Consider the following 1,153,433-nt stretch of genomic DNA (forward strand, 5'->3'; position numbering starts at 1 on the left):
CCTGACTCAGGCTCGATCCCGTGACTGCGAGATATGACCTGAGCTGAAATCAAGAATCGGATGCTCAACCGGCTGAACCACCCAGGTGCCCCGTTTAAAAATTTTAAAAAAGACTGATTTATTTATTTAATAGAGCGAACAGCGGGGGGCAGAGGGAAAGAGAATCCTCAAGCAGACTCCGTGCTGAGTGCAGAACCCAATGGGGGGCTCCATCCCAGGACCCTGAGATCATGACCTGAGCTGAAATCAAGAGTCTGATGCCTAACTGACTGAGCCACCCAGGCACCCATCTCCCATGGTTTTATTCTACTCAGGCCCTCAAAGGACTAGATACGCCCATCCACAATGGGTGGGGCCACCTGCTTTACTCAGCCCACCAATTCAAATGCTCATCTCTCCAGAAATACCCTCACACACACACTGAGAAGTAATTGGGACACCCTATGAGCCCAGTCAGATTGAGACAAAATTACTATAGCAGGGCTGGAACGGACCCTTCCCTCAGTGCTTTTGGAAGGAACCAGCCCCCATGACACCTTGATGTTAGACATCCACCCTCCAGACTGGAGACACATGTGAGAAGACACATTTCTGTGGTTTAAGACTCCCATTCTGTGGTGCTGTGTACTTTGTTGTGGAAACCCTCACACGCTAATACAACTCCCCTTATTCACGGAATGGTCTGAGAGGGACCAACACAGAAACTGGGAGGCTGGGGTACATATGTTGCCATCTTCACTTTCATGAAAATGACAGAACACCTTTTCAGGAGTTGGAGACAAAATTGCATTCTGGAAAGAGAGAAGGCTGCATGTGAATTTTAGCTTTACTACGCTTACTAGCTGTGTGGCCAAGGGAAAGTGATTTTACCTGCCTGGGGCTCAGTGTCCTCATTGATACATGGGGGTGAGATTTACCATTTGGCTGCACTATGAAGCCTGGATATGAAAACCAGGTAGTGTATTTGCCCGCTACCTGCCTAGACAGAGGCTAAGTAAATCATCACCATCGTCACCATTATCGTAAGGGGTGGGTCTGTCACTGGAGACGAGAAAGTGCTTACTATCTACCATCTTACAAATATTGCAATTTGACAACCATGCTTTTGTTTCCCAGCATTATGACGATTACCAGGGGAACAGGATCAGAGTTCCTGGGTAAGATGCTGAGATAGCCTCAAGCACTGGAAGTAGGATTGCTAGATAAACACAGGATGCCCAGTTAAATTTGGATGCCAAGTAGGTAATTTTTTTGTGTAAATGTGTTCTAAAAATTGCATGGAATGCACTTACAGTAAAAAAAAATTATTCCCTGTTTTCCAGAAATTCAAATTTAAGTGGAGATCCTTTCTTTCTTTCTTTCTTTCTTTCTTTCTTTCTTTCTTTCTTTCTCTCTTTCTTTCTATCTAAGTCTGATGTTAATGAGGAGGGACCTACCCAAAGAAACAATGATGCATGACCAAATAATGCACTGTCATTAAAAATAACAAAGTACTAAAAAGCACAATATGTGCTCTGGGTAGTTGTATCAGTTATCTGTCAACCAACCATAGAATGTCAGTGGTATAAAAAATTAACATTTATTTAGTTCAGGCATCTGAGAGTTGGCTGATCTAGGCTGGGCTCAACTAGGAGGGTTGTCCAAAGCAACTTCGTTCCACATGTGCCTCATCCTCTTCTTGGGAACAGTGGGTTAACCTAGGCATGCTCTCTTCATGGTAACAGAAAAAGCACAAGAGTCCTTGGAATTGGTACACCATCACTTCATCTTATACTATTGGCTTTGGCCAATAATATAAGGTGACCATAGAGCCAAAATCAAAGTCAAGAAAAGGGGAGAAATGTGTTTTGCTTTTTTAGTGGAAAGAACTAGAAAGCTGTAGGTTGAATGGCTACAGGGCAGGATGATGAAGTATTGGGACCTATAAGGCAATGTAGTCAGTCACTGTAGTTAAGAAGACCCGTCCAAGATGGCTGAAGCAGCTGGGAAGGGTTTGGTGGAAGAGGTACCATGGAGGGTAGGTGGAATTCAGGTAAGAAAGAAGCATTTGCATGAGTGTCATCTCAACTGCTCGTTCTTAGCCATTTTCCTCTCCGCGTCTGCTCTCGGCCCCTCTCCACCCTGACCTTTTCTCAGGAGGCCGACCTCCACGAAACTGCCTTCATTCATTAGCAGAGCTGCATATTCCAAAGCAAAATGGAGTCTAGGACTCTCATTTCTCCTGCCCCAAGGTAAGAGCCTCACACACACACACACACACCCCCTTTAGGGAACTCTGCAGGAAGCTGCGGATGTGGGTCTCATGAGCCTTGGGTTGATTTGGGACTCCTGGCAGCATGAAGAGGGTCTCCCCTCTGCCACCTGGCCCAGGCAAAGGCAGGTTATAGTAAAGCCACATGAGGGAGCAGAGGAGATGGGACCACATGGGAGCCCAGCAGGGACTGGGGAGGCCTGGGCCTCCCCAGGGCCGTTCCATGCTGGGCTTAGCCGCTGAGCTGTGGAACTGTACCTGCTCTGTCCCTGCTGTAACATGCAGGTTCTGGTGGTTCTGCGTCTCTGTGTCCTTTCACTTCTCACCAGCATCTGCCACGTTCCCCCTACATCATAGCTTTGGTGTATTTGGGGTTTCCACTTCCTCTCAATTTCAGCTTCCTGGTAACTGCAGCTTGGAATGGCCCATTGGGACGCTGGCTGTGTGGCCTCCATCTGCGTCTCCTGTCCTATGCTTGTCCTATCTTACTCACTTGTGACTTCCTGATAGACTTTTCCAAAGGCAAGAGTCAGAATGACTCGGTTTGTCTCTCTCTGGGTAGAACTCCTTGTTCTAGCCACTGGGAAGTTTGCGGTGCTCCCAGCATGCTCAGCCAGGTTCAGCCCTGAGGTGGAAAAGTGGAAGATGGGGGAAGGCAGGGAGGGACAAGGCAGCCTCGGGTTGTCCTCAAGCAGGAGCTGTGGGGCGGGGGAGCGGGGCAGAGGTTTCCTTTAGAAGGGGTACCGGGTGTGGCAGGCACCATGTTTTTTATGGGCGCTTTCACAGAGCAACAAATCAATTCGAGGTTTGGCTGATAACCAGATGAGAGTCTTGGATATTAGCACAGCACTCACAAGCTTTCACGTCCGTTGTCTCATTTGATTCTCAGAATGCCCTGGTGAGGCCGTTTTAAAGCAGGTACAATTATTGCCTGACAAGCAAGGAACCTGAGTTACACAGGGAGGGAAAGAGATTGGTGTCTGAATGCTAAGGACATTATTGGCTGCGACAGGACTGGAATGCAGGTTTCCCGTCTCCTTCCCCGGCATTTTTTTTTTTTTTTAAGATTTTATTTATTTATTTGACAGAGACAGAGATCACAAGTAGGCAGAGAGGCAGGCAGAGAGAGGAAAAAAAGCAGGCTCCCTGCTGAGCAGAAAGCCTGATGCAGGGCTTGATCCAGAACTCTGGGATCATGACCCGAGACGAAGGAGGAGGCTTCACCACCCAGGCGCCCCTTCCCTGGCATTTTTTATATTAGATCATAGGGACAGGTGTTCGGGCTCCAGCTCTAAGAGGTGAGATTATTTTTTTGTCGTGAAAATAAAGAAGTCAATATGTACAATAGATATGATGACATTGTTTATGATAGGAAAAGAAAATGTTAAATTTCCACCAGAAGAGCTCTGCTTAAATAATAAGTGCTATGCCTATGGCAAGAATACTATGCACGTTTGGGGGTACCTGTGTGGCTCAGTCAGTTAAGCATCTGCCTTTGGCTCAGGTCATGATCCCGGAGTCGTGAGATCAAGCCCCACATCAGGCTCCCTGCTTCTCCCCTGCAGTCATGCTCTCTCTCTCTCTCTCTCTAAAATAAATAAATAAAATCTTAAAAAAGAATACTATGCATATTTAAAAAGAGTAAGACTTGAGAAAAAAATGAATAAGGGGGGGAGGCATCAGTGCAAATATGGAATGCTCTCCAAGATATATTATTCAGTGGAAAAGCAAAAACAGGGCTCCCATATGTATTAAAAGATGAAAACACATTATACTGTGTATGCCTAAAATATGCCTGGAAATATACACAGTAAATTGGTTCATGGTGCTGTCTCTGAGCTGGGAGAGCTGAGGGATTGGGGCTTTGGGGTGGGACGGAGACATTCTGAACTGCATAGCATTTTGTACTGTGATGTTTTGAAAAAAATCGTGTGCTTATACATTTTCAATTAAAATTTTTTAAATGGGGGCACCTGGGTGGCTCAGTGGGTTAAAGCCTCTGCCTTCGCCTCAGGTCTTGATCCCAGGACCCTGGGATGGAGCCCTCCCCCCCGCCCCCCCCCCCAGCATCGGGCTCTCTGCTCGGCAGGGAACCTGCTTCCTCCTCTCTCTCTGCCTACTTGTGATCTCTGTCTGTCAAATAAATAGATAAATAGATAAAATCTTTTAAAAAATTTAAAAAAAAGATTTAAAAAATTTTAAAATGAACCTGGATGAGAGAGTTTTGCTCAGTGTAGGTGAAGGACGTTCATCGTAATTGAGAATAGGCAGGGATCCTGGAGCCACTGGGTTGTTGTCATCCTACACATCACCCACCCTTCTCTGACTCCCTCCCCACTCTGCAATAGACTTTACTTCAGTCTGGGAAGGAAGTCTCACTGCTGAAATGTCTTCTTCCCTTCCTGGCTGCCCCAGAGCCGTGTCGTGGCTTTTCAGCCCTTGAGCGCAGGTGTGCTGGTCCATTTAGAGAGTCATCGTCATAACTCCAATAAGAGCTTACATTTCTCGAGCCCTAAGCATGTGCTGGGTGCAGAGAATCTTTCATGGACTCTACTACGTAATTTTTCAGAGACGCCCCGTGAGTTAGGTGCCATTATGATCTCCATCTTTCTAGAGGTGGTAACTGAGTTTCAGAGAGGTCAAGTCACCTCCCCACAGCGACAGGAACAGGGGAAGTCTGTTAAGCACCAAAGTCCCTGTATCAAATTCCTTCCTGCTTGAAATATTTGGGATCATTCCCGTGTTCCTGCCTGAACCCTGGTTGATACAGGGGCTGTTCAAGAGGAGGAAGTCCTTCGAGGTGCTCAGAGTTTTGCAGGGGTGGGAATCCACCTGGGGAAGGAGCAAGGAGCTGTGGAGGAGGGTGCCTCCAAAGACAACGCAGAGATGTGTGTGAAGGCGTGTGCAGGAGTGTTTTATCATTCAGAGCCTTATCAGGACACAGAAACCACACGGTAATTCCAACAGGGAAGGCAGATGGTAAAGAATCATTTATGAACCAGTGGCAGAAGAATGCCTACTGAGGGGTAAAGAGAACTCTAAAAACTACAGGAAGGAATAAAGTGGGGGAGCTGAGGTTCAGGTCTCACTGAAGAGGGTCTGGCTGGAGCCACTGAACAATGTAAAACTTTACTAAGGCCAAGGTCAAGTAGATCCAGGCTGGCAAGCGGGGAACTACCTAATGGGATGTCAACAGAACTCACCAGGCAGCTGCTTAGGGTTTGGTGTTGAACTTAGCAGGAAGTCACTGGAGAGGACCTCAACTTGTTGTGAAGCTGCCCCTGAGGTGTCCCTGAGACTCTCAGCAGCGTTGAATCACCGGCTGTCCCCACCAAGCGTTGCAGCATGGAGGGAGTAAGCAAAGAGGAAGACCTACCTTCCTTCTGCGATGTCTCTCTGGCGCCCTCTCCTGACAAAGCATCACATTGCGCAGCGGCGTTTCTAGGCTCTGGCGTCTGCACAGGGACCAGGGCAATGAAGGCTGGGTTTGCAGCCGAGAGCCAGTAACTTAATAACGGGCACAGTGTGAGTATACCAGGAATTCAGTTCCCTTTCAACATACCTGCCCCAGTGCCCTGGGGAATGTCCTGTCTTTTGAGAAGTTCTCGCAAATCAGTAATGCACCCCGTTCCTGACCCTGTGTTAGGTACAGATGAGAGCACCACGAATCCTCAGAGGCAACTCTTCTCCTTGTGGAACACGTCATCAGGATGGAGAGAGAAGGAATGCCACATACCCTAGCCTGCCTGTGTTCCGGGCTTTTTGTTGGCAGTGTCCTGAGCCCACAAAACCTTCTCTCCTTTATCTCCAACTACGACAGTGCCCTCCAACCTCTAGGGTCCATCCTGGCTACTGCCACCTGTGAAACTAGGTGCTTTGTGTCTCTGGCTGCTTGGCGTTAAAGTGATGTGGTGTTTGTCCCATCTCTCCGGCTAGGTGAGAGGCTGGGTGGGGCAGGGCCCGCTGCCTTGCTCACGCTGCCCCTTGCTGGGGCAGGCAGCGGTTCCCTTCTGACTAGTATCACATAGACGGGCAGGCCAGAGTGACGAGGAGCTATGCCTTCTCCTGTTTGTCTTTACACACCCAGCAGAACCAGAGGCCTCACTTCCTACCCATTTTCCTGGTTTGATCCCTCTACTTTGATGTGGGTGAATCAGCAGCTGATGAATTTCCATAGAGCTACGTGTAAAGTAAACTCTTATATGTGTGACTCTATTTTAAATGCTTGGGAAGTAGGGTGATGGGTATGGGAACTCTGCCATTTAAAGGAATTTTGTGCATAATTTCACAAAGCTGCTTTCCTCCCATCTATTAGGAATGCACATCCAGTGGCCGTTCACATCCGGGGTTTGTTCAAGCAGAGGCCACCTGTGGCAACCTCGGAGAAGCCAGAATATAGGCGCACTTATGCCCTCACCAGACTGGAGCTGCCGATAGGAGGAAGATTCCCATGAAGAGCATCCTGAAGGCCGAGATTCTAGATTTCCCTCATTCAGAGCAGGAAGGGGCTGTGGAGACTCCAGCCTGGGCCACGAGGCTCTCAGTAACCTCTTCTGATTCATTCATTTGCGGTCAGCGAAAGGGACGAGTGGAGTGCGGCGGAGAATGTTCTGCTCTGGTCATGGAGGTCCTGGGGTTCGGGCTCAAATGGTGCTGCTAGCTAAGCCAAGACCTTGGCAAGTGATCAAAACCCCTCCAAGGTGCAGCTTCTGTGTGTAAAGGCGGGGCAGTTAAGCCTGCCCTGCATCGCACACGCCTGCTGCGGTGGTTTCCCTCTCCAGGCAGAGGGGTACCCGCTCTTCGGAACTGCCCGCAGCTGGCCTTCCGGACTGTGCAGGCGGAGGCGATGGAAGGTCTCCCCGGACATCGTCGATGCTGCTCTCAAAAAAAAGCCTCTTTGAATGTTTCATCTGACCCTCTTCTTTCATTTCATGAGAGTTACCGTCAAATAAATGTATTCCAGGAAGAAGCTTCCCTCTCTTCACCTTTGTGCGGGGCACCCTCCGGGGCCTCCCCGGCAACCCTAGGAGGGGAGCCAACTCTGTGAAGCAGCTGTTGGTCAATACTGCCCCCTGGTGGCCGAGCGGGGCCTCCCCGGGAGGCTTTCGGCCTGGAGTTTTTCAGATTCCTAATTCTGACCATTTGCAGAATTATCAGAAGGGCACCCAGAAGAGCCGGCCCACAGGACCCTTGGAAGGGGTTCCAGATCCGGAGCATGCCCGGTGTCAACCCACATCGGATAGCACTGGCTGTATGGACGTCTGTGTTCCAGAGAGGAGATTAAGGGTGGGGGGTGTGGGGGGGAAACCTCATAAACAAAGACCCGGGAGGTGTTTGGGGGAGCCTCTGGGAACGCGCGAGCACAGAGCCGTACAGGTCCTTGGCCCCAGGCGCTGACACGGGCTCGGCAGCCATTCATGAAGGCCCGCGTTTCATTTCCTCCGGAGGGATGCCCATCACCCGTAGGTGCGCGGCAAGAAAGGGTGGCTCGTAGATGTTAAGTGATTTGCTCACGTCACAGCTGTGAAGAGGCAAATTGAGATCCAAACCCAGCCTGGCGTTTTCCTCGCTCTTGGTCACGGTCCTCACTGTCGTCCCACACCTGCCGACTGAGAGCCAGGGTCCCCGCAGCCTCCACGAGACGCCTTCAGCCGGATCCCATGACCCCGCTTCTCTCCCCCGCTCTAGACACCCGGCCGGGGTCCCCGTTAGGTGTTTGAACCACGATGGGGAACAAGGGAGTGGTGGGACTCAGCGAGACTTTCTTGAGCCTTCTAGGCCCTCCCTTATTGCTGCTACCCCTCAAATGTCACTTTCTCAGTTTCCCCGGGGAGACCATTTCCTCTTTCTGCCCCAAGCAGATTTTTCTTTTGGGGGTCTTGTGGCATGTGGTACACCTCCCTCATGACACGAATCACCTTGAAATGTTACTAATGGTTCTCAGGTGTTTCTGGACTTTTTTTTTTTGTTTTCTTGTGACATTTTAGGTTCATAGAAAAAATATTTTCTTTCTTCCTTCCTTCCTTCCTATCAAAGTTTCTTTCTTCCTTCCTTTCTTTCTTTCGTTTGTTCTTTATTTCGTTCGTTCTTTTTCTTTCGTTCTTTCTTTCTTTCTTGACAAAGACTGACTCATCTCTCTCCCCCAGCACCTAGCCCGGCATCTGACACACAGTTTCGGCTCAACCACCTGTTTATTGAGTAATGAGGAAGGCAAGACACATTGGAGAGGGTTAAAACACAACAACAACATCCTATATCGTTCAGTGCAGTTTGCTGCAGCACGTGAAATCAATGAGTGCGCTCTCCGCCCGGCCCTTAAAGGTTTTTTTTTTTTTTTTTTTTTTTAATGGCCCTCCGCTGGCTGATTTTCAAGTTCGCTCCAGAAACCTCTGCCCAAGGAAGAGGCCTCTCCCTGGAGGCAGTACCACTTTTGTCCAGCAGATGGCAGCCGAGGCCAGCAGAAAAGCCTGGCGGCCCTCAGAGTCAGACCCGCGTAGTTGACCCCTTTTTGTAAAAGACGCTAGAACCTGAAACCCATTTGCTGACCCTATAAATGCGCATGGCTGATAAGAACTGGCTTTTGGCCAATCCCTGTGAAGAGTTTTTAGGAAAATGTCTTTGAAGGGAAATTATGACAGCGGGTCGTCAGGGGGTTGCTCCTCATAAACGCTGTTGGAGTAGTTTCTCGAACGCTGTGGAAAACGAACTTAATATAAAGCAGACACAGTCCTCAAACTCTGAAGGACTCAGGACAACATTCGTTTTTGCCTCGTGAAGCTCATTTCTTTGGAAATCCTTCCCAGCTCTGGGGCCGCCTCTGTGGTTGGCTGGAAGCTTCTCTTTGGTTACCCCTCTGCACCTCCGCACAGGTCTGCACACTCCAAAGAGGTAAGTAACAGTTTCTGACTTGAGCTGACTGGAAGAGGAGGCAGTCCCACAAAATAGCCTGGGGACTTGCTAGCATGGTAGGCATTTGCCAAACAGCTTCCTCTCCCCAACCCCCCCAGCATTAATCAGGCCTACCAATATTTTCTCCCCAGAGTCTGTCGTATTACTAAGTTAAGGCCAGATCTCCCCAGCTCCCTGCTTCAGGGGATGTGGGTGCGACCGTGGGAAGAGGAAAACAGCTCCCTAATCTTGGGCTAAACCAGATTTTAAGGCTGCAGCCATCCCCACCCCCATTTTCCTTCTGACCTAAATCCTCCCCTGAAGCTGAGCTGGGCTCCAGGCCAGGGTGTCCGCTGTGGACAAAGGCGCCCTGTTCTGTAGGCCTGGCTACTGTTTTCCTACACGGTCTGACAAACGGTGCGGAACTCCCCCAAGTCAACGTGAAAACCCAGAAATCGGCAAAGATGGCCTTTGCCTGAGTCCGAGCTACCTCCCAGGAAACCAGAAACACTGCCCCCTCGTGTTTCTCTCACAGGGCACTGGGGCCGTTTACATGGAGTCACCTCTGGCCTAGGTGTGGCTGCTTCCACAGAGGGCGCTGGGCAGGAGGCCTCCTCCCGCAGAGCATGCCCTATTTTTTCTGGCTGACTGGGGAGCCAACCATTACTCACTGCATCCCCTCAGGGTCTTTGGAGCGTGAGTGCCACCTCCCCCCCTTCTTTCTGCTCCTCTGCCTCTGGCATTGTAGGGGTAGCCGGGGAGAGCTGGGCTGGAGACCAGGACTAGTTCTGCTGAAATGACCCATTGCCATGCAGACCTGAGGGGACAGATCTCTTACCTCTTGAGACACAGGTTCCACTCTGCAAAATGGGCATAACAACACTTGTCCTAACTTGCCGGTTGGCGGGAGGCCACATCCCGACAGGTGGTGCCGATGACGAATGGGGTATGCATTCAGGACAGACAGGGCTCTCCACGGGGCCTGGAAGAGGGACCAAGGTGCAAGAAGGAGGGAGCGGCAGAAGGGTGACAGGGATGTAGGCCATGCACATTATGGGGGTGGGTATGGCAGATGGGGAAATGGTGAGAACAATGGCACAGTGGCAAGAATCCATGGGACATTTTCTGGGAACAGTCCCAGGAAATACATCATTCTGGCTTAATCAGAAGTGTGTGTGTGTACATTCATGCAATATGCCTATAATGGGGAGGCAGTCTGGAAGCTTGGTATAAGATCTAATTATGGAAGGCCTTGATGTCCTGGCTCATTACTTTGGGGGAATATTACAAGTTTATGAGCAAGGATCCCATGCCAAGTCGTGTGAGGAAGATTGTTGTGGCCATTTGTGTGTTAAGAGAGGGTTGGAGAGACCAAGGGTAGCCATGTAGGAGACTGTTGTAAGTTATGGGACAGAGAGGAGGATGCGTGAGGGTAAGATGGTGCGCCCAAAGGACCGCTAGAAAACCCATTATGCATGAAGGTCAATGGCACTTGGCTGAATTCAGGCCTGAGGCAAGGAGATGGTGGTACCATGGCAGAAACTGGCCCTGGGGGAAAGCCTGGTGTGGGGAGAAAATCAGCCTTAAGTTCTTCCACCTGGAGTGACTGGGTTCATGTGGCCAGATAGAAGCCGTAACTGTGAGAAGGAGAGCCAAAGCTCCTGATCCACGGGTCTCCTCCAGCAGGCTCTCTCCACCGCTTTGGGCTCCTTGTCCTTTCAGAAGATGCTCTCCACCCTGACCCTGTGTCAGGACTCGGCCTCTAGGTACCAAACAGTTTGAGAAACTGGGCCGACTGGCCTGGCTTTCTGCTGAGATCTGACCTTGGCCTAGGTGGAAAGATCCTAGCCATGCCTGGGCTTAGCGTCACTGGGAGCTGGTGTTCCTCTCCCTGCAAAGCCAAACCTCAGTGGTTTTTCCTGGGTTGGGAGAAAGTCTAGCCACATTTGGCAGGCCTCTGTGGGAAGCAGGGGCCAGGAGTTCTGCCGAAGAAGGAGGAGAGAGACAGCAAGAATGGTAGATCATTTTGGGGCGGGGGGGGGGAGCAAAAGGCAGCAGGGGGCATTTTGTGTCTGTGGTTCAGGCCCTTTCAGACAGCTGCTCATATGATGGATGGAGACATTTATTTGCGGCAGTTTTCTTGGAATCCCTAATCTTTCGTCAGTGCTCAGCAGCCTGCAGGAGAACACTGCTAGCATTGTGAGGTGTGCATTTCGATTCTAAGAGAGTCGCAGATGCAGGCAGGACACTGATGAAATGAAGAAGTGGCCAGAGGTGTGAGCACCCACAAGGAGGAGTCTGGTGGGGGAGGGAGGGCCCAGCTCTGCGGCTGACCAGTGCCTCCCTCCCCCAAGACGTCAGTCTTCTCATCTGTCAAGTGACGGTAGTGGGCTGGAGGATCTCCAAGCCCCTTTCATATCCTGACATTTTTGTCACATTTTGTGTCACGGTCCCGGCCTGGGCCTGGGCTATGGGGGTGATGTTGGAGAAAAACACATAGACTTTGCTGTCTGGAAAGACCACATCAACATTGGCCGTCTCCGGCCCCTCAGAAGCTTTTGAATCAGCCTTGATCAGCTGAACAGAGCTCTGGTCTTGTGAGCCACTATCAACCCTCATGTTGCCCATTGTTTGGCTCCTACCGTGAGCTGGTTCTAAGAAATAATTTTGAAGAGACATGGTCAAAGACTCATTTTCAAACATTTAAAAAAGCAATTCAGTGCTTTTTAATTTTTTTCCCCAAAGGAAATTTTATGTGGACTTAGGATAAAAATGGACTGTTGTGGTAGAAGGGGCTTCGAGTGCCCAGGCCCCTCTGCAAATCCCTGGGCCAATCTAAGGGCTGGACACCTAATGACAGATACAGGGACCGGTGAAGTCCTAATTCATGTCCTTTAAAAGCTAGCCGTGAATGCTCCCCCGTATCTTCTCTCCAGCTTCCACTGAGGACACAGCCTGTAATATCCCAACATCCACTGAGGAACACCTCCACGGGAGAAAGGTCTGTCAGCAGTTCTTAGTAGGAAAAGCTTTATCTTTTCCCCAGGAACTAAAATGTCCTTTAGTTCTTTGTCCTAAAACAACCAACACGCTGTCTCCCCCGAGAGGAACTTTGCGGTAGTAAGATGTGTATCATTTCATGCATTTCCCTCTCTGTGCTGTGTGGTGGATTGGCACTTGGCATCCATTTCAGACCCCTTCCGTGCACCTTCCCGTACCTGAGAGGTTGGAAAGGCTAAAAATGGCATTTCCCAGATTCCCCTGCTCCTAGAATTCTGGATTGAAAGTAGTTTCTGTCATGAGATGGACCCATGAGATGTGTGGAGGTGGGGCGGAAGGGGAGGCGGTCTTCAGGCTGTGTCAGTTCTTGCTGGCGGCCAGCATGCTTTGGGGGTGTGGATGTTTTCGCGGTTGTGACCTGATGTCCAGCCATGAGCCCCATGGGTGTCTTAGCACACTGGTGGGTGGCGGGGTCTCCCCCGTCCTGGGATTGGGCGTTTGGTGGGGTGTTCTTCATTTCAAGGATTCTGTGTGATGGGCTTCAATTCTCTGTCATCCTGCCCACAGTAGAGGTGGCAGCTCCCTTGGCGGACAAGTCACGTGGCAGGCTTCTGCTCATCCTTCCCTACAGCCCAGCGTAGCGCCCTTTCCTCCCACTCTTTACACATAAGCACAGATTCCTTATGTTACACTGCTTTTGTTTAACCAACGCACAAGACGGGATTGTTTCCCATTCTTGATCTCTGACAGAAACTCCTCAGTCACCAGGATATGCTGGGATTCAAGTCATCTTGCTCCTTGCTCCTCAGTGGAGCTCCAAGGGTCTCTGAGCCTCAGTTTCCACATCTACAGCTCTATGATAGCACTAATCTCACTGTGTGGTACTCAGATCATTGCTTCCCTCCCTCCTGGGCTCCTGTCTCCTTCCATGACCAACATCCGTTTGAGGTATTATAGCTTATCAGACCTTTCCCCTGTTATCACTAGATGCTCACAACCACGGTGGGAGGTTGGTAGGGAATTTTGTTAGGATTACAAAACCTCAAGGTAATTGCCTCCGTAGAGGCATGGACAGAATGTAGCTGGAGAATGGGTGGAATGCTTTAGGTTGCTTGGGGCAAGGCTTGAGGAGGATGTGGTGCCTGAGTGAACAGTGAAGAATGAGATGTCATTGGATCAGATAGGCAGGGGTAGGACTACCAGCAGAGCAAAGAGCATGTGCAAAGGCTGGGGGGCACATTCAGGGGAGTCAGTGAATGTGCGTTCAGGACTGCTGGAGTGGAGAATGGGAGGGACAGAGGTGAGGTAGGTGTGGAGGGCCTGTGTGAACAGCCTGGCATTCTTGTCTGAAAAGGGTTTTGATTTACCCTATAGATGGCTGAGAAGCAGGGGAACCATTTCACGGAGTGACCGTTCTGGCATGACATGGAGGATGGGCTGGAGAAGCGAGACTCGTGGGGGTGGAATCAAAGGGACGGAATGATCGGATGTGGGGCATGAGAGAGGGAGAGAGTGATGTGCATTCATCCCACTTTCTGTCTTGGCAAGACAGTGCTCATGGAGAAAGGGAACTCTGAAAGAGCAGCAGATTTGGACTTGTCAAATTTGAGATTATCCGGGAACCACCTAGTTACCTAGGTCTGAAACTTGGGGGAGAGAGGTCTGTCTGAAGGTACAGATTTTCGGTAAGTCAGCGTTCAGGTGATGGTTAAAACTTCGAGTGGATGATCTTGTTTAAGAACAATGAGAGCTGGGAGGTCCACTGATACTTCATGGAAAAGAAGAGGAGAAAAGAAGGAATGGTTCCAGGAAGATGCAGTGGTTCTCAGGGTCACAACTGCAGAGAGATCTAAAAATGTGAGGACTGGGAAGTTCTCTTGGGGTCTGGTAGAAGTTCATTGGTGACCTTGGTAATTCTATTTATTTTTAACCAATACTTACTGAATGCTTACAAGATGGCAGGTGTTGTTCTTAGATATTGAGGTCTATCAATGAATAATCTCATTCCAGTGAGGGGAGACACTACATAACAACTAAATATTTTTATAGTGTGCTAGAAGGGGGTAACTGCTATAAAGGGAAAAGGTTGAACATATACAGGGCAAATCAGGAATGCTGGACAGAGGTTGCAATTTTAAATATGGTGGTCAGAAAGTTACATGAGAGCAAAGGTTTGAAAGTGGTGAGAAGTTGACCATTTGACTCTCTGGAGCAAAAGTATTTCAGATAAAAAGCCTAGCCTTGGGGTGCCTACCTTCGGCTCAGGTCATGATCTCAGGGTCCTGGGATCGAGTCCCACATTAGGCTCTCTGCTCAGCAGGGAGCCTGCTTCCTCCTCTCTCTGCCTTCCTCTCTGCCTACTTCTGATCTGTCTCTGTCAAAGAAATAAATAAAATCTTAAAAAAAGAAATCTTTAAAAAAGGCCTAGCCAGTGAACAGGGCTTAAGGTGGATGTGCCTGGCATGTTCCACGAATAGCAGGGAAGCCAGTGTGGCTAGAGGGGAGTGAGTGAGGGAGGAAGATTGTAGGAGATCCCATCAAGGGGGTAAGATAGAGAGTGGGGGCTTGGTAGATAATGGGAAGGACTTTGACTCTGGGGAGCCACTGGAGACTTTTGAGCCAAGGAATGGCATGGTCTAACTTATGCTTTAAAAAAAGATTATTCTGGCTACTGCATTGATAATAGACTGTAGGGAGGGGAGGGGAGCAAGAGGGAGACCTGTTGCAATGGTCCAGGCAAGAGATGATGGTGTCTTGAGTCAGGATGGTGACATAGGCAGTGGTCAGAAGGGTCAAATTCTGGATATATTTCGAAGGTAGAGCCACCAGTATTCCAGACGGGTTGGGCTCTGGGGTATGAGGCAAAGAAAAGGACGACTTCAAATTTCTTATCGTCTTTCCAGTTGCTCATGCTGTTTCCCTCAACTGAGATGGTGAGGATTGTGGGTGAAGAAGGTTTGGGTTCAAAGATTAGAAGTTTAGTTTGGGGCACATTGAGTTTGTACTGCCCATTAGACATCCAAATATCGATGTTGAGTGGGAATTTTCAGTGGTGTGGGAGAGGGGAAAGCGCGAGTGTCCCCACCGGGGAGTGGATTGGAGGTGAGAAAATGGAGGTTGAAATGTAGACCCCATGTCCTAGAAGTCCAGCTGCGGGAGAGAAGGGTACTGTATGTGAAAGTGAGGGGAGGGTTGAGTTGAAGAATCTTTTGAAAGAAGACCTGTAAATGTGTCTGTAGAAGAAGAGAAGAATCCAGTGAGAACCCCTAGGTTGGCAATTCTAGAAGGGAAATTGTTCCTGATGGCAGCAAGTCCTTAAATAAGCCAGTGATAACAGACATATCTGAACATCCAGAATGCCTTTTCTCCTGAGGAGGGGTAATGTGGAGCAGAGATGTAGATAGGTTTCTAAGGAGTGGCAATGGAGGGGCAGGAAGTTGAGAGGCTTTAATTTATGTTTCTGCAAAAGAGGAATTAGGCTCAACCAAGAGAGAAGAGAATTGAGCTGGGAACTTGGGGAAAAACATGAAAGTCAGAAATGACCCTGAGGGTAATGGGAGTAGTTGTGGAGGGATTGCTGAGAGCCATGGGGGTATAGCTGATGCTATAAATTGGTGGGGTACCATTCTTCCTTGTGGTGAGATTTTCTCCAGAAGTCCTAAGGGTAACTTAGGTATAGAAGGTGGATAATCTTGGTTTAGGGTTTTATGGAGTACAAGTGCTAGAAGGATAAGCAGATGATTGAGCTGAGGTGGCTGTCAAGTTAACAACTGAAGTCAAACCCTGTGGGGTCTTGGCTAGATGGGGGAGGAAGTGAAGTCAAGAGATACTGATAGATATGGAGAGAAGCAGGTAGAGTCAGGAGTTCAGAGGTCAAGGTGAGGTCACAGAGTAGGTGTGGTGGGAGGACCTGAGAGAGAGCTAGAGGAATCAGATTGCGACCTGGGAGTGAGTGTTGAGGTTAGGACTTCGAAGATGAAGTGGTTCTCAGTGGTTGTAATCTAGAAGATGGACCCTCCAGGGGGATGGGCAGCCCAACAGAGACGGGAGGTGAAGGTCAGTGGAGCTGAGAATGTTAAGGACCTGGAGATGGGGATATTAGATGTCACTAACATAGATTCAAAATTTTCCTGAGATGATGCTGGGAATTGGAGTGAAAAGGAAATCAGTGGGTCGAGATGATAAACTTCTCAGTCTAAACTGGAGGGCGCCTGGGTGGCTCAGTGGGTTAAGCCGCTGCCTTCGGCTCAGGTCATGATCTCAGGGTCCTGGGATCGAGTCCCGCATCGGGCTCCCTGCTCAGCAGAGAGCCTGCTTCCCTCTCTCTCTCTCTGCCTGCCTCTCTGCCTACTTGTGATCTCTCTGTGTCAAATAAATAAATAAAATCTTTAAACTGGGGAGAGTTCAGGTGTTCCCTAAAGAATCATGATAATGGGGAGTTGGGGGCAGTACAATTCTTGGCTTAGTACCAAGGGAGAGGGATGTCCAAAAGCTGAAGAAGAATGGCCTGGTAAGTTTGTTCCTCTTTTTGAAGTTCCTCTGCACATTTTTTGCCCTTCTGTTCTGGGCTATGTTTCATGTAGCCTCCTGATATTGGTGACTTCTCTCAGTGTCTTTGCTTCACAATATTGTTAGGTCCGTGGGAATAGGTGTAAGGAACTCTCACAATAAAGGTTGGTTTAAACATGGAGAGTTGGCCAGAAGGGGATTTGGGCTGGGTACATTACCTGGAACAAACTGGTGAGAGCTGTACTTTTTCTCCAACAATTTGTGTTTTCTTTTTTCTTCTTTAAGATTTATTTACTTATTGGATTTTTTTAAAAGAAGATTTATTTATTTATTTGTTAGAGAGTGAATGCAAGGGGAGTGGAGGGGCGCTGTGTCAGGGGGGAGAGTGGCAGAGGGTGAGAATCTCAGGAAGACTCTGCCTCGCATAGAGCCCCACACCGGCTGAACGCAGGGCTTGATCTCAGGACCCTGAGGTCATGACCCGAGCCAAAACCAAGACTCGGACACCCAACTGACTGAGTCACCCATGTGCCCCCCAATTTATGTTTTCAGCAAGAATGTCCTATCCCCTAAATTCAAGGTCTAAGGATGACTGGCCTTGCCTGAAAAATACCAGAAATGTTCCATTCCCATGTGTGTCACCTTCTGGGACCTTGGGGTCTGGAAGCGTCCCTGAAACCTGAGTGTGCTCGGGCTCTGATGACCTGACACCTGCTGGGAAACATGAGGAAGTGGAAAAGAAGCCAAATGGAGAAGTGGCTGCTGGAAACCAGAGACTCCAGCAGAAGGGGAGCTGTACAATGAACAGCAAACTCTACACAAAAGCAAATATTTAATTTGAGGTGGCGCTTTATTTTCTTTATATCAGAATAATGCAGACCTTGGATCAAAGCCTCTGGGGCTAATGACAAAAAAATTAAATTAAGTGTAATTATACGCCACTCAAAGAGTCCTGGGAAGCCATTCAAATATGCAAGAGTCCTTTGTGCAAGGTGGTGTTAGTTCTTCCTGACTGAGAAGCACGCACTGAAGAAGAGGTTGGTTGAGTAGAGGTAATTACGTTTGGTAAACTCAATTATCACTTCTCAGCAGCTGTAGTGGGTTCTGCTCAAACAATGGAAAAATGATTATGTATCCTAGCCCTTTTATCCAAGTGAATAAAAGAAGACATGACAGAGTTTCTAGAACATGGCAGCTTCCAGACAAGACCAGGTTCTGTGTTGTGAAAGATACTTCAGGACTCGTTAGGACACATCAGACTGACCCATTTAGCCCACGGGTCCGTAGCAAGTTTTTGATGCCAGGTGTGGAGGGGTGTTGGTAGCTCCTGAAGGCAGGTATGGCGTTGAGCACTCTGCTGTTCTGCACGTGCCACAGGCATTGGCTGTAGCTGGTTTGGTAATGCTCTGTTTGCCTCCCCTGAGTGAGGAGGACTTGCTCTTTGGTGTTTTGATACAACTGGCTACATAGGTTTCCCTTTGGTGGTCCTTGTAAAAGGCAGGGTTAGCTCTCCCCTTGATTCTACCTTAGCCCTTAGAGATTTAGATCTGTAAAAATCAACAAAACAGAAGCTAGCTTTAGCCATAATCCAGTTAGGAGTTGAACTGGGTTAACGGTATTCTTTTCAAATCACTGTGAGTGTGCCCAAATGGGCCTTCCCAGTTTTTTCACCCCATCTTTGCTTTACCCTTCTGACACATGTGTCCAGTGGTTTAGGGACAGGTTCAAAAGGTACTTCATAGGCAGTCCTTTCCTCCTCCTCCACCTTCCCTTTCTCCACCCTTCCGAGCTGTCCTCCCCCAGTCCCTACCCCCTGAAGTCCTTACCTAGACCTAGTGTCCCCTTTCTCTCTCAGCCTCTCCAATGGTGACTTTCCAAGTTGTCCTCTGCCAACTTCCTCTAACTTCCTCCTCTTTTCTTCAACTCCCTTGACCCAGTCCTACCGGCTCGGTACCTGTCACAGAGGTGGGGGCAGCATTTCCCAGGGGCTTCCAGACTGTCTTCCTGCAGACCCGTCCTCCATGATGTTGCTGGAATACTCTTTGGAAATCAAGGCAAACAAAACACAGAGGGAGCTCTCTGCCCAGGGCCTACCGGTGGGGAGGACGGAGACTCTGGATTGAGAGGCCCAGCTCTACCAGGTCCTAGCTATGAAACTAAGTCTCAAAACGGGGACTAACGTGATCCCTGTTTCAGAGGGCTATTGTGACCATTCTGTGAGCAAACCTTCCCTGGCTAAGAAGGTGAAGCTGGAGGCTTGCTGCCATTTTATGAAGCTTCTTAACCGCATGTCCCCTTCAGAGTGAGCAGGCTGCGACAACTTTAAATAAGAATCAGATTAACTAGATCAGTCCCACTTTATACATGATTTAAAATACAGGCCGATGATGGGAGAAGGTAAAAGGAGAACCTGCCCTTCAAATAAGGCTCAGCCAAGATCATTTCAACTATTCGTCCTAAATCGCTTTTGCATCATTGTGCCTGCACATTCCTCTTTGCTAGGCTTGGAAGCTGACACAATGTGTTGTGTTTCCCACTTCGCTATGGCATCTTTACGTGCCGCTTCATGGATTTTAAATGATTCTTGCCCAGGGCAAGAATACTGTCATGCGTAGGCAGTTTATAGTCTCTTGGTATGACATGGTGACGACACTGGTGATAACGATTTCTTGAAGAGGAATGTCTTGGGTGCAAACTAGGGGACAGGTTACAGAAGGAGGGCTACACTAAGAACCCCAGAGTGGGGGTAGGGAAACTTCAAACTGGCCCAGGAGTGGGCCCTGGCTGGTCTGCCTCCCCGATGGTGCTTGAGGTTTTCTGTTCTCCTGGATGTGGTGGAGTTAGTGCTGCATACTAGCCCCTGCCTGGTGTGACGGCCTCTGAGCTGCTGTGTAAGAGGGACTGTGTTTTATTCCTCTCTGTACAGCAGGGAAAGGGTGGGTCTCTCTCTAGCAGTCTGATCTGAAAAATACAAACTTACCGTTTTTCACTTTGCACAGGGGTGATTGATGTTACAAAACGTAACCAATGATCCCTACTGCATCTAAAATGTTTTCTTCCTGATCACGTTGGTGGGACTTCCGATTGGGGAAAGGAAATAGAAATTAAGGTGGCTTTAAACCAAAACCTTCTTCTCTTAAAGACTGATGGAAAAGTAGTAAGTACAACCCTATTGCACAAAATTCGGTGTGGAAGAAAAAAGTCAGCTAGAAAGTAAGGTGAACATCATTTGCTAAACTTCACAGTTTACTCTGGTAGAATCCTAAGGATCTCCAGCTTGGAAAGGACACTTGACCCCTTGCCCTGCTGAATGTATGCTCTCCAAGGTCTCTCTCCCACTCTCTCTCTTTTAAAGATTTTTTCGTCAGAGGGAACACAAGCAGGGGGAGTGGCATGCAGAGGGAGAAGCAGGCTCTCCGATAAGCAGGGAGCCCAGTGTGGGGCTTGATCCCAGGACCCTGGGATCATGACTCAAGCCAAAAGCAGGTTCAGCAACTGACTGAACCCCCAACGCGTCCCTCTCTGAGGTCTCTTGACAGATGGGCATAGAGACTTTGGGACTGGAACATCTGCTGGGGCAGGGAGGTCCCCTTCCCTATAAGCCAGTCTTGGATGCTCTGATTGATTGTAGGCGAGCTCCTCCTCCTGTGGCGAAATTTCCTGCCTTCCCTGGAACTTCCTTTGGTGGCCCTTGGATTCCACACCGTGGAGAAACACCAAACAGCCTATCCTCCCCGTCCACCTTCCAGCTGCTTCTCTGGAGTGTGCTCCTGTCCAGTCTAAGTGCCCTCGGTCCTACGTGCTCCAGCAGACAAGGTCCTAGACCCTTGCCTTCTGACCTGTCTTCCGGGCAAAGGCCAGCTTCTTGATATCTAGCAAAGGTATGAGGTTTCTGGGCTTCGGACTTGAGTAATCCCACTTCAAGCCTCAGTGGGTAGAAGAGACCATCCTGCGGTGATTCTCTTCTTCTTTGTGGGACATTGAAAGTAACGAATGGGGAAATACCTGCTGATTCCACCCAAATTTAGTTATCCGTTGGCTCTCTAATGATGGGTCCAGTTACTTCTCTGGGTTACCTAGGAGTCATGAGGGGGAGAATGGATAAAGACGTATCAGAAAAGAAGAGGGGGTCTTGACCGTTTTCTTCCCAGAACATAAAATAGGATCTCTTTCATTTGTGGTCCTAGAATATAAGAGCTGCTAGAGCCTTTGAAGTCATGTCCACCATCCTTGATGTCCATATAACAAGACTGATGCCAGAGAGGTTAAGTGAACTGTCCAAGGCCACAGAGACATTTAATGACAGGCCCCCAGACTCGAGCCTAGCTCTCTAGGGTACTTTCCGTCAATTTCTGCTGCTTCTAAGACTCTCCTCTACATGCTTTCCCACTCTACTTTTGTGGGCAGTTCCCCCAGCCCCAAACCTCTTTGTTCCTCTGACCAGTATTCTTATCTGAAAAGCTCATTTTGAAAACACAAGCACCAAAGTCAGAAGATGCCTTGGCACCTTTTTTTTTTTTTTCCCATGAGAATCTTTTGCACTGTGGTTTGTGAAGGAAGCTGACTTTAGCAATCTAGGTGACGTGGTGGTTATCAAGAGAGAACAGTGGCCGTTGAGATAATGTATGTGCCTAAATATGTCAGCAGGTGCAAAAGCTGTCTTGTCCCACTGGGGCTACAGGAAATGTATACACCCAAATATTCGGGTCACAGATAGGTCAGAGAGATAGCATCGTACCAGGGGGTCAGACCAGCCGCAGTGTGGTTTCTCTAGACACATGGCTTCCCTACGGCTGGGGAACAGAAATGCCCATCTCTAGAAAATGCCTGAATGTTTGGATGGGCACCCATAGCGAGAAAACTCGTTTAAATAAAATTTCTGCAGAGTCTGGGGCCATCGTTAATATTAATCTCTCGTCTACACACTGCCTCTGGAAGATAACTTGCACCTTCCAATTTCTTTTGTTTCTCCATGCTTTTCGTTCATTCGCTCAGCCAGTAGTTATTTCAAACAAATCCTTTAAGATTCACCTGGAATCCCATGCCCTTGGGGATGTCTCTGTTGTCCACTCCAGCCCTTGGGACTCTCTCTCTGCCTTGGCTCTGGTTGCTCTCTAGCATGAACTTGAGAAATGAGTTCCATGTTCTAAATTCAAAATCATGTTATCAGTTCAATAAGAACCCGTTCTATACCAGGTGCCAGAGTGATCTGTTTATACAGGCAGTCTTGTGAACTGTGAAGATTGGTTTTTTTCCCCCAATCTGTATATTTTTATTTCCTTTTCTTGTCTTACTGCAGTAGCTAGGATTTCCAATGTGATCGTGAAGGAGAATGATTAGCGAGAACACCTCTGCCTTGTTCCTGAACTTAGGGAAAAGTAACCCATTTTTCACCATTAAATGGGATGTTAGTTAGCTGTAGGTTTTTGCAGATGTTCTGTATCACACTGATGAAGGTTCCCTTCTGTTCCTAGTTTGCTGAGGGTTTTGTTGTTGTTGTTTCCTTTTTCTCTTTTTTTCCCCCCACAGATGGGTGTTGAATTCTGTTAAAATACCTTTTCTGAATCAATTAATATGATTATATGATTTTTCTTCTTTAGCCTGGTGACTTTGTGAGTTACATCAATTTTTTTAAGACTTTTTTTTTTTTTTTTTTTTGACAGAGAGAGATCACAAGTAGGCAGAGAGGCAGGCAGAGAGAGAGGAGGAAGCAGGATCCCTGCTGAGCAGAGAGCCCATTGCGGGGCTCGATTCCAGGACCGTGAGATCACAACCCAAGCCAAAGGCAGAGGGTTAACCCACTGAGCCACCCAGGCACCCCTACATCAATTTTTGAATGTTGAACCAGCCTTGCATACTTGGGATAAATTCTGCTGGGTCATGATATATGGTTCTTGTTATATGTTATATGTTAATATTTGAGAGTTCAGCTTGATCTACCTAAGCCCCAGCTATGAATAAATCATTCCCTTGTTCAGAAACCTCAATGGCCCTCAGGGTCAATCAACTAAAATCCAGATTCCTTACTCCTTCAAAGCCCTATAGAATTTGGCTTCATATTATCCGTCTGTGCTTCTTCTCCCACTACTTTCTGTGACATATCTCTATTTCCCCGGAACATTTTCTCTCTCTCTTTTTAAAAATATTTATTTATTTATTTGACAGACAGAGACCACAAGGAGGAAGAGAGGCAAGCAGAGAGAGAGGAGGAAGCAGGCTCCCCACTGAGCAGAGAGCCCGATGTGGGGCTCGATTCCAGGACTCCGGCATCATGACCTGAGCCGAAGGCAGAGCCTTTAACCCACTGAGCCACCCAGGTGCCCTTTCCCTGAACATTTTCTATAATTTCTAACTGTACTTTGTTGAACATCCCATTCCCTGCCATTGGGACCAGGCATAACATTCAACTTTTTTCCACTCCCATTTCCTGGATCCCTATTTTTCTTCAATACCCTGCTCAAATTATATTGGGAATTGTGTCTTTTTATCTCCGTATCTCCTGAAAAACAGCGTCTCCTACCTAAGATGCTTAGGAAAGGATCCTGGAACTCCACTGTGGCTTCATTTCTCAGAATCTGACTTTCAGTCTTTGGGTTTTTTTTTTTTTTTTTATTTCTGATATTGAGATCATCTAGGTCAGCATTTTAAGCGAAGTAGTGATCCCCATCTGTATGAACTCAGAAAAGTCACTTCTGTGGTGAAGCATTCGCCACCTCATGGTCGGTTCTGTCGCTGGACTTTGTAACTGTTAGCAGGTTCACGTGATGTTGAGCCAAGTTTTTGCCACCTGTGATTTCTGTCATCGGTTCAGCGGTCACTGGAGGAATTTGTAGCTTTCATGAAGTGTTTTTTAGAAGACAGCTTCGGGGAGTGTGGCGATCTTAGGCTTTACCTTTGGGTAGTCTTGGGATCCCAGCCCACTGTGCTGCTTACTAACTGTATTGTCTTGGATGAGTCCGTGGACTTGCCAGAGCCTCTGTTTCCCCATCTTTAAAATGGGGATAGTATGTTTTAGAATGAATGACAGAATGTGTGAAATAGATTATTATTACCAAGGACAGCACCTGGAATAAAGTATTCACCAGTTCAGCAATTATTGAGCTTCTATAGTATACACAGTATGGGGTGTCATGGAGAATCAAACATGTTTAAACTAATTCTCCCCACTTAAGGCTAATTCCAATTACATGAAAACCTATCTCAAATATGTCACTTCAGATGAATAACAGGAGGACCTTAGTCCTTCACTTGCCTGTGGGATAAGGCCAGCTTGGTAGATGAGGGTTGTGATTTCTGATGGGGACAACGCCATCCTTTCTTGGTATCAGGACTTACCTGTTAGAATTAATTGATAATGTGATCAGTTTAGTTGAAGTTGCCAGTGGCGGTTTGGAAAGGCCAGACTGTGGTGTGATGCTTGTGTGGGAAGGAAAAAGTGAAATAGACCCTCAGTGTTTTGGTGAGTTGAGCGAGCTGTGGACGGTTGGGCAAGGGAGGGGGAGGGATAAATGAGAATCCCTTAGAACTCTCTTTTCACATCACCAGGAGACTTTGTGGTGGCAAGTATCTATTTTCATAGACCATAATTCATAGTGACGTCCAAGCCTTTTTTTCTTCTTTGCCTTGGTATACTCTTACCCCTTCTTTCTCACGCTAGCTTGCTCATTTTTTTTTTTTTCAACAACTTGTAAGGATAACTCTGTGTGTTGTTCATTTTGGTTAGATTCTGCAGTGCTTCTTTTTAATCCTTGACTTGATACTAAGATTCTAAGTGTCCTGAGCACTTTTGAAATGTTTTGTGGTCTTAATGGGCAATTGGTAATGGCCGCTTGGAACATTTCCTACGCTAACGTGCTAGTGGCTGATCTCTATGACCTACAGGTTTTGGGGCCTTGCCCCACATTGGAGTAGATGCAGAACTAATTCCTGTGGGAAACTTTGCTGCTCCTCTTGGCCCTGTTCTGGGTGGAGATTCAGTGGATTTTCATGCTGGCTCCAATCCTGATTAGGCTCCTTAACTTGGCCAAAGAGGACATTGGCTCCACCCTCCACTGGGCTGATGGCCAGCGTATGTCCAGCCTGCCTTTAATAGGAAAAAGAAAGCTTTTCCTGATCGTATAACTTCAAACTCTGCGGCTCTATTCTTATCAGAAGCTCATTTTTAAGAAACAATTATTAGAGAGGATTGCTTGAAGGATAAGCCATTCATCTGTTTCTCTATATTCTTAAATATTATCTTTGGGGTCAAAGGTTATCATCAGGTGGCTGCAGACTCCAACTGTATTGTCTTAGTCTTTCAAATAATTCATGTTGATGGGTTGAACTTTGACCTGTGCCACTAGTCTGTACTTAAATGTGTGCCATTTGTCTGTACTGACCCTTGAATCCTGCTCTTGTTTTTACTGGTCCTCACTGAAGGTGGAAATCATTCCAGCCAACTCCCTTGGGGCAGGGAGAAGAATCCTTGCTGGTTTCAGAGCTAGTGTAAGCTGTGTGTCTTCCAAGCACACACAGTTTCCTGTTAGAAACCAGGAAACTGGAGGGGCACCTGAGTATCTCAGTTGTTAAACATCTGCCTTCAGTTCAGGTCATGATCTCAGAGTCCTGAGATTAAGCCCCATTTTGGGCTTCCTGCTCAGTGGGGAGTCTGCCTCTGCCTCTGCCTCTCCCTTTCCACTCACAATCTCTCTCTCTCAAGTAAGTAAATAAAACCTTCAAAAAAAAAAAAAAACCAAAAAACAAAAAACCAGGAAACTTGCAATTTACGTTATTCTATGTGTATTTGCTCTAGGGAGTGAACTGTCAAATTTGTGGTTCTTTCTCTACCTAGTGTTGTGTCTTACTCCTTTGCTTTATCTCTTTGGCCTACTCTTATTTTTCCTTCAGGCTAATTTTCTCACTGAAACAAAACTCTAATTGTGCTGTATGGAGATCTGTAACTGGCACAGGGCCGTCTATGAGCAGGTCAGGGCAGATCGCAAATCTATGAAAGGCTACTGTCCTTTGATGAAGGTCAGCGCAGCGTATGGGAAATTCCAGAGGCAAGAGCAAAGGGCGGTGTTCTCCATGGAGAACAGAGGTCGACGTCTGGCTGACTGTCCTCTCTCCTCCCCCTGTCTCCAGCCATACACTCAGGCCGCAAGGTTCAGCTTTCTCAGGAAATCCTGGAGATGAGGCAGAAATGGAAGTCTGGGCCCCCTGACCAGAAATGCAGTCATCCTGGGTGGCTGATTGGGGTCACAACCAAAACCAAACACACCCTTTGTCAGGACCCCATAGCCACAGTTGGCCTCTCCTCCAGGGTGACGAGCAGCTGCTGCGAACAGCCACCGGCCACCGGCCACCTACCCGCTGCTGGGCAGAGCCTCCAGAGCTCCCAGTGTCTGTGTGACTCCTTGCATCAGGAGGCCTCAGATTAGTCACCTTTCCTCTACCCACCGAGGAGACAGACGGGCCAGTGAGCTCCATACAATCCCAGCTAAGAGGCAGAGGGACTTGGGATGACTCCCAGGGACTCCTTATGGCTGAGGAAGACATTCTCAGCTTAGCCTCTTCCTGTAAGATGCCCTCACGGCTGTGCTCTGTGCCCTGCGCTCAGGCTGCTCTAGGCCCTGCTCTGCACATGCGTGCTATGGCCTCCTTCAGGCCCACTTGAGTCCCTCATGTTCTCTCCACACCTGGGATGACTCTAGCCTCAGTTCAGGAGACTGCTGGGCCCTTACATTCTGCTGTCCCTGTGGCTAGGCCATTGCATTTGTCCATGGCTCTACTCCAACTCGATCTTAAACTTCTGGAGGGCAGCATGCATATCTTTACCTGAGTCTCCTGTTTCTCACAGACCTTAACACATTCTGAGGCAACAATAGGTACTCAAAAATTTTTCCTCCTTTCCTGCTGCTGTTCTGCCCTGTCCTCTTCCTGTGTGCCTCCTGCTGCTTCTCCTGTTTGTGGGACTCTGGAGGAACGGTTCTGCTGTGGTAACAAGTAATGCCCGAACCTCAGTGGTACACAGGTTTGTTTCTGTGTCATGAGAGCCACTCTGGGTCAGCTGGGGCTCTGCTCCATGTGTCTTCTCTTCTGGGATGCCTGCTGAGGGCAAGTCCTCATTTGAGACAAGCCATGGCTGAAGGAATGAGCAGCAGAACCAGAAGAAATTCCCCTTGTCCTTCAGGCTTTTTCAGTCCTTCCTATTCACATTCCATTGGCTGAAGCCAAGTTATATGGCCGAACCTGATGTTGGTGGGGATTGGGAACCCCACCTATGGGAAGGCAGTGCTGGGATATGTGACCATCTTTCAAGCAAGAGAGCCAAGAGTTGGGAACAAGGAAGCCTGTTACTGTAGACTCCTTGTAGGTGCCTGGCTTTGCTGGGGGCAGCACATAAATCATGTATAATTCTCTCCAGGTAGAGTAGTTTTAGGGCGTGTGATAATTTTAGCCCTGTTTTATGACAATGAATCAGAGGCTCAGGTAATTTATTGAAGCCGCTTTCGAATGAATGAATGAATGAATTAATGATGAATGAATGAATTAATGATTATCTGCATTTCTTTCAGCTTTTCTGGCCAACCCCTAATGCTTGGGCCCCATCAGCATTTTCCTTCTCTAGATAAGGCTGCCAGTTTCATTCGAAGAGCTTTCTGTGTGATCCTATGGAAGAGCGTCCAGTAGGCCTTAAGGTCTTTGTTAATGCTCCAGATTAAGATACTTATATTTATTTTATTTATTTAAAAAAATTTTTAATTTGTTTAATTTATTTTAAAGATTTTATTTATTTATTTGCCAGAAAGAGAGAGAGAGAGGGAGCACAAGTAGGGGGAGCAGCAGACAGAGGGAGAGGGAGAAGCAGACTCCTTGCTGAGCAGGGAGCTCAATGTGGGACTTGATCCCAGGACCCTGGAATCATGACCTGAGCCGAAGGCAGATGCTTAATGACTGAGCCACCCAGGGTGTCCCAAGATACATTTTAGTGGAGACTTCTGAAGATGCCTCAGTCCCCAGTGGTGAGGCTAATGGCGCAAACTTCAAGCCACAGCCACATGTGGGACTAAGGGAACCTTGTTGACAGTATATGTTAAACCTCTCTCTCTCATTTTTAAAGTTCTCATTTAAATTCCAGTTAGTTAACATACAGTGTAATATTAGTTTCAGGTGTACAGTGTAATGATTCAACACTTCCGTACATCGCCCTGTGCTCATCACAAGTGCCCTCCTTCATGCCATCAGCTATTTTCCCCATCCCCCCACCCACCTCCCCTCTGATAACCATCAGTTTGTTCTCTAGAGTTCTAAAGAGTCAGTTTCTTAGTTTGCATATTTTCCCCCTTTGCTCATTTGTTTCTTAAATACCACATATAAGTGAAATCATACGGTATTTGTCTTTCTTTGACTGACTGAATTCACTTTGCATGATGCTATCCAGATCCATTCATGTTGTTGCAAATGGCAAGATTCCATTCTTTTTGATGGCTGAATAATACTCCATTGTATATATATACCACCTCTTCTTTATCCCTCATCAGCTGATGGGCCCTTGGGCTATTTCCATACTTTGGCTGTTGTAGATAATGCTGTTGTAAACATCAGGGTGCATGTATCCCTTTGAATTGGTGTGTTTTTGTGTTCTTTGGGTAAGTTCCTAGTAGTGCAATTGCTGGATTGTGGAGTAGTTTTATTTTTGACTTTTTGAGGAATCCCCATACTGTTTTCCACAGTGGCTGCACCAGTTTGCCTTCCCACCAACAGTGCAAGAATGTCCCCCTTTCTCCATATCCTCACCAACACCTGCTGTTTCATGTGTTGTTGATTTTAACCATTCTGACAGGCGTGAGGTGATGTCTTACTGTGGTTTTGATTTGCATTTCCCGGATGATGAGAGATGTTGACCATCTTTTCATGTGTCTATTGGCCATCTGGATGTCTTCTTTGGAAAAATGTTTATTCCTGTCTTTTGCCCACTTTTCTTCTCTCTCTCTCTCTCTTTCTTTTTTTTTAAGACTTTTTTTTTTTTTTTTTTAATTTGACAGACAGAGATCACAAGTAGGCAAAGAGGCAGGCAGAGAGAGGGGGGGAAGCAGGCTCCCTGCGGAGCAGAAAGCCCAATGCGGGGCTCGATCCCAGGACCCTGCGATCATGACCTGAGCCAAAGGCAGAGGCTTTAACCCACTGAGCCATCCAGGCACCCCCACTTTTCTTCTCTTAATAAATGTTCCAAATTGCTGGTCTCAAAGCATTAGTGGGTCTTGACTTGAAATCAGTTTCATGGGTCATCAAAGATGTATTTTAAAAAATGAAATATGGTGTCTAGGTGGTTCAGTCCATTAAGCGTCTGCCTTCAGCTCAGGTCATTATCTCAGGGTCCTGGGATTGAGCACTGCCTCTGGGCTCCCGGCTTAGCGGGGAGTCTGCCTCTCCCTCTGCCCCTCCCCCCACTCATGCATGCATGCATGCACACACACTTTCTCTCTCAAATAAATATGAGATATTTATTTGAAAATGAAATAAAATAGAATGGAGTAAAGAGTATTAGACTGCATCACACTCCTGTCAGTTACGTGTGTATGTGTTGCATATATACAGAATTGCAATGTAAAATGAGGTTTTTTTGGTTCTTTTTGTGGAGTTTCATCAAAAAAGCTTTGAAGGCCACAATATCTTTTTCAGTTAATCCACTGGGTCTATCCTTTCTGAGATCCAGTTCAATAAATACCTTCAAGGCCGAAGTCTGCCTTCACTGTTCCATCTCACCGTGGAGGGCTTGTCTGGCTGACAAGCATGGCTTCTCCCTCTCTCCAACGTATCCAGAACCTAATGTAGGACTAGGATGCTGGAGGCTTCCCAAAAAAGGTGTGTTTGTTATGTTACCTTATGTCTGCAAGAACAAAGTGGTTGATAGAGACACTCTTTTCAGCCTTACGATGCCACGATCTTACCTTTTTTGTTGCAGAAAAAAGCAAGTCACCAAAATATTTCATTATGCTTTGAAAATGTGACACCTAAAACATTTTCTTTCTTTTGGACTCTGTCCTCCTGCCTCATTCCTATGCCTGTGTCACCAGATGTTTTCAAGTACCCGAATGTTCGCCAGTTCATGTAGATGGTGGACATTTGTTGTTTTTGTCTGACTCCCACCCCCCTCCACCACTTTCCTGCCAGTTCTGCTCCTGTGTTCTATTTTCAGCGTTCAGCCATAGCAGTTAGACCAATGGATAAGTGTGTGACCCAAACAAAGCCAGCCAGAAACCTTTCTTGGGTTTTTCTCTGATGAAGCGGAGATAGTTTTCTCTTTTCCTGGACCTGTAGATAGGTACTCAGAGTGCTGTTAAGCCCAGAGCCTTTTGTGCCTCTTCCGTCCCCCGTTGGCACAAGGAGGTTGTACACAGTAGGGGACAAGGGCCACATTCAGAGATTGGGTATGTGGTGCTGATTTGAGAATGAAAGACCAAGGAATCACAGGGCATGACGAGAACACGGTTTGAGCTCTTGGATCCATCTGACCTCATGCCAGATGTCTGCATTTTTTTTCTGGGTCCCGTTTATCAATATGTTTGTGTGTATAAACTAGTTTCAGTTTGGTTCTGTCCCTTGCATCAGAAGGAGTCTGGATCAACATGGTAGATTATGATATCTGGATGGTTTTCTAAAAATACCACTTTGGATCCAATCTGTTCACATAACTTTTGTTAAAAATCCTTCTTTCCAAAAGTATTTAAGCATAAAAAATGTGCTGGGCACAATGTGAACTCTAGATGGTAACAATTCTGTAGCAAGTTGCGCTTCAATGTTTTTTCCAGTTTTTGCTTAGTGCAATAAGTAACATGACATGGGGCACCTGGGTGGCTCAGTCAGTGAAGTGTCTGACTCTTAGTTCAAGTCTTGATCTCAGGTTCATGAGATCGAGCCCCATGTCCGGTGCCACAGAGCCTGCTTAAGATTCTCCCACTCCTTATACCCCTCCCCTCTCTAAAAAAAATAAATAAATAACATGACCTGGTTCAAGAGAACCTTTCAGAGAGTCAGATTGATCACTCTTTCCACTAAAGTATTTTTTTCTGTTTTCCATCTTTTCATGTAGTGTTCCCTCCTATGCAAGATCGTTTTCCATGGTGAAAATTATAGTGTAACCCAAATTTAGATTTTTATTTTTTCTCTTAAAGTAACCTTCATATTAATAATTTCTATAAAACAGAGTTTCCCACCCTCTTCATCACTGACTTTCGGGGGCTTGTCCTATGCACTGGGGTATGTGGAGCCCTCTGGCCTTTCTTGCTTAGATGCCCATAGAAGTCCTCCTCCTTCTCCCCCATTGGGACAACCAAAAATGTCTTCAGACACTGCCAAATGTCTCTTGGCAGGGAAAAATTGTTTCTGCTTGAGAACCACTGCTGTACAATATTCCTTTAACTCAATACCATAATCTTCTTAACTAGTGTCCTATATTTGGACATTGAGATGACTCCCTATTAATTACTACTATAAATAATGCAAAAATATATCCCTTGGACATGTACCTTTTTCTATAATAAAATTGATTTCCTGAAAATAAATTCATCAGGTTCAAGTGGTAAGAACACTTTTAGGGGCTGAACACTTGTTGCCAAGTTGCTTTTCAAAATACTTCCATCAGTACGTACCTTCCTGTCATCTTGCCAGTGTGTAGTCTAATATGTGGCAATTTCAGCTTCATGTGTTACAAGGAATCTAGAAGTTGGAGTTGGCCTGGTCTGGACTTGAACTCAGCATTAGCCCTCTTAGCAAGCTGACCTCAAATAGTTTCTTAATCTTTTGGCCTCAGTGTCTTCATTCATAAAATGGGCCTATGGGTTTATGCCTTGCAGGGTCGTGCTCAAAAACAACTGTTAACTGTCCTTGTCCTTCGTCCCCATGGATGCTCAAAATACCTCTGGCTAGAAGTAGGCACTGAAAAATATCACTTCTGTTTTATAAAGGCTGTAGCGGGGGCTTCATGATCGAAAAGGAGATCTGTGCTCTCCTGGGAGGCAAGGGTTTATTGCATCCATTTGCAGTTTGTGTCCGCCATCTGAATGGGCTGCACCAGGGTCTGCCCTGTGGGGGCCAGCGGAGCAAAAGTTGATAGGCATTCTTGTCTGAAGCCTGAAATTAGAAGAGCCATAGGCAGAAACAGCAGACCTGAGGATTGAATGGGGCAGAAGCCTGGGGTGAGGGCTATGGGTGTACCCAGGAGGATGGCAGTACCAGGAGCTGTGGGGCAGAGGTAGAAAGCTTTATGGGGACCTGAGATGGGCAGCAGGTAAGCCATATGCTATGGAGGAAGAGGAGAACATATGGAAGGTGGTGATGGTTGCATCAGCGGGGACAGGTAGAAGCCCAGAAGTGTGGGGAGCCCCAGCCAGCACAGCAGGGGGAGCCTGCAGGAGGGGGTAGTAAAGGAAGGCCCGTAGGGAGGGGGAGCTCAGGGAGAGTCAGGACAAGGTCACACTGCTGGCTGGGCCCCCAGTCCTGCTGCTGCTGCTTGGGTATGGTGGACCAGGTATTTTCAAAGGAATTGCTGAATGGACCAGAAAGCTTGTTTGAGCCGGTAACAGCAGGACTCTTGTTGATGAAACTAACAGAAATACGGTGCATATAACTTTAAGCAGAAAGAAAATACTATTGGAAAAGTTGAAAACAATTACTATATGAGGGGCATCTTGGTGGCTCAGTCAGTTAAGCATCTGCCTTCAGCTCAGGCTCAAGTTGTGATCCTGGGGTCCTAGGATTAGCCCTGAGCATCACTGAGCTCCCTGCTCTCCGGGGAGCCTGCTTCTTCCTCTTCTTTTGCTGCTCCCCCTGCTGTGCCCTCTCTCTCTCAAATAAATAAAATCGAAAAAAAAAATCACTCTATGACCCAGCTATTCTACTCCTAAGTACATACCCTCCAAAAGGAAAATAGAGACCAAAAACTTGTACATGCATGCTCCTAGCAGCACTCTTCACGTAGCCAAAAGTTGGAAGCAACTCCTGTCCGTCAGTGGGTGAGTGGATACACAAATTATTGTGTGTGCATATAATGGAATGTGATCCAGTCACAAAAAGAAATTGATAACATGCTACAACACGGATGAAACTTGAAGACCTTCCACTAACTGAAGAAGCCAGAGACAAAGGTCAGGTGGTAGGTCTGTTTATAGGAAATGTCCAGAATAGGTCCACCCTAGAGACAAATTGATTACTAGGGCGGCTAGGAGTGGCAGGAAGGATGGGAAGCAACTGCTTAATCCTATGGGGTTTTCTGTTGGGATGATGAAGGGTTTGTGGAGTTAGCAGTATGCTTGCCCAACTTGGTGAATGTGCTCAGTGCCATGAAATTGCACTTTAAAGTGGTTACTTTCATGCCGTGTGAGTTTCACCTCATTAAGACAGCTCACAGCTGTCACAGCTTTAGAAAGGGCCTGCGCTCAGCTGGTCCTCAGGAACAGCCAGAATCAGGGGTTCCAAGCCCCTGGGAGGCTTCCCTCCAGCTTTCGGTGAGTCTAGGTTGTGCTCACCCATCACAGAAGGGACGTGGTAGCAGATAATTCCAAGGTACATGCGGCCTCCCAGATTCTCAGTCTTTATGACAGTGTTCCTTTATTAGCCCAGCGCTGATCCACTGCCCATACCTGGGTCATTCAAATGCAGCAGGGATAGGGTCAAAAAAGCCTTCAGGGAACAGGGAACAGATGAAGCCGGCATACTCACACAAGGTCAGTTCTGGGGCCTGTGCACAGATTTCCAAGGGAGAATAAAAAAGATCTCACCAAACTAAGTCCACCTTGCAAATTTGATATATAAAAGGTCAAAGTAAATGCCACCTTTCTGAGGAGCACCCCCTCCTCCCTAAACCCTATGTTCAATATACATGCTGATTCCCTGTGAGCGCTCTCCAGTAGGTTCCCAACTAGTGCCCTTGCTTCTGCCGTCACCTCTCTGCAGTCTCTTCTCTACAAATCATCAGCCAATCAGATCATGTCCCACCGTTCCCTAAACCAGTCTGTGCCTTCCCACGGCATTTTAAAATAAATGCAAACTCTCGGGGTATGCAGCTCCTTACTTAGGTGGCTCTTAACCCCGCCTGCACTTTGGAACCACCTGGAATGGTTTCTAAATATACTGATGCTTGGCTTTCCACAGAGCCGTTGAATCTGAACCTCAGAGTGAGGAGATGGGGGGCTGGGCATGAGTATTTTCTTTCCTTCTTTCTATCTTCTTTCCTCCGTCCCTCCTTTCTCTCTCTCTGTTTTTAAAGATTTCTTTATTTTAGAGGTGCTTGCATGCATGCACAGGGTTGAGGGTGGGGGGAAGGCAGAGGGAGAGAATATTCGAGCAGACTTCCGCTGAGCGCAGAACAGACAACAAGGTTCTATCCGGCTCCTGCGACCCATTGAACTCACGACCTGAGCCCAAACCAAGAGATGGATGCTCAACTGACTGAGCCATCCAGGCACCCCATGAGAATGGATATTTTCTAGAAGCGGTAGAACTGGTTCTCTATTGCAGCCAGAATTGAGAGCTACTGCCCTACACGGTCTGGTAGCTAGCTGCCTGCCTCTCTGACTTCTCTCTTATCACTCTCCTCCCTCATTCCCACACTCTTACCACATTGGCCTTCTTTCTGCTGTGTAAGCCCAGACAAGCTTATCCTGACCCCAGGGCATTTGCACTGACTCTTTGGCTTGGTATGTCTTACCCTCAGGTCTTCTTCGCTCTACTGGCTGCTTCTTGCTTCACAGATCTGGGCCCAAATTTCACCTTCTGACCCTTGGCCCGTTTTTTTATCTGCAGTTGTTTCTACCTTTTCCTCTTCAATTGCTTTCTATCAAGTTGCTCTTTTTCCTGTTTTTCACAGTAACTGTCAGCATCTGAAGTAAACTTAAAAGGAAATCTGTTTGTGGCCTATGTCTTACGCAGGAATGTTAATTTTGTGCAAAAGGGATAAACATAGTTTATAACTGTACCTAGTATTTAATATATGACCGAACTCTTGCATCTTGAATTCCACATCATGTAGACGTGGATTATCCACAAGGCTATTGAGCACTTGGTATGTGGCTTGTAGAAGAGAGTAAATGTAAAATACGCACTAAATGTTAAAGACTTAGTATAAAAAATGTACAGTACCTTGATAATAGTGTATCATTTCAACATGTAACAGCTCTTTAATATTTTTGATAAATTGAGTTAACTAAATAATGAAAATTAATCTTTCCTGTTTCCTTTTCCTTTTTGTAATGTGCTTATTAGCAAATTTTAAATTACATGTGGGTCAGATTGAATTTCTGTTGGCTTGTTAAGGAGTTGAAAGGGCAGGTCACTCTGCCAGGGTTCATTCTTACCTGCCCCATAATTCACAGCTCTATACTTGGAGTTCCAGTTCCAGGAAGGTTTGGTGACCCTCACAGGTTTCTGGTTTCTGCAGACAATGTCCATGGAGGTGCCAGGCTAAGGACTTTTATCACCTTGTTTTTGACCCCCTCTCACCCCCTCTACCTCTGGTACTTTTTCCCTTGCTCACCATCGGTCCCTCATTGGATTCTTCTTGAGTTTTTCCTATAATCTTTTCCATCAACAATGGCTATTATGCTGTTTGGCAATCCCGCTTTCTGTTTTTCATTATATCTTGGAAAGGGCCACAAAAACCTGTTGAAAAGAGCCAGAGAATTGTGAACTGGATGGGACCACAGGGAACATTTTCTAATTATGAGATTTGACCTCAGAGAAGCTTTGCTTACAGTCACCCTGGGGGTAATCATGGAGTCCAAACTCAAGTGCAGAGGTTAATAAGGTGTGTAATAGGAGGTGATGTACAAGCTGCAGCCTCTGGGCTCTAGAGACCTTTGGTTCCAGTGGGCAGACAGGTGTGAGCAGATGATGACGTACATAATATGTCTGTTTCAGGACATGAGAGGAAGGTGCCAAGGGCTGTGGCTGGTGCATAAGGGGCTCTCATAACGGAAAGGAGCTCAAGGGGTGGAGGACATCTACTTTAAGCAATTAACTTGGCTCTTTCTGAAGCTCCATTGTGACCCTGGCCACAGGACCTTGGTTTGCCTGGATATAGACAGCTCTCTGAGGAAGTCCATCATCTTGATGTCCAGGGGTTTCTGAGAATATGAACCAAGTCTGGTATTAAAATCTTTACTTCGTAAGGCTGATTGGACTTCTAAGTCTATAAAAAACCATGAAATGAACCCATTTATTCATTCCACAAGAACATTTGGAGAGCCTGCCATGTGTTAGGCACCGCAAATACAGAGTTGACCAAGATGTGGTCTTTTGGAACCACAAGGGAGGTCATCTGAGAACAAGGTAATGGAGAGATGGAGAGAACCTGAGTCTTCAGTTGTCCTCTGGCTTATTCTGAGTAAGCCAGTGCTGCAATTTGATCCGTGTCTGGATCTCCTTATTTAGAGGCCTGGTTAGTCAAGCTTTCTTACTGATTGTAGGTGAAGGTGTCCTATCCGATTGGACCAGTGTTCCTGAGGTGACCTTTCTACCCCTGGCTGTGTCCCTGGGAGGCTTCATTGTCTCTCCTCTAGATGCCCATCACCTCTGAGGAAGATAGTGATGAATTAGATACAGATTAGGTACAGAATTAGATGATTTTCCATGGGACATCCACTTTCCACTGATCCCTTTCCTGTCTCCCGGCTCACCAGCACCCCCATCCCTCATGTCCTGGTTATCCAGCTTAGACACTGCCACCTGTTGCTTGGGGACCACTCTGGCCAGGATCCTAAAACCCCACCTGTGTGTTTCCAGCCCACTTTCACACTTTCCAGTCTCAAATAAACTCTTGGGACTGCTCAGCAATTGTACTCTGCTTCTCTCATCTGCTCATTTTCTCACACTCCACAAAGACTACTTTAAAAACCTTTATTTTTGCCAAATTCCATTTCATTATTCAGTATCTCCTATATTGCTAAGAAAATTGGAGTTATCAGGTGGGAGCTTGCTTTGACTCCCCCACCAAACCTATAAACCAAGCTGTATTTACACCCCCCTGTTCTTATTGTCTTTCTGTTCTTATAAATTCCTTTTTCTTTCTAAAGTCACCCATTGCACTTTGTTTGGATCTCACCCCTCGTATAAATCATCAATCATGTCTCACTTTTGTAAGCATTTAAAATTTTCTACTATCTTAAAGAAAAATTCTTCCTTGGTCCCCTGACCTATTCTATGCCCTTCTCCTCATACAGCCAAACTTCTAGAAATCGTTGTCTGCACTTGCTGCAGGACCATGGGGATTTTGACTGGGATTGCATTGAATCTGTAGATCAGCATGGGGAGAAATCATATCTCAGAAATACTGTCTTCAAATCCACAAATGTGGTAAAACATTTGGTCTTCATCTTTAATTTTTCTTACTATTTTACACTTTGTGGGGTTCTTAGAGAACCTTTGTTAAGTCCTAGATTTTTCTTGTTTTTTTTTTCTTGCTACTGTAAATGGTACTCTAAAATTTTTGTTTTCTGTTTTTTTTGCTTCTGTATAGAAACAGAGCTGAAACTCTTTTGTTGACCCTGGGGCAGCAATCTCACCCAATTTACTTACTACCTGTGATAATATACCTGTAGATAACTTTGGATTTTTGCATGTACACTGTTCTATCACCTGCAAATAATACTGGTTTCTTGCTTTCTGCTCCTTGCTGACTTAGTACTTGTTCAGTTCCTCCAGCACAATGAAGAGAAATAGTGATAGTGTGAAAAATTGTCTCGTGTTTTACTTTTCCAAAATTAAATATAATTGACATACAATATTATGTTAGTTTCAGGTGTATAACCTACTGATTCAACATTTATATATGTTATGAAATAATATCTAGCTACCATCTGCCACCATATATAGTTATTATGGTATTGTTGACTATCTCCCACATTGTACGTTACATCTCCATGACTCATTTATTTTATAACCTGATATTTGTATCTCTTAATCCCTTTCACCTCTTTTGCCGATATCTCTCGCACCTTCCCCTCAGGCAACCACTATTGTGTTATCTCTCAGTCTGTTTCTGTTTTGCTCATATGTTGTTTTTTTTTTTAAAGATCCCCCATTTAAGTGAAATCACATGGCATCTGTCTTTCTCTGACTTATTTCACTTAGCATAATACCCTTGATGTCCATCCATGTTTTTGCAGATGACAAGATTTTTTTTTTTTGATGGCTGAGTAATATTTGCTTGTGTATATCTATATAGCAAATCTTTCTCCATTCATCTGGTGAGGGACCACTTAAGTTACTTTCATATCTCAGCTATTGTAAATAAAGCTGCAGTGAACATAGGCATGACTGTATCTTTTCAAATTGATGTTTTCACTTTGGTTGAATACCCAGAAGTGAAATTACTGGATCATATAGTGGTTCTCTTTTTAATTTTTTGAGGAAGAGCCCTACTGTTTTCCATAATGGCTGCATCAGTTTACATTCCCACCAACAGTGTGCAAAGGTTCCCTTTACTCGTCATCCTCACCAACCCCTGCTATTTCTTGTCTTTTTGATAATAGCCATACTGACAGTACACGATGATATCTCCTTGTGGGTTTGATTTGCATTTCCCTGATGATTAGCCATGTTGAACATCTTCTCATGTCTGTTCATCATCTGTATGTCTTCTTTGGAATAATGTCTGTTCAGGTTCTCTGGCCATTTAAAAAATTTGTGGTTTTTTGGTGTTCAATTGTATGAGTTCTTTATATATTTTGTATATTAACTCCTTATTGGAAGTATCGGTAGGTTGGCTTCTTCCATTCAGTAGGTTGGCTTTTCACTTTGTTGATGGTTCCTTCATTGTACAAGAAGCTTTTTGGCTCGATATAGTTCCATTTGTTTTTTTGCTTTTGCCTTTGCCTAAGAAGATAGATCCAAAAAGTTCATTGCTGAGATCGACACCCAAGAGTTTACTGCCTGTTTTCTTTGAGGAATTTTACAAATTCAGATCTTACATTTAGGTCTTTAGTCCATTTTGAGTTTATATTCATATATGTAAGTTTGAGTTACATTCATATTTATGAATTTATATTCATATATGTATGAGAAAGTTGTTCTGATCCATTCTTTTGCATCTATCTTCCCAGTGTTTCCAACATTTATTGAAGAGATGGTCTTTTCCCCCATAGTATACTCTTGCTCCTTTGTTGTAGAGTAATTGACCATGTGTGCTTTATTTCTGGGCTTTCTATTCTGTTTATTGATCTACATTTCTGTTTTTTGTTTGTTTGTTTGTTTGTTTTTTGTTTTGGTCAGCATCATACCATTTGGATTACTGTAGTTTTGGGTATAGTTTAAAATCAGGGTCCATGATACCTGCAGCTGTGTTCTTCTTTCTTAAGATAAGTTTGGGGCTATTTGGGGCTTTTGTGTTTCCAGAAAAATTTTAGGATTATTTGTTATGTGGGAAGTGCTATTGATATTTTGGTAGGGATTGCATGAAATCTGTAGATTGCTTTGGGTAGATGGACATTTTAGCAATGTTCTTTCAATCCATGACCATGGAATATCTTTCCACTTATTTATATCCTCTTCAATTTCTTTCATCACTGTCCTACAGTTTTCAGAGTACTGGTATTTAACCTCCTAGCTTCCTTAAATTTATTCCTAGGCATTGTATTTTTTTCAATGCAATTGTAAAGAGGATTGTTTTCTTAAATTCGCTTTCTGCTAGTTTGCTATTGGTATATGGAAACACAACAGACCTCTTTCTTTCTTTTATTGAAGTATAGTTGGCATACAAGATTACATTGGTTTCACGTGTATGACATAGTGATTTGTCAAGTCTCTACATGGTGCTATCCTCACCACAAGTGTTCACTACCATCTGTCACCATTAACACTATTACAATACCATTAATTATATTCCGTGTGCTGTATCTTTCATCTCTGTGGCCTGATCATTCCATAACTGGAAGTCTATATGTCCCACACCTATTTACTCATTTTACCTGTACCCATTCCCACTTCTTTGGCAACTATCAGTTTGTTCTCTGTATTATGGGTCTCTTTCTGCTTTTGTTTGTTTCATCTTTTAGATTCCACATAAAAGTGAAATCATATGGTATCTGTCTGGCTCTGACTTACTTCGCTTAGCATAATACCCTTGATGTCTACCATGTTGTTGCAAAGGCAAGATATCCTCCTTTTTTATGGTTGGGTAATATTCCACTACATGTATCTGTACACACACACACACACACACACACCCCAAATCCTCATTCATTCATATACTGATGGACGTTCGAATTGCTTTCATATCTTGACTATAGTAAATAATGCTTCAATAGACATAGTGGTCCATAAATCTTTCCAGATTAGTGTTGTTTTCTTTGGGCAAATACTTAGTAGTGTAATTACTGGATCATATGCTATTTCTGTTTTATTTAAGGAAACTCCATAGTGTTTTCTACAGTGGCAACACCAGTTGACATTCCCATCAACAGTTCTTGAGAGTTCCTTTTCCTCTACCTCCCTATCATTACTTCTTCTTTCTTGTCTTTTCGAATCTAGCCATTCTGATAGGTGTAAAGTGGTATCTCATTATGGTTTTGATTTGCATTTCCCTGATGATTAGTGATAGTAAGCATCTCTTCATGGGTCTGTTGGCCATCTGCATGTCTTCTTTGAAAAAATGTCTATTAAGTTCATCTGTCCATTTTTTTGTTTGGATGATGATGATGATTATTGTTTTTGGTGTTGAGTTGCATAAGTTCTTTATGTATTTTGGATATCAACCCCTTATTGGATATATCATTTGTAATATCTTCTCCCATTCAGTAGGTTGCCTTTTCATTTTGTTGATGGTCTCCTTTATTGTGTGAAGGCTTTTTATTTTGGTGTAATATCAGTATTTATTTTTGGTTTGGTTTCCGTTGCTTGAGGAGATGTAGCCATAAATATATTGGTAAGGCTGACGTTAAAGGGATTATTGCCTATGTTTCTTCTAGGAGTTTTATGATTTCAGATCTTACATTTAGGTCTTTTATCCATTTTAAGTTATTTTCATGTATGGTATAAGGAAGTAATAGTTTCCTTCTTTCTCATGTAGCTATCCAATTTTTCCAACACCATTTGTTGGAGACCCGTCTTTCCCCATTGTATATTTCTGCCTCCTTTGTCATAGATTAATTGACCGTGTAAGCTTGAGTTTGTTTCTGCACTTTCTATTCTGTACCATTGATTATGTGTCTATTTTTGTGTCAGTAACATATTGTCTTGATATTATAGCTTTGTAGTAGTCTGTCTTGTACTTTGGAATGGTGATACCTTGAGTTTTGTTCCTTCTCAAGATTGCTTTGGTTCTTTATGGTCTTTGGTGATTCCATACAGATTTTTTTTTCTTTTTTTTTTTTCAGATTTTGATATTCTAGTTCTGTGAAAAATCCTATTGGCATTTTGATAGGGATCACATTGCTTTGGGTAGTAGGGACAATTTAGCAACATTAATTTTTCCAGTCCATGAGCATGGAATATCTTTCCATCTGTTTGCATGGTCTTCAGTTTCTTTCATCATTTTAAAAAATATTTTATTTATTTATTTGAAAGAAATCACAAGTTGGCAGAGAGGCAGGCAGAGAGAGAGGAAAGGAAGCAGGCTCCCCGCTGAGCAGAGAGCTTGACATGGAGCTCAGTCCCAGGACCCTGAGATCATGACCTGAGCCGAAGGCAGAGGCTTTAACCCACTGAGCCACCCAGGCGCCCCTCATCAGTGTTTTATAGTCTTCAGAGAATAGGTCTCTCACCTCCTTGGTTAAGTTTATTCCTGTGTATTTTATTCTTTTTGGCTCAACTCTAAATGGAATTGATTTCTTATTTTTTCTTTTCCTGATAATTTGTTGTTAGCAAATAGAAACACAACAGATTTCTGGGTATTAACTGTGTATCCTGCAACTTGACTGAATTCATTTATTACTACTAATCATTTTTTCGTGGTGTCTTCGGGGTTTTCTGTGTGTGGTAGTATGTCATCTCTATGTAGTGACAGTCTAACTTCTTCCTTACCAAGATGAATGTCTTTTATTTCTTCTCTGATTACTGTGGCTAGGACTGCCACTACTGTGAATAAAAGTGGTAAGAGTAGACATTCTTGCTTCGATCCTGATCTTTGAGAAGAAACTCTTTTTGAGTCTGGTGTGAGCTGTGGGTTTGTCATTTTATATGACATTGAGCATTTATTTCATTCCCTCTATAACCATTTTGTTGAGAGTTTTTATAGTGAGTGGATGTTGAATTTCTTCAAGTGCTCTTTCTGCATCTATTGGGATGATATGATTTTTATCCTTCATTTTTAATGTGATGTATCGTGTTTGATTTGTGGCTATTGAAACATCCTTGTATCCCTGGAATAAATCCTACTTGATCATGGTGAATGATTCCTTTAATGTATTCTTGAATTTATTTTTAATTTAAAGACTTTTATTTATTTATTTGACAGAAAGAGACAGCAAGGGAGGCAGCACAAGCAGGGGGAGTGGTAGAGGGAGAAGCAGGCTTCCTGCTGAGCAGGGAACCCGATGCAGGGCTCGATTCCAGGACTCTGGGATCATGACCTGAGCTGAAGGGACACACTTGAGCCATCCAGGCGCCCCATGTACTGTTGAATTTGGCTTGCTAATGTTTGGTTGAGGATTTTTACATCTATGTTTATCAGGAATATTAACCTACAGTTTTCTTTTTCTCGTAGTGTCTTTGTCTGGTTTTGGTATCAGGGCAATGTTGGCCTCATAAATTCTTGACAAATCTGGATGTAGGTCTATCAATTTTGTTTATCTTTCCAAAGAACTGGCTTTTGGTTTTATTGGTCTCTTGTTTTTTTTAGTCTCTGTGTCATTTACTTCTGCTCTGATCTTTATTATTTCCTTCCTTCTACTAATTTTGGACTTTATTCTTTTTCTAGTTCCTTTATGTGTAAGGTTAGATTGTTTATTTGAACTTTTTCTTGTTTCTTGAGGTAGGTCGGTGTGGTATAAATGTTCCTTTTAGAATTGCTTCTGCTCTGTTCCAAAGATTTTGGACTGTTGTGTTTGTTTGTTTTTTTTTTAAGATATTATTTATTTGTCACAGAGAGTGATCACAAGTAGGCAAAGAGAGAGGGGGAAGCAGGCTCCCCGTTGAGCAGAGAGCCCAATGTGGGCCTCGATCCCAGGACCCTGAGATCATGACCTGAGCTGAAGGCAGAGGCTTAACCCACTGAGCCACCCAGCTGCCCTGGACTGTTGTGTTTTCATTTTCATTTGGCTCAAGGTAATTTTTTTGAATTTCTCTTTGATTTCTTTATTGACCCATTGCTTGTTTAGTAGCATGCTGTATAGCATACGTGTGCTTCCAGTTTTTTCTTGTGATTTCTAGTTTCATACTATTGTGGCTGGAAAAGATACAGGACATGATTTTAATCTTAAGTTTATTGAGACTTGTTTTGTGGCCTAACACACGATCTGACCTAGAAAATGTTCTATGTGCAGTTGGAAAGAATGTGCATTCTGTTCGTGCTTGGAATAGTCTGTGTTTACCTATTAAGGCCATTTTATCTAATGTGTCCTTTAAAAACAGTTTCCTTACTGAATTTCTGTCTGGATGATCTATCTGTTGTTGTAAGAGACGTGTTGATGTCTCATTATTGTACTACTGTCAGCTTCTTTGCATCTCAATATTTATGTGTGTATTTAGGTGCTCCAATGTCAGGTATACAGATATTTACAATTACTAAATTCTCTTATTGGATTGGTCCCTTTATCATAGTGTGATGGCATTCTTTGCCTCTTATTTCAAGGTTTGTTTTAAAGTCTGTTTTGTCTGAAAGAAGGATTGCTAACATTTTTTTTTTTTACTTCCATTTGCATGGGATATAATTCTCCAGCTTTCGTTTTCACTCTGTCTTTAAGTCTGAGGTGAATCTCTTGTAGGCAGCATATAGATGGGTCTTGTTTTTGTTTTTGTTTTAATCCATTCTGCTATCCTTTGTCTTACTATTAGAGCATTCAGACCATTTACACTTAAAGTAATTATAAATAGGTATGTGCTTATTGCCATTTTGTTACTTCTGATTGTTTTGTAGTTTTGTTTCTTTCTTCTCTTGCTCTTTTTTTTGTAATTGGTATGCTTGGCTTTCCTTTTCTTTTTTGGGGGTTGGTGGTGCATCTATCACAGGTTTTGTATTAATGGTTACCATGAAATTCATATATAACATCATATATATAAGTCTATATTAAGTTGATGATCACTTAAGTTCAGACACATTCTGAGAGAACCTTTCTGTTCTCTGCCTCCGCATTTTATGTATATGACATCATATAGTACATATTTTTATTCATATGTTTCCTACTTATGGCTTTTTCTTTTCCACTTAAAGAAGTACCTTTAACATTTCTTGCAAGGCCAATTTAGTGGTGATGAACTTCTTTAACTCTTATTTGTCTTGGAAACTCTTTATCTCTCCTTTATTCTGAATGATAATTTTGCTGGATAGAATATTCTTGGTTGTAGAATTTTCTCCTTTCTGCACTTTGAGTATATCATGCCACTCTCTTCTGGCCTGCAAAGTTTCTGCTGAAAAATTAATTGAGGGCCTTATGGGATTTCCCTTATACCTAACTATTTGCTTCTCTCTTGCTGCATTTAAAATTTTCTCTTTAACTTTTGACATTTTAATTATCATTGTTGTGGTGTGGACTTCTTTGGGTTCATCTTGTTTGGAACTTTGTTTCCTGAACATGGATTTCTATTTCCTTTCCCAGGGTGGGGACATTTTCAGCTCTTTCTTTAAATACAATTTCTGTTCCCTTTTCTCCTCTCTTTCTGGGAACCCTATAATGTGAAAGTTTGTTCACTTAATGTTTTCCAAGAGGTCCCTTAACTTATCCCCAGTTTTTAAAAATTCTTTTTGTTTAAAAGATTTTATTCATTTGACAGATCACAAGTAGGCAAAGAAGCAGGCGGAGAGAAAGGAAGAAGCAGGCTCTCTGCTGTGCAGAAAGCCCGATGTGGGGCACGATCCCAGAACCCTGGGATCATGACCTGAGCCGAAGGCAGAGGCTTTAACCCACTGAGCCTCCCAGGCACCCCTCTTTTTTCTTTTTGGTGTTTAGTTTGGGTGCTTTCTGTTAACCTGTGTTCCATGTCACTGTCTTCCTCTGCATCTGCTAATCTACTGTCGATTCCCTCCAGTATATTTTCATTTCATTAATTGTATCTTCAACTCTGGTAGGGTTTTCTTATATTTTCTCTTTGTTAAAATTCCCCCTGGGGAGGGGCTGCCTTGGTGGCTCAATAAGTTAGGCATCTGCCTTCAGCTCAGGTCATGATCCCATGGTCCTGGGATCGAGCCCCACATTGGGCTCTCTGCTCAGCGGAGAGCCTCCTTATCCTTCTCCCTATGCCTGCTGCTCTGCCTACTTGTGCTTTCTCTCTGTATGTCTGTCAAATAATAAAAGCCTTTAAAAAATTTTTTAAAAATTAAGTTCCCACTGAGTTCTTACAATCTTCTGTTCAGTACAGTGATCATCTTTATGGTCATTATTTCAAACTCTTTATCAGGTACATTGTGTATCTCCATTTCATGCAGTTCTTTTTTTGGAGTTTTTTGTCTTGTTCCTTCATTTGAAGCATATTCCCTTGTCTCCTCATTTTGCTTGATTTTCTGTATTTTTTCTATGACTCAGGCAGTATTACTACTTCTCCTAAACTTGAAAGAATAGTGTCATGTATGGTTGTCCCCTTTGTAGCCTGTGTGTGTGTCTGATGACCTTGACTGGCTGCCTGGAGCTGTGGCTGGTGTAGGCTGGGGGTCCTGGCCACTTTGCACTGGGGCTACCCTGGTGGGATGGTCAGAGCTGAAATGGGCATAAGGCAGGGTGGTCCTGGGGCTTTCCATTCAGAGTGCTCTGGCAGGACAGCTGAACTTGAAGTACAAGCCAGGATATCCTGAAGCTCTCTGCATGGGGGACACTGTAGTGGGGCAGCTGGAGCTGACTGAGGCATAAGAAAGGGAGAGGGAATCTGTGTAGGGGCTATCCTGTTTGGCAACTGGGGCTGAGGTGGGGTGGATCTTTGGATCTTCTCCTCTCCCATCCCCTGTGCAGCTCTCTGCCTTCTGCTACCCTGCCATGTAAACTAGCCGCCAGGGGATCCCTAGACTTCCGGACTCTGCCAGGCTCTGCCTGGTCCCTCAACCTGCTCTGTGCCCTAAAAAAGCTTGGGCAATAATAGGGCTCACCTTGCTTGTTTCCCATCTCTCAAGGATCCCTGTTATGGATTGCTTGATAGCTGAAAACTATAGTTTCCTTTCTTCCTGCTAGTTTTTTTTTTTTTAATTGTTGAAGTTGAGAGGATAAACCTAGTGTGTATCACTCTATCTGGACCAGAGCCAGAAGCTCAACTAGATTTTAAGGCCTCAAAATACTAACCACTCTCCTTTGAACTCAATGGATATTGCCATTCTACTTCCTTCAGTGAATTGTCCCAAACTTAGCCCAATACTCTAAACTACATACAGTAATGTTAGCTAAAGCCTGTTTTAAAATTCTCATTGTTTTTTAAAGCTGTGGGTACAATAGATCCTCCTGGATTTCCTAAATATGCTATTAGGTTAATTCAGTGTTGGTTGCTTGCCTGCTGTCTGACAGGCCTATTTTCAGTACTAGGAATACAGCGGTGAGTAAGTCATACAGGAATTCTTGCCCTTCTGGAACTTAAATTCCATGGATAACGTTGACCATTTAATAGCTAACATTTACTGAGTGATCGCTATGTGCCAGAAACTATCTAGATTCTCTATACATATAAATTTATTCTGCCCTTAAAACAACCCTTTGTGGGGGCTCCTGGGTGGCTCAGTCAGTAAGTGTCTGTCAGGTCATGATCCCAGAGTCCTGGGTTCGAGCCCCACATTGGGCTCCCTGCTCAGCGGGAAGCCCGCTTCTCCCTCTCCCACGCCCCATTCGTGTTCCCTCTCTTGCTGTGTCTCTTGCTGTCAAATAAATAAATAAAATCTTCTAACAAACCCTTACCCTTTGTGGTGGGTATTATTATGCTCACTTTATAGAGCGAAAGAGAGGTCAATTATGTGCCCAGAGTGGCAAAGTCAGTAGGCGGTAGAGCTGGGAGCAAATTCTTGCTGTCTGTTTCAGAGACCAGCTAAACACCTGCTGTACCAGCTCTCCATGTATGGTAACTCCCCCGAAAAACTATGCTGGGGTCAACTCATCTCAGTTATGATTTTTGAGCTCAGGCCTTCATTAAACTACAACTTTACAAAATCAAGGTCCATTGCTCCAAATTCTGCAGAACTCGGGCCTAACTCTAATTGTTCTCTCTTTTCTTGTTAGTAAATACGATGTCACCTTGAGAAGATGCTTTGTCCCAAAGCCATTTAGGAGGTGCTCAGAATGTTAGGGATCTAATCTCTCCTTGCCTTTATCATCTCAGTGGGGAGTACTAGCTGGTGCCATCTTGTCCCTTTTTGGAAAGGCAACTCTCCACCCCCTTAAAATATTAAGTGGGCTGAGTGAGCATTCCTTCTAAAACAAATGCCAGTTTTTGTGACAAGGATTATAAGGTGGGACTTCTTGGTCCAGTGTTTTACAAGAGGTGCAGGCAGGCTCCATGAACAGCTCTCCCATGTGAGACACCCAAGGTCATACCTTGGGATAAGTCAGGTCAAGAATATTAAAAATGGCATATGTGGCATTTGATTCTGGACAGGAATCAGTTATGTTAGACTGAGCTGCTGACCATGATTAAAGAAAGCAGCCACTTGAATTATTCGTCTGACAACTTTAAAGCTATGGGTCCTGTGCTGTATTTTATTTTGTTTGGTCTACCTGATTTAGACCACAAGCTTCTTGGGTGACAAATCCAGTCAGAATTCAGTTAAGGAGAATTCCAGGAAAGGGCACCTTCCATATTGTCTGCCATGTACATTCCTACAAATGGACCATTCTTGTTGGTTTGTATTGGCTGTTTAAAAACCCTAAATCTAAAAACATAAATAAATAGTATTCGATTATAAGTTATACATAAATCACATGGTTATAACTCAATTAAAATAAAAAATACTAAAGATAGTAAACCTATTTTGGGCACTGTTGTCAACATAAAGGGATGTGTTGGTCTGATGATTTATTTTATGAAGGGTCAAAATAACTTTTGGGCTCAGAAAGTCACTCTAAATCTGTAACTTTTGTTTGAGAATTATAATTTTAATGCCTGTATATAACTTAGCACAGCCTTTGGCCAATAACCACAAGTCTTTCCCTTCCCGAGTCTGGATATTTTAGCCCAGATTTAAAGGAAATATCAATATTTGGCTGAGGAATAAGGTTTGGTCTATTTGTTATTTGCACAGTGAGCATATTTTAAAAAATTTTTATGTTTTAAATCAGGGGCATGAGAACCCTTGGGCTTATTTCTTACCGCCCTCTTTGGGTTATTTGGTCCTGTGCTTAGAGGAAAGAACTTGGAGAACTAGCTGCCCAGCTGTGTGGGGTTCTTCGGTCTGCCAGGGCTGGGCACATGGCAGGTGCTCCCAGAACATCCACAGGTTGGCGGCAGAGTGGGGGGTGGGGAGTCGGGGTGGTTTGCAAGGTCAGGGGCTCACCCTGTCTAGACATTGCACTAGTATCATTCCCAGGTCAGCTGGCCAGTCCAGATGTTTCCAGGCTTCGGCAACAGATGCTGCCTGATGGTGACATGTGGGGCCCATAGTTGCCCCTAAAACTTGGAGAGGCAGGAAAGTAGGTCACAGGTGGTGCTTTGCAGGCTGCAGAGCCCTGAGGAGGAGCAAGGGGCATGTGCTCTGGGGTATCTCCAGGAATAGAGGTACGGTTAGACTCCCAGGCCTCTTCCTGTCCTTGTCTGGAGTCTGTGAATATAGGGACAAGAGCTCTGCATGCACATTGAAGACCTTGGATTCTGTCCCTAGCTCACCATTGGACAAATAGTTCCCTACTCTGCAAACGAGGGTTAAGCTAATGAATGATCTGTAAGGTCCTTTGAGGATGCACATTCTTCATTCTATTACTTCCTACTTCTCGATGTTTTTTCTTTGTTTTCTGTCCCTGCTCTGGAGGCCAAACGTGGGTGCCCTATGTGATTGGACACAGGGGTGGGGGGTGGATGAAGGGTGGGGAGCAGCTCCTCCCTCTCTTGGCTCTCCCTCTCCCTCTTTTCCCATCCTCTCCCTCTCTCCAGGATTGAAAGTGCTGCAGAAACCTCCCAACTTGAAATATCCCTCAGCAATTTTGGAAGCTCGCTGTGTGCATTCGTGAACTAGGCAAGGCTCTTCTCCCCTGACAGCTTTCGGTCAGATACTTGGTGGCACGTCCAGGGAAGAGCAAGGTGCTTCACGTGAATTTGACTGGGATTACAGTGACTGAGGGAGCTTGCCCCTGTGTGTGTGTGTGTGCATGTGCGTGTGTGTGTCTGTCTCTGTCTGTCCCCGCATCTGAGCCAATGACAGACTACCAGGACCTGAGCCTGAGGCCAGCCACTGTTGGGGCTGAGGTAAACACCTTGAGGCACTTTGTCAACAGAGCCTAAGCCCTGTCCACATGTGGACGGGGAGACAGAATCAGGCCTCACAATAGCCCAGTGAGGGCTGGCATCTGTCCACCTAGACTACTTAGTTTTGTCTCCAGTAGCTGAGCCTAATCTTTTGAGCCCCGGCCTCCCCATGCCTCCAGGGGGGGAAGGTAATGCTATCCTTGCCTCCCTAGGCTTAAGGTTATGCAACTGGTTCCAGGCCCACAAGAGGGCTGGGCCCGCCTGTGTTGTCTCTGGGTAGGGAGAGAAGGAGGGGAGCGCCTGCTAGATCTTCTGGGTAGTTTCCTGGCTGGCTGGACGCGTTCCCCCAGGCCCCTTGCATGCCAGAGCCCCTCTCCATCCAGCCCTGCCCTTCTCCTTCCTTATTCTCACTCGTTCTCAGGAGCTCAACCCCTCCCGGCTCCCAGGAGACCTCGCTTCCAGCCCAGGCCTCTCTGTTGGGCTCTAGACACACCACCTCGTCTTCGGGTGTTTCAAGGTCAGTGTGGGCCAGAGGGGTTAAGGACAAGGAGACAGACTCTGAAAACCATGTCTCTGATCATGGGCTCTGATGATCATTTTCAATCCCTCTGCCTTGTTTCCCAGCTGGAGATGGGGAGGTCAATAGCACCCTTCTCAAAGGGTCAGTGTGAGTTTAAATGAAAGAATTCATGGAAAGCTCCTAGATCAGTGCCCAGCACCTAGCATTTTCTCTTCCTTACCACCCCTCCCCGCCAGCCTGACCCTGCCCAGTCTTCCCAGTGCTGATGAATGGCTCCGTAATGACCCAGTCTTCCCGGATTGTGCCTATGCCTTTCCCTGCATCCGATTGTCTCCAGGCCCCAGCGGCTCCCCTCCTCTCCCTTCTTGGGCCACTGTGTTAGCCTAGAACCCTTTATTTCTCTCTCTCCTCTGGCTCAGGCTTCCAGCTGGGCTCCATTACCCCCCCCCCCCCCCATCTCACTTCTTCCAGTCAGCATCAACCACCAATCTGATCGTCCGCAAGAGGCCTCCAGTCGCTGGCCGGCAGCTACAGGACTGACCGCCCACCCCTCCCCTGACACCCAAGTGCACACAGCTGCCAGCATCTGGCCTTGGCCTACCTTTCTGGCTTTGTGTCAGCTCATGTGTCTGTGCAGCAAGCACGCCAAACCACAGCCCATGCTTCCACCTCCCCGCCCCATTTATGCGGTTCCTTCTTCCTGGAACAACACCTTCCCTCCGCCCTTCCTCATCGGCCAAATGCCCGCTTTTCCTTCAAGACAACAATAGTGATAAATACACTTACAGAACCTGAACGCCAAATGCCCGCTTTTCCTTCAAGACAACAATAGTGATAAATACACTTACAGAACCTGAACACTGACATTGTTCCAAACATGCTTTAGGCGTATTAATTCACTGAATCGTTTCAACAACCTTGTGAGGTGGGTGCTATCCGCAGAGTGAGAAAACGGAGGCACGGAGAGGTTACTACGTTAACTGAGCCCCTAGAAAGCAGGAACTGGGTGCAGACCGACGCAGCCAACTCTAGAATGTACGCCTGACCAGCTCCGCGTGCTTCAGGACCTCCGTGGGCACCACCTTCCTTGGAAGCCCCCGGCCTTTCTAGGCCGCCTGTGATGCTCCCTCCCCTCCGTCTTCTGGGCTGATGACTGCTGCATCTCTGTCACAGCCCTGGTCCCATGGCTTTCTCTTGCAGAGAGAAGACCCCATTCCATTCATTTCTGCATCCCCATTCCTACAGTGTTTGGCATTGGGGGGTGTGCTGCCGTACCGCTTTATTCCATAAACACGAAAGCGCTGATGAGGGAAGGGTCATCTGTCGGGAGGCCATCTTGTTTCTACCAACCGTTGGCCTCCATTCCCAAGTCTTATCTGGGACTCGCCTTCTTTGGGACTCGCCTTCTCCCAGAAGCCTCACCGTCCCTCTCTTCTTGGTTTGAAGGATTCTTCTCCCTTGCCCGGGACCACGTGTCTGGTTGGCTCTTGATTGGGTCTGTTGACAACAGAAGGCCCAGAAGAAGCCAGCAGACTCAAGAAAAGTTCTGATTTCTCTTTGGTTTGAGCTGGGTGGCTTTGGGTCACATCATGCCCAGCTAATAGGACAGTAGAGTGAAGAAGGGTGTGAAGCTGAGGGCAGGAGACAGGCCAATGGTAGGTTCTGTTAGGATGTTCCTCTGCCACCACAGCCACCCCAACTCAGATGACTGGGTAACAGGGAATCCAAATGTAGAACCAGGGGCTATTCCGCCCCTGGACCGCCTAGAGTCAAGGAATCTTACAGGATAAAGGAAATGTCTTTTTCGTACTATTCATTCTGAAACCAAAACTGAGAGTCGGGTTAAGCAGAACATTTTGAGGCTGATTTAAAGTTCCCACAGACCCCAGAAACTTCCCTCAGTCTAGCAGCCTGTGTTTCAGGGGTGCTGATGGGTCGCAGTGGGGCAGAAGGGCCACCACTGAACAGGATCTTTCTATGTGCCAGACCCTGGGCTGGCCACCCCCACACAGTCCTGAGACTCAAGGAGCTGGGGATCCGGCCCTTTGTGGAGAGGACACTGAGTCAGGAACCAGCTTGCCAACCCCCAAGTTGTCTGTCTCTAAGACCACGCACTGGAGATTTGGACGTGTCTCTTCCCGTCGTCTTTCCCATCAAGGGGGACGCACCAGCCAACTTGTCCCGCAGCTCCCGGAAGGAACTGAGGTCTGTGGGCTTCGGCGATGTGGGCTCCTTCCTCCAGGAAGCCTCCCCTCTTAAAATGTGTGTTGTTTCCAGGTGCTTCCTGCAGCCTCTACCCCATGCTTCCTGAGGAAGCCGAAGCCCAGAGAGGGCTTGGAACATTCTCTCCGCCACCCAGAGAGCCATTTTGGTGTGGATGTTTCAAAATGGCCCCATCCAAATGTTAAACCACCGGTTATTTCTTAAGTCCCCAAGTGATATGTCCCACACCCCTCCCAGCCGTCTCCCCCCCTCAGTCCCTGTACCCCATCCCGGACTTCCTTACCTCACTCAGATCCTGCCTGACTCTCAGATCTCAGATGAGCTGGGCGTGGGGGAGGCAGGGAGAGAAGAAAGCACTTGCACGTACCTTGTAATTTTTCCAAAAGTAATATGTTTAGGGGTTCCCTAGGCACAGCAGCATCAGATTGGCTGGGCCACAGTTTGGCTGGGGAGCCCGAGTTCCCTACCCCTGGGCCCTGCTGGCTTCCTTCTTGGGGAGGGGAGGGGTACTGAGAATCCTGCAAAACACTGAGCTGGGCTGGTGCACACAGGGCAGGCAGGCCACCCGTGGGGCCCAGGTGGGGACGTCAGTGAGCTCAGCCAATCCTGGCCATGGCCACAGGACCTGGAGGGAAGGTATTTAGCTGGGCAAGTGTGGGGTTTGGAGCCAGGCTGACTGAGCTCCAGCTTTGGCACTCGCCACCCACATGACCCTGGGGATCAGCCTCATAACTGCTCTGGTCTCCTGTCCTTTTCATGAAGGGCCACAAATGTGCTGTAGCTGTAAGTTCACTTTGAGGGTATGTCCTTAGGACACAAAGGACTTAGGAGCCAAAAGGACTTTCTGTAGAAAAGTGGCTGCCTGGGGCTGGGGCTGGAAGGAGGGAGGGGACGTAAGGGCCACCAGGGGACTCCGGCAGGTGGGCGCGGACCTTCACAGTTTTGTGACGATGCTTTGGGAGGTGTATATCAGGACCAGTCAGTCTGCATACTTTCAGTATACTTCATCATACCACAGTCCATTTGGGGAAAAAATTAAGAAGCTGGATTTCAAAGGGGCACAAAAGACAAAAATATGCTTTTTTTTTTTTTTAAGATTTTATTTATTTATTTGACAGAGACCACAAGTAGGCAGAGAGGCAGGCAGAGAGAGGAAGGGAAGCAGGCTACCCGCTGAGCAGAGAGCCTGACACGGGACTCGATCCCAGGACCCTGGGATCATGACCTGAGCTGAAGGCAGAGGCCTTAACCCACTGAGCCACCCAGACACCCCCAAAATATGCTTTAATGCTACATTTACATTTCCTTAAACCATAACAGAACATGAGAGAAAGGAGGCTTTGTCTGCCGGCTCTCACTAGATGGTCTCCCCAGAACGTGCCATCATTGCCAGGCTCTGCTGGGCCCTGGTCACCAGCATGGGGCTGTTCCTCAGACCGAGCCCAGAGCCGAGCACCCGGTGGGCTTCAAAAAGGTGGAGGAGATTGAACAAGGCAGAAATGAAGCTCCAGTTTAGAGGAGGCCCCGGCTTGCAGCCGGCTCCGCTCTGCCCAGCCTCCTCTGGACCCGCAGAACATTGCCCATAGTTCCCACCCACTCCCCCCACCTCCGGTCTGCCCAGGACGCTGTGCAGGACCCTTGGCGTTGGCCTCCCCACCACCTGTCACCTGCACACCCCTCCCCCCAACACCTGCTTCTCCCGCACACGTTTCCTGGGGCTTCAGCTGCTCTGGGGTAGCTTCCTCTACACGCAGTGGAAGGGGGATGGCACGTGGGTGTGTCTGACTCCCGGAGAGCGTATTTTTCATTCTGGAGGAATGTGCACTGTGGGTGCTGCAGTCACGTCACGGGCTTAATGAGGGGGTTGGACCTGGTGGCTTCTGACACCCTGTCCTCCGCTGGCGTCCTATGGTGCTGTCACTCCTGGACACCATTGTTTCTGTTCAGACTGATGTATTTGCATGCTGGGATGGTGCACAATTCCAAAGTTACAATATGTGGCTCTGCCTCCTTGTGCCCAGCCATAGAGGTGACACCACTGCTGGCTCTCCTGTGTCCTTCCAGGGACATTCTAGCATATACCAACCTAGAATGAAGCTTGAGGACCTGGGCCAGATTGGGTCAACCCTTGCTGGGTTGGTGTCGACACTGGTGTGCTATTTTTCGGATGCTCCGTCATTTACTCAACCCTTCCCCCACCCCGTGAGATTTAGCTTAAAAATAATGCTGTAATGCATATCCTTGTATGTTTGAGCACATGTACAAATAGAACTGTCAGAATCCTAGAAGTAGAATTGCTGCTTCAAAAGATGTACGGCATTTCAACCTGTATAGATATGACCAAATTGCCTCTCAGTGATATTTATAATTTATATTTCCACCCACAATAGAGTGTCCATCTCCCCCACAAACCTGTACCAATAATATTAATGAATCATAAGTATGTAGTAGATGAGTTTTCCCAAGTGGTACATACCTATGTAACCACCTTCTAGGTCAGATGTAGCATATGACCAGCATCCCAGAGCCCTCTCCATGCTTTTCGTCACTACTCACTGTTCTGCCCAAGGGTAATTGCTACCTGACTCGTCATGCCATAGGTTAGTTTTACGTGTCCTCGCCTTATACGTGGAATTATGTAGTTCGTAATTTATTGCTTCTGGCTTCTCAGGCTCAGCATTTATGAGAATTCATCTGTGTTCTTGTGTGTGGCAGCCACTCACCCATTTCCCTTGTGGCTGCTTATTCCATTTTTAAAAATGTGGGATGACTTATTTGTTCACTCTGCTAATAACAGACTTTTGGGTGATTTTTAGTCTGGGGCCACTGAGAAGGATGCTGCTGTGTATATTCTCATACCTGTCGTGTAGGACAGCTGGACTAATGTCTCAGGTATTTCTGTGAGTAGAACAGCTGGGTACAAGGGACTGTGCTTAAATTTAGCATTATAAATCAAATTGAGAGCTCCAGCTGTTTTGTGTCCTCTCTAGAACTTAGTGTTGACGGAGTTTTTGACTTGAGCCATTCTGTGGGGGTGGAAGTGGTTTCTCACTGTGGTTTTCACCTTCATTCTCCTGATGACTACTGCATTTGAGCTCTGTTTTATATTTTTTGGTCATAAAAACTTTTGTGAAGTATCTCTTCCAGGCTTTTGGTTTTTTTCTATTGTTTTTAAAATTGATTTGAGGAGTTCTTTATCTATCCTGGACATGTGTTTTTTTGTGAGATGTAAATACTGCAAATACTGTCTCCCATTCTGTGAATTACCTTTTCATGTTCCAGAAGTCTTGCCTACTTTGAGGTCCTGAAGATGGTCTTCTCTGTTATTTTCTAGAGGCTTTATATATCTTCTCCCCCCCCGCCAAGACCTGAGCTGAGATCCAAAGTCGGAGGCTTAACCAACTGAGCCATTCAGTTGCCCCAAAGAGCCTTTATATGTCTTTTATATTTATATCTCTATTATATCTGGAAATCTTAAGACTGATGTGAAGTAGGAGTTGAGAATAATCCCCCCCCCCCGTGGATATCCTATTAATTGGGTATATTTATTGAAAAGACCATCCTTTCCTCATTGCTCATAGAATGAGTGTTCATGTATGAGTAGGTTGATTTCTGGACAGTCTTTCTGTTTTATTGGTCTCTTTGTCTAATTTTACACAATATCACACTGTCACAATTTTTGTGATTTTTAAAAATTTTTTAAAAATATGTTATTTATTTGAGAGAGAGAGAAAGAGAGCACAAGCAGGGAAAGAGGCAGGGGAAGAGGGAGAAGCAGACTCCCTGCTTAGTAGGGAGCCTGATGGGGGGCTTGATCCCAGGACCCCAGTATCAGGACCAGAGCCAAAGGCAGACACTTAACTGACTGAGCAACCCAGGTGCCCCAATTTTTGTGATTTTAAAATAAGTTTTAGTATCCATACTTGTATAAGTCTTCCAACTTTGATCTTCTTTAATATTGTTTTAGATACTTTCGGCTCATCATTTTTACATAAAGTTCAGAACACATGTTTCAGACTACAAACACAAAAGCTCTAGTATTCTGATTGGGATTGTATTTGATATATAACTAAATTTGAGGAGAACTGACATCTTAGACATACTGACTTTTCCAGCCCGTGAACATGGAATAGCCCTTTATTATTTTGGTATTTAATTTTTCTAAATATTCAAGGTTTTATATTTAGCACTCTTCTACATCTTTTATACCTATTCATGGATATTATATTTTTTTTTGAAGGGGAGATTTACAGGTTTTATTATATAGATTGTTATGTTGAACTCTGTACTAAAAGTCATGGGATGTAGGTAAAATGAATGATTTTCTAATAAAACACAAGTAGTCAAAATTTATTCAGGATGAAGAAAATATAACATATACGTGACCATAACAGAAATATCTTAGACATTGTTGGTAGGCGAATAAATGGGTATAGCCCTTTGGAAGGGTAACTTAGTAGAATCTACTAAATTTAGAAATGCATATTCATGGATATTATATTTTTATTGGTCAAATATATATTTTAAAGTGTTATTTTCACTTGTTAGTATATGAAAATACAGATGATTCTTACATATTTAAATTTAGTAATCTGAAGATCCTTTTGCATTTTCTGTATACACAGTCACGTAAATTACAAATAATGGCAATTGTTTCCCTTTCTCATCCTCATACTTTTTTTTTTTTTTTTTTTATTGCACTGGCTAGCTGCTTCTGCATTATGTTGAGTAGAAGTAATGATATTGGCTTCTTTGCCTTGTTTCTCTCAGGGGGAAAGCTTTTAGTGTTAGTATTAATTTCACCAGTAGATACGATGTTTGTTTAGGTTTTTTTTTTTTTAATTTAAGATTTTATTTATTGTTGGGAGAAGGTGGGTGGGGTTATGGACATTGGGGAGGGTATGTGCTTTGGTAAGTGCTGTGAAGTGTGTAAACCTGGCGATTCACAGACCTGTACCCCTGGGGATAAAAATATATTATATGTTTACAAAAAATTAAAAATTAAAAAAAAAGTTAAAGAGCACTGGAAAAAAAAAGATTTTATTTAGTGTTTAGGTTTTTTAAAAAATTTATTTGACAGAGAGAGAGAGCGCGCAAGTGTGCGCACAGGCAGGGGGAGTGGCAGACAGAGGGGGAGGGAGAAGCAGGCTCACCGCAGAGTAGGGAGCATGATGTGGGGCTCAATCCCAGGACCTAGAATCATGACCTGAGCTGAAGGCAGACGCTTGACTGACTGAGCCACCCTGGCACCGCTGTTTAGGTTTTTAATAAATATCCTTTATTAGATTGTGGGAGTTATTCTCTATTCAATGCCCACTTATTTTTTTCCCTATTAATGCATTTCAAATTTTATCAAATATCTTTTCTACATTGAGTTTTTTCTTCTGTTAATATGGTAAGTTACATCGAACAATTGTTCAGTGCTAAATTAGCTTTGTATTCCTTCAAGAAACCCAGTTTGTTCACAGTGCATTTTCCTTTCCATATGTTACTGGATTTGATTCGGTAATATTTTGTTGAAAATCTTAAAATTGATGTTTGTGAAAGAGATTGGCCTTCTGTAAGTTTTCTTATTAAGTGCTTGTCAAGCTTTGGCATCAAGAATATGTTGGTCTCATAAAAGAGTTCAAAGTGTGCCCTCTTTTCCTACTTGCTAAATATGTTTGAGAAAGAGTGACCATCCTCAAACAATTAGGAGAATTTATTTATTCATTTATTTATTTGAAAGATTTTCTTTATGTGAGAGAGTGAGTGAGAGGGAGCGCACAGGAGTGAGAGGAGAGGTTGAGGGAGAGGGAGAAGCAGATGCCGCTGCTGTGCAGGGAGCCCAAGTGGGAGAATTTAATAATGAAGCTATTTTTCATTAAGAATTTATTCTTCATAATTTCTTCATTTATTCTTCATAAACTGAAGTTTTCTTAGTGGGAAAGTTTTACTGAAGGATTCATTTTCTTTAATTAATAATGGAATTATTCATATTTCCTATTCTTGTGTCAGTCTTAATTTGGTTTTTCAAGAAGTTAGTGTATTTCAACTAGTTTAACAGCATAAAGTTGTTTCTAATATTGTATAGTCTTTTATTTTTGGATATTAGTAACTTGTATACTGTCTCCTGATATATTTTGCTAGGTGTTTATCAATTTTATTCTTTTCAAAGAACTAATTTCAGCACTGTTGTTATTTCTCTATTATAGATTTGTTTTCTAGTTCATTGTTTCCTTCTCATATTGTTTTCTTATTTCTGTTTTTTGTTAGGCTTAGTTGACTATTTGTTTTTTAAGTTCTTGATATAAATACTTGTATCCCTGGTTTTTATCCTTTTTTTTTCCTTTTTTTGGTAGTATATCCATTTGAGGCTATAGGTTTCCCTTTAAGCATAGCTCTAAATAAATCCCAGCAGTTTTGATACACTGTTTTCATTAATACTTAATGCATGTTCTAATTTCCAATGTGATCTTATTGAACCATGAGCAAGTTAGAAGTACTTTATATTCCTACATTCAAGACTTCATGATTCTTAAACTTTGACTTGACTACTGACTTCTAGTTTAATTTCACTGTGGTCAGGGAATGTGCTCTGTGTCACTTTAAACCTTTGAAATGTATTAATATATGCTTGGTACTAATACTGTGGCTTAGTCTATGGCCAATTTTAGTAAATTCCCCATCTGCACTTAAAAGAATGTGTCTTCTGTGCTTACGGGGCACGAGGTACTACATACGCAATTAGGTCTATTTCTTAATTGTGTACTTCAGTCCTTTATATTGTTGTCTATTTTTTATTGAGCTTTAATTCACATCCCATAATATTCACCCTTTGAGGTGTACAATTCAATAGTTTTTAGTATGTGAAACCATCTCCACTAATTTCAGGACATTTCATCACCTCAAAAAGAAACCATCCCCATTTCTCCCTTCCTTCATCCCTTGGCAACCACTAGTTCATTTTCAGTATCTATGGATTTAATTATCCAGGACATTTCATATAAGTGGAATCATACAATATGTGGCCTTTGTGTCTGGCATCCTTTGTTCCATATAAGGTTTCCAAGGGTCATCTCTGTCGTAGTATCAGGACTTGGTTACATTATATGGCCGAATACTGTTCCACTGTATTATCCCACATCTTGTTTATGCTCTTATCACCTGCTGGACATCTAAGTTGTTTCTCCTTTTTGGCTATTATGGATAATGCTGCTATAAACATTTGTGTATAAATTTTTGTGTGAACATAGGTTTTCAGTTCCCTTGGGTGTGTGTGTGTGTGTATGCGTGTGCTTGTACAGGAGTGGAATTTCATGGCAATATGGTAATTCTATGTTTAATATTTTGAGGAACTGCCAAACAGCTATCCAAAAAGCTACACCATTCTACATTCCCACCAGAAATGGATAAAGGTTACATTTTCTCTACATCCTCACCAACACTCCTATTGTCTATCTTTTAGCTATTAACCATCCTACTGGTATGTGAAGTGGTATCGGATAGTAGTTTTCATTTGTATTTCTCTAATGACTAAAGACCCTGAACATCTTTTTATATGACTGTTGGCCATTTGTCTGTCTTCGTTGGAGAAATGCCTACAATGTTTTGCCCATTTTAAATTGCATCATTTACCTTTTAGTTGTTGAGTTGTAAGTGTCCTTTATATATTTTGGATATTAGTCCTTATCAAATACAACGTTGTAAATATTTTCTCCCATTTACAAAGTCATTTTTCACTTCCATGATTCTTGTTTACTATTTTTGGCTTGTTCTATCAGTCATTGAGAAGTGTCTGTTAAAATCCTCTACTATGAGTATAGATTTTGTTTTTCCTTGGAGTAATATCTAAGACTCATTAGGTGCATACAAACATAAACTTACAATATCTTTCTCTTGCATTGACACATTTTATTATTGTGAGATGTCCCTGTGTTTTAGTACTGCGTCTTCCTTAAAGTCTACAAATATGCTATTAGTATGCTATACCAGATTTTTCGTGTGTCTATAAATCTTTTTTTGTCCTTTTAAAGTTCTTCTGTCTGTATTCTTACTTAGACACCATATATCCTGTACAGCTTATATTTATCTTTTAAACCCAGTCTGACATTCTTCATTTGATTGAAATATGTAACCTATTTGTATTTTATGTAATTACTGATAGATTTAGATTTAAATCTAACCTCTTACTTTCAGTTTGTTCCACTTATTTTATGTTCATTTTTCTCTACTGTTTGGTCTTCTTTTGGAGTAATCATGTATTTTGTTAAAGATTCAGTTTCTCTGCTTTATTAGCTTATTAGTTACACACGATCTTATGATTCTTCTAGCGATTGCCCTTGTGATCACAACATGCACCCTTGACTTACTAAAGTCTCATATAAGTTAGTGCACTTGCCACTTCCTAGACTATGCAAAGACTGAAAGTCACTTTCTCCGTTTACCTCTTCCCATCTGTCATGCTGTGGTTTGTGTGTACATCAATGTCCATTATTTAAAGCCCCATAATATATCTTCATTATTACTGCTTTAATAGTCACTGTTCACTTAGATTTACTCATTTACCTATCCTGTCCTTTGTTCTCCATTTCCACCCGCATTTTTTGGTTTTTATCTGGCATCCTTTTTTTATTCAGTGTTTTTTTTTTTTTTTAAAGAATAATTTTGGACTTGTGGAAAAATTGCAAAGACAATACAGAGAATCACTACTTCCCCTGCCGGCACTTTCCCTGATTATTACCTCACATCACTATAATCTATTTCTTACAATTAATGAATGAACTAATACAATTAGTATTAGCTAAAGTATAGCCTCTATTCAAATTTCCTTCTTTTTTTTTTTTTAACCTCATATTCATTTTTCCCTTCCAAGAAGCCACATTATATTTAACTGTTGTGTCTCCCTGGGCTCCCCTTGGCTGTAACAATTCCTCAACTTTACTGATTTCTTAGTATGCACTCTAAATCTGTATGAAGAAAACCATTTTAAAATTCCAAAATCAACAAAATTTGTACTTTCTTCTGCCCTGTAAGTGTTCAGGAGATGAACACTTACAGGGCAGTGAGAGTTCCCCTCTGCTTGTCCTGGGCTTTACGGGGCCGTAGATGTCCAGGCTGAGATCTGAGCAAAGCTTTGAAATCAGGTGTTTTTGTTTTGTTTTTTTAATCTTGACCCGATATCCTTGAATGGCATCACTCTCCAACTTTCTTTGGTGCTCAGAGTAAAGACTTAACTTCCCTATTATACTGAGAAGACAGAAAGACAAACACTGACACACTAGGGGAGGAGGACGATTTACTCTTGAGTACATTTGCATTGAGCTGAACCCTCTGCACCTGCAGGCCTGGTTCTACCATGTGGGCCATCTGGGAAAAACTACACACTGCTTTCTCCAGCTATCTGAAGGGGGGCTTTTGAGATTCCCCAAATCTTATCTCCTCTGGGACAAACTGTCTCAACTTCTCCAGTCAACTGTGGTGATGTGCTTGTGAGGCCTGTCTGCATCTTAAGTCATCCTTCTGTGAACAAACTCCTGTTTCTCTCTCTGTTAAGGTGTGGTGCTAGAGAGGGACATGATCTATTGGGGTTGCTGCCTAGCCTGTAATCTCGTGGAAGTCTAAGCTCCCAGGGCCCGAGCCCAGCCCTGAGAGTGTTGGCGTGTAGGGTGCTGTCCATCTGACAGACATCTGCTGTCCATCTGACATCAGCCACCTCTTAGATCCTCCTGTCTTCTCTGACTGTGCCTTCACCTTCCTCTTGAATGGAGCCTGGCTCTCCGTTGAGGCCCCTGCCCCCTGCAGCCATCAGGGAGGGGCCCGTTTCTCTTATCTAGGCTCGCCATCAAACAGGGCCTAGAGGTGGAGGGGTCCTCCTACTTTTGCGTAGCTGCTTCAGAACCCCCTCTCCCTTCATGTCCTAGGACTCTTCTTTCTCCTCCTGGCTGTCAACCTTGGCCTCTATTTATCCCCCCCTTCAGTGATTTTGGTCGAGAGCTCCCACCTCGCCTGTGCCTCTCTACGCGGCGTCATCACGCCCCCCGCCATGTCAACCACTCTCCCTGACTTCCTCCCGCCTTCTCCTCCACGTTACTTCAGCCACTGCCGAGATCTCAAACTTTTTAAATTTTTTACAAGTTTTCAATCTACATCAAGTAAAATTCTTTCTGATGTACAGTTCTGCGATTTTGCACCTGCACAGGTTTTCGTAACTACCACCACCGACAGGATGTAGAATAATCTGAAGACTCGGAAGAACTCTCCCATGCAGCCCCTTTGTTCAGACTTCTCCCGCCCCTGACCCTGGGCAACCAGTGGTCCACTGTCCCTGTTCTTTTCCGCTTTTCCAAAATGTCCTATACATAGAATTACATGGACTGTCCTGTTCGATGCTGGCTTCGTCGCTCAGAATAATACCTTTGCGCTTCCTCCATGGTGCTGTGTGAATCAAGTTAGCTCGGATTGCTGACTGGTAGTCCATTGTAGGGATGGGTTCTAGTTTGGTCTTTTTTAAATCCATACCCCTGTTGAAGGACATTTGGGTTGTTTCTAGTTCTTGATAATTACAGCAGCACTATTCATAAATGTTTGTGGGCAGATGTTACATAAATCTAAAGTTTTCACTTAAGATAAATACCTGTTGTATTTACTTATGGTGTTGCTGGGTCATATGTCCGTATAAGTGAAATTTCAATTTTCAGGTTCCTTTCCTCTGACAGTGAGTATCTGCAAGGTTCCCTTTGTCCACACCTCTCTCTGACCCCTCCCTGACCTCATTAGGACCTCTTGTTCACTGAACCTACTGATTTTTCACTGGTCATCCTCCTCTTTTTTTTTTTTCCTCATTCCTCCTCACAGAACTTAGATTTCTTGGTCTGTCATAATAGTCATTCCCTTGGAAACATTCCTATCTCCTTCTGGCATGCTGTTCCCGCTCCTCCCCCTCCCCCAACCTGGCGACCATTCCTTCTGCCTCCATTAGGGTGGAACGGTGTGGTCAGAGAACAATATACAGCTGTGCCAGTGGGTCAATTTGTGACAAAAATCTCACTTGGGCATCTGATACTAACCATCAGTCTGGCCGCCTGAAGTGACGATTCCACACTTCTCTCTGCTAAGAACTCTGACAGCCCTTCCCCTTCTCTCCGCTAATGGTCTTAACTCCTCCATCGCTGTGGAGATGGAACAATAAATTGGAGTTTGCTTAGCATCTTGCCCTCACCAATTCTACCTGACAGGCTGCAGCCTTATCTACTCTTTGCCTTCCCTCCTTTAAAATGATGAACTGGGGGTGCCTGGATGGCTCAGGCAGTTAAGCATCTGCCTTCAGCTCAGGTCATGATCCCAAGGTCCTGGGATCAAGTCCCACCTGCAGCTCCTTGCTCAGCAGGGAGCCTGCTTCTCTCACTGCCTGCTAATCCCCCCCACCCCCCGCTGTGCTCTCTCTGTCTGGGGCGCCTGGGTGGCTCAGTGGGTTAAGCCTCTGCCTTCAGCTCAGGTCATGATCTTGGGGTCCTGGGATCGAGCCCCACATCCCTGCTGAGCAGGGAGCCTGTTTCCCCCTCTCTCTCTGCCTGCCTCTCTGCCTACTTGTGATCTCTCTCTGTCAAATAAATAAATAAAATCTTTAAAAAAAATGATGAACTGGGGGCACTTGGGTGGCTCAGTGGGTTAAATCCTCTGCCTTTAGCTCAGGTCATGATCCCAGGGTCCTGGAATCGAGCCCCGCATCGGGTTCTCTGCTTGGTGGGGAGCCTGCTTCCTCCCCTCTCTCTCTGCCTGCCTCTCTGCCTACTTGTGATCTCTTTCTGTCAAATAAATAAATAAAATCTTAAAAAAAAAATAATGATGAACTGACAAGTGTTTCTGTCCGTGCTGCATTAGCTCCCATCTGTGCCCATTATTATTCTCAATGGCACTATTCCTGCAATGATCCCTTCTCTTGCAAGCCCTAATCAGTTCCTCCCTCTGCCGTCACCATATCAACACTCCCATGGGTTCTAGCTCATCTTGAACTAGAACGTCCCTGAGAAAAATCTGAAAACTTTACAGAGAAACCCGACAAATACCACCTCAGCCAACTGAAGGTTAACACCAACAGTGAGAAGTCACACTGAGAGCACGTACCCTCGATGTGATGGGCTGAGACTGGGTCTTTGTCCTCCCTGCTCCAAACCCAGAATCTCTAACCATGACAATAACATGTGACAAATCCAAACTGAAGGATGCTGTTCTATCAAAATATCAGAAAAACACCCTTCAATACTGTCAAGGTCATCAACAACACGGGAAGTTTGAATGACTATGATGGACCCTGAAACTATCACAGTCTAGAGGAGCCTGAGGACACATGACCGTTACAGGCAGTATGGTACCTTGGATAGGATCCTGGAACAGAAAAGAAATTCATCAGACAAAAACTAAGGAAATGGAAATCAAGTACAAATCTTAGATAAGAATGTTCTCAGTACTGGTTCCTTAGTTGGACATACGTACCACAGTAGCATAAGCCAGAGAGGGAACTGGTGCCCAAACTCTAATATTCTTGCAATTTGTTGGCAAATACAAAATTATTCTAGAAGTGCATTAAATATTAGAAAGCAGAACCGGGTCTTCTAGCTTTACTCCATTTCCCTGCTTCCCTTCACAAGGAAACTTCCCGAAAGAGCAGTGTGTTACTGTGGCTTCGGACCCCGCTCTGCTCCAGGCAGCTCACCCCTCAGTCTGCTCCCATCAAGACGCTGTGCTTTGCTGTCTACCCAGACTGCATTGTGCAAGGTCAGTGACCATCTCCATGTTGCCAAACCCCAGAGCCAAGTTTGTCTCTCCCTCTTACCTGACCTCAGTCTAGAGTGAGGCCCAGTTAACGGTTCCATATAGGAAACGTTATATACGAGGAACCTCCATATATGAGGAGGTTAACACCACCTCATATAGGGGAATTACTCAGAATGGCTTTTGCTTCTGCTCTGAGCTGGTAAGCTCTTGGAATGCCCCCTTCTCTTGGCTTTTGGGATGCCATGCTCCTGGGATTTTTCCTACTTGCTGCTTCTGCTCAGCCTCTTTGCTGGCTCCTCCTCTGACTTTGACCTGGACTCTACCTTAGAACTGTACTCTTTGTCTCCGCTCTTATCTGCTGGGTAATTTAACCCAGTCTCATGGAGTTAAGTACAACTTTCCTGTTGCTGAGTCCCAAATTTCTGTCTCCAGCCTTCACCTATGAAGTAGGGACTGTTACCGTGCCCTGTTCCCAGGGAGGCAGACACGGGCTCTCAGGCATTAAAGTCCTCCCCCAAGACGCAGCTGGAAATAGCAGACTGAGGACCTGAACCGAGGTCTGACTCCAGGCCTGTGCTGTGAGTGGCCAGGCTGCCGTCTCCTCAGTCTGGCGTCTCCTGCAGGTGCCATCTGTTCTGGCCTTATGCTTTGTCCTTCTCATCCGCTCTTGAAATAACTTCCCTGTCACCCCTGTCTTACCAGTCTTCTTCCCTCCCAGCTCCGCTGTGGGTTTCTCTACTCTTGAGGCCCGGGCGAATCTTTCCTGGCCGCCTCTGAACTCACACAGGACCTTCACCACAGGATTTCACCCAAAAGCAACTGAGAGTTCATTTGTGTCTATTAGTTTTGTGCTTTCTGAACCCAAGATGGGGGTCCTTGGCCCAAGTACAAGTGCACTTGGGGACACCAAAGCCCAGTGTCTGAGACTGGAAGTACCTTAAAATATGTGGTCCCTGGGCCTCTATCATTGAACACTACCTCATCTAGGGGAATTAATCAGAATTGCTTTTGTTTCTGCTCTGAGCTGGTAAGCTCTTGGAGAGATCATGACTTCACCAAATGAGTATTATTTCAAAAAACGTGTGTGTGTGTGTATGTGTCTGTGACATTAGAACTTTGAAGTCTCTTCTCCTGATCCTGCCTGGGTGGTCATGGAAGTGAAGGGACTGATTTCAGTTTCACAAAGGCCACAGAGAGGCCAAGCAGTTCCCGTAGGGACCACAGAGTTCAAAGGAATATGCTGGAATGACTGGTTCTAGGCCTGACGGTTGTGAGCAGAGGCTGCTGCTGGCTCTCCCCAGAGCCTCCGCATGACCCTACAGAGACAGCTGCCTGTTCACAAGCAGGACAGGATTTAGGAGGGTCAAGTTTGAATTTGGGAACCCATCAAGCCATGTCTAATTCAGGGTTTTGCCATACCCTGTCTCCACCTGAGGTGGTCTTGGCCCTTGCCCTCCTACCTTTACCTTCTCTGTGGGAAGGCCCCACTGAGCCCTGCTGCCTCCAAATGGAGGTCCTCCCTGACCACTCAATCCACGCTGCCCCTTTGAACCTGCGTCTCAAAGTGCAGAGTGTGACGTGGAGACCAGCCCAGCTCTCACGCTGCTTCATGTAGTCTTCTGAAAGCAGGATGGTGACTTCTGTCCTTGGGTAACACCCCCCACCCCGCCCCCCAGGATTTGAGAAAGGGCCTAGCAGCAGACAGAACTATAGGCAGAAATATGGCTGTTGCAACATGGCAGCCAGTCCTGAGCCGTGCCCGTGTTCGTGCTGCTCTCTCCCTCCTGTCGGCTGGCCTCCATTACCTCACAGAGATCAGGGTCCACACGCATTGTCTGTAAGCTGTGTAATAGAGGCTTTGCTTTCCATTGGTATAACCTGTGACAAATCTACACGAACAAGAGCCACCAGCAATGGTAGGTTCAGAACACTTTAATAAGATATCAGTGTCAAAATACATTTCTTTATAAGGTTAAGCTCCCCTCTAGTATTGTTGTCAGTAGGAGTTTGACACTACGGTAATGTTCATGAACTCGTTACGCTGACAGGTTAAGGTTAATATGAAGCTTGGAATATTTTTTCAGAGTTTTTTAGTAAAACTGCAAGGGTAAAAAATGCCCTTAATGCTGAGGCAACACACACAGGAAATCAAACACCAGCGTTTACACGTCAGTAACCCTTCAAGTTCTGCCACCGTGTGTGGGGCCAAGTGGTGGTGCTACAGCGTGACTGGGTCAAGGCAGCGGCCAGGTTGTTTTTCTCCTAGATTTCTTTTGAACTTCGGTCTTTTGCTGTGTTTTTGGCAGTAAGTCCATCCAGCTTTACCAGATTCTTGGCCCGCTGTGCTTTGTGTGTGTTCCTAGAAACTTCCTCATTGTACCCAGGACAGAAGAGCTCCATGTGATTGCTATTTAAAAACCAAAAGGTATTGTCCCTCTTAACCAGTGAGTTATAAAGTGCTCTGAGACACTTGATTTTCAGTGCTTCCTACCTGAATGTCACTTCAGGTGACAGACCTTGGGGAAGGCCTGAGGCTAGGGGCCAACCAGGAAGTCTGCCTGCTGCTCCTGGCAGGGCCACTTGACAGCAGGCTGAGGAAGGGGTGAGGGCCTCGTCAGGACCAGCTACGCCCCCTCTCCACACCCTCTCTCAGGCCAGCTCCATGTGCTCCGGGCTGGTAAGCTGGGAGGACCGTGGGCTGGAACACTGCACCATTTCTGAATCCTCACTTTCTTTCCTGAATTCCCACTGAAACCATCTCATGGTAATTCTGGAAATACCCAAATGTGCCATGTGAAAGACCTTTAGAGTCCCATAGCTCAGTGCACTTGAAGGGCTAGCAACAAGATCTGAAGAAAAATTAAAGCACTTCCCCTCCCTCAGATTTGCCCCACCCTCACCCCATAACATGCCATCAGACCCTCTTGGCAGCAATAATAATATACATACATACATACATACATAATACATATAGAACATGAGAAGACAGCTCGCAGTGCTCCCACACTTCATGATTCCATGTCTTAGATTGCTTGTCACGCCTATGGCATATCCCCAAAGCAAAAAGCCAACAGCGAGAGACCTTGAGCAGAGCGAGGACAGGCCCAGGGGCGTGCCGAACGTCGGTGGTGTCGGCAACACCAGGAGAGAGAGAACCGACATCTTACAAAACAGATCTTAAAGTGATTCCATGACAGGATTCCATTTCTGTTTCTAAATTTTTAGATATGACAAAGTACCCATATATATGATAAACACATTAAACCAGATAAAAGTTTTCTCTTAAAAAACCTGTTATGTTTTTGAATAATAATAATAAACAGATCCACCAAATGTGGGAGAAGAACCCCAAACAGTGAGGGGGGAAAGCCACATTGCGCAACCTTCACAAGCACTTACGCCAGAGTTCACCCTTCACGTTTCTCTTCTTTCCCAAATGTTGTGTCAAGATTAGAGCTAAGAGTCGGCTTAAGAAGAGCAGAAAGATGGAAATTTACCATAGGGTGATGAGTTTTAAGAAAGAAGGGAGAAGGGCTTTGAGAGGAATAGGCTGTGAAAATCTAGCTTGAATAGCAGAATTACTTTGTTTCTCTTTGGCAACACCACCACCACCATTTTTTAGTAAAACGAAGCCAAAGCTTTCCCAACAAGAGAACAGAGGTAACACAAAATTCATTAGTATGGATACTGTGTGTGAGAGAGCGAGACAGAGGGACCCATGAATAATATAAATTAGAAGTAATCAAAGTTGGGGAAAGAAAAATCTTACAAAATTTAAGAACACGTTCATTGACAGAATAAAACGCAGCAGGTAAAACCGTGTATCTTAAAAATACAGCAACTAAAGTGAGCATCTTTAGAAAAAGGCCACTACGTGGTGACATGGGCAGGTTTGCCAGTAGGTACATCTTGTAAAAAGTGTGTTGGTGTTAGAAATACCTAGTTGCAAAAGTAGACGTACAGAGTGAAGCTGGCAGGGCAGCGTGTGCGGGGGGTGCCCGCCCAGGGGGGCCCTGGCTCAGGTGGCCTGGTCCAGGGCTCTGAGGAGGTCCCCTCCTTGCAGGAGCGTGGAGCTTCCTGGCACAGGAACATTCACCTCACAGTCATATCTGGTCAATTCGGGCAGCAGGTAGGGCTCAAAGGAGGGCCCAAGCAGCCGACTTGCCATGCCTGAAAGAATGATTGGTACCGTGTTTTTAAAGCTCTTGTCAAACATTCCAAAAAGGGTCTCTTCCCTAAGAGGGCTTCTGCTGTGTTTTCCCCAAACCATGGATTACATTCATGTCAAATAGCAACCCTTAGGGGCTGGTGATTAGGATCTGTGAGATGGGAATAGACTCGGGCAGCCCAGGGGAGAAGGGTGGCCAACCCTCCCCGAATTCCCCAGGGCCACCCCGTGGCAGTACGTTCTCTGTGCATGTCCTAGTTCTGTTCCTGCCTGAAGGCAGTGAATGAGGCAGTAGGCAAGATGGTGCTATGAAACACTGAGCAGAAGGCATGGGCCTGGGGACTCTTACGCCCCAAGAGCCCCAGCTGTGCCTTCTAAAACCCTGGGGCCAGGCAGCATCTGCCCCTGCCGTACTATTTCTGGGACAGGTAGCTGCCCTCCAGGGCATCAGTCCTGTCCCCGTACAGAGCTGAGCCCTGCTACTGGCTGGTTCCAGGTCCCAAACGCACTCACCTGACATCTTGGGAGTGGACGGCAGGCTGTAGTCCTGGTACGGAGGGGCGTAGCACTGCGGGGGGAACCCACTCTTGGCGTTCTCCCCCGGGTTCATGGCAGACAGTGGCAGTGGCAGGTGTCTCAGAGGCTGTCCGAGGCCCCTCATGGGATTTTGGGTGAACTCATCTGAAAGACCAATGGCAGCAAGTGAGGACAGTGCCAGGCCCAGGCAGGGGAGAGACTGCAAGGCCCCCAGAAGCCTCCTTCCTTCACAAAAGGTGCCCAGAACTAGACCCAGCTCCTGTGGCCCCAGTGCCCAAAACGTCCTGAGTCTCTCACCCAGGCCTAGTGGAAGGGGCTGGGGCCGGGGGACGGGTACGCGGGACACCACCTTATCCCTTGGAGGCTCAGAGAGGCAGGGGTGAGACTGCGGAGGGACCCAGAGGCGCCCCTGCCAGTGCGGTCCCCGCAGCCCCCAGGAGGCTCGGACCCGCTGCTTACCATTGGGGAGGTTTGCACTCAGCAGTTTGTCGGGCATCAGAGGGCAGTTCCCGTTGGCCCTGAGGCTCTTCACCCTTTTCCACACCTGATGGGAAGTGCTGCTGCCTGACGGATCCCCCTGGAGGCAGAAGGGAGAAGGCCAGAGACGCAGGTCCTCAGACAGGGTCGGTGGGGAGGGTGGGCCTGCGAGGGGACTGGGGTCATACCCACACCCCTTCCTGCTGCCCCTGGCAGGCTCTCTGGGCCCCCACAGCCCCTGGGAGAGGACCTCTGTCCTCACTGTCTCCACAACCCTGGGCTGTGGAGGGAGTCCAGACGCCACCAGGCAGGGGACTCACCCCACTCATGTCTTGGAAGGCTTGCTCCTCATACTCTCGCTGTCGCTTCAGCTTCAGCTTGTTGGCCAGGGCGATCATGGCTGGGCTCATCACATCTGGACCTTGGGGGCCAAAGCCCTTTGCAGACCTGCCAATGCCAAGAGAAAGAGCCATGAAGGAGTTGGAAGCCCCACATCCCCATGTTCTCTGCGCCGTCAGAGGACCCTTCCAGACTCGCCCGTGTTGGCTCTGAGATGCAAAGGGCAGAGTCCCAGAGGAGGGGCCGCAGGCTCCAGATGCTGAGGGTTCCGGTCACCTGTACCTCCCTCCACAGCTGCCTGCTGGCCCTGTGCATCCGGGCAGCCCTCCATTGTGGCTGCACAGTGGGCGACATTGGTCTTGAAGACCTCTGTCTTCTGCCCTGTCTCTCCCCTGTAGTTCCTGGACTGCTCCCCGGGGAGGATGGGCAAGCGCCCCCTGAAGCAGAACCTTGGGGCCCTGAGCACAAGAAGTCCCAGATCAACCACCGTGACTTGGCCCGGTGAGTGCCCCCCTGGTTGACACGGGCCTTGCTGGGGAGATGGGAAGAGAGGGGAGGAACCAGGGACAGCCGCGAGGCAGAGGAGAAGCAAGGGCATCTTTTATGCTTTTCTCAACCAGGGTTCCAACAGAGCAGCAGGAGTCCTTCAGACGCCCGTGTGCATCTGTGACTCGGCTGTGGAGCCCTGGTCTGGAGGGGGGCACGGTGCCATTCAAGTCCCTTAGCAGGCACCTTCTCTCTGCTGCGGCCCAGACACAAATGTGTTCTGCTCATGGCCTCACCTACCTTGGGGTGAATCCCCCACAGCCTCTACTCTCAGAGCACAGGGGAGGAGCAGGAAGCCTTTCTGGGGCCCCAGAGCTCCAACCCATCCCCTGCTGTGGGAGCTTCCGCTGGTGCAGCAAGGGTCTGGGCCACTCACCTTTTCTTGAACATGGAGAGATGGGGTGAGGTGATGGGGGCACCCAACGGTGATGGCCCCAAGGACTCCGTGTGCTGATCTGTGGCAGGCCACTTTGTGAGCCCAAAATGTAATGGCGGGTCAGGGGGCCACTGGGTGTTGGATCTGCCACCCATGGAGGAGAGAGGGGTGCTGGTTTGGCCACAGCACGGTGGCAGTGACCCCTTACTCCCACCATCAAAGAAGATGGAGGACATGGGCTGGTGCTCAGGCTCGATCTTCTTGCTTCCCAGCTGCTGCTGATACTTGTCCAGGAGGAAGGGACTGTGGGAGGCCATGGGCGCCAACGGCTGGAAGATGTTCGTCATGGTGCTGAAGCAGTGCTGGGGGGTGGCCTGCGGCTTCTCCGGCAGCAGCCTCTCCTCGGGGCAGATGGGACTGAGCTGGAAGTCTTCACCGTCCATGGGGATATAGGGGGCCAGGGTCTCCAAGTCCAGCTCACTGAAGTCCGTCTGAGGACAAGGCAGAGGTAAAGGTGTGGGGAGGCAGGCATAGCCTTGAGAATGCTATTCTCTTGTCCCGCCCTCGTGGCCCTGCCTGTGCCCTCCCACTCCTGCACTGTTTCCCTGCAGCAGTGTCCCTCCCTTGCTCTAGCACCGCCTTTGATCCCTGTGGCCCAGCACCCAAAAACTCAGATTCGTCTACTTGCTGTGCAGGGCTCCTGGCCTGGGACACTAGCCTTTCCAGGGGTTCATGCCCCGAATCGCCATGCTCCGCTCGGTGGTGCCTACACATTCCCCACGGGTGACCCTGCCTCCTCCCACCTGAAACGACTTCCTCTCTACCCCACTTCTCTCCTATAGCCCCAGTGAGACCGCCTGTGAAGCCCACGGTGTATCCAGTGGCCCCTGGGGAGGTGGGAACAACTCGGTCCTCCTTTTCCTCCTATGCTCTGTGAAACACCCGTCCCATCCCTGTTTTTGTAATTTTTCAGAAACACCAGTCCCTTTCAAGAACACTGCCTCTGTACATGCCTGAAAAGTGGTGTGTAAGTGAAAAATCTGTCAGTCCTCTATCCTTTAAAATGCATTTAAAATAAAAGTTATTATTTCAGAATCCTAAGATGAATATGTTTGTGAGGAGAGTAAATGTTCCTTATTTATAAACCTCTCACAATTCCTATCTACTCTTTAAACATAAGGCTTCTTTAAGAAAGGAGCAGGGGTAATTTGCTTTCTGGGGCAGAGGAAATCCGGCCTCAGTAGAGACTGCACAAGCTGGATTGGGCCTGGGGAGAAGGCTCCACTTCCCATTTAAGACCAGGGCCTTGGCCAAGCACCACCCCTCCACCCCCCTCAGGCTCTGCAGGGAATGTCGTGGCTGTAAGAATGGGTGTGAGCCGGCACAGCCCATCTACCTGGGAGCTGCCCTGGTCCTTTGCCTCTGTATCCATGGTGAAGAGCTTCTCGATGACTTCAATCTTCAGGTCATCACTCAGGGATGTGTAATAGTCTCCTGGGCTGCTGGGCTAGGGGCCAGGAAGGAGAGTGACCAAGTCAAGAGGAGGGCACTGGTCTCCCCAGAAGTCCAAGGTGAAAGGGGCGTTTCTAGACTCACAGAGTCCGCTCCAGCCCCTGGAACAAGTATGTGGAGGGGGACCCCTCCTTACAAGAAGGCCGTGGCCAGCGGGGCTCTGAAAACTATGCCGCTCTCTGCCCCTGCCCAGCGACTGAGCGAGGGGCTCAGAGCTATATGCCACTCAGCCCCATCTTCAGGAAACTTAGCATTTAGATGGGGGTGCACACAGTAAGAGCCAACAGCTGGAGCAGTGGGCAGGCAAGGGGCCCCCCACCCCAGGGGACCCCAGGATAACTCGAGGGCCATGTAGGCAGTATTCCTATCCAGGCCATCTGCTTGGCCATCCTGCAGCAGCCAAAAGGAGCAGCCCACCCTTTCCGTGTCCTCACCCCAAGGCGGGGTGCTCACCGTGGAGCAGCTGCTGCTGCTGGTGGCACTCGGGGTGGCGCTCCCGGAGGCTGCCACTTGTGGCACGGTGAAGGCGGGCAGGCTCCCGGCCTCGCTCTGGGTGCTGTGGCTCCTTGGCTCTCCGGGCCACGGCTGGCCGGGGGGCAGGAGGGTGTTGCTGTAGGATGAGGACCCCTGGAAGCTCTGGCTCTCTGTGGAGATAAGGTCCTGGCTGGTTACCACCTGCAACTCCTGGGCTTACCCCGGGGTAGCGAAAGCCCAGAGGGTGTACGGAAGGTCCTAGGAGGGTTTGAAAGCGTGCCTGGGGCTAGGCGCTCGGCCTCCAAGGCCCCGCTGCAACTCCGGGCTGAGAAGCAAGTCTCCCTTGGAAGGGAACACCCTCCTGGGTGTTCCTCATCAGGGTCTACAGGTCCTAGGACTCACTTCCTTGACAAGGGGCCGGGAATATCCATGAGGAGGAGGTTGTAAGAGGGAAACAGGCCAGTTTGCCTCAGTATTGCCACATCCCAGGGCCGCTGCGAGACTTCTTGTCCCGGGGCTGTTGCCCTTTATAGTTTCTGAGGTTGCAATCCCCATGTGGCCTCTCCAGAGCTTCTAGAGGGGCCAAGTCACCATACGGTGAGCAGGGGGAGGGGCTTCTAGCCCTGGGATGGGCACAGGAGGGTGGGGGACAGAGGTAGGGGTCACAGCCTGGGAGCAAGGGGCTTCCCAGGTGCACATGTAAAGTGTTTCCAGCATGGGAGGGGGACAGGGCTGAAAACTGCCTGGACATGCCAACATTTACTTTCTTTTCTTTTTTTTTTTTTTTAGAGAGAGTGCATGCACAGGATGGGGGTAGGAGCAGATGTGGCAAGGGAGGGAGACTCTCCCCCAGACTCCACACCTGCCCAGCAGTGAGCCTGATGCGGGCTTGATCTCACCACCCTGAGATCATGATCTGAGCCAAAATCAAGAATGGAATGCTTCACCAACTGAGCCACCCAGGCGCCCTGTGGAGAGGCCCACATTATTTTAAAAAATAGTGGATATGAGGGCATCTTTTCTCCCTCCACATTTCTGGAATGATTTCTCCTCCTATTTCAGCCTGGCCCTCTACCTAAACGGCATTCTGTCCTTCAAGGCCTAGGGGGACATCTGCCCTCTCCATGCAAACACAGCAGCGGCCTCTGACCATCTCTCTCGCTGCCCCCTCCCTTATGTCAGACTCCCCCCGCCTCTGCTGGACAGCCCATGGCTCAGTCCCCATAAACCCCGCCAAGGCAGCATTTTGCAAAGTCCAAAGCAGGACCCTCTCACTCCGTGCCTCTCACTCCCTTCGGCACTCAGCACAGAATCTGGCTACCAACAGAGGAATCACAGGGCCGGGGAGGGGGCAGGGGTTGAGGAAACGCTGAAGCCGGGGAGGCCGGTTACAGTAAGGAGAGAGGGTTCAGCAGGCCCCCGTTTGGCTAGGAAGCACCCACCGAAATCCAGAGAAACGATGACATCTCCTGCAGTGGGCGCCAGCTGGGCCAGCTCCTCGGGCTCCTCCTTCAGCTTGGTGAACAGGCAGTTACTCTTGTCGGACACTGCCACCTCCCCGCTGCTGTCAAAGATGCTGTTCATGGCCATCAGGTGCGGCTTGAACAGGGATTCTGTCTGGTCCATGGAGAACACCACGTCATTCTTCTCGATCTCACTGATGGGACAAGAAGTGTCTCAGACCTTCCACGTTTTCTAGCAAAAGTCTTTTATATCCCCAGACGTACAGAAAAGCAGACAGCTAACCCTCTTGGCTGAAAACACAGGTATGGACACGGTGCTAGGGTTTTGTAAGGCCCCGCGCGGTGAAGTTTGGAGTCATGGGGGCAGCAACCCCAAGCCTGCCCTCGGGACAGGGATGGCTCTGGGATGCTCTTTGATTAACGGGCAAGCGCTACATTGCGTACATGGGGGGTGAGGGCTTCGGGTTTGTTTTACTCTAGCAGGGACCATCTCCAGCTCTCTCCCCAGGCACTAGGGAATGAAGCTGTTGCATCATCTCCCAGAAATCCTGAGCAGTATCTCTTTCCTTGTTCCCCATTCAAAAAATACTAAGTGACAACTATGTATGCCTCCCCATGTGGGTCAGAGGCATGACACAGATGACAGATGGGGGGAGACCAAAAAAAAAAGGTCACCAGGAAGGGCCACCCCAGGTGTCCTATAGTCCCCGAGACAGCCATGAAAATCCTCTGGGTCCCAAGGATTGGCACAAAGAGCTCGCAGAAGCAGTGCCCGGGGTCGGGGAGGTGTGTGTCCTCTAGGCCTGCTGCCCTCGGTCTGGGGAGCTCAGGTGCCCCGCACAGCCTGCCCCATGGCCCTCACGTGCTCACCTCAGGACATAGTTCACACACATGATGCACTGGGGCTGCAGGTTCCGAGGGTTGTAGATGACTGTCCCCTGGGTCTCCAGCCACACATAGCCCCCGTGCTTTGCAAGCATCCGGTATTGGCCGCTCACCACCTGCCCTTTGGTGCACACTAGGGGAGGAGAAACAGAGCCCGAGGTCAGGGAGTCTGGGGAGCTCACAGGGAGGGTAGTCTATGGGGAAAGAGACAAGACTGCGCACTGAGACACAATCCTCTTCTAGATTATTCTAAACACTCATTTAACACTTGCTGTAGGAAAGCACTGGGACGGTGTCCCACATAGCCCAGTCCAGAAGGTTTCATCTACTCCCATTAAGCAGGAATTAATACATCTCTTTAAAGTCTACCAATGTTAGAATTTCTGGTAGTTTTCTGAACGGTCCATCTACTTTCATTCCTTGGGAATTCATTCTTCAGAATCCTAGCTCCGAGCTCCTCCGATCACAGAGAATGAGAAGAGGCATGATAAAGGTGTTAGAAAATCTTGCTAGCATGAGGGCTCTGGGGAAGGAACAATCCCTCTTAGTTTTGGTTTCCTCATCTGCAAAGTGAGATGCTGACAAAAAGAACAGTGACGACGAGAACGGCGTTCCTAGTGAGCCAGCGTGGAGCAGCTGTTCATGCCGAGGACCGGGTCTGCCCGGCTGGCGGATCCCGTGCAGACCCGTTGATGGAATGTCCTGGACAACGGCCACAGAGGAAAAGCCCCCTCTTCTCTGGGGCCGTAGAGAACGTTGTGAGGGGTCCCCCGGGAGAGTATCCAGACTCTTGGTAAACACAGATTTGCACTCCGTTCTCCTGGTGGGTGCAGGGGCCACCTCCCTGTTCACTAGGCTTGGGAGGCTGAGGATGGCTGCTTGGTTCCTACTGATGCCGCTTGTGGCCCTTTATGTTTTTCGGGACACGTTTTACCCACTTCAATAATGGAACAAGCACCGAGGTGCCCGAGTAGTAACTTACTTGTGTGCAGTGCTTTGCAGTGTTTGACACTGTCTCAAGATGAGCTCACTGCTGCAAAGCAGTTACAACTGCCTGGCACCTAAGTCGTCCGTAAGGATCAGCGTCCCCAACAGCTCGTGTAATTCCCAATGACACCATGAGGGGTCTCTCGGGATACCTGTTTTTCCTCTGAAGAAACTGAGGTGGGGAACTCCATGGTCATTTGCTGAAAGGGCCCCTCAGTGGAAACAGTAGACGGGCTCACAGTCTACATGTCAGACTCCCGACCTAAGCTTTCGTGCTTTGGTTTTCCTTTTAAAAATCAACTTCAGGGGTGCCTGGGTGGCTCAGTGGGTTAAGCCTCTGCCTTCAGTTCAGGTCATGATCTCAGGGTCCTGGGATCAAACCCCACATAGGGCTCTCTGCTCAGCAAGGAGCCTGCTTCCCCCTCTCTCTCTCTGCCTGCCTCTCTGCCTACTTGTGATCTCTCTGTCAAATAAATAAGTAAAATCTTTAAAAAAAAAAAATCAACTTCAGTGAGGTTTAGTTTACCTTCAATTTAAAAATGCAACCACTTGAGGTGCACAGTCCAGTGTGTTCTGACAAAGTGCGTGGGACTGTCACCACAATCCAAGGTAAACCACTCGTCCCTCAGCCCGCCACCTCCGAATTCCTTAGGCCTCCTGCTGTTCCATCCTCATGGCCACCCCTGGTCCCAGGCTCCCCCTGATCTGTTGTCTGCCACTATATGGCGCTCTTCTCTCCATCTGCATGTAAGTGGCCTCATACAAGAGTATGTACTCTTTTGTGTCTGGCTTCTTTTCACTCAGCATGTGTTCCAGATTCCTCGGGGTGCTGCCAGGACTCGGGCTTTGCTCCTTTTTATTGCTGAGCTGTGTTCCACTGTATGGAGGTACCATAATTGGTTTATCCATTCACCTGTAGATGGATGTTTAAGTTGTTTTCAGTTTTTTTGGTTATTGTGAATACCGCTGCTATAAACACTGGTGTACACATCTTTGTATGGACACATATGGTGGGTGCAGCTAGGGGGACAATGACCAGGTCAGTGGCTAAGTACATGCTTCCTTTGTAAGAAGCTGCAACATGCTTTTCCAAAGTGGCACATCACCCTAGTCTAGTCTTTTGGACCATAATTCTGGGCCACAGAGAGGATAGATACCGCCGCCTTTGGACAGAAAGGAATAAGGTCAGGGGGACTGTGATCTGCTTAACACGATGTAGGACAACGGAGCAGGAGAACAGCACTCCCGGCCCCTCACTCTCTGGCTACGACCCCCACGCCGCCATTCACTGGGAAGCCTCCACTTGCTGTGGCTGTGGTCCTGCATCGTCGTGGGCTCCTGGGCCACTTCTGTCCTCCCCAGGGCCCCTCAGGTGCCCCACTGAGGCTCCCTTCCTGCAGAGAAACGATTCTTGCACAATTTCAAGTGCCTGGAGTTAACTTATTTAGACGGATCTTAATGCAGACAGAGTTCAGGGCTCCTATTCTTTTTGATTATGCAGTGCAGCGAGCAAAGGTCTTAACTGCATTTCTAGTGATTGCAGGCGAGGACCTGCTCTGCCAGCACAGTATAATTACACCTGCTTTCTACCCATCTGTTCATTAACGCCAGCCTTGGTGAGGGGCCTGCTCCTTGGGAGATAGGCCGTTTATAGCCTTTAATCTTGTTTTCCTAAGAGCACATAATGTCCTCACACAACAAAGAGAAAGCCCCCCCCCAGCCCCTACCACCAACAGTAACTACGTATAAATTACTAATCCATTTGGAAATGATGGCTTTCAATTATCTAAATCTGGTTTGAGGACAGAGCTTCCCCAGTCATTTCGACAGTAAACGTTCACAGGCTAAAACACACATTCACGCGGAACTCAGGATGCTGGTGTATAAACCTGACCCAGCCTCCAACTATCCCGCCACAGTAGTGTGACTCTGTGGTATGACTTTATTTGCACAAACCCAACCACACACACACACACACACACACACACACACACATACACACACACACACACACACGGGCGGAGAGACAGAAATAGATGCTTTCTGTTTTAGCTGTCAGTAATCCAATTTCCAAGCCACACAGACTTCCCCTTGCTGGATTTGGGTTTGCTGGCTGGGCGTGGGGCCGCGAAGCTCTGGGCAGCTTTACGTGGCTTCATCAGGGGAAAAAGGGAGTCTGATTTCTCTTTGGGTTGTGAATTACCTTTTAAGTGTGCCTAATACTTCAATGTACGGATTCAATAAAAAGCACCATATTTCCACCAGAGTCAGCACGAAACTGGCAAGACCAATTTTTATCCCAGCTCTGTTTTAAGGGTCAAAGATTTTTTTAAGAAGAAAGAGAGAATACTTTTTCTTTGCCCAGGGAGAAGTCATCATTTTTGTTCCTTCTGAGAGCAGTGCCTCGGCTCTTCTATCCCCAAAGACAAAGTATAATACTGTCCTCCAGGAATTCCCAGAAACTTTTACTATTGTCCCCTGCTTTGACTTCACCCTGGGCTGAGAAAAAAAGCTGGATGTTTCCCATTTCACATATAAAGGAGGAAAGACCCAGAAAGCCAGGCCCTGGGGAATCTGTGGGTCAGCTGGGGCAGAGCCCCGGTCCCGGAGTCATAGGTTGCGATGACTTTGGGAGCGAGAATCACTGTGTAACAGAAAAGCATGGGGAATCCCAGCATGAAGGCTGGAACCACATCCTACAATTTCAAAGCTGGGAGAGGCTCGGGCTGGGTCACGTCCACGGGCACACAAAGCTGCCTTCACCTCCCCCCTCCATTCTCTGGGTCCCTGCATAGGGCTGAATCTAGGCTGGTGGCTTGGTTGGGTTTTGGCCAGACAGCATAGTGAAAAACTTCTCTGAGATATCGTAAGGGGCTGTCTTGTACTTTCAGCTCAAACCCCAAAGCCACGAGGAAAAAGCAGAGAGACCAATTAGAAAGAGAAGATCTCACGCCATCAGAGGACAGGGACTGTGCTCACATACAGTTTATGGGATTGCTGATCTGTGGGCTGCTCTGAACTCAGCTGTCCTAACCTTAGCACAGACGGTGGATTGAGAAACTATGGACAAACAGAAGCATCTCCATCTTCTCCCTTGCCACCCCAAGCCTCAGCTAATCCCGGGGGCCCAGGACCTGCAGGGCCACCGGCAAGCTTGTTAGACTTACCTTACCCATTTTTAATCTGCCTAGAATCTTCTCAGCACCTCTGTCGGCACTGATTTTGAAGCATGCTTTCCCAAATATGACTGCTGCCTTGGGTTTATCACTGACTTAGTGCCTGCATTTTATCAAACACTATGCTAGATATTGAGGCTAAAAAGATGAGCCACCTATTCCCACAGAGCCGACAACCTTCCTTTTTCTTTCATTGGGGAGAAATCCTATATGTCTATGTCCCTCAGTGGGCTGAGTATAGTGGAATCGACCCAGAGTCCTTTGCATGTTGATGGGCTGCATGGATTCAAGGAGACTATCTTGGATCGCCTGTGAACAGGAAGGCTGCACTGGGAATATGGCCAAGTGAAGGCACTAGAGTTGCCCTGTCCCATGGGGTAGCCACGGTCAAGTCTGGTGACTGAAATTTAAGTAAAATTAAAATTTTCAACATTCAGTTCCTTGGGTGCACTAGACTCTTCACACCGACTGTGCCAATGCAGAACATCTCCCTTACAAGTGCTGTCCCAGGATCCTTTCATAACTCGGGTTTCTTTCAAGTTGCAAAGCATAGTGTCCATGTGCCACCACTGGTTTGCCAGGACAGCCTCCGACTGGGTTCTCTGACCCAGCAAGTGAGCTGTTGGAGAACCAAGGCCTACCTCAATGTATCTGTGAAGTTGCTGCCCTGGTACCTTCACCTGTTGGGCCTCGTCCTCCCCCATCCTTCAAGGTCCAAATCAAGAGCTCTGTCCTCTCCTTTCTTGAACCTTCCCCGGCCTCCTCTTCTGCTTCTATAGCCCATGACCCAGCTGACCATGTGTCCTCTTGTGCTCTTCTCTACAGGGATGTCCCACAGGGCTGTGCCAACTGCTGGCCATATGGGGCGCTGGGTGGAAATGGAATGTGAGGACTGAGATTCAGCCCATCTTCTACTCTCTAAGCTGTGGGCCATGGTATGGGTGTGTCCCCCCCAGAGGAACGGGGCCTTTTTCTAATTTGCATCAAGTTGTCATCCGGGCTGGTGGCAGCCTTGGATTTCTAACCATCCTGAAGGGCACAGGTCTTGTCTGCCACCCAAGATGGTGGCAGGTCTTGTCTGCCACCCAAGATGGTGGCAGGTCTTGTCTGCCACCCAAGATGGTGGCTCTGTGGAGGATGGAAGCAGGTCTTCTCTGGTCTCACTAGTGCCACACCTCATTCAAGGCCATATTTCACAGACACAAGGGAGCCACACAGGGTGCTCCAGGAACTTACGGTTCTGGTGACTTTTGGTCATGTTCTCTGAGTCCAGAGCATGGTAGAACTCGTAGGCTGAGCGGCCAAGCAGCTCCTCAGGGTGGTAACCAACCAGTTCTGTGATTCTGAATTTTTTAAAAAGCGAAACAAAACAAAACAAAATCATGTGGGAAGAGAGACCGTATGAATGTGGGCAGGGAGCTAGATCCAGAAGGTAAGTCAGAAGCACACATTCAGATGAAAATGCTCCAGGCATCCTGGTCCTCCCGTTCATCCAAGATAAAGAAAACATGGTGTTCAACCTGCTGCGGTGGCTCCAACCAACCTCCCTCCGCTCTTCCCGCACTTTCTGAAATCGTGTCTGGAGAGTCGGGATTCCCTACGCCCGCCTCAGATACACATACACCTAGTCTCCCAGCAAGTCCTGGAAGGGGCTCTCATACCTCCGCCCCCCAGCTTTGGCCGAAGAGGGAGATCCAGGGCGAACAGACAGTCCAGTTGATGTCCACGTGAGAGTCCAGGGACAAAACACCAATGAAAACCAGGGCTCCAGATTACCAGATCAAGCTGATGCTAGTACTGGGTGATGTAAGTGAAAAGCAAAAATGGTGCGGCCTCTGTGGGGAAGAGTGTGGAGCTGGCCTTTGTCTGTGTGGTAAGCAGCGAGGGAGGAGAAACCAGGGCAGGAGAGCCCACTCTGCCTGTGTCTGATCTTTAGTCCTCTGAGTACTCTCCCTCGGGTCCTGCCTGGTAACCTCAGGTACTTCTCGGACATTGGACATCAGGCTTGCCTACCTTGGAACTTTACCTGCCCCTCCCCATTTCAAGGAATGGGGATGGGCAGGAAGCGCTGAGAGGAAGAAATACAAAATCAAGGTATTAGAAATGTGCCTCCTCATTACACTCTGATAGATGGGGAGCTCTGAAACGACAGGGCTCGGCCATCCCAAGTGTCCCTTTCTTCATCCTGTAACGTGTCTGGTTTCATGGGAAGTGGGCTGAAAACAGACAAATGTGGAGAACCATGAAGGATCACTTAACACTCTGAGGACTCTTTTCTCTATACCAGAATCATTAAACTAAAGATGCCCCACCCAAGAACCACCAGATTAGCCACTTTCCCACATCACACCTAAATATCGTTTCTTGCAAGCTTTGCTGTCTCCTGCAGTTTTTCTAATGGGCTCACTGTCTTGTTTACTTGGCCCACCACAAGTCAGAAGTGATGCTGTACTCTTATGATTATGAACTCTATTTCAGAATGTATGACTTCTGAGTCCCATCATGTATCCACACTGGAAATTAACGACACAGAGGGGAAAGCAAAATCAGAGAGCAGAAACGGGGACTCCTTGGTTTCCTGTCCTTATTCTCTCCCCGCTCCAAAGGGCCTCTACATATGTCTGCCAGAATAAATCATTCTAAAATAGGATGGAAACCCTATTTCCCTCCTGCTCCGCCCCATTTAAGCATCTACAGCTTTCCCTATTACCAACCGCTATTGACCACTGTCGTTACCGTGATCCAGAGTCAAGACAGTCTGTCTAACTTCCAGAACCCCCCAGAATCTGGTCTCCAACTTCCATGCAGTGTGATTTTGGCTAACCAGCAGTGTGTCTTACATCCTGTGTCCCGGCAGACTGCTCCCCTTTGAGTTCCCCACACCCCGCAAACCCATTCTTGCTGTAGAGCCTTGACGTCCTCTCTTCAGCCCTCTTCTCCGAGCCCCGATGACCACAAGGCTAGCTCATGGCCCAGCCATCTCCACAGAGACTTCTCTGATTCTCCCAGCCCTCAGTGAAGTCTCCTTCTCACTGAGTCCTAACAGGCAAAACCCATGTCACAGACAATTACTCACATCCTAGGCTGCCAATCCCTGAACATAGGGACCACTTTTTTCTTTGGCCTTCCCTACAAGTGGGTACTCAGTAAATTCTTGAGTGGCTGACTGGCAGCTCTATTCTTAGGACCCGAGGTACAACCAGAGCCCTGCCTTCCCCAGCACCGCTAAGGCAATAAAGCTTTACTCTCTCTCCTAGAACGTGATTAACCGTGTCAATGCATGTCAGTGCATGTATGCACACGCACACAGCTCTTAGCGGGACCCCTCACGACGTTTAATCCATCCTTCCTTCATCCTGGAAGCTGTGCCTGGTGTTGGCATGGTCAGAGTAGAGAAAAATTCTCTCCCTCAATGACACTTAGGACTAAAAGCCTTTGTCAAACTAGGGGCAGCCCAAAGGGGCTGAGCAGCTTAGGCCTCAGCTGATTTAGCCCAGCAGAGATTTCCAGTGAGATTTCAGCAGTTCACGTGTAATGGCAAGTTCACTTGCGCCTGCTGGTGTCAGACCGGGGGGGATCTGTCCCCTTACTTGGCCCGGAGCAGAGAGATCTCTGAACTCATCAGCAACAGACATGTTCCTTGGTAGCCTGATCCTGGGGCTGGGGCCCAACGGCCCCTTAGTGAGGTAGAGACTGTGGCAGAGCACAGAGATGGTAGAACAGTGCTGGCCCTCTCTTCTCTACAACCGAATGGCTTTCCTATTGGGCCCAGTCCTTTCAAGCTTAAGCCTGGGAATAGGAATTGTACCAGCAGGCCCTGGTGACAGTGAGCTGGCCATTAACAAGCTTGCCGATTTGCCAGATACATTGCTTCTGTTCCTGGGCAGATCTAGAATTTTCTAGAGACCCTCCAAAGTGAGGCTGCTCTAGAAAAGATACGGCACCACTCCCTGAAGCAATAAACTTTTCTTTCAAGATTAGAATCTTTAAAATGTTCAAAGGAAATGTTTATTACCACCAGCCTCATAATAAACCATTTAAAAAATCTAATTACTGTACCATACATTCAAAGGCACACAATGGGCATGTTTGGGAAGTGTACAAACAAACCAGGATTTCAGAATCGCCAGCTCGCTTCCCAGGAGTGGCCTTCATTTATCTTGTCAACTAAAATAAATATTTAATGTCTCCTTCTTCATTCCTTTAAACAGACTACTATAAAAACTGGGAAATACACACACCCCAAACACAATTGAAGAACGTTCGAGTTGTCAAACTTCACAAAGCCAGGAAACCCCAACTTGAAGCTAATGGTCATTGGCCTCCATGTGCAGGCACGCAGACGCCAGTGGGGAGGCTAATGAACCCGGCTTGTTTATAGGGTCAGCTCCTCTGGCACACAAGGGCCTTCCCTGCTCGTTTCCCCGGGTCCCAGTCCCTGCGGAGCTGGGCTATGATCACACAGTTTCATCTGCTCTCTCCATCAGGGGCAGGGAGTTTTTCTTTCTTTCTTTCTAATTAAGAGCCCTGACTCACTGGGAAATAAAAAAAAAAAAAAGCCTGGGGTCACCCATAAAGTTAAAGTCAACTCAGTAGGGCTGTTCTGTTTTTGAGAAGTGGGAAATGTAAAAGGGCTTCATCTACCAGATTTCAGAAGCAAGAACAGTAGAAGAAGGACGAGGTGAGGAGAGAGATGGAGACAATGATGGGCAGCCGTAGGAGGCAGAGAGAGAAGGAAGAGGAAGAGAACAGAAAATATAGAGGGAAAAGGTCATTATATTCTGAAGTGTTATGCCGAGTAGATATGTGGGTCAGACCACCGGGCTTCAGACTTCAGCATTAGAGATGTCTTCATAACGTAAAATGACAGTTACTCATTGTCCTGAAACTGTTTTTTACCCTTAAGTGCTCAGAGGCTCTTTTCAGCATGGATTCCCTGCGCCCGAGTGCCCGGAAGGAAACGGTTCCCTCAGCTACAGTGTCCATGCCCTTGCGTCAAGGGGCACAGGGAGTCCAGTAAAGGCCTAGCTATGACGGCTCGCCCCCGTTCCCGGGAGACCACTGAAGCACGGTGCACACGGGACCTGGCTGCAATTTCTACCCCTGCTCCCTACACCTGTAAAGGATTTGCTAAATCAATTCACCACATAAACTAGTTGGGTAGAAGAGTACTGTAAATTACTTAAGAGGATGAAAGTTTTAAGGACTTTGTAAACACCGATTTGTTTTCCAGAGAATGCATTTGCTATTTAACCATGCTTATCTGAAAGTCTGCTTTCTTTCCTTCCCCCCTTCTGGTGATGGCCTCTCCCAAACAGCCTGATTCTCCTCATTCTGGTTTTTGTAGGTGCTTATAAGCCTCGGCACAGCCCCTCCTTAATCATATCCACAGTTCAGTGCTTTCTGCTTTAATACACTTTTACCCAGATTTTGCTTGCTTTAAACAACATTTTTTAAGCCCTGTGTTTTCCTCACATGGTATATGGGCATGGGAAGCCTACACAGCCAGCTCTGTGGTTCAGGGGCAATCCGTTTCCATCTTGTTGGGGTGATGTGTTTCAGGTGTGTTACAGGTACTTTATGCCCAGGAAGACTGCCCTGGCTCATCAGTCCTGGACCACCCCTGCTCTGAGTGCCACCAGATGCCACAGCTGCCTTGTAGCACCTTGAGACCCACACGCAAGGAAGCAGTAGTTTGCCTTGAACTACAGCAAGAGACGAGCAGATCATATAGAAGGAATCATTCTTGAGTCAGGAGGACAATCACACCTGGAAATACACTGCAAAGCGAATTTGTAGAGGTGTCACTTCTAGGAGTATTTGGAGCAGGTTAGACAGGATAATACATAAGCATCTCCCATATACGTGCCCCAACTCTGGGTTGATTTCAGAACACCGTCATTCGGAGGAGACACAGATGCACAGGGGAGAGTGTTTCAAGTTCCTTGTAACTCAGGGATTTAGAGAAACTCACTACGCCTTCTCATGTAAGATGTGTGCGGAGAGGCTAATAATATGTAGGTCTGCAAGAAGATCTGGAATATACTATATAGGAAACTAGAAAAGTACCTGTAATGTATTAATCTGAAAGGTCTCTCTGGTTTTTAAAATGTCACCCATCCTCTAAAAAAAGTACAAAAAGAATTTTTAAATGTATCTCATTATGCAATGAAACTATATAACTGTTTACTACTAATTTGTCTGAAGTTAGCCTATCTTCTTCCCAGATTTCAAAACTCTTGCCTTCCAGGTGTTTTGATGTATATGTATCTTATAACTCATGGCTCTAATTTTCTCCACTGACCTTCTCTGTGATGCCCAGCTCTTCTCTCACTATTATCTGTACTCTTCCCGACTTCTCTGAATAAAAATAATTCATCATAAACTTAAGCCACAGAATTTGAAACACAGGCATCCTAACTTACCCGATTTATTAAACTCCTGGTTTTAGGATGCCCTATGTCGCCTTGATTCAACGGTCAAACAGGGCTGCCTTCAGCTGCTTTAACTAGAACAATTACATGATCCTCTCTTTGTTAACCTGAAATTCTCACTGTTAACGATGGCACCTTTTCTCCTTGTTGATACTGATCCTATCGACACAATCTGCTTGGATAATTTATTTCTTGGATACAGGAAGGCGTCTACAACGGACAAAATCACAGTGGGATAATGGGAATCCCACTGCGGGCCCCATCCTCCCTGATGCCGGGCTCCCTTCACAGTGACCCCCTTTCGCCACTAGGTGGCACCTCCCCACGAAGTTAGGAACCACCCCCATTTTAGAGTTCAACTATTAGGGAATAACCTCTCCTGCGTTTCAGGGAACGGAATGCTCTATTTTGCACCAACCACTGTGGTTCATTAAGCGGCTGGTGTCTTGATATCTAAACTCTCAGAGATCAGGAGAAAGCTCTTTTACTACTTGGATAGACTAGTCTCCCGCACAGGGTTCACTAGGCACCTGGCACGTGCTCAGTAAACAACAGGTTGTTCTCCGGCTGCTCGGTACTTTAGGAAAGGGAGAGGAACGGCTCTGTGCGAGTCATAAATGGGACAGTTCACCATCAGTCACAGTGATAACCGGGACATCCTCCTTTTGCCTCGCCACCACACTGCTCCCCTTGTCGAGAGTCAACCACATACACGGACACGGGACAGATGTGCAGGGTCACAGAATTTGCTTTTTAAAATGTTTCCTTTGTTTCAAGCAATTATTACGAGACCTCACACGGTCCTCTGACCCTTTATTAAAGAGGAGCGGGACACATGCATTCTGAGCCATCGGTGTGCCTTGACTCAACCCCAGACTCTCCAAAACCGTTTGTTTCGGCTCCCAGTGACTCTGGGAACCTGGGAGTTTGATGCCAGCTTTTCTCTCTTCTGTTTTCTCTCCCTCCCCTCTCCATTCTCCCTTCCCTTTTCTCCATGAGCTTTATTCATTCTTTTATTCATCCGTTTGTTTATTATGTCTGTGGCCTTCATGCATTGAAGAAAAAGTGCTAACCTGGCTTTAAAAGTGATTTCGTAGATTCCGGTTGCCTTATATTTTCATCAGATTCTTTCCATTTGCCTTACGGGAAAGTAATCCCCTTGTGGAAAATCGTCGCCCTGCAATGTGTGTTAGATGTCATCAAATCTAGTGAATTCTTAGATTTAATGGAAAGTGGAAAGGACTCCCCGTTAGCTATGATATGTAAATGTTGGTTTTTGAAGCACTGATCTCAGAAGGGGTATTAAAGAGACAGAAAGAGAGGGATGGAGGGAGGAGAGAGAGAGGGCACATGTGTGCACGTGTGTGTGCGCACACCTTGCCCCATTCTAATGAAAGAGTGAAAACAAAACAAGCTACCCAAACCAGAAAGATCCCAGTCTTCATCAAAGCAATAGAGAAATAGCACTTAGGGATCAAGGACTTAAAATAGTCACTTTATAAACTGTCTAAGCCATGTCTGTGTCCTTGTTAACTAATCTGCTAATCGGTTAAACACAACTTTCGTGGGGCCCAGCACTCTGGGTATGCAAGCACCCCAGCATTCAGCCCTCTAGCACCACTGAACTCCAAGTCTGGGCCATGTAATTAGGTCTTGAAAGGCAGGATTCTGCTGAAAATGCAATGTGTCCAGCAGCTCTGAAACGCAGTATCGCCCTCCACACTCTGAGTCACAAAGCCTTAAATCACAGGTTCCTCCGCGCCAGTATCGACTCCGCCGACAAGCCCTGAGCCAGACAAGGCAGGCAGGCCTCGCGTGGGTCTCCCCGCTCCGTGGCCGCTTCCTCTCACCCCACGGTTGGAACGGTTCCTCCTGTTTTGTCCCCTCTTCTATCCCAAAAGCAGCACTGCTTTTGGGAAATGACCCGAAACTCATTCAAAGCAAGGTAATGAATGGAGGACAACCTCCGATTACTCTTTCCAGAGATTTTTTCTTCTTCCCTTTAACAAGGATCAAAGTCTTAAGCTTTAAAAAAAAAAAAAAAAAATCCCTGTCTTTTATTAGCTAGAGATGATACATTATTTCTCAGGCTGCAGGGTCTTCCCAGGGCTTATGGGATCACACGAGGGGGAAGCGTAAGTGGGGCTCACATGGTCCCCAGCACCACAACCGCTGCTCTGGGCTGGATGGTGAAGGCATCCACAGCGGCACCCCATCCTTGAGCCAGCCCTGGGGGCCACGTGCTGGGATTTCCCGTGCCATCTCGACAGCCTAGAGACGGGTACACATTACAGAAGTGTGTCTTCTGTCCACAGGGTTCATTTGAACGCAGAGCCTCCATCTGAGAAACGACCTTACACACAGGATGGATTTCTCTAGAGCCTGCCTTTGGGACAATCTTTATCTCCAGTCTGCATCCTGATCCCAATAACACTATTAAGCACTGTAATCAATGCTGACTGGGTCAGAGTTCCAGGACAAAAGTCTTCATACGTGACATTGTCTCCCTCTGAGGTTACAGCACCTCCTTCTACTTAGAGAATGAGCTGCTGCCTCCAAGAGCCTGGGGCCCAGCACCATGGTGGCCGAAATGGGGGGACAGGAATGACTCAAGGATCCTTTCACAAAAGTCCTTTGACTTTGCCTCGAGGGGAGGCCCATTCGGAGAAGGGGCATATGCAATCTTAGGTGCTCTTTCTACAGCTTTATAATAAAGAACAACTTGTAGTGAGGATAACCACTCAAACCAAACACTTCCTGTTGAGCCTGAGCCTAGGTCATCTCGCCAGAGCTGATATTCCGAAGCACGTCACTCTCCCGCGGGAGAATTTCCAGTGGGGCCTGGTGTGGGGTCTGAGTCCAGCTTGGCTTCCTTCATCAAAAAGCCTTCAAAATTAGGCTAAGCGGTGGCTGGGATGGAGAAGACACAGAAGGAGCAAAGGCTGAGGGACAACGAAAGACAACAGTAGAAGCCATGCCACCGTGGGCCAGTTTCCAGGCCAGACCCTGAAGCTCCCAGCCGGCCTCTGAGTTGCCAGTGCTGAGGGACATTGCTAGACGCCGGTTTCCATTCCCAGGAGCATTCCTGGAAATTTCCTCAGGAGCCTGACACGTATGTGAGAGACTATGCACCCACCACAACAATGAGCAATGAGCCACACAGCAGAACTGCTCTGGCGTCAGCCCCTGACGTTGCCTCCATGGGGAGTCACCAAATATGGCACCAGGAGCCCCGCAGCTGTCATGGGATGACACAGTGACACACGTCCAGAGACTTGTACCCAGCGATGCAATATCCGTGCCCCAGACCCATACCTTTCCCCCCCCCAGGCACAACCACACACACATACACACACATGCACAAACACACAGGTAGGAAAGAAAGCCCGGCCACGGCACACACACTCCCGGGCCCCCACCTGTCGTCACAGTAGGTGAACTTCATGTCCATGCTGTGGCGGCTGAGGAAGGTCTTGCTGTCCAGGGGGATGTCCATGTGTGATGGGTGCTGGATGGGCTCGCACATGAGGATGAGGCAGGACAGCAGGGGCTCCTTGTAGCTGCAGAGACCGCCGTGAGGGGGGCAGCTGCTGTATACCTTCACCTGGCCAGTGCAGTGCAAGACCTGGAGACCAGCCATGGAGGGTCAGACACGGACCAAAGAGAGGTCTCGGGGCGGGGGCGGGGGGAGGGGGCTCCAGCCCGGGCTTGATACCATCCTACCTTCCAGGTGGCTGACTTGAGGTTGACGGTCCGGCCTCTGCTGGTGACGGTACACTTCATCCTCATGAAGAAGTCCCGCTCTGTGGATGTGTCTTTGCTTTTCTTCCCAAAACCAGAGCCTGCACGGGGAAGGGTGGAGGGTGTTAGGGGACCGTGGTTTTAGGTTTGCATTCGGCAGAGGTGCCCTGGGGCCATCTTTGCTGGGAATGTATGGTTTGTTATTTCCTATGGATCTGCTCCCTTAGCACCCGTGGCCTGCCATGAATTCTGACCATGATCTTGGCCTAGGGGCTAATGTTTTCTCATCTCTGGCTTATTCCCCCAACTGGAGTCTAAGCTCCTGAGGGCTGTTTCACTGTTTTGTTTCCTCCTGCATCTAGTACATCGCCAGTGCTCACTTGACAGCAGCAAGGCAATGAGGGCCTAGAGGCCATAATCTGGTACAGCGCTCGTGTGGCAGGCCCATGTTCCTTCCCAGGAAGTCCAAGGGACAGTTTGGGTGAGACCACTGTCCCCTCATGGGGATAACCCTCTCAGATTAGAAAGGTCTCTCAACACCCCTGTTTCATCTTCAGGCCTGTCCGTCATGAACATAATCCTTCAGTACCCAGTCTTCGACCCACCACAGCTGCACTGGGGACACTACGTGTCAGCTTTTCCCTAAAGTGATATGTGTCAAGGCTCAAGAGAGACCTCTAGTCCAAGCCTCCTGGGTCTGGTGAGCAAGTTCACTCTGAGGATGAACTCAACATGGATCAGAGCCTTTCTCGGCCAGAATTAAATAAATCACCAAGACAAATGACACAGCCTCTTTCCTGATGGGTCTCCCAATGCCTGCTCACTCAGAGCTTTTCCCACTTTCCGTAAAACAGAGTGACCAATGCAGTAGAGTCCCCATTGTCCACGCCTGCACTCTGCCTCCACCACCACCATCTCCAGCCTGGACCTTCTCAGGTACACTCCTGCCCCCTGGCCAGCATCACAGAACAAGCAAGAGCCTTTTCTCCACCCCAAATAGCCACACCCCTCCATAAACCTCTAGAGGGCCATGATTTGACAGATGTATCCCCAAAAAGCTGTGTCAAATGAACTTTGGCATCTCTGAATCTGTCCCAAACATCTCTAGAGGAGAACCTACCAAATAAGACAATGAAAGTGAGAAAATGAATCTTTTTTTTTTTTTTAATTTTAAAGACAGACCATTCTTCCATCATGACTATAAAACCATCTCTCCACAACTTAATGATGTTCCTTCCAGTTTTAATTCTCACAGGTGGGGTCTGCCTATCATGAGATATTCTTGTATCCTAGGGTCTGGACCTACCCTGAGGACCAGTTCAGGTGCTGGGAGGAACTGGGCTAGCAATACTCGTTTGTGGCCATGGCATGGGTTACTACTGTGGCCTAACTTGCTAACCTCTGGAGTCTCCCCATTCTGCCAGTTGATGAATCTTTCTAAACATTGCTTCAGTCAGATTACCCCAACCCTGCTCAAAAACTTTTCAAAAGCTCCCGTCTGTCTACAGGATAAAGTTCGAGGCCTTCCATCCAGCCTTCAAAGCCTTCCACAATCTGGCTCGGGGTCTTATCTTCCTCTTGGTGTTCACACTAACCCTTTGCTTCCAGATCATGAGTCCACTCAGGCCGGTGCCTTCAATGAGGATTGGCTGATTCATGGAGTTTGATCCCGAGTCCTTGACACATGGACCAAGAGACCTAACGTTCTACTCAGACAAATATAGTAGAATCGGCTATGAATCATAGAACTTGAGAGCCGGAAGGTCCTAGACTTTGCCTGGTCCAATACCATTCATCTAAAAGGAGAGGTTCTGAGGAACAGGGCAACGCAGTGACCTGGTTCAGGTCTCATGTTCGGACTGAGACTGGGACAGTGGCTGAACTCAGACTGAGAACCAAAGGGCTGAAGAATTTCTGGAGTGCAGAAGAGGAGACTTCCTGATTTTTGTAGGTTTCCAGCACATGCTTTAGGAAGAGATGCAGAAAGTCTGATGACCCCTGCCTCACATAAGAGATGAGATTTCTTGGAAGCACAGGGAAGCCATGAACAGCCCTATGGACTGTCCTCTAGGAGCCAGGTGGCTCCTGAGGAGAGCAGAGGGGCTGTATAAGAGCTCCAGGTGGAGCAGGGGCTGTCATGCTGCTCTTTGTGAGTTCAGTCTGTCCCAGGGCTGGAAGCACTGTGTTCGGCAGCACCTGTGAGAACGAAAGCTGGGCCTTGCAGGCTTGGTGCCGTGGCATCCACCATTCAGGCCGGACAAGCACGCACCCCCCTCCCCCCAGTAGCAACAGGTGAGAGATGGTAAAGGAGATGGACAGACATGGGTATGATGTGTTCAGGACCATGCTGGACTCTCTGGTTCAGAAGGGACCATGAAGGTCACTGAGTCCCCCTTCCTCTCAAAGCCTCAGTCCACTTGACAATATCCTCATCCATGCATTTGCCTGAAGGTCCCCAGAGACAAGAGATGGATGCAACAGCTCCAATGGTCATTGCAAAGTGCTTTCTGCTTATGTGGCCCTCCCATCCACAATCATCTGCTGGTTACCCCCTACCCACCCCCGACACCCGCAACAGGTAGGGTATAGTGTATGAGATCTCGTCAATCTCTTCTTCATCAAAAACTATTGTGGGTCTTATCACCAGTTGTGCGTCTTATCCTGCTGTGGGTGTTATCACCAGGGGACCAGATTCATTCCTGGGCTGCCAGGGTATCTAGGTTCCAAAGGTGTCCCCAGTGAGTCCCATGTGCCTCCTGATAATCATCACCTTGTGTACTTCCCTCCTACTCTGAGCAGGCGTTGGCTTATAACTCCCTCTTAACAACAGAAAGAGGCAAAGGGATGCTGGGCCAGTCCAGGACTCAGCCTTCGGAAAGTCTGGCAGCCTCTACTTTTGCACTTTGGGAGCCCTGAGTGGACATGTCAGAGGTCTGGAGAGGGAGGGGCTCTGGGACTCCATGGAGTGAGAGGGAGATCCAGCGCCCCCAGCAGCAGAGTCCCAGCCTCCAACTATGGGCCATAAGGTCCCAGAGGTGCTGGGGAGCCATCGTAGTCATTCCACTTTGTACAGTCCCCAGACAATGGCAGCCTTGCTGATACCACTTGGAACAAAAGAACCGCCCACAGAACCCATAGAATCATGATGGGTAATAAAATGATCATTTAGGCCACCATGTTTTGGGTGGTTTTTTTACACAATGATAGACAAGAGCAATCAGTTTCGTGAACATTTGGGCAGAGATGAGTGTACTGGTTTGGGTGATGCCATCTGGCAGAGACGCTGGCCTCTCAGGTGTTGAGACCTAACCCAGAGGACTGCCTTCCTCGCATGGCATCGGGCACCATGGAGGGCCAGCTGGAGACAGTTCTGAGTACAAGTCCTTCCGGGGCCTTCCATCTCATGCCACAAGCTCTGCTGGATCTTTTATGGACGCCAGTTATTTTCTGGATCATGAGGACTCTGATCATCAACCCTATGTTTATAGACAAAGGGAATGCAGAGCCCCTTCCCAGGTGGTGTAAGAGGGAAGGAAACACACAGCAAGAATACTTTACCACTTTTGAGACTCAGGTTCTCACGAATCTCCTCATGGTCACAGGGATGAGTGAAGTCAAAGATACTGTGTCCTGTGAGCTCCACCTGTTCCAAAAACAAAGTTGGGCTTCATTATTCCCGCCGCTGCAGAAGTCCCCAGGAAGCAGCTGAGCCACTTTCCAGGCTGGGAGACGGGGAGCAGACTGAAGTAGGTCTTTTGCATCCCAAACCAGAGCTGTCCACAGACACGCGGACCAAACAAAGGACCGCTGCTGCTGACAGAGGCTTGATTCCCAAGGGCTGCTTTGTTAATCTAGCAGACAGAGCTGTCCACCAGCAAGGCCTGCCCCAACACCAGAGGCTGGGACTGCATTCCTGAGGCTTGTAGCTTGAGGTCAGAGAGAAACAGGGTGGGCCCAGGCAGGGAGAGGTCAGGAGGAATGTGACCAGAACCCTCTACTCATGTTTACCCCCAAATGGAAACATTTTCCCTTTCTGAAGGAGCCAGAGGAGGAAGTCACCTGTGTGAGTCCCATGAACTTGCTGATGTTTTCCGACAGAAAGATCATGTCGCCATCTTGGGTCACGACGGCAATAAAACCCTCCAGGGCTTTCAGGTACAAGTTGTCCATCTGTTGGTTAGCTTCAGGCTCAGACTCACTTTCAGAACAAACTGGAAAGAGAGGGGGGTCGGATGGCTTACAGGAATGTGGGACTAAGACAGATGTAACTGGCAGAAGACCCTCTGCCAGAGACACGTCAAATGCATTACGTGGACTTTCCCGGAAATGCACACTGGCAGTCTAAGGGTCTGGCGCCTGCCCAAGCGGCGGATACCTGATAAGCACCACGACACAGAGGACACCCTGAAGGGGCTGTGCAGGCAGTGAGGCTGTCGTGGCAGCATACTGCTGGGACTAGAGGTCATGGATGTGACGGCAGTCACAGTAGTACGAGGAAGCATAGCCTTCACCTCTCACACACACTGAGCAATGACTGCACATCAGGTACCGCCCTGAAGCCAGTATATGATCTCTGCGGTGCCTGTGAGGTAGGTGCTATTCTTTGTCTCGTCTCATAGACAGGCTTAGAGACATGCAGTCGGTCCTTTGCCTGAGGCTGTAAAGACTCTGGTTCGCGGGCTCCGGCAGCTGAATCCAGCAGATACACTCCTAACCATTTATGGGCTTTGGAGTCAAACAGACAAGGTTCTATTCCTCTTAATTGGCTACGCCTTTGGCCACTGACCTCTTTGAACACCAGTTTCCTCAACAGCCCAGTGGAAATAATAATTTCCAACTTTTTTGAGTCATAAGGATTAAATAAGTATTTATAATGCCCCAAACACTACCAGTCATGGTGGGTTTTCTTCCCCTCTGCTCCCTCTAGGACACCGTTGCTGCCCTAAAGGTGCTGAGAGCCTAGACAGGGGATGTGCAGCACACAGAGCCCCAAATCTAAGTTTGAGACTCGGGAGCAGAGCTGCTGGTAACCGAAGAGGAGGGGAGACAGTAAGTGCTCATGAGCTCAGAGGAAGAGGGGGTCCCTTTGATGTGGCCAGAGACACCTGTTCCACAAAAGGGCATTTGAAGAGGCTCATAAATCACAGGCACGCACTCTGTGAAGCCAAAGAACTTTCTGGGCCAGGTTGGGCTGGGCAGACACCAGGCAGACATGGAGGTGCTAGAGCCTGGAGCAAACTCCCTCCCCAGGGACTCAGGAGACCCCCATCTGGCCAAAGGGGAGCTCCATTCCCCAGACTCGGTAACCAGGCTGTTGAGGTGGGTATGGCGTTCCAGAGCAGCAGCATCTCAGAGCACTGCTTTCCGGAGAATCGCCTGGCAAAGGCATGCGGATGGTTTGCAGAGAGACAGTGAAGACCAGAGGGGCAAGAACCACATGAGGGGGCCACTGTGCTCATGGCAGGCTGGAGAAGCATTTGCTGGGGACCACCTGGGGAACCCACCCCCCAACCGACCACTGTGAGTAGCCCTAGTCTCTCAAGTACACTTCTGCCAGCTGCCCCAGAGCAGATCAAATGTAGACTCAGCTCTTGTCCCAAACAAAGTGCTCAGGCCCCAGGCCCTTGGCTGTTGTCACCACCATATTACTTAACTCCAAACATACTTTTATTAAAAAATATGCATTCCTCCAGTACAAACATCATGCCAAGCAGATCTCATTTAACTTATAGAATAAGGGAAACAGAGAGTAATTTGTCTGTTATAAAAGTTAGTATTTACTTAACTAAAAGGCATCTTCCAACCTGAGACTATTCTAGGGAATGTAAAATACAATTAGATTTCTGGGCCACTTGGGAAAAAAAAAAATGCATGGATACGGTGAAATGAGGTCCAAGGGCCTCTTTGCGAGGGCACCGGGTTTATTTGGTTCTCTTTTCCCTTGAGCCCCTAAATTTAAGCTCTGGGCTATATACTGTTATTCCTCAAGAAGAACAAATCCAAATTAGGAGAGGTCTCTACCAAAGGTCTTCAGTGGCACCACTGGGGACCAGCCACCTTCCGGACATGGGATCAGCAAATGTGCCAGGGTCACAGAGGAACAGAGCGGGCCCATCCAGGGATGGGCTTGCCTTTAGAGCCAAGAGTTGGGCTACAGAGAGTAGTATCCTGGTGACTTCCTTTCCATTTTGCTAAAATGGTGGGACAAAGGAGGGAAATTCTTTTCTCTTCACACCCTCGCTAGCTTCTGGGAAGGGAGACCATCTGGGGATGGCCTTATGCCACACACATCCCCACACTTGATCCCTGCTCAGGGTTTCTGCCAACTAACTAGTCAGCAGAACTGATGACGAGCCCAAGTTCTGGTGGCAGTGTGGCCGCTGCCAATACTGGTGCTTCAGCTAATGGCCATATTTAAATAGGGGCTTTAGGATGTAGGTGATGTAACTCAGTGCTTTCACGGTTGAGCGTGTACCAGCATCCCCTGCAGGGCTCGCTAAAGCAAGGATTTTGGGGTCTGGGGCTACTGCATAACTCATGGGCCCAGCGGGGAAATGTGGAGCCTCTTGTTAAAAATTTAACCATGTCCAGGGCTCTTCTGAGTGTGGAGCCCTGTGGGACTGCACAGGTCAAACATTCAAGAAGCTGGCCCGGGATGAGCTCTTGCCCAGAGTCCCTGATTCAGTAGGTCTCAGATGCGGGCTGAGAATCTGCTTTTCTAACAAGTTCTCAGGTGATGAGGACGCTGCTAGGACCATAGACTGAGAATCACTGCCGTAACTCAAGCTCCTACGAGTGACCCTCAATGCTGAGAAAATCCAACTGTTTTGGTAGATGGTGACCTACTTTGGGGATGGGTGAGGAGAGGTTTCCAGAACCATCAAATCACACCAGATAGGTGACCACCTTCTCTAGACAGCAAGGGCCAGCCCCGTGAGTTCTGCCCTGTTGAGAAGATTTTTTTTTTCTCTTCAATTTCTTTGATGTCAGTGGCAACACTGACCTCAAAATTTGGTATAATCCCGAGACAACCCTATTTGGGTTAACTAGGCCCAGAGAAAATAGTTCTGCTTAAAATTTCCTGTTTTTAACTGTTCTAACCCAGCCAAACTAGTTTCCATCCGTGCCCAGTACACTTGCTTCCAGGAGGTGGCGAATTGACAAGAGCAGCTGGCCAGCTGGCCTCTGGGAGGAAGGGAGAGGGGTGCTCAGGGACCACGAATGGAAACAGAACATCTTGGAACTGAAGTCACAATGGCTAGAGGTCCAGGAAGCCAGAGGGCCGGCCCCGAGGGACCCCTGGGACAACCTGGCCTCTTTCCTCTATGGAACTATTTGCTCCCACAGCACCTGCTTTTCGTCCTGGGGACACTGAAGCTTCCTGGCCAGCTCGCAGTCAGCTTGGAGCCGAGGGTGGAAACGGCAGGGCCGGAGGCAGATCCTCACCCTAGTGGCCAGGGGTGCATGCCTATCCCCCTCTGCTCCTCTCCTGCTCTTTCTGGGAGCATTAGTTCTTCATTAGTCTCCAGCTCCGTGTCAGGCACCTAGAAAGCTCACTTATTCACTATGCCGTCGCCATACCCCGACGACGTGTCTGCCCTGCGCAGGGCACAAAGCAGGACAGCAGTCGGGCCATCTGTCAACGAGTGTCCCTATGTGCTCAGCCCCGTCCTAGGGAGAATCAGGGATACGGAAGGGTATAAAAGCCATCTTTTCGCTCAAGGAATCCATAGACCAGTGCGGAAGACAAGGTTAGACCACCATAAGCTTACACAACAATCCAGAAGAAACCTGTGGTGCTAAATAAAGAAGAGCCCACAGCAGATGCTCGAGAAGCCTCCAGTGGGGTCTCCAAATCGCTGTGGGCTCTAGGTCTCAGTTACTTGCTTCCCAGGACCTGTCAGGGTCCGGCCCCCCAGAAGAGGGGCGGGCCGTCGGAATCAGAGGTGCTGTGCTATGACCAAGCATGCTCAGCCTGGGGAGCACAACAAGATTCTTTAATGCTAACAATAGCCCCAGTAAACAGGCTTTGATGACGACTCCCCACAGCCAGGATATGCGCGGGCTGGGGTTTCGGAGCACTTTTTCCGGAGCAGTACTCATTTCCTTCAGGCGGCACCACCCATGCGGGGCGGGACCCCACGGGCAGCAGGAGCCGGGCGTCTGGGGTGAGCGGGCAGGGCAACGGGGCAGCAGGGGAGAACACTCCAGACCAGGTCGCAGAGACCAGACTGTGCGAAGGCCCTGGATCAGTCCGGATCAGTCTTTATTCCGGCAGACCGGCCTTCCTCTTTGTCTCCTCCCTAACAAGTTCTCTGATGATTCTTAAAACCGTGTTGATCTGATCCTCCTGGTTCAGTCGCCACTTAGTTATCATCACAGAGGCTTTCTTTTTGAAACTGACTCCTCACTCCAGCTTTCCCTGCAGACCCCCCACTACCATTACCCGGTAGTAGGCTGGGGAGACCCTCCCATCTTTGGCAGAAGGCACTGTGTTCTACCTGCTGGTGCTGGCCTCCCCAAGGGCCTGGAAAGTCCCACCATTAGAGATTCATTCCTTTGTTCTTTATGTAACTTATTATCCTATCTTAACCTCTCTGTGTACCCTTCCTTTATAAGATGTAGCACAGGGCTGGGGTCAGCAGACACCTGCTGACTGACCAGACGTTTTTGGTTTAAATTAAGGGAGTGATCTGAACAGGGTCAGTATCTCTGGAAGAGACTGTCATTAGCTGCTTTCAGCCGTTAACATCCTGGCATGACTTTGCCTCTCAGCCCCTCTCCAAATAGCACCGGAAAAGGCCATGATTTGGAAGGTGACTGGGGTAAAGCATGAATGGATCGATTCCTTCATGCTAATACATCAGTAATAAAGCTGACATTTTTCTTTCGAAAACTTGCTACATGAGGACCTCTGGCAATCATGTAAAATCATTTGATTTCCCCATATCTGAGTGTGAGGAAGCCAAAAATCAATTTTATCATGAAAAACGCATTTTGTGTATTTCCTGCTGTCTCAGGCCCTCTGAATGCAGAAGTGATCCTCATCTGGTCGTGGCCTGTGGGGCTCATCTTGAAAGAGGATTTAAGACAATCAAGCGGTATTTCCACCGATGTGTTCCCGTCAGAGTGTGTTCTGTTCTCTGCCCAGCGTGGAAGCTAATATCATAAAGCCATTGTTTCAGTTTGCTTCCTGTGATACGAATCTCAGTCGGCCACCCCGACTCCCAGCTTGGATTTCTCAGCGCTGAGATTTCCTCTCCCACATTCCCACACAGAACAGCCTACTGTGAAAATCAAAGGGAAGCGTGTTACTAAGTAAAGAAGAAACTTTTCTAAAGCAAAACCTGGTCTTTTTTAGCCTTTTGAACTCTGAGGTATGCAACCAACTATTTCCTATTTTACAGTGAGCCAACCCTGGTGCTCACCTTTGTTAGAAATGCTTCCGTGAGGAATCTGTGGTTTGTTTTGACTTGGAAAAACTTGGCCACTCCGCATTTCGATAGGCCCAGCTGACGGTGGGTAAGAGGACAGTGGAGTGTGGGTTTCCACTGGGTTCCCGCTGACATCATTTCTCCAGAAGCCTATACTTAGTATAAATCAATCTGCTTATTCATCATAACCTCTATTTCTCAGCTGTCACTTACAGAGAGCCTCAGATGTGGCAGGCAAGAGGATAAGGGCTTTTCTCGCCACTTCTCTCCATCCTCAAATAGCACTTCAGGGGAAGGACTGGGATCACTCTTGTGTGGATGAGAAAGGAAAGCAGGGAGGTAGTGAAGAGATTCTCACAAGCTTGTAAAGAAGGCCCTGCGGCTGAGTCCCCAGGGGGGGTCTATCTGCCCATACATCCTGTACTCCTTTCCACTGGATTGCTTGTTTTGAAAAAGCAAAGTGTGATTTAAGAAAAATAAATAAATAAAGACCTGAGCTCACATACAATTCTTGAAAATGATCTCCACACTTGGTCTAAAGAATGTGCAGCAGGACCGGAAGAGAAGGCAGAGAAAAGGGGTGTTGAAAGCCATCTGTGTCCTCCTCCTGCCCTAGATGATGTGTGTTTTATGAGAGTGGCTCCCTCAAGGGCACCAGGACCAGAGGGACAATTGTAGACCCTTCTTATCCTTTTCCGTCATTTCCCTCCTCAGGACAGAGAGGACCAGGGCGGACATGCTGAGGCTCTGGTCAGTTTGGGGCCAAGCGCGGCCAGAGGGCCAGCAGTTGGTGCCCGTGACTTACAATAGCCCCTGAGCAGGTGTGTGTGCTATCTCTCTGTGGTCCTATCTCTTGGAGTAGGGCTGGCACGTGGGGGGCTCACGCCAGCACAAGGCAGGCAGACATGCTCTGGGGACCCAGCCTCTGATCTGCAGCCATCTCCAAGCCAACCTAGGAACCACTGAGAAGGATGATTATGTGGGGGAGAGCTTGGAAACCAAGAGAAAGGATGGAGACAGCTCACTCTACGTGTAAGGACCATCTCTGCACCCCACTGATCCGGGCTGGCCCCCAGATGCCTCTGCTCCACTCTGGTCCTCTTGCCAAGGAAGAACCCTCCTCTGCCCTCCACACCGAGCCCTCATCAACATCTTTGCCTGGCCAGGTCTGCGGGATGCTCCTGCCCTCCCACGACTGTCTTTCCCACAGATGCAGATTTGAAAGAACTTGCATTCCAGGTGCAGACTCACCGCATGCTAAGTGTGTGACTTTGAGCAACCTTCACCTACTTCTACCTCACTTGTCCTCTTTCTCCAATGTTCCAAAAGTCCAAGTTCAATCACAGAGGTGCCCCCGGATGCACAAATTACTCCTTTTGGGGTCTCTGTCGGTGGGGATACGGGGCTTGGGCTGGAAGGAGGCAATGATTTACCCAAAGGCATTCCTGTCTAAGAGAATTGCAAGTATCGTAACAGGGAAGTTGAAGAGATGTTTCTGAATGTGGGGAAAGGGTCTCTGTCTAGTCCTTAATTCCTCCACTGCAGGCTCTTTGTTTATGCAAAGAGGATTCTCACCCTACCAGACACTGCCCTCACCTGTCCAGAAAGAGAAGCCTCTTTAAAGAGAGAGGTACACATGTGCCCTCTGATGGTGCCTCCAGGCCACTGTTCCCTACTTCAGTCGCATCTGTGACAAACCTGCCATTCTCTGGCATTGTTTCTCTGAAAGAATTTATAGAGCGTGTCTTTGCCCTTGGTTCTCCCCCTCCAGTCTGCTCAGTTCTGAGACTCTTTACATGGACAGTACAGAGTTAGCCCTCCGACCCTTGGAGCTCAGTGGGTCTTTCTTTCCCCATATCCTTCCTGTGTTCCAGGGCCCAGAATAGCACACGCTGGTCTGGCCTCCCCACCTCACGCTGGAGTCCCTCTGCTCTGGGTTTCTTTCCCAGAATAGCCACTTCATAACAGGATGGCAGAGCCGACCAGCTCCAAGGCATCAGGCTCACTCAGGAAAAGCAAAACCAACCACAAAAGAATCTTCCCTTGCCTGCCTGCCTGCCTCCCTCGGGATCCCCGGCTGGGACACGGCCACCTGCCACGTGGGAGAGGCGCTCCCTGCCGCCCAGTTTCCTTATGAAACCGACAGACCCGATGGGACTGTCACATACGATCTGAAACTGGAAAACTCCCCAGGCTGCTTCTTTCTGGTCAGGACTAACAGGAAATGGTTTTTTGAAGACTGTGAACTCTGAGGGGGGAAAAAAATAGAAAAAAAAAAAGAAAGAAAGAAAGAAAGAAAAGTTTTGTGAACTTGAGAGTCACTGTGATACCAGGGAGGGTCGGAATTTTTAGCAGGTTCTGTGGGTAGGCTGTTCCCCACCAAGGACTCCGCAGTGTGAGGGACTGTGGCCGGGGCAGGGGCGACGCAGACCTGGCCTCCTCTCCTTCTCACAGATGCCCCGTGCGGTAAGTGCTTTTAACCCCTTTTTGCAGGCGAGGAAACCGAGAGCAGAGACATCACGTGCTTTGTCAAGCACACCGGCTAGTAAGAGGGGAAAGGGCGCAGGGGCACACTGCTGCCTTTCTGGAGAAGGTAGCTGGAAGATGACAGGTGCTTCCTGAAGGCATGCTCCGCAGTGGAGTGTGGGCCTGGAGGCGGCTGGTCAAGGAGGAAACTGGTGGAAGGGCCTCCTGTCCAGCCCCGATTGCCCTCCTCAGCTTCTGGGTGCCTATCCACTCCCTTGGTCCCGTCCCTGCTCTGCACCCCATGGCCCTATTTATTGTACAGATCACTGCCAGCAAGGAGGGGTTCAGAATGAGGGAACGAAGCCCCAGTGGTGGCCTCCACGTGGATGGAGGCTCCGCAGAGCCCTTCCCAGGGCATTCCCCACGCCCGCAGCATGAGGGAGCCTCCCGCCAGCAAGCGCCCGCTGGTCAGGCAGTCACTGTCACCGGCACCAGTGGGTGGTGACTGTCGGGCTCACCTGAGGACAGGAGCTTGTGGGTGCGCAGGAAACTGATGGCCAGGCGCATGATGGAGGCTTTGTCCAGGTGGGAGCTCACACTGTGCGGCAGGGGCAGCTCGTGGGCCAGTTCATAGAAGACTTCTGTCTCTTTGCTCCGCCGGCACCTGGCGGCATCTCGGGACTTCTCCTTCCTCCTCTCCGAGCTACTCCTGAATGCAGAGGGGAAGGGTCAGTTCCTGAAATGTCACTGTCATCCTCTCACACGCCAGGTCAAGACATCCCCGGGACCCCAGACCGTGGTGCAGCCAGACCCTCCCGCAGAGCTGATGCGGCCCCCACCTGTGGTCCAGCACATGCAGCCTCTGCTCTCGGTCAGCAGCCCTGCCTTCGCATGTGTTTGTGCTCTGAACTGCCTCCCTCCTCTTGTACCCGTGTTGCCCGGACCCGGGCTTCATGTGCAGGGGCTTGGAACACGGACTTGCCGACTCATCAGCTGGCAATGCCTGCGACTTGGTCCTGGGTTACTGGAGGACTAGGGCGAGGACCCCAGGGAAGTGTGAGGAGGCTGTGGCCACTGGCCCAGGAGGCTGTTATCAGAGGCCCTGGAGAACGAGCTGAAAAACTGCTTCCGAGGACTAGGGCGAGGACCCCAGGGAAGTGTGAGGAGGCTGTGGCCACTGGCCCAGGAGGCTGTTATCAGAGGCCCTGGAGAACGAGCTGAAAAACTGCTTCCAGGCCCTCTTTCTGGATAAAATGCACTTAGAAAACGGGAAGCCCAGGACTGGACCTTAGATCCCATTTGGTATCAGAGAGTGATCGCCACAGTGAAAACTGGAAAGGCCATTAGAGCCCAAGCCCAAGAAGAAACAGCGAGCAGACATCTGTCAGTCTGTTGTCCCACATAGCACGGCTGGTGAGGGTTAAAAAGGAGTGAGTGCAAACACGTTTTCTCTCTCCTCCTGCCAGCATAGGTCAGCAGCCTGTCTCACGGTTGCTTTCCTCCTCTTTGCGGTACAGAAGGAAAGATGACACACACCCAAACCTGCCTCTTGCAGGAAACTCTAAAGAAATTCTTCTAAATCTTCTCACAAAGCCTATGTCGTTAAGTCCTAACACAAGCAGGTTCAAAAGCCAGCCTGCCTGGATTGAAATTGTAACTTCTCCACTCGTTTTGGCTCTGTACACGTCAGCTACGTGAACTGCTCAGACTCTGTTTTTTCTCATCTGTGTAATGGTCATAATAGTACTTATAATATATATAATAACAAAATTATTGTGAGGATTGGATATAATTTAAAATCTTTACATAGGTATATCCCAACTTTAAGCTAGGAATGTTAGCTAATATTAGTAACAAATCTGTCCATGAAAAAAAAATGATCACGAGTAAAAATGATTTTACTAAAGAGTATGGTATAACCTATTTTCATAGAAACATAAGTATTCTACATAATACATCTTATCGATTATATAAGAAAAGGTCTAGAGATAGAGTAAAAGGAAAATAACCATTATTCTTACAGCCATTCATATATAGTGTTTACTGTATTTCAGGAGCTGTTTTAAGCACCACTGCATTAGCTTCCTATATTCTCACACCTGTCCTTAGAAGCAGTATGATGGCTATCTCTGATTCACAGATGAGGAAACAGAGGCACAGAGGAGAGGTGATTCACCTGCAGCCCTTGGGCACGTAAGTGGGGAAGTGGCTTTGCGTCAGGCCAGTGGGTCCCAGAATGAGACTTTTTATCCATCAGTAATGCGAGGGGGGGTTATTATTATTTTTTTCTAGTACTTGTCTGTATTTTCTTATGTTTCTATAAATAACCTGTATTTCTTGTTTAATAAATATTTTTTAAAATTTATTTTTCAATAAACTGTCCAATGCAGTTCTCAAGGCCGCCTCTGACCAGCTCCAGCTTGCTGCCTCAGTCCGCCCTTCTGAGATTTCCAAAGTTAGTCGTGGCTTCTCCTTCCGTTTGGTTTTGCAGCCTAATATTTGGCTGGAAGATTAGTACTTGGGGATTCACAGAATGTTGACATACTTCTCAAAACCCTCAAGATTTGGGGCAGAGGGACTGTTTCACTTTACAACATGCTTCATTTTTTTTTTAAAAAAATGGGCCCTCCAGCTCCCTGGATGGATTACACACCATACACTCAGATTGTGGGAAGACTGTTGATGGGCAGGGAGACCCTTTAGAAAAATTGTGAAATGAGTGAAATCGTTTTTTTCCCGTCCCCTCTCCCCTTGCTGTTTCCTTTCCCAAACTTCTGTCTCCTCTGCTCTCCCCACATCCATTCTCGGAACCCTCGCCCTGTACCGGCCAGTACTCCACCATCTGCACTCTCTCGGAGCCTCCTAGTTGTTAACAGTAGTTTGTACAGGAGTCCCTCCCATTTGTATTGGAATCCTGACCTCTGACCTTGGAGCACAAGCAGCTGTTCTAGCTCGCAGATGTCAGGGCACAGGGAAGGAGGCTGGGAGGGGACGGGACACCAAAACGTACACTTCATTCCTGTCTGTCTGGAGAGCAGGTAAGGGAGAGCCAGCGTCTTCCAGATGCTGGATTCCCTTCACGAGCACCAACTATGCTCCCCAACAAAAGCATCATCAGCACCTGACCAGTTATTAGGGCATCTAGGTAAAGCTATCCTGGGCAGAAAGGATCACCAGCAGAGGCTGCGACATGAATGCCAATGTCTGCAGGCACAGTTCCCCTTCGCTGTTGCCCCTCACTCGGAGTGCAAGGACAGACAAGGCAGAGAGGAAGAGCCGGGTCAGGGGAAAGGCAGGCTGCAGTCAATGCTCTGTCTGGCAATGGCATTCGAGACTAGGCACCTACCATGTTTTCCTCGACCATGGAGAAGTTTATTCCCACCTACTTTTGTGCCTCAACACTGCACCAAGGACCTTACATATATGACATTATAATCCTAATGATAATATGGTAGGTGTGGAGGGCACAGTTCGCACATGTGGAAACAGAGGCTCAGATGAGATGTCTAACTTGCCCAAGGTCACAAAGTCAATGCCTAGTCAATGCCTGCTTGCCTTGGAGAGCACGTGGTCAGTGGGCAGACACCAAGAGATTCTGAGACACATGGGTGCTCCGTGTCTAATTCCACCTTCACAGCCTGCGTGTAAGATGGGCAAGACCGGCATTGCTCTTGCCCCCATTTCACATATCTGCAAACTGAGGCCAGACCAGGCTAAGTTACTCACCCAGGACAATCCAGCTAATCAGTGACTACGTGAGGGCTAGAATGCATCTCTTCCTAGGCCAATAATATTCTTTCCACTGCTTAACCCCAGGAGACAGAGGTGTTAGCAAGAAATAAAGAAACCACAACATCTCATCATTTAGAAAAAGAAAGACTGAGAATCTCACACAGCCTCTTAACTTCAAAAGCCATGAGCTCCATTTTAGCTACCTTGTTTTTATAGCTGCACTCGGGGGCTAACAGGACTTTAATTGGATTATCCAGTTACCTTGACACAGCCCGACGATATCTGATATCTAGCGTGGACTCCTGGAAGAAAAAAACGTCTAACACTGCTCTCATTTATTTAGCAACACTGAAGAACAAGCATCGTTAACGCCAAGGGTGACAGTAAGACCTTCCTAACTGATGCACACACAGCCTGCTTCCTCCGGCAGTTTACCACAGATCGGGCCTCTTCGCGAGTAGGAAAGGAGGCTGGAAGTCAGGAGGACTGGTGTTTTCATGTGCTGGCCACAGGACGAGCTAGCCATCCGATGTGGGCGAGAGAATACATTATCTGTGCCCTGAAATCCTTGTGTGTAAAACGGGAGAGACTCATGTCTTATTTGTCAGGATCAAAGGAGACGAGTGTACAAGGGCTGGAAGGACTCGGAAGCTCTCCACTGAGGAAAACTGTCGTGACATCTGGCAAATCTGAGTGTCAGTCACATTCAGAGTTTTACTCTAACAGCTGCTCTTCATCGCCAAATCAATGTTGTCCCAGGGCTAGAGGCATCCCTGAGGGTCGGGCTGATCGTGACAAGTTTGTGTTAGATTGCTGAAGCTTCTCAGGTCAATGAGGCTTCATTTCCAAAAATACTTGCACTTTATTTTCTCTCCCTAGATAGGTCCTAGAACTGCCTGCAATAGACCAGCATTTGGGGGGGTGGGGTAGGGGCGGGCAATTCTAGACATGGCACTTTAGAATTCTCTGTTTTTTTTTTTTTTTTAAATTTATTTTTTTATTTATTTTCAGCGTAACAGTATTCATTATTTTTGCACCACACCCAGTGCTCCATGCAATCCGTGCCCTCTCTAATACCTACCACCTGGTACCCCGACCTCCCACCCTCCACCCCTTCAAACCCCTCAGATTGTTTTTCAGAGTCCATAGTCTCTCATGGTTCACCTCCCCTTCCAATTTCCCCCAACTCCCTTCTCCTCTCTATCTCCCCATGTCCTCCATGCTATTTGTTATGCTCCACTCTGGTTTCTCATAAAAGCATGGTTTATCATAAGTTTTCGAAATCATCAGAAAAGACTCAAATTTATTTCTTACTCTAAATTGCTGATTCTATAAAGTGGCTACTCCTGTCTTTCTAGGTGGCTCTCCTGCAACCACAGGGCGGTCCCGGGTGCACAGTATTTGTTGTATGGGACACACAGCATAAATGGGGCCCTGGCTAACGGCATCCTCCTTGCAGACCCAGAAGCATTGATCCAACTCCATGTTGGGCCCCGTGCAAGAGCACGGCAGATATGCTGCCCCCCGCTTATGAGGAGTAGACAGTCTGGTTGGGGAGCCAACAACCTGAAACACCTCCATTAACCACGGAATTACGCATGGACAATAAACAGCGCACATGGTTAAGATAAGAAACGAGTCAGTAGGAGCAAGGTCACGGAAAGCTACACAGGGAGACAGGATTTCAGCTGATCCCAGAAGGGACACCACCCTTCCATCGCTTGAGGGTCAGAATCCACTTTCTCCCCTGTGGGTGTGCTATCTCATTTGCTTCTCATAACAACCCCGAGGGATAGGAACTAGTATCCCCACTTAATAGATGAAGCGGCTGAGATTTAGAGAGATCCAGTAACTTGATAAGAGACATTGTCTCCAGCTGAATTCTTCTGGGTCCAAGATCAAAGATTTTCCCACTGGAAGCAAGGAAACTGCTGTTGACTGTGCGCCTCTGACGTGCTGTGTGCTGTCAGACACCTGCCCACAAACTGGGTGCTCACAGACACCATGGGAGAAAGGGAGGCCAAGATTTGAAAAGGACACAGTGACATAAAGATTCTCTGTCCTTAAGTGAGCACCACTCAGCTTGGAATCTCTGCAGCAGGACTGAGGCACTCTGAGTTTGCATGGGGTCGGGGAGGAAGAAGGGGTCAGTGTTGTGGGCCTGAGGGATGCAGCCCTCATCACTGGGGGGCTGGGGTGTGGGCAGGGGGTACGCTCGAGGGGATTCCCTCAAGGCTGCCGGTCCATCTGGTAGGAATGTTCTTCTGCATTATACAGGTGAGCACATTTCTGTCCTGTTCTTTTACATGCTAATATCTACAAGTTTATACCTGCCCTCCCCTCACACTCTAAAACATCTGATCCTAAGGGAAGCAACCACTTAAGGACCAGGCATCTACTTGGAAGAGAAAGCAAAACTGACCTCAAGCTCCAGTGTGTATATGCCACAACTCAGCCAGGAAAGATCTCTGTGTCCAGAGCTTTGTTACCCTACACAGGACTCCTTAACTTCTGTGTCTGGGCTCCAGGCTTGGCTTAAGTTGATAACTGAATCATTATCACCTCTTGGTCAAGATGATCCTGGTTGCCGACTTTCAGGTGAGCACGGCTCGTTATGGGGGTCCCCCAGGATGTCTCTAGCTGCACCAGTGGGGCTGGTGCCTTCTTTAGCTATTCTCCCCTGACTTTCAGCAGGAGCAGGACCAGAGTACCATAACACTAGGCCTGTTAACCCTCTAAGGTTAGCTGGCCTACAAGGAGAAAGGAATTCAACAGATAGGGAGGGAGATTGAAGCTAATTAAGCTAGCAGTCTGTGGGTTGGTGGTGCAATTCTAAGCTGGTGCCAATTCTTAGGAGGGTGTGAGTAGAGGAAATGAAGGTCAAATGCCACTGGGAGGGGGTCTCGTGACTCTTCCATGAGACTATGTGGCCGCTGCACAAGGGCCGCCCAAAGGGAGGAGCACACCAGCTTTAGGTCCCAGAGATCAGGGGGAATGGCTGGGCCCCCACACCCAGGGGCTGAAAGCTGCCTGGATGGCATCAGAGCAGAGGCAACGTGGGTGCGTCTCAATCCTGGCTGCTCACTTGAGTCACCAGAGGAGCCCTAAAGACGGATGCCTGGGTCGTGCCCTTCCCCCCAGAGTCTGATGTAATAGGGCTGGGGTGCAGCCGGGGCACTGGGGGGGACCTTAAAGCTTGCCATGGGAGGCCCATGGGCACCCAGGGCTGGGAACCTCGACGGCAAAGCAGGCAGCTTAAAATCAAAAGCTTTGTTTTCGGGTTTTTGTTTTCGGTGGAAGGAAAAGGAAACTAGTATTTACGGAGCACTGGGGAGAGGTGCATTTCCTGGACTGCCTCATCTGATCCTCAGTTAAACTCCGCGGTGGTACTGGTCCTCTTCTGCAGAGCCCTGATTCTCAACTTTGGCCTCCAGCAGAATCACCCGGAGGGCTTCCTGCACTGCAGGCTTCCAGGCCTGCCATCACAGGTCTTCAGAGGACTGACACCGGGTCTGTTTCTGAAACTGCTCTAAGTATTTTGGGAGGCCTTTTAGAACTAATTTCAGAGCCACACAAGAAAATCAGTCATAACACTTCATAGAACACACTTTATTTTCAACCCCAAACAATATTATCAAGGCCTGCCCACCTCCTTTAGTCACCAGACTCGGCTGAGAATGGATGTTGGTTGTTTGAAAGCATGAAATGTGCCCTCAGAGATAAGGCCTAGCCACAATTGAAGGTGTTCCAAAGAATCGTCTTTGGCTCTACAGGCAATTGCAAAGGAGAGGCAAAAATGGGCAGAACCGGGGGGTACTCTCGTGGCCCACTTTCTGGGTGAAATCTGACGTTTGTCCCGAGGCAGGGTGATTAGCGTATGAATCTATTATAGAGGGGAATAAAGGCATCAAATGTCAACCAATCAAAATAGAAGAAATTCAGGAGGAACTGGGCAGATCAGATGCACAGCCATGAGGGGAAAGGAAGCATCCATCCACTTCAACAAACACACACCACTGGTGAGGGGCATGGGCCCTGCTCTGAAGGAGACCAAGCCCCACTGGGAGGTGAGACATACTACAGACTAGTACATCAGAAGGCCTAAAAGAGAGGATACAAAGGAGGAGTGAGGGTTGGGGAAGCTAAGACAGGAGGGGATGTCTCCACTCCTCCCTTCCCTGAAGGAGGAATCCTGGAAAGTGTCTCATACCTCAACCCCCAAACTCCCCTATGCTGGGGCTGAGCCCCTGCCTCCCTGACCCACACAGGCAGTCTGTGGTCCTGGAAAGCGGGCCTGGACTGCATTCAGAGCTGACAGCAATGTCTGGGGCCCACTGGAGATGCTTATCTAGTCGGCTTCTGGGCTGCCGGCAGCCTCCAAGAAGAGCAGCGCTCAATTACCAAGCAGCCCCACAGGTACAGCCCACGTGGGGCTCCAGATGCCCTACTCCTTATATAATCTGAGGACAGGTGCAGTCCCCAGCCCAGCCAGGAAAAGCCAGGCGAGTATATAGGAGTGACCGTGGTGAAGTGGTGCTGTGCTTAGCCCCACAGAGCCCAAGCTTTAGCAGGATTTTCTTTGTTCAACGTGTTGGGAGTAATACCACTTTGTGTCTGGACCAATCACTACAGTTGATATAGCACTTTAGAAGCTGATCTGTAAATCTCACCCAGCAGGAGAGGATAAGAGCAGGTACCATCATCCCCATTTTAGAGATGATGAAAACTGAAGCCCAGAAACACAGTGGGAATGTGTGGACCTGGGACAAAAGCCCCGAGCTCTGACTTTCTCAAGGACACACGAACCGGGAGCCCATTGCCAGCCAGCACCAGACCTGTCACACAGTTGCAAACAGACCTTCGTTATTCATTACCCTCCTATAACCCTGCTTATCTTAAATCGTTTCCTTTTTAAAAAACGCTTTGGTGAAGATAAGGGTAATACACATTTAACGTAGGCAATTTTAAAAGTACAGAAAGATAGAAATAAAACAAACTGAGATTTCATGAGATTTATGGCTTCTTAATATTTTATCACATTTTAAAGAGTTCTTTCAAGTTTCCACGACAGCCAGCCCCTCCCTACTGTGGGCATGTTACCATGCAGCATGCGCTCGTTCACTCACAGTGTCTCGTCTCTACGTGTTATAAACGACACTGTGGTCCCTGTGTGCCAGGTGTCGTTCTCTAACTTAGTTTTTATGATAAAAGAGGACACACGAGCTGCTGGCTGCCAGGTCCCCACTGCTGCCTCCTGGTGACTGCCTCTTGAAAGCTGGGGATTGAACAACATCAGCATTTCTAGGATCAGGACTGACGACCACCCCTACAGAGCAGGGCTGCAGAGGGAGGTTCGGGGTGGGGGGTGGGTAGAGGGTGGGCAGGGAAGGAAAGCAGGATGTGCACACCTTCTCAGCAGCTTTCCCTCCTTCCCTGCCCAGTCACCCAGGCTCTCCTAGGCTTCCTCATTCCCTCGTGCCATATCCAGGCTAACACACCGGAAGACAGGCAGTGGAATTGGAAACTCCAGGTTTGCAAAGATGGCCACCCTTGCTGGTGAGCAGGACTCTTCTCCCACTGAAAGTAAAGTGTCTTTCCATCTCCTCTGATCTCACCACATCCAGTGATGCGTAGGGCAGGCTCATGGCATTGGCACCTGTGAAAAGGAGGGAAGCCAGCAGCTGCAAGGGGCCCCTGCCTGGCCCTCCACTGCTCTCTCTGGCCTCCGATACCTGCTCCTGCCCGACACCCTCCACCGTGCAGACTCCAGCCAAGAGACTAACTGGCCTCGGCAAGCTGACATCCTGCTGCCATAGCGAGGAAGGGGCCACATGCGCTTCAGAACTCTCATCACCCTGCCACCGATTTCATCCTGAAATGATCCTGTAAAGTAGGTACTCTGCCCAGAAGGAAGCCAATCCCCAGGATGTCAAGTGGCATGCCCGGCATCACCCAGGGATGGACCCAGCTCTCAAACGTGCCATTTGACCCTAAGTCCTATGCCCTTGATGGCACGGCAGCCTTCTGGGAAATGCCTCGAGCAGATTCCTCTTGTAGGTTCAAAGGTTTAGCTGAGCTGGGTGTGTTGGGGGTGAAGCCTTCCAGGAATACTTAATAGGATGAATTCTTGCTCTGGGAAGCAGCAAAGGGGACATCCTGGTCACCCTCCTGCTCTAGGTCAGCTCCTCCATTGACAAATCAGGCTCAGTAGGATAGATTTTCTCTGCTTGGAGATGTCTGCCTTTAAAAAAAAAAAAAAAAAAAAGGAAAAGAAAAGAAAAGAAAAAAGGAAAAAAGAAAGAAAGAAAAGAAAAAGAAAAAAGTTCTTCCTTTACCAGCGAAGTCCGCAGATGCCAAGGTAGTGTTCCATTCTCACTAGGCCATTCTTTTTTTTATTAAAAATTTTTATTGAGGTACAATTGACCTGTTTCAGGCACACAACACAATGATTCTTTATTTCTTACACTGCAAAGCAACTGCAGCACTTCTAGTTCTCCTGCTCTTGTCCTCGCCACCACTTCCCTGGGTCTGGGGTTCTTTCCCCACACTGGGCTTTCCCCTAAAGCTCCTACCCACCTGCAGCCTTCTTCCCCAGAAGCCCACAGGCCTCCAACAGCGCGAGCGAAGGTGTGGTTCAAGCCACTCTGCCTGCGCAGCAGCCCTGATCCTATACCACTGCGTTCCGTTAAGAAAACGAACAGACGGCACAGCAGCCGGACCAAGAAAAAAGTGCCCGAGATGAGATGCAGAACAGATTCACCAGCATGAAGCATGCGTGTTCTCTGGAGGGAGGAGGGAGCCGCTTACCCCAGTCCCTGCCGGCCTCTAAAGCCCCTTGGTCTTCCATGTCCCATGTCCCACCTGAAGCACGTGCCCTTCATCCCCTGGGCCTGGCTAAGGGATCCCCATCCCTCACGACGCCTCATGGCCCCTTTCCTCCAGGAAGGGCTCACTTCCGCACCTCCAGCTTCAGCGAGGTCACGCGGCACAAGCCAGCCCTCCTCTTTATTCTCTACTTATTTCACTGGCAGAGCATTTGTCTCTCCAACTAGACCACATACTCCTGCGGGAAGGGAGCCCTCATCTGTTCCTTTGGGGTCCACCGAGGTGTAAATACCACCAAGTGATGCAAATGGGAGACACGGGAGAAAGACCACTTCAATCATTCCTGTTCCGTGAATTCCTCCAAGTCTCTCGCTGTTCTAGGTCTTTCGTAGGAATTCTAATGCAATTCTCAGTCAGAATAAAAGATTTCCATCCAGGAAGAGCCACAGCACAGAGAGACACTCAAAGATATGTGTGTGTGTGTGTGTGTGTGTGTGTGTCCAACTACTTGAATGAAATCGGGTCTGAACTAGAGCTGAAGAGACCAGCACTTCTCAAACTTGACTTTGCACACAGATCACCCAAGGAGCAGATTATAGTTTCTGACTCAGGAGGTGTGGGCTGGGGCCTGAGGATCTGCATTTCCAGTAACCTCCCGGATGGTGCTGATGCCACGCGTCAGTGGCCACACCCAGCGGCATGATGGAGATGTCATCACTGACAGGGTCAGTGCTACCCTGATGGCATCCTTAGCCAAAGCCACCTAAAGTCTAACAAGCCATATCTTCTCTTCTGCCAGAAAGAGTCTTCCCCTCTTTTCATATTTCCTATGGGATCATTTCACTTAGCCCCACTTGGATGTCCCTGTCTCCTTCTGTGCCCTCCCTACCTACATCATCTCATCCCCTTCATTTCTTAAAACTCCTTCCCTCGCGGCCAGTCCAAGCCCTGCTACCCACAGATGCTTTCCCAGCCACCCTCACTTCCTGCCCACATTACTCACTGGCCCTCATTAAAGGCCTCCCTGTCTTGCTGGCTTTTCTAAGCCAATGTCCTGCTGCTCTAACTGGGCCATAAGTGCCTCGGTGCTCTTGCGGGAAGAGGGGGGCACAGACACAACATTGACTTCTGTGCATCCTTCATGGGACCTTGGCCCAGGGCAGACAAACTGGGTAAATATTTGCTAACTGATTGTAAGGACAATTCAAGCGTGCCCTTTACTCCTCTCTCCCTTCCCTCTTGAGGCCGAAAGCAAAAGTGATCCCAGTGGCCCTGGCCTCCATCCCCAGCCCTGGGGCCCTCCCTCTCCCAGGAGCTGCAGCCGGGCCTGCTGAGATTTGGGGCAGCTCCTCTTCCCTTCAGTGAAGAGTTAAAGCACCGGGAAGGCTGCTTCCCACTTGGAAACCTCCATTTCCTCATGCAGCGTGAACAAGAGAACATCTATGGACAGGGGCTGAGAGAGCCAACTGCACAGGGAGTGAACTAGCTCTGAATGGGGCTGTTCTAACGCCCGCCAAGTTGAGTCATTAAGATGCCGTCCCCGAGGTACAGCCCCCCGCGCCACCTCTCGATATCCCCTCGGCTGGCAGCAAAGGGGATGGATGGTGAGCACAGAGCCTACTCAAAGCAGGCTCTTTCATGAGCCGGGGGAGAGGGGCCACAGAGGAGGCAAAAGCGGCAGTCCTCTCTCCCACTCCCCCTCTTCACCATGCTGAGCCGAGTTAACCCCCGGTTTGCACGGCGTTGCCCAAAAAACTCCTCCCCAAAAGGCAACCAAGGGGAGGGGGCAGGCAAGAACGTTAGAGAAAATATGTGCGATGCCAAAAATAATTCCTGTGTCATGAGAACACGGAACCGGGCCGCCTCCGGGGCCAGTGCTGGGCAGCTTCAGGAAGGAGGGGGCAGAAATTCCCCTGGCAGTGTCGTCACACATCTGGGTGGAAGCATTGAAAAAGCCCTAACTGGAGGAGATGGTCGTCACCGGGAACTCTTCTTCTCTTGGACAGAGTAGGATTTTAAGGGTCAGGTCTCTCCTCTATTTCAGACACCTTAATTTCAACGCAGAAAACACTAGCTAGTCTTTGAATCAGGACTGATGCTTGACCATATGCTAATGTGAAATACCCCAGGATCTGTCTTACTAATCCCAGTTTGATGCCAGAACTTCTGGTGCCTGGTGTTTATAGTATTTCAAAACAGCAAGGGAGGGGGGAGTTGGGGGATAGACTTTTTCTCCCCCCTTCCCACCCGCCCCATCTTATAACCCCTTCTTTCCCCCCTACTTAAAAAAAGAAAGCAAGCAAAGGCAAAGGAAAAAGAAAAGGAGAGAGAGAGAGAGAGGAACCCAAAGAAAATCTCAGAGACCCTTTCTGTTCTGGGCTTCCTCTGATTTTCAGTCAGTTACATGGCCGCCTGTCTAGAGCTGTGGGATCTGATTCATGGCCAAGTGCCAGGCCTTGCTTTCTTCTCATTCTGCCTGCCCTAGTCATACTACGGCTAGAAGGGAGATGTTCATGCACAGTGTGGAAGCTACATTCCATTCCTGTGCAGAGAAGTCATCCAAAGCCACGGGAAACGCCAAAGTCTTCTCCAAGTTACTATCATGCTCTCAAAGGATGATGTTGAGCAATTTGGGAAGTGGGGTTGTTCTTCTCCCCAGCAACAGCCTTTCCTCTCCACTCATTCAGCAAGTATCCATGAACCCCTCTTGGTGTGCTCGGGCTGGGAACAGTAGCAGGAAGCCTGGAATGACAGGCCTCGGGGAGCTTGCGGCGAGGGGCAGGGTCAAGTGCTACAGTGCGAGTGTTCAGGAGAAAGTCGATAGGGCTGAACAGTGCTGGGTGCTGGAGGCGGGCTGTGGAGGAGGCTCAGGTATGGAGTGCGGGCATGAGGAATGACAAGGACAAGGATACTGCTGGGGAACTGGCAGGGGGTGGTGGTGGCCAGGGGTCAGGAGACAGGCTGGAGCAGGGTACAAGGCTGGAAAGTCAGAGTGGTGGGGATGCATTCATGCCACGAACACTGTTGAGTATCCACAAGGGGCCAAGCAGGGAAGAGGGCTTTCAACAACACAAGGACTGGTAAATAAAGTCAGATGATGGGAGAAGTGCCTAGCCCACTGCCCCGGTAGTGTCCCAAGAGCCAGGTCATGGGCAGTGCAGAACCCAGCCCGGATCCCTCCCCTGCTGGCTGTGCTTCTGCCACACTGGACAGAAAGTATGGGAACCCGTCTTTCTTGCCAGTTATGCCAGGGGGACATGAGCCCCCTTATGAGGAGCTCTAAATACGGCAGCAACTCATGGGCCACCACAGGCTGAAGCCTTGGCATTCTCGCTGAACAGTAATTCATAAACTCCATCCCCTGGGACGAAACATAAACTTCACCAAAAACGCACACCGCCTCAGGCTCCCATGGTGTTTTATTTTCAAAGACTTTAGACCCCATCTTCTAGCAGCTTCTCCTTGCTCTTTGATCAAGAAGCATACAAGTTGGATCAGACCTCAGGGAAAGGAAGAGCTCACCAAGCCACTCCCAGACCACTTTAGCCTGTCACTGCCCTATTTAAAAATGGGAGTGGCTCCCTCCTGCCCTCACGATGAAGCCCAAGCTCTAGGTGCCCCTCAAGGTCTCTTCATTCCCGAAAGCCAGCAGCACCCTACCTGCTCCAGCCAGACCATGCTTCAGACTGTCCCCCATAACTGAGCACCCCTTTCTGCCACCCAGTTATCTTTTTCCACCTGAAATGGGATCCTTCCTCTCCGATATTCCAAACCCTATACTTTCAGAACCGCCACTTCCAGCGAGGTTTTCTGATCCCTCTATGCAGCCCACACGGATCCCCCCACTCCTGTCCTAAGCACCTGGGGAACTGACCGATACCACTTACTGTAAGGTAGCATCACTTTATTGTTCCTTATCGTACGGGTCTTCTCCGAGGGCAGAGGCAAATGTCCAAGTTCTTACGTACACGGAGCCTGGCACTGGACCTTACCCCCAAAATGACAGTTTCATCTCCTTCAGATACAGCATGGCGAGCCGGAGTGAAGGCCAAAGTAGCTGGAATTCCGCCAGCTACGGGATAAGGACTGTAGAGTGAGAATGCCTCGGTCGGCATTGCTCCGTAGAAAGTGGGTTAATAAAGAGGAGGGACAGGGGGTGTCTTCCTCACTAGGTTACCTAACGTTCATTGGCGCCTCACCATCCCAGGAAACAGGTTCCCATACCCTAGGGATGTTTTCATATGGAAGGTGCTGGCTGAGCCTCTGTCCACACCACAGGGAGTGTTCAGTGAGCCAAATGCCACCCAGTTTCACTGACAGCATACAAGCCTAGACAGGGGCGGCCCCCTCTTCTCCCCACCGGAGGAGACTTAGCCGGGTTTCTGCCTCTGATCCCAGCTCCTTGACACAACAGAACAACCGCTGCCCAACACTACCTAGCACCCAAAGCCTTCATGCCACATGGATAGATGCCCTTCTTAGAGTCAGATTTCTAACAAGGAAGACGCCAAGGTTTGGCCAGGGTTCCAGCCCTTCAGGGATGGAACATGGAAGTGGGAAAATGGGCCAGGTATCCCCCCACCCCCACAAAAGAAAAGTTTCTGAAGGCAAAAATCTTAAGAGATAAACACCAAACAAGTTAAAAACCCAACGACAATCCTAAAGGTCAGTAAGGAGGACTCAAGACCCACATTTTGGAATAAACACTCTCCATTAGCCTGAATTTCAGTGTTTCCAAATCTAGACTCCAAGCCTCAATCCCACCCCCTCAACAACACACGCCTCAGACCAGAAGGGGGTTAACAGAATCCAGCTGCTCCCCTTATCTGGCTAACCTGCTAATGGCAAATCTCTGCTCCTAATATTTTATCAGTGATTTCCACAGATCACTTTTATTAGAGATAATGTCATTTTTACTTCATTATCCAGCCCAGCAAAGAGAAAACAATCTGGTATTTTTTTCCATGAAACACCAGTTCTGTCCATTACGCTGACAGGTGACAGCGAACTGAAACTCTTGGCCACACTTTGGGGCAAAAGCCTGGGCAGTTAACCCTCTGTTTCCTGGGTGGAGCAGAGGCCCCCCAGCAGCCTCTTCCATGGCCAAGGCTAGTTTCTGGGTTTCAGGTGCCCATTGCCCTGAATGCACAAGGAGGGCCTGTTGGCTGGGCCGCAGCTGTCCGGCAGACTCCGTTCCACCGAGGCAGATAAAATGGTTGTCTAACACCCCAGGCAGGCCGGTGCTGTAGCACTGTTAATTCTACTTTGTGGAAAGCGATAATTAACATATGAGTCAGCAGCAGAGAAAGACTTTAAGCCCAGGGAAAAAAACAGCCCTAGAGTCCCTGAAACCTCAGAGGCAGTACAGTGTTCGATTAAACGCTTTAGAAGATAAGCCCTAGTACGGGGACACCTGAGCAGAGGGTGGTTTGTGACCTCAGTGGCTCTCACAAGTGGCTCGTAGCCACTCCTGGGACTCCCCCAATCTGACTGCCAGTGCGCAGAAGAGAAGGTCTCTCTCTCCAGCTTCCTTATTTCCCCTAATTATTTTATTATTTATTTATTTAAAGATTTTATTTATTTATTTGACAGACAGAGATCACAAGTAGGCAGAAAGGCAGGCAGAGAGAGGAGGAAACAGGCTCCCCACTGAGCAGAGAGCCTGATGTGGGGCTCGATCCCAGAACTCTAGGATCATGACCTGAGCCGAAGGCAGAGGCTTTAACCTACTGAGCCACCCAGGCGCCCCACCCCCCCTTTTCTTTAAATGCCCGATGCAGCTTTGCTATCTTGGAGTGACTTCTGATTTCCTTAGAGATTGTGATAAATTCATGTGTCCTATACCCACAACCTGGTCACACCCCACAACCCTGTAGCCCCTAGAAGAAGGTTCTAAAGCAAACAGAGGACTTAGCTAAAAGGGCAAGTGCTCCTTCGCATTTTAGCATTTTTGGAAGAAGTGTGGCTCTTTGGAATTTAAATCCCCTCTGGGGTTTATGTCCGGGGAGCTTTAGCTCTCACTAACTGAACATTTACTGAGTGTCCACCCTGAGTCACACACTGGGGATGCGGGAGGGAAGACAGGTCTTTCTCTCTCTCAACAAGCTGGACAGCCAAGTGAGGGACACAGGCAAGCAAATCTGGGCACAAGGCCAGATGGACTGCCTGGGCTGTGGGGCTCAAACACCCTCTCTGTGAGGCAAGAGCTCCTCAGGTTTTTCTAACCTCGTGTCCCAGGAAACAGTGACTGTAGAAGTCCTGACCTCCTTGAGCTCTCATGGACTAACACACCCACGCAGCTTAGAGCCGTGTCTGACACACACCGTGCGCTGGTGGTCCTGAACCTCTCACTGCAGAAGTCAGCAGCGAGAGCTCTGGAGAACACAGAGGGTGCCATACCCCACTCTGTAGGGAGAAAGGGGGCCTTGTGGAGGGCTTCCACGTGAGACTGTGAGAACCAACAGGCATTGGCCACGACAAAGAAGTGGTGAAGGGGTCCCGAGAAGATGAAGCAGAATTAGGCACTAGGAGGTCTAATAAAGGGACCCTTGGCTCAGGTTTTAGGAACACAGGGCTTACCAGGCGGGGCTTGCATCCAGAACAAGGGCTGGGACCGTCCCTCCCCAGGTGTCCCAAGGTGCCCTCAGCCAGCAGCAGAATCCTGGGCTAGTTCTGGACTAAGGGGCAACCCTGTTGTGGCATTTCTTCTATTTTTGCATTCCTTGTGCTTTGACAATGAGATGATTGTGTGGATATTACAAGAGGTGATTATCTCCATGGGCACGGAGCCTGTTTTAGTGCAAGGACTTTGCCTTGTCGGAGCCAAGACTTCTGAGGTCACAGCTAAGTTGCCAATTCCAGAGAACCTCTGACAAACCCCAAGGCCACCAGGGAACCTGCTCTTTGCGGGACGGCTTATTTGAAAAGACAAGCTGCCACAGGTGTTGGATAGGAGACAGCCCACACGTGGGCCCGTGCTGGCTCAGGGTGGCGCACTAAACATCTGTGTGTGCCCAGCTTTGTGTGAGGGGATTGGAAGCAGTTACCGCTCAGAAATGGTCATACTTCTGGATTCCATGAAGCATCTCACCCCAGATTTATGGGAATGGGAGTGCCCAGTGCAGTTCACATCAAAGGAGTGGGGAGCCCAGAGCTTGTCTGACTCTCATGGGCGAAAAGTGTTAAGATGCAAACTTGAACAAGCAGGTTCAAGAAAATGGAAGCAAGGAACATAGTCCTGCTTCTTCTATGCATTACAACAAACACAGGGCACCACAAATGTTCTGGGACCTCACTCTGAATATGGTCAGCAGTTACACACTCTTAGCTGGATTCTGCATAGGACTCCTCTTGATGCCTATAAGTAAACTTCTTGCCTGGGAGTGTGTGTGGGGGGTATTGCTAGAGAAATTAAAATGTGTAATATTCCACAGGAGGCAGGCAGAAGGTATATAGACAGCCAGTAGTGCTTTAATCTTTAGGAAAGCTGTTTCATTTTGTTTTTTGTTTTTTAATGAAAATGTTACTATTCTCTTTATTTCTATCTCTAGGGGGAAAAGAAAAACTTGCCATAGAGGGAGGGCTCCCCAGTCCCAATGCCTTTTCGCTTCCAGCTTCCCTTCAGAATCTTCCTGTTCTGCAGGCTAGCCTACATGTTCCTTTCCCGCCCTGCAAGGCTCCAGAGAATAGGAGCTGAGTCAGAAGGTAGGAGCATTCTAGAAACAGCACCTCTCATCCAGTTGCCTAGCACCCAGATGACGATTCCCAAATCAGCATTAGGGACCAATCAGAGGTCTCCGCTTTTGGACATGGTCTAACCATCCAGGAAGGATTTCTGGAGCTGCCCTTATTAAGGAAAAGAAATGTAATATGTGACTTGACTTAAAAAATCCAGGAAGCTCTAACACTCTATCAAGCTCTTAAGATTTTTTTCTTTCCTCCATAATCCTTGGCCAAGTTCAAAGGTGAGCACTTTCCCAGAGCCTCATTAGGAATAATGTTTACTTCATACATTTGGGGTTGCAAAGTTTGATTCCATCAAATAAGTTTGCTTATTTGGGGAAAGATAACTTTTTTTAATGAAAGGACGGTGGGAGCAGGGGGGTGCAGAGGAGCCAAGGGTAAGATTTGGGAGAGAAGAAAGGTGCTCAGCAGGCTCAAGCTCTGAGCACTTGTCATGTCTGATTTTCTCTGCAGGGTTCTAAGGCCAGGTCACTGTACCTTTCCCTCTTCCGAACCTCCGTGACCCCATCTGCCCTCCCTACCTTTGTGGGTGCTGGTGTGGACATGTGTTCTGATGGCAAATATGACCTATACTTGCGCCTTCCCAGAGGATTCTCGATGAATTAAGTGTACTGACGGTTATTACTAAGATTTCTGGGTGAAGGAAATTCGGCAGAAAGCTGTGTGAGGGTTTGTGGTCTGCTCGTCTGAAGCAAGGATGTCACAAAGTGGCCTACCAAGCCAGGCCATCACTGACTGCCTGGGGGATAAGCAGCAATTCTCCACGACTGGTTGAGGCCCGGGAGTTCATTTTAATGGCACATTTGTCATTTCCACTCATATCCCTGCCCCAGAACAAAACGGCAGATCTAACTGGCCCTGCCGCCCCCTCATGGGTGGTTAGTGAGGAGGAAGCATGGGGGTACAAGTAGGGGGAATACAACTACATGACGCCTCTCCCCATCTTATCTGCTGGCCAGCCTCCACACATCCTTCAGGACCTAATCATGCCCCCAGCTCACCCCTTCCAGGAGGGATCCCCCATTCCCTGGCCGAGGTGAACTCGCTTCCTGTCTACACTGCTCTTTTGTCATATGGTAGCCTCTGCTAAGTACTGTGAAGTCTCTTGTGACCTGCAGAGGCCAGGGTCACTCATGGCCCAATCTGCGTACCGACCTTGAGGAGCTGTAGGTTAGTCAGGCTGCAGGAGAAATTTGAGGCTGTTGCTGAGTCTCCTCAAAACCCAAGTTTCAACGCTGCTGGGGAGAGACGACGTGGAGACCCTAAGAAGGGGAACTCTCAGGGAGCAGGAGGCCCCATCTCCGATTAAGTATGGCTCAGGAGGCATGAGGCAACACTGATCTCTGGCAAAGCGGTGGCGGGAGGGCTCTGCAGAGCCACCTCTGTTTGCCACCCTCTAGAAGAAGGGCTGAGAACACCACCATGACGCATCCAGAGCTGTGGAGGGCAGGCAGAGCACTGGGCTCTCCCACATGGTTGCTTTATGCCAGGCACTACGTTCTAGTGGAATGATTGTCCAAGAAGATCTGGAAAACCAGTGTCCGCCTCCTTATGGTTTCAGTCCCTACTGGTGCTTTGCGCAAGGAGTTTTATAGACTTTGTCCTGTCTCTACGCTAAATATGTAACTGTGGTTTTGCTGCAATTCTGCTTTAAATATGAATGCCATGCTCCATGCTGAAGAATCCTGGGGTTTGGTAAGCAAGCTAGAGCTCCTGCCTACAGCTTCTGTGGTCCTCTTTGTTGGATTCATGGTTGCTACATACCTCCTCACTGTTCTGGTCTCCTCTGTACTCTCTGTTCCTATTTTCTTACCACCCATAGCACCAGGAGTGAGATTTCTAATGTTCTCTCACTCTCTAATATTCTTCTGCGTCTCAGTGTCCTCTCCTCACTTAGACTATAGCTCCTTGAGGGCTGGGACCACAGATTCTACTTTGTTCTTGACCACCACGCTCAGCACAGTAGGGGGAATAGCACACGGTAGGCACTGAATATATGCTCAGTCACAGAACAACAGCATTTTAGAGTACACGCAATGTTAGAGTTTATCTAGTCCCATCTGGTCCCTTTGACGTACAGTTGGGGAAACTGAGGCCTAGAGGGTGTCATTCACTGACTCAAGCAGCACATCCTGTTGGAGCTAAGAGCAACTTTATGGGTCACTAAGACACACTGTTGGACACAGGCACTACTAGAATAACCCCCATGCTGCCCATGAGGAAACAGGTAGGGAGTGCTTAAGCAGCCTAGCCAAGATGCCTCCCCTAATAAGCAGCAGAGCCAGGACCAGAGCGCAGGCAGTCTGGCTCCGGGGCCTACACTGTTACCGCCATTCCAGAACCTTCCAGAAGCCCTGGAGGTGGGACACCCCCACCACCCCAGCATGGCATTTACCAACTGCCTTGACCATGACCACCTGCATGCTTGTCCTCTCCTACCCGGCCCCCACTTAGACTGGAGCTCAAGAGGTCAGGAACAAAGGTGTCTCCTTCTCCTCTAATCCTCCAGGATCTCCAGGCCACTGCCTACTCTACAGAGGGCATTTATGGGAGAAAAAAAAAAAACACACACAAAAAACAAAATCCCTCCATTATACAATTAATAATTATTAATAAGTAGATAAGGCAATCGACTCTTCCTCCTAGAATGCTGCGCAGTATCTCTTATACCTGTCCCCCTGCCCCAAGGAGGATCTAGGCATCTGTTAGGAGTGCAAATGCCGTTGCAAGGCCTCTCCACCCTGGCCAGACATTGCACAAGCCTCGCACAACCATGAAGTCCTACGGGAGGTTCATCCTCCAGGCAGGTGATCCTACCACTCCTTTCTGCAGCTTTATTCGTGGTTTTCATTCCCTTATTCTTTCACTCTGTGCAGAAGATTTCGTGTTCGCCCACATCCTTAAGCCACTGGCTACTCCAAGATGTCTTATTTCCCTCAATACTAAGTAGGCAAGCTAGGACTGGAGGCTTAAATGAAAGTATCTTCCAGAAGCACAACTTGGTCCCCTGTGGGCGGGAGAGTCGGCAGTGATGCAAGATTTAGGGGTTTCCCAAACCCACACAGGAGAGGGAACCGGGCTCTCCCTAGGACGACTGAGGATGGAGGGACCTGCCCCAATCCCAGCAGCACAGGGTCGGTCATTCCCTTTCACAGGGAACGCCACTCTTCTCTCAAATATTCAAAACAGCACCCATGCTACATTCCAAGGCTCCCCCTTAGGAAGACTGACCAGGACCCATAATGATAGTTTTCTTGGCGGGAAGTAAGCACTACAGCTCAGCGCTCTTTTCTCTGTTCAGGACGTAAATGGGGTAAGAGCGAGGGGTGTTCCCACTACCCGTGTATCTACAGCTCTCTATTGCTTCTATATTTTGTATCCTTGTTTCAAAAGCAAAAGCCCAAACACGAATTCTGCAAACCATCACGGTAATGGAATTTCAAGTTTTCCACCAAATTTCTCATCCATACAGCAGCCATGGATAAACAGATATAAAACCTACCAGAAGTAAAGGTGCACATCCCAGCAGAGTTTTCCTATATATGATGGCAGGCACAGAGAAAATGGGGCTGAATGCATCCTTTCTCACCTGTCAGACAGCACGGGCCCACTGTGCTCCTGCTGAGCACTGTGAAGGCTTAGCAGCTATGTACTAGTAACTTCTCCTGACCCGACGCGCCGTGATTCTCAGATGAACTGCTAGGAGGTCACCACCAGATTGGGTCACCTTTCCCAGCTTCCTGGTCACTCTCACACTGAGATTATTAGGGACTTTACTATGAAGGACCCACACCTCTGGTGTCTCCCCCAGTCTCTCAGCCCCAAGGAAACATTCACATTAGCAGAGGTCTCACACTCCTTTCTCATTTCCAGTGGATGGGGCAAAACTGCTTTCCCCCCAGAAAATAAAAAACATGAAAAATATAAAAAGACACAAATATTCTTATATAACACACTAACGCCTTTTAAAACCTTTTCTCATCCAAGACTCCAACCCTGCACATCCCAAACCATAGCCCACTGGAGAATAATGGGCCTTCAGACCTCAAGGAGCCTTCTTCCAGGTGCTTGAGTCAGGAAGGAGGGGCTCTTCCCAGGAGCCTGTCCTTAGGGAACTTTTCTGCTCCACCTGGGAAGTTCAAGTCCACCAAAAAGATAAACCAGATCTGTTTTCTTCTCCCCTTCAGTGTTAAACGAGCTACAGACCATGCCTAAATAGTAAACAATCTCTTTCGATTGGGAACTTCCCAACCCAGCACCGTAGCTGAAGTCTGTACCCACACCGAGCAGTACAGAAGTACGGCTCGTGCCGGCTGGGAGACTGGCTCCAGCCAAATCCATTTTCAATGCCGAGCAGGAACATTCACTGGTTTTGAATTTCCCTACCCTTGACATTTAATGAAAATAGGCTCCAAACAGAGGACTCTGCCTCTCCTCTTAAGCCTTTTATAAGGTGCAGTCAGCTTCCCACTTTCGTAGCTGCTTTTAATACATGGCTTTAAGACTTACTGTGGAAAAACCTTGGCATCCAGGAGCTGCCCCAAAATGACCAGGTTTCATTCTAACTAACCCCATGGCAGGTCTTGCCCACCATAGGGCATCACAACCATCAAAATGGGTGGAGATGATGTCATTCCTTTTCTTGTGCTCCCAACATCTACATGCTATTCTCAAACCAAGATGGACTGCTCAAAGCATGTATACTATTTAGCCAAGGACAGATGACATCATAAAGGAACCCTTTTTTTTCCCCCTTAGCAGTCCTATGTTCAAGTTTTTAACCATTAAATGACCTGTTCTTGTTGATCTATTTCATTTGACCTGCATGGCCATGGCCAATGGCTTTCAATGGCCAACTGAGTCACCACTGTGTTTTTACATGAAACTGATTTCTAATCCCATATGGTTACATTGAAGACCCATTCAGCATCTTGGAAAGCTTTCTTGTCTGCAGACATATTGTTGGATGAAGTCTTCTTCCTCCTTTTGCCAGTTAGGCTACACAGGAGGTCTTCTTTAAAACAACAACAACAACAAAACAAAAGATAGAGGCACTTGGGTGGCTCAGTGGGTTAAGCCTCTGCCTTCAGGTCAGGTCATGATCTCAGAGTCCTGAGATGGAGCCCCACATCTGGCTCTCTGCTCGGCAGGGAGCCTGCTTCCCCCTCACTCTCTGCCTGCCTCTCTGCCGACCTGTGATCTCTCTCTCTCTCTGTCAGATAAATAAAATCTTAAAAAAAAAAAAAGATAGCATGACTATAAGCATGTTCATATAGAAACATGGGCATTAGGAATGTGCAGAGAAATTTGAGTTTTCTTCTTCCTTTATAAAGGAGATCTCTAAGGTGGAGATGGTCAAGTACCAAAAATTCTTTCCTCTCAAAACAGCCCAGAAGGCAGAACCCAGGAAGGCCTTTCAAGGTAATAAACGTACATGTTCCCTATAACAGCTTCCTGGTTTGGCCAGAGATAGCCCCTCACCAGTCTGTTCTCAGGATTATTTTCTGACCACCTCCAACTATACACACCTTCCCCACTGGTGTTCTTTTCAACCCTATACATGTGACCTCAGCTCCAATCTTCCCCTCAACCTCATCACATGTCCAGTTCGGATCTGAAATGCAAAGTCACCCATCCCTTAAAAAGAATACACCCGCACAAACACATCCCCATTTACGCTACGCGCTCTCCCGTCAGGTGTACAAGGTAGATGTATACATATCTGCCCATCTTACTTGCATGCTTATAGACATTACATTGTTTCTTTCCCCCCAATTTAAAAAAGATCCGCATTTTCAGATAACAAATTTTCATCAAGTATCTACTACATAAAGCCATGCTAAATACTATGGAGCACCCGAGACATGTAAAACCGTAATCCATCCTGCCCCTCCTTGTAGGCAGACTACAAACAGCCAATGACACAAGAGAGCTCCCTACACACGCAAGAGCAAAAGATTAAATGATGGTGGTGGCGGTGAGGGCCACACCTTGTGTGGGCTGGCGGAAACAGGCAAAAGGTGGTGGTGGGTTATTTCAGAAGACAGGATGATCACACCTGATACAATCAGTTTACTTTGGTTATCCACAAATATAGTTTAGTTAGTTAGTATTTGTTCTGTTTGCTAAAAGACTTCATCAAGTGTGGACATGATCGTCTCTGGCATCTAGTCTACTTTTACCAGCCCTACCAAGTGTTTGTCAAGCGCTGTTTTATAACGAATGTTTGAGTAAAATACAGCAGAGATGAATTAATTAAATTATGGTGGCTTAAAAAAAAAAATCTCCTTATTAACGTCGTCTAAGTTTAAAACTTTTTAAGAGTCCAGGCCCCTAGCCAAGGATCTTGCCTTTGCCTGGGTGCTGAGTGAAGATTCTCGCTGGTGACCCATGAGGTCCCAGCACAGTTTCGGGGGAGCTGAGCTTCTCAGAGCTCCAAATGCACCAACCACCTTCCTCCTAACCAGTGGAGACTGCTGCTCAGGCTAGGGCTCTTTTCAAATGTTAACAGATCGCTTTTTGGTAATGTCTCCATTTTTGGGAGGCTAAATTCATTGGTACAGGTACAACCAATCTCAGCTCCCACTACTGGGTGGGTATGGTTGTTGGGAGCAGTGTGTGAAGGATTCCAAGGCCGCCTGTGTGCTGGGAGGTGCTGTGCTTGGTTAATCCTGCCCGTCCTGGGTCAGACTGCATGAAGGATGCAGGAGGGCTATGCCTCTCCACCACTCCAGATACAATGGAGACAACACAGACCTTGGAGTGAGGGTCCCGCCTTCAAATGGGGGCTTGTGCACTCTAAATGGATGTCCTGGGGCAAGTCATTTTGCTTCTCTACTACTCAGCTCCTCTTCTATAAATGGAAATATGATCTATTTCACAGGGTTGATACAAAGTAGTGGTTCTCAAAGCCTGGTCCCTAGACCAGCAGCAGCAGCAACATGTACCCCGGAATTGTTAGATAAATTCTCAGGTCCCGCCCCAGACCTTCTGAATCAGAAACTCTGGGGATGGGGCTCCAGGATTGTGAATTCTGGTTCCGATGCAAGCTAAAGTTTAAAACTATTATAAAGAGTCATACATTAAGTTAGAAGTCCTACAGCTCTTGTTTTAAGGACAGAAGTCATGTTTTTCCATCTGCTATGAAGTGACCAGCAAAGTGCCAGGCTTACCCAGGGTGGTCAACTCCAACTTCTTTTCCTTTCCTGCCAAAACACAAACTGCCCATGCAAGAACTTAGGGGATACGTAGGAGGAGGGGGTGTGTATATGGTTCCAGGTGGAGAAATTAGATAGCAGGGCAATTCAAAGACCTCCAAAACCCCTGGCAAGATGTCTGGGGGATTTCCTCGCCGAGGAGAGCAATGAAGATGGGTTCAGACTTCTGTCACCCATGCCAACAGTGCTTGTTCTCAGGGTCACTCACGCCTACACATCCTGCTAAAAACAGGAAGGATTACAGAGCATAGGTCCAGCCCACAGAGGGCTTGCCTTTGTTAAATCTGGTCCAAAGATTAGCCCTTATTTCAGTCCCAAAGGTCTCCAGTTTCACTTGCTCCACAGTACAAACTTTGAGAACCGGTCGTCTACTGACATGCCCATGTCTCCCTCCCTTTCACCTCTTAGGCCAACAAGTGTCACTACACTGACAGGCCCAGGGGTCTCGCAGGGCTAAACCACAGGGCCCAATGTTCACTCCCACACGGGCCAGCGTGTATGGGGCAATATATTCATTAGGACAAATAAACAGCTAATTGTTAGGGAAATTCAAATTAGAACCACAATGAAATACCACTTCCTGTCTCCTAGGATGGCTTTTAAAAATGAAAACAAAACAGGAAACAACAAGTGTTGGTGAGGATGTGGGGAAATTGGAACCTCCTTACGCTGTTGGTGGGAAGCTACAATGGTGCAGAGGTTATGGAAAACACTTGGTGGTTCCTCGAAAATTTAAACATAGGGGGCACCTGGGGCACCTGGGTGGCTCAGTCGGTTAAGCATCTGCCTTCTGCTCAGGTCATGCTCCTGGGGTCCTGGGATGGAGCCCTGCGTGGGGCTCCTTGCTCAGTGCGGAGTCTGCTTCTCCCTGTGCTCCCTGCCTGTGCTCTGTCTTGCTATCTCTGTCTGTCTCTCTCTGGCTCACTCTCAAATAAATAAAATCTAAAACAAACAAACAAAACATAGGGGGCACCTGGGTGGCTCAGCTGGTTGAGCAGCTAACTCTTAATTTCAGCTCAGGTCTTGATCTCAGGGGTGTGAGTTCAAGGCCCGCACTGGGAAAATTCAAACATAGATCCAGCAAATCCACTCCTAGGTTTACACCCCAAAGAACTGAAAGCAGGGATTCACACAGATATTTGCACACCCATGTTCTAGAAGCATTATTCACAACAGCCAAAGGTAGACTCAACCCAAATGCCTATTTAGAGAAGAATAAGCAGAAGGCAGTATATGCAACAATGGAATATTATTCAGCCTTTAAAAGGAATGAAATTCTGACATGTGCTACATTCAACATGAATGAAACTTGGACACATTCTACTAAATAAAGTCCACCAGACACAAAAGGGCAAATCTGTATGATTCCAATCGCAGGAGGCATTGAGAGTAGTCATACACACAGAGAAGGTGGAAGAACGGTTACTGGGGGGCTTGGAGCCGGGTGGGATGGAGAGTTACTGTTCAATGGATGTTTCAGTTTGGGAAGATGAAGTTCTTGAGAGGGCAGGTGCTGATGGCTGCATACCAGTGTGAATATACTTAATGCCAATGAAATGCACACTTAAAAATGGCTTAAAAGATAAATTTCATGTTATATATATTATATATTGTTATATGCATATATAATGCTATGTATATGCATATAACAATATATAATAGACATATTATATATACATATTTTTTCTTTTTACCACAATGGGGAAAAAAATGTCATTAACCACCTTTACCTACCACCATCACCAAAGGAAAAAGACACCACAAGGTCAGCTTCCTACTGTAGTCTTTAAGTCTCAAAGTAAATGTCTTGAACCAAAAAGGACTCCAAAACATCTCCATGTTTGAAATCTAAAATGATGACAGCTACACCTTTTCAAGACAAACAGCACTCCCAGTTTTCTTTGGTTTGCCAAGCTCAAAGCGTATCTCATGGGGAAAAGAGACACTCAGGTGAAAACAGAGATTTGGCTGTGGCTCTCTGGTGTGCTCACCCGGTGGCTTCAAAATCCCCATCCTTCTTCCCGTTAATAAAGGTTTGCTTCGACCTTTCCATTAGCCCACAAACTACTATTAAAAAAGCCATTTATCAGATTAACACTGAGTACTGCAAAAGTCATCTGCACGCAGCGTGCAGGTTTCCACGTAGGGGTTGCCATGCCAACAGCTGCTCCGTGTTCATTGTACAGAGTATCAATTTCAACAAAGTCCGGCTTCATAGTTCTGAGGACCGACTCAGTCTGGCCGTCCCACCCCATTTCCCAAATGTGCACACGTGGCAAAGAGCCCACCGAAATCAGGTGAGGACCAGGAAAGGGAGCAATGGCAAAAATAACTTGCTAAATGTTTACATACTGCAAACGCTGTAAACCAGGCAACATATTATTTCCTCTCCCTCTCAGCCCCCTCCTAATTCCTCAGGAGTACAGTCGGGGAATTTGATGTAATAACAGTCTCACCCGTAATTCTAGAAAAAGGAGTTCAGGGTGAATAAATTGAAGGAGAGACTATAATTATGCAAATTTGTTGTAATCGATTATTTGCCCAGACAGCAGACAACTGTAAACAAAAGGGGGTAAGACACTTGGATTCTATCGGTGCTGATTTCGATTGCAAGCCTTAAATGATGCCTGAGAGGTTCTAAATAAATGCATTTAAATTGACTAGCATTATTGTGCTTTAGAAGGTTTAGATTTAGAAGAAAAGTCTGAAACAGAAATGATTTGTCTTGACTCAAGAGTAAACCTAACAAGCAATTTCCAATCACAAGCAATGAACCCCAGCCTCAACTCCTTATTAAATCAAAGAAATAGCCAATGCAGCTTAAAAATGATTCAAAGAAAATTAAGCAAATGCTGTAGACACCTGACCTTCAAAAGAATAGGCATCATCTTTATGTTGAAGTGAACTAAAATCCATGCCACACTTTGAAGGGCCATCAGCAGAAGAGAATAGGCATAGCTCATCTCAACCCTTGAAAATATTCAGCTTTCAGGATTGAGATAGAAACATTGTATTGATACCATTTACTGTAGCTGATTTTTAAAAATCTTATAACTGTAACAAATCTGAATGATACTATATACACATTAATGTTTCCAATATCAGGAATACACCACTGTGTAAAGAAGAAAGGGTGCCTTTCACAAGATATGGATTGTGTCACAAAATTTCAGAATGGCAAAACCAATTAAAATTTTAAATGGAGCCGCCTGTGCTCGCTCTCACTCCTCTCTCTCTGACAAATAAATAAAATAAAATCTTAAAAAAAAAAAAATTTAAATGGAGCTTATTTGAAGTCTTGGGCATAGGAACACCACTGAAGAAAAACTTGTTCTCCCAGCTAGTCGCTCCTTGCTCAAAGCAGATAGATATATGGGCCACACTGGGAGAGCATCTTATCCAAAGTGAGATGCAGCCCAGGCCTGACAGCCCTATGGTCGCAGTGTCATTTATGCAACCATGTGAATTATCGTCAGCCTAGAGAAAACCCTACATGGGTTTAAAACAAATGACCAGCTCCCGCCCCCCCCCAACCCCCGCCAAAAAAGACCCTTTTAATTTATAGTAATTTCTGGGATAGCAGAGCTAATACACTGGTCAGGAATATGGGAGAGATGCTGCTTTTCAGGTTTGAGAATAATCTTTGGGCTGGTTATAGCTTGTTTGCTGAGCCAAGACATGTCAGCGAATGGGGCTGCATTAGGAGAGATCTGTAAGCAGAACTTAATACAGCCACCTAGGAAATTTTTGTACCATGGTAGCTATGAGATAACTGATATACTGCTATGTAGAAGATGCATTTTTCACAAGATACAATATGATAGCATTCTGGATTACACATCCATATTTATTATGTAGAAGGAGGTTCAAGAAAATGTTAACAGTGGTTACCTCTGGGTGGTAAAATTTCCCTGATTTTTTTTTTTTACCTTGATACCCTCCTGTACTAGGACTTTTTACAGGGAAGATGTATGCCTTTTTATAATAATAATTTAAAAAAACTTAGTTACTTTAAAAATAATTTTAGAGGAGAGAAATGTGTGGGGACTGGTGTGTGTGGGTGTGTGTGTACACATTCCTGAACAGTCTCCCCAACTACCCTTATGCTAAAGTCTTCCACCAACCACTATGGGGAGACCCATCCCTCCTGCCCTCGACCCACAGGGCCCAGAGCACCCCTGGGTGACATTTATGTGCGCCCATCCTCCCTCCATATCCTGCTCCCCAGCCAGCAGTGTCAGTCAGTGAGCTGCCCCCGCGCTGGGGGCAGCCATTCAAGAAGCAAGGAAATATTATGCAAGAGCACAGGAAGTCAGAGGAGACAGGATTCTGGGCAGGCCTGGCAAGGAGTCTGTGTGAACTCCAGTGAACAAGTGGACTTTGCTCAGCAGGGCTGAAGCCAGCAGAGAGCCTTCCCAGGGCGGCAAGTCAGAGCTGTCCACCTCAGGTCTCTGGCCAGTGGGCAGCCATCCAGAACTTGATGTACCTGATTAAAGGCAGATAAAGCCAAATCCTAATATTTCTACTCTTTTGGCCCAAGTTCAAGGTGACTCCCCAACACTCACGCACGGTGACTCACCTCTGTCCCACAGTGCGCTCCCTTCCCCCCAGGACAACATGACTCCATTCAGTAATGTTTGAACCCGCTCCTCTCAGGGCCCTCCGGTTTCCTACCTCAGGCTTGCTGCCCACTGCCTCAGATCACAGGGCTTACGCCCACTGTCTCATGTCCGTATCAACCTGAGCACCCCAGATATGTTCATTTACACACACACACACACATAAATATCTACTCCTGCATATATGAGTCGGGGCAGTAATGACACAACTTCTATTCCCAGCCCCAATCCAACCAGCAGGCAGGGATAGAACAGTGTGGCAACAGAGGATCTGAGGGAGTCCACAACAGACCACAGCATGGTTGCGGCAGGTGGGAGCCAGGTCTCTTGGTGAAGGGTGCTCTCACTCACCCCAGCAGCCTGCCTCCCTCTCCTCTGGCATTAGGAGGCAAGCCACTGCCCCTCCTCATAGCACAGCTGTCCCCTTTACAGAGACCACTGGGCAGTGTGCATTCTGTCATGCCTCAACCCCCATCCTTCTTTTTTTTTTTTAAGATTTTCTTTATTTATTTGACAAGAGAGATTACAAGAGAGGCAGGCAGAGAGAGAGAGGAGGAAGGAGGCTCCCCACCGAGGAGAGAGCCCGATGAGGGCCTCAATCCCAGGACCCTGAGATCAAAACCTGAGCCACCCAGGCACCCCAACCCCTGTCCTTCTTAAGGGCAGTCCTGCTGCTATTGTGGAAGTGGATCCAGCCTTCTTCTCTAGCATCCCCCCATACCCCATAGTGACTGCCATGTCTCTGCCCCTGTCCACTTTAACGGAATCTCCTCTTGGAGTTGGGGGTGGGGGGCGTGGATTGGGCAGTGGGTTTCAGGGAAATTGGAAAGGCTTCCTCCAGGCTCCCTCTGATCACCTTCAATAGCTCATCCTCCTTCCCTAAGGAAGCACTGGAAACCAGGATCCCCTTGGCTTCACTTCACAATGGAATTAGAACCCTAAAAGGATCTTGGTGTCTCGTTCCCTCCTATGGGCCCATTTTAAAGGTGGAAAAACTGAGGCTCAGAGGTCACTGAGCTGGTTAGCACTCCTCTTTCCTCTCCACCAGACCACAGAAATTCCATGACACACCCAAACCGGACATTCCCCAAGCAGAAAGGGACTAGAAGAGAGAGGTGGCATGGGAGGACCAGACAGAAAAATGGGGCTGTGGTCCGAGGACGCCCACTCCCCTCAGTCTCTGTCAAGAGCGATCAGAACCAGTCATCTAGGGAGCGACACCCACCCAGTCACTGCCCCTGGCCTGACAATCGCTAATTGTGGTGAGAACCAACAGTGGTGCTCTCCTGGGACTCTGCTGTGTATTTCCAGACGCCACCAACACACAATGGCCCCCACTCCTCTGGTGTAAACACTGCCAAACAGGACAAACAATAACACCACCATAGCACAAAAATCAGGTGCCCAGAGAGACAGGAGGAAGAGGCTAGGCCTGGGGGTTTGTTAACATGGGCTCCACCACTCTCTGGCTTTGTGATCACATTTTTATGTCACAATGGTTTCATCTATGTGAGGAGAATGACAACTACTTTAACCTTCATCATCAGCTTTGGGGAAAAAAAAATTAAGCAACAAATGCATTTAAGAAACAAAAGTGCAGAGTTGAAGACAAAGACCCAGCAAACCTAGATTAATTATTTCACTTAGCAATTATTTTCAGGAGCAGCAACTACATGCCTGGCACTCTGCAAACACTAGGGATATAGGGATGAGCAAGTCAGCACAGTCCCTGCCCACTATCTGAAAGTAGCAACAGATAGTAAGCAGACACACACACACACATACCCCCAAAAAAACCAAAATCAAAAACCAAAAACAAAACCCCCAAAAAACAGCAAGTGGTAAGTCTTTTAAAAAAAATATAGAGGAGACCAGGCAGGGATGGAGGGGTGGACATTAACTGAGGGAGGTAAGAAAAGTCTTCCCAAGGTGAAACAGAAGCTGAGACCTCAGGCTCAATCAAGTGAGCTGGCTGGCTGGGCAGTGGGATGCAGGAAAGACATGTTCAAGCACAAGAGGGAGCAGGAATGCTGCATATCTGAGGCCAAGCATCGTGGTCCCCGTATGGCAGAGCCGGTGTCCTCATACCCAAAGCCTCTTCCCACCTCCAGCAACACCAGGAGGCCAAGGTTATCGTGATGGCACTGGTACGCCTCCCATTTCTGGACCTTGCAGTAAGTTGCCTGACCTTTATTTTAAAGACCCCAGGCCAGGCACTCTGTCCCTTCAAGAGTCCACAATTAGGTCTTACTCGTAAGATGCGAAGCAGCAGGGCGCCTGGGTGGCTCAGTGGGTGAAAGCCTCTGCCTTCAGCTCAGGTCATGATTCCAGGGTCGTGGGATCGAGCCCCGCATCAGGCTCTCTGCTCAGCAGGGAGCCTACTTCCCCCTCTCTCTTTCTCAGCCTGCATCTCTGCTTACTTGTGATCTCAGTCTGTCAAATAAATAAAATCTTTAAAAAAAAAAAAAAAAAAAAAGGATGGGAAGCAGCGGGTGGGACCTGAGCAGATGGGGTGTGGATACAGCACTTTAGGTCAAGAGATCTGGGAGTGCTAAGTCAAAGGGGAATTTCCACTTACAGCAAGATGGCATTCTGGCATGGGCCCTCTTTCTCCACAGGCGAGGGGAGAGCAGGCCAGGCAGGGAAAAGGACATGTCCCCAGTCAGACCATATCTCAGGAGTCTTGGAAGTTTCCTTGGCCTCTTGGTGTTATCAGATATCCTCTCATCTCAGAGCATGGGAAAAATATAACTCATAACCCGAATCACTGTTGGTAAGAGCCCATAATCCTGAAAAGCATCTCCCTCCAGATTCTCCTGAGATTCCCTTCCAGCTATGGTCAGATCGCTGCAACAAGGAACGATGGGCCCAACGATCATACTGCTGTGCTTGTTAATAATGATGGCTTAACAAACTGCACTTTATACTTTCAAAGGTCTTTGTAGTGAGATAATGGTTACAAAAAGGATTTTTAAAGTATAATATACTTTTTAAATGCATGGTTTTACTGAAACTCTAGCTCATTTCAACCTCATGACAGCACTCTTAGAAAGCAGTTAGTGTGTCTAATCCCCCTTTTGGAATGTGAAACACGCAGAGAGGTTAAATTACCTGTTTAAGGTCACACAAGTCAGAAAGGGATCTAGAACAGTCGAGACTTTGGGAGCTCCTCTGACCTTCATGTGGAGGCAAGCTTTGCCAGGGACACAAAACAAGTGAAGATTTACAATCTGTTTTGCCAAACAGATTGCAAATACTCTGGAGCATTCACAATCTGTTTGGCCAAACAAAGGCTAAGACATATGGAACTCTTGCAGTCACCCTTTGACACTGATTTTGGAGGCAAAGAAATCGTCCCTTTCCAATGTAAACATGTGCCCTGCCACGGCCCAGAAGATCTAAGTCAAGGAGAATCAGAGCCGTTGTCACGACCCCTGTAATACTGGAATCCACAGAAGGAGCTACAGGCGGTACAGAATCACAAGGCTTATGTTAATCTTAATAGGGAAAATAGTTTCAAGTGTCCGCAAATGAATGGCTCGGGGAAGAAGAGATCAATGTTCACCATCAGCTCAGAACTCTTTTCTGCCTACATTCTCTAGTCACCAGGGTTTCCCAAGGCCCAGAGCCAGCCAGAGGCTGTGGTGACCACAGCACCATCAGCATGCCCGGACCTCCTCCCCTCACTGATCTAAGTGGGGAGAACAGTCTGCTAGGAGTTCAGCAGAGACAACACTGAAATTTTGCAGAAGGAATTTTTACATTGGAAGGGAAGGGAAAAAGGAAGAAATGCAAAGGAATAGATATGGTATAGTCCCACGCTCCAGACAGGCCTCAGGGAGTCACAGGTGAGCTCAGTCGGGACACCTATCTTCTCCTCCCTGAGGCCTGCCTGGAGCTGTGGTTAGGTAGATGCCCAACTCAAACTTCTAGCTCTGGCCAGAATGGAGTAAACATCACTTTCTGGCCAATGGGGTTTCTTAGGATGTCCCCAAGGCAGCTTCCTAGGGACTGCCCAAGGCCCAAACAGCCCTGTCTCTGGGCCACCCTGGGCTCTGCAGCTGTCGGGTCACCTGTAGTGCAGATGAGGAAGGCCCTGTCACCGGCCTCCAGAGGCCCTTCCCTGGGTTCAGGCCCCATGTTCAGCGGGCTGCACAGAGTAGGTACTTTAAGGACTGAGCGCACCACTGAATAAGGCTATCATGCCAGCACTGGGTAGCCATTTCCCAGTTCTACAACCAGTTATTGATTATCAAGGGGACAGAAAAGGGGTAAGAGATGGAGACCTGCAGATGTCATGATGAGATCACATCCCAAGCCGAGCACATTCAGGCGCACCACTGGAGAGCACGCACTGAAGGGACTCTGCTGGCCCCCAGTGATTCTCGGGACTTCTGGCCAAGGCTCACAAGGTTCCAGCCATGACCTCGAGCACTTCTGAATACCTCTGGGGGAAAGTTACACATGCTGGAGGAGGGAAAAGGTTCCAGCTGCCTACCCCGGTGACTCCACAAAGACAAGTCCTTTCTTCTCTTCTGGCAGCACCTGCCCAAGAACCTCAGAGCTCAGGCTTTGGAGAATGGTACAACCACAGAACAGGAGAGGAGAGGGTCAAGGAACAGCTCAGCTGGGGTGCTCTGAGCGAGGAATGCTCTCACAGTTACTGGTAGAGACTGGCAAAGCAGCGATCTGACTTGGATGTGGTTGTCTCTCTCCCTGTGAAGAGCGGGGGACTGAAGGGACTTCCCTATCTCTCTACAGTGCTCAGAGGCTTAGAACCTGGAATGAGAAGGAACCTGAAGGGATGGGAGGATGGGTTTATCAAATCATTAAGGGGACAAAGATTTTATCATCAAAATGAGAATGCAGGATGATGGTGGCTGGACCCCTCCCTGGAAGCTAAAGGGAGTTATTTTAGCCTATGGTAAGCTGTCCCCTGCTGGCTTTGTACACTAAGAGGCGTTTATTGCCTTTAGGGATGGGCACAGTCCAAATCGGAGGATATTTCCAGTCGTTGAGGTTATTCTCATGGAGAATAATCACTGCCTGCTCCAGGTACCCCGGGGTATTCACTTGAGAGCCAGGCTCCCGATTGGCAGGTAACCGAGGTGGCCTAAGCAGCTCCCCCATGTCTCACTAATTCTCAACAGAGGCAGCGGTTGCTCCGGCGGCCCCAAGGCAGCCCAAAGATTCCACTGCAATAGGACTCAGGAAGGACTATTCCTACTTCCCCTATACCAGCCCAGGCATGGTCCTCACCTCCTGTCCGTTACCAGCGCTCTGGACTCAGCTGTGGAAGGAGCCAGCTCAGCGGTCCTGGCATGCCCGGCCTGTTTATTCCTGCCTCTTCCTCTGGCTTATGCTGTTCACCCCAACTGGAACGCCCCATACCCACACGCCTATCTGAGTTCTACCCGATGTTCAAGATCTAGATTTAACGCTCCTCTGCTAAACGGCCCTCCAGGCAATGCTGACCTTCTCCCTTTCTAACTATTCACAACGCACTAGATTTACCCTTATTCACACTCACATAATTATGACTAACATTCCTCTGTTTGCTCCATCTTTTATCTGAGTGAGTTTCCTAACTACCCAACAAGACAGTAACATCTTAAAGGGGGGCCTAGAGTCCTCATCAGCATAATCATCTTGCAGAGTTGTAAACAAACAATTTTAGGGATTCTTTATCTCAAAACTAGACTATAACCCCTGAGGGCAGGGTCCATCTAATGGTTCTTTGCAACTTCATTGCCTGGCATGACCCGACTGTGGCAGGTAAACTTATACGCATTTACACACAGACCTCACTACATGCATGGTGGGTGGTCAAGGAGAATGAGTCAGTTGATCTGAGCAAAGGTTTCTTCCTGTGCTTCAACCCCCTGTACTAAACACCCCAAATTCTGGACACAGAAACACTGAGTCTATAAAGAACCACCAGGCAGGCACCCAAATGTGGGCCTGTATACTGGGTGCCATACACGGGAAGAAAGAACAGAAAAAGAGGACCATCCCTTGTTCCCCCTGGCCCTTTACCCCAATCACTACCTCTACAGACTGGGGACCAGTTCCCTCCCCTCTGTCTACCCTCAAATCCCTTTAGCTGTGGAGGGAGAGGAGGGGATAGGAGGCAAGGGGACATCCCCCCATGGGCTCCACCCCTTCCTGTGGGCTTTCTTTTGTTAAACATTTGTTAAAATCAAACCTGAATAATACTGCAAGTTTAATAGGGAAAAAGAAAAAGACGACTGGTTCCTGCTCAGGAAGGGCTTACCACCTAAATGTTTTTGGGACAGACATACACACAAACATATTCGAAAGCAAGTTATAAAAGCATCATACAAATAATAAAATACAGACTGAAGACTATATAGATAAGGGGTAACCAATGCACTGCTGATCAGGGAAGGCTCCCTAGGGAAGGTGATTTCTGAGCTGAGAGCTGTGTACTCTCCTGTACACACTTTCTTGGCTGGTCTTTCACACTTTGAGACTAAAACTGGAGTACTTGTTAGTTGGGCGGACACTTGCCTGGGTGTACTGGGCAGGCTTTCCTGAAGAGAAGCATTAACATAATACTAGCCTGATGCTTGCATTTTACGTAAAATCCAGTAACCACAAGACCTGACTATGGTTCCCCCAAGTTTTCCTTTTCCTTTTTAAAGGAAAACGAGTAAAGGGCTCAAACGTACATGAATGAGAAAAGCAGAACCCAGGGGCCGGCTTTCCAAGCAGCCCAAAGGACAGCAAAAATGCAAATCTATGATTTAAAAAAATGAAGTATGATTTCAGGGACTTGAAATACGGAAAGTCTGACAGAGCCCAGCAAAAAGTGAGACATCCTAGCCCTTAAGCAACACGGAATCTAGTTGGAAAGACAGAACACATAAAATGTCGTTAGATAACAAGGGAACAGAATCTGGCAGGCTCTTTGGCAAACCTACGGAAGAGCCACGGAGTAGAGAGGAGGCGGCGACAGGGGAATTACTGTGGAAGGCTTTGCTTGAGTGGGAGCCCTTGGGCTCGCCCTAGGAAAGTGGGGGATATTTGAGTAGAGAGAGAGGAGGGAAGCATCCAAGATAGAAGGACTTGGTTGAGGGGAATCCAGGTGGGATGGGGTCCTGTGATCTGGGGGGAAACATGCTCTTAGGGCAGAGGGAGGGGGGCTACATAGCCAGGTGTCATGCCTGGCGACGAAGTTACAAAGAACCATTAGACGGTTAGATATCACCCTGCTCTCGGGGGTGACAGCACGTCCAGGGGATGGTAGATGGGGAGAGAGCTGGGATGGGGTCCCGTACGATCAGTGAGATGAACTTGCAGGGCCGTGTAGGCTGCTCTTGGGAAGGAAACTGGGCCAACGATCCATGTCTTCATTCAGGCTCTGAGCGAAGCTAACTCTTAGAGATCTTTAGGAGAAGCACTCAAATCCGCCACAAAAGAAACCCCTTTCCCACCCTGAAGACTCTCTGTGCTCTGAGGCCATGACCACCCTGCCTAAAATAGGGGCAGTATCAGCACCATGCAAACCTCTTCTGAGAGGCTAGGAAAGCTATTTTTGCAGCCAGCCCGCTCCCTAGCCTGTCAGATAGCAGGGAAATGCACAGGGCACCAATTTCTACGCAGCATAAGGCTCCGGAGAGCAGGGCCACACAGTGGACTCCAATTTCCTCGGACTTCTTGACTACCCCTAAGGGCCTCGCCTAATGGGAGGGGCACATCAGCGGAGCCAGGACCTGCAGGGCGCAGCAAGGAAGCCAGAAGACTGAGAAGGGCCTGGTTCCCATGCCCCACCCACCATTAATTCCCCTAAGTCCCTGGTATAGAATAAAGGACAGACTCCTGCGGCAGAGTGATATGGTTACATTTATAGAAGCTCCCCTCTCACCAGCGAAATGTGACCTTCATACTTTTCTTATCTTAATATCTGGGTAAACATTTGTTGTGCAAGCGCACAAATAAAGGTTCTAAAGGTGAAATGCAGTGTGTCTGCCTAACACCATGCTTCTCCAACCCCAGGCACCAGAAAGCCCTTTTGGCTCCACAGATGACTTCTCTCTCCCTTTACCCCAGGCACCAAAATTAGCTTCACCGGCCTTAGCCAGTCCTGGAGTGAATACTGCCATTCGAAAATAGCATCTGAGGACTCTTGGAAACACGGGAGAGGAATACAAGGGGACAGTGGTTTAGACACTGAAGAAAGCAAATTTCACTGAAATGATCTTTAAGCAAAGGGTATAGGAAATGAGCATTATCAGGATTTGCTCTGGAATCTTTATTAAGTGAATGGTAGTAGTCTTCTAGCTCCCCGCAGTGCCCCACATGGCATATTTTACATACCCTAGTTTACTCCACTATGCACGACAGTCCTCATTCAGAAAAATATTTCAGAGATTATGTCCATTGACCAAAGGACCTGTGCTTGAACTCAAACATTTCACTTAGCAGTCTTTTAAATTCTAGAATAATTTGTAAAACCATCTTGGGTCCTGTTTTCTTAGATATCCGATCATCCAGAATTGATTTTTTAAAAATTTGTTTTAAAGTTCCAAGGAATGGATCCTCAAACAGCCCCTCGTGAGCACAATTCTCTGTTGTTTCCCTGTGGAATTCATAAACAGAGCAAAGCAACCAATTTTCTGGTGTGTGCTTAAAGCCACTCTTTCCTGCAACTGTGTATGACGTCTTTTTCTAGGACAATCTTTCTCAATACTCCAAAGTGCTTCAGCAACAGGAAGTTGTAAAGGTAGGAAGGAGCCCGGTAAATATTTGCTGTAATTTCTCATTAGTAATGCGGGTAGTTACCATTGAAGTCTGAGTCACCCCTTTTGTGCTCTTGGATCTTTATTACCTTTTAATAGGAGCCCCAGGAATACCTAGGGAGCCTATCCTCACCGAGGACACCTGGGTCTGGTGGTAGGTTTCACTGCAGACAGTGTGGCTTGCTTCTGCCAGCAGCTCAATTTCTCAAGTATAAAATTAGGATAATGTTTTGCCCTTCCTTCCCCCGCCCCCAACCCAGGGGCAGTCAGGACAAGTATCATCATACAAGACAAATCTTTTTGAAACTTTTGTATCAAGAGTACAATATGTGTTATCTGTTAATACAATATCAAGACACAGGGGAAAAAAACACTCTGTGGCTAGACACACAGCCCAGGGACTTAAAGGATTACCACCACCAATAACCATATGCTCTCACTGATGTATTTTAAAGAATTTACAAAATGCTTTCGAATGGTCTCAGATTGAGGACTTGTCTCTTATTCATAGCAACCCACTGACTCCCACAAGAGCAGGGAGCCTCGGACTGAAAATGAGACTGAGGGAGTCAACTTAAGTCACAACTAAACAACTGAAGTCATGGAGCTGATTGACTTTTACAAAAACTGTAATAGTGGCTGTACCCCCCAGCATTTGCAAGAAGCCAGCACAGTAATGGGGGCTCCCCTCCAGCAGCACCATCACAAGTATGGTATAATGGAGTCATTTTCCTCACTCATGGGTTTTGTTACATAGCCTAACCCAGTAAAACCAATAATGCTAAGATTCCTAGAACTAACCTCTGGGGTTTTTTTGTTTTTGTTTTTTGTTTTTTAATTGGAGGGGCCATAGAAAGGAGATGCAGGAAGTCACTGGAGGCATATAAGAGAGTTCTAACAATCCACTTCCAAGGCTTCAGAGAATTGGAGAAGTGCCAGCTGGGTGTGTGACAGATAAATACACTTTTTTTTTTTAATGGGTCATTCTCCTTACTAACAAACCACCCTTTCTGAAATATCTTCCCACGTGAGAAAAGGCACTGCTTCCCAGAGTCATTATCTTGCACGGAAGTTACCTATAACATTAAAACTAAAGACTTGTCCCAAATTAGTGGGGAAGCGTGTACGTGCTGGGAATATGCGAAGCCTCCGGTGGTCATGCCATGTAAGAATTTTGCTGATGTACAAGTGGCACCCCAGAAACAGCCTGAGGCCATCCAGCAAACCAGTATTTCTAGAGAAACTAGGAAAACGAAAGGCTACCTACACATGGAGGACATTCTAACCCATTCTGCACCTGTCTCCTTGACTCCAGAGATCTCAAAGGGCCCTGCCATTCTTCTTGACTTCATACTTGCAAGCCAGTCTGTGGTTTTCAATTAACAGGACCAGACAACTAGCATCAAATTGTACCCAAACTCTGCCTGGAAATCACAGAGGCTGTGAGGAGCACATACTCATGCATGACTAGCACACCTATGGTGACAGGCACATAAGATATCTCTTGGTTATGATAACTGTCGGTGCACTTACAGTTTACAGCATGGGGAAAACTCAGCAAACCCTTCTAGGCTCACGGTGCTGAAGCCAGTGATGGCTGTGAAGGCTCAGGGCTCCTCATAGAGAGGGCTCTATAAAAATGCAACATATTATTATTGCAACGGTCTTAGCTATTCTTTATTCCCCCATCCATTCTTTCCTTCCTGTCCTTGCAATTTCAAAAGATCAAAAGCGCCAGAGGAAGTCTTGTGAATCTTGATTTGGAGATGGTTCTTCAGAAGCCACGGAGAAAGACTTCTAACAGGTTATTCTGCACAATGGAGTCTGAAGGCTAAAGGAATTATTGAAGTCCTGCCACCAGTGAAGTGTGGGAGGTGGAAAGCTTTGAACTTCTTGGGGGCAGTAGAGAACTACCTCCTGTCCGAATTGAGGGAAACCCACGAAAAAGAATTTCCAGGACTTCCAAGTCCACCCTTCAGATCTTCAATCCCTGTCTGTGTGTGAGGCTCAATACAGAGATGAGTCACAAAAAAGCAATTATAATAATTATAACTACAACAGCAAAAGCAGTTATCATTTATAGAGTACTTACCACTGTCAGGCATGGTATTAAATACTTCAGAGACAGCTTAGAAAAGGTCGGGGGAATGAACCTCTGGTTAAATGTATAGACTATAGAGACACTTTGCCCAATTCAAATCCCATTCCCACTGATCTGACCTTTGACAGTTACCTTTCTATACTTCAGCATTCCCAACAGTGAAATGGGGATAATAACAGGGCTCATGCCACAAGGTTGCTAGGAGAATTAAAAGAGTGAATCCATGGAACGTTCTGAGAACAGAGCCTGCACAAAGGAGACTAAAATGTTCAGGGTTTATGGCTTTGTCCTACTGCATATATGATTTCTCTTAAGGACACACACATTCTTAGCGCATTATAAAAGGGCCACCAAATAACTGCTTGGAGGATGATGGAAAATGTGACAAAATTTCATGGCTCTTTTAAGAAGCATTGAGAAAATGAATCACACTGTGGGGTGCCTGGGGGGCCTCAGGCGGTTAAGTGTCTGGCTCTTGATTTCAGCTCAGGTCATGATCTTCAAGTTGTAGGATGCTGTCCAGAGGCTTGTTCTGGGTGTGGAGCCTGCTTAAGATTCTCCCTCTGCCCCTCCTACCCTGGGTGTGGGGGTGGGGGCGGTGTGGGGAGGAGGAAAAGGAAATGAATCACACCAGAACTAACCCTGGGCTGTGCACTCACTCCCCTTCCGTCCATGACTGAAGGCAGCCCTGTAGCTTAATTCTACCAGCCAGGTACAGTTAAGCTTTAGGTGCACCACAGAATCTTTACTAGGTACACACACACCCAACCCCTCCCCCATCTCCAAGACAGGGAGAGACACTGGCGGTAAAATCTGGGACCTGAACAGAAAGATCTTGAAATTTAAGGCAATCACCAAATCAGACATTGAACAAAGGCTTGTCTTTCTCAGATCATAGAACCTTCGAGAGCTGGGCAGAATTCCCTCAGGGGGAACTTTTTTAAAAAATGGCTTATATATATCATATCTTGCACCTAATTTCAGAGGCTCACAGTTCACCCCCTGAAGCCTACTCACAAATCCCAGGTTAAGAAACTCCCTCTTGAAGTCCTCCCTCTTGAAGAAGTCCTCCCTCCTTCTTGAAGTCCTAACTGTCTGCATGGTTATCCTCAGAGGGACCACAATCTCTATCCCTCTTACTCCCAGAACCTTACTGGACACTTACTCCAGTGCCCCTCACCCAAAAGTTCTAAAGAACAGCAAACATTCATCTTTGGGGCCTGTCCAAAACACGGAAGTACACAACAGGGAACACTCCTGAACCCTCCACATTTTCTTTACTCTCATTACCCCCAACCCTGACCACCAACATCTGACCTACCAGAGCCAGTCTCTATGCTGGTGGTCAGCACCTGCCCTGAATGATTCCAGGGAAAACTATGGATCAATTCTCCCACACACCAACACGCACAATACTTTTCAATAACTGTGCTTGTGTGTGTGATTACTGCCTGAAGAGCTCCAAGAGCTTCGCATCTTTACCTTCAAAGGATTTGATCTCAACAAAAAAAGTTACATGTAAGCTGCTCTATCTATGTATTTAGGTAAGCTTCCCTATGTGTCCTCCTCCCCCCCATCAGTCAAACGAAGCAACTAAAAGCAACTGAAAGCACCATATCTCCTATTTCTTCGGCTGTTCTTTTTTTTTTTTTTTTTTTTTTTAGATTCTTTACTTATTTATTTGATAGAGAGAGAGAGATCACAAATACACAGAGAGGCAGGCAGAGAGGTAGGCAGAGAGGGGGAAGCAGGCTCCCTGCTGAGCAGAGAACCTGATGCGGGGCTTGATCCCAAGACCCCAAGATCATGACCTGAGCCGAAGGCAGAGGCTTTAACCCATTGAGCCACCCAGGCGCCCCTCTTCGGCTCTTCTTTAGCATTTTATCCAGAGTAGGAGCAAGGGTTCAACACACATCTGTTGTCTTACTGATTTATATCAGGCTGTGAACAGCAGAGCTGGTTTTTATCATGAAAATGGACATCATGGGACTGGGGGCTCCGGGAGCAAACACTGCTAACTCCACAATATTGGCAAAAACCTTACCAGGGGAACTATTAGTGGTGAACTATCAGAGACAGGCAGTACTAGAAGCAAAAGAGAGACTTCATTAGGTTAAAATGAAAAGTCATGTTGCTTTAAGACAGGACTGGGGAAAATACATAAAAAGCAAATGCTACTAGACAGATTTCTTGAAAAGGAGAAAAGCCTAAATCTTGAGAAGACATGACAGCAAGTATTTTCAAATGTATGGGGCTGAAATCCTGGAGCACTGAGAATTATCTAATTGGTTCCTTCTACCTGTAAACATTTTATACCATAAATTCCTAGAGAGAGTTGAGGATCACCCTACACACACACACACACACACACAAACTGACTGATTTACATTCTAAGTGAAATAAATAGTTTTGAGTCTCACAGTTTTCACTCCTAGAGAAAATGCCCACTCACTCAGGACAGGAATCAATCTAGCAGCTGCTTAAATGTCTCTGCTGACAGGGGGTTCTCTCCTTCACAAAGCAATCTGCTCTGCTGTGCAACAGTCCTTGCATTGGTTTTGTTTAACGAGGTCCACATATAAGTAAACTTTTTTTCTAAGTGAAATAAAGGGAGAGCACTAAGACAATTGAATTCAAACTTCCCGAAGTTTATAGACAATGGAACCCGCGCCAACTCTGCTTCCTATTTTCCAAAAAGCAAACAGAGTCACTGCTGCTGCAACTTGGAAGTCTTTTATAATTATCTAGAAGAGCAAATCTCCTTTCTACAAGGTTCAGTGATTTGGCAGGGGTGGGTGAGAGGGCCCCGTAATCCTTTGGAAATCATTCTCACTGTTTAGAGGCATTTCAGGCCTGGGGATATTATTTTTGTCAACAATTGGAAAATACGTAATTAATTGAAAGCAATGAACCAGGGTTCTGATTCTGACCAGCACTAACTTTCCTTGTGACTGGAAAAGTCACTGAATTTCTCTGGGCCTCAAACTAGATGATTTCCATGGGCCCTTATAAAATGATCGTTAAGCTCCCCATCAGCAACACAGAAGGAAAAGCAAAAAAATAATCCGAGACCACAGCATTCTTTTTGAACTTCGTGAAAGCTGTATGAATTAAGTAAGAAGTACCTGGACCTAGAACGTGTTAGGCCAATTCCTTATTAACCCTGCATTCTGGTGATTTCTGGTAATGCAGTGGACAGAGATAGCAAATGATAACAGAATATTTATGGAAAATATACTTAAATTGAGAAAAGCTGCCTACCAATAGTTTTCCCATCAGAATTGGGAAAAGATGGGCTATGGTTTTGTCTTAGCAGACACTTCCTCTTAGCAGAGGAGCAACCAAGTTCAGCTGACAGGGGAAAGAGGAGAGAGAGCAGTTGGAAAACTTCGGGTCCAGGTGTCTCCAACTCCCCTTCCACCACCGCCCTGCATTAAGTGATCTAAGCATTCCAGAAAGGTGCTCAGAGCTGGGTCTGGCTTTGGAGTGGACTTTGCTCCAGGATTATCCAAAGATCTCATTTACATTTACCTGAACCACTCTCCAATCCCCACACACCTAAGAACTTCCAAACTCCTCTCTCCCCAGGAAAAGACTCAGAAACTGTTTCATCAGGAAGCGAGACACCCTCTAGCTCTTTTTAAATAGGCTCCACACCCCGCATGGAGCCCACTGGCCTGCAGAGCTTGGGGTTGAACTCACCACCCTGAGATCAAGACCTGAGCTGAAATCAGGAGTTCGATGTTCAACCGACTGAGCCACTCAGGCGCCCCAGACACTCTGTAGCTGTTAACAGAATCAGGAAACTTAATTAATAAAACCCCACTTCCACCTGACAGACTGGTACAGAAAGGTGTGTGTTCAAACTTAGCAAGTTTGGAATCAGTGGGAATGCCCACTACCACCAAAATGCACTTGGAGGCCAACCAGCCGGCCCCACTGCCAACATGTAGAAAGCAAACTCTATTATTAAACATGAACATATCCATCTAGGCATGAACGTTTGGAACAAAATAATCATGCCCACTTCTTGAGGGCTGTTGTTAGAAGGAACACTGCAAATGTTCTGAGCATCTTGAATTTTGGGAAAGAAACGGCTCCCCTGAACCAGACGTGGGACAAATCTTAAGAACCAATGTTGCAGAATCATCATCACAAAAGCCCCTTCAGCAGGCATCACACTGCACTTGTGAGGCACTTCTGGAATGCTAAGGACAAGACACTTAGCATTTCATCTAACTTTTAATGTATGGGTTAACATGCTTTCATGACCCCCTTGTTCCCCCGCAAGGAGCTTGCAGTGAACAAACAGCCAGAGTGAAAAGCAAATACAGATTTCAAAACAGCCCAACATTGGACCACCCTTCACGGGACTCTGGAGGGCGAGGGGCACACCGTTTGTCCTGAGAGTCTGCAACACAAACATCCAAGCAAGTCGCCGAGGGCGGACACACTGGGCGCGACCACGAGCTCCGCTCGGCTGCTCCGCAGCGGCCTTTAAAGCGGCTCACCAGGCGATCCCAAGAGTAATTCTTACCGAATTTCTTTTCTTCTCCTATTCAAGCGCCCTCCATCTCTAAGGAAGGAGGCATTACAGCAAGCCAAAGTATTATTTCCCGGCTCCCAAGTTTCCTTTGACGATTAATATACAGAACACAAGGACCCGGGGAGAAGCTAACGCTTCACACAACTATCAAGATTGCCATCAGGCCCCACCTCCGCGATTGCGACAGTCACCGATAGCCATCGAAGTTGTATAAGGTACCATAAGTTTCCTCGCCGGCGCCAGAGCCAAAGCGCGCTCAGAAGAGCTGACTATAATTTTGTGATTTGGTTGTTCAGTCTTTATATTGCCATCATGATGCAGGCTATGTTCCTTATACAAACTGTGTCGGGATCTTCAGGTCTCTTCCTTCCTTAGCGGCCCTCAAATGACACAGGCCCCCGGGGGAGCTGCGAGGCCCCTGGGGCCCAAGGTCCCTCACCCGTCTCAGGCCCGGGGACGCCACAGTGGCACGGGAGGGGGGGTGCGGCCGGGAAAGGGGAGCCGGGTCCCCCCAGAAACACAGGAGTGAGGGCCCCGGCGGCGGACCAGAATGCGAAGGATTCCCTCCGGTTTATCAAATCCTTATCGGCGCCCCGAGGTGGGAACCGCCGCTTTCCACCAGAAGATATCCGGTTTCTGGCACAAGTTCCACAGTGGAAGTCCGAACAAGAACAAATCAACCCAGGCACTGAGCTCTCGGGGCCAGTCATCCCCTCCCTTCGCGGCTCGCTTCCTTCATCCCCGCACACCACCCCGCACCCCTGCGGCTGATCCGCCCGGGCACAGGCCGCGCGTTCTATTCTATTCCCATCAAAATCCAGCCCCGCCAAGCCGCCGCTGAGGATGGGGCTGAAAACGCCAGCCCACCGGGACAGCCCCGCCGGGATCAGAGGAGTAGGGGGCCAAGCGGCTACTCTCGCACGATCGTGGGAGGCGAGGCCATACCCACGCTTGCGTGGCCAATCGGTGTATTCACACCCGTGGCCGGAGTGGACCGGGCGGGGAGCGGCCGGGAGGGGGCGGGAAGGCAGTGAGAGTTGGCCGTAATTGCCTCTCACCCAGTGCGGAGAGGCTCGCGAGGGCAGACGGGCAGATCGCGCCTGCCCTTCTCTGCCCTCTTGAGAGAGAAACACCAGGACCCGCCGGGGGCCACCCGGTGTCTCCATTCTCTCCCGGCACACCAACGCATCTGCCCTCGCGAGGCAACCCGGCCCACCACACACTCTCCTCCCGAGGCAAGGTGCAGGCTCTAGAAGGGGGTTTCTCCAAGCTTCAGTGGGGTCTGCAAACCCGGAGTAAGGCCCTTTGAAGCGTCCTGGCCCCTACGCGGAGGCGCGTCCCAGCGCGGCGCTCCGTCTCCCGCCCCTAGCCAGAGTGCGGCTCAGTGCGATTACAGCAGCTCATTTGGAAGGACCCATGGGGTCCCAAGGAAAAGAGACTAGTGGATGGTGCCCCACACGCGAAACCGGAAAAGGTTAAAAGTTGACCTGGGTCAAGTCAACCCTGAAACATTTCAACATGCTGGCCACAAGAGCTGGGAGGCGGGGGGGTTGGGGGGGGCGCTGGAGCTGCGGCGATCTGGAAAGGTTCCATGCGCCACAGACCCTCCGACCTCCAGGGCCATCTCCCTGGGCCTCCTGGCCTCATCGCGCGCGCAGACTCGCGACTTCTTCGGGCCACAGACCCCTCCACTGCGAAGCCGAAGCGCCGCGTCCGCAGACGGGGCACCTGCTCTCCCGCCCTCCGCCAAAGCCCTCCACACCGACCCTCCGGCCTCAAACACCCCTGCAGACTCGTCTCCTAGACGCTCTCGGTCGCTCCGGCCCCATACGGCGTGGCCATCCCCCTCAGACCAGCTCCCTGGCCGGCGCAGACGCCCGCTTACCTTTTCTTCTCCTTGTCAGCTGTCATTGTCGCCGTGGCGCTGTGAGACGCCAGACACCTGAGCTCCCCGGACGGTGGGATTTCAGTCGCCGCCTTCGCTGTTGCCCTCGCCTACTCCTTGTGGCCCGGGCGGGTGTTAAAGGTCCAGGGTGCTCGCAGGTCCCGAGCGCCCCGCACCGTCAGGTGGAAGTTTGCGGGCTGCTGGCTAGGTGCGGGGAGGAGGGTGGAGAAAGGTCCCGGGGAGGAACCTGCACGGGGAGGCGGGGTCCGGGACAGGAGTGGGAGGAGGCTGTCAAACCCAAAAAGAGGGCCGCGAGAGCGGGACCTTAGTTCCTTTTTCCCACGAAGAGAAGTCACTTTTCTGGGTTTTCAAAAAATAAAGATAAGAAGTGGCTGCAACGACTGGAGTTGGAAGAGTCCAAGGGCGGGCGGGCGCAACCGCGGAGGTGACCATACAGTCTCAGGACACTGCCGAGGATTGTACAGCCGCCTCAGGATAGCGCTGCGTTGAGTGCACGGGATGTGCCGCGGACCGCTCTCAAATGTCCGGCTCCCGGGGCCGCCAGTCCACTTTAAAAACTCCTGCGGCCGGGGGGGGGTGGGCGCGGGGGGCGCGGGCGCAGGGGGCGGGGGCGGGCGTGCGCCGGCAGGCCCCGCCCCCGCCCACCCCGCCCGCGCCGCGCCGCGCGCCCGGGCAGCCCACTGCGTCCCGGCCAATGGGGAGGCGCGGCCGCAGCCTCTGCCCTGACCCCGGCCCGCCCCCTGCCCCCGCGCTCTGCTCCGTCGCGGCCCGTCCGCCCCGCCTCCTCCCGGTGCAGTTCCAGAAGTTGTTTATGAGGTCAGCGGGGTGGCTTGTGGCAAGGTGGGACTCCGCACCGGGCAAGCGCAACCTAAGTGGGGCTAACCGGCCGCGAGCAGTCCGTCTCCGGGAGTGCCGCGGACAATGGGAGTGCCCCTTTGCACCTAGGCGTCCTTTCACCTCTGCCGTACCTTTGGGACAGGGCATGGCCGCGAGCTCCGAGGGTCCCGTGCGCTGCCACACCACGCAGAGCCGCTCCGCAGTGCCGCTCCCGCGTCCCTCGATCTGCAGCCTGGTTCCTGGGCCCTCCAGGGATAATTCCGAGGGCCCAGCAGCGGCGCTTCGAGCCTAGGCGTTGCATTTTCCCCCCTCAGAACGCAGCTGACGTTGCCATCCGAAAGAAGAGGCAGGGAAACCGATCACCTGCTCCTGTCGGGTCTGAGGAAAACAGTGCAGTGATATAGAGCTAGGGCTTCATCTGCTCTTCCCATCCCTCACCTGTTTGCTTGAAGGGTCGTGTTGGACTGTGTGGCTTTGATGAGGATGCGCGACAGGCGAGCCCTCTCTTCGAGCGAGGGCTTGCTGCACTCTGACTCTGCTCCGAACGCCTGACCACCACCGCGCGGGCCTGGGCTGATTGAGAATTGGACAAGTCAGTCTGGCTTCCTAGTGTGATTTGGGGATAAGAATTGACAGCGAGTCCTCAAATCACAGGATATCAGACCTGCCCTATGTGTCTCCAATATTTTACTGAAGCGCTAGGAACATCCAAGTCTGCAGGTGTTGAGTGTGGAGAGATCAGAAATCTAAGGGGGCGGGCCATTAGAGCTCGGGGATTTTCAGATGCGCTCCTATGCTCTCCATGTGCCTCGATTTGCTCTCCCAAGAATTCCACCCCACTTACTACCTACATTGTGTTGATCCAGACCTCAGGATGGGACAGAGGAGGCTCAGTCTTCCAAGCTTTGAGAAAAGTTTCATAGGGTGTGAGTGGAAGAGAAGAGAAAGCAAGGGCCACGGGACTGGTAGCCCTCACATTGAGAGGCTTGCTGTACGTTTTCCCCATAAGCTTTGCCATGTTTTATAAATGTTCTACATAATGAAACTGCAGGACTTTATGGAAAGTGAGAAAAGCCAGTCACAAAAGGACAAATACTTTATGATTCAGCTATTATGATGTATCTACAGGAATGAAATTCACAGGAACAAAGTAGAACGGTGCTTGTAGGGGGGGATGGGATGGAAATTAGTAGGTAAAGGGTGTACAGTTTTGCTTGTGCAAGATGAAAAAATTCTAGAATCTGTTGGACAAAATGTGAATGTATTGAACTCTGCTGCACTGTACACTTAAAAATGGTTAGGGTGGTAAATTTAATGCTAGCTTTTTTTTTTACCACAATTCAAAAATAAATATCAAGAAAAAAATCATAAACAGAACTTTTTTTGGTATAGGTCTGTGTTATCACCAAAATACAAAGCAAGCATATTTTTCCTTTGCACACCAGGAGGGGTGGGGCTACTTTTCAGGGCCTTTGGAAGGCACTGGAAAACAGAATAGGAAAAGGAGAAAACTTGCCGAAAACTGGGGAACCAGGCACATTTTCTTATTTTCCTAGAGCCATGAGCACTGTGTACACAGACTTTGAAATCAAACATCACGCCTGACAGCCAAGGGATTCCAACAAATATTGCAAATCTCTCTAGGGAGCCATTTCTTGAGGCTGGTGGGTATCAGAAATAAGAGATTTCACTGGGCTTCTCCAGCCATCCAGGGCTCGTGGACACATTTATTTATCTTAATAAAGAGATTGGTAGAACACAGTGCTCCCTTAATCAATAATAGGCTTACTTGTCTCACGTGGTCCTGGAGTGGGAGAAGAAACAGGTGCTTTGGTGACTTCCAGGTGCTCAGGATGTTCACTGCCCAAGGAAGGAGAAAATTCTTGAGTCCCGGGCTATGCTTGCAAGTCACAAAGCAGCACCTCCAACCTACATAGAATATTTTAGCAGTGCTGAGCTTATGAAATTAGATTTTTTGATATTTTAAAAGAAAGAGGAAAAGTAAAGCATCACTCAACACATCTAACACATGAATATTGCTTCTTCCCCACAGCCAGCCTGCCCATCTTCTAATTGGGATTTTGCCCTCTAAGTGAAAGGTCCTCAAGCTCCAATAAACAACCGCATGGATGTTATGAAAATCCCAGTGAGTAACTTTGAAGAGTCTGGGATTTGGGCAGTGTCTGAGAAATTCACCAAAATCCTCTATAGAAGGATTGGACCCAGCCTTGCTTAGAGCAGAGCTGAGCAGCCCGATGACCTCTGACGATTTCTTCCAGGATTCAGTTCAAAAACATCTGCAGGAAGGAGCTGAGAGTGTAAACCCAACGCAGGCCTATGTCTTGAGTGTCCCATTTTTGCTCTTTAATGCCATGGAGCACTACAGGAGAAAAGCTTTAAAAGACGATGGCGGAAAGAGATGGATTCCAGGATTCAGAGGAGTGTCTCTAGAGACAATGATCTTTTGGCCACAGAGGGCAGCAGAGGGCATCACTAGGCAAAACTGCCAAGCTGCTTAAAATGGGAGTAACTACCCATCTCCCAGCAAATCTCTCCACCTGTCCCCCAATCCTAAACTGGACAGCTTGGCAACACAGTCTGTGACCCCAGAAGAATATGACTTGTTTTCATGCGGGGCAAGACTGGGTCTCTAGCTTCCTCTCTCTTCTGTAGAGCACACATACCCTTAGAAGAATGGGATAGATGGAGACCAATAATAGTTAACACATAGACTTGGTAGAGAGCAGACACCTGGGCTGTGGTGGGCAGGTGGAAGATAGAGGGCCTTGGTAAGCCTGTTAGAGTAACAGTGTGACCCAGGATGCAGCTGGAAATTAGGTTGGGATGGGTGAGATCTAATAGGAGAGGAGCTCTTGGAAGGCTGGGCTATTTCTTCAGCATTTTACAACTTTCAATGTATTGTCACATGTCAGGGCTGGGGTGCAAAATTTCAGGGGGCATTCACTCTCGGATGGTACTAGCTTGGACCCTGCACATGTGTTATCTCGTGTAATACCCATCAGGCCCTAGTCCCGCCATTTATTGGACTGGATGGGAAGTCACCCCTTCCCAACATTTGCCTGCTAGTCCTCCAAACAAAACCAGCTCTTAATTTGTGACTTTAGGAGTCTATCCTCATGCTCATCTGGACTCCATCACCAGAAAATCATACTTCCTGTGTTTGGCTTCAAGCCAAAGCCTGAACATATCTTATATCTACGGTTAAACATGACTTTTAATCCTACAAATCCGGATTTTGCTATTTTTCAAAAAGAATTCTGGGATTCTTATTGAGGAAAGTGTTGAACGTTTTTTTCTACTTGAATTCTTAGTGCCTTCTAAGCAGAAAGATCCAGTTTTAAAAAACCACACTTTCCCCACCCACACCCCCACATCTGGATTATCAGTGACTTAGAGACTAATCTTTGCCCAGGAAAGGTCTCGTGCGTTTATCATTTGGTCATTCAACAAATAGTGAACAAATAGTGGTCCATGGCCACTGTGTTATGCCGATTCAGGGAGAATGGAAGGAGTTAATCTGGAGGGAGAGAGAGCTGGTGGTTCCCTTCCCTCCAAGAGAAGCCAATCCAGTTGTGCACTCGCTGCATTTCCCAAATTTTGAGACACACATTTGCTTTCTTTTTAAGGCTTTTGAAATCAGTGAGCATCAATAAGTAATGATTCCTTTCTTCCTCTCCCAAACCACCTTTAAATTAATATATGTAATTTATATATTCTTTAAATGTTTTCAATATAAAAGTTGAGAGCAGAATCATATGCTCTGAACAATAGGTGTTGTTAAGGATTTGGTGGTGGTGGGTGGAGGGTGGAGAGAGTGAATAAGGAGGAAGATAAAGCTGGAGTCCCAGCCACCTCGACTGCTCCGGGTCAGAGAGGCCTCGCCCAGACTGGCTCTTCTGCTAGGCTGGTGGGTGCGATCTCCGTGGGAGGAATGGCCTATAGGAAGGATGTGCCAGCCCCACCTTGGAGTAGAAAGGGCACAAGCAGACATGAAGGTACTACTATCAATAGAAGTGATGACATTCGGCCTCAAGCAGCACTGCTCTGAAGTCTGGTAACTAAGAATGGCACAAAGCAAGGGTCAGAGACACCTTCCTCACTCCTACTGTATGGCTTCGGCCTGTAAGGGGCGTTAAAACGGGACTTTCTCTAGCTCAGTTTTGAAATACAGAACTAGCAAAAGAGCTTTTGAAATGGTTTGGCGTGCTTTAGTCAATGCCCACCTCAAGAGAGTGTGCAGACTGATAGAGATAAGGACTATCCAAGAAGTTGGATTTCTAGGATAGACTTGTCAACATCATGGAATTTCCCCTCCCCACACCATGGACAAAGGTTTGCCATTCAGCCATTTCCAAGGCCAGGGACTGGGGCTTACTGGAGACCGCACGAGAGCCTGATGCTCATCCCCTGCTACTTGAGGGACTCGGGAGACTGCCCCCAGGTGAGAGGCTGGCTAATGAGGCTGGGTTTGAGGCTTACTCTCACTTACCTAGTCATGGCACTGGTGTACTTTGCGGGTTGGATTCCCCAACAAGCCAACAAGAGGAGGGGATTAGCATTCAGCAGGTTCATGAGGGAGTGCCCTTGGGATCAGCACCTGGGGGAGGGAAGGGACAGAAGTGGGACTGGGACAGAGGGCAAAGTAGAGCCTCCATAAAGGTCTCATCCAACCCCTCAGGGTGTCTGAAGCTGGAATGGCTCTTCAGAGTTGTCCCAAAGTGGAGTAAAGGGGTCAGGCCTTTCTACTGCTGCCCTGATCAGTCAAGGGCTATGGCCTTAGGCAATAGCACCCAGGAAGGAAAAGCCCTTCTTTCCCAAAGGGGAATCTGGGCAATAACCAGAAGGTCCAATACAGAACATGATGTTTACAGACCAGATGTGGAATTCACAGAAGAAACACCCACTGAGGATTTTTAAGAGGATCTTGCCATGTGCACCTGTTCCAAAAGGTCTCAACAGAAAGAGATGGAGGTATCTGGGGAGGCGGATGCTGAGGAAGCCCACAAGTGACCTGCCAGAGGAGGGCCCTTCTAGAACCATGAGGGGTTGCAGTTGGAGGAGACTATCTAAGGAATCCATGAAGGTACCGAAGAGGCAAGTAGCTGCCTTGCCAGGGAAAACCAAAGAGAAATTATACTCATGCTAGTAAAAAGGAGAAGAAGAAGATGAGAAAGAATAAGAGAAAGACAAGCTTTCCTATCCTATTTTCCCCCTCTCCTAGCCTGGAGGGGCCAGCGTAGGCCAGTAGAGGCTTTAGGTGTAGAGGTGGTAGGTAGGGAAATATCTTAGGCTCCTCAGTGCCTAACAGGGCATCTGGCATAAAAGGGGCACTCAGTAAATGCTGACCGAAGAGATACGCAGATGTATAAGTGAACAAATTCATCTATCAGCCAAGATCCTAGGGTGCAAGCAACAGACAGCATCTTCCCTCCTGTCCGCTCAGGTTTCCAGGTTGAAGCAAGTCTAAGTTGGGGAGGACAGAGCTTGGAGTCGGGGTGAAGCTTAGAATTCTCATTATCTACCAGACTCCGACATTTATTTAGTATGAGCAAAGGAATTTCTATTTTTACTACTGAAGAGCGACTTTAAAAGTCTTGGGACCTCACTGAGATTTTATTCAAAGTGGGAACTAAATAATCTGTCAAGTGGACCACTTAGAAGTTTAATGGAAGAAAATAATAGTGTTGCCTTCTGGTTGTATCATACAAATCCCATTTGTTCGACATAACTCTCTTGGGGGTCTTGAGGCCCCTTTCAGGGCTGGGCATGGGGCTGATGTCAGAAGCCACAGTGCTGCTGATTCACTGGAAGGACCTCATGAGGTGATAAGAAAAAAAAAAAATTGGGCACAGGAAGTAATGGCAAACGTACTGTCCTCATTTTGGAGAGGGCCTTAGAGATGGAAATCACAGGCGGTGCTGTAGAAGGGTAGGGAAAAAATGGCTGCTACAGATAGAACTTGTGAAATATGTTCCAGGGACTCCCAGAAATAAATAACGGGGAAACTGAGGAGCAAGAGGGAAGGACATCCTGTAGCAAGGGTCAGCCAAATGGGGCAAATAGAGGCAAGAGTTAGCCAAATGCACAATGTATTTACATCTTGTACCTCCATTGTCTTCATTTATTCATGGCAATGGACATCTTCTCTCTCCTTAGCTCCTTAGCATCCAAACCTGAGCACCTTTCTCTGTTTGGGGAGTTCCTCACTCAGCTTATAAAGCAAGGATTTACTAAAGAAAAGCCTTTCCCTTAAAAAAAAAAAAAAAAAAAAAAAAAAAAGTAAAAATGGCAGACCATCTCAGCTTCCCCAGAACCTTGGGTGTGGACATGTGACTCATGTTCTTTGAATCAGACACATTTCCCCAACTTTGAATCTCGTTGAATCCGGGGGAAGGAGGCACCTCACAGAGGGGTTGCCACCTTGCTGACAGCATCTTGGTGCCGGCACTTCTAGCATCAGCATCCACAGTCATGAGTTGTTGGTTTGGCCATAGTGACCCGCAGCGGAGTTCCAGTGGGGGGCTTTACTCCTGTTTGCCTTAACCTCTGAACCTGCTCCCCCAGTGACTCCCCTCCCCGAGATTTTGTGAGATAACCAGAACCTTTTTGAGAAAGCATTTCTTCTCGAATTTCTGGGTATAATTTCTATTACTCGCAGCTAAGAATCTTGGCTGATAGAGTCATTCATTCATTCATTCATTCACTCGATCACCTGTATGCAGTAGTCATTTGATCAGCCTCCGGGGAATGCTCACTATATGCCAGCTATCCTGCTAGGCACTGGTATACCAAGATCAATGAGACATGCAACATTTCTCAAGGAACTTACAGTCAGATAACGAGTCTTTGACAGGGCGCCTGGGTGGCTCAGTCGGTTAAGTAACTGCCTTTGACTCCGGTCATGATACTGGAATCCCAGGATCAAGTGCTGTATCAGGATCCCTGCTCAGCAGGGGCTCTGCTTCTCCCTCTGACCCTCCCCCTTCTCATGCTCTCTCACTCTCCCCCTATCTCTTTCAAATTAAAAAAATAAAAAATAAAAAAGCTAAGTCCTTGACAACTAATTTTCTATCTCTGGCCTTCAGTCTCCTGTTCTTTAAAATGAGAGCACTGGATCTCAGAGACTTTAGGCTCTGATGTTTGGATCGGCTATAAATCATTGAATTAAGCGGTGGTCTCTGCCCCAGAAGCCTCAGTGGGCAGAGAAGTGAGGCCATCTGTGGACTCCTTAGCTCAGAACATAACTGCATCTTTAGGGCCTCCGTTTCCTGCATGGAAAACTAATCACTCTGGCATCTTATCGAAGCAGGTGCTTGGCTAAAGTCTGACTCAGTGGGAGCTGGTTTCCAGAATCTTCTCACCTCACCTTCCCTTGATCTCATTCAGAACAATTCTCCTGACAGTGTGAAACCACCCCTACGGCAGACCCCAAAGCACCCAGCAATGTCTGCGAGGGAGCTTATCTGTGGAGAGAAGTTCACAGTGTTGTCTGGCCCACTCTCCAGGTTTAAATTTCAGATCTAGGCTAACAGAAGGAAAATAGAAGGAAAAAACCCTCACAAACCAAGAAAAGGCTTGCCCCGAAACTCGTCGTCATATCTACCCAGCAGAGTGCCTGCAGATTCAAGAAATGGTTGGAGAAGGGCACCTGGGTGGCTCAGTGGGTTAAAGTCTGTGCCTTCAGCTCAGGTCATGATCTCAGGGTCCTGGAATAGAGTCCCACATTGGGCTCTCTGCTCAGCAGGGAGCCTGCTTCCTCCTCTCTCTCTGCCTATCTTGCTGCCTACTTGTGATCTCTCTCTCTGTGTCAAATAAAGAAATAAAATCTTAAAAAAAAAAAAAAAAGAAATGGTCGGAGATAACAGGAGACAACTGAAATTTAGGAGCTGTGTTAAGTGAGAAGGATAGTTACATGACATTTAGGCCATCTGGATACTACAGGAGTTGGTTTTGAAATTTATTAATTTACAAAGGAAGAGGGAACAGTTTGCCCCTTTATGATTTCTATGGCTGTGTAAGGGCTTTTCCTGTCAGCATCGTTCTGGGACTGCAGCTGGGTCCTTCTGTAGCAGAGGGGAGAAGGGTAAGCATCAGGGGCCCATGTTAACAGGCCCCAAATGCACCTGTATGTTCACATGCATACATACCCATGCAGCTCCCCAGGTGCCAAGGCCAGAAATATGTCCCCGCACAAACCCCATTTAAAATGCTTCATTTTTCTCTGAGTGCATACCTCTGTCTTTGCCCTGTAAAGAAAACCAGCAATGCAATTCTGAGAATGTGCCTGTAAATACTTAAGATTTTAAACTCTGAGCCTTTCCTCTTGGTCTGCCTCAGAGAATTGCTGGCTCTGGTGATGGATGCTGGGGGTCACAAGCCCAGCTGGGACCAGTGTGCTCAGTGACCTACCCCAGGGGAAGTAGAGGCACAGATGTTTCAGAGATTTTAGACTAGGACTTAATCTTAATCTTTAACTTTACATTATAGCAGATTAGCCCTCCTGAGTATTCTATTTTAGGTGAAATGAAAGTGGGCCTTCGTCAGACAGTGATTTATGGTAGAGAGATGCCGTGTGACATAAAACCATGCTAGTGACAAAACCCTAAGTAGATGCCAAGGCAGGGAGCCCAGAGTTCACTGTGTATCAAAGTGAAGCTCGCAATGCCCAAGGTTCATAAGCACAGCCATACTTAGAAGAGTACTGGAGAGACCCACAGACAACTGCACAGTAACGTTACCTGTTAGGAAAAGAAAACACAGAGGCACCTGGGGAATCCCACCTCCTACCTGGGTGGCTTAGTCAGTTAAGCATCTGCCTTCAGCCCAGGTCATGATCCCTGGGTCCTGGGATCGAGCCCTATGTTGGGGCTCTTTGCTCAGTGGGGAACCTGCTTCTCTCTCTCCCCCCTGCTGCTCTGCCTACTTGTGCTTTCTCTCTCTCTCTCTCAGCCATATAATAAATTTTTTTAAAAATCTCTAAAAAATTAAACAAAAATGTACCTTTCCAAACTCTCTCTTCAAATTTCATTGCACGTGAGGCCTCATCCCCTTTGTATGTGTTCCGATCTTTAAGTAATTAATTTTATTCCTTCATCCTTCCCTTCTTAAACATTTATCAAATGTCCAGCCCCTATCAACAATGTGGTTAAAAATTCAGCTTAGAAAGATGAAAAAACAAAAAACAAAAAACACAGCCCTACCCTCTAAACTCACAGTCCACTGTTGGAGACAAACATGTAAACAGACAAAATACCGCACATGAGAAGTTTAAAACTCTGTTTTTCTGGGAGTCCAGAAAGGAGAATGATTCTGTCAGCCTGGCTGGAGGTGGGAGATATTAGGGAAAGTCTGCAGAAAAGGTGAAATTTTGGCTGTGTCTTAAAGGGTGACCTGGAGTTTGCTAGTCAGAAATGACAGAAGAGCATTTTTGGTCTGGGAGGGGGGACTGGATCCTCTCTTTTCCCTCTCAAAGCAAAAGGCAGGCCATACAGAAGTAGCACAGAAGACCCTTGGGGGAGGTTTAGTTATTATTGTCAGCTGAGGTTAAAAGCTCTTTCTGGATCTGCAGAGCACTTAGAACATCTATATGAGACATTTGGAGGATGACCTCGACCCCTGACTGGTGAGGAACAGAACATGACCCTCATCTTTTAGCCATGACATTCCAGCTTTCCCACCATGATTTTCTCCCAAGAATTAAGTGGCCATTGTGGCAAGTGATGACACCAATATACAGTGGTGAGTATTTCTCTGCAAACTCGGGGAGCATATGTGGAATGGGGCATGGATATCCTTGCCCAGGGCAGCCCTTGGCTCAGGGCTGCCCAGCCCTTCTTAAGAACAGTTTATCTTTCTTGTTCAGCCCAGATTTTATAAAACCTTCATGTTCAATGCATACTAGAATTTTGCACACTAAGTATGAGCGTCAGAGCAAAATTCCCGTACATTCTAGAATCTCCTAGGGTACACTCGCTCTAAGCAAGGAGCCAATTATTACAGCCCCGAAGTTTGAGGGGATGCTGGTCTGACTGCATGGCCCTGGGAGTAGAGATGGGTAGCTGTGGGGGCCTCAGCATCTTGGGAGAGTTAAGTAGGTTCAGCGGCAACTCAGACTCTCCCCACAGTCCAGCTCAGGAGATATTTAGGTGTAAACAACATGGAGGAGGCCCAGAACTGTGAGGAGTGGCCCCAGAGGGAGTTCCCAGGCCCAGCAAGTTTCTACTGCATGTCTTGCCCTGGGCAAACCCACCCCCTACCTGCTCCCTGTGCCTGTCGCTTCTCTTCTTCTCTACACTTTTTCCTTTCTCTCTCCCCAGTCCTCTCTCCCAGTGAATATACCTTTTCTCTCCAGAACTCTCTACTGACTTTTTCCTTTCTCTCTCCCCAGTCCTCTCTCCCAGTGAATATACCTTTTCTCTCCAGAACTCTCTACTGACTTTGAGGCTTTCAATGACCACACTTTTCCCAGCCATGATGATCACAGAGATAAAGAGGCTACTTCCATTAGTATCTGCAGAAGAGAGAGCTGAGGTGGGCAGGACGCTCTCCGCAGGCCTGCCTGGACTATTTCTGATGAACCAATGGGAAAGATGCGTGCAAGGTGATCCTCCAGCCAGCTTCTGTGACTTGAAGTCACTCAGGCTGGCTGGGCACGGGGACGACAAATGCTGGAGAGGCTTTTCCTACAGATCTCAAGAGAAGGCATGAGGAACAAACATGTCCCATCTCCATCTGTTCCTACATTCATTTTTCTTCCAAGTTAAGACATTATTAACAAGCCACAGAATGGGGAAAGTCCAAAGCCCTATATAAGCATAAGGACCCGATCTGACTGAACCGGGTCTGTGTGAGCTCAGTGCTCTGGGCTGGGGCGGCTTGCAATGAGCAGGCAGGTTAAACATGGCTCTTGCCTCCTTTGGCCCCAGAGGTTGTGCATAAAAAGGGGCTGCGGAGTCCAGTGGTCAGCCTGGAGTCTCAAGCCTGAGCCCAGATTCTGGTCACCACCTCTTAGGTGGTCATGGATGCATTCGACATCTCTGAGTCCCAGTAGCCTCATCTGCAAGACGGGGATACTAGTGGCTCCTACTTCCCAGACTCTCAGGGTCAGGTCCAGCAAAGTGCCCAGAAGCACCTTAGAAATGTGATGATTAATGTCCTATCAATATCATAGTTTCTTACACCGTTATTGGGTTCCAAAGGGAAAGCATTAGCAAGACAGACTAGTCTCAAAATAGACTAAAAAACCTAAATCTTGCATGCTAATATAAATTCCATATCTTTAAAGCTTAGTATTTGATATAATTTTAAATCAATTTAAGATTAAGAGACATTTTTAAAAAGTTAGTAAAGACCCCTCTCTTCTGCTTTTGCTAAATGAGCCTACTTCTGGAAAGGAGGACCCACTTTTCCCCCTCCCCAGCCACTGGGGTAGGTCTATGTAGCTGAACTCCCTCCCCTTCTCCTTGAGTACATGGGTGGGGACCAGGTAAGCCTCTAGTTAACATTTTTAAAATAGTGTTGAGAGAGAGAGAGGGAGGGAGGGGGGCAGGGAGCCCCACATGGCAGGAAGGGCAGGTTTTTCTGCCCTCTCTCCCTGCCAGAGGTCCTGAAGCAGGCCAAACAGCTGAGCCCCACGCCCTGTCACCTTGTCACCCTAGAGGAGCCAGGGCCCAATCTCACTTATTAGAGGGCACCACACTGGCCCCGCATAGACTTTCCTACTGATTTTCCCTTTTCCCCAGGGGCACCCCCCAACATAGGAAGAAATCCCTTTTCCTAGCTCAGTTTCTGCATCCAGGCTCCAGGCAGCCTCCACCACTCAGCCAGTCATCGCTGATGCCAGCTAATGGCTGGCGGTGCTCAGAGGATGTCTCTGTAGGGAAAATGGACAGTGGGGCCAGGGTCTGTGCCTGGGGCACCTGGGGCACCTGGGCTAGCCCGAGACGGGCACGAAGTCTGTGCTTGGCCCTCCGAGTGGCCCCGGGACGGCCTTGTGCTGGGCTCCAGGGAGATGCAGGACCCGAGCCCCAGGCTTGGGAAAGGGAAGTAGTCAGGCCCCCTGCTTTCCCATAGTGAAAGCTGAGGCCATAACATGAGCCTTTGGCCCCTGTCTGCATTTCATTGACCCTGACTTACTTACTCTTACTCCCTGGTCAGCTCCTTCCTCGGTGGCCAGCATGGCCTCTCCTCTGGGCATAGACGTTGTTGCATCTTGCTCTCAAAATATTTTGGGATCTGCACACCTCTGGCCTGCCTGCCTGCCCAGACCTCTCACCCAGCCCACTAATGAATATTTGCTGGCTGATTGAGTATTTTGATGGAGTAAATGACAAACCAGCCCCAAGAGCTCTGACTTTGTCCTCAATTATCTCTGGCCTGAGGGGTTCCCAGAATGTCTGGAGTGCTGGCCTTCAAGGAAAGAAGAATGGGGAGGTTTCCTAAACACTCTAGGGCTGTAAGCCTAAGGCCTGGCGTGCACGAGGCTTCGAGGCTTTGGAAGCAGGCTGACCTGGGTTGACTCCCAGCTCTGCAGCCCACCTGACGGACTTGGACAAATCCATCACTTTCGGGCGCCTAGGTGTCTAGGTGGGTTAAGCCTCTGCCTTCGGCTCTGTTCATGATCCCAGGGTCCTGGGATGGAGCCCCGCATCGGGCTCTCTGCTCAGCAGGGAGCCTGCTTCCCCCCTCTCTCTCTGCCTGCCTCTCTGCCTAGTTGTGATCTCTGTCAATAAATAAATAAAATCTTAAAAAAAAAAAAATCCATCACGTTCTCTGAACACCAGTTTCCCAGTCTGTAAAATGAAGATGATGACATTTCCTCGGAGGAATGCCGGAGGGCGAAGGGAGATTTAATGCACACACAATGCGGAGGCCCCCAAATCACCTCCACGTTGCCCAAAGGGTATGTGTGCCTCAAGTCTGGCTTCTTGCGGTTTTTTGTTTGTTTGTTTTTTGCTTTGCACACGTGTTTCACAAAATGGCCTTCCGCTGGAATCCAGCCTGCAGGGCTGGAGGAACACAGAAATCTTTCTTGATGTGTCACAGGCTTTCTTTCCCAATCCAGTGACAACAGAGGTAGTTCCCTTGGCAGCAGCAACAACACGGCTAACACACCAGTCCCTCCCTAGGGGTTTCTGTGGATCCCACAGGCCCCTGTGAGAAGCTGGGGTGCGGCTCCCTCTTCTGAAGAGGCCATGGCTCAGCAGTGGAGCTGGTTTGAAGCTGACCTTCAGCCCCGGGGGGTGAGAGGTTGGGGGGGCGCTCATTCCCTTGCACGGGGGGCTCCCTCAGTGGTGGGGGGGTGGCCCCTGGTTCGGTGGGGCTGGTGTGACTGGTGACATCCAGTGAAGAGGAAGTCTGATGAGCCTGTGGCCTGGGAACGGAGGGCAAGAATCTGGAGTTGAGTTTGGCCTCATTAACCAAATGAGCTAACCAGCCCCTGTGCGAGGGAAGACTCAGATGCCGCCATGCTGCTCACAGAGGAAACGAACTCAAGTGATTATGACACAGACCCCATTTCATCACTAGAATTTCATATGCCCAATATCCCGAGGGGCAAGAAGAGGCCACTGCCTTTGTTTTGTACAGCCCTTTGTCCTTTAAAGGTACTGGTTTAAATCACCGATGGCTACCCTGTCTCTGTGACGTAAATAGCCTAGATCCTACTCTTGGCATTCGACAGACAGATAACACAGGAGAGAGGCTAAGTGACGCACCCAAGATCACACACAGCACACTGAGGATTCCAGAACTCCTATCTCGCTGCCCATTGTTCTCTTTTGTTTGGTTTTCTCTGGTCGCTGCTCTAGGCTATTCTCCTCAGAGCAGCCGGAGTCATCTTTGAATCTCTGATGAGACCATGTCACTCCCTTCCTTACAGCTTCAGGAGGCTTCTCTCCAAAGTGGAGGACAGTCCCTTCTTGGCCCAGCTGAGGCTCCTTCTCTGAGCTCCGGGCGTGCCCACCTCCCAGGCCGTCCGCTGCCCTCAGCGTGCCTGGGGCTCCAGGCCTCCTGAGCATGCTGCCCCTCCTCCACCACCGGCCCTTCACTGCCCTCAGGCATAGGGTCTTCTCCATTTCCACCCTCTGGCCTGGTTTTGCTCCCCAGCATCACATTTGCTTCTGTCTCCCACCATCAGAACCCCAGTGGGGGTGGGCTCAGTGACTTTGGCATCCCCAGTCCCTAGAGTAGCCCCTGGTGGGTAATCAGGAAATATCAGGCCATCAATAAATGTTTTTGACTGAATGGCTATTGCACTGCATTGTTAAGAGAAAGAGAAAAAGTCCTGGGAAAAAGAGTTATGAACGATGGGGAAACACCTGCCTACCTTCCCTGAGCAGGTGCTATGAAAGGCCACAGAAGCTCTGCTGGGTCTGCTCAGCCCCACCCAACCTTGCCTCCTTTTTTTTTTTTTTTTTTCTTTTTAAGATTTTATTTATTTAGAGAGACAGAGAGAGAGGGAACACAAGCAGGGGGAGTGGGAGAGGGAAAAGCTGGCTTCCCTCTGAGCAGGGAGCCTGATGCGGGACTCCATCCCAGGATATTGGGATCATGACATGAGCCAAAGGCAAACGCTTAATGACTGAGGCCCCCAGGTGCCCCCCAACCTTGCCTTCCTGAACCCAGCTTCCTTCAGCCCACAGAGCTCCCCAGCGAGCCGAGTCCAGCAGTAACTTCAAGCAGACCGAATTCTAACCCAGGCCTTCACTCCGGGCCTGAGGGGTAGCACTGACAGCTTCTCTGACTCTAACCAAATCATCACCTCAACTAGTTATGCTAATCACCCCAGCAGACCCATAATTACTGTCTCAAGGGGGCTAATCACAGACCCCGGAATCAGCAGACTCGTTCTCCTCCCAGTTTTGCCGTAACTCATCTTTACAAACTCGGCATCCAAATCACTAGTAGACACGGTCACGGTGTGGCCCAAAATCAGAGACACCAGAAGCTGGAAAAGCCTTTAGCGATCATATCATTAGATTGGATTATATTATAATTAATAGGTGTTATCATTTATTTTCTGTTCGGTTTCTCATTGGCTCTTTGCTCGTGTTTCTTGGGCTCTTTCAGATCAGTCTTGGATTATAATTTAGTATTCCATTTTACCTCCTCTCTGGGATTTGCAGCTAGGCCTCTTGATTTGATTTCTCAACTTTTTGTTCTAAGGATTACAATATGCCTCCTCCATTGAGCACAGTGGACCTGGAATTTGCATATGAGAACCTAAACCCTTTGTGATCCCCTCCCCCATCCTTTGTTCTGTTATTCCTTGAATGTAAGCCCCAGGACACATTGTTGTTGTTAGTGCTACAGACCCATTGCCTTTTAAAGAGATTAAGAATGGAGATTGCTGCTCTCAGAGTCACCCGTACAACGACAATTTCTTTTTCCTTTTTTTTTTTTTAAAGAGAGAGAGTAGAGGGAGGGGCAGAGGGAGAGAATCTTCACTCAGGCTCCCCACTGAGTACAGAGCCCAACATGGGGCTCAATCCTGTGACCCACGAGATCACAACCTGAACTGAAACCAAGAGTCCAACGCTCAACTGACTGAGCCACCCAGGTGACCTGACAGGAGTTTTTGAAGATTATCCAGTCAGTTTTTTTGTTGTTGTTTTTTGTTTTTAAGATTTTTTTTATTTATTTGACAGAGATCACAAGTAGGCAGGGGGGGGGGGCAGGCTCCCCACCGAGCGGAGAGCCCGATGTGGGGCTCATGTGGGGCTTGATCCCAGGACCCTGATATCATGACCTGAGCCGTAGGCAGAGGCTTTAACCCACTGAGCCACCCAGGTGCCCCATAATTTCTGATGCTCCTTATTCTTCTCTGGAGATCAAGCTTCCGTGTGCTATTATCCCCCGTCGACCTGCAGAACACAGCAGCTCTCTTCCCACCTCCACAGACACTAGCCTCTCTGTCCTTCCATCCCTGTTTCCACCAAGGCTCCCAAATCTGCCCGTTTCCATCCGTTTCCCACAGTGCAGTTAACTGCCAAGATAAAATGTTAGGCATTTCCAAACTCCCTGAGGATGGGTGCAGCTGGAACCATGAAAGAGAAGAGGGCAAGTAACAAGGGACCTCCCCGCTCTCCCCTTCCTACACTACCTCCCCCTTCCCTTCCTCTGCCCTCGCTCTAAAGGGCATCTGCCTGACCCAGAATGAAAAATCAAACTGCTATATTTATTTGCTGTTTTTACACCCCGTCCCTCCTGGAGGAGGGAGGAGAGCCAGGCACCCTTCCGCGGTGGGCTGCCCCCGCTGTCAGCCATTTGCAGACATTTACCGAGCCCAGTCCCAGTGCGGCCGTGCTAGGGACAGGAAGGGTGGAGGTGGAGAGGGCTGCAGAGACATCAGGGAGCTTCTAGGCTAGGTGGGAGAGCCCACCCTAAGGAAATGGACAATCCTGTCTTCCGCCTTCTTCCCCTTTCTTTCCCTGGCAATGAGCAAGCATCCATAGAAGTGAGGGTTAGAAGATATGTAACTGGGTAAGAAAAGACGATCAAAGAAGACCTCTGGTTCTGGACCCCTCTGAGGGTGTGCCCTCCAGTGTCTCTCTCATCCCTAAATATCAGTGAAAGTGTTAACAAGTGGCCTCTTAAGGCCTTGAGAACATACATACAGGTGAGAATAAACCAAAGGTTGTGGGACAGCACACAAAACTGGGGAGGATGTGGGTAATTGCTGGAGGCAGTCCTCTGAAAGGTCACGAATGTACCAGTGATGCCAGAAGCATGTCCCTAAGCTCGAAGGCAATGACCAGAGAGACGCACAGCTGGCACCAGGCCAGGCCCCTTCCTGGCTTCCAAGGCCCCAGCACTGTGTTCCTCCTCCTCCTTCATAAACATCCCCCACCGTTCCAGCAGCTGACTTCTACTCATCCTGTATACAGAACATGCTCAAGCTCCACCACGGAGGCTTCCATAGCTACCATTATTTCCTCTTCTCTTCTTGTTTTTTTTTCTGATAAAGAGTTCTACAGCTAGTAAGACCTGGGTTCAAATCCCAGCTAGACCCCTTGCCAGTTGGGTGACCTTGGATAATTCATTTCCTCATTGAGTCTCAGTTTACTCATCCATAAAAATGGAGATCTTTTCTTTTCTACTTGGAAAATTCTTCAAGAATGAATATGATAGATATAGGGTTAATATCTTTAAAATATAAAGAGCACACCTAAAACATCAAGAAATACACCAAAGACAAAAACAGTAGGGTGAACAGGAGTCATGAACATTCCTTAAAAGAAGTACACATAGCTGATAAACATTTCAAACATGATCATTAACAATAAAAGTGAAAATTAAAAACATGAATGATGATCAGTTTTAGAGTGATATGGTAAGACAGGCGATCTCTGGTTATAAGGATGCTTTTCGGAACACAAGTAAGCAATATGTACCAACAGTTCTGACAACACTTGTACACTTTGACCTAGTAACTTCACTTCTAGGAATGCGTACAAAGGGATATGATCAGAGATGAGGTCAAAGATTAATACTCACAGATGTTCAAGATGTTCAGATATTCGTAACAGAGTCACTAATAGGAAAGTTTTGGAAACAAATCTCTAAATGGCCACTAGTAAAAGAATGCTTCGATTTGTGTGATGTAGCCTTAAAGTAAGAGTAATATTGTCAAAGATAATCAATAATATAATGATCACAGTGCAGGGCTTGCTGATAAGAAGGCTGTAGCATGGGACATACCATGTAATACCCATTCTTGCAACTTTATTTATTTATACTTACACATCTATGTCATTGGAAAAAGGACTGAAAAATAAACACCCCAAAAGGTTAATAATAGCCACTTGAAAAGTTAGGAATGTTGTTTTCTTTTTTAAGTGTTCTAATTTTTCACATTACACAACTCTCACTTTTGAAGTTAGAAATTGAAACTCCTATTTAAAATTGCGATTACACTGTTCGGCCCCTAAGTGGTCTTCAAATGTATCCTTAAAAAAAAGAAATCAGAAATTCATAAGAAGATGTCAGTACCAAGATGTTACTGAACCATAATTTATCATTTCAAATGATAGGAAAACAGAATGCCTGACAGTTGGGAAACAGGAAAATTCATTGTGTATCCACAGAATTGAGTCCCGTGAAGGTGCTACAGATATGGTTTTGGAATTTTTAAGGACGCGAAAATATTTTTAGTATAAAAGTCTGCAAAAAAAAAAAAAAAAAAAGAATGGACAATTGTGTGTACAAGGTGATATCACATATATTTAAGATGAATTTTAAAAATTGGAATACGCACATGTAAGCGCTAATGATAGTTCTTTGTTGTGAGTTTAGAGATAATTTTTCTTCTCTTCCTTGCACTTTTGTATTATTTTCATATACCATGTCTATAATGAACACTAATTACTTTATGACCAGAAAAGAAAAAAACAAAACAAAACAGGAAAAAGAACAATGGAGAAAGGGTGTGAGAGGAAATAAACTGCATTGGGGAATGCAGCTAATGACAATTATCTCACAAGATTTGGGGGAAGATTAGAGGAGGTCACAGATGTAAATGTGATTAGCACAGTGTGTGGCATACCATAGGTGCTCAATAAATACAAGTTCATCCCACCTTCCCTCTGCATCCGGGCACCTGGTTTTCCCATCCTGAGTCTTACACGCCATTGGCATTCTGGCCCACTCTACTACAGTCGAGTAACGTTTGTCTCCCCATTGGGTCCATGGGTCCAAGACAACAGAGTCAGCTCTTTCCCACAGCTCTTCCTCAGAGCGAGGTGCTAGCGGGAGCTCTGGGCAGCCTTGCTGACCAGGGACAGAGGAGCAGGGAGGACACCTGCTCCCCTCCTCCCAGGCAACTGAACCACAAGGTTTCTTCTCATGGTGGCAGCATCTAGAAAAGTAAAGTCTCCATGGAGTAAGGGAGCAAGAGGTGAGTTTCCCTGTAAACGGACAGTTTCTTCCTCCTCTTTCCAACCCGTCCCCCACAAACCCTCACCCCCAGCACCCTGCCCCCATGCCCCATCTAGAACTGACAGCCTACCCAGCCAAAAGCGGGCAGGGAAAGCGGGGTATGAGTGAATGGCTCCAAGAAAGGTTCCCATGCCAACCATTTCTCCCTTGCGGATAACTGCCATTCCACCGTTAAAATGCAACGGTGGTCCCTCATGCTCTTCCCAGGCACCTCTGTCAATGAAGATTCCCTTTGGAAGACAAATGTATGAAATCTCTGATCCCTTGATATGCATGTATTTCTCAGCTCCCCTTCTGAAGCCTGTGTGTGGCAGCCCCAGCACATGACGGCTGAGCAGGGAACCACTGAAGACAGGACTGTCTGGGGGTGGGGTCTGGAAACTTCCATCAGCAAAGCCACACCGATTCTGCTACGACGTACCAGGCGTTGGTATAGCATAGAATATGCCCACTGACAAAGTCTTGGTCCTCAAGACTCTTCCTCTGTGAATGGAGAAGTAAACTTGCAAAAGATGACAGCAAAAACGCCTGGTCAGGATAGAACTACAGGACTGAAGGGACCTTAAGAGCTCTCGAGGTCGGCTGTCTAGGTAATAAATGGCTACCATATGTGGTAACATACATGATCCAAGGCTCAGAGACCAGTGACCCAAGGCTGTCTACTAGACAGACTTATATGCAGAAGCATTTGGGAGGACTGGGTAGGTGGGGAGGCACAGGGAAGGCATCCAGGACAGAGGAAGCTCGGAGCTGAGACAGTGCTTGAGGGGCTGTAAGGTGGACTGTTGCAAGGAGGTTGGTGATGCGGGAGAGTAAAAACAAAAAGTGCACACAGGGGAGCTAAGCTTCAATTTTTAGAGGAGCCAGGACACCAGGTTTTGGTGTCCAGACTGACTTTTGACACTAAGAGTCATCTCTCCACTTGGAGACTTGGAAAACAGAAGTATCTGGATATGATTCTAACATTGAAAGGAGAAGGTGGGAATTGCTAGGGGATAGAGACAAGGAGGAGAGCCCGAAAACCTTCTGGGCCATCCACGTTCAAGGACAGGGGGCGGGGTTAGGATTGTGGATGTCAGAACAGGAAGAAAATGACTTTCAAGGGAAGACTGGCTTTGGGGGGCCCAGGGGTCGCTGGCCAGCCGGCCTACTGCATTCTCTGTAAGTGCCACTGCCCTAGGAGTGCTCAGAGTCCTGGTGGGAGGGAGAGGAAGCCGATTTCTGACCAGGGTTTCCAGGAGTTGTGTGGCAGGCCACAGCCTGGCACTCAGGGCTAGGGTGGGGTTAGAGAGGGGGGCAGCTTCTCCTTTTCTCTCGGACAACAATGCCCCTGGAGCCAGCCATTTTCTGTGGTTAAAATGAAGACCTTTTCCACCCCAGCCAGTCCCTCACCCACAGGAAATCCGTGACCCGGGAGTCCACAGCTGTGATTACAGTCTGTTAAATATCCAAGAGTAAGCTGTGGTTGATTCAGCCCCAGAGTGTTTAGGGAACCAAAGCACCCAAGTAGTGTGCACTCACTCAGTCGAGTTGCCTTTATTGAGCACACACTATGTGCCAGGCAGGTGCTGGTTGCTGAGGTCATAGAGGGAAGGGAGGGAGGGCCAGGCTCACTGGGGCCACCAGCAAGTCAACACGTAATTGCCACGTGGCCAGACACTTGCCTGTCAAGGTCTGTGCCAGGCGTCACATAAGCAGAGGATGGGCCGGAACTAAAGTTCAAAGGAAAGTGAAAAGGGGCTTCATGGAGGACGTGATGTTGCACAGAATCTTGAAGGAAGAGTAAGGGCTTGTCAGGTGGACACAGGTTCAGGAATGTGTATGACATTCCAGGAGACACCGTGTGCCAAGGCCCAAGGCAGCACGGTGGCCCTAGGGAGCCAGGAGTCGCTGGTCAAGCTGCAGGGTATGCAGCAAAGCGTGGGGAGTCAGGCATGGAACCGGAGACAGAAAGCAAGCCCAGATAATGAGAATACCTCTGGGCATCCCGAGGTGAACACATGTGATTCTGCAGACTAAGCCGAGGCACCAGGGACAGAGACGGCCACTCACTGTGCGCCCTGTCTCAGGGAGATTTTTTTTCCTTCAGCTGAGTTCGGAGAGTCCAGGCGGGACACAGGTGGCTGAGGGGAAACACCATCTCTGTACGTTCTACCAGGCAAGCTCCCACTTCAGAGCTTTCCACTGCTTGTTTCCTCTACCTAGAATGTTCTTCCTCCCGAGTGCTGTTTGGCAACTAGGTCTCCCACTCCCATTACTGGTTTCCCTACCCCCTCCTCTTTCTTTGCTTCCACAGCACTTAACATCAGCAGTATGGTACATTTACTTATTACACTGGTTGTTCCTGGTCTGTCTCTCTGCTAGAACAAAACTTCAGGGGCAAGGACCCTTGACTGTATCCCCAGCGCCTAGAACACTGTCTGGCCCATGCCGAGCTCAGTGAGGACTGGTGGAAAGAATGCATTAGCGAATGAATGAATGAATGAATGAATGAATGAATGAATGAATCAAGCACAAACCAGGCTTTGTAATGCCAGCAGCCAACACAGAACTTGGCAGGACAAAGTACTATAACCATGAGGGGAAGGAAGGAAGGAAGGAAGGAAGGAAGGAAGGAAGGACGGACGGACCTGGCCAAGAAGTGAGTGAACCCGGCTGCCCCTGCAAACCCCAGGATCTGGTCTGGACCCCAGCGTGGCGCCGCCCCCTCACCTCCAACCCAGCGGGGCGTTTGGCAGGGCCGGAGGCGAACGTGCCACTCAGAGAATCCAGCGCTTCCCCGGCGGGCCGCCCTGCCAGGCTGTCCGGCCGCCCGTTCCGGAAGCGCCTCCCCCTGGCCGGCGGCACGGTCCCCAGGCGCGCGCACAATGGCTCGCCGCGGGAAGGCCAAGGCCACGGAAGCCTGGGCGGGCTTTTCTAGGAAGCAACCCCCCCCCCCCGCCCCCACGCTCCACTTCGCCGGTAGCTCCCGCCCACCAGGAGGGGCAGAGAGAACCAATCTGAGGTCCGCCCGCCCCAGACCCCCTGAGCGGGGCCCCAAGCGCAGAAAATATCCTGGGGGCCCGGCCCCATTTGTAATTTTAGAATGACATTATTTTTACTTACTTTACTTAAATAAACAGAAAGCTCTACAAACACAGAAATGTTAAGATTAGGATCCAGGTATGAATACCAGGGCACTCAGCTCTACCTGAAATGTTTAATGATTGAAAGTAAAGGGAAAACAAATCTTAGCTTAAATTTTAGGTGGTGAAACTCCAGGGGCAGGGTAGATCATTCTTTCTGCTTTTCTGTAGCTTTAAAAGATGTCAAGATTTAAAATAAAAGCAGCATAAGGAAGAGCGACCAGATTTCCTATTTTCCTTTCCGTGATGACTACTTGGAGGTTGGCGGAGTGAGCAAACGTCCTGGATTCCTGCCTTGGCGCTGCTGTGACCCTTCTGGGGACCGAGGCGCCAGGATGGTTTTGTGGGCAGAAGGGATTTGCAGGGGTTTGGGGTGTGGAAGGGAAGGGGGTGGCAGGCAGAGACACTTTCTGAAGGTCTCTCAAGTCTCACCCGCTCTTCTCACATAAAGAGCTTCCTCCTTCCTTGGTTTCCTGCGAGTTTTATTTTCTGCTTCTGAGCTAGACCTCCATGGTCGCTGAGTGAATGAGAGGGTGGGGGAGGTAGATGGACAGAAAAGGGCACCTGGGAGGTGCTCTCTGCAAGAGGGTTCTAGCGGCTGTCACCTTCTAGTAACCCAGATCTGTATCTGTCATTGCAAGCTCCAAGTGGGTGGGGGATTTATAAGGCTGCTGGTGGCCTCCTGACAGACAGTGAAACCCAGCACCTCGAAACAGCACACTCCAGATCCCAGGGAAGCACATGCAACTTCTATAGATTCCTGTTTATCTACAACCCAATGAAAGTACAAGCCATAGGTTTTTCTGCTTCTGTGAGGGGACAAGGTAGAAATCTTTGTTTCCATTTTCTAACATTCTGGACATCTCATAAGGTTGTAGACTCACCTCATCTCTTGAATCTCAGTGAGATCAATGACTCTGCTGGTGTCTTCACTTGGGCTGCTACATTAAATACCATAGACTGGGCGGCTTAACCTAGAGACTATTTTTTCTCACAGTTCCAGAGGCTGGGAAGTTCAAGGTCAAGGTGCTGGCTGATTCAGTTCTTGGTGCAGACCTGCTTCCTGACTTGTAGACAAGTACCTTCTCACTTCATGGCACAGAGAAGAAGCTCTGGTGTCTGTACTTCTTATAAGGGTACTAACCTTATCATGGGGGCTTCACCCTCATGATTTCATCTAAATCTTATCTCCATAAGGGCTCCACCTCCTAATACCACTACATTGGAGGTTAGGGCTTCAACAGATAAATTTGGGGGGACACAAGCATTCAGTCCATAACAGGTGGGAAGCAACCTGATGGGTATCATACATGGCCCCTCTGACTGATGTACATGCAGCCTCTCTTGAACTTCCCCAGTGGCGGAAAATTCACTACCTGTGCCCATTGAAAACAGTTCTGCTCTCTGGGCCGTACGAAATGTGCCTGACCCATATCCACAAGGCACCCTTCATATACATAGTCTGAGTATTCCCTTCTGTGGGCTAAATGTCCTGGCTCCTCCTATAGGTCTCCCACTCTCTGACTGAACAGGTTCGTGCAATGTCAGTGATGCTCCCAAGAGGACTTGGAAATCCCTGAAGACTGAAAAGTAATCAGTCCACTGGCCTCATGGATTCACCATGCTGTCGAATCACCCAGAGCTGTTTACTTCCAGGTCGGCTGGGTCATAGAGTTGGTCAAAGATAGAGTGGTCTTCTAAAGTGTTTAATTTGGGCTTACACTGGGCTCAGAAATTTCAAGACTTCTTTACAGGAATAGTCATGTGCTTACTGCTCCATGAGAGTCATCAAGGGTCAACTCCTCAGGGAATCCTCCACAATTAATTCAGAAAACAGACAGTGGAACTTAGCCTAAAATCGTTTTAAAAACATGTTTTATCTAGGTTCACAGGGCCCTCCCAATGTCAGTATTTCAGGGGCTGGGCACAGAATTCAGCTACAGCAAATGCTTCTTGTGAACAGGAGGTATTGGCTAGTACTTCTGATCTCCAGGGAGTCAAGCTGGAGGAGAAAGCTGTGGGGAGAGGGGTGTAGGGTGGTGAGGGGGGCGGGTTCTAAATTACAAAGGAAGAATGGGTGCTGGAGGGTCCTGACTTCCTTCCTGAGATGCTTCAGCATCCTTCCTGCCTCACCCAGAATCTAGTCTAGCTCCCTGGTGGCTCCCCTTTATCTCTCCCCACCCCCCAGATCTCCTTCAGAGATTTCCTGCAGCAGACTGTGGGCACCGTGAGTGTGGGCCTGAGTCAGGAGCCACAGTTTTTAATCTGGGTTGCCTGCTGACTCATTTTGACTCTGGATAATTACACAGGGCCGGGCACAGTGTCTAACTCAACACTCTGCAACTCCTGGGACCCAGCCAGGCAGCCGTACATGTCAGGAGGCTCTAGGGAGATAAAGCAACATTGAACGGGTTTGGAGACACGAAGGGGTACTTGGTACCATGGGGTGCCAGGCCTTGGGCACCCAGCTTACCCTATGCCTCTGGGGCACAAGCCGTCTCTTGAAAATGTTTCTGTGGTTTCTGCCTTGGCCTGCTGGGGCTTGAGGAGGTCAATATACAACACCCATGTTTTCCCCACAAAATTTCCAAAATACAGAAACAGCAGATAGAAGTAAAAATGTCAGCTCTGTTTCCTGGCAGGACTCTGCTCCCCTCCCTAAGTGTTCACTCAGTTGACTGGGCTCTCCTCCGTGGGAGGGGACTTGGGTAGAGCAGGGGGCCAGGAGGGTACAGAGAATTCCTTCCTACAAAAACCATAAGAGTGGGGAAGAAGCTGAGTCCTGTCTAATAATTTATTTCTAAGGAAGAAAAAAAAATTGAGATGCGGGGTAAAGAATTTTTGTTAGGAATTAGCAGAGAAAGTTGGAAAGGAGTCACTGAGGAAGGCCAGTAAGTCTCTTGGGTGGGGCACGGAGAAAGGCTTCAGCTCAATTCCACACCAGTCTGAGCCTCTGCTTGCGATGCGGGTCTGGGCCCACGCCGAGAATAGCAACTTCCTGCCTTCGACATTGCCCACTACAGCTGGGTCACGTTGTTCGGCCTGGGATTGACCAAGGAATCAAGGGCAGAAAGAGAGGGGAGCAGTGTTTCTATGGGGTACATTCTTTTTCTTCTTCTTTTTACATTCAATTAGCCAACATATAGTACATCGATGGTTTCAGATACAGAATTCAGTGATTCGTCCGTTGCAAATAACACCCAGTGCTTATGACCTTCTGTGCCCTCCTTAATGCCCATCACCCAGTTACCCCATCCCCCCCCCCCTCCAGAGACTCTCGGGTTTGTTTCCTAGAGTTAGGAGTCTCTCATGGTTTGTCTCCCGCTTTGATTTCTTCCCATTCGGCTTTCCCTCCCTTCCCCTACGATCCTCTGTTGTTTCTTATGTTGCACATATGAGTGAAACCATATGATAATTGTCTTTCTCTGACTGACTTATTTTCTCTGTGTCATCCCCTCCAGTTCCATCCATGTCGATGTAAATGGTAAGTATTCACCTTCTCTGATGGCTGCACAGTATTCCATGGTAAATAGATATACCATATCTTCTTTATCCATTCATCTGTTGATGGACATCTAGGCTCTTTCCATAGTTTGGCTATTGTGGACATTGCTGCTATGAACATTGGGGTGCACATACCCCTTCTTTTCACTATATTTGTATCTTTGGGGTAAATACCCAGTAGGGTAACTGCTGGGTCATAGGGTAGCTCTATTTTCAACTTTCTGGGGACCCTCCACACTGTTTTCCAGAGTGGCTGCACCAGCTTGCCTTCCTACCAACAGTGTAGGAGCGTTCCCCTTTCTCAGCATTCTCGCAAACATTTGTTGTTTTCTGCCTTGTCAATTTTAGCCATTCTGACTGGTGTGAGGTGGTATCTCATTGTGGTTTTGATTTGTTTTCCTACAGGGGCACATTCCCCACAGGGGCACAGATTCAGGGTAGCCCAAAGGAGAGAAAAGACCTCGAAGGAAGCTTAAATGACATCCTGTCTGGAGAGAGAAGATAGTGCTAGTCAGATCACCTCTTCAGACTCACACTGTAACTGACTGCAGGAGTGTTTGCGTGTACAGCAATAGTCCTCCAGGGAGACACAGAAGGCCCAGGTCAGCCGGTCTGCTTTAGGCAACACCTCTGCACCCCAGAGGTCTCTGCAGGGCTGCACCCTGTCCTGCCCTGCTCTCACTGGCTTTCTGCGATGACCTTCTCCCCAAGTGTCAGCAAAGACTCTGCAGACCTCACTCAGGTCAGCCTCTGAGGAGCCTAGGTCATCTTCCTAACCTTCTGGAACACTCTTCCACATCTGAGGCCTTGCAGCCAAACAGCAGGTCAGGAGAAGTTTCTCAATGTAGTAGTGTCCCCCCGGCCCATGAATATAAGAATTATCTGCCCTTTTGGGGCAACAAGTGCTTTCACCCTGGAGAAGGGACCAACCTTTTCCAGAGGTCTGTCTTTATCACACAGTCCCATCTGCCTGATACTGTGACTGACCAGGTTTCCCAGGTCCTGGCAAACAGGAAGAGCTCGGGGTTGCTGCACCATGATCACCAGCTCCACACATACCTGCAAACCTCCTGCTGGCTTCTTAGCCCACACAGGCTTCTGTTACACTCCAAGAAACTCTCACTTGCACCGGCACCTGCAGGCCAATTACGCTTAGTCCTAATGTAATAAGATGTTAATACCCAACAAGAACCAAGAATTAACTTAAGCAAAAAGAGAAGCCCAAATTTGGAGCTTCATTTGTCAGACTGATTTGCCTTCTCTGGGGCCAGTGTAGGGTCGTGGGAGGCCACCGGGTTGGGGGAGGAAGTTGTGTGAGCCAAGAACGACTATTGAGGGGACGTGTGCCAGGGAGAGTAGGATAGGGAGGAGGTCTCCGCAAGGGTCTGTGTGGGAAGGGGCTGGAGGCTGACCAATCCAGGGGTCTGCTTCCCCATCTGGTCTCCAGGTGGGCACGAAGCTACCTCTGGAAGATGGCAAGAAAATGAAAGACAGACACTGTGAACTGTAAGCAGGGTGTGATGGGTGCTAATCTCTGCTTGCATCTTCTGTACTACTTATCAGAGTACTCAGCTCTTAGAAGCCGCTCGGCAAAACAAAATGTTTGTTGAACAAATGAATAAATCTGTTTCCTCCCTGCCAGAAATCCCCCATCCTAAAAGGGAAGCAAGTTTTGGGTGAGTCACAAATATTACAATTGTTGTATCCAGGACCTTCCATTTCCATATTGTCTATAGTTCTAGGAATTTGCTGAGAAACACCAGCAAAGGCTTTGCTTTATAAAGGAACAATGCTCCCCAAAAGTTGGGTGTAAATCAGAGTTTTGCAAAAACAATTTAGTATTTTAAATGCACAATGGGAACTGGCTATTTTAAGAATGCTGTGAATTTGTATAGAAAGTGAGTAATTTGTTGAATTAGCGTAAGGTGGAATTTGACTAAATCACACACACAGATACACACTCACTGAACCCTCCTTCATCTTTATCTGTTGCTAAGGGACCAATCTTCTACAAAGATTACATTATATTACCAAAGAGAACAAAGAAAAGAAACTCACTAGCACTACTGCTCTTGAAAAATGTAAATAAGTGATAGGGGTTCTTCTAATCTTCCAGGATTGCAGTTGCTGATTCCCAGTAGGAGCACAGGGGAAAAGCAGGCTGGTGCATCACTAATCACCAGTTGGTTGGTTAGCTTCTGGGACGCCACATGAGTCACAGAGTGGCCGCTGTAAGCAGCCTGTATGTGCTCCTCAAGAATGACCACGAATCTTCTCTCACAAGGGACGGGGTGGGACCCTCGAGACCATTTGCACAGACTCAGCCCGGAGTGTGGCAACGGGATAGGAAATGAGCAGAGGGAGGGAACCAACAAATCCCCCTAAGTGGGCTTTGAGTCCTCAACTGCAGGAGGTAGAGGCACTGAGAGTTCTTTCTGTGGGACAGAGTGTGTGGGGTGTGGATGGGGTGAGGGTGGCATTCTCCCCAGCCCCAGATTTCTACCTGCAGGGGTGAGGAAGGCACTGGGGAGCTGGGTCAGTGCAGGGCACTACCACTGTCCCCTGACAGTTGAAGAGCACCCTGCAGGAGGAGTGTTATTTTCCACCTGGGCCATATGACGTGCTTTAGACAATGAAATATGAGCAGAAGTGACCTGGGTCATTTCTAGGCAAAGGCTGGAGCCAGCACCCACTGGAGCCAGGTTACCACTGTGTTCCAGAGAATGGCTGTGGTATCACCTGGATCCCGAGGGAGTGTGACACAGAGAAGAGACCCCGCGAACCTGTGGTGGGTATGTGGAAAGAGCAAGAACCAAACTGATGTTTCCAACTACTGGAAGTTGGGTACTATTTATTACCACAACAGAACCTTACCTATACGGATGGGTTTGTGCATAAATACACATGGAGTGAGCACAGATCCCGAAGGAAGATCCCACAGAGCCAAGGAACACACACAACTTCCTCCTCAGGGAGGCGGGGAAGGAGGACCAAAGGCGGGCAGCATCTCCCAGGTCACCCCCGGAGCACTGAGTCACCAGGACTCAGAGATCTGAGGGAAGGCTCATCTTGTCTCTGGGAGATTAAGATAACCTTCAATGAAACCTTTTCATAGCTCTCCCCAGGAGAATTTGCCTTTCTGCACTCTGAGCCTCCCCATCTCCCGTCGAGTCCTATCAGTGGATTAAGCATGAACTAATACTCGGGCTTGAAGATCAAGTGGGCTTCCAGACCGAGCTCTCGTGAAGCCTTGTTGGGAAGACATGTCTAACCCGTGAGAAAGTTGCAGAAGCAAGATAGTGTAGGGCCGACCATAAACCCTGCAGTCCTTGTTCTGTTTTGTTTTTAACTGTGGTAAAATACACATACCGTAAAATATACCGTCGGAACTATTTTTAAGCGAATGGTTCAGTGGCATTAAGTACATTCACACTGCTGTGCAGCCCGCCTCACCGTCCACCTCTGAACTTTTTAATCTTGCAAAACTGAAACTGTACCCATTAAAACAAACTCCCCTTCTCTTCCCCCTCCCTCCCCGCAGCCCTGGCAACCACCTTCTTCTACTTTCTGTCTTTGTGAGTTTGGCTCCTCTCACTATCTGCAGGGCTTTCTGCTCACGCTGAAAGGCACTGGTCCCCAGATCTTTTGGACCGTGAACTCCCACTGATTACACAAGTTTGCACACACACCACCATTGGATCTGTGACTGTCCATTTCTACATTGATGCGTGTATCTCACTATATGAATATGTTATATGTATTTTAAAACATATGAGAGCAGTAAAGCTTATATTCCTTCTTTTTTTTTTTTTAACTTTTTATTTTGAAAAAATGTTTAGACTTCCAGAAAAGTTGCAAAAATAGCGTGGAGAGTTCCCACACACCCTTCTCTCTGTTTCTCCCAATGTTAATATTTTCCCTAATAGTAGGACTATTATCAAAACAAAGAAAGTGACATGGGTACAATACTATTAACCAAACTGCAGACTTTATTTGGATTTTCACTGATTTTCCCACTAATATACATTTTCTGTTCTGGGAGCTAGTCCAGAGTCCCACACTGCACTTACTTTGTCACGGTGCCTTCATCCCCTGGTCCATTCTATGATAGCTTCTGCTTTTTTGTGTCTCTCCTGACTTTTGACATTTTGTAGAATTTTCCTCAGTCTGGATTTGTCTGATGTTTCCTGATGCTTCGATTGTGGTTCTACATTTTTGGCAATAATACCACAGAGCCCATGTCTCTTTCTTGCATATCACCTCAGGGGCTCCATGATGTCTGCCCAGCAGACTACTGGTCATGTCTACTCGGAGCCTTACTTGAGAGGGTGTCTGCTGGGTTTCCCCACTGTCGAGCTACAGTGTGCCCCTGTGTAAATGATAAATTTCTCTGGAGAAGTGCTTTGAGATTATGCAAATAACTACTTTCTCCTCAGACTTTTGTCCCCTAATCTTAACATCTGGGCCGATTAGCCTGTAACAATGATTACTGTGGTGTTCTAATGGTGGTTTTCCCATTTCCTTTATTCTTTCCACATGTCTATACTCTTCCTATGTTTATTAGTTGAAATTCTTCTGAGAGGAGGAGCTGTTCTTTTACTTCCATTTATTTATTTATCCAACTATTTATATTGGTATGAATTCATGGATGTGGTTATAATCTAAGGTTATTATTTATTTCATTCCTCCAATTGTTCTGGCTTTAGCTACTGGGAGCTCCTTTGCGTTGGCTCATGACCTTTCATTTTATTTTATTTTATTTATTTTTTTTAAAGATTTTTATCTATTTGGAGAGAGAGAGACAGAGTGCACCAGCACAAGCAGAGGGAGAAGCAGGCTTCCTGCTGAGCAAGGAGCCCAATGTGGGACTCAATCCCAGGACCCTGGCATCATGACCTGAGCTGAAGGCAGACACTTAACCACTGAGCCACCCAGGCATCCCCAAGTTCATTACCTTTTATTTATTTATTTATTTTTATTTAATCTTTAAAAAGATTTTATTTATTTATTTGACAGCGAGAGATCACAATTAGGCAGAGAGGCAGGTGTGGGGGTGGGGGAGCAGGCTCCCTGCTGAGCAGAGAGCCTGATACAGGGCTCGATCCCAAGACCCTGGGATCATGACCTGAACTGAAGACAGAGGCTTTAACCCACTGAGCCACCCAGGAGCCCCAGTTCATGACCTTTTAAAAGCATCTCCTAACTCTCTGGGTTCATAAGACGTTTCAGACTCATCTCACATTTCCCCTGCCTCAGGCCTGCAATCAACCACTTCTCCCAAGAGCCCTGGTTCCTTTTACTGAAGAATGGTGCGTGTAAACCAAGATCTGGGTGCAAGGTGTGCTCATTACCCCTGGAGAATAGTTACTCCTTGGCCCTTTCAGGAGACAGAGACAGGAAAATATGTCTGTGTACTAATACGTGGACACTCGCCTCTCTGTATTTATTTCTTTCGCTATCTATCTATATATAAATTTCAAAAATCATGAGTGTCCATCCACAAGTGAATGGATAAATAAATAAAACATGTCATAGACATCATGGTATACAGCAGGATATCATTCAGGGATGGAATTCCGGTACATGCTACAGTATGGATGAACCTAGAAGGTAGTATGGTAACTGAAATCAGCAAGACACAGAAGAACAAATATCGCATGATTCCATTTATATGAGGTGTCTATAACAGCCGTATCTATAGAGACAGTATAACAGAGGGTAATAGGGACTGGAGGGACAGAGGAACGGTGAATTATTATTTCCTCCTTATAGGGTTTCTGGCTGGAATAAAAAAGTTCTGGAAACGGATGGTAGAAATGGTTGTACAACGTTATGAATGTACATAATGCCAGTGAACTTTACACTTAAAAATGGGCCAAGGAGTACCTGGGTTGGTTCAGTGGCTCAGTGGGTTAAAGCCTCTGCCTTTGGCTCAGGTCATGATCCCAGGGTCCTGGGATCGAGCCCCGCATCGGGCTCTCTGCTCAGCATGGAGCCTGCTTCCTCCTTTCTCTCTGCCTACTTGTGGTCTCTGTCTGTCAAATAAATAAAAATAAAATCTTTTTTAAAAAAATCGGTCAAAAGGGAAATATTACATATAATGTGCCATGCCAACAAAGAAAGAAACATGAATTTATGCTGATACCTCTGAATCCAATCCGACCCCACAGATTTCATTCTGGTCTTCCCTTATTTGTAACTTCCTTATTTGTAACTTCTTGCTCTGACAGTGAGAAACTGGGCTGTCCTTAACTATAATGTATTTACTTATTCGTCCGAGACAATTATATCCATTTTCAGAATTGCTAATGCATATCCCTGTGAGAAACTAATTTATTAACCACATTATTTGTATATAGTTTAATTTCCTGTAGCCTGACAACATCCAGTCAAAGTACCAGTTTCCAGAATTACATGGGTAGGTCTTCTCTTCTCCACCTCCTTTGGTATAGTGACGTTATCCATTTATAATACACTGAAGTTCATTTATTACAATTTTTATTCTATTTTGAGTTCATCCCCTATCCTGGTTTTTTTTGTTTTTTTTTTGTTTTGTTTTTTTTAGTATTTTATTTATTTATTTGACACAGGGAGATCACAAGTAGGCAGAGAGGCAGGCAGAGAGAGAGGAGGAAGCAGACTCCCTGCCCAGCAGAGAGCCAGACGTGGGGCTCAACCCCAGGACCCTGAGATCATGACCTGAGCTGATTTAGAAGTAACCACATGAAAGTAAACTGCTCTCAGGGCGCCTGCGTGGCTCAGTGGGTTAAGCGTCTGCCTTCGGCTCAGGTTATGATCTCCTGGTCCTAGGACTGAGTTCCGTGTCAGGCTCCCTCCTCAGTGGGGAGCCTGCTTCTCCCTCTGCCTCTGCCCTCCACTCCCCCTTCTTTGTGCTCTCTCACTCTGGCTCTCTCTTAGATAAATAAATACATACTTTTAAAAAAAAGTAAACTGCTCTCATTACGTGTGCACTTTTACACAAGCAAAACATGTTTCTTTTTAAAAAAGGGTTATTTCAAACAACCATTATCAAACTCTCTTCTCCCAACTCCCCAGCTCTGGAAGCCTCCACGTGCCCACAGGGGCTGGACCAGGGTGCCTCCTCCGTGTGCCCCTAGCCCCACACTGACCACCTTTTCCCTCAACCATTTCTTGCCCCTTTTCTTGTCACGGGAGTGCTCTGACAGCCTGGGAGTCTTTTTTGCTGTCCACATCTTTCCCACCCCAAAGAAATTTAAACAACCCCCCCCCCAAAAAAACTGGGCTGCTTTACTTTGAAGCTTTTTTCATGTCATCTCTTGAGTCGAAGTGGTGACTCTGGGACACTCTCATGAGGTATGGGGTTTCTCAGCCCTTCCTGACTACAGCCCCTTATTAGCCCATTCTTCTTTTTTTTTTTTTTTAATTTAAATTCAATTAATTAACATATAATGCATTGTTGGTTTCAGGGGTACAGGTCTGTGATTCATCAGTCTTATATAATAACCAGGGTTCATTATATCACATCCCCTCCCCAATGTCTAAGCCCATTCTACGTGCCCAGCTGGCTCCCAGGTCACCAGGTGTGAGAGAGGAAGGCTGCCCAAACCACCTGCATGCAACACAGTAGAAGACCTTTCTCTCCTTTACACTTCCTCTCTACCTCTTGTAGATCCTGCTGTATAGATTTTGGCTGCTGGCTCCCATCCTGCCTCTTTCCTTCCCCAACTCAGGCAGGGCCCACTCACATCTCTGAGGCACCAATTCATTCCATCAACAAACATGTCCTGTCTTTGTCTTCCTACTTGGTATAGGTCCAGGGTAGAGCTGTGGGCTACAGAGGCAGATAAGGCCCATCCCTGCTCCTGCAAAAGTCGTGAGGCCCATGCCTCATCTGTATGTGTCTGGGGGCCAAAGTTTTCAAGAGAAGTTAACCCTGAAATTTTTAGGAACTTCAGGATGGGGTAAAGGAAAGTTTGGAGTAAGGGGAGATAATGGGATGGGTGAGGGCAGGACTCAATGAATTTAGAGTGGGAATGATATCTCAAGGGGGAAAAAACTACATTTCCTGAATAGTAAATCGATAGCACCTCAGTCCTTAATATTTTTTAAAACCTTCCTATGTATTATCTTATTCTCTCATGACAACATCCCTATGAAGTCGGCAAGACAGGGACAACTGTCTCCAATAGATTGATGAAGCATTTCAGGGTTCAGATAGGTTAAGTGCCTCACCCAAGATTGTAGAGTGAGTCAGTGGTGAAGTGGAGACCAGAAATGGGATTTTCTCTCTTCTCTACCAGTGTGAAGGACATTATCCTATTATGATGATGTCATGTGAGGCATGTATATGTGTCTCCTAATTAGATTCATTTTAGTCAATTAAGTGTCATAATCTTCTGTGAGGACATGAACTGTTGCACTTGCCCCAACCTGCTTTGATCTGTGATTGGCTGGCTAAGAGGATGGGCACCATGGTGATGGATTTGCCACCAACAAATTCATAGGCTTCCAAGAAAAATATTTTGTCAGGAGTAGTCATTGTACATGTTGGTGTGGTTGAGATTCCTAAAATGTTAATTGGTTGCCTGCTGTCAAGGCTCTGTGCCCTAGCAAACACCTTTCTCTGGCCTGAACATAAAGGCAGGAGCCTATGAATTTCTGCTCTTACAGAAGCCCCTCACTTGGTGGGGATGGAGCCCTTGAGGGGCCCCCAGATGAAGCAGGAAGCTCAGCCTCCATCCTCGGTGAGGCTCAATGAAACTCCCATCTGTCTGGGCAGATGGTTATGCTGTTGGTGTCTCCTCTCCTCGTTTGGTTGGCTCTGTTGGCAACCCAACCTGCTCTGTAGGTTTCTGCGGGCTTCTGGTCCAGAACTCTCTCCTTCCCCCATTTAAATTTAGGTGTGCAAATTTTTCATCATCAAGGTTTTCTGGCCAATGCCAGTGAGTTTAAGAGCCTAAGCATGCATTCTTGGAGTGGGGGCAACTTTTTAAAGCAGAAAGAAACCACCCAACAATACTGACAGTTGAGTTGCCTTGTTGAAAATATGGGTTTAGTGTGGCCAAATTCTCTAGTTTTCTAAAAAAGCAAAATTGGACATTGGATTTTTAGGCAAAATTCCTCAATGTTTAAATATTGGCGTAAAATTTGTTAAATGCTTGAGCTTTAATTTAAGTAATATATTTCTTTGGATGAGATTCCATTTTTTTTTTATTTTTATTTTCCCTGCCTTTGTTATGTGGAAAAACTTCAAATCCAGGAGAGTTAAAAGGGTAAGATGAAGCCCTCCATTCCCACTTCACCTAGACCCACCTACCGTTAGCATTTTACCACATTTGCTCTATTTCTCTCTTTATACACATGCACACTTTCATTTTTGCTAAATGTTTGAGATTAAGTTGGATACATTGTGATTCTTTCCCCCTAAACACTTCAGCATACATCTCCTAAGAACAGGATGTATTTCTACCTACACATAGTATGACCAGCACATTGAAGAAACTAAACACGTCCTCATCACAAGAAAGAAAAGGTTTTCTAACTACGTATGGTGCTAAATGTTGGCTGGACGTATTGGGGGGAATCATTTCACAACATATACAAATCCTGAATGATTATGTTATACATCTGAAACTAATATAATGTTATATGTTAATTTTAAATCAATAAAAAAGAAAAAGAGAAAGAAACAAAGCAAACATGATACAATACCATACATATTCAAACTCTCCCAATTATCATACTAATTTCTGCCAGGACTATTTTTTTCTTTTTTTTCTTGACCAGCCACCTAATCCAGAGGTACACACATCTGTAGTGTCCTTTACTCTTCACTGGGTCCTCTGCCTTCTTTGCTTTGCAGTGATAGTTTAGAGGAGGCCCAGGTCAGTCGTTTGGAGTATGTCTCTGGATCCGTCTCTGGATCCTCAGGAGCAGAAGGACACATTTTTGGCAAGACTACTACCGAGGTGATGTTGTATCCTTAGGTCGTGATGTCAGTTTGTCCATTAGTGGTGATACCTATCTTCACCATGTAGCTAAGGTGGTTTCCCGTACGTTTCTCCCCCTCTGTAACTAGGAAGTAATCTATGGAGTGATATTGTGTGACTGTCATCTTTGGTTTCTTTCACACCTTTGCAGGTATGTGGGAACACAAAAGGAGACAGTGACCCAGCAGTGACCAGATGCCTGCGTTCCTCCTAAACACTAATCTGAAGCCAGCCCTAGAACTCCTGGGAGCCTCTACCAGCTGCTGACCTCCAGGTTCGAGGGCTGTGGGCAACCACCAGAAGTGAGGACTGTATTTTTCACAAAAAGTGGAGCACTGTCGGTCCAAAATACCTGCCAACTAGTGTAGACAGAAGCTCGAGCACCGTGTTGGGAGGACCCCAGCTGCTTCCTCCTGTGGGCTCTCAGTTTCCTCATCTGTAGATTGTATCTCATTATTTTCAAAAGTCACAGCTATAATATTTTATTTATTTATTTAGAGAGGGAGGGGGAAAGCATGGGGGGAGGGGCAGAAGGGGAGAGAGAGAGAATCTTAAGCAAGCCCCATGCTCAGTGTGGAGCTCAATTTCACAACCTTGAGATCGTGAATTGAGCCGACACCAAGAGTGGGCCCCTTAACCGACTGGGTTACCAGGCACCGCTCTGCTGTAATACTTTTATTTTTAAAATGATCGAGCATCTACTATGTGTCATGACTTTCCCCATATTGTATCTCATTTAAGTTGCCAAGGACTCAGTTTGTTTACCTGGGATTCTGAGGCTGAAGAAGGCTAAGTAAACTTGCTATAGTCACAAGCCTAGTCAGTAGGCGAATCAGGACTTGAACTGTGGTATTCCTGAATATAAGAACAGTGTGCTGTAATCCACAGAGCCAAAAGGCAGATTAGTGGTTGTAGGAGGTGATAGCAGGGGGGGCGGGGGGGGGGGAGGGAAAATAGGGAGTGAGAGCATATTGGGTACAGGGTTTCTTCTTGGGGTTTTGAAAACGTTCTGGATTTGGACTTAAGTGATGATTGCATAACATCATGCATGTACTAAAAGCCACCAAATTACATACTTAAAAAGGATTAAAATGGTGAGTTTTATGTTATGTGAATTTTATCTCAATGATTAAAAAAAAGTAAGAAAAAATAATGTGCCCCCCCCCCATACCATGTCGACTTTCTGGTCACAGATTACACTAAAAATGAATTAAAAATGTGAGCAGATCTGTAGGGGGTAGGGTGTAGATCATGCCAGCCTCATTATTCTTCGTTAAAACGAAACCTTGGAAATAACCTAAATATCCACAATAGAAAATCAATGAAATAAATGGTGAGCTAGCCAGTGAAGGAACGTTAGGGAGGCCTTCCAAAGTATGTTAAAAAAATCAAGAACAAACTTTCAATTTCATAGCAATGTGCTCATGATATAATGTAAAAGAAAAAGAACAGGATGCAACACTATGTATAATTATATACAGTGCTTGTGTGTCTGCTTAAAGGAAAAAAAGGTCTCTATGGAAATATGCCAGACCGTTAATGTCTCCGGGTTGTAGGATTACAGGTGATTGTTTTCTTCTCTATACTTTTGCAGCCTCCAAGTTTTCTCCAGTAAGCAGCTATTACTTTTGTAATAAAAAAATACAGTAAAAGTTATTAAAACAAATTTAGCAAAGTTTTCCCTGTACTCTCTCTGACTCTGGGCATAGTTCCCAGGACCTCTCTTCTCCTCCGCACCCTGCCCAGATAAATAACAAGCAGATAAATATTTCAAAAGGTCTTGATCTCAGATACTGCCCAATTCCAGCAGCAAATTAAAGGGACACTGCCCTGCTTACAGGCTCAGAGCTGATTATGGGCCCTGGAATGCCCTATTTTTTTATGGGTGGAACCCAAGAGTACCTCTTGGGAATTCATATAAGCCTCATGGGACACAGCCACTTACCCCCTAGATGGAGGGTAAAGGGGTGTGGATACAGAAGACCCCCAAGACTCCTCAGGATCATGTCAACTGGTGTCCTATCAAAAAGCTAACTAACACATGACTGTTATCAGTCATTGACACCTCAGTGTGACTGAGCTTGTCAGTTTCCTGAGACTGGATTGATAAGAAGGGAGGGAAGTTACACCCCCAAGAATAATGACAAAATCCAAGTCAAATTTCTTTAGTTCCTTGAATACTGACTCTGAGCAGTAACTTTTATAAATATACAAAATGAACAAAGATTGAGGTCATTTCAGGGCAAGGACTCTCAGCCCTAGCTGTACAGAGAAATAGCTGGGAAGCTTTAAAAAAAAAAAACCAAAAACAAAAAACAAAACAAAAAAAACTAATGCCCAGAACCACCCCCAGAGATCCTGATGTGACTGGTCTCAGGTGGGACCCAATCAGTATTTTCTTAAATCCCCCTAAGATTCCAGCCAGGGTTTACAGGCACTGGGTTTATATGTTTTTCTTCCAACAGTTCTTTGCTGTTAAAAATAATTTAAGGAGTGCTGCTAATAAAAGCATCCTTAACATTTGACACTGAGTGATTCCCTCTTTTCTGATGAATAACTTAGAATGGAGGAAAAAAAAAAAGAAAACCTTATCTTAGACTTGTGCTATCAGGATTCATAGCCCTAGACTCTATCGTTCTGCCATTTGGAAGAGGGAAAAGAAATGATCTGAGATGCAAAGAAAGACTTATTTAAAAAGATGTTACTTGTACCATCAGAGTTTCTGAGACAGTATTAACTGCCTCAATGGTTTTTGATTTCCTGAAACCTGGTACAAGTTGAAGTTGGTCGAGAAAATAAGAGGGTAAATAATAATAAGAGGGTTAAAAAAAAATAAGAGGGTAAATAATTAAACATCATATTGAATTTTTAGACAGAGTGTGAGGACGGCCCTACACCTCTCTGTGAGAATTAAATCCTTCTGCTACATGGAGGAGACACATTTAGGCTTTTCAAAAAAAAAAAAAAAAAAAAACCCAACAGGAAACAACATTAAATGAATTAAGTAGCCAAGACTCGGGGAGATGTTTACATTTAGTAATGCAATGATTTTTAGTAATGATCGCGATGTTTACATTTTGGTGAAGGAAGACAAGAAAAGTCCAGGTCAAATGCCAGATGGTGACACTTGCAGAGGAGGAGAAAGCATCCTGAAGGAAAAGAGAGTGAGAGGAGATGCTGTGTTTCACTGAGCAGGAAGGGGGACTTCCTGACAAGGTGAACTTCAAGGTGGGATCTGAACACTGGCAAGCACGAAGCACGAAGCACGGGAGTGGGGGCCGGGGGCGGGGGGGACTAAGGAGATCTCCTCGGAGGAAGAGCTTCTCAGGCAGTGGGGAGGCGGAGAAGCTTGCTTGCTGTGTTGGAGGAAGAGCAGGAGGCCACCCTGGTTGGAGCGTGGCAACGGGGGAGGGAGAGGCTGGGAGAAGAGGTGGGAGCCCCTGACCAGGTGGTCTTGTGGTTCATCTTAGGGGCCTTTCCCCTCCTCCCAAAGCAAGGTGGAAGCCCTGGAGTGTTCAGAGCTGTGATGCCATCTGCTTTTCTCCCCACATTTATAGACAATTTTTTTTTTAGAGCAGACTCGGTTTATAGAAGAATCGATTGCGCAGTGCAGAGTTCCTATGCACCCCCTCTGCCCAAGCTTCCTCTCTTATTTGCATCTTACATCCCTGGGGCACCTCTGTTTATAACTGCTCAGCTGATACTGACCCATCATTAATAACTAGTCCATCACTTGAGGTAGGGCTCACCCTTCCCAGCGCATATCCTGTGGATTTTGATATGTATCACAGGGCTTACTTTGGTGTTATAAAAGGATCTTCCTTGTGGCTCTGAGTGGAGCACAGGGACTGGGGATGGGGATGGAGCAAGGAGAGCAGGGGGAGCCCGCGGCAGCTCTCTCACAGACGCAAGGGGGATGCGGGCAGTGGCACAGAGGGGCCAGGTAAATGGGACAACGTTGCTGATGTTGACACAAGAGAGTGGGGAGAGTCAAGGATGACTTGATAGCCTGAGTAAGTGGAACATAAAATTGCTGAGATAAGGAAATTCTGGGGGTGGGTGGAGAGGGCTGGGAACAGTCAGAAGTTTGGTTTTAAACTCATTTCGTTTGAGGTCCAAGTGGTACTCAAGGGAAAGGTCTGGACTGAAGTATCTTTTGGGACTGGCAGCATTCCATGGTTGAAGCCGGGACTGCATGAGCTCAGCTAGAGGTGAGGGGAAGACGAGGGCTGAGGGTTGAGCCCTGGGATCCCTCGGCGTGCACAGATCAAGAAAATGAAGTGGATCCTGCAAGAGAGATCAAGAAGGAGCTGCTAGCCACGGTGGAGGAGAACCAAGCGAGAGTGACCTTGACATTGAGAGAAGAAATACCTAAAGGAAGAGAAGAGTGAGCATCCGTGTCAAGTGCTGCCGAGATGCGAAGGGAGATGAGGATTGAGAATTGGTCATCAGCTTTGCAAGCTGAAGGTGATGGATGGCTTCTTCAAGAGAGGAAGGCTGGGGGAAAGAAGTCTAACTAGAATGAATTTAAAAAATAAAGTGAGGTAAAGAATTTCTCCTTGCAGGAGACAGCAAGGATAGACAGCTCTCTCAAGGAACCGTGAAACACAATGCAGTCAAAGAATGAGGCCGAGGCTACAGAAGGTTGTGGGGTGGCAGGAGGGTGGCAGGGATGGAGGCTGGACCTCTGTATGTTGTGGATTGCTCAGTCAGTAGCCAGGGGAGCCCACTCCTGGGTGGAGGGGGCAGAGGGGTCACCCCTGCTATCTTGGCTGACTAGGTTTGCTCACTCTTGTCCTGTTGGTTGTAGCCAAAAGGAGTGTCATATGGCATTGAGAGCCTGATGACCGTGTAGGTGGGACTCTCTCAGGGGGAGTCATAGCGGCACCAAGTCTTCCCGGTAGGGGACAGTGTTTCTGACTAGAACCTTGTATGGCCAATTTGGAACGATCCCTTTCTTGAAGGGAAATAGTATATTTTTAAATTAACCCAAGGAAAGCATTTCTTCATGCATACAATTAAATTGTTTTTCTGAAGAGCCTCCTCTTCACAGTTGTACAGTGATGTCAGTATTGGTCATACTACGTGCTCTCAGGGGAACCTTATATTCTTCTAAGCACCTACATAGTCATGCCATTCAGAGCTCTCAACCCCATGGGACAGAAGGATAAGTATTATTTTCCTCACTTTATAGTTGACTGAGGCATGTCAGAAAATGTTTTTCATACACTGAGATTCAGGGCAGAGTGTGGGGCTACCTCACTTCAAGCACCCAACAGAGCTTGAGATTAACACCCTTCATTTGATAAATGAAAACTTCGAGTGCAGGGAGCAGAGTGACAGCCAGCTATCCCGGGTCTTAGTTCCCAGTCCAGTTGCTTCTTTTTCAAAAATTCTCCTCATTCATACTTTGGAGTTTCCCAAAGTCTTGATAGTAGTGGTGATAAGACCGTGGCCCTTTTTAGGTTGTTTGGACCCTGTCACCACATCAGGCCTTGAGTCCCATTGAGGGAGACCTTCTCCCTCACAGGGACCCATTCTCCCCCACACTCTGTTCTGGATGAAGTGTGGCCTCTGGCATTACCTCCAACCTCCTTGTCTTTCTAGACCCTTCCCACCTTCTCCCAGGACTCTAGAAACGTAGGACCTGCCTTCTGCCCTGAGGCCCCCCTGCTGCCCCTTTAAAGAGCAGCTATTTTTTTCTTTTGAGGGAAATTAGCACTTCAAAGGGAACGGCTCAGAAAGGACAGACTTTCTATGAACTCCAAGGGCTCTTGGGGGCTGAGGTCTTTTACCACCTTCCTGTTCCCGTAGCCTCTATACCGTGCCTCCTTTCCAGCCACCCAGGCAGCCTTCCTTATAGCATTCTCTGTCTCCCGGTCTCTCTCCTCTCCCGATCTTCCCCTGGCATACCACCCATCTGACGAACTGAGTCACTCGGAAAATGTGAGAAATCACTTAATAAAGAACTGCCCTGGGGAGATGGACAGGTAAAAGGCTTTAAATAAATGATTTCATCTCACGCTTAATTTAATAAGAACTATGCCCACAGTATCTTGGCTAGTAAGGAAGATAGACAGCAGATAAGTGGACAAGAAGAGCAAGCTGTCAGCTCTGGGGCATGTAATCTCCATGAGCCCAGATTTCTCTCTCCTGATGCGCATGGCGCCAGGCCAGGGGAGCAGCTTTCTGCCTGGCCCTGTGGAGGGGAGAAGGTGCTGGGAATCAGACCAATCTGATGCCAATGCCAGGTCTGTGTAACTCTGGGTAAATGACGTAGCTTCTCTGAGCTACGGCCAGGAAACGGAGCAATGATACCTAACTTTATCCATTTCTCTCTCTCTCTCTCACACACACACACACACACACACACACACACCCCAAGTGCCCAGGCCCCGTGCCAAATGTTGGGAACACTCAGTAAGGACCGGGATGTCAGGAACATCACAGGTTGAGGTGAAATGGCCAGAAGACTAATGACAAGGCAGGAACGGAGGGGCTGCTCAACCTTCCCCTCCAACCAAGAGGAGCTGTTGGTATTTGATGGCTTTGTGGTCAGGAATCCTGGAAAGTCAGAATCATGCCCTTTGGATCATTTCTTCTCTCTTCTTCTCAGCCCCAGAAAGTTCCCATTGGAAGGAACAGGAGCCAAAAGGGAATCAAAATTATACTTCCATGCTGCACATACGCAGATCTTGAACAAAAAAAGCTGGGCTGAAGCAAAGCCGAGACCGTAAGCTGAAGAGGACTTCCTCCTTCCTCCTAGGCCCACGTCCAAAGTTTGTGAGCTCACCGGTTTCTGTCTGGGTCACACGGAGGAAGTCAAGGAGAGCCAGGAGTTCTAGGGCCAGGTTTGTAGAGTAAGACACAGCCTAATTTCCTAAGTCAACTGGCCTATCTAGCTCGACGGGGAAAGAGAAGTGAATGCACGTGACCCATTCATGCACAGCATTTCCGCCCACCTCTCTAAGGAGGGAGCAATTCTCAACTCAGAGCATTCAGGCTCGGAACTCTCCACGGAGGAGAGCTAAAAAGAGGCTAAGAGTGGAGGCTGTAATGGATTCTCCTTTCTCCTAAAGGAGTTCAGCTAAGAATCCGGAAGCCCAATGGGAAACCCCTGAGTGCTCTTCAGCTGGCCAGTGGGCAGCGACAGAGTCAGATTTGCATGTTTAAGGAGCACAAGTGCTGGTTTTCTTCCGCCCAGATCAACCCAGAAGATCTGTGAGATAGAAAACTGTGGGAACCCCCAGGGATGATGACAGGAACTATTTTGATTTGTTGTGTGGGGGTGGTGACTTTGGCCTGGGGCTGGGGCTGCGAGCACTCCAGCTTCTAGAACTCCCTGGGAGGATCAAATAGAAAGAGCTGTTGGTGACCCACCATTGCTTCTCCACTAGCCATTCGGTGAGTCAAACCCCATATTCACGGTGCCTCAGAGGTGAAATTAGGGCAGTGCCGGGGAGCTGTGGGCTCAAGAGGAACTGACCAAACCCGGTGGGGACCAACAGGCTTCTTTGCTTATCCCATCTCCTTCCACCCGCCCCCCCCACCCCCGCCCGGGATGGTGAATTACATTCTAAGGAGCATCTCCTCCTAAAGCACTTCTGTATCTGGGGCGTGGAGAGGAGGGTGAAGACCAGACCTGACTCCAGGGTTGTGTTGGGGAGTCAGCAGTGATGTTTTATGGGGGTGGGGGTAGGGAGTGGACAGAGCTCGCCTTAAGGGATCTGGGGAACTTTCCTTTTTAAAATATATTAAAAATTGTATTTTAGGACTGTGTCATTATAAAGATTAATATAGTCCAGACTGGATGCATTATTATAGAGACACTGTTATTATGTTCATTTTGTTCTTCTTATATTAAAATGAATTAGAAATCACACATTTTTTATGGGTCCTTGAAAGAACCCTGGACGTCAGGCACCAAGCCTGCTGGGGTAGACGGGTAGGGAACTGTGGTTTTCCGCTGCCTGAGGCTCTCTCCACCTCAAGGTTTATTCACTGGCCATCCCTTGAGTTGGAATCTTCCTGGCCCAGCCCCCACAGTAATTGTCTAACACAGTAGCTGATACACATGGGTGAAAACTAGCCCCCAGCGAAAATAGCTGGCCCCTTGAAGAGCTCATTAAAAAGGCACCAAGTAGAAATATTCGTTATGAACACATACTGTTTCAAATAAGATCCACAATAGATGGTTAAATAACCAGATGGTCACAACTGAGAAATGAATTCATAAATCAGAAGACGAAATGGAAAAAACGCTCCAACAGAAAAGGGAAAGCAGTGGAACCAGGCGCAGAAAGTTAAGGAGATCATGGATTTTAAAGGTAGGAATGCTCGTATCTGGATTAGACGTTACCAGAAAGAGGCAGAAATAAAAAGGGAGAAGAGTAAACATCTTACAAAATAGTAGAGATGTGTTTCCTGACATTAAAGAATAAACGAGAACCGAACAGCCTCAGATCAAGAGGGCCTCCAGAGAACCGTAGAGCAAGAACATGGAAAGACTCACACCTACCTGCAGACAAAGACAAAAGTCCTCAAAACCTAGAAAGTTCATCAAGCTGCCTGTATATGACATCAACACTCAAAAGTCCATGCATTTCTCTATACCAGTGCAAATAACGAGAAAATGCAGTTGAAGAGAAGGTAACATAGACAATAGCATTAAAGAATAGGAAATACTCAGGAATAAATGTAACAAAAGAGTACACAGATCAGAGGAATGGTATTAAGACACATTTTAAAAACACAAGTAATAGAAAATATACTTACAGACAGGAAAGATGATTATCATGGAGTTGTCAATTCTTTCTAATCTGATCTATAGATCAGACTAATGTACAATTAATAAATGTAATTCCACTGAAAATCCATTAGGAGATTATTTATTTCTTTATTTGGAACCTCAGAAAATAGTTCTAAAATTTATTTGGGAAAGCGTAGGGCCAAGAATAGCCAGAGCACTTCTGAAGAAGATGATCGGTAAGGAGAATTACCTTATGGATGTTAGGATTTACTTTGTGGCTATCGTGGTTCAGGCAGTGTGGCACACCCACACAGATCGGGGATGCACAGGCTGACCAATGCATCACAACAGAGAGCCCAGAAACAGATTGATGCAGTGAATCTTGGGCACGTGATAGATAGCATACATTCAGCCAAGGGGAAAAGGGATTAGTTCCTACATGAAACTGGAAAAAAGGAATACCCAGAGGGACTAGGTTAAATCAGATCCCTTCTTCATGACTACATGTGGATTAAAGACTTAATATGTCAAAAACAGAACTTTAATATGCTTGATACAAAAAATATATGTGAATATCTTTTATACCTTGGGGTAGAGAAAGATGCATTGGTTAAAATATAAAAGATGAACAAATTTGACTCTATTAAAAATAAAAGAGTTTTTGCTTTTCAAGAGACAACCTTGACAAGGTTTGAAAAACCAGTTATGCACTGGGAGGAGATATTTGCCATACACACACAACCGAGTGGGATTAGTATCAGAATATATTTGTATATTCTGATATATCATATATATATGTATCATATATCACGTATCATATATCATATATCATATATATATCAGCAAATATTTTTTAGAAGATTTATTTAAGGGTGCCTGGGTGGCTCATTGGGTTAAAGTCTCAGTGGGTTAAAGTCTTCGGCTCAGGTCATGATCCTAGGGTCCTGGGATCGAGCCCCACATCGGGCTCTCTGCTCAGCAGGGAGCCTGCTTCCTCCTCTCTCTCTGCCTACTTGTGATCTCTGTCTGTCAAATAAATAAGTAAAATCTTTAAAAAAAAAAAGAAGGTTTATTTATTTATATCAGAGAGAGAAAGAGTGAGAGAGTGGGAAGAGGGGCAGAGGGAGAGGGAGAGAGGGAATCTGGAAGCCTCCCCACTGATCATGGAGCCCCAGCTGGGGCTGGATCCCAGCCAAAATCAAGAGTTAGCCGCTCAACAGACTGAGCTACCCAGGTGCCCCTAACAACAATAAACATTTTAAATAAGATGGGTCCAAGGAATTTCACAGGAAGCACATATGGCCCAATAAACATGTAAAAAGTTGTGCAACATCACTGGCGATCAGAAAAACATAAACCAAGACCGTAGTGAAACACCATTTCACACCCGTTCAATTAGCAAACAATTTTTAGAAGGCTGACAGTACAAAGTTTTGGAGTGTGTGTATCCACAGACACCCGATCTCTTGTACATTGCCCGTGAGAGTACACGTCGGTGGAACGATTTTGAAAAAACAGACTTGCATTATTTCTTTAAGTTTCCAATGTAACCTATGCCCTAGATTTTCACTCAATCACATGTACTCAGGAAACATGTGCAAGAGTATTCAGAGCAGCACCGTTCACAACAGCCAAAACCTGGAAACGATCCAAGTGTCCTTCTAGACAGCATGAACAATTATAGTAGGGTATGTTCAAGCGTATGGGTTCAAATAAATAGACAAGATGAATAAAACTCAGCAAATCAACAGCAAGTGAATAAAATAAGTCCCCACCCCATCCCTTTCCACACAGCATGACATCATTTTTATAAAGGTGCAAATAGGTAAAATTCAAAAAGAACATTTTAGGAATTATATAGATATAGCATGACTCATGAAAAGGAGGACAAGGAAGCAAAGAATGTGGGATCCAGGATTATTATTACATAATGTGAGGAGCAGGGAGGAGAGGTTAGTTGTGAGGAAGGACCATATCATTAGATGTAAATTCGTGGAGACGGAAGTAGATCAGTTGTTATTAGGGGCCTGAGCGGGGGTCAGGGTGGGACTGCTAATAGGTACAGAGTTTCTTTTGGGGGTGATGAAAATGTTCTGGAATTAGATAATAGTGATAGTTGCACAACTCGGTGAATATATGAAACCCAATGGATTGTAATACTTAAGAAGTGAATATTATCTATGAACTCTATCTCAATCAAAAAACTGAAAAAATCTTATTATAAAACTATGGTAATTAATATAGTGTGTATTCATTTAAAAATAAACAAGTCAATCATTGGAACACTGAAGCCTCCAGAAATAAAGACACAGATATGTGGTCAATTGATGCTCAACAAAAGTGGAGAAGGGACAGTCTTTTCAACAAATGGTGCTTGAGAAACTGGATGTATGTATACAAAAGAAGAAGGAGAAGAAGAAGAAGAGGAGGAGGAAGGAGGGGGAGGAAGAAAAGGAGAAAGGGATGGGGAAGGGGGAAGGGAAGGAGAAGGAAAGGAAAAAAAAGAAAAGAGCTTTGACCCTACCTTGAACCATATAAAATTTTTAAAATTCTAAATGGATCATAGACCTCAATGTGAAATCTGAAATTATTACAAAAATTCGAGAAGAAAACACAGGAGAAAATCTTTATGACCTTGAGTCAGGCAAAGATGTTTTTTAGACCCAACACCAAAGGTATGATTTCTTTCATTTAAGAAGGGAATTTTTTCCTTTTTTTTTTTTTTTTGAAGGGCAAAGGGATAAATTGGATTTCATCAAAACCAAGAACTTCTCTTTAAAAGACATGTAAGAGCATGAAAAGACAAGCCACAGAATGGGAGAAAATATTTGCAATCACATTTCTAAAGCAGAACTTTAATCCAGGATATGTGCAGAACTCTCAAAAATCTGTAAGAAGTAGACAAACAACCCAATAAAAAATGGGCAAGAAATTTCAACTGACACTTTACCAAAGACAATATGTAAATGGAAAATAAGCACATGAAAAGATGTCAAACTTCATTAGTCCTTAGTGAAATGCAAATTAAAACCACAATGAAATGCCGCTACTAATTTTAGGAGGCCTAAAATTAAAAATACTGATCATATCAAGTATCAGTGATGATGTGAACTATTCTCATGTACTGCTGGTGGGAAGGTAAAATAGTACAACCACTTTGCAAGCAAGTTGGACGGTTTCCTAAAAAGTTAAACATACCCTACCATAGAACTCAGTCATTCTGCTGCTAGACATTTGCCCGAGGGAAATGAAATCAGATGTATACATAAAGACTTGTACATGAATGTTCACAGCAGCTTTATTTGTCATAGGACCAAACTGGGAACAACATAGACGTCCATCAACAGGTGGATGGATAGGCAAATCATAACATATCCCTCCAATTGAATACTATTCAGCAATAAAAAGGAATGAACTATTGATACACACAACAACATGGATGCATCCCAAAATAATGAGGCTGAGTGAAAGAATCTAACAACAACAAAAAAAGGTACATGCTCCATGAGCTCATTTATATAATATTCTGGTTGATGTAAACTCTGTTACAATGATAGGAAGCAGATCAGTGGGTGCCTGCGGGCAGGGGTAGGGTGGACAGGGAGGCAAGGATCAATTACAAAGGGGCACAAGGACACTTTTGGTGACAATGGATATGCCCAGCACCTGGATTGTGGGGATGGGGATGCCTCCATGGGTGCAAACATATTTAAAATTTAATGAATTGTCCACTTGAAATACATGCAATTTATCATGTGTTGTTTATCCCTCAGATAAAGATATTGGACTGTGTTCATCATTGGAAACCAGACGATGGGTATATGAGGGTTCATTATACTATTCTCTCTGCTTTTGCATATGTTTGAAATCTTGCCTGTTAAAAAGAAAGAAAAATGTCCATAACAGTGATGGTTTTAAAAATATTTTCAGAAATTCCTTGATCCTGAAGCCCACCCACCTCCCCTCTATAGGGACTGGTTTCTAATGCACAGGGACTCGGAGCGATGGTGCGTGACATCAGAAACTAGGTCATAAATGACGGTGTAGCTTCCTCCTTACTCTTTCCTTCTTGGATGGCTCACTCTGAGGGAAGCCAAGTCGCTTGTCGTGAGAATACTCTAGCAGTACTCATGGCAAAGGCCAAGGCCTCAGGCTAACTGCCAGCTCAGAACTGAGTCCTCCTGCCAATAGCATGGCAGAGAATGCAGAAGTGAGTCCTCTAGCCCACTCAAGCCTTCAGATAACAGCGCAGCCCAGCCAAAAATTTTGACTGTGACTTCATGAGAGACCTAAGGCCAGAACGACCCAGTTCAGCCATTCCAGAATCCCCAGACCATAGTAATGTTGTGAAAGTCAGTGTTTGTTGTTTCAAGAACTATGTTTGGCCATGGTTTGTTAGGCAGCAATAACTAACAACAACAACAAAAAATCAAAGGACAGGCAGAAAAACTACCCATACAAAACATGATTGGGCATCCTAACCAAGTCAAAAGTTTCATTCAAGTGTCAGCATCTACAGCAAGTGTCTATAGCTGGTCTAGACCTCATCTGGGTCTCCCCTGTTATGCCTTGCTGCAGCCCCCACCCCCCTGCCCCAGTGCCCCCCAACCCCAGCCACACCGGGTCCACGTAGTTAGTCCACATGGTCCTGGACCATCTCAAGGCAAAATCTCATCTCCCTCGAGCCAACCTTTGTGCTTCTAGGGAGGTCCATGGATTCCAAAGGCCACCCCCCTGCTTCCCTCATGACACATAGCAAAGGTCATGGGAATAAACATATTTTGGTAGACACAAGTCAGGGAATCCAAACAGTACCATTCTCCACCTCATTTAAACTAGGGCAAAGAGTAGCATTTCTCTTGGGAGTCCTGGCTCACTCCAAAGAAGGAGGACACCAAAAGCCAACAACCTTCATAGGTAAGGGTTTTCACCTGTGTTTTACAGATGAGGACACGGGGCCTCGGGGAAGGGAAATAACAATCCCAAGTTTACACGTCTGGAAAGTGGCAGCGCCCCCCCTGTCAGGTCTGTCTTGAGTGGGTGCTGGTGTGCTCAAGGGGCGTCCTCCCTCTACTGCCGAGGAAGGTCAGACCCAGGAGCTGGGGAATAGCGTGTGCATTACCATCACCCTGGCCGTGTTGTTCCTCCCTGCGCAAGATAGCCTTCCCCATCTTCTGAGACTCTCCTTTGTGAACTGCCAAACCCACTTCCTCTCTCTGCATCCCCTTCCCAGACCCTCTGACCCCCAGGCTCTTCCCTCCTGAGCCTAACATGGCAGTGCTGGGACCCAGCGCTGCTTTCTGAATTTATTACCCATTTCCTCGCATGAGTGGACTGGCTATACCTAGATCCTCTATCCACGGGGCCGGAAGTACATCTTAGAGATTCCCCCTGTGCTGCTGATTGTGGGGACTCTGGCCTCTGGGCCTCTCGGACTTGAGGACTGTGATTTCAGGCGAGCTAAGGTGTCCCAGCCCGGACCCCATGGCTATTATCAGGAACCTCCAGGGTGGTTCCTGGACCCAAACCCTCAGGCCAGGCTGCTCTCAGGGGGTCAGCTCCACCTGGTCCCAGCCTCTGTGGGAATGGGACTTCCAAACATACCGGAAGGACCACACAGTTTTGTGTCACAGCTGCAGAAGCGGGGGTGGGGGGATGGGGGGGGCAGAGGAGACGGGGGAGAGGGAGGCCGTCCTCCTCCCCACTTCCTCCTCACCCAGGCCTTCAGAGCCCTGCACCCTGCGGGTTCAGAGGCGGAGGGTTGACAGGATGGCAGCTCCAGAGGGAGGGAGGGACTTGTTCTCTCTGTCCCTGTCCTCAGGCTACAGAAGCTCCTCTGGGATAACCAGGTCAGAGGGCTGGATCTGCCCAGGGCTCTTCTTCCCAAACCAAAACACCCCCCTACAAAGGACACTGTTCTTCCAGCTCACAGTGTTTCTGAGAGCACACAGAGCCGCCACTGTGACCTTCTGGCCCGAGAGACAGGGTGAGAGACAGTTGCAGGCAGGGGCCACTAGCATCACTATCTTGTAAGAATATGGAGATGGAGACACAAAGGGATACAAGATAATTCCTACCCTCAGACACAGCCTAGTTGAGGGGTAGGTGCAAATGTTAAAATGGATCTGTTTTTAAGACGACGGTTGGGGGCATGAGTCCAGATGGCTGCTGTGCTCACTAGGATGCCGGGGGCTTGAGGCAGGGAGAGTAACTTTGACCTGGGGCTTTGAGTGTGGGGGCCTAATCCCCTTGGTCCTCATCGGGCGAGCATGGCAGTGGGACTCTGGGAGAGCGCTTGGACATTTCTGGACCTTGGTTTCCTTGTCTCAAGAATCACGCTGAGAAGGACGCCCGTGTCGCAGCTTCACCGTGAGACTCACAGAGGAGCCCGCGTGTACAGCCGCATGAGTACTCCAGGGTCCACGGTGTGTGCGGCCCACGCTGCCAGCACGCTGGTGCCCAGGGAGCTTTCCCTAGCCAGTGGCTGCTGCCACTGCTATGGCCGGTAGCCCTCGGTCTTGAAGGATGCCGTGAGAGTAACAGCCCGTGGAAAGGGCGGGAGCAAGACCGGGCCATTCATGGGGCGAAGCACAAGCAAGCTCACCGTCTTCCATGTGGGTGAGGTTTCAGGATGGCTGAAGGATCTGGCTGCGGTCTCCCCGAGACTCCCAAGCAGAGGGACCCCAGATCCTGTGTAAGGGCCCCAGGCTTTTCCCTGTCTATGTAATTGCCAGAGGGGCACAGAGCAGGAAAAAGCAGAAGCAGATAAGAAGAAGGCTGGGCCCAGCGTTGCCCTGCTCAACTCTCTCCCGCAGCGCGGCTCTGCCCTGCTGGGCTGCGGGAAGCTGTGACAGAGCATGCGGTCCATTCGGGGACCGTGAATGATTAAGGAGGCAGAGGAAGTCAGCCCAGAGGATGCAAGCTGGCAAGGAAGTGGTGGGCAGTGCTGTGGATACACACATTCAAGCTGATGGCCCCACACAGGTCCGCCCACCTCTCCCCGACAAAGGTATGGAGCCATCTACCTGAGGCAGGAACACGTGTACAGAGGTGCACAATGACATCACATGTTCCCGCAGGCTGAGTAGATGCAAGCAGTGCAGAGAGGCACAGACAGACCCAGAGCTCAAGTGCTCTGTCCAAGGGAGGTCAGGGCTTTCTGGGCCGCTGTCTTGAGATATGCGTGTTGTTTGGTGCATAAGGGTGCCTGGCTGGGACTGAAGCCCAGGCCCCACCTCCACTTTCCAAGCCAAGGACTTGAATTTGGGCTATGTCTTCCAGGAGGAAAAGGCTCCTTTTCCTTTGTGCAAAAGCATCATTTATTGACCACGCCCTGTACCCATGAGAGGGCATCCACCTGCTGGGATACCCTTTTCTACTCTACCCAATGGGCTAGTGGTGATGGCCTTGTTCCTGGCTGGCTCCCCAGCATCTAGCACTATGCCTGGCATATAGTAGGTGCTCAACAAATATTTGTGATGTGAACTAAAGGAGTATTGAAAGGGCAGCCCCACACGCCTGTGCAAAGATACACACATCACACATACGGACATACAAACAAGGATCCTCATAGAAGCGAGTGTCACTGTAGACAGAGGGGACCTTGGTGGGGAAGCCGGGGCCAGGCTGAGCTGACTATTCAGAGAAGGGAGGGCATTCAGGGAGTGGAGATGTAGGAACAGCAGGAGGAAAAGCACTGAGGGCTTCTGAACCCACAGGCCAGGAGGCTGTAGGAGAAATCCCTCTTTTGAGTGTCATGCTTGTCCATTTATAAAGGACTCCCTGGGCTCCCTTTACATTTGAGAGAATGAGACTCAGAGGGGAAGGGGCAAGTCCAGAGTCGCAGCATGAGGAAGTCTCAGTCTCTCCTATCTGTGTCCAGTAAGAGTGACAATTGTGTCGGAGTGGTCTGTGTATGCCAGGCATGGAGGACCTTGAACGCCAGGGTAAGACATTCACTTTGAGGAATGGGGAGCCACAGGGGAGTTTTGAAGCCCTACAGATACCCACCTGCTCTCCCCAACACAGTCATTGTGCCTCGAGATCCCTGGGCACTAAGGCACCCTATTCCCGTTCAATGGACACAGTAAATCCTAGACCACTTCATAAAAAACAGATGCTCCATGACATGGACCTATCCACAGACACAGAGATCCACAGGAGCCCATGCAGTGGGACACGCATACAGAGACCCCCGGAGAAGCAAGCTGTGGCTTACAGGGGACTCAGTCATGGAAGGCTCCCGCCTGCACACTGTAACACAGATGGACACATGTGTGTGGGCAGAGAGGACCACAGACTGATACATACAGCCCAGCTAGGGCCTTTTGGTTCGGGCAGGTTGACTGTCCTTCTGTCTCACACTTGGTCACAGAGGGATCCATGAGAAGCTAGCTTACACCAGTGGTCAGCAAGCCAGGCCACTGGGCCCAAGCTCCCTTAGGTGAGTCTGAGATCTTCCCGGCATCATAGCATGCCTCAGATTATCGCCTGGGCTGAACTTCAGCTTCTGCTTTGCCAAGTTGTTGCCCCGTCTTGGTATCATCTGAGCCTCTGAGCACTCCTGAGAAGCACTGACATTATCTCCACTGGCTGGGGAGGAAGCCAGGACCTGGCCCAACCAAGGTCAAGCAGTGAGCCAGCAGGCCTCTCTCCCCACCCTAAGCCAATGCATTTCTTCCAGAAGACTCTGCCAGACCCTTTGCTCTCCTATCTCCCCAAACCCTCCCTTGACAAGCCTTGCAGAAATGTCACAAGCACATGGGAGTGACATCTGTGGAGCGGGGAGGATTCCCAGTGGAAGGAGCCAGACACAGGGGCCACTGTGGGAGCTGAGAACAGATGGGGCAGCTCAGACATCCTTTTTTGATGCTTTTCATCCTGCCTTTCCATTCTTCTGTTCCCAGAGAAGCCCTAGAACTGACATGCTTCAGAGTTGGGGGGAATGTGAAGACCAGCCCCCGCTCACACCTTGCACTTTGGGGTGCCCTGGAGGGCAGAAAGCTCATTAGGACCTTTATTGTCTGCCTAGGGCTAGAGGTGAGCTGGGTGTTGGCTATACTACAGCAAGCAAGACTGAAGTCAGATCTGAGGAAGGACTTCCTGTCTCTGAAGCTGAAATGCAAAAGTCTATAGGTCCAAAGAGAAGAGGCAGCAGTCATTATTCTGAAATTCATTAGGACAGACCGACTTAGGGAGTGAGGCCTGTGGGGGGCTCCTCCGAGTCTCTGGCTCTCAGACCTGTTGATGGACTTGACAACAAGCCGTACTGGAATTACACAGCTTTGTTTACAAACTGCTCTCAGCTATAGTTCATTTTTGTCAATGAATATATTCATCTGGGAGGAAAGGGTGTAGTGGGTCAAGAGTGGGAGACTAGAGTGGCTGCCAAAGTCGAATTCCAGTATATTCTGCTTGGTTTGGACCAGGCTTTCCAATGCTCGGAGCCCCAGCTTTCTTACATGTCGAATGGGGTTAATGGTACCCGCCTCCTGCCTTGAGGGTTAAAGGAAGTTGTTAGCGTGACATCTGGCACCCAAGATAGTTCAGTACATAACAGCGATTTGAATTAATCCATCAGCTGATTGGTGCTGGCTACAAAACTGGCTTCAACCCTCCCAGCAGCTGGGGGGCGACCACCTCTGTCTCCAGTGTACCACTAGGGAACCCGAGGCCCAAAAGGTAAAGTGCTTCGCCCTAGTCCCATTGGTGAGCCCAGGCCCTTGCCCAAAACTTAGGGACCCCAGGGGTGTGTTCCGTCCCTGTACTGTTTGTCGACCCTGCTGTGTCATCATGTAGCCCCCCTGGAGCCTGGAGTGGGGACCCTGGAGGAAGACAAGGAGGCCAGGACCCCTTAGCTTCAGAACAGGACACTGCCTGGCAGCGTCTGGACACGCATGCCATGGAGTCTCCTTTGATGCGGATTCATAAGTTTTTTAAACCTAAATGCTGATCTACAGCAATATAAATCAGACGGGTTGAACTCCCGGGGGCTGGGTGGAAACACAAGGCCAGGCACGAGGAACATGAAGGAACTTCCTGGGGAAATGGGAAATGTTCTAGAACTCGGATGGCGGTTGCACCCACATTGTAAAAAAATTAACAAACTGGCATGTACATTTTATTGCATGTTCATTTATCAAATGATGCCAAGTTTAGGTATAATTATATCAAAACAGAAGTCCAAGCCTAGCTGTGGGGGGCTCTTTGGGCTCAATAAGGGAGTTAAGTCCCTCTCAGCTCTCTGTGTCTCTGTCCCTGGGTGGGGTAGGGACCCCCGAGGAGAGGCTTCAGCTGCTGTCAGGGGTGTATGCCTTTACACACACAATCGTACACGCACACATGTTCGCACTCAACCTGAGATGTGGGGGAAATGATAGGGACAGGGTAGGGAAGGGTAGGACACTAGCAGCTGAGCTCCCAAGTAGGTTCCAGTCTCCTGTGGGCCCAGGAGAGCTGGGCACTGTTGAGGGCACCAGAAGAATGTGGGGTGGGGGTGGGGGTGGGGACAGAGAAAAATGTGCCCTGAGCGGCAGCTGGAGTGAACTGGCCATCGCCCCAACTTTACTGCTCCCCTGGCCATGTTCCGGGCCGCCCCTTCCTGGGAGCCCTCCAGAAACCCTGCTGGGCTGAATCGACTCTCTGTCTGGGCCCAGGGCATTCATCCACGAATTGAGATGCTGGAGCTGAGTCAGAGGACAGGGGAAGCTTCAAGGACGTGAGGGAGAGCACGCTGGAGCTGCCCACGCCTCCCACGCCACCCAGGCCCAGCGGCAGGGCAGCTCCAGCCCAGGCTGCCCCTGCAGGCCCTCCACGCAGAGCCCAGCACCCCACAGGCTCCCGGGTGACCTTCCCCACCTCCCATGGCTTCGTACCCGGACAGAGGGAAGGACCCTGGATCTGGCTGAGGGGGATTGGTGCAGAGAGAGACACAGGGGGTCTTCGAGCTCTCGGGGTTTTAAAATCTGTTCCTGGTGTTTAAAACTACGTATGATATGCATCTAAGAGAAAAGAAATAGTGTGACTGACGTCTTCTGCTATGCCAGGTTATCCAGACCATGCATTCAATTACTTATCCACCCAAGTGTTTAACTGGAAGCTTATTCCATGCACAGAGCTCTGCAAGAGGCACTTGAATTATAAAAAGATGGATAGTATTGGGTGCCTGGGTTCCCTTGATTTCTGTTCGGGTCATGATTTCAGGGTCATGAGATCGAGCCCCGCTTCGGGCTCTGTGCTCTGTGAAGAGTCTTCTTGTTCCTCTCCCTTCCGATCTGCCCCTCCCCCTGCTCTCTCTCTCTCTCTCTCAAATAAATAAATAAATAAATAAAATCTTTAAAAAACAAAAAACGATGGCTAGTATAGTCTCTGCTCTCGTAGTGTTTACAACCCAAATGGGGAGACTGACAGGAAACAACTCACAATCACAAAAAGCAGGACATCAGTGCAACTAGCGGTGGGGGCCCAGAATGAGGGTTCATCCTGGCTGGACGGGTTTAGAGGAGGGTTCCTGGAGGGGGAACACAGGGGCGGGCAGCCTGGGTCGGAACCATAAAGACTGAGTGTACCTGGTGAGGGGAACGGCATTAGCAAAGATGAGGAAGGTGGGAAGGGCACTGTGGGTTCTCAAATTGCCAGTCCACCTGGTCACCTCGTGACCCCAGCTCCTTGCCCTCAGCTGGCTAGATCAGGCCAGGCACCTACTCCAAGTCTTGTCCTTGACGTGGTCTGATGAGAACTCTCCACTCAAGGGAGATCAGGACTAATTGGGTCAAGAGATTCTTTTTCTGTGAGGGTTGAAGTAGAGACAGGAAGAACAAGGCAGCTCACTGGTGGTGAGTGTAGAAGGAAAAAGGCAGAGAGAGAAGGGAAAGATGGCACATCTTTCTGTAACGAACAGAGTTCAAGAGCTGAGGAGGTAATGAAGTGGCCCAGGCTCTGAGCTCAGGAACTCCAAGCCTGTTGTCCACCTTGGTCTTTCTTGGTGGCGTTTCCGGGTTTGTGCCAGAAGGCTTTGCCACATATTTGAAGTTTGCTATAGCCTGATTTCCCCGTGGACCTTCCTTGTCCCTCACTCCCCACGTGTGCTACAGGGGACAGCCTGATCTTTACAATGTACATCAAAGAAACAAGGGCCTTGAAGGACAGGCTGAGGAGCTGGAGTTCTGGTTCATGGGCAGTGGGGCACTTGGCAGATATCTGAGCTATTCAGGAAGATCCTCAGGCAGCAGTATGGAGCATGGGATAGAGAAGAGCAAGACTGACAGAAGGGACAGCCATCAGGAGACTGTCCCTGGCTGCAGCAAAGAGGCCCTGAATAGAACTGGGAGGTCGTTGTGGCATAGAGCTACATGGACAGCCTTCAAAGACCTCAAGGAGGTAAAATAGAAAAGACTTGGTGACAAGTAGGTGAGGAATGGGGAGTGAGTGTGGAAGCCATGAGGAATAACAGGTCTGGGAGAAGGAACGGGTTGACTTGGACGACTTCCCAAGACACGGAGCCCAGGAGGGAGCTCTGGGTCAGGACATAGAAAAATGCCAGGTAGGACAAGAAAGTTTCAACTACAAAGCATGACCGACCTCCTAGGAGGACCAAGATGAAACCATAGGTGGTGAGGGACACTCTCTAGAGCTCTGATACCGAGATTCCGAAGGGTTGAGGCACAAAGATGTCCAAACATGATGGAGGTGACCCAAGAGAAAATGGGCAAGGGATTTGCACCTCCAAACTACCAGTAAACCCATGAACAGGTGTTCAACAGGCCCTCCTCTAACATGTATGGCCCCAGAACCCAGAAGTCTAGTGATATCCCAATCAACATAAGTCTTCATATTTAAGTGATAAATTGAGTTAATTATTAAGTAGAACATATTCCATCCCCTAATGCCACAAATGCACATTCACAATGACCTGGGAGGCCAGGTTCAAAGTTAGAATCTTCAGATTCCTGGGAGTTCCATGCCTGAATGTGAAGTTCTGATAGAGTAGATCCACTCCCTTCCTCTTCCTACCCCCAGGGACATCCCTCTCTGCAGAAACTTCACACTTGAGTGGGAACACACCAGTCTTATATGTCCAAGGTTCATCTACACCCAACATACATCTGCCTGTGGCTGTTCTTGACACTAGAGACAATGTATACCCTGGTACAGTCTGCCCTAGGATGATAGCCTGGAGAAGTGGTGCAGACTCTGGAGCCTCTTTTGAGGATATTGAGACAAAGAATTCCAGTCCTAAGTACCAGCTCCTTGCCTACCTGAGTAATTTAACCTCTATGAGCCTCAGTTTGGTCACTATCAGGACTCAATAAAACTGCCTCCACTAGCTTGTTATGAGGTAAGAACATTATGTAACTCTAAATTCCCATTCAAATGTTAGTCCCATAAATTTAACAGGACTGGGCTGGGCATTAACCTGACAGCTTGGCTGGGGCTGCAGGGTGTCACCGGGAATAATGACAAGCAGAGAGAGGGGCTGGGCTCCAGCTGACCCATTCCCTCCCGCAGCCTTCCCGGGGAAGGGGAGAAGGTAGCTAAGCAGCCCCAGCCCAGGGAGGCGGGGTAGGGGGAGAAGCTTGGCCAATCTGCGCCCTCCACCCCCCCTCCCCCCCACTCCCCCACCCTCCCCCACCCCACCCCTCAGGCCTCCAGACAATCCAGAACCTTGCCCGGGAGGCCTTGGCTACGAGGCCTGGCTGGGCTTGGAGCTCTGGCAGTGGCCCTGAGTTGGGTAACAGGATTCTGGCCCCGGCAGCATATCTGCCAACTGGGCTGGCTTGCAGGTTGGGTAGGACGGCATGAGGGCCAGAAGCAGGGAGACCTATTTTTGCTCCAGCCACAGGCCAACGGTTGAAAAGAAAAGTTAAATTAAGATGACTTGTTTTTTTTCTTGGCACATGAAGAGCTCAACTTGCCTACTTTTTAACAGAAGTGATTACAGAATCTCTTTGGTAAAAACACTAAATCCTAAATGTGTGGAGCTCCGCCATGGGGCTGGCAAAGGGGCGGACCCATATGGACGGAAGACAGAAAGGACAAGCAGGAGAGGGCGAGCGGCTGAGGGAGACAGAAGAGGGGGAGAGGGAAGAGGAAGCAGGTACAGAAACACTGTAGGGGCCTAGGGGAGAAAGAGAAGAGAGACAGATGGACAGAGGCAGAAAAGATTCAGTGGGTTTTGGAGGAATGCATAGCAGGAGGCGGAAGGGGGGGGGATGTGTATTTGAATGTGACTTCCTCCTGGTTAACCATTGCTCAAGCTTTTCAACTGCATCCCCCTCCCTGTGAACCCACAGAGACGCCATTCTCCCTGTATTGACCCAAGCAATCCATGAAAGAAGAAGTTACTCTCTATCACCTCGAAGGCTGCCAAGGAGAAACAAGTTCTCTTCCACATCTCTGTCATGTCCTTGAACAAGGGTGGGAAAAGGATCAACCTGGAGTGGTCTCTGGTGGACAGTGTCCAGCCCACCTCATGGTGAGGACAAGCAGAGAGTAAAGGTATCTCCTTCCAAATAGCTTTCCAGAGCAGCAGGGTCCTAGGCCCAGCCACGGCAGGCCTGACACCCGGGCTCAGCGTGCAGCTGCTTCCAGAGATGAGATCTGAGAGGTGCCAGGGAGACAGCCCTGCCCCCAAAACATGGCCCCCGTTGCCTGTCAAGGCCTTGACCTTCACCTCAAGGGAGCAGCCTTAACCTGGCCAGGAATCAGGAGGCTAGCTGGGGTCCCTTGCAAAGCTGTCCCAGCCCGAATTTCCTATCAAATGCAGGGATCATGTGCATTTCCTGCCCATTTCCCAGGGTTGCTGTGAGAACCAGCCTAACAATGGGTGTACAAGATCAAGGCCTGCATTTGCATCTCACTCTGCTACTAACTAGCCTGGTGGTGAATCAAGCCTTCTGTTTCCTCACCGATAATCCGACCAGAAATGAGCTCTGTGCCCATGAAGAAGAGTAATTATTCGTAATGATCTAGCACCAGTCAGTGGCCAGTGGGAAGTACTCAGGTACTTTCTCTAGCAGCAGCTGTAAAATGAAAACATTATCATGATTCCTTTATATGTAGGGACACAACTTTCTTTTTGGACCCAAATGCTTCTATTTCTGGAAGGGAAACACTCCTAACCTGTTGTTAACAAATATTTTCTAATAGGACAGGCAGCTGAGAGCAGGTTTCTGGTGGCCGGCTACAACACAGCCCAGGTAAGGGCGGGTAAATACAGGAGAACTTGATTCAGGGCTGGACACTTCCAGGCTTCAACCAGAAAACCACTCAGTCCCCACCCCGACCCCCGTCCCTGGCCCGCAAATTCTAACAGGTTCTTTATAACTCAACCCAAATATCACGGTTTTCAGCGACACCTTCCCTACCAGACAGCGTTCCTTCTCTGAGTCCCGTCACTCTGTCTGTAACGGTTCTACCGCATTTCTCCTATTTTTCTGCAGTTACGGGTTGCCTCCCCTACCGAATTGAATTCTTTGAGAGCAAGCACTGTGTCGCATTCGGCTCTGGACCACCAGCCCCTGGCGAGCTGCCTGGCTCGGAAAGGCACTCAAGGTTTATTAAATAAATACCCAGGCTTGCCTGCCCTCTGGGGAAACCAGAGAACAGAAATGTTTAACCTTTGAGAAGATCTGCCCCGTTATCAGAATAAAAGTCCTTCCGTTTGCACAGCCTGTATAGATTACTAGTTAATAGATCTCATTTGCTCCTCAAAGTGGTCCCAGGGGGTAGATCGGAAAGGTGCTGTGCCCCACAGGACAGCTGAGAAAAAGATCTGAGGGAGGCTGAAGGTTTTACTCAAGGTCATCCAGCCAGCAAAGAGTAGAGTCAGGACTGGCGCCCAGACTTTCTGAATTCTAGTCCAGGACAAATCTGCTAAGGTCTTACTGGGTCAAGAAACTCCAGGCCAACGGAGGAAAGTAATGTGGAATATTAGTTTCTAGGGGTTTTTCTTTCCCTGTTAAGCTAAAGAATTACATACTTTTTAAAGAAAGCTTGTTAAAAAAAGAGAAGCCCAATAAGGAGAACTGACAAAAGATCTAAAAGCAGAATGTTATATACATTTCTTTCATCAGTTCAAATGTATTACTTTCATCCTTATATTGAGCTGCTGGATGAGAATAACAAAGCTGTTGTAATTCACACAAAAATGTAAAGATTCTGTGTGACCTCTGCAGGCAGCCCAGGGAGCCTCATTATCAAATGAATGTCTGTATTTTGTTTTGAATCATCCTTGTTGTTTAGTTTTACAGCTTATTTAGAGAAAGGAGCCAAGTACTTTCTAATGACTATCAAGGAGGTGTGAGATTGTTACAAATATCACTTTTCTCCATTTATCACACAAATGGACTCAAGCTACAAACACTGCTTGAAGCCTTTTTTTTTTTTTTCAAACTTAATATACGTTGTCCTCTCTTTGATATGAACACACAGAGATCAGTCTCTCTTCTTAATGGTGCAGAGCATTCCACACACCAAGGTCTGGATGTTTCTGTCCCCACCAAATTCATATGTTGAAACCTAATCCCCAGTGCCATAGTATTTGGAGGTGGGCCTTTTGTGGGGGTGATTCGATCATAAAAGTGAATGGGATGAGTGCCCTTATAAAGGAGACTCCAGAGAACTTTCTCACGTCTTCTGCCATAGGCAGACTCCTAGAAGACTTTGAACCAGGAAGCAGGCCCTCCCCTCACACTGAATCTGTGGGAGACTCAATCTCAGACTTCCAGCCTCTAGAATTGTGAAGATCATTTTTGTGGTCTATAAGCTATCCGTCTATGGTATTGTATTACAGCAGCCTGAATGGACTGAGGTACGATGAAAAGGATGTATCACTATTTGTTTAGCTTGTCTTGTCCTGAGAGACATTGGTGGTTTTTCCAACGAGTGCCTTTGACCACAGAGTGCCTACTCGTGGAAGATGCCTACAGGCACAGCCCTACAGAGGAGCTCTTCAGTCAACTAGCAGGTGCCTTATGAATTTTCATAGATATTTCCAGTTGGTCTTCAACCAAGTCTACCTCAATCTGCCCTCCTACCTACCTGCTAATCTGCCCTTACCTTTGCTAATGAAGAGTGTAAAATTCTCTTTTCTCTGCCAAGATGCTACAAAAACTTGGCATGACATCATCTGATTTGCATGTCTTGCATTACGAATGACACGAAGAACTTATCCATGCCTCTTTTGAGGTTTGTATTCCTTTTTCTGTTGTATTCCTTGCCTATTTTTCTCTTGATTTTATCTTTTCTCCCTTCTCGATTTATTGATCTCTTTGAATATGAAGGGGGTTTCCATCCCAGGTGTCAACCAAGAATCTTTTATTTGGCAAAACTCTCCTTCAGAAGTAAGGGAGAAATGAAGACATGACCAGATAAACAAAAGCTAAAGGAGTTTAGCCAAAACCCAAAGGACCGCCCTGCAGGCAATGTCTATGTCAAGTACCAACACAAAGAAGAGGCAGGGTTGCCAATGGCTGTACCTCATGACTGCCACTTCAATAGGCAGACTGTGCTCGCCAAGCGGTCTCCTGTCACCAGCTTCCAGGAATCACACTATTGGCCATGTGAGATGGGGAAACTCATCCCTGATGGTATCCGCAACTTCACGTATCTGCGACTCATCTCTCAGAACATTTGGCAGCAGCTCTGTGGGCATGGCTGCAAGCAGAAGTACCTTAGGATGAGCCTTCCAAGCCTTCTCATACAGTAAGTTCCCCTATTCTGAGATGAACCTGATGCTCTACTCCAATAACAGTGTTCTGAGCCTCTTGTGTCCTCAGACTAGCCCCAAGTCCCATGCTGGGACCAGCACCTGAGTCCCAACCAAAACCAAACCAAACCAAACTAAACCAAACCAAACCCAAACCAAACCAAATGAAAACCTTTTTATGTGTTCTGTCTTTTTACTGATATTTCCATTTTGTTCATACATTGTTTTCTTGACTTTCTTCACATATACCTCTGGATTGTCAAATATCTTTAAGTTGGTTGTTTTAAAGTCTTTGTCTAGTAGATCTGACATCAGATCCTTTTCAGAAACAGTGGCTTTTGATTAATTTTTGTTTTCCTTTGGAAGGGCCATCCTTTCCTATTTTTTGTATGTCCTGTGATTTTTCTTTAAAAAAAGAAAAATTTGAATTTTTCACATTTGAATCTAATTATGTGATAACTTTGGAAATCAGATTTTCACCCTTTCCTGGGTTTTTTTTAAAATTTAATATTATTTTTGTTTGTTTGTTTATTAATTATTGTAGGCTCTCTCCATGCCACAGATTTGCCTGAGGTGTAAACTTAAGGTCTCCTCAGGTCCTTTCCAAACTTGCACCTTTCTCTGGGCATGTATGGTCACTCTCTAACTTTCCTTATATATGTAATTGCTTTTGAATACCCTGGTTTCTTGTGTCTGGGTCCTAAAAGTGGAAAAAGAAAAAATTGAAAGGGAGGGGAAAAAGGGGGTGTTAGCCCTTTAAATCCCCCCAGAAATGACTTTAGCTGGAGGGGGAGGGGCTTGCAACAACAAAGGCCACTCTCCTCTTTGCACCTCTGAGAAAAGAAGCAATAGTCAGCTGCAGAGCTCAGATCCCTAAGAGAGGGCAGAGTCCCTTTTACCTACCCTGGTTCCCACATGCTTCATGCCAACTACTCCTGGAATGTGTGCACAGCTGTCTGCCATGGGGCTGGGGCGGGGATGGGTGGCTGCAATAGGGCTAAGAGCTGAACTTGACTGAAATTAATAGCAATGCACTATTCAAGCCTTTCCCTGGAAGTGGCAAGCCTTCCAAAGACTCCAGAGTTCCAAAACAGTTACATCAGACAGATTCGGCCAATGTTATTGTTGTCTAATAGAGAGGCACCTGATGGGAATTCCTGGTTCCTGGAGCTGCCTACTTTGCACCTTCTCAGAATCCTCTCTATTTAGCTTTATTTTGATTAAATTTACATGAACACAGTTGGGAGATTATGGTAGCTAATCAGGGTTATTATAGTAGCACATCTGCCCTCATGCACTCCATTAATTTTTGTTCCCCAGAGGCAGCCAGTTCCAACCACTTAGTTGATTCATTTGGTATTTACTTCCACATCTCTAAGTAACATGCTTATGCAGCTATTTATTGATTTTGTTGTTGTTGTTGTTCTAGATAGGATCAAGGGATTTCCCACTGTGGAAAGCAAGGATTTAGCTTTCTTTTAACCCCAACCTGTGCCATCGCATTTCATTCATGCACGTTCCTCATTCTTCTGCCCTCCCAATACAGTTACATCCGAATTTAACTAGATTGCTCTTCTGTGTTTGCATTTTTCATGACTTTGTCAATGCCAGTTTCAGTTAAGACATAGAATAAACTCTGATTACTTTACCTTTCCCCACTGTGCTTTGTTTTCTCTGGAGTTGATATTTGTTTTATTTTCTCATTATCTTACTTTTTGATGAACTCATCACTAGTTCAACTTCAATCTCTCAGTTGTGTAAATCTCTCACTGTGTTCCAACATGTTAGGTGCTCTATCAATGTAATCTCCTCATGGAATAATCTCCTGAGACTTCTGACCTGTTCGAGTCTGTCGTCTTTGCTCTTGTGTCCTCAGACTAGCCCCTTGGCACTAGCTAGTCCTCAGACTAGCCCACTTGGCACATAGCTGTTGTCTTTGGAATTTTTTTCTCCATCATTTTGGGGATTTCCTTCTTCTCTTCCTTGTATTGAATCTCTTGTTTCCTGGATCATCTGTTTTCCCAAAGTTTCTGAGAAATGGTGTGTGGGAGATATTTTTGTAAACTTGAATATCTATAGTGACTCTATTCTACACTAAAACTTGATTGATGGTTTGTCTCGGGTATAAAATTCTATAACTTAAGTAATTTCTTTCATCAGAATTTTAAAAACACTGCTTTGTTACATTGTCTTACACACTTGCGTTTGAGAATTATGAAGTCATTCTCAGTGTTTGTGTGTGACATCTTTTTTCTTTCCCAGAATCTTGTGAGATCTTCGTTTTGACTTTCAGTGCTCTGAAATTTCATGATATGCATTGGGGAGGGTTTATTTTAATCCATTGTGCTAGAAACTTGAAGAGCCTTTTAATCTAGAATCTAATGAGCTCATTTTAGGACGTTTTCTTCTCTTATTTCTTTGATTAGTTTTACCCTTTCCCAGTGACCCTCATTTCCTGGTGTTCATGTTCTTGTGCAGCCCCTCCAGTAATGGGACTGACTGAAAGGGATGGCATTTCTGATCTATTGGATATTATAGAAGTGATGATAGGTGATATCCAAAACTAGTTATTAAACATATTTAGCCTCTTCCTTGGTCTCTTGGATCACTTTCTTGGGGAAAGCCAGCTGTTATCTCAAGAAGACCCTCAAGCCACCCTTTGAAGAGGCTCACATGGTGAGGAACTAAGATCTTCCACCCACGAAGAACACAAACTTGATCGTCATATCAGTGAGCCAACGTGGAAACAGATTCATCAGCTATAGGAAAGTCTTAAGAGAACTGCAGCCGTGGCCAACATCCAGTTGACCTTCATGAGGAGCTCAGAGCCAGAACCATTCCGCTAAATTACTTCTGAACTCATGGCCATGTAAACTATGTAATCCTCATTCATGGAAGAAAAGTTTGAAAAGTTTCTCTGTACTACATATCTGTTGCTTTGCTTGTTTGGCATTTCTTCTTCTGGTGAAATATCTCTTCTCCTCTGGATCTCTGTGGGTTGGACAAGGCTTTCTCCTTCCCCTGAGCCCAACAATGAGACTCATCACAGGACTTTGCTAGAACCATCACATAGTGAATTATTACTTGGTCCACAGAAGGCAGAAGTCTGGAGCTGCTGGTGGCCATCCCAGACTATGTGGAGAGAGCCTTCTTGAGAATGAAGTCAACAGAACCAACCAGCAAAGAGACGGTGTCTTGCTGACACTGCTGGAGGCTTGGAATCTGGCCACCACTACTGTTAGTATCTCCCTCTCAAACCTCCCAGCTACCTGAACCAATACATTTCTTTTTGTTTAAAAAAAAAAAAGAGGAGGGGTGCCTGGATTGCTCAGTGGGTTAAGCCTCTGCCTTCAGCTCAGGTCATGATCTCGGAGTCCTGGGATTGAGCCCCGCATCCACCCCCCCCAATTGGGCTCTCTGCTCAGCAGGGAGTCTACTTCCCCTCTTCTCTCTCTGCCTGCCTCTCTGCCTACTTGGGATCTCTGTCTGTCAAATAAATAAATAAAATCCTTAAAAAAAAAATGGAGATTTGTGTCTTTGTAGGATTGTATCTATCTCTTTCCTCCTCACTTGTTAAATGTTTTTATTGTAATTAGATGTTTATTTTTTTATAAATATTTTTCTGCTTCTGTTGAAGAAGGAAGACTCATGTATGTTTATGTATGAGTGAAATGAGTAACAGCAATAACACAAAGAACGGGAAAGAGGAAATCGGGAAATTTTATAATATGCTTCTCATGCTACTTGTGTGCAATATAGTGGTATTTAAAAGTGGATTTAGATTAGTTGTAAATATATATTGCAAGTACTCGGGCAGTTGCTAAAAGAGGCAAAAAATATACTAAGAAAGGAGAGAAAATGGAATGACAAATTTCTCAGTTGAAAACTATAAAAGGCAGAAAGTGAGTGGAAGACAAAATTAGACAGAAAGAACAAATAGAAAAATGGTTACAAATATGCTAGATATCAGCCCAACTATATCAATAACTACTTTGAACATCAGCGATCTAAATGCGCCAATTAAAAGAGATTGTCAGAGCGGATAAAAAACAAGACCCAAGCATACGTTGTTTACAAGAAACCCACTTAAATGCAAAGACATATATAAGTTAAAAACTAGTGAATGGAGAAAAACATACCATGCTAACACTAATCAAAAGAAAGCAGGAATAGCTGTATTAAGTTCAGACAGAGCAGAAAAGTTATTAAAGAAGTGCATTACATAATAATAAAGAGGTAATGTCTTCCTCCAAGAAGACAAAACAATCCTTAATGTGTATGTAACTAACAAGAAAACACCAAACTATGAAAGGCAAAAATTAATAGAAATGTAAAGAGAAATGAAGGAATCCACTAGCATTGTTGGAAATTCTGCCACCTCTCTATTAAAAATGATCTGAGCCAGCAGGCAGAAAATCAGCAAGGGCATAATTGAACTCAACAACCCCATCGATCAACTGGATATAAAGAACATGTGTAGACTACTTCATCCAATGGCAGAAAGCACATTCTTCTCACATGGAACATTTACCAGGATAGACCAGGTTCAGCAGCATAAAACACAATTTAACAAATTTGAAAGAGTAGCAACCATGCCATGTATGTGCTCAGATCATAAGGGAATTAAACTAGTTGATAACAAAAAAGATTACCACCAAAAATACAGATTAAACATTACTCTTCTAAATAACATGAGAAAAAAAATCTCAAGAAATTTAAAAATATTAGAACCAATGAAAATATAAGTAGCAATGTTGTGGGATGCAGTGAAAGTGTTGTTTACAGGGTGATTTATAGTAATAAATGCATATATTAGAAAAAAAGAGAGAACTCAAGTGAAATGAATACATTTCTGGAACAACATAAAGGTAATAATTGACTCATGAGGAGAATTTTAAAAATAAGTAAATCAACCAATGAGACTAAAAAGGTGAATCAGTAACCAAAGCTTCCTACTCTCAAGAGATACCACTCAAGAGATATATATTTCCGAGAACAGAAAGATTTCAGAAAATAGAAAGAAAAGAAAAGCTATCTTGTTTTATAAAGTACATTAGTCAGGTTTTGCTGTGATAGTGTCATGTAACAAATAACACCTTAAAACTCAGTGATTTGCAAGATCAATTATTTCTCACTCATTTGTCTATGGATCACTATGCTCTGTACAATTATATCAGTCAATACAGAAAATAAATATATTTAATAAAATCCAGCACTAAATCATGATAAAACAAACTAACCAGATCTCATAGCAAACTGACATTAGAAAATAACATGAAAAGGGCTTTCAAAAACCTATAGCAAGAGTATAGATTATAAAAATGTAGGAAAAACAAGCAAAATAAAACAAAAATCCCCCAAACAATCCAAAAAACAAACCTCTAGCAATCACTCAATGTTGAAGCTATAGACTCCCCATTAAAACGAAGGGCAAATCAAGAGTGTTGGCAGTAATGGCCTCTATTCAAATTGTTCTTGTGGTCCTCACCACAGTAGATTTGGGGGTGGAAGGATGAGGAATTTTTTGACTGGTGGTTTTTATTTTCCCCATGAAGCATAAGGCAAAGTCAACAGCTGAAAGTATGGGATGAGAAGAAGTTGTCAGAAGTTCAGCAAGAGAGGAAGCTATTAGCTAATCATCTTTTAGAATGGGGGAGCAAACTTATTTGGAAACCATCCAAGGATTGCCATGAACAGTTAAATGACTATCGTGGTTTGTTGTCATGAAGGTAATGGGGAACCTTCAAGCTAGAGTTTATGATTTTTCTCAACCACTATTTAGCTGCTCAGGGGTAGGCACTGCGGAATTGCTGTATTTAACCAGGTTTGGGATTTTGCCAGACAAGTAACGCTAAGCCCCAAGGAAGCTAAGAGTGTTTGAAAGAATAGTCATTAAAATGATGATGGACTCTCAGCCAGGTCAAGAGAACTATGAAGACAAAAGAAGGCTGATGGGTGGTGAAGAAGCAGTGGGCTCAACGGATGGCTCAACGGATTTTAAGTCTCAATGAAGTTGCAGTTTCTTTGAGGGCATACAACACCTCACTGCCCTATTGGCTAGAAGGCTAGAAGGTTGTGGTGAGACAGTCTGAGGATTGGGTTTGAGTTTCAGAGAAGCTGCAGTTACTGGGACTGAATAGAAATGGGGTGGCCATTGGGATGGGGGTGGCTGACTTGGGGGTGGAAGAAAGTTGGAGTTGGGGGCAAGGAGGACAGAGAACTGGGAGATCAGGGTGTTAGATGCTGGGGCTCCATGGATGTCACAGTCTTAGAATGAGGTCATGCATGGGAAACAATGAGCCAATAATTGGAATCTTTAATGCCAGAGGGAAGAGGGGGGAGGTCAATAGAGGGGTAGTGGATGCAAACTGTATGGTGAGATGGGGTCATTTTCACAGGAGCTGGGATTTGGAAGGAAGATGTAAAAAGACTTGGGGGTTTAGTGGAGGGAAAGAATAACAACTACCCAAACTCTGGACCAGGGGAAAGCAGTCTCCACCTGGGATGGCTATGGGGACAGGCAGACTTCTGGGGTGGTGGTTAAGGCATACAGGCTGAGGATATGGTGGAGGTTGGAGGGGTGGGTCTGAGGTGATGGAGGCCCAGTGGGAAGGCTTTAGAAGGAAAGAACAGTAGGGGACTGGATAAAGCTGGGCCCAGGAGTGATCAGAGCAAGAAGACCCTTGAGGACATGTGTGATGGCTGGAGTAAATGGGGATTAGCTAGTGTCTTGGGGAGAGCTGGGAGAAGAGAAGACATTTGTAACTACCATCCTGAATCCTTGGTTGGCAGTTTGGGGCTCAGGGGCGATGCGGTCCTTATCAGTTCAAATGAAGGCAGATGGTGGAAGTTGAGCTGGTTTTGAGGGAAGTTCTCTCAGTGGGTCCTGAGGGAAGTTTCCTGAGGGAGGCAGCAGTGAGGGCAGGACAACTTCCTGGAGAGGAGTGTGGGTCACAGGCTCCAGCCAAACTGCACCTCTTCAGACTATAGTGGCTTCAGAGAGCAGTAGCCTCAGAAGCAAAGGTGTCTGGGTAGAGGTGACGTCTACAGGAGATGGTTTAACCAGTTTTGTCCCTTTATTTCTACCCATAAACAACAGCTTTCAGGAGTTGTGCTTTCTTGGGCTGGGCCCTGAAGAACCAACCCGGTGGGCCCCATGAACACTAGTTTCAAGGAGCCCCCTCAGGCCAAGGCCGGGGTGTGAAGGCCCTAAGCCCCGGTGGGTGTTAGCCCTCCCCCAGGTCCTGAAGATGGGCTGAGAGGTTTCTCCCTTCACACCCTTCTAGGGTACTGCCCTGAACCCCACAAGGAGCCACCCTGGGCATTGTCGGCATCTTTTTCCCACCCAACAACCTGGTGAGGTAGGGGTGAGGGTCTCTGTGTCCCCAATGCAAGCAGCTTGCTTGGTGTCCCCTAGCAGGTGCCCGAACCCTGAGACCTCGGAACCTATTCTCCTTGCGTGGCATCTCTCTGTCCTCCTTTCAGGTCTTCCCGTACTTTCGGGGGCACCAACCATGGCAGTCCCGTAGCGAGAAACCCAGGACACCCTTATTTCACAGCTCTGGTTGTGTACTAGATCACTTTTGAAAACCTCTGCCCTCGGATCCGACTTCACAAGTTGAAGGGTGGAGCCCAAGTGTCTCCATTTGTACTTGAACAATATTCAGAAATGACAGTTCTGGTTCTCATGTGTGTGGGGCCCTCTTGGGCCACCAACAGCCAGAGGAAACCGGTTGCCCTTTCCAGGCAGGCAAGAGAAGCAGGCTGGTCTAGCTTTTGTCACTTGCCGCTGGACTCTGGCTTAACCTTACTCGACCAGCTACAGGGGCAGGAGGAGGGAGCCTGGGCAGGGAGACCTGGGGCGGGGGGTGGCTCTGGCGAGGGGGCATCTCGGACAAAGCTCTAAGAGTTCCAGGGAAGTCTTCCCAGAGGATTTCGGATGACAACGTGAGAGAATCTGGTGCAGTGGAGGGTGGCTGGGAAATGGAAGGCATAAACAGAGGGATAGCCAAGGGCTCAGGTAAGAGTCCGTGCAAAGGACTGTCCTTGTGGGGGAAGGGGCCGGCCAGGGGGTGAGGCCGGGGCCTGGCTGGGCCAAATCGAGGCTGGGCTCTGACCACAGCCCACGTTCTTTGTTAGCTGTCCTCCCTTTCCACCTCTTCAGCAGTAGTAGGAGAAAGGCGGCTACAGGGCAGAATTGCTAGAGAAGGAAAAATGGTCCCTTCTGCTCTTCTAGATTCTGTGGCTGGTCTATGAATTTAATTAACACAAGATGAACAGCAAGAAAAGACCAATTCTAATGACAGAGGTGTGTACAGTCAGGAGCCCCACAGAGATAGGAGAACACAAAAGGTGACCAGCCAACTGAGGCTTATATACTCTCCCAAGGAAGGAAGGGAAGGGGTCTGGGACTTCCGGAGGGGGGAGAGGACTCCAGAGACGGGCAGAGGAGGAAGTCTAAGGAAAGAAAGCGTGCCCAGGTTTGCAGATAAATCTACCAGTGAAAAAGTGATCTCTGGTAGAGGGTCCCTTCTTAGCATACTCTTAGCACACTTAGCACACTCTTAGACACTGCGACACTCTGATCAATGTAAATTTCCCTACGAGAGGGTAAGGAAATTCTACCGTATTTCCAGAGCTGCTCCTGTGTCTGCGGTTTCTCCCGACAGGCAGCTCAAAATGATCCTTATGCCAGAAAGGCATATTTTGGGGTGGCAAATTCTGTCCCCCTCAGGTCTCTCTCCCTTCCCGCTGCCCCTTGCACGGGACAGTTTCTACAGAATAAACTGGGGTTTTCAAAGCCTCAGTTAATCTGGCTGGTAGGAGGAGTGATTCCCCCTGTTCAATGCCCGAGAGCCTGTAACTCCAGCCAAGGACCTGGCCTGCGTTCGCAGGATATCTTCTTCCTCTCAGAGGTGCTTGGGGACCACAGTGCTGCTCTGGGCAAAACAGAAAGGCAGATTAGAAGAATCACAACCTTAAACACACACACACACTACACACACACGCACACGACCAAAAAGAAAAGTCCAAGAACAACAGGAAGCTGAACAGGAAGTTCCCATAGAAGATGAAAATATTTGAGAGTTATGCTGAGTGCAGAGGCTGAGGGCAGGGGGCATTGTAGGGAGGAGGCACGACCGTGGAGGCGGTGGCCCGTGCCACCCCGGCCTGAAGCAGATGCCCTGGACCCCCTGGCCGGGCCCTGCACACTTCCAGGGGCTCCGTAATCGGGCACACATATGCACAGCTCTGCGTACGCACGACAGCCTTCTCATGTGCTCGCCTAGCCCTGCCCAGGCAATCTCATGCACACACGTGCCCATGCCAACTGCTGTGCGGGCATGCTGGACCTACTCACGCAGCCGGATGCAAAACGACACAACTCAGAGACATCTTGTGTGCAAAGCTGTAAAGAAAGTGAAAGCTAGACTGTAGGCTCTTGGACTTACTTGCAGGCTTTGGCTGCCTCTCTCCTGGGCATCCAGGTTTCTGAGGCACTTGGGAACTGAGAGGTCTCTCACTGGCACGCCTTCGGCACCCTCCAGGGCAACCCTCCTTGGACCGTCTCCTAGCTCTATCCTTCAAGACCCATCATTCTCAAGATTCTTGATCTCAAGATCCTTTTATACTCTTGAAAATTAGGAGGACCCCAACAAGACTTCATTAATGTGGGTTATGTCGATCAATAGAGCGGCATTGTTTTCCATTCCTATTTATGAGGACACCGTATGCTTCTGCACAAACTCTCTTCTGGGCAAAATATAGGAAGAAAATCCAGTACCACAGAGCTATGTTGGAAAAGAGAGAGCCTCGTGGATTCTTTGTTGGGCAGCAGCTGACATGGTCAGCTGGTCCCAATGACCCTGACCCTCGGCTCTCCATGCCCTTGTGGGAAGCCCCTCCACTTAGGTGTGGGCAGGACCTGGTTTGTTTCTAAGGAACACACAGAGCAAAAGCAATGGGATGTCACTTTGAAGACGACGTCACAGAGACTGTGCCTTCCACCTTGAGGGCCCTCTCTTACTCTCTCGCTCTGGGGGATATGAGCTGTCACTGTCCTGTTGAGAGGCCCACCCAGCAAGGGACTGAAGGAGGCTTCTGGCTGATATCCATGTGATGAACAGAGGCCTGCCTGCAACCACGGCATTGAGGGAGAAGCAGACCCTCGCCTAGTTGGGTTGTCGGATGAGACAACAGCCCCAGCTGCCACTTTGACTGAAGCTGGCCGGAGACCCTGAGGAGAGGTTTCCAGCTAAGCCATGACTGCGCTCCTGACTTCCTATGAGTTACTGTGAGGTAATGTCTGTGGTTTGAGGCTAAGTTCTGAGGTGCCTGAGTACCCAGCAACAGACTGCTCATAGATCACATCCCAGGAAAAGATCTTGGAGACCCCAGGGTCCTCAGACCTCAGCTCCTCTAGACCCGTCTAATCTTTACCTGCCCTTGTGGACTTTTCTGGTCAGTATCTGCTCTCCTTTCAGTGTCCCACTCTCAGCTGATATGGGGAAGAGGGCTGGTCAAGGAAGCAGGTCTGCGTGGGGGGCTGGGGTCAGGTAACACCATGTGAGGTGCGGAACACTGCCTGTATGCGAGCTTGCTGCTCTCTGATGGTGGACTTCCAGGCTCTGTGCAGTTCATAAGGGATGAGCTGAGTAATTCAGTCAATGATGGGACAATAGGGGCAGGTTTCTAAAGGGTGGTTTGTTCCCTTCACAGCCAGCCTACACTCTACCCACTCCTGTCCCTGTGCCTTCTGGGCAAACTATGAGCTTGAAACTCCTGTGCTGGGCCCTGGGTGGTCTTCATCCCAAATTTCCCTGTTTCCTCTACCATTTGGGTCAAAACACAGATAGCAGGAAGCCTGGACTGCTGGTGTCACATCTCTTTTTGCAGACGGAAAACCTGGGGCAGGAAGAACTCTTAGTTGTTTCTAGTCCAAGACTCACCATCTATGATGGAACCAAAAAACCAGTGTTCAGACAGAGGAGGGATTCCCTGAACCCTCTTCTACCACATAGAAGTGCCTGATCTCTTACACTCTCCTGATGCCAATGCCAATGACACCTCGTGTCCTAGACTGCTTCAGGCTTTCCCCATTGACATGCGCTGTGGAGGATGGGGACCTCAGAGACCATCTGCGCCTGCCGTCCCACCACAGAGGAACCCATGGAGACCCTGGCTCAGGAGGCGACGTGACCAACCCAAGGCTACCAGGCAAGTTGGAGACAGTGACAACATTGGAATTTCAGACACGGCTCCCACTCCCCTCCCCACATCCCCAACTCCTCACCCCCAGTCTGACTAGAGCTTCATGAGTGAGGCCTACCTCACCACCACCCCCCCCCCCCCCCCCCCCCCCCCCCCAGGCTGTGCTGGGCTCACAGCACTCAGCACTCAGGAAAGCTCAGTAAATGTCTGAATGGATAGGGAGGCTGGTGAGCATTCGCATTTGGTCCGTGGCCAGGGTGAGGAAGCGAAGCCGTGGTTAGTACTAGAGGTTCATGTCTGACAAGGTCAAGTTTAGAGGGTGAGTATGTATAGCCAGGATGAGGAAGTGAACCATAGGAAAGGACTAGGAAGTCAGGCTTTGTTGGGGGCTCTCTGACGGGGTTTAGAAGTCAGCATGTGGAGGTGGGGGTGGGTGAGAGGTCGGCCTACGGCTGGGGTGAGGTCTTGTCTCTGGGGAGAGGCTAATCGGCCTCTCTTGCTTTGGGTAGCATCCATGGCCTCCCGAGGGCTCTCGCCTAGCCCAGAATGACCTGTGTCCCGAGCGGGGGATGTAGAAGTTAGCTGTGGTGCCCAGAGCAGAGGGTTTGTGAGTGGCACCAAGGCTCACTGTCTCCAGGCTGGGGGTCGGGGTGGCCTTGCGCCTGGGGCTGTGCTCAGCAGCTGGTCTGGGACGCAGACCCTGCGCAAAGGGCGCTCGGGCGCTCGGTGACTAAAGAGACTTCAGACCCTTGGAGGCATTTCCTGTTTTCCAGTGAACTGAAAACTGGCTTCCTGCTTAGAATAGCCCATAGGGAGGGCTTCTTTTTCTGGTGCTGGGAGGGGTGTCTGAGGGTGGAGGATGCAGGCTTTGCTGGGCTCAGGGGCCAGCTCTCAGGGCCCTGCTAGGAGGCGGTGGCATGGGGAGAGGGAGGGGTGGGGCAGGAGAGAAAGAATTCCCAGAGGCCTCTGCCCTGTTTCCTGGCTGTGCCTCTGCATTCACATTCAAAGCTTTCTGAGAGAACAACGTAAGTGGAATTTCATCAAACGATTATACCTCTTCACAAGGAGGTGACATTTCTCAGGTGGGGGGGGGTGCAAAAAGCAGGCAGGCCTGTGTCGGGGCAGATATCAGGAGCCCCATGGGTAGAGCCGGGTCTTGGACGCCAACTGGACGCAAATTCAAATGCAGGCTTAGGTCCTGCATCTGCAGGGGGCTGGCTGCATGGCTTGGACAACTTCCTGACCTCGCTGAGCCTCAGAGCCCCCATTTCTCAAGCTGGGGATCTAATCCACATCTTGGGGGCACAGTGCCTGCCTGACCTGAGCAGGCATACTGGGAGCCAGCCTCCTTCCCTCCAGCTGAGCACAGCAGTGACGGGGGTGCTTGGGCGAGAAAAGGATGAGGCCCCTGTGTTCCCACAGCAAACCAATTTGCTCCCCTGCAGCCAAAATGCTCCCAGCTGCTGCTTCTGACCCTTCCCAGAGCCCCCCCACCCCCACTCTCCGCCAGCATCTCCTTTCCACGCCCGCAGACACAGCCTGGTCTGCCGGCTCCTCTCTCTGCTCCTGGGTCTCTTCACTTAACTCCCTGGGTGGTGATTTGATCTGGGAGGACAGACCTTCCCCCCTCGGCCCCACCCTCCCTGCCGGGCCTTTCCCGGTTCGGTTGTTCCCCTGCCAACAATCACCCCAGCATCCACACAAGATACAGACTGATCACCCCCATGTACATCTGGGAGGGCGGCCGTGGAAGGCAGGGCCGTTTCAGCAAGCACACATCAGCACGGACCATGATATTTAAGGAGGTATTGGCCAGGACTAGTCTTCCAATGCCACCCCCGCCATGGGCCTTAGCCCCAGAGGATGTGCTAATTGGGAGGGCAGCAAGGGAAGGTGGGGAAGGGTCATCCAGGGCAGCCCCTGCCCTGATTTCATCTGCTGTCTTTTGTGTCACCACTCTCACCTCTCAGTGAACAGAACCCACGTGGAGGGGCCATCGGAGTGGATCCCCTCACCGTAGCTAGAATCCCCGGAGGTGATACGCCCTGAGTCACGGGGGCTTATGCAGGTGACAAAAGGGACTGGGCTAGCACATCTTTAACAGGACCTTGATTTACAACTTAAAAAAAGAAAAAGTTTAGCCCTACAGTCCAGACTTCCATTTGTAGTTCTGCTTCGAATGTTAGGGGTGGGGGTGCCTGGGTGGCTCAGGTCATGATCTCAGGGTCCTGGGATCGAGCCCCACATCAGGCTCCCTGCTATGCAGGAAGCCTGCTTCTCCCTTTCCCACTCCCCCTGCTTCTGTTCCCTCTCTTGCTATCTCTCTCTGTCAAATAAGTGAAATCTTAAAAACAAAAAAAAACAACACACAACAAATGTTAGGGGTGGCCTTGATCTTCTTATGCATTATTATATAATTCACTTAATGGTCATATTTCTTGTTTATTATCAAGACCCTGCCCCCACATAAGTTCTCCAAGGGCACCAATTTTCATGTTTTGCTTACTGATGTCTCGATGAATGGCTGGCACATGGTAGGGACTCTATGAACACTCGTGGAATAAGTGAGAACGAACAGTCCTGCATTATCGATTCCATGTGTAAATACTTTATCTGTCCTATCTGAGCACACATGGCCTGTCCCTGAGTATGACAATCTTGGCAACCACGTGTAGAATGGACTTAAGAACACAACAGTTGCATGAAGTTGTGAGGACTGAGTTATATAATTTCTGACTTTCAGTTTCCTTAACTATAAAAGGGAGAGAAAGGGACTTAACTACCATAGAAACTATTAATTACCCATACCATGTGATTTTTGGGAGGCTTGAATGGATTACTTATGTTACGTGCCTAACACGCTGTCCAGAACGTAGAAGGATAATGCAGGTGAAACTTAAATAATTAATGACCCAAAGAAGGTCAGTGGTGAGATTCTGCAGTTGGTGCCCAGCTGGCGACCCCTTCAGAGCCCAAGAGCAGTGCCTGCTCCCACACACAGAAGGCCTGAGAAGCAGTAGGGCTTGGAACAACTTACTCGGCATTTGAGTAACCTCCAGAACTGAGGTTGACTTGACCTCAGTCCTCGGGCAGCAACAACAGGATCCGATCAGAATCAGAGTGGGCGGGGATACCTGCTCTCTCCTGCCATCCACAAAGACAGCCCTCTACTGAGGGTAGGGCTGGGCTCTCAGAGAGACTGTCCCACCTGCGGAGACCTTCAAACCACTCTGAAGGGCTCCTGTGACCCTGGCAATCTCATGTTGAGAGATGACATTGTTGCATTGCCCTAGAAGCCGGGTCCCCACCCCAGCCCTTCTGTGCTACCCCAGATTGAGCGCGAGTCTGGTACTAGTGCGGTAAGCGTCTTTGCCATAGACATCTTTGCAGCAAACACTTCTGTTGCATGACCAGTTGGCCATGAGACAATTTGGCTGTAAAAGATTAAAAAAAAAAAACCCAACAACAACTGGTTGACGCTTTGGTTTTGTTTCTCTATTGATGCCATGGGCCCATTTTTATATTCGCCCCTTTTTAGGTTCTATAGATCTTCGCCTTCACGATGGTCTACACAGCAGCTTGGAGTGTTGAGTCCACATTTCCCACAGATTGTCAGAGCTGCGGACAATGGGCACGTGACCATAAACCAAGAACAAACAGCAGTGTGGAAGGCCTTCACAGCGCGGCACAGCACTCGGTTACAAAGATGCGTCCTCATACTTGGAATCACATACCTCTCTTAATGGAGAGAGAGGGAGAAACTGCAGTGAAGAAAGAGAAAGCGAGACGCCAAATGAGACAAATCAACAAGCGCGCGCACACACACACACACACACAGTGTAATACTGTGATGGAAAGGCTGTGAAGACCGTGTTTTTGTACAATCCATGAAATAAAATCAGTTATTTGAGCAGCACTGCCAGTAATCTACACTACACATTTCTAGTGTATTCAAATATTTTGAACTTCACAATAAAGTCTTTTTAATGTGGCTATTCACTTTTCATGTTTTATCATGTCCCTTTTTTTTTTTTTTAAGATTTTATTTATTTATTTATTTGACAGACAGAGATCACAAGCGGGCAGACAGGCAGGCAGAGAGAGGGAGAGGAGGAAGCAGGCTCCCTGCAGAGCAGAGAGCCCGATGCGGGACTCGATCCCAGGACCCTGAGATCATGACCTGAGCCGAAGGCAGCGGCTTAACCCACTGAGCCACCCAGGCGCCCTATCATGTCCCTTTTAATGAAAATCTCTCTTCTGTTTTTTGTGATTTTTCTCTCTTACAGCAAAATCGCCTTACGGCTAGTTAGTTGTGGCGTGAAGATGCTCGCGGCAAGGTTGCTTACTGCCGAACAAACCTGAACCAGCTGAGTGGCCACCCGGAAGGCCCTTCTCTGCCCTTTGCACCTCTACAGCCTCGTCGTCCTTCAGTGCCCTCGCACCACGGCCTCTTCCAGGAAGCCTGCCAGGACAACACAAACCTAGCCCCCTTCTCTGGACTTCCCAATCATCATCTACAGGGCTGATCTCTGTCTCTCTTGTCTGCCTTCTGCTGCTCCCCTGCATGGGCCTATCACACCTTGTGCTGGTGGAACTTCCCTGAGTGCCAAGACCTTGTCCTCACTTGTAGTCCCTTCCTGCCTCAAAGAGGGTCCTTCACAGGTTGGTGGGGTATGTAGGTGCTCCCAGAGACTCAGGGGCAGGCGACTGGGGAATGAAAGGAAACAAAGCAGAGCGAGGACAGGAGAGCAAAAGTCAGTCATCGGCAGACCAGGCCTTGCTGCCTGTGCAGCAGGCTGGGCTCTGATCAGGGGCAGACTGCCTTGGGCAAGAGAGAGAAGAGCTACAGTTCTAGAGGCGGTGCTTTGGAACCTTTTATCTCACTGACCTTCCACAAGAGGACTTTGAGGTAGTAGGTCTTGTTATCACCATCTGATGAATGTGGAAGCTGGTTTGGAAATGCACAGCTGCCTGCTGGAGTGGAAAACACAAAAGCCAAACCTCTGGTGGCAGAGGCCCTGAACCAATGTTTCTGACACACTTCCCTGGGTTCTTTTTGGTGAGCTCAGTGGCTGCCAGAAGGAGAGGCTTAGCTGCTCCCTGAGGACCTCCCAGACCACCTCTGGAGACACACGGACATGTTATTAGCAAGCAGGCATCAAGAGTCTTGAGGCCGTTCAGCAAGTTCCATGAGGTTCCAGCCCTGTCAGTCTGGGTGTTTTTAATAGCGCCTTGAAGAAAAGGTCCACGCAGGTCCAATGCAACCCTGGGCCAGCCACGGATGAGGCTGCTGTGGGAGTTGGGTAACCGAGGCTCTGCCAGGACGACAGAGGGACACGGGTAGCTTATGGGACCAGCCTGTGCCATGCTCAAGGGTGAAAGACGAAAGTCATTCTAGGAGTTGTGTGTGTGTGTGTGTGTGTGTGTGTGTGTGTGTGTAGGGGCAATTTTTTATTGACATACAACACACACAGAGCCCACCAATCATAAGGGTACAGCTCAGTGACCAATCACAAAGTGAACACAGCTGTTCCACAGCTCCCAGCTCAGAAGCCAAAACTTGGCCAGCATCCCAGAAGCCCTTTCTTGTGGCCCTTCCTCGTCACGACGTCCCCTCCCCACTAGGGCAACCACTAACCTGGTTTCTAGCAGCACGGATGATCTGTCTTGGGACTTGACACAAAAGGATTATTTTCCTTTAGTCTGCCTTCCTTTGCTCCAGGCTTCTTGAACTCTCCGTTATGCTGTGAGGTTCATCTGCATTGTTGCCTGTAGCTGTAAAGCATTCAAGACTCTCCAGTGTCCTATTCTGCAAATACCGCGGAATGCATTTCTTATTCTACTGCTGATAGACTGTTCTGTTGAGCCAAGGGTGTTCATGTTTGGCTTTAGTAGACTTTGCATAGCGAAAATTTTTCAAAGTAGTCATACGATTTTACACTCAAACCAGAAACACCACAAGTTCCAACTGTTCCTCGTCCTTAAGAAACTTGATGATGTCTGCCTTCGATGCAGTCCTTCCAGCAGGTGTGAAGTGAGGCTGCAATGATTTAAACTTGCACTGGCCCGATTCCTAGGGAAGTAGAAGACTATTTCTTACGTTGTTTTTTGTTTTTAAATGTGGAGATTTGCCTTTAAATATCTTTGACCATCTATTATCTCAAATATGGCCAACGTCACCTTTCAAACATTCTTCATGCTAGTTAACAAGCCATCATTTTCCTTGAGAAAATATTTTCCTGGGATCCTTCATGCTAGTGACAAAACCTCCAGGTGTTGATGGGAGATAAGAGGGAGCAGAAGAACTTGCAGCAGCCTTCTGGAAAAAACACTCTCCAATCTGCTGTCCATCCCTGGAGGAGATACTCCTGATTGACAAAGCTGTTCCATCCTTAAGTTACCGCTTACAACCAACGTACCCTACATGTAATATCATCACCGAGGCTAAAGTACTCTCAGGTAAGAGATTTCGCAATATGGCGCCTAAGCCTTTTTTCTACACCATCTCTGCCACCGCAAGTGTTATGACAACACATGTTACGTGGCTTGGTCATCTTATCACCTGGGGATCTTTAGGCTGCGGCTATCATAGCACTTGACTCTGTTTAGGTAGAAGAAGATGGAGAAGGGGCAATGTGCCCATTGATTTCATGAGAAATCTGTTGGACGGGCAGGTTCTCAATTCAAGGGCACAGCCACCCAAACAGGCTTCCCCAAATCAGCTCTGGAACCATCTGAGCCCCACCAGGAACCTGTGTTCGCGGCTTCCTGGAACCAGTGCCTGGCTTTCTCTTCTGAAACGTGGCCAGGGGTGGGGAGAGAGGTTCCAAACCAGGGATGCTGACCAGCAATTGACTTTTCTTATAGCTTCCATGGGATTTGTGGAGTATACAGATTTGGGAGGATGAGCTCCCTCATCTCCCAGACTTTAGAGTTCTCTCTTCTGGGCCACTAGGTAAGGGAGATGTAGGCTGGTCAGATTTCATTCAGTGAAATGCTTGGAGAGGTCTTCTGACCCTCCTAGAACAGATCCTTTTATTTCTCCTGACTTTTATTTAAATCAGACAAGCTGGCAAGATGTTTGTGTTTCCTTGGTCACATACCTAGACACTTGCCTGAAACAGCGAGGAAACTGTGCAACTTTCCTGTTGGTTGGGGTAGGTTTGGAGGTCCAAGCTACATCTCCAGGAAGGCAGGAGACATTATTGAGGGGAGACTGAGAGTACCTTCGGGATAACGGCCAACAGTCACTGGCGGGCTTATGAGGAAGCGGTTTTGAGGGCTGAAAGGGTGACAGGTCGGCCATTCCTTCACCTGAGGATGACAAATAATAAAACTGCAATCTTGTCCACAACTCGTACGGAAGACAAAGTTGTGATGAATTGAAATTTGTGGTGTACTCAACAGGGTACTTAAATATTCTTGAAAAATCTGTGCTGGAGAAAGAAGAGGAGACTTGCAGAACTGGCAATGTGACATGAGAACAGAGCCCCAGAGCGAAGGAGGTGGAGAGCCCAGGAGCTGCCATGATGGCCACGAACTTGGGCCGTGCAGTGGAGGCGGGCGCGAGCTAACACTCAGAGCCCCAGTGGTCAGTCGTGTGCTCCAGGCCCAGACTGCAAGGGGCTCCCAGTCTAGGAGGAGTTTCTTGGGACTCCAAAGAGTTCTGAACGGCCAGTCAGAACCTGAGTCCTGACGAAGCTTGCATGGGCATTCGGCTTCAAGGAGATTCAGCGTTTGTTTCTCTAGAAAGACAAGAATGTGGGTGCTGCCTGCTTTGCTTGCCCATCTTCCAAGATTCCCGGGCAGACGGGATGGTTTTGCTCCACGCCCAGACAGCCCAGAGCCACGTCTGATCTACTCAGGCCCCTTCCATCCCTGCGGTGGCAGTCCCAGAAGCTTAGAGGCCAGGCTGGGGTGAGCCAATATGGTCATGTGCATCCTTCAGGCATCTTCCAAGGGCAAGGGCAAAGCTGAAACCACGTCTAGGTTTTGGAATTTGGAATCTCAAGCATACGCAGGGCACAAAGGTTCAATGGTGCCACCCTGCTCCTCACAGAGGAGATAAAAACACATACTGGAGCCCAGAAATACGATTTAACGCCATTGTATTTATTAGGTTCTGAAACAATACACATTCACATCCTTTTGAATACAGTACATTTGGCACAATAATGTTTACAATGAAATAACACTAATGAATGGCAAGAGATTAAAATTACATCCAGAAAAGAAAAAAAAATGTACAAATAAAGCATCACAATACAAAAAAACCCCTAAAATTGAATACATTTTATATTTAGCCAGAATTATTTTGCACATAATTTAAAAAGAGGTAATTTTTTAGCCTTTTTTTTTTTTTAAAGCAAGAATGCATTTTTTTTTTCACCTTTGGAGGAAAAAAAAATGATGTTTTCACTTCACAAAGTCCATAATGAGAGAACACAGGAGAACAGCTATCCTTCATATATTTTTTTGGCTTTTTTTTTTTTTTCCCCACTCAAGAGCTGGATAGATTAGAAAGAAATGTAACCATGTGTCCGCTTCCTAATCCTTGTGAAAACTGAAAGGAAACAGAGAATGCTCAAGGAACACACAAGCTTTTTTTCTATAGACGACATGTGGGATTTGAACCTGCCCGTGTTGAGAACTTGGTCAGCTCCCGCCCCAAGCAGGGGGCGTCCCAGCCAGCCGAGCTCTGGGGCGGAAAGGGGGCGTCTCTGGGGTAGGCACCCCGCGAATGACTGCCTGGAGCTGCCGGGTGGAATGTATTGTTTGACCTTCCAGCAAAAATGCCAGCTGTCCTCTGGGAAGAGCCCCAGCCCTGCTGAGAAGGGAACACCACCGAGGCCTTGGTGTAGGCCACTTGGCATTGCAGTTAGAGCTTGCTTGGCCGTTCCAAGTTCATTGTGGCGAAGGAAGCAGAGGAAAAACAGAGCAGTAGTGATGCAAGAGTATGATGGGCAGTACTGTCATGTCTTCTTAAAAAAATGAGATGATGCCACCATGAAGATGTTTCTGTGCTTGTACTCAACTCCAGACGATAGTCTCTCTCCCCAGTATGTCAAGTTACCGAAGATAAATTAAGTTAATCTGCTGTTCCTCATCACTGCACTGGTACGCCAAACACATAAATTGATAAGAGTATAATATTTGAAATTATCGTAAGAACAGATAATAATTACACCTGAGTTTTTGAAAAAGTAAAAACGAAAGAGAACTCAAGGTCATCGTTAGTAACAAAGGCTATGACGGGCCAGATGCAAAGATGGACACCAACTCCCTAGGGGCTCAAGCTAGTCACCGTCCACGCTTTGAAACCACCATCAAAACCGTTCCTTTCCCTTCCCCTTCTCTATCTGGGCATAATAGAGCATGGGAGCACGATATGCGAGACTTAATATAGCTTAATGTATGTTTACATCTTTTGAAATAAACCAAAATGAAATAAACGACACAAAGGACTCCTCCCCACCCTCAAGAAAGAAACACCTTATCTCTCGGTAACTTGAACCAATATGCTTACAGAATATTGCACCTGGACATTATTATAATTATTCTTTCATAGACTAAAATTTTATAATATGCCTGAACATGCAGCAGTTGAATACCTCTAAATTCAATGAATTAATTCCACAGGCCTTGCAGCAAACACTATATACAAAAATCTCAAATGTACAAAAGGCAAAAAGCTTCATTAGTGCCACTTTGCCACTCACAAGTATACATATTAAGGGGCAGTGGGGAAATCCACGTGCAACAGCTGGAATGGATTCCATTCCCTGCGAAATCAGTTCAGTAAAAGGGATATAACCAAGTGACCGCCGGGAAACGGGTACACAGAGCCACGGAGAACCCTTGGAAATCGAAGAACGTAACACTGTTAGCAATTATCTACAGGAGGTAACATCGCATCCGTGAAATCGGGTCCGTGCGAGTCGCCCCGGCACGGCACACGGGTTCAGTTTGCAAACAAGTCACTCGTTCGTCTCTGGATACCCTCCGCGTGACCCCCGTGTAGCGTCCTTCTGCTGGCCTCAAGAGCAGAGGTTTCATATTTCACTTTACACGTGTAATGTCTAAAGACCACGACACAGTAGTACTACCATTTTCGCAGAGGTGCGCAAAAAAAAAAAAGAACACTCAGTTGCAGGAAATAAATAGTGTGTGTGCTGGGAGCTTAGAACGAAACTGCAAAGAGAGTTTGGGAGTGAGCTTGACTAGAACCTCAGGGGCTGGGCCATGACCGTGGCGGCCTCTGTGCTCAGGCAGAACTGGAAGAATGAGGAGCGCTACCTGTTTCCTTCCCTCTCCATTCCACAAGCCCCCATGCGCCATGAGAGCGGGCATGGCATCAGCCTCGGACCTCGGACGGCTGGTTTCTCATTGTGTATTAGCCCTTTAATAGCTACCTGCGTTAGTACTGGAATTTATAACTTTCAGCCAATTGGACAGCCGATGTGCTAATATGTTTTTCAAATGTTACTTGAGTTCAAAAATCAAATTTCTTTTTCTACAAAGAGGGATTCCTTGCATGAGATACACGGCCTCACAACGTCGGCATGCACCAAAGCTAACACCAAAGCAAGCCAGAATGAGCCATTCCAGAGCAAACCAACCCGGAGAGCCCACCCCTGCATCTGGCCGGCTGTCTCCTTCACAGCATGCCATGAGGGCGCCCACCCCGGGGCCAGAGAAGCACCCGTCTCTCCTGGACGGAGGGGCAGAGGGTGGCAGGCGTGGGGGGGAAGAGGAGCTGAGAGGTGACAGTCGTCGGGACCCTCTGTCCAACAGCAGAGCCAGGGGCTTCTTGTTTGCTCTTCTCTCTGCTCTTTGAAGGGAAAGAACTGAAGTTGTGTCACTGCCGGGAGCCCTCGAGGAGGGGAGACAGGCTTGCTGTGAGACTGAACATGGCCCACCGAACCCACGAGATTCTGCATGACTGATGAGACAAGGACTGGGAGTGCCTTCTTCTCCCCAGGGAGGCGAGGGGGGAGCGCCCTGGGATAAGGGAACGCAATAAATAGAGGGTAGATGAGGGACTGAGGCTCTGGAAAACAGGAGAAGCAGTTCAAGGCCTTCGAGCCTCCAGCATAGGACTCTTCTCGGCACCCCTTCCTGAAGCATCACCAAACTCGCCCTGGAGTGGCTTCTCAGGGCATCAGGTCTTCACCAAAGTAGGAGAAGCCTTTGAATTCCTCCTGGTTGATCTGCTTCACAATGGCTTCGTCCACAAGCGTGAGCACTGGCTCTTCCCGGGTAAAGTCTTGGTCAAAGTTATTGACGTCTCTTTTGGTTTTCTGCGAGAAGAAAAGAGAAAGCACTGACTCCAGGCTGAGCTTCCTCCCCAGGGCCCCCCGCGGGGAGTGGGCATTACACTGACCAGCCTCTTGCCAAAGCGGGCTGCGAGCTCCCGAGAGCAGACCCAGGGCTGCTCTGATGAGGTCACGATGGATGGCCCCAGGACCAGGAGGTGGCAGAGGACTTGGAGAGGAAGAATGAGTCCACGTGAGAGGGAAGAGGGGGTGAGAAGGGATGACGGAAAAGCAGGGAAGTGGGATTCCCACAGACTGTCGTGTAGGGGTAGGGTATGTGTGTCTGGGAGAGGGGGATGCAGAGTTCTCATCTCATACCTCCCCTCCTAGACTCCATCAAGACCTCCATCCCTGTGATCCCAGAAACAGACTCCAATCTCCTTCCCACAGAGTCTGCAGTGGTCTTTCTTCTCTAAAGGTAGACCTTCTTAACCTTGCCAGGTCTGCTCCATAGGACATCCTCTCTCTAAGTAGGAGAATGAATGGGGGTTGGGGAGGTGTGCATCTTCTGGGAAGCCGGCCTCCATCTCTATGTGTACCCACTAAGAGCCTTATTATGCACTCCTGCATTATTTCCACGATTACACTCAATGTGCTGATTTGCAATGAGTTGTGTGTGTGTGTTGTGACCCAGAGCTCCTTAAAGGCAGGGGTCTTGTCTTCTCCAGCCTTGGGTTCCCTACAGGAAGCATCTGCTGAATGAATGAGCTTGGGAAAAAAACCCATCAATGACTCCCCAGCTCAGAAGGACCCGTTCCTGGGGGAGGCTCAAGTTCCCAAAGTAGGGCTTATTGGTCTATGGGGGAGAGGAGGAGGGGAGGGCAGCAATCAAATCCTGGTCTGAGAAAAAAATCTGCAAGTGTAAATCACACTCTCTGCCTCTTGGGACTTCCAGTTGATTTGGGAGCCAATATTCCTGTCTCGAACACCCATTGCAAGAGTTAGAACAACTTCCATGGAGAAGGTGGGACTTGGCTGGGGCTGGAAGAAGGAGTTACAATTGCATCGGCAGAGATGGGCAGAAGTCACCATGGCAGGGAGAGAGATGGGGCAAAGGTGGGGGGTGTGGGGCAGGAACACAGAGGACGGAGAAAGGGCCGATGGGTTCACCAAGCTGCCGGGGGTAGAATCCAGCATGGGGATGGAGGCAAGGAGGGCGAGTCCAACTGCGGGGGTCTTCACCCCCGGCCCCACTTCCCTGGAACACACGGCATGATGCCCAGAAGCTTGAAGGAGCTCCTGCCGTACTCTTCTAGGCACTGACTGACTGCTGTTACCCAGGATTCGTGACTTGGATGATGGAATGGATCTTGTGGAAAGATTAGCATTATTATTTGTAGGAGGAATAATATTAATATAGGCTTTGTTCTGTGGAAACTAGTGACCTGAAAGACGTTAATAAGTAGTCTGTGAAAGAAGGGGCTTTGAGACAAAGCTATTTTTGCACTCGGCTCTTGGAGGTTCGCCACGTACACTGGCTGATTAAAGGTTCTGAGACCTCCTAGGGTCAAGAAACCGGGTTCAGTGCATTTAGGACAGGCTTCTTCAAACTTGACATGAAACCTTTTTTCTTTCCTGAATAGCTTCTCAACATCTCCCTCAGGAGGAGGGCTCTGCAACACAGTTTGGGAAAGGCGGCTTTACAGTTTACGAAGCAAAGCACCTTCCCATTCATTTCCTTATTTGATCCTTGGAGTAGGCAGGTACTGTTATCCTGATTTTACAGATGAACAAAGTGGGGCTTAAAGAGATCTGCTGACTTCACCAGAGTCACCCGACTAGTTAGGGGCAGAGTCAGAGTCAGATCTGGGTCTCTGCGTGATGCTGCGTTCGTGGAGCGTCTAGAGAGCTAGACCCTGCAGACACGGCAAGATGGAGCAAGGATCGAAGCCCACAGGGAGACACTGAGGCCAGGCTGCTGGGCTACAATGGCACCAGAAGGGGTGGCCAGTGGGCAAGCACGGCAGGGGGAGGCTGTAGGTTGGGGTGATAGTGGGTAACTTGGCGGGAGAGCATGTTTGCAGATCACCCCAGGCTGAGATCAGAATCAGGAGAACCGCACCGAGCAGGGAGGAGTGAAGATTTCAGCACCCATCAGTCCTGCTTGGGGTCTTTTCTCTGGGCTTGAGCTGCATAGTTCAGTCGGTCCCAGATACCTTAGAGGGAAGACAGAAGGGAGATACAGAAAACCCAAGGGATGGAAACAGGACCTGCTACTGAAGGATGTGGGTGTTGCCCTTGAGATGGGGAAGCCAAGATGTGGCTCAGTTGCCTCTACCAGGAAGGGCTGGCTCCTGGGCAGGAGGCCGATGGGGTCTCTACCTCCAGTGTGTATACTACAAGCGGAAAGGAAAGGGCGGCCCTGTGAGGACAGGAACTTCGGAGAGGAATACCGAGCCCATCTCCACAGTGACGGGGAGGGTCAGTGCCTGAGTCAAAGGTGTGAAGATACCTCTTCTGAAAGTCCCTGTCCAAGGTGGGATGGATTCACTTGGATTGAGGAAGGGGTTGCCGAGCATGGGCCTGCTGGGCCAGCTAAAATGAGTCTAGAAGGAGGAACAGGGCAGGGAGGAGTGACTTGGGAAGCACTTAGCACCATCCCAGAAGATGACCAAGAGATGTCCTTGATGGGGAGCAGGAGGGATGGAGAGCGGCAGAAGGGGTAGTAGAAGAGAGTGGCAGAGGAGGTGGTGTGAAGACGGGCGAAGAAGAGAGGCAAGGAAGAGGGCAGGAGGAAAACTTCTGTAACATGGCCAAGCGTGGGCCGTGCCTGGGTCTCCCGTAGCGACGGAAGCAGGGAGCCCTCTTTCCCGGCTCCCTCTCACTGGGCACACCCGAGGGGGAGCACGTGTGTACAGAGAAGCTTGGGAAATCTGGAACTACTCTGACCCAGGTCCTCCCTGTGTAGCTACTGCTTGTGCTTCCCCTTTCAGACCTGAGTGGCCATTAGTCATGGAAACTGGTTTCAGTTCCCGAGGTCAGTCAAGCGTGGTGATGGAGCTCGATTCCACAGGCCGTCTGAGCGTCGTCCTTCGCTGACTGTGGACCAGGGACCAGGGGTCAGTCAGCACAGCTAGAGGATCCCAGAGGATCTCTAGCTCCATTTCATGTTAGTCTGGGGAGCCATCTAGTCTGGCTCTGGGCTTTCCAGAGGTCACAGAATCCTCGGTAGCATGTGAGTGACTGTGCCATTCTTCAAGAGCTCTAGAGAAAAATACACTTGCCTCGCTCGCCCCCTTATCCAACCTGGCCCAGGCCCTTCCAGATCCTTAGAAGCATTTTGGGTGCATGTCAGTTACTCATCTCCAATTCAAAAATCCAACACCCCACTTTGTGTAATTCCTATTAACCTTAGACACTGGAGAAGTTTTCTAAAGCAGGCATCTCTGGGAAATACCACCCCCTATTAATAGCCTGGAGACAGCAGGCATAGTATCCACCTATTTGAAAATGATTGGGGATTGTATCTTTACTCACTGATTTTATTCTTTGAAAAGCTGCTTCCTTCTCTCAGCAAGCACAAGACTCAGCTCCAAGGTTCAGATGGGCAAACCCACAGAGACACTCCCTGTTTACCTAGACCCTTGGTCATCCCATACACCTCTCCTAAAATCTCCATGTCAGACTCAGCCCACACTGCGGAATCTAAGAGGTGATGCTGGGACCTCTTCAGACCTTATCTCCTCCACAAAGCCCTCCCCACATCCCTGCCCCCCACTCAGGGGGGCAACATGGAGTAGGAGAGCGCGAGCACTGGCTGACCTCTTATGCTGAGCCTGGCGCTTCCTGATTATATGATACAATGTGAAATCACTCTTTGTGACTTAGTCTTCTCATCTGTAAAATGGAGATAGTAACAGGCACTCCATAGGTTACCTTGAGGACTCAATGGGATGTCAGATGTTAGGTGCCTCAGTATAGACCCCAACATATAATGGGCGCCCAGGAAATGTGCCCTCCAAGTCTGGACAACTGTGTGCCGTGGCACATTGTGTACAGTGTGGCAGTTACCCACATGGTCTGTGTGATCTGCCACTGATGCCACAGGCTTCTTGAACGGACTGAGACTTACATTTCTCTGTAGGCCTCCAAATACCGAGCCAGTGCAGAGCCAGGGTCTGCCTGAACATTCCAGGGCTTTCTCTGGAAACTGAGATTCTTCCAATGGCACTGGGTAGCTCTTGGGAAAAGCCCCAGGGTCTTATAGTCTTATAGTCTTATAGTCCTCTATTTCTAGGACCCTTCAGGGTCTCATCCCCACTTCTGGGCCCTGTTGCCCTCTGAGGTTCTCTGGACTCACCGGCCTCCCTCGACTCTAAGCCTTTGCACAGCTAATCCTCTGCCTGGAACCCCCCCTCTCATTCCTGCCTTCTGCCTGCAGGTCCTCATCACCCAGCTGGGTTTCTCACCTTGCCCATACAGACCTAGACGTCCCTCCTTCAAGCAGCCTTCCTGTCTTTCCATGCCTCTGAGGAGTGCCCCGTCAACTACCCTAACTCATCACAGCATGGAGCGCATGTATCCTCCTCCTTTCGACTCATCTGTGAGCTCTGGGCACGAGAACTGGGTTGAACTCCCATTCCGTCCCCAGCCCACCGCCTGGCCTGGCAAACAGGGATCAACAAATATCTGCTGAAAAAGGAGTGACTGTATTTCTCTGGCTGCTGCTATCCCTACAGCCGGTGAAGTGCTCTGGATTCAGGACCACTGGCAGCCGGGGTCCCGGAGGGGCCTCCCATTGGGCGGAGCGTGGGCAAAGTGGCGAGATGGCTGAACGTGTGACTCAGGAGGGGCCTAGAGCCCAGAGAAACAGGTAGCCTTGGGCCTAGGTTGTGGGGCTTCCTCTGTGAGCTGTTGTCAGATCGGGGGGGCCCTGGGGTTCCCTGATGACTGCAAAGAGACAAACACAAACGGGTTCAACAAGGGTTTGGGAAAATTCCATCAAGACAGATGGGCTAAGGGGAGCTGATGTCACTACCCCTTGTGGCTGCTGTTAGAGGAAAAGGACACTCCCGTTCCCGCTGGCATCCCTTCAGAGATAAGGTCTCAGAGCTGAGAGGCCTGGGGCCAACCATGGGGGCGGGGCACAGCTCTGGTATCTGCAGGGAGGGGAGGGAGGAAACAGTTACGCGAGGCTCCAGATCCTTCTGAGAAACTGCATCTGAGAAGCAGAGTGCAGGGGCCAGGCCCCGCCTTCTAAATCACCAGGGGCTGAGGGCTGGGGGATCGGTGGGCTATGGCAGTGCTCCGCCATCGGCAGGGACGGGGCGGGTGGCCCGAACGCGCACTTCCTGTCTGGCTGGTGCAGTCCCTTCACCGACTGCACTGAAGGCACAAACATGGGCTCTCAGAGGAGCCAGTGAGTCCTGCTTCTGTCTTCATCTGATTACGAGGAGATCAACAGATGACTTTGTTCTCAAGCACAGAGCAAACTCCCTAATCTCACAAGCTGGAGCGTGGAGCCGGCTTTCGTGTGGCCACTCTGCAAGTCCCTGCCCAGCTCTTTACCTCTGCCTGGCAGGACAAGAGCAGAGGTAGGGGTCCCCGTGATACCCGCACACGGCCAGTAGGGGGAGGGCGGGGGAGGGGCAGGCTATGGCCACCCCGTCTCCAAAAGGCCAGCTTTTTTGGGTCCAGGTCCCATATCAGGTCCCAGCTCCCTCTGACAGCAGCCCCACCCAATCTCACCGGCTCCCGGCTCCTATGGCACTTCCTGGGCCATGCATGTCGCCTCTTTGAATAGGTCCTGTGTGTCCTTGTCTCCTCTCTGATCCCTGCCCAGTGGGGGATATGGCAGACCGTAGTATCCCTTGGCTTGAAGGAATTTCATTCATGCTTAACAGTCAAACCCCAAATTCCTCCTAGCTTTGAAATGTCAATAGTCTTGTCTAAGCTCCACTTCACTCTTTGAAGTACTTGAAAAGGAAAAGCGAGTACTTGAATAATTAGAATGCTTGCTCACTATCAATGAACTGAATCTGCACACACACATATATATTCATGGTACCATACATTCAAAATAGCAGATGATGCGTGTCCACGTTTATACATACATGCTTACACGTGAAGGTAAATGAAATACAGAACGTGTAAGTGCATAATCTCTTGCCTGGCAAAAATGAGGGCTGGAACAGAATTTCAAGTTAACAATCATTTACCTAGAAATTTCTGCAAACATATCCTCCATCCCTTTCTCCCCCTCTTAATTTTGTCAACCAAGCACTGGTCAGACTTCTGAACCTTATTTATAGAAATCAGCGTAAGATGTACTGAGTTCATCTCCCATTGGGTTGCCCACGGACCTTCTCCAGCACCTACCCTGCTTTGAGCCCTCCGTGGTTCCCTGCCATTTTAAAATCCATCTCCTCCTTAGCATGTGGTGGCCATAGCTGACCTCTCGATTCCGGACTCTGGTTTGAACTATGCTACGTGCTGTGGCATGACCTTCCACTTGGTGGGAACACTCACGTTAAACTGGTGTCTAAGATAGTACTGCTGTCTTACCATTTCTCATGCAGCTGTGATGAATCATGGATGCTCTTTGTGTTCTCAATCCAACGTAACCCCGTTATGCTTGAGTGGTGTCTCCCCAAAAGATACGTTCAATTCCTCAGAATGTGACCTTATTTGGACATAAGGTCTGTGCAGATGTCATCAAACTGAAGTCATGAGGGTGGGCCCTGACCCAATGCACCTGGTCTCCTTTTGCGAAGGGGAAGTTTGACTACAGAGACCAACGTGCACAGAGGGAAGCCCAGTGCAGAGCCACAGGGGATTGCCAGCTGAAAAACAGAGAAGCTGCCACGAGCCCAGGAACGTCTGGATCCATCAGAAGCTGACAGGGGCGAGGAAGCCCCGCCCCTGCCCCCCGCAACTGCCATCCCCTTGGTTGTGGGGGAAGCATGGCCCTGCTGATAGCTAGATTAAAGACTTCTCTCCAGGACTGTGACACAACAGTTTTCTGTTCTAAGGCACCAGTTGGTGGTACTTTGCCAAGACAGCCCTAGGAAACGGACACAAACGCCAATCTTCTGAAACGGACTTTTTGAATCCACATGTGACCCTTTGCACTGCGCTTTGATTTCTTCTTATTTTGGTACTTACTTCCGGCTTGTCGAGAAACCCCCAGAAATAACGATTCTGTAATTTACTTTTCTGATCTCAGTCTGTGACCAAAACAGGAGGGATGATGACTATACTTCGCTTGCCGAGAGTTCTAGGACACCCTGTAAGTCATGCTCATGTAAACTCTAAAGTACTGTGGGAATAGAACTCTAATTCTATCATCCATCTTCTCTGCTCTGTCCTTCGGCTCTGTGTCATCCCAAAACATGACAGGCACGCCTCCCGTTACTCCATTAAGACGCGTATGATAATGCCGTGTGAGGCAGGCTAAGGCTCGATGCCCTCTGACCTCCGCCCTCTCGCAAAGCTGACAGGTCCACCAGCACACTTGGGCAGTCGGGAGGTGGTGGCATTGCTGGTTAAATCCACTATGAACTGACCAGCCATGGTCACTTTTTCTATCTGGTTCAGGAGGCTGGTATTAGAGACTTCCAGTTGCTTCGCTGGAACAAGGACACACAACGTCTGCCTCATTTCTCTGGTCCACTGGTCTAGAAATGAAGTTAATTGGCTCCAAGTGATTACTGTTTGCCCCTTAAGTGTCCACAAGCTATCTTCTTAGAGAAGCTTCTAGATCCTGCTCTTAAGAGCAACTAACTCCAAGTATCCCCAATCCACATGTTCTGTATTTTTGCATACAGGGGGGCTGTTTGCCCGTCTCCCATCATTTGGTATCACTCTTCTGTTCCATCAAATCCAAATTACCAAGCACAGCGGATTTTTCAGTAACAGGACAGTTAATTTCCCTGGGCCTAGAGCAGGAGCTGCATGCTGGATTGCCTGGAGCTCTGCAGAACAGTGATGCCCCGCCCTGAGTCACAGACTCAATGCCTTTGCTCGGGATCTGCCCCAGCCACGGGCACGCCCTCACCCCCCTGGGGCGCTTAACTCACCTCCCTTGGATTTCAGTTCACTCTTAGTGATTTTTGCCCTAATCCTTGTACTTATAAGAGATTTCCCTTTGGGGAAAAGTGAGAGACAAAGTAACAGCCTTGCTTTTTGTCACTGGTGAACAGGGTGTTCTCCATCCTGACTATGCATCAAAAAAAGCCAAAAAAACAAAGTGCAACTGACAAAGGAGACCTCTTGCACTGCTGGTGGGAATGCACACAGGAGCAGCCACTGTGGAGGACAGATGTAGGCTCCTCAAGAAGTTAAAAAGAGAGCTACCCTATGATCCAGCCGTCGCACTGCTAGGCATTTGCCCAAAGAAGACAAACACGCTAATTCTAAGGGATACATGCCCTCCCCCACCACCCCAATGTTTACAGTAGCATTCTCTACTGAGATCCATGATGTGGAAGCGGCACAAGCAGCCATCGACTGGTGAATGGACAAAGAAGGGGTGGTGTACGCACGTGAGGGCATGTCTGGACCTAAGAAAGAATGCCACCTCGCCATCTGCAACAACGTGGATGGAGCTAGAGAGTATGATGCTCTGCGAGATAAGTCAGTCAGAGAAAGACAAAAACCATATGATTTCACTCATATGTGGAATTTCAGAAACAAAACAAACCAAGGACAGAGAGAGAGAGAGAAACCAAGAAGCAGACACAGGGATAGAGAACAAACTGATGATTAGCAGAGGGGAGGTGGGTGGGGGGAGGGGAAAGGGGATGGGGATTAAGGAGTGGAGCCCCTGGTGATTAAAATAAAAACAGGGGCACCTGGGTGGCTCAGTGGGTAAAACCTCTGCCTTCGGCTCAGGTCATGGTCTCAGGGTCCTGGGATCGAGCCCTGCATCGGGCTCTCTGCTCAGCAGGGAGCCTGCTTCCCCCTCTCTCTTGGCCTGCCTCTCTGCCTACTTGTGATCTCTCTTTGTCTCTCTCTCTCTGTTAAATAAATAAAATATTTAAAAAAACAAAAACAAAACAAAACAAAAAAAACGTAAAAAACAAAAATAAAAAAACCCCAAAGGGCCACCACATGGACACTTGGGCCTTGCCCTGCACCTCATAAATTGGACCCTCCAGGGGTGATCCTCTGTATTTTTTTTTTTTCAAGCTTTGTAAAATACGAATCCTTCGTAAAAAATACAAAGACAAAATACAAATCCTCTGTGTTTTTTTTTTTTTTTTAAAGCTTCATAAGTGATTCTGACACGCAGCCTGGTTGAGCCCCTCTGTGTAAAGGACCCGTGGACCCCTTTCCTTGCCTCTTTTCCTTAGCAGTTTCAGGAATAAGACTAGGGTTTCTAGGTCTTCTGAATGTCCAAGAAATGCTCCAGATACATTTTCATGTGAGATCTCCTAATTTTTAGATGATGCCAACTAATTCAACTAAAAAAAAATATGGTTGCCTGGGTGAAGGGGTCACACAGTCTCTAGCTTTTGACTTTTACTCTAGTAAAGTTACTTCCATCTTTTAGGGGAAAAGAAAATGAAGACCCATTTGCTTTTTAAGCACAAATGATTCACTTCACGACACTTAAAAATGGGGAATCACTTGGTTCTTGGCTGTTCACTGGTCCAGATGAGAGGGTCATAGCAGCATGGTGTCTTGGCTGTGGGCCTGCAGGGCTGAGGAGCCACCCAAGCTGCAGGCAGTGGCCTCAAATGCCTCCTTCCCAAAATCTGGGCGACTGCCTTTTGTCTAAACCACTTCTGAGGAAAGCTCCTTAACGCCTAAGGCAGTCTCTATACATATATTTTTTAAAAAAGGACCAAGTCCCTCTGAGAACCAGGCATTCCAAATGAGCCACCACAACTGAGTTCTGTCAAATCAGCTGCTGAAATTCAACCATTTCCACTCTTGTCCTCTCATGATTGTCTGCTAGACTGTAAAAGATACACACTTTTACAAACTCCATTTGAAGAGCTACTTTGGAAATACTTGCCAGCTAACACCAGCCTCCTCCCTCACACCCAGCAAATACTTTGGTGAGCCAAGGAGCTCAGCCAGTTACAATCTGTTTATGAATCCGAGGGTCTACAAGGGGCTAAAGACCTGGCCCTCTGCAGGTCCTTACAGGGAAGGGCAGGTATCCCTGATAGAAAGAAGCTGTTACCAAACTCTGTACACTCGCTACAGTGCTTTTTAAACAAAACTTCACAGCAACCATCTGAAAGCTGGGTTCATCTGGAAGGCAGTGCCATCTAGAAACCCACAGAACGTGGAAAGGAAAACCTAAGACACAACTCCCCGGCATCCTCTGCTTACCCCGGTCAAGTGGGGGAACTAGCCAAGGTGATTTTCAAAGTTGCCCTACCTCTAAATTCTACAGCTCAATTATTTTAAGTGAAGTATTTTTTTTTTAAAAGATTTATTTATTTATTTATTTGACAGAGAGAGAGAGAGAGAAGGAGAGGGAGAGGGAGAGAGAGAGAGAGAGAGAGAGATCACAAGTAGGCAGAGGCAGGCAGAGAGAGAGAGAGAGGAAAGCAGGCTTCCTGATTCCAAGGACCCTGGGATCATGACCTGAGCTGAAGGCAGAGGCTTAATCCAGTGAGCCACCCAGGCACCCCTAAGTGAACTATTTCAAGGCAAGCCTCTTAACTTGGGTTCTTACTCCTAAAGCAGGAGTAGGGAGTTTCTTCGGAACGGCCATATAGTAAATATGCAGGTGTTGCAGGCCCTCGAGTCCCTGTGACAAGCAGTCCACTCTAGCACGGAAGCCCACAGCAGCCAGAGACAAGCTACAACCACACCGTACACTGTGGTCCAGGAACACTTTATGTACGCACACTGACATTTGAGCTTCATCTGATGTTCGAGTGTCATGAAACGTTCTTCTTCAACCAGAGGAAGAACAATGTAAAATCCATTCTTACTAGTGCAAGGGCTAGCTCGGGTCATGGTCTCAGGGTCCTGGGATCGAGCCCCGCATCGGGTTCTCTGCTCAGTGGGGAGCCTGCTTCTTCCTCTCTCTCTGCCTGCCTCTCTGCCTACTTGGATCTCAGTCTGTCAAATAAATAAATAAAATCTTTAAAAAAAAAAAAAAAAAAAAAAAGAAGAGGCAGTGGGCGGGATTTAGCCTGTGGGCTAGTTTGCCAAGCCCTGCAGCAGGGAATGGACTTCCTGGCCTCCGTGAACCTCATAAAATACAGTACAGGCTGTTGTGCGGATGGAAACATTTTCCCGGAGAGAATTTACTGTTTCAGATTTTTGAAGGGCTGGGATTCTTGATTGCTAAGACGCACAGATTTCAAAGTTTCCCCTTGTACAAAGCCTGGATCTCTCCAAGGCATGATAACTCTGGGGGAATCCACATAGAGGAGAAAGCCCTGGGAAACAGTCTCAGGACCTGAAATGTCCCCTGTGGCTAAAGTCCCTCGGACCATTGACTAAAGTCCCTCGGACCATGCGGTCCCCAGCATGAAATGTCCCCACTAGCATATTCAGTGCCCAGCAGGAAGGCTGAAGCGACCCTATGAAAACGACTGGGAGAAGTCCCCTGGACTCAAACTATGTATCTGAGGCTCTTTCCAGAGGGTTCTTTTAAGACCAGGCGAAGCTTTCCGTATCGAAGCTTTAACTCCACAGATAGCATTTCTTCATTCCCTTTAGGGAAGGAGGCATTTCTGTGCAGCCCCGAAGTGTGGATACTTCTACCTGCTAAAACCCTTCCAGCCCGCCACCCTCCCGGGCCTGCCGAGGTCCAGACATAGGCACACCTTTGACTGTGACTATTTGACTTGAAAATCTGGTCACAAATACATAATGCATACATTTGGCCAAGAGTCACGTGGTTCGCAGTAGGTCCTCATCGTTGGGGAGCCTGATGACATTCAGCGTGGAGTTCATAAATGGCCTGGAGGTGCCTCTAAGTGAACCCTGGTTCCTGGGGGAGGCAGGCATCATCCTCTACCACTAGCGGTGCCTGGCTCAGGACTGAACGTGCCAGTTTCAGGTTAATTACAAGGATCCTGCTCAGTCCTCAGAGGAGGGCAAGGCACAGGAGCTTCACTCAGAAGGTGAGCCCGCCACCCTCTCAGATCAGAAATCAGAGTAAAGGAGGGTCCATTTCCCCCTCAGAGGATGCAAAGGACTTCGGAAACCATTCCTGAGGCCACAGGGAGTCTGTGCTGCTACTATAGAGAGGGTCAGATGCTGCTATATAGGGAAGGAAATACCCCTTCCTGGGGAGCTGTCCTTGACAGAGGCTGCTCCCCCTCTTCCATCTGGGCTGCTCTGTGCCTCCTTTCCAGGGCTCCTCAGAACTAGGGTTAACGAACAATGCACTGGCATCTGTCTTGTATTCCTAGCATTGGCACAGTGCTGGCACACTTATTTCTGCATGTGGAAATGTCATAAAGCTCCCGGATGGAGGCTTTCCGGGTCCTGGGTCCTGCACTAAGTGCTTCACCCACCTGATTTGTTCCTGCTCACCCCCACCCTACGGGGAGGTGGGTGCTGCCATGGCCCCCATTAGGGAGATCATGCAACAGCCTCCCCAAGGTGCAGCCAGAACGGAATTCAGGTGTTCTGGCCTCGAGGCCCATGTCCTTACGTGTACTGTCCTGCCTCCTGCTGAGAGGCCTCATTGTGTTCGTGGGTGCAAAGGGCTACAGCTTGGAGTCCAGGGGCTTCCATCAATAGTCTTGTTGCTGTGTTACAAACAAGCAAGCAACCACCTGTATTCTTCCCTGTGTCCCTCACAGTCCATGAAACCACCATCCCATCCTTCTCACAGGGGCCACTTCTTAGACATTAGAGGTGACGAGCAGCAGAGCCCTTCAAAATGCTTTATTATGCTCAACAGTAAGAAATACATTTTGTATATAACCTAGTACACCTCCCCTCATCCCACCAGCCCCAGAGAAGGTTCTGCAAGCTCTACTTGACCTGCATCGCAGACTGTGCTCTGGCCTGATCTTCTCTTTGTTCTGTTCTACCTGACCTGAGCCCACCCCACCCGACCCTACCCTATTCTTCGTTAATTTTTTATTAACTCATTAAATAGATTTTTACAACCCACTGCCGGGGAGACCCTGAAGTAGGGTCCCGGGGTACCCAGGAGGGGTGTAAGGGACTGACAATGTGTAGAAAACCCAGCGCGGATATCCAGGAATAAACAGCCTTGGGAGGAAGGAGACCGCGCCCTGCGTGCCGCAGCTCGCCCGAGGCCTGAGCACCCGAGCTGGGCTCTGCAGCGAGCCGGCCCCACGCGGCAGGACATGCAGCAGCAGGGCCCGTGCCTCTGGCAGAAAGTGGGCAGGCCCACGGCAGCAAAGCTGGCCCCACTCTGCCTCTTTTGCACATAACATCTATTTCTCAAAAAAGCCGGGTCCTTGTTGACAGCTGTTAAACACCTTTTTGGTGCCCCAGGAAGTTTTTCTACCTGGTCCTGGCACCAGCCCTCTTCCTCCACTCACCAATCCCATCCTTCCCCTCATATTTATGAAAACATTCTAGATAGAAATCAGTTCTCTTGGCGGTGATTTATTATTGCTCTGCCTGCTGGCTTTGGTAAACACTAATGTATGCCTCTCAAGTCAGGATGAGGTCAGCCACCTCTCTCACTGCTCAACAATGTCAGGTTTCCCAATGCAGGACCCTAGCACCCCACGTTCCCAGGCATGAACTGGAATAGCTCTTGGGCCGTAAAAGGTGAGAAGAGAATTTGGAGATGGAGCTAACAGAGAAATATTCTCTGGGAAAACACTGTAGATGGACAGAACTCATTCACTCACCCACCCCATGCATAGGCATCAGGCCCCTCCCACGTGCCAGCAGTAATGCTGAGGATACAGCTACGCACAAAACAGATAAAAATCCCTCCCCTAACAAATTAACCGGAGCTGGCTAATTGTCCGTGTTGAGTGACGGACACATAGGGATTCTGTCTACTGCTGTGTGGGTCTGAAATTTTCCAAGGTAAAAAGTTAAAGATATAATTCTCAAATCTCAAATGCATGATGTAGAGTGAAAGAAGCCAGGCACAAAAAAGCCCCTACTGCAAGACTCCGTGTGTATATATAAAAGTCTAGAAAAGGCTAATCTACTCTCTGGTGAGAGAAAGCAGATCAGGGACTGCCTGGGGCAAAGGGCACCTTGGAACTGTTTGGGGCGGTGATGTACTATATAGTCACTTTGCTGGCAGTAACACGGGCACACCCAGTTGTGAAAAGGCATCAAAATGTACGCTTTAAATGGGCAGGTGTTAGTCTATGTAACTTTTATTACAATAAAAAGTTGATTTCAAAGAACCTCCAATCCCTGTCCTCATGGGCTAGAAGACATTTTAGGGATTACTTGAGTCCCTTACGTTACCCGAAGGGAGCAGAGAACTTCAGTGACTTGCTCCGCATCTCACAGATACAGGACACGGGGTTGTTATGTATCCATAACCAGTACCCAGGCCTGTCCAGTGTTTTCCCCCTGGCTCAGTGCCTACGGTACATGGTGGGGGCTCAATTCTGGAAGCTCACATTTCGAGGGGACTGTATTCTGAATCATTTACTGGAACAGCCACATCCCCTGTGCCTGGGTACCTGCAGCCCGAATCTGCCCTGACTCCCCAGGAGGACCAAGAGTCCTGTGGTTTCTGAACACCAGCTGAGATGCCAGGAGGAGTGGGGGAGTCTGGCCAAAGCCCCAAGTCAAGGTCTGCTTTGTTTCCCGAGTCATCACAGATGATAAGGCCCAGCCCAGGCTTATCTTCCCATCTCTCTAGCTCAGGCAAGTATTGTATCTCACTGCCCTGGCCATTCTTGACCTTCTTCCACACCTAGCAGGGCTCACACACCTGAAATATCCACTGACTTTCAAGCTCCAAGCTCTAAGAAATCCCTTCCAAGGGTGGAGTAGGTCCCAGAAAGAAGAAGCCAGAATCACACAGAGGGTTGGAGCGCTGAAGGCCTCCTTGCTCTGAAATCGGAACCATAATGATGTGCCATGTGCCCAACGTGTGTTTGTCAAACCCCGGAATTCTAGAGTAACGTCTGAGTGTCAGGTTTAGGCCCAATCCAATTCTGTTACCATCTGCTGCCCTGGCACAAACAGTGGGGAGTAAATAGGGTGCCGAGGGTTTCCAAGAACTGCGGGCAGAGCTGGGTTTCCAAGACCTTTTCTCCATGACAGCCAGCGGGGCCCCTGGGGACTCAAGGTCCTGGACTTGGAGGCTGGTGTGGGTGGGGCTCACTGTCAGGGTGCATGGTTTCCCTTGGTGCCTGTACCCTTCAAAGAGCAAATGCTGGCTGGAGGCCTGGAGGCCTGAGCCCCTCTACGGGAAAGGTCTGAGGTTCCCTCTGTTTTTACTTCGAGGCCCAGTATCCAGCCTCTGACCACTGGCCCTCCACTCTGGGCTGCCAGACTCTCCCCGTGACTCTCCTTTGCAAGAGAGGTAGGAGGGCACTGTCTTCTATGATACCACAGGGGGGAAGTGGCTCCCGTGGCCCACAGAGACCCTGCCTGTTGGCCCATCTGCAGAGGCCTCTCTTCTGCACCCTGTCTCTCCTCCCTGTGCTCTAACCTCAAGAGGCAAACCCTGCAACTCCCTCCCCAAGTCAAGTTCTGGATTTGACACCACGCTGGTCTTCCCCCAAGGACCTCATGTTAGAGGCTCCTCCTGGGGCCCGAACTCATCAAGATAGTAACATTAAGGTGATGGTAGGGGATTCTTTTTCTTCCTGTGTCAACCAACCTTCCCCTCTATGCCTTCACAAAAAGCACAAAGTACACACTTGCTGGATTCCTGCTGAGAACTGCCTGCCCTTCCATCCCTTCCCCCTCCAAGCCACTTCTCCGGTGGTAGCTGTCTCTCCCTAACGCTTTCTGGCTTTCTCTGCCAAGATGCAGCTCCTCTGAGAACCTGCTGGCCTTTGGTCAGACACAGCCCTGTAGGTCCCAGGCTTCCTGGTAGATTGTGTGTTACCTCCAGTACTAGTGGAGTGGGGAGGAGATTTAATTCAATATACACTGGTGTGATGAACCCACGAAGGCAAATCCCAACCTAACGGCGGTGAAGGCATAAATGAAAACTTCGGACCTTATGGAAATGCCCAGCACAGGGCTTGAATTCCTCCCCTGGCATGATTGGTGTGGGTACCAAAGTGATGTGCGGGTTGAGTCATAGGAATGCTCCCGCAGACACAATTCTCAGACCAAGAGATCCCTTGTGCAGAGTCAAAGACTCTCTGCTGAGGCTGTAAATCTTAGAAGTCCTTGGGAACCTGCTGTGCTCAAGGAGCCATGGCCACGGGGACTTGGACGGCCAGCGCTTTAGGGCTGGGTGTCATGGCTGTGCTTGGCAACAGCCCCTCTGAGAAAGGAGGTATGGGGAGTAGAGGTGCTGGCCAGCTCACACAGTAAAAGGGGGCCAGACCTTGGAGGGAAACTTGGGGTTTCCCAAAGGGCACAGAATGAGTCTCTGCCTTGCTGTATCTCTTGGCTCCCTATGCCCCCCACCCTGGCTTCCCAGACCGGGACGGGGCCAGAATTAAACCCCAGAAGGCTCTCTGCCAGGCCTTATGTGCCCTTCTGCCCTGTGATGGCAACTTCCCTTCACATGGGCCCCTGGCCTCTCCGGGCACCGTGCCAGGTCCAGATCCAGCCCCCTCGGCTGAGACCCCCAGAGTCTCCGGAACCACCAGGGTCAGCACCGTCCCGACGCTCGCTACATCCCAAGGACGGTGGTCCTCACTTCACACAATTTGCTTTGCACTCTTCCTCGCTCTTCAGCACGGTTGACATTGCTATCTCCACGCTCTGGATCAGCGGCCTGAAGCCCAGGATCCTCTCTCAGGATCCTGGCCTCCGCACACCCTGCGGCCTCCTGCCATCCTGAGCTCTTGGGTCCTCACCTCGGGACGAGTGGGAGAAGGAGGGGCTTTACCAGGTTGGGGGCTGTGGTGAATGGAGAGAGGCACGAAACTCCTAGCGATCCACAGCTTTGTCTAATCCCGTGAATAATTTTGAGAGGCTATTTTTAATCCCCACGTTATGGATAAGGAGGTGGCACTCGAGGAGGCCAGGGGTCTGCGGTGGGGGAGTGAATTCCCAGGCACCCACGGTTATCCTGTGACAGCACTTTTATTCTGCCCCAAGTCTCTCTGCGCTCAGAGCCAGTCTGGTGTCCTGTGCCATGTCACTACCTGGGCCAACGGCCAGAAACGGGTTCCTGGACATTTCCCATGCCCTCCAGGCCCGGCAGTGTCCTGGATCTTCGTGGGAGCTCGCAGCCTGTTGGAGGCTCAGGGCTCTTACTCGGGCATGGATATAGGCCAGGTGGGCTGTCCTAACTGACGGCTATAGGAACTGGCCGGGCCCCGTCCCTGCCCTGCCAGGTTGGGGAGGAGGACTGGCTCTAGCAGTCACCCAGAGCTTGGTCTTCGTGGTACCTGCTCTCAGATGGTCCTTCGGGCCAGGGGACTAGCTTTAGGCGAAGGGTTTGCCTGCTCAGTGGGGCTCCTCCCTCAGGCTGCAAAGTTGGTGAGGTTGTGAGGGTCTCGAGCCCACTTCCCAGTTTTCTCTCAGCACAGCCCGCTCATGCAGGAGCATGCAGGAAGGGCCTCCCTTGAGGGTCCCGCCATGCAGTGTAGATGGCTGGATGGAAACGGATCATGAGGTTGGAAAGGCCTCCATGTCACCGGGCCTGAGGGCTCACCTACCTGGACAGACTCCCCATTCTGGAGGCCTTACCTTAAAGAGGGGCATTCACACTGAAGCAAACTTGAAAAGAGAGAACACGTACACAAAGAGACGTTTACTTGGCCGGCATTTCCCTCATTGCCCTTGGCTTTCACTGAGGAGAGCTGTAGGTTTCTGGGGGAGGCAGAGCTCTCCCACCTCTGAGGGCATCCCCCAATTCCAGTGCCAGAGCCCTGGGAACCATTATCTCAGAGCCTAATGCTTTTTGAGCAAAGGAGGAACACACAGGAGAGAAGCAGGAAGCGGCAAAATACTTCCAAGGCCTGCACAGCCAGATGCTGCTGTCCCACAGCACCAAACACATCGCTTCTGCCTGCTATGGTCCCTGGAGAAGGCGAGCCCACCAGTGACGCAAAAGCGGACTGTGCTACGTTTACTGGCTCCTGGATGATGCTGCCCACTTGGAACGAAATCCCCAGTGGGATGGGCAAATGGATTCTACGCTTGGAGATTTTCTCCAGCATCACGGGTCGGGGTTCCACCTCACTGGCTTCTCCAGTCCCCCACCCGCCCACTGCTGAGGGTCCTGCCGCCCGCCCTGTGAGCCCCTGCTCTGAAGCAGGCCCCCTCCAGAGATGGATGTGTGTATGCAATGGCACAGAGTCTTCGGTCTGGCGTCGATGGCACATCACTTGTGAGAAGTCTGAATCCGTGGGAGGGGAGGGGGCTGGCAGGAGGAAGAGAAAAAGAAAAGGGAGGGAGGGAGAGTATACAAGAATGCTGCCAGGATGAATGACAGGAAATCCCCACACTGAAGCAGGGGCCACTGCAAAATGTCCCAGCGTAGGGGTGAGTGCAAAGGGGTGTAAACCCGAATGATGGCAGGCAACCCCGTGGGACTAATGGCAGCTGGTAAATCAGGCCAGGGGTTAGCCAGGGAGGCTCAGGCGCCGGGGAGCAGAAATCTCAGCCTAGAAAACATCTCAAGAAGGCAAAGGCCTGGAGGGGACAGCAGCCACTCACGGTATGCCAGGGAACTGGGCCAGAGGCCAGAGGCCAACTACAAATCTGGACAATCTCGGTGAGATCTTCGGAGGGGCGAGGCTTCCTACAGAGAGGATGGAAACCAGGCCCAGAGACTTGCCTTATCCTCAGCCCCTGTGGGGGTGATCGAGGCACCCAAGGCTTCAGCTGAGCCGGCCTGGGTGGTGTGCAGGGGGGCTTAGCTTGTCCACTGTGGGCTCCACTGTCGAGGAACCCCAACCATGCCACGGGAGTGGGAAGAGTCAGGGGCTCTAGAAAATACAGCACTGTGTCTTGGCTCTTCTTAAGCCCGGACTGGATGACACGATTTCACCCAGCCTCACCTCCAGCACCTCCCACCAGACAAAACCAATTCCCTCCTGAATCAGACAGGCAGAACCTGGCCCAACGTTCTTAGGTTCAGAATGTCCAGCTAGTTCTGCAGGGTAGTCTCTACCCAGCTGCTTTCTGGGGGTGGTGGCATTTTACTGTGATGTCAACAGGATATGGGGAGGAAGCAAACGGAGCTAGCCCAGATCAAAGGAACCCCAGAGATCCCTCAGGGTCCCAGGTCTTTGACTGGATGCCCTGGGGGATTCTGGCAATGATGAGACTGGGGGGCTGGGGTCCTGTGTATCGGTTCCATTGCCTTCTACAGCGTACACACACTGTCTTCCTGAGGCCACCACCAAATCACGAGGCTGGTGATGTTGCTCACGTACTTGTCCTCTCCTTTCTCAAGGAGCCTGTCCCTAAGATTTAAGAAGCCCACCCTCTCCCTGGAGGCCTGTGCAACCCACTATCCTGTTCACATCTTCCCAATGTCAAGCTCCAAATCTGCTTTCCTTTCTCTCTCTCTCAAAACCTTTCCTTCCCAGCTCTTCTCAATAGGCATCTGATGTGCCCTGAAGCTATGGGACACCTTCAGCCTTAGGATAGCCTGTCTTGTGATGGAACCCTTGCCCTATAAACAGCGGACAACTTCTGCGGGACATAGTTCAGACCCCCATGTCTCCCCAGTCACCTCTCAATGGGGGCGGGGCATCTGTTCTGCCTGTGGTCCCTGGCCCTGCAGACAAAGCATAGCCTTCCCCACTGCTGGTGTCCGAGCCACTGGCTACTTGTACCCCCAGGGTTAATCCTGACTTAGTAGGAGGTGGGTGGTGGTTTAAAAACTGTGTGCGAGTTCCACCTGGGTCTCGCGAGGCTCTCAGTATGTTTGTCACTGTGGTGGGCCTTAATTTGGCTTAAAATTCGTTTTTGCTGTATACAAGCCCATGGAGGACTTAGGGTAGTGCCCTCAACATTCTTCAGAAAAGAGCTTTCAACTTAGGGACAGACTCAGGACACCTTTCCAGCCTGCTCAGAGAGAAATCTCTCGGATAAAAATGTGGTCAGATAGTTAAATAACTTGAACACATCTTTAAAGATCTGTAGCTGAGAACTCTATAAAGATCAACAGTGTTCAGCTCCAAACGTGACCAGAAACATCTCTTGTGCAACGTAATAAGTTCCCTTTCTTCTCCTTCTTTCAGATGTTCTAACTCTCTCTTCCAAACAGAATTCGAACCAGCCAGACAAATGCCCTTCTCTTGACCCCCCACAGCATAGGATAATTCTGGGGGTCTGTGGGGTCCAGTAGGAACATGCACAGAAGGTGATGTGAGAAGGCAGGATGAAGTCAGTCTTGGGGACCACGGACTCAGCTGGACATTGTTGGGAGCTCCTGGACGGCCCGTCCTTACACTTTGCCACCCTCCCTGGGGATGCTCATCCCCCTGGAAGCCTACTTGAGCCCCTGAGCAAAGCAAGCAAGCAGAGTCCTGCCCTCTGGTTCCAGGTTGGGGGCTCACAGGAGGCCCGAGGGAGGGAAGCACGGGTCCCTTGTACCCCGTGTGGAGATGGAGTCCCACCTGACCCCCAGGTGGGCTTGACCCCCTCATGCAGGGATGGACTTCTGCTGCCAGTTCCCCTGCACTCCCAGCTAGCCGTTCTTGCCTGTCCGAGCTGGCTGAGGCCTGCCCACAGCCCACCCGTGGGTTGGGTCATGGGTTGGCCTCCTGAGTCCCTCTTCTCTCTTCCCCTGACCCTTCCTCTGTGTCGGGCTCCTTCTCCATCCCTCAGGCCCACAGACGCGGCACACCTGGTCTTCATGGCCTTCCCTCACTCGGAGCAAGCCAGCTACAGCTCAAAGGGTCACTTCTCTTATGTTTGCCTTTTCATTGGCTGAGCGTTCAGACAGAGGGTGGTGGCCGTGTGAAGAACCCCTGGGAACGCCAGGCCTTGGGGAAGGGCTTCCGGAGACAGGAGCTTTGCGGGGCCCCTGAAATCTTGGAACACTCTTGTCTGCCGGATCTGAGCACTGTTCTGCCATCTGTTCACCCCACAGAGAGGCTTTTCTCCAGGAATCCAGACTTTAAAACTTCTTTGGGCCTTTTCTCGTCAAGATCTTCCCAAATTCCATGCTTCTCTGTGGCTTCTCAGCAAAGGCTCCCACGCCTGCCTCTGCCGCACCCCAGGCCCGTTCTTCCCTTCACATCCCCTGCTCACGGTCCCCCGGGGTTGGCCCTGTCCTCTGGCCCCACGCTCCCAGGAGGGGCTGCCTCTTTAGCCCAGCTGGCTCTTTGCAAGCTTAGCTTTGAGTCATGTAAGTTTTTTTGCAGACCTGCCCTTGCTGATGGGTCCTGCTCTTGTCCAGGGACCCCACTGGTCAGGCGTGGATTCACTACTTAGCCCTATTTCCCACTTTGCCTTGGGTTGATTGCCTTAAACTAAACCCACACTAACACTAGACCCTCAGATCTGAGTCTTTAGTTTCCTCCTCCTTCTCCCCCTGACCTCTGGTTTCCTATCTCCCCTCACTTTTTTCCAGGACACAGTTAATCTTGTCCTCGAAGACCACTCACAGACCCTCTGGGTGAGGGGGCGGGCGGAGCCTTCAAGAAGGCTGGCATGTGCGGTGCGCCCAGCCCAGAGCCACAGCCGGCGCCAGAGCCGAGGGGGAGAGAGACGGGCAGAGGCCGAGTTGATGTTACCCAAGAGAGAAGGCAAACCTAAATCCAGCCTACGCCAGGCAACGGGCCAGCCAGCGAAACTCGTCAAAACCAGAGGAGGAAGCAGATGAGGAACGGTGACCCGAACGAGCGTCCAGGGCCAGTCAACCTTCCATGTGCTAGTCTGGCCTTAGCGTGTTCCACGCCTTCAGCTGAGAATTGTCTACTTGGGACATTTCTGAGAATTCCAGTACTAGCCGTAATCGCTCCCCAGAAAACCTCCTGGAATAGAATGGAATTCCTCGCGGATGATTCACAAAGCACAGGAGGGTCTTTCCTGTACTTGGAAGTGAGGGAGGAGGGGCCGCCTGACAGAGGACGGCGTGGCTGAGTGCTGACTGGATGACTTCGGGTTTTTCCCGCCCGGGACCCCAGCCCCACTGCACTGGGTCTCCTGCCCTGTAATTTCCTCATATTACACATCTCTTGTGCTCCGAGTGCACTAGCCAGCTGGTGACCCCAATATTTAGTCTAAATGATTGCCTCATCGGGCGACATGCCAACCGACTCAAGATACGCCCCCTGCACAGGAAAGCACACACACCCGGAGGACGGCACTGCAGACCCTCTCCCCACCAGCAGGAGGTCACCTCCAGGACATGCCTCTGCTCTCTGATTCTGCTTTCCAACCACTGAGCTTCAATACCCTTCCCTGCAGCCCCTGGGACAGGCATCACGGGCCTGAGAACCTGCACGGGGGGTGTGTGCTCGGGCTGGAGAGGGCTCGGCAGGGACACTGCGCGGCTGAGCAGGTGCGGGAGCTCCCCGGGGGTCGGGCCCTGGGGCCTTATGTTCGAACTCTGCACTAGGTCCGCATCATGACTGGGACTGTGGCTCTCACTTAGTGTGTTTCTTTAAATTGACTCAGTTATAAAGCAGACCTGTTGGTTTGTAAAGAAACCTTGTATCTTTACCACAGGCAGAATGTAGCATTTGTGAAAACCATCAGTGGATCTCTATTAAAGTTAAAAAGTCGTCTTCTATGTCCCATGAAAATCACTACCTTGGATATGGCTCTAGGTTATGTATTTTTGACAGCAAACTCTTAGGGCCTTGGAAGACTCCTTTGGTGGAGTGTGTTATATGTCCCCTGCCCTTGTCATTTGGGCTGTGAAAGTGCCTCAGACCACTCATTCTACGCACCCAGGCCTGTCCCATAGTGTGGAATGAGCTCTGGGCCCTACTTACAATTCGAGGTTTGAAGGGCGGCTTGATCTTCTTCTGCTCCAGGAGCACCCAGTCGATCTCCTTGAAGAATGGGTGCTGCTTGATGGCGTCCTCGCCGTTCTGGGACGCCACACAGCCCAGGCGCTTGTGCGGGTTCTTGGTCATGAACTGTGAGGAGGAGGACAGGAGGGAATTAGTGACAAAGGCCTGTCAGGGACAGGCTGTGAGGGAAAGATGGAGGTCAGCCAGGGTAACATCTTCAGCGCCCTCTCCTGAGCCTGTTTCCCCTTCTGGGAGCTCTGCCCCCACCCAGGGTCCTCCTGTAGTCTTCTCTAGAACTTTCTATGTGCTAGCCACCATTCTAAATATAGCAAACATTATTAACTCATTTCATCCAAATGCAAGCCTCTGAGGTTTCCTGTTGTTCCTATTTTCTAAGTGAGGTAGTTGAAGCACAGAGAGGTTAATTAACTTAGTCAAGGTCAAACAGCCAACAAGGTACCATGCTGGGAGTAGGAACTCTGGCTGATACTAACTCCCTGATTCTCCTCAGATTCTTGAGTCTTCTCATTGGGGAGAAGATCGGATAAATTCACTTACACGGAGAGGTCAGTGGTCCTTGCTGAGGTGAGGAAAGAGGAGCAGCTATTCATGCTGAGGCAAATTATCTTAAGGCACCTTTCGTACTTCTCCTTTTTGTGGCCCCAGGGCCTTCTCACTTTTTTTCCTTTTTTTAATTTGAATTTGTAATCTCTAGCATACAATACCCATGTAGATCTATTGATTTAAAAAAAAAAAAAAACCCAACAAGAAAAGGAAAGGCTTATGGCTTCTCAATGTTTGTCTGTAAAAACCACACTGATGTGTTTTATATTTGTTGGCTGCCATCTCGTGAGAAGAACCTCTGGCTCGGATAGCTTCCCACAGCCACCCGAAAGAAAGTCAGGAGGGTTGTGCGGGCATGTGTGCTAGACACAAAAGTGACATTTCACAGGGTGAAGGCTGAGCGTTTGTATTTAAAGAAAGCAATTTAAGAGGAGAAACCATAACCCAAAGGGAGAAAACTTTACTGATTTAGTTTCAGGCTTCATTAGCAAGGGAAGAGTTTCTTGGGCTGGGAGGGTCTCCTATGGACTCTTGCCTGGTGCCCCCAAAGCCAAAGCATGTGGCTACATGGCTGGGAGAGCCACAGGGAAGAGAGTGAAGGGGTGGTGGGCAGATTTGAGGTAGGATGGAACCAACACACACTTCACCTTCTTAGTCTAGAAGTCAACAGATGTTACCCTCTTTGAACACTCTTGATTCCTACCGCCCACAGGATAAAGTCCATAGACTTGGACACACAGAAACTTCTCAGTCTGAACCCTCAGTCTACCTTGGCTGGCCTTCAGCGTCTTTTATTCCCCTGGTCGAATGCTCCTGTCCGTTCCCAATGTATCCCCTAAGAACCAGTCAAAATGCTGCCTCCTCTGTGAAGCCTCCCCAGATTCCTTGCTCTGTAGGTACCTAGGACCTCATGTTTCTTATCTATTTAAATTATAATTTGCCTAAACTTCTCTTGCCCTTGGTGAGGTCTAGAATATAGGAATCAGTCCTATCTTCCCAGTACTTGGTTCAGTGCCTGACTTCTACTGTGTACTCAGTACATTTAAATGACTCAGTAGGAGGCTGAATGCTGAGGCTGAGAGCACAGTGCTGAGGAAGGAAGGCACTAAGACCAGCACTTACTGTTCCACAGGTTGTGCACTGCGTAACTCTACGGTGTAAATGGTTTCTACAGTTCTGCACCACTTTTGTGTAGGTAGCAGCCCTCAGAGACACAGCTTGGTGGCCAGTGTCATGGAAAACCTGGCCTGGTCCAAGAATCAAGGGACAATGTGAGGAAGTAAAGTGTTCCAAGGCCAAGGGAGTAAGGACTCTTCCTTACTTCCTTAGCTCTTCCTGCCCTTCCACTTCTGGGAGAGGAAGTATCAGGGCTACTGATAAACATACAGGTTTTAACATCTCAGGAAGCGGCTCCCGAGTCAGAAGCTCTCAGAGACTTTGCCCTTGCCAACCAGCTGACACAGGCATAACCTCTAGCTTCTGACTCTCTGTAGGTCGAAGTTTCTCAGCTTCTGTACTAATGACATTTTGCACTGGATACTTCTCTGTTGTGGGAATTGTCCTGTGCATCGCAGGACATTTAGCGACGTCCCTGGGCTCTACCCACTAGACCCCAGTGGCAGGCCCCCTCCGAGTTGTGATGGCAAAAACATTTCCAGACATTGCCAGATATCTCCTGGGGTTGGGGGTGGGAGGGCAACATCACATCTTGTTGAGAAACACGGCTCTGGGTCGCCTGAAACTGAAAGGGCCTTGCTGGGGTGCGGGCAGGGGGATCATCGGTTTGTTGGGCTGGTGTTCAAGGCCCCAGGCAAGTGACTGCCTCTGCTGGGCTGGTGTTCTGGCTCCTTCAGGTGCTGCCTGCAGGTTTCTCCTTAGCTGGGCTCCTGACCAACACCTGGGGCATACTTGACGCTCACCGGTATGCACGAGAGGCGAGAATACACATCCTCTCTTTGCTTCCTTCTCTGCTGTCATCCCAGTTGTGACTGTGGGCAGATGTCATTTTTAATTCACTGCCCACCTCTGCCTGCTGGACGATGGCTGCTATACTCACCAATACTTACTTAGCACGAAGCGTGATGCCCCCCACACTGGAAACACTCAACAGACACGAGGTCACTGGATTATTGACGTGGAGGGGGAGGGAGACAAAGGGAAATGGATGAGGTGAGGGAGGAAAGGAAGGAGAAGAAAGCCAGAGCCATGGGAGAGAGCGGCACGCTCTGATGTGGCCCTTTCCAGAGTGCCGCACGTGAGCTCCCGGACACTGACAGAATGATGTGAGGTCTTTTTTGTCGTTTTCCTACGATGATCTGCGTAACTTAGCTACGGTAAATGATACTGGTTTCCCATTTGTGACAGTCATATAAAGTTTCTTGATAAAGAAAAACATAAAACTAGGTAAACATTGGCAAGTACATCGCCATCGAGAGGACACTTGGCTACAGGACACCGGGTGAATGTGATGTACCAGGCAGGTGCTGAACTTTGCCACCCGTGTTCTGTTGGCTGATGGAGGCTAGGGCTGGAAGCCAAGTTTCTTAGGCTGTCCCCTCGATCCCACCTCAGCCCAGCGGGTCAATGTCTCTGCTCCCCTTCCCTCCACCTCGCCTTCCACAGCTCTCCAAGGCAGACAGGGCACGCCACTTACTTGCCCTGGTCCAAGTCGCTTACGTTGCAGAAACAGCTGTGTGGGGCAAGTACTAAGAATCTCCCACATGCGGGATTATCTGCAGGGCTGGGGACCGCCTCCCTGTCATGACCGAATCAGCACGGCTGCAGGGGTCTTGAGCAGGCACTTGTTTTCTCGTTGGCTCTTCAGCCACCGAGATGCCATCGTGGAGACAGGCACACGGTGCCCCCTCCCTCTTGCCCATCACAGGCTCCAGCGGAAGGAACTAAGGCCCAGCGTCCACGTGGCAGAAATGATGCCGCGCGGTCTGGGTTGATGTCTCTCCCTCTGAAATGCACGCGCACACAGGTTGGCGCAGAGCTCCCTCTCAGGAGACGCTAATGTGTCCCAGTCCCACAGAAGACCATTGGTGCCTCCACTCCCTGCGGTGACTGTCTGCAAGGCCTCTCATTCAGCCACAGCACAGCTGGGACGGGGGAGAGGCGGGGAGGAAGGGAGAGAGGAGTCCTCTGGACTGGCAAGGAGTGACAGGGACAGAGGGAGAAGAGGGAGAGAGAGGGCAGGGGGAGCAGCAGCTTGGGGGAGGGCAAGGACTCACTGCTTTCAGGATGCTGACGGCCTCCTTGCTGAGCCAGACAGGGTAGAGCACGTCATCATGGAGGATGGACTCGAACAGGTCGTCCTCATTGTCGGCCTCAAAGGGGGGCTGCCCAGCCATCATCTCGTACATCAGCACCCCCAAGGCCCACCAGTCCACGGAGGGGCCATACTCCAACTCCTGCAGGATCTGTTGGGGAAGCAGGCAAGGTCAGCGCCTGCCAAGGACGCCTGCCACGGCCTCCCTGTGCCGCAAGTGCCATGGGAATGGTGTCGTCATTTCCAGCTCACCCCTCTGCCCAGCCCTGTATGAGCCTAGCTCATATAACTGAGGTTCAGAAATCAGCAAATTTAGGGAAAACTGAGTTTGGAAGTCACCATGCTGGGACTTAACTATCACTGCTCCAAAGTAAACACCGACAACCTGTCCTGTGGGAAAAAACCGCCGTGTCTTTGTTTCAGCAGATGAAGTTCCCAACTTGCACTGAGGACCATATAAAAACTCGAGCAAGCTGAAAGTGACTGGGAGCAAACGAGGACCACCTCACACTGAGGGGGAAGGTGAGCAGAACCTCAGTTTTCTTTCAGCTGTGGCAACTTTGAATTCGCCTGAGCCCCATGTTTTTGGAAAAGAAACTACAGTTAATACCTCTCCCATCCTTTTGTGTTCTATCACAAAGGATGCCTATGCTTTTGGCCATTCCAGGAAAAGACCCACCCCCGATGTTCCTCATGACTCCCACCAAACTTGCTGATGAATCCCTTCTGTACCGGCCTCCAGAAGGCCCAGGCCCCTTCATTTGATCTGCGGCATTCCTCACTGAGGGGCAGAACCTTCTCCCTATAGCAGTAGCCCCAGTCAAGGCATCTCCTCCAGATGCCTCCTCCAAGGCATCTCCTCCAGTGCTTTGCCTGTCACCAGTCATTTCTCTCCCCTAACACTCTCAGGCCCTCTCGCTTCTTTTACTCTGATTGACAGCGGAGTCAAATTTATTTATGTTATATGCATTCACAACGTGTGGCCGCAGGATACTCTGAGCCATTACCTTCCCTTACAACGATGTGCAGTTTTACAGACTGAGTCATAATTTCAATGTCTGGGAGGAATGCTACCTAAAGAAGCTGCAGAACCTTTTGGAAAGCAATTAATTGCTCCCCGTCTTATTTTCTCGGGAGCATGGGCCATGTGTTACAGAGGCAGGGACGGAAGACTGACCACGGTGTTTCTATTCCCTCTGAAGTTTGGGGTTACATTTTCTGGGTGATCTTGAGCTGTTCACTTGACTTCCTCTTCACATGAAGCTCAGATTCTCAGCTCAACCTCCTAAGGTTAATTAAGGCAGAAGATTTTGAAAGCCTGTTACATAATACAAAACTCCATGTAATTGGAAGTTGGTATGAAATCCAAGTTTTCTTCCGTTCGGTTTGGTCTCCACGTCTAGAGAGTATGCAGCAGGTCAAGGAGACAGGTGTGGCTCAGGGTAGAAATAAACACTGAGCTGCCTTTGTTGCTAGGAAGGGTTTGTGAAGTGAGGTCCCCTTCCTATAATGATTTTGTCCTTCCATCAGAGCCAGATTAGGCATGGAGCTGTGCACAAACACAGATGAGAGGGCTGCTCCGGGTTGCTCTCTGCTCTGTAATTCTATGAAGAATTCCAAAATGTGAAGATGACAGAGGACTAGCATGGCTGGGCTGCATGTCCTAAAGGGGTGTCCATCCAGGACCTCCCCCCAAATGGCAAAGGCCACACACAGTGACTTCCACGGACACCTTGGGTGGGTGACTTCTCCTCAGGTGAGCAACTTCTCAGGTAGCCTGTCTGGAAAGAGGCTGCAGCTCGGTCCTCAGATTCCAGGATGGTGGGGGAAGAGGCGGCTGGACGGGAGTACTGGGGCCTTCCCTGGTCTCCCCAGAACATCCTTCTGGAGACTAAAGACTACAGATTGCTTGGGATTCAGTGGAATCATTTTGAAAACAGTAAAAACATGCATTTTAGGAATCCTTTGAATTCAGAATGAAAAGAAATGTAAGTAAATGCAGCCAACTTTGAATTCTTGGGGGCTGGCGATCTGGTGAGAATCTTGGGTCTTTCAGCCCAGCAGTCAACACATGGTATCTGTAAGGTCAGACCTATAGGCTCTGCTGTCCTGAGAAGCCAGTAATGCTGCTCTGTTCCAAAGCCAAAGTCAGTGGCTCCTTGAATCATGAGAGATCAAGGGCCCCCACCTGGCTCACTATGGCCCTGCTGGTTTCAAGGCCATGGTTATCACCCATCTCCTCCAGAAAACTCTCCCCAATGCCCCCAGCTTTCTAGCATCTTCTGACATCCTAAGACCCTGTCTTGTCCCTAAGAACTGCAGGCACTTTCACATACTACTGTGATTTTAGTTATTTTCTCATGGTCAGTTATTTCCCCTGGGCATCTCTAAGCCAGCGAGGGTGGGGGGCTCCAGCATGCTTCTGAGCCCCCTAGCATGACCAGGCCAATTCCAGCACTCAGGAGACTGGCAGCCATGTATGTCCACTGTGCGAGTCACTGGGCATGCGCCCTTCTCTCCTGGGTTCAGATGGCTAGGAATGTGGGTGGCCGCCCTCCAGCCTCCAGGAGGTGGCAGATCTGGGTCTTGTACCTCCACAGGTGGCAGGGGGTGGGGTGGGGGGGGTGACTTCCATGTGGCCTGTGTGTGCTTAGATGGGATGGCTCTGCAGAAACCACAGAGCAGCCCTGCCCACCCGTCCCCAGGCCCACTCCAGAGCCTTCCCATTTGGGGCGGCCTCTTTCATAAAATTCCTTTGGGGCTTGGCCCTAATTTTCTGCTTCTCAACCGGCTCGTCAGCGTGGAGCTGTGAGAAGGGCAAGGCTTCACACGCCATGGGAGGGCATGGGTGCGGTGGTTACCCCCTTCAGTGGCGCAGAGCTGAGGGAGGAGGGCAAGCATCGGGCCTAAGGGTGCTAGCCATACCCAGGGCTGGCTGCCATTTCCCAGGGAGCAGGCGTGGGGCGTGTGGAGAGTGGGTGCAGTGGACGCTAGCCAAGGGGGCGTAGTGGGAAGAGAAGCATTGGGCAACAGCTAGAGCCTCATTAGCTGGCTGTGGTTTTAGGGTTAACAGGCCCCTCATGACCCCTCCTATCTGAATGGAGGCTTATGGTTTCTCAAGCATTTTCATGCTCTAATCTCATTAGACTCTCAAAACAGCTTGCTGAGGTAGGAAGGGCAGGAAGTGCTCTTCCCATTTGGAAGATGAGGAAGCAGAGGGTCTAAAACACTTGGCGACTTGGTCAAGGTCGCCTGGGGGCATCATTGGTCCAGTCTAGCCTGGACTCTCAACTCTCAGGACTGTGCTTTTCCCACCTTACCCACCCCCCTAACCCCCAAACCAGCAACAGTGAAGATAATGACCCAGTGCTCACTGCAGGCCAGGCACTGTGCTGGACCCATTGGAAGGCATTGATTGCATTTCATCTCCCCAGTAGCCCTGGCTATAAGTAGCAATATCTTGATCAGCTCTAATTTGCCTGCGGGAAGACCAGGACTGCCTGCCATTCACAGGTGGTGGTGACTGTGCGCCATGGGCATGAGGAAGGAATGGGAAGGAAGGGCATCTGCACCTCATTATAAACAGAGAGGTCAGTGCTTCTCGCTGTGACTCCTGTCAATGGACTGCCTGCCGTGAGAGCTGGGTGGATGTTAGGTTCATCGTGAAGTGATGGTTTTGTCTTGGGCTGGGTCCTTAACTACTCCTCTGGCCTGTTAACCCTTTGACTCTGGCATCAGCTGACAGAGGACTGGAACCAGGCATTCTGCTGAGAAGGAATGATGAGGAAGACGGTAAAAATGCAGGTCCCAACTGAGGGCCCTTGCTTTCACTGATTTCTCCTGGAAGATTAAATTCCTAGTGTTCCTGCTAAGGAAGACTGATTGAAATCTGTGCTTTCAGATCTCTTAGAAGGTTAAAACGTTCTAAAGGGAGCTCAACTATTACTGATCGTCCTCACCAGTCCCCTCGAGCCCATGTCTTGTCTGGTCTGTGAAGTCTCTTGACTGTCCCTTCCGTACTCTCTGCCTTCTGAGGCAGACTGCTGTTGCCTGTCTTCTTCCTGGGACAGGTCTGACAGACCCGGACACCCTCTACTGGAAAACTCTTAGTGGGTCTACAGATCCTCTAGGATCACGGCCACTTCCCTTGGTCCTCTTTCCTAATTTCATTCCTGACTATGAGCATGAAGAATGCCGATGTTCTAGCTATACTCTTTTCCTCTCCTGAATGAAGGCCAAGAATATTCTCATCCCTTCGTCTTTGTTCACAATGGAGTGTCTCAAGTTCACATTCACTTACTCACTCAACCAACCGTAACTAAGAACCTGGTCTGTATGCTGTATCCTGGGAGTATGCAGGAACACAGCCCCTGCCCTGATGGATTCAGAGCCCAGGAATATGGAACCTCCTGGGCTGCCCCGCCCCCACCCCAACCCCCCTGGCTGTTTTCAGGAATGCTTTCCACAGCCACCACCAAAGGAAATCCTGTTGATTCTCCACAACTCAGTTCATCTACCAGGTGTCCCAAGAAGCCTTCCCTTATCCCTGAGGATATCATCTTGTCTCTTGCATCTGTTTATTCTGCTTAATTAGCCACTAACATAGAGGCCACTGCCTCTAGACCAGAAGTTGTTTTATTAGAGTGAGGAGTGCCGGGTCGATTCTTCCTTCCCACAATGCTTTGCATCTAGCAGGTGCTCACACAATGCCCACGGAAAGGGAACGCAGCCGGAATGGGCAACGAGCACCTGTGCACCATGGGCAGTGCTTACTGGGGGGCTGGTTTCTCCTTCCCATCTTACATGGTCAGAACCCTTGAGGCCATTTTTATTGAGCAGCTATGAGACACTTTGTCTTAAATCTGAATCGAACTGCACTAGGTATCTCTCAGCCTTGGCAAGACTGGCTTGAGAAACTCAAGTCCAGTAAGCACCATATGATGAACAACATGTGCAAACAACTTCCCAAAAGGCAGTCTGTCAGTCAGGTTCCCAGGGAACTTCTCTGATCTACATTTACAATGAAGCACGCTTTACTCTTCCTGCTTGACCCTGGGCACCGGCCATGCAGAACCCCTACACTAGAAATGGCAAATAAATCTGAGGTTTATTGTAGGTACATTACTGCTGATAAAGCTAATTGCCACCTTTATTGATGGTGCTCCTTTATTCTGGTTATTAAGAAGTGAAGACGATGATACAAGTCTACAAAGTTCTCTTGGTCCTAGCTCGTTGGTAGTTCTGGACTGAGATGAAAGGGTGAGGCCCAGCGAGGCTCTGCCCTAGCATGGGGAATGGCCCATTGCTCACTGTTGGCCCCTTATCTCCTCCATCACTACCATTTCCTTATGGAGAAATTGGTAAGCCTTCTACCCTTCTTCTTCTCTTTCCTCCCTTAGAATCTCTCCTGGTTTTCTAGCGCTTTCCCCCAGCACCGCTAGGTGACCTCAGTGCAAATGAGGTCACAGCCCTGGCCCAGCCCTGGCAGAAGAAGGTGGCTCTCTGTGCACCGTCTTACCTCGGGCGCGATGTAGTCAGGAGTTCCGCAGAATGTGGTGGTTGTGACGCCGTTCAGAATCCCTTCCTTGCACATCCCAAAGTCAGCCAGCTTGCAGTGACCTTCTGCATCCAGAAGGATGTTGTCCAGTTTCAAATCCCTGAGAGATGGCTCAGAATTAATGCCTCAGCCATTCCAATAGGGTCTTTCTAAGGTGGGAGAGATGTGCACATCTCAGGGAAATCTGCTTCAGGGAGGAAAGCCTTTGAGGAGGCTTGATCTGCTGGCCCCCCACCTCAGTCCAGGGCTCTCACCCACACCGGCCAACCCCCAGAGGTGCCTCTGTGCTCCCCAAGGTGGGGGCTTCAGTAACACCAGGAATGTCTCAGACTGCTGTGGTTTAATAAAATCAGTAGTTATTTGATGAAGCCCTACTATGTGCTGAAATCCATATATTTAGAGTTTGATATGAGAGGAAGAAGTAAGTCATCCCCCTTTTTTCCTGAATGAACCATAGGGAAAGCTGGAGGGACAAGAGTGACGCATGCTAACATCCATGACCCGGCTAAAACCACGTCAGAATCAGATGCTACCCTACGGAGCGCTGACTCTGTGAGCTGTCGTGTCAGGGGGGAGGGTTATGAGGACATAACCCTGGGAGGGTTATGAGGACAACGTGATTCTCAAGAGAAGCTTGGAGAGAGGGTTAGGTTTAAAAAGAGCATGACAGGAAAAGGTGGGAGGGAAGGGAAAGCGCACACTGTGGGTGCCAAGGCAGTGAAGGACCCTGGTGGATGGCGGGGAAAGACAGGCATGCTGACCAACCCAAAAGCCTAGAATGCAAGAGGAGTTTGAAATTCATGCTGAGGACAAGGAGAGACCTGCCTGTATGAGCATGGGCAGCACAGGCTGTGTGCAAGATCAATCTTCACAGGGCAAGCAGGCAGAGGGCAGAAGGGTCTGGGCACCGGAGGGAGGACACGCTGGTGGAGACAACCAGGCCCTACAGAGCCCAGGCGGTTCTGTGCAGCGGTTGAGTGAGCACCATGGGGGACGATGGGCGGGCAGGGTGGGGGATGGGATCCTGGTTTCAGCCAGAGCAGCTCTCTTGCTTTACAGTTTGGGGTTCCATGTAAGATCTTGTATAAAATTTGAAGTTCTGGGTAGGAACCCCCTCTACCAACCAAATCTGCAAACCCCACACCTGTCTCATAGAAGGACCTAGATTGTCAGAGGGAGGCCCCCATCACGGCCCTCCCTCAGCGGCCACGCTGGGCTGTGGTGGGGTGGGAGGGTCTTGCAAAGAAGGCCCATTACCCTGCACCTAGAGCAAGAGGGGCCTTTCTCACAAGCCTGCTGGCGTCTAGACTTGAACTCCAGCCACCATCAGGAATCCAGGCCTGAGTGCAAAGGTGGGGCAGGAAGCACTTCAGGGCCTCCCTGCTTTGCACCCGAGGCCTTGTTTCCGCTTACAGCTGGGACTTCTTGAGAAAAGAGAAAGCTCATAAAATATGCTGTTCTAAGCAGATACTTGTGAACTACAGAAAGAACAGTGAGCCCAACCAAGCTGAGCCCCTGGGACCAGGGTCTCCAGCCTCCCCCGCTGGCCACCGTGTGTGGTCAAGGCTCAGCTCTGGCTGGGGTGGGAGGGAAGGGAGAAGAACATGGACTTGGCCATGGGAAGCCTTGGGTTTAATCCCTAGGGGGGCATGGCCCTGGTGAAGTCCCCTTGCTGGTCCGTTACCTCGACCATTGAATTAGGATGACCTATTCCTGCTTGTTTGAAGGGTTGAGATTAAGTATGTGGAAGTAGCAGGCCTTTATAGTGTTATACCCACTTCCTTCGCGAGGAGACAGAGTTAGAGGGAACCGGGGGTTCTATCTGTCCACCTGCAAATGTGGGCGTCATTGAGAAGTGAACCTGTGTGCCCTGCTAAGTTACAACCCCTTCATGCTCCCTAATCTAGGGCTGCCCGGCCCACATGCACGATGATTGCCATGGCAACATGTGTATTAAAAACAGCAATAACAAACGTGTGGAAAGCACCTCTGTGGGCTACAAACCACATTCATGACCTGAACAACAGTGAAGGTTCAGAAGAGCGTGCTTTGCTCTGATTGTGGCAGCAGCAAGTAGATGGAAGCCGGAAGAAGGTTAAGTGACTTCTGAAAGGTGACGAGCAGGTTGACTTCACTGGGACTTGAACTTGGTCCCCTCTAGCTCCAAAGGCTGGTGTTCCCGCCTCTGTGCACTACACTCCTTCAGTTTCCTGCCTTTGTGTTGGTGGACTTTTTCCAGTATGAGCCACCAACCCCAATTTGAGAAACGAGCCCATGCATGACCTCTCAAAGCTCCCTTCTTCAAAGTCCTGTCCGAAAGGCGCATTTCTGCTTTGTATGAATGGAGTAGGTTTGTAAGATTCCAAGCCAGCCTCAGCTCTGCCCATCCAAAAGCTCCACTCAGCATTTCGTTCAGCTCACGGTTCCCACTCAGGGCAGGAGAAGGCGAAACGTCTTATTCTCCCCATCTCCTGCTCTTTGCCTTCCCCTCTTTAGGCCTGGGCACACACCGTCCCCTTGCTGCCTGTCCCCTCTGCTCCCTGAGGGAAGAAGCTGCCCCACGCTGAAGGGGGGGGGCACGAGGGCCAACGATGTTCTGCAGGAAGCACACAGGCAGCTGCCCCTCTGCTGTGGGGAAGGGAGGCCTCAGGCCAAAGCGTGTCTTCACACAGTTCTGCCATGGATGCCAGAAATCCTGCCACGACTCACCTCCTCAAATTTCCCTTGTGTTTCTCTGAAGCTCGGCCTCCCCACACAAAACCAAGCCCCGTGAAAGAGACAGTGACTTATGTTCCTTTCCTTGGTGACAGGGAAGATGAGTTCAGTTGGAAAGTCCCCCGGGGACCAGAAATGCCACGATTAAAACTTGATTCCTCCTGGAGTCTTCAGTCTCATTAAAAAGAAAAATAACCCTCATGGCCGGGAACAAACCTGTCTGTCTCGGTGAGTTCCTGAGTGCGAGTTTCAGTGGAGGAGAGAGCCGAGGCCGCCCAGGGCCATGCTTGCTGCGGCCGAGGAAAAGAGAGAGGACATCCACCCTTCCTTACAAGGGGCTTGGGGGTCAAGGGCTGCTGAAGGGTGGAGTCCCTGAAATTCTGCTTGCTGCCCAGCTGGCTGAGGGCGACCCCTCTCGGTTTTCTCTCCCTCCCCCTTAGCGGCACTGCTGCCTGGTGACCTCCGACTTTCGACCTCCCGTTCCTTCTGCAGGATCCCCCACCTGCTGAGTTTTAGTGCTGCCTGTTCACGAGGGGTCTCTAAATCCTCCCCGGGAAGGTCAGGGACAATCATTTCTCAGCCTTGCCGGGTCCGACGCCCAGCTGGCTGGACAGGTTGTGTAGGCTTTTCTCCTTCATGGGTGTTCCCCTGGTGCTCAAGTCAGCAGCCAGGCACGAAGTAAGTACTCATCAAACTTGTGGACTGATAGCTTTGCAAAGAGGGACTTCTGCCTAGATATTAATCCCCATCAGTCCTCAAATACAAGGACAGGGTACTTTTGAGGACCGGGACATTTTTTAAGGAATGGGGTCATTTTTGTTAATAGTGGAAAAAATACAGCAAAATCCTTTCCCCTCTATAGGAGTCAATACGATGAGCTTTTACTTATTAAATAGCTTCAATCAATTCTTTTCAGTAGACAATACCTTCATGTGTTCTAAAACTCAGAGTATAAAAGGACAAACAGTAAAAATTCTTCCTCCTATACTTGTTCTCCAGATACTACTTCCCCCCCACCATAAGCAACTGCATTTTGTTCATTCCTTGTGTCTTGTTTTTGTCATACTTTCTGCATAAACAAGCATGTGTGACTATATATTTATGTCCCCTCTTTTAACGAACTGGGACCTGACTACATGTGATCTTTTGCACCTTATCTCTTCCGCTTAATACATATTGGAGATCTGTCTTGGCACATAAAGAGGCTCCTAACTCTTTATTATGGCTGTACAACACTCTGTCACATTTCCTAGAGGACATTTAGCCTGCCTCTGATCTTGTGCTATTAAGAACAGTGCTGCTGTGAATAAGCTTATAAACATATGAAGGTAATTGTACAGATTTTCTAGAAAAGAAATGTCTGAATACGCTAGAAAAGGATCACGGAGTTTGAGGGATGTTGCCAAACTGCCCTCCTCAGAGCTGAAGGATTTACACTTCTGTCAGCAGTACCGATAGTGCCTCCTTCCTGACATGGTACGTGATTGAGTTTCTGGTAGTTTGATAGTGGAATACAGTATCTCAAAAAAAAAAAAAATACATATATATATATATATATATATATATATGTATGTATTTTTTTTTTAAGATTTTATTCATTTGAGAAAGCACATGTGGGCGGAGTGGCAAAGGGCGGGGGAGAAGCAGACTCCCTGCTGAGTGGGTGACCCCATGAGGGGCTCGATCCCAGGACCCTGAGACCATGACCTGAGCCCAAGTCAGATGCTCAACTGACGAGCCACCCAGGACCCAGGAGCCCCTATCTTGGTATATTCTCAAGTTTCTCCTGAGCATTTTTTCATATATTTAAAAGGTATCTGTGTGTGTGTGTGTGTGTGTGTGTGTGTGTGTGTGTACTACTGCCATTTTTCCTTTATGGTATTTGTTTCTCGTCTTTAAGGAGATTTTTCTATATTAGGAAATAGACTTTGAGTGGTATAAGAATTGCAAATTCTTGTCCCAGTTTAATTTTTGACATTGCTTATGGTGGTTTATTGTATGTTTTTTGGATTTTATGCCTTAATTTGAAAGGCTTTACCCATTTCAAAGTTATAAAAGCATTCTCCCAACGTCTCCCCTCGTACTTCCATGGCTTTCATTTTACAAACGTATGTCTTTGATGTATTTGGCATTCAGCCTGATGAAAGGTGTGAAGTAGGATTTGTTTCCAAACCCATAAGATGGATAGTTCATCTTTTCCTCCTTGACTGAAACATCACCTTTTTCAAATACTGGTCCCAGATCCCCATAAGGATTTGGACTTACTTCTGTACTCCTCATTCAATGATGCTGACCTATAACACACTTTCGAAATTACTGTAGGTTTATGATGCATTTTAACATCCAGTTGGGCTGGTCCCCTTCTTCTTTTTCAAAATTTCCTGGCTACTCTTGCTTGTTTACTTTTCCATACGAACTTTACAATCATCTGTCTTGTTTTTTAAAAATCCTGGTGATGTTTTTATTGGGAACATGTCTAACGTTATAAATTAACTCGGAGAGAATTGAAATTTTTATGATGTTGAGTCTTCCTATCCAATAACATTGTTTGTCTTTCTATTCATTCAAGCCTTGCCTGTGTCCTTTAGGAGCATTTTTAAGGTTCTCTCCTATAGATCTTGTGCATTTCTTGTTATATTTAATGGGAGCCTGCTGGTCGGTCCAATACCCATTTTCATTTTCTTCCTTAGCAAGAGAACACCGTTGCTGCTGTTGGTGTTTTAAGCCCTGCACACAGTGGTGTAGCTAAACTGGAATTCAAAGCCTTCCTTAGAGCTGCGTGTGGTTACATAACTAAGTTCTAGCCAGTCAACTGTATGAGGCCTTAAAAGAAAGAGGCTTATCTTCTCTTTCCTTCTACCCATTGCCTGAATGAGGATATAATGCCTGGAGGCCTCCTCTTCACCTTCAGCAATAAAGAAAATGACCAAGCCCCAGAAATGGTCACCCGGCTTCTTATCTCCAGATAACACTCTTATGAAAAAGAAATAAACTTGTATCTTATTTAAAGCACTGTTGTTGGGGTGCCTGGGTGGCTCAGTGGGTTGTGCCGCTGCCTTCGGCTCAGGTCATGATCTCGGGGTCCTGGGATCCAGCCCTGCGTCGGGCTCTCTCCTCAGCGGGGAACCTGCTTCCCTTCCTCTCTCTGCCTGCCTCTCTGCCTACTTGTGATCTCTGTCTGTCAAATAGATAAATAAAAATTCTTTAAAAAAAAAAAAAGCACTGTTGTCTGGGGCTTATATGATAATCGCAGCTGAGTCTACTCCTGGGGAATCCAAGTTGTTATTTTATATTCTAAATTCCTTTTTTTTTTTTTTTTTTTAAAGATTTTATTTATTTATTTGACAGAGATCACAAGTAGGGAAAGAGGCCGGCAGAGAGAGAGGAAGAAGCAGGCTCCCCGCCGAGCAGAGAGCCCGATGCGGGGCTCGATCCCAGGACCCTGGGATCATGACCCGAGCCGAAGGCAGAGGCTTTAACCCACTGAGCCACCCAGGCACCCCTATATTCTAAATTCCTATTGTAAGTGGGGATCTTCTTTTCCATCATATCCTTACTCTGGTTGCATGTGTATGTTAGTCACTAATTTCTACTTACTGTTTTATGCCCTGCCACTACATGAATGTTCTTTATTTTTGCAAAGGTGTTTTCCGGTTGATTTTCCAAATCATTTGTAACTGGTGATCATTTTTACTTTCTCCCTTTCAGGGTTTGCATTTGTAACTTATTTACTTTGCCTCATTATGTTAGAACCTTAAGAACAAGGCTGAGTAACAATGATGATAGTGAGCATATTTAGTAGTCTCAGATTTTGGGGGGTCTCTGATTATGACAAAGGCATTTTCCCAGGCAGAATGTCTTTATCATAACCCCTGTCACTTGGAACCTGACTGAAGGCTACCTTACTGGGTAAGTAAAAACTTGGGAGAACTTCCATGGAAACTCCCTTTCTCCCCAGCTTCCAGAGGTCCCAGTGAGCTATGGGGAAGATGGTAAGGAACAGGCTCTGCAGTGCCCCCCTAGTCCCGGATTTCTCAACCTTGGAGCCGGACTGACATTTGTAGCTAGCTATTTCCTTGTCATGGGGGGCTGTCCTGGGCACTGTGGGACGTTTAGTAGCAATGCTGACTTATATACATAAGATGCTATTATCAACACCCCCCACTGCCCCAGTGTGACAACCCCAAATGGCTCTAGACATTGTTAAACGTCCCCTGAAAGACCGCTGGTGGGCAACTACAGCTCTGAGTCTTAAATAGTGATGAAGGCTCCAAGACAGTCTGGCCCAGGTCATTAAGCTGAATAGGGGTTTGAGAGCAAGGCTGCCAGGAAAGGGTACATCTGTCTGGAGTGTCCTCTGCCATCTTATCCTGACAGACAGGAAGCCTGAACACAACAGCCCTGCTGGTGTTTGGTACCATCAACCCACCTTTTTCACCATCTCAGGAAAGGTAAGTGTCTCACCCACCCTTGCATGGCTGGTAAGAGGCAGTACTGGGCTAACTCCACACAACAGACCATCTTTCAGATCAAATGTAGGATCCACGAGCTGGAAATCTCTAGCTCCTGATGGGACCCAAATTCCTTTTTGCTTATAAAAGGCAAGCTTCACAGTGAGAAGGGGAAATACAGAGGCCCAGAGGTCACAGTCAGGGAAGGTGTGATTTAGAGGCACAATGATATAACAAAGGCTCCCTTGAGGTGGGAATACAGATCACTTCTAGAAACTCAAAAGACAGTCAAGAAAACCCCAAATATGTTTGGGACTCAGTTTCCTTATCTGTAAAATGGAGATAATATTGCCATCACTGAATGAAGTAATCCATGCAACAGTTCTAGCATAGTGCCTGCCTGACGTATGCTAGTTACTCCAGGAGTAACTAATAGTCTCTGAGAGTCTCCAAGCATCTCTGACAGTCCTTTCTTAAAAATGCACGTACCCTGTGGGGCAGGTCAGTAGGCCCCTAAAAACTCTTTAATAATGGAGAAATACTTATCCCTTCCTTGTGTGTATAAACCACAGAGACAGAATCCATGGGATGAAGACCACAGAGCATATGTAACTACCACACAGGGGCGAAAGCGTCCAAGGATACTTGAGAGACAGAATGAGACTGCAACGTCTAGGCCAGCCCAGGGAGAAAAATCACGGGCTCCTTTCCCCTGGGCCCGGGGAATGATATCTCGAACCCAGGGGAACACGAGCGCCCCAGGGGAGAAAGCAAGGGCAGGCAGCGAACAGCAGACGCTGGGTAGAGTCCTGGGCTCCTCAGCACCTCAGCTATCTTAGCTTAAAAAATCTTCTCCAACTTGTGAAATTTATTTTCCCAATTTGGTAGATTCGCCAAGAATAAGGGCCAGAAAATTCTTCTGGAAACCACTAGCATTTAGCAAAGGGTTGGCACCCCGGGGAACCTTCGCAGATAAGAAACAATGGAAAAAAAATGTTTTTTTGCTTGACTTGAAAACACACTCCAAAGGAAAAGACCCATATGTCCCTGTCTTCTTCACTCTGCCTCTCCATTTTTAATGCCCTCATTTCCCTGGTACGCTCGATGGTATATCCCTCCGGCATGCTAATTCCCCCAAACTCAGGCCCCAACGCCACGCCACGCAAACGACAGCACATTCTTCCATTCACTTGAAGATAAGAGATTAGAAAGATTACTTCTCAGGATGCCAAGTATTTGGATCACCAGAGAGCAGGCCCTCGGGGGGGAGGTTATGAAGAAACTCTGCTTGTTTTTGGACAAAGAGTGGAGGCTAGCACATGACTGTGGTTAATCAGATGGGAACACAGGCTCTTCGGGCAGATGTTGCTTTCATAGACTGAACCACACATTCCCGAGAAGACAATTTTTCCCCTTCAATATAGCACACTCCCCTTGGCAGTGGGGCAAACGTCGGTGACCGGCTGCTGTCCTTCCTCCTCACTCCCTCTGTGGCGGCTACTCGCGGGAGCGCCACATCACTCCAGGGCCACCACAGGCACAAAGCCCAGGAAAGGGGTCCTCATGCCGCTCTGTCAAATGGAGAGACGTCGTTTGCTTCAGAGCCAAGATTTCAAAATTCTCCATTGCCACGCTGATATACCTGAGAGTCAGTGGTAATGTTTCACTCTGGGCCAGTCTGCAGGGAAATCTCGGAGTCTTTTCAAAGGAAAAGCTCAATCATTTAGGACAGAATAGTTCACTACCATTTTGGTTTTTTCCCCACATGCTTTTGTAGGCTGGCTCAGTATAAGTCTTTAAATGCATTATCTCATTGAATCTCACCAACAGCCTGGGGACACCTTAGGACTATCACCGCCTCTGTTGTAAAGATGAGGAAGAAGGATCCGAGGGGCTATGCTCCTGGCCCTGGATACACAGGTGGCAAGTGGCAGAGTTGCTTCGCCCGACATCAACCCAGGCTCTGAACCACTTAGCTAGGTTGCTTGAGGAGGGGGAAAAAAGATTGTATCTACACTCTTAACCTCCTGTGGGATGGAGAGCACGGTTGTTGCTGTTGGGGTGACGGCTGTTTTGGACTCATGTCAAGGTAGTTAGAAGATGTAACTGATAAGCCACGCAGTGCTATTTTGACCAAACTGAGGATCCCAGTCTGAACACAGCAGCCCTCCAGCTACCACACTGATAGCTGGAAAACCCAAGGTGTGAAATGGTACCCCTTTCACAGCCAAAAGAAACAGCCCGGGGCTGTACCTGGACATTAAGACTTGGAATCCCTGCAGAATAATTTATCTGACTGTGAGATTATATCTAATTACTTTTTTTTTTTTAATCCACAGTAGTGAAAGCAAATTCTTATGCTTGATACACGCACAGATACATATCCTGACCTCCACTGACGGGAAATAGGCCTTGACCTGGGACTGGCTCCTCTGACCAACATGACATTTATACTGAGACGCTCCCTTCCCCCAATTCCTTTCCACGCCGTCCGTCAACCTGCACTTAGAAATGGCTCTTTGGGGCTTGGTCGGTATACAGACTGGCTCAAGGACAGTGACGACTTCAAGCAAGTCACTTCTCTGAGCTCGCTGTCCTCAAATATGAGAAAAGACGGCTGGATGAGCTAATCCCCAAGGACCCTTCTCGTCTGAGATCCTGGGAAGCGAAGGCAGCTGGAGCTCGTGAAGTCTGAACTTGTAGTCCTGGCCGCTGCACACCAAATATTTCCCTTTCCACTCCAGAGCAAACCTTTGCCAACAGGCCTTTCCATACAAAACGTAAATCAGACGATGCTCTCCTTCTGCTCGCATTCTTCAGGGGCACCCCGCAAACACGCTTCCTGCTGTGCCCTGCGAGGTGCTCTAGGGTCTCCACTAGCTTTTCCCTCATCACACCCCCTCTTAATCCACACCTGGGCCTGGGGGCCTTGGGTGCTTCCCAAGTGTGTGAGGCTGTCTCCTGCTAAGATGTCCTGGCACAGGCCCTGCTAGGAGGGTCTGTCTTCCATAATGGACACCCGTGAAGGCGGGGCCTGGAAGCCTGCCCCCCCGCCACCACCCAGTGCCTGATCCTTCCTAGCACCTCAATACCCACTGGTCAAAGGATGGGAAAATCAGGGAGCAGGCAGGTGAATTTGGAAATCATGGCCCCAGGCAGTTAGGCGATCCGAACAACTGCTTTCAGATACCATATGGAACTATTAAAACACATTATTAGAAACTGTTAAAACCAAGGTCAAGGTACCAAAGGCAGCAAAATCTGGCATTCTCCTGTACCCTTCAGTCCCTTCTCCTGTTATATTCTGGAAGAACCCCTCCGCTCATCCCAGCAGCTTCCATGGCAGTCAGAGCGGGGGCCCAAGAATCGTGCTCGGGCTCTGGAGCTGGCCCTCCTTTTGCTACCACCTCCCCGTCTTTCGAGCCACAGGGTCAGGGATCTCTGATAGCACTTTCCTGCCTTGAGACCTTTGCCGCATGGCTGTTCCCTCTCCCTGGAGAACAGACTCCTTGTCATTAAGGTCCATGCCTCAACCTCTCTTCCTCAGGGAGGCCTCTCAGTGGTCACCCTGCCTAAAGCAGCCCACTGCCACTTGCCACCCCCTACTCCTGACCCTTCCCTGAATCTCAGTCACCTCAGTCATTTCCTCCATAACAACGACAACAACCTGTAAGGACTCCGCTTGTTTATTTCCTTAAGTAAATGGTTTCCCCCACAGGAGCTCCATGGGAACAGCGACTGCATCTTCATGTTCCCAGCATGGTCCCCAGAGCCCTGCAAAGTGCCTGCACTCACTGTTGGTTGAGAGTCCCAAGGAGACGGATCTGTATTCAGTCCACTCCAGTGATGGTCCAGCTAATAGCATGATCCTCATGCCTCCGTTGCCTTGTTGGCCCTGGTTGTCCTGTTTCATGGTACTTAGGGTTGCCGCTCAGAGCCTGCTTTTTGTGGTGGGCCTTGAGGATAATGGGGGAGAGGACACAGTCCCTGTCCTCAAGGAGGGTTCTGGAGGGAGAGGCCAGAAGGCTTGGGATGGTAAATTCTCCACTAGAGGGGTGAACAGGATACCCATACTGCCCTTACAAGGCCAGGGCTGCCAGTCCTGCCTTCTCGGCCCCAGCAATTTGCAGCTCAAAATCTAGCCAGCATTCATGACAAAAAGGGCCACTCCAGCTGAAGGACCAACAGTAACCTTCCTGGGGGTGTGCCTAGAGTCTGGTGGAAGCGGACTACAGCTCCTCATGCCCAGAATTCCCAGACAGGGGACCAGAACATCACTCTTCAAGGTCAGCGCCAGAAGCTGCCCCAACCAGTGAGTGTAGGTCTTCCTCGTCCAGCTGTTCAAGGGGCCGCATGCTAGAAGAGGGGTCGGCACCTCGTGGGTCACCTCCGCCCAGATAAAGAGCTGAGGAAACACAAATGTAACTGGACAAGTTGAGGGGGATGTAGGGAAAGCACGTCTTCCTGCAAAGTGAGGGTCACCCGAGTTACTTGGAGGACATGGGAGGCCTCAAGCGAGGCCAGGGAGCTGAAAATGGACTGACCTCTAAAGGGACAGAAAACAGATTTTATTATTTCTAAAAAAAGGAGTCTCACATTTGAATTTGTTTAATTTGGCCTTAGAAGGTATTTGCTTTAAGGCCGTGTGGTGCTCTTCAGCTGATCAGAGATGTGAATGCGCGCGTGTGTACGCGTGCACACATGCCCCCGAGGACCGCTAGAGGCTTCTGCTCACACCCACACATTTGTTCGGGGCTCAGGCCTGCAGCCAGTGGAGGGGGAGAGTATACAGGTCTATGAGCAGGAGGCAGGTGAAGGAGAGCCTCCTTTTTGTTATTAGAAAGCACAATATCTGGTGGAGTTTATTAAATGGGCAGCCTCTACTGCTCCAGCCGATGAATAGTTCCTGGGCAGCTGCTATGCGCCGGGGAGGTCCTGGCTTTGACGTGAGGGCAGGTATCGACTGATACCTTAGCTCGCACATGCTGCATCTGAGGTGATTTGGAGGCATCTAAGTGGACAGGCCAACTGGGTAGTGACAGATGAAGGTTTGCACTGGATAAACGGAGTGGCTGCGGCGTATCTGCGCACAAGCTCAGTGTTGAATGGGACAACCAGAGAGGAAACTCAGGAAGCCCAAGGAAGCCCAAATATCTACCTGAAGCTCATTAAGATGAAGGCATTTGCCCTTATTTATGTTTATTTGGTATTTTCTCTTTATGCTTAGGTATTCCAATTTAGAAATAATAATGATGATGATGGTAAATTATATCTTTCAAGAGACTACTTTCCAGATCAGTGGAGGTATCATGTGCCAGGGTTGGCCCAGTGAACAAATTTAGTAAAGAAAAGAACTATAAACTTCAAATCTATCAAGGGGAAGAAGGGAAAGAAATTCCAGAATTCTGCTCAGGGTAAAAAAGAAAAGAAAGCAGCAACTCTGCGGTGACGCTGGGAGATGTGCCCTCGCACAAGACAGCAGCTGTCTCCATGCAGGAAGGAGACCCGTTCAGAGAAAACCTACCAGAGCGGAGCTCCATGGTCTCCAGGAACTGTCCAGTCTCCCACCCAGGAAGGACCTAGTGGCTTCTCCTCTTCCTCCCAGCTAGTGGATGTAGTGGGAGCCCAGCTCAACAAGAGTCCAGTTCCCTGGGCCCCTCTCTCCTCTGCCTTCTGGCTGCCCTCCCTGACCCTCCCTTTCTTCTGTTCCATCTGAGGAGGTCCCTGTGCTCTGGATATTTCTTTGCTTCCTTCCCGTTAGAAACCACCTTCTCCCAAACTTTCAGTCTTTTGAATTAGTTGCAAATCTTGCAGTGTCACTGAGCTAACGTGGGCACATAATTATGACTTGAGGTGTAATTTCCCCCAGGGAGCCTGCACAGATGGATGAGAAGATTCTGGAGAGTTAGTGGGGGAATGGGGGGGGGCACAGCTTTAATACCACTTCTCAGATCCTGGCTAGAGGGAGCCTATATCCCTTCTAGTGGCTGTTGGCTTACCCGGCCTCTGAGTACTACCTGAGTCATCTGCTTCCTTTCCTTTAGCCCTCGGACCATTCTTGGAATAGGATTGGATTTTCTTGATGTCATTAGGCTAAAATTCAGAGTGCCCGTCATTTCCTGACTTTGCTGGCAATCACCAGCTGCATTTATCGTCACACTAGAGCAGGCTGTGTGGCCAGAGATGTGGATGAAACAGTAGTAGGTTATGTTCGATGGAGGGAGGTACTTGATATAGGCTGACTTATCTCTGCCTTGGGAAAAGTGATATCTGGCTTTCAAATAGTCTCTTTCATTACAGTCAAGGTCATGGAAGGGTACTGAGGGCATGTGGTATACACACAGGGCAGGGTGGACCCCCCAGAGTCAGCATTTTCAGTTTTCCTCTTCTGGAGCTACCATGAGCGTGCACGACAAGTAGCAATTTCTACCTGTACAGGGTACATATCTCAACTTGGTTCTGACTGAAGCCAGTATGTGGGGTAAGCCAGTTGCCCAGAGACAGCGAGGAGGTCTCTGAAAGGTTCTCAGCCAGAAAGCAAGTGGAGTGGCCAAATTCAACACCAAAGTGTGCAATTTGTTGGTGGTTCAGTTCTCTACATATTATATTCCGAAATAAATCATGACTTGAGAACTTATTTTAGCAAGTGCTATGGGGAGAGCTGAACTCCAGTGGCAACTAAAAAGGTCAGGAACAAGTGCTGTGAGGGTGTGCTCTCAACGTCTCCCAGTACACCCATGGCTCTATGTTCAAGGGATTGTACTCCATGTTTGGTGACACACACTTCATTATCTATGTGTTTGATTATATATGGGACATATATAGTGTTGATTATAGAGAGACAAATTAATACTTATAGACACAGATATATGCAGAGCTGCTGGGAGTTACGTATCGCCTGTGTATATACCATGAAGTTTATATGTAATAAAGTAGGTAACATGCTGTGTGAGAATGGGTCCAGGCAACAGGTAACCCATTCTCTCATGTATTACTCATAAGGGGTACTTTATTATATAGTAAATATAATTGTAATATTGTAATACTAGTATTGTACAGTATAGATAATAAAGTTATATGTGTAATAATTACATATGTAATAAATATATAGCATGATTAATATACATGATACCTAGAGGGATTTGGGGAGTCATATAATGCCTATTATACACAAACTACATATATGTAATAAAAACATATATGTAATTAAGTATATACGTAATATACATGTAATAAAATACCTAGTATTAACATATGTAACAAATATTTGTATATGCATACCTATGTAATTCATATATGTATATATAGTATAATACATGTGTATACAGTATATGTTTTACATAGAATCAATAAGTTGAAGTGACTTCTTAGATTATATTTGGTGGTGTTGGTTTCCTTCCAACTTTGCAATTTATTCTTACCTGCTCATTTACACTAACAGAGATGGGGATGCTAACAATTACTCTTGAAGCTTTAAGAATATACAAATGCAAAATCCATCATCTTAGCAAGCTGAAAAAAAAAACCTCACTATTTTCATGCACTAACAGCCCCACATGGAAGTTAATTAAACAAATGCTAATTTCCTAATCTGCTGATGACTGTTAGTTTTCATTGCCAAAGATTAGCTGTTAAGATATAAATACCCACAACCATACCTGTTCTTTTTCGAAACACCGATGTTCTGATTTAATGGAAAATCACTGCAGGGCACAAGTATAAACTATAAAACAATTAAAATCATAAATCCAAATGGCAGCAATTCCCACTGAGTTTTACAACATCAAACTAAGCAGCTGCCAATCTGAAAAGCTGTGCCCTGGGCCCTGCAGGTGAGTTGGCTAGAGCTGGGGCAAGGGACAGGTATGGACAGCTTTCCGTGGGTGGGCTCTAGTGAGAACCACAGCGGGCTAGGGTCTATGGGACAGTGAGATCATCAGCCCAGGCCTCAGGAGGTCCCAGGGAAGAGGCCGACCACAAGTTGCTAGCTGGCTTGTCTTCCTTTTTTAGGGAACAACAAAAAAAATTCATTCATGCCTTCAGATATTCACTAAGCAACCACTATGTTATATGTACTGACCTTGGCCTGGAGGAAACAAAGTCCCTGCGCTCATGGAGCTTACATTCTAGCGTGGAAAGAGACATCAGTTAATAAAACACTAAGCAGTATGTCAAGGAATGAAAGCACTATGAACATTTAGGCTGGAAAGAACTCTGGCCCACGTCCTCCTCTCTCCCACGAAGTAATGAGTATTTACTGAGCACCTTCTAAATGCCAGGCCTTTGTGAGATGACTTATAAGAGACAGAATTCTAAGTTGCAGTTTCTGTTACCTACAGATGACACCAGGAGCAGGCCACCTGCTCAAGAATGGTGTTTGCTGAGTATTTACTCATGTACCTTACGTACGTGAGCTCATTCAAGTCTCCCTGAAACTCTCTGGAATGGGTACCACCATCACCCCCATCTTACAGATGACAAAACTGAGGCCTGGAGAGGAAGAATGCCTTGCCGAGAAGCCTACTGCTAGCTTGGGGTGTGGGGACCAGGAATTGCACCCCACAGAGCAGCCTCCTAACCACACCCCCTATGTGGGTCTAAACTGGGTGGTAGAGACCAGTGGCACTAGTGGCACTGGAGGAATTTCGAATCAGATGGAAGCTCCTTGAAGGAGAGCACACATCTGCTACGCTGTCCGTATTCTCACCAGGCCCCCCTCCTAGTGCCTGCTCCAGGGCTAGGTGCCAGGAGAGATCAGTACTTTCTGACAGCTGGGTCATCCTCTGGGGAGGCTCACTTCAGGGTCACCCCAATATCCAGCTCAGAAGGTTGTGAGGGGTGGTGGTCTGGTTCAGACCCAATTTCTCAATAACCACATTTCATTGTCTTGTCAATATTATTTTTAATGGTCAACTGGAGATCTAGATTTGGGGCCCTTGGAAAATTGGTTACAGGTCAAGGGCATAAGGATTAGGAAACATTTACCAAAACAGGGACTTTTCCATGATGCCACTTAAAGATTACTAACGCAAAACGGCCCGAGACCGAGCAGGAGGCTGTAGCATCTCACAGACAAAAGTCTGGAGATTACTCCGGTTCCGACTTCTTATTCATGATATGTGAATATAGTAAGTTAATCTCACTGAGGCTCAGGTATCTCACCTGTAAAATGGGGATAACAATTACTCATTTCAAAGGTTCACTGAGATGCTTAAATAAGATAATATGTAAAAATTCAGTTCCTGGCACAAGGTGCGTCCTTGACAGATACTAGTTCCAATTCTCCTTCGTGAGCAATTTCCAAACTTGATCATTGAAACCACTAGTTTCATATTCCTCCCTCACCTACACAAAAATGACTGTCTGCCCCATAAACAGAACTGAAAGCCTGCTGCCTTTTTTTTTTTTTTTTTTTTTCCCGGACTGACCACATTACAAGTGACACCATAAGGGAGCAGCACAATGGTAAACAACCACTAGAAGGGGAAACCAGAATGAAGAAACAGAGCTAGGAATTATAGAATAGTGGCTGTGCCCCTATTCTAACCTAGACTTTATTTCCCACCCAGTCCCACCAGCTGACTCGATGGGGAGGGTGTACCCCTGTGTGTGAGTTGTGGAAGGACATGGGACATCATGGTCTGGCCAGTTTGGTGCTCCTGTGACTTCTGAGGCAGAGGCAGGCAGGTGAAGGGACTGAGCTGTGGTCATGTCTGTGAGGCATGGTTGTGTTCAGCCTCCTTGGTCCCTGCCCGTTTCTCACTGATTTTCCAGCTTGCCCATTGTATCTGTGACCTGCCCCATCACTGTCCAGCAAATTCCTTTCCTGTGCAAGTCAGCTAGAGCTTCTCTTGGGCACTGAGACCCCTGATGAAGCCACGGGTCCCAGGCCAGTCTAAAAATCCCTCACTCTTCAGGGGTAGCCAGCTGCCGTGATGACAGCCACTCACTCTTGAAGGCTTCCCACTTTGGAACTATCTCAGGAGCTAGACCAGTGTACTCTGAGAGTGGAGAGAGCTTGCTGGGCCTCATACACTCACAGGTGCCTGTAGATCGGCTAGTAGTTACACAGAACTGAGAGAAAAGAGACACCGGTATGATGAAAAGCAGTCAGGAATGGTAGAATAAGCAATATCCCATATAGTATGTCTCCACGCCTTAAGAGAAACCTGGAACGGAGAGCAGTCACACAGCGTAGGTTGACAAGACCCATGAACAAACAGAAGCTGAGAGGTTAGGATCAGATGCTGGTGTGGGGCTCGAACTCTCTCTCTCTCTTTTTAAAAATAGCCTACACAGCTGTTTCCACACCAACTTCAAAATAAGAGAAAACACTAAGCTACTATTAAAACCTGGAGGAATCATTGCTATGGAGCCATTGTATTAAGAGGATTCTAAGAGTCCAGGGTTTTAGCAATCTGAGAAGGAAGTATCAGTGACAAATTGTTTAAGGGCACGGGTCAATGATTCTGAGCAGAACAGACCTGGAAGCTGTTACAAAGAATCAAAGCTGAAGCACAGAGCCAGCAGGGAAGGCCCAAGTCTGCAGGCTTTCTGGCCCTTAAGCCCTGCTCTTTCCATACTTTGGCCCTCAACGTCCAGGCCAAGGGTGTGGAGGCCGAAAATAGCACAGACAGCCGCTAGCTGTTACACAGCAGCCATGCTACCCGGATTTCAAAGGAGCTCATCTACAGAACTCCATCACTGTCAGGCCTTAGGGAAAGTGTGAGTTAGAGAGGCATCTTCAGTCTCCGGAGCCTCTGCTCCCCTTGCCCGGGCCTCCTCGGGGCTGCCCTCTCCCCGGCTGGATGTCTGCTGGCCTCTGCCCTCCCTGCTCCCAGCCAGCCAGCTCTGGGGAAGGCTGCAGCGGCGGCGTTAACCCTGGGAGTGACAAGAGGGAAGGGAATTCACATTTGTCAAACTCCTACCACATGCCGGGGGCTGTAGGGAGACCTGAGAATACTAAGCGAGTTTCCACTGGGAAAAAGCTTTTAAGCTGGCATGAAAATGGAAAATACATATTTAAGTACTGATACATGTCAGATAAAAGGTATACCTATTAAGGCTTTTGCAGAATTGTTCTCTCTGCCTAGAAACTCTCTCCCTCTCTTCCTTGGCCAATTCCCATCACTTACTTCTGGCAGGAAGGCTCCCCAGGTAGCTTCAGGGCCCCTTCTACGGGGGTCCCAAGGCACCCAGATCTGTCCTCGCACAGCATTCATGCAGTGCAGTCTGATGGCCTACTTATTGGTGTATCTTCCAAACTAGGCTCAAGAAGGGATGAAGGCACCATGTTGAGTTCACCACTTTATCTCCACAGGACCCTGTGTGGTGCCTGAGATGGAATAGGCACTTAAAAAAAACAAAAACAAAACAAAACCCTGTGGGTTGACTAAGAATGAACACAGGTACTCAGGGGAGACTCAGAGAGATCTCTGTGGGCTGAAGGTGGTTGGATTCCAAGACAGCAGGCACTTGGGAATATTGACTAAAGAAAGATCCATTAGGTAATTTTCTTCTGGAAACTTCTTGTTGGCCTGTGCCACAGCCTGGATGCCAAGCTGATCAAACAGCACGGCCTGAACCCTCTCTACAAGAACCAACCTGCTGGGTTATTAGCGCCCTGCCTTGGCAGCCTTGATCCTGTTGCTTGGATCTGCCATGCTGTTTGCAGAGATTAACTTCCTTCAGTAATTTTTAATCATTTTAAGCAGGTACTTCACTTAGACACAATGAAGACATGTACAACTTGATTTTGATTCATACTCCATTTTGTCCTGGCGGTAATCGTGCATGGAATGGACTCTGATTTTCATGCTTATTTAATCCTGATGTGAATTATGAATGACTCACTGTCCTAGGTTGAACATTTGTTTTTCTCCACTGTTAATATTCTCTGTGTGTGTGTGTGTGTCCATCCTCATTTATTAGCGTGTATGCACTTAGGAGAAGGGAAATATCAAAGACACTAAAAAGTGGAAAAAGTCCATCAGTTAGTTGTATTTGGCTAAATGAAGTCAGTGACTAAATCATTTCCCTCCTAATGATATAGACTGAACCCTATGTAGGAAACTGACTTTTCTTCTCCCTTCCCCTCTTTAAGCCCTGCTTGGCAACAACCAACCCCAGTCTGATGTGCCAACTTCAGAAAAGATTCCTTGGTTCCAGATAAACGGATTCCCATAAACTCAAACTTTTATATTAAACCCAGTCATTGTTACCAAAAATGTGTGCTCAAAGTGATTTTGTGTTCACTTACTGACCGGTTCCAAAGAACTTTCTAGAGGAGCACAGTCTACCCGAAACCAAACAATCCTCTTTGTCAGCCACATAATGGGGACTGTGCCCATTTTTCCCTTCTGACACATTTTGGATTATTGAGTTCTCCAAAATGGATGAACTGTGGCACTGCCCATCAGTTCATTTTCCCAAATATTCTTCCAAAGACACTTATTCTAATATTTAGATTTAAGTAGAAAGCAGTTAAGTTCCTATTTTCTAAAGCTTTATATAGGGAGAAGACTAAAGTCCAACAGAGAAGAACTTGAGAAATTGCTACAGAAAGAGAGAACACAGAGCAACTGGTGGTGGAAGTAAGCAACAAACCATTGCGAATAATTACCGAAATGTCTTATTTGTGCCCCAGTGAGATTGTTCAAGTGAGATATCCTTTAAAAAAAAAATTTTTTTTTCAGAAAAGATTTGACTATGTATAAATGGTTCAAGACTCTCCATATTTACCAATTCAGTAGAGGTTGCTTGTGAGGAAATATTTTTAATTGTTTAGGGCCACCAGACATTATATAAACATGCAACACCTCCATCCTTGTCACTCATGACATTGGTTGGGTAAAGGTCTTTGCTAGATGTAGAAGATCAGGGAGCTGGAAGACTGGTTCCCAGCCCTTAAAAGAATTTGTAGCATATCAAAGTTAGATCAATGAGTGACGTTTTATGTACAAAGACTATGATCTCTTCCACCCAGAAGCTCTCACATAAACACAGAGCCATGGGTCTTCATGGTCATTTTTCACATAAGCAGGAATCTCCAACTGGTGAATGAATACACGGCAATGTCATTACCTGTCACGACCAGGTAATGTTCATCGAGGAGGAGGGACCTGATGATATTAACATCTGCTCACTAGGTTAACTAGGTTAGTATTTAAAAGGAGATTCTCTCCAGGTGGTTGTCTATTCATAATCCTTATGATGCTCAGGAGGCAGAAACACCATTATAATTAGAAATGAGAATAGTGTCCATTGTTCACCACTAACAACTCTTCATTTATAAGCAAGCATTTTGAAATCACTTTTCAGACTTGCTGAAATTGCCTGACTACCATCAGTTGCTTGAACTCGGCGGTGCCTTGAGTCTATTTCCCCGTCAGATCAGCACGTGCCCCATAAACACTCCTTTCCTTCATTCATTGTCGGCAATTTGATTTCTTTGTGCTTGGGAAGGTGCTAAGCCTTATCATCCAGCACCAAAGAGCGTGGAAGCAGGAACAAGATACAGTATGTCCTTAAAACCACTACATTTGCTTTTGATCCATGTGATACAGACTTCTTAAGGATTCTAAGAGTAAATGGGTAAAATCATTCATTCATTCCCCAACCCCCCATAAGTAATCCCTTGTTTTTGGGTAGTGCTTTTGACACTTCCCCCTAATTCCTTTATCTTCAAGATCTCACTAAGCCTTATTACAGTCTCCTACTTTTCAGTAACTGTCCTACAATTGGAGGCAATAGTTTAAGACATTAATATGTGTGACTTGCTTATCTTTTTACCCTGAATTTCCTTTTAGCAGTGTGTAGACAAAAAAAAAAAAAAAAAAAAAAGGCAGGGGTGGGGGGCTCAAGTTTTCCTTTGTAAGCCTCTTCCTTTCCTTGTATTTGCATATTTTCCTAGTGAACTTGAGTAAACCTTCCTCTTAAAGATTAAGCATAGTACCCCAGAGAGAGGTTTCAGAAACCATGCCCAATGGGCAGTAACTATTGCCGCAATGACCCACAGCAAGGTAGTCTGGTAAAGGTTTCTAGAATCTTCCCTCAAGCTTTAGAAGGAAGGATTAAATTCAATTTTACATGAAAAATAATCCAGCTTTGCTCAGACTCCTCTATGTATAATGAAGGTAAACACCTGTTGGCATGGGGGTAAAGAAAACAGGAGATGGTGCCCTGGGCCGCGCTCCCACGTGGATCCCCCACTTCCTGCCTATGGGATTTTTTGCTTCAAGTTGCAGCTTGAAGTCTCAGTTTCTTCATCTGTAAAATGAGGACAGTTTTATCTACCACATACGCCATAATCCTGAGAGTTAAATGAGGGAATATATGGAAAACACTTAATGTCAAGCACAATTTAACCCCGCAATAAATATTATTGATCGTTTTCAAAGTGAGGAGCTTCCCATACGAACCCAGACCCAGGAAAGGTCAGAGGGAGACAATGAGCACTATTTAGGGTATTTTAACACTAAAATCATCTTTAAAGAGAATGAATATAAGACTTCCCCATGGCCAAAACAGTTACCTCCCAGGAGGTGGTACTGACTGTAGGGGTTCTAGAAACAGTCTACCCTGATCTGCATTATATAGCACTCTAGTCATGGAAAGGTTTATTCACATATAAGAACTGTGTGCTTCACTGGAGTCCTATTAGACCTCAATAAGACCAAAGAAATGGGATTTAAAAAACAAAACAAAACAAGGAACAGGCATAAATCATTTTCCCCTTAGTCTGCCTTGCTCCATGTAAATTACCCACAAACCCAGTTTTAGGAGAGGGCTGCTTAGTGAGAGAGCCAACTGTACAGAGACAGTCACGAGTGTCATTGTGGCTATATATCTAGGTGTATGGAGCCATGGGAGTACGTGCTCAGAGATGGCATGCTGGTTTGTTTTCAAACACAAATATTTCTACTGACATCCTGAAATTGGTGAACCTGACCATCAACCTAGAATTTCTGGTCAACAAACCAGTCACCATTTTCTAGCCATCCCCTAACATTCCCTGCACCGTGCCGGGTCCTACTGAGCCGCAGACTGGGCAGGTATTCGCAGGTACTGACTGCAGGTGTCAGAGACAGGCAGTAAAGGCAGTAGGCATCCCAGAGTCAGAGAGACTAGAACGCAGAGACTTCTAGAGAAGGGCGCAGGGTGGAACCTGACTCAGGGGACCGGGGCAACGCCTTCACAGACTGATCCCATGCCATAAAATGTTCAAGGTACTCTGGTCCCATAAACCATACGAAGTCTACTTTATGATGGGTGCACCGAGGTGGAAGGGAAAATTGTCTACTGGTGTATTCTTAATCCCTTTAATCCCGACAACACCAAATGATTACTGGCAGAAACCTTCCCATAAAAGATTAAAGGGTGGGGTGATGTTAAGGTGCTCTGCTTAGATGGAGTTATGATGGAAAATGACTTTAAAATTTTTTTGGTTTTGTTATGTTTGAAGCAAAATTTATGTGGAGAGAAGGGGTTTTAGTTGGGGAGTGGGCCAAGCGGTTCCAAAGGATCCTATCACATGCTCATTTAACCAAATGAGGGCCACCTGGGGCAGGGAAACTGCTATTAATACATGAGTAAGAACAGAGGATCATACTTAGACTATTGCTGTTTTTATGGTATGGGTAGATTAAATATTTTTCTTGGTTTAATATTTATAGAAAATAAAAACTCTGGTTCTTCAAACATGGCTGGAGTTCTTCCACAAAAAGTTCAATACGATCTCTGAGGTGGTTTGTAGAATCTTGGAGAGTGGAGAAAAAGAAATGAAATGGCAGATGGGAATCTCTCCCTATGCCTTCCTGTTATCTTCAGAAGGGTTCAAAAACCTGTCAGCCTCTCGATCTGATTTTTTTAGAGTGCCCAAACGAGGCACCTGTTAACTCCCAACTTCCTGGTGCCATTAGTGCTGCGTCATCACAGAACTCGAGAGCCGGGCAGAGAGTTTCAGCCTCGGCACCACCGGGCATAGTGGCCGGATGGTTTGTGTTGGGGGCCGTCCTGGGCATCGCAGGTTGTATATTGTCACCCGTGGCTTCCGTCCGCTAGATGCCACAGCAGAACCCGCCCCCCCAACCCTGAGATGAGCCCCAGAAACGTCTCCAGACATTGCCCATTGGCCCCTGGGGGCAAAACCACCCCTGGCTGAGAACCACATCAGAGGAAAGTCAAGAATCACGTGGTCCAATCTCATCAGACAGCTGAAGAAACCATGGCCAAATACAGCATTCTGAAACGGAGTTCAGCGCTTTTCTCCCTCAACGGTGCTGCTGCCTGAGAACCAAATTCTATTATTTATTTATTTTTTTGCCCTGCGCTCCATGCTGGGGAGCTGAGTTCCCCAAGTCTATTGTCTGGAATGACAACAATTCCCAGAGCCTTACAAACAGAGAAGCCTTGAGGCTCGATAGGCAAAGCATGGCTCTGGGTGGTGCCCAAGGGGCCACCTGTCTGTAGAACCCGGGGGTACCCACCAACAGGAAGCTAGGAGAATCTAACCAGTTCCCAGGTGGCATTTTAAAAGATACATTATAACCATAACTTCCAACCCAATTCCAGCCACAGGCATTATGAATCCTCAAGCCAGAAGTGAAATACGCTAAAGGAACCTCATGAACAGACTGGTTGGGTGTTCCTTGCTAGCTCCTGGCTGGTAAGAATCTAGCTCTCTCTGTCTGAACATTGTGTGTCTTTTAGTCTACTGGTTCAGAAGATCTCTTTGTATGAGTGTCTTCACTTGCTAAGAGGTGACGGTTTTTGGGAAAAGACATCGCTGGAAATGGTACTACCTCTTCCAGCCCTAATGTAAACCACACTGCAAAAAGAGGCGCTATGCTAAAAACAAAATTCACTCTGAACAGCCTGGAGGGACTAGCGACTGGAAGAATTCAGAAAACATGAGCCCCCAGCACTAATCAGCCACATTTAGAACCACTTGAATATATTTTGTATTTAAAGGAATTTTATTTATGATAAGAATTTGAATGTCTTCTAGCCTCTGCCCCACCCCTTACTTAAAAGAAGAAGTGACATCATTCAGCTAGAGCAAAGAATGCCCTAAAAAGAACTAATAGGCCACTTTGTTTCTACCACTTAGGAAAGGGGAAAAAAAAAAAAAAAAAAAAAAAGCAAGACCAAACCTAACAAATGCTGTTGTTTTTTTTTTTTTTCTCCTTCACAAAAATAACAGAAGGAAAGCTGCTACTGTAATCAGCAGTGATTGCAGGCATTTCCTGTATTTTTATATCAAGCTGGTTGTTTTTTTTCCATTACATACCCAGTGAACTCCAGTTAGGTCAAGACTAGAGAAAAACAGTAGTAATTATGCCTCCAAACCCACAAATCTGCCTACTTAGCTCTGCTAATTTGTGTCGACTCCATGGTTCCCAGGAACCAGTGAAAGAAAAGTCTTCATAAGCCATTGGATCCTTCTCCAGGAGCCAAGGCCCTCAACGTCCCTGTGCCCCTTACCCCAATCCGGCTTAGTGTCTGCATCCCAAGAACAAAGTTTTGCTCCTCATGTTCCAGGTTGAGATTCAATCCTGTTGTTCAAATGAGAGAGGCTTGGGTCAAACACCAGGCTCTCCAGGGTCTGTGTTCCAGGCCTAGCTGTGGACAGGTCAATGCCTAAGCCTCCAGGTCCCATAGTTACTCTTGACCAGCAAGAGGGACCTTTGTTCTTATGTTTTATCCCTAAGAAGGTCTCCGTCCTTATACGTCACCTTCTGTGCTTACAAGACAACATTCGGAATGTCCTTATTGAAGTCGGTGACAATGCGGTGCTGACCAAACTGACTCTCTGCTTGTCTCTTTTGTTACTTCAAGGCTTTCCATGGAAATTGTCCCCCACTGTGTTTCTGCCTTTTCCCCTAATTTTTAATATCTGGCTTATGATACCACACCACACTGGAGGTGTGTGCAGAGTTGCCAGAGTGCCTAGTCTCCCTTTCGAGCCTGAAGAGCCATGGAAAGACTTCTTGATCAATATGAGATCATCATAAAAGGGTGACAAGATCTTTGGCCAAACTTGGGCAGTTTCTCTTTCCCCACCCTGACCCACGACTGCCCGCGGACCCATTCTCCTTTGTTTGTGGATTCTGAGGTCGGTTTTCTTCTTGGTGATGCCTCCTACGCTCAAGTTAAACAAATTATCTCATGGGTTTTGAATGACGAGGCCGCAGAGGAGTCTCCGGTTGACAAAACTGTCCCAAGGACATTTTCCTCTATATTGGGTTACTTGACTCTCTGACAGTTTATTCTTCAATTATCCATGCTACTTAACATTTTATCTTATTGTTCATGAATTCCATTGTTTGATGTAATAGTCAACTTCCCAGACTAGGAGAGCTGAGGTGGAACTCTGAGGTAAATAAATACCATTCCGAAAGAGCTTCACGGGACTGAGGATTAGACATGTTCTCCTAGTCCTTCTGCGATTACCTTAGATGACCCCACTCTTCAACTATGGATATACTTTCAGGTCAAAGTCGGACACCTTTAGCGTCAACCTCACAACAAATCCACTACCCCACAGAGATCAATTACCGAGAGCCCAGTTCCACGGTAAGATATCACGAGGTAAGAATAATAGCAATAAATAATCACTACGCCTTGCCTATGTCCTTTTCAAGCATACCTCATTTAATATTCCTAAAGGTCACTGGGTGCCTGGCTGGCTCAGTCAGAAGAGAGTACGATTCTTGATCTCCAGGTTGTGAGTTCAAGCCCTGCACTGGGTATAGAGATTACTGAAAAAAATAAATAACTAAATTTAAAATATATATATATAATCCTAACAGTCACATCAGGTAGGTATTATTCCTATCCCAGGTTTTAAATGGGGAACCTGAAGGTCAGAAAGGAATAGAACAGGTGGGCATGCAGTGCCAGGATCCCACCTGTCCAGGTGTGTCCAGCTCACAGGCACGTAATCTCCCAGCCGAGTTGCGGCATGTCGGATCCCTGGTCGTTACTGTGGAGAGCACTGAGGCTGCTGCTTCCGCTCCCTTGATTTCTGGACCTCCCGTAGAATTTATTTTAGAACGCATCCTTTCAAAACCCCTCAGATAAATCAGGATTTTGCCATTAAATGCTCACATTATTTTTGATGCAAAATGATTTTCAGAATTCAGGTTGGCTCCTAAAGGAGAACCCATTAGTCACGAAGGACACCATTCACAGGAAAATCAAGAGGGGAGTGTAAAAATATTTAAAGTAAAAGCAGCATCTTCCCCTGAATGAAGTATCCCAGGAGGACTCCCCAAAGGGGATGACAATACTCATTTGGATTTGGACATACTCTTTTATGTTTGCCTAAAAAAACAAACAAACAAAAAAAAACAGTCCATTTCCTTATGGCAGAATTGAGAAATACCCAGCCTCCTGATGCCTCGCGTGCTTTCTGAAAGAGCTAATCTGACCGAATTTTATAGTATGTTTGATAGTCACCTGTGGGGTTTTTTTTCCCCTCGTGTTCCTTCAAACATTAAATTGGGTTCTTAGCTATTAAAGATAAGATCCTTTGCTTCATGTTCTTTCACATATGAAATTTGACCCACAATTTTCTTTACTTCAGGCTTCCTTTTAGACAATAGCAAGAAAAACCACCAAAAAATTCTTTAGATTCTCCAAGCGAAATATCTTTGTGCCATCCATGGTTTGGTTTTCCCCTCTGCAGACCTCATGGCTGAAGCACACACTCTTTTGCTACTTTCTCCTTCCCCTGATTTCAGTCTAGGAAGTTTTTAACCCTCACATTTCTCTAGCCTTTCAAGGAGTTTTCGTTTGTTTGTTTGCTTCACTTAGAATTCTTCTCAGAAAAAACATTATTTGTGATCATTAAACTACTGTCTCTGGCCAACCACAGGGGAAAGTGGGGACAGAAAATGTCAACTGGGGTGGTGAGCACATGGCGGCTGCGGGGTTAGCACTGTTATTAGCGCAGACCAAATCCCAACAGTGTCATGGCTCACTTGGTTTTGGTTGAGTTGGGGAGTGGGGAGGAACTCATTCTCAGGTCAACCCAGACTTGTGAGCTCACGATCGTTCCAAGCTGTCCACCGTATGGGTTACCGTATGGCGTTACCCCAGAAGCTCTCCAATCTCCTTCTGCATTTTCCCTCATCTTCTTTTATTTGAAACACTGAGGTCTCAGTTACCCAGCTGCTTGTTACCCAGCATGGAGATGGTTTAAGCTAGAATCCTGGAGCTTCTCTTATGGACTGTAGTTGCAAAGGAGCTCATGCCCATGTGTGCACGCTGTTCTGTAACAAGTTCTAAAAGGCACCTCTTATTTGACATTGTCCATCTGTAGGTGTGTGCCCCTGTGTCAACAGGGATATACTCCCTGACAGTGGCTTACCTCCTACGCAGCTGTAGGCTGGGCCCCTTGGAGGGCCACAGACAAGGAGAGGTCATGACCCCCGACCAAGGCCTCAAAATTCAGTTGGGAAGACCAAAAAAATGAAGCATGTTGAGCTGGAGCAAGCATCCCTACCCACTCTCTGAAATCCCAGGCCACTGGGCAAATGCTCATTCACCCTTTGGGGAAATCTCACCCCAATCCTCCTGCCCCTGTCACGTTACAAAGCAAGATCTTTCCTCCTGTAACTTGAGGCCTTTGGTTCCCGATAGTAAGGAATTTTGTCTCACGTTGAAAAAATAAAACACAGACTCATATACAAAGATACTAGAAAAGAAATCAAATGGTGGGAGAACTCTCTGAGCTGTGCTCCTCAGGATACCCTCTGTGATGGGGTGCTAACCACGGAGAGAAAGAAAGGAGCCTGTGTTTGGTTCCAAGAAGGTTCTAATTATAGCTCGGTATCTTATTTCCATTGAGAACACTGATTTATAATTCAGACACGCACACATACACAAAGAACTTGGTAGCCTTGACGCAAGTACTGACACACACACAGATAGCTCCCAACTCTGGCTTCTTGTATGCAAGGATACATCCCTCATCAATGGCCAGATACCATATTGTGTACACACAGATGTGTCCTTCGACTCTACAGGGTGCCCACGGGAGAACACTGTGAATCCCCAGGGAAGTGAGGCTTCTGGGTTCTTCATACTTCCTAGCGCATTCTTCCAATCCCATGCTCAGGGGATTCCCTCTGGACAAGATGGACTGGGTGGACATGGTTTGCTTGGGATTTGGGTTTTATGAGGTGTCCATTTCTTTGTGCCAACAGTAACTTAGGTCTTCAGGTTCTTGCCAATAATAATCACCTCTTCTACCTCTCAGGAACACAGAAAGGATGGGGAGCAGTATCTGGGAACAGGCCCTCTCTGTGGGAGCCTACAAGGTCAGGCTGTGAGAGCCTAAAGTGATCAGCTGAACTTGGAACCTTTGTTCTGCTTTGGATACTTGATAACTTGCAAAATAATACTCCCCTGCCACATTACCCAAGTATAACCTTCCAGGGCCTGTGACTGAGGCTCACACTCCACTGTGGTCAGGAGGGACACCAGATGGAGAAACTCTCCAGAGTGTGCTCCACATGGAGGGCCACTCAGGACAGGCTGCAAGGCTTCATGAAGCTGTCCCTAGTCAATGGGATGGGATTTCCTGGGATCTTCTAGAACACACAATCTTAAGAAAAGGGATCCCTAAGTATACAGTATTAATGCCTCAAACCCTTTTTCTTCAGATCCTGCCTTTTTCTTGTATTTGAATTCACCATATTTTTAAAATTCATGTCAGTATATCACAAAATTTTCACTGAATCATTAAACGCAGTGAAGAGGCTTTCCTGAGGGAAAGAGTTTTAGATCCTTCTAAAAGCCTTGGACTCTTGGAGGGCAATATTGTTTCCAGCTATGTTGGACAGGTGATGCCCAGCTTCTAGAAGGTTGCAGCCTTAACTCAGAAAAATCATGAACAAAGCCCTCTGACCACAAAAACCTAGGTCTGACATAGAAATTCCCTCTTGGACAGGCCTAGGTCTGCCTGTTTAGTTCTATGCTACTTGACATGCCCATCACTGCTGGGCCAAGCAGAAACAGAGCTCAGCACTATAGAGTTTTTCTGTGAATGTACGTCTCCCTGTTCACCTGGCTCCAAAGGCCAGCCTGCTAGTAGTTCAGACATTAAAAATATGTCTGGGGAATGAACAGAGAGGTAGTGATTAATTCCCATTAAACCAAAACCACAGATTCAGGAAAAAAAAAATACATATATATATACTTATACATATATACACACACACGTATATATACACACACACATACACATATGAGAAAAGAAAATAAGTAAAAAAAAAAAAGAAATGAATAACCAGCAGTATCTAGAATATTCTTGAGGCAAAAAATGCAGAGATGAAGCGGAATCACCTGTCCCCACAATAGCTAGGACTGAGACGAATCTATAGCTACTCTTCCATCAAGATTCACTGCTTTATGGCAGAAGTGAGAGGGTGGTTATTGGCCTGTCGCCCTGTTGCCTGCATCAGCCAGGAATCTCTTCTTGCCCCAGGGTTACCCCTGTCCAGGGCTGAGAGGCAACCCCCTACACGAGGCATGCCAGGAAACAGCCCCATTCCCTTTCCCCACTGCCATGTCTAGCTGGAGAGACCCATCCCTATATGGTCTAGGGCATTTCTCCTGCTAATGTTTAAATCCTTCTACATACCCTCTGCCTTCCTCAGGTCCTGCCTAGAGTTTCCAGCTCAAAAAGGGAGACTGAGGCACAGGGAGCACTTGGTTTAGAGGAAGAGATAGGACAACTGATAATAATATGTTTTGAACATCTAGCGAGGTCCTGACCACACTCTATGAGAAAAGCATTAACATAAGCATTTGCCAAATAAGGAAACTAAGGCTTAGAGTGGCTTAGAAATTCCCCAAGGTCAAACATCTGTAAGTGACCAGTCTGGTGGGATTCAAATGCTGGGCTGTCCAACCTCAGAGTTCCATATTTAACTGTGGACTACAGAGCAGGTTGAGAGAACATATTCTCAACGAGTGACTTAAAAACGAAAAACAAAACAAAAAACAACAAAAACACTTAATCCGGATCTATATTCCTATGTATTTAGGGTAATTATTTTCAACTGTGGTGCAGTAACAGAACTGGGGTGTCCAAGTCAGCTGTCGTTCACAAAGTAACTGGATAGTACCAACACAGTAATTATGGTAATGGTTAATACAGTGCTCACTGCCTACCCAAATACTGGGCTAAGTGCTTTGGTCAATGGCCCTATGTAAGCCCTACAACCTTCTTGTAAAGGGAGTATTATGGCCACGTTTCATAGATTGTAGAATATACACTCTTCCCCCCGTATTTTAATAATTTTGATGATGCATCTTAAAACTAAAATTGACAATTGTTTTTTTTCAGTTAAAAGAACAGAAAAAGGGAGGGGAACAGAGAACAAACATAATGCATAATTACGAAAATGGCAGATATCAATTCAGTTATGCCAATAATCTGAATACACCAAAGAAAAATAATTTGTATATATCAATTAAAGGACAGAGATTGTTGGAGTAGATTAAAAAACAACAAATACAGAGAAATGGAGAAAGAAATACGTAGTCCTCACACTAGCTAAAAGAAAGCTGGATTACCTATGTTAATTTCAGACAATGCCGACTTTACAATGTAGAAAAGTATCAGAAATAAAGAGGCACATTACACAATGACAAAGGGGTCAATTCTTCCAAATGACCTGAAGTCCAAGCAGGTATGGACCTAACAAGAGTATCAAAGTAGAGGCAAAAACTGAGAGAACACAAACCCGCAATAGGATATACATCACATCCGCTCAGATGGATAATCCAAAAGCCAGCTGATAACAAGTGCTGGCCAGGATGTGGAGAAGTCAGAACCTCCGTGTGTTGGTGGTGGGAACGTAAGAGCACACGGTCACTTTGGAAAACAGGCAGCTCTTCCCAAAGTTAAACACAGCTGCCATTTGGCCTGGCACTTTCATTCCTAAATGAAAACCTGGGTCCCCTCAGAGACCGGTACAGCAATATTTACAGCGGCAGGTGGATCCATGAAGCCAGGGGTCCTGAAGCCAGATGGATGAATAGACAAAACGTTCTCTGTCCTACAATGAGACGCAATCCAGCCACAAAAAGGAATGAGGAACCGATGCATGCTACAACAGGGATGGACCTTGCAAACATCCAGAAAGCCAGTCACAAAAACCTGTGTTTTATACGGTTCCATTCATATGAAATATCTACAGAGAAAGAAGGTAGATAAGTGGTTGCGTGGGGCTAATGGTGAAGGGTGGGAGGCTGGGGGAATGACGGTTAGAAGGAACGAGGCTTCTCTTTGGGGTGATGGAAATGTGCGTGATGTGTGAGATACAAAACAACAGCAACAACAACATTGATGTGCATACTTGCAGTGGGTGAACTGCACACTGGGTGAATTGTAGCTCAGAAAAATTTTTGGAAAAAAATATAACCGTAACTGAAGGGAGAAATGGACAAATGGCCCCTTCCAGTAATAGATCTGGTGGGCAGAAAATCAGTTAAGGATGTAGGTGACCTGAACATCACTCCCCAACGCAAACTACAGATACCTTTTATAGCAGTGTTCTGGTCAGTGTTTAACAACGGCTCTCCAGGGGAACAAACCTTGATCTGCAGCATTTGCTGAATTCCACCACTGATTTCAAACCACCAGTGAAATGTCACTGATCAAAGAGCTGGGCAGAGGCACAGAGTCAGCTTTCCCTTTGGTTCACTGTTGCTGGCTCGTACTGGCTCTTACAGACCAGACTGCTCACCTTCCAAGAATTGTGTGAGCTGATGGTTAAACATGGGTAGTTTGAAATAGACAACATGGGCAATATTTACACCACAGCAATCAGCTACAAATTAGGTATTTCTGTCTGCTTAAAGCCAGTTCATCAACACACACCATTGAATTACACCCCCAACTCATGATTCTGCCTGCATCATCAAAAGACAGAATGCCCTTGGACAAGTCACACGACATCTGTTTCAGTTTATTTCATCTACAAGGGATGGAACTGGAGGAGCTGACCTCCAAGTCTGCTTCCACCTCTGCAATTCTATTAAATAGTAAGCCCCTCTTCCATGGTCCCCTCTTACCATACAATCTCAGTTCATGTCCCTGGGCAGTGACATTACTTCTCACAGTTCATCGGTGGCCCCTCAGGATGGTGACCCTGGCCTTCCCTCAAGCCTCGCTGCTCACCAGGCCTCCCTTTCTGGTTTGAGATATGGGCATGTGGAAATTCTTTAAACCCACAGGCCCATTTAGCATTCCCCGACCCCAAGCCTTTGCACATTCTGCTTCTGCTCCTTGGCTCCCTCTCCCACATCCTCTCATTCTGGCCAACTCCTCCTTATCCCATCGGGCCTCTATGGGAGAGGTCACTTCCCCCAGAAAGCCTTCTTTGACTTTCTCCAAGTAGCTCAGATATCTCTGCTATGTGGCTCCCTAGTACCCCAGTCTTTCCCTATCATCATTCTTATTAGTTTTTATTGTTATTTCCTGTTTTATCATCTGGCACCCCCACCCAAACCTGAGTGCCAAGAGGACAGAGAATGTTTGTCTTTTCCTTTTCATGGCATCTTGAAGTCCTACACCTGACATACCAAGCGGTCCTGACAACCACCGACTGAATAAATGAGCATCTGTTTAAGCACGGTGCTCTCTAAACAACAGAGATTTTTGGGGGGGGGGGCGTTGCTTCTCAAGAAAAGGCACAAACCCAAAGAGAAATCCCTTTGGATGAATGCTTTTACATTAGCAGATTTCAACCAAGGGAGCAAATTTCATCAGACAGATGCACCACTTCTGAGGAGGTCTTTGACCTGTGGGCATGAGCTGTTCAGTCCCAACGGGACCACAACTTTCTAAGCAAGCAGCCCCATTCTTCAGCCACTTCTTGCCCATATGGTGGGTTTTAGCCCCTCAAGGGAACTTTGCTCACTACCGGGATAAGTATTTTACTTGGCTACAGCAGAGCTTTGAAAAACTATTCATTTTGATTAAGAGGAAGGACTGTGGAGACATTAGGAAGAGGAACTCACACAGTGATCTGAACCTCAAAGAGCTGCGAATGGGACCACCTGCTAATGAAGTCTCATGTTCCAAGGGATCTCGGCACTCTGGGCCACACCTTTGAACCCTTCCAAAGGGCACCAGCTACTTTCACTGTTTGGATTCAGTTACCTCCAGGGCCTCACTGAGATCATTTGAAGACACTTTTCAGAGTTTCATTTTCAGATTCTGTTCAAGGCATTCCCAGACCAATATTTTAGGGTCACAGGGCTAGATCAACTAATCCTGCCTACCCGCAGGGAACTGAGGTCCAGAAAGGAGAATCGGCCTAGGTCACACGGCTGAGGCAGCACCTATTAGAGTTCTGGCTCCTGATTCCCAGGCCCATGTTCCTTCCATGGAAGTTTGTCATGAACCAGACACCGAAGAATAAAAAGACTCATGGAAGGGGCACAGCATACAGAAAGGGGGCCCAGGGAAATGCTGGTCTGCCCCAGCAAGAAGTCTGTTAGAAAATTCATCCTACGGCCAAATATGTTTAGAAAATTCTCCCACTTCTCCAGAGGTGTTTTCTCGACATATTTGAACAGGTCGTCCAAGAAATCAAGGGCCATGGGGAAAAGGAGAAGTTTAGTGTAACTGGGGGAAGCCTTCTCTATAGGATCTTTCAACCAAGAAGCAGTTACAATACAATTTGAGAAATGCTACTCTATTATGCAACAGATGCAGTGTTAACAGGAGGGAGAGGGGACTGACTAATGGCCTTGAAAAGGGCCAGGGGAAAGTGAGCTGAAGCTGAATCTCAAAGGACGTGAGTTAGAAAAAATAGAGAGTGAAAAAGAAGGTATGGTCTTCCAGGAAAAGGCAAAGGGAGGAGTCCTATTGTGACCATCGATGTGCAGGATTGAGACAACACGGGCACAGCATGTATGGCTATGTGCCGATGAGGACACCTGGCAGGCTCAAGAAGATATTCAAGGAGGAACCTGGCTGGGGGGAAACACTAGAGACACTGGAGAGTGGGGGTGGGGGTAGAAAGAGACTGTGCGCAAATCGCAGAGATGAAGCGAGTTAAGAGGGTCAGCTTGGGGATGGCTTTGGGTAAGAGGTAGAAGCAGTCTAGACATTATCCTGATAACAGAGAGTGATTGCAGACTTCTGGGCCAGAGAGTGCGTCAACTCCTTGTTTCATGATAATTAATCTGCAGGAATGGTCAGCCTGTTACCACATGACCAGAGAAAGAAGCAAAGGCAATTAAGTGTGACCCGAGTGGCCTCCACGTGAAGCACCCTGCCCTCCACTGCCCAACGTGGACTCAGACATGGCCCGCAGAGACCACAGGACCAGCTCAGATGTCTGGGTACACTTGCTTACCATGGGGCAAAGCCCCCCACGGTTTGCTAAAACAATTCCCATTTTTAGTGGGTCAATCATTAGCCAAAAACACTGAAGAAACCAATTCCTCTGACCACACCTCAGAAAGATTCAGGCTCAACTGTTGACTACATTGTGTTAATGCATGTTCCAAGATTTCTACCTTCTAGAGCACGTTTTACAGCCATAAAACAATAGTCATAAAATAATAATATAAACTAATCATAATCATAGTCATAAAATAACAGGTATTGATTCCCTCTTCCTAAGGCTGGTCCCACGGCCTCAGACTCGTCTTTGGAACCTCTCACATGACAAGACATTTTCAGCGGTTTGCTAGCTGGCAGGATGTATTTGCAGTGAAATTTGCAAGATGGACAAAGTGAATCTTACCAATGGTTCACTTAGGCACTTGTGAAACAGAATACTATGACGATAATGACAGCAGCTAACACTTAGGGAGGACTTAACTTTGTACCAGACATAGACCTAATTACTTTATGGGTGTCAATGTGTATTTGCTTCTCTCAATATCCTTCTGAGGAAGGGAACACCACTTCACAGATGAAGAAACTGAGGCTTAGAGAAATAAGTTCCTTGACCAAGATCATATATCTAATGAGCAGTGAAGACAGAGCTTGAAGCCAGAAGTCCTTTACCACCGTACTGGGTTCTTAGTTCTAGGACAGGCATCTTGAGAAATACAAAAATAGATGAATAGATGACAAGGTCCTCCATCAGATTTTTCTTTCTTTTCTTCTTCTTCTTCTTTTTTTTTTTTTTTTTGACACATACTATTAGCTCAAACTTTGTTTGAAACCCTCAAACAAATTTAATCAGGAATTTCCCTCTGGTTCCAAACTTGGTGTTTTCTCTGAGACTCTGATGTCAATGAGAGTCAGAATTTGACTTCTGATCAGGTCAGCAGTAATATGACTTCCTTAGATGAATGTAAATTTGGCTTTTCAGCCCAAGCAAGCTCAATTTCTGCCTCTCCTCGTCCCTCCCCTTTATCATGTCCCAGTGACTTCACCCTGTGCTGTTACTGGCAGGTTACACAGCAAAAAAACAGTTTGGGGTAGAGATGATCTCATGTTTAAGTAAACTTGGCTCCACAGAAAAGTAACTACTCTTGAAAGAACTCTTGATGACATTTAGCTTTCCTTTATCAGGAGGACAGCCCTTCAATGAAGCGACACGGTGCAGGGACAGGATGATTCTCAGTACCGAAATGCACATTTCCAAAGGCAACACGTTTGCTGAAGCAAGTCCCGTAAGGGATCGGGTGGTGGGGATGTCGTGGGGAGCTCATGGAGATGGATAGATGCAAATGGAGCCCAACAAGAAGTCTCAGGCACCAGAGTCAGACTTGCAGCTTCCCAGGGCAACCGCATCTGTTCAGCCCATTGGTCATTGTCATGTGCATTTATCAGTACTTGCCTGCCCTGTCCCAGGGTCCTCGAGCGCTCAGAGTCTTGGAATACTGCCAAGAAGAGGCTCCCCTCTCTGGAATGGTGATCCAGCCCTGACCTGGTGGGGCCCTTTAATGTGCTTGGGGGATATAACATCACATACCCACCAACCTGTGCCCCTCAAGCAAGTGCCGTATGGCACCATCATTGCTGCTGTGTGCCTGGATCTCTGCAGGCCTTGCTGGGCCTCAAACAGCTTCCAGAGGCCTTTCTGTGTCCATAAACTGATTTAAATCTTTCAGTGTATGCCAAGACTGCAGCCTTGGCCATCTTGTTTTATTTATTATTATTAGCTCCGTTTTATAGATGAGAACACTGGGGCTCAGGGAGATCAGGACATTCCCCAAGGCGACACAGTTAGTAAGCGGCAATGCTGGGACTTAAACCTGAGACTTCCATATTAGTTTGCTATGGCTGCCATAACAAAGTACCACAGACTGAATGACTTAGCGGAAATTTATTTCTCCCAGGCTGGAAGTCCCGGTTTAAGGTACTGGCAGGACAGGTTTCTTCTGGGGCCTCTCTCTGCCGCTGGGAAGTGGGTCTTCTCCTGGTGTCTTTACATGGCCCCCTCTATGCATTTGTGTGTCCTAATCAACTCTTCTTAAAGGGGCCAGTCCTATCAGATTAAGTCTACCTACATGATCTCATTTTACTTTTCACCTCTTTAAAGGCCTTATCTCCAAACACAGCCACAATCTAAGGTATTGGGGATTAGGGTTTTAACATACGAATCTGGAGGGGACACAATTCACTACATCCTCTGACTCAACAACCTTAGCTTCCCTTCATCTAACCAATACGAACAGAGCCTTCTAAGAGCCAAGGGCTGTACTTAGTACTTCTGTAAATGCTTTCTCATGTGATTCTCAAAACAGTCCTGGGTAATCCCATGGGGGAATGAGGAAACTACCTTTCAGGCAGTTTAAGTATTCTGCCCAGGAAGACATAATAAAGATGAGGTAGAGCCAGGACTTGGCCACAATTCTTGGAGTCCAAGCTCAGCACTGTCTCCAACATACAGCTTTGCTTCCCATGTGAAATTGCAGCTCGCAGCAATGGGACAGGGAGACCTGACAGTGGCAACAGCAAAGTGGGATCTGGTAGAATCTCCTTCTTCAGAGAGATCATAAATCTCATGGACAATGGCAGAATCTCTTACTGTGATGATTAAGTGAGTTAATAGGTGTAAAGTGTGTAGAATAGCGTTGGGTTTATAACAAAGGCTAAATAAGGGCCTTGTTACCCTTGGTTATTGTTGCCACTGCTGCTGTGCTGTACTGTGGTTGTTGTTTTTGTTATTATTATTATTGACTTCTGGACAAAAAGAGTAGCTTGAAGAGCCACAACTACTTTTCTCTCCTTCCCAAAATTACACAAAAAGATCTAAATACACAAAGATGGGGAGAAGGAGAGAGGAAACAATAGCAACACAACTTTGGAAGCTGGAAAGCCAAAGGATGAGTGATTAATAACTTAAGAGAGCGGAGAAAGTTCAGTTCGTTGAGCACCTAACTCTGGATTTCGGCTCAGGTCATGATCTCAGGGTCATGAAATCAAGACCCACATCAGGCTCCACACTCAGTGGGGAGTTGGCTTGAAATTCTTTCCCTCTCCCTCTGCTCCTCCTCCTGCTCCTGCATACACACTCTCTAAGAAAATGAATAAACAAAATCTAAAAATAAAAACAGACTTGAGAAAGCACTGAATCAAGGACCCCCAATGGGGAAAGTCAAGAACGGTTACATTTATGCTACAGAATCTCCCAACTTCTGTCCCAACCAAACCACAGGAATTTGCAGTAACAGTTACTTCTGGAGATGACGGTGGGGAGAGAGAAAAATGGTTGGATGAAAAGCAATTATAAACTCAGATTCTCTTCTTTACTCTGCACAGTCCCTTCTCGGTCCCCACAGGTTTATTCTCTGGTGAAGAAAAACAGTGGGTCTCTGGACACAGGGTGGGGTGGGGGCAGAGGGCAGGCACTAGAGTACAAAGCTGGAAATGGAGGAGTTCTCTGGACAATGTCTCCTGGGAGTGGGGCCCTCCAGGCCTGCCTCCTCATGTAGCTACTACAGTACTGGCTGCTAAGTCCTTTCCCTTTGGGCAGGATGATGGAAGAGTCTTCCCAGGATAAGCTGAACACTCTAAGAGGAAAGTTCTAAAAGTATTGACAGTCAGGAATTTCCCAACTATGTGGCTAGCCATATTAGCCTACAATGAAGGCCAAGTTGACCAATCCGATACTCAAATGACAGCTCCAGAAAGACAGAACAGAAAGAATCCTTAAAGAAAGAAATATTTTCTAGAACTGAAGGACAGATTTTTCTAAATTGAAAAAGTCTATCTGGAGCCCAGTGAAATGTATGAAAAATGGCCTATAGCACATCATTAGTAAGTAATGAACAAGCTTCCAGGAAAAAAGAGAGAGATCTGTACAATGGGATCCAGAATTGAAATAGCTTCAGACTTCTTAACAGCAACACTGGAAGTTAGAAGGCAATGGAACAATTTTGAGTAAGAATGGATTTCAATCTGGAATTCTACACCCAGCCAAAGTCTTTATCAAATTTGAGAGAGACATAAAGATGGCTTTGCATATAAAAGGAAAGGCTAAAAAATGTACTGCCCATCCTTCTCAAAGAACTGCTGGGGCTGCTTCACTACATCAAGGGAATATATTGAGACAGAGATGTGGGATACAAAACACAGGAGCTTTCAGAGAAGAAAGAGGTCAAAGGAAGCGTGAGGACAGCAGTATGGGGACAGTCAGGCAGCAGCCATGGGGGAACTGTTTAGAGTAGAGTGGGCTGGAGGGCTCCAGGAGAGAGCTTTCCACGAACATGAAGTTGACAGAGTATCCACTGCACTGAAACATCCTGCAGGGAGACGTGGACAATTTGTAGAGTTTGTGCTGAACTAATAACTACATAGAAAGCAAAGAGATCATTATCATCTCCAGGGAAAACAAAGAAAAGGTATAGAAAAAGTAATTATAGCTTACCACATGGCTTTGTTCCAAATAGTATTTCTTTTTTTTTTTTTTAAACGATTCTATTTATTTACATGTGTGTGTGAGAGAGAGAGCACACATGAACCATTGGGGAGGAGGAGGGCAGTGGGAGAGAGAGAAGCAGACTCCCTGAGGAGCAAAGAGCCTGACACAGGGCTTGATCCCACAACCCTGAGATCACGACCTGTGCTGAAGGCAGAGGCTTAACTGGCTGAGCCACCCAGGTGCCCCCAAACAGTACTTCACAGTCATAATAATGCATACAATGTATATTCACTTAACCACAATTACAGAAAACTCTACTGAGAGGAAGGGAAGATGGGATGTTGGGGAGGGAGTATGGATGTCATAGGGCAGTGGGAGTAGGAGTAGAGAAGTAAACTCTCACTTCCACAGTGGACAGTCACTACATAATGCCTAAAATAGAGTTTTACAAAAGTAACAATAACAGCATGTTAGTCAAAAATACAGAGATCTGTTCCAAAAGCCTCAGCTGAAAAAACTGAAAATGGTTGTCTCTGTGGAAGAGGAAACTGGGTGGAAGTGAGAAGGAGGGCAGAAAACAGCTTTTTATTGTTTAAGTTCCTTGTAGAATGGTTTGACTCTTTAACTTTATGTATATCTTTGATTAAAATAACATCTACACTTTATAGTACCTCGCTGGGTAAACCTGGGTGAGTTCCTGTCCAGTTTTGGTTTCAAGTTCCACATCTAGAAAATGGAATTGGTTTAGATCACTCTGAGACCTCCTTGATCTAACGATGGAGACTCCCGACACCCTCCTATTACACACTCAGCCCTTACATCTTCAGAAATGTTATATCACAATATCATTTTCTAGAATGGCTGGAGGGCTGCTGACAGTGGAAGGTAAGGTTCTGTCGGGGGAGAAGATCCCAGAACGTCCTGAGTGATCTTCCTGAAGGCAAGTCATAGAAGAATGGGAAGGAAGAAATCATCCTATTTCCTCCTCCTCTTCCTCTGCTTTTATTAGCTTTAGATAAATTGAGAAGGTAGGGAAAGAAGCCAGGAATCTAAATATTAGACCTTCCCCTTGTTAGTACAGGCTTTAAGTAGAGCTCTTCCCCACGTCAGGAAATGCTGAATTGTGTCAGTGGCAGGAGGGCAATCCCAGGGATCGAGGCAGGCTGTCGTTCCACAAGCTAAGCACACACGTTCCCTCTTTGACTAGCAGGAAGATAAGGCTACAGTTTGTATCACAACTCCATGCACATTGTCCAGGGAGGTCGGGCTTGCAGAGCATGGCTACAGACCTCAGCAACCCCTTCTTGGCTTTGTCTTCCCGTCCCGTGAGGACAGGCATTGAAGATCCAGCTCCATTAGATCCTTGGAGGTATTGCCTGAATCTGTGTTTCAGGCTCTTCATTCCTACTGACTTTTTAGAAACATGATTATCAACAAGGCAAGCCTTTCCTAAGCACCTCTTGAGTACGGAGTGATTTAGTGTGGACCAGAGGAGAGACCCCTCTCTCCTTGGGGCTCTCTACTACCCCCAGTTTGGGCAACCAGGCACACAACAGGTCCCCAGGGCAGGATGGCTGTTGGGCAGTGGCAGTGACAGCTCACTGAAGATGGAAAGTTCTGAAAAATTAAGGGAGAAGTCATAACTTCCCCTGTGCTAGATAAAGACCAAATTTTAATGCACCACGTGAGATGTTACTCATGAATGAGCCTTCCCAGAAGGAAAATGCCTTGTCATTCCCCACTGGCTTTCTGATCCTCCACCTCGGCCTCCTGTCTGACTTGGAGCCATCACGCTCCGTCCCGGATGCAGGAGACACGTAGGCATTTTCTGAGCTCCAGGTCAATGCAAGCCAGTCACAAAGAGGTTCAGGAACCTGCTCAAGAAGAGTTCTCAAAGGATTCTCCAGAAAACATTCCACTGTTCTACTGTGGGTGGTTCTAAGGTTGGTGAAGGGAAAACTGACTTTTTACTTTTCTCTGCTGCTCACATTTTTATTTTTCTTAGGACTACCACTTTTATCATTAAAAAAAAGGAGGGGGATTAAATTTTCTAAGAAGGAAGAAAGGAATTCATTCTTCTGACGTGATTCTAGGAATCCGTTTTGGAGTTTGGGCTAGATAAAAGATCTCCAATGTTCTTTCAATCCGTCTTAATAGAAATCAAGATACAACAAGATAGTTAATCTTTACGAAGGGCATACTGTGTGGCACACACTATTAAAATTATTTGGAACTATTAAATCACAAAATCTCCATAACTCATGAGATAGGTACGTATAACTATCATTCCCATTTTACAGGTGAGGACACTGAGGCATGGAGTGTTAAGATGCTTGGCCAATGTGGCCAAGGGCACGTTCTTCACTACCCTCCGTCACAGGGGTCCTGACTTCTGAACTCTGAAAGAATACAGAGATACATTCCTGACTGCCAAACCTTTGCTTATCTTCCTCAGGGCCCCCGGCTGTCCTCTCTGTCTGAGGCGGATCACACCATCTCTCTCATGTTGCACAGACAGAGGGGCGCTCTCAGAGAGTCAGCTGCTCCGACTGAGCAGCTCAGATGAAAATGGGCAGGCAGCGACCCTGATGGAGATAAAGAGAGAGTTCTCTGAACCCACTCTTAAGGAAGGCCTACCCCTCAATACCTCTACACCTCATTGTGTGTGGGGGCGGGGTGGGATGGTAAAGGAGGGAAAAGTTTTTTTTTGTTTGTTTGTTTGTTTGTTTTTTAATTTAAGGCATGGCTGGACACAGTGCCAGCTTCTGCCATAGCACAGAGAGGATTCCAGGAACACGGGGTAGGAGACAGAGAGACGGTACCCTGCGACAGTACACCCGCTTGGTGCTGGAACCTGACTCAGATGAGGACCAGAAGAAAGAGGGCCATGCCTGTCAGTGTGGGCTCTCCTTAAAGTTTGAGCAACCAGCCACAGAAATGACGCTTTCCTCCATTCTTGAACACTGGCCAATTAGCTGTTAATTAGTGTGTGTATAAATTCCAGCAGGAAGGCCGAAAATTCCATCTCCACTCCAGCAATCAGCTTCCTCCTTCAAAACCTGGCCTTGCCAGTCTCCCAAATAAACCCCTGCATTGCACAAAACATGCTGGGGCTTCAGAACAGCCGGGGGCAAAGAGGTGGAGACACACTCACAGCTCCCCGCCACCAACCAGCTGCAGACATATTGCCTTCTACCCTCTTCTGTGGCAGCCTAACATAGAGCAACATGGGAAACAGAGATCCCAGCATCCTCATTAACCCATCAAATGAGAGCTATGAAGGATCTGGGGGCCTTTTAGGGTCAAGGGGTTAGGAATGTTTCCAATACAGACTTTTAAGAAGTACACACCAATGGGAGGGAGCAACCACTTGCTCGGGATTTCTAGGGACGGGGTACAAAGGCTCCGAGAAATGAAAAAGAATGGCATCGGGGACAGAATGGCATGGTTCCACTGGGCTGGAAGGCTCTGGAGCATCAGAGACTAGAAGAACAAGTATTTAGTGAACACCTACTATAAGCAGGCTGTTGTTCTAGGCCCCCTAGGTAAGCACTCTGATGTGGAGTTCTCAATCACAGAACAGGGATCTTAAGTAAAAACATAAGTTTTGCAAAGAGAACCTGCTAATGGCTGTTCCAGAGGGAAGGCATGATCCCCAGGACAAGCTGGGTGGTCAGGGAGAGCCTCACATGAGCAGGCAGGGCTTGACACAGTCCCCAAAGGCAGAATAGAATTTTTCTTCATCTCTGGCCCCAAAGTCCCCTGAGGAACACTTTTAAAAAATATATAGATTCCTGTATCCCACTCCAGACCTATCGAATCAAAAACTCTAGAATGTTACCCTGGGTAACATTTTTTTTTTTTTTTTTTACAAAAAAAGATATAATTATGGTAACCTTCAAACACACACAACAGTAGATAGGACAGTGACCCCCCTTCACCACATGTGCACATCACGCAGCCTCAGCAATCAGAAACTCAGGGCTGTTTTTTTTCTCACCAATATCCTTATCGATTTCCCCTCCTCCAGTATTATGGAATCTCCATACCCTTTAAACCAGGGACTCTGAGGCAGTCAGAACAGGGGCGTGAACTGGAAACGACTCATTGATCAAGACCCAGATTGGGAGCAAGGGATTTCTAGGGATAGGGGTACAAAGGCTCTGAGAAATGAAAAAGAATGGCATCAGGGACGGAATGGCAAATAATCTGGAGCACCTAGAGGGTGGGATACATGGCTGGCGGGGACAGTGATAAGGGTCACACAATCACTGGGGGCCACCAGGGCCCCACTGTCACAGACTGTGTCTTTGTGAGAGACACAATAAGCCACCTCCTCTGGGTAGGAAAAGCACCCCTTTCCCTGGCTGAAGTCAGCCACAGCAGCAGAGCTGGCTGAGACGCCATCCGCTGCTCACGGTCTGCTGCCCTCTGCTCCTGCGCTGTGTGCAGACCACACAGCTGTGCATGGCAGGTCCGGGGCACAAAGGAGTCGGAAGGAGGCTAAAAAGGGACGTGTGTGACCATTGTGTGATTTGAAAGAACGCCGGGCTGTTGTGCAGGGGGAAGGATGGAGAAGAGGGCAGGGAACTGAGAGGCAGTAAGAGACTCGAGTCTGTGAACGACTGTAAGCTCATCTGGGAAGGAGGCAGCAGGCCCCTGAGAGTCCTTCCTGAGAGAGAGTTTGGGGGGAGAGAGCTTGTTTGGGTTCTGGGGATAACTGGGGGCTGGATGTAGTAACGCAGGGTCACTGGCACATAGGAGCATGCATGTGTTGGAATTGCTCAGGCAGTGTATTTAGGGTAGGGGGAAGGAGGGATGAAGGCCCTGGGGAAAAGCAGCATTGAGAGAATAGAGGTTGGAGGGGAGCAGCAGCCAGGCCAGGGGACACAGAGACTGAGGAGTAATGTACAGGGTGGTGGGAAGGAGTGTTGAGAGGAGGAGGGGAGGGGAAGTGTGGCTCCTAGAAGCCAAGAGAACTTGGTGTCGACAGGTGTGATGAGAGGGAAGCAGAAAGGGGACAGGCAGACCTGTAAGGGAGAGGTGAGTTTTGGAGTCTCTGGGATGACACCTCAGAGTTTGGACTTGGACTTGGAAAGACAGGGTGACAGGTGTCATGGTGTACAGCGTGAGCTTGCTGATCAGTCACTTAGTCTTCCTCGGTCTGCCACTGATGGAGGTGGCCTTGGACAAGCTACTTCAGGGAAGCTCAGACTCCCTGCCAGGAAACTGGATGACTGCACCCACTGTAATAGGGACGGAAAGACGATGATGTTGCAAAGGATGGAGGTCCTTCTTCCTGTCATGGGCACCGGATGGTGCACGGCCTTGCAGTGAGCTCTTCCCACACACAACTCCTGTATCTTGAATGGGCTTATGAGCTGCTTTGGGGCAGAGATTAGGGATTTAAGCTAACTGGAATCAAGAGTCACTTGTTGAATATGTACCATGTGGAAAACAAGAAGAGCGCGTAAAATAAGATGACTGAGGGGTTTAACCAAAAATGTGGTCCTTAAGGGAGTCTGCAACTCCGTGAAGGACCCACAGCAATGCCTAACGCTAACACAATGAGGACAGTGGTAAGCGTAGCAACGGCAGTCTCAAATCCCATTCATTCCCAAATTTCTTCGCATGGAAGCGTGGGTGGTGGAGAAACTTGCTCTGGCTGGCGGGACCAAGCTTTGTGCAGGCAGGCAGTAATGCATGAGGCCTCTGGGCCATCCAGAGGACGGCTAGGAGGGCATAAGCACAGGCAAGGTGGGAACTGGCAGGTGGGTCTGAGAAAAGCTGAGAATGAGAACCTTGGCAGATTCAAAACAAGGTGCTGTGGGGAGTAGGGAGAGAAGGGTGCACCTGGATGTAGCAGACACAACCTAAGCGGAGCCCCAGTGAGTCGCATTCCTGTGTAATCCCATAATCCCTCCCTGAGGAGGCGGGAAGCTGGGACTTCCTCTAACCAGAACAACGTGGAAAAGGCGATATCTATGGAGATAACTTGACATTACAGGCAAAGGAATTGTGAGGATATAATGAAGGTCCCTAATCATTTGAGCTAAACAAAAGGGAAAGAAACCATCTCAGGTTGGCGTAATTGAATCAGCTGATCCTGTTGAAAAGGGATCCAAGCCTTCCCTGGAGTCAGAGACTCCAAGCCCGAAAGGCTGTTCACTCTGGCTGGCCTTAAAGAAGTGAGCCACGTGCTGCAAAGAGCTGAGTGCTTCCTACTGGCACGTGAGTGTGGAAGAGGACCCCAAACTTCACACAAGCATGCAGCCTGACTGACACTGTGATCACAGCAGCGAGACCCCAAGCCGAGGGCCAGTGCCCACAGTGCCTGAACTCGGGGACCACAGAAACGGGGGCTAATAAATGGGTGCTGCCTGAAGCCTGTAAATCTGTGGTCTTTTGTTACGCAGCAACAGGAAGCCAACAGAGGGATGCAGGATGTGGGTAGCCATGCCAGGCTGGCTGAAAGGTCTGGATTTTATTATGCAGGCCACAGGGAGGCACTGATTACTTCTGAGCAGAGAAGACACACATTGGAGGAAACTAAGAGTCATCAGTAAAAAGGAAGCCTCGGGTGAGCGTTGGTCAGAGCCCCTCAACGAGCCTTTAGTCAGAGCACTGCTCCCAGGAGAGGGTCAGGAAGGTTCTAGTGACTAAGTTCTGGGTTGAAACCAGCCAGCTATTCTACCCAATTGAAAAAAGGTTGGGGGCGGGGGAAGGGAGCAAAAACCAAGTCAAGAAATTGACAGTCATTGAGAAAACCTTAAGGAACTTTAGCGTCCTTGTTGCTAACTATAAATATTTACTCCTCCCAGAATTCCTGACCTCATAGAAGAGCCTGCGTAAATAGCCCCACTCCCTTACTGGAAAATAAGCGTGTGAGTGTGTGTGTGTGTGTGTGTGTGTGTGTATGTGCTGTGTTTTCTTGGAAGGGGGACAGGGCGGCAGTGAGGGACTGGTTGATGTGCAGGAACTTCCTGTTGGATATTGTCTAGCTCCCTTCCCCCTACCCCCAGCTCCTCCTCCTCGAATCAGAAACCCAGATACCCCTGAGCAACTCCTCTGATTCTATCTGCTGGAGACAACTAAGCCAAACAAACTCAGGAAGTGGCAAGAGGTTGGGAAGGGGAGGAAGTTCATGGCACAGAAGGAAAAAGTAAAGAGAATGCCCTCAGGTTGAAGGAAGAGGGTGGGGAGAGAGAGAAATGAAGGTTATTCCAAGGTCACTCGGCACCAAGCCTTTAAAATGTTGTGCTTGGGCTTTCGATCCAAACTGGCACAAACAGTGGGTCAGATCTCCTGAGGCTATTCAAATATTAACATTCACAGTGATAAACAGCCCCCCAAAAGTCCTCTGCAAGCAAATTAGAACAAACAACTAATCTAAAGCGGGTTGCTAAGAGACCGGTTGGGCAGGGGCCAAAGTCAGTTCCAGTGTCTGGAGAATTCTTATTTTTTTCGCTGTCTGGGGAGGCAGGAGAAGGGAAGAGCTACCTGTAGATGACTCCATGTTGGTGGAGGAACATGAGAGCTGACGTGACCTCTGCAGCATAGAACCGGGAACGAGGCTCATCGAATTTTCGGGAGCGCTGAATCTGGAACATGAGGTCGCCACCATTTACATACTCCATGACGAAGAAGAGGCGGTCCTGAGAGGAGAGCAGAAAATGCCAGTTAGGTAATTCCACTGCTGCTGCCCACACAGGCCAGAGAGCGTCTCCTGAGCCCAAACTCAAGGGGGAAGAAGGTGCAGCGATGGCTGAATCCTGATAGCACGCAAGCCAGACAGAAGTCAGAAGACAGATAATCCAGAAAGCACACGGATTAGGGTAGGAGGCGTGATTTTAAATCTCTTTCTCTGTTTTACTTTCAAGAACATCAGCTTAGTTTAGCGGAGGAAGCCCTGAACGGACAGAAAGGAGACCTGGGTCTTTGATTTCTGTGACAACCCTGAAGTGTGTCCTTGGACAAGTCTCTGTCCCTCTGGAGGCTCCAGTTACCTTTATATGTGTGGTAGGTTGGATAATGGCTCTCCACAGGACATCCGTGTCTTAATCCCTTCACGTGCGAGTGTTAACCTGAGACAGCAAAAAAGGACTTTGCAGGTGTGATTACAACAGGGATCCTGAGAAGAGAAGTTATTCTGGATCACCAGGTGGGTCCTCAGTGCAATCACAGGTGTCCTTATAAGAGAAAGGCAGGGGGGAGATTTGAGAAGCAGGAAGAAGACAACGTGGCCACAGAGGCAGCGACTGTTTTGTGGCCACAAGCCAATGAACATGGTGGCTACTGGAAGCTGGAAGAGGCAAGGAGGGACTGTCCCCTGAGGGCCTGCAGAGAGAGCAGGCCCTTGATTTCAGCCCAGTGACACTGGTTCCAGACTTCTGGTCTCTCGAACCATGAGAGAATAGATTCAGATTGTTTGAAGCCCCCAGTTGGCGTTAATGTGTGAAGACAGCCCTGGGAAACAACTTCACGATCCCACGGGCTTTTGAGGCTGCGAGTGCCCCTTCTGCAGGCCACTCTTCACTCTGGAGGATGTTCCTACTGGGATTCCCATCTTGCCACATTTCCTATGGCTTCTTTCCTCAAGGCGGCCTCCAAATGACCCAACCACACTCCTACGTCATCGAGGAGGGGCCTTCTGTATCTGCACTCCATGCCAGTGTGTGAAGCAGACGGATGGAAGTTCCCTTTTGCGGTTTCTTGACTACGGTTTCCTAAGCCTGTAAGGTGTGGGGCGCTGTGCTAGACGGGAGGGAAAGAACGTCAAGCCAGCACTGTCCCTGCGAAACTTAGGAGCCAGGACTGGAGATGGGGAAATGGGCAGAATGAAGAAAACAAAACAGGAGCAGAGTGTCTCAAAGATGAAAGGTCAAGAGAAAGTGGGGGGGGGGCTCTCTAAACTGGGGTCCACGGAGGATTCTGGACAGAGCTGGGGTCTGAGACAACAAGGAGGCGGGGGAGCAGGGGCAGGAACAAATCCCAGGATTTGGGGACAGGGTGAGAATGCCAAGGGCGGGGGTTGAGGGGGCCAGCAGGGGAGGAAGGTTCATGGAGCAAAGGGAAAACAGTGATGCTGGGGAGGCCAGAGAGCGAGCACATTCTCAACACACAGACGGAGTCCAGTGAAGCGGGCCGGAGGAGGTGATCATGAGCCTGCTTCAGTCATGAAGCAGCTGTGACAGCATATTTAATTCATTGTTGACATCGCTTTGGAAGTAAGTCCACTGTTAAGAATTGTTATGAATTCAGACTACCTTCTGCCCCAGGCGTCTCCAGATTCATTCAGGCTATACCAGTACTCACAAAGGGCCTACCGTCTAGGCTTTCTTCCATTTGTCTTCCTTCCCTTTCAAGGCCTGCCCCATTTTCTCCCCAGAGTATGATTCTGGACCTAAAAGTACACAGGCTGCCTTGCCCACCATTCCCTCCCTCACCCATTCCCCACGCAAATCCTCATCACAACACCCGAATGCTCAGGCCGACCCCAGCCCCACGAGACCAGAATTCCTGAGGGTGGGCCTCAGGCCTCGGGGGTGTGCAAAGCTCCCCGTGGGCCTGCTGTGTGCAGCCCGGGTTCAGCACCACTCTTCCATCTCGTTCTGCTGAGGTATTTGGTGTTTGAGAGATACATGGACTCTAAGTCACTCAGATTTTCCTTCTTCTGTTTGCAAGGATCCCCTCAGCACACAGGTTCTCAAGCTTGTGCCCTGGAATCACACGAAGACTGGTGAGCACATGGATCCTGTGCCTCACCGGTGAGTTTTCGATTCGGAAAACCTAGGGTGGTGAGTCTGAGAAGCAGCCTCTCCCACACGATCCCAGGTGACGTCAGACCCCTCGCTGAGAACGGGGGGGGGGGGGTCCCAGGGCGCTAGGGGCAAGACTTCCCCAGGGCAGGTGCGGCTGCCTCCTGCATAAAGCACTGCCCTGAGCTCCTGAACCACAGCACCAAGAACAAGCACTGGGACGCCCTCCCGTGGGCAGCCACCCGTTGCTTGCGGTTCGAAGCAACGATGCTGCATTTCCTTCGCAGCTTGTGGAAGAATCCAAAGCTTTTGGAAGGAGGAAACCTGTCTTCTCCACACCCCTCTCTGCTCGCTGGCTGCTTTTGATTCCACTGACCCTAGACACACAGCATTTAAGAAGAACAGGGTCTGTGGAGTGACAAGAGCTCCCACCGAAATCTGTCACTTGCCGGCTATGTGAGCTCAGGCACATGACCTGCTCCCTGTGTTCGGTTTGATAGAGGACCTGCCTTACAGATGTCTTACTGGCATGAGCTCAAATGTTAAAGTGCCTGGCTCACAACGGGTGCTCCCTGAAGGTGGTCTCATCCTGTCATCACCGATGGCAGGAGAACTACCATCACCAAGTCTTCACTTCCTGTCCTTTTAGCACTATTTTCCCATGAGCCCTTCCTCTTCCAAATATCACTTGGCTCCCTTGGCTTTTGGGCTGGTTTCCTACCCATGCCTTGGGCAGGTGGTCTCGCGTCTGCTGGTGCAGGGTTCTCTCCCCATCCATCAGGCACCAGAGTCCCTGGGGCCGGCCTCTGGGACCCTCCTCCTTCCCCATCATATCCTCACTGAGCGGTCTCCTCCACCTCACAGAGCCTAACGCACCTCGCTGGGCACATGTGACCCACGAACGTTAACCTCCACACCAGACTTCCCCTCCAAGCCGCACACTCCTTTATCCAACCGCGTTTCGGACATTTCCCTCTAGATGGTGCAAAAGCACTCAACCCAACAGGTTTGAAACGGACACGGTAATTCTTCCCCCCCACGCCTGCAGCAAACGGGTCCTTGTCCAGGGTGCCTGCGTACGAGTCAGAGACCGGACAGTGACTGCGAGCACCTTTCTCTCCCTCATCCCTCACCTGCGCCGCCAAGCCCTGCTGCTTCTCCCTTCCATGCTTTTGTACCATTTTGCACCTACTGCGTTTGTCTACCTCTTTCTGTCTCTGCCCACACAGCTCATAGCCACCATTCTGGTCCAAGCGGTTCTCACCTCCTGTCTAGACTCCTGTCAAGTGCTTTCTTCCTAATGCCCCTCACACTGCCCACCCCCAGCAAATGACGATCAAATCACAGGCAGTTACCCTGCTGAAATGAAAATCTGAGTGTAACCTATCCCCCTCCCTTCTCTCTTTCTACTGATTATTCTTTCAAGGGTTTCCTATTACTCTTGGAATAAAGAGAAAACTCCTAAATATGGCTGATGGCCTCTTATGATCCACCCCACTTACCTTCTTCTGAGTCCCCTCCCTTCCAGCCATCCCTGGCTCCCTCTGTCCCGACAGCAAATTTCCCTCTTGCCACGAGGCCTTTCCTTGTGCTGTTCCCTCTGCTTGGAATGTTTCCCAGCTCCCTTCCCCTGGTTAATCCCTCCTCATCCTGGAGATTCCAGTATAGCCCACATTTTTTCTTTTTCTTTTTTTTTTTTTTAAGAAGCTGTCCCCAACTTCTCTGACAAAGTCAAATCTCCCTATTATATACTATGTTCTCCCCTGTAGCATTCAGGAGGTCTGATTTGTGTAACTGACTCGTGTCTTTCTCCCCCAGCTGTTTCATGAGGGCAGGGATTGTTCGAAGTTCTGCTCTATTAGTCTGTCAGGGAACTAGCCTGACCCCAAAAGAAAAGCTGCTATAATCCTCTTTAAAAAACAATCATCACGTGGATGGAAGAATGAAAAAAGGTTAGGGGGCTGCGTGGGAGAAAGGGAATCAGAGGGAACTCTGATTTCTGCCACCGCAAATTCCAACTGCTGAAGGAGCCAGAGACAAGTCAGCCTGCTACAGAGAGCCTCCTGCCTGGGGAATCTGGAGACGAGCGCCCGTTCTGGCCTCTCTGCCTGGATCGGCACCCTGTATTCAGTTACAGCTCTGAACAGTTCTTTTGTTCCATGGGTGTCTTCACTTCCCAGTGAGATGATCCATTCCTTGAGGAACATGGTTTCTTCCCAGCAACCCCCGCCCCCATCCCCACTACCACTAGCAGGGAACTCCCTAACTAAGGAGACACTTGATAAAAATCTGCTCGTTTAACATTCGCTCTGTGTGAGCATCTTGGGGAAGGGGGGGAATTCTTGTCGGGTTCATTTCTTACTGGATCTCCAGCAACCAGAGCTGAGCCTGGCGCACAGTGGGTTACCAGTGTGCCCCTGTCCAATGTGTGAGTTCTTGGACATGCACCAGGCACGAAGCTGTAGTTGCTGGAAATTCAATAGTGAACCAGGGCTGGTTTCCCTGTGTTATTCCTATTGTTAACCTCACTTGGAGTTATTCTAACATTAGCTCATTTTGAACTTCCATTGAAACCTACTTTCTACTCAATATACCTCGGTGTGCACAGCCCCAAAGTAGAATCAACCTTTTTTAAACTGGGGGAGGGGGGTGTGTGTGTGTCAAAGTTTAAAGCCAGATGGGTTTTTCACTCCCCCTCCCTCCATTCAGGGAGTTTGGATCCCTTCTGACCTCCACACCTAACACATCTGAGAAGCATGTTTTGATGCAGAGTGAGAACCTCAAGTCATTCTGGGAACTGCTTAATTACATAAACTGAAATCAAAAGAAAGCTGGCAGAACCAGCAGCTACTCACTAATCCCCTCTTGGCATCAGCAGAAAACAAAACAAAACACAAACCCAACTTCCTGGTAAAGTAAGCAAATATGTTTTCTGAGGTAACCAAAGATTTTAAAAGCCTTATTCCACCTCCTCCTCCCTTAATCTCACCTGAATGTCTAAAAAGTTACGGTCTTGAGCTAGTAAGTAAAATAATGAAATTAGGAAAGGGATTATATGTCATGGTCATTTAGGGTAAGAATAGTTAATCATGACCTACAAGCCGGAAGGGCCACACCATGTATTTGAAATTCCCACTGGGCTCTGTTTTCCCAGAGCGCTAACCTTTCCTGCCTTTGAAGGGAGCACTGTTCCCTTCATCTTTCATCTTTCAAGGTGTGATGGATAGCCAGAGGCTTCCTCTCGGCAGTACGACATGTCCTGCCAATTGGATTTGTTTGGACGCACATTCTCTATCATTTGCTAGCTGTTTATATGTGCAAAGATTCTATCGCTTTTGAGTCCATTTCTCATGAGTGCCCAACAAAAGACTGGACTTGGAACGGTCCACCTCTGATGTGCCAGGGACGGGATGAACCTCTTCTCCAGTGCGTCATCTAAGGGAATCGTGGGTCCTCGCTTCACCCTCTGTGACATCTCCTTGCTCCCCTCCGCGTCCACATCATTTAATCTATCAGTTCAACAGGTCTTTCTTTGGTGCCCAGCCCTGGGGTGGGTCCCTGGGGCGGGTCCCTGGGGGTTATGAAAGATGACAGGAGCCATGGCTTTGGTGTCTAAGAAGTAGGAATTGAACATGGGAAGCCACAAAAAAGCAACATAAAACGTTCCGAGGTTAGGGGCGCCTGGGTGGCTCGGTGGGTGAAAGCCTCTGCTTTCGGCTCCGGTCATGATCCCAGGGTCCTGGGATCGAGCTCCGCATAGGGTTCTCTGCTCAGTGGGGAGCCTGCTTCCTCCTCTCTCTCTCTCTCTGCCTGCCTCTCTGCTTACTTGTGATCTCTGTCTGTCTAATAAATAATAACATCTTTAAAAAAAAAAAAACAAACCTGTTCTGAGGTTATGTGCAAAACCCTCCTCTATCGAATCAGATTGTGAAACCTGGGAGTCTGGGTCATTACTTTCTGGGCCGCCAATAGAGAGTAACTGTCTGTCATCCAGGCCGTAGCACTTACTGAAGACCGTGATAGGAAACCATCATGTGAAAACCCTTTCTGTATTTTATTTTCTGTAATAGAACTGGTCCTGGTGGAATTGGCTATTGCTATATACAGATTTGGTGGACACCAATCTGAATTAGGGTCAGGAGGTGGGCAAGAGAGAAGGGAAAGTCCTGGCAAGCTGCAGGACCAGCCCTCAGGGAAGAGGTAAGGGGAAAGGACCCTGCGGGGATGGGGAGGGTGGGAGTGAGGTGAAAAAAAACTTGCTATCTGGAAAACAGCTCATAAATTCTGGATGCAGGTAGGAAGAAGACAGATTGGTGGTGGTGGGGTTGGGGGTCAGGGAGGAGGTGGTTCTAAAAACACACATAGGAAGCAAAGAACCCCAGAAACCTTCTGCGTGGTAAAATGGCATGATTAAAGCTGACCTGAAGCAAAGCTATTCTGGAAGCAGACTTCAAGATGGAGTAGAAGAAGGCAGCCTGAAGTTCTTCCATATCTTCCCTATTTCCACCATCCTCAGCATGTCCTTATCTTCGAACCAACCAGAGGCAACCCTCCCTCCTCTCTATGATGCCTCCTTGATAGAAACAAAGGCAAGATTCAACCACTCTGGGAAACTTAACCAAAACCATTTTATTTCCCCCCAAAGAAAGCAAGCCCTCATCCCAGTAAACACCCTTCCTCTTACTGGAGACTTACCTCTCAGTGAACAGAGAAGGAGAGGCTCGTGTGGATAGTAACTGTGTTTAGGGGGATAATTTTCCTATGTAGTAACAAAAATAATTATCAGCCAAATAATGTTGTTTAGAAAAACCATATTCACACCCGTCAGTCCTTCCTCTCATAGGCCTTTCCCTCTTTTCACCTCCCACTGTTCAGAGGCCTCACTCCAGGGCCATGACTTTGTGCTGTTTCCCCAAGTTCAGATTTATCTCAGCCAAATTCCTAAAGCAATAACCAATTCTACCAACACCAATGGTAACAGGGAAAATGCAGAGTGGATTTTCACAGGGCTGTGTTTTATGATGATCTCCTAGAAGCCACAGAGGGAAGAGTCCACCCTACTTTGGGAAAGAGGGTAGATGCTCATTTTCATGTGGGAAAGCCTTAACCTAATCAGAACTGGCCAAAACAGTAAAAATCCCGCAACAGTGTCTGCTGGTTAGGAAGGTCTGAACATCATTTGTGTATATCTGATATTTGTTTCCGGTTGCTTAAAACTATGATTATTTGACATACGCAAGATGCCCCAGGTTTAAAGGGACCTAGAGCAGTAGCAAACTGACTCACCCAATACAGCTCAAATAAACACTTCCTGCCTCTGATCAGAGCTGCACTCTGCTCAGAGAACTTCGAGTTTCTGCCAACCTGCCCCACACGCTGTCATCTGTGTGAAAGCTAGGGTGAGGGGAAGAGTTCGTCTTCAGCACATCAGAGAATACTTTCCTTTTATAGGGTCCTCAGCCTCTTCCGAGAAAGAAAGCTCTTTGACATGACCTGACAGTGTGCAGGTAACAGCCCCCAAATAGGTTACGTGTCAATGATGTTACTGCCGGACTGACCTCCTGCCCCGAACAAGGGCAGTGTCTCAAGCCAAGTGGGAGTAACAGCTTATCGTTAGTTCTCGTTTTGAAAATGACAGAATCAAGAGGGTTTTGATGGGGAACACGGCCAGTGAAAAGGACAGTGATGTGGCGAGCCTGAGGCTCTTTCAGTCCATCACCTCCTCAGAGGGTCAATGTTCGTACCTCAGCGTCACTTCACAGTACCTGGCTTTCTCCTGGTTTCTCCCAGCAGCTGCTTTCTCCATCAAGTGCCCTCTTGGGGTGTGGCATTGGGCTGTCATCCTCTGTCCCTGGCTGGTGACCTGGGCTCCAGGAGAGCAGCAGGCATCAGGGACCTTGACCCCACTCACTCATCTGCCTGATTTAGCAGCCTGGTCACCCAACAGAGGTTCCAGGCTCTTCACGGTGCCCATTGCCCACCCAGAATCTGGTCAAGATGGCGACACAGGCCAAATCTGTCTTTGATGATACCAAGAGATAATCTAAATCAGATTACATCGCTTCCTCATTGGAGCCTACTGTCACCAGTAGTCAGCTGCTTGAAGCCAATGTTAAGGACCTATGGAATGTTCCTTCTAAGTGTTTTCAAGCATAGGAATAAAAGTATTCTTATCCTAATACCATTTCCCCAACCCAGCCAAGGCCCACATCATAACCTTGTTCTTTACCAGTTTTCTTCCCCTGAGCTCAGGCTGGTCCTCCCAATCTAGTGCGTTAACTGCATCAAACTCTGTTCCCCACACATAAGCCCTCCTGTGTCTCCAATAGGTTGTAAGCGCCAACAGCTGGGGCTCAGGACATTCCCTTCTTGTATATCCCCCTCCTGTCTAGGCTTGGTGCATATGCAGCTCAGTAAGAAGAACGGAGTCTCTCCATGTGCAGCTCAGATGTGAGACGGAGCCCATACAGGACTGAAACAGCCCAGGTAGCTGCTGCTCTGATTCCAGAAACTGAGCTGCCATCTTATTTCCTGTGCCCAGCACAAAAAGAAGTACCTACAGAGGTCATATTGGAGGTCTGATTTCCAGGAGGCTCACGCACCTACTACCACTGTAAATAAAAGCCTATGGTTCTGGGTGAGGTCAACCCTTGAGCCTGTTAATGCTGTTGCTATTGTGTTTTTGTTTCTTCGCTTCCTTAAGTCTATTTAGCCAGGAATCCTGCTCACCAATCGGAGGATTAGAATGTACCCCCATTAGTGGGCAAAGGACCAAGCCCACTCGGCAAAAAGCAATCAAGGAAACTTTCTTCAAACGTGTGTGTATAAAACGACTGGCCGGTTGACTGAATTGTTCACTTTACAACCAGCTATCAACATCGCTGTAGTCCCTCTTTTCTTACCTTTCATTTCTCCCCAAAGATTATGTAAAGTTCTTGTAACAGTTTTAAAGATAAGCAAATGCCAGGTAGCTGACTCTGAGTGGAGAACGGACGTCATTATTTCCCTTGGATTGTGGGAAAAATACATAACTTGCTTAGCGGGAAATTCAGATTGATCACACCAAATGTGACAAAAGAAAGTCCAACCCCCCCCCCAAAACACCTCCTGGCTAGGGGGTACAGGTCTGAGCAGATCTCAGGTAAAAGGATCCTAGAACGTAAATTCCTGAACCAATGGTCTCCAGCCTTCCTTCATCCTGGCACTCTCACGGGCAGAGCGTGCTCTCATGACAAACCACAGCTTTCCACCACAGGAGGCATCTCCTGGAGTGACCAGAGCTATGTCTCCTGCCCCCTGGCTGTACCCCTGCCATACTTAACACCAGCTGGGCTCATCCACACCGTTCCAGTCATTCTACGAGAAAGCACTTACTGTGTCGCTGATACTGGGCTATGATGTGTTCTTTGCAACTGTGAGGGCCCTATGACATTAAATCAAGGGCCTGAAGTTCCCACGTGGGGCTACATCACTGTACTTCTGTCTTTTCCTTTCTATCAATCCCACTTGGCTTTTGACTTTGAGTCCCACGGCCCTGTTGGTGGATTCACACGCATGGCTGCCTTGAACCGAATCGGCCACTCCAGGACGGCAAGGAAGCGTGGTTGACATCTCCACGGTGCTAAATCCCCTTTCATGTCCTGACTCCTTCAATAAAGCCGAAACGAAAATGTGCTAATCTGGGGGAAACTGGCAACTTGGAAATAATACACTAACGTGCGCATACAACTCAATCCTGTGGATTCTGAACACTCAACCGCGTTGTTTTAAATCCTAAGTGGCACGGCTGGTGGCTGCAGGCAGCCTAAGGAGGATTTCCATACCACTTCACTAATACTTTCATTTGATGGCAGGTAGAGCGTGAAAGGAGGGTTTTTGATGATTACGTTCTTTGATCCCCGTACTTCTGTGCAGGTTCGCTCAGAATGCCAGGCAGTGTGGTGAGATAGACTGATCGATATTTGGTGTAATAGCACAGGTTCCTCTCCAAGGAACTGTTTAAGCCTGCCCGTGCTATGGCAAGAAGGCGCTAAATCCCGGCAGGTGTTGTTTCTGAAACCTAGGGGCACGGACTCCAACCAGCACCACGGAGTCTGCATGAAACAGGCACGGGTGCTCAAAAAGCAGAACACAAACAGCCTGTTTTAATCTGTTCCTAAACGTTTCGTTCTTAATGACCTGGAAAGGTGGCAGCACAGACCAAGCCAGGGGAGAATTTCAGGATGAGTTGCAGCTCTCACATGGGCTGAGGGCCAACAATTTTAATTTGGATAGGATGCTGGTTTCTTTCAAACGGAGAAATCCATTACCTGAACAGATTCAAAAAAATGACTCGGGAGCTTGAGAACCTTGAATGAAATGTGGCATGACTTGACCACAGTCAAGGTCTTTCTGTCAGTACTTGGTCAGTGGGTTATTTTTTAAATTTATTTTTATTTTTTATTTTTGACATTCTGGTAGCTTTCTCTGCCCGCACCCTCACTTGCATGGTATAACGGTCCTAGCTCCGCCTCTGGACACAGACTGCCCACGTTCAAATTGTAGCTCAGCTGCTTCCTGGCTGTGTGAACTTAGACAAACACAGGCATTGGCTTCCCCAGCTATCGAATCTAGATTCGAAAGTAGCCACCTGACAGAAAATTAAAATAGCTTATCCTTTCGGCAGGTGGTTGGTCTAGGAAAAAAAAAAAAACTGTTAAGGAAAATATCCGTTCTAATTTTTCAACCACAGGCCTCCTTTCGTTCGGTGGCTGCATGTGGCTCAGTGATGGACACAGTTCCAATCAGTTCATCGTACTGTGTTTTAAACTATAAAGCCCCATATAGGTATTTGCTATTGCTGTGGATTTAAGTCACTTTTTGCAAAGCACACACGTTACAATAAAACCCCTACTTATAGAAATATACCATAGATGCGCACCACATCACTACCCAGACGAGACCTACCCTCAGCCTTCAGAAACCACTTCAAAGAGGAGTTCTGTGACTTCGGCTCCCACGGTTCCATGCCTGGCAATCTGGAGCGGTTTCATCGCACATGTGGCGACGGGCAGGTGAGTGAGAATGATAAGTGAGAACACTCAGGAGGCATACCTGTGGAAGACCGCTGCCCCGAGGCCCTGGTGTGCTGGCTCCCTGGACAACATGCCACTTCCCTACTCCAGAGCCCTCAGAGGGTCTCCACAGACTTTTGAAAAAAAAGTCCATACTCTCGATTGGGGGTGCTTTTCAAACTTTAGCCCACAGAGGAATCAAAGGGACACCTTTTTAAAAAACAGATTCCTGGAACGCATACCCCCAAATTCTGAGTCTGTGGGTGCGGGTTGGGACCCGAGAGTCTGCGTTTCTAGCAGGCCCCCCGGCTAGTCTAGGGTTTGCGCTCCGAGGACTTCGTGGTAGACCTTCCCCGTCTGGTGGTAATCTAAATTTCAATCTTTCTTGCTGCCTCCTACTGGAGCTGCTTTCTCTTCATCTCACAACCAGTCCTTGCTCTCAGTCACTCCTGAACCGTCCAGGCAACTCTGCTTCCCACACCTCCTCTCCATGTGCCAGACACTTCCCGCTCTCTTTCCCCTTGGCGACGCCTTTTCCAATGAAGGCAGCAATTCGAGAACTCTTGGTCTGGTGAACTAATGGCAATCTTTAAACCTCCTAAGGGATGATTAATCACATCCTGCATGTTATAACTTCTATCACTGGTATATTCTGTTAGTGCAGAAAGGGTTATTTAACTCAGTTTTGTTCTTCTAGCCTACTTCTTCAATTGCACTTTTTCAGTCCACAAAGGAAGGACTTATCCCTTGCCTATAACAGTCAATCAGTAAATCATGACAGATTAATTAGACTTATCAATCAATGCATTAGTATCAGCTCAGCTAAGATGATCTGAATTACTAGGTGGGTGAGCACCATGATTCCAGACAACCCAATTCAACCTTGCTTTATGGTCTTGGTTTGCAGAGTGGCTCCCAAGGCCTCTTTCTGAATCCTTCACTGGACCTAGAAGAGTGGGTATGCTTATATTAGACAGCTGATCACGGAGGAGGCTCACCCAAATAGATTACTTCTCTTCATGCTGTACAGACCAGCTAAAGTTCACACACGTTCATGACCCTTCTTTCAGGAATTCCACAGGGGAGATCTGCCCACCAATGATGTCAAGTGCAGGCAAGCCACCAGAGTCTCTTATGAACAATGAAAACAAAAGACTTTTCAATTGCCTTCTGACTAATTCCTTACTTAGTGAAATAATCTGTGAACTGGTAAGGAAACACAGCTTCCAACCACAGTATTATGTAAAAAATGTGCATTCTCTTGCAATACCGACCTACAAACAATCCAATGCCAGGAAACGCTAAATAAATGCCTGGAAAAGAGGTGTATTTCCAGATTCATATGACTTTTACTGTTGTTCTACTCTACGTCAGATTCTTGGTTTGCCCCCTCAGAGGAAAACTGACTATCTTGAAGTGTGCCGGCTTCATAAGGATGGGCTCTCCCGCATCTCGGAGTCTTCGGGCTCTGCCCAGCTAACTCTACATTCAGTACCTTGATTTCACAAATGCCCACCCATTTTCGGCAGATATTTTCTGTGCATTTACCAAAACACAAGGCAGTGTGCCTCCAAAACACTCACTGCTCATTCTCCATCTCTGTTCTCGAAGACCTCCAAGACGCGTCTACCCTTGAACGTGTACTTGGTGTTTCGTCTTGTAGCCTGTGGGCCAGGCCTCGATCAGCAGAGCCGCTGAATGTGCAGCGAAGATGAGCAAGACCGCAAGAGGGCACAGAGCTCCCTGCCCTCTTGCCTCCACCTCGCAGGTACCTCTCAGAGGCCACCTCAGGCTGGTCCTCAGGGTTCTAGACCACATGTTTCAATACCATTCTTTTCCATGAGACCTAACTGTTTGAACCAAATTATCGTGATGGACAAGGCCTTGTTATATGGTATGCCCCATCCATTTGGCATTTGTTCCAATATGATATTGTAGCATCCTGAACAGGAATACAATGAAATTTTATCTGTAAAAAGAAATGCCTTGCTTGGCCGGCTAATGGCCAATTCAAAAGCACAAAAAACATGTAACTCAAGAACACAAACTGTTAAGTACTTCGACAGCCCCGATTTATTTAGCAACTGTGCTAATGAAAATTACCCTAATCTTTTTATCTCAGAAGGTTCTGAGGAACCTCTCCTTGGCACCAAGGTGTTAGCAGTTCTAATTCCTATCCAAGCACGCAATATAATGTCATTTTTCTGAACAAATTCCATGTAATACAGATTTACCACCAATTCTAATTGCCCAAATTGGTTTTCTTTCGCTGTGTATCTCTGTTTGGATAAGATAAAACTCTGCCAACTTGGTTACAGCAGAGGCACCGAAGGAAGAACAACCAGCAGGAACTCCCACCAACCCTGAGAGCTAGTTCTTCTCCTCCAGGCTGTGAAGCCCTGGGCAGAGTTCCCATGTACCCACAACTCAGGGTCAGCCAGTGACAACAGCTGCCTGTAGCCTAAAAAACTTCCACCCTGCTCTGATCATCCAAATGGAAAATTTATGAGACACAGGCAGAACAGTTCACAGACAATGCCCTGAGCCCTAGAAATCACTTATTTTCATAGTTTATCTGAACACAATACACTGAGTAATAGAAAGTTGTTCAATGAATACAGGTGTAGGATTTCTAGTTAGAGTAGGTGGTCTTTTGCCCCTTTCCCCCAGATACTGGAAAATCAAGAGGTAAGCGACAGCCTTAGCCAATTCAACCTCTGCTTATCTACTTCCATTCATAAGTTTTTTTGGGAAAAGGAAGGGAAGAAGATCAAGATGGATATAAAGGTAGGTGACTCTTACTACCGCAGTATTTTCTTTGGGGTTACTGTAGCCAAGCCCGTTCTCAAATGGGTAGTGTTCAGGCAGAGACAAAGGGGAAACAACACAACACAGGAAAGGGAGTTTATAGATGCCTCCCCCTTGCTTGATCTTGTACAGGGCTAGCTCATCCCCCCATGAATCCCTGAGGCCCGTAACCACTTCCATGTCCTTCCTCTAGGACCCGGCCTGCTACTCCTCTAGTCACTCAAGGGGAATGCCAAGGTTAAAATGGTGGCTGAGCTCTCTGCATGCGGCCCTTCGGAATGTGTGTGAAACAGCAATTTCTGGAGGGCTGCTGGGGGGTCTTTGCAAAAGGGTTGGAGCCAGGGAAGGGATCAATACAGTCTCAGAAGAGACAGTTATGGCAAATTCGGGAGCGGCATTCCAGCAGCCCCATGTGCATAAGGCAAGGGGCCCTTGGCTTCCAAGGAGAGAATGCCATCAGCTACAGCATGTGGCGACTGGCCCCTTCTGCTTTCTCAACTTGTGCAAACACCTTCCTGGAATCAGCAGCATGACTCAAAGCACCTGTGATCATGTATGGTTTAGAAATATAATAAAGGTATTTCAGGGTAATTTTCCAATTGGAAAATATTTAAATGTTCTTTTTTTGAGTATGCTTCTGCCCTTTTAGTGACATCAGATCTTGATCATTATGATAAAGCAAAGACCTGTCAGAAGTGTCTCGATTCTAGAATCGGAAGGTAAAAGGGAGTCTGCTAAAATCTGAAAAGTAATTTCTCCAAACTTAGTTATGACAGATCTTCTCTGAACTGAGGTCTTCACACACAAATAATCTTCAGCTCTCCAGATGAGAAGAACAATACATCATTCCCCCAGAGGGCTGTGTCCTCTTGCTGACGGTGACGCTTCACTGGACAGACAGTAAGATGGAAGGTCTACTGGTGGAATCAGAGAAAAGTCTTCGCAAGGAGTGGCGCCGGCATTCACGTGTTGGGAGAGAAACTATTTCAAGAGTATGCTAGCAACTATGACAAACCCCAAACACTGTTTTTCCTTGACATTCAGGGAAGCGTTGCTTTGTTCATTCACAGATACGTTTCCCGTCCCCTGGATGCTAGACGCAGAGCGTTCTTCCCAGGAGCAGGTCTTGGGCAGTTGTTGTCCCTCTTTCTCTTCCCTCAAGAGTAGGCTTTTCCGTTTGAATAAGCCAAGAATTATATCAACCCCCCGACTCCTTTACCTGCCTTTATAAATAAAAGAAGCCTGGAGAATTATTATCCTCTCCTTTAGATCCTAACTCTGAAGGCTGGAACAACTTGAGCAGAATATTCTGAAGGGTTAAAAACGTGCAAGGGTCAAATAACTTCAGAGTCTGATCTTGCCAGTTAGAAAGTCAACACTTTCCCCTCTGTACTCTGGCTAGAAACGAAAAGCAACATCTGTAGAAGGCTTAAACTCACTGTCAACAACAATAGCCCCCCTCCCCTTTCCCACCCCCTCAATCCCATGCAAAGGAACATAAATTCCTCAAGCCAGGGACTTCCACAAGCAAAGAGAGACGCGTGAGCATAAAGTAGCAAAACCCTGTAATAAATACTAAGGAGCCCAAAGAGAGAGGATCCCAACCCCCGCCACCACCACCGCAGGTCCCCCAACTCACAGGACAACAGACCCAATTCTTCTTTCTATCTAATCTAGAAGAGAGATAGCATTCAGTCAGACTTTGCTGCTGGGGCAGGCTGCTGATGGTAATCTAAATCCCTGGGGCTACAGTTGAAGCCTTTGTGGCCAAAATGTCCTTCCCATCACCCTCCACCACTGTTTTCTGAGGGAGCCCTCCGTTCTGCGCTGCCCAGGAGTCAGTATTCAGAAACACATCATTAACTGGCATTCATGTGAACTCCATTTATAGATGTATTTAGGTGATTTTGGGGGTGTCAGAGGAGGAAGACTACTGTAAGGGCAGTCAGCTGCTCTTCTGTGTGGCAAAAATTAGCGAATGAAGGACTCAAGGACTCCAACCTCCTGTGGTTAACATTGCCTGGGGCTCCGAGGGGAAGGAGGGTTCTGTCAGGTCATCAGAAATGAGTCCTCCACCCTCTCTCTGGGTTATTTCATAATTTGCATCTTCAATGAGTTTGATAGGAAAATGCTTGCTGCTCTAATCTAGGCAGGAGAAGAGAGGCCAGTGAAGACCACCACAGCAGAAAGAATGGAGATGAGGCTGTGTCTGAAAAAAGCTGCAAATCCCTTCCGGCCCTGAGAGGGTCACAGTTCGAGTTCTCGTCCTGGGAGCACGCTAGGCTTACATTTTCAAACGCAGGGGAAAACAAACTCGGGCTGCTTCACACAGCCTCAAATAGCTTTTTCCGAGGATGGGCTTTAGCCCTTGTCAGGTGGGTTTTTGAGGGCCCAGACCACAGAGACTGTCTGGGAGTCTGTTCCGAAGTCCAGGACAATTCTGAAATTATTTCAGCTGTTCTCATTTTAGAAGTAAAACAAAAACACCAAGTAGGAACAAACAAACACATGCTTCTATGAATCTATTTTTAAAAGAAAAGCACAGCTCTGCCCCCGACTTTTTGTCCCTTTTTTTTTTACCCTGTTTAACTTCAGGACCTTGCTCATAAACAAAAGTGTACTGCATTGCTGGAAACAGGGGTAATTCCAAAATTTCTTCTCCTAGAATATCACCAGTTCGATCACCTGGCTAAGCCTCAAGCCTTTCAGCAATGCAGCTTGCTCTTTCTGGCCCTCAGTCAATCAAATGAATAACCAGTTGCTATTTCCTTAGCATCCCCTAGTTCAAGGCCCACCCAGTCGGCCCTTCAATCCAACTATCAGCGCCCTCTAGTGGCAAAACCAGTTAACTATGAGATGCGCAGAGAACAGGAAAAAGATCCGCTTTCCCCCACTCCACTTTCTGCTGTGGTTTCCAGGAATACACTTAGCAAAAGGAGAGTCATGCTTGAATATTTGTGTGCCATTGTTTTAAGTGCAGGAAAACCTACATGAGTAAGCTGAGGTTTTATCCTTCACCTCCTGGTTAAAAGCATAGGGGTGGTGAAGTGGGGAGAGGGAGGGGACGGTTGGATCCTAAATAAAACAGAAAGTTTAATACATCACAGAGAACCTCAGCCATCATTCCGCCCAGCTCTTCTATTTACCTCTCAATCCCCATAGTTTGTGTCTGGTCTCTGATTCCCAGGGATAGTTTGGGAATCACAGCGGGAATTTCTTGGCATGCTGGGCTTCCCATGGCTTCCTAAGGGGAGCACTTTGCGTGAAGAAGCTGACTAGATTGGGTAAGACATATCCGCCCCGGGAGCGCCCACAGGCATGACCTGTGGCCAGAACACGCAAACGAGCCTAGGCACTGGGGCAGATTTCATCCCCAAAAGCCTAAAACACTCTCCTCAGCGAGAGGCTAGGGGCCACGTCTATCTTAGTCACTTCCACATCACCAGCATCTGACGCAGTGCTTTAGATCTGGGAAGAGAGCAAGAAATACATAGTTCATGCACGAATGACAGCTACACGCTGAAAAGGTGCTTGGGAAAGCAAGCATGATGCTAGTCTCTGGAAAATATGGATTGCCTGTCCTGATTTCCCCAGCAACTAAAAGGGGATTTAAAATGACACTCCAGGAACCACAGATGCCAAGGAGGAGCCGTGGGGGCCAGCCATCAGATACCAGCCCAGGTTCCCCAGCTCACTTGGATAAAAGCGGGGTATGTGTGTGTGTGTGTGTGTCCCCTTTTATAATTTCATCCAGTGAGCGGCTCTGCAGGTTTCATTTTAAGGAAAGTTTTCATTACTAGAAATAGCCTGAAAGCAACTGTTGCAGGCCACTGGTTTCAGCACAACAAAAATGAACCAAAGACAACTGCTTTTCTGAACCAGAGAGAACAATGCTAAATAAATTATAGGGAAAAAATTAGAATGACTAGGACACAATTAAAGAAAAAAATAGTAAAATCTGACTCAAGAGAGTTCTTTGGGTCACCGGGATAGACACAGATGCAGAGGCGATCATTGTGAGCAGGCCTGAACATCCTACAAGCATACAGAATGCTCCAGAACCCTGCTCCCAGCAGCCCACTGCAACCAAGCGGCCCCAAAGGAAGGGCCTGCCTCAAGAAACTACTGTGAGAGAACACCAGACACTGCTTGTCCCCCCACCTCAGGGGCTGGCTCGGTTCTGGGGTGCATGTGGGCTTCCCACAGGGTGACAGAGCTCTGGGACTTAATGTTCCACGGCTTCGCCCACCCCAAGTCGCTCACTCAACAGGTATCCAGAAACCCTGAGCAGGGTCTCCTCTCTATGTCCAGGCAGCACTCGTGAAAGGGAGCCTGAGCAAACATGAAATTGCTTCCTCAGTCATTCAAATCATTAACTTCAGTTTTGGGGGGCTGAACATGGACTCCTAAGTTGAAATGGTATGTTCCTTAGGAAAGGGCTACAGCAAAACTACTCTCGACACTTAACAGCATCCAACTCAAAGCCCACGATAGGTTCTGCTGCTCTTTAACAAAACGCAGAATAATTCACATTCAGTTACTTCAGCGCCTATTATTTTCTTTAGGCCTTTAAGTTCTTGTGAGGTTTTCATTTCCCCCACATATGTGGTAATAGTGCACACATGAGACCTGAAGCATAAAGGCAGTAAGGAAAAGTCAAATTAGCAGGAAGAAACACTCTTGTTGGTTCATCTCTGAAACGTTCAAACACCTCTTGAATTTTCATTTATTTGAAAACTAATTTAGATACTGTTTTAAGTGAGCGCATCAAGTAGCGAGCAGGTGGCCCGAGCCAGACCCTGGGCTCAGAGAATGTCAACATGCACAGGAGTGGTAGGGAATCCCACAAAGGAGCGAATGCCTCTCGCATCCATCTGCTCGGGAACATTAGCAAAACCACTAATCCCTACAAAAGCAAGATGAATCCCCATGGTCTTGAAGATGAATGTTTCTGAGTCAGATTCTGGATCGGTCATGCTGCAAAGACTAACCAATCACTTATGACTGCGCTGCTTACTTAAGGGTCTGAATGACAAGGAACACTCTGGGTGACAAGGAGCACACTCTATGGGCTGTGGCCACTGTCCTCGAGGAGCCGCAGAAGAGAACTTTACTGGCCAAAGGAGCAACTAAAGTGCAGGCAAATAGGCATTCATAATATCTTATGTTATGTAGAAGTGTCGCTTTTAAGTAACAGAATAAAGAATCATTCAGTATGACCGAAACCATGGTATCTGGTGAATCATCGGGCTATCAGGAACATCTAGAAAAATGAGAAGCCCCTGGGTCTGTCCTGTTTTGGTGAGAGCCCAACCCTCCTCTCACCATGCAGACCGTGTCCTGAATTAACATCTCGATCACAATTTTTGACTGAAAACCACTCTTCTCTTTCCTTCCCCACAGTCTGTTCCCTCCAAGCCAGGTTTGTGGCATTTAAAATTCAGACCCTTTGGCTTCTTCAGTTGAAGTCTGGTTTGGTTGGATAAATATTTAGCATCCCAAACAATGAGGCAGTTCCTTTGGAAACATTTCATCCCATCCCCACACAATGGGCATCTGGATCCCAGCCAGTGCTATTCCGGTTTTCCAGAGGCTGGGGGGACCAAATGGCCCGCTGACCTCCTCTTGTCCTGACCTGCCATAGGCTACTTAGGCCAGGGCGTTTGTGTCCTGTCAGGACAGAAAGCTGAAGTCACCTGAGCCCTGCAGACACTGCAAACCATTATTGTCCCTCCAGCCTGGCCTAACATCTGTGTGAGCTGTCGCAGGCCACTTTCCCTCACGGGAATTCAACTGCAGAGTCTCCGAGGTCCCTTCCGGCTCCAACCGCGACGTGCTGAGAAGGGAACGAATTCATCCAAAACGTGAGGGCGAAGAAGGGGCTGTGGAGAAGGAACAGGGTTAGAGGTAACTCCTGAGGTATGACTCGAACTCTCGCATGTCCTCGTCGATCGGCCGGCGAGGGGCCTTTGCCTCTTCTCTGTTTCGGCCAATGTAAGAGAAGTCGCTGTGAAGAATCCGAAGAGGGATATTTTTATATTCTGATCGTTTCACAAGTGGTTGCTCTTCTGATCCTCCCAACAGCTTGGCCGGGGAGGCAGGGAAGCTATATCCCAGTCTCCATTTTTGTGGAGGAACACACTGAACTTCCAAATGCTTGAGTGAAAAACACAAACGCAAACAAAACAAAACAAAAACACAAGGTCACAGAGTCAAGTCATTCAGCAATTTGAAAAAGAGCTTGAATCTTTCTGTTCTTCTCCTCAGCCTCACTCACCGCCCAAGACTTTACCCCAGTAACATCATAAACTATGTTTTAAAGAGTCCTCAGTCAGGAGAAGCCGGGTGGGAAAAAGATGGTGTGTTTTCTAGACTGCTGTCAATTTCTCTTTCCATGTGCCCCTTGAAATTGGGTGGGCTTCTGTGGCAGATGGGATGCAATGTGACTCCTGAGGTTAATCATAGATGGCAATGCAGCTCCCACATTGTTCACTGGAATGTTCTCTCTTGAAATCTTCAGCTAGCGCGCCTGCCCTGGGGCCACCATACTGTCTGGAAGCCCAAGTCAACCCACACTGGGAGACCACATAGAGAGGCTAGGAGGCTCCATGAGGAGGGAGAGAGGCCAGCCGGCCCCCAGCAGCTTTAGCCTCACATTCCCTGTGGCAACCACCCTTCGACTGCCCTAAGCCACAATCAACCAGCTAGGCCTCCAAGCTGAGGTGATCTCTTTGGCAGCAAGAGGAATCAAAACAGTGCCAAAGCCCCCATCTTTCCGTCAGAGCGGAAGTGCCTTCGTATACTTGGGTTTCCTCATTAGCAACAACACGAATTCCACCACTAACATAAAAGGCTTGAGAGCCATTTTTAGGAAGGAGAAAAGGGAATGTCAGCCCTGCTGCCACCCACTGGAAGGACGGTGTGAGGAGGACCAACTCTAACTTCAGGCTTGTGTGGAGTTGGTTTTGTTGTTGTTGTTGTTGTTGTTTTTAAATAAGGAAATAGTTACTCATAATACCTAGTAAAAAGTTCTTAATGAATAGCCACTCAAGAGGAAATAATCTAAAATCTAGAAACACCTAAATGCACTCACTGCTGTTCATTTCTGTCTTAACCATTGAAGAGAGGATTTGGGGACAGCAGCATCCTATCCCTCTGCACGTTCCCAGCTGCAAGTCACCAAACCACAGTTGCCTCAATCTCCTCATCTGTAAAATGGGCCTGAGGACAGCCCCCACCTCCTCGGGCAGCATAAGAATCCAGCGAGTTTGTAATCTGTCAAGTGCCTCGGGCAGAGCCTCACACAAGGCAAGCACGAAGTGTTAGCTAAAATGCAGATCATGGAAATGCTGTCCTTATCTCACCAGGGGGCTATGAGCGTGAGGGGGGCAGGTAGAGCTACTCACAGGAAATAAAAAATAAGAAAAAGCATTTGAAATAAGAAGGAGCTATTTTACACCAAAAAGGAAGCTCCCGTGCATCATAATAAGATTCCTTAGTAGGTCTGAATTTCTCAGTCTGCTTCCAATCAGGACAGTGAGGGTTCCTGCTTCCTCCCCAGAGAAGTGCCTCTCAGGAGGTTTTCCCTCCTGATCCTCCCATCCAGTTATTTCTGTGAAATCACTGAAGTTCTCAGCAGAAGGATAACCTTCCACTCCTGCGTGTACCTTTTGGCCATTGTCCCCAGCCTCTGATGTCCTCATCCTGGTGACTGCACAGGAAGCCAGAGGTTGGACATTTAGGTTTATAAGTCACCTCGAGTGGATCTTAGTGGAAGGTGTGGGAGAAGGCTCCAAATGTCCGTGCTCCATTTGCTGAAAAGATGATCCTTTCCCCCACTGAGTGGTCTTGTCACTCTTGCCAATAATCAGTTTGCTGCAAATGCGGGGGTTTATTTCTGGACTCTCCCCTGTGTTCCATGGAGGCGCAGGCCCAGTCTTCTGCTAGCACCACACTGTTTTGATTACTGTAGCTTTAGAGAAAACTGTGACATGAAGAAGTGTGCATCTTTCACCTGATGATTTTTTTCAAGATTCTTCTGGCCAATCCAAGTCCTTTGAGTTTCCATATTTTTTTTCAAGATTCTTCTGGCTAATCCAAGTCCTTTGAGTTTCATATGAATTTAAAGATCAGATTATCGATGTCTACAAAGAGGCATGCTGGCATTTTGATAGGAATTGTGCTGAACATGTAGACCAAGGTGGGAAGAAATACCATTTTAATAATACCGAGTTTCCTAACCCATCGGTAGGGTCTGTTTTTTCATTTATTTAGCTCCTCCTTAATTTCTCCAAGCAAGTTTTATATTTTTTAGTCTGTAAGTCTTTAGCTTCTTTTATTAAATTTACGCTTGAACATTTAATCGTCCCAGATGCCATGGTAAATAGAACTTCCTTAACTGCACTTTTGGTTTGCTCACTCTTGGTACATAGAGATACAATTCATTACCGTAGACGGAGCTTGCATCCCGTGCCCTTCCTCCTTGCTTTCACTAGATCTAGTATGGTCTTTATGTGTGTGTATTTCTCCATGTTTTCTACATACAGGATCATACACAGCAACTTCAGAAAGAGGTTCAACCCTTAGGTACGCTCAACTACGGAAGTGATGAGGGGATCATGGCAGAAGAGACAAAACCATCGATTACAAGGCTTTTCTCCTCTCCCTCCATGCACCAGAAATCATCCCTGGGGACTTGTTGCTCAACTGACTTCAGTGAAGCCTTAAGAAAGAAAGAAAGAAAACAATACGCACAAGTGGTAAAACACCAAAGAGATGGAACAGTCCCCAAGAAATGACACATCTCCAAAGAAGACATATGAATGGCCAACAGACACAGAAAAAAAGGTTCATCATCCATTAATGGCCAAATTTAACAAGACAGTAAGCAACATGTGTTGGAGAGGATGTGGAGAAAGGGGAACCCTCTTACACTGTTGGTGGGAATGCAGGTTGGAGGTTCCTCAAAAAGTTAAAAATAGAGCTACCTTATGACCCAGCAACTGCACTACTGGGTATTTACCCCAAAGATACAAATGTAGTGAAAAGAAGGGGCACATGCACCCCAATGTTCATAGCAGCAATGTTCACAGTAGCCAAGCTACGGAAAGAGCCGAGATGCCCTTCAACAGATGAATGGATAAAGAAGATGTGGTCCATATATACAATGGAATATTCCTCAGCCATCAGAAAGGATAAATACCCACCATTTGTATCGACATGGACGGGACTGGAAGAGATCATGCTGAGTGAAATAAGTCAGGCAGAGAGAGTCAATTATCATATGGTTTCACTTATATGTGGAGCATAAGGAATAGCATGGAGGACATTAGCAGAAGGAAGGGAAAAATGAAAGGCGGGCAGAAATCAGAGATGGAGATGAACCAGGAGAGACTATGGACTCTGGGAAACAAACTGAGGGTTTAGGACAGGAGGGGGAGTGGGGTGGGTCAGCCTGGTGATGGGTATCAAGGAGAGCAGGTACTACAATGAGTACTGGGTGTTATACGCAAACAATGAATCATGGGACACTACATTAAAAACTAATGATGTACTACTGTATGATGACTAACATAATAATAAAAAAAAAAAAAGAGAGAGAGAAAGAAAAAGTAACGACATGCAGTATGACTTCATAGGGTACAAGATCCAGGAAGCAGATTCCAGATTCCCCAAAAGAGATCAGACAGAGCCACCTTTGAATGAATGGCTGGGAAGAAAACAGCCAGGGAGCTGCCTGGCATCCAGGGGTAGAGCCAAGCCTCAGGCTACACAAGTGACCCTCAGTATCCCCCTCTGTGTCAGCAAGATAAAGCTACCTGCCCTGTTCATAGCATCCCAACCTCTACCACAGAGGCCCAGAGAGAAAGTGAAGCATGTATGGGACACTGAGATGTCAGGAAAGCTCCCTGCCACCAGGAACCACAAGCCCCAGGTCCCGCCACTCGAGGCTGCCCCAGGGCTGGCCTCATTATGGACAGAAGGAGTCCTGTTACGGCTTGCCTGACACCCCCTCCTGGTACCCTGGCTGGGAATGTCACACCTGAGCATCACATGATAGCAGCTGGAGGTGTTTTGAGAATGGGAAAAGCAAGGAGGATTCGTTATCATCTTCGTTTCTGCAGGAGGACCTGAAATAATCTCAGGGTTTATTTGCGGGCTGGCCTAAGAAAGCAGCATCCAACCTGACATAACACCGAGACCCCTGATGCCCCTTCCTCTCCCAGCGGCCACAGGACGCAGAAGTGCAGGGAGGTGAGCAGAGCAGAGGATCAGTAAGCATTGGGGCCTCCAGGGGACTTCTCAGACCACGGCTCAGGAGGTACTTCCACCCATGGCAGGCAATGAGAAAAATCACTGGTTTTGTTTTTTGTCTTCTTTTCCTGGGAAAACAGTGGGGCTTGGATAAAAAGAAACAGAAAGGGAAGAAGGCACACCCAAAATGTGCCAGCTTGCCCCCAAATTACTCCCAGGACAAGGCGGAAAACAAAAACAAAACAAACAACAACCAAAGATCTGGGGGACCTGGGTGATTTAGTCAGTTAAGTGTCTGCTTTTGGCTCAGGTCGTGATCCCAGGGTTCTGGGATCGAGTCCTGCGTTGGGCTTGCTGCTTAGCAAGGGAGTTGGCTTCCTCCTCTCTCTCTGCTCCTCCCCTGCTCGGGCTCTCTCTCTCTCTCTCTCTAATAAATAAATAAAATCTTAAAAAACAAAACACAACCAAAGATCCACCACATCATGTTCTCTCTGGGCCATGGCATTAGTGTCCTGAAATGGCCCTCAGTTTGGATCCTCACCAAGGGGCCAGGGAAAGGAGGGAGAGGAAAACCTACCCTCAAGGTCATACCTAGCATTCTGTAATCCATTCAGCTCACAGGGGAACTAGGAGGACAGAGAGGAGGCAGAAAGGGAAGAAAGAAGACCCCAAAGCCCAGAAATATTGCTTTCTCTCCACCGTAACCCCCAAAGCTGAAAGCCATTAAGCCTGCAGTGATTACAGAAGTGAGACACCCCTCAGGGAGCAGGACCCAGGCCTAGGTGTGCCCTAGTATAGGCATGCAGGGAGGCCCAGCAAATAGCGCTCAGACAGCTTCTCACGCCTTGGGGATTAGAAGGAAGACTGTTGACTTAAATTGCATAAACTCAACAATCACAAAACTGCTCCTCAGAGATTACCTGGCCTGGAGCCCTAGTGGCAGCGCTTCTTAAACTCCTGCTTCAGCCCTTTTCTTGTGAAAGACAAACATGACTTAAGGGAAGTGACTTTACAGATTGGGGGATGTGTGTCCCAGGCAATGAGCTCCCCTAAGCCAGCCCTGTCAACAGGGCAGTTGAGGGAGCAACAGGAGGCCGTGCAGGAAAGGCCAAGCCCCAAGACCGTGGGGCGTGAAGTTTCTCATTGGTCACAGGGCCGGTTTTGCCCTGCAGCCTTTGCTGCCTCAATGATGGCACTTGCAGCCAGCAACAGGCTAAAGGGCCTGGCCTTTGCCCCAGGGGCCTATAGAGTCCTGAAGGGAAAGTCACAAGACACGAATCGCAGAACAGGACATGGTCTGTCCTCAAGAGCTAAGCTGAGGTGAAGCATGAGCAACCGGGCAGAAGGAAACCCATGAGGGAGATCAAGATAGGCCTTCTAGAACAGGGGGCACTCAGGAGAGTTGATAGCAGAAAAGTGGAGGTGAGGTCCCCCCACCCTTGGTGACCCCCGAGGAATCAAGGCAGAGTACTTTCCCATGGCCACAAGGAAACCAGAAGGTACTTCCTGGGACAGGTATAAAACTTGCATTAGCTCACTGCTCAGAGCTGGCCTTCCAGCTTTGACCGCCAGCGGACTTCTCAGGAATAGTTCAGGCTTAAGCCAGTACAGCTCCTCTAGACCTGGACTCACAGTTAATTGCAAAATATGTGTGTAAAGGGCTTTTCACGGTACACGCTACCCTATCCCGCCCTCCCTCGGACCATTTTAAGTCAACAGAGGCTTAGGGGATGTGGAGGCCTCCATGAGGGCTAGGCTGCCTGTATTGCCGGGACTGGAAGGAAGCGCGGTAACACTGAACTGGGGGCCCCGGGTTCCATCATACTCCAAGCCCATTCTAGAACTAGTCACTGGCTGGGAAACTTCTCCACAGAAACCCTGAGAACCCTGGATACACTAAATAGGGCAAAGGACAGGGTGAGTTTCTACTCAGCCCCAGGAAGGATGGGCCTGGACAGACATTCCCGCCCCAAGCTCAGTCCAGATGGGCAAAGAAGGGCCTTGTCTCCTCCTCCTATCCTTCCAACTCTGACTGTGACAGTCAAGACCTCTCTATTAGGCGACGTCAAGGAAGGTCTTCGGGATTCTAGATGGCAAGAAGAGCCAACTAACCTGTTTTTAGAACCTCTACTGAGTTCCTCCTGTACAGGTCAGACATCAGGCATCACTGGAGAGTCAGAGGATAGAGGCCCAGCTATTACACTCCATGACTTGTGCCCTGTGGAGGTGTGAAAGGGGGAGAGTGGATTCTCTCTGGGAAGGAGAAGTGAGAAGGCAAGAGTCACGCTGAGTTGGATCTTGCAGGAGGAGCACAATTTCCCCAGCTGGAAAAGGCTCTGAGGTCCCTGACCAGGCTCTTTTGTGTTCAAAGTCCAATGTCTTTCCTACTGAAAGGAAAAGCTCCCCTTTTCAATGCTGGTTTCCTTCACCACCACCAAAACCCCCATGCAGAGCCGATCACCTGCAGCTATCACCTGCCTCACCCTGGAGAAAAGCCAAGTGTCAGGGAACAAAAGTGTCAAGGACAACCTGGCAGATGGCAACCCGGGGTGAACCTGCCCCTGCCACTGACCTCTGTGCTGAGCTTGAGGCCATGGCTCAGAAAGCCATCTGTTTGGTGGGAGGTGCTGGCAGAGGGGTGCTGGTGAGACGCAGAATGAGGTGAACCCCATATGGGTCCCTAATGGGGGTGATGAATCCCGGGAAGTGGGAAACTGACAGGGGACTACAAAACACAAAAAAACCACACGGCAGGACTTTGCCACTTTTCTAACACCCTTTAGGACTTTAAGGCTGAGGACAATGACTGAATGAAGCAGGTAATGAATCTTGTCCCCATTTCACAGATGCGGAAAATGAGGCTCAAAGGAATCATCATGGTGCTGCCCTAAAGTTCAGTTCCCCAGCTAGTCAGAGAAAGAACAGAAAATCGTACTTAATTGACCTGGCTTTCCCCCACTTGCCCCTCAGCAAAACACTAAACCTTACTGTGGTGGGCAGCTGGGCCAATCGGTGGAGTTCCTGCCCATTGTGCAGAAGTGGGGGGTTAAATTAAAAGACACCGATTTTATGACTGTTGAGAATAGTTAACATGTATGCTGGCCTTCCAATTTTGAAAGCACTTTTTACATTAATGAGCTACCCAGCTGGTCTTGGTGAAACCAAGAGAGAGAATTGCATTTTGAAATCAAGTTCAATTTTCCAGGATTTGCTTGGTACTTGACAGCAAACTTTCTGCATGTAGGTCAAAGGTCAGCAATCAAAGTGGAAATGCTTTGATGGGATTTTTGGGCCAGGATATCTTCTCTCTTAAAGATTTTTTTCCCCCCCAAGTTTTGCTTTTGAGTCATTTAGCATTCTCACTCAAAAATAAATGAGTTCATTAAGTAAATAAGAGAAGGGAGAAAGGGAACTGATTTGATTTCAAGCTTTGAATGAGTAAAACAACCAACATTGTCAAGCGTGACCTGATCCACTGCAGTGTTGTGAAATGTACAGCTTCTCAAACATTTAGCGTCTAAAATGTACTTAACAGCCTCAGCTCTGTGGTGACCTCCGACTCGGCAAGTTACCCAGGATGTGCCAACTGCACTGCATTGACCTTGCACTGACTCCATGATGCTGTGAACTTGGCAACCTGCTAGGTGGGCAGAGGGCGCCGGGCCTCCCAAAATGTCTTCCGTGACACCTGTTTGCCTTATTCTTGTTCCAGCCACGGATCTTCATCTCTCTATATCACGTGCATCGCCAGATATGTTGTGTTTATCAACCCCTACAAAAATCTTGTCAAGTTCAAGTGCCTGGTTTCCTCAGCCAACTGGAGATTCCTGTACTCATTTTCTTTCCATTTTTTAAAAAAATATTTTTTAAGATTTATTTTTTTTAATATTTTTAAGATTTTATTTATTTGAGAGACAGTTTGTGAGAGAGAGATCACAAGTAGGGGGGAGGGGTAAAGGGAGAGCAGGCTCCCCCCTGAGCAGGGAGCCTGATGTGGGGCTCAATTCCAGGACCCCAGGATCATGACCTGAGCTGAAGGAAGACACTTAAATGACTGAGCCACCCAGGCGCCCCTCCTATGCTCATTTTCTAGTAAGTTTTCAGCAGAGAGTTACCAGACAAGCCCACAGCTCATTGAGAGCCCTTGGCTATCAGGTCATCTGGCTCAACCGACTCACACGCCCTGAAACTCCTCTAACGAGGGATAAATACGGCCAGGAAGGGCTGGGTCTCCAGGAAAAACAAAAGCCATAGGATTTCTCCCTCACATAGTCCATGGATGTGAGCTACATCTCTTCTGACCTAGGAAGAGTCCACTTCAAGAGAAGTGACAGAGAACAAGGCTGAACAAGGCCCTTCCTTGCTGAGCTATGAAGGAGGCAGAAGTCTGAGTGTCAGGCTTGTGGTGAGCTCCCGTGAGCTGCTGGTTAACCAGCAGATTGTACTTGGAAATCGGGCTATCCTAACGAGGTTCACTTATTACTCAAAATCAACAGAGAACGCGGAACACCTTTTCAATCCCAAGTTCACTAACCCTGAAACTACTTCACCGCCCTCCCCCCATCTCTCTCTGCTTCCACCTGCCCTAAAGAGTTGGGCCGATCCCCAAGCATTCCCCCACTGCCCATCTCACAGTACAAATGTCACACTCCGCCTCCTCGATGAATGCCCTCCTTGACTATCCTGGCCCAGATTCCATTGATACCTGCTTTCTCTAACAAACTGTGTCATGTGATGGGGACTTAAAGTGCCCTTTAATTATTTCAGGTAGCAGAACTGTCCTTGCTAAAAGGGAATACCAGTACCTGAAGGACCAAGTCCAGATTTTCTCATTCAGTCATTTAATCAACATGTACTGAAGATTTGTACCACTAAGCACCACGTTGCCCTTCTCTTGTATTCTTAGTCTCTAGACCTGGGTTTTACAGAGTGCCCAGTCTATGCTTCTTGCACGGGACAGAATTTACTGCACGTAACTGGTGACCAGGAGAAGTATATTTTGTCTTCAGGTCTAATGTGGCTGGCATGAAGTCCTAATGAGGACAAAGCCCCTGATGTCACCCCTTGCTACTGGGTTCAGGACACCCAAGTCAATGGGCCCAGACGCTCACGATCTTCTCCACACAGGAAGGTCTGCCTCCTTTGGAATTCTGCATCTGCCAGGAGATGATCGCAGCAAGACTAAAGGAAGGGCTCCTTTTTCACTTATAAAAACACCCACATTTTCAGACGAATTGATAAGAGCTATAGTGACTCATGAACATAGGGACAAATCCCTTCTGATTCCTACCATCTGGAGTTCCATGATGAAGCAGCAGGGGAACAATCAGAAATAACAGAAGCCCTCATTCACCTTACTTTCTCAGATAGACCATCACAGTTGCCTAGAGCCCTGCCCTGTGCCTCCCACTGACAGCCCATCCCCACTACCCATACACACAACCAGACCTCTTTGTATTTTTATTTTTATTTTTTTACTGATAAGTCAGAAGTTTCATGGGTCTTTCTGTGCTTTAGCATAATGCCTTATGGGAACCATCACCTTCAGACCCACATATCCCTAGTAGGGGTGTACTATGCAACTGCCCTTTTCATTTGAAAAAACTTACATGTAGTATCTCAAAAAAGATATCAACTGGGCATTTCTAATGTTACTTAAAAAAAAAAAAAAGGAAATTGGAATAATTACCACATGTATGACTCTTACCCTCCACTCTTGGACTGAAAGTTGTTTTTCTTGCCATATAAGCATGCCTATAAGAAGTCCAAACAAGCTCTGGGTTATATAACATATTTCACATTTTTGGGGGCTATAATTAGAGTGATAAGATTATGGCAACGATCCTAGAACAGATTAAGGACATAATTGTGATGAAAGAGGGCTCTGGGTCAGTAAAAGTACAGATCTGAAACTGTTGTATTTAACATGATTTTGGCACAGGGAGCAGTAATAATCCCCCACTTAAGGAATACCTTTCAAAGAATGCATTTCCGAAGGCCCCACAAAGTCTTCCCACTTTGCATGTTTAAATTGAATGGAAAGTCACCTTGGGAGCTTAGAATGAAGCCATAAAACCAACAGGGTCTCTCAGGAAACCACCACCACTTTCAAAGGGGGTGAAGAGGCAGGAGCCTCAGAGAGGTCAATACAGTTTCTGAAACTTGACCATGCTCTCCTTCTGTTAAAAATGCTCCCCATAACATAGCTATGTTGGCACAGGATGTCTGAAAATCAAAATGTTGACTAGGGCAGTGCCTGTCTGTGGAGGAGTGTGCACGGAGAGGCCCATGGTTGGGTTAGAGGAACCATGCCGGTTAACTGGGAGAAACAGGAGAGGGTCTCTGCAGCAGGGCTTTGGGGAATGACCCCTGACCCCTTGGCTCTGGCATAGTCCAAGATGAACAGAAGACCCCACCATGGAGGAGGTGTCTCTCCTCCTCTACCCCACGGCTTATTTAACAGTATAGCACTCAGGGCTCAGGCCACTGGCTGGAATTAAATAGAAGGACCAAGAGGGGGATATCTGGGCTTTGGCAATGGGGGGTGGCATCTCTGGCTCTGGTCCTCCAGAGGCAGAGGGAGAAGAACTAGAGGCTGGCATGGGAATCTCTTAAGTCCCGCTGACCATTCCCCTCTGTGGCTAGACCTTATTTAAATTTGGAACAGAATCTCAGACTCTAATCTCCCCTGTTTACTTCTGTTTGTTTTCCTTTCTTACCAATGTTCCTTCTGAAAAAGCCTAACTTATCTAGGCAGTAAACAATCAGAAAAAAAGTGTTTTCTTTCCCTTAATAAGAACTTATTCTTATTAAGAATTTTTTTTTAAAGATTTTATTTATTTATTTGACAGACAGAGATCACAAGTAGGCAGAGAGGCAGGCAGAGAGAGAGAGAGGAGGAAGCAGGCTCCCTGCTGAGCAGAGAGCCCAATGCGGGGCTCGATCCAGGGACCCTGGGATCATGACCTGAGTCGAAGGCAGAGGCTTTAACCCACTGAGCCACCCAGGCGCCCCTCTTATTAAGAATTTTTTTAAAAATGCTTTCTTTCCCTTATTAAGAATTTTTTTAAAAAGCGCAACCTTATTCTTTTGGGGCTAGGACATTGGGGTGGGGGGAGTGAACAGGAAGGGGGTACTCGGAGAGACAGGATGCGGGTCAGCCACTGAAGCTAGGTGCAGTGAGCCAGAGGGTTCAATGAGGTCCACATGCTACAGAGCCCCACAGGTACGGGTCCTTACTGCACTGCTCATTCACCAATTCTGACTTGTTCGTTTCATACTAACCTACTACTTTCAGCTGGCTGGTATTGTGGTAGTCAGCTTAGTTATAATTCACATGTTAAGAAATGAAACACAGGAGCGCCTGGGTGTCACGGTCAGTTAAGCTTGGTTTCGGCTCAGGTTGTGATCTCAGGGTGGTGAGACAGAGCCCTAGGTCGGGCTCCTCTACCTCTGCCAGCCCCTTAGGCTTGTGCTCGCTCACACATGTTCTCATTCTCTCTCTCTAATAATAAATTCTCTCTCTCTCTAATAAATAAAGTCTTAAAAAAATGAAACACAAAAATAAAAGTGAGATTCTTATAGACGAGGCTGCTCATCAAATTATATTGCAACCTGTGACATAGAAGTCAGACATTTCGAGAACTCAAAGTCAGCCACAGAAAAGCTTTTGTGATGCAGTTAGGTAATTACTTGTTAGTTTAAGTCCCCAGGCATAACTACTGGGACCTATATGAGAACTGCTTGAGACAGAGTCCTTACCATGACGGCGAAGACCTGAGGAACACAGCCCCGGGTTTGAAACAAATACCTCGTCTCACTTACTCATGAACAGAAACGATTTTCAGAAAGTCAGGAGGTGACAGTTACATGGTACGATTTACTTTGAATACTGGAAGCATAAACAGAACCCTAATTAGCTTGCAGACTTCTCATTCCTGGTACATATGGCGCGTTCGCTGTGACCTAGATATAGAGCGAAGTCTGAACTATACTGAAAATGAGATTAGTCAGTTTGCAAGCATCCAGGAAGTCAGCAATTTTCAGAGCACAAGGGTTACAATTAAGGGAAAGCAATGCCTGCCCCAGTTGTCACCAGTCCTTCTTGCGAATTCTTAGCCATTAACCCAGGTCTTTCGTTGATTTTTACCCATCTCTTTCTAGGGTTCACTCTAGAATTCTCAACTCCAGCTTGGAAGACTTAGAGGGGGACTCTCTCACTTACCCAAGACTGTTACCAATTTATAGTTTAAAAAGAAGAAAAAAAAGCCTCCAGGGTTGGGACTCTTGTCATTCTGCAAACTGCAAAGTGTCCCTGTAAGTCGTCAGTCTGTTGTGGTCAGCCCCTCCCTCGAACCCTCCGGGCCCCACCCACAGGGATACAGTTTTGAGCAGACTAAGGTGAGGGCGGGGTGGGGGCCACGTGATTCTAGCTGCAAAGACAGGGCAGAGAGCGCTGTTGCCAGTGTCCACCGCACACAGTCACCTGTCCTTCTGAAACGCAGTCTGCTTGCTGCTCACCCTTCACAATTCCTGCTTCCTGTGGGCTCCTCTTTTGCCTGGAAACCTCTCCCTGGAATGTCCCCAGCTCTCCACTTCTCCCAGTGACCACCCTCGTCATCCTCCGAGGCCTCCTTCATTAAAGACTCCCTGGGCCCCCACTGGGAGCCAGACACTGTGTCGACTCAGAGAACACAAAAAGATACACGAGACACAGGACTAGCCTTTGGGGAGCTCCCCGCCCTGGTTGAGAAGTCAAATTTTCTGAGATAACCAGCGCCAATCAAATGTCCTACGCTCAGGAGGAAAACATGGCAGTTCTAGAAACGGCGCAGACCTGTAAGTACTGCAGCCCCCAGACACAACTACGATCAATCCAGGTAGAGGGCGAGTAAATCTAGAATGCCACGGAGACTGATAAAGAACCCAATGAGGATAGATGGTGGTGAGACCCCAAATACCCTCCTCCTGGCTCAGTGACCAACATGAGCCACAGGAAACTAGGAAGCAGAGACTCAGGTTTAAGAGGGCCTCATCTCGAAAATGTCAATATTGTCTTCCTTAACTATTTCCCGAATAAACAATAAATAAGAGCGAAGATACCTTGAAGACTATTAGCTAGAACAGGCTTCCCGAAGACAAAGACAAAGCTGATCCAAAGATCCAGTTTAGACCCCGGGAGTGGAATTGTTTTTACCTTTTGCTTTTTAAGTTTTTTTGTTTTGTTTGCAGTAAGCTCTATGCTCATCATGGGGCATGAACTCACGACCCCGAGATAAAGAGTTCAGTGCTCTACCCACTGAGCCAGACAGCTGCCTGTTTTCTTTTTTTTTTTCTTTTTTTTCATAACACGACCCCATAATGAAGCCAGAAAAACATGGTGGGTAGCGGTCCAAGGGACAGCCAAGGTGGAGGTCTACATGGCAGTGATCGTTTGGACCATGAGTGTGGGGACCTGAAGCTCTGATGAGTCAAACCCAACAGAAGAAATGGGGTGGCAGATGCCATCAACTGGTAACCAAGCTCCACGGCTCTACTACTCTCACAGGAGGGAAGAGGCACAGAGAGACCCTGGAGGAGGTGGGAGAGCTAGAAATGGTGAGCTTGAAGAGAACAGTCATAAAAAATCATAGCAGAGTATCATGGCTGACTTCATATTCCAGCCACTCATTTAATCCTCAAAGTTAGCCTTATTCATTACTGCTAGTTTCATTTGCAGATGAATCAGAAACTGAAGCCCAAGGAAGTTAAGTAGGTTGACCAAAATCACACAGTTAATCAAGAGAGAGGTGGGATGTAAGGCAGGGTTATGACCTTACCCTCACTGGAAACTGCATTCTAACAGTGGAACATGGTGCCCACAGAAGAGGATAGCATGCACCGGAAGATCATTTTTTTTAAAAGATTTTATTTATTTATTTGACAGAGATCACAAGTAGGCAGAGAGGCACACAGAGGTGGGGGGGAAGCAGGTTCCCTGCTGAGCAGAGAGCCTGATGCAGGGCTCCATCCCAGGACCCTGAGATCATGACCTGAGCTGAAGGCAGAGGCTTAACCACTGAGCCACCCGGGTGCCCCTGAAGATCATTTTTGAATATGCACTCAAAGCTGGGAACTGTGCTCGCACTTCAAACGTCAATGAGTAAGATCTGGTTCCCAACTTGAAGATGTTCATAGCTGCTACAGCGAAAAGCACAAAAATTCAAAGTAAATCAGCATTTCAAAAAAAAGAAATCAAAATAAATATTCTGTTTCTCATTGCACCGTTTGCAGAGTTGGTAGAGCAGCTCTGTTTATCCTTACGAAGTATGGCTAAGCCTGGAAGGTTGATGTAATGGAACAAGAACATTACTCACAAGGAAATATCTGGAAAAAGTGTGTTTGTGTGTGAGAGTGTAGGTATTCGGGAGGGAGGCTGTTAACCACCATGCCCTCATTTCATCTTTCCAGACACTTCTACCCTTATCACCAAGGACAGTGGCAAGTATTGAGGAACATTGGGGGAGGCAGGAGCATCTGTGGGTCAAAACATTTTTCGAGTTTCTTCTGAAGTCAGTTCATTTTAAGTTGACACACTGCTTGGGAGCTAACAGGAGTTTGAACTTTTGCCCGGCAAGATATCCTGCCCATTGGTAAGTAAACATGTGGTGGGGACAAACAGTTTTCATACAACTCTTCATTGTATGATGATAAGATCTGGAAAAGCTTCCCCCCCCACCCTCAGTTTAGATTTCTTTATTCAAATCTTACACTCAGAAATTCCCCACCCCACTTTGCCAAGACCCGACATTCACTCCCTTGTCTGGGAACTTCAATAATTTGGCATTTGCTGCCAGTAGGCTTTTTCTTGAAAAGAATTTTAAATGCTATGTAGCCTCTTGGATTTTTTTTTCCCTCAAATTATACCAAGAGTATAATTGGCTTATAAAGAAGATAAATATAGAGGAAGGGCCTCCAGCTGGTCAGGACCACACCCAGCTGCTCCCCTCGAGTCCCCAGCTGACACGAGAAGGAAACTGGCATTATGCGCTGGGCACACTCATGGACATCTTCCCATCCAAATTCTGAAACAGCTCTGACACGTGGTCACTATCACCCTATCCCCATCCCCTGCCACCCCCCACCCCAGCTTTACTGGGTTATAACTAACATCTAACGCTGTGAATGTAGAATGTAGAAGGGACACAATCCATTGATTTGACCCACTAACATGCTGCAAGATGATTACAAGTGTTGGCTGACATCTGCTCAGTATTTTTCTTTCTTAAAGATGAGAAAAACGAAGATTTGAAAAGTGTCGAGAATTTGTCCAAAGCCAACCAGCGCTGAAAACAGAGACGTCTGGCTTTGACATCCATGGTCATTTCCTCTTTGGGGGAGTGAGATTGCCATGTTGAAGACTTTCCCTCCCACCCCCAAAGGCCTCTTGATCCTGCCTGTAATCGGATCATCACCGAGACCAGTTTCTGTAGGTTGAAGGAACAATAGCCCCACCACGTCCCACCCACAGAAGTTAAGGTTTGGAAGTTGTGGCTGTTTCCTTGAAAAGTAGTATTACGAGGCTGAATAATGGCGTGGGTATTTTTCTCCCTCTTTTGAAAAGTGGCAAAGTAAAACAATACACAGCTATAGTGTTACCAACCTAAGGATGTCAGCATTAGCCTGGGGGGAGCTTCCGACTCCTCCCGAGTGTTTTATGTAATAATGCGTCTCTAAGCCAAATGGCATTGGCGAGTAAGCCCTCTTGGCTATGCCATCTGGGAAAAGTGCCTGCTTTTCTCACACGTGGCTAATTGCTGATGGAAGGAAAGAGGTGAGCTGGTTGGTCTCACCAACTGCTGGCCCAGAAGCCTGCCTTGGAGCTGGAGGTCCTTAATCTTTACTGCTCGTAGGCCTTTCTAGTTCAGAGAGCAGCACTTTTCATAAGAATAGCTGCCCACCCCCTTCCTGTGGGATTCCAGTGGTTCCAGAAAGCCAAAAAGAGCATTCCTGCAGACCTCAGAGATTTATGTCTGCGGAGGGCGTCCGTGGCTGGGAGAGGACCCAGTTTGTGGCCCTGGCTGCAGGACAGTCATCACTGGAAGGGAGAGAGGAAAGTCTGAGTCAGCAACGGCAGGGTTGAACCCAAGGCAGGGATGGTGAAGCTCTGGGCAGCCGGAATCTCCACCGGCCTGGGCCAAGCTGCCAGTTTGGGGGAACAGCATGTGGGACAGCCAGGCTTCCATGGACTTTTACAACGTTCTTACCTGCCATCTAGGCTCTCTAAACACAGCCTCCACTTCGGAGTTCAGCTTTATCATCTGCTAGCTTCCTTTGTGTTTCTCTGCCAGGAACATCCTCAGGGTTCCCCCCATCCCCGACCCCGGCTTCACTGTCCTTCCTCTTGTCAGCTTAAGCCCTACCTGTTGTGGGAGGCCTTCCTTGACCACCCCTTGCCCAAAGAGGATGCTCTCTCCTCTGAGTGTTTTAAAGCTGTCTGTGTCCCTCTGGATGTACTTACCATATCCTGCTTTGCCCAGTCACCTGAATTTTTATGTGATTATGTTCTTTCTTTTCTAGGGTGGCAGGTGAGTGCCTGCTCTCCCTGACTCCAGCTCCTCTGACTCTCTTTTCGGCTCACTCTGTTCCAGCCATGCCAGCCTCCTCACTGTTCCTCAGAAATGCTGGGCATACTCCTGCCCCAGGGCCTTTGCACCAGTTGTTCCTTCTGTCTAGAACACTCTTCCCCAGGTAAATGGCTCACTTTTCCCCCTTCCTTAGTGGTTCTGCTCTGTTGTGATAATTTACCAGAGAGGCTTCTGTGACTACCCCAGATTGCAACAAACAAATAAACACCCTTTTCCAGCACTCCACTTCTACTTTGCCTTGCTTTGTGGGTCTCATTTCTTTCATCATGGATTTTTAAATCTGTTTATTGCCCTTCTTCCTCCACTTGAATGTAAACTCCATGAGGGTAGGGATTCCCTGCTGTTTTGTTCACTGCTGGATCTGCAACACAAGGATAGTGCCTTACATGTAGTAGACACATGTTAAATGGGTCTTGAATGAATGAATATCTCTATATTATTATAGATTCTTTGCCTAGCCAGTGCTAGGCCATATACACATATGTGTATGAGAAACACATGCATGGTACATATATGATAAATGCTCAACAGATATTTGCTATAAATAACAATGTTATTCTGTTTCTGGGCTCAGACCCCTATTGGTCTATTCATTTCACAGGCTCCTTCCCCAAGGCTACGAGGGTCCCCCTGGTCTCAAGAGGGGAGGTGTGAGGTAAGACAGAACAGGCAGGGGCCAGGGGAGATAGAGTATCCTACTGTCACACTATGACCAACATTACAACCTTCTGGCCAGGTTGGACCCACACTCACAAGTGAAGAGTTGCTCATTTGACATCTGGTTCACATGTGAGTTTCTGGCTGGTAGCCCTGAGGAATCAAGGGGAAATTTTTCAAGTCAGCCTGCACCTGCCTGAAAGGAGGCTCAATGAGAGGGATGAGCTAGTCACAGCAAGTCCTAGCCTTCTCTGCGTGCTGCCCACACAGGAAACTTGGACCTCATTTCCTCTGCAGAAGGGGGCTCGAGTCCTTAGGGCCACAGGAAGGTCTCTGGGTTTCCAGCTCAGCTTCAGTTCTGATGTTTCCACAGAAGGACAAAATACACCCCGAAGTCTGGTAGCCTGAGCTATGAACAAGCCTGCTGGTGTGTGGAGGGATGGGCAGTCAATGGGAGCTGTGAACATTCTCTGTGTATAAACCCCGAGATCAGCGGTTATCCTGAGACCCCGTCTGAGGCAAGAGACGAGTAAGACCTTCAGCTCCAGGACAGCTCACGTGATCATGAGCTGCTTCTGGGAGTGGACTCTGTGGGTAAGATCCGGATACGCGGCCCCCTTCCAAGGACCAACATAGTAGGGCTATTAAGTGGTCAGCACATGCCCACAGAGCAAGCAGGGCCCAGAGTTGCAGATCTTAGAACACGCCATCAATAATGAGCCAAGCTCCTGATTATCAGTCCCAGGAGGTGCTAGAATAATTTTCCTGACCACCCTCCAAGGAAGGTCATGTCAGCTCACTTGCCAAAGGACCCACTGTGGCTGCACAGTAAAGCCGGCCTGGGGTCCCCAATCCAGGAGGCCAGGCTGCTTCTCACAGCGCATGGCCTCAAAGTGCCCCCAAAACCATGGGGGGTGAGGACGGCAGAGCCTGAGCTCTTGTGGAATCCCTCCAGTTGTGGAAGGGAGATCGGTGCTAAGGAAGCAGCGTGTCTGCACTTTCTTGACTTGGAGGGTTGGTGGCCAGAAATCTACAACGTTTCGAGTTTGGAGGGCAGACATTCTGACCAAGGAAGAACATGATACCAAGTATGTAAGCACAGGCTCCCAGCCACCTCTCCAGCTTCAGAGAGCAATGGAGGCAGCCCAGTAACCGCCATCACTTACGGCTCCTGCTACTTCCACCCAATATCCCCAAGGACAAGCAGATCATCCAAAGGACCAAAGCCAAGGACCAGCAGAAGTCCCAACTCCCTAATTCCTTCAAGACACCCGCACTCCTTCTTTTCCCAAATTCCTTTATCATTTACTGTCTGGCATACATAGCTTAACTCATTACTGGTATATGTGTCTCTACTCATTTTGTATGTTTCAGCCTGGTTTCACAGACGTGGTTTGTACTTTTTGATTTCCCAAGGCAAGGAACACAAAGGCATGCACACCAAACAATTCCAAGCTTGCCTGCAAATTCCACCAAGATTGTCTCTTTGCCCAAGAAGGGGTTCTGCACTGGAATTCCCTGACTCAAGTCGATTCCTCTCCAAAGACAGCCATTAACTTTGAAGAGTTACTTCATTTTTCCGTGCCTCAGCTTCTTCATTTATAATATAGAAATGATACTAGCATTTCTTCATGAAATTGTTAATGAGAATTAAATAAAATGCATAGAAACACTTAGCATTAGCACCTAACAACAGTGAAAGCTCAACATTACTTGCTTTCATGACTGGTAGAAGGTTTCTGAAGATGGCCCCATTCATTCTCCCTTTCCTTGATGCATGGCTCCTCCCATGGAAAGTGAAGCTTGTCGTCCTGCCCTTGAACCTGGGTTGGCCTGTGGCTTGCTCTGGGCAACAGAATACACAGAAGTGACCCCAGAACTATAGCAGTTCTGGACCCTATTTTAAGAGATCTGAAAGTTTCTGTTTTTGTGCTCTCTGGGGGCAGGCAGCCACCATGTTGGCAAGAAGCTTGAGCTTGGTCACCAAGGGATGAGACCCTGTGTGAAGGCTACAGGATGGAGGAGTGAAGGCTCCTGGCAACTTCCAGCCACACTCAGCTGCTGAGTGGAGCCGAGTGCCACATGGAGCAAAAGAATTGGAAAGGGAGGTGAACCATGAAAGACTATGGACTCTGAAAAATAATCTGAGGGGTTTGAAGTGGCGGGGGTGTGGGAGGTTGGGGGAACCAGGTTGTGGGTATTAGAGAGGGCACGGATTGCATGGAGCAATGGGTGTGGTGCAAAAATAATGAATACTGTTATGCTGAAAATTAAAAAAAAAAAAAAAAAAGAGCCATGCAACCAAATTGTCCGAATTCCCGACCCAAGAATAGGAGAAACAACTTACCATTGTTTTAAGCCCCCAAGTTTTGAGGTGGTTTGCTGCGTAGCCGTGATAACTGAAACAATCAACATTACTGTTGTAATTCTTGTCATCGGGTAGATGAAACTCACTTAGTTAAGTATGCATTGAAGGGGTACTAAATGCAAGACAGGTATTTTTACTTCGCAGCCAGAGCACATAAAAAAGACAAAAAATATGAGTACGATCGAGTGCTCCCCCTTCAGGTTTTCAGTCTAGTTTGGTGGGAAATACTGTCACAGACGTAGCTATCATACACTGAAGGACAGGGTGCATGGTGCCCAGAGTGACCACGTCTCAGGAGGGAGGAAGGAAGGAAGGAGAGGAAGAAGGAGGAAGAGAATAGCCTTGTCTGGGCAGGTGGGGGTGCGGAGTGGGGGATGGTACAGGTCATTCGTAGAGATAGATTCTAGATAGCTCTCAAAGGGCAACAGGAAAGGATATTTCCCCCCACAAAGCAGAGCTCTGAAATGACTCCAAGGGCCTTGGTCCTCACATGCAAACTGGCCTCCAGGGAGAATTAAATAAAGAACTAAAAAAATCAAAAGCATCTGGTGGTCTGGCCCACGCATGCAAGGGACCCAATCCCACCTCGTATCATTGAGAGGATTTCAAGAACACCCCATCTGTCTTCTCATCCATTGAAGGAGGTGACACTCCCCTAAATTGTGCCAAAAGATCAAGTAGAAGCAAGAGCTTTGACAATCTGGAACATACTTTACATGCAATGTCAGGTATCAATACTGAGGTCTGAACTCTCAGAGGCCACAGTCTATGGGGCCCCACAATATCCTTTAGATCAGAGCACAGCTCTGACAGCCCAAAGTGTTGTTCAGCATCTGTAGTGTGGTCTGCTCATGGCGGGTGGGGCCTCTGCCGGAACTTGGCACCCAACCCAGGTCCACGGTCACCAGATTTCCGCGAGCTTCAGCCACTGCCCACGGAGCCCATGACTTGTACAAAACTGAAATGTGTGCTTTCACACTGGTGGAATATCCAGCTCCAGGCGGCCTTCACAGTGGCAGCCCCTCCTCAGAAACACCCTCTCTCCCCTCAGAGAACCCTGGGCAGATACTTCTGTCCTCTGAGCTCAGCTGGAGCCCCACCACCCCTGCTCAGCAGGCCCCAACTCTCCAGCCCTCTTGGAGGGCCCTCTGGTCAGTCCAGCATCTGAGTCTGCCCAAGATCCTGCCCTGTCCACTCCCTCTCTTCCATGCACCTCTCAAGAGAAGAGTAAGGCTCATGGCATGTGAATCTCTTGTAAATCCCAGCAGGGCCTGGGACAGTGTCTAGAGCTGTCACTTGCCAACTGACTTTAAGGCCAGCCTTCCCCAACAGTAGGTGGCTGTGGCACTATGGTGCTGTTTCTCTAAGTGTTGTCAGAGACCACACTGCATTTAAAAAAAAAAAAAAAGTGAATCCCTAGCCCTATAAGTCTAAATTCCCAGGGACAGGACCTATAATTTATCATTTAACAAGCTCCCTGCGAGATACAATCCACGCCAGTATTCAAGGACCCTGACATAGGGAGGGGCACTAACCAGTTTGGATAACTGGATGGTAATGTCCAGGTCCCTGGGCTCTCTGCCCTGGAGACCAAATGGGTCTCCCACCATGACATCTAGTGTAAAAAAGGATGAGGAGTGGCTCCCTGACCCTTCTCTTACCCCCCACTCCCCGAAATGTTGTGCTGGAAAGACACCATTCCCACAGACCAAAGTGACAGGCCTAAGTCGGTCTCGAACATTTGGTTCACCTTTTCTCCTAGCTAATCCCTCCCAGAAATGAACAATGTTTGTAAATACTATGTGTAGATTTCTTGTCATTGCTTCATGAGTGGGGGCCATCTGATCCACGCTTCAACGCTGTTCCCGCTGATCCCAGAGGAGAATGGGCCTTTCTCCTCCGGCTAGATGGCTCCAGGACTATAAATGAAACCTTGACCTTTAGAAGCAGTGCTGAGGATAGATACTTCATTTTCCATACTTTCCTGTTTCCAGTACATGATGCATTCCTGGCGGAGTTCCTTTCTCACAGATGAAAACACTGGCAGGTTGCAGACTTGGAAGTCTCCACCGGAAAACATGAAATTGCATTAATATCCCCAAAAGCACATACCTTGGAAGAGAAACTCTACCCAAGACTAATTAGAGTCACCCTTAATGAGGAAATTACAGAGAGGGTTAAGACACTTCATCCCTTTCTCTTGGCCTCCCTATCAGGAGCCTCTAGGGTTCCAGGGCTTTCTATAAATCACTGCCTGTGTAGCCAGTCTGACTCCAGCATCAACAGCCCATCACTGCCTGGGTGTTTTCCAAGCCCAGCCCATAAAAACTCTCAAGTCCTCCTGGAACTTTCTGGGATAACTGGGATGCAAGAAAAATACATGGTAACCTTGAATGAATCCTACTGCTAGAGGCCAGCAGAGAAGAGGTTTCCAGACGCCTGGGGCCTAAGAAGCGGCTTGACCATAACGAGGGCCAGTCTCGCCAGCAAACTCACGTCCATTCTAAGAGCAGAGGGGTAGTCAGAAGCCAGGTGCTGTGGCTCATTCTGCAGAGGAAGGTTGTGCTCTCTCCCCAGTGCCCCCAAGATGCACGCGGCCAGGAGGGGGAGTCCCGAGTGATCACAGAAACATCTCCGTTGCAGCCCCAGCTCTTCGTGAATGACGAGCCCCTGAGAAGACCCCTCGCTGATCTGGGCCAGTTTCCTCGTCTCTCGGGCCAGTTTCCTCGTCTCTCCAAGGAAAATATCCACCGCCCTGCCTAGCTCAGGGGTTTGGGGAAGGTATATGGAGGGGAGTAGCCAACAGAGAACTCTGCAAAGCCGCCGAGGAGCCGCCTGCCTCCATGCACCTGCAGGCACCGCGATAAAGGTCGGACGTGGCCCCGCGCACTTCTCACGGCAGCCCTTTGAAGGGAGCTTCGTTCCCTCCGCTTTGCAGGGGAGGAAGCCAAGGCTTAGGGCTTTGCTAGAAGTTAAAGTAAACATCAACAAAACGATAGGTCTCTGAAAACCAAATGCCTGAGCAAAATGAGGGCCGCTCTGCGTGTTCTCTGCTGTGTTAGGTGCCCTCAGTCCGCAGGGGCTGCAAAGGCTGGGACGCTGTTCTCAGGAGTCCACAGCTGTGTGCTGAAAGCGGGAGGAGGCGGCTGCCCATCAGTGGCAGGTCAATGTGCTGATCTTAATTCCTGCCATCCTTGCTGGGTGCAGTCACACCACCTTCACACAGGAAGCATTTACTGAGCACTTCCTCTGGCTTTTCCTAAATACACACATGTGTACACACACACACACAAGAAAAGCAGGAAGGGGTAGAAAAGTGTGTTGGCCTTTGGATGCTTAGAGTTGGTTTGGGGAGAGAAGACACTTGTGCATACTCATCTAATAGCTAGTCACGCAGGACGTGCTGGGTGGCTAGTGATGAGTAATTAATCAATGCTAATGATTCCAGAAGAATCAGAGGGTTCACAGAAGGGGCCAAGGCAAAGGGAGCAGGCGGAAAGGCAGAAATTCGCATGGCAGTGCCCAGAACTCTGGCAGGAAGGGCAGGCTGCGATCTGCGAAGGACACTGTTCTGTGTGGGCCGGGGCAGAAGAGCATGGCAAAGTGGGCGAGCTCCTCTGGTCTACTTGTCAAACTCCTCCCGTGAGCGATTCACGTTAAAATCAAAGTGCTCATCGTATTAGAATCTGTCACTCCTGTTACTACCCAGCATTTGGGGAAGCCTAAATGCAACTGACATGCAGCTTGTTCTGTCATTCACCAGGAGGCAGCTCAAACACGGGATGCCCTACAGGTAACGAATGACTGAACAAGTGCAAGATACACACCCCAGAGTGGATCCCATCTATCAGAAAGGGAACACAAAGTGAAAATCATTCTCAAGGAGAAGGAATGGATTTCACGGATGACAAAGAGGGCAGGGAGCCTAGAATCTGTGGGACAGGAAGACACGGCCTGTCTCGCATCGTGCCAGAGTAAGAGGAAGCGGGAAGGGGGTATGGTCATTTTAGGGGACAACTCCTTTGTGCTGGGGTGCAGTTACAGTCTGCTGCAGAAAAGGGTCATCCTAGCAGCAACTCTTGGAGACCCTGATTTCAATGATCCTAAAGGTAGCAGCGACTCGACATCTTGTCACATCCCCTAGTCACCCCCCGAAGATGCTGCTGCTTTTCAGAAGGAACACTGATGGGAGAGAAGCTCCAGGTTGGGTGCACAGCTGGAAGAGCCCATGGGCCATTCTGACAACTGTGTCTTCTGACCCTCTTCTTACCCCCACTGCTCAATACCACTGTCCCTCAGGAGCTCTGGGATGACAGGAAATGCTGAAGTCTGACTAGACAACGATAAAGGCCCTCTGGAGAGTCCTCGTGGGGGTGTGTAAAGGACACGGACATTATGCCTCCACAGGAGATTTATGGCTGAGGGACTGGTAAGAAAATGAGGTCGTTTTTTGGCAAGTCTGCTGTGTCTGAATGCATCCTTACCCTCTCCAAGTATATGGGGCCTGCCTAGAATATGGTCCACATTCTTAGATCCGAAGACAGAAGTTAGCCTGCCCATCTCCCCTCCCCCTACCCCAAGGATACAAGGACCACAGAGATCAGTCAGCTGGTCACCCCCCTCAAACACCCAGAGGTTTTGCAAATGATGACTTTTCACCAGTCCCTAATGAGAAGGTGCTTAACTTTCCAGTGGGCTTACAGAATCTCCCAGCCAAGCTTTGTGGAGGGACTTGCCTCCTGACATGACAGCCAGGGCACTGAGATGAATGCCCAGTGTGGGAAACATTGGCTCAAATACGCGGCTTGGGAAGGGGGTCATTTTTCACAAAGCTTTCTGCGACAAGGACCCCAGCAAATCCCCCTAAACGTCATTTCCCCCGCTTATATTTTAAAAAGAGAGAGGGAGCGAGGGAGCCTGAGGACTTGATATTTTCTTGCAGTTTCCTTTTTCCTGACGCTTTCTACAGAGTGATGTAGTTGTTTACTTTGAGGCCCAGGAGTCAGCCAGCATTGTAGGAAAACTTTCCCACAAAAAACCCATAATAAGACAAACTCCTTTCCATGATGTTCGAGCAATTAGCAACACAAGAACAGGCTTGCTCATACCCTCGCTCCAGGATCTGCTCTTTCCTCCTGTCACAGGAGTCTCTCACCATGGAATTAGGTGGGGGATGGGGAGGACTCGTATTCCTCCCTGGAGTGACAGGGAGTTGGGCGGAGGGGTGAAGGAATTGGTGGGGGGGGGGCAGGCAATGAATAAACAAGATCCTCAAAGTCCCATCTCCAACCCACTTTTATGGCTCCCTCTGCTGTTCAACCCTGCATCAAGTGATATTCTGAACCTCAGTATGCTTATCTGTAGAATGGGGAAACAGGAAAGCTATCAGAGGTGTGGTGAGAGTAAATCACACCTATGAAGTTAGCATACAACCTGAGGATGCACGGTGGAGTGGTAAGCACACAAAGGAGGGGGGAACTGTCTGGGTTCGAATCCCAGTTCTACCACTTATGGGCTGTGTACTACTGGGGAAAGGTCCTCCTGTATCTCCAGAGACCTACCTCATACGTCCTCTGCAAGCATCATCAATTGGTATACGCAAGGAGCTTTTAAAAATGATGGGTATCTAGTAAGTACTGTCAAAATGCCAGCTGCTATTATTTTAGAAAACATTCTAGAAAACGATTATTCTAGAAAACACTCTGTAAATGTTCGCTGCTGGTGATGGCAGGGAGGGAAGCTACATGAAAACTGGTGGTAGGCACAAGAGAGGGCGACAGAGGAAGGGCATGTCCTCCACAGAAGATGTGTCAGAATCGAGAAAGAACATGTGCGTAAACAGCACCCAAAGAGAGTTAATTTATCACAAAATTTTGTGGATGGAAAGTGGAAAGAGGTCTCTGGTTTTCATAATATAAAGTGCCAAATGAAATGTTTGACCACTCTTCTCAGCTATAAAACATGGTTTAAAAAAATGCTGAGAAACGTCAAAGTTGTGGAAACTAGGAGAGATTTCTCCCCTCATCAAAGCCGCGTGCCGAAAGGGCATGGCTCGGCTAGGCTACCCCTTAAGAATTCTCGGACTGTGCGTCCCCAGGCTGGGCTAAAGGCAGGCCAGCATTCCACCTGGGATAACCCTGGGCTTTCAGCCCCATCTTGGCCTTGGTCTTGGGAAGGAGACAGGGACTGTGCTTTATCCTTCCAGCTAAGCCAACCATGTGACCAGCTGCCACACTTCCTGTCCTTGAGACAGACCTCCCTGCCAAAGACAACAGGAAAATCAAGACTATGGTGGCAAAATGATAATAGGCAGACATTGTCCTCCAGCTCAGCTCAGCTCTTACTACAGGGAGAATATTTCGTGGGGGGGGGGGGGGGGGGGGATATGACCACTTGAAATGTTAACATCTATGGTAGTTTGGATACTGTCATAATCTTGTTCTACCCTTTCCCCCCTTTAATTATAAAATATACCTACGGAAGGATATATAAAGTAGAGGCATTTTAAAGAATAATCAAATAAAACAAGCCCCCTTTGAGTCATGATGCAACCTGACAAAGAGAAAATGTTTGCTGGTCCTCAGCAGCCCCTTTAAACCTCCCTGACAGCAGCCCTCCTCACCCTCTCCTCCCCAGGGGTAAGGGTAACCACTGCCTTGCTTTTCTTTATAGTTTCATCACTGTGTGTGTCTCTCTGAAGAATATATTCTTTGTTGTTGTTGTTTCTGTTTGGGGACTTTCTATAAATGCAATATGCTACATGTGTCTTTCCAGGACCTGAATCTTCTGTCTGCATGTCCTTCTCTTTCAATCACCAGCTCTTATAGCTCGGGTCTCCACTCTTTTTTTTTTTTTTAATTTTATTTTTTAATTTTTTTTTATTTATTTGACAGAGAGAGATACAGAGAGAGGGAGAACACAAGCAGGGAGAGTGAGAGAGGAGAAACCGGCTTCCTGCTGAGCAGGGAGCCTGATGTGGGCCTCGATCCCAGGACCCTGGGAACATGACCTGAGCCAAAGGCAGCCACTTAGTGACTGAGCCACCCACACACCCTCAGGTATCCAGTCTTAAGGGGGACTCACTCTGTCTTTTAAAAGCACCCTTAGAAAGCATCCCTTGAACATTCTCCCTATGATACCAATGACACAGCAACTAAACCTATTCATTCTACTCCCATTCCCTTGCACGAAAATCGTCTGCCATACTCACGTATGCTATGGCTAGTTCCTCACCTATCTAATTCAAATATAATTTCCTTACAGAAAAATCCCATTTTTTGGTAGATCCAAAGATCAAAGAAATGCATTTGGACCTTCCAAATGACACCCTCTTCCAAAAGAAGGCTTCCCCCTGTCGAGTACCAAATTCTTAATATTTTTGCACATTCTGTGTTTCTTTCTGTTTTTGCCCAATGGTTCACACTCCTGTTCTTGCCCTTACTTACACTGATGAAGTCTAAATGTCCCTTTTTATGGAATAGGACTTTAAGTTTCATGTCTTTCCTATAGCCTTTGAATAATTTCTGTAGGTGTTCTCAGAGCCCTCTATTTTTTTCCTCCCGCAAAAATGCCCATTTGGATTGAATGGGCTTTTTCTCTCACCATCCTGCAAACTGTTCACATCATTTTCTACAGAGCAGGAAGGAGCATTAGAATGTCTGTATTTTATACTGAACTTAGTGTCTCTGGGATTCAGGAATTAACCAGGAGCTCAAAGAGCTGAGAGAATTCATCCTTCTGGGGATTCAGATGCACAGGAATCACACAGTTTTTGAGCCACGGGCATGTACGTATCATTTTTTAAGTTTTGGGAAGGGCCCAGTCTGTTCCTGCCTGTGGCACACACAAGACATCGCCCCCCTATATTGACCTGGTGCCAGCATGCCGGGCTCTCTCTCCAGTTCCCAAGACCAGAGGCTCATCTCCCCTCCTATTAATGTGGTTTAAACCTGCAGAGATCAACACTGGCGGGGCAGGTTGGGGTGAGGGGGAGGAGGGCAGCTGGATGGGAGGACCTGAATGACATAAACATCCAGATTGGTCTCAGACGAGGTTCGTTCCTTGTCACGGAATGACGTGACCACACGGAGCCAATCCCGTTGACGTAGATGGGCTTACCACCACACTCCTAATGGAAATGGGACCCCGGGCTCTTCCTCCCGTGACAAAGTCCTTCACATGTGAGACGGCTGACTCTCCCGTGTACAGGAGCGTGCCTGCTGCCCGACCCCACTCATGCCTCTTCTTTCTTGGACTTTCTAAGATAATTTCTGCAGCATTCATTTTTGCACAGACTTCATTCTCTGGTTCACCTGTGCTAGTCTTACCTCCTAGGCAGACTAGAAAAAGTCTCTGGACAAGGACTGTATTTTTTTTCCCCCTATCACTAGCATACCTGCTATTAAGCTGAAGACATTACCAGGTATTGAAGAGATACTGGCTGCCTACCATTATACCAAAGCAGGACACTTCCCCTCTGGCTGATGGCCCGTGTTCCATGTGTCTGACCTTCCCTGGGACTAACTGCACCTCCACTGCTGATGGTTTGAATGACTCCACACGTCAGCCCCTCCATCTGGCAAATCCAAATGGATCTCGTCAACCCAAGGTGTTTGCTAGTGAATCACCTGGTAAACATTTGATAAAGGGAGTTTGCTTTTGTAAGGTGAACAATCACACCTAAATATATAACAATCACACCTAGAAAAAACAAATATATATATATCTCCAGGCTCTGCCACTTCCAGCTGTGTGACCTGTCTTTGGGATAAGAGGTCTACCTCAGAGGGTTGACTTGGAAACTAAATGAGTCGACAGATTTGTTTGAAACTGAACCTGGAATAAGAGCCCTATAGAAATTTTTGCAAGGCTTGTCATCATTAAGCCAAGGACGGCCCTGAAATGGAAGGTGATGACTAGCCCACCTAAAGGACCCCCGCCCTCATTTCTCAAATAACAGCAGCCTCCAAAGACAAACCATCAGAAGGGCAGTTGGGTCCAAGATGTTCTTTACTGGAACCAGTAACCTCTTCCTCCCACACTGGGGAGGGAGCCCCAGGATGTGACTCCCCTCTGCCCACCAGCTCAGTGACAGGAAGGAGACAAAGGGGTCCAGCAAGAATTCCCTAGAATCTTGTGGATGAAATAAAGCAATCAGGGGAGATTTGCAGAAGCCACCTTCACACTGACCTAGCTCAAGCTATGGCTTGGACAGTCAGAAGGATGAACTACTTAGCTCCTAGGGACACACAACCAAAGACATGTTCCTCTCACATTAACTCATTACACTTCTAAATGTATTAAATTTTACCATTAAGACAATAATTAAGAAAAAGGATAAAACAAAGCATTCACCTTCTATTGAACATTGACTTCTAAAATGATGGCTTTCAGTCATCTCTTACTTGATGCTCTCCCTCCTAATATACTTGTGAGAGGGACTAGATGAATTAAGAGAATGGGCCATAGCCATCGACAAGGATCATCTGGGCTCAGGTTAGGGGATAGGTAATACGTATTTTCTCTTGTAGCTAGTGTGCCCGGGGCTCAAATCTACCAACAATGGTTTTTTAACTTGGTTTCATGAACAGTTGGCCAACTGGTCAGGAGAGGTCATGTTTATAGGCAAATGAAGCGTGACAAATCTCTCTGTCCAGTTTTCGGTCTGTCTTTGTAAAGGATATTGAAATTGCTAACTGGATAAGCAGAAGCTAAAATTTATTGTGCCTGCTGTGTATCAGAAACTGTGCTAGAATGGGACAACTGTAATACCTCCTGGTAGTTCTTCTAATGTGAGACCATTAGTCATTAAGAGTAGGTCTGGGGGGCTCAGTGGGTTAAGCCTCTGTCTTCAGCTCAGGTGATGATTTCAGGGTCTGGGATCGAGCCCCACCCCCACGCTTCTCCCCCACTCTGCCTGCCTCTCTGCCAACTTGTGATCTCTGTCTGTCAAATAAATAAATAATTTTTTTTTAAAAAAGAGTTGGTCTGAATTTGGAACCCCAATGTAGAAGGGCAGCCTTGTGAACACAAAGCCTTTGATCAAGATAGAAGGAAGCATGTACTGAATCAAGCTTTGAATAGAAGCCCTGGGGTTCACTTATTTCACCCTTGTTTTTCTCTCACTCACATGAGCAACAAGCAAGTCCGGAATGGTCTGTATGGTCCCTGGTGAGTCGCAGTTTCAGAGACCTTCAGAATCTTACAGATCACATTGTCTATCTCCATCTCTGTGTCCTCCCCCAGCTTTTACTATGAATGAGGCAACCAGTGCCCTGAGAAATATCCCACAGTAAGCTTTGGTGGCAGAACCAGAGCAAGAACCAGAGTTTCCTCACTCACAGTGCCTTCTTTCCTAGATCCCATTTTCCCTACAAATGAACAGGGTCCAAACACACGCAAAGAGCTACATGGGACATACCCACCACTTGGCAAGATCTCAAAATCAAAGCATTAAGGGCCAAGCAGGGCCGTCTGAAGCATCTGAGATCACTAGAACAAAGAGTTCAGGTTATATGAGGAAAGCCTATTGCTTAAGCTGAGTAATCTCAATAGATTGGCATCTTCAGAACGCCCCGTGTGGAAAACAACATCAGTCCACTAACAAAATTCAATATGAATCTAAAAATAGACACACTTAAAAAAAAAAAAAAAGTAAATCCTGAAACCCAACAGATGGTGTTGGACGGAGGCAGGAGTTCTGACGTCAACGACTAAGGAAACTGGCTTTGTTTAGAGAATGGGTTTGAGGGCTTGGACCTCTGGTGTCAGATTTTAAGATGAAACTTTTTATTTAAATTTGATCCTTGTATCCCCAATCGACTGTGAGCAAAGGACACCTGGGAAGGGTGCTGGTCACTGAATCTAATGGGTAGTGATCTAAGTCCGTGTTTCTCATCAGGCCAGGGTTACCCCATCCGTATTTTCTTTATCAAATGGAGCCGTCTGCTTTCTTCCCAAGTGGGCCAGCCTTTTTAGATGCTCAGGGGACAGCAAATGACCTGTGGCAGTTCTGCCTTCAGAAGATACCTCCTACTGCCTCTGGACGCATGGGGGTTATGGAAACAGCCTCTTTCTGGCACCTCTGCTGTCCCTTTCTCCCTTTCACCCATGCCCCATGGAGCTGCCACACTGTGCTTGTGAATCCTCACCTCCTATAAGACCTCCAAGGAAAACTTTCCCTCCAGAATAAGCCCAAACTCCTCGCCACCATTGTAAGAAGTCCACAGTGCAGCCGGGATCTCAAGAACGGACCTTTCTCAGGCCCTCCCGCTGGGGGCCTCCTGCCCAGCACGGTCATTGCTCTCCCTACACTGGGAGTCTGTGCCTGCAAACCACCCCCTTCCCTACAGCTCCCTGGGCTCTGCTCCTCCCCCTCCACCCAGAGACTCCCCCACAAGGCACCCACACCACCCATCCTCCTCCCCGGAGGCCCTTCTCACCCACAGCATGTGAGGGTGGTCTGAGTCCCAGCTCCGGCCCCTAGCTAGTTGTGTGAGCCTGGCCGAGTGGCTGAGCACCCCAACCTGTTCCTCATCTGCCCACAGAGATGGCGGCGGCACTACACTCCAAGAAGCTTGTGTAAGATTTATTATGTGAGTTCGTTCGTGCACGAGGCCGGCCACGGAGTAGGTGCTCGTGCAGTGGAGGCCTCTCCCCTCCTCATCACCTCCTGTCTTTACTCTTAGTTGCTAACAGGCGTCTATTGTAGCTCCTCTCCTTGAACATAAGAGTCGTGCTCCCTGCCATCTGCCACTGGCACCTGCTGGCACGGAGCAGGCCCTTGTCACCAACTTTCTCATCGTCGGAGCAGGGTCATATCCTGCTCAAGTTCCATCGACTTCTCTTTCTCTCTTGATCTTTCTCTCTGGTGGGAAGCCTTCCTCAGTGAGCCAAAGTGGTGTACAGAACATGCTTCAAGGCACTCTTTTCTCCAAACAGGTCTCTCGCTCATCCAACCAATTTAGAGACAGCACTCACAGAGACTATGAGAGAGAAATCTGCTTCCAAAAAGTCCATCTCAACCTACATCTCAGGAATGTGCCCATTTTAACAACGGAAGGACATTTGTAATGGAAGCCTCAGGCACTGCTGCTGTCTGTATACATCAGATTACATACGGGTAGGTAAAAAGCAGCAAGATTTCCTCCAGACTCTTGGAACTTACAGTGGTTTTAAACCGTGGGGTTTTTAGGTGAGATTCTTTCTTCAAACGATATCTTACTTGTGTATGAGGCAGTTAGAAGTGGGGCTCCTCCCGACAGAGGAGAGGAGGAGAGTGAGGGCCATTTTGCCACAGCATGCCCGGGATCTGGGAGTCCAGATGCACGTGCTCGCACACATACACACATGCACACAGAGCACCTCCATAAAACCGACTTTGAGACCTACAGCTTAGAGGACCATGCTAATAGTGGCACCTGGGTGGCTCAGTCGGTTAAGTGTCCAACTCTGGATTTTGACTCAGGTCATGATCTCGGGGTCGTGAGATCGAGCCCTTCTCTGGGCTCCCCAGTGCGTGTGGGTCCTGCTTAAGAATCTCGCTCTCCCTTTGCTGTACCCTCCTCTCCCACTCTAAGAAAAGGAGAGAGAAGAATATGCAACTAGTTTATGAGAATGCACAAGTACATTCCTTGGTGATGCACAGTAGCTACTAGACAAACATGCATGCGCACGTGCAGAATGTCGAAGCTTTGTAAAACCTTTCTGCCCTACATCAGCAGCAAGCAGACAGCTTACAGCTCGCACTCAAGCTGACATTACAGAGAGAAGCGTAAAGAGCCAGTTCTGTGCAGAGAAGTGAGAGCTGTCCCCGGGCAGCGCCTTCTGGCTCAGGTATTGCTAACATCATATCCACATGAAGCCACGTGTGGACTGGTCAACGGCACATTCCAAACGCAGCGTTTTTCCACGAGAGGCCCTTAAATAGGGTAGAAACCTCAGAAATCTTTTGATTGATGGATCTTTAGTGATAGCAGGAACCGTGACACCATATGCCCTGGTGAAACTGTTCGTCATGTTGAGCCTGACGTCAAGCTTATAAATACAGATGTAGAAGCAGATAAGCACTGTTAAACTCGAAATACATCAAAATGCGACTGGTCATTATAATCATTCTTATTTTCTGCGGGCTTTTCTTTGGCGAATTTTCCAATTATTCTACAATTGACAAAAATTCTTTGTGATAAAAAATTAAATATTATTTTTTTAAGAGCCAAGAATAGCAGTTTCTCAGAGAAAACAAAGCAGTGAGTTCTGTGTAGAAGATGCAGGTCAGCTCCTTCCACACTGTGGCATGATGAAAGTGTTCCAGTGAGGCCTCAAGTTCCATGAGGTCGGGAAACAACTACCTGGTTCACCACAAGCTCCCTCGGCAGGTGCATGGCCCGATGACACCCACGGCATGCACACAGTGGATGCTCAATAAGGGATGGCCGAGTGGACAAGGGTGAGAAACTCATCCTACTGCAGCCCATTTTGGACCTACAGATGGTCCCTGACTTCCAATGGTTCAATTTAGGATTATCATTATTTTTTTATAATGATCTGAAAGCAATATGCAGTCAGTGGAAACTATACTTCAAATGTTGCCCTTTTCCCAGGCTAGCAATATGCAGTACCCTCTTCTGAACTGGGCAATGGCACTGAGCCCCGCCCAGTCCCCACTCAGCCACAGGACCACGAGGACCGACAACCCATGCACTTAAAACCAATTCCGGATCCAAACAACCATTCTGTTTTCCCACTTCAGTACAGAATTCAGTCAGTCACTGGAGACAGTCACCAGTCTACCGGGAGAGAGGCTTTGTATTAGGTGACTCTGCCCCACCGCTGGCTAATGTGAGTGTCTAGAGCACGGTTAAGGTCAGGAGGGCTAAGACATTGTGTCTGGTAGGTTAGGTGTATTCAACGTGGGATATTTTGAACACATGGGATATTTTGACACACAATGGGTTTGTCCGGATGTCACACCATTAAGTAGAGAAGGATCCGTAATTCCTGTGCCCGAGTCCTATTTCTCCTCGCTTCTCTCTTACACTTCCAGAAACGGTCTAATGGATCCTGCTACACTTGCCAGCTTGGGGGGGGGGGCATTTTTTTTTTTAATGCCTATCTCACTGAGTCCAGGTAAAACAGAGCTATCATCTTCCGACCCCTTCTCCTGTGTGTGTCAGCAAACAGAGACGGGGAGAGGGGTTCTGAGACGAGGTTAGCTGCAGTAGTTGATCTGAACAGCAGGAAGGAGCCCAGACAGAATAATGTGTGAGCAAGGGCCACCAGGAAATCTCCATTCCAATCTGAATTCTAGTACAGTCCAGTGTAAGGCCTTGCTGGGCCTCAGTTTCCCATCTGAAAAAGATGGTGACCATACTTGCCTCACCGAGATGTTTAGGAACAGGGGCAAGGGGTGACGAAAGCGAAGGTATTTTTAAAACCAACTGTCCTGTCCTATCAAATGCAAGGTTTCCGTAGAGGCAAAGAGGCAGCAGCATCGCAGATAAAGAGCCGACAGGCATATGTCTCTGACCTGGGGGCATGTGAATGTTAATTAACTCTATAACCTTTTGTTTCATCAGGCAGAAAGTAACCTAGGGCTTCAAGACCTGAAGGTCTTTCTCTGTGAAACCTTGCTTGATTGTGGAAATTCTTATCTCCTCTGACTGGCTGGGGCTTGTCCTACCGACCTTTCCCCAACCCCCTCCAACAAATACCACACACATTCTCACACACACACACACACACACACACACTCACTCTCTCTATCCCCCTCCCTCCCTCTCTCTCTATATCTCTCGCTCTCCCTCTCCCTCTCTCTCAATCCCCACCAGCCCTCCACAGGCCTCAGCCCATCCTTCCTCAAGAGCATGAAGTTTGTCCCCCCTGCTAGTCGGATTTGATAGCACCTTGATTTCCAGGTGGCTGTCTGACCCACAGACCAACTCGTGGCGCCGAACGTGTCAATCTACTTTTGTGAGACACCAGATCCAATCAAAATGCCTCCAGCACCTTCCACGTCTGGCAGCTTCATTCAGTGGTTTCTTGGCTCTTTTCAACCTAATCTGACATAGTCATCTCTTTCAAAAAAAAAAGAAAATCTATCATTGACCAAATTTTTTACTTCGTTTTCTGCTTTTGTGTTTGCTGTTGCAGAGTTAAGGATCAAAGTAAGCATCAGAGTTCCTCGCAACTGTCATTTTTCCCTACACCGTCAACACCCCTTCTCTGTAGTTCTCACTCCACACTCACACAGATTATTAAAGCTCATTGGAAAAGTGGTTCCAGTTGCTTTTTAAGGATTTTTCCATTCTGCGTTTCCCCCAGGGCAGCGAGGGAGGCTGGCCAAAGGAGATTCTCCAGGAGTTCGCCCTCTGTTTCCTTTATAGCAGCTGAGAAAGGCAGAGCCCTCCAGAAGCGAGCTTCCCAGGCTTGGCGGGAAATGCCAAACGCTGGGGGATGGGGATGATGAGGTAGAGATTAATATTTTTAAAGAGGAAAAAATCATGCATGAAATTACTCAAGACAAGTTTTATGGGATCCAGTCGGAAGTGATGATTTCACAACAGGGAATCATACACAAAATCTAAAAATGCTTGAGAATTTCATTTCCTTTAACTACAAAAACAAAAACAAAAGCAAAAACAAGCCCATCACTCAGCGGCTCTCCCGTCCCCAGCTTTCTGTGGGCAAGGGAGAAGCCTAAAAAGGCAGTTCCTGAAGTTGCTCCTCGCCCTAAGCCCTGACTTTGACCGAGCCCATAACCTGTAAAGCCTAGCAGGGTGCCCGGCCCAGTGAAGCAGGTTCACATCACGGTAGACCCCTGAAAAATGTGGCAGATGAGGCACCAAGCCCTGCATAGTCAAAAATCCCCATATAACTTTTGACTCCCCCCAAAACTTTACCAATAGTCTGCTCTTGAACAGAAGCCTTCCTGAGAACATAAAGTGATTAACACATTTTGTAGGTTTCACGTACTATTCTTATGATATAGTAAGCCAGAAGAAAGAAAATGTCACTAAGAAAACTGTGAAGCAGAGGAGATATGTTTATAGTCCTGTACTGTCTCGAAAATAACCCATGTGTAATTGGATCGGTTCGAACCTGTGTGGGCCGAGGGTCGACTGTCTTCCCCTCTGCTCTCTACCAACCATCTGATCTCGCAGGTGCAGGAAATTCACTGTCATCTCCCAAACACCCTCCACTGTTGCTCTCCTGCCCTGCTCTTGTTCAGATGTTGTCATTTGCTCTCCTTCCTTCCAGGCCTCTTGGAGAACGATCAGAGTACACGAGCCAATGGCAAGTAGGCACGACACAGAAAAGGCCAAATCAACACCCTTGAACCATACCTTGGGGCCGTGGGGACCAGACCTGATTCATGACTTGACATCATGACTGGCACGGACAGATGTACACAGTCATCGCCAGGGGCCGCCACACCAGACAAGCACCCACACCTCGCACATATCTAAGTCCTGTCAGGCCACCAGCCGTGTAGCACGTGGCCTGAAGCGATGTGCAGACCATCAGGAAGTTCCCAAAGCTTGTTTCTGTGGGGGCCCTTTCTTCCTACACACCAAAAAACAAAGGCTCACCTAAAAATAATTAAACTCGACTTAAGGTTCTTGCTGCTTTGTGTATCAGAATAAAACAAGACGGAAAGAAATCTTAATAGGATTGCAATCAGATCTCACATTCCTTAATCGTATATTAGAGTCTTCACTGAAACCAGGTTCAGGGTAACTCGGAGGAATCGTCCTTTCTTTTCAGGAAAAGCGAAACTAAAGCAGGACAGGAGCTATGGTGAATGAGCCTGGTTGCCACTCCCAGCCCCGCTGCGGCCCAGTCCTCCCCTCCTCAAAGCCTGGCTTGAGCTCTCATCCTACTCCAAACCCCAAGAGCACCCCTCCTCTGAGCCTTCTGTTTGAACACCCCACACCATGTTCTTTGCTGCTGGTTGGTTGCAGAAGGAATATAAACTCCCCAGCACTTAGGGACCAAACCCCTCCACTTTTTGCTGATAAGCCCAGAGCCAGCACCTACCTCATAGTCAAATGAATGAATAATAGCTACTCTTTAAACCATGACTACTGGTTGTCATAAGAAAAGTCACATTTTCTAGAAGGTGGGGGTTTAGAAAAGGATTTTTCCTAAGACTGCTTTCATTAGTAAGCTAAGGTCCTTTGGTGAGGTTAAAATAGGATTCTCTTTTGACAAGTTAGATGAACATACATCTGTTGTATAAAGTGGGGTGTGCCGGTGTTTTCCCACACAATGGTGGCATGGCCGAGGTGGGACAGAGTTGCTCCTATACCTGTGGCTATCTAATATCGGCCTGAGAAAAAGACTTAGTGGATCTCTGAACTACTAAAATCCCTTCTCTCCCCAGCCCCACTCTCCAGCCACCCAGACCCTAATCTCCATGTCAGTTTGGTTATTGTTTTGCCATAAAGGAAATCCACGGTGTTACTCAACACCAATTTGTCCTCCATGCAATGAGGAATCTTAGCACTGATGTTCTATAATACACAGAGGAGAACACTGCTGACACGGAAGATACTCATTTCCTTATTCATTCACCGAGAGGTGTAGGAAAGCTGACCCTCCACTGTGGCTCCCCAAGGACGTAGGGCCTCTTGGCAATGTGTCCAAAGAAAAAACATCAGTGTGGCTCCCTACCCAGGAAACTATCTCAGATAGTGGAAGAGACAACTACCAGTTAGGGGTAGGGCAAGAGGGGAAAGTTCTCCCACAGAAGAGACACTGTTCTGGGTCAGGCAAGAGGGAGAGAGAGTATCAGTCTGATATCAGGATAAGGTCCCACTGCAGTGGGAGTTCCAGAGACCAGATGCCAAGTCCATCTTGGCCAAAACACAGTGTCTTATGAGCAAAGGACTTCTACTCCTATGAAATCTGATTTTCTCACTGGTGCAAAAAGTAGAGAAAAGAACGTGGACCATATGATTGATCCGTTTTTCTCATGTTGGGCTCTGCATATGTGCACGTACATGCGTAGACCCACAAACATTGGGAATTATATACAACATGTCCAACACAAGGACTGCCGATGAGCCCTGTGCTTGTTTGGAAAAGGGATTTCCAGATTTTCAGAAGGTGTTCCTTATTCTCCTAAGCGATCAGAGAGTTAGGAGAAATGCCATTAGACCATTGTTTCTCAGTGTGAAGTAAGCAGTGGTATGGGTGGAGCTTGAGAACAAATAATTGGGAAATACTAGATTAAATGAAGATAATTTTTTTTGGTCCCATTGTAATTCTCCTCAGGGACTTTAATAAGCAAGTGTATGCTGAGACAGTCTAAAAGAAGTCAGACTGCAATTTCCTAAACCATGGGCTATAGAGTCCTTTAGGCTTGAAGAGTTTCTAGAGGGATGAAGGTTCAGAGAAATACCCTTTGAGAAACAGTGTACCAAAGAGACTCTCAGGGACTGGGCCTTGCTTTACCACTGTATCTCCACACCTGGCACATGGGAAGAATTCAATCAAATATAATTAAAATAAAAATTTGCCAAATGAGCAAATGAAAAATTGTTGAATTCAAAGTGGAAGACTGTCATCGCAGTGACTGTAGAGGTGGGAGTATGCCAAGGGGCAAGGGATCGTCTCTCCAGGATGGCGCCCTTTACTGTCTAAGCTCTAGGAAGGCACAGGGAAGAATTTTGGGTAAAGTTGCTTGTGCCTTCTCAAGAAGCTAAGGGCTACAGACCTATAAGTCATCCTCAAAGACTTTAACTTTCTTTTTTCCCCAGAAAGAGGTAATAAAATAAGAGCTTCATGAAGAATGTTGGCATTTCTTTTCTTTACTAAGTTAAAAAAATCAGTTACGATACTCATAGGTCAGACTCCATAAGGCAGTTAACAGATTATTTTCGTTTCTTTACTGCCACCTTCTGGTTCCCAGGCTCCTACACAGTAAATTTAAAACTCCACCTTCTGTTCCTATTTTGCTTGGGCATTGTAAGCATTTGTCCACAGCCTTTGCCTCCTAGGACATTATACAAGTCAGAAGTGGTTAGGGTGGCCTTCACGCTTTTTCATTCGACCTGAAGGCAATGGGGAACTTACTTAAGTGATTGGCCTAGTAATAGAAAATTAGGAGCAGATCAAGGACTAACTATGCCTGTTGGTTTTTCCAAGGAGCAAACACTAGCTTTGTCCAGTTACCTCTGCAAAAAATTGTTGAATTCTGCCCTCTCATCCCTCCACAAGCACAGCCTTGAACGGAAAATTCCATGCTCTTAAAAAAAGACGATGCTGTTCAACACACCCTGATCTCTTCAAGGGTAAAATCCATTCCACTTTACAAGGCCTATGAGAAAATACTGTAGAGGGTCTACAATTGATTTTTTAAAAATCTGACATCAAGATGCCATCTCATTATACAGCACTATGCCAAGATGGTGGCCCACCATTTTCTTCTTAGTCATACCTTGGTCTGAAAGCAGCAATAGAGTTGGGTTAAGTATGGGTGTTTCCGTGCCAGCGCCAAAATCCTCTTCTCTGTCATCGTGCAGTCCACGTCATCATCCTGGAGGATGACATCCTTCTTTAAGACCTTCACTGCATATACTTCATCCTTGCCTTTCAGCTCTGCCAACATGACCTGCAAGGGACCCAAAAAGCAAAACCACTGCCATCAATCTACACACACATGGAATCAAAAGTAAAAACAAAAGTCAATACCAAAGGCTTTAAAAACTAACTTCTTTTTTCTTTCATTTTGAACACTATAACATTAAAAATGTTTAGAAAAACTACCCATCCTAATAGAGCTACTATAATTCATTTATTGATGTTTCATCTCTAGCATAGGGCCCATGCAAAGAAAAAGGTTCAACACACATCTATGAAATAATTCTTCATATGCACATGCATCATACATGCAATTACAGCACTGCACAAATAATATTTTTAACTCACATTAATAAGGATTTATCATCCACATTGTCACGATCATTATCAGGGTTACCTATACTCAGCTGAAGTAAACATATTACAATTTACTTAACCCTTAATTAAGTAAAACCTAATTATTTAGTATTATAGGAATAAATCAGATTGAGCATGTTTTTATATGCCATTTTTTTTCTTTCTTTCTTTCTTTTTTTTTTTTTTGGACCATATCCTCAAGCTAGACATTCTTAGAAGTAGATTATGAGGTTAAATATTTTGCACATTTCTTGAGTTTCAGAAAGGATTTACAAAATAATCTGCCACCGGGAATGGAGGGATGCTCTAGTTTCATGGCAATGTACCCACATTGGAGGCTTCCACTTAAAAAGTGTTTTTGGGGAAAAAAAGTATTTATGCTCATATAATGGGTATGAAATATAACCTCAACACTGTTTTAAGTTGCAATGGAACTTTTAAAAAAAATTTTCCTTAAATTGTTTTTGTGTGAACTGTCAGTTTTATATTCACGATAACTCTGTCTAGTTCTATGTATTATCTTATACTACTTGCTTTTGAATTTGTGCAAGTTTGGTATACAATGATACTAACACTTGGCATTCTGCAAAGGTTTGTCTAAGCCTGTTTGATGATCTTCTGTTTGACAGCAAACAGGATCACCTGTCCTTACGCAGCGAAATCTGTCAGGTCTGCCTTCGTGGTCCTGTAGCCTTCATGCTTAGAATGTGATTCCTTCTCCAGAGAGCACATGCCCAGTTCTCTGAGCTTCAGGTTTTCCTATCATTTGATATTTCTGCACTCATTTCTCCGCAATGTGAAAAGTCTTCCTCCTTTTAAACAACGATCTCCTAAGCCCAGTATTCCAGGGTGAGCTGCCAGGCTCAAGAGCGGTAACTCAAAAGCTTCAAGAAGGAATTCAGGGCGCTTCCTGAGGAATGTTCATCTCCACACGTAACGCAAAATCTTTAACGCTGGCTTAGACGCTGCCTGTGATTCTTCTTAAAAAACAACCTAAATGGGGGCGCCTGGGTGGCTCAGTGGGTTAAAGCCTCTGCCTTCCGCTCAGGTCATGATCCCAGGGTCCTGGGATCGAGCCCCACATCGGGCTCTCTGCTCAGCAGGGAGCCTGCTTCCCCCGTCTCTTCCTGCCTCTCTGCCTACTTGTGATCTCTGTCTGACTTGTGATCTATGTCTGTGAAATAAAAAAACAAAACAAAACAAAAAAAACAACGTAAATGGTCCACAGTCATCCAAGTTCACATCCTGCCTACACAGTATGGCGATCTGGAAACTCTGAGCCTGCCTGTTTCCCTTGACTCTTGTTCAAAATTAAACCCACCCACATCACCCAGTTACACCTGGACCAGGGTACTGGGGCCAGTTTCTTATTGACTCAGCCGCTGAAGAATGTGATTGCTTCAGCATCTGCATTTAAGTACGCCCCTCTGGTTACCTTCCCACTACAGAGATGTCAGGAGGAGATGGGGCCAGGTGAGGGGCTGGAAGGAAGGCCCACGCCCTGGAGGCTTCCAGAGCCATTCCCTTCAGCAGAGCGGCTCTGCAGCTCAGGTCGCTGGCTGATCTGTAGGCTGCTGCTTTCAAGAGCCCAGGACACGTGAGGGCACGTGACTCGGGAGCCGCCAGGCCCACGGGCCTGGGCCCAAGAACAGGGTGTGGAAAGGCAGCTTCCAGCGACTCCATCTGTGCAGAGCGCAAGGGAATGATCAGGGATTCCAGCTGAAGTGTTAGCCACAGTATCCTGGGCCCTCTGTCCTCCTGTCTTCCTTCTAAAATGCACAAGGATTATCTCCCCACGTCACTGAGCCATCAGAACGGGGCCTGATTCCCCCAAAAGCTTCACTCGGCACACACACCCTGCACGGCTTGGCTTGTCTCCGTGTGGGCCAGGAGAGGGAAAACGGCACCAAGGGCAAGATCCAAGCCAGGAGATGATTATTCTCATTCTCTTGCCACACACACAGGATAAACAGCCTTTAGTAAATGCCAGAAAAGTCAGTTAAATAGCATTTAACTTTCAAAATAATACATGCCCAGAGTTGCTCTGAGCCCGAAGTTCACGGAGGGCAGGGATTCCAGAGTTCATTTTCAAAGTCTTGGTCCTGAATTAAAGCCAAAATTTCAGATGGATCTCTGAAGGAGGGAAGAAATGCAGTGCTACCCTGGCCGGTAATAGAAACGCCAAGACAAGTAAAGTAATTAAAATATTCCCAGGTGCCTTTTTTTTTTCCCCCCCTTACCCACAACCTCCCTTGATGCCTGTGGCCCCATTCGACAAACGAGAAAAACTGAGTCCCGGAGAAGCTAGGTGACTACTAGCTGGAAGTCCTACAGCTAACCAGCAGCAGATCCCCGGCTCCCACCTGCTTGGCCGCAGGCCGTTTCCATGGAAGAAAGAAGGAAGACGCAACAAGACCAGGCTGAAATGTTCACAGCCTCATCTTCCTTAGATCGGACAGATGAGGCAACGCCACGGGGCAGAGTCAGCGGGTGTACGCGCACATGCCACAGACCTTGCCAAAGCTGCCTTTGCCCAGCACCTTGATGAAGGTGAACTCCTCCAGACCCAGGCGCTTGGCCTGGCCCTGCCGCACTTCGCCGTTCTCGCCGGGGCTCGCCAGCTGGCCGGCACCACCTGCTGCCCGGTGCTCCTCCCCTCGATTGTCAAAAGACAAGGCCTTCCGGATGTTGTTTTCAAGTTCTTTTATTTCTAGGGCCAAGGGAGACAAGACCTTGCATTAGTGCATACCTCAGGCTCCCTTCCCAGCAGGCCGCGAGCCCCAGACCACACTCCCCTGGCCTCCCACCGTAGGGTCTCAGCCCGCCAGCAGATGCAGCATGGCAGCTCCACGGGTTCCTTCACTTGCTCCCCATGCTTTCATGGGCACCTAGCCCATAGCAGGGCCTAAGGAGGCGAAGAGGCCAAGGACACAGCTCCCCACGGCCAAGACTTTCAGATTACGCAGAAACCTGGCCCTCTCTCCACAAGCCCCCTCTGGCCAGTGGCCTGTTCTGTTATGCCAGGTGTAGTGCAGGAACCCCCGCCTTCTCTGGGACCCTGCGGAGTCTCAAAGACAACAGTCTCCCTTTAGACTCCCTCTGAAGATGAGAGCAATGACTGATCGAGAATTGTCATCACAGTAATCACAGGTGGTCCAGCTATACCAGAAGCTAGGACTGGGAGGCCCCGGACTTGTAAAGGACTTTACTTGGCCTCACTGGTGCATTTACTCTACTGCCTATCTCCCACAAGGGTATTCAGCCAAATGAGCCACGGGCTTCTCGTTACCTGAAGAACTGCTGTCCGAGAGTGACGTGTTACGAATTTATCTCAGATGGGGCAGGGATTCCTCAGTACAATTTCACAACCACGGGGTAGTCTTGTGCCCCTGCGGAGCACATGACCTGAACTAACCTGCCGTGATAACACTGGATGACCCTTTGACCTTTCCTGTTTGAGCAAGCTTTATTGTTAGCTGTTCATTCACCAAGACACACACACCTCTCAGTGCAGAACTGGGCACCACAAGCAAAATCCGATTTTAAGAGATGCTTGTGAAAAACTGGGAAGATGGAAGGGGAATGCAGATTATTAACACCTGGGAATCAGAATGAGGCATGAAGACCTGGTGTTGCTTGACAGAAAGAGATCTTCAGCTTCCCTGCACAAGGATGGAGGCCCATGATAGCTTGCGCAAGGAATCTGGATCTTTCTTAGATCTGCTGGGGTGGGGGCGGGGAGGGGAGCACAGCTGGCTCCCGAGTCTCAGGCTCTGCCTTGCCAGATGAGCCACTTCTTAGCACTTTTTCCTTACAAAGTATAACTTCTAGTCTCAGCAAACAGCTAAAGGTCTCAGTTTCCAAGGCAAACTATGAAACGGATTTTGGAAAACAGAACCTGGGTGTTTAGGGATTCCAAAGCTTGAAGAAAATGTCATTACAACGGAAGGAAAAGAAACTGTGTGTTATCTCTTTCCTGTGGCGATGCCACGTCTTGGTAAGAGGGTCTTTGCATCCATCGGTGCCCACACCACTGTCCTGAGCAGAGACAGGCACAGGCACTACAACCTGCCAGGTCTGGGAGCAGCCAGGCCTAGAAATGACGCTCCCCCTCGCTCGTCCTGGGGGACAGAAATGCTGTCTCCTTGAAGCTCTCAAAGGAGGTCTCAGCACTCAAAAGGACGCATAAAAACACCTACATGGGCTGCAGGATAATATCTACTAGTTGGGAGGCCCCAGCTGACCACTGGAATCTTTTTTGGAATGAAGAGGAGTGTAAAGATGCAGGAGGCTAATCCGAGCAGCAAGAAGAGAGACTCAGACCCATTGCTCTGTGGCGTCAGGAAGGGCACACACACCCTGCAGCTGTTTTGTTCACTCCTGGCTAATCTGAGGTGGGTCACAGCAATGACCCTCAGGGAGGGTTTGATGGCACAGATTCTGAGATGGGGGTCCCGAAACCAGGAGGGGAATGATCTCACCCTTACCACAGACTTAGTTCCAGACCTTTGCACAGAACGTTTTAAGACTCTGATCTTCACTTCCCAGCCTGTGACACGGGGACAGGGACAGGGATGAGGCATCCCTGAGCCGTTGTGAGCGTAAGATTAAGATAATGAACGCAAAGAGGTTACAGAAAATCAAGGCCCACTTGTCACGCAATGATGATTACTCTTGCTCTGCAGAAGCATGAATCCCTTTCTGGGGACGTCTGGACCCCAGAAGGGAAAGTTTGAAACCCTCAGCATTCTGAGATGCCTAGAGCATTCAGAAACTTCAACATCGTTAAGCATATTCATGTGAGGAAGAAGGAAACCTGAGTTTTGGGAAGGGGTTGGGCCGAGAGCTGCCTTCTTCCCTCCTCTTACTCTGTTCTCCAGCTTCCTGTGTCTGTCCCTGCCCATCCATAGGCCACAGGAGGAGATGACGCCTCTCCCCCAACTCTTGCCCTGTTCTCAGGTTTCAGGGGTGATGATCAGAGTCAGGATGGAGGGAAGTAGCACTCAGCTGAGTGGCATGGTGGGTGGAAGGTCACGTCTGGGAGCAGCCCCGGGGCACCTTCCTACACCTGGCACCCTGGAAGGAGGTGAGGGCAAAGAAAGAGCTAGAATATCACGTGCTCTTTCTCTCTTACCCTGGCCTGGACCTGTGCTTAAGGCAAGCACAGCAGTTCAAAGTGTCTGTCCCTCAAGACAGCCTTGCAGAGAGAAAGACCAGCTAAAGAGTCAGTAGGGAGAGGGTGTCTGAAGGCCTTCCTGGGCCTCCATTCCAGTTAACAAGGGTGGAACAAGGGTGGAGAGGCCTCAGGCTCCTCCGGCCTTCCAATGACATGGCTCAGAGGTAACAGGGCCAATCTGAGGGCCTCACCCTGGTCACAAGGGGAGGTGGGTGCTGACTTGGATCGATCTTCCTCCGACGGTGAGCTTCCAGAAGTGGGCTGTGGGGACTCAGCGCCAGCAATGAGCTAGAGGGAGGGAGAGAAAGAGGGGAGACGTGAGAAGGGAGGGTGGGAGCTGCCCCGAGGTCGGAGGCGTAGAGGTGCTGTAGGGAGCCCGGCACCCAGCAGCACTTGCTGAACTGACATTCTGGAAGCAGACTCAGGTTTCATTTGACAGTGAAAGGGAAGACAAGAGACTGTGCCGGGCCGTGTATTCAAGTGTTGGGTCACTCCACTGTACACCAGAATCTAATATTACACTGTATGTTAACTAACTGGAGTCAAAATCAAAACTTGAAAAAGAGAGAGGCTGCAATTTGTTCGAATTTCATTCTACCCAAGCACACCTGTCCCCTTTCCATCAGAACCTCCCTTGCCTATGCAAGCCAAACAAGTTACTACACCTAAAGCAATTTGACATTTGCCTCTAACACCTGTTGGGCATTTATCCATCGTCTTGTTCAGCTATATTTAGCTAATGGCCTCTGCATGTGGATACTGTGTGGGGCACTCTGCTCAGGCAGACCACAGGCTCTGGTCTGTAGTAGAAATAAAAAATAAATAAATAAATAAATAAATAAATAAGTAAACAAATAAGATTTATATATATTTATAAATATAAATATAAAAAAATAAATAAAAAAATTTACTGAGCTTCATATTTTTAGATGTGTTGAAATTGGTTGGCAAATTTTAATACAGCACCCCCCAGTGAAGTCTAGTGAGATGCTGACACACCATGTTAAGTTCCATTAAAGTCAGAGGTTTGGACTAAGCGGTCACACGCAGTTCTGCTCTGTTTTACCCTTGATCTCCTAGCCGGCTGCACATGTCCTCTCTGCACAGTGGACCACTTGCAAGGGCCAACGTGAAGACAAGCAGCGCTCCGACAAGCCTGACGCTCTTGCCAAGAAGCCCTTTTAGCTTCTGACCAAGGGCACTTCTCTCCCTTCCTCTCACACGAAGCTGAGCTACTACTTGGTCACGTGGCTTTTTCCAGCTTTTGCACCAGAAGCGATCCAGCAATAAAAATTTCAGAATCCTCTGGTCTTTAACTCATCTCTTCCTGAATTTCTCCATGTTGGCTTCTTAACACGAGGTTCCCCCCAATCTAAGACAGACAGACAGACGATGCCTGGTTATTGGTATCATGGCCCGTGTAAATTGTGGGGGAGAGAGCGGATGTGTATTGTGTTTTCTCTTAAATGTTTCATGATAATTAATTACAATTCTGTCTCAATTTCCTTCTAGCAAGGAGAAAAGTCATTCTCTCCCATGAAGGGCTCTCCCTAGAGCTCATAAATGTGTGTGTCCGACATTGTCATGACAGGGTGTTTGCTTAACCTGCCGCTTTGGTGGGGCATAACATTCTTGGGTGCTGACATTTTGCTTGCAACTGTGATGTCTGGGGTCAATAACTGAAGCTCCATTTCCACTCGTGGGATTTACAGAGCTAAGAGCCACCAGAAGCACAAAATCTCATAGCTAAGCGACCAGGGAGAAGAGGGTTCTTTTTTCCCAACCTTTGCAAATCAGCTTTGCTTATTGGGCAGGTAGAGAGGGAGGAGTTTAAGAAGATGGAAAGAATCCAAACCTCTCCATTCAAGGGAAAGGGCTCTTCTGAGATGCACCCTGAAACAGACTTGCTTTTCTGGTAAGTGCTTGAGAATGCTTGATAATAGGTAATGAGGATCACTGCCTGGCCCCAACCCCCACCAGGATTTCTTGCCCAGTAAACATGGTTCTGATTTTCTCATAACTTACTCTTTTAAAGACTTACAATTTCTGGGCTGGAAGCCAAGGCCAGGAAGGACCTTCAAAAGAAATGCTATGGATGCCTTGAGCTCTGTGTACATCTGTGCGCCCTGACTTACCAAAAGAGCATCTCAGCAAATGGATCTCTTCCTACTGACATTAGAATGTAACATGGATAGAGACAGGGGGCTTTGGTCTCCAAAGAAAGGCCCAGCTGTTTCATGTGGTGGGGCATTAACAATATCCCTTGGACAGCACTACCATAAATCTTCTTGGCCTGCTCCCTAGAAAAGAGTGTGGTCCCAGCTCTTTATCCCTGTATCCTCATTACCATGACCCTAGGGGCAAAGTTCAAACACTGACATTGCTTTCATGCCAGTCCTGGAGCCAGATAAGCCTACTTCCTCGTCTAGTGTTGTGCTTTTTCTAGAGGGAATTCCAAAGTCCTCATCTCCAAGATGAGTTGAGTCAGTAGGGAGAAGAACAGAACCCCTGAGACTTGCTTCATTTTTCCTCCACTTCTAGAACTGAAGGAGACTTTAATGTCACCTGCCTGACCATTTTTTTCATTCCCTTGCAGCTCATGCTGTGTCTCAAACCCAAGGATCTCGGAACCTCACTCCGGGGAGGAGAAGGGGTGCTCTCAGGAAGCCAGCACAGGGTTGGTGGCTTCCAAAGAGCTCCAGAAACACCTCCAAATAGCCAGTTACCTTTTTCCTCCTCTGGCCACTGTTGGTGATTTTGTCTGGAGTGACGCCTAGGTCAGCCAGGACTTTGGCAATTCCTCTGGCGTCCACCCCACAGTTGGGGGCCACGTTGGTTTCACAGCGTCGGTGAACGTTCATCTTGCAGACTGTAAGGAGACACGGAGAGGAGACTTCCAACGTTCATGACCTAAAACGTTACCTTGTTGTTTTTGTTTTTGTTTTTTTTTTTTTTTTGTCCTGATTGTAAAAGTAATACATGTTCATTTGATAGAATTTAGAAAAAAGCAAAAAGGCAAAAAGAGAAAAATAAAAATCACCTGTCATCTCATCACACAGAACTAAAACAACATCCATCAAAACACCATACAGAGCTAAAACACCACACAGACTGTTTATGGATAAATATCACATTCTAGTTCCTTCTAGGAATCAGAACATGGACCATATGAGAATTAACCGGTTTATTTGGAGAACATTCATTTGGATTCTGAGCCCAAATGGGTTGCATATATACAGTGTGCTCTACTACTTTGCTAAAATGTGGGAATATTACCAGGAGGACAGTGCCCACAGCTGAGCCTACTGGGATGCTCATCTGAACATAAGGGACATTGAACAAGGTGACCTCCAAGCCACCTTTCAAATCTAATATCCAGATTTGAAGGAACAAAAGCTGTGCCTGAAAGTCTTTTTTTGCCCACATCATTTAGTTGTCGGTGTAGGACATCAAGAGTGAAGACATCAACTTTTCTGGTTTCCAGTCTAACATGTAAGGAGCTGAGACAATGTCGCTGGGTCCTAACAAAAATCAAAAGTGCTTCTCAGATCTACTAGAGGAGTAACCTTACAGGGCACACTGCTGCCCCCTACATGAACGAGACAGATGGGCAGCTACTGTGAACCACAACTCGCTGGGCAGAAACTCCCCAGCAAGAACACCTGTGGGAACCAGGGTTGGCTCAGGGAGAGCGGATCTGAAGCTGGCCAAGTGCTGGAGTCTCAGAGTGGACAAGGCTGAGTCCAAACTCTGGGCAGACCCAGTATAGGGGCCTCCCACACCTGTGTTAGTTTTGCTTCTCCGACTTTGACATCCAACACAGGAGAGAAAATTCCCTTATGCTTCTGCCAGGGGGAGGGGAAAAGGAACCATTTTGAAATAAACCAGAATACTCTGCTCTCAACAAGGCCTGCTTTTAGAAGGAACTATTTTACCACAGCCTAAACTACTGTCTTTTTATCAGATCCTACTTTACCTCAGGGGAGGAAAATACCCTACTCTAGCCTGTTTAGTGTCCCATGTGGGAGAAGGGAAATACCCACCCCAGCTCCTTATAGCCTTTCATGTAGAAGAGAATATCCAACTCTAGCCCACACCAGCCATCCTGCCCCACCTCAGGGGGGAGGAAAAAGTCCCTTGTGAGTCACTTAGAAAGGTCATAGTTCAGAGGCACAGGTTCATGGAAAGACTGAGATCTTATCATAGGACTAGAGAATGTTTCCCCTCACCTATACCCTCACCAATGCATTACTAAAGGCCTATTTACTACATAGTAAATAGTTCCTTTCACCCAGCACAGCATGTCTAGCTATCTAGAAAATGTTAAAAGGCATTCTAAAAAGCAAACACACAGCAGGGCAAGAATGTTGGAATTATCAGAGTGGGAATTTATTTATTTATTATTTTTATTGGTTTAAAGATTTTATTTATTTTAGAGAGAAAAAGAGAGTGGGCAGAGGGGCAGGGGGGACAGGGACAGGTAGGCTCTGTACTGAGCTCAATGTGGGGCTCCAGCTCTCCATCTTATAATACTGAGATCATGACCTGAGCCAAAACCAAGGGTCAGATGCTCAACTGAGTCAGCCACCTAGACTCCCCTCAGACCAGGAATTTAAAACAGTTTTAATTCCTATACTAAGGGCTCTTATCAATAAAGTAGATACCACGTAAGAAAAAATGGGCAATGTTAGCAGAGAGATGGAAACTCTAAGAAAGAATCAAAAGGAAATTCTAGAGATCAAAAACACTAAGAGAAAACAAGAATGTCATGGCTTGTCTCACTGGTAGAATGACACACGTGAGGAAATAATCTCTGAGTTTGAGGATAGGCCAAAAGAAACTCCCAAAACAGAAGCAAAGATAAAAAAAAAAAAAAAAAAAAAATGAAATAAAAGAAACAGACTATCTAAGAACTGTGGGGCTATATAAGGTATAATGTGTATAATGGAGACACCAGATGAAGAAAACAGAGATAAACAGAAGAAATATTTGAAACAAAAATGACTGAGAATATCTGCAAATTACTGTCAGACACCAAACCACAGATCCAGGTAGGTTGGAGAATACCAAGCAGGACATATGATAAAAACAAAACATAATAACAAACTTCACCTAAGCCTGTCACATACAAACTTCAGAAAATCAAAGATAAAGGAAAGGAATCTTGAAAAAAGCCAGAAGGAAATTATACCTGACCTACAGAGGAGCAAAGATAAGAACTGCATCTGACTCATCCCCAGAAACCAGTCAAACAAGAAGATAACAGAGTGAAATATATAAAGTACTGAGAAAACCCCCCCACCAACGTAGAATTCTGTACCCTATGAAATTATTCTTCAAAAGTGAGAGAGAGGGGCGCTTGGGTGGCTCAGTGGGTTAAAGCCTCAGTCTTCGGCTCGGGTCATGGTCTCAGGGTGCTGGGATCAAGCCCCACATCGGGCTTTCTGCTCAGCCGGGGGCCTACTTACCCCCCAACCCTGCCTGCCTCTCTGCCTATTTGTGATCTCTCTCTCTGAATAAAATCTTAAAAAAAAAAAAAAAGGTGAGGGAGAAATAAAGACTTCCCTTAGATAAATAAAAATTTAGACAATTCACTAACAGTAAAAAGAAACTCTTCAGGGAGAAGGAAAACTATCAGTCAGAAACTCAGATCTACATAAAGAAAGAAAGACTACAGGAGATGAAACTTTTATCTTCCTTCTTCACTGATCTCACAAATAAGTTTCTCAAAATAACTGCAACTAATATATCCAATTATGTGTACTTATATGTATATAAATATGGATGCTTATGCATAAGTGAAATGACAGCACTGATACAAGGAATGGGAGGGAGAAATTATGATTATTTTGTTGTTATAATGTATTTGCATTAATTATTGAGCATTAGAATGTTATATGAAAGTGGATTTGGATTTGTTGTAAATGTGTACTACAAACTCTGGGGCAACCACAAACATCAGTAAAAAAAGAAAAGTAACTGATATGTTAAAAAAAAGGAGAGAAAATGGAATCATATGAAATATTCAACTGAAAACACAAAAAGCAGAAGAAAGTGGAAAATAATAATAAGAACAAAGAACAAGGACATCAAATGGAAAACAGGAGCAAAAATGGTAGTTATTATATCAATAATCACTTTAAAAGTCGACAGTCTAAATACAGTTGACCTTTGAACAAGACAGCAAATAGGGGTGTTGATCCTCTGCACTGTTGAAAATACAAATATAACATTTGACTGCCTCAAAACCACTCCCGCTAACTGTTAATAACCTTCTGCTGACTGGATGTCTTACAGATAACATAAACAGTTGATGAGACATACTTTGTATGTAATATGTACTGTATACTTTCAACAAAGCTAGAGAGAAGAAAATGCTACTAAGAAAATAAGGAAAATACATTTATAGTACATTTAAAAAAAAAAAACCACTTACAAGTGGACCCACACAGTTCAAACCCATGTTGTTCAAGGTTCCACTATATGCCAGTTAAAAGAGATTGTCAGAGTGGATCAAAAAACAGGACCCAATTATATTTAATCTATAAGAAGCATACTTTAAATATAAGACACATAGAGATCAAAGGCATGGAGAAAGATATACTGTCCTAACACTAATAAAAAGAAGGCAGGAGTAGCTATATTAATATGGACAGAGCAGATTTCAGAGCAAGGAAAGTTATCAGGAATAGCAAATGAAGTCAATTCTCAAAGAAGACATTAAATCTTTAATGTGCATGCACCTAACAGAAGAGTATCAAAATATGTGAGGCAAAAACAGAACTGCAAGGAGAAACAGATGAATCCACTGTTATGTTTAGAGACATCAACACATCTCTATCAGAAATGAACAGATCCAGAAGGCAGAAAATCAGTAAAAGCATAGTTGAAGTCAATAGCATTAGCAGTCAACTGAATAAAGTTGATTACTATGTCTAGCAACTACTTCATCCAACGACAGCAGAATACACATACTTCTCAAGCTTACATGCGATACTTACCAAGACAGACCACATTCTGAGCCATAAGACAAACCTTACCAAATGTAAAAGAATTTTTAAAAAATCATACAAAGTCTGCTCTCAGACCACACTGGAATTAAATTAGAAATCAAAACTAAAAACATAATTGGAAAACCCTCAAATGCTTGGAAATTAAATAACACACTGCTAAATAACACATGGGTAAAAGAAGAAATCCTAAGAGAAATTTTAAAATATTTTCAACTGATTGAAAATAAAAACACAACTTCTCATAATTAGCAGGATACAGGAAAACCATTCTTGAAAGGCACAATGTACCAAAACTCACAAAAGAAATAGATAATGTAAAAGGTCAATGTGTATTAAAGCAATCAAGTCAATAATTAATAACTTTCCAACACAGATAACACCAAGCCCAGATGGGTTGACTGGTGAATTTTACCAAATATTTAAATTAGAAATTATATCAATTCTCTATAATATCTTCTAAAAGATGAAAACAGAAGGGACATTACAAGAAAAGACAACCATGGCTCAATATCTGTCATGAATATAAACATAAAAATCCTCAACAACAGACCAGCAAATTGAATCCAACACAGCATAAAAAGAAATATAAACCAAAAACAAGTAGGATCTATCTCAGGTATGTAAAACAAGTTCAACATTTGAAAATCAATTAATGTAATCCTTCACATCAACAGGCTAAAGAAGAAAAATTACATAAACCTACAGATAGATGCAGAAAACACATTTGGCAAAATCCAACACCCACTCATGCTCAAATCTTTCAGCAGCCAAAAAATACAGAAGAACTTCAACTTAATAAAGAACATCTACAATAAATCTACAACTAATATTATGCTTACCGATGAAAAACTAGAAGCTGTCTAGTTTTAAGTACAAGGAAAGGCTCTCCCCCCTCCCGCTACCCCTTCTCAATATTTTATTGGAAGTACTAGATTATGCAATAAGACAAGAAAAGGAGATAAGAGGTGTAACAATTGGAAATAAAACTGCCTTTATTCACAGATGACACAATTGTCTATATGGAAAACAAAGAACTGACAAAAATCTGAAACCAGTAAGTGATTATAGCAAGGTTGCAGAATATAAGGGTAATATACAAAGCTCAATCATGTTCATGTAGACCACTAAAGAACAACTGGAATTTGAAATTAAATATATGATGATATTTATATTAGCACCTAAGAACCTGAAATACTTAGGTGTGAATCTAACAAAATATGTACAAAGTCTATGTGAGTAAAACTGTGATGGAAGAAATCAGAAAAGAACTAAATGAAGGGAGAGATATTCCATATTCATGGGTAGGAAGTCTTGGTGTTGTTAGGATGTCCACTCTTCTCAAGGCATTCTCAATCAAAATCCCATAAAGTTATCTTGTGGGTAATGATAAAAGGAATCCAAAGTTTACATGGAGAGGCAAAGACCCAGAAGAGCAAACATAATATTGTAAAGAGCAAAGTTGGAGGACTGAGACTACCTGACTTCAAGACCTACTCTATAGGTATAATGATTAAGACAGTGTGTATTAGTGAAAGAGTAGAGGAGCAGATCAGTGGAACAGAATAGAGAACCAAAAAGAGATCCCCATAATAATACGACCCCTCTTTAACAGAGGAGCAAAGGCAATACAATGGAGCAAAGAAAGTTTTTTTCAACAAACAGTGCAGGAACACCTAGACATCCACACACACACAAATGAATCTAGACACAGATTTTACACCCTTCACAAAAATGAATGGATCACAGACCTAAAAATGAAATTCAAAACTCTGAAACTCCTAGGAGGTAGAAGAAAATCTAGATGATGTTAGGTATGGCGATGACTTGTAAAATACAACCCCAAAGGCCTGATCAGTGAAAGAAAGAATTGATATCTGGATTTCATTAAAATTAAAGACTTCTGGTTTGCAAAAGACAATATCAAGAGAATAAGATAAGCCATAGACTGGGAGAAAATATTTGCAAAATACACATCTGATTAAAGACTGTTAACCAAAATACACAAAGAATTCTTGAAACTCAACAATAAGAAAATGAACCATCCAAATAAAAATGGGCAAAAACCTGAGCAGAAACCTCAGCAAAGACATACAGATGGCAACCAGGGATAGGAGAAGATGCCAATATCATATGTCACGAGGGAAGTGCAGCAAATTAAATCGACAATGAAGACACCACTACACGCTTCTAAGAATGGCCCAGATCCAAGACACTGACACCAAATGCTGGGGAAGGTATGTAGGAAGCAACAGGAATTCTCATTCATTGCCAGTAGGAATGCAAAATGGTATAGTCACTTTGGAAGACAGTCTGGCAGTTTCTTCCAAAACTAAACATACCCTATCATATAATCTAGCCCTTAGACTCCTGGAATTTACCCAAATGAACTGAAAACTTACGTTCACATGAAAACCTGCACATGGATGTTTACGGCAGTTCTATGCCTAATCACCAAAACTTGGAAACAACCAGGTTGACCATCAGCAGGTGAATGGATAAACTGGTACATCTGGACAATGGAATCTTACTCAACACTAAACAGAAATGATCTACTGAACTGTGAAGAGACGTGGAGGGACCTTAAATGCATATTGCCAAGTTAAAGAAGCCAATCTGAAAAGCCTCCATATTGTATGATTCCAACCACATGACATGTGGGAAAGAAAAACTACAGAGACTGTAAAAGGCTCAGTAGTTGCCAGTGATTGGGGGGAAGCAGCAGAGCGCAGATGATTTTTCGGGCAGTGAAATGATTCTGTATGATACCATAATGGTGAACACAGGGCATCATATACTGGTCCAAACTCATGGAATGTACAACCTCAAGAGCGAATCCTAAAATAAACTGAGTGACAATAATGGTCAGTGTGAGTCTGCGAATTGTAATAAACGTACCTGTCCGGTGGGGGATGCTGAGAGTGGGGGAAACTGTGTGTGAGGGTGGGGGGAGATGGGAAACCTCTGTACCCTCCCCTCAATTTTGCTCTGAACCTAAAACTTCTCTAAAAGTCCAAGTCTATTAAAACACACAACAACAACAACAACAAAAACCACAGACAGACAAAACTTTTTGAATGAAACCAAGGAGAGTGGCTGGACCTTGTTCTGGCCCCACTTGGCCTGTCACTGGCCTGGAGGGAGGGCCAGCACAGACCCCCACCCCAGCTCAGGCTTGGAAGGCTGAAGCTGAGCTATGGAGCTCAGGCCCACAGAACCAAAGATGAGGGGGCAGGGCAGGGGTGCTGGTAGGAGGAGTCTTTCTCAGACAATATAAACATATCAGAAAGCTGAGCCACAGCCTAGCCACGGTGCTGACTTGGTTCACTGGATCTTTGCTAGCAAAGTCTAGAAATCCTCAGGCCCATCCTGCACTCCAGGACTCTGCCCTACCTTCCCAGTCCCACTCCCCACAGCAGCAGCTACCCTTTGACGCTCAGCTTACCTCACCAGCCCCTGCCCACCAGGCCCATGAACGCTTTCTTTTGCCTCTTCAGGAGGTGACAGTAAGGACAAGAACAAAGCAACCAAAATGTAAACAATTTCTTAGCAAGGGCAATGTAACTACATAATTTGGCCTCTGGCGCCCTCTGCTGTTAAAATGCTAAACCTGTCTGTCCTAAACTGGCAAGTCAGCAGAAACAGAAATGGTTTTGGGAGACATCTTCACTTTTTTACTCTTAAAACACTATTTTTTTTTTCTTCAAAGATTTTTGCTTTCTATTTTTTAAAAACTCTGTCACTTCCCTGGGAGAGCCATATAGTTTTCTTAATATATATAAAAAATTCTCAAAGATGTGTTCAAATGGATGGCACGAGACAGTGAAAACTGAATGGGAAGAAATCAGAGAGCGAGACAAACCATGAGAGACTCTTAACTCTGGGAAACAAACTGAGGGTTGTGGAAAGGGAGGTGGGTGGGGAGATGGGGTAACTGGGTGATGGGCCTTAAGGAGAGCATATGATGTGATGAGTATTGGGCATTGTACGCAACTGATGAATCGTTGAACACTACATCTGAAACGAATGATGTACTGTATGTTGGCTAATTGAAGTTAAATTTAAAAAAAGATAGTGACTTTGAAAGTACTTTGAAAAGTCTGGAAACATGAGAACAAAGCTGGCTGAGGAAGGGGAACTGGAGGTAATTCAGGCAGCCATAATGGGTCCCCCCGAGGCTGGGGGTGATGTCCAGAGGCTGAAGACCAGTGAAAATAAAGTGGGCGTGCTCGCTGGAACCGAAAGAAACTGGATGTTCACTCACATTAATGGGGGCCAAACCAACCACCCAAACTGTCCTTCCCCAATTCCCACCTCACTGTTGCTGGTGAACACCAAGGCCAAGGGCCATTAGCCCAGGGCTGCCAATACTGGCTTTTCGAAGGCTTCCCTGTCCAGGCTGCCTCGAATGTTCATTTCCAGTGGTTTCATCCAGATAATTCACGCTGGGGAGAAATCGAGCAGGGTTTTTAGGAGAATAATGATTCTACTACCACCCAGGTACTCATGGTTGTTGAGCTCCTGCTCCGTTCTGAACGGTGCTGCAGCACAGGACCTACATTTCCTATCATCCATTCTAGTGGCCTTCGGAGAGATCTTATTGCCGCGTCTATACCCTTTCCTTAGCTAAGATCGAGGATGGTGTTAAGGCCCGTCAGAGTGTTGGGAATTTCTTCCAGGCAGGGAGATGACCTTCTGAGAGCAATGACAGAGCCACGCCTGAGGACAGGCAGGCCTGTGTGTCCGGCAGAAATCTCTTTATGTTGGGCTGATTTGGCCCTTGAGCATGAGTCAGGGCATTGGTTCGATTTCATGGCTGGTCACAGTCGGCGACGCTGTGCTCACAGGGAGGACAAACAATTGTCAACGGGAAGCTGTGTACGTACAACTTGTCATACAAGTTGGCAGGAGTGAGAGGCTGTAGGGTCCCGGGAGGAAGACGAAGAAGGGAGGGTAGAGGGGAACTGCCTGGGGGTCACACTGGGTACCAAATGTCACCGGACAGAGATCTGGGAGTCCTGATTACACTGGAACCACCATTCAAAGCTTTCCAGAGACTGACTAGTCAACTGTCTGCTGCCCAGCGTTCTTTGGATGAAAACCCTGGCAGAACCCTCCACCAACCTTGGGAGCATGGCCCCTGGCATCGCCAGGTGTTCCTGCCACAGAATCCAAATCAACCAAGCGGACTCCTGTGGCATTTCAGTGCTGAGCACTGAGCTGCTTCTTCCTTCCATGCCCTCATGGGCCTCCCATGCCCTTTCATGCCCTCAACGTACAGCTGGTTGCCTACCTAAAATGCCTTCCCTTTTGCCCTCCTTCCTGTTCAGGTCCTTCTCCTCCCTCATGGTGTATCTGAAGCCCCCCTCTCTCCCCAAAGCCTGGCCTGACCACCCGAGTCCTGAGGGCCTCTCTTGTCCATGAATTGCTCCCCCTTATTTCTGACTGGCTGCTTGACTATTATTTAACTTGTTCATGTTTACCACCCAAGTGGAAGTTTCTAGAAAGTTAAAGTAATGCTCTATCTCCAAGTTCTCCATGCCTTGCACAATGTAGGGTGTCAAGCTTTTAAATGAATACTAACCCTGAGGGGAGCGGCTGAACATAGGCAGCATAATGGCAACTATCGGACTAGACCCCAGTAGGTATGATGTGTCTGAAATCCTAAATTCTCTACGCAAGCATTGTCCAATCACGTAAAATTCAGTGCCAAGGTGAAAGAAGGGAAAGCAGTTACCCAACGTGACTTTATTTAAAAACAAACAAACAGAAGTCCCCGTATGTAATTACCTCCTCAAGGGACTCAATCTTTTTTTTTTTTTTTTTTTTTTGGTTAGAGAGAGAGAGTGCAAGCACAGGAAGACAGAGTGGCAGGCTAGAGGCAGAGGGAGAAGCAGGCTCCCTGCCGAGCAAGGAGCCCGATGTGGGACTCGATCCCAGGACGCTGGGATCATGACCTGAGCCGAAGGCAGCCGCTCAACCAACTGAGCCACCCAGGCGTCCCAAGGGACTCAATCTTAGAAAGACTGAGGTTTAACATTATTTCAGGACTTCTAGGGGCCTTTCTTCCATAACTACTCACACGTAAGCAGGATGCGTGCACAAGGGTGTGGGAAGCAGCAGAAAATAGTGAGGATACAGAAACGAGTCAGTGTCCCTCAAAAGGGCAATGCTGCAGTCACGCGTGGTTCATAACATGGGACACTAATCAGCCACTAAAATGACTAAAGTAGACCTACACATACTGACTCGGAAATAGTCTAAGTCACACTGGTGGAAAAGCGGATTACGGAGCGATGTACAGAGGATTTAATTAACAAATATTTATTGAGAGTCAACGTGTGAGGCACTGCTATAGGTGTTGGGGAAACAGAGAGCTAAGTGGGTGGAAAAAACCCTCTTCCCATCATGGATCTTCGTATTCTGAAGGATGTAAAGAAAAAGAAGTAATTTATAATATTAGAAGGTGGTAACTGTCAGGAAGAAAAAGCAAGCAGAGGAAGCTGATGGAAGGTAAGAGATGAGTTGTTAAAAGGGTGGTCAAAGTAGCCCTCACAGAGGAGGTGTGAGAGAGAGAGAGAGAGAGAGAGAGAGAGTGTGTGTGTGTGTGTGTGTGTGTGTGTGTGTGTGTGTGTGTAGGGGGAGCACGGACAGCTTCTAAGACAGTTCCCAATGACCTCCACCTGGCATCTGTTCCCTTATGTTATTGTTCCCCAATGAGTGTGTGCCAGATGTAGTCATCTGTTCTCGTGAACAGAAAATGTCAAAAGTGCTGGGGTGTCATTTTTGACATCAGGCTACAAAAGACTGTGGCTTCTGTTTTGAGCATCCTCACTCACTTTCTTGTTTGCATGCTCTGAGGGAAGCCAGTTACCATATTGTGAGCCGCCCTGGGCAGATGCCGATGTGGCAAGGAATGGATGTGTCCAGCCCGGCTAACAGCCAGCGAGGACCTGGGGCTCCAATAGTCACATGAGCAAGATCGGAAGGGATCCTCACCCAGTCAAGGCTTCAGGTGAGTCTGGAGCCCCAGCTGTCAGCCTGCCTACAAGCTCATGAGAGACCCCAAGTCAGAAGCACTCAGCTGGGCTGCATCTAGACAGAAACTCTGAGATAACACTGGTGGTTTTAAGCCACTAGGCTGTGGAACAGTCTGTTATGCAGCACCAGAAACCTAACACAGAGACAGTGAGCGAGTGAGAGAGCGACTGAGTTTAGATATCCATGAAGCAAACGTACACCACACAGCCATGGAAGGACCCACTGAATTTAAGTCTAGGGATGGAAGTAGAAAGAGAACATGAAGAAGGACTTCAGCATCTATTATATAGAGATAATTAAGTCTTGCTAGAATCTTCCAGAGCAAGAATTTTTTTCTTTTTTTGAAATTTGTTCTTTTTTTTTTTTTTTTTCATTCTAAAAACCCAAGCAAAACTTGAAGTTACGACAAGAAGCCTCGTTGTTAGGAAAATAATTAAAGACTAACACGCTCAGAAATGATGAGAATAAAAATCCTTTTTTCTGTGTTTAAAGTTTTTTAAATATCCAAAACACTTTTTAAAAAAAAAAAAAAAAGGAGGAAGGAAGGAAGAAAGATGGGAGAAAGGAAGGAGGAAGGGAGTGAGAGAGGAAGAAGGAAGGACAGGAAAGGGCTGGAAAGGAAGGGAAGGAGGAGGAAAGCAGAGAAGAAGGGAGAGAGGGAGAGAGGGAGGAAGGGAGGAAAGATTAGAAGGAAGCCAGACTGACTTCCCTACCGCTGCCCAAACGGGCAATCATGCAGTCAGGACCAAAACAGCTTCCCAGACACCTACCCTGTGATCTTGATGGACCACAAATCCCTAAGTCATTGGTCCTCCAACACAACGACCCCTTCCTCATCCCGTCTTGGAGAGCAAGGGATACTCTGAGCCCTCATTCTATGAAAGCAGCCTCAGATCACGGCAGTTATCAAAACAGGCTCTCAAAGAAGGGCAGGGGGCCCAGAAGGGGCTTCTTTGGGAATCTCTAGGCCAGACCCTTCCCCAGTGTTCCGTTACCCCTGCCTGGGAACAGAGGTGGAATCCAAGCAGACAGGCTGGTGCAGGGGAGCCCGTCTCACACAGGGATGAGAAACAATTGGGGCTTCCGCAGGCCCCCGCAGGGCCCACTGGGAGCTGTGTAGAGAGCTCCGGCTTTCTGCTAACTTGCCCCCTGGTGCTGAGGACTTCGTGGCAGCGGGGCTGGAGATGTGAGTGTGGGATCACGGGCAGAAGAGAAAGGGGAGGTGCTCTATAAGGCAAGTAGAATCGCTCACCTTCTTTAGAGAAGAAAACAAAAATCACAAGGTCTTAGGTGTCTGTCCCTCCAGGGGGACTGACTCCATGAGTCAATGGAAAAATAAAGCACAAGTGCAAAAGGGCCTAGAGAAGTCCAATGTGTTACGTACAACTAAGAATAAATATATGCTATCAGTTAAACCAAAAAAAGAGTGGGGGTGTGCCTAGGCAGGTTCATGGTGCAGGTGAAGTCAGGTTGGGGAAGCAGCACAGTTAAAATAAAGTGAAAAACAGAAATGATTCAAATGCCTCAGGGCCTTAGTGATGGATGCTGGTATCTGAAGGTCTGGAGTCAGTTTCTAGTTTCTGGTCTAACGGTGGTTGGGTGGCCGGGGCGGGGGGCTCAGGCAGAACCACAAACGAGTTTGGAGAGAGACTCAGACTCAACAGGCACTTGAAACCCAAGAAAAAAGACAGGAAGGAAATATTTTGTCTGCTCAGTCAGTGCTGGTGTGCTTCTACCCTTGATCAAGGGGCTCGGTTATTCAACTTGTGTGCATTCTCCCAGGGCCTGGTGCCTCTGGGCCGTGGGATGACAGGGAGGTGGCAGCCCAGAGGGCACAGGTGGATCCCCAGAGGTCCCTGGCTGTAACCTCCTTGTGCACACGGTCCAGTCTCTCCAGTTCTCCACTCCTGCTCCCATACAACAGGGTGATTCTGTACCTCCTACCTGGTCCACACAGGGATGGTCCTCAGAAGTATGGGCACAACCCCCGAACCCAGACGGAGTGACCAAGATAGTCTCGTGGATCCTTCCCTATAGACCCAAGCTCTCAAGAATGCTGTTCCAGGTGGCGCCTGGGTGGCTCAGTGGGTTAAGCCGCTGCCTTCGGCTCAGGTCATGATCTCAGGGTCCTAGGATCGAGTCCCGCATCGGGCTCTCTGCTCAGCAGGGAGCCTGCTTCCCTCTCTCTCTCTCTCTCTGCCTGCCTCTCTGTGTACTGTGATCTCTCTCTGTCAAATAAATAAATAAAATCTTTAAAAAAAAAAAAAAAAAAAGAATGCTGTTCCACTGACCACTTGTGGCCCTATTTCCAGGAATGGGATGGGCAATAAAGCGAAAGCCATAGACCAGGGGATGGGCCCCAGCCTAGGGGAGCAAGGCAGCATGACCCCACAGAGGTGGGAAGCTGATGGAGGGTTCTGGACCTGGAGAAGGCACGGTGCACAGATCAGAGTCCTTGGGGTGGGGGGAGCACCAACATCCTGTGATGCTTCGGGACCCTGGGCAGCTCTCTAATCCTTGGTTGTTTCTTAGCAATCACAGCAGCAGAAGCAGACTCACACCCTGCCCTGGCCTCTTCTGACATCCCCCTCTCCACAGGGTACAAGGACTGCAGGGCAAAAAGATGTGAGATCGAGAAGGGATCCAAAGAGAGAAGACAACATGGCGGACCTGAGGCAGGGGAGCACTCTATAGGATGAGGGAGGACTCCTGTTCTCACACAGCTGTCCAAGCTCCCCGAACATCCAATGCCAAGAGTGAACCCTGGTGTGTACTGGGGACACCGGGTAACAATTTAGCAATGTAGGTTCAGCAACTGAAACACACGGACCCCTCGGTGGGGGGACATGGCAGTGAGGAGGCTGTGTGCACATGGGGACGGGGCAGAGGGGGTAGATGGGAAATGTCCACACATTTCTCTCCATTTTGTTGTAGGACTTAAAGCTGCTCTTAAAAAAAACAAACCAAAAAACAGTCTGCATTAACTGAGAGGCAGGGGAGAGTGAGTGGGGTGAGGAAAGGAGCAAGGGGAAGCGAGCCCATCGTGGTAATGGAGGAACAGGAGAGGGGCGATCTGCAAATGTGTGCTGGAGATCCTACGTTCTAAACAGCCTCATGGTCTGTGGGGCCTGCCTCCCCCCAACTGCCCTCGGCTCCTGGGAACAGGTAGCCTGGTTCCCCCCAACCTTGGCTTGAGCAGACATGCGAGCGTTGCCTGCCAAAAACAGCTGAAGACACATCCTGGGCCCTGCCTTCTTCCAGAGTCGTCCAGGGACCCCAGGGCCCTGGCGGCAACATCCAGGCACCTGGGCCACTTTCTTAAGATGTCAATATTTCTGAGATGACAGTGCCTTCCTTTAGACTCCCCAGACAGATCAATCATTAATACAGTTACTGAATGCCAGACAAGGCCTCATCAGAGTCCCAGCCAAAGCAGGCTGTGTGCTTCCCGCAGCCCCGCTCAACCTCGCGCAGGTGCAGCACTCCTCACTCCTCCCCTAGCCCCACTCTTACGTCCTCCTCTTCCATTGTCTTAAAGTCATTTAGCATCAAGAAGGATTTCAGGTGAGCCGTGCTTCTTTGTGTCAGGGTCCCTTCTCCAGAACACTGGACAGGGAGGTCTGAACGGGCAGCTCACCTAGGACAGCGATGCGTCCACGGCCAGCACCCCGTCCTAGCCCCGACGTCAGGGTGCCCTCAGCCCCCCACACAGCCACTTCCAACCGTCACCCCCCTTCTCACACCACCCGCACCCACTTCTTACCTCAACTCCAAGAGGGATCTCCCGGTTCCGAAGACCAGGGAACTCTCCCTGCACGGAATGCCCTCAACAATTCAGAACCTAAAGGATCCTCTTGTCCCCTCACCTCCCGTCCCCGATGCCAAGAAGTGTATCTGTGTCCGGGCCTGGTCTCGGGGCTTTCCGTCCGGCTGGGAGGACGGGTTATTCGTCTTTCTCCCCCAGGCCCACCCCTCCCCCTCCAGGCTCATCAATCTCCCGTTCTCCACGGTCTTCTCCCTCATTACAGGAAGCATTCGGAGAGAACGCTCCGTCTTCCGTCTGGCTTCCATCCCACCTGGACAGCTCCTGTCAAGGTCGCTAGTCACCTCCTACTAGTTACATCCGACCCCGCGTTCCACTTCTTAGTTTCAGTGACCTCTTGGAAGCATCTGGCACCACTTAGTCCTTCCCTTAAACATTTTTTTAAATACTCTCTACTCCTTTGGCTTCCACGATGCCATCCCTCAAGACTCTTCCTGAGATCCTCCCGCCTTGCGCGCAGGCTTGGTCTTGATGCCCGTCCCTTTCCTCCCCCAGACCTCAGGGCGCTACCTTCTCTTCTCACACTCAAGGCCCTTCTGGGGAGGACATGAACTTTACAGCTTCAAGCACTACCCACGACATGGATAAATCCCAAGTCCAAACACTCGGTATAAACCTCTGCCCGAGTTGCAGCGAGAACACCCCACAGCCGGACAGCTCCATGGAGAGTATGGGCGTCCACACTCCGCGTGCCTGCTGGGCCAGCTCGTGGAACCGGGCACTCCATCCAGACCCCCGGAGCATGTTCCCACCTTCCCCTCTGATCACGTGCTGTTTCCCATCTCATTGGAGCCGAAAGCAATTCACGAGCGGGACAGCAGGAAACAGGAAGGAACTCGAGACTCAAGAGTCAAGGTTCAAACCTTATTCCTGCTACTCAGCCGTGTGACGTGAACAAGTCATTTGGTCTCTGAGACTCAGGGTCATGGGAATAACATCAAGTACAAAACAGGTCTGTGCAGCATCAATAAGATGCTGTATGTGACAGTGTCCTAGCATGGTTCCTTCCCAGAGTAAGCTTGGAAGCACGGATTGTGACAGAAGGATATCCATTCCTTATTTCCTGGCCTAACTCCAGAAATATGCTTCCCTTCTGCTCCAGTGTATCTCTTATTTCTCCACTTTTATAGACTCAACTTGTGTCCCCTCCCCCAGCTTGCTCATGGTCTTAAAGACGGAAGAGGGACACCTTGCTCCCAGCATTCCTTCTGTGGAGTTTCCTTGGCTGCTCCCTACAGAGATTGCTGAACAAATCCGCGAGTAAGTAATGAGACCATAACAAGGGCTTGTACTCCATCCTCTGGCCAGACGTGGAACTTACCTGAGAGTCTCTGAGCACCAAGAATTTTCGAAAAAGAGGAGACAGAAGGGACACGGGAATATGGAGGGGGCGGGGGGCAGAGCGAGGGCATGGCCCAGGGTGCCTTACCTTTGCACTGCAAACCCTGCCGTAGGAGGCCCCAGAGCAAGGACCCACAGTGGTCGCAGAAGGTGGGGACCTTGTAGTTGTGGATCCCGAACTTGTGGGGCATGTTGACGCTGAACCGCTGAGAGCCCACCTGCAGGGATGGCAAAACACAGGGTCACTAACAAGCTCGCTCACATGGTGGCCTGCTTACTGCTGGAGCTCCTACAGGGCGGCTTTCCCAGAAGGCCTGGCCACCGAATGGGGCAGGTGGGAGAAACCAGGTGCAGAGAACCTTCTGGGGCATTTGCTCCTGATACCCTTCGCTCACTCCCCACCTCTCTGTTGGACCTTGTGAGGCCAGGCCCACTGCCCAGTGAGGTCCCCCCAGGACAGCGGGCTTCCATCTTTCACGGCACATGGCACACAGTGCGCACCTCACATTATGGCTGTTCACGAGATGTCACCGTGTTTCTCAAGGCTGCTTTGTGCCTGGAGGCCGTTTTGGCCCCATGATAGTAGACGGATTCTACAAAGACCCTGAAGCCCCAGCACAGCTGCGGAAAGTGAAGGTCTCCAGTTAGGACAGACAGTAGCTGTGGTGAAGCCTGCTAACTCAGAGCCATGCTCCCTAAAGGCACAGAAGTATGGGGACTGCCCACAGGCCAGGCACCACTGTCGCCATTAAAACTCACCGGCATCACAGGGCAGGCGCCCTTGTTGGCCTCAGTTTCCAGCAGGGGAAATTAAGGCCTTGTGAGATTAAGAAGCACGGTGGTAAGCTGATGAGCAGCGGAGGCAGAATCTGAGGCCCACGAGTGTGAATTCAGAGCCCAGGCCTTTTCAGCAGCATGCTGCCACTTAGGGATTATTTAAAAGGAGTAAAGAGAAGGCGGTAAGGTGGAGGGGGAAGGCCGGGGTTGGGGGGGCAGTGTATTCTGATCTGTGGGCCTGTGTCTGCCACCAACCACCTGTGAGGTCTTGGAAGTTTCCAGACTTCTTGGGGCTTCAGATTCCTGATCTGGCTAATGAGGATGGCAGCCCCGTCCCACTGAACGTCACAGGGCTGCAGGGGGTGGGGGGAGGGGCGCAGGGGATAAGACGCATAGAAGTGAGGGGTCATTGGCATGGTCTGCCTTTCTGGGTCTCCTCCTCTATGTCCACCTGCTCACCCTGAAGGGCGTGCATCACTGTAGCCATTCTTTTCCTGCAAATGCTGAAGATGTGGTGGACCCACACTGAGAACAGACTTGGGGGTCCTAGGAAGAGGCTCACAAAGGGATATAGGTGACAGACAAAGGTAAAGAGGTGGGGGAGCGCCCAGGAACTCGGAGGTTCAGCTGGGAGCACCCAGGATGCTAAGGTATCAGAGAATGGTGGGCGGAGGACAGGGCATAAGCACGAGCCACAGAACTGGAGGCTGTGGAAACAAGCATGAGGGCCGCGCACACACAGGTACACACGTGCACACGCCGCTCTGCCACGAAGACATGGAAACGGGGGCAAGTGAGACCAACGCAGAGGCCATGGGAGGGAAGAAGAGAAAGAAATCACTGGCAGGGGACTGTGGGCAGTCCCCATACTTCTGTGCCCTTAGGTGAAGGTGAAGAAGAAAGGAAGGTGATGCCACGGAGAGCCTTGGGCGGTCCCCACACTTGGAAGCCCGGGGAGAGGTGTGTCCTCGGCGTTAACACACAGGCACTAAGCAGGGAGAGAAACTTGGGCTCCCTGGCAGAGGGCTCCCCCATCTCCCCCCAACCCTGGTGGGTGCAGCAATGCCCTAGGAGCCTGGCCCTGCGAGCCCCGGGACAGGCAAGAACTCCACAAGGCAGAGAAACCCACAGCCCCCATATCAATCCTTGGCAACTTCTTTCCCTTGGGACACATGCCACATGTGGGGACAAGCTTCACTGGTGACGTCTATTCGCTGCCAACGGGCCAAGAAGGACAACCAGAAAGCACTTGGTCACAGACTCAGAGGCAAGGGGGTATCTCCCACCTCAGCCCTCTAACCTGTAGAGCATGGATTCTTTTGGGACTTTTCCCTCCAAGAGATGGGGCGGAGCTATAGAAACCTGTAAGGGCTCGCAGGGGAAGAAACCTGGGAGGTTTTGGAGGGAAGGAATCATGTGTTCCTCTTTGTTCAGTGGCATGTGGCACAGTATCTGGCACAGAGCAGGAAGTGCTCAGAGGATGTCCACAGGACAGAAGGGAGACGGACAGCAAGCCAGCCACCTGCCTTTCCTTTATCTGTCCAAGTAAAAAGCGCGACTGTATACTTGGGTCTCGACCCTGCCACAGGAGCCAGGAGGCCCAGGTGGTGAGAACCTGCACTTTCCACTGTGACGGCAGAGCCCCCACAAACAGCTTTGGTGCCCTGGGCTGCCTGTCTTTCAGGACATGGAAGGTTCCATCCAGGCCATGCCCCCACTGCTTTCCAGAGACTGTGTGAAAGCAAAAGGAGATAAAAGATAGAAGTGTTTCTGATGCCAAGATGCCATTCGGATGAATTATCTTTTAGTAGTAGTGGTCCTGTAAGTTGCTCTTTTTGGAAGCCAAATTGTAAGTCCACCTGATTACAAACTTACCTAGCGTCTCTTTGACCCCCAGTTCTAATGCACTATGAGTATCCAGTACTTATCTATTTCACCAAGAATTAAAAGCAGGCCTTTGAAATCCACTGCTATGAACACAGATAACACGCGCCCTCACACTCACACTCTCCTTCCAGTCACTCGGTTAGGAGAAACCCACCTTTACTGTTGAATTGTCTCACTTCCTTACCCCCAGCAACTTCCCTAAGAGTCAACCTGATACTAGGTTAGAAGATTAAGAGAAAATGAAGTCCAGCGGTCAAGGGCTCAGATTCCATGGAACAGACGACCTGGGTGTGAACATGGCTCCTTCTCGTACTAGCTGTGTGATCTAGGGCAAGCTAACATGACCTCTCTGTGCTTCCACTCTCCCTGTAGCAAAATGAAGATAATCGCGTAGCTCTTATTAAGGCCGTTTTGAGATTAAATACTGTATGACGAAGTACTTAAATCGACACACGGTAAGTACACCATGAATGTCGGCTGGTATTATTACTATAGTTATTCCTGCCTCTTAAGGGTTTCTTGGGTTTGTTAATTCCTTTCCGTTCCCCCCATCACCTCAGAAAGACAAGGTTCCCGTTTATGTGTCATGTCTCTCTCCCTGTTTATGAGCAGTGTGGAGACAGTGACAGGTCACTTAGTGACGTCACTGTTCCGAAGAGATAATGACATAAAGCAATTCACATGTTCCTCGCAGGCTTTAGCTCTGGGATTGCGCAGCTCTTGCCCTAATAGCCACGGACATGACACGGACTCTGAGCCACGGTCATTCTGTAGACTGTGCCTCCTGCTGGAAGGCTGTGGACAACTCCCTCAACTCTGATCAACACAATGGAGAAAGCCAGGGGATCTGAGAGAGATAAGGAGTTTCTCAGGAACCACTGAGGGGGCAGTAAAGAAAGGGAGGAGTGGCAGTAAAGAAAGCCCCAAATTTCAACGTTATAAATAGTTACCTCATCGGGAGTTTCCTGTTTCTTTAATCCAGCACACTTCGTAATTATGAGCTCATGGCATCGCTTGTGGACCACGCAAGTGCAAACTGCAAACAGCAAAAATGGGAAGGCTGAGCGACAAGTGGGGGTAGAAAGCTTCCACCCCAAGATTCTGGTCTCCATGGAGGGACGCCGGGAGCCACGCCCCTCCTGTGCCCGAGTCTTAACGAAAGACCCGGCTGAAGCCTGGAAGGCTGAGTCATTAGGAATACTGTGTCATCAGTGCCATTAGGGTTCCCTGAAAGCTCTGGAGAAGAATACACCCTTACACCCAGAGGGCCTCAGGAGTTTTCTCTAGATATGGAAGTACCAAATGATTTCCTCACTTCTATATGCCAAGGTCAGGGAACAGTTTCCTTCTGTGAAGCAGGTCTGTTAAAGGCACCGGAGCAGTCCTATGCCCCAGCCCATGTCACGTCAGGGTTGGCAGGTGTGACGGGGAGCACTACTGTGGGAGAATGGGTCTTTTGGGGCACAGGAGTTCTTAAACATTTTTGGTTAATTTCACAGTGGCCCACAGCCTGGTCTTCCATATCCTGGGACAGTGTGAGCTGAGGCGGCCAAAGAGGTAAGCAGCTATTTGCACATATGCTACCTCAAGGACATGGCCGTGTACGACAGAACCTGCTCAGGTCCTCTGGTGAGCCCAAGTCAACCAGTGGCTGGGTGAGGAGACGGACCTTGCATTTTAGTCAAAGAACTGAAAACAAACAAACTGCAATGATTTTAAGGGAGTCTTAAACATTGAAGAGCTAATGATTCCACAGTAGAGACAAAAAAAGGGAGTGGGGTAGAGAGAGAATCAGCAAGGATCACTGAGTGATAGGAGTGAATCGAGCAGGTGAGGGAACTTCTTCAGGGAGCAAGAGAGGGAGGAGGGAGAGAGCTGACAGGGTACACGAAGCCCAGCTCAGGGCAGGGCGGGGCCTTCGAAGGGTGTTGAATGGTTGCATCTTACTGGGAAAGGAGCAGAGACCCCAGGGACAGCTGGAGACAGGTGCCCACAGGTACTCCCATACCTCTACACCCCATATATGGGATACAGGAACCATGTCCAGGCAGGGACAAAAGAAAACAAGGTCTTGCTTCTCAGAGAGGGAACAGGAGCGTGCAAACCCTATAGAGCCTATAAATGTCATCAAACCCAGCATGTGTGTCCTAGGAGTGTCGCTGATCTGGACAGACCAGAGGGCCCCCAAGCATTTAGTTCCTACAGTGCCTCTTACCTTGACATTGGTATCCCTGCTTTCCTATGACACCCCTGAAAAGAAGAATACAACCTTTTAATAAATTTTAGTAGGTCGAAAACCACACAAAGCCACCCCTTTCTGGCCACCAGCCACGATGCACTAAGTAGACTAGAATCCAGACAGCAGCGGGATTTCACTTCCTCTTGCAGAGCGCCTTAAAGTGACTCCTTCAGGGTGCCTGGGCAGCTCAGTTGGGTAAGCCTCTGCCTTCTGCTCATGCCGCCATCCGGCAGTCCTGGTATTGAACCCTGCTCATCACAGGGCCTGCTTCTCCCTCTTCCTCTGCCCTACCCTCCTGCTCCTTCTAAGTAAACAAATAAAATCTAAAAAAAAAAAAAAAAAAAGACTCCTTCGGAGGCAACAGAGGTTAGAGCCAGTGTTTGGAAAGGGTACAAAGCCTGGTCAGTATCAGGGCTTGGTTTCCTAGACCAAGAGCCTTTCCAGTGGGGCCAACAGTGTTCTGGAAAGCCACAAAGACTCTGCTAGCTCAAGGCAGATCTTGATCAGTCAAACATGGCAGGTAATCATGTAGGAGGGCTCTAGCTTACAGGCATATTCCCTGGGCACTCCAGAAGCAGTCAAAGGTTCTAGGTGGGTCTGTGGCCAGGGTTAGGGGCATTGGTCAAGGGCAATGGCAGAGGTTCCTTCCCTGACAGGTGTCAGCTCCCCTGGGGCAGGGTTAGGGTTAGCATGGACACAGAACAATCCAACCAGTCTGGCCTGGGCCCTGTCCTCAGTGACACCACCAACTGGTCAAGGAGCAATCTGCCATTTCCAGCCCAGTGGGAGCCGCACCTTGGGAAGCCTAGAACCCAGAGGTGTTCGCCGTACGCCGAGAGGAGACCTGAATCCATACATCTCAGCTTCCACAACATACTCCCTCCAAACACACAACTCGTAACGGAAATACAGAAAACAGAGTTAGAGGGTGGAAGCAGCGCTGGGGGTGAGACATTTCTGTGATGGGACTGGGGCATTATTCCCGCTTCCAGCAGCCTGAGGGTGCTCTGAGCTGCACCTCCACAGATGTCCATGCCAACCTCAGTGACTAGTTCTGGAAAACCACAAGGACAAGACAAGCCACTCCTGCACACCTTGGCAATTCAAAGCCTAATTCAGATGCTCCTTTTGCTTGGTTTGTGCGGCAGATTGGCCTCACTTATTCCCCCCCCACAGGATCCAAGTGTGTTGGCGAAGTTCAAGAGCTCAGAGAGGTTGCCAGGAAGGCTGGTGGGAGGTCTGGAACAGCTTTCTGCTGGGCTCACCAGGAGTGGAAGTGGGTCTCTGACACCTCCTAGCTGGAGGACGTCACACTAGTCTTGTTTTCCTTTCTGAGTCTCAGTACTGTTGTTAGTGGAATGGCTTTAATAATACATAGCTTCTAGGACACTAGGATGATTTAATTAGATATTCTCAGGGCCTAAGAAAAGACTTGGCACATGGTAGGCATTCATTAAGATTCCCCCCCCAATACCCAAGGCCGGTGCTCCTTATCCTTCTCCATCTTTCAAAAAGGCCCATAACCTACCTGTCTTTGCCTATCAAAATCCTAGTCATCATGAAAGGAGAAATGCCACCTCTTCCAGGAAGCCTTCCCTGAGCACTCCAGCCAATGCTGCTCTCTCATTCCTTTGAAAGCTGGGCATCCTAGTAGCACCACTGTTGTAACAGTTATTAAGAACTGCTTTGAATTACAGATACTGGGAATCAAGTATTTTTTAAGCTTTATCATGGGAAAATTCAGATATATATAAAAATAAAGAGATAAATGTAAGGGACCTATAACCTGCTCTAACAATGATTAATGCACCGCTGGTCTTATTTCATCTCTACCCCTAGCCCCTCTGCCCTTCTTCCAGATCATTTTTAAACAAATCCCAGACATCACATTATTTCATTTCTAAATAATTAAGCTTGTGTCTCTAAAAGATAAGAACTCCTTTAAAAAATACATCACAACATACCACTATTGGTTATAAAATCTTAACTCGTTAAACATATCATATCTATGATATGATCCTAAGCATAAAGTCACCATTCTTCCCAGTTATCCCCCCGGGTACTAGAGACTCACTGAGCCTTCCAGAAAAGTCTTCTGCAATAAAATGAAGAAGAAATAAAGCCCATCAGCACTTTAAAAATAAAGTTTCTCTTCTCCTGCAACCCCCTCCCCCATGTCTCACCTCAGGGAAAGCCTCACTAGAGGTTCCCAGGAGAGAGGGCCTTACCAGATAAAATCTCTGCAGTGGGAGCAGTAGGTGGGCTGCCGAAGGTAGGTAGCCATGAACTTGTGGCCGTTGACCTGGTGGACCCTGCGCCTGACAGCCCCCTGCCTCTTCCTGGGCCGCATGCGCTCCCTGAACACGCGCTCTTCATTGTCTTTAGGGGCTGGGGAAGGACAAGAGCAGAGAAGAAAACACAGGGTTAGCACACCTGGGAAGAGACCTCCTACCCTACTCTCAGCGCCAGGAGCAGGAGCGGCATGGGCGGGAGTACCCATGGGCTGAGGGACTCTGGGGTCTGAGCCTTGCTGCTCAACCCCAGCGAGGGTGCACCATGAGAGACAGGAAGGCCAGACTGGGCTGCCATTTCCTGTACCAGCGGCACCCCCGAATTCATCCAGATCCCAGTCCTGCCCCTGGTGTGGCTCCTCCATTCCCCCCGGGGATGCAGCTGCACATTGCAAGGGTGTGGGACCAAAAGGCTCAAGGTTCACATTTTATCACAGCTTCTTGGCAGCCAGGCCTTAGCCAGCCAGTGCATCCTTGCCTGGAGCCTCTAAGGGCCCAACCCTCTGGAAACGGGGTACAGCGCTGACACCAAGGGCACTGTGGAATCTGCACCCAGCTCCCTGGCTCAGAGAAACCGGACTTTTCTTCCTTCCCCTTCTTTCGGACTAGGATAACCAGGAACCTTTTCCTGAAGGTCAAAAGGAGACAGAAATCTAACACTGGGAAAGCGGTTTTCCAGAAGACTCAGACCCACCACCATGGACTTTACGACCTCACTGAAGACAAAAGGCCAGTCCTCACTTCTTCCTTGGGTCCACATCAGAGGCTGCCCCAAGCCTCAGAGAGTCCTGCAAGGGTGCTAATAAACGACTGCAATGCTTGTTATGGTCTGAATGATTGAGCCCCGCTCTCCCATTCACACGTTGATGTGCTACCTGCCAGTGTGACCCAGCCATGACAGTGAAGTTCCCATGATGGGGTGAATGCTGTTAAGAGGACGTGACCGGAGCTCACTCACTATCTTGCGAGGACCCGGAGAGAAGATGGATGTCTACAAGCCGGAAGGGGGCCCTCACCCAACTGTGCTGACACCTTGATCTCAGACTTTCAGCCTTCAGAACTAGGAGCAAGAAATTTCTGTTGTCTAGATGTCTAGAACCACTCCGTCTACAGCATTTTGTTCCGGCAGCCCAAGCAGACCAATACAAGAGTCACACTTAATGTTAACTAAGGGCTTACTCCGTGGCAGGTGCCCACTGAAACTTTACCAGCAGCCCTTCTGAAAGGTGATCATAACCACACTTCACAGGTGTGCAAATTGAGGAATAGGAAGTTTATATAACCAGTTTCTGTTAGCACAGCTACTAAGTGGTGGAGCCCAGATTCTAACCCAGAGAGTGGGGGAGAAACCAGTGTTAACACTGTCCACATGCCGCTCTGGGCGACAGCCTACCCCCCGACAGCAAGGTCCCAAAGTGCTCAACTGAGGGGCTCTTACAATACAAGAGTCCAGCGGCCTCTGGCTTCTCCGAGGGTAGGGGAGGCGCCCGGTTCCCAGCACTAGTGCTGGCCCTGGAAGGTCGCCCGCACGGCACAGCTGAAAATGCACTGGGAAGGCTCCGTGCCCCCCCACCCCAAGTATCCCCCACACCTGACATGCCACCATGACAGTGTCAGTCTTGGGGTGAGAACGGCACCTGTGTGAGCCCAACAGCTGGAGGATCTGAGGGCAGTGTCTGTCAGTGGGGACTGAGCAGGGGTGGAGGGACACAGCACTAGAGGAAGAGAAAGGCAAGAATGGGGAGCACATGCCCAGTAGGGGCTTTGAGGGGGAAGAGACCTCCAAGCAGACAGGCAGAGATGCTGATCCCCAGCACAGACCCTGATGACCTAGATGGGGGTCTGCCTGCCACCCCTCTGTTTCCCCACTCCCAGCCAGCCTGGGCCCCCTTTTGAACAGGTGCTTTTTATATTCCAAAAGGTCTCTGACCTGGAAAGAGATGGAGTATGCAAATCCCACCTTCTACCCTGCCACAACCTAGGGACCAAGGCCCAGCTGATCAGATTCTCATGAGAATGTCCCAGCTCTGCTTTACTATAGAGACAGGTACACACACACAGAAATCTGGCCATCAACACCCAATTGTCCAATGACAGGTGACTTCTACTTCTGCTGCCTACTTTTCACTATATCCAGAATATTCTACCACATTTAGAAGCAGAAAAAAAAATACGGTAATTAAAAAAATGTATTCACTAGCACTTCCTTACTAAAAACATGACCTATAAAAATCCAGACTCCAATCTCCACATCTGGGCAGCTGAGACCAGAGGACAAGCATTCAACCAACTGCCTTTACCAGATTCACCATGGGTCACATTTATTTATTTATTTTTTTATTTATCAGAGAGAGAGAGGGGGAGAGAGCGAGCACAGGCAGACAGAATGGCAGGCAGAGACAGAGGGAGAAGCAGGCTCCCCGCCGAGCAAGGAGCCCCTTGTGGGACTCAATCCCAGATTGCTGGGATCATGACCTGAGCCGAAGGCAGCTGCTTAACCAACTGAGCCACCCAGGCGTCCCATGGATCACATTTAAACAGTAAGTCAGCCCCTCATGCATTTAAGGTGCAACTTGCTTTGCAAATCCCTCAAATTTACTAGTCTTTTGATCCTGGGAAGTTATATTTTCTGTGAAACTGCTGAGGAGTCCTATCTAATTTTCTCAAGGGAGCCCAGCTAGAACGGGGTTACGGGTATCCCCAAGGGCCTCATTTCTCAACTTTTTACAGAAATGACCAGCAACCAAATTGAAGGTCTAAACTCTGTTTACTTTGATTTAATATGTTAACATAGCAACCTGTTAATTTAACGGACTTATAAAGACCTCCCAGTTGCAAGCACTCATGCCTAGAGAGAAGATGCTTCCTACTGGTGGGGGCTGAGGGGAGGGTCCTGGGAGGAGGTTAGACAGAGAGCCAAGAATAATTCCCCTGAAGTGGGGTCTGATTGTCTGACTGAACTTCCCCAAAGGTTCTGTAATCCCTGCTCCGGAGCACAGGTGCACTGCCTTGTAAGAGAGATTCGACATCAAAGATGTGGGGAAACAGTAAGCTATAGGAGAGGGAAACACAGGTAAACCTCATGCCCACCCCCCCCCATGGGGACCTCCCCACCCTCCATGTGCCAAGCAGTAGGACAGGCAAGAGGAAAAAGAGGAGGGGGCCCCCAGTTGGTGAAAATCGTCCCATCACCCATTCCTCTGGACAGGGGAGCCAAGGGTCCAGCCAGATAGTCTTTGTGTCTGTCACCCACATGCCTAGATCCTGAGGGGAGCCCCAGCAATCCCCAGTCCCACAGAACCTCCCTGCTGGGGCCTGGAGTCACCAGCAGAAACAGATCCCATCAGCATTTCCTGCTGCTGTCAAGGATCTCTATTAAAATACAGTTCCTATGGGGTAATGCATCACGCACAGGTGTGCATGTGAGTGTGTGATGTGAATGTGACAGTTTTATAAATGAATATAGATGTGGATATAAAAATCAATATGGTATCTATTAAATATGTTGTGAATAACTTCTATAATTTCTATATTTATATAATACAGGATAATAGTGTATTATTACATTTATTTACATCATCAGCATAACTGTATTTTATAACTACAATATAATTAATACTATAATATGATGTTATAATTATACTATTATTAATACATAATATAAAATATGATGCAAACATAGTTTGACTAAACCATTTGAAGGTTGTAAGCACAGTAACACCTTACTCCAAAATATATCAGCCTTCATCTTCTGAGAACAAAAGCATTCTCCTAATAACCAAAGTTATCAGAGTCAAGAAACTTAACACTGATATGACATTATCTAATATATGGTTCATATTCAAATTTCTCCAACTGCCCCCCAAATGCCCTTTATAGTTGTGGCTTTAAAATTTTTCAGAAGCGGGGCACCTGGGTGGCTCAGTTGGTTAAACGACTGCCTTCGGCTCAGGTCATGATCCTGGAGTCCCAGGATCGAGTCCCGCACTGGGCTCCCTGCTCAGTGGGGAGTCTGCTGCTCCCTCTGACCCTCCCCCATCTTAGTCTATCTCTTTCATTCTTTTTCAAATAAATAAACAAAAATAATTTTAAAAATTTTTTCAGGGCGCCTGGGTGGCTCAGTGGGTTAAGCCGCTGCCTTCGGCTCAGGTCATGGTCTCAGGGTCCTGGGATCGAGGCCCGCATTGGGCTCTCTGCTCAGCAGGGAGCCTGCTTCCCTCCCTCTCTCTCTGCCTGCCTCTCTGTCTACTTGTGATCTCTGTCAAATAAATAAATAAAATCTTAAAAAAAAAATTTTTTTTTCAGAAGCTACTTAGAGCTCTTGCTTTGCCTTTAGTTGCCATACCTCCTTAGACTTTCCAATCTAGAACAGCTTTCTTGTTTCCTTTTTATGATACATTTATGAAGTGTCGAGGATGCTGTCTTACAGAATGTTCCACAATCTAGATTTGTCTCATTCCTCCCCATTAGTTTCACATTAAATGGCAAGAATACCACCGAGGTATAGGTACCAATGAATCCAAATATATCCATCAAGATCCCTAGAGACACCTGTGTAAATTACATGAACGTAAAACTTACAGGAATTATAAAATACTCGCTCTTGGTGGGAATTTTTAAAATGCAAAGAGCAGTCTTGACATACCACTGACCCACCACCGAATACCCAGTAAACAAGTTTGTTTTATACATATGCAATGTGATGCAACATTTCCAGAAACAATACTCTAATGATAGCAAACACCACACAAAAAAAGTCACATCCTTTAACTTTGGGATTCCCTCTAAGTCAATAATTACACAGAAACGAAAAGCTATATACTTATAACTTCCAGATGTTCTCCCATTGCTGTCTATCTTGGCCAACAAACAGAAGTAACTGGACCATTGTGCATTAAGAGAATGGTCCGACAAATTATAGCACATTTATAGCAAGTTAAAAATGGTGAACTAAGACCTTGCGGGATTATGGGGAAATGGGATACAATATGGTAAAAACAGAATGCACACGTGCACAAACCTGTGTAAAACATACTTGCAGATTGAAGGTAACGTAAAAGAATTACTGTGCTCTGCTAGGATGATGGGTTTACATACTGTCTGTAGAATTGGAAAACAACATGCTCTGATGCTCTTTAGTGACTTCTAAGAGAGGTTCTCTGTGCCTGTGCATCCTTCTTGCTGTGGAAGGGGGAGGGCTACTCAGTATGAACAAGGAAAGGGCACTACATATATGCACTGGGCAGGGGGACAGGCCCAATTTTGACAGTCTGCAGCTGCCAGTGCTCCTGGACTGAGGGAAGAGCTCCCCTGACCTGCCCCCAAACCCACCGCAAAGGATGCCTGGTGCCGTCACTGTGTGCACCGCGCTACGGCCACCTGGTGTGACCCTTCCTTTGCAGCATCCGCAGAGGCAAAACCCAGGCTGGGTTTCCTCCCAAAGAGGAAACCATCGGGCCCTTTCCAGATCTTTTGTTTTATGGGTGCATCAGCCACGTGGCAGAAGGAGTGATGTCAAGTCAGGGAGAGACCTGCTAAGAGCACGATAACCTTTTTGAGACTTTCTGTGGAAATGAAGATTAGTCAGACAGTGTGACAGGAGTTCTCCAAAGCATGAAGTGAAGCAGAGCTGTCCGGTGGAGCTACTAGGAGATCCTCAATTACCTCAGCCTCCAGCAATGTTCCAGGCTTGTCTCCTGCGTGGTTCCGTTAGGCCGTCAACTTCAGACTCCCAGGAGCTTTTGCACAATGAGGATCTTACAGCCCCAAGGTTGCACGCAGGTGGCAGAAGCGGCAGAAAGAGCCCACACCTTGGAGTTACGACTCTGTTGAAGCAGCCCCTCCTGGCTCCTTTTTCCTAGGCCAAGTCCTCCCCATCTCAGCCAGGGGAACCCTCGCAGACATGGGGAGAGGCAGCTCCTGGCACCAAAGCCTATGCCAGTCCGATGACTGAGGTCTCCCTGCTCTACCATCTCCTACCTCACCCCACCTCACCTCCTCTGGCACAAAAGGGGAGCTGACCTGACAGGACTGAACACCATTCCCTGCATGAGGCGACAGATACCCTTCACCTCCACACTGTCTGGTATCTTTCAGTTTAAGAATATTTAGCAGGAATCAAAAGAAACGAAATCTTGTCATTTGCAACGATGTAGATGGAACTAGAGGGTATTATGCTGAGCAAAATAAGTCAATCAGAGAAAGACAATATCATAAGATCTCTCTGACACGAGGAATTTGAGAGCCAGGGCAGGGGGATGTGGGGGGATAGGGAGGGGGAAAATGAAACAAGATGGGATGGGGAACGAGACTCTTCTAAGAGACTTTTTTTTTTTTTAAGATTTTATTTATTTATTTGACACAAGTAGGCAGAGAGGCAGGCAGAGAGAGAGAAGGAATCAGGCTCCCTGCCCACAGAGAGCCCGATGTGGGGCTCGATCCCAGGACCCTGAGATCATGACGTGAGCCGAAGGCAGAGGTTTAACCCACTGAGCCACCCAGATGCCCCTGATTAAGAGACTCTTAATCTTAGGAAACAAACTGAGGGTTGCTGGGGGATGGGAGGATTGATAGGGTGGCTGGGTGACGGACATTGGGGAGGGTGTGTGCTATGGTGAGTGCTATGAGGTGTATGAGCCTGATGATACACAGACCTGTACCCCTGGGGCAAATAATACATTATAAGTTAATAAAAAAATTATTAAAAAAATATCTGGCGGGAAATTTCTAACAGGTCCAGCTTATGAACGTCTGCATACGCCAGCACTTCCTTACAGGGTATGTGTAGTGAGAATCGCCAGATGAAGGATGGACCCTGCCTGAGACCCTTGACCCAGAAGCCTGGACGAGGATGATCAATAGGCACAACCAGCAGTCTCTGGGTACTGCTGTTATTCCTCACCACAGGACAGTCACTTACCCTTGATGTCTAGGGCACACAGGGGTCTTTTCCACAAGCAAGTATGCTGTGGGTTCTTCTTTAATTTTTCTGGCTTGTGTTTGGACCTCTTTCTGCCATTATGGCTGAACTAGGCACTAGATGATGACACAAATGTTGCCTTTCCTCCAAACCCAATCATTCAATCTCTTTGGGTTTCTACTTTCCTATCTATCAAGAGAGGGTAATGCAACAGCTCAGCCTAAACCCCAAGCTGGTACCTTCTTTCTCTTTCTTCCTGGTGCCAAGCTGACACCTCCTTACTGGGGGAAGTGAAACAGCCCCAACCCCCCACCTTGCAACACCTGCTCTGACACCTCCTAATCGCCACACCCTGCAGGGGCCCAGCTGCCTCCAGATGTTCCACACCTGTCTCGGTGAGCGAAAGAGAGTGAGCCTCCTCTTTCTCTACCCCATCCATTATGGGCTTTAGAAAAATGACTCCATCTTCAGACTGGCAAGCTGCCAGGAAGATTGGACCAGGCATAGAACAGTGACTCAGTTTGCGAACAAAAGCCGTGAGAAACATAACTGATTTGAGAAAAGGCTGGGGACCTCCTCAGAAGGCTTTTCTTAGAATCCAAGCAAAGAAGGAATCCAGTCCTCAAAGAAGGTAATTTCACAACGTGAAGAAAACCCTTCAACCGTCGTAGTATTTTCTTCTCTAAGGAACTGTCAAACCTGAGATATTCAGAAGCTGGAAAATAACAGTTACAATTTATCGGGCCCCTGCCATGTACTGTGTACCTTTCCAAGCACCTTACATCGGTGCAATACCATTGTGTACACATGAGGTACCATTACATATACATGAGGTGCTGATGTATATATATGAGGTGCTGTTCCATATCCATGAGGTGCTATTCCATATCCATGAGGCTCTATTATATATGCATGCTATTACATACCCATGAGGTACTATTTCAAATACATGAGCTATGTAAGCAACTCACACACATGCTCTAATACCATGCAGTGGTTATTATTCTTGACTTACAAAGAAACCGAGCCTTTGAGAGATTAAATAATTTGCTGAAGGTCCTACAACTTACAAACAGTAAATGCCAGCTCAGGAAGTCCCACCTGACCCATCTGGTCCTGCCTCCCAGGGATGGCAGAACACCCTGGGTCCCACCTGCACCTGACTGTATGGGAGTCAGCTCCTGCAGCTGCCCACCCACCACTTCACACATCCACCTCTGCTCTCCTCCAGGGACTTGGCAAAGGAAGCTAAAGGGGACCGATTAGTTCATGATACACCCACAGAATGGATTTTCATGCTGTGGTTTTGAAAAAGTAGATATGCTAAATCCACCAAGAAATAATAAACAGGAAGACTAAGAAACATGTGTACAGTATGTATATAAAATGAGAAGGAGAAAAGGATAAATATACCCAAAAAACACATGAGTGAAAATACACACTGAACATGGTTCATGGTTCAGGAAACATGGTTTCCTCTGTAGATACTGGATACCAGGCACTGTTCTGGGCACAGACCCCATAGCACGAGCTCTGGCCCGAGACCACTCTCTCAATTATTGTTCTCTGGTCCTTGATAGTCAGGTCTCCACTAACAAAGCAAAGAATTACCACAATATTCCAGACAACAGTGGTTATGGCTTGCGGGGAGCTCCTAACATAAGCTGGATGAGAACCTTTGCTACTCCATCTCTGAGGAGGTAATTTTCCCTCTCAATAATTCTCTGGCTTGATTTTATGGACTTACTCGTGAAAAAAATGCAAGATAAATAGAAGGAAAACACAACCAACCGCCCCCCCCAAAAAAACTAGGTACTGAAAATCAAAGGAGCAATGCCTTTTATTTTTATTTACCATGAGGAAAATAGGTTATAATATTTTCAAGTGGAGTAAATGCTTCATGACAGGAGTTTTAAATATGAAGTAAATATTTATGTGATGCCAAAGAATATGTTCTCCATGCTGTACTCACACAATAAAGAAAATTTCTGTTCAAAACAGGAAAGAGGAAACGGCAATTAATTCCTTGGGAGCGATTACTCCGTGCTATCTACGTCTTCCCAGAGAGTCACACAAGGAGAATGGAGAGGTCTGAGGGCTGAGGCTTGCAGCTGTCTGCGTGTTTTATTCTGTGTGGAATCCAGTCAGAAGAGCACTGGGGACCCGTCAAGATTAGCATCTCAAACTTACTAGAAACTCTCTTCTTCTCTCTCTCTTCTTCAATTTTGGAAGGAGCTGTGCTGCCTTCATGGCACAGCCTGTATTCTGTTCACTTATTAAAATAAAACTTAAGGTACTTCACATGGTGCGCTGGAGGAGTGAAAGACTCAGACACCGATAGGACAGGGAGAGAAGCATAGTGAGGGGATACATGGTGATGGCTAGACAGTGGGATGACCATCACTGAGGGACGGGCCCAAGGAGAAAGGCGAGGGCAATCCCCCAAGCCTATGCTCTGATGCAGAGCACACACGTGAACACAGAGAACCAGTGGGCAAGAGGATTTCATTGAAGCAGGGAATGTGCTTGCCTCCTGCCCCTCTGTATTCAGTCATTCATTCACTCACTCTCTCCCTCTCTCCCTCCTGCATCCATTCAAAATTACAGATTGGAGTTACACTGGAACTTGACTGCATGCCTCTGGTACCCAGGAAAAGTCACCACTTGCCAGGAGGAAACCACAGACCCAAACCCTCCAGGCAGACCTGCTAAAAACTCAAAGAACATTCCCAGCCTGGGAAATCAGCCAAGTGGGGCCCCAGCCAAGGGTGGGGTGAGAGTCCCCGCAGGGGCCAGCGACAGTCCTGTGATTCAGATCCCAGGAAAAGGAGGTTTCGCTGCATTCTGGTCACCTGAGCCCCCACTGAGCTCATGTCTATGAGGCTGAGCGCTGGCCACTGATTGTGTTTCTAAAATCTTGTATGAAAAAAGGCCTGTGGGAAAATAGTGGCAGAAGTCTCCACAGGGCTTCTGTCCATGCCCAGGTGCTAGTTGGTCGTCTTTGGGGGGTGGGTAGTGGGAGAGAGTCAGTGCCAGTGAAGGCCGGCATAATTCCTTCAAATATATAACAAGCATTCTAATGCCACAGGGACCCCAGCCAAAAATGTTACGGGGTCATTTGTGGAAAAGCCTGCACTCATCCAGGGCTGTTGATTTGAGCCCTTTCACATCACCTGGTCAGCGACAGGCAGAGCTCAGGGAAGGTTCGAGCACAGTGAGCTCCAAGTCATAGGCTCTAATGCCCACGTGGTGCCCAGCGACCTCATCCTGGGCTCCAGCCTGCAGGGTTTCTAAAAATACCACCATGAACTAACTCTGGTCTCCCCCAGCTGTTTCTTCAGTTTTCAGCGTTAACAAAGTTCAAGTTCAGAGGAGAAGCCATGTCCTGTCCCTGAGTAATCTGGAGTCCCAGGCAGGGGTCCCATGAAGATGGCCAGGTAGGCACGTCTTATTACATTACCTGGAAGAGGAGGAGAGTTTCAGGAACTACAACATGAAAAGAAGACAAAAGAAGGTGCTGAAAGAAGGATAAGACAAAGGAGCTTGAGCAAGAAGATACAAAGAAGTACAAGAAGATATAAGAAGATACAGGAAGATATAAAGAAGCTGTGGAGTCCCCAAGTCCAGCCTGGTAATGGGCTCAATTAAGCTCATGCCTTCCCAGGAAGTAGACAGGTTTGTTGTGAGTACCCTCTACCTTCCCTGGGCCTTTGGATCACGCTGACCAAGAAGGGAGCTCACCTTCCTTCCACCTTCCCTCCTAGGAGCCCAGGTGAGGCCTGTCCCCAGGGCGGGGTGCTGGGGGGATGGACCAACCTTAGGAAGCTTAACACAGGTGAACAAGCCCCAAGTCTGTCTACAGAAACAGCTAGAATGGCCTTAGCTCTTGCAGAACTTAGATGTTTTCCCCACGCCTTCATAAAAACCTGCTTAAACTTGTTGTTACAAGTTTTATGTTCCACTGAGACTATGACCAAACCTCTGCACAGGGAGAGAGAGGGATGAATAAGTCAAAAGCAATGATGCTTTTCATTATTAACTGAAAACATCCCATAATCCAACATGTGTTCCTTCAAGGTGTGTCCTTCTCTCTCTCTCTCTCTCTCTCTCTCACTCACACACACACACACACACACACACACACACACACACACACGGTGTGTCCCAAGCCCACCTCCCAGTTCCTGGCACTCTCCCCAACCAGGGGACACCACAGTCCAGGGAAACCAATAAATTCCCAGTTCCTGCTTCTTAGAGCCTTGGAAACTTCTGTCTCTCCTCGAGCTGTCTCCTCTAGAGACATGGGAATGCTGGGAAAACAACAGTTACTATTGTGAGGGAAAAAATGATTTTCTAAGAACTCTACAAAACAACAGACACATTCACTGAGGTTTGGGCCTCATATCTATAAACTCCCATACAGAGAAAACAAAACCTGCCAAGAGGAAAAGTGGGGCAAGGGGAGGAATCTTTTTTCCATTTGTTGAACGTAAGAAAGTATTTTGAGGCCACACATGCCGACAACAGATCCAGTTAGCTTAGGTCTTAGTGCTAATGAGGTACAAGTGAAGATCAAATTCTTCAAGTAAGTCAGTTATCTGTGTCCAGAGGCAAATATATTTTTTAAAATATTTTATTTATTTAACAAAGAGAGAGAGAGATCACAAGTAGGCAGAGAAGCAGGCAGAGAGAGGGGGAAGCAGGCTCCCTCCTGAGCAGAGAGCCGAATGCAGGGCTTGATCCCAGGACCCTGAGATCATGACCTGAGCCGAAGGCAGAGGTTTATCCTACTGAGCCACTCAAGTGCCCCCAGAGGCAAATATTATAGCCACGGGCCCTGCCTTGAATCTTGGCAACTTCCATATTGTAGTCTTGGTCACCAGAGCACTGGGGAAAAAGTGGGTAGGCCTGGCTCAACCTTACCCAACCTCTCCCACAAACATGGCTGCCATCCTATCCCTTACTACCTCAAGGCAGCCCAAGAGTTGTGCCTTTATGTATGGAACATGGCGCTTTCCTTGTCTGGAAATCTGGGCCCTGCATACAGTGGGTCTTGTCTCAGCAGGAGCGGAGAACTTGTAGCAAGGGTTTAGCTGAGGTTAGGGTCTATCACACACAGATGTGAAGAAGAAGAGTCAAGGACCCCTCATGATGGACTAGCACTGCCCCTGGCCAAAGCATAGCTCGGCAATGCTCGTGAGTCTGGCTAGTCCTTAGTAGGTCATGAGATGCCTAATGGAAAAGAACTGAAATGCAACTAGAAGAGAGGGATAAAAAGAAATTTCAGGTTCTGGACAAAATAAGAAAGGGCTGAATAGGAGGCATTATAGCCAATCTCCAAGAGGGATTCCACACCACTGGGTAGCCCCCTTCTCCAGTGAACAGACATGACCTGCCAACTTGTGTAACCAAAAAGATTTTGCAGAGCGTGTCTTCTGAGGCTAGGTCATAAAAGACATTACAGTTCCCATCTTGCTCTCTCTTGCATCACTCACTCGGGGCAAAGCCAGTTGCCATGTTAATGGGACACCCAAGAAACCCTATGGCCAGATCCATCTGGTGGGAAACTGAGGTGTCCTTCCCACTGGTAACGCTGATCCATGGGCCATGGGTGTCAGCTATGTTGGAAGCAGATCCTCCAGCCTCAGCTGGGCCTCCAGCGAACACAGCCCCGGCCAACATCCCACACAGTCCCTGAGAGACCATGGGCCAGAACCATCCAAGCTAAAGCTGCTCTTGAATCTTGCCCCCTAGAAAGTGTAGGAGGTAACACATGTCCACTGTTGTCTTAAGCTGCTAAATTTGTGGTAATTTGTTATACATCAATAGATACCTAATTCAAGAGGTAAAACATGAGCCAAGCAAGAGAGATGTAGGTAGACATTAGAAGAATATTATTTTTTTTTCTTGTCAGAATTGTTCATTCACTCAATCAGTAATTACCCAGGGCCTCCTAGGTACTAGGTACTATGTCTACACTTTGTGTTACATACTTAGCCTGCTGGTGGAGAGAGAGAGGAGGGAGGAATAAATGCTAACAGGACAGAATATACCAGATCACTCTCACATGGATCCTGGAGCCTGTGTACAAGTGAGTTTCTTAAAACCTGGCTCTGGGAAGCCAGGAATTCAGAGATACTACTTGATATCCTAAAAACCAAAATGGTCCTTGTGGCTTTCAACCGTGCTATGTTAAGCTTTATCCTTCAAGCTTGAGGATTTAAACCCTCCTCTGAGAGGGCCCTCATGAGTGTAATATGTGAATCTCCAATCCTATGGGGAGATGTCAAGCTGGGAAGGTAGAAAATTGTGGGACATGAATGGGGGCAGCTCCTGAACAGAGTGGCGTTAGGGGAGAAATTTTGGAAATTTTACATCAAAGGCTGCTGGGTACTTGGATCATCTAAAGCAAAATATGAAATCCATTAAAAAAAAATTCTAAGCATCATGATGAGCACTGTGTAATGTATACGACTGTTGGATCACTATGTTACACACTTGAAACATAACACTATGATAATTATACTTGCAGAAAAAAATTTTAAAAATAATAGTAGGGAGACAAACCATTAAGTGACCCTTAATCTCACAAAACAAACTGAGGGTTGCTGGGGGGATGGGGGGGTTGGGAGAAGGGGGGTGGGGTTATGGACATTGGGGAGGGTATGTGCTATGGTGAGTGCTGTGAAGTGTGTAAACCTGGCGATTCACAGACCTGTACCCCTGGGGATAAAAATATATTATATGCTTATAAAAAATAAAAATAAAAAATAATAATAGTAGGTACCATTTACCACACAATACCTTCTTGAAAGGATTCCTACAGGTTTGGTATTATTATCTACACTCTACAAATGAGGGGCTAAGAAAATCTAAGCTACTGACCCAAGGGTATTAAGTGGTAGAGCCTGGCTTTGCACCCAGATCTCTCTGGCTCCAAAGTTCATTGTTTCCATCCATACTACGCATGTTAAAGAACATGAAATGGACACTTCCCCCACGCCTACCCCCACTTTTTGTCTCATGGAAACTAGGAAAAACACAAGAAAATTCAAGCATGCTGTTCATGTTATTCTAACAGGCAGTTCATAGTTTTTGTTTTTTTTAAATGAACAATTAGCAGATTGGAAAGGGAGAGGCCAGTTTCTTTTAAGTGAATATGGAGTCTGATGAGAAGTTCTGAACGCCGCTGGAAACCAGACTGCTCTCAAAGTTATGGGAAATGCAAACTCACAAAGACAACCTACTCTCATACCATAACACACACACAGGGAGCACAGAGGGGTGACAGAAAAACCAGAGCCCCCACTTTCAGCTCATTTGTACTGATTACAGTTGTGTCATTCAGACTTTTTGAAAAGCAGGAGGTGACGTGAGGTCTGATGCAGGAACACATATAATCACCACATAGACAACAACCTTCTGGAACAAAAGGTTTATATATGCTCAAATCAAGCAAGGAAGAAAGTGTCAGTTCCAAGTGTTCCCCAGACCTGACCCAAACCATCTTTCTTCCAGGAGGAACACCTGGCCAAAGTCTATTCTCTTTCCCAGGGCTGTCCCCTCCTCAATCTTAAGGGTCCATACAAACAGGGAAATTTAAACTTGCTGGGTTTTTTGTTTGGGGTAGGTTTTTTGTTGTTGTTGTTGTTGTGTAAATAAAAATTATCCTTTCTCTCAAAACACAGCAATTAACAAAGGCCCAGTTCAAATCTATAACTGGAAAATTACAAGTGAGAGGTCAAAGTAGTGTGTGTGTTTAAGGTAGAGGAACTACAATAAAGATATGACATTATATCCTTTGTTCTTTTAAACCATTTTCCTAAGGGGGGGCGAAAAAAAGCTTGCGGCATTTAAGAAGGCAACCTTCCTTTATTCTGGAGTTGGTCTGGCCTCTCTGGCGAGCAGCCCACTCCAAACCATCTGTTGAAAGGCCAGCTCTTCCTGCATCTGCTGCCAGAACACGGGAAGGACAGGGCAACAATCTTCCTCTTGCAGTCGGGAAGTCTGAGGCCTTTAAAAAGCTTGCACAATATTCTCCCCCATTATTTGCAGTCAGGAAAACCCCAGTGGATTTTGGGGTGAGGAGGACCTGAAACTTGGCCCTCATAGACTACAAGAACATTCCACTGGCTGTCAACCTATCAACCTAAAATGTACACCCCTATTAGATCCCTGACTTGACTCTATCTGAAGTTGACTCTCCTTGCTTGAAAACCTTTCTAGATAGCAGAAATGCCCTCTCATTCCTTAAAAGGAAACCTCATTTCCTGCAGGGAGTGTGATGGCCACAGGGGTTCAGAAAAATGTTTTAAAGGCCGGAAGGAAGGGAAAAAAAGAATCTCTTTCAGATAGACAATGGCCACTGGGGCTGGTCAAATCTGAATCAGAACACAGAAGAACCCAGATTAAGCCCCTTAACATAATCCCATCATCATTTTTTTCTAAATGACCTAAATTCTGATGTCTCCACCTCCCTAAAATAACTGTTTCTCAAAGGTCAGCATGCATCAGAATTCCTTGGAGGGCTTCCTGAAACATACACTGCTAGACACCATCTCCAGAATGTCTAATGCAAAAAGGGGAGGCCCTGAGAATTTCATTCCTAACAAGATCACAAGTGCGGCTGATGCTGCTTGATCCAGGACCACATTTTAAGAACTGTCTAGACAAGTTCTTAAGTATCTGAACCACCTCTAAGTGCTACACGTAAAGGTATTCCAGAGTTGTTCGGGCCTTGCTGAGAACGGAGAAAGCTAGAAAAGCCATTATTCCCGCCACTGCAACCGAAAAAGGACAAACAGAACAGGGGAACGGAATGGAGTCCAGGGAGGAATCCACACATACAGGGTCAGTTGATTTTCAACAAAGATGGAAAGGCACTTCCACAGAGAAACTGTAGTCTTTTTCTAACAAACAGTGCTGCTGAAACAACTGGATATCCATATGCAAAAATAAACACAGATCCACACCCTGCACCTCATGCAAAAATAAAACCCAAATAGACAATAGGCAAAAATGCAAGAACTATTACATACCTGAAGGAAAATAGAGGAAAAAAATCTTTGCGACCTTGGGGTTAGGTAAACATTCGATAGGACCCTAAAAGCACAATTCCTCGAAGACTGATAAAATGAACTTCACTGAAATTAGTAATATCTGCTGTTCAAAAGACATGTTATGAGAATAAAAAGTCAAGTCCCCAACCTGGAAAAAAAAATAATTGCAAATCGCATGTATGGGAAAGTGCTTAGGGCCAGAACAGATAAAGAATTCTCAAAACTTGATAATAAGGAAATAGCCCATTAAAAAAATAACCTAGGATTTGAAAGGCACCACACCAACAGAGATATATGGATGGCAATTAAACACATGAAAAGATGCTGAACATCAGTTTTAGGAAGATGAAAATTACGACCACACTGAAAGCACTACATGCCTGTTAGAATGACTAACATTAAAATAATAATAAAATAAAACTTGAAAATACCCTAATGACGATGGAAAGTAACTAGAATTTTCATACACTGCTGGATGGAAAACAAAATGGTTTCACCACTTTGGAAAACAGTTCATGATTTCTTATAAAACCAAAAACACACTCACCAAACACAAGCTAGCAATCCCATTTCCAGGTATTTACTCAAATAAAAAGTGCGGGTTATGCAAAAATCTATATGTGAATATCTCTAGCAACTTTATTGGTAATTGTCAAACACTGGTCATAATCCAAAGGTTCCCTCATCTCGGGGAGGAATAAACAGATTGGTGGACACACACACAATGGAATTCTACTCAGCACCAAGGAGGAACATATCACTGATACAATTAGCAAATGCACCTCAAATGCAACACAGTAAATGAAAAAAAAAAAAAAAAAGCCAAATGTGCAAGGCTACCTACTGTATGATTCCATTCAAATGACATACTGGAAAAGATGAAACTGTAGGCATTGGAAAGGCATCAGTCGTTCCCCAACCCCCACCCCCTTGCCCTGCACATCAAATACCTTTATTATGGTGCACTATGAAAAAGAAAGATAATAGGAGAATTTGGGGGTGATGGAGCTATTCCATATTTTGATTGTGGCAGTGGTTACAGGAACGCATGTATTTGTCAAAAATGGCAGAAATGTATGCTAAAACAGATGAATTCTACGGTCTATAAATATTACCTTAATTTTTCTTTTTTTTTTTAAAGTAAAAAAAGGTGATGAGGGAGGACCTACCATAGCCTCATCCCTGTGTCAAGAGTCACTAGAGATCCAAAGGACCGCCTTGAAGACAGTTTAGAATGAACATCTGCCAAAATCACGTAGAACAGCCTGCTGGCTGAGAAGTCAGGTGGGCAGGAAAGGTTATAGACTCCAGTCCAGAGAGAGGTGGGGTACCAGGCATGGAGCAGATCCCCTCCGCCGTCTGGTTCCATCTTGAAACTGAAAGCTTTGGTTCTGCTCTCACCAGCCTAACGAGGTCCATCCTGACTGCCCCTCACAGAAGTCACATTTTTCCTCCCTCTGAGCTTCCAAGCAGGTCAGTCCTCTATCCCAGGACAGCGTTCCTTCTCTCCTCTCGCTATTCTAAAGCTTTCCCATCCTTTAAGACCTAAATCCTCCACAAAACCTTTCTTTACCAGAGCAGTCCACTGGGATCTCCTCTTCTCTGAACTACCACAGGCATTCAATTCGACATCCATTCACTGAACATTTAATCATACACCTTCAGAGGGCTTGCTGCAGTGTTCATAATCGTCTCCTCAGCCGCTGACCTCAGGAAGAGAAGCAGCCCTTAAAAGTTCCTGGGTGTCCTTCTCCCCAACCTCCCCTCTAACGTGCCCATTGCGTATTTCCAACCATCATTTACTGAATGGAACCAAAGCATGGACAATAGTAAGAGAATTAATTAACGTGGTATTAAACACACAGCAATTCATCTGCTTATATCATAAATATTTGTGAAATTCCTCCTCATGTATAAGGTGATTAAAACGTCTTTTCGCAAATAAAATCCATTCCAGTTTGTAAAGAATTGCACAATCCCTAAAGGACCCACAATCGTGCAGCAAGAAAATGTATGTTTAGGTATGTGATTGTTTCTGGATATTAGATTCTTTTCATGATAGCACATACACATGGGGGTTGGGTTATTTTTCTTCAAAAAAAAAAAAAATAATTCCTACACATTTCTTTTTTCCTTTAGAAGTCCTTGACTAAGCATCTTGAGTTCATATGTAACCTCTCTGGTTGTTTTCTATTTTCACGCATGCTTATGTTTAAATTAGATAGGCCAATTTAATTAGTCTTTTAATCCAGTGGAACAGCGATGCATGAATATCATGCTGGGTTACTGCCATCATACTCTGGGTCTCGTGTTACATTTCATTACTTGCTTTTTGGTTATTCTATGGCAAAGTATAAACAGAAAGAGCAGCAGTGATAAGGAATTATTTGATTGCAAGGAAATTACTGTTTCTTTGGAAATTTTCTAACCAGTACAAACTCTGGACTCGAAGTTTTAGTGACAAGGAAACTATCTATCGTTCTTTGGTTTAGACACATGGGCCCGCTCCAATAGTATTACAGAGACACTCGTGTGAATGAGTTTGGGAACCGTTTTGGGAATCCTGGGGCTTGTACTCCCCAAGGCCCCCTTCGAAGTGGGAGGTGAGCCTTAAAAAGGCTTGGAGAGTTGAAGAGGACTTGTCCAAAGTGGTAATTTTGCCAAAGGCCAGTCCTTTCTAGGTCTAACTCGCAGGTATGACTTAGGTATTATTGCCAGGTCGACAAAATAAAAGAGACACAAGAATGCTACTCTACCAGTGAGTAGAAAATAAAACCACTCAGAACCCCTGGAGGCCTGGTAGACACAGGTGGCAGGGAACTTCATTCCTGAGGCCTGGGTGAGAGCCTGACCATCTGCATTTCTACCAAGCTCCCAGGTGACGCTCTTGCCCTTGGGCCAACAAGTGAGTACGCTGCCAGCATCGCAGGCAGCCCCAGACACCTACGGTCCCCTGGATCACGAGAGTACTGGAGAATTCCACACTGAGGGACAAGAGATAGCCCAGGAAGAGCGACAGAGACTTCTTTTATCTGTCTGCCTTAAAACTGCCCCCCCTAAAGCAGCCCCCACAGCCCCAGGAAGGGAGACCCGGGAGGCACTGCCCCTGAGCACGACGAGCACTCCGCATCTCTAGTCTCAGAAACCAGCTTCTAGGAGCGTCTCATGGAGCAGGGGACGAGTGCTAGGGAAAGAGACCAGCAGTGGGGGGATCAGAGATTGTGGCTGAGGGAGAAGGGCACCTCTTAACAGGGGAACCTAAAAATCTCAGGCACTCCTGAGCACCTGCTATGCGAAGTGAGCCCAGCTCTTGGAGGGGGGATTATCAGAGGGCAATCCATCCCTGTGAGGGGGCTGGGGCCGGATACCCCGCCCTCCCTGCCGCAGCTCATTTCTCCTTTGGGCATTTGGAGGTCCCCACTCTGGAAGCCAAGGAGCCCTGGTTTAGGATTAGCTGCTTCAGATCTTCTCCCAGTAAGAGATCCTAGAGCCTCTCTCCCTGTGACAAAAAGGGAGCTTTAAAATACAGGGAGGCCTTACCCCACTCTCAGAGGCTCCCACTTAAAGGGCTGGGGGAATGCCCATGGGGGAGGTTTTTAAATCTTCCCAGGTGCTTTTAATCTGGAACCCAAAATTGGGAACTCTGATGAATCAGATCAGAGCTTCTTGGCCCAAGAGAGGTCTGTGTTCTGACTTTCCCCGTCCTTTCACGGGTGAGAAGGGCAGCATTTCCACAACCAGGAGATTTGTTTCATTCCAGATACCAAAGGAGCTATAGAAAATGGCGTTTAAATACATCTTCTTTATTTCCCTTTAATAGGCACAGGCAGGAGATAAGACTGCAGGGGAGGGCGGTAAGGCTTCTCTGCCTTAGGAAAACAGACAGCTTTTATGAATCCATTCACCTCCCTGAAAGCTCAAGGCCCTCTGCACTTAGCCCGCATCAACTGGGAAATTAGGTTTAGCAGGTACAAAAATAATTAGAACTAATACTGCATGGCACTAGCTCTCAACCCAGGCTGCACAGCGGACTCACTGGGAGAGTACTGAGATATGCCAGTGCCTAGGGCCCACCCAGAGGACTGAATCACTGGCTCTGGGGGTCGGGGGGAGACTTGGCATGCTACTTCTTTAAAGCTGGCCGGGGGATTCTAATGTGCAGCCAGTACGAGAAGCACCGGAGGAAAGGGTCGGTGGTGGTGCAATGAAAAACCAGGAGATGCACTGGAGGGACAGGGGCATTGACCAAGCCAGTGGCTTCTGACCCAGCAGCTGCCCATGACCTTGCACAAATGTTTGGGTTCCCCGTTCTGGGGGTATGACTCAGACTTGGGTATGACAGGGGAGGCAGTCTAAGGATAAGTGAGAAGAAGGAATGGGAATTGGTATTCAGGGGAGTGGGAAGGAGGGAAGATGGAGAGTGGGCGGGAGGGAAGGAGAGAGGGAAGAAGAAAGGAGATGATGTTCTATCCTAATTGAGAAGTACATGAAAAGCACCCTTGATTGGGAATCCACTAATGGAGGATAAAGTCTTGACTCTGCCACTAATCAGATGTGACCCTCACGTAAGGCTTTCTGCTTGCCTTGGTCTCAGCCTCCCCAAAATTACACAGATGGATGGCCGTGAATCTGCAAGTCCCTTCTGATCCTGAAATTCCCCAGGTATGTTCCATCAAGGTCACCTGAGCATTCAGTGGACATCAGCCTGGGCCCCCTGGTAACGGGGGAGAGGAAGGAGCCTCCGAGCGGACTCTCTTCCAGGTTATCTAATGCAGCTGCTCAAGTTTGAGAACAACTGATGGAGGGTTATTTCAAAGCTAGCAACAATTTGAGAATTTTGTTATCTCAACCACCACTGGGTAATGCCAAAAGAGGTAGCTGGCTTGAACTTCCTGGCCAAAAAAAGCAAGCATTTGGGGAGGAACTCAGCCTACCCCATACTATAATCTATAGTTTTAGTTGGCTATTGTGTTTTGTGTTTTGTTAGTTTATAAGCTCCTTGAAAGCAGGAACTGTGTCTAACAGAACTTGGGTGTTGTGTGGCATGACTTAAAGCACTCTCCGCGTTCTTACTTTTCCTACAATTAAGTTGTGTTCCTGGAAAGCTGAGTGTCAATGGAATGCCCATCAATCAAACCTAATTTTAAATATACATTCAGTGCTGTGTAAAAAAGCCCTGCGGTGAGTGCCTTTGAAGAGTGACTACATTTCTTGGTAATGCTAATAATTATACCTTAATTCAAGTTTGGTGAATCTAAATTTTAACACAGCAATTCAATTGTAAAATAGAGGTGGTTTTTTTTTTTAATATTCTTTTAATTTGAACCCCTTAACAAGGGGTTCTGGGTATTTTATAATAACTTCTGTTACAGTTCACACTCCATTAGAATAATTTCAGCAAGAGGAGGGGTGTTTTATTGCTTTAAACTTCAGTGTGCTTCTGTGATTGGGCCACTTACATACACAGAACAGTGCTAACTTTCGCAAGGCCTCGGAGCCCTGTGGTATAATGAAATGAGCATAATCACTGAGTTGGGGGCCTACTGCCCTACTGTGTGCCCTTGGGGGAGTCCCTTTCCCCTTCTGCGCTTCAGCGTATTTATCTGTGTGACGGCAATACTGGACTAGGTGATTTCTGAAGTCCTTTCCAGCTCTGGACTCCCAAGATTTAGGGTTCCTTGGAGAGTCTGGATCATCTGAGATTGTCAAATTTTACAGCCCTACAATCATTCTATTAGCACTTTGATCCAGCTTGGCATTAACTCGGAGAATGAGATGTGGGAGAACCAAGCCCACAGTGTGTGACTGTGTAGGCTGTGCACTGCACAACAGTATTTGGCCCCTGCTACATCTGCCCTAGGGCCCAGGGCTGCATGAGGTCAGCTGTAGCCCCAGTCTGTCAGATGCTGCATGGTTCAGCCCCACCCTGGTGATGGCAGGACCTTTAAAACTAAGGACAGCAAGGCACAAATCTTGTGCTTAACATCAGAGTGTGGTTCCATGACAAGAGTTCTCCTTCGGGACCCAGAAGAGGCTTGGCTAGTGGGTGGAGATCAGGTACCCATAAATATCACCTAATTTCAATGAGGAAGTCAGGGTTGAGGGGAGAATTGTGGAAACCCAGAGACTTGCAAGGTAGAGGGGCAAATTGGAGAGATGGCCGGGGGGTGGAAACAGTCCTTCACAGTCTACAGGAAGCTGTTCCCTCCGTGACCAGTGGTTCTCATGTTCTCACACCTGGCTGCTGGTTGGTCACCTGGGAAGCTGGTGCAGTCACATCCCCGAACCAGGCCCCAATCCTATCAGGGGAGCCTGGAATATCTGTTATTTCAGTCTGCTCCCCGGGAAACCGGGAGCAGTTGGCGCAAGTTCAGACAGCACGACCATGTCTGAAGAACTCTGGCTTAGAAGGATCACCTGTCATGGGTAAGGAGTAAGCTCTGGAAAAGCTACGAATATATTTCACGAATGGAACCAAGGAGAGACAATGCCAGGGAACATGGAAGGACACCATCTGGGGCCTTCTGTTGGGGGGGCCAAGTGAACATGGGCCCAGATATAAAATCTGGACCTGCCCAGTGGGCAAAGATAGGCCTAAGAACTGATGCTGGCAAGTCGAGGGACCTTTACTGCGAGGAGCTCAAGGAACACCGGTCCTCCCCCTCACCTTCCAACTGCTGCTCCTTATCCCCAAACTGCTGCCCCATGAGCCACCGGGAGCATGAACCACAGAGGCTGGGCAGCCACCCTGCCTCTCTCTGCTGTCCGTGTGCCCGTGCTAATCTCCTTTACTGCATTTCTTATTCCACACTTGACCTGGGGCATCATCAAACCAGGCATCTGGAAGTCCCTGGGGAAACCGGAGTAGCCTCAGGAATAAACCTTGGTGATGGCCTTGAAAGCTATTTATTTTCTCCTCACCCACCCGGAGTTACCCATGCAAATGTGTTGTGGCATCTTTATGAGCAACCCTCGAAATCAGAGAGCGGGAAACAGGAAAAATGAACTCTGTGAGCATAATTATAATTCTGCCCGCAAATTTCAAGATGAAGCTTTTAGGAAGAAAATCAAATGCACTCATCTAAAGGCCAAAGAATTGTCGATTCCATTACTGGATAATAAGTTACCTGATCTAGAAAGCAGTGGTATGTTTTCATACCTACTATTAGAACTCAGCATTACATTTTGGTAAATACATTGATTTTATGAAAGGCCAAAAAAAAAAAAAAAAAAAAAAAAAGGCCACATAAAACTAAGCTGAATATTGCCTCAGGCTTTGGTCAACAATTCATTTTGTGGAAAACAACCTTTGTTATTGTTCCCTAGGATGCCAACTGGGGACGTATTTTCTAAGTATTTATTTTCGGCGAACGTTTTATTCCATAAAAACATTTTAACTTTAACTCAGGAAAAGATTTTAAATACCTGAACAGCTCTATAACCTTTTAAAAAAAATCAGTAATTAAAAAAAAATCAATGCATTTCCAATTTAAACCCCAGTAGGTTTTTCACAGAATTTGAGACATTGAGTCTAAAATTTATAGAAGAAAAATGGCCAAAAATAGCAACAACAACAAAGTTAACAAGTAAGAATAAAAATTGAGAGTGTGCTCGATCAGACACTGAGATCTGTTTCACAGATAAAGTGATTAGAACAATGTATATGGGCTCAGGGATAGACAAACAGCCCCAAAGAACAGAATAGCCATCTGAAACATGAGGATCACTGGATAAGAATATGAACTGATCACAGTACGATCTCAGGTCCACAGGTTGTTAAGCTGGAGGAGAAAGAGAATTAGTGTAAAAATCAAAATACTGAAACTTATATTTAAAAATAAGTAGGAAACTATCTCTGTCATTTAGACAGAGAGAGATTTATTAAAACACAATGCAAACAGCACACACCAAATATAACCATATTAAAATGTGAAACTGCACAGAAGACACCATAAATAAATTATAATGACAAGCCACAGACACCGTGGGAAGATATTTGCAACACATAACAGACTTGAATTTGGTAGTCCGCTTTGTATCAAAAAGCTCTACCATTAATAAGAGAGAACCGACTATCAAGAAGTAAAATAAGCCAAGATTATGTTCTCTGGGGACATACAGGCAGGTGATCACCTGAGCAGCCTCCCCCACCTGAAGTTACTCAGAGAAATACAGATTAAAATAATAATGGCATGCCAGGTTACACTTGCTGGTTGGCAAAAACTAAAACCTGGCATTACTAGATATTGGTGAGAGTGTAAAGAAATAAAGTCTTACATCCTGCCAGGAAGGGTGCCGACAAACATGACTATGTGGAGGAACATATAAGCAAGCTCTAAGTAAGCTGATGATGTGCAACCCTACCACCTGGCTGTCCTACGGGCTGCGCACACCGTATGCTATAATATACCCAGACAGCAATACACAAAGACGCTCACTGAAATTGTCTGTGGCAGCAAGAATCTGAAACCAAGGGCACCTCGGTGGCTCAGTGGGTTAAGCCTCTGCCTTCCGCTCAGGTCATGATCCCAGGGTCCTGGGATCGAGCCCCACATCAGGCTCTCTGCTCAGCAGGGAGCCTGTTTCTCCCTCTCCCTCTGCCTGCCTCTCTACTTGTGATCTCTGTCTGTCAAATAAATAAATAAAATCTTAAAAAAAAAAAAAAAAGAAGAAGAAGCCGAAACCAACTTAAAGCCCCATCAAGTGAATTGGTAAAACCTGTGCTACTGTCCTACAATGAAGATCATCTCATAGTTAAAACGATGCTCTTGACGTCCTATCGCACCACGTACACACGTGAAAACTAAACAGTCCCTTAAAAAAAGCAAGTTACCAAAAACTACATAAGGCCGTCATACCATTTATATGAAATCAAATTCATAAAACATTAGGGACACACACACTTTTATTTTACAAAATATATTTATATATATAAAATAATAACAAACATTATGAATGAGCTAAATACCAGCTTCAGCCCAGTGGTCACCTCTGGGGGAGAGGAAGAGCAGGAAATCCCTCATTCAGGGGACTTCCACTCGATTTGAGGTTTTCTTTCTTTAAGAAGGCCAATGAAGAAGATTGGAAGAAATGTTAAGTTTTTATATTTGCTAACTATGGGTAATTTGAATGCCACTAAAGTATTATTGCTTTTCTATCTGTTTGAAATATTCCCGACATTTTTTAAAAAAGATTTTATTTATTTGTCAGAGAAAGAGAGAGAGTGAGAGCACAAGCAGGGGGAGCAGCAGGTGGAGTCAGAGGGGGAAGCAGGCTCCCAACTGAGCAGGGAGCCTGATGTGGGGCTCGATCCCAGGACACTGTGATCATGACCTGAGCCAAAGGCAGGCACTTAACCGACTGAGCCACCCAGGCACGCCATTTACAACATTTTTTTAGAGGTTCTGTGTGTCCACATGACAAAGAGGGCTTGTTTTGAAAGTGTCACATCAAATAATGTTCCACTGAATGGACAGACCATGATTTACGTGGTACTATTCTTACGATAACAATAAATATGCTGCAATGGAGAGAGGTTCCGAGAACGTTCTTTCTACCCTATTCTGACACAGATTACTTCTGGTGGCTCATAGGTGATCTCAGGGCTGCTAACAGACATCCTCAGGGCTGCTAACAGACATCCACAGGGTCTCGGTCTACCAGGTCATCACTGGGACTTGGCTGGTGGGTAGGACAGGCCAGACAGAGGGGGCTGGGATCTGGGGACCAGAAGTCCCTAGGGGCTGAACTCTCAGTACAGTCTGGAAGAGAAAAAGGGAAACAAGAGGCTGTCTAGCACAATTAAGAGGTGGGAGTTGGAAAGGAGAGTGCAGGGCACAAGAGAGGCAGAGGTGCCTATAGGTTACCAGTTGCCAGGGAGGTCCAGCCACAGCCACAGGTCCAAGCACAGGCCTGGGCTCAAGAGCAGGCCCACAGCATGAAAAGTGAGGGACTTGGATGGAGCACAAGCCTAGGGCGTGGATCTTGCTATGGGGCAGAGTGGCTTTCTATTACAGAAAGCCTAGTGGAGGCTGGCCGCCCAGCCAGGTTACTCAACCAGAGGTCTCAAGCCAGGAAAGGACCATGGGTGGCAGGGCCAAGAGGACATGGTCTCTGATTCTGTAGGCTAAGCCTTCATGGGAGATGAAGATCACAGAAATCGTGCCACTCAAAAGCCTTGGAGGGAGAAAACCATCATCATCTTCATCATGACCATCACCTGCCACACTTACTATCTGCCGGGTACCAAGCATGGTGATGGGTGGTTTGTCATATCTCATCCCATTCGTCCTCATAACCACGTCTCAGGAAAGTACCATCGTTATCCTAACTTTACAGATGAGAAAATTAAGACTTAAAGAGGCTAAACAATGATACGAGGGAAGGTGACGGAGCAGGCTCTGAACCCAAGCCTGACTGGGAAGCCTGGGCGTGTTTCTGTGAGGATGGCGGTGACAGCTCGCCGGGTCTACAGCAGGGGGCGGTCCTCGGGGCCCCTGGCTGCTAGCTGAGACGAAGCCACTTTCTGTCCTCTGCACAGGGCTTGGGCCTTCAGAGGGAGCTGAGAACCAAGCTCTGCCGTAGGACAGCACCCTGAAGGGATCAACAATGCGCTCACACTATTTTTATCTGGACTTTGCTTCCACAGAAGCCCCACGAGCCAGGCAGATGGGGGAGAACTAACCTAGTACGTCGGTTGCTACCTGTGCCACAACCTTGTTCCACTGGCCTTTAATGATTCCTCCCTCCACATGGCACTCCTATAAGGACCTCTTACAACTGGCTGGTTCCCCGGGGCACCAGCATGGATCTCAAGAAAATTAAGCATTCCGGGGTAACTGTCCCTCCTCTCACCATGGTTGACCTTCTTCTCTGAACAGGACTGGATAGCTGATGTCTTTGGGACTGGCCAGCTCTGCTCTCCAGGCCCTGGCCTTCTCTCCCCTCAAGTGGACAGATGTTTGAGCAGCACCTGCTTTCCCGGCGAATCTGGGGAGAAGCTGAGCCAGCATGTCTCAAGGCTCTGACGTGGGTCATTTGTAACCCCTTTCATTTCCATAAAATTGAAATGGCCAATAGATTCAGGTGAAGTGAGCCAGAAAACAAATGGGACAGCAAAGAGGCCAAGTGGCCTTATTACACAGTCAGCCACAGATTGGTTGGGCATGACTCACAGGCACCCAGGGTCCCATGGGCCAGGAGCCCGGTGGTGGGCAGGGATTTAAGAGACACAGGGCCCCTCCTGCCTCCTTGGCAGAGCAGTTCTGCAAACTCCAGTCACCTTGGCTGATATTCAGCCAGCATCCCGGGCCCTGGGAGGGCCTCTGTCAGGTTCTTAAGCAATCCTGGCCTTGCAGATGGGGGATTAATGGCAGCCCTAGTCATTAATAAACATAAAACACCTTGTCCATGGAGCACTGAAACGAATCCACTTTTTAGCCCATCCTCATGGCCATCCAGGGCTTGTCTCACATAGAGGTAAGTGGTCTCACTGGAGGATATGGAGACGCCCTTCCCCAGTCTTCACCCCCCAGTACCCAACATTCTACCCTTCGCAAGTCCTTCTTTCCCCTTAAGACACCATATTAAAATAGAGACAATGAGCACTGGCTTTGGGGTCACATGCCTGGATTCAGATTCTGGCAATTACCAGTAGGACAGGGCTATGCAGCCTCTTTTTAAGAGCTCTGCAGGAAAGGGGGTAGTAATAGTATTCACCTCGTGGAAAGCATGGAGCACAGTGCCTGGGCACATTGCAGGTGCCCACAAGAGGACAGCCATGGCCAGGGTTACCAGGTGGGGTGGGCCTCTCCAGGTCCTTCTCGAAGACTGAAACCTGCCTGGAACGTGCCCGATGCTTAGCGCTGCGGGGCTTATGTCAGTCACTTTTTTGCCTAATGGGGGTGGCCTGTGGCAGCTGAAGTCTCTAGAAAGAGGGAGGTTGGAAGAAGCACAGGAAATAGAAGACCCATTATTGGGAAGGAAAAGCACAGAGAGGGAAGGCTGGGAGTCAGAAGACAAGGGTCTCCACTCTCCTGAAGGCAACCTCTGTAACCACAGCAAAATGGTTTTGGGCGTGGGTGGAATGTACCAAACTAAATGTCCAAGGATTTACAAGTGAGGATTGTTTTGTTTTGAAAGACTTTAAAGGGTTGGCTCCTTTTCTTTTTCTCACTTATAAAATTTAGAAGTCATCACCCAAATGTTACCATGTTTTTATTAATCATTAAGTGTCTGCCTTCAGCTCAGGTCATGATCCCGGGGTCCTGGGATCGAGTCCTGCATCAGGCTCCCTGCTCCGTGGGAAGCTGGCTTCTCCCTCTCCCACTCCCCCTGCTTGTGCTCCCTGTCAAATAAATAAATAAAATCTTGAAAAAAATTTTTTAAGGGTTTCTTTTTTTGAGATTTCATGTACATAAAGTGGAAGGTATAAATCCTAAATGTACAGGTTGACGAGCTTTGACAAAGGTACTCCCAGCGTAGCTGCCGTTCCATTCCAAACCGCCTCTTATGCACTGGCTCAAAGGCTTCCACAGCGTGCTCACAGGTCAGAAACATGCACCCGTGGCGACACGGACCTTCCCCTCAAGGGCCGAGTGCCCGAGGCAATCCCCGATGAGCAGACCAAGAGCGACACCAAGAACCTAGAATGGTGTCAAGGGAATGAGAGCAGCGAGGCTGGATGAGAGGAGAACGGAGGCGCCAGCTAACCGGTCCCACCTGAAGAGGCTGTGGGGTCGGAGAGTCTGGGCAAGAATCTGCATTTGAGCCTGTGATTGGCCCGTGACACCTAGATTCTTTCCACACGTGGCTCAGCCTCGGCTGCCATCTGTCTCTGCGTAAGGAAGCCACATCCCAGCCCCCGGCCTCCTTCGTCGTACCTGGAAGACAACGGGAGTGTGCCAGACACTGGTGTCTTCTCAGGCTGCAGCAACTTGCACATCTAGGCTGCCGGTGACCCCAGATTCTCCCAGGTTTGCTTAACACAGACACAGCCTCCCCCGCGGCTGTCTGGTGCCTTCTGCAAAGCTGGGACTCTCTCGGGAAAGAGGACACAAAAAAGCAGAAGCGGAGGCTTGGTGTACGCCAAGACAGTGGGACTTGGCTGACACAGTTTTCATATCCTGGTGGCTGGTGAGAACTTCATATTCCTGTGTCCTCCTCAAAGGCATCTGGGCCAGTGGAACTTGAGAACATTTATGAAAAACAAAGGGGGATCTGAAAAGAAGAAATTCTGGTCTGTGTAATCTCAGTGATTTTAGTCTCGGTAGGAAAACTAGTTTTCATCTTGTATTTCTGAACTCTAGTGAATCTGTGAGTCCCAGTTCAAATGTTATCTGCCCCGAGAAGCCCTTCCACTAAGTCCCTGGCCAGAGGGCCATGCAGAATTCCTGCGGCTTCTACCTGAACTCCTCTTTACACACATACAACTGTAGTTACCTGTGTCCACCTTCCACCTCCCACCTCCGGGTGAGACGGTCACAGACCCTTTAACCTTTCCCAGGCTGGGTTAGTGTTCTGTGCCTAGTAAGTGCAACATCCCTTTTAATTTTATTTATGTATTAAAAAAAATTTTTTTTTGCAACACACTTTTTTTAAAAGTGAAGAATGAATGAAGGTTAGTCAGGCTTAAGGTAAAGTGAATTATGTGTTCCAACAGAGGAGTTTGTGTCCTTCAATATTCAAAAGGAGAAAAATGCCTAAAATGAGCTCTTAAATCCTCCTGAATCTTCACTGCTATGTCCTGGTCCACAAGATGCAACTGATCTCTCTGGCTAAAACTGTCAACTTACAAAACATTATACAAGGAGAAAGGATACCTGAATTGATGATGAGACGAACGGTATATATTTCCATCACTCTCTGAAGTATGTAAGGAGAGGAACTGCAGCCAGCTAACTCAGGGGAGCGGGGATGGGGAGGTCCGGGAGGACAGGTAACTTTGACTCCTTAAAGCACTCTTTGGTACTGCTACGTTTTCCCACAAGCATACGTGGTTTTTTATTTTTTAAATAATGTTTAATTAAACCTAGAGTTTACAGAATTTTGACACTGATGCTCATTTAATTATATGCGTATTATAATACATATACATGCATTTTGAGGCCTTTTATTGTTGAAAAAACTGATTCTCAAGGAGATTAAATGACTTGCCTGAGAGTTAACTGCAGAACAAGAAAACAGCACACTTATGTAACAGAGCGCAGGGAAGAGGGAAATTTGTATTCCATTCACGTTCTGATCTTTCCTGCGAGGACCCATTATTAGGCCAGCAGTGATGTACTCAGTGCACACCCTCTACCCGTCCCTGCTCTCCTCCCCAGAGCTAGAAGGACCTTTCACATCACAGTGACTGCGTATTCCTCCATACATGATGCATACGTGAAACGTACACGAGCCTAGAATGGCCTCTGGAAAGACAGTGTTACTTACGTTGTTACTTTTTTTTTTTTCTCACTTATAAAATTTAGAAGTCATCAACCGAATGTTACCATGTTTTTATCCTAAAGATAAGCACTGTCTTCGGCCAGAAATGTTTCTTCCATTGGCATCTTTGGAACCTAACTAGCACAATGATTCATTCTGTCAACATTTAACAGGTAGAAATGGAATCCGTGTCTTTTTGTTCTGCCTCAGATGAACACAAGAAGCGAAAAAATATTTGGTTTTCATACAGGGGTCCTACACTTCTCTAAGTCACAGTGCTCACATTCCATGGACCATGCCAGAGGGGTCTTGCCTCAAGGAGGAGGAGCAAATTCAGAACAGCAATCAGGTTCAGTTTCCAAGAGTTGGCTTTGATCGTTATTTGGAAAGGCAGAGCCCACTCAAAACCTCCGGGCACCAGCAGCAGAGCCTTGCCTGTGTCTCCTGTTTTAATCAGTGTATGAGAGGTAAGCCTCAGTAGCAACAGGGGTCTGTGACCCCAACAACCAACCTCGTATTCAGTGAGTTTATCACCTTCTAGCTAGAGTCAGCCAGAGGAAAGGCTATCATGGCATCATAAAGCTGCAGGGCTCAAGCAGACCTTCATAGTTATCTAGTTCGATAACTTTACACCACTCGACATCCACCCTAAGCATCTCCAGTGTGTGCTTGGGCTGCCCAAGGACCAGGTCACTACTCACTCCCGAATAAATGACTTTACTGCAGTGAGTTCTCGGTCCCTTAACATATGGAATTGTGCTGGCTGAACCCTCCCCTCCCTCTTCCTTTTAAATTCGGCTATCTACCCTTCAAGGCCCAGTTGAAATCCTACTTCTTCCTCCAAGTTCACCCACTGACCTCCTCTGAACAGCACAGTCTGGTGTGTTACAAACAGTTGTCAGTGCCCAATTTGATGTAGGTCTATATTATTTCTCAATCCAAATGCCAAATTTCTCAAGGCCGGACCGTATGTTTTGCTCTCATCTGTCCTCCTGTCACCTAATCTGGAGGTGACCACACTGAGGGCATCCACCGGATACTTGCTGAGTGTGCAAACAACGTTTTGGCTACTAAGGTTTTCAGCGAGCACATGCTGTTTGCTTGACTTTCTGACGCCCAGGCCTGATCCCAGCCATCAGAATGGGTTGTATCAGTCAGCAAGTGATGCTAACCTTTCTATTGCTTCCCCTTCCGCTCTTGGGAGCATGTGTTCCTGCTCTGGGCTAACACACAAGTGATTTATGTGGGAATAGGCATCTATTAAGTTTGCAGTCACTGTAGGTTACTAAGCTGAAGGTGCGTGTATGTGTTTGGGGATTGGCCTGTGAGTATGGGAGTGGGGGAGGGGTGGGAGGTCTTTCTGAATGAACGTAACTGTGAGGTATGAGTGGAGGTGAGGGTGTATGCGTCATGGGCATATGGCAGGTGGGTGTGGCCTATGGGGTGTGTTTGCTGGTATAAGCACGGGGCACATGTATGAGTATACAGACACATGCTGGGCAGACAGTGTGAGCACATGAGCGTGCATGCACAAGGGTATGGACACGCCCCTGGACATCAGTACTCACCTTTGCTGTTGTTCCAACTAGTGTGCTCTCAGCTTCTACCATTCCTTGGATCTACTTGGATCCACCGAGCCAGAGCTCTCCCCACAGTTTTGACTGCAAATGCCAGCAAACATTTTTTGGTCTAAATGTTCTTCGTAAGTTACAAACATGTACTACTGGCAATCTAGTCACGAGATGTTAAAGTACAATCATTTTGTTTCTTAGATAAGAAAATAAACACAAATGGAAGGTCTATCGTTCGTCTTCTCCCCGAGCCAGTAGCTTATCTTGCCTAGCCTGTGCTGTGTGCTAATTTCACTTTGGAGGCCACTCTCCCAAACCACAGCGGCCCCTAATCTAGTTTCTCACCACAGTCTTGGAGAGAGAGAGAGAGACACACACACACACACCCAGAGTTAGCACTGGGCCACTCAAAGTCAACATCCAGTGATGGACTGGACATGGTGTCTGTGTTCTTCTGCACATAAGGACAACCTCCACTTTGCACTGCTGATGCCAATTTTGAGGCACCAATAAGTGAGAGGCAATAGAAAGAAGCCAGAAAGATGCAGAGATGAGTTCTAAGATATGAAGCCAATTAAGCAAAGAGAATCTCTGAGGTTATATGGAGCGGCAGGGCGGGGTGGGTGTTCACAGTTTTTGTTTTTTGGTTTTTAATGTGCTTGCTGGCCGAGTTATACCCGCATCTCAGAAATGATAGCAGATTCCCAAAACAATTTACAGCAAGCATGCCTAAAAGTGCATTAGCTAACTACTGTCAGAATCACTTAAGTATAAAACACTTTTTTTTTTTTTTAATTCATTGCTTTCATTGGGAGTTGAAAATGTCTCTTTGAAAGCCTTAGCAATCCAACCAAAGAGAGTGCCCGGATGCTACTCTACAGGAGAGCAAGATACAATGTGATGGAAAAAAGCAGCTTAAAAAAGGCCTGCTTGAAGTCCCAACCACCTGACAGTAGGGCTTGTTAGGAGCTGACATGGTGAACGCTGAAGAAATTGATGGTGCTGGTCTTATGCAAGCCTGTCTCTGTTTGGTCATTATTGGGGTGCTGCCGAGATAAACTCAAGATGCTTAGTAATGTGTCACACTTGCATCAAATCTCACTTTTCCAAAACAAGTTAACAGGCACCACTGCACCAAAGGCTCTGCAGCGACCGTAGGAATGAGGCTCAGAAGAGTACAATGTACAGAGGTCTGGGAGAGGCAGCAAGCCCAACAGTGCCAGCCCAGGACCTCCTCCACCCCGGCACGGGGCTCCAGGCTGGAGCTCCCCGGGATGATGGCAGGGTTGAATGAGGTCGGGGCCAGGGGGGATTCGGCCTACGGCGCTGGATTCCTGACTGTTGACTCAGCCACGGAACTCCGTGAGGGCAGAGAGCTCGAGTGTCAGGGTGAGTTCCAAACACGGTGCCCACCACGGCTCATCGGGTGAGAAGACCAGACTCTGCCCTCGGGGCTCTACAAGAGGAAATGTCACAAATGGGGCCAATGTTGTTGAGACATGTAAAGGAGCGAGAAAGAAAACTGGCATAAGTCTGTACGTACGCGCTTTCCTAGTTTAAGCAAATTTGTATATTTGTTCCTACTGTTTCAGAAGTTGCTGGATAAGGTGAGACACAATGAGTTTATGGTCAAATAATCAGGAAGAGGGAACGTTCAGGCAAAAGGGAAGGGACCCATAAATTAGTAAAGAAGCAAATTGGAGGCCGGAGAAAGTGTGCTGAATAGACAATGTTGCAAGGACTGGTGGGGCGAGGGGCATGGGGACAGAAACATTAAAAGGGCCCCAAAAGGTGGATGGTGGAAGCAGGGTGGAAAATTCAGGGAGACAGAGTAGTAGGGAGAATGCAGGTTCTGATCTGCCTGGGCAAGTCCTAGATTCTGCCTGTTATTCCAGAGTCATTGTGAACAGTGCCACCTTCACTGTCCACTCAGTCCTTTCTTGAAGAATTAACATGCAGTCACCCTAGTTCTCAGAAACCCACAAGATGCACTGAATCGCCACACAGCACACCTGTCAGCTAGGCTGTCTACACTGCCTTCTGTACTTACACAACCTCTCCAAGGGGCTTGAAACCACCCCCTCAGCCTGCCCTGGGGTGGGAGAGCTCCTGATTCCTCCTGAGCAGACCCTGATAGTGTGTGGTCATAGTCCTTCATTTCTGGGGCCACAGTGGCCCCTGAGAACATACAAGGAGTCGGGGCAGGGGAGAGAAGAGGTGGAAAGGGAGAGATACAGCTGGGACCGGGGGCTGGGGCCCTCTGAATGAGGTCCGTGGCGAGCAAAGTGGAGACCACCACAGAGAAGACAATAAGAAGGGTGAGTGGACTTGGGTGATATAAAACCTGAGTGCTTCTCCCAGATCCTATGGCCATTTGCTGAGCCTTGGTTTCTCCATCTCTAAAATAAGGATTAATAGTATCTGCCTTCCGGGTTAGTGTGACCTTTAGAATATAATCATTAAAAAGTATCAGGCACATAGTAGGCACTCAATAATTGTAGTGGTTATCAGAATGAGGATATATAGCTAATGAGTAATTTTCCTAAAATCAAACTACCCAAAATGTGGGGCCTATCATGGTTTAGTCCCCCCAGAACATCCCGGATTATGACGACCCTCTGGCAGAGAGACACAGGTGGTCCTAAGGGTGACCTTGGTGGGAGGCCAAGGGATACAGCTTTGGCTGGGCTACCAACAACATCTGCTATGAATCCTCCTAAACAGGTTTTTTATTTAATTATAAAACCACACACAAAGGGAAAAATTTTGAAGGAGGTTAAAGAAATACATACAAATGAAGGCAGAATCTATTCTTTCCAAAGGATAACACCTTCCTCTCTCCCTGGGGACTGCATCTTCCTCCTCCCCCCACCAAAACACTGCGGGGACGACCCATAAAAGAAGGTCCAAACTCCCTGGGGAGTTCAAAGTACAAGCACTGGAAGCCTTGTGTCCAAACCAGACCTTGGTCTTGATGCTACAGATTCAACAGCACAGCTGCAGCAGGTGTTTGCAAACGCCTGTGATTGATTACAGCCTCAAAGTGTGAGGTGGAAAGGCAGAGCTCTAGCTCTTGTCCCCGCCCCTTTGAATAAAAACACGCAACTGTAAGAGGCTGTGGGTTGGAGGAAGTCTCCCAGAACCGAGAGGGAGCATACCTTACTTACACCTACTGGAAATCCAGCCCCCCCACCCCACCCCAAGTCACTCTTTCACAACTCAAGCTGAAAAAAGCCCTAGGATGCTTACTTGTTAAGAACGAGTGTAAAACAGACATAAAAATTTTAAGAAGGAAATAGCAACAAAGATTATGTAAAATGTCTGCTTTAAGGAGGGTGCCGGCTTGTAGGTGCCGGCTGCCTTCTCCCGCCCACGTGTAAGGAAAACCTGGCTGCATCTTCTAAACCGCCTCCCGCCTCCACCATGGCCGCACGGGGGCACTCGAGTCTACGTCTTGGACTTGTGGCCTCCCACTGGCTAGAGCCCTGTAAAGTAAGAAAGGAATGAGGTTGGAGGAGGAGGAGGAGGAGCGGAGAACTGCTGAGAGTGATTCCTTGCTTGGCCCACTGCCATCAGGCCAGTGACTCAGGGTGATCTGCCTTGGGGGTGTTTCAAAACCGTGTGGGTGCCGGCCCAAAAGGTCTCCCCTCACTTTCTGAGCACCTTCGCCAGCAGTGGTTACCCTATGATGCCAGGGAAGGGACTGGTGGCCAGGAGGAGAGCTGGATTAAAAAGCAGAGTTCACAAATGAAAACCACCTAATCTGCTGCCTGGGAACAAATGAACCACCTCCCCACCCCCCACAAGTGCCTTGGAGGACAGACAGCAGGCTGGGGGTGGGGGTGCGAAGACATCGCCTGTTCCTCAGTGTTGTCACCATGGTGAACTTGGCACGAAAGGCATGCTCACTGTCAGGGCCTGCCAGCTCTGCTCGAAGGGTAGATATTCCGGCCTGAGATGCTGGGCAGCAGGCTGGCTCCCAAACAGGGCAGTGCTGAGCTTGTGGAACACAGGCTCTCCCACACCCACAGGCTGGAGCTTCTTCGCTCCCACATACATATATGCCCACACAGAAGGGTCAGTCCAGTGACCCCAGCTCCTAGCATCAGCAGGCACGGTAAGGTACAGGCAAACCTGCGCTCCAGGATCTATCTAGGCCATGGGTGGGCCTGCCTCCAAGGTCACTGTGAGTCCCAGGGGCACAGATCCAACAGATAAATTAGAAAACGGGATTTAAATTACCCACTCCTATTTCAGAAAAATTTAGCTAACTCACGGAATTCCTATCACAGAAGTTGTGGTTCTCTACGAAGATTTGGCGGGGGAGGGGAGTTTTTTATTTTGTTTTTAAAACATGGGTTAGAATGCAAATTTTGAAATATAAAGTGTTGTCTTTTTTGTTGTGTTTAAGGCAACACAGTACCTGGAGAAGTTCGTAGCTTGAGGTCAGCCAGGAAAGAGGAAGGATTTATTCCTCTCTTCCTCTTATCTATATGGACAGAACAATGTTTGGTTTAAAAGAGTCCATTAAAGCAGAGAATCATGGAAAACTAAGATATTATAGCTTAAATATTTTTACTGACAGCACACATTCAAACTTTAAACATTTATCTGAAAATATGTCCACCCACTGGCCTACAGTAAGATAAAGCCAAGGACTTTTCTTTAAAGTATGTCCCTGTTCTGTGTTTGGCACAGTCTCTCGTAGATAATGGGTCATCTGCCATTTCTTTCTTTCTTTTTTTTTTTTTTATGGAAAATATGTAGGTTTTATTTTGGAAAGTGGGAAACTCAAGTAGTTCTCATGTGTTTTCTTGTATGTCGGCACATAAAGGAATAAGGAAAATTATTGATGAGAGCCAGCTTTTCCTGGGTTAGTGACAAACCAGTGTTCCTGCATCCGTGACACTGAGGACCAGACCATGGAATATGATGTGTCAGCCACATTAGGGCCCCAAGAATGTTCTGTGCTGCAATTTCTAATTTGTTTCTTTAGTATGGAACAAAAACTTCAAAATATTTATGAAGCAATCTGAATTCAGAATCCTATTAAAGCTTTATTATCTGCGCATTCCACACCGGCCCCCACCCCCACCCCAGGACGTTACTGGCTTCTCTCTCACACACGGTTCAAGAGCAATCTTCTTAGCCACCTCTTTTCACGCACTCTTTCCGACACTTTTTCTGCAACTCTTTCCTGAGTTTTCACACCAACTTTTTGTTTTCACACTCCTATCACACTAGTTTAAAAGAGACCGAATCAAAGTTAGGTGATTACTCTAAGAACAACAAATATAAGTGATTCTCGATAACTGTACAACTGAAATGTCAGGACACAAGTGCATGTGTTCTAGACAGCCAGCTGCCACGTGGTAGCCGAGGGCTTCAAGTGCACCCTTGAGCGTCTGTCAGTCAGAGAGAATGGGAAGCAGAGAGGAGTTACCAAGTCTGTACAGTAGAGCTGGGTTAAGAGAATACCTAACTTCTCCTACACTTTGGTGGAAATATCCCAAGAGTCACACACTCTGCTCTTACAATACTGCAAAATTCCCTGATTTACATGCAACCCTTCGAAAAAGCAAATATGATGGCTGAGCGAGAAGAACTTACACCTGTGCATGCTTCCACCAGTCACCGGAGCACGTCACCACTGGCCTGCGCTAACAGGTTTCACCAAGGTGCTGCCCAGATTCTAGGTTTGCACTGCAAACATCCCAGTTTCCCTGGGATTAAAAACTACTCCCGATCAAAAAAGCAGACACGTTAGTTGAAAGGTAAAACAATAAAGCTTTGAAAGAATGCAAGTGAATATATCATAACCTTCGGGAAGGTGGCCCTTTCTGAAATGAAATGCAAAAAGAGTGCTAACCGTAAGGGGGAAAAAAAATGAAAAATGATACTATATCCATTGAGGACTTCTATTCATCAAATATATTCTTGAGGAATGAAAAGGCAAGACACAGAGTGGAAGAAGGTAGCTTAAATTAATACACTCAACAAAGACTCATATCTGGGAATAGGTGTCCTATAAATCAATAAGAAAAAGGCAGCCAATCCAATAGAAAAATGGGCAAAAGACTTAAGTGGGCATTTCTACAAGAGGATAGCCAAGTAGCCAGTAATCGTACAAAAGGTGCTCAAGAGAAATACAGAGTTCACAAATGCAAATTAAAATCAGAATGAGAATGGAAAGATGAATGGATGAACAGAATGTGGTATAGACAATGAAATAGTAGCAGCTTTAAAAAAAAAGAAAGAAGAAGGCAATTCTGATTCAGGCTATATAACATGAATGAGCCCTGGAAATATTACGCACAAGAAACAAGCCAGTCACAAAAGGATAAATACTGTACTTACTTAAGGTAGAGTAGTCCAATTCATGGACACGAAGTACAGTGGTTTGGAAAAACGAGAAAAGGTCCTGGGGACAGATGGTGGTGATATTTGCACAACAATGTAGATGGACCAAATGCCCCTGAACTGTACACTTAAAAATAGTTTTAGGGGAAAATTTGAATGTTATGTATTTTTTACCATAAGAAAAAAAAATTACAATGAAACACACATACCGAAGAGCCGATAGTGGGAAAGAGATGGATAATACCAAGTTCTGGCAGTGCTGTGGAGGAACTGGAATGCTCTGATGCAGTTGGCGGGAGTGTGGATCCGTAGTATTTGGAACACTTGGCAGGATCTACCAAAGCCCAGAGGCTGCTACTTTACGACTCAGCGATCCTGTCCTAGGTATGCACGCAACACCAATGTGGGCTCCTGTTTACCAAAAGCCACGAACTAGAATGTTCACAGCAGTGTTACTTACGCTAGCCCTAAACTGGAAACCACCACAGTCCATTGACCGTTGAACGGATATATTTCTTGTAATTCTACAGCAAAGGAAATGAACAAGCGACATACAATAGCATACATAGATGAAAGGCAGAGACATGATGTCGAATGAAAGACACCAGGCACAAAAGAGTATATCTCATATGAATCTACTCACTTAAAATGCAAAACCAAGTGGGGCATGTAGGTGGCTCAATCAGTTAGGTGTCCAACTCTCAATTTCAGCTCAAGTCACGATCTCAGGGTCATAAGATCGAACTCCGTGTGGGGCTCATGTGTCGGGTGTGGAGCCTGCTTAAGATCCTCTCTGCCCCTCTACCTCTCCCCCTCCTCCCCCTCCTTCCCTCTCAAATAAATAAATAAAAATAAAATTCAAAACCAAGGAAAACTCTCCTATGCTGTTGGAAGTCGGAATGGCGGATGAAGAGAAACTGTGACAAGAAGGGGGCACGGAGAAGGCTGCTCATGGGTTTCTTCATCTAGATGCTTATCACAGGGTGGATTTGCTTTGTGAAAATACAGTGAGCTGCACACTTATGATCTATGCATTTTTCTTTAATAAAACTGTTGACATAAAATACTAAGTCAGAAGCAGCACTGCACAGAGTGAAGTATTTGATTATGGAATATTTAGAACACAAGAGCGTGGGGAAGGGAAGTCATAATGGAGCACCGGTGAAGGGAAATAATGCAGGCAGCTTCCACTAGAGTGTAATTCAGCACCAGGGAGTCCTTTAGGAGTGGGGAAAAGTTAGGTCAATGAGCTGATGACACCAGAAGGAGTTGTTAAAGCTTTTCCCACCTAGGTCATTCATCTTGGCATTTAATCACATGGTGCCTTGTTTTGTAATTTAAGTGTTTGATGAGTGTTCTCCTTGACTATAAGCTCCCTGAAAGCAGAAAGTGGGGCAGCATTTCCCTGGGATAAGTCAGAATCTAGCACAGGGCCAGACACATTATAAAGAGTCAAAGCCACTTGTTCAGTAACGACATACCGCAAGACTGGAATATAGAAGATAATGACATAATAAATTAAATGTGTTATCAGCTAATGCAGGAACTTAGAAATATTAAAATATCTATCCAGGGGCAACCTTCTAATCATCAAAAATCTTTGGGTTTGAAGCAGGACAGATCTTGGGCAAGTTATAGAATATCCTTGGCCCTGGCTTTATAACCTCCAAGTGAAGGTAGTGGTGACCACCTATGGTTTGTAGGAGGAGGAGATAAATTATAGGAGGTAAAGCTGAGGAAATGGGGGCTCGGGGCACAGATAAGGGCCCAGCAGCACACAGGCAAGCACGGTAACTGTCTTCCTCTAAAGCCTGTATACACATCTGACCCTAAGCGGAAGAGAAGGCAGGAAGAAGAATGTGGATACTCCTCCATCCTTCAGCTCCTCACATCTTCCTGAAGCTGGCTGCTGCGGGAGATTGCGCATCACGCAATCAGGCTTTCTGATCCGTCACCAGGACTCCCTTTTGCAGCCACACATTCCTTTTCGCGAGCCAGATGCCTTCTTTATTAACTTCAGAGTTCAAGTCTTGATGGACTCCACAGCTCAAGAAGAGCCTGATTACCTCAGTCAGGGCAGGGGCTGGATGGAAAAAGCACTTCAAATTTCTAAGGGCCAATGTGCACCTCACTGCTGTGCTTAACGGTTCCAAGCGTCTTCTCCAGGCCTCTCTCCCATCAAATCCCTCTCCTGTCCCCAGTCCAGGCCCCACTGAGAGCCTCTCACTGTTGGAAGTGCTGGGATCTCAAAGCCCCACTGTGATTCTCAAAAACAACACTGTGGACAGTGGCGGGGGGGGGGGGCGGAGCAGGGGGGCAGGCAGTGGTCCAGGGATGAATATCCAGCCCATCCTGTCTGTGAGACACTGGCCCCTGGCCTCCCCTCTCCGGGCCTCCGTTGCTGCATCTCAACAGTGAGGCCTGGAAGGTCTGCTCTTTTCCTGCTCTGCTGTGAGGTCGGTTCAGATTCTTTCATTTGTAAGTGACGGAGACTATAAGAGGCACCTTCAACACGAAGGGGAATTTACTGTGAAGACTCCGGACCTTCTTACAGACTCCAAGGAAGACCTGAGTCCCAAGGTCCAGAAAGAGTGAAGCGGGGTCGTCCAGGACACCCCAGCAATGGGAAGTTGTGGAGCTGTCAGCGTGACTCAGCTCTAGACAGACACAAATTTTTAAGTCAGACAAAGGCAAACAAACACCAGATGCATGAAGTGGAAGGAGTTGGAATAAATCATGAGCGATGGTGCTGCGTTCCCAGCCTCAAGGCAGCAGAGCTCAGCATACAGTACTGCAACTGCCTTGCCCTCAGGAGACCAAAGCCTGGCCTTTGGATGGGAACACGCTCTGTGGGCAGCAGGAGGCTTTCCTGAAGCTCCCTGTATGGAGGACGGCTGCCCTGCACCAAGGGGTCACTAGATGCCCCCTTTCTTCCCAGGGAGAAGCAGTGAGGTGTCTGGGGAGGACTCTGAACCTGGGCTCTGAAGATGTGCCCTATGTTTGTTTGGAAGACCTACTGAGCATGCCATGTGAGCCCAGAGGCACTGTCTTGGAACTGCCATCCTCTAACCATGACATTTTGGTCACATTTTCTGAGCCTCCCAGACCTTCACTTCCACATTTTAAAACTGATCAAGAGTACCAGGTCATCCCCAAATCACTTATCAACCCCTGTGCTTTGCAAACGGTGATGCTAACTATCCCCGATTTCTAATTCACCCCATGACATCTGGTTCAGCCGTCTTTGGAGTCCTCATGACCTCACAGTTGGGGGCGGGGTGTATATCACATGGAACAGTAGTAATCAGGTGGCTGGCAAAGTGGACAGAAGGGCCATTTGACTGTCAAAGGAGACGGGCATCAGACCTGAACAAGGAGACCCCCATTCATCTCTCAAACCCTATTCTTCAGAAACCACAACACGCCCCCTGTGGTTTGACCAGGTAGTGATTCACTGAATCGTTCATTTATTCAAAAAGCAAGTATCTGGCGCTCACCATGGAACAGCCATCATGCTGGGCCATTGGGTTAGACCAAGGCCCTGCCCTCAGGGTGCTCACGCTCTGTGGGAAACGCAGACCTTAAGCCCGAATCCCACAACAGGGCATGGGAGGGGAGTACTGTGCACGCTGCAGACGGAGGGACAGACGCCAGGGAGAGGTGATGACAGATGCGGGAGGAAGAAATGGACAGAGCAAGGACTCCGGGGGTCCCAGGGGGCAGACAGGGATTGTGCTGGAAGAAAATAGCATTCCCTTTGGTTTTAGCAAAATTCTGACTGCTCTATGCTTTCCAAGGCAGAATGAACCTTTTGAAAATTGGAGTCTTTGGCTTCAGAAGATGTGAAGAGTGGGAGCAATATTTCCCACCATAACATCGGGCCACCCCTCTAGACTCTTCCTCCTTCTGCTGATGACAGGCAGTAGCTCTCTGTACCCCTGCCTTGTAATTCCCTCGGACTTGATTTTTACTGCCCGAATTCAGTTCCGCAGGGGGGATGAGAGGGAACCAAACATGGTTTAAAAGCCACAAAATGGAGAGTACGCACAAGAGTAAAATTATTTATATATGAGCATCTTCCGCTGGGAGGAGTTGCTTCCCTATCACTCTTTGGTGTCTCAGACGAAGACTTAAACACAATCTTTTTTTTTTTTTTTTCCTGCCTTTCCCTTCCAATTAGCTGCATATTTTTAGCACGTGTTATATAAGGCTCATCTGCCCAAATTCGTTGGCTGGGGGCCTCTCCTTCCTTTCATTTCACTGGTGGACTGACCCGCGTGGTGGGATGACAGGTCTGTAAATAGCCTGCCCGCGGAGGGGTGGATGGGAAGCGCGCGCTCGAGATGAAGTGAGGGTTTGTATTTGGCACGCCAGAGCTAAATCCATCTCTTCTAAAAGGGGAAGGCAGAAAGAACGCACCATTCCGAATGGAACTGCAACACGTTAGGAAGAACTGCTCCGCCTACGGCAAGCACACGAGGATGAGGAGCACAACGCAGGCAGGCCCCCCGACGTCCACGGAGCTGGGCATGGGGTGGCGGGGGCAGCCTCAGGGGACAAAATGCTCCAAGGGCCCTGACAGCTGCAGAGTCACATATCTCTGGTCATACATGTACTATAGGTATGACTTGTGGACCTTTCTAGGAAAAAAAAAAAAGTGTTCACTGGTAATGTCAGTGGGAGGGCGGAAAAAGCATCAAGGAGGATTGAGAAAACCTGGCCCAAGCCCCATGGCTGTCAGCTCTCATTGTTCTAGAACCGACGCATCACCCCGCTCAAGATTAGCATCTCTGTGTTAAAAAATATCTACCATCTCTTCTAGACAGAGGGTTGCAGAGGGACGCCAATGAAAGAATGAATGTGTCCAGAAAGGGATAAAGTCACGTTCAGATGTAAAGCATTATTGCTATGAGCCTGAACTGTAATCCATGACAATGCGTCCCAAGCAGAACTTGGTGTGGGGGAGGGGGGTGACAAGGGCCAAGCCACCTCCCTCTCAGAGGTTACGACATGGCATCAGTTCTTCTAGAACGAGAGCCTAGAGAGTGGAGAGGAAACCTAAAAGTCAAGGAGTTTATTAGTGCTGGGGTATCAACTTAGAGCCCAAAGGAACGTACAAAAGCCAAAGACCCTTCCCCAGGTCCTGGGCTCATGGACGGTAAGTCCGCTTCCACTGGGATCCTTCAACGGCCCACCCCACTTCCTCCCAAGTTACAGGTTATGCACCAGGCAGCAGTTGGCCCAGAAGACACGCCATCGATGTCTCCAGGGACTCAAAGTCACTACGAAAAGCCTTTCTAGAGCTAAAGAGAAATAAAGGCATATTTTTTTCTTGGCATACGCCAGCAGCAGTTGGCAAGTCTACATCTACCTGTTTCATGGAAAGACAAACATGCCAATCTACCGCAGGAGGGGGGACCAGCACAGAGGGGCTAGGTGGGACCTGCTGCTGCTTTACAGCTCTGGGGTGAATTCCCCTTTCTGACCACACCACCTTCCCACTTAAGCTGCAGACTCCAGGAACCTATGCCAGGCTGCATACCTTTGGACTACCATTGCAGACTGGCATTTAGCATGCCTGGGTCCTGGCTAGGCACTGGAGGGCTGGAGAAAGTTATGGCCTGTGGCTTTCCTAGGTGACCATGGGGGAGATCTGTATTCTTACTGTGCATCAGTTTCCACTGTGTAAAATGAAGATAGTGCCCACTTCACAAAAAGGACTGGGGTGCCTGGGTGGCTCAGTTGGTTAAGTGTCTCTCTGCCTTTAGCTCAGGTCATGATCCCAGGGTCCTGGGACCAAGTCTCAGGTAAGGCTCCCTGCTCAGTGGGGAGTCTGGTTCTCCCTCTGCCTCCTGCCCATCCCCTTCCACCCACTCCTGCTCGCTCTCTCTCACACTCTCTTGCTCTCTCAAATAAATAAACGACGTCTTTTTTTTTTTTTTTTTAAAGGATGTTGTTGGCTCAGTTGGTTAAGCAACTGCCTTTGTCTCAGGTCATGATCCTGGAGTTCTGGGATCAAGTCCTGCATCGGGCTCCCTGCTCAGCAGAAAGTCTGCTTCTCCCTCTGACCCTGTCCCCTCTCATGCTCTCTCTCACTCTCCCTCTCCCTCTCTCAAGTAAATAAATATTTTTAAGAATTAAAAATAAAAAAGGATGTTGTGAGGATGAAATTGGATGTACATAAAGTGCACATTTTTGCAAAGTGTATAGAAAGCACAGGGCCTGGCATGTTGAGAAGAGTCAGCAAATATTAATTTCTTTCCCTTCTCTAGGTTCCAATTTGAGGGAAATCCAATTAAATTTGTGAGTTCACAAATTACGTCTTTACTTTTAAGTCTCCCTCCTCTCTGAAAACACCCCTGCCCCACCACGCACACTCACAGCTGCACATACACACACTGTCACACCTTTGCCTGTCCTGTGCCCTACTTTCCAGCCCAAACCTCTAAGCTCAAATTCTATTTCCAGAAACCATTTTGGTGCTTCTGGCCCACAGAAACCCCTTAACCCTTTCTGTCTGAATACTTCTAGCCATAGATTTGATACTCAAGGACAGGAAAGACACTGGTGTTTAAAAAAAAAAAAAAAAAAAAAGCAGCTCTGACTTACAAATTCTCTGAATCTCAGCCTCCATTCCTCAGTTGGGAATAACAAAACCTCTGTATTCCTCATGGTTTCAGTTTGGCCTCAAGTAAGACTACCTGTATGGAAGAGCTGGGTGAACTAGCAGTATTACACAAGTACAATTTCTCCTCTTCACCCGCCTCAACACCATGACTACCCCCCACATCACTGCCACCCCCTCCATCATCGTCATTAGTATCACTGTCATCACCACCTCCATAATCACCACTGCTGTCATCACCGTCACCACCACCATCACTTCCATCATGTCTACGATTGCCATCACCGTTACTGCCACTATCATCACTACCTCCACAACCATAGTTGCCATGGCCACCACCATTCATCATCACCATGATCACTACCACTGTAATGATTACCACCATGATCACTACCATCACCACCATCATCGCTTCCACTATCATAAATACCATCATCATCATCAACATCACCCCTACCCTCTACCACCACCACCATAACACACAAAGGGTTCTTAGGAGTGGACACTCATGTAACTCATTGAATTCACTAGCTGCTTCCTGACTTGCTGTGTAATATGGAAATTTATTTCTGTTAGATTTTTCCTTGAGGAAAGTAGTTATGTATGGCAGTCGCCCTAAAGCAAGGAGTGGATAACCCTTCTACTCCACACACCCTTGGCCAGGGCCCTGGAGAAAGGAGAATTCAAAATTAGCCAGCCAAGTTTCCATGAATATCACTGCAAGCTCCAGCAAACTCAGTCAGCTGCTGAGCAGCAGACTGAAAATTCATGCCTGCTAACCTTGTCATTTCTCAAAATTTCTGAGTTATTTATACTGCACAAGTCTGTGAGATTCAAGTCCCCAGTTTCCCAGGATGTAAGAGAAACTGGCACAATGCTCTTCTAGAAACTAACCACCAAAAGTAGGTGGTACTAAGGCTTCTCATATTCTGCCCCGCTGATTTCTCCCAATCTGATTCCACCCACCTAAAGTAGCCTCGACTCCCCAGTGAACCCCACTCTCAGGGGACCTCTGCATCGGGGCTGGAATGACAACTCCCCCATGAGCCATCACTCTGCAGCAGGGCCAGAATGGCAACCCCATCATTCTGTCTGTCTATGGAAAACCTTGAAGTTCTTGCTCCCAGTTGCACCCATTGCTGGAACTAGGTCCAGGTTTCTCCACCCCACCATGATTGACAAAAGACCTCTTCAATCAACATCACAGATCTTAGCTCTTTTAAGAGTAAGCTCCCTCTTAAGTGACCCTTGAGTGAGCCCCCTAAACTTAAGCTTTCTCCATTCTCCCTCAGGTTCCTTGCAAAGCGTGATGTATCTTAGGTACATGGTAAATACTTGCTGATAAGAACTGATAAAAATGCAGGATGCCTAAAGATCAGGTGAGACAAGTATCAGGACAATTTGCAAGATTACAGGGCCTGTAGGAGAGGAAATGGGAAAAGCCTCACCCTTTGGTACAAGTCAGGAGTCTCAGAAATAAAGAACTGGATATCTTAAACGGTAGTCCTCAAGTCCTCAGGGCCTGGTATCATCAGGCTCCAGACAGTCTTCTCTTAACTGGAAGTCCTAGCCATAGCAATCAGACACCAAAAAGAAATAAAAGGTAATTGTGCCTGGGTGGCTCAGTCAGTTAAGTTTCTGCCTTTGGCTCAGGTCACGATCCTGGGATCCTGGGATCCTGGGATTGAGCCCCACATTGGGCTTTCTGCTCAGGGGGAAGCCTGCTTCTCCCGCTGCCCCTTCCCTGGCTCATCCACTCTCTTTCTCTTTCTCACATATAAAATCTTGAGGTCCCTGGTTGGCTCAGTTGGTAAGCATCTGCCTTTGGCTCAGTTTATGACCTCAGGGTTCTGGGATCGAGTCCTGGCTCAGTGGGGAGTCTGCTTCTCCCTCTACTCCTGCTCATGCTCTTGCCCTCTCTCAAATAAATAAATAAAATCCTTGTAAAAAATAAATAAAATCTCTAAGAAAAAAAAGAAAATAGAAAGCATCCAAAGCAGTAAGAAAGTAAAACTTTCACTATTTGCAGATGACATGCTATATAAAAAACCTGAAAGACTCCACCAAAAAACTTCTAGAACTGATAAGCAAACCCAGTAAAATCAAGGATACACGAGCAGAAATATCTGGCATTTCTACACACCAACAATGAAGCAGCAGAAAGAGAAATTAAGAAAACAATCCCATTTACAAGTACACCAAAGACAATAAGAAACCTAGGAGAAACCCTAACCAAAGAGGTGAAAGCTTTTACTCTAGAAACTATACAAGACTGATGATAGAAACTTAAGAGGATACATAGAAATGGAAAGACATTCCACTCCTCATGAATCAGAAGGACAAATGTTGTTAAAATGTCTATACTACCCAGAGCAATCCACACATTTAATGCAATCCCTATCAAAATGCCACCAGCATTTTTCACAGAACCAGAATAAACAATCCTAAAATTTGTATGGAACTGCAAAAGGCTCCAAATAGACAAAGCAATCTTGAAAAAGCAAAAGCAAAGTTGGAGGTATCACAATTCTGGATTTCATGTTATATTATAAAGCTATAGTGATCAAAATAGTATGATACTGGCAAAAAAAAAAAAAAAATAGATCAATGGAACACGACAGAAAACCCAGAAATAATCTTCAACAAAGCAGGAAGGAATATCCAATGGGGAATAAACAGTCTCTTCAATAAATGGTGCTGGGAAAACTGGACAGCCCCTTGCAAAAGAATGAAATGGGACCACTTTCTTATACTATTCACAAAAATAAATTCAAAAAGGATTAAAGACGTAAATCTGAGACAGGAAACAATAAAGGCCCTGGAAGAAAACACAGGCACTAATTTCTCTGACATCAGCAATAGCAGCTTCTTTCTAGCTGTCTCCTAAAGCTAGGGATATAAAAGCCAAAGTAAACTATCAGGACTTAATCGAAATAAAAAGCTTCTGCACAGTGAAGGAAACAATTAGCAAAACTAAAAGTCAACCTACAGAATGGAAGAAGATATTTGAAAATGACATATCCGATAAAGGATTAGTATCCAAAATATATAAAGAACTTATAAAACTCAACACCCAAAAAACAATTCAATTGAGAAATGGGCAGAAAACGTGAACAGACATTTTTCCAAAGACATCCAGATGACCAAGAGACACATGAAAAGATGCTACTCATCATTTATCACTAGGGAAAGGCAAATCAAAACTATAATAAGATACAACCTCACACCCATGAGAATGGCTAAAATCAACAACACAAGAAACAGCAGGTGTTGGCGAGGATGTGGAAAGGGAACCCTCTTATACTCCTGGTGGGAAAGCAAACTGTTAAAAATAAAACTACCCTATGATCCAGCAATCCCACTACTGGGTGTCTACCTGAGAACACAAAAACACTAATTCAAAGGGATACACGCACCCCTATGTTTACAGCAGCATCATTTACAATAGCCAAGATACAAAAGCAGCCCAAGTGCCCATCAATAGATGAACAGATAGAGACGACATGGTACATAGATGCAATGGGACATTATTTGGCCATAAAAAGGATGACAACTTGCCATTTACAGCCATGTGGATGGAGCTAGAGAGAATTACGGTAAGTGAAATAAGTCAGAGAGGAACAAATACTATGTGATTTCATTCATATGTGGAATTTAAGAAACAAATGAGCAAAAGGGCGGGGGAGACAAACCGAGAAGCAGGCTCTTAATTGTATAGAACAAACTGATGGTTACCAGAAGGGAGATGGTGGGGGGGGGGGGGGAACGGGTGAAATAGGTGATGGGGATTGAGGAGGGCACTTGTGATGAGCACTGGGTATTAAAATAAAAACTAAACAAGCAAACAAACAAATAAACAAGACTTTCGCAAGCTTGCCCTTTGAGGCAGACCTGGATACCTTTAAAACACCCTGCCCAGCATTACCTGCCCTGGTCCTCTCTGGTTTCCCTCAGTTTCCCTTCACTGAGTCTACCCACGATTTCTGGCTGCTCAGTCCTAGAGGCTGTGGGACCTCAGGTTGGTCCCTTGCCCTCCTGTTCTCAGAGCTGTCCACACCCCAGCCGGCGGATAAGCTGTGAGCCATCCAGAGCTCTGCTGTGGCTTCTGCATGGCCCAGGCCTGGCTTTGGTAAGCAGCCTCTGCCCTCCACCCAATCTGCATCCGGCCTCACTTCTCTCATTGATTTCCCATAACCAGTACAGATGAACAGGCTTGTGGCTCTCAGTGTTGTGTTTGGGGCCAATAAGCAAATGGCAGCATCTCGAACACCGACTGAACACATGCTATTTGCTGAGCCCTCTTCCAAACCCTTTATGCGTGCTCTCCCCTTTAAGCATTTAGGATAATGCCATGAGGCAGGGGGGCTGAGTTTTAGCATTTTCCCTGGTGAGTTAAATAACTAGCCCCAGGTCCCACTGCTGGGAAGTGGCAGAGCCCAGTCCAAGTCTGGGCAGGAGGCTACATTTCCAACCTCTCTTCTCTCCTGTCTCCACACAGCCCGTGTGTGTGTAGTGAAGCATGATTCCTTTCAACCGCCCCCCAACCACCACTGTTTTCCTCATGCCACCTCTGCCTTCAGTCCTTCATCTCCTTATTCAGACCCAACTTGTCTGGTTAAGAAAAAGAAAAAAAAAAGACTCAAATTGGCAAAAAGGATTTCTTTCTTTTGGCAGTGGACACATTGGTTTTACCTCTCTCCAAATGAAAGTATATTTGTTTCCCTTTGTCAAAATGATTAAGAAACAAATTCCTTAGCGACTACATGGCCACGACCAGGCCAGGGATGACAGTCAGTTCCACTCCCCGTCCCCACCCACCAGGAAAGGTTCCCATGGAAGTTGCTGACAAACGTAAGTCATGGGAGAAAGAGGATTCTCCCTCCACAGGGAATATGTATGGATCAGTGAATTGGACCCATTTGTTCATTGGGAACGAAGGCCTGTGGAGAGAGAGTTCACGTTTACACTTCTCCCTCCTTCCCCCTCTCTTTTTCACTGTCTCCAAGGAGCCCAAGACAACAAACTCATGTTTAAATAAATGTTGGTTTAGTCATGCCACTCTTCTCAGAACTTACGATGAACCCCTCTCCCACATTGCCTGTTGTGCCCAAGAACATTCGACCCTCGTTGGTGAGGTTCCCATACATTAATACTACAATCCAAGCTCCAACCATTTCACCTTGGCCTACAAGGCTTTTCCTGCCTCCCCGCCTTTCCTCTGCTCATAGAAATATGTCCTCCCAGGCCAGTCCCAGCCCCACCTCCCTCATGGAGGCTTCCCAACCCTGTGAAGCCTGAGGGAGACCTCCTTGCTCTGGTCCCTACCTCACAAAGTCTGTGTTAACACAAGTCAGAACTTAATCAGACACTGCTTCACATGTGTCTTCTCAACTAGCCTAAGGATAGAAATCAAGCATCTTATACTTATCTTCCAGTGTCTAAAACGGTGTCAAAATGGCAATCTGCAGGTCAGAGGCACAGATCCTACCAACCTCCCCACTTGGCACTTCTTCGCCAGATCCCCAGGTGATCTGTTCTGTGAGCCTCAGGAGTTGGGCTCACAGCTTTCCCACAAGGCACTGTTCTGGGCACATAAGCACACTGATGGGTTGAGTGACTGGTTAGATCCTCCCAAATGAGCCCGCACTCCTATCTCCTGACCTGAACACTGTCAAAACCAAAACCCCAAAGAGGCAAATATCAGCCCAGTGGTCTAGGGACCTATACTGTCTGCATTTTCGAAGACTTTTGGTGCCACCCTCTCTCTGACAGAACCTTCCTGAAACGTTCCCCACTGGGAGAGGCTTACTACCCCCACCCTGCCCCATACAAATAGTCACTATGAGGAAAATTCAAAGGCACCATTTCCCTCCCCTCCTTTATAAGCACAACACTCAATTTCTGTTTCTTTCCTTTATCCTGCTTTACAGGTGTGTGATATTTTCTTCTCTCCTATATCCTGAAGAAAGAATCACCGATCCCTGTAAACCCAGGGATATCGGAACATGATCTTATATGTATGTATTACTTCCAGTGACTAATGTGCGAAGGACGTACCCTCGAGTCACAGGGATTTAACATAAAATCAGACCAGCAAGAGAAAGGGCTGGTGGTTCTCAGGCGCTCTAGCATGTCCCAGCACCAGATGAGATACCCACGTTTTCACCGTGTGGCCTCAACTCCATGATAATCTCTAGGCAACCAGAAGCCAGCTGCTTAGCAACACAAGCTGGAGGATCAGCGCGCGCGTCTCCATTACAGAGGAGTTCTTGCCTCTTGGTAAGCATAGGTCTGCACAGCAGGCACCCTGGGCCACACAGGCTTAGGGTGAGGGCAGCACAGGAGGCAAGGTTTAGGGAAGACAGTCAGTGGGAAGTGAGTGGGTAGCAGACTTTTCAGAAATTCAAGGAGAAATTCCAATGCACAGGTTACAGTTCCAGAAAGAGCAGTTAACCCTCTCGGGTGTTCTGAAACACTGCCTTACACTCAACTTCTTACTCCTCTGTTTCCCTCTCTAGACATTATACCCCTGGAAGGTGCAAGGGTCGGGGAAAGGGGCGGGGAGGACTTGGCTTCAGAAAGGTCTCAGAGTCGGTTAGTGGCTCAACCAGTTCAAAGAATTTTGGGGCCTCTAGTCCAACTCCTTTCCACCGAACCACACCTAAACCCAACTGTAAAACTAACAGGGGTTCGGGAAACAATTATTTAACAGATTGCTATAGAGCTCAAGATTTTCCAGATGCTCTGAGGGACAGAAACAAGAGCACAGGATCAGAAAGCAAGCTGTGATTTGGGACCTAGGATACCTGGGCTGGAGATCAGACTCTACCACTCCCCAGCTCTGCAACTGGGGAAAAAAGTGCTTTCTAAGCCTCATCTATAAAAAGAGGGATAATAAATACTTGCCTTGTTCACCCCAGCATTGTTGTGAAGAGCAAATGGGTATATGAAGGAAGTTTTGCCTGTCTGCGGAGCCCTAGTATTAACGCTATGGCAGATCAAAAGACATGCCCCGAGAGGTGCTCGGCAGGATGGAGAGAGACCAATGTACGAAACAACATGAACTAGCGAGCAGGTGCCTAGCAAAGCTGCAGGAAAAGGGAATCGAGAAACTGGGGTCTCTTCTTCCATAGTCCAGTTTCCTAACTGTTTGCCTAAGAGCTGGGCAATGAAAAGTATAGGAAAAACAATTTACACTAACCCAGAGGGGTCCTTGGAGACAGCTCCTTTGAAGTAGGACTTAACCAGTCCGTGTCCTGAACCAATTCTATGGATTTTAATTATCCAGGCTACCGCAATCCCCCAGAGACAGAGACAACCACAAGCTGATGTCAATGGAGAGACGCTCATGCCGTCTCCACCCCAGATCTTTCAGTGTGACCCCCCGGAGGAACATCACCTCATTAGCACCCCCTCACACACACTACCAGACATCCTTTAAGGAGATAAAGTTCCAAAAGGGAAGACAGCCCCCGATGCAGAAAAGGTACGTTTTTTGAGATCTCAGAGTACCTACCCGCCTATAAGCTCATTGGAATTTTAGCTTCATTTTTCCTATATAAGGGCACAAATGGATCTCTATTATTTATAATTATCATTCTATCCCCACTACTGAACCAAATATCAAAAGCAATCTAGAAATCCACTAACCACCTTCATTTATCATACCCCCAGATTAAGTCAGTCCAAAGCAAATGAGTGTGTAGTGAGTCCTTTACATAAGCCAGCAGGCATCACGCTGGGAGGAGACACCGAAACGAAGACAATTCTAGGTCTGCCCTCCAAGGTCTGACAGAAGGGCGATGGCCCGAGTGTCACCCAGCTGCACTTTAGCTATGGAACGGCATGTGTGGAAGGACAGCATTCCATCAGTACATCTGGGTAACTGCATGAAACTGCCCACGGCCAGAGACAAGAGGCCTGGGGCCTCTGGCCACAAATTTCCCCTGGTCTGTCACTTGTCAGCTGCACGACCTTGGGCAAGTGACTGAACTACTTGCGTTTCCTAGTCTAGAAAGTGGGGATGAGACTAGCAAGCAGGTCATTGGGTTGTTGTGAGGAACACACTCCTACATACAGACCAGTGCCTGGCACAGTGTTAAGTGCTCCATGAAGGCCAACAATCACCCTTTCTGCCATCTTCTCAGAGGATCCCATTACCTCTCTTTATGCCACTGTACCACATTCGTCTTTAGTTTCTGTCATCCTTGGCCACAGTTTCCCTCAGAGGCCATACAGCACATCTCCTATTCACAAAAACTTTGGGGAATCTATCAGGGACTCTGCCCTGTTAAGATATATGCCCCGCCACCCCTACACCTGTATTTGGCCCACATTCTTCTGTCTCCTCTGGTTCACTGAAGATCTTTGTCTAATAACTTTTTGTTCTTTTCTTCTTCTTCTTCTTCTTTTTTTTTTTGTGTGTGATAAAGTTTGAGGTAAATATTTCTAGGCAGGCGCCATCTGCAGACCTCCCTCGAGTCCCATGTCCATCCCACAGTGTGTGGACCTCTCATTTCTGGCGCTCAGTTGAGCAGGGCTGGGCGGAGGTGGAAGTGGGAACAACCATTTGATTCTTTTTTTTTTTTTTTGAAACAACTTTATAGAGATACACTTCACATACTGTAAGTCACCCCTTTAAACTATACAACTCAGTGTGGTTTTTTAGTGTATTCACGGAGTTGTGCAACCATCACCCCGGACAGTTTTAGAGCCCCTCCATCACCTCAAAGAGAAACCTCTTAAACCATCACCCCTCCCCAGTCCCCTGCTCCTCCCCACCCCTTGCCCAGGCAACCACTACTATACTTCCTGTCTCTACAGATTTTCCTACTCTGGGCATTTCACAGGAGTGCAATCCTACAACATGTGGTCTTTTGTGTCTGGATTCTTAGAGGATATTTTCAGGTTCCTCTATGCTGTGGCATGTATCCATACGTCATTCCTTTCTACTGCTCAGTAGTATTCCCTTGTAACAGATATTCCATATTTCATTTTTTCATTCAACATCTCATGTATATCTGCCTCATCTCCACTTCTCAGCCATTATATGTAATGCTGCTATGACCATTACAAGTCTTTGTGTGGACATACAAGGTTTCTTTTCTCTTGGGAACATCCCTAGGAGGGGAACTGCAGGGTCATATGGTAAGTCCATGTGTACATCCAAGGGACTGACAACCCATTTCCAAAGCAGATGCACCATGTACATTCCCATATGGGATTCACTATAGAATGGCCAGTTAGAAAGCCTGAAATTTTGAAGCCTAGTGTCCCCTCCTTAGCCTTCTAAAATTTTATGCTCAAGTTAATGTCGCTCTACTTTATCCATGAGACCTTAGGAACAAAGCTGTTCTCTTGTCAGAGAGACAAACTGGAGGTGAGACTGTTCAGACCCTGCCTAAACGTCTCAGAGTAAAGCCGTGTCCTTACCTTCCATTGGGGCTACTTGAGGCTGCAGGAGATGAGGAGGAAAGAGGTATAGGGCAGCAGCTGGGCCACCATGCAGGCACATGGGACCAAAACCTGAGATCAGCTGGCCAGCCCAGGGGCACTGGGCACCCGGCAGGGTCAGGAGGAGACGAGCCAGTTCTTGCTCCCAGGTCCCTTTCTCCTCTCCTCACCAGTGTCTTCCCTTCACCCATCAAATCCTTCCCATGTCTAATCGACACAGGTGCCAGCATGCTCCCAAACAGCGAGGACTCAGCACGTGTCTGTCTACCTCTTCTGGAGTGGTTCTTACATCTCTTTCCTTCTGCTTCAGTTTCTCCGAACAAACCCACGTGTGCTGTGACAAATGTCCATAGCTATTTCCTGGGCTCTTCCCCAGCCCCCAAGTTACAGGAGGCCTGGATTTAGAAAAAGGCAGTTCCTAATGACAGTCTCTCAGGCTGCCTTCCTCAGCTTGCCTGTGGCCTGTGCCTCCTGGTGGCTTTCCCAACCCACATTTTTGCGGGGGTCTCCAAAGCATGAGCCCAACAGCGCTGAGCACCCCAGGGTGCAAGAAGGGAGGCGTGGGCCCTCTCCTGGAGGAGGAGGGGCCCCAAACTCCCCAAACTCCCAAACCCCTAAACACACCCTGCAGTGGAAAGGCAGCACATCAGGCATGACTGGAGGGTAGAAGGCACACACCTTCACAGACACCAGCTTTCCTGTGGCCTCCCTGGCCAAGTAATTTGGAGATCGCGTCCTTTGGAAAGGAATAGGATCTCTGAGGCCAAGCCAGTGCCGTGTCCAGCTTGGCCTGCCCACACCTTGGTCTGCCACGTGAGACTGCTGCTGACAAGCATCTGCCTGCCTCTGCTTCCGCTCCGGAGACAGGCTCTTGGTGCTACATCAGCCCCGCCAGCTCCGGCCAGGCCTCCTTCTCCTTGTCCACCCCCCAACCACCCTCTACCCCCCCTTCCCATCTCCCCACCCTGAGGTGCTCCTGTTTTCAATTAAACTGAAGTGAAACCAGCTGTTTCTGTATAATAACCCTGATTTACATAAGCCTTATCAAGCCAAAGACCTAACTGCTCTGACACACTTTCTGGGTGGCTGTCCTCCCCAGCTGGGACACCATGGCCACAGCCACATCCTGCCAGCTCTTCCCAGGCAAGTGTCCCCAGGCCCCTAGGGTGGCTGACACTCTCTCCCTCCACACCCTTCGGCAGCCCCAAGCCCCTCTCCATCCCAGCCCAATGCTGCCAGCGCACATATGCCTTCCCTGGGGCTGTGGCCCACAGTGACCCCATCCCACTCACTGTCACTGTCGCATGCCTGTACCACCCCCTCCAGCATGCATCTTCATCTGCCTGTGACTTGCTTCAATAGCAACCTTTTTATCTTTATCATAAACACTACACAAGATATTAAAGAAAATCTGGCAAATTAAAAAGGTGTGGAAGAAAAGCTATTCAAAACTCCACCATCCAAACACAAAACTATTAGTATTCTGAAGTATTTCCTCTCAGAACTCTGTGTGTGTGTGTGTGTGTGTGTGTGTGTGTGTGTGTGTGTTTTCCCAACACAGATCCTGCCTTGTTTAGCTTTTCAGTTCTTCCCTTCCTGTACTCCTATCTTAAAGGGAAGCTCTTTGAAGACAGGGACTGTTTGACAGGAAGGGTAGCATAGGGGTACTTGGGTGGCTCCATCAGTTGGGCCTTTGACTCTTGGTTTCGGCTCAGGTCATGGTCTTATGGGTTGTGGGATGGAGCCCCCAGTGGGGCTCTGCACTCAGCGGGGAGTCCGCGGGAAGATTATCTCCCCTGCACCTCCCTCCACCCCTCTGCCTTCTTGTCCTCATGCTCCGGCACCCATGCTGTCTCTCTTAAATAAATAAATCTTTAAAAAAATAAAAAAAAAGAGAGAGAGAGAAAGAGAAAGAGAGAAGGGTAACATAACTTGGGCCCTGAAAAGAGCTGTGACGCTGCCCTACCTCTATAATGTTCTGCATAACAGTATCCGTCCTCTGGGCTTCTGCGAGACAGACAAACTTGGAGGACTCTGAAGACTTCCCCTTTGCCTCCCCACTGCACCCTTGCCAACCTTGGCCCCCTCACAGGCTCCTGTATGGCCCACCCCACCCCCAGCCTTTGCCAGCCCTGCTACAGAGGACTCAAGCTGGCAATAAGCTGGGCCCATGACAAATAACTCCTATATGTGCCTTTACTTTCCAGCTGGTGGACAGATTGGTTTACTATACACAGCCAGGAAAGCTTCAGGGATTTGGGCTGAATTTGAATCATCTGGTTTTAAAGGAACTATAGAAACCTAAAAATGATTTCTATGGTGATTTTCCCTCCTGCAATTCCATCTATTGTCTGAAGCTTTTTCTGCTCCTTAACCCTACATGATCTACTAGAGCCGTCCTCTAAGTTCGCATGTCTGTACACATAGGGCTTCTAGAGCGACAGGTACCTCTCTGCCTCAGCTCTTCAACCAGACCAGACGCTCCTTGGTTCTGGTCATGCCATCCCCCATGGACCTTGCAAAATGGCAGCTGAAGAGTAGAGGCTTCATCTCCAAAGTGTGTCTCTGAGAACATGTTTGGTACAATGCTCAGGGCTTTCCTAAACTCAAAGGAGTCAGGATTTGGAAGAAAAGTTAGACTGAAGGCCTCTGAGAGAGCAGACTCCGGGAGGTGAAGCTAAGCCCTCCTTACAGTCTCCCCCTGCAGGTTGGGGAGAAAGCACCCACCCGCCCCGGAACAGCTAGCGAGAGAGGGTTCATCTGCAACGCTGACGGATGACAAGACACCATCCTGGAGCTCACGGGGTCGGCATCGTGTGCTCTCCTAAAGCACAGCCGCAAGAGATGAGAGCATCACGGATATTCTATGCGGCTAAACAAAGAGGATGTGGAAGTTGCCCACAGAAAATGTTATGACTGCAGATGCGCCTCTTTCAGGTAAGAAATCTCCTCAGCGCAAACAGAAGAAACCTACGACTCTCTCCTGACAGAATACTACGTCCTAGGAAACTTGAAAGGAAAAATCAGTCATGATGGGAAAGCCCAGCACAAGCCCATCAGATACGAGGGCAGTCCTTCTCTGTGTCTGCGCTTCCTTCTCAACATGGCGGTCCCTCCTGACGGGAGCCTCAGATCCACTGCAAGCTCTGCCATCTTCTCACAGTAAAGGATGAGTGCCCTTAGAGTAGGAAAACAGTCCTTCCTTTTCTCGCTAATGACAATTCTGAGAGGATGCAGACACTGACGTAACCACAAAGGTGTGGGGGGCGGGGGGGTGGACAGGTTCTCTCGGGTTGATTCAGCCCACCCACATCTCTTGAGACCTCTCCCTTGAGACCAAAGGCACACATGGCTCAGTCACACCCGAACAAGGCTATGATGTGGCCCTGGCGGCCCCACCCTCTGCTGGGCTAACCGGCAAATGCAGAAAAAGACTGTGGGTTTGGTAAGACTTTCCAAGACTCAAAAATCTACATCCATCTCTAGGAGGCTGTAAGGCCCTTTGTTCGCCCTTAGGTTGTTCACACTTCAGGCAGAAAGCCCTTGCTCCTAGAAAGGCCCCTGGGGAGCCTAACTCTCTAATGATGAGGGGCTGAGTGCTTTTGGGTCCACTGGCGCTTTAGGGAATTCTAGAACACACCTACAGAACAGACAATTCTCAATCTTATTAATATTTAAAACCTTTTTTCTTATAAATTCATACCACGGATCTTGGAGATGTGTTTAGATGCTAACAATGGATGTGCTGGCTGAACTCTGTTTAAAAAAACATCTATTCCTTAAAAAAATACAAACAGGAAGACATTCGTTGGGCTGAAAGAATGGCATGCCGTACTCCTCCATTACTTTAAATCATTTTCCACAAAACTTCAGGTGTAGGGGAAGGAAGAAAAATCTCTTCAGTCGGAAATACAGTATGGTAAATCCTAGCAAAAGGCTACTTTTTTCTTCCAGTGGCCGACAGTAAGGGAAAAGAGAAATTTGACCAAGGAAGCCCGATAAAGCGTTGTTTGTTGGGTCTGTGTGTGTAGTCCCAAGAGCTGGGTGCTCCTGGACGGCTATGCATGGCATTCCTTCATTCCTATATATGCCACCAATTTGATTAATTTGCCATCAATGAAAGGTTCTATGGGCTCTTAAAAAAAAAATTCCTAATCTGATTACAACTCATTGATTTTAACACGAAAATAAGACTAGTGTTTGTTTTTGAGAGCTAGGTACCCTCCTCCCAGTTAACGCTAGAACTAGAACTTTGTCTAGCGGGTCCCTCAGCCAAGCAGCCTCACTTGACAAATGAGGAAACCAAGGCAGGGAGGAGATGGCTCCCCCGGGGTTACGTCAGCAGCCCTGGCAGAAGCAGATCTCCTTGCTCAGAGCACTGTTCGTGCTGCGTTTAGTGAACCATGTTCTCTTATTTGGCAAAAGAGTAGGTCAAGATGCTAAGGTAGGATCAGGAAGGCTCCTGCTACCCTGAGATCCCGCACTGCGTAACATGATAAAAGGAAAGCTTCAGAGAAAACAAAAGCTGCTTTTTATTCTCCGCAGGGCCGTCCCTGTGAAGGACAGGACAGATTTACTCTGTAGAGCTCCAGGGGATTGACAAAAAGCCCACAAGAGTGAAAGCTTTGCCAGCCAGGTTTAGATCAGCCCACGGGAGAAGTTTCTAACAAGAAGGTGCATCCCGCAAGGCCTGGGCTGTGCGCTGTTCCTTGGGGAAGCTTCTCGCAAGTCAGGCTCTTCATACACGTACCTGGTGAACAGGGAGAGAATGCTGGTGCCCAGAGGCGTGGTTATCAGTTGCCAAAAATAATATAAAAGGGAATCCTCTTTTGGGTGGGAGTTTGAACCAGACCAACAGATCCTAAACATGGCTGATGTCTGGAATCTCTGGGAAAGTTTTCAAATGCAGATTACTGAAACCAGTGGGTGGAAACTAGCTTAGAAATAGGGTCATTAAAAAAAAAATTCTGTGATTGCAATGATTCTATAAATAGGGAGCCAATGAAATGGAACGGTGGCTCTTATACTTTTTGACCATGACCCACTATATGGAAAGTACTTTTGCACAGAAACTCCGCATACACGCATATTTGTATAACTGAGAAAAGTTTCACAAAACAATTGTTATCCCTACTGCATATGATGTACTTTGATATTTTCAATGATGTATATATATGTATTTTTTAAGTTCATCAAGACTCCCTAAATTTATTTCACAACCAACTACGGGTCACTTTAGAAAATACTAAACTACATAACCGTTAAGGGAGCAAGAAATAGAAAGTCAAGGTGAGAAAAAGAGCGTTCACGGAAAAAAGGAACCGGGAGGTTAGATTCTCTTGGCCTTTTGCATGTGGTCTGGTTGCTTTAGGTAGAGATGAGAAGGGAGGCCGCAGAACCCTGAAGGGAGTGCTCCTTAAAAAAACAAGTCCTCAAAGAGATGGTTGCTATAATTAAAAAACCTCACAGGTAGGCAGTTTGCTTCTGAATCTTTCAGAAGCAAAACATCTGAACCAACCTCATGCAGGAGTTATCTTCCCTTGGAGAGCTTTGAAGAGGCAGCAAAGATCAAGCTAATCTACACAGCTTAATTACACTAGCAATTGAAAGGGTGTTTCCTTTCTTTGCATCTGAATTATTATTTGAAGAAAATGGCTGTTAATTAAAAAATGTAGCAAAACTTGCCCAGAGCCCCAGTGTGCTCCGTCAGCCTGTGGCAAAGGAGGCCGGTGTGGTCCCAGCTCCGTGGAAAAGCTTGGCGCCACGGCACGCAATCCCGGGGGGAAGGGAGCTCTTCGAGGCCATCAGAGGGATAGGAGTGCAGCTTCTCAAGGGGCTTAGAGAAGGGAAATGCATGCCTTTCCCACTTGCTTCTCTTTCACAACCACCAGATAGGTCCGGGTTCCTGTTGCCCAACCCTTAGATTACTAACAAGCGGTACAGGGAAAAGCACAGAGCAGGGCTCCTCACACACCCTGAGTGCACATCACCTGACTCTTGCTAAGGAGATGTGGAGTGGGTCTGGGCTGGCGCCTGAGCATCTGCATTTCTCATCCGGTCCCAAGTGATGCCCATGGTCCAGGTCCCTGACCCACACTTTGAATAGCAAGGTCCTAAACTTCAGAGCCAGGTGTATTGGGAAGTACATTCTTACTCTGCCCTTTCTATGTGCAATGCCTTTGGAAACCACACTGGATCATCTTTATGGAGGCAGGGGCGGGGTTTCTGTTTATAATTGTAATATTACAAGAGGAAAGTAGTTCACCTCTCTGAGTCTGGTCCCCTCTCTAATCAGAAAATAACAACCCCCACCTCTAGGGGGAGTGGGTATGGAAAGCTCTCACCCACACTTTCTCCTCCCCTTTCAGTCCTGAAAGTGGACTTTCCCTGTACATTTCCCACTCCCTAGCTGGCCCCTCCTTCCAGTGACTTCAGTGCACACTGGCCTCTGCCCTCACCTTCCCTTTGAGATGGCCCTTGCTGAGGCCACCAAGTTTCCACAGGTGTTGCTGCCCAGCAATCACCTGGATCACCTGTGATTACCTGGAACTACATACCTCTTTGTCCCCAAAGGCTCTTTGATTTGGGGAGCAGGAAAACCTCCCAGTTTTCCTTCTGCTCCTCTGGTCAGTCCCCCTCCAGATGTTTGTAAGATTTTTTTCCCTCTGCCTGTCCAAGTATCTGGGGTTTCCTTAGCCTCTTGCTTTTTGACAGGTTCTTGACCATCTGGCATTGGGATTCTCCAAATGTTGGCAATTCCCACACCTGGAGTGACTGCATGCAACACTCCTCTAGACTCCAGACCTGGAGAGCCACCAGCTCTATGTTCTCAAGACACACCCAACTTCACATGGCCAAATGGAACTTGCCACTTGCCCCTTGTGTTCCCATATTCAGTCCCTAGATCTACTGTTCACCCATCTTAGCTATTTGACGGGTTGGGGCATTTTTCCTATGCCTGGCCTGTATTGTTATTTTTTTAATTCAAGTATGGATTTATCGTCTCCTTAACAACTATGTAGTAAACTCCCAGATGCCCTCAGAGTACTTATACCATACCCATACTTCTAATTCAAGTCACCAATAAGTTATTTCAGAAACCAGAAGGTACACTTTGCTACACATGGAGAGAAAACTGCATGCACTAACAGCCCTTGGCTTTGTTAATATTTCTACCTAGGAAGAAAAGTACCAAGCTCCACTAAATTTGTAGGTCACAAATAAAATCTCAGGACTTTAAAAAAAAAAAAAAGAAAGAAAGAAAGAAAGAGAGAAGGAAAAAAAGAAAGAAAGAAAAAAAGCAGGAGGGGTCTTTGTTTTTCTAGGACTGGAGGACTAAACGCTCAGGTTTTGGCTGGCGGCATTATTAGTACAGTTCTGGAATGACCAGGATGAGAAGTCCACACTGTATTGTGCTAGAACATGTCTGTTTCTATATCTGGCTCCCCCGACCCCACTCCAACTCTATACCATATACTGGGTAGGTGGCAGGAAAAGGTCTGCAGGTGACAGCCCTAGAAGCCCAGAGCTGTGCTCCATGTATTAATTGCCCAGCTCAGGAAATGGACAAGCAGACAAAACACTGGTCTACTGCCACCAAAAGAGGTCCTTCCACCTCAAGTCCTTAAAGTGGGCTGGAGACATTCGCCTGGGCCTCAGACTTCAAACAGCCCTCAGAGGAGAATCGCCTAATCCAACAAACAGCAGAACACACAGCTCCACTTCGTGTCTGCACATGGCCTGTCCTTATACAAAGTGAACACGGGCTCCGTTTTCTCCATAAATCCAGGGGTTAGAGGGGACACAGATGACAAGTGCTTCCTGAACACCCTTCCTGTGCATTCCCCATACAGCAGCAACATTGCCATGTTATTGCTGTGTCCCGAGTGGCCCGGTCAGGTGTGGGCTTGAACAGTATCAAGATATTCATTCTGGGCTCTAGTCGGGGGTCAGCTGGTGGCCCCCAGGCAGCTTCCACGCAGCAGACTAGAAAAGTATGGGTGGCCGCTTTCCCAATACCTGAGCTAAGTCAGTCCGTGTCTTCATTTCCTAACCTTCCATGTCACAGACTCTTTTCAAAGCTTCTCCTTTGCAATCTACTCTGCATTAGAAGCCTCCACACCAAGAACGGGTCCTGGCTGCTCCAGCGGTGGTTTCAGGGGAGACGGGTGTCTAAGATGCGTCCCTGAGGCCACTGCAGGTCACCTGCAAAGCCTGTCTTCAGCGTCTCTGCCAGCCTCCTGAGTTATCACCACTGCCGGGAGCTGTCAGACGCCTTCTCCCCGGACACAGGCTGAGGCTCTGAGTCTCAACCCTCCGCGTCTGCAGTCAGAGAGCGCTGAGGCGCCAGCCAGAGAGCAGGCCCCCACCCACCTCGCAGGAAGCCTTGGTTCCCAGACAAAGTACCCTCCTCTAGCGGCTGAAGGTGGAGCAGACCCAGGGTGGTGGTGGCGGCTGTCCGTGCTTTCCTTCCTCTCTGACCTTCCTTACACCTGGAGCCTGCTCAGAGGGCAGTGTCACGGACCTGCAGCCGGGGCCGCGTGGATCATGAGGCCTCCATCTGTCACTGACAAGCTGCGTGGCTTTCAGGCAGAACAAGTCCCTCTCGTCTCATCTATCACACAGAGTAAACCTTCCTTGCCTGTCTCTCAGAGTGTTGGAAGGATCCAAGATTAGGGGTATGTTGGAAAATGCTTGCTTTTATCACGAACATTTTTCTTACTGCTACGACCCACAATGCCTCACTGGTGAGAGGCCAGTAGGGGGGTGGGGGGCTCTCCCTTAAATCCAGTTACCAAAAACCTTAGACAATATTCTCCCAGGTCCCTAGCAAGCTAAAAATTCCCTATTTTCCTTTAGTTTCTCTGTCAGCATGCCTGCCAGTGAACTTGCACCACACTGCCTTCAGTCCTCGAACCCAGATAGCATTAGCGGACCAGGGGTCCTTTGGCCTGAAGATTCCTAAAAGTCTCAGAAAAGGGACTAAGAGAGGCTGAGTGGTCCTCTAATTGGTCCTCTGCCTTTGGTCTCGGCTTACAAACAATACTCTAAAATCAATCTCCTGTTTGGCCCCCCGGACCTTAGGGGAACTGAAACCACACACAGGCCAGGAGCACGGCCTTGCTGCAAACAGAGTCACAGCTGCTTCCAGCCACATCTGGGGTTTGGCGACCCGTCAGCCTCAGGCGCTGCCCTGCTCCGCGTGCACAATGCAGCCCTTCTGAGAGGGCAGCGCATCCATCCCCCAGCCCTGTGCAGGCACCAGCTACTCCGTGATCGGGAAAGGGGTGCAGAGCCCCGGGGCTGGGAAGACGCCTATGACAAAAAGACACAGACTTTTTTTTTTTAATAAGCCATTTATTATTTTTTTTCTTCAAGATTTTTATTTATTTATTTGACAGACAGAGATCGCAAGCAGGCAGAGAGGCAGGCAAATGTTCGTGAGAGAGGGGGAAGCAGGCTCCCTGCTGAGCAGAGAGCCCAAAGCGGGGCTCAATGCCAGGACCCTGGGACCATGACCTGAGCCAAAGGCAGAAGCTTTAACCCACTGAGCCATCCAGGTGCCCCTGAGACTTTTTATTTTTTAAAGAACCCATCGCTTCCTGATAAGCATTTTCCTTGGATTCCAGTCAGAGTAAATTTTTAGGAAAACCCCTTTGGGCTGACAATGCCAGGGGTCAGGATCTCCTGGGTGAAGGCAGAAGCCCCCAGGTCTTTGTTTAGCTTTGAGCAGCCATGCCCTGGTGTGGACAATCTGAGCAGCTAAGGTAGAAGACAGTCACCTACTTTGTGACCAGCCACGCTTCCCGCCCTGTTTCCCATGCCTCTTGTGCACATCCTCGACCCCCTGACCAGCTCCCCTAAGCACACACTGGCCCTGGGCCTCCATGTTGCCTGCTTTGCCGTGGAATTCAGGGTGTGCCTGTCTGGCCTCCCTCCGGGACTACAGGCTGCTCCCTCTCCACGCCTGCAGCTCCTGCCCCTTTCCTTGGCGGGGTTCTCGCCCACCCATGCACCTCTCCTCCCCCTCCTCCATAGCCCCACCCTCCTTTAACAGGTGGGAAGGAAAAGAGGGATGGAACCAGCGTTCAGGGAGGGCCTGCTATCTACAAGAAGACACCAAGTTAGGCTCTTCAACTCCTAGGCTCCCTGCTGAGAAACTGAGGCACTGAGATTGAGAGAAGCCACGCAAAGACCCCCAGCTAAGGAGTGGAAGAATTCAGATCCAAACGGCAGCCTGCCTCCAGGAGAGGCCCTCTGGTTCCTTTCCACCCCACAAGGCAGGAACCCCACTGCACTGGGTACACGGTGGTCTTCCCACCAGAGGGCAAAGCCTTTCGGGACAGGATCCCTGTCTGAGGACTCTCCAGATTCCCCATCACTAGGCCCTCTCATTCCAGTCACCCCACCTGGCACAGTGCACGCAGCCATGGGAACTCCAGAACTGGGTCCCAGTGACAGTGGCCTTCAGAGACCACTCTATGGTGAGGCTCTCTACCTGGGCACAGTGACTTTTTTTTTTTTAACAGCAATTTAGCAGTTACATTCCTAGAATCATTAACTACAAAGGGAACTTAAAAGGGATTGTTCTCACTTTTATAAAGCAAAAGGGATTGTGCTGTAAGTGCCCTGCAGGGTGAGTTTCGGGGCTCTGCTCACACATTCCTGGGCACTTGGCTGGGGCTGAGTTTACTGGAAAGGGCGGCTTTCAGAAACACTGCCCTGTCACTCCTACCTCGCACATAACAGAGAAGTGTGATTCTAGTTCTATTTGAGGGAGAAGGCAGTAGACGGTCTCCATGACAACCGGAAGCAGCCTGTGAAACAGGAGCCTAAAGAAGGTTGGGGGAAAATTAAGTTGTGGCTGGCCACGTGTCTGTCCCACCTTTGTCATGGCCAGTGGCTTAAAATGCCTGCATAAAGGAAAAAGAGAGGTATGGTGACCTGGAGGAAACGTTCCAGGAACAAGTCCAGCAAGCACCACACAGGTGACCGCCACCTGGCTTTTCTAGAGGCTTCACTGGGGAATGTACACCATGCCAGGAAATCCAGGCAAAGAGATAGAGAGAGAGAGTGTGTGTGTGTGTGTGTGTGTACGCAAGTTTGAGAGAAAGTGAGAATGCAACCAAATAACTTAAAACACATTCTCTAGCTTCTCTATGGTTTTGTTTTTGCTGATTGTTTATTTGCCTTTTCTAACCACTTTATAAAACTTCAGCGTGTCCTCAGCCATGTACTTGAGGAACAATATGGCCATGATCATGTCAGGAAGAGTCCTGACACCCAGCTACAGGCAGGCCACCCAGAGTCTTCCCTGGTGTGGCTGCACGATGCAGGCGGTGGGGAGAATTAGGGCCCTGGAGCATCAGCAAGGCTGTTGACCTAATTCCACTCCAGACGAAATGCACCCACATCCCAGTTCTGTCCCCCCAGTGCCCTGTGATCCTGGCAAGCTCATAAACCAATCCGAGCCTCAGTTTCCTGAACAAGATAATCTCCTTTCATCTCATAATGGCCGTTGGAGTATTAAATAAGATAGATAATGGAATGAAAGTGCTTCGTAAAACATAATATAATCCACAAAAGGAAGAGAGTGCTATTATCGTATTATTAATAAATGTAGGATTTAAGGCAAAGAAGTCCCATTACTAATGACAACATTATTTTAGTAAAATGGCTTGTTGTTTTTTCTTCCCTAACCTTTCTTTGAGTTCAAAGAGACAGTGAAAGACAGAAGCCTGCATGGCTGGCTGGCTTCAAGGTCAAAACTCAGTCATGCATTTTTATGTGGCACAAAGAGTGGTCAATCGATTGGACACAGAAATCAGTGTGCTAAGTAGCAAGCTGCCTGCGCCGAGGACCGCGGGGCTCAGAGGAAGGAGGAGGTATGAATCTGCCGGCCGCACAGCCGGCCTGCCCCCCTCTCCCCGGGGTGGTGCTCACCCCGGAGGGTAACCCTTTCCTCTTAGGGACAGCAGAGCAACACTCTCTCAGAGAGGACCTTTGCCCCCTGGAACTTCATTAGGCTCATGGAGTCTTGTTCCCATCTGGCTGGTGTCGAGAAATCTGTGAGCATGAGAAGGAAAACAGAAGTGGTTGCATGGTGATGGGAACGACATCAGTCCGTGGCAGTGTGGCCTGTTACTTGGCCTCTACCCCCCACCACACAGACTGGGACCACAGATGGAAGCAACGGTGAGCCTGGCAGCCAGGGAGAGAGGCAGCTTCTGTGGGCACACATGGAACACAGAGTCAGAACCTGCCTTGTAACTTCTGCCACCTGCCTGCCTCCTGACCATTTGGTACAGGGCAGGCCCACCACCCAAGGTGTGCCGCTGTTCAGCCGAGTGCAGCTTTCCCCTCCTCTCCACCCAGGACAACCCGTGCTGTGGGAAATTTGCCTTTCCAGTTCATGAGGCCTCTGTCCAGAGAACTTGAGAGGCTGGAGAGGTCACTTCCAGGCACACTTCCTTAGCACTGGGGAGCAGGCTGACCACTGGACCACGGAGCCTCTTCCCCATGTTGGGCCATGCAGCGTGCAGCCTGTGGCGCTGTCACCTGCCACAGCCAGCGGCCTGGCTGCCTCACCACCACGCAGTTCTTCCCAGCACTGAGGACTTATTTTATCATCTGTTCATTTGAGTTCATCTTGTGCCTGGGAAGTGGGCCCCCAGGGCCATTGACAAGATGGAGAAACTGAGGGGAAATGGAGAGACTCGAACACAACTCCTTCTCCTCCAAAGGTGACATGGTCGAGCACTCGGGTTCTTGGTTTCCACCTCACGGGTCCACTAGCCAGCCACCGGCACTCTGGCAAGGTCTCCAAAGTGCCCTTGTGCCTTCCCTCTCTCCAAAATGGGGCAAAAATTCCTCCCCACCTTAGCGGTCTGAGGAAGATGAAAGAGATTATAGGGAGTGAGAACTGTGACAAACAGGAGATGGTTTATGGACTAGGTGCTTCATTCATAATAACAGGTGGAAGGTACCATTCTCGGCATTTTATGTAACCGTCAGTAGGTACAACATGGCCATGAAATAGGCACTACTATATGCCCATTGTAGGGTGAGGCCCAGAGACCCAGAGTCAAGGAGTTTGCTCATGGTCACCATGGAAGACAGGGGAGGAGGGATGCTGTGGCTCCAGGCAGAGGTCCTGGCCTGTGTGCCTGGGGCTCGGGGAGGAGGTCTGTGGCAGGTGTCGGCCCTCTGCCCTACCCTAGCCGGCAGCGCCTCCCCAGGGGTAGGGCAGCCCACAGAATGGTAAAGGTTGTAAAGACTGACTCTGTGGGAACACACAAGGTGCACAATGGGTCCATCACACCCTCTTTGGTGCCTCCACCATGAAGTCCCCAGAGAAATGTGCTCCATCCCTGGCTACCACCTGGTTATAGACAAATCCAGCCAATTTCAGTGTTTCCTTAATTCCATAGGAGAGCTACCCTCAGGAGCTCTTCAGCAAACACAGAAGGGCCTCAAAGATGTTCTTGACCTCTGAACCCAGACACAACCCAGTACATTCAAATATTTCCTCAGCATCTAATTGGTCTGCCTCTAATTCCCGAAAGTCGCTCAGTTGGGGGTTGACTTTTCCCTTTGCCAACTGCCAATCCACTTAAAACGTTTCTACTCCCAGTCCGACAGCTTGTGATATTTAAACCTTGATTGTTCTCCTCTCTGGGGCTTTCTCCTCCATTGCTGATCTGATCACTTCCACAGTCCATCATTTAACCTTTGCTCTTGAGCAATTTCGTGCACTGGGCGCCCCCTCTGGCCTCCTTTCTTTCATCTCTTGCCACACTTAACTTTCCCTGGCTTGTTCTGGAGCCAAGAACACCTCCCCACATAATGCCTGCGGGGGGAGGGCAAGGGAGATTGTCCCTCTGTGCCCCCTGCACTCACCTGAGGCCCCCCACCAGGTTCTCTGGCTCTGGACCCACAAGCAGAATCCAGTACAGCCCTCAGAAAGGACAACAGGCAGACGCCCTGCAAACCCCTGGCCTGGTCAAGTGGAGGTGGGACAGTCTCCAACAGGAGTTTCAGTCGGTGCTGGCCTGGGGTCTTTGCTGTGCTTGCTAGCTCAGCCACGTGCCTTGGAAGCTGCTGGAACTCGAACATCCAGAGCTGCCACCTGACAGCGGGCAGCAAGGCCTCATGGTCTTTGCATCTGCTGCCCCTGAACCAAGGGACACATGGAGGGGCACATCACCCTGTCAAGGCATTGGCTGTCGCCCCCACTTCCCAGCAGAGGGTAAGATCAAGGTGTGATGCCGAGATCACACCAGCCAGAGCGGTGTTCAGAACCCGGTAAAAGAGAAAAGAGGGGACAGCCTGCACCATCCTTCCCATCTAAGTTCAACTGAGCCATGTATAGCACCACAGGTGGAAAGGGCTCACCTTGGTTTAATTGTGGGTGTTTGGGCTTTGTTTTAGTAAATGCACAATTTTTAAACCTTCTGAGATCTTAGAGCAATTTTGCAGCTGGAGAGCTAAAAGGGGTTTAATTAACTTAATTACCTTCAACTTCCTGCCTCCAGAAACCTGTTCTGTGAATGCTGGCAGTGACCTGGCCAGGCAGTTCATGGCCCAGGCGGAACTGTGAGCCGTGGTAGATGCCCAGACTCAGCACCTCAGTGCCAAGCAGGGGCCCAGGTGGGCAGGAGATGCCCACAAGTCCAGGAGCTTGAGACTCTTCAAGTGTCCATGGCCCAGCTAATTAGGGGAATCCATGTTAGGTCTCCCCATGCTACTGGATAGCACAGCACGCCCCAGACCAGGGATGGGCAGGTGGGAGGAAGAGGAAGGCCGGATCGCCTCATTGAAGGCAGCCCTCCCCAGACTCCTCCATGCACATGCACACTCGTGTGCACACACACAGACACAGACTGGCATCCTCCCACTGAGATTTTCGGAATAAGGACCTTAAAGGAAACAAGTTCCCAGTATGGGAGCGAAATCTCACCCAGCTTATGATCTGGAGAACATCGCAGCTCAGGTGAGGACATATGCTTCTGGACTGCAAGGGGCAAGAGCCACTCTCCATGAGCCCTGCAGGACGCATCCTGCCTTCCCAGCCCCACTGCAGGACTCTGCCACCCCCACAGCCGCCTGTCACCCCAACACCCACAGAGGCCTCAGCTGTAGCCCTGGCCAGCCACTCTGGCCTTTAGAAAGAGCTCCCCCGGGCCACGATACAGGGCTCAGTGCAAACTCTGCTCTGCCAGGCTTTCAGGAAAGTACACGAGGACTCCACTGCACAGAAGCTGTGTTTTACTAGGCTGTGGGATGTTTTAGCTGATTATAAAGTCACAGTCTACTATAGCCCATCAACAACCAATTTGGCCCCTGTAAAAATGGATTCCAATTCCCTCAGTACTAGTCTCCTAGCAATCAGCTCATCAATATACATAATGTTTAGAAGCTAGATATTGATTGTGAAATCTAATGGACTCATTACGTGGGATTTGGTTTGACTTCTGGAATAAATTTTTTGGAGCCCTCCTCTCTTCCCACTGACCAAATTCCAAAACTGGTCGGGGGGGGTGGTGAGGATGTTGGAGAACAAGCCAAGAGTTTCCAGGGGCTTGGCCATAAATCAAAACTGCTCATGATCCGGGGTTTTCCCCAGCCCACATGGAAGTGTGTGAAGTGGCCTGTTCTACTGTCGGCCCCCAGATTCCCTGAATTAATGAGGAGCTGCCGTCGCCATAGGACATAGCAGGCACCAGGGATGTGATTACCATTGGTGATAACCAGTGATTCAGTGTGTCACAATGCCCACAGAGAGACATGGAGTCCCTGCCAGTGTCTGTCCAATGGTCAGCTGAAGCTCCATGCCCTGACCCTCGTATATGGCCCCAGTGTCCCCTGCCTCCTTACCCAGGGCCACCAACACACATTCACAGCCCGAGGGCTATCCCCAACCTCCTCCTAAGTTCCTGCTGACAAGAGCATATCCCATGTGGGGCTCAGAGAGAGGTGGGGCTCCTGGGGCAGAGAAGCTGGGGGGTGGGGTGTCATCAGGAAGGGGAGTACAGCTGTGGTAGGCCTGTCCAGCCAACATGTAGGTCATGGGGAGACCTTTCCCTCCGAGAGATTGCTTTGATTCTTTCTCCTCCTCCTGATATCCCTGAGCAGAGCCCACGGGTAAGGACCAACCCTGGAGTAACAATCATCCCACCACTAAACACAGAACGGAGACATTCCGCTTCTCAGTAGGTAAGGAACACCAGAACCTACATATCCCTCCCAAGGACAGCCCTCCCTGCCCAACTCCCATTTATAGTTCTTTTGGTTTCAGGATTCCTAGGGTCACATACAATCAGGGTCTTCCTAGGGGAACTATAAGCTTTCTGCATTTTTGCAGTCTGTGCTTTTGGGGGTAAAATTTTGGGTCTTACATTGACTTGTTTGTAAAAGTATATGAGGCAAATAAAAGCTATGACCTCTCACATACACACTCTCCCAAACCAAGCAGAAGCACCGTAGGGAGGAGGCCTAAGGTTGTAGTCACACATCGTCCAGGAGGACAGGCCCCGGCTCCTGGGAACTTGGAATATGACCACATTACCTTGTCTTTACCCTGTAAGTCACTTCCTGGTCCCAGCATGGCTAGGCTTCCCGAGCACCTTGGACGAGGGTGCCGGGTTTGGAAAATAAAAGTATAAGATACTTAGTTAAATTTCATTTTCAGATAACAAGGAATCATTTTTGTGTGTCACTCTCTCCCATGCAATATCTGGGACACGGTTATACTGAAAAGTTATGCAGAGTAGGTCTGAAATTCTACTGTAACCAGGCACCCTGCTTTATCTGGCGCCCCACCCCCACCTCCAGTCTTGCCAGCTCCTTGAGCTTCACCTTCACGCGCAGCCCCAGCTGCTGGGACCCAGGGCTCTGCCCCTCCAGCGAGGCCATGCTGTTGATTCAAAAATCCCTCCCCAGGTTTTCTAAGAGAATGGGGGGAATAACAGTAACAAAAACAACATTTTGTAAAGCTTGTGTTGTGGGTCTATTAATACCCTGGGGAATAACTTCTGAACTGAGATGGTACTTCACTTCGGGCTGGGCATCCTGGGAGGATGACTTATTCACTGGTTTCTTCAAATAAAGTCCCTTTAAATTCCTTCCAATCAGTCCCTTTGGGCTTTCAGACTATTGAACACATGACTTTATTGCTAGTGACTAGCACTGAAAAACACACTGAAATAAAATCATTTAGGCTAGCACCTCCCCAACTCAATTATTTCTTTGGAAATCTATCCCTGCAGGAATCTCCTGGAGAGAAGACATGGTTCTGTGGTCAAATAAGGAGGAAACTGCCTGTTATATATGCCCAACTGGGAAAGTCGCTGTGAGCGTCAGCAAAGAAAAGGCCTGAGGAGTCTTGCTGGAAGGAAACCCTCAGCCGCTCATTCCGACACTGTCCAAACTTACTTGACCACAGAGCCCACTCCACGCCCCCCATTTAATACCTGTTAACCCTATAGACAACACTTCGGATACTAGAAACAGATGAACATTTCTCAACACAACTAACCCTTGAGTTCATATTTCTTTCCATCCTCTACCTGGGTCTGGGGTCCTTCTGGGTTTTTCTGAAGTCTTCCTCACCCTGCTCCCAGAGCTGTTTGGGCACAGCTTTCTGTCAAGGCCTTCCCCAAGCTCCATGTGCCCCATGCAGGCTTCCTGACCCTATACCTCTCCAGCCTACAGGGACCACTTCCTTATCTGAGCTTTCGTTCAGCACCTACTGGGAGCACAAATCCCTTGCCTTAAGGACATGGATCCAAATTCCCTGATTTTATCAACTATTACTTTCTGTTCTTTTGTTTCTATATAGTTTGGCTCTTCGACCACACTTGAAACTACCCGGGGGTAAGCCTCTTCCTGCTAAACCACAGCCACTTAGTGCAAGGTGGATCAGGCAGTCAGCCTTCGGTAAACACTTGTTGACAGAATTATGTCTGTTCGTGCACCTGTATTCTAACTGTTGCAGAGTTCAGAAAAAAAAAAAAAAAAAAGAAAAAAGGATGGTGTTTCTGAAAGAGCCATGAGCTGGTTTCTCTCATGCACCAAGAAAGATCAAAGATGAATCTCAGAGTTGTCTCCTGAGCCATGCACTGTGGCTCCTCCCATCAGTCACTACACCCCGGCAGACACGCCAACTCTGACCCAAAACCCTGGAGGCAAAACAGACTGGAGAGGGCCAGAGATTTTCATGAAGCTGGAACAATTCACCACTTAGTTTATAAGTCAAAACTTCCTAGAATTATGAGACCCACAGCCCAGTTCTTCTGTCCTGGGAAACACCGTGGCGCTGTTCTAAGGCAGAGACAATCTTGTCCTTCTAGAAAAAAGAACCGATTGCAAAATGACCCATCTCAAACTCTGAAGTCACTATACTCTTTCTTCTCATGTGCCTAGCTGGACTGCAGGGGTTTGTAGACGTTGTGCTGTGTGAGCTCCATCACAAATCGAGGCCCGTGCAATGCAGACCTCTAAATTCAGCTGCGTTCCCGTGGTCCCCCGGGGACTCCCATCTTCTATCCTGAGACTCTGACTTACAAAGAAAAATCTGAGGAAAAACAGGGGAGTCTCTAAAACACATAATGAGAGCTCTAAATACATCGTACAAATCAACTGTGCACACACTTCATTGTCCTAGACGCCTATTTCTTTCCATCTCGAGTCAATTATAAAAAAGAAATCTTCAAACTCCACACTCGAGCTTTAAATAAATAGCCTTGGTTTCTAAGGTAAAAAACAGAGTGATCTCCTTTTGAATGATAATGTGATAAAAATATCAGTAATCACTGATTCTATAAATCAATTATTTTCTAAACGGCCTAAAATTCTTTCCAAGAAAACCCATGGCAAACTTCCCTGGATTTATTTCCTGAAAACAGTAAATGAAAAATATGTGAACCAGTTAATATTATTTCCTGGATGAAAACATTACCAGGTCTGAATGCTTGGTATTTGGCAAGAAATAGTTTAATATTCCAAACCACGAATGCCTCGTTTGTCCCCATCTCAATCCTCAAGCAATCAATTAGGAATACTCGAAACAGATATGGTTTTGCAAGCACAATTCATAACAGCCTTTGGATTCTGTAGCAATTTCTGGATCGCAGAAATACCAAGGAGATTTCAGGTAAAATGGAGTCCAAGAACATTCAGTAAGCTCTCGTGGACCAGATGGCTGGGCATCATTCAGGACTTAGCCCAAATGCAGATCCTTCAGATCCTTCCCAGGCCTCCCTGGCTACAGCACACCCAGGTCATGCACACATGTGACACAGTTTTCCACTAAATCAATCCCCTGATTTTATCTTTCTTTCTCAAAGCCCTTACAGAACCCACACTGTCCTTCTTGTTTGTGAAAAGTTTACTGTCCTGTTCCCCTCAGTAGGAAATAATCTAAAAGATCTTGCCATCAAGTCCTCTGCCTGGTCCAATTCTGTGTCCTCAGTGCTGAGATCAGGGCCTATTCGCATATATTTGTAAGCCACTCGTGTTAAAAAATGTTTAATTTTATTGTGGCAAAACATACATTACAAAGGATGGATTATTCTAACATTTTTAAAAAAAAGATTTATTTGTTTATTTGACAGAGATCACAAGTAGGCAGAGAGGGGTGGGGGGAAGCAGGCTCCCCACTGAGCAAAGAGCCCGATGTAGGGCTCGAATCCAGGACCCCAAGACCATGACCTGAGCCAAAGGCAGAGGCTTAAACCACTGAGCCAACCAGTCGCCCCTATTCTAACATTTTTAAGTATCCAGTTCAGAAGCATTAAGCACACTCACATTACTGGGCAAGCACCATCACCAGCCATCTCCAGAACTTTCTCACCTTCCCCAACTGAACTCTGTACCCATGAAACACTGACTCCCCACTCCCTTCTTCCCCCAACACCTGCCAAACGCAGTTCTACTTTATATCTCTCTGAATTTGACTGCTCTAGCTACCTCATATCATTGGAATGATGTAAGATTTGTCCTTCTGTGTCTGGCTTCTTTCACTTAGCATAATGTCCTCAAGCTTCATCCGTGTGGTAGCCTATGTCAGAATTTCCTTCCTTTAGAAGGCTGAAGAGGATTTCTCTGGAGGTGTATACCACACCTCGTCATCTCATTCATCTACCAATGGACACGTGAATTGTTTTCACCTTTGGGCTTTGTGAATAAGGCTGCTCTGAACTTTGGTGTACAGGTATCCGTTCAATCTCTGGCTTTCAGTTCTCTGGGGCATACACCCAGCAGAAGAACTGCTGAAGCTTATGGAGGTTCTAGGTATAACTTTTTAAAGATTTTTATCTATTTATTTTTGAGAGAGAGAGTGCATGCAAGTGGGGAGAAGGGGGGAGGGGAAGGGAAAGAATCCCCAGCCAACTCCATGCTCAGTATGGAGGCCAATGTGGGGCTGGATCCCAAGACCCTGAGATCACATAGGTTTAATTTTTTGAGGGAACACCAGGATATTTTCCACATGCTTCCAATTTTCCTTATCTGGAGATTTTTCATTTTTTGTTTTTTATTTTTTTGTTTTTTGCTTTTTTTTGAGAATTATATTTCATCTGAAGCAACACTTCCTGCTTATGTCTGCTGCAGAGTAATGGATCCAGTGAGAGAAACCTTCGAACGGGACTTGGTTTTCCACCTAATGCATAGTCAGCAGTCACAAGCACCTAGACAAAAATCATTTTAATTTTCATAGTTTAAGCCTGAGCTAAGAGCACAGGATTACTTCTGAGTATTTAAACTCACACTATAAATATCAGGAAGTAAAAGAAAAAAGAACCAACTGCTGGGTACCTTTCTCCCCATACTAGTGTCAGGCTTTTCTGCAAACGGCCCCAACCAACACTGGGACCTCAGGCAGAGCTGCTCCGTGCAATGCTAACTACAGGCTTGCCACCTCCGGGAGAGAGTGAAGAGGCCTCTGTAAACTGTGTGGTGTTGGCCATCAAGACTTGGAAGGAAGGAGGACTGGAAATTATGGCCATCTGAATGCAACTGCCTGGCTTTATCTTTGCCCAACACTCTGAGAGCCTATAAACATCAGCGGAGGGAAAAAGGTTTAATTTCCAAAGACATAAAATTTTCAGAGTTAAGTGACCTCTGAGAGAATATGGCCATCTGAGAAAACTATTTCCTGAAACTCAAATCCAGGCTTGGGGAATGAGGCTGCCAGCCAAGGCTCAGTCTTCCACTCAAAATGACTGCACATCAGTCTTTCCTGCTGGAGGGAAAAGGCTGTGGCCTACCTAACCATGTCGCCCCATCCCTTAGCACAGGGTTGGATGCGAAGCTGGGCATAAATATGTATTTTCTGAAGCAATAGATGAATGGATGACAAGTCTAAGAGGATTAGGGACTTCCTGGTTCCAGAGGTGAGAGAAGGTTGCCTTCTTGGCACATCCTAACCCGCTTGCTGTCTTTTCTGTGAACTAGATCTTCACGTTCTGTAAAGGCCCAAGACATCAGTCCTCAAAGAAGTCCCCATAACTGTCACAGCCTCAGCCTGAGTTTGTAGTTGAGACAGGCCTTCTCCATTCCTGCCTTGGAGCCAGCCCTCGAGAATCTGGTCAGGATAGTTTTCAATTCCCTCTTTACCTCGAGTCCATTTCTATGCTCTTCTCCTTCGTCTCCCACAGCAGTACCCCTTTCCAACAATAACCGGGATAGTGGTGATAATGACAGCAACAGCCAGCTTTCTTTATTACTCTATGGCTTACTTAGGGCCTTCAACCACATTAGTTTATTTGACGCAGGGCATAACCTGACAGGAAAACCAAACGGAAACTTGATTTACCAAACGTATGTGAGGAATATGTGGTAGAACCAAGTGTCTGGACTCCAAAAACCCATCCTTTTTCTGTGAGTGCATTCCTGTTCCTTAAACACTACCCAAGCACATATTCATCTCAAAGACAAAACTCTCATCCTCAAGGACTGCCCTCAACTGTCCACTGAGAGGAAAGATGGCTCCCAGTGGGTAGATCCTAACCATGCTAACTAATGATGGCAAATGGTCTCACATGTTTTCAAATATGTCCATAAATTCTTTCATATTCCTCTATTCAAGAGGTGGAGTGTATTACTCTCCCTTCAAGTGTCGGCTAGACTTAGTTACTCACTCGCCTCTAGTGAATAAACAAAGTAAAATGGTGATGTGTGATTTCAGAGACTAAGTCATAAGAGTGCCCCCTATGGCTTCCTCCTTGCTCATTCTTGGCTCACTCTTGGTGAAGGAAGCCAGAAGCCATGCTGTGAGAACACTCAAGCAGCTCTGTGGACAGGTTCACATGGCAGGGGACCGCGGTCTCCTGCCAACAGCCTTGAGTCTTTCTGAAGCGGATCCAACAGCCCCATCCAAGCCTTCCAATGACTACAGTACCAGCCAGAAGACGGACTACTTCGTGGGAGTCCCTGAGTGAAAGCCAACAAAACCAAGCTTCTCCTGAATTCCTGACCCACAGAAATTGTGAGATAATGTTAGTTGTATGAAGTAGCTAAGTTTGGGGGTAACTTGTTGTATAGAAATACATACCAAATACAGTTTTCTATCACTTCAGGAGTATTCATACTTTAAGAAAGGTTGCCTTTAAGAAATATTGTATTTATACCATTAATGTTTGCTTATATTAGAATTCTAAGTATATACAAGAAAAAAGACATTTTTTAAAATTACCCATATTCTCCTTCAAAGATAATGAACTTTATCATTTTAATGTATAATGTTTCATGATTCCTAATTGTGTATGCATTTTTCTTATAAAAACAAGCTCATATTATTTGGAACCTACATTTTTAAAAATCACTTGACAGTACTGAATACTATTTCAAGTCATTAAAGATAAAATTACAGGGCACCTGAGTGGCTCAGACAGTTAAGCATCTGACTCTTGATTTTTGACTCAGTTCATGATCTCAGGGTCCTGAGAATGAGCCCCGTATTGGGCTCTGTGCTCAGCACAGAGTCTACTTGTCTCTTTCCCTCTCTCCTCCCCTACTCCCATGCTCATGTTCTCTCGTGAAAATAAAATCTTAAAAAAAGATAAAATTACAACAGTACGTGGAATAGTTGAATAGTATTTTATTATACAGTTATACAAAATATATCTAAACTTTTTAAAAGGAGATTTAGACTATTAGCAGTGGACAACTGTCCACGTGCCTTTTATGTACTTGCCCAAGTATGTCCTTAGCATTGACTGACAGAAGTAGGCTGCTGGGTAAGAAAAGGCACGTATGTCCTTAAATGATTGTCATCATACATACTGCCAAATTACATAGAAGATGGGGCAAATGTAGGTCCTTCTAGCAGTTTATCAGACTGTCCCTCTCACCATCCCCTGGCTAACCACTGTGGTTTTCATTATCATTGAAGGCCAATTCTCAACTCAAAGAGCAGAGTCTCTAGTGATGGAATGTCCAGCAGAGCAACAAAAAGGTATCAGGGTGGCTCTCATCATACACCATTTTGCAATGTTTCCTCTGGTCTATGTCCCTCCAAACTGCCCCTTGACTCCTCTTCCTTTAGTAAGACAGACCAGGAGAGGAGAAACAGGTGATCCCTGCCATGAAAGTCACAAATGCAGTTGTGGGAACTGTGGCACCATCTTCTGCTGCATCTCCAGACACCTGGCAGTTATCTTGGCCAAAAAGCACCTTTTTTCCCCTAAAGATCTTCAACTGCATTATATTCTACAACACTAGCTACTCACTCATCCCTTTGGCCTACATAAACTTTTCTCTGATTTTTAAAATCAAAATGTGAAATAAAAACTATCAAATGACTTATTTCTGTTGGCATGGACCAAGATGGGCAGGCTGACCAAAAGGAGGAACCTTGATTCATCAGAGCCACAGATACACTGTCTTGAACAGCATTTACCAGGTTGTGTTCTGTGGAAAAATCCGTGTCCAACAAGAGATCTAAAGGTAGGAGACAGAGTCTGGGCCAGTGTTACATGGACGAATGAATGCACAGATGGACAGATGGGTGGATAAAACAGATCGTGGTGCCCATACTAGTTACGGAACTGAAGAGTTTGTTAAGTTATTTGAGTGTACGTTTAATATAATTTTAGCTATTTCAAAGGCTATAATATTACCCTTAATGATGCCACCAATCCAGTTATTTATGTTCATTTTTTTCTCATACACCCTTGCTTTTAAAGGCTATACATGTAGCTCTGGCCACAGTGGGAGACCTCTGCTCATTTATAAACATGTATGTAAAACCTCAGGATTATTTACCAGCTGTGGATATTTCCTCTATAATCCATTCACATAAATATATGTGGGTACTTTCCTCCTTTAATAAGGGTGTATCAACTTGCCTCTTATAAGGAAAGTACGTACACAGTGCTGTTTGCCATTTTAAAAGAGCCTATTTCTTTTTTTTTTTTAATTTTTTATAAACATATATTTTTACCCCCAGGGGTACAAGTCTGTGAATCGCCAGGTTTACACACTTCACAGCACTCACCATAGCACATACCCTTCCCAATGTCCATAACCCCACCCCCCACCCCCCTCCCCCCAGCCACCCTCAGTTTGTTTTGTGAGATTAAGAGTCACTTATGGTTTGTCTCCCTCCCAATCCCATCTTGTTTCATTTATTAAAAGAGCCGATTTCTTGATTCAGATATGTAAATCCAGTATTTCAACAGCCAGGGACAGAGAATACAGAAAAGAAGGTAAAGAGGGAAAAAAAAAACAAACATTTAGGCAGTCACACCATCCTTGCAGGAGGACAGGTGGTGAGACCCTCAGGAGGAGAGAGGCTCTGGAGCCCCTTCTCAGCCACAGAAAGCCCAGGACTTTCAAATTCCCTCCCTGGCAGCCTGTGAAGACTGGTGACAGGCAGGGTGGGGAGGACTGCCGCCACTTCACCAACTGGCAAGTGTGACCTGGCTCAGCGAACAGAGCCAGGCACTGGGCAAGGACACGCCCAGCTCAGGCACATCCAGGACAGCTATCATAAAGTGCCAGGACTCTCTGTCAAGTGCTCCTCTACCCCTGAGGCCTTCCTTGTGGACATACATTCATGCCATGAACCTCAGGCACAGCACAAACCCCGGCTCTTCCAGAACTGCTTGCCTGCGCCCCACCTTTCTATCTTAGCGGCTCCATCCTTGGCACCCCACAGCACTTGTGTACCCCTGTGCTGAGTCTCATCTTGCCAAGGCAGCTCCCAGTTTCCTAACCCGCTGGGATGGTAAGCACCTCCTCCTCCGCTTGAGTTCCCCAGGCCCTGCCAGAGCACAAGGGCTTGGCAAGAGCTGACTCAGCTGAGATGGAAAAGCTTACATCATCCACCCTGCATGCCTGAAGAGTGACTTCTACCAGATGATGAATAAAACATGATCATTTTGCATAAACTGAGAACAGCATTCTTTCTCTAACCAAACTTTAGAAGTAAAGAATGAATTAGGCTTTGCTCGTGTCCTATGGAGACTCTTTAAAAATCACCACATGGCTGTCTATCTGGGTCACAGGCACCATTTACCCACACAGTCTGATGTCAGTTGAATGCCATCAGAACACCGGGAGACAGCCGGCCTCCTCGTACTGCAGAGTAGAAGCTCTAGGAGAAAGTCCCACTTTCTTCTGGAAGCTCCCCAAAAACGAGTATCACCAGCAAGAGGCTCCCCGCTGCTGGGGAACTAGGGCTGCGGCCGCTGTATCCCTCCTGGAGGATCACAGCTATACCCCACAGCATGACCACGACTGAAAACAAAGCAGAACAGAAATCAGTTTGTGAAAAGATACCCAATCTACACCACTTATGCTGCAACAATTTTATTTCTCGGGATTCTCTTCAGCATGCAGCCAAACCCTTACAACTTAATGCCCTCAACATGCACCTCTGTGTGCTTAAGTTCCTAAATTTACCAGGACAGAGACAGAAACAAGGAGAAGATGACTGAGTTCACTTTGAAAATGGCCTGGTTTTTTCCCCCCTGCTTTAGGGGGAAGTGGTCACATCATCCCACCATGGGCCAGGCAACTTGAAGAGTGTCTCATGCACACGGACAGACCCTGTCTTCACATCTACTCTGAGAACTGGCATCAATCCATCCTGGGCCCAAGGAAACCAGCTCACACACTGAGGAAGGGGCAGAAAGCTGGCCTCCCGGACACCCTCCCCTGCAGCCTCACCTCAGAAGGTCCCTGTTGTTACCACAGAACACTCTAACTCCAGGCATTCCATCTGTTTTTCCTCTTAAGTTTACCCTATTAATTTTTATTGTTCCCTTTACTGAATGCTTAACTTCCTCTCTTAAGAGGTCTCTACCTGGCATTAACCAGATATTCATTGCTCAGCAAAGTAATTAGTTCCCTTAATCTTCCTTTATCAAACAACCTACTTCCTTAATCCTTCTGAGAAAGACAAGTTCCAGGCTCCCCCCAGCGGTTCTAGATCTGAATGTTGGCAGGCTGAAGTCAGAGCTCTAAAAGAAACCTTCAAAATCAGCAGTCATGACAACTTGTATTACCATCCATCAAGAGACTCAGATTTCTGGAACAGCTATTATCTTCAGTGTACTGATCCTGTGTGGTGACCCGTCTGGGCTGCAGGACACAGGAGGGGTGGGTGCTTGTTTGGACAGTCTGTGGTGCTGAGCACCTACTGTATGCAGGGGGGTGTCGCACACGTTAGCTCTTTCATCGGAGATACAAGTGCGTCCTTTCCACACGTGAACAGACTGAAGTTAGAAGTCCTTCACCTGGAAGCAAAGAGGCAGGACTATGGCCCCGAGTCCAAGCCCCTGCCAGTTGGCTCCCAAGGGCTATGTGGCACAGGGCTCTGTGCCCCAGGGCATACACACCACAAACGGGCTCCAGGCTCACCAGCTCTGGCCTGGCTGGTGAGCACAAAGAGGACCCACGATTCAAGTGAGTGTTTGCAGAGGGGATGAAGGAGTGTCCGAATGGGAGTGACCCTTGAGGCAGGAAGTGGTGGGCTTTTGGGGACACCCTGAGCAGAAAGATGGGAGCCAGACTATGATGAGGGAGACAGAGGCTGATCCTGATGGACAGCCTCTCCTCTGAGTCCACACTGACCCCGCCAGGATAGCAGTCATGCTCATGGCCCTTCCCTTCCATTTCCCACTCTCCAGAAGCCTCAGGAGGCACAGGTCACTTCTTTCTTTTGTTTCTACCCACTGCCCAGCCAAACACTCTCGCTGCCCCAACTCTTCCTTCTCATTCTTCCCTACTTGAACTTCGCTGTGGACATGGCCCCCAGGGTTTGGGAGGGATGTGAAGAGTCAGCCCAAACTGGGGGCCCCCCTCAACACTTCTCTGAACAGCTGAACGAGGCTGATGGGAAAGCGGGCAGGAGGCCCAGGCTGAGTCACAGTGATTTCCTGAGTGCCTGGAGATGTTACCCCTGAGAAGTCATCTGTCACCAGTGAGCCTGGGCTGAGGGGGTGGAGGGTGCATTAGTGGCACTGACACATTGCCGAGCTCTCCTGCTGCAAAGAGCACAATGATGGAACTCCAAGTTCCAGGCTGGTGCAAACTGGGAGGACAGCCCTTGCCATCGGCTGTGTGCCGATTAAATCTGTGTGTGCCATTAAGCAGCCAATGTTGCTTAAGCTCACGCCACTCTTGCCTCTATTTATACAAAACCATGCATAAGTCTCCAGAAAACCTTGCTGCTTGACTCTTGGCCACCCCTGGAGCAGCTTCTAAACCAGGTGGGCACTCAAAGAACCCCTGGGAGCCTACGACCAAAGGGTGTACCACAATCAGAGCAAATACCCTGCCGCCGCATCTTCCCACACTCACCTCCCATTCCAGCGTCCCTGACCTCAACTTAGGACCATGCATTTCTACCTTTGCATTTTATATTTGACCTTCCCTGTTTCTAAATGTTTCTCCTCTTCACCCCTTCTTTGAAAAAATAAAGCATCAATAATCTAGTGAGCCCCCACGTGCTCCGTACTGTGCGGGCACATGAGAGAAATATGAAGACCCAGAGAGCATGCTGTTCCATGAGTTCCTCGGTCTACGTGGACAGATGGGAGACAGGAAAGGGCCCTCTGAACAATGCACACGTGTGCCCCAGGAGCTGACTGCAAGCAGGAGCCTCTCTCTGGGCAGCTGCGCAGAACCCGAGTGGAACAGGGATTTTGTCCAGCAGGGAGCTGTGGGGTAGACCTTCTGGACAACAGATCAATCAGTGAACAAAGCATGGAGCCAGCAAGACACAGGGTGTATCTGTGGACCTACTCAGCCAGGAAAGAGGGTTCCCAGAATCAGGGGGAAAATGCTGCAAATGGAGGCCAGACGTCAACTGTGGAAGGCAGGGCCGATGTAAGGAGTCAGCCTTTATCATCCAGGCAACAGGAGGAGAGCAAAGATTTTTCGAGCCCCCATGCTGTTCTGTGGGGATGGAAGCAGCGGTGGCAGCGAGTATGAGGCCTGTGGGCAGGAGACACTAGAAGTGGCAACCTGCATGGGAGATGCTCTGAGGAACCTGCTGGTGAGGGGCACCTGGGCTCTGGCAGTTGCCATGGGAACAGAAAAACAGGAGCACCGAATGCAAATGGCTTAAGGAAAACAAAGATCCTGCACGGGTGCTGAAAACAGTGGAGAGGAAACAGCCCAAGAGGACAGGGATGTTCAGAGTGGACACGTCTATATCTGCAGACTTAGCAACTAAATCCTTTTCTCTCGGAGAAGGACCCTCTGCGCATCGCATGCTTCCTGACGGAAGGCAGAGCCCTTGTCTCCAGGGAAACTGAAGGAGCCAACTCTCCTCTTCCCCTCCCGGTTGCAGCCGCTGTTCGGATGTGTGACCTCCCCCAGACGGTCCCCACTGGACTTTGAGCCTCAAGGGGGTGACAAGGACACAGGGACAGATTAGGAGTCAATCCCAGAGGAGGCATCCGGCTGCGACAGCCAACATCCAGGGGCCGTGACCAAGCTGCAACGCTTCTCGGCTGAGAAGCCCCTCGGGCTGAGCTTTTTGTGGGTGGGCAGAGTGTGGTTCTCCAGCCTGGAGCTCTTAAGTTACTCAGTAGCCCCCCCCCCCAACAAATTCCTTCAGTTGGGATCACACTGATAAAAATACCAAATCCAATCTGTGCTCTGTGCCCCTCCTCAAAGCCCTTGTTCCCAAATGCCAGATGGCATAGCCTCTTGTCCCCTTGAACCTCTCTAGCTCATGTGAAGACACTCACCGGGCACTCCCCCCATCATGCTCACTTGTATCAGCCAGTGTTCCATGGGCTGACCAGGCTAGAGGCATGGCTGGGACGGGGCCCACATCTGTGGCTTCACTCCACCCCGCCTGGCGGAGCCTGACCCACTCCCACACTAGCACAGCAGTCTGGGCAGGCACTCCGAATATACCTACAGAGGGATCTGAATTGCATTTATTCATCCAAGGCAAGATCTAAAAAGCCTCTCATGGGAATTCAAAGTCCTTAGTGCTGCCACATTGAGAAAATCTTGTAAAAACACGGAGGAGAAGAAAACATCAAGAAAGAAGGTGGCTAGCAGAATAACATAACAATTTATTTCATGATGGTTTTTTTTGCTTCAGAATCATCCAGGGCAAAGAAGAAACGGGTACACATAGAAATTAACAAGACTGTCCACGCTTGAGTGGAAAACTCAAGCTAGGAATAGGCACACGGGGATGTATTTTATCCTTCTCTTTAAATATTGAAATTTTCCATAATACACACTTTATAAGATGAAATAATATAAAAATTAAATGGCTGTCCTTGCTGGGCTAAGTAAGAATGGAGAGGGGCTGGAAATCTCCACTGACAGTGGGATAAGTAATTGCTCAGGACAGATAATAAGCAGCAAGCCCCATGTTTTTAGGAAAAGCTTAGATTTATTGATAATGCAAAACCTCCATTTATTCAAGAGCTTATGGGGTGGAGGTGGGGTGGGGTGCTTCAGGAAGGGAATCGGCATGGAGGGATTGGAGCCCAAAGAGCCCAGAAGGCGGTAGCCTGGCTATTATACCCATATGCAGCTCACACGGCTCCCTGCCCCCTTCCACTCCTTCGGAGACCGGAGGAGCAAGCAACCGACCCCAGGATATGCCTCTGTATACACAGGAAACTGCTATCCATCCCAAGACCTCAGGCTCAGAAATCAGAACACGGGAAGAGGTGAGGAGTCAGAAACATGCTCCTGACTGTACAGACACATAACTTCCACACTTCACCAAACTAACTGATTCCTATAAATCCCATTTCCCCCTTCCTGGGCAATATGCATATAAATCTACTTAAGGCATGTCTGTCTGCCTTCCTATGGGAGCCCATCTCATGCCCAGAAACAGAGGGGCACATTCAGACATTGCAAAAAGGTGGTACGTTTTTTCAAGGCTTCAACTTCAAAGAGGACTGGCTTGAGAAAGTTACGGTGGAAAATGAGAACCTGCTGAAGATGAACTATAGGTGAGACATTCATATTTGGAGTGGTCCTCTCTTAACCTCTTCTGCATCATCGGATTTTGGGAGGGTGCTAACTGACCACATTTACTGCTGGTCTGATTCTCATCACCATCCCTGGGCTCTGGGCCACCCAGGTGGCAGAGTCTTACAAGCAGGCTCTGCTTCGCCCTCAGCTGCAGCCACCTTGTCCCTCACAGAGGTCTCCTGCACTCACATCCCCACTGCCCCCTGCCTCTACCCAAGATGCTCATAGGAGACGCTGAGCTCCCTCACCTGGCACCTTTAAGTTCAATTTCCTCCCTGCACTACACCTACTTTGGTTACACAGCAACACACAGAGATGAGGCCTACAACTGCTGAACACATCATTACTGTAACTTCCCCGAGCAATCACAGAGCGACCTCCTTAGAGGGCCTTGGGGAGGACACTCGGGCCATCTGGGCGCCTAAGAGAATCCCCTCTATCCACCACACAGGCTCATTTCACTAGACTGGGGAAGGTCTCCTTCCTGCTTGTCCTTGAAGAGCAGAGCACTGTCCTCCCTTTAGGAAAATGATTTCCATGGTAAATGTTCCTGATCAAGGCTACTGGAAAGGTCAGCTCCATGGAAATAAACCTCCTCTCCAAGGTACTCCCTTGCTTCCTCTTTGATACTGTATTTCTCACATATGTGGGGAAACACTACTTTTATATCTTTTAAAAGTAGGGCTTTCCTGTGACCACATTTGGGGAACCCTTGCATTTTGTATTGTCATCGAAGAGACGTTCACACACACATGAGTAAAGACAGCAATTAGAACCCATAATGTATTGTCTCCCCTAATAGCATCCAGGGAGATTAGAGTTCTCTAGAACTCCCCCTTGGGATGTTGCAGCTATAGATTCTTAGTCCCAGAGCAGCTGAGCAGAAGCCAGAGGACAAACCTGTGGCCTTAGCCCCTTTTAACTCTTTGCTGCTTGTTATTTGGAGTCAACACACAACCCCAAAAGATTCGTGACGATTCCATAATCCAGATCATAATGGCTGTAATCTCTGTTCTGTCCTTGTCAGCTGACTCGGAAAATCAAGGTCGTTTCTACTGATCACCAAGCATGGGGGATATAAAGGATTGGTTTTCAACATACATGCTACCCTCCTCCTTGTGTGCCCACCTGTCTGCAGAAGATGGAAAGCTAGAACCACATTTCCCAGATCTCTTACAGCTAAGGTTCCAGGTTTCAGTGTGGCCATTCAGATGTACTTTTGGGAAATCTGGAAAGCAAAATGGAGGGAAGGACATGCTTCTCGGTTGCTGCTCCTTCCTCAGCAAGCAAATCCAGGAGGTACTTGGTTCTTCTACCGTGGTTTTAGCCGAGGTTCCAGCATGCAGGGGCCAGTTTTATGGTATAAAGAGGCAGGACTAGGACACCCACCCACCCGTGTGAAGGAGCAGATCGCAGCCATATGGCCTGGTTTTCATCAAGGCAGCTCCTCAAGCACGGCAGTCCCAGTGTGGTCCTGGAGAAGGTCCTTCATCACCGTAGATGAGGCAATAGCCTCCTTGGTGGTCTAGCTCCTTAGCATGGCTTTGGGACACTCATTCCTGAACCTTCCACCTTGAGAACCGTATCTTCAGAGCTCGTCATAATTTGAGCCATTCCATTCCACACAATAAATCCTCCCTGAGTTTGCTACAGTGTTTTTGGCTTCCTGCAGCTGAAACTTGATCAACAACCCAGTCTGCCTGTCAGGGAGGATGGTGCAACCTCTCAGTCTCACCTTCATGGCTGTGGGATTCTCAACAGTCACGGGCTACATTCCATCCAGGCAGAAAGCCTCCCATATGGCTGAAGGGAGGTACAATGCTTAAAATCTGCCAAGGTGGTCTTCTGCAACCCAGCGGGCATCGTGGGTCAGGTCAACACAGATGCCTGCCTCCCAAGTATGTAATGATGCCAAAACCCCTTCTGGAGCAGCAACTAGATGTTGGATGCCACCAGAGGTAGAAACCATGGAGAGCCCAGGCAGCAGAGTTTACCAGAAGGAGCAACATACCCAGGTTCTAACTGCAGCCCGTGCTGTTTAGACTCGGTGAGTTGCAGATCCCCGTTCTGCCCAGTGGGGACAGTTGCATCCTCCACCCCATAGGGGGATAGGAAGGAAGAAGGGATCTGGAAGGTCTTCGGGCAAGGGGTGGGGAGAGGGTATTCTTATTAAAAGATGGCATTTATTGCCACTAATTCATATCACTATTAGGATCCAGAACTCATAACCAAGAAGAGAACCTTTTTCCTATACTTCTAAATATACCTGCTAAATCTTCAATACTCCTAAATTTTTGGCACATTGGCATTTAGAGACAAAGTTTTAGGAGACTCATTTAAAAAAAAAAAAATCAGAGCATGGAAGCGCAATGTTTCCTGTAGATTATAGCTAAGCACTGGCAAGGATTAAAAAAAAAAAAAAGCTCATTTCAACAGTACTGAGACCCACTGCAGGGTGATTGTTTCATGTCCCTTGTTTTTTTGTGCTGTCTTGTTTTTCTGTGCAAGATGGCTGTGATATTTCCTGTACCTTCACAGTCCTGGGGTTTTGTTGTGACTATCGTTGGTTTTTAAGCAAGCAGCATTTCTGTTTCTTCAGTTTTTGACACAAGAGGAAATCAATATGGCAGGTTTGTTTCACTGCTAACCTTAAAACACCACAACCCCTCGGAGCCAATCCTCTGGACACAATCTCACAATGCTGCTCTAAGAGAACACAAAGCTGCAAGGCCAGGGGCTCTCAGGAGGAAGCAGTTCAACAGACAGGACAGAGGCAGTGGCCAGATCAAGGCAAAGGAGCTCAGTGTGTAGAGGGGCAGCAGGTTAGGACCTGGGGCAAATGACAGGAGGGGACAGAGAACCATGCTGCCGAAGTTCCCGAGGCTAAGGACCATTCTGCAATCAACGCGCCAAGCATTCCAGGACCCAGAACAGAAGTCAGCCAGCATGTGGAGCCCAGATCCCACGGGCCAGCGCGGGTGAGGGTTAGACCTGCCAGCAAGAGCTGGGTCGGCAGCAAGAGGTCCAGGCAGGCCTCTGGAACGAGAAGCAGGGGGTGATGGGGAGGTCACTGATCAGAGAGTCCCGAGGAAAGGATCCAGGCCTTAAAGAGGGGTTGGCCCAACATTCTCTCCACACTGGGTGCCTGCACTTTCATTACCAAAAAGCCTCCATTAAAACAAGACACATGCCTTGACAGGATTCTTTTAAGCCTCTCTAGTGTATTTAAAATAAGATTTAGCTTTTTAAATGGTCTTACACATAATGTTTTTGGAAAATAGCCACATAAAAATCAAAGCAGTAAAACCCTGCAAATCTGTGATTTTTTTTTTAAACATAAAAGAAAATATTCACACTACAAAATGAGATTGCTGGAGTTGCTCTAACCCTAAAATCTTCACTTGAGGATGAAGATTGACTTCAGGTCTGAAGTGTTTGCTTGAACCAGAGAACTAAACTCCATACAGGGTCAACGACAGGCAAAGAAATCCGGGCACGTATGCTTAAGCGCTGTCCGAAGAGCCAGGCAGGCCACATGCAATCAATGGGATAAAGGAACTCATGCAGATGAACTGTTTTTTAAACTGAAGTTGGCCAGGTTTTTTTGTGTGTATGTGTGTAGGAAGACAATGTTTTAAAATACACACAGCCACCTTCGACAATCCAGTGAATGGCAACAGCTTCTTCCAAGGACACTGAAGAGTTAGCTGCAAACATGAGTGTCCCAAGCAGAAGGGCTGCCTGAAGAGAGCTTTGCTGTATTCTCGTGGATCTAAAAAAAGGGAAGCTTTGTCAGGTCCTTCCCTCCAGACACACACATCATTTTATTTGGAAGTCACATGGTGTGATTAAATTTAACTGGGCGGAGCAGTGGAAAACCACAGTATTAACAACATAATTCTTTCTGAGGAGAGATTCTTTCTGCCAAAGGCAAAGGAGATAATTCTGAAAGTGTTGAGCTGCTAAGCACAGCTCTCAGCATTTTTTTCTTTTTTTTTAAATCTAGGGGTACCAAGATAGAAGTAGATCTCTGCTCATTATGGCACTGCTTCTAATAACCAGAATTCTGGGAATGACCAGGGTTTTCATCATTTGGGATCCTGGTGAAAAAAAGGTCAGAGCCCATCTATGAGAGATTAGATGCAGCTTATAAACTTACACAAGTTCATGTCTGTGTGCATGTACATGTGCTCAGTTTCTGGAAGGTTACAGAAGAAGGAAACACGAAGTCCTCTCTGGATAACCGAGCTGACTGGGGGAGAGGGGTATCTTCCTCTCTCCACTGTATACCCTTCTGTCCTGCTGAATTTTTAACCAGAGTATGCCTTTATAATTAGAAAAAACAGCCATGAACACATGTTTCAGAATTCCTTTAAGAGCCTACAGGCAAGGACCCCTGGAAGGCTCAGTGTCAGTGCCGCTCTGTCACCAAGAAGCCGTAAAGGCTCAGTGCTCTGCAGCTGTACCATTCCATCCATTTACAGGACACACGCGGCCTCCATCTATTCCTGTAACTCTGCCACAGGCGTCAAGACAAGACACTCCAGAGACAGGGACTGCTCCTATTTTACCTATACAGAAACGGAGGTGCTCAAGGCTATATGTCCTGCCCGGAGCCCCAGGGGCTTCAATGGGGGAACCTGGACTTGAATCCCAGACCTCCTTCCTCACTGGCATCTGGTTGGCCCTCTGGGAACATCGGGCAGGTCACTTCTGGGTCTTGAACCCAGAAACCCGCTCATTCCACTTCCTGGCAGCTATTCCAGGCACCTCTCCAGGCTGCCTCCTCCACCTAAAACAGGACTGGCTTCAGGCCCCCAGAGGTTCACAACAGTCTTGATTTGCAAAAACAGGTGTCCTAGAAAGGATACCTTTTTGTCTCTGCACGGCAGAGACAAGGGCCGATAAGCCATCCACAGAACCACCCACTCTCAGGGCATTTGTCAAAAACCAGCTCTGTTCCCCAGAAGGTCTGGAGTGGGCTCACAGATGCCAAGCTGCTCTGTGGGAAGGAAAAAATAAATAAATAAACTTCAGCTCTGCAGAACACAGACAATTAGAGAAGCAACATCCAAGGAGAGATTGCCAGGACCTTTCCCCAAAGCTGGAGGCTGAGCATCTCTGTGGGAGATGCAAGGGAGAAGGGACAGTCTCCCAGTCACTCTGCTGCCTGTGCGAAGCCCCTACCTCCCATGCCCACAGTGGCCATGCAGGAATGGACATGCCAGCCCTGCCTACCCTTCCCACAGTAGGACAGCGTGGGAGAAGGGCTCCCTCCTGAGATACCGACTGACACCATCCATGCAGGGATGGGAGAGGCTCTGTAGTAGTACGAGTTCCCTTTCAATTCATGCAGAAGAGTTGCAAATGCACGAAAAGTACAGTACAAAAGTAATTCTTCTTGTCCAAGAGAAGCAAAACCTCATACAGAGGAGCAAGGAGATGGAGGAGGAGGAAGGGGAAGAGGAGGAGAAGGAGAAGGGGCCAACCAGAAAGGCAAATGCAGAGAGTCGTGGCTCTATCCGAAACCCTAAGACAGAGGCAGCTCACCCCAGGCACCTTCCATACTTGAGGCCTGGCTCCCTCAGGGCATTAGCCACCAGCCACAGCTTGGGAGCATGTCAAGGGCCTGGGGCACTCACCCATACTCTGAGGCCAGCTGAGAGTTGTCCATAAAGGCCCTCAGTGTCCTCTCTGAAATGCCCTCTGCAGCTTTCAATCAATGCAAACTCAACGTCCAGTTAATCGCTACAAAAATCAAAATCCATACTTGACGCTACTCGTGAGCTATCTTTTAGGGTAGCCCCCAAATGGCTGGGTTCAAATGCAGTGAACACACACAATGACCAGGCAATGGCTGGCTGTGGCAGTGAGGGTGAATGCCTAAAAACAGGACTAAGACGTGAATGTGAATATGTGAGGAGGAGGAGGAGGAGGATTTCTACCAGCCAAGATTTAAGGCCCAGACAGCCAGCTAGTTTCACAGTGACTGGTCATCACCACACACTCCTGTGACATGTGGTTTCCGTCCGGCTCGGCCTGGGTTACAAATGGCAGTCCTTTATATTTCCAAGAAGTGGCCAATGTTAGCAACTTCCAAATCCTGCTGAATGGAGCCTGCCTTCCTCCACACAGGTCTGCCCTGCCAGGGCTGATGACAGAAGCCAAAGTGACCCTGAAAGCAGCAAACTCAGAGATGCCACATAAAGTCAGAGAAGGGAAAGTTCAGGGCAGGCCCAAAGGCATGGGCAGGATCATGAAAATCTAACTCACAAGGCAGGCTCTTCCCATTCACTTGCCTCTTCATCCTGCTCCACCATTTGGGAACAGGTCCCCAGGGCTCAGGAAGTCACCGAGAACAAGGCCAATTCTGGGGGTCATTCAGGAAAAGAAAAATGCCCATGAAATAGCAAGGTGAGGAAACGTGTGTGGGAGGAGGTGATCAATGTCTCAATGTCTTTTTATCCTGCAATGAGAATTTCCCGAACATCATTCTTCTGAGTCGTTGGATGCCAGTCCCTAAATCATCCTTGGATTCTTTAATCCCAGCAGCGGTAGGAAGACCCAACTCCACAGGGTAACCCATTCAGCGAAGAAACTGCCAAGTGTCACACAGCCTCAGACCACTGTGTGCCTGAGACCATCAGGCAAGGAAGTCGCAGTCCCTCACGATGTCCCTTCATGGCTTCTACACAGAGGTGTACAACCTGACAGCCGCACCTTGAAATCTGGAGTCTGCTCTCCATATAGGATTAATTACATCTCCATGAGATGGGAAGGAAGTAGGTGAGAAGAGAAGAAACCACTCTAAGGTAGTGATTTTATCTTTAAACTTTAAAAAAAAAAGTATGTTTTTCTTTTTTTTCCACAGAAACACTTTCCCCTTTGCCAGCCAGTCTTGACATTTTTTTTTTTTTTCTGGAAATAATTCATAAATCCAGTGGAAGTCAGGAGAATGCTTCTACAGAGGCTACAGATGGGTTACTCTGTGGGGGTGGGTCTTCCTACAGCTGCTGGGATTGAAGAATACAAGGATGACTTAACAGCTCCAGATGTCCCCAAGTTATCACCGACCTTCTACGTCTCTGGCTAACGTGCACAGTAGCACACAGCCCAGGGCAGCTTCAGAAAAGCCATGTAAGGGGCACCTGGGTGGCTCAGGTGGTTAAACGCCTGAGTCTTGGTTTTGGCTTTGGTTGTGAGCTTGACCCCCTCGCTAGGCTCCCCATTTTGGCATGTCATAGACACTATGTGAGAGTTGCTTGATATTGACTAGAATTACTTAATGCACTTTACTGAGGACCTACTCAGAACTGGGAACCCAAAACCTTAAATTGCAGAAATAATGACAGCTATATTCATGCACTTCTGACTTGGGCACTTAAAGGTAATCAGCGTTACATGTTATCAAAATATAGTAATGAGGCTGGAAATTTTGTCAATTTAAAATGCGTACACATGGAGATTTTTAACTGAGTACACCTCGATTGCACATGTGCCTTGTCCTTTGTTTTTCAGTATATACAGGACAAAATTAAAACACAGCATGTTCTATATATGGGTTGCCTTGATTCTGTGGTTTGGCTTCTTCCAGTAGATAATGCACATAACAGGAGAAGGTGGGCATGTTCAGATGCCAGCTGTAGTCCCTGAAGGCAAATGCACCCAGAAATCTTGAAAGTGCTGTTCTGAGCTGTTAATACCTAGTTCTCTTACTGATCTATGAAAACGTGACAAAGTACGCATCTTGATAGAACTAGATTTGTACGACCAGAGTCCTTTGCATCTAGCCAGTCCCTACAAACCAACAAAATACTCCACTGTACTCATTTTTCTAGAGAACAGGTATTTATGGTCTGCCTGCTATGAACCAGCCATCGTGTTAGTCACGGACCCACATGCACGCTCTGCCCTCACAACCAGCAGCCAGCAGGTTTTTAAATCATAAATATAAATTTGTTAGTGGAGATAAAGGTCATGAAGATAAAAACAGGGTTATGAAAGTGTATATGGAGGATACCTAATTAAGACTAAACCTCGCCAATTCTCTGCTGAAGAAGTGACTTTCAAAGAGAGATCTCCAGTGTCTGGTATTAGTTACTAGGTTATGTGAGCCAACTGTACCACTAAAAATAACAACCAGATTTTTAAAAAGTCAGATAAAATTATTCTTTAAAGCATAAAAGTATAGATTAGATAGTAGCCAAGAACTAGGGAAACAGAAGGAAAAATAGGAACCCAGGGAGCCACTTTGCCCTGAGGGAATTTGACTATTCTGAAAAATTTCTGTTGTTTATAAGCCACTCAATCTATGGTGTTTTGTTAAAGTAGCCCAAACAGACTAAAACAGAAATAGCAGCCTAGATCTGGATGGAATATGACAAAAGACTCAAACCCTAAACTTGGCTTCAACTGGCATGTCAGGCAGTAAGCAGAAACAAACACTAGAGGAAGGCACCTTCATAAGAGGTCCTAAATACAAACCAGCTCAATGAACCAAAGATAACTGAGTCCACAAGGACACAGGGCACCGTGAATAAAAACTAGCTGAAAAAAAAAAAATAGTAAGAACAGAAGTACGTATACTTTGAGTATTAAAACTGTCAGACTATAAACTATGCTTATAATGTGAAAAGATCTTAAAAAGACCACTCGGAATATATGTGCCAGGTAGAAGAAAACTAGTGACCTAGGAGATTTAAGAAAGAACCAAACAGAAATTTGGAGAAGTTAATATAGTACCAAATTTCAAACTCAAGAATTTAATACTAACTTAGATATAGTTGAAGAAAAACTTGAAAAATCAGATGAAATTATCCAGAGTATACCATGAAAAGACAAAGATGGAGAATACAGAAGAGAGAACAGAAGGCATACACAGAGAAAATGAGGTCATATACTCGAGATCTCAGAGAGAGAAAAGGGAAATGGTAGAGGGAATATCTGAAGAGACAGAGGCTGATAATTTTCCAGAACTTCTGAAAGATATCAATATATAACTTTAAAACCCAATTCGATTCCAAGAAGAAAGAATAAAAAGCCAAACCTAGACACATCACTATTAAAATGTACACCACCAACAATAAGGAGAGCAATCTTAAAGGGATCCTGAAAAAAAGCCAAAAACCATATTACCTTCTAAAGAGTGACAGACTGACAGGTGACTTCTTGATGAGAACAATCCGAGACAGTGGAATCATACCTTTAATGAGCTGAAAGAGAGTAACTCTCTACCTAGAATTCTACACCACCACCACCAACAACAACAAAATCATTCAAGAATAAAGATGATGAAAAATATTTTTAAGCAAAACTAAGACTGTTTGCCATCAGCATACTGAAATATGAACTGTAAGGGAATTTATAAAGGATGTGCTTTAGGCAGAAGTATCTTAAATGGTAGGTTTAAAGTATAAGAAAGAACAAAGGGCAAAGAAAGTGGTAAATATATGGCACTATCAACAAAAATACTGGCTTCATAAAACAAGAACTGTAAAAGGGGCGCCTGGGTGGCTCAGTGGGTTAAGCCTCTGCCTTCGGCTCAGGTCATGTTCTCAGGGTCCTGGGATTGAGCCCCACATCGGGCTCTCTGCTCAGCAGGGAGCCTGCTTCCCGCCCCCTTCTCTGCCTGCCTCTCTGCCTGCTTGTGATCTTTCTGTCAAATAAATAAAATCTTAAAAAAAAAAAGAACTGTAATGCTTTATACTTTCCTTTAATATAATTAAATTCTTTAGTATCAACAGCATGTAAGGTGAGCATAGGGAAAATAAATGTAATTATTCTAAGATCTTTTTATTATAGAAAAGAAGGTAAAAGTTTGATTAAAATTTGAAAAGTAGGCATCAGTATCTTTACGTGGTAATTTCAAGTTGGTCACTAAAAGAATAGAAAGAGAACATTTTCCAGAGTAGTAAATGGAGAACATGGTAAGAACAATAATAATAATTAATTAATTAATTAAATATTCAAGAAAGGAGGGGAAAAAGAAACACAGACAAGGGTAGATGAATAAAGAATAAAATGTTAGGTTTAAACCTGAATACATCAGCAATTACATTAAATATAAGTAGATATAGATATTCTAGTTAAAAGACAAGGATTGTGAGACTGGATTTTTAAAAATCCTGCAGTATGCTAAGCATAAGAGACAAGGTATAACAAAGAATCAGAAGCTGTTGACCTGACCCAGAATAGTTTTCTAAATAGAAATGGAAGGGAAATAGAGAGAGAGATGGAAGGAAGATAGGGCCTAAATAGAGCCTAGAGGGATAGGGTTGGCCACACCACACAGGGGCAGGCCAGAAAAGAATCATAGAATTTATCCTAGATGGTGGAAAAGTATTGGAAGAAGCATAGAAGACACAATCTAGGATCTCAAGTTGCAATACAATAGACTTATGCACAAATAATAAAAAATCGAGTCCATCTAAGAGCAACTTGGTCCATCTGGGAATTAATGTGGCTTAAGTAAGGATTCTGAGGTAAGGATACGCTGAAGGTGACCTGTGAAGAAACCCAGGAGCCAGATGGTGGAGGGCTTGTATTCTCATAAAGGAATGTGGATCTGCATGTTGCTGGGAATAGGGGACTGCTGAAGGATTTTAAGCTGGAGAGTAATTTGATGAGCAGTGCATTTAAAATCATTCAGGCATGACTGTGAAAGATGAAATAAGAGAGGGGTTGAAAGTAGGGGGACCAGTTAGTCTGCTGTTGATTTCAGGGTCACTGTTATTTCTTCCTTTTTCTTTTTCTTTTTAAAACTCATAGTCAGCGATGGTCAGAGAAGCATGGCTTATTTCCCATTCCCCAGATGGAGGGACCAAAATCTGGGATGCAAAAGTGGATTTTCAAGTCCCCATAGGAGATTATTCCCATCAGTTACCAAAGTCTTCAGAAATGGGCTTAATTTTCAAATTGTGAAATCTGCCCACTGGACAATTGTTATTTATTTAGCATTTTCTGAGGACTGGGTATCTGCCTAGCATGGTGGGAAATGCAAGACTCAGCACTTTTAACTAGGAAAAGACATTATGTCATTCAACTTTTAAAACAACCATGTTGAAAACTCATTAACTCCAAGCTGCCAGGCATTGTTAGACCCCGTGTAGATGGAAGGTTAGTGAACATCTACATGAACACTTGAGGGGGATGCAAGATCATTATTTCACAAAGCAGCCAGGTTAACTGTGGGTAAATCTTTACCTTGAGCTTGCATTATACCCCACTGCTCTTTATTTTCCTCATCTACGCAGGACAAAATGAACAAATCCCTCATCTACGTAACCTCCCTTTCATTGGAGATGGCTACCTTGAGGGCTTACTACATGCCAGAGGTCTCTTCCCACAAGCTTTCTTCCCCAGAGCCTGTGGACCCTCTCCTGGTTCCCTCCAGAGCTGGGCTGTGGTACGCCAACATCCTCCTCATGATACGACCCCAGAGCTGGTCCCCAACATGAAGAGTCTTTAATAGAGTTGTAAGCATTGAATTAGCAAGCTTTAAACCATCGTGACTCCAGGCAATCAATGAAGAAGCTAACCAAGACAGAGATTAGGAGGACTGGGAGATTTTGACCACAAATATTGCTGGCTGCACCTTGGCCTCAAATGCATGCCTTTCCCTATGAATGGACAAGCAAATCTGCATTTGGTTGCTCTTTCCTCTCAGACCTACTGTACCATTTCCGCGCTGGGTCCCATGGCCAGGGTGGGGGGGTGTGCGGGGAGAGGCTGCCCGGAGGGCCTGTGCACTGGAGTCCCTCATCCTCACACAACCTAAATGCTTAATCTTGCAGCTTCTAGGAGGACATGTGGAAATCAGATGCACCTGTTCGGGGTTTTCGATCTTTATTTATAGGTGCACACATATGTGCATACATATTTCATGACAAATTCCTTTATTTATGTATGTATACATTTCCTCCTACCGAAATAAGAAATACAGGACACTCTCACCTGCTTGCAATAAGGCCAAATAGACATAAGCTACACCCCCAAATTAAAACAAGCCACAACCAGACAGACAGAATGAGGCACTTAATTCCCCAATATCCCCAGGTGCCTTCTGCTCAGTAGCACATTCTGAAATCTAGGAGATCCAGCGCCAACAGTGGCAGAAAGCAGGAATCCCCTCCCCTGTACACAGCGGAATGCTGCTTGTTGGAACGACAAGCCACCGGCTGCATTTAATCACCAGGAATTTATAACCCAATGGCAAGGGTTCCTTAAGTGACACCTTAATAAAACAAGTGGGGCACCTTAGCTGGATATTGGACACATCTTGTGGCCATGTGACTCTTCTGAGGACCCATACCAGAGAGTAAAAGGCAGGGGGAGCCCCAAAAGGGTGGCAATTGGCTCAGAGGCAAGTGACACACTGGAAAAACAGGCCCGTGAGGCTCTGTCCTACCACAGGGAGGGCCTATATGAGAGCTGGCAGTCCATTGAAGGCTGAGAAGACTTTTTGAAGATAGCAGGGTGGTAGGTGAGAGGACAGGTTCAAGTTCAAGGGCAAGGTGATTACAGAAGCCCCCACAGCCTCCTCTGTTTATCACCAGCAGGAATGGAGCCCTCTGGAACTTAGGCGACACCCTACAGAGTAGCCCAGCCAGCAAGTTCAGATCCAGCCCCTTGATGATATACTCCTACCCCCAGAAAAGGCAGGGAAGGGAGGAGACCCAGAGAGAAGGAACCACCCTAAAGGTCTGACCCAGGAGGAGGAGCTGGAAAGACAGAAGGCTGGGCTAAGTCTGGAGTGTGAAGTAGGAAGTCCCCGACACAGTAGCTTGATTTGATATGTGGACAGTCTCTTTAAGCTCCAGCTCCTCTCCCCAGCACCCCACACCACTAGATCACCTAGCCCTCCCAATAGAGCTACGACAAGGGGAGTAGTGCCCTGTTTTATTTATACAGAGGGAAGGGTCAAGGCTCAAAAAGGTTGACAATGTGGTAGGTCTTGGCAGACTTGGGTTCTAATCCAGATTTTCCAACTAACTCCAGGTACTACCCTTTACTTCTACGTCGTAGTTTCGCATCTTCTACAAGATGGTAAGTTTGAACCAGGCAGCCACTAGGACCCTTCCAGTTCCCAGGTGTCATGCTCTCTATTCCATAGACTATATATATATCTGCTCATGACTCCTCAGTTCCCATCTCCAGCCCAGACCTTTCCCCTGAACATCAGAGCCACACATACATCCTGCGGCCTCCTTGATACCTGCCCTCAACATCTCCCGGACATCTCAAATTAAATGGGACCAAAGTGGAGCTCCAAAATATCTCCCATCTCTCTCAGTTTCCCCCATACCCATTAACGGCAACTCTATCTGGACACTTGCTCAGATCAAAACTCTTGGGATCACCCTTAATTTCTCCCTCAACTTCCAACATGTCAATGAAATTCTTCACTCACTAGCTCAAATGTATCCAAAAATCCAACCCTTTAACATCCCCACCACACCGATCAAGGCCACCACCTTCCTGTTGCTGGCCTGTCTCAGGAGCCAGGATGATGCTGTTAAAACCCAGATCACCTTTCCTCTGCTCAGAACCTTCCAGGGGGCCCCCACCTTACTTCAGGGCAAAGCCCTGCATAAACCTCGGACCCTGCTTCGTACCTTTGCTTCTACCTTCCTTCTGCTCCAGGCACACTGGCTTCCTTTCATGCAGGGCCTTTTCACTTGCTGCTCTCTCTGCCCAGAATGTTCTTTTTCCATTCCTGCAGAGCTCATCCCCTTGCTTCCTTTAGGACTGTACCCAAAGGTCTCCCCCATCCCCTAACATCTCAGGGTCTCCACCCCACAAAAGTCCTATCCTCCTTTCTTCATTCTTTTTTTTTTTCCTCCTTAGCAGTTACAATTAGGCAACACACTGTCACTTACTGTGTTTGTGGTCTGACTCCCCCAGAGTTTCACCAGAATTTCACCAGGATGAAAGTGTCACAAGGGCAGGGATTTTCATGTTTTGTCCACATTATAGCCCGAGTGTCTACCACAGTGCCTGGTGTGAGGTTGGCGCTCGGTACATTTGTGGAGCTCTGTGGATCACTGGTCTAGCTGGTCCCACATCCCCCGGTTGCTCCTTCTCCACTTGGTCCCCAGACCCAGACAGCAAACATCTCAGTGCCTAAGGGGAAGATTCCAGCAGGCATGAAAAGGCCGTTCCCATCCCTGGGGCACTCTCTTAGGAGGGGACTACCGGGAAGTCTGCTCCCCACCCCTGACCCAGCTTCCAAAGCCTCTGCTTTGCACCCTCAGCTCTGCAAAGGAAAATACCCCTTAGGATGGCTTTTTTTTTTTTTTTTTAAACTTAATCCGAGGTAAACCTTCAGCTGTTTACCTGAATTCCATTTAATCTCCTATAGAGATGCCTCTAAATCACCTGCTCTCAAGGACTCAGGAAAAAAACCCCAACTACCCCTCAGAAAACGTTTTTAAAACGGCTCTGCTGCTGAGAAAACAAGCTTTAATTTCTATCAAGAGAAGTACAAAGCAACAGAGCAATTATTTATATTTTTTTCCTCAGTGCTGGATTATCTAACCACAGGTCTCACAGTGTTTAATCTCCAACAGGTAAAAGGTTTTACCCATTTAAATGCATCTTCACACAAAGATCCTGGGCCCCAGCTGCAGGCTTATGTGTGAACCTGTTGGGCCTTCCCTTTGCACCCATCAGGGAGGGCATAAAATATTCTCAAAGCCAGAGCTATTCCCAAATGAGATCCTCTCTAGGGGCAGGAAGTGGGGCAGAGAGGGTCTCCCTCATCTCCATGGTTCATGAGAGTTCGGCTTTCTCATTCCACATCCAACTGACAGTCCCTCTGAGAGGAACAGGACACCCCAGAATCTCTGCAGACAAGAAGCATTTGGGAACCCCTGGCGGGGGACACTCTACTCTCTGAGAAATCCCTTCCTCAGTGTCCCGGTCAGCAGGCTTCACTGTTCGCCCATACATGGCTGGGGAAACGGCATTCACTCACCATCTTCCAGAAAGCCTGCTCCTCCTAAGAGCGCTTGATCCTCTGGGTTTACTCTTTTCAAAGATCCAGTGTCTTTGTAATCACCGAGCGCTCACATGGTGCCTGGCACCTGACACGCCTCACCTCATTTAATCACCACAGCCTGAGGAGAGACAGAAATATCATCCCCATTTCCAGAGGGAGGAAATGGAGGCTTCCACTCCTTCTTTCCCTTCCTAGCCACTGTCCCTGTAAAATGGATTCTAAGGTGGTATTTTATTTTATGAATGCTGGAATCATTACTGGAATCTCTTTCATTTGTATTCTAGAAACACAGGCTAGCACCTTATATATCTAGTCAAGTCCTGAAAGACAGGGAGAAAAAAAAAAAAAACCAAAACCAAAACCAACATGAAATGTTTAACCTACACACCAAGAAGAAACCAAAGAAATCCAGGTTTGTCACACAATCGAATAACGAGGCAGGTCACCCTTTCAGCTGAGGTTAGACTCAAAACATGACGACCCTGGGCGTCTTCATTTCACCAAAGCCCTCTATCATTTTTTAAATAGATTTCAGAGCAGTTTTAGGATGACAGAAAAATTGAACAGCAGGTAAGAAAGTTCTGAAACATCCCCTGCCCCCAGAAACACAAATCCTCTAGGATTTGCATCTGTATTAGTGTGGTACATTTGTTACAACTGATGAATCCATACTGATACATCAGCCTCCACAGTTTACTTAAGGAGTCACTCTGTATTGTTATGTTCAATGGGTTTTGACAAATATATAGTGAATGTGTCCATTATTACTGTACACAAGTACAGTAATAATGCCCTAAAAATCCCCTGTGCTTTACCTGTTCATCACTCCCTCTACACCCAATTCCGCCCTCAGGGAACTGCTGATCCCAAATAATTGACAAGCCTCTCTGGAACTCACAGGCAATTAGAGCAAGGCTGCATACGTAACACAAGCACCTGCTTTCCTATATCCTAGCCACGAACAATTGGAATTTGAAATTAAAAACACATTAGCACCGCAACCCCCCCCCACAAAAAAATCCTTCAGGTATAAACAGATCTGTATCTAACAAAATAGGCACATGATCAATAAGAGGAAAATTGTATGCCTGTGGTGAAAGAAATAAAAAATCTAAACAAATGGATATTCCTTCACGGAATTTTAAAAGCAAACTCTCCAAATCTGTTATCCTGACCTCAAATCATAGCGATTTGAAAAATCCCCCAAAACAATGGTAGCTCCACGGATGCACAGCTATAAACGAAAAGCTCAGGGCCTCCACCTACTTCAGGCTACAGTTGGGAAAGAAGTGCCAAACAGGGTTGCCACATAAAATACAAATAAGCATTTAGTATATCTATATCTATAAACATATATATTCATATATATACATATACATATATATGTCCCAAACATTGCATGAAACATATTTACACTAAAATATTAAAAAGTTATTTGTAATTTAGCTAAATTTCAAATTTAACTGGGTCTCCCCTATTTTTATTTACGATATTATTTACACTATTTTATTTACGATTATCATCATATTACCCTACTCCAAGGCCTCACTGTGGCGAGATGTGGAACAAGGAAAAGCAACAACTCTCTTAGGCACATTCAGTGCTTGACAATTCTGAAAGCCTTTTCAACTCTTCTCTCGCCAGATTTGCTACACATGTGAGAGGAAAGCAGGATAACTATCTCCACCCTCATTAACCAGACGAGGGAGGAAAAACAGTGACCGGGCAATGGAGCAAAGGTCACACAGGTCAAAAACACTACTGGCTCTCATTATTCCTAAGCCCACCCGTTCAATTAGCCCCGTAGGTTCCCACCCTGGCTGAACCTTGGTATCACCTGGAGAGCTGCCAAAAGCCTGCTGATGCTTGGGCCATACTCCCTATGCCCAGGCATCTTTTAAAAACACTTTATAACAGAAAAAAATTAAGGATGTATAAAGTAAACAAGAAAAAAGTGAACCGCAGGTACCCAATCAACCAGCCTCAACAGTTATCAGCCCATGGCCTATCACATTTCGCACAACAGCATTGCCCAACAGAATGGTCTGCAGGGATGGAAATATTCCTTATCTGTGCTGTCCAAAATGGGAGCTGCTAGCTACATGTGACTAAGAGTGCTTGAAAGGTGGCTGGTGTCATGGTAGAACTGCATTATCAGTTTTTTTTTTTTTTTTTAAGATTTTATTTATTTATTTGGCAGACAGAGATCACAAGTAGGCAGAGAGGCAGACAGAGATCACAAGTAGGCAGAGAGGCAGACAGAGATCACAAGTAGGCAGAGAGGCAGACAGAGAGAGAGAGGTGGGGAGGAAGCAGGCTCCCTGCTGGGCAAAGAACCTGATGCGGGACTCGATCCCAGGACCCTGGGATCATGACCGAGCCGAAGGCAGAGGCTTTAACCCACTGAGCCACGCAGGCATCCTGCATTATCAGTTTTTAAACATTTTTTAATTTCAATGCAAAAAGCCACAGGCAGGGGCACCTTACTGGCTCAGTCGGTTGAGCATCTGCCTTTGGCTCAGGTCATGATGCTGGGGTCCAGGGATAGAGCCCTGCGTCGGGCTCCCTGCTCAGCGGGAGCAGCTCTCCCGCTCTCTGCAGCTCTCCCTGCTTGTGCTTTCTCTCTCCCTTGAAGAAATACTCTTTAAACAAGATAAAAAAAAAAAAAGCTACAGGTGGCTGGGGGCTACATATTGGACAGCCCAAATCTATACCCTCACCCACTTCCCCTCTCCCAAGTTTTTTTTTTTTTTTTTTAAGTTCTAAAGTTCCAGTTAAAACATCACATTATTTTAAAGCAAATCCCAGACATATTATTTCCTCCACGTATCGGTATCTTTTAGAGCTTTCCAGATGATTCAAATGTGAAAACACATTTAGAGACCCATCACTAGGTAAATACTCAAAACTGTAACACTCCGTTTGAGGACAGACTTTCAACAACTTCACAACCTTGACAACCAGGTTCTCAGCCTCAAGTACATATCCAGTAATCTGGGGAGCTAGACCTACGGCCAGACTCCACTCTGCTCTGGGTCGGAGGTGACAGAAAACTCGTTTTTTTTTTCTTTCCCTCTTCTTCTTGCTCCTTCCTCATTTTTCCACTTTTCATGCAATTCTAATGTGCAGTCTAAATTGAGAGGCACTGCTTTGAAGTCTGTCTACATAAAATATACTCCACAGACCAGCATCACCAGGAAGCTGGTTAAAAAGGCAGAATCTCGGGGCCTACCCCAGACTTTTGGAATCAGAATTTACATTTTAACAAGCTTCCCTAGGTGACTTAAAGGCACACAGAAGTTTGAGAAGTACTATTCTAAAACAGGGGTTCTCAAAGCGTGGTCCCCTGACCAGCGGCCTCGGCCCGAGAACTTGTTAAGAATGTAAATTCTGGGGTTGCCTGGGTGGCTCAGTGGGTTAAAGCCTCTGCCTTCAGCTCGGGTCATGATTCCAGGGTCCTGGGATCGAGCCCCACATCAGGCTCTCTGCTCAGCGGGGAACCTGCTTCCTCCACTCTCTCTCTCTGCCTACTTGTGATCTCTGTTCAAATAAATAAATAAAATCTTAAAAAAAAAAAAAAAGAATGTAAATTCTGGAACTTCATCTCAGACCTACAGTCAGAAACTCTGGGGGTGAGGCCTTGCACTGTGTTTGTACTTTCCCCAGCCCTCCTGGTGATGCTGTTGGAAGACCTACAGCTTTGGAGGCTAGAACGTGACTCTGTGTTGCCTGAACCACAAGTAATGATGATAAGAACAGCACCTGACTTCAAAAGAGAAACTGAAGTCATCCTTGGGCTCCCACACAAACAGTTATCACAAATTAAGGTATCTCTTTGTAACTCATGACACAGAAAACTAACTAGGAGTGGCAGGGAGGAATTAAAAAACAAAGCAACCTAGGATCCTTAGAAAAGCACAGGCCAATGATGGACGTACATTGAAATATCTAAGAGATTCAACATGTTGGCTGTGTTCCGTACATTCTCCTTGAGAAGGCAACCAAGTTTATATTTGAAAATTCTATTAGTGTTTTGCATTTCTTTCAAGCAAAACATAATTGCTTAGAAGAGTCTATCGTAGCAAGTATTTCATTCCTAAAATGGGGAGGTAGGGGAGGGGAACAAGAAGAAAGGTCACCTTCAGGGTGGCACTGTAGGACCCAACACCGTTCTCCAGAGCAGTTCCTGTTAGGCTTTCTGAGGTCTTGAATTCTGAAAACTAGAGTAAAGACCTATGTCCTTAAAATGTGCATCCAGAATGCACAAAAAATTTTGCACCCAGCGTCAAAGGAGTCAAGGCCCGTAGGGCAATGGATCTGACACTGAGGACCTTCTATTCTGGTACAGAAAGCAGGCGGAGAGCAGAATGCAGCTCCCTTGCGGGGAGAACAATTCAGACCCCACACCAAATCCTGGCTTATTCTCTCACCAGCTGAATGACAAGCAGAGATTCACATTCCCCTGAAAATGTGGGTGAGGAAAGGCTAGTTTCATTGCCGCCATGCTACAGGTAAGGAAACTGAAATCCAGAAAAGTGAGGTATTAGTCTGGGTGGGCCAGTGACAGGGTCAATCTTCAAACCTCAATGGCCTTTCGACTGGCCCATCTACTGCACATTAGGATGCAAGAATGCGGCCTTTCCCACAGCTCCAAGACGGCCATGCACACCGGTCTCCTCTTTACTACCCACCTTTAGAGCCCATCTCCTACACAGCCAAAGCCTGCTGTCCAGGACCACCTGTCCCCTCCCATCCACGAAAGGCCCATCTCTGCTTGCAAGCCTCTATTCCAAGCCAGGGAGGGTTGGCCAGCCCATCCTTTAAACCTCAAGGAATCCTGAACTGAAAGAGGTCTTAAATCACAAACACGTACTGTGCTGACTGTTGTAATGCTTATTCCCACTACTAAAAGCGTGAGCTCCTTGCGAGTAGAAGTGTGTGACTCATCGCTGCATCCCTAAAGCTGGCCAGTGAGCACTCCATAGAGGAGGAAGGGAGGCCACACACTACTCCGGCCTGCAGAGATTCACAGTGGAGGAGACTTTGGGCCTCTGCAAGTGTTCATGTGCCCTGGTAGGTGTCTCCAGGACTTAACATTAAGCCCCTTGAGGATGCAGGGGTGTTTTCCTATCTTTATGTGGGAGGCACCAAGGCCCATGTTATATAGGCATTATAAATAGAGTGGGGGGGGGGCGGGTGGCTGAGACCCTCCATTGTCCTGAAGAGTCAAGTTCTTCCAAAGTAGCCACAGTATCTAGTCTGAAGGCTAAGATATCAGGAAATGAATTCCGCACACCCAGCTTTGAGGAACCCCAAACACACGCTAACAGGACAAACTGCCGTTCTAGCCGCCTTCTTCCACAACCCTACATATACTGTCCCCAACTTCTCCCTTCTCCAGCAGAACCCCCAGCAAGCTGGGGGAGGAGGTAGTGGTGCCTACAGGCTCCAGGGAGTAGAACAGAACCAGGAAGTCTCTTTGTTCTCAGCCACAATTCTCTGACCTGGGGTGGGAGGGTACCTGCATTTCCAGCATCCAATGTAGCTTCTGCAGAGCTGGCAGAGGACACAGCGTCTCCTGAACTTGGAACCCAAGGAAAGATGCTCAGCTGGTGATTACGAATGTGATTACGAATGCACATACGCATGAGAAAGTCCTCCCCGCACATGCGTGTATGCTCAGGTGCACTCGCGCATAGGTCTAGCCTTGGGGGCTGGAACTGAGTGGATGTTAGTAATTATCTATCTGCCCTGAGTCCTACAAGCACGCAAAGCCCAGGGTACTGCGCCCTTATTCCTAACACCTACAGGAGCACGAGGCAGTAAGGTTTCCCAGTGCTGCAGCCCTTGCTAATGGACCGTGGAGGTCAGTGGCTCCGAGTCCAGCTCTAGGGTCACAGACAGCCCAGAGGGCCAGGCAGAGAGACCCTTGCCCCTCGGGCTGCACCTTGGTGCCTTCTTGTACACAATGCCATTTTCCCTCCTGACAGTATGGCTGAAGAGCAGCTGATCCCGTGAACCACCTAAGAGAGGCCTGATATACTGCTAAGCTGTACAAAGAGACAGTCCCCTGGGGTTTCAGAGAAAGGAGACCAAGCCGCACCTGCGGTGGGGTTCCAGGGAGCTAGGGAGGGCATGAGACTTGGAAACGGGAGGGAGGAGGTAGTCATGTATACTAGGAGGAACCATGATGAGAAATTCAGATGAATAGATTACAAATATAAGCTTGGGACAAAAATGGCACTGAGCTAAAAGGATATAGGGGAAAGCCAAAGTCCTTTGCTCCCATTCCAACTTTTCAGAGGTCAAATTCTATGTGTGTACACAAGTCTAGACTGTATATGTGTGTGTTTCTTTTTGCACGAATGGGATCATGCCATAATCTATTTCAACTTACTTATTTTACTTAGCCACTTGTTTTCAACATCTCTCCCTGTTCAAATATAAAAAGCAGTCTAAAAACATGTAGTGGTTGCTTATTCCATTATTGGGAGGTATGAAATGGCCCTTAGCTATAGGACTTTCTCTTGTTTCCCATATTTTGCTGTTTCAAATCCACCAATTTGTCTTTGCCAGAGGGATCAACCTGCAGGAGAATTTCTGGGTCAAGGGAAACGCCAGGTGCATTCCCACCAGCACTTCAAATAGTACTTACTGAGTACCTACCATGGGCAATAAAAACAGCTTTTACTTGAATGACACTGAAAGTAACTGGATCATGAGCACCTGACCCCAAGTAGGAAAAGGTCATTTAGTGAGAAACGAATTAAGGGCGTTTCTACTCTTTCTGTATTTTTCCTATTGTACATATATTTTTGTGATAAATATTAAATGTGCAATCTAACACATGAGTTATAAAACACTGCTGCAGAACAGGTAATTACATGGCATATTTACCCCAATGTAGTATACATCATAAATTCTTTTCACTGTCTTCAGCACAACTCAGTGTGTGATAAATTATGTTCATGAAAAAATCACCCTGCGATGTTTTAGAATTCTCTCCCAGGGGTTGCAAGGATTGCCTGTGGGGGGCAGAACCAAATTAGTCTCTAGCCTCAAACCCACCCCCACCCCTAATATCAGCCCCAGCATGAAGGAGCATTGACATCAAGTAATAGCTCAGCTTGCTGCTTTCCCAGCCAGAAAACCAGCGAGGAGGAAGCAGACTCTCTGCTTGGGTTCTAATTTCCTGAAAAGCCAAATTCTCACTAATCTCCTTCCCCAGACCCTTTCTCTGCCCCCACCATTTTATCAAAAGTGAAAGTCAACGCAGCAGCACACAAGCCTTGGCATCAAAGATTTGCGTTACTCACTGGTTCCCAGAAAAGCACTTGTCTGGGACACGGGTTAAGAAGCAGCCAAGAAGAGGTCATTGATCTCTGTCTCCAGGGCTCAGCGGCTTTGGCTCTGGGAGGGGCCAGAGCTTTCCAGATGTTCTGCTGAAGGGCTGGACCAGTGCCAGGGGGAGCCCTGCAGACCTACAAAGGGACGCCTGTTCCCCAAGGGTGCACCATTCGAAATCAAAAGCACTCTGAGGAGAGCACCCTCAAAGTGGGCAGGGCCTTCACAGAGACTTCTGTGCTGTCCTCCCTCCATGACCTCACCCAACTCTGGGGTTCCACCGCTTCCACAACACCCCTCCCCCAGCATTCGCATGCACACACATTTCCCCCAAACTACCAGCTCTGGTTTCTATAGCAACAAAGCAAAAGCCAACAGGGTTTGGAAAAGCAGTGAACTTGACGGCAACCATGCAGAAGGGCAGAGAAAAAAAAGCCTGGGAAACTCTGGTCTCACCCTAGAAATCTGCCCTCAGAGGAGTGCCAGCCCACCAGGGGGGCCCCAGCTACAAATCTAAAAACTGAGCTCTAAGCTCCCAAGGGCACAATTCCCTTCCTCTGGCTCCACCCTCCCTCCCTGGAAAGGAAAATGCCAGATCCCTGGCCTCAACAATACACGACAGGAGTTTGAAAGTTATCTGAACAGGGAGCAAATCCTAAATACAGCATCTGGACAATTGCACAGCAGTGATATCATGACTGCTATGAACACCATTGATTCCATCATTCATTGCACGAAGATTTTTGAGCCCCTACTATGTGCCGGACATTAGTCTAGGTTGCTAGGAATGCAATGATAAACCAGTAAAAGAAAGTTCTTGCCCTCTGGAGCTTACATACTAGAAAGACAAATAGATAATAAGTAAACCAAATGTCAATAACAATTTCAAAAAGCACAAAGTGCAATTTTTAAAATGCAGCTCAACAACAAAAAAGATTCCCAGGGAATATGTTATGGTATAAAAATGGAGGCAGTATGATAATGTAGAAAAAAATTAGGCTTTCCATATATGTGTATGGTGCTTTACTTTCAAAATGTGTTTCCATGCACAAAAACTCCTGTGAATGCTCACTTGATTGAGCAGAAACAGAAGCCCAAACACATGAAGTGACTTGTTGGAGATCCACAAGTTTCATTCTTTGGAGCTCTATTTATCTGATGACCACAGAGAGGTTGTAAATATCAGCCTAATACAAACACTAGGGGAAGATATTTGCAACAAATGTAACTGTCTCTGAAGCAATAAGAAATAGAAAAAAAAAAACAATAAAAAGACGCATAAAAAGTATTGAACAGGGACACCTGGGTGACTCAGTTGGTTAATTGTCTACCTTTGGCTGAGGTCATGATCCCAGGGTTGTGGGATGGAGTCCTGCATCGGCCTCCTTGCTTCTCCCTCTGCCTGCCGCTCCCCCTGTTTGTGTGTGCGCTCTCTCTCCAACAAATAAATAAATAAAATCTTAAAAAAAAAAGTAATGAACAGATATCTTTCAGGAATGACCAAAAACCTGTAGATACATGAAAAGATTCTCAATATCCTTAATAATCAAACAAATACAAATTAAAACCATAATGACACATCACCCACCATACTGGCAAAAATTTACAAGTCTGATAATACCAAGTATTCATGAAGATAGAAAGCAATCATAAATTGCTGACATGGGACGCCTGGGTGGCTCAGTTGGTTAAGCAGCTGCCTTCGGCTCAGGTCATGATCCCAGCGTCCTGGGATCGAGTCCCACATCTGGCTCCTTGCTCAGCAGGGAGCCTGCTTCTCCCTCTGCCTCTGCCTGCCATTCAGTCTGCCTGTGCTCGCTCTCTCCCCCTCTCTCTCTCTGATAAATAAATAAAATCTTTACAAAAAAAAAAAAAAGAAATTGCTGACATGTCTGGTGGGAGCATCAGCTGGCACAATACTTTGGAAAACAATGATTATCTAGTAAAGCTGAACATACACATAACCTAACATAAATAACCTAACAAAACCATAGAAGCTGCTGTGCCCTAGAATACAGTTTTGTCCCTAATAACAAAAACTTAAAAACAATGCAGATATCCATGAAAAGGACAGATAAATGAATTTTGACATATTAATATAATGGAATAAAAATAAATGAACTACAGCCACCCATATCAATATGGATGGATCTCAGAAATATAAAACTGCACGAACCACAAAAGAATTTCTATAGGATGATACTATGTAAATAAATCTTAAAAAGTAGGTAAAAAACAAAACAATATATTATCTGAGAAGACATATATACAGGTGGTCAAATCATAAAGAAATGCGAGAAAATAACACAAAATTCAGGACAGTTGTTACCTTTGGGGACAAAAGAGTGAAGACAAGATCAAAAAAGTCCCTAGGGGACTAAAAATCACCCCCAAATGTTCCTTCTCTTAATCTGGAACAGAGGTACAGATAACCCATGATATATAATATGATATAATTTCAGAATAAAAATAGCGGAGCAAGAGTAAGGCTGACTTGATGATCCTTTTTTGTCGTCTAAGGCAAGACAGACTGGTGAAGGCCTCATGCAGTATGTAAAGTGAGTGCTAAATCTGAAGCACCCTGGTTTGATGTATGTCCTAAAAAATTAAAAATAAAAGCAAACTAGGTCCTTCTGCAGTCCAAGCTAGGTGTTTCTAGTTGGCCTGGCAGGATGGTGGCTCCAAAGGCCATAATTACAGCCAGGGAGAGGTCGAGTGGCTAGACAGACATCTGTAATTAGGCAGGTGAAGTCTGTCTTCCAGACTCCAGCTGCTCTGCCGACAACCCCGGTGACCCCAAACCCACCTATAACAGGCAGCTCTTGGCTTTCATATGTGGAGCTTTCAAACAACACACACGGACGCCGGCCACCAGTAGGCAATGACACTTCACAGTGCTGCTCTCTGCCTGCCAAGCTACTTGGCCACCTTCTCTCATTAATTCATGCAACAAATATTGCCCAAGTGCTGCCATAGCCTGGCATGGTATGAGGCCATGAAGGCCACTCAGAGACCAAAATAGACACAATTTCTGCCTTCACAGAATTTAGAGTCTAAAGAAAGTGATTTTGCAATTAATTGAATATTGTATTGCTTCCTGCTCTTTTTTGTTAATTAAAAACAATGAGTAAGGGAAAAAATGAAAATATTGGACCTTATGGTAAGATACATCTTTCCTACTTCAGAGCATAGAGTATAATATAGCAAATCAGCAAATGATCCTCGAGGGGCTGCGAAGGCCCCTATGTAGACTCAGCTGGATCCTCCCAGCCTGTAAACAGGCTGACAGGCTGCCCCCATGACCAAGTGGGGAAGAATGTTGAAAACATGACCAAAGAGGGTGTTTAAACAATGAGGCACAACGAGAGCATTTTATAATATATTTTCGTTCTCTGACATATCCAGAAAGGTGTTGTTACGGCTGATGCTAAAAAAAAAAAAATTACTGCCTATGTTTTCTTCTAAGAGTTTTAAGGTTTCCAGTCTCAATATTTACATCTTTAGTCCATTTTTGAGTTTATGTTTGTGTATGGTATAAGAAAAGAAAGTGGTCCACTTTCATTCTTTTGCATGTAACTGCCCAGTTTTCCCAATACCACGTATTAAAAAGATGGTCTTCGCCCACTGTATGTTTTTGCCTTAGTCATAGATTAATTGACCATAAAAACGTGAGTTTATTTCTGGGCTCTCTATTCTGTTCCTTGATCTATGTGTCTATTTTTGTGCCAGTACCATATTGTTTTGATTACTACAGTTTTCTAGTATATCTTGAGACCTGGGATGGTGGTATCTCCAGTATCTCCAGCTTTGTAGCCCTTTCTCAAGATTGTTTTGGCTCTTCAGGGTCTTTTGTGGGTCCATACAAATTTTAGGATTATTTGTTCTAGTTCTGTGAAAATGCTGTTGGTATTTTGATTGCACTGAACCTGCGGATTGATTTGGGTAGTCTGGACACTTTAACAATATTAATTCTGCCAATCCATGAGCATGGACCATCTTTCCATCTACGTATGTTCGGTTTCTTTCATCAGTGTTTATAGTCTTCACAATACAGGTCTTTCATTTCCTTGGTTAAGTTTTTTCCTATTTTATTCTTTTTGGTGCAACTGTAAATATTTTAGTTCTCTGGAATGTAATCTCCCATTAGAACATTAACTCAGTAATTCAAACCTTCACTTCTTTGACCTTCAGACTACCTTTTTAGAACCATGAGCAATTATTTAGGAACCTGCCTACAAACCTAGCTGTTGGTCCTTTGTGCATGAAGAAATTCAAGAAATGCTTAGGATTTAATCTTTCTATAAGACTTAGTCTTTTTTTTTCTTTCTTTCTTTCCTTTATTTCTTTTCTTTTTAAGAAGAGGTTAGATATTCAATGAGCATCAAAAGCTTAAGCCACCAAACACATGAAAACTCTGAAGATCAAATTTCAAGCATTAGACAAAAGGTAGGCCAATGTTAAGGGGAGATGGGTCAACTGCCTTCCTGGTGTCCCACCTCATAAAGGCAATAATTCTTTATTGCAGTTTTTAAATTCCAGAGATAGTATGTACACACGAGCCAGGGGTTGGGAGGAGAGAGAATCTTTTTTTTTTTTTAATAGATTTTCTTTTTTTAGACAAAGAGAGACACAGAGAGAGCACAAGACTCCCCGCTGACTAGGGAGCCCAATGTGGGACTCGATCCCAGAGCCCTAGGATCATGACCTGAGCTGAAGGCTGATGCTTAACCTACTGAGCCACCCAGGCGCCCTGGGAGAGAGAATCTTAAGCAGGCTCCACACCCAGCACAGAGCCTGATACGGGGCTCAGTCTCAGAAGCCTGAGATCATAACCCAAGCCAGAATTAAGAGTCAGATGATTGACTGAGCCACCCAGGTGTCCCTCTTTATTGCAATTTTTATGCCAACACATCAGCCACCACGATGAGAAGCTATCTATTCAAAATCAAACCATTTCTCAGGACAAAATGTTAAGTAAACTCTTCTCAAAGGAACCTCCATTCTTCCTACTTAGTAGCTCCTATGCAAAACCTTCCTAAGTCTGAGGTAAAAATCCTTACCTCACAGCATGCATGTTGTTTCCCTTAAATCAGGGGTCTTTGTTGCCATCCTTCTCTGCCCTAGGTGGATCTTTTCACAGATGCACAATGGACCACTCTTTAAAGGAATTCTGTGTGCATATCACATGAGAGAGAACTAAAGAGCAAATATTAATTTTACCAGAATTTTTTTCCACTCACAAAAAGTCTTCACAATAGGGGTAGACACATTTTGGGATCCATTCAAATAGAGAACTTTCCTAGGTCTCTGGAAACAAGATTCACGTTTTAACAGAAACATTTTTGCCTAAATTTGCAAGAAATGTAACTATTCTGTAAATACATGCTAATATCCAACTTGTTCCTTCTCCCCATTACTTCATATACTTTTTCTCTACCTTTTTACAATGTGGGCCTTGGATTGTTTTTAAATAAAACAAAGTTGCCTTAGGGCACCTGGGTGGCTCAGTGGGGTAAGCCTCTGCCTTCAGCTAAGGTCATGGTCCCAGGGTCCTGGGATCAAGTCCCGAATCGAGCTCTTTGCCTGGCTCCTCTCTCTCTGCCTGCCTTTCTGCCTACTTGTGATCTCTCTCTGTCAAATAAATAAATAAAATCCTTAAAAAATAAAATAAAGTTGCCTTATTATTCCCCATTTGTATATACTTATGGAAACTGTCTGTCACAAGTATTCTGATCTCACCAAAGACCATTAGAAGATTTTTTTTTCTATAATATTTAAAATATTCATTCAGTATCTGAATGTCTCCAGAGATGGAGAGCTCCCTACTCACTGGCCAAATGTATTTAACTGCTGGAAAGCTCTGTCTACTAGAGGCTGTTTCTGTATACTAAACCAAGCTTAAAGCTGCCTCCCTATAACTCTGCCCCTCTCGTCCCAGAACTGGCCTAAGGAGCTACAGGACAAATTCTCCCTCTTTACTTGGCCACATTTCAAATTCCTCAGATTCCCACCACATCTCACCCATTGCTAAGGATCCCATGCTTTGGCCCCAGGATAACTGCGTTCTGACTTCCCAGTGTAAGTATAAAGAGGGATTTGAAACTTTCTTGCTGATTCACACCTGTATTGAGAAAGCCTCTGATTTGACAATCTGGAATCCTAAACATTCACTGAATCATAGCATAGGCTATGCATGCCGTCGAGTCAAAGGCCAGAAACACTCCCTGGCCCATGCACCTTTAATTGGCTGGTGAGTGGCAGTACCAGGAAGAGGATCCAAGCTTCTGATGTCAGTGAAGGGGTTTCTCCCATTATGCTTCACCATAAAGTTGCTTCATGCTGAATTCGGTGTAACTAATCGGGGACCTCATGCCCAGCACAAGACAGGCCCAGCAATAATCAAGGCTCCCATAGACTCCCATAGCTCTGTGTCTTTATGGTACACAGCATCACACCGGGTTTGGGTGGTCTGGTTTCCCTCTGGACCGAGAGGCTCCAAGGACAGAGATGGTCCTTGCTTCCCATCTATCTGTGTATAGCCCGAAGGGTGGGATGGTGCCCTGGGCTCAGTGCTGCCAAATCATGAGGCCACTCAGGAGCCTCAGATGTCCTGTCCCGGCTCTTAGCTCTGGGCCCGTTTTACAGAAACCTCTGTCCTCAAATGGCTTGTGGCTTCCTGGGGTGGGAGGGCACAGCCAGGACTTGAGTTATAGAAACAATACAAACATACGAGTGCACGGGTGTACAGAAAGACACAGAGGAGTGTGGGAACGAATACAGTGCGGTGAACCAGCAGGTGGGGGTGGGCAGGCTGACGTGGGAAGGGCCCCAGGAGGAGCCAAACTTGAAATCAAATTTTGAAAGAATGGATAAGTAGCTGAATAAACAGGGAGGGGAGAGGGTATTATAAGGGGGACCTGGTGTGTATGGAGGCGCTGAGGTGGCTTCAGAGAGCCCCAAATAAGTAGCAGGCACAGAAAGCTTAAACATGCAGGCCCACGCTCGCCCGTGAACTCCCCAATGATTGTACACTAGAATATGAAACAACCGATTATCCAAAGCAAAGCCAGTCCCAACACCTTGTTTATCTCAATAGTTTCCTTTGAAAGGGACACTCTTTCCTGTTATTTCATTTAGTCATGCATTCTTTTATTCAACAAATAAAAATTATGCCCCTACTGTGTACCCAACATCTAATCCAGAACTCCCTCTGTGTTTCCCCATCCATTAAAGGTAGGTACAACCTGCCTACCTCAGAGGAGGAACGCATAAAGGTAAGTTCTAGCAAGGGCCCTGGGTGAGCTATCTTAATTAAAGCCCCAGAAACCGGGAGAAAATTAGCACAGTGGGATCAAATTCAAGCACCACTCAATACTTGAGGGTATTTATAGAAAAGCAAACACAAAAACAAAAGCTCCAATATCCTGACCAGTTGCTTTTTGTTTTCCTGGAATAAACTGGTTCCTTCTTTCCCTAGCTGCAGAATACTGACGCTATCCATTCTGACCTTTCGGAGACCATGAAAGCCAGGGCTGGAAAAACCCAGGCCCGGGAACTACCCACCTTTCCTAAGAACACCGAGTGCCTTCTCAGCCCCCTTCCCAGAAGACAGGAGAAGGGGGATGGAAAAGGATTCAAAAGGACTGCCTTTGAGACAGGACGTGGGAATGGGAGAGGTCAGTAGAGTTCCCTCTGAATTTTCAGCAAAAGAGAAACCCGTGCTTTCTCCGCACGATTCAGACCTCACAGTTCTTGTAGCATCTTCTCAGAGTGACTTCTCAGAGTGACGTGCAAGGACCCGCAGCACAGGCATCGCCCCCCGGGGGCTGCTGAGAAACGCAGCATTGCAGACCCTACCTGAGGCCCACCGAATCAGGATCCGCATTTTCTCAGGATCCCGGGTGACTCAACAGTCAATCTCCTGAAGCCCCATTTTCTCAAATGTAACATGGGGATGATAAAACCGACCTGACAGATCCATTTAGACTCAAATAAAATGTTCTCTATACAGAGACTTGGTTTAAAATTGTGTGCTCTCTCACGTGCCCCCTTTTGGGTACCTAGCTGTGCGTGAATTCTTGGCTTTGACTCAACCACAGAATGAGAAAGTGCCCTAAGTCCTCACACCCTTCTCATATGGGGGCCCTGAGGCCCAAGGAGAGCTGGTGCCTTCTTGTTGACATGCCCTAGCCTGGGAGCACCTCGAGGGCAGGGCCTTGGTCGTTCTCCTCTTTGATTTTCTAGCTTTCAGCATGGTACCTGTACACGGCACACAACAGGCTCTTGGTATAAGTCTGTTTGGCCACTTGGTGAACTAAGTAATTAAGTAAGTATGCAGCAGGAACTCAAGTGCAGGTGTCTCTGAAGCAGTCCCGATAACACCTAGACACACTTAGAAGAAAACTCAGCTTCCTCTGAGTTCACCCTTCCTGACCCTTTCAGAAGAGTTCAAACCTGGCTAGTCATAGAGGCCGTGGGTTCCTGCTGCAGAGAACATCTCTGTTGGAACTAAACCTGGCCATTACTTTCAATGTCAGGAAACAGGCAAAATAGAGGGCCTGGAGAGTGGGAATAACCCACTGGCAGCCAGCTAAGCCTACTTGGCTGGGCAGGAGGCACTCCATCTGGTGAAGCCATTTGGTCAGTGGACATGACCAAGCTTAGGACAAGTAGCAGCTAACCCTAAATGCTGGAGAGTGCTGTGGGGGGTTAGAGAAGGGGTCACTGTGGGAATGCACACTCAGACAGGGGCGGGCATCTCAGCAGAAGCAAGGCTAAGTGTCCAGAGGCAAGGGGCTCCAAGGAATGAATGTCTGCACACATCATTCATTCATTCTACACTCTGAGGGAGTTCAGCTACCTGGCCACCTGCTTCGCCATGGTGGAGACACCCAGTCCTGGATGATAGGCATAGTCTGGGGGAATCCGTACATATCCTACATTGCAGCATATCCCATTTTAATTCAGAGGTGTCTATGGAGCAATGCAGAGCATGAAGTAGGACACTACTCTTCGTGTCCCTGTCCTAAACATGTTATTCTGTGGATATAACAGGTCATTCCTCTCTGCAGGGTCTTCTGGAGCCTGTCATAGCCTCCAGCCATGGGCAAGTCACTGTCTCTGTGTGTATGGCAATGGTCATATTTCCAGCCAATTTTTTTTTTTTAATTTCTAAGTAAATATCTTAGTAGTTAATAAACATACAGGGGAAAGAAAAACAAGATTACAGGCATTGACAGGAAAGTTTCCCTCCTCTCTGAATTCACCCTTTCCCTCCCCCAGAGACTGTACAGAGACAGCTGACATGTGCACAAGCCTATCCACTAGCATGTAAGGCCCATAAGGCTTTGTATTATTCATATTGTTCACCTCTGTGCCCCAGCACTGAAAAGAGTAACTGGTATAGGTGCCCAATAGCTATCCATTGAATGAATGAATGTATAAATCAGATGCATTCCTGCAAAGTTCCATTTTATCGAGCCTTTGTCTGCCTTTATTTTATCTTCTGATTGGATGCATCTTTGGTGGACAGTGGCTCTGTTTCTTCCACTGAGGAAAACATGCCTTTCAGGTTTGCCACGACGTGCTGATGAGAGCCTGTGGACATGTTGGTGGTTGTCATTTATTGACTGCCAACTCCAGGGAGAGCCATCACATTGAAGGGAGTCTCCTCGAAGGTTCCACTGCACCCTGTTTGACCATCAGCTACTCAACAGCTAAAACACCTTGTGTGCCTACTGGTCTCTTGCCTGTCTCCTTCTGTGGGAGTACAGACACCTGAGAGCAAGGGCCAAGTTCATTAGCTCTACACCCAGGGCCTGCTACATCTTAGATAAACAAATACATGATGTTTCCAACCAATGCAGGAATCAGAGGATCGAGCGGAGAGAGAAAAGGTGAGTCAGAGACATTGATTCTCATCTGTGTGTATGTAGACAAAGGCCCAGACCTTCACAGGCCCCCCCACAGCTCACGCCAAAGGGTTGTAACGAAGGAGGAAGATAAAAGACCCCGCGTTAGCAGTCCAATAAGATGGTAAATTCAGCGCTTGGCTGTGAAAAACAAAGCTAGATAATAAGAAAAATCAATAAAACTGTCAGCAGTGGCCAATTTCAACTGGATAAAAGAATAAAGTAGTTGATCCTGAAAGACAACTCTCTAAATTAGGTTAGATGAATGGAAATACCCTTTTGTTTTAAGCCAAATCACAAGGACATCAACAACCGTAAATGATTAAATTATAGGCCACTTTGACCCAGTATGATCTGAGCTGCAAACATGAATTTCCCAAAACAATCTTCCTTATAAGACACAGAAATGATACATAGCAAGACAACGGAGACGGAATTAGAGGCCATGCCAGGAAAACACGAGGCTCACTCCTTGACTAAGGATCTATTATAAACCGGCCCTTCTACGAGCTGCTTTCTTCAACACGACTGTTCCTTCTTCAATTACTTCATTAGGACAACAGGCACAAAAGCCAATAGCAAATACACATCTATGCTCCATAATGGCACAGGGGAAGGAGGTTTTGGTAGTGATACTAAGAGCTCTGCTCTTTAAACACTCAGGATTCAATTCTGTTTTTCATCTGCTAATGGTTGGCATTTGGTGTTGTTAACCGTGGATGACTCATTTCAGAGGAACTGCTGTGCATCTAGGGCCTATTTGGAAGGAAATGAGGATTTTTCTTGGCTTATTTCTCATCAAGCACTTTAGCACTCTCTCTCTGGACCATTATAAATCCCTTGACGGGGACTGGGAGTTCACTACGTTTTCCCCTTGGTCTTCTGCCGACTCCCCCTGTCTCAGCTGATACATATGGTCACTTCCAGTATTTCCGCCATCAGGACAGAAGACAGAGCCAAAAACCTGGAGACTAAGGGGACTGCTCCCTGGGTCTGAGTATCAGCGGTGAGTAGTTGCGCTGGAGGTGGGATGTGGGGTATACACCGCAAAATCAATGTTTTTGAACGTCTGTATTTTATTTTCACTCTTGTCAAGCCTCGGTGCCACTAGAGAATCCACCATGCCCATGTGTGTCTGGGGAGCCTATGGGGTGAGCTGGACCAGATCTCATTGCCTAAGGCACCTCACAGGAGGGTGACCCCTCAGCATCTTGGAGCTGGCGTCTGACTTTGAAATTCCATGTTCAAGAAAGTGAGAGCTCTCTTTAGCTTCTCAAGCAATGCTGCTTACCAGAGACTGGGAAGAACTTACAAAGGGAAAGAGGGAGTGTCAGGGCTTGCTGTGGGGACACAAGCTAGACAGGCTGGGGAGGAAGAGGGTGCTGGAAGTGGTGGAGTGCTTATCATGGGGCTCCACGGATTGCTGAGGGAGAAAAGAGAGAGGAGGCAAAAAAGACACAGGGGGATGACTGTACATGGACTTGACCTTCCCATCACCTAAGCCCTATGCTTACAGAATGTGCTCTACTCAACATTCCAGACTTGACCAAACTTGACCTGGAACATTCCTCCTCCTTGGGGTCCAAGGTGGGTGAGAGGCCTTGACCATGAAGACATATCCAGAAAGAACTGCCTTCAACCTTCAAACACAGTTTAGTCACTGAAGGTATTTCATTTTCTTGTTTGCATGGCATAAAAATTTCTGTCTACAATATGGGTAATTGTCTTTGTTCAGAAGCTCTTGGAGAATACAGTGTGTATCTATTTAATTTATGGTATCTATCCAGCCTTACCTAAAAAATAAGAGCTTCCAAGCTGCCTTTGATAGTGATGACATGATCCCCCTCTGCTCAGAATGGCCTCCTCACTGGCAATCCAGGCTGCCTATCTTCATCTTTCCAGCCCAAGCGCTGCCTCTTCCCTGAGGCTGTCCTGGGTTATTCCAGCCCTAATATGGTCCCATTTGGAGAACTGCTGGTAACACCAAATTAAGCATTCAATGTGCTATTGCCTTGCACTTTTCTCCAGTGTTTTGTCCTCTAAGTGAGTCTCAGATTCCTAATTGAACTGTACACTCCCTTGAAGGCAAGGCCACGTGTACTTGTGAAGGTCACCTCTCATTTTCTGCTTGCCTCCCCACTTCCTCTTCCCTAAACCCAGGACGGCACTAAGCTGGGCACAGTTGTTAGTGTGCATTGGTGACTACTGTTCCCTTGAACAAATGGTTCTCTTTAACTACCTGGTAACTGAAGGCATTAGATTGAATAATGTAGACTTCTCAAGAACTGGAATATCAGCAGGGCACGGGCATCTGAGAGACTGAAAGAGCCATTGGCTGAAGCAGTTTCCAGAAGTCCCCCCCTTTTATTTCAACACTGAGGGCAGCACTCTAATGCTTGCCATGGACACAGGGAAGAAAGATTACTAACCTGCTGGAGTTTGAATCAGGTCTAGTTGTAGACCAAGACTTAGTTAGGGACCTGCCTGATACACACCCCGAGAGGGAGCTGATAGCTCCTGAACTGGGACCAAGAGAGTTCTCATTTCTAAGAGAATGGAAAAGAAATGTGCTTGTTTATGAAAGGGACCCTCTGGGTCACTTTTGGATTCAAAGCTAAGAACTCTAGTTCCACATCACTGTAAAAAAAAAAAAAAAAGGGGGTTGCTATCTGAGGAAAAGAACTAAAATAAACAGAGAGGTAGGAAAGTAGCACTACTGGGGCCATGATTTAGACCAGGGCACTGGATCGTCGCCTGGAGGTCTAGACTCAAAAGGTAGGTAGTCAACCTTTTGACCTTGGGCACATCACTTGACCTCTCAATGTGACTATCTCCCATACACAGGTAATACTATCAGGCACTTGGTCCACCCATGTTACCATTTCAGAGCAAACCCAATCAAGTTTGATCGTGTTTGTCTGTCTGCCTACACAACTTGAAAAAAAGTCCAGAAAAAAGCTGCAAAGATGAATTAAATTTCTAAACTACCCCTTCAGAAAGGAAAAGGGATTTGAACAATTCAAACCTGAAGAGGAGAGATCTAGTAACTGTCTTCAAGTATATGAAGGGCTTTGAGCCAAGGGCCAGTAAGAGTGTGGGCCCCACAGGCTCTCAGTCTGCACCGAGCAGAGAGAGCAGACCCAGGCTCCCACAAAGAGAAGTTTCTGGCATTAAGGGCCATAGGATACAAACAAGATAGAGACTGTCCTTCTAGAAAACAGTTCACTGGGGGAAGGGTGGGGAAGAAAGAGAGAGAAAGTGGGGCCAAACTATGGCAAGGTGTGAACTCTGTAGAAAGCAATCTTATAGCCCAGCCAGATAGAGATATTATTCTATAAACTGCCTCTCTGTCACCTTGCTCTGTCCTTCCCTCGTTTTTAATATGCCTCAGAGTCAGAAACCTGCCCTCAAACTGCTTCCCGGAAAGCCTTGCCTGCTGTTCCTTCACCAGCAGCCCTCAGGTCTCCAGGCCATAGGAGATCTACTGAGCATCACCTGTATTCAAGGGCACTGTTCTTTTTAGCAATCTGACCATGCACGGTCCCTACCAGAGATGCGATCATGATCCTGACCCAGTGAGAAATCTGAACCTCTGCACTAGCAAGCGTTAGAGCCGGGACTGAAGGCCAGGACTGCAGGACTCCTGGGACTGTGCTCTTCCTGCCCTATCTGCCCGGGGTGGGCGGCCCAGGTAGGAGACTGAGGGGTGCGGTGTCCGCAGCATGTGGCTACAGAAAGAAGCATGTAGCTTCTGTTTATCATCTGCTTCTGCAACCGCTACGAACCCTTAGCCCCAATTTAACTGCCTTATTTGTGACCTGTGTTGCAAAACATCCTTCAAACTACTTTGCATCTTCTGCATTTTATTGGAGACACAATTTGGCCCTCCAAACATTATCAATGACACCCACTCCGGTTCTCTCCTTTGCAGTTCAGACTCTGAAAAACTCTCCTGGGTGAACACTTAATCAGGATGGAAAGCAGGAAAAGAGCTTAGAAATCCCTGGGTCAGACCCTGACGGCCCCTCCTCTGGGAGCCTCCAAATAATGGTGCATTGTCATCTTATTAAAAAAGAATAAAAATAATGTTCAAATTGCATCACAACAAAGGAAGAAATGTTAACTAATGTGCGCTGCAGGAAACAACAGCTGACACGCTTGAGAATTACATTGCTGTTTATGCGTCCGTCACCTGGGCGAATTATGCTCTGACTTAAGTATCTGGTGAGCCTGGAGCGCCACGTTTACCAGGAAACTGCATGGCTATTGCTTCTGATAAAAGCAAACACTAAGAGCCACCCAAGACTGGAGGATCACACTCCAGCATTCCAGGAAGGTTTGCTATTTGAGGTAACGTAGGTAAGGCGCCTGGTGTAGTACCTGTCAGATAGAGCCCTTTTCTTTCCACCCCTTCTACCTGCTAGAGACATTAGCCAGCCTTCAGCCTTGAGCTCTGATTGCTATTCAGATTCGACCAGAGATCAAAACTGCATGACCGGAAATGGTCTTAGCTGTCATCAAACCTGACTCCTTACATCTGGGGTTAGGTTGCCTGGTTTAGCAAAAGCACACAGCAGTCAAATCCCATTATGGTGAGCTGCACAGGACAAGCGAGCAGTGGAATTTTATTAGACAGCTAGAAATCACATTAGCCCCAGCTCTAGCAGACACAAATGTTCAAGGCATTCCACAGTGTGTTCGCAAGATAAAGAAACCTTTGGCCCATCTTGGAACTGGATCTTTAGCTCACACCTTTCTCTGGGCTCCTCATTGTTTGCTGCGTTTCTAAGTGTGTGCGATTTCTGTGATATATGTCTTTTCTTCCATTGATGGGACCGGAGCATTTGAGACAGGGGAGCTGCAGGGATGCGTGACAGCAGAATGACAGAGTGAACGGATCAGCCTGCCTCACCTTTGCAGAATACAGAGTTAAGTATTTTCACTAAAAAAAGGGACTTAGGTAAAGAATCTATGAATGTCCACAGTCTAGCCTGGACAACTGGGTTTTGCACTGGATCCTTCCCACGCAGTCCAGGTAACAAATATTGTGTTCACTCACCCTCGGCTCCTCTCCTCTCCTCCCAACCCTTCCAAAAACCCCTGCGTCAGGAGCCCTCAAAGTCTGATCAGCAGGACAGAGCAAACTGATGTACAGAACGCAAACAGAAACCAGTAAGATCAGCTCCTTCGAAAAGGTTGCTGCAAGTCCTTCCCACCATCCAGAGAAAGAATCCCAAATCAGGGAAGAGTAAGAAAGAAAGGGCAAAAAAGTTCTCCTTTTCTTCAGAGCAACGCATGCTAGAACTTTCCAGGGTCTGGCGTGTGTCAGCATTTCTGAAGTAAACTCTATTTTCTCTAGATGAAAGAGATTAAAAAAAAAAAAAGGACACTAAGAATCCAGCCCAGTGAAAATTGCTTTGGCCATTCACATGCAATAAGCCATAGAAGCAAAGAGGAAAAAAATCAATTGCTTCTGATTTATTTATTCACTCATTCGTCCACATCCTTTCTCTCTAATGTAAAAAAGGATGTCCGCTGTAATTTCCCAGGTTGTTAATCTTTTCAAAGAAAAAAAAATAATTCAAGCCTCCTATTGGTTGCGCAGCATCTTGGCACAGGAAATGCATTTTAAATTAATTATTCTGTTGCATATAGATTATGTAAGGAAAAAGGGGGACTGATTCCGCTCATTGAATGTTTCACCAATATCTATAATCAGGAGGCTGCTGTAATACTTTCAAGTCTGGTGAATTTGGGATCGCACACTTTGTTAAAAGCAATGCAAGGTTTCACCTTAATGGCTGCTTTATTTCTTAATCAAGGTGGTGGGTACACTGGTGCTCATTTTATTTTCCTTTAGGCCCTTTGGCACATCTTAAATATTTCATACTAAATATTGCTAAATCCCTGAATCTTCTACAACAGATTCTATTCTGGGCTGCTCAGAGCTGAGGGTAGAGAAAGAAAGCTGGAAACGTCAAAACGTAATTGCAATAAAGAGAAGAAAATGTACAAGACCAATTTTGGAAGGATGTTTAAAGTTTTAAACCTATGCCAAATAATTGAGATCTATTCAAAGAGAACTGGATTCTATTATAAGCCCCATATACACACAATTATTGAATTATTCTGAACACCTGTTGAAATTGAATTGCGTGATATATTAGCCAAATGAAAATCATCAGGCACCCAGTTAAGCACACGGTTTGACCCACTCCTCTGATATGTGGACATAATCTCTCCTCCTGTTACTGAAATGTAGACTAGAGTTTCATCCCTAACCCTGGGGAGACCATGTGGTGTTGTGACTCTGTCCTTGTGATCTCCAGCATTTAGAAGAGATGAGGGAAAAGGCCCCAGTCTTCCAACCAGGAGCTTAGGGAGCTGACTGTCTTTCCCTAAAGACTGCCACAGCCCCTAACAACCATTTTTTCTCATTGCCAAAAGGAACCAGGCTTGGTCTTCCCATCTTTCTGCCATGACATTAAAGCCAATTTTCCTGTCCTCCTGCATACAGAGAAAGATGGTCCCCACTAAATCTCCATCCTAATTCCCAGCCTCCCTAGAGCCCACATCTGCCACCATCTCCCTGTTCTGTGTGGACAAGGTTTTACTGTCCAGAATCCCCTCCCCTTCTGACTGCTCAGTCCTCACTGCCCGTCAAGCCTTTGAAGATGTTAAGTGCACCAAGACAGGATCGAGAGAAGAAGATACAAGGAGAAGAAAGAAGGAAAATCTGACCAGTGGACAACATCTACACCCTGTCTCATTGGCCAGTGGGGAGCCGACATTCCCTCACCCCATTATTTCTCTCTAAAAGTAGGGCTTTTGCCTGCGTGGGAAACTGTAAAAAGAAGTAACACTTCTATAAAAGTTCAAAAAAGTAAGATTCTGAAATTGGACACCTTATTTGTTTCATTTCTGAATACCGTTAGACCAACTGGTTTTACTTCCTTCCCATGACACTCACACATACCCCACGCGAGCCTCCGGGGAGAGGCTGCCGCTCCACCCAAGCCTGCCTTGTACACTATCATGCAAGAATGCCTGCTTTATTGGCCTCACTTGATAAGTCAAGAATCTTCCCTCTGCTCCACTGAAGTTAACAGATGGCTGGTCCCTTTTGGTACACAGGCGTAAGCATCTTCAAAATAACCTTTTCCTTTTAAGTGTGCCAATTAATTAAATGTCGCTGTAATACATCCCAGCCGAGGAGGGAAGGGAGACACCCGAAGACAAAGGGCCAATGGAAGAGAACAACGAGGAGAGGTCACATTCTCCTACCTTCACCCGACGACCCCGACAGATCAATGATCACATACACTCTTCCTTCTGGTTCCAGATCAATCTGCAATTAAGAAAATGACAGTGGCTCGGTTAGTGCATTGTGGGGGCAGCCGAAGATTTCCATGCCTTTTCTACCCCAAATGGCTAGCCCCTAGAGTCACGGCTCCATTCAGTTCATCCCCCTGTAGTGTGTCTGGTGCCGGGTGGGGACCAGGAATGCAGGTGAATGGGCATTTATGGAATGTCTGCTATATTCTGGAAGCAGCACAAGGAGGTCTCATACAGACCCAATAGGTAGTGTCATCCCAGTGGTTCTCAACAGCAAGGGAAACCTGGCACAGGAGACACCTGACACATGGACATATGGACAATGGGAACCTACAGGAACCTTTCTGGGACACAAAACCATCTAGAGGTGTTTTCGACCGTCATGACTGGAAAGGGAAGGCTGCCACTGGCATCCATGGGTGGAAGCTAGGGATTCTGCTAAGTATCCTACAGCAGACACGATGGTCCCCACCATGAAGCATTCATTACCCAGCCCCAGAATGCCAACAATGTCAATGTTGAGAAACCCCGGGTTACGCCATTTTCCTGATAAGGAAGCTGAGCTCAAAGTTTTAGGGTAAGTGGCAATGCTGAGTTTCAATGATAAGACTGTCTAAAGAAACCCACGCTCCTTAGACCACACAAACTGCTCACAGAGAGGAAAGAAAAGGGGAGGAAAGAAAAGCATGTGATGCTATTCACACTCTGAAGGTGTCTACAGTCTCATGGGGGAGTTAAAAACCAGAGAACAGGGACGCCCGGATGGCACAGTCGGTTACGCCACTGCCTTCAGCTCAGGCCATGATCGCAGGGTCCTGGGATCGAGTCCCTCATCGGGCTCCTTGCTCTGCAGGGAGCCTGCCTCTCTCGTCCTCTGCCTACCACTCTGCCTGCTTATGTGTGCGCACGCTCTCTCATTCTCTCTCTGACAAATAAATAAATAAATAAAATCTTAAAAAAAGAAAAAAAGAAAAAACAGAGAACAATGCTGACCCCAGCTTAATGAGGAACAAGTGAGGATCGCAGATCAAGTATCCAGCAAGTCTGAAATCAGTGTAGAAGAGCGGCCTTGGAAGACTTCACGAAGAGAAGAAAAGGGAGTCACTTAAGGTGGAAGAAATTGCATAAGCCAAGGCTGGGAATGTGCACAGTGCTCGCAGGACCCTGAGGGGCATCCGTACTCGGGTTGTGTGTTGGCACATTTTGCAAACCCCAGATCCTACCAGGGTTGCAAAGAGTGAGCCAACACCACTACATTCTTACCATCAACCTTCTCCGCCCACCCTCACTTGCTGCCAGGCTGCCTCCAAATCCAACTAGCTACTTCTGTACAGAACCAGGCTGATCGGAAAAGTCAGAATGGCTGGGCCTCTTAGAGTTGACATCTTTGGTGAGGTCGGAACTCTCCTTCCAGAAACTGTGTGCTCCCTGAGAGAGTAGTAACTCTGGAAACCCTAGATCACCAAGTACCCTGGGGTAGCCTATCCTCGCCTCCACGCGCCCATCTGTCTGTGCAGAGCTGTAATTGACTCATACGTGCCAGGCTTGTCTCTCCGGCAAGCTGTGGATTTCTTGGGGGCAGGAACCACCACCCCTCCTTATCGTTTTCATTGTCCCCAGCAAAGAGCAGGCACACATTCAGCAAGCACTACCGGGAAAGGGTCAGTCTGAATACCTCCTTCTCATTCAAGGTTGAGGTCAAGGATCACCTCCTCTCTAAAGCTGTTCTAGATATTCTCAGCCAGAATTAATTACCCCTTTCCTTGTGCTCCTGCGGTACACGTGCCTAGCTGAACCCTGGCTCCTAATACATTGTCTATATGTCAGTCTCCTCTGCGAGGCAGAGACAATGAGAATACATTTGTATACCTAGTGCTCACCTCACTGTCTATTAGGAGACACCCAGCAAACCTTTGGGGAGGGGAAGAGACTTTATGTTCAGAACTCTGAGAGCCTACTCTGGGGTCGTTTGACCCTCCAAGGCCCCATCCCCAGGAAGGTAGGGAGGCGTGTGATCAGTACTAACATGATAGTCAAATGACATGGGAGGGGAACAAGACATTGCTCTCTCAGGACCCTGACATACTCCCTCTGAGGTAAAAACTCCCTTGGGACTGATATGCTCCAGGTCCCTTCCGGCATCTCATGCCACTCACAGTCCAGGTTCCCTGAGATATTCACGAGCCCCACTTTATTTCCAGACCTGGTCTTCAGTGATTGAGAGTGTGTAAGATTTCTCTTAAAATTTTAGTTCTGTCAACAGAGGTCTTCAGCGCCTCACAGAGAGCCCCTCAGTGATATTGCAGGTGGTCCGTCAGGGCAGGGAGTGAGGGAAATCAGAGTTCATTGGGGAAGGAGGAGGGAGAGAGAGAGAGAGAGAGAGAGACTCTTTTTTTTTTTTTTTTTTTTGAGAGAGAGAGAGCATATGCAGGCACAAGGGAGGAGTGTCAAGGAGGGACAGAGGAAGACGGAGAGATAGAATCCTAAGCAGGTTCCATGCCCAGCATGGAGCCCACACGGGGCTTGATCGCAGGACCCTGAGATCATGACCTGAGTGGAAATCAAGAGTCATCTCCTTAACCGACTGAGCCACCCAGGACCCCTCCCAGAAGAGGGAGAGACAGAATCCTAAGCAGGCTCCACACCCAGCATGGAGCCCCACACGGGGCTTGATCGCAGGACCCTGAGATCATGACCTGAGTGAAAATCAAGATTCAGCTGCTTAACCGACTGAGCCACCCAGCTTGCCCCCCAGGGGCCACTCACCTTAGTGGGGACCCAATAGGAACCCAATAGCAAGCTGGTGATGATACCATGCAATGACTTTCCACGTCTCCCCATCCCTTCCACCCCAAGAATCTGCGATTTTAAGTTTCCATCTAAAGAAAATGTTCTCTGGCACCCTCACCGCTAGGAAACCCCACCCCCTCCCACTGCCACAAGCATAACCCAGCCCCCGCACTAAATTACAAACAGGAAAACCAACAGTCAGCTCCACTGAACAGAGCCAAACCAAAATCCTGTCTCTGCCACAAATATCAGGGGTCCTCTTGTCCGAGAGCATGGAATTTAAATAATGTATGCCTTTTAGAGATTAGATCATCTCTATTAAACCCTGCCGGCTAAATGAAACAATTTCTCATATCCTCCAACTCAGAGATTTCCCACGACTATGGGCTTCATTGGCAAAGTACAATGCTATCTGTGAAAAGCGGGGAGGCGGAGAGCAAAGGAATGAGATGGGCTGGGAGGCCTTTCTGAAGGCCAGCCTCTCTTTGCAAAAGGGGAGTGAGAACTTGTGGCAAGGGGGGAACAGGTCATTGATGATAAAATGTATTAGGATATTAACGTTCAAGATAGCCATCAGAAACCATTTTAGCACCCACTGCTGTCTCCATGCCGATGAACTGCATTTCCAAACAGAGAAATAGAAATTAAGCTTTTAAACCTGCCAAAAGCAACAAAGAGCTTTGCAGCCTGGGCAGATGGCCACAGAGGGCTGGCGGAGCCCCAGCCGGCCCAGTGAAGAAGTGCTGAGAATCCATGTAGGGAGGTCAGACTTCAACGCAGATGACGGGAGGCTTATCAGGTACAAAACGTGGTAGAGGGGGGTGCAATTTCATGGTCAAATTAATCGAACCTCAAATTCGGCTCACAGTGACCTGGCCTGGATAAGGAAGCAATGTAGGTGCCCAGGCCTGCACAACCATCCATTGCCCTCAGCAGCAGGCGGCTGGCACTACATAAAAGCAGACCTCCTCCCCCCAGCCATTCCCAGGGTTGGGTCTGAGCTCTTTCTCCTGCACTCAGGGTCCCTCCAAATTATCCCAGATGCAACCCTATTTACCAAATCTCCTTGAAACGCCTACCTTTACTTGATGAATCTTCCCAGCTACTATCTCTGTTATCTCTCTGTGTTCTTTAGAGCTTTAGTGTCTTTGGCTACCCCCTCCAGCGTAGGCCAGGAGCAAGGCAGTAGAACAATGGGGAAGACAAACACAGCCTTCAGAGTCAGAGTAGCACTGAATCCCAGCTCTGGCAATCATTTATATTCCCTGAGCCGTGTGTGGCCTCAGTCTCATCGTCTGTGAAATGGATTGTTGTAAAAATTCTATGAGACTCCCACGCAGAGCACTTGGGCCTCAGGAGATACTCAGCATGTGGTGGTAATGGGTAAACTTCCTGGCTCTGTGGCCTAAAGCAAGCGACCACCTTCTCTGAGCCTCAGAATGCTTCTCCATGAAATGGAGCTAATAACAGGCTCTGTGACGTTTGGGCTGTGGTGATGTTAAGTGAGATCATCTATGTCAAGTGCTCAGCGTGATGCCGGGCACAAAATCCTTCATTAACTTCTGGTGCCATTGTTTCTAAAAAGCCAAGTCTTCGAATGTGCTACTTAGTCCCATGTTCCTTCCACTCTGTCAAGCTTTTCCCCCACAAAAAAAGACATTTTCCATCCCTGAACTGATATTATTCCACGTTATTCCAGGACAACTTTACAGAGTTGGGAATATCAAATAAAGCACTGCGGTGAGGGTTTCATGCCCAGCCCATAGGGAAGCCAGGGGCAAAACAGGCGATGGCCCTGGTCATCAGAGGGTCATGAGGTGCTCCTGAGGGGAGGAGAAGCAGAGGGTGGCCACTGAGTGTCTGAGCCCCTGCTACACCTCAGGCTCTGGTCCCAGGGTTTAGTCTGTGTTAGCTCATTTCATCTCCTGTGAGGCCAGCAGTGCTCCCTACTTTTCAGATGGAAAAACTGGAGCTCCAAGAACTTTAAGCCAGATTCCCACTCAGGGCTCCCTGGGTCACACGGGACAGAGGAGTCTGTCAGAGCTCTGGTCTCTCAAGCCCTCACCAGCTTGGGAAGCCTTCTAGGACAATCCAATGCCAGCATCTCTGGCTCTCTGTGTGTTCCTGCTGCCTCTCAGTCAACAGTCCTCCTCCACACCTCTCCTGTCTAGTGGGAAATCCCAGTGATGCTGCGCCACCGGGACATGCAGATATCTGCGCTCCTGTGTTTCAGGGGTGATCAAGCTCGAGGCAAAGGAGGTTAAGAAACTCACAGCCAAGCTTCCTTCCCACCATAGGCTCAACTTCCACCAGAGCCCTCTAGGTAAACCTCTCCTTGGAAGAGCCCACAAAGGTCACACATGCCCAATTTGAGTTTCGCTTCCTTTCCCCTCTGTTGTCAGGCGCCCAAGGGCTAGAAAGAAGCTAGAGGTACGGAGTGGATCAGAGGATAAATCCAGATAGGATGAGTTCGGAGAAAGGCTTGCACTGCCTGTCTTGCACCAATTAAGCCCTAGGTAATTGACTGGAGCAGGGGAGGGGAGTGAGGAAGAAGGAGGTGGAGGGGGAGGCATCAGGAGAGAAACTCCAGGGTTTCTTTCCAAAGCAGGAGTACCACTTCTCAAGTCCTCCACACCCCTTTTTGCTAGCCATCGTCTCCTGGAGGAACCACGGTCACACTGCAGTCCCCAGAGGTGCCCGGCATGAAAAAGCCTCGCCAGACGGAGCAAGAGTACTTCATGCAGCAGACAGCCTCCCCACCCCTGCTTTGGAAAACCCAGAGCGATGAGGCACGGTGCTGGCCAAGTCTTGGGTGCTGATTTCTGAAGCTAGCAGCTGATTAAAGACTTCATTTGAGGAGGAGTTTGCTACTAGCCCTGTTGGTAGGGTGCACAGTTTGAAAGCAGAGGGTCCCCAGGTAGTTAAATATTTCAAGTTGTCCCACAGCCCTTGCTTTCACAAAGTAAGGCAAGAAGAGGACTGCCTCTCTCTCCCCTTCCGCGGCAGTGCAAAGACAGGACGCAGGCTCTAGAGTACATCCCTGCAGGGCACAATCCTGCCTGACCGGCACCCAGGAGGGATTTAATACACATTGTTCATGTGGGCTCAAAGGATGAATGGCCCGACTTTCAACCGAGTCCGCACAACTGAATTATGGAGATGATTCACTTGGGAAGCCAGCAACCTGTACACAACTGTTCGAGCAGCTTCATTCAGAACGGCTAAATGTTGGAAACAACCCAAGTGCCTCACAATAGGTAAAGGGAAAAGCAAACCATGCTGCCGGCCTATGACAGAATTGTGCTTGGCCATAAAGAACGAACCACTGATACCTGCAACAAGACAGATGCTATGAGAAAGGAGCCAAACGTAACAGTCTATAAGGTGCGATTCCACTTCTGTGATGTTCTAGAACAGGCAAAACCAATCCAGAGTGACAAAGAGCATTTTCGAGGTCTCCTGGGGCTGAAGGTAGGAGGTAAACGCAAAGAGGCAAGGAGGGCGGTCTTTGGCCTGGGGGAGCTTTTCTGTGTCTTCACCGAGGTGGTTCAAACAGAACCTTTGTCAAACTCTGTCAAGCCCAAACACTTCAAATGAATGCACTTTATTGTATGTAAATTATACCTCAATGAAGTAGTTTTTTACAAGGGAAAAAAGAAGCCATCATTTCATTTCACAGAAGGATTCCTCTACAAGTTTCCTTTAATAACAAATCATCTTCCCACCCTCGGGGCATTTAAAATTTCATATTCCAGTTTTAAAAATAAAAGGGTTCATTCAGAGTTTTTCGAGTACATCTGTCACACAACATAATGTACACCTACCTGTGTAGGCACACACATTCACACATCCACCCACGTGTGCAAAACACACTCACAGGCACAGCCACCTTCTTCTGTCTTCTGTGATCAAAATACAATAATAGCAAGAAAAACACATCCAAAATTTAGAGTTGAGAGCCTGCTGGTTTCTTTAAATCTGTCTGCGTGTGCATGTATTTCAAGACAATTAGACCAAATGCTCTAGAGGACCTTTTAGTGACCTTCAGGACCTAAATATCCACAGAGAGGGAGCTGCTTAAATAAATTATGGTACATCGTGTAGTACATCGCTAGGCAAGCCCTAAAAAAAGAATGGAAAGATCGAAATGTACTGACTGATAGGAAGTGATCTCTGGGATACATGAAGTCGGGGGTGGGGGAAGCAAGGTGCAATGTGTTTGTTACTTGAGGCTCCTGCGTGAATACACCCCCACCCCCCCACTCACACTCTCTCCACACAGACGATCTCCAGAAGTCTTTTTTTTTTAAAGACTTTATTTATTTATTTGATAGACAGAGATCACAAGTAGGCAGAGAGGCAGGCAGAGAGAGGGGAGGAAGCAGGCTCCCTGCTGAGCAGAGAGCCCAATGCGGGGCTCAATCCCAGGACCCTGGAATCATGACCTGAGCCAAAGGCAGAGGCTTTAACCCACTAAGCCATCCAGGTGCCCAAGAAGAAGTCTTAATCAACAGGAAACAGGGGTTGCCTCCAGACACGGAAATGACAGGATGGGGGGACCAGAAAACGGGAAAAAGGCTGATTCTTCACTTAAGCTCTTTGAACACTCTGATTTTTTTGAATCATGTTCTTGGGTTATCTTGCTACAAAACTGAAGTCGATACCTTTTTCTCCAGTTACTTCTAACCTCCAATCCCCCCGAGGGCAGCTTGCTTCGGATACCCGATACATCTTAAAGAAACACCCCTCAAAAGTGGCTAACAGATTGCTCTCCCATCCCCTGTGGCCAGGTCGTGGGGCCCAATAGAGCAGTGGCCATCTGTACTATTGACTGGACTAAAGGCCTGCGTTACAGATTCCAGTCCCCCAAGGCCACAAATGGAGTCAACTCAAGTTAGTAACTGCTTCCTCTTTTTATGTTATTTTACTTATTTATTTGAAGGGGGGAGGCAGAGGGGAGGGGCAGAGGGAGAGGGAGGGACAAGCAGACTCTCTGTAGGACCTTAAGATCATGACCTGAGCTGAAGGCAGATGCCTTGCCTGAGCCACCCAGGGGACCCCCTGCTTTCTCTTTTCAGCAGGCTCAGAAACAGACCCAGAGAGCTGGCTCCCTCTGAAGACAGAGGTGGCTGAAAACAAATACGTCTGTGTGTCCACAAAGGCTCTCTCTCCAGCACTGAGAAAATATCCAAAGGTACCAAACCTATTATCAGAAGTGTGGAATCGGGGCACCTGGTGGCTCAGTGGGTTAAGCCTCTGCCTTCGGCTCAGGTCATGGTCTCCAGGTCTTGGGATCGAGCCCCACGTCGGGTTCTCTGCTCGGCGGGGATCCTGCTTCCCTTCCTCTCTCCCTCTGCCTGCCTTTTTACTTACTTGTGATCTCTATCTGTCAAATTTAAAAAAAAAAAAAAAAAAAACTTAAAAAAAAAAAATTGTGGAATGGTTTACAAAGCTTCATGTGGGAACAGTACAGATTTCCCAGCTTCCCTTCAGGGAAACGGCACCGCATGACTCTTATCCCAAGAGTAGATGAAGCGTGCAAGCAGCAGGAAATGCAGGCACCTACCCGCAGTGTTCTGAAGCAAAAACTATCCCACCACCAGTCAGCACTCTGCATTTTACATTTGGCTTTGCAATGCTCTCTCTCTTTGGGTGTATTCGTACGTATGTGTTGTATTCTACATTTCCCATTTGTTACACTAACCCAGTACATTATAGGGATTAAGAGAAAGGGGCTCTAAAGTTGGCCCCCCCAGGTTCAAATCCAGGCTTGGCCTGTTACAAGCTGTGTGGCCCTTGCTTCACTTTCCTCATCTATAAATTGAGAACCTCAGTGGCACCTGATCATGGTGTGGGGAGAATCAAATGACATGGAGTAGCACTTGGAACTGTGCCTGGCACATAGCTAGCAGCCTATAAACGTAAGGTGTTGGGCCAGTATTGTTACTTCCTGCCCAGACTGCGAGCCAAGTGCTCCACGGGGGGCTTCGTCAAGTACTTACTCCAGGGCTGGGGACAAGCAGGGAATCACTAGAGGCTCCAAGTGAAACCGAATGGATCCATGTAGAACAAAGACAAGCTAAGGAACCCAGGATAGGGCAGTAAGAAAATTGTCTTCGAACTTCTCTCTTTAACATGATAACCTAGCAGAACCTTTGACCAGTGGATGTTCAGTTCTGGACTCCCTTCAAAATCCTAGACATACCATTGTTATTCATCACTTTCGAGCTCCTCAAGAGAGACCGTTTTGTTCATAAGAATAATCACAACCCTAATAAACACCCTTTACTGAGCACTTTCCACACGTTATCTGTGTGAGGCAATATCCTTATTCTTTTTTTTTTAATAAGATTTTATTTATTCATTTGACAGAGAGAGTCACAGCAAGAGAGGGAACACAAGCAGGGGGAGTGGGAGAGGAAGAAGCAGTCTCCTCGCTGAGCAGGGAGCCCGATTCGGGGCTCGATCCCAGGACGCTGGGATCATGACCTGAGCCAAAGACAGAGGCTCAACAACTGAGCCACCCAGGTGCCCCGCAATATCCTTATTCTTAACTGTTTCAGGGATGAGAAACTGAGGCTGACGGGCTTAAGTAACCTACCCACATTCTCACAGCTTGAGGATCAGAAAGCTGGATTAAAGCAGGGCTCTGCAACTCTGGACCCCATGCTCCTGTTGTATTTTATTAAAATGCCAGAAGCAAGAAATTTAAGAGTCATAAGACACTTGGAAATCACATAGTTAAAATAAGCAAAGAAATACACATGAAAGAGTAAGATTTTTTAAAATGTTCTTTTCTCTATCAAATGAACCAAAGTTGCTTTGGGGCTATGTATTTTTATGTTATTTGTTTATTAAAATATAAACAAAATTAAGTATCATGATATGCTCAGTTTTAAAAAATAAAAAAAACTGCATGTGAACTTATAATGAGAAGCGATAGTCCCCTGCCCCATTATTCCCCAGGGGGAGCCAATTTTAACAATTTCTATTTGGGCTTTGCTAGTGGTCACAGTCATGTCCCTAATGCTTGTACCTCCATTTCCTGATTTCTTATTTTAGATATTCTGTTTTGCCTTGCTGCTCTAATCAATGAGGATTTAGTGCACTCACCACCTCCCTCCACTTTCCCCCTCCACAAAATATACATCTCAATTCTCAGTTCCTTCTCTATGCTCTGCAACTGCAAAAGAGCAATCCAAAACGTCAATTTCTTGTTTCACCAATTAGAGACAGTATTCCTTGACCCTCCACATTATAACTAGAGGACCTTAGTGTTTCCAGTCCTCTCCATCCTCAGACACCTCTCTCCCATCCAGTCCCATCCCCACCTCTGTGTCTTCCCTGTTAGACCACCAATGTTGACAACACTGATGTTCTGTTCTCTGATTGTAACTGAGTTCCATGTTTTCCACATATGTTGTTTCAAAAATCTGAAAACAAATTGAGAGTGTTTATTTACTCTAACTTTTATTTTATTTATATATTTATTTATTTATTTATTTGAGAGAGACAGTGAGAGAGAACATGAGCGAGGAGAAGGTCAGAGAGAGAAGCAGACTCCCCGTGGAGCTGGGAGCCCGATGCGGGACTCGATCCTGGGACTCCGGGATCATGACCTGAGCCGAAGGCAGTCGTCCAACCAACTGAGCCACCCAGGCGTCCCTACTCTAAGTTTTAAATGGCATTACATATCCTTTCCTTTCTGTGGGTCCAATGTGACAACCCACGTGCCACTCAATGGAAACTATAGCTAGTATCAGATTTAAATGGATTTTTTCTCCCTGTGTTGAGTTTCTCAGATCAAGTTTTCCCAGGGCCCTTTTCTCTTAGGGTTTGCCCTTCTAGAAACTTCCACTGTCCTCCTTCCTAACAGACTGGCTGGCTACTCTCTGGTCTACTGCACAGCTGTAGTGCTGTGGCTTCATTTCACTGATCCGCTGGATGTAGCTGCCATTTCTGGAATCCATCATCTTCTTTGTTCTGAGTTATTCCTTTGCTTTTACCAGTAAAGTACTCATTGAAATATTGATTAAGAGTGCCTAGAAAGCCAGCTAAGACATGCCTGTCCTCACACATGATGGGTAGTTTGGCTGGATATAGAATTCTAGGTGAAAAACAAATCATTATCAGAACTTTTCTAACATAAATATTGCCAGTAGAGTGCATGTCACTGTTTTTTTAGTAGGTGAGTTTGCTTTGTTTTCACTCTTTGGAAATTCTAGGACCTTTTTTATCTTAGTGCAGTGAACACTCACAGTGATGTCTCAGGATACCCTTTTCTGATTCATTGTGCTGAAACTCAACTTGTGGAAGAGGCTCTTCTGTTTTGTTCTTCGCAGTTGGCCTCCTCATTTTCTCTATGAAACACCTAGTATTCAGATGTTGGACCTATAGGATTGGTCCCTATGTCTCATGCTATGCGTTATCCATATTTCCTTTGCTTTTATCTTCTTAGTCCATATTCTAGATTTCCTGGGCTTTATCTCACAACTCTTCAATGAACTTTTATTTCTAACAATAATATGCTGTGTTTCCAGAAATACCTTCCTCTTTTCTCCTTTCTCATAGCATCCTTTTAAAAAATTTCCTTGATTTATTTGCTTATTTAGGTTTACAGATGCAACATATTTCTGTGGATACCTGTCCAACTGTCTTGGGGTGAGAGAGTGGGAGCTAGCCATTACAGGAGGGGACCCCACACCAACTTCGCCAGTTCTCCCCCAAAGCAATATACCATGAGCCTTTCAAAGAACCATCCAGTTTTTTACCCTCTGAGTCAGAATCTGGCTCCAGGTCCTTCTATAGTGAGAGTCGTTCCACATATAGGCCTTTAGATGGTCACATGTTTGCAGCTGTACCTCTCACGTCTTTCCCCCCGGGGGGAACTATAGTCTCCAGACTGGGAGCCCCGTTTAGGTTCTGCCAAAGGCCTGGCTCCAGGTGAGGCTCCAGCCCCCTCGGTACCTGTTCTAGGCTGTGGCCCCTCAGTACCGCTATTCTGTTCCATCAACTGCCACTCTGTCCTCTACTTTCTTCCCCAGAAGGTCACTGAAATAGTTTGATGAAGCTTCTTTCTGCTTACCTAGGTGTTATAGAATTTTATCCCTCCACTTTTTTATTTGTCTACTATTTAGACAGGGTCTTGAGGAGGCAAAGAAACAAACATATTTGCTTCAAAACTATCTTGAATGGAAAATCTAAAAACAAAAATATCATCTTAAATTATACAATCCAGTGCTGGTAACAGTAGAGGAAAAACAGACATTCTTATACACTGCTGATGAAGTGTAAACTGGCACAAAATTTGTAGAGAGGGGTTTGGCATTATGTAACAAAAATCCTTCAACCTAGCAATTCCACTTCTGGGAATTTATCCCAAATCACACATGTGCAAAACAATTTAACAACAAGGATGATCATTACAGCATTTTTTAAGAGGGTAAAATTAGAAACTAATTGTTTAACAATAGCAAACTATTTAAATAAATTGTGGCATATTCAATCATTAGATATCATGCCATCATGAAAAAAGATCTTGCTCAATTATATTTAATGACATGAAAAGATATGCAAAATATGGTATTAAGTGAAAGGAAAAATGAGATGATAAAGGAATATGTATTCTATGGTACAACTTTGTAAAACAAAAACAAAATGTGTGTGGTTTGGTACATACACAAAGGGGGAAAAAAGATTATCCAGGGGAGAGTAGAAGAATGTGTGTTTTTTTCTCTGTGCATATCTATACTTATTTAAGCATTTTGTTTTTTTTTTCTATGTCCCACTATAACTTTTATGACAAGAAAAGTCAAACAGTAAATTTGTTGTTGCTTGAAGAACATTATGCCATTTACAGGTAAGGAAATTGAGGCACAGTGAGGTTAAGCAATCTATTCAGACATCTGAGTAAATCACTCACAGCCAAAAAAGAAGGAAAGGAAAAAACTTAGTTATCTTGATTTTCAGTCTAGAGCTAAAGTGCAAGTTAAAAATGAGACACACTGGGCACCCGGGTGGCTCAGTGGGTTGGGGCTCTGCCTTCAGCTCAGGTCATAATCTCAGGGTCCTGGGATCGAGCCCTGCATTGGGCTCTCTGCTCAGCAGGGTGCCTGCTTCCCCTTCTCTCTCTGCCTGCCTCTCTGCCTACTTGTGATCTCTTTCTGTGAAATAAATAAATAAAAGTCTTTTAAAAAAAAAAAGAGACACACTATTTGAAATTTACATATTATTTTAAAAGTGTAATTTTCTGGTCAAAGAGTAATAGCACTACTCAGTCCTAATCAACTAGACATATTATATTTCTTTCTTTCTGAGAGAGAGAGAGAAAGAACAAGCCAGGAGAGGGAGAGAGAGAATCTTAAGCAGGCTCCATGCCCAGTGCAGAGCCCAACACAGCGCTCCATCTCATGACCCTGTGATCATGACCTGAGTGGAGATCAACAATCAGATGCTTAACCAACTGACCAGGCACCCCTCAACCAGGCATATTCTTAATTAGATACAATTTAAACATATTAAGGAAAACCTTCCACGGCGCAACTAAATGGAACACACTAGACTAAAAGTCCTTTTCTTTGATCAAACCTCTTTCTCTACATGATGGTATTCCTGTTTCTGGGGGGTGATGAGGCCTACATTTTTATATCTCACCCACTGTTGCCTTCAAACTACCTTTCATATAACTGACTTTCATAATAACATAGACTTTGTCCATCAGGTAACAAGCAAACATTTTTGCTATGACGTGCCCACACAGTACCTATCACCTAGCTAGGCTGTGTTGCCATCTTGTTTCGGCAGAGATTCTTTGGAATATATTCCAAATATATTCCATTTGTCTTCAACATTCTGGGAAACAGAAAAAAAAATTAAAATAAAAAATGCTGCTGCTACAGAAATCAAGCAAAAAGAGAAACAGAATTTATGAGGCATGTCATAATCAGTCAAAATTTTTCCTCCATTGGATACTTATCAGTTGACTCTACTGAATTGTGAAGAAAAACATCAAATTTTTAAAATTTCTAGATTTCAATCAAAAAGGTGAAGAAGATGTAAATAAGTTTGGTGTAATTTCCAGTTTTCTGGGATACAGCCTGTCTTAACATGTACTCTAATGAGTATTATGAATGTTAAGTTGGATTTCTTTTCCTATAAATAAATGCATATTTAAGTTTACACTTACAAATGACATATGAAAGCACAGACTATCTCATCTCTGAAAATGAACAATTCTCTTCATACATTCTGTTCTAATTTTCTACACTTTAATGAAGTCCCAGACCTTATAAGATGAACAGATTCATGCAGCTGGACATACAAATTAGACATATATGTATAGAAGCCCACATCAACATCTGAACTAGAAGGGTATTTCCTAAAGCACACAGCAAAGGGCGTCTGAAAATTGTCTGTTCAAGCTCTAAATGTCAGAATAGTTCCTTAATTCACAGTTTTCTATCCTGGATATTAGATTTTCATATATTTTGGACAACCAGAGAAAAGAGTTCTATCTCATGTATATTATGCTGCAGACCAGATAAGATAAATTTTAAGAATGCAAATCTACTTTGTAAGGACAGTCTGGGCTATCTACAATCACTGATTAATTAATGGGACGATTTGAAATAAACAGAAGATATAAACCACTATATCTAATCATAAAAAAAGACTCTCAACCTTTTGAAGTTATCAAAGAAAAATAAGGTTTAAAACATTAAATTCTATCCTCAAAGTAGTCAAGCTTTGTTTATTGCTCAGAGTGTGTGTAACTGGAACCTGGTTTGGGTTGATAGATCCTTTCTAACGTGTTGAAGCTTTTGATGGTTTTCCTTCAGAATATCTCATGCCTTGGTTGTAGAAAGGCAGTTTTCGAAGTGTGGTTTTGGGTTAACAGATATGTTAAACTATGTGTTCATTCATTGAGGAAGGCCTTTCTGATACCTGAAGGAACCAGAGGGCAGCTGGAGCTGATGAGGTAAGAGAGATGGGGCACCGCGAGTCCGTGGGCTTCGGCTCCCAGCAAGATGGGGCACCAGGGGAGAGTCTGAGCAGAGCAGACTTGGGAGGGTCACTCTGGCTGCTGGGTGGAGAACAAGGCTTAGGCACCGACAAGGAGGCGAGAGGGTGGCTTAGGGAGCTATCATCCTCACCCAAGTGGGAGACGATGGTCGCCAGAAGGGATGGTAGCAGTAGGGATGAAAAGTGGCCAGATTCTGGGATATTCTCACAGCAGGGCCAAGCGGATTGCTGACAGACTGCATGCCGGGTGGGAGATAAAAAGAGGGCTCAAGGATAATGTGGAGCTATCTGGCCAAACATGGAGCTGCCGTCAGCTGAGCAGGAGACTGATTGGAGCAGGACGGTGCTGGCAGGAGGGTTTGGACAGGCTGGGCAGGAGACAGGTCTCCTGGCCAAGGACAACTGGAGACACGCAGGGAAAGGCCTAGGCTTATGGTCAGGATTTGGGAGTCACTAGCAGTAGTGGTACAGATCCACAAGCCCTGACCCACAACCCTGAATTCCAAAAGGCTCTAAAAATTCAGCTTTTTATGAAGTTTGGGCCAACGTCATTTAACAAACCCCTGGCCCAGGTTAACACAAGGCTATTTATTGTTTCTACTTACTCCATTTAGTAAGAATGTTTATACATGTGTGTTAGAAATATTTATTTGTTCAATCAGGAAATGCTGCCCTAGAGTCTGCTGGGGGTGTTGGGTAATACATAGCATATATACTTTAGGAAACTCCTAGAATCAGAAAAAAAAAAAAAAAATTTTCCCCTAAACAAATCTGGCCCTAAGGGTTTTGGTTAGGGGTGTGGGCCTGTAGTTTGAGCCATGACACTGGAGGGATGAGAACTGATCCCAGGGGCCCTCCAACATAGAGAGACTGGCAAGAGGAGGGACCTGCCCAGACGTCTGGAAAGATCCTCACACAGAGACCTGACCTCCAGTACCCTGGGTGGAGTCAACTTTGACTACCCTCCTTTTTCCCTCTAAACCACCACCACCAAGCATACACCAAGCACTCATCACAGATGTGTGGCTTATAAAAGCCTTGGTTTTCTTAGCTTTCTCTGTGTCTTCAAAAGAGATGGCAAAAACAAAAAACAAAAAACAAAAAAAAACCCTCCCTCTCTCTGACACAGTTTTTGTTAAGCCTGTTAAACACTGACTTCATGCACTGCTGAACTACACGCTGCACTTGTCGTAAGGTGGGGTTTGTGTGATGAGGGGGAAAAAATGTAGAAAACCAGAAAAAAAGCTTGTAGTTAGCATCAAGGCATTTCCTGTTTCTGGGAAGGCTGTCCGCCTGCTGCTGTTGCTTTAACAGATTGAGTGTCCCTCCTTTCACCACTGAACACCCAAACTCCAAACTTCTGTCAGGACACAGTGGCAGGGGGTGTAGCAGGGCACCCCGAGTCCTGGACCTGTGGCAGGAAAACACTACAGCGAGAGGTGGGCTCTCAGCCCCGACCCAAGATGTCCCCTGGGGCTGCCAAGCAGGGGCAGCTCTAAGGCAAAACAGAGAAGGTGAGAGGATTTGGAACCCAGGCCAGGGAAGCTGTTGCTGACATGGCTGCTATTAGGCACACCATTACTCTGGGATTAAACGTTCTCTGGAGGGGGCAGATTTGCTGAAGAGAAGTAGCCATGGAAACAATTACAAATAAAAATGAAAAGGTACTCCTACTCATGAATCCATTTAGCCCCCAAATGGACCCAGGCTCTGCTGTCTTCCCAGGCCCCACTACCCAACTCCCCATCCACAGATTTCTAGGCTCAGAAGACCTCCATTATCAGCCTAAATTGTTGGCCCATTTACCTTCTAAGACAGAAGGGACAAGAAATCTCTATTAGAAATTCTGGGTTGGGGCGCCTGGGTGGCTCAGTTGGTTGAGCATCTGAGTGTTGGTTTCAGCTCAGGTCATGATCTTGGGGTGGTGAGACCGAGCCCCACATCATGCTCTGTGCTCAGAAGGAAGTCTGCTGGAAGACTCTCTCCTGCCGCCCCTCCCCACCACTCGTCTCTCTCTCTCTCTCAAATCAATCAATCAATCTTAAAAAAGAAAGAAAGAAAAAGAAAGAAAGAAAGAAAGAAAGAAAGAAAGAAAGAAAGAAAGAAAGAAAGAAAAAATTAATTCCAGGAGCTCCTTTATTCAGAAACAGCTGAGCAACATACAACAAATAGAAAAGTGGTCATTGGTCAAGATAAGTGTTGAAACTGGATGGTAGGGGCACCTGGGTGGCTCAGTGGGTTAAGCACCTGCTTTTGGCTTAGGTCATGGTCTCAGGGTCCTGGGATGGAGCCCTGCATCAGGCTCTCTGCTCAGCAGGGAGCCTGCTTCCCCCTCTCTCTCTGCCTGCCTCTCTGCCTACTTGTGATCTCTCTGTCAAATCAATAAATAAAATCTTTAAAGAAAAATAAAAAAGAAAGAAACTAGGTGGTAGATGTAGGGGTGGCCCATTATTCTTCTTGGTCCACTTCTGTACGGGTTTGAAATTCTCCCTAAGACAAAAAGAAGAGGGGGAGGAGAAGGAGAAAGGAAGCAGAGAGGGATGGAGGCAGGAAGTCCTCAACTTCACGGATCCAGGTGGATCCGTGTTCCATGGCCAAACCTAGGTTTTCTTAAAGACCTCAACTGGAGAGCAGGGTGCCGAATTTAACTCAGACCCTTCTACCTCCTGACCCAACGGATTCAACCCAATACCCTGCTGGGGACAAAGAGATGAGTAATCACAAGCCACTGTTGTCCATTCGGGCCCTCATCACCGCCCCTCTAGGGAGAGCTTCCCCAAGCCCTTCCCCTGACCCTCTCGTGCAGATACCGTAGACCGCTGCTTCTCTTAATGCTTCCTTCATGATTCACAATGCTAAGCACTTCGGAGAAAAAAAGGAGTTGATCACTTCATGCTTTCCTTTCTTCATAAAGATGTTTTCCCTGACTTCAAAGGCCGTCTGTTTACCTTAGATGATTAGGGAGAATTAATGGAACTAATTGAGTTAACAATATGATGGTCCTGCTGAAGCCTGCAAATTATCCCTGATTCTCTGTGATTGCTTCGAGATTACCTCACCGCCACCCAGCCCAGTAAACTTGCACATGACGGTGCTCGGCTGTGCCACTGTGGAAAGCCGGATGTGCAGACTCAGCATCAGGCAGGACAGAGGCCGTGGCAGCCACCAGAGTGTGAACAACGCTGCCAACCTCCCACCAGGGCCGAGCAAGGGCCAGCAAGATGATGAGCATTCCCCGGGAGTGCAAAGCTTGGCCCGTGTCAGCCGAGCCAGACGCCCAGCCCTCACGCAGGCTGGGAGCTGTGACCTCTGGCTGGCAGTGGCTGTGCACTCCACCAGCGAGGGACAGAACCCGCTGCCCAGAGCACAGGCGTCTCAGATGTCTCTGTGACTGCCAGAGGCGGGCTGGGCATGCGCCCCCGGAGGTGGGACTGCGCTCAGGGAACAACGGAGAAGTAAAAGACAGCCAAGGGAACAGGTATGGACAACCTGAGGCTCTCTGTCACGGACAGATGGAAGGTGCCTTCCTTGGAAGATTGCAAGGGGCACTCCAACCAAGCAGGGAGGAGGAAGGGGGTTGTTCCCAGGGCCCACTCCTGGCTTCCTCTCAGCACCCTGCCCCCACACACTTACAGCTGTGGGTGATTCTCCTAGAGTGTGACATCCCCCTGGTACGTTGGTAGGCAACTGTGAGCAAACCCACCATCGCTTCTCCTCACAAGTCAAGTGACTCTGATTCTTTCATTATCAACCTATCAGGGAATAATAGGCTTCCCCATTCAATGGGATCCAAACCTTGCAATCGTCTGTCTGAGCAAGTGAATTCCGTGCTCGGCCCCCATGTGGAATCTTTTCCAACAAACTCCAATTTTTTATCCAGAAAGAACAGAGGATCAAAGTTCCTGCTGAAGAACCTGGCATGCCCCAGTGTGCTATCTGGGGAGGTAGGAAGGCTGTGGGTGTCCAGGCCCATTTCTCAACCTTCAGAATCACAGCCCTGGGAATTCACTCCAGTGCTCAAAGCCCTAGCTGAACCCCCTTCCCTCTTCACTGAGTCTCCTGGGGCACAGGGCTTGACAACAGGGAGACCTCTGGGCTCTGGGAACCTCAGGTTCCCATTCACCTTTGTCTCCCCAGGCTTAGCATGGCACCCTAGCATGTCACAGGCAATTGGGGTGAGTGTTGGGTGACAGGTGTTAGTTACGGGGATCTGACTATCCCAACCAGAAGACTAATGAGAAACTTCATGTCTCTGGTGGAACATTACGTTTGGGCTATTACACATCAATCACAGGACCTCTTATAGGAATAAGGGTAATTATTTATTTGAGCTTATGTTTTGCAGAAGAAAATCACTGCCAAAATAAAAAGCTAAGAAGCAACTCTCCTTACAGAGAGAGAAGGTTAAAAAGCAAACCCTCCTAAGAGAGAAAACAGAAGTCAGTCTTAAGAGAGCGTTAACCCCTGATGATACAGCACATTCGGTCAGTGATGTAGACTCACACCTCATGGTCCACGGCATCCCCAAATGCTCCCATTCCGCCGCCTCCACAGCCCAGCTGCCTGAGTGAACCAGGCCCTTCTACTCTACTGCCCAGAGTACTTCAGGGGCACGCAAAGCTGGGCAGAAGGAGCAAACACCTGCAGAATGGGGGATCACAGGTGGGCACCCTTCACTGCACACTCTCCCTGACCCATCTCCTGGGGCAGCAAGTTGGGGCACAATTCTGGCCGCTTTCTAATTTTCCTAAGAGCCATAGCGCCACTCCCCCAGGGGTGGCTCAGGTTCCTTCTCTGGATGGCAGGGCTCTTAAAACCCCACGGGCCCTCCTCCAAACAACAAAATTACTTTTCTCCCCTCCAGAGATGACGGGAACATAGCTTTCCGCCTCTGTATGCAGCTTGTACACACCGCAGCTGATGTACACGACGACCAACACACACTGACCTTACACAAGACCTTCTGAAGACACAGATATGAAGAATTCAGAAAGATGACACAACACAAAGGTCAGCTCCGGGTCCTCCCACATGTGACCCCTCACGTCCGATTGGCCACTCAGCCCCTCAGGTCCTTCTTCATAAGCTGCTGGGCCCACTCTTTACATCCACACCCCCAGCACCAGCCCTCACAGAAGGGGGCCTGAGAGCCTGAGAGCTCCCCGTCTTTTCCCCAGCATTTGTCCACACTCCAGGTGCAAACCCAGCCGGCTGATGTCCAACACTGTCATCACGATGCGTCTTTCCCCAACCCTCTCTGGGTCCACGGGGTGACATTCGGTTCCCTGTGTTCCTCTCCCCTACAAGTGCACAGTGCATCAGGCAGGCTCACCGAGCCCCCATGCTGCCCGAGCTCTCCCCCACATGCGGGTGTCCACCGCACTGGGAACCCAGCCTAACCCCTCCTGTCCCCTCCAGGATTCTCCATGGAGCCACTCCTCTGGTACAGAGCATCGTTTAGGTTGTCAGGAATTCTCCTCTCTCCTATATTGCTGGTGCTCAGGTAGGCTCCACAGGAAGCTCTCAGGGGCATGACCCACTCTATATTCCCTTTTCCTCTGTCCTTCAGACCCTGGGCCCTAGGAAAGGTCCCCATGCATAGGAGCTGTTGAAAAAATATTTGTTATTGGACGCCTGGCTGGCTTCGTTGGTGTAGCATGTAACACTTGAGCTCAGGGTTGTGAGTTTGAACTCCATGTTGGGTGTGGAGCCTACTTACAACAATAAAAAATACATTCGTTATCATTTCCATTGCAGGCGATGAAGTTCCATCTCTTCCTTCAGCACCTGTGACATAGAGGATAGAACTACTTCAACTCCCAGTGTTCAATGTTGAGCAAAGTGGCTCTGGATATAAACAATATTTTTGAGTTGCTATACCTCCTTTCCATCAATCAACCCATTTCTAAAACTACAAAAGAGTAGTGTGCCTACAGTAGATGAGATCACCAGAGGGCATGGGGAGCTTGGAAGGGTGAATGATCCCCGAATGGGCTTGGAAGCCCTGAACACAGAGCCCCTCTCTACCCCTCCAACCCCTGACTGACCCACCACCATCCCAAGCTTGGCTCCCTCAACCCTGCAGGCCCAGACATCTTGGCTCTGTGTAGCCTTGTGTTAAGATATCTGTCACCACACTTAAACAATCTCTCTGGAAGTGAGGGAGCCAGAGCTAGGTCTCATGGGATTTCAGCTTGCTGTCCTACAGAAGAGCTAGAAGGCCAGGGCTGTCACCCTGCCTCTGTCACTGGGTGCACATGACCCAGGGTAACCACTCAGAGCCTCAGCCACCCCCACTGTAGATCCCTGCAGGGACAGGGTGGAGATCCACAACAGCCATGCATAAAGCAAAGTGTCTGGAATAGTCAAGAACTCAACAAATGAAGAGAAGGAAGCTTTCAGCTTGAGAACGTCAGTGGCATTTGGGTCCTGAAGCAAGACTCAAAGATGAAAAGTCCCCTAGGCACCTCGTTTTCTAAAGAACAAAGTTAGGATCTTCAGTTTGGTCATTGCTGTTGCCACAAGTCAAAGCTTCTCCTGCTGGCATTTAACATTCTTTAAAACTCAGCCCCAGCTGGAATTTCCAGCTCTTTCTCCCACCCTTTCTGCTTCAGCCATACTCCCCTCTCCCTGCATTCCCAGTGCCCCCCTCCCCACCTCATCACAGGCCTTTCTCTCTCCACCCTCCCTTCCTCAGCACAGACTGTTCCTTCCAAACCCACAAACTCCCCCCCAGCCCCGAAACTCCAGACAAAATTTAAGTCAACTTTCAGATCTCTCTCCACCTGGAACCTGCCCTCCTCTCAATCTTGGGACTCCACAAAGGCAGGTGCGCACCTACATCCTTGCATGGTCCCCGGAGATGCCCCTTTCCCCACCAGGAGCATGTGGAGCACTGCTGGGTACTGGGAGTGTTCGACGACTCCTGTTTTGTTAAATGATGTAATACCAAGAAAAACTGGAGCTCCATGAGGTTTCCATTACATGCAGCTGGAAAATCCCATTGAAGATTCACTACTTCGGTCCAACCCCCTTAAAACAGTCTCCTTCATTCTGCTGGCTGAGCTCATGCAGTTCTGTGAAAGTGCGGCATCCAAGTTCCATGGGCTTTCTCCAGACCAGTGATCACTTCCAACCCGTACTAAACTCACTATTACTTTGCAAAGAAACACCCAGTCCTGATCCATACATTAGGAAGGCACTGGGCTGTGCAGGGGCATGGCTCCGGCCCATCTTGGTACAATTACTTCCTTGTGTTGCTGCTTCCCGGCAGTCTCACCATTGTTCTTCATTTACCCAGAGAGCTATGTCTGAAGCTTTATTGGAAAAATGAATTATGACTTGCATTACATTCCACACTTCCCAGCGCACCACCATGGATTTTAAAGCATTAAGTTGGTGGCTCTCGTGGCTCTGAGGTGAACAATTTCCTGGACCAGCTTTGCCATATGGTATCACCCAGATCCGGCCCCCACCTTCCAACCTCCCGCGTCCCACGCCCCATCTGGACTACGTGTGTGCTGCCTTTCCATCACCTGGACTCTTGCCCCCCAGCCCGGGAACATGAAAAACCACATGCTAACAAACCAGCCAGCCTGGCAGAGAGCAAGCTGGAAGAAAAGAATCGTCCCTGAAACCACAGACTTGGAAGCAGAGACCAGCCACTCAGCTCCACGGCTCTTAACAAGCGGGGACAACGTGTCCTCTTGGATCCACAGACCTGGGTTCATAAGAGCGGTGTTCTCCCTGACTGCCCCTGGGGAGAGGCAGCATTCCGGGCCAGGTGAGTTCTTCGATCAAGAGGAAAAGCCTACCACGTGTGCACAAGGTGGCCTTAGGACCCGGGCTTCCTGGATCCGGCTCTACTTCATAGCCATGTGATCCTGGGCAAGTCAATTACTCCCTTCAAGCCTCAGTCTCAATCTGCAAATTGCGAATACAACACCTCCCTCCTTGGAGCATTGTTCATGTATATAAAATGCATAGAAATCATGCCCAAAGAAGTAAATATGTATCATAACCACCATCATCATTATGGTTATTATTACCTCCTGTTCTTTGCTTTACTTAGGCAGGAAAGCAAATGCCTCACCCCTCACACAGGTCCTCCTGTCACCGAAGACTATACTCTTTGCCCCCAACATTTCAAACATTAAATATCCATCCAAGCGTTTGGGGCATCGCGGTGAATGGTTCTCACTTGCTTTCTCTCCTCTCAGCCAATACCCCAGATTCTGGCCAACTGCTGTATCCGCTTGGTGGCAAATTCAGGAATGTTTATGTAGGTTTTCATCCCTGCACATGTTTTGGAAACAAGCACGGAGAGTGCTGAAGCAGGGCAAAAGAGAAAGCAAGACAGTGGAAAGATCAAAAACAGGTCTCCCCCTCCTCACAGGAAAACCTCAGCGGTCATTCTCCACCAAAGCCAGGGGCTCCTTGCGTCTTTTCTTCTTCTGAATTCAAATTGTCAGCTCAAAGAGCCTGGCCTGGGAAGGAGATAAGGCAGATGGGAAAAACTGAGGATGAAAGCAGCGTAGAGGGCAGAATCCCAGCGTATAAGAGGAGCCCTTTAGATGTTCTCATTTAATAACATAGTTTCTGAGACTTGCCCACCAGGGTCCTCTCTTTCCTAAGCAAACATCTGTTATGATGACTGAGACCCGGGGTAGTTTATTCTTTCTTTGCTAAAACTTCCGGTGAGGTATTGATCTCATAAATGTTATCCTTAGGGCTCAGATGAAAGTCAGCTTTCAAATCCAGAAGGGGGCGTGTGGGGCAGCCGGTCTCTCCCATCTTCTGAAGCCAAAGAGATAGAAATCTACAAGTCGCGGGACTGATTTTTGTTTACGCCTCGAATCCCAAATATTTGGAACGAACACTTTGATGTAACAAAAACATGTCCCACGAATGCCAAAAAAGAAAAGCAGAACTTAAATTTCTATGTGACAGATACTAAATTGTACCTTCTGGACTGATTGATTGCGCAAAATGATTGTGAAATTTCTCCTGCCCCAAAAGGGAGTGGGTCACCGAATCATAAATGTGTCACCTTCTTTTCTCCTGTTGTACTCCCAAGACCAAACTGATTTAAACTCTGCACAACTCCAGGCTTAAAAAGGAGAAATTCCAGGGAGGCTGAGCACCGTCTGGTTCCTAGCACAGCTGGATAAAACCCTGCCTCTTGCTTGCCCAGAACCCCGGGAGCAGGCGGTGAGATAGCTGCCCCTTCCTCCTCCTGGCTCTCTGCAGACAGGAGGAGAGAACACTATGCTCCCCTTAGCACACAAGACTCCGGGGTGCTGTCAGGCCACTAAATGTACTTGGACCTCATTGCTGGCAGAATCTGAGGGTTATCTGAGGATCTTACAAGAGAAGATATTTGAAAGATGGTACCTAGAAGACTGCAAAATCCTACCGCATGTAAACTGCAATGCCCATAAGAAATTAGCCACTGCCACATTGAAAAGGATGGAGTTGCAGCTGGTGGTGTAGAAGGGTCCAAACAGAGGTACGGGCCTTCCCCTGGGGCAGGTTCCTACCCAATCCCCCCTCCACACACACACACACACACACACATACACTCTGCGACAGTCTGTCATTTTGGTAATTTCCTCCTAAAGTAATCTCCTCCCACCCCACCACTCTCTATACCCCCATGGATTTTTAGTAATACTATTATTTCAAAGTTCATAGGAGTAATTGTAGAAGAGAAACAAAATTGCAAAAAAAAAAAAACAACACCATAATCCCACCATCCAAACATAGTTGCAATATATTCCTCCCAAGTTTTCATATCTGTTTGTTTGTGTGTATACGTGTGTGCGTATACGTGTGTGTGTGCTTGTGTGTGTGTTTGTGTACAACTTTTAACAACACCAGTAGCTAATTGTAGGGGCTCCTGGGTGGCTCAGTCAGTTGGGCTCTGACTCGGTTTTGGCTCAGGTCATGAATTTGGGATTATGAGATCAAACCCTGTGTAGGACTCCCCTCTCCCTCTGTTCCTCCCCTCCTGCTGCTCTCTCTCTAATAAATAAAGAAATAAAATCTTTAAAAAAAATAGGAGCTAACTATACTAAATAATTTTTATGTGCCAAGTACAGTGTAAACACTTTATATGTTTTTAATCATTTAATAATATCGATAAAATATCTATCTTATCTATCTTATCTACCCTAAGTAGATACTGTTCATGCTTCATTTTACAGGTAAGGAAACTGAAACACAGAGAAGTTAAGGAATGTGTCTGAGGTCACAAAGCTTATAAATGGCAATGCCTGGGTTCAAACCCCAATAGAGTCCATGAGACCATTACAACATGAAAGCAAACATAATGATATGACCGGTGAATTTTGTTAACATATTTTGAAAATCTTTGCATTGTATTCACTTCGTTTTTCTATTATCATAACTGTATAGTCTTTCATTGTATTGATGAGCTAAGGGGTTTTTTTTAGCATTTTATTTTATTTTTTATTTTTATTACTGTCTTTTGGTGGAGAGAGGCAGAAGGAGGGAAGGGGGAGAGTGAGAAAGAGAGAGAGGGAGAGGGAGAGGGAAAGAATCTCAAGCAGGCTTCATGCCCAGCCTTGAGCCAAATACAGGGCTCCACCTCCTGGCCCTGAGATCATGACCTGAGCTGAAATTAAGAGTTGGGGCACCTGGGTGGCTCAGTCAGTTAAGTGTCTGCCTTTAGCTCAGGTCATGATCCCAGGGTCCTGGGATTGAATCCTACGTTGGGTTCCCTGCTCAGTGGAGAATGCCTCTCCTTCTCTCTCTGCTGCTCCCTGTGCTTGTGCTTGCTTTCTCTCTCTCTCTGTCAAATAAATAAATAAAATACTTTAAAAAATAAAAACAAAAAATAAAATCAAGAGTTGGATGCTTAACCTACTGAGCGATCCAGGAGCCCCTTGATGAGTTAAGTTTTAAACAGTTGTCTAATATGACTATTTTTAGATAGCTACAACAGACCCTCATTTGTGATATTTTGCAGTTTTTCAATATTTTTTTAAAAGAATTTATTTGTGTTCCTATTTTTTAAGATTTTATTTATTTATTTGATACACAGAGAGAGAGAGAGAGATCACAAGTAGGCAGAGAGGCAGGCTGAGAGACAGGAGGAAGCAGGCTCCCCGCTGAGCAGGGAACCCGATGTGGGGCTCAATCCCAGGACCCTGAGATCATAACCTGAGCTGAAGGCAGAGGCTTAACCCACTGAGCCACCCAGGTACCCCTGCAGTTTTTCAATATTTTGAACAGCACTAAAAAGAACATCCTTTATATACATCTATGATCATTCTCACCTAGAAAAGGAAGTGCTGGGTCAAGACATATACACTGAAAGAAGCATAAATTTCTTGATATTTTTTGCCTTACTGGCCTCCAGAAAGATCTCATCAAGTACACCTCACTTGCAGCCTTCGAATAAATTCTTACATCTTCATCAACACTAGGTAGTATGGTTGCCTTAGTTCTTAAAAACATTCTGTTTAAAAGTGTAACACGTCTAGGGGCACCTGAGTGGCTCAGTGGGTTAAGGCTCTGCCTTCGGCTCAGGTCATGATCTCAGGGTCCTGGGATCAAGGCCCTCATCGGGCTCTCTGCTCAGCGGGGAGCCTGCTTCCCCTCTCTCTGCCTGCCTCTCTGCCTGCTTATGATCTCTCTCTGTGTGTCAAATAAATAAATAAAATCTTAAAAAAAAAAAAAAGCGTAACATGTCTAAAGGAAGTGAACCCTCCTTCATACCTTGGGCCAGTTCACCCTCTAACAATTGGGGAAACGGAAATGGAGGGTTAAGAGGAAGACCAGGGAGGTAAGAGCGGCAATCAGCTTGCAGGGAGGGGCAATCTGATGGATGGGGGTACAGGACACGATGTGGCATGGAAAGGGACCAGGGCACAGGAGCAGGATTATGGAAGACAGGATAGAAAGAGAAACAAGAGAGTTCCAAAACCAAAGGCCTGGCACTTGAAAAATAATTATAATAATAAAATGGCAGGAATTTAAAGCTAAGGAAAGAAAGACTCATTGAAAACAAAACAAAACAAAACAAACAAAAGACAGGAGTTTCGCAAGAAGTTTGGAGTCTGGCCAAGCCTGGATTGCTTCTGTCTAGCTGACACAGAAGGGGAAGCACATCTCTCCATGTTAAGGGTGATGAGGTGTCGAGTTCTCCAGCCTGGAGAAAGAGCACCTGGGCCTCATCGCCAAGGAAAATAACTAATCGATTTTTTAGTCCCAGAAGGCCAGGGGACCCCCAAACGTGTAAACCTCAGTGCAGTCCAGGGGATAAGAAACACATACCACTCAGCCTGGTTATATTAGGACAAACTGTCCTTGCATTTGTTTTTTTAAGTCAGTCCGAGACTCAAGGAAGAGCTAAATGGGGCTTTTAAAGCAGAATCCCGAGATCGTTCACTCACTAGGAAAGGCCAAACAGCAAACCTCCGTCTATGCAATGCCGGGCAACCACAGCAGCAGGGATTGTTAGGAGCTGGGCGAGTAAGTGGACAGATGAATAAACACAAATATAAAGCAAGAAGCATCCTTCCCATCCGCCTCACACACCAGAGGAAGTGGTTCGATGAAAGCCCCATCTACACCTGGGATGTACCTTGGCTTCCGGCCAGATTTGTTCAGTGCTCCGCTGGCATGCTCGGTCCACTTCCCGGCATTCACACCCATCATCCCGGCGCCGGCTCTGGACGGGTGGGATGGATCCTATTGCTCCCATTTTTCAGATGAGAAATTGAGACTTCGGAGTCACTAACCATGGGTAGGGCCCTACAAATGGAGGGAACCCAGGGAAGAAAAAGACACGGTATCCAGGGTTGGAAAGCTAGAGGGAGCGGATGAAATGCCCCATCGGAACAGGAGTCTATAAAACAAGGTCAAGAGAGAAGCAGGATCGGCCAGAGAAGTCGAGGAAGGCACTGCCTGAGCTGCGGAGAAGGGCGGATTCTTAACACTCTGAAGCCCTCCCTGTCCGCTATGGTGACGGCTCAAAGAACACCCAGGTTTCTTTTGGCTCTAGAACCAGCATTTTACCAAAGGCACTTCTTGCTTCAGATTGTAAAATGAATGAATGAATGAATGAGATTCTTGACCCTGAACCATCAAAGAGAGTGAAGAAAGAAGGGGGAAATGGCTGTATCAAATTTCCTGCATAATCCTCTTAGGAGATTAGTGCCTTCTTAATGGTAATGAGGTTCTGGCTTGGGAACTAAATTATACCACCAGGGAATGCTCCCGTGGGGCTGGGGGATGCTCGATTATGTGAACCGGGGTAGGAGCCAGGGCCTCTAATCCCTTGTTCTAAACAAGCACTGCTGGAGCCATTTCAAACCAGGAGCTGTAGAGCGGAAGGGAACTGAGCACCCAACCCAAAGCCATCTTGGTCTGTTTTTGGAGAATTCGCACCACCACAGCCTCTGAGCCTGGGACATGGGATGGCATCCCCGAAACCCCTTCGCAGATCTCTTCTCTTCCTAAGGGCCCATCCCAACAAGTGCTACCTGTGGCTGAGGTGCTACCGACACCCGGCACCCTGCGCCCTCCAGAGAATCTAATGTGCCCCTAGAAGACATTATCTGGGGCTAGGACATGTCGGCGACTCTGTGGCACTCAATATTTTTGGCGCCTAAGCCACCTCCCGAATGTGCCCAAAGTCTGAAAGAATAAAAATCCTGGCTCATACCCTCAAGTAGCTCGGACCCCAGGAGAACTGGGGCTGCCCATTTCCTTTCAAACTGGCAGTGACCCGGGATTCTCCATCCCTCCTTTCCACATGCAACTCCACGTTTTGTCCATGGGTTTTATTTGCCTTCTGGGTCTTTGACATGAAAGATTCCTAAAATCCCACTGGAGGAGTGAACTTGGCCTCCAGCAGCAGCAGTGCAGGGAAGGAAAGCAGAGATCTGCACAGAGGCAGGGCTCAGAGCTCCAGCTGCAGCCTGGAAATCTCCGTCTCGCACTCAGGGAGTGCTTCTGTGGAGTCATCAGACAGCCCTCGGCTGCAGGGCCTGGGGACAGTTACTCAGGTCTGTGGTCCCTGTGGGAAAATGGCTCCACATCATTTCTGGTGGATGGAATTTGCGCAAAGCCATCAAGTTTGCCATTTTCAGTCTCCGGTTCTAGCTTCTAGATTCTTCTCAACCTGGCCCCGGAGTCATGCTCAGGCCCCCAGCCACCACACGCCTCATCGTCATGGCTGGGGAGCAGTTACTCTCTGCACCACTCCAACCTCCCAGGTCTCAATTTTTTCTCCAAATCAATCTCCTGGGGCAAAGGAATGCAAAGGAGACTTTTCTGATTATCCATCCACCCACGGGACTCAGTTCCCTGAGAAGGGTCAGTTTATATGATTCATGTTAGACTCACATAGACGATTCTCATTTTTGAGTTTACTGTACAGGCTCCTGATGGTTTAGATTCCACAAACATACAGATAAGCTCAGCTGTACTTACGACCTAACAGCGGAGAACCAAGGTAGACATTCTGGAACACGCGATCTATGGGCCGCATTAGGCACCTTACGTCATCTCAATAATTCCTGACGTACACCCTACAGGGTTATTCCCATTTTACAGAGGAAAACTCATGATGGGCACGATTTGGATCCCGCTCTGCCTGCTTTTCCCCGGTAATGTACTGCGTGGCCACGGGACCGGGACTCTGAAGGCCCAATCGCTGGGTCTGGCTGGGCCCATGTCTCCAGGTGACCTCCTGGCACCCCTCTGAGCCCCAATTTCTCACTTGTGAAAGTGTAGAGATGGTCACTGAGGTCCCTTCTTGTCCTTGCATGTGTTCAGCAGGGGGCTGGCCACACAGCTGGGAGGCAAGGGGTGGACAAGGCTGTCCCTCCCTCTCCTCTCTACTTAGGAGTAAGACTTGTCGTGGGCACCTGAGTCTGCTTCACGCCATCTGCTCCCAGCCATTAACCCCACCAGCCCCTTCCTGCTAATGCAGCCAAAGGTCACTTTAAGGACCTTTTTCAAAAATGACCCAGGGCTGGCCAGCAAGGGGCAGGCTTGGAGGAGGCTGCGAGCCTGCCCCAGGACCTCCGACACAGCTGGGCTCCCAAATGGCCTTAGATAAGTGCCTCAGGAAGGCGCAATGGCTTCCCAGCTGGTGATTAGCACACTGGATGAGATAATGCCAAATTCCCCGAAGTTTTGCAGCCTAGGACTGGATGCCAAAATCTTATTAACTCCACCCCAAACAAGCCTCATTCCAGGCTGCTCACGGGGTCAGGAAACCCCAGAAATGGAATCTCCAATAGCTGTGTTCTTCTAATGGCCTTCCGTGGGTTTTTTGCAACCAAGCTAAAGACTCTCCTTAAGGTACTTGTTAACCTGCTGAGGCTTCGGAACTGCGAGCAGCTCACTTGATACTGAAATATTCACTGGGTATAACCACTATGTTGCTGGTGTGCGCGGATTCACGGGTGCCCCTCCACCACGAGATGGCATAAGGACACAAAAAGCAGCCAGCAGCACAATCGGCGTCTCTGCTTCTCTTCTGATTCGGTCCTCCGCCCCCCACCCCCCCACCCCCGCCCCGCCACTGCCACTCCCACCATGAGGCCACCGCCCTGGGCCACAGCCCCGGGCCTCCAGCCCTGCGCCTTGCATGCCTCTCAAATCAACCTGCTTTTCATTATCACCACCTCCCAAGGTATAGTGTAATACATGCCAGGCGCTGTCATTAGAACTCTTCTATACCTATGAACTCGTTTAATCATCAAAACAAGCCTAGAAGGCTGCTACTAATATTATTACCCGCCCGGGAGCAGAAGATGTCACAGAGGCACAGAGAGGCTAGGTGAGCAGCCTGAGGTCACCCAGCAGTCAGGGAGTCCATGTTCTTCACCATCACACTCCGTTGTCTCCCCCCTGCCAACCCCAGCATGCCGTGAACACTGGTTTTTCTGGCAGCCAGCGCCACAGTTCAGCCTTCAGCTTTCAGGTTTCAAACAGCCCGTCTGCTGCCCAGGATAGAATTTCCTGTAGGAGAGGGCTGAGATCTGTACTTTCTCTCTCAGTGGGTAATCCCAATCCTTTGCATTTGAATAATGCCTTATAGTTCATGGGCGCTGACAGATCACCTCTCCACCCATCACGAATCCTGACAATGTTCCTGTAAGGTAAGTAGAGCAGCGCACATAAGCCTCTTTAGGGAGGCGGAGTGACACTCAAATTCACGTGGCTTATCAGGGCTGAGGTGAAAACCCAGGCTTCTTAACTCTTGGTTCGCTTTCCCTCCCAACTTGAGATGACTATAAATAGTACCTGGAGATTTGCTCTGTAGTGGAATCCTATAGACAGGAACATAGGGATATGGACACAGACACAGATATGGAGAGAGATAGGGAGATACTTATATGTAGGAGAGAATATAAAGTTGTGTGAATCATCACAGCTATCATAATTTTAATATGCATTTAATATTTTGATTATAATAAGTACTGATGGGGATCAAAAGGTAAAAAAATTAATATTCTTAAATAGTACTAAGGCTTTAAATAATATTAAATCTAAGCAGTTCAAAATTTAAGAATCATAAAAGGACATGCAGCAAATAGCCTGTGTTTTTTATTCCAGGGGTCTATCATTTTCTTCTTGAAGCCTTCCACTTCTTCTGATACTTGGGAAAACTGTAGTGACCATTTAGAGACCTTGCCCCCTCCCCAGCCTCAGACCTATTCTAGTATTCCTTTGAGCCATATATGATGGTGACTTTTCCTTTATTTTATTGACAAAAGATCATACATGAATATAGTACAGATTCACAAAGTACCAAAAAACAATCCTCATAATGAAAACTCAGCATCCTCTTCTGTCCCGTTACACAGAAACTTCTACTCCTTTCTCATGTTTCTTTCCATGAGAAACTATACATTTATGGGCTTCTTCACATGTTTTTCCCAACTCAGATGATGGTCTGTTATACACACTCCTCTGCCTGTGTTTTCTTACTGAACAAACAGTCTTGGAGATGTCTACATCAGTGCTCCTATATCTGCCTCCTTTTAATGTATGCATAATATAAAATTCCACTTTATGGATGTAGCCTTGATTATCAGATGGACCTTTACTTGCCTCTGTTTGCTGTCAAGAACAATGCTGCAAATCTACAGATAAGAGCTGAGGCAGACGCCGCTGGTTTTCCTCAGTGTCCAGTGTTCCCCTTCACCCACACAAGAGAAGTTTATTGAAGGTTGCACTTCCCAACCTCCCTTACAACTAGGTGGGGCCATGTGACCAAATTCTGGTCAAAGGATATAAGCAAATGCATATGTGGCAATTTCTAGGAACTTTCCTTAAGAGAAAGCAGATGTACTCCCTTTACTTGCTTCATCTTTAACTTGTTAGGAAAAATTGTGAAATGAACCAAAACAATTACTGGTGTCCTGTCTAGAGCACACTTCTGTGTTCTATCAGACTTTGGTTGTCTTTGAGCTATCTTCCAACCCTGGGAGTAGCAGAATAGCATTCATAATGCAAATGAGCCCTGTGCATAAATATGCAGACTTGGGGGTGCCTGGCTGGCTCAGTTGGTTAAGCATCCGACTCTTGGTTGCAGCCCAGGTCATAAACTTAGGGTCCTGGGATCAAGCCCTGTAATGGGCTGTGTGCTCGGTGTGGACTCTGCTTGAGATTCTCTCTCTCCCTCTCGCTCTGTTTCTCCCCCAATTCATGCTCTCTCTCTCTCTCTCAAATAAAATATTTGGGAAAAAATGCAAATTTGGTCCAAAGGAGATGAAGTTGAGATTGCAGCAAATACTGATCAATTCTCCATCTAACGTAGGTTCATTTCAGTATTATTGGTGGCCTATATGTGTGGATGTTTAGCTCTCCTTTGAATAAGACGTAACATCTTACAAGTTCCCTCATTATTTATGGAATGTCTATTTCACATTCGTGTGACAGGCATGATTTTACCTTTTCAAAAAATTATCCCTTCATAACCCTGCTTTTCCATTCTTGCTGCCTGGAACACAGAAGGTGCCACCTTGAACTCTAAGATCAAGACCACCCAAGATGGAAGGAGCCTGGATCCCTGAGACCCTAGGGCACTGCACCCACCTGAGACTTGCCCAAGACTTTTATGTGCAAGAAAAAACACATGTCTTTCTTGTGTAAGTCACTGTTATTGAGAGTTTTCTATTAAAGCTAAGCCTAACAGAGCAATAACTTCCAAGAGAAATTTTTACTAATAGAATATGTAGTGATTTCATCTTTGTACAGCTGCAGATTCAGTCACGGTGCTTTGTACCCCCAGAGCCCTTACTCAAAACGCTTCTCAAGGTCACATTCTAAGTAGTCATTAGGACCAAAAAGAGTTATGGATGACACTTAACTGCCCTCCTGCTTTAAGATCACAAATCAGCAAAAGTTTCTGCCTCACCCAGGTCCTAATCCAAAACTTACAGATTAGTATACGCCACCTTATTCCTGAGAAGATTCAATCAGCACACTACAGGGACCTATGTCAAGGCCTGTGGAGTTTCAGGAAGAGGCAGAGCATCAGGATACGCCCACCCCAAGGTCCTTCCCTTCAATGAACCTACCCACAGGCTCACACCCACAGAACTCACAGAGGGGACAAGTTACCTGGCTAGATCAGTACCTCTTGCTGCTAGGTTCTGGGGAGTCTCAGTCAGACTACAGCCGTGACACAGAAAGATGGGCCTGAAGAAAGGGCGCCTGGGTGGCTCAGTTGGTTAAGCCACTGCCTTTGGCTCAGGTCATGATCCCAGAGTCCCGGGATCGAGTCCCACATCGGTCTCCCAGCTCTGCAGAGAGTCTGCTTCTCCCTCTGACCTTCTCCCCTCTCATGCTCTCTCTCACTCTAATAAATTAATAAATTCTTTAAAAAAGAAAGAAAGATGGGCCTTTAAGTGGGTCAACGGGAAGATAAAAGAAGAGACCCCAGACCCTGGTTGTACACGTGTCCATCCCACGTAAAGCTAAGAGCAGGCACTGGGCTAGAATAAGGGAAGGAATAAGGGAAGCCTCTATTCCAGCTCAGCTCCTAATGACCTGTGTGACTGAGTGAGGTGCTCTCCTTCCCTGGGTCTCAGATTCCCCACCTAACAGGACTAGACTAGATGGTTCCCAAGCCCAAAATTATCTACTTCATTTTACCTAGAACAAAACAGCCTAGGCAGCCTTGACAGTTGCTTCAGCTCAGCCGGGCCAGGGGGAGGGGTGATTTTGCCACCCACCCTGACTCCCTGCCTATTGGGACTCCAGTCCGGCAGCTCCCTGCCAGCTAGCTCCGAGACAGAGGAAGGGCAGGCAGGATTGGTGAATTAGGCATTCTCCAGACTGTACACAAACAGGAAGCCAGAGAGGGGTGATAATTGTTTAATCAGTTCTCCAGCAACACCTGTTGAGTTTCCTCTAATGATGTGAAAAGCCGGGCGTACAGGGAATAACACTTTCTTGTGGTGGTTGGTGTTGATTGTGACCATCAAAGATGACAGGAACAGTATTCCCCAGACAATTTTCTATAGTTCTTTGTCTCAGATAGGTATATTTTGAGTGCCTACCATTGGTGTTTATGACAGTAAAACACACACTGAATGCTGAATGGGAAAAGAAAGAACTGGAAGGTTCATTCCTTGCCAGCCAGGCATCTGCAGCTCTAGCCTGGGGGACAAAACCAATCTCCAGAGAAGCTAACTGATGAGAAAAGCAGCAGGGAGTGGGTTGGATCCCAAGGATGACAGATGGTTAGAGAGGAAGCACCTACTACAGGCAGGCAAGACCAGGAACGGTCTGAAGAAGCTGAGTTCCAAGGGCAGCCTTGGAGGATGGAGAAGATCCAATTAGGTAAGGGAAAGAAGTTTAGGAGAGTGAGGGTAGAAAAGCCCCTTGCCTCTTCCAAAGGGGGACCATCTGGCTGGAGCAGAGTTTGTATGAAACAGTGGAGGTAGGGAGCAGGGTAGAGAAAGCAGAAATAGTGGTGGGGGCTGGAGCAGTGGTTCCCAAACCTGAGTGTGCACCAGGTGGCTTGTCAAAGGCCAGATGCCAGAGCCCGCCCCCAGGGTCTCCGGTTCAGGAGGTCTGGGCTAGGGACTCAGAATCTGCATTTCTAATATGCCCCCAGGTCCTGCCGTTGCAGGTCCAGGGGCACACTTCAGCAATGGCTGGGCTGGACTGCAGAGGGGCATGAACCCAAGGCAGTTGGGAGCTTTCCCCAAAGTGTCCCCAAAGGATTTCAGTCATTTGATTTGATTTCAGTCATACGCAGACCCTAGAGCAGTCCAATAGAGACACAAAGAAGAGTTTGGAGATGGATAGTGGTGAAGACTGCACAGTGTTGTGAAGACACTTCTGGCCCCTGAACTGCATACTTCACAATGGATACTACGATGAACATGGCAAATCCCATGGGATGTCTATTTTACTAGAAATGAATAAATGAGTAAACCGTGAGTCAAGTGAGCGAAGAGAACTGGCTCCCGAGTCCTGTCCCAGCCAGCCCGTGTCCCTGGTACCCACTCACCGAGGTGCAGTGGGAAGTGAGAGTGAACGTGAGCAGAGGGAGGAATGGAAATGGTTGAGCGGGGTATCCGGCGTCTGCTGTTCACATACAAATCATGGAAGACTGCCTATGGCGTTCCTTGGTTCTCAAGCTTTCTCACACACTCACTGGCTCCTTTGGCTGACATACCTGCCAGGATCCCCCGAACAAAACCCTTCCAGAATCTACTTGCCCAATGATGTACATGTTGATTAAGAACTTTCTCCTTGTGGGGCACCTGGGTGGCTCAGTTGGTTAAACATTTGACTCTTGATTTCAGCTCAGGTCATGATTTCAGGGTCGTGAGATCGAGCCACACGTCAGGCTCTGTGCTGGGCGTGGAGCCTGCGTAGAATTCTCTCTCTCTCCCTCTTCTTTTGCCCCTCCCCCTCCCTAAAATAAATAAATAAAGAACTTTCCTTTTGAAGCTTGGGATGAGGGCCCCAGTCTCACCCAGTCTCACCTCCTGCAACTAAAAGCCTGCACTACAACCTCCAGCCCCTGAACTCAACTGAGCAAAAATTTGCTGGGCTAAATGTGGGAGCTTAAGAGCATAAACAAAGTTGCACTGGACGGCTGTGTGACCTTGGGCAAGTCCCTCGGGCTCTCTAAAGGTTATTCCTTTCTGGACAAAACTGGAGAGCTGTGACAGGATACATGAGGTAATGCAAGCAAATGCTTAGTGGAAGTTCTTTGAGGATCTTTAATTGCTAGGGCCTGTTCTTATAAGACCCCTTCCTGTCCTCCAGAGGTCATGGCCCAGGGAGACAAACAGGGAAGGAGAAGGTGCAAGTAAAAAACACCGTGGAACGCTGTGTGAGTGGACATGAGCACTGAGAGAGGACCCCAAGCTACCTTCCAGTGGCAACCCACGCCCAAGGGTCACTGAAAGTGCCCACAGGACAAAGCCCCAGGAGAAGACACACTGGAAACCAGACAATTCAGGACCAGTACCAGCTCCTCTAATTCCACACCAACCCCAGAACACTATCCAATATTCTCATCCTGGGACTTGATTCCAAATGTCCTATTTGGCAGTGCAAAATGGTCACAGCTGACCATTTGATCACATTGGATCACTAGATCACATCATCTTATACAACTGAAACCCCTGGGCGTAGATCAAATCTTATTCTCTCGTGTCTAAACATTGCCCCTTTTCCCCAGGCCTTGCCGAGGTTATTAATATGACTCCTCTGAGGTCCACCACTGTCTAAGGCATTTAAAATTTTTTTTTCCCTTGAAATTTCCACCTTTCAAGCCACATTTTTACTTTTACTTTATTATTGTTTTTGTTTTTACAAACTTTTTTATTATTATGTTCAATTAGCCAGCATATAGTACATCATTAGTTTTTAATGTAGTGTTCAATGATTCATTAGTTGCGTATAACACCCCATGCTCATACTGTTACTTTAAAAATATATACATCTCTGGGGCACCTGGGTGGCTCAGTCGTTAAGCATCTACCTTCAGCTCAGGTCATGATCCCAGGGTCCTGGAATCGAGCCCAGAATCGGGCTTCTTGCTCAGCAGGAAGCCTGCTTCTCCCTCTCCCGCTCCCCCCGCTTATGTCCCTCTCTTGCTGTGTCTCTGTCAAATAAATAAATAAAATCTTTTATATTTTTATATCTTTATAAATTTTATTTATTTATATATATACATGTATATACATACATATACACCTACATATATACACCTCTGTCCACATAGTGATGTCTTGTAACAGCAATCATAAAATTAGTCCACTGGTCCCACTCTAGTTTGGTTACAGTTCCCATAACACTTGAGCCCTTCCTCGGGAAACGGTGAAATAACAAAGTCATACACAGATGTTAGCTGGGCTCCTAAGTAATGAAAAAAACCCGAGAGAATAGTCAAGATTATCCTAGAGAATCTTCAATCACCCATACCATAGAGCACATACGTTATGAGCGTTATGAGCTTCTGTGTCCCATGATGTGAAATACCCACTGAAGTTTGAGACCCACTGAACTGGATCTTGATGGAAAGAAGGAAAGGTTAGCCCCTGCACAGCATTCACAGATCTTTCTGCATTTAGAGATCTATCAAATCCGCTGCCAGGAAAGGAGCTGGGTGGGGAGTTCCAAATCCTTGCAGCTTCCCTACAGGGTTTACTCCATTTGTTTGGAATTGTGCTTTAATTCATTTTAATTTGTTTGTTGTCTTGAAGATTAAGCCAGAAGACAGACTCAGCTTCAGTGGGAGGTAGGCTGTCAAAGGACTTACAATAGTCTTCCTCTGCTGAGATTTTCAAAACCTACATTAATTACCATTCAACTAATCTAAGATGCCATCACTTTTATGACAGACCATTAGTTGATCTATCACTAAGGGAAAAAAATGCTGCCAATTAAAATATATAACAGGCTACCATCGTAAGAAGGATCTGGAATTCAGACATGTTAAAAGGTACAAAACTGTGCATCTTGGACTCAGTGACATACCATCTTGCTTTTAAATCTCCGCCTAGATGGGAGGTTCTAACAGCTGTATTTTGCAGAAAAGGAAAGGCACGGAGAAGTCAGATGGGCCCCGCTCACAGGGCTAGTACAAGCTGACTCAGCTCTCTGACCAGTTCAGGTCGCCACCGCCTCCCTCCTCCGGCTGGGGCAACTTGCCTTAGAGACTGCCAGGAGGCATCGGAGAAGGACATCCTCCCTGGGACCTTCACTCTCACTGTGTCTCCACCAGCCTTCCACAGACGCCTCTGCGCCAGCTCCCATACCGCACCCCTCCCTCGACATTCACCGCTAAGTCCAGTGGACTCTGCCTCTGAAATATTTCTCCAGTCCTCCCTCTCCGTTCCAATGAACACAGCCCTGGTCCCTGTTCTGTCCACCTTCTGCCTCTCACTGGTTCCCCTCCTGGTCTTCTCCTCTCCAAATATATCCCTGAAAATTTCATTTTAAAACCCAGGCTCTAACGAGACACCAAAATGGGCATTCTTCAGCTTCTAATCCTCCCATCATGGCCTAGGTGACCAAAGGGGAAGGCCTGAGCCCAGCAAATAGGCCCCCAGGTGTGGCTGTCCCTCCTCACACCCTCCCCCATTACACCTCCTAATCTCTTCTGCCAAGGGGTCCCCACAACCCTCATGTGCCACCCCTCACCTCCCTGCTTTTGCTCACACTGTTCGCCTTGCCTGGCACACCCTCGACCAGCTCATTTCTACCCATCTTCTGAGACTGGCCAAGGATTCTTCCCTGATATAGGTCTTCTTCTCTATGGCTGCTCTGGTTGGTCTCACGGTATTGTGACGATCTTCTGCTCTGTCCACCTGGTACGGTAGATTTTCTTCACCGGTGTGGGGGAGGAGCTGAGACCACAGCTCCTTCATACTCGTGTGTGAATGGCCCCTGCACAGTGCATGGGACATAGGAGATACTCCATGAATATTTGCAAAAGGAAGGGAGGGAAACCAGCTCTACTAGCTCTGCTCCAACTTCCTTCCCCATGTCTAATAATGGGAGTTGTATTTTGTTCTTCTGCCTCCAACTCCATAGTTTGAAACTCCCCCTGAGGCTTAAGGCATGGACTTGGTCCCTTGCCCAGCAGCCTCATTCTGCCAAGATGGTGGCTCTCTCTTGTCCTTCTCTCCAGTCCTTAGGCCTTCTGCTGAATGGAGGCTATCCTTGAACCTAAGACCAAGTCAGGGTTCTCACTGTCTGCTGCCAGAGTTCTCACTAGCCAACCGCCTCTTCCAACCTCCCTTGGCGCCTGCCAGGGGCTGCAGGTTTGCTGGAACTCTGGCCACTCCAGGCCTGGTCTGGGACCACAGCTGATGACACAAATGACCTGTCTGCTCTTGGAGTAGCTGATGTAATGAGGGGCTTCAGGAAAGCTCTCCTCCCTGGGAAGTGTCATTCAGGCCAGGGCCTCACCTGTTCTCAGACTACTATTTTTGTCTGTTCTGTCCCTTCCTGTCTCTTGAAAACACCTGACCCCCACCTCACCTAGTCACCTGGAGCCGGGTCTTGTGGATTTACATCCCTGCCTCCTGCCCTTCCTGTACCACACCAACCAGTCTTGGGCAGCACGCCTCTCCTGCACCACCCCCGTCTCTCCCCAGAACTGTATTTCCATCTACTCAGCCTTATACAACCCAGACAAATGGGATGGGGGATTCCTCTCCACGGGGCCAGCCTAGAGAGAACTACCCACATACCCATCCTCTGCCTCGCCAGGGCACACCTTGGGAACAGTACCCAACTTAGACCCTGCTGGCCTTGTGGATGAGAAGTCCGGCTATCCCAACGCTAAGGACTTAACGCACAAAGCTGTGGCCTGGTGACATGACTCTGACTCCTGATCCTGCCTGCACTGGACAGCCCTGGTCTTGCACCGTGCTCTCGTTCTGATGATAAATCCCTCCACTACCTCAGCAAAAAGGAACTGATTCTGAGGCTTGAGCAGTACTGGTAGACCTGAGCAAGAGTGGTCCTCCCTTGGGTCCATGCTAAGAGAACCATGCGTATCACAACATACAAACTAGTTCAATGTATTTAAAAAAACACACGATGCTTCTGTTGCTAAGGAGCGATTGAGCAGTACAGACCCAGGGCGACCCATTACCCTAAATATCTATTCTTGCGTGGACTTAATTCAGCCCCAGGGACACGTTTCTCCATCTCTCTTATCTTAGGTCCTCAAAACCAAAGATGACTGCATCCAAATGCCAGGAAGATGGGTGGGCTGTGCTGCTTCAGACAGTGGGGACAGATCCTGCTTTGGAGTGTGGGGACATCTGAGTGATCTGAATGCTTAAGCAGAGAGGTAAGAGAAGAAGCAAATTAACTGAATTGAGCAATTCTTTAAAGATCACAGGCATAAAGACAATCGAGTCTTGCATAATCAAGGCTATTTCTTGGCAGTGCCAAGAAACCACTTTCTTTCTTCTCTTTGCATTTCCGTTCTTGACTCAGGGATACTCATGAATTCATATGGCATTAGGGGATGCACCTGGCAGCTGAACAACATTTTGCAATATCAATTCATATGACCAATTCATATGACCTACGTCACAGATGTAGGTGTAGACAGCAAGAGAAAGGTGATAGCGATTCCGGATATTGGCAACTAGATGGACTACAGTCATAAAATTGGGAATCCTTTTAGTCTTAAGAAAATATTTAGCATCCACTGACTGACAAATGGCTCAAGAAGGTCTGGTATATATGTACAATGGAATACTACTCAGCCATCAAAATGAATGAAATCTTGCCGTTGGCAATGACATGGATGGAGCTAGAGTGTATTAAGCAAAGTGAAATAAGTCAGTCAGAGAAAGATAAATCCCATACAACCTCACCAATATGTGGAATTTAAGACAGATGAACATAAGGGAAGGAGGAAAAAGAAAGGAGAAAAGGAAATAAGCCGTAAAAGACTCTTAACAATAGAGAACAAACCAAGGGCTGATGGAGGGAAGTGGTTGGGTGATGGGCAAGATGGGTGATGGGGATTAAGGAGGGCACTTGGGATGAGCACTGGGTGTTGTACGTAAGTGATGAATCACTGAATTCTACTCCAGAAACCAATATTGCACAGTATGTTACCTAACTAGAATTTAAATTTAAAAAAATTTTAATAAAAATAAAAATAAAATTATTTTGATGGAAACATGCAGTAAGATTTCATTAATTTTTTCAAAAGTTAAAGTTCTGGCCTTACATAAAGGATTTTTATTTAAAATTTAATATTCACTAATTATATCAACACTTTGCCTTTTAACTTCACAAGATAATTTTGAATATATATATATATATATATATATATTTTTTTTTTTTTTTTTACAGAGAGAGATCACAAGTAGATGGAGAGGCAGGCAGAAAGAGAGAGAGAGAGGGAAGCAGGGTCCCTGCTGAGCAGAGAGCCCGATGTGGGACTCGATCCCAGGACCCTGAGATCATGACCTGAGCCGAAGGCAGCGGCTTAACCCACTGAGCCACCCAGGCACCCATTTTTGAATATTTTTAAAGAAGAATAAATTTTTTGGAGGGGCACCTGGTGGCTCAGTCAGTAAAGTGTTTGCTTTTGGCTTAGCTCATGATCCCAGGATCCTGAGATCCAGCCCCGCGTCAAGCTTCCTGCTCTTCGGGAAGCCTGCTTCTCCCTCTCCCACTCCCCCTGGTTGTGTTCCCTCTCTCGTTATCTCCCTCTGTCAAATAAGTAAATAAAATCTTTAAAAAAAGAAAAAGAAATTTTTTTGTAAAACATCAATTTAGTTTTCTAATTTTCATGATGTATCCCAATTTCCATACTTGGTAACAATTATTTTCAATTTTTCTATACTTTAAATATAATTTCATTTTATTGTGTAATGCTTTGAATCACTAAGAATGGATATAAGTTGGGATCACAACAGAAACAGAAAAGAGGGGCACCTGGGTGGCTTAGTCATTTAAGTGTCTGCCTTTGGGTCAGGTCATGATCTCAGGGTCCTGGGATCAAGCCCCACGTCAGGCTCCCTGCTCGGTGGGGAGTCTGCTTGTCCCCCTCTCTCTGCCTCTCCCCACTGTTCATACTTTCTCATTTTCTCTCTCTCAAATAAAGAAATAAAAAAAAAATATTTTTAAAAAAGAAAGACATAGCAAAGAAAATGGAGTATTAAAAAAAAAAGAAAGAAAGAAAATCCGGGGTGCCTGGGTGACTCAGTGGGTTAAAGCCTCTGCCTTCTGCTCAGGTCATGACCCTAGCATCCTGGGATCAGGCCCCCACATCGGGCTCTCTGCTCAGTGGGGAGCCTGCTTTCCCCACTCTCTCTCTGCCTCTCTGCCTAATTGTGATCTCTATCAAATAAATAAATAAAATCTTTTAAAAAAGAAAAAGAAAATCAGTAACAAAGTAAAATGCTTACGTTTTATTTATTTATTTATTTTTAACTTTTTAAAAAATTAATTTATTTATTTTTAGAGAGAGGGGAGGGGAGGGCTCAATTTTATCGCCTTGAGATCATGACCGGAGCCAAAATCATGATGTGGGCTGAAATAAAGAGTCAGATGCTTAATCAATCTCCTGAGCCATGAGGTGCCCCGAAAATGCTTACATTTTTTTTTTAAACTAAAAACAATGAAAGAAAAGAGACTTCTTTGTCTGTGGGGGCTACCTATAGTCTGAAAGAGAATGTCATAAATTCTTGATTTAATAAAGATTCAAGACTTGATTACTGATCAAAACAATGAAAATTAGGAAGAAAAATATTTCCATCAAATGTACAACTTGGACTTGATATTTTGCTGATTTTTAATCATCACAAACTGCTTTTACACAGGTTTTTCATTTTGTCATCCTGAAATCCTATTTGTTAAGCTAGGAAACTAGACCATCTTTTATTTAACAATTGGTTGCTTGACATAACTTTTTAATATTTAGACACACGGTACGCAGATCTTCATACCTCCTCCACTCGGTCTAATACACGTTGGGGCAGGCACCTGTATGGGCCCAAACAGACAGCACCGTGTTTCAGCTGGAAGAGCTCAAACTTTCAAGTTCAAATCAAAGCTCTGCTACTTACTGGCTGGCTGACTTAATTTGGCGGAGCCTCAGTTTCCACATTTATAAAATGGACGGAGTAAAATCTAACCCATAATGTATGCTCCACGAAGGTCTATTCCTCTGTTTTAGTCCATAACTCTTGATTTTTTAGGCTTCCCATCTGCCTTTTACAATCTCATTTAGCCTAATCCAAGGGAACTGTGGTTTCAGCTGGGGGCTTCATTTGAACAAATGACTTTGCCGCGTTCCTTAAGATCAAGCTGGGAGAAGAAAGTCCACTAAAGAAGGTGGTCATGGGAACCTCATTAAACTTGGCCTTACCCAGGACACCAAGGAGCCGGCTCCGAGTTTATGACATTATGAATCCCCAAGAATTCTTCAAGGGAATATAAAATGAGGAAATGGGAATAAGCCCACTTTCCCAGTTTTACAAATCCAGGGCTCAGTAAGGCCAGCGCCCGGTTTGGCAACTTGGATTCTCCCTCCAGCTAAAATTTAGCTAAACACCAGAGCCCTATAAGGACGCCTCCACACCCTCAACCTTTACCGGGGCAGAGCCTAGCAGCATTTACATTTAAAGCAAAATACCAAAGGTGCCAAGGTGGTCCTAATTCAAAAAGACGGGGTTCAGAATAAAATTAAAGGGCAACGCAGTCCTTCCCAAGCACGTGGAAGCTACAGCCATCCTTTCCCCAAAACACCATGAGATCCTCTGAAGAGATCAGGGCAAGGGCCTGTTTAAAGGCTCCCTGTCTTCCTGAAGGGCTCCGCCTCCTCCCAGAGCCACCCAGGCTCAACAGGTTTGCACAGTCAGTAAATAAATGACCTAAGCCTCTGGCCCAATAGCAGCTTGCTGGAAGGCTACAAAAGAAAGCACCAGGCTTGACCCCCAAGCTCCGGAAAGAACGCTCACGAGAGCGAACAGGTGCGGAATACATCATTTTCCCAGGAGCACAGGTGCAAACCGGGATGGTCCTGGCCAAGACAGGACACTGCCGCTTTGGCAACTCTAGCAAGGACTCGGGGTTTCATGGTCTCCTCTCCCCCACCCACCTAGCTGCCTTTGCTAAGGGTTTGGCTCAGAGAAGACCGAGCAATGCTCCAGAAGGAGTACGGTGACCTGGGTCCTGAACTCGAGTGGCCAGTTGTGTGATGTCGCTAAAATAGTTTTGGGTACATTTTTTTGCCATGTGGACAAGATGGGTAGCAATACCCATTTGACTAGTTACACAGAGCAGTAGACGCCCCCTCCTCTCAAGTCTGCATTGTCCAAAGTATCCTGCACTCTCCTGGGCAACGTCCTGCACTCTTATGTCTCAAAAAAATAGCAGATAGAGCTACTTGACCTTGACTGATTTTTTAACTGCTTTGATGTCTTTACCTGCAAAGTTTAAAGTCTCAAGACCTTTGAAGTCCTTTCTAGCTCTCCAGTTCTGGACCTGCACCTTTGGGAAAATGCGCAATACCTAGCAATGATGGCTCTCCCTCACTGACCATGACATACCACGCACTGCCCCCGTTTCCTCATTTTGTCTCCCTCAGTGAAGGAGAGGATATAGTGACCCCATGTAGCACACAGAGAAGCTGAGGCCAAAAAGGTGAAGCTGCCTTGCTAGAATCAGACTGTCCAAGTCAGTCTATATCAAGTCATTCAGTATCAGGTAAGATACTGCCTCCTCTCGAGAAGTTCAAGTTTAGGGATGATTTCCATTTGGCAAATACCAAACGCTACTGGAAGAGATGAACAAGAGCCAACAACTGACCTGAGGCAGACATTGGGTTGGGGATGCTGGAAAAGATTAAAGAATTATCTGGAGTTAGGCAAGCAGTAGAGCAGGGAAGGGCATTCTGTCCTGAAGGAACAGCCTAGGCAAAGGCACAGAAGTGTAGAGAATAACTGCCATTCAAAGAAACACAAGTAAGCCTAGAAGGAAGTGAGTGGGTGGAGGATAGTGGGAGAGTTACTTAGAGAAAATGAGCTGCGTTTCTTTCTCTATTCTTTTCAATGTTTCTGAATGCTTCAAATTTTCTATGATAAGAAAAAACAGTAAAGTACTGTTGTACCTCAGTGGAGGTCATGCAAAAACAAACAAAAAACCAGAAAAACCCCAGAAATCAGCAGTGGACAAATGCACAGGGTCCTGCAGCATTGCCCAGCTCTGCTCCACTCCTGGCCACCGGTGGGGCTCGCAGATGATGAAGCGACAAGGGCAAGACGCACAGCAGCTGATCCCCAGCAAGCCCTGGTGAGGAAATTAGAGCCGTGCTTCCGAAGTAGCTGACTGTAATCTCTGGACCAAGCAGGGAAGCCAGTGCGGCCAAGCAGCAGGGAATAGGCTGGGCAAACTGGAAATGTTCGAGTGTTGAAGGTCTGAGGGAGAGCAGAGCATGAACGTTCAGGAGGGGAAGAGGTCAGAGGCAAGAGTTAAGAAGCTTGAGGTCAGAGGGGTATAGGCCAAGGTGTCTGGAGCATAGAAACTCCAGGTACAAGCACACACAGACACAGCCACAGCCACAGACACACATGTGCCAAGGGAGACCAGAAACTGTGAGGCCCGAGGGCCGGGCTGGCTCATTGGCATGGGTGCTACAGTGTCTGGAAACCCCAATGGGATGGAACCTGGAGGAGAGGAAGAGGACGGTGGAAACTGCTCCCCCCACACCTGGCAGCCGCGATCTCTGAAGAGAAGGGTGGGTGGCATAGAGATTCAAGCGAAGTGTCTGGAAAACAACAATAAACCAACAATAAAAACCAGGTCTGGATCACTTTTGCTCCCATTGCCTGTGTGATCCTAAAATTTCTACTTTTTTTTTAAAGATTTTATTTATTTACTTGATAGAGATCACAAGTAGGCAGAGAGGCAAGCAGAGGGGTGGGGGAGAAGCAGGCTCCCTGCTGAGCAGAGCGCCCCATGTGGGGCTCAATCCCAGGACCCTGGGATCAGGACCTGAGCCGAAGGCAGAGGCTTTAACCCACTGAGCCACCCAGGCACTCCTAAAATTTCTACATTTTTGAAGTTCAGTCTCTTCCTCTTAAAAAAGAAATGGGGGGGGGGGGGCGCCTGGGTGGCTCATTGGGTTAAAGCCTCTGTCTTCGGCTCAGGTCATGATCCCAGGGTCCTGTAATAGAGCTCCACGTCAGGCTCTCTGCTGAGCGGGAAGCCTGCTTCCTCCTCTCTCTCTGCCTGCCTCTCTGCCTACTTGTGATCTCTCTCTGTCAGATAAATAAATAAAATCTTTAAAAAAATAAAAGAAAAGAAATAGGGACAGTACTGTCGCTCCCATGTAGGGCTCTAGGAGACCTAACGGAGAAATCGTGCCACCTGTCACAGTGACCAAGCACATGGCAGGAGAGCAACACAGTGGCGACAATTACGGTTATTATTTAAAATCACGTAGAAGCAGAGAAAGACAGTCCTTCACCCATCGAGAGCAGGCATTGTGTGAGGAAGACAGGAAGCAGAGATGCCCAGAAGGGAAAGGACAGAGCTGAGAGTGGTCGGAGACCAGTCACACGTGTCCCCTCCCGGGATAGCGTTGGTGGGCGATAGTCACACTTTCCTAGAGATTTCCAGCAACAGTGATGCTCTGCTTCTTCCCCACGTACTTCGAACCCCACAAAAGGTTTACACTGTGGTCAGTGCTAGAAAAAGGCACAAGCGGGGGAGATGCAGCTTCTGGCTTCATTCAGGCTGGTTAGTCCTTCCCTAAAAGATAAGAAGAAACCCAACCCAGAGGGCAACTCCTTCCTGTCTGTCCTGGCAACGCATTTGCCGTTCTCAAAAACAAAAATCTGTCCCTGAATAATTCATTACTCGAAGGAAACATCAGCCCAGAGCGCTCTACACCCCATTTATTCTGGCCTAAGAGCTCATCTTGGGCCATGTGTATGTGTTTCTGAAAAGGATCCACATGAGAAATCACTTTTTGAAACATCGATATCTGAGGAGGCAAGCAGAGAGTTTAAAAGGGCCATAATTCATAAATCAATGACGCCACACTCCTGAGGAAGCATTCCGCACTGACTGGTCAACAATTCCATTTGCAGCAAGCTGCACCACCTGCGTCTCCCTGGGTCGCCTGCCGGGGTCCCAGGGCCATAGCCCCGCGATAACGAGGCAGTTTCAGGGATGATCACAATCTTATGTTCTTTGGATTCAGGCATGGGGATGTGGGATCCCTGCAGATTTTCTCTAAACATATTACTTTCTGTTAATGTACCAATAACCAGAACTGATATCAAAATATCAAAAACCCAGCAAATTGCATGGTCATGACTCAGCAGCCTTTTTGCCCTGGCTGTTCAACAAGGCTGTTCTCCTATCAGTGTGAGAACCTGTCCTCGTCCTACACAGGCCCCTGCACAGGTTTCGGCTGAACCCGGATCCTGGGTCCAAACATATCCGTGGGGAAATTTAAACAATCGTTGCTGTCGTGGATGGTTCCCGGTGGCCTCGATCGAGGGTAGCGGTTGGCGTTAATCAGTGTGGCGGAAATGGAACCCCACACCTGGCACTAGCTAAATGCCCAGCACATGTTGACGCAGATGTGAACGCAAGAGCATCGCAGAGAAAATCAGGAAGCCCAGGCCTCCAGTTAGAGCAGCTTTTTGACACAAACCTCCCCACTGCTGGAGGAAAACAGCCTGCAGCTAGAGGCTTCCTGGGCCAGTTCTCACTGCACAGAAACAGGAGTCTGGACGCCTGGAGCGTCCAGGGTCTCCAAGGAGCAGGGCTGCGGAAAGTCTACCTGTCATTTCTTCTTCCTCCTTCCTCTCTCAGCTTGCTCCCCTCCCCCCGGAACTATGTGACCAAACACAGAACATGGGCTAGCAAAAGAAAAAGAGTAAGTCAGGGGGAAAAGCAGAGAAGCCCAGGAAATGACCAAGAACCAGTAGGATCCTGGCCTGTACAGTTTCCCCCAGTCACCCAGATTCAACAACTAGAAAGACTCATCACTCTCTTGGGGTCATTAAAGAGCTTTCCAGTACATTTTGTGTATTGACTACCTCTTCTGTGCCCTGTTGAAATCTATTCTGGAACAAGGAAGGGTAAATGAATGATACCTCCTACCACTTATCAGTGTTTACCAAATGGGTATGTTTATAAGCAGTAGTTCATTTAATCCTAAAAACAATCCCTGGAGAAACTATTATTACCCACTCCCCCCCATTTTACAATTGAGGAAGCTGAGGCACAGAGAGGCTAAGTAAATTCCCCCGTTTCACTTGGTTGGTGAGCAGTTAGAAGTGGGACATGAACTTGGGCCATTTAGCACGTTAGTCACCCCCCAGCCACCATGCTCTCCTGTGTCTTCAAGCCGGCAGAAGCAGCTGAATAGAGGTGAGGGGGTGGTTTCTCTAGCTTGGTGTTTAGGAGAGCAAGGGGGGGGGGTGACTAGTGACAATAACACTCAACATACACTGAGCATTCACTGTGTGCCCACGGAGCAGTGAGCCTGCAGTCACTTACAGGGCCCTCTGGGAGAGGCACCATTACCCTCATTTTGCAGATGAGAAAAATTGAAATCCAGATTGGCCCTGTGGTGTGTATGTACGAGAGCCAGAATTCCCATCCAGACGGCTGGGGTCAGAGGCCATGCTCTTCACCAGAATGCTCTTCTGGAGTCACAGCTGGTGGCTAAGAATCGGTGCTGCATTAATGTCCACAAGGGCATATAGTAGCACAGTCCCCCAAATTAAGAAAAGGCTGTCTTTAAGAAAAGTGCAACTGCTTTGCATAAGCTGTTAGGATTTATCCAGCAGGTATTTAGTTGGGCTTCTATTTAGTTACTCAAGACCAATCAATCCATTCTTCCAGAAAGAAAGAAAGAAAGAAAAGAAAGGACATGGGAAGAAAATAGGGAGTTACAGAAAGGTGGTGTAGTGTGGCTCCTATTGGCCCAGAGGGGAGCCTGAAAGACGGAAGTGAGAGCCCGGGGGCATAGGACCAGGCTGAAGGGGCTGCTGTGGAGGTCCCACTGGGCAAAGGGTTCAGGAGTGAGACCACCACCTGGTCAATGGTGACCTTTCTCCACCAAAAACCTGAGAGCCAGACTCATAGCTCTTGGGGTCTTTTCCAGCATTAGTGTGCTGTTATTCTAAACAGGAAATTTCAGTCTTTCAGTAGCAGGATTTTCTTTATTAGAAAGCCTAATATCTAAAATGCACACAGGGAGCTGATAGATGAGAATTGGTGGGGGGGGGGGCGGTCAGCAGAGCATAGGACACCTTGACCTATTCGTCCAGCCCCATGACAAGACAGGAGTCTCTGCAGCCAATTTAGAAACTTTCCATTCGTCCATCAACGTGAGGGGGCTATAGACTACAAAACTGGGCACGATATGGAGCATATGCAAAAGGTCTGGAGATGCTGGCCTGGCCCCTTCAGGAGGCCCAGATGCCTTCATAGAGGCCTTGAATCAAGTACAGGCCTTGGGTCTCCCAGAGCAGTGGCTGTTCCCCTTGACCCCCACTCCACCACCACAGCCATCCAGAAGACAAAGGTATACAGTCAGCTTCTTGGCTGGAGAATCAACAACCTTGAAAGCCTTCAAGGAAGACACTGAAAGAGATACAAAGTGTGTCCACAAATCAATTTCCCCAGTGCTGGGAGCTTAGGACATCCCTCCTCAAGCATGGTAGCCTTCAAAGTCCGCAACAGATGAAATAGGAGCAGAAAAAAGTGGAGGGTTACCCAAGGTTGCAAGCACAATGGCCAGAATGTGTGTAAATACTGGAGTGGCCTGGTGCCGCTTTGGATCCCCTGATATAACGGCCACTTCCTGGAGCCCCATTTCCTCTCATTGTACTCCAGTGGAACAAAAATGTTACAGTGAGCAGCTACTTGGCCACATAGGTTATTTTAATAGATACATTCTACAAGCCTTGAAAACTTGCTCTATGCTCTGATGACAAGGCTAAATATATCACAGTCCCTAATAGTGAATTTCAGAATCTAAAACGGGGAGGTCGGAACACACGTGTGTTTCTCTCCACGCATCCGGCAAGTTTTTTCAGATTCCGGGCCCCTTGCCACAGGTTCGTATGATCCTTCCCCTCCCCAAAACTCATTTAAACCACTGCTTGCATGCAACACCAGAGAATTTTGTTGCACCGATGTACCTCTTCGGCATCCCTGATCCAGCTGCACATTTAATCGGAGGCTGAAGGCTGGTACTCTCCTTTACGTACTCGTGCATTCTTGCAAATGTAAATGTGCACCGTAGACAGTACTGAAAAACTAGTTACACAGGACTGTCTGTCCGAACAGCTACCACAAAAGCTGATCCTGCTACAAGCCGTTTCGTGAGCTCCCGCTGGATCTATAATTCATAGTTGTTCTCAGGATTTCCACTCTCACGATCAGAGACAAATCTGTGCTGTCCAGGTGTAGGATCAAGTTCTCATTTCCCTCCCATTTTACCAGCATGAACAAAGGCTACCATGCGGGTGTTAGATTTGTAAAGTTAATCCAAAGACAAAGGTTGTCATTATTTCCAGAAACACATACATAAAAAAAAAAAAAAAAATTCAAGTCTCTCAGAAAATGCAGATTTTTTAAAAGCAGTATTACAGCCCAAATACCTAAAACCAGTGGTTCTCAGCCCTGACAGCTCATTAGGAAAACCTGGCAGAAGCATTTTCAAACTGTTCCTTGTTCTTCCATAGTTCTCCTGGGCAGCCACGGTTAAGACCTGCTGTCTTAAAGAAACACAGTTTTTCAGCGTGGTGCTTTGGGATGGATCTAAATCAGAAGTTCGGAATCAAGGTTGCATATCAGAATCCTACGAATATTTTTAAAATATTATGTATAAAATATTTAAAATTTGAAAATATGTTGGGTCTCACCCCCAAAGATTCTGACTTAAGTGGCTTGGGATGAAGCTGAGTCCTGGTATTTGAATATTATTTGACAATTCAGCCGGGTTTGAGGACCACTGGTCTAGGTTGATGTACTTCTGTGATTGACTTATCCTTAAACACATGAAGATGGCGACCTCAGGGAATTTATCTTTGTGTATTTCTTCAACTCTAAAAATCCAAAGGCCAGCTCTACTTTGCCTACCTTAAAAAGGAAGTAAGTAAAAAAGGCACTGGAATGAACAGTTAATTTTGATGCCATGATGCCTGTGGACATCCCCTTCAAGCTGAGTGTCCCTAGGGTCCTCGTGCAGCACTTGGTTCATTTCATACACTGTTGAAACAAGTTCATTAATCTGGTTTCTAAACCAACAGCAGATTAGAATCACGCAAATCGTTAAGTGAGAGGGGGCAGGTGGAAAGGAGGGAGACTACAAGAAACAGGCCCCCTGATTCAGTGAGCAGTGAGTGCCTCCTAACAGGGAAGGGGAAGAAAAACTGAAAATGGACACCGCACAAACAATAATTAAAGTCAGGGTCCTTTAATGAAAGGACTGGGGACACCAAAGACATCACCAATAATCCTAAGAATAGCCCAGAGTCTCTTAGAACAAGTTACGTTCATTTCAGCCTGGTTATGGAAGCTGAAATATATGTGATGACTTCCACCAAAAATAGTAATAATAAAAAGCAAGAGCTATTCAAAGGATGAATCTTCAGCTATTTGGAAATTGTAGCCATGCAGAATGACTCATTTCCTGAAGATCCCAGGTAGCCACAGACTTCTGCAGGAGACATTTTAGCGCAAAAAGCTTCAGTTTAACCAACAAGAATTCCCCCTCCCTGTTAAGAGCCGAAGATAGTGAGGTTGGAGGGAGGCAAATGGTAGTGGACAATCCTAACAGTCAGGGTTTCTATGAACCAGGGCACAGACAGGGTATTCTGAGTTTTCATGGTAAACCTCATGCGCAGCTAAGTCCCAGGGGAATCCCTCTGGGCTGGTGGTATCTCACTGCTCTGGGTGGGCCTCCTCTTAAATGTATCTCAACTGAACAGGGGCTCCAAGCCCAATTCCTTGCTGAGAACATCATCTCTTGAGGCCACACATCCCACCATCAGGACACTTTTTTTTTTTTTTTTTTTTTTAAAGAGACGGAGGGCCAGGGGCCGAGGGAGAGGGAGAAGCAGGCTCCACGCTGAGCATGAGCCCAACACCAGACCCCATCTCACCACCCTGAGATCATGACCTGAGCCAAAACCAAGAGTCAGAAACTTAGGAGACTGAGTCCCATAGGCGCCCCCCAAACACGTCTTTTAAAGGCAAAACCCTGGGAGGAATAATGCCTGAACCCTGAACACTTAGCAAGTTTGTCAGTTCTCCTTTGTTAATACCTGTAGGGCTGTTGTTTTCAAAATTTTCCCTTCTCCAGATGAAATATTATAGGGAACTCAAATATATAATACAAATAAAATGGGACTGGGTGGCTGGAGTGCCATCAAAGTTCCATAAAATACCTGCTTAGGAAACCACTTGGAAAAGACATGCTTGGCTCCCCTGTCCAGACCCACCCAAAGGCTCAGCCCTCTGTGACGCTGTGGCCAATGTTACCCAGTGGAAATGACTCGTGTGGGCCCCTATCTGCTGTTCTCCTTCATATGGGCACCTACCTCCCCCAATTACATTTTATTCTGCATGTCTTTCTAATTCCCAAACACATCCCAAAAGCCACCAAGGTGTGCTAACTGAGCTTGTGAGCCTGGAACCCCATTTTGATCACACTCCTAAGTCAAGGCTATATTCCAGCTGACACAAGCTGAAGTTAAGAAGCCTCTGTCAGCAGAGCTCCCAGCAAAGCCTGCAATCAGTGCCTGAGCTCTCCCACCTGGCCAGGGGGTGGTGGAGGTTGGGGGGGGGGGGACACCTCGTTTCCAGATGCCCTGGAGCAAAAAGCCACAGCAGGGAAGATTCACTTAGGATTTCTTTCCATTGTTCAGATTCTTGAACCCATGGGATACTAGTTTCTTTTCTTTTTTTAAAGGTTTATTTATTTATTTGAGAGAGAGAGAGAGAGAGAGAGAATGTGAGTTGGAGGAAGGGACAGCAGCAGAAGGAGAGAGAGAGAGAGAGAGAATCTCAAGCAGATTCCCCACCGTGCGTGGAGCTCGATGTGGGTCTCTATCCACGACCCTGAGATCATGACCTGAACTGAAGTCAAGACTCAGATGTTTAACCGACTGAGCCACCCAGGCACCCAGGATCCTAATTTGTGGTGGAACTACCTGGGGAATCCACATGGGAACCAAAGCCTCAAGTGATTCCCATACTTGGGTGAGGTTGAGAACCACTAGCTTCACGGCCTGGCTCTCTGACTCCTGTGTAATTTTACGCAAGTGACTCCAGCTGTCTGAACTCACACTTTCCACATCAGTAAAGCAGGGATCAGGACAGTGGCCACCTTGCCCGTCCCTGTGGGACTTGATGGCACTGAGAGTCCACTCGGCACATGGTAAACCTCTAGGAAGGTTTGCTGCTGTTTGATAATGCCCTCAGACACTTGCCACCTCAATCCTACGTCGAACTTCTCACGCAATTTATTCTGCCTTCCCCCATCGAACCACCAGAGCCGGAGAGGACTCCCTTTGTGCCCTGAAGGCCCGCTCCAACCCTGGGAGCTGGGCCCAGACCCTCCAAGTGAATCTGGGTTCTGTGCAGACGAGAACTGGAAAATAAAATGGCTGAAGGGAGATCCCAGGAGCAGCCCAAGAGAGCGGGGCTTGTGGGGAACGATGTTGTACAGAAGCAGAAGGTGTTCGGGAACATCAACTACACAGCTGGCATGCTTTTCTAGGGAACCCGTGGATGAGGTGGTGGTACTGCAACTGTCGCTTGAACTGTCTCTTCAGTGTAATGCCTCCTGGAGACAGAGATGGATTCTGCAGGCCACGACAGCCAGGAAGTATGGGCTCCCTAGAAAGCAGAGGGCCGGAAGCAGCAAGGCCATGGACACAGCACTGGAGGGCTGCACTGATGTTCCCTATGCATTATTTATTTCAAACAAAGATCCTTGGCATGTTATCTCTAGAAGGCCACGGGTCCCTGGAGGGCCCACGATGGCCCATAGGGCCTGGCTGTACCCTGCTACGGCCAAAGGAATCTACAAGGCACTGGGTCACAGCAACAGGTGAGTAAGGGAGGGTTCAAGGCAAGTTCACGGGCCTCTGTCTTCTTCCAGCAGATAGCATGGCCAGGCCTCTCAGTTACCCAGTGCTGCTGGGAGGCGCAGGCTGAACCCCTCCCATCTGCTGTTTCCACGGCCCAGTTAGACTGGTCCCCAGCCCACCCCAGATGCCTGGAGGTCCACAGCCATCTCTCAGTGCCGCTGGCTAAGGGGCTTTGTCCGCATGAGTCCCCAAAACAGAGCCAGACTCGACCAGTAATGTCTGAGTGAGTAAAAACAAATCACTTTCCGACAAGACCGTCCCCTCTGTCCCACGGGGGCACTCTGAAACAGTAACTCCCCATCCACTCCAGTTTCTCGAATATTCTGCTGGCCACCTACCGCCTTACAGTCTCCACTCTGCGTGCTTACCACTTATACCTCTTTCCCCTAGACAATTTGATTTTTGAAGAAAAAATATTACAATGCTTTTTAGGAGAGCTAGTATCAACGGGCATAAACAACTATTTTTTAATGCAATGGGGACAAAAGAATATTCTTCTGAGGCCGGCTTCACTTTAGAAAAGGGAGGGAAATAAGTATTAGATGTTATTATACACTGGTCCCAGCCAGTGTCTCCTTGTCATGATCAAAAGGACTGAAAGAAAATGAGGGGCAAAAAGGGAGGAATAGCTGGTTTTGTGTGTGTGTGTGTGTTTGTTTTTTTTTTTTTGAGATAGAACTGTATGCAGCACAGTGGTCATATCTGCACTTATATCACCAATGCCCCCAGAAAAAGAAAGAACCTTATCATGATCCCAGAAACTTCTCTCTTGTCCTCCTAGTCACCCCCTCACCCCTGCCAAAGGCCACCACCATTTTGATTTCTATCCCCACACGTTAGCTTTTTTTTGGTCTTGAACTGATATTGTTGCCTCACAGGGATGGATTTTTTTCATGATGAAATAAAATTTATGCTCATGTCATACCTTTGTATATCTTTGAAAATTTTCATAACACAAAATTTTGTTTTGTTTTCCCATTTTGGAACACCCTGACCACTCTTTATCTATAGTTTTCTCCAGACCCTCCAGTGGAATGACACCTACAGTTTTAGGCACCCTGAACGAACGAAAGGGGAAGACACCAAATTCGGAAATTGGATTCTGACTTTGCAAATCCTAACATGATCCTGATTATAGCACTGATTTGCCAAATTTTCTCCCCGAAATCCCAACTAATCTGATTATTTTTTAAGCTCCCCAAAAGGCAGCTTAGACTCACATTCCTTCACAACCAACCCAATTCTTCCTCCTCCTTGGGTCAGTTCAGCTCCTCTCCTCACCCATAGGAGCCCCTGATCCCCACTGTGAGCTGCTGTTCATGCTGCTGCCTCTGAGGGATTCTCTCCTGCTATTTCCCACCCTGCACCAACCCCCCTCAGGACCCCACTCAAGGCCAAAACCCTCCGTCCCATAAAAATCTACTTTATAGCATACATTGGCACTTGGGCTTCCTCGCCTTCTACAGTTACTCATTTTTTGATGTGAGCACACCTTATCTCTTCAACTAGACCCTGAGCTCCTTGAAGGCCAGCATGGAATTATCTTGGCATCGACAAAAAGATATTGAAGATAGAGAGAGAGATGTGTGGATCAGTGTATTTATGACCAAACTGAAGAGACAACAGCCTGCAGGTTCGATCCTGAAAAGGTTCGGAGTCAGCCTTAAGGAGAAAGGAAGAAACAAATGAGGGGCATAGACTTATCTTCAGAGATGGCATTTTGTACACAGACCAACCCTCTGCGACTTTCCTATGACAGATCCCTGGGTCCCACCACTATACATTCAGACTTGAGTCCTCACTTTCTGGAAGATCTAATGCTGATGGTTCAAGGACCACACCTCTGAGAAACACCACCCGTGAACACTGGTCAGGTGAGACAATGAATCCCTGCATCTAGAAGACCAAGGAAAAACGGTGTCCCTGGTCGGCACGTGGAGCCTAACTTAAATCCCAGTTAATTCTACATCTCACTGGAGGTGAGATTAAATGGTAAGAAAACCACCATGACACAACCAAAAATGAACATGACGTAGAAAGAAAACGAAGGGAGAAGAAGATTCTGAGTGAGAGAAAAGCTGAGTTCCAGCAGAGGTCACCAAGGTTCCTGACCTGGGACCTTATCCTGTTTACCTTATAAGGTATATCGTGGTATTTTCCTGTTCCTGGAAGGAAAGCGTCAAGAATAAGGTAAATCTCTGGGGTGCAGCCTGAGGTGAGTGGGAGCGTATGTGTGCACAAACACACATAGTGATTTAGAAAAAATTGTAAATGAAAAGGCTAACCACAGGGCAGCTACCAGCAGGATGAGGCCAAGGGAACTGGCGTTCTTACCACAACGAATGAAAACCCTGAATATTTGTCCTCTGCCATCAGGGAACAAAGGGGGTTTTGAGACGGCTGTGTGTGAAGGAGGTGGGAGTCATTCCAGCACTTAGAGCTTCAGTTGAAAATAAACAAACAGCCCAAGCCTGCCCAAGGACCCCGGCTGCCAAGCACCAGCCGGGAGCGCATGCTGGCCACTGGGGCCAGTGCACTGCTATTTATACGTTAATCCAATTTGGATGGGGAAGGCGCATGAAAATAAATTGATTATCTTGAAACTGTAAGAGCAAATTTGCCGGGACAAAAAGTAATGAAATAATAAAGAGGAAGCAAGTACCTGAGTAGGTCAGCGGAGGGGATGTTTCTTATGAACTGTTTCCAACTCGGTCTGCTTTGGGGATTCAGATATGAAGAAACCATGGCAGACGACTTGCCAGAAATCTTATGCCAACTGTGGGTAGATGGTTTGCGGAGCTCCCCCCCGCCCAGTTCTCTGTGTGTGTGTGCATATATATGTATATATAATCAATCAACCAAAAAAAAAAACACTCAAGAGATTGTATGACAGAGCACTGATTATCTCTACTTAGTTTATAGCTTATGAGGAAGAAAAGTGGGTAGTTCATAAAAAACAACCATCCTTCCCAAATCTGAGGGTCAAACAAAAGCATACATTATCCTGAAAACACTGGCCTTCTATCTTAGGTCTCTCTCATGCCCCCTTCCCTAGAGGCCAGATTCAACTCCGCCTTTCCACAGTTACAATGGCGACCATTTATTAAACATGTGGTATACGCCAAAGGCTGGACATGTACAGTCTGGAATGGCCACATCAACCCTGGGATAGAAATTGTCAGCCCATTTTAAAGATAAAGAAACTGAGGGTCATTATTTAAGTGACTTGCCCAAACATCACACTGCTACCAAGTAGGGACTGGGGATTTGCACTTAGGTGTGTGCCTGGGGCTTGTTTAACTACACCACCCTCACTCCATGAAAGGATGTAGGTTCAGTCTCCAAAACCAACCTAGGTTCCCAGGAAGTAGACAGCTTTGGGCCAATGTCTCTGATTAACAGAAAAGAGCAATCAAATTATCTTTAAGAAATGCAACTTATTCCCATGGTGGGGGGAAGGGAAGCCAGTCAAAGGTACTGAACAACTGGGAATGATCATTTAAGAAAAATGTGGCTGAGGATGAGTTTCTTGGATGGGGTAGGAGGTAGGATTCAGAGCTTGTCATTTAAGTTTGAAGTTAAGTGATTTCTGTGCAGGAATTTGATATCTCACGTAAAGCATTTCAAGAGCACTAGTAATTTCTGCAAACACTGTCCAGATTTGTTCTAGCTCTGAGCTGACACAGTTAAGCTGTCCTTGGTGGCTCAGCAGGGTTATCTGGATAACCTGGTTGAGAAGGGGAGAGAAAAGCATTTTTCTGGTGTGTGTGTGTGTGTGTGTGTGTGTGTGTGTGTGTGTGTGTTTAAATGCAGATGCAGGATTTGTGGGAAGAAGGGAAGAAAGCCAGTGCAAAACCACCAGAGGAGAAAAGCAAGGGGCTCCCATGTGAGAGAGACACTTGCCAGTCAGTAGAGTCAGATGCTCCCCTATGGAAGGTTCTGGTGATGTGAGACTCCTCCCCCCAGCAACTGAGTGTCCCTGTAGCCAACCCTATGGAGGTCTGGGGCAATCTCCCCTTTGTCTCCCACCTGCATCTACCAAGAGCAAACCTAAAGGATTGCTTGGGGAAGCTGAGGAAGAAAAATTGTCTCTCTCTTTCCTGATGCTACCACTCTTGCTCCTGGTCATTTCATTCCCCTCCCTGAGTGGTTCAAACTTTTGGCCAAGGAATCAGATCTGATTCTGCTCAAGCCACTAGAACTAACCTTGGGCTTACAGGAAATAGAGGGACAGAGGAACAGGTTAAAAGACAGCATGAGGTTATATACAAATCAGCAAACTCCAGAATGTGGGAAACCTTACAGGACAATTGACTAGTTTCTTCAACAAATAAATGGGAAAAACAAAAAGGGAAAGGAGAGTGTAGAAATCTTTAAAGGAGGAGCACCTAGGTGGCTGAGTGGGTTAAAGCCTCTACCTTCAGCTCAGGTCATGATTCCAGAGTCCTGGGATGGAGCCCCACATGGGGCTCTCTGCTCAGCAGGGAGCCTGCTTCCCCTCTTTCTCTTTCTGCCTGCCTCTCTGCCTACGTGTGATCTCTGTCTGTCAAATAAATAAAAATCTTAAAAAAAAAAGAAGTTTAAAAAACATCTTTGAAGGAAAAGAGACTTAAAAAGTATCAAGCAAATGCTATATATTGGCCTCACCGAAATCATAATTCAAACACATCAGCTGTTATAAGACAGTAGATAAATTTGAACACTGACTACATACTAGATTATATGAAGGAATTCATGCTTTTTAATGTGATAATAGCACTGTGGTTGTATTTTTTTCAGTGTTATTTTGAGATGGATACAGACATGTTTAGGACAAAGCGCATGATGTCTGGAACTTTCTTTAGAAAATATTGCTGGGAGGAAGCTATGGGGAGGTGCCAAGGTGAAACAAGATTGGCCATGTGTACTGACAAATGTTGAAGCTGGGGGAAGGGATTTATTAGACCATTTTATATATGTTTAAAATGTTAACAATAAAAGGTATTTTAAAAGTTGGCTGTAGGGGTACCTGGGTGGCACAGTTGTTAAGGGTCTGTCTTCAGCTCAGGTCATGATCCCAGGATCCTGTGATCGAGTCTCCGAGCTCCCTGCTTGGCGGGAAACCTGCTTCTCCTCTCCAATCCCCCTGCTTATGTTCCTGCTCTCACTGTCTCCCTCTCTCTCTGTCAAATAAATAAATAATCTTCTAAAAAATAATAAAAAAATAAAAGCTGGCTGTAATATATTTCTGAGTTTTTTTTATAACAGGGAAATTATAAAGTTGTAGTTAAAAATATTCCTCATTAAAATAACTCATACTATAGGAGGCACCTGGGTGGCTCAGTGGGTTGAGCCGCTGCCTTCGGCTCGGGTCATGATCTCAGGGTCCTGGGATCGAGCCCCGCGTTGGGCTCTCTGCTCAGCAGGGAGCCTGCTTCCTCCTCTCTCTCTCTGCCTGCCTCTCTGCCTGCTTGAGATCTCTCTCTGTCAAATAAATAAATAAAATCTTTAAAAAAAAAATAAAAAAAATAACTCATACTATATATGCATGTGTTTCTGCCTATATGAATGGACATATTTGTCTAAGTAATTTTACAGGCATAGGAAATCTTTGGGAATCATATACACCAAACTTTCAACTATGAATTCTCTTTTCTTGATGGAGGATGGGATGGAAGGAAAACACTCATTTTTTACTCTATGTACTTCTACATTGTTTCAGTTTCTTGTATCAAGCATGTCTTCCTTCTCAATTTACAAATGTAGCTTGGAAGAGGACCTAGTGACACTCTGGAGCTCCCAGCCTAGCTCTCGAAGGAAGGCTCTGCATACTGGACCTCCAACCATGGCACCAGGCTTGCAGCCTTTCCTGACCCACAGACACCCTCATTCCTGAGTCACCTCTGTGCCTTCCTCCACCAGTTCTTCTCTTCCCATACAACCTTCCAACTCCTGGACTCACCTCCTCTATCCAGGTAGTCCTGCCGGCCTACCTCAGGGCACAGGGTCTCCCCACTCTGCACGATGGCCAGGACCTGACAATGCTTTGCCACTGTGTCTGGACAGTGCACTCTTGGAGGAAAATGGATTATACTCCACATGCTACCTAGGAGGCCTCTTCCATGGTTTGAGTGCATGCTAGGTGCTCAATAAAGTGTCAAATTGCTTAACTTTCTGAGCCTTGATTTCCTCATTTGTAAATGGGGTGACACGTACCTGCCTCATTGAGCTGCTATGAGACTTAGTCAAGAAAAGGTAGGTAGAGTTCCCTGCACCTGCCTCAAATGTTCTGAGTTTCAGGGTCACGTGTACCTGCAAGTTTTAAGAGAATGGAAAAGAGATCTTACCACCCACTTGGCTCCACACACTGAGAAGAACACTATACTCACAATTGCTCATTAGTTTATGTATTTATAACAGAAACAATGTAGTGGGGTCAGGAGGAGGAGCTCTGAAGGTCACACTCTGAACTCCCACTAGGTGGCAGTGTTGTTTTCTTGCCATTATGCAAATAGAGGGGAGGGCCATCCGAAGAGGAAAACAAACATTTTCCTAAGGCCCATACAAAGGAAAACATGTCTGTATTAATTTCCCCATATGACTGAAATAGAAGTTGGCTTGAGATAATGCTCCAGCTTCGAAGAGCATCCAGTAATGCCAATGATGAGATCCCATCAAGGGTCCCTCCCTTGTTTCTCAGCAAAGGACCAGCAGGGATGTGGGGGATAAAAATGGGGGTGATGGCGGTGGAAGGAGAGGTTCCACCTCCAAGAGGTAACAAAGGAGTGAGAACTTTCTGGAAGTCCAAACCATGATTCAACCTTCCTCATCTGAAAAGGAACATGAATGAGACCAATCACAGTAAGTTTTTCTGTGGGGGACTCTGAGAGCACAAAATCTGTGGATCTGAGTGGCCAGGCATGTCCTCCCGGGAAGCCAGTCTCTAGAGAAATACAGGTGGCAGATAAAAGCCTCTCAGGTTCCACTTTCCTAAACCAATGCTTTCTTCTTTCTCCTACCCATACCTCCCTCTGGCACCCAACTACACCCCAGAACAAAGTCTGAACACTACCCTGTGACAGAGCCAGCGGCAAGTGGTCTGAACCCCACCTCCCAGTCAATGGACTTCAGAGAACATTCTATAGCCCACCGTCACACTTCTCCATGTTGTCAATAAAGAATAGGAAGTCCAAGAGATGAACTGACTGACTCCCAAAGCAAAACCTTCGCTTGGCTGAGTTTTCTCAGTGATGCTGTGTTATGTTGTGTTACTATCTTTTCTCTCCAGGAAGACCACAGCTCCATGAGGGCAGAGAACACATCATGGTTCAGCAGAAATACTGGAAATGGAGGTTGTGGTAGGAGGAAGTACAGGATAATAATTAAGAATGTGGGGACTCTGCAGTCAGACTAGGTTCAAATCCTGACTCGACTCTGAGCTGTGTGATCTTGAGGGGGTTAATCAGCCCCTCTGGGCCTCAGTTTCCCCATCTGTAAACAAGGAAAGATAACAGTCCTGCATAGAGTTGCTACTGAAATAAAATATCAAGCATGTAAGGCACTAGACGTGGGTCTGTCTCTACAGGGGCAAATGTGGCTATGTGTTCTAGTCCCAGTTATTTTGCTTATCAGCTGAGGTGCCTGAGCAAGTCACATGATTGCTTGGGCTTCACTTCTTCATTGCCAAAATCTAGGGGGAGAGAGGGTAGGAGAGAGTGGGTTACCTAATGTTCTCTGAAATCCACTGCGGTTCTGAAAAATCCCTGCTTCTATGGAACACATCTTTCCCCTTCCCCACGAGAACTAGAATCTGAGTACGAGGGGAGATGAATCCAGGTACTGAATTTGCCTACTTAAAACTAGCCTTGGTCCACACACAGGTTCCCCAGGAAGTCTTCCCTGACGTCCCCCACTCCCACCCCATCCCTCTTCAACTAGCTTCAGCCCCACTGAAGACCATATACTCTGACAAGACCATATACTTTGCTTTGAAATACATACCCCAAATGTCAACTCAATTATTGTGAATTGCAGCCCCCAGATGAGTAAACGGACGTTCTGAGAGTTTATGTTATTCATCTAGGACCCATATAGCCAGTAAGTGATGGAGCAAGATTCAAACTCTGGTCTACTTGACCATAGATCCTTCAGGATTGCTCTCCCTGTCTACTAGAGCTTATTATTTCATATTTGATACACATAAACAAATATAATAAATATGTGGGTTATATGAATTATGAAGCATAAAAAGAAGAATTCTAACAAATCTAATATCTTACCTAAAGACTATAATGGAAACTTAAAGCTGCCAGGGCCTTGTCTCCCAATGATGCCATTTGCCCGCCTTCCCTCACCCCCCAGGGGGAGACACTGTCCTGAATTTGTGTTTATTATTTGCTTCCTTAATTTTCTGGTCTTCTTAACTTTGAAGTGGAATAGGTTTCCAGAAGAGTGCACAAAGTGATGGCAACTCTGTGACTGGTGCCCAGATCAAGAAAAAGAGTCAGCATGCATCAGCCAGAAGCCCCCAGCACCCCCTGCAGTCGTGAGATCCAGTATTCCTCTCACTGGGCCAGGCCGCTCCTAAGGGCTCCTTAGTTCTAATAAAATGCAAATGTTCATATTAAGACTGAGGTCTTTCTCATAGACAAGATACTCAATCATCAGAAAGGGTTGGCATTCTGGGCTCTTGGGAGGAGTTTTCTTGGAGAGTTCTGGTCCAGAAAAGAACCAGACTCTTCTGTGAGAAAAGACTGGGGCAGGGGGTGGGGGTTATCCACCCGCCTGAGGCTGGCCCCATCCAGCAGCTTCCTCCAAGGCTCTGGAACCACACTTGGGCTTCTTTAAACACAACCAGAATACAATGATGGGTGGGGAGCAGCGGACAGAGAAGCATCATTAAAGCCTCATATGTGGTTTTGATTAGATCATCTGAATTAACAGTTCTCACAGCCAGGTCTTGAGTAAAAGCAAATAAGTTTGCAAACAGACCACCTACTGAAAAATACTGAGCTTGATGCAGGAGTTAAGATTCAAGTCCCCTGAGGAAAAGTTGGCATGAGTATGTGGTTGAGATACCAGGCCTGGTTAGTTTACTACCATGCCCTGAGAAAAGCTACCCTTCGTCCTATAATCTGCAAGTTCCTGGTTATTTATTCTCTTCAGTGGGCAGCGGCAGTTTCTGTTCCTCTCGAGCCAGCTGGCCTTTATTGGGCATGTGTGAGTACAAGTGCCAAAGCTTGCAGGGGATTCGAATGGTGATGTCTGATCCCCGACCTCAAGGAAAATGCCAAAGCAGTGGCTCAGAAAATAACGAATAGCATGGTGTGCCTGGTGGTTAAGAATGTCTTCTGGGAGAAGGGGCTGGGTAGGGAGTTGGAAGTAGGCCACAGCCGGGGGCTGAGGGGGAGTCCCCATCAGATGGTTTCTTCTCAGACGCTTCACTATTCTGTCCCCTGTGAGGTGCTGAATTTGCGGCCTAATAAATATATTGGAAGGCAGAATTAAAACCCGGTAACACTCAGAGGTCAATGCAATCCAAGTGCTTCGAGAGGAACCAGTTCAATCTTAACTGGGCTTCATTATAATCCTTTTAACTTTCTCCATAGTCCATGGGGCCCCAAGGCGGAGGGAAGTGAAGCAGTGTGGATCCCTCTGTACCTGAGAGCAGGCAGGGATGAGAAATGCCCTTAAATTACTTCAGGGACCCTAAGTAAGCCTTCCTGTCTCCATGGAAACTCCCCAAACCTTCTCTTCATTGGAACCCAATGTTCTGAAAGGTGTGCTCAATGTTCCTAATCATTGCCCTCTTATTAGCCAACAGGAAGGCTTGTTCTGGCAAATTGGGACAAAAATGGATATCTTCTTCTAGTGAGTATAACCTATGATAACCCAGGGCCTCGCCTGGTGAGTCCTGAGCCTTTGTATTCAAAGATGATGGTACTCCCATCCCAAAAACCTACAGTTCAGTGGTACCCTTTGCTCCACATGGAGACCAATCCTATTTGCCATACCATCCGCACTACTCTCTGAATGTTTATGCACACCATCTATGGGTAGTGCCTTTCATTTCCAAACTCCCAGTGAAGGAGCCAGCCCTAGCATGTAGCTCATGGATTATATTTGTGTTCCTGCTTTGTGTATCTATAATATTAGTGATTTTATATAGGATATCTAATATGAGTAGAACAGAAACTCCCTGAGTAAAAAGAATGAATTCAGCTTTCACTCTATCTCCTTGGCGCACAACATGGTCTTGACAGTGAGTCCTTCTAAAATGTATGAGCACATGCTCATCTGGGGAGGCTTCCAACCTGGTTTCTGGTTGGTCTCACACTTAAAACACCAGCGTGAAGGACATACTGGGCAGGAGCCTGCAGGAAGTTGAGAACAGCAAGTGGGTCTTGGTCATGGCCCCCTGCAGGCTCCTTCACAGGACCACTGACTAAGCTTGTTGGAGAGGGGAGGCCCCCCAGTGGTGCCCGGGCCCTGGAAATCAGTAGCCAACATGCCCTTCCATGAGTAGGCAAACCTTTTGCAACCTGCTGCCTTGCTTTGGCTGGAATCCAGGACCTGACTTCACAAGCGCCCGTAAGAATGCAGTCATGTCCACTGAATGCCTTCCAGGAAAGGAAGAGAAGGCAGGGGCCAGCTCTCGTGATTCTAGGAGAGGGGAGCAGGGGCCAGACCAGGGGAGCTCAGCAGTTAGGTCTGGATCTCCACGCAGCCAGCAGGAAAGTCAAGGGCAAAGAGCTATCAGTGCTGTTCCCTCCAGGGAGGCCTTGCGCTCCTGAGGCCTTGCGCTCCTCTGATCAGCTGGGGCCACAGGCACACCCTATCTTCTCTGCACCCCACCATCCTCTCGGGAAAGATGTACAGACAGCATGAGGTAGTTCACACATATACACAGCACCTGGCATATAGCTCAGGTACTGTACACATGGGTGCACCTGGCCTTCTATGCCCATGTTACCTTTGGATTTCTCTGCAAACACAAGATTGTTTTCCTTTAACTGAAAAACCTTGGTGGGAGGGAATCCTTGGCTTGGGAGTAAAACACCAGGTTCTAGTCATGAGTCCCCTGATGACCTGCTATGTGGTTTGATTTATTCATCAAATATTTACTGAGGTGCCTACTATGTGCTGGGCACTGTTTTATGTACATGGGACGTGTCCGTGAGCCAAAGAGGGAAAAAAATCACCGTCCTTGCAGAGCCTGTCCTTGCAGGCTGGCTGTAAATAAATTATACGATGTGTTAGAATGGGATGAGTATGCTGGACCAAAGAGTAGGCAATGCAGGGTAACGGAGGTCAGGGCGGGGGAAGAGGCTGGGGGCTTTAGGTAGGCTATTCGGGGCCTCCCTCCTTGCAGGGTCACTGCAAATGTTCTGCTCTCAGAAGTGATCCGGGAAGAGAGAATGGCTGAAGCAAAGCAAAGCGCCTGGTCTGTTCTAGGAATAGCAAGAAGGCCAACAAAATGAGATGGGGGAGAAAAACACAGAATGAAATCAGACAGGTGGGGTTAGGGCACGACCACGTGGGCAGGGCCCGGCTGGATACCATAAGGAGTTTGGCTTTCATCCATCATGTGGATCCACGGTGGGATTGCAAGCAGAGGAGTAACATAACCCAGAGGCCATGTTGGCTGGAGCAGCAGGGAGAGAGCAAGGCCAGAGGCAGGGAGACCCATCAGGAGGCCCCTCGCCACCATCCTGGCAGGAGACCTGGAGGCTCAGGCTGTGATGGCAGAAATGCAGAGGTGGCGTCAGATTCGGGGTTCATTTCCTCCGTGGACCCTCAATTTCCCAGTCTGTGAGAGTGTCTGCATCCCTTCCATATTCTAGGCAGGTAGGAAAAAAGTGGGAAACAACAACTATATGGAAATGTCTAGGGCCACTTGGATTGAAAAGGCCCCTAAAGGGGCATCAGAGTCACTCGGTTGGTGGAGCGTCTGATTTGGGCACACGTCATCTCGTGGGCTGAGAGGAGTACTCAGTGGGGAGTCTGCTGAAGATTCCCTCTCCCTCTGTCTCTCTGCCGCCCACCTCTCTCTCCTTTAAAAAAAAAAAAAATGCCCCTCGAAACTCCTAGCAGTATGACTAAACTCCAGCTGGTGGAGGAATTTCAGAAGTCTCCAATGCCATGAGCGCTGCAAGAAGCAAGAGGATGGATGGTCTGCACGGAGTCTGTCCGTCCTTGTGTCTGCCCGCACATTCCTGTGCACGCACACGCACACATATCCGTGCATGTGCGTGCGCACACACACACAGTGGGAGTGAGGGGAGACAGAAAGAAGAGAAACAGCTATCCCTGGAGGGACACAGATCTGTCAGGAGCTTGGCCAGGACACTTTCTAACCATGTGACCATGAGGCTTAGTGTCCTCACGGACAGATGAGGTTCGGGGATCACTGACATAAACAAATGCGGGCAAGGTGCCTGTCACCATGTCTGGCGTCTAACACAGTCTCAGCAATCCCCATTCTTTCCTTACCGCTAGCCCCCTTGGGAGCCCCTCCCACCTGCGGAGGAGAAAGCTGTGGATTATCCAGAATGCAGACAAACCCACTTGTAAATAACTGAGAAGTGTCCGCACTGCTATTGTTGTTTTACTATCCTGTTTACCATTAAGAAAAACAACTTCCTTCACCACACCCTGTGGGACCAGTTCACTGTGCTTCCTCGGGTCAGCCTGATACCCTGGACTTGGAGCTGGCCCAGGAACAGGAGGAGGAGCAGGACCGGTGCTCAGAGGCACACGGGAAAGGGTGCGCTGGCTCTAGGCGGGTGCAGTCTGGGCAGCCTTCTCGAGGAGGGAGCCAGGGTCAGGATGACCAGATGTCCCAGCTGGTCAGGAGGCAGGAGGAGGCAGGAGACAGGCCTGAGGGTGAGCCGGTGCCAGCGGCCAAGGCCTGTGGCTCTTCCTGGGCATTCAGAAGTGGGTCTTCCGGGCATTCCCCCAGAAAAGCAGGGGAGGTGGAAGGCTACTCCTCACCTTGCCCTGCTCCGCGGGGTCACAGCCATCCCAGCCTGAGTCCTAGCGCCCTGCCCCCTCTCCAAGGCAGACAACCAAGATGGTGGGGGGCCCAGAGGGCTTTTGCACAATGGGAAGAAGAAAGGGGAAACGGGGAGGAAGCAGAGTGCGGTGCAAAGGAAGAAAGAGCAGCACACAGTCCATGAAGCCTCGCCAAGGTGGACCCCGCAGGAAGCCCTCTGTTCTGCCTTGTGCTGTGCTTGAGACTCAGTCTAACATGTACTTAGGGAGCCTCTCCACAGCAGTAAGGCTGGAAGTTACAGATGGTACAGAGAGCCTCCCTGCCAGGCCACTGGCAGATCCCCTTACAGGCAGCTGCTGACAGAGGGGAGCCAGCTCCAGGCCCTGACCACAGGGGTGGTCCCCCAAGGCACCCCAGCACGGCCGCCCTGGACCTCCCAGGCTGACTGACGAGCCCCTGGCTTCCTCCAGTCCCCTGCCCGTCTGAGGGAAGCCCCACCAACAAGGCGCACAGGTGGGTCCCCCAGATGAGTGGCAGCCAAGGGGAGGTGCCCTGGGGCCCAGCGGGGAATTTCTATTTCTAACCTGATGTGGCCATCAGCGGCAGCTGCAGGGTGACAGCAGCAGACGGTTCCGACTAGTGAGCTGGGCTTGGCGGGGATGGTCTTACATGCCCAGCCTGCCGGGTGGGGGGGTGGGGAGGCTCAGGCATTCCACCCAGTGCCTTCTTTGGGGCCTGGTGGCTCTGGGTACAGCAGCCCCAGGGGGTACTCAGAGCACTCCCAGCGGGGCACATGTGCTCCAGGAAGCCAAGGGAGAAATGAGCCAAGGGGTAGGCCCGAGGCTGCCATGCGACAAGCAGTGGCCCAGCAGTCTGGCTCTCCCCCTCCCCATCATTTCTGATGGGGTCTCTGCCCACTTGATAATACCTCCTCTCTAAACTTCCAGATGGAACAGTGGCAGAGGGGCCTGACCTGTCAGTCCATTCATGTCCTAATCTTGCAGGCCAGAAAGGAGAGGTCCAGGGGGAATAAGTGGGGAGACAGTGCAGAGTGCCCTAATCAGAGTGCAAGGTCTTGGATGCCAGGAAGACTGGAATCCCAGCACCCATGCATCCCCAGAGCTTCCTGGTCCCTCACCAGCACTAGCAGAGCACTGACATCACCCCTTCATAAGCTGCTGGGAAGATTGGACCAAGAGGTGCTGGAGTGAGGGGTGACCACGGCCATCTTCAGCCAAGTTGCACAGCTGGCCAGGAGCAAGCAGAGTCCAGGTCTCCTATGGCCCACTGCCCCCTCTCTGCACCATCCCCTGCAGCCTGGGCACCCTTCTACAGATGCACCTCTGTCAACAGTGGCATGGCCTCCCTGCTAGCTCACCCATCCCACCCATCAAAGGGCAGAGATGGCAGGCTGCAGGTCCCAGGAGCCAAGGCAGATCTTCCTGGACTCAAGGCCTTGCAAATCCCACCCGTAAGGCATTCCTGCCCAAAGAGTCCCTCACAGGGGCGATGCAGCCAATGCCCAAGGAAACCCATAGGGACAGAGCCAGAGGAGCCAGAGAAGTTACTGGGTGGGGTCCTGGGTTTCCTGGGAATAGTACTCCCACCTTTCAGATTCTATCCACCCCAGAGGCATCACCCCACCGATGACCTGCCATCAGCACTGTTCAGGAGAGCTGGGTTCTAAACACAGCGAAAAGGCTCTCACTGGGAGCCCCAGGTAGCCGGGGGAACACTGCTCATTTCACATGTCTCCAGCGCCTTTTCACAGCAGGCTAGGGGGACCCACATTCTGCAGCGGTCTCTTCTTTCACTGAGACACCCTTCCTGACTGCCTTCCCCACCATGGCTCTGTCCTAAATCCAGCCAAGCATACGGCAGGCGCTCAACACGCATTTCTTCAGTCAACCTTCTGCTTGCTGCCTTACTTAGCGCTCCCAGGAGTGTTGGTCCAGCGTGGGCTGCAAACTCACTGGCAGAAGAGCCCATTGCTTCCCAGCTCAAGTGTCCCCGAAGGGTCCAAGACGATGACCAGAAGATGACCAGCTGGCTTATAAAGCCACTGACTACTGAAAGTGATGGAGAAATAACAGGGGAGGGTGACCAGATCACACTTACAGAAGAAGGAACTCGTGCATTTCCCTCGCTTAGTGACCCCTGGAGATGATTATGAGAATGTCCCCCACCAGGGCCTGAATCTCCCCTGGCTCCCCACTTCACCGCTCTCTTTCCCAGGCCGCTCTCTGTTTCCCCTTCTCCTTCACTTCCTTTTACTTCCCTTGATTTTCCTTTGTTCTCCGGCTTTATGAAGAAGCACGAAATCAGGCACCAGCATGTCTGGTGCTAATTCTGACTCTACTATACTCAAACTACCTGCTTAACTTGGTTAAACGAGCTCCTCAATCCCCCTGGGCCTCAGTTTCCCCCTCTGTCCAATGGAAACAACCACATTTCCAAAAGCTGCTGAGAGAATGAAATGATGCAACAAGGGGCAGCCCTGCCCTTCCACCCCTCTCCAGCTTACTCTCGGAGGACAGGGGGCCGTGGTTTGGCCCTCAGGGCAGTGACTGAGCATGCCTGGCCAGGAAGCTGCACTCCCTCTCTCTGCCCCCAGCAGCCCGTGCTAGGTATGGGAGACCCGTGCAGAGGCAGGACCGGGCTGGGGGCCTCTGGAGAAGAAGGGGCACAGCCCACGGTCCCTGGCAGTGGGCAGCAACCCCCTCTCCCCACAACACACGCACACTTACAGAATCACCCCAGCAGAGCCACTCCACTTCCCCTGTGTCTTAGGCAAGTGCAAAACCGGAACAAAACTTCTAAGAAGAGACAAAGGAGGAGGAAGGGGAAGATGGCCAGGATTTAGTCCACGTCACAAAGGGCGACTCTCAAGAAAAGGAAAAACCTGGGCCCCAGAGCACACGCCACTTTGTGCCTGCGCCTTGGAAGAGACAGCAGCTGTGGGGAGAGGTCAACCTGGGGCCGCCAGGTTCCCCATGTCCAGTGCTCGCCGGGGAGGGAACCTTTCATTAGCCGTCTGCAAGGCTCTTCCCCAGCCCACTGCTAGCAGCATCTGCCAGGAAAAGGATCTGCTTAATGCAAGCCTACATAAACAGATTCCGTTTGTTTCTTTTCGTGCGCCTTCTTCCTGAGCCTTTCTTTCCCTTTGTTTGCCCTTCAGCTTCCAATTCCCCTAGGTCACCTCCATCTTGGCCAACTCAGGGCAGGACAGCATGTCAGCCTGGGCGAGTATGAGATGACTGACTTCTCCCACCTCTGCACCCCATTCGCCGGGGCGGGGGGGGGTCCTTCAACTCCCGGAACACTGGCGCCCCTTGTCACCGCTGGATTTGGGGGTGCCTGGCCCAGTCCTGGAGCACTCCAGAGCTAGGAGGATGCGTGGAGAGAACAGCACGCTGGTTTCTAAAAGTCAATTCCTAACGCAGCCAAACTGGCCAGCCTAAACAATGACCAAACTTAAATATTTTCCACCCACATTAATCAGCTCAATAATTCCTTAATGACTTCCTAAGAAAAGTGTTAAAAAAAAAAAAAAAACCCTTGTTTGTTTTGATATGGTTGGTCTTTTTCACCCTCGGGTGAGGATTTCATTGTCTCCGCATGGCAAGAAGCAAGCTGGATTTTTTAGGAAGGAAGAAATAATGTGCCGCGCAGGGGCCCGGCCCTGACGTCCTGCAGGTCAAGAGAGAGGGTGCCCTGGCTCCAGGGGTTCGCACTGTCTCAATTTCATCATCCACCTATGAAGTCAAGATAACCGTAACTACTGCCTGCCTAAATCATAGGGTGCTTTTTGTGGTTTTGGGGGGGCGGGCCCATGGCTGTGCCAGCCCAGTCCTCCAGCGGAGGTATGAAGCTAAAGCGATCTCCCTCCTGCTGGGAAGACAGTCACCCCTCTAGCAAGCCTCAGCAGCACTGAGGAAGGGTCACCCTACACCCGACCTCTCAGGATACGTCTCAAATGCTTCGATCTCCATGAAGGTGAATACCACTCAAACACTACCATCTACCTCCCTGTGAAATGCTTGAGTTATACTCCTACTCTGGAAACAGAAGAGCGGTATCACAGTCCTAAAATAAAAAGCCACAGGCCATGTTGTGTTTTCCAGAGAGAGGAAGCAGGATTTCCACCTTCCGGAGGCATCTGTGTAGTAATTCCAGCTCGCGCCTGGCTGCTCGGGGCTTGACCCCAGGGAAGAGGCGCAATTCCATGGAGGGGAAGGGCAGCAGAATGTCGACCACTGGGACCCCGAGGTGGGTTGGAGCTCACCCCCAGGCCAATGCCTGGCTATCCTCTACACAAAAACCACCCAGGAGAGGGGATGGGAGACCTGTGTTTCATCGCCCTATCTCTCGCAGAACTGCAAATCCTCTGTGGTGCTCGTGCGTCGACATTCAGCCGGGCATCTGGGACTGCAGATACAGGTGACCCGCTGACTGGGTATGGGGTATGCATGTGCCTGTGGCACCCTGGAGAGAGCCAGGAGCCATGGAGATTGGGGCTGTATACTTGCTTCTATCTGTTCCTCCCCCCTCCTCCCACAGTCTTCTCCAAGACGCTGGAATTTCAGGGCTTGGAGACAAGTGTGCACTTAGTGAAGGCTAAACAACCACAGGTTAGGGGACCTGGGTGGCTCAGCTGGTTGAGCGGCTGCCTTCAGCTCAGGTCGTGATCCTGGAGTCCTGGGATCGAGCCCCGAACCACCTCGGGCTCCCTGCTCAGCACGGGATCTGCTTCTCCTCTGACCTTCCCCCTCTAATGCTCACTCGCTCCATTCTCTCTCTCTCTCAAAGAAATAGATAAAATCTTTAAAAGAAAACAAAGAAACAAACAAAAAACCAGCCACACGTTAATCAATCCTAGACCCTAGGTATGACCCCAAGTAGCAAAGCACACCAAACTACAGGAGCACAGAATATAAACTGCATGCTAAAGGCATGGGTAAAGCCCATTGAAGAGAAAATAACTTAAACTCAGGAAACGGAACTCCTCCACACTTCTGTATCACAGGTTAAACAAACTTAACATCAGCAAGAAATAAGCTATAACTCTGGATGTGAAGAAAGTTCTTTTTTCACTTTGTTGGGCCCCTAGATCCTACTCCAATTAACCTATAACCTACATATGGGCTACTCACCAGCAAATATGCCTGAGTGTGTGCACACACAATACTCAGATACACACAAAGAAACCCACGTGCGTGTGTGTATGCATGTACACACATATACCTGTGTATGGATACACACGCAAGCACATACACAAATGTAGATGTACACACAGGTACACACACTACTTCCAGTCCTGCCCAAGGGGAGGCAGCATGGCTGCGAAGCCATAAAACCGAACAAAAGGGGGTGGGAGGGCAGACAAAGCAGCAGTGGCCAAGTATGTGTGAGGAGGAAGGAGAGAACCTCCTGGAAGCGCAGCTTGACTCACAGTTTTCAAGGCGAGAGGTGGGCGAGGGTAGAAAAGACCTTCGTCAAGAGTGTACAGAGGAAGTCAGGGCAACAGTTGGGCCTCACTGGCTCCCACACAGAGCAAACCCGGCCAGACTCCAGATGATTAAAAATGAGCTAATCTGATTAGAAAATTTTCAATTTGGATGCAATGCTGAGTTCACCAATAAATGGGAACAAATAACATAAATCTTGCCCCACGGCTCTGCTGCCAAAATCGCCGAGGAGCTGCCAACCACTGGGAGCGGGATTTGAGGAGATGGATGTGGCCCATGATCCGTAAGTCTTTGCAGCGAGGCCCTGCCCTGGATACACAGTCATGTACGGATGCCCAGTCCGCTCCCAGCCACCAGGACCCTACTGCTGAGCAGACACACATTTGAATGCAAGGAAGAGTAAGTAGTCCAAGGAGTAATCTGTGTTAAACTATGTGGAAAAGATCATGATCGCTATAGATGTTCAGAGAAAGAACAGACAGAAAGAGGTGGACGTGGGTTTGCCTTTATGTGGCATGTGAAAGACCCAGAGCAAGTGGACAAACAGGGGAAGACAGTATAATGGCCACATCCATTCTCTTGCCTATCTGTTTCGCCCATTATTCAGTTGGGGCTCAAGGAAAGAAGAAAAAGAGGTATCTAGTATTCTCTTTCAGCCCTGTCTATCCCTTCTAGCTCTCCCTCATCCTCCTCTCCCTCTAGCCAACTATCACTTCCTTAAGTTTTGGAGGAAGAAAAAGAGGAAAGAAAAAAAGCTAAAATGTTTTCATTTCTCAATCAAATTGGATGGTGCCATGAGGGAAGGGATCCAACTAATGAAACGTGATATGGCTCTCAACTGTTCCTTCCAAAACCCATCCTCCTGGGACTCGTGCATGGAGCATGTCATTCGGAGTTAATCAGAGTCTCTGTAGATAATTAGAGTCGCGCTGGGATAGGACCAAGAGTAAAAGCACTCCCAAAATGTACATGCAGCTATATAACTGCTTTTTGAAGTTCTTTCATTGATTTTGATGTTTTTTGTTTTTTTTTGTTTTTTTCCCTACCAATGAAATTGTCAGATTTCCTTAAGGGTCATGTCTAGTCATCGCAAACCATCTGGGTGAAAAAGGTGAGAAAGCTTGGCCGTCTTAGAGTCCCTCTCCATGACCTCAGTCGCCTGGGTTTGTGTAACCATCCCCAAGACCTGGCCAGTGCTTTGCTTCTCACTAGGACATGGGCACTGCTGTCAAGGAACACCCTCTCTCTGGAAAGCTTCTGGAGACTCAGCTCTCAGAGCTTGAACTCCTCTGCTTGGTATCAGGTTAACTTTTGCTCTTTGCTGTATTTTTGCATGGATCCACTGTCCCGCCAAATGTTTTTTATCCCTTAGTGTTTCTAGTTCACCCAGCTCTACATGGGAAGACAACACCTGTGACCCCAGGAAGGGTGGGATCAGTGAGGTCCTTAACTCCTGAAATAAAGCCCTAAGCTTTCCTCCAATAAAACCGTCCAGTAAGGAATCCAATTCATGGATCCAGCCCAGTAGACATGGGCCAGACAGCACCCACTCCAGGGTGGAGAGCAAGTCAACAGGAGTTCTGTTGAGAGTGATAGCACCTTTTTCTAAGGCTTTGATCCATAACAGAAACTGAGGACAATGATTAGAGAAAAACTAGTTTGAGTGTGCTGGATAATAAAAATATTCTGTGTGTTCGGCCTCTAGTATTCCCAAGATTATGCCAGAGTCTTCTTGTAGAAACGCTTTCTGTAATATGAACTTAACTGAGGACAGGCCCTCCTTCTAACTAAATGCCCTTAGAATGAGAAGAGAAAGGAAGACCAAGACTTTCAGGTAAGCATCACAACAATGCCTAGATGATACCCATTTCTGATATAAACACTGCTGAACTGTGAAAATGTTTGAAATTACTTATTAAGAGGTTAATTAAAAGGGGACATCGTTGTGTAGGCTTTGTATTTTCTTTTTTCTTTTCTTTTTTTGGCTTTATTTTTTCTTGTTCTTTTTTTTTTTTTTTTTTTTTTTAAACAATCACGAAGAACATCAGTATATCGGGTTAGGAAGGTGGGCTAATTCCTCTCCACCCTCCTTCCAGAAGAAGAGTGTTTGAGAAAACTGTTGCCTCCATCTTATTTTCGTGATAATTATTTATGCAGATGCCCTCAAAGAAAAGCAAAAAAAAAAAAAAAAAAGCAAGTCTCCATGGGAGGCAAACGTAAAGACCAAAGGGCCATACCATTTTCCCAGATTTACACAAGAAAGCCAGACTGGTTCTTTTGTCCCACCATTGGGAACTTGAACTTAAGTGGAATAGACACCTAGAAAATGGGACATATTCACTCAAACAAAAAAAATACCCCCCATCCATTAGGCCATGCTAGGGTCGAAAATTCCACCACGAAGATTTACTATTGGGGGTTCACAGGTAAAGCAAGGCTCTTGTTTTTTGTCTTACTGTGATTTATTTCTCAAACTCCTCTTACCACGTTTCTCCACCTTGCTCTCTATCTCAATCCTCCAGGACTTTCTCTGATCTTATTCAGAGTAAAAATAGAGGGTCTCTGAGCTAGAGAAAAAGAAGAGAGTTTGAGCCACAGGGCTTTCTCTCTCACACACACACGAGTGAGAAAGTGCTAGATTAGCTTCTCGCTCAATTCTTCCTTCGAAATAGACTGAAGCACCCAGAACCAAAAAGGGAATAGAACGTTGGTCTAAGTCCTTCAGATTAATAAACAACCTCCTCTTTTCTTTCCCCCAGTTGATTATTTTGGCCTAACATTTTTGGATGAGCAGGAAACATAACTGACCATCGAGTCCACAGGCCTACACACTTAAACCCACCGCAGTTCAACACTGCAAATCCCCGTAAACACAGATAAACTTGGGTACCTGCCAGCCACACAAGGGACCTGCTTGCTGTGCTTGCCAGAATGCTGAAAGAATCTCTCCCATCTCCAGTATCCCTTTTAAGTTTCTTAGCTGCTGCCCGGAGGGAGGGACTGGGGGTCAGGCTGGAACCAACTTCTGGACTTGCAAGCAAGTTCATTGCAATAAAGTTCTTAGTTCTTTCTGCTATCCCCGTTCACAAGTGGAATTCCCTTTTCCTAAACTTGGTCAAGACGGCTTTTCTGGCTGGAGGTGTTGGTAGTAGGGTGGGTGGTAGGAGAAGGGGGGAAATCCCCTTCCGTGCAATGATGCTTTGTGTTCTAGGAGGCAAACCCTGCCAAGAGTTCAGTTCTGGGAAGCAGTTCTGGGGGCAGCCCACAATCCTGCTGGGTGGTCTCATCTTTGGGCCTGGGGTGTGGGGGTCAACGGCGCAGAGTTCTATTCCTAGCACCATCAAAGCTTCAGCCAAGAGGCTTGACCTCTTTTCATTAGCCCTTTCCCCCCAAATGAAAATGAAGAGCAGGGTGGGGAGAAAGAAAGAAGTCAGTAAACAGATCAGATCTTAAAAAAAAAAAAAAAAAAAAGAAGTCAGGGAGGATGAACACACTGTGGAGAGAAATACTTGGTAGAAGCAGTTCTGTGGAAGAATGGTGTGGAAGCAGACCACAAAAGGTATTGGTACACAGCACGGCAGCCCTGGAGGGAAGAAGTCAAGTCTGAGAACGAGGTCAGTTTGGAGCTCAGTGTACCTTGCAGCTTTGATGGGTCAGGGAGTTCAGATGAAGTACCTCCTCAGAATTCTCCCCACAGGTCACACCTGAGAACCCAACCCGGCCAACAGACTCGGGCCATTAGCTGCACCTTTCAATAAACATGTTTTTGTTGTCAGTAAAACCCCTTCAGAAACCTTAATCTCCAGACTCCCTCGCCATGTGACCTCTTCTTTTGAAAATATGAAGAAAAAAAAAAACAGAGGAATTAAGTAAAAATTAATTAGAAGCACATGTTCAATTCTCTTAAAGTTACACATGGCATAAGAACAAATTAAGGGGAAAGCATCTTCTCTACACTGGCTTGAACATTCGCTGAGATCAAGATCTGTGTCAGTGGGTGGGTTCTGAGGGTCTCACATTTAGAACTGCCCTAGGCCAAGGCCGTAGAGAGGAAGGCTTACAGCTCAAGTAGGATGCTCATTCTTCAGTAAGCCTCCTGCTGATGGGCAAAGAGAGTTCCAAGAGATACCAGCATTCCCTTAGTCTCTAAGGCATCCAAGTCAAAACATTTTGCAAGATATAATAGCAAAATCTCAAAGAATAAAAGCAGGGAAGATAAATACCGTTGATATATGATTTTAATTTTTTTTAACATAGTCTAATTCATCTCCAGCACAACAAACAGCAATTTCTTTCCACTCCAAAATCCTTCATAAACCCCTACCTTTCTTTACCTTTTGGCATGGAAATAACCTTCTGCCTTTACTTTCAGTTGGCCTTACTAAATGAACGGCTGGGTTTTTCTCAACTTTCGCAGTACACAGGAACTGGATAAAGAGAAATTTGGAGAGTTGAGACCTGCTGTCAACCAGCTTCAGAAAAGCTGAAGCTTCATTCAGCTTCAGATCTCAGATCATTCACCTTCCAATTTCCTTGTGGGGTTTCAGGAAATTGGAGGCTGAACAATCAGCCTCCAGCCTCGAATGACTGGCCCACTACACACATTTATGCTACAGAACTCGATTTCACACATACGTGTGCCTATGGATCGTGCCCAGAGTTTGAACCCCGGTAGCAAGAGAAACCAGTTAACAGATTATTTAATTACTTAGTTATTCCTTAAATAAGGACCTCTTTTGATTTTATTGCTGACCATAATCACCTCTTTCTTTGAACTAAAATCTTTTGCCTTCATTTATAGGCTCTTGGTAAAACCTATGTTAGAATTCCTCAAGTTAATAAGAATTTTACCCATCTGGGACACCTGGGTGGCTCAGCCTGTTATGCATCTGCCTTTGGCTCAGGTCATGATCCCAGGGTCCTAGGATGGAGTCTCGCATCAGTGGAGAGCCTGATTCTCCCTCTGTCTGCCGCTCCCCCTACCTGTGTTTGCTCTCTCTCTCTCGCTGACAAATCAGTAAATAAAATCTTAAAAAAAAAAAAAAAGTTTCACCCATCTTGTATTGTGTAATTGTAACTTACATGGGCCAATAGTTTCGTCTACGGACATTCTCACAAGTGGACTTTGCCTTAAAAACTCAAAATAAGAGAATTTTATTTTAAGTTAAATTAATTAATAAAATTAAATATGCTTTAAAAAAATCAATTAAAGACTATTCTTGGGGTGGAAGGACTCTTGGTTCCTCCAAAGAGTCACCAATAACAAGAACTTCTATGGGATTGCAATTGGAGCACTGACCTCAGTCCAAGAGCGGGTACCCATAAGCCTTTCTGGAGAATAACGAGAATGATTTAAAAGACAATCTGAGGCATTTGCTCTGAAGGAATAGCATTTCATGACCTCAAAGTTCCTTCTACTTTTTTCCAAAATATCAAGAAGGTGGGAACACTCCCCATCTATGAAGCCAGCTTTACTTAGGTACCAAAACTAGATAAAGATACCATAAGAAAAGAAAATTATTGACCAATATCCCTGATGAATATAGATGAAAAAATTCTCAACAAAATATTAGCAAACTGAATTCAAGAACATGTTAAAAGGGTCATATGCCACGAGCAAGTGGGATTTAACCCTGCAGCGGCAAGGATGATTCAACATATGCAAATCAATAAATGTAAAAAATCACTTCAATAAAATGGAAGATAAAATTCACAAGATCATCTCAATAGATGCAGAAAAAGCATTTGACAAAATATAACATCTTTTCGTGATAAAAACCCTTAACAGATTGGATATAGAAGGAACATTCCTCAACATAATAAAGACCATTTTGGCAGACCACAGCTAATGTTATATAAAATGGAGAAAAACTGAAAGCATCTCCTTTAGATCAGGAACAAGACAAGGATAAGGATGCCCACTCGCTCGACTCCTATTCAAGTGCTCCTATTCTAGTACTAGAAGCCCTAGGCAAGACAAATAAATAAAAAGCAGCCAAAGTGGAAAGGAAGAAGTAACACTGTCACTAATTGTTGATATTACCTTATGTAGAGATTCTGTGATTTGATTCTAAAAATCAGAAACAGCCTAAAACATAAGCAAGATGGGGGGGCAGGAAGAGATGGGGTTAATTAAGTAAAAAGATTTCAGCTCTAAGTGGAGAAATCCCAGGCATTCACAAAAGCATCCACCAAAACAAATAATACACAAAGCTCCCAATCTGTTCCCTTCAGTTTGAGATTCTTTCCAGAACGGTGTACAACTTTTTCCTCCACTATGAAAGAGACTGTAAAGCTGTCCTTTCTTCCTCACTGATAAAGGGAGTATATTAACCTACATGATCTTTTACTACATGATCTTTTAGCTCCTTCCTGACTCTAAGGCTCACCCAAATCTGGGCAAGACAGTGGAAAAGAGAGTGAGAGCTGGACCCCAACATCTGAAGCAACATGGGAATAAGAAGGAAGACTGGAGAATCTAGCTATATTTGGATATTATGGAATCCAAGTGCTGAGACTTTACGAGAAGAGAAGAAATCAGTGAGAGCCAAGGTTGCCTCTAGAGGACATCAGGAGAGATTAGATGGGACACGGCTGAAGCCATGACATTTTCTGCACTTGACCATGTAGCACTGGGTCAGGCTTCAGATGATAGGGATGAAGAATGACCTAAAACCATTTCAGCCTCTGCCCTTTGGCATGAGCCTGGGCTCAATCTTGAACAAGTCAGGTCTCTATTCCTTTGTGCTGCAAGGGCTTCTTACTTGAGGGGGAAACACCTCTGCCATCCACAGGCCCAAGCCCAAACACATCCAGGATCCCCAGAAGCCAAAGAGGGGACTACCTCACAGGACTCTTTGGGCACTTGGGACCTTACAGCCTGAGGATCTCCCACGGCACAGTGGTTCCCATTCTGGTTCTGCCACTTTCTCATCTGTAAAATGGGCTAATAGATATCTATTAGGTTGCTGTGTAAATTAAATTAGTAATATACCTATAGCATTTAATGAACACTCAGTAGATGGGAGTGATTTATGTTGATGGCAGAAATGATGCTCTCAGCACACACCTTCATGCGTGCTCTGCAGAAAAAGCTGCCCACAATGTACCTTTTAGACATCACCTTCTTCGCCTCCCAGGCCAGCCCTTCCAGAGAGAGCCAAACATAACAGGCCAAGTTGATCCCATTGAAAATACTGTCCTTTAAAATCTTCAAAGAATAAAAAAGAGCCCTGGTGTTTGAAGGGGCTTCCCTCTGAGCCTCTGAAAACATGCACTGAGGCCACCCAGCTCATCCCGTCCTGTCCCAGCGACAAAGGTCAGATGGGAGCAAAAGACAGAGCAGAGACAAAAGCAGGAATTTCGGCCTAAACCCAAGAGTTACTCAGCTGGTCACCAGCTTTCCCAACACAGAAGGACCAATCGGGCAACGTTTCCCAGATACACAATCTCTCCCCATAGGAATAAACGCACACTGATCCTGGGGTCCAAAGGTAGGAAGAATCCCAAATCCTTCAGAAGTCGGCTTGACAAAATGCCTTTCTCTTCCTTCACCGACGAGAGTGATCATCTTGACAAAGTTTTAAAGTACTTTTGATGTGATAAAACAGCAATGGCTCATGGCAGCCACTCCCTTAAAGAGTGGCTGAGTGGAGCGCCAACCTGGGGAACCCAGGTGGAAGGACAGTCCAGACCCTTGTTAATCCCTGACCTGTAGTGTACCACCTCCCCCCTAAAGAACTTACTGGGTGGTCCTGAAGGGAACACAAACTTTAAAACCAAGGAGACCTGGACTCAGCTGTTTATGATCGCTGGAGGGGACTGGTGGGATGCAGACATTACTAGCTCAAGCAGAAAGGGTGAGGAAGGGTGTGATTCGGGGGACATCAGACATCAGATGGGCAAGTGCCTGTCTCATACAAAAGGTCAGGTCTAGCGCGAGGCCCAGGGCAAACTGGAGACAGAAGACGACAGCCAGAGAGAAGGGGTGTGAGAGCAGAGAGGGAGAGATCCATGGCCAAGGGTAGACAGGGAGCCAAGACTCGTTCCACCAGACCCCCAGAGGTAAGGCGAGCTGGAATCTTCCTCACACTGGAGGCTTCAGAGTGTATCTAAATCTCCAGAAGCCCCAGTGTCTCAGGTAAAATGGAGAGGGTAACAGCAAGTGCTTCTGGAAATTGTGAGGATGATATCAACGTGATACAGGTAGAGCCCAGAGGGCAAAGTACTGCTCCACAAGCCGCAGCTGTGGAGAGCTACAAAGCCAGCGCACTAGCACGAATCTGCTCTGCACTTGGGCCTGTCTGGGATTTCTTTATTCAAATAAAATTACCCTCTTTAGACTTCAAAGTGCTCAAAACTTGTCAGGCACAGGAGAGCATATGCTTCAAGGCCTCCATTAACATAAAGCGAGGAACAGGGTATCAAGAGGGACTGAGGACAGAGACAAGACCAGCTCTGGGACTCTGGAATCAGATGAGGGTTTCTTTGGAGCCCCTGGCTGCCAGACACTTGGCACCAGATCTGATCCCCCGACAACTGAATTATACAATGGAGAGTGGGGACCGAGGGAAGGGGCGGCCCCATCCTCTCCCTGGGTATGACATCACCAGGGCCAAGGGGCTGTCCCCTATGAATTTTCCCTAGAAAGGCTCCATCACAGATTTCTCCTCTGTCTCCTCTTCTGGGTGATGATTCTAAGTTCATTTCGCATCAAGTCGGAGCCCCCAAAGCCACGTAACTGGATCCTGCCAGCTCAGCCCATGGCCCAACTACCTTCATGGCATCATGCCTTGCTGCTCGATCCTTCACATTCATAAAAGCTTTTGTTGCTGACGGATCCATGGCCATTAGGTCCCTGTGTCCTTTGCATAAACTCCTACATGAGAAAATAATTTGAGAAAAATGTGCCAGGAAGAATTCTGCCTCCCCTTTCTGATCAAGAGAGCCATGTCATGAACCTGGTTTTCATTACGTCCTGGCTGCCAAGAAGCTCAAAAACAAATGCAGTGCTCCATCAGAGCAAGGAGATTAGCCAGTTCTCCCTTTTCGGGGCTTTGATTTTTTATTTATGTTTGTTAACTTTCTTGTGCATGGCGCTTCCATCCTTCGTAGACAAAGGCAGGTTGAGAATCAAGTAGAAGCCAAACATTCCATCCCTCCTGTCTCCACCTGTCCACATGCCACCTCCTCTAGGAAACCTTCCCTAATTGCCCCAGTCCACAGTGATCCCACACACCACCCTACCCCCACCAGATTCTAGCAGCTCTTACAGCCCCTTTCATGTGGCACTTTCCAAATGCATCCCCTTAACCTGGGCAGAGGTGTCTAAGCTAAGACCCAAGGGCTGTGTCCTGAGCTTTTTAGTACCTCCCCTAAAATCTAACGATGGTTACATGGTAGGAATCAAAGAATTTCAGGTGTTTGGTGGGTCACCCAGGACAGAGACTGTGGGGAATTTTACCCAGGGTTTCCCTAAGACCTTGGCCTCCCTTCCCCCCAACTATAAATGTGGGTTGCCTGAGCACTCACTCAAACTTGCACCAGTACATAATGCCATCGCGGGGATGATCCCTGGGAATGCTGGCAGAAGATTACTCACCCACACGGACTAGCTATTTCTGTCTTACTCCTGAGAGCATAACTGAGGTGCTTCTATACTTACACTGAAAGAGGGTAATAAGTGACATTTCAGATTAGAGCTAAGAGGTCTGCCCTTAAAGAGATGACACTAATTGCTGAACTTGAGGAACAGCAGGCGTCTCCCAGCCTCCCGGCCGCTGCCACCCCTGCCTCCCCAAGGATCTCAGGTGTGAGGGCAGAGGCCCAGCGTCCCTGGGGCTGAGCAGCCTGGAAGCCCCACGGCAGCGACTGGCAGGCCTGGGCTCCTTCCCAGCCCTGCGCTGACACGGATAAATCAGAGCCATCTGGCTGGCTCGCCTTCTGACACATGTGTCAGCCCCTCTCCCAGCCTCCACGCCCCCTCAGCCTAATGCGCTCCTTATGCACAGAACCTGAAGTCGGCTTCTTTTCAAAATGGAACAGCTCATGACATATTAAAAGGATGACCCCCACGTACCACTCAGTTGGCATTTGCCAACGCTGCTTTGTTCTGGCATATTTGTGTCCCACGTGTGTCTCGAGCAGGATGCCCAATGCAGAAGGACCCTGGCAGGAGACAGACGGCACGGAGCCCAATGGAGAGCAGAGAGTCTGGAACATCATATTCAAAATTACCTTTTAAGTGTCTGGATTCACTTTGTTGGTTTGTTTTTAGATTTTTTTTTTTTTTTAATTTATCTGTTTGACAGAGAGAGAGAGAGCACAAGCAGGGGGCGTGGCAGGCCGAGGGAGAGGGAGAACCAGACTCTCTGCTGAGCAGTGAGCCCCATGAGGAACTCGATCCCAGGACCCTGAGATCATGTCCTGAGCCGAAGGCAGAGGCTTAACTGACTGAGCCACCCAGGTGCCCCTGAATTCACTTTGTAATTTCAAACAAGGAGTTGGGGGAAGAACACACTTAAGTCTCAAAAAGTAGGAATTTGTTGTTGTTTTAAAAGGAGAGGGACAAAAACATGTAAATGTTCCTAGCAGCATGATTCACAATAGGCCAAAAGTGGAATCAACTCGAAAGTCCATCAACTGGTGAACTGAGAAACAGAAGTGTCATCATAGCCAACACGACAAAATATTATTCAACCATGAAAAGGACTAAAACTTTCTTGACAGGGACTATAACATGGATGAACTTTAGAAACAAGACACAATGGGAAGGAAACCTGATGCAAAAGGCCACCTATTTTATGATTCCATTTATATGAAATATCCAGAATCAGCAAATCCAAAGAAACATAAAGTAGATTCATGGTTTCCACGGGGCTGGGGGGAGAGATTGCTCCCCAGTAGGTACAGGCTGTCTTTTGAGGGGTGAGCAAATGATATAAAAATTGAGGTGATGTTTGCACAGCTCTGTGAATATACGAAAACCCACTGAACTCTACATTTTTTTTTTAAAGATTGTATTTATTTATTTGACAGAGATCACAAGTAGGCAGAGAGGCAGGCAGAGAGAGAGGAGGAAGCAGGCTCCCCGCCGAGCAGAGAGCCCAATGCGGGGCTCAATCCCAGGACCCTGAGATCATGACCTGAGCTGAAGCCAGAGGCTTTAACCCACTGAGCCACCCAGGCGCCCCTGAACTCTACACTTTTAATGAGTGAATTGTATGGTATAATGAAGCTATTCCAGAAAAGCGGGAGTAGGGGTTAAGCAACGCTGGCCTAGACCGCTTGTACCTTGTGGGCAGGAAGGAGGCTCTCCTCTCAGAATCCCTAAAATCAAGCACAGGCCCAAATACAAATCGTTGCCCAATGGAGAACTGACGAACAGGCAGAAGGAAGCAATTTCTATTTCCACACATCCATGTGGTTCTTGTGGGCCAGGGCCCTGTCCTCCCTGCCCTCCTTCCTGCAAGCCCTCTCTATTTACTCCCTTTTCTTGTGAGCCCCAGCCCTCTCCCATAGCCCCTTTCTCATATCACCCCTCACTGAGATTCCACACCCAGCCCCTTCAGAAGCACAGCAACTTCAGGCTGGGAGAACTGGATAGGTTCATGGGTGAGGAGCCTGAGGCCTGAAGATTGTACATGATTTACCCCAGGACACAGCTTGAGAAGTCCTCCAGCCAACAAATATTTACCGAACATCTGCCACATTCCACGAAGTGTTCAGGCTCAGAGGATATGGCGGTTGACAAAGCACAGTGCCTTGAAGCTTGCATTCTGGTCGGGGGCAGGTAGGACAAAAGCAAACAGACACATACCTAAGTCAGGTAGCAGGGGGTGAGGGGACTGCTATTTTTCAAAGCAGTGGTTAGCAAAGGCCTTTCTGGGGGTGGGGGTGGGAGGGTCGAAAGGACCTGATATATGGCAGAGGTGTAAAGGAACAACCAGGTGGATATCTCAAGGAAGAGTGTTCCAAGCAGAGTTGTACCAGTGAGAGCAAAGGCCCTGTGGTAGGGCCAAGCTAGAAGCAGATCTTCCTTTCACTACTTGCCTGATGATACTGACGTTCAACATCCTGCTCAATAGCAGACGATGATGATGATGATAGTGATGGCAGCAATAACATTTGTTGAGCATTTAGTATATACCAGGCATTATTATAAATACCTTTTGTACATTAACTCATTGAACGTCCACTATGAAGTATGGACTATCACTATTCCCATTCTACAGATGAAAAAACTGAGGCATAGAGACATTAGGTAATTTGTCCAAAGGTTGCCCAGTTTCTAAGTGGTGCAGCCAGGACACATAGCCAGGCAGTCTGGATCCATTCTGCATCCAGGCTTAGTTTCTGATACCAGCCCTTCTCAGACTTCACCTTTGGCCTTCCCTGCACCTGCTTCCCTCTTGTCCTTCAACACAGCTTGTCGATTACATCTTTTTTAGGCTTTGTTCAGTTGATACCTCCCTGCCTTTCACATCGTCTTTACTCAGTGAAGTCCGTCTCTGACACAACAACCACCTAGAGCTTTTCCTGGCCAGTCCTCAAAGGCAATGCCTTTCCTTCTCACCAGTACTGGCTTCCACTGAGGCTTGCCTTAACTGTCTTTGGTTTAAATAGTAGTCCTTTCTTGCCCTCCTAAGATCTTTGTGGTTGTCCATTTTTTTTCTCCTCTCCTTTCCACTGAAACAAATTCGTTCTAGTTCAGGGTTGGGATGTAATATGTTTGCCATAATGGCTTGCCGTATTGAACTGCACTTGATTTCTGAAAATTTTTTTCCTTTTTTCTTTTTTTTTAATTTCTGAAAATTTTAACACCTGTTGAGGTATAAGTAATAGACAATAATTTGGACACACTTAAAGAGGAAATAATAAATTCAGTAATAAATTCAGTCTTAGACACCTGTGAAAACCATCACTATCATCAAGATAAGAGATAATCCTTCAGCTCCAAAAGCTGGCTCATAAATGAGTCTGCGTTTTCAAGGATTGCATATGAATGGAATGTATTTTTTTTTTAATCTGGCTTTTTTCATGCAGCACAATTATTTTGAGATTCAGCCTTTCATTCCTCTTTATTGCTACATAGTATCCCATTGGGTGGGTACACCACAATTTGTTCATCCTCCATCTCTTGACCGATGTCTGAGTTCTTCCCAGTTTGGGGCTCTTACAGATAAAAGCTGCTATGAACATTCCTGTACAAGACTTTGTATGGACATATGTTTTCATTTATCTTGGGTAAATATCTAAGAGCAGAATGGCTGGACTGCGTGGTGGGTGTATGTTTAACTTTGAAAGAAACTGCTGGACTATTTTCCGAGGCAACTGTACCATCGACACTTCTTTCAGTCTGAAACTTTGCACATTTCCATCTTCTCCAACCCAAGGCAGTATTTCTTTTCCAGCTAACAAGCCAGAGCCTGGAGACAGGAGCCCCTTAACCTTCTTCTTCCTTCCTGCCCCAGTATCTGGTGTTTGGGTACATGCTTTTTCGAAGTCCAAGAAGCTAGAAAATAGGGTGGATCTCCATCTGATAAGCAAATGTTTATCTCTGTCTTAACCTGACTCATCCCCAGCAGTCTCACCAGGAACTGGAGTGAGCATATGTTTTAAGAATTTTGTAGCCACCCTTCCCTGTGGTCAGTCTGTGTAGTTCTTGGCAGTTCACAGTGTGTCTAGTAAACACTCGGAAGCCAGTGGGTCCAAACTAATTAGCCACACCCCTTTATTAAGCCAGCAGTGCAGATTCAGTCTCTTCTGATCTTCCCAACACTGAACCTGTTCTCCGTCCTCTCCCTCCTCCTCCTCTCCACCTTCCCCAGTTCTCTCCACCGTGCAGATTGCTTCCAGCTTCCTGGAGGAGGGTGTCCCCAATGACTCCAGTGCCCAGGGAGTCCTCCCTGCTCTGAACTCAAAAAGAGCTGCTGTCCCAGCCATTTCTTTAGCACTCACATAACACAGCTGCCTTGAGTTTCATGGGGCAACTGGATCTGAGTTCCTGTTATTAGTGCCAGGGCTCAGGAGGATGGGAAGAGAAACCACATAGAAACGCTGCCCTGATACACGATACAGTCCAGATCAGGGATAAGACATGGTTACAACTGAAATATTTCTAAACAGCATGCTTATGGTTGAAAGAAATTTGAGCTCCCTGTAGTAGGGGTTTTCCAGGCAGGAAAAGGTGAGGAACAGGACATTGACAGGGTTTCTCAGCAAAACAGCAGCCATCAGCGGGCACATTCCAATGAAGTCCCGTACCTTGGGTGGGTTAGGTGGACTATGACATTCAGGACCATCCTGATTTGTTTCTGTACTGTGCTCAACCTAATTCACCACCAAGACATGCCCCTGTCCTCTATTTCCTGGGCTACAGTAACATAGTCACCGCACATTTATTCAGTGCCACTGTGTACCAAAGAGCAAGACAGTCAACATCACTGCCTCTGCTAATCTTCTGGCACAGAGGAGAGGAAGGACAAGGCGATAGCGTAGTTGCTACCCTGATGGGCACACAGTAGCTGTACACAGAGGGCTGAAAGGGGGCCAGGGAAGAGGTCCAGGGGATTGTACAGGGCTGACATGTGGCCATGAGCCTAGCACTCTCCCTCTCTTCCAGACCTTCCTTGCCAGGTCACTCAGGAGTGCTGCTCCTCCAACCTTCAGCCAGTGGTGGAAAGCCCCCGGAAGCCCCGTGACCATCAGGTCCCTGTTCAGGAAAGTCCTCCCCTCTTTGCAGCCACACGATTCCATCCCCAGCCCAGCTAGGAGCTGGCAGCCCCTCTTAGCACCACATCGTGGGCCATATGGTGGTACAGCTGAGACTGCGTGACGCAGGACGGCTTTGCTCTCCAATCCACGTCAGCCCCAGCCACGGGTACACCGTGGCATTTAAACTGCCGCAAAGGACCTTTGATTTCAACGGGGAAACCAAATTAGAAGCCTGTAATATGTTTGAAACACCTACGTGAAGAATGAGCATGGAGGCAGGGCTGTGAGGGGGCCGGGCACAGCACATCAATATTTATTTATCATACTTCTGGCAGGAAACCAGGCCACCCAAGAGGACTAGGTGTGCGCCCGTGAACTCCCAGAGCCAGGAGCTCTAAGGAACATTCTCCCTACGGAAAGCCTGGATGGAGGATGGATTGTTAACAGGAGCAAGGAGCAAGGAGAATAAAACACACGCCCCAGACACTCCAGAACACCCACAGCCAAGAGTTCACAGGGCCAAGAACTCCTTTTCCAACCCTGGGCAACAGAGCTGCTTTCCAAACGCATCTTCATAGATACGTACTCCCACACGAAAGCAGCTCACTGATCTAGAAGTCACACGCCGGGTCTCCTGCCTCTGCCGATCAAAGGAAACAGAAGAAAGTACAAGAACATCTGTGCAGACAACACTGATGTCTCCAAGTCCCTGCACTGGATGCACACCCTCCTCAGAGACCCTCACTTGAAACTGTTTTCCCCCACTTTAAACATATAAATCATCAGCTTTGGGTAGCTAGCAGCGGCCATCTCTCCCCAACGGACAACAGATTCCCCAGACCCAAAGTAGCAAATTTGAAGGTATGGTACCTAATAATCAAAGGCAATGCAGACATAAAACCTTTTTTGCATCCAGATTCAACTGGAAAGACTTTTTGGAACAACTGAGGAAAAATCTGAATACAGTTTCCATATTGGATGGTACTGAGGAATTACTGTCAGATTTGTTAGTTGTGATTATGCTCCTGTGGTTATGCAAGAAATGTCTATTTTTTAGAGATGCAGTCGGAAATATTTGGGAGTGGAATGTTATGATGTCTGGGATGGCCTTTAGAATACTTCTACCAAAAAAAAATGAAGCAAAAATGTTAACAATCCAGATGATGGGTATAGGGGAAATTAATTGTTCTACTCTTTCTGCTTTTGTAGGTGCAAACGTTTTAAGAAGAAAGCTTTTCAAAAAGCTCCAGGCAGGAAAGAAAGCTACAGACACACCAGCCAGCATGAATCTGACCTCCTGACCTCAAGGGAAGGCTTGAAAAATGTAAAACACAAACCAACAGCTCCAACGGCCTGGGCCAACCTCAAGGGGGTCCCGGAGACCCCCTATCACAGGTAACCACAATAATCAATAGTCATAATTACAACTATCTATATCAAAAAAGATACTCAGTTCTTTCTGCAATATACCTGAAAACAAGTCTATCATTTTCACCTACAAACACGGCCAAAAGTGGTTTAGTTTTGGTTTCATTGTTAAAGGGATGGGAAGTTTCAGTTCTTTGGTCCAGGGGCTGTCAAAGTGTGGTCTCTGGACGAGCAGCTTCAGCATCTCCTGGGAATTTGTCCGAAACGCAAAGTGTCAAGCACCACCCCAGACCTCCGGAATCAGAAACTCTGGGATGCCTCCCCACCCCCCGCAAGCTATGGTCTAACAAGCCTTCAGGGATTCTTATGCTCATTGAATCTGTAGTGCGGGATAAACCAGACATTCCTCTGAGCCTGTTGTATACACAGCCAAGGTGTAAACACACGGTGCTCAAACCCTGCCCTCCTCCGACTGCCCTGATCAGAAAGCTGGCAGGTGGAAGACCGAAAATGACACAGCCCCCACCCCATTTCAATGCATGCACTGTAAGAAGCCCCATAAACCTTGAGGACCCTCCCCCTAAGTCTATGCTCCAGGAAGCCCCATAAACAGCAGGCACCCATCTGCAGTTCAAAGGATGCACTCTATTAAAAAGGATCGTAAATGGATTACATAACCCACTAAATCCCACATGCTCAGCAAACCCCACTGACAGCGGCGGCCTCGCCTGCAGCTCCTTCCGAGCACAGCCAGGTGGAGAGAGGTACTTGGGTCAGGGTGACCTGACTGCTGGCCTGCAGGATGGAAGGTAATATGCCTGCAGGCCCGGAAATGAGGAGTGGGACAGGGCAGGAGTGGGACAGGGGTGGGAGGGGAATAGGGACATGGCAGGAGAGCAACTCCCTGCTTCATGTTTAATTCACAAAAATCACAGAACATTCTAGCTTAATAGCGGAGATTGCGGAATCCAATTCCCAGATTTATAGATAAGGAACCAGGCTCGAAGAGGTGAAGTGATTGTCCTAATATCTCCCAACCAGAGTGCACGGGGGAAAAGAGAATCCAGCTTCCCTGAGTCCCAGTGCTGATTTGTTCCATTAAACATGAGGCAGGTAGGAGGAGGTGCGCGTCAGTGGGTGTGGGAAGGAGGGAAGGCAGTTTAGTATAGAGTTAAGAGTAGAGACCCTAAAGCCAGATTGCTTGAGTTTAAAATTTGGTTCCTCTATTTACAAGCCTTGTGGTCTTGCATAAGGCACTTTCTTTATGCCCCACTTTCCTAGTCTAAAATGGGGATACTGGGACACCTGGGTGGCTCAGTCGGTTACATGCTTGTCTTTGGCCCAGGTCATGAGCCCAGAGTTCTAGGATAAAGTCCTGCTCAGCAGGGAACCTGCTTCTCCCTCTGCCTGCCTCTCCCCCTGCTTGTGTGCGCGCTCCCTCTCTCTCTCTCTCCCTGACAAAATAAAGAAATAAAATCTTTTTAGAAGATAAAATGGGAATACTAATAACACGTGCAACATGGTGGGAATAAATGAGTTATATCAGATACATATTTAGCAAAGGGCTTAGGACATAACGAGCACTCAGTAAATATCGGGGGTTACATAGGCTATTACCTGGTTCTGTTAGTGCTAACATCAGAGGTAGGATTACTGGAAATTTTCATTTTCATTTTTGCATTTTCAAAAATTTCTAATGCTGCTTGGGTAATTTTTTAAGTTAATTAAAGTCATTGGGTACATATTAATCCTATTCTGTCTGCACAACACGGCGCTAAATGCCATGGAGGAACAGAGGATGGGAGAGGCCAAAGGCCCTCCTTCAGGGACCTGACTGCTTTCATCTGATTAGAGAAACTGTTCAGAAACTAAATCAGCACATGACGTGAAGGTAAGATTGTATATATCTAGACCCACGTATATGCGTGTGTGTGTGTGTGCAAGCATGCACGTGTGTGTACACAGTTGTGAGGAGCACAGAGTCCAAGGCAGGGTGATAACAGACCACAAGTCCCCTTGGAAGAGGTGTTCCACACACAGAAGGGAGTAAGCCAAAGCCCAGACAGGCACGGGGAGGTCCAGGAGACAGCCAGGAGGCCTGGGAAGGGGCCGGCCAGCTCCAGCAACAGCATCTGAAAGTAGTTTGGGGTCAGAATGATGAAGATGTTCACTGAAGTTCACACAGTTAGCTTGCAATACATCTGGCCCCTCTTCGGCACGCTGGCATTCATCAGTTAGCCTAATTAGCTCTTTACCCACCACAGACCTGGGCGAACAACAGGGCACAGAGTGGGCAAGTTGTTAAGTGTGGGAGGAGGCAGGGAAGGGCTGGCCACACAAAAGGGGGCCTGACCAGGGCAGCCCTGTGAAAAGCCATGGGGCAGGAACAAGGGGCCCCGGCTCCCAGGCAGCTGTGTGGGATCCCAAAAGGCCAGGAAACAAAGTCGACCAAATGCACCAAGTGGCTCTGAGTTCAAGGGATGTCCCTCCCTAATGGAAGCATGGGCTGGGAATAACTGAGAAGAGCTCTTATTTTCATTCAATTTAATAAATAACTATAGAAACTCTCTATATGCAGGGCGCCCATCCGGGCCCAAGTGGTGACACAAACATTACAAGATATAACCCGATTCTCAAGGAATTTGCAGTCTCCTTGGGAGAGCAGGTGTGTACAGACAGTCTTCAGAGAATGATATAATGACATGAAGATCACTAATACATCCCAAACAATTACCAGATGTCCCCACACACGTGTGCTTTTTATCTCAGTTAACAGGATCATGTGCTATGTGTCATCTCAGTCATGTATCATGTCAGCTAATCCTCAGAACCACCTTGTGATGTATAGACTACTATGACAGATGAAGAAACTGGGGGAAAGAAATGAGCATAGCTTTGCCAGATGAGGATAACTATAAGGTCATTTCCAACAGAGGGAAGAAGAGGAGGAAAGGTGTGGAGGCTGGCCAGCCCAGGTGGCTTTGAGAACTGGGGGTAGCCTAGACCAGTGGCAAGGAATTCTCACACAGAGAACAGGACGGGGAGAGAACCCAGAAAGTTAGGAGGGGAGATGCAGAGGGCCTTAAATACAGAGCTAAGACTCAGAACTCTCTGCAGTAGGCAGCGGAGAGTCAGGGCAATTTCCTGGGACGAGGAGTGAACAACAGTGACCTGTGACAACACCCAGCCTGGCTTTGAGGGCAGACAGGCCACTGAGGGGCCTCTAAGATGATCCCAGCCGACGATGTAGGGCCTGGTTTAACTCGTGCCACCAAACCAAGTATGTATTACTAACACATCAAAAAAAATGCCCATGTTCTATGTATTACCTCATTTAATCCTCAAAATAGCCCCATCATAGAGATACGATTACATCCCCATTTTATAGGGAAAGACAACCAAGGCAAAGAAATGTTAAATAACTGGCCCAAGATTGAGAACAGAACAAGGGCCTTCACATCGTTTTCACTTAATCCTCCAACAACCTTGACTGGCTCCGAGAGAACACCTCACTTAACCCAGTGTGGTCTCTCAGATCCAACACCTCACTTAACCCAGTGTGGTCTCTCAGATCCCAAAGCCATAGCCAGCTGGGGGACACAGCTCTCCATTGGGGCAGTGAGGTTGAGAACGTTGGTATAGGAAGGGGGAACCACGAGTGGCAAAATTAATAGGACACACACAAGGTCATATACTGTCCGTTTCTGTTTATGTGAACTATCTGATGTCAGCAAATCTGTAGAGACAGAAGGGGTAGGAATGATGAGGAGCTGCCAAATGCCTACAGGGCTTCCTCCGGGGAAGGAAGGACAAGATGGTGGACAAGATGGTGGTAAAGGCTGCACTAAACTATGAATGTACCAAATACCACTAATGGTGTATTTTTATATTGTGTGTATTTTATCACAATTAAAAAAAAAATAACAGGATCAAACAACACTTTAGTTGTGGGGACAAGGAAACTGTTGAAGGTGACACATTATTTGCTACTTGGACTTAAGGGCCTAGAAAATCAGCCATGCTGAAAGAACTCAGGACTGCAAGACAAATAAGGTTTCCTTTAATATAGAAAAGATGTTCTCCCCCCCAAAGTACTCATCTTTTCAACTGGCTCTTGGCTCTTACAAATATCTCTGGAAAAGAGGGCAGAAGTAAGAGGCATTTATATTGACCTCCTTTTTGCAACCCATGTCCTATCTTCCGGTGTGCGAGGGGAAAATGTAGCATCTGAAAGCGGAGATTTTAGAAATAAAGAGGAATCCATCATCCGCCAGTTGCGAGACGATGGAGAATTCACTCTGCCTCACCGATCATACTACCTATGCCTCATAGGATTTTTACAAAAAATAAATGAGAGTGCATGCATAAAGCATTTAAGTGCTCATTATGTAGGTTATAATTTTATAAGCACTAAAATATGCAATTCACATCATATGAATGCCATTCTCTACCTGGCACTGTGTACTCCCTCTCTGAGGCTGGGGGGGCCCTCTTGTGACCTTCACTTATGACACGCATTCATCCAGGTTGGTATCCTACAGCAGAAATACACGCCATGCGCTGCAAACCCCATGCCGATGAAACTCAGGGGGAGACATTCAATCCCAACTAAACCCGGCCTACGCTGCCAGGAAACAAACAAACAAAAAAACCAAAAACCCCACAAAATCCAAAGATGGCACCTCTTCGCTTTGACCACACTGTACAATTTGTTTTGTAGCATATTTCCTTCCTGAGCATGTTTGGTTCAGCTTGACATTGAACAGGTGGGCTCTTCTGTGCACACAGCCATGTGGGTCAGAAAACATGTAAAATCTGTTCCCTCTCTGTTCTTGGAGCCTTCACAGCCTGCATTACGCCACTGACTCAGTTTTCAAAGGCACAACGTCTCTCTTTGCTCTACAGTCGTGTCTGCTACCGGGTCTAGCCCCTGAAGTGTCTACTACATTGGGGGGGTGGGGATCCCAGCACAAACTTCCTGTTGAATCTAACTGACCAGCGCACATGAGCAGCTCTGAGAAGGCTGAAGCTAGAAGCAGTAGAGATGCTAGGTTTGAAAAGCCAGAGTATCTGCCCTCCCGATACAGGCTGGGTAAAGAAACACCAGGTAGCCAAGATCCAAAGGTGGAGGGATCACATTTTGCAGAGTCAGGGGTGTTGGCAGTGGCCAGCTTGCCTGTCGCAGGGGTTTCTTTAATGAAATCCAGAGAACGAGAATGATGAGCAACACATGTGTGAAGCTTGCTCACACGCTCTTACACGCAGCCCGAAGGCGCAGGAGGCAATTGGAGTCAGGCGGGCAGCCTTAGCTTCACATCCTCGTTCTGCCACTTCTGAGGCTGGAGGAACTTGAGTAAATTTTTGCATTTCTCCGAGCCTCAGTTTCCTCATCTGTAAAACGCTAGTGATAACTCATACCTTCCAGGATTGTTGGAAGTTTTGCCCGAGAGGACTTGAACAAACATTTCTCCAAAGAAGATACGCCGATGGCCAGGAAGCACGACTAGATGTTCGATCTCATTAGCCATTAGGGAAACGCAGAGTGGAGGCTACTAACAAAAAAAAAAAAAGTAAAGGAAAGTATCAGCAAAGGTGTGGAGAAATCGGAATGCATGTGCATTGCTGGTGGGAAAATGGTGTAGCCACTATGGAAAACAGTGTGGCAGTTCCTCAAAAAGTTCAACAAGGAATGACCATATGACCCAGCAATTCTGCTTCTGGGAATATACACAAAAGAACTGAAAGCAGGGTCTCTAAGAAATATCTGTACACTCATGTTCATAGCAGCATTAGTCCCAATCGCCAAAAGGTAGAAGCAACCCAAGTGTCCTTTGATGGAGGAATGGATGAACGAAATGCAGTATACACATGCCCACACCTAAATGGAATATTAGATAGCCTTAAAAAGGAAGCCCGACACGGGCTCCAACATGCATGGGACCTTGAGGACATTTTGCTAAGTGAAAGAAGTCAGTCAGAGACAAACATTCTACCATTCCTTTTAGTTGAGGTACCGAGAGCCGTCACCTTCACAGAGATGGAAAGTAGAACGGTGGTTGTGGGGGGTTGGGGGAAGGGGAGAATGGGGAGTTCTGTTTGATGGGCACCGAGTTTCAATTTTACAAGATGAAAGGAATTACAGAGGTGGCTGGAGGATGGTGATGACTCTAGAGCAGCGTGAATGTATTTAATGCCACTGAACTTCACACTTAAGAATGGTTAAAGTGGCCACTTTTATGTTATGTGCATTTCACCACAATATTTTTTTAATTTGAAAACCAGAGTTGTTTCATGCTATGTACTACAGGGCTGAAAGAGAATGAGAAACAAATGTCCTGGCCTTGAGTGGTTACCATCTCCGAGGCAATGAGACGAGCCAGTGCAGAGGGAGGCAGTGTACCAGTGACTATGGGAGAAATGGGAAAAGCAAGTAATCAGAGCAGCTGTGGAGTGGTGGGGTGTGGGGGTGTGGAGGGACCCTGGGGGCAGAAAGGACTGAGGCCTCGAGAGACAGGCTGCAGAGAGAGAGGACTGGAGAGGAGACCTAGGAGCCGGTGTGTGGCCCCAAAGCAACGAGGAAGTCTCCTTAGAGAGAAGGGGCGTGTTGAGAAAGCCTTTGGGTGGACAGGACAGAGATGCGTAAAGCGGACTCGAATAAAAGCTACATAAAATGTCCAGAGGATGTTGCAGGCAAAGGGGGACACTGAATGTTCCGGGGAAGGTCCGAGACACAAAGCCCTGTGATGATAGAGCGCTCCCTTCTCTCCTTATGCCCTGGCGCCGTCAGCTAAGGATTCAGTAACATAATCCCCATTTTAGTGAGGTAGAAACGGAGGTAGGAGACCTGTGCACACCTCATTAGCCACAGAGTTGGGGATGCACCCACTCCTGACTCAAAGTATAAAGGTGTGACTGCTCATCTTTTCATTCTTCATTCTACACATATTTATCAAGCACAGTTATGTGCCAGTCCTTTCCTCTCAACCCTGATGATGGAAAAGGCTGCAAAAGGAGCAGAGCTGGGCGGGAAAACAGGGAGCTCAGGTCTGGACATCTGGAGCGTGAGAAGCCTACCGGATACCCAGGCAGGTGGACACACAAGTCTTAGAGAAGAGGTTCAGGAGGAAGGAACAATTTAAGAACCAGCAACGTAAGACATGTCTGAAACCATGGAATTGGATGCACACCTCGCTTTCCCCACAAATACAAATAAAAACGGATATAAAGGAAGAGGGGAGAAGAGGGGAAGGAAAGAGAAATTCTCAGCGAGGAGAAACAGGCATATACATAGAATTGCTGCCTGATTTCCTTTGGACCTAGTGCCTGATTTCCTTCTACTGTCACAGGCAGGCACTTGACAATCGACATATGCATTTAGAAAAGAGAAGAACATCCAGTTTGGTAAAAGTCCGTAAGCTCGTGACTTCACCTACAGTGACCTCTCAGGCCACCTCTTGACATTCGCGCAGTGATCTGGGACCATATTGAGACAAGGCGAACAAGCATTTAGATGCTGGACAAACCACAATACAGGAACTGGAACATCGATTCTCAGAACCCTGTGGGGTTCCTGGTTTCCACAGCTCAGCGCTGTCCAGACAATGAGGACGCTGTAAGGGAGTAGTCCCCATCCATGCTTTCCCAGGGAGACACACTGAGAAGGGTGGTCAGAGCCCACTCTCCTCCCCAGGTGCCCCATCAACCACCGGAAACAAAATTGCCTATGATTATAAGTGAGGTTGGAACTTTTTTAATGCCATACCCACTTCCATTTGGAAGTGGTTATCTGTGCAGACCACAAACACAGGGAAGCAAAACCTTCACATCTTGTGGTTTAATTGACAAAGCTTTCTCTGAAATCCAGAGGTCAGATCCCCTGACCCAGGGGTGGGGGGCAGAGTGCACAAAGCAGACAGGGCATCAGGGAAGAAGGGGCATTTGCCAAAGGGATGAGAAAAGTAGACATAACAAAGCAGATGGGAATGGAAGCCTCAAAGGCTGTGATTCTAGGCACAAGTTCTGGGGCTGCTGGAGGGAGAGATAAGGTGGGCCTGTCAGAGCACCGTGAGACTGGGGCACCCGTGTACCAGGGCTCCCCGTGTCTACCACTGAGGGAAGAATGCAGTGGTTTCCGGGACCCCCCAAAACAGACAAGGACAACTGTATATTATGGCGCATCTCAGAGGCCTCAGAAAGCAGTCCTCCTGGCCTGCAAAACTTCCCTCTCCATCTCCCACACCACCCCCCACAGCCATGTTTAAAATGTTACTCAGGCCAATTAATTCCTTCCGGTTCAAGTGGAAGGTATATCAGAATCACCAGGAGAACTCTGAAAAATACAGAGTCTAGGGCACGACATGAAATTCACAAATCAGGATTGCCAGAATTGAAAAATCAGGCAAGCACATTTTTTAAACCACTTCGTACGACTCTAATGTGTGCCCAGAATTGAGAGAAAAACATTGCCTGCTTGAGGAAATGTTTTGGAGAGCAGAATTGCAGACCCCCCTTCCTTGACAGACAGGACTAATAACCATCACTACCATTGACTGAGAGCCTCTCGCATTACAGACCCTGAGCTGTGTACTTACATGCACCATCTCTATTATTTCTCATGCCAAACAACATGGCTGATATTATCATCCCCATCTCACGGATGAGGGAACTAAGCCCAGAAACATTAAGCAAGCTACCTAAGGTTACCCAGTTAGCGGTGGCTCAGGATTTGAACGCAGATCTCTCTGCCTCTTTCCATTACATCATTTATTAGATGCACTATCTAAAGAAAAACAACAGCCAGCTCCACAGCCAACTTGGCTCCTAGGAGTCAGGCTCCTTCCTGTACATGCAGGTCTCCGAACTCTTCACCAAGGCCCAGTGATGAGGTCATTCTGGCACTCAGGCCCTCCCTGGCCAGGCCAGCTTCCTATTTTGATGGCCCAGAGGCTGAGAGAACATCTGTAGGGACCAAGGCCGGAATCAAGCTCTCTGTAGAGTCTGCTAATGTGGGTGTGTTGGCTCGAACTATCTGGACTGAACAGAATCTAAGAAACCTCATGCTTGGGGCAAGCTTTTGGAAAAGCAGCAGTGGGGGCAGGGGGAATACCCACGCCCACAATACGGATGTGAGGAAAAAGTAAATGTACACAGATGTAGCCAGGCGGGGCGGGATCTGAAAGATAAACCAGAGTTGGCTCAGTGGGAGGGATGAGCTAACTTCCGACATCAGCTTCTCCTGGTTCCTTTCTCCGGAGCAGCTTCAAAGGCAGAAAAGCATCAGTCTGGCCTCGAAGGCTCCTGGACCTGTCTGTGAGGATAGGAAACAGCGGGAGAGGAGAAAGGCCTCCACCAAGTCGCCCTTGGCTGACTCTCTATCCTAACTCTTAAAGTTTTAACCTGGCCAGTGTTAAGAAGAAGAAGGGGGGAGGGGAAGTACATTCAAGCTATTGTTCCATGCTCCCTTGCATGGATGATTTAAGACTGCCTCTTTGAGAGCAAGAAAACCTTAGCTGTGTCGCCAGGGGGCAGATAGCGGTCCCCTCCACCCCTCAGATCCCTCGAGCGCCTAAGTCTACACTCCCTTCAAGGAGGCAGCTCCAGAGGCCTGCCCAAGTCCATCAGCGGCATAGCTCTGACAGGTAATTTAGGACACACGTGTCAAGGTCAAGAGTAAGGTGAGTTCCCACCCTCGAGAGGAAGTGGAGAGCCCCTGGAAGCAGGCCCCAGGAGGCCTCCCCTGCAGACCGCAGCCTGTCATTCCACCACCACTCCAGGGCACACACTCATGCTGTCAGAGTCTAAGCATTACAGTGGACTAACTGTGGGACCCTGGAGTCCCCTGGCCTCCCTGAAGCCCAGCTGAGAGCACTATGCTGGAGACGCAGAGCCCTGGTGCACTCTGGCCGAAGTGGCGGTCAGGCTGGCAGCCTTCCCGGCTAATCCAGCTCAGGCCATATGAGCACCACGCTCCCTCCTGAACCTGCCCTCGGAGACCACAGCCCGCAGCCTGTCAGCAATGCCGTCCAGCCTGGGCATGGGCCCAAAACGTGCACATGCCCATCTGCTGGGCTGGGCTGGCAAGATCTCCAACCTGATTGGTGGACCCTAGCTAGGGGCTGTGTCAGAGCAGAACCAGCCTCATTCCACCAGACAGTGCTGGATTCCCCCAGAGGAACCCTTGCTTGCTCGATCTCTGTCTCTCTCTCGCTCGCTCTCTCTCTCTGCCAAAGCCAGCCTCTCTTTGCCCCAGCAAGACCCAGATGTTCCTCTCCAAGGGTCTCAAGGCCCAGGTTCACTCTCCGATCACACAACTCTTTAAGTGTTTCTTTGCAACTTTAAGCCAGAAAGTGTCAGACCTGTTATTTCAGAAAATAAATAAATAAATAAAAACTCTTGCAGCTAATGTAGATTTTTAATCAGATGTTTTCAATCAGAAAATGCGATATATACGACCTAAAATATTTATTAGTTCGCTGTCAGCAGCGACTTGGAGCAGAAGACAGCTAAAACTTCAGAAACCGTTACGTAATTTGTATATTATCAGACAGCACCTTGCTGCCCTGCCGCACCTTTGAACGGCTGTGGTCTGAGATGGGACCAGGTAGAATCAGGGTGGGGCTGGGAGAAAGCAAAGCATCTGTGGGTGCAGACGTGAATAATCAGGCAGGAATGAAAAAGCTAAAGGCCCAGATTGTAGCTGGATGAGCCAGATGTGCCTGGGGAGGAACAGGGAATCCAGAGATGGGCATGACAAGCCAGAAAGGACGGTCCCCTGGGAGACGCCGGGAGCCAAGGACAGAGAGTGCTACATGAGGAGGACGTGCAGCAGGGAGGGGGCAGTGGGCACCCGAAGGCGTCCCAAAGAACGTATGGGGTGGCAGGGCTGGCCGAGGAAGGCGGCGTGAGGGGGTGAGTGCTAAGCACTGGGAGCAGTCCACCTCTCCCACTGTCTTCCCAATACATCAGCCTCTGTCACCGGTGCCATGCCCTCAGCCCTCTGCACCAATCCCGGAAGCCTCCACCCTGACTCAGCCCGAGGGAGGGCAGCTGGGGCACAGCCTCTCTGCTCCAGTCAGATGGCGACAGCAGCAGGAGGGCGTGACTCACTTGGCTCAGGGAGGGCTTGTTCACTTCCCAGGAAAAGAGAGTAATTATTCTGAATGACTGTAATACTTGGTGGTTTCTCATTCTCGGTATCAGATTATGGTGAGATCTCAAAGCTACTTAGTTCAATCACGACCTGAGGTCATGATGCTCTTGAAGACACAAATCCCGTTGTCACTGGGGTCTGAACAGGATCTCAGATCAGGGCTTTCTGCTGCTGTTTTTATTTCGGTATAACTGACATGCTATAAAATTCACCCATGTTAGCGTATTTGTTCTGTGAGTTTTGACAAATAGATGCGGTCTTGTAAACGCCACTACAATCAAGATATGAAACAATCTCTTGCCTCAAAAAATTCCCCCAGGCCCCTTTGTAGTCGATCATCCACAACCCCCCCCCCATGCCAGGCATCTGTTTTCCCAACCTACAGCTTTGCTTCTTCCAGAATGTCACATACATGGTATCATACAGTAGGTAGTCTTTTGAGTCTGGTTTCATTCACTTAGCATAACGCTTTTGAGCTCAATATCAGGTTTCTAAAAAGATGGAGAAAAACATTTAGAAGGAACTGGGCATTTTCTGAGTCATCTGGCCCAAAAGGGTCCAGAGAAAGGAAAGCATAAGCCTCAAAGATACAATCTGCTACCTTTGCAAGGGGGCCGAGGGCTGTCCTGAACTCAAAAGGGCTCACACACACACAGACATAAAAAGACACTGGTTGTCCAGGAACAACTTAGAGTAATACAAAGAACATGAACTTTGGTCAGAAGACATGTAGTTCACTCTGCTGTGTGACCTTGGGTTAAGCCACCTTGCCTTGCTGAGGCTCATAATTTCCTTCTATGTCCAATGAAGCCCAGACACAGCCAAATCAAGTACCACATCTCCTCGGCCACAGTGATGAACCTGAGGAAAGACCGCCCCAGTGACTTCGGCTGAAGCTATCAGGAAAGACATTGTCGCTTGTCATTCTGTGGGTTCCTAAAATACTATTAGTTGAATTCAAGCGTGGAGCTGCTGGTGACCAATTCTACCACCACACGGGAAAAACGGATCTGTGAACATGACCAGCCAGAAGACATCAGTCTGGAGGGACAAAGATAGCAACGCAATGATATCACACGAGCACGCTGATCCAACTTTAGTTCCATCTATCCCTGGACTGGTACGTGAACCAATACAGACCCTTTATTTGCTTAATGCATAGAATACGTGAGCAACCTCATTGCTCAGACGTGTTGGAGGGCTCATAAAATAGCACTCATGACAGGGCCATGTAAACTACACAGATGTTTGATGTTCAAATGTATCTGGTTCACGTCCTGGAAACACGATTCCCAAGCCTGTGCCTTTAAGAGCCAGCACATCTAAAGTCGCAAATAACTCGAAGGACAAAGGCGAGCATTTGTTATGCCACATATGACAGCCAAACACACCAAGACCTCTCAGCATCGGTCAGGTCTTCTGAGAGACTCAAGCTGACTCTTCCCAAGAGGCTCACATCCAGTAAGTTCAGTCAACACTTACTGAGAACAAGGTACAAGGCCGGGGTCTGTGGTTATAGAAGCGTTAATAAGATAGAGTGAGTGGGGTGAGTCAATTCCAAGGAAAGGGAAAACACATCTGGTTGGGAAAATCAGAAGATCCTTGAAGACATGTTATTTGAGAATGAGTGGGATTTCAAACAATGGAGAAGAGAAGGACAGGCATTCAGGGAAGGGGAAGGCAGAAGCAGAGGCAGGCACAGAGGAAGGAAAAACTCAGCTTACGCAGAAAACAGCAAACCAGCCCTTTGGCTAAGGTATATAGTTCACCTACAGGTGTCAAGGAATGAAAAGTCAGAGACGCTGAGGAAACGTTACAGAAGACTCTAATTGTTATGTAAGAAGTCATTATTTAATTTCAAAGCAAAAAAGAAAACCCTGGAAGATTTGAGCAGGAACATAGCATAATTAAAACTGTGTTAATAAATGAGTTTCATTAATGTAATTAAAACCATACATCTGGTGAGAGTATATAGGTTGGGCCTGGAGGTGAGAGACGCTGGCCGAGGACCACCGGGTGGGAGGAAGGCGGTCAAAGGCACCTGCTGGGGGAGGGAAGGCAGGACCTTGGTTCAAGAGGCTGTCAGGAAACAGCAGGCAGGTGCTGGGGACAAGGGGAAGGAATGACACACAGCAGGCAAGCAGTGAGACCGGAAGCACAGCCATGTGGCCAGCTTCAGGAAGGGAAGCTGAAGTTAGGGGAGGGATAGTAAGTTCACTCCTGGGTCTGCTGAACCAGGATGCTGGGGTCAGCTCCAAGTCGAGATGCCCAAGAAGCTCTGGAAACACAAACAGCTTAGTGAGTGGGGTGAGTCTCAAGCCCCAGAGCAAGGAAAGAGAGCACCGTGGGGCAGAGAGGGTCTCAGAGCAGAGCGTGGGCGGTTCAGGAGTAGACGGTGGGCAGCATCAGCAGAGGGTGCCTGGTTGGACTTGACTCTTCCAACCCTGACTTTCTACATCTTCTGGCTTCAGACGAGAAGAGGGTCAGGAATGGCGATGACAGGGGAACATCTACACCTCATGGGTGAAAGGAGAGACCTCGGGAAAGAGGCAGAAAAGGAGCCGGGAAGTCAGAGAGCCACTCCGCCTCTGTTGGGCAGCTAAGAGGAGGAGCCGCAGGCCTCGATGAACCAGCCTCTGCTTTGGGCCTCAGTCTCCAGCCATGTGAACAGACACACTGCTTAGAGTTCTGCCTAGCGGCCTCCCCGAGTGAAAAATGGACAGGTAATGTGTGTACAAGGAAGAGCACAGAGGGTTCCAGGCCCAGCAGGCCTTGATTCTACCAGGCTCACGCAGGGAGGGGGGATGGTTCCATGGGGAGCGTTGGGGAGTTCCTGATTTATCTAAAAAAATGAGAGAAAGCTCAAGTAAGCAGGCAGCCTGTAAGCAAGCCAAGACGTGGGCCAAGGGTAATTCATGCTCGCCCGCTCGCCCCCTCCCATACGGATTTCATTTTGAAGACAGCTGTGTAGGAAGAACATTTGGTCTCAAGTTGGCAAGGCTGGCACATCCACACTCCCTTGGGGGAGCCGTCCCAGCCCCTGTGCTGCGAGAGAGACAATGGCCACCAGCTTTGGGCCTGACAGCACACAGGAGGAGAGGTACACACCACCGACGATGGTGTGTCCCCCAAAGAAGGCAGCTCCCCTACAGACTGTGCCCCTCTCCCCACTGCCCTACCCGCCGGCTCCCATTCTCCACGACTGGGGTTGGGCCTCACCTCCTAGCGAAGCCTCCCCTGACCACCCTTCACCAAATGAACCTTATCTCCACCGGATTTTTAAGCACCTAAGGCTGTAGGATCCAGTGACTTATTACCACTGTCCAGGGTTCCCATTTGTTTAATCTTTCCACAAAGCTTCCTACACACTTACTGGATGATACTAAGAGAAGGGCAACATGCAGGGTTACAGAAGGGAAGAGGTTCAGCCTTTTCCATTCCCTAAAACTTGACTGTAACAGGAGTGAGGACAGCTCCACTGGGAGCCACCACAGCTGGTAGAAAGTGAGAGGAGCCTCGTCAAAGAAGCCAGAGCAAGGGGCAGACTCCAGGGCCGGGGAATTCAGGGAAGGCTTCCCGGAGGAGGTGGCTTCTCTATCTGATTTGCCTGATAGATTGACTTGTCTGTAAGCAGCTTCTTCCCATATTCTTCTGGCTCTGGCACATGACAGCACGGAGGCAAAATGCTTGAGGCAGTGTGAATCTAGCCCCAAGAATATGGGCCCTGTTGTCACACAGACCTGCCTTCTAGCCCTGCCTATCCTGTAACAGCTCTCTGGCCTTGCACAAGCAACTTAATCTCTCATGACCTCAGTTTCCCATCTGTGAAACAGGAATGAAAATGCATATGTCAAATGGATATGGTAAGGATGAATGGGACGAGATAGGGTAGGACCTGGCACAGCACCAGGCCCAATTAGTGTTAGTCCCCCCCACCACCCACCCAGCTCTAGAATCCAAGCCCTGGCCTTTATGAGTAACATCTCTTGTCCTTGCTTCCGTACTCCTCAGCATAAGGGCCTGGGCTGCCTTTCCATTCATTCCCATGGGCAACTTTGGACAAAATGTACCAAGTGTTCATGTGCTAAGAACTATTTCCTCTTTGGTGCCCCCCCCCCCAATTTACTTTTCTGCCACTTCCCATCTCCCCGAGCTCCTTTCTCTTCTTATGAACCTTCTAAGAGCCAGCGCTTACACCACGTGCCAGGCAGCCCTGAATTGCCCTCAAGGTACTCACTACTTTGCTTCATCTGCAAAGCAGCCCTGTCAGGAGGGCACTGTTCTGCAGATGATGGAGGGAGGTTAAGGCACTTGCCCAGGGTCACCAAAGCGAGTACGTGCGGTAGCCAAAATGTGAACCCCAACAATCCGGATCCAAAGTCTATGCCATCAGTCCCAAACTGTATCGCCTCACATCTCACCGCTGCTTTCAGATCCCTCTTCCTCAGAACTAAATTACTTTGACATATTTGTTCATATTGAGATGCTAATCCCCGAGGGATGTAGAAAGACAAAGGAGAGCCTGCAGGGAGGACAACATTTACCTCGAAGATCCAAATCTCTAGTGATGAGAGATTTGGCGACAGCCTTGCCAGAGACCGGAACTACCCCACAGGGGCGATGGGCCATATGCAGGGATGTACTCAAGTCTGTCCCCTGTAGCTCACAGTTACTGTTCTCACCAGAGGCTGGCCTGGCTCTGTGTCACATGTTGGGTTCCTGGGGACTGCTCACAGTATCAGTCCCTGTGGGAGGGGTGAGGAAAGCAGGGGAGGACAGGGGAGAGGGTGGGCTGTCATGCAGCCCTAAGGGTCGGAGGCAATCCTAAGAGAACCTCTGCAATGAAGATGGCCTTACAGAGTTGTCCCAAATTGGGGTGAGGGGCAGGGCCATTTTACTCCATAAGCCAGTCATTCCATGTGGTTACCCGTAGGAATGGGGTGGGACCTTGCATAAGTAGGCTCTCTTCGATTGAGCACAGCAGGCTGGGCAAGAGGGGACACCTGTGACTGGAAGCTGTCTGGGCTCTACAGTCCCAGCAGTTGGGGGGAATGAACGCATCAAGCCTAGAAGAAGCAGTCCGTGCACCATACCATCCATCAGTCTACCCAGGCTCAGGGAAGATCTAGCTGCGCTCGAGGCCCAGACCAAAAGCCCTATTGCCCCAGACCTGGGCACCTCATGTCTCCTCCAGCTTTCCTGACTCCTGAGCTGCACCATACATGTCTTCTCCTACAGACATTTGCTCACATCCAATGCTCAGGCCACTCCACACATTCGCACAGAGGAACGCGCTGCCTTTCTAGATTGCAATCATTATGCAAAACGAGTTCAACTATGGACATGGAACTGAATGTCCGAGTATCACGATTTTCATCAGGCAGGAATTCCAACCCAACAGCCTAAACTGAGAACCTCTGAACCAATTCCCAATTCCTCAGCCTTGAAAGCATATCCCACATTGTGCCATACAGTACCCAGAAAAAGTAGGAGATGGTACCTTTCCCCCACCTCAAGACTTTTCTGAGAAGCTAAGAGCACCCTATACATCTGTTACATGATCTATCTCAAGAGGTACGGGCTCGAAGTGAAATCAGAGTTCTCAGAAGGCACTGACTGGCAGGCCCAGCGAGGCTCCTTACTCAGTAGAGTGGGAAAAGACCACAGGGTGACCGTCCATCATGCTGGACTCCCGAACCCCAGGCTCCACCTACCACAGTAACTTGTGGGAAAGAGAAGAATGACACATGGGGATGTGAGAGGGAGGACAAATGGCCATTTCAAGAAGCTACTTGGCCAACCCCATGACTTGCTTCAATTCAGCTCAAGTCCCATCCTCTCAATGAAGCCAACGCTCCCCATCTTAAGTATTACCTAATTGAGACAGCCATCTAACCAGCGCTATACTGCCAGGGAGCATTCCAATGCCCCTCACCCTGTTTGGTATTATTTCTTTTTCCATAGCCTGTCCGATCTTATCACACACTGCATCATTAGTTTTTACTCCTGCTTACTATTCATTATCTATCTTCCCTTACTAACCTGTAGGCCCCATGATCACAGGGATCTTTGTTTTCTGTACACATGCATCCCAAACTCCTAAAAGGCCTGGAACAGAGAAAGTCCTTAATAAATACTGGTTGAGGGGCACCTGGGTGGCTCAGTGGGTTAAGCCTCTGCCTTCGGCTCAGGTCATGGTCTCAGGGTCCTGGGATTGAGCCCCACATCAGGCTCTCTGCTCAGCAGGGAGCCTGCCCCCCCACACCCCCGCCTGCCTCTCTGCCTAGTTGTGATCTCTATCTGTCAAATAAATAAATAAAATCTTTAAATAGATAAATAAATAAATACTGGTTGAATGAATGAATGCATGAATGAAAAGCGCGAACATTTCTTGAGCACCTACTATGTACCAAGACAGGCCAGCTACCAGGGAAATGGTGGGGAGCGAGCCAGACTCTCTGCCCTCACCATGCCCACCATCAATCTAGCACTTCCTCAAACAGGGTCTGAAAGAGAAGTAAACCTAATGCCCGAAGCCACAGCAAGTGCAAACTACGGCCCCTGGGGCCAAATCCCAGCTACTGCCTGTTTTTGTAAATACAATTTTACTGGGCCACAGCCATTCATTTATGTATTCATCTATCCATTTGTATGGTCTCTGGTTGCGTTTGTGTTACCATAGCAGAGCTGAGTTGTTTTGAGAGCAACTGTACAGCCTACAAAGCCAAAAAAACATTTACTACCTGGACCATTGGGGCAGAAAGTTGCCAACCCCGATCTAGGGCACTCGTTAATTACAATGAATTAATATCTCTCCTGTTCATCCACAGTTGTACTAGTTATGAACCATCCTGGGAGAACTGAGAAAATAGTCACTCATGTCATTTTTTTCTTCAGAGGTCCGTTTGAGGAATCCTACCTGAGAAAGATGGTGAAAGAGACAAATAAGCAAACAAACAGGAAAATACTAAGTAGTGTGTTCATTGCTGATGGGCGGACGTGCAACCAGGTACTACAGAGGCACAAAGAAAGCCACACGTAGCCTGACTGGGAGTCTCCATAAAGGATTCCCAGAGGAAGCGACGTATAAAATATTATTATTGTTGTGCCCACCACCACTACTACTAGCCCATATCAGCTATTAGTCAAACATACAGAATATAGACTGACTTGAAACCATTTTTCAAAGAAGTGGGTATCACCGGAGGCAACAAGCCTGAATAACAGGGGTCAAGATCAAGAGTGTTATTTGATGATTTAGTCATCTTCTGGTTTTCTGGCAGGTACTCCGAAGCATACAGCTGCCTTGTGAATTGATATCAGCACACTAAGAACCTCAAGATATCCTAGATTTCAGTATTATTAGTCCGGACAGAATGTACTTACAATGGTATTCAGGGCCACCTACAGAAAAACCCTGAATTCTGGAGGCATGTCTGTCCACAACCTCCCGGTGTGTTACCTCAGTCTGCCCTGGGATGTGCAGGGCCCTATCTCCTCTCGTCCCCTCCAATGACAGTCTGTCTCGGGTCAAATGCTTATCAATTTCATTTATACTGATGTTCAAATGACTGAGGACAGGGTATGGTCCCTCTCTAGGACATCTGTATCTTAACCTAGACATAAAAAGGTATAAGTTATATGAAAGGTTTTCTAAAGGTAGAATGTCAAGGGCTGTGGTGGAGGGCAGAACAGGGCTTCTGTAGAATGGGAGCTCATTCCTAATTCTTGATTTGCATCCTAGATGCAAATCAAGAAGGAAACTTCAGGAGTTCAGAAGACCTCTCCTTTTAGACTTCAGTCTCCCACTTACTCCCTGATCTGTGGTATACTCCTTCTCTCATCCACAAAATGAAGGTGGACCCCAAAAACCTGAATTATTCCCAATAGCCAAGATGGGGGATCAACTTACATGTCCAAGGACAGATGAACAGATAAAGAGAAGGTAAGACACACACAAGGGATTATTATTTGCCCTTTAAAAAGAAGCAGATAAGGGCACCTGGGCAGCTCAGTTGTTAAGCATCTGCCTTCGGCTCAGGTCATGATCCCAGAGTCCTGAGATCGAGCCTCCCATCAGGCTCCCTGCTCGGCGGGAAGCCTGCTTCTCCCACTCCCCCTGCTTCTGTTCCCTCTCTCGCTGTGTCTATCTCTGTCAAATAAATAAATAAAATCTTTAAAAATAAATAAATAAGATAAAAAGAAGCAGATTCTGCCAAGTGGGACAGCATGGATGAACCTGGTGAGTGCAATCATTACGCTGAGGGAAACATTCCAGACACAGAAGGACCAATACTGCATGCTTCCACCGAATGAGGTCTCTAAAATAGTCAAACTCATCGAGACGGAGCAGAATGGTGGATGCCAGGGGCTGGAGGGCGGTGGGGGGAGGGATGGGAGATGCTGTTCAACAGGTAAAGGGCCTCAAGCATGCAAGATGAGTAAGTTCAAAAGACCTGCTCTGAAACTGTGTGTCTATACTTAAAAACACTGTATTGGGCACTTAAAAAAACTTGTTAAGAGGGTAGATCTCATGTCAAGTGTTCTTACCATAATTAAAAAACAAAAACAAAAAAACTTAAGGGAAGGGACTCAGTAAATGAAACATCGCCAGACAGAAGACTATTACTCTTAAGATAGTCCATTTTTAGACACCCCTTTGGGTATCAATTCCAGGCCACATATTTCTACATCAGACCCATGTACGCCATAGAACTGATGGCCCTAAAATATTAGCTGAAAAACCACAAAGACTGGGCCTGCTCTAAGTGAATGAAGATGTTGGGCACAAGAGGGTAAGCTGGAAAAGGCGGGCTATGTTTTCAGTGAGTGGCCTCCATCCTTAAACCACAGAAGAATGCCATGTGTCAATCAATCACAGGCGAAGATCGTCTGTTCCTGAGCTAAGTCAGACCTTGCTCGGCAGATGGTCACAGCAATAACCATCCTCTTCTTTAAAAGCAGAGTGCTAACTAATCGCAGGAATCAACTAGCCCTAAAACTCACTTTCTTACACGGCTCCAGACTGCCCCGGCAGCTACCTTCTGCCTAAGACTCCTTTCTGGGTCAAAAGCACCCAAGCTTCTACTGTCTTCCACGCTTCTATTTCCTACCCCTCGAAACGTTCACTAAGAGTCTCTATGTGTTGTTTCATGCCAAATGGGGTTTGGTTTCCTCTTAGGTAAATCTGGGGAATATCATTATCACAGTCCATGAATGTTAAAATTTATTTTTAAAACATTTTACAAATAATAGCTCAGTGTTTCCAATGATATGCTGGACACCACACAAAGCTGATTTCTTTTTTGCATGGGAACTGTTTCTTGGGAGAAGTGTCTCCTAAGAGGAGAGGAGAGGAGAAAGGAAAGGAACGGGGAAGGAGAAGAGAGGAGAAGAAAGGAAAGGAGAGGAGAAAGGGGAGGCGAGGGGAGGGCAGGGGAGGGCAGGGGAGGGCAGGGGAGGGCAGGGGAGGGCAGGGGAGGGGAGGGGAGGGGAGGGAAGAGAAGGAGAGGAGAAAGGAAAGGAAGGGGGAAGGAGAAGAGAGGAGAAGAAAGGAAAGGAGAGGAGAAAGGGGAGGCGAGGGGAGGGCAGGGGAGGGCAGGGGAGGGCAGGGGAGGGCAGGGGAGGGGAGGGGAGGGGAGGGAAGAGAAGGAGAGGAGAAAGGAAAGGAGAGGAAAGGGAAAAGAAAAGGAAAGGAGAAAGGGAAGGGAAGGAAAAGGAAGGGAAGGCGAAGGGAGAAGGGGAAGGGAAGGGAAGGGAAAAGAAGAGAAGAGAAGAGAAGAATCTCTGGTACCAATCTGGTAGTGATGAAAGCTCCTGACCGTTAAAAAATGCTGTGCTCTGTTAAGACCCAAATAACAATTCAGGCTCAGTGTCCTCAGCTACATGACTGTTCTCTCAGTGCTACTCTTCTGATGTGTGGTTTTTCCATTTTTCTTCCTCTTTTTTAATGCAAGGTTAATGAAGGGACTCAAAAGCATCCATTCTTGTCAGTGCTGTTAACTATAAACATGTGACCTTATATCCTTTATAAAAAAAAAAATGCCAGATATGCTCATGACCCAGAGATCTTCTCCAGAGTGATCTGTTTCCCTCATAGGATCGCAGATGGGTCTAGAACCCTGCCTCCCATTTGGTGGATGCCTAAGCTATTTCTAAGTCCACTCCCCTTGGGCTGAGGTGAAGAGACCAGTCTCTCCCTTGGAGAGAAGGGCCAGAGCATCCCTCTGCCCCCATTGTGGCCTGCATCAGAGTCAGCATGCAAGCTGATCACTTAGATTGCCAGTGTCCTTTGGGATATTTTCTGCTCAAACTTGAAAAATACCCTTCATGGAGGATGAGCCTTAGTATGGCTTAGAACCTTGAGGACAGATTCAAAAACAGCTATATTCTTGGGTCTGCGGATCCCTTCCATACTGTGTAAAAATTCACATAAACCAGAGGTCAGTGATCAGAGCCTTATGGGCTTTGGGCAATATCCTCTGGGGTCCTGCTGTAGGAAGAAAAGAGAACGGAAGGCAGACACAGATACGGATGGTAGGGGTTGTAGGCAAGAGCCCCCTGGCTTGCTTGCCAGCATATCTGCACTGGCATATCCCAGGCCATCCATTTGGGGAACATACTCTTTCATGATAAAGATGCTACAACTGACCCCTGCTTGAATTGGGGGCTGGGTTTCACAGAGCCTTCTACCTGCTTTCTCTCTACTCTATCTTGTTCAGTGTCTCATAATCCAACACAAGAAAGGACAGCATTATGGCCTCTGAGGCCCTAACTGCCTGAACTGAGTAGCCAAGGGCTCCTGGTATCAGTGATGTGATCTCAGCCCCTGAATTCCCCAGGATAAGGATTCTGAACCATCCAAAAGGCTCCAAAGGAAGGAGCCCAAGAGTCTGAGTCATCCTGGTGGCCATGGTCAGAATCCTACCTTCATGCCGCGATAGAGAGGGAGGTCCCTGGTGGAACCGGGGAAAGGGGAGAGGGGTAGAAGTGAAGGTAGAAGTGAGAACAGAGAGAAAAATCTCACTTGGGAAATACAGCAGCAGTGAAGACCCAGTGCTCTATAGTCATCTGCGTACTGAGTTTAAATCTCTGCCCCGCTACCTGTAAACATCTGACAAGAACCACATTACTCGGCCTCTCTGACCTTAAAGGAGGGGGGATACCCATACCTCCTTTATACAGCTGTTGCAAGAAATGAAGCAGGCGATGTCTGTAAAACACTTGGCATGGGGCATCTGTGACTGGCAATGTCGTTATTTTCTCCGATGCTGAAGAGAAGTATGAATTGGTGAAACTTGGGCGAGTCTCGGGCAACCTAAGTTCTCAGTTCCCCATTTTGAAAACAAGGGGCTTGTCATGAAGGTTCCTTCCAGCTCGGATATTCTAGAAGTCTGTGACTAAGAGCTAAAGGCTAAAATGTCATGGGGTATTACAACTGTAATATAAAATGTAATATAAAATGACACCCAATAGAACCTTCGTCACCATCAAAGGAAGCTACATGCACAGCAGGTTCGTGCAAAGAGGGAGTGAGTGGGTTCGGGTGTGGGAGAGTTGGGGGGAGGGGCACTGGTGGGAAAGGAGGTGGTTAACCACAACTGTCATTGCTCATATTGTTACTCTTTTGTTTGCTAGACCAGCCTCCAGAGAAGTTTCTGGCCACCTAGGTACCACACAGATGATAAGGGTCTTATTTAAAGTTCCCCTAAAATCAGGAAGGAGAGATTTCTCCTTGCCCTAACCTTGATTCTCTGCCCTTTGAAATAAAAACTGATCATACCTTTAATTTATGAAGAATAGCTTCCCAGTCATCACCTTAGTCTCTTGATGGGCTACAACAGGCTTTTGGAAAGGATGTGAAGTCACACTTTAAAAGATACACTTACACAGAGAGGCAGTGTTTACACAATACACCGCCTCCCTCAGCCTAGTTTAGACCAACAAGGCTTTAGCTTCGGCAGTGTCCCTCCTCGCTTCCCAGAGTTCTGGTGCAGCATGAAAGTGCATGCCCCAAGTGTGGAGCCAAGAAGCAGAGACCACTACCACAGCAAGAAACTAGAGTCATCAGTGGCTCAAAGGATAGCCAGCACATCTGGACAGGACGACAGATGTTACACAAAAGCTTAGTCAAATCCTCTAAGCTACTGGGAATGCCTTCCCTCCGGGTCCAAATCCTCTTATTCTTTAAGGCAGAGTTCAAACCCCTCTTCTTTTGGAACCCTCCACTGATAATACTGCACCCCCACCAATGGCTTCCATCAGACAGAGATAACCACTTGCATTTACTGCCCTGCACTCACTGGGCACACAGAACATTCTGTTGCTTGTTTTTCATCTCAGTCTCCTGAAAGGAATTCCAGAGTGTATCTCCCATATCACCTCGCATTTGGCTCACACTGAATAAATAGCTGTGCCCCAAACAGGCAAGCAAACCATTCTCAGTGCACACATAATTTTCTTCTCGGGAGTAGACGGCCCCATTGGCCCACAAAGATGAACCACTCCCAGTCATACAGTATCAGTTTCACTTTGGGCAGAGAAGGGACTGTGCTGGCACACATCAGGCATCCAACTTCACCCAGAAAATCTGGCTCAGTGAATGGTAGCTCTCCTAATAAGAACCCTAAGGCCAGATCTTAAACCGAATAGAACTTCCCCACAAGGCCCTCTCCGCCACCTGAGGGAACAGGAACCAGACAAAACCATCAGAGGTCAAAGGCTCCCACCACATACCTGGTTCCTTAAATCAGCAATATTTTGTTACTGAAAAATAGATCCTGAGAATCAAAACTGTGCAGCGGGGATGCCAGCGTGCCGTCCAGAACCCAAAGCCAAGCAGGGGCACAAGTAGAGATTCTGGACTATGGAAGCCGCTCAAGAACAAGAACTAAAAGCAGGATCTCCTAAAAGAATAAAAGAATGGGCCGTGTCATCGCAGTATGAAGAAATTCAAAAGAACTTGTGCTGGAATGTTATATTCAAAACCAGCGAGCTGTCCGGAGCAGCAGAAAACCCACAGTGGGCAGAAGGGAATGGTGAATCATGACCATCAACAGGGCCAACTGGTTAGGAGAAAGGACGGGACCTGCCCAGTGAGCAGCGACAAGCAGCAAACACTTAACAGGAGCCCAGAAGCCCAGAAGCATCACTGTGTGCATAATTAATGCTTAAACCTCAGGGCCTGGAAGATTCCCAGGCCTCCACTGGAGGAACCCTCTGAGTACTACCTTGGAAGTGCATGTAGCTGAATCTCAGGCTCACAGGGCCTCTCTTCCCCAATTTCATATTTTAACAGGGAGGATTCACAGCATTTGCTACCGAGAGGCTCAAGGGCTAGAGCAACCACCTGTGTAAGCCACATGGGCTGAGTGCCCCAAGAGGACAGGGGCTGCTCTCATCCCGACTTAACAGTCAGGCCACGGAGAATCCATGCTGTAATCCCCTAACCTACTACAGTGCACTCCTGGGTTTCTAGGAAGGGAGCGATGAGGTGCCCTCATTACATTACACAGGGTGAGATGAGAGCTCCGAATGCAAAGAGGCCAAGTCTGTCACCACCATCGCATCAGCCCTGGTTAGGACGCTCAGACTCAAGGGATGGAACACACAGTCATTCCTGAAGTGAGAGGAGTGTCCGATCTGCCTTCCTTCTTCCCAAGGGAAGAAGACCCCCTTCCCAAGGGAGACCCACCAAGACCAACATCCCAAGTTCAGCACCCTCTCCCGCCTATGTTTAAGTCCTACTGGTTCATAGCAGTGGTTCCTAGTGTGTAGTCCAGCGACCCCTGGGGGGGGGGGGGTCCCTGAGACCTTTTCTGTGGGTCTGCAAAGTCAGAATCATTTTCCTAACAATTCTGGTTCATTATTTTGTCTCTTTCACTCTTACCCTGTCAGGAGTGTAGAGCACAGTTTCCAGGGGCTACATGACTACATGGGATCTGGCAACAGGCTGAGTACAGAAGGAGATAGGAGAATCCAGCTGACTTCTACTATGTCAGCATGAAAGAGATGTGTGAAACTATAAAACAATGCCACGTTCCCAAGGTTTTTGTCTTGGAAAACGTAGGGGTATTTCATAAAAATATGCTCTTACGTTAACACATGACGGAATTTATTGTTAATTTTTACATGTTTTGGTTCTAACGTTGAGCTGTTAGCTATGGACTGGCATTGCCCACAGAAACAAAAACCTCTCTGTGGAGTCTTCAATAATTTTAAAATATTTAAATTTAAGTAACTTAAATTTTGGTCCTGAAACCCAAAAGGTTGAGAACCACTAGGTCATTAAAAAGAAAGATGCTCACATCCCACCTACATTTCTTAAGGAACTAAATCTGAACCACTCTGCTCCTTTCTGCCCATCAGACCCTCTCCTCACCCTTCAGGGTCCTCTAAATCCTCCCGATCGCCCAGCGCCCTGAAAATTCGGCCCTCTTATCTCCCCTGATGACTCATTTTTCTGTACCACCTGGTACCTCATTGAATGTCACCCTGGGACACCCAGGGCATTATTTTCCTGAGTTATGTAACGCCTGTTGTGATTTAACTTTTCCCGTGGGTGTGTCCTGCTTCCCCAAGGCGATGTAGAACTGTGAAAATGGGTCCAAATCTCAGCTCTGCCTATTAACTAGCGGGCTGACCTTGGGCAAGCTACAAAGCCTCAGTCTCCTTATTTGAAAACAGAGTAGGCAGACTTCTGTGAACCACAGGCAATCGCTTGCTTTTGCAACATCGCCTAACTGGGGATTTTTCTGAGAACAAACTGCTGTTCACAATCTTGAGCACCAAGCACAATGCTGGCATGCAGGAGGCTGACCGGTCTTCCCAACTGCGCTGGGATGATGGGCAGGAGTGACCTTAACTAACCATCTCCTGCCCTTCCCAGGTGAGTGAGTGATGCACGAATCAATACACAAGTCTGAGTCTCACCAGGGTACAGTGTACCCTCCTAAGAGGACACTGGGAATGAGCCTGGGCAGAGGGCCACTGGCTTGCAATGAGCAGGAATTACTGACCTTCCATAGGCAGGGACATACCTAAGTCTCCATCCGCCCAAGCGTCACAGATTTCTATCTCAGACATGAAATTTGCCATCTCCCCGTCCTGGTGCTTCATTGAGTACACAGCATCGTAAGCTTCTCGCTCATTGAAGAGGGTCCCCAGTGTCTCTCCCCAACCGTCCCTGGGGTCGAAGGGTATCCCCAATCCCTAGGAGGGATGTCAGCATCTCCAACCTCTCAAGGAGTCAGTTTCTTACTGACCAAGAGGCTGACATGAGAAAGCATCCCTATCACTTTATCTCAGCTCCCCAGAAGCGAATGAAAGTGGCTGCTCCCAGCTTGGAGGGCTGATCTCCTTCACCTAGAGCCCCTTCCCACAGTTCTTCTATCCCTCCAGCCCCTCTCCATCACCCACTCTCTCTCTCTGGCAGACAGCCCACAGCTCCATCAGAGAGAGACAGGAAGCAGCCAAGGAATGCTTTTTCTGTGTGAATGTGGATTCTACTGCCTCGGTCTGTGATCCCTGGGAAGGCACCGCAGCAAACAAGCCCTGTGTGTGAACTCAGGACAGGCAATCTGAATATTTTCATTGTCTTCTGGGGAGTCACAGTTTTGTTTGATCTAGACTGCAAAGGAGGGGGGAGAACATTTCTCCCAAGCCATATCCACATGCCATAGGCGTGTTACAGCTATACACGATACACTGTGCACATATGTTTCAGATGGACCACACCTTGGACTATTTGTTAAAGAAAAGCCTGGCCCTGTCTTTCAAATGTGACCCACCATCAGTTTAGCCACCCACTCACTCAGTACGTGTTCCCTGAGTGCCCAGTGCCCACCACTGCTTTCCCAAGAGTGGGAATGAGCTGAATGGAAAGAAGACAGGCGGGTGCCTAAAAAGTCCTTCCCGTGGTCCACAGGACACCCTGGGGATATGGCCTAAAAGGCCTCTCTGCTGGTATCCTCCTTAAGAAAAAAACTTCAAGGGGCGCCTGGGGAGAGCTGGGGGGGCTCTCCCAACTGGGGGACTCAGTGGGTTAAGCCTCTGCCTTTGGCTCAGGTCATGATCTCAGGGTTCTGGAATGGAGCCCTGCATCGGGCTCTCTGCTCAGCAGGGAGCCTGCTTCCCCTCCCCCGCTACCCCGCCTCTGCCTGCCTCTCTGCTTACCTGTTATCTCTCTGTGTTAAATAAATTTTTTTAAAAATCTTAAAAAAAGAAAAAAGAAAAAAACTTCAAAATAAGAAACAGAGTTTGCCCTCTGAGAATAAAACTGGAAGAACCCAATAAGGAATCAGTGTAAAAATAAGCGAAGTCAATTACTTAGACTAGATCTCAGATTAAACACATGAACATAATCTCAAAAAAAAAAAATCAAAGATTGAAATGGGATCAGAGCAGGGTGGGGTGAGGAGAACCAACAAAGAAAGCCAAGAAAGAAGGAATTCCCAAGACCTGTACTGACACTACCCAGCCCACCAGCGCCTGTAAGCGAGGGTAGCTTGTGGTGGGGATGGATGCCTTGGGCCTCCTCCACCTACAGCTAATAAACCGTTTTTCCAAATTCTGAACTGAAAGAATAGTCTATAAACGTCCGCAAATCTTAATAAAATTGGGCAACACTGAATATCAACTCTCTAGAAGAATTATAATCCACATTAGCATATGAAAGGTTCTGATAGATCTGAAGTAAAGAAACTTGTTTCACTTTTTAAAATTTTTTATTTTTTTTTAAAGATTTTATTTATTTATTTGACAGAGAGAGATCACAAGTAGGCAGAGAGGCAGGCAGAGAAAGAGGGGGAAGCAGGCTCCCCACTGGGCAGAGAGCTTGATGCAGGGCTCGATCCCAGGACCCTGAGATCATGACCCGAGCTGAAGGCAGAGGCTTAACCCCACTGAGCCACCCAGGCGTCCCCGTTTCACTTTTTAACTCATTTCCCAAACTCACTTGCCCAGAGAACCCTTTCTTCATGGAACAACCATGAATAGCCCTCACAACTAGTGTTCCTTAGAACCCCACATTAGACCAAGCCAGCTCTGAAAAACTCATTTTTCTGTCTCTGACTCTGGCACCAGAGTCAGGCCTTCTACAGAGCCTGCTCCAGAGACAGAAAAGAATGGCGAACCGACCCCAGAACCCCATTTGTTCGTAACACCCAATTCTCCTTGTAGCTTCATAAAAACCAGAACCCTGACTTTATACATCCATTGCAAGCACCTGGTTACTGTTAGCTCTCTCCAACAGCTGGAGCCCCTCTTACCTTCTAACCTACTGGTTCTCACCTAGGGGCATTTTGCTCTCTGAGGGGATGTTTGGTAATGTCTAGAGACATCTTTAGTGGTCATAACTGGGAAGAGAGGCTATTAAAAGCCAGAGATGCTGCTAAATATCCTACAATGCACAGGACAGCCCCTGGCCACAGAGTTCTCAGGCCCAAAATGCCAACAGCACTGGAGGCTGGAAGACCTATGAAGTCACAGTGTCACTCTATAAGGTTGGGAATCTTGGTACATTCACCAAAACAATGAATGACACCAGGAAAGGACTGTTGGGTGGCCATCAGCTTCTGCTGGAGCCCATCTTTGCTCACAAGTATGAAAGAGCTTTTCATTTAAAGATTTTATTTATTTTCAGAAAAACAGAGAGAGAGAGAGAGAGAGAGAGCGCACAAGCAGGGGGAGCAGCAGGCAGAGAGAGAAGCAGAATCCCCCACTGAGCAGAGAGCCTGATTCAGGACTTGATCCCAGGACTCTGGGATCATGACCTGAGCTGAAGGCAGGTACTTAACTGACTGAGCCACCCAGGTGCCCCAAGAGCCCTTCTTTTAATGTCCCTGAGATAAAACCTACAGCTGAGGCCGAGCTACAGTTTAACTCTCATTTGCTCAAACACTTGGAATCAGCTTATGGAAGGAGCCAGGCCGGTGGGCACTTGGGCCCCTCAGCTGCCCCTTCCGGTTAGGAGTCCCCATCACTGGGATAAAAGCCAAAGAGTATGACTTAGCCACAGACTACATCAGTGGGCTGACTGTCACCATCACCATTGACCAACCACACAAACCATGAGGAAAGAGGCCTCAGGATTCTGTCCTGAAGTCAAGGCAAATTAAAGAACTCAGATAAAAGGGATGTATTCCGTTCCTTGGGACCTGCAGATACCCATGAAGTATGCGTTATCCTTTGGCGGGAAGCCCAAAGTAGGTTTCCTTGTGCAAGCAAAACTCTCCCAAATTTGCACGTCTCTGTGTTTAAGTACATGTGCCCATATGTAGATAAATAGAGGAAACCAGATGGATGACAGTTAGGCATATAGATGATTGAGCGATTACAAAGTGACTGGTATCTAAGGGCTGCTCCTTAACTCAAAAGCCCAGCTCTCCTTCCTAGGAGAGTTTCAGCAAGGCAGACACACAACAATCTGCAAGCCAGAGAAGCTGCACTCTGGGACCAAATGAGAGGCTTAAGCTCTGCCTTCCTCCTGGCAGTTCACCTTCAAAGGGGCCTAGTCTCTGCTAGAGGCAGACACAGTGGGAGCCCCACCCTTCACTCAACGACCTTGAACAGGTTGGGGCGGCTGGACTACCTCCATGGCATTAGCTCTGACCTTCGAAAGCTGGAGAAACAACCCTTCCCAAGGGTTCAAGTTCTGCCTGGGCCCCCAGGTAACAGCTGAAGATGAAGAAGAGAAGTCCACCGAGAGAAAAAACGGGAAAGCAAGTGTTTGCAGCTTCAAAAGGCACTTTCCAGGTGAACAGACTGAAAGCAGGATTTTGACAGGTGGCACTCAGCTAAGATTGCGAGGTGAGGCACAGCACTGGGAGGGGAGACCTTCCGGCCTCTACCCAGAAGGGAGGGTTCGGGGGTGCTCTGAGGTGACAGGCTCCAGGCGCAAGGTGCAGGAAGGAGAGGACAATCAACACTTTGTGGACTTTAGTTTGCCCTCGGCTAACACTCCTCACCCTGTCCCAAACCATGAGACCCCATCCTGCCCCAAAAATAGGAGCAAGAGGAAATAACTGAGTCACCAGAGAAAGGTAGTTTATGTGGTGACGAGAGAGGGCAAGAAGGGGGGGGAAAAAATCGAAGGAGCATTCAAAAACATCGAAGTGAAAGAAACAAGAGGACCTGGGCCACATGGAGAAAATAAAAAGTCACCCCCCCCCCACCCTGACACCATTATGCACTAGAAACCAACGAGAGCACTTAGGTTAGCACAGAAAACATTGCACCTTGGTGTGGCGGTATACACACAGGTTCCAGAGGCCAATAGACCTGGACTCAAGCCCTAGTTCTCCCACTGAGAAGCTGACCAATCTGGGGCAAGGTGGTTTACTTCCCAAGACTCAGCTACCTGCTCTGCAAGATGGCAACAACGCATTTCTCCCCGGGTTGTGAGGCCCAGGGTGGTGCAAGCGAGGCAGTAGGCTCTCAGAATCCACCCATACATGGCACTCCGCTCCCTCACTTATTTATCCCCTCACTGCATGCAAACTTTATTTCTGAAAGGGATTTGACTCCTTAGAATATACTAGTCTGTTTCTATGGAAACAGTGGGCTGATGATTGTAGAAAATTCCAGAAGAAGCCAAGTGTTTGGGAACAATGGCAGGATTCCCTTGCTCCTTAGAAGCTCCAAGAGAATGAGGGGATAGTGGATGGATAAAAGCATGAGGAGAGGGATTTCCTCTGGGATAGAGCTGAAATTGGGCTGAGAAAAGAACCAACCAATATCTTTAAGGACTCTGATTTCCCCAAGGTTCCCAAAGTGGATAACATAATTTAAGATTCACTAGCATCTAATGAGGGTGTCAAGGGGCAGTGGGTGTTGAAAGGGTGAGAACCGACGGAGGAGAGAGGTTTCCCTCACTAGGAGCCTAAGCCTGGCCGAGGTTGTAAGACCAATACACTGGGGACTGTCCATGGCAAAAGATGACCAAGTACCCACCAAGATTATCTGATGGTGCCACATACACTCCTCAATATAGTCAGTGCTCGAGAAATACCTGTGAAGTGAGTGAATGAGTTATTCATTAAATTCCCATCTTTGAGTTGCTTGCCTTCGGAAGAGCTCTGTGAAGCCCAGTCTTCTTTTCTGCCAGGAACAGTTTCAGGCTGTTCCAGGGAAAACAACAAAGCCTGGGGAGGGACCTGCAAAAGCTGGAAACCCTGAAGCCACAAGGTGAGCCGCCTTGTGGTTGTCTGCTCGGCCCAAACACCCAGACCGCGAGGCTGCAACCCGCTTACTCACGTATATGACAGTTATTAATATTCTCAAGCTGGTGGCCAGTGCCTCAGGTCTGCCTTGGTTGTGAGGAACATAGAAATCAGACTACAAGAGCACCAAGAGATTCCAGGACAGGGTCAGCAGGCTCAAGACCCATCCCCTAAGCATCTGCTAAGTAGAGCCATGATCCCCCTTCCCCACACAATCTGTCCTCTGTGCACAAAAAGGACATCACCTCTCAAGGCGAAGCAGTGCTGGGCCAAGAAAACCATACACAAGGCCACAGCAAAAGGAGGCAGGGAAGAAGGAAGGAACACAGAAAGACAGATCTTGTTGTGAGTTTTTCACCCAGCTGAATGTGTTTAATTTAAAGAGCCATCCTTCATTCTGAGTTTATTCTGAGTTATGTCTTCCCTACTTCTTCTGTTTTCTCTCCTGAGTGCACGAGGCCCTTGCCCACCTCAGGGCCTTTGCACACACAGCCTCCTCTGCCTCAAACACTTATCTCCCTTTCCATATCCAGCTCCCTCTCTCCCTCCGTCTCTCAGTTTAATTGTCCCTTCCACAGACAGGCCTTTCAAACCTGCCACTGAAGGAGGCTTCCTCTCCTCACCTCCATCCCAGCCCCCTTTTTCTTTAGAGCCCTTTTGACAATGTGCACCTATGTTTTGGCTTATTTCATGCCAATCCCTTCCCCTACTCTAAGTCCCCTTAGAGCAGGGCCCATACGATTAAACAGCCAGTACTTAGCACAATGTTTGGGGCATACTGGCTCTCAATAAATGATTATTCAATCATTGAATTAAAATGCTCTGTCTATGAAATCACTATGGTGATTAGTGAATTATTAGTGAATTTATTCTTCAAATTCCTCACTGGAAAACTTAAGCTCAAGTCTACTTGGGTGCCCTCCTCTTTTTTGGGGGTGCTGGGAAGAGGAAACATTTTCCTATATCGAAAACTGTAAAAGTTTGCAAACAAATGCTTTACAGAATAAAAGTCCTTTTGTAAATATTACAGGGGTCCCTCTGTGAAAAATACAAAATAGGTACCTATAAATGGAATATCTACAAAAGTGAGTCCAGAGAGACTCACTTTTTGGGAGATGTTTTATCTTCATTTGTCCTTTACCAACAGTGGACACTAATATCACAGCCTTCCCCTTTCTTCACCAAGTTCTTTATTATGTAGGTTTAAATATTTTTTGTTAGATTTTATTTATCTATTTATTGGGGTGGGGGAGAAACAGAAGGAGAGGGACAAGTAGACATTGCACTGAGCGTGGAGCCTGATGTGGGGGTCAATCTCAGGGCCTGAGATCATGACCTGAGCCAAAATCAAGAGTCGGATGCTCAAAAGACTTTGCCACCCAGCTGCCCCTAGTTTAAATTTCTCAAGCCATAAACTCATGAGTTCCTAATTTAGGAAATGGCAATGAATTCTTCCTTCAAATGAAGAATGATTTTTGTTTGCATTAATAATCGCCCGCTGTTTTTGTTGGTTTGGATGTTCCTGTCCTGAGTTCTCCTGCAGTAGCGTTCAACTGTGCACTGGACGGCTCCCTGGAGGCCTGACCTGCTGATTAGTAACACAGGAGGAGGACGCATACTCCTGCTGCTACCCAGGATATAAAGAGTCTTTACAGCTATCCATTTCCACCAGGCAGTGTACAACTATGTAGGGCACAGAAAAATACACATTACCAGCCACCCCCAGGCTTGTGCTCTCCCCTGGCTGTTCCCATCTGGCAAAGTGACTGGTTTGGAGTCCAAGGGCAAGATGGGCAAAACAGTGATGCCCTCTGTATGTCTAAAGCTCCATTCCCAAGACATTGTTAATAAGCATCCATTTCACCTTTACAAGGTCCTTGGGGTGCCTGTGATGGCAGATCTTTTACAGGTGGACAAACTGAGGCCCAGGGAGATGAACTCGCTTACTAAAGACAATGCTACAAGTCAGCTCCAGATTGGGAAGAAGATAAAAATGCAGAAGCAAGAGAGCTCTAAAGTCATGATGTGCATTGGAGATGCAAGGCAACAGTGTTGTAGCTCTCATCATTACTCATCCATTCAAAATCTTGGAGCATTTAATGTGTGCCACATGTGCTTCCAGGCTCAAGGAAGTAGACGTGGGGGTGAATACAAAAGTAAGTGACACACAGTCCCTGGCCATCGAGGAAAGGGATGTGTACTGCAGGAGCTGACTGTCTCCTAAACAAATCAGTACCAGAGGATGAAACCCTAGAGTCCAGTGATTGGGAGCCCAGAGGAGGACAGCCCGACTCCACATGCAGGAGCAAGGACTAGGGAATGTTTGAGCTAGAACTTAAGGAAGGCCTTCAGGGGATGGAGAAGAAGCAATGGGTCACTCCAGGCAGAGGGAACAGCACACCCAGACCCTGGAGGTGTGACAGATCGTGAAAGGACTGAAAAGGTTAGGTGGGATCAGCAGGGCCAGCTGGCTAAGGGCCTCATAGACCTTGCCAAGGAGGAGAGACTTTCCTGGAGGCCATCAACAGATGTGCCTCCACTGTGGAGCATCAAAGAGAGCAACGGTGTGATCAGATGTGGACAGGGAGGGGCAGGAACCTGGAAGGAAGGCCAGCTATGAAGGGCAGCCGGCAAGCACACGGAATAGGTTTTTGCCTGGCTGCAGTGTCCCACCCAATGTCAAGCAGCAGCCCGTCCCAGAACCCCTGCTCATCCTGGCAGACAAGCCAGGCCCAGGCCCTGTCAGCTGGGCAACAAAACGCCCCAGTCCCTTGGGGGTTGAGGGTCTGCCGGCCTCGGTGCCGGGAATAGGGCGTGGAAAAAAATGGTATCTCAGTCGGGCCTGGGCTTCACTGATGGGTCCTGGCAAAAACAAGATGTCAGTTATCAACAGCTGTGAGTCCTTGTGACAGCAGCTCCCCAGGCCCTGGGCACACTCCGGGCCATGATAGAGCCACAATGTCTAGAGCCTTCTGCCACCTCTTGGGACCCGGAGTCCCGGCCTGGGGCCTGGCCATGGAATCATTCATCTATGGACAGGCTTCCTAGTGAGGAAAACATGCAGGAAATTTTACAGAAGAAAACAGAGCTACAAAATGATTTCACCAGGGTTCAGCTGAGACAAGACCATCCAAGGCAATGATTCTGAAGAAGGAGGGCAAAACCCCCAGGAGGGCATAGTAGAGGTTCTGAGGGATGTGTAGACCTGGAAGGAGCACTAAGGACAGGCTGCATATCCCAGTGGTCAAGGGCATGGGTTCTGAAGCCAGACTCCCCATTCAAATCCCAACTTGACCACTTACCAGCCAAGAGCCTTGGCCATGTTCTTTCATATCTCCTGGGCTGTTATATGAGGACGAAGATGGCACCTACCTCATCAGGTTGTTACAAGAATTAAATAAATTAATATATAGAGAGCTATATATGTGTTTATTAAATAAGATAAACAGGCTGAAGGAAATAGGAGAGGTCTCCTATCTCATGGTGTAAGATTCCATAATAACCAGGATCACAGAGGTGGGGACTAGGGAGGAGGTACTTCTATTACTTTTAAGAAGAGTTTAGATTTTTTATTTTTTTAAGATTTATTTATTTACTTTGGGGGCCAGGGGGTTGAGGGGGAGAGGGAGAGAGAGAATCTCAAGCAGACTCCCTGCTGAGCATGGAGCCTGACACGTGGCTTGATCCCAGGACCCTGAGAGTATGACCTGAGCCAAAATCAAGATTTGGATGCTCAACCAACTGAGCTGCCCAGGCGCCCTTTAAAGAGTTTAGATTTTTTAGAAGTTGGAAGTTATTGATTTAGGGTCCCAAGGAAAGTGGAAGGACTATTCAGCAAGGTGCCAAAGCAACTGTATACGGCAGAGCCCAGGTCTTGCAATGCAGGGTGTGGGGGGGTGGACCAGGAACTCTAGAAACTCCTACAATCCTACACTGTGGTCTGTACAAAGCTTTCAAAATTCACCCTCCGAGTTATCTGAAATCATGGAGTCCACACCCAACCCACTGAGCAGGAAAAGGATCATGCTGAGGGCCAGAGAAGGGCCTTGTCCAAGGTCACATAGCTGGCTGGTGTGGGGAATGGAGCGAGAGCCAAGAGCTGTTGGAGCTGAGGCATCTTCTGGCCTTACCCCAGGAAGGCTGCGAGCCCCCAGGCGACCCGTCAAGGTCTCGGCCTGCTTGAAGCCGCTGCCACACTGCCTCCAGCGCAGGGTGTTCCTGAGTGGCACCTGCCACCAAGCTCTGGCAGTCCCTAGAAGCCTCAGGCCCAATTTCTTCTTTCTGAAGCTGGGGTTAGGGGTCCTCACCTCCTATGCTTTCGTACCCAGAGGTGGCTCCCGGCCAGGGCACTAGTCCAGAAGCAGCTGTTCAAGAAGTCCCACAGCGTCCCTTGTTTCATCCAAACTGATTCCAGGTTCCTGACTCAAGCCAACAATAGTTCCTGAAACTGGTATATTAAGGAAATAGGTAGATGCCCAAATCTCAGTGGCTCAGGACAATCCAAGCCCAAACTGGGTGCTCCCATCCACATGGGAGGGCTCTCCTGCAAGCAAAGATTTGGAGACTAAGGCTCCTATCTCCTTGTGACGCTGCCACCTTCAACTCATGACCCCCAAGACACCACAACTGGCTGCTCCAAGCCAAAAGAGGGGAAAGCACGTCACCCCCAGAGCTTTTCATGGGCTTATCCCTTTTATCCACCTTCAGCTGGCCAGATTTAGCCACATGGCCACCCCTGGCCATATAGGAAGCTGATAGGTACCATCTAGCTGTTTGCCCAGAAACTGGAATGGGCTTTGGTGGACACACAGGCCCTCTGCTCCAGTCCACCTTAGTTTTGCTGTATGGCACTGAATGGTCCCAGTCTGGAGCTCCAGATTAAGTCAGCGACCTGCTCTGCCCAGGTGACTTTCAAGGGAATCTGATGGCCTTCCATGTGTGTGACACGCAGGGAGGAGTGACAGGGACAGACTGTACTAGATCCAGAACTCACTGAGGGCAAGAACTGCACAGGGCTCCATGCACACGGCTGGGCCCGGCACAGAGTCGGCTCATGCATGTCCACTGAATGGGAAGGAGGGGAGGATTACAGTGCAGGAGTGCCGGGCGTGAGGCCTGTCACAGGAACACCACGCGTCACTAATGGAGCCTCTCGCCTGGGATCCCCAGGTCCACTTTACAGGGGCTGGGGGTGGTAATGCGAGGAGATGTGAACAGCCAGAGCCATCTCCCGCTCTGTGCCCAGCTCCCACGTCAGAGGCAGACTCTCAGCTTGTCTGTGTGGGAAGGAAGTAGGAGCCGTTTGCATTTTATTTCATCTTCATCACGAACTCTGTCCCACAGACATGAGAAGCCCCAGGATAAATGCTCCCCCTCCCCCACCGCAGTCTCGACAGCAGGAGCCCCAAGAAAGTAGCCATGGGAATACCCGTAACTTCAGGGAACAGACAAAGGCTCCCTGAAGAGGCCCACAGGGGGAAGAACAAGAAGCAAGGACAGCTATCAGTGTGCTTTGTGACCTTGAGCAAGTGACAGATTCTGCGTCTCTATTTTCCCCCGTCTGTCAAATAGAGATAATAAAAGCTGTTCTGAAGTTCGAAATGAGATAATCAATGTTTAAATGGTTCTGGAAAGTACAACACTTTACATGGGACTGTAAGGTGTTATTATCCACTGACCCCCCCCCCCCAACACCCACTTCGCCAGCAAATTTGGATGTTTGGTAACAGTTATAATCTTGGCTAGGGCAATGTCTTGACAAATGCAAGCAAGGCAGCAGCCTCCACATTTAAGAGGTGGGGACTGAGCCACGAGCCTGGGCCAGACACAGGCCGGGTATGTTCTGGGACACGTGCTTTAACCAAGGAATATCTGCACGTGAAACAAAGAACTGTGATCCACGAGGGACTTCCACCACATTCATTGGAAGCTGGCTCTTGAAGAATCCGATGTGGTTTCTGTTGGAAGTGTGAGGAATACAGTAAAAAAAAAAAAAAAATCACAGAATTCTGCAGTTGGCCAGGGCCCTGGTCCTTGGGGGAAATGATCTATTTTCCAAGTAAAAGTGGAAAAACAACTCAGTTTCCCACTTGACCTGTGAAAGGCAGAACAGGTTCATGTCTACCACCACGGATTCGGTTTGGGACTCTTCAGCACATCACTTGTCCACCCTGTACCCCAGCATCCTCCTGTTCAGAGAACTACTGAATGGAAAAGGACTCTGGTAACTAAAAGACACAGCCCAAATGAAAGGTACTTCTTGCTGTGGATGATCAAGTTTCTTCCCCATGAATTACCTGCAGTGTTCTCAGATTCTCACACACACAAGAGACAGCGGTTCCCATTTTCGTTCTGCTGGAATTTAATTCAATGTGGTGAGGCCAAACTGTCCTGCAGCCAACACCAAATTCTATCGTGGGATAAACAAGAGAGAAGACACTGCCGGAACGAGACAGAAGAGCTTGTGACACCTGCAAACTATTAATTTAAAGCAGAAGCAAGAGCAAAGATCATTCTGGATTCCAGTCCAACTCCTGCTAGGGCCGAGGCCAGGTTTCCAAATACCTTTGCCGATTGTTTGGCAGCTCCTGCTTCAAGTCCCACTGACCTGACAGAACCCACAGGCCTGAGGCCTGAAATGGGGCAGGCGGCATTCAGGGAAAAGAAGGGAAAGACAAGAATGATGAGAAACAGGGCACTTTTAGAGCCTCATTTTCTCATTACCATTACTGTGCATTTAGTTCCTCAGCTGAGAGGGGAAAAAAATTTTCCATGGGGAGTCTAGGGCAATCCCATGTAATATTTCACTCCACAGCTTCCTTTTCTTGCCAACTACCTCTGCAGCTGTGAAGCACTATCCTTCTCGTCGGTCCTGGGGCACTTCTAGCCCAGCATCAACTCAGGGTCCTCCTGGCTTTGCTCCTTCTCCTCCCACCCCACTCCTAAATTGTCACCTGGACTCATTTCCATTCAGGTGAAATCCCTGGTAGAAACAGTTTCTAGATGGCGAATGATGGAAAATTCAAGGAGGACCAGAGACCCCTCGATCCGCAAGAATGACCTGCGGGACAGAGTGAACAGAGGAGAGAAAGCCAGGAACTGAGCTCCAGAAGCATACATCTAATTTGATGCATCTGAGGGTTCTAAAGCCCTGCTCAGCACCAAGCCTGAGAACCATTTTCCAAAAGCTCCCTGGTCCCACCAGCCACTGCCCTGGACAGACTCATTATCCTCAGCTCCAAGGCAAGACAGAAGCTTAATCAGGTCAGCAGCATTTCATCTGAAAATAATCACCTTCTTTTGACACTCCACGGATTATAGGAATTATGCCTGGTAAAGCCACCTATACAACCATCATGTCAAAGGATAGTCAGGGATATTCAGCTGAGAGGAATAATTACACAGTCAAATGCTATCAAACCCACAAAATGAAAGCAAGCCCACCCGTCATTCCAGAAGCCAAAGCCTTGAGGTTGATGTGACAGTGGAAAAAACCCAGCCGATTCCTAAGATTTGTCCTGCCTCCCTCCTTCTGTGGAGCCTATGACCTATACCGGGGAAGGGCAGGGGATGGGATGGCAGGGGCTCTACCCAGCCTTCTCTGATGGGTACATGTGCCTTGGTTTGGAGTCCCTTCCATGTTTTCTGAAAGGCATTGCTTCCAGCTAAAATTTTCCACTCCTGGACTCAACCCAAAGGTGAGTTTATTTTGGAAAGTCTGAGCCAAATTTTTCTGCAGCTAGAGTCTGAAGCAGGTGAAATCAAGGTTGCCGCTTACCCCCACATGAAATGATGTCCTCAGAGTACAACAATAGTTGTGGCCCATCGGGTTATACGAAGCCAGTCTCCACAGATCCAGGGGCAAGGCTTGCATGAAAGGTGTTCGGAAAAGTTATGCTTCCAAAAAGATACTGAATGAGGAACTCCAATTTAATTTTGATATATCCAAATAGAGATGATATTTGGCAATGGTCCAATGGTCAGCTTCAGACTTCTCAAAATAATAGACCCCCCACCCCCACATCTCATCCGTGCCACATAGCTGCCACAGGGATAGGAGGAGACCTTCCATGCTCTCATCTGACATATGGCAAATGGAGCAAAGGAGGGGCCAAGGAGGCCTTACGGTCACATTATACAAGAATTGATAAAGTCAAGACCTACCCTCTTGACCACTGGTCTTCTTAGGCCAAATTTTATAGTCTTTAATAGTAAGTACAGGAGTTACAATGAAATCTTAAAATATGGCACTGAAGCATGTTATCAAAGTTTCTTAAAACACTGTCTTGTTTGCTATCTCAACAAATTCCAAGGATGAAGAAGACACTGGCATTTTCCAAGCATCCACCCATGCAGACACCACATCAGGCACGATACTCTCACAAGACTGTTATAAAAATGCTCTAGCGATGCCCTTTCTTCCGAGTAGGGAGGCGAGAGACTCAGAATGGCAGGGTCTGCTGGCAAGAGGCCATGGCACCACACCAGAGTGCCAGGCTCAGGAAAACACAAGGACCCCAGGTCACACTTTGTACAGGAAAGTCACTTTAGGATTTTCTAACAAAAAGCAATACTAAAGGCTTACCCCTCCTTTCTTGTCCCTCTCCAATGGCCCATCTCTGAAAAGGGAAGGACACTGTCCAAAGGTATGGAATATTCAAGGGATTGATTTAAAAAAAAAAATACAAACCAACCAACCAACCAACCAACTCTATAAACCAGAAAACCAACCCCTCCAGAGTAAGCCAGTTAGTGACCTTCAGATATATTGGTCTAAAGAGGCACATATAGATTTTTTCCCCCTACGTTTAATCCTAAAAACAATGAAAGAAATTAAGCGGAGGTAAAATGTAAATAACCTCAAACACTACACACTGCTCCACGCCATGACTTCCCTGGACTTTTTCTATGCAGGTATGTATCACCCATGGGGCTCTGGGCCGGCACCAAGTAAATGTTGAATGAATGCTGGGTTATTGGATGGATGGATGGATGGATGGACAGGCAAAATAATAATGTTTTCAGTAATAATGCCTCCTAATCTAGATGGAATTAAAATCTACATGATTTCCATCATTTCATATTTGGAGACATATTTGTCACTTTAATACTTGTAATATAAAATAAGCTATTTGAGCTTTATCTTCTGTGAGCATATGCATGAAAAAAATATGAATGTTTTGTTGCAAGTGAACAGACTGCATCATTGAAGAGAATTTTTCCCAAAAGAAAAATGTGACAGAAGCCCAATTATTGTCTTTTTAAAAACAAAGCAAAATAAATGTTCTAGGAAAGAATTTTTATAAGACGAGGTGGAGCTTTCCACTTAGGACAATAAAAGAAAATCTGAAGAGGAATCTGTTCTATGAATGGATGGCCTTTGTCTGTCTTTCTACTAGAAAGTAATCTGGAGGTTCCAAATAAAATGCCTCTGCCCTCCAGGAGCTTCTCATCGAGTTGTGTATTTCTGGGCTAGAGAATAAAACTTAAGCAGAAAGGGCATAGCACTGTGGTCTCAAACTCAGGTTGGGGGGTATATAACAGGAATGCAAAAATAATTACACAGAAGCTGAGGCCTAACACATTCCATCTTTATTAGGGCAGCTAAATTGTAAGATTTGTAGTTAAAACTAAGGACGAGGGCGCCTGGGTGGCTCGGGGGTTAAAGCCTCTGTCTTTGGCTCAGGTCATGATCCCAGGGTCCTGGGATCGAGCCCCACGTTGGGCTCTCTGCTCAGTGGGAAGTCTGCTCCCCCACCCCCTCTGCCTGCCTCTCTGCCTACTTCTGATCTCTGTCTGTCAAATAAATAAATAAAATCTTAAAAAAAAAATAAGGACTAATTCACTAAAAAAATTCTTTTTAAAAGCAAAAAATAAAAGCCCCTTCTAGCTCCTTCTACACTCAATGTAAGATTTTTGAACATCTCCTTTGAGGGTATTTTCCAAGGGACAATGGGGACAGGAAATGGGACAAAAAAGGCAGTCTTTGCCCTGCATTCAACAAGAAGAGTTCCTTAGATTTACTTTATGTGTTAGGGTTTCCCTAAAGTTTTCTGTAGAAAAAGAAAAGGGGAGGGGATTTCCTACTACTAAAAAATATTAATAATTTGGATACCACTGTTACAGAACATTGGCTAAAGCTCATTCAAGTCCAAATGCTTTAAATAGTCAAGATACAGAAACGACCTATGTATCTGTCAAAGGATATAGATTTTTAAGATGAGTTTAGACAGAGAATACTACTCAGACATCACAAAGAAGGAAATCCCGCCTTTTGTAACGACATGGATGAACCTGGCAAAATTATGCTAAGTGCATCAAGCCAGACAGAGAATAACCAATACTGTACCATCTCACTCATACGTGGAATCTAAAGAAGTACAACTAATAGAACCAGAGAGTAGAGCTATGGCGACCAGAGGCATGAGGAAAAGGGGAATACGTGGGTCAAAGTGTACAAACTTCCAGTTAAAAGATGAATGAATTCTGGGAATCTAATGTACAGCATGGTGATTACAGTTAATATTGTACTTGGTATTTGCTAAGAGAGTAGCTCTTAAGTGTTCTCGCTGCAAGAAAAGAAATAAAAAAAGGTGAGCATGTGAATTGATGGGTGTGTTTATGACCTTGATTGTGGGAATCATTTCACAATCAATTCACCGTGATCACAGAGTCTACGTATATTAAATCATTACATCACACATCTTTAAAAAAATCACATTGTACAGTTAAATATCTGTATTTCTCATCAACTGCACCTCAACAAAACTGGAAAAGAAAAGTGAACTAGATCGCAGAGATCAGCCTTCAGGAGGCATGAATCCCTTAGCTCAAGGGAAACACACCCAGCAAGCGGCCTGGACAGCTCACAGAATCTATCTCACGTGATCGCCACTGAGGAGGCAGGCTTTAGATCCCCTTCTCAACAGATGAGGAAACTGACACTGAGAAAAGGCAAAGAACTTGTCTAGCAGCTGGGACTCGGATGCCAGGCCACGGGACAGCATAGCCTCCTCATCACCAAAGCATCCTTGCCAGCTACTAAACCAGGTTGATCTCCGCTTTCCTGCTTCAGTGTGTTAACTCCCCATTTTCGGTTCACTCTTCGAATTTGGTTTCTCGTTTTGTATCTGCAAGCAAATTCCCAAATTTCAGATACTAAGGGGAAAAGGAAGGAAATAATCTAGACCCATCAATGTTTCTGAGAATACAAAAAAAAATTTTTTTTAAACACCAATGTAAAAGGTGTTTTATGTTGCTCATTAGCCTGGAATTTAAGTGGGGATGGAAAGCAGCCTGGACCAATAGGAAAAATCCTGCCCTCACCTGGGGTCATACCAGGGTTATGCACTAGGTGGGAAAAACTTGCTTTCTTCACTGCCTTAGCCCTTCTGGAATGTCCTCTTCTGTATGTCAACATTACCCCAGTAGGCTCTGTGCTCTCCCCTCTCTAGATAAAAACTGCCCCCCAGAAGATCTGAGGATCGGTCATTTACCTGTTAGTGAATCTGCAGGTCACTGTGACCCACCTCCCAGTGCACCTGCACTTTATTTTTTTATTAAAGATTTATTTATTTATTTATTTATTTGAGAAAGAGAGAGAAAGAGCGGGAGGTAAGGGTGGGCAGAGGGAGAGAGAAACTCGAGCAGACTCCACGTTGAGCATGAAGCTCAATCTGGGGCATGGAGCCTGAGGCAGGGCTCAATCTCATGACCCTGAGATCACGACCTGAGCTGAAACCGGGAGTCAGACGCTTAACCAGGGGAGCCACCCAGGAGCTCCTGCAACTGCATTTAAAGCTGTCCTCTGATGAAGGGCTGGAGGTCTCATGAGTGGACTGTTGGGGGCATTTTTTTTCTATCATGACAGCATAAGTGATTCTCTACAGAGTGGCTACCAATGTTATATATACATATCAGACAGCCCAATATAACCTTTGAATATGTCCAGTTTTCCCCAAAACAAAAGCACCACACACAAGTACACATACACCCCAAAAACCAAAATGGAATCTGCCCCTGTCCACCCCCTCCCCAATTAGCCAATAATAGTCACCATCCATTGAACACCTATTATGCTCCAGGCTTTGTTCTAGGTGTAGATATATTATCCTTCATCTCCAACACGAGCCTTCCTTCCTCACTCTCGTGGTTCCCTACGACTGCTGGAACAAACAACCGCATATGCTGTGGCTTAACACAACTGAAACATTCTTTTGCAGCTCCAGGGGCCAGGAGTCTGACACCAAGGTGTAGACAGTACCGTGCCCCCTCCAAAGCCTCCAAAAGAGGATCCTGCCTCACCTCTCCCCGCTTCAGGCAGCCCCAGGTGTTCTTCACTTGTGGCTTCGTAACCACTATCATTGCCTCCATCCTCCTGGGGTCTTCTTCTCCCTGTGTCTGTCTTTGAGTCCAAATTTCCCCTTTTTATAAGCATGCCAACCATACTAGTTTGGAGCCCACCCTAATGACTTCAGTATAAATCGATGACATCTGAGAAGGCCTTACTTCCAAATAAGGTCATCGCCTGAGACTCTGGCAATGAGGACTGCAAGGCAGGGGAGCACGTAATTCAACTCCTAACACCCACCTATGAGATGACCTCAAGATCCTACAAGGTCTTGGGCAAAGCAAAGTTCGGTTTCATTTTCTAGATTATTCTCAGTCAAGCAGAAGCACCAGCTCAAATATCTTAAGAAATGTCTTCCATCAAAGTTGACAACACTATGCTTGTTCCTGCTGTCCCCTCTGCTCCAGACCTCTTCTCTCCCTTCTTTACCACACTTTGCCTTTCTTCCTTCACATCTTGGCTCATGCATCCTGACCCCAGGGAGCCTTCGCTGAGCTCCCACACCAGGTCAACCTGTTTGAGGATCTCTGCACCATCTCTCTCTCCCTCATTACCCTCATCAACGTTGAAATTTTCCATTTGTTGCAGGATTATTTGACAGACGCCTCGGCCACCAGTCTGAGAGCCCCCCCCCCATGGTGAGGACCCCTATGCTTTGCTCACAGCTGTATCCCCAATGTTTAGCATAGCCCCTTGTTCACAGGTGGGAGCCTCTGTCTCTCTTCCTTGGAAAGAAAACCCAGGTTAAGCATACTGTGCTCAACCCCATGCATCCTGGTTAGTGAAGTGCAGCCATTAGCCTTGGGACCCATACCTCCCACCTTCCTAGTCTGGGCCCAACCACTGCCTCCCACCTACAGCCCAGCCTACGGCTGGCAACTCTGAGAACCAGAGAGCCATCACTCAGCTCCTCCTCTAAATTTCCCCTTCTCCCTCTACCCCACATTCATCCTTCATCAATGCGGGAAACAGGTGTCTCCCCTCCCACCAGACACAAGTGGTGACATTTGCACTAGAGCTTTCCAGGGTCCTAAGAGGTGCTTTCATTTCACCCCTTCCTCAACAGCTGGCAGAAGCAACACAGCCTCCTTGAAGCCATCATGTCCTAAGGAGCCAATTTCATACCTTTAACACCCTACCAAACCCTGTACACCACACCCCCCTCTGCTTCTGAAATCCTCCAGAACCACAAAAAAACCCCAGGGCTGGCTTCCTTGGAATCAGCTTTAAATGGTCACTGCAGCTAAAGCAAGTTTGGCCTGTGTATAGATAAGGACCAGAGCTACCCAGCATGGGGAATGGCCCCTTACCCCCAAGCAACAGCCCCTCCCACCAAGGGGCTCTGGGTGGTACCATCAAGGAAGGCCATCTGGACACTCCTTCACCTTACAACTCCTAAAATCTCACTCACCTCTTCATCTAGCCAGCCTCTGCAGAGTTCTTATAGTGGCAATAAAACAATCTAAGACCCTGGAAATGACAGAGCAGGAAGAAAGAGGCCCCTCTTGTCCTCCACTCTAGCATTGGAACTCTGGAGAGACACAGCCAAGAAATCAAATAAGGAGGCAGTGGAGTAAATGCCCCAGCAGAGGTGAGTACAAATGGGCTGCAGGGGAGTGACATGTCTGGGCCAGGAAGACAGGGAGGAGGATGGGCGGTGCCGGGGGGCATAAGGCACAAGCGTCCAAGCAAAGGGAAAGAAAACTATGTTATGGGGACAGCAAGCCACACCATTTGCCTATAGTATAGGGTGTCCAGTAAAAATAGAAATTGATGAAGCTAAAAAGATAGAGCCAGGGGCCACTTTATAAAGGGTCTTGTAAAAAGCTGAAAAGGCATAATTTGTTACCACTCCCTTGGCGGTACACTCAGTTTTGCCCTCATACTAATGGTGAATTTTTAAGTTCATGGATGTAAACCCTCTCAAGGCAGGTGTAACCACATACGCGTCCCTACAGAACGCCTGTTCTGTTCACCTCTACACACACACCAGACCCTAAGAAACCCAGGCTACTCGCAGCCACAAGCCTGCCCTCGGTCACCCTTGGGGATCTCTCAGATTGGCTGTTTTTCCAGATGGGTTCCTAGGATACATGCATTCTCAATAATGCCCAGATACAAGAATTTGGATTTGAAAGTCTTCTGAACCTCATCCTCGTTTCCTGCTTACATTGCTGACCTCCCTCCCCTCTTCTTCCTCTCCACTTCCTTTCTCTCTTCCTTTATAATCTTTTTTTTTTCCTGTGCTCAACAGCTGCAGAACTTCACATATCTGGGAAGTCCATTAACTTGTTGTTTACTGAGCTCCACACCACTAGCAGAGATGCTCAGCAAAAGCAAGCCTCTCCCCGCCGCCCCCATGCCTAGGGAGCCGTGGCTCCCTCGCGTAACCCGGGACACTCCCTCCAAGCCACCCCTCCCGCTCATTCCCCCAACCGGAGAGTTATGTTTTCTATCAAGCCAGATGACATTAACTTTACTACAATAAGATTTCTAAATATTATTTGGGATTCCGGTAGGAAAAGATTCCATCAAATTCACCCACTGATGATCTGAACAGTTTAACGTCCATCTGTGCAGTAGGTAATCATACACAAAATCCTATATTAACCACTGGTCAGAAGCTGCTGGACATGCAACCAGGCATCACATTTGCATGTGGGCCCCAACAGAGCATCTGTGGAAAATAAAGCTGGCACAGACTGATGTCCGCTCTCGTCACTGCCCGGAAATGGAAAATAAGGTACAAGGTGACACGGGCTCAACAGCTCTTGGAACCTGGGCTCTTTCTTTTGTCAAAAGCCTGCACTCTGCTTACCTAATCTTCTTGATTTCTAAATGCACAATAGCAAAGAACCCGGGAAAAAACTCTACCCTCCTGCAGGAATATCTGGGTGCTGGCTCAACCGAAAAAGCTTGCCAGGAATTGGGGTGGTCAGCTGAGCTGTTCTGACTATCCAGTCTGGACCCCAAAGGAAGGGTGGGGCTCTGAATCAGGAAACTTCTGATTTCAGTCAGCTCCTGGGAATGGAGGTGGGTTAGGGCCTTGGGTCTTCAGGTGAAGCTGGCCCCTGTAGGAAGCCACCGAAGGTGTAAGGTAACCAGGTCTAGAGTGAAAAAGACGGGCTGGCGATGGTGTCAGCCAGGGCACACGGAGTTAAGAGCAGAAGCCTGTTCCATGTCGGCCCCTCACTTCTCTGCTTTTTTGGGAGGTTCTGCTTGCCATTTCTACTCTAATATTGTTCTGCTTCATCTTTGACAGTAGAAGTCCACATCTGTCCTGGTTAAATGAAGAAGAAAATGGGTTTTCACCCATATTTTGGCCAAGATCAATAGAGAATCCGAACACTGTTAGGGGGGCACAAAGGCAATAATGTCAGCCAGACCAGTTCTCTAGAGCTCCAAAATAAAACCCATCAGGACCAGAGCCAAGCAGAATGTGAGCAGCCAGGAGGATAGGAGAAGGCCAGAAGGGAGCACCCCCTCCTCACCATGGAAGGTGATCCCAGGCTCTCCCAGGCAGAGCACTGGCTATGAAATGAGAAATCATTTGTCAGTTACATCAGACCACCTCACTTCACGTGGAGGCATCTTCCTAAGTATTAGACCAAAAATCCATCTGTGATCTCACGACCATCCCGGGTATCACCATGAGTGTGAATGTAAGAGTGGTCATTAAAGGGTCTGCCTTGAGCTCTAAACCAAGCATACCCCCTTTTGGCAGGTAAAGAAGCCAAGGCAGACAGGAGTTCCTGAATAAAAAGGAAGTGGGGTTCGGGGTCCCAGCAAGAGAAGAGATCTGTGACCAGGGTGGTGTGGTCACATGCTCGATCATGGGCCCCAGCAGTCTCCTGAGCAATCATTTCTGGGTCCTCACCTACATGATCAAGGGTACTACAGCTTTTTCAAGCTCCGTGATGAGCCTAGAAATCTAACAAAAGTCCTGACGCTGGAACAAAAGGCCACACGGTGTCCAGATTTCACTGTGTGGAACAATCTGACAGTCAGCATTCTCAGCTTTCTGTGAGAAGATTCTAGCTGGGTGGGAAAACCAAGGTCCAGGTCCTCGGATCTCTGCTCACCCCCACCCCCTCTTGGCAGCTCCCTGTCAGGCCTTTTGCTTATTTCAGGAAGCCCTCAATTTTTCAAAGGAAATTAAAAGACGGTGCCAAGGGGCGCCTTCACCTGCCACGTGGCCCGGCGGCTTCTCTCCCCAGGAGCCATAAGGAGGTGGAACACGGTGGGGAGGATAATAGCGAATCCGAGATGTGAAATGAGGATATCAGAGAAGCCAAGAGGAGAGCAAAGACACACAGAGCATCTCAAGCGGAATTCAAAACGCGAGGGCAAGGAGGGGGGCCTCGTGCCCAATTTCCCACAGGGATCTGGAACAACAAGGTTTGTCTCTTGTGGCCCCAGCAAATCTATCGGGAGCAACCATGGCTGATATTTAACAGGGCTCCAGAAAGCCTTTTTCATAATCTAAAAAAGCAATTATTTTAACCACTGATGTGTATAATAAACTCTTGTCAGCCTGACATTAAAATCTGTTTCTTTTCTCTGCTCCCCACCCGCTTCCCCACAAAGCCCTTGCTTCCCACAAGTATGGCACATGTTCCGCTATTGTTATTTTAGGATTTCTTCAAGGAGCTCTGTGATGGGCAGTTATTTTGTTAAGTGGTGGTGCATTTATCTAACACATACACCATCTCCCTGCAGGAAAGGAGAGAAGCACTGGAAGGCAGTCAGCCTCTCAACCTCCAGCTGGGACTGTGTTCTCTTCCGTGAGTGGTGATGGTTTCAGAAAACTCATTGTGGATTTAGGGAAAATCTGAAGAGGAATGTTACCAAGGTCCTTTGAGGCTAAGGAGAAGAGACCAATGTCGAGGGAAAAAGAAAAGAAGAAAAAAACTGAAAAGCAGGTTTTTCCTCTCAAAGATGTACAATATCCCACTTTCTGCACCGTTTGGAGGGATAAACCCAAGCTCCTGGGGGAAGCTTCCTGACAGAAAGAGGAAAAACAGGAAGGAAGAGCTGACCTCCCTGTGTGTGAGTTCCACAAGGGCAGGGAACACGGCCAATGCATCTCACATGAGACAGTTAGCTCTTCACAGCCAAGCTTAAGTAGAAAGGAGAGGCCATTCTCTTGCCCAAACACTGGCTTCCTCATGTGACTCCTTTTCTATAATTCCCAGTAGCTCCCAGTCTCTCTCAGAAAGTCTACACTCTTCAGCCTTATACTCAAAGCCCTTCACAGTCCAGATTCATCCTACGTGACCACAGCCCACTCCCAGATACAACCCCCTCTAGACTTGGCCAGTTTTCTCATTGTCTCATGGATGTGCCACCTTGCTGCCAACGTGTTAGCCATCAACCCAACATGCTTCTGCATTTCTTACTATCTGTGTAAACTACCCATCATTCAGAGTCCCACTCCTATCTTCCATGAAGAGCTTTTCAACCACTCTAGCCAATACTGCCCTTGCCTTGCCTTTGTGAACCACAAAACCAGTAAGACTGATGACTTTGGTACCCAAGGAGTATGGTAAAGGGCTGTGGTCATACACTCCAGGCTTCCTGACCCTGTCCTCACTTTTCTGCCCCATTCTCTAGATCCAGATGTATTTATCAGATCTAGAGAGAGGTAGGAATGAAGGGAAGAACAGAGTTGTTTTTCTGGATGGTGACAGAGGGAAAATAGGTATTTCCAAGTCAGGCTCCTATGGCACTTTTGTTTCCCAGATAAGACATTTTACCTGGCCTTAGTTCTTGGGTCAGAAAAAGCCTCCCCGGGACGTAAAAGTGATCCTTTAGTTTTATAAACAGCCATAAAATGAAAACCTGGACAATCTCTGGGGAAGATCCTGGAGCTGGGGTGGGAGCCCTCCACCTCCATGTCAGTCAGGTACAAGCAGAGGTCAATAATCATGAAGTTCTGTGTCTGTGGGTCAACTAGTCCATTCTTCAGTCTTCCACGTGGGTTGTGGACCCCATCACATGGGTGATCCTCATGGATTAAAAATCTCCATAAGATTCAGACTTCATGCACACAATGACTCATTTATATTTTTCTCAAAATTCCCTGGAGAGTCTCAGTTAGACTTCTTCTCTTCCTGCGATTGATCCATAGCCTGCCACGTTTTCTAGAACACAGTTCACCAAGTAATTATCCTCTCTTTTCTATCTTCCCAACTAACGATTCCTTCTTTTTACTCTGCTTCCCCAGGTTACCCCCCTACCGCCACCATCTCTCTTCTCCCTGCCAAGACGTGACAGTCTCCCCCTCTCCCCTTTTCACGAGTGACAGACTATTCTTTGCTGCCTTACTTCCACATCTCCTGAGCATCCCCTCACCTCTTGCAATTTGGATTCTGCCCCCAATCGCTTTGCAGGAGAGAGTTTTCTCGCAATCAGCCTTTTAGACAGAACATCAACTGTCAGATCTGACAGTCTCCTAATCTTCCATTCTACTCAGCTAACCCAGAGCAGGACGCAGCCCTAAAGGGTGTACTATCTCCACTCTCTCCCCCACACCTTTCCGGCCTACACCATCTCCTATCCCTGCTCCTGTCCTGGGCTTGCCCCAAGGTTTGGGCCTTCCTCTGCTTCCCCCTGTGGCCTCTAGCCACTCTCAGGTCCACTTCACCTGCTCCCATGGTTTCAACTATTACATGGGCCTAGTCGCCTCAACCAGGAACTACCCCCCAGAATGCCAATCTCAAGTTTCTAAATTTGTGCTGCACATCTACACCCAAAACTACAGTTACCTCAAACTCAACACACTGACAAGCAAATGTATTACTTGCCTTTCAAATGTGTTTTCCTCCTGAGCTCCCCGCCCTGTCTAAAGGCACCACCATCCTCCCAGCCCACCCCACCAGAAGTCCTCTGACCATCTCCCACTACCCATCCATTGCCACCTTCCATCAATTCCTCACCCTCCCCCCCTTGCCTCATGGTCTCTCCATGACTTCCCATCCCACCATTATTTCCAAGTTGAGGCCCTCCTAAGCCCTCCCGGCCTCAGTGGAATCTCTCAACTGGTCTCCAGTCTCTAGACCTCTAATCCCTCCCTCCAATTTCTCCCAAAAGCCTTTTTCTCCCAGGTCCGAGCAAGTGTACTTTCATAACTTCGCTCACACTCAGCTTGAGATACCCTTCACTGCCCACTTCTCTGTAACTAAAATCCACCCATCCTTCAGGGACACACCAGGGAATACTGCAAAGAACCTTTATAACTTAGCAATTCTGCATCATACTACAAATGTTTGGTATTGGCTGGGGGGTGTGTGTGTATGTGTGCCCACATGTGTATATGTGCATGTATGCGTGTGTGTGTGTGTGTGTGTGTGCGTGCATGTGTGCGTGCACGTGCCCGCCCCAGGACTCCTATAGCCCAGCAGCACTCAGGCTTCTTTTAACACCGATTTCACCACCCTTACCTATCAGCTTCCCCCACTGAACTGGAAGCCTCCTGAGGACCGGCGGGATTATGGAGTGAACCTTGCATCCCAAAAACCTGGGTCAAAGTCCTACATCCCTGTGCATGTGACCTTATTTGGAAATAGGGCTTTGTGGAGACAATCAAGTTAAGATGAGGTCATCAGGGTGGGCCCCAGTCCAGTGACTGGTTGTCCTGAGAAGAGAGAAGACAGAGTGGGAGGGAAGACAGCCATGTAAAGACAGAGCCAGAGCCTGGAGTTCTGCTGACACAAGCCAAGGAACGCCTGGGGCTCCCAGAAGCTGGAAGAGGCCAGGAAGGGTTCCCCGCCAGGTTTCAGAGGGAGTGCAGCCCTGCCAACACCTTGATCTGGGATTTGCAGCTTCCAGAACTGTGAGAGGATAAATTCTGTGGTGTTTCTGTACAGCAACCCTAGGAGATCCTGTCTTGATTCCTCTTTATGGACCCTCAGTATCCACGTTATTCTTGAAACTCGATAACTTCTTGGTGACTTTGTGGACAAAAATGAACCATGCACACCAAGGAACTTCGACCATGAGAGCAGATTTTTAAAACAAAGAAAAATCTCTTAGTCTTAAATGTATATTCATAACTTAAACCATCATTTCCCAAGACAGGATTACTGGTCTATGATCACGAAAAGCTCAAATGTGCATTTCGTGTCCAGAAAGAGAAAGATGGGCTGAGTGTAAACACCTGTACCCTCTTCACCCAGCCTCCCTGTACCTCATGGAAACATCGGCAAAGCAGCTGGCCGGGCCTGCAGGTGTCCTCCACGGGAAAGCGAGGCCTTCTTCCTTGCAAAGCTGTGACCTTGTACTCATTAGCACGGGGCTCTGTTCCACTAAGCTAATGACCTCAGATAGCAGCCAGCAGAAATTAGATTCGCTAAAAGGGAGTGGGGAGAAGAGGCTGATAACGACAGTATCTCTCCGCACATGCAAAGTGAAGCAGAGCATAATTATCACGATGTCAATGCTGACACCAAAATGCTTTCTGTTCAACCAGGTGGACATTCACACCAAAAGCCTTTTAGGAACAAACAGGGTGGGGGAAAAGGTGGCAAAATGAGCCAGAGGGTGAGTTGTTCTCTTTTCTTTCCCTTGAACAAACACGGAAAACCAACACATTGGGGGCATTCCAAAAACACCTCTGAATGGAAAGAGGGGAAACACTCTCCCAGCCTGTGTCACTCGGTCTGTCTGTCACTACCAGCATGGTGGCCATAAATACTCCCCGTGAGTCACCATGAGAATCCACAGTCTCTCTGGAGACACAGCAGAATGGCGGCAGGTGTGCCCAGCCCCACTCCTGTGAGGAAATCACAACCTGGGGGGGGTAACAGAACTGCTCTCCCAGCCACAAACATGCAAATGGTCCATTCTTCCCTGAACAGGCTGGAAAGGAGAACTGTGTAGTCTGGCCACTGCCAGACACAGCTCACTGATTTCCAGAGGTCCCCAGCTCCGGTCTGGCTCTAGCCTTTAGATTTTCAATCCTAAAACCTTGCAGCTGTCTATGTGTGTGATTTTTATTTTTTTTTATTATTTTTTTAAAGATTTTATTTATTTATTTGGCAGAGAGGGATCACAAGTAGGCAGAGAGGCAGGCCAAGAGAGAGAGAGAGAGAGAGAGAGGGAGAAGCAGGCTCCCCGCTGAGCAGAGAGCCCGATGCCGGGCTCGATCCCAGGACCCTGAGATCATGACCTGAGCTAAAGGCAGAAACTTAACCCACTGAGCCACCCAGGCTCCCCTAAGTGTGTTATTTTTAAATAAAATGAATACTAAGTCATAAGGGAAAGAAGTTCAATAAAGTTACTGACGGCGAATCTGAAGCTTTTTGGTAAATAGGAAACATAAAATTCTTTCCAAAATAAATGTACAGGGTGCTTAGTCGGCCTCGGGAGGCTGACATGGCCCATGGTGCTCCTCAGTTGTTCCTCGGTGGCCGAAGCCCTGGGAGGGCTATACTTGCCTGCCCTTCGCCCCCATTCCACAGCCCCCAAGGGTGTTTTAGTCTTGTCACTGGATCCCTACACACAGAGGGAACATCACTCCTGCCCTCACCTCTCTGACTCTCTTAACTCGCTTACTTCCAGCTCCCTGCTTAACCCTCTGTTTGAGGGGTTCTTTGGGAGCCCCAGTTTTTTTTAAGTTTTCTTAAAGGAATAATCTCTAATACATACATACCTGTCATTTTATTAGTTTTTGTATCTATCATTTTTTTAAGTTCTTTAAAAATTAATTTATTTGAGAGACAGAACTTGCACGTGAGCAGGGGGAGGGGCAGAGGGAGAAGCAGGCTCCCCGCTGAGCAGGCAGCCCCACGCAGGCCTTGATCCCAGGACTCCGAGATCATGACCTGAGCTGAAGGCAGACGTTTAACCGAGGGAGCCACTCAGGCGCCTCTGTATCTATCATTTTAAAAGGCAACGAGGTTTTTATCTCAAATCTGATTTAACCTTTTACCAGTGACCCAGCCATCAGCAGAACAGCCGTTCTCAAGGGTACAAACAATGGTGCAAGAGGCCCAACCCTGCAGTGAATCGATGTGCTACCCCCATCTCCTGCCTCCACAGACAGAAGGCCTGGGTTCATCGCTCACCTTCGTCCCCCTACACAACTGTGGTCAAGGCGTGCTTTTATATCCCACGAGAAGCAGCACATGTGATAGGTAACAACTATTTTTTTCCCTGCTCAGACATCTTATTAGCCAAGATGTTAAAGTCATAGAAATTCAGAGCTGCAGGGAACGGAAGGTCTATGAAAATAAAGCGACTATTCATCAAGACACTGGTTAAACTAATTATTGAACTGTGGATTACTACACTATAAAGTCTTTCAGAAGCAGAAAGTAGATCTATATGAGCCTATAATAACAATTTCCGAAACTGTTCAGTAAAAGAAGAAGCAGGACGATGCGTACGCCGATTATCTCATTTGTTTTCTAAAGATATCTACATAAAATGCCTGCAGAATATTTCTGGAAGGATATACAAGGAACTAGTACAAGGGTGCCTCCGGAGAGGCACCTGGGGGTCTGGGGTAAGAGGAGGGCTACCTTTTCACCATCTGCCTTTTTATTGTTTGAATTCCTCTCAAGGTCTATGCATTCAATCTCTTAAAAGTATATATATTATAAATAAACACACCAACACAAATAAAGCACAAATTACACATTTTCAGTTTACAACAAGGAGAGAGACCTTGAGACCATCTAATGGTCTCATTAGATGGTCTCATTTCCCCAATGAGGAGAGCACAGTCCAAAGAATGACCTGAGGGTGGCTGGAGGCTGGACCTCTGGCCCTTCGGTTCTGTTGTTTCTGCCCTTTCACAGTGTCTCCTTATTCATGGGCATGTTCTGGTTGCCCAAGGTTACCTGAAATTGACTCCCCAGTTACATAAAGCATCAATGTTAATCATTTCATTGATATTACATACTTAAAAGCAAGGAATCTTTTAGATTTCTTTTTCCAGTCAAACTCTATTCTCAATTTGCTACAAGAGTTGTGCTCAAATCACTCCCTTTGTGAAAACCAAAGAAATGATCCCCCAGTTTATTAGGTTTCTTTAACCCTGCTTTTCTTTTATGGGATTTGCTGTAAACAGAGCACACCTCTGCTCATTCCTGCCTGCAACATTTTGTTCATTCTCCCTCGTGATCCAATGTTCTGGCCAGACCCGTGCTGTCTGCTTTGAAACGAGAGCTCCCCAAAAGGTCGACACTGATTCTCTTATATCGTTGGTGTGCGACTAATGAAGTATGCCCCGTACAGTCACTTCAGAAGCCTTCTGATATGACAGCCTCTTCAGCTAATGCACTTGCCACAAGGCCCAAGATGCATTTTTTATAGGTACACTTTATAAAATTATCCTAACAAATAATCAGAGTACATTCCTCTGACTCAGGAAGCTTTATTTGAAATCTTGTTCCCCAGGCCTTTTTTCTTGACTTAACCAATGCAAGCTGAAATGTTACATAAGTCAGGGAGATTCTAAATGCTTGGGCTCTTTCAAGAAACCCACAAAATCAACACAGTCATTTGGTGGTTTAGGCTTTTGCCATTAACAAAGCCCAGACTGATGCTCTGTTTCTTATGCATAATGTATTCATCCAAGTTAAATTCCCTTCATTTTGCTAAATTGTAGCCACTGCTGTTTATAAACTCCCAGAATGGTTATTTTATTAGGCTTTATTTTGGGGTTGAGGGGGAAAAAAAAACACAAGGAAATATAACATGGTGTTTTTTATAACAACATTTTAAAAAAGAAATGAACTTAAAACCAAAGCTTTCACTTCCATGAATCTCATTATATTATATTCTGTTATATATATTATATTATATATAACATTATATACTATTATATACTGTTTCCTGCACAAATCATAGCTATGACGTCTTATTCTGGGTCTATCTTGTTGTTGTTTAATATTAAAAAAATTCTTTACCTGCCCATCCATTAATTACTTGAAAATATTTCCTTCTGGCCTCCAACTGCTCAGGGACCTCCCTTAGCAATTTCCTTACCTATGATTATGTTGATGGCCTGTGTAACAGGTTGCATCATTATCTGAGTTAATTACTGCTAGTGTCAATGTGATGTCAAATCTGAGAGCTCCCCATGTTCTGGAACCCAAGAAGATGGCCCCAGGGGAGCTTCCCCCCTGAGGCATGCTAGAAGACCAGGATGGGTGTCCCCACGGGGTGAGGGGCCCATCGACCAGGGGTTCCCTCTCTTGGAGCCCAGTGCCAAAAAGGCCACCAGCCACCCCCAGCACACTGGCCTCCTAAATCCTTCCAACTGCTTCCCAATCCTCAGTGCCTCCCTGAGCATATTTTCCCCCTGAGCATTCGATGCCAGAGTAGAGAAGCAAGCAGAAACCTAGCACGACTAGGATGACTTTGCCCTAGCATTTCAATTACCTAAGGGCAATTACCTTATAATTAGGACTCTTCCTTTTTCTGAAACACCAGAATAATATCCTAAATTTAGAGAACAACTTCTTCTTTCAGGCAGCCTCGCTTGTTTCTGAGATATCCTCATACCAGCCATTTCAAGTGTCAGGAAACGCGAATCATTATTTCTCCCTCATGGGTGAGCAAAATGAAACCCAGAGTAATGTAGACTGCAGACACTGCTACGAATATTCTCCTACATATCTTTACACATAAATATTTCTGAAGGATAACATTCCTAGAGGTGAAATTATTGAGTTAATGATACCCATTTGAATAAAGATGATCAAAACACCCACTACGAAAGGCATTCCAATTAAAGCTCCATTATACATGAATTTCTGCCTCCCTCTACCCTCAATGATAATTTTCTTTTTTGCGTATTTACCAGTCTGGTACTTAAAAAAAAAAAATACCTAATTGTAGATTGCATATATTTTTATATATTTAAGATTCACTTTATTTCTTTTTTCTGTCAATCATCTGTTCTTGTCATTCCCCAGTTTTCCATCATGTTGTGGACCTTTTATTAATTTAGTAGAGCATTTAATCAATTAAGGAGATTGGGTTTTATTTGTGATTCCAAGTTCACTGTTTTTTTACTTTACTTGTGATGGTCCATGAAGCTTTCCTAGATGAACCCTGGGTTAATTTTCTGAAATTTAACATATTCATCTATTTATTTATGGTTCCCAGGGTTTGTGTTATACCTAGCAAGACCACACTACCACAAGGTTTTTAAAACTTCTCTGTTTTCTTCTACTATTTTTAATATTTAAATTTTTGATCCATCTGGCATTTATGCTGCCATAAGAAGTGAGGTATGGATCCAATTTTTGTTCCCAGATGGCAACCCAGTTGTCCCAAACGATGTATTGAATAATGTATTATTTCCTTACTGATAGAAAATGCCACCTTGATCTGAAGACAAAGTTTTTGTATACATCGGCACCCAACTCCAGATTCTGTTCTGTCCTACAGGTCTTTCTGTCTATTCAGGAATCAGAACTATACTACTTAAATATACATACAATGTTGTTTAAAACATATACTAACCGGCAGAGCTAGTTTATCTTAATTATCCTCACTTATCCTTACCATGAATAAAGCTGATGCTTCCATTCCATTTTCTACCTGATTATTTTTCTTAAAGCTATTTTTCTACATTAATTTCATGCCAAGCCACTTTACTGCAGTCTCTTGTTGTTTACAGTAAATAGCGTATCATTTAGCTATCACACACAGTATATCATACGCACATAATAACTCCACCTCTTGCTTTCTACATGCGTACTTTCTTTCTTTGTTTCTCTTGCCCAAGAGCATGAGCTAATACCTACAAAACAGTATTTAATAAATGCAGTGGGCAACTTTATTTTGATGGCAGCATGACCCCTAATAACCCATGCAGTCCTGCTAGCTCTGTATTCTGCAAACACTTAGAAGAAACGAGAAAAAAAAAAAAAGGAGAAAATCATATTGCTGATTTCTACTCCAGGATCTGGGTGAAACAGAAGCAGGGAAATGATGAAGAAGGAAATGCTTTTCTCTGGGACCCTCCCACTGCTCCTTCCCAAACCCCAAAGCTAGGGCCTCCTGGATTCTGCTTGCCTCCTCCTCCCCTTTTATGTGCCACACTTTATAGGGCTAGGTGGGTGTTTTGTTGATGACAAATACAAAACAAGGAACTAAGACCCATCCTAAAAACTTCTGTGAGTGACTTCCTACATTATACCTATACAATCTCCCGTACTTAAAAGTTTTCAGTGACAATACTAACCAAAACCCACTAGGCTATAACTTGCCTCATCGAGCTACTGGGCAGTCAGAGATCAATGAATGGGTAAGGAGCAACAAAACTGCTAGAGCAGGACCTTTACAAACTCTGGTGTATCTGCCACAGCAGAGGAATCTGGTTTCCAGTGCACAGGGTATCAGGCAGTCTCATCCAAATACTGCCCAGACCATGAAAGCCTCAATCACATCTCACCCCCTTTGCAAAGTTTTCCTACACCACTATACCCAGTCCTTGGAGAGGGACTTCTGGTTGCCTACCACAATATCCATTCTACCCTTCTTTCTTAGCAATAAACCTCCTAAATTTTAGCTATACAGACGACCACTTAGAAAGAAGGTTCTATTTCCTCAACCTTTCTTAGAAGGGAGAAAGTATGCCCTTCTTCTCCCCTTTCTTCTGGAATGACTATGTGATGCATGGAGGTCTGGCAGCCATCTTGGACCATGCAAATGAGGACCACATTCTAGCGATGCTGAAGTAAAAAGGTGGGTGGAGCCTGGGTCTCTGATAGCTTTATGGAATACATAACAGCTCTGATCAAGATTTCTTGTCAATGAGAAAATAAAACCTTGTGTCTTTAAGTCACTGTTGATGTAGGTTTCCTGTCACATACAGACACACTTAATCCTAACTGGTACATACCAAGTGGAACCTATCCTAATCACCACCGTAGGGGGGCTCAGGACATTTTCTCATGCTTTATCAGGAGTCAGCCTTACCCTTCCCTCCAGCCTGCTCCCTGAGGGCCCCTGTCCTTCTCAGTTCTGCTTCAGGTCACGTGCCTACTCCGTGTCAGGGACACAGCAGACACTCAGTAAATATTTGCTGAGTGAGGACCTCTGACATGAAAGAAATGCCATGCTTTCCATGGTGTTATCAAGAACACGAGGAGAAAAGAAAACTTTCTCTTACCTTAGGAAACCTGGCAAATGTTTTGTTAACTTTAATTAATTCTCTGACACTCCCTCCTGGCACAATGGTCATTATTTGAATAACAGTTGGGTCTCCTCTATGATCAGGAAATTTACGCTCAGTGACTAGCTAAAAGTGAAGAAAATTCACAGAATTCAAATGAGGACATTCATGCAGATGGGCAAATATCTTTTTTTTTTTTTTTAAAGAGAATTTATTATAATCCCTGGTGGCTATAAGAAGCCATTTACACAATGTAGCATCTGATTCAGTCTGGGGTACAGGGAATGTTCTCAACAAATATTTTTTTGAGTTTATGATTTATTTTCATGTTTTACAGCATTTATTTTTTTCCTCATTTCTTTTTCCTAATTTTGCTACACAGACAAAAATTCAGTTCTACTCTTCAGACAAGCCTTGATTCCCTAAGAGGCAGTGACCAGTGTGTCGGTGAGACAGGCTCTTTTCTTCTTTGTCTTGGTTCAGCACCTTCTTGATCTTCTGACCACAAAAGGGGACATGAGAGGGGCACCTGGGTGGCTCAGTTGATTAAGCGTCTGCCTTCGGCTCAGATCGTGGTTTCAGGGTCTTGGGATCGAATCGAGTTCTGTGTTGAGCTAGGACTGGCCCTCTAGCTCAATGTGCCACGTGTGAGTGGTAAAATCAATTTAGGAGGGCCAAGCAACATTTTTTAAATTAAATAATAGGGCAGTAAAGTGGATCATGTGCCTCTCATGTACTCCACCACACCTCGTGTGTGTACCTGCGTCCCAACACACGGGGGCTAGTTGAACTAGCTTCAACTCCAGACGTTGAAAACCCAGCCTGAAGCTGGCCCACGGTGGTCTTCTGAGCACAGTCTTAGAATCACACCTGCCTTTTCATCTCCTCGGGAGTCCTTTACCAGGCCTTTCAGCTCACTGAGGAGACCCAGATTCAAAAGGCAAATTTCCTGAAGAGGGGAACCCCCTGACTTAAGTAGCACTAGCATCTAAATAGCTGATTGCAGATGCTCCTGAGAGCCAGTTTCAATGAGGTGGGAAAAGACCATCACCTTACTGAATGGCGAGGAAGGGAATGACAATATCCCCCACTGAACTTGACTGCTGTGTCGAGCTCTAGCATCGCTTCTCACCAAGCCAGTTATACTCTGAAATCATTTATGGTGTTGGGACAGCAGGGACCACTGCAACCTGACTAGTAAGGCCTTGGGTCAACTTATGAATGGAGCTTCCTACATGATCTCTGTCTCCCAAGCACCACAAATGATTGAGAATTGGCTGCAAATTTAGCTGTCCATGAATGGAAAATGTATGTGTAGGCAAGGCAGAAAATAATAGGAGCTTATTATTCAGTAGTTAGCTCCACTAACTACTGAAGACAGACATGGGATTCCTCCTGAGTGTGACCAGGGGAGTGAGCGCTTAAGACTCTGGACTATTTGTTTTTTAGACTTTATTCTTTGGGCATTAGTATACTATTCCAGCTCTAATGATTTGTTCAAGGTAAGAAGATACCTTGTGAAATCGCCATTAATATTGCTCCCAAGAAACATTTCCCCAGCTCCCGTGAAACAGGAAGGCTCGATTATGTCCCATCTCACTCTGTCCATCCAGAGCTGCAAGGACTTGAAAGCAAAGACCTTCAGCATTTTCTTCCTGCTGCTCCACGCTTAGAGTCCAGTTTAGAAGGAATATTTCCTGGCACTCTGCCTCTCAGGTATTTCTCTTCCTTATCTCACTTCCTCCCTATTTCTGAGAAAGGCAGGACTTGGAGAGACTGAGCCTGAAAACAGTTTTGCATTTTTGATGATGCCAAAGAGAGATGTCTCACGTTTCCTGATGCTGCTTAGTTGACTGCTTGGTGGGGTGCGTGCATGCGTGAGTGTGTGTGTGTGTGTGTTACTGTTACAGCCTATGGGGGTACTAATTAGAATTAGTTAAAACCCAGCTGGCCTTCCCTGGCACTGAATTACCTTCCAGGACTTGTTCAGCCCTTATGAAAATCAAAGAGGGATCGAGAAAGAGATTCTACAGAGATTCTAACCCAGACTTAGCCAGCCAGCATTCCTCCACTCAGGGAAGAAAATTGCTGGATTTGTCAAGAGGATAAAATGCCTGATATTGTTGAAGGCATTATAGTTTATAACAAAGTGATGGATCTGTCAATGAATTTAATTGTGGGGATAATTTCACTATGTATGCATTCACACACACACACATACCTTGCATCAAGTTGTGCACTTTAAATATATATACTTTTGTCAATTACACCTCAATAAAGCTGGGAAAAATATGTGTTAAAAACTATTCTCCATCAAAAAAATAAAAATTGTGAAGTATTCCTTTTTAAAAGGCACAAAGATGACGACTTGAGAAACACACACATACACGCACACACATGACCTTCAGTGGCAAGTATTTATCACATGCCTACTGCATGCCAGGAGCAGTGCACCACCCCCAGGCAGACAGCAACAATGTGGAAGTCATCTGGGTGCCAAATTACTCCCTCACCACCACACGCATGTCACTGTGAAAGTTCCTACTGTACACTCCAAGACAACTTACATAAAATCAGTGTTCACTGAATGTTTAAAAAAAAATAAGACATCGAGTTATCAAGTCCAAATTTATCAAACTGTACACTTTCAATGTTATTATATGTCAATTGATGCCTCCCTAAATCTGTTTTTTAACAAGTAGGTAGTTCATTCATAATTGTTTGAATAAACAATACTTATATTTTCCTAACTCAAGCATCCCCGTTTAAAACACAAATCAAGTTGGCTCCCATAAAGCCCACTGGGAAAGGATCTGAATGGGAAGGAAACCGTGTGTCCACACCATGGGGCACTAATGCTACAGACAAGAAACAAGTGCACGCAAAGGTTACTAATAACCTAACACAGGATGTAACAGGTGCCAACTGAGTGACTCAGACAACACATGCTCCAGGAGCTGTGACTGCTGGCTGATTTCGCTCCGGGGGACCAAGTCACTCCACTGTCGCAAATGCAGGCTACACACCCCTCTCCCAGCCCCAAAGGTATCACCCATGCGTGTCCATCCACGGGGGGCACGGCCGTTGTGCTGTAAAGAAATAACCCTGGCTTCTGGTCTCCCTGGCCTCATCCACAGGCCAAGTAAGGGAGCACCAAAAGAAGTAGATACATTTTAGAACATAGTAACAGATGAAATGGTTCCAGCAGTCAAACATGGCATTAACCACAGGTAGAAACACTAAAACCAACACACTGAAAGCAAAAGCAATTGGCCTCTATTTTGGTGCGTAAATTCCTACTTGGGCGCTCTGAAAACTTTGACTGGTTTATAGATAAATGGAATAAGACCAATTTCCAAACAGCAATTAAAAACCCACCTGGCTAAAATTTAGGAGAACTACAAGGCCCCAGACACTCAACCATCATTAGTTCTTATCAGGAGACTAATGAAGAGAGTTTATAATAAGTACAGGAAGAAAACACTATAGACTGGAATACCTAAATTCCTAAAGTTTTACAATTTCTAGCCTCTTAACACAGTGCCTGGAACACAGTAGCTAGTCCATAAATGTCTGTTGAATGAAGAACAAATATATCCAATAGGAACTTTAAAGTGTCTAAGACAAGACTCCAATTGTTTTATGTGGATTAGCATGGTTTCCATTATAAGCATCTTAAGACAATCACATCTTCTTACTCATTTTCACAAGTCAAAGTATATAAGTGTCAGAAAGTCTCTGTAATGTGTACACTTCTTTTTTTTTTATATTAAAGATTTTTTTTTTTTTTGACAGAGAGAGATCACAAGTAGGCAGAGAGGCAGGCAGAGAGAGAGAGGAGGAAGCAGGCTCCCCACTGAGCAGAGAGCCCGATGCGGGACTCGATCCCAGGACCCCGAGATCATGACCCGAGCCGAAGGCAGCGGCCTAACCCACTGAGCCACCCAGGCGCCCCATGTAATGTGTACACTTCTTGAAAAGTTCTTCTTCTCTCCTGAAAATCACTTGCCAGGGGGATGCCTTAGGTATGTGTGTATGTGTATATCTCCGAGTGACTGAGTTCTTGTCCAATGGCAAAAGTGGGCTGTGTTTATCAGATTGTCTTTATCTTTTACTTTCCCAATTTGGCTTTCTATGTCCTGAGCACGTCAACAGCCCCATTTTAATGTTTAACCCTGGGCACTATAAAACTACCAAAGAAAGAGCACCCATACCATATATTAGCACATATTCAGGATATTGGGAGGATGGTCTTCTCCATTCTCCCTTCTGGTGAGGGAGAGAGAGGCATGCAGAGCCCCTTCTATCAGCCTGAACACACCAGAATCTCCTAACTTGGAAGGAAGGATTCATGCTGCTAGGCCTCCTAAGATTACTAGCCTTCACCATTCAAACTCAGCAAAGTTGGCAACTTTTAGAACTTTGTAGCCCTAATACTGAACCATTCCCTTATGATTGGTCTGGTGACTTTTCTTGTTTCTAGAACAGCCAGAGTTGAGTCTGTCAAAGCTAGCCTGAAACGTGCCCCCTCACCTTCCATCCCAACACACTCCTGTTAACTTTTGATTTTTGCTGTCTCTCAACAGTTCCTACAATCTCTCTCAAAATCCTCTGTTACACAAAGAGATGCTAAATCTCTTCCCCAAACTAACAGCTTGGAATAAAAGTGTGGGAAATAAGCAGAGCCTAGATTTGGAAAATAGACTTCTCCCACCCTTTGCTCTAGGAGTTGTATAGTCCTCTGATCAGACCTGGAAGAGCTAAGTCGAGCCAGCCCTCTGTCCCAGCTGACAGGAACCCAGATGAAGGAAGATCATAGTGCCCACAAAAGTCAATCAACAAACCCACAGCAGGGCCCCATGTTCACCAGCTCTTGGCAATCCCCAGCCCCTCATGTCCCTTTTTCGTTTAAGTATCTCACATGAACCCCAGCCCTCCCCATCATTCAACCAATCCCTCACAGTCTGCTTCTCCCAGCAGGACTTCCCAACTATCACAGCCCATACACCCTGAGCTTGACCTTCTTAGATCTGTGGTGCTTCCTGCCTGCATCATGTCCTTGGCACTTAGTACAAACAGACTTAGATTTTAATATATGTGCACTTTATTTGCCCAACTGAATTGTGAACTTGGAAGGCAGAATTCTCCCTAGCAAAACCACCTTTTGCATAGTAGACACACCATAAAAATATGTGAATTCAGGTGGAAGAAGGAGGAAGAAGGAGCTTCTGCCTCCCCCAGTATGGGACTTAGAGGCTTCCAATACCGTGTTTTTCGTTTGCACCTAACACGTGGGTCTGTAGTTTACTGTCACAGCAAGAGATTGTCTGTGGCAGTCCGGCGGCAGGCTGTTATTGTGGCCACGCTGCCGTTTGCTGCCTGCATATTTATGAAAAATTATCCTTTCAGGATGAAATTTTCCATGACTGGCTTCTGATCCAAAATAAGGGTGTTTCTCTCTCTCTCTCTCTCTCTCTCTCTCCTTTTTTTTTCTTTTGGAAAATTTGAACAATATCCAGTCAGCCATGTAGAAGTTGGGCATTAGTGAAAAAAACAATGACATGTTTTGTCTTTCCAAATCAATGTAAGCCTTTCTTTGGCATGACCAATTAAAAAAAAAAACTAAACTTCAAAATGAGAAACTTTCCACTTGTCTAGGCCTCATCAAGGATGAACCTTGTTGATAATGAGATAGCTGCAGTAAGAATAGAACCGAAACAATGGAAATGCGTATCTCTTCATTTCACTTGCGTTACATTTCACAAAGGCCTACACAGGCAGTCTGCTTCCCATGACTTCTGAAATTTAAAACACACGTTGTATTTATGACATCTCCGGATCCGCCAAGGCTGAGCTTCAGCTCTGAGAAACAAAAAAGCTTCCAGGTAATCCAAGGATAAATTTCAGGACGGTAAATAATTTAGTTACTTTGAAAGAAGAGTTCCCTCCAAATTTCCCTTAATACAGATTTGTTTGCCTTCTAACTTCTCACTGATAAAATTTCCTCTCTTAATACTTGTCTAAACACTTGGATTTACTCGAGTTCAATTCCGTGCCCTTACAGCCACAGAGAAGTTTAGAAATGGCTAGTCACATTCACTCGCACATGCATTTCTTATTTGGCAGTAAATGTTGCAAAACATTTGCAATCTATAGAATAAAACAACATGGAAGACATTTTATTTTTATTTTTTATTTTTTTTTAAAGATTTTATTTATTTATTTGACAGACAGAGATCACAAGCAGGCAGAGAGGCAGGCAGAGAGAGAGAGGAGGAAGCAGGCTCCCCGCCGAGCAGAGAGCCCGACGCGGGACTTGATCCCAGGACCCTGAGATCATGACCCGAGCCGAAGGCAGCGGCCCAACCCACTGAGCCACCCAGGCGCCCCTGGAAGACATTTTAAAATCTGATCCCTCACTCATGTTACCAAAACCGTACAACAGGTTAGTAACAAACACCAAAATAAATTTTAAAATCTTCACTTTGGTTTATGTTTTAATTTAAAAGAAAATACTCTAAGAACATTTGGCATCACATAATTCAAAAGAACTATGTTGTATATTCTGAACCCATTCGAACATAGGTAGAATATTTAAAAAATTTTTTTGTCTTTTATTATTATTATTATTGTTAGTCACCATGCACGTCATTTTTGACGCAGTGTTCCAAGATCCATTGTTTGCATATAACACCCAGTGCTCCATGTAATATGTGCCCTCCTTCATACCCACCACCAGGCTAGCCCATACCCCCATCCTCCTCCCCTCTAAAACCCTCACTTTGTTCCCCAGAGTCCATAGTCTCTCATGGTTCAAATATTAATTTTTTTTAAAAAGTCCAAATTTCATGGGGCGCCTGGGTGGCTCAGTGGGTTAAAGCCTCTGCCTTTGGCTCAGGTCATGATCCCAGGGTCCTGGGATTGCCTGCTTCCCCCTCTCTCTCTGCCTGCCTCTGTCTACTTGTGATCTCTGTCTGACTTGTGATCTCTGTCTCTGAAATAAATAAATAAATAAAATCTTTAAAAAAAAAAAAAAGTCCAAATTTCAGTATGAAGTATTCACATACACATATAACCCAAGAAAACCAAAAAGAAATAGGTAAGGGAGCCAAGTAGGTAAAAATTGCCTTGAAAAAACAAAGACACAAAGCTTTCCCCCAGATCAGTGCATCAGTTTGGTTAATTAGACCCTCAAAGATTTCTCAGACTCATAAAAGGAGGTTGGTATTTACATTGCAGGGGCAGAGAAAAGGGCAGGAAGAGTTACCAATCGTTCATCTCAGTTCCTAGTACCTCTTCAGAGTTTATATCACTTAATTCACATTTCAATTATCCTCATCACTCCCACTTTACACAGTCCTATTTATTCTGAAATGAAATTCCCCAAAGCAGATCTAAAGCAGCAGTCTTTATGGGTGCCCCATAAAGCACCCATAAAGACACCTGCTCCTCTGAACTGCCCATCTCAGTAAATAGCTCCCAGAGCCACCCTAGTGCTCAAGTCAGAAACCTAGACTTCACCCCAGATCCCAGCCGTCCTCACTCCTCCCAGTCCATCCACTACCAGCCCCACCTTCTATGATCAGCCCGACCAACTTCCCTCTTCAGGCCACCAGCCTCTCCACCTGGCTCACTACAACGGATCCCTAATTTTATAATCTCAGATTCAATCTCCAGGAAGGTAAAATTCAAATCTGATCAGGCTATATCTCAGCTTGACAATTTTTTACTGGCTCCCCTGTTACCCTCAGAATAGAGCTCAAAATCACAAACTGCAATGCACTTAAAGAAGCCTCTTGTGATTCCAGGATTAAATCTTAAGAAAGGGAGGAAGGAAATGAGGAAATAAGAGAGGGAGAAAGGAAGGCAAGAGGGAAGGAGGAGAAGAAGGGAGGCGGGAGGGAAGAAAGAAGGAAGGAAGTCAGCTGACAAACTAAATCTCACTTTTCCCCGTTTCCAAGTCACGACCACCCACCACCCCACTTGACAGTACTGTCACACTAGACACAGTAAACTATTTTCAGTTTCCCATTTCAGCTCTCTGTTTAAATGCCGCTTCTCAAAAGCCTCCCCCAACCCCACCATCTAGTTTGACACCTCTCTCAAGTGCCCCCATGGCATACATCATAGCGATTTTCATACTATATAATAATTGCCTCTTTGCTTATCTGCCCCCCTCCCCAATTTGAGTGTAAGTCCTCTGAGGTCAGGGTCCGTATCTATCATGTTCTTAGTTACGTCCCGAGGGCCTCGCTTGATGCCTGGCACATGGCAGGGGCTCCCTAATGATTTGCTGAGTGACCGCATCAATGATCTAGAATACGGAGAAAACCAGAAAGGATGGAGATGCTTGAGACCTCCCTTCTTGGATGAGCAGCGGTGACTGACCACAGAAAGAGGGGCACGTGCTGCCTTGACTCACCCTCCTCAGAATCCGAGCCTACCTCCTCACAGCTCTCTTCATCATGACCTCCTTTCATCACGGTGGAACGATGTGCGTGTCCTGCAAAGAGTCCAGATGGCCCCAGTATTTGCCTCTACTGGTGCCACTTCCTGGTTTTGGTGTGTAGGTCAGAACCAATTCCAAGCTGACCTTCCTCCTCTCTGACCACACTCCGGTCTTGAACTTCGTTTTCCTCTCGATGTGAAAATATAGTCCTCATTGATGTCATGCCCAACTGCACGTGTTAAGCAAGGAAAAGGCCCCGTATGAATAATGAAGACATTATTAAAATGTCTTCAATGGTTTTGTTGTACTTGTTTTGGTTTTTTAAAATCTCTTTCATGGCAACACTTCAATCACGACAACGCTTGCCTTGTGAGGCAAATGATGATCAGAGCGTAAGCTGCTGAACCGACCTGCACAGGTGACATAGGACACATCCGTAGCTGCACACCCAGCAGAGAAGCAGGGCTGGGAGGGGCATCCTGACATGGGAAATGATTCTGGGAATGATCTTGGGTCTCCCCTAGTTACCCAAGGCCCTAGAAGAACTCCCCGCTTCAGTAGTAACTTCTCAAAAATAACAATGGGCATCCATCCATCCATAACTGTAGAGGCCAGGCAGAAAGAACATCAGCGTGGACAGGGCGAAGCTTCTTGTGTCAGTGCCTGATGTGGAGACAGGGACAGTCAAGAAAAACAGCACGATGCTGAAACACTTTCCTATCCACGACCAGAATTTGCCCCCTCCCCAGCCTCCACCCTTTCCTGCCAGCCAGATGGAGCCTCCTGGTAGATGGTGGACTCATACCAGGGGCCCTCCATGGGCTGAAGGACAACCCCGAAGGAATTCTGAGCTGTGTGTGCTAACAATCAGAGGCCTGCCTCTTTTCTCGCCTGACCTCCGGCCCGCCTCTCCCCTTCTCTCCCTCCTCCTACCCTAAGATGAAGCAAGATAAGGAGGCTAATAGACCAGCATGGTGAAAGAAGCCAGAGTGGAGGGAAATAAGGGGTGACCGAACCAGGAAATGCACCACTGCATTTCCCCAAACCACATGAACCTTAAAAACTCGTCAAACTGGTTTAAAATTAGCCAATACCCAGAAGAATTTATTAAATGCAACTGTTATGATTCATTTAGATTCACTCGAATTCCGAAATGAGAGATGACAGTGCAAAGACTGGGTTTATTTTCCCCAAACCAGTCACAGTACCACCCCGACCACGCCTGAGCAAAAGAAGGGATAAAGGGATCCAAGCTCACACTTCAGAACAGCTCTGTGCTCATCCACGGGAGGAAAAGAAGAGCTGGAAAGAGTTGAAACCTTGGGTTAAGATGAGGACAATGGGCTCGCTAGGTCTTCCTGGTCAGAGGAAACATTTTCTGGAAAGGAGAACCGCTTTGTGTGTCTGCAGAGTACTTTCTCTTGCTGGTCCTGTTTTGCTTTCCAACATACGGCCTTCTGGACTGTTCCCATTTGTTTGTAATTTATAATGAAGTCCAGTCTCCAGGATCTGCCTGCTTTGTCCCTTGGTCAGTTAGCCTCAGAAACTCCCACTCTATGCCTTCTATTCCTTCTCCAACATTTAACCAGCGTCCAATTGGAATCTGGTACACACATGACCTGGGGAATTCTTTGCCATGTTGGGGACAAATGTCAATTAAGATTTTGGATCTGTAAGATTTCCCATCCACTCCCCAAACCATTCAACCACCTGCTAGAGTGATACCAAGTGAGTCCTTAGGTTCACCAGAATGAGGTCATAAATTCATCAAGGGCCCCAGAAGAGAAGCTTCTGCAGACTCACTGAAGTCTCCCCACCCTCTCCAGTCCCTCCGGCAGTGGCTCCTTCTTTTCAGGAAGCCATCTCTCTTTTCCATTCAACTTTCCATAAAGAAGCTGGAGTTTGATTTTTCCTTGGCTTCCAATCTGTGCTTTGGACAGTCCCATACAATTCCTCAGTAATTTATGGCCTGTTTTTCCTTTCAAGTGGAAAAGCACTAATCCCTCACAGAAGGGAAAGACAAGTGCTTCCAGTAGGAGGTATTCTAGAAATATGTCTAGTCAGCATAGGTGAGTTGGGTCCTGACCCACTCTTGAAGGCTTATGTGATGATCCTCGCCCTTGACATAGAGCATGGTCTCAGTAACAGTCTGGGTTCAAGTGAGTGCCCGGTTTTGAAAGATTCCTCTTGACCAAAAAACTTATCTACACCTGTCACCGACATCTGAAAATTCCAGAGGTACAACTGTCACCCAGTTGCCATCCTCTACAATACTCTTCTAAAATGCTGGCCTAGAAAACTCATTATCATGTGTCTACACCTCAGTGTAAATGAATTAATCAGCAGGAGGAACCCAGGAACCTTGACTTTGCCCCAGGCTAAGAGGGACTCTAGAGGGCATGAAAACATGAAATCGATCTTTGTCTCCTTGCTTCCTTCCCATTTTTTGCTGCAAGTCAGCCCCAGGGACCATACTCAGGTCTTTGAAGGTAGCTTTTTCACCATCTTTTCTAATAAATGCAATTTATTTTCGAATAAATGCATATTTTACTCTTTCAGTAAAATATGCCTTCACAATAGAGTTGATTGGTAGCAACAACCAAGAAAGAGAGAATTTCTGAGAAGGAGCTAGAATTATACCACACTTGGATAATATTCAGCCTGACCTAATTCAGGAAGGAAGAGGAACCAGGGGCTTCTGGCCTCAGTCCCTGTAATTCCATATGAACGACCTTGAAACTACAACATTATCTCTGCTACTGCTTTAAAAATATCATTGGCTAAAGACAGAACAAGGATAAACTACTAGAATATCATTCAGAAAATCTTGCTTGTGAACTCTCTCTGCAACCCTATATTCTTATAACAACATTTGTCCAACCTCAGCTTCTCTCCCCAAAACAGTGTTGCATGATCAAATGAGCTTGGCAACACTACTCACTCAATTGTCATCCTGGAGATTCATGGAAATTAGCATATTAAAGACTGAGAAGTCCTGCAATAAATGTTTACCTTCATTTAATCTATTGTTGTTTCCCAAATCTACTTGATTATGGCATTTCTTATTTTTTAAGACTTTTATTTATTTATTTGAATGGGGGAGAGAACCTCATACAGGTTCCCTGCTGAACATGAAGCTCCATTCGGGGCTCGATCTTACAACCCTGAGCTGAACTCAAGAGTCACGGATTTTACTATCCTTCTGACAGGTAAAGACCAACCCTCAAAAGACAGGTGAATGGTTATCTGAACTAAACAGACAAGTTTCAACTTTTGTTAGCCCAAAGGGTGGGCTGATAAAGTGCTTCAACCTCAGCCAACAGCTGAAGACTAAATCAAAAACATAAATAAATAAATCCGCCTCCCTTACTGAAAGTTGCAGACCCATGGTATTGGCATTCACTTGTGACTGATCATCTGGATGGGACGGATGGGAGTGTGGCAGGCGGATGAAGGCTTAGACAAGTGTGATAGAGTCTGCTCCACAAGCACCTTCTAGGAATCAGGGAGCCTGTTTGTTCCTATTTTCTGTGTCTCTACTGAATTTTTTTTACTTTGATCCAATCACTTGAGTTCTGGCCTCATTCCATCTACATGAGGATGTAACCAATCTCTGTTACTAGGTATCAGTTTTTTACATTCTTTCAGTTGGAGGGAATATACTCCATAGGCCTTTCTGCCACTTGATCATCCCTTAGAGGAAAAGAGAGAGAAAGAAAAGGAAGAGGAAGGAAAAATGAAGGCAGGAAAGAATTTTGATTCAGTTGAATGTCTTTTGAACAGTTTAAATGTAAAAATACATAATGGTATTGAATGTGTCCTGGTATTGATATTAATGCCTTCTGGACCATGCCCTGGGCCTCCGGGACTCAGTGTGTTTGGGAGACTATGTACCCATGCGTATGCAGTTAACAGCCCCACCCTAAAAACCAAGAACCCCAGGTGCTCCTTCATCTGCCCCAGCTGCCAAGTCCTCCTTTAACTTCCCTGAGTCTTGCTGTCCTGAGATGTCAAGTTATGAGGGAGAACATGTACTTCTTACCATACAACTATGACGGGAGAATTAAGAGAATAAGTAGAGATGTCTGATTAAGATATTAACATGGGGTTAATATCTTAACCCCCCATTCCTGATTAAGAAGTGCAAAGCCACCCTGTGCAAACTGAAGGGTTATTAGAGCACCAGGAACCCACCATGCAGCAGCCGGGCGTGGGCCAAGCTTTCCAACCTGGGGTTTAGGATGCTTCAAGCCAAGACCCCAGAAGCACCGCTATCTGATCCTGAATGCTACTGGCAGGGGTGTCAGGAGATGGGGGGAGCTCCTGGAGAACATAAAGTATGTCAGTTCAACAGGTCATTTCTGCATCCTAGGTTGATATGGACTTGTTCATGGAGAAGAAGCTGGACAGATTTTTCAGGGTCAGTCTATTCTACTCAGTCTTTAAAAGCCATCTCCTACACAAAGCTCTTCTCAATCTTCCCTTGGACAATCATAACACGTTTGCCTTAATGGAAGTGTTTGGGTGAACAAATTGGAAGCTTACTGAGTGCAGGGAACCCTGTCTTCTTGACATTCGTCTCCGCATCACAGTGGTACTAATTAAAGTTCTGCTAAATTAAAATTAGTGTTCTAGGCCAATGTTTCTTAATTTTTTTTTTAACTGGGACCCACAGATCACTTAAATAATACTCATGTAAATAAAACTGAAACAGAAGTTTTACAAAGCCATATTTACCCTTACCTATGCAATGCCTTCTGATCATTTCAATACTAGTCTACTCTACTTCCGTATTTATAAAATTGCTGTTTGAGGGGTGCCTGGGTGGCTCAGTCAGTTGAGTGTCTGCCTTCAGCTCAGGTCATGACCCCAGAGTCCTGGGATAGAGCCCCACATCAGAATCCTTGCTCAGCAGGGAGCCAGCTTCTCCCCTCTCCCTGTCACGCTCCCCCTGCTTCTGCTCTCTCTGTTAAATAAATGAATAAAATCTTTTTTAAAAAATAAATAAAATAAAATAAAATAATGTTGCTGTTTCAGATCCACCTAATGGATTTCATGACTTTAGCTCATGGGTCCTGACCCACGGTTTAAAAAACTATTCATGATATGCCCTTTTTCTCTTTCCCCTCCCCACCAAAAGGAAAAAGAATGGATCCTCCACAAAAGCAAATAAAAATTCTAAAAGTTCGTAACTGATTTAAATTCAGAAAGTGTCAAACGATGCTTATTTGCCTAAAATCCAAATCCTAAAAGTAAAGGCACATGGCAGCCTTACGGTGTGTGGCGTTACTATACCTCCACCAATAGGTAAGGACAGGATCCACTTCGTTCTCTAAACTTCTGACATGATCAGGTTTTTTCAAAGGGGCATTTCTCCTTTTTATATTCCTGAATGTAGGCAGGAGATCTCTCCTTTGGAAACTCTATGCCCCCTAGCACAGCTCCAGGGAATAGAGCAGGGTTCCAAGCCTACGGACCAGAGAGCTCTAAGAAGCATGCTTCCAATGTGGGCACGCACACAGGGACCCAGTGAAGGCTCCTCTGGCTGGGCTCTGAAGCTTCTCTGAACACAGGAAAGGGCTTTCAAACACACATTTACTCTCCAGGGACTCAGGATGCTTTCTCAGTCTACAAAACTGCTGTACATCCCACCCACAAGGGGACAACCACATGACTCCATTTTCCTGCTTGTTTCTGAATCACTGTCTTATCTGTCTTCCTCCCTGTTCCCCTTAAAATAGTTGGCTTCACGGTTGTCTGTGCACAGTCATATGATAAGCAGTGATAAAAAAAAATTTAAAGAGCCAAGAAGGAGTAAAGAAGCAAAGTGAAGGAGACGTGTTCTCTTGCGCCTGAGGGTGGGTTCCTAAGACTCCAGTTTCCTAGAAACAAAGCCCCGAGATCAATTTTAAATCTTTAGCCCTGACAATGTGAAAGAGCAGGCACACTTGCTGGGACACCCAAATGCTGTTCAGTGTTATCAGGTACTGGGGGAGATAAGACCCGAGTTCTATTCTAGTCCCTATCAGGAGACACCAGCTATCCCTGGTTTTCTCAACTGCAAACTTTGGAGGAAAGTGCCTGGCTCTTCCCCAAATCTGAAAGTGATTCATCATTGCTACTTACACGTGTGTCACATGTTTCATTTTGGAGAGGGGTATTAAATGAGTCTTGCAACCCCATGAGGTAGGCAGAGCCAATATGACTATTCACATTTTATAGTTCAGAGAGGTTAAATTTCTTCCCCGAGGTCACACAGCTCATTAGGGTGGAGCTGAATTAGTCAAGAATAAACAAGCACATTGTGAATGCAGCCCTTTGTGAATGTATAAGGGCCCATAAAGGCTTGAAAGCAGGCATCAAACACAAACTTAGCAAATTGTAGTGATTCCCTATGTAACTCTTCACAGTCAGAATCACCATCTTTCCAAGTCATGCCCTTGGGATGGAAAGCAACCCTCAACCCCAAGCAACCCTGCAACCCACAGAATCCAACCAAATGGACTCTGACAACATGGTAAGTCCCAAACCAGATAATCTAAAATTTATTTTTTACAATAGAAGTCTAATAATAATGATAATAACAGCTGACATTTTATGTGTGCTTATCATGTGATAAACACTTTTCTAAGCATTCCAAATCACACAATTAGGAGATTAAGGATCTCGTTTTACAGATGATGAAATGAAGGCTCAGAGGGGTTACACAACTTGCCAAAAGGATGTCCAGCTGGTTCAGTGGTGCCACCAGGATTAGAACCCATCGCTCTAGTGCAAAGCCTTCACATCTAACCGTGATGCCACCTGCTTCAAAATGCAGTAGCTGGTGTGGTGTCTTTTTCGCCTTTTTGTGAAAGTCAAATATATATACATACACTTCACCTTTTAATGACATGGGTTTCAACTGTGCAGGTCCACTTATAGGCAGATTTTATTTTGGATAAATACAATACTATAAACATATTTTCTCTTCCCCATGATTTTCTTCATAAGTTTCTTTTCTCTAACTCTTTACTGTAAGAATACAGTATACAATATATGTAACATATAAGTTACGTGTTCATCTACGTTTATGTCATTGGTAAAGCTTCCAGTCAACAACAGGCTACTAGTAGTTTTGTTTTTGGAAGTCAAAAGTTATACCCGGATTTTCAACTGACAGGGGTCAGCACCCCCGACCCCTCTCATTGTCCATGAGTCAACTGTAATAATGGGGAAATTGTGTGAATGAGAGGGTATATGGGAACTCTCTGTACTTTCTGCTCAATTTTTTAATAAACCCAAAACTACTCTAAAAAAGCAAAGTTTATTTTTAAAATAACACTGAAAAAAAGGTAAAAGATAAAAGACCACACCTTTGGCATCCTACCTTGCCTTTTCCTGTTTAAAATAACATACAGATGTGTGTGTGTGTGTGTGCGTGTATATGTGTGTGTGTGTGTGTGTGTGTGTGTTTGGAAAGAGAGAGCGGAGGGAGGAGCAGAGGGAGAGAGAGAGAATCCCAAGAAGGTCCCACGCTCAGCACTGAGCCCCACACCGGGGCTTGATCTTATGGCCCTGAAATCATGACCTGAGCCAAAATCTAGAGCCAGACCCTCAATTGACTGAGCCACCCAGGTGCTCCTGTGTGTGATTTTTTTTTTTTTTTAAACGAATACATTCTTCTCTGTCATGGAAGGAAGGAGAATACTCCAGAACAAATATATACAGAACACTTACTATTTAGATAGAAACTATTATAATTTAATGTTAAAATTTATTTAAGCAATCAAGCATCTATTCTTTGCAAGGCACTATGCCAAGTGTTGGCACAAAGTGGCAAGAGTTCTTCCTCTCTGGGACCTCTTCTGCCTCTGTAAGAGAACAGAGAGTAACCGACCATCAACACAAGACATCAACGATTTTAAATGGAGGGCACAAATAGTAAATGTTACCAGGATTCCAAGGACCAAAAGAGCTATAGGCTGGAGAGTTCTAGGAAAAAGGCCCAAGAAGAAGGGAGACTTGGAGAAGTGGTCAGTATTCCTAGTATTCTAGGAATATGGACATGCAGGGATTAGAGCACCCAGAAAAACTGGACACAGATGAGAGAAACAAGCTCCCATGGATAAGATTCCCAGCATGGAGGATACAGGATCTCCTCGACAGAAAAATGGGGGAGGGGAAAGGAAACAAGCTACACAGGGCTGGAAATGTCTGGTGGGGTGATGAGGCTGGACTCCAACCTATAAGTGAGGGTAGGGGAGACAATGGATTCTGAGCACCCTGAAAGGGTATTTAGGGCTATTACACAACTCTTACATAAATCCCCTGGATTGCAGAGAACCAGGCTAATAAAGCTATGAAAATGAACCCTAAAGCTATCATCATGAATTAGTACTCAGGCACCTGACACTTCAGTGAGCTCTTCTCTTCTAAAATGGAAAAAAAAAAAAAAATTTTTTTTTTTTTTTAAAACAGCTAAATGGTCATGGCCAGGGACTTGCACCTCTTGTGAACTGAACTCTGATTCAGGGTGGGAAAAAGGAGAAGCTGTGGGGTCGTGACACACGTAACAGGCCAGCAGAGTGGACCGGGCTTCAAGTGTTAAGGCAGGAGGCCACCTCCATGAGTCTAGAGGTTCGTAAAAGTGGTTGTTCATCAGAAAAACATGTTCCCTGCTTCTGGCGAATGCTGGAATTATTTTAACAAGGGGCTAAGTCTTCCATTTTACAGCAACTGCAAATGTCCCCCCTCTGCCTTCAGTGGAACAAAGAGATGACAAACATATCCTTTCCTGGGAATGCTTTGTTACTAGGGTTGCAAGGGGGGTGGGGGGACACAGGGGCTCAGCTCTAGCAAATGAAAAGACAGGATGCCCATTTAAATCTGAATTCCAGACAATGAATACTTTGTTAGTGGAAGTATGTAAGTATAAACGATTAAGTCTGTCCCGTGCAATATTCATGATGTACCTATAGCAGAAAAGTATTTGTTGTTTATCTGAAGTTCAAATTTAACTGGACATTCTCTACTTCATCTGGCAACTCTGGGTACCAAATGGAAATAGGACAGAGTCCTGCGGGAGCAAAGGATACAGACAAAGAGCTTGGGTGCCCAGAACCAACTTTTTTACCTACTTCAACAGACACTCAGGACACAGAGTTAATGCTTACAGGCCTAAAAACCTTCATTTACATGGACTTTAATCATTCCTGCTGGCAAACCTACAACCCAAGAACAGTGACTGTTCCTAACCCTTTTCATAAACAAAGAAAGAAAAGTTTGAGAAGGTTAAATGAACTGTCACAAAGTCACAGATCTACAAAGTAGAAGAACCAGAGCCCCTGCTTTTGGGTGAAGAAAGTTTTGAAGGAAGAAAAGGACTCAGATGGTTGGAGAGGAGAAGAACAGGCAGGTTCTGAGAATGGATCCCTCAGGAAGGTCAGAGAGTCTCTCCGCTACATTCAGTTCTGTGACTTCAAAGTCAAGTATCTAAAATGAAATCTGAGCTTAAAAACCAAGGGTCCTAACAGAAAATTAACAAAGGAATGTATGGTTCTTTACAAGCATACAGCAATCTTTTTAAAAGGCTGGCTATCCTTCAACTCATGGGACTCCTTAGCAATTCTGATGTCCTGGTCAAAAGCGAAGTCCTGCCCTCTCAGGCCAACGCTCAGGCCAGAACGACAGAGCAATCAGCATGCATCCTGTTAGCGGCCAGGCTTGCAGAAGAGACACATGGCTGGAAAAGAAAAGCAGATGCTTTGGCCCAGAGAAATGGGATATACACCTGGACCACGGTAAAATGGGAGGTAAAAAAATCCTCGAACCTCAGTTACCCTCTCAGGTCCACAAGCAAATACACGTGATGTTCTCGTTAAAATGCAATACTGAATCTGCTTTTTAAAAATTCCAGAGGGAGGGGCTCCTGGGTGGCTCAGTGGGTTAAAGCCTCTGACTTTGGCTCAGGTCATGATCCCAGGGTCCTGGGATCGAGAGCCCCACGTCGGGCTCTCTGCTCAGCGGGTAACCTGCTTCCTCCTCTCTCTCTCTGCCTGCCTCTCTGCCTACTTGTGATCTCTGTCTGTCAAATAAATAAACAAAATCTTTAAAAAAAAATTCCAGAGGGAGCCGTGTATCGCATAGGTCCATCTATCTGGGCCAAAGCCTGCCCCAGGGCAGGTAATCCATGTTCTCTGTGTCTCCCACCCCAGGGGCCACCTAAGAAGGGCCAAGTGTGAGGTTCTAGCTCTGCACATCTGGAATCTGGCAAACCCAGAATTCCTGTTGCTAGCTATATCAGAGAGGGAGGGAAGTAGGGACTGGAAAAGGTTTCGCTTAAAACTCCTCAGTTGGCCATTACTGAATAAAATCTTCTGACAAAAACACAATTTCATCTATGTCAAATAAGAAATATTAAATGCAAATAATTATCAATAATATATTACCATTTATTGAGAAGTTGCTAGAAGCTGGGCACTTTTCCATGTTTCATTGGCCATTATAATAACTCTACAAGGTAGCTATTACTCCCATTTTACAGATGAGGGGAGTGGTACAGGTGAGTTAAAGAATTTCCCCAGTATCACACAGCCACAACTGATAAAACTAGAATTCAATACAGGACTGACACCAAAGCCCACATCATCTTTAGACAAGCCGCCACTTAGTGACATGAAGGATGCTACAAAGCTTTTCTTCATTCCTATCAGCCTATCAAGAGATAAACAACAACAACAAAAAAGTAGCTGAAAAATACAGCATGGGAGATTGGGGTTAACCCTTAGCATAGATTCCATTGATAACAGGAGTTCAACAGATCATACTGATTCTGTTCAACACCTTGCCCCAAGCAAATTTCCTAGAACATAAAAAGTGTTTATTATATATTTGTTAAATGGCTGCCTAGTGAGATGGATGGATAGATTAATGACTGAATATCCATTCTATCCACTGTTCCTTTCTTTGGATAGCTTATTGTTTTGTGTGTGTGCGTGTGTGTTTCAATAAAGCAATTATTTTTGGACTGCATTCCTACTTTAAAGATTTTATTTATTTATTTGACAGGCAGAGATTACAAATAGTCAAGAGAGGCAGGCAGGGAGAGAGAGGAGGAAGCAGGTTCCCTGCTGAGCAGAGAGCCCGATGGGGCTCGATCCCAGGACCCTGGGATCATGACCTGGGCCGAAAGCAGAGGTTTTAACCCACTAAGCCACCCAGGCACCCCTGCATTCCTGCTTTAATCTCACTGATTTCCAGACTGCCCTCATTACCCAAAATGCTAAAAACTGCTTGCCTGATATTTTTTATGCTCTTCTTCTTACTGTCTATTCAGATTCCATATTCTTTAAGGCCTGGCTCAAAACCTTATGAAGAACCCTTTGCCAACTAGTAGAACCCACATTATTCTTCCTCTCCAGAGAATTCCCATAGTTCTTCAACTTCACTGTTTCCTAAAAGGGTGTTAATCTCAAATCCCCAAATGGCCCACTTGAGGAAGGTCCATTCCTTTTTTTTTTTCTCCTAATTATAATGTTTTTCAAAATATGTCTGCAAAACACTAGCTCTATGGTGCTAATAATTTTTCACCAATAAGAGCACTCTATGATGAATCAGTTTGGGAAATTTGTGGTTACACATACCGAGGTGTACAAGTCCCTTTGGTACTGGCCATCTTGGAGTCTTTAATATACTAATGTGCATTTGGCTCTGAAACATTTCCCAACCTCTTTGATCACAGCAACCTGAGACTATTAGAAGGCTCCGACTCTTTGAAAGATACTCTGGCAAATACTGGTCGATTACATGTTCCATCCTTGGAGGCTGATTGATGATTCTCTCAGCTGCCCAAAATGGTTTAGATAATCATCCATCTGAGACGTCAGGAGAGGGATTCATAGGCTCTACATTCCAGAAATTGTGCTGCTTGTTTGTTTTTAGAATATCCTTCGAGTGGCTCAATGATAGAGGCCGAGGGATCCAGTTAAAAAAATAAATGTAGGGGTGCCTGGGTGGCTCAGTCAGTTAAGTGTCAGGCTCTTGATTTTAGCTTAGGTCATGACCTCAGGAATGTGAGATCAAGCCCAGTGCAAGATCAACACTGGGAATTCACTGGGGAATCTACCCCATGGCCACACCCAGAATGGAGCCTACTTAAGATTTTCTCTCTTCCTCTCCCTCTGCCCCTCCCCCCATATATAAAAAATAAATGTATTTTTGTGGGCCTTAAACACTAGGTAAAGAAGCAAGCTATCAAAAATGGCCTTGTGATTTTGATCACAGTAATAAAGAAAGATAAGGAGGGAAAAAAAGCAGAAACTGACAGTTTTTCAGAGATACAAGACTCAGCTTCATGGAAAACAATAAAGATAAAATATCATCAAGTGCTAGGTCGAGCAAAGTCAAGGCCCAAAATGCAGACAGCTAAGTCTGCCAGAATCATGGTTAACAGAGGCCTTACACAAGAGTATCTAGATCTATGCTTCCTCCTGTTTTCACAGATGTGGAACCTAAGGTCCAACACCACTGATTAATAGGAGGTACCTGACTCCTTAGTCAATGAATTTCCCAGGGAAATTTATTGGGGAGGGAAATTTATTGGGGAAGGGAAAGGATTAGCCAGTCCAACTCCAAAGAGGTGTCCCCGGGCTCAGAGAACCTTCTGATGAGCTCTCCTTCTTAATTAATTTTATATACTAGAATATGTTACTTATTGATTAGTATTGCGTCTCCTACCAGATTTCTGCTCCATGAGAACAGCTCCAGGCATGGCACCTGGGATATAAGGTATTCAATCAATGTTTGCTAAACAGATGAAAGGACAGCGGGAGCAATGAATGAATAAACCACTTTGTCCACTGGTTAGAACCTTTTGTGGATGCCGCTATCTTTCTTTTCAGCACTGTCCTGGATGGTGAGCTTCTTAGAAGAGCAGAATCTAAGTTAGTCTGATTAAAAAGTGCTGCCTACAGGACCTTCTACAAGACGCACGCACAAAGGCAGCCTTTTATTCAACCAACAGAATGACTGGCTACACGTACTCCCTGAGTGGCTCTTACTTTGCTTGGTGAGCCATTGGGAGGAAGATACTTCCACTTACAAGATACTTATATCTGGCTGGGGCAACATACCTGGCATCAGGAGATACTATAGTCTGAAAACAAACTAACAAATCTACTTAAGAAGGACATAGGCAAAATCAAAGTCTATATTTTTCCTCAATAATTCATTATAGGTTCACCTGTCATGATTTTCCTAAACCGTCTTGAACTTGATTATATTTTGAATATGATCTACCTCTTGGGGTCATTAGCTCAATGAGTTTACTTTTTGCTGGCATATAAAGTTGACTTTTTCATTAGTTTAAAAATCGAGCTCTCTGAGACTTCAAGGTGAAGTAGAGGGGATGAGGGGTGTGGGGCAGGAGAGGTTCTCATTTCTGTGCTTGGATTCCGGAAGAAACAGTGCTTCTCCCCTTCCTCCCAGGCATGATATTATGGGGCTCAATCATATTCTGTCTGGAGTTGCCATTCTGTTTAGTGGCAGGCAAGCTGATATGACAACAGTGTGTTCCCGTCCCCTTTGCAATCCCAGCAAGTACAGGCATTTGTTTTCTGGTTTCAGCCAGAAAACTAGATTTCAAACAGGTGCAATCCTGCTGATTAGCATTATAATAGATTGTAATTACTTAACCAGAGCATATATACCCAGAGGAACTTGGAGAGATATATAATGTTTTGCCAAGTGTAGCTTTTATTTATGTAAAATACTGCAGGCCTGCTCTGGAGCTCTTTTAGTCTAAGTGAAAGCCCTGGAAGCTTTGTCTACATATGCTTCAATGAGCTCCAGCCCCAGAGTCCAGGCACAGGAATTTAAAATTTCATTTGTCGTTGCTGCCAGTTACCAATGGTTCTGTATCTAAGGCCCTTATGAAAATTTGAACTTGATTTTAAACTCTGCAAAGGGAGGACAAGCGGGTCTTTTTTCTTCTCCTCTTCCCACAGCATCTTGCACAGGTCCTGGGTACCCAGAGCGTTTACAATTCCTACTCTTGGAGAACCCAGACGTGACAGAGGTGCTTCAGCTTACTGCAAACGGCCACAAGGATATAATATGCATTCTCCCATAAGAACATTTTCAAGGCATCCTACAGATTTTTATGAAACATCCTTTTCTTCTGCTTTGTCCTCACTTCTTTCAACTGTATAGAAAGACTGTTTAGGGAATTCCTTCAACTGCTTAGCCTACTGTTCTTCCCAGCTAGATTTCATACTCCTTGGAGGCAGGAATGATACCCCATACAACTCTGGTCTTTCCATAATATGTGCTAGGGGAATACACACTTGTTTACTTCAATTCATTTGCTCATTCAACAGGGGACCAGGAACTCTCTGGGATCCCAAGAGCAGAACAGTGAACAAAAACCTATGCATTGGGGTGCATGGGTGGCTCAGTCATTAAGCATCTGCCTTCAGCTCAGGTCATTATCTCAGCATCCTGGGATCGAGCCCTGCATTGGGCTCCCTGCTTCTCCACTCCCACTCCCCCTGCTTGTGTCCCTGCTCTCACTGTGCCTCTCTCTGTCAAATAAACAAACAAAATCTTAGAAAGAAAGAAAGAAAGAAAGAAAGAAAGAAAGAAAGAAACCTGTGCATTTATAGAAACTCTGTTCCGGTGCTAGAGACAGATAATAAAGATAAATAAGAGAAATATATAAGACAGACATAAGAGCTAAAGAGTAAAACTAAAGCAGGAAAGTATATAAAGCATCAAGGAGAAGGGTGAAATTTTATTTTATTTTATTTTTAAAGATTTTATTTATTTGACAAAGAGAGAGGGAGATAGCACAAGCTGGGGGAGCAGCAGAGGAAGAGGGAGAAGCAGGCTCCCCACTGAGCCCCACTGGGGCTCAATCCCAGAACCCTGGGATCATGACCTGAGTTGAAAGTAGACACTTAACCAATGGAGCCTCCCAGGCACCCCAAGTGTAAAAATTTAAATAAGCTTGCCTTCCTAAGAACATAAAGACTTGAACAATGAAGCGTATCTAGAAAAGGAACATTCTGGAAAGATAGATAGCCAGTGCAAAGACTGAGGTAGGAACCGGATGAATATGCTGAAGGGTGGAAGGTGGGTCACTATGGCTGGGAAAGGAGTGAAGGGAAAGAGTAGCAGGTGATGTACGGCCAGAAAGGTCATAACAGGAGCCTGACCATGGGCCTTATCTAGAGTATAAAGACGTGAGTTTCGGGGGGTGGGGAAAAAAAAAAAAAAAAAAAGACGTGAGTTTCTATCAAGAGATGTGTGAGCTGAGTGGCATATGCTGATGAAGTTGGGGCAACAGGGAGCCACTGAGGAGGTTGCTGAAATAATCCAGGTATGAAATGATAAGGTCTTAGACCAGAGTGATGTAAGCAGAAATACGCTAAGATGATCAGATCTGGAATCTATTTTGAAGACAACAGATGCTGTTGCTGGACTGGATATGGGGGTGTGAGAATGACAGGCATCAAGAATAGCTTCTCGTGGTTTCTGGCCTCGGCAACCATTAGGATGCAGTTGCCATTTCTTGAGATGGGGAAGACTATGGAAGGCTTAGATTGGGGAGGAGGGACATAAGAGATACAGTTTTTGACATAACAGAATTTGAGATGCACTTGCACAATCAAATGTGGGCTGAAATTGGGAATTTGGAGGCAACAGCATTTGAGAATGCATTTAGATCCATGAAACTAGATGAAACTGGTACAGTAAAACCAAAACAGCAGTTCCCAAATATCCCTATTTTCAATTGGTCATATGCTTCAATAAATAATTAATCTTTGGCTACAGTGGCCACATAATTCCTAGACTTCTCAAAACAACCTCATTTTAAGAGATTCTAATATTTTCAAAAAGGCAATTGTTAAGTGTAACTAAATAAACTTTATTTTTAGACTATGTGAGACTTTTCATATAAATACATTCACAAACCAAAGAGAAAAATATCACTGGACCATATGTTCTGATTTAAGATTCTCAAACTATGAATACACACATGTAACTCTTAAAATATTAATCAAATTGTTAGACTGTACAGTAGCCTGGCCCTTTGCTAAGAACATTACATAGATTCCCTTATTTCTTGCAACAGCCAAAAGAGGTTATCAAACTAGTGTAAGAACTGTTATGTTCCCAGTTTACAGATGAAGAAACAGACATAAAGAGCCTAGGTCACCTGGCTCGAGAGTAGGTAGATGCATCTTGTAGTGAGAACCCACAGATCTTACAGAGAGGGGCCCAATGAAGAGGTAGGGAACCGAGGGTCTCAAATAATCACTAAATCTGCTGGCCAAAGACACAGAGAAGGGGAAACAGAACAGAGAGACAAGGTCTGACTGCCCAGAAGACCCAAGACCCTTTAACTGCAGAGCACCAGTGGCAAGTGACTTTCTAATATAGCAATGGGGCAAGAACTAAGCCTCAGATTAGTTGTTAAATAACCAATCACGTACCAAGGGGAGTCATATTTAATTAGATGGTAAGTATTACAGAGTATGGAGAATGGGGTATGGAAAAAACCTGGAACCTCAGCTATTGGTGGACAAATTCAAGGGATAGATGCACACAAAGGGAGCTAGGGCCATTCCCAGTCCTTCTTTCCACATCTCTTTCTAGATCCTTCCCACCTCACTCCATTTAGATGATAGTAAAAGTTCCTCAGGGATCTTCTAAGGTTTCCCTACAGAAGTCCTGAAGTGCCTTCAGGCAGGGTCTGTCAAGACAGACTCTAGCCACCCTCAGTGTGAGACTCAGCAGGGGCCCGTTTAACCACAGCAGCGCTCCTCAGGCTCTGCACAGAGCATCAGCATCAGAACCAGCAGGGGTTTGGCCTTGGCCTTAAAGGTGTAACAGTCTTCCCAAGGGATACTGGGGCCAACAAAAAATAACGGTCCCTGAGCCTTACCTCTGCAAAAACAGTGTAGGCCTATCTCACAGGGTCAGCTGGGTGGGATAATTTTGAGAAACCCTGTCAATGAGGTATTTGGGAAAGAGGAAATGGTAACACTAGTGTGCCCCATTCCTTGCAAACGAGACTACCCAACAGAAAAGAAAAAATTTAAGGATGACCAAAAACTTGGCTCCTTTAGATCCTGTATAATAATCAAGTCAATAAAGAACCCTCTCTAAAGCCAGTCCCACAGCAGATTTAGAGGACATAATAGTAACTGTAGGAGCAAAACAGCCACTGAGCTCTCACTGAAGTCAGGCATTGGTCCGTGCGCTTTCCATGTAGTAACTCCTTTCATCCCCGCAACAGCCCCATTTGTTAGAAGTAGATATGGTTACCATCACCCACTTCTTACAGGGGAAGAAACAGGAAACAGGAACACAGGTTAAACAGCTCTCCAAAGGTCACAAGTGCGGTTGGTGACAGAGGCAGGATTTATTTTTTTTAATTTTTTTTTTTTAAAGATTTTATTTATTTATTTGACATAGAGAGACCACAAGCAGGCAGAGAGGCAGGCAGAGAGAGAGAGAGAGGAGGAAGCAGGCTCCCTGCTGAGCAGAGAGCCCGATGCGGGGCTCGATCCCAGGACCCTGAGATCATGACCTGAGCCGAAGGCAGCGGCTTAACTCACTGAGCCACCCAGGCGCCCCAGAGAGGCAGGATTTAAATCCAAGGAGCCTGGCTTCACAGCTCTGCCCTTAAATGTGGGATCTCTCAGAAAATGACATTTTTGTCATTACTGCTGCATTATGAGTGCAGCACGGAAGTGACCCAAACCAAGGATGTCTTTGGAGGCATGAGTCGTGGAACCAGGAAGAGCGGGACTCAGCACACACACTAATGAGGTGACCACACAGCAAACTCCAGGCTGTGCGCAAGGGTAGCCAGCTGTCACGTGCCAGCTCCTTGTACCCTCTCTGCCATCTACCATGCTCCCACCATCTGTCCTAAAGGCAAAGCAGCTCCATTCAGCATTCATGGGGCCTCTGCTTCTAATAAACCCCAATACTTCTCCTTTACACAACTAGGCTATAAATCTTGGAGGAAGGAATTACAAAGGTCTACCATAAAATCTCAGGACATTTCTGTGTAAGAAGTCTTCATCCCTTAATTACCTGGAGCCCTCCCCTGCCCACAATTTCTATCCTACTCCAGTGTTTCTTGAAGCAAGATCAAATTCTCTTGAGGAGCGCTTGTTACGCATAAGGATTCCTAGCGCTTGTCCTAAACTTCAGAATGAAAAGCTCTGAATGTGGTGGGCAGATTTATATTTTTAACGCCCCCCCCCCAGGGATTCTTCCACACACTCAAGTCAGAGCAGCATTAATATCTCATTCCTGGAAAAATGAGCGGCAACAAGAGTGTTTAATGGGATTCTGCTTTCAGTGTAAGTGAGATCTTCCCGTCTCTCTGTAATGAGCTTTCTCTAAAACAACCCCCTTTGTCATCACAACTGATACGTCTCTCATTATCTGGAGAATAATTATCTCAGCCTGGCTTTTAAACATTCTAGAACCCACCTCGGTTTTCCAACACTTCTCCTATTCCAGTGTTTCCAAAGTATGGCCCCCATATCGCTAATGATGTTAAGAGGCACCTGAGATGAGCACCCTCCCTTTTTATTTTAGAGGCCACATGTTTATTTTAATGCAAACGAAGAAAAACCATAACCACAATATCCCAACTGGTGACTTCATGTATACCGGGCTTTGAGTGGGAAATCAGAGAACCGATGTTTAAAAATTTTAAATAAATAATAGCACAGGTGGTGCTCAGATGAAATTCTTAAATTTGGGAAATTTTATCCTGCCTGTTCCTTGCTGACAGGAACCCTCACTTTTGGCCATCCTTCTGTTTCCCCACTCCTAGCCACAGGTCTTCTCTGCCTTTATGTCCAGTGTCTGCGCCCTTGGAAGGCTGTTACCCTCACCTCATGCCCATTCCAGCTTTCCCACCACACTTCCTTTTTTTGAACTCATGTAATGTACTGGTCCCTCTCATTTAGAACCTAACTGCTACTTAACTATCAACATGTATCTACTTAGTTTTACTTCCCTAGTGAAATGGAAGCCCCCTGGGGGTCACCCACAGTCTCTTTTACCTCGGGGTTACCTGGAGTGCTGAACTTCCCTGGTTGGGCCTGAGCACAAACGGTAACTGGATGAGAAAACACGAATTCATTGTGCAGTTGAATGAAACTGTCTGCCTCAATGAGAGAAGTGGCCGTTTCAGGCCGTCCCCTTCTCCTTACTTCAGGCCAGGTTTCCTAGCCACACCCAAGGGAGGGTGTATCTCTTTATCACTGCCAGGTAAAGAGCATGGAGTCCCAGAGCCTAGGAAATGCTGCCCAGAGGTGTGATTCTGTGGGTGTCCTCTCACTGACAGGAATGGGAAGGGGGACTTTAGTCAGCCCCGGTGAAGCTATCTCTTTCCAAGGGCCAGCCCCCTCTGCTGATGCACCCCTACCGACCTCCCCTTCTGGAGGAACCAGACCGGCCACAGCATCCACCAGTGAAACCAATGCTAGCACAGCAAACAGAACCAGCTCCACTACTTGATTCATTTCGTGACTTTGGCCTTTTTGTAGCTCAGGTTTTGGGAGGTTTTTTGGTTTGGGTTTTTTTTTTTTTTTTTTTTTTTTTAATCTGTCCAATACCTGTTGCACCTAATTCACACTTGCTATCAGACAAAGGAGATATGATTTTGAAAGCACTTTAAATTATTTAAATTATTATTTCACTGTAGTGAAAACATTAGGGACATAGCACAGGAATCTGCATGGAGAGTAGACTGGGAGGCCCCAGGGGCTCTGCTCTCCACCAGGCAACCTGTGGGTGACTGGAAGTGTGGGCCCTACTTCCAGTCACCCTGAGCATACCGCATGACCTTGGGTACCCACTCCACTTCTCTGCCACTAAAACCTTCTCTGCACTTGGTCTAGGGCCAAGTCCAACATGAATTTGGGCGCTTTAGAGAATACTGACCAGGCAAGGCTGGTACCCACAGCATGTTTCACTGCAAGTGCTCCAACGTGGGGCAGGTGCCCCGATTCACCCAGGGCTCGGTCAGGCCCCAGCAAAGCAACACGGGACAAACACAGACACCTCTCCCTCCACCAGAGGTGTGTTCTGTGGCTACAGCAGCCTTCCCGTTCATCCCACCTACTCTCTGCCTCACTCCATCTCCCTCATCTGCATACACAGTGAAGGCCCCGTGGCCTCACGACTATACTCATGTTTTTTTTTTTTCCCATCCTCTTCCTGTTCAAAAACAACTTCAAAACCACAGGTTTTTGGTGTTAAGTTCTAGCCCTGAAATTAGTTATTCCTTTAGCTCCCCCTCAGACATACACTACTTTCCTGAGTCAAAGAGCCCATATGTGGAAAGGAAATGGGGAGTGAGTGGGAACTCTGGAGGTGGGAGGCAGGCAGAAGGAAGGGGCCTTGGTGAATGGAATGGAATAGAATGGTGCTGTGTTCTCCATAAAGATTGCCGGCTTCCCAAAGTGTAAGCCGCAAATCTTGGTATGATTTGTTGGAGCTTCCCTGTCAGTCCTGTAACCATGGTTTTGGGCAGACTATATCACAGCACAAGCACAGAGAGAAGAGGCTTTTTCCTATTTTTCTCTAAGACTCCATTTCCTATTTAAAAAATATGTAAGGTGACATGACAAGGTGGTTCATAGGCAGCCTCTGGCCCTAGGATGATCATGAGGTGGTCTGTTTTCAGCCATTAGTAGAAGATTCCTCTGTTTCCCCATGAGATACCTCTTTTTGTGTCGACCAAAGAACCCTGAAAACATATGCACCCAGAGCCACACCTGCTCTTGGTGGAAACATGTAGCAAAGCAGAAAACACCAAAATCCATTCCCTAATTTAACACCTTCCTTCCAAAAAGAGCTAAAAGAAGATTGGTTCTCCATCCTTCTTTGGGTGCCAAGGTTGAATGCATTTGGTTTATAGTACCCCGACAAGGAAGGCCTGTTTCCAAGTCCCTAATATTTTGACAGTGTTCTCAATGAACTCAATGTCGGACTTAGCAATAGTATTTCATTGAACAGTACCTTGAAAATCAACACAGGAAAATCATTGTAATTTTAAGTAGGATTCGAAGCACTGACTTCCAATTTGTAGCAACCAGAACCATTTTTTTAAGATACAACACTCCTTCCAGATGCATGGGCGATGCATGGGACAAAACAAGCTTGGCTTATGCTGCTGGGACCCTGGAGGAGACATCCTGGAGGAGAACACATTTTTCTCCCTGTGTGTCAGAAGATGAGCTAACCACCATGTAACAGAATAGAAACAAGCTAGCTTCCTCCCAGAGGGAAAAATAAAGCAGCTCCTCACTAGGTTAGGCAGGACAAAGCCAGGACGTGGAAGAAGCCTTCAGTCTAGGGCTGCACGTGCCTCTCTAAGGATGGAGGAACCCACCCCCACACAATCACACACAGCCAACCCACCACGCGCCTGCGGAAGGCGCCGGCTTCTCAGTCAACCTTCAGCACCAGTGGCTGGGGGCTCTCGCAGCTTGCCAGCTCCCTGTCACACCCCTTGTCTGGAGGGGGCAGAGGCCTTACCCTCTTTCCAAGTCCCATCTTGGTCCACTGCCTACTTCTCAACTATGAAATGGAGAATGCTTCCCCAAGGCAACTGAGACACACACACACCACACAGAGTCCCCAGATGGCAATAAGTCTCGGCGCCCCATGACTAATGCCAAGGCCGTGCTTCCCTGGGACCCCCACGGCTGGGCTGCCAGACCAGGTGTCGCCCGACTCACCCAGTCCTCGAAGTGCCGGCTCCCGTTCTGCAGCAGCTCCTCAAACTGGATAGTGCAGTTGGCCACGAAGTCGTCGTAGCCGATGGGGGCATCGTGGAAGACGGCCAGCTCGATCTTGCGCCCGTTGCACACATCAGTGACGAACTCATCGTGCCAGGCCGGGCTGTTGGTCTTCTGCTTGGTGGCTGTTTGGCCGATGCGAGAGTCGTCCACGTTGAGGGCGATGTAGGGGTCGAGAAGGAAAGTCTGCGGCCGGGGTCCCACCGCATGGCGCAACGACCAGGCTGTGGGCTTCAAGCTCACGGCCTCGCAGATTTTGATCTTAAGAAGGCCATTGAACACTACCATGGTCGGGGCGGGGAGTGGGGGCCGGGGTCACTCCGTCCGCCCCGAGGGCAGGAATGAAGAACCGACGCCCTGGCACTCTGAGCCACGGGGACTCCTGGGTCCCCTCTCACCCCACCCCACACTGTCCCTACACCTTGTAGCGTTGCGCCCTGGCGCGGGCGATTCTCAGCGAGTGCATGTATTTCCTCGTCGGGTTCCTAACGGAAAACAGGGAGGGGGGGAGAGCTGGGGGACGTCCGTGTTTGGAGCAAGTCTCTCCCCCCCTTCCACCAGCAGCACCTCCAGAAGAGGAGACGAGCTGTCGGCTTCGCTGCAAGCCGCGGGGGCTGTGTCGCCGCCTCGCTGGCTCTCCCGGTCCGGGCTTCGGGGAGGCGGGCGCCGCACCCGGCGCTTACCTACCTTTCCGAAACATAATCCCCGGGAAATTTCGACTCCGGGAGGGGGAGGGGGATGTGGGGACGGGGCGCGGACGAGAACCGGGGGCGCAGATTTCAACCCGGATCCTCTTCGCACACACAGCGCCTGCCTCCGACCGCGCGGGGCGGGGGATGGATCGAGGGATGTTCAGTCTATCCGGAGGGATGCATGTCGAGAGGAAATGGTCCTCCTCGGAGCCAAATTTTTTAAAAAATCCACAAGCCACACAGCCAGCCCAGCCGCCTCCTCTTGGGCGAAGCCGCGCGGTTGCGGCGGTCGGCGATCGGGAGGCGCCAGGAGCCCGGAATCTCACATCCGCGCGGGCTCGGGAGTCGGGGTGGCCGCCGCTCGGGCTCGGGGCGCAGGCCGGCACCGGGCGGTGCGCAGCGCGGCGGCGGCGGGGCCGGGACTGCGACTCGGCGCGGCCCCACCTCCCGGGCGCCGGCGCCCGCCCGCCGCGCTCCCCGCGTCCCCGCTCTCGGCTGCCGCTCGTTCGCCACCCGCCCGCTCGCCCGCTCTCCCCCTCGGTCTTTCGCCCTCGGTCGGTTTGCTAGCGAGTCTCCCTCCCTCTAATGCAGGAAATGCGCAAAAGACGTCAGTGTGTGTGTGTGTGTGTGTGTGTGTGTGTGTGTGTGTGTGGTGTGTGTGTGCGCGCGTGTGTATGTGTGTATGTGTGTGCACGCGCGCGCGCGCTCCTGTGTTTGGGGAAATAGAAAGTTTTGCCTGTTGGGGGAGCAATACGGGAAAAGTGAGCCGAGGAGAGGACGACGCAGAGAGGGCGAGCCTGCCGGGTCGCGGCGGCAGGCGGGGGAGCCGAGCGGGGACCTGCGCGGAACCCCCGGGAGTAGCAGCTTTGCGGGCCGTAATGCGTTTGCTGGGGGCTGCGGACACTTCGACTCCGGTCTGCACGGGGAGACCCGCGGAACGCGCAGCTCCCCGGGGCTCCGCGGCCAAAACCGTCTCGTAGAACAGGGGGGTGGGGGAGTGGCGGGGGCCGCCCTGCGGGAGGAGACTCGGGACCCTCCCCCAGCCACAACCCCACTCGGACTAAGGCCGGCGAGAGCAGCCGGGGGAGTATTGGCGCCCCGTCTGTCCGTCATTCCGTCTGGAGACGCTCTGCTCCGCCGCGGTGGGGGAGGGGAGAAAGGGAGGGGCGTGCGAGCCTCGGTGTGTGAGTTTTTAAACACTCGTTCTCTCCTCCCTTACTTTAGGGCCATTCTCCCCCTTTGGGATACGTCCTGGACTTCTCGGGCCGCGAGAACTTGTTGACAAGTGAAAGCTTAGTAGAACCTCGGCTCTATTTGTCTTTGTTTATTTTTTACAAAGTGACTTCATATTTACTCTGGACCTCGCCTGTGCCTTTTTGGGGGACATGGTTCTGATCAGCGCGCTGACAGCGGCCGTCCGAGCTGCGGAAAAACGGGGCGCGCCTTCTGGGGGGCGAGGGACTGCGTCCGCGCTAATTTCCTCCATAACCTTTAAACTCTCGCTGGAAGCCGCGGCGGCTGATCACGTGAGGCGAGCCCTGGGCTGCTGGGGAAGAATTTCCTCCGCGGGGAGCCGGGGACGGGGTAGGCTGCGCGGCGAGGGACGGCCCCGCGCCAAGGGACGCGAACCTGGGAGGGCGGGGCGGAGAGCGCAGAGGCCCTGGGCGCGGCCCTGGCTGCTGCGGCTGTAGAACTGGGCTGGGAAGAGGTCATGTCCCGCAACCTGCGAGCGAGCAGGACGCAGTATAAAAAAGCAAACGTCGGCACTCCCCCGCGTGCCGGGCCAAGTCGAGGACTTTGTAGGAATCGTGATAAACTAAGTATTTATCTGGCAAGTTTGGTTAGTGTAGACCAAAATTTAAAACCCCCCTCTTGATTACATTTTCTCAATGGAAAAGGTTATCACAGCCTGTGGCTTAAAGGCTTAAAACGGATTAAAGGCGAGGAAGGAGGCAGTCCCCTGAAACAACTGGATACCAAGCGCAGCACACAGGTCGCAAAAAGGATAAAAACATCCCGGGGTGATCCTCAAAAACATCCCGGGGTGATCCTCACCTATGGCCTGCTGGTCCTGCTCTCCCTGATCTTATCGTTTCTCCCAGCCCACCCTGTCGAATGGGACAGCTGGGTAGAGAGTGCTAAAATGCAGTCTTGGGGACAACTGAGCTCTTCCGCGTGCAGAAAGTCAGGATAAGAAAGTAATGCCCTACATGGTCACTCCCGCCAGCTGGAGGTGTGTTTTGGAATCTGTCAGTTGGACAAAGCGCTGGTGCTGGAAGGGCATCTTACTGCTGTTCAGTTTTTATGTCTTTGATCATCAGAATTTTTCCACCATTCTATTCTTATTAAACTTGCTTCCCCCTTCAGGGGACATGTGATGAAAGGCAATGGCAAATAGGGCTAGGTCTTGTGAAAATTCATTTGGGAAGTAGAGCCACTAATAGAGCTGAAATACTTGACAGAGAAGCAAAATTTAAGGGGTACCAATAAGCACAGTAATCAAAATGAGTAATACTTTAATGCAATATTTTTTAAAAATCAAAATTAATGTAAAATGAACATATTCAAAATTTAAATAATTTTAAATGTTTTATTAAAACACCACTTATGTTACCGACTTGATTGGCACCTCTGAAATTCTGCACCTGAGATGAGTGCTCCATTTGCCTCACCCTAGCTCCAGCCCTGTTGAGGAGTCTCGAAAGGCAAGGACTTCATGAATTTAGGCTGTACTCTTTCCCTGGGTAAGATGACCATGCAAACCGAGAAGTACACAAGACTGAAAAACATTGACCAAAATCCCTCCTCTTCAATGTGTTATATAGGAAATACGTTTAGAATTAAGGGCATGCTGAACTTGAACTTTTTGCATGATACCATATTCCATCTCTCCCCAGACAAGACTTCCCAGATATATATAAATAAATAGGGTCTACTGCCATCTCAGTGGTTAGGTATTCTCAAAACCAATAACCTACAAACTTCCAATACCACTTCCTTGTGACCCAGCTATGGTTACAGGAGAACAGCCTCTGCCTCTTAGCAGGCTGTCTGTTACACCATGTGAAAAATCAGGCTGCAATTCTCAGATGTGACCAACACCAGTGTAACCTCACCTTCTTTTTTTGTGGGTCTTAACAATTTTGTAAGTTTTTACTTAAATTCCAGTTAGCATACAGTGTAATCTTAGTTTCAGGTGTACAATATAGTGATTCAACACTTCCATTCAACACCCCGTGCTCATCACAACAAGTGCCTGCCTTTTAATTCCAAGTCTAAAAAGGGTTGGGGGGGGGGGTGTGAAGAGTTCTCACCAAACTGCCTGTGTTGTACTGAATGAATATCTAAATGAAAAGGGAGAATGCTGGTACTTTACATTGCAAACATTCCTAATTTCCTGCTCCTATTACATCCTTATTTCTGAATAAATCTCTCACCTTCTTACTCTCCGGCTTGGCTGAACAAAAATCTGTATTCTCCAGGATCACCATGGAGATGCCAGATGTGAGCTTGTTTCCAGATTCACATGAAAAGAAAAACAAGCCCTTACCGGTGGGAAAGTTTAAAAAGTAAAATTCCAATCAATAATCTTTGCCTACTAGATCCTCCTCTTGGCCTCTGTATGCAGTTCTGAAAGACAGCAGAGAGACTGGCATTGACATTGAGTAAGATGTCCCTTGGATTCCAACTACTGCCTAGTTATTTTGTGAGCTTTGAGTGAGGGAAAGGAAGAATGAATTGTTCAAAACTGAACAAAGATGACCAAGAGGGTGCTTTAAAAATTAAGCTCTTGGGGAAAAGGACTGATTGAGCAAGAGCTCCCAAGGCCACATGATCAAGTACTACAACAGATGTAGGGGTGCTCCAGCCTCTCTGAGCACAAAGGCAGCCTCACCCCCTGCCTGGGTTTGCCTGGGAAGGCATCACCCATCAGTTTAGACCTTCCAGTAGGCAAAGAGCAGAGGGAAGGACACTGGAGGCAATGGGAACAGGGTATGCAGAGTACAAGTAGGTAAGAGCACAGCTGTGTGGGATGAGTCAGCCATCAGATGGACCTGGCATGTTGGCAGGCAGGAAGAGGAGGTGAGGTGAGGTTAGGTAGGTTGAGTGGGATCATTAAGACTCTGGGGAGCCTGTAAATGAGTTTGAATTTTTTCCTCATGAGACACTGATCATTCTAAGGTCGGGAACAGCATACCTAGAGTTAATACCTTAAGAAGGCAATTTTGCAGGGATGGATAGGTTAATCTTCTGCAGTTTCCCCCTCAGAAAATTCACCCCCAAAACAGGATGTTGGAGCAATAGAAGATCCATGCCTAAAGATGATTTCCTCTAATCAAAAAGAAACAGCCTGTGGATATTGTTGTGATGGATTAAAGGAAGCAGAGATGGGGTGCCAGAACCTTAGACTAGCATATCAATATTCATGTCCTTGTTGCTGTGCTAGTGGATGCCATTTATAGAATGTTAATGGCTTCTGCAAAGGTCGGCCTGGTCAGGGACTGTCATCCATTCCACACATGCCCTGTGGAACAAAATTCAACCACCTGGGCTATGTGATGGAATATGCAGCAACAGAATGACACTGAAAACCTTCCAGAGTTCTGTTGGCCCCTGCCTGGCCTACCCCCGACCTGTGTCCCAGCCCCGCTTCTAACCCCACCCTAGTTCCTCCCTCTGGTTCCTGGCCTATGTCTGGCCTGCCCTGTCTTATGTTGGCCTTGACTCTGCTCTGAACTCTGTGAGACCCAGAGACCAAGCTTCACTCACACCCTACAAAGAGGTATAAGAATCAGAGGTAACCCCACAGAGCTTAAAGGCAGATGCAGGCAGATGGCCTACTGCCCATCTTTTCTCAGTTCCTTTGACCCTGCATCCCACTCACTCAAGCACTGTATGGTAAGGAACATCACATACCACGTCTTTGGCTGTTATGTTGAGCTGCATCTTGGGACTTCTTTTTTTTTCCTTAAATTTATTTATTTATTTATTTGAGAGAGAGAGAGAGAGAGAGCACGCGTGCACGCAAGCATGAGCACCAGGGAGAAGGGCAGAGGGGGGGGGCAAGCAGACTCCCTGCTAAGCGGGGAGCCTAGTGCAGGGCTCAGTCCAAGGACCCTAGATCATGACCTGAACAAAAGTCAGACACTTAACTGATTGAACCACCCAGGTGCCCTGCATCTTGGGACTTTTAAATATACAAATTAATCCATGGGTCTTGCTAAGCACCTGCTATGTTCACAATCCTGGGGCAGGTGCTCTAGGGAGGACAAATAGATATATGGATGTTTCCTACTCCAGTGGGGGAGATAGGAAGTCATTTATTTAGCAGTTGGTATTAAGTGCCACGTCATTGGGAGCACTGGGGAAGCAAAGATGACACACATTGACCCCTTATTAGTCGGACTGGGCCAGGTCATGCTGCTGCAATAAACAGTCTCCAAATCCCACGGTCTTAAAATAACAGGTTTCTCCTCACGCTGCTCTAAATCTGTGGCAGGTTGGCTGGGAGCTCTGCCCCAGCTCAGTATCATTCTTGTTCCTGCATCCAGGCCAACAGAAAAGTCACTATCTGGAACTTAGTTGGTCATGGGCAACAAGCAAAAGAACCTCTAGAGGGCCAGGCAACCAATAGTCCACTGGATGTACTAAATGACATTCACTTCTGCTCACTACCTGTTAGCTAGAACCAGTCATATGGCTGCTCTCCCCCCACCACCAGGGGCTGGGAAGTTCCCCCATGTGCAGAGGTGAGGAGTATGGACTGTTTGGTGAAGAGCAATGAAGAATGCCATAGACCCTGTCCTCAGGTATCAGGTGCAGAAGGATGACTCAAGGCAGCACACAGTAAATGAAAGATAAATGGCACAGTTGGAAAGGGTAATAGAAATGTAGAGGTAAGGACAGTCACAGTCAGAGGGAAACTGTCCGATCCCCCACGGCCCTGGGCCACTGCGTGGAGAAGACTTCAGATGACACTGAGAATCCAGCCGTTTCAGAACTAGCAGCCACCTAAGCCCCTCTTCCCTTCCCTCAGTTATGTTTAATGTCACAGAACCTGCAGATCCTTCAAGAGCCTTCAGAACCAAGTCAGCACTAAGGAGGCATTTGGACACAGCAGAACTAAGACTTGTTTGTTACATGCTGCAAGATTTGGGAGATGAACTGGCCTATATTCTTTCTTATTATTAAATTCCTCTATTAAATGAGGAAGCTGAGAGCTAGAGAAGTTCACTGACTTGCTACACAAGAGAATTTTTAACAATAACCAAAGAAAGCACTAGCTAGAGGTCTACAATCAACTCTTAATGCTTCCTAGTTGCAGTTTACTGATTTTCCTGCATTATTACACTAGAACCATTGCAACGCCATTTAATGATAAGAACTCCAATTACCCTTTATATGTTGGAAACAAAATTTCTGTAAATCAAGTCAGGTTTGTTTTAATGTACTGGTTCCAAAGTTAACTGGCCTCAGTGCAATTGGATATTACAGACTTGTAATAATTCTTGGGGGACGATGATATTCACAGAGTTCTTCCTTAGGTTTTGGGGATATGTGTAAACAAGGTCCTTAAAACAAAAAAAAACTTTATTGTTCCTTAACTTCTCTATTTCTGCGTCTTGTCTGGTAACACCAATTAGATGTATCTTTGGCGAATGGTTTTATAACTGTACCAAATGTAACAGCTGTTTCTGTGGGCTCCTGTGGTTAATTGATGAATTAGCAGGACTGATCTTACTGTTCAGTGAAACCATTTTTAAAAAATTTTTAATTTTAAATAGCCTCCCTGTCAAACGTGGGGCTTAAACTCATGACTCTGAGATCAAGAGTCACATGCTCGACCAACTGAACCAGCCAGACGTGGCCCCCCTCAAAACATACACATGGTTTTTTGGTTTTGTTTGGTTTTGGGTTTTGTTTTTTTTTTAATCTGAGTGTTCAGATTACGTTATATATTTCTAACCCATTCTGGATATTTGGCCAATCCATTTCTATTTCTAATTTCCTTTCAAGATTAAGGAGCTAGATCTCCAGGGCAGGGAATATTGCCTTTTCATCACCGATAACAATCATTTAGGCATAACAGATGTCCAACCAGAACTAGTTTAATTCACAGGTTCTCTTGCAACCAAGATGTAATTCAGGGTAGCAAATCCTTCTCTCTTTTAAGGCCCAACCCCTCCCTGTCCCAGTCCTTATGTCCCTGGCTGAACCTCTGGATCCCCCTCCCTGAACTCTCCCACCACTTCCCCTCACTTCTCATAGCCCTGACCTCTGCCCAACTACAGTTTTTTTAAATTTGGGACTTCTCTTAATTCTGCCACTTCCCTGAAAGGTCTTTAAGTTTGGAGAGACAGTATGACTCATCTCCATACTTACTCTCCAGGATCCTGGACACAGTAGGTACAACCCTGTGCTCTATAAATACTTGTCACAAGAATGACACTTCGAAATAAGAAGAGTGTCACAAATCTTGTTAGCTCCTCTCTTGCTTGCACAGTTGAGCGCCCTGGCGATGGCTGGCTCGCTTAACGGGATGAAGTAATAAAGTGATTTAGTCACTGGGCTAATGGACAGCGCTGTGGTCAGCGCTGCACCCCCAGGCCTAGGGCCACCGCGGCCGGCTCTGTGAGCCAACGGCGCCCTCTGGCGGACACTAAGGCGCCCAGCCGGCCTCCAAAAACTGGGAGTACTGGGATTACTTGGAGAGCTATGGAGATAGGTCCAGGCGCAGACCACGTGGCATGGGACCACTGGCTTTATCCACATGCCCATCATGAACAGGGGACAAACGCAGTCACCGAGCATCTGCCTTATGAGAAAACGATGCTGAATCTCTTAAAAAAAAAAAAAATTCTAACAACTAAGTTTCTCAAAATGAATTCTATTCCTATCACTGCATCAGAACAATAGGCCCTCTATTTTCCAGTAAATCCATGCTGGGTCCAGGAAGAACAATGAAAGAGAAGCCGTCCAGGATTTAGAGAAACTAGAACTTGAAGGAATGTTATTTCCAGAAAGGCCCCAGGGACCCACTCCTGTTTTTTCGAGGTGTTAGACTGCAGGTCTGCCCCTGAAGCTGAGGTGAGAGCTGTGAGAGATAGCTGAGGAACCCTGCTGTCACCCCTAGAATGGATAGTATTGGGAGTGGAAGGGAACTGGGGCCATCCAGAGGCTGCTCCTCTTTCCAGCAGATCACTCGGTTTCCTTTTCTGACAAAACACCAAAGCCATCAGCCCAGGGCTCACTTGACTTTCTACCACCTAACCCCACAACCACGTAGGAAAGAAGAAAGGATGAGTGCCCTTCCTCCATCCCACTAGTTATCATGGAAGTGGGTCCCCTCAGCCCAGGCCCCCACCTGTGTCCTGGACCCATTACCCAGCCCTGCTTCTCAGGAACTCTGGTGCTGGCCACCTCTCATCCTCTTCCTCAACCTCCCCCTGTCTGCCATTCTTTCCCATCAGTCAGACTCACCCATCCTAAAAAACATCTCACACCCTGCCTCACCTCTCTCTGGCCACCTCTCAAACCTCTTCTCCTCCCTAAACTCCTTAAGAGTTAGGTATGCTCCCTATCTCCTTTTCTTACACTCTATCCCATCTAAGCCCAGGTGCTGGAGCTCACTGCTCATTGAGGGGACCCATCATTTCTACCTTGCTAAGCCCGTGAGTGGAGTCCCCAGTGTACTTAACCACACCAGCTGATGCTGTTTCCTCTCCCTTCTTGAAATGCTCTCTCCCCTTGGTTTCCATGACATCCAAGCTCTCCAAAATTTTCTTCCTGTTCCTTAACTTCTCCTTTCCAGTTTCTCTCCTTTCCTTGGTCCTTGCCCATCTCTTAAATGCACCATTATTTTATGGTTTACACTGCAGAATGCTAAGACATTTAATGCAAAAGTTGTCTCAATGAAACTGTGACCAGAGGTGCAGTCAATATATTGAAGGGGGGAAAGATCACGGTGGCGTGGAGTGGAAAGAGAAGACCCCAAGAAGGGAGAGAGATGGAAATTGCAAATAATTGCAAATGGGATGGCGGAAGATTATCAGAGGCAGAGAAAAAGACTTTGAAGGGGCATTCTTGGGAGAAGGACTGCCCACTAAATGCACAAAGGGAAGATTTATCTAATGACTATAAGCATCTCTTTGCTAGACATGACACAAAATAGAGAAGACATGAGTCCCTAGTCTGAATTGTAGTTAACATTCCATTAATTAGCAATATAAGGTAGCAGCTGATAAAGGAATGGGGGAGAAAGAAGGAAGACATTGGCATGGGCTTCCTGGAGGTGGCAAGATCTGTGAGCTATTCTGTTCTGTATGAATTAGGGTAGGCTAAAAGTTCCAACAGGTATAACCCAATGTATAAAAGCTCAAACACAATGGATCGTTATTTCTTATTCACCTAAGAGTACTGAGTGAGTTAACAGGTCAAAAAGGTGGCCCTGTCTCTTCAGGCTTCCACAGTCACTTTGGAGGTTGGAGCCAGTGGAACCATCCAGAAAGAGAAAAAATCATGGAGGAGCATGGAGCCTGGAAGGTTTTATGGGTGAGGTCACCTACATCCTGTTGGCTATGACTTTGTCACGTGGCCACATGTAACCACAAGAGAGGCAAGGAAACAGTTTGCACCAGAGCCAGGAAGAAGAGGAGAGCGTGGCTTTTTGGTGAGCAGAGAACAGCAGCCCCCACTTTGTCCCTTCTCCCTTTGCCGGAGAATAGGATGCCCCATTTGGGTTAAGTAGCAGTGCAAATTAGATTCCCTCTCCATTTTCCTCATTCTTTTCCCATTTGATATGTGAAAAATAACTACAAGGACCCTGTAGCTGTGAAAAAAGACGCACGTGCAGGTGTGGGCCAAGAGAAGGGTGATGAAGCAAGAGAAAGACAGCAGTGTGCTGAGCTACAGGTGTCTGGAGAGGACTTGCTCTTCCAGCCACACACCACCCATTACAATGCCAGGTTGCTCGCATCTTTGGTGCAGGTGTGACATGGCAGGAGACATCCCCTATCATTTCCTGGAAGAAAGGTCCATTCTCAACCCACAGCTGAACTTGGTCAGGGTCCTCCCTTCAGGTGATCTTGGAGAGGCTGCAGCACAGTGTGTGGTGAAAGTATGGGGGTGGCGAGGGAGCCACCAGGCAGAGGCCTCAAATGTAGTAACATTCTGTACCCCGAACCTAGGGAACTTTTAGATCTAACTGTCCCCCGCTTATTGCTCCCTTCTCAACCACAAGTATCATTATTCCCATTTTACAAATGGGGTAACTGAGAAGAAAAAGTAAATCAAAGAAGGTGAGGTGCACACAGGAGCAGAGCCCAGACTTGGTTGCCTAGAAGGGGCTTCCCTAGGATGACCAACATTACCAACCTTTTCTGTGTGGTGACTGTTCTGGAACTTCCCAGGGAAAGTGAACCTCCAAGTCCTCATTGCGCTGCAGGACATAGGCTGCTGCTCCAGCTGTGCACAGCTTGGAGACATGGGCTCCAACGTGCAAGTCATTCCATCCACTCTCCGCCCGGGCTTGTGAGGGTTGAAGGAGTCCCCGTGGGGGTACATTGGCATGGCGGTGGAGCAGGCAGGGTACTGGCTGCACGGAGACGAAATAAGGGTATTAGAACATCACCTTTGAAACTTAGAGTTACTAGCACACCCTGCTGATTGCTTTTGGAGGGGATACTAACTTCACCCCCTCTGGGTTAGGACAGATGTCTCTCGAGTTCTTAATCTCAAGGAAGGATTTTATTTTAGAAGTCAGTCTCTCTCCACTTCTCCTTCCCCCCTTCCCCTATCTTTTCTTGCTTGGAGCCTGTTGCACCTCAAGTTAACTTCTGACAAAGGAAGCTTTTCTGGATTGTTTGATTTCAACAAATGCCCAATGCAAGCTTGTGTTCTTGGAGTGCAGACAACAAGCCTGGACGCCTTCTCCTGGGACCTGAGGTGGGAGGAAAGGCAGAAACCCTGCCTGCAACAAGTCCAGTTAACCTCTAGAATGTGGCCCTGTGGGAGAGACCTCAATGCCTTGGGGTGCAGTGAAGGAAGGAGGAAAGATGCTTTTTCTCCTCACTCCCTGAAAACGATGGCAGCTTCTTTCCCTTACCTGGATCCTATACCCCATTATTCCCTCTGCCAGGTCTCCCTGCCACATCCGGGGAAGGGGGTCATAGCTTAGACAGCATTTCTTCTAAGAGACTCTTCTGCTTCCCCATCAGCCCTGAATACATATAATTGTCAGAGCAGGTCTGCTTATGGGTTTCCCCCAAAGGCAGAATTGCAAGGAAGCTAATACAGGTTAAACTTTAGGACCCTCCCTTGCTCCTTCCAAGACTCTTTTGCTAATTTTATTTCCCTTTTCCTAAAGAGGAAATTGTTTTCAAATTGTTTAAGTTTGGGGCCACATGAAACCTGGGTCTACTTGTGGTCTTTCCTATTATTCTGTGAACTTCCGGATTCAGGGTTGTGTGTCAGATTCCCTGGGGGTATTTCTAGATCTAGAGCACAGGCAACACTCTCAATAGACAGGTGTGAAATGAAAGAATGAAAGGAAGAAAGGATCTTTAGCTAGCACTCAGCAGACCAGAGGTTCTCATTAGGAACCTTCAGCACTGTCACCGGGGCAATATGAGTGTGGTATTAAATGCCTGTCACTTCAGCACAGCACCACGTGAGGCGGAATCTAGCCTGGAAGCTCAGGGGCTTCATTTATAAGATCCTGGGCATATCGCCTGCCTCAATGGAACCTGGTTCCATTGAACCTGGAGTTTGTAACAACTAATTTCTAGAATAACAATGGGTATCGTATCAGTACCTGGCACTGAGCACTTCTCAGGAAGTTTCTTTACATGCTCAGTCCTTAAGGAATGTTTCATTTTTAATCCTTTTTATCTCTAGCACTGACAGTTCCCCCAAGGCTACTTAAAACCTCTGAACCAGGTAGCTCCTGAACAACAAGGTTTGGGTGAAGGGTCCAAGCACACAAAGGAATTTGCACGGGGTCCAGCACCCCAGTAAGAATGACTCTGAGGGGTACCTGGGTGGTTCAGTCAGTTAAGAACCCGATTTTGGTTCAAGTCATGATCTTAGGGTTGTGAAATCGAGCCCCACATTGGGCTCCTCGCTGGGCGTGGAGCCTGCTGAAGAGCCTCTCTCTTCCTCTGTTCCCCATCCCCCTTTCTCTCCCTCTCTGGAAAAGAAAGAATAAGAATAAGAAAGGAGAAGGAAGGAAGAAAAAGGAAGAAAGAAAGGAAGAAAGGAAGAAAGAAGGACATATGGGATGAAAGAAAAAAAGAAAGGAAGAAAGAAGGAAAGAAAGAGAAAAGAAAAAAAGAAAAACAGAATGGCCTGGGATCAGGTCTGAGGTATCCCCCTATACACTGCTCATTCCTACAGTAAGACAGAGGACGGCAGGACAAATTCAAAGAACTTGCATTAAAATAGAAATAATAAGAAATCATGTGGCTAACCAGCTTCCTTTTGTAGCCATGGCTGAGTTTTCCAGCCCATTAACCCAACTGGAACTCTAATTTATGTACACCCCTCAGTGGCTGTAAAGTGGTCATTATTTCTCTCTGTCTCACAGAGAAGAAAGTGAAACTGAGATGGCACTAAGCCCCATGCCACAGCTGGCAAACGGTAAACCTAGAAACACAGGCTCCACCACCTTACACACAGCTTCCTGTCCCCTGTCCTTCAGTGCCAGGTTGACACTCACACTGCTCTGTTAGTTCAAGTTCCTTCTCTGATTCCCTCAACTCGTGGGAACCGGTGTATGTGCCAATGCAAGAAATGACCTTGCCAACACAACACGTAGAGTGTCATTGTGGTTTTTTTCTCACAAGAATTGAGAAGTGGTAAAAGTTTCTCACATTTTTTCCTCTGGTAACGTCCACACATTCTGTGTTTGCATGTGCCAAAGCTTGAAAATTCAACAGCAAAGTGGTAGGGGAGGCAGAAGGCAGAATGGAGTGGGAGGGGCGTTTTACAATTTATTACAATGCAAGTTCCACTATTTGTTTCTTACAATAATAACAGTAGTAGTGGTAATAATAACAACAATATAATCATAATGATAGTTAACAACTATTCATTGAGAACTATGTGTCAGGCATTAATTTTAACACCTTTTTTTTTTAAATCACCAAAACAATCCAGTGGGATAAGCATTACTATCTCTAATTCTAAGACATGCTTTTTTTTTTTTTAATCACATTTTAACATCTTAAAATGTTAAGTATAAGTACTGTGTCATACTATAATTGCTGGTGAGATGTTTTAAATCTCTTACCAGTACATAAAATTGGGGTGCAATTTACAGATATGGCAATGGAGATAGAGAAAAACCAAACCTGGGGTCCCACTGCTAGTAGGTAGCATGCTGGCTTCAGACTCAAGTGGTCTAGATAGAGCGCCCACCAATTTATCTGTTTGTTTATTTGTTTTGCAGTCTCTGGCATCCTATAGACATCTTCCCTAACAGCCATAGGATTGTCCATCAGGAGCTGGGATCATGCTGATGGCACACTCTGCAAAATAGGATATATATGTTTTTCATTCATACCAATTTTAACTTGCACATATATAACCATGATTCCATTCTGTTACAGAAAACTCTGAATTTAGAAACTGCTTTAATTAAAGAAGCCAAATTAAACTGCCTGGATATGCTTGAGATGAAAGTCAGGCAGTAGGGAGAGTTCCCAAGAGAAGATATACTCTTATGGTTGCTTCATGCATTTTTGAAAGGAACTTACTTTCACTTTCTGGCCTCAGTTTCTCCAACTTAAAATGAGGGGCATACTTCTACTCCAAACTACTTTCAAACTTTTTGATGGTGCATCTTCAACATTTTAAACATTTGAGCACACATCTGCAATATATGTATCCTTTTTGTTTACAATGAATGAAATACATGTGTGTGCATGTACAATTCTATGAGTTTTAACACACATATAGATTTGTATAACTATCACCCCAGTAAGAACACAGAACAGTTCCATTAGCTGCTCTGAACTCCCTTGCTTTACCTCTGGTGGTGAAATTGCCTCCGGTGCCTAAGCTCTGCCAACTACTGATCAGGTCTTCATCTCTATAGTGTTGCCCTTTCCAGAATATCATGTGAATGGTCTACGGCCATACCACCCTGAACGCGCCCGATCTCATCTGATCTTGGAAGCTAAGCAGGGTCGGGCCTGGTTAGTACTTGGATGGCAGAATATCATGTGAATGGAACCATACAATATGTAACCTTCTGATACTGGTTGTTTTCACTTAGCAGAATGTCTTTAAGCTTCACTCATTTGTTGAGTGTATCAGTGATTTGCTCCTTCTTATATATTCACAGATTTTTTTTGAAAGATTTTATTTATTTATTTGACAGACAGCGAGAGAGGAAACACAAGCAGGGGGAGGGCAGAGGGCAAGGGAGAAGCAGGCTCCCCGCTGAGCAAGGAGCCTGACTGGGGCCTCCCTCCGAGGACCCTGGGATCATGACCTGAGCCAAAGCAAAGGCTTAAGGACTGAGCCACCCAGGTGCTGCAATTTGCTCCTTTTTATCACTTAGTGACCCACTGAAAAGGTATACTATGTTTTGCTTAGACATTCACTCACTAAAGGGCATTTAGGGTGTTCCCAGTTTTTTGGTGAATCCAAATAAAGCTGCTATAAACATTTCTGTATAGTTTTCAGTTCTTAAGAATAATTATCTAGGAGTGGGATTGATGGATTATATTATAAATATATACTTAACTTTATAAGAACTGCTATAGCTGGGGCGCCTGCGTGGCTCAGTGGGTTAAGCCTCTGCCTTCGGCTCAGGTCATGATCCCAGGGTCCTGGGATCGAGCTCCACATCGGGCTCTCTGCTCAGCAAGAAGCCTGCTTCCTCCCTCTCTCTCTGCCTGCTTCTCTGCCTACTTGTGATCTCTGTCTGTTAAAAAAAATAAATAAAATCTTAAAAAAAAAAAAAAAGAACTGCTATAGCTACCACCTGTCACCATCACCACCACCAATATAAAAATAAAAAAAATTTTTTTAAAAGCTCTGCTAAATTGTTTTCAGAGTGTCCCTATCATTGTGCCTTCCCACGGGCAGTGTATGAGGGTTCCAGCTGTTGTGCATTCCCACTAGCATTTTGGCTGCTGTTTCACTCCTCTCTCATTCTGTCATTCTAATAGGTGTATAAAGGTATTTCACTGTGGTTTTAATTTGCATTTTCATAATGACTAACGGTGTTGAGCATCTTTCAAGTGCTTATCGGCCATGCTATGTCTTTTTCGGTGAAGTGTGTTCAGACTTTTTGCTTATTTTTTAAACTGGGTTGTTCTCTTACTGTTGAGTTTTGAAGTTTATTTATGTATTCGGATACAAGTCCTTTGTTGGATATGTGATTTGTTAATATTTGCTCGTAGTTTATAATTCTTTTAACAACGTCTTTTGCAGAAAAAAGTTTCAATTTTGATGAAGTCCAATTCATCATTTTTTTTTCTTTAATGGGTCAGTTTTTTATTCCTAAGAACTCTTAGCCAAACTCAAGGTCACAATCTTTTTCTCCTCTGATTTTTAGATATAAAATTTACACTTCTGGTTTTACATATAGATCTATGACCCATTTGAGGTTAATTTTTCTATAAAATACTCTGATGCATAGGCTGAAGTTATTTTTTTTTTGCATACAAATGTCTAGTTGTTTCATTTGTTGAAAAGACTATCCTTTGTCCACTGAATTGTCTTCCTACCTTTGTCAAAAATCAATTGATCATGGATTGTACACTTTAAATGATTAAAACAGTAAATTTTATAGATGTGAATTTTATCTTAATAAAACAAACTATCTTAAAAAGTCAGCTGATCATACTTGTGATTATCTATTTCTGGACTCTCTTAATTTACTCCATAGGTCTATTTTATTTAGGTCTAAACATTCACCAATACTGCATTATCTTGATTACTTATTTTTAGATTAAGTTTTAGGGGCACCTGAGTGGCTCAGTGGGTTAAGACTCTGCCTTCGGCTCAGGTCATGATCTCAGGGTCCCGCATGGGGCTCTCTGCTCAGTAGGAAGGCTGCTTCCTCCTCTCTCTCTCCCAACCTGCCTCTCTGCCTACTTGTGATCTCTGTCTGTCAAATAAATAAATAGTCTTTAAAAAAATAGATTAAGTTTTAAAATTGAATAGTGTGAGTCCTCAAATTTTCTTTTCCAAAATTATTTTGGTTATTCTAGGTCTTTTGCCTTTTCACATTTTAGAATCAGTCTCCCTACATCTACAAAAAGTCCTATTATTGCATTAATTCTCAAAAATCAGGTAGGCCCTGCATGGTTGCTAGATAATAGACAGGACATCCAGTTAAGTTTAAATTTAAGATAAAAAAACCAAATGAATATTTAGCATTATAACATCCCAAATACTGCATGGAACTTAATTATACTAAAAAATATTCCTTGCTTATCTAAAATTCAAATTTAATTTGGCATCCTGAAATGTCCCCCCCCCCCAAATCTGGCAACTCTTTGGGGAGAATTAACACAACTACATGAGTGTTCTGATTTATGAACACAATATTTCTCTTTATTTATTAGGGCTACTTTGATTTCTTTCATCAGTGTTTTTTAGTTTTTAGCATATAAATCTTGCACATGTTTTCTTAGATTTATACCTAACTATCACTTATTTTGGAACTATTATAGGTGATATTTTAAGAAAATTCACTTTTCTCTAATTCATTGCTGGTATACAGAAATGCTATTGATTTTTGTATGCTGGTCTCGTATTCTACAACCTTGCTAAAGTCCATTATCAGTTTTAGAAGCTCTTTTACAAATCCTTTGGGCCTTCTTAGGTAAGCAATCATATCATTTGCAAATAGGGACATTTTTATTTTTTGCTTTGCAATACATACATATATACCTTTTATTTATTTTGTCCAGCCTTAATTGTACTAAGACTTAGAGTAGAATATTGAAGAGGGATCATGAAAGTGGATGTACTTGTCTTTTTCTTGTTCTTAAGGAAGAGGTGGGTTTTTATAGATACACTTTATTAAGAATGTGCCTATTCCCAGGTTGCTGAGATTTTTTCTTTTGTCATAAATGAATGTTAGAATTTGTCAAATGCTTTTTTCTGCATCAATTAATATGATCACTTCTTTTTCTTTAGTCTGTTAATATGGTGAGCCACACTGATTTGATTTTTAATGATGAACTAGCCTTATCTTCCTGGAATAGATTCGTGATGTATTACGATTATTACATATTGCTGTATTTCATTTGTTAATATTTTATTGAGGATTCTTACATCTGCAATCATGAGGATACCCTTGTGTAGTTTTCTTTCTCTTATCACCTAATTTAAGCATTTAGTACTAAAGACTTCTCTCAGCATTGCTTTAAATGTAGTTCATAAACTTTAACATGGAGTATTTAAATTTTAATTTAGTTCAAAATATCTTCTAATGTCTTCTAATGTTTCAAAATATTTTCCAATTTCCCTTGAAATTGCCTCTTTGAGCATTTTCAAGATCAGATAATTTCTATTAATCTGTTTTCAAGACTGATTCTCTCTTCTGTCCTTCCCATTCTGCTACTGATCCTCTCAAGTGATTTCTAGATTTTGTTTATTAAAAATTTGTTTATTGTGTTTTTCAGTTCTAAAAACTCCATTTGGTTCTTGATTTCAATACTTCTTTTTCTCTGCTGAGATTTTTATTTTAATGGTCTTTCCATTTGTTTTAAGGATATTCATACTTACTTACTGGAATATGAATAAAATGGTCCCTTAAAGTCTGAAAATTCCATGTGCATCACTAGAGATTGGTGTCTATCAGTTGTCTTTTCCTTTGTTAGTTATGGAGCTATTTCTGATTCTTCATAAGTCAAGTAATTTTGAATTGGATCCAAAACATTTAAATTGAGATTTTGAATATTATAAGATTCTTTGTCTCAGTTAAATCCCATGGAGAATATAAATATTTTGTTTACTTCTCTATTTTAATAGGAAATAAGCCTGTTAAATTCAGGGTACAATTCCAATTTGTCTTCTATGGACTATGTTTCAATATCTGTTCAGCTCTCAAAGACTTTGCTGTGCTATTCAGAACTGTCCCCTTTTGTGCATCTCAAGCCAGAAAGAGGTTTTCTTTGGGATATAGTTGGTATAGTTTGGGGATTTGGTCTTTGAATCCAGACCAGGAGATACAGAAAAGAAAAAAGAGAACTCATCACCAGGTCAGGTCATTAGTACATTTAGTTCTGGTTTCCTTCCTACATGTGTCTGCTATCATTTACTTTTCAGAGCCTTCTGTCTAGTTTTTAAATTACTTGCTATATCTTTCCTGAACTGGAAGTACTGACTTTTATAGACACTTTTCTTCTTCTTCTTCTTCTTCTTCTTCTTCTTCTTCTTCTTCTTTTTTTTTTTTTATTTGAGAGAGAGAGAGAGAGATGGTGCAAGTAGGCAGTGGGGTCAGGAGCAGAAGGAGAGGGAGAGAGAATCCCAAGCCCAAGCCTGGGGAGGAGCCTGATGCAGGGCTCAATCCCATGACCGCAAGATCATGACCTGAGCCAAAATCAGGAGTCAGATGTTTAACCACTGAGCCACCCAAGTGCCCCTGTTAGATTTACTTTTTAATGAATTTTAAACATGTATTATTTCATTATGTGAAATACAAATAAATAATGAAATTTAAGAAGAGAAAAACTTTCACTTCCAACTAAAAATAACAAGCCAGTATTTATCTATCCATCAAAGCAATCATGAAAAGGATAAAATATAAGAAGCAATGATTTTTTTTTTAAGATGCTTGATGTCAGGTAGTAATGAAGAATGATCCCTTTGAGATGGGAAACAAACAAAGCAAGTCCTATAATTGACTCAGCTTAATGCAGTGAGAGAGTTTCCAGGACATAGTTCAGTGAGGAAAAAATCTAGATATAGCCTGGTGGACTGCTGAGCTGGGGAGATACAGCTAACAGTCTAGGAGACCACAGTGGCTAAAAATTGCATGACGCTGTATTGGAGAGGCGAGATGTACTAGAGAAAAGATATACAGAAAGGGTTTCCTCAAGTTTTACCCATGTAACAATTAGTATATATATGTGGGTAAACTCCCTGCCTGGGAAAGAACCACCTGAGAGGATCTAGCACCTACCCAGTGCTTGAAGTAGTGCCTCTTCCCACAGCCAGAACGGGAAACCTCATTATTCACAGGGCATTGAATACTAAGAAAGATCTTGCCTTATTAGTAGGGAAAACTCGTCCTAGACTGAGCACTACTTCAGTTCTGCCTAATAATTTTAAAAGGATACTCAATGGGATCAAACTATTTATAACTAACTTAACTGTATCCCAGAATAAGACTTAAGAATATTTAAGGGTAAATAAAAATATCCATTGTGCAATGAGTTAAAATTCACAATGTCTAGCATCCAATCAAAAATCACCAGGTATACGGGATGCTTGGCTGACTTTCTTGGTTGAGAGTGCAATTGATCTTGGGGTCATGGGTTCACATTGGGTATGGAGCCTACTTGAGAAAAATTACCAAATATGCAAAGAAGCTAAAAAAAAATGTGTCCCATAATGAGGAGAAAAATAAACTGACACAATTGAAATGATGAAAAATTGGCACAGATGTTAGAATTAACAGACAAAAATATTAAAAGTAAGTATAACAGAATTCCCTATGTCCAAATAGGAACAGATCGTATTAAAAAGACCCAAATCAAAGATCTAGTGATATAAACGGCAAAATCTGAGAAGAAAAACTGCATTTAAATTAATGGCAAATTAAACATCACAGAAGAAAAAACTGAGTGAATCTGAAGAATAGCAATAAAAATTATCCAAATAAAACAGAGTGGAAAAAAATCTTTTTAATGAAAAGGTCATCACTGAGCTGTGGAACAACTTTAAACAGCCTAATATATATATAATGTAACTGCAGTCCTAGAAGAGGAAAGAGTGTGAGTGGGAGAGACAGAATAAATATTTGAATCCAACTCTTTCATTTTTATAATTTTAAATGTAGGCAGTTCATTTAAAAAGTAAAAAAATCTGCAAGGCAGACATTTCTAGTAGGCTGCCAGTTGGAGGTCTTCGGCATAATAGCATGAGTAAGATAAAATATATCCCATGGTAGTACAATTGCATAATGAGGCAGTAGTTTTTCTCCAGTGCTCCACTGCCTGAACTTAAACTCTTATTAGTGCTGCTCAGTGGGTAAGATGCCCAGAGGCTACTTGAGGTAGATTTGAAAGGTAAGAGTAATAACAAAACAGGAACAATCAAGACAGTACCCTCACAAGGTATAACTTGTATCAAAAGCAAATATAAGCTCCCTGAGTACAGAGCTAGAGAAAGGGAGGCTCCTAGCTAACTCAAGGGCAGAGGTTGCTCTGTGAAAATTGCCATTTTGACATTTCCTCTGGAAGGAAAAGTTTTACCCTTTACCTGCAGGTCACAGGTTCAAATCAGGCTAAGTAAGATACAGCTAATCTTCCTATAGTCTACAGGCTTATTTATTATTACTTTTTTCTAAGCTGATTTAAAGGCAAATATCTTGGGTCTCTCTTCCTGTAACTTCTTGCCAACCTGTTGGCTCTGAAAAGAGCTTTGTTTCCTGGTGCTTTGAAAACTTGGTAATTTAAAAATACTGAGTGGACATGTTTGGCTGTTTGCCTATGACAAGGTAGCTGTCTTTTGAAAGAACATTTTTTAAAAGATCCGGCTGATATTCACCAAAAAAGCCTACTCTTGTTGCCTCTGGCATTTCAGAGCTATCAGGATAGCACATGCAGAAATGCCAAATGCTTTTTTGCATCTTCCTTCCAGCCAAGTGCCCCCAACTAGGTATGATCCATGTGGTGGAGCACTGTGTATGGTAGGCGTCAGTGCTACAGCTAGTGGGAAAGGGGGTAGCACACAGGAATGGTAGCTGCCTTCCACCAACCTTCCACCAACTCCTACTTCCTTCTTGAGACTGTTTTGTTTTGCTTTTGATGGAAGGTTATGTGTTTCTCAGAGGCTGGGTCGTCCCTGACCTCCCCAGCCCTAGTAGTGACTTCCTGATCAGTCTAAGGCACTAAGCCAACCGTGGAAATACAAAGCATCCCTCACCTGTGATTAGTTTAGGACTGAACACATAATACAAAGCTATAAAGTGAGAAGTAGAAGTAGGGGAGCTTTCTGGGAAGAAAATGATGAAAAGAAACGGTTCCTTGCTGGTACCTCAAATACCACTATTAGTGATTATTTTTCCTTCTAAATTAAGAATTGCTCTTTTCTTTTAGGTTAAAATATTTATAATACAAATATGCCTGAAAGGAGTTTTTACTTGGGCTCATGTTGTCATGAATCAGTTGGTCTATAAAGATTTGGGTGGTTTAAGGAGGCTTCATGGTGGACCCCCAAAAGGTAGGATTACTAAGCTCCTAATTTCTGGAATCTAATCCTTGGAGCTGTGACTGTGACCTAGAAAAAGGGTCATTGCCGATATAATTAAGTTAAAGATCTTGAGATGAGGAGATCATCCTGGATTATCTAGGTGGGCTCTAAATTCAATGACAAATATCCTTTAAAAGTAAAGCAGAGGGAGACTGACATGGAGAAGAAGGTGATGTGAAGACAGAGGCAGATATTGGAATGATGAGGACATAAGGCAAGGAAGCCAAGAATGAGGACAACCACCAAAAGCTGGAAGAGGAAAGGAAGGATAATTCCCTAGTCTCTAGAGGTAGTAAAGCCTTATTGACGTCTTGATTTCAGACTTCTGGCCTCCAGAACTGTGAAAGAAGAAAATTTCTGGTGCTTTAAACCTCCTAGTTTATGGTACAGCCACTGGAAACTAAGATAAATGGTATGGGCTTGCTGAATGATTAAATGAAATAAAGACCAAGAAAAGGAAGTCTTCGGGTCATAAGGAAGAGTTCATTGACTCTACAAAGGTCAGCTTTTCTTCAGAGTCCCAGCTTTAACTCTGAGAAAGCCAGTTAGCCTGTGCCTTACTCCATACTCAAAGATACACTCATAACCTTTAGTCACACATTTTATCTCAACCCTGACTCCTCACTTTGACCATGTCTTTCAGATGTATGCCTTCAACCCAGGAAACCAGATGAAACAGTATGGTAGACTGTTCAATACAAATTTTTCTCATTCCTGGGGTACAACTCAGAGGGCCTGGTCTCCCCAAGAGCCTTCAAGTTTCTGTAAAAAGAAGGACACTTTGGGTAGATTCACTCCCCCAGGTGACTCTGACCAAGTAACTGACATAGTTGAAGATTCTGGCAAAGAGCTAGGAATAAAAGTTTGGGGAAAAGCAACCAATGTTTGTTGTGCAAGTACTGTGAGCCTGGTCCTGTGTTAGGTATTTACATACATGATCTTACTCAATTTTCACAAGAACTATATGTGGTAAGTACTGGCAGTATTCATGTTTCATATATGGGTAAACTGAGTCTTAGAGGGGACATACTGTGCCCATGATCACATAGCTTGTGAGTGATAGAAACAAGACTCACTGTAGTCTATTTGGCTCCCAAACCCATGTTTTCTACACAAGAAACTGTTGTCTCCCTGTGGAAGTAAGAAAATGCTCAAGATTGAGACGATGAATAAGAGAAGCATTGGATTCATGCTTCTCCAACCCTCTATCACCACAGGCAGCAGAACATCTTCAGTGTCTCTGGAAAGGAGCAATCAACTCTTTGATGAAATGTGACTAGGCTAATTAAGGGGAAAATGCCACTCTGCATATGAAATGACACAGAGCTTTTATGTGGTTCACTGGAGACTTGAGCTTCTCAGTTTCCCTGGAATCATGGATCACTTGGAGATGAAAAGATAAGACTGGTTGCCTACCTCCTTGGCCTTTGGGGCTTGTTTTAGTCCAGGTCTGGTGACTAGTACTGGTGTGAGCCAAAAGTCTGTTTGAAGAAGGAGGCAGTGCTGTTGATTTTTCCTATTCTACTTCCCCAGTGCTCCCAGTCCACCCTCCCTCAGTCTGCAGAACACAGTCTCCTGGAAGAGGTATACTCACTGTTTGAACTGTGCCATTAGCTTTCAGGGTGATGCAACCAGGAACAGAGCCAGAGACCCCTTGCCCTCCAATCCTTATGCATTTCCCAGGGAGCACCAGCAAAGCTTTTAAGAGAAAAAGGTTAAGCTTACCATGGGAATACAGTTTTTAAACCAATTTAAACTCCTGGTTATTATCACTGATTTCTCTCTTGCATGCCACAGTTGGGGGAAATCATGCTTCCTTTTCATTACTTCCTATCATCCTTAGAAGATATTTGTCCTTTTCCAAGAAAGGAAACTGTCCAACTGTCCTATTTTCAAATCAAGCAACCCCACACTTGTTCCTTTCATGAATAAGTTTAATAGAGAAGAGGCAGGTGGAAGACTATCTCTGGAAAATGGTTGGGGTGTATGCATTAAGACAAGTCTTTCTTTCACTGGCTTGTTTGCTTTAATTTGCTTTGAAGTTTACCAAAAACTCCTCTGGTCGCCACCCAGCAGGATCTATTTACCTGTAGTTCAGCTTTGCTTGTGACATTTCTCTTAGAATATGGACTGGATCCAGGTTCTAAGTCCTTGCCTGACCAGCTAATCAGCTGTGTGATTTGGAGTGAATCACTAAACGACTCTGAACCTCAGTGTCCTCACCCACATAAAAGAGGAGAGTCATCGCTGCCACCTACTCACAGCATTGATATCAAACGAGAGAGAAGTTATGTGAAACCACAATGAAAACACTAGAAGTTGATAGTGCAGATGCACATAAGACCATTGTGAAAATCTTTGCCCAACCAGGATGTTAGCTGTCACCACTGCTCAGCATTCAGCACTGGTCAGAGATCCTGAACTCCACAGCTTGTAGTTTGATACAGAGAGAACAAATGTTTATATCAGTTGACAAGAACAGCTCAGCTGTGGTCTGCTTTAAGTTGCAACTGAGTATCCTAAAATAGGATACTATATCATGAGGGTGGCTGGTAGGAGAAGTAACTTTGGATTTCCCTAAGAGGATATCCTTTGTTCCCACCTAGGACATACACATTTCTAACAGTGCCATCAGAGCCTCACCTGGGACCCTTCTGCTAACATCCTTTAAAGGGCCCCCTTCTCATGTGGGTCAATTATGGCTTTTACCAAATGTTTAATAAGAATCCAAACGTATCTTTTCTTTTTTCTTTTTCTTTCTTTTCTTTCTTTCTTCTCTCTTTCTTTCTTCCTTCTTGTTTTCCCTGTTGGAGTTACATAGAGAAGGTCTGCCTACACAGACTGGAAAATAATCGATTGCTTTGTATCTTTTTCAGATATTTTGTGGTTAGCAAGTAGAAATGTAACTGATTTCTGTATGTTAGTTTTATATACTGCAACCTTACTGAATTTGTTGATTAGTTCCAACAGTTTTTTGGTAAAGCTTAGGAGTTTCTACATATAAAATCACAATATCTGAAAACAGAGAGTTTTACTTCTTCCTTTCCAAATTGGCTCTTTTATTTCTTTTTCTCGCCTAGCTGTTCTGGCTAGAATTTTCGGTACTATGCTAAAATGGAGTGATGGTAGTAGACACACACCCCTGTCTTGTTCCTCACCTTAGAAGAAAGGCTTTCAAACTTTTACCATTGAGTGTAATGTTAGCTGTGCAATTGTCATATATGGCCTTTATTATATTGGGGCACATTGCTTTTATACCCTATAGAGAGTTTTTCATCAAAAAAGGAGGCCAAACTTCATCAAATGTTTATCCTGCATCTATTGAGATGATCACATGATTTTTATCCTTCATTCTATCACTGTGGTGTATCACATTTATTGATTTGCATATTTTGAACCATGCTTGCCTCCCAGGGATGAATCCCATTTGATCATTTATGATCCCTTTAATTACCTACTGAACTTGGTTTGCTAATACTTTTTTGTGAATTCTTGCAGTTATATTCATCAGGGATATTGGCCTGTAGTTTTCTTTTCCTGTAGTGTTCTTAGCTGGCTTTGGTATCAGGGTAATTCTGGCCATGTAAAATGAGTTTGGAAACATTCTCTCCTCTTCTGTTGTTTGGAGGACTTTGCAAAGGATTGGTATTAATTCTTTAAATGTTTGGTAGAATTCACTAGGGGAACCATCTGGTTACGGGCTTTTCTTTGTTGAGAGGTTTTTTGACTACTCATTCAGTTTCCTTACTCATTATTGGTCTAATCTGATTTTCTATTTCTTTGTGATTCAGTCTTGGTAGGTTGTTTGTTTCCACAAATTTATTCTTTTCATCTAGGTTGTCCAATTTGTTAACTTACAATTATTTAGAGTAGTCTCTCTGATCCTATTTCTATGGTATCAGCTATGTCTTTTCTTTCATTTCTAATTTTATTTGAACCTTCTTTTTTAGTTTAGCTAAAGGTTTATCAATGTTTATCATTTAAAAAAACCCAGCTCTTAGTTTTGTTGATTTCCTTAAAACAGCCATTTTGAATTCATTTATCTGATAAAATACAGATCTTCATGTTGTTGAGGTCACTTACTAGATTATTGTGACCCTCTGGTGGTATCACGTTTCCTTGATTTTTCATGTTTCTTGAAGCTTTCCATTGCTGTCTTTGTATTTGAAGTAGCAATCACCTCCTCCAGTCTTTACTAACTATGGCATCCAAACTCATTTTTTAATTTTGCTTCAAAGGTACCCTGGAACCTCTCCGCTGGAAAGCTGGACTTCCACAAGGCTATCTCATCCATGAGTGATTGTCTGAGACATGTTTTCCAGGGCTCCCAGACTATGGTCAAGAAGGGTTGGAGTTGGTTCACAGTGCACAGCTGGGACTGAAGTTTGTATGTCCATTACCTGACACAAGTGTGGGCGGTATTCCTCCCAGACTCCTTAGTGTTTGGTGTTAGACTGCACAGTTCCCAAAAGGTCACTTTTGTCCAAGGATGGATGCTGAATTGTTGTTGAGGGATGGGACATGACAAGGGATGTTTTATTTAGCCATAACGCCGATGTCATCCAACTGGAAGATATTTGCACTCAGAAGCCAGGTCCTCCTCAGACTTTCCTACTCCAGACAAAAGCAAAGCACCTTAAGTGCAGTCTACATGTGACAGGGTGTCACACCCCAGTGACCTCCTGATTGTCCTTCTTGTGTCACATTTAGGTTTGTTCAGTGTCCTTTAAAGTATGTGTCTTAGTCATCTATTGCCATGAAGCAAAGTATCCTAAAACTCAGTTGCTTAAAGTTATAAGTATATGTAATTTTACATCATTTCTGAGTGTACAATTCAGTGATTTTTCACACATTCACAAAATTGTGCAACTATCACTACTGCATTATGTAATTCTAGAATATTTTCATCATTCCAGAAAGAAAGAGGCAGAAATCCAGGAATGGCTTAGGTGGGTGGTTCTGGCTCTGGGTCTCCCATTAAGTCCCCAAATGAATCCATCATTTGAATGCTTGACTGGACAGGGAGAATCTACTCCTAAGAAGGCTCATTCACATAACTTATAAGCTCTTTCTGTTTTCTGGCAGGAGGACTCAGTTCTTAAAGTCTAGAGCTCCTCACCATGTGGATCTCTCCATAGGGCTGCTTGGATGTTGTCAAAACATAGCAGCTTGCTTCACTCAGATATAGTGATCCAAGAAAGAGCACAGAGGGAAGCTATGTCTTATGTCCTAATATCAGAATTAATATCAGAGCCAATTCAAAATCTGTTTTCTTTTTACCATATAAAACTATGAAGTCTGGTCTCTGACACTTAATTTTTTTTTAAAGATTTTATTTATTTATTTGACAGACAGAGATCACAAGTAGTCAGAGAGGCAGGCAGAGAGAGAGAGAGGGAAGCAGGCTCCCCGCTGAGCAGAGAGCCCAATGCGGGGCTCGATCCCAGGACCCTGAGATCATGACCTGAGCCGAAGGCAGCGGCTTAACCCACTGAGCCACCCAGGTGCCCCTGACACTGAATTTCTGTAAGTGCCTTTCAAATTAATTTTTTAAAAGAATTTATTTGATAGATAGATAGATAGATAGAGAGAACGTGTAAGGGGGGGGGGGAGGAAGAGAGGGAAAAGGAGACTCCCTGTTGAACGAGAAGCCCAGTGCAGGGCTTGATCCCAGGACCCTGAGATCAGGACCCAAACCTAAGTCAGACCTTAACCAACTGAATCATCCAGATGCCACCTAATTTTTTTTTAAATAAGATACAATTCACATGATGTAAGATTCATCATTTTAAAGTGTGCAATTCAGTAATATTTCGTTTATTCACAAGATTATATAACTGTCACCACTACCTAATTTCAGAACATTTTCATCACTGCCAAAAGAAATTCTATACCCATTAGCAGTCATTCCCCCTTGCCCCCACTCCAATACCCTGCCAACCAACAACCTACTTTCTCTCTGTATTAATTTGCCTATAGTGGACATTCCATGTAAGTGGAGCCATACAATATGTGGCCTGTGTGTCTGTCTTCTTTCATCTAGGATTATGTTTTCTAGGTTCAGCCATATTGTAGTATATATCAGTACTTCATTCCTTTTAAAAGCTAAATAATATTCCATCGTTTGAATACACTACATCTTATCCTTTCACCAACTGATGGTTAGTTGGGTCATTTTCACTTCCTGGCGATTACAAAACAGTGCTATGAACATTCATGTGTAAGTTTTTATATGAACACATCTTTCATTTCTCATGGGTATATATCTAGGGTGGAAATGCTAGGTCCTATAGCAACTCTGTATTTAATTTTTGAGGAACCTCCAACGGTTAGAGGAGTTCAAGAACAACATTACTAAGTTTCCTTTTACTGATTTCAGGGATTGGTTTTTTTTTTCCCCCAAGTAGTATGAGATGATTTTGTAGCGTTTCTCCTAATTTTATGATTTTACTTGATTTATTAATCAACACATGGTATAGAAATGCCAATCTGATTGGAACCAGGTAGAAATATAATCCACAATTCTTCATCACTTCCACAGATTTCATGAGACATCAGACATTTTGCTTACATCAACAAACTCTAGATCTTCCAAATTCTCCACATTACAGTTAAAATATATACAGTTATATATAATATAGTTACCACCAGGTTATAGTTAAAATATAATTCACTGGAAGAAACTTGGCAGTTAATAAATGTAATCTCCTTATTTTAGAGAAAGAAAAATAAGATGAAATGACATGCCCAAGGTCACTATGTAGTGTCAGAGACAGGATTTGAATTCAATTTCAATTCCAATTTTCACCCAATTATGATTGTTATTCCTTTTTCTTTTTTTTTTTTTAAATAAGAGAATCTTTTTAAAGTGTAGTTGATACACAATGCATACTTGTTGCTCTTTATAGGTCACTTGGAGCAGAGGTGAAACAGTCATGTGATTGTTGATAAGATGCAGTCATTTAGTTTGCTGGCAAAGCAAGCGTCTCTTTAGTTCTTTCCCCCACACCACAGCCACAACCTGGCTGTGGCATAAGATTTTCAGTGAGCCTATTCTGGGGCTTTTTAATTACCTCTTTTTTATTTTTTTAATTTAAAAAATAGTATGACATTTTTATTTTTAAATGCTAATAAACCATCTTTTTAATAATGTATTTTAGAACTTTTAATGAATGAAAAACTTTACCAGTCTGTATTTCCTACAATCTACATTTTCCACTTGTGCAAAAACCTTTAGTCACCTCTTCTTTCTATCATATTTCATAGTGACTCCCATGTATGATTTTGTAACATCTGTGTGTTTTAGTGTTGTAATTTGTATTTGTGCACACTCAGAGACTCGAACTCCTATAAACTGACTAGATATCATCTTAGTATTTTTCTTTTTTACTGCAAACTTGAGTCTTTCTTCATGGTATCTGTTCTACACTTTCCAATTTGAAGATCTTTATCCTTGGGGATGAAAGGAACAAAATTAGGGTTATCGGTGTTTGTTTGTTTCCAGTCCTCTGCTGCTTTTTCATGATCTTTTCTAGAGTGTCTTATTCCTTCCTTTTTTACTTTCTGACTTAGGACATACTGGTTAAACACCACTTTCTATAGTGTTCCCACATAAAAGAGGAGAAAGAAATGCCTTAGATACAAAATAAACTCCAAGAGGTATTGTTAAGTGAAGTAAGCATGGTACAGAATCAAAAACACAGGCTGCTATCTTTTGTGTTAAATTAAAAAAATAAAACATCATATATTTTTGTTTATAAAACACACAGATTTTCACATTTTTGATGTCTCTGAAATTAGAATTCATTGTATAACTGACAATAAGACATGGTTTAATTGGCAGGGCTTTAAAAAAATTATTTTGTAGTATTATAATAAGATACTATATAGTATATATAATAAAAAGCATATATAGTACATATAAACAGAATAATTGCATCATGTATGCAACGATGGCATCCTAGATTTGATAAAATATATCATTTCATTAGATTGCATATATAAATAATTTCCTCTGGGAGGATGTGCAAGAAACTGGTAACATAGGTTGCTCATAGGGATGGGTACTAAGTGGCTGTGGAACAGAGGTGATAATTTCTACATATTCTTTTTTGTATATTTTGGATTTTGAATCATATAACTATGCTAACAAATAAAATGTTCAAATGAATTCAGATTTAAAAAATGCAACTGGACACGAGTCCTCTTGACACCACTACTTTGCTCAGATTTGTACATGACTTTGTTTTTGTTCCTATTAATGGCCAATGAACACTGTGAAGAAAGGGCTATGCCACTGTACATGCCACTCTTCACCCTCAGTCCAGTATCGTGCCTGGCCAGCCATTAACTCCAGCTAACATCAACCCTTTCTCCCAGGATTTTTGTCACCTGTAAATCATCAACCAGGTATTTGTTGGTTAAAATTAAGTTCAATATAGCTGTTCCCCTCATTGTTTCTTTGATATTTCTCCTGATAAATCTATCCCATGAGGCAAGATATAAGTATATCAGATGCTCTGTTTCTGTTAGACTTTGACCTCCAGCAGAACCATCTAGCAGCATCTAGATGAATGAGGAGAGAAGTATCTTGAGAAAGAGAAGAAAACAGTTTAATTGGCACCAGTGCACTTGGCAACAACTGGGTTACCATGATAGCTCATATGCAGTGTTTGCTAAATAAACCAGGAAGCAACTGCAATGAATGACTCTAAGATGTTGGCAGTTATGCATGCTATTAAAACAACATTGCTGATTCATTCCTGTTGTTGATGATATTTAGAAATGCAAAGATCCACTTCTCAGACCACTGTGAATGTTTTATACACACAAAACATAGTATTAAATCTCAAGTAGGCAAACTCAATCCTGGCAATCCTGGGTGGCAAAGAATAACAGATAATCAGACCAGCAGTGAGATCAAGCCTATTTTGAAAAGAACTCAAGAAGTCTAACATAGAAGCACAGTTTTTAGGGTCAGAGCTTTCAAGCTTGACGGAGAAGGGATAAAGCCAGTGCTGGTTGGATGTGGATACGAGCAGGATCCAAGGTGATTACTATCAATTCCTATTGGCATTTGTGGTTTCTTGTTATAGGAAGGCTAATGCACAGTGAAGCAAGCTTAAAGGTCCAGTAGGGAAATGAACAATTTTCAGTGGTTTGTGTTTTAGGGTACAGATATAACACTTCCTAGAATTAGGACAGACCTAATTTTATATAATTATTTTTTAATGAGATTATTTACTGTTCAACCAACATAAAACATTTCCATGTGATGAAAACTTTTAAGATCTTACTTAGTAAATTCCAAATACATGATATAGTATTGTTAACTAAACTCATTATGCTGTGCATTATATCCCTAGAACTTATCTTCTAATTGGAAGTTTTACTATATTATGAAATGGTATGCAGACATTTTTTTTCCAGACATTATTTTCAGTATATCTTTGAACATGTACTCTTGCTTATCCAGACTCTGTCTCTCTGGACTCCAGTTCATCCGGTATATTTACCAGATTATTTAAAATATTTACAGCACTAAAATAATATCTTGGGGATAATTTGTTATGCATCAGTGGATAACTAAAACATACGGGTTTAGTTGAAGTAGATAGATAACTATTTTATATAACTTTATTTTTTAGCTTTTGAGATTTGTAATACATATATTTAATTGTGTTCTGTAATTTTGGATTAATTAAACTTTCTAAGCTTCAGTTTCATCTTAAAATGGGGATAAATATATCACCTGTTTGCCCCAAAGGGTTACTTTTAAAACAAACAAAAAAATTATATGAAGTATTTAGCAGAGTATCTTAGAAATATCAAGCAATCTGTAAGTAAAAGCTATTTTCAATTAATAATCTATACCACAGTAGTGGTACAGTGTGGCTAGTAAGAATAGTGAATACCTAGTTTACCTTTTCGAAGGGCACGTTTAAAGTAAAACACTACATTTAGAAACCGTACTGCTACAGCTCAATCCTCTAACTTTCTTAAATCAAGTGCCCAATAAGAATCAGGCCAATCTTTCTGTAATACATTGAACAACCCATCAGAATCACCTGGTGTTGTCATACACATGTAAATACCACCTTTAACTAATTAAATTGGGATCTTGGAGGCTAGGGACCAGAAATCAGCATTTAAAAGGAGCTCTGCTGCTGATTCTTGAGTGCATTGAAATTTGGGACACCCTAGCTAATAATTCCTAGAAACAGGCCTGAAAGTTACAGGAATTATTGACCTGGTTCTCCTGACAAAAACTCATGGTAGAGAGTTATCAAAGGCCCATATATATTCAATACCTACTTCCACTAAGAAGTTTCTTGGTAAGCTATTTAGATGTTTTTATATTCAGAACATGGTCCAGTCTAAACAAAATACCCAGTTATGCTGTATGAACACTGTGGCTTAGCTAACTTTCCACATTGTTTGCAAAAGCTTGTGGGTACCAGCTTCTCAATTTTAAAGCATTCTTTTAGGGTGATCATACTTCACTGTGAAATTAGGTCACTTTTCTACAAAGAATGTTTTCTGTCTGCAGTGATGTTGGTTTCAGAAAAAAGGCATGTATGTAAAAATGTTGATGGTTTTGATATCATCGATTAGCTAGCTTCTTGAAGAACACTTGGCAATGGCAGAGTTTTCTTTGTGGTCAGAGAAGAAATCATTTTTCTGTGTGCCATTATGCTGGCAACTGCCTGTGATAACTTACAACTCTTAAAACCAAGTGTCATACTTGATAAAGGACTAGTATGCACAGTATATAAAGAACTCTTATGATACACAAATCAAAAAATCCAATTAAGGGGCGCCTGGGTGGCTTGGTGGGTTAAGCCGCTGCTTTCGGCTCAGGTCATGATCTCAGGGTCCTGGGATCGAGTCCCACATCGGGCTCTCTGCTCGGCAGGGAGCCTGCTTCCTCCTCTCTCTCTCTCTGCCTGTCTCTCTGCCTACTTGTGATCTCGCTCTGTCAAATAAATAAATAAAATCTTTAAAAAAAATCCAATTAAAATTGTCAAAATATTAATAACAGACACTTCAAAATGACACTTCAAATAACAGACACTTCAAAATAACAGACACTTCAAAAAAGATATATGGGTGGCAAATATACACATTAGTAATAAACATCATTAGTCATTAAATTAAAACTCTAATGAGATACTCCTACCCACCTATTAAAGGGTAGATGGAAAGAAACAAAATTGACAATATCAAGTTCCAGCAAGGATGTGGAGCAACTATAACTCTCATGTATTACTGGTGGGAATGCAAAATGGTACAGCTACTTTGGAAGACAATTTATTAGTCTCATAAAACTAAACACTTACTTACTGTATGACCCAACAATCCTGTTCCTAGGTTATTTATCTACCTAAGATAAATGGAAATATACGCTTACACAAAAAATCTGTACATGAATGTTCAGAGCAGCATTATTAATGATAGCCAAGAGGTGGAAAAAACTAGTTCCATCAACTATTGAATGGATAAACAAACTGCAGTATATTCACAATGGACTGCTAACTGGCAATAAAAAGAAAAAAAAATCTACTGATGCATGCAATTACATTGACTAATCTCAAATACATTATCTTAAGTGAAAGAAACCAGACTCAAATGGCTACTTACTGTATGATTCCATTTATATGACAATCTGGGAAAGGGAAAATTATTGAGACAGAAAACAGATGAGTGGTTGCATCAGGGAGGAGACTGACTACAAAGGAGCATTTTTTTTTCTTTAGGTGATGGAAATGTTTTATACCTTGACTGAGGTGGTGGTTACATGACTATGTGTTTGTCAGAATAAAATAGCTGAGTTTTACTCTATGTAAATTACATTCAAAAACAGTATTAAAAAAAAGGCAAACTTGGACATAAACTGATCTGACACATAATGCTTTTCTGAATTTGAATTCCAGTTAGTGTGTGAAGCTTCCAGTATTAGAACTCTGTAGGCGTTCTGGATGAGTGTTTCTAGCAAGTACTTTGCAGGATAGTTCCAGCTTATTAAGCTGTAAGATAGACCAAAGGTGTTAGAAACAAAACCTAGTTCTGATGTTTAATCTCCAGACATGGCTCTCTATGTAAGGAACAAAATAAATTTGGACCCACTATGCTGCCTTTTATCCCTTTCCTGCAACCCAACCAGCCAAGCCATCATTAGGATCCCAATGAACCCTGTGCAGCTTCTATGCTTAGATCTCAGGTTGTTTAATGGATATTTTGGGCCTTTGAGAGGGTCCCTGGACACTACTTGAGAATGAGAAACTCATCATGAGAGTATTGTGCAACATATTTGCTCATGAATGAACTGATTGAGGCTTTTAGCCAGTGAATTTGCTAGGCAGGTGATGAATGGAACAGTGGACCATGCAATAAAGTATTTCATCTATTATTCAGGTATTTTTTTGTCTTAACCTTGCCTGTTTTTAAATAAAGATTTTATTTACTTATTTATAGGTATGAGAAAGAGAGCGATACATGCACAAGCAGGGGAAACAGCACACACAGAGAGGAGGCGGCTCCCTGTTGAGCATAGAGACTGAGTCAAAACTCGATTCCAGGACCACGGGATCATGACCTGAGCTGAAGGCAGATGCTTAACCAACTGAGCCACCCAGGTGTCCCTTAACCTTGTTTGTTTATTTGTTTTAAGATTTTATTTATTTATTTATTTGAGAGAGAGAGGAGAGAGAGAAGGAGAGAGAGCATGCGAGGGGGAAGGTCAGAGGGGGAAGCAGACTCCCTGCTGAGTAGGGAGCCTGATGTGGGACTCGATCCCTTGGCTCTGGGACCATGACCTGAACCAAAGGCCATTGCTTACCCAACTGGGCCATCCAGACGCCTTTAAACTTGCTTTTAATTGTATTCATTACAAAATATCTTGAGGATTTGTTTTTAAAAAAAGTAAGTGGGATAAAACACTGGAAATTTCCGTTTTCAGCTAAAGCAGAACTTATATTCTAATTCAACATGTTGGTCCCACAGTTATACTTCATGTAAGATAAGTTAAATGTATCTAATCCCTTTGAATGATGCCTGAATATCTATTTCTAGAAAAATCTATGATTAATTTTCTCAGGCTTAACTGATGGCTCCTCAAGATCCATTCAATTTTTTATCAAAACTCAGGATTTTAATCCCTTGAATCTTTTTTCTTTTATACAAAGGACTGACATACTTACTCTGGGCTAGAACAATGTCCACTAGTCTAGCACTTTGGAATTATGTTGCTGCTCCCAGTTAGGCTGAAAAAGTAATAGGAAAGGCCAAGTTTGGGAACTCAACCAATCTCTCATCTTTTGCAGGAAATCTCTAATTTCCTGGCTGAATTATTGAGAGAAGTTCTTTGAAGCCAATGTGTCTCAGTGTTAGGAATGAGAGCCTCTAAGAGCGAGAAAGTGGATGGGAAAGGCTAATATGGAAATTCACGAAATAGGCCTTAGTTTCAGTCTGCGCATTCTCTAATCTGGAATAGACTCCTCTATATTTGCTAGGTGATTGACTCTCAGGGACAAAATGTTGGAGCTTCCAAAAGTACACTTGAGTTTTTAAATGGTAATCCACTGAGGCAGAAGCTTTAGATTGCCTTCATAGTATGAGGAAGGATATTTTTTTTCCTATTCCAAGCACATTCTTTGGGCCACAAGTTAGTCCACAGTTTTATTAAGTACCTATTATTTGTCAAGATTATTAGACACTGTGTGGGAGGAAGGAGAAGTTGGAGAAGGGGAGACTAAAATGACTAAGACTTAGTCCCAAGACTCAGATCCAAATACCTTACAATTTAGTGGGTGCAAAATATAGTGTGTCTATATTTAGAATTTTTGTTCCCATGGAACTTTGATTAGTTTGAAGTCAAGGGGGGTGAAGGGCCTTATTATGTCTATTTAGAGGTTTAACAGTTCCTGAGAACCTCATAGATTCAGTCTTGCACCAGCCAACACAGTGGGAAGTAAAGATCTTTGCTTTGAGTTGGTGCTATAGGATGTCTTTAAGAGAACTGGGTATAGAGGCACCTGGGTGGCTCAGTTGGTTAAGCATATTCCTTCAGCTCAGGTCATGATCCCAAAGTCCTTGGATGGAGTCAAGCAGGCTCCCTGCTGAGCACTCCCCCTCCCACTCCCCCTACTTGTGTTCTCTCTCTCCCTGTCTTTCTATCTGTGTCAAAGAAATAAAATCTTAAAAAAAAAAAAAAAAAAAAGAATGACAGACTCTTGGTTTCAGCTCAGAGTGGTCCTGGGATTGAGCCCCACATTGGGTTCCAAGTTCAGCAGGGAGTCCGCTTGAGAATTCTTTCTTCCCCTTTCCCTCTGCCCCTCCCGTCTTTCTCTCTCCCTCTCAAATAAATAAATCAATCTTAAAAAAAAAAAAAAAGAGTACTAGGTTTAAATCCAGATCTGCAGTTTAATACCTGATGTGACTTTGGATGGTCCTCTTATTTATTAAAAGAGGATAACAACAACATCTCATTGAGCTAATATGTGAGTTAAATACACATACATGTAAAAACATTAACACTGACACAAACTGATGATCCATGAATAGAAGTCATTATCATTATTACTATTACAGTGTCCCTGGAAAGATAGAACCCATAGGGAAAGGACTTGAAAACAAAGGTAATAACAAGAAAGTGATAACATACAATGAATACCAGATGAACAGCTGTATGTTTTGCAGCAATAAAATACCTGCAAGCAAATCCAAAATATGTTTCATTACTCCCAAACACTATTGCACAAGTCTCAGGTGAGAGTCCAGATTATTCCAGACTAAAGCCATGAATTTTTTGAAATTCAGCACTTAAGATCCAAAAGTAAACAAAAGATTGGGCACGGTCCTAGAGAGAAAAGGCAGTTTTTGTGGTGGCGCCTGGTTTATACTTAGCGATTATAAATTTCCTTTGACAGCTTTTAGTGGGAGTGATTGTCTTGCAAAATTCCAACAAAGAAATGTTTTCTGGACAGTCTTAAATTTGTCTTTGGAGTAGGTCACCACTTGCATTAATTTTAGAGGACTCCGCCCCAGCTTTTATTTTTCCCAGATGTCTGATGTCTAAAACCTTATAGATTATTTACTTTTGCTTAGTAATCTTTTTTCTTCCCCAGTTGAGAGGCAAATATCCCTGGTGGAAGAGTCAGGAGCCAACACTATAGTGCTTAACTCCTATGCCTGCCCTCACTTTATACTGTGGCTACTTTGATATACAACCTAACCATGATTCTAGACTGTTTTGTATGGCTCTCCGCCTCTTGTGATTATATGTAGTCTCCAATCTTGTTTGTAAATTCCAGAGCAGAAATTATGTCAAAAGATTTCGTAATATACTGATTTACCTTAACTTTATCATCCCCTACCTGAAACCTGTATAGCGCAATTCAACATCAAAAGTAGGTGAATGGTAAAGAGTAAATTCTTATTATTATTATGACCTGGTTTCCTTTCCATAATCCTGAACTGTAATGAGTTCTCTAGTATTTTCATAACTAGAAATTATGGAGCAGACTGTGATTACAGCAGGCAGCTCCAAATCTTCTGGAACCATTTCAAAAGGCAATATAAGACTACAAATTAGGAAGGGAAAGGAAAAAAAAAAAAAAAACAAACCCCACCAGAATCTCTGAACAATCTCAGAAACTGATCCTTACTCACCAAGAAGCTTAGATAAAGCTGAACAGACTTGTTCAAAAAGAGTCTTGTTCTCTTCCTGTTTCAAACATCAAGTAAAATTTAGCCTCACTTTGGGTGACTCTGTAGCAAAGCCCACTCATAAGACATTTCAATATCTTGCTTGGTCTTTCAGTACTCAAAAACACATGGAAATGAGTCATTGGCATGGAAAGCTGCTCTACAGAATACTCTAAAACAATCAGTTTGTTGGGGCGTCTGGGTGGCTCAGTTAAGTGTCTGCCTTCAGCTTGAGTCAAGATCCCAGGGTCCTGGGATCAGGCTTACCACTCAGCAGGAAGCCTGCTTTTCCCTCTCCCACTCGCCCTGCTTGTGTCCCCTCTCTTGCTGTCTCCATCAGCTAAATAAATACAAATCTTAAAAAAAAAAAAAAAAAATTCAGTTTGCTTTTTCTTCAAATATTAAAAAAAATTTTAAGTAAACTTTATGCCTAATATGGGGCTCACAGTTACAACCCCAACATCAAGAGTCACATGCTCTACTGACTAGGCCAACCAGGCTTCCCAAATCCACAGGATTTTCATCTACTAAATTTGAATCTAGACTACCAACAAATTTCCCTAATTTTTCAGTCTAATTTTTTTGTCTGTTTTTGTGAGTTTAGGGTTTGGCAAAAACCCTAACTCCGAGCTTAGGGTTTAGGGTTTGGCAAAAAACACATCACCAAAAAACAAGTCATTTTTCATTTCTACTAAATACCTATTTTTGAGAAAATACATTCAAGGAAAAGGGAAAGAAGAATTGCTAGGGAGGCCTTTATAGCTTTTAACTTTAGTGAAAAAAAAAGTGGGGCTTAGGGAGTGCAGGTGGGGAGTCCTCAAAATAAAAAGCAGGAGCTACTTTTGTGTTTTGTGGGAAAGGAAACAGAAATGTTGGATTAGGAGCAAGGCTCACCTAGGACACTGGGTTATCAGGACTCAAACCACAGCACTTTCCAAAAATCTGAAAATTAAATAGGGTAGGGTTTTCTCATTCTTGCCCAAGGTAAGGTATGTGGGATCTGCGTTTACCTTGATTAAATTAATTCTGTGAGTATTTACTGCTAATATGTAAGGGGGTACCTTATCAGGTATGGGGTAAGATAGAAGGGAGGGGGTGAAAACAAGTTCAAAGACAAAAGGGATTGGCCCAAGTGTACTAGTAAGTTTCGAAGAGAACCAGGTATTCAAATCAATGTACTTGGCAGTACGAGCTGTCTGAGAGGCCTTAGTAAAACAACGAAGACACTAGGGTTAAACTCTTCCATTGAGGAAGCATATACTTCAGGGACTGTATGAGGGCTTCTCAGAAGACGCAGATTCGGGTATTTTCATAGACTGGAGCAAAAACCCTTACCTCGTGGCTTAGGAAATCATGAGACTCTCTTTAAAACACGCTTAAAACACCCGGAGGTAAGTTCATTAACGATAACCAAAATTGACTTTAGAAGGAATAAAATTTGATTTTTTTCTCATCTTCCTATTGCAAATTACAAAAAATGTAATGAGAAGAAACATTAGTGACCGAATTTTAAAAAGACGCGGGACGCGAAGAGAGTAAAGTGGGTTTAGACAAAGAACAAGGAGGCGGGTCCGAATTCGTAGCACCGCCGGCCCCACTTCCACCCGGATCCGGGGAGAGAGAGTTCGCCCCCGGCTCCTGGAGCCAAGCCCCACCTCAGCGCTCCCACGGGAATCTTCGCTCTAGCCCCGCCTCCGTCCCGCTCGGCTCCATCCCGCTTCGGTAGCCCGGCGCCTCTGCGGCGAGTAAGGGAGAAAGCGAGGCGGGACTTCCGGTGTTTGAAAAACTTCCGGCGGGAACCGGAAGATGCGGTCACACACACAGAATCCCGGGCCTTCTGACTCGCCGGGCGGGAAGGTGAGCTGAGCGTCCGCCTTGGCGGAGTTCCTGAGTGCTCGCGTGAGCCCGGAGATCGGGCTCCGGTCTTTCTGGGGCCATTTAAAAAATTCGGAGCGCTCATTTGGGAAATAACATCCCTTTTTAAAGTGAGAAGTTTCATTACATTTAACGGTCTGCGGTCTCTATCTTCCAACCTACACCCGGAAAACTCTTCTAGCTGCCGTGTGTCACCTGGCACATCTTCTCAGTCAAATTTCAGCTCTTAGCGCATAGGGGCAGACCTGGGAAAACCCAGGCAAATCTAGATTGTTGCTGTGTCTCAAGTCATCAGAGATGGGGGAGGAAGCACCCTTTTCACTAGCACATCATGGCCTTGTCCACATCAGCGGCATCCTCAGCAGTGTGTCTGGCATATAGGAGGCGCTGAATAACTTCAGGAAAGGAATGAATGAATGGGAACTCTAGGCAACTTTCCTCGAGCCTCCCACGCGCCAGAATGTTGTTAATATAATGTTTGTGGAATGGGAAGCAAGCCTAGTCTTGCTGTTTGGGGCTTTGGGTTCTAGATACATAACTAGAACATAGGTTTCCCCTTTGAGTAAACCATTGCACCTCGCTGAATCTCAGGCTTCTAATTCATTAAAAAAAACAAAAAAACACCTATCTGATTTCTGAGGCTCTTTCCAAGTGGATTTATTTTTATTATGGATTATGGATTTTAGTTTTTATTATGGATTATTATGGATGGATGTTTGCTGACATTCCACCACTCCTTTTTGTACTCAGGGAAGCTTATTTAGGTGCCTCTTAAAAAGTTGTTCCCTCTGCTCTTAAGATTTCTAATTGTGGTTTTCCCAATTTTAATGTAATATTTATGTGTCTGCGGGTTTCTTCAACCCCCCTTCGCTTGATTTTTAGTTGCCCTAGTTTAGTGCCTCCTCCCTTAGTAATATCACAGCAACTGATTTTGAATATACTCATGTCTCCGCAGAGAAAAGACAACTTTGAATATGAAAAATCTCAAGTCACTAAGAATTGGAATGTTTTGTACCATCACTCTTTCAAAAGAAAAAAAGAGTGCCTGTGTGCTATTGCCTAAACTCTTAGGCAGTATAATAGTTTTTTGGGGAAAATGTATACTCCTCTATACTCCATGTTGTATATATTCTTACGTTCATTTAGTAAATAGTTATAGAGCAGCTGTTAAGTGCTAAGCTCTGTGTTATGCAGAAGTGATTAAGGCAAATGTGGTTTCCTCATGATATTTACTGCCATGAAGTAAACATGGGGGATGCAGACAATAAACAAGGATAATTACAGATTGTGCTTTATATAGTATTGTATGAAGGAAGTAAATAGGGTCCTATAATAATATTATATCTGGGAGACCCATTTTAGGTCTGAAATATTGAGCTCTAAGAGATGAGAAAGAGCCAGCCTATTGATGAGCAGGCAGAGTGAACCTGAGATGGCAAAGAATCATGCTTATTACAGTGACTGAAACAAAGTTGTGACTGCGGCCGAAAAGCTGCAGCACATGGTAAATGTGGTTAGAAAGATAGACAGGGGTTAGTCCTGTAGGGTATTTTAAAGGCCATGGTAAAAAATATGATTTGATTCTAAGTGAAGAATGGAGTGTGAAGTCATTGAATGGTTTTTAAGCATTTTCTAAATGATCTTTTGGTTGATACGTGGAGAATAGTTAGTGAGGCTATTAGATATTGGGAACTAAAGACACACTGGAGATCATAGAAATTGAACCTGTATTTTGGTGGAAGAATTTATGTTATTTACTAGTAGACTAGTTGTGGGAGGTGAAAGAGAAAAAGATTTCAAGGTTTTGGTTTGCAAATGAAACTTTAGAGGATGATAGATGTTTTCGGTATCTCGGTTATGGAGATGTGTATACATATGCCAGAACTTACCAACTTTGTACATTTTAAGCATGTACAATTTATTGTACATCAGTTATAGTTCAATGAAGTTGTTAAAAATTTTCTAAGGTTCTGGCTTACCCATCCATTTAGGTGGATGATGGTGCCATTTACAGAGATGGGAAAGATGAATAGGAATGGGTTTTAAAACAAGAAATAGTTACCAAGATTTCATTGTGGATATGTTAAATTTTAGGTAATTTTGAGGCATTTGCATAGTTTCTTAGGCAATATGGACAGTTTATTATGTAAATCTGTATCTTAGGCAAGATTTGGGGTGGAGGTATTAGGATTGTTATTAAGTAGGTGATAACAGATATTTAAAACTATGGAAATGGATGGAATTTTGTTAATCTAAAATCCTATGATATAAAGAAAGGGAACAGGGGAGGAGTAGAGATGAAGAAACCACTCCCAAGAACATTGGTTTTTAAACTGGAATATACCTGGCATAGGCAGTTTTTAAGAAATAATTTCTAGTCCTTAGTTTCTGTATATACTCTTTCTAAAACCGATTTGTCTGAAATTGACTTATGTGCTCATGCACATTCTCTTCTCCCACCTCCTTTTTTTTTTGCAAAAACACACACATACACGTGTATGAGGGGAGGGTAGAGGCAGCCGGGAGAGGGAGAGAGAGAATCTTAAGCGCAGAACCCACTACAAGGCTGGATCTCACAACCCTGAGATCATGATCTGAGCCAAAATCAGAGTCTGAAGCTGAATTGACTGGGCCACCCAGGCACTCCCCCCACCACCTCCCTTTTCAAACTCATATTTATCTACTTGTCAAAAGGCAAGTTGACATGTTACTCATCTTTCAATGGTAGCATTGCTTCCAGGGTGCCTAATTAAGGGGCATTTGGAAGTGTTTGTTTCAGGGAAGTCTTTAGTGGTTAATCAAAAATTTTTGAGACTGCCAAGGTTTTGTCTACTCCTATTTTAAACCCATTTCTATTAAGGATGAAGTATGGAGTGAGAATTGGTGCATGGTGGTCTGTAAGGGAATGTTTTGAATTCAGGTATATTGTAGAATGGGGTGATAGGTGTAGAAGATTTGGTTGGGTTGTTTGTTAGGAAGCTTAGTATGTTCAGATTTTTATTTTGGGGCTGGTCAGATTGTCCAGGGAAGAGCCTTTGCATTCTCCCTGGAGGGTAAGGATTTGACTAGGAGCTTAGTGGGAGAAGAGGACTGTGGGGTTGGGGGCGGGGAAGGGTCCTCTATTTTTAGCATTCAGTCTGTATGGTTCCCATGCCCACAACTGTACTTGCTGTCCTCTAGTCTAGAAACTTTGCTTTATCCTCTCCAGCCAATAAACCTCCAGATGTTTTCCTGGGGCACTTGCTTAATAGCATGAAGTAGAGTAGGGCCTGTAAAGATATTTCTTTGCCTCAGGTAGCTTACATCAGCCCTTAATCCCTTCATCCATAGTTCCAAGGTATTAGGTACTGCTTTTTGTGATTTTTTTTGAGGAAATCCGTTTGCTTCTGAAAAGCTCCCACTGCTGACTTGGAATTTTAATTTTCATGAAGTGAAATCTTTTTGGCTTCTGAAATTTTGAGTTATGCCTAGGAAAACTTATTCCCCCACCTCTACTCCAAATTATGAGAATGATCATTTTTATTTTTGGTAGTACTTTTATAGTTTTATTTTGTACATTTTAAGTCATTAGTTGGTGTGGAATATATTTTTGTTCAAGGTGTAGCTGTAGTACTTAAATACTTGTTTTCCTTTAGAGGGATAGCTTGTTGTCTTAATACCAATTGTTGAATAATTTATTTCTGCCCTGATTTGAAATGCTACCTATCATACACTAAATTTCTCTGTTTGCATTTTTGTTTTATTGTGGTAAGGTACATGTGACACAGAAATCAAAAATTACCCATTCCTTTATGATCAATATCTAGAAGCACTTATTTGAGGAAGGATAACCTACATAAACATAAAATGCCGCAAAGAGGGGGTGAAGGAAAAGATGGAAGATTATCCTGTCTGCTTCCTGGAAACACTTTTCCTTTTGTTCTCCTGCTTTACTCTGTGTGCTCTCTTGGCTAATAGTTCTATACTTCTTGGAGTTGAGCTATAGAACCGAGGGCACATGTTCTATTTTTTTGAGAACTCTTTGGTATTTCTGTGAGAAATTCCTTTCTCCTCTGAGTGGAAGTTAGAACCAGAGGCATTATAACATATGACTTGTTTAGAAACTTTTTTAAAGGGTTCCAAGCATGCCAGAGTCTCATGTAGTTTTTGTGGTTTGACATACACTCTTAGGTAATAAAATTTATTAGCTAAAGTGAATTTGCTTACTTCCTGTATTACAGAATGTCTCTGATTATTTGTCTCAATTTCTTAAAAAGCTAGGCCTTTGAATTTGGTAAGTATTTTCTAGTGACAGTTGTGATTAATTTATTTTTTTATTTTCAAATGTCTTATTTAAAAAAAAAAGTCTTACTTAAATACTGTAAATTTTACTATAAGGAAATGGATTATCTTGTTTCAGGAATAATCTGGCTGCTTATGTAGTCCGTTAACATTGTTTATTTGACTGTCAACTTTGTAGAAAGGCCTTTCTTTTATATTGTGAGAAGATGTACAAGTGGGGAAATACTTCTTACAGTTTACTAAAGGATCTTATAATTTGCTGACTGATGAGCCATTTAATAGCACTGGTGGTATATGCAAGCATATAACTCTAAAGAAACTAAAAATTGTCACCCTGTTGGAGCTTATATTTTTCCGAAGATGGTTCATACTCAACAGGCTCTTAAACTATTCGAAGGCTTTTAGCTGCTCTTATAGTTGGCAGTGTGTGGGAGGGGAAGCCAGTGTTCAGAGTTTTGAATGCTTCTCATTTCTTTTTCCCCATGGCATTTTTTCACAGCAGAGCTATTGGAGCATTAGTTTTGAATGGCACATAACTTGGTAGACAACATAAGTGATCAGTCATTCAAGTGATTCACATCATTCTGATTTTATGTTCTGTGTCTTCCAGATGTCATCGTTGCCAAGAAGAGCAAAAGTAAAGGTCCAGACTGCAGTATCCAAAGATGAATTCTCTTCCTTGTCTGAATTGTAAGCATTTGGTTTCAAATGGGGTTAGGACAATGATGTATATTTTAAGGAGGAATGTGTTTGTCACTACTGTAAGTTATTTGGGTTGAAGAATGCTGTGTCTATTTCATTCATTCATGAGACAATGTTTATTGAATTCTTGTTGAGTCTCAGGCTCTGTTTCAGTGTTGGTGTTAAAGTATTAACTAGGAGAGGGAAAGTAACCAACTAAATATGTAACATGATATATACACTAGCATGTAAGGTCCATGAAAGCAGGGAGTTTTCTATTGCTTCAGAGAAGGGTTTCCCAAACTCAGTACTACTGATCAGATAATTCTTTGCTGTGGAGATTGCCCTTTGCATTGCAGAATGTTTAGCAGCATCCCTGGTCTCTACCAACTAGATGCCAGTCACATTTCCCTAGTTATGACAACCAAAAATGTTTCTAGACATGGCCAGATAGTCCTCAAGGGGGCAGAATTGTTGACAGTTGAGAACCTCTGCCTTAGAGCATTGTAATGTTTGTGCCCTGAAGATATTTGTTAAATAAGTGACTCTAAAGGAACATAAAACAGGGCCAGAGAAAGCATGGTTAGTGGTTCTGGGCAGGGGACATCTTGGATATAGTATTCAGGAAAGTTCTTTTGGAGGATGTGGCAAGAGATCTAAATGAAATTTGGAAGTATAACTTATAAAGATCTGGGGATGGGGTTCCAAGCAGAGGGAGCAGCAAGTGCAAAGCCCTTATGGCATGAACAAGCTCTGTGTGTTCAGGGAACAGTAAGACCAGTGGCCAGACAGGAGTCACCAAGGCAGAGAGTGATTGGAAATGAGATTGGTATGGGCAGGACCTAATAGGCCATGACAGAGTATTAGGGTCTTATTTGAAGTGCTGTAACTGAACCAACATGAGTTTGCTCCTTGGGGAGTCACAGGTGCACCAGGTGGAGTTGTCACATAAAGTAAACTTTATTTGCAGCAAATAAAGAGATCATAGGGAATAGCTTTCAAAGCTTCCAAAGAGAGTGAATGGGTACCTTTTGTTAAGGGTTAATAGGGAAGCCTTGTCATCTGTGTAGAGGCAGGCACCAAATCACGTGTGTACCTTAAGGAATCATGCCTGTATGTACATCATATGTCATGTAAATAAGGCTGAGTCTCCTTTTGGGCAGAGATTTTAGTATTATGATGAGGTAAAGGTAATTGCCAGTCATTCCAGGGGTCGCTCCAAGCTTCATCTGTGCAGGTGCAAGTCAGAGGTTTAGCTCAAAGGGTCTGAGTTGTCTGGGCCAGTGAGAGGTCTGGTCAGGGCTGTTGCCATCACCTGAAGAGTGGTTTTGGGTTTTATCTGCCTGAATTAAGAGGTAAGCTGGAAAGAAGAACTTAAGGAAAAATGAGAACAAAGCATATGGGCAATAAGGATCAGGTGTTGGGACCTAGCTGGTGACAGTAGGTTGGAAAGGCATGGGAATGCTTGGGGCAGGGATGTGTCATGCTCTGGTTTACATTTGTAAAAGATTATTCTGGTTTTTTGTTGGAAAACAGACCATAGGGGAGCAAGAATGGAAGCAGGGGGTCAGTTAAGGAGATTGCTGTAGAAGCCTAGGGTCCTAGAAGTGAAAGTGGGGGAAGGTAGTCTAATTTGGGATATATTTTGAAGATAAAGAAGACGAGATATGCTGGGATTAGATTTGGGGTGTGAAGGAAAGGCAGGAATTTGGGGAAGACTGGAAGAGGATCAGGTATGAGGGTAGTAAAATCAGGGGTTCTGTTTTGGACTTGGTAATTTTGAGATGATTGTGAGGCATCCAATGAAGGTAGATATACAAGTCTTGAGCTCAGGTCAAGTAGGAAATAGAAAATTGAGATTCCTCTCTATTCCACTATCAAATAAGACAAGGTCATCTAGTAGGAGAGCATAGAAGAGTGCTGTGGAATGAGTCTTAGAGGATCCCATCATTGAAAAGTTGGGGAGAGGAAGAGCAGTAAGCAAAGGGACAGGGAGGAGCTAGAGAAGCTGCCAGGGAAGTAGGAGGAAAACCAGGGGAGTGAAGACCTTGGAAAGACCTGGAAGGTGTGAAGGATGTGTTATAAGTGAGGGCCAGATGCCAGTAATAGGTCAGGTATGATTAGTGGGAGATGACCAGCTATCTTAAAACTGCCTCATATATAATAAAATAATACCTGTTCTTAGGTTTTTCTTTCTGATACCTGAAAGCCCTTTGGTGTCTGTCATGTGACTTTCACAGTGGTCCCCTACATTGCAAAAGTCACATGACAGACACAAAAGGGCTTTCAGGTATCAGAAACTGGCGTCTGTGCTCATGTTGGATGGGAACTAGGTGGAATAAAGTCTTAGTTTGGAGATAGCATGAGCTGAATCCTGGTTTTCTGTTTCCTTAGTTTTCTAATTCTCCTTCCTTTCAATGCCACTGCTATCTGTTATGGGAGTTTAAATGATTTCGTTTGTTTTTGCCTACTCTTAGGCTTTAGTTTGCTTCCGCTTCTGAAGAGAACTCCCTGGGGGGAGGGGGGAGAACTATCAGTGGCCTGACCTAGGAGAGCGTAATTTAGAAGAAGTCATTTAATCAGGTTTTTGCCTCCAGGCAGAACTTGAACCCTTCAGAAAGCCAGATATCCCGATTTACTAGCCTTAGTGAAGGAAGTGGTTGTCCTTCCCACCAACACTGACCTTTTACATTGGGGTAGACAGAGATTTAAAAGGTTGGCAGGAGCACGATGTTCCTTCACCAGAGTGCACGTGACTATTCTTCCTCTGCTGTTGCTGTGAGTTTGATTCATGGGTTGTTAGAAAGTACTGCAGCTGCACCTGATCCCATCCAACCAGCAAACAAATCCATTCGGTGAAAGGGAAAAACGAAAAATTGAAGCATTTGGAAGGGTCTTAGTGCTGGCTTTTTATGTCATTTAGGGTGTTTCCTAGCACCATTTCCCATTTCTTACATTGGTTTGAGTAACTTTAAGTAAATTTGAGTACCACTTAGGAAATTGTTTAAGCACTTTTCACTGTTATAATGGCAAACATTACAATGACTATGGTGGGACACCACCCAGTAAATTGCTTAAGGTAATAAATGGTTTCCTCTGTTTTGAATGTGTGTGTGTGTGTGTGTGTGTGTGTGTGTATGTATGTGTGCGCAGGTGCACATGCTGGGTGAGTGAGAGGGGAATAGAGAGACCTGTGATTCATAGCATATCAGGGGCTATTTTTACTTTGGTCCTCCATCAACTCTTGTTTTAGTACTTAGCTATATCTGTTCATAGCCTGTGCTCACATCACTGCCTTTTGTATTAAACACCTACCTCCTACCTTTTTTTTTCTTTCAAGAAGCATGTCTCTTTTGCCTTTGACATTTGCCTTCATTTTTCCTAGAGATTTTTCTGTCAATTTACTTCTAGATCGTCTGCTTCTGAAGAAGATGACAAGGAAGATAGTGCGTGGGAGCCCCAAAAGAAAGTCGTCAGAAGTCGTAAGCAGCCTGTTCCCAAAGAATCCAAATCAAAGAGGGTGCCACGGGTAAAGAAGACCACCAAGATCAGTGATGGCTTAGAAGGCATGGCTGTTAAGGAGGAGCTGGTAGGCGCTTTTGTTGGGTGAAGGGAACACTGTAGTGCCTTCCTAATTGGTGATGCTACTTTCTCCTTACTGAGAGTGGGACAGAATAGGTAGTTGACAAAAGTACAGGGCAGTGGCATTCTTTACCATGGGCTCTAGTAGTATTTATCGTTAGACTGTGTTCGAAGGGAAAGAATATTTGTCAACTGACATATTGATGGATTTTTCTATAAGCAAATGCTGTATCTGTACAAATCTGGATTAAAACACAACAACGACAACAATAAATTATAGGCTTTTTTGCATTATAAAAAGAGTTGTGCATTTCCAAAATCATTCTCTGTGGTATTCCTTTAAGAAACTGCTTCCACGGTACATTTGAAATAATACTTTTTTAATATGCTGTAGAAGCTTGACTTTTCAGGGACACATTTATTGTGTATAGTAGAGGACACTATATTGTACCTTGCTCTGCTCTTAGATAGGGCTTTTATTTAAATCAGTTTCTCCCGTTATCCAGTACTTCTGTTTCTTCATCTTTATATACAAGCTTTTCACTGAACACACTTGAATGGGTGAGCAGGCTTTACCTAGAGCTGAGAAAGTATTGACATCTATCATATTATTGGCAAAATTTGGAGGTTTTTCATTAAGCGTGGTATGGTTGCACCTAAAAGTAGCTTGATTGCCTAACCTACGAAATATCTCTTAGTTCCGTGGTTTTTGGCATTAAGACCATAAAACCTTTGAGAATCTGATAAAAGTTATGAACCCTCTCTTCAGCAGAATGTGCACATGCCTAGCTTCTAAATATTAAAATATAGCTCAAGAAGGTACAGCTTAAGAACCCTTGTCATGGTGATTTCTTGATCCTTCCAGTGATGCTCAGTTATATGTGTATAAAAAAAAATTAGAGGGTGCCTGGGTGGCTCAGTGGGTTAAGCCGCTGCCTTCGGCCAGGTCATGATCTCAGGGTCCTGGGATCGAGTCCCGCATCAGGCTCTCTGCTCAGCAGGGAGCCTGCTTCCCTCTCTCTCTCTCTCTCTGCCTGCCTCTCTGTCTACTTGTGATCTCTCTCTGTGAAATAAATAAATAAAATCTTAAAAAAAAAAAAAAGAATTGGAATAGAAACTTTTTCACTTAAGAAACATTCTGGGGAGGGGCGCCTGGGTGGCTCAGTGGGTTAAAGCCTCTGCCTTCGGCTCAGGTCATGATCCCAGGGTCCTGGGATCGAGCCCCACATCGGGCTTTCTGCTCATCAGGAAGCCTGCCTCCTCCTCTCTCTCTCTCTCTGCCTGCCTCTCTGCCTACTTGTGATCTCTGTCTTTCAAATAAATAAATAAAATCTTTAAAAAAAAAAAAAAAAAAAAGAAACATTCTGGGGAGTTTTTAGAATTTCTTTCAGAATTGCCAAAATTCACACATTTTATACCTTAGCAAAAGCACATTGAGCATGTTAGAAGACTTTATTCCATTAGGTTTGGCGCTCTGCTCTGCTGTAGCCACCACCGAACAAAGTAATTGAAAACCTTATTTTGGGTAGAATGAGAATCAGTAGCCTCCTTAAAACTTTATTTTTAGCAAATACCACAGACAAAATTAATTGTTAGTCTCTTCCTCTCTATGTTGCTGGCATTTACCAACCTACTCACCACTCTGGTCACTGAAGACTTTTGCTCAGCTCCATTTCATGTCTCCTCTCTGCCACCTTCTGCTGTTGTTCTTGGTGATTTCTCCTCCACTGGGATACACTCCCTGATGCCTTGGTTCTTTGACCTCCTCATCTCCAGGGACCGTGTCGTCTTCTCTGCCTTTACCGCTCCTCTCGTGAGCTCAGCCTGAGTCTTGCCATCATCAGAAACTGTGCTATTGTCATTCCTTTCCAAGCATCCTGTGTTCGGAGCACCATCTCACCATTTCCTGTTCTCCTTGTTCACTGTTCAGGTGCCATCACGGCCACACTTTTATAGCCTTGTCACATCTCCTTGGTAGCTCTCAACCCGGGGAGCTTGAAAAAATGCCCCTGTACTAGACCATTTAAATCTGAAAAGAATTCTGAGGGTAGAGATGGGCCCAGGTCTCAGCTGTATTGTTTGCCTGAAGCTCCTCAGGTGACTTCTGTGGACAGCCAGGGCTGAGGGCTATGACCCAGTCCTTGGACTGTAGTGCTCCCCCAGATCTGTTCTATGGATCACCATCAGTCAGCCCTTTTCTTTTCTTACTTTACCTAGTCTTGACTACATAACCTCTCATTTAAACCACTTTTTATTAGTCTCACCAGTTTTGCCCTTCTTTCCTTCAGTCACACATGGCTGATCAGACCCGACACTGGGTGAGCCATTGCCTCTGCTCTGCCAGCAGAGAGCAGCTGACTCTTGCTGAAACAACCTTGACCTAATTGGTTTTCCTTTAGATTCATAATCTCAGACCTCAAAATTACACTAAAAATACCTGGTAGACCCATTTTTTTCCTCTGGCGGATTTGTTTTTCCAGTTTTTTCTTGTTTCTTAAACTTCCTAAATTCCTTTCTCTCCCTTTCAGCTGATGACATTGCTTTTACATGTTTAAAAATTCATGAAGCTCCTCATTATTTCACAACCAGGCTAGCTGTATTTGCGTTCCTTTTCTGTCCTGTTACGGTGTAGGAAATGTCATCCCCCTGTCCAGGATTAGTCCCACCACTGGGGCTGTCATTGCTGTCCCCTCTTGCTCAAGGTCTGTGTGTCTTTAGTCATTCCCTTTCTTTTCTCTCGTCAACTTTTCTTCCAGTGACTCAATTGCTACAGAGTATAAAAATGCTCTTTTAAATCTAGTTTTTAAGAAGCCTCCCTTCAACTCCTTATCCCTCTCCAGTTATCTGTGGAGCTCACACAGTACAACACAAGCCAGGGCCAAGGCCTGCTGACTGATTTGACTGGAAAAGACACAATGAGCCACTTTTTTGCTTTAGACAGTTGACTGCTTTCAGAGATGGCAAAAAGAAGAATAGTCAAATTCTTCTTGGAGTCTTGGGTTTAGTCATAGGCTACATAATAACCATGTGGAGTGTTAAGGCTGATTAAAAAAAAAAAACAGTGAGGGCAGAAGAAAATGAACTTTGATTTTTCAGTCAGCCAAAGATTCAGGTTGAACATAAGGAAGAAAAATGTTCTCATGGAGGCTTACTAAACTTGAGACAGGCTATAGAATCTCAGAAACTTCATAAAATAGAGAGATATTTCCTTATGTTTTCAATAGTTTAGATCTACCTTTTTCAAACTTTTGGTCTTTGAACCCCTTTACACTCTTAAAACTTCCTGAGGAACCCAAGGAACTTTTGGTTATTGGGTTATGATATTAATATTTACCATATAAAAATTGAAAATGAGAAATTAAAATATTAATTTTTTTAAAAACCTATTACATGTTAATGTAGCTAAATCTTATTTTAATGAAAAATAAGTATATATTTTCCCAACCAACAACAAAAAAAATTAGTGAGAAGAATGACATTGTTTATATTTTTGCAGATGTCTTTAATGTCTTATTTGACTTACTAGAATATAACTGAAATGTATAAACAAAACCTGCTTCCACACAGATATGTCTTTGCAAAAGGGAGATGCATTTTAAAAGCTTATTTGTTGCAGTACCAAAACTCAGTGAGTGGTAGTTTCTTAAAAGTTTGTTTCATTGTGAAATCTGAAACCATGTTAATGAACTTCTTGTACTCTACTACATTAAAATCCACTGGTTCATGTTATTTGAATGGGTCTTTTACCCCTGCATGATTTTGTGACATATATTGATCATTTGGAAAATACCGGTTCACTGATTTATGGAGATCTTGTAGATTTTTATCATCTTTCATTACCTGGTGTCAAAAAACCACATTTATTAGTATAACCTCCAGTCTCATCACAGTGTTGGGAAGCTGTCAAGTTCAGAGTGGGTACAATTTCCAAAATTCTAATTTTCACTTTTAAATTTACTGTTGGTTGCAAATGTCAGGTGTTTTCTTCAGGTGACAATCACAGGTCATTTCTGGAAAAGTATCCCAAGTCTGAATAACCATAGTTTGTCAGTCATTATTTCAAGTAAAAATGCCACTTTCTGGAAAAAGAAGCTGGTTCAGTTCACAACTGAAATGGGTGCATGCAAGCTTTTGTTCGAGATGACCACTGCACATCTGTATGCCTTCGCATGCAGCTGAAGTGTTCTATGTGTACTCACCATTTCAGCATGGAGTATTAAAAAGGTGTGTTTTCAAGGACTGAAACTATAAAAATCAATACTTTTATTTATTTATTTATTTATTTATTTATTTATTTATTTTAATATAGGCTCCACACTCAGTGTAGGGCTTGAACACACCACTCTGAGGTCAAGAGGCATGTTCTCTACCAACTGAGCAAGCCAGGTGCCCCTAAAAATGAGTAATTTTTAACTGCATTGTTAAGTGAAACTCACATCGTTTTACTCTAAGAGTGTGGCGGTGAAGGGAACAGTGACTGCTAGTACTGCTTGGTGCCATTGCTCTTGTACTCTCAGAGAAATGTCAACAAAAGAAGGCAGATCATGTCTTGGCCTTATTATGAAAAGAGTGCGGCCTTGTAGAGCCCCTGAAAGGCCCTGAGGACAACACTGAGAAACACTAGGTAAATCTTGCCTGAAGACTCCAGAGAGGGTACCTTTCAAGTGTCTTTATGATTGTTGACTTTTCTTATTTTCCTCTCGGTCGTTGTACTTTTTCTTCATTTCTTTGTCTACTTCCTTCTCCCTCTCCTAGAAGATAGTCTAGATACGGTAGCGGTGGTACTGATGGTGGGATCTGCAGATGTTTTCATGCTTCCTATAAGCCAAGCAACATGCTTCACGCTACGGCTGTGTGAACTTACTCAATCCTCATCACCACCCCTCGAGGCATGTGCTATTACCATCCTGATTTTATAGATGAGAAAGCCACAGCAAGAAATGTGAAGTGATTTGCTCATGGATAATAGATAGTATGTGATGGAACTGGGTTTCTAAGTTAGCAACATGATTTTGTCAGCATTTCAGAAATCAAAACATCTCTCGTGGGTGGTTTTACCTCAGCTGTGCTTGTAAGAGGGGTGTGTAAAACCAGAGAATTGATTTAATAATTAACGATTTGATATAATAATCACAAGGACATGAAATTTTTCTGACTGGTATTGTCTCTCCTCAGAGGCTGAAGTAAGTAGGCACTTAAATAAGAATCAGAGATTTACTCCATGAGCATGGATCCAGATTGGGAGAATTAGATAAATCCATTCTTTTGGATTTATTGAATGCCTCCTGTGGTCTAGGCCTTATGTTTGTCACAAGGACATCAGATGTTTTAAATGCATGAATCTAAGGTAGTGTGATGGATTCATCTCAGGAGGGCTGTCTTACCATTGCGACCAAAATACTCAGAGTCCGTTTGCTAAGCTATCCTCTTCCTCTTACATTGCTTAGAAGAATGTTGATCATATTTGCTTTTTTACAATTCCTCTTGTTCTGCCCCTCTATGGTTGCAGCCCTCTGTATGGCTGACACCTTTCTTTTACTGTATCAAGCCATTTGGATCAAGTTATTATCAACTCTTATGAACCTATGCGTCATTCTATTTTTATATCTCTGTTCTTATCCATTATGTTTCAGCTAAACATGTAATACTCAGAGGGTTTCTAATGTACATCATCTCCAGGTTAGGTGGTGGTGGGTGAGTTTAAGGATGGGGATGTTGTAGTTCAAAGTATTTTCTGTAGTCAGTAATTCTGGAAAAATACTTGATAGGAGAGAAAATTGAATTTTGACTAAAAAATAGTTTGGGAATTCTTCATTTAGTTGAGTTGGCGCCATCGACATCTATTTAGGTAACCAGAAACAGGCTAGCCTGTGAAACTGTAAACTCCATGCAGGTAGGGTCTGTTATGTTATTTATCACTCCAGTGCCAAAATGAATGCCAACTGTCATTCCTTCACACCTGAGCTATTGCGAAGGCTGGGGGTGGTGGAGAGAGTGGCTCCTGGACACTAGGTGGACTACTGTGTAGATTCCTCCTAAAAAAATGCCTGACACCACTCTGCTGTCATGCTGTGTTTTCTGTTCCTAGCGTTCTGCATGAATTGGTGGCAGGGTTAGCCTGCTGTGTTTTCTGAGTATGTGAGTGTTACTTTTTTCCCCCAAAGGGTTGACTTTTGGTTGCAAGTTTTATTTTTTATTTTTAAAAGATTTTATTCATTTATTTATTTGACAGCGGGAGAGACAGTGAAAGAGGGAATGCAAGCAGGGGAAGTGGGAGAGGGAGAAGCAGGCTTCCCACTGAGTGGGGAACCTGATGCAGGGCTCGATCCCAGGACCCTGGGATCATGACCTGAGCTGAAGGCAGATACTTAACGACTGAGCCACCCAGGCACCCCTGATTGCAAGTTTTAAATCTTGGTTTTTTTCCAGTTTCCATAAACTTATCCTTTACTCGTTTTTAAAAAATGAAACATTTTATTTCTAGATAATTATAGATTCACATGCAGTTGTAAAATATAATACAGAGATTGTATACCCTTTAATTTCTTCCAACCGTAACATTTTACAAAACTATAGTAAACTATCATAACCAGGATATTTACATTGACAAAATCTAGGGACCTTATGAAATTTCTCCAGTTTTTTTGTATTCATTTATTTGTGTATTTCTGTATGTTTAGTTCTGTACAATTTTATCACCTGTATTCATATGTGTATCCACCATCCAGAATGGTTCCATCACCACAAGCATCCCTAGTACTGCCTAGTATTTGCCTTTTTGTAGCCACACCTACCTCCCTTCGGACCCTTACCCCCATCTCTGACCCTCCAGTAATCACTAATTTTTTGGGGAATGCTAAATAAAGCATTAATCATTAATGTTATGTAAATTTTAAAGTATGTAACTTTTTGCAATTGCCTTTTTCCTCATTCAACATAATTTCCATGAGATTCTTCCACGTAATTGTGTGTATCATTAATTTTTTTTTTTTTTTTTTTTTTTTTTTTATTTCCAGCATAACAGTATTCATTATTTTTGCATCACACCCCGTGCTCCATGCAATCCGTGCCCTCTATAATACCCACCACCTGGTACCCCAACCTCCCACCCCCCGTCCCTTCAAAACCCTCAGATTGTTTTTCAGAGTCCATAGTCTCTCATGGTTCACCTCCCCTTCCAATTTCCCCCAACTCCCTTCTCCACTCTAAGTCCCCATGTCCTCCATGCTATTTGTTATGCTCCACAAATAAGTGAAACCATATGATAATTGACTCTCTCTGCTTGACTTATTTCACTCAGCATAATCTCTTCCAGTCCCGTCCATGTTGCTACAAAAGTTGGGTATTCATCCTTTCTGATGGAGGCATAATACTCTATCCCCAGGGGTACAGGTCTGTGAATCACCAGGTTTACACACTTCATAGCACTCACCAAAGCACATACCCTCCCCAATGTCCATAATCCCACCCCCTTCTCCCAAACCCCCTCCCCCAGCAACCCTCAGTTTGTTTTGTGAGATTAAAAGTCATTTATGGTTTGTCTCCCTCCCAATCCCATCTTGTTTCCTTTATTCTTCTCCTACCCACTTAAGCCCCCATGTTGCATCACCACTTCCTCATATCAAGGAGATCATATGATAGTTGTCTTTCTCTGCTTGACTTATTTCGCTAAGCATGATACGCTCTAGTTCCATCCATGTTGTTGCAAATGGCAAGATTTCATTTCTTTTGATGGCTGCATAGTATTCCATTGTGTATATATACCACATCTTCTTGATCCATTCATCTGTTGATGGACATCTAGGTTCTTTCCATAGTTTGGCTATTGTGGACATTGCTGCTATAAACATTCGGGTGCACGTGCCCCTTTGGATCACTACGTTTGTATCCTTAGGGTAAATACCCAATAGCGCAATTGCTGGGTCATAGGGCAGTTCTATTTTCAACATTTTGAGGAACCTCCATGCTGTTTTCCAGAGTGGCTGCACCAGCTTGCATTCCCACCAACAGTGTAGGAGGGTTCCCCTTTCTCCGTATCCTCGCCAGCATCTGTCATTTCCTGACTTGTTGATTTTAGCCATTCTGACTGGTGTGAGGTGATATCTCATTGTGGTTTTGATTTGTATTTCCCTGATGCCGAGTGATATGGAGCACTTTTTCATGTGTCTGTTGGCCATCTGGATGTCTTCTTTGCAGAAATGTCTGTTCATGTCCTCTGCCCATTTCTTGATTGGATTATTTGTTCTTTGGGTGTTGAGTTTGCTAAGTTCTTTATAGATTCTGGACACTAGTCCTTTATCTGATATGTCATTTGCAAATATCTTCTCCCATTCTGTCAGTTGTCTTTTGATTTTGTTAACCGTTTCCTTTGCTGTGCAAAAGCTTTTGATCTTGATGAAATCCCAATAGTTCATTTTTGCCCTTGCTTCCCTTGCCTTTTGCGTTGTTCCTAGGAAGATGTTGCTGCGGTTGAGGTCAAAGAGGTTGCTGCCTGTGTACTCCTCAAGGATTTTGATGGATTCCTTTCGCACATTGAGGTCCTTCATCCATTTTGAGTCTATTTTTGTGTGTGGTGTAAGGAAATGGTCCAATTTCATTTTTCTGCATGTGGCTGTCCAATTTTCCCAGCACCATTTATTGAAGAGGCTGTCTTTTTGCCATTGGACATTCTTTCCTGCTTTGTCGAAGATTAGTTGACCATAGAGTTGAGGGTCTATTTCTGGGCTCTCTATTCTGTTCCATTGATCTATGTGTCTGTTTTTGTGCCAGTACCATGCTGTCTTGATGACGACAGCTTTGTAATAGAGCTTGAAGTCCGGAATTGTGATGCCACCAACGTTGGCTTTCTTTTTCAATATCCCTTTGGCTATTCGAGGTCTTTTCTGGTTCCATATAAATTTTAGCATTATTTGTTCCATTTCTTTGAAAAAGATGGATGGTACTTTGATAGGAATTGCATTAAATGTGTAGATTGCTTTAGGTAGCATAGACATTTTCACAATATTTATTCTTCCAATCCAGGAGCATGGAACATTTTTCCATTTCGTTGTATCTTCCTCAATTTCTTTCATGAGTACTTTATAGTTTTCTGAGTATAGATTCTGTGTCTCTTTGGTTAGGTTTATTCCTAGGTATCTTATGGTTTTGGGTGCAATTGTAAATGGGATTGACTCCTTAATTTCTCTTTCTTCTGTCTTGCTGTTGGTGTAGAGAAATGCAACTGATTTCTGTGCATTGATTTTATATCCTGACACTTTACTGAATTCCTGTATAAGTTCTAGCAGTTTTGGAGTGGAGTCTTTTGGGTTTTCCACATATAGTATCATATCATCTGTGAAGAGTGATAATTTGACTTCTTCTTTGCCGATTTGGATGCCTTTAATTTCCTTTTGTTGTCTGATTGCTGAGGCTAGGACCTCTAGTACTATGTTGAATAGCAGTGGTGATAATGGACATCCCTGCCGTGTTCCTGACCTTAGCGGAAAAGCTTTCAGTTTTTCTCCATTGAGAATGATATTTGCGGTGGGTTTTTCATAGATGGCTTTGATGATATTGAGGTATGTGCCCTCTATCCCTACACTTTGAAGAGTTTTGATCAGGAAGGGATGCTGTACTTTGTCAAATGCTTTTTCAGCATCTATTGAGAGTATCATATGGTTCTTGTTCTTTCTTTTATTGATGTGTTGTATCACATTGACTGATTTGCGGATGTTGAACCAACCTTGCAGCCCTGGAATAAATCCCACTTGGTCGTGGTGAATAATCTTTTTAATGTACTGTTGAATCCTATTGGCTAGTATTTTGTTGAGTATTTTCGCATCTGTGTTCATCAAGGATATCGGTCTATAGCTCTCTTTTTTGGTGGGATCCTTGTCTGGTTTTGGGATCAAGGTGATGCTGGCCTCATAAAATGAGTTTGGAAGTTTTCCTTCCATTTCTATTTTTTGGAACAGTTTCAGGAGAATAGGAATTAGTTCTTCTTTAAATGTTTGGTAGAATTCCCCCGGGAAGCCGTCTGGCCCCGGGCTTTTGTTTGTTTGGAGATTTTTAATGACTGTTTCAATCTCCTTACTGGTTATGGGTCTGTTCAGGCTTTCTATTTCTTCCTGGTTCAGTTGTGGTAGTTTATATGTTTCTAGGAATGCATCCATTTCTTCCAGATTGTCAAATTTATTGGCGTAGAGTTGCTCATAGTATGTTCTTATAATAGTTTGTATTTCTTTGGTGTTAGTTGTGATCTCTCCTCTTTCATTCATGATTTTATTTATTTGGGTCCTTTCTCTTTTCTTTTTGATAAGTCGGGCCAGGGGTTTATCAATTTTATTAATTCTTTCAAAGAACCAGCTCCTAGTTTCGTTGATTTGTTCTATTGTTTTTTTGGTTTCTATTTCATTGATTTCTGCTCTTATCTTTATGATTTCTCTTCTCCTGCTGGGCTTAGGGTTTCTTTCTTGTTCTTTCTCCAGCTCCTTTAGGTGTAGGGTTAGGTTGTGTACCTGAGACCTTTCTTGTTTCTTGAGAAAGGCTTGTACCGCTATATATTTTCCTCTCAGGACTGCCTTTGTTGTGTCCCACAGATTTTGAACCGTTGTATTTTCATTATCATTTGTTTCCATGATTTTTTTCAATTCTTCTTTAATTTCCTGGTTGACCCATTCATTCTTTAGAAGGATGCTGTTTAGTCTCCATGTATTTGGGTTCTTTCCAAACTTCCTTTTGTGGTTGAGTTCTAGCTTTAGAGCATTGTGGTCTGAAAATATGCAGGGAATGATCCCAATCTTTTGATACCGGTTGAGTCCTGATTTAGGACCGAGGATGTGATCTATTCTGGAGAATGTTCCATGTGCACTAGAGAAGAATGTGTATTCTGTTGCTTTGGGATGAAATATTCTGAATATATCTGTGATGTCCATCTGGTCCAGTGTGTCGTTTAAGGCCTTTATTTCCTTGCTGATCTTTTGCTTGGATGATCTGTCCATTTCAGTGAGGGGAGTGTTAAAGTCCCCTACTATTATTGTATTATTGTTGATGTGTTTCTTTGATTTTGTTATTAATTGGTTTATATAGTTGGCTGCTCCCACGTTGGGGTGTATCAGTAATTTTTTTATTCCTGAATAATATTCCAGGATATTTAGTTTTTATCTTTTAATTTTCATGTTTTCTGTTTGTGGTTTGATAGAATAACTCTGTGGCTATTGCTGATGTTGGTTTGGAAGACAGAAAAAATAAATTGGATAGCATGAAGACTCTGAAAACAGCAAAGACAAAACGGAAGAATTCAGCTCAGTCATCTTCTGGTCAGAGGACCAAAAAGCTGAAAGTTGATGAGGAAACCGACATGGCCAATAGTACAGAGACGCCATCCACAAGCACGGTGTGGGAAAGTGTGTGCAAGAAGGAAGAGAATGAAGATGACTTTACATTTGGTCAGTCCCCTTTAAAGAAAGTGAAGACCGAAGCATGTCCTCAGGGGCAGCCTGTGAGGTTTCCAGCAAGTACCAACAGCATTAAAGAGGAGGTGGAAATGAACTGGGACATAGTACAGGTATGTGCAGTCATTTAGTTCGTGGGGTTCCTTTCTTTTTGATTAGAGTAAGAGTGGCACTGGCTAAGGAAAGGGTTGGAAATTTTCAGGTCTCAGTTTTTCTAGTGATTTCTGGAGGCTTTGGCCACTGGTTCTTTTTTTTTTTTTTAAGATTTTATTTATTTATTTGACAGAGATCACAAGTAGGCAGAGAGGCAGGCAGAGAGAGAGAGAGGAGAAAGCAGGCTCCCCGCTGAGCAGAGAGCCCAATGCGGGGCTCGATCCCAGGACCCTGGGATCATGACCTGAGCCGAAGGCAGAGGCTTTAACCCACTGAGCCACCCAGGTGCCCCTGGCCACTGGTTCTTATCCTAGGTATGCTGTTTCATTTTATAGCTCATCATCATCATCAGCTCTTGAACTAAGAGCTGTGACCTCAGGCAAGGTGGGCTTCTGCCATGGTGTTTTGGTGGACATGCACTGTATAGAGATATTGCACCAACAGACCAGGCCCTCATAAGTTCATTGTGAAGATCTTGTTTTGAACTTGGACCGTATTTCCTGATCAAAGTAGTGTGAGTGATTAGGACATTGACCATTAGTACAGCTCTAATTCTTAATGTAATATTGTAATATACTGTAAACAGGGTCTAGAAATTTCTTGGGAAAAATCTAGCTGAATTCCAACTTGAGCTGCCTTGGATTTCTTCCAGTTTCTTGTTTGGCTTTAGAGATGGCAGAGAAGACCTGAAGAGTGACTTTTAAATGGTGATTCTCAACTTCTGTCTATTCCAACATACTCCGGAGACATTTCACACTTAATTATGGTAGTGCCCCTCAGGGCAGATGCATATGACCTCCCTCTTGTCTGTATCATGGTGATTCTGATGGGTACTCCTTCCCCTTCTGTGAATTACTGCTCTAGAGCCCAGGGCCTCTGCTTGTTCCAGCTGCTACTTCTTAGTCTGGGATTAGCTGTGTGTTAACCTTTTTCTTCAGAGGAAATTTTTTCCCCCCATGGTGTCTCTTCTGTTACCTATTAGTAGAGCATCACCGCTAACTTTTAATTTTGATTTTTCTCTTCTCTGGCTGACTAAGGAGTAGAATGTTGCCTCAGAGCTTTCTTCTCATCCTTGTTCCTGAACTAAACAGTCCGAAGTTTCTTGGAGAAACAGTATATCATTGGTCTCCTTTCTGTACCATTGTTTTCTTTATTCACTTACTCACTTTATTTACTTTCTTTATTCACTTCTTTATTCACAAGGACATGGTTTTACTTTTTTTGGTTTTCTCCCTATCCCCACCCCCTACAAGGACATATTTTAAAAGAATAGTCATGGACCACCTGCATCAGATTCACCTGAAGGCTTTCTTGAAAGGCAGACCCCTTGCTTAGTTCTAGTCCAGACTCACAGGGGCAGGTGGATGTTTCCCATTTCCTTTTCTTTTCACTAAGACTTAGAAGCTGATGTCTCTACTATTGACATAAATCTGCTTCTAATCTTGGACAGGCAGCAGGAAGGAGGGAAGAACGTTTCAGAGACCAGGAAATCTCTTGAAATACAGAGATAAGTTCTTCAAGGTTAAGGGCTGCTTACCCTATGACACTTTGCTTCACACCCATCCCCTAAGCTGTGTAACAGAGAAAGAGATGAAAATGGTCTTGCCTTAGCCCATTATCTCTTAATTATAAGTGATAGAAACCTACTTCTAATGATCTAAGCAGGAAAGAGTTTATTACCAAGGACATGGGGTCTTTCAAAGAATGGAAGGGACAAAGTGTGATCAAGTCTCCCAAAGGCCTTGAACCAGAAATAGGAAAACCGTGAGGACTCGAGGAAGGCTATTTCTCAGTTTTCTCTTTCTTTTCAGTTCCAAGCATTGTTTTCTCCTCCTCCTCCTTATTGGAAGTGATTTTCTGATAGTTCAAACAGGACTGCTTTTGGGATCTGGCACTCCTTGCTTGTGAGTTGGGAGAAATGGCTGCTACAGCTGCCACCTTCCCCGGGCACCCTGACAACTAGGAAGCTCAGCATTTTCTAGATGGCTTTAGGGGTTGCCTGGGAAACTTTAAGTGTGATTTGCATTGGGGTTTTTGTGTTTAACCAGCTGCAGTCTTCATTGTCCAACATTTAGTTACTTTTTCAGACAATTCTTGTGGTGTATGTGGATTTCTTTTTCTTTCCTTTCTCATTCTTCCATAAACAGCAGAGAATAATTTTATCTTGGTACTACATTCCTGCTTCCAAACATGGTTGACAGCAGTGGCAGGTCGTAGGGGAGAGGAGACTGAGAAGAGTGAGAGTCACCAGTGCTGAGTCTGACAGTCAGGAAGGCCTTGACCCTTTGGATGAGGATTAGATTCATTGAAATGCCTTTGATATGTGTATTATCTGCCACAAAACAAAATATGTGGCCAAGTTCTTTGGGGAAATACTGAAAGATAGCTAGTTAATAAGGTACTGTCAATGGAAATTAATTATATAGAGATTATTAATCATTACCAATTGATCATGTGGGAGATGTCATTTCTGTTTCCTTCATTTTGTGTGCAGTTCCCCATATCCCCCGTCCACCATGTCATCATGATCCTTTGCTTTTTCCCTTCACGGTGTGTTTCTCAACTCTGAAAATTCAGCTGCTTTTTCAGGAACATCACCATCTTGTTTGGGGAGAGAAAACTGCATTGCCAATACTTAAGTACTTAAGTTACTTATAGACTTTATGTGTAAACATACTTTGTGTCCATTTCTAACTCAGAAACGGGGATTTCCAGATCCCTTTGAGCAGAGGCAACCTATTCTTCAGCACTTTTCCCCAAACTGCAAATGTGTGGTTGCAATCAGAAACTAATTTTCATTAAAGAACATTATATAATTATGCAAATATGATATAAATATTGTGACCTTTTTTAGAATTTGAAGAGGTGACTAGCTACAACCAGTTTTTGAGAAAATTAAATGCTTCAAAATGGTGGTTGCTATTAGAGTCTCTTTATTTTGAGGGGGCTAGGAGTAAGGAGTGGAGTAGCCACATATGTTAGTAAGGTTTGCCAGATTAGAGAGGAAGAGCAAGCCCAACTCTCTTTATTAGCCATATTTCTTTTTTTTTTTTTTTTTTTTTTTTTCTTTTTGAAAAAATTTTATTGAGGTACAATTGATGTATAACATTATGTTAGTTTCAGTGGTACAACATAATGATCCGATATCTGTGTACATTGCGAAATGATCACCTATTAGCCATATTTCTTGCAAGAGATGATGGGAAATGGTGTGGGTGATGAAGACCAGGGGATGACAAAATTAGGGAAAGAAGTGGGACTGCGAGGAGGTGAGTGTGTCTGAGTTGGCTTTCTCACTGCACTTCTGCATGTAAGCACACACCATCCATTAGGTTACCTGTTTGTTCCAGGAGGGATTAAGTGAAACAATTGCATTAGCTCTTTTTGTTTTTATGATTTAGCCAGTATTTGTTATGGGCTTTAAAACACATCTTTTTTTTTATGATTTTATTTATTTGTCAGAAAGAGAGAGCGAGCACACAAGCAGGGGGAGAGGCAGGCAGAGAGAGAAGCAGGCTCCCCGCTGAGCAGGGAGCCTCATGATGTGCGACTCAATCCAAGTCTCTGGGATCATGACCTGAGCCTAAGGCAGACACTTAACCAACTGAGCCACTTAGACGTCCCCCCAAAAATCTATTTTTTTTTAAAGATTTTTTTAAATTTATTTGATGGAGAGAGAGAGATCCCAGGTAGGCAGAGCAGCAGGCAGAGAGTGGGGGGAAGCAGGCTCCCCGCTGAGCAGAGAGCCCAATGCGGGGCTTGATCCCAGGACCCTGGGATCATGACCTGAGCCGAAGGCAGTGGCTTAACCCACTGAGCCACCCAGGCGCCCCCAAAAATCTATTTTTGAAGTATATATACTTCTACTTTGAAGTATATATACTATTTTGGAGTACATATAGCTTATTAATGTTCAAAGTTAACAAGCTTCCAGGTGAAAAAACAGAACCTGATCAGCACCCTATAATCCCCTTTATATGGTTTTCCAGTCTCCTGTCCCCTTTCCTTTAACCACTCGTTTAACTTCTAACAGCATAGTTTTTCCGTTTGCAGTCTTTAAGGAAGATTCTGTGTGTGATAAGGTAAGTAATATAATAAAATAAATAGGCATGGGTAAAGAGAACAGTAGGAATCAAAAACTTTTGAGAGGGGTGCCTGGGTGGCTCAGTGTGTTAAAGCCTCTGCCTTCGGCTCAGGTCATGATCCCAGGGTCCTGGGATCGAGCCCCACATCGATCTGTCAAATAAATAAATAAAATCTTAAAAAAAAAAAAAACTTTTGAGAAAGGAGGTGTCGAACTGCTGATTGGGGAATGATTTTGAGTAGAGAGTTCTCTCAGTTCTACTCATTAGAGTAGAATTTAATTTTTTTTGACTGTCTTTTTTTTTTTAAGATTTTATTTATTTATTTGACAGACAGAGATCACAAGTAGGCAGAGAATCAGGCAGAGAGAGAGGAGGGAAGCAGGCTCCCTGCCGAGCAGAGAGCCCAACGCAGGGCTCGATCCCAGGACCCTGGGATCACAACCTGAGCAGAAGGCAGAGGCTTTAACCCACTGAGCCACCCAGGTGCCCCGAATTTAATTTAATTTTAGTTCTTTTAAAATATAGATGCTGCCAGGATGATTAAGGCTATAGTTTGTTGATACTCAGATACTTTCTTTTTTTAACTGAGGGAATAGGAATATAGATTAGAGGAGTAAATCTCAGGACACTTTGGAAGAAGTCCATTTTGTTGCAAGTTTTAGACACCAGAGGGCAGTATGAAGGCATTATGTTTTATCTGCAGTGGGATTCAGGAAGAGAGTGAGGTTACTAACTTACATTTTTGCCTGAAAAAAAAAATCATCTTGCTTTGCACACAAACCAAATTTTTGAAAAGGTATTGTAGCTTGTGGGCCTTTGGGCAATTTACTTAACTTTTAGGGTCTCAGTTTTTCTATCAATAAAATGGGAGTAATAATAACCTAGGCTTATATAATTTGAGTTAATACTGAATATGTGAAAGTGTGAAACACAGTAAGCTCTATACAAGTGTTAGCTTCAAACAACAGTCACAACAAGTACCTCTCTTATTTAAGTGTTAGGGTTGAAAAAAGTCTTGAGACTGCCTTCCTTTTTACTTTACTCTCATTCCTTACCAGTTAACTGCAAATGTTATTAAAGTAATAAATGAAAATCATTTAAAAGTGAAAACTGTAGTAGTTCTCTGCCTTACTCTTACACATCCCTAAAGTTTGATCTCTGCTTTTAACTGTTTTAGTTATGTCTTTGTTGTTTGCCTCATCGCTGCAGAATTAGATGTTTCTACCTCCCATGTGCTCTTGAAACAATCTATGTGCTTCTGCAAGAGTACAGATCACAATATAATTTAGCTACTTGTCTTTCTTCTTTCTAGCTTGTAAGCTTCTTGGAAAGAGGGACTTGGCATTTTACGTTTTGTTTTCACTGGCTTGGTATGGTTATTGGCATATAATATAAGCTATATTGGCATATAATGTGTCAAATAAACATTTGACTAAATTAAGACAAGGAATTGGATGATCTGGAGACCCCAAAGTATAGACTGCTTATATGGGGTTTTGTTGTCTTCACTTTCAAGGAGCAAATCTACATAAGTAGCAGCGTACACTCCCTTAACATATATGATGCTTCTGGATTTGTTAGGACCATGTATGACCCAGATGTGGACCTTGGGCTATGTTTGAGCCCCTTTCAGTTAACAATAGCTGAGGTAGTTTAGGATAGTGGGAACCAATGGGTTTCTATAACAATCACACAGTTCCAAAATGTTGAGCATTTTGATCATTTTCATTTTTCATATCTCTTTTACAATCTGGCTTGTCTTTCAAGGGCCAGTTGAAATGCTACCCCTGTAAGAAACCTTCCTTGATTACCCCTGCGGGACCTTTCTCTTCCCTGAAAACAGTGTATCACTGGCACATCCTGTTTTATTTGTATTTATTTGCATTAACATTTACCTTCCCTTCTAGATTGTTTATTCCTGTAAGACACTGCAATTTGGAACCACACTTAGGAAGATATTTTAAAACTATGCCACGGTGGTTGAACTTTTACCAGTATGTAGATAAAAGTTATTGGAGCTTCTGTTCAGAAGAAGAAAAAGAGAAAAAATACCTGATTTATTATATCTGTGTTTTAGAAACATAATCAGCAGTAATGCGGAGAGGCTGGGTGGAAAGCATGGAAAACAGAACTGCTCTGTGGTTCTGATAAAAAATGATATTAGCAGAAAGGGAACTTGAAAGGAAAGAACAGACATTTTAGAAATCAGTTTGCTTCTTTAATGATAATTTATATGGTCATGATAGGGAACTCACAGTGATACTGAGGACATCGACTAGAATGCTTTTTGGTTGCCGTAAGAGAAAACCCATCTCAAACTAGCTTACACAATGAAGGTGATTTCTTGACCTCTGTAACAGGAAAAGTTTGATCAGTGCACTGAAGCAGTCTTTCCATGATTCTCTTAGTACTGCCATTCTCAGCTTTAAGAGTCTATGTGTACAAACCGTGTTTCTCTAGAAGAAACTGTACCTGGGTCCAGAGTTTCAACCCAAACCTTGAGCTTCGTGCTGACTGGGCCAATCTTTCTGGCCACACTCTGGCTGTTATATATAAAAGAGTTGGATACTGAAAAAAATGCTGTGGAGGTAGAGTTCAGGCTAAGTTCTCTCAAGGTGCATAGCTAATACATAGTGGGAAGGTGGTGTTGGAGGAGATAGCCATAATATTCCTGAGAATTTCTGTTGTAGAAGACGATGTTAGTTGGAATAAGAAATAGGAAGAGGTACAGGTTTGAGAAAATACTAATGAGTCTGATTTTGTAGGGGTCAGGGAAAATAACAAGCAAGAGCAGCATTTCTGGATGAGAGAGCAACTTCAGAAGGTCTCTAAAGAGAGGAACAACTGGGCTTGCTCTAGGAACTAAGAGAAAGTCATTGGGACTGGCTTCTTCTTCTTCTTTTTTTAAAATTTTATTTATTTAACTGACAGCACAAGCAGGGGGAGCAGCAGTGGGAGAGGGAGAATCAGACTCCCCACTGTGCAGAGTTCAGTGTGGGGCTCAATCCCAGGACGCCTGGATCATGACCTGAGCTGAAGGCAGATGCTTAACCAACTGAGCCACCCAGGCCACCCTCACTGGGTCAGCCTTCTAATGAGGGGAGGATTAGATAAGATGAGTTTGGCAGTAGGCTGATGTCTTTTGGGTCATGGTAAGGAGTTTAGATTCTAAGTGCAGTGGAAAATCATTGAAAGGTTTTAACTAGTTAAGTGACATGATTCAGTATACATTTTATCTTTTTTTTTTTTTTAAGATTTATTTATTTGAGAGAATGCACACACGTGTGCGTGCAGGCGGGATGGGGGGAGGGGCAGCGAGGGAGGGGGACAAAGCCAGAACCTTAGGCAGACTTACCGCTGAGCATGGAGCCCGATGGGCATGGAGCATGGGGCCCGAGCTCAGTCCCAAGATCCTAAATCATGACCTGAGCTGAAATCAAGGGTTGTAACCCACTGAGCCACATAAGCACCCCCCAATATACATTTTAAAAAGATAATTCTTGTTGATTCATGGAGACTGGAATAGATGGGATTGGAATGGGTGCAAGAATAGTTACAGGCTGTTGAGTAATCCTGGCTTGAACTAGACAGGTGTGGGGAGGAAGAAATGAAGAACAGTAATAGACTACAGAAATATTTTGTAGTTAGAGTTAATTAGATCTTATGGTAGAGCGGATTAAGAGTTGAAGGAAACAAAAGGATTAGACTCTTAGTTTTGTGGCTTGAATTGCTTTTTGGACTTAATAAGGGGGAAAACTGGAGAAGGAATAAGTCTGAGAGGGAGATCACTTTGCAAAGCCAAGTTTGAGATGCCCATTATGTTTTCAAGAGAATATCGCAGGTAGTTGTCAAAATTAGTCTGGAGCTCATGTGGAAGAGAGCCAGGGCTGGAGATGTCAAATTGGCGTTCTCACTCATCAGAGAGGTGGTATTAATGCATCAAAACGTGGGAAGATGTGGGCCTCAGGATTTGAGATGGCCAGGAGAATGAGTACCCTCCCTTGATAATCTCTGGATTTCAGCTTCTTATTTCATCTGTAGTTTTGAAATTCATCCTGTTTTATATATTGACTTGATTTTGTTAATTAATTGATTCTGATAATTCTTGAGTAACTTTTCCGGGTTTTTTTCCCCCTTCCAATTTTGGCTGATCATGGGTATCAGAATTGAAATAATAATAAAATTTATGTCTTTTGTGCTGTACTTGAAAAATCTGCTTAGGTTTTGAGATCAGTTACTGAAATTGCCTTTCCTTCTTTCTCTTCTTCAGGCTGACTTCTCTAAACTTTTCTGCGTATGTGTACGTTCTCCTGAAACCTATAGATTTGCTTTTTTAAAAATTAATTATTTTAAATATGCAGTATATGTGTATGATATGAAAATTGTAAGATACAGAAAAGTTTTCCTACCCTTACTCATCCAATACTTTTCTGAAAGTAAGCCATGTTGCTAGGTCTCGTGAGTCATTCCGTATCACTTCACATAAGATTAGTTGCATGGTATTCATTCTACTCTTATCATATCATGATTTATTTACCAGTTTCCTAGTATAGACTTAGGTTTTTGCTGACTTTTATTATGCTGGAAAAGGTTCTTCAAAAGATACCACTATAAATAGTATAATTTTCTAGGAGTATGAATATACCACGATAAGTTCCAGAGTGGAATTGCTGGGTCAAAGAGTTTATGCATTATAAATCTTGATAAATACTGCCAACTTGTTCTTCCTGCAGAGGTTATACCATTGCGCTTTCTCACTAGCAGTGAGACAGCACAGTGTCATGTGTTGACACATGTCAACACAATGAGTTACCAGTTCCTTGATCTTTGCTGCTAATCTTGAGAGGTGAAAAATGAGTCTTATTGAGTCCTGTAGAATTTGAATGATTACAGAGTGGCTTTGATTGGATTTTACTGAATTAATGAAATGATGGTTTTATGATTGTTAGTACATGTATGTATTTTTTCAGACCACCACAAGTGTTCCTAAGTGACTGAAGAACATTATTTGATTATATTTGAACCATACATTATCATATAAATGTTTAAATCACTAAGTATCCTTAATTTGCAGGTTTTATCTGAGAGAACTAATATTGAACTTTGGGTTTGTGCCAACATTATTCGTCTCTTTAATGATGATAACACAATTCCCTTCATTATACGGTATCGAAAAGAGCTTATTAATAACCTCGATGCTGATTCCTTGAGAGAAGTTCGACAAACCTTGGAGGAGCTCCGGTAAGAAACCTGGGAAGGGAGGAGGCTACTATGAGTGGAAAGAGGCCTTGTGAGCCAGTGAGGAGAAACAGTGAGGAAGTGAATGACAGCATATTTCAACAGTCCCATTGTTTTGTCTTCTTGAATTATTGTAATTGAATGTAGTCGCCTTGTGACAGAGGACGTCAGGTTCATTTTACTTCTTTAGGTGTGTACAGAGTCCCTCTGCTGGAGCATTTATGAATAGCTTGGGCACACATGAGCAGGAAGGAGGTTTGCCTTAAGTGTGTGCTTAAGAGTTTGACCTTCATATTCTCTCATAGAAATAGTTGTGTGTAATGGCAAAGGAAGGAAACAGAAACAGAATCTTCAATAGCTTATATAAAACTGTCCTCTTAATACTATGAAGTCCCTAAATGGTGAGGTTTTTTTGGCAGTATAGAGTTTGGTGGCAAATATGTATATTTCCTTTTTCTGATCTTTTAAAGAGCATGGTAATTTGGTATTAGTGGGTTTTAAGTTTTGTATAGCTGTAGAATGAAAAGCATCCCTTAAAAAATTATACTTCTAGACTTACTGTAATGACTCAGAAATAAGCATGCAAAGACTATAAGATTAACTGTATTTTTCGGTAGAGTTTATTTAAACATTCTTCACCGTTCATGCATTTATTGCCTGTCTCCTACATGCCAAGCACTGTGTTGTTAATGTGTGTGTTCTTCAACTCTACGACAAGGATCTGATAAAAATGGGATAGAATCTTACCTTCAAGCCATTCTAAAAGTGCTAAAAGTTATTTTTTACAAGCAGCCTAATAATCTTCTTGGGTGGGAGGAACCTGCATGTCACTAGCATTTCTATACCTTTTGTTGAAGTTCTTTTAGTGCCAGGAGGATTAAAATGCTAATAGGTGGAGAGTTACATTTTCTTGAAAGGCAAAATCAATTAGCCAGCCCAGAAGTAAATGACTAGCTAATCAAGTGGTTTCAGATTTAAGTCTTCCAGGCCCAAGTTAGTATAATAAAGCATCAAGGGATACAAACTAGAGATCCTGAGAGGGGAAGAATCTACTCCAGCCGATGACTGACATGTGGGCTTCACACAGTTTGCCAGCTTGTCCTATCCTCCGCCCACCCCACCAAGAACCTAGTAATCTGAGTTTTTATATAAAAATTTTCAGGGCCAGGTGAAACCATCTACAGGCCACATGTAGAAGGCCAGTAGTTTACAAATTGTGAAGTAAACTTTGTTTGGTTGAAGGCAAGATAGTGAAGAAAATCTGAGAATTTGGGGACCTGAAATTGAGGAAAGTATCACAAACAAGTATAGTTTACTTTAAAAATTAAAGGTATTCTAATAATTTTTGGTTGTATGGGGGACAAATAGAAGCTTTATGTCAAGATTACTATTACTTCTTTTCCTATTTAAAAAAAAAAAACATTTCAGAAGTGTTCATTCCCTGGGTATCTGTTAGTAGTGAAATACTTCAAATATTAGTGGAGGATATTTCTCTGAGTAAGTGGGGGCATTGACTGGGTCTTGGAAGATGTTTGTATACCATGCAGAGATTTGGAAATGGGATATGGTCTCTATTTTTTTCTTAAGCTCAACGTTTTCTATAACTAGAGTATTGATTTTCAATCTGTTAATTGCTATCTGTAAAGGAGCAGGGAAACTAATGTAGTGGGTCATTACCACTTTAACAAAAATTAGATAGAGAATAGAAAATGTAAGAGTGTGATTTATGTAGTAAAAGTAAATATTGTTTCCTGAAAATATTTACCATATGTTTATTTAACTATTGTATATATTTATATTATGTTTCTGTAACTTTATCTAAAATTATTTATATGTATATGTGTAGTAGGTTGCAAGGTGAAAAATTTTTTACTGAGGGTCACTGTTAAAAATGTGAATAACAAAGGTTGATTATATATAGTAGGAAAAGCTTCCTATTTTCTCTAAAGATGTCTTTCCTCTTCCATATGTGCAATCCAGTAGGACACTGGCCTTTTGTCAAAATAACCCTGGTGGGCTTCAGCCCTTGAAAACAGTCTTAGGCTACCAGGAATGTAAAAGATACAGAGGCTGTAATCTAAGTACTGCATATGCTTCCTATTTAATTGACAATCTTTTTTTTTTTTTTTCTTTTTTGTAAGTAGATTTTTTTCCTATCAATCATTTCTAATAATCTATATTTTCATCTAACTTTTTCCCATCATTTTAGCATTTCCAATTAGGCAGATGCTGTAAGTAGTAACAGGTATCAAAATAAGATGAGAGGCATTAGATATAACAATAGGATTTGTATTCATAGTACAAAATCATCATAAAGTGGTGGTATGACTGTGCCCTTGCTCCTGCCTATGCATTGATTCCTGGCATCAGCTTTTCTTTCTGAAATCCTGGCTCTCTCCATTGGAGAATGGTATTTTGAAACCAGGTATCGGTGCTCGGTTTGCTGGTCCTGAGTGGTGATACCCAGTAGCAATGAGCACATCTAGCACCCATAACTTGGTTTCTGTATACTAGTCACCTGATTCCAGGGCTGGGGCAAGGAAAGTAAAAGCCTGGAGTATTGGGTGCCAGAGAATAAGGAAGTGCTCAAAGAAAGATGGGGATATGTCAGAAGAACACAGAAACTAGCCTGGAGGGGTTACTTCTGGTCAAATTCAGAATAATTGAGCATCAAAATAAGTGTTCATAATGGATCATAACCATTAAATTAAAAACCCTGAGTTTGTGGTGATATAAATAAATCAGCAAGTAAATTGAAAGTTTAATAAGGAGTGGGATAAAAAATAGTTTTATAGTACCTTTCCAAAAAATACTTAATTATAAAGAAATAAAGTGGCTGCATAATGGAGAAACCCACAGACACTATCAGATGATCTAAGGTGATTAGTAATGTACAAGTGAAAACCATTTGCCCCCTAAAGGATACAGTGATAAGAACATGGCATTACTTCTGTAACATCAGAGAAACTCAAAACTAGGACGTTCTACAAAATAACTGGCCTGTAACATCTGAAGTATCAAAGCTTTGAAAATCAAAGGGACACAGGTACTGTTTCAGCTTGAAGGAGACCATAGACACATGGCAATTACACACAATCCACTCTTAACAGAATTTGCTTTCAAGGACATTAAAGAAACAGTTGGTAAAACTTGGGTGAGATCTGCAGATTAGAATGTAATAATACATAATAATAATTCATTAATACAATAATGAATACAATAATTCATTACCTCATTTTTTTTAAATTTTTTTTTTTTTTAAAGATTTTATTTATTTATTTGACAGAGAGAGATCACGAGTAGGCAGAGAGGCAGGCAGAGAGAGAGAGGAGGAAGCAGGCTCCTGCTGAGCAGAGAGCCCGATGCGGGACTCGATCCCAGGACCCCGAGATCATGACCCGAGCCGAAGGCAGCGGCCCAACCCACTGAGCCACCCAGGCGCCCTCATTACCTCATTTTGATGGCTATATTATGTAAGAGGAGATTCTTGTTTATAGAAAATATACACTAAAATATTTGGGTAATGGTAACTTATTCTTAAATGGCTAGGAGGAGAAAAAATGTTTTTATCTTACCTACAACATTCCTGTAAGTTTGAGATAGCTCAAAAGGAAGTTTTGACACATAAGTCTTGTATATTACAAAAGTTTTTATTTCCAGGGCTGTTGCAAAGAAGGTTCATAGTACAATCCAAAAAATTAAGAAGGAGGGAAAGATGTCTGAGTGCTTGTTAAAAGCCTTGCTGAACTGTAAAACTTTTGAAGAACTAGAACATGTGGTAAGGAACTCTTTTAATCTTTTTTTTTTTTTAAGATTTTATTTATTTATTTGACAGACAGACAGCAAAAGAGGGAACGCAAGCAGGAGTAGGAGAGGGAGAAGCAGGCTTTCTGCTAAGCAGAGAGCCTGATGCAGGGTTCAATCCCAGGACGGTGGGATCATGACCTGAGATGAAGGCAGGAGCTTAACGACTGAGCCACCCAGGGTCCAGGGAACCCTTTTAATATACATATATATATATATATATTTTTTTTAAGATTATTTATTTATTTATTTGAGAGATAGAGATCACAAGTAGGCAGAGAGGCAGGCAGAGAGAGAGAAGAGAGAAGGGGAAACAGGCTTGCTGCTGAGCAGAGTGCCCAAGGCGTGGCTCGATCCCAGGACCCTGAGATCATGACCTGAGCCAAAGGCAGAGGCTTAACCCACTGAGCCACCCAGGTGCTCCTCTTTTAATCTTTTAATATAATACCTATCTAATTATATTATGATTTCAATCTTTTTATAGTTAAATAAGATCTGAAAATAGAAAGCTAAAGTCATCAGCCATCATTATTTAATTCAATAAAGTGCTTATTCAATAAATATCTATCAAATGCTTTTTTGTATGGTTTGCTAAGATAAATAATACAGACTTCTTGTCTCCAGGGCATTCCCAGTTGAGTGGGGAGACAAAGGAGTGTAGGTTATGGAATTGAGAATCCTAAAGGAGTGTGCTCAGCTGGAGTCCTAGCTGTGACGGTCTTCAGCATGTAGTTGGTCTTTAAAACCATGAGAATGGAAGATTTCACTCGGGGAGAGTTTGTGGATAACCAAGTCAGGATAGAGCATTGAGGAACACTAACTTTTGAAGCATGGGTGGAGGAAGGGAGAACTGAAGAAGGAGACATGGAAAGAATGGTTAGGGAAGTAGGAGGAGAATCAGGAGTAATGACACCATGAAAGATTATAGGGAAGAGAGTCTGAGAAAAAGGTAATCATCATTTGTTAAGTAAATAAATGTAGTGGGATATTTGGCAAGATAAGGACTGAAAAATGTATATTTGGTAAGTAGGGGATCATTGTGCCGCTTTTGGATACTGCTTTCAGCAAGGTATGAGGAAAGAAGCCGAATGGCTCAAGTTGAGGAGTGAATGTGTGTTAAGAAGTAGAAACATTATGTGTCGGTGGCTATTAGCTATTAGAGGAGCTCCCTTGGGTTGAGGAGAGGGCCTTCTAGTCCTTATAATCCAAGCAGAATTTTTAAGGTGAGTGAATACAAACAAATGACTAATGTGAAGTGAATAGAAAAGTGTAAAGAATCAGATAAGGAATGACCATCTTTGTATAGCTGGTAGTCTCTGGTTAGTATTAATTCATCTCTGAAGGGAGAGGAAAGAGTTGAGAAAAGGATGTCTTTAGCATTCTCATCATGTCTGCTAATTTTGTGTTTTAATTTTGACTTGCTTTTTAAACTGAATGATATGGTATGTTTTCTGACTTTTTTTTTTCCTTCTAGTCAGCTCCATATAAAACTGGGAGCAAAGGCACAAAAGCCCAAAGAGCTAAGCAGTTGGGATTAGAAGGAGCAGCCAAGACACTGCTTGAGAATCCAGGGGAGCTCAATCTGCTATCTTACATTAGACCCAATGTGAAAGGTACCAGCTTTACTTCAAGAGATTATTCTTGTTTCTTTCTCTTTTTCCTTTTTTAATTTGAAAACTATGTAAAAAAAATTGTTTCATTATGTAATGACTATACAAAAGAGTATTATAGCACATAAGGAATAAATAGCTCTAATAAAATAAACCCCTATATACCTCCTGCCACCATTCCGCTTCCTCTTTTGATGAAGTGCCTGTTCTAGTCTTTTGCCCATTTTTATTGTGTTGTTTCTCTTTTTTTAAATTAATTTATAAGTACTTTTTAAGATAGTCTTTCTGTTATATGTATTACAGATCTTTTCTCCCAGTATGTAACTTCTTTTCACTTTCTTTTTGCTGCCTATTAAATAAACAGAAAATAGGTCTTAATTTTACTAGTTAGTTTATTAATCTTTTTAATTTTGCTAATCTTTTCTCTAAGATACTTGCTTTTTTTTTTCCTTTTTAGAGAAATTGCTTCATTTCCCAAGGTTTTAAAGAATGCCCTATGTTGTCTTGTAAAACTTTGATTCTTTCTAAAAATTTATTTAATTATAAAAGTCATCTACTTTTTAAAAAGAATTTCAACAATTCTGACATAATTATTATAAAGTGAAGTTCTATTTCCACACTTCTACTCTCCAGGAGTAAAGGGTCCTTTTTCTGAAATGTATCTTCCTAACCTTTTGTGTATGTATGCATAAGAATAAAAGTGAGTTGGAAAGAGTAGGGGAGAGAGAATTTCTAAGAGAAACCCATGGAAAGTGACTACTGATACATGTCAAAATACATTGGTTTTATTGACAAAATAAGCCCTAGAGCGAGAGCTCTTTGAGAAAGACTGGCTTTTTATAGGAGTGCTCTGACAGGATAGGATGGATGGGGAGATTGGTGCTCTCCTAAGTACTATGCTCATTCTAATTTCTTTAGCCTTCCGTTTATTCTTTTGGCTAGGAGAACTAAGTGTCTATAGGGGGCAGTATCTGATAAGAATATCCACATTCTGTACTACACTGTAGAGAATGCTAGCATATTATAACCTGCTTTCATTTTAAACTATTCAGCAATGTGAGTTTGCAATTAAAAGATTAAGGATGAGTGTCTAAAAATACAAATGTCTGTTCATATACAAATACACTCATCTTAATATTTGTTTTGAAAATGGCATTAATTAAAAGAAAAAGCACAGAAGTATTGAATTTAGAGATGGATTGAAATGAGTAAAACTCAAGTTTGTTTAATTTTTTAATGTCTGTTTTTAATTGGATTTTCAAATGATGCAATTTTAATGTTTTACTAGTGGCTGAGACTGTAAAGCCACGCATTAAGGTCAGCCACAGTGGGGACTTTCTTGCCCAGTAATAGTATGTTTTCTTAGAATCAAATATTGGAGTTTTCAGAATATCAGATACACAAAGGTTTATTGTCTGTTTTTACTCTTTTATGATTGATTTCCTTTCCTTTCCACCTCCTTTTGTACAAAGTTTTCCTTAGTTTGCACACATACTGAGTTCCTACTGGGTAGGTTTGATAACTCTGCCTCTTTAAGGCATGGCTGTATATAGTGATGCTCATGAACTACATGGTGATGGACACTTGGTGGTACTTCTGATAATGGGGCTCCATCAGGGCTCAGTGCAGTTACGGAAGTACTAGCACATATATTGAACTTTCTGTTTACTTTATTCCCTCCTCCTTTTACTCTGATCATAAATGTCGAAGAATTACAATTAATTCCAAACAAGTTAGATACTGGTTTTTAAGTTTGTTTGGATTGTCTTTTCTTTTCTCTGTCCCTTCATTGCTTGGGCTATACACATACTCATGATCATCCTCAATTCTCTTAGTTTTCTAAAGAAATATTTTTTATCATTCCTGTCATGTCTCAAAGAAATGTTTAAGAAACCAGCTCTTTCACTGTAAAGTGGAGGACACTTCTTACTTGCCACAGACCAATAAGAACTTGGTCTGAATCAAAAAGATACACATGTCACAAATGGACTATAACCTAGAATTTTCAGAATATCTCCATGTTGTTTAGAAGGAGGAGTAGCTGATTGCTCTGTATCCTTACTGCAATTAAAGTGAAAAGAAGTGTTTGCCCTTCAATTTTTATTACAGTTGTGGAGCTTTGAAGAAACTGGCTGGGAAGTTTTTACTACAACAAAGGAGATATGATTTTCTGCTTCTTTTATCCTTATTTTCTCCTGATTTCATTGAGGTTCTAAACTTTTTGAACTCTTATTATTTTCGGCTATCTTAAGCCCCAATGACCAATTCTGTGTGATGGAAAAAGATGCTTATTCAAACATACAAGATTCTTCCCATTCCTTTCTCTTCCTAGTTGGGACTGAGAGGGAGGTAATATAATTTGGATGAGCTACCCAAGTGACTCTGATCATTTCTACCTCCCATTAGGAACCTCTGCTCTAGAGGTAGCTCAAGATACCTCCCCAGAAGTGGTTATTTGTTTTCTTTTGAACTTTAGTGGGTATCAGAATGATCTGGAATGCTCTGCAAAACAAAAATCCCCAAATATACAAAATATTGCTCTAGCAATGTTGCTCTAATGTAATTTTAATTAAAAGTTTTTGTTTTGTTTTGTTTTGTTTTAGTTTATTTGATAGACAGGTAGGGAGAGAGGCACGCAGAGAGAGAGGAGGAAGCAGGCTCCCCGCCGAGCAGAGAGCCCGATGCGGGGCTTGATCCCAGAACCCCGGGATCATGACCTGAGCCGAAGGCAGAGGCTTTAACTCACTGAGCCACCCAGGCGCCCCGTAATTTTAATTAGATAAGGTTTATTAATTATAAAAAATGTTCAAATTGTATTTGCCAAAAATGATGGGGGCTTTTTAAAGGTCTCTTATTATAATAATAAAATATATAACTTCTTTTTTCTGTTCTTTCTCATTAATGATTCTCATTGGAGATACACTCCATCTTTACTTCTGACTTATTTCCTGGTGTTTTTATTAAATTTTGTGTAATGATGCTGTAAGGTGCTTTGGAACTCCAGGAATTAGTGCATAGTGACGGTTTTCTGAGATGAAGCCTGATACAAGAAGCTCACCCAAGAATAGACATTTATTGACTGCTTACTATATGTCACAGCTGTTCTAGGTCCTTTACATATACAACCTTCTATCTCTCAAAGGTAATTCACTCCTGAAAATCCCCCTATAGGGAAACTCTCTTAAAATGTAAACAGAATTTGTAGTAATTTTAATGGTTAAGTTTCTTTAAAATAATTGTAGTTATTTTAATAGTTAGGATTAGTTATAACAAAATCCAACAAGGCATATCACTTTATTAATGACTCCATATGTCTGTCTTCTTACTTCCCTTTGTCTTTTATATTTATTACTCATTAAAACTATGCTCTCAGAAAAACATATTGTGATAAGTTAGTGCTTGTGTATTTCAAACTTTAATATGAGAAGAAAAGCTTTAACGGATATAGAACAACTAAGAAGAAGTGGGAAAAAAGCAATGCAAATGATCTCTCTCTGTATATATAAGTTGACATCACAGGGGACATAATGTTCAAGAGTCACTGCTATAAATTAGCAAACCAGAAGCACTTGGAAACAACTTAATGCGCCATTGGTAGACAAATCAACTATGAAGATGAATGACATAATGGCTCTTGTTTGGTGCTCATGAGATTTGAGAAATTCAAATGGGTCATTAAAAATGTGAATAAATGCCTCATAAGTCAAAATAAGAATATCAACAAAATTACTTGTAAAGAGTAGTTTTTGTAACTTATGAAATAGTATACCTTAGGTTATGACTCTGTTAATACATATTTCCCATAGCACATTTATTCTTCATAGACACTTCATGAAGCAGGTGCTGTTATTCCATTTTTATAGAAAACTGAGGCACAGAGAGGTCAAGTAATTTGTCCAAAGTTACACATTTGGTAACTGATGAAACTAGGATTTGACCTGGTGGCTGGCTCCAGAGCTGCATTTTTTTGCCACTAGTTTATATGGTGTGTAAAGGTCCTGTGTTATTGCTTTGCAGACTTGTTATGTTTTTGCAGAGGTAAGCTGGTCATTGCTATGATACTTCTCTGTCTTAAGGTTTTCAATTTAAGAGTTTATTTCCACTGAAATAAATTTATTATGATTTAATTATCGACTTAAAAAACCAATCTGTAGTTCTTTCTTTGTTTTCCTCCTTACCCTTCTCCTAAAGGACTTTCAGCACTCCAGGATATTGAAACAGGAGTGCAGCATATTTTAGCAGACATGATTGCTAAAGACAAAGACACGCTTGACTTCATTCGAAAATTGTGAGTAACTCTTAGAGAGTTTTCTGCTTTGTGAACTCATGCTGTTAAGGGTCATATGGTTAGTGCTAACACTAGTGTTCATTAAAATCTTTGTTTTTAGACTCCTTTTTTGGTAGCAGAACTCTTTGTTCAAGCAACAGAACCCTAATATGTAAAACAGATAAAAGTAAAGTTGCTTTAATTGAATTCTAGGCAGGGAGCCTGGAACTCTGCCTGCTCATCCGCCTTATGCTGACACACCTCAGTGGAGGGCTCTGAGGAACAGTTGAAAAACCATTGCACTATACGATGTATGCTAGAGAGAGAGTCATATCCATTTAGACTGGGTGGCAGGCTTCTTAGACATACTGTGATGTATGTACTTTACATGTATTATAATATCTCATTTCTGGTATTTATAAGTGATTGAGTTAACTTGAGAATGTTTAATATCAGGTATAGATAAAAGTGCTGACCTCAAAATGAATTTCAGCTGATGGAGAGAGCTGCTTATCCATGGTATCATGGTCCATTTATAAGAGATTAAAACCTCATGACCTAGGCCCTATACTTGGGCTTTTGGATTTTATGCCTCATTAAAAAAAGATATTATCTTAAAACCCATTTTAATATGTTTTTCAGCTTTGTATCAGCAGAGAAGACAGGGTTTTGCCAGCAGTTTGCTCTTATTTCTCCACATCTCTGAGGTGTGCAGAGAGGAAAGGTAGAGATGAATCAGTTGACTGCAGTGGCTTTTCAGGTTTTTGTTAATACAGGGAGAGAAGTTTCCTATTTCCTCAGTAATAGTAATTCCTAGTAGGAATGAGTGAAAGGAAGAGAATCGCCTAGGTTTAAATGTGTTTATAAGTAATTATTCTCCCAAACTTTGTTTCAGTTTTATACACCGTCCCTGGAAGCTGTTCTGCCATATCCTCGTTTCCCTTCTTTTTAGCTTTTACTTGGCTCTGACTGCCTAACTCAGTGGTTAGAAAAGGTTGATCTCTAGAACAGAGTTATTGATCTGGTATTTGTAGTTTTGGTCTCTTACATGACTGCAGATGAACTGATTTAGGCCTTGCATAGGAGGATTGGGTTGATATATATATAGAGAGAGAGATATGGAGGACCTGTGCTAGCAGAGTCCTCTTTTCATGGGTCAGTACGTTTTTATACTTGGGCATCATTAAAAAAAAAATCTCATTTGGTAATAGCAGAAATTTTTTGCTAACATTATTTCCATATAAAGTGTTTCTTTACTAACGCACATATTAATAACTCATTTGGTAATAGCAGAAATTTTTTGCTAACATTATTTCCATATAATGTGTTTCTTTAATAATGCACATATTAATAATTAATATTAATATTAATAACATAATAATATTATTAATATTTGAATATTTCTTTATCTGGACAGGTGCCAAAATAGGTATATTTGTATCCAATCATCTCTGGCAAAGGTGTCCTCAAAAAAAGTAAATGAGAAGGATGTTGATAAGTTTCAGCTGTACCAGAATTTTTCATGCAACATAAGAAACATCCAGCATCATCAGGTAAATAAAGAAACTGCTTATCCATGCTGATAGTAATAATAATGATGATACTTTGGATTTCCTTATTACTTTACTTGTAGTAAAGTAAGGAATTGAAGAATTGTAAGGCAACCATTTTCTTCTTTTTTTTTTCATATAAATTCGTATAATGTCCCATTTTTCCCGTTTCGCAATTGCAGAACTCAAGGCCCAGAAAAGTTAGTAAAACTGAGTATTATTAGCAGAGTTGACAATATACCACTTCAGATATCTTGACATTTTGGCTGGTGATCTTTCATAGTAGACTTTGCTTCTCACTGTGCTTGGCTTTGAACTCAATACTGGATCTTTTCCGTATGACATACAAATTAGAGATAATCTGATTTAGAATAAAGTGTGAGATCTCACTTGGTTGTGTAAATTATAGTTATTATATTTCTGTCTCTTAATATCATTTTTCAGTTTACTAATTTTTTCCTTATTGTTATATCTACAATGTGGAAAGTGGCTTTTATGTCATATGGGGGAAAAAGATGATTTACAAACTGAAAATAAAATAATACTGGCTTTACATTTACTTATTTTTACCAGTGTTCTTTATTTCTTTGTATGCTTTTGAGTTACTGTCTACTGTCCTTTCATTTCTACCTGAAGGACTTCCTGCAACATTTCATGTAGGGCTGGTCTACTAGTGACAAACTCCCTCAGTGTTTATTTGTAAGGTCTTAAAATTTGTTTTTTTGAATTTATTTTTAATTGTGGTAAAATGCTAATGTATTTAACTTATAACCTTACCGTCCTAACCATTTTTAAGTACATAGTTCAGTAATGTTAAGTATATTTACATTGTTGTGCAACCAATCCCCAGAACTTTTTCTGGGTATAGAATTCTAGGTTGACAGTTTATTCTTTCAGCTCTTTGATTTTATCATCCCACTGTCTTCTGGCCTCCATGGTTTTGATGAAGTATCAGCTATTTAACTTACCAAGTCCCTAACACATGATGAATTACTTCTCTTACTTCTTTCCGGATTCTCTGGCTTTAGGTTTTGACATTTTGATTATAATGTGTCTCACTGTAGATCTCTCTGAATTTAATCCTTCTTGGGGTTCATTCTGATTCTTGAATGTGTTGGTTGTTTTTTATCAAAACTGAGAAATTTGGGTCATTATTTCTTCAAATATTCCTTCTGCCTCTTTCTTCTGTCCTGGTTCTCCTGTTATACATACGTTGGTATACTTGATAATGTCCCACAGGTTTCTTGAGCTCGCTCGTTCGTTCTTTCTTTCTTTCTTTTTTCTTTTTCTTCTCAGACTGTAAAATCTCAATTGACCTATCTTCAGGTTTGCTGATTCTTTCTTCTCCTTGCTCAAATGAACTATTGAACCTTTCAGTAAAGTCTTCATTTTAGTCATTGTAGTTCTCAGCTCAGAATTTCTATTTGTTTCTTTTTGTAATTCTCAGCTCTTTATTGATATTCTGTTTGTTGAGACCACGGTCCCCTGATTTTTTTTAAGTCTCTGTCTGTGATTTCCTTGAATTCTGAGCATATATAAGATAGTTGATTTAAAGTGGTCTGGTAGGGGCGCCTGGATGACTCAGTGGGTTAATCCTCTGCCTTCGGCTCAGATCATGATCTCAGGGTCCTGGGATTGAGCCCTACATCGGGCTCTCTGCTCAGCAGCAAGCCTGCTTCCCCCTCTTTCTCTGCCTGCCACTCTGCCTACTTGTGATCTCTCTCTCTGTATCAAATAAATAAAATCTTTAAAAATAAAATAAAATAAAGTGGTCTGGTAAGAACAGTGCCCGAGTTTCTTCAGGGATAGTTTCTGTTAGTTTCTTTTTTCCTGTAAATGCGTCATACTTTCTTGTTTCTTTGCATGTCTTGTAATTTTATATTAAAAACTTGACATTTTGAATATTATAAGTTGGCAACACTGAAATCAGATCCTCCCCCTCAGTATTTGTTGTTGCTGCTGTTGGGGATTTTGTTGTTTGTTTAGTGCCTTGTAAACTATTTTTGAAATGTCTTCATTCTTTGTTGTGTGATCACTGAAATCTCTTCCATTAGCTTAGTGGACCACTAGTTATTTGACAGAGATTTTCATAATGCCTAGATAGGCAAAACAAACAAAAAAATTCTCCTAGTTCTTGCAGATTGACTGTTGGGGGTAATCCTTCAACATTAGTATAGCAAGGCTGTTTACAGCTTTGCCCTTAACCTTCACTTCCTGTTTGCATGGTGCTCAAAGGTTAGTCAAAGGTGAAAGCTTAAGGTCTTTTCAGAACATGTGTCTAGACCCAAGCATGCATACAGACTCCCAAGATTCTCTGATTTGTGGAGGAACTTTAAAAAACCCCTTTCCCCTCAAGTATCTAATATTTAAGCTTCTTTATCATCCAGGTTTTTTGGTCTGTTTGACTGTAATCCTTGTAACAACCTGCTGTTGTCCCTTACCCCTCAACACGGTGACTAATTTATTTGCCTTTAAATAGTTTTGACAAATGCCACTGAAGGGAATGGCTTCTATCCTGGGGAAACTCTGAGACAGGCAAAACAAAGGCAAGCCCTTGAGTCCATCCTTCAGGGAAACATGAGATAGATCAGAACACACAATCACTGCTTTGGTGAGTGCTGTGAAGTGTGTAAACGTGGCGATTCACAGACCTGTACCCCTGGGGATAAAAATATATGTTTATTAAAAAAAAAAAAAAAAAAAAAAGAACACACAATCACAAATTTTTGAGAATAAAGTCCATGTTGCGCCCTCTGGCACTAGCAACCTGTGCTAGGAATGTATGAGCCACTGCTCATCTGCAGAGTAGAGGATGGCAAATGGGTAAATTAATTTTCTTTAAAAGTTCCTCTGGTGGTTGTAAGCTTTTTATTAGGTCCCAGAGTTCTGAAAAGGTTGATTTTGACAGTTTGGGTCAGTTTGCTAACTGTTGTAGAGGGATAGACTTTTGGAGTTCCCTTCTTTATCATGTTGGTGATGTCACACCTAACAGCATCTTTAAAGTGTGCTAACAGTCCTTGCTCTATTCCAAGACCAGAATGTGACTTTAGCATAAACTGTCTTTCTTTATCTTGTTTCATGGTTTTTAGGTTTAGGTTTAGGTTTACTTTGGTATCAGGATTGCAACCTGTATTTTCTTAATGGAAATTGCTTCCTCCCTTATTTTAATCTTAGCCCTACAGTTACATGAAATGCTTGCCTTTCTTTAATCCTTTTGCCAGAACTTTCCAGTCTTTTGTTGTGATGAAGCTTATTATTCAGTTCAGTAGGGAGTTGGCCAAGCTTTGCTGTAGAGGACCAGAGAATAAATTCTAAATTTTCTGAGACAGCTAGCTTTTGCTACAGTTACATAACTGCCATTGCAGCTGATAGTAGTCATAGATAATACAGAAACAAGGGCGCATAGATTTTAATTAAATTCTATTTATGCAAGCAGAGGTTTGACTGGTTTTGGCCCATGGACCATAGTTTACTGACCCCTGCTCTTCTGTATTTCTCAAGGAGGATGTATGTGTACACTATTCTCTGAGTTTTAACACATTCACAGTTGTTTCCAATGTTTTGATGCACGAACCCCTTAGATCAGTATAGTATTTTTTGTTTTTACTTTCTTTCTTTAACTTTCTTAAATATGTTGGTCTGTTGTTGCCTTGCTTTATATGTTGCTTAAGAGAAATCAGATGGCAATCCAGTTCTTTTCTCTAGAGATGCCAAAGATGTGGGTCCATGTTGTTTTGTTTTCTTTATTAAGGTTTCATAGGAAGATGAGGGGGAGATTTGGAATCAAGAGATTGCCAGTGTTCTCCAAGCCTGGAAGTCCTCAGTATGACATTTTTAAAATTAATTTTTCCTTCCATCTGCATTTTACTGTTTAAAGAAAAGATAATGAAAAAAATTAGAGTGCATTACCTTTCATGTGATATTTTCCATCATTACAACTATTAATTTTTTAACTTAAACAGTGATATACAGACGTGAAAAGGTATTTGTTTGTTTGGTTTAAGGTAAAACATGAAGAGTCCTCAATTATCACAAAATTTTTCTTGGACATTTACTATATATTCGTTCCTACTTGTGTGGAGGTGACATGGCCTTTGCTCTTATTAGTTGTAAGAGTTACTTATCTGTTCTAGATCTAATTCTTTTATGTGATAAATGATTTGCAAAGCTTTTCTCCCATGGTATATATTCTTTTTTTACTTTCTTAATGGTGTCCTTTGATGTGTAATTTTATTGAAGTCTAATCTATTTATTTTTTCTTTTGTTGATTGTGCATGTAGTGCTACATGTAAGGTCTTACCTAACTCATAGTCATGAAGAATTTCTCTTATATTTTTTCCTAAGAGTTTAATAGCTTTATGTCTTATGTTAAGGTCTATGACCAGTTTTGAATAATTTTTGAGTATGAGGATGTAGAGGAGTCCAGCTTCATTCTTTTGAACATAGCTATCCAGTCATCCCAGCATCGCTTATTGAAAAGACTGTTTTTCCCAATGAATTGTCTTGGCATCCTTGTTGAAAATCAATTGATTGTAGGTGTATGGATTTATTTCTGAACTCTTAATTTTATTCTGCTGATCTATGTGGCTGTCCTTATGCTAGTGGCACACAGTAGTGATTACTATAGTTTTGTAATGAGTTTTGAAATCAGAAGGTAGGAGTTCTTCAACTTTTTTCTTCTTTTTTAAGATTGAATCTGGGTCCCTTGAATTTCTATATGACTCTTAGAATTTGTCAATTTCTGCAAAGAAACTAGCTGAGATTTGGTAGAAGTGCTTTGAATCTGTAAATTATTTGTGGTAGTATTTCTATTTTAGCAATATTTAAGATATTGCTAAACTTGGGATATTTTTCCATTCTTTCAATTTCTTTTAGCGGTGTTTTGTAGTTTTCAGACTGTGTGTTTCCCACTTCCTTTGTTACATTTATTCCTGAGTATGTTACTCCTTTTGGTGCTATGGTAAATGAGGTTATTTTTGTTTTTTCACTTTTTTAGAATGCTTATTGCTAGTGTATAGAAATTGATTATCCTGCAATCCTGCCAAATTTTTTATTAGTTCTAATAGTTCTATAGTGAATTCCTTAGGTTTCTCCATATATAAGGTCATATTATATGCAAATTGGGATAGTTTTCTTTCTTTTCAATCTAGATGTCTTCTATTTCTTTTTCTTGTCTAATTGCCCAGGCTATCACCTCCAGTATGATGTTGAATAGAAGTGGCAAAAGGAGACCCTTGTTATTTTAGAAGGAAAGTATTCGGTCTTTCACCATTAAATATGATACTATCTGTGGGGTTTTTATATGTGATCTTTATCACATTGAAGAAGTTGTTTTCTATTTCTAGTTTGTTGAGTGTTTCTGTTGTGAACAAACCTGAAATTTTGTCAAATATTCTTTCTGCTTCTATTGTGTAAGAAGATTGTATGGCTTTTCTTTTTTATATTATTGGTATGATATATCATGTTAATCGATTTTTGGGTGTTAAACCAACCTTTTATTCCTGGAATAAGTCCCTCTTAGTCCTAGTGTGTAATCCCTTTTATATATTTATGGATTTGGTTTACTTTTTTTATTGAGGATTTTGATATTTGTATTCATAAGAGAGAATGGTTCTCATTTTTGCAATGTTCTTGTCTGGTTTGGGTATCAGGGTAAATGGAGTTGAGAACCTTTTTCTTCTATGGTATATTTTAGAAGAGTTTGGAAGAGTTGATATATTTTGGAATAATTGATGTTAATTTTTTAAATGGTTGCTAGAATTCTGTGGTGAAGCCGTCTGGGCTTGGACATTTTCTTGTGGGAAAATTTTAAATTACTAATTTAGTCTTCTTTACTTACTGTAGATCTTTTCAGATTTTCTGTTTCTGTTTTATTCTGTTTTGGCAGACTGTCTTTTTAAGAATTTTTCCATTTTATTTAAGTGATATAATTTGACATATGTTATTCGTAGTATTCTTATGATCCTTTTTATTTCTATAACTTCCATAGTAATGGCCTTATATTTTTGATTTTGGTCATTGGAAAGCTCCCTCCTTTTTTCTTGGTTTAGTGAAAGGCTTTTTAATTTTGTGATATTTTCAAAGAAAATTTTTGGTTTTGCTAGCATTATTTTGTTGTTTTTCTATTCTTAATTTTTCCTATGTCCTTTATTATTTCCTTTATTCTACTTGCTTTGGATTTATGTACGCTTCTTTAAAGGAATGCTTTTAATGTATCTTAAGACATTTGCTTAAGAGACAGACAACCTGATCTGATTTTAAATTTTTATTTCACTTGTTATCTTTGTTATTTGGGATAAATTAGTTTAAAAAAATTAATATGTAAAGTGAAGACAATATATATCCCCCTGTTAGCTTTGAAAGTTAAATGAGATAAGTATTTAAAGGGCTGAGATAGACCTCACAATTAGTAAATGCTTAATGACAACAATTAGTAGTTATTATTCCACTTGGGAATTTGCATGCATCCTTATCTTAGCAATATATTCTCACAAATATAGAAAGAAAATTTTGTAACTCTGGGTGATCAAAAATTTTTGATTAATCAAATCTGAAAAGATTTTTAGATCACCAAAGTCTCTTCCTGTGAATGTCATAGGCTTTGTACCTGTATTTTATTTAAAAAAAGACTTTTTGAAAAAAGTTTAAAGAAATGATTATTTTTAAATACATGTTTGGTAAATAAGTTAATAAAAAATTGATACAGCTGTAGGCTGGATAACCAGTCTGTTTATTTCACCAATGTTGACTGGTTAAATTGATCATTTACCTATTTAGTAGATAATCAGTCTTTGCTATATATGTGTGCATTCAGATTCTGGCAATTAACCGTGGAGAAAATTTGAAGATACTGACTGTCAAAGTCAACATTTCTGATGGAATAAAGAATGAATTCTGCAGGTGGTGCATCCAAAACAGGTCTGTTTATAGAGGTTTACAGAATTTTCTGTTTTCCATTTCTAACATAGTACGCTGAGATCTATATGTACTGATACGGGAAATTGTCCATTCTGTTAAACAAATAGATGCTGACAGACAATGGATATGTGTCCTTTTTACATTAAAAAAGTAGAAATGTTGTGTATGTTTAAATAGGAAACAGGATATATTAAATATTAAAATAAATTATTAATAGTGGTTATCTCTCGGGAAAGGGACTTTTACATTAATACTTTTTTGTACCATTCGAACCTTATACAGAGTGTTTTCTCTTATGAAAAGCTAAATTAACAAAAACATAGTGCATATGGTATATCTGTAATCTTTTGATCATTAAGGATAATTGAAACAAGAATATGATTTATTAGATATGACAATATAAGTCTCTAAACATAGGTACAATTTACTTAAAAAGTTTTGCACATTAAGGATGATTGAAACAAACATTAAGTTTATTGGATATTTCAGAGAATTGTCCAAACATATAACTCTTTATTATCCTTTTCATTTGCTAAGGGAACATTTTAAAATAGCACTACAGATTTGTATAGAACTCCTAACTTTTAGTTTTAACTTTTCAGAGTGTATTTGATCCTTATAATCATCTGTTCAGTGAGTAGAGCAGATTTGTAGCTGCCATTTAACCAATGAGAAAATTGATGCAAAGGTAAAAAAGCTTGCCTAGAAGTTAGGATGTGTAGATTTGGGGTATGCCCCTCACAAGCTAGTTCTGTTTAACATTAATTTAGGGAGATTGCTGGGAAAGCTCTCTGAAGAGGTAGATGAATTTTTCTTTGGGAGGAACAAGTGCTATATTTTTTGGAAGTTAGCTCTCTTGTCCAATATCATTCTTTCATCAATTGATTGGAAATCAGTTTGCCAAAACCCAATTCCATAAAAGATCATCTTGTTTAATGACCAAATAATGCTAACCAAGGACCCATCAAGTGAAACAACTATGTCAATATTAGTCAGTACATAAATTGTATAAGCCATATAAACCAATTATTTTATATCCATTCAGTGGAATTCTATGCAACCATCTTAAGAAAGTTGAGATAGAGCTAAAATTGAGATATAAATATGTCTTATTAAGTTAAAAGACAGTTTATAATTAGTATTTATAGAATGGTCTCGTTAGTGGCAAAAAATAGGTCTATATGTATGTGTAAGAAAATTTTTGAAAAAATACAGATGATCTATTTCATAGCTCTTGTGTGAGATTTTAATTTTCTGTTGTATAGCCCCCTGTAGAGTTTTCTTTAAATGAATGCTTATTTCTTGTGTAAACAAACAAATTTCATTAAAAATAAAAAGGAAATAAATACCTAAAAGAAATTATAGATTTAAACAATTGTATAAAGAAACTAGATAATTTTAATTTAAAATTTGATGAAGTTCCAAGAGAGTTTAATAAAAAGAACAAAATCCCAGAAATGGATATATCTAAGTTTGAATTCCAGTTATATGACTTCTTATTCTTGTGACTATGAGCACATTAGTTAATTTCTTTCGGTTTCCTTATTGTCAAAGTGATGAGTAATACCTTTTCACAGATTTAAGAGAATTAAATGATATTCCATGTAATTGTGTGGCCTTCAGTGGTATCTTGTTACTACAAAGTAGTGGGATTGCTGAATAAAACTCCTTTTTAGAAATGACTTTGGTAAATAGATCACAGTAAATTGGAGACAACTTCTATCTTATTTTCCTATGAATGTTCGTAATACACAGTATCAGAATCTGTAGTTAAGGGACTTACTATTTAGGCTTTTTTTTTTTTTAAAGATTTTATTTATTTATTTGATAGACAGAAATCACAAGTAGGCAGAGAGGCAGGCAGAGAGAGAGGAGGAAGCAGGCTCCCTGCTGAGCAGAGAGCCCGATGTGGGGCTCGATCCCAGGACCTTGGGATCATGACCTGAGCTGAAGGCAGAGGCTTTAACCCACTGAGCCACCCAGGTGCCCCATTATTTAGGCTTTAAACTGTTACCTTCACACTAAATAAATGTTAAGGAATGATTTCCTTGGAGAGATTTAAATGGTTTTTCATCTATATTTTATTTCATTCAGTTCTCCTCCAATTGAATCGTTAATATTATGTGACTTATGCTATAATGCTATACATTACTATGGTATAGTGATACAAGTTTCAGTTACATTCTAGAAGTTTCTCTCCATGTATAGATAATTGAAGAAACTCTTCTATGGGAACTAAAGAACACAACAAGAGCCAGCTAAAATACTTCTGGGAACCAGAGAACCATTCTCAAGGAATTGTTTTCATTTTTTAAACACATTTGAATGACTAGAGATACTCACTCAAATCTTTTCTTCTTCCTCCTCCTCTTTTTTGTTTTATTCTCTTTGTCCCTACTTCTTCCACCTTCCGCCTTTCTCATGTATTCATTTATTCAGGTTTATGCTAGATGCTGGAGATTCGCCTATAAATCAGATAAATATGTTGCTTGTCCTTGGTGACAATGTAGTTTAATGGAGAAGACCCTGAGCAAATAGTTAAGGAGTATTATAAGGAGAAAGTGCAGTGTTTCATGAGTTTGTAACAGGGAGCCCTAATGTAGTCTGGGTTTTGTGCATGTGTAGGTCAGAGACAGAAGGAGACGAACAGGAAGCAACAAGAAATGAGGATTGACTTGTAGGCATGGATCGGATCATACTTAATTTTCTAGACAGGGCAAGGATTTTATTCTTAAGTGTAATGAAAAGCCAGTAAAGGGTTTAAACAGAGGATTGTCATGATCAGTTTGTATTTTAAGATCACTCTGGCTGCAATATAAGGGAATTATTTGGAAGGAACCCAGAGTAGATGTGGGGGCAGGAGCTAGGTTTGTGAAAAATTATTGAAGCTTCCAGACGATTGGGCAAACAATATTAAGGATTTCTGTGTTTCTCCTACTAGCAATGGGGGAACCTAAGTTTGGTCTTCAAGGGCATGACCCACAGCCAATATCCAATACATACATTTAAAAAATCACTCCAGGGGCGCCTGGGTGGCTCAGTGGGTTAAGCCTCTGCCTTTGGCTGAGTTCCTGGGATCGAACTCTACATCAGGCTCTCTACTCAGCAGAGAGCCTGCTTCCCCCCCCCCCCCCCCCCCCGCTCTCTGCCTACTTATGATCTCTGTCAAATAAATAAATAAAATCTTTAAAAAGAAAGGGTCTTCTGGCCTCTAAGGATTATCTTTCAGGCATATTGTCCCATGACCCAGGACTGTGTTCTCTCCTAACTTGCCAAGCTCCATACCATGCTCTATAAGACCTTTAATGATCTGGCCACTGCCATATTTTCTAGCCCCATCTTCCTCCCACCTGATCCTGACAGTTATACTCTAGCAGTACTAATCTACTTGAAAGTAGATTACTAATTACTAATTACTGATCTACTTGAAAGGACTCATTATTTTCTTTCATGCCAGTATGTTTTTCCATGTGCTGTGGTTTCTTACCAGTATGCTTTTTTTTCTGGGTCTTGTTTGGTAAAGCACAATTCATTTTTTAAAACCCATCTCACATGTTTCTTCTGGGATGTCTTTCATGACATTGGGCTCTCCAAATTAATAATAATAACAGCAATAACAGTAACAACAGTGGTATTAATTGTAATGTTAATAATGGATGTCTGAATCATCTCCTCCTTCCTTACCATCGTGCTTTCGGGAGAAGGTGACAGTAGGGAGTAACAGGGATTTATTTGAGTGGAAGGATGTATGTCCTGAAAGCACTTTCAAACAAATTTAAAAAACTGTTCTACTCAGATAATAACCTTCTGTGGCAAGGATTCAATTAGTTGTTACTATGATATGTTGCTTAAATGTTTGTCCATTGAAACTTAGTTTATTTCCTACCCAAAATAAGTAAGAGAGATGACAGTGTCCCAAGGGTATATTAATGGTTTATTTTATTGTGATTTATAAAATAGATATTTTATTAATGGTTTATCAAGGGTCGTTGAAGGGCAAGGGCAGAGATGCTATAGATGGATGGAAACATGGAAGGGCTTGGGCTAAATTTGTCCTTTTTAGCTTGTGTTTTTCTTACTGTTCTTTATCCAGTGCCCACTACCATTCAGTTCTCCAACATTTATATTCATTGGCATGCATTCTGATACACTGCGTTATAGAGCAATGCAGCCTGAGAAGTAGAATGAGTTCGCTAAGGAATGGCAAGAGGCAAGGGTTAAAATAGAGTTCCTCCTTTGTTCAGTTTGCTTTAATTCAGGAAGAGATCAAGGAATAGGCAAAGAAGGTTACATGTTTTCTTAGCTTTGCTGTCATAACAAAATACCATAGACTGAGCAGCTTAAACAACAGAAATTTATTAACTCCTAGTTCTGGAGGTCGTAAAGTCCAAGGTCAAGATACATGCTGATTCGGTTCCTGGTGAGAACCCTTTTCTTGGTGTGTGGACTGCTGCCTTCTCATTGTGTCCTCACCCGGCTGGCAGAGAGGGGGATAGAGAGAGGGTGGGGTCTCTGATATTTTCTTCTAAGGGCACTAATCCCATCATGATGGCCCTGTCAGGATACCTCTAATCCTAATTATCTCCCAAAGGCCCCATCTCCAAATATAATGTCATTGGGGGTTGGGGCTTCAACATACTAATTTTAGGGCGTATAATTTAGTTAATAGCAGTGTGTTTGTTGTTTTCTGGTGACTTTCTTACATCTTAAGATTTTCACCCTTAATAATAATGGTCTGGAGACTTTTCCCAGAAGAAGAAAGGTTTTTCCTCCCTTACGTTTTCTATGTGACTGTGGATACCAGGTTTTTAAAAATAAGAAATCCAGATGTCATAGTAATAATTTCCAGACATTATAGTCTTTCCTCACAGATTATGTTACTTTGGCTTCAATAAAGTTTTTCCCCCTTTTCTGTTCCACTTCCTCTCCCCTCTTCCAGGAGTCCTTTCATGCTCTTATTATCACTACGTGGGTTTTAGTGTAGGCTTTTCTTTTTTGCAGGTGGAGACCACGTGGCTTTGCAAGGCCAGAGTTAATGAAGATCTTACACAATTCACTCGATGATTCTTTCAAACGCCTTATTTATCCTCTTCTCTGTAGAGAGTTCAGGTACGTATCTTGTAGTAGTTAATTTTATGCACTGTTTATTATTATTTATGGTAATAGACCCATTAAAGCCTGATGTAAATATTCATTGACCCACTAACCCATCCAAAGAACTGAGTCAGGATCACAAAGCAATTATATAGTTAAGCCTAGAGTTCAGTCTGTAGAGGTATTCATATGCATAAACCACAAAACAGAGGTCTTAATTACAGTGTACTTTTCAAATCTTGACCAGTTAATGTGTACCCCTTCCAGTCCTATAGTACCAGTTTTGCAGTTTGACAGCCAGGACAAACGAATGGTTTTATTGATGAGAGGTTTAGCTTGGGGTAATAAACTAAGAAGTTAATGGAGAATTTAGTTGGAAGCAGTTTTTGGAGGTAAGAGAACCAAAACAGCATGAGAAATTCATCATGTGCTCAGTGGGTCACATGATAAATTTATTACTATGAATTTATTCCTAGGAAGAGAGAAAGCTAATATATGTTTCTAATTCTAAGTGGGAGTTATGTAGGTGAATAACTGTCAGCAGCGATGAGCACGTATTAGAGGAGATGATTAAAGTGACCATCTAGGGGCGTCTGGGTGGCTCAGTGGGTTAAAGCCTCTGCCTTCTGCCCAAGTCATGATCTCAGGGTCCTGGGATCGAGCCCCGCATTGGGCTCTCTGCTCCGCAGGGAGCCTGCTTCCTCCTCTCTCTCTGCCTGCCTCTCTGCCTACTTATGGTCTCTGTCTGTCAAATAAATAAATAAAATCTTAAAAAAAAAAGTGACCATCTAAATGGACTATTGGAAGGCTTAAGAGTTACAAAGAAGAACTGCAAAAGAGCTGAGGGGCAGATTGTGGGTTTTTGTAGGGTAAGAGATGGAAAGAAGTTTGAGGAGGCAAAAACCCGCTTTCCTGCTTATCTCTAGCCTTTGTCTTTGTAGTCAATCTTCAAACTAGCCGTTCGCTGATATATTCCTTTCTATGTGTTCCAGACTTTCTTCATTTTCTCTTATACGGATTTTAGCAAGGGTTACTTGAAAACTCTAGATTTCTAGCCATCTCTTTAAGCCTATGAGAATCGATAGCAGCTTTTAGAATGTTTGCCTATTTTTCTTTTACTGGACTTGGTCACTGACTTTGGAGGTATTGACAACAGGGACTGAGGAGGTACTATAAAAAAAAAAAAGCACAAAGCTTCTTTGGCAGGCTTCTTTTTATCAAAGTCATTCATTCTCTTGATTCATCCTTCATAGCTCAGTTGTCCCTTAACAATATTGTTTCTGTTCAAATCCTATTTCAAGTCTGCGCAGGGTAACATCTCTTGCTTTTGAGTGCTGGGACATAAAATTTAAAACTAAGGGGTTTTGTTCATAAGGAAAAAGAGAAGGTTACCTTATTCAAAATTTTGTTTCCTTTTGTGTTTCTTTATCTTGGTTTTTCGCGGAGCATATAATGTCCAGTGGTGCTTTTTACAGTTTTGCATACATTTGACTTGAGGAGCTTCACTGCCTCTGGAATGACTTCATTGTGATTTGATGTAAGCGATTTGGTGTGGGATTGTTTAATGTTTAATCCTTCTTTGACTTCTTTTAGCAGTGAGCAAACAAGAGCACTTTTCTTCTCTTTTTCTAAAATGCCTTTAGTTAAAAAAATGTATCTTATTTTAGTATGTAAGTCAGTTTGCAGATACTATCTACAGATGTGTCTCTTGATAGAAATACTTATAATTACCTAAACAGCAATTGAGAAAACTCCCAATTGATTTTTCTTTAAAGAAAATTACTTCAGTTCTCTAATTAAAAAGAAATTTGTCCTAATGTAGAAAAATTGAATCAGTAAAACACTAAGGAAAAAAAATCCACAAAATTTCACTTCCTAAAGATAATGACTGTTAACCAGACTTTTCTCCATTCATGTGTGAGTACTTAAAACAACCATACAGACTCTATTATTTTGCAGACATTTGATTCAATTGACTATATACTATGCAATCTACTTTGGATTTCTTATTTCTGTAACAAGATGATTCATCCTTGTGTTGCTTTTCACACCTACCTCTTTCATCAGTTCTGTGTTGTCAGCTACCAAGTGCTGCCTTGGTAGGCATCCTTTATTACACCTTGAATTTTGCTGCTTTTTGATGTCTGTGGTTACTGTTTTAATTCAGGGTATGATAATTTCTTTTCTGGATTACTGTTCTAGCGTCACAGATGATTTCTGTCTTGTTTTGCCATACTACACCTTTCACATCGCCATCCTTAAACTCCCGTCTGATTATTTTATACTCTTCTACTTAAAATTCTCCAGTGGTTCTTCTTTGTCTTTAGAATTAAATCCAAGCTCTTTAGAAGACCATGCATAGCCTTTTGTGGTCTGATTTCATTTTGGCTCTACAGCCTTATGTCTTGGTATTTCTTTTTACTTTAGCATATGAAATTACTTGCTTTTTCTATAATGAGCAACGAGTCATTAATGTATGGTTCTTCCATTGCCTGCAACATTTTCTCTATGCCTGCATTCTATTCTCCCTGCTTTTGTTGGCTTAACTCTTACTTACTCTTCTTGATTCACCTGAGTAGACGTCTCTTTTAGGGATTTGTGGTTTAATGCCCTTCCCATATGTTCTCATTAGCATTGCACTTAACCATTGTTTATACTTACCTGATTATTTTGCTGTTTCTTCCACTCTGCAGTCATGTTCAGAGCAGGGATCTTGTCTTTCAGCTTTGTATCTCACACTGATCAGGGTACTTTATATAAGACTGACAGCAAACATTCGCTTTATAAATAAAGTTAAAAGTGAAGATTCAGAAATACCTATCATGATATTTTTCATGTTGTTTGGCTGAATGTGAGAGAATGAAGTGAAAAGATGAGAGAAAGCCTTAAGAAACTGACTCAGACACAAAAAGCAGACATAGTTAGCTGTGTGTGCCTTCAGATATATAGATAATTCTACCCCAGCACTGATACGAAATGTGCTTTGAATGGTTTTTGTACTGTCAGTTTTCTTGTGACCATGGTGTAAATGTCTTTTCCTGTTCTAAGGGAGAAGACATACTTTTTATGTCTTCTTATAAAATTCATAAGAATTTAAGGTGATAATATGTTAAGAGCTTTTGTTAAGAAGATGAATGGTGTTAAGGGGCATCTGACTGGCTCAGTCAGAAAAGTGTGTGACTCTTAATCTCTGAGTCTTGAGTTCGAGCACCACATTGTGTGTAGTGATTACTTAAATAAATAAATACTTTAAAAAAAGTGAATGGTGTTACAATTTAGTTTTAAAATGCCTTTAATTCCTTTATAGACATATATTTTTATCCTAAAAAAAGTTTTAAAATTAGAATTCTAATAACTTCTCTGGAGAAAACCTGGGGAATTATATGCATCAGGCATGGTTCTGGACTGATTACTAATATCCTTGGTCATGTCACATCTCTGTGACAATGACAAGGTGGGGGCTCAATGTGGAGAACTGAACAGAGTAAGAAGATGACGTTGTGATTTGTATAGGTAAAAGTGTAAAGCTAAGTACTGATGGAAGAGACTACTTAGGATTCAATAGTTTATCACTAATCTTGTGTTTATATTTTTAATCAGCTAATAAACTTTAACTTGACTTGTTATATGATGTCCAGGTCTTTATATACTCTGTTTCTCTCACATACACAGATATTTATTCATATAGATTTCGTGTATAAAGGGCAGATAGAAAAGGAATACAGGTATGACACACTGAGATTTGCTTCAGAATTGTTTGTGGTTTCATGTATAATTTTATATATGATATTTTCTCCTTTATTTTGTTATAAAAGTTACTCCTGTGAGGAATAAGTGTACGGAAAGAATTCTGTTCTTTGCAGGAAGAAACTTGAGGTGAATGAAAAAACTGAATACTTTCTCTTTTTCCTTTTATTTTTTGGTTTCTAAAGAGCCAAACTAACATCAGATGCAGAGAAGGAATCAGTAATGATGTTTGGACGGAACCTTCGTCAACTGCTTTTAACAAGCCCTGTTCCAGGGCGCACCTTGATGGGAGTGGATCCTGGTTACAAACATGGTTGCAAATTGGCTATAATTTCTCCTACCAGTAAGTACATCTTTCAGCTCTTCAATGAAAAGTTGTTTGGTTGGTCCTAAGTTTCACATCATACATATTGTGGAGATTTGAAATAATGTTAATTTTTGAGTCTCAGAAAATGGTTTTCTCATACATGGGAAGTAGAAAATCAAATTTCATATTTGTCTTAATTGTTGATCAAAAATCTCAACATGTTACTATCAGTTATACTGTGCCTTTCCCTGTGTCACTGTGGAGATGTGGAAGATTAACTAGGCTCAAGCTTGAAAAACTATTCCCCGTCAACTTCTATTTATTATAGTGTATTATATATGATGCATTTTAACTCTGTGTATTTTAACTACTAGACATTTTTGTTTTGCCTATCATTTTTCCCCTTACTTACTATCTACCCTTTCTATTGCCCTTCAATTCTTGCTGCATTTCTGTGTCTACATTTGAGATTATTTTCTCTGCTTGACCCTCTAACCTGTTACATTTAATATGGGGTCAGTTGTTGAGAAATTGTGTTAGTTTTTGCCTAAAATGTTTCTGATTTGCCCTCATTTTTTTTTTTTAAGATTTTATTTATTTATTTGACAGAGAGAAATCACAAGTAGATGGAGAGGCAGGCAGAGAGAGAGAGAGGGAAGCAGGCTCCCTGCCGAGCAGAGAGCCCGATGCGGGACTCGATCCCAGGACCCTGAGATCATGACCTGAGCCGAAGGCAGCAGCTTAACCCACTGAGCCACCCAGGCGCCCCTGATTTGCCCTCATTTATGAAGGATATTTTTGCTGGGTATAGAATTCATGACTGGCAGTTATTTTCAGTATCTTATAGGTGTCATTTCATTTTTTGTTTGTGTTCTTTCCCCCATCTGGCTATTACACTTTTTGTTGAGTGAGAACTCAAACAAAAACCTTATTATTGCTCTTTTGAGGGTAATGATTTCTTTTTTCCTTAGGCTGCTCAGATTTTCTGTTTTGATTTTCAGAGGTTTTCTTATGATGTGCTTAGCTCTGTGTGTGGTTGTGTGTTTTGTGTGTGTGTGTGTGTGTGTGTGTGTGTGTGTGTGTGTGTGTGTGTTGTGTGTTTGGTTTTCTGAGGGTTTTTTACATGAATTCTGCTTGGAATTTGTAGAGCTTGGTATTTCTTTCTGGAATTCCAATTACATATATATATTAGACCTTTCAATTTCCTCTTTTTCTGTTTTTCATTCTTTTGTTCTATTTTATATTATTTGTCTTTATATTAATTAAGCCTCTATTCTGCTATGTCTGATCTGCAATTAAAGTTATCCATTGAGTTCCTTATTTAAATTACGGTGTTTTCAAGTTTTCAAATTTCCATTTGGTACCTACAAAAAATAGATTTCAGTTCTCTAATGAACTTTATCACTTTCAATTTTTTTGAGCTTTTATATTTTCCTTATTTTTATCTTAAAGTTCTCTTATTTATTATTTTTATATTATTATATTATGGACTATTACTATATGTTATTATGTATTACATATATATAATATACAGTAATATATACTATTACATTTATTTGTTCATTGTTTCTTTTGGTTTAAATTTTTCTTTCTGAAATAACTTTGATTTTTTTTAAACGATTTATTTATTTGAAAGAGAGAGGGAGCATGAGAAAGAGCACAAGCTTGGAGTAGGGGCAGAGGAAGAGAGAACCAGGCTTCCCACAGAGCAGGGAGGCTGATAGGGGACTCGATCCCAGGACCCTGGGATCATGACCTGGGCTGAAGGCAGATGCTTAACTGACTGAGCCAGTCAGTCAGTTCCTGAAATAACCCTCATGTCTAATTCAGTTTTGAGTTCTCACATGTTATTTTTGGGGTTTTCTAATTCTGATTTATGTTATTCTCATTTTCTTTCTTTCTTTCTTTTTTTTTTTGGTAGCTCATTCTTTAAGTTACAATTTTTCTCTGCATTTTGTGAACACATCTTTCTGTAAGGACATACTGGTCTTTTTTTTTTAACTTACTGTTTTAAAAAATATTCATTCTATATGGAATTTGACCGTCATCCTTTTCTGTTGCTTAGGTTTACATAAAATTCATTTTCCCTAGCTTTTAGGGTAAAAGACCAGGTCAGAAAAGATTTTCTAGCTGTATATCTCTAGAACTGTCCCTTCTTTTTTCCCCAAATTACTGGTGTTGGGGGGAAAGCACTGTAGTATCTCTATGAATAAAGAGATAGCCTTCTACTTTCTTGAATCTGTTTTCCTGATGCTTTCTCCATTTTATCTGGACTTCTTTCTCCTTTTACCATTTTATCCTTATCTTACTCAGGGGGGATATGATTTCCAACAATTTCTCAATTGGGGTTTTTGTCTTGAAAAGGATATTCTGCCTGGGCTTCATGAGTTTGTAGAGACCCAAGTTTTCCAATCCTTCCAAAACTGAATGGGCAGACTTTCTACTGACTTATAAATTGTAGTATGCAGAGGTCTTTCCCACACTACAGGGAAATACCTTTTGATATTTTCTGGTCTATGAGATACTTCATTGCTTGTCTCTTCTTGCTCCCACAAAAGTGCCAGTGCATGTAGGTCTTGGTAGTTGCATTGTTCCCACTTGATCATCTTTTGAGTTTTGTGGACTACTTTGCTATAGATAGCCTTGGGTTATTGGTTTTGCTGTCCTAGTTGCTCTTTTTTTTATTATGCTATACATTTTTACAGTAAATGGGAAGCATATTTTACCAATGTCTTTTCCTGCATCTGTTGAGATACCATACATGTTCGTATTTGGATCTGATATTATTTGTATTACTTACAGGATGACTTTTTAAAAATACTGTATGCACTCCCACATATATATGTATGTATCTTCAATCTGTTTGGTAAGACATTTCCAAGAATTTATCCATTCCAAAATTTAAATTAACATGAAATTATTCATAATAGCCTTTATATCTTCTTTTAAATTTTATTATTTTTTGTCTTTATATCTTTTTAATCTGTGCTAAAGCTCTAGTTGTATCCTCTTTTCATTTCTAATATAATTTAGTTCTATCTTTTTTTATTTATCTATAACTTCTTTTTCTTGATTGGTATTGTTAAAAGTATATGTTTTTCTTAAGTGATTTTTAACTTTAAACTTTACCAGTCCTCTTCATTACATATATATTTTTCTGTTTTGTTAATTTCTGCTTTTAACTTCATTAATTCCTTCTTTCTGCTCTCTTTGAGATTATTCTCTTGTTCTTTTCATAGCTTCCTAAGTTGGTCACTTAGCTCATTATTTCTGTTCTTGAGGTTGTTACCCTCAAATGTTGAATTTATTTTTCACTGAAATATAATATAGAGAAAAACTAAAGTCATAAATATGCAGCTTAAGACTTATGCAGGGAAAAAAAAAAAAAAGACTTATGCAGGGAAAGAAATGCACGTATCTACAACCCAAAGAAGAAATAGAATAGTATTACAACATTGTCTGGCATTTGGTACATATTCAGTAAATGTTAGCTCAATGTTATGTGTTATTAAAAACCATTTCTCTTTTAGGTATCATTGCATATAATCTAGTTAATAATGATAAGTAGCAAAGTAGTATCCTTATAACTTTGGAAGTAACAAAATTTCAGTGTTTGGAAGAATCTGATTTAGTGAATATGAATGATTCATCCTGCATTTTTAAGACAAAGGAGTTCCCTTTTCTAGTATAAATTACTTAATCAAATCATCTTTGTGTTGTGTTTTGTGATTTCTTACAAAATGGCTTATTCTTTTCATTTTCTCTAAGGTCAGATACTTCATACCGATGTGGTTTACTTGCATTGTGGACAAGGCTTCCGAGAGGCAGAGAAAATAAAGAGGCTTTTGCTGAATTTCAAGTATGAAAATAAGTAACCTTTTGAGTACTTCACTGGCTCAGCCAATCAGAGATACCTTTGAAGCTCCTAATTTGGAGGGAGGGATTAAGGGAAGTGCCTTGGTGAGAGAGAAGGAATCATGTAAAACAATGCTGGGGCAAATTGCTGGAGAACTCTACATTTGGAGACTCTGGAGGGATGCTTCTCCCTTCCTGTGCCACCTTCACTAAACAAAAGGTGGTAATATGAGCAAAAGTGAGCATTGAATTCTTTTATTTGGGCTTTCTCTCTCTCTCTTTGTCTCTCTCTCTCTCACACCCGTTCTTCCTCCCTTCCCTCCCGTCCTCCCTCCCTTCTTTCCTTCCTTTTTGTTGGATCTGAGGAGTGGATGTGATAGTAGTTTGAAGCTTCAGGGATTATTTGGCACTGTATCACATAATTCAGTCATGATGTCTTTATTATGGCATAGAATGCTTCAGAGTTTCTTATTTATTTGTAAATTTGGTTCCTTCTAGATGGGAAGAAAGCTGACTGTTCTTGATGGTATGACAGTAAAGTACTTCTCCGTTGCCTCCCATACCAAATGTAGGGGCATTGTCCTTTATTCTACAAAAGTCTGTCCCTCCATTGTGAGATCGTGGAGATGTTGCTTGGCTATATGAGAGAATAAGATCATCCTGTGATAGTATTTGTGCATTTTCTCCTGATTGACTTAGAAGCATGCCTTGAGCTCATTCCATTTCTCATCTTGTTTATCCCTTGAAGCTGCAGCACAGTGGTGATTGGAAATGGAACTGCCTGCCGGGAAACAGAAGCTTACTTTGCTGACCTGATAATGAAAAATTACTTTGCGCCACTGGATGTTGTTTACTGGTAAGGATGTTAGGAATGTTTGTTTTCTTTGAGAGGCAAAGGAACTTCTCCAGTTCCTTCTGTGATGAATTCTCTCTTCTCTTTTTATGATATGCATCTTCTTTGCCCACAGACCACCTCTTGCTGTTCACAAGTACTTTGTAGGACAACATAAAGTGTCTGTCTCCTAGAGAAATTTGAGTTTCAGTATCCTGAAAACTCACACAGAAATAGCAAGCTAGGGCTTACTTGGTTTCATGGTGTTTCTAGGCTGTACCTTGTGTGAGAGCTCTAATTAATTATTAACTAGTACATAGAACTGTGGATAACTTAGCTTTTTTTTCTTCCAAAGTTCTGAGGCCTATAAATTGTTGGTTTTCAGAACTGACAGCCAAGGGTAAGTATTACCAGTTAAAAGCACTTCTGATATTCCTTTCTTGTTCGTGTCTTCATTGCAAGCTTTCATTTTATATAGACATCCGGTTAACTTCTGAATAGTTTTGGATTAGCATGACCCATTTCTGTAGTCCTACCCCTAGATCTGTAGTAGTTCTGCTTTTGTTCAGCATCGTTTCCTTACTTTCTCTTTGGACCTCAGATAAACAGGGTTATCTTTTTCTTTTCTTTCTTTTCCTTTTTTTTTTTAGATTTTATTTTTTTTTATTGGACAGAGAGAGAGAGAGAGAGCACAAGCAGGGGAGCAAGAGAGGGAGACGCTGGCTCCCCATTGAGCAGGGAGCAGGACACAGGGCTTGATCCTAGAACCCTGGGATCATGACCCCAGGCAAAGGCAGATGCTTAACCCACTGAGCCACCCAGGTACCCCCACACTTACCTTTTTCAAGCTACAGTAGTATTAAGTTCTTAAGTGTTTAATTCTACAACAGAAGACAATTACGATAGCTGATATCTTGGGAAGAGTGCACAAACACCATCTTCCGCTGCTGGAAGTCAGCTGATGAGTATGTGACTAACAGGATCAACAAACAAAACCCAACACAGGAAGAAGAATCCTAAGATTCTTTTTAGGCTGAAAGAGGAGGGATTTGTATTTAGTGTAGTGTTCCATATGCCAAGAGTATAATCAAGATGTCAGGAAAGCAAATGCAGGGTAACCAAAGGGGTTTAGGAGGTCAGGACAAGCCGTAGGTACCACAGGGCCATGGTTCAGGAAAGGACCAGATTGAAAAATCCACCTCAGCATTTTTCCCCCACTCTTCCTCTTCTTGTTCAGGTTGGTCTGGGGAGTACTGTGCATCTTCCCTATTCCAGAAACTGTGCACATGCATCTAGTCTTTTTGAGAACGTGGTACAAGGACCCTATATAGCTGATTCAGTTTATTTCAGGCAACTTGTCTGATTTTTTTTTTTACCTTGTTCATGTTAATTTAATATAAATATCTATAAATATTTATCTAATATAAATCTGTAGTGCTTATAAATAGAACTTTCAGATATTAATTTATTAAATGTGCTAGTGTGCTAGTATGATTCACTATTTTCAATCCTCTGGCGCATAGTAAGCATTCATTTTATTTTTTGAATATCTAAATATTTGTTTCCATTCATGTTAAATTATTATACTTGATTTTTTTTTCTGCTTTTGTCTTGGTTTTTCCTTTTGTAAAAAATAGTGTTTTTGTTTTGTTTTGTTTTGTAGAAGTGGTAAAATTTATTGAAATGTAGAAATGGCTAGCTCCTTTGAGACATACTTATGAGTGGTATATCTAGTTTCTCCCAAACTGAAACCTTCTTTTTTTATTTTTTTTTTTTAAAGATTTTATTTATTTATTTGACAGAGAGAGATTACAAGTAGGCAGAGAGGCAGGGAGAGAGAGAGGAGGAAGCAGGCTCCCCGCTGAGCGGAGAGCCCGATGCGGGACTCGATCCCAGGACCCTGAGATCATGACCTGAGCCAAAGGCAACAGCTTAACCCACTGAGCCACCCAGGGATCATGTTTTATTTATCTCTACCTCCTTCCCATTAAACATAACATCTGTACTTATAGGTCCATCTCAACAAATACTTACTAATTTAGATTCTTAAACATTAAGCTTTAAATTACTTTTAACCAGATAAATCTTTTCAAGCTGTTGACCAGAATTACAATATGGAACAACTGTAGAAAATTTCCCCTCTGCTTAATGCTCTGGTAAATCTATGACTTACTGTTTTCTCTCTTTTTTCATTGATAGAGAAATTTGCATTTGGTAGATTAGAGGCTATATTTTACCCAGGATAAATGATAATTTCTGAAATAAAAATATTACATGGTTAGAGTTACATATTTATTTAATGAACTGTGAAAGAATTAAAAGAACTCTTTAATATTTGCCATCTTGTATTTCAAACTATGGTTGGCATACTTTATACCGGTAGCGGAAACATTGCTAGAAATCACAGCATTGTGGGCATTCTGTAGAATTACATGAGACCACATAAAAACCTGGGAGCAGCAAATTTAAAGGAAAATTTTGTGCTGTTAATTCAGACCCTGCACTTCATGATTCTGCCCTGAAAACTGCAGTATACCGGTGAGTTTGAGCAGACAAATATAGAAAATAGGAGTAAAGAAATTAATTTTGCTTCCCAATGCCCTAGTTCATTAGGATAATGAATTAGATAACAGAGTGACCTGAGGAGGTGTGATGTGTGATGGGAGAATGAGAAAAGGGAACGGGTGCTGTGAGAGAGGTATGGGGTTGTGGGTTTGAGGTCAGATGTAGACCAGCAGGCTTTGCCATTGAAGCACAAGCGGATGACTTGATCATATTAGGAAAAGGGGGTTGGCGCTGGATGTCTGTAAAGTACACAGTAGACCTCTCTCTTCTTTTATTCCAGAAGGGTACCAATCATTTAATAGAAAATATAATTTAAGAAATCATAATTTTGGGCGCCTGGGTGGCTCAGTAGGTTAAGCCGCTGCCTTCGGCTCAGGTCATGATCTCAGGGTCCTGGGATCGAGTCCTGCATGGGGCTCTCTGCTCAGCAGGGAGCCTGCTTCCTCCTCTCTCTCTCTCTGCCTGCCTCTTTGCCTACTTGTGCTCTCTCTCTCTGTCAAATAAATAAATAAAATCTTTAAAAAAAAAAGAAATCATGATTTTGTTGCTTGAGATTAGTTGTCTCTTCCAGAGTCTAATTTAATTGAATTGTTTGAACCTCAAAGGGTTAATTCCTTTGTGAAGAATGCCTAAGAATGAAGCTAATGAAAATCTTTTGCTTTAAAATTAAAAGACGAACATTATTTCTTTAAAGGTGTTAATAATACTTACTTTTGTTGCAGATTGGAAAACACAGACAAGTGATAGGCTTTTCTGTTAGCTTGATTGTTAGTTATATTTGGGAGCATATTTCTAGATTGTGTATGTTATAAAAAAAGAAATTCACGCTGTACATGTTTTACAGCATTTCCCCTACTTACTATATTCCCATGCCAATAGATGGACTTCACAAAGTCGTCTAAAATTACTACAGATAAACTCTTCTATGATCTTTTATTTTAATCAGTCCTCATTGTGTGACAGCTGGCTTTTTCTAATTGTCACCTTTACCCACAAAACTATAATGAATGTTTTTGTGCTTAAATCTTTGCACATACCTTTATTGCCTTCGAATCCGTTCCAAGAAGTGGGCTGTAGGTTTAAGAGGTAACTTACCACTGCTCCTGAACTGCAAAGTGCTTAATTACCAAACCCAATAGATTACTGAGATTATTTCAGTGCTATTTCTCCCTCTTATCAGCATGTTGGCTAATTTGGGATGTCTTTACTTAAAAATATTTATATTACAAGTGTGTATAAAAGTCCCAATAAAAAGGGAAGAAAATAAAGCACTTTTTAGTGTGAAATAGATCTAAATAGATCTGAAATAGATCTAAATAGATCTATTTAGTTCTAAGATCTAAACCTCTATATACAGTTTGAAGAAGAATAAAATGAATGTCCTTGTTCCCAGCTTTTAGGCTTCTTGTATGTTTTTTCCTTGGAATGCCTCCACCCCATGTAATCATTGACCTGGGTTGTATGAATTATTGCTTTTTTGAGAAAATTAATTTTCAAACTGCGTATTTGTAGGGCTTTTGAAGTACATTGCTGTGCTGTCTTCCAGAATGACTATGCCAATTAATACTCTTATCTACAGTGTCTCTACTCCCCTTTTTCTGGGACTTTGAGTATTATTACAGTGCATGTTTGTTCTATCATTTTTGTTTTAATTGCATATTGATATCCCAACAGCACTGCTTCTTCACTAGTTGTATGACCTTGGACAAATTATCTAACCCTCTGTATTTTAGGTTCATCTGTAAAAGGGGATGATAATAGAGAACTATTGTGGAGGTTAAATGAGTTTAATAACTATAAATTGCTTAGAATAGCACTTAGCATATACTTGTTGTTATTATTAGTGAAGTCAAATATATTTTTGTATGCCCTCTGGCCATTCTGGACTTCTTTGTGTATCTGTGGTTGGCTTGTATCCTTTGCTCATTTTTTTTCTGTTGGAGGTTTTTGTCTGGTTCAAAATGTTTTGTAAATGTTTTTATATTAATTATTGATTCATTTGTTACAACAAATTTTTGCAGATTATGCAAGAAGTTCTCTCCATTTTGTGTTTAAATTCAAGCTTTATTTTGTATAGAATCCTAAATTTTATTTTTTTAAGGTTTATCTGTCTTTTTCTTTATGGCTTTTGAGTTTCTTATTATTCTTGAGTCTAGAATATTAGAAAGTATATTAGTTTTTGTAGAAAATATGAATCTCTTATATGTCCAAGAATATCAAGGTTTTTTGTTTTCTTTTTTTTAAAAATGCAGTCTTCCCTCAAGTTTTTATTTCTCTAACTTTTCTTTAAGTCTTCTCACTTTTCTCTGTAAAACCATAAAACCTCATTATCATCTCAGTTACAGTTATGATTGCTTTGAAGCTTTTTTATTCTCCAAGAAACCAAAAATTAACCAGAGAACCTTAATCAGCTTAGGTAACAGAAACAGAATAGAAAGCTGTTAATTAGTTTTGAGAGTAGTTTTGAAGAAAGAATGGATGCTGATTTTTCCCTTTCTTTCTGAAGATCTTTATTGCCAGCTGTAGCGTTTTATAAACAGCAGAGCCACCTGATTTCTTCCCTTTCCACCCTTCCTCTCCTTTCCCTTTCTCCTTCCTTATCTTTCTTCTCCTTTCTTCCCTCCTTTTTCTCCTTTAATTCTCTTGTTTGGTAGCACCATATTTTAGTTATCTATTGTTTGACAGCTGGTTATTTTCGATCTTTGATATATCTTTAGTTTTAAACCTAAGGGTGCAGACTAATCAGCTGAATTTCAATATTTATTTGCAGGCACATTTAGTATGGGATGTGTCTATAAACCATTTAAAGTTAACTTTTATATATGGTATGAAGTTCTTTTTTTGCTTATGACTGGATTATTCCACTACCATTTGTGAAAGATTTTCCTTTCCCCATTGAGCTGCTTTGGTTTGTTTATTGAAAATCAACTGACCATATATATGTGAATTTATTTCTGGAGTCTGTTCTGTTTAATTAATCTTGTATGTCTTAACACTAATAAGTTATTAAATTAGATAGTGTAAGTCCTTCAATTTCATTCTTCTTTTTCAAAATTGTTTTGGCTATTATAGGATTCTTATGCTTCTACATAAACTGTAGAATCAGCCTTTCAATTTCTACAAATGGTCCTGCTGGGATTTTGATTGGGATTAAATTGGCTCTACAGTTTATTTTGTGGAGAATTGACATCCATCCTTGTAATTTTTTTCTTTTTTTAGTGTTGTTGACACATGATGTTACATTAGTTTCAGGCACACAGTATAGTGATCCAACAACTGTACGTTATGCTATTCTCATGCGTAGCTGCCATCTGTTTCAATTTTTAACTTCAGTTTTATTTTTCATTTCTAGAAGCTCTGTTTTTTCATATCCACTTGTTCATTCTTATGGTCTTTTACTTTTCCCGAATAAATTTTCACACCTATTTTTTATTTCCTTAACCATACCAACCATTGCTGTTTTATAGTTTGTGTGTTAATTCTAGTATTGAAAATCCTTGGAAGTCTGTTTCTGCTCTTTGTTGCTACTGCTGGTTCTGCTGCTTTATTTCCTTTTCTGTTACTTAATTTTTATTGAAAACTCCTTATTTTCATGGAACTTTATCTGTGGGAATTCATTGAGGCCTGCGTTGATTGTGAGACACTCCAAAAAGGCTTCTCTCAGGCTCCTGTAGACACTCTGAGTTTGGAATCACTTAAATTAAATTCTCAGTTTGAGTTTTTTTCTGGCCACCCAGGTAGTGTGAATTTAGGCTGCACACTAGAGAGATGGCTTATGGTTCCATGTTCTCATCAGAGATTCCCCCTGTGACAAGGTTTGAGATAGTCCATTTTCAACACAATATCCTTGGGATAGGGTGCAGTGAGTTTATTTCTCTTTGACCCTTAAACTAGGGGTTTAACCCTTTGGGGTATGTCTGTGTGGGGTTTTAACTCCTTGGGATATATATACTTTGGGATATTAAACCAGGGGTTTAACCCTGTATTTTGTTTGTTTGTTTGTTTGTTTAAGATTTTATTTGTTTGACAGGGAGACAGAGAACACAAGCAGGAGGAGAGAGAGAAGCAGGTTTCTGATGAGCAGGTAGTCCAATGCAGGGCTCGATCCCAGAACCCTCAGATCATGACCTGAGCTGAAGGCGGGTGCTTAACCTACTAAGCCACACAGGAGCCCTACCTTGGGGGTTTTATATGTGTAAGAGTAGTTGGGGGAAATCTTTTATTAACCCATATCGTAGGTGGACCCTGGGTTTTATCTTCTAGTCTTCCATTTGTGTGAAGCTTTGTGAGATGGAAAATAAAATTCATCTGGTTCAACAGATGTCCTCAAATGAAAGTCAGCTTCAGAAATCAAGGTTCCCACATTCACTTCACTTTTTTTCGGTTGAGTATTTATTTCTTGCCAACTCACTTCTTAAATAAGATGTATTACATCTAGGACTTCTCGTTGTTTTCAATAAAATCGACATTTTAGGTCCAGGTAACTGATCTTCCATATTACTGGCAAACAGGGTCATAACTTTATCTTCTATTTATCTTTCCCTCCCTCCACGTGATTTTCAATTTTTTCCTACTACTTTAAATTTAAAATTTGGTGTTTTCAGATATTGAAGACAAAACATAAGGTAAAATTAAATGATCATTTTTAATCACCTACATTTATACTTTTGAATTAAGAATTACTTTTTTATTTACTTTATGAATGTGCACTAAAACATATGAAACATTGTTTTCTGGCAATTTAGGTGTTTTTTGTTTGGTTTTGTTTTGTTTTTTTGAAGCTTAAAAGAGATCTTGAAAAATCTTGGAAAATATAAAGAGGAAAATAAAAATAATTTGTAATCTCACTAGGGAATGGTCTCAACATTTTTACATATTTTATATATGTGTTCATTCATTCCACATTATTTTTCCTGTATAAATGTTTCACTGAATGAGTAGACTCACTCAGTAAGGTGCCAGGAAGACAACCGCTTATTTTACTATCCCACTCCTATTCAGATCGTGCTTGGAGTAGTTCTTCCATCCCTGGCTGTGATAAGGGTCTCTGCTCTTTCAGTCCCTTTTAATCTGGAGAACAGTCTCATTTCAACAATCGAAATACCTTCTTTCCAAATTTGTTGTGCATTAACTTCCGTGTCAGTTCTGTTTCATTCCAGGAAAACTCCACTTCTTCACTCACATTCAGGGTCATGGTTAGCTTCCTTGCTTTTCCCTCCTTGTTATTCTTCTCTTTCTGCCCAACTCACCAGCTGAATTTCCAGATTACTTTAAGTATAGTCTTCAGAGTTGAGAAGAGGGAAAAGGAGCCATAGTATTATTACACACTGGGGACAGTTGCAGTCTGAGGATAAGGTCCTTTGGGTGGCCTACATGCAATTGTAGATTCATTCTTCCATGAAGAACTTTTGAAGAACTTGGTTTTTATTTTGGTTTCCTGAGATCTTCCCCAACAGGATCCTTGAATTGTTTCTGTGACTTGGCAGATAGGTTCTCAGGTTGACCATGACCCTCCTTCAGTCCTGGGTTTCAGGCAGGCTACTCTTTTTGTAGATTTTTTTTTTTTTTAGACAGAGATCACAAGTGGGCAGAGAGAAAGGGAAGCAGGCTCCCCACCGAGCAGAGAGCCAGATGCCAGCCTGATTCCAGGATCCTGGGACCATGACCCAATCAGAAGGCAGAGGCCCCAACCCACTGTGCCACCCAGGCACCCCCAGGCAGACTACTCTTATCTGAATCACTTTGCTACACATTCATCTTGGACAGAATCTCTTTAGAGCTCCCTCACACTGCCTCCTGCAGGCCTGTTGGTTCATACATCCTTGTCTTCTCAGGGGGATTAGTAACTTATTCCTAGTGTGGCTCTCTCCCTTTGTTATTCTATCTCTCACCCCACCCCCCATTTTTGCTCCCTCCTCCCTTTATGCTTGTGTTTACATCTGTGTTCTTTCTTATGTCACACTCACATATTGGTCCCAGGGAAGCCCCTCTTACCTGGCATGGGGTGAGTGGGACATTCCTCCACATGAGATGTTCAGGCAGCAGGAAAAATGCCACAGCATTCCAACAGTCTTCTTGAAGAAATGTTCTCTTTCGGCTCCAAGGCCCTCCTGTCCTTCTCAAACACACACCCCCTTTTATAGGATGAAGTTGGGTGATTGCTTCTGGTGGCACAATAGCCTTTTAGGACTTAAGCCAGAATAAAAACATCCCATTACACGTTCTTTCATATGGTCAGCAAAGTACTGTTAGCACGCAGACTGTGTGGCAGGTGAAGTACTATTCTGGGAGATATTTGACTTCTATTCTCTCTCTCTCTTTTTAAGATTTTATTTATTTATTTGTCAGAGAGAGAAACAGCGAGAGAGGGACCACAAGCAGGGGGAATGAGAGAGGGAGAAGCAGGCTTCCCACTGAGCAGGGAGCCCGAGGCAGGGCTCAATCCCAGGACCTTGGGCTCATGACCTGAGTCGAAAGCAGATACTTAACAAGTGAGCCACCCAGCACCCCTTGACTTGACTTCTTGAAGCTTTTACCTAGTGGGGAAAATAGATGAAAAGATAAGTGTATGTGTTTGTTTATATATATTATGTAATTAGTGATGAATTCTGTACAGAGAATTAAAACAAGGTAAGAAGATAAAGTAACAAGTGCAGTTGTAGGTAGATCTAGATATAACACATCTTCTTATCTCTTAGTGATAGGAATTCTTTCCATGTGTTATGGTATAAAGGCTGAAGAAAAGCATGATGAGTTTATGCCCCTCATTTATCCGCATCCACATTCATGTCCTCATTACCCTTATCTTTCCATGGCATATGAGCTCTCTAGAGCCATGGTTTCACATTGTGGGTTGCAATCCATTGGAGGAAGATGACATCCATGTAGTGGGTCCCAATCAGCACTTAAAAAAAAAAAATTAAAGAAGGATAAAAACTAGAGTGTATCTCATGTTATTAAATCTAGGTATTGTTCCATGAATATATGTTTTGGGTATATACATGTATCGTACCCTGGATTGTGATGTAAAGTATATTTCTTATTGTCAATAATAGAAAAGTTAGAAAAATATTGCTATATGAAGTCCCATATTTGAACCTTTAAAAATGCAAAGTTGAGAGGCTCACTGCACCTGGGTGGATCAGTCAGTTAAATGTCAGACTCTGTATCTCAGCCCAGGACTTGATCTCAGAGTCATGAGTTCAAGCCCTGTGTTCGGCTCCACAGTGTACTATAAAAATAAAAAGGCAAAGTTAAGAGGTAAGATTATAGGAGTCCCTAATGATACTGTTTGGATACTCTTAGAAATGTAATTCAGATTACCCTATAAAATTGCAAAGGATCTTCTTAAGGAAAGAAAATAAGGCAACAGTCCTAGCACATTAGAAAATGTAAGCTGGACTAATGTGCTTCATTACTAAAATTCTGAACTACGATTCTTTCCAAAATTCTCTGAAAAAGTTAATGGATAGAATTTTCTCAGTTAAAATTCCTCATGTCAAAGAAAACGTTCTGAACACCTCATTTACATATGTCAGTTTTTTGGTAATCTTCTTGCAAAGGAAAAGTCTTCAAGTAGGCCAATTTAGAGGTTCACGCTTGGTTACAAAATCCTGTAGGAAAATGAAAATGTAGTATAATTACGTTAGAAAAGAAGATCGTTTGGGTGTCTGGTTTGCTAAGTCTTATACCCATTAAAGTCTATGAAAATAGCTGGCACATTTTATGAAGAATGCTCCCCCCCACCACCCCCAGAAGGAGGCTGTAAATTACATTACACAAGAATGGTTCTTTGCCCAACCAAGTTCGGAACAATTTTTATTTTACACTGATACATTTTTCTTAATTTTTTGATGCCTGCTAGTATCTAGTATTTGATTTAGGCCTGTATATTCAATCATATGGTTTAAAATTCACATATTCCATCATGTTCTAAATGGAGCACTTTGACTTCCAGGGGCTCTACCATCAGAAAAAGATTGGGAAGTAAATCAGTTTGTGTTTTGGCTGCAAAATTTTAATTAGTTGTATATTTTACAAGGTCAAATGCAAAGCTGATAAAAAGTACCCCTGAAACAAATAATTCATTATATGTTAACAAAATAAAAATAAATAAATAAAAATAAATAAATCTCAAAAAAAAAAAGGAAGTAACCAAGAGTGTGTAAAAGAAGAGTCATTGGTCTGCCAAAAATAGTACAGGAAGACCAAGGCATCAGGCCTGAATCCCTCTGTTGCCTCCCCACAAATGTTAAGTGTAGCATAAAAGATTTATGATGATTATCTTAGGAAGGAGTGAGGGAAGAGATCCCACTGCTTGTACATAATGTTATCCTCCTTACCAGGGACTATCAGAAAGTGGAAGTGCTTAACTCTTCTTTCGATTGGTAAGATAGAATGATTTGGGACTAAAGTTAGAATAAAGATCACTAAAGAAAACCAGAATGTAACTAAAATAGGGCATTAGTAAGAGAATTTACATTTCTCATTTCATCTTCTGGCACAGATGAAATATTTTCTGGAGTTCTGGGTAGACTTGGGAATAAACTTTTGGTGCCACTATGGGTTATTTATTAAGAAATTATGGAAGCTTGGAGAGGGGCGGATGGTATTTAATGTTCCAAAAGGGAATTCAGATGCAAATGACTGTTGAGTGTGATCTTGATCAGGCAAGATTATTATGAAATCAGAAAAGGATGGTTAATGAGCACCTAGGAAGGGGCAATAGAACATACCCACTGGAAATCAGCACACACTTCCTATAAAGAAAACATTTTTGGCTTTATTCCATTTCATTTTCTGCTTAGAAAAACGAGAACTGGTAGGCACATCTAGATCTCAGTACAACTTTGAAGTCTCTTGATACTTGAATGCAGAAACTAGAGAAATACAGATTTGGTTATGTGACTCCCAAAAGTTTGTCGATTAGCTACTGGATTGATGGTCTGGTGTGAGCTCTCTAGGGTCTTGCCACAGATGCTGTAATTAGTTAACATTCTATTCAGTGATTTAGTCAAGATCTTCAAGTTTGTGGACGGTGAGATGTATTAGAGTCAGGATCAGGAAGTTTTGGAAACTATGAGTTCTTGAACCCAGTTTAACAAGATCAACTGGCACAGGGGTAAATGACTTCTGTGATGCTAAAGGAATTTTCAGTAGAGATTTTGTTAGGGTGATTTCTAAGGTTTCCTTGAAATCTGACCATTGAGGATTCTATCACAGTAACATGTAGCAGATCTCCTGAACCACCTGGACTTAATATTTTGGTTTTGTTTTAAAGAAATTTACTTCCCATCTAATAAATATGCTTAGCTGTGTGATTTAAGATATGTCTAGCTATGTAAAGCTCATTTTGTTGTGAAGTTAAAATTATTTTGTATGGAGGAAAAGTTGTGGTTGCTGTTATTTATTTAATTATTTAATTAGTTATTTTAAAGATTTATTTATTTTAGAGAGCACACATGCTCATGCAAGCAGGGGGAGGGGCAGAGAGAGAAAGAGAATCCCAAGCAAACTCCAGGCTGAATGTGGAACCCAACACAGGGCAGTCCCAGAACCCCAACATCATCACCTGAATCAAAATCAAGAGTTGGCCGCTCAACTGATTGAGCCACCCAGGTGCCCCCCATTATTTATTTTTGACTAGTGCAATAATTTATGCTTTTCATGTAAGATCAATTTCTTTATATTTCAAAAGACTGTCTCCTCTATCTCCATTTTATAGAAGTGATGAAGGCTGTGAATTGACCTTGAAACCTGGGACAGCCTAAGAGTGTTTTTTTGGTTATTAGTTTGAATACTATGCTTAATGACAAGTTAAGGTGATAGAATATTTGTCTCATTTCTTTCTACACTGATGGCTTGAGAAAATGTACTGGGATATTCCAGGATTTTGGTGTCCTTCACCTATTGGCTGGTAATTCTCTTTCCAGTTCTTTGACTATCATAAACACTAGACTTGTTTATAAGGCTTCCTTTCTGGGATATTTGTGAAATTAAATACATTTTAAAGTAAAATTATTTTATAGCCCATATAAATTTGTGTTCATTTTGTGGAAATGGCCAGAATGCTTTTGTAAATATATATTTAAATAGACCATTTCAATGAGGTATATTGGAAAGGAGGCATAAGGAATGAATAATTATGGATGTGTGTGTGTGTGTGTGTGTATGTATGTGTGGTTTTGAAATACTATTTGGATTCAGATTCAGTTTGACAGTTTTCAATCAAAATAAAATATTTTTTTTACCAGTTTTGTAGCCCATGTGTTTCTGTATCTCTAAGTCCAATTTAAATATCTGCAGGAGTTACCTCAACCCCCCTTTACTGTAACCCTTCTTGCAGATCTTTGTTTATTGACTTAGATTAGAACTGGCCTAGAGCCCAGTGATGGTCATTTCTAGTTTTAAGGTTTTTGGTTACAAATCTGTTTTTGTTGCCAGATCCAATAAAGATTCGTGATTGTTTTTGTTAGTTTTATTACAAGTTCTTGTCAAAGATACAATGTATTATAACCAAAACAGATGTTCTGTTTAGACAAGTGTATTTGCTATAACAGAACCTAAAATGTAAATTAAAAACAATAGTATGTTCTGCATTAATGTAACAAGTGATGAACTCTGGGATTTTACAAGTACTTTTGATAACCTTTAGAAATGGAAGGAACAACGCCTTATTTTAAGCTATTGTTTTACATTTTTTCTCTATCCCAGTTTGTGTATGTACAGTCTTCACTCCAAGATCCTCCTCCAAGCTAACATATTACTGTGAATTCGCCATTTTCATCTGTTCACAGTTCTGTTATTAAAATACATATGTTAGGTAAATACTGTTTTCTGTCATAGAGACATCAGTTGCATTGAACAATTTTTAAGATTCTAATGTTTATAGGGGTGCCTGAGTTGGTTAAGCATTGACTTCAGCTTGGATCATCATCTCGGGAACCTAGGATGAGCCCTGTGTTGGGCTTTGTGCTCAGTGGGGAGTCTGCTTCTCCCTGTCCCTCTGCCCTTGTCCCTGCTTGTGCTCCCTTCCTCAAATAAATAAAATCTTTTAAAAAATACTCTAATGTTTATAAATAAGTAGATGAAATAAATTTTTACAGACTTTTCATAAATGCTTTACTTGGTAAAGATAGGAATTATGTTATAAAGTTGTATTGTGGATCTTTTGGTACATTAAGTAACTGTCTCTGTGATTAGGGCGCAGAGCGATCTGGATTCATGCTGAATTCTCTGTTGCAGTGAACACAGACATGTAGTGAGTACAAGATAAATGTATTTATATTATGTATTTTAACTAAAGTTGTAGTCCCTCAATAAATTAGATATGTAAAGAATAATACTACATTATCAACAGATTACTAATGGATGCGTTTTACCTTGAGATTGTTAACTCCTTGGCCCATTCTGAGTCTTATTTTCCTCTTTTCTTTGGCATTAAAGGGACCTTGGTCGGAATTTTAAAAAACAAGTTCAGTTGATTATTTGGGAGCATTTAAGGGTTTTTTGTTTTGTTTTGTTTTAATTAGAGAAGTTTGGGTTGTACAGAAACACTGTGATTCTGTCTCTCATTTCATTTGCACTAGGAGAATGCAAAATTGCTAGAATTCTTTGTTTTCGAGATCCTTTTCATTTGATTCCATAGGACTTGAAGATTCTGGGACCAGAAACTTTTACTTGCGAATAGTTTTTGAATCCAACTTGTTTGTCTTTTATCTGGTTTTTGTTGTTGTTGTCGTTGTCGTTGTTTTTGTTTTTGATGGAGGAACCTTTTGAGTCTAATGTATTTTATGTGGCTAAATCTTTGTATTATGCTCTTCTAACTTATTGAAATACCACTTTCAAGTTCCCCCACATCCGTACATTTCTAAGGTTACACTCAGCTTAATTCCCATTACTTTTCTGCTTCACAGCACTTGCATTTTGAAGGGACCCTAACATTTGGGTTCACATTATGATAATTAGGTTTCAGGGGCATGGGGGATTAAAGATGTCTCAGGTCTAGTTGCAGAATAAAGTTCAGAAGCACTTGTAAAACTTGCCTGATTGGTGGGTAGAGGTGCTTTTATTTATTCACTACTCATGCAGCATTAATCCGTATTTCATCAGGTACCTACAGTGCTGTAATTCTAGATGTGACCTTGGGACTTGATTTACTTCAGCTCCGTTTTCTTTATTAATGTGCCATGAAAGAGGTACATGAAAGATAGCCAACATCAAAGTACCTTTTAAAGTAAAATGGTTGGTAGGAATTCCCTGGTATTTAACACTGTCTGTCAAATGTTTCAGCTGGTTTGCATCCTTTTACAAGCTATTGCATGCTGCACTCAAAGAGATTTAAAGCAGTTGTTTCAAGTCTTTTGTGGGGGGACTGGTTATGGTGGTGGCTGGCGTGGTAGTGGTTGGGTGGCAATAGTTAGCTACAGAAGGGAGTAAACGAGAAGTTACAGACGTATTCTTTTTCAGTTGTCCTCCTCCCAAGATGGTTTGGTTTTGTGTTTTTCTTTGGGTGGGGGAATCTTTAGTCCAAAGTGGCGCTTACGAATAGAGTTGAGGAGACACTCCTTTTGGTTATAAGGAGATTGAAGAGGGCGGCCAGAGAAAATTCATCAAACTTCCATGAAAGACTCCATAAATGGCAAAGTCAGGGTCTTACTCAGCTTGTTTTACCTGTTTAACTTCACAGCCTGTTCATTCTTTACTGACCCCTCTGAGAAAAAGCTTTTAAACATAATAATGCGGGAAACTGAGTCTTAAGAACAAAAGAAACAGGACTCAGACAAGGTTTGCCATATGTATTGTGGAATATTTATTTTCCTGTAAATGCATATTTTAGAGGCTGTTGTCTCTGTTCTAGGCTAAATATTTGGGGGTAGAATTCTTGTAGCTCAGTTTTGAAACTGATTCCTTCTTTGTTTCCAAAGCATGTGTTGGATGTTTCTCTCTGCTTAAGAAAAAATGTTTAAAAGCATTTTCCTTTTCAGATACGGATTATCCATAGATCTATTTCTAACATCTTTACCACAGAACTATCTAATCTAAATAGTGAAAAAGAGACATCACAGAATGTTTTAGAAAATGAAATCTGCTTTCAAATTTATACTTTTTTCCAATTACTTAATCTTGACTCATAGAAGTCTTTTAAAATCTATTGTAATAAAACCTTTTTGTAATTGGTTTTTGTTAAAATGTATTGGTGTAGTATTAAAGTGCTTTAAAAATAGCATATTCTCTTAATAACCGGTAATTTTGTTTGCACTTACCTGCTTAACGTTTTACTCATGTATGGCAGGAAAATAAATTTCAACCTAGCAATTTATCTTGCAGTTTATTGAACTAAACTCTTTGACCTGTAAAGTGTAGAAACCAACAGTATTACTAACACAGAGGAGTTTGGTAACAGAATTTCTCACTGTCAATGTAGTGCTACAGAGGTCTCCTGAAGATAGCTTGTGGGGAGTGAAAAGTGTATGCAGTTTACTTGGCATTTGAGTCTATGATTAAGAAGGTAGTAGAAGAGGTACATGTTGCCCATTTTCTGATATAGGAAACGCAGAACTTCTTGCTGCCACTGCTGTGCACCATTATATGTCTAACCCCTGGCATTAGGAAGGGTGACTGAGGATTGAGAATGATGGATATTAGGAAATCGGTAGTAGAATGAAGGCTGGAAGATGTGTATCTTTTCATTCATGCCACGTTTTCTTATCCCCTTTCACTGTTAACAGCATCTTTTTTTGCATATAAGATATGTTCCTTTAAGAATTTGATATGACTCATCATAGTGCTAGGGAATTGGGAAGCAAAGAAATGTATACTGCCTAAAAGGTCATCACAGTCTTGTCTTACAAGCATTTTAGCTTTCGTGAGGCAGAGTAGTGTGGAGTCTTTTGTTTGGCATAGTGATGCATGCCCTTTTGGTTTTTTTCCCTTAATTCTGAGGTTTTGTGTATCCTATCTAATTTGGGGTCAGTGTAGTTAAAGCATATGAATTAGTTCTAATATTGTATATTTAATCATTCAGACATTAACTATAAATTAGTCTTAGGCTTGACTGAAAGGATCAATAGAGTCAAGGATTATAAATTTATCAATTAGTGATAAGCAAGTTGAGCTTGCAAATGAGTCACCAGTTTATGGTTGATTCGTATGTTTTCCACTAACTTTTTTGTTTCCTTAGTTACCGTTTATCTAAAATTCCTCTTACTCTTCAAAGCATTTTATTTTTCCTCTCAACAGAATGATTTTTGTGCATCTAGGAATATAAGGGACCACAGGACGTGTGATAGACTACCCTCCCGACTCCCAAGGTTTGGATTCATTCAGGCAGTTCCACGGTTCCATCTTGGAACCGTTGCTGTTGTAATGTTCTACGTGCTATTTAAGTTCCACTCATGCTGTACTTGCTATTTTAAGTTCCACTTGATATATTTTAAGTAATGTATTGCGGATGTCTCTTGGCTCTGAATTCAGATGTTGGTGTGGCCAAAATGCTAAAACTTTGAAGAGGGATACAGGCGTGAAGAAGCTTCTGTAGTGTCTTCAGTGTATAAGAAATACTTTGAACACGTGCATTTCTATTTCAGATCATATGCGCTGATTTCTAAGGATCAGTGATTTCCTTCTCTTCCAGGCCCTAGGCTTATTTTGAATTAAAATTCACTGGTTGGGACGCCAGGGTGGCTCATAAGGTTAAGCATCTGCCTTTGGCTCAGGTCGTGATCTTGGGGTCCTGGGATCAAGCCCTGTGAGTAGGGCTCCCTGCTCAGCAGGGAGTCTGCTTCTCCCTCTCCCTCTGCTCCTCCCCCAACTTGTGCCCTCTCTCTCTCTCTCATTCACTCATTCTCTCTCTCAAATAAATAAATAAAATCTTTTTAAAAATGTTTTTTAAAAAATTCACTTTTTACTTTCTTACCTCCACTTTTTTATCGGGTAGATTGGGCTGTGGCTTTCCCTATCAGGCTCTTTAGGTGATTCTGTATCTCATTCTAAATACGAAATGCTACTTTTAGGTGGTTTTGACTTTGGTGGGAAAAATAATAAGTAAAAAAATTTTTTTTCAAAAAAAATTTTTTTTTTAATTTATTTGACAGACAGAGATCACAAGTAGGCAGAGAGGCAGGCGGAGAGAGAGGAGGAAGCAGGCTCCCCGCCGAGCAGAGAGCCTGATGTGGGGCTCAACCCCAGGACCCTGGGATCATGATGCAAGCGAAAGGCAGAGGCTTAACCCACTGAGCCACCCAGGTGCCCCAATAAGTAAAATTTTTACCAGGAGATTAGTCTTTTTTATGTTTCAATAAATTTTGTCAGGTGTAGAGATACTGAAAGGATGTTAGAGACCCCTGCTTAAATTTTCAGATGAGACTTGATATTTTTCTCATTCATGGTTTTTGGCAGGGGAGTATGAGAAGTGCATAAGAAAGCTGCCTGGGGAATCTGGTAACTGTTGGACTTCTGAATTATCTTAGACCTTTCAGGTTTGATTTCCTTCCACTCTTCATTTTTCTTATTGGCTTTTTTTTTTTTTTTTTTTTTTTTTTTGGGTCATCTTCTCCTTCTGGCTACCTTTCCTTAGTGAGAAGTGACAGGTTTATGTTAAGTGGGAAAATGTAAAATATATCTGTCTTGTTGAATTTAATAACTTGGAGGAAAGTTTGTCCCCCAAATCCAGTGTAAGCACAGTATCCTTTATTTGTTTTTATATAGAAGTGATCGTTTTCATTTACCATTTGGTCCAGCTCATCTAGACTCTTTTTCCGTTTCATATGTTGCTATTTCTTTTTTTTTTTTATTGTACACTTTATTTTTTTTGTGTTATATTAGTCACCATGCAGTACACCATTAGTTTTTTATATAGTCTTCCAAGATTCATTGTTTACATATAACATCCAGTGTCCCATGCAATATGTGCCCTGCTTAATAACGCACCACCAGGCTCACTCATCCCTCCACCCTCATATGTTGCTATTTCTCCCACCTCTTTTGAATAATCTACTTTCTACTTGTCATAACTCTTTTTTTTTTTTTATGCACCCTTGCACCTCTTTGCTCTTCAACTTAGTGCTCCAAATAATTTCTTCATTCCCTTTTTCTTCTCTGTAGATATTCTTTCCTTGATAATTTCTCCATCCACTTGTGGGGCTTCATCTTTTGCATCTCTGGGTTCTAAATGCACATCATTAGTTTGAAGTTCTCCCCAGAGATCTGGACTCAAGTTTCAATGGCTTGCTGCCAGTCATTTGAGTATCCCTCTGGTGCCTCACATTCAGCCAAATTTAACTCCGTGCTTTGGCTCCTAAAACTCTTTTTCTTCATGTTTTTCTGTTCTTTTATAAGCCTCTACTTTGCTAGCAATTCCATTGGGCACAATATTGATAATCTTTGATTTCTTATTCGGCAATATACCCCATTCAAATTGCTATCAAATCCTGTTGATTCTCACTCTGGAATGTTTCTACTATTTCTTTTCCTTCAGTGTCTCCTGTTGCCATTCTTCTTCCTTTGAGAGTGTGAGCCTTTCATGAGCTGGCCTCAATCTACATTTCCAAGATAATCTCTTAATATTCCCTTCTCAACCCAAGGCATGGTGTTCATCATTCAAGCACTTGTAATCTGAGTCTGCATAGTTCTTTATGTTATGCCACTGATGCCATTTATTAAGGAATCATATAAGTTAACATTCCTTATAGGAATTAACACCAAATTATAATATATACATTTATATTTTATTAAATAATAGCTAAAATAAGTTCATTTTCAATATTTTGTTTTATTTTGCAAAGTAATCTCATTTAATTCTTCCTCTGATCTGCTTCTAGTATTTGTAGTGAGATTGTGGTTCCTGTTTTCAGTGGGTTCTACTTATATGCCCTTTCCTCTCAGAACAGGTATTCTCAGATATCAGAAATTCTTATATGCCAGGTAAATTGGAATATTTGTTCTTTGAACTTGTGTGGGGTTCTTTTTCTACTTCTGTAGTTAAGAAAACAGTCTGTGGAGCCAGGTTCAAATTATAGCTCCATCCTTTACTTCTACATTGAGTATAGTCAAATCACTTAATCTTTTGGTCTCTTTGTCTCTAAAAGTGGGAATGATAATATTATCTACCAGAAGATTTGGTGAAGGTGAAGTGGAGTGATACACTTAAAAATACTTAGAATGGGGTCGGCACATAATATGTAATCAGTGAACGTTGGTATAAGGGTCCCTGGCTGTACAATGTGGCTACCTCTTTGCTCATACCACCACCTTACCTCACACCCCACCCCTTACAAGCTAAACTTTGGTCTTGTTCGCTCAGGGAAGAGAATGCCTTTATTTACCAAAGGAAAAGAGGAACCAAACCTTCATCTGGCCTGTTGTGTTTCCAGGTGACCATTTAAGGAGTTTATAAGGTTATCTTTGGTTAAGCACATTTTCTTTGTACTTCATCTCCTCCATTGTATACTCTGTTATTTCCTTAAATATATTCAGCATACATACACTATATTCTTCTTGTGATAATTCCAACAGCTGTGTATTTGTTGGTTCAAAAGCAAGTTTTGTCACTTCCGCTGACTTAGGCACATGCATTATGTGATTTTTAAAAAATTGTGTATTCATTTTCCCTGGAATTTTAACTCTAGAATCTTTGATGCCTGGATTTAATGTGTTTTTCTTCAGGAAGGATGGAATCTGCCTCTCATATAGTGGTGGTGCAATCTTTTAAATACTTTGATACATTAACTCATTTTTTTTTTAAAGATTTTATTTATTTATTTGACAGAGAGAAATCACAAGTAGATGGAGAGGCAGGCAGAGAGAGAGGGAAGCAGGCTCCCTGCTGAGCAGAGAGCCCGATGCGGGCCTTGATCCCAGGACCCTGAGATCATGACCTGAGCCAAAGGCAGCAGCTTAACCCACTGAGCCACCCAGGCGCCCTACATTAACTCATTTAATCCTTGCAGCAACCTTGTAAAGTTGCTCTTTGTGTTTAAAAAAATATATCTAAACACAAGTCACAGAAATGACTAAAGTAAAAGAATGGAAAATTATAACCCAGGCAATTACTAGTCAAAGGAAAGCATTTCCAGATGTCAAAGGGGGCCCATCAAGCAGTCAGCAGTGAGCAATGCAGAAGCAGCAACAGACTCTATGGCCTCAGTGGTACTTAGGTGCTGTTGCTGGTTCGAATCAGGCATATGCCTGCAGGAATCTATCTGCTCAAGCTCTGAATCTGGTTTCACTGAACAGCATCTGGAAGAGATACTGCTTCAGCCTAGAATGCCTTGTGAGAAAGTGGATTCACACCTGTTCACACAGACTGCCAAAGAGCACTTTGTTTTTTGGCATCTTTGATGACAGCTAGAAGATCTCCACATTTACCACTAGGATGCAGCCAAAAACCTACAGAAATCTAGAGAAGCAGCAGAAGAGAGAGCCGCCTAAAGAATTTTATGTAAAGAACTCCTGCAACTCTGTACCAGAAAGCCAGACATCCTAATTAAAAATGAATAAACAACTTGAAAAGACATTTCTCCCAAGAAGAGATACAAATAACCGGTAAGTACATGAAGAAGCCAGACACAAGATAAATATTGCATGATTCCACTTACATAAGGTACTCAGAATAGGCAATCTTTATAAAGACAAAAAGGGAATAAAGGCTAACAGGAGGAGGGGTGGGAGGAAAGGTGGTAGGGCACATTATTATTTAATGGGCATAAAGTTTTGGTTGGATATGATGAAGAAGTTCTGGATATAGACACTGGTGATTATTAAACATTTAACAATGTATTTAATGCCACTGAATTGTACATTTATCAATGGTTAAAATAATTAAAAATACATTATGGATACTTTACCACAATAAAGACAAAATTCAAAGCAGTGATGCTGATAAACAAATAAAATATAAGAGGATACAAACAGTACAAAGTATGTTCTATAAACACAATGGAATGAAAATAGGAAGAAATTTGGGTAATTCACAAATATATGGAAATTAAACAATACTAACTTATAAATCCTAAATCATTAATTATGAATAAATAAAAAAATTAGAAGACACATTGAATGAAAATGAAAACATAACATACCAATCTTTATGGGATACAGCTAAAGCAGTGTTGGAAGGAAAGCTTATAACTAACTGTAAATGTCTGTGTTGAAAAAGAAGTATCAAATATAAAAACTAAACCTTCCACATGACACTGAATAAAGAAAAACAAACTAAAAATGGGAGAGAAAGTGATAAGAAAGAAGAAGAAAGGAAATAATAAAGAATAGAACATAAATTGATGAAATATAGAAAAGAAAAACAAATACAATGAAATCAAAAGTTGGTTCTTAGAAAGTATCGACAGCATGGACAAGTCATTAATTAGACTCAGAAAAAAAGAGAAGACTAAAATCAGAAATAGAAAAGAGGACATTAGTACTAATTTTATAAAAATAAAAATTATTTTAAAGGAATAATAAGAAAAATTGTATACCTATAAATTAGATAACTTAGATGAAATGGACATATCCTGAAAAGACACAAACTACTAAAAATGACTCAAGGAAAAAGAGATTATCTGAATAGACCTATAACAAATAAAGATGGTGAATTAGTGAAAAAAGCCAAACAAAAAACTAACCACAAAGAAAATCAGGTCCAGGTCTAGTCTAGATGGCTTTACCACTGAATTCCACCACATATTAAAATGAACAGACAACCATATTGAATCCTCACACACTCCTCTAAAATGCAGTAGGAACACTTCTGAGGCCTTATTCTCTGAGACCAGTATTACCCCGATACCAAAACCAGACCAAGAAAACTGCAGACTGGTATCAGTTATGAATGAGTATAAAAATTCTGAACAACATATTGGCAAACCAAATCTAGCAACCTAAAAAGCAATATAACATGACCAAGAGAGACTTATCTCAAGAATGTAAGGTTGGTTAGAAACATCAAAAATCAGTTAATGTAATAAATAATATCAACAGAATAAAAAAATACATATGATTACCTCAGTAGACACAGAAAAAGCGTTTGACAAAATCTAACATCTTGTGATAATAATACCAAGAAAACAAAGATTAGGAAAACTTTCTTCAACCAGATGAATGGCATGTGAAAAAATTCACAGCTAACACCACAGTTAATGATGAAATGCTAGATACTTTTCCCTAAAACCAGGACAAGAAAAGGATTCTATTCTGACCACTTCTTTTCAACATTGTATTGGGTTCTAGCAAAGGCAGTTATGCAAAATATAAATAAAATAAACAATATCCAGATGGGAAAAGAGGAACTAAAACTATCTCTGTTCAGAGATGACATGATCTTATTTGTAGAAAATACTAAAGAATATACTAAAAAAAAATGTTCAACTAATGAAAATGTTCAGCAGGTTTGCAAGATACAAGACCAAATGCCCACTTGGCAATTATATTTCTCTACACCTGAACAATCCAAAAATGAAGTAAGAAAATTCCATTTACAATAGCATCCAGAAGAATGAAATATCTAGCAATGAATTTAACAAAAGAAGTATAAAACTCATTCTGAAAACTACAAAACAATGAAAGAAATTTCAGAAGGTCTAAATTAATGGAAAGACCTCACAAGTTCATGGATTGGAAGACATACTGTTAAAATGGCAGTATTCCCCAAACTGATGGACTTATTCAGTGCAATCCCAATCTGAATCTCTGCTGACTTCTTTGTAGAAATTGACAAGCAATTCTAAAATTCATATGGAATTGCAAAGGATCCTGAATAGCCAAAACAACTTGAAAAAGAACAAAGTGGAAGAAAGACTCATATTTTCTGATTTCAGAACTTGGTACAAAAGAATGATCATTAAGACAGTGTGCTAAGTGGCATAAGGAAAGACCTATAAATCAATGGAGTAGAGCCGAGAGTCCATAGATAAATCTTCATTTCTCTGACCAACTGATGTGAAGAGTGCCAAGATCATTCAGTGAGGGGGAAATAGTCTTTTCAACAAATGGCAGTGGCACAACTGGATAGCTATGTGCAGAAGAATGAACTTCAACTCTTAACTTATGGCGTATACCCATATTAACTTAAAATGGATCAAAGACCTGAATATAAAAGCTAGAACTATGAAACTCTTAGACGAAAACATAGCAACGACAAAAACATAGGAGTAGATCTTCTTGACTTTGAATTTGGCAGAGAACTCTTACATATGACCCCCAAAAGCATGAGCAACAGAAGAAAAAATTAGATAAATTGGACTTCATCAAAATAAGTCTCCTAGCAAGTGCTCAAAGAAGTCGGGAAGTATTGTGAGTAATTAGTTAAATATTCAGTAGATTCCTTGAAGAGTCTGTATTGCATAGAAGAGCCAGAGGCAGAGGAATAAGTATCACAATAATTGGTGAGAGGTTGTGGTGGTGGAGGAGTATCTGCTTCTTTTTAGTAGCGTGAGACCTCTAGTGCTAAGTCTGGGGGCGTAGACTTCACATTCCTACAGTCTCAGGTTTGAACCTCAGCTCTGCTCCTTGCTAGCTGTCTGACTTTGGGAAAGTTTCTTTATTCTGAGCTACAGTTTTCTAATTAGAAAAATTAGAATAATATCTGCCTCTCAGGAATACAGAGATTAATGATGTCTGCATTGTGCTGAATATAAGACATAGCTCAAAACAATGGTTAAGAATATGGGTGGGCTCTTGGTGTGCCTGGTTGGCTCAGTCGGTTAAAGCCTCTGCCTTCGGCTCAGGTCATGATCCCAGGGTCCTGGGATCGAGCCTCACATTGGGCTCTCTGTTCAGCAGGGAGCCTGCTTCTCCTTCCCCCACCTCTCTGTTTGCCTCTCTGCCTACTTGTGATCTCTGTTCGTCAAATAAATAAAATCTTTAAAAAAAAAAAGAATATGAGCCCTTAGGTCACACTATGTGTTTTTATTGTAACTTTGCCACTGACTAGTTGTATAAACATAAGCAAATTGCCCAACCTCTCTGTACCTCTGTTTCCTCAGCTGTTAGTATGGGATAACACTAGGGTTGCTATGACAATTAAAGAAAAGTAGTATATATTATAGCACAACAGTGTTGAGCACTGTAAGTGCTACTACTCAGTAACTCATAAGAAGTCCCATTTCATTCTGAAGTGCCTCCACACTTCATGTCCATAGGATATCATCTCATCTACTCTTATGCCCAGATTCTCACCAAATTTGCTATTCTTGAGTTTAAAGCACTGTTGGTTTCTAAATGTCTCAGTCATCTTGCTCAGTAGTATGTTTTATTGTGAGGTACGGAAATTCCTTTTAAGATGAAAGAGTGACATCCAGTTATAGAAGGACCAAATAAAGATAACTTGGTAAAGAATATGGTCTGTCATAGCTATTCATAATCTAAGACAGACATGGAGTTTTGGGTTGAAAATGCTTTGAAAATTGTTAGTGCTATAACATTTGAAGGTATAAGGAAGTTGTTAGTGATTTTAAAAATTGGAACACTTTGAGAGATTGTGATGAAAATAGACATTTCCTCTGGAAACCCTGAGTCAGACTATTATTCATTGATTTTCATAATGATGGAGCCAGAAGGTCTCAGACAGTTCCAATATCCCCTATTCCATTTTATTCTTGCTGTAGAGGGTCCAGAAGTATGACATGCATTTGTTTTCATTCCAGTCAGGGATTATGTAGGCATGTAAGAAAATTGTTTTTCTGCCTAATTTTAGCCTAGAAGCTGGCTAAACTAAGTCATAGTTTACTTATTTGTGTTGGGATATGTTTCTGAATGGTGTTTTTGCATTTTAGGAAATAATGTATGGCCGTAAAATAACCTTTTCTTTTTCCTTTTCTTTCATAAGTGAGGTGCTACATAAATTTTACTTCTTACATATTTTTTGAGATTCATACATATTTACTTATGAAGTTATACTTGTATTATTTAGTATTGCTGATTAGCCAAGATGCTACCTCACCACAACAAAGTATTCCTGCTTACTTGCTTTGTCAGTAGGTCATTGCTTTGTGGAATGTGATTTCATGAACTGGGAATTATTCTCCATAAGAATTTCAAATTGGTCATAGAAGAAAGGTTACTTCAGTCAAAAATCAGGAAACTTGCCTTCAAACACTGACTTCAGGAGTTTTATTTGTAAAATATTTTTACTTTGTAGTGAATCATTTTATATTATAATGTTTATTTCTAACTTAAGTCATGATGTCCTTTTCTTACAGGTGAAAAAAAAGTAGATTTTAGTAAATTCTTTAATTCAGACGTTTTTGTAATACTATGCCATGGGTTTACTACTGTGTACTACTTTCACATACCTTTACACTGATTCTTACTTATTTCTAACAGGAAGCCCCTGGTTGTTAAGTATTACTTGCATTGTACCAGTGAGGAAACTGGACTACAGGCCAGTATGGATCAAAGACTTAGTGTAATGGAGACTTAGAACCAGGTTACCTGATCTTAAATCTCATGCTATTTCCCGGACTCATGTTTTTTATCTCTTTATTGTTTAAATTTACTAGGTGTTGAAGCGCCTGGGAAGCTCAGTAGGTTAAGTGACAACCTTCGGCTTAGGTCATGATCCTGAAGTCCCGGGATCGAGTCCCTCTCATTGGGGAGTCTGCTTCTCCCTCTGCCCCTCACTTCACTTGTGCTCTCTCTCTCTCTCACTCTCTATCTCAAATAAATAAAATAGTTAAATATGGTAGGTGTTTCTGAAAAGTTTGTCTTAAGGGAATAAACTTACCAATTTTTAACACTCTTAATTTAATCTTTTATCTTTGATTATTCATTTGGAAAAGATGGAAACAATCGCAAAAAACTTCTGCACAAGACTGAGTTTATATTCAGATTAATCCATTTTCATCTGTTTTTTAGCATTAATTTCCCCAAATCATATATTGTACAGTATTGGAGTCAGAATACCCTCAAAGACCTCATCCAAGTCCTCATGTTCCAGAAGAGACATGAGACTCAGTAAACAAGCCAGCTAGATTTTGTTCTTTGTGGACCCTTGAATAGTATTTTATTGCAATAGTGGAATAGAACCTCTTGGGTTTCCCATCCTTTTCCACTTTTAAATGTTTTAGAATTCAGCATGAACTAAGGTGGTCTCAATGCTAAGTTGTAACTATTTCAACTGGTCATTTTTTTAAGAAAGCATTCAGGAGGATTGGACTTTTAGCGGTAAACTAGCCCATGTTATATAACTTGGCAGTTTTGGGTCCAGAAATCTCAGCAGCTGATAGGAAGTAATCACTGAGGGATCACCTTTGGTTTCACATAGTTTTATATGAAGAAGAATATGGAGGGAAGAATAAGATCTCTCCACCACTTTTGGTGTGGTGTCCTGTAGATATGACCTTGCTGGAGCTATGGGTTAAGTATTATGTAAGAATAGTGGCATGACCATGAAGGTAGAGTTGATTTCTTGGCTTTGTTGAGGAGAGAAAACTTTTCCTTGATTCTCTTAAATGAAGTCCCTGGCTGGGTCTGAAAATTAAACTAAGACCGAGTAACAGAGAAAAGCGTGCATGTTTATTTCATATAAGTTTTACGTGACTCATGAGCTCTCATAAGGGAATGAAGACCCAAAGAATTGTTTTAAGACTGAGTGTTTTTATACTAGGTTTGATGAAAATGGAAATAGGACAACAAGGGTATTGGACTTAGGATAGTAAACTCGTGAAACCTTAGCAAGACCTATGTGTTGGGTTTCCAGGCATCCCTCCATCTTCAGAGATAAGCATGTTTCTTTCCTCAGATACAGGGAAGACAGCTCTGACGTGAGTCTTATGACCTGCTTCATTCATGGTGGGGGAGGTTAGAGATTCCTTCTTGTACCTGCTGTTCCTCAGATTCCTTCAGCTTAAAATAATTATTCTGTCAAAGTGGCAAATTTGGGGGTGACATACCTTGATTCCCTTCATTTTCAGATTTTGCTTCCTCTTAGCTAAGGGGGTGTGCTCCAAGGGTACTTTGTGAGTGATTATTGTATTCTTGCTTGGTCATGCTCAAAAGGAAGTTTTTAACCTCTTCCCATTTCCCTTGGGAATCTAAACTAGGTGTAGGTTAAGGGGGACAGACCTTTGTGTCTTCTAACAGTAAAACACAGAGGTTCATGTTTCCATAATTCATATAGGTATGGTACAGGCTTAAAGAAAAGTATAATTCAATTATGCAAATTCTAAACAGAAAATCACAAGTTAAAACCTCATAATGGAGGGGATGATCAGTTGTTTTACCAATTAATTTTTTGCACTATTAAAATTTCACTTTTTGTTCCTTTATCTAGTGAGCTTTCTTGTTACATTTAAAATGGATATTGACTTAGGAAAATACAGGCTAAAAGTGGATTTTCATGAATCCACCTACACATAAAGCAAAATCATCCTCTTTTTGTTCAAAGTCCTGTTGATTGTCACTTGGAAATAGTAGAGACTTCGATATATGCTCTTGGCATAAATGCCTGAATTTGATGTGCCAGAGTATTGTGTTATTATTTGAAATTTAAAAAGATCTCTTCAGCAGATAAGTGTAGTTTAGTATGTTGATAGGATTATTTTTTATGGATTCAGGTTTTCTTTCCATCTGGGTTAAGTGATGGGTATTCTCCTTGAATAAACCAGACTGAGAGTTTCTAAGTCCAGAATTGTGGTTAGCAATAGGGCTCTGGAAATTAAGTATACTCAGGTCATGCATATATATGAAAACTAAGGAAGATAGGTAGAAAACTTGGGGAGATAAGAGTCAATAACATGAAGATTTTTTTTCCCTTTCTTTAAACGGCCTTCAGGTTTAGAAGCATACTTAGAAAAAGTGTTTTAACCATGAAAACCCTTTTGTCAAGACCTGAGTCTTGACAAAGACTTGTCAAGACTCAGGTCTTGACAAAAGCATGTGGGTCCGCATGCTACTTTGCATAAGAGATAGATGGTAGTGATGGGGGTGAAGAGAAAAGATTCAAGTGTATTTCAGCTGCTTTGCAGGATAAGGCAAAGCAAAGAAAATAGCCATGCTGTGTGTCTCAAAGGGCCCCTGTGTGGGTATTTCAACTTGAAAGGGGATTAGCATTGGAAGTCTGTGATCATGTCAAACATTTGTAATTGAAGGTGGCTGTTGAAAATAATTCTTAACATAACTGGATTCTAGCAGTCTTGTTGATGATGAGGTAAGTAGAGTGAATAGGAAATGATCTGTTTGTCATCGCTTGAGCCACAAAGCCAAGAAACTTACTCTCTGGGAATGGAGACTTTAGAAAGCAACAACATTGGGAAATGTTTGATATTTCAAATCAAAGAAGCTTTTGGTGAAAAGTGCAGAAGGCATATATATACATAGAAATATATGCCATTGGCTTTTTGCTTCTAACATTGTCTCTTGCCACAGTTAAAATCAAACCTTTTGATTACTTTAGTAGCCACAGGTCATGCAATGACTATTGCCAAATTGTAAGCCTAGATAACTGAAGTGTGTGCCTCATGTAAGCAGTTCCATTCTGTGAGCTTGTTTGTCCTGTTGCTTTTATTTCTGTCCTTTGAAATAAAGTTTTGGAACTTTTGGGGAGAAGTTCATGAATGGACAGTAGCTCTTTCTAATGGACAAACATGACTTCTACTTCTGTGAGTAAATTAGAGATAATTGTACTATATAAATTCATTAGGACTTCCAGGTAAAAAAAGATACAATATGATTGGCTGCCAGAGAACATCAATTACATCTGTACACTTACACTCCTAACGAATGAACATTTCCGCAAAGCAGTCTGAGTGACATGCAGCTTTTGGAAAACAACAGAGTGAACAGGAAATATTTTCCTTAGAGGATTTTATTTGCTCCTCCAAGGCAATAGAGAAACATTAAATGATTTGTGGTGGATTTTATGTTCCTGAAGCACCTTCTATAACTTGAAATTCAATCAGTTATTGTGCTAAGGGATGGGTGCACTGACCTTGTCAAAAGAGTGAGCAAGGATTTCATTTGACTTTGGTTTGTTAGTTCACAATACTCAATGTATATCTGGGTCTCTAACCTTGGCTTTTTATAACTCAGTAATCCTAGGCAGTCATTCACTATGAAAACACTTGTGTTTCTCTTTTTTCTTTGTATTTGTTCATTTGAAAAGCCTTTCAAAAGGAATTGCAGCCTGCATGTGATTATAGCTATCAGTAGCACTTAAACTAACTGCTGAAACGAAACTTTTCTTTTTGGACCCTGCTAATTTCAGTTATCTATAGAAAAAGAAATTTTTTCCCTATTAAAAGGCCAGGCTATACTAATTGGTAGCTGTTCTTTGGGTTGAGCCTACATTCCTTAGGGACAGTATTTGATAGAATAATTTTTGACATTTTAATTTGACAAGAAACAATTCAGAAAAATGACTTAGACATGTGCCTGAATTGAAGTCTTCTCTTGCTAGGGTTGTAATACTTGGTGTCGGGCATGCCTTTGAACATCTGTAGCACTTTGTAAGCCCTGTGATCCATTTAATATGATAGCTCAAGCTTCTTGGCAGGTGGTTTCGTAGGAGCTCACCTAAATTATTCTTAGAGTTGAAAGACTCCCCCCCCCCAACAGATATTAAGATGTGGGGAATGATGCCATAAATTCTTAATCTTTGTGATGAAAACACAGCTTTCCATAAGAACAATAAATTTAGGTATAAAATGTGTAAATTTTATGCCTCTTTTATTCTTTAATTGTATTATAATCTACCTCTTTCCAACTCAGAAGTAGTATTTGCTTTCAAATTTTGCTCCTTAAAAAAAAGAAAAAATTTTTGCTCCTGAAAAAATAAATAAAATAAAATAAAATTTTGCTCCTGGCATCTGAAAGTGGTGGTTGCAGATACAAGTGATCTGCTGTGTCTCTCTGTGTAATGGCAGATTTACATTTTTAAATGGTGAAGTTCAAGCTTGAAGCAGATATAAAATGCACACACAGCATACACACAAGCGTGCATGCTCATTATTTCTTAAAAATTATCTGAAAAGCCTGCATTTCTCCAAGTATATTGGGGAATATTTAAAGGGCCAAATTGGAACTGGAGTGGGTGTTTGAAAAGTATCTGTTGACAGAAGCCTGGTTTCTAAGCCTGGGAACCATAGGTTGGAAGAAAAGGAAAAGGTGATTTTTAGTTTCTTCTTTGTGTGTGCGTGTGTTTCTAATATGTGAAGTTTTGTTTTTTAACCACCAGATAAGGTTAGAAATGGATACTCTCAAACTTGCTCATGAGGATAGTGATTTATTCCAGGTGAGGAAATGCATTCATTTTACTACCAGTATATCCCCCTGAGAGTGGAGTTTGTCCATGCTTTGGCAAAGTAGACTGCTTCAGGTCAATTGGTTACATTGTTACTCCTTACAGGCCATTATTAGTTTGTATCCTACATATTTTAGTGGGGAAAAAAAGCCCTTTTTTAATGAATTTGCCAGTCTTGTGCGTGTATGTGTGTACTCACTCTCTTTGTCTCTCTCTCTCCTGAAAACATTTATCTAATGCTCTTGCCTTCCTCCCTCCATTTCTTTCCTTTCTTTTTTTTTTCTTTTCCCTCACATTTAAATATGGGGAAAAAGTTAACATCTTCCCTATCACTGTGTAGGAATGCCTCGGTCTATAATTTGTTTTGTTTCCTAAAGACTTACGATTTAAATTGTTTTTGTATCTGTTTTTAGTAAAGTCATTTATTACATGTAGCAATCCAGTGTTTATAATTATAAAATAATTATAAAAAAGGAACAGTACTATCTAATTTTCCTCTAAGAATTAAAAAGTCATAGTTACATTAACATACATATACTTTGGTTTGTTTCTATTCTAACATTTTTGTTTTTGTTTTTATAACTTTAAAATGAAAATGATGTTGGAATATGACTCCAAATATGTGGAGTGCTACATTAACATTACTTTAGTGATTGTAATTTAACTAACAGTCATCCTAAGTTTGAGTTAGAAAACTTGAAATTAACAGGAAAAATTCATTGGAGCCCTTTGATATAAAATATATTTTTAGAACAACATCCAGTCATTTAAAATTTACTTTGGAATAGAGACTTCATACTTAAACTTAGGGAAAATAAAATAATTTTAAAAGCTCTTTCAGCCATTGTGCAGTTACTGTTGGAAGTGATTGCCAGCATTGGAGAATCAGGAAGTCTGTAGTTTAAATTCTTCAGGATCAGATTATATCTCAGATTTTCTTTACACATGGTGTTAAGTACATATTAAGTGACAGCTGTAACTTTCTTTTCCTTTCTTACCTTTGGGAATCTCAAGAACACAGCTTTAGCTTTCTTCTCTTTTGTGTTATTTTTAGATTGTTTTAATTTTGAAGAGTACATATTATATACCTGTAGTTTGCAGTATGACTAAACATCTGAAGAACCCAACTTTAGTATACTGTGTTTTTTTAAATTATGTAAATGGCTAGTGGCCAGGTTTTAAAAATTGGGGGCAGGAAACTTTATGAAGGTATGAGGGAGATACCATTATTTTTAGGTAAGATGAGACCAGGAGGTTGTGTTTATTCATTTATTGGTTTTAGTGTCCTTTTCTTCCTGCTTATGATTTTCTTCTTCTTTTTTTTAAGATTTTATTTATTTATTTGAGAGAGAGAGAGCATGAGAGGAGAGAGGTCAGCTGGAGAAGCAGACTCCCTGCTGAGTAGGGAGCCCATTGTGGGACTTGATCCTTGGACTCCAGGATCATGGCCCGAGCCGAAGGCAGTTACTCAACCAACTGAGCCACCCATGCACCCTCTGCTTATGATTTTCTTAACATCGAGGATTGTTGAGATAAAAAACATTTGCCAAAAAGAAAGCCCAGTATTTAAACTGGCCAGGGAGACCATCAGAGGTATTAGAAAATTTTAGAGATCCAAAGAGATAATTGGCTGCATATGGATTTATTTTTAAGTTTCAGAGACCAGTCAATGATTTTCATAAGCCTTTTCTTTTGTTTTTCTGCTTAATTGAAGAGATTGCATCATTAGCCAACTAACATTGAAATGCCTGAGTTTGTCCTCACTCTTTTTTGGGGAGTGAAACTGATGACTGTTTTCATGACACTGAAAATTATGAGATACCTGTATATGGCTTGTCTTAGTTCGCTTGTATTTCAGTTGAATTTGTGCCATTTCTGATGCTAGTGCAGTGTGTCCATTTCATGTGTCTGTTTACCATTTGCATGATTTTTGAGCAATCATTCCTTGACAAGGAACTTTGTTTTTACCAACTCTCATCTTTGCTGTACCTCAAATGTGAACACGGACTGGTTGTTATTTACGTAAAGGAAAAAAAAATTCCTGTATTTCAGTGAGGAAAGCAGAAAAATATGAGTTGCTGGGAAGTTTAAGAATCAATTAAGTTTGGTGAAAAAACAATGAATACTGTTACGCTGAAAAGAAATAAAAAATAAAAAAAATTTTAAAAAAGAATCGATTAAGTTAGCAAAGTATATGGAAGAAAGATAGCAGACATGGAAAATAATCATATCAAAATAACTTGTTTTACAAAAATGAAAACCTTCAGATTAATGATGAGCAGGAAGTTCATTTCGAAAATTTTACTTTTATTTAATTTATTTTTAAATTGTATTTAACACACTTGATTTCAAATAGTAAATATATATGTGAGAGTACTCTTAGTCCTTATGTGAATGTGGATGTGTGCTGATATTTACTTTTATCCTTTACATAAGAATAAGATCTGAATATTGATCAGAATAAGATCTAAAAATATGAAATTGAGAAATTATGTGAGCAACTGCCCACAGTTGAAAAATAGTACTTGCTGGTTGCTTAGAAGGCAAGATGAGATAGTGAAGATTCCAGTGAATTGTTTTAGTGTGGAAACAGCCCCAAATATATGGCAAACAAATGAATTTCAGTGGTGTAGCCATAGTAAGGAAAAACGTTGAAGGAAAAAAAAAAAAAAAACTCTAACCTGAATCCAAGTGAAGTCTTGATTCCTCTATATGCTTTGTCCTTTGAGGTATGGGAGCAAATTAGTATTTTGACATATCAGTCTTTGGCACAATGATCCCTTTGTATATTCAAATAGAGCATAAAATTCTAATGATAATTGATTTTCTTTTTTAGGGATTATATCATTATATTGTGTACTGCTCTCTGAAAATTCTAGTTTGTTTAGTTTCTGATGTATCTAACCAGATGACCTGATCGTGAATGTTCCACCCTAAGCAATTTATGTATTTGTGTCCTTCTCCAGCATCTCCTGCTTTGAATATTCCTCAGAAATCATTACTGTTTTTTAAGAGTTAGATCTGAGAAGAAGCAGAGACCATCATGCAAATTACATTAACCTCTGGGAATGAAATGCTTATTGATTGATCTTCACAAACAACTTTGAAAAGGTTCCAAAACTTTCTTAGTATTGGGAAAACCTGTGAAAAGACGACTGGGAGGGAGGAACAGACAGAGTAAATATCTAAACAGAAAGAAGTCTGGCCGAACAGTTCTGGAGCTCGCTTTTTCTTTTTAAGTCTTGGTTTCAGATGATCTTGGCCTAATTTGAGTTCTTTGATTCTCTCTTACTCCATAGGTGAAATGAAGAGGTACTTGTGATCCTGACTCCCTTATAGAAAGTTAGAGTTAGTAGATCTTAAAGCACTTTCAAAAAGCTATAATTATACAAATGCAGGAGATTTGTACTATTACTTTAGAATAACTGAAAAGGGCCTTGCAAAATAATACCCATCTGTAGAGTAAGCAAAGCATTCTGTGGTCATTTTCTTCTCTGCATGGAAGATCTCGTTTGACCAAATTATCAGACAGACGGGATATGGACAGGTGCCATTGCACTCGGCTATTTTCTCTTTTGTGAGACTCTTGAGTTGAATGTTTCTCTGGGCAGCTAATCTTTGGCAACGAGGCTTTGTTCTAGTAGCGGCATCTGGCACTGGATTGATTTAACCACGTCTGAGGTTTGCTCTTTTCAGAATGTGCTTTCTAGGCAGCTTCTGTGCGTCTCTGACATGACCACATGCTGTTGCTGCTTTTCCTGCCTTCTAGCACCACATGTGAGGCTAAGGCCTCCTGACACCTGCCGTTTGGAACTTTTACTTGCTGAAAAATGTCAAGATGAGCAGACAAGATGAGGACATATATAACTGATCATTCTTCCCTTTCTCAGGAATCAACTGAGCGCATTTATTCATACATGGATAAATTGCTGAAATGGTATAGTTCTCTTAGCTTTGGAGAGCACACAGGGTTTGTGTAGAAGTTTATATGTCTTGGCGTGTTCTTAATCTCCTTTATACTTATTTGGTGTGTTACTAATTTGCTATTTGTGTAAGCAGAGGTTTTAGTGATTATTTTATGGATTTCACTGGGTAAATGGTGAGGGTCAGCCAGAGAACTCTTCCACATTCCTCATTTTTATTAAGAATCTCACTAGGAAATTGCAGATCTTCAAGGATGAGCTTCTGTTATGATCATATTGCCATATATGTATGCACACACTAATGATTGTCAAATCTTAAATGGCCAGGAGTAAGACATCCTGTTTGAGGTCCCTGGTTGTTCCTTTTTTTTTTTTTCTACCTTGAGCCACCCAGAGGAAAGATGGGTGAATAAAGGAACATGTAATAAATTACATGGAACAGAAAATTCTATTCCATGTAGGGACTGGCATCTAAATGACTGAGGAAAGAAACTGAACTCTGGGACAAAATGAAGGCTTAAAACACTATTTTGCTTATTCTTAACTTTCAATTGTATGGATAAGTCATAATTGACTGTGTGCTACTGAGTAGACTCTTTGTTCTGTTTCTCTTATCTTGATCTTCATGTTGGATCTCAAGTCCATAACATCACAGAGATGGTGATGCCCTCACTTGGTAGAGTTTGAGAGAGAAGTTCTACTGACTCTGGGTATTTTGAACTGCAAAAAAATATAAAAGAGTTGGGTGAGAAGATGCCTAAAAGTGAAGTTATGGGGAGCCAGACCATGTTCAGAGGCTGTGGATCACCTGTGAAACTCATCTTCTGGCCTCTCTTTGGACAGCTTCCTTTGAAGTAGCTTGAAGTGGCTCAATGGAAAAGGGAGGATGAATATTGGCTAATGGGCTTATTCTTTGTAGTGTAATATATGAAAGTTAGTAGAAATAAAAAATCCATCCCCAGCAATTAGAAGGCAGTGAGAACTAATGACTTTTATGTTATCAACAATATCCATGTATTGGAACATAAATATTGGAAAGCATTTTACTGGAAGCCTGGTAGATCTACAGTGAACAAAGCTTTTTGCTTCACATCCTGTGTTAACTTGATTTATATAAAGAAGGGCTCTTTTTGCAAACCTAAATGGATTTTCTTCATCTTTTAACTTAAACTTTTAACTTAAATCCTTCCTATTGTTAAGGTTTCTCCATAAAATCACAGAGTATGTGGCTCAGGTCATGGTTGTAGAAATAATGTTCAGTAAGCTTCTTAACTTTAGATTTCATTTGGGGATGTGGATAATTATCAAGGAGTAAACATGCAGTATTTTGGGTTTCACCTTAGAAACTACTAATGTTACTGTTTCTTCTACCTGAATTAAACCTTTCTGATATTTTTTTTTTGAAGTATGTTTCATACATTGCAAGTTATGGTCCTAGACAAGATTAGAACTTTGGTTGCCACCTTTGGCTTCTTTTAATTTAAAGTTGATTTAAAGTTCAATAACTTTTCAACAAAGAAAGGGCTGTAATGATACGTGAATTATTTTTAAATCTTTAGTGAAGAAGGCTATAAAATTAGACAAAAATATCAGAGGGGAGACGAGTCATGAGAGACTGCGGACTGTGAGAAACTAACTGAGGGTTTCAGAGAAGAGGGAGGCTGGGGAGATGGGTTAGGCCGGTGATGGGTATTAAGAAGGGCATGTATTGCATGGAGCACTGTGTGTTATATGCAGATAATGAATCATGGAACACTACATCAAAAACTAGTGATATACTGTATGGTGCCTAACATAATAACATAAAAAAAATGCTAGCCCTTTTACAGGATAAAAAATATCAAAATAAATCATACATATCTCAGGGAATTCTCTTTTCTCTATATCCTCTACTATGGTGCACTATTTATCTTTGTTTCCATTATTTTATAGAGTAGACATATTTCTTAGAGCTTTAAATATGGCTTTAAAAGCCATAGGCCTGATTAGTGATTCTGAAAACACTGGCTCAGAAGTTCATATTCTTTCGTGCTAGCATTCTCTCCACTTTTCTCAGTTGATACCTCAGGCCTGTTTGCAGCTGAATTTATCCATTCCATAATAATATTAAAGCCAGTTAGTTGCAAATATTCTTTTCCTCTTGAAAATGGTGAGCATATTTAGGATGATAGTTGTAATAGGCTTTGCTAAAAGGAAATAGAACAGGAAAGTGGATATGAGTAACATTTATATTTGCTTATGCAGATGGGAAACCACTAAGCTTTCACATTTTTCAAGGATTTGTTATTTCTTTTGAATTTGTAAAGCTTTAGAACAGTGGTTCTCAAAATATAGTTCCAGTCTTCATCACAATTAAAAACTGTTTTGTTACCAAAGACAATTAAGAAAATGACAGGGCAAGCCAAAATTTGGGAGAAGATGTATGCATATCACGTGCCTGATAAAGACTTATATTTATATATATGTATATGCTTATAAATATATATTTATAATACATAAAGAACACTTATGACTCGATAGCAAGCAAATTAACCAATTAAAAATTGGCAACAGATTTAGATCGGTATTTCACTAAAGAAAATTAGGAAAGGCCAACATATACATTGAGTAAATGCTCAGCATCATTAATTAAAGAAATGTAAATTAAACTATAAGTAAAAAGATACCACTTAGTAACTACTAGAATAGCTATTGAAAAAGACACTAACAAGTATCATCATGGAAATGAATAAACTACACCGAGGCAGTTTCTTTTGAAATTAAGCATAAATTTATACTTTAGCATTTCTACTCCTGGGAACCTAAGAGAAATGACATGTGTGTCCAACATAAAGATTTGTACATGGATATTTATAGCAGCGTTGTTTCTAATAACAGAAAACTGTAATGAACCCCAGATTCCATCGACGGATGAACAGATAAATAAAATGTGCTATATCTAGAACAACAGAATACTTTTCAGCAATAAAAAGGAAACAGTGATGCTCAACATGGAAGAATCTTAAAAACATCACAAGTGAAGAAGCCAGACGTAGAAGACCACTGATTTTATTATTATAGTTATGCAAAATGTCCAGTTGAGGTGAATATATAGAGACAGAATAATAGAAAGTGGGTACCTGGGCTGGAGGTAGGAATGAGAACTGTAAATGGGCACACACTATCTCGGTGATGGAGATGTTCTGAGATTAGATTTTGGTGATGGCTATATAACATTTACCAAAAGTCAATGAATTATATACTTAAATTGGGTGAATTTTATGAACTATAAATTATACCTCAATAAAACCGTAAAACAAAAAGTGTGGTCCCAGGACTAGCAGCATCAGCACAACCAGAGAATTTGTTAGTAATGCAAATTCTTGGCCCCAGTGAAGCAGAAACTCTGGGGGTGGGGCCCAGCTCGCTGAGATTTAACAGCCTGCAACAGATTGTGATGGCAGGATCAAGTTGGAGAACCATTGTTCTAGAAACAGGGAAGGTCCCGTGGAGATGGGGGTAGTTTGAGGTATAGTTTGTGTACATTTCTCTACTCTGTTCCTGTAGCTTCAGGAAAGGTTTGAATTAAGGAATGTTGTAGTAGAGCTAAAGAAAATTACAGGGCAATGGTAATAAAAATAAACTGGCCTTTCATGTTCTTGCTATGTCCCCACAAGAAGCTTTAGGATTGTGATGTTTGTGTACCACATATGTTAGTAAATTCCTGTGTTCTTTTAGGCTTGCTGTTATTTAACAAACATAGCATAAACAGGTTCATTTGCCATAACGACAGTGGAAGTTTAGATCCTTGAAAGGAATTATTTCTCCTAAATATTTACACAGTGTAATATAGCAGAGCCAGAAATGTGCAGTGATCCTAAGAAAGTAAAGATCTGACTATAGATAAAGATGTAAACAGAGTAGTCAGCTGAACTGAAATTTGTTCTCTCCCTCCATCTGTTCAGTGTACCTTTAAAAACCACGATTAGGGGGCACCTGGATGGCTCAGTGGGTTAAAGCCTCTGCCTTCCGCTGAGGTCATGATCCCAGAGTCCTGGGATCGAGGTCTGCATCAGGCTCTTTGCTTGGCAGGGAGCCTGCTTCCTCTTCTCTGTCTCTTTGCCTGCCTCTCTGCCTACTTGTGATCTCTGTCTGTCAAATAAATAAATAAAATCTTTAAAAAAAAAAAACAGAGCACAAGCAAGCAGACTGGTAGGCAGAGGTGGAGAGAGAAGCAGGCTCCCCACTGAGCAAGGAGCCCCGATGCAGGAGTCGATCGCAGACCCTGGGATCATGACCTGAGCTGAAGGCAGCGGCTTAACCCACTGAGCCACCCAGACATCTCCCCCACAAAAAAAAAAAAACACCCAAAAACCACGATTAGAAAATTTGTTGATCTAGAGTAGTAGTCTTATGCCTGAGTTGTATGTTTAGGTTTGTCCCTCCTCCCCTCCAAGCATTATCTGGGTGGCCAAAGGAAATTTTGAAGGTTGTGTCTACTCCAGGCTGCTACCTGGTGCATGTATAAGATGAAGTTCGTAGATGGGGTCTCTATTAACAGAGACAGGGGAGCTGGGACCGATGATGACTTCTGTCAAGGTGTAAATTCACTTCAGAGGAAAGTAGGGGTGTGGAGGGTTAGGAATAAAACAAATATGAGAAGGGAGAAAAGTAGGAATGGGTGACAAGGTATGAAAGGTATGAAAGCCAATCAAGCTGATAAATGTGCGTCATTTCCGCTAATGCGGAGTTCGCTGAGGTTATCAGTGGTGTTATTTAGAAGAGTATTAGGGAATGTAGCATAAACCATTGCTGTTTCTTTGGGATGTCTCGGTGGCTCAGTCAGTTAAGCTGCTGCCTTAGGCTCAGGTCATGATCCCGGGGTCCTGGGATCGAGTCCCGCATCGAGATACTTGCTGAGCAGGGAGCCTGCTTCTCTCTCTGCCTCTGCCTGCCACTCTGCTTGTGCTCTCTTTCACTATCTGACAAATAAGTAAATAAATAAAATCTTTAAGAACACACACACAAATACAAATTAAAAACCTATTACTGTTTCCCAAACTTTATTCTAGTGTGGCTAAAAAGAGTTGAGCTACTACTCACTGGAAAAGGAAGTCTCAGCCTCCTATTATTCTTATTGTTATTATTTTACTTTTAATTGTCTCGTTTCCTTTGCTTCTCTCCTTTTTTGTTATTATTGTTCTTTCTTAAATCTTAATAATTAGTATGACATTATTGAATACTTATTATTAGCAAAATATGAGAATATTAAATCCCCTAAATTGGTAATTCCGATTCTGACTTCTGTTATTGGATGGATAATAAAAGAATAAAGTCTATGCTTAACAATCTGCACTCTTCACATTTACTAGTGGATAAACTTGCATAGACGTATATAAGCTAGAAAAGGTGAAAAGACGAGTTAATGAGGCAAATTTTTCCCTTTGTAAGAAAATTCAACACAATTCTCTATGTAACTCTCAAATTTGTATCTGAGTAGAACTGCATTTGAAAAAGAGTAAACAAATACAGATAACTGGTTATTATATGAATAAGTAAAAATTGGGCAGTAAAAAATGGACAGTTTTGGAGTTAAACGTAAGAATCAGGAGAAGCATACTTTCTGGTGTGGTGTGGGGTGTTGGCTGGTAGGTTGACATCATGTTCTTTAGATCAGTACATTTCAAAATGTTGATCAGAGGACATTTTCACTGTAAAATCAGGTCAGTCTTTTATTCCCTGCCCTCTTAGTTTTTGTGTCTTTTCAGTCATGAACATGGAATGTCTATAGTACTTCTACAGACAGCACTTTCTTCTGTAGTTGGTGTTCCTCTCTTTGCCTGATTTTCTTGTCTTGGAGGCAGGGGGCCCTGTCCTTTTGCTTATAGTCTGACACCACGCAGGCTCCCAGCCTTTTGATTGGTTGCTCCTGTGGCAGCTTTTTCTTGAGCTCCCTCAGTGGTACCATGCAGTACTTGCAACAACTTCTTATTGGTCTCAAATGTAGATGGGTGGGGTTGGGGGGAATAAAGAAGGGATTTTTTTAAAAGGAAAGCAGGTGAAGGGAAGGGAAAGAGAAACTAAAAGGGATACATACTGTGTAAAGTAGTGGTCATTTCTGCTGGTGCCATTCTTGGTTAGAAATAGCTTCTACCTCAGTGGAGGGACCCAACCTCCAGATAGGAGTCAAGCTCTCCATCCTCTTTGTCTCTCAGTGTGTTGATTTGCTTTCCCCATAACAGCGTTTGAAGATACCAGTGATTTTTGTCTTCTCTGTTGTTGGATGGCCCAGGGCCAGCAGTAACAGTGATTTCAGTGTACTGTTTTGCCACACTGTGGTTCGCTGTAGAGGCTTGGCATCACTGTGCACATAAACGGCTGATGCTGAAGAGCAGAATCAGAGTCTCTCGTGAATACTCTTGGTGTATTTCTAGCATGGACAGATAGGTAGCTGGTGCTCTGTGGAACCTTAAACTCCAAATTAAAGTTCTGCTGCATAGTCACTAATTTGGGTCTACCTTTTTTGGGTTTCCTTTGTGGCCAGAAAGTATTCTTTTCATCTGATGTGGTGTGGGGCACTGAAGGAAAGGTAGCCGAGGGAATTCTACTGTTGTAATCTTGCTCTGTGGCTAAGATAGAGTAAGATGTGCATCTGGGAGTACATACACCTTTGGGAGACATTTTAAGTTCCCCCAGGCTTATTATGGTCCTCTGTATGATTACTGTACTATTGCTAGGCTTATTCTCTTTGAAAAATGCTCATCTTTTGAAAGAAGGTTTAGAATTCTTATTTCTTTCTTTCTTTTTAAACTGGTAATTGAAGTCTTTCTAACTGGTCTTCCACCAGATGGTGCTAGTGTTACATAGCTAAAGATAAACTTGGCCGCATTGAAATTTTGAGCTTGTATGCCTTCTCTCTTTCTCCTTCACCATACTTTGTTTTTAGTGTTTTATCCACATACACCACTTTCCTAGCATACTGCTGTGTCACCTCACATCTTGTATGTTGCAGGTAGTGAATTGATTTTTCCTTGGCGATCATGAAGGATAACTTAGGTGGTGGGTTCAGAGGCCAGGGACTGAGTAAAACTTAAGGATATATAGTATGTAATTTCTTATAAAATTTTTTATCATACATTTGTTTCTTATCTGAGCTGTATGTACAAACTGAGACCTTACTCTTGACTTTTCTGCTTGGCCACCTTTTATGTTCTAGTAATATAAAATGTTATCGTTTGAGATCTAGAAGCCATGTTCGGAAGTTTTTACTAACAAGTGACATGTTTACCCAGATTAAGTTCAAAATAACTTTAATTACTATACAAGACAGTTTGGTAGAATAAAAGAAAATGTTGGGCATTATGTGATATCAGATTTCCTGGGCAATTAACAATTGTTATTTTAGACTTAATTTCTAAACTTTTTCTGTTTACAAATATCACATGGCTATTGCCAAAAAATCTAGAGTTAAAGAAATAACTCATATTTAAATACTATTAACATTATATACATAAGCCTTCTCTTTTCTTCTTTTTATTAGATCTATATTTTAAAATATCAGAGTTGTTTTCATATCATAGTCATATAACCAGTTTTTTTCACCTACTATTTTGTAACCAATTTTTAGCGACAGTATAGGTTTTCATTTAATGAACCCTTTAATGATAGGTGTTTTGATTTTCAGTTTCCTTCAGTAAAAGCTTGACTAGCACTTTTTCATTTTTTGTGTATTTTAAGATCTCTTTAGTATGAATTCTTAAAAATGTAATACCTGATTCAGAAAGAATGCATGTTTTTGTAACATGATCTATATTTTCAAGCTACTATCTGAAAGAATTCTATAGTTTAAACGTCTTTAACAGCAAATGATTTTCCTTGTTTCTTTGCTTCCTTATCACCAGGTTACCCTGGTTTTTAAAGCAACTAGTTAGTGTTCATTTGAGACTCCCTGAAATGGCAATTCATCACTAAATTCTAGAACCTAAAATTGTTTTGATATTTTCTTAGAAATAAGCTTTATCCTTTAAACATTAAATCCTAGACCCCCTTTTTTTCACAGTGGTTTGGTTTTGGCTTTGTCTCCTACCCCCTAAAAGTACAACAGCCATCCTTTCATACTTCAGAATGTGTTATCTCTTGTGCAAAGCATAGAATCAAGGTCACTGTTGGCTGTTTTAGCACTTTCTGTTACTTGTTGGGAAACTTAGCTCAAGCCATTACTCTCTCCGTATGAATGTTTCTCAGTCTGAAAATTTGGAAGAATGGTTTTTAGATAAATTGTTTTTAAAAACTTTAGTGAAATTAATTGTGCATTTAATGTAGTAGCTATTTAGTGCATTTTTTTGGTGGGCAGAAGGAAGTAAAGAAAGCTTGTTACGTAATAGTAAATTTTGAAGAATTCTAATGTACTTTTGAAAAGAACACATCAGTTTTTGTTTTTGTTTTTGTTTTTGTAAAGATTTTATTTATTTGACAGAGATCACAAGTAGGCAGGGGCAGGAGGAGCAGACGCCCCGCTGAGCAGAAAGCCCGATGTGGGGCTCGATCCCAGGACCCTGAGATCATGACCTGAGCTGAAGGCAGAGGCTTAACCCACTGAGCCACCCAGGCACCCCAAGAACACATCAGTTTTTATTGATTTAAGCACTCTATCTTGGCTGATTTTGATATCTTAATAAAAAACTGCATTTTCATTTAAATAGATTACCTTTGAATTGAATTTCTCCTGTTAACGGAAGCATGTGATTTATTTTAAAATAAGAGAAAACACCAAAGCTACTTTTGTATTTGGGAAATGGGGAGAAGAGAGGAGACATCATGGAACTTTGTAAATGAATGTGAAAACTATTAGCCTAATAACTTAAAAAAACAAATGGCTGGTTTTCCTGTCTCATGAAAAGAGTCCCCACCCGACCCCATCTCAATTTGGTAAAAGAAATTGCCATTCTCAAAAAAAAAAAAAGAAAAATTGCCATTCTCTTTATTGTCAGAACAAATAGTCACTATAAGAAAACTACTTGCAAACTGGGTTTTACTTTTTTTACTTTTTAAGAAAGATTTTATTTTATTTATTTATTTGACAGAGAGAGAGGTCACAAGTAGGCAGAGAGGCAGGCGGAGAGAGAGGGGGGAAAGCAGGCTCCCTGCTGAGCAGAGAGCCTGATGTGGGTTTGATCCCAGGACCCTGAGATCATGACCTGAGCCAAAGGCAGAGGCTTAACCCACTGAGCCACCCAGGTGTCCCAACAAATTGGGTTTTAAAAGATTCATCAACATATAGTCTGTTTTGGCAGAAGACACTTACAAATTCTGTAATTTAAACATCTTTTCAAAAAATAAAATTATATTGATAAATGATCAGTTTATGTAATGCCATTGAATTTAACTTGAGATATAACAATTTAGCATTTTTAATGTAGAGTTTTTATTAAAATTTTTAAAAATGAATTTAAAAGTATATGCATCCATATACTGGGCATTTCACTTACTTTTTAGTTTTGGCTGTGTGGTTTGTATTTTTTTTTTAATTAAAAAAAGACCCTAAAATCGTGCTGAATTTGATTAAGTGTTTTTAGAAATACATATTCAATTATAGACTGTTAGCACATTAACATATATATTAAGTAAAATGTAAGTCTGGTAGTAGCTTCTGAAATTTACTTACATATTTTTAACACTTGAGATACTGTATGTATATATTTAAGTATTTGTGTGCACTAGCAATTTGAAGGGGCTTCAGAGCACTGTAATAATATTGAACCTTCAGTTCATTTACAACTATGTCAGTTAAATTCCCCCCAAATAATAAATTCTGCTCAGAATCTTGTCTGGTTTATGGCAAAGATAAATAAAGTAATCAAATTGCTAAGATTATGCACCCAGTTTCTTTACACCTGAGAGAAATTCATTTTGTGGAATGTAATATTTATTAAATCGTGAGCTGTCTGAATTTTATGTGAAGTTCATTTTTGCTTTTCTCAAAATATATTAGAGATAATTGGAATACTTTTCCATAGCTTATTGGGAAACTTGCAATAAACAGAAAGTGGCTTAGAAAACATATTTTTTGAGTGTCTATCTTTGACATCCAAATGGGAAAGAACAAAGGAGCATTATAAACACTTATTCTTTGCAACTTCCCCTGGAAAAAATCATTACCACTCCCAGCTTGATTTGTTTCATTTAGTTCTTGCCACATAAACTTCTTAGGTCCTTATATGTTGTATATTGAAGAAATCAGTGTTGAGGGTTTTTTGTTCATTTAGATTATTGGAGCATTCTGTTCTACGCTTAGAAGTGACCTGTTTATTGGACCCATGCTATCTAATAACTAAAGCATATAAAATTTACTACGTTTTGTATTGATTTAATATTAACGTTAATCTAAAATATTTCGGTGCAGTGTGTCACATCTGTTTTGTATTCCTCTGTTTAAAAGAAGTGGCAGTGTGGTATTTGGAGGAATATTTATTATCTGAGTGTTTTTCTTTGCAGCAGTTTCCCTCAGTCTATTGAGAATTATAACTTCCAAGAGACAGTGAATCACCCAGCAAATTCTCAGGTACCAAACTGCCAAAAGCCACAGTTAACTGCAGTTTTTATTTACCACTTCATTACCCTTTACTTAACAGTGGCAATTTTGAAGCCTTCTTGAAATGATAGAAAATAAATCTGTGGTGAAATTTTTAAAAATATTCTTTCCCTTAATAATCAGTCCAGCCTGTACTTCATGGATACTCTAGGTTTTTTCAAGAAAAAAAACTTTGTTAAACTGACTGTTGATTTGTGTTTGAAACCAGTTTTCCATGACCAATGACTGAATATTCTTACCCTGTGATGGTGCTTCCTAACTTTTTGAGGGGTTATGGGTTTTAAGTAATCACTGAAAACTATAATCCCGTTTCCTAGAAAAAAATGCATAGATACTGTATTTTGTATGCAGTTTTAGTTAATCCTGTTTTTCCCTACCCAGAAGATCATGGGCCTCTGATTAGAAACTGCCACTATAATGGAACTGAAAAATCCCTTCTAGAGTGTTGGTTTTAACATCCTATTATGCCACATCAAGAGTTTTCTTCACTTCAAGCTTTATTTGACATTACTTTTTCTCCTTCATCATTACATAGTAGAAGTTAAGCAGAATCTATATCTTATTTTGGAGAAAAAGCACAATTACCTTTTAATTTTAAAGTGCATATCTGAAACTGTAGAATATATTTGGCCTTCTAGGTGCTTTAGATTCTACCTTAGACACATAAGAAAGGAAGAAAATGGTTTTTCTGTAAAAAGGTGTTATTACACTTATTGTTTAGCACAACAGTATGGGTTTTCATTTTAATGAGAGGTTTAAAGCTATTCAGAAGTTGTTTGTGTGTGTTGGTTAAGAGTGTGACTTAGGTTTAAAGCAGATTAGGGTTCAAATTCAACTCAGTAGTTTACCAGCCAAGTGACCTTGGGCATATTACTTATCTGTTAAAAAAAAATCACCATATAAGGATTAAATGAGATAAAGTCTATAAAGTGGTTGATTTTGTACTTTGTGTGTAATATGCACTCAGTTACCTCTTTCTGTACGATGATGGTAGTATTGATGATGGTAAACAATTACAGAGTGTTCATTTTTCCTATTAGGAAATTTCGGACAGTAGACTTGGTTGCAAAAAATAGCTATAAATCTTCATATTCCCCAAAATAATCTTCTGAAGTTTGATGGCTTATAATTGTTGTCAAAGTTCAGTCAAGAATTCTTCAAAGATGGGTAGCAAACTAACTATTTTCACACTTTTCTTATCAGTGTTCAGCTGTTACAGTGAGGCAATATGTTAAAAGTTACCCACTAAACTTGTCTCACAATTAAAGTAAATATTGAGGAACAGAGAAAGGAAGACGTTTCTAAAAGTGGATTAAAAAGCACAAATATGTTTCTGCTTTTGAGTCTTGACACCTGGCTGGTCTCATGGTAAAGCCACAGGTATCTTCAGGTAGATAATGTTCCTTTGCATATTATGTCATAAAGAATACCTCCAACTTAGGGGCACCTCGGTGGCTTAGTTGGTTAAGTGTCTGACTTCGGCTCAAGCCGTGATCTCAGGGTCCTGGGATCAAGCCCTGTGTCTGGCTCCCCGCTCAGTGGGGAGTCTGCTTCTCCCTCGTGCTCTGCCCCTCCCCCCACTTATGTGCTCGCACATGTCTCTTTCTCTAAGAAATAAATAAAATCTGAAAAAAAGAACACCTGTAATTTAAAAATGTTGAGGAAATGGCAAGATTTCATTTCTTTTGATGGCTGCATAGTATTCCATTGTGTATATATACCTAGAGCGTATCATGCTTAGCAAAATAAGTCAAGCGGCGAAAGACAACTATCATATAATCTCCCTGATATGAGGAAGTGGTGATGCAACATGGGGGCTTAAGGGGGTAGGAGAAGAATAAATGAAACAAGATGGGATTGGGAGGGAGACAAACCATAAGTGACTCTTAATCTCACAAAACAAACTGAGGGTTGCTGGGGGGAGGGGGGTTGGAGAAAGGGGGGTGGGGTTATGGACATTGGGGAGGGTATGTGCTTTGGTGAGTGCTGTGAAGTGTGTAAACCTGGCGATTCACAGACCTGTACCCCTGGGGATAAAAATATATGTTTATAAAAAATAAAAAATTTAAAATTAAAAAAAAAAAGTTGAAGGAGTGAAGTAGTGATGTCAACCACTGTATACTTGTCCACTGTAAAAGAGTGTTCCCACCGTGGTTTGAAAAGTATTTGGAGCTGAAGAAGAAGAGGATCATGTGTGTTATGTTTTGATTAAATAACGGTTTAATACCTGCCTGAAGTGAAAGGCTTCAAGTTTACTAAAAGGATGATTTCAGGCCCTCCTGAAAAGAAGTGGGATAATATCCTGTCTGGTCCCTTTCCTATTCACATTTGTGGTTGTTCATTATAATTGAGTCATAATCATGGCAGTGATTTTTTATATATCCACATGTGCACATATCCACTCACATGTATGTGTTCTCCATGATACTTTAGAATGATTAATTCAGTTGGGGGTCATAAGTATTAGTAAGAGATTATGAACAGAAGAGAATCTCAGTATATTCTGGAAATTCAAAATTTGCATTAGGGGAAAGGGTCCATTGTGTTCATCTATAAACTGTGTCCTTACTACTGACAGGAAACAACTCAGTGAATTTGTTACGGATTTAAACCTGTGTATTTCCTCTGTGAAGAACACAAACCTTACTTGATCACTTTATTAAAAATTATATGCTACAGGTACCACTGAAATATAAAGAAAGCACTTTTCACTGCAGTTCTCTTTCTTATAATGCCCAGTCTTATTCATTAATTTTCTTTGACAGGGAGAAAGTTTGGAAATCATATTTCCCCTTTTCTTTCTTCTCAGTATCGTCAGTGAAGCAGGGGCGTCAATCTACAGTGTCAGCCCTGAAGCTAACAAAGAGATGCCAGGGCTGGACCCTAATTTGAGAAGTGCAGGTAAGAAACTGTGGGCCATCACAAAGGTGTGTGGTTTTGATATTTTGAAGGACTTTTATTTTTAGCAAGCAAGAAAATTTAGAAGGTATATGCATAAAAATTAGCATGTTAAAAAGAAAATGGTTGATTAGAATAGTAGTTGAAATTATGGAAAAGAAGAGGAAGAATACTGTTTTTAAAGAGAATAGTAAGGGGCGCCTGGGTGGCTCAGTCGTTAAGCGTCTGCCTTTGGCTTAGGTCATGATCCTGGCGTCCCTGGATGGAGCCTAGATTATATTCCCTGCTCAGTGGAGAGCCTGCTTCTTCTTCTACCACTCCCCCTGCTTATGTTCCTTCTCTCTCTGTCAAATAAATAAAATCTTAAAAAAAAAAAAAAAAGGTATAATAAAAAATTAGTCCAAAACATCTTTAGTAAAATTAGGTGCTTAAGTGTTATAATAAAATTAATAAAATACTCCAAATCTCTTATTACTACTACAAAATATTTATTACAGCTTTTTATTGACAAATAATATATTAACCTAAATATATATAAACACGCACAGCTTCTTGCTATTTGTCGAATGATCAGTTTCTCTTATCTTGCTAATGAGGCAGTCATTAATGTTTAAAACAGCCTGCTTTGATTTTAGTTGTATTAAGTTACTTTGGTTTCTGTTTTGTGGAATAGTTAAAATGTTGTGTGTGAAGAAATTGAGATACTTTCATACATCTAGTGAAAGTAATTTGTATTAAAATCAAATTATTAAATCTGAGCATCTCTCTCTGTGATAGTGGGATATTTAGACTACTTTTTTAGAAGGGACTTCTTCATTTAAAATTTTTCCTTAAGGGGCGTCTGGGTGGCTCAATTGATTAAGCGTCTGCCTTTGGCTTTGGTCATGATCCTGGAGTCTGGAGATAGAGCCCCACATTGGGCTTCCTGCTCAGTAGGGAGTCTACTTCTCCCTCTGTCCCTTACCCCCTCTTGTGTTCTTGTGCACTTTCTCTCTCTCAAATAAGTAAAATCTTTAAAAAAGTAAAATCTTCCTTAAATATTCTCATCAGGTTTCATTGACTGTTCTTGAAATCTATACTTGGAGATAACATATTTGAAAATTTTTGCATTAGTCTGAGGCTAAAAACCTATTTCTTACATTCAAAAGAGCTTGTAGTTTCCATTCAATTGTCGAATTGATTTTTGTTCCATGATATCCTCTGTCTAAAATGATCATCTTCTCAAACTCAGATCCCAGCTCAAAATCTTGGTCCTTCTGTGAAGCTTTTTCCTATCACAACAGCACAGTGTGGTCTCTGCCTCCTTGCCTGTGCTCTTTTGGTACTGACCTTATAATAACAAGAGCAATAATAGTAGTAGGAGGAGATACAGTAATCATAGTGGGAGCTGCTAATACTAATCTTTTAAAGCACTTAATATAGGAGAAACATTGTGCAAACAAATGCATTACCAGGATTATTTTGTTTTATTCTTATAAACCAAGGCTTAAAGTGTCCACATAATCAATAAGTGCATATATAATACTTGTGTACTTGTATAATAAAAGGATACTTTTTTAAATTAAAAGATAAAATTCAGGGGTGCCTGGGTGGCTCAGTCAGTTGTGTCCCAACTCTTGATTTTTGGCTCAGGTCATGATCTCAGGGTTCCGAGATTGAGCCCCACGTTGGGGTCCATACTGAGTGTGGAGCCTGTTTAAGATTCTCTCTCTTCCTCTCCCTCTGCCCCTCCCCCACTCTCTCTCTCTGTCAAAAAATAAATTAAAATTCAATTCAGAACTTTCAAGTTGGCACTGATAGGGAATCTTACAAAAGAACATTTGAAAGAAATATTGTCTAGGGAGTGGCAGTCTCTCAGACCTCCCACTGCTAAGGGGGCTACTGTTTCCTCTTCACCACTGGCCTATGTGGGTGCATAACTGTCAATGGTGTTACAGGTGAGACAAGATTGTAACATTCCAACAAGACTGTCTGAAAATAGGCGATAACAAAAAGAAGAATTATTATATGGCCCGAATTACTCAGATTCCAAAGTCTGTTTGTGTGTTCAATTTGGGATTCACTGCAGGTATGCCTTCCTGCTATGTCTCAGCTTGCTTTCACCTGGCAATGACTATGTTGATCCCTGTCAACTCAAAACATCCACATAGACATTTTGAGCCTTCAAGAACTGATCCTGGAAGCAATTATTGAAAGAAGCTCAGAGTTTCCACGCTAGGTTTTCTAGAGTTCATTTCTTCCTCAATTCTTCATTTCTAGTGATTGATGGCAGGGATGACTTTATAATTCATATGAGACCTGTCCTACCTCTGGGTGTGGGTTTTCCTTTTCAGCCCTCTGTAAGTTTACTATAGCAGAATATAACAGAACCTTAACATTCATGCAGTGTTAAACATATGTAAGAAGATGACCTTCATATTACTGTATCTTCTTGACCAGTTTTTCAGCTTACTGAGAGCAGAGGTTATCCTTATATATTCTTACAGTCCCCCATAATAAGTTCATTATACTGGAGAGGCATTTAAATTGGATAGAATAGTACGTAGATGATATTAAAATGTTTATTATGGATTTCTGATTTAAAATAGAAGATTGAGTATTCCTTTACATACCTTTCTAAACTCCCGTAAAAGTGACAGTAGCGTGATGGAAAGAAGGCACAAACTTACTAGGACAAGGAAGGGAGAGGAAAGAACAGCAATAATCATTTTGAAATGGGAAAGCAAATGGCTGAATAATAAGTGATCTAGCCAACTTGAGAAAGTTGAATACTAAGACAGCATTGTAGAAAACCAAGAACTAATCTGAAATGCTCATGGAACCCTTATAGGTTTGGGAAATGCATGCACCAAGTTACCTTTAGAATTATCTTGGGAGGGCTGCAGGTAGGCCTAAGTGAGAGGATTGATTGAAAGTTCTATGTAGAAAGCAGTTGGATGCAATTAAACACAGAATACCATTTAACCCAGCAATTCCACTCCTCAGTATATACTCAGAAGAGTCGAAAACAAGGACTCAAATAGTTGTACACAGTGCTCATAGCAGCACTATTCACATAGCCAAAAGCTGGAAACAACCCAAATGTCCATCACTGGAAGGGTGGATAAACAAAAGGTGGTATATCCATACAACGAGGTACTATTTTTAGTCATAACAAAGAATGAGTACTGATGTGTGCCATAAGGTGGGTGAACATTGAAAACATGCTAAGTGAAAGAAGCCAAACACAAAAGGCCACAAACTGTATGGTTACATTTATATGAAATGTCTAGAATAAGCCTAACCTATAGATGGAGAAAGCAGGCACTGGGAAGAGGGGAAAATGAAGAGGGACTACTTTAATGGGTGCAAGGTTTTCTTCTGGGGCACTAAAACCGTTTTGGAACTTGGTAGAAGTAGTGGTGTGTACAACAGTGTAAGTATAATAAATGCCACTGAATTGTACACTTGGAAATAGTTAATTTTATGTTATGTGAATTTCACATCAATTAAAAAAACCAAAATTGTTAGATTTCCTGTTCCACACAGTTGAGTGACTCTCCTTCTTTCTTCTTTATAGAAGACCGGAAATTTTTTCCTCTGGAGAGGGTTAAACAGAAAGTCTCTCTGCTGGAGGACACAGGTTATACATAATAATGGGAATAGCTGCTGAAAAAAAGACATATTAAATAATTATTTACATGCTGATGTAAAGATCTTAAGACTAAATCTTCCATGCAGGAGATAGGGGAATACTGACCCGCACAAGAGAAAATACCTAATGAAACTAATGAAAAGATCAGAGGTCCACAAGAAATGAGCCAGATCATCATATAATGAAGCCCACAGTTGATAAACTTCACATTTAGGCAAAGCACTTACAGTCAGCTTCTTGGTACCCTGGCCCTGGTGGACAGTCAAGGGTCACTATCATGTGAGGAGACTTAACACTGTTGAAGACAGATGTGGCGGTAGTGCGAAAGCCACCAGGAGGAAGTAAAGACTATATAGATGGAAGAAAAACTTTTACATCCTTAGAGAAAAGAAAGGTATTTTATTCACTTAAATGAACTTGACATAAAATAATAGTCACCTTTTTAGGTGAATTCTTGAATTCATCTGTGAATTTTGAAAAGCTTAAACTAATCAGGTTACCACAACCACTGACACTACAATTAAGATAAGGAATATTTTTATCTGGCCAATAGATTAGTCTGCTTCTTGTTCAAAAATGAAATCATTAATTAGGGGATCAAGATCATTTATTGAAACAACATTTTACTAAGTTTTATAATGAAAAAATTCTTATTTGGAATTGTTGAATGAAAAAACACCCTGGGAAGTCTTATCTGCCTCTGTTGCTGTCTGAGGGCAAGGAGAAGGGGAAAATGAGGGGAGTATGGGACTTTACAAATAAAAATTTTCACTTTGATATTCCTAGATAACAAAATAAGGTAAATTCTTAGGAGAATGCAGTTTAGTACAGTTTTTCAAGCATTAAGTTTATTTGCTTTAGAATGGCTTTTAGATTCTAGATATTTCAGAGAACTGAAGACCAAAACCCATAGAACCCTTTTTCTCCTTCGGATAGAAGATACATTTTGAATGAGGGGGGTGGTGCTTTCAGGGTCACTTCATGTGGTTGTGCAGGTCTGTGCACCAGACATCCTGCCTAACCATAGGAGGTAGCTCTGCTTACGGACCTATGAGAGCACTCAGTCTCTCACCCCTCCTTTGGGTGTAAGTAACCTATTTTTTTCCTCTAATGCTTAACTTTTTGTTCAGTAGTGGTTTAGTTGTCTCCCTTTCCCCACTGAGTTACATTATTACCATTTAACAGATTATCATATATTAAAGATGAAATTCCTATGTGTATTTTTAGTCTTCTTTTCCTTGGTCTCACTTTGCCACAGTGCAAGACTATCAGTTACAGTGGCTTGTGATGTGACTTATACTTTTTAAATTTTAATTGTATTTTTCTTATGCATTTCCTTTTTTCATATATACTTTGGAGCCATTTAACTGAAATTCTGTTAAATTGTCACCTTAATCCAAGTTCTGTATACTTTATTACTCACAGGCAGCACACACACACACACACACACAGAGAGAGAGAGAGAGAGAGTAAATGGATTGCCCTTCACAATATTTTCTTATTGGTTGTTGATGGCATATGGTACTCTATCAGTTATTGCCTGGGTGTTTTTATTTTTTTTTAATTAATTAATTTATTTATTAAAGATTTTTATTTATTTGACCGATAGATCACAAGTAGGCAGAGAGAGAGAGAGAGGAGGAAGCAGGCTCCCTGCTGAGCAGAGAGCCCGATGCAGGGCTCAATCCCAGGACCCTGAGATCATGACCTGAGCCAAAGGCAAAGGCTTTAACCCACTGAGCCATGCAGGCGCTGGGTGTTTTTAAACCAGCCAGTTGAAATCTGAGTTCTGGTATTTTTTCAGTTGACTTGTTTGGGTTTTCTAAAGTAGTCAAACATCATCAGTAAATAGTAATCTAGTTTCAGTCTATAAGGACTTATTTAGCCAGAGCGATGCCATCGATGCCATCCGGTTAAACAGTGATTTTGTTGTTTATGCATTAAAACTTAAACTGACCCTGCCCTCCCCTGCCACCAGGGGACTTACTTAAAAGCAAGTTCGGGAAACCAGTCCCAGGTAACAGAGCCCAAATACAAGGGTGGGTCAGGCCAGGTGGAGACATCCAATCAGTGGGGGTGCATACTGTCTCCCTAGCTACCGAGGAGTGTGGGCCCCACTTTCGGGTGCCTTTTGGGTGCCAATTCTGACCAAGGTGATAGGCTAGTTCAAATATCTACTATAGGGTAAATTGTGATTCAAGTGGTCACTTGTGTGTGACCTAGCATTACTGGACAGCTTTCTCTGTGTGCTACAATCTCATTGGCCACCTGTGTGTGGCCAGGCTCAACCACATGGCCTTTGCCCTTTTAAAGTTAGTTGGCAAGGCAGAGAGGGGTTACCCTCTCTGTAAGAGACGGCCCCGACCAGTCAGTTTGATTCTCAATGCTTGGCGCGAAATAAAGCTTTGCTTGACTTTCGCTTTGTATCAGTCTTGCTCCTTTGATTACGGACCCATCAAATCTTTTCAGTAATGATAACCATCTTTTTTTCCTTGTCCAGCTGTACTGACTAGAATTTTCTGAACAATGGTGAATAGTAACAGTGACATAGAAATATATTGACATTATGTGGGCAAAATAGTATTGGCTTATGCTTGGATATACTACATTGAAAAAATATATAACAGCTTCATTGAGATATAATTTAATAGCATAAAATTTGCCCTTTTAAAGTGTGTAAGTCAGTGTTTTTTAGTACAGTCAGAATGTGCAGCCATCGCCACCATCCAATTTTAGAACATTTTCATCACTCCAAATAGATACCCAGCACCCATTAGCAGTCGGTCCCCCTTGCCCTCTTCCCCTACCCCCTGATAAATACTGATCTACTTCCCATCTCTATGGATTTGCCTACTGCAGACATTTCATATAAATGGAATCATTACAACATGTGGTCTTTTGTAACTGGCTTCTTTCACTATCATAATGTTTTCAGAGTTCATTCACACTGTAGCATGTATCAGCACTTCATCCCTTCCCATTGCCAAATAATTTTCCATTATTTGGGTATACCATATTTTGTTCATCCATTTATCTGCTGATGGGCATTTGGGTTGTTTTCACTTTTTTGGCTGTTATAAATAATGCTGCTATGAACATTCATATACAAAATTTTATGTGGACATATGTTTTCATTTTTCTTGAATATATACCACACAGTAGTAAAAATTTGCGGACATATGGTTACTATGCTAAACATTTCTAGAATTTTTTTTTACTTCTGTTGCTACTTTCCTCACTATTTAGTTTCACACTCTTTCACTGTGTCCATCTTTTCTTCTCTATCTCACAATGTGCACATGCCCTCAACTTTTGGGCTCTGACTCTTCCTTTGTCTTCATTCTCTTTATCAGCACTCTATAAGACTTCTTTTACCTGAGCTACCTATCTGTATCCTAATTTCAGGAATCTTTTGTCAGCCCGATCATTCTCAACCTACGGGTGTCCATTATTACTGTTAATTAATTCCTTTCTTGTTTATCCTGCCAGCACCATCTTCTTTTGAAAGCCTGGACATACAGCTTTCCAGTTTTCCTTTAAACCGTGTTTAGATTCCTCCTTTGTGAACAATGAACATCCTTCAGATGAACAATGTTCATTTTCCTCTTTCTCCTATCTCCCATCTCTTCTATGCTTTCTTGAGTTTTTATGTTCTGTAGAGTGAGTAGCATCTGAAAGCAAAATACCAATTCTAGAAACATTAGGGTCTATGTAGAGGTTGTTTACTGAGGGCTTTGTAACTCCAGAGGCTCTTAGGACTTACAGGAGAATTAATGTGTCATCTAGAAACTGTCATTTAGCAAATCAGTATGAACAAAGGAGAGGCTAGCAGTGAACCTATTAGGAGGAACCAGGTAGAAAATAGGTTAAAGTCCTTTTATATACTTAAAAAAATTTTTAAAAGAGAAACCTGTTCACACTTAACAAATTGTGCAACTGCTCTAACCAGTTTCTAAGTTTAGATTTTCGTAATGTGGGTTTTCCTGGAGGGGTAGATTTGAGAGATTTACCTGTTATTTTATTTTATTTTATTTTTTAGGAACATAATTAAATTTTATTATTTTAGAAAGCATTAAAAGTTCTCTAATTTGTTATTCAATAGAGTGTGTCATGATTTTGTTACTATTATTTATGTTATTTGCAATAGAAAATATAGAGTTAAAAATGGAAATGAAAACCAGTCACTCTCTTCTGTTTGTGGCCCCAGATTCCATTCTTTTCCTTTCAGAAAGTGGTTGTTTTTCTGTTTCTAGAATTGCTGTTCTTCTTCTCTTCGATCTGCTGATGGATTTGTAGGTGTTTGCAATCTTTAGATAACCCATCTAGCTGATCTCCTGCTAGCTGAAGTAGTCTCAGCCTGCTACTTCTCCACCATCTTGACTCCTCCGAGATTTACCTATTATTAATAACTGTTTTTTGAAATTTTGGTACCTTCCTACAGTGACTGTTCTGATGCCTGTGTCTTTCACTTGGTTACCTGTTGTGGGTTGTTGTGTTTTGTTTGTTTTGTTTTGTTTTTAACCTGAAAGTATTTTGGCAATGTTTGTATGTGAAAATCAGTCTTATTGGATTATATTTTTGAAGATTAGAATAAAAATATGATCTTTTCTTCCAGAGACTATCAGATGTTTCCCTGGTGGCATCTACTCTCACTGTGTAATTATACATGTGATTACTGGGGGAAGCAGCTCCCCTATAACCTGCAGCACTTGCACCCATTAACCTGTTGTGAGGTTTGACAAGAAAATATATGTGAAGGCCTTGGAGCCAGGAGTCTGCATCTTCTTCAGTGAGGAAATAGGCAGATTGTATGACACCAGCTTATTGCTTTCTAAGCTGGCTTTGCAAGCTGCCATTGTCACTGTTTGTGAGAAGTGATAATAAAATACCTGAAAAAGACTTGAATGTCCATGCAGTGAACTGAATGTTCAGCATAGAGCTTATCTCTGATGAAGAGATTGTACAAATCAGTGACAGGAGGATCCGATAGTAACTTGCAAGTGGTGGCGTCTGTTGCCAGACCTTGAACAGTTTAATAACACAAGAACAGGCATGAGATCTCCTTTGATGGCCTTAAAGTTTTCACTGAATGGGTTTATATTTCATCCAACTTTCTGTGTGAGAATATGACACTGACTAGCTTTCTCGCATTTAGAAAATGAAAGCTGTTTGTATGTAAGGACCCAATGTAACTATACCACTTGGGAAAAGAAAAAAAAAGAGCTACCCTTAGAAGTATCCTTAATATTCATACCAAATTTCTTTTCTCCCACTAAATCTATCTTATAAGTTAAATTAGGTATGAAATTTTGTTACCATTTCATAAGAAAAAGATGAGAAATGATGACCAAGTAAAAACATGACAACAGATAAAGGGATATTGGAAGCTAACTCAGACCTCTTGACCATGGATTGTTATGGTCAGGAAAGAGATGTGATTTAGAACTGTGAGTGAGTGTGTTCAGAGACAAGCAGCTGAGATTCAGATCACTTCACAGTTACTCTTGCAATGACATCTAAGGCAATACAAGTGTGTTCATGAGCCAACTGACTTGGTCTCCAGTTGCAGTAAAGTATGATTCCATCCATTACTCATCACTATCAGGACCTAGTCCTAATAACATACTTGATTTGCAAATATATGTCATGATGCAGGATTATTTAAAAGTGAAATATCGACTTGTTTGTTAAAGTGTGAGGTGCGCTGATATGCTCTGATTGAAGAATGAACAGGTGATTATTTAAGTATAGCAAGTAAGTGTTATATCTCTTTTTCTAGATGTATTAACCTTTCAATCTGTTTGTGCTCCAGAATGCCTACAGATTCTGATAACAAAAGTAATCCTGAGGGACGCCTGGGTGGCTCAGTTGGTTGAGCGGCTGCCTTCGGCTCAGGTCATGATCCCAGCGTTCTGGGATCGAGTCCCACATCGGGCTCCTTGCTAGGCAGGGAGCCTGCTTCTCCCTCTGCCTCTAGCCTGCCGCTCTGTCTGCCTGTGCTTGCGCTCTGTATCTCTCTCTCTAACAAATAAATAAAATCTTTAAAAAAAAAAAAAAAAAGTAATCCTGAAATTTTGCATTCACGTCTTTTGTGTGAAAAAAGGAAACTTTGCAATTTAGTCAAATTGTTGGTTTCTTTGTGTGGGAGAAGAAGGAAGGAATTAAATACTTGAATTATGAAGTCCTAATTAAGTTATTATTTGGATACTGTTTTTCACATTAAGCCATACTTATTTTGTTTTTTTTTCAGTTTCCATAGCAAGGCGTGTACAAGACCCATTAGCTGAGCTGGTGAAAATCGAGCCGAAGCACATTGGAGTTGGAATGTACCAGGTAAAGCAGTGCGGGTCATTTACTTTGTGAAACCCGTCAATAGTATGCAGACTTGGCATAGTAATTAAGTGTCGGTGGGAATACCTTCCCATTTTCAGAGGTTACACAGTTGATGGGAAGGTAGTTAGGAGTTATGTTATTAGAGAAGGGGGAGTTTTTCTTTTTTTTCTTGTCCTTTTTTGGTGTTTATGGTTTGGATTAAGATTTATTTAAAGACTATTAAAACATTAGATCAGACTAGTAACTTAATCCAGAGAGCCTCTCCCTTTACCATTATTGTAAAAAAAGAGAGGAAATGGAGCAAGGAGGGTATGTTGGTTCTTTGTGTAAGCCAGTATGAAATATTGATCTTTATTGATCTTTCAGGAAAAAGCCTTTGGTACCTACTGTGCCTTATTTCTTTTTCTGGTTCCTGTTTCTGTTTGATTATTATAATGAGTTTTTGCTCATTATCCAGTATGATCTTTCAGTTGTTACTGTGTAGTAGTAGTAGTAGTAGCGCTTATTATCATTACTGTATTTTCAGTTCTTGAGGTTGTGTGTGTGTTCATTGGGCAGTTGAGGACAACATTAAATCTTGGCAAAGTGAATCCATGATATCTTGTCTTCAGAAACCTCAAGTTGAATTATTTTTATTTTCAATGAAAGACTTTTTAAAATCTGAAATAAAATATTATCTTCTGTATAATTTTTATGGGACTTGAATGATAGGTTCTGTACTATTCTCTAAGAAATGTATTAGGGCATGGAATCTGTGACCACTAGAAATAGAAGAGATCTTAGAAATCATATAACCTACCCCTTCATTTGACAGAAAAGGAAGCTGTGTCCCAGAATAGTTAGGATTTTTACCCAGATTCACACATTGGCAAAGCCTAGACTAACTTGTCACATATTGAATTTAACTGGGAGTATTCCCATTTTACAGCAAATTAGACTAAGAGGCACCTAGACCTTTGACTTGACTCGTTCATTTGGGAAGGATAGTTGCTGAAGGGGTGGATCTAGCTATATAGCTAGGTAGAAATGCCTAGTATCTAAAGAGTATAAATTTAACAGTTTTATTACATAGGTATTTTAGTTTAGATGAATTATAACTGTATTAATTCAAGACGAAGTTATGGAGTACTTCAGCAAGGTAGTAGAACAAAAAAAAGAAAAGGAGAAGTCAAACTCATAGAACCAAGGCAGGCTAATAAGCTATTGGCATCAAAGAAGTCTTTAGTAAATAGCAGAGACTTAGCCTCCAGATTCTTCGGAGATACAGCATTTAACATGAAAGAGTTCATCGTTCCAACAGCAGTAAGAAGAAATGGAAGAGCTTTAAGCAAGGGAATGTTATGATCTGATTTGTATTTTTAAACATTGGCTCTGGCTAATCTGGGGAGAATGACGTAGAAAGGAAGAAGAGAAGCAGTAAGACCAATGCAGAGGCTGTTATACTAGTTCAGGTGAGAGATGGTGGTGGCTCGGACAAAGTTAATAGCAGTAGAAATGGAAAACAGTAAAATCTGTTTTATAAGGCCTACTTGGTAATAAGTGGAGGAAAGGGAGTTTGCTCCAGGAGTCCTATTATGTGGATGATGCCTGACAGAACAGATTTGGTGGGGATAAGATCAGTAATTCAGTTTTGGACATGTTAAGTTGAGTTGCCTGTAAGAAATCCAAAAGATGTCAAATAGAAGTGGATATGCAAGTCTGAGATACAAAGGAAGAGCCATATTAACATTGGAGTACAGACTTCTCTGCAAATAATGACACTGAGAAAGTGATCAATATGGTAAGCTGAGCTTATGATATCCTTTAGTTCTGCCACCACTATTACTGGCATATCCATGATTCCACCTTCTTTAAGATGACAGAGAAGGTGCACATGTATATTTGTATCCATATAATAAACACATATGAGTAAGTTGATAAGCTGGGAAAAAAAGAAAGTGTTGGTGGATGGAAATTTCAGGAATCCCTGAAAGATAGTAAAAATAAAGAATCACATTCATGGAAAAATAAAACCTGATGGAGCTGCAGCTTAAAATGCACAGATCAGGGGCACCTGGGTGGCTTAGTGGTTTAAAGCCTCTGCCTTTGGCTCAGGTCATGATCCCAGGGTCCTGGGATCGAGCCCTGCATTGGGTTCTCTGCTTAGCAGGGAGCCTGCTTCCTCTTCTCTCTCTCTCTCTGCCTGCCTCTCTGCCTACTTGTGATCTCTGTCTGTCATTTAAAAAAAAATGTACAGAACAATAGTGTTCTCAAACCAGAATCACGTTCAAATAGTGGGGAGGGGACCTGTAGTTTTAGAGAAGGAGGTGCATGTGGAACGACTAGGCCCACCGTGACCCCTTCCCTCCACACCCTGTGAATCCAAACTCAAGCACTAGGCATAATCTAGAGACCAGAGGGAGGCTGGGAGATCCCTCAGGTAGCCTTTGGTTGTCAGGAAGTTCAAGGAGTCTCGTTCCAGGAAGACAAAATTTTGGCACATCCCTGACCCCTGGCATCATATCCCACATCAATGGATTCCAATGCTGGTAAACAAAAACAGCATACATAGATAATTGGGGACTCTGAAATGATCTTCTGCTAAGAATCAAAGAACATTTGAGGAAAACTTTTCTCAGCAAAATGAGGCACCAAATACAAAGAGCAAAAAATAACAATGAATAGGCAGCAGGCTTTGAAATAAGTAAAATTAATATTCACAGAGAGAAAAGAGAGGTTATTGCATATGTAAAACAAATCTAGATAAAATGAATTAAGTCTGTCTTAGAATTTAAAAATCTGCTTGTCAAGATGGAAAAAGCCAAATGGTCTAAATAGAGTGGACACAGCTTAAAAACAAGTTAATGAATTGAATGATTGAGCTAAGAGATTCTTTAGAATACAGTCTTAAATTGAGAAAGTTGGACAGTGTGAATAAAATGTCATAAGATACAGAGGCCATTTTAAAGCTTCAACATTCAACTCATAGCAAATTCAAATAAAGAGAATGGAGGAGGGTTACAATCACAGAAATAATAGGAAGAAATTTCTTCATGCTGAAGACAGACAAGTTTTGAAAAGGCCCGGTAGTATTGAATAAAAGGATAACTAAAGATCTACACTCAGACATTTCATATGAAATTTCAGAATGCTAGTGATAAAAAAAGAACTGACTAAAAGCTTCTAGAGAGCAAACAGTTCACCTACAAAGGAAAGAAGCAGTCCTATTATTGGTAAAAACAAGTAATAGAAGATAGAAGCAGTAGTTTTGAAGTGTGAGAAAGATGTTATTCGAACCCATAATTCTATATTTGGACAACTCAGCAATTTGATGTGAGAAGAATATAAAAACATTTTTGGACTTGCAGTGATCTATCTTTTTAGAATGTTACAAATCTTCTTTGAAAAAATTATTTATGAAAATACTCCTGACCCCAAAAAAGCGGGAGTGGGGACGAAAGAAGGGAAAGAAGTGTCGTGAAGGTACAGTATTGAGGTGAAGAAACAGTAGAGAGCTTTATAGTACACACATGTGCAGTAAAATGTTAGTTGAGCCTCAGAGTGTTTTTTTTTTTTTAATCTATGATGTTAATCTTTAAATATATCAGTCTGGGCCAGATCAGCTTAACATGGGAGAGCAGAAGAAAACAAAGTTACACAAGATTCTTTTTCAGGAAAATAATTAAGATGTAGATTAACTTTATACTTCATTAGAAAAACATAATCTGAAAGATATGAAGAATAATCACAAATAGGATATTTAATGCACATCATGAGAATAAAAAATTAAAAGTTCATCATCCCAACCAAAGGCACAGAAAACAAGGAAGAATAGTAAATAAGTAAAATACATGGTGACAGGAATAAGTATAGGTGATAGATATATGATGAATGGGTTAAATTCACCAGTTAGCAGAATCTCATACTTTTAAAAATAAAATACAGCTCTAAGTTGTATATGTATGCAAGATGTTTCTAAAGCAAAAAGCAACCTTGTAATTAGAAAGTTGGAGAAAAATATTCCACACAAATGAAAAAGACAGTCATAGTACTGCTAATATCAGACGAAACAGAATTTAAGGCAAAATGCATTGAACAGGTCAAGAGGGGCTATTTTATATTAATAACAGTTTCCCAAGAAGATATAATTGTCCTGAACATTCTGTGTTATCTAACAACATAGCTTCAAAAATTATGCTGTTTAAAAAATTCTAAAATTAGAGCAAGAGACAAGGGCACCTGGGTGGCTCACTGGGTTTAGATGCTGCCTTCGGCTCGGGTCATGATCTCAGGGTCCTGGGATTGAGCCCCACATCAGGCTCTTTGCTCAGTGGGGAGCCTGCTTCTCTCTTTCTCTATCTCTCTCTCTTCCTGCCTCTCTGCCTACTTATGATCTTTGTCAAATAAATAAAAAAAATCTTAAAAAAAAATTAGAGCAAGTTTTGTAAATCTTAATAGACTATAGTAGACGTTTCGAACATTTGAACATTTTCATCACCCCAAAATGAAACCCGGAGTCCATAAGCAGTCACTACCACCCCCTCCTTCCCAGCCCTAGGCAGTTACTCATCTACTTTGTTTCTATAGATATGTCTGTTCTGGGTATTTCATATAAATAGAATCACACAATATGTGGTCTTTTGTAACTGGCTTCTTTCGTTAGCATATTTTCAAGGTTCATCCATTACAAGTCATTACTTCATTCTTTTTTATGGGCAAATTGTATTTCATTGTATGTATATAATACAACATTTTGTCTATCCATTCATCAGTTTGAGTTATTTCCACTTTTGGGCTATTATGAATAATGCTATTATGAACATTCTATACAAATTTTTATGATGTATGTTTTCATTTCTCTTGGCTATATACCTGGGAGTATGTTTGCTAAGTCATTTAACATATAAATTTAAAGCCAGAGGATGAACTAGAGAAACTATTTGCCACAAATCTGTATGTATGCCACTATCTATTTTATTATTAAGGTTTTGGTGTTTTCTTGTTGATTTGCTTACGATTATATGTTGGTTTAAATAAAACATTTACAAAAGACATATAAAGAGCATTTAGACAACATTTATCATAGACAAAATAAAAATTTTTCTTTATCAAAGAAACCCAAATTAAGCAAAGGGATATTATTTCAATCTAACAATTGAGTAAAGTTATAATAAAATGATAAACATCTCTGCAAGTAAGGATACAGTGAAATGATTATTCACATACACAGCTGGTGGAAGTATAAATTGTTATATCTAGCAAATAGTCAATACCTGTCAAGATGTATTTTTATTTATTTATTTATTATTATTATTTTTTAAAGATTTTATTTATTTGACAGAGAGAGATCACAAGTAGGCAGAGAGGCAGGCAGAGAGAGAGAGAGGAGGAAGCAGACTCCCTGCCGAGCAGAGAGCCGATGCGGGACTCGATCCCAGGACCCTGAGATCATGACCTGAGCCGAAGGCAGAGGCTTAACCCACTGAGCCACCCAGGCGCCCCAAGATATACTTTTAAAGAGTGCATGCCATTGACCTGGTATTTCTCCCTTTAGGCATCTCTTCTAAGACAGTATTAAGAACCATTGATAAGGGACTCCTGGGTGGCTCAGTTGGTTAAGCAGCTGCCTTCGGCTCAGGTCATGATCCCGGCATCCTGGGATCGAGTCCCACATCGGGCTCCTTGCTCCGCGGGGAGCCTGCTTCTCCCTCTGACTCTGCCTGCCACTCTGTCTGCCTGTGCTCACTCTCGCTCTCTCTCTCTCTGACTAAATAAATAAAATCTTTAAAAAAAAAAAAAAACCATTGATAAGATTTATATACATGTTTGCTGTTAGAACAAAATTATTGGAAGCAACTACAATAGAATAGTATATCCATCAGTTGAAATATACAACCATTAAAAACACAGGTTTTCAGGGAGGATTTAATGACATGAGAAATTTCTTTATTTTTATTTTTTTTAATTTTTAAAAATTTTTTATAAACATATAATGCATTATTAGCCCCAGGGGTACAGGTCTGTGAATCGCCAGGTTTACACACTTCACAGCACTCACCATAGCATATACCCCCCCATGTCTTTATTTATAAATTGCGATGAAGTTATTGATACAGAATAAAACCAATTTCTGTTTTAAAAATACATTTACACTGAAGAAAAAACCTGGCTAGTGACTGATACTTATATTTTTGTTGGTGTGATTAGGGGTTTTTTATTTCCTTTTTTACTTTTTTTTTCAAACTTTTACAGTGAATATGTATTAGGAAGAAATTGTAAAATACATATCCATGTCCATATCCCGATCAATGTCCTATTTAATTTTAAGTCTTGATATGATAGACTTTGATATAACCAGAGTGGGACTGAATTTCTTTTTTAGTTGGGGCCTCTAAATGCTTTTGGTATAAATTTAATACTCATATTTATTCTGATTTAATACTGTATTTATTCTGATTTTTCCAGTAGCTGGACAAACATTTGTTGATTGTAAAAATGAAAGCTATTCAAAGAAAGAATGTTGAATACTTAAATGAAATAATAGAAGCTATAATATTACTATTTCAATAGAAACTAAAATACTTTTGGTTTAATAACAGCCAAAATGCTAAAGGCAGCACTCCAGTTCTTGTCTTAGAAAATGGGGAGACCTGATTTTAAAAACACATGCCTGTCATAATTTCTGGAGAGAGAGGCAGCCAATGTGGTCGAATGACAACATATCCCTAACTGACCCCTAAAGACTTTGCTGGAAAGTGGCTTGGTGTTGCTCCCACGAAAACACTCCAGGGTGAGAGTAGGATGATGCAGGGTTGGCTCTGTCAAGTTCTGTGGGACATGGGGAGTGTGGTTTAGCTTGGCCTTGTCATATCCTGAGAGCAGAACTTAAGTAAGTTGGATTTACTTGCTATCTATTCTTTTTTGCACCATGTTTGAGGTACTTTTGTGCTCATTAATACTTCCATTTGTTAATGAGCATACACAGTAAAGTGGGAAAGACAAAACAGTCCTCTTCCTCCTTTCCTGCCTGTTACATCATTTGATGATTTTAGAGAACGAAATGGTGTTCCAAAATGAGTTTTTGGAACCCTTAGTGTATTTTCTATATCCCGGGCTTCTTTATTCCTCATTATTATGGTTAATGGAGAAGTCACTGTAAAAGGAAAATCATCTTCCCAGCAGAATTTTTCATGGTAAAACCTCAAAGGTGGGAATTTGTATCTTATTTCCCAACCTGCTCTGTGGGATCAGTTATGAGTAAAAACAAAAAATCAACTCTTCAGTGGTGATATTATTAAAGTTTTTAAAACTATTTTATAGGTAGCAGAGAGGGATTATGAAATGTATTTGTAAAAATAAAAGTTAGTAAGAATCCTCTGTTTTATATTGTTTGCCTAAATCCTTTTGGATATTTTAATCCCTTAATTATTTGTTATTGTAGAATGGGATAATGGGGAAGAGTCTTCCCCAGAGATGGTCACTTAGATGACTTTTACCTGGATTTTTGCCCCCTTACACTAAAGCAGTTTTTTTAAATAGATATAACACCAAAATAAAACATAGAGGAAATTTGTTCAAAAAATCAGGCATCACTTACATAGATGAGTTCCTTGCCAAAGTGTTTTTACAATCTTGTCCCTTAACTGTATGTCCTAGCATATGACTTGTATTTGAAACTGTGCTTTACCAGTATTATAAATGAAAATCAAACTTAACCTTGCAATTATTTCATTCATTTGTGACTGTAACTGAACGATTTTTGTAACTGAAAAACAAGTAATTGACTTTGACTGGGAGTATGAATAAACTCATCTATTAGAATTTGTTAATTATTCCTTAAACTTAGTTTTAAAATCTCTATTCTGGGTGTTTGGGTTTTTTTTTTTCTTCACTTCAGGATGAATTGTGCCTCTTCTGTTGACGTATGGACTTCAGTTTTCTCAGCTTCTTAGAAATCACCAACAGTGTAATAAGCCATGCATATATATATACACACACCCTAGTATAACACCATATTTATCTTTAAAAGAAACGGAATGATGATTTGAAGAAATTTTTACCAGTAATGCCTTAATTTATTAATGATGAAATATCTAATTTCCTTGATCTTTTTTTTCTTACTTTTTGTGTGTCATTGACCTTGGACAATGAAGCTAGATCAATTTCAGTTTCTACTCATGTTCATCTTTTAGTTTTCATACAGCAGCACAAAGTGCTAGGATTCCTAAAACATTAAGCTATTTTCACAGTGTTTAAAACTAGTAGTTATCATGGATGATTAAAAAAATTACCCAAGACATTTAAATTACTACCATAAAAGGAAAAGATTAATAAACATTAACTGCATTAGAATCTAAAACATCTCTGAATCATAAAATAATATGTAGAAAATCCACAGACTGGGGGAAGGTATTTGCAAAACATATAACCTATAAAAGACCCAGAATATATAGAAATCTACAAATCAAGAGGAAAAAAGAAAAATAGGCAAGGGATATGAACAGGCCATTGACAGAAGCAGAGTCAAAAAGGACAAAAATATTTTTTAAATGATCACTTTCACAGTACCTGGGGAAATGCAGACTGAAGCCAGTATAGGAAACCTTTCAGGTTGCCAAAACTTAGTCTGAAAATTTGGATATTAGCAACCATGTGGAACATTGGGAATCTTGTATATTACTTATGGGAGAATAAACTGGTACAAAGTCTTTGGAGAGCAATTGTACATTAACAGAGTTGGAGATTGGGATTCTCTTCAAGTCAACAATTCTGTTGCTATATATTATAGCCTTGAAAATTTCCTCAAATGTGCACAGGAAGGTATTAGAATCATTGAAGCACTATTTATAGCAATGAAAATTTGGGGAAAGTATTCATCATCCTGAAAACGGAAAAATAAACTGTACTATACTCAGTGGAGTATTAAATGAGAGTGAAGATTATCCAGTTAGAATTATCTGTATTAATATGGACAAACCTTATAAGATATATTAAGACAGAAAGCAAGTTGCAGAATATGTACAGTATTATGTGATTGGTATAAAATTTTAAGATATGAAAAATAATGTATACTATTTGTAAATACCAACATACATACATATGTATATGTGTATGTGTTATATATATATAATATATAGTATGAATATAGAAATAAGCACTGGAATTTATGATTGTGATTACCCTGGGTGGGATATGGAATGGGAGAATAGAAACTGGGAGTGATATACCAGGAGTTTCAACTATATTTATAATATTTTGTTTCAACCATATGTATAATATTTTATTTCTTAAGTTGTTTGGTGGGTACATAGTGTTCCTTATACACTATAACTTTTTGTTAAATAAATCATAGTTTTATAAAAAGATGCAGGAAACCTTAGTCAAATGCTAAAGGTGTTTTATCTTAGGGACTTTGGCTTTCAGTTGGTTTTAATTTCTTATACTTGTGTGCATGCGTGTGTGTGTCAGTAAGGATTTATGCAGTCAGAAAAAAGCTATTTTCAATTTTTAGTGAAAATAAAAAAAAACACATTTAATATTAAGTACATTTCTCTTTGTGATAGTCCTTGAAATTTTCATCTTTTAGACCCTAATTTTGCATCAAATTAAATACTTTTTTTAAAAGATTTATTTATTTATTTTATAGAGAAAGGGTGGGGAGGGGCTGAGGGAGAGAGAAGCTTTAGCAGACTCCACTTTGAGCATGGAGCCCAACTTGGGGTTCAGTCTCAAGACCCTGAGATCACCACCTGAGCCAAACCCAGGAGTTGGACACTTAATCGACTGTGCCCTCCAGGTACCCCTCAAATACTTTTTAACACAAAATTCTAACACTATCTTTCAATTGTCTTTTTCATTTGACAAATAATAGATTTTTCTTCTGCGAGTTTTGAAAGTGGAGTATCATTTGTTTGGTCCTATTATTTGAAATGGTCATTTCAGAGATATGGCCTAGGACAAAACTGTGGGTGATTATCTTTCTAGTGACTATTACCGGGCAGAGTTAGGTAGAATTGATGTTTAAGGAATGTTATAATAACGGTATCATAATATGACTAGCATTCATCCTGTTTTCTTTTCAAGACTAACCACTCCCACAACGCACCCCTAAATTATCTAAATTAGGAACCTTAAGATCAAACAGGGAAGCTTTTAAAAATAACTAGCCTAGGCCACATCCTTAGAGATTTTCATTTAATTGTTTGGAGGGTGGACCATACATCAACAAGCACATTAAAATTCTGCAGGTGATTCTAATGTACAGGCCATGTTGAGAACCATTGGTTCTTAAAGTGTGGTTTCTGGACCAGCAGCATCAATATCACCTATGAACTTCTTAGAAATGCATATTCTTGCACCCATTTCCCAGGTTTATAGAATCATAAATTCTGGGATGGGATGCTGTCAAGCTTGAATGGGCATATAAAACCCTTTGGAGTCTTGTTAAAATGCAGATTATGGGGGCGCCTGGGTGGCTCAGTGGGTTAAAGCCTCTGCCTTCGGCTCAGGTCATGATCCCAGGGTCCTGGGATCGAGCCCCGCGTCGGGCTGTCTGCTCCGTGGAGAGCCTGCTTCCTCCTCTCTCTCTCTGCCTGCCTCTCTGCCTACTTGTGATCTCTGTCTGTCAAATAAATAAATAAAATCTTAAAAAAAAAATGCAGATTCTGTTCAGGTACTGTTGGTCTAGGGTGGAGCATGAGATTCTGTGTTTCTTATAAACTCCCAGGTTATACCAATGCTGTTGGTCTGAGGATTACACCTGAGTAGCAGCAAGAAACCCTACTGAAAGCCTCTTGGACCCCAGCCCAGGCCTATTGAATCAGATTCTGATTTTAACAAGATTTCCAGGTATTTTGAATGCATATTACTGTATATGCAATTTAAGAGGAAAATTGGGAAATACCAATATCTAAAGGATATGAGAATTTGAAGAAGCAAAAATCAATATTCTGGAACACTACAAAGATAAGATAAAGGTAGGATAAAAACTGAAAATGGGCTTTCATGTTTAGTTTTTAGAAAATGGTGGTGGTGGCCATAATGAGAATAGTTTCATTGGAGTGGTGGAGGCAGATGTCAGGTAAAAGCATATTGAAGACTGAATGAAAGATGAGCACTCAGAGACAAGTGTATACACATCCCTAAAGAAGAGACGTTTTTAAGGAGGTCAGGATTTGAATGTGCTTAAATGTTGATAGGAAGGAGATAGAAGTAGTTAGGGAGAAGTTGAAGATGCTGGAGAGGCAGAGGCTAGATGCCTGCTAAGATGATGCCTAGAGCTTGCCTAAGGAAGGAAATGGATAAGAGTTCCGAAAAGAAGCTCCTAGAGTGGCGGATGGCTGGAAAGCGATGGAAGAGAGCAGGACTGGGAGGGGTTGCTTCCCCTAACCTGGATAGTTATCTTTTTCTGTGAAGTAGGAGCTTCCTGTTCTATACCCCTTCTCCCAGAAGAACAGAGAATTTTTTATTTTCTGAAATCATTGTATTATTTTGTTTACTGTCTGTCTCTCCTAATGGAATGTAAACCCTTCTGTGAGGACAGGGTGTTTCTACCAGTGTGTCCACAGCTCCCACAACCTGGCACATGGTAGATACTCAGTAAGTATTTGCTGAGTGAATGAATGGTAGAGTGTCGGTTTAGTTGCTCTTTTATTGTATTTTTTAACTCTGTTGTGAACACACCATAAAATTTTGTAGCTTCTCACTAAAAATTTTTGTGGGGTATACTTGAAATGTGAGTTCCTGGTATTTTTTTTTTTTAAATGAATCTCTTTTCAAGCAAAGTGTGAATTTCAGAGCAGAGAGCATTAGCGTAGCCAAGTGATTGCAGTGAGATGACTGAAAAGCGAAGAAGGGTTGCTATGGTCAAAGGAACCAGAGTTCCTCAGTTTAACACCTATTGCTCCATTCCTTTCTTGCTCCATGGTGCATTTTCTATTCTCGGTAGAGATAATTCTCACAGAGGCAGATCAAGGAGAGCACTTACAGAGGAGTGTTCTTTGTGACAAAATTAGTCTTTCTAAGGACCTCTAAGTAATACAATGTGAAATCTTAATCAAAGAAAACCCTTTGTTGCAAGGGGATTCATTGATGTAGAATCTTTAAAGTGAAATTACCTACTAAAATGTACATTTATGAAAGTTCTTAATAATTTTATTTTTTTGGCACAAAGCCCTAAGGAAGTTTTTGGTATACTGGTTAGGTCTCATATTGATTGTGCAGATGGATAGTCTACAGGCTAAAAATAGTAGAATAAGATTATTCTAAAAATGTTCAATTCTGACATTCAAAGAGAGATTACTTTCTGTTTTGCTGAGTATTTATGTGTAATTAATGTGGATAATAAAAGAGAATCTAGAATCTAATTCTTAGTGCAAAAACTGTATAATATAATAATGTTCATATTGGAAAGAATTCTTGAAAACCCAAATTTAAAATTGATTACTTATGAATTAATTAATGCTAGATAATTATAGCAATCAGGAACAGGAATAAATTGTGTAAATATTAGGAGAACCACTTCTGATAACTTAAAAACTGTATTCTGAATATCTATTATCTGATATTACTAAGGAATATTGATGAACTCATTTTTACATATATGTGTGTTGGGGTAGGTATTGATTGTGGTCTTTAAGAATAGTACAGGGGGACGCCTGGGTGGCTCAGTTGGTTGGACGACTGCCTTCGGCTCAGGTCATGATCCTGGAGTCCCGGGATCGAGTCCCGCATCGGACTCCCAGCTCCATGGGGAGTCTGCTTCTCTCTCTGACCTTCTCCTCGTTCATGCTCTCTCTCACTGTCTCTCTCTCAAGTAAATAAATAAAATCTTTAAAAAAAAAAAAAAAGAATAGTACAGGTAAATTACTTGTAAGATTATAGTCTCATTTCAATTCAAGAGGAAGGCATCATCATTATCACGGTGACAGGATGCCTTAAATTCATAATCCCGTAGAAGGGACTGTGAGGTTTATAGGAGTGAACCCTGCCTGCAAACTGATTATGATGCGATGCAGAGGTAGGAAAGCTGGCCTCATTAAATTATGGCATGTGTTCACTGATGGCACATTTCTGCCCCCAGATCGCTCTTAATGCTGTGGATGGTTGTGTCACACTGTCTTTCTTTCTGGTGAGCGTGGAAAGGAATTCTAAGGGGAAAGGTCTGTATTGAGGGAAAATTCTATTGTTGAGAGGCTTTTAGGGGGAGGGTTTACTCTCAATAACTTTAAATATCATTACAGGTAAGAAAAGTTAATTTGCCTGGATTTGTGTAGAATGGAGATTGTTTCTTAGTTCCACAGAAGGAAATGCAGCATTGCTTGTCTTGTTGAACAGCAAACTTGAGAAAGTATCTTTGGTTTTGGGTGAGATAGCAGGCTAGTTGTCTGCCTTCTTTGTGCACTGTTAACTCTGGTGATATAGTTTCTTTAATAATCCACATCCGGCCCCCAAGCTGTTTACTGTATAGTATTATTAAAAAGATGTATTTCCCTTTCAAATATGTAATTGAAAGGTAGAATTTTCTCTTGCCATATACAAGGCTTTTGTTTCATTATTTATTTGGAATAAATGGGGCCAGACGGTATGAGTGCAGTTAGGTTTTGTTGGAGGGGAGCTTGCAAAGACTTTTTGAGGCATGATGTGCAAGTGAGTGTTTTCAAATCTCAGAGGTGTGATTATGTCATAACAGCTATAACCTCTGGGCTTGCTTTATTACGTTTATTAAAACAAATCTGTATGGGGGTGCTGTGTATATTTTGGTGATGAAGGAAATGAGGTGGTTAATTTATTATGTGAACAGCACTTTCAGCTAACCACAGTGTGATTCACTGAGAGAACGGTGGAAAAGCCTCACTCTGTAGAAATGACTGTTTTTTGATTTGTGGACCATAACTTTCAACACCAGAGCATGAAGTTTATCTACAGAATGGTTCTCTCTCTCTCTCTCTCTTTCTCTCTCTCTTTCTCCTTTTTTCCTATAATGTTTTTGTCTGACTTTAAACTTGAAATTTTTTCCTTTATTTTATTTTGGGCATTTAGTGAATATGAATGATCCAAACAATCCTTGCCAGCATGTTAAGGGGAAAAAATAAAAGAAAGGGATCCATGTGTTAGGGCATTAGGGAAGTTGGTAGCATCTTTATGGTTTCCAAGCAGCCCACACAACCTCACAGGAGGCATCACAAAATAAATCAATATTCCAGACCTTCAACTAATGAGGATGACTACCTTGTATCAGATGAGTTAAGGAAAAGTGAGGAACCTATTGTTCCTCCCTTTTGTAAGATGTGTTTATTAACATACTATATTAGAATACTATAGCGCAAAAGGAAGTCATTCTCGTTAAAAGTAGTCTCTGACAGACGTTTGTTTGGAAGAGGGAGTTGACTATGGGAAGAGGTGAGGATGTAATGCCTCAAAGAAGTACACGCACTATGGAATGGAATCAAAAGAATACCTGCCCATCTAATGAGGAGACAGGGTATAAAGCACTTGCTGTATACTCATAAACAGCCTTTGCAAGACCAAGAAAAGTTTGTTTTCTTTGGATTTATGCCACAGCCAGCATCATGTGGTGATGTGAACCTGCCTAGAGAGAAAGAGGAAAATAGGTCATCTTCCTGGCAGTATTTCTGAAAGACCCCCTTCATTTTACAGATGTGCTATGTACCAACCATTCAGAAACAGAAAGTCTTAGAAATCAGTAAGGCATTTAAAAGGTAAGAAAGAGTTCATTAGAGCATTTTATATTTGGGAACTTACAAGGATCCATGAAAAGGATGACAATAGGTTTTCTATTTTATCTCTGGTCCTTTGGAGTGGCATACCACATTTCCTCAGAGTCCTCAGTTTGCTCTAAAAATTATGTCATTCCTTCATAGCACTCCCCCAGAGAGTTGGCAAAGACCAGGAGAAACATTATTTGTGTAGTTTAAAGACAGAGCATAGAGGAGGGAGGTCCAGGCCTGTGGTTTATGTAAACAGGGGAGACTGGGAGGGAGCACTGGCCCCCCTGGTTAGGCGATTACTCAGTCATCATGAGCAGTCAGTCAGGCCTGGCGAGAATGTGTCCACTTGGAGACTGTTCCAGCCACGGTGATTAGTAATGATCATCCATAGCCCCAGACTATGAGAGAAATTTAATTTTAAAAGCAATTGGATTATAGGCAAAACTTCATTTTAGTGACATTGGTTGGGGCTCTCAAACTTTTGAGATCTCCTCACTAAGAGAATGAAACTATGTTTTGGACATTCCAAGAGACATTAGGTCTGATACCACCTAAGCTAGCATTCACTCGCTCGAAGTGGATTTATCTTCATAACGGTTTAGTTATCTTTTGAAAGATGGAAATTTTAAAATTATTCTTGGGAATTAGCTTTAAAAAGTCTGTTACCCAAACCCCCCTCAAATGTCCCTCACAAACGCTTGCAGAGCATAGCAGGTATTTTAAAAGCATGGATAGCAGAGAAAACTTCATCCCAAACATGCCCTCCATTTTCTCTGCCTTCCTCAGCATTTTCTCTTGCTGAGTCCTTTTACTTCTCTGCCTCTATCTTCATCTTCCTTCCAACCTCCTGTGAGCTGCTTTTTGAAGAGGTAGTGTTCCCTAGTCCCTTACTCGGGGCCCCTCCCTTCATATGGTGTGAAATACAACCCGGCTTTTAAAAAAGTGATTCCACCCTCGTTTACGATTTGAAACCTACTCAGATATGTGTTGACAAATTTAAGCAACTCTGAGTTTTTCAAAATACAAATTTATGAGCATGTTACCCCAGTAGCATTAACTGAACACAGACCCATTGATGGCAGCAGAATGCAGAAGAGAGCCAGCCCAATCTGCTAGACGGTAAGAGCATGATTTTAAATAAAATGGAGCACTGGTTGTGAGTGAGACAGCAGACATCCTCTTGTGGAGAAATCCCATGTTTATCATTAAGTTTGCAAAGGAAATTTGGATTCTAGATTAAAATACTTGGTTATGGGGTGCCTGGGTGGCTCAGCATTACACATCTGCCTTCAGCTCAGGTCATGATCCTTGGGTCCTGGGATTGAGCCCTGTATCCAGCTCCCTGCCCAGCGGGAAGCCTGTGTCTCCCTGTCCCTCTCCCCCTGCTTGTGTTCTCTTTCTCTCTGTCAAATAAATGAATAAAATCTTAAAAAAAAAAATTGGTTAGTCATACCTGGGACATATAACTATGTTCATTGACAAATACTCTCCTTGTATTTGAGGAGTTATAATGCAAGGTGTGTTTAATCAAAAGTTCCCTGAGAGTTACAGAGAGGGAACCTGCCTTAAACAGAAGTTTCATGAACATTCTCACTGGCCCCCCTCCTCATTTCAGTATGTTGTGGTGGGAAGAACGCAGAGCCCCAGGGCAGCAAAGGAAGCTATGGTCTTACCTTGGTTTAGCTACATTTTCTTACGACTTTGGGAACATAATTTTACTTGTCTTTTTGGAAAATAAAGTAAGGTTACCTGTATACTTTCTGAACGAGTGTTAAAGGAAAATAGCACATGTGTATAAAAAAAGAAAGGAAGGAAGGAAAAAAGAAAGAAAACAAAAAAGATGTGAAAGTGTCTGAAGGTGCAGATGTGAAAGTGAGTTTATTTCAACTGATGGCACCATCAAAAACAAGTTCTAATTACATTGGTGGATTTTTATGTTTTTTGGGGGGTGTAGCCTTTGATGTTAAAGTTCTGTTTATTCCTATTATTGATTCATATGATAAACTTAGCAGGTATTCCTAGAATCATTCAATTTTAAGTTACAAAAGACCTTAGAGTTCACACTATAGATAGAAGTATGTTCATTCCGGAAGAAGCTGCAGGGAAAGCTTCCAGAACAAAGGTTCAGAGTGGCGGCATTGCTGTGGTCATAATCCAGGAATGAGGAAACAGGCCCATTGCCTGAGCTGCCTCTTATAAATAGTAATGACAGGACGTGTTGCACAGGGAAAGATAAGCATTTGAAGTTGAAATGAAAAGTACACTTTAAACTTCTGTTAGTTATTACCTACAGAATTTTTTTTGTAAGTCTATAGTACTTTACTTGTTATCCCTGTGTATCCGATTCTTCTGTTGTGGTTTGCATCTGATGTTTAAATTGACTCGGTATTTTGGAGGTGGGAGGGGAAGAGGGTGGAATAGTCAAAAACAAACACAACAGCAACAACAGAAACAAACTCCTTAGTTTGTTGGGATGCACGATCTAGTTATGGGTTGTCAATAAGAAACAGCTGTTTGTTTGTTGACAGCCTGCCTTGCCGCTCCCATAATCAAGCTGTTTCTCATCATGTAATTACCAACCCTTTAGTATTTGAGGCTTGTTGTGGATTTATAGTTGGTTATATAACGTTTGCCAAAACGTCATAGTTTAGATAAAAAATTAGTGATTCCCTTGTAGTCATTCTACTGAAATATGAATGTGGGTTGTAATAAAAGAAAGATGCCTGAAGAGACTTCTGAAATTCATTTCAAACTTCAGGGAATGTAGAGGGTGTTGTGTATGTATTTTCTAAGGAGGGGAGTATCTCTGTAACTCCTGCCCATCTTGTAGACTTAGTTGTCAATTGGAAAAGCATTCAGTGTTCTTTTCACGAGTGAAGTTGAGCGGCGCGGATGTGGGTGGCAGGATCGATTTCCTTCTGATCCAGAAGGACATGGTTTCGTTCTTCTGTTCGTTTGTTCTTTCTTTTTTTTTTTTCCTGTCTTCTCAGAATCCTGTTCTGATGTTAAAGCCAGGAATGAAAGGAAATAAAGTCAAGTTTAAGTTCTCTGAGAGTCCAAGGTGATGTTTCGGCCTCCTGGATCACTTTACTAGCTGAATCAAAGCTGAATGTGCCTCCGACCCTAAAGAGAACCTATCTAGGACATTTTATAAACAGACCCCATTTTCAATCTGGATTCTGCTGAGTGAGGTCCTTTTTGAAATAAGGGTAACCTGTACTTTAGGCAAACAAGCCAGAAAGGTGAAGTTTCGATTGCTCCATTTAGTTTTACTCTTCGAAATAGAGCAAAAACATCTCCTAATCATGCCTACGTCACAGCTTCTCTTGGAATGAAAGTATCTGTCCTTAATTAATCTTTTCATAATGCAGTTACTTAAAAAAAACTTTTTAAAGACTATAGTACCACGAATTTTTATTTTCATAGACTCCAAAGTAATGTCATAATTTTTTTATTTTCATAGACTCCAAAGTAATGTCACAGTTTCTTCTTCCTTTGATAGGTTTGAAATTATATTTTTTAGTAGTTTTTTAGTAATTTTCTCTCTTTGATCTCAAAGATATTACATAAATTAACTTTCTCTATAAAAATATTTCTCTTGAAAGATACAATAATATGGGAATAGTAAATCCTCTTTGAAAAAAGGTATGACTAGGAAAAAGGAATACTTTAAAATTTATAAAAAGTAAAAGTTTGAGGAGAAATGTATATTTTATGTGCAGAAAGTTTTTATTTCTATTTTTTCATGGGTTCTTAACTGTACCTTCCACCAGAAGTCTGCATCTACTCTTTTCTAAAAGTATAAGTCATAGTAGCATTTTACTTTACTTCAAAATGCTTGCTCTCTCACAGCCAATGATTCTAAATGTCAGTGGGAATTTGACTGACAATGATTTCACTAGGGGGCCGGTGACAGTCTGTACTTAGGATTATTACCAGAATATGAAATGTTCTGATTTTGTGTGTGTTTTTAATATACCATGAGAATGACATTTCATATAGCTACTTGAAACTAATTACAGTTACTATCAGGGCAAGATTTAATTCTTGATTTTAACACATGGGCTGTGCCATGAAGTTGCAGTCTGAAATTAAAAGATTATGTCTGGCTTAATCGGAACAGGTAGGAAGTGATGGAGTAAAAAGATGAATACTTTCCTAAGTGCAGCTGTGCATATATTCTTAGGGCTCCATTAGTTAGCCAGAATCTGTTGTCTTAGTAGTACTCAGGTGGATAATTCAGTCAAATGAATCACAGATGATCCACAGTAAAGAAACACTTTACTATTTGGGTGTTAGGAAGATAATTTAGTTGTAATTTTAAGAATTTCGTTCCTAAATCACTTAATGGTATATTGAATTTTAGCTGCCCCAAATCTATGTGGACAAAAATTATTGTTACAAAAAGAAGATGTACAAATCCTTTATTCCAACTACCTTTTTGGAAGGAGGAGGAGGGAGATTTAGAGATGTTACAGGATATAATTACAGTTTTCTACTTTGTTTCTCTATGTCAAACATTTCTATTTGGACAAGTTTTCTTAAAAAACTGTGCTAAAAATCCATTATTATAGAACCATTAAAAATGCTGTTTTATTATCCAGTGATTAATATCCATGGCATTTATTTTTGGATCAGGTTCATAAATATATACATTTTTCTATGTCAGTCATTGTCTAGAATTTCATTTTTGTTCTGCTTTCCATTACATACCATGAATTATATGAAATTAATTTAATCGCTACTACAAACAGAAATTGAATGTGCCCTAATCCAGAGTTACGTTGTTTGCTTTTACAACTGTAAGTCATAAGTAATTAATTTTCCAAGGAAAATTAATTCACTTACCATTCCCAGTAGCATCATATGTTGACACAGGGTTATACATAGTTTAATATTTTTCTTCAGCATGCTGGCCTCAACTTTAGAAGACCTTAAATGAAAACAAATTAAAATTGACTCAACTGTATATAATTTGGAATCCTTTAAAATAAGTGTTGTTGTTAATTGCTATCATCCAGGTGATGACTCAAGAATTATATTCAAATTTTACAAAATCTCCATTAGTATATAGACAAGTCTGAAACAATATTTTTTTTTAAAGTTGTTCATACGATTGTCACCATTAATATTTTCTATTCCTCAGTTACAAATAAAAACAGTTTACACCACAGCCATCCGACAGCAGTAGTAAGCAGTTTTACCATCACTCAGTTGATAGGATAGTGAAACAAGGTAACTTACTTACTGGACATTTCGACCACCTAGAATAGCAGTCATCATATCTGATTCTTACAGAGCTTATTTCAGTATCCAGTATCAGTCAGTAGAAAGATTTCCATCAAGGTCATCTTAAAACATAGAATATGAAAGGTATCTTGTTTTAAACCCCTAAATATTTTTTATTATAATGACTGCCTTTCTCTAGTTCTTTCCTGTTTTATACTTTTTTCCCCTTTGCTTTCCATAGAGACTAATGTGGAAAATGAAATAAGCGAAAGTCTTTCAGTTAAACAAGTTGGGTTTCCCCTAGCTCCTTCTTGTATTCTGGGAACTCAGAAAATATGAGCAAACGAAATTTAGCTTTTCTTTTGCATTTGCCAGGAGGTTATTTTGTAAGGTGATTTTTTTTTTTCTGGTTCATAGAACTCTATAAAACATATAGTGTTTATTACTTTATTTATATTTATTTAAGTCACTAAGGTGAAACTCTAGTGATGGTGGCAATGTTACAGTTTTAACAAGTGGGGGCTTATTTTATAAAGGTGCCTTTGTGGCCACAGCTTTCAAAAATGCAGGGGGTTAGCAGTGAAATGCTCTTTATACCTTTTGGAAAGAAAATTTGCTGTTTAATTCCAGTGTAAAAATACTACTATAATACAAAATCACCTCTGTTATTTTTTATAACTGTTCATTGTTATAGTTATTTTTATTTTTTGTTTTGTTTTTGTTTTTAATCTGTTCTCATAAGAGTGAACTCTGTACATTCCAAAGCTGCATCAAGAAAAAAAAATAAAGTGTTTTACTTGCTACTTCTTTCATAAGGAGGATGACAGAGGTGTCCCCTTCCCTATGCTTTAAAGAGTTTCTCTGAGCGGCTTTCAGAATTATGATAATGACTTTCTTTTTTATCATCAAAGAAAAAATCGCATGTGTCAAGTCATGTACGTTTATGCGTACGCTATGACTCGAATACAGATTGTTGGTCTGATTTAAGGGAAATCAATCTTTCCAAAATAAGTTACGTAGGCAGTTTAGGCCATGATTATTCTAAAAACTTTATTCTAAGCCTCATCATATACCTACAGTATGATTACATATAAATATGTATGATAATTCTGTGTGCATTCTTACAGTTTTTTAAAAAATGCCTCTGCCTTCTTTCAGAAATGAATACAACAGCATTAGTTTATCCTTGTTTTGAGGTGGAAAAGTAAATGTGCGCTTGCAGAGAAATTAGCTAGTGTAAATCTGCATTATATTTCACAATATACTCTCTCAAAGTGTTACATTTGAATGGCATGAGTTTGTCACATCTTGTATTAACTTTTATTTTGTGTCAAAATAAATACCTTTTGGAGAAACATTTAAGTTTCAATAAGCTAAGAAATGTAGAGGGTTGTATGTGTGGTGTGTATACAAAAATAGGTTGCAAACGTGTGGGGAAAAGAAGTGCTGAATTTTAGCTATGTGGTCCTTTACTCAAAGCCAGCAAGTGCGCATAGTATGTTAAAATATACAAGAATTATAGATTCAAGGAATAGTGTTAGGAGAAGCAAAATCTTACTTTCCGTGATCATTTTGTTGATTGAGTTAGAATAGAAATGACAAGACTTTGTGATAGAAATATGAATGCTCGTCTTAAAAATTATATAATGTGGAGATGGTACAAAGTTTATAGTTTCCTGAATAATAGTTGTGACAGATATTAAAAACTATTTGTGCTATTTGTGACAAGTAGACAAATACGTGTGTGTGTGTGTGTGTGTGATGAAGATTCTGAGGAACTTCGAGCAGATGCTTGATTTTGGCAAATAAGATTTTATTTTTAATCTGTAAGCAGAGCATAAATAATCATTCTTATTCCTGAATAGTTCCTAAAGTCTGGTGCAAGTGTGGTTTGCAGATTGCTGATACCTTTTGGAGAATGATATTGACGTTTTGTAACATATTACTATTCCTTAGAGTCCTTAGCAGTACCACTAGGTAGAAAAGTAAGTTTGTATTTAACAAGATACACAACTATTAGTTTGCATTCTGTACCACACTGTTCTTTCAAAAGACTAAATTTAAATGAGTTTGTACTTTACAGTAGTAATAATTAAATTAAAGGGATACATAGGAAAGTAAAATGGCACTTTACCTCCACCTGAAATTAACGAAATTTTCCCAAGTCCTTTAAAGTGAATCATGCTCCCAATCATTACCTCATACCACACCATTGACAGTAGGATAGGTTGGGTTACATTTTCGCTTTTACTAGAAACTCAAATAAAATGGTAGTCAAGGTAAAGAGTAGTACTACCTTAGAATATCCTCTTTTATGCTTCTTTTAATTTCATATACAACATTATATTATGTCCTTTTGGCTATACATCAGCTTATCTAGATAATACCCTTTTCTTTTTTAAGTACCACTCATAGTTTCGGGTTGTCTTCAATCTGATATATAAGAATGCTGCTTCTTCAAGAAAACTTCGTGTATATATAAGAATGCAGAATAATTTAATGGTCCCCTTTTGATGGGTTTAAATGAAATAGAGAGTTGTTAATTGCAGTGGATGGATTTCCTCATTTGTCCTACTAAACCTATTTAGTCCTACTAAACAAAACTAAATCAGAAGAAGAAAGTGGCAGGAGAACCTTTAAGTATTTAAGTAATGTCCTGTCTCCAAACTGTCATATCGTGTTTGCATATTAACCCAGAAAATTTTTTTCAGTATATATATATATTTTTTAACAAATATATATATTTAACAAATATATATATATTATTTTTAGATTCTGATTTTTATTAAATTTATATATATATAAAATTTTCAGAATCTAAAAATAATTCCTCAAATATAATAATATTTAATTATATAATTATATATATAAATATATAATAATAATTATATAAAAATATAATAATTCCTCAAATATACACTTGAGGAATTATTTTTAGATTCCGATTTTTATTAAATTTGCAAAAACTCAGAGAACCTCTTTAACCAATAAACATTGCTACTACGTGTATCATTTTAGAAGGAACCCTAATTAGAAGCTATTTATTTTTTTTTTTTTGAGTTTTACTATTTACTCAAATTTATAGGAATGCTCAAAATGTTTTTTTTCCCCTCTATACATGTAAACAGAATGAAATTAAAATTAACTGGTGATTTCCCCCCTGGAGTGATTAAAAGAAAAGTATTGTATTTTGCTAATAATAAACTTGGACTTATTTTGAAGTTACTGTACGTTCTACATGATATAATGTGGAAATAAATTCTCAAGGAGTAAGGAAAGAAAGACTATTCCAGCTAATAAGAGAGTTTCATTCTAGAGGGGCCACCAAAGAGTCTGTCATGATTGACAAGTATTCTAGTGGAGTCTTTCTTCTCTTTTTCTCTTTTTTTTCCTATAGCAGTGTTGAAGTCAGTCAAAGTATATATATACAAAGCTGAGTGAATACCAGTTTCCCCAGTACAGGGGCTATTTTTTCAGGAAGTCTAACTCAAACCAGATGTTTTGCCTAGACCCAGAGTTTGTTGCTGCCAAGCATCTCATCAGAGGTCAGAGTTCTGGGCTCCGGGCCCTGCTAGAATTCTTTCACAAATTGCTATTCGGTGAGGTTTTAATCCTAATGGAAAGAATAATGTGCTTGTAAAATCTGCAGTTATTACAAACACAGTATACATATTGTGGACTTCAAATGACTACATATTTCATTCCCATAAACAGGGAACACAGATGAATGCCTTGTGTGATAGCTTTAGACATTCTCACTAAAATCTAGCATACAATTTATACCACATTAACCATTTGCATTTGTAATTCCCCCATAAAAGTAGCTGTTATCTTTGGGTGACAACTGGTAACCAGCTCATGCCCCCCCGCCTTTTTTTTTAACAAGCTCTACAACCTCATATAGCTGTATAAATGCAAGAATTAAAAGCATTTGGGACCAAATATTGGATATTCTCTTAGGAAGATCTATGAAAGCTGTAGTACTAAGTAAAAAGTTCTAAAAGTAGAGCAAAAGAAGCCATTGTGCCAAGACTTAACCATCCCATATTTGGAAACACTTTTGATAAAACTGAATTCATTTACTCAAATTAGGATGAAGAGTATTTCTTTGTAATGGAGAATGTGATTGGTGTATGTAACTGAACTTCAGTTGTGCGTCTTTTGAAAAATTAAGGGAGATTTGTGAGATTTATTTTATCTCTGTTTACTGATTTTTTATGCAGATATTATTAGTTGCTTATTTTAAGGCTTTGAATTGTTGATTATAAGCCTAAGAGAAACTTCCAGGTAGATAAAAGTGTATGAAACCAGAGCATCACAATGTGGGCTAGAGTTAATTATGTTAATTAGACCATACCTACTAAAACTAAATCTGCATTTGGGATAGATATGTGTTAATTTTTGTGTCAACAAAACAGAGAGAGTCTTAATTTCTGAAAATGAGAGAAATTGAACTTAAAAAAAAAAGATTCTAGTGTCCCTGAATTATCTCATAACCATATTAAAATGTTTTTTGGTTTGTAGCATTTATTTGGGAGTTAGAGCCTAACTTCTAAATGCCATCTGTTTGTTTTCATTTTTAAGTGTCAACAATATTGGGCATAATAAATATATAAACAAGGCTCAAACAGTTTCTCTAAATCTTCCAAATATGTAAAAATTGGTTAACTATGGGAGTCCAGAAAATTCTAATAGAATGTTATGATATAGGTAGTACCTTTTAAACTACAGTTTTGATTTTGCCCTTTATTTCTACAAAAGAAAATCAACATTAGTATCATCTCTATAGCACAGATACGGTTGCATTGGTAGGGAGAGGAGTCATAATTCCTGTGAACACTTAAATTCTATTAGCTGCCATAAGTGAAAAAAATATTTGCTCAAGTGTGTGACGTAAAAAGAAAATGCAGAGCATTTGTGTTGCATTACTTTCAAGTTGTGGAACAACTTTTAAAAGCTATTTTCTCATTAATCTTTATGCTATTTTAAGCCTCTGAAGACCTAGCATGGTGGTGGATCTTCTGCAGAGTGTTATTTTCTGATATTATCTCCCTTTCCACATAAATGCTTATAGTATATCATATTTACTGCTCTGTTATTTAGTTTCACCTTATATCATTGCTTACAAGAGACTTTTTCTTGGGAAAAGGTGCAAAATTGCATGGTATTTTTATTATCTTTGACATTCCAAAAAGTGAAATAATGTGTTTTTTTATTTGATCTTAAGCTGTAATTGGTGGATGCCCCTCATCCACCATACAGACAGGTGACACCGTCATCAATTTCTGTAAAGAGGTTGAAAACAAATGTCAAAACTTGAGGCTACATTTCATTCTGTATTGCACAATCATTCAAGTGCAATTAAAAGAATAGTCTGAGACTGTGATCAGTTAATGAGAAACAAACAATCTCATATTAATGAGTTCCCATTTGCCAATAATTCTGTCATTTGTAACTTGAATCAGTCATCACCCCTGCAAATAGCCCTTTCAAGACATTATTTGCAATTTTGTCTTCTGTTTTCTGTCCTTGATGTTGTGAAAATGGCCGTCTACTGTTACAGGAATGAAAAGAGATCCCGTTCAAACATCTTTTGTGTTTCCACTTTCAGTGAAAAATGTTTTTCAAACCTGCAGCTGGTTATTTCTGCAGGAGTTCCCACTTATGCTCAGATTTGATTGACATTTTGAAATGGCAGCTTTTCATGAAAAGCTGTTAACTTGTAGAATTCAGTTATGGTACTAAGACAGACTGACTTTGTTCTGTGGCTGGGACCTGTCCAAACTAAATAGAACCCTGCATCTGAATTTAATAGTGCTACTCAGCCAAGATAGGGCAGTTTTGCCTTTTTTTCTCCAAAACTCTGATGCTTCTTATGTGTTCTAAAACTAACTTGATGGATATTCATCCCAACATCTTTCTGTTCTGTAACCACTTTAATTGACATATATAGTCATTCTCTTATTTACCCCCTTAAACATCTAATACATGAGGACAGTGCTTTAAGATATGCTGAGAAGAACTTATTTCACAATTAATGTTATAGAGCACAAAAAATTTAGGAATATTAATAATTGTTTTCTTCCACTATAACGGATCTAAAATGTTTGGGGACATGTTGCTACTAGGACTTACAGATTCATTTGCTCTGTGAAAATATTTGAAAACCATTTTGCATATTATACTATACAAATACAGTTTACTAATATTATTTATTCATTTACCCAACAAATAATTGTACCTTCAGTTTCAAGGCAAATGTGCTATAAACCATGGGAATCTCAACATGATCCCTTGCCCTTAGGAACTTGGAATTCAGTATCTTCTTATTAAACTAACTAAAAAGTAGTGCTTCAAAATGCACCAGTTTATAACATCTAGTGATAATGATGTTCAGTTTTTCAAATGCCTAGCTGTTCTTGTACTTGATTTCCATATAACAGTCTCATGCGGCAAGTAAGAAAATTTAGTATCCTAGTCCTTGTGGGGTTTTTTGTTGTTGTTGTTTTGTGTGTGCGTGTGTGTATGGTCCCATGCTATCTGTCAGGAAATATAAAACTCTGATTTCACTTCCAGATTTTAGGGCACTATTTTTTGTGTTATGTTGGGCTCTTAAACCTGAACTTGATATCTGGTTTCACCTGTCTTAAGACAGAGAACTGAGACAGTTAATCACTAAAGACCCTGATCACTTTTGCGTAAGCCCTAATCTTCCCCTTCTTAGCTCCTACTCCTGCAAGTTTAATTGAAATAAGGGACTCAGAATGATTATATGCTTTATATTAACTGTTGCTGGCATATTGCTGCTGCTTTACCCTTAGGCAGATGGTCTACATTCCAGATCACATCCTAGTGTGAGCTAGAGCTGTACTGTAGGCCCTCTGAGAATGTTCCTGTATGTAAGATACAATGTTTTAATTTTCATTCTGATAGCTCTAAAGCAGAAAGAAAGTCAGGGTTGATATTGGTTGAAAATATAAGCTAGAAAGATAATTTTAATATTATCCCTGGATTTTAATTTCTTTTGATGATGTGGAAGTAGTTTTAGAATCTTAGTTTGCATATGTGTTAAACATACCCATAGACTCATAGTTGGCCAACAGGTAGCCAGAAGGCATTCCTCAATCCTTCTGTGGGAATATCAACTGATATAACTATTTCATTGTACAGATTGATGGTATGTATGTATCAAGGGACCTTAAAATACCCCTTTTTGTTTTAACCAATTCTTGGGGTGAGGTGATTATGTCCTAAGGAAGCAAGTTAATTTTTAAATCTGATGCATAAACATATTCTTAAACTTATACCTATAATTGAATACTGAGAAAGCAAAAGAAAATGTTCAATTACTAGAAAGACTGAATTAACTAACGTGTGTCCATATAATTGAATAATTCGCAATCATTTAATATTAAGTTTCCAAAGAATCTTAAATAAAATGTCCAAATATTCATCAGAAAGCTAGGTTTATATTTGTATTACAAGAGGAAAAATATGCCTTGGAAAAGTTAAAAGGAAAAAAAATCCCTAAAAGTTAAAATCAGTTGCTCCTCAGTGATAAGACTGTATATATTATTTTCTTCTCCTTTATGTACCTGTACACTTTTGTAATTTATTATAATTAAAACATGTAACCTTAATTCTGTGGGAGAAAAAGATTTATTAAAATGAGAAACCAAAAAAAAAAAAAAAATCGTAGTTACACATTGGAATCTTAGAATCCTGTTTTCTGATTTCTTTCAGAGGCTTAGCTTAAGAGCTTGAATAATGGTCCTAGTTCAGGAAGTGAAAGACTGTTACCTATAGGCCATATTCTACCGCAGAGGATTTTGTTTGGCTAGCACTGGAATTTTAAAATAATTTTTAAGTTTGAATGCCCTTAGGAAAGGGCACACCCTCTCCAGTATACCATCAGCCCCTACCTATCTCTGTCATATTCCTGGCCTGATTCATACCTTTGTGTATGAACTTCCCAGGCCTCTGAGAGGCAAATGTTGTGTTTGTACAGCTCTGTACCTAAGCCAAATACCTCTCTCAGTAGTAGAATGGGGTCCATTGCAGTTTTTGGTTTTGTTTTGCTCACCCAGCAGATGAGAATGGTCATGGTGATCATAACAGTTAGCATTTGTTGAGCCCTTATTATGTGCGGCTTATAATAAAACTTAGATTGGGGCGCCTGGGTGGCTCAGTGGGTTAAGCCACTGCCTTCGGCTCAGGTCATGATCTCGGGGTCCCGGGATCGAGTCCCGCCTCGGGCTCTCTGCTCAGCAGGGAGCCTGTTTCCTCCTCTCTCTCACTCTGCCTCTCTGCCTACTTGTGATCTCTGTCTGTCAAGTAAATAAATAAATAAACCTTTAAAAAATATATATAATATAAAAAAAACTTAGATTGATCAGGTAATCTAATTTTCACCATTCTGTAAGGCTATGTGCTATCGTTTCCTCCATTTTATCGAGGTTAACAAAGGTTAAAAATCTGTTAATAGTAGAGCCAAGATTTGAAGCTAAAATCTGTGCTCTTAGTAGTTAAGTTGTATGCATAATTAATATACTTGAGCATCTCTGGGAATCTAATCATGCTGCTTAATGTTATTGAAGAGAGAATTTGGCAACAATTGCCATTCTTGTTTATGCATGCCACAAATAAAAGGAGAAAATGGTTTTGATAGTGTTCTTTCTACTTTTATTAAACAATAAACTGTATTATTCTTGTTTAGTTTATAATTGTACATTGTGTTAAGATCAGAAAGAGAGGAAACACTGGTGTTTGCTGTGGAAACTTGGTATAAATGTTATTCTCTATATTAATAAAGAATAGTATACCTATTTGTTAACATAAAATTATGTTGACTTCAAATATGTAATTTTGATCTGTTCAATTTCTGTTATATAACATATTCAGAACACTGCATAACCCCTGCCATAACTATCTAAAAACAAAGCTCTCTGCTAAATACCTTGATATACAACTTTCAGAGTTCTATAGACTTAATGCTTATTATGTCAAGTATGTGTTTTTTTGTTTTTGTTTATACCTTTTGTTTTTCTTTTGGCCAAAAAAGGGGGGGGTTCTGATTAGAGGGAGAAAATTGGTTTATATTGAACAAATATGCTTTCCAAAGTTTCTAATGATCTCATGAGGGTTAAGTCACATTAACTCTTAATATCTGAATCCCTTTCAGAAACTGTGACTTGCCATTTTCAAATTATTTACAAGTGTTGGGAAAAAGAGAAAAACATAGAAGTGTTCTCTGCTTTAAACTCTTCAGGGAAAGGTGTTCATTCAGCAAACACAAGCATTTATTACACTGGAGTACATGGGAAGTTCGAAAAGAGGAAAAAGCAATAAGTAGAACCTCACCACTGATGGATAATTGCTTGGAACTGTGTAAGAAGTAGATGTTCTGAGTTTGTGCATGTCAAAAAGGTATTTGACTTTCACATTTGAATAATAGTTTCCCAGGGTGTAGAATTTTAGGTTGAAATAATTTAAATAATTTTTCCTCCAAGATTTTGTTGCATCCTTTCCATTGCCTCCTTTAATCTAGTAGAATTGGTGATGATCTGATTCTCATTCCTTTGAGGGTGACCTGTTTTTCATATCTCTGGAATTTTTTTTCATCTCTTTTTTATATGCTTGTCTTTTTTCATTCATTGGGCTGAACACCTCCATAATCTGAAGATGACTTTTGGCTCTGGGAAAATATCATGCCTTGCATTTGATTTCTTATCCTGTGTTTTCTCTAATCCTGCTAAGGTAGGTAAGGGACATCTTAGGTGGAATCTGTCTTTTTCTCCTGAAATTTTCAGCTTCTGATTTTTGTCATTGTTGTTACTCTGGGGGACCCCTCAACTTTATCTTCTAATTTTATTTTGAATATTTCATTTTGGTAATCTTATTTTTAATTTCTAAAAAAAAAAAAAAAAAAAAGTCTCTTGATCTCGAATTCTTTCCTTATGGTATTATGTCCTTGTTTTTTTTTTAATATTTTTAGCTACAGCATTTTCTTTTATTTTCCTAAGAATGCAGACCGGAGGGATTTCCCCATTTCTCCTGCCTTTTGTTTGTTTGTTTATGTTGTGGTTTTCTGTTATCTTGATTTTTTTAGACTGGAGAGTTTTTCAGTTTCTAAAAGAGCATTGGTGATTTCTTCCTATTTAAGAATATCTCCATATGAGGCTGGATAGGGCTTTGATATATGCACATGGACTTTATTTCATTAGCTGGCTTTTCTATCTTATGATCTCTTGAGATGAGGTGTTTTTTCTTAAACTGGGGAATGTCTATATGCCACATTTCAGAAGACTTTTTCCCTGGGGTCTTTTCAGTTTCCTTAGTGAGGATTCTTACATTATTTTTTTTGCTTTGGTGAGGGAAGGTGGGATAAATATTGAGTTATATAGTTGGAATAAATAATTTAGATGATGCTTGTAGTGAGTTTGGAGAGGTACTGGGTTGAGTAATGTCCCCTCAAAATTCATACCTGCCCCAAATCCTCAGAATGTGGTCTTATTTGGAAATAGGGTCTTTGTAGATCTAATTAAAATGAGGTCATACTGGGTTAGCGTAGGCCCTCATCTAATGATACATAGAGAAAAAAGAATGCTATGTGAAGATGAGACAGAGATTGGAGTGAATATAGCTGGAAGCCAAGGAATACCAAGGATTGCGGGCAACACCAGAAGCCAGGAGAGTGACATGAAACAGATTCTTCCTCTGAGATTTCAGACTTCTAGGCTCCATGAGTGTGAGAGAATAAATTTCTGTTGTTTTAAGCTACCTGGTTTATGGTAATTTGTTACGACAGCCCTAGGAAACTGAACTGGGTCTGCAGCAACCAAATCAACAACCTGACCAGCATACTCACCAGGCCTTTTGAATAGCATCTCTTGGCTCCTGGCCTTTTGCATTTGGGCGCTGTACACAAGCATTTCAAAGGGCCAAACCTCAGACTGGAGAACTCAGGCATAAATAAAGGATTTTTACTTCTTAGTTCATGAGATTTTAGCTTTACAGATTAAGGAGGAATTAGCCTCTCCCTGGTGTAAGTAGGGTTTGGAAAGATTCAGTCCTCGTAGGGTGTGGCAGAGCCTTTTATCTGCAGTCTAGTTCTGCTCATTCAACATTTGTGGTTGGGGGACCACCGGCCCATCTCAGGCATGATAAAAGGGATTGTGGTCCCAGGACTTGCAGTTCCAACATTAGGGGCCTTACGAAGTAGCAATGTGATTCCCCACCTCAGATTTCTATCAGGATTGATTGTCTTAAGCACTGGGCTGCTTTTTCCATGGCGTGCTGTACTGCAAACCATCTCCTTTCTACATGAAGTCAGCCTGCCAGGAATCCTGGCATGTTAATTTTTACCTCTCATAGAAGGCAACTGTTGTATAGTCTGACTTAGAATTAATGCCCCAGGTCTTGCTCCAGTATGGTCCCTGACATACCCAAAGCAGAGCCTCTGTAGTGGTTCTACCTGATTCATGAGCTCCTTCCTCATCTGTGTCTGCTGCATGAATGCCCCAGCCTGCAACTTCTTCCTTCTGACTTTCCTTCCTCAAGACACCCAATAATAAGGCCTCAAGGAAAACATGTTCCTAGCCATTGAACTGTCTCTAATAGCAGATACATCATAGAGGTTTAGGCAAGGGGGAAAACTCAGGCCTTTTTTTCTTTTTAAATTACCTTCCCATTTTTGTTTCACTTTCTAGAGAAAAGTTGTAGAACTCAAGTCTTTAAATTCAGTTTCTGTTAAGATGGATAGTTTCCTGGGTGAGTTATCAGTAGTTAAAATGCATATCTGATTTTTAGGAATAACCATTGGTGAAACAAGTATGGCATAGATTCAAGTCACTGACAATATGTGGTTTTCTATGCTGTCTATGCATTGATTTCTATAATGAGTTTCTAACTTTGTCCTCTGGCTTCACTAGCTAACTCTAATTCCCTTTCTCCTTTTTCTTTATTTCTGGGAAGGTATTGCTTCTGTAGATTTCACACTGTAGAATGAAACTCACCTCATTGTGACCCCTAACCTATGTAGTAAATCCTCTGAAATTAATTTTGGTTCTTTCTGATCTGTGCCCCCATATGACTCCCCCCAAGGTTTCATTATTAGATTTTGACAGCCTTTTAAATTTGTAAGTGCCACAAATTTGTCGCTAGAGATGAATGGGTAAAAAGAAAATTCCTTGCAGTGGAGGATATGGGTAAAATATTTCAAGCGACAGATCTACATCAATAATGTTAATGTTTATAGGGTGATGAAAACCATATAGTCTTAAGCCAGAATCTTGTTTCAGTTGAGTCTCAGAAATTTTGACCACAGAAGCCAAGGCACATTCCATTTATTCCAACAAATGTTTTTTTCAACTCCTTTCCAACTATCTGAAAGACAGTTGTCACTCTTGAATGCCTGAACCTTGTGTTTTTTCTACCATGTTAGTTAAGAGCAACAGAAACATTGTCTACTATTCCCAAGATGACTTTTGTCTTGCCTTGAGTTCTGAAATGGAAAGCAAATTTGACAATGTTATTTTGCCCTTTATTTTTCATGTTCATTCTCTGGCAAGGTTTTTAAGAAATTTTGCATCATTCTTTCTGACTGACTTCTGCCCTTGTTTCATGCCAGATGATTGCCTTTACTGCACACTGAGCAGTCACAGGGCCTTGGATTTTCCTTATTTCTTATTGATACCAAAGGAGTTCCCCAGTGGGTTCTGGTTCTGACAAAAGAGTTTTAATATTTGTGGGACTGAAAAGTACATTCAGAAGATATCTAGAAAAGACAATTGATATTACCAGGAATATGATGCCAGTGAGTATGTATATACATACATATGTGTGTGTTTTTAAAAGAGGAGGATAAAAACATTAAGCCATTGTAGTGTGGTGTTTTGCTTATATGCCTAGTAACTGGTATTTTTTTTCTTGAAAAACATTAACAAAAAGTGATTTATTAAAAACTAAGCTATTATTACGTTTCCCAGGGAAATTTAGAGTAGTTCTTAGGGAAAAGAAAGAAAAATAAGGAGAGAAAAATACCAAGATTAAAAATCACCACCATCCCTACTTCCATTCAAAGCCTGAACAGGTTTCCCTGACTATAGATATTCTTTACCAAAGTCATCTGGAAGTGATACCCTAACTATATAGTAAGCATGTTGATTTTACATTGGAAATTTCACATTATGCCAAGCATTATTATATTAAAAGTTGTTACGAAGATAGGTTTCTTGAAGTGGGCCATTATATTACATTGTCCTAAGTCAGTAATAATAAAACAGCTGATTAGTATTTCTAAAGTACTTAGAGGTGGAATGAGATTGTGATCTCCCTTTTGTATTGCATAAGAGTAAGGTAGCAAGATGTTACTTGATTTGCTTAGTCTTTCTCACTGCCTTTCATTTATTTCCAAAGGTTAAGTAAGATACAGTATAGGCTGTATGGCCAAGTTGCCTGAGTTCAAATTTTGGCTTTACCATTTATTAGCCTAGTGACCTTGGGCAGATTATCAAATTTGTCTTTATTGTTGTCATCATCATCATCATCCCTAGTATAGAATTGTAGTACGCTAGCACTGAAAGGTATTTGAGAGACTATCAAATCCATCCCCCTATTTTCTAAAGAAACTGAAGGCAAGGAAATTCAATAGCTTATCTACCACTAACTAGAACGTGATCTTTTAACTTTTATATCCTTTTCACTACATCAGTTTTCAGATTTGATTTCATGGACTAGTAAAATAATTTTTTTTTAAATTGTGGTCGTGATAACGGTTCTCAAAGATGGTCCTCAATTCTATATTCTGCTGGTCTTGGTAACCAGTAAAATATGGCAGAAGGAATGGCATATCCCATCTGAGATTAAGTTATAAGACTTTATGGTTCTGTCTTGGATGCTTTCAATCTCTTGCATCACTCATTGTGGAAGAAGCCGACTTCTATGTCATGAGCGTCCCTAGGAGAGACCCATACGAAGAGTAACTGTGGCCTATGGCCAGCAACATTTGAGGAACTCAGGCCATCAGCCAATAGTAATATGAATAAGCCATCTTGGAAAAACATCTTTCAGCCCACTCAGGTCTTCAGATGATTTCAGCTCCACTGCTGACATCTTGACTGTGGCCTCATGAGAGACCCTCCTGAGAGCCAGAACCACCCAGCTAAGCTTCTTCCGGTTTCCTGACCTTTAGAAACTCTGTGAGATAATAAATGTTTGTTGTTTTAAGCTGCTGGGTTTTAGAGTAATTTGTTACACAGCAGTAGTTAACTAATATAGTAGGATTAGGGAGACCCATCTATTTCCAGGATTTTTATTTATTTATTTTTTGGTCACAGGGGAAAGTAAAAGGACTATTTTAGCACCAAAATAGTAGGAGTGTCATAATTATATAGTAAAGGGCAGTTGTTTAAATTGAATAAATTTATCTTGTTGAAAAACTTTGACATTGTTCTTTTCCTCATTTTGCTACTGACCACTGAAGTCTGTCATGAACTAACATTTGGGAACCAGCGCCCTTCATCATTCTGTATTTCAGTTAGCGCTTTCAAGTTTGCCTTCTTTCGTGCCCTCAGGTGTTTGCTGAATAAAGGAAAATGTGTTGTTGTCTTTTGAAATGTGACTATAGAAAGACCAAATTGAGGAAACTCAAGTTGTATTTCTTATTCATGGTGGAAGGGACAGTAGCACATGAAGACTATGTTAATGTTAGTCACTCTAGCCAGTTGCTCTATGTTTAGATTTCCTCATCTGTGAATTGAAAGGTTATATTATATGATGTCCTGGAAGCCTTTCCAGCCCTAAAATGTTGAGAATTTTTTGGCATAGAAGGTCTTCTATTTTGGAATGTAGTCTATAATGAATACAGTTTACTGAGGAGAAATGGGGGTATAGGTCCTGAAAATCTTTGGGCTTCATTCTTCTCTCCCATACTATTTGTCCAAAAAAGGGAAGTAACCATAAAATCTTTGCATTTTCCATTTTTAAAAATGCAGTTGTTTAAAATCCAAATTAAAACTTCATCAGGACTGGAGTTCCTGAGTGGCTTAGTTAGTTAAGTGTCTGCTTTTGGCTCAGGTCATAATCTCAGGGTCATAGGATTGAGCTCCCTGCTCGGGGGGGGGAGCCTGCTTTCCCCTCTTTCTCTACTGTACCCTCTGCTTGTGCTTTCTCTCTATCTCTCTCTGTCAAATAAATAAGTAAAGAAAATCTTTAAAAAAAAAAAAATAAGAAAGAAAGAAAAGAACTTCTTCAGGACTAAGAGTTACCTAAAAGGAGAAGAAAGAAAACTGCCAGTTAGAAGTGACATACTCCTTTTCCTCTGACTCTACATGTGCACACTTATGGCCTAACCTACATACTTAATAGTTCTGTAGTTATAAAGGAACCAACCAGGAATGGAAATGTCCCAAAGCAGTCAGGGTTTCCTTTGAGAAAAAATTCTGTCATTCATAGATGAACTGGTCAGGTGGAAAATCATAATTATTTTAGACATGTCAAATAAAATGCTGTAATTGATCCTTCTTATTGACAGAAGGATAGAAAAATTAGGGGGAAAGGGAACAGGAGAAAGTAAATTATAGTTTCAAGTAAGAGAAAAGACTAGTGCCCTGTCAAAGCAGATAGTTTCTTCAGAAATCTTTTTGTTGGTGTTGTTTGGTCATTGCATAGACACTGTTACCATTTACTTAAGATTTATAGTAAGAGCAGGGTAATACAGAATTTTAAAAGCATACCTATTTTGTCAAAACATATTTAGTTCTGGTAAACCTTATGAATGAATAGAAAATATAAACAAACAAACAAACAAACAAAACCACGTTCCTCCTGGTTGTTAGAAAACTTCCCTTAAAAAATGAAATAGGTAAAGTACTTGGATTTTCTTTGCAACCCAAACAAGAGAGCTAAAATTAGCATCGCTAGATCAAACGATTCTACTTTACTTAAAAGAAAGAGAGGGGCATCTATCGTGTTTAAAAGCCTGGGTTCCAGAGATAGACCATTTGTACTCAGGAGCATGCTGGCAGTATGACCTGGGGCAACTTACTAAAACCACTCTGTGCCTGTTTACTCTTATACAAAATGGAGGTAATAATATAACAGTAATTACAAGCGCAGCATTGTGAAGATAAATCAAGTTAGCGCTATAAAATTCCAGATACTTATTAGCACTCAATATGAATGTTTTCTGGTGTTATTACTGTAAAAATGGATTTTCTTGTGCAGGGATCTTGAAGAACTTTGGCAGCTTAGTATGGCTTCTCCATAACCATTTATATTTTGCCCCTTCATGGTAATAACAACTGCACCAAATTATGAATTGTCACTTGAAAAGTTAGCCCTGTCATAGACATTTACTTATGGAGTATTTACTTATGGAGTATCTATCATTAAAAGTTAAGCATCTCGGGGCACCTAGGTGGCTCAGTGGGTTAAGCCTCTGCCTTCGGCTCGGGTCATGGTCTCAGGGTCCTGGGATTGAGCTCCATGTCGGGCTCTCTGCTCAGCAGGGAGCCTGCTTCCCCCCCCCCCCCCGCCTGCCTCTCTGCCTGCTTGTGATCTCTCTCTGTGTCAAACAAATCTTTAAAAAAAAAATAGGTTAAGCATCTCATCCAGTGAAAATTACTATATGTTCTTAAAAAAGGATTCCAGAGGCAACACTCGGTATAAGCTAGGTAATAGTAGTTATCACCTTCTCCCATATTTTAGGTGAATTTCAGAATTATTTGCAAATAGCTATTGCAAAAGAATTACATTGAGTTCTTCATTTATGTAGCTCCTTCCAGTAGGCACATTTCCGCTTCCATCCCTTGATGCTGCTGCATCGTCTTCCTACACTCTGCCTCTCACCACAGGTTTTACAAGTTCATTATGTTCATTCCTAGAATGCTTCCCCATTCATCTCTTTTCTGAGCTCCAGACTCCATATATCCATCTGCCAACCTGACCTTTAATTTGGAAGTCTAATAGATTTGTCTAGAAAAGAAATCTTGACCTCTGTCTCGTAACCCTCCATGCCTCCCCCAGATTTAAAATGAAAACCATTAAATGATTCTCTGCCATCCTTCCTATTTCAATTAATGGCATCACCATCCACCCAATTTGTAGACTCAGAAACCTACCCTCATTAAAAACTTACTTTTATTAAAATCCTTGATCCTTCTTTTCCCACCCAACCACCTGACTCTAGCTAGACAACTGTCATCTCTTTCAGGGTATATTGAAAAATCTCTTATCAGGACTCCCTGTTTCCACTTCTGTCTGTTTTCAGTCTGTTTTCTACAGCATGCTTTTTGAAAATGTGTATTAGATCCTGTCTCTGTCCCCACTGTGGTAAGAATAAAATTCAGACTCTTTACCATAGGACTCGTCAGATCCTTGTCTGCTTTGTCTCTGAGTGCTTTTCCTTTTCCCCATGATGTCCTGGCCACCCTTGGCTCCTTTCACTTTTGTGAACATAGTAGCGTGTTCCCCTCTTAGTACTTTTGCATTTGTTTTTTTGGCCTAGAAATGTTCTTTCCCTTGCTCTTTGCATGTCTGGCTCCTTCTCATTCTTAAAAGTGTCAGTTTTAATGTAGTTCTTCAAAGAATCAGTTACCAGTCACTCAAGTAGCTACCTCCACTCCTTGTGACTATCGTGTTATTCTATTTATTTCCTTTATAGCATTTATCACATTATAATTTACATTTGTTTATTTAATTGTGCATCCTGTCTGTTGGCTGCTATAATCCCATTAATCAGAACAAGGCCAGGTACAAAGCAGACACTCAGTACATCATTATAATATGCATTCATTGAATGAACAAAGGAATAAGTTTTTATGAGCATTAGAAAGTTTATTTTTTATTTTCTTGCTTTGACTCTATTCAAGGTACTTCCAAGCTTCATTTTTAAGCTCATTCAGTTTTTTGGCATAATTCATTTCCTGGCTGTACGACTGAGGGTTCCAGCTTTTTGCTGGCTACTGGCTGGAGACCACTTTCAAGTTTTAGAGGCCACCCATGGTTCCTTTCCACATGGGCTTCTTCGGCATGACTCCTTACTTCATCAAGAAATTAGGAGAATCAGCTTTCCCCTGTTATCTAACTGATTATGAGTGACATCCTGTCGTCTCCATCATATTCCACTACTTGGAGGCAAGTCACAGGCCTTGCTTACACTCAAGGGAAGGTGTGAAGGAGTGAACACTGGAGGTGAATCTCACTGGGAGTCTCCTTAGGGTCTGTCTGCCACAAGTAATTAAAGAGAAACTGTCACTTTCCCTAAGTGTGACTTGGATCAATGTGACTTTTAAAAAGAGTGAAGCTTACTACTATTTAGCATCAGAATGAGGGACTATGGTTGCCTCTTAAAATTTTCCATTCAAAATAGTATGCGTTAATTGTAAACCATCTCGTATGAACCAGGAGACACTCCTGACTCCGAGAGAAGGAAAGAAGTTTTGTTAAAATATTAAGAAAGTGGAGGGACATAAAGAAGGCAGAAAAACTTTCATATTAAATGGAAGTAAAGGTAAATGAGTAAAGCTCAGTCGGTCAAGCAGCTGTCTTCAGCTCAGGGAATGATCCGGAAGTCCTGGCATCGAGCCCCAGTGGGGAGCCTGCTTCCCCCTCTCCCTTTGCCCCACCCCCTCTTGTGCGCTCTTGCTCTCTCTCTCAAATAAATCAAGTTAAATTAAATGGAAGTAAGTTACTAATTCACTTTAAAACTCAAATTTATTTAAAATAAACTGTCAGTTCTAAACTGAGATGTACTCCACCTGAGCAAACCCCTTAGTGGTTTGAGAAATGAATACTATGAGTTGTGCTCTGATCCTGCTTGCATAGCTGTTCCTATAAGGACCAATGTTTAGTTCTTAGGTCCTAGAATTCTTTCCTTGGTAATATCTGTATCCTTCTTCTAAATTCTAGAGTTCTCCAATTTGTATTTTCTTTAACTCTGTGACCTAACCCTTGTCCATGACCCAGTTATTCTTAGGTCAAATGGGTTTGATTTTGCCTGACCCACAGAGATATTTCAGGAAAATGAGTCATTATCCTGCACTAAGCCTTAAGGAAAAGATTATGTGTAAATGTAACATTTTCATATCATAAGTATTTCTTCCCCCAAACTTATTAGTTGTATCAAGGTATGTATGTACCTGTATGGAGGTATGCTCCTTGACCTTTCTGGTAGAGGTGCCTAAACTACATTTTAGTCATGCTGGTTTTGAGATTGACCATGGAGTCAAATGACTGTCTCACAGACCTTGATCTGGAAGCTGGCAACTAAGGACTTTCTTTCTAAGGGTTTCTTTGCTTTCTGGGTCAAATCTCTCCATTTCTTTGGTCTCCTTTTATGGTATGACAGGATGCTGTACTTTGGCTTATGTTCAAAATGACAGAAGCTTAAGTTTAATTCAGTTCCCAGGAAAAGAAAGACTTAAGCCTCTCTAATTATTAGCCTCAAGGATTCATCTATGACTAGGGTCTGAATTCACAAGAACTCTTTTTGACCGAGAAACCTACCAGAAACTGTTCACCACAGGATTGGGTGGCTTGGAGTGAGGGACCCTGTGGCCATGGTCAGTCTTAACAGGTCAGTGGTAGGGCATCTCAGATTTCAGCTTCTGAGCGTGCTATTGATTGGTGCCTGCTAGAACAGTTAATATGAATTTGGGTTTGGATTTGTCCTGCTGTAATGCCCTGAAGCAATCCCTTGTCGCTGGTATCTCCTTTTATTTTAAGTGACTCTTCTTCTTCAACCAAATTCCCAGCTTTAGCAAGAAAAATCCAAAAGCAAAACTGCCAGAAATTGGCTCTTGGCTGTTCCTTTATGTTAAAGGAAATGCAAACTGAAACAGTAGTAGGATTGAAAACCTACTGTGCCAGGATACAGCGGTGAATGAAATACATATATATTTTCTGTTCTTTTAATTAAATTATAACATATTATTTGTTTCAGGGTTACAGGTCTGTGATTCATCAGTCTTACACAATTCACAGCACTCACCATAGCATATACCCACCCCGCCATCCCATCTCCCACCAGCCTCCACTCCAGCAACCCCCAGTTTTTCCCCTGAGACCAAGAGTCTCTTAAGGTTTGTCTCCCTCTCTAGTTTCATCTTGTTTCATTTTTCCCTTCCTTCCCCTGTGATCTTCTGTCTTGTTTCTCAAATCCCTCTAATCAGTGAGATCATATGATTGTTGTCCCTCTCTGACTGACTTATTTCGCTTAGGTAATACCTCCTAATTCCATCCACGTTGCAAATGGCAGGATTTCAGGGAGGGGGAAGGTTTGATGGCTGCACAGTATTTCATTGTATATATGTACCACATCTTCTTTATCCATTCATCTGTTGATGGACATTTAGGCTCTTTCCATAGTTTGGCTATTGTAGACATTGCTGCTATAAACATTGGGGTGCAGGTGCCCCTTCAGATCACCACAGTTCTATCTTTGGGGTAAATACCAAGTAGTACAATTGCGGGGTTGTAGGGTAGTTCTATTTTCAACTTTTTGAGGAACCTCCGTACTGTTTTCCAGAGTGGCTACACCATCTTGCTTTCCCATCAATAGTGTAGGAGGGTTCTCCTTTCTCTGCATCCTCACCAGCATCTGTTGTTTCCCGACTTGTTAATTTTAGCCATTCTGACTGGTGTGAGGTGGTGTCTCACTGTGGTTTTGATTGGTATTTCCCTGATGCCCAATGATGTAGAGCACTTTTTCATGTGTCTCTTGGCCATTTGGATGTCTTCTTTGCAGAAATGGCTTTCATGTCTTCTGCCCATTTCTTGATTGGATTATTTTTCATTGGGTATTGAGTTTGATAAGTTCTTTATAGATTTTGGATACTAGCCCTTTATCTGGTTAGTCATTTGCAAATATCTTCTTCCATTCTGTCAGTTGTCTTTTGGTTTTGTTGACTCTTTCCTTTGCTGTGCAAAAGCTTCTGATCTTGATGAAGTCCCAGTAGTTCATTTTTGCCCTCGCTGCCCTTGCCTTTGGTGATGTTTCTAGGAAGAAGTTCCTGTGGCTGAGGTCAGAGAGGTTGCTGCCTGTGTTCTTCTCAAGGATTTTGATGGATTCCTGTCTCACATTGAGGTCTTTCATCCATTTTGAATCTATTTTTGTGTGTATTATGTATATATATAATACACACATATACATACACACATATCCCAAACCTGTGTGCAGTAGATGATAAGAAATACTCTAGATAAAAATAAAATGGGACGGGCATCTGGGTGGCTCAGTGGGTTAAAGTCTCTACCTTCGCCTCAGGTCATGATCCCAGAGTCCCGGGATTGAGCCCCATGTCAGGCTCTCTGCTCTGCGGGGAGCCTGCTTCCTCCTCTCTCTTTGCCTGCTTCTCTGCCTACTTGTGATCTCCGTTTGTCAAATAAACAAATAAATAAATAAATAAATCTTTAAAAAATAAAATAAAATAAAATGGGAAATGGGGATAAAAGTGGTGTGGAGGATGAAGTTAGGGAGGCCTATCTTTACTCCCACTTCAGAAGGCTTGGTGTGGAGCAGTTGTTTCAGATCATTTGGAACTCCTGGGCTCCTTAACCATAGTCATACAGAGATAGGGGACATGCAAACAAAAAGAAACCTTGCCTTACCATATTAATGCTTCACCCCTGTGGAAATACATGAATGCGGATCCTGTGCTGGTGGTGGTAGCCTTGGGTCTAACTGGGAAAATTTTACTGTCCATAGTATTAAGGTACTGAAAGCCAATTCATATATGACTAGACATCTGGCCACATATGAGTCTATGTATGTGAATCTTGGAAGACAAAATGTATCTTAGAGCTTATTACTGGAAATATTGACAAGAAACCTAGTTTCTACAATTAGGGGAAGAAAAATAACTTTTTTATTATTTTGCATTATGCCCCCCTTTTATCCCTAACTCCTGTTCCCCCTAACAATTTTAAAATTTAAATGGTAGGTGGTCAAAATTTCTGTGCACAGAGATTTTTCTTTTTCTCTAGTACACACACACACACACACACACACATGAGTTTCAGATCAGATTTTCTATGTACTGTTTTAATTTATTAGAAGGGAAATTTCTCTCTTGTGGCTAAATCTTTGCACCCCAAATTTTTCTAAAGTCTGCTTTTATGACTAAACTATAAATCTTTAAAAATAGAGATTTATGGTAGAAATGCCGATTTCTTTGTATTATGTCAGGTCAAAACGTCTAGCTAATTGGTATGCATTTGTTCGTGCATATGTCATAAACCAGGATTATGTTTTAGCCCAGGCCTTATATGTGACCACACATGGGGCAGATAGGTGTGGTCCAGTTCAGATGTGTTAATGTTTTTCTTTTTTTATGGTAAATTGGGTAGTATGAGGCATTGGTTTGGAAAAGCATTTAGGATTTATGGACCTTTACTTAGCCAGTTTGCCCTTATCTTTCCTCTACTATATCGACCTGTATCCACTAGGGGACATAAGAGCACCTACCAGAAGACAAAATGAACACCAGACTAGATTAAAATTTTAACCCTGGACTAGGATGATAACAAAGACTCATTTTTTAGCTTTATAATTCATAAAGATGTTATGTATTATGTTTAAATGCTAATCATCGTGGGAAACTCTTTAAGGCAGGATCAGTATTTTATATTAATAATTATGGAATGAGAACTGATACACAGCTAACTAGCAAGTTTGTGCCATCTAACTACATGCATTTGTCATTAAGCTCCAATGTGGTCTACTGGAGCTGTGCTGACAATGATTCTGAATTTGCAAATTACTTTGTACAAAAAAAGAATTCTCTTTTAGGTTCAGGAGGTGAGAAATCTGGGGAGAACATCTACCATCAAATTCCAAGGAACAAAAAATCAGGAGTAGTCTATATTTTGTATCCCTGCCACCTGCTCCAGAGCTGTGACTCCTGAGACAGATCTGTAGTTAAAGGCATCACTTCCCAGCTTAATGATTCAAAAACTTAGGTTCGATTTTTATTTATTTGCAGTTCTCTTTTCTTTTCGGATTTAATCCATATATAGAAAAAAAGTGATACAGTACAATAAGTTTTGACATATGTGCACCCCACATATATCAAGATGTAGAACATTTCAGTCATCCCAGAAAATTTATTCCTGTCTCTTCCCACACACCCAGATGTTTTCGCCAGATGTTACTTTTGTCTGTTCTAGAATTTAACATAAGTGGAATCATTGCACCCAGTTCTTCCAGTTAGAGTAACATCTGTGAAATTCAACCATGTTTTCGCGTGTATTGGTAGTTTGTCCATTTTGTTGCAGAGTAGTATTCCATAATGTGAACTTACCACATTTTTAATACATTCTCTTATTAATGGACACCTGAGCTATTCCTAGTTTTTTTGGTTTTTGTTTTGTTTTGTTTACTTTTTTTTTGTTTTGTTTATTACTATTAATGAATAAAACCGCTATGAACATCTTGTACAAGGTTTGGAGAACATACTTAAAATTATCCCTTAGGTAAACACTTAGCAGTTGAATTGCTCCAAGTATTTTGAAGCTCTGTAATTAGGTAATAAGCATTTTGTGTTGAAGTCTTTCTTGTATAATGTTAATATAGCCACTCTAATCTTTGTAGTCCTAATTTTTAAATGGTATTTTTTTCTATCCTTTTACTTCCATCCTTTATGTTTTTTTATATTTACTGTGTGTCTCTCGTGGACAACATAAATTATATCTTGATTGACAATCTTTGCCTTTTAATAGAAGCATTTACTTCATTAACATTTAGTGTATTCATATGGTTGAATTAAAGTTTACAGTTTTGCTATTTGTATTTTATATGTCTCTTCTGTTTTCTAGCCTTCTTCCTTTTCTGCCTCATTTTAAAAGAAAATCAATTAATTTTTAGTTTTCTATTTTAATTCTTTTACAGACTTTTCACCTGTACTTCTTGGGTTTTTTTTGTTTTGTTTTGTAGTTTTTAGTGGTTACTTAGGTAAACACTTAGCAGTTTTTGTTTTTGTTTTTAGTGGTTACTGCAGTGATTATTATTTATATTCTTTTCAGAGCCTACTTAGAGTTAATATTATACTACCTCACCACCTTTCATTCTTTGTGTTATTGTTTTCGTATGTAGACATCCCAAAGTATGCTATAATTTTTGCTTTAAGTGGTCATATGTCTTTTATGTTAAATTAGAACATACTCAGTTATATATTTATATTTACCATCTAGTATCAATTTTCCTTAGCCTAAAAAATTCCCTTTAACATCTTTTTGTAATGCTGCTCTGCTGGCTAAGGATTATTGAGATAAACTTTCACATAGGTCATGAAGGCTTTGCTTCCCCTGACTCTATTTTATCTCTGTTGTTCAGACAGGATGATTTCTGTTGATCTCTCTTCATATTCACTGACCCTTTTTTTCTACTCATCTCCAGTCTGCTGTTAAACCTATCGAGTAAATTTTTCATTTCAGATACTATGTTCTCAGGTCTGGAATTTCCATTTAGTTATTTATTATAGTTTCCATTTATCTTCTGCTGTTTCCAATCTGTTCATTTATGACCATCTTTCCTTTACATCTTGGGGCTGCATGAAAGTTCTTGTCTGCTATTTTCAGACAAGAGAATAGGGTTTATCCTAGGTTGGTTTCTATTTATTGATGATTTTCCACCCCCATTCTGTTATGGGACATATTTGCCTGCTTTTTTGTATGCCTAGTTATTTTTTAATGTATAATGGACATTGTGATGTTGTTGATTACAAATTTTGTTGTGTTCTTTTAGTGTTGAATTTTATTCCGGCAATCAGTTAATTTTCTGTCAGATCAGTTTGAATCTTGTAAGGAGTGTTTTTTTTGGGGGGGAGGGGGTTGTAATAAACTTTAAACTTTTTAAAAACTTCATTTCTGTTTTCTGAAATGTTTCCATTCTTCTATCAGTTCTCTTTCATGGGTCATCTAACACACACTCCCCTAGATGTCTCTTAAACTGTCACATGTCAAAGAAGAGTAGATGCAAGATAGGGAAATCAACTTGCATTATTTGAAGTTGGCTAGACTTGCCCTGTAAAACTTTTTTGTGTCTTTAATTCTAACTGCATTTTGTATTTTCACAGTAGTAAATGACAGGAAGAGCCATGAGTGAATGATAATTTCTAAAGAAAATACTCAAGACTATTTCATGGAGAAACCACTTAGGAATAAATTTAAAATTTAATATGCAATATGCAATGTACAGTTTCATTGCTGTAGAAGCTATAGTCCACAGGCAAGGTTTCATCTGGAAGGACTTTTTAAAAATAGTTGTGAGATAATTTTAGTGCTTTGGGACAAAAAAAAAAGAAAGAAAGGAGAGCAGTTTGAATCAGCAATTCTTTAGAAGTTTGTGGTAGAGTAGTAATAAAAATGTGGATTCTGACCTCAGAAAAGCTGACTAGCATGAATGAGTGCTTATATTCCTTTTTTAAAAATCTCATAAATTTTAGGTAAAAATGTAATGGTCCAAGCAATATTTCTTTGAATTTGAAACAGACTGTTTATACAATTCAGATAACTTGTCCAAAAATTCAGAGTTATCTAACTTTTTAAAAAATGGAGCATTTCATTTTTCTGGCATTAAGTCCTTGACAATTAGTACAGTGAGACCTGGGGTCCTCTTGCCTCTTCTACTCACAACTGCTGGGAGGGCGGTGCATGCCATCTCAGCTTTCAGCAGATGTAAACTGGGCTTCTTAAAGACATGAACTTCATATGCTTTTTCCCATTCTTTCAACACCCAACACAGCTAGCACAGTGCCTGGCTGGTACGTGATAGTTGCTTAGAAAATGTTTTCGGAGTGACAAAATCAGTGTCTCTACTTGAATGCCAAAAACATTAGAATGGGGACAACATAGAAATTTGTTCATTATTTCCTCCCCTAAAGGTAGAGGAGGAAATTTGTACTTTTAGAAAGTGATTTTAACTCTTTAGTACTTTCCTAAGCAAAAAGTTGGGGGACAATGTAGGCAAAATTCAGAATTATAGATCACAACTGTTCTTGCAGAAATTTTCCTTACAGGGATGCCTGAGTGGCTTAGTCGGTTAAGCGTCTGCCTTTGGCTCAGGTCATGATCTCCACGTCCAGAGATCAAGCCCAGTGTTGGGCTCCCTGCTCACTGGGGAGTCTGCTTCTCCCTCTCCCTCTGCCTGCCGCTCTACCTACTTATGCTCTCTCCCTCCCTCTCTCTCTATCTCTCTCAACTAAATAAATAAATTCTTTAAAAAAATTTTTTTTCTTATATAAGTCTGTCTGCTAGAAGAATTAAAAAATATTTGAACTCCATAGGTTATCTGGGACCATTTATCTTGCAGGGCATTTTGGTAAAATAGCTCTCCTAACTAATACATTTTAATGACTTCATAATAATAGTTCACATGGTGACTGTTTCATATTTATTTGTATCAGCCCCCTCGGTATATTTTTAGATTGCACATGTACACACACACACACACATCATACCTTTGCACATATCTTTCCATTCCTTAGAATAAATTCTTATATGTGAAGATGTGACATTATATTATATACACATCTTGTACAGTTATTGTAAGGATTAAATTAGATAATATGAAAAGCCTTATAACAATGCCTGACAGTAAAATCTCAAGGATTTTTGGTAGTAAGGTTATTGTTGGTTGTTTTTACTGTCTTGGTCTTCCCACTAGACCTTGAGTCACTTGATAAAATAACAACTGCAGTTAGAAAAAACATCAGCAGTCCCAACTCAAGTGGCTTGAACAATAAGCAAATGTATTATTGAATAGTAAGGACATTTCATGACAGGGAGGTCAGAGGAGGGGTGAGTTCAGAACTGACTAATACAAAATCTCAAGAGTATTACGAAGAAATAAATTGTGGTCATGTGTGCCACCTGCCATCTTCAGTGAGTCAGCTTTGTCCTCAGGCCTGGCCCGGTCACTGATACAGTGCTTACCCTGGCTTCAGTAGTCATATTTGAATGAGAAGAAGAAAAGATCCAGCTCTTCACAAGGGTCTATATTTAGGTTACTCTTTTAACCTCTCAGTAAGGAAGGCTTTTTTCTAAAGTCCCTAGCAGATTTACCCATGTATTTCATTTGCCATTATTGAATTCATGGAATGGGACCACCATGATTGGCTTAGGCCATTATTTTTCATACCTTTTGATCATGATACACAGTAGGAAATACATTTTATACTGATTAAGACAACCATCACCCATATCTTTGTGTATTTGTATATGTCTTTCATAATTAAACATAATTCAAAATAAAGACTTCTCAAAATAATACCCATATACATGACAAAGTTAAATACTATTTTATTTATAATTAAATGTATTTTTAACCTTCAAATACAAAAAAAATTAGATTTAGTTAGATTAAAAAAATTAGATTTAACCTGTATAGTTACAGGTTTCATGAATTTGTTCCAGTCTAGAATACATGAAGACTATGAGCATTTATGGTACACTGTTGAGCCTATTCTTTTAAATTTTGATTGAGTCAAAATTGAAAATACTTTTTCACATTAGTAGGTCACTGTGAGTGGTAAAATAATTTTAGTAACAACTCATACAGACAAGACTCCTGAGTGAATTTTATATTCAAGGAGATAGGATATACAGGGCCAGCATACCAGGGCTTGGGATCATTAAGAACCATATTGGGGGGGTGCCTGGGTGGCTCAGTGGGTTGAGCCTCTGCCTTCAGCTCGGGTCGTGATCCCGGGGTGCTGGGATCGAGCCCCGCGTCAGGCTCTCTGCTCAGCGGGGAGCCTGCTTCCTCCTCTCTCTCTGCCTGCCTCTCTGCCTCCTTGTGATCTCTCTGTCCAATAATAAATAAAATCTTTAATAAAAAAAAAAACAACACCATATTGGAAGCTTCCCAGCACAGAATATAGAAAGATAAGCCAACTAAGTGCAGTGTGTGGTCCTGGGTTGAATTTTGGATGGGGAGGAAAAAATGCTGTAGAATAGAATTGGGACAATTGGTAAAATTTGAATACGGGCTCTACATTACATAATATTACATTGATGACAACTTCTCCGCATAAATTTTTATTATTCTGCAGTGGTATGGAAGACAATGTCTTTGTCTTTGGAAACATACACTGAAGTATTTACTTGAAAGAAAGCTAAGAAAATTCCCTGCAAACTTTTTTTTGAATTTGAGATTACTTCAATTTTAAGTTTAAAAATGCCAAAAGAAAGTGTTTTTCACCTGGAAAAAAAAATGTACGTGGTTCTTGAGTTCACTTATACTGAATGCATCACATGTATATTGTGGTTATCGTGGTATTTAACTCTTCTAATATGGTATAGGATTTTTGTTTGCTAGTATTTTTTTGAGGATATTTGTACGTATCTTCACAAGGCATATTTATTTGTCTATAGCTTTCTTTCCTGATGTTGTCTTTGTTTGGCTTTGACCTCAGGGTAATGTTGGCCTCAATAAACGAGTTAGGAAGGGTCGCCTTCTCTTATATTTTCTGGAAGAATTTGAGAAGGATTGGTGTTAGTTCTTTTTAAATGTGTGGTAGAATTCATCAAGCTATCTGGTCCTAGACTCTTCTTTGTTGGGAGATTTTTGGTTATTGTTGAATCTCTTGTTAGAAGTCTGTTCAGATTTTATATCTTCTTGAGCCCATTTTTGGCAGTTACTCTGTTTCTAAGAATTGTCCATTTTTTATTCCTTTGCAGTTTGTATTGAACAAGAATGCATTTTTACATTGTACAAATACATATGATTCAGTTTTATTGAAGTTATAGTTGAACTCTACAAAATAAATGTCCTAAAACTGCCTTCTCTTGCTTCAAATATCTGACCTAAAATACGGTTATCATGTTGATATTTTGAGCATTCCAGTTGCTTCACATCCTTACCAATACTTGGTATTTTCTGTCTTTTGCATTTTAGCCATTTTGGTGTAGGGATGCTTCAAATGTTTTTGTTTGATTTTTAATTTTGCAGTTTTTATACTGTCTTCTACAAGAATATTATTATCAACAGTACATCTGGGGTTGAACATATTTATTGTTTTTTGTATTTGTAAATCATTTTAAAATTAATTTTATTTTAAAGTCTTACAGTTTTTTTTTTTTTTAATTTAAAATTATTTGCCTTAAGTCAAACGAATAGAGTTAGCACTTTCTCTCCTTTTTGTCACTGTTAACACTTCCAAATCTGGTAAGGAGCTTGCTTCATTATTCTTCAAATTCTACAGTGATTTTTTTTTTTAACATTTATTTATTTATTAGAGAGAGAGCAGGATGGGAGGGACAGAGGGAGAGGAAGAGAGAGACTATAAAGCAGACTCTTCCCTAAGTGCAGAGCCCGATACGAGGTTTGATCTCTTGATCCTGAGATCATGACCTGACTCAAAATCAAGAGTCAGACACTCAACTAAGTGAGCCACTCAGGTGCCCTGAAGTTGATAATGATTCTTAAGGTCAACTTATGCTAATGTTACAATCAATAACATCCTTTCTGAAAAAGACACAAAGTTTGTAACTAAAGTTGGTTGTAAGAATGAGAGCTTTGCCATTGATGATAAACTTCTCGTACTTTTTTTTTTTTTTTTGATGCTTTGCTTCATATATCGGTGAAGTTACTCTTTAACCTCTCCATCAGTCAGTGACCATCGTTTATCAGAAGATCCAATAAGATTTCCATAAACAAAACACATGTTCCTGGCCAATTTGTGTATTCCTCTCACATGATACTCTCAGTTGGCTGTGTTATTTATTGCACTGTTGATTCCACATTGAGAATATATGCAACATACTTGATGTGGTCTATTTCTTTTGTGACTTTTTTATGCTGGTGGCAAGCCACTGTATTAACTTTATGACCCTCTAATTGGTCAGAACTCTCAGTTTGAAAACCACTGATTTTACTGTTACTATTATCTGCTAGAGTGGGCCAGCCTTCTAAAATCCTGTGGCCTTCCAGAGGTGGGGTAGATGCATGAAACATAGTCAGGTTTCTGTTGGAAGGAGGAAAAGAGGGCTGGAGGCTAGAGGTAGGACAGGCAATCAAGACTGTCCAGCTACAGGGACTTCTTACTACTTACTTAACTGTCCCAAGCATCTGGTGTGATTTGACATATGTGAAGTTATTTGTCTTCATTCTAAGGCTCCCAACTATTACTTTTAGTTTTTCCTATTTGTTCATAGTTCTGTCTCTTTCCTCAGGTGTTTTTCTTGTCTTTCTCATTGTGTTTGCTACTTCGTTGTCTACCATCTCCTTCCCTCTAATTTTTTTTTTATTTTTTATTTTTTATAAACATATATTTTTATCCCCAGGGGTACAGGTCTGTGAATCACCAGGTTTACACACTTCACAGCACTCACCAAAGCACATACCCTCCCCACTGTCCATAATCCCACCCCCTTCTCCCAAACCCCCTCCCCCCAGCAACCCTCAGTTTATTTTGTGAGATTAAGAGTCACTTATGGTTTGTCTCCCTCCCAATCCCATCTTGTTTCATTTATTCTTCTCCTACCCACTTAAGCCCCCATGTTGCATCACCACTTCCTCATATCAGGGAGATCATATGATAGTTGTCTTTCTCTGCTTGACTTATTTCGCTAAGCATGATACGCTCTAGTTCCATCCATGTTGTCGCAAATGGCAAGATTTCATTTCTTTTGATGGCTGCATAGTATTCCATTGTGTATATATACCACATCTTCTTGATCCATTCATCTGTTGATGGACATCTAGGTTCTTTCCATAGTTTGGCTATTGTGGACATTGCTGCTATTTTCATCAAAGCCATCTATGAAAAACCCACCGCAAATATCATTCTCAATGGAGAAAAACTGAAAGCTTTTCCGCTAAGGTCAGGAACACGGCAGGGATGTCCATTATCACCACTGCTATTCAACATAGTACTAGAGGTGCTAGCCTCAGCAATCAGACAACAAAAGGAAATTGAAGGCATCCAACTCGGCAAAGAAGAAGTCAAATTATCACTCTTCGCAGATGATATGATACCATATGTGGAAAACCCAAAAGACTCCACTCCAAAACTGCTAGAACTTAGACAGGAATTCAGTAAAGTGTCAGGATATAAAATCAATGCACAGAAATCAGTTGCATTTCTCTACACCAACAGCAAGACAGAAGAAAGAGAAATTAAGGAGTCAATCCCATTTACAATTGCACCCAAAACCATAAGATACCTAGGAACAAACCTAACCAAAGAGGCACAGAATCTATACTCAGAAAACTATAAAGTACTCATGAAAGAAATTGAGGAAGACACAAAGAAATGGAAAAATGTTCCATGCTCCTGGATTGGAAGAATAAATATTGTGAAAATGTCTATGCTACCTAAAGCAATCTACATATTTAATGCAATTCCTATCAATTCCTATCCATCTTTTTCAAAGAAATGGAACAAATAATTCTAAAATTTATATGGAACCAGAAAAGACCTCGAATAGCCAAAGGGATATTGAAAAAGAAAGCCAACGTTGGTGGCATCACAATTCCGGACTTCAAGCTCTATTACAAAGCTGTCATCATCAAGACAGCATGGTATTGGCACAAAAACAGACACATAGATCAATGGAACAGAATAGAGAGCCCAGAAATAGACCCTCAACTCTACAGTCAACTAATCTTCGACAAAGCAGGAAAGAATGTCCAATGGAAAAAAGACAGCCTCTTCAATAAATGGTGCTGGGAAAATTGGACAGCCACATGCAGAAAAATGAAATTGGACCATTTCCTTACACCACACACAAAAATAGACTCAAAATGGATGAAAGACCTCAATGTGCGAAAGGAATCCATCAAAATCTTTGAGGAGAACACAGGCAGCAACCTCTTCGACCTCAGCCGCAGCAACATCTTCCTAGGAACAACGCCAAAGGCAAGGGAAGCAAGGGCAAAAATGAACTATTGGGATTTCATCAAGATCAAAAGCTTTTGCACAGCAAAGGAAACAGTTAACAAAATCAAAAGATAACTGACAGAATGGGAGAAGATATTTGCAAACGACATATCAGATAAAGGACTAGTGTCCAGAATCTATAAAGAACTTAGCAAACTCAACACCCAAAGAACAAATAATCCAATCAAGAAATGGGCAGAGGACATGAACAGACATTTCTGCAAAGAAGACATCCAGATGGCCAACAGACACATGAAAAAGTGCTCCATATCACTCGGCATCAGGGAAATACAAATCAAAACCACAATGAGATATCACCTCACACCAGTCAGAATGGCTAAAATAAACAAGTCAGGAAATGACAGATGCTGGCGAGGATGCGGAGAAAGGGGAACCTTCCTACACTGTTGGTGGGAATGCAAGCTGGTGCAGCCACTCTGGAAAACAGCATGGAGGTTCCTCAAAATGTTGAAAATAGAACTGCCCTATGACCCAGCAATTGCACTATTGGGTATTTACCCTAAAGATACAAACGTAGTGATCCTTCCCTCTAATTTTTAAAAGCACCCTTTTCATTTTGCTGCTTCTCATCTGCTTACACCAAAAAAAAGACTATCCAGCTTCTTAAATGTTGTGGCTCAAAAGAAATCAGGCTCTCGGGGCATCTGGATGACACAGGTAGTTGAGTAACCAACTTTTAGTTTTGGCCCAAGTCTCATCTCAGGGTTGTGAGATCAGGCCCCATGTCAGGCTCCATGCTCAGTGTAGTCTGCTTGGGTTTCTCTCTACCACCACCCCACTGACCCTGCCAATAGTAAAATCTTTTTAAGAGAAAGTAATCAGATTCTCAGCAAGGTCTTGGGTTTTTCTTTATGATCCTTTTCATGATTATGTTTGCTTTTTAAGATTTTTAAAATTATGTCTTTGGTTTTTACCTGTGGCCTAGACAACCAACCAAGTTATCTCTGAAATACAAAAATGCTTCTGAACCCTTCAGTCTTTCGGAAGCAAACTTTTACTCTTATTAAAAGAAAATAACAAGAGGGTGGTTGGGTTATGGACATTGGAGAGGGTATGTGATATGGTGAGTGCTATGAAGTGTGTAAGCCTACCAATTCACAGACCTGTACCCCTGGGGCAAATAATACATTATATGTTAATAAAAATAATTAATTTTTTAAAAAGATAATAACATAATCATAACACCTAGGGACCCTATTTTCTTTATGGCCTTCCTGGGAGTTTAAGGTTATCAAATTTAACCTTGTTTTCTTGAGACAAATGGAGACGGATGCTGACCCATGGTTTCACTTCTGGGTTCACAACAACTAGATAGTTGTAGTTTCACAGCAACTAGAGAACCTTTAATTTTAGAATTATGAATAACACTAAATATATTTTGAGATACTTCTCAGCCAATAAATATTTACTTTCAAACACTGTATTTTATAAATTCTAAGATGCACATTTTCCTACATTTTTAACATCTCTGAAATCAGGATACTTCTTAACAATTAATGGTATCTTAGAGTTGCTGTTGACCCTGTGGCAAATCATGGTGTAGTTTCTGTGTGGACTTGATTATTAATCTTGGAGTCATGACTGAACTGCAAACCCTTCACTGTTTTAGTCAACAAACTGTTGAACAATAAAATATTTAAGGACCTTTAAAGAGAGAATAGTTTTGTTGTTGTCCAAAATCTCTTCTGTTCATACTTTCTGTTAAGATTAAGATAGAACCACTATCAAAGTTTATAGAATGAGCACCGGAAGCTTTAAAGAAAATCTCAGAGACTGTAGAATATTACTCTTTCAGAAAGTGCTATGTTGCCTAGGACCTTAAGAACATTAAGGACAAAACTGAATGAAAAACTTGGACATTGAAGACTCTGAGTAAAAAAAGTAGACCAGAAGAGTGAATGCTGAATTTGAAGAAGTTTTAGGAATACCTTAACCAGTTTAGATTGTTTATAATTTCCTTTTTATCTCTGCATGATAGATGATTTAAGAACTTTCTAAGTAAGTCTAAAAGAATTCTTTCAATATTTAAAAATTAGAATTTCAAGTAATTAAAGCATTGTGTCATGATTTAATAGCAGGGGCACATAAAACAGTGCATCTTGTAAGTAATAGTATCTTTAATGTGATGAAACATTTGGTTTACTGTCAGACTTATTGTATAGTGGTGTATTGCTTCCTACTATAATTTACTCTATCTCCTCTTAAGAAGAACTAAGGGATAATATACAATGTAAGTGAAGATAACACTGCCAGGCACTGTGTGAAACTTGGAGACCAGTATGTCTCAAAGTGTGCTCCTGGAACCAGCAGCACCTGAGAGGTCATTAGAATGCAAATTCTCAGCCTTTCCTATACTCCGCCGCACACGTCCACACACACTGGACCTACTGAGTCTGAAATTCTGGATATGGGGCCTGGCAGCCTGTGTTTTAAACCCTACAGGTGATTCTGAGGGCAAACTAAGGTTTGAGAACCACTGCTCTGGTAGAGTTCTAGGAAAGTAAAAATTACTGGTGCTGTTGTATTGAAGTTAGGTGTGTGAGTGATTTAGAGAGTAAGAAAACAGGTTGCCTAAGTTCAGCTCAAGTACATACTAACTATACGTTTAAGAATAAATGAAAAAATTTACCATGCTGTGTCTCAGCCAGGTACCAGTAATATAGGTATGTAATGAAATAGTCCAAAAACGACATGTCCTTCATTGTGGGTTGACATTTGATCTTTATCTTTTTAGCACGATGTATCTCAGACTTTACTCAAGGCAACACTGGACAGTGTTGTAGAAGAATGTGTCAGCTTTGTGGGAGTGGATATTAACATCTGTTCAGAAGTTTTATTAAGGTGAGACAAGGGCTCTGTGGCTGAAGATGATAGAACCTTATGTTTAACTGACTGTTCAGTTCAAATTTAGCTAAAATAAGGAGACACGTGTGTAAAGTTGTCAAGTACAAAAAATCTTTGAGTTCATACCTTGCTTGAGCTAATCAGTTTGAGGGGAAGACATCATTTAAGAAAAGAATTGTAACAATTCACATTATCATTTTTAGTACTACAAATCTAAAGTGAAGAACATATGGTAACCATTGAGTACATTAGTGTTGCTAATAGAATTTAAATAAGGTTAACATGGAAAAGAGCTGTTTCCCACCACATGAGAGTAGGTTTTTTTCACTAGTTCAGTCTTATGCACACTTCTGTCAAAGCTGGCAGAAACCAAAAGATAAATTCTGAGGGCTCAAGGTGTAGTTACCTTATTTTTACCTTGATTCTGCAAGTCACATATCAAAATCCTTATCATACTATAATCACGTCTTATATACTCTGTCCTGTTTTACTGTGGTTATAGAAGAGCTGCTTTCTTCATTCATAAGGTTTGCACTTATTACACAAGTCTGCTGAGGCAGCATGAAATTCTGGAACTATGTAAAAAGATCTGGACTCTTCAGCTTTGAGACTAGTATAGGAGAAAATACCCCTTACATTTTTTTTTAATTTTATTTATTTATTTGACAGACAGACTTGACAAGTAGGCAGAGAGAGAGGAGGAAGCAGGCTCCCTGCTGAGCAGAGAGCCCGATGGGTGGGGAGAGGGGAGGCGCTGGATCCCAGGACCCTGAGATCATGACTTGAGCGGAAAGCAGAGGCTTTAACCCACTGAGCCACCCAGGCGGCCCTACCTTTTACATTTTAAGGTGTTGCCTTTCTACCACAGCTACCAACATTCCATAATTTCACGTATGGAATTCAATAATAGAATTAAAAATCTCCTAAATTGTAGTTTTTTTAATTGACACCAAGCACACTTCCTAATAATACAGTTTTTATATTTTTATACTAACCATGACCTTCATGGAGAAGTACTTTTCTGTAGTTCAAGTCTTTACGTTAATGAGAACAGGCTGATTTAAAAAAAAAAAAAAATAGGGTAGTAAAATGCAACTGTAGCAATTGTAACTTTTGCTGCTAACTCACTTTGTAAATGAAAGAATAGGCATAATTATTACTTGATTCAGAAGTAGAAGGAATGTGAATAGTATAGAACTGTCAGGAGCAGTTCTTTTTCTTGTACCAGTGTTAACTAGTATACCAGCATCTTTATGACAGCTACTGTTTTATCATTATTCTGCACTCTCTTGTCCTTGTCTCCCTTGGACAACTCTGTCCCCCTTTGTCTCTATTATTTAACTCCCTTTTGGTTAACAACTTAGAGCCACATGACAGTATGTAATTGCAATTGTTTTTGTAATGCAGATGTTTTATATCATTGGCTTTTCAAGTGAGGTCTTTTCTTTGAATACTATTGGAACTGTTGTGTCTGCCACATTACTCGTTTTATTTTTTCTAGGCACATTGCAGGACTCAATGCCAACCGAGCCAAAAATATTATTGAATGGCGAGAGAAAAATGGGCCCTTCGTCAATCGAGAACAGCTGAAGAAAGTGAAAGGTCTGGGTCCAAAATCTTTCCAACAGTGTGCTGGCTTCATCAGAATCAACCAGGATTATATTCGAACATTTTGCAGGTGATTAGTAAACTGTCTGCTCTGGATTCTGTTATCAACCTCCTCTCTTACTGTTGCCCCTCCTGCTCACTGTCCTCAGTCCTAGGTGTCCGCCTGTTCATTCCTTCCTTCAACATGTGTTGATTCTCTGATCTTTGTTAGGCACTGGGAATCCAGCAGTGAACAAATCAACAAATTCCCTGCTCTCATGAAGTTAAATTTTAGTATGTGAGACCAACAATAAATAAACTAGTAAAATAAATAGTTGCAGATGTCGTAAATTATACAAATTAAAACAGAAAGATGTGACACTGTCTTGGGGAACGGTATGAGTTTATTACGCTTTACATAAGTTACTCACTGAAACGTTATTTGAGCCAAATTTTGAATGACATGAAGGAGCTCGGCACAGAGGGAATGGAAGGAAAGCATCGTAGGCAGAGTGTACAGTACAAGTGCAGGGTCCCAAGCATGACCAAATGTGGTGTATTCAGGAAATGAAACTGTGTGACTGGAGCATCCCACGTGGGAAGGATTTGTGCAAGATGAGAGGACTTCGCAGTGGCTGCTTTGTATTGACAGCTGTTTCCCTAAGTGTAGATGGGCCTCCTCAATCCCTCCTCCCTGAAAACTGACCAAAGGATAATTATCACTTGTGTAGATTAAGAACTGAGTTCTTGCTCTCATTTCTAATCCTGGTAGCACAAAACCAAAGAACTTGGGTAAACTTCTTAGCATTTAACATCATGAAAGAGTAGTGTGGGGTTTTGTTTGTTTGTTTATGATTTATTTACTTATGTGAGAGAGAGAGAGTGAGAAGAGGGAAGGGAAGAGGGGGAGAGAGAGAATGAGAGGGAGAGAGAGAGAGAGAGAGAGAATCTCAAGCAGACTCCCCTCTGAGTGCAGAGCCTGATGCAGAGCTCAGTCTCAGGACCCCAAGATCATGACCTAAGCCAAAATCAGGAGTTGGCTGCTTAAACAACTGAGCCACTCAAGCATCTAGAAAGAATAGTTTTTTTGTATTTGCTTTGGGACTGTTTCATTCATATTTTTTTTTGACAAAATTATAATAAAGGTAATAAGAAAAAATAATATTTATTGTGCAAAAGACTAATAAGAGAAAACCAGCCCTGCTGGATGATAATAATAATATAAAATTACCATTTAGTTTTGATGTAGAAATGGAAGAAAATAGAGTCTGAAATTCACCAAAACATAGACAGAATTTAGTTTATGATAATGGAAAAGTTTCAAACAGTGAGGAAAATTAACTATCCAACAAGTAACCTTATGGCACCTGGCAGGAATTTGATATGCGTAGGGGAAGCTCTACTTCCGCTTCATATCTTATACCTAAATAAAACCCCAATGAATTATTGACTTAAATAGAAGACGTGAAACTATAAAAGTACCAGAAGAAAACATGGATAAATTTTGCAGAACATTGGAGGGGAGAAGGCCTTTACTAAGTAGACAACAAAACCTGGATGCCAGAAATGAAAAACAATTGAGGATAAAATAATTCCATGTTTCTTGGTTTATGTTTTTTGACTACTTGGTTAGAAAATTCACACAGTATAAAAAAGAAAAAAATAAAAAGTAAAGGGCACCTCAACCTCTCACTCCAAATAGTTTCTTATATATTGCTTTCTGAAAGTAAATTGACACTTAGATCAACTTGGATGTTTATTATTTAAAAATGCATACAGAAGGGATTGTGCTATCCAACTATTGGGAACTTACTTTATTTGTTTCAGTATTATATCTCAGATTTCTTTTCACATATTACATATAGGTATATGTCATTATATATAGTGTTTGCATAATAATTATTTTATGGATGGACCTTAACCTAGTGTAATCAGTGCCCTATTGATGAACATTTGGGTTCTTTTTAAAGCCTTATGTTTTTTCAACTGATAACGAAGTACTTGAAAATTCATGACTGTTACATCTTCTTGATAGATCATACCTTTACTCAGAATGGACTACTGCTATCTCATTGAGTGTTTTTTGCTTTGAAATCTGTTTTGTTTTTAAGCAGTGTTGCTACATTTGCCTTTTCAGTATGCTTGGTATTTTTTTAATTTTCAAACTTTCTATGACATTTAATTTTTTATATGACTCTTATAGACAAGTAGATTTCATGGTTTTGTTCAATTTTATATTTGTGTCTTCACATTTATTACATTTATTGATAGGTTTTAGACTTAATCTTTTATCTATTATATATTTAATCATCATCATGCTTTCTGATTTCCTTTTATGCTGTTTGTTACATTTCTCAGCTAACAAGTTTTCCCACCTCATTTTTATCTCCCCTTCGTGATTTCAAATTGTATGTCTTTTTCTGGTGATTATCCTTAAGTGTCATTTAGAGTGGCCTCTGTAGTTAATAGGTGTCTCTGTCCTGGAGAAGATCAGCACTGTAGGCCTTGTCCCAGCCTTCTGCCCTTCAACTCTATCCATGAGGAGATGACCTGGGATTTTAATTTTAGTTTCAGACTGTTCTTTATATATATTTCCATAATTCATGAGTAGGTAATAAGTTTTTATCATTTCCAGGCTCATCACTGTTTCTTTTAGCCCACATTATCACTTTTCTTGAACTTGTTTTTGCTGGAGTATATCCTTAAGAAATTCTTTTCAGAGAGGGTATATTATATGGGTTGTACTTTAGTCCTCCATGTCTGAAAATGATTTTAATTTTCCCCTCCTATTTGAATGCTAGTTTGGTGAGGTATATGATTCTAGATTCAAAATCATTTTCTCTCAGAACGTTTAAGATACCTGTTCACTGTGTTCTGGCATCTATGTTTAACAATGAGAAATCTTATGCCAGTCTGATTCTAGTTCTTTTTGAGGTAATCTGTTTTATATTTTTCTCTTAATTCTTAAATCATATTCTAATGTTGTCCCACAGTGTGTCTAACCTTAGTCTTTTTCCATTCATCCTATTTTGTACTCAGTAGGTTCTTTTAATTTAAGAACTTGTAATTCTCTTCAGTTCTGGGAAATCGTCTTCTCTTTCTCCTTCTCCTTTTTCTTTTTATTTAATTTACTTCCCCTCGTTTTTCTCTCTTCTCTCCTAGAATGCCAGTTATACCAGCTGAATCATTTAGGAATGTTTTTGGCTTTAAGTAACAAGAAACGCTATTAACAGTGTTTAAATAAATACATGATAATTTCTATGGGGCGAATGGTCAGAATGTGGGTGCTGTTTGTGTATGTATGGCAGAGAAATAAGCACATTTTAAAGATTTCTTTTCTTCCCAACCTTCCCTCCCTTCCCACTCCTTGCCTCTTTACATGGTTACAGTAGTCAGCAAGCTGAATCTGCTGGTCAAGTTCAGGGAGTTGCTCTGGCATCTTCAGCAGGTGTTGAGGTCACAGATGAGAAACAGGGCAAGAAGAAGTGCAAAACTGCAGTAAATGTTGTGCTGAAGCCAAATCCTTTGGACCAAACTTGTATTCACCCGGAATCGTATGACATAGCGATGAGGTAAGTCTGAGGCCACGTGAGAATTCTCCATGCCCAGAGTGAGTTCCCTACAGCAAATGGCCTTTGTTTTGGCACAATGGAAACTTAAAAAATATGACCATGTTTAACATGACAACATTTTTCAGAAGTTCCGCATTGCTGAGTTATGTGACACATTATTTTATTTCAGTGAGGAATGAAACCATTATTCCTGGAGCAGTGTCAAGCTAATAAACCCTGGTATTAATGGTGAAGTGTGTGTAATGGAAATTGCATGGCACTCTCCTCTGTTTGTTTTGGAAATTAACGAGACACAAATGACTAGCACCTGGCTTAAAGCTTGTGCTTATCTAAAGATAAAGCCCTTTTGAAAGTAAACAGCCGACTCTCAGATTTCTTAAGAAATATTGCTTTGCACAATGATGTACTTTTAATGAGCATACATTACACAAAATGACATGGGGGAGGTTTTTTGCGTACAAGGAAACATTTAATGTAAGGCATTAAAAAAATTTAATTAAAAACTTTTTGATTAGTTCAAAAACAGTATCTTGCTACATCACTAAATATTTTAAGACTTTTAGTGAGTTAAATGACAGTGGGTTTAAAAATAGTGAATATTTTAACTTCCCTTGTGCCTCAGCCTAGATGATTCCTGCCCCAGCCTCCTACAGCTAACCGTGTGTTCTAATTTTTTATGCCAAAAGCAGTTTGCCTCTTCTAGGACTTCATATGAATGATACCATACAGTTGTACTCTTGTGTAAGACTTCTTTTAGCATAAAGTGTAGAGATTTTTATCCATATTGTAGCAAGTATAAGTAGCTTATTTCTTTTTATTGGCTAATATTTCCTTGCATGAATATACCACAATTTATTCTCCTTAGTGAACTACCTTTATACTCTTTCCAATTTTTGCCTTTTATGAGTAAAGCTGCTATGAACATTCTTGTACGGTTTTTGTTGTTGACATTTGCTTTCATTTTTCTTGGAAAAATACTTAGGAGAGGATTTGCTGGGTCATAAGGTAGGTGAATGTTTTAGTTTTCTTATAAATTTCTAGACTTCACTCCAATATAGTGGTACTATTTTACACCAACAATATATTGTTCACCAACAATATATGAGTTCTGGTTACTTCACATCTTCACCATTATTTGATGTTAGTCTTTTTAACTTTAGCCATTCTTGTGTATCTGTGGTAGTATCTCTTTGTGGCTTTAATTTGCATTTCTGTGGTGACACTGAGCACTTTCTCATGGACTTATTGGCCATTGATATACCCTCTTTTATGAATTCTGTTCATATCATTTAGCCATTGAGTTGTTTACCTTTTTATTATTGGGTTGTGGGCATTTTTTTTTTAATGTATTCTGGGTACTAGTTTTTGTCAGTGTATGTTTCACAAATATTTTGTCCCAAGTTGTTCTTTACTTCTTTATTTTCTTATTTGGTGTCTTTTCAGGAGCAGAAGTTTTGAATTTTGACAGTGTCTACTTTATCAATATTTTCCTTTTATAGTTATTGTTTTCCCTGTGCTAAGAAACTTTTGCCTACCTCGAATCGTGAATATATTTTTCAGTGTTTTTTCCCAAAAGCTTGATGCTATCAGCTTTTACAAAGGTCTGTGTTACATGTGAGGCTACATTTCATGTATGATTTGAAGTAGGGGGTCAAAGTTCATTTTCTTTTTCCATTATGAACATTTACTTATTTTGACACCATGTTAAAAAACAACACAACTTTTTTTTTTTTTTTTTTTTTCCCATCCATTGCTCTGGAGATGGTTGAAAATCAAGGGACTATATGTGGGTCCATTTCTGGCTCTGTTTCATCTGTTTATCAATTTCATACTGTCTTGATTACTGTAGCCTTACACTAAGTTTTGAAACAGTGTAAGTCCTCCAACTCTGTTTCTTTTTTAGTATTGCTCTATTCTAGATTATTTGCATTTTCCTATGCATTTTAGAGCTTATCAATTTTCATTAAAAAAACCTGGTGGAGTTATGATTGGGATTACATTGAGTCTGTAAGTGATTGTAGAAGCAGCAGATGTCTTCATAATATCTATTGAGTCTTTTGACCATGAACTTCTATCTTTTCGCTTATTTTAGTCCTTCATTTCTCTCAGAAGTATTTCAGAATTTCCACTGTACGGGCTTGTATATCTCTTATTAAATGTATTTTATATTTTTCAACACTATTATAAATGGAATTTTTAAAAATTTGTTTCTAATATATAAAAATACAATTTATTTTGCATAGTAACCTTGTATCTTGCAGCCTTGCTAAGTTCACTAACTAGTTCTAGTGTTTGTAGATTCTTTAAGTCTTCCTGTATAAACAAGTTATCAGCAAATAGATGAAAGATTTACTTCTTCTTTTTTTAATCTTAATGCTTTTTATTTCTTTTTCTCACTCATTGCAATGTCTAGGACCTTTACTACTGTTTTGAAGAGTGGTGAAAGTGGGCATCCTTGTCCTCTTCTCAGTCTTAGCACATGGTTCTCATTCTTTTAATATAAAAAAATTACGGTCTCATATTATAGTAATTATATTTTTAGTGTTAGTTATTTAAGAAGATGAATATGTGCTGCACATGTAAGAGATTTTATACACTTCTTAAAAAAACTGACATCTCCTTGGGTACTAAATCAGCATTTTGGTACATGCAAATCAGTGTCCTTTTTTTCAATGTCTTTTTTAGTGTACATTTTGTTTGCTTTCATGATATGATTCTAATATAGTTCATAAATTTTTCAACTTACTCTCTAATGTAGGCACAAATTTTTTATTTCTGCATATCTCTTTTTAAAAAGCTGAGTAATACGCCATCACATGATTGAACTGTAATTTATTAATAGCAGTACTAGTAGTGGTTCCTTATGGTGGATTCCTAGAAGAGGAGTTACTCTGCCAAAGGGTTTGAGAGTTTTTGTGGCTCCTGATCTACATTGTGAAGTAACATACTAATTCATAATTACCACCAGCTGTGTTGGAGCTTGAGCGATCTTTAATTTCTCCTGTTAAGCAGGACTTTTCTGCCCATTTTTACATAGGCCACTTTCTGTGTTTGGGGCATAAAAGCCCTACAAGAACTTCACCCTTCTCTGTGCTTTCCTTTTGGAGCAGCCTTGTCTCTTAGAAAGAGGGTGCTTATGGATGATTTCATGGGAAATTTTGTCTATATGAAGTTCAACTCCCAACCTTTAAATCTGGCAAAAGAACTAGTAGTTTATCTAATTAAACTTACTATCCCCATTATCTGTCTTGGAGCTGTGATAGTCATTTCTGGCTTTAAAGCATACTCAGTATGGGCATCATCAACATCACTCAAGATAGGTAGTTCATACTTTCATACAGTCTTACACAAGTGTCTTCCTGGGGAAGTAAAGCTCATTAAGGTTATGATTAGGTCATCATTAGTCTGACCTCAGTTCTGTAAAAGGAAGTCTGATTATAGTTAAGTTCACTTTTAATTACATCAGAAAACCAGTAGGAATGTAATGGTTTTCATGCTCCCCTACCATAATGTCACTCTCAGAAATACACCAAGATGTGAAGCCATTAAGTTTTTATACTTTTGTATTTATGGTATTCTCCCTCACATACTATTTTAGAAAATTGAAGGCATATTTTTTAACCTGAGTTAGTTATTTAGTGTTCTTTAAAAAGTCTACCTTTTTAAACTATTTTTATTACTTTTTTGAAGTTTTATTTTACCAGTTTTATTTACATGTAAGGATTCTCTATTAACTATTAAAGTGCTTTGTTGTGTGAGCTGGAATTTTTTCTCACTTGTTTACCTTTTTTATCTCCTTGTAATGCTATTTTGTTTTCGAAATATGAATATTTAGTTTTTATGAAGTACACCTATTTTTGTTTTTATGCAAATTAGTCTTCTGTTATGATAACTAATCTCTGAGGTCAACTCAGTATTTCCCATACTTCTTTCATATTCTTTATGGTTTTGATTTTTACTCTGTAAATTTTATAGTTAATGGTTATATTTATTACTTAGAATGTATAGAACACTGTGGTAGGGCCTGAAGAATATAAAAATGAATAGAGGCACTTCATGCTCTCAAAGAATCTACCAAAGTAGGCTGAAACTATTACTTTCAAAAAACCGTAATAGAAATCAGTAGTCGGTGCCCTTCATGAAACACAAATGACAGAGGCATCATTTCCCAATGGGGTTGTCAAGAAAGGGCAAGAATGACTTAAGGCGTTTAGACTGAGAAACTGAAAGGATGAACTGCCATCATCTGAGATGAGGAAGGCTATGCTTGTAGCAAGGTTTGGGGGAGAGACCTGGAGTTGAGCTGAAGGCCTGTTAGGTTTGAGCCATCAAGTAGGCTGTTGGGTACATGAGTCTGGAGTTTGGAAGAGTGACTGGGCTAAGGATATAAATTGGAGAGTCTTGTGCTTATGCAGGTCCTCAAAGCCATGGATGGGAAGAAGTCACCATAGGAGAAACCAAAGTTTAGTTTTTCAACTTTTCTTTTCCCTCTTCCCTCCATTAACAGTGAGTTTCTACTTCATCCTCCAGTGTCTCTAGTATTCATGTTATTTTTGCCATTCATAGCCAGTAAGTATCTTTTAGACCCTTCATCCAGCTTTAGTGAACTGTATTGAATGTCCTTTTAAAATATACCCTTTTATAATATACCCACTTCTCAACTCTTGTGCATTCCTCTTAGTCTCAGTCACCATCATCTCTGCCTGGATCATGACTACTGCAATTAGTCTGACAGGTCTCCCTGCTCCTACCACTGCCCAGCCAGATAGTCTGTTCTTAGCACAACAGACAACTAGATCCTTTTAACATATAAGTCAGGTGTTGTCCTCCTTCAGCATAAAACCCTGCTATCACTTCCAGTTTCACTCAGAATTGAGACCAAATCCTGGTAAGAGCTTCCAATGCCCTTTTGACCTGATCTCCTGTTTTTCCCTCCCTTGTTCATTCTACTCTAGCCATGCTGGCTTCCTTGAACATCTGTGAACATGCCAAGCCTGCTCCCATATTAGGGTCTTTACACTGTCTGGTCCCCCTTCCCGGAACACTTTCCCTGCAGATATCTGCTCAGCCAGCTCCTTTACCTCCTTTACCTCCTCAAGACTGCTCAGGTGTCACCTGGTCAGCAAGGTCTACACTGCCTAACCTACTGAAATTTGCACGCCCTTACCTATAAGCCTGGTAATTCTGATCCCCGTTACTCTCTCTGCTCTTTCTCTTTTTCCCTCAGCACTTAACTATCTTTATCAAACTTTACAATCTATTTATTATAGTAAGCTGGTTGTATCTTATTGTCGGTCTCCCTGAGAGCAGGGATCTTCGAATGTATCCCAAGGTTGCGGAAGAGTACCTGGAACACAGCAGGCACTGTGAAGGTATATGTTTAGTGAGTATATGAGTGAATAATTCTTTCAATACTGGCCTCAGTTAGTGAAAAACAGTAGTTCCATTAACCATTCATTATGAGACAAGAGAGGAAGACCAAGCCTTTCTATTCATTTGTTGTTTTTGTGCAGGGCTGATGAGCATGATGGGAGAAGAGGGAGTTACGAAGGGAGTGAGAAAAGAGGATACAAGTTTCAGTTTTAGATATATTAAGTTTGAGTTGCTAAAATGTTCATGAGAACATCTCTTGCAGGCAAAAGGAAAGGCAGACCTAGGACTAAGGAGGGAGGCCTGGTCTAAACATGTTGATATGTAGGATTGGACTTATCAGTGGGAGGCGAGAAATAAGGAGTCATATGAGTGGATGCACTCATCCAAGGAAGCATGTATAACAAGAGGAGATGTGGCTAAGGTCAAAAACTTGAAGATACCTACATTTAGAGGGCCAGAGGAGGAAGAGACGTGAGAGAAAATAGAATATGAAAACAAAAGTCATGAAAGAAGGCCAGTAAGTTGATGGTGTCAAATATGGCAGAATGGGTAAGTGGTTAAAGGATGCACTGACACTCAGGGGGTCATTAACTGAGAGTAATTTCAAAAGACTGGCAGAAATAGAAGCCAATCTGTAAGAGACAAGGAAAGCAAGCAATAAGTATTAGAGGCTGATAATTCTTCTGAGAACTTTGGTAGTGAAAAGAAGGAGCCATGTGATGGAAGTCCAGGAAGATAAAGGGTGGTTGTTGCTTTTAGCTTAGAAGAAGCACAGAATGTGGAGACCATAGCAATAATAAATACCTCTGTGGCCAAAATCAGAGGAGGAAGTAGTAGAGACATGAAAGATACTAGAGACATTCATAACATTATAAAGCTAAAAGACCTTGTTCATTTAGCTTTCACTCCTCACTCTCACCTGCTACATTTAGAGGCAAGTAGGACGCAGAAAGACCAAAAGAATGCCAAGGTCAAGAGTCCTTAATAGCAACCTATGAGGAGCAAGGGTGGGGAGAGAAACAGAATCAAGTGATGGAGGAATAGCTTAGGTAAGTTTGGGGCAAGATGAGTAAAGATATTAAGACATCTAAGGAAGGGGCTTTTAGGGTAGCTTTGAATTTTTCAGAGAAGTAGGCAGTAATCAAGTAAAAGATTTGGAACAGAATGGCTTCAAAGGATTACTGAAGGAAAATCTATCTGTAGCAATAGTAGGTTTCTTAATCCCATGTTCCACTCAAATCTCCTGAAATATGGATTCTGTATGTTGTTTTCATTGACATTTCCTAAAAGCCTTGCATTATTCCTTACCCTCTCTCACTTAAAAATATCTGCTGGCAGTGGTGGGTACATCTCTAGGATGAATATGCTACTCCTGCCCTATACCCAGTTCCTCTCCTAAAATGAGAAGATACCAAATGTAGTCACTATCAAGTTGCTTCATTTGAAATGCACATGCCCTTATTCTGAAAAACAACAGAAGGAAATTCTTTTGATGCAATATTCAGGAAATACATCTGCAGCAGAACAGCATAAAATTCTACACACTCTATGTGAAGAATTCATTTCCTACAGATCCCTTAATAAAATAAATAGGCAAAGTTTCCTTTAATGGAGGAGGTAATGTTTTCTCCAGAGGAAAGGAAGAGTCTGATTTCAGCCATGTGATGATAGAGAATAACAGTCAAATCTAACATATTCTGATACTCTTTTTTTTTTTTTCCTCTTAGGAAGCACACATAACACAACTTATTACTTTTCTGTGCTAACATACCATCTTTAAGGGCATGATATCCTTAATCTGAAAGATTATTGTGATTAAGTTTAAATCTGGCTCCAAACTAGTTTTTTAAATTGTGACTAGTTAAAAGATCAGGCTTTGGAGTTAGTTAAGAGCTTAAGATTTAGAGTGCCATAGATCTGGTTCATATATTGGTTCTATCAGCTGAATTATTTTAGGTAATTTACTTTATGCATCTGAGACTCAGTTTACCTTAAAATTGGGAATAGTAATATACCAGCCTCAAAAGATTGCTGTAAGGTCAAGTAGATGATGTTTCTAGCATGCCTGGCAATGATGAGATACTCAATGAATGTTTGTTGTTTTTATTGGACTATTGACTATTCCCCAAACCTGACCTGAACCATATTTTCCTGTTTCTGACCCTTTAAACATCTCTTTTCCTCTTTCTACTGGTTAAAATCTTCTCAAAGACCTAGCCTAAATGTCACCTCCTGCATGAAATCTTACAAAGATACCCCATCTGGAAATGAGTTCTTCTGTATACAACTTCTGTGCTTCACAAAGGCCACTTACTAATTATTGCCCTGTGTTATGGTTATTTGTAAGTTTTATCCTATTTTGGCACAAAATGAAATGTCTAGCTTAATTTCAATCTAGGTATTTTTTTCTTTAGTCTAAACAGGCTGAGATCAATGCAGTTGCGTAAGCAGAATTGTTGGTAGAACATCTAGATCGTCCTTTCTGCTGTTTCCTATCCAACAAGTTGAATAAGTACTTCAGAATCCCTTGGGGATTGAGGACATTTTCAGACCTCCCCAAACTGAATTCTATGTCTTCCCAGAACATGTGTGTCCAGACTTTACAGACTAGAAAACAGAGATAGAACATGAAAGAGGATTACTTGCATTTTCTGTTATCATTTAGAAATTGTCACAATGTCCTCATGTGTGAGTGATTTCATTATGTAGGATGATATGGGCTATGAGGAAAATTGATGCTATATTATCAGCAGAATGAAGTCCAGAAACAACCAGTTTAAGGGTTGCTGCTCCCCCATGCCTATGTATTTCATTTTGGTTGATCCAGAGAGTCAAAGACAAGTATGTGATTTTTCCTTTCTCTTGACTAAGGTGCTAGGAGGTAGTGTGTTGTGCTTCAGGTAATGCAGGTTTGCACATGTCACAGTGAGGCCTGGCATTGTCCCAAAGAATATCCTGCATTTAGAATTTGGTTCACTTCGGATAGTTAAGCTTGAAGGTTGTTATATTCTTAATTTAACTTGAAAAATGCCAGCACTCGCTTTGATAAAGCATTCACTAGGATTTAATTGTTATTTCCATTTTGGCCATTATGGAGGCACTGAAAAGACTAGTTTCTGTGAGTGGTTAGTAGCCTGTACAGCAGGACTGTGACATGGATTAGGCAGTTGTGTTCCAAGAATGCTTTGTATCAGTAGCTGTACAGGGCAGTATCTGCACTCTCGTCTCCTTTATTACTGTGGATGTACCCATTTCCGACCCTTACAGTCAATGCTGAAAATTATGTTTTCAGAGCAGAAACAGCCATGAATTTAAAATTGAGGTCTAAGATAGGAATAATCATACAACTGGATAAAATATTTACTTGAGGAGGGGGGAGTCGTCTATACAAAGGCCCAGTAATATTTAGTCTTAATTTACTAAAAACTCATATCAGATTTTTTTTTTTTTTGACAGAGAGAGATCACAAGCAGGCAGAGAGGCAGGTAGAGAGAGAGAGAGAAGGAAGCAGGCTCCCCGCTGAGCAGAGAGCCCGATGCGGGGCTCGATCCCAGGACCCTGAGATCATGACCTGAGCTGAAGGCAGCTGCTTAACCCACTGAGCCACCCAGGTGCCCCCTCATATCAGATTTTTAAGAACAGAAGTTGGTCAGTGGGCACAAACTTTCAGTTACACATTAAGTTCTGGAGATCTCATGTACAGTATGGTAATTATAGCTGTGTTATAATACATACTGTGTACTTGACAGTTCATGACTAGATCTTAGATGTTCTCACCACATAAAAGAAATGCTAATTATGTGACAGGATGGATGAGTTGCCATGGTGGTAATCATTTTGCTGTTATGTAAGTATATCGAATCAACTGGTTGTACACCTTAAACTTATACAATGTTATATGTCAACTGTGTCTCAGTAAAGCTGGGAAAAAGAGAAACAAACAAGAGTAAAATTAAGCCAATAGATACACAGAATTCTGTGATGAGATAAATGGTTAAATGGATCCCAGCCATTATCATAGTCTAAAAGTAGTTGGGGCTAGGGTTTGGGGAGGCGCTGTAGAGGTCCTGCCTTGCTCCCTGCCATAGAGCTACAATAAGTCAAGCCAGAGAGTGACAGGTGCCCCATGCTGAAGACCTTTAATGAGTGAGCACATCTTAACCTCTGTTTCTTCCCCATTCCTGTTCAAGGATTTAGCATCTCAGAACTCTTCTTTTAGAATTGCACTCAGGGGGCACTTGGGTGGCTCAGTGGGTTAAGCCTCTGCCTTCAGCTCGGGTCATGATCTCAGGGTCCTGGGATCGAGCCCCGCATGGGGGGTCTCTGCTCAGCAGGGAGTCTGCTTCTCTCTCTATCTCTCTCTCTGCCTGCCTCTCTGCCTACTTGTGTTCTCTCTCTCTGTGAAATAAATAAATAAAATCTTAAAAAAAAAAGAATTGCACTCAGGGTTTTGTCATACTCTTTCCAAACTTAGCTTTCTGCCCAGCAAGGAAGGAAGTCTTTCAGCTAATAAACAGCTGTACCACAGGGAGTTTAGATTGTTCTTTTAAAAAACAAAAAGAAAAACACAGCAGCAGCAGTACAGCAGTGACATTCGCAGATTTGATATTTGTAGTTTTGACCAGGAGCAACCCAGAAGGCACATGACTTGAAGTGATTTGTAATTTTTCTGAGCAGTAAGTCACTTAGCCTACTGAATATACCTAGCACACCTCCGCACATCTAAAATTCACCTCGGTTTTCTTCTACATTCGCATGCCAGCTAACTTCTACAATGATAAAAACATGTTTCTTTGTGGGAAGCTTGCCTGAAAAGAAACCCAACTACAAATTCTATATAATAAGTGAAGATTAGGTAAACAGATGTAAGAAATTATTTGCAAATTTGAAAGGTCTTACATTTTTCTGGACTTGCCCACAAGAGTTGGTAGCATTCGGACGTGAAAATTAAGGCAGAATCATTGCTGACTTTTGGTAAGTGATGTCTTAGCATGTATCAGTCAGTTACCCCCCTCCAGAGCTCCTATAGAGCTATGATTAGACAGCCATAGACGGCCTTTTAGGAAGAGGCCCAGCGTCATGAAAGGGAAGCCAAACCTAAACTATAAAGATGATAAATGGGCAAATTATAAAGGTGATTTTTTTCTTCTTATTCGTAAAGCCCCAAAACATCATACTGTAATTCCCAGGAAGTAGCATTTATCATATTTTCAAAACTGCCTTCACAAAAGAGAAAAATGATGAAAGAGAATCTAGCCACTTGACTAAGCTGTGGGGTTCTTAGCAACTGACTGTCATGTCTCGTGTCTTACATGCTGTTCCAACCCCCACTACCCTGCCATGAAGTTCAAGGCAAGGCTGGTAGAGAAAACTAGGAAGTTGAAGAATTCTAGGTACTGCCTGACTTTCCCTTTGCTCATTCTGGAAGCAGTATAATACCAGACTGCCTGGGTTCAAATCATGCCTGTTTGAGCTGGGAAAGTGATTTAACCTCTCTGTACCACAGTTTCCTTGTCTGTTAAGTGAGGATAATAATAGTACCTACTTCATGAGATGACATGAATTAATGTATCTAGAATTCTTAGCACCTGGGAGAAAGTAAGCTGTTGTTGTTGCTGTAATTATTCTTACTGATGTGTTGTTAAGTTCATTTATTTATTTAGGTAATCTCTACACCCGACATGGGGCTCGTACCCATGACCCTGAGATCAAGAGTCACATGCTCTTCCAGCTGAGCCAGCCAGATGCCCCCCTTATTGCTGTTATTTTTGTTGTGATTGCAGAGAAGCTGTCAAACTGAGCCATTAAAGAAAAGGGGGGTGTGGTTTACAACTGTTGGTCTCCCAGAGAAAAATTGTTTTACCATGTGATCGGCTATAATTTGGGTCATTGAACATTGTTAATTACATTAACACTAGGGTCTTGGGACTAGAGAAAATGTTGTGGTTTCTCTGCTTCGTATGTGGAGCAGCCTATTAGCACCAGTGGAGGAGGAGTGGCCAGGAGTTACCAGCCAGCCACAGCAAAGTGCTTGCTTCAGTCTCTTATCTCCAGAGTATTGGCCCTCTCCTTCTCTCCTCTTCTTCAGGCTTAGATCACTCAGTCTGGAGCCTGAAACTCAGTAGGGTATTGATCTAGTGTCCCATTATCTCCCTCCTCCCTTTCCTGTCCTGTCTCACTATGGATTTTAACGTTAGCCTGTCTTCTAACTTTCTGTGTGACCATAGGCAAATTACTTTGACCTCAATTGCATAGTCTTTAAATGGAATAAAAATGTCTCTGCCCATTCAGAGGCAACCAGGGGTTTTATGGAAATGACAGATGTTAAGCATTTTCAAATTCCTTGAAAGGGGGATTCTTTGACAGGACGAAACTCATTGTAGAAAGGCTGTTTTCCCAAGGAAAATAGTCCTTACTCTGATACGTAGGCTTTATAGCCTAGTAGCGCCAGAGTTGTTTTAATTCCAGCTCTGCCATCTAGCCTAGTGGTTTTGAGTACCACTTTTTTATTTGCCCTCTTCTTTCAAATACTCACAAGCACTAATCCACGTTATGGCTTTACAGCCAGTAAATTAAATTATATGAATTCTAAACACAGTGTTTTTGAGCTGTGTGAGTCTACAGCCTTTGAAACCACTAACTTAATTTTGTCCAACTCTTACTGAGTAACTCAAAAAGAGCCAAACTTTTTCCTTTTGAATTTGGTTTGAAAAATAATAATAAATTGTTCCCAGGCAGTGGTTCTGGGTGCCAAATTTTATCTAGGATCGAAATCTTCTGTCTGTACTGAATATTCCCCAAAGTAAAGGGTTAAGGAGTGTTAATGAAGAGATGATCTATGACAGCTTTTACCTTATCTCCAACCTTGTGGTCTCAGCTGTGTGACTTTGGGCAGATCATTTAATCTATCAGAGTTTTGATTCCTTGATCTGCAAATATATCTCCACAATAAATTTTCGAGAGAATTAAATGAAATCATCTTCATTGAGCACTTTGAGAGTATGCTTATCTGCATATAAAATCCTACCTCTTAAAAGAACAGATTTAAGTGGAAGAATATTTATTCTGACATACTGTCGTTGCTTAAAATAAGACTCCATAAGCTCATTCAAGGCACAGGCTCTGTTACCATCTTCCATAGTCTTCTTCCACAGTAAATGCTTAATGAAGAAAGCTGAGTATGCTTTTCTAAATTATTTTTTCAGATGCTTCAGAATGCTTCAATTTTGTCACATTCCTTGGAAGAGCCTTGATATTTTAGCAGATTTTTATCATTTAAGGGTATGTGTATGTGTGTGTTTAAAACAACCAGACTCAATGGAAGGAGGGTGACCAAGCCGAGTATATAGGGTTGTTGGGTTTTCTCTGGTTCTTTTTATTGGAGGGGGGTATTGTTGTTTTAAAAATGTAACAAAATTAATAATTTAAAAATTAAAATTAAAAATTAAAAAATGTAAGAAAATTAATATTTTTCTTTGTTGCTTAGAAATTTATTTCTAAAGCTGTTCCTAAAACAGGATTTTAGAAATTTTTAGGGTAGTAATCACATCATTTCAATACATGATGTTTTCTGATTTTTATGTATCATACTCATTTCGATGTATATATATACACTTTTGGGGTATTTTTTTAAAAAATATTATTTATTTATTTATTTGACAGAGATAGAGATCACAAGTAGGCAGAGAGACAGGCAGAGAGAGGGAGGAAAGCAGGCTCCCCACTGAGCAGAGAGCCCAATGCGGGGCTCAATCCTAGGACCCCGAGATCCTGACCTGAGCTGAAGGCAGAGGCTTAACCCACTGAGCCGCCCAGATGCCCCTGGGTTTTTTAATTATAGTTTTAATTATCATCACATAGTATACCATAACCTAGCAAGTGGGTCTGAAATAGGAAAAACTACATAAAAATCAATACTACAGGATGCCTGGGGAGTAACTGACTCTTGATTTTGGATCAAGTCATGACTCGGGATCCTGGGATCCAGCTTTGTGTCAGGCCCCGCACTCAACAGTGGGTCTGTTTGAGGATTCTCTGACTCTGCCCCTCACCCTGCTCATGCTCGCTCTCTCTCTCTCTCCCAAATAAATGGATAAATCTTCTTTAAATCATTGCTTCTTACTCTTTGTGGCATTGCTTATTATTTCACTGATCTTAGATGTTTTGTGTGGTGCAAATATATAAGCACATTGTAACTGGCTTTTTTTTTTTTAATAAAGCCAATTCCCTATACTAAATTGCTAAAATAAAACAGCTTTCTAAGGGTATGTTCTCCTATGTACAACTAATACAGCATGCATGCTGTATCCAGTTTCTATGCATGTACACCAGATCTTTGAAAAAGAAGGAAACATTTAGTAAGTTATTCAGAAGTTAGAAGCAGGTAACAGTCTGATGCTTATAAACCAAGTCTTTTGGAAGACAAACTGCATTTCCTAATCTATGACAGCTTCTTCCTTTCAATTCCTCTTCTTTTTGTTTTTGTTTTGTTTTGTTTTGTTTTCCTGCTACTCATAAATGCAAGAGTGTGTTTAGATGCCAGGGGAGTCAGAGTGCCTGGGTGGCTCATTGGGTTAAAGCCTCTGCCTTTGGTTCAGGTCATGATCTCAGGATCCTGGGATCGAGCCCCGCATTGGGCTCTCTGCTCCTCAGAGAGCCAGCTTCCTCCTCTCTCTCTGCCTGCCTGTCTGCCTACTTGTAGTCTCTGTCAAATAAATAAATAAAATCTTTAAAAATATATATATATAGATGCCAGGGGTGTATTTAGATGCAGGAAGTGCTCAGATGCAGGAAGGGCTCCAAAGACCCTCCACGTGATACCACGCCAATGTGGGTAAAGATGTCCCCGGCTGCTGCCTGGATAGCTGCACCCCATTTAAAATTATACTCTCACATTAAAGTCTGTAAAGGCTTTCAGAACAATTCCTTTATCCTTTCTGAAAGGGTTGTATTGTTAAAAGTTTATCTGCAGTTTTCAAAAGCCAGTTAGCTGTAAGTTCTTGTGAAAAATTGCTTGCTGTCAATTTCTGTGGTAGATTACATTCTCAGGCAAGCCATTTAAATATTGCCTTCACTGATCTACCAGCTTCTGCAATATGGTACATTGTTCCAAAATGTCCTTGCATTCTACATGGATTTACCAGTACTTGTAGATTTTGCACAAGCAAAGATTTTTTTTTAAGGATTTTGGCCCAGTTCAGTGTCTTGGTTTCACAAAGAGGTTAAAAGTTTGAAAAGATTCTTTGATGATTAAAGTGCAACTCACGTTGCTGCCCCTTTGCCTTGGCTGCTGAGACAGCAGATGTGGTAAAGCTGGCACTCTCTCTTTAAGTTGAACTAAATGTGCGCTGCTGTGTGTTCCTGTGTGTAAATTCAGCTCCCTGTAGGTGGTGTGAAAGGAGCAACGGGTCTCTCTTTTTTTGCCACATTGGAATTTATATTTAGTCTTTAATATTAAGACCTAGTAGATTTTAAAAATACATATTGAATCTGTGGTTTTGGTGTTAACAGATTATTCCTGAACTTTCATTTGTGTCCCACCACTTACTCTATACTCTCAGTTAAGAGGGCCGGGTTTCCTCGCTAGAGTACAAGCTCTCTTTTTAGATCATTGAGCATCTCCCTGAATTACAAATTATGACCTGCTTTGTCTGTACCTGCTTATTTATAAAATGACTGCTCTTGCATTGAATGTTTTGTTTATTGATATAATTACAACTGAGTAAAACTAATGGATAAAAGTAAGCCAGTATGAAAGTCTCTCTTGGAACTGTTGAGAATGGGTAGCCAGCCATAGGCACCTTGCCCTTACAACATGGTTCTTTCTGCTGTGTGTTGGGCGCACCTCCCCCCGCCCAAGTACGTGCTAATAGTAAGTTGTTCTTAAAGTGATGGGCTTGCATTACTATGGTTCTTCTGTGCTCTGTGGGGTCCCACAGTACTTTAATGTAGAGAACCCGGTCCTGGGCTCCCATACTGAATGGGTATATCTGAAGTCTTACAAAGCTTGAGAATTTCATATTCTTTGGAAAGGATCTTACAAAGACTTTCTCCGAAGGGGAAAAGCATTGCATTAGTAACAAGTTTCTGTAGAAAATATCAGAGATTTTAGGTTATATAAGCATTCTGCTTGAAAAACAGGCATTATCTCTGCTGCAAGTTCTGTATTTTAACTTTGTGCAGATGTGCGCTAAAAGGACATGATGTGCTTATTTGTTGCATTTATGCTACTTTCGTACTTTAAGTAAGATGGATGAAATTACATATTAAATAAAAACAGAAGTTCAGGCCGCAGTCCTTAGCAAGCTGAAAAAGCCCTGCAGAGACAGTGGAGAAAATGATGCTATGACTTTAACAACACATCGACTTTTGAGAGAATTGTCTACATAAACGCATTTATATAGTCATTTCTTTGTGGAATTTATCGGTATTAGCTGTTTCCTGTTTAAAACTAATCTGCCATTAAATCGTGTTGGTGAAATGTTGGCAGAAGTATTATGTTTTATATCTTAATCTAACATATCACTTATTTTGACGTGACTGCAGTTATAAACAGACACACACTGATGTGTATGGCATGAAACTGTAGTCCGTGAAAATAGCTGTGCGGCCTTGGGCCAATTATTTAACTTCCCTGAACCTCAATTTTCCTTTTCTGTGTGATAGGACACCCAGCTTTTAGGATTCTTGTTAGGATTGAATGAACACCTCTGTCAAGCACTTGCCTAATGCCTAGCACTTACTTGTAGGTACTGGGTTCCAAGCTTAATAAAATGCAGTTTATTTTTATATGGTATTTTCGAGGCAGAAAGCATTTTATATTGAGTGTGATTTAACGTACCGAATTCTAAAATGAAACTCTGTATTGCATGTTACTTATCGCCCTTAATTCCAGGACCAAAATTCAGAAAATGCAGCATAAATTTTTCTTAGGCTCTTTACAGATTGCATGTTTCTTGCGTGATTACCAGGTATAAAGCATTGTTTCCTGTCATTTACGGTTGAATATATTTGAAATCCAGGAAGGTAGAGGTTGATCTGAATTCTGTTCCCAGTTCATTTTATACATATTTTATGTATACATACATTTATACATAAATTCATTCATTTATAGTCCCACCCCGCTTTGGGTTTTGCTATTTTCCTTTTTCTGTAAGCCCGTTGTAACTTGAAGAAAGTTTTCAAAATAAAGTAGCATTTGACTTTGTTCCATAGTCATTTAAAAATAGGGTTGATCAATATGAAGCGTTAGCTAGGAGCACAATTTGGTACTTTTTTATCGATTTCAGTTACCAGTGCCCTCAGGCTTCTATATGTGAGAATGAAAATGATATATGAAATAGGCACCCGGGTTAAACAGACCAATTTTCTTCTTACATCTGCAACCACTATAAACAGAATTCTTTATATGGAAGTGACTTTGGTAGCAGTTAGTGTCTCTCTCTCTCTCTCTCTCACACACACACACACACACACACACACACACAACCTTAAGACTCCAAACAGCCTCTTGAGCCAGTGTTTTTGTTACTGAGGCCAAGACTTACACAGTGATTTGGGAATTTTCTGCCATTTAGTTAACTTTCATTAATTATGAAATGCCATTCAGAGTTATAGATTTACTTTCATTAATTATGAAATGCCATTCAGAGTTATAGATTTACAAAGCATGAATATGCTTTGGCATTTTAACAGTTGATTATAAGCCAGAATCTTGAGGATTTGAAAGATATTCTGTTGAATAGCTAGTTGCAGACTGATCAAGCCAAGAGGATAAATACCAGGGCAGCCTGCTCAGCAGGGCATGCATTATTGAGAAAGTTGTGCAGAGAAGTTGGCTGTGGCAGAAGTTGTCATGTGTCATCTGTCCCGTCAGAGCTTCAGCAGCTGTTCCCTGTCAGCAGGGCCCTTATGTGCTACTGGTTGTCCAATAGCACTAACAGACACTGGCTGCCTCTCCGTTGGGCTGTGGAAGCCATGGACACACTTACATTGTATGTCTTACTGGCCACCAATTTGAACGGAAGCTCATTTCTAAAAAGAGATATCAAGCACTAATTCTTTGGTCTTCTGTTAGACTACTAACCAAAATATATTCTCAAGAGAGTTAGTTGGGATTTTGGAGAATCTAGGTTTTTGACTAAATATATGGTTGGAAATGTAGGAAGATTGTCCATTTGAACCCAAAAGGATGCCCTGAGTGAGAGATGAGAGTGCGTTCTCCACCAGATGCCAGACCAAGACTGCATGATCACTGAAGAGGCTCTTCTGGTTGAACACAACTTAAAGACTAGAAATGAAAGCATTCCTTTTGTGATAATGTAGCAACCTGCCAAATGGGATACATCCCAGTTCTGATGACAGACAAGCCTCCAACAGTTTCCTTTTTCCCTTCTTGTGTGCCAGAGACATCCTTAGAGGAAAGGATTTGAGGGCATTAGTATCACTATCTGTCTGATTACTGTGTTGACATGTTTAAAGTGCCATTAATCATAGGAAATGGAACTTAATGATGTCAAAAAATACCCAGCCAAGAACTATCAAGAAAGTAAGCTACAGCCCAATATTCAGATGAAATTGAAAGGGGAAATGGCTTAACCCTTGCTTTTTTTTTCCTTAATTAACTTATTACTGAATTCCAAAGCTAAGTAATTCAGAGGCAGCAAGCAAGGGAAATGGTAAACATTGCAAAGGGAAATGGAGAAAGGCAGATATTTTTTACTTTGTGAATATTGCAGCAATAATTTATATAGTATATAAAAATAATACTCATCTCAAGATTATGTAATTAAGGTCTTACTTGCTTCCACACCTTCCATTTTTATAAGCAAGTTACTTTTTCTTTTTGATATCCCCTCCCATATTTTTCCTGTGGACTCTGAATACTTAATATACCTGATAAAGTTTAATCCACAGTGAAGCTTGACTGTCAATGGAATTTGAGAATTAGTAGGCTGACAGTATGCTTGCACAGGTAACTGTCATCATAGGTATTCAAAAGTAAAAAGCAGTGATATGGCACATGAATAACAGATTTTCATTTGTCAAAAAGCTGGCAGTGCTTACTGGATATTTTTCTGGACTTTGAAATCATCAGTTCACTGTTTGCATCTTAGCTAATTTAAGTATTTGAATACTCCTAACTCAAATTTAGGGAACATGAGATAAACATAGGTATCCTTATTTAGAAAATACGTTTGATGCTAAACTCTAATGAACATTCCACTGTAAAGCATTTCTGATGTTGATTTTGAGAAGGTGCTTTTTTGGAAAAGAGCCCAAGAACCTAAGTCCGTCCCCCTCCTTTTTTTCTAAGACAGGTCATTCATTACGCCATGAGACACAGTAGATTTTTAATTAAGACTGATTGATCAGTTGATTGATGATATATGGATCTGAGATTAATGAATTTTAGGGTGACCTATATAGAGAGTTTGGAAAATAAGTAGTATTATTATTAATAAGTGCTGGGGTTTTTTTGTCCCTGCAGGTTTTTGTCATTCATCAAAGGGAAACTGCATGATATCGGAAAGCCTGAAATGGAACAAAAAATAAATTCATTCCTTGAAAAGGAAGGAATAGAGAAAATTGCAGAAAGTTTGCAAACAACAGTTCACACCTTACAAGTCATCATAGATGGTCTCAGCCAGCCTGAAAGCTTTGACTTTCGAACAGGTAAATAATTAAATTTGAATAATAGCACCTTTCATTTACATATGCCACATTGTCTCCCGAGACCCTCACAACAAACCTCTGCTGCAGGCAAAACTGAAATTATTATCCATTCTGTACATGCAGAAATTGAAGCATCGTGCCCTGTCTTCAAAGTCCTTGCAGTTGGTTAGTATCCAGAGCCAATACAAGAAGCCAGGTTTCCCGACTCCTTGTCCCATGCTTATTTTCCATCACACTAGACTAAATGCCTCACACATTGGCTGTTGTGTTCACGGAGGCACACACTTTTCATAATCCTTTTGTAAGCTCTTCTTATTTTGTAGGAGCCGGAAGTCCAAGGTAAGATATGCAGTTCATAAACTAAAAAGTGAATCTTCTTCCTAAATTGCAAATTTCCAAGTTCCTAGATTCTATGTCAGTGAACACATTCAACAAATAAGATACTATCTCTCTGTTGATTTTCCTTCTAATTAAAAGAGCTCTCAGCTTTCAATGTAGGTAGATGATGAGGGAAGTGTAACAGACATAGTTGTTGAGAGCAATGGCCCAATAAAAAAGAACTTAAGGTATTAAGTGACCCATTTACTAAGGAAATTTGAATAGGAAGCTCTGAGTTTTAAATGAATCTGCACTTGTCTCAGTCTCACAGTCAGTTTTAGGATACCATGTTTAGGCTGAGTTAGGCTCTGTTGAGTGGGTTAGGCATGCTTCTTTGTGAAAAGATTTAAAGGAGTTTAAAAATACACCCAGTAAGGGACGCCTGGCTAGCTTAGTCAACTCTTCATCTCTGGGTTGTAAATTCGAGCCCCACAATGGGGCTAGAGATTACTAAAAAATAAATAAACTTAAAAAAAAAAAAAAACACAAATACCCAGTAAGTTCATTATACTATTCTATCAACTTTTCTGTAAGTCAGAAATTATTTTTTTTAAGTTGGAAAAAAATGTGTAATAAGATCTATGACAAAAATGTGGGAACAGGAGCCTCCAGGATGGTCCACCCAAAATGGATGTTTCAGTAGACAAGTCCATCTCTGTTTAGGGTCCTGATGCCCTTGTGTGTGAATTCCCTGGGTATTGTTTAGCAATGATTCTCAAACAGGGTGGGCTATAAGTCTGGTATGCCTAGGACACCATTAGAAGATGAGTGAGTATGCTCTCTCTAGCTGCAGGCCTCCTGTACTGGGTTTCCTTGATCATTTTTCTGTCTTGGTGTTGATTGCTCCGTTATCCCGGTTACAATGCAGACTCAGAGCGAAAATCAACATTCAGATTATACGGTTCAATTAAACAACCAGCTGCTAAGTAGAGGTCCTCACCTTGTCATGCCCTTAGTGAGCAGAAACACAGATGCACCTGGGCTCTGGACTGAGCTTACCAGTTACTGCAGTGTTTATCATTGTGACAAGTGAAATTTCAAATAAGTCTCTTTAAACTCACTTTGGAATTGACCTTTGCCCTAGTGTAAGTCACAATTTTCAAAATTGGACTGTCTGAAAGCTTTTATTTTAATACTAAAACTATCCCTAAGGGGGAAGGCAAACAGTCATATTTTTGAAGAGGCAGATAGTATTTTGGATGTTTCTTAATTACTATTTATAAATGTTACATTCCTTTTCTTCATTTTCTCAAAAGTATTTCCTTCCTTGATGCCTCTTTCTTTCACTGAACTCATCCTGTCTTCTGACAAAATTGATTCTATTTTATTAGCACTCTGGTTGCCTATTAGTTTCTATATTTGAATTCATCAGTAGCAGCCTAGTGACAGCTGACTGCTTATGTAGCCTTGGCAATCAAAGTGTTAAAGTTTGCCTGGTACATGGAGGATTTTCTGATTTCTCAGTGGCCCAGGCTGTCTTCAGGAACATGTTAAGTAGTTCCTGACTCTGATTTTCCATGCAAAATTAAACTAAGCAGCTGATCAGAAACCCTTTGGGAATCTGTAGCAGCTGGACCTCTATAAGAGAAAAGAATTTCCAAGCATAAAAACAATGCCTGTGAGACCTCAGGGACCATCTACCTCTGCCCTGATCAATGACTTAGTTTCACCTTGCTTTGACACGGTGTCTGCCTAGTGTAATATTACAACAGGTTTTTGCTTTTGGAATCTACTACTTTGGTGTCAGGGAAAATTGTACAGAATCAATTCCAGTTTTTGCGTGTTCCTTTTTTTATGAGGAAAATGAGATTTGAGATTTAAAAAGGGTTTGTTTGTTTGTTTTATGGGAAAAGGGTGAATTTGGGGGGGGGGACTTGATTTCAGAAAAGGTGGACTGGGGGAGGGGAACCAAGAGGTGGCCAGTTGTTAATACAACTGTAAAGGATAGCTTTAACAAGTAATCAGGATCAAGCCAACAGCTGTGGAGGAAAAGGAAGTGGGATGGGTGGAGGGAAAATGAGGCCTTAGTAAAAGGAGATCCAAGCATAGAATGTTCTTTGTTATTAGAATCAACATGCAGTAATCCTAGGAAAGGGGGCCAAGAAGAGCATGGGAAAATGGAATCCACAGATAACCCAAAAGCCCCATTTAGACTGTTAGTACTACCCTTCTCCCTCATAAAACTTTTTTTTTTAAGATTTTATTTATTTATTTGACAGAGATCACAAGTAGGCAGAGAGGCAGGCAGAGAGAGGAAGGGAAACAGGCTCCCCACTGAGCAGAGAGCCCGATGTGGGGCTCGATCCCAGGACCCTGGGATCATGACCTGAGCCGAAGGCAGAGGCTTTAACCCACTGAACCACCCAGGCACCCCTCATAAAACTTTTGTTGTTATTTTTGTTTTGTTTTTACTAGAGCCATGATTCCTTGGTATGCTTTATACCCACTTTGAGGCGGGGGGAAGCTGGTGTTAATGAACAGGGAAATGTACACTGTGGCCAATAAGAAAATAGGGTTGTAAGGAACTTAAGAGCAGGGATCTGTGTGTCTTCATCTTTGTATCTCTAGCACCAGTGGATTGCCCGTATAGGAGATCATCAGGAGCTAATAAATGTTTAATGAATTAAACTGAAAAAGGAGAAAGAAAATTAGGAACTGGCCGATCTGGGTTTCTGAGCCATAGATAATCAAGAATGTATTAAGTTTTGATTGGCCATGTATATTCAAAATGGATAGAAATTGATTCCTGAATTCCAAATTCATGGGGGGAAATGGAAGAGAACATTTTAATTTCATCTACATTTGACTAAATGTTGATGTACTTTCTGCCACCTTTAAACAGTTTGAGAATTCAGGTACTAGAAGAAAAAAAATCCCAATTTTCTGTCTTTGAAGGTCTTAACTATCTCATTGTTTGTGATTTGGCTTTATATATTCATTGAGCAATGATATTTTCTCATCACCTCCTCATAAATAGGAAAATAAGACTCTTGGCTTCTCAATCCTTATGTATAGTGCTAATGTTTGCATGCTAATGAGATAGCGTTTGAGGAGAAGAAAGTGAGTAAATTTTCTCATATTGTTCCTACCAGGTGAATGCTGCTTCTCCAATTAAGATGCATTTTCTCTGAAGGCAAGCCTGGATTTCAACTACTTTTATGTCCCCTCTCAATGCTGACTAGTGGTCTGGGCATATTTACCAATGTATATTGTGTCTAGGAAGTATAGTACCTACTATTTACACTGTCTTTTTTTTTCCCCCTTTTGTTACAGATTTTGATAAACCTGATTTCAAGAGAAGCATAGTCTGCTTGGAAGACCTGCAGGTTGGGACAGTTCTCACAGGCAAAGTCGAGAATGCTACTCTGTTTGGAATTTTTGTAGATATAGGAGTGGGGAGATCAGGGCTGATTCCCATACGCAATGTAACAGAAGCAAAACTTTCTAAAACAAAGAAGAGAAGGAGTCTTGGACTGGGCCCTGGAGAAAGAGTGGAAGTCCAAGTACTCAACATTGACATCCCCCGATCGAGGATTACTCTGGACCTCATTCGGGTGTTATGAGTGTTGCACTAAAGCTCAAACACTGATTTTATTTTCTCATTTCTAGAGATGGGCAAGAATAGGTCAGGTGTTTGTGACTTCTAGGTAGCAGATGAGAAAGGATTCACTCAATATCAGAAGTATATTTCAAACACTTTCCTTACTTTTCCTTCTGAACAAGTAGGAAACTAACAGCTCGATTTCTTTTCCCCTTAAAGAAAATAACTAATAGACATCCTCATGTGGTTTTATTTAGTAATGATTTTCTGACCCAAATTTTATTTTTTGTACTTCATCTTTGACTTCTTTTGCATTTTGTATAACAGATTGTCGTTTGATTTCTACTTGCCAGCTTGCCTTGCTGGACTTGTATGGAATTGTTTTCTTGATTTGAATTGTACAATGTTTCTTGATGTAGGGCAGGCAGTGGTTAGCCCTCCCTTTTTACAGATTTTTTTAATCAGGACTTTTGGACTTGATTCATGATTTTCTCTTGACAGCAAATAAAAAAGATGCCAATTAGATAGGTCCTGATGTGTTTGTAAACATCAAGTGAATGGCGCAGAACATTTCCAAGAAGTATATATATGTTGATCCCTACAATAAAGTTCTGTGGATAGTGACCTTGTTTTTGTTATGTTGATTCAGTGAATGACGGAGTCGTTCTTGATTAAAGATGTGGCACATATTCATGCAAATTTCATCTAAGCCAACTGTGCCTTTGGGCAAGAGGGAAGCCTCTGGAAACTTGAAGAATGGCATTCAGTTTGACTTAGGACAGAAGGCATTTTCTTTCTTAAGCATTAGGACTAAACTTCAAATGGAGAAGGAAATGGCCTTCCTAAAGATTGACTGTAGATCAGGTATGAAGGGGCTAGAAAAACAAGTAGATAAAGTGACTCTTAACTCTGTTTTTATTCAATGAAGACGGTAAGTATTAGCATGACCATTCAGGGTCAAAATTATTTAAATAGAGCCCACACTGGACTGGGTCTTGTCCATTCTAGCTGCTCTGGCTAATTGGCTTAATGGAGTCAATTGCATGACTAAATGAGTACCTGGTTTTCTCCATGTGTAATGAGTGGAAGATGCTTACTGAAGAGGGTGATCAGTCCTGCTTTTTAGCCTGGGACAATCCTAGTAAACACTTACTGTCCTGGTATTGTACTTCTTTTTATTCCCCAACTGCCCCATTGTTCATAATAAATCATATGATCATCTTAGTAGTATAGTCTCTTGCAGAGTGGTAAATTGGACTGTGTTTATTGGCAGTTCTGCCTGGTAGTTTGCTAATCTCAAAATATTGAGTCTTCCAACTGGTTGTACATAGATGTTTTTAATACAGTAGCTCCCTTAAGAGTTGTGTAACTCAAGGCTTGTTTTCCTGACAGTTTCATTTCTGAAATGCTTTCCTTTCTTTCTTACTAGTCTTCAAGTGACAATGGAGTTGAACTTCCTACTCCTTCCAGTGTTCTTCCTGGTTCATAATATGTAGATCAGTGATGAGTACTATGTGCCCAGAGAGTCTTATTCTGAATCTTGCAATGTAATTTCAAACAAATGCTTTTTTTTTTTTAATTGAGGCATAATTGGCATGTAACTTTATATTAGTTTCAGGTATACAATATGATTCAGTATTTGTATGTATCTCAAAATAATTACCATAATAAATCTAGTTAACATCTATCACCATATGTAGTCAAACAAATGCTCTTTGGGAAGAGGCCTTCTCCTTGGCCACTTTGAACACCTGAACCAGAGCAGTGGAAGCAGCTCCGTTGACCTGGTAGTAAGCCCTTGTAGACACAAGGAGAATGTGATACTGCAGTAGGTTGTATGCTTTGTCCTCTCTAGCCCAAACATGGTGGAAGCTCTATAAGGTCTAGCCTGGGCAAAGTGGGGCATGTCTCATTCGTCTTGTACCCCTAGAATGTAGCATGGTGCTTGGTAGTCAGTATGTTCAATTAATCCCAGTCCCTATCCTACCGATAATCCACAGTGTGCTTTTGATCTAATAGCCTTTACTTCTCTGGGCCTCCTTTTCCCAAGTTTAAAATGGGGATGACGGTATTAAAGCATTTATTCTCCCAGAATTTACTGGTGGCCTCCTGAGTGCCAGGCATGGTACTGACCATACAATTATGATGGAAAAATAGACATCATCCTTACTATTATGGAACTTAGAGTCTGCTGAGGAAAAAAGAATCATTAGCCAAGAAATCACATACAAATATAAAATTACAAGCAGGATGAGCAATATAATGGTGATAGCATATAGTAGATAGGTTTACCTAGTCAGAAATGTCAGAAAATGTTTCAGTGGGGTTTGCCTGAAATGTGAAAGATAACCAGAAGTTAACTAGGACAGATATCTTGTTGACCTTATAAGAGTTGTTTCTGATGAATGGTTGGGGTTGAGAGCCTGTTTGGGGTGGGTTTAAAAGAAAGTGTAAGGAGTTAAATTAGGGATAGCGAATATAGACAATTTGTTCAGAGGCTTGGCTGTTAAGCAATAAGAGAAATACTACAGTGGTTAGAAGGGGAGAATGAAGTCCAGAGAGAGTTCTTATATTTTTTAAGAAGAAATAATAATATATACAAATGGAAATGAGCTAGTAAAACTGGAAAATTTGAGACAGGAGACAGGGAAGAGTCACTGGAATGATATCCTTGAGTGAATGAGTTTAGGCAGAATCTGGTGCACAGTGGCTAGTCTGAGATAGAAATACAAACAGTCTGTCTGTGTCAACAAGAGAAGATCATATGGGCCCAGATGTAGGTAGGAGGATGTGATGGGAGCTCATTGAGGGTCTCTTCGGGTCGCTTCTATTTTTCTCATTGAAATAGAAAGGAAGGTCATCATAGGAGCCTAAAGATCTAGAGTAAAGGAAGTTGGAGGTAAGAGAAGAAAGAAAAAGGAAAGGAAAGGATAAAAGAGTGAAAAGCCTTGGGAAAGAGAATATGACTTCCAGGCAGTGTTAAATGTTCCACTGAGGGGTAAGGGTCAGTCAAGCATAGGATCAGTGCACTTGATTATATATTCTTCCACCATGGCAGCTGGGTGGGCACAGTTGGAAGGGTGAGTCTAATCAGATTTGGGGGTTTGCCAAGCAAGTAAAATGGACAAAAAGGCAAGCAGTTGAGGGCATGTAGACAAAGAAATTGTTGACCATGGAATTTAAACTCCATAAGAAGAAAAGCAAGAGTATAAGGGGAGTATGAGAGGCAGTGAAAAAGTACAGGACTAATGATTGTAGGTCCTGATGGAGGAATGTTAGAGTGGGGATAACAGAGGACACAGTGGGTGAAAGTGGACGTCAGCAGTGGGATGCTTAACTCTGAAATGACAGGTTTTGGTGTGCAGTGCTGGGGAATTAGAAAGGGTAGGGAATGATCACGGGAATAAGTAGCAGAGGTGGGCCAAGATAAGATCATTAGAAAAGAGGAAGACAAGGAACTGAACCTTCAGGAATGATTATGTGGGTAAAGATTTTAGGAGGCTGTCACGGTAATGCAGGCATAAAATAATGGTGACTAGGACAAGAATGTTACTGGTAGAAATGGATGAAATGGGGTGGGATACTGGATGTATTTGGAAGATGAAGGCAGAGCCAAATAGGATTTCCTGGTGTATTGGATAGAAGATGTGAGATAGACAGGAGTCTAGGATGGTTTTGGGCCTAAGCAACCAGAAGGATGAAATTGTTATCTACTGAGATGGAGAAGACTGTTTTGGACGGTTTTGGTGAAGGACTTGATTTAGAACCAGTTAAATTTGAGATCCTCATTAGATATCTAAGTGGAGATGCCAAATAGGCTCTTTCAGCCTAAAGTTCCAGAGAGAGGGCTGGGCCGGAAGTGTCGGTAGTCAGCAGCATAAAACTACCCACAGCCACAAGGCTGAATAAGATTACCAAGGTGTATAAATTCTTTGAACATCTCCTGAAGGGCAGGAATCTCTTATGGCAGGGCCTACCCAGGTGCCTATTCAGAATCCTCCCCTCCTTTTCTACTAGAAGAATTCTGATCTGAGGAGAGCATAATATGACTAATGGACATGGCTGTGGCCGTGTGGTGTAGTCTTGGCCAGTGAGTGTAAGTAAAAAATCAGGGGACACAATTTTAGAAAGACTAGAAACACTGGGGACTTCAGGCCAAGATATCACACTTTCTTTATCCTTTGCCCTTGCCCTCCTTCCTGCTCAGAATGTGGACAGAATGCTGGAGGTGTTGGAGGTCAGACAGTGACAGACATTGAATAGTGACTACTGGACAGAAAGATAGAAAGTTCCTGAATCCATCTTGGCATTGTAGAGTCACACAACAGCCCTGAATTGCCTACTCTGGACTTAACATTAGGTGAGAAAAACAAAAGCTTTACTCATTGAAGGTGTTGAGGGGGCAGAGAGGGATTTACAGTAAGGTGTGTTCCCTAATATGCATTTGTGTGGTGCCTTACTAAAGCCCCTGTACGTAGGAAAATATCTAGCCTGTAATGGGTACTCAACAAATGTTGATTCGATGAGTAAATATTAAAGAGTTCAACAAGAATGGTTGAATATAGAATGTTCCCCAAATGCAGTTTTCCTTAATCATGTTAGTATGATGGAATGAACGATTCCCATTTATTATAACAACACACAATAAAATATCTAGAAATAAACAAACAATTTATAGGATAAATATGAAGAAAATTCATGAAACTCTACTACTGAATATAAAATAAAAACAGAAAACATTAAGGTATGCCATGTTCCTGATTGCAAGACAGGGTATTGTAAAAAGATCAGTCTTCCAAAAATTATTATATGTCTAATTTGGATATAATTCTAATCATTCTAATCAACTTTGCTTTTATTTGTATGTTTATTTACACAGATTAAAAATTAAACTTATTTGGAAGGATAATGTGAAAAAAGTCAAAACATACCTTAAAAGAAGAATATGAGGGAATAGTAAATATGAGGGAATTTGTCCTTCCAGATATTAAAGTACAGTCAAAAGCTGCTATAATTTAAACAGTATGGTACTAATACAGGAAGAGACCAACAGAAGGGAGGAATAAACAGAATTCAAAATCAGTAGGGGTTTAATGTACATTAAAAGTGGCATTTTATAGTGGGGCAAAATCATATTACCATGCTACACAAAAGAATACATTCCAGATGCGTTTAAACATAAGTAAAATGTTCAAAGAACTGCAAGCAAACATAGAAGAGCTTTACAAAGTGATTGAACAGCCATGGTTGCAGAATGTAAGAAAAAATAGAACAGTGGGCCTGTCGCCCTCAAAGTTCCATTCAGAAGACATTTTTTGGATGCCCAGCATGAGACCCTGTGCCAGGAGCTGGGACAAAAGATGAATATGATATCTTCTGAGGATGTCTGCAGCCACAGGGAGTGGAATTTAAGTTGTAACACAGCATATTTTATGTTAAATCTCATGGGCATTTTGGAGTTAAACCCGGCTGCTATCTACTTCAGAATATGGTATCTTCCCAAATCATTTGAAGCCACAGGACCCTTTGGAATACCTGCTTTTGTATTAATGGAATGCTCATGTTGAGGTGTCTATACATCTGACCCTGACCTTGGAGTTAGCACTTGATCTAAAATTGGAGATGGAAAGAAGAGACAGAACGGAAAAAACAAAAATAGGTATTTAGTCAGTCTTTTCATTTTGGCTTCCTGCCCGAAATCAGTCATAATGAGTTGGATTTAAATAACAGATCATGGAGAACTTCAGAATGACTGGGCTCATTGCCAGAGCAGTCTGTTCCACAGGAAGAAAGATATAGAATTCTTCCCACTCACTCATTTTATATGGTGAAGATGATTCTGTGCGTGGAGGCTGCGTTTATTATTTAGAGGGAGAGTAGGATAAGCAGACTCTCATCCTGCCAGCACCAAAAATTACCTTTTTAGTAATTAAACCTTTCCCCCAGAAAAGATTCGCTAGTCTCTTGGGTCATATCAAGAATCTAAATAAGGATTATAATACCACCATCACCCCAGTATTTTTAAGGAGAAAAGTCTAGTCCAAGAAGAATGGAAATAAATTAATAATCTAAATATTACAGGGAAACCTCTCTGAGACCAGAAAATTTGTCACAGCTATATAGCCCATCTCATATGACAGGTCAATGCTAGCAGAAAGATCTGAAGTTAAAGATGCAGTGTTGAAGGGAGAAATGGGGTGACGGAAGGAAAGCAGTGGAATAGCCCAGTGTTATTTTGTCTCAAGTTTTGAGAGTCTTGTTTTATCTAAGTAATGAGGACAAATATAAGTCTCCAGATTTGTTGTAGAGTTTTGTAAAAGCAGTCAAGTAGCAGGTGGACAAAAGCCTTACAAAAAATGCCATACAAAAGCTTAAAAGCTTCTCGCTTCTGAGGAACTTTCCACCTCCTTATAGCCAGGCCCACCGTAACTAGGGAGGTTTTCTGCAAGGGAGCAACTCTCCTTTGGATGTCTTTCTCCAGTCCCAGTGGTGGTTCTTTGATCATTTAACATTTGCCCACCTGTTTCCCAAGTTTGAGTCTCTTGACATTGAAGAAGAAAGCGGCACCAGTGAAAGTCAAACCTAAAGTTTGTTCAAGTTCTTTTTTCACAAGGTTAAAATGATTCCATGGAGCTAAAACTCAATATGCCAGTTGAGTCAAATTTGATATAATTTGCTGCTTGGGTAGCCCAAGAGTACTGAATTTCGAGTAAACCAATAACCTCACTTGGCCTGTAGTGGCATCCTCAAGGAACATCTGAAGGTATTTTCTTTTAGCTTTATTTTTATTATTTTTCCCAATTGAAAAACTAATACAAATATTGTAAAAAGTACAAATAATGAAGTATTGAAGTTGGAAAACAAAATCCCCTATAATTTGAGAAGTAGCCACCTTTTATAGTTTCTCTTCTTCCTCAAACCTGTTTCTACACATACACTTCTTCATGTATAAATATTTTTAATAAATCGGGATAAGATTTTTTATATTGTACCTATTCTCTTTAAAATATAGCATGTACATCTTTCCACATTAGTACGTACATATCTACCTTGATACATTTCTTCATATGTATGTAAATCATTGCAGACAATTCTGTGATGAACCCCATGGCGTATTGTTCCAGCTCCACACACATATTGGTCTGTGTGTCTGTTTGTGTTGGTACTAGGTTAAGAAGTAAAGTACATTCTTTATTGTGGGTTGAGATATTTTTTAAAAGCACGAAAACTGAGGCTGGGAGGCACCTTCCCTACGGAGAATTCCTTTCCGCCCCACTCCCCCAACCTGAGCATGTTTCCTCTCACCACAGTGCCATTCATTTTGCTCAGAACAGCCTCCCTTTTCTCTCATCTCACCCCTTTGGATGTCACCCCAGGTGGTATTTTCTCTGAAAAGACTTACTGAACTCCCAGACTAAATCACATTCCCTTTTGTAGGCTCTCCTTGCACTGTGTAATTTTCCTTCACTTCCTACACACAGTTTATGACTGTACACTTACAAATGTGATAACAGCATTTAACTAAGATCTTCCTTGACAGATTGGAAACTCTACAAAGACAGCAACTTTACATTCCCACCACTCTCCATGATATTGGGACTTCAACCTCTTTTATTCATTCCTTACCTCCTCATATTATTATGACTCCATCCTCACAAGACCTGAGCTGTCCAATATTTACCTTGATTCTTCCAGATACATTGTTTGGCCTTGGTCTCTGCCTTAGCTCAGATTCTCTAGAAAGTAGCATGAGAAAAAACTTGCGTACACATGCTCTATTGGGGTTTACACTCCCAGGTCAGGAGGAACAAGGGAAAGGGCACAGTGAGGCCAGGTAGGGGGAAAGCAAAAGAAGATGTTATCTACCGCCTCATAAGAAAACATTTCCAGCTTCTTAGTGACCAGGTTGTCTTTGAAGAAGCTACATGGAATGGTGGCAGCTTAGATGATGGAAGGCTAGAAGGAAGGTAGGAAAGAGGAGGAGTTTATCGGCTCTCTCCTTCCTGTCTCCTGTTTCTCACTGGTCACAGTTCATTCTACCAGGTATTGATTCCCCGTGCTTCCAGGTTGCTTTCTGTGGATAGTTACTAAGGAAGTAGATGCCGTTGGGTCAGACCTTTGTGTTGGAGCTACTTTGGATCCTGCTGCAACAGATATGATAGAGGCCACACTGAATTCTGGTCCTTATCCCTACTTCTCCAGCAAGCAGCAGTAACCACAGTAGCAGCCAGCCTTCCTATGGAGCTAATGGCTGAGGATCATGGTAGGTAGGGGGCACCCAATGAGTCTGGGTAAATCTGGGAGCTTCATAGACAAGTATAGCCTCTGGAGCATTAGAATCAAAGTACTTCCAGATTAACTTTCTTTACATGATCCACTAGCTCGTGAATGCCTACAACTCTCTCCCTTCCCCCAACCTCCATTATCCCTAACCAGCTTTGAAGCAAACCAGCCCAGCACCTACCCACCGCAGGCTTCATAATTTATAGCAGCACTGGGTAACCCAGGTACTGAAAAAAATTCCTATTTCTTCATCATTTACAAGGTTCCCTTAGATTACGTCCCTCCCACCTACACTTCTAAGAACACTAACCAGAGAATGCACTGTCATTAAAGAAAGAAAATTAGAAATTCAGAACAGTGAGATAATCTGTGCCTCATGGAGAGTTTGGCTCCTGCATGATTGATACTGGAAGCTGTTGGAGTTGAAAATGGACATGAAGTCAGGGGCCAAGAAAACTAAAACTGACAATTAATTGGCCCTTAACCTATCACATCTTTCAAAGAGGAAAACATATCCTCCATGTCCCACCCCATCCCTAAGATAAAAACATCAAAAACCCTAGGAGAGGATATGCAAACCAGACTGTGTATGTCTAATTTGACAAAGGGTTATTTAAAAATAAATTGCTTAAGGCAGAGATGAAGAGAGTTCCTTTGGGCTTTGGCCAACTCTTCACTAATACAGTCTGTTGGCCCCAGTGAATAGAGCCAAGACCAAAGAAAATAGTCTGCAATCACAAATTTGTCTTCAGAAACTTTACCTTGGTCTTATTTGGGTTTAGATTTTGCTAACAGCTTTATTGAGATATTATTCACCATTTAAAGGGTACAAGTCAATGATTTTCACAGAGTTCTACATCCTCATCACCACTTGTTCATCATTTTTATTATAGCATCTTAGTGGGTGTGAAATGGTTTCACAGTGTAGTTCTAGTTTGCATTTCCTTCATAGATAATAACATTGAGCATCTTTTCATATGCATATTGGCATTTATATATCTTTTGTGAAGAAATGTCTGTTCAAGCTTTCTGACCACTTTTTAATTAGATTGTTTTTCTATGTTTTAGGGGTTCTTTATATATTCTTGATGTAAGCCCTTTATCAGATAGAAGATTTATTAAAACTTTCTTCCATTCTGTAAGGTTTTTATTTTCACATCTTTCATAGTTCCTTTGAAAAAATTTTTGATATATGTCAAATTTATTTTTTTCTTTCATTTCTTGTGCTTTTGGTATCGTATTTAAGAGACAATTGCCTAATTCCAAGTCATGAAGATTTACACATATGTTTTCTTCTAAGAGTTTAATAATTTTAGCTCTTATATATATATACCTTTTCTCCATTTTGAGTAAGTATATATATATAAAATGAGGTAGAGATCCATTTGATTTTGCTTTAATATAGTTAGCTTGTCATTCATCCTAGCATTATTTGTTGAAGACTATTCTTTCCTCATTTAATTATCTTACTCCTTTTGTCAGTAATTAATTGACCATAGACGTATGGGTTCTATACTCTAGACATATATAGGTAAATTCTATTCCATTGGTCTTTATAACTGTACTTATGCCAGTACTATACAGTCTTGAATACTGTAGTTTTATAATAATTTTGAAATTAGGTATGTGAGTCTTCCAACTCTATTCTTTTTCAAGATTGTTTTGGCCATTCTGGATCTCTTTCATTTGTGTATGGATTTTAGAATCAGCCTGCCAGTTTCTGAAAAGAAGCCAGCTGAGATTTTGATAGAGATTGCTTTGAATCTGTAGATCAGTTTGAGGGAGTACTGCCATCTTAGCAATATTTAGGCTTCCAATCCATGAACATGGGATGGCTTTCCACTTACTTAGGTCTTTAATTTCTTTGAACAGTGTTTTGCTGTTTTCAAAGTGTAAATTTTATACTTCTTTTATTGAGTTTATTCCTAAGTATTTATTCTTTTCGATGCAGTTGTAAATGGAATTGTTTTCCTTTTTTTTCTTTTCTTTTTTTTTTTTAAGATTTTATTTATTTGTTTGACAGAAAGAGATCACAAATAGGCAGAGAGGCAGGTGGTGGGGGGCGGGGGGAAGGAGGAGAAGCAGGCTCCCCACCAAGCAGAGAGCCCAACGCAGGCCTCAATCCCAGAACCCTGACAGCATGACCTGAGCCGAAGGCAGAGGCTCAACCAACTAAGCCACTCAGGCGCCCTGGAATTGTTTTTCTTATATCCATTTTTTGAATGTTTGTTGCAACGTATAAAAATACAGTTGACTATTTTGTACTGATTTGTATCCTGCGAACTTAAGGAACTCACTTACTACTTTTAATAGTTTTTTAGTGGATTCCTTAGAATTTTCTAAATATAAGATCATGCCATCTGTGAATGGGGATAGTTTCACTTTCTCTCCATTCTGAATTCCTTGTCTCAAATTTTCTTGCCTAATTTTTCAGACTAGAACCTCCAGTACATTGTTGAATGGAAGTGGTGAGAGTGGACATTTTTGTCTTATGTTTAGTCTTCCATTATTGAGTATGATTTAGGAGGTACCTGGGCTCAGTCAATTAAGTGTCTCAACTCTTGATATTTGGCTCAGGTCATAATCTCAGGACTGTGGGATCAAGCCCCACATCAGGCTCTGTGCTCAGCACAGGGTCTGCTTGTCCCTCTCCCTCTGCTCCTCCCCCTGCTCTCTCTCTCTCGCTCTCTCAAAGAATAAAATCTTTTTTTTTTTTTTTAAGTATGATTGAACTTTGTATTTTCTGTATATGACCCTTATCAGATTAAGGAAATTCCCTTCTATTCCTAGCTTTTTACTATTTTCATCAAGTAGGGATATTGAATTTTTTCAGATTCTTTCTCTGAATCTATTAAGATGATTGTGTGGGTTTTGTCCTTTAGTCTATTAATGTGGTAGCTACATTAGTTAATTTTTAAATATTAAACCAATCTTACATTCTTGGGGTAAATTCATTTTGGTCATGGTTTTATGTTATAGGTTGGTTTTGTCCCCCTTAAATTCATATGTTGAAGTCCTAACCCCCAGTACCTCAGAATGTGATCTTATTTGCAAATAGGGCTGTTGAGGATGTAAGTAGTTAAGATTAGGTCATTCTCAATTGAGATGGGCCCATAATCTAATTGACTTATGTCCTTATAAAAAGAAGAAATTTAGACACAGACATGCACACCGGGAGAATGTCATGTGAAGATTGGAGTTACACTACCATAAACCAAAGAACTACCAGAAGGTAGGAGAGGCCTAGAACAGACTACCTTGACACCCTCAGAAGGAACCAACCCTGCCAATACATTGATCTCAGACTTCTAGTCTCCAAAACCGTGAGATAATAGAATGTTTGTTGTTTAAGCCACCCATGTTGTGATACTTTGTCATGAAAGCTCTAGAAAACTTGCACAGTGAATTAACCTTTTTTATATTACTGGATTTGGTCTGCTAGTTTATTGTCGAGGATTTTTGCATCTGTATTCATTGCAGATGTTGATCTGTTTTTTTTACTTGTGATGTCTCTGGAATTATTTTCTTAGTGATTCTGTAGGCTTACTGGATAAGATTATAGGTATTAACCTACCTAACATTATTCCCAGTGAGATACAGACATTAGCCCTATACAACTTATTCCCTCCCCCCTTTTTTTTTCTTATTATTGTTATATTATTGTTACATCTATATATGTTACAAACCCAACAATAATACATTGGCATGGTGATGACTATATAATTTCATGTTTATTAAAGAACCTCATAAAAGAGAGGAAAGCAAGAAACGTCATCTAATAGAGTTTGTTATATTAACCTTTTTATCTACCATTCCTGGTTCTCTTCATTTGTACCTTATTTTCTAAGCAAAAAGGATCCATTGAAGATTTTAAGTGGGGAAAGGGACTGGTGAACATTTAAACATATGAAGCAATATTAGGACAGTTACTCTGGCAGACATATGTATTGTGGAAGGTGCAAGGGGTAGAGAAATCTAGGAGGTGAGTTAGGAAGCAGTTGCAGCAGTTAAGGTAAAGTTCATGGGAATCTGGGTTTGGCTTGATTTTGGCTCTGTTGTCTTATATTTTGCCTTCTGAAACAGAGAATGTCTTAAGTCAGTGTGACTAGCCACTGACTCAGTCCATACGGATAAGTACACTAATTAGGACTTGTTGATGAACTGACATGAATCCAAGGATGAACCCCAAATGGGAAGAATGCCTGGTCTGCTGATCTGGGGGGGCTCAGAAGGAGAGACTTTTCCCATGCCAAGCCTCTGTGGAGAACATGATGCCTAGCAAGTAAAGCTCATTGTAGGACATGGTGATAAAAGTAAATTGCCACACAGTTATGTGTGGATGCCAGGGAGGAGGGGGGAAGGAAGAGAAGGAGAGATTCTTCTCCATGCACGTGTCCCTGCAGCTGTCAGGGATGAGGTTACAAACCGTGGAAGGGAATGCAGAATCCCCCTTCCCGTTCCCAGGGCAGATGACCTTTCAGAAATTAAACAAATCAATTATGTGTCCTCAGAGGAAGCATGTTTGTCTGCCCTAATTCAATGGGCTCTATTGTTTCAGGTGAAGCCAGGTGATTGAATTCATCCCTGATACCCTTGCTAAGTTCTGTCCATGAATTTTCCTCTGGAATAATTCTTTAAGATCAGGATTAGACACACCTCTGCATACAATTTTTTTAAAAATATGCAAAGGATAGAGAGCATTCTTCCCTAAGTCTAGAGACAGTATTGGTGCTACAGATCATGCGTAGTGGTTTTTCTAGGATGAGGAAGAGGTAACCAAGCCTGAATAAGGTAGTAGTGATGAAGATTCATTTGTAGCATGCTGGCAGGGTAGCTGAGGCAGCAAAAACCAATTAAAACATGCTTGGAAGTTTAAGAATACTTTTAAATAGTACACCAATCAAAGAAGAAATCAAAGTTAAAATTAGAAAATGCTTAGAACTAAAAAAGAAGAAAAAAAAATATATAAACTATCAAAAATAATAAAACTGCTTCTTACTACTGGAGTGATACTCAAAGTCCTCAAGCTGAGACTATTGTTCAAAATTACTGTGCCCCTTGGCATCTGCAGAAGTGAGTGCAAGTCTCTGCAGATTTCTCTCAGGAAAGTTCAAGGAATATGATACCATAATCAAAAATTTAGAAGGAAATAAAACAAGAAATAAGCCACTGTAAGTAGCAGCAGGAAAAAAACAGCAGAATGACTCAAACCCTTTGCACATTGGAATTAATTAGACACAGATTACAAAATAAGTGTGTGGAAAGAAGAGGTTGAATATAATTCATTTGAAGAAGGAGAGAAAATATTTTTTAAGTGATCAAGAAGGTCTGATAAAAGAAACTTAAATGGGTATTTGGAAATGAAAAATACAATTGGAAATTTTTGTCATAAAATCAAAATTTTTATAAAATCAAATGTATCATTCCTTTTACCTTTATGTTTATTTTTCTCTTTAAATATTTAATCTATCTCGCTTAATTTGTTGTAAGTGAAAGAGAGGATCCAATTACATATTTTCCAGATGGCTACCCTCTTGTCCTATTTATTAAATATATCATTTTACTCCACTAGTTTGAAATGCCAACTTTTATCAGGAACTAATCCCAATATTTATTTGCATCTATTTTTGGTATATGTATTTTTTTTTCCATAGATCTTTCTGTTCATGTGCTGATACCAAACTTTTTTTTTTTTTTTTAAAGATTTTATTTATTTATTTGACAGACAGAGATCACAAGTAGGCAGAGAGGCAGGCAGAGAGAGAGGAGGAAGCAGACTCCCCGCAGAGCAGAGAGCCCGATGTGGGGCTCGATCCCAGGACCCTGAGATCATGACCTGAGCCGAAGGCAGCGGCTTAACCCACTGAGCCACCCAGGTGACCCCACTTTTTTCTTTTTTTTAAGGTTTCATTTATTTCTTTTAGAGAGAGAGTACATGGGCTGGGGGAGGAGCACAGGGAGAGGGACAGGCAGACTCCGCACTGAGCACAAAGCCGACTCTGGGTTCAATCCCATGACCCCAAGATCATGACCCAAGCCCAAAACAAGAGTCAGATGCTCAACTGACTGAGATACCCAGGCTCCTCAACTCCCTTTTTTTTTTTTTTTAAAGATTTTTATTTATTTATTTTGGAGAGAGCAAGGGCCTGAGCTGAGGGAAGAGCAGAGGGACAGTGACAAGGAGATTCCAGGCTGAAGGTGGAAATATCAAACTGTTTTAATTACTATAATGTTTATAATACCTTTCAGTATCAGGTAGAGCTAGTCCTCCTTCATTACTCTTTCCTTGATTTATTCCCAAAGTAATGGTGTTGGTATTTTTCTTGAGAAAGTTCAATTTACTTATTTATTTATAAAGGATTGCCATCATATTTTACCTCTTTTTTTTTTAAGATTTTATTTATTTATTTGACAGACAGAAATCACAAGTAGGCAGAGAGGCAGGCAGAGAGAGACGGAGAAGCAGGCTCCCCCCTGAGCAGAGAGCCCGATGCGGGGCTCGATCCCAGGACCCTGGGACCATGACCTGAGCCGAAGGCAGAGGCTTTAACACACTGAGCCACCCAGGCGCCCCATATTTCATCTCTTAACTAAGAATATGTCTATTTATTAAAATCTTTTTAAATTACTTTTCATCGTGTTTCTACATTTTCATCATGTGAATCTTACACATTTCTTCGATTTAGTCCTAGGTATTTTATGTTTCTTCTTTTTGTGAATTGGATATTTTTGTTATATTTTCTAGATAATAATTCATATATTAGAGAACTATTAATTGTGTTTTAATTTAGTTCTCAGCCACCTAACTAAATTATCTTACTCTTGGTAACAATGATTTTTTTAAGTTGAGTTTCCTGGATTTTATGCGATAGCATTATCTCATCTGCAAATAGTCATGTTTTCTTCCTTTTCCTTCATGATTTTATATATATTTTTTTACTTTCTTCTCTAATAACATTGGCTAGTATTGGCCAAAGTTAAATAATGCTGGTAATGTGCATTCTAGTTTTGTTTCTGATTTTAATGGGACTCAGTGTTTCACTGTATGGTTTCTAGCCTTTGAAATGATATATGTATATTTTGCATGCTAAGAAACTATTCATCTATTACCTATATGGATAGATTTTTTTAGATGCCTTTTCAGCATGTATAGGAATGTTCATATGGATTTCTTTTTCGATATATGTTTAAGTTGTATTATAGTAGTCATCTTAAATTTGAGCCATCTTTGCATTTGGGGTGTGAGTTTTACTTAATCATGATATATTTGATTAATGTGCTAGAGTCAGTTGGCCAATATTTTATTTACAATGTTTAGGGATTGGACTGTCTCAGTGTTATACTGACTTGACGAAAAGATTTTGGAAATGTTCATTTTAATCGTCTAGAACCACTTAAATAATATTAGAGTTACGTGTTTCTTAAAGATTTGATAGAATTCACTTGTGAAATTTTCTGAAAATTAATCTATTTGTATTTTCTTCCTTTTCTGGGGTTAGTCTTAATCATTTATATTTCCTTAATTATGTATTACATATATTTGCATAAAGCTGAACAATATAGTGTCTTATGGTTTAATTTCCTAAGTATCTATGCTTATTTCTCCATAGTCATTCCTCACATTTATATATGTGCTTCTTCCTTTTTTATTTATATTGCTTGACTAGCTTTACTAAATCTTGACCTTTTTATTTTTCTTTAGGAATATTCTCTAGGATATGTTTATTTGGCCTACAGTTCTCCTCTTTTATAATTCATTAATTATTGTTTTATCTTCGTGAGTATCTCATTGCCTTTGTTCTTAAGATTGCTATGTTGTTCTTTTTCTAACTTATTGAATTGGACACTCAATTATTTTCATTCTCCATTTGTCTTTCAATTGACTGAGGCTATTTTTAGTAGTTTTTTTAAGAAAGATTCCTAGGAATTGTGTTCTATAGGTATTTGTATGTTTTAAATCATCTCCATGTTGCCTTTATCCTTGAACTATACTTTGGCTCGAAATAAAATTCTTGGATCATAGTATCCCTTACAATTTTGAACACAGCGAATTTCTTCATGTTGAATACTGCTTTAGAGAAGTATGAAGCATCCTGATTTCTATCTCTTCCCCTTGAGGTGATTTGATTTTCTGTCTGTAACATCGTATCTTTGAAGTCCAGTAACTTTATTAGGGCGTGTTCTAGTGCTGATTAATATTTGTTGGTTCTTCCTGGAAGATGGTGTGCCTATTCAAATATATAGATTCAAGTTGTTTTATTTCAGAAGAATTTTCTTGAATTATACTGTGAGTGTTTTTTGTTGTCTTCTGAATGCATATTGAACATTAACCCTTTCTTATCTGTCTTCCATATAAATGATTTTTTCCTATAATTCTTTAAAATTCTTTTTTTATTTTTTACAAATATTTATATTCTTAAACTGTATTAAACTGTTACTCGATTTTCTTAAGCCTGTCATCCCATTTCTTTAGCTTGTTTTCAACAATATCTCTTCTTCTTTCTGCAATTTCCATTTCTGTGGAAATCGAGTAACAGTTTAAGAATATAAATTTTTTTTCTACATTTTCCTTGAGCTCATTCAGGTCAATTTTATCTTATCCAAAGTTGTCATATCTCTTCTTGCTTTAGTCCTTGTATCTGTGCTTTGAACTCTTGATTCATGGAGGTCACTATTTCACTAAGTTCTTTGAATCCATAAAAAGTTATTCAGTCTCATTTTTCAACCATTCCACAATCAATTTTCTGACATATATTGAATTTGTTTTCTTACTTCTTTTGTCTTTTTTCCTGCAATGGTTTTGTTTCCTCGTTCCTTTTTTTTAAAATTTATTGAAATAAAATTAAAAAAAAAATAAAATTTATTGAAATATAATTCACTTATAATCTACCCACTGTGAGGACAATTTGATATTTTTTAGCATAGTCATAAAATTGTGAAACTATTCCTGATTCCTTTTTTGTTATTCTCATTTTCAAATACAGTCCTTTCTGAACCACATATATGGGGAAAGTAAATGCAAAAGAAGCATCAGAGGCTTTGAACAACTTCTAGGGTAACAAGTCCTAACTCACAATAGCCTACATATATATAAAGTCTAGTGGAGTATATTGTGAGTATGGATTCAGACTTTACACAATATTAATTGAATAGAATTGGTAGCTTCAGTGCCATCCATTAACCTAGTTTTCCTACATTCAGAAATTTTTCTTGCAAGAAAGTCATGTCTGTGTAGTTTCAAAAGGGAGTCATGGAAATTTCTAGAACGAGTTTGCAAACGTCAACCTTCATTAAAACAAGTTAACTATTGCTTTTGCTCCTCAGGGTATACAACTAACTTGGAAAACTGTGCCTGGTTGCCTCTGCTTGAGATCTGTAGCCATGGGTATGGTCTTTTGGCACCCTTTCTCTGACCTAATTTTCACTGTACTTGGCAGCCCTTCCTTTTTTTTTTTTTTTTTTTTTTTTGCAGCCCTTCCTTATAAATAATAAGGTTCAGATTGTAAGTGTTGCCTGATTCCTCATAGATAAGAGTTTTTATTTCATTTTTTTACCCTTGTTGTTTCTGATTGGTTTTAGAAAGCAGACAGGGTCTGTCTTTGCTCCAGCTGCTATAACAATATACCATAAACTAAGTGTCTTATAAACATCAGAAGTTTATTCTCACGGTTCTGGAGGCTGGAAGTCTGAGGTCATGATTGAGTTCTGGTGAGAGTCCTCTTTGAGGCTGCAGACTGCCAACTTCTCATTGAGAGAGCAGAGAGAGGAAGCAGAGTCCAACTCTTATAAGGGCACTTACTCCTTTTGTGGGGCCTCCACTAACACTATTTCCTCCCAAAGAACCCACCTTCTAATTCCGTCACACTGGAGGAATGGGTGTCAACATACGAATTTTGGTGGGGGACACAAACATTCAGTCCATAACAGAGTCAGAGATTTCTTTATTCTTCCATCTTGAAATGTGAGGCTGATAGTATTATTATTAGTTTAGTTCTTCTCCTACTATTTTTTAAGATTTAATATATGCAAGCCCTCTATTTCTTTTCTTTTCTTTTCTTTTCTTTTAAGATTTATTTATTTATTTATTTGACACAGAGAGAGAGAGAGAGAGATCACAAGTAGGCAGAGAGGCAGGCCGAGAGAGAAGAGGAAGCAGGCTCCCTGCCAAGCAGAGAGCCCGATGTGGGGCTCTACCCCAGGACCCTGAGATCATGACCTGAGCCAAAGGCAGAGGCTTAACCCACTGGGCCACCCAGGCGCCCAGCCCTCTATTTCTTGCCCAACTTTAGACTATATGTATTTTGATCTGCTACTTTGTAAAGTAAAAAAAAAAAGATATCTGCAATTCCTTCACCCTTTTTTCTCTATTTTTTCTTTTCTCTATTTTCTGTTGCCCTCAGACATGGGTTAGCATTCCAGTATTTTTACAGCATTGAGATTTAAGGCATTTATATTCTTTGTTACTACAATGAAGTGTCTGGGTGTTTTGTTTTTGTTTTGTTTTGTTTTGGCTTTATTGCTTTGTAAGCCAATTGTAAAACTTAGGGGAAAAAAAAAGATTGGTTAAATTTTTATGGACTTTCAATACTGTGAGCTGTGGAGTAAAATAGTATCTTTGGGACCTCAGAGAAGGAAACAATTCTGTGCCACTAATTCTGGAAAGAGAATGTTCCAGGTATCGTGTAAAATGAATTATCTTTCTCATACTGTGAGAAAAATATACTATATTTTAGTTGCTTCACATTTTCTGTAGAGTGCCCCCTCCAGCTTTTTAATTACCTTTTTTTCCTTTTCAGTATATATATAATTTCTGACATATGCAATATTATATTCACTGTGATTTTTAAAAGTCCATCTTTTTTCCTATAGTATACTGTACTAACTTTTTTGGTAAAAATTTGCTTTCTTTTTGAAGGTCCCTTGCTGGAGTCCAAGTGAGAGTAGTTGTTTTCAAAGTCAACTGCTCATCTGTCACCTGGGATTTTTTTTTTTTTTTTTAAATCACACTCCACTTTCTTGAAGCTTCACCTTTTCTCATACTTCTTTTTTTGTTTAACTAAAATACATTATTAATTTTTTCCTTTAGGAAGTGTACATAGGATACAATTACCTTGGGACTTACATGTCTTAAAATAACTATTAATCTATATGCTTACCTGATTGCTAGCTTAGTTGAGCATAGATTTCTAGAACAAAGGTAGTTTTTTTCCCTGAGAACTTTTAGAGTATTGCTCTATTCTAGAAAATTACTTTACTGAAAAGAAATCTGATGCCACTTTGATTTTTCCTCCATTAAAGGTGATACATCTTTCTTGAGGAATAGTTGGTATTCAATAAATTGCATATTTATGTGCAGTTTGGTAAGTTTTAGCATTTGTATATATGTATGAAACCATCCTTTTCTCCTCTACTCTGGATCTCTTCTAATGATCTTTTAATTAACTAATCCTCTTGTATGTCTATTCAGTTTTTAATTCCTATTGAACTTTTAATCTCAGTAATTTATGTGTTTCCATTTGACAATTTACATCTGACTCTCTCTTTTCAGTATTATTGATTCTACTTCTCAGTGAAAGTCTCCATTCTGCCCTATATTTTCTAGAACATATTAATCATAGTTAAAGTCACACCTGGTAACTCTAATATTCGTATCATCTGTGAGTCTGTCCTGAAATCTGTCATACTCCTTGGTTTTGGTCCATTGGTTCTATTGGTTGGCATGTCTGGCAATCCTTTGATTGAATGCCAAATCTTATATATGGAAATAGTAGATATAATTTTAGGCTCCTGCCATTTGGCAGCCAGTGTAAAGTCATCTGTTCCTAGGCAGAGTAGGAACAGATGACTTTACACTGGTCTGGGATGAGCTCATTTGAAGTTGGATTTCAGTCTTTTGAGCATACTGTTCTTCCGTCTTTCTCTTCCAGAGTCTTAACTGGAAGTCTGAGATGTATACCACGACCCTTCCCCATTATCATTTAATGATATTGGATGATACTAATTGGATTCTCAATTAGTTTATTTAATCAGAGGTAAATATTTAAGTAGGACTTATTTTCAGAGACAGGCCTAACAGCAATTATTTTCTTCCTTTTAGATTTTATACCTGTAAGAGCTGAGAATCCTTGCTCACATAAGTAACTGATAGAGGGAAAAAGGAGTTTTATTTCTAAAATATCACTCCTGGCTTGGAAATCCTTTCAAAGGATTTTTGCCAAAATTGTGTAGCAATCATCAAAAATTGTTATTAGCGATCTGTCACTGGTAATTTGATCCTCCCTTAACTTTGTCAAAATCCAGGAATTAAAAACCACCCAACTTGTAAAAAGTTCTGTTTCTAGTCTTTAAAGTCATTTTTCAATTTTCAATAGTTTTGACAAAAGAGCCTAAGACTCATCATATTACTATGATTTATTCTTGTTATTTTTAGAGAAATCTCATTTTTATAGCTTAATTCAGTTAAAGTGAGGTTAAAAACCAACAATACAAATATAAAACTTGTACATTCTTTGGGAACAAAGAATAATCATGCTGAATTTCTGTTTGTAGGACACCATGAAGTATCTTTAGAAAGTGAGACAGGTGAAAGGAGTTGGATACTCAACAGTTGTTGTATAGAGATAAGTTAGTAATTTATTAGTGCTTGAAAGGAGCATGTTTATAATTACATGTTTGATATTATTAGAAAAGCACATCAAATCTGAGAGGGAGGCATTATCCCTAATTACATAAAGTTGATTTTGTAAAGTTCAGGATATTATGTTCTAGTTGATGTTTTGGGAACATTTTAGCCTACACCTGTAGAGAGGTAGATGTTCCATTTTTTTTAATAGACTTTATTTTTTAGAGCAGTTTTAGGTCACAGTGCAACTGAGTACAAGGTACAGAGATTTCCCATGTATTTCCTGCCATCACTCATCCCCCATTATCAACATTCCTCACCAGAGTGGTGCATTTGTTACAACTGATGAACCTACTCTGATGCATTATTATCACCCAAAGCCCATAGTTTATAGTAGCTACTCGTGTTGCTGTACCTGCTGTGGGCTTGGACAAATGTGTAATTGGTATGCTTACACCGGTATGGTATACAGAGTAGTTTCACTGTCCTAGAAGTCCTATGTGTACCAATTAATCTCTCCCTCTACTCTAATCCCTGGAAACCACTTATCTTTTTACTATCTCCATAGTTTTGCCTCTTCCAGAGTGTGACATAGTTGAAATCATGGAGTGCAATCTTTTCATGTTGGCTTCTTTTACTTGGTAACTTGCATTTAAGTTTCCCCCATGTCTTTTCATGGCTTGATGGTTCATTGCACTTAAGTGCTGAATAATACTCCATTCTGGATGTTTCAGTTTATCCATTCATACTGAAAGACATTTTGCCTGTTTCCAAGTTTTGGCAACTACAAAAGAAAAAAAAAATATATCTGCTCTGAACATCCATGTGCAGGTTTTTGTGTGGACATGTTTTCAACCCCTTTAGGTAAATACTAAGCAGGATTTCTGTATTGCATGGTAAGAGTACGTTTAGTTTGGTAAGAAACTGCCAAACTGACTTCCAAAGTGCTATCCCATTTTACATTTCCACCAGCAATACATGAGAGTTCCTGTTGCTCCATGTCCTGACCAGCATTTTGTGGTGTTGGTCTTCTGTTTTGTAGTGGTATCTCATTGTTATAATCTGCATTCCCCTGATGGCACATAACATGGAGCATCTTTTCGTGTGCTTATTTGCTGTCTGTATTTCTTCTTTGGAGGTCTGCTAAGGTCTTTGATCTGTTTTTTAATCAAGTGGTTTGTTTTCTTATTGTTGAGTTTTAAATGTTCTCTTTATTTTAGATAATAGTCCTTTATCAGATGTATCTTTTGCAAATATTTTCTCCATCTGTGACTTGTCTTTTCTTTCTCTCGATAAATTTCTGTTTTTAAGAATGAAATTTAAACTACTCTGTGGAAAGTCTTAGCAAAAGGAAAGTATTAAACCATCAGTAAGCAGGAGACCTACAAAATGTTTAAAATAATTGTTGCTATGTATATTATTTACATTAAAATCTGTAACATATCCCAATTATAACAAGAATACAAATATATGTAAATAAATATGTAATTATATAAGTCTAATAACACAGGTAAAAAGAATAATTGATCAGGAAGTGAGGAGACATATGCCCAAATAAAAACAAATATTACGGTTGTTTTGTGTGTGTGTGTGTGTGTGTGTGTGTGTGTCTATGTGTGTGTGTGTGTGAATAAGGGCATATTCTTTAGTTACCTAAGAGAAAACTAGGAAACTACAGTAAAATAATCTGGTTGTAAGTATTGAATTTATTTAACTATAGAACTAAAATTAAAACAAATGTGGGTTTTTTGATTACAGAAGAGAATGTAAATATCTAAACCAAGATATTATGAAAAGGGAATGAAGTAACAAAGTTGAAAGGAGAAGGAAAAAGACATGAGTTGTTAGTGTAAGCGTAACAAACCCCTTAAAAGTTGGGAGGACACAAGATATCATTTAATAATAGAGGTATAAATATCCTTTTTAAATGGTATTTTTAGAACAATTTTTTATGGAACACAAAATACAGAAGTATAGAAAATTATGTGTGTCAACTATTGAATTTCACAAAGTGAACATACAAATATACTCATACTGAAAGGACCCAAATCAAAAAATTGAACATTACTCGTACTCAGAGGCCTCCTCTTACCTTCTTACAGTCACTCAAGGGCATCCATTCTACTCAATTCTAACTGAATGTATTAGTTTTATCTGTTGTCATGTGTCATGTGTGTCATGTAATTGGATTCATATACTATAATGTTTCTGATTTCTTTTGCTCAGCTCTGTGTTTCTGAGATTCAGTCACATTGTTGCATGTAATAGTAGCCTATTCATTATCATACATGTAGAGTGCTTAATTATATTAGTATATCATGATGTACCCACTTGACTACAAGGAGGCTTTACTTCAGTTGGCTTTAGGAGGAGGCTATTATAAATAATTTTGCTATGCTTATTCTTGTACTTGTCTTTTTGGTGAACATATACCTGCTTTTCTGTTGGGAATAATTATTTAAGGGGAAAAATAAAATGTATTAACTTAAATATGCAAAAATATTATCCCTGTCATGTAACATATAAACTTTGACTTGATTTCATCAAAAATTAAAACATAACTATAAAAAGAAAATGGGAGGGACACATGGGTGGCTCAGTCGGTTAAGTGGCTGCCTTCAGCTCAGATCATGATCCAGGTTCAAGCCTGGTGTCAGACTCCCTGCTCGGCGAAGAGTCTGCTTCTCTGTCTCCCACTGCCCCTCTCCCTGCTCATGCTCTATCTCTCCGAAATAAATAAATAAAATTTAAAAATGGGAGAGAGGAAGTGGATAGGCTTAAGAGAGCTATGGCTTTATCGAATAATATAAAAATTTTAAAAACCAATAGATAATGTTTGATAGATAGATATAGATGAGTATTATAAAATATTTAATTATATTTTAATAGAATATTTAATATTTATAATATATAAACCAAATTTTTCTATTCAAAAAGAAGTCATTTTAAAATATATAAGGAAAGTTTATAAGTCCACAAGTTTTCTTACTTAAAAAAATCAGCATATTAGGATATCATTTAAAAATATGGAGATAAATGTCAAAAGAGATTGCCTCAAATAATTGAAATTTTTATCTCAAATGGGTGGGGAGGACTTCTTTGGCAACATCTAACTTTTCTCTAAGCCTCCTGTATTAATTGATTTATTACCATGTGCATGTATTATTTTAGTAAAATTAAGGGTTTTGTTCGTTTGATTTGGTTTGGTTTGGTTTAATTTTGCATAAGGGCAGCCAGCAATAACTTAACATAAAAGTGATTGTGAATCATATAAATGTATCTGACCAAAACTGAACTAAGCATACCCCCAATTCAACTCCCTTTAGCCAGCTCCTAAAAATGGCCCCCACCACTTGAAGACCACCCAACACTTAGGTGAATGAGTCAGAGATGAAAGTCCCAATGAGAAGAGACTGGTTTTAACTACAGTATCTTACTTGTGCAAATTTTGCACAAATACATGATCATGTAAACATAATGGAAGGGCCCCTCCCAGGGCCAGGAGAAGTACAAGTGTGGGCCTGACAAATCTGCTCCTGAGAGCAAAAGGAAGAAGGTAGATGAAAAGACCCAGGATCAAGCCCAGATCTGCCTTTTAGGAATTACGGGATGTCAAGTACCTACTTAACTTCTTTATGCCTCAGTTTCCCCATCTGTTAAGTGGCAATAATAAACCTTTATGTATTATGCTGAGATGCTAATAAGATCCTGATGGTATCGTGTTAGTGAAATACCAGCTAGCTTCAAAGTCAAAAACATTTGACCCACTTCCCATAGAGAAGCCTGGGATCCTCCTAACTGTGGTGCAGTAGGAATTTAGAAACCTCTGGTTATCGTGGGGTACGTCCTTAAGTAGCTCCAATCCAAATTGTCTTAGAGAGGACAATCTAAAAATTCCAAATTAAAGCAATTTTCTTTCATCTTTGACAAAAGCATATTGAGCCAGTCAGATTACTAGTAAATTGTGTTCCCAAATCAAGCCCATCTAGGAAATGAGGTTCTAGCTGTGTCCCCAAAATCACAGTGAGAGGAGTGAGTTCTGACCAGTACCTTTTGATCTTTCTCTTCCTCCTATTTGTTACCTCTAGGAGTAAGAAGGCAAAGCTGACTTATCCATGCTGGCCTTAAAATGAGACGTTAGTTGGCAATGCTGTAGAAAACTTAGATGTAGGAAAAAGGGTAAAAATCAAAGTTTGTCCACCTTCCGTTTGGAATTCCTGCAGCAGTTCTACCAGGTCGGTACCATTTTACTTACTGCTTTATTGCAGACTATTTTGTTGTTGTTGTCTGTTTCGTGCTTAGGGCTCTATAATTTCATGGTATGGATCATATTTTTTTCATTAATTCATTTCAACAAATATTTGCTAAGTCCTTATTGGACACACAACTTTGTGACTATGCCAGATAAAGGAACAAGAAAGATAATTAATACATTTTCCTGGTCTAGGGAGCTTAAAATCTAGCTGCAGAGCACTTCGAGTGTTAGGAGTTTATCCTACAGAGACACTCACAAGAATTCCCTAAGTTGAGACACCTGGGTGGCTCAGTCTGACTCTTGATTTCAGCTTGGGTCATGACCCAAGATGGAGCCCCATGTCAGGTTCTGTGCTGAGCATGGAGTCTGCTTAAGATTCTCCCTCTCCCACAATGGAATACTATGCAGCCATCAAAAGAAATGAAATCTTGCCATTTGCGACAACATGGATGGAACTAGAGCGTATCATGCTTAGCAAAATAAGTCAAGCGGAGAAAGACAACTATCATATGATCTCCCTGATATGAGGAAGTGGTGATGCAACATGGGGGCTTAAGTGGGTAGAAGAAGAATCAATGAAACAAGATGGGATTGGGAGGGAGACAAACCATAAGTGACTCTTAATCTCACAAAACAAACTGAGGGTTGCTGGGGGGAGGGGGGTTGGAGAAAGGGGGGTGGGGTTATGGACATTGGGGAGGGTATTTGCTTTGGTGAGTGCTGTGAAGTGTGTAAACCTGGCGATTCACAGACCTGTACCCCTGGGGATAAAAATATATGTTTATAAAAAATAAAACAACAACAACAACAAAGAAGAAAAAAAAAATTCTCCCTCTCCCTCCACCCATCCTCCCTTCCCTGCTTATGTGTGTGCACACACACTCTCTCTCTCTCTCTCTCAAAAAAAAAATTACATTAAAAGGATATTCACTGCAGTCCTGTAATAGGAAGAAAAGGGGAGTGCGAGCAGTGAGGGAGACAACCTAAATGTCCCGCAGTATGGGACTGGTTAAATTACAGTTGACCATATAATATAACACTCTATTAGCCTCTCTTAGCCAGGGTCCTCATCCACACCCAAAAAACATGCAGTGATTCTAGTGACTCTATTTTCTCCATTCTCCTAAGGAACATGACTACTATCATTCTGGATACAAAGGAAAGAAGTTAATTTGTGACATACACTGTGACCTCAGAGTATTAGGACTTAATTCTTTTTTTTTTTTTTATTAGGACTTAATTCTTTAATGGGACCAAAGTTAACATGGAAGTATCTGCAACATGTAGTATAAAGTGAGAAAAGCAAGGTAGACCACAAAGTGACCCTTTTGTGTAAATAAAAAAGATCACTCTATCTGCTTCTCAGTGCAGAGAGTTAGGTGAACAGAGGCTGGCTGGTGGCCCCAGTGAACACCGAGACCCAGCAACAGGCCCGGGTTACTGGAGCCCAGCTCATGCAGATACAGGCCAGAGAGGTGGGTCCTCTGTCCTTGGCACAAGCCAGCCCTGGCCTCTCTTCCCTTCCTCAGGCCCTTTTCTGTCTCTTAGATGGGCCCCACTAATTTGTCAGTTTGAGGATGGACTTAGTTAGTGTATGTTCCACAGGAATGAAATCAGGAAGAAAAGAAATCTGAGGGAATTTCCATTTGGGCCTGACTTCTACTACACATGGCCCTGCCCCATCAGCTTTGCTCTGGGATTGTGTTTCAGGCCATTCCTGTGCATTTACAAATAAAACCAGGCTGCTCTGGGCACGCTTCTGAGGTGATGCCTGGAGCCCCGCGCACTGGGGCCAGAGATTGATATGGTGTGTGCACGCCAGGACCAATACAACTCTTTTGATCTATTTCTGAAGGCAGCTTCTTGCCTGCTGCTTCAAGTGATTGATTAAGTTAGGATCTCCTTTAGGAATTCTCTCCACTCATGCCTCTCCTCACAGGCTCACTGTGAGCCCTGCCAAATTTTACTCTCCTTTTATGGTACAGATTGTTCTGTTCCAAGTGAGTAAATGGAAACTATGTTCTTAATATGCAATCAGTTACCTAGTCCTCTATATACAATCAGTTACCTTGGAATTCCTGTTTTGCATTCGGTTTGGTATGGGCACCCTCTTATCACATCATCAGTCATGTTTCTAGCAAGGCTTTGGCCTTATGGTTAGAGAGTGGCTTTGCTTCAGAGCTTTCCTTCCCCTGTGCGCCCCCACCCGCATTTTGATGTGAGAATCACTGGGGAATAAGGGTGATACCATTTGTTTTAAAACAAGCTAGTGCACATGTTTGTAGACTTTTAAAGACCTCAGAATGTAAGTGGACTCGTGCAATATTCTTTAAGCCCCAGCTGGAGAAGGGAACCTTGGATCAATGGTTGTTGGTGGGTGGAATGGAGATCCAGTATACTCCAAAAAGTACCAGGTCTTCCCTTCATACAGACCTGGTTTTACCTCCTGCCTCCAAGCAGTGTTTGCTTATAAAAATAGGAATTATACTTCCCATCATGCATGAACAGTGAGGAAGACTGAAGTGAATGAGGGAATTCCCATCACTGCTTCTAAGTCTTCCTCCTACCCCCTACCCCCGCACAAACCTTTTCCAAAGTGGCCCATCCTGCAGCATGAGTCTGGCCCTCCGTGAGATGAGTTTATCTGACGATGGTTCTTCCTTCTTTTCTGCGGCCCTCACAACTGGTGTTCCCTCACCATATACCAAGCCTTTCCTTCAGTTTCCTTGGACCTTTGGTGAAGTCTCATTTAAATGTGCATATGATGGTGAGGATAATAACATTGCATTAGCTTATAGCTTATATATTTATCCATTCACTGATTTACTCATTCAGCAAATATTATTAAATACCTTTAATGCGCTAAGCACAATTTAGGCACTAGAGAGAGAATATAAACAAGAGAGACAAAATTCCTGCCCTCATGGATCTTAGGGAGATACCAACAACAAGATACACACAGAGTCACAGGTGGTTAATGTGAAGACCAACACAGCAAAAAGGAAGAAAAAAGTGACAAGGATGCGTGATCCCTAGATAGGATAGATGCTCATTGGAAGGTGACATTTGGGTGGAAGCTAGAGTGACATGAGGCAGGGCAGTATGCAGAAGTTCAGGAGAAGAACACCAAGGAGGTGGGGAGGCAGAGAACAGGGTGATGGGTTCAAGGCGGAGCCAGAGGTCCCAAGTGGCTGGAGCTCAAAGAAGGCTTGGTGGGAAATGAGGCATCAGGGAGGACATTGCAACTGTGGTAGGGATTTGGGGTCTTTCAGGCACAAGGGAAAGCCAGAAGAGGGTTTGGAGTGGTGGGAGGACACAGTTGGATTTGATTTTAAAACCTCAGTATGACTGCTGTGTGGAGGGTACAAGATGGAAGCAAGAAGACCAGCTCCTCGGCTGTAGCAACTCACGCAAATGTTGGCAGGTTTGCACACTGATATAATGATTGAGGTAGTAAGAAGTCATCAAACTTAGGGTATCTTCTGAAGACAGAGCCCACAGAACTTGCTGAAGGACAGCATGTGGGATATGAGGGAAAATGAGAACTCAGAGCTGACTCCTGGATTTGGGGCCTGAGCAGTTGGGTGAACCATGCTATTTACTGAGAGGAGGAGAAGTGTGGGCAGAGCTGGTACAGACAGGAATCAAGAGGTGTGTTTGCACATGGTATCATCAGGACTTTGATAATATTAGGGCCAAGGGACTGGGTAGAGTTACTCAGGGAATGAGTGTAGATGTGGAAAAGAAGAGGTCCAAGGAGGGAACCATGGAGCTCTCCAGGGAGCACTCCCTACATTGATAAACTTAGCAGAAGAAGAAGAAGAAGAAGAGCTATGCTGAGTGGACCCTTCCTGGTCAAGCAGTTTGGGCAGCATCCCCACCTGGTTTCCTGAACCTCCCAGACCAGAACCAGTCATATATATTGGTGGCTAAGGCTCCCATCCCCTGGTGCAGGCCCTGGTGGCCTTCTCCTTCTTTCAGCGGGAGCTCTAGATCCCAAGCATCTGTTTGGATCTAGAACCAGCAAACTGAGGTTTTCAGTCCCACTTATAGTATCATCTCTCTATTTTGTATTTGACCCAGAGCTGCCTGGGTTGTTTTAGCAAGAGGGTATGAATATGTTGTGACTTCTTAGTTTTCTCTGTCATCTGTGTCTTTGGGGAATATGGGCAAGGGATATTGCTAGTCCGACTGGGGCTCACACATGTTGATTTTCAAGAGCTTATTTTCTGTATAGTTCAACTTCACCCTTTGCAATCTCTCCAACCACTGGTTATCCCTGAGTCACTCACTCACTTCAATCTTACTGACAGGTAACTATGAACATTTGCAAAATACAGAATAAGATGTGGTTCTTGCCCTCCAGGAAGTTAAACTCAAGCCAGGCCATTGAAACCCACAAACATAACACGAGGGAGGGCATCAGGGTATAACATTCTTGTGTGGATCTGCTATGGCACAATGCAGAGCAAAACCCACGGGGGCTTATCATGTTCCAGGGGCCTGAACTGGTGGCTCCTCTAAAGCAAAGCAATTGGCCAAGGCCGCTGCCTCCATAGCACTATTATGAAGAGTCATTAAAAGGTTCCATGTTACTGATAACAAAATATCCCCTTACTTGGCAAAATGCTTGGGACTATAGCTTCAAAAGTGCTTCTACTCACATTCTATCCCTTAATTTCCACAATGCTGTATCTGCATTCCCACCTAACAGAAGAAGAGATACATTTTCGGAGTGGCCTCTGCACCTGCTAATGTGTGCCCTGGGGGGCCAAGGTATGCACGCCAGGTGATTTGGGCAGGCCAAGCACCAACATCAGGCTCTCCCTGCTCCTGTTGGTCTCCCAGGATGGAAGACACAAGTAAGGGAGGGAGGTGTGACAAAGTCTGAGACTAAGCCCCATCATGGAAAGTAGAAGGAGGGGGAAGCCATGGTTTGGTAAGGTTCCCATGGTCAGCATGGACTTGTGCCACTCAGTGGATCAGGGCTGGTATTCATGGTGCACAGGGCATCATGGAGTCTAGCTCTGTCCTTAGACCTCAGCACTTGTGTCTAGAGGGCTGCTGATCCTGCCAAGGGGCAGACACATGCTCACCATGCCGAATAGAGGATAGTGCCAAGATTAGTCTTGGGTGTGGGGCAGGGCCAGGACCTGGACACTGAGAGGCGATTGCACTTCAGTAGCTAATAAACCCATCCTGGTGTTCCAAGGAGCTTGGCTTCAGATCATTTTATCTTCTACCTCACAAGAACGAAATCCCAATTTAAAACAAATGCTCTGTTTACCAAACAGGAAAGGAAAACAATAGATGATAAAACAAAAACGAGCCTGCTCTGAGCCATCTTTGTTTTATTATCATCATATTTTGTCTTCCAAATGAAGCATCTTTACAGGCAAATCCATTTTTGTATATTTTGACTGATTGCTGGCAAGATAGAGAGACATAAATATTTCTGGAAATGGACATGGCGTAAACATATCATTAGCAGAGCTGCAACTTTGTGTGTGTGTGTGGTTTGAAAAGATGTTTATGGTGAGTTCAGTCAACTCTCTGATCAAGAGTCTTTAAGGCTTGAGAGCGTCAGGCCTGGAGAGGATAGATAGGAAAAGTTCTGGGAGCTTGAGGAACATTCCAGATTTTAAGCATTAATTAAGTTAGAAACCTACCATCTGCACACTTGCTCGTAACCCTTCTGATTATCTTTCTTAATTTTTCAGTGTATGAAGCGTGTTTAGTTGTCTCCCATGACGCTGATGCTGCTTTAGAAATTCCAGCTGTTGCATAGCTTTTCCTAACGACATTACCGAGCAACTCAGCCGCTGCGAGGTGGGGGATGGAGTTGGGGGGAGGTTTGACCTCCAACTCCAGCAGAGCCCCCACCTGTAAAAAACGTGTAAAGAGGCGATTGTGTCTTTCTCTTTTCCCTTTTAAAAAATCAGACCTAGTCACAGCGAGGTCCCACTCCAACACAGGAGGATTGAGTGTAAAGACGTTAGCAGCCGAGTTAAGATGGCAGCGTTTTCACGTCTGGGATATATTGCTTTGTCTAACAAGGCGCCCCAGCAGGCTTCCAATTGTGGTCTCTCTGCAGACCCTCCCAGCTGCACGGGCTGATTGACAGGCTGTGGGCAGATGCAGTGCCAGACTCTAATAAAGAGAGGGCCTTGGGAAAATATAAGGCAATTATTGATGGGCAGCAATCCACTAATCAGACAATTTCAAAATTAATCCCATATTCCCTTACTGTATTAGCTTTCTTTCTTGTTTGTATTTATATAGCAAATTCATGACTTCAGTGAAAATTCTTCCCTCCAGCCCAATTATATCTCTCTGAGGGCATTAAATTAAAAAACAAGAGATATTGAAAGTGGCTTGCAATTAGTTTCTTTAGTTAAAGGTGCTGCATGCACTTAACAACAGTGGGGTTCATAACAGGATGTATTATAATAAAAGTAAACACTCGCATTTTCTTCCTTGTCTTGACAAGGTGAGGGCTGGTAAGAATAATGTGCCCAGCATTACTCTGGCCAGTGATAATGGGTTAAATAATTGTGATTTGATTTTGGAGCTGATTAGATTTGCATAAAATCTTACTCAAATGTCTTGACAGGCTCCAAACATCTCAGGATACACTGGCCCTCCTTTGCCGCCGTCCATCCTGGTGGCCTCCTTTGACTTTCCTGTGCCTCATAGGAATGTGGGTTTTTTACAATTAAGTCATTCAGAGAAAACCCGACCAGTTTCTATTACAGGCTTCTCATGCAGGGTTACCTTCCAAGTAGTGATATGAGACTTTTAAATATACATAAAGGAGTCTGAAATATGTTGCCAGTTACTCTTCTAGAAGTCATTCTCTCTATTACTATTCACCCTCATTTCATCTCCCTTCTCCACTTCACTCCCCCCTTTTTTTGACCTGAAACATATGGAATTCTCTTTCTGTTCACTATAAAAATTGTTTCTGCTGAGTGCTTCCTGACTGCATACCTTTATCACCTAAACTGAGAAGTTGAATATCAGGACAATTCGGAGGGGGCCTGATTCGGGGGTGGCGGGGGAGGCGAAGGCTGTGACTGACCAGGCCCACCTGCTGTCCCACTCTCTCTCTCCCACACCCACACCCACACAGGTTCATCTGTGTCGCAGTCTGCTCTGTCCATCCCACCCTTTGGCAGGAGGAGTTAGAAGAGCTCTGGTACAACAGCCTGGGTACCATTTGACTCAAGAACCCAGGTACCATTCTGATCCAGGCCCCAGGTCTAGCAGCTGACCTTGTTGCTAGTCTGGAAATCCTTGCCATTCAGGCCATTAATCTTCCCTCCCGTGCCTGGAGGGACATTGGTAATCAGTCATGAAACTCTTCGGGAAGCTGTCTTAGAATCTTAGACTGTAGATGAATCAGGTGTTGGGGCAACCAGTCGGTTAGGTCAAGAAGTAAAGGCTGAATGTGACGCTGAGAAGTGGGAGAAGATCTTTCCATTCCAGAAGGCTGGGATTGGGGGTGAGAGAAAGTGAGGAAGAGAAAAACCCAAGGAGAAGAGTGGAAAAGGTGCAGAGCGTGTGGAAGGCATCCAGAGAAGCCCAGCCTGCCTAGAGCAAAACGGGCAGAGATGAGGCTGCGCAAGCAGAAAGGAACCAGAATCTTGTTCAGTGCAGCATCCTTGGACTCTCTACCAGTCAGTCACAGCTGGCATGCAGCCTGGCCCAAACCAAGCCCCCACATAGACCCAGATCTGGCATTCAGTTCCCTGTGCCTTTGTCCTTGTACTGACGGCCTTCCCAGAACTGCAGTCTTCCTAAGACTAGGGATCTGAGCCTGAAGCTTGGCCATACACTATACCGCTTCCTGAGTACTGACTCCCTACCTGGCTTTTAGGGTATCATTGTTCCTGGACATCCATCTCTAGACCTATGGGGACATCTCCCTTCAGCCCCTCTCTGTTGAACTGACTCCTTGATGGCTGGTGTGGTCTGTTTCCATACCCATTTGATGTCACATTCTGCTGTTATACTTGACTTCCTCCAAGAATCTGCTAGAGCCCACTTGAGGGGTCTAGTCCCAGGTCCCCATTGGTGCTGTCATCCGTGCATGACCATGCTATGGGATGTAACAAATTTTTCCTTCTCTAAAAATGAATTGTAAGAAAAGGAAAGAAAAAAAGAGCAAAATGACTAGGCTGGTTTCGAGCTTCAAATTGGTGTCATGTAAGAACTATAAAGAAGAGAAGACTATAAACTATAAAGAAGAGTGGGTAAAACATTGAAGGTCTGTCATGACGTATTTCTGAGTGGCCCGGAGAGGTGGAATAGGTTCCATGAGTGGGGGTTCACAAGAAGTCAGATTTTGACTCTATCTAAGGGAAGAGTTTCTAAAAGCCAGATATTTCTAAAGACAGAGAGTGTTGTCCAGTCTTCAGTGACAGCCCTGTCACTCTGGCTATTCAAGTAGAGACTGGATAACAGTTTAGCAAGGGTGCTATTTTAGAACCTCAGCTTTACACGTAAGCGTCACTGACTTCAGGGTCACATTCAGCCTTAAGAAGCAATGCTTTGGTGTGGCTACACAAAGAGGGATCAGGCCATTACCTTTGTATCTACTGAATCTGACCAGTTCTGAACTGGGTCAGCTTCTACTCTAGTGAGATGCCAGGGGAGTCAAATAAAGAAGAGAGCACTGGGATTTCATGACCTTTCCCAAACATCTCATGGTTTTTGTTCAAAAGTTTTTGATTCCTTTTGCTCTATTCCTCATGAAACACTCTTTAACTTGATTATTAAAAAAGCCTTTCTTGGCCACCCACAGAAACTACAGCTGAGGCCCATGAGCAGGTGTTTTTCCTTTTAATGGCTTTTCCATATGGACAATGTGTACCATGGAGACTAATATGATGTCTCATCAGGCCCCTACTCGAGAAGTTCCAGTGGCTCCTGCTGCCTGCTGTTGTGGCCTCCCTGCCTACCCTGGTGCCCATAGCCTTTTAAATCTGGCTCCCTTCTGTTCCCCCAGCCTCATCCTGCCCTTTTCGCTCTAGGCAGCCTGGGTTCTTCAGGATTCCCTCCACACACTCTGCATATTCTCCACTCTATCCCTTGGTTTCTCTTCCCTCCTTTTCTCTCACTCCCTATCCCGAAATCTGGAAGAGAAAGCCTTCCTCACTCTTCTCAACTTCTTCACTCCTGTCCTTTTCTTCTTGAACCACTGTGTGGATGCTCCCAACCCCCAATTCATCTCTGTACTTGGAATTATGCAAGAAGCCTTCTTCCAAAAGGGGTAGGAATTACACAGGTCAGCAAGGAGACAGAAGCAACTTAACACAGGGACTTCCTTACTGATGCTTGTTGCTTTGAGGTGCTTAGTCAATGTCAAAAAACATTTGGGTGAGCACCTGGCAGCTGGATAAGTGATTCATGCTTTGGGCAAAACCCTTCCCTGGGTAGAATGGGAATCGGGTGACGCTGTGTCTCTGACCTGTGGGGTTTGCACCATGGATGCCCGGAACTGACAGAGTCGGGAATGCTACCCATGTAGACAAGGTGGAGGGCTGAAGTCATAGGTAGTCAGGATTCTTGTTGGAAAGTGGCTCACTATTATGAAGATTTGAAGGCACTGTTGGTCAAATTGTGGATTGTGGGTAGGGAATACAGAGGGTGTTGGAATTGGTAGGCTCATGTTCCATTTACTAACTAGGCAATCTTTGCCAAGTTGTCTCATATTTCTGAAAGTCAGTTTCTACATCTGCATAACAGTGATGATAATACCTGTCTTCGTGGCTGGTGTAAGGGAACAAGTTGGAAGGTGATTTGCAAATTCTTAAAAGTGTTAGAAAAAATTTTATAATGTAGAGGCTTCACCTTAGAAAGTGTTGGTTGGTTCTGCTCCCAGAAAACAAGATGATGAAGGTGGCTGCCCGCAGGGCACGTGCACCTGGCATGTGGTGCAGCAGGAGTGGGTGATGGGCGGGGGGGGGGGGCCTAATACGATCGTTTTGTTCATTTGTTTATTGAGATATAGTTCATGTAATATAAAATTCACTATTTTAAAGTGTACAGTTCTCTGGTCTTTTATATGTTCACTGTGATATACAACCATCACCACTAAGTCCGGAACATTTCCGTCACCCAAAAAGAAACCCACACCTATTAGCAGTCTCTCCCTATACCTTATACGTGTGTGGGGGGAGGTAAGTAATGAGAACAACACTAATCTGTGTCCTATCTCTGTAGAGATCCCTATTCTGGATATTTCCTATAAAGGAATCATGCAATATATGGCTTTTTGTGTTTGGCTTGTTAGCATAATGTTTTTAAGCCTCCTCTGTGTTGTAGCATGTACTAAATCTCGTTCCTTTTTTATGGCTGAATAATATTCCATTGATAGGTTTACTTCATTTTGTTTTTCCATTCGTTAGGTGGTAGACATTTGGCTGGTTTCCACTTTTTGACTATTATGAATAAGGCTGCTATGAACACTGGTAGACAAGTGTCTGTGCAAGTCCCTGCTTTCAGTTTTTTGCGGCATGTACCTAGGAACAGAATTGCTGGATCATATGGTAACTCTATGTTTAACTTTTTGAAGAACTGCCAAACTGTTTTCCACAGGGGCTGTACCATTGAACATACGCACCATCGGTGTACAAGGGTTCCAATTTCTCTACATCTTTGCCAACACATTTTCCTTTTAAAAAAAAAATTACAGCCATCGTAGTGGGTGTTAAGTGGTATCTCACTGAGGTTTTGATTTTCATTTCCCTATTGAGGGAGCTTAATACATTCTTAACAGAATAGAACAGTCTTAAAAATTAAGAAGTTTAAAAGCTTAAAAGCTTAAAAGTTGACCAGGAGACCTTCCTGCACAAGTAGGGGCTCTGCGATCTAGTTGTCACCTCTACCTTTCCTGACACCACCTCTGTTCCTAGAAGCCAGTACTAAAGGGCTTCCCTGTGCCTGAGACTGTGCCTTAGGCTTTAAGGGTAACAGCCCTATAAATCAGGTATTCCTATTGTCCCATTCTATAGCCATGTAAACTGAGGCTTAGTGATGTTGAACAATTTGCTCAAGGTCATAGAGCTGAGTGGTGCAGCTGCTCGTATTTATTCCCAGGTCTGTCAGACTCCAAAGCCAAGCTCTTAACCATCAAGCTGTAGAGATTCCTACTAGAGAAGAAAACCATCACACACCGTCATACATTTCAAAATTGAACAGATGCTTCCTGAGTGCCCTCTGTGTGCCAAAGTCTAGGCTGGGCTCTGTGGCCATGAGTGAAACTGCTCTGTGGGACAGCTCACAGTCTGGAGAGTTCTGTCTGAGTTTGCCAGTGATTTCTGGAGAGTGGAGAAATGAGTTTTATAATTTTTATTTGATTTAGCCCTCAAGTTGTTAACACCTCCAATGCAGGGACTGGGGAGCGGGTTGTCTATAAATATTAGCTCCCAAAGTAAAAATGACTCTTTCATCTCCGCAGACCTAATTAAGCTGTTGATTAGAGAAGGATCAACACCTCCGCCTGTAACAAAAGACACTGTCTGCCAGTGGGAGGTTCTGTCAGGGCAATTTCGCCTGCAGTTTAGAATATTTGGGAGGACAGAACCCAGACAGCCTACTGTGTCAAAACGGACAGGTCTTAACTTCACATAACACACACACACACACACACACACACACACACACACACACAGCGCCCCAGAGACACGGGAACCCTGCAGCTCCACCACCTGGGAGGCATTTAACATCTCTCTAAAAGAAATAGAGGCTTCAAGCAATAGACACATTTACTGACGGAATCAAGTACATTTTATGGGGTTCAAATGGAGCCTGGCAGTTCTGGAATAGCTGCCTATATTTGGAGGACTCTAGCCAGCGTGGGAGACGAGCGGCAGACCAGGCTCTGATTTCCTGATGGGATGTCCAGAGAACATCCCCAGGCTTTCCCTTCCCATCCCTCCAGGAGCACCAGTTGCCTCCACTCCACGGGACATGCAGATGTGGCAGCCCTTCTCTGGGGAGAGTTGTTTGGCTGACCCATTTATCTCCAAGGGAGACACTGACTTCCCCTGAGTATCACAAAGAATAAGCATTTCTCTGGGGACCCAGAAAGTCTACCTGTATGTAGTAGGCAAGAATGAAAAGCATCTTCTTGCAGGAAAGGCTGTTCCCCCAAATGTGATTGGCCTGGTCAGCCAGCAGCAAGGAGTCACCAGTCTCCACCCTGTCCTCATCCCAAGGCCTTTCACAGCAATTTATGAAAGTAAGGGAGTCAGAGCTTCTCTGAATGGGCTTTGCTGGGCTCAGCAGTGAATGACAGTCAGTCGCCCAAGAGAGCTGCAGTAAAGAGTGTGGACATGTAAGGGAGAGAGGAGGCAGCTTTCTCTGTGGCAAATAGAGGTCACCTTGAACTCACAGTAAGAGTAGTTGACATTTATGGGGCACTTACTATGTGCCAGGCACTGTTCTGAGCTCTTTATGTATATTCATTCATTTAGTCCCCAAAGTGATCCTAGGAGGCAGATATTATTAACCTCAGGTTACAAATGAACAGACTGAGGTACAGGAAGATTTGGGAAGTGGAGTGTGTGTCCCTAACCACTGGTCCTGTGCTGTCTGTGACTTGTGAGCACTAGTCTGGGCATTTTTATTATTGCCCAGATATTGGGCAGATATTATTAACCTCAGGTTACAAATGAACAGACTGAGGTACAGAAAGATTTGGGAAGTGGAGTGTGTGTCCCTAACCACTGGTCCTGTGCTGTCTGTGACTTATGAGCACTAGTCTGGGCATTTTCCAGCAACATGAGTGGCTTCTAGGAATCAGAGTCCCTTTATCTAGCTACCTGTATACTTAAGATGATGTGAGAGGGAGGGTTGTTAAGTATGGGGAATTTCTTGTAAAGGAATGGATAGAAGGGAATGGATAAATTCATCTATCCTTTCAACATATTTTTATTATTTTCATTAACATATAATGTATTATTTGCCCCAGGGGTACAGGTCTGTGAATCATCAGGCTTATACATTTCATAGATTCACCATAGCATGTACCCTCCCCAATGGCCATAGATTCAACATATTTTTATTGAGCAGCTACTATGTTAGTTATAGTCTCTGAGTTAATAGAGCAAATCAAACCAACCTTTGTTTAAAAAAAAAAGTTTTACTAAACATTGCATGCTGTGATCCATCACTCCGTGGAGGTAGCAGTGGGGACCATGAGAAAGGAAGACTGGGCTGGAAGAAGAAACCCATGCTGGAGGGAGCATCGTAGCAGGTCTCTCTTGGTGACAGCAAAGCAGAGACTCGTGTGAGGCATGTAATGAGCAATGAGAAGGGCATTCCAGGGCTGATGGTGTACTGTAGGCTCTGGGCGAGGAAAAAGCCTTGGTGGTTCTTCTCTCCAGAGGGGCCAGAGGGCTGTGAGCCTAGTAAGGGTTGCCTGGGGAGGCCAGAGAGCCAGGGCAGGAACTGGCCCGTGTGAAGGGGAACGCTCTGCATCGGGTTCTGAGAGCAGTAAACTCCGCGGACAAGCTTGAATCAGGAGAGTGACACTGAAGGACTGTGGCCTCTGTGGAGAGAATGGACTGGAAGGGGCAGAGGCTGCCACAGCAGTAAAATTGAGGGGCACCAGGGACCAAAGAAGGACAGAAGGCTCTGGAGCAGCAAGGAGAGGCAGCCATGGGAGCCAAGAGCCGCTGAAGATGGGACAGCCACTGCCCAAGTGGTATTTCCTCTCAGAGGGTGACATCTCTGGGGTGGTTGCCAAGGTGAGCAATTAACATGAGTCCTGGAGTTAGTTACCCTGCAGTTACCGGCGATAGCAAGCACCTTTGAGACAAGGAGGGTTTGCCAACTTTTTTCTCAGAGAACAAAATGCAGGAAAAGTCTGGAGGCTTATGCTATGCTCCTCCAAGATACCAGAAGGGCAAAGCCTGGTGGTTCCAGGAAAGGCAGGACTCTGGCCCCTGTGGGAGAAAAGGACATGGGAATCAGAGCAGGGAGACCAGTAGGGCCAGGAAACACAGTCACCTACATACACCACAAGCACTGCCTGCGCCCCAAGATCTTGGGAAGCAGAGGAGGCCTTGGAGGTGAGCCCGGAGGGCTGTAGGGAGCTCTACTGGGAAGTTCAGAGCAAAAGCTTTCCAGACCAAGCCGTGCAGAAGAGAAGGCTGCCTTGTGGAGCCCAGGAGACCATTCACTGTGGCTGCAGCCTAGGCAGGACAGAAGGAGGTGATATGGGAACCAGACTGTGAGGGGCTAGAGCAGTTTGCCACAGATGGAGCCTTGCGCCACCCCATCGACCATGAGTGAGCATCACTGGGGAGGGGGTCTCTGCCTGGCCTCTTGGTGTGTTGGCTATGTACCTCCCCTTGACCACATGCCCAGGGCAGAGAGCTGTGTGGCCCACTCCCCACAGCCTGTCCAGTGGCCACCTCAGGCACTATGCATTCAGGAAAAGAAGCAGCCACGTTGGATCTAAGTGTTAATAAAAACGAAATCCCTAAGCAGTCACTGAAATTAGCCCGGGTATGATTGAAATGCCAAGGCAGGTCTTGTTATTTTTATGAAGCCGTGAATAATATAAGTATCCAATTGATAAAATGTTATTAAAGCTGACAGCCCTTAAGTGATCTAAGTGGTAAATATTGAAATGAGGTCTCTGCCACACCGTACCCAGGGGCCTGCGGCAATAATAAGCATTAAACAATGATTCTGCTGGCTCTGGGGAGCCGCAGAGCTTAGGGGGAGCAAAAGCATTCTTCCTAAATAATTAAACCGGGATTCCAGGGATGGATCGCAGATCCTTGTAGTGGTTTGTTAACGTCCAAAGGAGCTGGCCTCAGGCAAAGCCTCTGTTGGGCCGTCCTTCCTCCAACAAGGGTAGGAGGGAGCAGGGAGGGGCTGGCACAGCTCCCCACCCCCCACCCCCGCTGGGCCCCCAAGGAGCCTGCATTGAGCAAGCAGCATATTTCAGACTTTATTTATAATATAAACAGACTGGTGCAGCCTGAGGGCAGCTAATAGTTGATGAGCAGTGGGGCTGCCACGTGGGTTAGAGATTTTATTAGCACTGCCTAGAAAAAAATAAATAAATAATAAAAAAAAACACCACAGAGAGAGATTTGAAATGTGGTGCCTTCCTGATAATCAGATCATTAAACATGTGGCAGGGAGCATATTTCTTTTCCTGTTCCTGGTAGAATGACCCGTAAGAGCTGCTAGCTCTTCCACCATCAGCTAAAAGGCCAGCTGTGCTGGGGCAGCAGGCCTCCCCGAGTCTGGCCAGGTGAGGAGTGAGGCTGTTCTCAGCCCCTTCTGAGGTGCTGGGAGGAGGACATTTCTTGGGTGGCCAGTGGGGTCCCCAGCACCATCCATCTACCCCAATTCCCTGCCAGGTGCTGGTAAGTCTCTGGAGGTGGAGACAGGCAGGGAGGCACGGCTGCAGACCTGTGGAGCTGGCCTGAGCCTCCTTGTCTCCGGAGTTACTCTGAGTAGAGTGTGACAGCTGAAGAAAGCCCGGGAGGCCTGCCCGTTTGCTCTGCACAGGGTGACAGATGGGGGAGAGCTCTCTGGCGATCAGGGAGGTTGAGGAGCTATTCCCAGAGGAGGTGCCCTTTAAGCTGATCTGTGAAAGACCAAGGGCAAAAGCAGGAAGATGGGGAACCCTGTGCGTCCCCCTCCAGTGGCAGATGGGCCAGCAGAGGGGACTGTGTTGTAGACTGGTCCCAACCACGATGTGTCACGCACTTGCCGTGGTCTGTCTGGGAACTCCACAGGACCGGGAGAGAAGAGGTGGTAAGGAGTCTGGAGAGAGGCGTGAGCACCTCTGATGCTGGCAGCTGGGCTGGGTGGGGTAAGTGCTTGGGTGTCAGGGTTTAAGGATAGATGGTGGGGGGAGAGAGTGGGTTTCTGCTTTAATCCAGTCCTTATTAAGTCTAGGCCTTCACACCTAATCTGGAGCCCTTAGACTGAAAACTGCCCACCTGGCCCAGTGACCCACGGTGGAGGAGCCCGACCCAGGTTTGTACTCTCTGGAGTGGCTCCAGGCTCACCTCTCTTCCAGGTCCCTTGGAAGACACAGTGAGCCCGTTTCATTCCCTAAAGTCCTCCAGGCTCCTGGGGAAGAAATAGCAGAAGCCATAATGGCACAGCACACTATGAGGTGGGCTCTGTCACACTAGCCCTTGGGTTGATGTCTTTCTGCAAAGCCCTGGAGGGGAGCTGTGGCCTTTCCTGCCCAGCTCACACCACAGGCCCTGCTCTGTGCTCTGTCTGGCCCAGCCCCTTTTCTGTTCTCAGTGTGCTGCTCACAGCCTCCATTCCCAACTTCCACCAAGAGAGAAATTGCTCCTTCCCTGCCCTCTGGCCCTCCAAGACCAGGCAATAAAATAACACAATATGTATTAGTCAGAAATGACACCTCCATACATTGGTCCAGGTTTTTAATACCCATCCTCACATGTAGCTTTGCTACAACCCTGGAATTGTAGGGCGGGTTTCCCCATGCTGTAGTTGGAGAAACTGAGGTTTATAGCAACAAATGTGAACTTAACTCAGCTCGCCGAAGTCTCTTGGTGCCAAAATACTCTTTCTCCCATGACTCACTGATGGACGATGCTGCTGGGAGGAAAAGGCAGCCTGGAGGTCTTGATGGATAGGAGGCAGACTGCAGAAAACAAGCCCCTGTCTGGGAGAGATGAGCCTTCTGGTGTAGACGAGATAATGGGATGGGTCTTGCCTCACGGGCCATTTTGAAAGGAAAGATTATGGGATATATTTTAAGAATAGATGCAAGAGTTCTTGGGAGTGGTCAGTGGTTTTGAGCCAAGCTTAAGAAGAGGGAACAGTGGACAAGTGCATTAAAGAATGTTTAAACTTCCAAAAGCTTCAAGCAGCCCACTGGTATGTCTGGGCGCCTCTTTGGGCCTCTGTAAACAGCAAATCGATTGAGCGTCAGGCTTGTTTTCATAGCGGTCCTACACACTGGGAGTATCAGATGAAGCAAACCTTTTATTTAGTTCCTGACAGGTAATTAAATTTGCCTCTGCATTGGTTTGCGATCCAGCCAAGGAGCCAGGAGTAGCATTCTGAATGGCTATAGCTATTTGCTGGAATATTACAACTTAATTTTGCCTCTCAAGTTGCAAGCAGAGATCTTGATTCAGTGGAAAGTTTGACTCAGCCTTGGGGCTCCAGGTCGGACATTTCATTTTTTCCAACAGGAGCTTGCTCTCTGTCTCAAACATGTGAAAGCCCCATTTCCATATTTTTTCCAGAGTGACATACTGTGGGAACAACCAAAGGTTACAGAGTAAAGAAAAACAACAATTGGCAGTAGCAAGAGAAGGGACCCAGTACCCTCCCAAAGACCCGTTTCTCTGGGAACCAGGGATTTTAGTGACAGAAAGAAGTTCAGGATTCCGTGGTCATCGCGAATGCCAGAAAGAGTTCCCATGGCTCTTTGAGAGCTTCTGTAAACCGCTTGTTGACTTGGGACATGCAGGAGGAAAGAGACAGACTCAGTTTCCCCTGTGCTTCAGGGATGTGATTGCTTCCTTGTGCAGCAGGCGGGACGGCACTGGTCTGTCCTCGGTGACGACGTTCCATCGCTCTTCAATTTTGGAAAATCCCCATTTTTTTTTAAGATTTTTATTTATTTATTTGACAGAGAGAGGTCACAAGTAGGCAGAGAGGCAGGCAGAGAGAGAGTAAGGGAAGGAGGCTCCCTGCTGAGCAGAGAGCCCGATGCGGGGCTTGATCCCAGGACCCTGAGATCATGACCTGAGCTGAAGGCAGAGGCTTAACCCACTGAGCCACCCAGGCGCCCCGAAAATCCCCATTTTTATGGAGCTTCTACTAAATACAAGTTTGAGCCTCTTAGCATATCCTCAAGTTCTCGTAAACTTCGTTTATCTAAGTAAACTTTCTTTTTTCTGTCTATGCTGAATTCTGAGCAAATACCTTAGTGCTATCTTCCAATTTCCCACTTCTCTCTTGAACTGTATCCCATGTAGAATTTCTCCTATTAAATGTTTTATTTCATCAGTGATATTTCCAAGATTTTAGTTTTATTTTATATCTCTATTTTCCTGAGGGTTTAGAATTTTGCTTGCAAGCTCGTTTGGAATGGAGTTTTGTTTTTTGTCTCTTTCTCTTTGTTTAACAGGTTATTTTGCTGGGGTTTAGTTTGTTTGTTTGTTTGTTTGTTTCCCAGCAGGGTCCCAGGAATCCTGTCTAGTCCCAGACCTGTTGCCTGTGGCTCAGGTCTTCTGTCCTGAGGCTCGGGTCCCCCTGCCTCTTCAATAAACCAGGGCCTTGAGCAGAACTGAGAATTATTTCCCCACCTCGTTCCATAGGTAGGGAAGCCCCATCCCAACCCCTGGTTTCAGACCATGACTCTGGATGCAGCTCTTTTGCCTCCGTGGGGCACCTTTAGGCCCCTCCCTCCTGCAAGAGTTGAGGAGCTGCCTATTTACTCTCTTGTCTTTCCATGTGGGTTCTGGTCCTTGGATGGGACATGTGTCCCATGGATGGGACACAGCATCTGCTAAGAAGATCTGGAACATGTCAGCAAGTGCTTGAAGGATGTAAGAGAAGAGAAACATGGCTAAAACATGGAGAATTTTAGAAACCTCATCATTAAAATACTTCACATCTAGGGATGCTTGGGTAGCTCAGTCGGTTAAGCATCTGACTCTTGATTTTGGCTCAGGCTGTGATCTCAGGGTCCTAGGGATCAATTTCCACATGGGATCGAGCCCTACATGCTGAGCATGGAGCTTGCTCCAGATTCTCTCTCTCTCTCCCTCTGCCCCTTCCCCCACTTACTCAATCTCTCTGTCAAATAAATAAATAGAATTAAAAAAAAAAATCTTGTGGAGCCTGGTCATGATCTCAGAGTCCTGGTATTGAGCCGCATGTTGGGCTCTGTGCTGAGCAGGGAGTCTGCTTCTCCCTCTCCCTCTGCACCTGCCCCTCCCCCCGCTTGTGCTCATTCATTCTCTCTCTCTCTCTCTCCCGCCCCCCAAATAAATAAATAAATAAATAATCTTCACATCTTACCTCTGCATCCCTGCTGCGTGATTCTAGCTCTAACGTCAGGGAGACCCACATCCCATTTGAACCTCCAGAGAGGATAAGCCACTGCCCAGCAAGGTAGGCTTTGTATCTCTGCATAGCTCTGTTCTTCCATTTTCCAACCTGAAATCCGTCCCCCTTTAGCTTCTTCCCAGTGAGGTTCATCCCTCCCCGGGGAACCATACAGAAAAGTTCCATCACTCTTCCATCTGGCACATGTCAATGTTCAATAACCGCTCTCTGTATGCTTCTTGCCCCGTCGTTTCACAGCTCACCCCAAGGCGTGATGTGGTTTGGCAGTCTGATTCTGCTGCCCAGAGTTTTCCGACCCTGTAGTAAGACCACTATTACGTTTCTCAGAACAGGGAAAAGGGTCCCTCCTGCCCATGTACCAATGTGTGCCCCTTGGTCGCAGAGGGTAAGAAAGGCTTCTGAAGCAACGGCCAGGGCAGCTCGACCTTCCTTTCCTTAGACCAAAGCAGGTGGAGGATCCTGGGATTGATTCAGGGAGCATTCCCTGGGAGCCGTCAGGGCCGGAAGTTCTAGGGCCAGCCAGGAACTGAGAGGCAATGGCCCAATGTTGCATATGCAAGTAATAGGGTTCCCAGATCTCCGAGTTCCAGCATCAGGACACTGAGGTGTGTCACGGGGTAGGAAGATAGCCCAGCCAATATCTTTCGTCCCTATCAGGATCATTTAATATGTTCCTCTCCAAATAATCGTAATAATGGAAAAGTGTTCCCGGGGGTAACTTTGGACTTCTGGCTGAGCCATTCTGGGGGTTCCTAGTCCAGCACTGAAATCTGAAATACCGTGGGAGGCATGTCTCACATGGGCCTCGTGGCAAAGACTTTTGGATTCTGAGAAAGTAAATTCTGCCCAGAAGTCAGCTCATGTGTGGCTAAGTGTTGAACTCCCATAGGTCTGGTTATCGCCTGACCATGATCAAAGGAAAAGACATTTCTCCTGTAACGTCTGAAGGCTAGAAGGAGGAGAGGAAGGAGAACAGAAAAGAAAGGGTGGAGGAAATGGCCATTTTAGAAAGCCTCTGAGAAATTCCTGAAGTAATGCTGCCTTCTTGCAGAGTTCTAGCACAACTGGCTGTCAGGGCCCATAAAAATCTCCGCGCCAACCCTGAGTATGGGTGTCCGGAGGACTCAGGGCCTCTAAGGGTAGCGGGCCTGGGACAGGGGTCTTCTGGAGCTCTTGCAGTCGTGGTGCTTCATTTGGTGGTGCCCGTCGGGGATTCTCTACAGGCAGAAAGGACAGATGCCGCCATTTTTCCAGGGCCATGGTGCTGGGGCTGCTTATTACATTTACAGATTCGCGAGAGAATGTATGTGTTTTATAAATGGAGTGGACGCCTTATGTTTCTGATTGATGGGCCATCAGTTGCACAGTTGTTGGGCAGTGATTGATTTTCCAACCCAGCTGCTCCAGCTGTGCCACAGATGCTCCTTGTCTGAAGTCAAAGGGCTGGTGTTGTAAGCCATAGAGAAGATCCTAATTAGAGTGATCCCTGAGAAATCGGCCATTGTAATGGCTAACAGCCATTAATGTGGGGCTTTGCTTGGGGTGCTAAACCACAGGCTCTCCCTTGGTAATTGCCATTCCCAGCTGGATTGGTGCCATTCTGAAACTCACAATGACGTAGTGGGGGGGCGAGGGGGCTGGGTTGAAGTTTACTCTTGCACAGTTTGTGGAAACAAAACTCTATTTTTAAAAGATCTGGCTTTAAAATTCAAAATTAACACATGCTTATTTTTAAAGGTCTTAAAATATATAGAAAGGTAAAATAAAGAAAGTCAGTGACATCCTCACAGTCCATAGATAACTGTAGTTAACATTTGGATGTATTTGATGCAGCTTACTTTATTCTGAGTGTGATGCACACACTCTTTTTTTTTTTTTATGTTGGGAACATAACTTTAAACAGAATTCTAGATCATACTTTCTATCTGTTACAGTTAGAAACACAACATATGCATTTAAATTACAAATAAAATTTCTGAAGAAGCAAATGGTGTAAGCTTGATCGTAGCTAGAGGTGGGGATGAGACCATGGCAGATACTCTGGAGATCTGGTTTACAGAATTTTTTTGCCCTGGCATTGCTTATGTAAGGTGCCTAACCTAGAAAACAGGGACATTAATACCGGCCTTACTTCTCTCAAGGGGCCATGCAGTGCCACACTGGAATCAAGGCAAGCAATAAGGGGGAGAGGCTATCATTATTACTTGAGAAAGCAAAATTTTCCAGTCATATCAGTTGCATCCATTTGTAGAGTCTGGGTTACTGGAAATGACCCTATCTCATTAGCATGCACTGATGGGCAACACCACACCAGCCCTTCCTGTGGGTTTTTCCTGCAGGGGTGACATGGCCGTAAGAGTAGGTAGGGAGGGCTTGGACCAGGTGCTCCCTGGAGGCCTCTTTGAGCTCTGACACCTGCCATTTGGTATCCTTGAAAGGGTTAATATAGCATTTCTTTGAAAGCCTCTGATGGAGAACTTTTCACTGCTCCCCAAGTCCTTCCCCTCCTGGTCCACAGAGGAGGAACTTTCTAGCAACATTCTCTCACAGGCCTGTTCCGAACACTGACTTAGTACTGTGGGTGGGGCAAACCAGTTCAAAGCTCTCAGGTTCCCTCGAGGCCTCGAGGGATGACTGACCACACATACAAGTGACACCTCTCATCAGGGATGCTGCCTGAGTGCACGGGGGTTCAGAAGCCCATCCAATGGGGGGGGTGCGTCTGGGTAAGGCAATGGAGGAGCCTCTCTGGCTACCATCCTCTAGTGCCCAGGAGACACATGGGGGAGAGTGTAGTCGACAATTTCTGTGGCCAGTGACCTCCTCCAGCACCCAGGCCAGGATTGGGCCCACTTCTTCTTAGCCGACTTATAGAGAACTACTGGTGGCCTAACTGTGGCCTAAACTTTAGTGCCATAATTTGAAAAGAGACCAAAATATCACCTTTAGGGCTTTTTATTCTAGGAGAGGAAATGAACCTCCTAGGAGCTCCCTCTTGAACTACTGAGTTCTGGTCCCTGGGCCAGTCCATGTAGACTTGCTGTTTGCCTAATAAAATCCTCACAGCAGCCAGCACAGGGGTTCACAACCTTGCCTGCACATTAGACTCGCCTCAGGTTCCAGCCCAGCCCAGTCAGATCAGACTCTCTCAGGGTGCAGCCCGGCAGTGGTTTCAGAGTTCCTCAGATGCCTCCACTGTGCTGCCAAGGTTCAGAACCACTGATGGGAACATAAGAGCTGCGGAGAATGCAGCCCAGGGCCCTCATTTCCAAAGTGATAAGACTGAGGAAGTGACAGAACATGTTCCTTTGAGGCCACAGTTAGGCGAGGGCAGGTCCAAGTCTGGGACTCACAACTTTGAAGCATTCTGCTACATGTGGGCCAATGAGTGACTTATAGCCACGTGGCAGCCGCTGGAAAACCAGTGAGCAACCCTGTTTTAGTAAACTGCTCGGTTGTCCTAAGAAAAGCCAATCTTGGAGTTTTCTTTAAGCCCTGGTGCTGTGGCCGAACTGCGTGGCAATAGGGACCCTAGGAAGGAGCCATGCCTTGGCAGAGACCCCTAGAGGGATATGGGAATATTGGGAAGGAAGGAGCGGGCCCTGCCTTATTGCAGGATGGGAGACTGGACAGCGAAGAAGCTGGGAGTGGAAGTACCTTTTCCCAGTTCCTCTCCTGCTATGGCAGCAAGATGCTCCCAGCCTCCTGGAGCTCCCTGTTCCCAACTGCAATAATATGACCTCATTTGTATATCCTTAGGGTTACAACTGTGTTTTCAGGAAACTTTCCCTTCTGGTCCTCTCAGTAGTGCTACGACGAAGGAGCAAGAGACCATGAGAAACTTTATAGCCCTCACCCCAAAGCAAGAACATCTTAGAACCCACTTTCACCCCCCTTTTTTTAGTATTTTCTGGAAGTTTCCAAGGGAGAACTTGTGTAAGCCCATGAGCCAATCTGTTGATATCAGACTCTGAGCACAACTCACTGTCCTTCCTGCCCAGCTTCTAGGCAGGTAGTGCTCACCCCTGAGCCCCACACGCAGGCAGCATCAGAGGTGAAGGCGTTTTTCTGGATGGTCCCAGCATGCTGAAGCACCCTCCCCCCACCCCCCATCAGTGCTGCTCTTGACTGTTGCAGCCTTGAAAAGGTCTGTTGGGTCCCATATGCCCCCTAAACCTTTTCCACAGCTTCTTCTGACCCCCTCCGACCACCCAGTCTTAGCCAGCCTTCTTGTTCTTGCTCCCACCCCCAGTCTTCTCTCTGGACCGTGCCCACCTTGACCTTTAGAGCTTCTATGACCTACGGGAGTAAATCCCTCTTTGCTGCTAAATGTTGGGGAGGGTTAAATGCCTGGGGGCAGGGTGCAGCAGCCAGGATGGGGGTCACCATGCACAGCTGCCCACCACCAACTCTTGTTACACAGCGCAAGAAACTAGGGTCAGAGTCCCGGGAGCTAGGGAGCCACAGGGTGAGAAAAGCATCCTCAACTTGAAGAGCCAGGTTGGGTGCAGATGGCGAGAATAGCGAGCGCAGGCCAAGCCACGGTCACAGTGAACGCAAAGGGAGGCAGGTGCTCTGAAGCGCGAGCTAAGCGCAGGCCCCGCTGGTGGCTCTGGCCCCAGGCCGCACAGGTGCGGGCACCGGCGCAGGTGCGGCGCCACCAGGGTTGCGGGTGCAGGTGCGGGAGCCGGTGCGGGCGCGGGTGCGGGTGCGGGAGCGGGAGTGGGCTCAGGTGCGGGTGCCCATGCGGGTGCCTGTGCATGCGCGCTCAAGATGCCCGCTCTATTAACAAAGGCCCCGCGCAGGGGCCGCCTCCCGGAGGCCAGCAGCCTTTGAAGCGCCCAGCCGGGATTATTTAATATAATGGAACAGTGCAACTCGACCCATCAGAGACATAAATTTCCAGGTGTTTTAAATTTGTTTTCCCGTCAGAATGGTAAATGGCGGATAGTAAAAGTCGCCACCGGGTCGAGGCTGTCGGCGCGGGGCTGGCCCAGGCAGCGCTGCGGCCCCTCTCTGGTGGGCTGGTGGCCCCCACAGCCCAGCGCCCACCAGAGACGGCCAAGTTCGGGGGACTGGACAGGAGCCTCCCAAGCCAGGAAAGGGAGTCCATGACAGGGCTGGGCAAGAGTCCTGGACCCTTCGTTTCCAGAAGGGTCTCAGGACTCCTAAATCTCCTGCCTCCCCCACGGTTTCTGACCCCCCACATCTGCGCAGAGAAACCCACAGCCCCTCCACGCCCCAGATTAATTAGGATGGGAGGGCCTGTAACAAGGTTTCTGTTGCCCTTGCCAAGTTCAATTATGGGTGCATCTGCTTTCTGATTTTTCCAAGATGGTTCGGTTTTTCTTTTTTTGAAACACACACACACACACACAACCTGAACCACAAAGGAACATACTGCACAGTAGCTTTTTGCGGAGGTAAGAGATTTTGACTGTTTTTTCCAGACTCCCACTTTTTGAGATGTGTCAGAATTCATAGGGTGGCCGCTGAGGACAGATATTACTCTGAGTAATTCTGGAGAAACTTGACCCTTCCTCCCACTCCCCACTCCCCTTCACCCTTTTCCCTTCAAAGTAATAAAGAACGTCTACTTTTTACGAGGCAGGCTCTCCTGCCTGCTACCCAGAAACCTACTGTGATCCGTCACTTCGAATGGAGAAATCATTTGACATTTATTTCCCAAACAGGAAGCACTGGCTCTGAGAAGGTGGAAACCCTAGAAATTAGTTCAACTTAGAAGATGAAAGTAGGGGAGGCAGTTGCTCTTTACCAAAGTGATATTCCTTCTCTGTTTGCCCATGAGCAAGGCCTTCACAGTGACACCATAGGGTCTGGGGGGAGGCAAACCCCTAATGAAACAGCTACCTTTGCTCTCAGCAGAGTACCCCCTGTTGGGCCAGCATTGCATGTGTGCATGTGCAAGTGTACACGTGCGTGTGTCTATGTGTTAGTGAAGGGGCGGGGCCAAGGAGGGGAGGCAGAGCTGTGAGACACATTAGGCCTGCTTGTCTTTACAGAATTTGAGCACTGGTTACCAGCTGAAATGCACCACTCACAGAGCTGTATGTGGAAGGTGCTGCGGGAACAGAGCAGAGACAGTCTCTGGGACTGAGGAATTCAAGAGCCAGAGGTGGGGCATACTCCTTCCAGCTCACTGACAGTCAGGGGAGGTCTTCGGAGGAGCATAACATTTGGGCCAGGGCTAGGAAAAGGCAGCGGGAGGGGGGAGTAGGACCCAGGTGAGCAGGAAGGAGAGGCACAGAGGTGGGGTTTGCATGGGGAGGGAGACTGTGAAAGATGGCTCTGGAAGGGCCAAATACAGTGGGGCAGAGCCCCAGGTGTCCTCAGAGAGCTGCGAGCCCCCACCCTGCCTCCTGTTTGCCCTGCTCTTGTGTTTTCAGCCTGGATTCTCTTCCTGATGACATTTCCCCCAAGAGCAGGAGAGTGCTTCAGAGGTCAACTGCTGGAAACAGGAAACAGTGATTAGCAAATCAATTAATTTAAGGTCCAGTGAGCCACTGGATTACAAAGAACGGTTATTTGTTAACTGAAGACAGACCTTGGCCCCCGATGAGAGCTCTGATTCTTCAAGACGGCATACCTAAGAGGAGTGCAGTCCCTACCTATGTGTGAAATTCCAGCCTCCCAGCCCTGCTGATGACAGAAAAGACCGTAATAAACCTGGGAGGCCACAAGTCAAACAAATAATTGGGTTGACAAATAGGAGTATAAACAAGACTTTGATTAATGAATTTCCTAATAGTTCTCTGTTTATTGACATTAGCTCAGCTTGGTCATTAGGCCTGACGCTGCCCGTCCATGTTGTAATATATAATATCTTCCATTCAAAGACCGCTCCGTAGCTTTTTTTTCCTGGATGTTTTACGGCTCTGAGTCCTGTCTCCCTGACCAGACCGAGAGCCCCGACTCCGGGAACCTGCTATCTGAGTACTGGCAGAGCTTCCAGGGAGCCACAAGCATATAAGGAGAGCAGCGCGAAGAGTCTCTGCCTCGGCACCGGAAGGCCTCGGTGTTGGGCTGCGACCAGGGCTCCAGCACCCTTTCGCTCTGACTTCTGTTGCCTTCGTAACAGTCTTAGTCGCTTACCCCTGTTCTGCTTTGATGGCTCCACCACTGAGGGAGGGAGTCATTCTGCAGATGGATCCTTCTCCTGGTGTCACAAGAGGTCCAAAGAGGGCCACCGTGAGGCGGGAGATGAGCCGGGACGTGGATAGCCCATATGAACAAAGGCTTCCCTGTGGCTGGTCTTGGTCAGGATTGAGCTTCTAACACAGCTGACCTTACTAAAGTGTTTTCGGGGACCTCAGCCACTCCCTCCGAAGGCCGCAGAACCCAAGACAGGGTTTGCCCTGGGAAGGTGCCAGCGTGCCTATAGTTAGTCACCCATCCCTGGCCAGTGCGTGCCAGGAACCACTGTCCTTGTCAACAGCATGGGCCCTGTGGTTCTGAGCCAACATTCCAGCCTGCGCGACTGGCTGCAGCTTTAGCAACTCGGTGAAAAGCAAAGGCAGGAGGAGTTGAAGCTGTAAATACCAGTTGTATTTTTATTGGTCATCTGCAACTTCAAAGCTTTCCCTGCTTTAAAGGAGGCCCAAGCAGGTATCCAGTCGGCTCCCGAGCTCCCGGCCTTGGTGCCTTATTGATTTTCAATGTGGCTTGATTCCCAGGTGGGCAGACTTCAAAACGGTCTGTATTTTTCTGCTGTCAGGTCTCCATCCCTGTTAGTTTCCATCTCCTGCAAGACTCGGGTTGTGGTGGAGAACAGCTTTGCTTCCTTCAGCTTTCTCTCAATAATTTTCTCCTGGACGGGATTTCAGACAGCCAGGGTCACTTTTGCTGGGCTTACACCTTGCGTTGTTTGTACCCAGCCGGACCAGCTGCTGGCAAGTGTGAGGGAGAAGATGCAGTCCTTGCCCTTAAGGGGTTCACCCCTCTTGGTCAAGGTCTAAGTGCCTTGGAAGTGTGGCCACTCTGGAAGGTGTGGCCTGGGGTGGAGGGTGGGGCCCGTGAGCTCCCAGTCTAAACAGATTCTTTAGCCTCAAGCCAGCAAGTGTCTTTTGAGCTATCGAGAGCCCGGCTGTGAGAACTAGAACATTCATTACATGCCTACCATAGGCAGCGGGCACTGAGCTTCACCGACACTGACCGGCAGCTTTACTTAAATTTCATGTGAATTCTCTACCACTCCGGGAAGCAGGTTATTCTTAGCCGCTCTTTAGAAATGAGTGGGGCTGGCTTTGCAGGGATTTCATGACTATACCTGGCCTCACTTAGCAGGACGTTGCCTCTGGGCTGCTCTTGCTACTGCACGAGGCTGGCGTGTGTCTGTGTGTCCTTGTGTGTTGTGGGGAGAAGAAGGAAAGAAAACCAGAAACTTGCCACCTTGTACCTTATACCTTGTACCAACAGTCAGACCTGTTGGTATGGGGTAAACAAGCCACATGAGGCTTCTGTGTGTCACTAGTAAGAATAGCAGGCACGTTGTACCATCCGCCAGCTGCCAGCGACCAGTCTGGTGTCTCACCAGCATTAATTAATCCCTATGGGGAAACTGAGGCACAGACGGGGTGGATAACTCTCCCGAGGTATCACAGTCAGGACATGTCAGCGTCAAGGTCCAAACCCAGCATGCGTCTTAAACACTTGACTGAGTTTCAGGACTGCTGGAGAGGGACACCTTCAGGGTGGACAGAGCAGTCCCTGCCGCTGAGAGACTTTTTTGTCTGTTCTGCCACACTTGGCCTCTTCTAAGCCTCCAAAGAATGGGGAAGCAGTCAGCCAGGCCTTGGTATCAACCCCCGCCGCTGCCCTGCCCCTTGATAGACGAGGCACAGAACAGTCAGGTGGGTGCCAGGGTTACCCAGACCACAGCCCAGCCTCGCAGCTCACTGCTGAAGGAGTTGCTGCAGGAAGGAATGTTGGGCCATTGAACAGATGTTTGGTACAAGCATCTTGCCTGCAGACTGGGGCATACAGGTCCGTGAAAGCAGTCTCCTCTACGAGCAGTTCCTCTCCATCTGCCATGATCACGGAGTCAATCGGGAATGTGACTTTTGTGACTGTAAAGGAAAAAGGCAGGGCAGGCTAGGGAATGGGTCCAGGTCTGGGGGAATTCCCTGGTGCCCTGGGCACAGGCCTTCTGCTCTGCAGCCCCCTGTCTCAGCAGTGCAGGGGGAGAGGCCTTTGAAGTCACAGACCACCAATAAAATTGCAGCTGGCACCAGGAGCCCACAGGACTCCAGGCGTGAGATTTTACACCACTAAGGGGCTGAGCCGGCACCAACAGGGTTGGAATGTGCCCTGGACTTTTCCTTCCTCTGCAGGAGCCACCAGGGTGCCTCAGCCCCTCACCATCCTGTCGCCCAATCAATCAAAACTGCAGCAAGGGTCCATCACCACAGGGGGATGAGAGAAGAAGCAACGAGCAGGCCAGAGCTGATGCACAGGCAGTAAATAGCCACAGTGTCAGCAAGCTGTGAGTCCCCCTTGTGGGGACACCGGAGATTCTCTGCTGAGGTGGTGGGGGCTAGATGGTGAGGCCAGGGGAGGGAGAGAGCAACTAGGGCCAGAGTGGTCATAGAGCAAACTCCCAAGGTTTCAGCATGGACAGAGGCACACAGGCTAGAATAAAGGGATTCTCTCCCTCCTCTTTGCCTTTTGTCCTTTCTCTTCCTTGGCCCTCCTTCTCCCTTCCTCGATCACTTTTAAACTGATATTTGTATCTGGCCCTGCACTGGCAGTGGCCCCATCTCCCTTCTTAAGGAGCTCATAATCTGAGACAGGCTTGAGAATGAACTCTGGATCAGGACCTGGAGGAAGAAGGCAAAGGGCAAGGGCAGCTGGTCAAGCATCATGGCGGCCCTTGGAGCTAAGAGCGCAGGGAGGGGGGCAGAGTTCACTTCTGGCATCATCCTCATCCACGCCCAGAGTTTTCTAGCGCCCTGCCCCCTTCCTCCGGGAAGCAGCTGTTCACTCAGTCCTTCGGAGCTGTTTGGTGATGGTCAAGAATGGACAGCAGATAATGTCGCAGGGATTGGGCTGAGTAGGGACAGCCATTATCTGGAAGGTGTAGCCAGAAAGAGGAGCTGAAATGGAGACCACACACGTAGGACGTGGGCAAAGGGATGAGCAGGGAAGGGGGCTGGAGGAGAGAGGAGGATGGGTCAGGGGCCGGGGGCTTCGCTGCAGCCTGCCCCCAGACCACAAGCAGCTCTCCCGCTTGGGCACAGGTACTTAAAGGAGGTAACAGATTCATCCAAAGGACCGGAAACCTTAACAAGAGACTGTGGAGTGTACAAGGGCGAGAGACACCTGAAGAGCCTTTGGGAGCATTTTGGTGTCGCTGCTCAGATCACACCTCACAGGTGGCTTGCTTACTGCCCCTCCCCCTCCCCCATCCCACCGCTTGGTCTTTTAGGAGGGACGAGGTCGGACCAGGGAGGCAACAGTGCTAAGGGAATTTTAGGTCATAGGGACTGGCTCCTGCCGCCTCACAAAGCTTGTTTGTCTTGGACAAGCCGATTCCTCCCTGCGGCTTAAGTGGGAAAGGGCCAGCACCTGTGAGGGGAGGCTGGCCTGACGAAGGGCAAGTGGACCCAGATCTGACAACGCACACACACAGCTAGCGTGTTACCCAACAAGGTTACCAAGCCTGACCACCATATCCTGTTTGGAGCCATAGGTGGAAAACATCATTCTGGTCAGGCACTGGGGAAATGGGGAGTTGGGGAAACTGTTCTACTTTACCCTGAGTGTTGAGCTTCTCTACCCACCATCAAATCAGTGTCAGACATTTCGCTAGAATCCAACACGGAATTGGGGGACCTACCTGCTGTGTGCAAACAGCTTAATATGTGACACAGTTCATGCAGCTAAGCCCACGTTCACTTTTGGCTGGCTAACTGTTGACAAAGACATTTAAATGTGGGGAAAATCTCTCTTTAGGAACATTGAACAGGCTGTCATTAAAAAAAAAAAAAAAAAAGTCTATAGAATGTACACAGGCAGGTAAGGCTTGCTTCCTTTGAAGGAGTCACCTAGCCAGGCCAGCATTCACTGGGATGTGCATGCTTTCCTTCAGACCCTGCCTTGTCACAAAAAGAAGTTGAGGTATCGGTCAGTGAGAACCCGGATATTGCTGAGCGACCCTTGCCGTATGTGGCAAAACCGTTGCTCAAACTGTGCCTGACTTAAGAAGGGAGAATATGTCCTGCCTGAGGCTATAGCCATAGGAGAAAGGATGAGAAGGAGTCAGATTGTTCATGGGTGTTGGGTTGTGTCTTGTTGCTTTTACTAAATCTCCAAAGAGTGAAAGCAAATCAGACTAGCTAGCATTAGCTGGTGTGCAGAGGCAAGGAATACGGCTTTCTAAGGCGCCACTCTGCTGCCTGCAGCCTGGAACTGACCAGGAGTTCAGTATTTTGGAGCCTTGCTGGGCTGAAAAAGTGTGATATTGTGAATCATGGTAAGAAATCATAGTTCCTGGCGCAGAGCTCAAGAGACACAGGGAATTCCAAGGTGCTGAAAAAGATAACGTGTCTTTTGTTATGTTAATGAGGTGACTTTGGGAATGCCCCCATAGGTTACCCAAGAGGAACCACCCAAGTGATTAGAGGGTTGAATTTACAGTCTCCCCTCAGGGGAGGGTAGAGGGGCTGGCTGTGAATTGATTGCCACTGACCGAAGATTTAATCAATCATACCTATGTAATGATACTTTCATCCAACCACAGAAAGGACAGGGTCAGGAGAGGTTCCAGGTTGGCGAACCAACACAGGGAGACTCAGGGAGACTGGTGTGCCTAGAGGAGCCTCCGTGCCCTCTCTGCATACCTTGCTCTATGTGTCTCTTTGTCCAGCTACTGATTTGTATCTTCTGCCATCCTTTGTAACGAACTGGTGATCTAGAGAGTAAACAAGCTTCCCAAGTTCCGAGAGCCGCTCTAGCAAATTAATTGAACCCGAGGAGGGATGATGGGAACCTCTGATTTCCAGCCAGTCGGGCAGAAACATGTGGGACAACCTGCGCTTGCAGTTGGCATCAGAACTGGGGGCAGGAGGCAGTCTTGTGGGACTGAGCCCTCAGCCTGTGAAATCTGGTGTTATCCCAGTAGATAGTGTCAGAATTGAGTGGAATTGTAGGACATCCAAGTTGGTGTCAGAGAATTCCTTGAATACAAGAAAACCCCTAAAACACAGTGGAAGTGGAGATCAGAATCATTAAAGAGCCAACTGCTTCCTGGGTGCCCGAGAGGCTCCGTTGGTTGAGTGCCGGACTCTTGGTCTCAGCTCAGGTTTTTATCTCGGGGTCACAGGTTCAGGCCCCGCACTGGGCTCCATGCTGACCAAGGAATGTAGTTTAGAGGGGGAAAAAAGCCAGCTGCTTCTGTGCCTCAAACTGAAGCAGAAGCTGAGTGGCATTCGAGAAGCCATTATTCTGGTCAGAGATGTTCCGCCACACAGCCATGGGAACCTTGTGGTCTAGTTGGACACAGACGTTGCCTTCCCACTCAAGCCTCTGTTTCAAACGGCCTCAAGATAGTTGTCATTAAACGGAGAGCTCTTGGCAGGGCCCAGCAATCTGTAAGTGAAGGAAGAGCTTAGAAATTTTGAACAGGCAAGAGCTTTTGTAGTAGTAGTTTCTTGTCCGTGGAATGAGCAGAAGTGAACGTATTTCAGAAGCATTTGAAAACATCATTTTACCAAAGGAACCATAATCCTGTCTTTGAAAAGCTTGCTCGAGCCTTGAAAATCATCCCTGGGGACCCAGTCCTGTGCTAGTAGGAAGGAACCGGAAGAACCTGCATAGCCGTGTGAGAGTCCACACAGGTGTGTCCGTGAAGGCCAGTGGACAAGGGAGTCTCCTCTAGGGAGTAGGACAGGGGTTCCGTCTGTAGAATCGACTTTGGAATGATGGCCCCGAATATAAGTATATGTGAAGGGTAGTATGCACGTAACGCACAAAACCTGCAAAACCGAGATAAGTACCTCCCCATACCAAGTTCCCTCCAACCCTGCAAATGACCTGTTATTCTATCACATTGTATGATTTTGGTACAAGTCAGTCTTTTTTCTAGGAGCATCTGTTTATATGTTTACTTGTTTATATATGCATCTGCTAAGAAATCACATTACTATCTATTGACTGTTTTATATTCTACTTTTTAAACTTAGCATTTTATGAATATCATCTCTTTGTCTTAACTATTCGTCTCAAACATGAAATTTAATGGCTGTATAACATCCCATTATGCAGAACTCATAAAGTTGGACATTCAGATCATTTTTTCTACCTTAGGGTCACTTCCTTCACATGGAAATACCAGGCTGCAGGGCACAGACATTTTTGCAATTTGCTGCGGTTTGCCTGTCTCCTTCCAGCATGGCTTTTACTGGTTTACGCTTCCTCTGGCTGTCTCTAAATGTGCCCATTTTCCCATTTGCTCTACCATACAGGCTAACACTCGCTTTTATTTTGGGGATGGTGAGGTCTGAGGCCAGCACTGTCCCTGTGCAGTAAAGCTGTTGCTTGAGTGTTTGGGTCTCTTTTGCATATCCACACTGAAAATTTTTTTCTGATCATCTCCTTGCTGGAGCTGCACCAAAGCCTGTGGGTGACCATCGGTGTGACATTTCCAAAACTGTACATCATTGTTCAGGATGACCCTGTGGGTCCTTGTATCATCTGCAGAAATCCTAGCTGCTCTCTCAAGGCCAATACCCAGAAAAAAGAGACACTGTAGGGTCTGAGCACACACGGAAGCAGGAATCATCCAGCCACAAATCTTCTAGTGCTTACTTGAGAGAAAAAAGATGCGGTGTCTTCACTCATTAATAGTCATCTCCACAACTGCCAGGTTGCTCTTTCCAGTCCGAAGACCTGCTATTATCACCAATAGATTTCTGATGACAAAAGTAGTCCTTGTTCTTGGAAGAAATTTAAAAAAAAAAAAAAAAAAGGTGTAAAGAAGAAAATGGAAGTCATACATGGCCTCCAAGAAAAAAAACCCCACGGTTGACATTTTGATATATACATTTCCAGAATTTTCTTCCCTGCATGTTTTTCTTGGAACTACAATTATCTAGTGTACAGCTTGCTTTAAACATTACAAAGAGCTTCAAAGTGACCAACGTGTGTCACAAACATTTAAAATTGCTGCACATTATTCAAACACAAGTATTCCAGAATTTTTTGGCGCATTTCCCTATACTGCATGTTTAACTGTTTCCAATGTTTTAATAACAAATTCTGTAATGCTTCATAAGTATCGTTGTGCATGAAGCTTATCTTCTTTTGGATTACTTCCCCATAATCAATTTCCATATGTGGAACTATGTGTGTTTCAAAAGGAAAGATGCATGGCTCCAGGTGATGTGGAAGAATATTACTGGGGGAAGACTGTTTGTGGGCCACATCCTACCAGACTGGGATTAGGGATCAGTCAGGTTATGTATGGGTCACTGTCAAGGCTGAATGATGTGCCCTCCAAAGATGCCCATGACAGAGTCCCCTGAACCTGTGATCGAGTTATATGGTGAAAGGGATTCTGCAGATGTGAGTTGGTTAAGAATTTTATGATAGGAGTTATTCTGAATCATCTGGCTGGGCCAGTGTGATGACAGAGGTCCCAGTTAGAGGGAGACAAGAGGGTCAGTGTTATAGAAGGAGATGTGATAATAGAAGCAGAAATCAAAAGAGAGAAAGGGAGATTTAAAGATGCTACACCATTGACTCTGAAGACAGACAAGGGGACCATGAGCCAAGGAATGCAGGCAGCCTCTAGAAGCTTAAAAAGGCGAAGAAGATTCTCCCTTAGAGTTTAGAAGGAGTGAGTCCTGCTAACGAGTTGATTTTAACCCAGTGAAGCTGTGTTGGGGCTTCTGAGCTCCAGAACTGTCAGAGAATAAGTTTGTACCTTGCGGAACCACCAAGTCAGTGGTAACTTGCTACAGCAGCAGTAGGAAATGAACACAACCCTGGTCTATCACAAGAGCTAAAATGTCACTGAAATAAGCAAAAAATACAGTTTAGGTCACATTCCCATACATGATTTTCAGATGTCAGTGTTTAACACTTGGGGGTCTTTCTTGCTGTTGCTAGCCCCGGCGACTCTGCCAAGCACTTGTCCTCCACAGAGCCGCTCAGGGGTCCGTGAGCACCTATGCCCAAGCCATACGGCCTCCTTCATCAGTGAGGCAGATGAGGAGGGAAATCCTTGCATGGGGGCTTCCCTGCCTCGGGCTAGGGGTGACTCCTCTCACAGCCCTCGGGCAGAGGCCAGCGCCTGGCTCTGCCTGGCTCTAAGGGGCTTGGAAATTGTAGACTTAGTGCTGCCAGCGAGGGGATGGGGAACTGAGGATTCACAGGCACCAGTGAGCCTATCGTGCGGTGCACGCAGGAGTCCTGAGAAAACGGTCTTTACTCTCTGATCCTGGAGCTCACAAGTGCCGTGGTGACTCCCATCTGCGAGTCGCATGGTATAAATTCCAGGCCTCCAGACCAGAGATGAGCAGCAGACAGGTGCCTGGAGCCGGCAGCCCCATCCGCGGAGATTCAGAAACCAAATCACGTGTGCCAAGAAGGCACCTGGCTCAGGGAACTGTGACATTCTGCGGAAGGCCAGCTCCCACCCACGCCCTACCCTCCTCCGTTCTCTCTTTTTATTCATTGCGGCATCTTGTTCCTGATCATCCAGTCTGGAAACCTTGACATCCTTGCGGACTGTCCCTCTCGACGACCTCCCATCCAGTGAGCTCCCAAAGCCCACCACTTCTGTCTCTGGTTGGGCTCTGGTCTCTGCCTCCTCCTCCTCTCCCCGCCTGTCTCACTGCCTGCTCTCCCAAGTAATTCGTGCCTCCCAGCCCATCGTCCTGCCCCGGCCTGGCAGCCGGCTCCACACCCCTTGGGTGGCTCTCACCGGTGTTCCCCTGCTCCCAGCCCTCCAGCAACTCCCTGCCACCTTTTAGGCTTATTCCAGACTCCGGAGTGACGTTGCAAGTCCTCTTGCCATGAATCCAATGTTTTTTAAAGTTTTATTTATTTATTTATTTGAGAGAGAGAGAGAGAGAGAGAGAGAGCGGGAGAGCACACAAGCGGGGAGAGGGGGGAGCTCAGAAGGAGAAGCAGGCTCCCCGCTGATCAGGGAGCCTGAAGCTGGACTCAATCCCAGAACCCTGGGATCGTGACCTGAGCCAAAGGCAGATGCTTAACCGACTGAGCCACCCAGTGGTAGACTGCCACGACTCCAGTCTACTTCTCCAGTTTCATCCCCTCTTCGGTGGACTATATGGCAGCCAAGCTGGATCGCAGACCCTCCACGAGTCTGTTCCAGGCTTCTCCATCTCTGGGCCCCTAATGTCACTGCACTGAGAGAAGACTGCCCCTTGGTTCCCCCACCTTTTGGCCTATTGAAGTCCTACCCGCTCTAATGTTTGCCCAAATGTCCTTTCCTCCACAAGACCTTTTCACATGGAAGTGGGTTCTTCTATGTATTATTCCCTAGTCCTTTCAAATTGTCTCAAAGCTTTATCAAATTTGCCTTGTATTGAGGTTATTTATGTAGAAGTCTTACCTTGTGCACTAAACTACAAGCTGCTCAAAGGCAAGGAAGGCAAGCCCCTTGTGGTTTCCATCTCTGTGGGCACTAGGGAGCCCAGCAGAGTTCTTAGTGGAGCTGGTTCCCCATCCATATGCAGATAGGCTGAGAGTTGGAGAAATTAAAAAGGATGCAGTGGGTCAGAAACTACACCCCCAACTCACGATGCAGTCTTTCCCCCTTGACTCTAAGATTGACCATTTTGCCACCCAGCACACACTCACTAGGTGCTAACCATAGTCGAGCATACGTCCAGCGTTAGGTGCTGAGGGTACTGGATGAATAAGATCCAGCGGGCCCTGTCCTTATCGGTGGCTTATGGCAGTGGGAAGGCAGGGAAAGGAGGAGGAGGCACAGGTTTGTGGGGAAAGCAAACCTCAGGGCCTGGTAACAAGTGCTGGAGAGGAGAAGCAGAGTGCTAGGGCAGCATTGAAAAGGGGCGTGTTCCCAGACTTGAGGTGCTAAGGGAAGTCAGCAAAAGCTTTCCTGGGGTACCGTTGACTAAAGCAGCCAGTTGAAGAGGACCAAGAAAAGAATGCATGTTCTCTCATGCGGAGAGAACAAAGTATTTAAAGGCAGCAAGGACTAAAAGAAGGCCAGGGTGACTGCAGCATAGGGAGGGAGGGACACATTGGCAGGAGATGAGACTGCTTAGGAAAGGGTGTCTGATGGCCACTTACAGACAGGAGGGGCTGTGGCTAGAATTGGGGTGTGGAGAAGTGAGCACACAGTGTCGAGCGGAGGGGGGAGATGAGTGGCAAGAAAACTGGAGACATCAGACAAGATGTCTGGGGTAAAGTCTTCCCAGTGGGACAGATGAAAGCAGGCAGGCTGCTACCCCCAGCAGCCCTCTCACAAGGCAAGCCCATGCTTGGAAGAGTGCGGGGGTAATTCGTGCCTTTTCCAGCTGCTGGTTTGGGCAGACTGGGGAGAGAAGTCAGTTCCTCCACGCACCCCTGTGTGGCTTGGGCAGGGCCTGGAACCTCTCTGGTTTTCATTTTCAGAACCATATAGTGAAATGGGTAAAGCCTCTCAGTCCTTGCCAGGAGAAGCATCTAGATTCCCAACAGAATAGGACTCTAGACATCTTCTAAAGAATGACTGTTATTTACCCTCTCTTAGTTTTCATTTTGCCCCTGATGAGGGGGGCTGTATATGAAAGAAAAGGCTTTAAAAAAAAAAAAAGCACCATTGGCTGCTCTACGAACTCGTCATTGCAGACTGGACTTTGCAAGGTGGATAGACCTTCGCTGTTTGGAAAAAAAAAAATGCAGCCAGCCACTCATTGGATTAAGAGTGTAGAAAAGCAAACGTGTTCAAATCTTAAACACATCATAATTTTAAGCATCCACAAGTGTTTAAAAAGTGTTAGCTGCTATGAGCACATACATCCATTTAGTAGTTAAACATCATAACCTGTTTCTTTTCTAAACACGTGGGCAGGGGAACAGAGGACAGTTAACATGTTAAACACACTGACATGTTTACAATGTGTTGCAAGAAGGTGTTTAACTTTTTGTGCTCCAAAGCTAAACACTTTGGAATTAGAAGGGTGGCTAACTCCACCCCCAGTTAGTGTGGCTATTACCTAGCGGTCGCCTTGGCTCTAAGCAGACGCACCTTTGGAAACACGGACAAGCTAGTGACAACATGGCTTCCACGAACGGTGGTGCAAGGCTGCTTTACGGCAGGATCCTGGGTGCAGATGAAATGGATGTTTTGGAAAACGGATTGGAAAAGGACTTAGTCCTGAATCTGCGAATTGCCAAAGCCAGCCCCTGCCACAGTTAGCACAATCCCTTTCTTCTCTCAGGCGTTCCATCTGTTCTGCTGGTGGGAGCTTCCGAGGCCTGGACACAGGCTGGCTGGGACCTGGGTCTCTGCCGCACACTGGCTCAAACTTCCATAGAGAATAGAGCTCCAGAAGCCAATTTGGAAAGAGAGACAGAGTGAAGAAGGAGAAGGGAAGAAAGGGTGAATATTTGTTTTGTATGGCTGCTTAGTAAATCGCCACATGGTGTGGGAAACAACGTAAATTTATCATCTTATAGTTCTGGAGGCTAGAAAGGCCTTAAATGGGTCTCCTTGGGCTAAAATCGGGCATCAGTAGGGCTGTGTCCCTTCTGGAGGTTGAGAGGAGAATCTGTTTCCTTGCCTTTCCACCTTCTAAAGGCCACCCACATGCCTTGGCTTGTGGCCTCCCTTTGTCTTCAAAGGCAGTGATGGGTGGTGAAGGCTTTCTCCCCGTGTCACTTTGACATTGCCTCTTTCACCTCCCTCTTTCACTCCTAAGGGCCAGTGCTCACCTGGGTGATCCAGGATCCCCTCCTTAAAGTTAGCAACCTGAGCTCGCCCTTGCCATGTAGCAACATTCAAGATAACAAGATTAGGACGGAGACATGTTTGGGAGGCGTTATTCTGCCTGCCTCAAGGTGTTATGGAAAGAGGCAGAGAGAGGGAGAAGGAATAGGAGAAAAGGAATTAAATGGAATTACACAAAGTTGGAATACTGTTTAGCCTGGACTTAGAGGCTTTCTCAGACAAGCATGAGTCAAAGGGCGGAGGCTGGCGCTTGGTCACAGTGGGAGCCATTTCATGGGCCTAGGTGCTGTTCTTAAAATTCATTGCATCAAGGGCACCTGGGTGGCTCAGTGGGTTAAAGCCTCTGCCTTAGGCTTGGGTCATGATCCCAGGGTCCTGGGATCGAGCCCCACATCGGGCTTTCTGCTCAGCGGGGAGCCTGCTTCCCTCTCTCTCTCTGCCTGCCTCTCTGTCTGCTTGTGATCTCCGTCTGTCAAAAAAAAAAAAAAAAAAATTCATTGCTTCAGTTAGGGTGTGGGCTCAGCTGCTATAATAAAATACCCCCCAATACAATGGCTTAGACAAGAGAGGATTTTCTTTCTTTTTCATGGTAATAGCGGAGGCTGGCAGTCCGGGACCCCTGCTCTCCCACCCTCTAGCCTCTGGCTTCTATTCCTTGGTCCAAGGACGTTGGGCTAGTTTTGGTCACCTTATAGCCTGGGCGAAAGGATGAAAGGACCAGAGGAGGGCATGGACATTCCTTTGAAGGGCATGATATAGAACAGAATGTCTCAACCTTGACACTCGTCACATTCTGGGCCAGGTAATTCTTTTTTGTGCACTGTAGGATGTTTAGCAGCACCCCGGGCCACTGCCAGTGGGATACACCAGTTGTGACAATCAGAAATGTCTTCAGGTGGGGAGGTTAGGACCATCCCTGGTTAAGAATCACTGATCCAGGGGCGCCTGGGTGGCTTGTAGTTAAGCATCCAACTTTTGGTTTCAGCTCAGGTCATGATCTCAGGGTTGTGAGATTGAGCCCCAAGACGGGCTCCACACTCAGCACAGTTTCTTTGAGATTCTCTCTTTCTTTCCCTCTGTCCCTCCCCTGGCTCAAGTATGCTCTCTCTCTCTCTCTCTCTCTTTCTCTCAAATAAATAAATAAATAAATAAATAAATAAAATATTTTTAAAAATCACTGATCTGGAAAAACCTGGTGTTATCCTATGGTCCTAACAAGCTAGGCAGTCATATACCTGTCAGAACTTGGAAGCTCTATTACACAGCAAAAGAGAAAATGTTTGGGAACAACTAGTGGTCTTTGCATCCATTTCTGGCGTCTGGACTGCCAAATTACTGAATCCTACCTCATATATCCTACCTCATACTGAATCCTACCTCATACCCGTGTGTCTAACATACACAGTGGGAGGGAAGGGATTAAAGGTGGTCTCCATTAAGAAGAATTTCTAGGGTCCTCTGCCAGAGCTCTGGAAGGTCATCAGGCACCCCTGGGCACAGTTGCCTGAGGGGGCTGCCTGCTGGGTCATCGCTGCATCCTGGATTCTCAAAGCTGGGGGTGGGGAGCCCAAGGCATTTCTGGGAACCTGGGCCCTGCCATTCTTATTCCATGCATTGTGAAATGGGAATTGAATGCCAGGGGCTCTGGCTTGTGTGCTGTCAATTGTAACATCTTGTTCTGCCCTTGGGGGTGACAAGGTGACCTTGGGGACTCACTGGCCTTGATCTGTATAAGATAGTGGGTTTAAAAGACAGAACTGGGTTCTAATTCTGCTTGTGCCATTTGTTAACTATGTGATTCCTTAATGCCTTCCTTTTCCTCATCCCTAAATTAGGTCACTGTCATGTCCTGCATTGAAGGAGGTTGTTGGGAACTTAGATGATACGTGAAAAAAGACAGGGCCATCCCCGAGACTTTGTAAGCACTTGGTACATGGACTCATATGTCTCTTTATTCCTCAGATATTATTTGCTGGGTACCTACTATATGCGAGACTCTGCACTGGCTTCTGGGAATGTGAACATAGCAGTAAGCAAACTTTCTCAGTAGTTGTACTGTGGCAGTAGTGCTGCTGTTACGACTGTCATCATGATTCTAGAAGCAAGACTAGAGATTGACCATCTGCCAGTGCCGGGGGTGGTGGTGAGGTTGAGCCAATGAACTCGGGGGCTGAGTGTGTGGGAATGAGGCTGGCTGTTGGGGTGGGGACAGTGAGATCCCGCCTGTATGTTTGATGGGGCCGGTTGGGTAGAGTGGGAAGGGAAGAGTTGGGGGGCTGACTGAGGCAGAACAGCTGAGGACTTGGTCTTATAAACCAAGAGCAGGGCTTCAGAAATTCCTAGGAATTCAGAGGACAAGACTTGAGAAGGGGCTGCCATCCTGGGGCTAACAAATGGGGCAGGGAGAGGTAAACCTTGAGAAGGGAGGCCAGAGAACAGGGACAAGCATCTGGATAGTGGAGCTACTTTGGTCTGGTTGGAGAAGCTGAGACCTGGCTGAGGTCAGACTGCTTGGGCTGGTCCCAGTGAAGCAAGACTTGCTGATGAGGCAGGGAGGGCTGTGTCTTGGGGGTGACTGAAGTGCCCCCACAGATAGCCTAAGAGAAAGTCTCGTATAAGCAGGATGGACCCTCACCTCCCTGATCCGCTGCCAACCCCCATGCTCTCTCGAACCTCTTGGCAAGCTGAGTAGGAGGGCAAGTTTGGGAGGCAGGTCATCTCCATTAAATCCTCAGGGAGTCACTGATGGCTCCAGAGTGGTGAGTCTCAGACTTTCTCCATCTATATCTCACTCTTGGCAAAGGAAAAGACCTCACACATTTCCACGTACTAAAAGGAAGCCTTTCTTTCTAGAACACAACTTAAATTCCACGGTCAATCATTATAATCACCCTCTTGCCCCTTTCATTTCATTGTACTGTCTTGGCAAAACCACCACCAAAATTAAATCCAAGTGTCCCCCCCACCCATTTACTCCATGCCTGTCTGAGGTAAAAGTACAACCATCCTGACAGATCTCACTTTAAATCCACTCCCACAGTTTCCAGGGAGGACTCAGTTGCTGCCAGGTCACCATCCTTCCCTGTCCACTCACTCTCTGACTCCCCTAGGTGACTGTCTCTTCTCTCTCCAGCCCCAGAAAGACTTTCACCAGTGTGACTTTGCTTCCCTCTTTACCACAAAGTTGAAGGAATCAGAAGAGAACTCCCACAGACTCCGCCAGCACATCTCCCCCAACCCCGACCTAGATCTGTCCTCATGTCCTCCATTTCCTTGGCTGTAACTTGATGATCTTTCTGTGCACATCTCTAGAGCAACCTCTCCCCCGTGCACCAGATCTCATCCCTGCCGCCTATGCAAGGACATTGGTTCCGCCATATTGCCCACTTCTCTCCTCCATCTAAATTGTTCATTTTCTCCTGAATCCTTTCCATGCATACAGGCATTTGATTTTTCAACCATTTTAAAAACAACTTCTCTTGAACCCATTTCTCCTGCAACTTCTCATTTTCTCCCCATTTGCAGCAAAACTTCTCCAGAAATTTGTCTAAACTTTGTATCTCCAATTCACTTCCTCCAAATCTTTATGGGGATATAAAATGTGTTTCTATTTAAGGTATATAACTTGATGTTTTCCTATAGGTATCTATTGTAAAAAGATCAACACAGTCGAGTTCAGTAAATGATTCATCACCTCCACATAGTCCCTGTGTGTGTGTTGAGAAGATTTAAGATCTATCCTCTCAACAGACTTCAAGTATACAATCCAGTACTGCTCATTATTATCACCATGCTATGCATTAGATCTCCACAATGCATTCATCTATTCATCTTGTATAACTGAAATTTTGAACCCTTTGACCAATATCTCATTTCCCCTTCCCCTGCCCCTGGCAACCACCAGAGACTACTCACAGCTTACGTATATTTGACTATTGTAGATTCCACATATAAATGAGATCATGCATTATTTTTCTTTCTGTGTCTGGCTTATTTCACTTAGCATACTGTCCTCCAGGTTCATCCATGTTGTCAAAAATGGAAGGATTTCCTTCTATTTAAAGCTGAATAATATTACATTGTACGTGTGTGTGTGTGTGTGTGTGTGTGTATACAGAGAGAGAGAGAGAGGTACATATGTAGAGAGATACACATATATATTGGTATATACCATTTTCTTTAATTCATTCTTTGATAGACACAGGTTTTCCCATATGTTGACTCTTATGAATAATGCTGTAATAACATGTAAGTACAAATATCCCTTCAAGATACTGATTTTATTTCCTTTGGATATGCACCCAGAAATAGGATTGCTGGATCATATGGTAGCTCTACTTTTAATTTTTGGAGGATGATTTTCATATTGGCTGTACCAATTTACATTCCCACCAACTGTGCATGAACTGTGTTCGTTTTCTCCACATCCTCACCAACACTTGTTATATTTTGCCTTTTTGATGACGGCCATTCTAACACGCTTGAGGTGATACCTCATTTGTGATTTATATTAGTTTGATGTAGTTGCATTTATCTATTTCTGCTTTTGTTTCCCGTGACGTTGGTGTCAGATCCAAAGCATTGTTGCTAAGATCAATGCCAAGAAGGTCTTCCAGTATGTTTTCTTCTAGTAGTTTTGCAATTTCAGGTCTTATATTTAAGTCTTTAATTAAAAAAATTTTTTTCCTTACATTTAAGTCTTTATTTTGAGTTAATTGCTCTATATGGTATTAGATAAAGATCCAATTTCATTCTTCTACATGTGGATACCCAGTTTTCCAAGCACCAACTATTGAAGAGACTCTTATTTCCGTCTTGTGTGTTCTTGGCTCCCTTATTGAAGATCAATTGGCCATAAATGGGTGGATTCCTCTCACTCTCTCTTAAATGCACTCCAATTACTCAACAGATTGCTCTTACCAACTTTCATATTATGGGGCCCACTGGTAAAGTCTCAGTCTTGACCATTTAGTCCATCAACTGCATTTGATGCAAGTTGACCACTTTTTCCTCCTTGATACATGTCTTTCACTTGACTTTCAGAACAGCACACTGGCATTGTTTCCCTCCTGCCTGGCAAGTTGCTCGTTCTTGATCTCCTTTGGTAGTTCCTCCTCATCTCCTTGATCTTTTAGGGATGATATACCCTAGGAGTTCAGTCCTTGGTTCCCTTCTCTTCTTTATCTACATTGCTTCTTTTGGTGATCTCACTTGATCTCATGGCTTTGCATATTGAATATCACTCATGATGCCCAAATTTAAATCCAGATCTCTGTGCAGATATCTTAGAAAAGATATCACAACTCAGTATACTCTCCTGATCTGCCTGCATGCCCACTGATACCTCACAAACCTGCTCCACGCACAGCCATCTCCATTTTGATGGCGACTTCATTTTTCCAACTGCTTAGGCTTGCTACCTCCATGGATACCAACCTGCTTTGAACCTCTGTAATGTCTCACCCGGATTCTTATAATAGCCTCCTAATTGCTTCCACTTTTGTGCCTCTGCAGTCTATTCTCAAAATAGTAGCTAGAGGAAGTCCTTTAAAATTTAAATCAGATTGTGCCATTTCTTTTCTCAAAACCTTTCAATGGCTCCAATTTCCCTAAGGCTCTACAGGATCTGCCAACCTATCTCAACTCTACGTCTCTGAAATCACCTCATACTACCTTCCTCTTATGTATGTCATTCCATCCCACTGCCCATATGGCAGTTCCTCAAGTGTCCTCCACTGTAAAACTACACTGTCTGTTCACTCTCCTGGTATGCTCCTTTCCCAAGTAGCAACATGACCTACTCCCCCACCTCCCTCAAATCTTTGTCAAGATGTCACCATTTCAATGAGACCTACTCTGACTTCCATATACCCTACCACCTACCAGCATGCAAATCCCAACCCTCCTTATCCTGTTCTACTTATTTTCCATAGTAGTTATCACTTCCTGACATACCCTGAAATTACTTATTTTTTAATATTTCATGTTTGTAGGTCTCTTCCTGATAGAATATAAGCTCTATGAAGGCAGACTCTTTTTCTACTTTTGTTCACTGATGAACCCCAAGGGCCTAAAACAATGCCTAGCATGTATAGTAAGTGAATAGTAAATATTTTTTGGATGAATGCGCAGAAAAACTGTTGCTGTTACGGGAAAACCTCCATGAAGGATGTCTGCCATCCATCCACCTGTCTGTCTACTTACCTATCCACCTATCCATCCAGGTTAACACAACGAGTGTGTTTTGAGTGCCTGGTCCTTTTTTATCCTCTGCCTTGTCCTGTGGGAAAATGGCATCTACCCCAAAAGAACTTCCAATCAAGTTAGGGGAAAAAGCCCAGACACAGGAACCATTAAAAAGAAGTTAGCCATTGTTATTGAAGCCAGAATGAAAAGCACAGACATTGTTACTCTGGAGAGCTAGTGACAGGGGTGGTAGCAAATATATTTATGGCCTGGCCCTCCAGTGGATTTTAGGGTTTGAAGATCAAAGAGGCTTCGAGGACCCACACACTGCATGTCCTGGGGACGCAGGAATCTGCTGGGAGGAGGAGGGAAGAAGCAGCCTATTCTGGGAGCCCGAGGCTGAGAAAGGAACTACCACCCTGCCTATTTCCTCTGTGTTTGGCCTCGCGCTTGGGGCTTTCCCCCAGGAGCTATGGGACAGTTTTAGGCCCTCAGACTGTGATGACACCAGCTACCTCTGTCCAGGGAGCTGCCCCTCCCTGAAGGCAGCCTCCTCGACACTTGGGGGAGCTGGAATCCCCAGCAGTGGTGAGATATGAGAGCCCAGAAGCCAGGCCCTGGCTGTCCTCAGCTTGGGATCCTTTGTCTCACCCCTGAACCCAACCTGAAAGGAAAACAGTCCTAATCCTACAGCCCTAAGCTGAGCAGCTCACAGCTGGCCACCCACCAAAACAAATAAGCCAGGTACCCTACGATCCACAGAACTGGGAGGAGAGACTCCCATCCCCTCTTGCTCCTCTTCTTTGTTCTGTGGCCCACTGAAGGCTTGTGGGGAGGGGAAGCAGTGAAACACATGGACGCATCTGGAGGGGTTGCTGCAGCTCGGGGAAGGGGCACTGAACAGGGACTCAGGGAGAGAGGCGGCCAGGAAAATTTACATGCAGGCACCCCATATGCACTACGCACTACAGCAAAAGTTATCACCCCCAGGCCACGCTCTCGGGAAATCTGGTTCCTTTCCTGAGGAGGAAGGGGGCGGTGGAGCAGGGAGTAGCTCGCTCAGCTCTCCACTTCTCCCTGCAGAGCTCTGAGTGTGCCTCCCACACCATATAGCTATTTCTATGTGGACACGAAGGACTTAATCCTCCGAGCGTGCACGAGAGGTGAAATCACTCAGACGAAACTCATTTTGCTCATGGGGCCTGGTCCCTTGCCCCTGCTTTTAGCTTCCTCCTGTTTCAGAAACTCGCCATCCAGGCCTCTAAATGAATCCAAATGCTTCTGTCAAACTTTACGATTTTTCATACCAGTGATTCATATTTATTGTAGCAAGTACAGAGAAATTAGGAAAGCATTCCCATCACCCGTCATCTCCCCTCCCCGCCAGAGGGAACTACACTGGGGCACACACTGGCCATACATATCCATGTGGTCAAGTCATCTACCGTGCTGTTCATCAGTGTGACTTCTCTCTGGCTCCTTTCCTCCTCTAGTCTAAGCCTACGCATTCTTAACCTGGGGAGATTCAGGGGAGGAGGAAGCAGAAGCTGTCCCTCCTTCTGGCTATCAGGAAAACCCAAGCTCCCTGAAGAGTAGGTATTTTGACAGGTTGGCATGGGGACTTGGGAGAGGGAACAAGACAGAGCCAGCCCTGGTCAGGGACGGAGAATGATAGCCCTCAAGTTGCAGAGCCCCTGACCTGTCCTGGAAGCATCTGCAGAAGGGACAGGACACTTGGAGGAAAATGACTGTCCCCAGAGAACAGGTTGAAGACACTTGAGCTCTCAGGCTTGCTGAGCTACCCCCGCCCCCCGCCTTCTGTGAACACCACATACCTGCGAGGGGCCTATGGGCTTGACCATGAGGATGTCACAGTCACAAGAGACAGGAGGCTGGAGGCCGGCCTCCTGTTTTCTGGGCACCGTGTTAGCCTGCTGGATTCTCAGGTATCACTGGGTAGGAGAGGAAACCCCAGGGATGCCTGAAAGTGAATTTCCTGCCAGCCCAGCAGGGTAAAACTTGGAGTCAGATTTGAGTTGATTTAAATAAGGAAGTGACATGTGATACTTCTTATATATCTCAACTTGTGTAGTGTGAGTCATACACGCTGCACATTGATACTTTGAGCAAAAATGGGGCCATTCTGTTCTGTTACCTGTTTATTTCACTCAGCACCATGTCACATACCCTTCCACATGTATTCATATGCCCTCATTATTTGTAATGGTCACATCACATTCCATCATGTGAATGTGTCCCAAGTTACTCAACCGGCCCATCTAACTGTTTCCTAACCCAGGCTGCCCCTAAGACCCAAATCTCAAAGGACTAAAAGAGGGGAGAGTCTTCATTTTGATGCTGCCCTCAGGAGCTCTGAAATGGCTCCTCAGATCTTGACTTTTCAGAGCTTGGTGCCCCAGTGACGGGCAGCAGTTGGGAGAACATGGCCCCAGTAATAACAGTAATTAACATTTCCCCAGCCCGCAGGGCTGGGCCCTGTTCTCAGCACTTCCCACATATTCTCTCACTTAACCTTTACAATGAGCCTACAAGGTCATACTCTTTTGATCCCCCATTTTATAGATGGGGAAATCAAGTCTCAGATGGAGAGAGTGGTGACTTGTACGAGATCGCCCAGTAAGGGGCTGTCCTGGGATTTGAACCCAGCGGTCGGCCAACAGGCTGGTGCCTTTCACTACCAAATTAGCTGCTTGGTTGGAGATTTTGGGCTGGCTATTGGGAACAAGCCAAAAAGGGTTTTTTTTTTTTTTTAACTTTTCCCCCTAAATTTTGGCAGATTGTATTTTGAGGCTTGCATTTTTTTTTTTTTTAAAAAACCAAGAAAATCATCTCTAGTTTCCCTCTAAAGAGCCCACACCCTCTGGGCCAGTCATTCCCGGGCAAGGCCCTGCTGACTGACTGATAGGCTACAGGTCAGTATTTTGAGCTGCTCCTGGTTGATAGGGCCTGACATCCTCCCTCCTGCCTCCCCAGGAACAAAATGACAAGGATGCCCCCCTGCTGGCAAAGGGTCACCCTGCCAGCCTTCTTCAATCCTGTACCAATATGTTTCTGTGTAGAAGGTGACCCCATTACTGGGTTGAATCTAGTGGTTCTAACTGAGGGGTGCAGGGTGTTGAAGTCTACTGTTCAGCTGTCTATGGGGACCCTGGAGACCCACCACCATCACTGAGATGCTTTTGCAATATACAGATGCCTTGGGTCCAGATCTTGGGTTCCACAGGAACTTCTGGGGTTGGGGCCTTGGACTTGCCCCTCTTGGAAAGGGCCCCTAGTGAATCTGATGCCCAGCCTGGGCTTGGGGGTCAGGGTGGGGAGTGGACTTTGACCAGCTTCAAACTTAGATTTCCTCTGCTTCAAATGCCCACTTGTACAGAACGTCTCCCACCCACCTCGGGACATTTGGTGTGGAGGTTGAGGCCGTGTGGGTGTCAGCTCCTTGGATCATGCTGTCTGAAACTTAGAGTTGAGCCCCTCCCTGCTGGCATCCAGGGACTGGAGGGGATTAGTATCAAGGGTCCTGCGATTATGAACAATCCCTATTAATTGTTACTGGAAGTGCAAATAGGTGGAGAAACGCTCAGAACGATTCTGTAAACTTGCAGTTGAAGAATCAAAGGCTTTGGCCATTCTATTCTCAAGCTTAAGAGAATATTGTTTTTTCGGTGTTTTATTTTGCTTTCCCTTCTCTTTTCCATTTTCCTTCAAGGAGGATGAGAAAAAAACAAAATCAAAACAACAACAAACAAGAATTCATTTTCTTGATCTAAGAGGGAGCTGAGTCCTTCTGTTTCATGTCCTACTTTCAGTCCAAGGACGCCAGCACATCTTCCCCATCTAACAGGTGCCTGTACCTCTGATGGCGGGGGTTGTGGGGGGCGCAAAGCTCTGAGTTTTAGCCTTTTCTTCCCAGTAGCTAATCTCATCCTGCTCTTAAAGTTGAACCACGGTTGGGAAGCTCCCTTCACTCAAATGCACTGTGGGCAGAAATCCCTACCAGGTACTGTAGGGGGGGTGCAAAAGAACAAAATAGTCCATGGGAGGTTTCGACACAAACTGGTAAATACCCGTCCATGATTCTCATTAACCGTAGGAACGTAGTGTGGCCCACAAAGCCCCAAACCCTTTAACCTAAGGTAAATAAATAAACAAATAAATAAATAAATAAGAAAACTATCCCCAGGTTATTGAGCCATATGCATTCTGTTTCAGAAACAAAGAAAAACTCATTCGAACTCACATAGCTTTATGTGCTGTCTTTACATCAGACCCTTGGATGGCCTTATACTTATTCCCAGGAGGCTGCCATTGACTGCTCTGAGAGCACTTTCCCTGTGGGGCTCTAGGAGCCCAACCCTGGAGTCAAGGGAAGAAGGACTTCTCAGGGTGCTGGGGTGGCTCAGTCAGTTAAGTGTCCAGCTTTGATCTCAGCTTAGGTCTTGATCTCAAGGTCATGAGTTTAAGCCCTGCATTGGGCTCCATGCTGGGCATGGAGCCTACTTAAAAAATAAATTAATAAAAAGAGAAGGACTTCTCTGCCCCAAAGTGTCTCTCTTGTATGGGTTCACACCGCAGAGTGCCGTCCTCTTCTCTCGGTTCATTCCGGTGGGGGGATCTGGGACCACGCAGCCTTTATGTAGTCCTTGGCCAAACAGAGCAATGCTCAGTGTATGCCTAGGAGGGCGACTGTGGCTGGAATGCCCCCCTATCCCACACCCATGGATGGCGGTGTGCCTCCCTTGGGGGGGAAGCCCTGGGGACCCAGCTTCCCCCAGGAAGTCACAGACTCTTGTCATAGCGCACCATGGACACAGCTGCTTATCTGAACTTTGGATTTCTAGAAATGACCAATAATGGAGCACTCCTGCCTGATGGCCCATCCCAGAGTGTGCTGTGTTCGAGGCTCCTTAAGATCAGGAAGGCTCTGCTTTTCAAAGGCATGATTTCTTAGCAATGACTTTCCAGCACCCGAGGTACAAATCTGTTGAATTACTAAAAACATTTATTAGCCACATTGGTATCCTAGAACAGAAAAATGGTATTAGTGGGAAAACTGGTAAAATCCAAAAGAAACATAAACTTTAATTACTAGGAACCCACCAGTGTTAATTTCTTAGTTTTGACAAAGGTATTCTGGTTGTGTAAGATATTACCATCAGGAGAAGGGGATACAAGAACTCACTTTACTATTTTTGTAACTTTTAGAAATCTAAAATTACTCTAAAATAAAAAGTTTCTTAAAAAAAAAAAGCTATTTGGTAGGGTACCTGGGTGGCTCAGTCAGTTAAGCATCTGACTCTTAATTTCAGCTTAGGTCATGATCAGGTTGTGAGATTGAGTCCTGCTGTGGAGCTCTGTGCTGAGCAGGGAGCCTGCTTAGGATTCTCTCTCTCTCTCCTTCTGCCCTTCCTCCCTCTCATACACACATGCATGGTCTCTCTCTAAAAAAAAAAAAAACAAAAAAACCACCAAAAAAACTATTTGGCAGAATGTCCTCAGCTCTGGCTGCCTACTCTACCTCAGTCTACCTCAATCTACCTCAATCTTGCTCTCCTTTTTCCTCCTACCAAAGAGCATTGGAGGTTGGAGAGAATAGAGCAAAATGCTGTCGGAAACCTTTCTGCTTCCTTTCAATTCCTGGAAAGCTCCCGGGACATCAGGCACTTTCTAGAAGCTTCCATCATTAAGCCCCTTCCTCCTGAATATTGGTACCCTTGGACACTCCACCTGTGTTTATTGGGAGCTTAGGGGAAGCTCCAGCCAAATTGTAAAACCCTACTTAAATGAGGGGCCCTGACCCTTAGCTTGGTCCAGATGGCCCCGAGAACCTTGGAGCTGGAGTTCAGAGGAGTATGGGCAGAGGTGAGGACAGCTAAGGTGGGTCTGCACGGGGGCCCAGAGCCCGCCCAGTCTCTGTGACCAGAGGCTGCTCTGTTCCCCACCACACTTCCTGGGCAAGCTAAGGAGCTCACCCCCCTTCAGTCTGGCTGGCCCTTGATTTTGGAGGGTAGGGTGGGGCAGTGGGCCAAATCCCCCGAGAGCCCTCTGTCTGTTCCCTGTCCTGCCTTCGGGCTGAAGTGGAAACGACAGCCCTCCTCGCTTGCCTCTGGACCCACCCCTCTCCAAGCCTCCCAGGGTTCTCCAGCCGTAAGGGGAGACCAGCAGATGGGAGTGAGTGGGGCCAGGGAGGAGGGAGACAAGCACCACCGTGCTGAGTGCCTTAAGTTAAGCTCTGTGGCCCTCACAGCTTTTCTGAGGCTGACTATGCTCCCCTGAGCAACTTCACTGGGACAGTCACAGGGTGGCGTGTGTCCTTAATACCATGTCCCTTGCCGATTTCCAAATAGCGTACTTTTGGCAGGAAAGGAGGGCCCGTTTGGAAGTGAACAACAGTTCGAGGCAGGGGGTGGTCGCTGCTCACTGAGATATCTCCAGGGTGTAGCTCGTAAGAGCCCCGTGAAATAGCAGCATAAGCCCAGCCAGGAAGCTGGGAAAAGCTCCCCCCACCAACCCCGGCACTCCAAGATCACCCAGATGAGGAGCACAGCAGGAGGCAAGGTGCACAGCGTGGAGGGGAGAGGTCCCAGGAGGAAGAGGGTCCGGCTGAGCCTGGGAGACTCAGAGGCTGGCAGGGATTCCAGGAGACGAAAAAGCTCCAGGGGGATGCTTTCCAAGGAGGGCTTCCAGCCAGGAAAAGGCTTGCAGGTAAGAAGGGACGTGGAGAATGAGGGAGTCACCCTGAGGCTCCCCGGCCCCCTGAGCCCTGGGCTGCACGTGTTCCCAGTCTGCAGCAGCTCCCCTCACCCCGGGGTCATTAACCACAGCAGGGGAAACACCTGCCCCTGGTCTGCGCCCAGGGTTTTATGTCGTCTTCATTGCTTCGTGCTTATCTCATTTATGATTATAGAAAAGATTCTTGGCAGCTGTCACCAAATCCTAACAGAGCCTTTAATGTCCCTCGTATATCCTGAGCGTGTCAGTAATTCCACACTCCACATTTATGCCTTTCTTTCGTTTGCAATAAAAGTTTAGAAAAATGTAACTTCGACAGAAATGCCTGTGAGGACAATAAAGAATATAAACACTCGCTCTCCTAGCGCCGGAGGCAAGTGTGTGTAAGCATGCAAGAGCACACACGCAGAAGAGTGTGGACTGAAGTGGCGTGGCTTGAGGAAGACACCAGACTGTGGTGGGTGGAGAGCCCAAGTGCCCTGGAGAGAAAGACAGTCGGTGTGACATCTGGGCCAGCCTGGGCTTTGTCGGGGGGAAGCTTGAAGGCATCGTAGCTGATGTGTGTACTCTCTCGCCCCTCTTATGGGTGTTAATATGGTTCTTTGGCTTCTACTAAGGAAATGATAGGACCCTTGACACCATGTCCCTCTCACCTTCCTGCTGGAGACAGGAGCAGGGCCTTGACTCAGGCCCGGGTACCATGGTGTGCTCATCGTGGCCAGCAGAGCCTGGCTGGGGATGGCAAACCCCTAACAAATCCTCTTAGCAAGGGAGGCATTCATTAGCAGGCCTTCAATGAGCAGTTATGGGATAGCTGGCCCCATGGAAAGTGGCAGGTCCAGGATAAGCTCCTTGGCTCTCAGAGCGCCAAGTGTCGTCAAGTCGGGGCATGCTACGTTCACGGGGCACATGCACTGAGCCCTTGTAAGAAATTCTGAAGCATCATGCCACCTGCCCAACAAGCTGAGGCCCGTGTACGTTCAGGGGAAATCAGAATGTTTCCATATGTCCTTCAGGGTTTTGTTGTACACTCATATTTGTCATCCCACCTCAGCGGCCCCAGAAGCCATTCAGAAGTCCAATCAGAGTCCTGCCAAACTTGGAATGTGGGCGGCCCTTTCGAGTCAAGGCGGTGAGCTCAGACCTGCCTTCGCCACTGTAGCCTACCCACTATGTACACAGCGTGCACAGAGGTATGCCCACAAAGCCATCCGGGGCACCTGGAAGCAGGAGCTCCCTGGAGAGAAGAGATGCCCACCTGTATGCTGCCAAGGGGAGAGCAGGTGTCTGTCACCAAGCATGCTTGGCTCTCCTCTCCCTTCCCTCTCCTTGCTGCTGGGAACGGGGCTCGGGCCACGGCAAAAAGCACTGGCTCTCTTTGCTCCCGGTGCTCCCTCTTTCATACGCCAGGGCTTTGTAAGACCTGGCAGTTGCACAAGAGGGTGGCCCCTAGGAAGGATCTCGAAGTCACGGCAGCTTTAGGGTTTTGGCCTTCTTGGGGAACCCAAAGCCCCAGCTCCCTCACAGTATGGAAGGGCAGTAAGAATGGGGCACCTCTGTCACAGAGAATGCCTTAGCAGCCATTCCACCATCTTCTAGGTCAGCACTACCCCAAATGCAGGTGAAGTCTGGAGCCTGCCACAGCCTTCAAGTTTCCAAATTGGGTGGTACCCATGTTGGGAAGTTGTCTAAGGGCCCAAGTAAAATTAAAAGTGAGTCAGGGATGAGCCCTCAAAACTACATCAGAGGCTCTTTAGAGAATTTACTTGGGTAGACAGAACTCTTAGCTGCCAAGGTTCATCCCCATGGCACTTAATGAACCTGGATTTAAGTTCTGACTGGGAGACATTATTGGAGAGAGGTATCGCCTAAAGACAAGGGGTGTCTAGCTTGGAATGGGAACTGCTCCCTGGTGCCTTTGGGATTGTAGGATTGCTGACCCTGGGCAAGGGATCTAATGCCTCTTTAAGAAGTTCAGAGAATACTAGGTCTGATTTGGGGGCTGTGGTCAGCTTCACAGATCATTGGTGTGCAGAAGGCCCAGGGAGCACCTGTGAGCCAAATCTAAGTTTCTCACCTATCTCAAATAGGGTTTTGGTCCATGTCTGGGGTGTCACATTGGACAAGTCACCCATAGCTCAATGGAAATTCAAGAGAGTCAGGTTAGCAGGAATGGCCTTGTGGTCAAGAAGAGGAAGAGGTCAGATACAGCTACCGAAGAAGAACCCCTCCTCCCCTTCCAGCCCACACCCAGTGCCTCAGCTGTTGGCCCACACAGTGACCCTCAGACCATAAGAGGCACTTTGGGAAGCCCAGGGACTGAACACTGGGACACCCTCTAGGCCACAAGAGGTGGGTTCCTCTAAGTTTATGCCCTGTCCTATTGGCTTGGTGGACAGGAAGGACCAAATCTTTCTGTATATGGGCTCTTTCTCATGGAGCTCTGTGTGGGTAGAGAGAGTGGTGTTGTTCAGACTTCGTTCTGATGCCTCCTGTCCCACCTGTTGGGAGTTTTTATTATAAATGACAGTATCGTAAGACCTTTATAGGGAAATCCTCCCATCCTCCAATTAACCAATCAGCAAGTCTTCATTGAACAATTACTGTGTGCTAAACTCTACTAGAGCTTTAGGAAAAGACAGTAAGACGTAAAAGAAGAACCTTGAAAGAGAGGATCAAGACCTTGAGAAAACAGCTGCAGGACAGGTCCAAACAAGCAAAGCGCTATAGCAGCAGAACTTGGCAGGAACTGAGTTGCCATGAAGACAAAGGAGGGTGGGAAAAACCTTGGAGTTTTGCAGTTCCCAGCTGCTGAACTGTATGGAAGGGAACAAAAAGAGATAGAGGAGCTGGAAACCCTTGGTAAGGCCTCGGCCCTGCCTTTTAACTGCTGCATGATACTAGGCAGGGCACTAACCTCTCCAGGCCTTCCCTGATCTGAAGGATGGATAAGATGACATTTGCCCTGCCTACCTTCTGGGGTGCTCGTGAGGATCTAATGAGACTGGGCATGGAGATGAAGCTTCCAAGAGTTATGGAGATACTATTGGTGCTGAGAAAGCTTGGTCAGCGAGACCTTGGAGAGCACCAGAAGGAACAGCCACCCCAGGGTCCCATGTGCTCAAACACTGACATTTTCTTGGATTTCTGTTTTCTCTGTCTACGATGTCCTTCGAATCCTCTAAGACCTGGGTTAGACCCTACCTCCCCAGGGAGCCTACCTGGATCTGAGCTTCCTTATTTTGGGCCCCATCATACTGTACGGATGTCCTTCTGCCTCGTGGTCCAGCTGATCATTTGTATGACTCTCCTCTGTTGGACCAGGAATGACTAGGAGCTAAGACTTATATTATTCATCTCTAAATTCCAGAATACACAGAAGGTGTTTTTGTGGATGGGAGCTAAAGGCGATGACCTCGTACATCCCTGGAGGCTCCATGCAGAGAAGAGGTTCTAGGCTCTCACAGCCTAAACAGACTGCTCTTCCCTCTGAGCTTTCTTACTCTCTGCTCAGTAAGGATTTGGAGGCTGTTTCTGATTTGGAAACTGCAGCCAGAGTGCTCTTGGTGCCGTTTTCCAAAGTCAACATTCCCAAGCTGAACTGGGGTGGAGAGGAAACAGTGCCCCTGGACTTCGGAAGAAAGGATCAGTGTGGTTCCATTATTGAATTAGGCTGAAGAACGCTCACAGGCGTGTCCCGAACGAGGGGTGGTGGGGGCACCAGGAAAGGCAGATGCTACGTGTTAGACCATCCTCCCGCTCTAGAGAGGGAGCCTAGGGCAGGTGGTGGGGATGTGGGGGGGGGCGGAGCATGGGGTGAAAGGTCAGGGTGCTGGCCTCAAAGATGCCACTAATTATACACATTTAGTCACTCAGGGCCTCTGTTTTCTCATCTGCCAAATGCAGATACATTGTTATTTACGAGATTTATTGTGCGACTTCAGTTTAGACAATCTCTATAAAGAAGTTTTTGAGAATCTCCGAAGCCCCGCTGTGGTCTAATGGGAGGTACACAGGGTCATTCGTGGGCTATGCAATCCTGGTTAAGTCTCAGCTTTCTCTGGACTTCAGAGTCTTCAATGGAAACAAACAAGGTGTTGGATTGGATTGTCCTGATAGACACTCAGACTTCAAAATGTTCATGTGAAGAAGAGACACACACATACGTCGTTTACATTCCAGAACACACTGGTTGGCTGGCATCTGCATAGTAATAAATTATTGCTATTGTCAGCCTAATTAAATATCCAAAAATGTTGAGTACCGTTCTTGGCCTTGTACTTGTTGACATTTTATTGTTTGGCTCTTGTACTATCATTGATTTTGTGGATGCTCATGTCTTGTGGTCCCTTTAGACCAGCACTATCCAATAAATTTGATATAAGCCACATATACACCTTAAGATTTTCTAGTAGCCACATTAAAAGAAGTAAAAAGAAATAGAAGAAATTGATTTTAATAATATGTTTTATTTGTCCCAATATATCAAAATAGTATTATATCAACATGCATTCAACATAAAGCATGTTTTTACTATTTTTATTGTATTATAACATACTTAGAGCCTGTGTCAGTTTTCATCAGTCACATTTCAAGTGCTCCCTGGCCGCCTGTGGCTGGTGGCTACCATATTGGACAGTGCACGTCTGGGTTGTAAGCTGCCTGAAGGCCGTGCCCTTTAACACTTCCTTCCTTTAACATCTCCTTCAGTCCTTACTGTCATCTGCGAAGCTGATACAGTTAACTAATGCCATCGTATACACAAGGAGACTAAGGCTTTGAGGAAAGCAAGCACTTGTCCAAGACCATAGCACAGGTTGTAACAGACATGACCTTGGAACTTAGATAGTCTGAGGCTGCAGATGTAGAGGATCCTAAAACGGCTGCTGCTTTCATTTACTTGTCCACTTAGCTGTGGCCTCACTGTTTAGTCAATCTGGGTGGACACCATGCCTTGTGCCGACACAGATGAGGCACTATGTTCCTCCATTTTGCGAAGAGACAGATGGTGATGGTTTCCTTGTTAGGTGTCTCTCTCCCTTTCAAGAAAAAGATGAGGCTGGAGGATGACTCTAGCATTATGGTCAGTTTCCTTATCATTATATCTGCAAGCCTGCTTCAGCATCTCCGGGGAACCGGGACTGGGTGCATTCCTGCATTTCAGGCTGTGTTTCCCCTCCCCGTTATCTCCCAATTCTGTGGGTCCCCCTGCCTGGCTCCTCGTTCCTCCTTGGTCTGTATCCTCCAGCGGAGACTGGAGATGGTTATCACACACACTCTCCGTCAGACCTGACTTGAGCCAAACTAAACATGGTTTTCTCTCTCACGTGGTGATCTCGGCTCATTGCTTTTAAGAACAGACACCCCATTTGCTTTTCTGATGAAGAGTCTCATTGAGGAAGCCTAAGCCTGCCTGCAGCCAGGAAAGATGGGTCTGTGCCACTCCGAGGGGAAGCCTGATGGACTAGCAAGGTCCTTGGCTACAAGCTACTCACCAGTGGTTTCAGGTGACGGTTCTAGAAAATGAGTGAGGAAGTCCCGGACTTGAGGGCAGGTGGAGATGCAGGAGACAAAGCCAGAACCCATTAGCCAGTATTGATGCTCACTTGGAAATGCCTGGCTGGGGGGGCAGTGCTGGGGCGGAAAAGGAAGCAAGGTGCAGAATTTGAGGCCCCCAAGCTGGAGCAGACAATACCACAGTCAGGGCCCTGGGTGGGAGATGAGGTCTGAGAAGGAGGGGCCCTTCACAGGCAGGGACCACAACCCATGTTCTGCGTACCACCCCCTTCGGTGTGTGGGGACATAAGAAGTCACAGAATCCTTGGGATGAAGGAATCTTAGAGGTCAGCTGTACGGATCCCCCTACCTAAAGCCAACGTGGCCCACACAGTGGGCTCAGTCAGTGCTCTGGGAAGTCCCAGACTTCCTTGGGAAGGTTTCAGGAATAGGACCGTCCTGTGCAAGATTTGGGACCAATTATACTAAAAATTTACTCATTGTTTATCTGAAATACCAATTTAACTGGATGCCATTATTTTCATTTGCTAAGTTTGGCAACTCTGCTTAGAGGCTCTGCCCAGAAAGAATGGGGGCTCCGGGATAGGGATTTCTACCACCCACTCACCTACCAGTTTAATCAGACCACCTCTGCTTTTATCTCTCAGTGGTAGCTAAAACAAAACTAGTAATCGAACCCAACCCCTGCTCCTCTGTGGTCTACAGTCAAGGAGAATGGTAGGCATTCCAGCAGTTGATCTGGGCATGGCCAAGGTTATTAACTCTCCCCAAATAGGTGAAAGTCATGTTAAAGGAGAAGTATGGATCTCTCCTGAAAACCAGCCTAGGTGTTTTGCTGTTGTTTTGGTTTTTGAAGGAATTAATCCACAAGACGATGAGTTGTGGGTGAAGGAGAGATAACTGCACCTGGGAGGGATCCCTCCACTGTCCATCCTGCCCTCCGGTTTTCCGAAGACCTTCAGCCCAGAGTGTACGCTCCCTCACCTCCTATAGCAGCTGATGCTGGACTGGGAAGAGGCACCAGGACAGTCACCGGACTCCAGGGTAACCATGAAATTAGCAAGATACGGGGAAGGACCTCAGGGGTTAGGAATTGACACTCCGAATGGGGAGCTGTGGGGCCACCAGGGGAAAGCATGGAAATGCTTCAGGTTCCCACCCCTCGGGGGATAGCACTAGAGAGAAGTGAGGGTGGAAGAGGAGAGTCGTGGAATGAGGAAACATCCGTATCACCCTCTGTCTGTATATATGCTCACCAATACTTGCTATTTTCTGTGGTTGGGTTTGTTTATAGTAGCCGTCCTAATGGATGTGAGGTAGTGTCTCGGGGTTTTGATTTACCTTTCCCTAATGAACGATGTTGACCATTTTTTCAAATGCTTACTAGCCATTTGTATATTGTCTTTGTGGAAATATCTGTTCAAATCCTTAGTCCGTTTTTTAAATTGGGTTGTGGATTTTGTGTTGTTGTTGAGTTGTAGGAATTCTTTATATATTCTGGATATTAACTGCTTATCAGATACGTGATTTGCAAATATTTTCCCCCATTCTGTGGGTTGCCTTTTCCTTCTGTTGATTATGTTCCTTGATGCACAGAAGCTTTCTATTCTGAGGTAACCTAGAGATTGTGCATTTCCCCGTGATCACGAATTGGTGAGAAAATCAGGAAGAGGCCAGTCTTGGTGACAGGAGTTAGCATCTGGGGCGGGAAGGGAGGTACCCACCAGGGCCTTTTAGGTTCCTGGAAACACCCACATTTGGGGAGAGCTTCAGTATTTGAAGCATGTGGTCAGGAACCTAATGCCTACTGGACACGGCTGCTTCTCCCTGGGGCTCAGACCCATTCACTGGGCACTGGGCACTGGGCACTGGGCACTGGGACCAGTTTGAGTGACAGGACCTGGCATTTCTGTCGATTGCTTTGGCCCTTCTTAGAGCAGCCTAAAGGTCTAGATTCCTTAGGGCAATCCATTTCACCCCCAGGTGAAGCAGGGGCAGTGCCTGGGAGGGAAAAATGCACATTTCTGTTTCATGTTTGACTGCCCATGGGAGTCAGACCTGCCTGAGGCTGGGTTCAGCAGTAGGTTCTCTCTATGGAGGTTTGCAGTGGAGAGGAATTCCAGAAAGACCCAGAGCCGGTACCTAGGCTGAGGCTAGAAGTGTGGGCTTTTGGGGGTAAGGGTGTGACCTGGTCATTAAAAGCTGCCAGTAGGTAGAAGGATCTGACCAAAGGTGTCCGGGATCAGCCTTCATTGATGAGCACTTTGAAAATCCCAAGTGACTGCTCTTCTCCTGAGGAATACGCCCCAGGGTGGGACTCCCCGTCATGCTGTAGAGAGCAGGCCTGTGTCTGTCTTCTAAGCAAAAGAGAACAGGCTGGCACCGTGTGTGCCACCGGTCATTGGGAGCAAGAGGAGGGGAGACCCTTGTTCCTGTGTCAGCAGGGTCACAGTGAGAGACAGTAAGTACACCAGACAGGCTGACAAAATTGGAACTGCTTCCAGTGGATGCTCTTTAAATACATGTTCCCTTTTTATTTGGAGGAGAGGTGGAGCTGTGTGTGGAAAAGGGCACTGGCGGAGAACCTTCCAGGTGCCACAGTTTCTCCTCTGGTTTTGAGAAATTAGTTCCATTCCGGCTCCAACTTAGGTTGCTTTCCAGTACAACAAGAGCCCCTGAGTTTGCTATGCCTTTAAGTGCAGTGAAGGGCCATCCATTGTGACTTCAGAGTGACCCTTGGGGGCTCCTGTTCCACCTCTCCTGCTACCCAGACACAGAGCCCCGAGGGGAGTTCAGGAAATGCATCTTTCTCCATCTTGATACATCATTGCTCAGTTTATCAGGACTTATAGATCGGGCCACTAAGTTGCCAGGCCGGCCACCCCCCAAATTAGTGCTGCCTCTGGGGAGGAGTCCTGACCTTTCAGATGAGCCCCAAAGCCAGGGTCTTTTGCATAGGGGAGTCCAGACTCTCTAGGAAAAGGAAAAGTCATGGTGGTTGGCAAGCCCTCTTGTTCAAAGTTTTAAGTCCAGGGAGGCAGTCAGAGGAGACCCAGCTGGAGGGTAGAGTTCATGGCCGTGCCGGTGAGCCTGCTGTAGGGAGTGGGCAGAAAGTCACCTTGCAGTGACCTTGAAGCCTGAGGGTTTGAATTGGTGAAGGAAGGGGAGATAGTTCTTCTAAGGTAGAGTTCTTTGTGGACTGGGAATAGGTGTGGAGGGGGGCAGTGGTGGGGAAAGAGGCTGGTAAGGCCCTGATTTTAGAAGGCCTGGAAAGTTACACTGAGTGTGGTCTTGAACCTGAGATTTTGAACAATCACTTGCTAATATTAATGGGCCCTGGATTTCCCTTGCAATACAAAGAGACAACATTCCACACTCGCCATTCTGCATCCTTTCTCACTTAAAGCTTCTCGGCAATCTGGAAAACCTGTCTTCTTTCTTGGACTGGAAAAGGCTCTGGTATTGCCCGTGGCCCCTGGGAATCTAGATGTTTTCCCTGCTTGGAAGGAGCTCAGTTTTTAAAAATCTAAGAGTTTGCAGTGAGATGCAGTTTTCTCTTGAAAGCAGTTAGTGCCTGCTGATTTCTTGGCACACAGTTGCTTTGAAGAATAAATTGCAAGCTCCATACAATTTCCCATAAATTGTATCAAAAGACATCTTTCTACTTATGCATTTTATTTTTAAACAGGTTCAGACTTTAGCTTCTAAGTAGTGAAAGACCCCAAAGCACAAACTCCCTCCTCATTGTAGGTATGAAGGTTTATATATGAAGTTCCAGATGGGATTAGAATCCGATTATGTTGTGGAGGGACGAGTCGGTGCCGCTCCCAGCAAACTCTCTGCTGCTGTTTCCAGGGACAGGTGAGAAAGTGCTGGTGCCTCTAGATAATGGTGGGATGTCAAAAGGAGGATGAGAAGTCATTAAAACAAAACAAAAAAAAAATAGGGTCGGCTGAAGGAGGAGAGAGGAGGAGGGGAGTTGGGGAAGGAAGAGAGGAACAATTCTAGGGCATTGGAGAACGTTGATGGTGGGGGAGCTGAGAGGGGACGTAGAGCTCATGCCAAAGGGGGGAAGCCAGGACCTGAAAAGGAGTCCCCAGAAGTCCTAAAATATGACCATGGCTGTTTTGTAATTCTGCTTAAACCAATATTGCATCAGGAAAGAGGGCTGCCCTGCCCCTAGAACCCAGAATTCGTGTATTATCCTTTGCCTATATAATGGTGTACGTGGGTTAGCCTGAGAATATACCAGCAAGCATAATAGGACTTCCAGGGGGAGATTTGTTCTGTTAACTGACTTCTGGGGCACAGAGGACTTGTAACTGGGGCTCCCCAAGTCCATATTCAGTCAGGCCTTCCTTGGAACATGATGTTGGCATAGGAAGGTAGTTTGCTCAAGAGACAGATTCAAACACCTAAAATGATTCCCCTTTGTAGGACCACTGAGCAAGGAGATTCCCAGATGTATACAAAGATCCATCTTCAAGATGTTTGTATACCCATATACAGAAACTGGTGTTCATAATAGCTAAAACATAGAGGCCACCCCATTGTCCATTGACAGATGGATGGATGCACAGAATGTGATACATACAGAAATACGATAGGATATTATTCCACCTTAAAAAGGAAGGAAATCCTGACACAGGCTACAACATGAATGATGCTTGAAGACATTATGCTAAGTGAAATAAGCCAGGTACAAAAAGACATACGGTATGACTCCACAGCTACAAGGTACTTAGAGCAGTCACATCCGTAGAGTCAGAAAGTAGAATGGTGGTTGCTGGGGGGCCGGGGGCAGGAGGGAATGCTGAGTTGATGTTTCATGGGGGCAGAGTTCCCATTTCACAGTGAAAAGAGTTCTGGAGGTGGTTACACAACGCTATGAATATATTTAACACCACTGAGCTGTACACTCAAAATGATGAAGGTGGTAAATTTTATGATATGTAGATTTTAGCAAAATAAAAAAATACACACCAAAGAGTTTATTTTCAAACCACTGATACCTGACCAGAGGCCAGAGCCTCTGAGATAGAGAGAGAGCCTTGTAGTGGCTACCTGGTCTCTTGAATATTCTTCAGGTGGAAAGATAGAATGGTTCTTAAATCAGGGGCAGTGGAAAAATTAGATTCTGTTTATGAAAATGCCCCAGAAAGCAAAGTTTTCAGGTCTGTGCTATGCCTTTTGGAAGAAGGAAGCCCACATAAGCAGAAATTCTCCCTTGGACTGGAGGTTTTCCAACTCACCTCAAAATGGAATGATGGGGGTTGGAGAGAAGTTAGCATTTCTCGGGAGAATCTGCTCTGAGGGGTCACTGCACACACTGGTGTGATCCCAGGGCAGCCCGGGTGGTTCAGGGCACTGAATGGAAGTCTGGGATTCACAGCCCTCTCTGCCACTTACCAACTAGGAATATTGGAAAAATGACTTAACCTTTCTGAGCCTCAGTGTTTGCATCCATAATGAGGGATAGGTCAGGGAGCTTTTGTGGAATTATAAACTACCTGAAACTATGGTAGCTTAAGACAGCCAGTTCCTAATTTCCCATGATTCTCTGGGTTAGCTGGGCTTCAGGTGTGGGCTGCCGTGGCTGAGAGAGACAGGCTGACCTCCCTCCTGGGCCTGTGGCCTTGGCCCCAGGTGGCCGGAATAGCTAGAGTCTTGCCCTGTCTGGTCCCTCTCCCTCCTGGAGTGTTGACTGTGCTTGTTCACATAGCAGTAACATGGTTCGAAGCTGTGAGAGAGGGCAAGCCCTGATGTGCAAGTACGTTTTGAGACCTTGCTTTGTGTTTGCTAATAGTGCTTCACTGGCCAAGGCAAGAGGATGGTCAACTCCAGATTCGAAGGATGGAGAATTCACTTCCATCCACTTCTCAGTGGGATAAAGTGCACAATATTGTGGCTCTTTCTTTCTTTCTTTCTTTCTTTCTTTCTTTCTTTCTTTTCTTTCTTTCTTTTCTTTCTTTCATTTTTTTCAATCGACCACAAAAGATAATGACAAAATCTACCTCAGAGGGGATATTGTGAGGATCCTTTCAGATAATGCATAGAAGCAAGGTTCTTGGCCCAGTCCCCGCACATCGTAGGCCTTCCATGAATACAGGTTTCCTTTCCTGCTCCATCTCCTTCCTGATTAAGAACATATCTTTATGAAAGACACAATAGATCTGTTGACTCTAATTCCATTCTCTTTCAGAACACATGGAAATTGAAGCCATGTGGGGCTTAACAAGAGATCAAATAGTGCCTTAAACGTCCCAGGGCAGCAGCCGTGTCCCCAGAGTCTGGGCGGCCCCTGTGATGGGGCCTGCCCTGCCTGGTGCTCTAGGCCCCTCTCCCCCCAGACTGCTGCAGGTCGGTCTTTTTTTCATTACAAATTGCTCATAAGCACACACATCCCCAGATGCCCGCATAAAAGCTGGTATTAAAGTTGTGTAATGGTGGTGTGAGCCTTGTTATGATTAGGGCAGCAGTAAGCTGTTCCCCAGAGCTTGGGGCTCCAGTGGGAAAAGCACTGGGAAGCCGTGCCCACTCCCCAGTACAGTCTGATCCCTCCCCACCCCCACCCCCAGGAAGGTTGGAGGGGGGAAGATACCGAGCTGTGCAATCTGTTGGTGAACCAGGAATCAAGAGAATAAGACTTAGCAGGAACACACACCTGAAGAGAGAAACCCGAAGGAAAGAAAAGAAGCATTTGGGATTTGCATGGGACTTTGCTAAGGAGGGTTTTCTGAGGCACAAACCACAGCACTTGGCACCTGTCAGAATATCACGCCCTACATCTGGATGGCCCTTCCCAGGGACCAATCTTGTTCTCAGAGCCCAGTGAGCTCTGCAGACACCTCAGCCCCATTTTATGGATGTGAACACTGAGGCTTTAGACCCGTGTTGTTTTTCATTTCCCAGGAGTGCTCTTCCCTCTGCATTGGGGTCCCCTCCTGCTCCTTGATCTTGAATGAGCCATCATCCCTGATGACAGCACTGAGGAAACATGAATTAATGTCCTCTAGAATATGCAGTCGTTAACAAGCATGAGTGTGTGTTGTGTGTGTGATCATATACCAGAAAATAAATCATCCTTGGCCTCCTGCCATCGGAGCATCTAGAGTTCTTACAATGACTGATGCAAATTGCATGATGAGAAGCTATAAAAACCTGAACCTGGAGGCTACAAGATGTTGCAAACTAGGGAAGGGGTTCTGGCTTCTAAGAAAACTGGTCAGTACCAGAATGGAAGAGAAGTCAAGCGATCAGGTGCAGGCCAGCCTTTGGAGGGTCATGATAATAATGATTACAACATTCAACCTTGAATAACACTTTGCTGGATGCCAGAAACTGTGCTAAAGATTTACGTGGATTGCTCCCCACCACCATCACCAGCACCCTATTCAGCATTACCCCCACCCATGTTCAGTGCTCCCTCCCAGCTGGCTGTTTCCTGCTGGCACCTGGTTGATTTTCCTTCCCTACTCTCTTACTGGAGGCCCGTCCATGTGACGAGTGTTGGCCAGTGCTTGGTGCATGGAAGTGCTGTGTGTCATTTCTGGGCCACAGCAATGAAGAGTCTGTACAGGCTCTGCAGAGCCCTGTTCTGTTTGAGGAAGCTTGTGGTAGATGGAGTGGCCCCTGGTTTAAAAAGCCTGGATCTGTTGAGCTCCCATGTGGGGGACAACTGCCTTGGGAGGTGCCTGGACCTGTAACCAGCTTTGCTCGAATATGGAATGAGCATCTGTTGTTTCAATCTACTGAAATTTGGGGGCTGTTTGTTATCGCAGTGCAATCTAGCATATTCTGCCTTGTGGACTTGCTCTGGGCACTCGGGTCATAAGTGAGAACACCAGGCTTTGAAGCCTGATATGGCTCCAGAGCACAAAGCCTTTACTGCTGTCGTGTGATTCCACCAGTCAAAGTCATGACTGGTGGGAAGTCCTGAAAGGATTTTTCAAACTGAAGGTGACCTGATGACTGCAGGGTTTCGGGGAGCCTGACCTGGCTTAGATGTGGAGGGTGGGCGGGACCAGGGAGACGAAACACACGGCCCTGGCCCGTCAGGTCACCTGAGGTTCATGCTTCCCCAACATCTGTCTCACGGGGGAACAGCCTCGTGGCCCGCCCTGCCTGGCACTGTCACTGCTTTTTTGTGTGTGTCTCTGGAGGACAGCTGCTTCACCTCGGGAGCAGGGAGGGTAGGGTGGGAAGGGGCAGCTGGTGTGCCTGCAGGGGTGATGCTGCTACAGAGGGGGCAGCAAAGTTCTCCATCCCCCTTCCGGCTCCCCCGGGCGCTGACAGCTTACTCGACACTGACTTTCTTCCAGCGGACCTCTCCTTTGGGGTCCCACCTTAAAACAAATGCCACGTGCCCAGAGATGGGGTTGGCCATTTTAATGGGTTTTTACTGTCGAGTTCCGCCAGATGGTTGTGGTGTTGGTTTATGGCCGTGTTTCCAAAGCTTGCCTAGACTTAAGATTACCTGGGGCCAGAGAGCATACCCTGTCCCCCACCCGCCCTGAGGTTGTGATGTCATTGGTTTGCTATAGGACCTTGCATTTTACATGCTTAACAAGCCCTCCAGAGGACTTCTTCCTCTGCAAGGTTTGGAAATAGTGACTTATGTGGTGCCCAGTCCCTCTGACAGAGCGGTTTGGGGAGTGAGGTTATGGGTTACTTTGACGTCCTGTGTACCACACAGAGCCCGTGTCCCTGAACTCCCCTTCAACCAGGGAAATCTTTTTGTCTGTTTCATTTCTTTACTTGAAAAAGACTTAAGTTTTAGTTTAAAAAAAGAATGACCCAGTCATTCAGAATGAAAGCCTCTGGTTTACTACATACCTTGGGATTCCCTTGGAGAACCCAGGCAAGAATTGCTTTGCAGTCTCCCTTCCAGGAACATCTATGATTCTTCTGACGAATGGTTTGCTTTTTACCTTGGTGACCTTGTCAGTCTTGCAACTAATGGTATCATCCTCTTGGCTCTGGGATCTTTGGAAACACAGAGGCGAAGTGACAGTTCCCTTTCACAAAGATTTTCTGTAGCATCTAGGATTCGTCTTCTTTTTCTCCCCTCATTTTCCAGTCATTTGCTACAATATCATTTGTATCTCACGTGCATTTCTACATATGTTTTACACAAACTTTATTTGGAAGGAGGTGGAGTGAACACAAGTAAAGATAATTCTGGGGTAATAGATTTACAGAATCATTGGCTCAGAGTTTCAACTCATGGGAACTACAGGAGCTTAATGAGAGGACAGTCCACCATCCCCCAGGGATCCTGGGGCACAGAGAGGGGAAGTGATGCTCTAGGGTCAGGAGACAGAGAGGCATCTTTTGAGGGAAGCCAGGCATCCTGATGCCCAGCAAATTCTAGTCCTTAGACACTGCCCGGGGGTGGGGGGAGCCCTCCAGCATGGCTGAGTTCCCTGCTGCCCAGAAACAGCTCTTAGCACCTAAGACATTCAACAGTAAGGAGTCCATTCCTTTGGGTCTTGAGAACTCTTAAATGTTCAGAGTCTCAATGAAAGCACAGAGATCCCTGGAAAGGAAGCAAGCCTCCGGTGTCTCCGCTAGTTCCAGAGGAGTCTCAGGAGGTGATAGGGAACACGATTCCTGGGGCAATGAGTGAGCCAGGCTGTCCCAATGCCTGAGGGCTCAAGCCAGCAAGGGGAGGAGTTTGCTTGGGGTGAAAGAAGCAAAAACTGTGGCTCTTCCCTAAGAGTCTGGGGCCTCTTTGGGCCACCTGCAGGCTCAGACTAGGATATGGAAAGAAGAGGAGAAAGATGGGGAAAAGCCTAGTTGGCAACTCTGCCAAAGGCGGACTGCGCAGAGTCCCCACTCACTTCCAAGTGCCCTTGAAAAGATTGTGCCCCTGTCCTCTGGGGAGGCGGAAAGCACCAGGGTGCTCGGTGGGAGCCTGTGTGGAGGACCTTGAGAGGGAGAACAATGAACTGTGGAGGGAAATGCTCCCGGAAGAACCAGAAACCATGAAACGCCCCCTCGGTGATGGTTCAGATTTGGTTCCTTCCTTAGTCTCTTGGCTCAAAGACCCCATGGCTGCTGGGACCTGTGGCTTGTGGCCTTGTGTCCTCAGTGGGACCCAGCCCTGGCCCAGCCTTTCATGAGACACACATGCGTGTGCATGTGTCTGAGTGTGAGCATGAGGCCTGGTGGGCACGCAGAGGCCCGCCGCCGTCTATTACATGGAGAAACATCTGTTTTCTGCAGAACATCCATAGTATCAGATGTTTTACTACAAGGAACCCCTTTAAAAAAAAAAATGAAAATTGAACATGGAAATCAAGGTAACCACATTTTAAACGTTTATGGAAGATAAAGGTTTAACCACAGGTCTTTCATCAAATGGTGGATACCAGAAAAAAGTCGAGGGAATGCTCTTTGGCTGTCTTCACCTGCACGGTGAAACCTTTGCCGAGTCTCACCTAATTCAGTGTCGGGGCCTCTGGGCAGCTGGGAATATTTAGCAATGTGTCTAAATGCTGGTACACAGCAGCCCCACCATTCGGCCCAGTCTGGCCATGACCACTGGGAGGGAGGGATTTGCTCAAATGAAAAGCCCAGATTTGAGTGTGACAGGCAAATGGCACCCCAGGGCATACAGCGGCACAAGGCTCCTGGTCTCCTCTGGAAGGATGGGCCTCTGACTGGTTCCCAAGCAGTGAGGGTGTGGGCAGGGGAGGCAGAAGGGCCTGGCCTCTCTGCCTCTTTGTTCCTGCCTTCCTGGGGTCCAGCAGTGCTAGGCCAGATCAGGAGCCTCTCTGTGACCTCCCTGTGCAAACAGAAAGAGACAACGGCTGAGCCTCTCTCTGGAGGTGCTCTAGCCTCCCAGAAGATACACTTCTTGTGCATTTCAAGGGTTCTTCCTCCCAAGGACTAATGCATACTGGGATTTTATCACATTTTCTCGGTGGAAAACTTTCCCCATGTTACAGATGGGAAAATTGTTGGGGGGGGAAGGGGGATGTCCCAAAGCTCCTGACACAGTTCTGAGGTTGCCTGGCATGCCAGCAGAGAGAAAGGCTGAACTTTCCTGATAGGGACTCGTGATGGGCTTCCAGGGTGGCACCCCTTCTCTCCCCTCTGCAAGGTCTTGAGCCAGTCACTCCTCCTTGGATTTGAAGTAACTTTTCCATTTTAGGGCAATCCCTCGTCTCCTAACCCATCACAGGGACTTATCTCTCTGTCCATCAGCCGCCATGTCTCCCGAAGCACATAAAGTAGAGGATGGAGCGAAGGATCAAGTTGAATTATGTGACCTGCAGTTTACGGCGGGGGCCCTCCAGACATCCGATCCAGTGTCTGAGCTCAGTTACCATGGCTCTGGCTGAGGCTCATCAGACTTCGGGGAAAGGAGGTGGTTCTAGAGGGAAAGATGCTGAGGAGGAGGGGAAGGCTGTGAGGGCTGTGAGCTCCGTGCTGCAGTGGTTCCTGGGCACACTTCAGGCCTCTGTGGCCTCATCACCGTTCATCACTGAGCCATTCTAGTGGCAGGAGGGTGACTGGAAGTAGTCAGTGAGATGAAGCCATGGGACGCTGCTTTGGCTGCTTTGGCATGCCAGAGAACTGGGTCACCCTCCCCACCAGGCCTAACCCAAGCCGCGGCCGTCTTACCAAGTTAGCAGGACCCAAAACGTGAAAAGATTTTCAAGTGGGGCAGTGAAACCAAAAGTGCTTTCTAGATTCACAGAACTTTTTGCTATCAAATAAACTGGAGGATTCTGTGTGGTCCCCGAGCTCAGTCTTTATTAAAATTGCCAAGGACCAACTTCTCAGCAAAGAGTTGCTCATACAACAGTGTTCTGTTTTCTTGGGCACAAGGACATAGGTACATTTGCAAAACACAGACATGTGCCACTCTGGCCAGGACCCTTCCCAAGGATCCCTGCAGCCCGAGACTCTGATTCTGGGATCCTCAGGGTGCATTAGGTCAACACAAAAGGCTTGAGGAACGCTGAAAGCTTCTGCAACCAGGTATTAGAACTAACCAACAGCTTGGAGCCAGGCCCAGGGTAGGGTCTCAATAGATGTTTGTTGAATGAATAGGAATCAAGAGACCCAAATCCTCATTCCGGTTCTGTCCTTTGCTAAGTGTCTTTTACTAAGACACGGAACTTCTGAGCCTCGGTTCCTTCTGTGAAAGGGGCTGCAAATACCCATCCGGAACATCTCCACAGGCTGCTCCAAGGGGCACCTGGAGTGGATGTGAAAGTATGTTGTGTCCTATGTCTTCAAGGGGGCACTTATGTTACCTTTTGTTCTCAGAGGCTCACCTTGATAAGCCACTGTGGGACCCTTGTTCACACAAAAGCACCCAGCCCTTCTCAGACTGGTTTCTATTCCAGCCAGTGTGGACTCTCCAGGTGAGAGTCATGTGTGTGTGTGTGTGTGTGTGTGTGTGTGTGTGTGCGTACGTGCACATATGATGAGCTGTGTGTCATGTATCTATGAGATGCATGTGATGTGTGTATACATACGTGTTTGGGTGTGTGCATGTGTGTATAGTGTGTGTGTGCTGTGGGTGGGAATGAGAAACGATCTCATTCAAGGAGAGCCCTTCATTTTTAAGATCTTCTTGGTTCCTCTCACCATTTATCTTTCTCACCTGAGACTTTGGGTCTTGAGCACAGCTCTAGACATACCACCCTCTCCCTCTAGCCTGCTGGAATCAGTTTCAGTTCTTCAGGAAGGTGGAGCTTCTCTTCTTTGGATCTAGCCTTGTCCCTGTTGGTAATAACAAAATAACGATAGCTCATGGTGTTCTAGAACATTCCACTGAGAAGTTACTTCTCAATAATAAAATTGCTGCCAACATCATAGTCACTGTGCTAAGTCCTTTACATGCCACAAGCAAATGACTAAGAAAAAATTTGGCATTGATGAGGAAGGGTTCAAGTTTATAATATACAAAGAGCTCTTACAAATCAATAAAATGTGTGTCCCAAAAGGAAAGTGAACAAAGAACAAGAATTAACAGATTCCAACATCAGTCTCATTACTCTCTCCACAGGCCAACCCCCATTTTTAGGAGGAGGAAACTGAGGCCAAGAAAGGTTAGGTAGCTGAATATATACAGCTGGTAATCCCAGGCAAGACTATGAACCAACATGAGTTCAGAACCCAAGCAGGGTTTTTATCATGCTCATTTCATAGATGGCATAGATGTTCCTAGAACTTCTATCTTCAGTTGAACCCACACTATTCAAAGGTGTGATGGCTGCTTAGCCCATTTGCTCACTGACTGAAGAAGTGGTAGGCATAGGAATCCGAGAACCGGAATTGGGGTTTGGGGAAGGTGGATGCTGTAGGTGCTTGGACAGACTGCAGTTAAAATGGTCAAATGTGGGTTCCACCTCTCCCATGGTCACTCAGTCGGTGAGCGGCTGAGCCAGGCCTCCAACCCAGGGCCTCTGGATACAAGGAGGTGCCTTCCACTGTGTTTTGTGAAAGCCCTTGCCTGACTTCAACCTCCTGCTCACTAGCGATCCAGTAAAGGGGACGCTTGATTTTTGCAGCCTCCTGAGTTGTGATGGGCACATGATCTGGGGAGATCTTTGATTTCATATAAATGCAGAAATGTAACAGCTAACCAGAGACAATGGTCTCTAACAAACCCAGTAAGGTTTAAGTGTTTCTATTTGTTATCTGAAATGACCCGGGCTGGGTCCCTTCTTTCTTCAATATGTTTGCTACTGGCTGCCACGGGAGCCTTCCTGTCTATAGTATTATGATAGAGGCCCTTGGTTTCCAGTATCATCTCTTTGGAATTTCTGTCTCAGACCCTGTGCAAATGAACATAATCCCCTGGCAGGAAAGGCGTTTCAGAGTCCAGGCATCAGGCTCGGGGCTCTGGGTTTCGCGTGAGGAACGTGAGGAACGCAGGATGCTGTCACTCTGGGGCTTTCCTTCAGTCAGCACCTCCCCCGCCCCATCCCCCACCAAGAGGATCTAAGCTGAGATCTGCACCAGCAGGGAAGAAAGCACTGGGTGCTCTTGCTGGAAGGGAGGAGGAGACTGGCCCATGAGGGCTGTCATCCAGTGATTACCCCCCCAACCCCCCTACCCCCCCGCAGACAGAAGATGCAGAACATGTCTCTAAATATCTCAGGATAACTAGAAAGCGTTGGGTGTGTCCCTTTCAAGTTTTTGAGGAGCAGTACAAATCTTCACCCTTGAAGTGAGACTGTGTTGCACATTTTCCCAAATCACACCACATGTAGAACAGAATAAGTATTGGCCATCCTAAGCAAAAAGGACAGTCTACTTCCAGCCAGGGGAAGCTTCCGGTCCCAGAGTCCTGGCTGTCCCAGTAACTGAGGCTACCTGTAAGCCATCAGGGACTGCTGAGGCACAATGTCTAGTTGGGAGGCTTGGGTAGGGATACGTGGAATGGCCTCATCAAAGACAGTCAGGATGCCATTTATTTATTTTACATTTCCTCCCAAACAATATGTAGCAGCCACCCTGTGTCAGGCATTATGTTGGGTGCTGGGGATACTGGGAAGGGTGAGAGCAGGTACATGGCCTCCGTGACCTCATGCAGCTAGCAGTGAAACTGAGGGAGACAGACATATGAGTAAGTGGTTCTGTCACCAGCTAGCTAAGTGACCCTGAGCATGTCACTTGACCTCTCTGAGCTTCACTTCCTTCGTCTGTCAAATGAGAAGAAAAAGCATGTACCTTATGGGATTGTCGTGAGGACAGAAGGTCATATTTATTAAACAGCCTAGCCCCGTGACCCGCTGGCAGGAAGCACTTAGTAAGGGGGGAAGCATTTGATACATAGTAAAAGGCTGGTACAAGCTTTGTAACAGAATAACAGATTGTTATTCCTTGTGTCTTACTCTGTATTGCTTGACAATGTTTTGGGTGACTTCCCAAAAAGGGTCCTTAAACAGTTACACAGAACTGCTTGCGTGGGGTGGGAGGAAGTAGTGATAGAAGGGGGGCAGACCCTATTGCAGAATATACTGATTGTCCTTTCCTGTTCCTGGAACATTCTAGTGAAAGCAGACAAGGCTGTTGGCAGCAGGACACTACTGGTCCAAGGTCTCCAAGCTAACATAAGCTTATGGTGTAGGGAAGTCTATGTTTTTTCCAAGCTTTCCAGGTGATTTAGATGCTGAGGTGGTTGGAAGAACACTGTGTGGTTGACAGTTTTGGGGGTGACTTTCCTAAAGCCACGGGTCACCAGAGTCCAGAACCATAAATCCTCTGCCAGCCATGCGACACGCACTGACTGACCCTGGCCCCCTGCCACAGCTAATTGGATAGTGGGTAGGAATATGGCTCAAACCTAGACAGTTATAATTCTTTACCCAAAATCTGGAATGAAGATTAAGAAATGGCCTTCATGGCAAGACTTTTGGACAAAGAAGAAATACAAATTTAGGACCAACAAGGAGGCTTTTTTCCCCACTGTATGAACTGAGTTAGCTGAGAGACAAGAATGGAGTCATTGGTAGAGGAAGAAAGACTGTGGCCCAGGCTATGGATGACTTTCCCTTTCCTGATCCCAGTCCTTGTCTTAGGCCCGCTGCTCTTGCCTTCAGGTTCGTCGCACCTGCCCTTGTGTATTTAAGTTAGCGTGAGCTGCTTTCTGGTTCTAGCAACCAGAACATTTCCCATTAATAAAAGAAAGGGAGCCTATTTCATTGACTATAAAGAAATAGGGTTTGGAGGGTGAAATGATTTGAGTCAGGGTTCTGGAATTTATGTAGTTAAGTTCAGGGTATTTGATCCATATCATCTCACTTCAACTAATTTTTAGCACGGAATGGTCTCAACCTTGGACCTGAAGTTTTCATGATCTGCCTTTTATACCCGAGAAATCAAGTGGCCTCTCCAACACCATGGCCCACACACTGCCCTGGGCATGGGGATGGTCACTTACATTTGCACAGTGCTCTATAGTTTACAAAGCCCAGGCCCCATTTATAGGATACCATGAACACAGCTGTTTGATTTGTTTATTCTGTGCATCTGCTGTGTTCTGAGCATTGAGCTATGTACTATTTTATTTTCTTGAAGATTTTATTTACCTATTTTTTTCTTTTTTAAAAATTTAATTTTATTTTTTTCATTGTTTATGTACCACACCCAGTGCTCCATGCAGTATGTGCCCTCCTTAATACCCACCACCAGGCTCACCCAAACCCCTACTACCTTCCCTTCCCAAACCCTCAGTTTGTTTCTCAGAGTCCACAGTCTCTCATGGTTTGTCTCCCCCTCTGATTTTCCCCAACTCACTTCTCTCCATCTCCCAATGTCCTCCATGTTATTTCTTATGCTCCACAAGTAAGTGAAACCATATGATCATTGACTCTCTCTGCTTGACTTATTTCACTCAGCATAACCTCTTCCAGTCTGGTCCATGTTGATACAAAAGTTAGGTGTTCATCCTTTCTGATGGTGGCATAAAATTCCATTGTATATATGGACCATATCTTCTTTATCCATTCGTCTGTTGAAGGCCGTCTTGGTTCTTTCCACAGATTGGCGACTGTGGCCATTACTGCTATGAACATTGAGGTACAGATGGCCCTTCTTTTCACTCCATCTGTATCTTTGGGGTAAATACCCAGTAGTGCAATTGCAGGGTCATAAGGAAGCTGTATTTTTAGTTTCTTAAGGAATCTTCATACTGTTTCCCAAAGTGGTTGCACCAGTTTGCATTCCCACCAACAGTGTAAGAGGGTTCCCCTTTCTCCACATCCTCTCCAACACTTGTTGTTTACTGTCTTGTTAATTTTGGCCATTCTGACTGGTGGTAAGTTATCTCAACGTGGTTTTGATTTGAATCTCCCTGATGGCTAATGATGATGAACATGTTTTCATGCGTCTGTTAGCCAATTGTATGTTTTCTTTGGAGAAGTCATGTCTTCTGCCCATTTTTTTGACGTGATTATCTATTTTGTGTGTGTTGAGTTTCAGGACTTCTTTATAGGTCTTGGATATCAGCCCTTTGTCTGTAGTGTCATTCGCGAATATCTTCTCCCATTCCGTGGCTTGCCTCTTTGGTTTGTTGACTGTTTCCTTTGCTGTGCAGAAACTTTTGATCTTGATGAAGTCCCAAAAGTTCATTTTCACTTTTGTCTCCTTTGCCCTTGGAGACATGTCTTGAAAGAAGTTGCTGTGACTGATGTCAAAGAGGTTAGTACCTATGTTCTCCTCTATTTCTTTATCTATTTGAGAGAGTGTGTGTGAGAGAGAGTGGAGGGAAGAGCAGAGGGAGAGGGACAAGCAGACTCTGCTGAGCGCAGAGCCCCCACACAGGGCTCAGTCCCACAACGCCAAGATCATGGCCTGAGCTGAAACCAAGAATTGGACACTCAACTGACTGAGCCACCCAGGTGCCCCACCCACTATGTGCTATTTTAAAATTGTCTTTTGGTTCACGGAGGGCTCCTGCTCTAAACTTCACAGTCAGCATTTTCTCCACATGGATGATATGATAGCCCTAAGGGAAATGGGTTTAAATTACAAGAGAAGGTAGCTCTAATTAGCAATGAAGGAAGAACAGATGGGTAAGGGGGGTGGGATTATGTACCCAGAAATCTTCAAGAACAGAAATGATATGATAAAGACACGTGCTTGTCTGATGGCAGAGGCTAAAGCCCTGACTCTGAGGTTCTTTCCCAGCCTTGGGTTTTCATATTTCTAACTGGCGAAGAGATCAGGTGAGGACACAGCCCTGACACACTATCTCTGGGGCACCAGTTTACACGGCAGTGGCCCAGTTCTGGTTCCTGTTCTCACTGAAGCTATTTCCTAATCCATAAAATGGGGTTGATAACACTGCCATATATGAGTCAGGGTTCCTCAGAAAAACAGAACTAACTGTTCTGTTAGTTCTGTTAATTCTGTTAGTTATAAGGGAATTGGCTCATGTGATAGTGCAGGTTCAAATCCAAAATCTGGAGAGTAGGCCTGCAGGCTGGAGACCCAGGGAAGAGTTGCAGCCCAAAGAAGTTCTGCTGGTACAATTCCGTCTTGCTCAGAGGAGGTCACTGTTTGCTCTATTAAGTCTTTCCACTGATTGGGCAAGGCCCACCTGCGTAATGGAGGGTAATCTGTTTACTCAAAGTCTGCTGATGTAATTGTTAATCTCATCCAAAAGAAACCTGCACAGAAACATCCAGAATAATCTTTGACCCAATATCTGAGAACCATGGCCCAGTAAAGTTGACACCAAAAAATTAACGATTGTTTCTTGCCTCATAGGACAGGCCTGGAGATTTTGTCAGGAAGTATAAGACGTGTCTTGTGAATGGTGAACTGCTTTATCCGCTGAGAGAGCAGGGAGCTCTGAGAGATCCTCCTCAACCCACAAGCCAGTGTCCTGGCACATGAAGGGTTAAGGAGCCCTGCCTCCACTGGCTTTCCACCTGCTCTCTGAACTGTCACTACCCCCTCCAGACCCTCAGGTGAGGAGGGACTGGGGGGAGGGGGTGCTGAAGCTGCCTGACACCGGATACTTCCTTCCTGCCTGGATTAGAGTGGTCTTGTCAATATCATGTCAGTGTTTACCAAATTAACAAATGGACTTCAAGTTAAACACTGGGCGATTTGTGAGATGGATTTTTTAAAAATGTGACCCGGCTCAGGAGATCACTCACAGGTGATGGGCTGTTTGCCTTTTTTTGGACTCCCGGCCTTTAACGTCATGTCACTTTAAATTGCTTTTCATGGAAAACTGCCTCTCTGCCTTTCCTCAGCCTCCACACAGAGCCTCCAGGCAGGCATTTCTGCGCACAGCTGGAGCCTGGCCTTGCTGTGGGGCAAACTTCTTTCTTCTGGGCCCAACAGAGACAAATCTCCTCTGGTCAGTGGCTCCAGGATGGAAAATAAAGTGTGTGGAAACACTTCACTCCCCACCGGGAATTTCTACCCACAGAGTGGAGCCAAGCAGGGCAGAACAGGGTTTCTAGGCCGTCGGGACAGTCTGGTAGTGAGTGACAAAGAAAGCAGAGTTTCTTTGGGCCGCAGGGATGACACCAGCATCTGGCCTGTGTTGTTCCTGTTGCATCTAAATGTTGGCAGCGTGTCCTCCCAGCGATGGGAGGCACCTTGACCCCAAGGAGACAGGCTGCTGGGAGAAGTGGGCCTTGGCATAGACGAAGTGATGCATGTCTTTTGTATGTTTTCTGACGGAGCTTTGTTTTTGAAGCCGATTAATTTTTAAATGCTATTTATTTTGGAAAGATGTGAAAAGAAGAGAAAGAAGCAGGTTTCAGCACCTTCACTGGGTGCCCGGCTGCCGTTGTTCCTGTAAGGCAGCAAAGCAGCCATTTGAAAAGTGAAAGACTTAGGTCAATTATTTTTCTTTCCTTGGCTTACTGGACAGCAAAGCTGGTTTAACTGAATTGACCAGTTGTTTGATGAATCAATCAATCAGCAAATATTTGTTCTGTGAGGCCTGTGAGCAAAGCACTCACTGTTTGATTAAATTGTTTGATGAAACAGAACAAATAGACCTGTCTTCTAGGCCCCTTGCAGACGGTCGAGTTGTGTGCAGCTAATTACTCTACCACCTCTAATTACAGATACACGCTCAAACTGAGCTCTTTTCCTTGAACTCAAAGTTAATCCTGGAAATCTGGTAATGCAATTACTATGCTTGTTTCAACAAGCAAGGGAGAGGGGGGAGGGAGAGAAAGAGAGGGAGAAAGGATATGAATATGCCCCATTTATGCAGCCCTACAATGAAGGGGAGTTACAAAAAGACTTTTATATACCAGAGAATGTGAAGGTCTGTAACTGAGGATGATTTGGTGTCCAAGACGCGGCTCGGAAAAGGAGCCGGAACCAACTGTCCTAAGTGGCATTTAATGTGCTCCCGTGGGTTTTGCTTTTTCATTAGCTTAGTTTTTAATCGATGTCACAACTCAAAGTCAGGACCGTATTTCCAGAAGGAGGAAAGAATGAAAACACTTAGGAAACACACAAAACAACCAAAAAACTCTAAACCACAACAGTGAAAAAACATGTCTTTTCTTCTAAACATCATCTCAACATGAGGCAAACTGATCTGTCAGATATGCTTGTCATAGCCACATATTTTATAATCCAATATGTTCAGGCAAGAACTTCGGCACAAACTGCCAACAGCAATCCTGAACTTTTCTTGACACTTTGAAGAGCACGTAATATGTCGAGGGGGTTGGATTTGGGGGAGGCCTTAACCCTTTCACTCAGCATCTAAGGGACCTTCGGCATAAGTATCACCTAAGAACAGCCCCAGAGGAGGACCTGCCATGGGGACAGGAGATGACCAGCTTTGAGCTCTGACAGTGGCTATTGCCACAGCCCCCCTGGTGGCCTCTCCCTGCTGTGAGTCAGCAGGAGTTTTAAACCTGACCCTCTCTCAGAGGTGACCGCACTTAGAATAACATTGAATTCATTGCAGTTCATGGAACCATAGAGTTGCACGGGACCATTTGGTTGATCGAATCCAGTGGTTCTCCACCTTGGCTGCACATCGGAATCAACTGGAATGCTTTAAGAAAGGGAACAAAAACTGATGTCCAATCCCACCCAACTCTGTTCAAGCAGAAGCCCTGGGGTAGGTCCTAGCTATTGAGCCTTTTTCTAAGTTCCCATGTAACTCTAATGTGAAGCTAGGATTGAGAACCACAGTTCAACCTCTCATTTTTACAGATAAGGAAGCTGAGGCCCTAAGATAGAGGTGACTGCCCCTGTCAGGCCCAGACCTTGTATCCAGACCCCCATGAACTTGGTTCCCTAGGTGGTTGTTGAACTCCAGCAAAGTGTTTAGTCCTCCCGTGGACATGATGGGATTACATGATGGACATGGAGCCTGGCCCCCCTGCCCCTCAAGGAGCAACCAGCCCTGGTGGGGTGGCAGAACTAATAGGTGAAACACTCAAATGGGCACCATAGGACAGTGTCAAGAGAAGAGTGGAGCTTCGTAACATCACATGCCAAGTCCAGACTAACGTGTGCTGGAAGAGATGCTGTGTGGGGTAGAGAGAAGCATTATTGGAGTCAGGAACCCACAGGCCAAGATCAGCACAAGGAGATGTGGCCCAGGAAGGGAGGAGAGGGCACTCCCAAGGGAGAAGAGCTTAGGTGACCACTTAGAGGTCAGAATGAGTGGTGTGTGGGTCATATGCTTTGGTGGCCATTTCTAGAAAGAGGCTAGGACTTGAGAGAAGCATGTGGGGTGCGAGGAGGGATTCAGGGAGAGAGACTGTATACCGGTGGGGGAGATCCACACCAAGAAGTTAAAGGGCAACTGCTGCCCCGTACGGGTGATGACCCTGAAATTTAAAACTAACAAGTAGAAGGGACTCAAAATGAAGGTATCTTGGGTGAGAAACCCTGCTCTGATTGGTTGCTGCCCAAGTCATACCAGTAATTAAATATCTTGAAGAGCTCCCCTGCACGTCCTTGACCTGTCCTCGCAGGTCTTTTGGGAAGCATAGTCTTGAGTGGTATACTTTGGCAAGTCCTGAGCTGCTGCAGGGCAGCTGAAGCCCAGTAACTGTTCATGGGTGGTAGTGGGGGGCTGTGGGGGGGATATTCAGAGACAGGTGGATGAATGGAGGCTTCAGGTCAATGCTAAGAAAAGCTTTCTGTTCTGAGATATTTAGCCTATGGCCTTTGCTGCCACCCATAGCAGACGATGGCCCATGAGCTTGGAGGTGTCGCTCCTGTGCTGCCCACATCTTCTCACTGAGTCTCTGCACCTTTTGTCTTCTCTTCCACTGGATTCTTGCAAGGTTGTCAGCTTCCTCCCTTGATTCAATGGATCAAACCTGCCTTTACTGCGCTTTGTGTAAGAGCAGGTCCAAAGGGCAGCATTTGGGGCGAGCATCTCCAGCCAAGAAGTAGTTTTAGATGGGAAAGGAAGATGAACTTTTGGTACCAGGTGTCCCTTCCTTCAGAGCCCTTTTGCTCAGAGCCCCTAAGGATCCCATGGGAAGGCAGGCACTCTTCTTGTGTCCGCCCTCCAGCTATGCTGCCTCCTTTCACATTCCACGTTTGTCAGTTGGTTATTGTCTCCTCCATTTGCTTTCTTGGTCAGTGGGTGCAGCTACTGAGAAGTCACTCCTGTTCTACAGAAATTGCTTCTGTAGATTTCAGATCCAGAAAGCTCCCTGGGATTCCTTTCCTCTGAGCCCACTGTAGGAATCCCTCCCGAATTCCATTTTGTGTACCTTGGTTCTTTCTAATAGTGAAGCCAGCTCAAAATTCCCACCTACCAAAAAGTGGAGGAGACTAAACTAAGGAGGACGTGGCCATCTTGGATTCGTCTTCACAAGAAAGGGTTTCTTTTCCTTTGTTCTCTTGATCCCACCCTTTCATTCCGTAGTTGGTGTAGATGAATAGCTACGAGAAAAGGGCCTGTTGTCGCATTAACTGGGTTTGAATCCTGGTCCCACCACGCTGAAGTTCCAGACCTTGAAGTTGCCTGACCCTGGACACATTACTTAACCTCCTTGAGCAGCTGAAGTAATGATTCTCTTTTTGTTAGATGGTAACCAAATTTAAGGGACGGCATGCTTAGAACAGAACCTGCCACATAAATATTTTATTATAATTGCTTAAATGAAGAACTTGAGACATGGACATATTTCTTAGTCTTACTGGAAACTCGATAATGGGAACTATTTTGTAACTTTCATGTTAGTTACATTAGTTACGTTGTTCTTGAACTTTTCACCAAAGCATCCCTAATATCAGAGCGGAGTAGAAGCATAAACCCAAAGAACCTCAGGGCTTAGCTCCGTTCCACAAGAGTTAAATATCTTGGACTTCTGGGTTATCTGAAACAATGCATGCAAATTTTGCCTTTCATTTCTTAATGTGTCTGTGCTTGTTCCAATCCAGAAATTGTGGTTTCCCCTCAAACTCTTTATCTCTGTAAAATCAACACTCCTAAACGTGAGTGATGCTTATTCATTGGATGCTGAGCGTGTCTAAGAGTGTGTAGCTCCAGTCTGAGGGACATGAAGTTAGTCACGGGGCACTGTAAACAGTGGACTTGAGATCTTGTGTGAGAGCGGGAGGGAGGAAATCACACAGAAGCAGTGCCTCCTCCCTGGGACAGGGCGAGGCTGGCCGTGTGAGATGATAACTTCATCCCTGAGAGCTGGAACCTTTTTGTTCTCAGCAGACCCAGAGGCCCCTCTGTGGGACTCTCTGGGCTCCAGACTGGGGGATCTGGTCCCGCCATGCCCCGGGGAGGCCGCAGTCTGAAAGATGTAGCGTGCCTTGGTGCCTCGAGGCAGATTGTGTGCTGAAACGGAGGCGAGACAGACTGTCAGCGTGGAAACCATGTGGTGACAGCTTCCTTCACCCTCCAGACCTGTCAGCTCACGGGGGAACTGACAGGCCTCAACTAATAAGGTAAACAAAGGCTTTAGAGCATGGGGGAGGAATGCTGGAATTCCTTCTTTAATGTTTCCCTATTCATAACATGTCACAGAGTTAACGCCTGGCCCCGTGGAGGTAGGGCTTCCTGGTTTTTAAGATCTCCCAAGTGTGGTGAGGGACAGGCCGGAAGCACAGAGGCAGAGCTTACAGCCAGAGCGGTTCTGTCATGGCCGTCTTGGCACCTGGCCGCTTCTTTAAGAAGTCCGTGGCCCCCGAGGTTGCATGTGTGAGGCTAAATCCAGGCACTGGCCTGGTGGTGGAGGCCTGGTCACGGCTGGGGCCCAGCTTTATTTCCCTCTGCTCCAGGGGTCCCAACACTTGCCTTTCTCATCCCCAAAGTGCAGCTCCAGTCCTTCCTGTCTATCTGGACAGCTTCCAGGAAAAGCCACCTCAGCTTTGCCTCCTCCGAGGTCTCACCAGGGTGCACACTGCCGTCTGACTCTAGAAAAGCCTCCCGTTGTTTGGATCAAATCCGGTCCTACCTTGAATGCTTCTGTGTCCTGGGCCTCTTTCCTAGCTACCTACCTGCACTCCCGGTGCAAGGCAGACCCCCTTTGCAGGGCTAGAACGGCAGTAATACGGTATTTCTGTGCCATTACTTAAAAAGACAAATGGCCTGTTAGCCTTTTAGGATGTAATTTAAAAGCCATTTGTCTAGCGGTAATAACTGGAAATGGACTTCCGCTGAAGGCCAGTATGGCTTCCTCCAGGAGCGAGGGATCTGCTAATGGTGGCCAGTTGGCCACGGCTGTTTGCAGACTTACCCACTGTTTCCACTGGAAGGCTCACAGGACAGGGGAATGGCATTTGGAAGGGACCAGAGCTCACCGAGGCCTTTGAAGAAAGGCAGGCGCCTTCCTGTGGAACCATATAGCTGCTGCGGTTTGTCTTAAGGACTGAGAGGACCAGGAATAAAAATGGGCTTAGAGGGACAGGGATTTTGATGTTTTTAACAACCAGATCTCACCAATCAGAGCTCTTGAAATCTGGAAAGGCTGGGCTTCCTCTTTGCCCTCTCTTTAAGAATCTGCAGGCAAATTTGAGTTATCTGGCTTTGGTGCACCTCAGAAGTGACATTTCTCAGACAACTGTGGCTTTTTCCTATAGACAGCGAAGCTTTTATTTTAACCATTCAGGATAGACAGTCTTCCAGAATATATTACCTGGGCTTCTTCAATAGAATTGCTGCAGAGACATGAAGTGTTCATTGATGATGCAGAGCCATTATTTTGAATGTCAGTTTTAAAGACTTTGTCTTCCCTTTGCTATTCTTTTGTTCATTATATGCTATTTTACAATTCTATCACCTCATCTATCTTGGTATTAATATACATTTACTTCTTATTCAGTGAGGAAAAAATGATGGAAAAATCCCCTGTGGTAAAATAAATGCTGATGTGCTCACTGAATGGGTTCCTCTGTGACCTTCGAAAGGGATGTAGAAGACCATTGATACAGACGTTGGCAGAGTGGAAAGAAGTCTGTGCTATGTCACAAAGTGTGGCAGTGGGCTACTAACCAATATGTATATTAGGGTGGCCCCTGTGCCTAGGCAGTCCTGGTGAGCTCAGACTCCAGAGTGTCCAGATCTAGAAATGAAGATACCAGACTGCTTAGCCTCAGATGGAGGTTCTGTGCATTCGGGTAAAGGACTCCAGGCAATGTTTACACAACACCTACCACATGCCCCATACATTTTAGGAACTTTCCTATACTGTCTTTCTTAATCCTGATAATCACACTCTGAGGTTCTCTTGCTCCATGGTTGAGGAGGCTGAAGCGAAGAAGTTGTGTAGCGAACTCAGAGTCGCATAGATGGAAAAGAGCGGAGGTAGGAGTGGAACATAAGCGTAATGGACTACAAAGCCCCTATTCTTTTTACTATATGTTACCAGCTACCTGTTGCTTCAGGAACACTGCATGGTACGTGACAGACAACCATAAAACCTAAAAGGCATACAACAATAAGTATGCACTGCTCGCCCCTCTGGGGTCCACTGGGAGTCAACTGGTTGCTTCAGCTGTTCACGCACACGTCTGGTGGTTGACTGGCCTTCAGTTGATCTAGGTCGGTTGATCTAGGGCACCTGAGGGACTCAGTTCTGCACCGAGGGCCTCTCATCCTTCAGCAGGCTAGCTTGGACATGTCATTCCTGGTATGTTAGTGACTATACTGAGGGGAAAATTGTTCTGTCCTTATGTTCTATTATTCTAGGCTATTTTGTAACACTGGGGTACACCCTGGGAGTCTTAAAGAAGGAGGGCATTTTTGTTGTTGTTGTTGTGTGTTACCTCCGTCCCCGCATTCAGCGGGTCCAGACTCATGACCCGGAAAGAAAACAGACAGAGGAACTGCTTCCATAGTGCGTCCTTGGCCGTCAGCGGATCATGTGTTACTGCTGTATTTCTTGCTGCCAGGCTCTGCCCCTCAGCCGCCATAGCTGGGCCAGAGGCTGACGACATGTATCTTGTGAAAGGTACAGTGTGTGTGCTTTGTGAAAGCTATGGGCTCTTCAGATATTCTTTCTACTTCCCAACGGGTGCCATGGTCGTCCCGGGTGCTTTGGAGTCCCCGGGTCTCTCCTTCAGGTGACTGCCATTGTAGAATATATAGAATTGCAGGTGGAAATATAGCTCAGTTAAAAGAGCCGTTGTCCCCATGTTTTAGGAACGTGGGCAGCCAACCATGTGAATCCGCTCTGTTCGTCTCTATTTGGTAAGTGGGACCACAAAATTTCTACTTGTCACTCTTTTTGTTAACCTCATTCAAGGCCCTCTTCACACCTAAAATATCAAAGTGACGTTTAAGAAAGAAAGGACTCTGTAACTCAGACTTTTCACGGAGGGGGTTGAGGTTTCTAACAGGGGTTCCACTGCTTGTGCTGATTCACCCTCAGCTGAATCATGGCTGAGAATTGTTGCCTCAGGCCCGGCCTCCTGCTGCTTCTGGCTCACCGGGCCTGCTCACCCAGAAGCTCTATTTGACCAGAACTGAAAGAGGATGACACCGGTCCAGTTCCCTCTGCTTGCCGCCTGGGCAGCTGGGGGACTAGACCTTGAACCTGGTTCCTGCTCCCACTCCCTTCTGGGGGACCTGCTTCCATTGATTTCTGACATGGACCCTGACATCTGTCAAGTCCCAGCCCCCCAGCCCGCTAGGAGTCATGGCAGAGAGTGGGGTGGGGGGACCTGTAAGAAGCTGTACCACACAACAGATTCTTACTTTCCTCCAAAGGCTTAGCAAAAATGGTGGTAGCTGCTTTGGCAGGACTAGAAGTGGCAAATCAGACCCTCTTCCGGGGATCTCTGTGTCTTACACGGGCTCAGCGCTTATTGTTCTGGGAGTCACACTCCCTGCCTGTGTGACGGTGTGTGAACTAGTGCTCTCTGGAACTTTATGTTCATTTCCATAACACATTTCTCAGGTGCATATATGTTATGCATGAGTCTGTGTTGTTAATCATTTGAAATTTAATTGGAACATGACAGTTTTTCCTCCCTTTTCAGTTTTCCCTCTCTCTCCCACTTGAGCTCGTGCAACCCTTCGGAAGAATCCCAGTCTCTTCCTGGCACTGCAGGCTTCCTGACTTCTCACTTTATGGGGTGGGGAGACACGCAGAAGTCCAGGCGGAGTGGACCTCTCACCCGAGGTGATTCCATGGGCCAATGTGGGATCTGTGAGGGAGGCCCAGGCTTCCCTGCCCCACCAGCCCTTCCTCTCTCCTCCTTCTCCCTTCCCCTTGGAAGCCTGCCTCTGTGAGAAGGCTGAGGGACGCGGTGGCCAGGCCATCCCTAACTCACTCGGTGCTGAGGCTTCTGAGAGACTCTCCCAGAATTCCATCAGGCAAGGGCTCTGTATTAGTCACGGAGCCATGATGATTTATTTCCCTTTGCCAGTTAGAATTCTTGACAGCAGGGAAGGATTCTTTCTGGCTCACAAGAAGGTGTGAGCTGAAGGACTGCGGAGGACAGAGCTCTCGTTCCCACCGGGTCTCCCCCCCGCGGGAATTCAGTTCTCTCCCCACCCGCTCCATCCTGCTCCCCACATGTCCTGACCCGAGCAGAAGGCAAGTTCAGTTCCCACAGGTGCACAGAACCCACTCTCTGAAATGAGGGAGAAGAGAAAAGGGATGAGAGCCGATATCCCTGCTCCCGAAAACAGGAAGCGGGCTGGGTAGATTGACTTGATAGGAAGCTATCAGACTGCCGCTTGCTCACACTGGGACCTTTATCACTGCCAGTCATCAGCACTCTGGCAAGCTCATGAATAATGCATTTCCCAGTGATTTCCTTCCTTATTTGCTAGCTCGAGGCAATATTGATTTAAAAAAAAAAAAGTCTACATAGCTGAGCTGTGTTGTGGTAACGTTTATTTAAAATGATTGAGAGACAGAACACGCATGTGTTTATCTCTACATATGTGTGTTGGTGTCTGTTGTCTGTGGATAATGACATTTGTTTAAGGGGCCATGGTGGTCATTAGCGGTGTTTCTTAAATCAAAAGTTGGTTCTCATTGGAGGCCTGAGTTAGGCTGAAACAGCTGTGTGGTGGTGAAGGACCAGGAAGACAGGAGGAGGGGGAGTGGGAGGAGGGGGAGTGGGTGGAGTGAGGACTGGGGGCAGGGGGAAGGGAGGGTGGGCTGGGGGGAAAGAAGGTGGCCAGGGATGAGAGGTGTGGACGAGGAGGGGGTTAGGAGGGAAAGATGGGGGAGGGGGTGGGTAGGGAGGAGGGAGTGGGAGGTGCACAGGGAGGAGTTATAAGCAGGGAAACTAAGTCACCGAGTTAACAGTAAGGTCTCTTGTTAGTCAGATGAGGTCTCTCACCCTTGGTCTGGTCTCTATATCTCTCTCTCTGCCATGGATGCAAAGCCCCCTGGCTGCACCAGTCTCCATATCCACGGAGCAAATGCAATAGTGACACAGGCCAGGCAGGGCTGGGGCATCAGAAGTCCCCATGGGTGGCTCTGCCCTGTGCTGGATCCTGGCCATCCTCACCTGCTCCTGGCTCTGTTGACGTCATTTCCAGTTCTCAGGAGCTGACAGAAGTAGGCACATGCTTGGAATTACTGTGTCGATGGCAGCCTGATACCCCCAGCCCCGCTCAGCCACCCTCCGCCTCAGGAGGGCCAGAGCTCGCTTGCAATCTGACAGGCTGTTGAGACCTCCCACTCAATCTTACTGTCACAGGAGCTCTTGGGGGTTCCAAGAAGAGAGCCCCCTTCTGGGAAATCGGATTCTCCTCCCAGGTCAGTCACTGGGTCCACTTAGCCCTCCCCTCACCATGTTGGTCTTCTCTCCAAAGCTCGAGAACAAGTCCAGCAAGAGCTGGGCAGCTACGTTGTATGGAAAGTGAGTCTCACAGGGGGTGGTGGCAGCCCCCTCAGTGGTCCTTCCTGTCCCAGGCTCTCAAGGTTCCAGTCCTCATCTCCTGGGACAGGTAGTGTCAAGGTCGAGTAGCCAGTCACAGAAGTTCTGGAGAGCCCCCAAGCAATCATGGCAGTTCAGAGGGTGGAGGGCACCAGAGAGCTTACCAGGCAAGGTTCAGTTGGTACCAGCAACTGGCTCAACACTCCCACCAGCTAATAACCAGGAGCCTGAATAAATAACCAACTAATAACCAGGCTCCCTACTACCTTGACAGTATATCATGTGAGCTGCCCCAGAAACCTAGAAGGTTCCCCCCAAAACCTTCATTCTATTGTTTTACTAGCCATAATTTGAGATTTTTCATCTTCCCTTCAACCCCAAACTTGCCAAAACAAAAAAGGCTCCGTACACACTATTCCCATTTCTTGACTTAGAACCCTCCTCCCACATTGCCTGGAGCTGCCTTCTTTAAGATGACCCTTATTGTTCAGATCTAAACCCAGGGCCTTTTCTGAGTCCTTACTGACTCTGCTGCAGTTTTCCTGTTTCAGCTTTGAATTTTTCTCCACCTCCTCCGCACACCCTCACATGTCACAAACAGGTAACATGGTTGATCCAAAGGAAGGTGTCTGCAATGATGTCATTCCAGGTATCAGATGCAGACAATATATTGATTGGGTCAGACAACAATGCTAGTGTTTCTCTCAAATCTTTCCATTTGCACAACAACCAACTTGTCCCACAGAGGTGGCCCTAGGTCTCTTTGGCTAGGAACAGACCTTGGGAAGTCACCCAACAGTGAGTCTCAGCCACCTACATTTCTTTGACCCCCAGGAGTTCATGGAGGCCTCTGTGCTCTATGTCTCGGACTTCCAGGTCCCCCATTTGCTAAGTAGCAAATGGAACTGAGAGTTGGCATACCCTCCCCCCCACTACCACGTTGAATCAAAAACTTGAAGCTGGAACCCCTGTCGGACTTAGGTCTCTGCTGTTGGCCACCTAAAAAGAAAAGTCTAGAAAGAAAGGCCTGTTTCCTCTGCAGGGTGTGGAGAGCTATAGCATGTACCAGACGACACTCGTTTATTTGAAATTGTTCCATGGTGCAAAGCCCTCTAATCGATCACTCTTTTGCAAATGTCAATGGGAGAAATGGGAGTTCCGTATTTATAAAGCCAGAAAAATGGGGGCTTGTCCCCCACCTCCCAGGTGTATATTTATGCACTGATGAATGACCCCAACGTGGGTTTGTTATAGAAAAGCCCACGCCGAAGGCAGGAACCTTGCATCTGGAAACACAGTCTAACAATTAGGCCTCTGAGCCCGGAGGCCTGTACTGTGTGTTTCCTGAGTGTGACTATCACATCCTCAAGACTGGGGTGAGCCCAAGAGTTTTGGAATTTAGATCCTGGTTGTCTCCACATTACTGTCCCCTGAGGATGCCTTTTGTTCTGTTTTGGGTTTTCTTTGTTTTTGGCTCTGAAGATGGAGCTTTAAAAATCTTGGAAGCCAATAAAGATCAGTGCAGGAGAACAAAACTCTTATTCCAGTCTTGTCCTGAGAGGAGAGTCATGAGGAATAAAGAGTTAATGTTCGAAAGACCCTTTGAAGCAGTTAGATGGGGAGTCCCTTGCAGACTTGGGGCGTCCTCATTGGGTGGGCATTTCCCAGGAGCCCCGGACTTCCCCAGCTCTCCCCACCCCAGGGGAATGTGCATGCCTGTGCCAAAGAGTGACCCCTGACCCCAATTCCCGTGGCCTCCCTCTCTCCCCTCCAGACCAGCCTCTCCTTTCCTGCCCTCCAAACAATGGCACACTTTGTTCTTTAAAAAGGGCAGTGAAATAGGAATCACACTTTCAAAGTAACATTTTGAAAAAGGGATAGGAGTGAAAAATTGGGACTGGCCAAGCCAACGGCGTGTGCTGCTTTCGAAAGGTAAGGTCCCAGGTGAGGTCCAGGCTGAGTAATGTCTGACTGACCTGTGCCTCGTGTTTCATGCGCTGTGGAAAAAACCCAGCTGCTGTGAAAGGGTTAAAAATGAGCTCTCTTGGTCAAGAGCCCCAAGCAACAGGCACGTTCAGTTTCAGTCAGGAAGAAAGACAAGTGTTTGGTTAGTAATGGGATATGGCTAGAGCTGGGTTTTGGCCTGCAGTCCCCGGGCAGGTTCAAAGTTGGGGATGGCCCAGTTCTTGTGGTTGTTTGGAGGCGGGACAGAGGCCGGCAGTCCGGAAGGCAGTGCCTAGGAGATGCTACCCTCCCCTCCTCTACACAGAAGGGAACTAAGGCCCAGGGCAGGCTGGGGACGTGACCTGGGTCATCCTAGTGAGTGGCACAGCAGAGATAAGCAAGGGCGAAAGGGCTGCCTTCCAGTTCCAGAGCCCTTTCTGGAAAGCACTGGCTGGCATAGAACGTGGATTCAGGCAGATGAGGATTTAGGGTTGGTTCAGCCTCTTCTTGGCTGGGTTCCCTCCTGTTCATCCAGATCCCACATCTGTGAATTGGGGTTCAAACATAGCTCTTCTCCTGGTTTTTTGGGTTTTTTTGTTTTTTGTTTTTTGTTTTAAATTAAACGAGATGGTACATATGAGACCAGAGACGAAGACGCTCAAAACGTTCTCTTTCTTGGACCACCAGGACTCCTCCCGGGCCGTCCCGATCCTGCAGTGGGAACAGGCTCTCCTGAATAAGGACGGATGCAAATAAAGCCTCCAAGAACCAAACACCCCCTTGAAAGTCCTATATACTCCCTTAGGGGGGGAACGCCACATCAAAGGCAAAGGCAGATGGGATGGGGGAGAAGAAAAGAGCCCTTTCTGAGCAAAGGGGAACTCGCCCCAGAGTAGCGCTGAGTTAACGGAGCCCAAAGCCGGCCTGTGAAGTTAGAGAGGCCCGGAGATTAGAAGGCCAAGAGGAAATAATGCTTTTCTTGTCTTGGCTGCGGGGGCAGAAGGAGAGCAGCAGCTGGCAGGCATATGCAGCCTGTTAGGGGCACACTCCCATCAGACAGAAGGAAATCCTGCCCGGGGCTGGCAGCGCCGGCGCGGCCACTGGGGAGCAGGCGGTCTGGGGGTCTCAGGGAATCTGAGCTGTTGCTGCCAAGGCTCCAGGACCTGCATCCCCCCTCCCCTCTCAACCACCCCCCTGCCCATGGCTGCCTGAGCTGGGGGACTCCCTCCCCAGTCACTGGTCCCTAAGGGCCTTCCCTTCCCAGGAGGTGTCAGACCCAGTGATGCTATCAACAGAAACTCCGGGGACGCCTGGGGTTTATTTTGTATCCACTTCAAAATCTGTATGAACCGCCTTCCTCCTCGCCTGTGCCCGGATGGGTGACTTTGGCCCACTCTGCAGCCTGGAATCCTTCTCCTCAGCCAGGCTAGACAGAGAGTGGCCTTCTTTTTTTTTCCGCCTCCAGCTTTTCCTTGGGTTCCTTTATGGGCCAAGGGATCAAACTCCTGTGAAAGGAACTAAGGCCGCCTGCCATTCCCTCTCAGACCCTCAGCCTCTGAGCCTTTGGACCATGTGACAAGGTGCCCAGCATTAGCGTCTGCTAATTAATCGGAAAAACTGGCTCCCTATTGGCCCATAGCTTTTTACAAACCTGAATTAAACGAAGTGTTTATGTGACAGATATGTGGGAGGGATTTCAGATATAATCACCATCAATCTGGCTGTAGCCAAAATAAATTCTGTGAAAAGTAAAACAAACTATTGCCCAGACAAAGTAGGCCTTAGGGGTCTCCAGCAATAATCTGTGTTTTCTTATTTAGCCTCATCTAATATTTCTGCTCTTTTCAGCATAGATAGGATCTCTGCACACAGGGCACTCTTGCTGCAGCTGACGGGGGCGGACACACGCTCCTGCCCCTTGAGTGGACGGAGAGGGGAAGGGATGTTGCATATTTACATTAAAATTCTTAGTTCAAATAAACTGGCTCTGGCTGGGCACACGGTGGGGTGGGCACTGGAGATGGAGGTGGGCGGGGGAGAGGCCTGGCTGTGAGGCGGGGGTGTGCTACAGTCTCCCTTCCTCCAACCTGCTAAGGTCAAGGCCGAGGTAGACAAGTCAGAGACTGCCGGTCCTTTCAGAGAGGGGCTGGGTTAGGCCTTCTCAGGGTGTGCGTGAGGTGTGTGGGCTTTCTGAGCGCTCTCTCCTTCGGCTATTTTGGCACTCTTGTGAGGAAACTAAGGTTTAGATATAATAACTACTTGCCCGCTCTAAAGCCATGATATTGGGCTTTGACCCTGACTCTTGAAAGCCTATGCAGTCTCTCTCCTCAGGACTTTGCTAAATAAAGAGGAGCCAGACTTAGTCACTTCTCCCTGTGAATAGGCCTTTGGGCACTTCAGTCGGCCGTGCCCTGCATCCTTCTCTCTCTGTCTCTGTCTCTCTCTGTCTCTCTCTCTCTTGCAGCTGGGTCTGTTTGACACCACCTTTCTCTGGTTCTCCCTGCTTTGGCCCAGCTTGTCCCCAGTTCCCAAACCAGGTCTGGCGTAAGAAGGGGGAGATGTTGAGGGTCTCCAGACTACCCATCCTGCCCATCTGGTAACTGAGCACAGCGCTAGCCTCCTGCCTGAACTCTGGCTCCTCTCCCTCAGGCTCTTGCCCTGGTGACCAGCCTAGGATCCCGCAACATTCCCCCTCCCCGCCCTCGGAGCAAAGACTCCTGCGTATTCCATACAAGCTTGTATGTGGGCTTGATGCCAGCCTTATCACTGGCCTGTACCCAGGCTTGGCACACTTACTAAGATTCCACAACGTTGGGGAAATCCCCTTTTTCTTCAGCCACTGACCTACTGCTTAGCACTCCCGGAGCCTGGCTCTAGCGGAAGTCCTGCCCATTGAACTCCGAGCCTGCCCACCTGCTTGGAATCCCTGTGCTGGCTCCTGCATTTGTTGCCACATTGGTGGGTCTGGGGCCACTTCTGTCACTCCTCAATATCTACAATTGTGATAGGTAGCATTCTTGGTGCTATGCCTTCCTGCTTCTGAGAGTAAGAGTTCCTCTGAAAATCTACCATGAAGGATGTTTTTCTGGTTTTTTGTTTTGTTTTTCCATCTGCTCCTTTATTCCTCTTTGGAAGAACCCCATCTAGAGTCAAGAGGTCCACGCCCAGTGGAAAAGATCCTCCGTCAGTGATTCAGGTCACGGCGCTCCTTTCCCCCTCCATGAAAGTAATGGGACAGATTCCCTGCCAATCCTGTCACCAAAAGGAGTTGGTTCTATCACGCTTCATCTTGTAGACCCTTGAACAGAAGGGTCTTAAAGAAGGAAGACCTCTCTATGAAATAGAAGTGCATTTGCAAACCCATTCGCTCACTCATTCAATAGTATCTATTGAGGATCTGCAATGTGCCAGAGGCTATTAGAGGCACTTGGGATACATCAGTGAGTTAAAAACATCTGCCTCCCTGGAGTCTGTATTCTATCAGCTGTAGGCAGATGATAAATAATGATCATAAACAATAAGAAATGTATACGTTGTGACAGAGGCAAAAAAATGCTGATGAAAGAAAGAGCAAGGTAAGAGTGATTGAAAGTACTAGAGCAGGAGCGGAGTTACATGTTCACATAGGGTGTTTGGGGCAGGCCTCATAGGGAATGTAAGGTGTGAACATAGACCTGAGGGAAGTGAGGATATTAGCCATGAAGGTAACTCAGGAAGGGTGAACAGCCAGTGCAAAGGGAACAGGAAAGGGGAACAGCCAGTGCAAAGGCTCTGAGGCAGAGCTGTGTCTGCTCAGTTAAGGAACAGCAAGGAGGCCAAAGTGACCAGAGTGAGGTGAGCACTAGGGGAAGCAGAAGAGGTGAAGTCAGAGTTGAGGTCAGAAAGACAATAGGAACCACATCATGGAGGGCCTTGCAGGCCCCATAAGGGCTTGGAGTCTTTTTGTCCCTACTCGAGTAAATTCAGTCTCTCTCATTAATCAAGCTAAAGCTTGAGAAACTCAACAAATATTTCTTGATTTTGTATGTCAAATCCCGAGGCATACATTGTTGAGTAAGGGTGTCTATGCCTTCAGGAAGTTCAAGTTCGGATCCCAGTGGTTGCAGCAGCAGGGTGCAGAGCAAAGCTCACTGCACTAGGAGGTGGGAGGCCTGGGTTCTAGACATGCCCTTCCATGTAACCTTGGCCATTCACCAAACCTCAGCTTCCTGTCATTGGAGAGGATAATCTATTTCCTGGTCACCTCCCTGGCACTATGGCGATCAAATGAATGGAGGATGCAAAGACTTCTTGAAAATTGAACAGCCTTGTATAAATAGAAGGGGACCAATTAACACTGTCACTGCCCTATGTCCCTTTCCTTGGGGCAGTTGACTCAGTCCATGTGGTCATCTTTGCAATGCCTTCTTCTCTCTCCACAACCTCGTTGACACTCACACTCCACCCGGTGAGAACCACCACGGCCATCCATTCGAGTGGGTACAGATATCCAGCATGAAAAACACACCCAGGGGTGTCTGCTTTGCAAAGGAAATGTGCCCATGCCTTCTCTAAGTCATGCTTCCCTGATCAGATAAAGCTGCACTGGGGGTGAACTTGTGGGTCAGGTATGCACGACTCCAACCAACAATAACAAAAACAGGCCCACAGGTTGCTGGACACAGTGAGCTTTTAAAATGCATTCAGACGGTGTGAGGATATTAATAGGGAGACACGTATCTCATTTCAGGCTACAAAGCAGATCCCACAGTGGGACATGGAAATGCTGGCTGCTTCCAGGTTAGCTTAAACTGAAGTGAGAGGCTCGGCCGGAATACAGACATGCCTCAGGCTGTGTCCCAGGCGCCGGGCTTCCAGCTCTGACAACACAGCCCGTCAACTCAGCTCTGTTGTGAGTGGAACTGGACACTCGGCGATGGCCAAAAACAACAGTTGACTAAAATAATGAGGCTACATTTGGACAGTGATGGAGGCAGAGAAGAATAGAGCTGGATGGGCCCTGTGGACATCGTCTTGAACACTTCCTTTATCTTACAGGTAATGACACCAAGACCTGTGGGTCATGTTATGACTACAGTAACGATGAGACTCTAATGTCATTTTCACAGTGAGTGAATTTGCCTCCAATGGGGTCACAGCATCCTAAATGTCCTGTTATCGTTTCTGTGTCACTGAGACCCTCTGGACACAGGACTAGCTAAACGGACACTTGGGGCCTGGCACAGGCCTGGCTCTGGACTTATTTACTGGGTGACATTTATCTCCTCATTTGTTTTCTTCACGGCAAAACATGAGATATACATAGTTAAGACAATGTGTGTTAAAAGACTCTGAAAACCAAAATTGTTTTCTACCTCCGTTTTCCAAATTTCCAGCCTGTCATTTGTGAGGACATGGTTTCAAATTAGGGGTGAGTCTCTGAGCAGACCGGTGGGGAAGATAGCTGGCCCCACATGGACCTCCCTGGTCACAGTATGCATTGCTCTTCACCATCGATGCCTACCTCCCCCACCCCACCCGGGGCCCCCCTTCACACCCTCCGCAGCCCCACCAGCATTCTCAGCAGCCCTAAGGTTGTCCTCAGGTTTGCAAATATCCCTTCTTCACCTGAGCAAGTCCTCCTGTCCTTTACAATGGTAGCATTGCTAAATCGATAGGACCATTGCATCTCAGTTTCCTGATCTATAAAATGGCGATAATAAGAGAATCTAGATCATGGAGCTATTCTGAGGAGTAAGTGAATTAGTATACATTGAAGCACACAGAACCATGCCTGGTTAGTGGTAAGTGCTATAAAAATATTTTTAGTGTTCTTATTATTAGACTACAAAAGATATCATTCAATGTAATGGATTATATATCTGGTCTGCCTTCCTACTCAGAATATCACAGCCAGAACAGAGTCCTATTTTTCTATTTGCTCAGTGCTTAACACCATATCAGGAACATATTAAGTGCTCAATAAACACTTGTGGGATAAATGATTGGGTGTGGTCTATGTAATCATGTCTATGACATCATTCATGTCACTTTTCTCCAGTAAACTTCAAAGGACAGGCAGTATGTCAACTCTACTCCTGTGGCCCTCATTTGAATTGTCTTATTGTTTTAAAAATTTCCCAAGTCTCATTTTTGTTTAAATAACAAAGAAAGTCGTTTTGAAATTTTAATCAGTAGAACTACCACGTGGAAACAAGTGAAGCTCAATTGGTAATAAGTTTTTCCACTTGGAGTTGTGGGCCAAGCCACACTCTCTTTGACATGGTTTCAAGAAGAGAATCCAGGGCTGGATTCTATTTGAAGAGTAATTAAGATAAAAGAAGACCCCGGGGCGCCTGGGTGGCTCAGTGGGGTAAGCCTCTGCCTTTGGCTCCGGTCATGATCTCAGGGTCCTGGGATCAACTCCTGTATCAGGCTCTCTGCTCAGCGGGGAGCCTGCTTCTCCCTCTCTCTCTGCCTGCCTCTCTGCCTACTTATGATCTCTCTCTCCATGTCAAATAAATTTTTTAAAAAATTTAAAAAAAAAAAAAAAAGAAGACCCCACTCCCCCAATCCTGCCAAGTCTTTGGGATCATATGGTGTGAAGGGGACAAAAGACTTAGATGACAGAACACAACCTCCAGGAGGAAACAGATGCTCTAAGGGTATGCAGCATGATCGGGGGAGGTTAGAGTGGAGTGGGGGGTGTAATTTCCTAGAAGTGGATTTTAAACCACTGGTTCCACTTCCTGCTCTTAATCTCATGGCTGTGCACAATATCCTGAAACTGACACCCAAGAGACTCTACCAGTTTGGTTACAGGTACGAGTGCTGCTGGGGAAACAGCTCCCTTCCTATTGTGTTCTTAATTTCCTATGCGCGATAGAATTTTTTTTTAAGTTTTTATTTTATTTCCAGTTAGTTAACACAGTGTAATATTAGTTTCGTTTGTATGATATGGTAATTCAATACTTGCATACATCACCTAGTGCTCATCACAAGTGTCCTCCTTCATCCCCATCACCTATTTCCCTCATCCCCCCCCCACCTGCCTCCCCTCTGGGAGCCATCGGTTTGGTCTCCGTAGTTAAGAGTCTGTTCCTTGGTTTGCCTGCCTTTCTCTCTCTTTTTCCCCCCAATAGTATTCTTAAATACAACAAAATACAGTCCCTTCAAGAGTTTATAAGGCTAGGGGTGCCTGGGTGGCTCAGCGGGTTAAAGCCTCTGCCTTCGGCTCAGGTCATGGTCCCAGGGTCCTGGGATCGAGCCCCGCATCGGGCTCTCTGCTCAGCGGGGAGCCTGCTTCCTCCTCTCTCTCTGCCTGCCTCTCTGCCTACTTGTGATCTCTGCCTGTCAAATAAATAAATAAAATCTTTAAAAAAAAAAAAAGAGAGTTTATAAGGCTAAAAGGCAACCATGTTATCTTTTTCTGATAGTCACTGGTGAAGCTGATAATTTAGTAAATGATGCTATCTGATAACATTTAGATATTAGCTAAGGCAGTGATGTAAATGTATGTACTAAAGAATAGAATATGCAGAATATGCACGTGGTATTATTTATACTATTTAAACAATGTAAGTTAGGATTGGATAATCAGGAATATTGACCTGCTTTCTTCACCTGTTTTATGATACGATTTCTAGGCCAGTAGCCACACAAGTGGATCCATCAGATGAGCCGAGAAAGGGGTATGGTAAATTATCTGCTAAGATGGCTGCCAACAATTCCTTTCCTCCTTGGACGTTTGTGTTGTGTTCCCATCAAGAGGTGGAGTTTATTTCCTTTCATGACTTACTGTGACCAAGGGAATTCTGCAGAGACAATGCTGTGCTTGTCTGAGCCTTGTAAGAGGCCTTTCAGGGGCCTGAGAGTTTTTACTTTCACTGTCCTAGAGTTCTGAAACACCATGTAAGGACCCTGCTGGAGAAGGGAGACCAGCCAACCCCCACAGACCTTTCCAGCCTCTCCAACCAAGGAGAGGCATGGGAGTGTGACGCCATCTTGACCCTCCAGCCCCAGGCAACCTCCTTTCTCTTGACACTGCTTGGAAATGAGATAAGCTGTCTCCCCCATACCCTGTCCAATTCATACCAACAGGAGCCCACAGTTGTTGTTTTGGATCACTTTGATTTGGAAAGTTTTGTTACACAGCAGTATATCCCTAAAACTATGGATAGCCCTGATCTACATTCTTGTCTATGATCTCTTCCTATATGGTTTCTTCTTTGGATTGGGACAGGCCAGGAGAAATCTTGAGTGCCTCTCTCTCCCTGTGACTCATGCTAGACACTGCTGGTTGATACATTTTTTCCTGTTTAGTCCAGATAATGCCTTCAACCTCACCACAGAGCTCTAGACAGCAATAACTAAATCAGGAATGTAGGTCTTTGAATTGAAACTATTAGCGGTTCTAGCATTAGTCATCATGTTTTGAAAGGAAACGGGACTGGTGTATCCTAGTAATCCACTGTACCTTCTAGAGCCGTGGAATGCTAAAGATGACAGAACTTTAGAGATCCTCTAATCTACGGGTTCTGAACCCTGGCTGCAGTTTAAAATTACCGGGGTTGCTTTATTGTTTGTTTTGTTTTGTACTTCCAAGACAGACTTAAAAAAAAACAAACAGAATTTAAATACTTCAATGTGATTAGAGGTTAATGTAATATGATGGACAACTTAAAGCTCAAAGCTACAAACGTAAATCAGATTACAAAAGTGATTTGAACTGCTTACAAACCTAAAACATGACCTTTTTTATATTATCCAAGTAACTGCAAAGAAGTGTCTCTTTAAGGGCATCAGCGCAGTCTTTTTTTTTTTTTTTAAGATTTTACTCATTTATTTGACAGAGAGAGAAATCAAAAGTAGGCAGAGAACAGGCAGAGAAAGAGGGGGAAGCAGGCTCCCCACTGAGCAGGAGCCTGATGGGGGGCTCGATCCCAGAACCCTGAGATTGTGACCCAAGCTAAAGGCAGAGGCTTAACCCACTGAGCCACCCAGGCGCTCCTAGTACAGTCTTTTTAAAACTATTTTAGCTGGAATTACTTGAATTTTTAGCCATTTCATACTTTCATCTTAAAGTATGAAAATACAAACATTTTGGTACACTTTTCCATATATTTTGAGTAGAGAATACAGTTCCAAGTTGGTATTACTATTCACGATTAAGAGGAAAATATGTTTCAAATACAAATTCACCAACTTATTGGAAGAATCAAAAGTAAAAAGATTTATCCAAATTCTTCTAAACTCCTCCTCTTTACTGTCCCGTGCCTTCTCTCCTGTACTTTCAGTGTAAATACTTTATAAACAAATGTGACTATGTGTTAATGCTACATTTCGTAGGATTAATGAAGGAAAATGAAGTGGAAGAGATTTCAGGTAAGATCTCAGAAAGGAAATCTCCTAGCCTAAGTTCTGTATTTAAGTGTGCACTAACCTTTACGATAAAAGGGGGTTTCAACCGTACTTGGTTTTCCAGTAACACTGGATCAGCCTAGCTGAGGACCCATTTCTTTATTTTATTTTATTTTATTTTATTTTATTTTATTTTATTTTATTTTATTTATTTGACAGAGAGAGATCACAAGCAGGCAGAGAGGCAGGCAGAGAGAGAGGAGGAAGCAGGCTCCTCGCTGAGCAGAGAGCCCGATGCGGGACTCGATCTCAGGACCCTGAGATCATGACCTGAGCCGAAGGCAGCAGCCCAACCCACTGAGCCACCCAGGCGCCCCTGAGGACCCATTTCTTAACGCAGAAACAAACCACGATATTTCTAGAATTGCTTTTCAAAATTATTCAAACTTAGGAACATCCAGATGGTAAACAGACTCAAAAATGAAAACCAATTTGTAAAACTGGGCTATTTTCATGGATTTGGGGTTTCTTTGGTTTTTTGGTGTGTCTTTTTTTTTTTTTTTTAAACAATAGAATAAATAGTTCTGTTGGTGACTGTAGACACGTCGGGCTGTTTGGTGGTATACAGAACCAACACAGAAATGGTGGTTTTCCTGATTGGTCTGTGGTCGTCGGTAATTCTAAGGAATTACTTACTGGAAACTGCTGGCCAACCAGCAGGGCTGCCTTTGTGCCTCTATTGCTTTCAGGATCATTGGTACCCGGGCATGTTTTCCCCAGATCCTCTCGCCTCCTTGTGTTACATGGCCCAACTCCCTCAAATTCATCTCGGTGACTGTACCTTTTGGTAATAACACCCAAAGTAGTACGTAGCGGGGATGAGGGATTCATTTTTACGCCAACTATTGGCAAGTGAAAGGTGGCTTTCCATTCAGAATGTGTTGCATGGGCATTTTGGCAATGTAAGCCCATTGGCCTACTAAAATCTCTCGTATTTAGGGGGTTTTCAAGGAAGCCATTTCCAGGAAAGCCGACTTTAGTAACTAACCTCTTCCATGCTTTGTTGTTTCTCTTTCCTGTTTGAAACACTTTCCATACTTCTGTTTCTCCCTGGGCATGAACTTTGGGGCAAAGGGACTTCCCATTTGCCCGCTTTCTCTTGGCAGTTTTGTTTCATCCCATTGGAAAAGACTTGAGCTGGGGACAGTCCTTCCCTGCCCAGTAGACGTGCAGCACCGCTCCTCATGGAGTCTCTCGCCATCATTCTTTTGTTTGGAGCTTCTCCTTTCATGCGTCCTGATAGTCATTTTCATTTGTATTTTCTCAGCCTGGCACTGTTAATGGTAGAGCTTGGCTTTCAGACCAATCACCCTTTTTGTCTTCTTTGAATGTTCTTGAGTCTCCATACCTTCCCTCTTCCTCTTTTTCTCCTGGTAATCCAAACAATGGCCATGGTGCTTCCAGGGTAACTCAATATATTGGTTTTGTGGCGTGGTAATGGGGCAGAGCTACAAGGTGCCAGTGTGAAGAAGCTCTCAATTTTCGGGTATCACAGACCCAGGAGCTGAACCCCGAGACGGGAAAGAGACTCCCTGGGCTGCTTCAAAAGTTGAACTGATGTCGGGGCCTCACCCCTGACTCGTTCAGATTCAACGGAGTCTCCTTATTTTAAACTATGCGTGTTTCTTAGTAATAAAGGAACTTGACTTCACAAACTGGGGCCCCAAGGAGCAGATCACAGCTGGCTGAATCCTACTGAGGAACTATTTGGAGGGTTCGTGGGCTCTCAGAGACCATCTGTCCAAGGACTCAGAACACTGGAAATGGGGTAGGTTTCCTAATAGGGAAGTGAGGTTTCACCTGAGGGAAAAAGAAGGGAAGGGCAGGCACTCAGGAGAGCCATCTCCTAGGCCTGAGGGTAGACATCCCTTCCCTTCCGTCAGAACAAGCCAGGAGCTGATCTGTGAGGGCAATTTTGATATATGACCCCAGATGTGAGTGGAAGATACAGTGTGTGTTTTGAGGTTTTTCCTGTGAAGAATTTCTTAAACCTCAGACCGGATTGTCAGTGAATTGAGGTGAAGTATGAAGCACATGAGAGATGTGTTTGACACAATAGGGTCAGAAAAGTTCAAGGCGCCCTCTCTCCTGGCATGTTTGGCAGGAACGCTAAAACACAAGGAGGGGACTAGAAACCTTATGACAGTAAAATTTTAAGGCTTCATTTTTTTTTTCGGTAAAATATGACTTTCTGTCAGGTGTGTGATTCAGTAGCTTTGATGCAAGTATATAATAAATCTGCCTCTGCTGAAATCGGAAGAATTTTCTGCATATAACTAAAAATGATGAGTGTAATAAAATTGCTTTTGATCACCTCACATGAAAGGTGTTGGGAATTTTCAGACTGTTATCATAATTAAAGTGCAAGTGCTTGGGATGAAAAACTCTTACTTGAGTATCTCTCCTCCTGTCCTATCTTAAAAGGCATTTCTGGAGAAAATCAACTTCACCCACTTTAGTATTGTTGTGACCCTACTTTGTAGTCTGAAGAAATGTTATAGTTTTCAGTGACAGCAGGAAAATGGTCTTGTAGTCGAAAACACTACAAACCACAAAGGGCACTGGCATTTGCAAAAATGAACAAAATTCTCTTTACAGCCTCAGTTGAAAGGGATGACTTCAAAAGAACTCCTTTTTGTCAGTAAAGGTATTGCCTGGAGACCTTCTTTTCTTTCTTTCCCTGGGTCTGCTTCTTGATCTCCCTTCTATAGGGTCACCGTGCCTGACTTGGTCTTTCTACAGGTCTTTTTAAGTTGCTTTTTGTATTTGCTTTATATATGAATCTCTGTTTTGAGTCCAAAAGCATAGACTAATGATGGGAGAGGGATCATTCCTCAAGCAAATACCCCCATCTACTTACACTTCCGAGTATCACAACGGCTACTTCAAGGGTGATCCCAGCTCCAACCCACCTGCTTCAACCACCCCATACTCTCTCAAGATTCCTAGTCAGAACTTTGACTCTGTGTGTGCCACAACTCCACTCAAAATATTTAAGGGATTCCCTTTTGCTCACAGAATAAAGCTCAAACCCCTTAGCCTGGCCTTCAAGACCCTCTGTAATCTAGTCTGTTATATCTGGCACTCACCTCACTTGAAAACTTGGATCCACCTTTGCTGCTTTGCTTACTTCTATACACATTTCTGGCACCTTGGCTTTCATCCTGCCAGAAATGTCTTCCTCCCTCCAGTATGATTCCTGCAAAGTCCAGCTCACTTCCACCTCTGCTGGGAAGCTTCCCCCAGTTAGCCTGTTCAGATCCCTTGAACTTTAGTGGGAATTTTTTGAAATTTAGCAAACCTAACTTTTATTTTTATTTCTTTTTAAATTTAAATTCAATTAGCCAACATATAGTACATCATTAGCTATAGATGTTGGGTTCAGTGATTCATCAGTTGCAAACAACACCCAGTGCTCAACACACCACATGCCCTCCTTAATGCCCATCACCCAGTTACCCTATCATCCCACCCACCTCCCTTCCTGAGCAACCCACCTGAGCCACCCTCAGTTTGTTTCTTAGAGTTAAAATTCTCTCATGGTTTGTCTCCCTCTCTGATTTTTTCCCACTCATTTTTCTCTCCCTTCCCCTATGATTCTCTTTGCTATTTCTTATATTCCACATATGAGTGAAACCATATGATAATTGTCGTTGTCTGACTGACTTATTCACTCAGGATGATACCCAACAATTCCATCCACATCAATATATATGGTAAGATTTCATCCTTTTTGATGGCTGAGTAATGTTCCATTGTGTGTGTGTGTGTGTGTGTGTGTGTGTGTGTGTGTGTAGTCATAGATAGATAGATCATATCTTCTTTATCCATTTATCTTCCAGTGGACATCTGAGCCATTTCCATAGTTTGCCTATTGTGGACATTGCTGCTATAAACATTGGGATGCAGGTGCCCCTTCAGATCACTACATTTGTATCTTTGGAGCAAAGACCTAATAGTACAATTGCTGGGTTGTAGGGTAGCTCTATTTTTAACTTCTCGAGGAACCTCCATACTGGTTTCCAGAGTGGCTGTGTCAGCTTGCTTTCCCACCAATAGTGTAGGAGTGTTCACATTTCTCCACATCCTTGCCAACATTTATTGTTTCCTGTCTTAATTTTAGCTATTCTGACTGGCGTGAAGTGATATCTCATTGTGGTTTTGATTTGTATTTCCCTGATGCCAAGCGATGCTGAGCATTTTTTCATGTGCCTATTGGCCATTTCTATGTCTTCTTTGGAGAAGTGTCTGTTTATGTCTTTTGCCCATTTCTTGATTGAATTGTTTTGGAGGTGTTGAGTTGGTTAAGTTCTTTATAGATCTTAGATACTATCCCTTTATCTGACATGTCATTTGTAAATATCTTCTCCCATTTCATAGGTTGCCTTTTAGTTTTTTTTTTACTGTTTCCTTTGCTGTGCAAAACCTTTTTATCTTGATGAAGTCCCAATAGTTCATTTTTTACTTTGTTTTCCTTGCCTTTGGACACATGTCTAGTAAGAAGTTGCTGAGGTCGAGTTTGAAAGGTTGCTGCCTGGGTTCTCCTCTAGGATTTTGATGGACTCCTGTCTCACATTTAGGTCTTTCATCCATTTTTAGTTTATCTTTGTGTATGGTGTGAGAAAATGGTCCATTTTCATTCTTCTGCCCATGGATGTCCAATTCTCCCAACACTGTTTGTTGAAGAGACTGTCTTTTTTCCATTGGATATTCTTTCCTGCTTTGTCAAAGATTAGTTGACCACAAACTTGAGATCAATTTCTGGCTTTATTCTGTTCTATTGATCTATGTGTCTCTTTCTGTGCCAGTACCATACTGTCTTGATGATCAAGACAGCTTTGTAATGATCATGTAATGATTATGATCATGACAGCTTTGTAATGGAGCTTGAAGTCCAGAATTGTGATGCCACCAGCTTTGGTTTTCTTTTTGACCATTCCTCTGGCTTTTTGGGGTCTTTTCTGAAGTCAGTTGCATTTCTATATACTAACAATTAGACAGAAGAAAGAGAAATTAAGGAATTGATCCCATTTACAATTGCACCAAAAACCATAAGATACCTAGGAATAATCCTAACCAAGGAGGCAAAGGATCTGTAGTCTAAAAACTATGGAACACTTATGAAAGAAATTGAGGAAGACAAAAGAAATGGAAAGACATCCCATGCTTATGAATTGGAAGAACAAATATTGTTAAAATGTTTATGCTACCCAGAGTAATCTACACATTCAATGTAATCCCTATCAAAATACCATCGACATTTTTCACAGAACTGGAATAAATAATCCTAAAATTTGTATGGAATCAGTAAAGACCCCAGATAGCCAGAGGAATATTGAAAAAGAAGAAAACCAAAGCTGGTGGCATCATGATTCTGGACTTATATTTTTGTTTCTTTTTTATGTGTGTGCCTTATTTTCCTTTCTAGAGGTTAAATTTCATTCATTTGTTTAGCACATATTTACTGTGGCCCAACCATGTGTGAGGATCCGAGTCCCACGTGGGAGTGCTGCAGTGATTAAGACACACACAGTCCCTGCCCTTAGGAGCTTACATTCTAGTGAGGAATCATAACCATTCAGTGTGCCAAGTGCTATTTAGGGGACAGCATTGGGTGCCGTGGGAGAATGCAAGGGGCCCAGTTAAACATACTCAGGAAGGTTTGAAAGGCTTCCTAGAAAAGGCAATGCCCTAAGCAAGACTTAAAGGATAAGCAGGAATTAGCTAGGCAAGGATGTAGAGGAAGACTGTTTCAGCAGAGAGAACTGCATACATAAGTTATGGAACTGGAAGAAATCAAAGATCAGGGTGGGCATAGAGGAGGTGGGAGAATTGGTGAAGACAGTTTTGCGGGTAAGCAGAACTGAGGCAAGGTCTGAGCCTTCTGTTCATTCTGTCAATGGATGATTTTTTAGAAGATTTTTTAATTTATTCATTTGAGAGAGAGAGTGCCTGTGAGAGCAGAGCAGGGGGGAAGGTCAGAGGCAAGAAGGAAAAGCAGAGCCTGATGTGATGCAGGGCTTGATTCCAGGACCCCAAGATCATGACCTGAGCTAAAGACAGAACTTAACTGACTGAGCCACCCAGGGACCCTTTGATATTCAAATTTTTTAGCAAGGAAAAAAGAAGAGATTACCTTTGGAATTTCATCCCCAGTGAAAATATCTTTCAAAAATTAAGGGAATATATACTTTCTCAACCAACAGTGTCTGCCACATAGCATCTCCTGAATATATTGACTCAAACCCCTATACTAAAGCCCTAGCAGAGGGAAAGCCATGCTCATTTCCAGGCCTAAAACTATTTGCATCAATTTTCACTGTCACATACAAGATGACTGGATTTCAACAAAAATTTATGAAACATACAAAAAAGGAGGGGGAAAATACACTATCAAAAAACAAAGCAATCAATAGGTTCAGACTCAGGAAAAAGACATTCTATTCATAGTACAAAGATTTAAAAATTACTGCAGACTTCATATCAGAAACTGTGTAAGCCAGAGGATGATGGAATCAATCTTTAAAGTGCTGGAGGGGGCAAGGAGTAGAATCTCTGTGAAGAAGAATTTCATCCCCAGTGAAAATATCTTTCAAAAATTAAGGGAATATATACTTTCTCAACCAACAGTGTCTGCCACATAGCATCTCCTGAATATATTGACTCAAACCCCTATACTAAAGCCCTAGCAGAGGGAAAGCCATGCTCATTTCCAGGCCTAAAACTATTTGCATCAATTTTCACTGTCACATACAAGATGACTGGATTTCAACAAAAATTTATGAAACATACAAAAAAGGAGGGGGAAAATACACTATCAAAAAACAAAGCAATCAATAGGTTCAGACTCAGGAAAAAGACATTCTATTCATAGTACAAAGATTTAAAAATTACTGCAGACTTCATATCAGAAACTGTGTAAGCCAGAGGATGATGGAATCAATCTTTCATCCCCAGTGAAAATATCTTTCAAAAATTAAGGGAATATATACTTTCTCAGACAAATCAAAGTATTGTTGATTCAAAGTAAAAAGTGGAAGTGGTTTCCCATTATTGTTTAATTCTATACTGGTGAGCAGCGAAGCTGATTTCTTTGTGTTTAGTATTGACTTGTAGTTTGTCTTTTATGAATTGCCAGTTCCTATCTTTCACCCATTTTTCTGTTGGTCTGTTTGTCTTTTTCTTTTTTAAGTTTTCATTTACTTATGAGAGAGAGAGAGAGAGAGAGAGAGAAAGTGCAAGGAGGGGGAGCAGCAGAGGGAGAGGAGAAGCAGGCTCCCTGGCAGGGAGCCCAATAACATGGGGCTCAATCCCAGGACCCTGGGATCATGCCCTAAGCCCAAGGCAGACATTTAACCAACTGAGCCAATAGGCACCCCTATTTGTCATTTTCTTATAGGAATTCCTTATATATTTTGAATACCAATCCTTTGTTACATACATAGCAAATTCTTTTCATGATCTGTCACTTTTCTTTTAGTATGTTTATGGTGACTTTTGTTGACAGAATTTTACAGTTTGTCAAATTGTCAAAAAACTTCATCAAAATTAAATCTAATCACTTTTCCTCTATACTTTAAGATTTTCTTCTAAGGTTTTATAGTTTTGTATGTTGTTTGCTCTTTAATCCTTCTGGAACTTATATTTTTTGAGTAGTAAAAAGTAGCGTTGTAAATTAATTTCTCCCAAATTGTTAGTAAATTGCTCCAATATAATTTTTTAAATAGTCAGTATGTTCTTTCCATATTGATTTTAAATGCCACATTTACCATAAAATACCTTCCCATATATTCATGGCTCAGTTTCTGTATTCCCTCTTATGTCCCACAGAGCTATTTTGTATTAACGTTACAATGTTTTATTTCCCTCAGCTTTATGTTTTGGTATTGTGCTAGCCAATGGCCAGGCTTGTCCTGCTCAGCTCCTCCCAGTAGATAGATAACACACCTGCCTGAAATTTTGCAGAAGGAGTCCTGAAAGAGAGCACCTGCTCTTTTACATTTCTGAAGTAGCCCAGCAAACAGTGGGCTGTAGGATGAGTAGTGATAATGACCACATGACCATCACACCTGGCCTGTCATATTGTTTTAAAGCAACCAGGTATGTTTGGTGCCTGGTTATTATTTCATCTGTGTGCAGTGCAGCAATATGGCATGATAGCAATATAGCAAGAAACAGAAACTGATAATAGGTCTGGCTAATATGGTTTACCAAAAGTGGTTTTGCAAAACCATCCTGGAGTTTTGAGGCATTTTGACTGGGGGCATATAGGCCCCAGAAAACACTGTTCAGGACTTCTCATCACCTGGCAATTTATTTCTGGCTGGTTGACCAGACCAGCCCTCAGACTGTCTTTGCAATGACATGCAATTTGGGTACTCTGTGAGTACCTGAATGTTCCTTCTTACTCATCTTCAAGCCTACCCTCAATTGGAAGACTTAAGAAATTCGCAACAGCATGCTCTCTCTTCTAGAACCTCTCTTTCAGAATTACCTTGGGTATTCTTTCACATTTTCTCTTATAGAAGAATTTTAGAGTCAGTTTATAAGTTCTTTGAAATATCCCACTGGCAGTTTCGTGGTGATTTCACTGAATGTATAGATTAATTTGGGGGGAACAATCATCTTTAGATGCCAAGGCTTTCCAACCAGATACAGGAACATTTTCTTTATATATGTTTGGGTTTTCTTTAATGTTTTTCAGCAAAATTTTATCATGTTTTTATTTGGATCTGAAACTTTTTTTGTTTATTCTTGGGTATTTTGTAGCTTCATGACTTTGGTGTATAAGATCTTTTCATGACATTTTGTAATAGTTATTGTAGGATATAGTCAAGCTGTTGCTTTCGTATGTTGATATTGTTGTGCTTGTCCTCCTAACTGAACTCTGAATTGTGATCATTTACCTCAGATTCTCTTAAATTTTTTGTTTTTTACTTTTTTATTTTTATTTTTTTCTCTTAGATTTTTTAGATACACAATTATGTTGTTTGCAAATACTGACAGTTTTGTTTCTTCCTTTCAGATCCTTATGTCTTATTTTTTACCTAGTCATTTATGGCTATTTCAATGTGAAATAGCTATAGGGATCCTTTATCTTGTTCCTAATATCTATAGGAATAATTCTCTATTTCATCATTAGGTATAATATTTTCTCTAGGTTTCTGGTTCATATTATCAAGAAAAAAAAATTTTATCATATTTCCAACTTGCTAAAAGTTTCTTGAGGTTGAGAATTAAGAATCATGAAATAACTTTTCTGCTTTCATTGAAATAATCATATAATTTTTCTCTTCTAGTCTACTAACTTAACAATATTTTGAAGTGTGGAAACAACATTGCATTTGAGGGATTAAATGCCATTTGATCTTTCCCTGCTGTGGTAATAATGCTTTTAGTTTGCTTATAAATTCTTAAATAGGACAGGCAGTCTTTGGTTTGCCTGAAAACTGCCTGTCTCAAAAGTCTCCCTGAGTCCCCTGTTCTATTATTTTTGTCTCTAGTGATTGAGTTTGTGGTCATCCTCTTCAAAGTTTTGTTGCTGATTATTTAGGGAAAACTAAGGATATTTGAAATATATCCTTAACCTTTAAAATTGGCATCATAGAGGAGAACCAGAGCATACCAACTGGTGACTGACGTCTGTCAGAAACACAACCCTACATTTGAGGTGGTTGGTAAAGGGATGGTCCATGGCCCATGATCGCATTATGTATAGTTCATCTCCATGTAAGAGATTATGGAAAAGTGCAACTGATCACATAAGAGTAGAAAGGATATGCTTTCTTGGAGTCAATCAATCCAAAATCCAGGACACAGACAGGAGGCCAGTGGTCTTTGAGTTTCCATGACAACTGGAGGATTTACCATTATATCAATAAAGCATAAGCTTCAGGGCCTCTCATTTAAAAGGGCCTTTCTAAGCAAGGCCCTGCTTCTAATTTTATATTTTTATGTTTGTATTATTTTCCTAAAGAGAGGCCCCAAGTTGCATAAGCCTTAGACCCTGCAAAACCTGAGTCAACCCTTAATGAGAGCCCCAGCCATAGCTTTACATCCTGGCCACCACGCTGGAGCCCAGGGCTCTGAAAGCCCTATCTGGCAACCCTGATAATTCTCTCAGTGAGGCAATTAGAGTGGGTGGCAGATTAAATTACCCTGTTGCTTCCCAGCTGGGCTGAGAGAACTGTGGCCTGACAGAGAAGCCAGTGGGTATCACATGGAAGAAGTGCTTGGCTATCTCACACTTCGCTCACTGTGGGGGCACATGACCAAATTCATTATTAACGGCGAGCTGATCTGGTTACCTTGATTGACACTAAGTGATTTCAGCCTGGGCTATATTTGTCTTTGTGGGGAAAATGACTGCACAGAGCTGAAAGGTTATTTCCCTCTTCAAATACATTTGGGCCTGTCACTGCGGAGTTACGCACCCTGACATCAAAATTGGACCCATGGGCTTTGGAAGACAGCAAATGACATCATGGGCAAAAAATGGTGTCAGCTTCGTTTTGTTTTTCCTTCTCTTTCTGGATTCTGACAGAGAGGTAGTTTGTCGAGAATTTGCAAGGCTTTCAGGTGAGGAAAAGGAAGAATTAGTAGTAGCAGTTACCTATTTTGCACATACCAAAAATAGTTTCCAGGGTATATTTCTCTGTCTTCCTGGTCTCTCTCTGTTACTATGAAGCTTATTTATTTATTTATTTATTTAGGGATTTGATGTCTAATTAATCAGACTAATAAATCATTCACCTGCTATTGAAAAAAATCTAACCTCTTGCTAGAATTCCTTTAGACAACACATATTTTTGTCTATAGAACCAGAAAGGGAGGCATTACCTACAAGAAATTCCATCCTTAACTGTGATACCCTCTCCCACGATACCTTGTGTTTACGTTGTAAAACATGTAAGAGAAGTCTACAGATGACGTGGTGTTACATTCACAATGTCATGCTATGTGATTCTGAATGCATGTAAGAAATACATCACACCCTGGGGCTCCTGGGTGGTTAAATATCTGCCTTGGACTCAGGTCACGATCCCAACATCCTGGGATCGAGCCCCGCCATGGGCTCTCCACCCAGTGGTGAGTTCCCTCTCCCTTTCTCTCTCTCTCAAATAAATACATAAAATATTTTTTTAAAAAGAAATACATCAAACCCAGTAACACAGGGAAAGATCAGATGCTGCTAGGCCCTAAACTTTGATTAGAAAATTTAAATTAGACTGAAGGAAAAATTTTAGCCTGAAGATATCAAACAGAGTTATAGTAGCTTAAGGTGCACCATAGCCCTACCTCCTAGGATTTACTTATTTTGGATGAAACAAAGGTTAATGAATTTAGGGAGAAGTCATATTAATGGATGGATCCTCTAGACTTGAGAATAAAAAGGAAATGTTTTTTAAAAACTGTACCTTTTGTCATCGTTTTTGGTACAGTACAAGATTCTGATGTCTGATTCTGTATTGTTGATGAAGAGAGGAGGAACCGACCCTCTTGCAGGGTCCACAACTGTTGGGTTTGAGTGACAACAGCTCTTTGCAATGGTGACCCACCTGAGGAAACAGTTCTTAACCCAGACTGAGTCAGCGGGTTGGGGAGGCAGAGCTACCGTTCGGCTTCGAATCACAAAGTCATAACTTCTGAATCTGCTCCTCCTCTCTTGGCTCTCTGTCTCCTCTCTGAGGGCGATGACAAGAGGATGGGTTGGCTTCTCATTAGACAGAGAAATAGGAGGGAGTGTCCGCTGACCTAAGGAAAACATGGTCTCTTTAATATAGACCAGCATATAAAAATGCATGTAAACAAGCATTTTTTATTTGAACATTAAATTTTATTGGTACAGAGCATGTGTTTTGTTACACTGGTGACTAATGCCTTTAAAAAATGAGATTTTGGAATGCCATTCTGCTTATGTAACCAGATAAAGAGCTTTTAGAACATTGTTCTGGAGCAAAACCCTATAATAGTTGACTAACAACAAGGCAACTTGAGATGCCAAAAATATTTTCTGCAGAGCCCTCTATTAAGTGGAAAAAGCTTTAGGCTTTTTGTTTTTTCCTCAAATGATATCCAAATGGTTTTTGTCTGAGAAATATAGACTTTAAAAGTCATCAGTTTGTGAATATCTGTGTACAAAAATATTTATTTGCATGTAGATACACTGTTTGGTCCCTATTTCTCTATCTAATGGGGCCAGTGATGTATTCAAAAACATCTAGTCAAAATTAAATATAGCTGTGATAGATAGAAGAGGAAAACCTATGAATGAAAATTAATAAACATGCCTGAAATTGCTTATTACCAAAGGAAAAAATTACCTTAATCTCAACACAGTACTCATGATTTTAAGTTTTGTAAGAAAATGCTTTTTAGACTGCAAAAGAATTCCTGGATGTTGGCTATTATGATGATGATAATGATAATGACATTTATGGGGTGTGCTTGTTCACAGAAACAACAGGAAATGCCAACGAGGTAAAATAAACAGATACTTTCAACAAAGAAAAAAAATTTTTTTTGAAATAGTGAATGCGGTCAACAATTAGTATTTTCCCAGGTTAGTCATTTTCTGACACAGTGAACTATATGGACAGGTGAGTCCCTGGTCATTGTCACCTGTAGGCAGGGATCAGTCTTCTTGGGCTCTGCTGGGCCCCAGACCCTGTCATCTTGTAGAGTTGTGTGTCATTGCTTCTGTCCAGCCTCTGGAAGCTCGGACTTGGGCCATTGTGGAAGATCTTCCCACGTTCACGTTTCACACGGTTCCTAAGGTCTGCAGGGTACTATGTTGAGAAAGAAAAAATGATTAGTACTCGTGTTCATGAAGCAAACCCAGAACTTGTTCCAGGGAAAATAATGGGATTCTGGCCCCTCCTCCAAATGTTAAAGTTGATATAATTCAGGGCAACCTTGATCTCTCCAGATTGGCCCTTATTTCTGAGTTTAAGTGATCACAGGCCTGATTTGTATTCTGTCCTGAAACAAAACAAAACACCCTCGACCTACTCTACAGTAGGAAGCTCATGGGCTTTGAGAACTGACAGCCTGAGTTTGATCCGGGCTCTTACCAACTGGGTAGCTTTGGGCTCACTTGCCTGTTTCCTCACTTGTAAATGGGGAAAATGATACTTTCTTCTCCCAACATGGTGAGGCTTAAATGAGATGATATGTGGAAACCACCCAGCACATAGTAGACACCCAATAAATCCTCATTCCTCCACACTTCTTCTGTGAAGGTCTTTCCTGCTTGGGTGAGTCCAAACTTTCCAGAGGCTGAGTGCTCTTGGCAGTTCTCATTAACTTACTCACAAAAGATTTTCCAGGATATTTTTGTGTTTCTGAATGGTCAGATCATACGGGTGGTGTTTTGACTTTGAAATAGTAGTTCTCAAGGTCCCCTCGTAGTTGAAATATTGCCCTTGAGGGAGGCAGAGCCGAGGTTGGAAAGACTCTGCAGGAATGATGCACCTGACCTTTGTCTGCTGAGCCCCTTTCTCAAAGGAAGAGACACCCTACAAATCTGTCTTCAACCACAGGCTCCTCCCAGGAGGAGGAAAAGTGTTCCAGATGCTCAGTCACTCTGACCCTTTGCTTCAGAGGGTGCTGTGTCCATGGCTGTGTTCATGGCACCGTTTGTGGGAGAGAGACACTCTTCAGGGCCGAGACATTCCCTGAACCCCATATATGTCACCACATAGAAGGCTGCCTCTTCTACCTGAACACTGGGTGGGCTCTGGTTCTACTAGAAAGTAGAAGAAATAGTGATCAGTGAATACAATTTGGGGTCTTAGTGTGGTCAAATTCAAGATCATTCATTAATTCAACAGATATTTTCTGAGCACCTTTCCCTGAGGGTATATAGGTTTTGCCCATCGTTGCATAGCAACTCCACTGAAGGACTCACTGTTTCCCATCCAAGTACTAACCAGGCCCTGCTTAGTTTCCGAGATCAGACGAGATCAGGCACGTTCAGGGTGGTATGGCCACACAGATGGACCCACTGTTTACATCAAAGTTGATTCAGGGATCCATGGAGGGTTTTTCAAAAGCAGGTGAATCCCCTCAAACCATGTGCCAAAGAGTACATGCATGCGTCTGCCCACCTCTGGGAGGAACATCCAGAACTTCCAATAGCTTCTCAGAAATTTAGGAACCACCTACTGGATGTGAACTACATGTTCTCCCTGTGCTCAGATAGGGCCCAGAGGGATCCTAGCTCCAGAGTCCCTCCGGGGCCTCCAGATCGATCAAGTATCATGGTGGAGGGTGTGCTCACCATTCCCCAGAAGCCCATATCCAGTGGCTGAGGATTTGCTGGACTGCCTTGCAGCCACTGCTACCCAGACCATCACAAGCTGGTCTGCATTTGACTCAAGAGAAATCATTTCCAACCACTCAGCCACCTTCTGGGCTAAAGCTATAGAAAGAGCACTGCATTTGGCCATGGAACATGATTGCTCTGAGCTGCACTTGACCTCTCCTCTCCTACTGGGACATGAATGCTTGGCTGCAGGGTTCTGTGTCCCTCCCTCATGAAGGCACCCTATACACTCCTTGGCATCCACGAGGTACTCAGCTCAGGTTCATGGAGTTGAAGTGAGGGGGGCTGATAATTCTTCCCCTAGGCTGGGAGGGAAAATCAGACCATCTAAATAACCATGATGCAAGGTAGGAAGGGATCCGTTTCATGAGAGAACTGCAGGTCAGGGGCTCAGAGGCTGCCTCACAGAGGGTGACACAGTTAGCTCAAGGGCTGCTTCAACTGATGGGGAATCCCAGAAGACTGTTGGAGGAGGAGCCCCAGAGCTGGGGCTGGTAGAAGTTAGACAAGGGGATATGCAAACAAAGGGCCTTTAAGGGAAGGGAGTGGCCTGGGCTGGAGAACACAGGGCAGGGAGGCACAGGGCAAGGGCAGGCAAGCTGGGTAGGCTGGAACCAAGAATGCCTGGAAGGGACTGGTCACACTGGGCTGGAAATTCAGTGGGTCTCCACTGCTCTGTGCCCTCTCACCCAAGGACTGAGCAGCGGGCCTGGCTATCCCCTTTGGCGAGGCCATGAGCTGTGGTTGGGTCCTCAGGCCAGGGCAACCCAACTAGGCTCAGTGCTGTGCCGGGTTATGCTTTTTACAGCTAATGGATCATTGGGCATTTTCAGTGTTACAACCCCTCACCACAGAGAGAACATTCTGGGAGGCAGTAAACATTGGAATCGTTGCTTAGTAGCCTCCATATCTCCTTTAAAAAGGCGTTTCAAGGGGCGCCTGGGTGGTTCAGTCGGTTGAGTGTCTGACTCTTGGTTTCAGCTCAGGTCATGATCTCAGGGTCATGGGCTAGAGCCTGACGTCTGGCTCCTGGCTCTGTGGCGAGTCTGCTTGAGATTCTCTTTCTCCCTCTGCTTCTGCCTCTCCACTTGTGCTCTCTGTCTCTAGAATAAATGAATCTTAAAAAAAAAAAAAAAAAAAGTTCCAATATCTCACTTCCTTTAGGCAGTCTTCCTGGATTGCGTTTGCCAAACACTTCAGCTCCTTTATGATGGCCTAGCTGTTTATATAGGTGGTTCTCTTCTGTTGTTGCTGGTCCTCAAGGAACCTTATAAATAGTTCAGGCGCTGGGCCCTTTAAAGCATCAATCCTCTTGAATTATGAATGTAAAGAAAAAGTTCAGAGCATGAAGTCCCTCTTTTAAGCTGAGGATGAGGGGAGGAAGATTCTGGCATCCCCTGTCTTTCTCTGTGTGGGAATTGTCTCCTCCATCAGTCTGGGAGCTCCAGAGTACTTACCCAAGGCTTGCTGGGAGAAGGGTGAGCTATATAGTGTGTGGGGCGGGGTGCTGCTTTCCCATAGGAAGCCAAGCATCGCTAATTAAGACCAGGGGATCCTTTGTCTGCGTGGCCACAGGCTGTTGCTGTCCTCAGCCCAGGGGCCACAGTCCCTAAGGGAAGGTGTGGGACTTCATCCTTCTTCTTGGCTTCTGGAGACTGGTGGGGTCAGGACAGCATAGGAAATTTCTGATTTCCCAACTGTCACCGCATGCCCCTTCCTGAGCCCTGTACTTGGCCAGGCCGCCCCATTCCCAGGCCCTCCATGCCTGTGCTGTTCTGGCCAGAACAGGAAGATCCTTCCCGCTAAGGAGAAGGGCTAGGCCAAGTCTGAGAGGCAGCATGGGTGCATTGACAGCTAAATATTTGCCTCACAAATTTCAGTAGTGATCCCAAAGGGTGCAATGTCTGCATATTGAAAATCTGCCAGTTATCAAACTGTAACATTACTCTTTTAAATGTACCCAATGACATATAAATAGCATAGCAATTTGATACTCACCATCAGCTGTTTAAAAAATACGTAACAAGCTCTTCTTTACCATATTATTCCTATTTCTCCTTGAATCTGCATTTTCATTCCAATTCCTCCAGAGATTTTCATCCTAATATATTTTTATGCTTATCATATTCTGCAATAAAAATGTGTGTATATTAAAGTTACTTTAAAAATATCCTGTGATCATAAGCTCCAGCTGTTAATAAAAAGTTTCTAGAGTTCCATTAAAAGAGTTTTCATTATAAAATTGATCAAAATACTATAAACATAATGTGAATTTTAATAAATATTTAACAAAAATGCAGTGTTACTGGAAATGGATCTTTCTTATTTTTGAATTTTTTCATTTTATTTTATTTCTTTTAAGTGTTCCAAAATTCATTGTTTACGCACCACACCCAGTGCTCCATGCAATATGTGCCCTCCTTAATACCCACCACCAGGCTCACCCAACCCCCTACCTCCCTCTCCTCCAAAACCCTCATTTTGTTTCTCAGAGTCCACTGTCTTTCATGGATCTTTTTAATTTGAATTTCAATACAGTTAATAGACAGTGTTGTATTAGTGTCAGGCGTACAATATAATGATTCAACAATTCTCTATATTACTCAGTGCTCATCATGATAAATGTACCTTAATCCCCATCACCTATTTCACCCATCCCCCACTCACCTCCCCTCTGGTAATCATCACTTTGTTCTCTGTAGTTAAGAGTCTGTGTTTTGGTTTGTCTCTCTTGCTCCTTTGTTCGTTTGTTTTCTTTCTTAAATTCCACATAGGAATGAAATCGTTTGGTATGTGTCTTTCTCTGACTGATTTCTTTCACTTAGTATTATACCCTTTAGCTCCCTCCATGTTGTTGCAAATGCAAGATTTCATTCTTTTTTATGGCTGAGTAATAGTCCCCTGTCTATATAGGCCACAGCTTCTTATCCATTCATCAGTTGATGGACACTGAGCTGCTTCCATAATTCAGCTACTGTAAATAATGCTACAATAAACATAGGGTACATAGATCTTTCCAAATTAGTGTTTTTGTATTATTTGGATAAACACCTAGTAGTGGAATTACTGGATCATATGGGAGTTCTATTTTTAATTTTTGGAGGAACCCCCTTTCTGTTGGAAATGCATCTTTTAATGACATGGGAAGGATTTCTTTTATGCTCGCTCCTTTATCCTTGAATAAATGTTACTTATTATTAGAATGAGACATGTTTAGCTTCAGTTCCATTGTTATTTTTCCTTTCTTGTAGATGCACCTGAAAAAATACGTCCACAGAAATATTATGGGAATAGAAAGAGTTGTCATAGCAATGAGACTCGATTCTTTGAACCCCTTCCCAGTTTTATGCCAAAATCACATGGTAGTCTATCATCAGAAATTATTTTTAATGATCTATCAGCTGACAACTTAATTAGATTCTCCATCAATTTAGCTGAGTGCAAAGAATGGAGAATCAGCTACCTGGGGAAATTGATTCCTGGTCATTGTACTCATTCAAGTTTCTCAGTTGCTAGAAAGTATATCAAAAACGCTCTACTGTTACTTATGGAGGACAACTGATTGCATCCTGCACTTTTGCACATTAAAGTGCTTTGTTTAACCCAATATACTCTGAAAGTGTTCAGAAAAGAAAAAAATATTGTTAATTTTAACTTATGTTGCTAATACCAAGTCTTTTAAATAAAAAAATCATCTTACACACACAGTCATACATACACACACATTCACACACAGCTGCATATTTAGCATATTCAATTTATGGATATTTGTCCATGTTTTAACTTAATTAGTTAAGCCCAAACTCACTGTCAAACCAAATGGCCAAATCAGACTCAATCTGAAAAATAAGACTTCATTTCTTCAAATAAATATGTTGACATGCATCGTAGAGACAGTCTCACTTATGAATTGTGTCCGGTAGGGTGGAAAATAAGGCACAGAGGCTTGCCATGAGCTTGTCACCTGTAGGAAATAAATAAAAAATATCTTCATCTGTCCCTTTGTTTGATACCCTGGAGGTTTTAAACAACTAGGAACTATGTACCATAGGAATTAAGGCTCAGGGAGGGTGAAGGGAATCCTTGTCTTCTGTGAAGCAAGACTGTGAGGAGGAAGTGGGAGTGGAGAACCCACGGGAGGACACTTAACCAGGAGATGTTCTCAGGCTGACCTGTTTTAGGAAATGTAGACGTGGAGGTTGAAAATCCAGAAATAGATTTCCTTAAAACTACTTGTGTCCACATGTCTTTTGGAAAGTCTTAGGTTACCCCTGGCCACACATCATGGCCAGTTCAAAGACCACAGGACTAACCCAAGGAGTGACTGTGTGGCCACACCTACAGGAAAGCCATATTGTCCCTCACCTCTCACATCTGATGTCACTCACCAAACATTTACTGAGAACCAGGCACAAGACTGGATCTTATGGGGGAAAATACACTCCCCACTCCTGCCCATAAGAAGTCCATTGATTAGAAGCAAGTCACTAGGCCAAGCTCACACTCAGGGAGGAGACTCGTGAGGGTGTGCGCCAGCAGGCGAACATCACTGGGAGTCATCTCCAAAGGTACCTGTTAGAGTACTTCATGCTTTTTCCGACTCAAGTGTGAGTCCTGGTTGCTTGCTGGGGAAGGAGGAAGAGCCTTACTCCATAGCTGTAACAGAAATAATAAAAGTTGTAAAGAAAACACATGTATAGAGATATTCACTATCACATTGTTAACAATAACAAGAAATTAGAAACAGCACAGATGTCCTTTCAAAGGTCTTGGAAGTTCCTGCCCCAACCTTTGCTCAGCCCAACCAATTTAGGTGGTGAAGTAGGAGCGGGGAAGTACGAAGAGCAGAGCCTAACGTCCATGGCCTCGTCCGGACCTCCTTCACCTGCCCCTCTCCTTTTGCCCACGGGAATGTGCAGAGGCTGGATATGAAGGCAGGGGAAATGGGCGGCCTGCAGGGCCAGGGGAATGTGAAAGGACTGCAGCACCGGGCGCCTGGGTGGCTCAGTGGGTTAAGCCTCTGCCTTCGGCTCAGGTCATGATCTGATCAAGTTATACACCTTAAACACAAATTTTATTGTCAATTATACCTCAGTAAAGCTGTGGGGTGGAGGGTGAGGCATGACCTCCTATAAAACAAAGAGGAAGGAACTAGCTGCGCTGTGTATGTGCTCTTTCTGTCTCTCTCTCTCTCTCACACACACACACACACACATCATTTTACCAATTATAAATCTACCATAAAATACTTGAATCCATATTTCCTCTAAACACCAGAACTGAGAATTATTTTTAAATCCCGAATAGCCATGTGTGATATGAAGAAACTCATATTCTTTTACTGCTCTCTACCTTTTCCTATCTGTTTCTTCTATGTGTGTGTTGTGTGATCTGGGATATGAGGAACCAACATATCACTATTATATTGTGGACATTCTACACTATTTATGTTCCCTTTAAATATTACTTGCTGTTTAGATTACATGCTTTGAAGCTATATTTACAGTAATCATTTAAACTTAGTTGTATGCTTAAACATCTTCAATGCTTACCAATAATCCCATATATTATGAGCAACCCATTCTTTAGCTCATTTAAAAACTTCACCTCTCCATTGGTTGGAGTGGATCTTAAAGCAATTTTCTCAGGAAAGATGTTCCTGAGAACGTTTAGGAATGTCTTTGCTGGAGCATTCATAAGTGAATGATAAAGCTGCCTTTTGGCTAAATTAAACTGTCTTTCCCTTAAAACCTTGGAGATGTGTCACTTTTCTTTTTTTTTTTTTAAGATTTTATTTATTTATTTGACAGACAGAGTTCACAAGTAGGCAGAGAAGCAGGCAGAGAGAGGAGAAAGCAGGCTCCGCACTGAGGAGAGAACCCAATGCGGGGCTCAATCCCAGGACCCTGAGATCATGACCTGAGCCGAAGGCAGAGGCTTAACCCACTGAGCCACCCAGGCATCGCTGTCACTTTTCTTTATCATCTCTTGCTATTGTTGAGATGCTTAAAGAAGACTGTCTGATTCTTCATCATTTGACTTGTAGAATATTTTTTCCCTCCATCCTTCTATTTCTAGATTCTTGTTAATATGTGTCTACTTATCAGTCTCTTCACTGATTTTTTCTGTGTAGTCAATTGAATAATGTCCCTTCAAAATTCACATTTATTTGGAAATAAGGTCTTTTAAGATACAACTGGCTACAAACGAATTCACCCTGGATTTCAGGCACCCTAGAGCCAATGACTGGCGTCCTTGTGAAGAGAGAACTCACAGACACCACAGAGTTGAAGGTCAAGTGAGGAACACTAAGGTTGGAGTTACCCTACCACAAGTCAAGGCTCACCCAGAGCCGCCAGAAGCTGGAAGAAGCAAGGAAAGATTCTTCCCTAGAGCCTTCTGTAGGAAAGCCCTGTTGACATGTTGATTTTAGCCTCCAAAATGGTGGGAGAAAAAAAAAAAAATCCCTGTTGTTTTAAGCCACCCAATTTATGGCGATGTGTTCTAGCCACCTTGGGAAACTAATACCATCTGAAATGCAGGAGTCTTTCTCGTTTATAAACTGTTTTTTAGGTCAGTACTTTGATTAGTTTCTTGTTCAAATCACCTATAATTCAGAAGTATGGTGTCTCTTATCTGTGTCTTACATCTACTACAGTCTCTCTCTTTGTTTTAATCTCCTTGTCTTTCCCCTCGGCATCCTGGGAGAGCTTCTCAAGCATCCGGAAAAATTGCAAAAGACAGAAATGGGGAAAAGATAATGGGGTGTCCTTTCAGTGGAATCTGGGGTGTCATACAGAAGACTCTTCAGGCCAGTCTTTCATTATTCCTACTTTAAAGGCTAACTTCCCACCCTGTACTATGCAGAGAACCAGGGAGGGAACAGAGAGGTCTGAGCACCTATGGGTCAGGAAGGTTCCCTAAAAGTGTTCACAGAATCCTATTTTTTTCCCAAACAACCACTTTTCTCTCTCTCTCTCTTTTTTTTTTTTTTTTTTTTTTTTTGGTGTACTGGCCCCATGCCTAGTGGAATTCTTAATTTCTCTCCAGCATCTTGATTGTCACTTTTAAATGATTCACTGCATCTTTGTGTAGCTTAAGCATTTGCCAAGGTGGCCAAGAAGGAAAAAAAAAAAGTGGTTCCCGGAATTCTGATCTTTTTAATCACTGCTCCAGACTGGTTCTGGGAATGGAGAGGCACCATCTGCAAAAGGCTTTTGGAGGAAATGGGGTGGGAAGCGGGGTAGGTGGAGTTGTCAGGGAGAAGAATATGTCCCCAGATCCATTAGCGCAGTCTAGTCTAGGTTGAACACCACTTTGAGGAGAAAACCATTTTGTGGTGTCTTCACTAAGCCTAGATATTTTAACTTCATTTCCAGGTCCCCGCTTGCAGTTCCTTTCTTGATTTATTTTGGTTTTTTGGCTGTTGTAACAGGAAAATCTACTCCTTTTTCAAACAAACAGCCCTGAGAAAGATAGGACCAGAGAAAGTTCTCACTTAAAGCCTCACCTCTAAGCTTCCAGAAAATAGCTACTTCTTCCGCCCCTGGGGCCTCTGTCTTGTTCCCCTCATAGCCCGGGGCAGGGAGGAAAGCAGAGGGACTTTGTTCTCTTAGATGCACACTGGGGTCAAGTTCCACCTCCTCGGTCAAGTCCCCCCTGGCCACCCACCTCCTGTCCCCTCCCTGTTCCCCCTCAGCTCCTAACTTGCTTGCCGTTCCACTCATTTTTATATTTAATTCCACACTTGGGTGGATTCTAGAAATAATACCACTTTCCAATATGCAATTTCTTGTTTGTCCAGCTATGAACCCCTTACCAGCAAGGACCCTCTCCCCTGGCTTCCCTTCTGTTCAACACAGCCCGAGGGGTAAGGCTGGACTCCTGGCAGGAGTTTGGTCAACACCTGAGTTCACCTGAATTCAAGCCTGGCCACTGGGGCAAGATAAGGGACACTTAGACATGGTCAGACTGCTCTCCCGATGGCCTGCAATGATATCAAAGGGAGCTACACCAGTCCGCCAGCGTGTCCCCTCCCAAACTCCCATGCGGAGACCTGCTACTGGGAAATCAGACCACCCTCCGTAGGAAGAACCGTTCTGCCTAGTCTATGGTAACCCACACAGAGCCTTTCACTGTCCTTGCCCTCCTGGGCTAGCATCTTCTCTCCCCAGCACGTCTATGCCTTTTTTCCTCAAGGGAAGGATTCCTCACTGCTCTCTGGCTACCCCCACCTCTTCCCTGCCTTCTCTTGATTTTGGAGAAAGCACACCCTAACAAGTTTGCCAAGCATCTTCCACCCTCTCCTTTGAGAAACTCTTTCAAATGTTCTCTTTCCCAGAAGGTCTTTCCCGACTGGGGAGAGGAGAGAAGAGGAAGCTTTCCTTTTCTCTTTGTGCAAATCATTCTGCTCCGTTGAAAGCGATAAATATGAACTCGGTCTACAATGCATTTGTTTCGCAGTGAAGATAGTGATTCATTTAATTCCACTGTCCTCTCAGGATGGCTCTTGTGCCTTCTGAGTTTGCTGTATGGACTTTCTGGGGCTAGGAGGAACCGATGTTCCGTGTCTCTGCTTTCTCTTTGCTTTGCCCCGGGTCGTTCACCTTTCTGTAGAGTCTCTATTCTCCCCATCTTCTCCTTTCTTTTATTCAGATTGGCTCCTAAGAAAAGATCAGAGGGGAGCAGTCCTAAAATCCCAATACTGTACTTACTTCCTCAGGAGGGCAGGTAATGGAGATGTCACATCAATGGACTAAATCCTATGAAGCAATTCCAGGGACAGCATGGGGATAAAGGTAAGAATAAAGCCACTTTTTAGCAAAGGACTTCCCTGGTATGCAGAAATTCACATACTTTCCAAACACTTTTTTAGGTGCCCTGGACTCTTTCGGAGGAGACATGGCTCCATCCAAGTCTGCAGTATTTGAACGAACAGTCTTACAACAGAATCAGTCAGAAAATTCTAGAGCTGAAAGAAAGGTTAGACCCCCTCTAGCCTGGGTGCATCGCTTTGCTGATGAGAAAACCAAAGGTCCAACAGAAATGATGAATTGTCCTTCAGTTTGTTAGGGCAGAGTTTGGCCTGGAGCCCTGCTTTCTTAATTCTCCCCACAAAGCTTGCTCATTATTCTTCTTTCTCAGTGTTCATAGGTAGACTCAGTTGTTCACTTTTAGAATTAGCTTTTCTAGTTCTACCACAAAAAATGTCCTGTAGGCATCTTTATTGAGATGGTGTTGAATTTATAAAGTAACTGAGCAGAGAATTGACATTTTTGCAGTGATGAATCTTTCTGAGAATATGGCATAGCTCTGTATTTTTTCAAGTCTCTTTTGTATGTTAAAAGTTTGTTTTAAGGGCACCTGGGTGGCTCAGTTGGCTAAATATCCAACTCTTGATTTTTGCTCAGGTCGTTATCTCAGGATCGTGAGATCTAGCCTCACACCTGGCTCCCTGCTGGGCAGGGAGCCGGCTTAAGATTCTCTCTCTCCCTCTCCCTCTCCCTCTCCCTGTGTTCTCCTCCCCACCTCCCCCTTCTTAAACATTTTTTTTGTTGTTGTTTAAAATTTTTATTACTGAAGTATTGTTGACACACAATACTATATTAGTTTTGGTGTACAGCAGAGTGATTTAATGATTCTGTACATTACACAATGCTCACCACCATAATTGTAATTACCATCTGTCACTACACATGTTTATTGAAGTTTTCTTCATACATTTCTTGCACATTTTGAGAATTATTCCAGACTATTTTATACTTTAGTTGCTGTTAGAAATCCTTCCACTGTGCCTTCTAACTGGGTGATATTTATATGTAAAAGGCTATTGTTAACTACATATGAGTTTTGTAACTGACTTCATTACCCATATCTTTTGTTTGCAATTCAGTAGATTCTCTTAGGCTTTCCGGATATGTATTCATGATAATTATGCATCATAATTATGATAATTCTATAGATCGTGATAATTTTGCCTCTTAGTTTTGTATTTTACACCTCTAACTTCTTTCCTAATTCTAATTTCTTGCCTACTTAAATTGTCTTGTATCTGCAGAGCTCTTTAAAGAGTGAGGTAATGGGCATTCTTGTCTTTTTATCTGTCTTTAATGGAACTGCTTTTAGTGTTTTCCTTTGATAGGTAAGATGCTGACTTTTGGGAAGATACACATTATCATGCCAAAAAAAGAATTTATCTATTCTTCTTTTATTAAGTTTTTCTTTAATCTAGAATGAGTGTTTAATTTTATTCAAATATTTTGTCAGCTTGTAATAAATGATCAGTTTTTCTCCTTAGAGTTTTCAAGTATAGTGAGTCATATTAATAGATTTTCTAGCATTGAACTATCCTTGCATTCCCAGAATAAATCCCACTTACATGTGGTTATCATTCTTCAAATGTACCACATGAATCTGTTTATTAACAATTAATTTAGTAATTTTGCCTCAATCTTCATTTGTAAGTTTGGCCAGTAGTTTTATGTTTTGTGTGCCATGTTTACTGGATTTAGGTATCAGTGTTGTGCTACTCTGAAAAAATCATTTGCAAGTTCCAGCAGTCAGTCTCAAGAATGGCCTGAAACGATCCCCAGGTCCTAGTACTTACACATTTCATGTAACCCTCTGCTACACTATTACAGAATTTGTCTGTGTAGTTGCAAGCAAACGGCAGAATCTCACTTCTGAGACTAGGTTGTAAAAGACTATGACTTCTGTCATGGGTGGTTCTTTTTTGTTTGCTGGCTCTCTCTTAGATTACTTTGCTCTAGGAGAAGCCAGCTGCCATGTTGTGGAAAGGCTCTTGTGTCAAGAAACTGAATTCTCTAGCTGGTAGCCAGTAATAAACAGGACTGGCAGCAGCCGCACGAATGATCTCAGAAGCAGACCATCCTTCAGACAAGCCTTCAGATGACTGTAGCCCTGGCTGACGATTTGACTATCACCTCACAGGAGAGGCTGATTAAGAGCCTTCTAGCCATGCTGCTCCTGGATGTCTGACCTTCAGAAACTGCAAAAACAAATGTTTGTTGTTTAAAGCCACCGAGTTTTGAGGTAATCTGTGATGCAGCATTAGATAATGAATGCAGCCGTTTTCTTTATTTTCAGTTTTCCAAAGCAGTTTACACAGCATTGGAGGTAAGGTTTACTCTAGGGCTTAAGTAATGGATATACTTCAGCTCTGTGGAGATAAGGGGAAAGGCATTCTGGGAACGGGAATTAATGAGAAGAGATAAAATGTGCATGGGTAATAGACATCTACAGAAAACTTTGCTGAACAAGAGCAGAATACACATTCTTCTTAAGCATACATGGAACATTCTCCAGGATAGACCGTATCCAGACCTTAAAACAAAGCTCAGTAAATTTAAAAGGATGGAAATCATACAAAATACATTCTCTGGTCTCAATAGCATGAAATTGGAAATTAATAATAAGAAAAAATTGGGGAAAGTCACAAATAACACAGATATTAAATAACACCCTATTAAATAACCAATGGATCAAAGAAGTCACAAGGGAAATTAGAAGATACTCTAAGAGGAGTAAAATGGAACAAGCATACCAAAACAGTGCTTAGAGGGAATTTTATAGCTATAAGCACTTCCACTGAAAAAGAGGAAAGACCTCAAATAAATAACCCAAACTCGCACCTTAAAACACTGGAAAAAGAAGAGCAAACTAAAGCCAAAGCAAACAGAAGGAAGGAACCATTATGATTAGAACATAAGCTAAGGAAATAGAGGATAGAAAGACAACAGAGAAAATCAACAAAATTAAAAGTTGGCTCCTTAAGAAGGTGAATAAAATAGACAAGTCTTTTTAGCTAGACTGATCAAGAAAAAAAGAAGACGCAGAATACTTAAGACCAGAAATTGAAGAATGGATATTATGGGCTTTACAGAAATGCAAGGCTATAAATAACATTATGAATGACTGTATGACAGAATAGTAGATGACTTCACTGAAATTGATAAATCCCTAGAAAGACACAAACTACCAAAATGGGCTCAAGAAGAATGGAAAATCTGAATACACCTAAAACAAGTAAGGAGATTGAATTAGTAATTTTAAAACTTCTCACAAAGATAATCCCTCGACCAGATGACTTTCCTGGTGAATTCTACCAACAATTAAATTAATTAATACCAATTCTTTGCAAACTCTTCCAAAAACAGAAGAGGATGAAACACTTCCCAGCTCATTCTATGGAGCCAGTGTTACCATGATACCAAAACCAGACACAGACATGACCAAAAAAGATAACTACAGACCAATATCTCTTAGGAATACAGATGCAAAGATCCTCAACAAAATATTAGCAAATTGAATCCAGCAATATGTAAAAAGGATTATGCATATGACCAAGTAGGATTTACCCCAGAAATATGAGTTTGCTTAACATCTGACAATCAATTAATATAATACACTACATAAACAGAATAAGGACTGAAACTTTATGATCATCTCAATAGACAGAGAAAAAGCATTTGACAAAATTCAACACTTCTTTATGGTTAAAAACACCCAAGAAACCAGGAATAGAAGGGAACTTCCTCAATCTAATAAAAAGCATCTACAAATCCTGACACCTAACATACTTCATGGTAAGAGACTGAGTATAACCCTGTAAGATTAAGAATAAGACAAGGATATCTACTTATCACTTATATGCAACATTTTATGAAACATTATAGCCAGGGAAGTGAGGCAAGAAAAAAAATTAAAGGCATCAAGATTGGAAAGGAAGCAGATGACATGATTTATATAGAGAACACCCTAAATAACCCATGAAAAACTATTAGCTCTAATGAGTTAACAAAGTTTCAGGATACGTGAAAAATATACAAACATCAATTGTATTTCTATATAGTAACAATGAGTAAACTGAAAACTCAATTAAGAAAAAAAATTCCTAAATTGATTATCAGTTGTTAAAAAAAAAGAAAAGAAAAAATTCCATTTATAATAACATCAAAGAAATAAAATACTTAGAAATAAATTTGACAAGAGAAGGGCAAAATTTATGCTCTGAAAACTACAAAATATTGTGGAAGGAAACTAAAGAATTTCCACCTAAATAAATGGAAAGGCATCCCAAGCTCATGGATTGAAAGACATAATATTATTAAGGTGGCAACACTCCCAGATTGATATACCGATTCAACATAATCCCTATCAAAATTCCAGCTGTTTTCTTTGCTGAAATTGACAAGCTGATCCTAAAATTCATATGAAAAAGGAAGGGATCCATATTATCCAAAATAAACTTGAAAACAAGGAACAAAGTTGGAAGATTTATATTGCCAGATTTCAAAACTTACTACAAAGGTGATCAGGACACTGTGGTACTGGTCTATAGATGGACATATGGATCAATAGAACAGAATTGAGAGTCCAGAAATAAACTCTCAACTTTATGGTCACATGATTTTTGACAAGGCTACCCAGATAATTAAATTAGGGAAAGAATTGTTTTTAAAACAGTGTTGGGACCACTGGATATCTACATGTTTAAGAATGAAGTTGAACCCTTACCTCATACCACATACAAAATTTACTCAAAATGGCATCAAAATTAAAAACTTCTGTATTTCAAAGAATACAGTAAGAAAGTGAAAGGACAATTCACAGAATGGGAGAAATTTTTTACAAATCATGTATCTGGGGCACCTGGGTGGCTCAGTCATTAAGTGTCTGCCTTCAATTCAGGTCATGATCCCAGCGTCCTGGAATCAAGCCCCACATCGGACTCCATGCTCAGCAGGAAACCTGCTTCTCCCTTTCCCACTCTCCTTGTTTGTATTACCTCTCTCTCTCTATCTCTGTGTGTGTGTGTGTGTCAAATAAATAAATAAAATCTTTAAAAAGAAAAAAGAAAATAAATCATGTATCTGTTAAGGGATTTGTATCTAGAATATATGAAGGACTCTTACAACTCAATAATAAAAAGACAACCCAACTTAAAAATGGGCAAAGGATCGTAATAGGCACTTCTCTAATGAAAATATACAGATGATTATAGGCACATAAAAGGATGTTCAACCTCATTACTCATCAGGAAATGCAAATCAAAACCATAATGAGATACCATTTCACACCTGATTATTATTATCTAGGATAGTTTTAATAAAAAAACATAGATAATTACAAGTGTTGGCAGGGATATGAAGAAATCAAATCCTCATACACTGCTGGTAGAAATTTAAAATAGTGCAGCTGTCTTGGAAAACATTCTGGCAGTTCCTCAAGTGGTTAAACATATACCATATGACCCAACAATTCCACTCCTAGATATTTATTTGAGAAGTGAAAATACATGTCCACATAAATGTGGACTTCTACATAAATGTTCATAACAGCGTTATTCATAAGAGTCAAAGAGCAGAAACAACCCCAGTGTCTATCCCTCAACTGATAGATCAATAAATAAAATGTGCTATATTTATACAATGGAGTATTATTCAACCATAAACAGAAATGAAATACTAACACATGCTACAAAGTGGATGGAACTTGAAAAACTCAGGCTAAGTGAGAAGGACCACATATTGTATGATTCCATTTATATGAAATGTCCAGAATAGGCAAACTGATAGAGACAAAATGTAGATAAGTGGATGCCTAGGACTGAGAGACAGAGGGAAGTAGAGTTTGGAAAGTGATGGTTAAGAGGCATATGGATTTTTTGGAGGGGTAATGAGATATGGTAAAATTGATCATGGTGATGTATGCATAGCTCTGAATATACTAAAAGCCACTGAAATATACACTTCAAAATGTATAGTGAACAGTATAGCATATATATATTATATCTCAATAAAGTTGATTAGAATGGTGTGTGGGGAAATCAGGGACCCGTTTTGGATCCAAAGTGCATGTGTGTGTGTATTTTGAGGAGGGTGGCCTAGTACTGGCACAATAGGAGACAAAGGTGGAGAAGTTGGGGAGGGGGGGGAGGAGCCCAGCTCAGACACAGGGGATGTGCACTACTTGTCAATTAAGAAAAAGGTAGGACACTGATGGCAAATAGATTTTGTCTTAGATGCTATCCTTGGCCAATAGCCAATGGCAGGTAGTGGCTACCCATTCTTCTATACTGGGTCTGAGGAGTCAGGTTTTTAGGAAAAGGTACTGTGCTTGGCTACCAATGTCTGTGTGTGCAGTAATGACAACTGATATTTCTTGAACAGGACCTTGCTACTAAGCAGTGTCCAAAGTACCCAGTGTTCTTCATCCCATTTAATTCTCTTCAGTAACCGAAGGTTGGTACCATCACTGTCTCCAATTGATAAAGGAGAAAGATTCAGCCACACTGACGGAAGGTCACATGGCTGGGTCATGGCAGACTCAAGAGTCAGGGCCTAGAGAGTTGACACCAAAGTCCTCTGGCGATTCTGGGCCATCGTGACTTTCCCAAGAACGTGGGAGCCTATCTTTTAAATAGGCCAGCAGGCAGAGGCCACCCTTCCTGGACATGATTAAAGATGTGTTTGGGAAGACTCATCTGCTTTAAAATCTTTCCTGAGGTCTGGAATGCCTATGGATTTTGCTCTTTGGGGCAGTGTTAGCTGTTCAGGGTCCCCTGAAAGGAGTTACAGCTCAGCAGTAGACATCTTCTGGGTATTTGTGGTCAGTGGCTGGCTGCAGGGCCTGGGGAAACAGAATGACAGGGAAAATGTTTTGGGGGATATGCGGTAAGGACAGCAAGTCATGGGGCACACACACAGAAAATCCATCCAACCCGCACCCCCGCCCTGCCCCAAGTCACAACCTGTAGCATCTGGTGACTTTGCCCAAGCCCTTCCCTGTGAGGTTTTAAGGACGCTTTGTACTTGCATGTGACCTTTGGGGCTAGGCTGATGTCTCAGGAGGCTACAACTGGCCATGAGTGCAGTGGCCTAGACATGGGCGTGCTTGGCTTTCCTGAGTGGCCCGAAAGTGGAGTGCCTTGGTTTCTGGGTCAATGGACACTTTGTGATTTAAGAAGCAAAAGAAACTCACTACCCTGACATGCTCACACAGGACGTCACCTGAGACTGGGATAAACTAGTAATCCATGAGGCCTGGCACCCCATGGAGTTGCCTGCCCAACCTTCCTGAGGTTCTTCTGGGGACACTCAGGTCCCCGGCAGGACCAGCAGTTGCTGTTTGCTTGGCAGTTAACTTTAGGGGAGATCTGGGCCTCTCTCTCCCTCAGAACAGAATTAGGTTGGCAGACTCCGAGCCCTCCTCCTCCCCCAAATCCTGACAGCCCGTCCTCCTGTACAGCAGAGGGTGGCGAGGTGTCTTGGACGAATAGAGGCAGAGGTAGTGATATTAGTGGAAGGGTGAGGCCGAAAGCTGCTGGTCGGCTGTGAAATAGGGGGAAAACATAAATGCAATGAGAGGTATGACGAAATGCAAACACAGAATTTGGAAGTTGGTGAGCACAGGTAGGGGTGTGAACGGCCTCATACCCCAGTTTGTCCCAGCTTGTTCTAGCCTTCTCAGATTTCTCTACCCTCTTCTCCAAGTTTCGGTGTTACCTGGGTTTACATATCAGCTCTAATACCACTTGTGGGTCCTCGCGTTATTTATCCTCAGAATCTTAGTTTCCTTGCCTATAAGTTAGATGGAATGGCACCGTAGCCTCCCTCAGGCGTGTTGTACAGATAAAATGAGGTGATATGTAAAGCACCTAGTAAGGGTATAGTAGATGCTCAATAAATGGTATCTATCCTAGTACTGATATTTTTGGGGAAGATTTTACTTATTTACTTGAGAGAGAGACAGAGAGACAGTGCAAGAGAGAGGGAGCATGGAGTGGGGCAGAGAGGGGCGAGGGAGAAGGAGAAGCATGCTCCTCGGTGAGCAGGAGCCTGCTCGATCCCAGGACCCTGGGATCATGATCTGAAACAAAGGCAGAAACTTAACTGACTGAGCCACCCAGCCGCCCCTCCCCCTCAGTGCAATATTTTTCAAAGTTATTTTTAACAGGGTGCCTGGGTGGCTTAGTCAGTTGAGCATCTAACTCTTGGTTTCAGCTCAGATCAGGAAAAAAAAAAAAAAAAAGTGGGGGATCAGAGCCCAGACCCTGGAGCATACTTCCTGAAGCCCATCTTCTTGCTTACAACCCTGGGATGGTCTTAACCTCTCTGTGCCTCAGTTTCCTCATCTGCGAAATGGGGATACAATGCCCTTTCACTCAGGTCTTGTGTGAGGAGGAAATGAGTCCGTGCCTGCAAAGTGGCTCCGATGGTCTCTGGTACCTGGTTAACATTCAGGACAGTTAGCTGCCAGCCCGGTGTTGGGAATAGACACCTTTCCCGAGGTACTGTACCCAACTCAGCTTGACCGACTGCAGTTTTCTCTGGGAACTGGTGGCTGAAGGCGGAGAGTGCAAAATGGAACTGTGCTAGAAGTGGAAGAGACATTGGAGGTTCCCTCCTCCTACTTCCTCCTTTGAGCACTGGGGAAGCCCTGAGACCCCAGAAAAGATGGGGTATGGTCAGAGTCACAGAGATAGAGCTGGAGCCAGGGGCCCTCTCCCCATGCCTAGAGCTTGGCCATGGCTCCAATTCTGATCACACCAGCTCCCCTCCCCCAGTCAGGGCCCATCTCCAGGGGTCACACTAAATGGGGGGCTGCTTCACCCAGCAGGATTCCACTCCAATTTAGGGGGCCTAGGGACCTACCTTCCCTTTGAGCTCAGGTCAGACCCAAGGCCAGCTGCTTGCTGCACTGTGAACACCTGCCTTTTCTCATACCCACTGCTGCCTGGCTGGTAGGGAGTGGTGAGCGGGGTGGGCAGAAAGCTTTACCTGAGAGGGTCTTTTCTGGCAGGTGCAGGAAGTAGGCAGGGAGGAACCGAGATCTGGCCAGCCCAGGGGTGGCAGGACTTTGGTTGTTTTAGGATTAAGTACCCGCACTGGGCAAGAATTATCTGTTGTTCAGCCGTTTGTGTTCTCTTTGTTCACTTTGTTGATTTTCTGTGAAGCTATTTTTAGAGAATTCCAGCCCGTCTGAGTTCTGCAAAAGGGGGGCCGACAGGGGTGCAGCCCACACCTGGGCAGGAGAGCCAGGCGGCCAAGGTGACGTGGTGGCAGTGAGGATAAACACATTGGGGGAGAGAAAGGGACCAGCTGCCGAAGTGTCCCACCCCCCTGGAGGGACTTCTTCTGGTGCTTTCTGATGAAAGAATGTTTTGTTTGTTTGTGTATTCAAAGGTGAGGTTCCATCCCTCACGCTGTCTTCAGGAATTCGTACCACATAAGGTTGCTGCACTGACCTGAGCATGGCGGGGGTCCATTTGGGAAGGCATGATCAGGAGGGAAGGACCCATCAGAGGTATTGCCATAGGGCAGCTCTGGGGGACAGTGAAGGGTACGGTGGGGGAGTGGGGGGGGCACTATGTGAAAAAAGGACAGGGGGCGGTGTGCAAATGTTGTAAATCCTGTACCTTTGACTCTGGTGTAAACCCTGGCTTTCTCCTTCTCTATATTTTTCTCCTCTTTTCTCCTCCCCAGGGTGCTGGTCATTGCACCAGGCAAGATGCTTTCTTCAGTGACCTGGAAGCGCTGGTGTCATGGACTGGACCGTTGGGACCGAGCCCCTTCCTCACCTGTCAAGCCTCACTCCAGACAGATCCTGGGAGGCAGGTGTGGGCCTCCAGCAGAGGGGAGGTAGGACAGCATCCGGGTGGGTCTGTGCGGACACGCCTGGAGAAGCCTGGGCTAGGAACGGACGTGGCTGCCCTGTGCAGACCAGGCTGCTGTGAAAACAAACCCCCAGTGATGGGGCACAGGGAGGAAGGGAGGGATCCTGCCCCTGATCCAGCGGCTGAAAGTGAGAAGCTGATAATAGCAAGGAGGCCTGAAATGCACCCACGGTAATCAAGCCATCTGGCATGCGCCGGCTGGGAAAGGAGGCCACATCCGGCCTGCCAGGCCCCACAGGGCAGAGGTGGGGTGCGGCCGGTCAGTGTGGGCGTCACGTTGCCAACCACGCTCTGGGGCTGGAGGCTGGGAAGGGCTCTCATCTCCAGGCCTTGGGGCTAACCGATTCTCACCTGCCAGAGGGTGGGAGGGAGGGAGCCAGCGGCCAAGGCCATCTCTTCCTGGCCCCAGGTCTGCACCAGGCTCAACTTTCACTGGGACGAAGCTTTTGGAAGCAACACCCTGGACCTTTTATTAGCTCAGATGGCGATTTTTCAAGCTTGGTGGGCTCCTGAGCACTCAGGGCACCAAGAGCCAGCCCTCACCCTGTCCTGACCCAGTGCCAGGCACCGTGCCGAGACCTTCTGCCTACATCACCTCATCGAGTCCTCGTAAGAATTCTGCAGGAGAGGAGTTCTCTCCATTTTACAGAAGGGAGGTCTGTTGTGTCGAGCTAGGACCCGACACACCAGTGTGGCTCCTGAGCCCTGCCCTTCACTGCTGGGCAGCACTGCCCGACTGCTCCATAGCACAAGCTGGAGGGCAGATCTGGCCTTGACTGGCCACTGGGAAACCAGACATCCTCTGGATGTGGCCTGTGGGTGAGGAGAGGAGGCAGGTGATAGCGTAGCATCAGAATTGACTGTCCCCTGACTTACAGCAGGCAGGGGGCTTGTCTAACCTCACCCCTTCTAAGATGAGTGCAGTCAGATCTGGAGAGGTTGCTTGGGGTCACAAAGCTAGAAAATAATGAAACAGGGATCGGATCTGAAGTCTTCTCGAAGTCCTAGCAATCGCTCAAGGAGAATAAGACCATGTCCCTGCCCCTGGCACCCCTGCTCCATCTGCCTAAGCCCCCATGGCAGGGGTGTTGGCTAGCAGGTGGCAGTTAACTGCTGGAGCTTTCCTGAGGGGCAGGGGCTGTGTTGACCTGGTCACTAGTTCCTGCCCACCTGGCAGGGGCCCCCTCCCTCTGGTAAAGAGGATTGAGGAGAACCGGAAACACTTCAGCCTCCTGCCTTTCTGGCTCTCCTCTCCCTTGGCTGAGGGCTGATCAGTGTCCTTGGAGACTCTCTGTCCTTCGGGCCTTGCCCAGAGCTCAGCTTGGGTTGCACTGGGGTCAAGCCCCAGCTGGGTCCTGGAGAGGAGTCTCGAGCCTAGGACTGAGCTATCTCCGGATGTCCAGGAGCTTTGCCAGGTAATCATTGCAGGTAATGGCAAAGGCTTAGAACAAAGTGTCCAAACTGGTTCAGCACCCTTCAGGTATTTCTCTTATTTTGTGGATTTGTTTCATCCACCTGCTAAAGACCTGCCCTGCCTTAATCTCTATTCATGGAGGGATGAAAGACTAGATACAGCTTTTTGTTTGTTTTTTAAGCGCTCTACTGTCCCTTGGGTTGGGCTTTGCTGGTCTTTCTACAGGACCCCCTGCCTCCAGCCCCAGGCAGGGATGAGGGGCAGGCTGGGGCTCTAGGGACGCTCAGATCAAAGTCCAAAGTTCATTCGGTGTTCGTTCTAAATCTAGGTTTCCAGCAATATTGTTTAGCATCTACTGGCATTCAACCCATAGAAGACATAAGAGACGAATTGCCCTTCAGTTCTTAAACAACATTGATCAAGCAATTACTGTACAGAAGGCGCCAGACAAGAACATTCTTGCTTCCTGTCCTGAAGGACAGGTAAGACATACACATATGACACGAAGTTCAGGATCAGTAAGAGAGACATAGCAATGCAGAACAAGGATAGAGCACCAGATTCATTGCCAAATGAAGGACAGGAACAGTTTTCATACAGAAGTGTTGCACGGAATAGCTAATGTTGCAAGACTTACTCCTGACCAAAGATGCCAGCAAAAGACATTGCCAGCATCAGAGGCACTCTGAAGAACCGGGTCAGGAGTTCAGAGGAGAGATTTGGCTAGAATTGTTGGAGATGGCTTTTGGAAGATGTGTGTGTGTGTGTGATGGGCCTTCGCTGGGCTTGGAGTTCCTTCCTTATTTTGGAGATCACCCTGATCTCTTTCTGGGAAGAACCCCTCTCCCCTTCATCAAGCCAGGAACTGTCCATTGGGTTACAAGTGGGAGCGCCACACTTCTTCCTCTGTCACCCAACCACAACATTGGTCCAGGGATGGACCCGCGACCCAAAGACAGCCAAGGAACACACATAAGATCTGCTAGAGCTGTTAGGAGAGAGGAATGTTCTCTTTCTCACTGGGCTTGAACCTGGAGTTCACTTGGCAATGCAAACCTCTTGCCACTGGAAGTGCCAAATCTGCCTGAGAATGGCACCAGCATAGAGGACACAAGACCGAGAGATGACATCAAGTGCTAGCGGCTTCTTGCAAGACCCTGAATCAAGACATGCTTGAAGATAGACCTCCTCCTCGACTTTTCAGCTGTGTGGTCAGTATATCTCCCATCTTCTTATATGCACTTGGGTTGACTTTTTTTTTTTTAAACAGAAAGCATTTCTTTTACAGTGTGGGCCTCGATCTGGAGTTGGAGCTGAAGAGGGTGATCCACTACGGTGTGTGGATGAGGTTAAGGGCACGCTGTCCATGGGACTGTGTAGAAACCGACTGAGAGAGAGGGTCTTGGTATACCGTGTACAAAATACCTTGGAAGAGAACCTGTGTTTTCACTCTTCTGGCTGCATTTCTCTATTTAGACAAATCCAGTGGGACTGCTGGGAAGTGGCATGTAACAGAAGGACAAAGGTAGAGAGAGAAGGAGCTCTAAAAATAATAAAGTAACAACAAACTTTTACTGAACACTTACTTCGTGCAAGGCACTGTGCTGAGCCATTTTCTCACTTAATCCTTTCACCAGCCACGAGGTATTATTATTTCCCCATTTTACAGATGAGGAAATTGAGGCACAAAGAATTTTCAATGTGACCCAGTTAATAAGGCTCAGAGCTGGGATTTTAACCTGAAAGTTCAAGGAGACTAGATCCTACATTCTCAACTTGCCCTCTTCTCCCTGTGGCCTCTTCTGTTTGATGTGGCCTCCACCTTGGGGAAGGAAAGGAAGCAGCTGTTGCTTAAAAGGGCCACAGGAGAACACAGGATTCAAGTGGCTTTTCCCAGTGCTGGCCCCGATTTGACTATTTGTTCCTTATTGCTCTGTTTTTTGTTTTGTTTTGTTTTGTTTTAAAGTTTGCTGTTGGACAAAAGCTGACACTTTGGCTCCCCACTCTCAATTAGCAGCTGTCCTCCGGGCCAGCAGACGACTCCGGGACACTCCTGGTCGGGGCTAACACCCTCCTGGGCTGGCTGACGACACTCAGGGGAGAGCGAGGCCCTCTGGACAAGGCCTCACCTGGCCCCAGCTGGCTACCCCCTCCTCCGTCTCTTTCCGGCTCTGTATCTCCTTCCCTTGGATTGCCTCAGGAGAAGGAAAGAAGAAATGTTTTTTAAAAAGAAGTTTAATGAAACCAAACACTTGTATTTCCAACTATTGACATTGGATTTGTGCTTCTCCAGCCCGGCCATTTGGGACAAGTCTTTAACCGCCTCTCTTCGCCCGACGGTCTAATGCAAACAGACCATAAAAAAATAAACTTTCCCCCCCAAATATTATCTTAGGCCTCATTTTATCATGCTTCCTTGAGCTGTCTCTGTAAAAGGGAAGAAAAAAGAATGTGGGTTTTAGTTTGTGCTGTTTAGGGAGGGCCCCGTCGCTGGCTCTCCCAATGCTGTCTGTCTGCTTTCCAGAGAGCATGCTGTCCGTCTGTCTCCAGGCAGGCCTCGCTCCAGCTCTTCTCATTACTTAGCTGGGCTTCATTCATTCACCTGTAAAATGGGCTACTAACACCTGTCTTCAAGGTTTCAATAAGACAGAAGTGGCAACACAAGTATCTTTGAGAGGTTTTTTGTTTTATTCTTAAGATTTTATTTATTTGACAGACAGAGACCACAAGTAGGCAGAGAGGCAGGCAGAGAGGACGGGGGAAGCAGGGTCCCCGCTGAGCAGAGAGCCTGATGCGGGGCTCAATCCCAGGACCCTGGAATCATGACCTGAGCTGAAGGCAGAGGCTTTAACCCACAGAGCCACCCAGGACCCCCGAGAGTTGTTTTTTTTTTTTTTTTAAGATTTTATTTACTTATTTGACAGAGAGAGACAGTGAGAGAGGGAATGTAAGCAGGGGGAGTGGGAGAGGGAGAAACAGGCTTCCCGCTGAGCCGGGACCCCAATGTGGGGCTCGATCCCCGGACTCTGGGATCATAACCTGAGCCAAAGGCAGACGTTTAACAACTGAGCAGGCGCCCCTATTAACTTTGAGACTTAGAAACCAGAGCAGGGGCGCCTGGATGGCTCAGTCGATTAAGCAGCTGCCTTCGGCTCAGGTCATGATCCCAGGGTCCTGGGATCAAGACCCTGTTGGGCTCCCAGCTCAACTGAGAGCCTGCTTCTCCCTCTCCCTCTGCCTACTGCTCTGTCTACTTGTGCTCTCTCTGTATCGCTCTGTCAAACTGTCAAATAAATAAAAATCTTTTAAAAACGAAACCAGAGCAGGTGTTCTGTAGGAGGGGGTGCCATCCTCTGAGCTAACCAGAGAGAAAATGCCCCCCTACCCAAATGTAGTTTCATTCAGCTTCAGACAAACAAACAAACAAACAAAAAATGCAAGAAGCAAAAACACTGTTGCTGGCCCAAACAAACATAATCACAAACTGGGTTTGAGCTCGGGGCTCTCTGTTTTCAGTCCCACTAGGATGGTGACCACATATTGGAGACGGATGGCTGAAAATCCAGACGCCTGTACGATGAGTGATGTCCACAGTTTATCTTCTAAAGGGGGAGAAAACCTCCTTGAAGGTGGGCTTCAAGGAGGTGGGGAGCAGGGGGGAAAAGCAGAGGGATCACAGAGCCTGGGGTGAACTCTTAGTGACTGAAGGCATAGTGAGAGAAGGCTGGACTGATGGAGGCCATCTTTATGACTGTTTTGCCAAATTCAGACCTTAGCAAATTACCTGGATATGCTAGAGCTTTGAGCCCTGGGGGAAAATAAGGGACGTACCCAGACTTTCCTGTGTGAACTGCACCACAGGTAACCAGATTGTAGAAGGAGGGAAGTTCTGAATTGGAATTTTGCCAATTCTGAACGCCCAGATAGACATGGAATTGAACAAAAATGATTGTTGATAACATAAAAAAATCACGTTGTAGATGATTATGTACCTTTTGGTGAACAAACACACCACTGCCCATGTAGTTGTCTTACAAAAATTAATCAAAGCCACCCAATTTTGATCAACCTATACATCCAACCAGAGATTTAGAGGAACCACGGGGTCAGGGGAATAAAGGGATATGAGCTGCAAAACCCACACTGTTGAAAACTCGACAGATAACTCCCCTTTTTTTGTACCTTCAAATTTTACTTTATTTGGAAATTCTGCACATTATTTTCATACTTATTTCATACTTCTTTTCATACTTAAAGAGTGGTACTGAAGAGGAGACACAGAGATATTATGATATGCATTAAGAAATTAAATATAACAATATCAACACCGTGTAAAACCTTATGCTTCAGATAAGTCCAAGGCCTGGGATTCATGGCCATCTGATTTCCCCCTGGAAGCTGGTGAACCTTGCTGGGAGATTGTCCACAGGGTACAGGATGGGATTAGTTTTCCTTACAGGAGATCCATTTAAAAGCTGCCAGTCACAAGGTCTCACCAGCTCTCCTGTAAATATCTCAAGAAGAATTTTTGCCAGTTTTTTTCCCTACACAGCTCCTAAGGCCTCCTCCAGATGGCACAAAGCTAAACCTGGAGGCATCCACTAAGTGAGGCAGCATACATCAGGCAGGATGAAACCCCTCCATGTGGGTGAAGACACCTGCCACATCGTGAGCATCACAGAGACTGCAGACAACAAATAAATTCTACAGCAAATAAATCCCTGAGTGGAAAGGGGTGGCGGGGAATCTGTATATTCAGAGACTTAAAAATATTTCAAAAATGAAACTAAGCCTCAATGTTGAAGAATGAGTGAGTGGGTGATGAGCCCATAGGAGAGGAAGGAGGTCATCATAGAACAGGGCGGGACGGTAGCTGATGGGGGGCAGGGTTAGGTCTGGTGGGACGGAGCACAGGCAGGAGCCTCTGACCTGCTCTTGCCTCTTAATTTGGATAGAGGTTATAAGTATGTTCGCCTTTTGGTTCTTTATTGAACTATACACCTATTTTTTGTATTCGTGCTATTTATTTTTAGCCGTATAAAGGTAGTATGTTTGTTTTAACTACGTACCCCTGGTTCTTTCTGTACCCCTCACGAATTTGGAGCCCTTTTGACAATTAGCTGCCAATTTCTGGGCTCTGACTTCTGCCCAGTTTCCTATCCTCCTTTTTCCAGACCCTCTCATAATTATATTTCCTGTCAATCAGAACAGGCTGTTATGTTGCAGAAACAAACAACCTGAGATCTCCATAGCTTAAAACAAAGGTTTGCTTATTGCTTATGCTACGTATCTATGACATCTTAGCAGAGGCCCCTGCTCAGCTTAGTAGCTCAGGGACTCTGGCTAACAGAGTAGCTACTTTCTCAGATATTCCCAGGGGCTGTGCCAATACCGACCGGCAAGCAAATGCTTTGGCACGGGAGTGACCCATGTAACTTCCGCTCTCAATTCATTGGCCAGAAGTAATCACATGCCCCTATCCAACCACAAGGTGGTTGAAGGGCAGTACCATAAATGTGCTCAGAAATATTTGGTATACAACATTCATAAAACAGCCTTTGCATTGTGTGGTTCAAATATGGGCAAGTTTCAAAGAATAAATGAAACAAGATGGGATCGGAAGGGAGATAAACCATAAGAGACCCTTAATCTCACAAAACAAACTGAGGGTTGCCAGGGGGAGGAGGGTAGGGAGAGGGTGGTTGGGTTATGGCCATTGGGGAGGGTATGTGCTATGGTGAGTGCTGTGAAGTGTGTAAACCTGGTGATTCACAGACCTGTACCCCTGGGGCTAATAATACTTTATATGTTAATAAATAAAATAAAATATGGGCAAGTTTCAATTAATGTGACTTCATTATATAATACCAATCCCCAACAAAACGGTTCCCATTTCTGTCCCGTGGTTTATGACTGTCGTTGCGTAAAGCACTAATTTCACTGCCCGCTTAATCTCCCACTGCCTGCTTCAGACCACAGATCACAAATGGTGAAGCAACCGATCCTATCACTCCTTTCGATGTCTATCTGTGACTGATCACCATGCTTCTGGTACTCAGCTCACACACAGGCAGCAAAGTGTGTGGCTGTGTTGCCTCCTTGCCTCCTGGTGATAAACCCACACGACATTTTACAAAAATGGAGACTCTATAGAGGATTAACTGACAAGTACGGAAGTACAGCAAAGAACAAAAAGTGACAACACTGACAGTGCAATTGGGTGTGGATAGACTTGCAAATGGCAACAGCAGGGGAAGATCAGAGGAGACCTAGAGCTGTGAGAAACTATGGAGCTAACCTCCCTGGAAAAGTCCAATGAGTAATACAAACCATTATCTTTCCATTTTAATTGCAGTAGAAACCTAAAGCCACTCAAGGTTGAAATTGAATATTTTCTTCTACTTTCAGTCGAAGACCATAACATTTCAAAATCCTAATTCATCTGGCTAACATTCAGACCAGAGGATTGAAGTCAGTTGCCAAGGCTGGCACACAAAGGCACGGAAGAGGTTCTGGCTGCACAGGTTATGTTATGAGGGGAAGAAGGTGAGTGCTATTCAAAGTACTTTTGGTATTTTTTTTAGAAAGAAAGAAAGCACTTTAATCCTCAGTGTTTCTAATGTTTTGAGTCACAGTGTAACAGGTAAACATTAATTTTGCTTATTTTTCATTTCCCATGCATTTGTAACCAAGAGTAAGAGAGCTTTTCATTTTGACAAAAAATATTTAAAGGTCACCAAACAATTGTTCTCCCATTGATTATCAAGATGGCTTTGTAGTGTTGCAGTGTACACAGTTGTTTTTATGATCTTGTGCTACTGTGCAGAGCAGACAAACCTGGTTCATGCAGAGTTAGGTTACAATTCCTCTGCATCTGCTGGTGTCACCTCAGTTGCATGGAGTGTGAGGAAACTTCTGGAAGAGAACTTGAACATTAGGATTAGCTAAGTCGAGGGTTTCCTGTTGCATTTTGGAGGCTGTTCTCCAACTCCAACCTGATCCAGCCACCGTGAGGGCCTGTGGGTGATCCTGAGGGAGGAAGAGTTTGTGGACAATAGGAGACGAACCACACCCATCTAACACCTATGCCATTCTGCTCTGGGGTTCAGCTAAAAAAAAAAAAAGTATACCAGACACAGGGAATGTGTTTCTTCACTCACTTCATGGGAGGGCAGATGCATCAAGCTACAGTCAAAGGAGAGACTCAAACCCTCGTCAGGGGTGAGGCCTCCTTGGGTCATCTGGGCTTTGTGACAATGGTGGACCACTCAGAGGCTGTCTGATGCCCCAAAGCAGCAGTTCCAAGGGGAGCCACTGCTCCTAGGTGGAGGGGAGGGGCTGTCAGCCCTGGGGTGTGACCAGCAGCCTCAGAAGAGGGTTGAGAGCAGTGGCTGAGCAGTAGCTGGGGGTGCTGAGACTGTGTGGGCTCCAGAGTCCCTCAGATGTTCTGAGGAGGAAGCAGGGAAGGATGGGGGAGGGGCTGAGCTTCCAGAGTTACACTTGAGAGGCTCTCCAAGCTAGGGGAATCCAGGCTATGCTAAGATGACCTCATTTTTCCTCACTGGCAGTGAGGCCTGGGGACCTGAGAGTTGTTTACAGATGAGGTGACTGTATAATTTATTGTTCCACTGGAAATATTTTTAAGGTCAAAGAGATTGCTATTAATAATTAAACCTTTGGGATGCTTGGGTGGCTCAGATGGTTAAGCGCCTACCTTCAGCTCAGGGCATGATTTCCAGGTCCTGGGATCGAGCCCCACATGGTGCTCCTGGCTCAGCGGGGAGTCTGCTTCTCCCTTTCTCTCTACCTCTCTCCCTGTTCATGCTCGAGCATGCTCTCTCTCTCTGTGTGTGTCTCTGTCTCAAATGAATAAATTTTTTTAAAAGTATAAAAAATTTTTAAAATACTTAGACCTTTTACTAATGAAAGACACAAATACACTCATATTTCAGTTACAGGTGGAATCCAGGTAATCGTAAGTCAGGGGTCCTATCAAAAGTCACAAGAAGGAACGAATGTGCCCTCACAAGTGTTGCAGGCCAGGCTCCCCAGAAATAGACACAGAGGTAGAGATTAGCATACAGGATGTTTATCAGGAAGTGCCCTCAGGATCCACACCTGTGGAAGTGGAAGGGAAGGTAGAAAAGCAGGCTCAGGCAGAGAGAAAACGTGGACTGCAGAACGGTCTCATCTAAGACCTTAGCAGTCCCAGGGGGAGCTCCAGGGATGACCTTCAAAGACATTAGAACTTGGGACAAGGAGTGTGGGCCTCTCTTCTGCACAGTGATGGGTCATTGCACATGGCTGTCCTTGAGGCCCTTCTCCAGCTGAGGGCCAATTTCTGGGCAGGGCCTCTGGCTGGCAGCACTCCAAGCGGTCTTGAAGAGGTGTCCGGGTAGTACATCACAGCATCGGCTATCCTAGGGGAGAGCATGCTTTGAATAAGCTATTATAAAGATATAAATTTAGGTTCAACCACTAGGCAAGTTCTGCCAAGGAAAGACTGTGTTGCACCCCCTCTGAAGGAGTTGAGGTTCAATGTAATTCCCATGCCAATTGCTTATCTGCAAGCCATATTCCTGAAGAGGGGAACTCCTTCTCTCAAATTAATAAAATAGCACCAATCTTCTTGGTAATGCTTAGAAAACTTTTTTTTCCAAAGGTAAATTTCTACCCATGTGGTAATATTGGTATGTGAGATCCTTACAACGGGCTTACTAGAGTCCAGACACAGTGTATATGGCACTGTTGCAATATTAACCCATTAATTCTCCTAACAAACCTGCCAAGTGGGCACTCTAGACAAGGAAACAGAGACCCCAAGGTTTGGTGATCAAACTCAAGTAGAAGTGCCAGGATCTGGACTCACACGTCTCCACAGGCCAGGCTCCCAACCACTGTGCTCTGCTGGTTCTTGAAAACACTGTTTAAATTAGTAGGTACTAGATCACTGCAAAGAAGTTTAACAAGTATGTGTTGAGCTTCTATTAGTTGGCAATGTCTAATCTTTGCAGGAGAAAAAAATCTCTAATCTATGGTGATGCAAAAAGTTAAGTAATAATAATCACATTAGGATTAATATCTACCGTGTGCCAGGAGCTGCACTAACAGCTTTCCGTGCACCCACCCCCTGTACCATGTGGGGTCCTTGGTGCCCACCCACAAGGAGTTTCTGATGAACGGGGAAGTAGGATGGGAGATAGCTACAAAACCATACAGAAGGGACGCCTGGGTGGCTCAGTTGGTTGAGCAGCTGCCTTCGGCTCAGGTCATGATCCCAGCGTCCTGGGATCGAGTCCCGCATCGGGCTCCTTGCTCGTCAGGGAGCCTGCTTCTCCCTCTGCCTCTGCCTGCCATTCTGTCTGTCTGTGCTCGCTCTCTCTCTCTCTCTCTGATAAATGAATAAAATCTTAAAAAAAAAAAAAACCATACAGAAGACACAGACTGGGTGCCCTGGTGTACAGGACAGGCTATGGGTGGGTACGGTGGTCAGAGAGAAGCAGGCTGGGTACAGATCTAGGGACTTAAACCCTGGAGAGTTGACAGGGTGCCCCCTCCAGGTAATTTTTAAAAATACCATAAACAACAAAATCATAGTAGAGAAAGTCCCTATTTTTCCCATTGTGATGATTTGGGTACTTTTTTTTTTTTTTAAGATTTTATTTATTCGTTTGACAGAGAGAGAGAGATCACAAGTAGGCAGAGAGGCAGGCAGAGAGAAAGAGGGAAGCAGGCTCCCCGCCGAGCAGAGAGCCCGATGTGGGGCTCAATCCCAGGACCCTGAGATCATGACCTGAGCTGAAGGCAGAGGCTTAACCCACTGAGCCCCTCAGGAACCCCTGATTTGTGTGCTTTTAAAAAAAAGTCTCTGGTCACGAGTTCTTCCCAAATGATGCTTTCAGTTGCCCAGTGCTTTGCTGCTACTCAGTTTGTTGTGGTCTGCTGTTGGCGTAATCCAGTTATAGAGAAAGAAGAGCTTTGGGCGGTCTGTCGAGCCAGCAAGCTGCATGGCTCTTGAAGGATGGGTGGGAGTAGGAAAGGGACAGGAAGGGGAAGGATGGGCCTCAATGGAGGGGGTGTGAAGGACTCGAGCACTGGCCTCCCTGGGGCTCATGGCGGGTGAGGGGAGTGGCTTGGTGGAGTAGATAGGTTGTGGCCCAGTTCAACCTTGAACATCTAGTCAAGGCTTTGCAACATAGCCCATAAGCAACAGGACTCATGGGAGGTTGATGCAGTCGAGATCTTGTCATCATCTTTCCTCCCCTAAATCTGAATGCCTGGATAGCCAAGTACTCAAAGCCCTCTTTTTTTTTTTTTTTCTTTTGTCTTTTTTGAGTCTGATAACGATGAGCCTGATAATTTATTCTTTTTTTTTTTCATTTTTTTTTTTGTAATTTTATTTCAAAGCCCTCTTCAATGGAAGCCCCAGGTGGCGAGTGGCCTGGATCTCAGATCACCCTGAGGGCAAGCTTGTCTAAGCTGTGCCCTGCCCCTTTGCAGTCTCTGTGAACCTCCAGGACCTTCCTCATTGCGCAGCCACCCTTGCAAAGCGATCTTACTGGCTCAGGATCTGGGCAGATGCCTGGAGTGCGGGCCGACAGTAAGGGCCCCTCGCCGCCCTCTGCCCCACTATCCCATAGTTCTCCACTCCTGCGTAAAGCAACTCACTGGCTCTGCTTGTCCCAGTAAGAGTGGGATCCGAATCGCGGTGTGAAAAATGGTCCCTCACACTTCTCTAGTCCACGGACTTGTTTCGGCTGCTGTCCTCAATGGCTGCCTGATGAAAAATTTCCAGATTATTCCTACATGCTTCCTTTCTCTGAATTACAATTCAAACATTGTTTTTCCACCTTCGTGGCATGCATTCAGCTTAAAGGTGCTGTTTCATCCCTGTGGCCGAACACAATATCCAACCTGGTTGACTTCAGGATGGAAATGTTTGCAGAACTTCTGGTTGGGCACTGGTAGGAGGAGCATGAGGCCAGGGAGGCTCGGAACCCCCAGAGACTCTGGGTGCTGACCACCTGCAGGCGTGGTCACACGGGCCTCTATCCCGACTACAAGCTTTCCTTCCTGGCCTTGGCTTCCGCTCCCTGGATTCACGTTCTGTTCCTGTCCCTTTAGACCACCCCAGCCCTTTCTGTGCAGCCAAGCTCTGCCAGGGCCACCGTGACTGGTCCCTCCTCGCCCCACAGACAAATCAGGTACCCCATGACCCAGAACTGAGCTGCCACCTGCACTTAGAACTTAGCTGGGAGCCTTCTTTCTTTGGGAGGACAGAAAGCCTACTGAAGGCAGAGACTGTGCTCTCTCAGCACTGGGTTGAGTATAAAGTACAGGTATAATGAAATTTGGCGCACCCGTTAGTAAATGGATCGGCCGGCTCCTTCCCTGAGGATGCCTGTTTATTATAAACAAAAAGGTGGAAAACTTCTATCAACTGGATTCTCAGAGGGAGAGAGAGAGAGTAAAGGGCGACTGTGCATACTTTGATCTGTCTCATGGGAAGAAGGAAAGTGGGCTTAGTGACACTCAGGGGCACTCAACATATAGTTACTACTTTTTTTCTAAGGGGTTTGCCAGTTTGAACCAGAGCTAAACTCATCAGGAGGACAGAGCACGACTGGGCTGCTTTTCCCCCTTCACCGGGCAAAGCTGACATGAGCTTTCAGTACCTGTGCCCAAATGTGTTTGAAGGGCACTGTGCTGTGAGCCCGCCCTGGCTGTCCCTCTGGCCGGCTAGCTATACTACAAAGACAGTATATTCTCAGTCCATCTTTTTTTCAAATAAATGAATACAGAAAGAGACTTGAAATAAGCGAGTCAAGATTTTCTTGCCAGGGAGAAAATGATCTTAAAGCATTGTTCATGTTGAACCCTCCTGGTTCAAAGGGAAGAAAGAAACTCCAGAGAGTTCACATTCTCTGGCCTTGTTAGGGGGTCTGTGACAGCATCAGTATCATTTGCAAGTTTATTAGAAATGCAGAATCTTGGGGCACCTGAGTGGCTTAGGTGGTTAAGCATCTGCCTTTGGCTCAGGTCATGATCCCAATGTCCTGGGATCGAGCCCTGACTTGGGTTCCTTGTTCAGCAAGGAGTCTGCTTCTCTTTCTCCTCTGCCTCTGCCCCCACCACCCCTTCCCCCGCCACCGCCCTGCTCAGGCCCACTCTCTCTCACAAATAAATAAAATTTTAAAAAAGAAAAGAAAAGAAATGCAGAATCATGGCCCCCACCCCAGATCTACTGAATTCAAGTCTGAATTATAAAGAGATTTGTATGTACTGTTCTACAGAACACAGAGAAAATCATTCACTGGTCTAAGTCTGAACTTTAGAACTAGAAATAAATCTCTAATGTGGAAATGGCATCTATAAACCTTCTCTCAAGCAATGAGCATTTGTTGAAATCTGCTGTGTGCCTAGTCTTGAGTTAGGCCCTGCGGGAAAGAAAGAGGCGGAGTTGGGGGTGGGGGTTCCTGTGAGCAAGGGCTCACACTGTGTGATTTCAACCCCAAAACCTGCCCACCCCTCCCTGTACAAGCCTCCGAGAGGTGGACTCATACCTCAAGGAATTCTCTACAGCACAGCTCCTGGGGTGAGACCAGTCACGTGCATGGCCTTTATTTTCAGCAATAACAAGTCATTAAGATGGAACTAGCAAGTCTTCAGGGAAGACAGCCCGGTTCTAACCTCCGTCATAACATTTTTCTTTTGCGATGAAGCATTGCCGAGTTTGTTGAAAGCTCACTCAGCGTTGCTGAGGCTCAAGCACTCAGGCTTCCCCAAGGTCCAAGGTGGGGGCCTGGAAGGTTGTGGGGTGCTGTCCTGGCCTGGTAGCCCAGAGGCACAGCTGTACTGTTGAAGTCTGTGCTCCCCGCTTGTGTCTCGGGAAGGGAGTTGTTTTAGAATCCTGTGTGCAAAAATGTAGATTCTGGAGTCAGATTGCCGTGAGTTCACTTCCAGGTTCTCCCATTTGCTAGTGGTGTGACCTGGTGCAAGCCTCAATTTTCTAGCCATTAATAAAGTGAGACTTTATTTCCTGCTTAATTTGGATGAAATCCAATTTATCTTTTTTTTTTTTTTTTTCTTTTAGGGACTGTGTTTTTGATGTTACATCTAAGAAATCTTTGCCAAGGGCATAAAAATGTTCTCCTGTGTTTCCTTCTAGCAGTTGTATAATCTAGGGTTCTAAGGTTTTATATTTAGGTCTATGATCCACTTTTAGTTTTGAATATGCTGCAAAGTACAGAGAGTAAAGAGAAGTTCATTCTTTTTTCTATTTTCCTTTACTGGCTTTGTCTTCCTTTCTCCTTTTCTTTTCTTTTCTTTATATTTTTCTTTTCTTTTTCTTTTTGACATATGGATATGTAATTGTTCCAGTGCCATTTATTGAAAAGGCCACCCTTTCTCCCTTAAATTACTCTTGCACTTTTGTAAGAAATCACCAACAACTTATCTGTGGGTCTGTTGTGTTGTATTGATTGATATGTCTGTCCTTTGACCAATACAACACTACTGATTTCAGTAGCTTTATGGCAAGCCTCGAAACCAGACAGTAAAACCACCAACATTGTTCTTCTTAAACAGGTTCTTGGCAATCTGGTCAGTTCTATTTCCATATAAATTTTGTAATTGATTCATTAATTGCTACCCCAAAAAAAGCCTGCTAGAATTTTTTAAAAGATTTTGTTTATTTATTTATTTATTTGTCAAAGAGAGAGAAAGATCACAAGCAGGGGGAACAACAGGCCCAGGGAGAAGCAGGCTCCCCACTGAGCAGGGAGCCCAGTGTGGGACTTGATCCAGAACCCTGGGAGCATGACCTGAGCCGAAAGCTGATGCTTAACTGAGCTACCCAGGAGTCCCAAGCCTGCTGGAATTTTGCATAAATTCTAAAATTTGAAGAAAACTGACATCTTTACAACATAGATTCTTCTAATCCATGAACACAGTATATTTTTCCATAGATTTATGTCTTTCATTTCTCTCTGCAAGATTGTACAGTTTTAAGTGTATAGGTCTTACACATTTTAAGTTAAATTTATTCTTAAGTATGTTTTGTCACTCTTATAAATGAACTTTTTAAAATTTCCTTTTCTAATTGTTTGCTTAAAGTCTATAAAATAAAATTAATTTTTATATATTAACTTTGTAACAGATGACTTTGCTAAACTCACTTATTAGGTCCAATAATGGTTTTGTAGATTCTTAAAGAAATTTCTACATAAGAAATCATATCATCTGCAAATAGAGGCAGTTTTAATTCTGTTGTCTGAACTTTAAAATCTTTATTTCTTTTCCCTGCCTTACTGCAGTAGCTAGGACTGGACATCATTGCCTTGTTCCCAAACTTACTGGGAAAGTGTTCAATATGTCATTATTAAGAATACCTTTTTGAGATGCCTTTGTGGCTCAATGGGTTAAGCCTCTGACTCTTGATTTCAGCTCAGATCATGATCTCAGGGTCGGGGGATTGAACCCCACACTGGGCTCTGTACCCCATGCAGAGTCTGCTTGTCCCTCTCCATCTTCTCTGGCTCTCTTAAGATCTTAAGGAAAAAAATACTTTTTTTTTTTTTAATCAGATTAGGGAAGTTCCTTTCTATTCCTAGATGCTGAGAGTTTTCATCATAAATGTTAAATTTTGTCAGCTGCTTTCTCTGCATCTATCAAATGATTGTATGGTTTTTCTCCTCAATTCTTTTTTTTTTTTTTTTAAATTGTATTTATTTATTTGACAGAGAGAGAGCACAAGCAGGCAGAGTAGCAGGGAGAGGGAGGAGGAGAAGCAGGCTCCCCGCTGAGCAAAGAGCCCAATGTGGGGCTTGATCCCAGGACTCTGGGACCACAACCCTAGCCAAAAGCAGTTGCCCAACCAACTGAGCCACCCAGGCACCCCTCTCCTCAATTCTTTTAATTTGATGCATTACATGATTGATTTTTTTTTTTTTTACTCTCAAATCAACCTTGCATTCCTAGATAAATCCTTGTTGGTCATGAGGTATTATTCTTTTTTATATATTATTAGGTTTAATCTGTTAATAGTTCTTTAAGAATTTCTACATCTGTGTTCATGAGGGATGCTTGCCTCTTTTTCATATGTGTTTGTCAGGTTTTGATGTTAGCATTTACTGATACCATAAAGCAAGTTGGGAAGTATATCCTATCTTCCTCTCTTTTTCAAAAGAGTTTTGCAAGTTTGATGTTATTTCTTCTTTGAATGGTTGATGGAATTTACCAGTGTAACCACTTGTGCCTAAAATTCCGGTTTTCTGTCTCTACTCTTGTAAATATCAGTGATTAAATTTTTAAATAATTTTTTCATTTCATCTATTGGTAGAAATTATTGGTATAAATTTCTTCACAACATCCTCATATCTCTTTTTATAATTTTTAATGACTGTGAGATCTGTGGTGATAATCTGTTTTTCATTCCTGATAATGGTAATTTGTGTTTTCTGTTTTTTCTTCATCAGTCTAACAAAGTTTATCATATTTTTTTCTTCTTTACAAAGAAACAACTTTGGGGTTTGTTAATTTTCTTTACTGCTTGCCTGTTTCTTATTACATTCATTTCTACTCTTATATTTATTATATTCCTTGTTCTACTTTGGTTTACTTTGGGTTTGAGGCAGAATCTTAAGTCACTGATTTTAGACCTTTCTTCTTTTCTAATATAAGCATTTAAAGCCATAAAATTCCCTCTAAGCCCTACTTTAGCCACAACCCACCAATTTTATTGTATTTTCATGATCATTAAGTTTTACATTTTTCCTAGTTTCTCTGTGATTTTTCTTTCACTCATGAGTTGTTTAGAAGTATGGTTTAATTTAATATTGGGGTTTTCCTAGCCATCTTATTTTTATTGATTTATAATTTAATATAATTACACTGTGATTCAAAGACACATACTACTATAATTTTGATCCTTTTTATTTTATTAGGACTTGTTTTATAGCCCAGCTATGGTCTCTTTGGTAGACGTGTAAAGCTGAAAAGTTGTTGGTATGTGATCTATAAATAGGCAAAGGGGTTGATAAAGTTATTTAGAGCCTCTGTGACTTTACTGAATTTTTTGTCCAGTGGTTCTCTCAGTTGCAGGGAAGGTGTTAAAATAATCCTACCGTGACTGTGAATTTTTCTATTTCTTTTTTTAATCTGTCAGTTTTTGCTTCATGTATCTTAAGGCACTATTCTTAGTCATGTATGCATTAGTGATCATTATGTCTTCTTTATTAATTGATCCATTACATTATACTTAACATTTATCTCTTTTAAAAAATTTATTGACTTTTTAGAGTCCACATACAAGCGATACAAGATAGTATTTCTCTTCCTCTGTCTGGCTTATTTCACTTAGCATAATGCCTTCCAGATTCATCCGTGTTGTAACAAATGACAGAATTACCTTCCATTTTATGACAGAATAATATCCCATTGTCTGTTCTTGCACATTTTCTTTATTCATTTATCTATTGAAGGACATGTAGGTTGTTCCCATATCTTGGCTATTTTGAATACTGTTGCAATGAACATGGATGTGAAAGTTCATCTCTTCTAGTCAGCATATAGTTGGGTCTTGCTTTTTCAAAAGCTCTATTCTGGTCAACTCTGCCTTTTGATTGGAGTATTTAGTTCATTAACACTTAATGTGATTATTGATATGATTGTATCTAGATCTACCATTTTATTTCTTTTCTGATGTCCACTCCACTCTTTTATAAATTCTTCTGTTTCCCTGCCTTCTGTTGGATTGTTTGAATATATTTTCAAATTTTGTTTTAACTTAGCAAATTTTTAGCTATATCATTTGGCATTATTTCTTGGATGATTGATCTAGGGATTACAAAAACAAAAAATCCTTAGATTTTTACAGTATACTTAGAATTAAGACTGAATGTCTTTATGTAAAATAGAAAAACCTTGAAATAGCGTAAGTCCATTTGCCACTCAAACCACCACTACCAATGTAAGTTCATATCCCTTGTATGTGTGTGTCATTTTTCTTTGCCTGCTTGCAAGATTTCCACTTTATTTTTCATTGGAAGCAATTTAATTGTGATATGTATAGATACAATTTTATTTACAATTATTCTGTTTGCAATTCCCTATGCTTTGGATCTTTCAACAAATTTGGGGCGGGTTAGCTAGTATTTTCTCAAATATATTTTCTGCCCCATTGTCTCTCCCCTTTCATTCTGAGACCCCCATTAACTTCATACTGAACCTTTAGATATTGTCCTACATGTCCCTAAATTCTATTCAGTTTTTTTTTCATTTTTTGTCTTCAGATTGGATAATTTCTCCCAGTGGATCTTCCAGGTCACTCATCTTGTCATTCATGAGGAGAGTGCCTTCCTAACCAGGTCTGCTTACTATTTAAACATTTTACATATTGAGTTTCAAAGTATAACAGAAAGCTCAGGTTTTAAAGTACAACAGAAGTCCCCAATACTAAGATTTATTAATATTAACTATGTAATACTATGATTTCATATACAATGAAGTTCAAAGCCCATCCTCAGTGTTGACAGCTCTCTCTAGAAAAATGGAGATTTTGTGATATGTTCATAACTCGAGTAGGGGCTAGGGATCTGGTTAGGAGACAGACACCAAACAGAGAGCTTACAGCACAGTGTTAAGAGGTGCGAAAATCCAGATGTGAACAAAGTGCCATGGGAGCACAGAGGTGCCGATGGCTGCCACAGCCCCAGGGAGACAGGGAAGGGCTTCCGAGGGCAGGCGTTTCAGTAGGCATTTGAGTTAGCAGGAACAGTCAGGCTTTGTCAGAACTAGAACATCCTTGGCAGAAGGGTTCTGGGAAAGCGCTGCCACAGTTGGGGAGGAGGGGGAAGGAGGAAACTGAGTGTCGTGTCTCCAAGGAGGGGCAGGGGAGTTGTCTGAGTCAGATCATGTGAAGGTACTGGTAGGAAAGGGTGGCCTCCTTTATCCTAGGAAGAGGAAAGCAAGCTCTCTGCCCTCAAGGAGCTCTCAGAGTGGTTGAGAAGTGAGTCAACCTCCGTTATGCAAAAGAAGAGGAAGACTCCCCATGGCCATCATTCTGCTCCAGCCTCCATTTTCTCTCACTAGCCTGTGGTGCCCTTCCAATAAATCTCCCCCATTATTCCATTTGCTTGCTTCCAACCCATTTTCCACACCTGGAGCCAATCATCTTTTAAAAATACAAACGATAACAGGTTAATGCATTGCTTAAAGCCACTCACTGGCTTCCACTGCGCTTAAAATGCTGAATCCACACCACTTCCCATGGCCTCATGCCCGGCCTCCCTACCTTCATGTATCACATTCGGTCACAGTGGCCTTCTGGCTGGTCCTACTCAGAGCAAGCTCTTGTGGGCATCAGGACTTTGTGCTGCCTATGTGTGGCCTCAGTCACTATTGTCACTTTCCCCCCAGCTCCCCATGTGACTGACTCCTTCTTGGCCATTAGGTTCAGTGTGATTCTCAGCAACGCAGAAGGACCTTCCTTACTTCAAGTGCATCCCCTATTAAAACCTGTCACGATGCCCAATTTATTTCTTCCAAAGCACAAATAACCACTTGCTGTCTATTAACCTATTTTTTCTCCTATTAATATCTACCTCCCCCACTGGGATACAGACACAACAGCTAGGATCTTGGCTGTCTTGTTGCTCATTAACCCCCCAGCACTTGGTAGAGTGCCCAGCATGTAGTAGATATTCAAAAAATATGTGTGGATAAATAGCCATAACTGAAGGTTAAAGGTCATGTTACCAACTGTGTATCACAGAGGGGGAGATGAGTGGAGGGTGAAGGGTCAGAAGAGGAGAGAGAAAACCCTGCCTAAAGGGGGGCAACTCCAGTTGCCACCAGCCTACCTGAAAGGAGGACCTTTGGTGATCTTGCTGTGGGTTCTGCAGCTCCTTGGGGGGGAAGGAGTAGCTTTGCTCTTGAAAATGATGCTTTGGGTAAGGTGTGGAGCTCCCTTGTGCTCTGGGTGCACTCTAGGGGACACACTTTGGGACTGGGATGTCCATAGTCCACCGAAGGCTACTGCGGAGACAAGCTCATTTCACTTCCCCTACTTAGTGCTTCTAAGCCTCAGGATGATTTTGAGGAGCTTGCTTGTTCCATCTGCTTTTTCAACCAACTCCTTGGAGAGGAAACCTATTTCGTTCCCTAGAGGTTGACGTCTTATCCCGGAAGACAGCAAGAATAAGAGAATTCTTGAATATTCCATTGAGTTGCTTTATTTTAAAAAACCAATGTAGTTTCTAAATCTGGGGTACATTTTTGAAACTCTCCTGCCTGAAACCCAGGCCAAGAACATCATGTACTCGAAGAAGGCACACCTAAGCATTGGAAGCCTGTCTCTCCTGGATGGGGAGAGAGACATCGCAGAAGGACATGATGTTGACGTGTGCTTTTATTGAGTGAGAAACAGTGTTTAGAAAGTCTGCAGCACACACCCCAAGTGGAATTTCTTTCAGTAACAGTTCCATTAGCTAGTCTGGAACCCTTCTCCCACCATCCCTCATGCTCCCTTGTTCTTTCTTATGCACAGTCATGGAACTAGAGTAGCTTTCCTTGGATGGGTCAGAGTGGAGCGTCATCTTCTTGAACCCATAAAGAATGTCTGTAGTCTTTTTCTATTTTCTCTGTTGGGTGCACTTGTGGTAACAGGATGGAGGCCCACTCTACTCGGGGGCTTCCTTGGCTTGCAGGGCTCAGTGTAGACACCAGTTCTCTTAATAATAAATTAGGATGCAAACACGAATCCCACCTCCCCTCCCAACCTCCACCATGCTTATCTGTTTCCTTCTGCCCTACTTCCGCCTCCCCAAACAACTCTGTAGGAAAGGGTTTGCTACCTGCAGTGGTGAGTTTCTCTGTTTCTGAATGTCTTTCCTGCCTCAGGTTCCCTGGGTCTTTGGAGCAGAGGACACGTGTCAAGAACAGAGCTGACCATCTGTGTTAGAGGCTGAAGTGCTCCTCTGGGCCAGGGAACAGGTACAATTTCCAAGCCACCAGGACAATGTGGCTGCTCAGGCTCCCCTCTTGGCAGGTCTCAGAGCAACTGGACAATGAAGTGTGTGCCCCCGTTCCCCCAGAACGTCAGCTGAGGACCCTCCAGAGACAACAGAGGTCTGGAGGCCTTTGTGAAACAGGCCAGGACATCCTCCTTGGGTCTCAGGCAGGCAAACTCATCCCTGTGACAACATCACAACATGCTGCTACTGTGCATGAGCTTTGTTATAAGAGCTAAAATGGAGTTTTCAGCAGAACAACCCCCCCTCCCTGAGTCTATCTGCTTCCTGCTCCCCACTTCCAACCAGACAAATGTGCCTCTCTGAAATCTTAGAGATTCATATTCTCGCTAGGGAAATTTTTTTTTTTTTTTAAAGGATCTTTCCTTTCCAGATTCCTTCTCTGTGCGGACTCCATAAGGAGATGTCTGTAAGAAATTGTGGGTTGATATCTCAGACAGGGGGAGAAAAAGCACTTTAAATTGACAAATCAGTCCAAACCACTAAGGTTATAACTCTTTCCTTTCCCTCTCCGGCAGAATAGTAAAACAGACGCATTATTGGCAGCTCTTCCGTGCTAAGGAGAAGCCGGCCCCAGCATGACATCAGCCCACTGCCTGACCCAACTCTACTATCTCATCAGAGAGCCTTGGTGCTGCCTGCTTTCCAGTGTATGGAAGACGCACATGGGGGATAGGGGGAGAAGGTATAAATAAGACACAGATTGGAGACTTTTTGATGTGTTTAGCACATTTCTGTGACTTCCTTTCGTACAACAGACCTTGGTTCTCCCACCATGAGGCGAACAAAGGACAAGCCTGAGGTGCGGTGGGGGGGTGGCGGTGGTGGTGGGGAAGCAGTGTGGGGGGACGCGGGAGACCCATTCAGTAAAAAGCTGGGCTCGCCGACTTAGCATCCTGAATTGAAACTCTGAAAAGGGGAGGCAAAAATGGGAAGAGAAGAATGAACACCCCAGCCGAGTAACTTCAGATATAAAAAGTCCCTTCATTAAACCCGTTGTTTTTTAATTCATAATTGAACTTAAATAAAGAGCAACCTCTGGGCAGCTGTTTCTAATATCGAGTCCCCACCGCACATGAAAGACGCATTTATTCCTGCAGCAGCCTCCCTACCCTTGGGTGTTATCAGCTGAACATGTTTTGAACCTACCTAATGCATTTGAGGTAGCTTGGGTTTATTTTTCTTTCAATAAAATAAATGGTTTTGTAATTAAATTTCTGCACTGCCTGTGCTTAATGGTTACATTGACAAGTGCTAATGTATGGCAAGAGAATGACTTTGAAATGAAACATGCTGTTTTTGAATCTGCAAGCAATTTTGCAGCGAGGCAAATCAGACCCCTCATGCCAGTGAAACATTTTCATTAATCTGCTCACCACGCCCCTTGCCCACTCGGCCGGCTGAGAGAGGACACTTTTTAGCTCCCTGTTCACCCACCCCCCACCTTTGCCTTTTTCTCAAACACACACACACACACACACACACACACACACACACGCATGCACAGGCATACACGTACACACACACACACACACACACACACAAATATCATGAAGTGAGCCGTTGTTTGAAACCATTTTGTGGTCTCTGGCAGGCAAGCTGGTGGAAATTCGCTGACTTTACACCATGAAATGTTGCAGCTGTCCCCTCCAAAGGGACTGGCTGCCTCAACCTTTCAATCCCTGGCAATCACTCAACAGGAAAATCTGTCCCTCTGTTTTCCTATTTTCTTGTTTAACTTTTCCCCCTTTGCTAAATTTATTTTTGAATAAATCTTCTCACAGAGAATAGAGAACGGCTATTGCATATCTGGCCTCAGTCTGAGCAAACGCCTTCCAGCCATGGCAAAGGCGGCGCTTGGAAGAAGGTTCCAGAATGCAAACCTGGATGGTGAGTTGTGGCCTTTGCTGGCTCCACTTCCGCCTGCTGCCAGCTGCCCAGGGAGGAAGCCTGCAGCTCGTGCTCCAGCCCACACAGGTACTGGCAGCGGACATACAACCTTTGGCCCTGTCCTTTCCCTGGAAGGCCATCTGACCACTAGCGGGATGGCTTTCCAAGGTGTGGCTGCTCTGGAGCCCTCTGGGCCCCTTCATTGGAGGCGAAGAAGCGTGGACAGAGCCCACAAGTCATCTGGGTTATGGGGAGATCGAGAGCAATGGGTCTCTGGCTGAGTGGGTCCCTACAAGGTGTGCGACTCAGCATTTTCCCTCCAAGCTGTGGAGAGGAGCCAGTGGCTGCCCACATGAATGCTGACTCACCCATCAGGGTAGGCCAGAATTACAAACTGTCCTTCCCCAGCACGGCCTTCTCTTGCTGTGTGCTCAGACAGGGTTTAAGGGAAGGGCTTCTGTGTGGTCCGGCCTCCCTGAATTTACTGCAGTGGAAGATGGAGGAGGCAGTGCCTGCGGGCTCCCGGGAGCAGGAGGCAAGATCTCAGCTTCTCAGAGCTCCCCCAGCCCTTTCATAGGTCTGATTGCCAGTGATAGGAGAGAGAAATCTTTCATTTCATCAGAGGTTTGACTGCAGGAGTCCTTGGCAAGGAGATGTAGAGACTTAGCTCTCCAACACCATGTGAATGATGGTCAGGGCCAAGCCCCTCCTGCAAGGGGGGAAAGAAGAAGACTTAGAGTTAACTGGTACCTGGCTGGCAGGAGGGCAACTCTCTGAAGGGGGAGAGAGCAAAGATGTATGGGGCTGTTGTCACATCCGATGACATCTTCCCTGCGGCCCTATGACGGGGTAAAAAGTTCTGGTAGACCTATGGAAGAGAAAGAGGCTTAATCTTATCTGGGGTAAAGGGGTAGAGGAGAGGCCCATGTGCCAGAAAGAAGAAAGGAAGGACAGCAAGGGAGTGGAGCTGGAGGGCTGCTTGCCGGACTCTCGGCTGCGTCTGAGTTGGGATCCCGACGAAGCTAAGGTATAAATATTATGAGAGCCCTGTCATCTAGCACTCAGCCTACCTCCCGAAGCGCTTACGCGGACTACTCCTGGACCGCAGGGGAACGTGTTCCGTGCTCATTCACGCGCGCCTTCGGCGAGTAAGCAGTCCTCACTGTGTGCGAGTGAGGTCGCTGTGTCTTTCAGGGTGCAGGCACACGGATGCCACGGTCCGCCCTCTCAAGGAAGAAGTCAGTCCTCCGGTGGAGATGCAAAGAAAGCGCTACGTGACTTCAGAGGTGGACGCAGTGAGCTGTGCAAGGAGGAATAAAAGAAACCTTCGTGGAAGAGACAAGTCTTAAAAGATGAGATTTCCAGTGGGGGAGGATAATGTCCCAAGGTAAGGAGCCAGCACAATGTGCAGCTATGAACGTTGTATCTGGAGAATGATGAATGGTCCCAGACGGAACATGGGTACGATAAGGACACGAGTGCTTGCGCGCGCATATGTTGGGGGCGGGGCAGGAAGGGTGGTGGGACATAGAACTGAAGGTAAGATGGGCCATCTCGAGAGCCATGATCAAGAGGCTACAGGAGCCATGCAGTATTTTGCAAACTGCAGCCATCCCTTCAAGGAGTTGGAGCCTTGAATGAGGGTAAGGAAGGGAGAGGTAATGTGACCCCCATCTCTGTATTTGTAATAGACCCGATGAGCCACTAAGAGCCATCGAGGAGCGGGCTGAGGAGGGAAGACAGGTAGGCAGACCAAGGGTGATGTCAATAACCCAGGTCTGAGGGGAAGAGGGCTGGCAAGCACGGGCAGTGCTCCCTGGGAGAGGAGGTGGAGAGTGGGGACCCTGCAGAGGTCAGGAGCAACCGATCCCATGTGTGGGTAGAAGCCAGTCAGTTTTGCTGCCTTCAGGGTGCCTGGGAAGATGCTCCTGGCTAGGAGAGAGACATGGAACCCTGAGGGATAAGTGTTCTGGGAGAAGAGAGAGAGGAAAACTCCAGTCCCAACTGGATATGTGGAACTGGAGTTCCTGGTGGTGACTTTCAGGAGACAATGTCCGGGAGCCAGTAGAGGGAGAAATGGACCAAAACAGGAGAAAGGCAGAACTGGGAGGTCCCCTCACACGGAGAGATGCCAATGACACCGACGTGAGGGAGGAGCAAGGGAAGCAGGAGACGCGCCGAAAAGAACAGGGAGGACGGTCTTGAGAGCAAGAGTTGGAACACGTTTCCAAGGCCTCAAGGAGACCCCAGAGTGGGAGGTAGTGGGCTGGTTTGGTTTGTGATAAATAGACAATGGTTATCTTGGGGAGAAAAGTCTAAGTCTAGGGAGTCTGGCTGGGAAGCGAGAAGCCGAGGCAGCAAGAGCAGCTTTAAGGCGCATTACAGTGACGCGTGAGAAGTTTTCCTGGGTGATGGGCCACCGGACAGTGTTCGGTGAGGAATTGGTAGGGGGCCAGCAGTGGGACCTGGGAGGGAACTCAGGGGCAGCACGATCATGGGGAGGTGGAAAGGGGTGGAGGAATCGACCTTGGAGAGCAGCAGCAAGCAGGGGTGATGGACCTGAGAATGTTGAGGTAAACACCCAGGCGGGTGACAGCTCGGGCGACAGCTCGGGCAGCCTCTTGGGGAGGGAACCCATGAGGGCCTGTGCTGACTGCAGGGGGTGGGGGTGGAGGGCATGGCGAGCATGGTGAGGCTTGGAAAGGCGAGGCAGGCAGGAAACGGGAGAGCAAGTCAAGTGGAAATGAATAATAGGGCATTGAGCAGCTCTGAGAAACAAGCTGAAGATGGAAACCTGGCTCGGCCCCGGGCCGCTCTGCACCACCACGGTGCACTCCAGCCCTTCTTGGCAGTCTGGAGGCAAGAGCAGAAGCAGAGACCATGGCAGGTCATCTCTGGGTCCCCATGGCACCACAGCTGCAGTGGAAGGCTGGGGCCAGGAGAACTGGACAAGAGGAAGCTCCTGAGTTGACGTGCATGAGCTTGACCTCCAAAGCTGGCACGGCTGTATCTTGGGCTGAAATTCAGAGACCCAATTTGGAAAAGTTCCAAATAAAAAATACACACTGCTGCCTGAAAGAATACGAACTGGAGGTTAGATAACTAATTCCTGTGGAAGCTGCTTCTCCTCCCCTTGCCTCCTTGTGCTGTGTGACCCAGGCCAATGGCTTTTTACCTCATTCCTCCTGTGTGCCTGCCTCTGGGACACATTCTATTGATTTACTAGCTTCCTGGAAAAAACGTGCTATTTACATGAAGGTAACCTCACTTCCAAAGAGCTTTGAGTCTACAGAATTGTGTTGTTCTTCCCTCTTGCTGCCGTGGTAAAACAAAACAAAAACAAAGCAGCAAAACCAGTTTCATGGAAACCTCATTGGTCTTTCGACTTGTTCTTGACATCCAGCCGGCTTGTCAAAACTAAACAGATACTGAACAAATCCTACCCGGTTCATTTTGGGAAGGTAAACCTCGTCAGAGCTGTGGTTAGGTCTTTGCCCTCCGTGTAGACGCAGGATCCTGGTATGGGTTACAGCCACTTCAAGTTCTGGCTCTTTCTGTGAGAGGCAGGCTCTTAGCCTTGAGCAGAGTGGAGAAAGGACCCCAGGCAGTGTCAGAAAGCCTCAAGCTGGGGACAAGCCCAAAGGAATGCATGCAACATCCTTTGGATACTGTCCACCAGGACCCGCCTTCCTCACAAGGGGAAGTGATTCTGTGAGGTCTTTTCTTCCCACGTCCTCTTTAAACATCTCCAAGTCCCTCCCCAAAGCCCTAAGGACACCTCTGGAGCCACGCTTTCTCTCATTTTAACTGTGAGCTGCTGTTAGCAATCCAGAGGAGGATAAAGGAAGTCAGAGCCTCAGAAAGTGTCAGTACCCGGGTTCTTTCCAGCCTAGAATCTGACGGCAAGGACCTCCAGGCAGAGTCTGGGAACTGGGCCTCCTCCACAGCCTCCAAAGCAGAGTGTGGACTGAGCACGCCAGGAACAGCTCTCACGACACGTCCTAGTTCTCCTGTGAGCTCCCTGTATTTCCCACCATGGCCACGTCTACGAAGAGTGGAGTTCGTAAGCTGACTCCTCACTGCCTAAAAGGTACACATCTTTCTCTCCCAAAGAAGCCACTTTACCACCTTCAATTTGAAGATGCACCGAAGAGAAGAAGTAAATGCTTATGACCGGGATCAACACTGGACTAAACTCTTTGCCAAATGTTCGCTTTTACCAAGTAGTTTCACAGCACATCTATTATTTAAGGAGCATTATCCCCATTTTACAGGTGGGGAGCTGAGTTTGCATCATATCTGGATTAATTCTTCTCCCTGGTAAGTGTGTAACACCATTACACGCTGCCTTATAGTAATCTCTGTCAAATTAAAAAAGTTCTCTTATTTTGATGCCCCATGTCAGTGTCTGTGTGGAAGATAGCTCAGCATCGAAACATGTTGGCTGGAAGCCAATATATCTTCCACTGAGTGTTCATTGAGAGAAGCTACGAGAGATCCCATCTGTAAGGACACAGCTACCTGGTTTGGAATACAAGAAAACAAGCAGAAAAACATATCCTCTTGCCATGCCTTCCTTGTGGCCAGGCCCCAGAGGTCTGGGTTGTCATTCCATGATACAGAACCAACATTACAAAATAAGGACCTGGTGATCTTCAAGGGGCCCCTACTTTAGCACCATTCCACACCAGTGAGTCCCGAGCAGGGTTCTTCAGTTGGTGGCAAATGCATCAGTGGGAGGAAGGCATTGTTAGATCCCTCAACTGTACCTTGCTTTGCTTCTTGATGTCTCCACTTGAACCCAGAGGAAGATGGCCAACATTGGGAGAAAAACATGCGAGAGTTCTGGCGATAAGCTAGTCAGCTCAGCACACTGAGGCAGCTCACGCTTTATATGTAGCAGAATGATTGAACATCATGATTCATCCTCCCCTTGGCTTGCAGTCCTTATCGACACTTCCAGGAAGGAAGTTACCCAGAGGAAGGAGGGGAGGAGGAAGGGAAGCAAGAGCGGTTCCCACCGTGAGAAGCTCCCTGACCTGGGATGGGGGAGGGCAGAGCCTGAAGGTTAACTGTAAAGACGGGCAAGGAAAGCTGGGTGCTTTGGAGCCACAGTGCTCATTATGAGAAATTTCTTAATGACCGTAAGTCCTGAGGGAGGCATGTGAGCAATGCCTGGTGCCAAACGTGCTTGCCCGGGGCCTCCTGTCCAGATGGAAAATGTGTAGAGAGTTAGAGAGGAGCGTAGAAGAAATGGCGTGCTTGCTGAAGGTGACTGATGGCCTTGGGATGGCAAATCTGGCCCCTGTGGGATCAGGTTTTCCTGAAACGAGACACAAAGATTAGTGACTTTCAGGTGAGAAAGAAGCTCAATTCCTGGGTTTTGGAACAAAACGTCTTTGTGATTCCTTGACCGTTTCATTTGTGTTCACCTCCAGACCTCTCTGCTCATGACCTTGCTTCTTTCCACATGTCTGCCTCCTAGTGGGTCAGAGCTCGGGGCTTCACGTGAGTTGCTTCATGAAATCGTCCCTGATGGTCTAACCTGGGGTCTCCCTCCCCTGACCTGCTGACCGGCAGTAGGCAGAAATGATATTGGTTTGAGATTTTCCAACAGAGATGTGTGTTGGGGATGAAGGTTGGTCTTCGTGGAAGCTCAATGTTACTCAAAGATTCTGAGGGAATAACTTAATAAGATGTAATCTACTAAAACATGTTATGGAGTAAGAGATAAAATTGGCAAGAATGTGTAAATTAAAGCTGAGACTTAAAGAAAATTTCATGGAGGTGGTGGATCACTGTGGGCCATACCCAACTGGACATCTGCTTGCTCTCCTCTCCACTGGGGGGCTTGGGTAAAGGAGCTGGAGAAATAGGCAGTAAGATGTCAGGGGACGTTGGAGAGGCTCCCTTCTCTTCATAGAAGCCAGAAAAATGGGAGGAGAAACTTTACTGATTTCACGTAGTTGGCCATGGTTTCACCAATCTGCACTTAAAAGAAAAAAAAAAAAACACAATAGTGGGCTAGAATAAAAAAGACAAGAAATAACAATTGTTGGCAAGGATGTGAAGAAAAAGGAACCCTTGTGCACTCTTGGTGGGAATGCAAACTGGTGCAGCCATAGTGGAAAATAGTATAAAGCCTCCTCAAAAAAAAATTTAAAATAGAAATACCATATGACCCAGTAATTCCCCTACTGGGTATTTAGCCAAAGAAAACAAAAACACTAATTCAAAATGATACGCACACCCCTGTGTTCATTGCTGCATTATTTACAATAGCCATGGTATGGAAGCAGCCCGAGCATTCACTGATAGATGAATGGATAAAGAAGATGTCATAGACACACACACACAATGGAATATTACTCAGCCATAAAAACTGAGATCTTGCCATCTGAGTCAACATGGATGGATGGAGAGGTTGTTGTGCTAAGTGAAATCAGTCAATACTGTATATTGACTGATACCGAAAAACTACATTACACAGATTATTTCAATCAATCCTCACAACAAGCACTGAGGGAGGTATCACTCACACTTTTCAGCTGATGAAGCCAAGCCACTACGTGGTAAAGTAAGTCATCCCAAGTCAAAAAGCTGGTAAGATCCAAGGGTGCCTGGGTGGCTCATTCAGTTAAGCATCTGCCTTTGGCTCAGGTTATGATCCCAGGGTCCTGGGATCTAGCCCTGTGTTGGGCTTCCTGCTCAGCGGGGGTCTCCTTCTCCTTCTCCCTTTGCTCTTCCAACTAACTCCTGCTCTCTCTCTCTCTCAAATAAATAATGAAATCTTTTTAAAAAAATAGCTAATAAGATCCAGACTCTTCTTTTTTTTTTTTTTTTAAGATTTTATTTGAGAGAGAGACAGTGAGAGAGAGCGTGAGCGAGGAGAAGGTCAGAGGGAGAAGCAGACTCCCCATGGAGCTGGGATACTGATGCGGGACTCGATCTCGGGACTCCAGGATCATGACCTGAGCCGAAGGCAGTCGTCCAACCAACTGAGCCACCCAGGCACCCCGATCCAGACTCTTCCGTAGTACTCCATGCCACTATGGGCTCATGAAGGAAGAGACATGCAGCATGTGTCCCCACAACTCATCACAGGCCCTCCCTAATGTTGTATGATTCTTGGTTGGCCCCAGATGTTGACCTCCACCGCTGCAGGGACAGACCCCCAGCTCCAGTGGGGAGCTCCGTGTGTCCTATCCGTTCCTCCCCATCCTGGGTCTCCTGGGCTAGGGATGCGGGGACCTCACCTCCTGCGCCGTGATTTGTAAGGTCTCACAGGACCACAGCTTGACTTCTCTAACCAGAGGTGAAACGACCGATTTTGTCCATCCCGTTACAAGTGTGGGAATTACCAGGTCAGATCGAGGTGGACCCTAAGTAAGAGACAAAGAGCAGTTTGGAGGCAGCCAGGGAACGGCTGGTTGTGAATTCACTCTGCACGGGGAGAACGGAAGGGGAGAAACCAAGGCTGGAGCCCCTCCACCGGGACAGCTCATCTCCGAGAACTTTTCCATCCAGTAACTTCCCGCGTGATATTTTTCATTGTGGTCACAGTGAGGAACTCTGGTTATTTTTACTAACACACCCCACAGCCATTGCATTCACTCCGTCCTACAGCACTTTATGATGTGTCTGACCCAGGAAAATGTGTGACTCCTGGGGGTGTCAGGGGTGGTCTTTATTTTCTTCCCTCTCTCCGCTTTCCTTTTCCTTGCCTGCCGAGGGAGTAGGTTCTGACTTCCCATGCACGCTTTCCTACCGTCGACTTCCCATGCACGCTTTCCTACCGTCTGTTCAGATCTGCCCCGTCTCCCAAGGGGCCCTTCTAACTTTACGTCGCACAAATCCACAGCCCGGGGACTTGCCAAATCTGTCAAGTCTTAATGTTTTCCTTGGCAGGGACCCCATCACTCCACTGGAATGGGTGGAGTGAGCCGCCGAGGCTTGGTGCCGCTCTTCCAGGCGCCGAATGCGGCCACTGGGGCTTTTTCCTGACGCCCTTCCCAGGCTCCTCCGGCTCCAGCACGTCCCGCATCCCACCTCTTCCAAGCCTGCTGGCTTCTTGGAGCATCGCTGACTGGGGCACCTCCCAGGCCCGCAGGAACATCATTAAGTCTGAAGCTTTATCTTCATCACCTCTGCCTATGTCACCCCAAGGGGTGGGTGGGTCCCCCTTTGCCTTCACTGCCCTCTGCCTGCTGCTGTCCTTCTGGTGGCCCCAACCTCTCAGGCCGGAAGGGAAAGTTCTTCCATTCAACCAAGATTTGTACAGAGGGTCTCTACAACGCTGTTCACCATCCTAGGTTCTTAACAATGGACTGAGCAGCGAAAAAATAAAAAAAGCCAGAAAGCCCAGCCCACATGGTGCTTACATTCTAACCCCGCTCATAAACTTGGAAAAGGAGGTTGTTAGGAAGTTAATGTGCTGGGTCAGAATGCCTGCTTCTTCAAACAGAAGCCTGGAGAAGTACGGTTTAACCCCAAAAGGAACAAAGTTCCGGTTTGGAATCCCTGAGACGTGTGGGGGCTGGGAGCTGGGAGCCAGGGACCTCTTTGGTGTTCTGGTACACAGTTGGCCCACAGGTGGCCCACCCCCTATTCTGTATGGCCCACAAGCTAAGAATAATGTTTACTTTTTGAAATGGTTGGAAAATATCAACACAAGAGTAATATTTTGTGGCGTGTGAACATCATACGACGTTCACGTTTCAGCGTCCGGAAGTTTGACCGGGACACAGCCACACCCATTCGCTTACAGGTGAATGTAAGTGTCATTTTTGACATTCTGTCAGTTGTGACAGCGATTACCTGTGACCCCTAAAGCCTCAAACACTTACTCTCCGGCCTTTTACAGAAAGTTTGCTGACCACCACTTTTGAGTCATACCAGTGGAGATAACGATTTCTTTTCCATGTGCATTGGGCTGGCCCAGTTAGGCAAGCAGGAATCTCCCTTCTCAGTTGGCCCATGGAAGAGAATCGTAAAATGGAGTTAATGTTGGCGGCCGAGAACCTGTCCCTGACATCTGTTTTCTCTTCAGCACACATGGAGACAAGCCCTCCTGGGAAGTGTCCTGACACATGCAAGATTCCTTCCTGGCAGAATCTTCGATGTTACTTGCCGAGTTCAGGAGCAAACCTTCACCTTGGGGGGTTCGGGTTCCTTGGAGGGAGGACCCATCCGTGTTCTCAGCTTTACAAGTTTGAATAATAATATTGTGCCTGTGGAAAGGACACAGAACTAACAGCAGAAATGGATTCAAATCCTCACCACCCCCCTTCATTAGTTGTCTGGATTGGGCAAATTATTTAATCTGCGGAAAGAAGCCTCAGTTCTCTCATCTGTAAAATGGGTTGCGTTGCCCACTTATTAAGAGAAACAAATGCCATCATACACATGGAAATACTTTCCAACCTGGACAGCAGCAAGCCAATACATCACCTTTTTTCTTTTCAATAAAGGGAGCAATATTAGCTGAATTCTCACCCTTCATTCTGGTTTGTCTATGGAGACCCAGTCAGAGAGTCAAGGTGAGAAAGATCTAGAACGGTATTCTCCTGGACCTCAGTGAAGGTCTTGGCCTATCCAGAGGCCTCAACTCCCACCCCTCACCGTAGATTCCACTTACCCTCTGGACTCAGCTTAGGGGACTCTCAACCATGTGGGGGACAAAGGCCTTTCGTAACTGAATAAGAAGCATAGAGACACACTGTGTTTCTTTGGCAGGATCGTGTCTCGTAGTTTGGAGGATGCCACAGCTGCTGTCCATCAAACTCCCCAAGCCCCGTAGAATAGGATGGAAATGCCAACTACACACCCCTCAAACTATTTGCTTATTTCTTCCCTGCTCAGTGGCCCTCTCAGGTGCAGTGAGATCCCCCGCCCCCCACTATGAAGCCCTGATGATCCTAAGTTCGACAGCTATCTTTTTCAGGTAGTTTGGGTTTGGGGAAAGGGTGAAACATACAGAGGGGAACGATTTTTAAATATGAAAACCTTCCTTCCTCACTGGACTATAAGCTTGTGAGGGGCAGAGACTTGTTTTGTTCTCTGTGGCATCATTGACACCTACAAGGTGCCTGGCACACGATGGGGCTCCATAATCATTCTTTGAATGAATGAATCAGTGAGTAATAGTGTCTTGAGATTTAATGACCAAGTGTCTTCCAGGTCATCCTATTGTATGGGTTTACGCACATCCCTTCCATGCGAAATAGCATTCTACACACAGTAAGTGTCTAAAACATGTCCATGGAAGTTCACAGTTGGAAAAGTCAGTGTCCCAAACCTCAAAGCGAAATGAACAGAACAAGACATGTGAATAGGGTCTCATTTTAATAGTGTCTCTAAAAACAAACAAACAAACAAAAAACCCCTTCTTTTGCAAGAGGGCTGGTAATCTTGTACTTCATATTTTGTTCAAAGATTTCGCTGGGGCAAGGGTAATGATAAGTTGGAACTTCGACATGTGATCTGGGAAGTTGGGGGTGGTTGTTTCATTGGTTACGTCTCCTGAGAAAATTCTCAAACTAGGAAAAAAAAACACTCTGACAGTGACACACTAAGGCTGGTACTTAAAACTACTGTCCTCATTGTTTAGGGGAAAGAAGTTTTAATTATGGGCCAGAGAACAGATGTTAGATCCTTGGCCTTCCCCTGCTATTTGCTATTTGTTATGAGTCACTCTGGAGCCTGTCCGTCCTGGCACCGGTTTTCATGGGAGGCATCAGTGTGTGGCCAGAAGTGTGTGCTGATGGATGGGCTCACGCAAGGATAGTCAGAAGGCTGGGCCTCAGGCTTCCGTTGGCTGTCGCCTTCTTTGCTTTTTGGGTTACTTTGTTCCCTTCCCCATATTGTCCCTCCCCTTTGTTCTCCCCTCCCAAGCTGGAGTCTCACAATAAATGTGGACTCTCATTTGAGTTCCCACTGCGCTGGCTTATTAGGGACACAAGGGAGGATGACAGGAAGACCTCTGCTCAGGAGGCATGTGTTGCCCACACCACCCAAGGTGGCAGGAGTTCTAAGAAGGCAGAGGGCCATCTCCTGGACAGCAGTGGAAAGAGATGAGTGGCTCTCTTGGTCGTTTCACGTGGTGCCCTAAGAGAGAACTCGGCAGCCACCCTTACTCACACACTCTCTTCAAAGCTTCCTGGAAACTTCCCAGGTTTTCTGGCTGGCTCAACCATTTCCACCAGTGGATCTGATCTCTCCTCTCTCTTACTGATCCAAACTAAGCTCTGCTAGTTCCCCTTCCCCTTTATTTAAGCCATGATAATGCTGGGATTTTGCGTAAGGAACTTGGTTAGAAATCTAAGAAGAAACTCAAACACTTGAATAGGATTTCTCAAGTCCGGTGGACTTTACTAGCCCAGATCCCCGGTTCTTCTTCTGTTCTTCTTTAACTCAGTTCCAGGGCCAGCCATGCAGAGCCCCAACCTAAAAGGCATGTATGAAGCTTCAGTAGATCTAGTTGGGTTTCCAAAATGTGTCAACCCATTTTGTGCTCCAATCGGTGTTATAGAAGATTCCATTGCTCGAGATCCTGGGCCACCATTGATACCACCCGTCTTGTTAATCTCAGTCATTTTGGTGGAAATACATTAGTATCAAGTTGTGGTTTTAATGTGTATTTCCCTGAAGAATAATGATGTTGAGCACCTTTCCTTATACTTCTTGGCCATTTGATTATCATCTTTTGTGCAGTGCATTTCACGTCTTTTGCACATTTTTAACTGGAGATAAGCCCTTTGTCAATGTATCTATTGCAAAAATCTTCTGCCAGTCTGTAACTTGCGCTCTCTTCATGCTCATATGGCCCAATGAAATCTTTTTGTAATATAAAACCACAGAGCTGGGAGGACTGAAGCTATGGCATGGCCAGCTGCTTTTACTTGATTGCATTTCCAAATCGCTTTCCAGAAAGTCAATAATATTTATAATTCAGCACCACAGAAGGTGCCCTTGCAACCCCCTCTCAATCAATAGCCCCTTGGAAAAGTAAATTCTATCCTGACCACTATCACCGTAGATTTGTTTTGCCTGTTCTTGTCCTTCACATAAATGGAATCAAGCAGTGTGTACTCTCTTGTATCTGGCTTCTTTTGCTCTAATTGTGTCTGTGAGATTCAGCCACTTTCTGTATAGCAATAGTTGGTTCTTTTTCGTTGCTCTATGATATTCCATTTTATATACTTCAGTCTGAATTGTTTCCAAGTTGGTGCTATGATGAAGTTGATACACATGCACACACACACCTATATACATATATAGAAATTTATATAATATTTATATTTATAAACATGTAAAATATATAAAGCAAATTTTTTTAGGATTTTTTTTTATTATTTTTAAATAATCTCTACACCCAACACAGGGCTTGAACCCACAACCCTGAGATCAAGAATCACACGCTCCACTAACTGAGCTAGCCAAGTGCTCCAGGATATATTTTTTAAGTAATCTCTACACGCAACATGGGGCTTGAACTCACGACCCCAAGATAAAGAATCACATGCTCTACTTACTGGGCCACCCCTTCAGGCTATATTCTTAGAGGTCTTTTGATGGGCACGTGCAAATTCAGGCCTATATCTAGGAATTGAGTTGCTGGGTCTTTAGGGTATGAATTATTGCTTTGTTTTAGTAAATACTGCAAATTTTTCCAACTGGTACAACCAGTGTACATTCCTACCCACTGTCTATGAGGATTTTAGTTGTTCTACATCCTCTCCAACAGGTGATATTGTCAATAGTTTTTGTTGTTAGTTTTGTTTTGTTTTAATTTTGGCCCTTCTGCTGTCTGTGTATCTTAGTGAAGTTTTTTGTTTGTTTGTTTTTTTAAAGATTTTATTTATTTAGTTGACAGACAGAGATCACAAGTAGGCAGAGAGGCAGGCAGAGAGGCAGGCGGGGGGGGGGGGGGGGGGGGTTGGAAGCAGGCTCCCCGCTGAGCAGACAGCCCGATATGGGGCTTGATCCCAGGACCCTGAGGTCATGACCTGAGCTGAAGACAGAGGCTTAACCCACTGAGCCACCCAGGTGCCCTCTTAGTGAAGTTTTAATTTGCATTTTCTTTGTGGCTAATGGCTTTGAGCATCTTTTCACATGCTTACTGGCCCCTTGGATATTCCCCTTTGTGAAGTGTCTGTTGAGTTTTTTGTACATTTGTAAACTTTGGTGTGCTTGGTATTTTTTTTACTGCTTAGCAAAAATTCTTTATGTCTTCTATTTTTTAAAAAGATTTTATTTATTTATTCGACAGAGATAGACATGGTGAGAAAGGGAACACAGGCAGGGGGAGGGAGAGAGGAAGAAGCAGGCTCTCCGCCTAGCAGGGAGTCCTGCAGGGCTCAATCCCAGGACACTGAGATCATAACTTGAGTCGAAGGAAGACACTTAACAACCGAGCCACACGGGCACCCCATTCTTTCTGTATTCTAGATATGAATCCTTCATCGGATCTATGTTGTGAATATTTTTCTCCTCATCTGTGGTTTGGCTTTTCATTCTCTTAATGATGTCTTTTGATGAATGGAAGTTCTTTCATTGCATGAAGTTCGCATTATCCCTTGTTTCTTTGACTGCTTTGGGTCCTGTCTCTGCCTTCAGTTCTCAGGTTGTAGGCCTGTGTCCCCAATCTGCTAGTCTCTCCCCTACCCTTCCCGCAGATTCCTTCTGCTCCGCGGGCTTGCCGTAGATTCCCTGCCGTGGGGACTGAAGTCTTACTCCCCTTTGGATAAGCAGAATTGTCCTCTTTTTCTGACTTGTGCCTGGCCTTATTTCCTCTGCAGCCACAAGTCTTGAAGGTTGGGATTATCAGACTGCTGGGGTCTCTCTGCCCACCAGCAGCAGCCAGTACTCCTTCCCTGGGTCCCTCTGCATTTCACTGCCCCACCCTGGGCCTCAGCAGAGGTGATCCACTCATCCTCATCAAGTCTTTCCTGGCTCTGGTCACACCCCTGCCACAAATGCTTTGGCAGGTGATCTTTGACGCTTCTTTTGGTGTCCTCTAGGACAATTCTCCAGATCTCCACTCTCCTGGATTATGTTATAAACTTAGTTTTCACCTCAAGACCAAGACCCAATATCATAGGCTCAACATTTAAACTCCAGATGGGGGCCCAATATAATCCAGTCAAAATGGAGCCAAATGACCATTATATGGCATATCTCTAATGTACTACTAGCCTGCCCCTTTTCCTCCTTCTAAGGGCTTCTTCACTTGAACATGAAGTGATCTGGAAACGCAATCAAGTAAAAACAGAATCCCATAAGCTCGGACGTGAAAAAAATGGCATCTTCATTTCTATGTGAAAATTAACCTTTCCTTACATTTTGAATATGGACAACAAAAGGCAACACTAGCGGTTCCCCATGCCTCCGTCACCAACAGAAATCACAGCTACCTTCATGTCACAGAGTTGCTGATGCTAGCTGATTAGTCACACTCATCACTATTTCAATATGGCAGATGTTATTAGACCCACCAGTAAATCTCGCATTTAATGGGTTAAATATAATACTGTCTCACAAGTTAGTTTCTTAAAAAATATTCTGATAAACTTAGTTCAATATACCTTATGCATTTTTTTTAATTTTTCCATTTGAGAGAGAGAGAGAGCACGTGAGGGCAGGAGCAGGGGGAAGGGTTACTGGGAGAGGGAGAAGGAGACTCCCCTCTAAGCAGGGAGCCCAGTATAGGCTTGATCCCAGGACCCTGGGATTATGACCTGAGTGGAAGGCAAACACCTGACTGAGCTACCCAGGTGCCCCTGGTTTATGCATTTTAAAACATTCTGACCTACAGTCTATATAGGCCTCACACAACTGCCAGAAAGGTCCCAGGTACAAAAAAAAAAAAGGCTGAGAAACCCTTGTTGGCAAGAGACCCTCTTAAACCCTTAGGAACTTCAAGTCACACAGTGACCTATGCTGATCAACCAGCAGCAACGCCTCTAGGCTGGGTGGTGCTGAAAGTCCGCTCCATCTTTGTTATTCTGTTCTTGGGGGGGGGGGGGGGTGGGAGGGAGGATCTCAAGGGGCCCAGGCCTGTGGCTGCAGTTTTCTCTAGATTCTGGCATTCCGGGGATTCTGGAAGAACAGGGCATCTCTTCCGCAGGTCAGAGGAAATGGGTAGCTCTCCGGCTAAATAGATTTCATGCTTGACTTCAGGGGAATAGCCCAAATGATGATCTGTTTGGGAGAGTAAATTAAAGAGGTAAGCGGGCATGCTGGTTTTATTTGGTTTAACATTTGCTGGTTTAGTTGCTCCCCTAAGCATTTCAAAGGAACAATATTGGTTGTCAGACATCTCTCCCCAGCATCATTATCTTTCCCCACTGCCCAATTCAAATTTTGGCCGGATCCTGCTTCTCCAGGGGCACTGTCCTTGGATTAGCCTGTAGGGAAGGCTCACCAGAATCTCTCTCCAGGCCAATCGAAACATGACTACTTCTTTTCTCACAGCTCCCAATACTGAGTCTTCATGTGACTCCCTCCTCCCACCCTCCTGTCTCCTAATCAGTATCCTTACTAGCATTTCTTGGACCAGAATGTTCATGAAGAGGAGTTGTCTCCCCTTCCTAGAAGCCATGCTTTTAGGTTCTCATTTGATCCTGAGTAATAGAAAATGGAAGAGGTTTGATTACTTAATTTCTGAATCCAGTTCCTTGGCTCACACCATGAAGGACCAGTGAGATTCCCAGGTCCTAAAAATTGGGGACATATGCTTCATGTCGCTATCTAAATATCCTTACATGGCGGATTTCTTCTGGGGCCCTCCCACCGCCGTCCCTCACCCTCCGTCTACCCCATGCATCCCATTCTTTCATTTCGTCACACAGACCACTGGAACAGTGAGTTGATGCGGTTGTAAGTCAGGTGGAGACCCTTCCACTGACACCTTTGTCTTCTTTGGTCAGGAATGGTGTTGGCATGGCTACGACCGCCATGTCCTCCTCCTCCTCCCTTCTCCCCGTTAAGGTTCCCTGTTTTGACTCTTTGCATGTGTTATTTTCTAAGAAAAGAGACGACAGCTGATTCGGTGCACGACATTCTTCCAGAGGGTTATAAGTTCTCTCTAAAAACCTAAGCTGTCCTTTGTTGTTATCAAGACCACTAGCCAGATTGTTGAAGTTGACAGAGTTTCATTAGCTATGTTTTTGCAATAGTTTGCCTTACTATGGAGACAATGGGAGAACTCTGCCTAAAAAACTGGCTTTGTTTTATAGTCCTTAGCTGTGTGACACCGATGAATGGTCTTGAGCTGTTTCCAGCCCCTAGTGAGGGGTTTCAGCTTCTTGGACACTGCCGGGAAATCTGTGAGTTCGGGCAGCATTTTTGAAGACAGCTTGTCCTGTAACAAGCAGTGGGCTCTGTGAGTCATGACTACAGCCCGGTGATTCTAGTTCTGACCCTTCCCTTGACTAACATGTGGCCTTGGATAGGTCCTTTCTTGTTTTTTGTCTCCAGTCTTCTCCTCCATAAAGGGAGACAGGAGGCCTGACAGAGCTCTGAATCCCTTTCCAGTTCGCTCTGTCATTTTATTATTCTAATAAATGAATCACCAAAAAGTCATGAAAACATCCCAATTATAGCAATTAAGAAAAATAACCGAGATTCTGTTTTATATGGTGTTAAAGATTCCCTTTTGCCTCCTGAGTCTCTTAAAGACCCAATATGTGTACCCCTGGAACTCTGCAACATCCTTGTAAACTGTTTTTTAAAACTGATCGTGGGCCAGCGTGGAATCCTGCGTCTTATGATCCAAGTCTCTGATTCTGAGTTGTAAGAAGGTCTATTTAAAATGGTATGTTTTTCTTGCAGGAATTGTGAAGTGGTCAGATTTTATGATGTTTTAACATTCATTGCCATTCATTATCTAAACACTCCTCTATAATCCGGTGAGTGTGTGAGGCTAATAAGTAGAATGGAATTCATTCCGGGTTTGATTGCATCTGCTGATTCTAGTGGAAGGCCTCTCTTATATCTGTTTCTCCTTTCTCGACATGGTTAAGGCAAAGAGTCGTGGAAAACCTCAGACTCGGCTCAAGATTTTAAATCTCTGTGACTTGGGGCAAAGAAAAAAATGTGGCTCTGCATAGCCATCTCCAATGCCTACCAATTGTAGAGTGTAGTGATATTTCACAGGAAGAGAAATCTCGTGTCGGTAGGTTTTTTGACTTGTTAAAATAGTCACTATACCTCTTTCTTGTCAAACGTAGAACATCTCCACCTGTGTAATGCTCACAAATCCTAATCACGTTGCCATGCCATATAATATTTGACTTTATAATCCTTGGAGAAGGAATAATGGGGGGACAGGGCCACCAGGGACACAGTGACATTTCATGGTCCGACTGCATCTCACGGTACGAAAGGCAGCTTGGTTCACACTGCTGCTGGATGCCGGGCTTCACCTCTTTATGACTAATGGGATGCCACAGAAGGATTCTTGGGAGGCTGCGTCCTTTAAGTCAGGTCATTATCCCATTGAACAAGGCTCTCTCTCTCCTATCTCCCGATTTCTGGCTCCACCGCCACCAACCCCCCCCCCCCAAGTACACACTAACACTTGTACTTGGACTGTGTTTCCCAAAACATATACTTAGAGTTTCATTTACTGATTGCTCTGATGCACTCCAAATGGCCCAGCATTTTGCCGATGAAAGAGTGTAAATCATGCCTTACGTGGGATACGGTAGGATGTGATGTTTAGAGAAAGGAAAATATGCTTCCTTATAGAAGCACCAGGCACTCAACCATCTGGATTGGGGAGAACATTTTCAGTCATTCATCCTGATGTTTTGTCTACGTGGCACCAAACATCTGGGACCTGGGTGACAGACTGAAGGTTTCACTTCACATCCAGATGTTTTTGCATTACGCTGAAACAATTAAAAGACGTCAGTTATATTTTTCACAATTTAAATAGTAAAAGCGTGACAGTTACACTAATTTCATTTAAGTTTTGAGATAGAAAAGACGAGGGTAAGAGGCATGCTTTTGGCTGGTTCTTGAGGCAATTTGCTAGTTTTTTGTTTTTTTTTTTTTTTAAGCCACGTATTTTGCAACTCGACTGTAAGAATTTTTTTTTAAATTATGAAGAAATATCCCCCAAAATACAGCCTGTCCCTAAAAATACAATGATTGGGATTGTCATTCAATAGTAAAAACACTTGGGTTCTGCAAATTCAGGTAAGATGTGGATGGTTAAAAGAAATTATTGTCGAAAATCGTTGCCTAACAGCTTAAGAAGTGAGCGTGTCATTTGAAATGACTCTCTGTAAATACATGTACTCATTGCACGAAAATGAGAATGCAGGATCCATAGGTTTGTCGGGATTCTAACGGGATCTGCAAGGAGGCTTTTCAGACCTTCTAAAGATGCATTTTTGAGAAATGCTTTGAGTGATTCAAAATGGAAAATCATATTCCATCTGCTGGAGCCACCTTGAATGTCTATCACAAGAGCAAAAGCAGCAAGGGATGTTGAAACATTCTGCAACACAACTATGGGGGGGGTGTTTTGCGTTGTTTGGAGAATCAAATTTCTCGTTTTCTCCCATTAAATGGGATTGGGTCTAATGCTTGGTTAGAAGACGTGTTCCCAGCATATTTCTTGTATTAGAAGACACAGCTTTAATCTGGCGCTGAAATGCCAACAGGTTTTGTGGCCACTTCTATACCATGAAAATTCCAATATATTTTTCATTATTTTTAGGAAGGCACATAGGGTACATTACACATAGCAGAAGTATCGAACTGAACTAGCCTGGTACAGTGCTTTTGCTGACTCAGCACATGGTTTCTCTTTTCCACATTACAAAAACAACTTTCCTCTGGGGTAAAGCCTTCACAGAAAGCAAAGGGGAATAGAAATACAGAGGGGTCTTATTTTCACCCTTAATTGTACCAAGTCCAAAGGCAAATGCAAAATCAGACTCAACTTTTCTAGGTTTACAGAATTAAAAAGCTTCCTCCCCTTGCCTCTTTCCCACCCCCAGCACCATAGAAATCCCATAAAGTTGGAACGAAGCTTGTTGTTCACCCATGAATTTGTACCAGGCCTCATACCCTTGGTGTTGGACTCAGAGGCAAGGGTGCCTTTTTTATGCTTTGTGTAGGGGATTTTAAGCAAGGCAGGTCAATCTCGGTTTTGTGGACCTGTACCCGCAAACATTTCTTAAGAGCCGTGCTTTGAGTAAGCTGCCTATCCTAGACATCACATAGGGACTTGTGGGGCCTGGGGTGAACCTGGGGTCACAGCACATGTCCACCTTCTCTGCCTCATTCAGCACTGGAGCCCTTCTGAAATGTAGGGTTGTGGGTGCATGCTGGCCGGCCCCAATGGACGTGCTAAAAGGCTAGCGCCCGTTCTATACATTATCGAACGTTCCTGAAGCTCTGTTTTCTATTCCGCGAACACTCAGCAAATCCGCTGCGGTGGGAATCGCTGGGCGGGAGGGTAGCTCGTGGACCCGGGTCAGGAAGAATATTGTGAACCTCCGGTCTCCCCGAAGCCTCCCACCTCCCCCGCCTTTGGCCTCCCCCATGACCAGCTCACTAATCAATGCAAATGTCGTAGGAGGCCAGGTCCGCAATTGGCATTCCAGAGATCTCGGACCACCAGCCGAGCTTTAAATAAGTGCAGATGTGACAGGCGGGAGACCGGCAAGGCCGCCTCTCCGCCCGCACGGCCCTCCCCACGCAGGCCAGTGCACACCGCCGCGGGCCTCAGCGGAGCTCGCAGGGTGCCTGCGGCGGCTGCGGGGAGCACGTCCGGGAGGAACGGGGTGCGCACCTAGTAACCGCGGGGACTGTGGATGCCCCCGAGTTTGAAGGCAGTGCGGGGATGGTGTGAGCCCCGTGGTCCATAACTTCCTTGGCTGCTTCTCTCAAGTGGCTGGGGAGTAACCTACCCTCGTCGCCAGCCCGGGGCTCCAAAGGCCCCGACTCCCGGGCCCGGCTCGGGAAATTCTGAACTTGGCCCGCTGGGGAGGCTCCGCTCTTCCACCGCCGGGCCCGAGCGCGCAGGAGGCGCTCCGGCCCTGCTGGCGACAAGGAGAATATGAATCTTCTCCCCAGCTTACCCCACGCGGAAAAAGCACCTTTCCCGTCCCCAACCCAGCCTGGAGGCCTGGTGCCCGGACGAAAAAGCCAAGTCGGAGACGTCCGGGCCTGCGAGCCGCGGAGAATGCGGTCCTGAGAGTGCGGGCCGAGGCGGAGGGAGCTGGAGCGGGAGAGGTCAAGCCGGGGTCAGTCCCAAGTCCGGGTGGAGGTTGAGCGGCTCCGCCCAGGGACTACAGGCGGCGGGGACGGCTTCACCTCTGCAGACTGCGACCCGTAGTCTCCCTTGTAGCCCCGACTGCAGGCTCCGAGTTGAAGGGCTTGAGGAGGGGGGGAAAGGCGAGGGGAAAAAACCTCGGAGCCAGGCGCATTCTTCCGTGTCTGGTCAGCCCCCGAGCCCGATTCCGAATTTATTCACAACCAGCCCCCAACTCTCCAATCTCGGGGTGGCTCCACAAACTCTGTCCGGTCCCGGGCCGCGCGGCCATCTGCCTGCGGTCTCGTTCTCCGACCCGGGCACTTTCGATCCGAGCAAACCCCTCCGGCCTCTCCTGCCCGTCTTGGCGGGTACCGCTCCCGCGGCCCAGGAGGGCGGCGGGGGCGCCGCTGCAGACCTCTTGGCGGCCGCTCGACGAGGCATCGGGGCCAGATTCCCACACCTCCCCGGGACCCGCTCATTCTCGCCTCTCCGGGTCCCAAAGGCGTCAGCCCCGCGTCCCGCCGCCGCAGGCACCGGTACCCACCCCCCCGGAAACCTGCAGGCCCGGAGGGGCGCGCCGCCAGGCCCGGTGCAGGGCCTTCTCCTCCGAGCGGCCCTGCCGCCAGCCCGGCCACCCCACCCGCCTCCCGCACACGAGAGACACCCGTCTGGCCGCCGACGGGCCTCCCGGACCATCCGCGCCTCTGGACGCCCCTTCCGCCGCGGGGCACGCTCGGCAGGACCCCGCGCAGAGGACGCCCGCCGGAGCCCCGGGGCGGCGATCGTCACTCGCGCCTTCCGCCGCCGGCCGCCGCCCCGCCCCGGGCGACCCTCCTTCCCTGCCTGCCTCCGGGCCCCGCGCGGCGGCGAGGGCTCCAGGCGAGTACCGCAGGCACCGGCGCGCACGAACTGACCGCGCTCCGGCCGCGTCTCCCCAAGAGCCACGTGCGCCCAGCCTCGCCGCCCCAGCCGGGTCGCAGCTGCCCCCCGCGCCTTCCGCAGCACCCCGCGCCTCCGCCCGCCCGCCGCAGTCGCTTGCCGGCACCTGCACCCTACTCTTCCGTTTGCCTTTCCGTCCGAGTAGAAATGGTACGACCTTAAACAAATGCGTACTCGGATACAGGCACGAAAAAGACGAGGAGGCTACGACGATCCGAGCGCCGAAGCAAAGAAATGCCAACTGGCCCAGAGCGACCAGGCTTGGCGCAGGGGCGCATGTAACCAGCCGGAGAGGCGACAGCCATGGGTCTGCGGAAAGTGGAACTCTTCTTCAAAGCCGGGCTGATAAATCCCTTTAAATTATATCGAAAAACTATCCGAATCCTCAATTATTTTTTGTGGACCTGTCCTCATTGAAATGCCGATTGTAAGCAAAAACAAAAACTCTTAATTTATTGATGTAAGTCCTGTTCAAAGAGGCCAACAGGAGGACGAGACACACACAGCGATGACATTGCTTTAGCGATGTGACCACTATACCATACTTTGCGGAGACGTTCTCTCTTTTTATCTCCCTCTCTCTCTTTTTTTAAGTGCAAAATGTAGCTAAGCAACTTCCCCTGCAGCTGGCAATCCCAGATAATATGGTTACTTTCCTAATGTAAAAATGTCCCGGTGATGTATCATCTAAAACAGTATTCGCAAGGTTTCCGATTGTGTCACATAAACAGCAGAACATAATCGGGCTGAAGAACTGTTAAGTCCCTTTATGTAAATACCTGATGCCATCCTTCAAAACCAGTTGTTTGTTTGTATAGCAAATCTAAATCACAGGCCCAAGCTTAGCTGCCCTTTTATGAATAATATCTCCACTTTCCTTGGGTCCCAAAGAAGACAAACTGCAATGCAATATTTTGTTCTTTAGAGAGAATAAATTGTTTTTTTCCCACCGCCCGGGATGCTCAGGAATGAGATGTGCTAGGCATTCATATGAGGATATTTTGGAAGATGGTGCAGGTGTGGGCTGACTTCAATTACTTGCTTTTGTGGTTTTTTTTTTTTTTTTTTTTTTTTTTTTAGAGGTCAAATGTAGGATCTGGTTTTAGGGAAGACAGAGAATAAGATTTCCTGACAGGAGTTAAAATGCCCCCGTGCCCAGTCTCAGATGGAAGAGATAACACAAACCTGATAAGGCATTTAGCTGGCGCATCCTGAAAATGGAGGTACCTATCAGCATGCATGTCATCAATCAAAAATTATTTAATATTTGCCATTCAATTAGCCAAATGGCTCCACCATTTTGCAAATTTTCACAAATAAACAATTAGCGAAATGATTGGTAAAATCTTCCATGCTCACTCATTTAATGGTAAATGATTGAGCAATACTTAAACTTGCAGGAAAATATAATAGTTTAGGAATTTATGGTGCAGTTAAAAATGAAGTATAAGAATCTGACAGTTAAATTTTCTGAACTGGTAGAAAATACTAACAGAATTACTTAGGTTTCTTTCTCTCTTTTTTCACTAAAAATCATTTTGGAGCAAAGACTGAATTTAGGAAACAAATCAGAACAGCCCTAACATCTGAATATATAAGTGAGTTGAGTATATGGTTTCTTAAGTGATTTTTTATATAAAATAATTTAGTGGCCTTAAGAAAAATCTTGCTTAATTAAACACATAACATAAGGAATACTAAGATAGGTGTTTTTATCTTATATAACTAGAATTCCTTACATACCAGTACAAGAAACGAACAGCTATGTTGGCTACATTCCCTAAGTATTAGTAATTTAAATTCCCTGAATATAACTGACCTCAGTAAGTTGAATCATAGGACATAAAAGCTACTTTATAAGAACCCTTTATATATAATTATGCAAATCATAGTAGTGTTTAAGTCACTAATAACTAGACATATAAATTTTTGGGTTGAAGGAGAGCCTAGACTGTAAATCTATCATATAATTTTCTAGCCATCTTTTAAAATGAGATAAATTATAGCATATAAACATCCTCAGGATCTGTTTTATTATAAGAAAATAATTTTCGGGGCACCTGGGTGGCTCAGTGGGTTGAGCCGCTGCCTTCGGCTCAGGTCATGATCTCAGGGTCCTGGGATCGAGTCCCACATGGGGCTCTCTGCTCAGCAGGGAGCCTGCTTCCCTTCCTCTCTCTCTGCCTGCCTCTCCGTCTACTTGTGATTTCTCTCTGTCAAATAAATAAATAAAATCTTTAAAAAAAAAAAAAAGAAAGAAAATAATTTTCTTTGCTATCAGAGACGCCCATGAGGGCACATTTTTATTATATATTTGAGAGCTGTTAAATTTGATGATTAAACACATAATTTTAAGCCATTTCTCAGAAAAGTTCTTAGACTATTCAGAGTATTTTACTTCTGAGTAATGCATTAAAAACACAAAATGCGTGGCATTTATGTGGAATTTTTGTAAAGGAGAATGCACCTGAAACAGGAAATACGTGCAAATAAAAACTAAAGACCTAGGTTCAGATGAAAAAATGACATTCAAAATTCTGCTTCCCAGAAAATGATCTATTTTACCAAAAATTCTTGCAATATTTTCTCTCTTCAGGTCTGCCCTTTACAAAATGACAAAATTGTTCAGGGATCTGCTCACCGAGCTCACACAATTGCAGTTCTGTGTGTGTGTGTGTGTGTGTGTGTGTGTGTGTGTGTGTGTTTCAATCTCCATTCGCCTTTGCAGGGCACAGAAATAAAGAAAAGATGAAAACCTTGAGCTACTCTGACACACATAAGGACTTATAGTTTATTAATCAGAGAATTTAGCTTTATCCCCTCTGCTATTCATCTGAAATTAATTAAGTGTGTAGAATTACAAGGTGGGTGTATCCGAGACAGCAGGCCCTGCTCGGACTAATCAAAAGGGCACATGTTGAATGAGTACAATTTAGTTAAGGTTAATCCAGTGAAGATGATACCTTCCTGGTCTTAATTACTCTAGGTGATAGATTGTGGAATGGGAGAGTAGGAAGGAAGGGAAATTCAGTCCTACTGAATACCAGGATCCTCTAATTTAATTTAGCTCCTTGTTTTCATAGAGGCAAACAGTTTCCATTCAGAGAGTAGGACCACACTCTCTGGATTCTTGTTTAAGGTGGGTAGGAGAAAAAAAAAATTGCATGTGTCTTCTTAAGAAAAATATGGAAAACAAATATGAAGGCTTCAAAGATTTTGGTGATAATGTGTCTTTTATTGTAGGCATGTCAGTTCGGAATTTTATCGCAGCGCAGTGCATTCTTTGTGATTTCTGCTGGGGGCTGGTTACTTTTTTGAACTTTCTTCTGAGTGTGGAGACTGGGCAACTGAATGAAACAAACTGTTTCTGTACCTGCAAGACTGCATTAATGAAATGACTACATATGTACTGTTAAAAAACAATACAGTTTAAAATATTAACAAATACAGAACTAACCACCGTGCATGAATCACACAAACACGATGTGGGGCATTAGAAGCAGAATACCTACTCTACGATTCCATTTATACAAAGCTCAAAAACAGACGACCCTAATCTATATGTTATAGGTCAGAGTTGGGATTTACCCTCGGGCGAGCCCCAAACAAGAGGGGCTTCTGGGGGTGTTGATCACACTCTATTTCTCAAGCTGGGTACTGGTTACACAGGTGGGTTCACTTTATGAACATTCATTCATTCTGTTCTTGAATTTGTGAGCTGACGATGTGAGCGTTTTTCTGTATATATTTTCATTTACAAAATGAAAATGAATAAGAGAAAAATACTAAGAAGGGAATGGAACCATAGAATGAAACATTCTTAAAAGACAGAGGTGCGTGGGCTGAGTTCTTAATGTGTTCGCTTTGCCATCTTTCCATCTGCTCACGCACAAATGCTTAAGATTACGCCTCTGTATCCAGACTTCACTAAATATTTGGATCTTTCTTGTTTCTTTTGCTTACATGAAAGTCCCAGTCTGATTAGGGTGTTTCAGAATCTTATTCTATGTTGCTCTTTAAGGTGCAGCTCTCTGCCCCCCCTCCAAAAGCTTATTTTCTCCTTGTGCATGCATTAAAAAATCATCAGTTGATTTCCTTGTTTTCAGTTTTGTGATATATTTTCAGCTCAAGAGGGGGTATCTGTTTCTGATTTATTAGCATTTGATCCCCCAGTTTCCTGCCATTGATCAAGCCTAATACTTAGCTCAGCTGATGAGTTTTATATGAAAACTGATATTTCAGGAAGACGGAAGGTTGGACCCATTTTTAATACTTTTTTCCCCTTCATCTCTTCCAGAGTTTGATGCACACGGGAGACACCTAGCAAAGCCCGAAACTATATTTCTTTCTCAGTACGTCTCCCTGGTATAAAACCTTTTGGAAGCAAAACATGTATTTATCAACGGAAGAGATGTTTGTCCGGCGTCTTCAAGAGCCTGCCGATTGTATACACATCTACATGCTCTCACCAAAACAGGCCTTCACTGCACTGCTACCCGGCTGTCTGCCATTCAATCTCCAGTGAAGTCATGGTGAATAAGGTCAGCTCCTTGGAAACATCTGCATTTGATCAGTTTGCACAAAATGGGGGCCTTCCTGATACTGGACTTCTCCGAAGTCCCCTATGACAATAGCTGATTCACCACCCCGGTCTCCCTCAGGAAACCAATCCCCCACCCCCATCTCTGAAACATGCAATGCCCAGACTCAATTCTAGTCTAATGAGGACATTTGTCCTCTCATGCCTTCAGAGCTGGCTGCACCCTGCGGGAGAATGTTTCTCCTTCAGCTGGGAAGATGTTGTTCTAGTTATTGTTAAAGCTAGGGTGATTGGTGGTCCTTTATTCATGTCAGTACAGTGGAAAGAGTAGCAAATGGACTCTGGGCAGAAGGTCATGGGCCTGTTGATGGTACTTGAACCATTTGTAGACCCTGATAGGGTCAGTTCTGTGCCCCCAGTGGCACATCAGTGGAAGATTAAGATTAGCTGCTGTGTGTGTGCGTCTGTTTTCTTTT

General features: G+C 44.8%; 3 protein-coding genes, 3 long non-coding RNA genes and 1 pseudogene across 15 annotated transcripts; 4 read left to right on the forward strand and 3 right to left on the reverse strand.

Moving 5' to 3' along the window:
- The first annotated feature begins 1,134 nt into the window (after positions 1-1,134).
- On the forward strand, positions 1,135-72,175 carry LOC116595472. The gene is made up of 4 exons (XR_004287696.1): positions 1,135-1,157; positions 2,137-2,231; positions 70,560-70,662; positions 71,926-72,175. It is a non-coding gene; the product is annotated as an uncharacterized LOC116595472 (long non-coding RNA).
- EPAS1 (endothelial PAS domain protein 1) lies at positions 66,558-149,647 on the reverse strand. Its single transcript, XM_032351859.1, has 16 exons — positions 149,086-149,647; positions 102,174-102,364; positions 93,815-93,966; positions 93,314-93,398; positions 89,738-89,856; positions 89,434-89,639; positions 80,817-80,923; positions 75,403-75,550; positions 74,512-74,726; positions 73,049-73,239; positions 72,480-72,590; positions 71,084-71,574; positions 70,143-70,269; positions 69,805-69,922; positions 69,322-69,489; positions 66,558-68,810 (listed from the first exon to the last, which is right to left on the reverse strand). Exons 1-16 carry the CDS (start codon positions 149,109-149,111, stop codon positions 68,659-68,661), a joined length of 2,607 nt encoding a protein of 868 aa, XP_032207750.1. The 5' UTR covers positions 149,112-149,647; the 3' UTR covers positions 66,558-68,658.
- Positions 149,648-207,223: 57,576 nt separating this feature from the next.
- LOC116596516 lies at positions 207,224-209,906 on the forward strand. Of its 2 annotated transcripts, none has more exons than XR_004288149.1 (4): positions 207,224-207,585; positions 208,541-208,745; positions 209,397-209,446; positions 209,690-209,906. It is a non-coding gene; the product is annotated as an uncharacterized LOC116596516 (long non-coding RNA). The 2 variants fall into 2 exon arrangements; XR_004288150.1 differs by having other exon boundaries at positions 208,541-208,722.
- Positions 209,907-231,258: 21,352 nt separating this feature from the next.
- Positions 231,259-746,538, reverse strand: PRKCE (protein kinase C epsilon). Of its 8 annotated transcripts, XM_032353627.1 has the most exons (18): positions 746,436-746,538; positions 730,670-730,773; positions 730,492-730,556; positions 718,009-718,228; positions 529,303-529,366; positions 404,824-404,983; positions 402,572-402,606; positions 401,307-401,392; positions 397,781-397,910; positions 381,204-381,346; positions 378,669-378,765; positions 375,815-376,011; positions 372,802-372,975; positions 313,337-313,491; positions 266,776-266,914; positions 261,220-261,408; positions 257,402-257,548; positions 231,259-234,467 (listed from the first exon to the last, which is right to left on the reverse strand). In XM_032353627.1, exons 4-18 carry the CDS (start codon positions 718,201-718,203, stop codon positions 234,321-234,323), a joined length of 2,058 nt encoding a protein of 685 aa, XP_032209518.1. In that variant the 5' UTR covers positions 718,204-718,228; positions 730,492-730,556; positions 730,670-730,773; positions 746,436-746,538; the 3' UTR covers positions 231,259-234,320. The 8 variants fall into 8 exon arrangements, with proteins under 8 accessions (XP_032209518.1, XP_032209516.1, XP_032209520.1 ...); XM_032353625.1 differs by lacking the exon at positions 730,492-730,556; XM_032353629.1 differs by lacking the exons at positions 730,492-730,556; positions 730,670-730,773; positions 746,436-746,538 and adding an exon at positions 720,984-721,130.
- LOC116596312 lies at positions 708,286-708,994 on the forward strand. Its single transcript, XR_004288103.1, has 2 exons — positions 708,286-708,548; positions 708,859-708,994. It is a non-coding gene; the product is annotated as an uncharacterized LOC116596312 (long non-coding RNA).
- Positions 746,539-746,580: 42 nt separating the features above from the next.
- Positions 746,581-949,679, forward strand: SRBD1 (S1 RNA binding domain 1). Of its 2 annotated transcripts, none has more exons than XM_032351862.1 (21): positions 746,581-746,637; positions 751,547-751,626; positions 755,029-755,206; positions 766,379-766,744; positions 775,944-776,110; positions 779,768-779,885; positions 781,386-781,524; positions 785,713-785,809; positions 787,206-787,341; positions 794,153-794,256; positions 799,258-799,365; positions 803,283-803,440; positions 807,173-807,263; positions 808,008-808,115; positions 856,193-856,284; positions 866,166-866,248; positions 920,821-920,927; positions 922,432-922,608; positions 925,907-926,089; positions 944,952-945,136; positions 948,788-949,679. In XM_032351862.1, exons 1-21 carry the CDS (start codon positions 746,587-746,589, stop codon positions 949,075-949,077), a joined length of 3,018 nt encoding a protein of 1,005 aa, XP_032207753.1. In that variant the 5' UTR covers positions 746,581-746,586; the 3' UTR covers positions 949,078-949,679. The 2 variants fall into 2 exon arrangements, with proteins under 2 accessions (XP_032207753.1, XP_032207754.1); XM_032351863.1 differs by having other exon boundaries at positions 925,910-926,089.
- Positions 949,680-994,452: 44,773 nt separating this feature from the next.
- LOC116596360 lies at positions 994,453-1,074,009 on the reverse strand (annotated as a pseudogene).
- Positions 1,074,010-1,153,433: the final 79,424 nt, after the last annotated feature.

This window comes from Mustela erminea, chromosome 7 (genome assembly GCF_009829155.1).
Source record: "Mustela erminea isolate mMusErm1 chromosome 7, mMusErm1.Pri, whole genome shotgun sequence".
NCBI lineage: Eukaryota > Metazoa > Chordata > Mammalia > Carnivora > Mustelidae > Mustela > Mustela erminea.

Excerpts from the sequence above, each read along its gene's own strand:
- EPAS1 (XM_032351859.1), bottom strand. The coding sequence starts at position 149,111 with ATGACAGCTGACAAGGAGAAGAAAAG. Across the intron at positions 93,399-93,814 it reads AGTTCATGGGACTCACACAG|GTGGAGCTCACAGGACACAG; the intron begins GTGACTTCCTCC and ends TTTTTGGAACAG. Across the intron at positions 75,551-80,816 it reads GACCAAAAGTCACCAGAACC|TGTGCACCAAAGGGCAGGTG; the intron begins GTAAGTTCCTGG and ends CTCCTCCCCTAG.
- PRKCE (XM_032353624.1), bottom strand. The coding sequence starts at position 707,230 with ATGGTAGTGTTCAATGGCCTTCTTAAGATCAAAATCTGCGAGGCCGTG. Across the intron at positions 397,911-401,306 it reads AACAGGAAACTCCCGATGAG|GTGGGCTCTCAGCGGTTCAG; the intron begins GTAACTATTTAT and ends CCATCCCTGCAG. Across the intron at positions 378,766-381,203 it reads GTGGCCAGAGGAGGAAAAAG|CTCATTGCTGGCGCTGAGTC; the intron begins GTAACTGGCTAT and ends CCCTCCCTCTAG.
- SRBD1 (XM_032351862.1), top strand. The coding sequence starts at position 746,587 with ATGCGGTCACACACACAGAATCCCGGGCCTTCTGACTCGCCGGGCGGG. Across the intron at positions 787,342-794,152 it reads GAAACATCCAGCATCATCAG|ATTCTGGCAATTAACCGTGG; the intron begins GTAAATAAAGAA and ends GTGTGCATTCAG. Across the intron at positions 922,609-925,906 it reads TATATTCGAACATTTTGCAG|TAGTCAGCAAGCTGAATCTG; the intron begins GTGATTAGTAAA and ends ACATGGTTACAG.